This window comes from Diabrotica undecimpunctata, chromosome 2 (assembly GCF_040954645.1).
Source record: "Diabrotica undecimpunctata isolate CICGRU chromosome 2, icDiaUnde3, whole genome shotgun sequence".
Taxonomy (NCBI): Eukaryota; Metazoa; Arthropoda; class Insecta; order Coleoptera; family Chrysomelidae; genus Diabrotica; species Diabrotica undecimpunctata.
The window spans coordinates 144481951-145564879 of NC_092804.1; the positions used below are offsets into that span (position 1 = coordinate 144481951).

The 1082929-nt window shown below is 32.5% G+C and overlaps 29 protein-coding genes and 1 long non-coding RNA gene across 40 annotated transcripts; 13 read left to right on the forward strand and 17 right to left on the reverse strand.

Annotated features, from left to right (window-relative positions):
• The first annotated feature begins 248 nt into the window (after positions 1–248).
• PTPMT1 (protein tyrosine phosphatase, mitochondrial 1) lies at positions 249–42734 on the forward strand. 2 transcript variants are annotated; one of them, XM_072523633.1, is made up of 4 exons: positions 249–1053; positions 2482–2559; positions 7768–7983; positions 42514–42734. In XM_072523633.1, exons 1-4 carry the CDS (start codon positions 898–900, stop codon positions 42640–42642), a joined length of 579 nt encoding a protein of 192 aa, XP_072379734.1. In that variant the 5' UTR covers positions 249–897; the 3' UTR covers positions 42643–42734. The 2 variants fall into 2 exon arrangements, with proteins under 2 accessions (XP_072379734.1, XP_072379733.1); XM_072523632.1 differs by lacking the exon at positions 42514–42734 and adding an exon at positions 42165–42438 and having other exon boundaries at positions 258–1053.
• An 8187-nt stretch (positions 42735–50921) lies between these two features.
• LOC140434982 (endoplasmic reticulum metallopeptidase 1-like) lies at positions 50922–87472 on the reverse strand. The gene is made up of 11 exons (XM_072523634.1): positions 87084–87472; positions 85825–86167; positions 83411–83788; positions 73209–73508; positions 72724–72938; positions 69802–69979; positions 67026–67210; positions 64784–64936; positions 64456–64661; positions 61769–61887; positions 50922–58133 (listed from the first exon to the last, which is right to left on the reverse strand). Exons 1-11 carry the CDS (start codon positions 87273–87275, stop codon positions 57790–57792), a joined length of 2613 nt encoding a protein of 870 aa, XP_072379735.1. The 5' UTR covers positions 87276–87472; the 3' UTR covers positions 50922–57789.
• A 2536-nt stretch (positions 87473–90008) lies between these two features.
• Positions 90009–207510, forward strand: spn-E (tudor domain containing 9 protein spindle E). Of its 2 annotated transcripts, none has more exons than XM_072523635.1 (23): positions 90009–90178; positions 91581–91813; positions 102357–102494; positions 102576–102797; positions 105592–105795; positions 109007–109180; positions 113158–113533; positions 120118–120284; positions 120509–120679; positions 123669–123831; positions 125392–125519; positions 171632–171835; positions 176244–176650; positions 181447–181624; positions 186397–186606; positions 190458–190673; positions 192797–192934; positions 196532–196806; positions 200416–200689; positions 202549–202670; positions 202958–203170; positions 206227–206380; positions 207200–207510. In XM_072523635.1, exons 2-22 carry the CDS (start codon positions 91625–91627, stop codon positions 206357–206359), a joined length of 4302 nt encoding a protein of 1433 aa, XP_072379736.1. In that variant the 5' UTR covers positions 90009–90178; positions 91581–91624; the 3' UTR covers positions 206360–206380; positions 207200–207510. The 2 variants fall into 2 exon arrangements, with proteins under 2 accessions (XP_072379736.1, XP_072379737.1); XM_072523636.1 differs by lacking the exon at positions 90009–90178 and adding an exon at positions 90272–90289.
• Positions 128143–132135, reverse strand: LOC140434985 (cathepsin B-like). Its single transcript, XM_072523638.1, has 4 exons — positions 131806–132135; positions 129805–130005; positions 129023–129284; positions 128143–128348 (listed from the first exon to the last, which is right to left on the reverse strand). Exons 1-4 carry the CDS (start codon positions 132133–132135, stop codon positions 128143–128145), a joined length of 999 nt encoding a protein of 332 aa, XP_072379739.1.
• Positions 151879–163517, reverse strand: LOC140434984 (cathepsin B-like). Its single transcript, XM_072523637.1, has 5 exons — positions 163386–163517; positions 159174–159510; positions 157511–157711; positions 153927–154188; positions 151879–152142 (listed from the first exon to the last, which is right to left on the reverse strand). The coding sequence occupies exons 2-5, from the start codon at positions 159498–159500 to the stop codon at positions 151916–151918; spliced, it is 1017 nt and encodes a 338-aa protein (XP_072379738.1). The 5' UTR covers positions 159501–159510; positions 163386–163517; the 3' UTR covers positions 151879–151915.
• Positions 207511–208997: 1487 nt separating the features above from the next.
• On the reverse strand, positions 208998–236971 carry LOC140434995 (cathepsin B-like). Its single transcript, XM_072523654.1, has 5 exons — positions 236841–236971; positions 228479–228815; positions 218338–218538; positions 216231–216492; positions 208998–209291 (listed from the first exon to the last, which is right to left on the reverse strand). The coding sequence occupies exons 2-5, from the start codon at positions 228803–228805 to the stop codon at positions 209086–209088; spliced, it is 996 nt and encodes a 331-aa protein (XP_072379755.1). The 5' UTR covers positions 228806–228815; positions 236841–236971; the 3' UTR covers positions 208998–209085.
• LOC140434997 (uncharacterized) lies at positions 210763–455482 on the forward strand. Its single transcript, XR_011950102.1, has 2 exons — positions 210763–211183; positions 451150–455482. It is a non-coding gene; the product is annotated as an uncharacterized lncRNA (long non-coding RNA).
• On the reverse strand, positions 246353–257954 carry LOC140434996 (cathepsin B-like). Its single transcript, XM_072523655.1, has 5 exons — positions 257822–257954; positions 252353–252683; positions 251653–251853; positions 248204–248465; positions 246353–246624 (listed from the first exon to the last, which is right to left on the reverse strand). The coding sequence occupies exons 2-5, from the start codon at positions 252671–252673 to the stop codon at positions 246419–246421; spliced, it is 990 nt and encodes a 329-aa protein (XP_072379756.1). The 5' UTR covers positions 252674–252683; positions 257822–257954; the 3' UTR covers positions 246353–246418.
• LOC140434986 (ribonuclease H2 subunit A) lies at positions 277734–299853 on the reverse strand. 2 transcript variants are annotated; one of them, XM_072523640.1, is made up of 3 exons: positions 299524–299848; positions 293560–294072; positions 277734–278079 (listed from the first exon to the last, which is right to left on the reverse strand). In XM_072523640.1, exons 1-3 carry the CDS (start codon positions 299681–299683, stop codon positions 277805–277807), a joined length of 948 nt encoding a protein of 315 aa, XP_072379741.1. In that variant the 5' UTR covers positions 299684–299848; the 3' UTR covers positions 277734–277804. The 2 variants fall into 2 exon arrangements, with proteins under 2 accessions (XP_072379741.1, XP_072379740.1); XM_072523639.1 differs by lacking the exon at positions 277734–278079 and adding an exon at positions 281824–282633 and having other exon boundaries at positions 299524–299853.
• Positions 304585–320908, reverse strand: LOC140434988 (uncharacterized). Its single transcript, XM_072523641.1, has 4 exons — positions 320689–320908; positions 316057–316237; positions 307295–307694; positions 304585–305070 (listed from the first exon to the last, which is right to left on the reverse strand). Exons 1-4 carry the CDS (start codon positions 320763–320765, stop codon positions 304601–304603), a joined length of 1128 nt encoding a protein of 375 aa, XP_072379742.1. The 5' UTR covers positions 320766–320908; the 3' UTR covers positions 304585–304600.
• Positions 321535–328221, forward strand: elm (calcineurin like EF-hand protein 1 elm). Its single transcript, XM_072523642.1, has 3 exons — positions 321535–321767; positions 322238–322504; positions 327890–328221. The coding sequence occupies exons 1-3, from the start codon at positions 321701–321703 to the stop codon at positions 328126–328128; spliced, it is 573 nt and encodes a 190-aa protein (XP_072379743.1). The 5' UTR covers positions 321535–321700; the 3' UTR covers positions 328129–328221.
• On the reverse strand, positions 332440–361590 carry Sec23 (transport protein Sec23). Its single transcript, XM_072523643.1, has 11 exons — positions 361444–361590; positions 360999–361369; positions 359107–359362; positions 356742–356919; positions 355378–355626; positions 354747–355060; positions 354350–354561; positions 353656–353856; positions 340720–341046; positions 340259–340480; positions 332440–332716 (listed from the first exon to the last, which is right to left on the reverse strand). The coding sequence occupies exons 2-11, from the start codon at positions 361275–361277 to the stop codon at positions 332627–332629; spliced, it is 2328 nt and encodes a 775-aa protein (XP_072379744.1). The 5' UTR covers positions 361278–361369; positions 361444–361590; the 3' UTR covers positions 332440–332626.
• RpS29 (ribosomal protein S29) lies at positions 372145–373055 on the forward strand. The gene is made up of 3 exons (XM_072521478.1): positions 372145–372307; positions 372811–372910; positions 372978–373055. The coding sequence occupies exons 1-3, from the start codon at positions 372246–372248 to the stop codon at positions 372984–372986; spliced, it is 171 nt and encodes a 56-aa protein (XP_072377579.1). The 5' UTR covers positions 372145–372245; the 3' UTR covers positions 372987–373055.
• LOC140434991 (uncharacterized) lies at positions 381858–417166 on the reverse strand. 4 transcript variants are annotated; one of them, XM_072523646.1, is made up of 4 exons: positions 417162–417166; positions 415631–415766; positions 415454–415573; positions 387759–390969 (listed from the first exon to the last, which is right to left on the reverse strand). In XM_072523646.1, exons 2-4 carry the CDS (start codon positions 415758–415760, stop codon positions 389432–389434), a joined length of 1788 nt encoding a protein of 595 aa, XP_072379747.1. In that variant the 5' UTR covers positions 415761–415766; positions 417162–417166; the 3' UTR covers positions 387759–389431. The 4 variants fall into 4 exon arrangements, with proteins under 4 accessions (XP_072379748.1, XP_072379747.1, XP_072379746.1 ...); XM_072523647.1 differs by lacking the exons at positions 387759–390969; positions 417162–417166 and adding an exon at positions 381858–384747 and having other exon boundaries at positions 415631–416068; XM_072523645.1 differs by lacking the exon at positions 417162–417166 and having other exon boundaries at positions 415631–416071.
• mRpL54 (mitochondrial ribosomal protein L54) lies at positions 416672–419625 on the forward strand. The gene is made up of 2 exons (XM_072523649.1): positions 416672–417061; positions 418984–419625. The coding sequence occupies exons 1-2, from the start codon at positions 416959–416961 to the stop codon at positions 419298–419300; spliced, it is 420 nt and encodes a 139-aa protein (XP_072379750.1). The 5' UTR covers positions 416672–416958; the 3' UTR covers positions 419301–419625.
• wdb (serine/threonine-protein phosphatase regulatory subunit widerborst) lies at positions 435069–540354 on the reverse strand. 4 transcript variants are annotated; one of them, XM_072523651.1, is made up of 7 exons: positions 539416–540353; positions 503090–503286; positions 477684–478009; positions 472927–473320; positions 467239–467468; positions 456319–456482; positions 435069–447985 (listed from the first exon to the last, which is right to left on the reverse strand). In XM_072523651.1, the coding sequence occupies exons 1-6, from the start codon at positions 539552–539554 to the stop codon at positions 456368–456370; spliced, it is 1401 nt and encodes a 466-aa protein (XP_072379752.1). In that variant the 5' UTR covers positions 539555–540353; the 3' UTR covers positions 435069–447985; positions 456319–456367. The 4 variants fall into 4 exon arrangements, with proteins under 4 accessions (XP_072379752.1, XP_072379751.1, XP_072379754.1 ...); XM_072523650.1 differs by having other exon boundaries at positions 435069–448074; XM_072523653.1 differs by lacking the exon at positions 539416–540353 and adding an exon at positions 530775–530876 and having other exon boundaries at positions 435069–448074.
• Positions 540355–560761: 20407 nt separating this feature from the next.
• On the reverse strand, positions 560762–561742 carry LOC140434998 (peptidyl-prolyl cis-trans isomerase H). The gene has a single exon (XM_072523657.1). It carries the CDS (start codon positions 561639–561641, stop codon positions 561087–561089), a length of 555 nt encoding a protein of 184 aa, XP_072379758.1. The 5' UTR covers positions 561642–561742; the 3' UTR covers positions 560762–561086.
• A 1769-nt stretch (positions 561743–563511) lies between these two features.
• On the forward strand, positions 563512–564214 carry tsu (40S ribosomal protein S12 homolog tsunagi). Its single transcript, XM_072523658.1, has one exon. It carries the CDS (start codon positions 563647–563649, stop codon positions 564139–564141), a length of 495 nt encoding a protein of 164 aa, XP_072379759.1. The 5' UTR covers positions 563512–563646; the 3' UTR covers positions 564142–564214.
• Positions 564215–573743: 9529 nt separating this feature from the next.
• On the reverse strand, positions 573744–578015 carry LOC140435000 (uncharacterized). The gene is made up of 3 exons (XM_072523659.1): positions 577816–578015; positions 574893–575167; positions 573744–574338 (listed from the first exon to the last, which is right to left on the reverse strand). Exons 2-3 carry the CDS (start codon positions 575158–575160, stop codon positions 574157–574159), a joined length of 450 nt encoding a protein of 149 aa, XP_072379760.1. The 5' UTR covers positions 575161–575167; positions 577816–578015; the 3' UTR covers positions 573744–574156.
• Positions 578016–579707: 1692 nt separating this feature from the next.
• Positions 579708–634675, forward strand: LOC140433488 (uncharacterized). Its single transcript, XM_072521479.1, has 10 exons — positions 579708–579921; positions 595627–595762; positions 602340–602481; positions 608999–609177; positions 609394–610007; positions 614297–614432; positions 622134–622331; positions 625381–625601; positions 625990–626201; positions 634333–634675. The coding sequence occupies exons 1-10, from the start codon at positions 579845–579847 to the stop codon at positions 634572–634574; spliced, it is 2157 nt and encodes a 718-aa protein (XP_072377580.1). The 5' UTR covers positions 579708–579844; the 3' UTR covers positions 634575–634675.
• An 8052-nt stretch (positions 634676–642727) lies between these two features.
• On the forward strand, positions 642728–651259 carry LOC140435001 (uncharacterized). 2 transcript variants are annotated; one of them, XM_072523661.1, is made up of 4 exons: positions 642728–643084; positions 643945–644207; positions 645008–645366; positions 645786–651259. In XM_072523661.1, the coding sequence occupies exons 1-4, from the start codon at positions 643069–643071 to the stop codon at positions 646024–646026; spliced, it is 879 nt and encodes a 292-aa protein (XP_072379762.1). In that variant the 5' UTR covers positions 642728–643068; the 3' UTR covers positions 646027–651259. The 2 variants fall into 2 exon arrangements, with proteins under 2 accessions (XP_072379762.1, XP_072379761.1); XM_072523660.1 differs by lacking the exon at positions 642728–643084 and adding an exon at positions 643249–643385.
• A 2777-nt stretch (positions 651260–654036) lies between these two features.
• On the reverse strand, positions 654037–669305 carry LOC140435002 (squamous cell carcinoma antigen recognized by T-cells 3-like). Its single transcript, XM_072523662.1, has 6 exons — positions 669095–669305; positions 668776–669043; positions 663697–663904; positions 660391–660869; positions 656180–656428; positions 654037–655246 (listed from the first exon to the last, which is right to left on the reverse strand). Exons 1-6 carry the CDS (start codon positions 669173–669175, stop codon positions 654087–654089), a joined length of 2445 nt encoding a protein of 814 aa, XP_072379763.1. The 5' UTR covers positions 669176–669305; the 3' UTR covers positions 654037–654086.
• Positions 669306–670106: 801 nt separating this feature from the next.
• LOC140435014 (serine-arginine protein 55-like) lies at positions 670107–671185 on the forward strand. Its single transcript, XM_072523675.1, has one exon. It carries the CDS (start codon positions 670220–670222, stop codon positions 670943–670945), a length of 726 nt encoding a protein of 241 aa, XP_072379776.1. The 5' UTR covers positions 670107–670219; the 3' UTR covers positions 670946–671185.
• A 12742-nt stretch (positions 671186–683927) lies between these two features.
• Positions 683928–696940, reverse strand: PIG-K (Phosphatidylinositol glycan anchor biosynthesis class K). Its single transcript, XM_072523674.1, has 6 exons — positions 696787–696940; positions 696448–696717; positions 692372–692580; positions 691850–691967; positions 688855–688965; positions 683928–686022 (listed from the first exon to the last, which is right to left on the reverse strand). Exons 1-6 carry the CDS (start codon positions 696841–696843, stop codon positions 685774–685776), a joined length of 1014 nt encoding a protein of 337 aa, XP_072379775.1. The 5' UTR covers positions 696844–696940; the 3' UTR covers positions 683928–685773.
• Positions 696941–700480: 3540 nt separating this feature from the next.
• Stt3B (catalytic subunit 3B of the oligosaccharyltransferase complex) lies at positions 700481–731169 on the reverse strand. Its single transcript, XM_072523663.1, has 12 exons — positions 730886–731169; positions 730613–730831; positions 723938–724181; positions 718772–718970; positions 714569–714740; positions 714140–714318; positions 712954–713156; positions 712577–712848; positions 707772–708033; positions 704471–704709; positions 703415–703499; positions 700481–700775 (listed from the first exon to the last, which is right to left on the reverse strand). The coding sequence occupies exons 1-12, from the start codon at positions 731053–731055 to the stop codon at positions 700698–700700; spliced, it is 2322 nt and encodes a 773-aa protein (XP_072379764.1). The 5' UTR covers positions 731056–731169; the 3' UTR covers positions 700481–700697.
• A 15346-nt stretch (positions 731170–746515) lies between these two features.
• Gnpnat (glucosamine 6-phosphate N-acetyltransferase) lies at positions 746516–758943 on the forward strand. Its single transcript, XM_072521480.1, has 4 exons — positions 746516–746656; positions 754769–754988; positions 756680–756869; positions 758519–758943. Exons 1-4 carry the CDS (start codon positions 746624–746626, stop codon positions 758682–758684), a joined length of 609 nt encoding a protein of 202 aa, XP_072377581.1. The 5' UTR covers positions 746516–746623; the 3' UTR covers positions 758685–758943.
• Positions 758944–765082: 6139 nt separating this feature from the next.
• Positions 765083–781665, reverse strand: LOC140435005 (PSME3-interacting protein). Its single transcript, XM_072523665.1, has 5 exons — positions 781354–781665; positions 776315–776413; positions 773852–774187; positions 766658–766858; positions 765083–765244 (listed from the first exon to the last, which is right to left on the reverse strand). The coding sequence occupies exons 1-5, from the start codon at positions 781448–781450 to the stop codon at positions 765231–765233; spliced, it is 747 nt and encodes a 248-aa protein (XP_072379766.1). The 5' UTR covers positions 781451–781665; the 3' UTR covers positions 765083–765230.
• A 125-nt stretch (positions 781666–781790) lies between these two features.
• LOC140435004 (protein AATF-like) lies at positions 781791–783950 on the forward strand. The gene is made up of 3 exons (XM_072523664.1): positions 781791–781810; positions 781972–782305; positions 782402–783950. Exons 2-3 carry the CDS (start codon positions 782023–782025, stop codon positions 783568–783570), a joined length of 1452 nt encoding a protein of 483 aa, XP_072379765.1. The 5' UTR covers positions 781791–781810; positions 781972–782022; the 3' UTR covers positions 783571–783950.
• A 28810-nt stretch (positions 783951–812760) lies between these two features.
• amon (prohormone processing protease amontillado) lies at positions 812761–1023668 on the reverse strand. Its single transcript, XM_072523666.1, has 13 exons — positions 1023479–1023668; positions 964008–964112; positions 956581–956824; positions 939738–939775; positions 924580–924656; positions 886464–886552; positions 869768–869943; positions 864246–864458; positions 863584–863684; positions 861602–861835; positions 828972–829136; positions 825428–825545; positions 812761–816330 (listed from the first exon to the last, which is right to left on the reverse strand). The coding sequence occupies exons 1-13, from the start codon at positions 1023644–1023646 to the stop codon at positions 816169–816171; spliced, it is 1890 nt and encodes a 629-aa protein (XP_072379767.1). The 5' UTR covers positions 1023647–1023668; the 3' UTR covers positions 812761–816168.
• A 9520-nt stretch (positions 1023669–1033188) lies between these two features.
• On the forward strand, positions 1033189–1077711 carry LOC140435007 (chitinase-3-like protein 1). The gene is made up of 10 exons (XM_072523667.1): positions 1033189–1033234; positions 1033298–1033384; positions 1043006–1043176; positions 1053505–1053737; positions 1057655–1057782; positions 1062580–1062706; positions 1066489–1066674; positions 1068390–1068512; positions 1070329–1070448; positions 1077214–1077711. Exons 2-10 carry the CDS (start codon positions 1033315–1033317, stop codon positions 1077574–1077576), a joined length of 1521 nt encoding a protein of 506 aa, XP_072379768.1. The 5' UTR covers positions 1033189–1033234; positions 1033298–1033314; the 3' UTR covers positions 1077577–1077711.
• Positions 1077712–1082929: the final 5218 nt, after the last annotated feature.

The window sequence follows — 1082929 nt, forward strand, 5'->3', positions numbered from 1 at the left end:
CAACCATATTATAAGTTTACTGAGAGTACACGGAATATAAGAAACATCACACGAGACAAATTATCAAGAATAGAAAAATATTGACAGACCTGAAACAAGATTATAATAGTGAAGAAAGTTTCAAAATATAAGAGCTTATGGGTAGAAAATGAGCATGCTTATGGATATATTCTTTATCTGTGATAAAAGATACTGAACAAAGAAATAAAGCCATACCTAATAACTTAGGTATTTAAGAAAACCAAGAATCAATCTGACATGAAAAAACGCTGTACCATCCCATATAGATACCTACTTTATGCACACTTCTTCATTTTCTCATAATAGACAGGGCACATGGTCAGATTGAGGGATGAAGAGGAGAATTAATTATATGGAGACAAGCGGTATATTATCAAGAGTGATATATTACAAGTGTTCTAGCTCCAGGAGTGGATTGAGAAGGTTGGATAACATTAAAATTCTAAATGTTTGAACCTAACTCAGTATTGTCATCAAAATTCCTAAACGAGCAAAGATGAAAGAAAAACAAGAATGCATACTTTTGTTCATCACTGTATCTAACTATTTATTTAAAGTACTGTGCGTAGGTAGCTATTCAGGTGGTTGGGATTATTTTTCTTGGATTTGGTTAAAATTGTTAACGTGGTTATTAACAGTATGCGATACGCACAACTCGTATTATGCCATTAATTTAAATACTTTCATTTTGCTTTCACTATTATTTTCACTCACTAACATTAAACAGGCACAGCAGTAGAGTCACATATTTGGTAGAGTAACGATGTCAAGTGTCACGTTATATTGAAATTGAAGTTTTGTTCAAAAGTTCTAAACAACGTTAAAAATGAAAGTAAAATAACAAAAAGTTTTATAAGTTTTAAAAAAGTTTCATTCATGCTTTTGCTTTACAAAATGTTCGCACGCGTTACATTTTATCCTACATTGGTCTACAATGTAGTTATGGAAAAACTTTCTCCTAGGCAATGGTATAACAGAATTGACGATGTTGTTATTTTAGGAGCCCTGCCGTTTAAAAGTTTGACGAAAGAGGTAACAATGTTTAGTTATTACAAATCTTTTAATTTAAGTTTTATTGAATATCTATGAAATTAATTTATAGGTTAAGTTCCAATTGTTTTGACAGTGGTGTCCTCGTAAACGGGGATAATATAATAAAATATATAATAAAAAATAATAATAAAATAAAACTTGATTCTTTTAGCTTTGAAAAAAATGGTTACTCTTTTAATGCCTTTTTTAAGAATATACATTTTAAAATTTTATTGACGAACTATATTTTGCGAAAATAAACCACAAATTTAATTAAAAATATTTTACTTTTGATGTAGGACAAAGATTCAACTTTAATCTTAAAAATAAAATATTTCTAATTATATTTGTGGTGGTTGTGATGTAAAAAATCTAGTAGTTAAAACGTAAAATGTCATACTGAACTTGGTTGTTTGGAATGTTGTAACTTTTTAATAACTATACTTGTTCTTGTACTCTCCCAAGTTCCAAAGTGTACACAGTCTATGGGATGTAAGCTTCTCATTTTTTTATTCCTTTAAATCATATAGCAAGTCTAATCCTAATCTAACCACTAAAAAAAGGCAAATAAAATAAAAGTGATTTATTTAACAAATCTTTAATTAGTAAAAGTTATATGAACAATTAGAAAAAATACCAGATGACCAAGAAAGCAACAGAGAAAACTAAGAACATGGCAACACGACCAAGACAAGGTGTTGCATTGGTAAATTGTATTTAAAAATTAAAAAAACATTTTCAATGAAACCATTTGTAAGGAGGTAATCTTTTCATAAATGCAGTTGAAATTTAAATATGAAGGTGGAATTGAAATTAACGACAAATGTCAGATAGTAGAATTAATTCAAAGAGTTTATGCAAAATTATACCAAATAAAGGAAGCAACAGGAAAACGAAAAACATTAAAAGATGATTACAAACTAAAAGAAATAAATCTTAAGTAGAGGGATTTGAATGATAAGAAAAAAATAAAGTAATTAAATAATAATTAAGTATGTTATCTACAATTTAAACCCAACCACTATTTTCTTTTTCGGTTAGTATGTAAGTAATGTAAAAGTTCACTGAAGATGGACTGATCCAAAACCGTTCAAAACGTTCTGAACTCTAGTATAATCTATTTGGATTTTTAATTAAATATTATACCCCTTACAACAGAAGTTTTTACTGCTATGTTCGAGTTTTTTACTAGTCTCTTCTATGTGCTGATAGTTAATGGTTGCAGACTAAGTGAACCACAAGTGAAAACAAATATATGCAACACGATAAAAAAGCTGTAGCACAGACCAAAGTGTCAAATTGATTGTACATACTGTAATTAATTAGTATTCATCACATTGGCAGAATCAACAGAATGTACAAAAATATTAATATATTTTTTGTAATAAATTACTAAGTAGTTTTTTAATTCATTAAAATCTGTTTTAGCTTATTGAGAAAGAAAATGTCAAGGCGGTTGTATCAATGAACGAAGATTATGAATTGTTTTTGGCCAATGATGCTAAGGTATGTATTTTATTTTCTTATTCATTTCTTGATTATACTATTTATATTTCGGTTACTGCTATATATATTTTTTTCAATCTCAGTAGAACTAAAAATATTATCCACATTTAAGCCATACAGTGCTCACACCCTCTAAGAGGAAATGTCCTTGCTCATTTCAGATATCTACGGTATCAAGATTGAGTTCTGGGGGTATTATTTCCTACTTATATTAATTATATTTTGTTTGCTGTCATGTTTAAGCAATATTCATCTCACTCCCTCTGAGGAGATAATTCACTCATCCTAGATACCTACGGGATCAAAAGTATTGAATGCAGGGGACTCCTTCCATGTTATTGAGATCTAGGTGACTAAATATGCCGGAATATCCCATAAAAATTTAATTTGGATGTCGAGAGAAGTGCCACTTTCTGCACAGTTTTGAGATAGTCACTAAGATCCAGCTGTTTTATATTCTTGAGGAGGTTCTTTGGATACTTTCTGGGTACATTCCATTATCCTTTGTCTCTTTTGCTCATAAAGCAAATATACCTACTTTAAATCCATACCTAGACTCTTCAAACTGACATCTCTTGTTGATGGAATTTCACACCTCGGAAGAATAACACCCTGCTGAACTGAATATTCATAACTCTCTTAGATAGCCTGTTTTGAGGTGGTGGGGGATCAGCGTCGCATGTGATGTGCAATTGTTCTTTACTTTATGGACGACCCAGTAGAAAGAGACTGGTAGAACTGGTAGAAATTGACTAATAAAAAACACACAAAGAAGTAGGCGCTTTAAAGAATAAGAAATAAATTCAACATTTCAACAACATTCAAAACAACAAACACATTGAGATCTATTTTATATAAAACCAAACTTAGCAATGAACAAGAAAAGAATTGTATTTATCAAATACCTTGTAAATGCGAACATTTTTATTTAGATGAAACATCAATACCATTAAATGTTAGAATAAGTGAATATCAATCTTATATCATAAATTGAGAATTTAATAGATCTCAAATATGTAAACACATATGGGAAAATCAACATACAGTTCAATGGAAAGATTCATGATTAGTTCTAAGGAAACAGATGGTAAAAAGAGAAATGTCAAAGAAGCTGACCCTTATTACGTTAAATAAAACTAATTGCGTCGCAAATTCCTCGGCATATAATCTAGTTACCAATATTAAAAGAGAAAATCATCATCATCAGCCGTTTTGAGTCCCCTGCTGGACATAGGCCTCCCGTAAATAATTCCAATGGATTTTATCTTGAGCACCCTGAATCCAGTTGTGCTGAATGCGCTTAATGTCATCTGACCACCTTCTTGGAGGACTCCATTTCATGGATGTCTAGGTCTCCATTTCAGAATTTTCTTCATCCACCTTCCATCTTTTAATCTGACAACATGCCCCACCCAGTTCCATTTCAATGTGTTAATCCTTTGAACTGCGTCAGTAACACCAGTTTTTCTCCTAATTATTGTATTTGATACTCTGTCTCTGAGGGATATATTCAGCATTGACCTCTCCATCGCTCTCTGTGCCACTTGTATTTTATTGATTACTTCTCTGGTAAAGGTTAATGTTTCTGCTCCACACGTTAGAACTGGGAGTACACATTGATCAAAGACCTTCCTTTTCAAGCACATGGGAATATCTGATCTAAATACTTCTCACAGTTTTCCGTAAACCACCCATGCCAGTCCTATTCTCCTTTTTAGCTCCATTGTTTGATTATCTCTTCCTAATTTAATCTCGTGGCCCAGATATTTATAGTTATACACCTGTTCAATTTGAGATGTTTTTCGCCAGTACTAGGTTGGACATATACCTATTGTGTTTTGGAGAAATTAATTTTAAGTCTAACTCGTGTACACGAGCTCTGAAGGTCTTGAAGAAGCTGGCAGGCATGATCTACCCGGTCTGCAATAAGGACTATGTCGACTAATCATCCATTTATGTTGACTCCAATATTCTCCCAATTATTGTTTCTCATAGCATTCTGCAACAAAATGGTAAATAGCTTAGGAGAGATGGTATCTCCTTGCCTAATACCTCTCTCGAAGGGAAATGTATTTGTGTTACCATAATACATTCTAACTGCAGCTGTTGCCCTATTATATATATTCCGAAGAAGGGTTGTGTACCTATGATCAATGCACTCAAGAGCTCTTAACATGGAGCTATGCTGGACTGAGTCAAACGCTTTCTCAAAGTCTACAAATATTAGTATGTTGTATTCTGTAACTTTCTCTATTAAGGATTTTATTACTTGTAGGTGGTCATTCGTTCCAAAGCCACTCCTAAATCTGACCTGCTCTACTGGTTGGTGAAAATCCAGCTTAGGTTCCAGTCTGTTAGTAATTTTATTATTCTCATAAAGAGCTTATATAAATGAGATAACAAGCTGATAGGTCTGTAGTTTCCGATTTCTGTTTCATCTTCTTTTTTGTACAATATTATCATAATGGCACTATTCAATTTTTCTTGTGTAACTCCTTCAAAGAGGCAGGCATTATAAAGGGTTTTTAAAGCTTTTATGACGCATTTGCCTCCTAATTTTAGCATTTCACTTACAATGTAATCTTTCAGATGATTTGCTGTTCTTCATTCCTTTCAACACTGATTCGATTTCCTCTTCGGTTATATCTGGAAGTTCCTCTGATCCTTGATTTTGTATGGCTGGAATTTCAACCTCTGAAATGTGAACATCTCGACGATATAACGTTCTATAATACTCTTCGATAATTTTCATAATTTCTTGTTGTTCACATACAGAATGTCCTTGTCTATTTTTTAGCTTATAAATGTTCCTGGTTCCTGTCTTCAACTTTCATTTTAGAACTTTAAGGCTTTTATTTTGTTTTATTGTATTAGTTGTTTCTTTAGTGTTAAAATCCTTTATGTGTTTCCTAACAGCTTTTGAAATGGTTTTATTTAAATTCCTCAGCTCTGCGATATTCACGGTGTGCTTATCTTTCATTTCCTTTCTTTTTGCTTTAGGTTCCTTGTGCCTTCTTCAAGTTTTTCATTTTTCCTTGTTTGTTTAAATTGACAGTTCTTCTGTGCCTTCCTTAGAGCGTCCACCAACCTTTCGTTAAGTTGTTCAATATCGGTTTTATCTTGCACGTCATTCTGAAGGTTTCTATCTATTTCTTCCTGGTATACCCTTGTGTTAAAAGAGAAAATAAATAGAAGAAAATACCACTATCAGTAAATCAATAACATATCGAGAATATATCATTTATCTTTTAAAATAAAATAGGTACATATAAAACTAGAGTTTGATATTAATATTGAGAGGAAACTAAATGTAAGGCCAAATTCTTTCCATGTCGAGATAGGATCATGAGTTTTTTCCTCGGATCACTAACTGGAGAATTTTACTGCCATCATTGCATGTGCTTGTCTTTTTAAAGGCAACTCATAATGCTATAATTTTTCTGACTAGTATTCTTAGTTGATTTCATGTTTGTAGTTGAATGAACTATCTTCCAATAAGTAAAGTCTCAGTAAAATCTCTAAATATATATATATATATATATATATATATATATATATATATATATATATATATATATATATATATATATATATATATATATATTGTTATGATGTATTATTTGTGAATGATGAGCAATGAGTGTTTTTTAATAATATATATAGGGTTTTTATCGCGGTTCTCAAAGAATTAGTTTGTAAGCACTTTTTGAAATTATCTTTATTATATCTATTATGAAACACACGTATATATCTAACATAACCAATGTAAAGTTTAAAATAAACTATCTTTAAATTAAAATTCTTATGAAACTAATTAAATTATATAGATAATGTAAATTTTAAACAAACTATCTTTAAAATTGAAATTCTTATGATACTAACTAAATTATATTAACAAAATTTTGTACCTTTCTTTCACTGAATGCCTAAATAAAATGTTCTCCAAAATAAAGATTTTAATCACCACTCAATGTCTTCGTTCTCAGCCTCGGTTATCCTTGTTTTTGTGAAATTACTTTTTCCAATTATCAGCTTCCACCAATTTAAAATATTTTTCTTCTAACAGCATTTATATATATTCTTCTTTTCAATATACCAATATCCAATCACCAAATATATTATAGGTATAATTTTAATTTTCAATTAATACTTCCTTCCATTATCCAATTACCATTTTTACATAACATAATTTTTAATCTTCAATAATATTATCTTTATACTGTTTCTTAATCTTCATTGAACTTATTATATTGAACATCTGGACCTTCTGACTGACTATCTTGAACTTATTGAACAACTGACTTCACTAACTAAATGTGTCTGTCTTCTAACTAACTTTCTTACTAACTGACTGGCCATCTTGAATCCAAATCACCGAGTATTTATACCCTTTCAATGTTCCAGAACCATCTGGCAAGAAATCTTATTCGATTTGTTCTATTCCCTACCTATATGAATGTTCTCGAAGGTTCTACCGTAAACAAAGGTTAAATTCTGTATTCTAGAGAATTCTTTACTTTTCTATCGAGAATTTTATCGACATTTAGGCTTTTCAGATCAGAATATAAACTTAAATCAGTAACTTAAACACTCTTATTTAATAAACTACACATTTTAAACAACATATAACCCTACTTTATATTCGTAATAATTATTTAAAATGTCATTTAAGTGTATAGTTGGTTGCCTATGCACATGGCTCACTTAAATATATTTACAATATTATAATTATTAAAATAAAACTTTTTACACTTATTATATGCTAATTTCTTAAGAATACCCTCATATAAATAATTTTTATAAAATTCTCTAGTATATAACTTATTAAAATAACCAAATACTTTTTATATCTAATATTATCTAGTATATAACTTATAAATTATTTTCTTTAAACACCAATCATCTCAATTTAATATATATATATATATTAAACCTAGAGCTAAGATTAATTCTATTATAAAAATTAATATTAAACTCACCAGTCTTCCGGGTTGAACCGCGTGGATTTTCATTGCACCGAGCTTTCGACATCCTGTCTGATGTCTTCTTCAGGGCTTCCGAGGTCTCAGTTTCCTGAGCCCCCAGACACTACTATACTGATCAATATGCACTTTACTACGGTAGTAGTAGTGATACTGGTTTTTTCATTATTTATAATGCAAGAAATAAGTAATTTTATATGAATATAATTTTTTCTCACTTTTATAGTCCTGGTCCAAAGAAGGAGTTGAGTTTTTACAATTAGCAACAACCGATATATTTGCAACTCCTTGTCAAAGTAAGCTCGTAGAAGGAGTTAAGTTTATAAATAAGTTTGTTCAAAATCGAGAGATCGTTGACGGCGTTTCTTCTACATCTGTTTATGTTCATTGCAAAGCTGGAAGGACACGAAGTGCTACTTTGGTTGGATGTTATTTAATGCATGTAAGTAGACTACTAAATGTTTCTACGAGGTCATTTTCATAAATATTACTTAATATTAAATTCTCAAAAAAAGTTGGATATATAAAAAAAAACAAAGCCAGAATGTAATTTTTAAATAAACATAAATAGTAGGAAAATATCTTTTAATATTGTGCTATGGCTTTTAAAAATTGGAGTCATATTTAAGTATTATACATTATTATATAAAAATTATAACGTATAAAGAAATATAATCTCGTATAAAGAAATATAATAGGGCATAGAAAAATTGAGATAAAATATAATATATGATATTATTAGATCAGAAATTTAATCATAACACTTATTACACGGTTTTATTTTTTTAATGCTCTAAACAAACAAATTGATTGCACTTTATACAACACTTTCAGGATTTTCTGTCCTTATTTCTGTTGAATAATTAACATCGCCTTTTATCGCGATTTATTCGGCTTACTTTTTGAAGTTATACTTCTATACGCGCGCTCCACGTTGGAAATTTGTATGGGAGTGAATCTGTGAAATCATTACATATGTAAGATAATGAGTCAGAGAGAGACAGAAGATATATTTTCTCTCTCTTCCTCTCTCGAATATAAAAATGTTCCTTTTGTGTATATATAATTTAATATTATATATATTATATAAAGATATATATATATATATATATATATATATATATATATATATATAATAAAATATTTATTAATATTATTATTTATGTGATATGTTTTGTATTATTTATTAAATAATTATATTATTCTTTTGTATTTCAAAATAATAATCTCAATAAATCACTGTATGATCCAGAACTGTCAATTTTGAAATATATTTGTGTCATGTCCTCGGTAGTGTAGTAGTCAGTATCCCCGCCTGTCACGCGGGAGACCGGGCTTCGATTCCCAGTCGGGGAGGACCTTTTTATTAATATTATTACATTATTGTCATTTTTAAATACTTATGGATATTGCATTTTAATTTGTATTGTATTATTATATATGGAATTATGTTGCACTGTATTGTAGTGTATTTTTTTATGTATATTATTGTCATTTTTAAATACTTATGAATTTCTTCAGTTTAATTTGTATTGTATTATTATAATAATAACTAAATAAACAATGAATTTTACTGCAGAGTATGTGTAAAAAATTTTGCATTCAACTCCTTTCATACATATATGAAAATAAAAATATACATTTTCATCAAAATATTGATTCAATCCTTCATTGTTAGTAAGTTGTTATTAATTCTGTTTCTCTTTCTGCTATGTCTTACCTATAGAATTACATATGTAATGATTGTGCAGATTGACTCCCAAATAAATTTGTAACGGCGAATGCATGTATAGAAGTGTAACTGCCACCGACTGTCCCACTGGACTGCCACACCCGTTTTTATACATATTCTAAAAGGAGTTCTGTCGCTGAACTAGACCAACTGTTCATCAACGCAAAGGTGTTCAGATGGATTACACGATTTTTTTGCACTTTGAGACAAAATTATCAAAAACATTCCTAATTGGAGCTAATTTATCAATAAGTTTCCTTTCAACTTTTGTTTCAAAGTTGTCAAATCTTAGATAACACATACCTAATTTGCTGGAATATATTGATGATTTGGAACTGATACTATTGGTCGACATACGATAGTTTTTGGCTCCATAGCCAAACATTTATATACTGATGCTGGTCCCTTAACAGCGTGCAGTGCTCCAAAAATGATTAGTAAACCAATGAATGCTTCTATTTCTTCTTGCAAAGTAGAATCAAAGTTCATTATTTTCTTAGAATAATAAATATTAGCTTTTCTATTTGTTTTAAATAAGATTATATGTATAATAGGTATCTTGTGACAAAAACAATTGAAAAGCTTCTTTTATTCTTGATAACTTGTAACTATAAGTCGTCAAACCTGCGGGAATTTTTAGTATGTTTTGCTTGCCTTTCTTTTGTCACAAATGGAATTTTTGCTCTTTCACTACCATCTTTAAAAACATACTTTGGGTCACGGCTATCTAAATCTACAGCGTCATCTTGATTATCACTAACATACAACACATCTTACTGTCTATGAGTGTTAGTCACTATATCCTTTTCTTATACAAGGTGTTTGACAAGCTTACACTATATATCGAAAACTACTTACGCGATATTTATGAAAATTGGTTTATGGAGATTAAAAGTTATGACGAACTTTTGATAGACATTCCACTTTCGGTTATACCGGAAATGAACAAATGGAACACCCCTATAGTATACGTAAGATTCTAGACAAAATTTTTATAAGTTACCATAGGTCAAAATTTCATACTTCATATTTTTTGAGTTATTCATCTTTAAATAAATAAAAATTTTAACAGATAGAGAAAAACTATTCAAACTTAATAGCTCATCAATTTAAAAACATAATGTGTTAAAAATCTTTGCACAAAAAGAGTAGGTAATGTGCTTTCAGGAATTTATATCGAAATGGAATTTCTAAATACAGGGTGTTCACAAATGATCCGCCATTTTTTTAAACTTAAAACCACAGTGGTCAATAATTTTAAATGAAACACCCAGTATTTTATAATTTTAATGAAAAAAGAAGTCAAATGTTTTTCAAATACTGTTCCCTATATCTAAAAATAATACTTTTGATTACTTAATAATAAGATTACTTAAATTTCATATACTAGAACGTGTGCTATATTTGCTACAATATGTCCAGATCGACCACGGCATATCCGTAACATCATGAAGAGAATACTTAAAAATTTAATACATTTTCGTTGTTTTTAATAAGAAGTTAAAATAGTGAAGCACATTTTTTTCTTCGTTTCATCACGTCATAGAAGCGCCAGTAACCAGATATAATGACAATTAAATAAAAAAAAAAACAATAAATATCTTACCATTAACATTGAATTACAGTTATCTTCAAAAGTATTAACTCTAGGTTAACTCTAACATTATTTGAAATACAGCCGATTTCTTTTTTATTAAAATTATAAAATAAAATCTGTTTAATGTAAAATGAATGGCGTAAAGTGCCCTAATATCGGATACTTTTTTTGAACACTAATATTAGTTTTAATACGTCAATTAATTTATAAATATTTTAGAGCAAAACAAGTAATAGATTATAGATAATCATTTATTACGAAAATAAATCATTTCTACGAAGTAAAAAATAAAATTTAAATTTTTATAAAAAACGGTAAATTTAGACTGACAAAAAAATGTTCCTAATACCGGATATTAGGATAACGGAATAAAATTAGCCATCCAGGCAGAAATCACAAATATATGTGTCTTTTTTGTCTACATTGGTGCAGTCGGTGTGAGCCCACTTAAAACACTTTGACCACTGAATCCATTGTTCGCACGAGGTATCTTCAGAGAAGAGTCCAGTACAAAACATACATTCTGCTTCCTCTTCCCCAATGTCACACTTCATGTCAGAATCATCATCTAAAATGAATTCTTCATCTTTTTCAGATAAACTAAAAGGTTCCTCTTTCTTACCACTTTGAACTGGTTGTCATTGTCTACTTAGCAATAGATTTTCTTCCTTTATTTTTATTTGTTTTCTTTTGGCTTTTTCAAGGCTCACATTTGTCTATTTTTTATTTCGGAATTCCATTTGAAATACTTTTATTTCTCTTCTGTTCTGACAAACTACTTTCTAAGGCATCTTTGTATGGTGTACCTGTAATCAAATCAGCAGATCCTTTTCTGGACTTTATAGGATAAACCTTTATGGTTTATGTTAAAAAAACCTTAGTGATTATTTTGAAATACAAAAGCCTAAAATAATTAGGAAACGTTTAATTTTAAATAATACAAAACATATCACATAAATAATAATATTAATACATATTATAATATATATATATATATATATATATATATATATATATATATATATATATATAATATATATATATATATATATATATATATATATATATATATATATATATATAATATTAAATACAAAAGGAACATTTTTATTCTCGAGAGAGGAAGAGATAGAAAATATATCTTCTGTCTCTCTCTTACTCATTATCTTACATATGTAATGGTTTCACAGATTCACTCTCATGCAAATTTCCAACGCCGACCGTGTGTATAGAAGTATAACTTCAAAAATCTAAACACGTGGCCAGAAATTATGCACCGCTTTGCCAGAAAATCGAAAAAACTGTAGACCATTGGATTTTTATCAAATTTCGTTAATCGGCTATGTTGGCGTCAATTTTGGTCCGAGAATCAAGCGAATGGACATTTCTTACATAAAATTGGCCGCTCGTTCTTTTGCCATACTCAGAATTTTTATACATCTAACAGTTCGTGAGAAAAACTTCCACTTGGTTGTATGTATTCACTGAAAATTTCGAGAAAATTAAAAGTGTATATTTTGTTTAAAATTTGAATTATTTCGATTAAGGGTGACTTGCTTATTAAAAAAATCTAAACACGTGGACAGGAAATTATGCACCGTTTTGCCGGAAAATCGAAAAAACTGTAGACCATTGGATTTTTATCAAATTTCGTTAATCGGCAATGTTGGCGTCAATTTTGGTCCGAGAGTCAAGCGAATGGACATTTCCTACATAAAATTGGCCGCTCGTTCTTCTGCGGTACTCAAAATTTTCCTACATCTAACTGTTCGTGAGAAAAATTTCCACTTGGATGTATGTATTCACTGAAAATTTCGAGAAAATTAAAAGTGTATATTTTGTTTAAAATTTGAATTATTTCGATTAAGGGTGACTTGCTGATTAAAAAAATAAAAAAACGGGTGTGGCAGTCCAGTGGGACTGCCGGTAGAAGTTATACTTCTATACACACGTTCGCCGTTAAAAATTTATATAGGAGTCAATCTGCACAATCATTACATATGTAATTCTATTGGTAATAGAGAGCAGAAAGAGAAAAAGAATTAGTTATATAGGTATTTGGTGCATCGTTTGTTGTATATAAACATTTGACCTGTAATAGGAGTATAGTAAATGAAGGATTGTATCAATATTTTAATGAAAATATATATTTTTATTTTTATATGTGTATAAAAGGAGTTGAATGCAAAAAAAAATTTTACACATACTCTGCAGTAAAATTCATTGTTTATTTTGTTATTAATATAAAAATTACAATACAATAAATACACTGCAACATAATTCAATATAATAATACAATATAAATTAAAATGTAATATTCATAAGTATTTAAAACTGCCAATATACATAAAACTTACTTTACGAAGATAAAAATAAAAAACCAACAACTCGGATTATGTTGTAAATTTTCATTTTATTTTAAAATTTATGTTCTTTTGCGTATATCACATATATTTAATAAGATTAACGTGAGGTTTTTAAATATTTCAAAAATAAAAAAGGAAATTCATAATTGGGATTCGAACTCACAACCACCAGCGTATGAACCAAACACGTAAAGGATTTGCCAATTAGACATGACACTAACGGATTTCAAAATTGGCAGTTCTCGGTAAAACAGTGATTATTTTGAAATACAAAAGCCTAAAATAATTATAAACGTTTAATTTTAAATAGTACAAAACATATCACATACATAATAATATTAATACATATTATATTATATATAATATTGTATATATATATATACAATATTATATATATATATATATATATATATATATATATATATATATATATATATATATATACATATATAATATTAAATATATATACAAAAGGAACATTTTTATTCTCGAGAGAGGAAGAGAGGGAAAATATATCTTCTGTCTCTCTCTTACTCATTATCTTACATATGTAATGGTTTCACAGATTCACTCTCATCCAAATTTCCAACGCCGACCGTGCGTATAGAAGTATAACTTCAAAAATCCAAACACGTGGCCAGAAATGATGCACCGTTTTGCCGGAAAATCGAAAAAACTGTAGACCATTGGATTTTTATCAAATTTTGTTAATCGGCTATGTTGGCTTCAATTTTGGTCCGAGAGTCAAGCGAATAAACATTTCTTACATAAAATTGGCCGCTTGTTTTTCTGCCATAATCAGAATTTTCCTACATCTTACAGTTCGTGAGAAAAATTTCCACTTGGATGTCTGTATTTGCTGAAAATTTCGTGAAAATTAAAAGTGAATATTTTGTTTGAAATTTGAACTATTTGATTAAGGATGACTTGCTGTTAAAAAAAAACGGGTGTGGCAGTCCAGTGGGACTGCCGGTGGAAGTTACACTTCTATACACGCATTCGCCGTTACAATTTGGGAGTCAATCTGCCCAATCATTACATATGTAATTCTATAGGTAAGACATAGCAGAAAGAGAAACAGAATTAATAACAACTTACTAACAATGAAGGATTGAATCAATATTTTGATGAAAATGTATATTTTTATTTTCATATATGTATGAAAGGAGTTGAATGCAAAATTTTTTTTATACATACTCTGCAGTAAAATTCATTGTTTATTTTGTTATTAATATTTTTTAATTACAATGCAGTTTAATACAAATTAAACTGCAATATTCATAAGTATTTAAAAATGACAATAATATACATAAAAAAATACACTACAATACAGTGCAACATAATTCCATATAATAATACAATACAAATTAAAATGCAATATCCTTAAGTATTTAAAAATGACAATATTGTAATAATATTAATAAAAAAGTCCTCCCCGACTGGGAATCGAACCCCGGTCTCCCGCGTGACAGGCGGGGATACTGACTACTATACTACCGAGGACATGACACAAAGATATTTCAAAATTGACAGTTCTGGATCATACAGTGATTTATTGAGATTATTATTTTTAAATACAAAAGACTAATATAATTATGAACATTTAATAAACAATACAAAACATATCACATAAATAATAATATTAATAAATATTTTATTATATGTATAATATTATATGTATATATATCTTTATATAATATATATATATATATATATATATATATAATATTAAATTATATATACAAAAGGAACATTTTTATATTCGAGAGAGGAAGAGAGAGAAAATATATCTTCTGTCTCTCTCTTACTCATTATCTTACATATGTAATGATTTCACAGATTCACTCCCATACAAATTTCCAACGTGGAGCGCGCGTATAGAAGTATAACTTCAGAAATAAACATGTGGCTAGAAATTATGCACCATTTTGCCGGAAAATCGAAAAAACTGTAGACCATTGGATTTTTATCAAATTTCGTTAATCGGCTATGTTGGCGTCAAATTGGATTTTTATCAAATTTCGTTAATCGGCAATGTTGGCGTCAATTTTGGTCCGAGAGTCAAGCGAATGGACATTTCCTACATAAAATTGGCCGCTCGTTCTTCTGCGATCCTTAGAATTTTCCTACATCTAGCTGTTTGTGAGAAAAATTTCCACTTGGATGTCTGTATTTGCTGAATATTTCGTGAAAATTAAAAGTGAATATTTTGTTTGAAATTTGAATTATTTGATTAAGGATGACTTGCTGTTAAAAAAAAATAAACGTATGGCTAGAAATTATGCACCATTTTGCAGGAAAATCGAAAAAACTGTAGACCATTGGATTTTTATCAAATTTCGTTAATCGGCTATGTTGGCGTCAATATTGGTCCAAAAGTCAAGCGAATGGACATTTCCTACATAAAATTGGCCGCTCGTTCTTCTGCGATACTCAGAATTTTCCTACATCCAACTGTTCGTGAGAAAAATTTCCACTTGGAGGTCTGTCCTTGCTAAAAATTTCGTAAAAATTAAAAGTATATATTTTGTTTAAAATTTTAATTATTTCGTTTAAGGGTGACTTGCTGATTAAAAAAATCTAAACATGTGGCTAAAAATTATGCAGCGTTTTGCCGGAAAATCGAAAAAACTGTAGATTTTTTAATTCGATTTTTCCTCTTTTCCGGCAAACTGGGGTTAAGGCATCAGAAAAAAACACATGTTTGAAATAAGCTGGACCAAGTGCATGTACCAAAACATTAAACAAAATATTTTTTTTTGTAAAATTTGGCAAAAATTTTCCAAGGGGGTACCCTTGGATTTTTATCAAATTTGGTTAATCGGCTATATTGGCGTCAATTTTGGTCCTAGAGTCAAGCGAATAGACATTTTCTACATAAAATTGGCTGCTCGTTCTTCTGCCATACTCAGAATTGTCCTACATCTAACAGTTCGTGAGAAAAATTTCCACTTGGATGTCTGTACTTGCTAACAATTTCGTAAAAATTAAAAGTGTATATTTTGTTTAAAATTTGAATGATTTTGATTAAGGGTGACTTGCTTATTAAAAAAATTCAAACACGTGGCAGAAATTATGCACCGTTTTGGTTGAAAATCAACAAAACTGTAGACCATTGAATTTTTATCAAATTTCGTTAATTGGCAATGTTGGCGTCAATATTGGTCCAAAAGTCAAGCGAATGGACATTTCCTACATAAAATTGGCCGCTCGCTCTTCTGCCATACTCAGAATTGTCCTACATCCAACAGTTCGTGAGAAAAATTTCCACTTAGATGTCTGTCCTTGCTAAAAATTTCGTAAAAATTAAAAGTATATATTTTGTTTAAAATTTGAATTATTTCGATTAAGGGTGACTTGCTTATTAAAAAAATTCAAACACGTGGCAAAAATTATGCACCGTTTTGGTGGAAAATCAAAAAAACTGTAGACCATTGGATTTTTATCAAATTTCGTTAATCGGCTATGTTGGCGTCAATTTTGGTCCGAGAGTCAAGCGAATGGACATTTCCTACATAAAATTGGCCGCTGGTTCTTTTGCCATACTAAGAATTTTCATACATCTAACAGTTCGTGAGAAAAATTTCCACTTGGATGTATGTATTCGCTGAAAATTTCGAGAAAATTAAAAGTGTATATTTTGCTTAAAATTTGAATTATTTCTATTAAGGGTGACTTGCTGATTAAAAATATCTAAATATGTGGCTAAAAATTATGCAGCGTTTTGCCGGAAAATCGAAAAAACTGTAGATTTTTTAATTCGCTTTTTCCTCCTTTTCGGCAAACTGGGGTTAAGGGATCAGAAAAAAACACATGTTTGAAATAGGCTGGAGCAAGTGCATGTACCAAAACATTAAACAAAATTTTTTTTTGTAAGATTTGGCAAAAATTTTCCAAGGGGGTACCCTTGGATTTTTATCAAATTTGGTTAATCGGCTATATTGGCGTCAATTTTGGTCCTAGAGTCAAGCGAATAGACATTTCCTACATAAAATTGGCCGCTCGTTCTTCTGCCATACTCAGAATTGTCTTACATCTAACAGTTCGTGAGAAAAATTTCCATTTGGATGTCTGTACTTGCTAACAACTTCGTAAAAATTAAAAGTGTATATTTTGTTTAAAATTTGAATGATTTTGATTAAGGGTGACTTGCTTATTAAAAAAATCCAAACACGTGGCAAGAAATTATGCACCGTTTTGCCGGAAAATCGAAAAAACTGTAGACCATTGGATTTTTATCAAATTTTGTTAATCGGCTATGTTGGCGTCAATATTGGTCCAAAAGTCAAGCGAATGGACATTTCCTACATAAAATTGGCCGCTCGTTCTTCTGCCATACTCAGAATTGTCCTACATCTAACAGTTCGTGAGAAAAATTTCCACTTGGATGTCTGTACTTGCTAACAATTTCGTAAAAATTAAAAGTGTATATTTTGTTTAAAATTTGAATGATTTCGATTAAGGGTGACTTGCTTATTAAAAAAATTCGAACACGTGGCAAAAATTATGCACCGTTTTGGTGGAAAATCAAAGAAACTGTAGACCATTGGATTTTTATCAAATTTCGTTAATCGGCAATGTTGGCGTCAATTTTGGTCCGAGAGTCAAGCGAATGGACATTTCCTACATAAAATTGGCCGCTCGCTCTTCTGCCATACTCAGAATTGTCCTACATCTAACAGTTAGTGAGAAAAATTTCCACTTGGATGTCTGTCCTTGCTAAAAATTTCGTAAAAATTAAAAGTATATATTTGGTTTAAAATTTGAATTATTTCGATTAAGGGTGACTTGCTTATTAAAAAAATTCAAACACGTGGCAAAAATTATGCACCGTTTTGGTGGAAAATCAAAAAAACTGTAGACCATTGGATTTTTATCAAATTTCGTTAATCGGCAATGTTGGCGTCAATTTGGTCCAAAAGTCAAGCGAATGGACATTTCCTACATAAAATTGGCCGCTCGCTCTTCTGCCATACTCAGAATTGTCCTACATCTAACAGTTCGTGAGAAAAATTTCCACTTGGATGTCTGTCCTTGCTAAAAATTTCGTAAAAATTAAAAGTATATATTTTGTTTAAAATTTGAATTATTTCGATTAAGGGTGACTTGCTTATTAAAAAAATTCAAACACGTGGCAAAAATTATGCACCGTTTTGGTGGAAAATCAAAAAAACTGTAGACCATTGGATTTTTATCAAATTTCGTTAATCGGCAATGTTGGCGTCAATTTTGGTCCGAGAGTCAAGCGAATGGACATTTCCTACATAAAATTGGCCGCTCGCTCTTCTGCCATACTCAGAATTGTCCTACATCTAACAGTTCGTGAGAAAAATTTCCACTTGGATGTCTGTCCTTGCTAAAAATTTCGTAAAAATTAAAAGTATATATTTTGTTTAAAATTTGAATTATTTCGATTAAGGGTGACTTGCTTATTAAAAAAATTCAAACACGTGGCAAAAATTATGCACCGTTTTGGTGGAAAATCAAAAAAACTGTAGACCATTGGATTTTATCAAATTTCGTTAATCGGCAATGTTGGCGTCAATTTTGGTCCAAAAGTCAAGCGAATGGACATTCCCTACATAAAATTGGCCGCTCGCTCTTCTGCCATACTCAGAATTGTCCTACATCTAACAGTTCGTGAGAAAAATTTCCACTTGGATGTCTGTCCTTGCTAAAAATTTCGTAAAAATTAAAAGTATATATTTTGTTTAAAATTTGAATTATTTCGATTAAGGGTGACTTGCTTATTAAAAAAATTCAAACACGTGGCAAAAATTATGCACCGTTTTGGTGGAAAATCAAAAAAACTGTAGACCATTGGATTTTTATCAAATTTCGTTAATCGGCTATGTTGGCGTCAATATTGGTCCAAAAGTCAAGCGAATGAACATTTCCTACATAAATTGGCCGCTCGTTCTTCTGCGATACTCAGAATTTTCCTGCATCTAACTGTTCGTGAGAAAAATTTCCACTTGGAGGTCTGTCCTTGCTAAAAATTTCGTAAAAATTAAAAGTTTATATTTTGTTTAAAATTTGAATTATTTTGATTAAGGGTGACTTGCTGATTAAAAAAATCTGAACATGTGGCTAAAAAGTATGCAGCGTTTTGCCGGAAAATCGAACAAACTGTAGATTTTTTAATTCGATTTTTCCTCTTTTCCGGCAAACTGGGGTTAAGGCATCAGAAAAAAACACATCTTTGAAATAAGCTGGACCAAGTGCATGTACCAAAACATTAAACAAAATATTTTTTTTGTAAAATTTGGCAAAAATTTTCCAAGGGGGTACCCTTGGATTTTTATCAAATTTGGTTAATCGGCTATATTGGCGTCAATTTTGGTCCTAGAGTCAAGCGAATAGACATTTCCTACATAAAATTGGCCGCTCGTTCTTTTGCCATACTCAGAATTGTCTTACATCTAACAGTTCGTGAGAAAAATTTCCACTTGGATGTCTGTACTTGCTAACAATTTCGTAAAAATTAAAAGTGTATATTTTGTTTAAAATTTGAATGATTTTGATTACGGGTGACTTGCTTATTAAAAAAATCCAAACACGTGGCAAGAAATTATGCACCGTTTTGCCGGAAAATCGAAAAACTGTAGACCATTGGATTTTTATCAAATTTTGTTAATCGGCTATGTTGGCGTCAATATTGGTCTAAAAGTCAAGCGAATGGACATTTCCTACATAAAATTGGCCGCTCGTTCTTCTGCCATACTCAGAATTGTCCTACATCTAACAGTTCGTGAGAAAAATTTCCACTTGGATGTCTGTACTTGCTAACAATTTCGTAAAAATTAAAAGTGTATATTTTGTTTAAAATTTGAATGACTTTGATTAAGGGTGACTTGCTTATTAAAAAAATTCAAACACGTGGCAAGAAATTATGCACCGTTTTGCCGGAAAATCGAAAAAACTGTAGACCATTGGATTTTTATCAAATTTGGTTAATCGGCTATATTGGCGTCAATTTTGGTCCTAGAGTCAAGCGAATAGACATTTCCTACATAAAATTGGCCGCTCGTTCTTCTGCCATACTCAGAATTGTCTTACATCTAACAGTTCGTGAGAAAAATTTCCACTTGGATGTCTGTACTTGCTAACAATTTCGTAAAAATTAAAAGTGTATATTTTGTTTAAAATTTGAATGATTTTGATTACGGGTGACTTGCTTATTAAAAAAATCCAAACACGTGGCAAGAAATTATGCACCGTTTTGCCGGAAAATCGAAAAAACTGTAGACCATTGGATTTTTATCAAATTTTGTTAATCGGCTATGTTGGCGTCAATATTGGTCTAAAAGTCAAGCGAATGGACATTTCCTACATAAAATTGGCCGCTCGTTCTTCTGCCATACTCAGAATTGTCCTACATCTAACAGTTCGTGAGAAAAATTTCCACTTGGATGTCTGTACTTGCTAACAATTTCGTAAAAATTAAAAGTGTATATTTTGTTTAAAATTTGAATGACTTTGATTAAGGGTGACTTGCTTATTAAAAAAATTCAAACACGTGGCAAGAAATTATGCACCGTTTTGCCGGAAAATCGAAAAAACTGTAGACCATTGGATTTTTCTCAAATTTCGTTAATCGGCTATGTTGGCGTCAATATTGGTCCAAAAGTCAAGCGAATGGACATTTCCTACATAAAATTGGCCGCTCGCTCTTCTGCCATACTCAGAATTGACCTACATCTAACAGTTCGTGAGAAAAATTTCCACTTGGATGTCTGTCCTTGCTAAAAATTTCGTAAAAATTAAAAGTATATATTTTGTTTAAAATTTGAATTATTTCGATTAAGGGTGACTTGCTTATTAAAAAAATTCAAACACGTGGCAAAAATTATGCACCGTTTTGGTGGAAAATCAAAAAAACTGTAGACCATTGGATTTTTATCAAATTTCGTTAATCGGCAATGTTGGCGTCAATTTTGGTCCGAGAGTCAAGCGAATGGACATTTCCTACATAAAATTTACCGCTCGCTCTTCTGCCATACTCAGAATTGTCCTACATCTAACAGTTCGTGAGAAAAATTTCCACTTGGATGTCTGTACTTGCTAAAAATTTCGTAAAAATTAAAAGTATATATTTTGTTTAAAATTTGAATTATTTCGATTAAGGGTGACTTGCTTATTAAAAAAATTCAAACACGTGGCAAAAATTATGCACCGTTTTGGTGGAAAATCAAAAAAACTGTAGACCATTGGATTTTTATCAAATTTCGTTAATCGGCAATGTTGGCGTCAATTTTTTATTCCGAGAGTCAAGCGAATGGATATTTCCTACATAAAATTGGCCGCTCGTTCTTCTGCGATCCTTAGAATTTTCCGACATCTAGCTGTTCGTGAGAAAAATTTCCACTTGGATGTCTGTATTTGCTGAATATTTCGTGAAAATTAAAAGTGAATATTTTGTTTGAAATTTAAATTATTTGATTAAGGATGACTTGCTGTTAAAAAAAAATGAAAGTGTGGCTAGAAATTATGCATCATTTTGCAGGAAAATCGAAAAAACTGTAGACCATTGGATTTTTATCAAATTTCGTTAATCGGCTATGTTGGCGTCAATATTGGTCCAAAAGTCAAGCGAATGAACATTTCCTACATAAATTGGCCGCTCGTTCTTCTGCGATACTCAGAATTTTCCTGCATCTAACTGTTCGTGAGAAAAATTTCCACTTGAAGGTCTGTCCTTGCTAAAAATTTCGTAAAAATTAAAAGATTATATTTTGTTTAAAATTTGAATTATTTTGATTAAGGGTGACTTGCTGATTAAAAAAATCTGAACATGTGGCTAAAAAGTATGCAGCGTTTTGCCGGAAAATCGAACAAACTGTAGATTTTTTAATTCGATTTTTCCTCTTTTCCGGCAAACTGGGGTTAAGGCATCAGAAAAAAACACATCTTTGAAATAAGCTGGACCAAGTGCATGTACCAAAACATTAAACAAAATATTTTTTTTTGTAAAATTTGGCAAAAATTTTCCAAGGGGGTACCCTTGGATTTTTATCAAATTTGGTTAATCGGCTATATTGGCGTCAATTTTCGTCCTAGAGTCAAGCGAATAGACATTTCCTACATAAAATTGGCCGCTCGTTCTTTTGCCATACTCAGAATTGTCTTACATCTAACAGTTCGTGAGAAAAATTTCCACTTGGATGTCTGTACTTGCTAACAATTTCGTAAAAATTAAAAGTGTATATTTTGTTTAAAATTTGAATTATTTCGATTAAGGGTGACTTGCTTATTAAAAAAATTCAAACACGTGGCAAGAAATTATGCACCGTTTTGCCGGAAAATCGAAAAAACTGTAGACCATTGGATTTTTCTCAAATTTCGTTAATCGGCTATGTTGGCGTCAATATTGGTCCAAGAGTCAAGCGAATGGACATTTCCTACATAAAATTGGCCGCTCGCTCTTCTGCCATACTCAGAATTGTCCTACATCTAACAGTTCGTGAGAAAAATTTCCACTTGGATGTCTGTACTTGCTAACAATTTCGTAAAAATTAAAAGTGTATATTTTGTTTAAAATTTGAATGACTTTGATTAAGGGTGACTTGCTTATTAAAAAAATTCAAACACGTGGCAAGAAATTATGCACCGTTTTGCCGGAAAATCGAAAAAACTGTAGACCATTGGATTTTTCTCAAATTTCGTTAATCGGCTATGTTGGCGTCAATATTGGTCCAAAAGTCAAGCGAATGGACATTTCCTACATAAAATTGGCCGCTCGCTCTTCTGCCATACTCAGAATTGACCTACATCTAACAGTTCGTGAGAAAAATTTCCACTTGGATGTCTGTCCTTGCTAAAAAATTTCGTAAAAATTAAAAGTATATATTTTGTTTAAAATTTGAATTATTTCGATTAAGGGTGACTTGCTTATTAAAAAAATTCAAACACGTGGCAAAATTATGCACCGTTTTGGTGGAAAATCAAAAAAAACTGTAGACCATTGGATTTTTATCAAATTTCGTTAATCGGCAATGTTGGCGTCAATTTTGGTCCGAGAGTCAAGCGAATGGACATTTCCTACATAAAATTGGCCGCTCGTTCTTCTGCGATCCTTAGAATTTTCCTACATCTAGCTGTTCGTGAGAAAAATTTCCACTTGGATGTCTGTATTTGCTGAATATTTCGTGAAAATTAAAAGTGAATATTTTGTTTGAAATTTGAATTATTTGATTAAAGATGACTTGCTGTTAAAAAAAAATGAAAGTGTGGCTAGAAATTATGCATCATTTTGCAGGAAAATCGAAAAAACTGTAGACCATTGGATTTTTATCAAATTTTGTTAATCGGCTATGTTCGCGTCAATTTTGGTCCGAGAGTCAAGCGAATGGACATTTCCTACATAAAATTGACCGCTCGTTCTTTTGTTATGCTCAGAATTTTCATACATCTAACAGTTCGTGAGAAAAATTTCCACTTGGATGTGATGAAAATGTCGAGAAAATTAAAAGTGTATATTTTGTTTAAAATTTGAATTATTTCTATTAAGGGTGACTTGCTGATTAAAAATATCTAAATATGTGGCTAAAAATTATGCAGCGTTTTGCCGGAAAATCGAAAAAACTGTAGATTTTTAATTCGCTTTTTCCTCTTTTCCGGCAAACTGGGGTTAAGGGATCAGAAAAAAACACATGTTTGAAATAAGCTGGAGCAAGTGCATGTACCAAAACATTAAACAAAATTTTTTTTTTTGAAAAAATTTGGCAAAAATTTTCCAAGGGGGTACCCTTGGATTTTTATCAAATTTGGTAAATCGGCTATATTGGCGTCAATTTTGGTCCTAGAGTCAAGCGAATAGACATTTCCTACATAAAATTGGCCGCTCGTTCTTCTGCCATACTCAGAATTGTCTTACATCTAACAGTTCGTGAGAAAAATTTCCACTTGGATGTCTGTACTTGCTAACAATTTCGTTAAAATTAAAAGTGTATATTTTGTTTAAAATTTGAATGATTTTGATTAAGGGTGACTTGCTTATTAAAAAAATCTAAACACGTGGCAAGAAATTATGCACCGTTTTGCCGGAAATCGAAAAAACTGTAGACCATTGGATTTTTATCAAATTTCGTTAATCGGCAATGTTGGCGTCAATTTTGGTGCTAGAGTCAAGCGAATGGACATTTCCTACATAAAATTGGCCGCTCGCTTTTCTGCCATACTCAGAATTGTCCTACATCTAACAGTTCGTGAGAAAAATTTCCACTTGGATGTCTGTACTTGCTAAAAATTTCGTAAAAATTAAAAGTATATATTTTGTTTAAAATTTGAATTATTTCGATTAAGGGTGACTTGCTTATTAAAAAATTCAAACACGTGGCAAAAATTATGCACCGTTTTGGTGGAAAATCAAAAAAACTGTAGACCATTGGATTTTTATCAAATTTCGTTAATCGGCAATGTTGGCGTCAATATTGGTCCAAAAGTCAAGCGAATGGACATTTCCTACATAAAATTGGCCGCTCGTTCTTCTGCAATACTCAGAATTTTTCTACATCTAACTGTTCGTGAGAAAAAATTCCACTTGGAGGTCTGTCCTTGCTAAAAATTTCGTAAAAATTAAAAGTATATATTTTGTTTAAAATTTGAATTATTTTGATTAAGGGTGACTTGCTGATTAACAAAATCTGAACATGTGGCTAAAAATTATGCAGCGTTTTGCCGGAAAATCGAACAAACTGTAGATTTTTTAATTCGATTTTTCCTCTTTTCCGGCAAACTGGGGTTAAGGCATCAGAAAAAACACATCTTTGAAATAAGCTGGACCAAGTGCATGTACCAAAACATTAAACAAAATATTTTTTTTGTAAAATTTGGCAAAAATTTTCCAAGGGGGTACCCTTGGATTTTTATCAAATTTGGTTAATCGGCTATATTGGCGTCAATTTTGGTCCTAGAGTCAAGCGAATAGACATTTTCTACATAAAATTGGCTGCTCGTTCTTCTGCCATACTCAGAATTGTCCTACATCTAACAGTTCGTGAGAAAAATTTCCACTTGGATGTCTGTACTTGATAACAATTTCGTAAAAATTAAAAGTATATTTTGTTTAAAATTTGAATGATTTTGATTAAGGATGACTTGCTGTTAAAAAAAAATGAAAGTGTGGCTAGAAATTATGCATCATTTTGCAGGAAAATCGAAAAAACTGTAGACCATTGGATTTTTATCAAATTTCGTTAATCGGCTATGTTGGCGTCAATATTGGTCCAAAAGTCAAGCGAATGAACATTTCCTACATAAATTGGCCGCTCGTTCTTCTGCGATACTCAGAATTTTCCTGCATCCAACTGTTCGTGAGAAAAATTTCCACTTGGAGGTCTGTCCTTGCTAAAAATTTCGTAAAAATTAAAAGTTTATATTTTGTTTAAAATTTGAATTATTTTGATTAAGGGTGACTTGCTGATTAAAAAAATCTGAACATGTGGCTAAAAAGTATGCAGCGTTTTGCCGGAAAATCGAACAAACTGTAGATTTTTTAATTCGATTTTTCCTCTTTTCCGGCAAACTGGGGTTAAGGCATCAGAAAAAACACATCTTTGAAATAAGCTGGACCAAGTGCATGTACCAAAACATTAAACAAAATATTTTTTTTTGTAAAATTTGGCAAAAATTTTCCAAGGGGGTACCCTTGGATTTTTATCAAATTTGGTTAATCGGCTATATTGGCGTCAATTTTGGTCCTAGAGTCAAGCGAATAGACATTTAATACATAAAATTGGCCGCTCGTTCTTTTGCCATACTCAGAATTGTCTTACATCTAACAGTTCGTGAGAAAAATTTCCACTTGGATGTCTGTACTTGCTAACAATTTCGTAAAAATTAAAAGTGTATATTTTGTTTAAAATTTGAATGATTTTGATTAAGGGTGACTTGCTTATTAAAAAAATCCAAACACGTGGCAAGAAATTATGCACCGTTTTGCCGGAAAATCGAAAAAACTGTAGACCATTGGATTTTTCTCAAATTTCGTTAATCGGCTATGTTGGCGTCAATATTGGTCCAAAAGTCAAGCGAATGAACATTTCCTACATAAATTGGCCGCTCGTTCTTCTGCGATACTCAGAATTTTCCTGCATCTAACTGTTCGTGAGAAAAATTTCCACTTGGAGGTCTGTCCTTGCTAAAAATTTCGTAAAAATTAAAAGATTATATTTTGTTTAAAATTTGAATTATTTTGATTAAGGGTGACTTGCTGATTAAAAAAATCTGAACATGTGGCTAAAAAGTATGCAGCGTTTTGCCGGAAAATCGAACAAACTGTAGATTTTTTAATTCGATTTTTCCTCTTTTCCGGCAAACTGGGGTTAAGGCATCAGAAAAAAACACATCTTTGAAATAAGCTGGACCAAGTGCATGTACCAAAACATTAAACAAAATATTTTTTTTTGTAAAATTTGGCAAAAATTTTCCAAGGGGGTACCCTTGGATTTTTATCAAATTTGGTTAATCGGCTATATTGGCGTGAATTTTGGTCCTAGAGTCAAGCGAATAGACATTTCCTACATAAAATTGGCCGTTCGTTCTTCTGCCATACTCAGAATTGTCTTACATCTAACAGTTCGTGAGAAAAATTTCCACTTGGATGTCTGTACTTGCTAACAATTTCGTAAAAATTAAAAGTATATATTTTGTTTAAAATTTGAATTATTTCGATTAAGGGTGACTTGCTTATTAAAAAAATCTAAACACGTGGCAAGAAATTATGCAACGTTTTGCCGGAAAATCGAAAAAACTGTAGACCATTGGATTTTTATCAAATTTTGTTAATCGGCTATGTTGGCGTCAATATTGGTCTAAAAGTCAAGCGAATGGACATTTCCTACATAAAATTGGCCGCTCGTTCTTCTGCCATACTCAGAATTGTCCTACATCTAACAGTTCGTGAGAAAAATTTCCACTTGGATGTCTGTACTTGCTAACAATTTCGTAAAAATTCAAAAGTGTATATTTTGTTTAAAATTTGAATGATTTTGATTAAGGGTGACTTGCTTATTAAAAAAATCCAAACACGTGGCAAGAAATTATGCACCGTTTTGCCGGAAAATCGAAAAAACTGTAGACCATTGGATTTTTATCAAATTTCGTTAATCGGCAATGTTGGCGTCAATTTTGGTCCTAGAGTCAAGCGAATGGACATTTCCTACATAAAATTGGCCGCTCGCTCTTCTGCCATACTCAGAATTGTCCTACATCTAACAGTTCGTGAGAAAAATTTCCACTTGGATGTCTGTACTTGCTAAAAATTTCGTAAAAATTAAAAGTATATATTTTGTTTAAAATTTGAATTATTTCGATTAAGGGTGACTTGCTTATTAAAAAAATTCAAACACGTAGCAAAAATTATGCACCGTTTTGGTGGAAAATCAAAAAAACTGTAGACCATTGGATTTTTATCAAATTTCGTTAATCGGCAATGTTGGCGTCAATTTTTTATTCCGAGAGTCAAGCGAATGGATATTTCCTACATAAAATTGGCCTTTTGTTCTTCTGCGATCCTTAGAATTTTCCTACATCTAGCTGTTCGTGAGAAAAATTTCCACTTGGATGTCTGTATTTGCTGAATATTTTGTCAAAATTAAAAGTGAATATTTTGTTTGAAATTTGAATTATTTGATTAAGGATGACTTGCTGTTAAAAAAAAAATGAAAGTGTGGCTAGAAATTATGCATCATTTTGCAGGAAAATCGAAAAAACTGTAGACCATTGGATTTTTATCAAATTTCGTTAATCGGCTATGTTGGCGTCAATATTGGTCCAAAAGTCAAGCGAATGGACATTTCCTACATAAAATTGGCCGCTCGTTCTTCTGCAATACTCAGAATTTTTCTACATCTAACTGTTCGTGAGAAAAATTTCCACTTGGAGGTCTGTCCTTGCTAAAAATTTCGTAAAAATTAAAAGTATATATTTTGTTTAAAATTTGAATTATTTTGATTAAGGGTGACTTGCTGATTAACAAAATCTGAACATGTGGCTAAAAATTATGCAGCGTTTTGCCGGAAAATCGAACAAACTGTAGATTTTTTAATTCGATTTTTCCTCTTTTCTGGCAAACTGGGGTTAAGGCATCAGAAAAAACACATCTTTGAAATAAGCTGGACCAAGTGCATGTACCAAAACATTAAACAAAATATTTTTTTTTGTAAAATTTGGCAAAAATTTTCCAAGGGGGTACCCTTGGATTTTTATCAAATTTGGTTAATCGGCTATATTGGCGTCAATTTTGGTCCTAGATTCAAGCGAATAGACATTTTCTACATAAAATTGGCTGCTCGTTCTTCTGCCATACTCAGAATTGTCCTACATCTAACAGTTCGTGAGAAAAATTTCCACTTGGATGTCTGTACTTGATAACAATTTCGTAAAAATTAAAAGTATATTTTGTTTAAAATTTGAATGATTTTGATTAAGGGTGACTTGCTTATTAAAAAAATCCAAACACGTGGCAAGAAATTATGCACCGTTTTGTCGGAAAATCAAAAAAACTGTAGACCATTGGATTTTTATCAAATTTCGTTAATCGGCTATGTTGGCGTCGTTATTGGTCCAAAAGTCAAGCGAATGGACATTTCCTACATAAAATTGGCCGCTCGCTCTTCTGCCATACTCAGAATTGTCCTACATCTAACAGTTCGTGAGAAAAATTTCCACTTGGATGTCTGTCGTTGCTAAAAATTTTGTAAAAATTAAAAGTATATATTTTGTTTAAAATTTGAATTATTTCGATTAAGGGTGACTTGCTTATTAAAAAAATCCAAACACGTGGCAAGAAATTATGCACCGTTTTGTCGGAAAATCAAAAAAACTGTAGACCATTGGATTTTTATCAAATTTCGTTAATCGGCTATGTTGGCGTCAATATTGGTCCAAAAGTCAAGCGAATGGACATTTCCTACATAAAATTGGCCGCTCGCTCTTCTGCCATACTCAGAATTGTCCTACATCTAACAGTTCGTGAGAAAAATTTCCACTTGGATGTCTGTCCTTGCTAAAAATTTCGTAAAAATTAAAAGTATATATTTTGTTTAAAATTTGAATTATTTCGATTAAGGGTGACTTGCTTATTAAAAAAATCCAAACACGTGGCAAGAAATTATGCACCGTTTTGTCGGAAAATCGAAAAAACTGTAGACCATTGGATTTTTATCAAATTTTGTTAATCGGCTTTGTTGGCGTCAATATTGGTCCAAAAGTCAAGCGAATGATTTCCTACATAAAATTGGCTGCTCGTTCTTCTGCCATACTCAGAATTGTCCTACATTTAACAGTTCGTGAAAAAAATTTCCACTTGGATGTCTGTCCTTACTAAAAATTTCGTGAAAATTAAAAGTATATATTTTGTTTAAAATTTGAATTATTTCGATTAAGGGTGACTTGCTTATTAAAAAAATTCAAACGCGTGGCAAAAATTATGCACCGTTTTGGTGGAAAATCAAAAAAAAAAAATGTAGACCATTGGATTTTTATCAAATTTCGTTAATCGGCAATGTTGGCGTCAATTTTGGTCCGAGGGTCAAGCGAATGGACATTTCCTACATAAAATTGGCCGCTTGTTCTTCTGCGATCCTTAGAATTATCCTACATCTAGCTGTTCGTGAGAAAAATTTCCACTTGGATGTATGTATTCGCTGAAAATTTCGAGAAAATTAAAAGTGTATATTTTGTTTAAAATTTGAATTATTTCTATTAAGGGTGACTTGCTGATTAAAAATATCTAAATATGTGGCTAAAAATTATGTAGCGTTTTGCCGGAAAATCGAAAAAACTGTAGATTTTTTAATTCGCTTTTTCCTCTTTTCCGGCAAACTGGGGTTAAGGGATCAGAAAAAAACACATGTTTGAAATAAGCTGGACCAAGTGCATGTACCAAAACATTAAACAAGTTTTTTTTTTTTTGGAAAATTTGGCAAAAATTTTCCAAGGGGGTAAATGTGGATTTTTATCAAATTTGGTTAATCGGCTATATTGGCGTCAAATTTTGGTTCTAGAGTCAAGCGAATAGACGTTTCCTACATAAAATTTGCCGCTCGTTCTTCTGCCATACTCAGAATTGTCCTACATCTAACAGTTCGTGAGAAATATTTCCACTTGGATGTCTGTACTTGTTAACAATTTCGTAAAAATTAAAAGTGTGTATTTTGTTTAAAATTTGAATGATTTTGATTAAGGGTGACTTGCTTATTAAAAAAATCCAAACACGTGGCAAGAAATTATGCACCGTTTTGCCGGAAAATCGAAAAAACTGTAGACCATTGGATTTTTATCAAATTTCGTTAATCGGCTATGTTGGCGTCAATATTTGTCCAAAAGTCAAGCGAATGGACATTTCCGACATAAAATTGGCCGCTCGCTCTTCTGCCATACTCAGAATTGTCCTACATCTAACAGTTCGTGAGAAAAATTTCCACTTGGATGTCTGTCCCTGCTAAAAATTTCGTAAAAATTAAAAGTATATATTTTGGTTAAAATTTGAATTATTTTGATTAAGGGTGACTTGCTTATTAAAAATATCTAAATATGTGGCTAAAAATTATGCACCGTTTTGGTGGAAAATCAAAAAAACTGTAGACCATTGGATTTTTATCAAATTTCGTTAATCGGCAATGTTGGCGTCAATTTTGGTCCGAGAGTCAAGCGAATGGACATTTCCTACATAAAATTGGCCGCTTGCTCTTCTGCCATAGTCAGAATTGTCCTACATCTAACAGTTCGTTAGCTAACGTTAACTGTCCTTGCTAAAAATTTCGTAAAAATTAAAAGTATATATTTTGTTTCAAAATGTTGATTTTGATTCAAAATCAACATTTTGAAAACGAAATATATGGTCATTAGTAGAAACCCTCCAGAAAACCCGATAATATGCATAGGTGACGATCGCATAAAACGCGTGAAAACTTTTAAATACCTTGGCACCACAATCAATGACCAATCGGATCCACAACAAGAGATAAAAACCCGAATACAAATGGCAAGACAAGCTTTTGTGAAATTCAGACCGCTCCTATGTAATCAAAACCTAAATTTCGAAATACGCTACAGAATGGTCAAGTGCTACATATGGTCCATCTTGCTTTATGGCATGGAAACGTGGACTTTCAAAAAAACATCTATCAACAAACTTGAAGCATTTGAAATGTGGTCATTGAGAAGAATGATACGCATACCTTGGGTGGATAGAGTTCGAAACGATGACGTCCTTAAGAGAGCCGGCGTAGAAAGAGAACTCTTTGAATTAATTAAAAAACGCAAGATTGGTTACCTTGGGCACATATTGAGAGGAGCAAAATATGAAATACCACAGTTAATCCTACAAGGGAAGATCGAAGGTAGGAGAGGAGCCGGCCGCAAACAATTATCCTGGTTAAGGAATATTAAAGAATGGACAGGAATACACAATACAGGCGAGCTGTGTCACGCCGCCAAGAACAGAATTCTAGTAATGAGATAGTCGCCTACGCACTTTGGTGTATGGCATGTTAAGAAGAAGAAGATATATTTTGTTTAAAATTTGAATTATTTCGATTAAGGGTGACTTGCTTATTAAAAAAATTCAAACACGTGGCAAAAATTATGCACCGTTTTGGTGGAAAATAAAAAAAACTGTAGACCATTGGATTTTTATCAAATTTCGTTAATCGGCAATGTTGGCGTCAATTTTGGTCCGAGAGTCAAGCGAATGGACATTTCCTACATAAAATTGGCCGCTCGTTCTTCTGCGATCCTTAGAATTTTCCTACATCTAGCTGTTCGTGAGAAAAATTTCCACTTGGATGTCTGTATTTGCTGAATATTTCGTGAAAATTAAAAGTGAATATTTTGTTTGAAATTTGAATTATTTGATTAAGGATGACATGCTGTTAAAAAAAAATAAACATGTGGCTAGAAATTATGCACCATTTTGCAGGAAAATCGAAAAAACTGTAGACCATTGGATTTTTATCAAATTTCGTTAGAAAAATTTCCACTTGGATGTCTGGTACTTGCTAACAATTTCGTAAAAATTAAAAGTGTATATTTTGTTTAAAATTTGAATGATTTTGATTAAGGGTGACTTGCTTATTAAAAAAATCCAAACACGTGGCAAGAAATTATGCACCGTTTTGCCGGAAAATCGAAAAAACTGTAGACATTTGGATTTTTATCAAATTTCGTTAATCGGCTATGTTGGCGTCAACTTTGGTCCGAGAATCAAGCGAATGGACATTTCCCACATAAAATTGGCCGCTCGTTCTTCTGCGATACTCAGAATTTTCCTACATCTAACTGTTCGTGAGAAAAATTTCCACTTTGATGTATGTATTCGCTGAAAATTTCGAGAAAATTAAAAGTGTATATTTTGTTTAAAATTTTCCAAGGGGGTACCCTTGGATTTTTATCAAATTTCGTTAATCGGCAATGTTGGCGTCAATTTTGGTTGGAGAGTCAAGCGAATGGACATTTCCTACATAAATTTGGCCGCTCGTTCTTCTGCCATACTCAGAATTGTCCTACATCTAACAGTTCGTGAGAAAAATTTCCACTTGGATGTCTGTACTTGCTAACAATTTCGTAAAAATTAAAAGTGTATATTTTGTTTAAAATTTGAATGATTTTGATTAAGGGTGACTTGCTTATTAAAAAAATCCAAACACGTGGCAAGAAATTATGCACCGTTTTGCCGGAAAATCGAAAAAACTGTAGACCATTGGATTTTTATCAAATTTCGTTAATCGGCTATGTTGGCGTCAATTTTGTTCCGAGAGTCAAGCGAATGGACATTTCTTACATAAAATTGGCCGCTCGTTCTTTTACCATACTCAGAATTTTCATACATCTAACAGTTCGTGAGAAAAATTTCCACTTGGATGTCTGTACTTGCTAAAAATTTCGTGAAAATTAAAAGTGTATATTTTGTTTAAAATATGAATTATTTCGATTAAGGGTGACTTGCTTACTAAAAAAATCCAAACACGTGGCAAGAAATTATGCACCGTTTTGTCGGAAAATCGAAAAAACTGTAGACCATTGGATTTTTATCAAATTTTGTTAATCGGCTATGTTGGCGTCAATTTTGGTCCTAGAGTCAAGCGAATAAACATTTCTTACATAAAATTGGCCGCTTGTTCTACTGCCATAATCAGAATTTTCCTACATCTAACAGTTCGTGAGAAAAATGTTCACTTGGATGTCTATATTTGCTGAATATTTCGTGAAAATTAAAAGTGAATATTTTGTTTGAAATTTGAATTATTTCGATTAAAGGTGACTTGCTTATTCAAAAAATCGAAACACGTGGCAAAAATTATGCACCGTTTTGGTGGAAAATCGAAAAAACTGTAGACCATTGGATTTTTATCAAATTTTGTTAATCCGCAATGTTGGCGTCAATTTTGGTCCGAGAGTCAAGCGAATGGACATTTCCTACATAAAATTGGCCGCTCGTTCTTCTGCGATACTCAGAATTTTCCTACATCTAACTTTTCGTGAGAAAAATTTCCACTTGGATGTATGTATTCGCTGAAAATTTCGAGAAAATTAAAAGTATATATTTTGTTTAAAATTTGAATTATTTCGATTAAGGGTGACTTGCTGATTAAAAAAATCTAAACATGTGGCTAAAAATTATGCAGCGTTTTGCCGGAAAATCGAAAAAACTGTAGAATTTTTAATTCGATTTTTCCTCTTTTCCGGCAAACTGGGGTTAAGGGATAAAAAAAAAACACATGTTTGAAATAAGCTGGACCAAGTGCATGTACCAAAACATTAAACAAAATATTTTTTTTTGTAAAATTTGGCAAAAATTTTCCAAGGGGGTACCCTTGGATTTTTATCAAATTTGGTTAATCGGCTATATTGACGTCAATTTTGGTCCTAAAGTCAAGCGAATAGACATTTCCTACATAAAATTGGCCGCTCGTTCTTCTGCCATACTCAGAATTGTCCTACATCTAACAGTTCGTGAGAAAAATTTACACTTGGATGTCTGTACTTGGTAACAATTTCTTAAAAATTAAAAGTGTATATTTTGTTTAAAATTTGAATTATTTTGATTAAGGGTGACTTGCTTATTAAAAAAATCCAAACACGTGGCCAGAAATTATGCACCGTTTTGCCGGAAAATTGAAAAAACTGTAGACCATTGGATTTTTATCAAATTTGGTTAATCGGCTACGTTGGCGTCAATTTTGGTCCGAGAGTCAAGCGAATGGACATTTCTTACATAAAATTGGCCGCTTGTTCTTTTGCCATACTCAGAATTTTCATACATCTAACAGTTCGTGAGAAAAATTTCCACTTGGATGTCTGTACTTGCTAAAAATTTCGTAAAAATTAAAAGTGTATATTTTGTTTAAAATTTGAAATATTTCGATTAAGGGTGACTGGCTTATTAAAAAAAACGGGTGTGGCAGGCCAGTGGGACTGCCGGTAGAAGTTATACTTCTATACACGCGTGCGCCGTTAAAAATTTATATAGGAGTCAATCTGCACAATCATTAAATATGTAATGCTATAGGTAAGAGAGAGCAGAAAGAGAAAAATAATTAGTTATATAGGTATATGGTGCATCGTTTGCTGTATATAAACATTTGACTTGTAATAGGAGTATAGTAAATGAAGGATTGTATCAATATTTTAATGAAAATATATATTTTTATTTTTATACATGTATAAAAGGAGTTGAATGCAAAAAAAAAAATTTACACATACTCTGCAGTAAAATTCATTGTTTATTTTGTTATTAATATAAAAATTACAATACAATAAATACACTGCAACATAATTCAATATAATAATACAATATAAATTAAAATGTAATATTCATAAGTATTTAAAACTGCCAATATACATAACTTACTTTACGAAGATAAAAATAAAAAACCAACAACTCGGATTATGTTGTAAATTTTCATTTTATTTTAAAATTTATGTTTATATTTAATAAGATTATATTTAATTTGTTTAGTTTATATTTAATAAGATTAACGTGAAGTTTTTAAATATTTCAAAAATAAAAAAGGAAATTCATAATTGGGATTCGAACTCACAACCACCAGCGTATGAACCAAACACGTATAGAATTTGCCAATAAGACATGACACTAACGGATTTCAAAATGACGGGCTATGACGCCGATGACGTGCCACGGTTTGTAAATTAGATGGACTGTATAATGGTTTCACAGATTCACTCTCATGCAAATTTCCAATGCCGACCGTGCGTATAGAAGTATAACTTCAAAAATTAAATTGCGCGAGTGATAAAAAGAATTTCTGAATATATTGAATTTTGAAAAAAATCTAATAAAATTCCTGAGGATGTTCCATTGGAACTAACAATTAAGATAATAGTTTAGAAAATACTGGATATGTTAGTACGAATTCCCAAATGCCCTCATCTATAGAAAAGGAACGCTGACAAAACGCCCAAAGAACAAGAAATTTAATTCTTCTTGAACTAAATGTTGCTAGACAAAGGGAAAAACTTCTGATAGAAAAATTGATAAATGTTTTACCATATAGAATTCCTGAAGAAAGCTTTGGATGTATGTATATTTGGAGCAGAAGTGGATAGTAGCCGCATCGTATCAGAACTACGAGTATACATAGACTTGTAATGCATTTGTTATTTCCAAATATATACTGCAATTTTTAGTTTTACATTTGTTTTCTTAATTTTGTATTAAAAGTTTTAGTGTATTAAATACCAAAACAACAAAAACTTGTTACTCTATTATAGTACTTACATATCTATTACACTGAAATGGACTTCTGGCGCCGCTCGGCGGGAATCTCCAGACGCGACAGAATAACAAACGAGAGAGTCCGAGAAATCATGGGGGTTACACATAATATTGTTGATGACATCAAAACGACACAACTCAGATGGTACGAACTCGTAAGGAGAATGCCGGAGAATAGAATACCAAGACAAATTCTTGAATGGCAACCAAGAGGTAGGCGGAGACCAGGAAAGCCTAGAAGAAGTTGGAGAGAAGGAGTTGATAAAGAAATCAGAGAAAGAGAACTGGAGGACGATCTATGGAACGATAGAATGAGATGGAGATTGGAAATCGGAAGACGTCGAAGAACGTTGTAAACCGACATTATATATATATATATATATATATATATATATATATATATATATATATATATATATATATATATATATATATATATATATACATATCTATTACACAAAAATTAACAATGACATTTAAGTAAACAAGTTAACGCTAGAAAATTACAAAATCAAGTTAAATATGGTTTTTAAATGTTACATTAATACCGGAAAGGGCTTCCGCTATTTGGGTCGAAATAAGGGATGGTAATAACGTTAAACGATAATTTGACATTTGCGATGAAACAAAAATAATCAATAGAATACAAATTTTAGAAACTAATAACTGTGACTATGAATTTCGGTACTGTGAATCATCTTATTTGTTAAGAACCATATTATTTGTGTGTTGAGAAACATGTGCGTTCCTATTTTGTCTTTTCATACTTTTTCTGCTTAAAATATTAGTTATTCAGATATTTTATATTATTTTCTAACGTGTTTCTTTTTAAATATCTGTTACCTTACTCCTATTGGCAGTTCGTATTTCATTTGGAATTCTTAACAAATTGACTAATAATTTAATAATAATCTAAATAGGTTTGTTCCAATACGCAATTTTTATACGGTCCGGAAACCGTCACGAAACTACTTGTACCGTTTTTAATGCACATGTTCATCATTTCTATCGTCTGATGACGGTAATTTTAAAACTGATTGGGAGCTAAACCTAAAATTGGGAGCTAAATTAAAATGCACGTTAACCTGCTCAATACCATTTCCTTCTAGCAAATTAACAAGAATTAAATCTTCAATTTCGTTTTCATCGGCACCAGCTATTATTGCTGCATCAATTTCCAAATCTATTTTTCAAACAATATAAACTCCTGGACAAAATTAACGCACCACTCATGTTTTTCTCAATAATCTTTATTTATTGATAATTTACTGTACGACAAGTTGCCTATGGACCTTGTTTGACAGTGACAGTTGTTTTATAAGCTAATAATAGTTTTGTTTTCACAATAATTTGTATTAAACTTCGTTTTAGACTAAAAGTGAGTTAAACTTTTCATAAAAAGTGCCGATTAAAGCAAAGTGCTTGTGAGAAACAAGCTTTTTATTGTGATATTTTTCATCACATGCATGTTTGGAAGTTTATTTGGAACCGCCAAAGAAATTTGTCAATGGAGAAGGCAGTGCGAGCATCGACTTTCCTAGATGGATATCACTGGGGAACAATTTGAAACTCAATTTCTGTTGAGTTAGATTTTTTAGCTGTTTTCTATAGACTTAGGCGTGCTGATTTCAAAACTGTTTTTACTTTTATTCTATCACGTCACGTTCGTTTTCTATGTGGGTGGGGCGCATGTTGGTGGAGGAATGACGCGCTGATAACTGCAACTGGTCTAGACTTGACTTTTCACGTGTTCACTTCAGTTACGTCTGTTATACCGTGGTGAAACGTTGTGTGTTGGTTAGCAGCATTTAGTATTTCGTTACTTAAGTGTGTAGAACTACTTAGTGAACTTACTTAAGTGACCTACTTAGTGCGTTTGAACTGAAACGTTTCCTTATGGCTACCTCTGCTCCTACACGTCGTAAGTGCGAAAACAGTCCCGATTCGTTTTGTTATATATGTGGCAGTTTTACCATTCCAATCCAGTCAAAGGACAAACATCAGTACATTCGTCAGACAAGCATATTTTGCCTATTTTAAAGTGAGACTTGGTGATCAAGATAAAGCATGGGCACCTCATAAAGTGTGTAAACAGTGTGTTGAGGGTTTACGGATGTGGACCAAGGGAACACGTGCTAGACTTCCATTTGGTATACCTATGATTTGGCGCGAGCCCAAAGATCATTCAAGTGATTGTTACTTTTGTATAGTGAAAACATCAGGATATTACAAGAAAAACAAATGTAAGATATTATCCTAGTTTACCGTCAGCTATACGCCCAGTGCCGGATTCAGCCGAAATCCCCGTGCCAGTTTTCAATGAATTTCCCTCTTTGGAAGAAGGGGAATACGGATATGGTGTAGATGAAAGCGACTCCAACGATGAAGATTTCGAAATTGAAGATGACTCCGTACGTGAGGGATTCGAGCAGCAAGACCTAAATGATTTAGTACGATATTTGGGACTATCCAAAAAAGCTTCAGAGCTCTTAGCATCACGACTCAATGAGAAAAACTTGCTTGAAAAGGGAGCCAAGGTATCCTATTTTCGAACACGAGAAAGGGCATTTCTGCAATACTTTCAAAGTGATGGTGGATGTGGATTTGTGTTTTGCCATAATGTAAGTGGTTTAATGGAAGAATTGGGAATTTCAAACTATAACGCAACTGACTGGCGACTGTTTATAGATAGCTCAAAGCGGAGCTTGAAGTGTGTTCTCCACAATGGAAATAAATATGGAATATGACGATATGGATAAATGGAATATGACGACATAAAGAAAGTCATTGATCTGTTGCAATATCACATGTACTAATGGATCATTTGTGTTGACCTTAAAATGGTCTGCTTTTTACTTGGTCAACTACGTGGATACACAAAGTATCCCTGCTTTCTGTGTATGTGGGACAGCAGAGCTCGTGCGCAACATTGGGTGCAGTCGAATTGGCCGCCAAGACCGGACTTGAGACCTGGTGATCCAAACATTGTACATCAGCCACTTTTCGATAGAAAGAATATTATAATTCCACCTCTGCATATAAAATTAGGTCTCATGAAGCAATTTATTAAAGCTTTGCCAACTGAAGGAGACTGTTTCAAGTATCTCGTATCGAAATTTCCTAGCCTGTCATTTGAAAAGATAAAGGCCGGTGTTTTTGGTGATCCATAGATTCGGCAGCTTCTTACAGATGAACATTTCGTGGTAACAATGTCAGAAATTGAAAAGAATGCGTGGTTGACATTCAAAAAGATTGTTAAAAACTTTCTTGGAAATACACGAGCATTGAATTACGCTGACATTGTTCAGCAGCTCTTGGATAGCTTTCAAAAGATAGGGTGCAACATGAGCATTAAATTGCATTTTTTACATAGGCACCTTGCTAATTTCCCGGACAATCTTGGTGCGGTGAGTGATGAGCTGGGTGAGCGTTTCCATCCAGATTTGAAGGTCATGGAAGCACGATATCAAGGTAGATGGGACGTACATATGATGGCTCACTATTGTTGAAGCATCAAGCGCGAATGTTCACAAACTGAACACTCCAGAAAACGCAAATTTGTAAGTACTCTTCACTAATTAAACAATTTTATTTATACGAACTCGATTTAACTTGCATTAAATGTTTTGTAAACTGTAGATTTGGTACGTTTTATTTTATGTTTTTATGTTCTTTTATATGCATGATTTTTGAGGATACTCTGTAGTTTAAAAAGTTGACGTGATAGACAAGATCTGAGGTTATTCTTAGATTCAGAGGACACAAATTAGTAAAAAACAAGTGTCAGATCTAACTCAACAAAAAATGTGTTCCCAAGTGATTTAATGCGATACGTTTCAGGTTTGTTAGGAGGACATCATTCCAGCATCAGTCGAAAGGTGAGGCGATATAATGAAACAGGGTCGTACCATCGAAGAATGGGGCAAGGGCGAAAATCAAATAGATGATCGTTTTTTGAGACAACTCTCAGAGATAGGAGAGTCACCAGCAATTTGCTAAAAAATGAACCAGCAGATGTTCGAAATGTCGCGATATCGACTCGAACAGTTAGAAGACGTTTACATTAAACAGAACTGAGCAACGAGAAACCGGCCAAAAAACCCTTGCTTACCAGAGAACACAGGGTGCAGAGATTGAATTTTGCAAGATTGCATCAAAATTTTACCATCGATGATTGGAAACGAGTTCTTTTCTCCGATGAGACTAGAGTAAGCCTAAAAGCTCTAGATGGTCGTGAGCGTGTCTGGCGAAGGCGAGGAGAAAGGTTTGCAACTGCAATATCTCTCCTAAAGTACCTTTTGGTGGAGGCTCTAAAATGTTTTCGAGGGAAATTTGTTTTATAGCTCGTACGGAGTTGGTCCCCATACGTACGAGGTCTATGAATACCCATTATTACTTAGACAACAGTTTTGTCGAACATGTAAGGCCTTTTGCTCCGTTTCTTGGATCTAATTTTTTATTCATGCAAGACAACGCTCGTCCTTATGTGGCTCGACAGGTTATTGGCTACCTAAATGATGTTGATATTTCATTATTAGAGTGGCTTCCTAACAGTCCGGACATGAATCCTATAGAGCATCTATGGGACTATCTCAAAAAAAAAAGGTTCGAAGTCGAAGACCCCCTATTGCCAATCACAACCAATTCATTAAGGCTGTTATTGAAGAATGGGAGAATATTCCGCAAGCTTTTGTTGAACATTTGATATCAAGCATGCCTCGACGCATAAATGCAGTCATAAGAAGTCGAGGAGGGTCTATACGGTATTAGTGTTGTCCCAGATGCATTTTATTGTGTTACTTTACTGTTTTTTTCTTTTTGCAATTTGGAGTTATGCTAGCTTATTTACGCATTTCCGACAAAAACAAATTTTTAAAGAAACAATAAGGCAAATTAAGGTCATGATAAAGTCATGTTGGACTTATTTGTAGGTTTTTATTATTATTTCAATGTAAGTTAGTTTTATTTTGTGTTCATATTGTAAATATTTAGATTAATTAAAGTGGTGCGTTAATTTTGTCCAGGAGTTTAAAAAGACAGTTACAGTATTCCTATTCCTCAACATTAAAATCTGGTTACATTTAATGCCAAACGTCGGTTGTCATAATAACGTTAAGTCCTCTCATACCCCACCTCAGAACATTTGCGATAACTCTCTTGATACCTGTGTTTAAATAGACTGTTATACGCTATTTACGTATTGATACGATGTTAACGTTTGTCTTTGCGATATCTATTTAATACCTGGTTGCAATCCAGTATCACTAACGTATCGCAGAAAAATCTCCATCCGTTCTCCAAAAAATAATCTGATAAAAATTCTATACTTTCGCTTTCAAAACGCAATAGAACCTCACGATTTACTGGGACTTATGCTTTTTCCTTTCTTGTGTGTTTATTACGAACAATATAAGGTCAACCATAATTATAATAAACGAAAAATGTTTTGTTCCACCACTCTACTGGTGTAAGTATGTATAGTCTACTGGCGTAAGTATGCATTTGAGATCCCTTAACAAATATTAAGGTACCTATTATTTACTAATTGTAGAATATTCTTCTTTTTATTCAACTAAAAAGAAGTAAAACTGAAAAAAATTATGTATAACCTTATACTTTTACTAACTAATAACCTTATACTTTTACTAACTAAAAATAACAGAGATTACTTTTTCCTCTAAGTAAAGTCTTTTACATAAAGTAGTTACTGTTCTCTTATTCAATTACTATTAAGTTAATCAACTTAAATACGAGGAAGTAAAAGCAATAATTCTGTTTATTCAATAGACCCAATATATCTGAAATTAACATCTGATTGGTGTGCAACTATACCTCAAGCAATAAAACTAGCAAACAATTTTTTGTGCTACATTAAAAATGTGTATTTGACAAATAGCTAAGAAAAAATAAATAATAAACTATTATTTTGGTGTTTATTTACTGGAGTGTTTAAGAATTGTTGACTGGAGTGCCCCTACACTCCACTCGGGTTTATGCAGGTTAAAACAAACATTGATTTTTAAGGTATTTCAAGTTTAATCGTCAAATATCAATCTCAAAAACAATTGATTCGACGACAAAAATATCGTATTCGGACTCCGCTATCTTGAATTGACTTTACGAACAAAACTTCCTTTAAAATCCATACATAGTAAACTGCTTTTAAGTCCCTTGTTTTTATTTTTAGAGGTACAAATGGACCCCAGAAAGAGCTATAGAACACATGAAAGAAAAGAGGCCACATATTTTAATGCATGCGAGACAGTGGGAAGCTTTAGAAATATTTAGACGATTTAATATGATAAATGTTGATTCATAAACTTTTCATAGGAAATTAAAATATATTTTGGTTGAAATTGTGAACTGATTTTAGTAGTCAATTAGTTGTTTGTTACTTATTTTTTGTTTTTTTTGTTGTAATATTCTTACTCTTGTTGCAAAATACTTAAATTTTATTATTATATACTAGTTTTAATTTCACGAAAATTGGTCGCTATATATTACACTACATTTAAGCCTCTTGTTTTTATTTTTAGAGGTATAACTGGAGTCCAGAAAAAGCTGTCGAGCACATGAAACAGAAGAGGCCACATATTTTAATTCATACGAAACAATGGGAAGCTTTAGAAATATTTAGATGCAATATACTAAACGTTGAGTCGTAAAATTTGAAAGTGCTAAATTAAAACATTTTTTAGCTTTAAAGTATAAACTGATATTAAAACAACCAATTCGTTATTTGTTATTTATTTTTTTTTATAATAAAAAATATTTTAAATTAGCTACTTTAGGCAAATATTTTTACTCTTGTTGCAAAAATACTCATATTTTATATTTTTTACTATCAGTACTGTTAACCTTTAATTTTATAATACAGAAACTTCTTTTGATTGTCAGAAAAGTTTATTGACTTAATAGAGTTTTATAGCCATGACGTACGATGGACTAGATTGTTGTCACTATAACATTTTCTTTTTGAACAATTTTTAAATAATTATTTAGTGTATTTAGAATAAAACCCAATTTTAATTGAAAACGTTATTTTTAACGTTTCCATTTCCACCTTGAAAATCGTTCTCAAAATACGAATTGAACAAATTATTTTGTTTTATTACTAATGTCCGATTTCACCAACGATACCCAAACAAAAAATTAGTTAAGTGGGCTTACTTCCTAACTCTGAAACGGATTTCACCATACGCTAAGAATTGTCTAAACCGCTTAAGTATTCTCTTATCGTAGGATACATTTTGCGATCTCTCTAAACATTTTAGATATTACTTATAGTTGAAAGTGAGGTTATGTTTTTACAGTTTTGAACGATGTACTTGTGAAGTTTTGTCAATAACTTGCTTCTTACCTCAATTTTGTTTGTTTTTATTGTGTAGTTAGTGGTAGTGTATTATTTTATATTAATAAGTGTTGCTTTGGTACTAATCATAACCATTCAAACCCAGGTAAAGCAATAACTTTGACAATGGTGATGTTATTTATATCTTATAGTTGTAGGTGGAGATGATGCAGAAATGTTTAGAAACAGAAAAGGCTACTTTTCTATAAATGTGCAGAAAGTATCTTCGCCAGTTTACAAATAAATATCATTATATGTCGCTGGCCTGGATCAACGCATGACTCTGTTATATTTCAAAATAGCAGATTGTTTTAATTTTGAAAGTGGGATATATGGCAATGGTATATTGTTAGGAGATAGTGAATATCCACTAAAGGTAAATCAATGTTTACTACTGAATATATCTAAATAATAAAGCACAAGTACGATACAATCGTAGCCACATTCGTACAAGAAATATTGTTAAAACACAATATGGGATATTAAAACTGAGGTTTCCTGTACTTAATGCAGGATTAAGATTAAACTTATAAATAGCTACAAATGTAATAATAACATGTGCTATTCTACACAATATTTGCATTGAAGCAAAAGATGATTTAGAAAACATTGGTCAGTTAATGGAAGCTGGCCAAATAAATCAAACGCTTGATAATCAAAATGAATATGGCATTGCAAGAGATGTTATTGTCCAAATTTTTTTCAGAAATATGTGAATCAAATGGACTAGTTTTTATAATATATATCTTAAAAAAATAAAGTTTAATTAATTACATAGTTCTAACCTAGGAATTTAATACTAAAGAAAAAAAATGACATAGTCTACCTAACAAAAATGACATAGTCTTTCAAAAATCCATTCATGATTTCGTCAAAAGTGTGTTCAATAGTTCAAATGTACCCGAGCTAATACATAAGAAAGCATTTCCTAGATAAGCAGTTCTTTTAGTTGTGAAACGCGATTCTTCCTAAATATTAACTTAGGAAGTTCCTTTCGATAAGAATTACTTCCGAAGGCAACTGTTTAGGTATCATTGGTGAAAATGGGCATAAGTAATGCATTTTAAATTAAAAGTATTCTTACTCTGTAACAGAGGAACCAAAGACATAATTACAGACTGTTTCAAGTTAAGAATTCACAACTGAACAGATAGGCCAGTGCATTTCTTACGGGCGTATGTTGCCAATAGTTCACGGGACTATGCAGGGCCGGCCGAAATAACCCATTCTTTATTTATATTCAAATTTTTATTTATATTTTCCAATGTTAATCAAATTTATTTTAAAAAGATAGGTACGTATCTATTTAATAAGCTTAACGACTACAATTACTTATAAATATGGTTACATTTTCAGGGAAGTGATTTTAAAGATTATTAGAAAAATGTCTTTATTAGTGGTTAAAATATTAGGTTTTACGCAATTGGTTAATTATTATGGCACAGGTAATTCTGACAGCTTAGGTGTCAACTCTCAAAATTATTTATAAAATATTACTTTCACAATAGTTAATAAATAGAAAGCAATAATAATTAAGATATTGTGCTTAAACTTCCATTATCGGGCAAGCCGGGCTAACAGGCCCTAACAGTAAACAATATTGATTACTTTATAATTGACTATTAATAGTTTTCTAATTCTCTTTATGTACTTAGTCATTCCAAACAATAGTGTCATTTGGAAAGCACATTTGGAAAGCAGACAGATTTATGAGTTATAGATAAATGAGCGGTATGTTTTTCAAAATAGTGTAATTAGGTGAAGTGGAGATTATATGTTTGTCTGTATACATAAGCCCAAACTGCCCGATTACGTTTTTAAATTCTTCTGCCCGGACAAGGGTTAAGGCATAACCATCGCGCACTCAAATCTCAAGTGTAAAAAATTATATTGTTAAAATGGATCCAGTTTTGCCGTTTAAAAGTGGTCAAATTTTACATCTGAGTGCTAAAAAAGTGATCTTAAACGTAGTGAGATACCACATTAATTTGCTTCGAGATGAAAGTCAACGTATTGTATTCGACAAAGTATCCGCGATGACAGGAGTGTCAGTTCGTACGATTCAAAAAATCGTACAGGAAGACAAAGAAGGTGAGCTTTCTGAGGTAAAAACAAACAGAAAAAGAACCCGTTGCCGAAACAACTCCAGAGACTATACTTACGATGAAGGTGTTCGTATCGGCGTTCGTCGAACAGTGCATAGTTTTTTTTTTGAAAACATTCCTCCTACTTTGAATCGTCTTCTGCCAAAAGTGAACCAAGACGAAAACTTGCCAAATTTTACCCGCAGTACAATGTACAGGTTGTTAAAAGACATGAACTTTGTTTATGCAAAACGTGATAAAAGTGCCGTGCTAATAGAACGTCCTGATATAATTGCATGGAGGCATGGATATTTAAGGGCCATTAAACAATATCGGGCTGAGGGCTATGACATTGTGTATTTGGATGAGTCATGGGTCAATGTGGGGCACTCGGTTTCCAGAGAATGGAAAGACAAAACCGTCACCTCGGCAAGAGATGCGTTCATAAAAGGGCTAAGTACTGGACTAAAGCATCCCACTCAGCGTGGACCACGTTTCATCCTTGTCCATGCCGGAAGTGAAAATGGTTTTGTAAACGGTGCTGAAATGTTTTTCCTTGCAAAAAAAAACAGCGCTGATTATCACGACGAAATGGACGGTCCGTGTTTTGAGAACTGGTTTGAAAACAAACTGTTGCCCAACTTAGTTCGAAAAACGGTTATTGTTATGGAAAATGCTCCATATCATAGTGTAAAAACCGAGTTGTTGCCTAACCAATCGTGGAATAAGAATAACATTATGGACTGGTTAAGACAAAAAGACATATTTTTTGAAGAAAATTATCTGAAGTGCGAGCTTTTGGAGGTAGTCGCGCAATTTAAACAAAATTTTGATAATTACAAAATTGAAGAACTTTGTAAACAACAAAATAATGTCAAAGTGCTTCGTTTGCCTCCATACCATTGCGAATTAAATCCAATTGAAATGGTATGGAGCCAAGTAAAAAGGCATGTGGCCGTAAATAACAGCACCTTCAAAGCGAAGGATATGGAGGACCTCATAAAAAAAGCGTTTTCAAATGTTACGTCTGATAACTGGAAAAACTATATTCAACATGTAATGACTCTGGAGAAAAAATTTTGGGAAGTGGACGGTCTAATGGAAGACGTAACTCCCATAGTTATAGATTTATATGATAGTAGTGACAATTCCGATTTGGATATGGACGAAGAATGTACATAGTTTTTGATAATTGTAATATTGTAAATATATAAATGTCAAACTAAAAAACCAAATAATTTGTTACATTTCTATGGTTCTGTTGTATTTTTTTTAAAATATACAGAAGTTTTTATTGTTTTTTTATGTTTTTTACTGACACTAATAATATCTACCACAATACTCACTCAATTTGTTCATTAAACAATTAAGCATATTTTTAAGAGTCTGATGATGACCTAAGCCGAAATTTAATAAATAACTGTTGTGAGAAAAAGACATGTCTTTAATTTTTATTTTTCAAAAAAACAAAAAAAATTTAAAGTTACCTAAGTGAAAAAACGTCTAATGTGCAATATAACATGCAGTTCGGCCCTGCTTTTTCGCTGCAACTCCACTACTCTCGCCTATCTCAGTCTATCGGTAGTTCTGGCATCACCGCTTCCCATAAGGCTCCTTTATGAATTCTTAACTTGACACAGACAGTTAGATGACATTTATGCAAACAACATAATAATTGCACATATACCACTAAAAACAATGAGATGAATGCTATAAATACGCACAATATTTTCAATTAGAAAATCTACAAGTTTCCAGTATGACCCTGCGAAACTTGAAACCAAAAATGAAATAGGACGAACTAATTGATGAATTTTCGCCAGACTAGACGTATATAAACGGGAAGTTTGCGCGGGAGCTGTATGTGATTTCTGTGGTTTTCCAGGTTTCGACTAAATAGTTTTGGCTTTTACAAAATCCATTGTTTTGACGACGTTTTCGCAAGGTCCTACTTGCCATTGTCATGTCAGATTAGTTCGGCTTCTTTCTGGTGGTCGACGAGAACCGATTTATAGCTAGCAAAACCCTCTGTTTAACTACATTTTAGCGCTTCTTGAAATAATATATATATATATATATATATATATATATATATATATATATATATATATATATATATATATATATATATATATATATATATATATATATATATAAAGAAATAAGAAAATTAGAAGAGAATACAAAATATATTGATCTCGTTGTAAAAAATCTTCCACATTTTGCAGATTTCTGTTTGCAAGTTTCTTAGAAATTTTACAAAATATTTTAAGATTAGTTCTATTTTTTAGAATGCTCAAATCATTTGTGTTTTAGGTACTTTTACATCAATGTATGACTGATTAAAAACAAAACAAAAATAGATGATTTTTTCATGATTTTATTATATAACATTAGATATTCAAAGTAAAGAATCTGTACAAAATGAATTATTTTTATTTTCAATAATTTAACCGTATGTGTTATATAAGATAAGTAAATATTTTATATTGTATCATGTGGTAAATACTGACTTTTATACATATTTAAACCGAAATAGAGTAAAATCCAAATCGACCGATGAGAAAACCTAGAAGAGAACTTTTATAGTGCTCAAAGATGTTATTTATATTGTTTGTTTTATAAATCATTTCTTAGAATTCCTCGCCAATCGATTTGTATTTGATGGAATGTTCTACTGGTATACACACGCCAATTATCATGAGGTTCCAGCTGATGCCACTGACGTATTGTTCCTGCGGATAACCGGACTCATCCCACCGGCAAAAAGGTAAAACGACTGGTATATCAGCATTCATTCAGTGGCGTGTCTGCTTGTGTTAGTTAGTGTTAACTACTATTGCCGCGTTTAAAAATAATGCAGTTAAAACGGACTCTTTTAAAAAATTTGCTCGACAAACCTTCACCATAATTTGCGTTTGCAGTACATATATAACAAAATTTAATGAACACAGCTTTTATTAAAAACTAAAAAGAATTCATTTTACATACAATATGATTGTATAATCATTTTCTAAATATATATAAAAATTAAGTATATATCATTTGTTAAAATATTACTAAATATGTAGTAAAATGTCATAGAAAACGTGTGTTATTTTATAACATTTATATTTTTGTGTATAAAAAATATAGTTAGACTTATTCTTATCAACAACACAATTGTTCAATAGGTAATGTGGTGAATAAAATTACAAATAAAATGTCTACGTACACTTAACACAGGTACAAAAAACTAAATATTTCAAATTATAAATAAAACACTGAAAGTTGTTTCGTCAATAAAATAAAGTAATAATTACCCAATTCAGGGATGCACGAAGTGTATATGTAATGTCTGCCTTTTTATGCTTGAATGATACATTGCATTCTAATATGCGTTTTTTAAATGTTTGGATAATCTAGCTAGTTTGCAAACATTTGTTTGTTCTTGTGGCATTTGTACCAGAAGCGAATGTTATTGTTTTCTCTCGTATCTATGTATATTAGCTATAATCTTAAATAACTAAACTCAACGAATGAAATAGTTGTCATTAATGTCACTTGAAATTCAAAAACAACTTTGAGAGAGGCTTAAAAACTCTAAAGATGAATAATGCAGCTTGTCGCCTTTAGCAGATAATGCATTCAACATGAACCGAAGTTATCTGCAAAGATTAAAAAATAATATCTGGTATAATACTTGGCAATTTAATAAACACTGGTACCTGCCAATAGCGGTTTTGATTTATTATATTTTCATGTCTATATAATCGCGTTTGAAGATGTTCGTGACATAATCTCGAATATGTCAATAGAACATTACTCAGAAACGTTTAAATCATTAACGAAAGATTTCGTATAATTGAAAGAAATAAAATAAATAGGCCCAAAATTAGAGGTAAGAAAAAAGTTGCAACAGAAGATGGTAATATTTTTGGCTTTTATTTTAAAAGATAAATACAAGTAAAACAAAATCTGAAACGGATAATGCTGATATACTACCAAAAATAGTTCCGTCAGGTATTAAAAGGTAACTTGTAAGGGCAATTGAAAAAAGCTGTTGACAGGAAAAGATGAAATTGTTTCATAGAGAAGATACCCGGTTGAGACTTTAGCTACATTCAAAAAATATAGAATATGATAAGTCGAAACTTAAAGTGCAACTTATGTGACAGTGTACGTGTAAGATTACATAAAACCATATATTAAATACGTTAGAGATAAAACTGAATGTACATTTGGGATTACTGTGATTAGGCAGGAGAAATATAAATAAAAAATGAAGTGGTGCCGAAAAATACTTTTACATTGAGTAACGTGGAAGACTAGAACGTGCTATTGATGAGGATGCCACAGCAACTAATGGAAGAAATGTATTTAAGCATGTTATAAAGGAAGAGAACAAAAAACATAATTAATAGTAAATTGGTCTTCCAACTTTTTAGTACATATTCTACTTTCTGAAAATAACATATTTTTGTAATCATAGTAAATTTTAATTGGTGTTATTTTATTTGTATGTTTTAAGTTGACCTAACTCAATTTATTTTGAATATTTTGCCAAATTGTATAATTTTACGCGGCACTTTAACTGGCCGCCCGTCATCTAAGACACCGTAACTTTCAACAAACTAAAGATGACGTCACTGACAGGCCTTTTCATCATATGACATGTGCAAGCGCAGCCACCATCTTGAAACAGCGGCAATTCAATAGTTTCACACTGTTTTGATCAACAATGGCTGGGAACGTATTATTATCTCCACATTTGAATAAAATATTAAAAAAAATCGTTAATGATGGCTCACTTATTTATAATTCCGTTGAAGCCCATAATTTTACGCAATAGGACTTTTCACCAGCCGCCATGTTTTTCGTACAGACAGATTTGACAATGAGGTAAAATATATATTAAACGTCATATACGTTTATAAATTTTATAAACTAATATATGTATTGTTTTTAAATTATTTAGAGCGTGTATAACTCTTACATATTCCATAAAAACACCGCTTCGTTATTTATTTTCGTACAGGTATCATATTAATAATCGATTAAAAAATTTATTTGCTAATTATGGCACTTTATTTTTTTTCAATAACTAGACTTTCTTTGCTATTTTTTATATTAATTATCTATATTATTTATATTACTAACCTAACCTGTTTGTTTACAAAATGTCTGTTCGAAAAAAATTGCTGAAACTATTTTTTGATGAAAAGTCCTTTTAAAAAGGTGGCTCAAATGTCATGGACGTCCATAAAAAGGAAAGAAAAGTAAGCTGATTGAGAGGTTAGGCATCATTACTTATTTATTATACAAATAATATCTATAATTTTTTATTGTAATTAATGATGCCAATCGATTTTCATTACTTGCTGAAATATATTAATTAACAAAACTATTAATGCAGTGTATAATCAATAAAATAGATCATTTAATATTTTAAGGCTAAAAATGACAAACGCTGTACTGAATAGTATTTAATACACATAAAATATTGCAGGTATAGCACGAGATTGTTTGCACAAAAAATTTATTATATGTATTAAAATAGTATGTATCGACTTAATGGTTTATACCGTGTATCACTCTTACATTTCCATAACAACACCGCTTCGTTGTTTCTTTTCGTACAGATATAATAATAATAATCATCGATTAAAAAATTTGTTTGCAAATTGAGGAATTTTATATCTTCGTTATGTGTTCACAGGTACTTTATTGTTAATATGCCTCTTTCCAAAAGACAGTATGAAAAAAATATATGATACTGACGCAGCGCACAAAAAAATTGTGATGAAATTTCCTATTGATTTTAGATAGTATGTTACTTACAAAGAGAACAAAAAGTAATGAAAAATTGTGCAAATAGTCAAAAACTACATTTTTGAACATTGTTCATCTGTGCAGTGGCGCACCCAGGGGGGGGGTTTGGGGGGTTAACCCCCCCCCAGGACCCTATTCCGACACTGTTACTCACACATTTTAAGGACTCAAAATGGAGGTAACATCATAAAAAAAATTTCGGTGACCAACCAAAACCCCCCAGAAGCAAATTCTAGGTGCGCTACTGCATCTGTGGGTGCGATATATTATTAAATTAATGTTATGAACATTTTCATTTCATTATTGAACAGTACTTATTAGTGTTTTATTTATAAAATAAACTTTAGTTAAGTATGGAATTCAATAAACATTTGATACCTGTACATCACCCCAATAACAGAAATTGTAACAATTTTATTCAATAATAAATCTTTGAGTTTTTGCTCTTGTTTCCGTGAAACTAACTTCCCTAAAACAATTCTAAAGTAGCTCACCTAAACCAATTGATTAACGTGTACAGAATCTTATTTGCATTAAGAAATATAATTGCGAACTATAATAATTGTCTAATTGATCAAATCAATAATTCAAAAATAATGGATCATAACAGTAAGAAGTGGGTAAATCCGAACGTTTTGTTTAACTGATGTATAAAAATACCTGTATAAAAATAATGTTGATTGTATAATGTCTTATGAATTATTTGTTCAAACTACATATTTAAAAGTCTTTTTTTCTTAATTTGCGTTATAGATGCGTAAACAAGAGACCACTCTTTGTGAACTCATTCATCCCTATCATTTCGATCGGTATCTTCCAGACCCCTTTCTTGTGCTTCCCATTTGTTGTACGTGATCGAATCTTATAGGTTCTTTGTCACATCATGCCATCTATTATTGTGAATTATACTTATATAATTTGTTCTGATACTTGTGACCTTTTCTTTATTTTTGTTCTTCCTGCTACATTTCTCCAACAGTAAATTTCAGAGCTGCTACTGAAAAAAACTCTTCTAGCGTTTTTGTTCGTCTGTCGTTTATTGATAAGTTTATTGTTTTTATTATTTAATATTATTTTATTTATTATTTATGAATAAATAATATTTATAAACTTATTTTAAACTTAAGAGCGTAGGCGCAAAATTTCGGGCCAATGCTTTTTAAATGCATTCATTTTTTTCGAATCCTGAGAAAACTAATAAGTATTTTTGAAAAATTTAAACGCAGAATGAAAGAATACATTATTACTGAGGGCCTAAAGTTCCTGAAAACTTCTATAATGTTTATTTTAATAAGTTACAAGGGTGAAAAAAAAAAAGAGAAAATTTAGTGTGATTTATAATTTCAAATATCTCATTCAAAATTTTTTTTGTTTTCTAAGGGACTTTCGGCCCTCGGTAATAATGTAATCTTTCATTATTTGTTTAAAATTTTCAAAAATATTTGTTAGTTTTCTCAGGACTCGAAAAAAATGAATGCGTTTAAAAAGCATTGGTCCGAAATTTTGCGCCTACGCTCTTAAATTGTGGCTTATTTCCGATTAAAATAGTAATTCCTTGTCTATCATAACCAAGTCTCTTGATTATTCTCCAATAGACATTATGTCTTTTTCAGATTTATTTTTAATCCTCATTTTTCATATTGTTTTATCAACTTTCTTATTATGTATTCCAAGTTTCCACTCGTCTTGAGATTTACTTACTGGCTACAAAGTTGAGGGTTTATAGAGTATTTTCGTTGAGCTGTAATGTCATTGTCATACTTTATTATTTCCATTCATTCAACATGTGTTTTAAAAATATTTTAAATAGTTTCGGCTATACACAACATCCTTGTAAGTTTTTTTAGTACGCATAAAGTCGTTAATGAATTTTGCCTACTTTATGTTAGGCTTGAGTCAACATACAACGTTCTGGCAGCCTTTATAAAATAATTGTTAATATTAGTTGCTTTTTGCATCTCCCACAGTTTATTAAAATCCTCACTGTCGCACATTTTTCATCAACAAATAGAAGATGTAATTCTTAGTCATGTGCTAGTTTTTTGCTATTATTTGAGTTATTGTAAATCTATGATCTATTGTTTATATTCCACTTCTGAAACTTGCATGTTCTGGTATTCGTGTCATATTTTAATTCTTCTTCGTTTTCTATTTTTTATCTCCTCAATTTGGGAGATTATAAATTAATCTGAGGCAGATTGAGAGAGTATTATTTACCAAGAGAATAAGATGATTTTTGACTGGGCAACAAATATCAGGAGTACGCTTCATAATGTAAATGTTAAAAATAGTACTGATAAAAAACTGATCTGGAAGTCTTGGATCATGTTTTAAGTACACTTTCAGCTATTAAATATTATACTCACTGTCAAGACAATGGTCTTACTTGACAACTACTCTCTTATTCATGTACAGAAAAAGTAGACTGTAACATAACAGTACGACGGGTCCAGAATGAGGTTAGAAATAACATGTGTATAAAACGTACAAAATAATAAATTATTGTATATTCTGAAATGTATGATGCCAAAATACTGCCACCATAATTCCTTCTATAAGGTCGAATTATATATTATCAATACCATAAAAAATTTTTGGAAGGCAAGATCCAGGAAGAAGAACATCCTGGTTAAAGAACCTCATAACTGGACACAACAGATGTCCAGCTTTTCCGCATTGCTGCAGAAAAAAATAAATATTGTCATGATGAACGCCAACATCCGTCACGGATAGGCACATCGAGAAGAAAAATACCATTCAGTAGTTTTCCTTCAACTTAATATGATAGCTAAAGACAAAAGGCACATGCCTCCAGATCATACAGGTCATAGAGGCGTAAAAATTTATATTTGCTCATATAGTCATCTTTCACCCTAATTTACAACCTAATATTAGATAATCTTATGGAAGAAAATAAAGGATCATAAGATCCGAGCCGTGTTGTGTTGCAGTGGCGGATACACGGGAAGAGAACATGGGGAATTGGGACCAAGGAGGTCCAAAATTAAAGAAAACCTATTATCTATGTCTTTTATGTAGTTTGGGTTTATCTTTTTTTATGTCTTGTCTGTCGGTGGACTGATTACGAACTAGATGGAGGAAGAGCAGCAATGTATGTGAAACTTGAATCCCGAGATTTACAAAAAATTTACTCGTCTCTCCAAAACACCGGTTAGTAATTAATTCTTAGCACAAGTGATCTGCAATGTGTAGGCTGAATCACTGAATTTACTGCTTGGTGATGTTGAGTTAAAACCAACGTGACATTAAAACTTTGGGAATTAAATTTTGAAGAACTGTTATCATTGTAGGTTAAATCTATTTGTTATTAGAAAAAGTAGTTTTTCAAAAAAGTATTGACTATTTTAGGATCGAACCAGCAAACGAATCCAAACAAGGTTAAGTTGTTTAGATGGGCAAAATATCATCATCAGAGTATCACAAGAGAGTTTTAAAATATAACCCGATCTATCCTATTTATGAGATTCTGAGTTAGCTAGTAACTAGATGTTACCAATACCACCATGCCAACCAACCATAAATATACGATACTTTTGCATAAACTTGGATAAAACTTTATCCGAATAATATAATAAAAGTTGCACGGTGTGTGTCTTCATTATTTTTTACATATACATCTATTGACGCATTTGGTAAGTATTTGTAATTATTCCATCAGGAAACAATACAGATCGAATAATTTTTACTACAAAAATAGAAAAGTTATTATCTTCTCGAGTTGCGGGACTGCTCAAACCGGCGAAATGATCGGAAGTTTGGCATTCTTCAGTGGCCTATTTACGAAGTATAATTTTGGCTAAGTGTTAGTTAGCACTTTTCGTTAGTAGCGTTGGTTTCAAAACTTAAAAATAAAAAGTACATTTCAAGCCTATTCAAAACAATAGTTTAAGTCATAAATAAAATATTGCACATAAGATTAAGATAATTAATATTACAAAGAAACACTTTTATATCTCAGGTATTATAATCGGGAGTTATTATATAATTTGTTTAGTAGAAATAAATTTTAAAGCTAAATAACATTGTTTACTTAAATAATTTGTAACAAAATTGCATCCATATTAAGAAATTCCCATACAGTAATCCTTAATTATAGCAAAAACATAAAATTACAGTCGTTAGCTGATATTGCAAAATCTGTGACCTGATAATTGCCTTGGGCTTTTCGAAATGTACGTGAATTGCTAAATTTTTCAAACACTATTGGGTGCAAGATTCGCAAATTCAACTTTACTAGAATATGTACGTACAGTAGGTGAAACCGAAATATAACCGCCAAAATTTAAAGGCACGATTAACGGTACAGCTCTTAAAAATTATTTTCAGAAATGTCGCACATTAATTGAAGCCCAAAAGTCCAGGGTAATAGCAAAATTGAAAAAAAAGGATTATAAATGAAATGGCTGAATTAAATGTCAGTAAAAGTTCCATACGTTACGTAAAGAAACGGTAAGAATGACAAATATTGCAAAGATCTTTCAAACAAGGTGCAGGGAAGATCTCTAATGAAATCAAAGAATATATCAGTAAAAACTTTTTAAAACTGCTGTGAAAATATTTTATTTTATTTAAATTTTTATTATATTTTAATTTAATTAAATTTTTATTTTATTTACTTTATTTGTTTTATTTAAAATTTATTTTATTTACAGGCATATCGAGCTGTAAGAAGTATTCACTTCAACAGATATATCGAATATACCTTGGGTTGGAAAACCTCGGTGAACTATGGGAAGTTATTGAAAATGCTTGGAAAGAGCTGGTATATTCTTATGACATGAGGAATTTAATTTTGTACATGCCAAGAAGAAAGAAAGTATTGTGGAAGTCAATGATCCCAAAAACTACCACTAATAATATTGTCTCTTTTCTTTGAAATCCAACTGGGCAAAAACAAGATATACAGGAGTTAATTCCAGTCTTCTTCTTCACGTGCCATCTCCGCGACGGAGGTTGGCAATCATCATGGCTATTCTGATCTTAGATGCTGCTGCTCTGAATAGTTCAATTGATGTGCATCCGTACCATTCCCTCAAGTTACGCAACCATGAGATTCTTCTTCTTCCTACACTTCTCTTGCCCTGGATTTTCCCTTGTATAATCAATTGAAGTAGGTTGTATCTCTCATTACGCATAACATGCCCCAGGTATTGCAGCTTTCGTGTCTTGATGGTTTCCAATACTTCCATTCTTTTGTCGATTCTTCCAGTAAAAAGTCCAGTAAAAAATCTCAATACAACTACAGAAGAGTATTCACATTTGAGTTGTACTGGCTGAGATAATTTTTCTAATTGATCGTAAGAGATTCTTTTTTCACTTTTGAACACAAATATTGGTATAAAAAACTCGAAAATACAAATGTAGGGCAGGAAATCGGCGGTAATAATACAAGAATGTCTTTTTGGAAATAGACACAGTACTAATCATTTGTTATAGCCTTCTCTGCCCATATTTTTCATCATCATTATCATCCTGGCTTTACAACCCTGCGTGGATCCTAGCCTAGCCTTCGCTATGCCGATGATATAGTCATAATAGCCGACAGTCAGAAAGCATTACAACGTCTTCTCGACAGATTAAATATAGAAGGCGAACAATTTGGTTCAAAAATTAACACAAATAAAACGAAGGTAATGGTGGTTAGCACAACATTGAATATGCATTTGATTACAAATGGGAACGGTAATAATATTCGTCAAGTCTCCAAGTTCAGATATCTCGGAAGCTGGATAACTGAGGAGCTTGAACCAGACACAGAGATACGTAGCACAATTGAACAGACAAGAGCAACATATATGAATATGAGAGCTCTGCTTAGCAACAAGAGTCTTAGTTTAACAGCACAGTACTTTGGGAAATGCTATATTTACTCAGTGCTGCATGGGGTAGAGACTTGGACAATAAAAGCTAACGTCATGAATTGCCTTGAGGCCTTCTAAATGTGGGTGCTCAGGAGAATCCTTAAAACTTCCTGGACGGATGATATAACCAACGCCGAATAAGGGTAGAAAGAGAATTGCTGCAAACAGTGAACCGAAGAAAAGCAGCCTACCTGGGTTACATATTTAGGAATTCCAAGTACCAATTTTTAAAATTGATTAGATCGAAAAGAGTATGCTAGCTAGCCAACATTACTTCTATAAGTATATTACGAACTTTTTTTTGTCTAATCCTTATTAATAACAGTTTCCAGCAATGCACTTTCTACAGCCGATGGTACCGACAATGTAGTAATGCACCGATTAAGAAGATAATTATGTAAAAAAATGGGATTGCATGTTTTCACCTTCCCAATAAACAGTACTAAGTATTGGATCTAGATTTATTAGTATGGCTATATCACGTAGAGTTATAAAATACCAGTTCTAAGACTATATAATTTCTGTCTGAGATTATATATATATATATATATATATATATATATATATATATATATATATATATATATATATATATATATATATATATATATAAATAATTCGGTAATTTAATAGCCTGAGATATAAAAATTACGGAAGAAAGATTATACTTCAAATAAATTTATATTAAGCAACATAAGCTGCATAGGAACCTATCCACGCTGTTAGATCAGCCCAATCTGGAAACTGTTGAAGAAACTGTTGGTAGTACGGTGTTTTAACTGCTAACTTTGAATGGACAAATATAGAACTTATCGCTATATCTATAGTAGGACCTTCATAATTTTCTGGGACTTCCATATCAAACGTAATCGTGAGAGTCGTAGGGCTCTCTCCTGCTACAGAGTTTAGGAACACAAGCGGTCTTCCATGAAATGAATTAATAAACTTTGGTAATTTGTCTAGAAGACTTATGTTGAGCATTTTCATACCTTCCTTGGGAACCATGAATACATACTGTCTGTCCGGTCCTACAAAAAATGCAGAATGTGTAAAAAATTAATAATTAATACGTTAATAATTAATCAAATTATGCATAGCATAACTTAAGACTAACGGACAATTTTATAATATCGAATTCGTTAATTGTTGGGAGATATATATCTCTCTCTCTTGTCGTTTCCTCATTGCTGAGGATCGTGATTTCCTACAATGCGGGCTGTCAATTCTCTCCATCCCTTGCGAATTTGGCCTGCTCTCATGGACTCGGAAAACGTCTCTCCAGTGGCTTTCTGTACTTGATCTGACCATCGGATAGGTGAGCGTCCTCTGCCTCTACGTCCTTCTACGTTTCCGCACACAATTAGTCTTTCTAAGTTGTCATTGTCTCTTCTCGCAATGTGGCCAAAAAACTTTAAAACATTTGCAAGACACTGAGAGGAGAGTCTGGTCTGAATGTTTAGCTCTTCGAGAATCGATTGATTGGATCTGTGCTCCGTCCACGAGACGCGTAGCATTCGTCTCCAGCACCACATTTCGAATGCGTCAATCCTTTTCCTATCCTCTGATTTTATTGTCCATGTTTTGGCACCGTAACTGAAGATTGAAAAAATGAGTGTCCGTACCAGTCTCATTTTGAGTTTTTTGGATAAAGAGCGGTCCTTCCATATTTTTGACAGTCGACTCATCGCGTTCTTGGCCATCCCTATTCTTCTGCGAATTTCCGTATGGGAGGAGGCTGCATTGCTTAAGGAAGATCCTAGATACGTGAACTCGTCTACTTTCTCGAATTGATTTAGGGCGCCTGTTGTTTGGAGGATATTCGCGTGGTCCACAATCATGATTTTTGTTTTCTGATTATTAATCTTGAGCCCACACTTGTTGCTTTCGGTTTCTACTCTCTTTATCAGTCTCGACATCTCTTCAGATGTTGCTATCAGTGTTGTATCGTCTGCGAATCTTAAGTTTGAGATCTTTTTTCCTGCAATGGAGATGCCGCCTCTCCATCCATCGAGTGCGTTCCTCATTATGTATTCTCCATATAAATAAATAAAAAGGGAGATATATATACCTAGTGGCTAAATTAATTTTATATTCTACAATATTTGAAGCGAAGAACAAGTGCCACCAACACAATTTTATTGTATGAAAGGTCTGGGGACAAAAAATGTTCTAACCAGCATAAAAGTGCTATTCCAAATATGTAGAAACATGAACTGTAATGTATATACTTGCTTCATTGACTATCAAAAGGCATTTGGTAGAGAGTTTAACACAACAAAATAATGTATAATCTGAAATTTATCCTGGAATCGATCCGCTTTTGTTAAAGTCAACAACGGGAAAACGACAACAAACAGGAAGTTAAAACTGTGCGAGGTGTTCCACTATGATGTATATTGTCACCTCTCATATTCAACAAGTCAAAATCAATTTTCTAACAAGTCCTAGAATACACTGAAGCAGTAATAATACTATTGAATGGCGAACGAGTAAACAATTTTCGATATGCCGATGACACATTCATTTTTGCCGACACTGTTCAAGGATTACAGCTTTTAATGAACAAAGCGGCTGAAATTAGTAAGAAATCTGTCTTAGAAGTTGAACACCAAAAAAACAAAAGTTATAATAATTAGCAAAGCAAGAATTGGAGAAGTATAATTTACCATCAAGGAGAAAATGGTAGAACGAGTGTCAACGTGCACATATCCGGGTACAGTATTAAATGAATAGTGGAACCATTTGTAGGAAATTAAATCAAGAATTGAAAAAGCCAGATCTAAATGTCCAATTTATTTAAAATACATACATTGAATTTGAAATTGAAACTCAGAATGTTACGATGCTACAAATTCTCCATCTTGCTACACAGAGTAGAGTCTTGGACCTAGATTGAGGAAATAATAAAGAGGCTGGAAGCATTCGAGATGTGGACTTATGGAAGAATTTTTAAAATTTCATGGATGGACAAAATATCAAACATAAGAGTACTCCAAAAACTTAACAACGAAAGAGAAATAATGTTCATAGTAAAATGGAATATTTGGGTCACATAATGAGAAATGAAGCCAAATATAAATTATTAAAATGCATACTGCAAGGAACAGTTCAGGGTAAGAGAGATGCCGATAGAAAATGAATATCCTGGATAAAGAACCTACGGGACCACAGGATTATTCAGAGCAGCAACAAAAAAGTTATCATCGCCAGAATGATTGTTAAAATTCGATAACGGATAAGCACTAGAAGAAGTCATGCAGATAAACATGTAATTTTTAAATACAAAAAAAATAAGTTTTATTTATAAAAAGGAAGACAACTTCAATATATTTTATGAGACGCGGTACCACATATCCTATTGTGGTTGCGGTTCTATGGACTCATCAAACTCACTATTTAAATGAATCTATCTTTATTAACCCTTAATGTGAAACAAGTCGTAATTGACGTAGCAAATTGAAATACCTAGTTATTATTTTCCTTGAAACGTATAGAATAAATGTTAGGTATTTATCAGTTAAATTTTTTTTGTTACATCTTGATATGTCTTTCTTCATTTGGAAATTATTATTTTCCATTGCTTTAAAAATTCTTTATTAATTTCGTTAGAATATATGACGGCGGCCCGATAAGAACTTAGCCTAAACGCCCAATGGCGTCACTATCGCAAGAGAAAACTAACGTGTAAGCAATATCGATCGGTGATTCCATCCCTGTTTTTGGAAGGGAAATCGAGCTGCGAAATCAAAGAGCGCTTGGATGCTGTGTACGGTGACTCTTCTTATTCGGTGGAGGATGGTATTCGTCGGTTTTTGATGAGTCGCGCCCAGGTGCCCTGAAAACTGCTACAAAGGAGGATAACGTGACAAAAATCCACGTCATATTGGCAGACTGCCAATTGAAGGTGCGCAAGATAGCTGAAGGCTTTGTGGGTCATATCCTGCATGAAATTTTGGGCCTGAGAAAGCTGTCTGCGCGATAGATGACACGTTGGCTGTCTCCAGACAACAATCGCAACCGTAAGACCAGTTCAGAGCAGTGTTTGACGCTGTTTAAGGACAATCCCAACGAGTTTCTGCGTCGTTTCGTGATCGCCGAGGAAACATGGATCCACCGGTACAAATAAGGGACCAATGAACGGTCGAAACAGTGGACTATGCCCGGAGAACGTGCTCTGAAGAATACGAAGACTGTTCTATGGACCGGAAAGCTGATGGCCACCGTTTTCTGGGATTCACAATCTGGGAGTGATCTACATCGACTATCTGTAGAAGGTTAAAAAGGTCACAGGGCTCTACTATACCGAATTATTGGGACGATCCAATGTCAAATTACAGAAAAAACGGCCCCATTTGGCGAAGAAACAAGTGCTCTTCCAACATGATAACTTACTGGCTCACACCAAATTCGCCACGGTCGAACTACTGCCACGGCCACCGTATTCGCCAGATTTGGCCCCGTGCGATTTCTTTTTGTTTAAAAATTTAAAAAAGTCACTTAGCGGGAAAAAATTTGAGTCGAATGAGGTCATCGCCGCCACGGAGGTCTATGGAGACTATCTAGAAAAATAAATCGCCAGTTTTTCAAAATTTTCGTTTTTATTCTGTAGGCACCGCTCTTTATCGGACCGCCCTCGTATTTAAGTTACCTTATTTCTACCTACCTGTCATACTAACGTTATATCTTACTACTGTAGGTGACAACTGTCTTTTTAAATTCACAACAAATTTAGAAGCGAACGGTAGTACTGGCTGACTTGCAGGAATCCAACTACTATATTCCCTAAAAATTAAAATCAAATTAATTACATACTTGTTTTAGAAATAAATACTTCGATTTTGGAACAATTTAAACAGCTAGATATAAATAAAAACCGGTTGTATAAACGATCGTTAAATTAATTAATTAAAGCATTAACAGGCTGTAAAGAATCAAAAGCCTCCACGTTACAATTTATTTATTCTATTTTTATTTTGCTAAAATTTGTGACAAATCCCGTATGGTCACTTATTTCTCTTCGAAACAGTTCTGACGATATTATTAAATTTATGACCACATTGCAAAATTTTCACAGTAATAGAAAATTCCGTTAGATATCTATTTTGAACTATTCTAAACAAATCCGTTTTAAAGATACCGTAAAGAGCACCGTTACTTTTATGATCACCAAGTTTGGAATTCAACATGATCACTAAAATCGTTAATTTATCGGAGTAGTTTTTTTATATAAATATCCCTAAATGTTCAAATATTGTCATTTTCTATCTGCAGCAAGATGTAACACCACTTCTGTGGTGTAACACCATCTTTTTTAATTGGGTAAGTTATATTATAATTATTTTAAATATTTCTTTATTTTTTATGTTTTTTGCTTCTTGGTCTATCCGAACCTTACTGTTACTAGTTGTTACTTTATTACAGCAATACATCCATAATTACGACTTGCAGACTGATTGTGACTTGGTCAACCCTAATCTGATCAACATTGATACATTTGTGAACTTCTTTCAACGTGAGACTGAGTAATAAACATACTATAAACAGATACTTTCCACCTTTTTATTTGTCTTAGAAGACAATAAAACTGCCGAGACTGTGTAACTAGAATTATTACTTATTATTTACATTATATTCACAAGACACAAAATTAGTTTTTATATTCAGTAATATCAATTTATTTCTTATATTAATTCAATTTTTATTTGACTTAAAGCCAGCAGAAAATGTGAAAAACATTGACAGAATCCCAAATAAACCATCGCTACACTAACATAATCAAATATCTCTACCAAAATGTCATGGCTAGCGTAAGACTAGCTGAACACGAAACAAATCAATTCTGTATACACCCATGAAAATAGCAAGGAGACACCGTCTTTCCAGAGCTATTCACGACACTTTTAGAAAATACTTGTAAGAAGGCAGATCTGAACGATTAGGGTATCAACATAAATGGAGAGAAGCTCAGTTATTTAAGATTCGCAGATGACATCGTCCTTATAGCCGGTCGTCTGGATGATTTAATAATAATGGAAAAATTATATCAGGCTAACTTGGAGGTCGGACTAAAGATTAACATGAACAAGACCCAAATAATAACTAATCTGGTACTAAATTATAATATTGCTGTTGATGGAAGGAATATTGAACAGACTGCATCGTATAAGTACTTAGGACAGAGATAACCAGACATGTGGGCTCCCACGTCGCATATGAACAGTCTGGGCAGCGTTTGGTAAATTAAACTATGTATTTAAATCAGACCTACCCATATGCCTCAAAAGGAAAATATTTGACCAGTGTGTGTTACCTGTACTCACTTATGGGGCGGAAAAATTAACACTCACAAAAAAAGGTAGTGAATAAGATTCGAGTGACTCAGAGAGAGGGCTATGGAGTGTCAACTGGCCGGGTTAGCACTAACTTGAGGCAAGCAGCAGACATATGCAAGCAGACATATGGAAAGAACTGATGGAGACCTATCTCCAGCAGTTGACGCGTACAGGTTGATGATAGTGTTATTTAATTAATATTTTCGTTGTACGGCCTTTAAGTTTAATCAAAGTGAATAGAATAAACTAAACAATAATTTTATATTCCCTTTATGTGCTCTCTATTTTTTTTTATTTTCTTTAATATTTGCTTTGTCTTTTCTGTTTAATTGCTTTGAAATACAGTTAATCCGTTGCAAAAAGGAGTTACGGTTAGTTAAAACCTTTTTTATATTTAGAGAATTTATATATGGTATGTAACTATACTATACTTTTCTATGTAGTGAATTTTACAATTTTTTAATTTAATTTTAACATTTACATAGGTCCTTCCATTTAGTCTTTCTTTTTGTAGGATGGGCATCCTATCTGTTTTTCTTTTTTAAATAGGTTGCTCATTCTTTTTAGGTTTCAAATATTTAAAAACCGTGGCGCTCATTTTTTGTGAACAATTATGTTTTTCTCGTTTTTTTTTTGTATATCTTTCTCGTGTTCCTTTCTTCCCTAAACAACTCCGCTAAATATCTACCACAACTGAGCAACGGCCTTCGAGTCACACAGTGTTCTGTGCCTACTTCCTAGTAGTTTGGTTCACTGTGTATAATACACACATTTGGTACAATGCTATCAAATGTAGTCTTTTATTATGCAAAAATCAGTACTTTACTGTGTCTTGAATTCAAGTTGGTATCTCTAACTATGTACAATAAACTAACAATTATAGTTGAAGCAACGATAAGCGGATCGGATTGATCATATGGTTCAATGAGACTATATTTTGGAAAGTTGAAAATCTCATTATCAACACAAATCGACAAAAAGCATTTGTTTAAGAATTATATTAAACACTTATACTTACATAATTTGTGTCATTTTTACATGAGATAATGGCAAACCACACAATATATATCTATCACAGTCTTCTTTTAGAGGTTTGGCTTTGGATAAATCTTTTACGTAACTTTTAACGCTATTTGGTGAATTTCTGTCCATATTTAACATGAATATTCCACCTTCAGTCTTGACTAAGTTACCAGTCTCGTTGTAAAATACTCTTTGAGAATGCTAAAAAAATGAAGAGTACTAACACCTGATTGAATACATATTTTTTATCGAAGTTCTCATTTTATTATCAGGTAAACGATTGTAGTATTACTACTAAATTATCGATATGAACATACACTTACCGTCATCCAAAATCGCTGTGGAGTAGGATTCGACCAGTCTCCGCTATATGGAAAACCCCAAGGAGTAAAAACAATCACTAAGCTTGCCAAAAATACTAACCATAAACATATGAAGTAATATTTCCCTTGTCTTAGAATATTAGAAAGTGCAATCTAAAAAAGAACATTAAAAATTGCTAATTGTTTGAACATGTCTTTAATACGAGAGTTGTTCAAAAAATTTTGAATATTAGATTGTCATTACCACTGAAATAAAAACACGATTAGCTTTTGTTCGGTTGAGGTTAATGGGTTAAAAGCTGGTACATTGTTTGTTGTACAAAAGAATAAAAGATAGGAGAGGACCTGCTTAAATCTAGAAACGTATCTAGGAGGAATAAGAACTTTGGAATCTTGGGAAATCTTGGACAAAACTTAAACGAGGTAATATTCACTATAAAGAATGGGACCTATTACAAGAACAAAGACAAAAATTAATAAAAAAAGCAGTAGTACAAAAACAAGTAAACAGTCAGTTGAAACAAGAAATAAAAATAATAGAATGATCCAAAGGTTGATCCAGGCAGTCACAAACGGAGAACAATTCCCAAAGGACAGGCAGTATTTAAAAAATAAGACCAGAAAACTATGCCAAAACTATTGAGGAATATGCGTAATAACATCAATGGGAAAATTATTTAAAAAAAATACAAGTAAGAAAAAATCTGTAAAAACAAAACGAAGTGCTTATTAAAATCATCGGAAATAAAAAGTTATAGGAACGAAAATCATAGGAAATTTCAACAAAACAAAGGTTCTACTGCAGGGATGTTACACATCTCCAGTACTATTTACGATATATCTTGGAAAACAAACTAAAAACATGGAAGAAAAAATGGGAAGGAATGGGATACCAGTAAGAAACAGATAAACTTATCTGGTTACGCTTATCTACAGATGATTGAGTTGTGATTGCACAGAACCCTGAAGATCTGAGTTATGTGATGAGGAAGTTATAAGAATGTACTAAAGCATCTCTGGAAATCAGCTTAGAAGAACAGTAGACAATGGGAATGAAGATTTATAAAAGTACCTGGGATTGACAATAACAAAAAAAGTGGCAACAGAAATAGAGATCAAAATGTATAAAGCATTAGCGCGAAGTATTATGACATAATGGTGAAGATTTGATAAAAAAAAATATAATAACATAACAAGGTAGTTTTCTAAGCATCTTGAGTGCAGTTTTAAGCTTAGCGTACTATGTCAGTTTGATTGAATCTGATTTCACCACTACTCCACGCAGGACACACTGAGAGGGGAAGTTCTCATCTTCGACACAGCACGTCACAATGGCTAACACGGAGCATCATATGGGTATATATAAGACCATAATACAGGTATGAATAAGGTATAACCAAATAAACACCCACAGATCTACTGATAACATGATATAGGGATTGCAGCTGTCATTTGTTGATTGAACATTACATACACTTCCAGATGCACAAACGTACACATACACACCTACACACAAAATACATTAACATCTACACCATGCTCAATCGGCAAATCACTAGGCAGCCACTTCTGCGCTTACCAATCCCAGGTGAAACACCACTGAAGATGCATGGTAGAGACAGAAATGGGTTGCCTAAGCCTAATGTTCCAAAAAGCTAGCGAACTCTGTGGATTATTTTGTGATATTGACGAATTATGTCATTTTCGTAAATTTGAAATTGTTATATTTCTGACTTTTTGTAAGCTTTATCCATAAAATTCTACAATTTTCAGTGACAATAAAGCATATTTCGATTCTAAAAATTAATTTTATTTACATAGTCGCTTGACGTACTTTATGCACCAACTACGTCTAATCTAGTACTAAATTTAGTGAGGAAGACTTACACTAGACAGTAACGTAGAATAACGTGTGGTAGGAGGATACAGGAGCGGCCCTGCCTATTTAACTTCTGGATGTAAAGTGATAATGTTTGTTAATAAGAATGGCGTACTTTTTACGCCTTAGCGATCACTTAAGGGTTAATGAATGACTGAGTCATTCTGGTCTATCATTTTACCTTGTATCAGTTTTATTAGCTATGTATGTTTGACCTATAATTTATAATTAAATAAAATTCAAAATAGTGAAGTGAAGGGATACCTGTGCACGTAAGTGTATTTAACAAAAAAAGGTTGTAATGTCTTTTTTATTTTACGAATTTTTAGAATGGTTGTCGTATAAATATAAAGTCATACTTACATAGGAACTTGTTGTCAATAATGTACCCAAAACTGTCATGGCTCCTATAATTAGGTCTGGATTTTTATCAGATCCAATACGACCAGTTAAAGGAATAAACATGTAATACATCGCGAATAATTCATACATGATGTAACATGTAGGAATGATAAGACAAATCAAGTAAATGATTTGCCAGATTCTCACTAAAAACAAAATTTTTTTAGACATAATAAAAATTAGTTTGTTTTGTTTTCTAAAAATAAATGAAAATCGGCAATAATTTGAAGACTGGATATCAATAAAGAAATTTAAGTTTTTAAACTGATTCAACAAAACCTTTGATAATCATCCCGCACTTACACTTCTGGGGAACTTAAAGCATCACTTTTTACTTTTACTATTTATAGTCCGTTGCAAGATAATCTATAGTAGAAGCCACAATTAAAATGCAGTGCAGGTAAGATAGGCAATGTATTTCTTACGGGAGAACGGCTGACCACGTTGCCGGTTTGCCCCGAGCGGCACATCAGGACCGGATTTAAGAATCATAGCACTGGAATATACGCGCACACAATAATTGCCCACGGTTGTATAAAAGACTATCATTATTGTTTCAACTAAAGCATGATTCAATCATCGATGTATAAATAAGAGCGTTATATTGTCGAACTAAACAATAACATGAAGAAAAATACTATAAAAAAGTAAAATATATCAAAAACTCATTGTCGATAGCGTTTCTCTATTTATCCCAGGCCCAGCAAGCAGAACTGAAACCGGTCCAAAAAAAAAACATAAAATCCAGTCCAATTCACGTGAGAATACTTACGATTCTTCTTGATGCGCCTATCCGTTACAAATGTTGCTGATCACCATGGCAATCTTTATCTTATCTGCAGTAGCGCGGAAAAGCTGCACATATGTCTGAGGTTCTTTAACCAAGATGTTATTATTAATAATACTTACGATGAGGGAGTGAAATCTCGAATAAGGAAAATTGTCCATGGTTTTTTTTTAAAACATACCACCAACCGTCGCGTCGAGAGCATAATAAACAGAGTGAAGGATGATGAGGATCATATAAAAGAGGTCAAGATGCGATAATGATGGAAAGAAAAGATATCACATCCTGGAGACACAAGTACCTCATACAAATTAAAGCATTGAGGAAGAAGGATAATGTAAACCTTGTTTATACCGATGAGTCTTCGACTAACGTCGGTGCTTCATTCAAAAAGGAATGGAGGGACACAACGATCAAGAATTCACGAGATGCCCTCATAAAAGGGCTCCCTACTGGACTGAAAGCTCCAACCCAAAGAGGTCCTAGGTTTGTTCTTCTTCATGCTGGAAGCGAAACTGGTTCTGTGGCATAGGCCGAATTAACTTTCTTGGGAAGGGAAGAAAGAAGGGAACCGCTGATTACCACGATGAAATGGACGGGGATCTATATTAAGAATGGTTTGGGAAGACGTTAATTCCAAACTTGCCGAAAGACAAAGAAAACGTTGTCGTTTTGGATAACGCGTCATACCACTCACGCAAATTTGATTTCCCGAAAAAATTGTGGCAAAACAAAAGGCAAATCAAGGATTGGCTAATCGAAGGGAACATTTTCTTCGAGGAAGATTATCTAAAAAGTGAATTACTGGATATTGCGGCCGTATTTAGAAAGGATTGGCTAATCGAAGGGAACATTTTCTTCGAGGAAGATTATCTACAAAGTGAATTACTGGATATTGCGGCCGTATTTAGAGACGAGTACAAGTAGAAAAATCAAACAATTGCGGAAAAATATGGCATTAAAATTTTGAGGCTGCAAACCACCATTGCGAGCTAAACCCGATTGAGATGGTGTGGAGTCAAGTGAAAAGGTATGTGGCTTCAAACAACGTCGATTTTAAAGAAAAAACGGTAGAACGGTTGATAAAGGAAGCTTACCAACGCGTATCTAAAGAGCAGTGACATAATATTATGTGAACCACGTCAAGGAAGTAGAAGAAAAAATGTTTGCGGTTGACAATTTGCAGGAAGATATTGAACCGGTGATAATTAATATAGGAGATGATTCAGAGGATGGGGACGATTTAGATATGGATTGCGATTAGTATTAATTAACGAAAAATATCGCAGATTGAATGCTCATTTGTTTTTTAGTACGGTACGTACAGTACATTTCAGTTATGATCTTCTTGTGTATTTTATGTATATATATATATATATATATATATATATATATATATATATATATTTATCGTGCCATAAAGGGTAAACTACTTGCATTTTTTTTGTATATATGTGTATAAGTATTTTATATATATGTATATTTAGCAAAGCTTCTGGCAACCGCGTAAATCGTTCACAGGTACGGTGAACAGAGCCGGCTTCAGTTAAGTAAAAAATACTAATACTAAAATACTAAGTAGTGGGAGTTTCCGTGGTATTGTGACTCTGCTAGTTCCAAAATCCATTTCAGCCTTTCTTTGAGGATTAGGTAAGTATTGCCGAGATACTTCGGTGTTTATCGGTGTTTTATGTAAGAATATAGACCGCTTATCTGTTGATGATGGAATTTTCTTTAACCGAATAAATTTACTTTTCACTCAACTAACATATTTTTACAAAAATTAGCTACATTTGCTACAATTGACAATTGTTACATTTTTACAAAAAGCATAAAGCTCGTTTTCGATGCCCAGTCCTCAAATATAAATTGTTCCAAAGCATTTTTAAAAAAGTATAAGTCTAGATAATTTGACAATTACTTACTAATTAGACAATAAAATTTACTTACCACTACGATGCAACCGAAACAAATGGATTAATATAAATGCTAAAGTACTGAATGCTATAAGGACTGTTAAGGGATACATGGACCTGATTTTTAAAGCAGTCCCCACTAACAATATTACTGTCCATATTAATCTCACTACGTGGGCCTGAACTTGAAGTCTGATATTTAACGACAATTTCTGAAAATGTTTATATTATTAGTTGAAACTTAGAAATTATTTCTTATATTAATTATTGTAATTATTGCGCTAAAATAACAAATACATCATTATACACTTCCACTTTCGAATTAATATATTTTTTAGAGAAAAGTTAAACACCACATGCTAATATTATCAAAATTGCTTTCCAAATGTAGAAACTTGCAAACACTTCCCATGTTCTTCGGTAGGTTCAACCACACCATGAGAATATTTGAACCTAATTCTAGTTTCGGTTTTAGACTAAAGTATTTTATATACTGAAGTATGATACTGAAGTGAACCCCATTAAACGAAGAGAAATTAAATCAAATATCAATATAATCAAGATAAGAGTCCTAGAACATTTTTTTGGTTTTAAGAGTTGTGTTTTTAAAACCAACTTTCCAAATATTTTTCATCAATTTAATTTGAACTAAATTCTACTGAGTTATTGTAAATGTTTATAAGCTTAAAAAGTGCTATTTATTATTAAATCATTTTGTGTAGATAAAAATCTTATAAACAAATTAAATTTTGCAAAAACTATTCAACCGATTTGACCCATCTTTTGCACATAATTTAAACAAGATAAGACACCAAGTTCAGCTATATTTAAACAAATTTTAACAAATAATACAAAAATTTAATACCAATAGTCAGAAACAGTGATTTTCTGTTCATTTTGCAATCTTTTTTTTTTGTTTATTATCCGATATTAATTTAGCATAAATATCTTATTCTGTGTATCTTTTTTTTTCGGAAATGTTATCTATTGACATCAAATATCTAAATAGAAGTTACTAGCAAAATAATGAGTTTGACGTTTTGATTGTTTATTTAAGAATAGTTCCACTGAACAATTGATGAATCCCTAGATGAGAGTCTTTTTGTAATATCTAATACTACACATTCCAACTGTCAAACCCATCTATACAGTTGCGACGAGTAAAAAAATAACTTAATCGGTTTATCTCAATAATAACGTACAGTTAATTTATAACACCAAAGATACAACACAATAATGGGAAAAATTTATACAAGACCTGTTCCGGAATGAATGAATGGGCATTACGATAAATAATTCTAGTGAAAGCTCACCAATTCTAAAAGTCGAGGTGAAACATGCCATTAAACTATTAAAAACCAACAAGAGCCCTGGCCCTTACAAAGTCTACCCTGAATTACTCAAATTGATAGAAAATGATGATCGTGATCTGTTAGTAATTTTGTTTAACACAATTTACGATAAAGGTGCAAAAAGCGACGAACACGACAACTCTATATTTACAATATTGAGAATACTGACTTGTTGCTTGCTGCACAAAATGAAAAATCATATCTTGATAGAAAAATATGGATTTCCAGCCTCTTAAAGAATTGTTGGGAACCGTTACGTCTAGTAGTGGACTAGAACAGTCCGGGACCCGGGAGTATTCTCCCAACATATCGTACTGCAGGACAGTTCTCCCCACCTTCAAGTTTTGTATGTAACCAGTCGTTCAACCTACCTACGTCCAGACGATCCCACTTTTCGTTACGTAGCAAATGACCCAAATAACTGGCTTTCCTTATTTTAATCGTTCTCAATAGATGTTTTTCTATACTTAGTCTACTTAGAACTTCTTCATTAGTTTTTCGTGCAGTTCAAGGAATTTGTAAAATTCTCCGGTATAACCAAATTTCAAATGTCTCTAACTTATTTGCCTCGGACTCTATGTTTAGAGTCCACGTTTCGACTCCATAAACAACAACAGGCAAAACAAATCGTTTTACATTAAGTTTTAATCTTAGTTTGATATCGATATGACATGTGTCTAACAGAGTTGACCACGGATCTTGAAGAAACTAACTCTAGCTTGAGCAATTCGTTTTACTTTCTGGTTTTGGATCATGCTTGAGTTAATCTAGCAGCCATGTTATTTGTTATCGTTTACCTGTTCTAATATCTTCCAATTATTCTTTATAAGTAAAGGGATATTCTGTCTCTTTTAGATTACCATTTTTCCCGTTAATCTTAATTCCAAACTCTCGACAAACAGTATTAAGTTAATCTAAGACTTTCTGTAAGTTCGTGTCTCTATCGATTAGTAGTACAGTATCATACCCTTTTCCAAGGCTTTCTTGAATAGCAGTTCCAAGTAAAGTTTAAACAGCATAGGGCACAATACCTATACTATACTAATATATCTGGATGTTTGATCGTCAATCCTAATTTTGGGACTTTGTCTCCAATATAATATGTTTCTTATTAATCTGAGGTCTTTATCATTTAAGTTATTGTTCTGTTAAAAAAGTAATATTTTATTATGATCTAGCTTATTAACCGTTTCGAAATCGACAAATCATAGAAAAACAAAATCCTTTTGTTAGTCGTAACACTTCTGCAACAGTACTTGTAGAGAAAACAAAGGCTATCTTGTCCCCCCTCCGGCGGCTCTAAATCCAAATTGGTCGTATCCCACTTCTTCTTCGCATTTTTTGTATAATCTGTTGTGAACTATTTTTACTCGAATTTTAAGTACTTGGCTCAAAAGACTTATTAGCGAATAATTCAAAGTTGAATTAGTGTACTATATGAGTCAGCGCTCAAGTTCTTTAGTTCGTCAGAAAGCGAAGTCAAAACTGAAATATTTTTATGATTTTCTAATTTTAATTTTCAGTATAACAATAAGTTATCCGGAATATAATTTTTCAGTATCCGGATTATACTCAAATAAGCCTGTTTAAAAAGGAACACTTACCTCATGGTTTACGAATGATAAAATGTGGCCAGTAATAGCAATCGTTGGAACGGCAAATAAACCTATAATCAGCACTGGAGTACCATACCAACTCATTGAGTAATTCACACAGTCTAATAAAAAGGTTAATAGTGCTACAAACAAAAACGATAAAATCCATCCTCCGATAATGCTACCTACTACGATAGCTAAATATTTCATTGACCTGAAAATACCTAAAAAATGGGTATATTTAGTTATAATTCTTAACTAACTCTTGAAGTATATAGTATTTCAATAAGAAATTAAGTGCAGTTTGGCTAATAATTGATAATAATAAAAAAGATACCCCAGATTAACCGGAAATACGCACTTTCTTTTCTAAAAGTGAATGGGTTTTATTTATAACGGTTTAATTGTTTAAGTTATTGTTTTAGATTGGACTGATGCTAGATAATTGAACATGTTTTTTACATAAAAAAGTCTAAATATCATATAGAACTCACCTAGTTTAAAATCGAATATACTCCATATGAATACGAAGATTGATAAAAACACAATGGCACTATTAATTATCGTAGCGGCGGTCACTGAATACACCATCATAAACAATCCAAATACGTCGTAGTATACCACCTTTTCACCAGTTTGCAAGTTATGAAAGAGTTCTGGTGCATTGGCAAGGACTTTAACTAGATGAAGAGTATTATCACCCACTTGTTGATAGGATCCAGCGGGTATGTTTTTGAAATCATCATACTTTGTGTGATACCTATATCCATATTTGTAGAAAGCCATATCCATACCTAACAATAAAGACAAAAATTGTTAATTTGTTCTTCAAAATATATTTCTATAAACAATCGTTTTTGTAAAAAGTTAACTCATGCAAAATTTATGAAAATTGCATAAAGTCGTACATAGGAACAAAATCTGGTTTCATTAAAAAATTTGATGAAGACCAATTGATTTACTCCATCTAGAAATTTAAAAAAAAATGTCCTACATCAGCACCGAAAAAAAAACGTCATGAGAAATTTATTGACAGAAAGGAATATACTTTTCGAGGAAAGTGACACAAAGCCGGAGCTGTACCATAATATGCCTGTGTATGCCGAAGACCAATTACTAGCACAGTACGGCCACTTGGTTTTAAGTTTACCACCATATCATCTGGAACTTAATCCGATTGAAAAGATATGGGCCATTTTAAAAAATGAAGTGGTGACAAGAAACACCACTTTTAAATTAGTAGATGTTCAAGAGATAGCAAACATGAGGCTAAATAAAATCACGCCAGAGATCTGGGCAAATTGTCGGCATGTTGAAAAAGCCGAATTAGAGTATTTCAGCCGAGAATTCATTATGAATGACGCGCATAAACTTGTCATAAATTTAGAAGACGATAGTAAGTCTAGAACGAAACCGTCCAAATTCGACGACTATGATAACAACCTATAAATGCAAATAAATCTTGCTGAATTTCAAATCCAAATCCTGTTCGTTTTCTATCATACGTTGATTTGTTATTTATTTTTCCCTCTAAGAACTTTTTCAGTTCTTCAAAGGTTTATTTATAGACAAAATTTGTGCAATGCAAATAGTTAAACAAATTGTAAATATTTGACATCAACATTATTATAAAACTTAATGATTTTCTTCGTATGAAAATTAAATAATCTTTTAAAGTGTAAATAGTGGGTTACCTGTATTAAAAATAACCTGCCTTATTAATAGGTTTTGTCACAAATAATTTAAAATTTATAAATAATTGTATTTAATTACGTACTAGTTTTTTTTTAATTATACCTTAATCCGTCCGCATCCTATTTTTATAATTACAACGTAAAATTTTGCAGTTCATGTGTTACGATTTGGCAAGTCTCACAGATATCTTCCGCATAGATCCCTAGTTCTAAAATAATAGTAAATTTCAACTAAATAAAAATTACTTTCACAAAAAAATAAAATAAATGCGTCGCGCTGATTATGGAATTTTCAAGCTTTACACTACGTGATTTATCATGTGATTTGTCATATGATTTGGTCATGGAGTGAAATTTACATGTTTTCACTGTGTGATTTGACATATTGATTTTTTCATAAGCATTGTCATAGCTCGTCACAGGAGAATAGGCCGGTACCTATTCCGCATGATAAAACCTTTTGATTTTCGGTAATAATACCGGTAACACCAACATATTTAAATATCGCGCCTTATTCTTATGTCAATTCACCAAACACTAAATTTGATATACCCCGTCCACTATCTCTTCTTAAGAGCCACTAAAATTCAGGAAGCCAATGCAAGCAAAGATTCATTTTCCATTATAATAGTTTATAAATCTAATAGTTTTACCTAGACTGTGTCTAATATCTATATGACCATAATCAAAAAGAAAAATCAACATAACCTCATTGTCACTCATATCATAAGTCACAACTTATCATTCAGTGTAAACATGATTTTTTAAAACATCATAGAAACGAGGAATCAGAACCAATCTCATATGATAGTGTCATATGATAAATCATGTAATGTAAAGTAAATTTAAGATAAAAAAACATGTGTTTATTGGAAATACTCGACATCATGTGAGCTGTACTTAAAAATACGTGCAGATCCGACCCTGTCGCGTAATTCGGTATGAAATTAAAATAGTTAATATTTTTAGGATTCTTTTTTTTTCGTATGCGTATATTAGGTTTTGAAACATCCCTACTAAATAGTCTACAAACGAGATGTGCCCAGATTAACGAGAGCACTACTTTACAAGCGGGGAGATAAAATTACAAAAATGGATCCAGAAAAAAATTGGAAAATGGAAAAAAATATAAAAAAACCTTATACAAAATGATCAACAGGGAGAAAATATAAGTATAAGTTGGATAACAATGTTCTGAACCTGTTTTGTTGTGGCATGCTTAAGTTAAAATATTGTATTTATATCATCATCATATTTGGTGCTACAGCCCTATAAAAGAGCCTCGACCTTCCCAAGTCTATTACGCCAGTCAGTTCTATCCATTGCCAACGGTTGCCAGTTTGCTGCACCTATTTGTCTACCATCCTCATCTACACCATCCCTCCATCTAAGTTTTGGTCTACCCCTATTTCTACTTCCCACAGGTTGTGACATAAGGATTGTATTTATAAGGGATTAAACCAAAATTGATCGTAATAAAAATTATATTTCTTTAATCGCAAACGTCAAAAACAAATGTAAAATGTAATTTTTTATCGCCAGAGCGTAAATAAAAAAGAGTCCTAGTACATTATTCATTGACCGTTGCTATAACTATAGTTATAGCAACTAACTATAGTTATGTTTTTATATATCAAACCGAGAAATTATGGCATGTACCTCGTATTTAATATGTTTAAAAGAACGTTGACCGATACGAAAATATTGCAATATTGGTTTAGTGATCTCTTTTATCAAAGTGTAACAACTTTTAATGACATATATTACAATATTATACAATCAACATAAAATACTTTCAACAAAAGGTACTTAAGAGATATCCACATACTTATTTAAAATTATCACCTATTTTAAAATGAAGCCTTTATGGCCTTGACATTAATTTAATAATATAAATTAAAGAATAAAATATATTTATATATGGATAAACATAAATTTAAATATTAAATGTCAATTTGTTATCAGTTGAATGATAAATGAGGACATATCAAAAGCTTCTATCTATTAATAATTATATTTTTTGTACCATTTCATTTGAATCGGAACTAAAGTATGTTGATATTTTTATTAACAAATCGTTTTAGTTAGACAAATTGGGTCTAAGTATTTGAGATTGTCAGATATAACAATTAAAAGTAGTATTGTAATAAGTTTAGTAGTTTTTTTTTAATAGAAAACATTACTAAATACTCAATTAAAAGAGTTTTAGAAAATCTTAAGGTGGGTACACATAATATGCGAGCCTAACGGTATACGTACCGTACGCGTACAGTCATTCACACAATGTCGATTTGATGACACAATAAAAATGTTCGCTGCGTCTAGTAAGCGCCGTCCAAACTGAAAGACGAAACAGTACGCAAGCGGTTTTTTCTGCCATACAAATTAACGAATATAGCGTTCGCATACCGTATGCATACCGTTTGGCTCGTATATGTGTGCCGACCTTTAGGATTGTTAAAACAAACTGAAAATAAATGGTATTCCTTTAATTTATTAGTTTAATATAGTGAAAAAATTACTAAAACAACCTATTTTGAAATTTCGGTTTCTATCAATTCTGGGAATATAAAGGTCGGTACACATATACGAGCCAAACGGTATGCATACGGTATGCGAACGCTATATTCGTTAAAGGTGGGTACATAATATATATGCGAGCCAAACGGTATACGTACCGTACGCGTACAGATCCTTGAAAAATATTCTACATCGTACTGATCGCATACTTATCTCGACCCATGGAAAACGACAAACCAACAACGAATACACTTGTGCGAAATGATTCATTTTATTTATAATTTGGGTACTGATTTATGTTTCTGTTTTTGCTTGTTTAACAAAAATAAAAATATGTACAATAATCATAACACTAACACCAGCGATAACGAGCCAACAAGGAATTTAAATGTGGTTTAAATTCCAATCATATACGCTAATCTGTGTTTGTTATTTTTGCATCCCAGACACGCAAAATATACAACGCATACAATTCCTACTGAACAGCGTGTAGTATTCCAATTAATACAATTTATTGGTAAATATAATAATATTTCAAAAAAACAACTTTGCAGTTATTCAAAATAATTTGTTTTTTCGTCAGCAGTTATGAGTGTAAAAGAATGATGTGTAAAATAAGCATTTTACACAAACATTACATTTACTTTATCAGGAGTTTTGCTCATTTTGTATTATGCGTGTATTAATAGACAATAGGTTGTTTTATTTTTATTAATATCTTGGACATACCATTAAAATCGGCAAAGAAAACCAAATAGCCGAAATAAATAGAAGCATACAATTGTGTTGGGTAGCTTTCGGCAAGTTAAGCTTTATCTTGAAGAATAAAGATATACCAATGTGTCTAAAACGTAGAGTTTATGACAAATCGTCGCCTAAGAGCAACACTAGGACATTAAAAAAATAGTGATTTTCGGTTATCAACATAAAATGGGTCAAAAAGAGTGACTTTATTGAGTGTAATACTAAGGTCATCATCATCATTTTGGCTTTACAACCCTGTGTGGGTCCTAGCCTCCCCAAGAATTTTTCTCCAGTCGTCCCTATCCATCGCCTTCCTCCGCCAAGCACGTATTTCCATATTTCTCATGTCTTGGTCTATGTTATCTAGGAATCTTGTTCTGGGTCTTCCTCTTCTTCTTTGACCAATAGGTCTATCAAGGAGCGTTTTTCTAGCTGGGTCGGTTTGCTCCATCCGCATTACATGGTCTACCCACCTCAGACGTCCTATCTTTATGTGTTTGTAATACTAAGGTATGATGTAATTATTCACACTAACGCGATAAAATACATAACCTTATGTTACATACATTTTAAAGTGTATTTTCAATCAGCGCAACTCTAGGTTAAGATAACATAATATCCTACTGTTTCACCAAATTCGTTGCTGTAAAAATATATAACTTACTGTTGCTCCAGAAGTTTGGCGCGCCGCTCGCAACGAACGATAATAATCAACAGGTCTTTTCTTGTTAGTCTACTAAGATCAGTGGAATATAATTAATTGATATGTTGTGAAACTTGTGAATCGTTTTATGTATTTTGAGTTTTTAAGAAAAATTAAGTCATCAAGGAACAAACGTATATTACAATTGACCAAGAAAGAATTTGACGGCAATTATGAGAACAATAATAACAGTAATGGTAAGTGAACTAAATAATAAGAACCCCTAAAATTGATAAAAGCAATACAAAACAGACATACACCTTTACAATAACAATTATTGTTTAGTTCAGAGCAAATTTGATTTGTTAATTATTTTAAAAATGTGGTGACCAATGCTTTTACCTGGTATTTTTGTTATTCACGGCATTTTTAAGCGGATTAACAAAACAATTTATTTCTGAACTCAAGAATACCAATAATTTAACAAGCGCAGTTTTTGTTTACTTTTTTATATTTTCTATTAATTATTATGTTGTTTTTCACTTAATTGGCGGCAAAGTTATTAGTTGCTGTTAGTTTTGTAAGGTTATTTTAGGTTTCATATATTTTGAGATGAAAAAAGAATAAGCAACTGAGTATTTTTTTAGAACATGAATTATCTTCTGTGCCCCCGTGGAAAACTCAAGAAAATAATTTTGGACACCAGAGCCAACGTACTGCTGAGTGGATAGAAAATAAAAATTTTAGCTGTGAAATAGATTATGAAATATCTTCATATTATAGCCCTAGTCCAAGTGGTCAAAAAGTTAGTTTAGACGACATACAAAATGGTCCACTTTCACCTGCAAATACTACCCATAGTAATACCGAGTTAACGGCCTTAACAACGGTACCAATAAACGATAATGAGGAGCACAATAAAATTTTCCATAAAAGTATGAAAAACATCTTCTTTAATTTTCATATTTTCATATTTCAATACCTAATTGTTTATAAAGTCATTTAGTTTAGATTATAGCATATTAAAAAAGTACAATTGAAAAACTTTTTGTCTAATTTTAGGGATTTTGGAGGATGCCATATTTTAAATACTTGCTGTGAAAAATACAACATCTGAAAATGATATGAGTGCAAGTGAATTTTGCTAAGATGATGATTTAATAGACCCAGATTATGTACCTGATGAGGAAGAAGATAATATTACAGAAATTAATGACGTAACCACGGTACCAGAAGGTAACGAATTGAGTCAAAATCTAGCGGATAAAGAGAATGAAAATACCCCAAAGAATGAATCTTCGAAAAGCAGGAAAAGATTAAGAGATGAAAGTAAATGGAAACGAAATAAGAAAAAGTTTAAGATTAATTCCGGTAAAGAATATATCTTTAGATTATGAAAAAAGCATTTAGCAAAATCTATTCTGCCCGGTTGTGGAGAAAACTATTCATTTAAATGTTCCCAAAAAATATTCTATGATTACCGAAAAGCAATTTTCAATAAATATTACGAGCTAGTAAACAAAACTCTTCAGAGAGAATACTCGGCTTGAAGCATCGAAAAAAGACTGCCAAAAGATGATAAAACGTACAAGAAAAAAACATTTACATGTGCTTATTTTCTTAATATCAGAGATCATAAAATCCGCCTATGCAAACTGTTTTTTAAAACAACATTAAATATATCGAATTGTGCCGTAGATACGGTTCTAAAAAAAATAACTGAGAATGGTTTTCTAACTAAAGAAGAAAGAGGGACACATTCAAATCATCATCATCATCATCAGTGGCATTACAGCTCGTTATGGGCCAAAGCCTTCTTCAGAACAATCTTCCATTCGCCCCTGTCTCTGGCAACTCTTCTCCATGCTTTTACTCCAATGGATTTTAGATCATCCTCTATGTTATCTTGATACCTAAGTTTTGGTCTTCCTCTGGCTCGTCTTCCCACTGGTCCTCTTCGGTCGAAAATTTTTCTGATCGTTGCATCTTCATCTCGCCTAATAACATGTCATATCCATCGAAGGCGTGCTAATTTAATACATTTTACAACGTCAGGTTCCCCAAAACTTCTGTATAACTCAAAGTTGTAGCGCCTACGCCACAAACCCTGTTCTTGGATTCCTCCATATATTTTCCTTAGAATTTTTCTCTCAAAACGTTTAAGCAATTCTTGATCGTTCTATGTAAGTGGCCACGTTTCAGACCCTTATGTTAACACTGGCCTTATTAGTGTTTTTTATATGGTAACTTTAATTTTTCTGGGTAGTTTTGGGGCCATATGTTTCCTCAAGCCGTAATAGCACTTATTGGCAAGCACTATTCTTCTTTTAATTTCTTCGCCGAGATTGTTGTCTTTGGTCAGCAGCGAGCACAGGTAGACGAAGGTGTCCACACCTTCCAGTTCCAGATCATCAATTAATAGTCTAGGTATCTGGTTGCCTGATCTAGTACAATACATATACTTGGTTTTCTGTGCGTTTATGTTTAAACCCATTCTAAGTGCAGAAGCCCTTAGTGATCGAAATGCTTCGATCAGAGATTCTGTGGACCTAGCAATAATGTCTATGTCATCTGCATATCCGACCACTTGTACAGATTTATTAAGGATGGTGCCATTCGTATTAATATGGCACTCTAGAATTACTTTTTCTAGTGCAAGGTTAAATAAGAGACACGACAGTCCGTCTCCCTGCCTCAGTCCATTTTTACAATGGAAGGGTCTGGAAAAGTCGTTTTGGATTCTGACTATACTCTCTACGCCTGTGAGTGTAAGTTCCGTTAGTTGAACAAGATGAAGCGGCATTTAAAATTCCACCATAGCCTGTAGAAGTTTTTGTCTGTTGACTGCGTCGTATGCGGCTTTGAAATCCACGCATATGTGGTGGGTGTCGACTCCGAATTCAAGCGTTTTCTCAAGAATCTGTCTGAGTGTGAAGAATTGATCCGTTGTTGATTTATTGGGTCGGAAACCGCACTCGTAGTTCCCAACTATTTGTTCAGCATAGGGGATCAATCTTCTGTACAATACGTTGGACAATACTTTGTATGCCACGTTAAGTAGGGTGATGCCCCTATAATTATCACATACCATCATATCTCCCTTTTTGTGAAGAGGGTGCATTACACCTAATTTCCAGTCCGCGGACACATTCAAATAGGGCTAATAAAACAAGCGACGCCTTAACTCAGAGCGTAATTGATCATATTAATAAGTTACCAAGAACAGAATCTCACTATTGCAGATCGACTACAAAAAGAGAGTATCTAGAAGGATCACTAAATATCAGTATGATGTATAGGATGTATAAGGAGAAAAGCTTGGAGGAGAATGTGCCATTTGTGAAACAACACATTTATCAGGAAATTTTCAACACAAGGTTTAATCTTGCATTTTTCAAGCAGAAAAAAAAATACACTTCTCAGTATGAGAGCAGTTATGAAAAATTTTCTAAAATGGAAAGAATTAGAAAAAAAAATAAAAAATGAATAAAAAATTTTAAAATCTATAATTTCAAATCTCTTCCAAATTTTGCAATAGCATTAAGAATTTTATTAGCGACTCCAGTAAGCGTAGCTAGTGGGCGAACGCCCACTAGCTACGTACCCACTAGTGTCAAAATTAAATTTAATTAAAACATTTAAGAACAACTATGACACAGGATAGTGTCTTAGAGACTTAATAGTCTAATCTTACTGATAATGTAAAAATTAAAACAAGAATATTTTTTTTTAAACTATTAACATTGTTTTTTACTAAATTTTGTACGATTGCCAAACGATGTAATAATAAATATACTTAATTGAATTAAAAAAAAAAACGAATGACAACTATGTCAGTTTTGCAAGCAGACACTTTTTAAAATAGCGTCCGGACTGTATAAGATAATTTGTGGTATATGTCCAAAAGTATACATGGGTTAGACACCAAGAAGTTTAAAAAATGGATATCGAAACAGAGAGCTAGTTTTGAATACAGTAGAACCAAATAATGCAAGGGTATCATCAACAAAAAATTGTCAGTCAGTTTAAAAATACAGATTTAATTCCCAATGAACTAACAGATATCGAAAGGTCTAGCTTATTAAGCCTAACAGAAAGTTAATAAATAAACAAAAAAGCAACACATGATGATAAAGTTTAATCAAAAGTTTTTTGACAAAACTTCATTACTTTTTGATTTTGATTACAAAATTTAAACTATTATTTTTACATAATATTATAATTATTATATATATTATAAAGTATGATAATTTTAATTGTTCACATCATAATTTCATCATCAGGAATCACTCACTTGATACATTAATAAATACAATTATATTCCCAGTCTATAGTATTAAAATTCTCATCTAATAATTAGCAATAAAACAAAAAAAAATAACTGTAACACACTGTATGTTTTTTCGACAGCACCATTTTATTAAGTATATAATGGTCCAATAAACATATTTTGCCAAATAAGCTACTACTAATATATGTCCCAATATTTATAATTCACAATGTATAGATGATGAAGAAATTGAAAAAAATGTAACAATTTAAACATTTTAATATCTAAAAACAACTTACAAAGAAGTTAAAACTTTTAGTTTAATTGGTATATTCGTAAAATTACAAAAATAATGAAAATATCCAAAAGGATTACAATTTAAAAAATGTTTTCGGCCCTACCAGACCATCATCAGTGAAATAGATCATCAGTGAAGCAGCATTCACAAATAGCAACTTTAAAAGTGGTATAAAAACCTTTTAACATTGCTTTAACCATAACATTGTAACAAAACCTGTTACATTGAACATTAAAATTAAAATGGCATATTGTCAATGATTTAAGATTGAACATAAAAGGGAACATACTGCCCCTTACTCAAAATATTACACAATTTTAAGTAATGGTAAAATGAGTGAGAACGCATACAAAAATGGCTTCTAGAAAACGAAAACGCATCTCAACTGAAGCAAAAAGTTTTATAATACAACATTTAGAAGTTGGAGAGTCAAAAGTAACGATTGAAACTTTCCCATACGTTGTAATTGAGTTTTGTGTTAACTTTTTTTGCAAAAACTCAAATGCAATTAAAAAAATTGTACTCACCTACAAGTTTTCCAAAATCTCTAAAAATCCGAAAGTCAGTATCTGATGGGATTATTCCAGACTGAAATATTTCCTCTCCTGCAACTCGACCGCATGGATGTGGAACATGTTTGTAAACATATACTAACCAAGGAGCTCCAGGTCCAGTTTGAAACAAAGTGATCTTTCCCCCTGCTCCGGCAGCTTCTAAATTTAAAATAACTTTGCACTCCTTAGCCCATTTATGCTGTGTTATAAAACCATGAGCGGCTTGAAGAACCGTCTCTTCAGCTCCGTTGAAGAGGAAAATTATATTGTGAAGTGGTCTTTGGGGCAATTTGGAAAGTTTCCTAAGAACTTCTAACATTGCCACGACATTTATGCCATCGTCACTGCCCCCTAAAATTAAATGTTAGTGCAACTTTTAATCATTAAAACTATATTACATATATATTTCTTTAGTAAGGTTATCAAACAATAGAGGAAAAATAGTAAATAGATTTTTAAAAATGCACTCATTGTAAAAATGTGATCCAAAGCGTGCCTTGTTGTTTGCAAGATGTTATCACTACCAGGGTGGACATACAGGCCACTGAACTTCTTAAAATTTCTTCTGTTTTAATGAAAAACATATCAAAGAAAAATTGTTCATTTTCATTACTTTAAATAAACTTTAAACATCGTTTTGCAAGCACTTGATTAGTAAACTTTTCAAAAAAATCCAAATATAAAAATTTCTACAATAACTTCAAATTATAGAGTCTCTAATTAATGCTTGGTAGTGTATTTTCCTTAATTCGTTATTGAATCTTTCTTGTCCTTTCACTCCCATATATCTAATGTTAGCCCTATATCTTGTCTCCAGGTCTTGCTTGTGTAAAGCACCATAGGTCAGATAACCTATGTATGTATTAGTATTTTTGTGGCTCTACATATTTTCTTTGACTTGCGACCATTTTCAATAGCTGTCTTGTTGTTTTTCAAGTTTTCTATTATAGTTACACTTTTTCCTTGTAAAGTGCTTTTTCATTATCATTTTGGTCTAATGCTACTTCACGTGGTAGTGCCTTTGTTGGCATCTAAAGAAGCCAAGCCTCTTATAGATTTCTCTCTGCATCTTTACATCTTCGTGTGGTATTATGCTGGGTTCTTCTTCAATATAGCTCAATTTCTGCTCCAAAAACAACCTTTCTTCCTTCTACATATTCTTGTTTACTTTCTATATTATTTATCCTTATGCTATTCATTTTGGCTTTATTTTGTTCATCAACTGCTCTTTTACAGTCTTCATTATATGGGTCTGTTTGTCTTTTTTGTCTATTTTTTGGTAATACTAAGTCAGCTACTTCTTGTATTATTTACTGTTCTTGTTATTATTAATTATTCCAATCAGCTTAATATGTACAATAAGTGTTGTGGCTGCGGTACAACTGATTTCCAACAGAGGTCTTCCATTGAAAAAAATCAGCTTTATATTCCTTACTGTTGATACTGATGTTTATCTTAATATTTTAATTTTCTAATAGTATATAATTATATCTTTTTTCTTTTTACAGTTTATTATGTGTAGGGGTTACATGTTGGACAATCCTTTCTGGCTTCCATATGTTTACCCTCTATTAACACATAATTAATTTAATTAATTTTGTATCCATCTGGTGATATGCATTATGAATTTCTTAGTGGATGAAATAAGCAAATTCTATTAGTCTTCTGCCATTTAGATTACTATTCTTGTGTTTACTCCTTCTGTCTATTACTTTCATGTATATATCTTCTCTCCTATCTTTGTGATGAAATCTATAATTTTTTTATCAGATGATGGTATTTTATGGAATATTTCTTCCAATTATTCGTAACAGTTTATCTTTGTCTGTATTTTCTATTGGCACATATACATGTATATAAGCTAGTTTTCTATACTTTCCCAGTATTCTTGTTTAGCATAACATGTTTGTGGCTGCTTTAAAATGTATCACCAAATCTGCAATTTTTTTCTTAATAAGTAATCCAACCCCAAAATAATCAATCATTGTCTGTTAAAAAATTTGTAGTTTCCCACTTCTGTGCAAAAATTTCCTTTCTGTTGGGTCTCCTAAATTACTGCAATATCAATATTATATTTGTCCAAAGTATCTGTTAAGTTTTTTAGTGCTACTGCAACAAGGAATCCTCTATCATTGCATTGTCTAATCATAATCCTATTTCATATCTTATTCAATTCCAAATTTGCCTGATTGTTTTGCTTCTTTGTAATAAATTTGTTTTTTTTATTTTCTCAAGCTTTCTGGTATTAGGGTTAAATTTCCACCAGTTATTGTTCACATAAAGGCAAACGCTTTTGAAATAAAAGTGTAAACAATATATTAGAGAATTAATGGATTATTATCATATAATTGAAGTTAACTTTATAAAATTTAAAATCTTTATCTTACCTGGACTTGTAGGTACAGAATCAAAATGAGAATTAATTAAAACACCAGTGTCAGTCTCGTTAATGCCATGTATTTTGACCACAATATTTTTTATATTAGTATAAACATTAATATTGTCCGTTTTCAACAGACTAACATAGTATGACCCACTAGCTAATTGTATATCTAGTTCTAATTTTTGATTGGGATTTGCATTAAGTTTAATTTGCTCAATTTCCCGTTTTAGAAAATCAACTGCCAATATTTCATTTTCATATGATCCAACAACTCTTGGACCTATATTAGTAAGAACTTCCAAATCATTAATTGCCCTTTCAGCAATAAATGAATCAGGATAGGTGTTCTAAAAAAAAGTAAAATCATAGAAAAGGTAGTACAAACACAAAAACAAACAGGCAAAGCTTTCAAATATATCCAAACCAAAGAAAGTGCCAATTGGGTTAAAGATTTGAGTTTAGACTTCAAATAAGGTGTTAACACATTTTACTTTTCAATAAAGCTACAACCAAGATAATCATAGGATCATGTATGCTTTGTTCCAGCCACTTCCATTGGAAGTCAAAATTTGACTAACTTTGCAAAAAAATAATTAACAAATTTACTAGACAGTTGAGACTTGAGTTCACTGAATACAGTATACTAATTGATATCGTAAAAGTCATTTACAATCTCTATATAAACATCAAATAAAAAAATAAAGATAGATGATAGGATTTGCATAAGCTCCAGGCTCAGTAAAAATTCAGTTTTAGTCTATTTCTACTTAACCCTTCCGGTCACGCTTTTTTTGTGACAACTAAGGTATACTGAATAAATAAATAATAAGGAAGTAGAGTTCACAATAGTAACCATAAAGCCATATTAGTAGAACATGAGAATGATTTGCTGACATTTTCAGCTAATATGTTCACAACAGTTAAATAACTTGACTACTAATCAATAAACTAGTAAACTTCAGTTAAAATAGTAGGAATATAATAGATAAATAAAAACTTTACAATATATATGAGAGGACTTCACTGTTAACATGAGATATATAAAACCCAGCCATACTACATTCAAAGAAATAAAAGCAGTTAGAAATTAATTATAATTAGGTACATAAATTTTTTTAACATTAAGTCAATTCAACTGCAATTCAATGGAAAACACTGTTTATCTTTTGAACAAATTAAAATAGGAACTGGCTATTTACAACTTGACCAGTTTATATAAATAAACTTAAATAAATTTATTGCATAATTTTTAAACACACTTACCTCGTCCTTTACATTCAATGCAGTTGGTAAATTTTTATCAACATAATAAACAGCTCCAGTTAATAAAAAAAGATATATTACAGTTATAATTCCAAAATAGAATGGTAAACTGTGAATATTATTCCTTATTTTTTCAGAGTAATTGGGAGAATCATCGTCCCAGTTATTGGGTAAATCAACTCTTTTCCTCATTTTAATTTCTTCGGCATTCAACTATAAATATTTATTTAATTTTAAACAATAAAATTTTTAAACTAATCGTATTGTTCTTTATTAATAATGGAACATTCTTACGTTGCGGAATACACAACGACAGTAATAATTTATGATTTTGGGTTTATTCTAATTTAAAACTAAATCAAGTATGACGTTTGTAAACACAAACCAATGAAAATTCAGTGACTTTGACATTGACATGATCAATTTCGTCTTCTAACATTGACCCACAGGGTGGCCTTTTTTAAACACTTCTACAACATGCAGTCTTCTTAAAGGCAGCTTTACATCTAGGCTATGCAAGTTCAGTAATATATATTCTTTATCTATGATGCAAGTCTCATGCTATGCAAGTCCGTCTTGCATGGCACATCTCTTGCCTAGCTTGACTTTTTTACATCAGAGATATTTCTGTGCAATTTTCATGGAGTTAGAATCTAGATTCTAACTCGATGGCAATTTTAGATCCCACTTTCATTGTTGCCAACAGAGAAAATATTTATCAATTTGAGGTTATTTTATTTTAAATAAATATAATTAAGTACTAAAATAAATAATATAAATAAATATACACTATTTATGGTTATTAAAAGGGTGAAGGATGTCAACCAAAGAAAAGAAAACATTGTTATTGTTGAATATTGCTGTTGTAGCAACAATCATGAAAAATAATAAAAAAAGAAAACCTAGAAAATGCTGGGCCAAACCTTGGTTGAATGCAGGACTGGGAAATTTGAAGTTACCCCAAGAGTTCTTGGATGCTAGAGACCTTCAAAGTTTTAAAAACTTTCTTCGAATGAACGAGTCCACTTTCCTTAAGCTCCTGGAAAAAATTAATCCCTTAATTCAGAAAGGAGATACCAATTTTCGAAAGTGCATTCCATCAAGGACAAAATTAATTATAACTTTAAGGTATCTGGCAACTGGTGAAACGTTTCGATCTCTAATGTACAATTTTAGAGTATCAGAATCAGCTATATCTCAATTTGTTCCCATTGTGTGTAGGGCAATTTATGATATACGCTAAAGCTAAAGATAGAGATAAGGTTATGTTTTATTCTGTAATCTATTATAAATTGTTATGTTGGCAACATGAATTTTAACGATAAATTGCAAGAAAATAGCATGAAAAATAGAACATGTTCTAATTTTTCGTCTATAACACAGGACCGTCTTATAGCACAGGAATGGACCGTGGAAGTGATGACGTAGATTTTATTGACATCTGTCAGTTTCACTTTCCAAACAAACCTTGTTTAGTGTGGATAATTTGTATTTTTCGTTATTTTTTCATTTTTTTTACAGAATATTTCCGCTTTTTGCAATATCTAAGTATTCTAATAGTTACTACAACAATTTTAGAAGGTTGTGTAAATAATAAAGCATGTTGTTTTATAAAAATAGCAATAAAACGCATTTATCAATAAAGTAAGGTTAGAATGTCTTTAATTTAAATTTTTAAACTATATTTCATAGAAATAGAACAATGAATTATGATGGTATTATCGTAAAAAACACTATACTTAAAAAAAAGCAGTAGAGGAAGCAAAATGTTAAATTTATAAAATTTAAAAAGTCTTGAGATTGGGCATTTCAACTTTTGTTTGGAAAGTATTTGACAGTTGTGACGTCACACTTCCACTGTCCATTGCATGGAAATAGCCCGTGGGCATGCGCAGTTCCATGATCTGTCTTGCATGGCTCTTGCCTAGCATGAAAATAGCATAATGTAAAACTGTCTTAATTCCGATAAAAGTGGCGCGAAGATGAGAAAATTAATACAAAGAAATCCTGGGGACATAAAGGAGAATAATAAAAAAGAAAATCTAGACGAGAAAAAGAGATCCTAGAAATGTAACGACCAGAGATATGGTACGACACTATCTGGGAACGACACTAGACATAAAGGTTAAAGGGAAAAAAAGAAGAAAGAACGGTAGGGCGGCATAAACGTGCTATAAACATGACTATAAAAAATAGAAATAGAAAAATTAACCCGGTTTAATTTATTTACGGCAACCATAGACATAATATGCACTATTTTATTCGTACTTTTAGTTGAAGAATAGATTAAATTATTTCAAATTTATTAAATCATTAATCTCTAAAAATTTGAATTACAGTTCTGTCGCAGCTTGTCACAAATTTCTAAATCCGAGTCTATGTTTCCGTTTAAAATATGGCGATCGCGTGCTGACACACTTCAAAGGCGGCATCTGAGGTCTGAGAGTGGGCATTCTGATGCCCACTACAGAGCAGAGGACTCCCACCAACCAGATGGACTGACGACCTGAAGCGTGCTAGCAGTAACTGGATACAAGCTGCACAGGACAGAGACAGATAAAAAGAGCTGAGGGAGACCTAGTGGACGCATATAGGTTGATGATGTTTTACAGTATGTCAACAGCATTGCGTCAGTAAACAGGGACCCGCAAAATTTGCCGCAAGGGGTCTGCTAGCATAGATATAATATCATGTCTATTATGTTGGTGATTAAATTGGTGGCACCAATTGTAAAAAGGCGCGTGACTGACTTATACAAAAACTATCTTGTCAAAAACACGCAGTTTGAAATTCGGATATATCACCAAAAAATAGTTATAAAACAGAAAAGAGATTGAAACAGTAGGGTTGGCAACGGTGGCTGTAAACCAACAAGTTGCAGAGGCAGAGCAGCAATGCAAATCTGCTGACGCTGACGTTGACATTACAGAATATTGGAAAGAGAAGAATTATCAACAATTTTCTAGATTTTCTGTTTTTGATTTTGAATAAGTTGAAGTTGAATGTTGGAAACTTTCAGTTTTTTTTTAATATATTATTAAGTATTAATTACAAAAAATATTTTGAAGTTGAAGGTTATGCGTCAATGCAATAAGGTATAAAAATGTTGTTTTTATTTAATTATTAGAATCGGCACCTTTGATTAAAGCTTTTTAATTTAGTGTAGTATGAATGCATTGGTAGTTCAAATTAAGTGTTAGCTTGAGGTACGGAAAGTCTGTTAAATAGTCTTAACACCATTAACTACATATACAATAAGATAGATAATGGCTAGAACAACTGTACCTTTAAAAATTTTCTTTGTAGGAGACTGGTCTGTATACATATGAAATATTGTGTTCATGCATTAAAGTGTGATATTACTTTTTAAGATAATAGAGTTGCACTTCCAATCATGACCACCGATGGGGATGCTCAAATTGGTTACGAATTAGAGGTCAAAAAAGTTAAAAAAACATTCACATCCACATTTTATACCAACTTAGTATGGCACATTATGCAATATTTAAACATTTACAAACAGAAGGGCGACATTTACTTTTCTTTAATTGTATATTTATTTTGAATGTCCAACTATTAATCCCCTAAAATAAGATTGCATCTAACAGCTAGTGCAATACAATATGCAGCTTTATATAGTTATATGTCATTAATTTATTGAACTCAAATGAGTCCGTAGGTGTGGAACATAGGTAAATTCTATTCTTTCATCTATTGCCGAGTTCTGAAATTATTTTACTGTGGCAAATTATTATGTTTTGTTACATAGAAATAAAAAAAATTCTAATAGTTTTATGTAACACTTTCGCTGTGGAAGTGCCTTTCTTATTCCTCAGTCTATGCAAACATCGCTATTTGGTGTTATCTGAATATTGCCTATGCTATCAAAAAAGTTCATTCCACACAGGAAAATGTTCTGAAATAAAGTTCTGCAGCAAAAGTGTTAATTGTGTTGCTTGACTCATAATGACAATTTAGACCATAGAATATACATTTTGATGTAGAGGAATTGATAATATTTAAGATAAATTTCCTGAAACAATTTTATTGAAGTTATAAGACATTAGAGGGAGTGTGGCATCCAGGGAGTGAGATAGATAAAATTAAACTATTAGAATTTTCAAGTAATAAAACAAAATTATTTGTATTTTGAGTACAATAAAAAAGTGTTGGAAGTTGGGAATGAAAATAGATGATCATGGTCATTATCTAATGATTGTTAGGCTGAGATTCTAATAAATTGAAAATGATAAGTAATTCATCTAGAATTGAGCAAAATGGCTGTTATGGTGGTCACTAGTAAGAGGGTAGTAATTAGGTTTATCTGTTTAATTAAACTGCAAAATTAGACATTTTTCTAAGTTCTTTTTAAGTATTTTCTACTATTTTTAATAGTAAATATCTAAAATTTTAGTTGAAATTATGTTTATTTGGCGTTTTAATTTCCACTTTGTAAAATACTTTTAGAATTAATATTATCTTCATGTTTTGTTCCAGCTTTTTAAGCTTTTTTAGATCCAGACATATATTCATTGGACATAATGAATAAATTGTTAGAAAATTTCCATAAAATGCCAGTTATCCCCACTGGCCAAGTTAATGGGGTTGTGGGGATTACAACTGAAGATGATTATTCTTCTACAGACGAGAGTGAGGAGGAAGAAGAGGAATATGAACAAGAATATGTAGCTGAGGAAAAGAAAAAATATGCGTCTTTTCAAGTTGATCAGGCAAGTTAAATTAATCTAAATATAACTTCTTATTTATTACTATACAATTTTCCCAATTTTTTTTATATCTTTAATTGTATTTTCCCATAGTACATTTCCACCACATTTGAATCTGTTAGTACAGGACTTTTATTGTAAGATGCTTATAGTGAAACAATATTACACTACTTATTTAAAGATATTCCCTGCTGGTCACAGACACATGGTATTCAGTGAACCACAATGATTTACTATTCACTGAACTACTCTTTAAATGTTCTTTGTATTTGGTGAACAGGCTGTACATACATATGGAGTAGTTGCCAAAGATAGCTCAGTGTTGGAATAACACATATTTCGTCATAAAAAAATGTATAGTGGAAAAATGGTAATTGATGCTGCTGCTTTTGTAGTTATTTTATTATTTACATAATTTACATATTTTATTTTTAAGGAATCTGTCTGTACTCTACTTTTTGTAGATTCCTTAACCTAATTCTGACAAGCCTTAAAAAAATTTCTGTTTTTATGGTAATTATTGATTCTCTTGATTCTCTTGTATGTGTATCAAGTGATTATGGCTAAACTACTGACCAAGTAGTCACAGAAACACAGAACAAACATTCAGCGTTTTTAAATGTACATAATATACTGTGATTTCTGTACTTATTGAAAATGGTAATTAGTTGAAAATGTTTTTGGTAGATGAACAACTGATAAATAGAAGAAAACAAAGGGAGATATTTTATTGTTTGTAAAAAATATGCTACATCTTTGTAATTAACAGCTAATCATTTGTATCATACCTAGAGTAAAATTACATAATATTATAAAATAACTAACTATAAAAATAGAGGCCAACACAATAAAAAAAAAAAAAACATTCTGATGAAATAAAATCATAATTAAAAGAGAAACAGTACTCTTATTGATCAATGTATAAATGGTACCTAGATAAACTGATCATTAACAACTTCAGTTAAACTATTGTACCGTTTTGATGTCACAAGTTTTTTTTAAAACTTGCTTTGAAGTAAAAACTTCTTGTGTAAAATATTTATTAAAAAAATTGAAAAATATCCAAAATTGATTTATAAGTTTACAGAATGTTTTAGTCCTATCAGACCATCCTTATTGAAAAACGTCTATATAGTAGTTGAAAACTACCCACATAATGAGGTCAGATGACCCTTAAATTACATAATTAAAGTAATAATTTTAATAATTATTATGACACTAGGTTGATGTTTGACTAGGAAAGGATTAAATTTTTAATGGAACATACAAATTCCCTGCTCGAAAAATAGATAAAAATGAGTGGTAACAAATCAACGTAGCTGAACAAAAAGATATGTGTCACCCTTTATTTAATTGTAGAAATGGATAAGATTGCTTTCCAATTGCAGTATTAAAAAATTATTCAGTATGCAAATTTGTCAAAAGTAGTACCACTTTATTTTTCTTTGGTGTGTATGCTTTCTGTTGAAGGCAAATATGGATTTATCTATCTCATTTTTATCTGTAAACTAAAGAAGTATTTCCCTTTAATTTTTTTGCTAAGTTAGTTCAGAAAATTTTCTGATACATTATATAGACACAGGTTCAATATTCTCATCATCAACTTTTGCAACATATCGAATAACATTCCATATTCTAACATTTTCCTCAAAACCTCAAGCTGTTCATCAATGGTACAGTTCTCATATGGCGTATAGTATGAACTAACCATGGCCGGTGACAAACCACTCCCTCAAGATGTGCGGCAAATTCTTACTGTATTTTGAGAATTGTTATCAGTCTGTTTAAAATATCATAGTGGTAAACATCGAAATTCAGGTCCGAATTCAGTTAGTGATGGAGTTTAAAAGTAAATTAATGTGTTTAAATATATGGAGGAAGAAGAAACCTCTAGGGTACTGAATGTTACATTAGATCAGTTGTATGACGGAGTGATCGCTGTAACTGGTGTTTCAGGAAGAAGTATTCAAAGAATTGTTATCAAGCAAAGGTGTATAGAATGTGTTGCAAGTTCTTCTTTTAAATCGTGAACTAAAAGGAAAAATAGGATAAAGCCTAAAACCGATTTAGATAATGCAGATAAAAGTTTGCTACATAGAACTACTTTAAATACTTTTATATGCCATTGACAAAATTGTGTCTACAGTGCCGAATATTTTAAGAAAATTTAAAGAAACTGAATATGCAGTAGGTGAAAATTCTCTTAGAACAGTATAAAATCGAAGGGATTCTACTGGAGAAATACGGAAATGAACAGAAAAATATTAACGGAAATACATGATATTCGTCACTTAAGAATAGCATTTTTACTTGTCATGAAATTGTACAGAGTCAAAACGAATGTATAAAAGGATGAAATTTATATTCATGCTTTGCAAACCTTTGCTAAAGATATTTCAAAGCCTCGTGGACCTCGTAAATACGCATGCCCAACAAATAAATGGACCTCAAAAACATTTACCATTTTAATTTCATAGGAAATTAGGCGACTGGGTAGGATTTCAAGGTGCTAATAATGTCCAGTATTTCCAATAAACATGACATATTATGTTTCTCTAATCTTAAACATTTCAGTTAATCGCATTTTTATTTTATCTCAAATTGAAAGATGTAATAAAAATTTACGACTTCCCGTCTTCACTGCCGATAAGAATTGCTGTGTAAAAATGTAAAATATATTCATTGCACTAATTTGGCTTATAAATAAACCTTTTAAGAACTAAAAAAAATCTAGAGGATAGATAAATAACATATCAATGTATGATAGAAAAATAATAGGATTTTGGTTTTAAATTCAGCAAAATATGTTTATACAAAAGGTCGCTCATACAAAAAGCGGTCCTAATTTATTTAACAGTTTTGTATAAATCCATTTTAGGTTGTGATAAGGGCCTCAAACAATTGAAAATAATGTTTTTAAAATTAAATAAGCTCAAACTAAAGTATAAGAAACTGATAGAACAAGGTTTAGCGAATTCAAAAATAATTGTGTGTTTTTGAGCCTTCATTCATCATTTTTCGTTTTTTTTACAGTTTTAAATTGTTTATAAGTTGAAAACGATCAACTTTAGAAAAAAATTAGAATTAACCTTTTTTATTCAGAATGATCCAAAAAATGATATATTAAAAACGATTGTTCACGAAAAAAAAAAAAAAATAAAAATATTAAAGCTATTTCACTAACGAAAAAACTAGTTCGTCTCTGTCTCGCTACGATAACGTACTGAAGAGAGGTGCATGTTTTTAGCAATGTCTGATTTCATTGTTTCGTTCGTAGATCGACGCCACTAAATGATTACGTCAGGTCCACGACATTATGAATTATCTCTACTTGTTAGAATGACAATTCCAATAAAGGATTAGCTAAGCCCATTTCAAAAGGGCAATAATTAATTGTGGTTCATGCTGGCAGTGAGAAGGACTTTATTCCCAATGCTCAGTTGATTATGAAATCAAATTCAAATACCAGAGACTATTATCACCAAATGAATTTTACGAATTACAAAAATTGGTTGGAAGAAAAGTTAATTTCTAACCTACCTCCAAAGTTGGTTGTGATTATTGACAATGTGCCTTATCACAATGTTCAAAAAGATAAAGCACCTCATTCTAACAGTAGAAAACAAATTATGATAGAGTGGTTAAGGTCTAAGAATATTATTTATTTTGACATAAATATGTTAAAACCTAATTTGTACAACATTATTAACCTTCTCGTGCATAATTTTAAGGAAAATTTTTTTATTGCAAAATTACTTCGTCTAATTTAGAGGTGATGTACCAGACGAAGGTCTATCTCGTTTATTTTCTTTCTGCATTCCCAAATTTATTAATGCTCTGGCAATACTTGCTTTAAATTCAAGCAGATCTTTTTTTGGATTTCCGTTTTTCTTGTACAAAATCCATGCATTTACAACAAGAACATCCACAAAATGAATAAAAACTCTTAATGTACCAGCGTTTGTTTCTTTTCCTTAGAGGATACAGGGCCAATAACTTGTCCATCAGGTCTACTCCTACCATGTTTTTGTTATAAAACTGAACAGAAAATGGTCTGTTCACTTCTATAGTAGTCTTAGTAGATTTATACCAGCGTTTTGTTTTATTCTGAGGTTCTATTCCAGCACAATTAGAAACAATGTAAATAGTCTTGTTGTCTAGCCATTCAGAAACAATTATATTGCCACCTTCAGTACATGCAACGGATGAAGTTTCCCTTACCCTCTTGTTTCATTTGTTTATCTGTTTTCATAACAGAATTACAATTTTGTAGTTGATTCAATCAGTGAGTTCCTGTCGCCCATATACCTCTTTTATGGAGTTCTTCGATAAGGGTAAGGGAGCAAAATAAATTAAAAAAAAATACATTATGATTAATTCTCTCTAAGTCGTCAGTTAGGCGCAAAACTACATCAGCGCACGCTCCAAGTTTAATAATTTGACTTCTGTCTTCCGAAGCTCCTTGGTAAACCTCAAAACGATACATAACATCCACTAATTCCAGCTCTCACCCAAACTTTGACTCCCCACTTTTTAGGTTTTTTTGGTAAGTATTGCTTTATACCTAATTTTTCTTTTAGTGAAATAATTTGCTCATCAACTGATTGATATCCCTCTGGATCTGTGGCACCTAAGAAGTTTTTCTAAATTTTATCCAAAAATAGTCGGATTTTTAGCAATTTGTCTGTGTTATTTTGATTTACATTATTATTATTTACGAAATGTAAAAACCTCAAATAGATTCAAATCTATTAACAGGCATAGCATCTGCAATAAGGTCCATTATCACTTAACCAGTAAAGCCGTGAATCTGGGATATCTGATGTACGCCATCACTAAATTTATGCCCAAGATAGCATATAACTAATATTTTGTAAAACCAAAATTTAATTTATTGTTTTGGCCAGCATACAAATTGGTCTGAAAGACGATATCATCCATTATGTCTGCAGTGAACAGTGATAAAAAATAATCAATGGGATTGTTTCCTTGAACATGAATATTTTCTGTTCCTCTAAACTGTGGCAAAGTTGCTGGCCCATACATACATGTTGTCGTTATTACACCATTTCCAGTCTTTATTTCAGCCTTTTTTGTTTTTTTCTCTTGATTTTTATGTTTTGATGAAAGTTCCAAAATACGCTGATCTAATGGAATTTCATCTTCACTCATATCATCGTCACTGTTTTCTTGCTGTATTTCTTCTAAGTCACTTTCAATAATTTGGTCTTCAGCCGTTCACATGTTTGAGCGAATACGTCTCATCGTCATTGTAATCAGATTCCAAATCTGAACCTTCTGGTAAATCATAAACAATGTCATCATTGTCAATACCTATAAATTCCTCATTTTCTGGTAAACATAAATGTGTTTCATCCCTATTGTCGTCTTCATCGGCAAAAAGTACTTTCTGAAATAGAATAAAATTTCCCATTGAAGAAGTAATAAATAAAATATATTATATAAAATTTATTTATTTCCACTAAAATAATATAGGTAAGTACATAAAAAAATGCCCTCGAAAATCCCTAAATAAATAATAAATCTTTGACAAGAAAATAACAAAAAATATGTGAACAAGAAACCTACTATCCCTCTGAAAATTATACTAATAAAATATACCACAAGAGTAAAATTCCAAGTTACATATTGCATGATGTCCATCTAGTGGACATGACTTCAAGGTGATATTTTCAGTGAGTTTTTCAATTATTTTGAAATTATAACAGAGGCTAATTGTGTAAAATACGTAATTCTATAAGAAAAATATTTTCTTACCTTTTTTTGCTTTTCCATAGAAACTACGGGCACTTATTTCAGGCAATTCACAGGTGGTCATTGCGGGTCAGGTGATTTATAGATACTAACATAAACAAACTTTGACTTTCAAAATAAATATTGCAGATTGCGGTAGTAGTTACTTGATTAGAGTCCCCTGAAAGGGATTTCATAAAACCCTAGAGTTCGGCGTCGACACCCACCACATATTTGTTGACTTCAAAGCCGCATACGACTCCGTTAATAGAAATAAACTTCCACTTGTTATGGTAGAATTTCGCATTCCGTTTGATCTTGTCCGGTTAACTGAACTTACACTCACAGGTGCAGAGAGCATGGTAAAAATCCAAAATGATCTCTCAAGACCCTTCCATTGCAAAAATGGACTAAGACAGGGTGATGGACTATCGTGTCTCTTATTTAACCTGGCATTAGAAAAAATAATTCGAGAGTCGCAGATTACTACGAATGGTACTATCTTTAACAAATCAGTACAAATTGTCGGATACGCAGATGACAGACATCGTAGGTAGGTCCACAGATTCTCTGACTGAAGCATTTCGGTCGTTAAGAGCATCTGCACACAGAATGGGACTAAATATAAATGTTCAAAAGACCAAATATATGTGTTGCACTAGGTCAAGCAACCCGACACCTACACGAATAATAATTGATGACCTAGAACTGGAAGGTGTTGACACCTTCATATACTTAGGGTCGCTGCTGACCAAAGATAACAACGTCAGTGAAGAAATAAAAAGAAGAATAGTGCTTGCCAATAAGTGTTACGATGGCTTAAGAAGACAGATGGCCTCAAAAATGCCTAGAAAAATTAAACTGACTGTATACAAAACACTAATAAGACCAGTGCTAACATATGGTTCAGAAACTTGGACACTAACACAGAATGACCAAGAATTGCTCAAACATTTTGAGCGAAAAATACTAAGACGAATATATGGAGGCATAAAAGAACAAGGTTTGTGGTGCAGGTGTTACAATTTTGAGTTGTATAGAAGATTTGGAGAACCTGACGTTGTAAAATTCATTAAGGTAGCACGCCTCAGATGGATAGGTCATGTAATCAGACGAGAGGAAGATACCATAGTCAGAAAAGTTTTTGACCGAAGAGAGCCGATCGGACAACGAAGAAGAGGAAGACCTAGACTTAGGTACCAAGACAACCTAGAAAATGATTTGAAGTCTATCGGAATTAGAGCATGGAGAAGAGTTGCCAGAGACAGGGGCGAATGGAGGATTGTTCTGAAGAAGGCTTTGGCTCATAAAGAGCTGTAACGCCACTGATGATGATGATGAAAGGGATTTCATGCATTTTGCACAAGTTTCATAGAATTAAAATGTATTTTTTGGAGTTAAAAAGATCTGTCCACAAAATTTAATACGTTCGAGAAAGATACAATTTTAACTCATGATCACAGTGTCTTACGATTACCTCCCTACCATCCATATTTGAATCCCATCGAATTAGTTTGGGCATTATTGAAGCAATATGTGGGACAAAGAAATTTGTCTTATAATATTGGGAATGTTCAACAATTATGCGAAACCTTTTTTGACGAATTTGTCAATTTTTGACAATATTGTTGAGTTGTGTTCCTGGGACGATTTTACTTGTAAGATAGTTCATTCGATTACATGAAATCAACTTTAACTTGAGAATATCCATCAGAAAAAATCATAGCATATAATTCGTCTTTAAAAAGACAAACACATGCCATGATGACAGCAAAAATCTCCTGTTAGTGATTCCATAGTAAATTATGAGGGAAAAAACCAGGAAAAACACCTCACAATACTATCCCGACATGGTAAGTATTTGGTCGTGCATTTAGTTTACTTTCAATAAACACCAAATTCTGATTTTATGTGTTTGTTATTTAAAAAACATAAATTATGCATCCTCTATATGTTACCGACTTACTAATACTGGTATTTTCCTTTTAATAACTTTCTCTTTTAATATGGGTAACCAGATCCTACTACATTCTGCCGAGGAATTTGCGACACAATTGGTCTCATTTAGCATAATTAGAGCCGCTTCTTTGATTTTTCTCTTTTTACCATCCATTTCTTTTAGGACTATATTTTAATCATTCCATTGAACCCTAGGTTCATTATCCCATTATTATTAAGAACGATTTCCGAAGTGGAAATTAAAACGTCAATAAACGTACTTTAACCTTTAATTGTGGTTTATTCCCATTTAAATAGTAAGTTTTTTCTTAAGTTGAAATAAAATAATTATTTAGTGTATAAAATTAGTATTATTGATTATATTATTAAAAATTATTTTAATATCAAATTATTATTCGCAATAAAATTTAATCTCTTTTTTTCTCAGAATGTACTTCATTATCCACTTCTGCTCCTATTTACAACAACCCAAATGGAATAAAATTCTTTTATTGTTCACAGCAAAATATATTTATTCTCTATTTTTAGAATGTTTAACTTATTCTTAGAATATTACAATTACTGTTTGTTCTTAGAATGTTTAACTATTCTTAGAATATTGTAGTTATTCGAATTTGCTGATTCATAAACTGCTTTTAGTATATCTACAAGAACCGAAATAGCATTTTAAATTCCATATACTGTTTACCCCTTAAGCAAAAGTTTATATTTTTATTCCGAATTCTTTCTGTCGTACACTTAACTAAACTTTACGCAGACAGAACGCTACAGAATCTGTAGACCTGTCCACTAGTTTTCTAGCATTTCTCTTCGTTTTATCGTCAAATCTTAAACAGTGCTATAAACTGTTATAAAATCTAAATTATAATTTTGAGCCTCGTAATGCACCAAAGAGATACATAAAACCAATAAATGTTTTGACTTCCATTTTGTTTATTGATTTTTTGGAACTTCGAGGCTAACCAGACTATACATTTTCTGCATTCAGCAGCATAATATGTAGAATCTCTTCCGCGAATACTAAGCTCCATGATTCAACAGGCCTGCCAGCATTTCTTGCTTTATTATTTTATTTGGACCAGGAAAATGTTTCCTTTTTTTTTTAAATGTAGTTACACTCTTTAGCAATCAAAACACAAATAATGATCTATAAGCTAATTTGCTGGCTGCAGAGCAAAGGGCTGCTATTGGCTTGGTGAGCTCTTCTCCAGTGTCAAGACTACTTTAACCGTTTCTCAGGTCAGCTGGCCAGTTTCTTTTGAGTCTCTTATTGGTATTATGTTCTATTAGAGGTTCAACTAAGGGGTTACTGTGTGATTCCAGCCCTTCATGGTGCCTCGTGCCATATTTAGTGATCACATCCTGTATGAACAGGATTCTTAGTTCTTCTGAAGCGTTAGGTTTGACACATACCAGGGTGCAGCAGTTATCCTTCGCATTATTTTCGATTTGCTTCTTTGAATTATGCTTGTATTTGACTTGCTCGCACATCTTCAGAGTTGGATTCCGTACGTATAGATAGGTTTTATGATAGTTTTATAGACCAGGATTTTATTTTCTATGGTCAGTTTCGATTTCCTACCGACAAGCCAGTTAAGATTTTTCATTCTTGGGTCAATTTTTTTCCGCTTCTTATGAAAGTGTTCTTTCCAATTGAGTTTTAAGTCAAGATGTATTCCTAGGTATTTGGTGCTAGAGGATTGTGGAAGTTGGATATTGTTAAGTGCGAGTGGGGGACGCTGGTCTTTTCTCAAGGTAATAGTCAATTGTACTGATTTTGTTTCATTCATTTTAATTCTCCACTTGTTTGACCACGTTTCAATTTCATTCAGTTGTTTCTGTAGAATGTTAGGTGCTATAGTTGGATTTTAGTCGACTGCAAGGATGACAACATCATCTGCAAACATACCCGTGATGGTTTTATTCTTAGAGGGTAGATCTGCTATGTATAGCACATATAATATTGGTCCAAGAACGCTACCCTGTGGGACACCAGATTTTATAGGGAAATTATTGTAATTACTTTAATTCGCTCTTGTTCGGAATTCTCTACCACAGAGAGAACTGTGCAGTACTGTTTGCTTCCTGAACCTGCTGTATCGATGAGTGTTCTTTTCGAAAGCCAAATAGGTGGTTGGGTATCCATTGCTTTGTGTTGGGGTCTGAGTTAATTTTTTGTAACAGTAACCTTTCAAGTATTTTGGATGCAATTGGTAGTAGACTTATTGGCATATATGATGAAACCTCATTTGCATTTTTTCCTGCTTTTGGAGTTAGTATTATTTCACCGGGTTTTAAAGAGCTTTATCCAGTAATTTGACCGTAGAATGGCATTGAAGATTAGAGTAAACAGTATAATTCCTTTATCTGGTAGTTCCTTTATTATCTTGGGTGTTATTTTGTCCCGCCCAGGAGATGTTTAAATATTGAATTTCTTGTTGAACTTCGTTTTTGGTTACTGGTCTGATTACTGGTATGATCGCTGGAATGTTATTTATGTCCCTTTCAATTTCAATGTCTGGAACTTCGTTGTTAGGAGTAAATACTTAAGCTAGGTATTTGTGACCAGGAAAATGTAAAATAATATTTAATATTATATATTTTTAGACGTTCTTGGCATGCTGATGCTTGTGTTGTCCAAATATGTTCATAATTTTCCAATATACTGGCGATATTCCTTTGTGAGATACTGAGCTCCTTGACTTTGTACATTCTGCTTTATTGTATCTTTTTATTTTTGTTCACCTAAAATATTCCATTCTTATTTTGTAACTATCTTACATTTTCAATTTTAGTTTTGTTTTATCAAATTTCTTTACATGCTATTTTTTAGGAGCCAAGCACTATGTCAGAAGTGGAAGGGGTTGATGGCATTACTTTTAAGAATAATCCATTACATGTATATTCACAGTACAGCTTCAACTCAACATTTCGGAAAAGGGAGCTACCAATTGATGATTTTAAAGACAAGGTAGATAAAAAACACAAAATTAAAAAATATTTAGCTTTAGATTTTCAAGACTTTATGAACATAAACAATTATACTTTACAGATTCTGTACCATATTGGTATATATAACGTTGTTATCATCCATGGACCTACAGGATGTGGCAAAACAACCCAAGTTCCTCAGTTCATATTAGATTATTGTCGTGACGAGGGAAAATATTGTAATATTGCCGTAACTCAGCCCAGGAAAATAGCTACAATTAATATTGCTAAAAGAGTGTGTGAAGAAAGAGGTTGGGCAATGGGCACAGTTTGTGGATATCAGGTTGGTATTGAACATTTATACAGAAAAATTAATTTCGCAATCAATAATTTTATGTACATACAGATATTTTGGTGGAAACCAGTAGCGGTTTGTGAGATTTCAATTTACAGGGCGCCAAAACTCATACAAACTTTTTTCCATGCAAATATAACAATTTGATGTGATCCAGATAATGAATCCCGAGTGGTCCACTAATTTTTGAATAACAGCAAAAAACTTTCTAGTGTTGTACTTGCAATCTAATCAAGGATGAAATTTGAAGTTATTATTTCAGATGAAATATTCAATTTTTTTTAAATTTACGAATATGAACAGCAATATGTTATTGTTATAGAAAACGCTGTAAACCATTTTATGACGCGTAATAATCCTGATTTAAAAATATTTCACTCTCATTTTGACATCTAAGGACTAATTCAAAAGTACTGCAAAATTTGCAACACTTCAGTTCCAGATGGAACGATTTTTTCTCTTTTTTCTTATGCTCAACCATACTTGTGAACAATTAGAACTTAATTGTGTTGCTATATTTTTTTATCAAGGACTAGCTGATCAGCGGAACTTCGTATTGCCTTAAAATTAAATAATGTATCAAAGTTCAATAAGCTTATCTTTCGAGTCTGTTAAGTAACAAAAATCTTTGGGTAATGAAATGAATCCCGTCAAGGTGTCAATAGCGACCTTACCATTTCCAATATCTAGCAACTGCTTCAAAAACACAATTGCACTTTGATCTTGTTGCAAAAATACTCACATGTTATTTTCAATTGGAGCATCTTTACATACCGCCACAAATTGGATGATGTTAGACATGCCTTTAGTTTAGTCCGCAGCAATAAATTGGGGAATAATTATTAAATAAGGAACAGTCTGAAAATAGAATCATGGCTCTACCAAAAATGTTTTTGATTGTCACGAATATCTTTCTGTCCAGTCCTTGTAATGACTTCTTGTGGGCCAATGTACATTCATCCCAAAGGATTAATTTGCATTCCTTTGATCTTCCACATCTGTTTCGAGCTTTCCATAGCAAGATAATGTGATGCCTAGATATTTAAACTCCATCACTTCTTCTATTATCTGACCTTCCAGCTATCATATACATCTTAGTAAATTTGCTGTAGTAACCATGCATTTTGTCTTTTTTGGGGAAATTAACATGTTAAATTTTCTGGCGGTTATATTAAATTGGTGCAGCATACGTTGTAAATCATCTTCACTTTGAGTGAGTAGTGTTGCGTAGTCTGCATAGCATTTGGTATCCTTTTTTAGTTCTTACTTTTTTTATTATTTCATCCATAATCAGGTTGAACAATAGAGGACTCGGGGAATCTTCCCGTCTTATCCCATTGCCAGTTCCAATAGGGTCAGTCAGTTATTCTTCTACTTTTACTTTTATAGTGTTCTTTTGGTAGATATTTTCGATCGTTTTGATTATTCCTAAAGGTATCTTGCTTGCATACAATAAGTGGATAACGTCCTTTAATTTGACCTGGTCAAATGCCTTCTTAAGGTCCACGAAACATAGATATGCAGGTTTGTTGTATTCTAATGATTTCTGTTACACTTGTCTCATTACAAATTAAGCGTCGGTGCATGATCTTCCCGACCTAAAACCTTGTTCTTCGCTTGTTGTAATTTCATTCACTTTATTTCTTTCACTTTGGTTGTTAATTTTAGTGTTATGTTTAATAAATGAATTCCTCTGTAATTTTCCGGGTCCGATTTGTTTCCCTTTTTGAAGAGAGGTATTAGGATGCTTGATCTCCATTCTTGAGTAATTCTGTTTTGTTCGATTATTTTTTGGATTAGTTTTAGTAGTTGTTTGGTCAGATATGGTCCTCCGTAATTTAGGATTTCGTTCGGTATTCTCTCCTCTCCTGATGATTTTGTTTTTTTAAATTGCTTAATGCTTCCTCTGATCATTTTCCATATTTTTTCTGTGTTCTGTAGTAGTGTTTGTTACTTTCCCCTCTCCAAGTGATTCTGTTGCTGCGTTAATTTTGTTATTTTTGAGTTTTCCCAGCTTTCCTCGATGTTATCGTTTTCTAATATTTCATTCCCAGCGATCTTCTCTGATATTCTTTTTCTATATAAGTATTCCGTGGATTCCGTATTTAGTCTTTCGACTCTGATTTTTGTTTGTGTTGGCGCCGCTCTCTTAGGTGTGAACTATTTCATGATGATTATTGTTTTACACAATACTTACATCTGCTGAGTTAAGGCATCTTACTATTTTTGATGCAAATTAAAACTGACCATAGAAAATAAGCTGCTGTTATACAAACATTAAGATAGTACAAATAGTTATATCCAAAATATTCTGAATGATGTTCAATGTTCCCTGGTTTGTAACAATAAAGCCTTATAAACAATAAAGACAATAAAGCACGACGACTCAGCTATACCTTTGGTGGAAGAAGAATATCAAGAAATTACCTTGACAGACTGAAGAGATCACCCAAATCAAGAAGCAAGACTTCTAAACGCTCCACCTGAAATCGCGAGACGACTGAATAAATTACGGCCAACAGGCTTAATAAATTCACTGTATAAACTAATATATAGTGGTTTATAAGAAAGATTGTCAGAGGACAACTTCTCTCTCATATGTGAATATTCAAACCATTTACTTAATTATTTCAAATGAAGTAGATTGTAAATTACATTGTAATAAAACAATTTTAGTGTTAATTATTAAAAAATATTTGTTTAGCTGGATGATGGTTCAGTCATCACTACTGAATTGAAGTTGCAATTGAATTCTTACTTTCTAATACATACTATTTTTTAGGTGGGATTAGAGAAAAAACTGTCACCCGATGTGATTTTAACTTATATGACCACAGGAGTGCTACTTCAAAAAATTATTCACTTTAAAAGATTAACTGAGTACACTCATATTATTATAGACGAGATTCACGAAAGAACTCAAGAGTTAGATTTCTTATTGCTGTTAATAAGAAAGTTTTTGTATGCACAGAATTCTTCAACTAAGGTATAGTATAACTTAATAAATAAATATAAATTACTTAAATTAGTAAATGATAGTAAAGAGTTTCGTAGTGTCCTTTGATACAATTTTTATGCCACTTTTGTTGGGTGCCAATTATTTGACAATAAAATGATACCTCAGTCGTGTAACTATAAAACGACACTTAGATGCCAATTTTATTGTTGGGGCTTCAACTAGCTTTTTGTCAGGTGTAGGTACGTCTTTATTGCAAATTCTACTATGAGAAATTGGGCAGGAACAAATAAAACATACAAACTGATCATATTTATTAAATGTAAAGAAACAAAAATTTAATGTAAACAATAAGCAAATCTTGCCTAAGTTTTACAAATTAGTAAAAATATAAAAATATACTTACTGGTAATTATTATATATTGTCAAAGTGTCACTTCTGGACCAGAGGTATGTAAGTATAGTCTTCACATGTCTCTAATTATAGGTTTGATATGGAGATGTTAATCAATAAGTGTAATATTATACTCTTATTCTTACGAAGAGATAACAGTTTAAATTTATCTAAGACGAGTTTATTATATAAAATACCATATAACATAACAAATATAAAACCTACTTAAAAAGAGAATCAAGAACAATGCTACTTCTTACACAAGAATATTTGTTTGACAATTGTATCATATAATTTCAAAATGTCAGTGATAATTAACTTTAAACAAGATTACAACCTAGAACTATTTATTGTGTGAAAGGTACAACACACTCTGTTGTTTTATTAAAATAAACATAGGTTTATTTTTACATCCCCCAACCATTTCTTACATACGTTAGATTCGAGATAAAGGCAACTAATACATAATATATATGAAAACACAACTATGAGTACAACTAGACGAAAATACAAATCCTATCCCAATTAAGAGAGGAGTTAAACAAGGCGACGTAATATCTCCAAGCTTTTTAATCTCCCCCTAGAAGACGTCTTCAAAACTACAAATTGGTTAACATATGGCATCAACGTTAATGGCAACAAGTTTAACCACCTCAGATTCGGTGACGACATCGTGATTATAACGAGCATATTCGAGAAATTACAAATTATGATGAAGGAACTCGCAGGCAGCTTCCAATACGTCGGCCTTAAAATGAATATGACAAAAACAAAAACAATGACCAACGTAGACGATTTTAGACGTATAACTATAAATGGCAGTGAGATAGGACAAGTCCAAAAATAGATCTACCTAGGCCAAATTGCGGAAATCACTAGAAGAGCAAGACTGGCATGGGCGGGATTTGGAAAACTCAGTTGGATATTGAAGAACCGCAAAATACTTCAATACTTGAAAAGCAAAGTATTCAATCAAACCATCCTTCCTATCATCGGAATGACGACATCAAAAGAATAGCCGGAACAAATTTAAAATGTGTTGCTCAGGATAGAGATCCATGGAAGGAGTTGGGAGAGGCCTATGTCCCAAAAAGGACGAGAGAAGGCTAACAAGAAGAAGATTATATTCATGATGTTGTACCGAATTTTAATAGGCTATTTGTTTATCTTTTTGTAAGTTTGTCACTTCACACAGTTTCTCGGAAAAAATCGGATGGGCTTTTCCAAAAAGTAAATATTCTAGGCTATAACCGGTTACAGAGTGATCTGTTTTATTGTATCTGTTAATCTGGTAAACTGACTGGTCTACAAGTAAGTGGATGTATTTTTTTGACAAACAATTTCCTCCAAATCCTTCTATTGTATCTAAGGACATTATCTCAAAAGGTTCCTTTGGCGATCTTAATTGTGACAATAGACCATATTTTGGACCTATTCTTGTTTTATTTTTACAGCAGATTTGGCATTTTTCGCAGACATCCTTTACCAGTGAATCTATATTCTCAATGTAGTAAACATTTCTAATTTTGTTTGTTACTTTACCATCACAAATATGACCATAAAATTTGTGAATTTTTGTTATTAACTCTATTCCAAAATCTTTGGATAAAATTATTTTTCTTTTCATTCTTCCTTAATTTATAAAATATATCTTGGTTCCAAATTGTTCCCCTTATTTTATCTATCAGTTGTCGATTAATATTTTGAATGATTAAATCTTTTACACATTTCGTATAGCCCAGAGGACAGAAAACGATATTATTAAATCGTTTTCGTTCATGGCCATTGGCCACCAAAGTAGGTGGCACCTCTGTACGCTAACCACTGCAGTGGTCAAGTTTTAGGAGACATTCGTTGCACTTTCCGAGTTTGAATTTGTATCAGCCCGAGTGTCTGATGAATCAGGGATGCTGAAATGAGTCATAACACTCTATTGATACCGATTCTAGCACGGGAAGTTTAACGAATTTGTCCTCCTATGCCATATATTTGGCCATTTAATTCAACAAAGCGATAGCAGCTTTTGCTAAAAGATTTAGTCTTAATATAATCTGTGGTTTTCCGAGAGGTTTGACGGCGCATTGAATAACTTGGCTCTTAGAAAAGTGTTGACGACGTTTCGGTAAGGTCACACTTATATATATTCAAGGATTCTACAGTATTCACCGCCTTCCCTCGCTCAACTGTTTCCATCTCTCTCTCTGTTGTCCCATTATCCATCGTTTAGGCCTCTCTTACTCATTGCGTCGTCTACTTCGTTCCTCCAGGATTTTCGGGGTCGTCCTTTTTTCCTCCTTCCTAATGGGCTCCATTCGGTTATTCTCTTTATCCATCTGCTGTCGCTAGTTCTTCTTACATGTCCATACCACTTTAGTCTTTTTTATTCTATATATGTTAGTATGTCTGTTTCTATTGACGTTCTTTGCTTTATTTCGTCATTACTTCTCCTATCCATACTTGTTACTCTGCAGCATCTTCGCAGACATTCCATCTCTGTTGCTACTATCTTACTGCTGTTTTTCTTGTTTATGATCCAATTTTCAGCCCCATATGTCATAATACTTCGCACTAATGTTTTATAAATCTGTGTTTTTGTCTTCATATTTAGGTGTCTATCCCACGATACTGAGTTAAGATGTCGGATTGCTGTTCTTGTTAATATCTAGGCCAGCCTTGGTATATTCTTCTTGTAGTTTCTTCATCATGTAACTGAGGTCGTCTTGGTCTTGTGCAATCACTACTTGATCGTCTGCAAAGCATAAGGTCACACTTGCTATTATCAAATCAGATTAGTTCTGCTTCTTCCAGATGTTTGAAGAGAACTTATCAGTATTATTTTGTTTTCAGATTATTTTGATGTCCGCTACCATTAAAGCTGAAGAATTTGCAGATTATTTTCAATGTAAAAACGATGTTTCGTTCTTAGCTCCGATTATACATGTAGACAGGGAGAGTATGTACACCAAAACACTTTTTTACTTAGAAGACCTTAAATCTGTTTTCGATAACACAAGAGCAGAGGTAAGTACAATACTCATATCTAAAATTAACGATGCTTATACTTAACATCAATTAATATATACTGCTCCACGAAATTAACACACCATCTACAAAAACAAAAAAAGCGATTCATTGGTGTTTTAAATTTAATTGTATTCATTTTGTATTGAATGTACCATGTATGTGGAATGTTTTTATCAGCTTACTTATTTTGCTTTTTCTTTTCAACCGGTTTCTAAGGAACACAAAATAAAGGTGCTGTAAATTTTTTAATGTCGATAAGGGGTTAGGGTCATTTTTAAGTCTTTGTGTGAACTATTCCTGTTATTCGCTAACCTTTTGCTAATGTTTTAATCAACATGCAACGCGAATCGAGAAATTTGACTAATAAAGAGCTCAAATAGTGTTTTTATATGAAGAAGTTTGGAGTTACAGACTTTTAGGGGATTCTGTCTTTACAATTGTGATAGGCGTATTCGCGTGTACCGACGTTAGAACAAACAATATGCACAGTATAACATGCAAGGAACGATGTTATTCGGTGGAGGGTCGGTTATAGTCTGGGGTTGCGTTTCTTTAACGGGTCGTACATACTTGGTGGTGTTGAATAATGGTACAATCAACGCTCACCCATATATCGTTGACGTTCCATGTTGTGCCATTTGCCCCTTATACAGGCGAACATTTTATTCTAAAGCACGATAATGCTCGTTGCAAGTATAGAGCAAAATTATATAGAGGAAGTTGGAATCGACTTTATGGGATGGCCAGCGAATAGTGCCGATCTCAATCCTATAGAGAATGTTTGCTGCAAGCTTGGTAGACGTTTACGGAATTTGGAAATTTGGAATAAACTGGACGAGAATACTTTAAGACCCTTTATTTTGACTACGATGCAAGCTGTCATTCGTATCAGAGGTGCAAATACGTCTTAGTCAAAAAAATTAAACAATTTCAATTTTTAGAATTAGCGATTTTGTTAATTGTTTTAAGATTGTGTTAAGTTTATGAATATTGAAGATGATTAGCGACAATATCACCAAATCTGTTTGTTTTACAAAGTAAAGTAATACACGAAATAAAATGCGTTTCATTTCAATGAATATTTTCATGTTATATGGTAAGTTTTAAAGTGGTGCGTTAATTTCTTGGAGCAGTGTAGATATACAAAAATACTGTAACATATATTTAAAATCCCCATTTGATTCATATACACTTTTATTTATCGTAAAATTGCCTTACTTCAATACTACTCAAAACATATACAGTGGAACTTGGTTATAGCGTCATTGAAGGGTCCAGTAAAAAAATGGCGCTATATCAGAGTGACGTTATAAAAGAGGTAGAAAAAAATGAAATTTTAAAGAGGTAAAATTTTATTACAGCTGCATTTAGCATAAAAAATTAAGAAATAAAACATATCATGTATATGAAAATTTTTTATGAAAAAGTTCTCTAATGCTGAAAAAAGTCAGTTATTTTCTTCTGCACAACCCTTTCCGAAAAATAAAGTTTTTCTGGAGTGTCATTAATAATCGGAGCTGCTTCTTTAGTAGTTGTGGATGCCTCCCTGAACTGGTAAAACCTGAATATGGTCTCAGCAGCTCTCATTGCTTCTTGGATGGTAGGACAATCAACGCCGCCTTCTTCTTCTTCATTTTCATCATCGACATCCATTTCCACATTTGCACTTGTTCCACAATTTCTTTATCGCTTAAAACTTGAAATGTTTCTACCTGATCGTCTACTAAAATGTAGAAGTCAAGATCAGTTCCAAACTCTCTCTCCATCCATCCAATGGCGCTACAGCCCAAATCGGGCCTTGGCCTCCTTCAACAGGCTTCTTCAATCATCTCGATTTACCGCTGTTCTTTTCCATGAACGCGTTCCCAGGCAGTTCCTGGCATCCTCATCGACTTCGTCTTCCCATCTCTTTTCAGTTCTTCCAACAGGTCTTTTTCGCTGCATTCTTGCATTTAATAATTTTCTGGGGATTCTATTTTCATGCATGCGGACCACGTGCCCTGCCCACCGTAATCTCTGCAGTTTAGTATGTTGTGCTAGAGTTTGTTCGCTATATTGCTCGTATATTTCTCTATTATACCTAATTGGCCAGTTGTCCAAACTCTCTCTGGTTTATATTAAATTTTTGTATCCACTCTGACAAAGGCATGTCGTTAGTCAACATCCTGAACATTGGGAGAAACTACAGTCAATTTAGCTTGACGAAGGCACTTGTCAACGTCACTTGTTACGTCAGTGACAATCCTCGGCGGCGACCTGTCTACGTGTGAGGTGGAAATTCCTCCGCCTGCCGAACCTACCCGCCCGTGGTGTGGGAGTAACGGGTAGGCAAGGTACTCACAACACAGGTACTACGGGGAAGGTGGAGCCCCCACGGGACGCGTATAGTGGACGTATCGTGGTAACCCCACGGGGTGACCCACGGGACGTTTTTGGTACGCGCCGCGTGGCACCTTCACTTTGGTGTCGGACTCGTAGGGGCAGAGGTTTCACTAACGGGCGTATGTCGAGAGATATGTAGCCCAGGGTCCTGCCAGGTTTAATACTTGGAGGGCACGCCATTATAGCAATGTATCTGCCATGTTTGCACAAACAAAAGCCGTGACTCTTTGTATTGAAAGCTTTCCACCGATAAATTTTTGATTTTTTAAATTTAAAGTTTTGTCTGGCGTTAATTTGTAAAAGACACCATTTTCATTGCCATTGAAAATATCTTATCCTTGTATAGTTGCCTTAGTTGTGGCCATGTGTTTTGTAACCAATTTTCGCGAAAGAAATTAAGTGCCGGGCTTTAAACCGATCTAGCCAGCCGTTAGAGCATGTGAAATCTTCACCAAACAGTTTTCCGAACTCTGTAGCTTTCTCCTTTAAACGTGACCCGGACACAGGAATATTAGAACTGCGACACGGCTTGTCTACATCACCACGAATGCACTTCTTAATCTTTAACATTTTCTCCATCCTCATTAAAGGCTTTTAAAATTGTGTCCTTGTTTTTTAGGATTGAGCCGACAGTCGAATTAACAAGTCTAAATTGCCGACATACACCAGCAATTTTTCGACCACTTTCAAATGCTCTTATAACACGCCCTTTATCTTTAATAGGCAAAGCCTTCCTTTTAGTACTACAACTTGCCATATTAAAAAATAAAAAGTTAATTACTAAATTAAAATATAAAAACAAAACGAGCCGAACACAATTTCACGGTAACGAAAATTTCTTAAACTGACTGTTCTGAAACAGAAAATTTGACTGTTAGGATAGCACTGATAAATGAGAAATCATAGAACTGTTAATGTGACATAACTGTACACTGAAGGGATAATCAGGCTTTCTCACGTCCTTGGAAGGAACAATGCCTCAAAGCCGAAACGCATTGCACTTTATTCTTCATAAAATAAAAAACGACAACCTACTGTAAAATTTTATGACACCGTAGACAAGGCTTATTTTATTTTTAGCGTATAAAACCGAGTTTTTAATAACGTTATCGAATAGTTTTTGGCCGGACCTATTAATAATTGACGTTACAACCAAGATGACGTAACTCGAGGCCGTAATATCCAAGTTCCACTGTATATATATATATATATATATATATATATATATATATATATATATATATATATATATATATGTATGTATGTATATTACATACTCAATATATCGGCGATTGCTGACTCATTGTCGAAGGGTCGGGAACACAGATCCGACTATACTACAATAATATGTTTATCTGGTACGAAGTCGATATATCAGTAGTTTTCTTGTTGGGTATCAAACATGGTGATTATAACCTGAAAAAATTTACTAACTAACACCTCTGAACTGACTAAAGAGCTCAGATTAAAAATAATAAACAGTTTCCGTCTAAAAAAAGCAGTTAGTTACCATAACATTAGTTTAAATAATTAAAATAAACAAATGGGAGTTGTAAAAACATTTAACATTTAAAATAACATTTTTTTTGCAGTTTCCAACTTTCGATATAGATAAACCAGAAATTTCAGAAGGTCTTTGGAAAGTTTTTACTTGCTTAGTATCATTCATTGATCGATTTGATTTTAAAGATAAATATACCAATGAGCTTATAATCGGAAGTATTTTGGTATTTTTACCCGGTATTTACGAGATCGAGGAGGCTCATAAATATCTTCGTGAAAATTGTGAAACTCATGCCAAGAAGCAGAATACCAATCGTATAAAATGGGATATAATACCTCTACATTCCTCCCTACCCAATGACGAACTTGCCAAAGCTTTCTTACCGACGAAAAAAGGATACAGGAAAGTAATTCTATCCACTAATATTGCAGAGAGTTCCATCACAGTACCAGATTCGTATTATGGTATGTTTTTTCGTTTTTTTTTTAAATAGTAGTTAAAAAGATATACATATGCAATCCGATAAATTGATACAATTTGTGCGTTTTGTCTATTGTAAACTTCAAAGCTATTTTTACTATGTACAAAGGTTATTAATATACATGGTATGGTAAGAAAATGGGCCAAAGGGTTTTTAACTAAAACCTATATTTTTAAATCAGGCATTTTTCTAGATAGCTACTTGAATAATATATGAATAAAGCAGATTTAAGTAAACTTGTACATGGACCGCATGCCCCATATTGAATAAAAGGTATTAGTGATAACTTTTTGTCACTGATTAATATAAAAAGTACTTATTTAATAAAGAAAGCTTGATTAACTTTATAAGAAAGAGGTATATGTCTTCGATGTTCAAAATATTAACGATATTTGTTATATTTGAATACAGTAGACTCCCTCTTAACCGGTCCCGCATTAACCGGCCGTCGTATTAACCTGCCACTCCCCCTTCCTATGGTTTCCTATTGTTTTGCGTACGAGCTCGCTCCCGGTTGTCAGTTCTGTTTTTGCTTTCGAGGAGGATTGAATTCGACTTGTGTGGAAATGAGTGAGAAGCGTAAACGTGTGGTTGTGACAATGGAAAAACGTCTAAGTGTGCTTAAACGGATCGACAAAGGTGAGTCGGTAAAGAAAATTTGTTCAGAGTCGAATGTGGGGAAAAGTATAGTGAATAACTGGTGGAGGGATCAGCGTTCAATCGAGAATTTTTGCGCCCAAATGGAATCAGATAAAAATCTAAGAACTAGATGCACTAAAAAAGAAAGGGAGTTAGAGATAGTAGATTAAGCTCTTTGGTTGTGGTTCCTTCAAGAACGGCGAAGAGGCACACCTATTAGCGGCCCGATTCTAAGGGAAAAGGCTTTATGTATACACAGCAAAATTATAGACGGAGGCGAATTCATTGAGAGCCCTATGAAAATGAGGAGAATAATTATGATGATGTTCACGGAGAGGAAAAGATCGGCGACACCGAAGGAAAGGCTGCAATGGAGGTGGCATTGAATTATATTGAACAACAACCTGGGTCATCTTCAATAGACGTCTGGTTTTTAAAAAATGGAGAGATATATCTTCTAAAAATTCACGTAATGTCAAGAAACAGAAGAAAGTTACTGATTTTTTTAAAACAAGTTTGTAAAATATTTAAATATGTATTTATGTACATAAAAATAAATAGTATTTTTCAACTGTAGACTACGTGATCTTTATTAATATACACCCTCCTGTATATGTGTTTGATATATGTATGTATGTCATCTCTTCATTGACTTCAAAGCAGCCTATGACAGTGTGAAAAGAACTGCATTATATAATGCAATGATAGACTTTGGGATCCCACCTAAGTTAGTTAAGTTGACCCACCTAACAATGTAAAACGTAAGCTCATGCGTTAGAATTGGAGGAGAAAACTCTACCTTCTTTGACATTAATAATGGTCTAAGACAGGGGGACGCGTTGGCGTGTCTGCTCTTTAATATTGCCTTGGAAAAGGCAATCAGACAATTAAATATTAGAATGAATGGAACTATTTTTAATAGATCGACGCAAATTCTCGCATTCGCTGACGATATAGTTATAGTGGGTAGAAGTATGAGAGACATGGTGCAGTGTTTTACAAGGCTTGCGGACGCAGCAAGTGAATTAGGACTTGTGGTAAACGAGGAAAAAACCAAATATATGTTGGTTTCTAAAAACCCTCGAAATATCCAACAAAGAATTCAAATTAACAACCATACCTTTGAGCAAGTCAAAAAATTTACATATTTTGGATCGCTAGTAAACGCAACAAACACGACAAGCGACGAAATAAAAAGACGCATAGCAATAGCAAACAGAACTGTTCACGGCCTCCAGAGACATTTAAAAAATAAAAATATAAAACGTGCACTAAAGCTTAATATATACAGGACCTTAATAAGACCAGTTTTGATATATAGGGCTGAAACGTGGATCTTATCTCAAAATGATAAAAGACTTCTTGGTATTTTTGAGAGAAAAATTCTTAGAAAGATTTTTGTGGCCGTAAATGAAAATGGGCTATGGCGTCGAAGATACAACTTTGAACTGTATCAGTTATACACCGATCCAGATATTGTGTAATTCGTTAAAGTGCAGAGACTTAGATGGGCTGGACACATTGCTAGGATGTCAGATCACGAATACACGAAGAGATTAACATTTTCAAAACCAGAGGGCACAAGAACCAGAGGACGACCACGAATGAGATGGATTGATGATGTGGAAGAAGACCTACAGATTCTGGGGGTTAGAAGATGGAGGGAAGTTGCCAGGAATCGACAGGAGTGGCGACTTCTTTATGAGCAGGCCAAGATCCACAACGGATTGTCGAGCCACTTATGATGATGATATGTATGTATGTACACTTGATTTTTATCATGAAGATGCCTGCACATCGGATTAACCGGCCATTTGGTCAACCGGTCAGGCTCTGGTCCCGAGGTGGCCGATTAAGAGGGAGTCTACTTTATTACTATTTTTTATTTATAATGCTTAACAATCAGTGTAGGTCTAGGGCTAAAATATAAATAAAACATATATCAATAAGTCATTCTCCTTGTCTGCTGAATTGTTGTGCTATTCTCATCCATTCATCACCACTGTTTTTTTCTATCCAGTCATAAACTCTTTTTCTGAGATCTGCTGGTACGCTATTAAACCATCTTTGTTTTTTCGTCCTTTTCTTTTTTCGTGATTAGGCCCCGTTTTAGGGCCATCTTTGGCTTCCTCTAATTATGTATTTTCATCACTATCATTTTCACCATTTTCATGTACCACCTAATTGTTTTCGACCTTATATAGCGGCTGATGATAGGTTCATTATACATCTCTTCTATTTGTTCGTCATACTCAACCTTCCACTGTGTTTTTGTCTCTATAAATATGTAGTTCTAAGCATTTTTCTTCCATCTGATATTTTCATTGTACATGCTTCATTACCATATGTCACTGTGGGTGTTATTCCCGTGTTATAACTTATCTTTGTTTTTCTCGATACATGTTTGGATCTTACTAACTCCCGGTTGGTTAAGATTAAGAAGTGGTCCTCTCTCTCGAATTTATATTTTCTTGCTTGGTTGGACGTGATACGGAACTGACCGTCTTCTTTTTGATCTGTATTTTGGAGTATCATGTACCTTGCTTATCCTAGTTTATTCCTAGGTCCAAATATCTTGCCTAATTCTCTATTCTTTTTTAACATTCTTGTTTTCGTTATTATTGATAGACATTGGTGTTCATTAAGGTTCTGAAACTGTTTTCTTGTGGTTTGTCTAAGTTAAATATTGTGTTTATATGGGAATAAGCCATAATTGATTGTAATGATAATTACATTTTTAACTAATTTTAAGTTTTGATTTCCGGAAATTTAAACCAAAAAAAGATTATTTAAGAATATTATTAAAATGAATGTATAACCGCCAAAGTTGTTGACGAGTTATATTATTCTTCCTTTTCTGGATGTCCTAATCACAAGAGAGGATACACGATATGCAACCAAAGTTTACGGAAAACCAACCCACACCAACAAATATTTAAATTACCACTCAAATCACAACGTAAACACCACAAAATGAATAATTAAATCAATATATGATGAAACCAAAGGCGCCCAAAACACCTGCTCTAATGAAAAGGCGTTTCCAAAAGAAAAAAAAACCTGTTAACAAAGGTTTTAAAAAAAATGACTACCCATTGTCATTTATAAAAAAGGAATTCCACAAGATAGAAAAAGAAAACAGCAAAACACCAGAAACACTCACAAGAAAGGTATCAGTGTTGACAATAAAAACATATGTAAAGGGTTTATCAGAAAAATTAAAAGGGATAGGTAATAAGTACAACATCACAACATTTAAAACAACCAATACACTCAGGTCTATCCTGTCCAAAACCAAACCTAACAACGCACAAGAGAGATCAATCCTGGGACAATAAACATAGAGTACAGTGAAAAGATGCATCAATAATCATGAAAGGAACAGACATGAAAAAGAGAAAAATCAAAGAAGCAGCCCTCAGCCTACACAATGAAGAAAATGTGTAGCAAACTCATCAGCAGAATGCAGCAGGCTTTGGTTGCCAATATAAGAAACTCTGAGACACTCGTCTTCAATCATACACAATACATATGCAACACACATACACAATACACGAACACTCTCTCACACGCAAACGGTTATAGCATAAATATGTTAATAATGCAGAATACTTAGAATAATCAGAATTTGAAGTTCCATTCGGCAAAACTCTACCCTTACATCTTTTCACCCAAAGCATAACTTCTTCTTCTTGTGCCAATCGGAGATTGGAAATCATCAAGGCTATCCGGACCTTGTTTACAGCTGACCTAAAGAGGTTATTAGTGGTACAGCCAAACCACACTCAAATTACGCAACCATGACATTCTTCTCCGGCCTGGATTCCGTTTTCCTTCTATTTTTCCTTGCATTATATTTTGAAGTAATGCGTATTTATGTCCTCTCATCAGGTGACTCAAATATTCGAGTTTTCTTCGTTTGATCGTTGACAAAATTTCTGGGTCTTTTCCTATCCTTCGCATTACTTCAAAGTTTGTGACTCTTTCAACCCAACTTATCTTCAGCATTCGACGGTAGCACCACATCTTGAAACTTTCGTGTTAAATACGTAGCCCCTTAGCATTCTTAATCGTAGAGGGATGCTTATATCTCTGTTGCAGAAGAATTTCCTCATCTTTATGAAGGTGGCCCTGGCAATTTCGATACGTCTTTTTATTTCATTGTTTTGGTCTCCAGTTTCGTTTATTGAAGTTCTCAAGTATTTTTAACTTGATACTTTTTCAATTTGAATGCCGTTTATACTAATATGTGCTGGTTGTGTCATGTTCTTACTGAAGACCAAAGCATAACAGTGTTGGCTATACACCGTGGTCAAGTGTATCAATTTTCACATTTTTCAATTTTGTGAAATGACAACTCAACAACTTTGGCGGTTATACATTATTTTTAACACAATTCTTAAATAATCTTTTCAGAACGATTTCCGGAGTGGAAATCGAAACGTCAAATTTACGTACTATTTATAATGTTTTGGAACTGTATTTTTTTCTAGTTTTTTGACATGCTCTATACATTTTTCCAATTATCTGCTGTAATATTATTACATTCGGTCTTAATTAAATCTACAACAGTCGAAAATGATTTAGGAGAATTATTATTTTTCCTCATATTACTTTTTAATTGAGGTCACAACAATTCTATTGGATTCAGTGCACAATAGTAAGGAGGTAATCTAAATACTTTATGGCCATAATTCTCAGCTAGCCTGTCAATAACATAACTTTTTTCACATTTAACTAATTTTAATAGTGCTACAAGTTGTTTTTTTTTGTAAGAATCCATAAAATATATGTCATGTTTTGATAAAAACTCTTGAATTTTAGTTTTGTTTGAATTGGTGTTCGGAATTTTAATCTTTAGTCTACAATGATACGGCGCATTATCCAAAACAATAACACTATTTCTTTTTAATTTAGGTAGTAATTGCTGCTCAAACCACTTTTCAAACAAAGTACTGTCCATATCTTGATGATCATGATATGATGATTATCCTTTTACCTGAATAAAATACCTGGCTACACCTACTTTGTATCATTTAGTAAAGTACCTTTAAACTTTGAATATAATTTAAAATTAAAACTAATGTAACGAACAACTAAGAGTCACTATTCGTTACAGCATTAAGGTAGTAGTCATTTTGTGCTTGATATCGGTCCAGTCTCTTTATTTGGGGAATTCCATCCGAATTATCTTGCAACGGATAGTACGTTGGTTCAGGATATCACTATGGTTTTTCAGTGTCAAATGTTTTATTCTTTCTTTTATTTCGCTTAAGGCATTAGTTCATTAGTTCACAAGTCCATCGAACCAGTTATTTCCTGTTTTATTTTGATTCTTTTGTGGAATAATTTTTTCATTTGTTGTATTTATCGGCTCTTTTGTAGTCTCCCACATTTCCTCTATTCTAGTCTCCCTATTCTTGAAATAATAATAATGAATCCATTTCTAACAATTGATTATAAATATTTTGAAATATTTTACAGTTTGGTTCTATTCGGTTTAGGTATATTTTTGTTAGTGATTCTTAATATTCTCATATTGATCTCGGTCTTGAGCTACGTGTAGCAATTGGTCTGCTGTTTAACCTCTCCACTGCCGCAAATTTCTAAACCATCACAGTTTCTTCTGCTCTATCTATCTTCTCATTATGTCCAAGCTATTCTAGTTTACGTCTCTTAATGATATTTAATAGAGTTCGTCCTATTTTCTGAAGGATTTCTTCGTTTCTGGTTCTGCTGGTCGATGGCATTTTGAGTATTCTTCGGTACAACCACATTTTTGGGGTCCCAAAATTGACATTCTCGGCAAAATTCAGCTCGTTCGTATAATTTTTAGAGCTTCGGTGTAATTTTCGTCCCTGACGACTGGGGTAATGCTGTACATATGTTTTTTAACATTTTTTTTGAAATATAATTTTTAACTTTTAGTAATTGACTTCTGCATGACCAAAAGGATGACGATCGATCCTATTACGAAGTATATGAGTTTAAGACTTGAATGGGCATCGCAAGTCAATTGTGAACAAAGAGCAGGACGAGTTGGACGTATTGGTGATGGAAGAGTGTATCGTTTAGTACCTCGTGATTTTTATGAGGTAAGTATAAAACACCGCTATTATTCCAATGTTTCATGCGTTCATTCATGTCAATATTTTTAAAGATCATTCAAAAACTAAAAATACAGTCAGCTATTTCCTAATAATTTATATTTTTTTGAAATGTTAATTTTAATTAAAATTGTTCTAGATTAATTGATTAATTAGAAGGGGTATATTTTTCTAATACCCTGCTTATCTAGGCTAATCAAATATTGTTTTAGGAAAATATGGCGGCAACCAGTATACCAGACATATTAAGAGCCCCATTAGAACGAGTGGTTTTACAAGCAAAAATGTTGGAATTAAATGATACTCCTCAACAAATCTTGTCATTAGCTCTGAGTCCACCCAATCTGAAGAATATTAGAATGACAATTCTTAGCCTTAAAGAGGTATCTATTAACTTTTTTGAATAAAACGCCGTTTCGAACATATTTATTTCATACGTTTACGCAGCTCAAGACACAACCGCCTGACATTTTTTCTTAAATGGTTTTTTTTTGTTTAAAGTATCTATTGTATCGCTAGTATTGTATTGTATCTTGTATCGTTTATTTAAGCGTATCTCCATATATTTCACCATTACTTTGTAATATTGATCCATATTACATTTAGTTTAAAGATGATATTACAATCCTGGGGTTTATGCTGATAATCTCAACTGTATTTTGTGTGTGCTTTCTATGTATAATGAATCCTACTTCACCATTTGAAGTGTCTTCACCTCTAAAATGAAATACGTGTCCTGATTTAAGAGTAATTTGCGCTTCTCCTCTTCGTCTTATTTCACTGAGGCCGATGATGTTCCATTTTATGTTTTCAGCTCTTCCTCCAGTTCCATCATCTTCTGGTCTGATGTAAGAGTTCTAGCATTGTATGAAGTAATATGCATTAGTCGCTCTTTGTGGTAGCCTGACTTTGCCGGGGATTCTTAGCACCCTCTGCTCCAAACATGTTCCAACCGCTACCTTGGCGGCTGGGGGTGTTGGAGCTGCCGGAGACTGAGGGTCGTTATGTAGTAGCTGCCGGAGACTGATGGCCGTTCAATAACTTTTGGGGTTTTAGGACATTAAAACGACACGCTTGGTTAGTGCGCGTTGGCGAGTTGGTTTGGAAGTGGGGGGAGGGAGGAAAGGATGGAGATAAGAATTCTTTGGGCTTGGACATGGCTTCCCCGGGGATGGGAAGCTGGGGAAATCCATGAGCTCGCGTGGGTAGGTGTGCTATTCCTGAAGTAGATCTATCCCCTGCCGGGATCGCAAAGAAGTATCTACCCGCTACCGTATAAATACCTTAAAATAACAAGCTACCTTATAATAAAATATTCATCTGCTATTGATGTGCCTTGTACAAATCCAAACATATTTTTGGATATTTCGGATTCTTCACGTATCCGTCTTTCTTTTACTCTCTCTCTCTCATATTGTCATGGTATATCTAAATGTGTGTTATGGCCCTGTAGTTTCCATAATTCTATTAAATTAACATGTTAGACAAGTTGTTCCTGTCTCTCTCTTAAAGTATACTTTCCCAGAGATATCATCTGGTTCAACTGCTTTACCTTCCTTTATCTCTGTAGTGCTTCAGAAACTTCCTCGTTTGTTATTTTGGTGAGCATTGCTGTTGCTGTCTCCGTTAGCTCAACTGATTTTCTGTAAAATTTTTCATTTACTAAACTGTTTTTTGGTCCCTTATATTGGTAGGATTATTCAAGAAGGTATTTGCATATGGGAATAGTTTGGTATCTACATGTGCACTTAATTTGGTTTCTGATAGTTTCTAGTGTTTCATTGATTTTGAGAAGGCATTTGACAGGGTGCAGCATAATAGGATTAAAGAAATTGTATTAAATAAAAACATAGACAGTAGAGACATTAGAATCATACGTAACCTCTATTGGAACCAAACAGCAAAAGTGAAAGTTGAAAATGAACTGACCGAGGATATCCAGATTCGCCGTGGGGTCCGCCAAGGGTGTATTTTATCACCCTTGTTATTCAATTTATACAGTGAAGCCATCTCAGAATTAGCGCTTGGCGAGGTCAGTGAGGGCCTTATAATAAACGGTGAGCCACTTAATAACATAAGATATGCTGACGGCACCGTCCTTCTCGCAGGAACACTAGAAGAACTGCAACACCTTGCTGAACAACTAAATATATATTGCAACGATTATGGACTAAAAATAAATTTGAAGAAAACCAAGTTCATGGTATTTACAAAAGCACAAAACATCAAAGTTAAGCTGGTACTAGATAATACAGAAATTGAACAAATATCTTCGTACAAATACCTTGGAGCATGGATCACAGAAGATACTGATCAGACAAAAGAAATAAGATGCCGCATTGAAATTGCACGATCAACTTTTAATAGAATGAGAAAACTTTTTTGTAATCGCGATATCAATATATCGCTCCGAATAAGAATGCCTCGATGTTATATTTTCTCTACCCTTTTGTATGGGGTTGAAGCTTGGACACTTAAAAAATCCAACATTAAAAACCTAGAAGCATTCGAAATGTGGTGTTACCGACGTATTTTGAAAATATCATGGTAGGATCGCAAAACAAACGAACAAGTTCTCAACAACTAGGAAAACAATGCGAAGTTTTAAATTCCATAAAAATCAGGAAATTGGAATACTTGGGGCACATCATGAGAGGTGAAAAATACGAACTACTAAGGAATATAATGCAGGGTAAAATCAAAGGCAGAAGAAGCGTAGGTAGACGTAAAATCTCGTGGCTACACAATCTCCGTGAATGGATTGGATGCAGTTCAATTGAATTATTCAGGCGCGTAACCAACAAAATTATAATTGCCAAAATGATTTCCAATCTCCGATAGGAGCGGAACTTGAAGAAGAAGAGAAGTTTCTAGTGATTTTGTCATAAGTTTGTGCTGTGATTTGGTTTTGCCCGACTTAAAAATATATTTAAAATAGGTATACTTACGTGATTTAGTTTCATTTTTACTTAATTTTCTCTGGCCGCTTCGTATTTCTTTGAACGAAAGTATGTGATAATGTCACATGCCTCACAATTAGGTTGCCTGAATATCGCCTCAGTGGAATTGCGCCTTTAGGAAGCAGATCGTCATTTCCGAATAATCCTTTTGTAGTTGTACTTTGGTTATAAAGTTATATTTATGTATACTGCTAATGTTACTAAATTTGTACAGTTGTGACGAAATGAAAATAAAGTAAAGTATATTCGTTTATTGCCAAAAAACCATATTAAAATGTTCTAGGATGTCCTATATCTTCTTAGAATGGATTCTTGGGTATAAGTGAATGTCTATATTTAAATTCATTTTAACTATACTTGTGTATAATCGTAATTATATTGTAGTTTTTAAAATAAGCCATCTTGTTTGTAGGCAGGTGCTTTGTTACAAACTTGCCGAAATGAATACAAAGTAGCCGATGGTGACCTTACATTCTTAGGACATGTTATGGCATCTTTGCCAGTTGATATAAACCTATCCAAACTAATAGTCCTCGGACATCTATTCAACTGTTTACAGGAAGCTATTATAATGGGTAAGTTGTACTGATGTCAGAGTACTGAATACATTTCAATATGTATCTTGTTAGATTACTGTCTTAATAGCGCCTTAATAGATTGGTCCAAACATGTACAAGTCAAATAATTATCAATAACGATTATATATTTATATTCTTGGTGTATGCAACCTCTAGTTCTAACCTGTTTCACTACATCCGATAACACCAACGTTCAAATCCCTCTATTTTTTTAGCTCTAATTGTTTCATAGATTTATATTACATAACCCTTTTTTCATATTTATAAATTTGGCTTTAGCAATTTGTACACTACTTTTAATCTCTTAAATTTGCTCTGCATTATAAGTTATCCATGTACCTAAGTACTTGTACCTGTTTACCTCTTTCTATTTGATTATTGTTGATATGTAATATTTCGTTGTCTCGTGGATGTTTTGTGCTAATCATGAATTTTGTCTTCCTTAAGTTCATTCTAATATATTTGTGACAGTATTCGTTCAGTCTTTATATATCTGCCAAAGTTTGTAAAGTAAATACGACCGCTTCATCCACATACCTCAGATTGATAATAATTTCTCCATTTATAATCATGCAATTTTTACAATCTTTTAGAGTCTCTTTGAAGATGGCCTTACTGTATGTTAAATGTCGGCGGTGACAATAAATACCACTTTCTCAGACCCCTAAGATTATATATTCCTTCTGACAGTTGATCTTCTGTTCATATTTTGACTTTCTGATCTCAATGTAAATTTTTATACTTTCTGATTTCAATGTAAATTTTTATTGTTGTGATGTTACGGATGGCAATGTTTTTAGAATGTTAATGAATTTGTCAGGTTGGACCCTGTCGAAAGCTTTTTCAAAATCAATAAAGTATGTGTAGACATCCTGGTTTATATCTAGATTTCTTTTCATGAGCAGATTTATTCGGAATATTGATCGTATTGATCATATTAATAATCATATTGTTCCAAGAATAGATAAATTCTTTCTTCGTTGTTCTAATATTTTATCGTAGTAAATAGTATTTAACCATCGAGCAAAAAGACAAAAGAGGGAATCTAATCGTTATGAAAAGGAGACCAAAAAAGTGGCCTCTGATTGCGGACATATCCGAAAATGCGAATGCGCCAAATTTAAATTTCATGACACTTCACAATAATCATACAGTGGTGTAGGGGTTCTAATTTATCTATTTATTTGTTATATTATATAATAGTAATATTACATAATATTAATACATAATACACTTTTTTTAACACTAGAACATAATAAAGTTTTAATTAAATAGTAACAATAATAGTATAAAATATGAAACAATTGTTAAAAAACTTCAATAGAAAATACAAATAATCTTTCATGTGACAGTTGGGACAAACAATAACATCAGCAATAACATAACCCAACTAAATTTGATTTCTTGAACAAGGAAAGAGTCTCTCTTTCCTTGTTTAATGTGGCCTCTCAAGATGGCACTTCCTGTCTAACAATATTTTTGCCCCCACTACCTTTACATTCCCTCTTTTGTCTTTTTGCTCGATGTATTTAACCAAGAGTCTCTTTTAATTTTTAGCTACCGGTTGCTCGATACAAAACATCTTTTCCATACCGTTTCAAAAAAGATTTGCTGCTTACCAAAAACTGTTCCTTTGGGCTGACGATTCCTTTAGTGACCTAATAGCTTTGCTCAATTTGTATCAGGTAAGTCTTTACAATTTATTGACACAAGACGATTATTAGATCCTATATGAATTCACAGGATTCCTACGTAATTCTCTTTTCGCGATATTTTACGTTATAGGATTCGGGGAATATTCGTGGACCACTTTCGAGAATTAAGTCCTTACAAAGTTTTATACAAAAACAATTTTACTATAGATAACCATAAAGATTTTTCAGCAATATATTCCAAATATTAATTATTAATTTGTACAGGTTTTACCTAACAATCTAGAATTAATTTTGTAATATTGTTCTGAAGCTATTTTCTTGTGGCATGTTAAAGTAATAATTACTATTTAAATGGGAATAAGCCACAATTAATGGTTAAAGTAAGTTTATTGACGTTTCAATTTCCACTTCGGAAATCGTTCTCAAAATACAAATATTAGTAAATTAAACAAATTTTGTTTTTTTGTTGTATATAATATATATATATATATATATATATATATATATATATATATATATATATATATTATATATATATATATATATAATATATTATGTAAATAAATATATAATATTTGTAAACAAACATCAATATTGTTTAAAGTTATAGTTCTAACAGGTTTACTGAAGTACGGCATCCTATGAGCACAGTTGGTTATAAACGTATTACACTAGTCCAAGATAGTGAGACGTGAGTTCTGAGTACGCAGTGACAAAATTCGAAAAGTTGGGACAGCTTGCTGGTTACTTTTGTGCAAGCTTGGAACGTTGTGATATAAATATGCTAAATATGTGAAAACGACAAGTTCTAGATCATCAAACGCAAAAAGTAATTTATAACGTTTAAAAATTTACAAAAAATAAAGCAGAAAATGGTCACTTGTTACTAGATTTAAGAAAAGTGAAGGAAAGACCAATTCTACGATGAGTTAGAAACGCAATACGACAGCTATTCCAGAAATGAACAAAAACGGAAACGTGTAAATGTTAATGCCGCACATCAGTAAAAATAGCCTTCATAAAACAGTGTTCTCCATTGTGTGCATTTTCCCATTGGAACACCAGTTGAAATGGAAAGTCACTGTGAACGTTCCTTTATAGTAATAGTTCCATTTTTTCGACTACAATACTGACATGAATAGTGATATAAGAACACACACCTGAGACTGATCTGTGACATAAATAAACAAATCTCCATCTTTCAAGAAGCATCATTCACGTCTTACACTAATAGCTATAGTAATTAACTCTCGATGGTGAAGGCCACTATCAGGAAAAGTAATCGTTTTTGTTTGACACTAATCGTATGCCAGGACTTGTTTAATCGCATAAAAGAATTTAGCATAAAAAGAAGCTTTAACGGGTGGAAGAGGAGTATAAAGATGTGGAAGTCGAAGAACAGGCAGACTTTAGAGCAGGATGGTTCATGCCAAACTACATTTTCTGTATAACCCAAGTGTTGGGAAGAAGGCAACTTTGATCAAGAAGTTCATTTACTCTACTCTATGTGAACTTAAAAAAGCATACGATAGTGTTCCGCACCAAAAGCTTTGGAAAGCTCTTGTAGAAACCAATATAAATATTGCGATAATTGAAGTAATTAAAAGTCTGTATCCTCATACTAAGCCCACAATAAAGGTTAACGATGGAATAACGCAAGGTAGTTACACAGTTTTCGAGATATCTAAAGAGGTTCTTGAGAACGTGGAAGAACAAAGGCCAGATATTAAATATCCCCCAGGATAACTCCGAACTTTACAGTCTGTGTTATGCAGATGATCAGAGTGTTGGCACAAGAATATGATGATCTGTAGTATACGAAACGAAAACTCAGACAAGAATATATATAATGCGGTTTAGAAATGACTATGGAGAAAACTAAATACATGTGTAGTGGAAGAGAACAGCAGGACCTACAGCTAGAATCTAGGTTTGCAAATTACAAACAACGGTACATTAGACGAAGCTATAACACAGGAATACTCAGGGTAGGAGAGCTATCTCACAACTAAAAATATAAGAACCAAATGATTTACAAGGACAACAAAAGAAGAATTTACAATACCATAATTAAAAGTATAGTTACGTATGTCTCGGAATTGTGGCAAATAAAGAATACAACAGAGAAACTGCTTAACATAACCGAAATTAATTCCTGGAACGTCAGTGTGAGAAAGAATAACAGACGATCGCATAAGAGAAATCATTAGTACAAAAAATATATTAGCAGACGATGTTAAAACAACAATTAATCTGTTTTCGCCATGTACAGAGAATGACTGGAGAGCGACTGTCGAAACGAATTTTAAAATGGAAACCCCGTGGAAGGTGAAAAAGAGGAAGATCTAGACGAAGTTGGCGAGAGGGTATCGACAAAGAGATGCCGAAGAGGAATATGGAAGAAGACCTATGGGAAGATATGACTAGAACTGGGACTCGGAAGGCGACGTATGACGCTAGAAACCTATATATATATATATATATATATATATATATATATATATATATATATATATATATATATATATATATACACAATCTTCATACGAAATCCACTTAAAACAACATCATTAAAACACGTGTTTTGATGTAACATTTTTTTTATTATTATTTAAAACAAGGGATAAACTGACCAAATAACAATTTGATATAATTATATTTTCGGAAGCGCTGCAAGCATCTGATCCTCGAAGCCCACTTCATTTTTTCCTAACAATATTTTAAACAGCCCCTGGTCACCCCAATTTTCGTTCCATGAATTAGCAACCAACCAATAAGGGACTCCATTCTCTTCTCCCCAACCTAAAACTCTGACGGCATGTTCTCCTAAAAATTTTCCAGCAACGTGTTGATAAACACCTAAAATAATTTATTTTATTAGAAAATAGCTTAAAATACTAAATACTATTATTCTTGGTAGGATACTGCACTACAGCAACACTAGTAAGAATTATATTCTACTTTATTTATTAAACTATCATTATTATTTATTAAGTAATTTTATTGTAAAAAAAAAATAGAGAGTAAGGCTAAATAGAAAACGAGACTCATTTTTAACTAGCGATTAAAAAACCACGCTGGATGCTTTCTGGCACACATTGTTTTAAAACTTTTTCCTAGTGGTATCACTATTGGGTATCTGTGGATACTCTTTCAAGTATCTTATTTAAAATAAATCGATTTATTCAGTGTACCCAATATATATATATATATATATATATATATATATATATATATATATATATATATATATATATATATATGTGTGTGCGTGCGTGCGTGCGTGCATGCGTGTGTGTGTGTATATATTTCGGTTTCTAGCGTCCTACGTCGCCTTCCGAGTCTCCTAGTCCTAGTCATTTCAAAGTAAAATTCTGGCTTATTCCGAATCAGAATAGTAAATTGCATTGGTACAAGAAAATAGCTTCAGAACTTTCTAGTTCTATAAATCATTTTAACAAAAAAGAAAAGATTAAAATTATAATTGTTGCTATTTTTTTAGTCAGATTCTATAAATGTTAATTAATACCTACCCGTTTTGTAACACGGGAAGTCCTTATACACAGTGAAACCTGCTTCTACTGGGCCATTCATTAATATTTCCTTTTTAATATCCTCAACTGAATTAAATAAATTTACTGAACCTTCTGCAAAAGTTAATTCTGATGTATAATTGAGTTCAGGATTGTCACATGTGTGTTTGCATTTTGGCGTGGCGTAGTGCAAACTACTGCATGGCACTCTACTATCGTATGCTAAATGATCACATGGCATCAACGAATACGGTCTACAACCCTAGAACAATACAGTTTTTAATATATCGTATTAAAACATAGTTTTAATACTTTTTGCCCGACGGTACTTCAGATTACAAGAGTTGGAATAGATTTCATTCAGCGATTTATATAAACAAAAATGCTTACTATTTTCGAGAGAGAGAGAGAGAGAGAGAGAGAGAGAGAGAGAAAGGGAGAGAGAGAGAAAGAAAGAGAGAGAGGGAGAAAGAGAGAGAGAAAGAAAGAAAGTGGCGGAATGACGGTGGAGGGGGAGTGAGAAAAATAGAGATAGCATGAAAATATATACATTTAGGAATAAGAGAACGAGAAAGAGGTTTTCCTAATCCTAGGAGAGCCAATACAAATTTAAAATGATGTGTCACTATTCTCTTAAAGTGCTCGAAAATTTAATAAAATATATATTTGTTATTGTATTGAATCGGTAAAAAATATTGTTTGAAAAATACTATCTAAAAAATAAGTATCAAATTAAAACATACTTTTATATTATTTTAAGCAATTTTTAATTAAAATTTTACCTGATTGCTGCCATAAAGACCTCCTGTAGAAATTCCTGTCTCTTGCCAATATTCCCATGCACGTTGTGGATCTCCTCCATGGCACCCATTACCACAGGAAGAGCAACAAGACATTAGATCCTCAGCGGAAACTGGAATTTTCAGTTTTCCATTCGATGCGATACATCGTCTGTCACTCATTGCGGAAGCTGCAGCCACAGCCTTTAATCAAAAACTCTGTTAAACTTTCACATATAAATGAATCTAGAATTGTCGTTCGACATTATTTTATTTTTCTCAAACGCTATTACTTATAAACTATAATTCTCAAAAGATTACATGAGCGATATTTTAATTTTTTATAAAGTTTTTAGTATTTATTTGATTGTCATTTTTTAAATAAGATCTTAGAGAAATGGAACAACTAGAGAGCTAATAACACAATGAAACCAAATATATAAAACAAAATGTATTATTTTGCATAACAGAAACCGTAAAAAATCGAAATATTCAAAATCTAGAATCTAGTAAAAAAAAATAACCAAACCAAGTTAGTTACATATGAAAATTGAACCGACCATTTAAACTTAAATTATTGTAAACCCGGCTATAATGCCCAAAAAAAAGCCAATTATAAACATTCTTTTTCTTTCTCAGCTTACTTCTCTTCGCCACTCATTTCTGTCCATCGTGTCTTCTTCATTTAAACCTTTTTTTTTTCAAAGTCCTATGCCACACAGTTCTTCCATCTTCCCCTCGGTTTTCCTGTACCCCTTTTTTCTCCTCAACTACTAACAGCCTCATCCATTTCTATGTCTGACTTGACTAAACCGTTGGAGTCTTTGTTCTTGAACCTTGTTTGAGACAATACTCACCCCAGCTTCTTCCCTAATCACTTCGTTACTAATCTTGTCCCTTCTAGTCTTACCCAAAATCCACCGTAACATTTTTATTTCAGCTACCTCCATCTTCTTTCCCTGAACTTTCTTTACATGATACACTTCACCACTGTACATCAACGCATGCCTCTTGTATATTTTTCCTTTCAGCCCTTCTCCAATTTTTTTTTGATCACATAGTGCCCCACTCATTCGTTTCTTGTTGAACCAACTAGCCTGTATTTTTTGGGCAATTTCTCGGTCAAGTGTCCCAATTTCCGTTATCTAGGAGCCAAGGTATTTAAATTTTCCTACTCGCCCTAGTTTTTCCCCAAACAATTCGATGTCCTCAACCATTGCTGTTCCTCTCAACCATATATACTCCGTTTTCGACCTGCTAACCTTAAGTTATTCTTCTTCAATAGTAGTTCTCCAACCCTCCAACTGTTCCTTTAACATTTCTTTGCTCTCATTCACTAGCACGATATCATCCGCAAAAAGTATTGACCAAGAAGCTCCCTTCTTTACCTTTTCTGTCAGTACATCCATAACAAGATTAAACAGGTAGGGAGGGAGTCATTAAAGAGCCTTGACGCAAACCAACCGTCAGTGAAAAATTTCGGTTAATCCAACAAAAGTCCTTACTTGGGTATAAGTTCCCTCATATATATCACGAGCCTTACGTACTTATCAGGAACTCATCTCTCTCATACATCTCCATAGCTCTTGTCTATGTACTGCGTCATACGCCTTCTCAAGATCTTTAAATACCAAATGTAGTTCTCTTTTCTTCTCGCCGTATTTCTCTATCAACTGTCTCAAAGCAAACGAGGCATCCGTTGTCCTCCTTCCTGGCATAAACCCAAACTGTTCTCCTATCGACATCTCCCTCCTCAACCTTCGCTCTACAGTTTATATATTTATCTATACAGTGGTAGAAAAAAAGGGTTTATATCATGTCATTACGCCAATTAGAAACCCTACTGTGTAAATAATACAAACTAAATTTTGACAGCTAAAAAGAAAGGACTGATTGCATTTTGCATATCATGTAAATTAATAACAAACTGATTGGAAAAATGTAATCAAAAAATTTTAAATTATGTTCGAGGTACTGATTTCGTTATTTAAATAACTGACTTACCCAGCAAGATCCACAACTCGATTGGTCTGCAATTGTGCTGATAACATCTGAACACTCTTTCCAGTGTTTCCTCGCATCGAAAGAATCGGGAACTTGAATATTTTCACTGTGTTTAAATGCCCTAGCATTTCTTAAATTTGGATCCCTTAATTTTGCACCTAGTAATCTTTTTATCTCTTCGATTGAAGTGTTTTCATCAAAATTTCTATGGGCAACCCATGTGCTTTGTTTATTATTTAACAGGTCTAGAAACTCTTCTGAACATATATTGTTACTTTTGGAACTTAATACAACAGGTATAAATAATGCAATAATTTGTGCCGCCTTCATTTTTGATCTGTAAAAAATAGAGGAAAACCATAAAACGACTAGTTATTTAAAAGCGGATTTATATCGCTTTTATATATTTATTTATTTATTTAAAGGCAGATATCGAGCACAGTTTTTACTAAATTTTGCCCAAGTAATTTCGCTCTCAGAGCATCTTCAGGAGCATTACGTTAAAAATGTTTGCTATCCAGCACGTCAATGAATGTTATAAACATGAAATACATTTGCACAAAAAATAACATTAGACAAAGAACAAACAGTTTCAAAATTGTTTTGATGCTACATTGTGGGCAACGGCAGGAGACATAATCAGATAACTTTTATCAGAAATCGTCATCATTTTAATCAAAAAAAGAAGCCAGAGATTCTGTCTCCTGCCGTTGTCCACAATGTAGCATCGAAACAAGTTTTAAACTGTTTGTCCTTTGTCTAGCGTTAGTTCTTGTGTAAATGTATTTAATGTTTATACTCTGAGAGCCGAAGTACTTGAGAAAGATTTAATAAAAACAGTGCTCGACATTTGCCTTTTATTTGTAAAGTTTATAATATATTCGAGCATTCAACCATAATATATTATTTTATATTTTATTATTTTGGACATATTGGCCTTAATGCAAGAGTTCTTTCTTGGATTAAGAAGAAACTGTTTTAAGAATCTAGGACTTGCCGTTTAAGAGTTAATCTGAGATATTATATTTAAAAACTTTATGATACTTCCTATTGTATGCATTCTTAGACAGACCATATTTTTTTTAAATAATAATTTTTTGTCAAATATTTTTGTGACTATTTTATATTATTATATTTTGTGTTTATAAGTGACTATTTTTGAACATTTATAATCAAACAATGGAGAAGACTTACCGGCAGAATGGACCCAAGCATATATGACATCAATATACAAGAAAGGAAATAGAAAAAAATGCGAAAACTATCGGGGAATCAGCATTATATCGTCTATAGGCAGACTGTATGGAAAGACTATAAAGGAAAAATTAGAAATATATATACAAGATAAAATCGGAGAAGACCAGGCAGGTTTCACAGCGGGGAAAGCATACTTAGATCACATTTACACGGTCGAACAACTAATAGAAAAAAGAATGGCCAAAAATGTATCCGTTCATCTGGCTTTTGTTGATCTTAAGAAGGCATATGACTCAATATTTAGAACCAAGCTATGGGAAGCAATGGAAGACATCGAAGTTCCACGAAGATTAATAAACGCGGTAAAAGCACTCTACAAGAATAACGAAGTAGCTATCAAAACGGGCAATAGAATATGCAGTCCATTTAAGACGACAAAGGGACTACTACAGGGTTGCTCCACATCCCCCACCCTGTTCAAAATATTCCTGGAAAAAACCCTGAAACCATGGAAAAGAAAGTGCGAAGGAATGGGTATACCAGTAAGGAACGAATATCTATATACGCTAAGTTTTGCCGACGACCAAATAGTGATCGCACAAGACGAGGATGACCTCAGTTTTATGATGAGAAAACTGGAGCAGGAATATACAAAGAATGGGATGGAAATAAACCTAAAGAAAACTGAATACCTAACAACGGAGAATACAGAAATAAAACAGCTGGAAATAGACGAAGGTAAACAAATCAAAGGAACAGACAAGTATAAGTATTTAGGTTTCATAATATCAAACAAAGGAACAACGGAGGAACATATAAAAAATAGACTAGGACAAACAAGAGACTGCATACGAAGATTGAACCCGGTACTATGGGATAAGAACATCAGTATGAAAACAAAGAAAAAAATATATAATACCATGACAAGAAGTATCCTCACTTATGGGTGTGAAAATTGGACAATAAATAAGAAAACCAAAAACAAAATAAGAGCAACAGAGATGGAATTCTTAAGGAGAAGCTGCAGAGTAACGAGAAGAGAAAGAATAAATAACATGGAGATTAAGAGGAGAATGGGAATGAACTCCGACATAATAGACTACATCGAACAGAAGAGGTTAACCTGGTACGGACATGTCAGAAGAACAGACCAAAATCGGTGGATAAATAGAATAATAGAGTGGAGCCCGATAGGAAGAAGAAAGAGAGGCAGACCCCGAAGATCTTTCAGAGATGAAGTGGCCGAAGCAATGAGTAGAAGAAACCTACAGGAAGGGACTGGCTAAACAGGAAAAATTGGAGAAAACGGTTCAGTGAAGGAATACAGTGAAAACTGTGGAAATCCTTATATATATATATATTGTGACAATTAGGGTTTATAGAAAATAATTTATAAGTTATATAATACATAATATTAGATATTTGATTGTTTTAAATAAGTTATATACTAGAGAATTTAATAAAAATATATTTATGTGAGGGTATTTTTAATAAATTAGCATATAATTAAGTGTAAAAAGTTGTATTTTAGTAATTATAATGTGGTAGATAGATTTAAGTGAGCCATGTGCCTAGGCAACCAAAAATACTCTCGAAATTTGACAGATATTTATACTCTGAAGTGACGTTTAAGAATATTTACGAATATAAGTGGGTTATAATAATATATTGTTTGAAATGTGTATTTTATTAAATTAGAATGTTAAGTTACTAATTTAATTATATATTCTGATCTGAAAAGCCTAAATGTAAACAAAATTATTAATAGAAAAGAATGGAATTCTCTGGATCTCCGGAGATGGCCATGTTTGCGAAATGGTTTGTTCCAGAAAATTCAGACATGTATTAAATAGAACTAAATTGGAACATGATCTATTACGAGATGGTTCTGGAATATCCGAAAGATATAAATACCCGTGATTTGGATTCAAGATGGCAGTTTTTATTCAGAAGAGGCAGTTTTTAGCAGTTTTATCATGAAAGTTAGTTAGAAGATAGATACATTTACTTAGTGAAGTCAATTGTTCAGAAGTTTTTTAAGTTTTTAGTCAGAAGTCAAGCAGTTTATTATGAAAGTTAGTTAGTGAAGTAAATTGTACAAAATTTTCAAGAAGTCAGTCAGAAAAGTTTAGTAAGAAATATGAAAGTTATTTGGAATCAGTGAATCAGGTACAAATAGTCAAATTGTTTAATATAGTGAGTTAAATGAAGATTAAAAATTATGCATATAATTTAATGCACATTTATAATTATACACAAATAATTATTGAAGATTAAAAAAAGTATATTGGAAGAAATTAAATTATATTATGGTTGGAGATTAGTATAAATCAACTTATAATAATTGGATATTGGTATATTGAAAAGAATAAATATAAATGCTGTTTGCTGGTGGTGTATACATGCTGGTGAAGAAAACTATATATTAAATTGGTAGAAGCTGATAATTGGAAAAAGTAATTTCACAAAAAACAAGGATAACTGAAGTACGAAGACATTCAGTGGTGATTAGAATCTATATACTTAGTTGAAAACAGTTCATTTAGGCATTCAGTGAAAGAAAGGTACAAAATTTTGTTAATATAATTTAGTTAGTGTCATAACAATTTCAATTTTGAAGATAGTTTGTTTAAATTTTAGATTGTCTATAGAATTTAATTAGTTTTTATAAGAATATCAGTTTAAAGATAGTTTATTTTAAATTTACATTGACTAGGTTAGATATATATGTGTGTTTCATAATAGTTATAATAAAGATAATTTAAAAAAGTACTTACAAGCTAATTCTTTGAGAACCGCGATAAAAACCCTATATATTATAATATTAAAAATACTCATTGCTCATAATTCAAACAAAAAACACATCATAACAATTTGGCGCCCAACGTGGGGCTCTCTATTTAAAAGAATTAGTTTGGGAAGATAAGTGCTCTCATATAATTAAATTAATTATCAGTAGAAAGGAAAAATAATAGATTTTATTATTAATTATATTTGAACAAGTAAAGTCTCAAAATGTCTCAAGGAAAGAAAGGTACAAGAAGCAAAAAGAATGAAGAAGATGTGGAAGTAGAAACACAACCTATACAAGAGGAGAGTTTAGTTCAAGCTCCACAAGATACTGCAGAAATGAATCCAGAAAGAGAGGAAAATGTCAATATGGCAGCTTTGATGTCATTAATGATGCAGATGAACAAGACAATGGAAGAGAATACGAAAAAAATGGAAGAGAATTCAAAAGAAATCAAAGAAGACATAAAAAAATTGGAAGAGAATTCAAAAGAAGTCAAAGAAGACATGAAAAAAATGGAACAGAAATTAGAAGAGAATTATAGAAAATTAGAAAAGAAAATAGAAGATAATAATAATAAAATTGTAAAACAAATAGAAAAACAAATGGATAAAAAACTTGAAGCTGCAGAGAAAAAAGTAGCAAATGAAATAAAAAATATAAGGAATGACTACAAGAAAAGGATAGAAAATGAGAGGACAGAAGTAAAGAGGATTATTCAAGATAATAAGATAGATATAGAACAGAAAATAGAGTTACAGAAATGTAACTTAGAAGTAAAAATTAACGAAGACAGGAGAAACACAGAAGAAAAATTAGACGATATACAACAAAATATCCAAATAAATAGTAATCAAATAAGAAATGTGGAACAGAGAATAGATGATATTTCACAAATGAGAGACATAGGGAGACCTTACTTAAATTTAACAAATGAGACTGGGATTAAATTCTCTGGTAATATAAAAAATTTGCATCCTAGAGTATACATAAATAGTTTAAAACATAAATTAAGATTGGTGAATAATATTAATGATATTAAAGATTATATTAGAATGACATTAAATGACAATGCAGCAACTTGGTTTGCTAGTATTGAGAATGATTTAGATAACTTTCAAACATTTGAAAATAAATTTTTAAATTATTATTGGGGTGAATTAGAGCAAGCAAAGTTTAGAGAAATTCTATATTTTGGAAAGTATAATCAAAATTTAAAATCAAATATGGTAGATTATGCATTGAAATTGATAACAGTTGCAAAATATTTAGAACCACCACTTAGAGAGGATGAAACAGTCTTAAATGTATCTAGACATTTTGATGCTGATGTTGTGCAAACCGTAACTGTACAAAATATTCAAACAATAGATAGTTTTATTAATTTTATTCAAAGAATACAAAGAGGCAATATGACAAGTAATAATAACAACAGAAAAAACAATAATAACTTTCAATATAATAAAAATGATAATCAACAATTTAAACAATCATATAATAGGTATGGTGATAATTTACAAAATTTTAATAATAATAACAGTAATATAAATAGACAGAACTTTAATAATAATACTAGTTATAATAGACAAAATTTTAATAATAATACTAATTATAATAGACAACATTTTAATAACAGTACTAATAATAATAGACAAGATTTTAACAATAGAAGAAATACAGAGCGACCTAACTATAACAGACAGGTAAATTGTGTTCGAAGGAATAGGAGCTGCGAAGACAGGGAACAAAATCGTACAAGGCAAGAAAATGTGAGTAGAAGTCATAGTAGGGAAAGACATAGGACATCAGATCCAAGTGGTCAGATACAATCTGACAATTCTAATAATCAAAATTTTGTGCAGTAAACTTTCTGAATTACAAGTTAGGCCATTGCTATTATGAAAAACCTTGTGAATTTATTTCTTTAGATGAAGAGAAAATTATTGAATCTATTAATTTAATTTATATAAATGCTTTGGCCAAAAATAAAATGATTAAGATTATGATAGATACTGGTTCAGAAAGTACTTTAGTCTCGGAGAATTTTATTTTTAATACATTAAAACTATCAGATATAATAAAGATTCCAAAAATTAAAATTATTGGTGCAAATAATAAGAAGTTGGGTGAAATTGATAAACTAGCCAATTTTAAAATTAATATTCTTAATAAAGAAATTAATATGCAAGGATTTATTGTCAAGGATTTATGTGTTGATATATTAATGGGAAATGATGAATTGGAAAAGAAGAAAGTAAAGATAGATTTTGAAGAAAAAATGGTAACTTTGGAAGGGCAAATAATTAAATTTATGCAGAAAGATGAGGTGGAAGAAGGAATAAGAGTTGATAGGATATTATTAAAAGAAAATAATGATGTTTATGAAGAAGAAATGTATTTTGATGATAGGGAAATGTCCCAAAAGAATGTAAAGAATAATTATTGTAGTGAATATTTAAGGAATGGAAATTTTAAGCAGATGGATGCCTACGAGGCGGAGTGCGTAAAATTGGAAGCAAGGAATAATGAGTACATAATGAAGAATAATGTTATTTATAAAGAAGAAGATATGATGAAAGTTTTAAATTGCCCTGAAGAATATAAATCAATAGTCATTTCCATATTGCAGCAACACAAGGGACTTGTCAATAAAGAAAATAGAATTGCACAGAATTATATCCATAGTATAAGAGTTAAGGAGGAAAAAGATTTTAAAACAAAATCATACCCAATACCATATAAATACAGAGAAGAAGTAAACAAAACAATTAATAATATGTTAGAAGATGGGATCATTGAGAAGGCAGACACACGTTTTATTAACCCCATAGTAGTAGTACGAAAAAGATCAGGTGAAATCAGGTTATGTTTGGATGCAAGGAATATTAACAAGATTACTGAAAAGCAATTTGAAGCACCAATGAGTATAGATGGAATATTAGGAAGAATTACAGGAATGTCATTTTTCACTAAAATCGATTTACAGCATAGTTTTTGGTTAATACCTCTAGAAAGAAAAAGTAGACAGAATACAGGATTTCAGATAGATAGATTAGTATATCAATTCAAAGTAGTACCAGTTGGACTTCAATCATCTTGCAGTGTTCTATGTAGATGTCTTCATGATATTTTGGATCAATATGAACATTTTGTAATTCACTACATTGATGATATATTAATTTTTTCTAAAACGGCTGAAGATCATGAGAAACACCTAAAAATTATAATAAATAGATTAGACAAAGTTGGACTAAAAATAAATCAAGAAAAATGTACATTTTTTCAAAAAGAAGTCATATATCTAGGTTATAAACTTAACACTAAGGGAATCGAAATGGATCCAGAACGGACACAAGTCATTCAGGAATATAAAACACCACACAATTTAAGAACTTTAAGAGGATTTATTGGAATAATTAATTATTATAAAAGGATGATACCAGATCTAAGTATAAAAGAAATTCCATTACTTGAACTACTGAGAAAAGGTGTAAAATGGAGATGGGATCAGAGAAGAGAACTAGCATTCCAAGAAATTAAAAACATTTTTCTGTCAAATTTGAAAATATACTATCCTGACTACACACAGCCATTCATATTAAGAACAGATGCATCAATAGAGAGATTATCAGGGGTATTATTACAAATACATGATGGGGTCGAATACCCAATACAATTCATTTCAAGAATTACAAAGCCACATGAAAAGGGTTACTCAGTTTCAGAATTAGAACTAGCAAGTATAATACACTGTGTCACAAAATTAAGATTTTATTTGTTGGGTAATGAATTTACAATAGAAACAGATCACCAAGCTTTAACGTCTATATTAAATAACAAATATGGAAACAGTAGAATACATCGGTGGAGTCTAATACTTAGTGAATACTGCTTTGAAATCAAATACATTTCTGGAAAATCCAATATAGTGGCAGATGCTTTATCAAGGTTAGAAAATACACCACAAAAAGGGCAGCGAACAATAAAAATTGGATTAAATCAATTAGTAGAAAGTACAGGATTATATTCTAAAGAAGAAATTATAAGAGATCAGATCAATTTGAGTGAAAAACAAAAAGTCCTTAGGAAAGATGGGGTATATTATAAAATAATAAATGGCATAGAAGTATATGTAATAACTAGAACTTTAGCAAAGAAAATATTGAAAAATTTACATAACAATTATATGCATATTGGTTCAAGAAAGCTATGGATGCTATTTAGGGACAATTATTTTGCAAAGAATGACATAAGTATAGCAAAGGAAATTACTACCCAATGCCCAATATGTCAACTAAACAAAGAAAAGAATTTCAAAAACCAGAACACATATAAATCTAATGTTGTATATGAAAAACTAAATACAGTTTCCATGGATTTTATTTCAAATTTAGTTCTCAGTCCAACAGGAAAAAAGCATATACTAGTGATAGTTGATTTATATACAAAATTTATTAAACTATATCCCTGTTCTAGAACAAATGTTAAAACATTAAAATTATATATTAATCAATTTTTCGAAGAAATAGGACCATTTAGAAATTGCATAATAGATAATGCTACATATTTTAACAACCAAAAATTTCGGACATTTTGTGAGAAAAAGGGAATCAACATTCATTTTACAAGTATCAGACATCCTCAGGCAAATCCTGCAGAAAGATATATTAAAGAAGTTATAAAATATTTAAGGATACTGTGCCAAAACCAACATGAAACTTGGCAGCAACATATACCACAAGTAGAATATTTTTTAAATAATACACATAATTTGAATACAGAGGAAGTACCAGAATATTTAATGTTTGGCCATATAGGAAACAGAAAGTGGATTAGTGAATATAATCAGGATATGTTAGAACAAGTAATGCAGAAAGTGAATAACCGAATTAGGAGGAAAGCTGAAAAATATATCAGAAGACAAAATCGAAATATAAAAAAACCAATCACATTTCAAAAAGGAGACCTAGTGTTAATTCGTTCACTTAGAAAAAGTAATGTTAAAGAAAACCGTTGTAAGAAATTACAACCAATGTTTGAAGGTCCATATACAATTGAAAATCAGAATGGACTAAATAGTTATGTGTTAATAGATGCAGAGAACAGACTAAGAGGCATATTTCATATCAACGACATTTTTCAATATCATGAAGAGATTGAATAATGATTTCTATACCTTTAACACAAATATAATAACACTAATAACTTACTGATAGATCCATTTCATAGATAGATGGTAGATTTCTTTGTTGTGAATAAATTTGACATCATACTTGTTGAATTTTGTACATATGGAAATTGTTTGGTACCCTAAAAATCATAATTTGGGGTTAGATACTAAAATTGCTATAAAAATGTCTTTTTAATATAATAAAGTGGAAAAACTTACCAATTTATATTGATGAAGTTATTTTGAATGGAAATAATTCCTAGATTTTGTCTATAAATAAACAGAACACCATATCTATTATATTTTTAATTAAGGTTATATTTTATTCTCTGATATCGCATCCATTGCTCCATTTGACATGACAGTTTGACCATAGAATAGCCGAACTGTGCTCCGTTGTTCTATGTTTTGACATAGACAGCGAACAGGGATGTATTTAACACATTTTAAATAAAAAAAGAAATTAAATTATTTCATTTATTATAATTACTAAGGTATGTGGATAAGAAAATTAATATTTAAAAAAATAATAAGTAAATTATTTATTTTAAATTTAAATTTTGGGGTATTGTGACAATTAGGGTTTATAGAAAATAATTTATAAGTTATATAATACATAATATTAGATATTTGATTGTTTTAAATAAGTTATATACTAGAGAATTTAATAAAAATATATTTATGTGAGGGTATTTTTAATAAATTAGCATATAATTAAGTGTAAAAAGTTGTATTTTAGTAATTATAATGTGGTAGATAGATTTAAGTGAGCCATGTGCCTAGGCAACCAAAAATACTCTCGAAATTTGACAGATATTTATACTCTGAAGTGACGTTTAAGAATATTTACGAATATAAGTGGGTTATAATAATATATTGTTTGAAATGTGTATTTTATTAAATTAGAATGTTAAGTTACTAATTTAATTATATATTCTGATCTGAAAAGCCTAAATGTAAACAAAATTATTAATAGAAAAGAATGGAATTCTCTGGATCTCCGGAGATGGCCATGTTTGCGAAATGGTTTGTTCCAGAAAATTCAGACATGTATTAAATAGAACTAAATTGGAACATGATCTATTACGAGATGGTTCTGGAATATCCGAAAGATATAAATACCCGTGATTTGGATTCAAGATGGCAGTTTTTATTCAGAAGAGGCAGTTTTTAGCAGTTTTATCATGAAAGTTAGTTAGAAGATAGATACATTTACTTAGTGAAGTCAATTGTTCAGAAGTTTTTTAAGTTTTTAGTCAGAAGTCAAGCAGTTTATTATGAAAGTTAGTTAGTGAAGTAAATTGTACAAAATTTTCAAGAAGTCAGTCAGAAAAGTTTAGTAAGAAATATGAAAGTTATTTGGAATCAGTGAATCAGGTACAAATAGTCAAATTGTTTAATATAGTGAGTTAAATGAAGATTAAAAATTATGCATATAATTTAATGCACATTTATAATTATACACAAATAATTATTGAAGATTAAAAAAAGTATATTGGAAGAAATTAAATTATATTATGGTTGGAGATTAGTATAAATCAACTTATAATAATTGGATATTGGTATATTGAAAAGAATAAATATAAATGCTGTTTGCTGGTGGTGTATACATGCTGGTGAAGAAAACTATATATTAAATTGGTAGAAGCTGATAATTGGAAAAAGTAATTTCACAAAAAACAAGGATAACTGAAGTACGAAGACATTCAGTGGTGATTAGAATCTATATACTTAGTTGAAAACAGTTCATTTAGGCATTCAGTGAAAGAAAGGTACAAAATTTTGTTAATATAATTTAGTTAGTGTCATAACAATTTCAATTTTGAAGATAGTTTGTTTAAATTTTAGATTGTCTATAGAATTTAATTAGTTTTTATAAGAATATCAGTTTAAAGATAGTTTATTTTAAATTTACATTGACTAGGTTAGATATATATGTGTGTTTCATAATAGTTATAATAAAGATAATTTAAAAAAGTACTTACAAGCTAATTCTTTGAGAACCGCGATAAAAACCCTATATATTATAATATTAAAAATACTCATTGCTCATAATTCAAACAAAAAACACATCATAACAATATATATATATATATATATATATATATATATATATATATATATATATATATATATATATATATATATATATATATAATCAAACTGTGGAAGGAAACAATTATTCTGTTACAAGTTTGTTCAAAGATTTATATCTGATATAAACAGCCTGAGATCCTGAATTATTAAAACCCGAATAAAAATAAGAGATATCTTAAATTAAAAATCAACACTCGCTAGAGTAGAAATTGCTAGAAATTGTAGACATTTCGAACTTAAAAAGAGTGAAATAAATTATATTCGCATAAATTTTATACATGAACAAAAATTAAACCAAAGTTATAAAATTTTTCTTACATGAAGGATCAAATAAAGTACATTCATGTTAAGTATGAATATTTACTAAAGAACGAATTATTCAATATCTAGTAGCAAATGATACAATTTTTCAATTAAAAATATCTTTAAATACCTAGAACTGAGTTTTAAGAATTGTTAAATAAATTAGAAAAGCGTTTTTTTTTTAATTATTAAAATATATAAATGTATAAAATGTATTTGTAATAAATCTAATGTTAATAAGCGTATTATTGACTTACCTGTCTCTACTAAATTCTAACCACCTGTAAACGCCTTTTATATATTCCCAGCTACAAGTCACGTGATTATTTTTAGTATTGTTTGTATTAAAATATTTAAATATTAAGAATCACTTGGTGCTATATATATATATATATATATATATATATATATATAACGTGATTATTTCGACCAAAAAACAATTTATAAATATGTTGGAAATATCGGGTATGTGGTCTATATTAAATAAAAAAATCTTTGTCTTTTCTAAAGCTCAATATTTCGCCATTTATTTGATGGCTTCATCGGGAGTAAAGAAATTAAAAGATTATACACATAAATAAAATTGAATACTAACATAACATTATTGTTGATAAAACTGTACATTTAATAAAATGCATGTTAAAATTTAAAATATCTTTGAGCACGTTCGTTAACAATAAATAAGATGGAACAAGTGTTCAATATATATATATATATATATATATATATATATATATATATATTATATATATATATATATATATATATATATATATATATATATATATACGATATATGATCACATCCTTTTCACATAGTTTTTGTAGTTTTGGTTTACAGAAACCAAAAATATTCATCTTAAAAGGAATATAATTTTAAAAGAATAGAAAAAGGTAATAATGTATCAAGAAAGCATGATGCTATTCAAAATCAGAAGACGTACAAGATGACAGCCATTATAGATCAAATAAATTATTTTGTTAAATAATTGTTCATTTATTATTACAATTTTTTCTTTTTTGATTGTAGGCTCTCCATACACCTGACCCTCCATTTTTATGTCTCATTAATACTCATATGATTTACACATAAATCATACGATTTCATACTGGTAATTTATCTCAATAGATGCTCACACCATCTTCCGTCCTCCATTTTGTTGATGTGTTTATTCCACTCTTTTTTAATACTCTGTTATTTATGTTTTCTACCTTACATGTGTATCTGTTCGCTTCTTTCTCTTTCTAGGAGTGTCTTTTCAGTTATTTTAAGAAGTATCTGTATTTCTGTAGTTCTTGATGTTGCTGGTCTAGATTTTGCATTATACATTATGATAGATCTTGTAGCTGTTCTGTATAGATTCTTCATGGGGCCTCGATGTTAACATTTTTGTTTTTTCATATTGTTTCGTTTAGACATTTTGCTCCCGTTTTTGTGTATTTTATTTATATACCTATATATTTTAATTTTATTTCCATGTATCTATCTATTAACCTTGAGACATCCAATATTGGACATATTCCCTCTTCGCTACTACACTTTTCTTTATCTCGACCCATGTGCAACCCCCTCGAACTGGCGTGGTGTTTCAGGTCATCTACATTTGTGATCTCACTTGCTATCGTTTATATATCCAGAGTCTCCAATCTGTAATAATCTTTGTCCATCTTCCATCTTTTTGTCTAATAGTATGACCGGCAAATTTCCACTTTTCTAGTGGTAGTGCTTAGTTTTGCTATTTGGCTGGTGTATCTTTAACTTTTGTGCGGTTTCTTATCCAGTAAATCGTCCTTCTACTTGACAGTCGTATTTTGATTATTTGTCTTTCCATTGCTCTTTGTTTCTTTTTAAGTTTGACATCCTTATGTAAGGATCCGTCTCTTTGAAGATTGACATCTGCATGAGACTACACTAAAAGTGCCACAGCATATTTGCTGTGATTGATCGTTATCGACATATGATTTGTGAGGTTATGTAATTGTTTATTGTCAATGACGTATAATAAACATATGTATATAGTATCAAAGAATATAGATGTATATAATTCATTATAATTAATGATAGTATATAATTTATTATACGTCATTGTTTATTGGCGTTTTCCTTGTCTAAGATTGGCATCAAAAAAATTAAAACAATAATACCTAAATATTTAATAAAAACAGGCATCGCTAGGATATCAAAAATAGTCAGCTTAATCTTAAAATACCTAACCTATTACCCATACCCAATTTTCATTTTAATAAACATGAAACCCGCCGAATTTTAAATTAAGATACACCCACCGATAAAATAACAGCAAATTAATGTACCTTTCTATTTTCAGTGTAGGAATAATAATTACAAATTAAACTGTAATAGCTTAATGCTTAATCCTAAAAAACAAATATTATCGGCTTACTACCAATACCCAATTTTCATACTAATAAACATGAAGCCCGCCAAATTTTAAATTAAGATACATCCACCGACCAATCACAATGTGCTGTGCCAGTTTTAGTGTAGTCTATCTGCATGTAAGGACGGGAAGAATGCACTGATTGAACAGTTTCGTTTTTAGATATTGAGGACACTTTTTATTTTGCAATATGTAGCTAAGTTTGCCAAACGACCCCCATGCCAATCTCGTTCGTCTCCTTATTTCTATAGTTTGGTAGCCTTTATTTAATTTTATTATCTTTTCCGGGATTTTTAGGTTTCTAGGATTTTGAACTCTTCTTGATTTATCTTTACTTTTAAAGGGTGTTTTTTTAGAGGTATAAAAATGTAAGTTGGCAACACTTTTTTTACTGGAGGCCATTTTGACAGCTAAGTGATTTATGTTTAGTTTTGTTTCAGCGTGGATACACTGACGCCTGAATAACGTTTACAAATTGTGCAAATTTATTTTGAAAATCATGGTTCTGTTCGAAAGACGTATCGCGTACTACGTCCATTTTGTGGTCAACATAATCGTCTATCAGATCAATAAATTTGATTAACCATGGAACGTTTTCGCACCACGTTTACTCTAAATGAAAATATACATCCATAGAGACGTCGTATAGTGCATATAGAAGAAGTTGTTGCTGATGTAGAGTGTAGCAGAAAGGAAGACCCGAATCAGTCCATCCGCCATCCTGCACAGCAGTTGGATATAATATAAATCTTGATTTGCGTGCTTACAAAATCCAACTCGTGCAATAATTGAAGTTACACGATCATCTAGCAAGGCGTAGATTCTGTGAATGGGCCCAAAACGAGATTGCCGTTGATCCTGATTTTCATAAGCGAATTTTGTTTAGCGATGAAGTTCATTTTTGGTTGAATGACTGTGTCAACAAACAGAACTGTCGTATTTGGAGTGAATATTGGAGACACCATTACCTCCAGAAACACTTACTGTTGGTGTGCTTTGTGGGCTGGTGGACTCATTGGTCCGTATTCCTTCAAAAACCATGCTGGTCAGAACGTTACAGTCAATGGTGACCGCTATAGAGTCATGATTACTGACTTTTTTATTCCTTATTTGAACAACTATGATGCGCAGGTGCTCTGATTTCAACAAGACGGCGCAACACAATGTCACACAGTTCGTGCCACAATTTATTTATTGAAAGAAATGTTTGGTAACCGAATAGTTTCACGTTTCGGACCCGTGAATTGGCCTCCAAGATCGTGCGATTTAGCACCGCCAGACTATTTTCTGTGGGAATATGTGAAATCGCTAGTCTACGCCGATAAGGCTGAAACGATTGCCCACTTGGAGAATAACATTTGCCGCGTTATTGCTAATAGACGGCCACAAATGTTGGAAAAGTCATCGAAAATTGGACCTCTAGATTAGACTACGTCAAAGCCAGCCCTGGCGGTCATATGCCAGAAATCCTATTTAAAGTATACCAAAAGATTATCTTTTGAATAATGTCAATTTCATGTCAATTTAAAAAATCGTCTTTATTTTATTCTAATTCAAAGTTCTATATCTCTAAAAAAACACCCATTATTTTGTCGTAATTCATATTCAATCCAACTTTTCTGCCTTATTGGACTAATTGTTTTATCATTCGCTCTAATTGTTCTTTGTCTGTCGTTATAAGGACAATATCGTCTGTGTATCTTATTGATTCCATATTCTTCCCTTTGATGTTGAAATATCTTTTAGTGTTTCGTTGAATAGCTTTGGCGAAATCGTATCTCCTTGTCTAACATATCTTTGTATAGATATTGGTATGATGTGTGTATTTCTTTAAAGTTGGATCATTGCTGTGACATTATTATATAATATTATATCTGAAGCCTGTTCTACTATTTTGTAGTGACTGTTTTACTGCACAGTGCACTATGCAGTTGAATAACTTTTAGAAATATATGAATGCCATATATTATATAAGGGTATTTGCTATTTATTTACTTTCTCAATTAGTACCTCCATTGTAAATAGCAAATTCTATAATTTAGTTATTTTTTGTTCCTTTTTCAATAATAATAGCGTGATTCTCTAAAACAATGGGAAACAAACAATTCGGTTTCAAAGAAGGATTGGTGACAAGGGAAGCTCAAATGTTAATCAATTACCATACAGAAATCAATTTACGTCTGCTTTATAGATTTTGAAAAGGCGTTTGATAGGGTCCAACATAATAGGCTGTTTGAGTATCCAAAATATCAAACGAGGAATTGTATCAACAACTTCAAAAAATAAAGAAAGATGGTCAAATGAACCAGATGATATCCCAGCGGAAGTGTGGACAGCTTAAGTAGACATGAACAGGTTGACTAACAGGTTTGTTTAAGTGAATTATGGAAGTGGGACCTATGTCAGACGATTGGAGGAGCAATATATTGGTACTGGTTTCAAAAAACAAAGGAGACAGTCAACACACGACCTACAGGGCTATAGTCACACCATGAAAATATGGGAAAGAGTAATTGGTAGACGGATACGCGAAGAAACCGAAATACTTGAAAATGTTTGGTTTCATGCAAGCCAGATCAACAGCAGATACAATTTTCATTTAAGGCAGCTGATAGAAAAATACAGGAATAAAGAAACAGACGCTCATATGATATTCAGTGATCATGAGAAATCATATGATAGAGTCCTCGAGAGTCTGTGGCCACTAGAAAATTATTTCTTATTTTTCCTGGTATGCGAAGATTGTGGGAGATTTGTATGAGGAAGTAACACCTAGTGTTATGACATGTGTGGTAGAGGTAACAGCGGCGAAATTATAAGGTGGTATTTCCTGGTGCTTGATGTATGCTGACGATAAACTGGAACAGTGGAGACACGCTCTCTCAAGAAAAAAAGTTTAAAACTTAGTAAGATAAAAACAAAGTATTTGAAACGTTCACTTAATTAAAGTGATATCTTTAAGATCGGTCTTGCATGCGGAGTAATGGGAAAACAGATGGAGATTCGTGCAATAGAATTAGGTTGGGATGTATGTAATGGAAAGAAGCAAGTGGTTTGTTGTATGGCAAAAAGACTCCAATGAAGTTGAAGAGAGGATTCTATAAAACTGTCCTAAGACCGTCTATGAACTGAATGTTGGGTAGGTAGTTAAAAATAAGGAGGAACAAGAAATTCATGCGTCGGAAATGGTAATACTTATATGTATGAGTGGCACCAATTGATGCCAAAATTATGGAGCCTATGTTAAGATGATTCGGGCATGTTTAATGTCGAGATACTAATCACCCAATATGAATATTTGCTGATTTACAAGTTTTGAATGTAACTGTATTCAAAATTTAAATTAGTGTTAGCCATTTCCTGTGATTAGAATCATTTATTAAGGGCAACCTTTATGATTTAGTGTTATCTCTTACTAGTGTCTGTTCGTGAAATAAAAATTGTCCTAAATCAATTTATTTTTTTTTTATCAATGCCAACGTAATTTTTATTTGTGAATATTTAAGTTATACTATAAAATGAATTTATTACAAAAGCTTTAATAAGAATAGGGACGTTTGATGTCACGCAAAAATTATTATTAAAAGCATCTTAATAAAATTGTAGTAAATATTATCTTTTAGTATTTAAAATATACTGATAAGATGCTTTTATTGCAAAAGCTTTAACATGCTCTTTACATCACGAGTTTTTGCTCGTGATGGAAACATTACTGGACCGATTATATTTAATTTTATTAAACTCTACTAATGAAGCAATAAATATTATCCTTGAATATTGAATATATTATTTTTAAAACATATCTCTAATTCGTCCCTTGGTCGCTATAATTGAACATTGATCTGTCATAATAATATGCCCGTAATAATAATAATATATAATATAATATAATAAGGATGCAATGGAGAATGGAAAGTACCCAGACGATACCTCTATCACTCTACTCTACCACTGGAGTCATCCCGAAGAACCTCCTAGAAAACATAAAAAAGCTGGGTCTAAATGAACATTTATATAAGATCATGCAGAAAGTTGTGCTACTTTCGACGTCCAGATGCGTGCGAAAATTTTTGGGAGATACACCGACGTACCAAGTCACCTAGGACTCGATAACATGGAAAGAGTCCCACCAGAGCTCAATCCTTTTGATACCGTAGGTATCTGGGATGAGGGAGGTATCTCCCCTTAGAGGGAGTGTGAGCCGTATGGCTAAATATATATTAGAATTGTTACGTGCCGAAATAGACATAAAAGTATTGGTATACTTCGCAGACCTTAAACAGATAATGTATTGTAGCCAATGTATTACGGTAATTTTATAATATATTACGGCAAGAAATTGAATGACAGTTGCTATTATCTATACTAAATCTTACGTTGTTTCATACATATTTGATTATCTTGTCAATATATTTTTTAAGACTTGCATCATACAAAACACTGTAAAAAATGAGAATCTTTTGTTGTAATTTTTCAAAAAACTATTATTCATTAAATAAAGTATATTTCATATTTTCGATACCATTCTTTTGGAGCCTTATAAATATATTGGTTATCTTCTAACATCTCTACGATTTCAAGTGTAAGTTTTGAATCAGTCAAGCCATTGATAATTTGGGTCTGAAAGTCTCTGTGAAATTATCGATTTTTTTTTAATGCTTGCATCCAAGTTATTTAAATGTCTTAATTTGGTTTCTCAATAGATTATGGGTTTTGTCAATGGTGGGACTAACTGTTTACTTAAAACATAATATGTCTAACAAGTCTTGTAATGCCTTTCGATCTTCTGAGAAATATATTTATTACACTTGTCTTCCGAAAACCGTGTTCTTCTTTTAGAATGCTTCTATATTTTTTGTGTTGTGAATAATTTTGGAGTACATTTTATATAATAACTAGCTGACCCGGCGAAGCGAAGCCAGAGGAAGCTTAGAAATTGCGACATGCTTGTATCGCTATTTAAAAAACCTCCCTGCGAGAGTCACAGAAGTATCATTGTTTTCCGATACTTATGGGGAAAAAAAGGAATCAGTTTGTCATCGCAATGCTGTATTATTTTGTTCATGTGTTATCAGGCTATAATATTACTGTTCTCGAGCAGAAGTTTCTAGAGTCAGGACATACGATGATGGAATGCGACAGTATGCATAGCGCCATCGAGAGGGAAAAGAGGTATGTAGCAGTACACACGCTTCATGACTGGAAAAATATTTTGTCAAAGCTAGGTCTAAACGAGGCACAAAAAAAGAAGGACCTTTATGTAATCCATGAGCTACAATATTCGGATTTTATTAACTGGAAACTACTAGCGGAAAGATATGTTACAAAACACAAAACTAAATAAATCTGGTGAAAAAGTTAGGTGGTTGCAAATAAAATGTTTCAGAATGCAGACGGAATATCCAGGAATCATCAAATATGACCACTCTAAGTATTTATGGGCGAGGAAGACCTCCAACACAAGCTTCCCTATCACTTCCCTAGCAAAATTGAATGATTTACAAAAATTATGCATTACCGACGTTATCCCTTCGGAGTTCCATGCTTGGTATTCGTCTTTGCCAACCTCCAAATCAGTTATTGACAGAAATACTGAGCCCAGTATTTATAGCAATAGTGAACCAGAGGGAAGCGAAGACGAACGGCGGATCTAAACTGATTGAATTTTTGTTTTCATTTCTATAAATATGTTTATTTTAGTGAGTTACTTTAATTTAAGTAATAAATAATGTTCATAATGTTTTTAACTAATTCACCAAATTTACCTTTTACCAACCTGCATTAAATATTGTTTTTGACCAACTAACATTGATTTCAAATAACATAGTGTATTCACATCTCAAAGCATTACTAGACTTGTACAATTGCATCGGTAATTTCCTTAACATTTATAAGGATGAATTTTAGACAACAATTATGTACAACTAGAACTACGTTCGTTTTCTCAGATCTGTTATTTTGGATTTAGTGACTTTTGCCGCGACGTTGTCGATATTAAATAAGTTTCAGTGTCAAACTAAACCCCATCTGTTATAGTACACTTTAATGTCTCGGCTAGACTGTTCTCCAGAGCCTTCGTATATGATCCAAATAAAATTGCTCAAATAAAACTCATGCTTAGAAATCAAGTTTTTTATTTTAAAATAAAACGTAATTAAACGTAATACCAATATCTTGTGTACTTAGGAAGTCCAGCAACAACATCCTCCTCGAAACCTACTTCATTTTGTCCTCGAAGTATTTTAAACAATCCCTTGTCTCCCCAATCTTCATTCCATGAATTAGCAACCAACCAATAAGGAACTCCATTCTCTTCTCCCCAACCTAAAATTCTGACAGCATGCCCTCCTAAATATTCTCCAGCGACGTGTTGATAAACACCTAAAATAAATTTATTTCATACATTAATTTATTAATATATAGTACAATAACCATATATTGAAGATATTGCGCAAGTGGACAAAATGAAATACTTAGGAGTCTTGATTACGAAAGATCTGAATCCGAAATCAAGTGCAGCCTTTTTGAAGATGAGGAAATTTCTGAGTAACCAAAGACTCAATCTGCAAATCCGATATCGGATGGTAAAATGTTATATCCACTCTATTCTTCTTTATGGTGTCGAAGCCTGGACTGTTAATGTTGACGTAATGAGAAAACTGGAAGCTTTTGAGATGTGGCTTTTTAGGAGAATTTTGAAGATACCATGGACCGATCATATTACGAGCGAAATGGTGTTGCACAGAATGGGAAGAGACAGATAACTTTTGACCACCATTAAACGGCGAAAGACAGTATATTTGGGGCACATGCTTAGAAATGATAAGTACGAGTTGTTGCAGCTGATTATGAAGGGTAAAATCGAAGGAAAAAGGGGTCCTGGTAGACGACATATATCCTGACCGAAAAACATTCGACTGGACCGGGTTAAACACACAGACGCTCTTAAGAAAAGCAGAAGATAGAGACGAATTTGCAATGGTTATAGCCACCTTCATTAGTGGAGACGGCACTAGAAGAAGAAGAAGTACAATAACCTAGCAATAATTGAGTTCCTATTTTTTTTTATTTATATAAAATTTATGAGTCGTGCACTGGTTCAGTTTCAAATACCTGGGTGCCAGCAGTTCAATCGAATAAAAAATCAAGGCAAGTATGCCAGCCAGGAATAGGTGATTCTTCGAACTAAGTAAAATATTTAAAGTGCGGTTACTAAATGGTTTACAAAGTGATGGTAAGATTTGCGCACTCTATGGGGCAGAAATATACAAGAAAGAGCGAAAATCAACTGCGATGAGAAAGAACCATTTGAATATAGGTATATGGAGTTGTTCATAAACAAGAAGTGTGACGAATTAGAAGTTACAACGAATTAATTATGATTTATGGAGAATCTAACCTGGTAGCGCAGATCGGACTAGTCAGGCTAAGATAGACAGGTCACGTGGAAAGAATAAACTCTACCGAGAGACTCCAAGAGGCAGACATCATCGAAGAAGACTTAAAATCAATCTGCTTTGGAGTCAGGCCCGTGTCCACCTTGGACGGTAGTGCCGTGGAGCAGTATTTTTTAATAGAAAATAGTTTTTAATTTTAAGACCGAAATATTTTTTTATTTAAAAAAAAATTATTTCTATTTCATTAATGCAATGTTTCTATACTGATAACAAACATCAAGATTCAAACAGACGCGATATTTAATCTATTTTCTATTAATTAATCTATTTTATATTAATTGCGTTTCCGAGATAATTACGGCGTTCCATATATAAAACTCTGTATACTGGATTATGGAATTACATATTAAGAAATGCTTCAAAATTGTATTAATATCATTCCAAATTAAGAATACAAACGTAAGTGCCTCAAAATACGCATTCGCAGCTATCATGATTTGCTTGATGCAATTGCAGTTATAGTAACAGAATTACACAATTTAAAGTTTTACAATGAGTGATCTCAAACGAAAGGTTGGATGAAAATCGTCTACAGCAGCAGAGGGATAAGTAGAGTATTCACTTGCAAATGAACTGGAATGTTGCAAACAATATTTCAGCCTGAAAAAAAGGTTATGTACATATACCAAGTGTTGTCCAACACGCAATTTTGTGTCGCACGCGATAAATACTAGTTTTTGCACTTGTTCCATAACTATTAATACCTACCACTTTTGTAACTCACGAAGTCGCTGTACACATCAAAAGCCGCTTCAACCGGACCATACGTCAATATTTCCTTTTGAGTATCAGCAACTGAATAGAAGGAACGCACTGAACCTAAAGCATAAGTTAACTCGGACATAAAATCGATTGTGGAATCGTCACATGTATCTCTGCAAGAAGGTGTGTCGTAGTCCAAAGTGCTGCATTGTACTTTAGTACCATTTGAATGGTGTTCACATGGCTGAAGCGAATAAGTTTGACAACCCTAAAACAATATATTTTTAGCGATATATTATAACTTTATGTAAGTTTCCTGGTTTTAATTAATGGTGAATTGTCATTTTTAATGAACCCTTTACTTTCACTATTATACAGTGCTAGTCAAAAGTCCGTTCCCCCCTCCTTGTATCTTTTGAACAGTTATACTTATAATAGTGAAATTTGGAGGGAGGTAATAAACAGACGTAGACTTCTTAACTAGTCATAACAAGTGACGTAATACTGACAGATGACGTTACAGCGCCACTGTGACATAATTTTAAATAGGAGCTTATGGTAAGTGATACCTCGTTTGAAAGATATTGAAAATACCCATTCAGCCATACTAATTTTATTTGAGTTTAAGCTCATTTTGATGAATAAATTAAATAAATACTAAAATTGTATTTTACGTCAACGTCAACTTTTTTGACAATTAACCAGAGGCGTACCTTAGAATATTTATTAATTAAATGCGAAACTACAATTATTTTAATATACCTATTCAATCATACTAATTTTGTTTAGTTAATATTTAGTTTCACTGTTCCTGCTTAGTTTAGTCACTTCAAGTAGTTTAGTCAAGTTGTTTTTAGTTAGTTGTTCTTAGTTAATATTTAGTTTAATTATTGTTTAACGAGACGTTTAAATTTTTACAAAGGCAGGATGGTACTTACTGTAGCTCACAAAGTAGCAGCTGTGTTAATAATTGGTGAATGTGGAAATAATTTCCATGCAACGGAACGTCTTTTTAATGAGAGGTACCCCGATCGCCCTACATCATGACCTTATTTGAGGAAGCTTCTTCGGAAGTTTAAACAAACATATAGTGTTCAAGATGTCAAACGATCTAGTCGACCAACAATTAGTGATGACAAAAAAATTGACATAATTTCAGAATTAGTAGTGAACCCTACTTCTTTCACAGACCAAGTTGCATCTATCTACGGTATCAGTTAAAAGACATTACACCGAGTGTTGGCTGAAAACAAATTTCATCCATACAAATTAAAAATTGTGCACCAACTTTCAGAGCTATGAACTTTGAACTATTCAGAGCAGCAGCATATAAGATCAGAATAGCCATGATGATTGCCAACCTCCGTCGCGGAGATGGCACGTGAAGAAGAAGACCAACTTTCAGATGATGACCTAGAAGACTAGAATTTTGTGAAAATATGTCCAATAAAATTAACCAACAGCTCGATTACATAAAAACAATTTGTTTTATTGTCAAAAGGTCTTTTTCTCTCAATGGAAATGTTAACACACATAATGTAAGGTATTGGAGTGACACAAATCCTCACGTCTTACATGAAACACATACTAAATTTTGAAAAAAATAAATGTTTGGGCAGGAATTTTGGGAAACTACATAGTTGGGCCTGTTTTTCACAATACTAACTTAACCAGTGAAGTGTATCTGGAGATGTTCCAAAATGCAATTGAACCTTTAATGCTCGAAATTCTGGAGGAGAATCCCGATGAATTCGGCAACTTGGAAATAACGTTTCAACAAGATGGTGCTCCTGCACACCATTATGGTCCAGTAAGACGTTACCTAGATGAGGAATATCGTGGTAGATGGATTGGACGACGAGGTACGATAAAATGGCCAACTCGGTCACCGGACATCACACAATTAGATCTTTTTCTGTAAAAAAATTATTTAAAAATCCTGTATAAAGTCCTTTTTAATTATATACCTTTTATAAAGGATTTTTAAATAAATTTTTAGTTTAGAAATAGGATGCATTACTGTCAGAAAGTAGATGGAGCACATTTTGAACACTTGCTATAAGAACTCGTTGCTAAATATTTATTAATACCTTTCAAACAAGGTACCACTTGTCATAAGGTTCTATTTAAAATTATCTGTCACAGTGGCGCTGTAACGTTATCTGTCACTATTACGTGACCTGTTATGACTAGTTGCGAAGCCTACGTCTGTTTATTACCTCCCTCCAAATTTCACTATTATAGCAATAACCGTTCAAAAGATACGAGGGGGTAACGGACTTTTGACTAGCACTCTATAATTTACACTACATGATAGTTATACTATTGAAAATTAAAACAAATCTTTTAGTTCAGTAATAAACCAGAGTTCAGTTATCACTTTTAGAAAAGTCTGTCCTTGAAAATGTGTTTCATATAAACTTTTATTTCTGCATCAACAGTTAATACTTTTGGTATCCTTCCAAATGCGTGAAGTCCTTGCGAATAAACATTTAATGAACGGTTTCGCACACAACCAATATCATTACAAGACCATCACCAATATAAATACTGGACTGTGGCTGTTGTTTTATTATTTTTTTCTTTTTTGGTTTTTGTGTTTTTGCTTTGGCCTTTTATATATTTCTCGAAAAAAACTTTATTTTCTTTATCAGATCACGAAATTTTTCTTTCTTTGTTAATAGTTTCTCTTAATAATTAGGTTTCACGTGGTACTGTTAAATCTTCTTTAAGTTCACATATCCAACTATGTAATGTGCGTATACGAACGAATCTACAGTTTCTGTTTCGATCAACTAAGACATGCGATGTATGTACATTGGTATATTGGTATTGGTATATTCGATATAAAGGTAATCAATTCGGTGGCGGTGCGTGGTAAGTTGTCTATGAACTACATTAAAACTAAAAGAACGCAACATTTAAAAATCTGTAAAATGTCAAACATTATATTTCATCGTTTTCCTTCATTTTATAATTTTATAATCAAATATTTATTATATTCATTTTATAATCAACTTATCGCATACTGAAGTGAATGAATTTTCGGCACAACAGAGAATTTGAATACTGTTGTTGCGTTCTTTTAGCTTTAATGTAGTACATAGACAACTCACAACGCACCGCCACCCAGTCTAAACAGAGCGAACACTTTTTGGTTTTTGCTTATGGTGTGACGTTCAACTACCAAACACTTATAATTTTCCCATCTTAACTAATAAGGCATAATAGTTAAGTACTAATATTCACAACCATTCATAAATATTAATGAACCGCGAAAAAAATTTTTTGGTTTAGTGTTAATCAGTTGAGCCATGAGCAAATTTGAAACTTGAGAGTGGCAAATAATTGATTACAAAGTTTCAAATGAATCTGCCTTTCCCAATCAATTTTCAATTTGGTTTCACTAGATTTGAATTGACACTTTACATAACTTCTGCTACTAGTCATGAATTGGTGGAAATTTAATTTTAATATTAACTAGTAAGGCGGTTGGCCTTGTTGATCGGACCTCCTGCTGCCAGAACTGCCATACTATTGTGTATCGACAATTTATTTTCTGTATTGAAATTAATGATAAAAAAATTTACCTGATTGCTGCCATAAAGACCTCCTGTAGGAATTCCTTCACGTTCCCAAAAAATCCATGCCATATCTGGGTATCCTCCTTCGCATCCATATCCACAGGCATAGCAGCAAGACATTAAATTTTCAGCAGAAACAGGTACTTTGAGCTTTCCCTCGGATACTATGCATCGTCTGTCACTCATTGCAGAAGCTGCGGCGACGGCCTAAAAACGAATCTCTTTAAATTTAGCATTGTATATATATACACCGGTATTTAGGCGTCACGCCCTTTTGGTAGGGATCTATGGAGTATCATTGAGCCGCAAGACCTTATCTCTTGCCGTTCTGCTCCACCATAGGCCGATCAGACACCAACATATTCCAGTCTAAGCCGCAGATTCATCTAGAATTTTAAACTGCTGCGTTAGCCTTTTCATTTTTCTGTACACAGAGCTGGGGCTCGAACGCACATCCACTGAACCATTCGCAGTGAAGCGAATGATAATCAGCCGCCTAGCCCGCTTGGCTATCTGACCGACCTAAATTTAGCATTGTTCTAATCTAAAACGTTAGGTCATATATAAGTCGTTTATTCAAGTTATATATTTGCATCAAATATATAACTATCATCCCGCATAAAATAATTTCCATTATAAAGTCACTGAACACTGAGGAAAAATGCAGCGTGACATACAATGGAATCAACAGCGACGAATTTGACATACTTACTGGAGTCAGACAGGGATGCGTGCTTTCTCCGTTTCTTTTTAACATAGCAGTAGACTATGTTCTCTCCAAACTAGACTCCGACACAAGAGGGATACAATGGACGTTAACCACAGGTTAATCCGGACTTGGACGTTAAGCGATCTGGAATACACCGATGATATCTGCCTGTTAGGACAAAGGTTCCAAGATATGGCTGATCAATTGGACACACTTTCCACTGAAGCCAATAAAGTAGGTTTGAAATTCAATATTAGTAAAACCAAATCCATGAGAGTAAATGCAAGAAACAACACGCTATTTACTATCAACAACATGCAGATTGAAAATGTGGAAAACTTTATGTATCTTGGAAGTGTCATAACAGAAAGCGGAGGTACAGAGGACGAGTTCAACAAGCATTCAGCATGCACAACCCTGTTTGGAGATCTGGCGAGTATACTACAAGGACAAAGATCCGCATATTCCAGTCAAATGTCATGTCTGCTCTACGGATGTTTATCTGAGTTTATCTGTGAAACCTTACAGATAAACTGCAGGTCTTGGCCTAACATCATCAGAAACGAAGATCTGCTACACCTGATCGAACAAAAAAGGGTAAAACATCAAATAAAGTCCAGAAAGTGGGGTTGGATTGGTCACACACTCAGAAAAAATAATTCCAGTATTGCAGATTGCCCTAGAGTGGAATCCCCAAGGAAGAAGAAAAAGAGGTCGCCCAGTACAAACTTAGAGAAGATCCATCATGGATGAGATAAAAGGTCAAGGAAAGTCTTGGAATGAGGTGAAGGCCTTAGCGCAAAATACAACCCGATGGTGCGTTTTCACTGAAGTTCTATGGTCCACTTAGGAGTCTAACATATATATATATATATATATATATATATATATATATATATATATATATATATATATATATATACATATATATTCTCTTACTTATTTAAATATATTACTTACCCAGCAAGATCCACAAGAAGATTGATCTGCAATAGTACCAATAACATCTGAACACTCTTTCCAGTTTTCCCTTGCATCAAAAGAATCGGGAATTTCTATATTTTCACTGTGTATAATTTCTTTAGCCACTCCTAATTTCCCTTTCTTTGCTCCTAATAAATTTTTGATCTCTTGGATTGAAAGGTTCTCATCAAAGTTCTTTCCAGCAACCCATGTGCTTTGTTTGCTATTGATATAGTTTATAAAGTCATTTGAAAGAGGATTTAAGTTACCTTTATAACTTAATACAACAGGTAGTACTAGTGTAATAATAAAAGCCGCCTTCATTTTTGTGAATCTGTAAAAGATGGAGAGTTATTATATTTATCTTTATATTATACTTGTGAATAAATCTATACGGATGCCATTGGGAACTACTAAAAGAGGAACTGACGATCTGACGTATATTTTTAACGCTAAATATAATACTATATACGTAGCTGAATATTAGCTTCTCTTATCTTTAATGAATATCTTAGTGACAAATGTACAAAACGATGTAATAGCACATGGTATACGATCATTATAATAAAAATATTTGAAAAAAAAAAATAATAAAAGGCATTCTTCTTATATTAGGCCCCTTGGCCGGTTCTTCGCCGATTCGGCCGTTCGCCAGGCCCTGGAAATATTCCTGTCGAATTACCAAAGACAGGAGGGCCTTGTCTATGAAATAGAAAAACATAGCTAATGAAAAATTTCAAAAAACGTCAAAAAAATACAGATTTCCTTCAAGTGGAAAACGGCGCCTGTAATATCGATTTTAGAGAGGGAATAGAAGAGATACCAATTTTTATCGAGGTTTGAGTGTAAATAGTACATTAAGCTGACTGATCAGTTAAGTTATTAATAATAAAATAAGGGTACCTATCGGTCATAAAATTGGAGAGGATCAAAGCGATTTTACACCAGATATATCGTCTGCAGACATATGTGTTCGAGAGATAGCGAGTGGGGAGTTCCAATGCGCTAGAGAGAAACAGATCGAACAACCGGCAAAAGATGTTGTCACTGCTCGTTGCTGACATGTTCAGTCTATGTTAATATATATGTCTATGCTTCAAAGTTGGAAAACGTGGTGTAGTGGAATGGAAATACCTATAAAGAACAGCAATTCGAGTATTTTTTAACTCAGTTTTTCAGAAGATCAAGTATTAGATTAGCCGAGGACTGATATGATTTAGAGTCATCGTGAAAAGGCTATAAAATGAATATAAAAATGGGAATTACAGATAAGTGTGAATAAAACAGAGCACCTATGTAGTAGTAAACAACGACGCTAGTGATGGTTAACGATTACGAAATATAAATAAAGTGGAGAAACTCAAATACCTTGGAGAACAATTTGATAAGAACAAATTAAGAGAAACAGAAATAGAACACACACTTCAACAAAGTAGAAAAAATGTATGAAGTCTTAATTTATTCTGGTAGCATAAAAATATCTCAAATGAAATTAAGAATATTAAATAGAGCTGTGGTGAAATCAGTTTTGAGCTAAGGTTTAGAAGTGTGGAATATTAATATAGATTTAAAAGAAGGTTCTTGACGGTAGAAATGGATTATATAAGAAGAAGCGCAAGAATATCAAGAGAAGAAAGATACTGAAGAAGTAAGAACTCAAATGAAAGCAGTAGATACGGTGGTTGACCGAATAGAAAAATGGTCCTTGGTTTGTACATTTATTAAGATTGCCTGACAAGCCTGTAACAATATTTCATTCGAGACCACCAGGAAGAAGAAAATGAGGTCGATTACGCAAATCATGAAATGAGAATATCAGAAAAGCGATAAATGACCGAAATCCACGAGAAAAGAATGTTTTGGATAGAGAAGGTTGGAGAAGGATGGCGGTAATATAATAAAAACTGTCTTTTTAGAATTGGCAACATTTAGAGTTAATTGTATCTTTTGATTGTTTTTACATGTTAGGATTTTATATGCGTGGTATATTTTCTTTGAGGAAATTAATTGTATAAATGGAAAAATTATATATGGGAAACATGTATTTAGTGCTAATTATAATAGTTTCTATGTAGACATCTGTAGATATGAAGTTTTATTTCTCCAATAAGTTTTGATCAAAATTTATTTAACCAAGAATTTTATTTTGACGCTTAGAAGAGTTTCTTAGAGCTTGACTCAACCTTGACTCATGACTCAGTGGCACTAATTCGTATAGTCGTCGCCAGAGATTAGACCTCTAAAAATCATATGAACAAGCTGAATTCTGCAGTGAACGTCAATTTTGGAACCACAAATAACGTAGGGGGAAAAACGATTTACCCAGAATCTGTACTCCGTAGAAAAAAATATTTCAAATAAAAAATGTCGCTGAGATAATAATGAATAAAAATGTTTATTAGCACTTTTTGTGTAGAATAAACCGTTTACTTAGAAACAACGATTGAAGCGACCGGCGATTTTGAATGTCAGTTACTCGTAAAAGTAAAACAGTAAAAATTCGATATCTTTTGGTTAGAGTGTCCTATCCACTGCGTTTTAAAGCTGAAGAGTGCAGCTTTTGTATGCAGTTTCTATAAATATGTTCAATAAATAAAGGTTGAGCGATTTTTGTCACTTTTTAACATTTCTCGTGAGATCAATAAAATTTATCCCTTTCAGTGACCGTGTCGTAAAGGAATTTTTATTTTTAGGGTTTAGTCTTTCAAACCTTAAATACTAAATTTCGATTTTGAGTTTTGACAAATAAATATGAAGCATGTGAAATATGCCTAAAAACACATTAGTTTTATCTTTCACATTACAAACAATCGCACGTCACTGGAAATGCCTCCATGAAGACGGTGCTGGCTGGAGTTTGTAGCTGAAGTTGTGTACTTTCGAAAAACGTACTTTTGTAATCTTAAAAAAGCAGTTTTAAACATTTTACATTGTTTGTAATGCATCACATTTGTTGCCAAAACTCAAAACCGAAATTACATGCTGTAAGTTTTAACAGAATCTCTAGCAATCGAAATTCTATAGTGACAGGTCAATAAAAGTGATAAATTTTATTGATCTCATGAGAATCGTAAAAAATGGCAAAAATTGGCGTTTATGTATTTAACACCTTTATAACAACTGACTTAATTTGCGTAAAACACAAAAAATGATTACGAAAGCTGCACTATTCACCTTTAAAACACATTTTGAGTTTTGTCGATAGGACATTCTGATCATAAGATATCGAATTTTTCGCACGCGTAACTGACATTCAAAATCGCCGGTCGCTTCAAGCGTTGTTTCTGAGAGAACGGTTCATTCTACATAAAAAGTGCTAATAAACAATTTTGTTCAAAATTATTTTAGCAACATTTTTTATTTGAAACATTTTTTTCTACATAGTAAAGATTCTTGGTAATTCGATCTTTTCCGTTATCCCCAACCTACGAGGGGGGCTTTTAGGGAGAAGCTCCAGGGGTAAAAGTGGTAAACTTTTTTGTATATTTTCTGTGGTCCTAAATTTGACATTTTCACCAAAATTCAGATTGTTTGTATAATTTTTAGATGTTCAGAGTAATTTTCTTTGACGATTTTATCATATTAAATTATTATGATGAACCATATAAAAACATTCATCATCAATCATAATCATAAAACGTAAGATAGTCAATTTTTAACTAGTATGTTTAACAATTGTTAAACAGTTTACATGTGGTTTATAAACTTAAATTATAAGGTGCAACTCTTTATTGTCTTGTTATTTTTCACATTGTTTTGATATAAATACTTTTAAATTTTTTTTTCTGCAAGTTATGGTAAAAAGTTAACAAAAATTAAATTCTGAAAATTGGACAGAGTATTCCACTAATTTTGTAGATAAGTATATTATAAATTAGATTTAATTGTGTAAATTAATATTTCCGAATTGTAATATTGGGTAAAAACATGTGAAAATAGTGACAATTAGAGAAATTAAAATACTTGAAAATACTTTAATTCTATAATTAGTACCTAATTAACATATAAATAAATAAATTAAGAAATAGAAAGAAAATTAAAAAAACTTGGGTCTTGTTTATTTTTAAATACTTTTCAAAATATTTTATATTTTTTAAGCCATTTTAAATAAATTGGAAAATTTACTTGACGTTTTTTCTCGAATTTCTATTAATTAAAAAAGTATTTTCATGACGAACAGTACTAATAAACTGTATTATGGCTACTTACCTCTATTCACTGACTTCTAATGTAAAAAAAAATAAGTAAACACCATTTATATATCATATACCAAGTCACGTGTATCAAAAAAATTTTTTAATTCAACCTAAAATATTAGGTCTATTGTGTAAAAATGATCACCTTTGGGATTTCCAGTTTTTGTATTTAAATCTCCTATACATAAAGCGGTAAAATATTTTATCAGACTAATCCTAAACCACTTGAAAGATACTAAATCCCAGACATTATTTGATTTCAATCGCTTGTAATGAAATAGAAGCAAGTTTAATGAAATATAATTAAAAAATATAAACGGCGTCTGAAGAATCTGCAAGAAAAGTGCTAATTAATCTTAGAACTAAGAATCTGTAAGAGGAAGTTATTAGTTATGACACCTAAGACTAATTAAACAAAAAAAGTAAAAATGAAAAAAAGTGAAAATGTTTCCCAAAAGTTATTTTTATATCAAAAATATTTCAAAGCCAATAAAGAAAAATAAAATACTAAAAATATTTCAAAGTTCCTAAAAGAAAAATAAAATATTAGTAAAATTATTCAAAGTTATTTTCGGTCTGAAAATTATTTCAAAGTCCCTTAAAAAGAATAAATATTAGAAAAAAATATCCTAAGTTATTTTACATCCGAAAATATTTCAAAGTCCCTAAAGGTAAAGAAATAATTTGTCAGAAAGTTCCGTTCAGGAGCTTACGGAATCTGAAAGAGAAAAAATAATAATTTACGAAATTATGCTAAGTTAAAATTCCCTGAAAAATACCAAATAAATCAGATAAGAAAACTATTCTAAGTTCGTTTAAGAACTTAGAAAAATCCTGAAAGAAACAACCAGATAATGCAAATTCTTCTAAGTTATTAAATCGGAAATAAATATCTTACCAAAATTCTTCGATAGCCGATAAATACCTGAAAAATATCGTAAGTCGAAAATGCTGAAATAAATACAATTTAAATATAAATTAGACTAAGTCTCGCTAGAAAACTTGAAATAAAAGGATAGCGGTTAGGTGCAATAAAAAGCAGAGTTTCTGGGAACTAAATCAACCAGAAGGTCTCTAATGACAAGAAGGCTGGTTCTGCGGAGCGTTCTTCAGACCAGAACGAATTTTTGGCCGCCGTGCACCTATACTTTTACGAAATTAAGTAGATCAAGTGCTCCATGGCGCTCTGCCATTGGAGCTTGCACGACAGCCAATGCTCAATTTCGGACAATACCATTGGCTACAATTAGGTTGCAATTGGACCAATCGTAAAGCCGGAATCAAAATCCAATCTCTTGCAATACCATTGGCTGCAATTATGGTTGTAATTTGACCAATCGTAAAGCCGGAATTAAGCTATTGGCGACATATGATCGTTCCATTCTACTCCTCTATTTTTTACCCAGTTCTTGATGTTCTCCAACTTGCATCTACGTCGTATATCTGTACTTTTAGCTCTGTCCCTCTGTCCCATAGTATATTACCATCAATTTTTCGTGTTTTCATCTCTGCTGTTTCTGACTTTTGTCCTCTCTGTGTCAGGTCTTGTTTCTGCCGCGTATGTCATTATTGGTATGATGACTTTTTAAATTGTGCCTTTCGTTTATATCCCGATATTTTTATTTCTTCATATTGTTTCATTTAGGATGCGGTTCTGTTATTTATCTGACCTTCCAGCTCCAATTTACATCTTAGTAAATTTGCTGTTGTAACCATGCATTTTGTCTTTTTTGGGGAAATTATCAGGTTAAATTTTCTGGTGGTTATATTAAATTAGTGCATCATACGTTGTAAATTTTAAGTTGTTTGTCTCCCATTTGGTATCCTTTTTTAGTTCTTACTTTTTTTATTATTTTATCCATAATCAGGTTGAACAATAGAAGACTCAGGAAATCTCCCTGTCTTATCCCATTGCCAGCTTCAATAGGGTAGGTTAATTCTACTTTTACTTTTATTGTGTTGTTTTGGTAGATATTTTCGATCGTTTTGATTATTCCTAAGGGTATCTCTCTTGCGTACAGTAAGGGGATAACGTCTTTTAATTTGACCCAGTCAAATGCCTTTATAAGGTCCACGAAACATAGATATGCCGGTTTGCTGTATTCTAATGATTTCTCTTGCACTTGCCTCATTATAAATTATTCAATTTATTTGTAAACACTTTGGTTGTTAATTTTAGTGTTGTGTTTAATAAATTAATTCCTCTGTAATTTTCCGGGTCCGATTTGTCTCTCTTTTTGAAGAAAGGTATTAGGATGCTTGATCTCCATTCTTGAGAAATTCTGTTTTGTTCGAATATTTTTTTGATTAGGTTTAGTAGTTATTTGGTCAGATCTTCTTCTTAAAGTTCCATCTCCTATCGGAGGTTGGATATCATAACGGCTATGGTCACTTTGTTGGCTGCTGCTCTGAGAAGTTGTAGTGAACTACAGTTAAACCATTCTCTAAGGTTCTTCAGCCAGCAGATGCGTCTTCTTCCAATGCTTCTCAGCATAATAATGCATAATAATTCTCAGCAGCTCATATTTTTCTCCTCTGGTTATGTGACCCAAATACTCTAGTTTTCTTCTTTTTATGCTGTTCATAATTTCTAATTCCTTATTTAGACGTCGTAGTACCTCAGCATTGGTAATCCTTTGAACCCACTGAATTTTTATATTCTTCTGTAACACCATATTTCGAACGCTTCTATTTTTCTTATGTGTTGTTTCTTCAATGTCCAAGCTTCCATTCCGTATAGTAAGATAGAAAATATGTAACATCTTAGAGCCCTCAATCTGAGATGCAACTGAAGGTCTCTGTTGGTAAGCATTGTCTTCATTTTCACAAATGCTTGCCTTGCAGTTTCAATTCAGACTTTGATTTCTCTGCTTTGGTCATTTTTGTCATCAACCCAGGTTCCCAGATATTTGTATGTCTCTACTTTTTCTATTTCTATTGGTCTATTGGTCAGATCTGGTCCTCCGTAATAGGATGTCCTCCTACCGAAAGGTATTAGGATGCTTGATCTCCATTCTTGAGGAATTCTGTTTTGTTCGATTATTTTTTTTATTAGGTTTAGTAGTTATTTGGTCAGATCTGGTCCTCCGTAATTTAGGAGTTCGTTCGGTATTCTGTCCTCTCCTGGTGATTTTTTTTTAATTGCTTAATGTTTCTTTTACCTCTTCCTCCCCAATATTCATTTCTTAGTTTGCTGTCACCTCTGGTGTTGGTGCTTTATTATCGTCACCTTAAGCAAATAGAGATCGAAAGTAGTCCGCCCATGTTTTCTTCTGAATGTGTTTCGTTGTTATTAATTCGTTCATCTCTGTTCTTTGTCTTCTGATTATTCTCTATATTTCTCTTTGTGTTCCGTAGAAGTCGTGTTCCATCTGTTTTGGGAAACTTTGCCAGTGTTCCTTTTTTCGGCATTCGTTTCATTTCTGATTCGTTTATAGTGGTGGTATGCCTGTTGTGTTTGTTGTGTTCTGTGTTGTAAACAGGCTTTCTTCTTTTCTTCACATTTTGTCTTCACTTCCTCTCTAACCCATGGTGTTTTTTTATATGTTAGTGTTCGTTACTTTCCTCTCTCCAAGTGATTCTATTGCTGCGTTAATTATATTATTTTTGAGTTTTTTCAGCTTTCATCGATGTTATTGTTTTCTAATATTTTATTCCCAACGATCTTCTCTGATATTCTTTTTCTGTATAAGTATTCCGTGGATTCCGTATTTATTCCTTCGACTTTGATTTTTGTTTGTGTTGGCGCCGCTCTTTTGAGTGGGAAGTATTTCAGGATTATTCTTATTTTACATGATACTAGGCTATGGTCGAGTCATACATCTGCTGAGTTGAGGCATCTTACGTCGATTATTTTCGATTGTATATCTCTGTTGGTTATAACATAATCTATCATAGATCTTTGTTCACGGGTGTTATTAAATGTATATTTTGTTGGTCTTTGTGGTCAAAAAATGTGTTGTTTATTCTTAGTTCGTTATTCGTGCAGAAGTTGATCATCAGTTCTCCATTTTTTAACATTATCATTATGTTTTTGGTTAATACCGGGCATTACTTGATTGTAATTGGTCATAAAACGCTTCCCTTGTTGTTTGAGGCTTTCAATTTCTATGCATATATTGTAATAGTATTGTTGTTTATCAGTCTTGCATTTTCGTTTTATTTCTTAAAAAAGCTTAGAATGAAGTAAAAACTTCTTTTTGTAAAATGGTATAAAATTTTTTATTATTAAAATGTTTTAAAAATTATCTAAAATAAATTATAAATTTTCAGAACGTTTTCGATCTGAAAGAACTTGCCACATGATGAGGTCAGATGACCATTAAATTACGTAATTTGAGTAACTAACATTTTAATTAATAAACTGCAATAATTATTTAGAATTATTATATCTAAAATATGAAGATTAAAAAATGTAAAATACTGCTACGGATCAACATAGGTTTAAACAATTGATAACAAATATAAATAAATCAAGTGGTATTTACATCATTTGAATTTTTTCGATTACTATGTTTAAAAATGTGAATTACCTTACAAGGATTCTAACAGATGTTTTACATTGACTACTTCAAGTTTTTTTTTCTAAAATGAACTACCAGGTGTTTGAAAGAGTAGGTTGATGAAATTGTTATTTTGTTTTTTGTGTTTCTATATATCTTCCCGTTTTTAATATTTTATAGATTTTCTTCAAACTAATGAGTACAGTCGTACCGAGGTTTATATGCCATGACATGAATTGTTTGCTCCTGATGTTTCGTCTACAAAAAAAAAACAGACTTTATCAAATGCGACCCAGTAGCGGATATGGACGTGTTCTTCTATAGTCCTCGGTTTCTCGAGAATTTCGCTGTTTGTAGGTGTCATCCGCCCTCCGGAATGTGTTGATTCAACCAATTCAGTTTTGAAATTTTCGGTAGATCTGTGGATATTTTTTATTTCGTTGTTTAAAACTCCATCCTGTTTGGCTGCTGGGTTATATATATATATATATATATATATATATATATATATATATATATATATATATATATATATATATTCAAACTTTATGTAAAGTGGTCAATAAACGTTCTATCTATATATATATATATATATATATATATATATATATATATATATATATATATATATATATTGCCCATTTGTGTGATTCCCCACAATTTCCCAATGTCTGCGGTTTGATAATACTGAAGCCAGAAGAAGTCCAGATTTAGAAACATTATCACCAATTAAATTTTTTTTTTAAATACATATGGTTATCCGCATTACAAGATTCATACATACGTTACGAAAATGAGCAGCTCCTTACTTTTCGTGATAGGTGCTCATTTAAACAATATATACCTTCAAACCAGGAAAGTACGGGATAAAGATCTCGGCAGCAGGCGACAGTTAAACTTCATATTTGTAAAATTGCCAAATATATAGTGGTAAAACCATAGACCAACGCGAACGCAACCAAGGCAAGCGAGTTGTCTTAGAGATGGCAAATCGAATGGAAGGATCAGAAAGAAATGTGACTACCGACAATTTTTTTACAAAGCTTGATCTTGCTAGAGAACTGGACAAACAAAACTTTGCTTAGAACAATTAAAAAAATATAAATAAGCCAGAACTTCCTCAGCAATTAGTAAATGCACGTAGTAAGGATGTATATTCAACAAAATTTGGTTACTACCATAAAGCTATGTTATCCCCTTACCGCTCGAAAAATTATTGTACATAATATTATTTCCCTGTTAATAAATGTTGTTTAAACATCCGCAAGGGGTGTCTGTCCGACAAATAGTTTTTTCAAAATCTGAGTTTAAAAATTTTGCACGGATATGTTGGTTAGCTAAGCACTTTCATTTAAGTGTGGCGACAAATTTAAAAAACGTTTCCGAAAATTGCCCTGAAGGTTGCCACTGCCACTTGAGCAGTTACAAAGAAATATTAATAATGAATGCATATGGACAAGAAAGGATAAAATTAAGAAAGAGTGTGTTGTGAACTGTCTCCTTTCTACAACATAAGTGACGAACCAGACGTTGGAACTGACTGGGTATGAAGACTTGGATTGAAGAATCCTTCGTCGAAACCTCTAAGTCGAATTGGTAGTAAATAATGTTTGATGCGTTTAAAAGCACTTTATTGTATAAAGTAATTTTGTTACAAAAGTAGCACTTTGTTACAAAACGAATGTAACTAAAATTTAGTTTATTCTTATTTTTCTGCTATGTGCGAAGAGTGTTTTACGTTTATAGTAAGGGTATAAATTGCAAAATGATAGAGATTACACTGTGATGTTGGCGAGAGAATACCCGGATGCTCCAAAACCGCCAAATTCCACGTTTTTAACGGCTGTAACGAGCTTTAACGTTTTGTCATACAGTGGCTTACAATATCAGCAATAAATAATTTTTTGCCATATATTTATGAAGAAAATACATAAGTAAGACAATAAAACTGAAAGATTTACCTTATAAATAAGAATTTCGAAAACTCTAAACCTAATGACACACTTTCAGGTAGACATTAAGCCTGCCTTTTAGTGAAGGTAAAGTAGGTCAAATATCAATTTTAACCTTTCAAGCAAGGTGTCTAGTTGAAAAAACGGACTTCTTAAACTGGTTTTATTTAAGACAAGACATGAACATGTTTTCGTTTTTTAATTCTTAATTGTAACAGAAAGAATAAATAATTCTTGATGGTATGTTAAGACTTTAACAGAGTGTATTAGAGAAATCTAGTGGTTGCCACAGTTGATTGAAAAATGAGAGAGTATAGACTAAGATGGTTCGAACATGTTCAACGTCGAGATGCTAAATACCCAATACGAAGAATCGCTGATCTTCTATGGTCGGTTCACAATTTGTTGATAGCTCACTACAAGTTTAACCCTAATTAGAAAACTGAAATACAGAAAGGATAGGTAATACGATATAATAGTAAAAACCAACCTAAAACTGATGGTTTAAGACGTTTTCAACTAACCCACCTTATATCTGAAGGAAAACAATACCTTATAATCCTATTACGGGGGTATTTTGAATTGTTACATTGTTAGAGATGAACGACCAGTGTCGTAGAGTATATGATTGAAACATTTATTTGAACTAAATAAATATATTTTTTAAATTGTACTTATGTAAATTGTATTTTTTAATAAAACTTATTTATTTTATTCAAAAATAAAAAGTTTCTTGCCATTTGTAAAATATACATTTATTTAATTAAGGAAAAAGGCGCCAAATGTCGCCTGGCAAAATTTCCAATGTGTTTTAAATGTATCCATTATTTTCGAATCCTGAGAAAACTAATAAATATTTTTGAAAAATTTAAACGCAGAATGAAAGATTACACTATTACTCAGGGCAGAAAGTCACGAGCGAAAGGTACGTATATGTTCGTAGGTATATGGAATAAAAAATCACTCACGCACTGCATATAATTCGCAAAAGAAATATTCGAGACGCTAATTACTGCCGTAGACGCGGAAACACCGACGAGCCGTAAATTACATGCGATCAAAAACGTACTAAACAAAAAAATTGTTTTCGTTCGTAATAACTTCACCCTTTCAAGTTAAGTGTCGAATATATTATTAAAAATCTGGGGAATTCCATCTTAATTATCTTGCAACGAATGGTACCTTCGGATATGAATTCCAGGTTTTCTAGTAAAGTGATTAAACGCAAAGATTAGTATTGAAATATCTAAAGAGATAAGGTATTCTTATTTACAAAATTGTTATTGGTTAAATTCTTATTTTTATTAATATAATATAATAACCAACATTAGTCGTGAAAGTTTTAATTGTTTTTTTGCTAAATATATTAGTATTAAAATATTATCAATATTATATATAACAGTATTAAAACATTATATTATTATTTAATGAATAAACACCTTAGGAACGCCTATGATTTACGACCGTTTTATGAGTTTGAGGCATATTTCGTGCTCTCAACAATTTGTGAACGAAGAATAGTAGGCAGAAGAATGCCTGTAGGGAGACGCTTAGACAGGACATGTCAATAAAGGATGTTGATATTAATATGACCCAAGATGAAACTTATGGAGAAATGTAATTGGGAAAGCCGACCCAGCATAGAGATAAAAATAAAAAGAATTGTGCTATATATACATCGCCTTTTACAAATTAAAATAATTTATCGCCATAAAAATACAGTTTTTCTTTAAAGTTTTCTTTGAATATGAATCTTTATTTCAACATTGTAGAACACTTTCTGGAATAATAATTTTTACTTACAGGTATGGCAAACATGCAAAGCAGACGGAAGTTTTGATGTACATGGTGAACGTCAGTGGTGTTCGAAAAACCTTGTTAGTTTAAAAGGTTTAAGAGAATGGCAACAAATGGTTAAAGAAATTAATCAGCGTTTGGAATTTATGAACATAAAACAGATCCATGGACAAACGGAATTACAAATAGACGAAAAGCCTCTTATATTGAAGGTAAGTTAAATATTTTGTATTTCTTTAACTTTTAATTAAAAATCATTTAAAAAAACAAACGCAATCGGCTACTTTTATTTCAACGTATTTTCTCTACATAAAGAGTGTAAAATATAGTGTTTTTCAAGTTACCTTGTTTACCTAATTCGCTATCGAAGAAAAACTCCTGATTTCTCGTTGCTTTATATACATATATCATAAAAATATATAAAAGGGAACTTGGAAATCTCCTGATAATGAAACGATTAACCAAATAGATCATATTATCATCGATGAAAGACACTGCTGTAACTTATTAGATGTTAGGTCTTTTAGTGGAGCAAACATGGATACTGATCAGTATATAGGTATCGGGGAAAAGGAGAGCAAAAATTGAAATTAATAAACTAAAAGATCTCGACATTGCAAATGTATACAGACAGCAAATAGAAGCTCAAATAAGGACAGAAAACTTAGAAAACTAAAAAGATATTAACCAACTATAGGCAAATATACGAGATATTGTGTTACAGAAATCGGTTGAAATATTGGGCAAAACCAAGTCAGAAAAAAGATATAATTGGTTTGATTATGAGTGAGAAATGGCCACAAATAGAAAGAACGCAACATATCAAAAATCCATCGACGCAGGTTGTACACGGAGAAAAAAAGAAGAGTATAGACGTCATAGAAGACAGGAAATACGTATCCATCGACGTAAGAAGAGGGAATACGAACAGAACACTCTCAATGAGATACAGAGTTTATTCGATAAAAATGAAACGAGGAAATAGTACAAATCCAAAAATAATAGCCACGATTAAAAATTTGTAAAGACACTAACGGTGAAATTCTACATGATAAAAACTCAATGCGAGGTAGGACACGCTATAAATAATGCTAAAACTAGAAAAGCTAGTGGTCCAGATGATACACCAACTGAGTTACTGAAACTAATAGAGGATGATAACATAAAAGTTTTTTAATTCAATAAATAACACCGGAGTGATTCCCACAAATTGGCTCAAATCCATCTTTGTCGCAATACCTAAAACACACAATGCGAGAAAATGCTCAGAATATCGATTAATTAGCCTAATGAGCAACACTCTTAAAATTTTCCTAAGAATACTCCGCAACAGAATTAGACGCAAATGCGAAGATCTCGCAGATACCCAATTTGGTTTTAGAAATTCTATGAGAACCAGGGAGGCACTTTTTGCGCTTAACATCCTATTACAAAAATGCCGTGACCAAAGAAAAGATGTATTTGCATGTTTCGTGGACCTCGAAAAGGCATTCGATAAAGTATAGCATGTAAAATTAATGAAAATACTGAAAAATATCGGAATAGAAGACAAGGATATTCGGGTCATTCAAAATTTGTACTGGAGTCAAACTGCTCTCGTAAAAATTGGAGATAACTACACCGATGAAATCTCCATACAACGAGGAGTCAGACAAGGTTGCATTTTGTCGCCAACATTATTCAATGTTTACTCGGACCAGTTATTTAAAAAGGCACTTGAGAGAAAACCATATGGAATAAAAATCAACGGGGAACTACTTAATGTGATTAGATATGTAGACGATACAGTAATTCTGTCAGATAATATTGAAGGTCTTCAAATTCTGCTTGATCGTATTCACGAAGTAGGAGAGGAAATGGGCATTAAAATAAACTCAAAAAAACCAAATTTTTAGTGTTTAGTCGTGACCCACATCCCGATGCAAAGATTCAATGAAACGGAATCCAAGTTGAGAAAGTTCACAAAATGACATATTTGGGAACGTGATAACGGACCAACTAGATCCTGACATAGAAATAAAACGTAAAATAGCAATGACTGAGACTACTTTTATAAAAATGAAGTAATTTCTTTGCAATAATCATCTCAGTTTAGAAATAAGACAAACCGTGGTTAAGTGCTATATTTGGTCCCTACTTTTATATAGTGCAGAAGTGTGGACGCTAAAAGTATGGATTATGAACAAAATTGAAGCATTGGAAATGTGGGCTTGGACAGCAAGGAAAACTAATGAAGAAGTACTAAGGAGCCTCAATAAAGATAGAGAACTGCTAAAGACTGTTAAACGTCGAAAAATGTCTTATCTGGGACATATAGTAAGGGGAAGTCGATATAAAATATTACAACTGATCCTTAAAGACAAAATAGAGGGCCATAGAGGTGTAGGAGGAAACGGGTTTCTTGGTTGGGGAACATTCGTGAATGGACTCGGATATCAAATGCGGGACAATTATTCCATATTGCTGAAGATCGAGAAGCCTTCGCAATGGCGATCGCCAACGTTGGATAATTCTGATATGGCACGCGAAGAAGAAGATAAAATCAGTTCTTAACAGATGTGCACACCATTTCAGCAAATATCTAAATATAAACGATATTAAAGGGGGTTACAACATAGACAATCAACAAAATCTACAACGTCAACTACACAGTGAAGACCCAACAAGAGAAGAAGTGTCAAATGATATCCTAAAACTCAATACAGTCCTAAAATATACTAAAGCCCTAGGAATCGATGAAATCTGTTCGGAAATGTATAAAAATCTTATTTTTTTTTCTCTATTGTCGCAAAAAGTAGAGGAGGAATATTGTACATTTTTGTAAATTTAAAATTATCTGTAGTAAAGTGTTGTCGGTCGGGTTTTGAAATACTCTAACTATAATTAAACTCCGCAACATATACCGGAAAAATATTATTTGGTTGCCCTAGTAGAACTACTACTACTAAGGATTTCCACAGTTTTCACTGTCTTCCTTCACTCAACCGTTTTCTCCAATTTTCCCTGTCATTCCAGTCTCCATCTCGCAGTGTTCTTTTCTCCATAGCCTCGTCGATTTCATCTCTGAATGACCTTCGGGGTCTTCCTCTCTTTCTTCTTCCAATCGGGCTCCATTCTGTGATTTTGTTTATCCAGCGTCCTCTGTCCGCTCTTCTGACGTGGCCGTACCAGGATAGTCTCTTCTCCTCTATATAGTCGATTATGTCTGATTGCACTCCCATTCTCCGCTTAATCTCTGCGTTTTCAATTCTGTCTCTTGTTTATTGTCCAGTTTTCGGACCCATATGTCAGGATACTTCTTGTCAGGGTGTTATATATTCTCTTTTTTGTCTTTATCGTAATGTTCTTATCCCACAACACTGAGTTTAGTTGTCTTATACAGTTTCTTGTTTGTCTCAGTCTGTTGTTTATATCTTCTTCTGTTGTTCCCTGGTTCGATATTATGGTTCCTAAATACTTGAATTTATCTGTTCCATTTATTTGTCTTCCCTCGTCTATCTCTAGGTTTCTCATATCCTTGTTTTCTGTTGTTAGGTATTCGGTTTTCTCTAAGTTTATTTCCATTCCGTTGTTTTTATATCCTTCTTCTAGTTTTCTTAGCATAAAGCTGAGATCTTCTTCATCTTGTGCGATGACTACTTGATCGTCGGCAAAACTTAAGGTGTATAGGTATTCGTCTCTTACTGGTATGCCCATTCCTTCGCACTTTCTCCTCCATGGTTTGAGTGTCTTTTCCAAGAATATTTTAAACAGAGTAGGGGACGTAGCACAGCCTTGTAGAAGTCCTTTTGTCGTCTTAAATGGATTGTAGGCTTTATTTCCACATTTAATAGCTACTTTGTTTTCTTTGTATAGTGCTTTAACTGCTTTTATTAGTGTTTGTCGGATTCCGAGATCATTCATTGCTTCCCATAATTTGACTCTAGGTATTGAGTCATATGCTTTCTTTAGATCAACAAAGGCCAGATGGACCGGTCTACCTTTTGCCATTTTCTTCTCTATCAGTTGTTCTAATGTGTACGTATGATCTAGGCATGATTTTCCTACTGTGAACCCTGCTTGGTCTTCTCCAATTTTTCCTATTATTTCAGTTTCTAGTTTTTCTTTAATAATTTTCCCGTAAAGTCTACCTACCGACGATATTATACTAATTCCTCTATAGTTTTCACATTTTTTCCTGTTTCCTTTCTTATGTATGGATGTGATGTATGCTTGTGTCCATTCCGCAGGTATTTCTTCTCCATTTAGTCCTCTTTCGAACATTCTATGTAGCATGCGGAATAACTTTTCCGTTCCGTTTTTAATTAGTTCGTTTGGTATTCCACTAAGGTAAGGTATTCCACTTTGGTACTGCCCTAGTAGAAACAAGTAGTTATTCAAGTGTTGGATAATTGCCTGACGTGTCCGAGTAAAAATTAATATGCAAACAATGTGGCAACAACATATCTATGTCTTTTTGGTGGGCGGACAATGTCATTGTAAAAGCAACGTTTGGCTTTCTCTAATTCAATATTGAAATGTTTATTCAATAAATATATACCTATTCATTCTTTCGATATTCACCTGATATGATTATATTAAATTCGTTTCAGTTTCATTAAAATTAAACATTGTTTTTAGATGATCATCGCTGGGGCATTTTACCCCAATTTTTTTATAAGAGAAATAAATCCAAATGAAGTCGACGACAAGCAACATGTTAGAGCTGTTGGAGGTCGGGATCCATATCGTTCAGTTTATCTTACGGGAATGGATTCTGAACAGCCCGGTCCTCTTTACATTAGAGCTATTAAGAGTCTCTTCAAAAATGAAAATGATAGAAATACTAATATATCAATAGGTTTTGACTCAAGCAATAAAATCTACGTTGAATTCAAAGTTTTGAGCCATATCCAAAATAGAATGGCTATTTCAATCAATGGTAGACAGATGGTGGCTGACACCATTCTTGGAAAAATTCCACGGGAAGTTTATGAAGCTATTAGGAAGAGGCAACTTCAGCACCCATTTCAGCTACACTTATTACCGTAAGTTTATCACGTCCTTAAAACATAATTTTAAAATAACCAATGTTTTCATAGAATTTCTCAATATAAAAATAAAAATTTTTCAAAAAAAATTGCCAAAAATCTGAAAGATTTAAAATCTGAGAGATTTTAGGCAATTTATGTGGAAGTGTGTTTGGAGATAAATTTTTCCTGGCGAACATACCTATACAATAATCATTTGAGGGTCACAAGGATTTTCCCTGAAAAGATCTCATGTTTATTGACATAAAGATGGATTGAAAAAAATAGGGAACTACTATCTTTCAAAAGACGTCTTTAAAATTGTGCCAGACATGAAAAAGTAAACAGCGGAAAATTGTATTTGTTTCGTTCTTGGAAATAACAGGACTGTCAATCTTGATTGGTACCCCATCATTTGTCTGTTAGAATCATTCAAAGAATTGAGGAAATCAACCGTGTAAAGTATCTCAGCTCGTACAATGAGAGTTTACAAAAGTTATTTCTTTGATCTCTTTTTATTGTCATAAATGTCGACAAATAAATTGTCAGATCAATGTTAAGAAGTAGTTGATGCGGTTGGAACATATCTTTAGTTATCTAATTTGTTTCATCGTCTGCAGTAGAAAAGCGCTTTCAAATTGTGCTCTTACTTTCTTATGATGTATGTGCTTATACTCGGTTCGTTATTCCCAGTCCGAACTGTCTAGTGAATTTAGTAATTATTTTTTTGAGAAGTTAGTTACTTTTTGACAGACTAAAAGTGGCTGTAAATTACTATACAACCAAGCACACATACTCATAGCCAATATTAATAGTAAACAAACTAAATAGTAAATAAGATAGAACTTTGCGAATTACCGACAATCAATATTTATTTATCTGCACCATATAATAAATAGTTATGTTAAATTATAACAACTAAAATATATTTTTTAAATATACACTACTCAAAATTTGATGGGTTTAGTATACACTTCCACTATTTAGAATAATTCTTCTTTTTTTAAAGAAAGAAGTCTGCAAAAGCAGGATACTTGAGCTATTAATACTGAGAAGTAGGAATTGTTGTGTTGTAGGTTTCCGACAATGAATCTGTCAAAATATGCCCGAGCTAAGCGAATGGAGTATAGAAAGCCTCACATGTTGGGGGCCTTTTGCGTGTCCAGATATTTTACTTGTTACATGTTAAAAGCTGAAATTAAGACTTTACAGGAGAGTGTCACATATGAATGGCATTTAGCTTTTGCGTCGCGATTGGTTTTGTACATATTTTGAATAATTAGGATGTCAAAGTTTCCAGTAGGATGTCAGGTGGGGCCAGATGCCAATTCAATGTCTGAATATTTACTTCACCTAAATATTCAGTAAGGACTCACGATACGTTAGGCCTGGCGTTATCATACATTAAGACGAAATTAATTCCTATATAAGGTGCGAAATGAACACCGTGGTCAGACAAAATTTGTGTAATGTACCTACTTTCCGCTATTAACAAAGCCTCCACGTAAATACACCAAATACGCTCTTGCTGTCAAGGAAATTCACAGGGTTTGTAAGACCCAAACTCAAATACCAGAAACGAATGCGTTAATCCGTTCACGAGAAAATCAACTATGAAAATGAGCATAATTTTTGGAGGTGCAAATTTTTCGTCAAAGTGCAACCGGGTGTGCCAAAAGAAGCTAGAAGGTCGAATATTTCGTAAAATTTACTTTGGATCGAACATAATATTAAACTTTGAAATCTTAAATACAAACCCTCTTGTTAAATGCAGATTCAGATTCTACGTAAAAAACCGTATTCAGTACTATAAAAATTACTTTGCATACTTCTGATCTGTATTTGTTTTTCTACGATTACAGCGCCATCTATCGTGGCTGGATAAAAGTCAGATAAAGCTTGTTTTTATTCACGTTGAATCCGTCTCTGCAATAAGAAAATAATATTTTATTTAAGATTTCAAACTCCCCCCAAAGAAGTGACAATTTTAAAAAATATCCCTAATAAAAATCACTTATTTTTCATAATAAATCCAAATCTGTAATAAAAAATGGAGGTTCCCATTTAAAATTTCAAAGTTAGCCCTCGCCCCACCATGGTATGGGAGTGGGGGTCGTGTTTGATGTCATTCGATAGATTTTTGAAAAATAATAAACACGTGTTTTTTGGTTTTTGGTTAACTTATTTTTTCCCAGTGAGTGGGTTATAGTGTATTTTTATGTATGAGAGAGTAATAAAACAATAAATTATGTATGCAAATCCCTAAACTGTTGATACGGGTGACTCAATGAAAAATAGATATTTGTCAACAAGTTTACAGAAGTATATAGGAAAACAATTTTAAATTGAGTATGACCACCAGGTATAAAGGTTGGAGCAGAATAGAATACAATAGTTGTGAGGGTTACTAATCCCTAAATAAGGTTGCCAGTGTCGGAGTGATGGAGGTTAACAGGTACTAATGAATTTGCAAGAAATGTAAGATGTTTATTTTATTGGTTATATATAACCAATAAAAGTTTAATAAGTACCTACCTATTTGCAAAATAAAGTTTAATTCTTTAGATAAAATAAAACGTTTTATTTTATCTGAAATGAGTGCATTCCACGAAGTAAGGGTTTCAACAATCAAACATTTAATTCTTTAATTCCAGGAATCTACGACAGTAATTGACTAGATAATTACCTTCTAAACTTATTCCACAGAAAATGTGATAGTGGGTTTTTCCATTTTGTAGGAAGGTCCAAGTGGCGTATTCAAAATTATTAACAGTTCACTAAAAGTAGGTACTTCAGTTGCAAGGTGCAGTTTATTGTGTATACTAGTGTTATGGAAAATTTGGAAGTGCCGTGTAAACGCCGAAAAATTGGTCCTCTAACAATTAATGAAAAAACATTAATATTTAATTGTTTTAAATCATTTACAGACAAACGTTTATGTGAAAGTGTTGATGAGACCGTTGAGTTAGTTAGCAGTATACTTGGTGTTGGGAAATCTACGATTTACAGAGTTATTAAAGAAGAGAAATGTGGTAGTTTTCAAATGCAACGTAATGCTCCAGGAAAACCAAAATTTCAAATAGAATATCATTTTAAAGAAGGACTTCGACGGAAAGTGCATGAATTCTTCTTTAGACAAGAATTTCCAACATTGGATAAAGTTCTTGTCTCAGTTCGAGATGATAAGGATTACCCAGAAATGAGTCGAAGTACGTTATGGAAACTTTTAAAAGAAATAGGCTTCCGCTGGAAAAAGAATTCCAGAAAGTCTATTTTATTAGAAAGAAGCGATATTGTCATATGGAGAAGACATTTTCTAAGAACCATAAAGGAAATGAGAAACCAAAAAAGAAAAATATTTTATCTTGATGAAACATGGATCAACGAGGGTCATACACCAAATAAATTTTGGCAGGATGAAACTGTTACAAGTCAAAGGCACGCTTTTGTAAATAACTTATCTACTGGTTTAAACCCACCATCAGTAAAGGGACGCAGGCTGATAATAGTACACATTGGCAGTTCAGACGGTTTTGTTGAAGGTGGTTTATTAACTTTTGAATCAACTCGTACCGGTGACTACCATGAAGACATGAACGCTGATGTCTTTCAAGAATGGTTCGAACAAATGATAGATCTTCTTCCTAAGAACTGTGTAATAGTAATGGATAATGCAAGTTATCACTCCAGACTTATAGAAGGACTGCCCACAACCAAGTGGTTAAAAAAAGACTTGCAGAATTGGCTGAGTTCAAAAAATATTACGTACCATCCCGGATCTATAAGAAAGGAACTTTATTCGTTGTGTGCCCTTCATAAAGAAAAATTTAAAAAATACGAAATTGGTGAAATTGCCAAAAATCGTGGAATGACAGTACTTAGATCCCCACCATATCATTGTGAATTAAACCCGATTGAACTGGTATGGGCACAGATAAAGAGTGAAGTTTCAAGAAAAAATACCACTTTTAAAATTCATGATGTTAAACAGTTGTTTTTGGAGGCCGTAAATAATGTAAAACCTGAAAACTGGGAAAAGGCAGTAAATCACACTGTTAAAGAAGAGGAAAAAATGTGGAAGCTGGACAATATTACTGATAAAATGATCGAGCCAGTTATTATAAATCTTGGTTCTGAAAGTTCATCTTCTGAATCTGATTTGGATTTGTAACAAGTAGCTGTAAGTTTTATATTAATATTTTTATTCATCTATTTAACATACCTTAGACGGTTTTAAAAACTCTTTTTCTCTTTTGTAATTTTTAAAAATTAAAAAAAATGTGAATTTTTTAAAACCCTTTTTAATGTAGGCCAGTCAGTTCTAATATAGTGTGTGATAAAAGAGGTCACTTTTGTTTACATACACATAACACTTTATAACACTGAAATAATTCATTTATTTTTTACAATTATTCAAAGTAATTTTTCAATTAATCTTGAGCACGCCCATGGAGTGGTCGGAGCTACCAGTTAAAATTATGCTAATTACTCTCTCGTTCATAAAAATAAACTATAGTGGGTTCCCATTTATGATTTTAAAGTTGCTACCCATCCTGGTTTGATTCATCATTTAAATTAATAACAGATGTTATGTTACCGGCATCAAGTATGTTATCTCTAAATAGTCATTAATAATAATTTTGGCATATCTGACATATTTGGCATATCCAATAATAACTTTTTATTATTGGATTTATCATGTAATATATCTATATTGGACAAGTATTTATTTTGATCTTATAAACTTTTGTAACAATTAATATTATCTCCAGTTATTAGTTAAAATTCGTTTTCTTAATAAAATATATTTTTAGCATAAAAGAAGCTTGGAAATATGCCGAAGAAAGGGGACATGAACGAAAAAGTACACTTCAGAAACTTGAAGATACACCCATGCCCTCAACTTCTGCGGCTAGAAACTGTTTTAGTTTAGAATCGCATTCTCCAATTCCTGGACTTGACGTCGAATGGATTACTCTAAAAATTACAGAGGTAATATAAAATAATAAGTTTCTTCATATGCAAAAAAGATTTGTTTATTTTCTAAGCATTGTATGTAGAGTACAAAAGACTGCATATATTCTCATACAGCAATGGCTAAATAGTGTACGTAGCTGAGCTTGTCGATTCTTCAAATATATATATATATATATATATATATATATATATATATATATATATATATATATATATATATATAAGCAAGGTTCTTACAGCCTCTGCCGTCTCTCGCATTTCGACCGCCATCGTTTTCCGTCCATCCATTCGTCTTCTCTGCTGGCTCTATCTCTCATTATGTGTCGTACATTTTTTTCCCAGGCAACTGAAGACCTTCCCCTTCTTATTTGTTGTGGTATGTAATTTAGAGCTTCCTTTGGCCATATATCTTCATTCATTCGCTTCACGTGACCATACCACACTAGTTGTCTCGTTTCAATTCTGTCTACACTGGAATATATACTATTTGTCCTCCTTCTAATATCTTCATTCCTGATATGATCTTTTTTGAATACACCACACGCTCTCCTTAGAAAATCCATTTCTACTACTTCTATTCTTTTTCTATCATTTTTCGTGATCTGTCAAACTTCTGTCCCATAAGTCATAATAGGCTCTACCAAGGTTCGATAGATTGTCAATTTCGTTTCTTGTCTAATATCTTTAGACTATAGTAGAGAGTTTAGAATGTTAACCGCTTTTTCTCCCTGCTGCGTTCTGTTTTCGATGTCTCTTTTGGTAGTGCCTTCTTTAGATATTATTCTTTAGATTCTTCAAATAAACGCCTAAATTAACTGGAAGCTGAAAACTTTACACGCCAATAGACATATCAAAGTTTAGAGAACTCTCTGAAATTTTCCACTAATACTTGTGAAGAGAATAATTTGCATTCTGCCTTATTATTACATGTAAGGTAATGATTTTCTACACCAAATTGTAGCCGTTGATGAGTTTTAATGTTGTTTGATTAACTTCGAGTTGCGAGTACAAGGTTGCGTTGGTCTTGGATTTTAAAGAACTTGATTATAGTTTTGTTACTTTTCTTCTTACATCTCTTAATTTTGTTTTCTACCTAATCCCCCAATTTATTTTGTTTTATATTTGAAATTAATTTGCCTTTTCATATCTCTTTGTGTTTTCTTTATTCTATCAACATTTAATAAAACTTTGTAAAAATCCATATTTGTGACCCATAACTTAAGTTATCTGGGACTGCATATCTATATATACTATACTCTTTAAACAAACTTTTATTTCTAGGTATTGTGGATAAAATAGCACATCAAAAGCATGTTATTGCCCTTATGAATTAAAAACCAAATATTATGGCGCTGGAGGACAAACTAGTCAAACATTTCGCGTTTGAAGTGGTATCAACAGAACGATGTAACTATTATTTCCGTGTCGCCACCTCTTCAGTCGTTCGGGCTGATACAAATTCAAACTCGGAAGGTCCATCTAATGTCTCCAAAATATTTCCTACTTCAATACCGATTTAATAAAATCGTTTTCTATTCCTGTGGTCTATCGAAATGCACATTTCGTTAGCTTTAGCTGTTTGGTTTTTAAATTTTTGGTATTTGTTCTATTATCTGATATATGATTCTAATAGTGATGTCTTGATTTATAATCGTCTTTGTGTTATCTTTAACTCATTTTAAGGTCTATACGTGTAGCTGCTTTTTCTACTTCTTTAATCATTACATGTAATTTGTCCCTATACCTTCATATTAAACAGTTTTGATGCTCACCTCTAAAAAGTATTCATCATTGCCATCAATAAGTAAATAATAATTTGTATTAATTGATGTTTAACTAATGTATTACTGAATGTTACAGTGTTTTTGTCATAAAATATTTCATATTCCCATTATTATCAATAACTGCTTCTATTTTTGCCTTTTGAGCTTTCTGATATCTTTCTTTAATAATTGTTTTCTTTTTACTTAAAAATAAGTACAAACTTCTGATATACAGTGTGACCCATTTAGATTGGAAACACCTCTATAAAATTTGAAGTTGTTAACCGATTTTAATCAATTTTTTTTAATGTCATGTAATAAAAGGTCTATTGCGGGACAAAATATGAAATATTTAGTTTAATTTTCAGGGCATTCTACGATACTTTTTCTTCGTCGAAAATGGAGAATTTGTATTAGCGATTTTTTTATTAAAAAAATTTCTACTTCCCTGGATTTAGAGTGGCTTCAAGTAGCTATGACAAAAATTTCATTAAAATATATTTATTAATAACGAAGTTATGACAACTTAAAATTTTAAAACTCACTAAGCTACGAGTCAAAAAATAACACCCTGTATCAACAGATAACCATAAAACTAATTATTTTTCAAATAATTTTAATAATAAACCACTACTAAACAAAAAAATGTTTAAAATAGCATAAAAATTTAATGCAAGTAACGCACTTACATTATTAACTTTACATGCTACAACTTAAATCTCAGTTGCAAGGACAACGATATTACCGTTTGACATTATTTGTGTCATACAAATTTCAGTGCTAGCATAAATTTATGCATAATATCTGCAACAATATTTACTTCAAATTCTTTTAATAATATTTTGTGTCATGGCTGCAAGATTAAGTTTGAGAGAAAAAATTGAAATTATACGTCTTTTGGGAGATTACGATGGAAGTGCCAGGGAAGTTTGTACAATATTTAATGGCAGACATGTGGATCGTCCTAATATTAGCTGCTGTACGGTAAACAAAATAAATACAATATTTAATGAATATGGTGCAGTATCAAAACTAATTTTAAAAAATAACCCGTTACAAAGAAGAAGAGGAAATGATCAAATCATTTTAGATCATTTCAGAAATAACCCTAATGACAGTTTAAGGAATGCCGGCGAATGAGTATTCGGCGATGTCTTATGGTAAATAATATTAAACCTTTCAAACCAAAATTCTTACACACGTTACAAGAAGGCGATGAAGCAAAACGTTTAGAATATTGTTTATGGGCCGAAGGGGAATATTTAAACAATATAAATTTTCTAAAAAACGTGTTGTTTACCGACGAAGCCACTTTCACTACAAATGAAGTAGTATCATCACAGAATTGTCGCTATTGGACCGAAGATAATCTCCATTGGGTAATAAGCTGTAAAAGTCAGTATTCTCAAAAAATCAATGTCTGGTGTGGTATACTGAACGAGCGAGTTATTGGTCCTTTCTTTTTTGAAGAAAACTTGAACTCACAGAACTTTTTACAATTTTTAAACACCGACTTGTGGAATGCTATTAATGAGCTCCCAATTAATGAACGATTAAATTTGTATATTCAGTTAGATGGGTGTTCTGTTCATTACGCCAGAACCGTGAAGCAATGGCTAAATGAAAATTTTCCGGACCGTTGGATAGGCCGGGGTAGTCCGTTGATAGATTGGCCACCCAGATCTCACAATTTTAGACTTCTTTCTCTGGGGAGTTACCAAACAAATAGTTTACCAAACTCGTGCAAGAGACGTAAACGAACTTTGTGCAAGAATTCGACAGGCATGTGCAGAAATGACTCCCCAACAACTAAGAAATGTAATTAGAAATATTCATAAACGCTATAACAAATGTAACCAATTAGATGGTGGATTGGTAGAGACAACTAGGATTTAAACTAAAATTATGTTTCCATGTTTCTGTTAATACAGAGTGTTTTTTTTAACGTTAATACAGAGTGTTTTTTTCTTAGTGAGTTTTAAAATTTTAAGTTGTCATAAGTTTGTTATTAATAAATATATCTTAATGAAATTTTTGTCATAGCTATTTGAAGCCACTCTAAATCCAGTGGCATAGAAATTTTTTTATTAAAAAAATCGCTAATACAAATTCCCCATTTTCGACGAAGAAAAAGTATCGCAGAATGCCCTGAAAATTTACCTAAATATTTCATATTTGGTCCCGCAATAGACCTTTTATTACATGACATTAAAAAAAATTTGGTTAAAATCGGTTAACAACTTCAAATTTTATAGAGGTGTTTCCAATCTAAATGGGCCACACTGTATAATGGTATGTTATTTTATTAAAAAATAATTATAATTTTATACCATTATACAACAGAAATTTTTTACTTCTTTGTAAGTTTTTTTAAACTATGGTATACAGCCAATTACTGGGATTTTCCCCTTTTTGTTTTTTTTAACTTATTAATTTCAATGTATTTAACTGACTTTCCTTTTTTTAAGAAGTCGTTTTTTTCATAAGAATTCTGCTATCGCTAGTGTTACATTCTTTAATAATATTGTTAATATGGCGTTTATTTCATTTACATTTTTATTGTTAGGATTCAATTGTTACGCTTATTACTGTAATTAAAATTTAAGAAAAATGTAGAATAGGAACCCTGTGTATTATATATGTACATATATGTTAAGTTCCCTAGAATATAAAAAATATGACGATATTGTATTCTACATATGACGCTATATATATATATATATATATATATATATATATATATATATATATATATATATATATATAAAAGTTTGTAGAAATAAACTTTAACTCAAAAAGTCATTTGAAATTTATGTATATGATCTTGTTTTTTTCTCGTTGTACGTAAATCAATTTATTTGCCATTTAGACTAGTTACCAATCTAGTTACTATCTACGTTGAGGTTGTAATTATTTATTTTTACATACTAATATATTCATAAAAAGTTCTCGAGTAACCAATGCTCTGCAGTCAATAATTGTAGATATGTAATAATTAATTATTGTATATTTATTCTTTTTTAGTATGAGGATGCAGGTCATTTTTGGGCAAATAATTTAGAAAGTGAACCTTATCTTACCGCATTGGAAGAAATACTAAACAAGGCTATTCTTCACACCGTTGTTTCTAGAGACCAAACTGTAAAGATAGGAACAATCTACGCAGCTCGATTCATCGAGGATAATATGTTTTATAGGTGCCAAGTTTTTGCAGTTTCGTCCACATTTGCTGAGGTAATAACATGTAGATAAACCAATACTTTTGTGTTCTCCAAAGTAAAGCGTCCACAACGCTATTCGCAACGCAATCGATTTACCACGAATCTGTATGCTGTATCTGTATCTGCTCTGTATCTGTATGAAAAAAAAATGTTTCAAGTAAAAAAAGTAGCTGAGATAATTTTGAACAAAAATATTTATTAGCACCTTTTGTGTACAGTAAATTGTTCTCTCAGAAACAACGCTTGAAACGATCAGCGATTTTGAATATAAATTACGCGCGCAAAATTAATTTTAAATAAAATTTATCGACTCTAAAAATTCAATATCTTTTTGATCGGAGTATCGTATCGACAAAAATCCAAATTCATTTAAAATGTGAAGAGTGCGCCTTTGGTAAGCAATTTTTGCATTTTGCCGCAAATTAAGTAAATTTTTATAAAGGTGTTAAATAAGCGTTGCGCAATTTTCCCATTTTTTACGATTTTCAGGAGATAAATAAAATTTATTACTTCATACTACCGCAGAGAAAAACCGCAGAATTTGCACGGTTATCAGATGCTATTTGAGCTCAATATATTTCTTAAGTCCTCAATTATATCGAGAAATACAAAGGTACTCTACAAAATAATAATACGCAGAGTCCTAACATATGGTTCACAGACCTGGACTCTGAACAAAAAATAATGAAAACATGTTAGGATGTTTTGAAAAGTACTAAGACGAATTTATGGATTGGTTAATGACAATGGAGTGTGGGGAGCACGATACAACTTTATAGAATATACCAGGAACCTGATATCGTAAAACATATTAAGATAGGACGTCTGAGGTACATAGGGCATGTAATGCAGATGGCACGAAATGACCCAGCTATAAAAACGATCCTTGATAGACCCATTAGTTAGAGAAGAAGATGAAGAACCAGAACAAGGTTTCTTGATAAAATCGATGAAGAAATGAGAAATATGGGAATACGTGCTTGGCGGAGGAAGGAGATGGATAGGGCCGACTGGAGAGAAATTCTTGAGGCTAGCACCAACGCAGAGTTGTAAAGCCAGAATGATGATGATGTATTATTTTCCGGGACAGAAAAGAGAGTTAACAACTTTTTATTTATTCGATAAAAATAATTTATATACTGAGAATGTTGGAAATGTGCTCTTTTTTAAGCAGCAATAAAAATATGTTTCATAACAATATATGAAATAGTCTAAAATGTCTACGAAAAAAAAACGGGTGTGGCAAAAAACGTTCGCCGTTACAAATTTATATGGGAGTAAATCTGCACAATCATTACATATGTATTACTATAGGTAAAAGAGAACAGAAAGAGAAAAAGAATTAGGTATATAGGTGCATCGTTTGCTGTATATAAACATTTGACCTGTAATAGGAGGTAAATGGAGGATTGAATCAATATTTTAATAAAAATATATATTTTTATTTTCATATATATGTATAAAAGGAGTTGAATGCAAAAAAAATTTTACAAATACTCTGCAGTCAGATTTATTGTTTATTTTGTTATTAATATAAAAATACAATACATACAATACACTGCAACATAGTTCCATATAATAATACAATACAATTTAAAATGCAATTTTCATAAGTATTTAAAAATGACAATATACATAACTTACTTACGCATACGTTTAATTGACCATGATAATAATATTAATAAAAAAATAATAATATTAATAAATATTAAATATATGTACAAATGTACAAAAGGAACATTTTTATTCTCGAGAGAGAAAGAGACAGAAAATATATCTTCTGTCTCTCTCTTACCTATATCTTACATATGTAATGATTTTGCCGATTCACTCCCGTACAGATTTCCAACGTCTAACGCGCGTATAGAAGTATAACTTCAAAAATTACAATTACATGGACAGTTCTCGGTCATACAGTGGTTTATTCTAATTATTATTTTGAAATACAAAAGCCTAAAATAATTATGAACATTTAATAAATAATACAAAACATATCACATAAATAATAATATTAATATATATTATATTATATATATATATATATATATATATATATATATATATATATATATATATATATATAATATATATAATATATATATATATAATATATATAATATATATATATATATATATATATATATATATATATATATATTGAAATGATATTGTTTATAGAAAATAATTTATAAGTTATATACTACATAATATTAGATATAAAAAAGTATTTGATTATTTTAAATAAGTTATATACTAGAGAATTTTATAAAAATATATTTATGTGAGGGCAATTTTAAGAAATTAGCATATAATAATTGTAAAAAGTTGTATTTTAGTAGTTATGATTTTGTAGATATATTTAAGTGAGCCATGTGACTAGGCAACACACTATACATACTCTCCAAGTGACATTTTAGGAATTAAAGTGGGGTTATAATAATAATGTTAGTTTAAAATGTTTAATTTATATATATTTAATGATTTAAATGTTTATTCTGATCTGAAAAGCCTAAATGTCAACAAAATTATCAATAGAACATTAACGAATTCTCCAGAATGCAGAATTTGACCATTGCTTACGGTCGAACATTCTGGAATAATGATTATGTCGGTGGATTGAATAGATATTTTTTTCGAGAACATCCATATAGAAGAAATAGAACTAAATCGAACATGATTTCTTACCAGATGGTTGTGGAAGATTGAAAAGATTTAAATACCCGTGATTTGGATTCAAGATGGCCAGTTTATTATGAAAGTTAGTAGACACATTTAGTTAGTGAAGTAAATTGTTCAGAATTTTCAAGAAGTCAGTCAGAAAAGTTTAGTAAGAAATATGAAAGTTAGTTGGAGTCAGTGAATCAGTCACAAATAGTCCAATTGTTTGATATAGTGAGTTAAATGAAGATTAAAAATTATGCATATATTTTAATGCACATTTATAATTATACACAAATAATTATTGAAGATTAAAAAAAAGTATATTAGAAGAAATTAAAATTATATTATGATTGGAGATTAGTATAAATCAACTTATAATAATTGGATATTGGAATATTGAAAAGAAGAATAAATATAAATGCTGTTTTGCTGGTTTGCTTGGTGGTTTATAAATGCTGGTGAAGAAAAATATATCTTAAATTGGTAGAAGCTGATAATTGGAAAAAGTAATTTCACAAAAACAAGGATAACCGAAGTACGAAGACATTCAGTGGTGATTAGAATCTATATAGTGGAAAACAGTTTATTTAGGCATTCAGTGAAAGAAAGGTACAAAATTTTGTTAATATAATTTAGTTAGTGTCATAACAGTTTCAATTTTGAGGATAGTTTGTTTAAATTTTACATTGTCTATAGAATTTAATTAGTTTTATAAGAATATCAATTTAAAGATAGTTTATTTTAAATTTACATTGGCTAGGTTAGATATATATATGTGTGTTTCATAATAGTTATAATAAAGATAATTTAAAAAAGTACTTACAAACTAATTCTTTGAGAACCGCGATAAAAATCCTATATTATTAAAAATACTCAGTGCTCATCATTCAAACAAACAATACATCATAACAATATATATATATATATTTATATATATAATATATATTATATATTATATATATATATATATATACAAAAGGAACATTTTTATTCTCGAGAGAGAAAGAGAGAGAAAATATATTTTCTGTCTCTCTCTTACTCATATCTTACATATGTAATGATTTCACCGATTCACTTCTGTACAAATTTCCAATGTCGAACGTGCGTATAGAAGTATAACTTCAAAAATTACATGGACGATGTATTTTTCGTGAGAAAAAATTATTTACGTGTAATACTTTGATATATTTAAATAATTTTTAGGTACGTTTTATTGACTATGGAAACATGCAACGGGTACCTATAAAAGAGATTTATCTTTTACCAAATAGACCAGAATGTTCGTTTGAGCCGCTTGCAATTGAATGTGCTTTACATGGAATTAAACCTTCAAGAAGGGCTAATATAAGAGGAATATGGTCAGAAGCAAGCAACGACTTCGTGAAAAAACACACTTTTAATATTTTATTGTATGGCAGGGTAAGTACTTACATTATAAATTGTGCAGTAGTATAAATTTAATGAAATTTGCTAAAGGTATTTAATCTATTATATAAAAATGAATCTCTATTTTCCTGTGTTTATGATAATAATAATAAATCGTCCTTCCGCAGATAAAACAGGAATTAATTTCTTAATTAGGAACTTGTTGAAATGTTTCTCCCATCGTGTCGAAAGAATGTTCTTCTATTCTTTCCTGTAATTCCATTTGTAATAGAGAATTCTGTGACATTATACATCTTTTCTGTCTTGCATTTTGGAATTAGTTTCTTGGTTCTTTGTTTCTTCTCGATTGACTATGGTTTTTAGGTACGGTTAGGTTATGCGATTGACTATAGTTTTTAGGTATTTTTATTTGTCACAAGTCCCTATCTCCTTATTTTCTAATCGTAATACTAAATCTAAAAATAAACCAGATTTGCTTTATCTGTCCCAATAGTGAGATATTTGTTTTTTCGGTATTATACTTAATCGTGTCCGCACTTTTGATGTTTTACGGCCAACTTTCTTACCATATATTCCATATTTTTTTGTCAATTGTGACGGAATCGTCATCTGAAAATTGGAGACTATATAGGCAAGTATGACTCGATTATATTCCCATATATTTTTTTCCGATCATGAAATACTTTTGCTAAATCCATTATACACTGAGAGGATAAAGTCTTACCTCCCCCCCCCCCCTGCCTCCTAGCAAACTTATTTTAACTTTTAATGATTTTAAGAAGGGTAGTTAGCTTTATTTGAATGGGCACGACAAAAAATAATTATACGAAAATTTTTTTTCGATTTTGTTATATTCTGATATGAAGCGTATTCGTATGTGAAGCAACATTTCACAAGAACGAATGGGTCAGTCGTCATAATTTCTACTATTACTCCACAAAAAATCCATACTAAATAATTACCACGACCCAAACTTGGTGGTCCTTAAACGTTTGGGATGATACTTTAGGTAATTATCTAATAGGTCCTTTCTTCTTTGAGGAAACAGCAATCCGAGAGGTTTATTTAAGTTTTTTGGTAAATAATTTACCTATTTTACTTAAAAACGTGCCACTCTCCATCCGTGAAAAATTATGATATTTACATGACGGAGCCTCATCATAACGCACTCAGGTAAATTGAATGAGCAATTTTCTAACAAATGAATACGAAGAGAAGGAGCAATTCTTGGCCAGCCAGATCACCAGAATTAAGTAAATTAAATTAAATACAGGGTGTTCTATTAAAAAAAATATCGTTGATGCGGTACTGTGCTATGGAAGACTCCGTATATTTATAACTGAGCTGTACCCTATAAATTTAACTAAAATGTGAAGCTGACAGCTGCTTATTTTTGTAAATAACTGTTTGTGTCATTTATAATAACAGATGTAACAGACTTTGTCACAAAAGGGAATCACTCTGTGTATATATTATTAGTGGAATATATTTTTGAAATCAGATTTTCACATTTCAAAGGAAGTGTCACATGACCCCATTGCTAATTTAAAAAATTCAGGGTGTGGCTATCACCTGAATGTGGTTCATCCAAATACCAAAACTTTGATACCGTTAGATATTATAAAAAAGTTTAAAAATCGACGTGTCTGAGCAATTTTCTTGAATCGGTAAAATAAACGAGTTAGCAGGAGGGGTAAAACTGTATCCTTTCACTGTATAGGTTGCCGTACTTCTAGCGTGTTATTTATATTGTTTCTCAAAATTGTTTTCTAAAGTTTGAGAAACTAAACTAAATCAACTTTGTCTTCTTTGTTAGCTGTAGTATTCTTTTTTTATGAGGTCTCCTAATATCCTTACATATACATGATTGAGTGTACCAGTTACCAAAATACCACGAAAGTTATTGGGGAATTTCTTAAAACGTTTTTTTATGCTTTGATGAGGTGTATACCATTTTACATTGGTTGGGAACAGGATATCCATTTATACACATTAACAATTTTCATCTAGAACTATATTATTTGTGAATCAATTATTTCATTGGTGAATCAACTGTTGATTAAAATATGAATTAATTATTCTTGTTTTGTTATACTAATTAATATGATAAATTATATAATATATAATTGGTTTAATAATTTTTCGATTTATTTTAGGTACATTCCGTTGTGGATAAGGTAGTATATCTAGAGATCTACAAACGTGATCCTCACATGAATAACTCTAAGTCACTAAATCGGGTTATGCTTGAAGACGGGTGGGCTGAACCTGCAGTAGAGAGTTTTCTGTCAAAGGTAGGTTACATAGATATTATCCCATTATTAGTGGATGATGAAAATCGTTAACATTCTTATAAAGCTGTTTAAACACAATAAATTTTTATTTATTTACCCAAATAAGAATAAGATTATATTGATTTATATCGATTAAAAAAGAGTGCCGATCCATAAGTCTGATGAGTCACTTCTTAAAACTTTTTATTTTTAATTTTACACGCCACGCTAAAACAATAATACTTTAAAGCAAAAAAAACTCTCCGTTTATATTTTATTGAACCACCTCCTATCTATCCTAACTGTGAAATAAATTTATGTTTTCTTGGGTTATTCCCTCTCCAATTTCTAATAAATTTCTGTCACCATTGTAGAAGACGCCTGTCTCAATATCCTTGGATTGCATCTACAATTAGCGGCTCGCTAATTGTAGATGCAAACGTTTCGCCCTCGCGGATTTACAAGAGGGTGGGGAGATTTTGGGAGGGAGGGGATTAAGGACTTCTCGGTCTCAGGTCCTGTAAAGAGTGAGAGGCTATGGGCTTACGTTAGAAGCCGGAGCACTGCATAAGCGAAAAATGTGTATCTCTCCTAGTCTCTACCTATAACGGCCGGGAAGATAAAAAAAAACAAATTTCGAGTTTACAATGTATTAAATAGACTGTATACTACAACTAAGATAACAAAATATCAGTTATGACCAATAATATTTCGATCATGCGCGAAGGGAGACGAGAAGAGACAAAGCAAGGAATTAAAGGGCGGACAATTCCGTATTATTAGATATACCTTGGGTTAGTATATAGATCTTAGTTACCTTCGCGTATTTAGGCTCTAGCTAATGAATACGCCTCCAGTCCTACAGGGATTAAAGATCCGTCAGTTGAAGTACGGCGCGCTATCGCGAACTTTCGAATCTCCAGATACCGGCACTTGTACGTCACACTATCCCGTCGAGTTAAATAGCGCGCTCACTGGCTGCGTATCGTCCCGATCGCCCGTACTTCTTGCGTGGGGTGCTCTCGAGTGCCACTTTCCCACTAGTCTTCGCTGGGCCGCTTCGTTCGGTTTTTTTATGAGCCCGTATTCTCAATTTCCGATCGTAGTACCAAGGTCGAGTTATTATTTTTTTTTTTTTATTCCCATAGTCCCATCATTTATCCCATATTCCCTTCACTTATTATCCAGTAAACACAATTTTAACATCAACACTGGTTCATCTATCTTACATGACATTAGTAGAAAGAAAAACTATATGGAGTTGGATTTATTGGAAGATTTGGAAATTACAAGGGAAACGAATGAAAACTCTCACTGTCTTAATACTCAAATTAATTTAAATTGTACTAAATTTAAACCTATTTTTAAAAACTTTATTACAGCTTCACCTCGTAGGGGACCCAGCTCGACTGTTTAGACTTCCTGCACTGAGCACATCCATAGTAATTTTATAGTTATACCATTGACTGTGGGTTCAACTGAACTACTTGGATTACACCCCATTTATATATTTTGCTTTCCATTTTGATTTTCAATTATTAGTATTTTAATTACATAGTCAGATCTCTTCCTTTCTATATTACAGATAGTGCTTGGTAGACCATTTTATTGTAGTCAACCACCCACTGTTTAACATATTGTTTAGTCCGCTTCTTGCATTCTTACTTTTCGTCTATTTCAGTTGCTCTCAAACTAACACCTTAATTATTACAGACATGTTTGAGTGTGAGATCTGGATTATTCAATTTACTTAAAAATATTCTATATAATTTTATATTTCATCAGTGATCTCCTATAGTAGTGTCAGTTGGACTTTTGGTCAATACTTAGTTTCATAGAATTGTAAAAGGTGCAGATCACATATCTATGATTGTGACTGCTCATCCAAGTTGTCATTTGTCATATGTCACCCCAACATTTCCGTTAGATCAGGAGCCATTCTGTCTCCGACTTCTTCAAGCAATGTAGCCTCCCTTAAATTATTTTAAAGTGTTTGTTTGTCTATTTGTAGTGTAGTGTAATGTACAATTTTATGTTTATGACATCTTGTTCTTGCCGGATAGGCCACAATTGACGAAGTAAGTCTATAAACGTTAATCATATAAAAAACCTTTTTTCAACCATAAAACTTCGAGTTTTTATCGAAGTTATTAAATTTCTTTGGTTATAAAAAAACGTTTCTTGGCTTATTTCAGATGCCCCTGAAGATGATCTAGGGATCGAAAGTACTTGGGCAAGATTTAATTAAACTGTGCTCGATATATGCCTTTTATCTGATCAAAGTTCATTTATTCGAGCATTCAACCTTATATATATTTATTATTTTTTTGCTGACTGAGTCCCCGTGTTATTTTCCAGTGGAGGTCTATGTTATTAAACGTGATTTTTTTTCTTTTAAACACCGTGTTGACCTGATATTTGAGACTCGTGTAATACATTTAAACTGGGTCGAGTTTTCAATCTTTGTTTAATGTAAAAATATATGCATTAACTATGTTACTTACTAGCTATGAATTTATTTGTTCTTTAATCAATTTGGAATATGTAATAATTACTTAAATAATTATTACTCTTTTCTGGGCTAATTACCCCTTAAATTTTCCTTCTTTATTTCCTTGCTATGTTTACATTAGAACTTTGCAACCTTAAACTTACAGCATATAACAAAAATAACGTGATCCCATTGTTTTTTAAAACTCACTTTCTCATTACTATCTTATATTCACTGATGCGTCTAAGACCATAAATGGAGTAGTAGCATGCTTTTTGACATATTATGATCATTCCATCTATAAATTGTTTCTTGAGACAATTATTTTACAGCAGAACTATTTGCCATAATTAAGGCCTTAACCTTAATTTAGAAAATTTCCACTTTAACACCCTGTATCTTTCTTAATATCAACATTTTATTAAAGCAATTTGGCTTTAATCGTAATATTTTAAAGTGTAGAATCTGCGGTTTCTTTTTGTACAATTACTTAAGGACCACCCTGTATATTGTATATCTTATCTGTAATTGGATCTTACTATATGGTGTGGAGGCCTGGACGCTGACAGAGACGCTCATGAGAAAACTAGAAGCATTCGAAATGTGGGTGTACCGACGCATTTTTCGTAAATCTTGGACCGAACATGTCACCAACATAGAGGTAATCCAAAGAATCGGAAAAGAGAAAGAAATCGTGAGCACAATCAAACAAAGAAAGCTTGAATATCTAGGATACATATTAAGACACGATAAGTACCGTCTACTACAATTGATTGTCCAGGGGAAAATAGACAGTAAGCGAAGGCCAGGCAGGAGAAGACACTCGTGGCTCCAAAATCTGCGGAAGTGGTTCGGGCTCACTTCGGTCGAACTATTCAGAAGCGCCGCAAACAAGATCAGAATTGCCATGCTAATAGCCAACGTTCGCAACGGACAGGGCACTTGAAGAAGATCTGTAATTGATATTTTTGTATATGTTTATGTATGTTTTATTTTTCTTCATCACTCTTTGTATTTTGATATGCTAATAATCCTAAGTGATTGAAGCAAAATATATAAAAAAAGTATTTTAAATAACAAAATATTCTGATTAAAGGTAAATATCAATTAATATATTTTCTTTACAGGTTGACTCCGAAAATCGACAAAAAGTACATTCATCTGACAATCCAAGGGCAGAAGCTGTAAGATTGAGTTTTGATAAAGTTCAAAATTATGACGATTTTGACGCGCCAAATATTTCTACAAGAGGGAGAACAATACATCTGAAAGGACCCTTCAGTCCATTAGAAATGAAAGTTTACAGTTGTCTCGAAAGTTCAAATAGTAAAAGTATTGATGTTGAAGGGTCTTCAATTAATACTGTATTGTTAGATACTGCACCTCAAGATCAACATACCAGGTACCCTACAATTTATACAAATTGTTTAAAATAAAAGTTCAGATTATACAGACATACGAATAATTACCAACTTTTAGTAAAGTCTAAACACAATACTACAAATCAAAGACAGTTTGACAGAAAAATTAGCGTTAACCTATTAGTTTCCAAATTGATAAATACCAATTTAATGGTTTACCTGTATTTTATTAGTAAATATATAATTATTTACCTATTTTTCAAGTTACATATGCAACATAATAAAAATTACATATGCATACTTGCATTCCACAACAAAATGTTGGGATTAGTGACAATGAAATTACGGTTTTGTGTGGAAAACAATTAGTGTGTAGATGAATGTTACACTTAGTAAACGTGTTTGAGATTGTGTGCGTCTTCTTGTTCTATTTCTTCCTTTACTGTAGCTGGTGACCTGTAGCTTACGCTTGCAGGATATTGTATTTATCCATGAATGAAAAAATCCACTATCAAATGTTACAGTGCGTTAACAGTGGCGCACCTAGAAATTTCTTGTGGGGGGCTTGGTTGGGCACCGAATTTTTTTTTATGCTACCTCCATTTTGAGTCTTAAAATTTGTTAGTAACAGTCTCGGAATGGTGTTCTGGGAGGGGGAGGGGGGTTAACCTCCAAAACCAAACCTAGGTGCGCCACTGGCTGCGTGTTAAGTTTTGGATTATATATTGCAAATACATAAAGCGCTAAAATCGGCAACATTGCCTCGTACGAGGTAATTGTAATTATCCGATCTCCTCCGCTCCGAAGACAGAAAACGAGAAAACTTTAGTAACACCTAACAAGGCAAGGGATATGCAACTTTGTCCGTAGATTTTGGTTTCGCTTACGTACACCCGGTTCATTTCTTGTAACATTAACTCGATAAAAATACACTGAAATTATAAGGGGGTGCATTTGTATCGGTTTTTAATAATCTGAACAATTTTTTGTGGTTGAATTAAAAATAAAAGTGCATTCCTTTAAAAAGATAAAACAAAAAATATATTCTTATTAAAAATAAAAAATAATTCCTAATTAAATAAGGAATAATTCTTTATTCCCTCCAAAATTGATTCAAATATTATTCTTACGACATTCGAGCAGCGACGTCTTCGAGGTGATCTAATTATTTCCTTCCGTATTTTAAAACATAACTTTGGGAACCTATTCACCATATTCACATTGAATCAAGACGAAAGATTAAGAGGCCATCGATACAAATTGAAAAGGGAACAAACTACTGCAAGGTCCAGGGTGAACTTCTTGCCAAATAGAATCTTTAATATCTGGAACAATTTGGATCAAGACACCATATCGGCAACTAGTGTTAACATCTTTAAAAATAAACTTGATAGTGGTTTATTTTATTTATAGGATTTTTTTTTCTTGACAGCATTATTTATTTATTTATTTATTGTCTCACCATTCAACTTTTGTATGATATACTTAATTGTTTATGTTTACTTAACTTTATAATTGGTATTAGTTTTATAAGGATGTTTTTTATTTTTGATTTTTGGGCATAATAGGAGCTCGCTCCTCTGCCCTTATTTGTAATATAATAATAATAATAATAAATATTTGACCTTCTACGACTGAACAGTATCCCAATCTATCGTGAAAATTTCTGCGGACGGATGTAAGATTTTCTACTGTATTAGAATTGGAGACTTCTCTTATTCGGTTTCTTAATTCATCCAAATTTTGGGCCCTAGCCTCATGATGATCGTAGATGATGATTTTTAAATGTCCCCAAAAAAAAAGAAGCCCATGGATGTAAGATCTGTAGATTGCGCAGGCCACTTAATATCGCCTGTTCCACTGATAACTCGATTCGGGAAAGTATTGTTTAAGTACTCCCTAATTATTCGACCGTTGTGAACTGAACAGCCGTCTTGATGGAACCAAACATTCTCCAGATTTACATTAGAAAGATTAAAAATAGCGGGAAGAACATGATTCTGTAACAAATCGAGGTATACTCTACTATTCAAGTTGCCCTCAATAAAAAATGGACCTATTATGTGGTCTTCTAAAATGCCAGTCGAGTCGTTAACTTTTTGAGGACGTTGAGTGCTGGTTTTCCCGCGCCCAATACCTCGTAGTGGAAGGATTGTGTCTCCCTACTAGCGAAACAGAAGATTAATAAGTAAATAAAATGTTTTTAATAAAATTGAGTTCATCATTAGCCTTCGTTATTAGAGTTTCACAAAACTGCATTCTTCGAAAGTAGTCGTCTGGATAAAGCTGCTGCGTTTTCGAATATTTAAAATTCTTGTAACTGTTCTTTTTCCACACTTTCGTTACAGTAGCATTTGCTAACATCTTACTCCCTAGTAACACTTCTACTTAACTTGTTGAATGTACTTATTGTTGCACAAATTTGTGTATCCCGGTATTCTCGGAACTTTTTCTGGTGATACTTCTTGAGCGTGCATTTTCTGCAATTTTTGAGGCAATAACAACTCTCAACATTTTTAACAATATTATGAACTGACGGTATGCAATGAATTGGTCTTCCCTCAAAAAACAAAGAAAATAAATCTACACACTGTTGTCCCGAATTACCACCATAAAACCATTTTATTATTTGAACCTTTTCTGCGGGCATGTTGTTTACAAAAATAAATTAAAAATCTACGCTCTTCTTGCTTTAAACAATCACTGTATAATGATAAATTATTGGCAACGGAAAGATTCGTGGAAAGTGTGACGCACGCGACGGCGCACAGTGTTGCCATTGTGTGTATATCTAATTTAAAACTTAACGTACGGTTTATTGCATTAAACAGCGTGACTGAGTTTGGGGGAGATTGGCGCGTGCATGACTTACTTTGGTAAGTCGAATTTCTTTTGGTAATAAGGTTTTAGATGGTCAGTCGTAGTTTAGTTGCGTCCATAAAAGAGTTTATTTCATTAGTTGGTCCTGCTGAGACCAGCTAATGAGCTAGTTTATCCATTTTCATGAAAAAGTGACTGCTATGTAAGACTTGAATTTTAACTATGATATTTGTGATTTATTTGGCAAATTTATACTGTCTACGAATGTACAATATTGTCGATTAAATTTACAAAAAGGAGCAACCATCGCTTTTTTCCATTTACGTTTATTTTGTAAGTGTATATTCCGTTGTCATGTAAAGCTAGCCTTCCTATTGTATTTTTTTGCGCCAATTAGCGCAAATTGTTCAGTTATTAGTTGCAACTGTCACCACCGAATTGTCGTTCCATTGAATACAATTTCTCGTTCGTTGTCAAATGAAAAATCTTATGTACCGTGATCTTTTTTTTACAGTTTTCGGTACAGAGACGGTATTCTCGAATTGTCTCCAAGCGTAAATATCTTTTTCCTTTACTAAACTTGTTGCTCAACTTGTTTTTAACTAGTTTGGTTTTCCCCCAAAATTCCTGTTGCCTTCTCAATTCTTATGTTTCTATATTTTGTCCACAATTCCTCCACATGTTACCCCGCCCCTAAATTGAATAAATTTCTTTTAGTTATAATATTGTATAAAAATAGTTTTATTTATAATACTATATATACTAATAGTCGATAATGTCTGCTCATGTTATACCGTTGTATTGTAATAAAATATTTTTGGATTTTTAAGGTTACTGGTGGCAGCTTACGTATCGCAATCGGCAAGCAGTGATCGTTTGAAATTACGACAGACTACTCTAATGCCAAACATACCGGGACTACCGATGTTGTTAACACTTTTATTTTGTCCCAAAATGAGTCCCAAAGTAACTGAGGATGGTACAAAAGTCGCATCTATTCTCTGTGGTCTTGGATATGATCCAGTCACTTTAAAATCATATTATCCATCACATGATTTTATTTTGACCCTTGACACAGAATTAACGGAGGAAGAAGTTAATAGAGTAAGAGCTTAAATTTTTATTTATATAAGTAGTTTTACGTAAACAGAAATAAGGTGAGGTTGATATAAAATTATGACAGTAGTAAAAACTAGATTCTTCCAATGGGAGATACTTATGTTTTGTAAATTATAAGTACATTTATAAGTATATTATTAAAATCATAATTTTAAACAGGAGTTGCTTAAATATTGTTATTTTATTTGTAATGTCTTTAGTACATTCAAGTCGGTCGATATGTCAAGTTATGAGATTATCAATTCTACTAAATTTACGTGATATTTCGACTTACACACGTGTTAATAAACGCCACGTACAGTTCTATTTGTTTGTACAGTTTCTACTTCTACTACAGTTTTACTCGTTTGTAGCAGGAGAGGGGGGTACATGTAATATTGAACGAAAATAACTATAGTAGTGATAAAATTCTTCCAAGCATGATCTATCATATTTGCTGTAAGTTCCAGGTGCTTTTGTATAATATATTTTCGAGTATATTATATTCCATTGTGGTTTATTCCCATTTAAATAATAATTATTATATTCCAGTTCTTTTTTTGACGGAATGTTTAGTTTTTTTGACGCTTATAAAATGAAAGTATTTGCTTCGTTGTGTAGTTGCAGCAATCTGCTGATTCATTTGTTGTGTCTTTATTCTGGTGTGTAAACACATTTCGACATAAAATCAGGATATTGATTAATTCCGTTATTAAATAGACTTCTCGGTTATTTGACACTCAAAAGAATTTAATTTTTCTCAGAAATAAACTTCGAATCTTGAAAATTGCGGGGAGTATTGTATTTGTAACAATATGATTCATGTAATGTATGACTCGATGTATAACTTCTTCCAAATAAACACGTTTTGGCATGTTTTAGAATACAGTATGTACATATAGACCAATCAAGCATCTGCGGTTGCAAGTACCCTTTTTAGTGAAAGACTAAATAATTGAATATCCTTCTGAAATAAAAAGAATATACTAATTTCAACATTTTACATCTTTAGGTATATTTCGACGTGACTTCTGCTCATCCGCTCAGTCGACACATTATTAATGTGAATGAAAACTTACTTTATAAACTAGATCTATTTTTTTTTATTTGTATTTTATATTTTAGATTTTATTTATATTTTATAAACTAGACCTATTTTATTTATCTAGATTTTTATTATTATAAGCAATAATATAATATTTTATTGTTACGATATAAAGTGACCAGCAAAGAAACATATTTTCTTACGCTCCGCCAATGATCGAATTCAAAATTTTCTAGAATTCATGATGGGCACGTGATTTCGGCTACATTTCACCACTTACGGCGCATGGTTTCGGATGACTAATTTCCTTTAATATCATGGGTATATATCATGGTATATTAATATGGATTCATCGATAATTCCTTGTCTTAGGTCTGCAACACTTGCTGGTTTAGTTTTATTAATTCTACTTTTTAAGTATCCCCAATAAAAATAATCTTTAGGGTTCAAATCAGGTGAACGAACAGGCCGTTCAATACTACCTAATCTACCAATCCATCGGCCAAGAAATGCCTGATATAAATAACATATACACCAAAATGAACTGGAGCTCCGTCTTTCTGAAACCATATCTCATTAAAATTAGCTCCAAACGTGTTTTCAGGGCATGTATAATCTTATTTCTAAGTAGCTTTTCATAATTATCACTTGTTAAATTTCCTTCTATAAAAACGGTCCAATTGATGAGTATCTAGTATACCCGACCATACATTTAGTTTTTGTGGTCTTTGACTATATGGTTTTCACGTATCCATTGTGAGATCCAGATTCTTATATTTGTTTGTACTTTTTTTTCTAATATTTGTATTTTTTGTTTTAGGTAAATAGTGTACGTTTCGCAATGAACCAAGGATTGAAAGTAATGGCTGACGTTGCGTTTGAAAACGCTAACCCGCGAGACATGCTTCTGAAACAAAAAGAGTTAAAGAAAAGTCTTATGGAGTAAGGATTTAATTGAATTAACTCAATTATCAACTGGCTTCTTTAAAAGGCCTTGACCTTATTAAGTTTTTAGCCGATTTGCTAGGTTTAATTGTACTTGACTGCCAGGTTGAGTTCATCTATTTCTTATTCTTACTTTTATAGTTTTTAGAGTTTTTTATTTTCTACATATTTAAATGCACTATTGAGATGTTATGAGTTTAGTCATGAACGTAATTCCTTCCTTATTTATTTATGTCTTAGATATTTTCTTACAGTTGTATAGTAAAACATAAATTGTGTTTTAGGTTACTGCATGCTGACCGCAGATCTGTTGAAAGATCAACTGTGCAGTATGCCAATATATGGCACAAAAATAATTTTGAATCAACGATTTTAACATCCGGTATGGATGAAAATCAAATATGGCCGCTATTAGATTTTGTTAAATTATGTAATCGACAAGGATATCATCCCGAAGTATCTAAAAACTTAAACGATTTAGATCTCATGGCGAGAAAGTAAGTAACTAAGGTACACTTCTATAACAAAATTTTAATTCACTTTTGAATTATGAAACAATTGTTAGTGTGTGCCTATAATTAACTACGTTAGTAGTTTTGTAGAACTTGTGTAAAATTTTAAGAATAAAAGGGATAATCATATATTTGTACACAGTTCTCACTCATCTCTACTCTCTAACATTAACGCACCACCTTAAAGAGTGGCACCTTAAATATACCATAAGTTTGAAGCTATTTTTCTTCTGAACCGATGATTGGATTTCGATGATTTTTATTTCAAATTATAGGTCTATTTATAAGAAATTACTGCACCAATTACTGTTTTGCGCCAAGTTTTGTCAGAAATGTCAACGTTTCATCCATATACGGGGTGTAAAAATAAAGTCATGTTTTTCATCTGACTTTGCTACACCCTATGGAATTTATTAGAAACAAACGCTACATCATTAATAGAATATAAGCAGGTAGTGGGATACGAAAAATCAAAAATATGCACAATATGCAATAAAACATGCACTGAAGAATATTTGCTTATGAGGATACCAGCCACAGCACCAGCTTTAAACGTAAATTATCGTAGAAGTAGATTCAAATTTGTCAGAGAGTACCTTGACTTAAAGTTGGATGACTATAAGTACGTATTGTTCAAAGATGAATCGAGGTATTGCTTAGATAGCTCAGATACACTGTGAGAAAGAGTTATTCGACGTTTATCCAAAGTGCAACATTTTACCTATTGTTTTAATCAATGGAGGATGTGCAATTGTTGGGGGAGGAATATCTCTTACAGCATGAACGGACCTTGTTGCTTTACGAAGAGGTTCCTTAACAAATGAAAACTATATTACAGATATTTTGTCTAACCATGTAGCTATCTTTGCTCCTTGTCCTTACATCGGAAATAATTAAGTACGCAGAATTATTCGGCGGCTAAACACAGTGCAACATTTGATCTTCTTCTTCTTTTTATGTAGACATGACTCTGTCTATTTTTCAATGTGCCTCCAATAAGTTGTCGTTCCATCGTTTTCGTGGTCTTTCTACTGATCATTTTCCTATTGGGGAACCGTCTCTTGTCGTCTTTACTAGTCTATTTGTTGTCATTCGGATATTTTTATTTCTCCATATTGTTTAATTCAGGCAACCTGCTGCTCTGTTTGCTCTATTCACTTGATCTTCCACTCCTGTTTCGAGCTTTCCGCAGCTAGATAATGAAATGTCTAGATATTTAAACTCCATCACTTGTTCCATTATCTGACCTTCCAGCTCTAATTTACATATTATTTCATCCATAATCAGGTTGAACAAAGAAGGACTCAGAGAATCTCCTTGTCTTATCCCATTGCCAGCTTCAATAAGGTCGGTTAGTTCTGCTTCCACTTTTACTTTTATTGTGCTGTTTTGGTAGATATTTTCGATCGTTTTGATTATTCCTATAGGTATCTCTCTTGCGTACAATAAGTGGATAACGTCCTTTAATTTGACCCGATCAAATGCCTTCGTAAGATCCACGAAACACAGATACGCCGGTTTGTTTTATTCTAATGAGTTTTCTTGCACTTGCCTCATTATAAATATAGCGTAGATGCATCATCTTCCCGACCTAAAATCTTATAATTTCATTCAGTTTATTTGTTGTCACTTTGGTTGTTAATTTTAGTGTTGTGTTTAATTTATTAAAACCTTGTTGTTCTTCTGCTATTAAACAGAACACTAAAATTAACAACCAAAGTGATAACAAATAAACTGAATGAAATTATAACACTAGCGAAGAACAAGGTTTTAGGTCGGGAAGATCATGCACCCGCGCTATATTTATAATGAAGTGCAAGAAAAATCATTGGAATACCACAAACCATATCTATGTTTCGTGGAGAAGGTATTTGTCCGGGTCAAATTAAACGACGTTATCCACTTATTGTACGCAAGAGAGATACAAACATTTGATCTATGACTTTATTCTATGGAGGATCTGCAATGGTTTGTGGAGGAATATCTCTTACAGGATGAACGGACCTTGTTGTTTTACGAAGAGGTTCCTTAACAAATGAAAACATACAGATATTTGGTCTAACCTTATAGCTCCCTTTGCTCCTTGTCCTAACATCGGAAATAATTTTGTTTAAATGCATGATAATGCACGACCACATGTTGCACGTGTGGACGAGGTTGGTACAAAATCCATGAACTGGCACAGTGCAGCCCTGATCTAAATCCCATAGAGGATTTGTGGCATATTTTTGATTGTCAACTCAGGAGCCCACAATCACAACCTGTCTCTCTTGACGACATAGAAGTTATGGTGAGAGGTGCCATTGATAAAGACCAAATACGACGCTTGAGTATGCCTAGTCGCTGTGAAGAAGTAATTAGAAATAGAGACCGACATATTCGTAATTAAGTGTTTTAGAAAGAGGGAATTTGTTAAAGATTATTTAGGTTATGTTTTTTTAGGGTTTATTTGTTTTAAGTGTCAATAAAATTTATGTAGGTAGTGCTTTACTTTTACTCACTTAAAATTTCCATAAAAACTTGTTACATTTAAACTTTTGTATAATCTTTAATAACAGAGATATCGAAATGATTATTGTTAGCTTGAAGCTATGTTGCAGTATTAGTAAGATGCACCGTTTGTTTTTAATAAATTCCACAGGGTGTTGCAAATTGAGGTGAAAAAACATACCTTTATTTTTACACTCCGTATATGGATAAAACGTTGACATTTCTCGGAAAACGTTGGTACAGTAATTTCTTAGAAATAAACCTATAACGTAAAAATAAATCATCAAAATTTAATCAAAGGGTCAGAAGAAAAATAGCTTCATAGTACTTTTAAGATGGTGGAAAATACTTTTTGGGTCGATTTGCGAATTGAAATTCGAAACATCAAAATAAATGTACTTTCAACTGGTTGATTCCCATTAAAAATAGTAACAGTAATAGTAATTTTAAAATCGTTATTATAAACGCTATTCGTTATAATGTAACTGTTAAAATGTTTATTATAATTTGTAAGATTTTATGTTTTAAATAATAAACTTTTAATTTTTTAGGATGATCCCTGCTGTGCCCATTCAATGTTTTCTGTGTGGGGTAGAATTACTTTTTGTGCATGATGTCCGTTTCCACCTTATTTCAAAAGAACATAAAGAAAAAGTGGCAGTATACAATCCCCAATTCGATTGAGCAATATAATTTGATCAGCATGTGAGTAATTTTTCTGTATTTTCAGTGGTAACGAGGCATAAGATTTAAGTTCCTTTTTCTTTTTTCCTATTACTTTTCGGATTTTTCCTTTTGACGAGAAATGTGCGTCATTGCGCTGCATAAAATGGATTACAGCAACCTATGTCCTTCTAAATAATAAAAGAATAAATAATAATAAAACGAGGCTAAAAAGATATAAGATACTTGCATACATTAGAAAACGGCAAGTAAATGAAAATGGCTGAAAAAGTCTTCGATTTTTTAACAAATATTTAGCGTGATGGAATCACACATGTGTAACAGAAAAAAAAAAGAAGTGTTAAAGCATAATTGAGTTAAAATTCTAAAAAAGCACAAAATTTAGAATGTAAAAACAATAAAATAGAATAGAAATATCATCAAATGACTAGATAGGCCATCATCAAAAAAATAATTTATTTTAAAGTATAATGTATAAACGGCCAGTAAACCTTGGCCGTTTTTCAAGTATTTTAAAATTATATCAAGGATCAATTTGCAGAAATTGACTGTTTTAACCAAGCTGCAGAATTAGTACCGCTTATTAAAATAATGAAACATAACGAAAAACATCTTTAGTATTGAAATCTTAAAAATGAAATTCCAAAAAAATGGTGATTATACAAATATCAGAAATAGAAAAAAAAATTCCTCATTCTAGTTAGTGAGGAAAACGTTTAAATATGGGTAAAAAAATTTGATACTTATAAAGGCGTACACAAAAAAAAATAGAGAATTTTGTTGAGTGACAATTATATTTTTGCTTGATGTAGTATGTTTTTAAATTACTTCTTATTTTAGGATAATTTTTGCTGTTCCTCTTGGATATTTTCTGGATAATGTAGAATAACATTATATATCTTACAATGTTTACCATAAAGAAGAGTTTTCTGAAGATATTAACGAATTAGATCCAGTAATATAACCTGATTAATGTGTTACTTATTTTGATATATTTTCAGTTGTGATAAGCATTAGTTTTTAAGTTTTTAGTTTGCTAAGTAATAATTGTATTTTAGTTACACTTACTTTTAGATTGTTAATTCTAAGCTTTGTTTTTTTGAATTTACGCTTCAAATATATTTTGTTATTTTTGAGTAATAAATTTTTGGAAATAATCTATCTATACATTAAATCTCCCAACAATCATATTTGTACATAGACCTTTCCTTCCTTTTTTTCATCCATTTCTCTCGAGGACATCACTGGAAATAAACAACTGATTTTGTTGTCCGAACTTGCAAAATCTACAAATGTGATATTGTGTATACAAGAATCCTCATCATCAAATGTAAGCCTTTATCCTTATACGTTGTTGGCCCCCCTAATTACATTTCTCCATGTTTCTATCTTGATTCATACTGATATAGATGGTCATGAAATGGGAAATATAGTATTTCTATGGCAAACATAATCGAAGAAAGCATATTTAAAAACGAGAAAATTATGTCCGCCAGAAGTTAAATAAACGAGTTTTAAATACAGATGGGTCGGCTACATATATTCCAACAGATACCGTTCAATTACTTTTTGATGGAAGAATTCCTCCTAAAAAAATTATTTACTCGAACTTTCTAACAGTTGAACCCTATACGAGCTCCTTCCCATATCAGTTGGCCCAACGTTAAATTGATAAGAAAATTAAATTTTAGAGTATTGTTCTGAAACTATTTTCTTGTGGCATTTTAAAGTAATTACTATTTAAATGGGAATAAGCCACAATTAAAGGTTAAAGTACGTTTATTGACGTTTCAATTTCCACTTCGGAAATCGTTCTCAAAATACAAACATTAGTAAATTAAACAAATTTTGTTTTTTTGTTACTCAAGTATAATTTCGGATTAATATTGTCCGTTGTGAGATCATGTTATTAATTTTCTTTCAAGCGTTTTCATCTGTGTTGGTTTCGTCCACTATGATTTCCATATCTATGTTTAATGTATATTTTGATTGGTATTATATTTGGTTTGGGTTGACGGAACGTGAAGATATGAAAATGGTGTCTGAAGGAGGAGGTAACACTATTAAATATATAACAAATACCAACATATATCAGGTAGAAATACGTAATATTTAATAAAAATACGAGGATTGAGATGGACAGAACATCTAGCACGATCACAAGGGAACAAACCCCTTTAAATAATTCTTATGTTATAGCCGTAGGGCATTAAATGTCGAGATTGCCAAAAATTATATTAAACTATTATGTGATGAAAATGCTAGAGAAATTATTGCTACAATTCATAATGGTAATCAATGGTTAGGACTGAATGAAAAATATATTGTGCAGTTCTTTGGGATAATGAGATGCAAATTAGTACCTAAATCAAATAAAAAGAGTAATTGTGGGATGTTAAGAATCATATTTAGAGCTGCTGTAAATAAAGTCACGATAGCGAATATGGTAGACAACATGATATCCAACGATCGATAACGGTCATGGAACTAGAAGAAGAAGAATCATATTAAAGAAGTCATCAATCCACTATCAGTGCCAAACTGAAACACCTATTTTAAGGACACTCCCATATCTCGTAGAGATTGTGCTCCTCGGCCTTCGTACATCCACTTAAAATCGTCTAAGTAAAACACATGGTTAGACCAATAACAAATAAAACGTTTTTAATAAGTTTTCTATTTAAAATAAAACGTAAGTAAGCGTAATACCAATATTTTGTTTACAATTAGATTCTTGGAAGTGTCGCAACCATACCGTTCTCGAAGCTTACTTCATTTTGTCCTCGAAGTATTTTAAAGAATCCCTTGTCACCCCAATCTTCATTCCATGAATTAGCAACCAACCAATAAGCAACTCCATTCTCTTCTCCCCAACCTAAAACTCTGACGGCATGTCCTCCTAAATATTCTCCAGCGACATGTTGATAAACACCTAAAATAAATATATTTCATACATTAATAAATAAATATTGCACTATTCCTAGTTTTTGTAATAAATAAGTTATTTTATTTATTTAAAATGTATGGAAAAGTTAGTGAATATATAAGAGAAAATAAAAAATATGTCTAAATTTAATCGGAAAGGAGTTACAATTATATAGGAAAACGATGTCCTCTAAAGGAACTGGAAACTAGATACACATTTTTTGAAAAACTTCTTCTTCGTCGTGCGACTAGGATTACTCCTGTTTGTCTGCCTCTTATTCTGTTTCAGTCATTGTTGACTGTATATTATCTTTCCACCTTTTTGGCGGCCTCCCAACGGGTCTTCTGCTATACGGCTTGTTGTTTTTACAGATGTTCGCTAATCTATCTGGTCCCATTCGGTTTACATGTTCGTTCCAGTTTTTTTTTCTTGTTTTTATCCATCTAAATGGATTACCCATTAATATCTGTTAATATTTTGAATTTTGCATTGTTCGCGTATACTTCTGTTGGTCTGTCTGTCTCTTAATGATATGCCTGCTATTGATCTTAATACTTTCATTTCGATATTATTGATTTGTTGTTTCGTCTTTCTTGTATCGGTCCTTGTCTCCGCTGCATATGTTAGGATTGATCTTACTGTTGTCTTGTATACTTTCATTTTGCTTTCCGCGGTCAGATATTTGGTTCTCCATATGGTTTCTCGGAGGCAACTACTTACTCTTGCCGCTTTTGATGCTTGCCTTGTGGTCTCTGTTCTTATATCTCTGTCACGAATGATCTCTACTCCTAGGTAATTGCATTTCATTGCTTGTTCTACAATTTTGCCGTCTATTTCTAGTTTGCATCTACTTGGCTCTTTACTGATCACTATACATTTAGTTTTTTCTATTGATATTCTCATATTAAGTTTTTTTGTTGTGATATTGAAGGTGTGGAGCTGCCTTTGTAGGTCATCTTCGTTATCAGCAATTAGTACTGCATCATCGGCATAGCATAGTATCGTGATTTTATGCGCTCCCATGTGGTATCCGTGTAGTTTTCTTACTTTGTAAATTATTTGATTCATCACCATATTGAATAACAATGGGCTAAGCGAGTCTCCTTGGCGGTTTCCCCTGTTGGCATTTTAATTCTGGTCTTGTTGTTCTTGTTAATTTCATTAATTGTGCTTATTATCTGATGGTCTATTTGTTCAGCTTGTAATAAATTTAAGATGTCATTTCGCTTCACCCTGTCAAAAGCACTTTTAAAATCTACAAAGCACATGTATGCTGGTTTTCCGTATTCAATAGACTTCTCTATTGAAAAACAAGTTAAATAAAGAAAATATGTAAAAGTGGTTTTCGTCATGATGATCAAAAGTTTTCATTGCGCCAAGACTCACAAAACAATTGTTTGATATGCAAATGAAATTTGGTTCTAGATAGTAGAAATAAATTACAGACTTACAACCTTTCATCAGGTATGGTAGAAAACGTGCCAATATTACTTATGTTTGTTAAAAAAGTAAAATAGTAAAGTAAAATTAGTCTAAAAATAATATAAACAGTGCTTACATTCCAGTACAAGGTCTGTTGTTAAGATGGCGTATTTCAAATGCTCATTTATGCTAAAGTTTTGTCTATGTCTATGAAAAGGCGGTCAGGGATGCCCAAATAGACAGCAGAGGAAACATTTTTAATAAATCATCCCAAATTTTGGCATATGCAGATGATGTTGATCTAGTTGCCCGCACAACACGCAAGCTAGAAGAAATGTATACCACCTTGTCAAACGCCGCAAAAAATATGGGCCTGCAAGTAAATGAAAATAAAACTAAGATAATGGCATCAACACCCAACAATAGAGCCAGAAACATCGGCCACCAATTCACGGTTGATAATTCTACCTTTGAAGGTCGACAAATTCACATACTTCGGCTCCTTGATCACCAAGGAGAACGTCATGACGGAAGAAATCAAGCGAAGAATAATCCTAGCAAACAAATGCTATTTTGGACTGAGTAGACATCTGAGAAGCAGAAACTTAAGCCAAAAAACAAAAATAACCATATACAAAACCCTTATACAACCAGTGTTGACATATGGGTCGGAGACATGGACCATTTCCAAGGCAGATGAAAATCTCCTGCTTATATTTGAACGAAGGATCCTGAGAAGAATATTTGGTGGCATCTGTGAAAATGGTATTTGGAGAAGGAGGTACAACTACGAGATATATCACAGATATAAACATATATTTGGTGGTAAAGACGTAGTATCCTTTATAAAAATAGGAAGACTAAGATGGGCAGGACATCTGGCAAGATCACAGCAGAACAACCCTCCTAGAAGAATCCTTATGTCACAACCTGTGGGAAGTAGAAATAGGGGTAGACCAAAACTCAGATGGAGGGATGGTGTAGATGAGGATGGTAGACAAATAGGCGCAGCAAACTGGCAACAGTTGGCAATGGATAGAACTGACTGGCGTAATAGACTTGGGAAGGTCGAGGCTCTTTTATAGGGCTGTAGCACCAATGATGATGTTTTGTCTATGTCTATAAACACCCATAAACAAAACTTAAGCACTCAGTTTGAAATGGACTCATAAGGGTAACCAATTCATTAATTGAAATTTGGTGTTTCAAAAAGTAGTTATTGCGCATTGTTTGCCATGCAATTAGGAATTTTACATTCATTATTGGCGTGAATACGGGTAATGGTCTCAATGTTTTTAAAGAAAAAACGATACGCCACTGAGACATTTCAAATTAAAAATCATTTTTGAATTCTTCATTTAATTTCTGGCAAAAGTTCTTTTTCTTTTTTTTTTTCATATGAAGGCTGCGTTTTTATGCAAAAAAAATCTTAAGGCGTATTTTTTCATTTCGTTAATACATTTTCAAAAACTATACAATACAATAACATTAAACCAGAACAATAACAGAAATCACCACTAATAAAATTCACTAACAGATACGTAACAAGAGATTCAACTTTTAGTCCCATTGGTTGTTGTATTCGTGGTGTATTTCTTATTTACTTATTTTAAAGTGGTTTCAGTTAAATTGGCTGAAACTTTTCAGAGGTGGCTTTTGCCATGCTGACCAAAAGTTCTCAGTGCTCCAAGACTCAGAAATAAATTGTTTTTGAGTTACAGAGCTTCAAAGTGTCAGTTTTTAGTACATTTTTCAAAATAATTAATTTGGAAACGTACCTTCCCATACATTAAATATACGGCATCTAAATCTCAGTAAACACTTTTCTTAATATTATGTCTTACTTAATGTTTCCCTGTCAAAAAAGGTGTGATATCCTGGGAGGAGTGTATATTCCCAATTTCATGGTATTGAAAAATGGATTCAAAACCGATAGTTTAAAGCTCTTCTTTTTCTTACGGTGTAGACGTAATACCGATTGAAGGTCTATAACCCAGCAATAATTAATTTTTGAGTCTTGGGGCAATAAAAACGTTTGATCAAGATGATCTCTGCAAAGTTTCAGTTAATTTTATGGAAACCACTTTTATATAAGTAAATAAGAAATACACCAGGAATATTTGCGCGAATACGACAAGCAACGAGGCTAAAATTAAATCTTGTATAATGTTTTAGGGAGGTCCTTTTGTACGCCTCTTGTAGCTATGTGCGTATTTAAAATTTTATTAGTGTTACTTTCTCTTATTGGTCTGGTTTAATAATATTGTATTAGATAGTGTTTGAGAATGTATTAAAGAAATAAAAAATATGCGTTAAAATATTTTATTTTTTTGCATAAAAACGACGCCTCACATGAGAAGAAAAGAAAGATTTTTATCAAAAATTAAACGAAGGATTCAAAAAAAGGTTTTCCACTCAAAGAGATAAATACCGCAAAGAAGAAAAAATCACAAAAGTTCTTTAAAAATGATGATATAAAACATTGTAAATCTAGGTTTGATGTTTTGTTTACACTGTCTACCAATAATGTTGATTATAAAGATATTTACAGGACAGAAAAACGCAAATACAATTCTTTACTCATTCACTTTACTCATCTCGAAAAAATTGTTATAAAGAACGAATTGAAAATAGCGAAAATAAAACTAAAATGGCTTGGAAATTGGTAAAAGAGATTAGGGTAATTCCAAAAATCAAGGTAATTTCCGTTTGGAGGGTGACCCTTAGGTGCTTTCTAACGAAATAAATCTAACATGAATAAATTTATATCAAATGCAAAGAAGCTGTACGAAAAATAAAGCATGTAAAAAATTTTCAAATTAATATCAAACAAAATAATCATTGCATGTTTTTAGCTCTCGTTTCAGCGAAAGAAATAAGTCACATAATAAATAACTTACAAGCATGGCTCTGGTTATGATGAAATATCAACCAACTTAATTAAATATGTTTCATCAGAGATTTATCTTCCTCTTTCTTTTATAGTTAATGCTTCTTCAGGCAAGGTAGATTTTCTCAAAGTTTAAAACTGGCAATTGTCAAGCCACTGCTAAAAAAGGTGATGTTACTAAGATGGAGAACTATAAACCAATAAGCCTTCTTCCATCATTCTCAAAAATATTCGAAAAAGCAATATATTTCAGACTACAAAACTTTTTTTACCACAAACAACTTATTTAGTAGTTCACAGCATAGTTTTCTAGCAGAAAGATCTGTTGAGACAGGTACCTATGATTTTATATCAAAAATTTTAGAAAAACTAGACGCAAAGATGAAAACACTAGATGCTTTTTTGGGCCTATCTAAGGTTTTCTATAGCCTAGATCATGTTTTTTTATTACAAAAATTACATCTTTATGGAATGACCGGCATTAACATGAATAAAATCATTTTTCACGGATAGATCACAAAGGTATGCCTGGAGAAAGGGGGATGTAAGGTTTACTCTGAACCGATCAATTTAATATTAGGCATACCACAGGGTAGTGTCTTGGGGCCTTTTCTCTTTTTGGTTTACATAAACGACCTTCCAAATGCGGTGGTTACTAGTTCCTCAAACCTTGTAAATTTCGCTGATGACTCAAATGTGCTTTTCTGGGAAAAAACATTATAAACACTCCTCATAGTGGCAGAGTAAATTCTAAGCAAGGCGGAACAGTGGTTCAGTGGAAATTGGTTGTTGCTTAATACTGATAAGACAGTTTTTGTTTACTTTAGAACCAGCTAGTCAAAAAAACAGTTTCCAGATACAATCAATTTTCTATCACAAAGCAAGGAACCTGCTAGATCAGTTAAATTTCTTGGGCTTCATATTGACCAGAATCTGAATTGGGGGGAACAAATACAAAATACAACAAAAAAACTGAATAGAGCCTGCTAGTCATTAAGAGTGTTAAAGAGCTATCTAGACTAGACCAAGGGATTTTAGGTACTATCAGTATATTATGGAAACTTTTATTCTGTTATGCGATATGGAGTAATCTTCTGGGGTGCTGCAGTAGATAGCTCGACTGTCTTTATAGTCCAAAAAAAGGTAGTCCGGGTGATATTTGCACTAAAGGCGGGAGAATCCTGTAGAGGCCGATGTAAATCACTTAATATACTCACTTTCTCAACCATCTATATATTTGAATGTATTATGTTCCTTTTTAAAAATTTTACTTTGTTTTATCACCTGCTTCCCAATCATGAATATAATACAAGAAGCCGAAATTTGAATTCAAAATATGTAATTATAATTCAATTGAAAATATACTTCACAGATTGTCTATAACAGAGAGAAGTCCTTTGTATGCGTGTGTTAAATTTTATAATACTCTACCATCTGACATTCAACAGGAAACACGCTATAGAGCTTTTAAAAGAAAGGTTTTTCAACACATAGTTAACATTGAGCCCTATACTGTGGCTGAGTGCCTGGCGTATCCTTCTCCCTGATTAGCATATTTAATTTGTAATGTTGATATATTTTGAGTCACGCAGAGAGTCACGCAGAGAAGAATGGAGCGGTCCATGTTAGGAATAACTCTGCGAGATAGAATAACCAACGAAGACATCAGGAGAAGAACCGGAGTGACTGACATCATCGAGAAGATAGCCAGACTAAAATGGAGATGGGCAGGACACATAGCCAGAATGACAGATGGGCGATGGACAAAGAGGTTATTGGAATGGAGGCCAAGGGAAGACAAGAGAAGCGTCGGTCGACCACCTACAAGATGGACTGACGATTTAAGAAGACTCGATAAAAACTGGATGAGAGCGGCGCAAGATAGACGGGGTTGGAAACATGAGGAAGAGGCCTATGTTCAGCAGTGGACTCTTGAGGCTGGATGATGATGTTGATATATTTTAATGTGTGATGTCAATATATATATATATATATATATATATATATATATATATATATATATATATATATATATATATATATATATTATATTTAATCTGTGATTAATAATGTGACCTTATTTGCTCAATTACGTATTTTAAAAATTTATGCAAATAAAAATTTACTCTCTCTCTCTCTCTCTCTCTCTAATTATAATGCGACAACAGTTCCATCTAAGAAAAATCAAGTCAAGGATAGCAGTTGGATTACTAAATAAAGTATTCGCTGATCTATCTTGGGCTGTATTGCCGTGGAGTAGTATTTTTTATCATAAACCTTTTTTAATTTTAAAACGGAAATATTTTTTTATTTTAAACCAAAACATGTCCCAAACGTACGCAGTCTACTATGAGTTGAAAAGTGCAACTGTAGTTATAGGAACGATAGTTCCTAGTTCCTAGTAGATTTTTTGAAAATTGCATACAAATTACAGAGTAAGTTTTAAAATTAGTGATCTGTTAAACGACAGGTTGGATGAAAATTGTCTACAGTAGCAAAGGGATAAGCACTTGCAAACGAATTCATATATACCAAGTGTTGTTCAACTACGACTGATGGCCTGCCTTCACAATTTTATGTCGCACGTAAGAAATATTAATTTCTGCACTGTTTACTTAAACATGAATACTTACCACTTTTGTAATTTACGAAGTCACTGTACGCATCAAACCGCGTTTCTATCGGACCATTTGTCAATATTTCCTTTTGCATATTGTCAACTGAAGTGAAGTAATTCACTGGACCTGAAGCATAAGTTAACTCGGACTTATAATTAAGTGCGGGATCGTCACATTGATGTTTGCAAGAAGGTGTGTCGTAGTTTAAAGTGCTGCATTGCACTTTAGTACCATTTGTATGATGTTCACAAGGTTGAAGCGAATATGATTGACAACCCTAAAACAGTATATATATATATATATATATACAGATAACGACATTGTTTTGTTGACCATAGGAATTAAGATTTATTGCAATCCCATCACTAGAGTATATTTATTATAATGCTCTAAAACTAATTTTTTGGTTATTTGTTAGACTTAATAGCAATTCAAATAAATAAGTAAGTAAATAAATAATATGCTTTATTGTCACTGAAAATTGTACAAATTTTGTGGACAAAGCTTACCTATAACAATAAGATAAGAAAGAAAGAAAAAAATCATAATAAGAATCGTCTGTACTTTTAAATAAAAAAAAAACAATAAAATTCTTCCAAACTTAAACATAAAAATACTACCTAATTAAGAACCTACAAACTTTGTAAAATGTACCTAACAAAAAATAAAAATTAGGAAAGCAGATTAATGAATCTACGTAAATCTAGGACTTCAATCTCCATTTTACACTGAAAATTTGTCGCATATTCTGAATTATCATCAATATTGGATTAACTATTGAATGAATTACTGGCCCTTAGAGGTCAGCTAGGATTTTTGGAGTTAGAATTACTTGTTAATGTAAGAATTTAGATAATAGGTAATTAATTTTAATTGGTAAAAAACGTAACTAGTCTATTGTATTTCCAATAGATATAAATATACACTACCTATATACTTATTTTTTTCTTTTTTTTAATATTTTTCCTTGATTGATTATTAATGTCTTCATCTTGTTTGCTTTTGGCACTAGTAACCTGGCTATTGAAGCATTTATTAAAATAATTGATTTGCATGAATATCCTTTGTCTGCAGTATGTTTTTACGAGACAAAGGGGTGTATTTGAACAATGACTGGAAACATACTCAGCAGTTCGATGTATAATTTTCTTACCCAGATTTAGGTTTTCACCATGGAAATTTTGGAAATATTTTTCCATCGTCATTACTTGGTCTACCCATTCCGATGATGCATTTATGATGATAAATAATAAATGATAAATGTTGTACCCAGGATGGTACAGAATACTTGTGAACATTTATATTTTGTTCCTTATAGGTATGTCCTAAATTTGGGAATTGATTTTTTATATTAATTTAAATGCTATGAAGCCAGCAATATATATCAACCCATCTGTTTTGGTTTCTTTTGTTATATTAGCTATTTGTGACACGTCTGAACTAATCGAGTAACGACGAGAAGTAGATCCACCAGGCTTGAGAATGGCAAGTGAGACCTTGCCGAAACGTCGCCAAAACAATGGTTTTCAAGAAAACCAGCATTTTACAACGCGGAGTCAAACCCGGAAAAATAGTGACAGCATATATATATATATATATATATATATATATATATATATATATATATATATATATATATATATATATATATATATATATATATATATATATATTGTGTCGTGTAGGGTAAACTACTTACATTTTTTTTGAATATATGTATATAAGTATTTGTTTACGAGGTATTAGATATTTTATGTATACAGGCATTTTTTATAATTATTAGAATTAATTTTTTTTGTTTATTCTCTTATTTAACTCAGTTAAATTAATGAGTAAATATTTTTGAAACGAAGCACGTACGGTCATGATTTCTCACTCTATCACCAAACTACCACACACCTACTACTTTGCCGACATAAGCGGCATCTCTGCGCGCTATAAGACCAATACTGCATTCTAACTGTGGCTTCTACTATAGTCGTGAATTGGTGGGAATTTAACTTTTATGTTAACTCGTAAGGTGATGGGCCTGAATAGTCAAACCTTCTACTTTCAGAATTGCTGAACAATTGTGTGTAGATAATTAATCCTCTATCTTGAAATTGTTAATAGAAAAGTTTACCTGATTGCTGCCATAAAGACCTCCTGTAGAAATTCCAGTATCATGCCAATAACTCCATGCATCATCCATATATCCTCCTTCGCATCCAAATCCACAGGAATCGCAACAAGCTAATAAATTTTCAGCAGAAACAGGTACTTTGAGCTTTCCCTCAGAGACTATGCATCGTCTGTCGCTCATTGCAGAAGCCGCAGCGACAGCCTAAAAACAAATCTCTTTAAATAACGAAAACTAAAACTAGAATGTGGTTGTTTATTATCATTACTCTTAAACTTTAGTTCAAATACGAGCAAATACAGAAATCTACCAAATCAAATTTGCATCTACGGAAAAAAGATGCTACTAAGAATTAATGATAAATCTGGTCTAGTGTTTTTCACAGCATTGAAATATAAACATATTAAGATTATAACAGTCATGACAATGTATCGCTAAATCATTTAACATCATGAGATTTTATTCTTCTTCTTCTTTCTTTATACAGGGCGGTCCGTAAGTAATTATGCAAAAAGAAACAGTAGATTCTACACTTTAAAATATTTAAAATTTTATGTTTTATGTTTTTGCAGTGGCGGGTTGTTGTCTCTATGGAAGACTGTCACTCCATCTCTTGGACGCTCGATCTATCATTATTCTTCTACCAGTTGGTGATTTGTCCCTTGCTATTTTAATGACTCTTGTGTGCGTGATTCCACTGATGTGATTATTCCTTTCTTTTTTTTTTTTCTATTTAGTGCTCACTCGTTTATACCCCGTACATTATATTTTGTTCTAATCTCATCACTCCTTATTCGGTCTCTCAGAGTGTTTCCTGTAATTCTTCAGACAATTTTCATTTCTGGTGTTTCCAGCACTCTCTTTGTTTGGCTCTATCGGGTTTTGTTTCTGATGCGTAAGTCATTATTTGTCTTATACTGGTATACTGGTCTTATAGATCCTTTAGTTCATCTCACAGTTAATGTGTCGTTTATGTCATATAGTGTTAAGACATTTTGCTAATCTATTTGCTTTTTGTACTTGATCTTTTACTTCTTTTTCAACGTCTCCATATCTGGAATGTGTAATCCGTAGGTACTTTATTTCGATTACTTGTTCAATGCTACCTAAATCGACTCTCAATTTACATCTTATTGTTACTTTACTGATTACTATTGTTCTAGTGTTTTAAATTAAAATAGTCATGTTAAATTCTTTTGTTCTTGTATTAATTCTGTGAACTACTCTTTGAAGGCTACTTTATTTTGGGCTATCAATATATTTCACTGTCTGCGTAACAAAGAATTTTAATTTCGTTGTTCCCATTCTGCATTCTCTTCCTTTATTGACGCTCTTTACGACTTCGTCCGTAAATAGATTATCAGAATAGGGTTTAGTGAATCCCTCTGTCTTATTCCATTGACTCTATCTGTAGGTTCTGTAAGTTGTCCATCTATTCTGACTTTCATCTTATTGTCTTAATAGACGTTTTCAATTGTTTTAATAATATCCAGCGGGATCTCTTTATAATACAAGATATGTATTACATCTTTAAGTACTACCCTGTCAAATGCTTTTTTTAAGTCGATTAAACCTAGGAATGCGGATCTATTGTATTCTAATGCATCTGTTTTATGACGAATATTACATCTGTATAGTACAGAAACAAAAATATAGTAGAACGGTCAGATTTCTAGGTTTTGATAGTTCTGCTTTAGGCTATAGTGTGCTACTAAAAATATTTTTTTTACTTAGATATATAAAATTTTGACCATTTTTTATTTACATTTAACCTTACAGGACTCTCCCTCTTCCCGCATGCTTGCGTTGATAACTGATGTAGAATAGCTTTTGTAATTACCCTTGTTATTGTTAGAATTACTGATACTAAAAGAACTTTATAAAAATATATATAAATCTAAAATTAACGTAAGTATACAGTTAAAAATTTTTAAAATTCATCAAAAAATACAAGCATGTCCCGATCTTTTTTATTTATTTAGTTTAAAAATACAATACCTAAATTTTCTTTAAAACGAGGGTCTTTTCATTATTAAACTTGTAATTTGTCAGAATATTAATAACACCACAATTAACAAGGTATCACTTAAAATACTGATACACTTAATTAATTTTCTCCTTATTCCGTATTTTCTGCGTCACTATCATCATTCAATTCAATAATAAATTTATTTCCACTATTAATCTTCTTATTCTCCAATCTCTCTTAAAGTCCCAATCTTCTTATAGTACTCTTCAACTTTGATCACATTGGCGATTCTTTTCTGCCAGTCTTCTTGGGTAATATCAGGTACTTCTTTTTCAATTACCTCCACTACCTTCTTATCAAATTTAGAAAATGTATTTGCACGTCTTATACTGTTGAGACGACTGCACAAAAACAAGTTGAGAGATTTATGAGACATTTAATGAACTATTTTTTGACCCTTTTTTTATAGAAAATACATTTAAGAATAAATATATTGCAATGAACCATGACACATGGAATTTGTATTATTAATAACGAAAAATAGTCATACTGAGTTAAACCATAAAACATGTGAGCTGATATGTGACATTAAACAAAAAATGAGAAACAAAGATATAACATTTATTTGGGCAAAAAGTCACTCCGGGATAAAAGGTAATGAAATAGTAGACGATCTCGCTAAGGATTCTACTCATTCAGGTATACAAGAACATATTTACACAGTATCAGACCTAATCAATTTTTATAATAAAAAAATAAATTTTAACTGGCAAGACAGATGGAAAATATTGGCGAATACTTCAAATAATCATTATTACAAGATCCATCCTACGTTACCATCCCTAACAGAATTACCACACATATTCCATTATAATATATCTAAACGATCAGCAGCAACTATTACAAGATTAAAAACTAGTCACGGTGCTGTTCCTGCTCACCTGGCTAGATTAAACATTATAGAATCAGGAAAGTGTTTATGCGATAATATTTCCCAGTATGATGTTAATCACATCCTGTTTGGATGTATTAAAAATAAAGCACTCTCATCTACGTTTTGTGAAAACCTGGTTAAAAGTAATGTGCAACTTCCAGTAAACATAACCCACCTACTGTCATTGAATCAGAAATCCATATACGAACTCATATGTAATCACTTATACGCATCCGGATATATAATATAAATTTAGTACAATCAAGTTTTTAATTGATAAACATAACATAAATCATTTAAAAATCTGTGGCAAAAGGACTAGTATCCATGCCAAACACACTATCATCATCATCATCATCATCGAAAAATATTAGTACAATTATTAATAAAAAAATATTAAGAGAGAAATATGTTTTGGCGATATGTTACAAAGGCTGTAACAACGTCCATATATGTCATTGTTCACCACCATAGTTCTTCCGCCATAGTTTGTAATTCCTCTAATGTGTACGCTATAATCACGATGTGTTTTGGCGATATTATGTCGCTTTGTTTAACTCCTCTCTTAATGGGGATGGGATTTATATTTTGTCTAGTTGTACTATCATAGTTGCTTTTTCATATATATTATGTAATAGTTGCTTATTTCTCGAATATATTTTACAATTATTAATAGCTTGTTCTATGACCTATATCTCGATACTTTCAAATGCCTTTTCATAGTCTACAAAGGCAAGAATTAAGGGTAATTGGCATTTATTTTCCTTTTCTATTAATGTTCTCAGTATCAACAGATGGCCTGATGTATATCTACATCCTTTGTGGAATCGAATCTGTTTTACTGGTCGGTAATTATCCATTTTGTAAGTTTGGCGGTTGTTAATAATTCTCACAAACTGTTTTTACACTTGACTGTGTTTCCTTTTTGTATTACTAGACTCTCGTTCCAGCTTTTAGGGATTTTTAGGGATTATGGAGACATCTAATCAATAGCTCTGTTAGTATTAGGATTGCTATTGCCTTACTTGTTTTCAAAAGTTTGGCAGTTTTGCCGTCGTGTCCCGGAACCTTATTATTTTTTAACTCTTTTAAAGCTCTTTCTATTTCGCATTATATTTTATTTTTATTATCACGTTCTTTGTAGTTGGTCCATTAGGCTGACTTTGTGAGCTGTACAAGGTTTTATAGAAGTCTTCAACTATCTTTGTTATTTTATATTTGTCCTTCTCTTTCTTATTATTGGTGTCTTTAATTTTGAACGTCCAGTGTTGGTCACCCAGTTGGAACAGCCAGTTTATTTAGTTACACGTATTCTTAAGTAAGGCGTTTGTATTCCGGTCGTGGCTGCCTTCTTTCCTTCACTAGTTGCTTATTTTCGTTGCTAATTTTGTCTTCTTTAGTTCTTGTTTTCTTTGCGATATGTAGTTCGACTTCGAAAAGGTTTTTATTTTGTTTTTTTTTGTTGACGTCGTTAATTTGGTACTGATTATGTTGAGGATACGATTCAAAATTACTCGTTAAAACCGTTCGGAATTATTTTCCATTTGGTCTTACTTTGAAGACATCTATCCGCAATTAAATGCAGTTTCAGGAGCGGTAGGCTTAAAAATGAACTACAGCAAAACAAAAATACTGAGCCGAGACCAGACAAATATAACAATACAAAATCATACCATAGAAAATGTTGAACATTATGTATATCTAGGTCATGTTATCAAACTAGGAAAACCAAATCAAGATGCTGAAATTAAAAGAAGAACACAACTGGCATGGGGCGCTTTCGGCAAATTAGCATATATCTTGAAAAACACCTCCATTCCTGTAAACTTAAAGAAAAAGGTGTATAACACATGCATACTACCAGTTTGTACTTACGGCTTGGAGACAGTAGCCCTTACCAAAAAATCTGCTAAAAAATTAGAAACAACGCAAAGAGCAATGGAACGAATCATGCTTGGAATATCACTAAGAGACAAGATTAGAAACACCGAGATAAGACGTAGAACGAAGATTAGGGATATTGTGGAAGAAATTGCAAAAATGAAATGGCGCTGGGCAGGTCACGTAGCCCGATATAATGACAACAGGTGGACACGGAGAATTCTAGAATGGAGACCAAGGACGACAACAAGAAGCACGGGAAGACCTCAAAAAAGATGGGTAGATGACATAAGAACAGTGGCAGGCAAACAGTGGATTAGATTGGCGCAAGTTAGAGAAAGATGGAAGCAATTGGGAGAGACCTACATTCAGGAGTGGATGGAAAATGGTTGACAAAGAGATCCGCATTGTTTCTTTAAAGATCCTTTTCTTGGTGATGGTCACTACCCGTTGTTACGTTGTTTATTGTTGTGACGTCTTCAAATATTCTTTTTTTGTTTGAGAGAAAATAGTCTATATAATTTTTGGTAGTTCCGTTATGTGCGATCCATGTCCATTTTTTGTTATATTTTTTAGGAAAAAGTTATTCATTCATATTATACATGTTTTCTGGTTTTAGAAATTGCATACATTTTTCTCGTCTTGTGTTTCTTGTATTGAATCCAAAAATTCCAGTCTTGCTTTCAGTGTCTTTAATCTTTCTTTGAATTTTGGCGTTACAATCTCCCAATATTATTATTATTTTAGGTTTCGTGTTATCGTCTATAGCTTATTTAAAGTCTTTAGTAAAAGTATTTAAATCATCATGAGTTGCTTATTCAGTTAGAGCATAAACTTGCACAATCTATATTTTGGTTTGTGAATTTAGTTTTAAGAAAATTAGAAATATTAGAAACTTGGAAAGAAGATTATACAGAAATATTTGGGGGCGAACTAGCAGAAGAATGTGGGTAGGATGAAATTACGCTAGAAGTGATAAAGTATCTCGGAGAAAATGGAAAAGAATGGTTGTGGATAATTTGCAAAGAAGCTTGGAAGAATCAAAAGATGCCTGAGGAATGGAAAAATAATTTAATCGTACCAATACATAAAAAGGAAAGGAAACCCAATGCTATAGTGCAATATATCGATAATAGAGAAAAAAGAGGAATAAAAGGAACTACAACCTTAAAAGCATTTTATTGTTTCATATGGTCATTTAAAGGAGTCCGTTTTTGATAAAGGCGTGAATTAGTTCCTATGCATTAGGAGCATTTGGGTGAATCCTATGCACTTTTCTTACTCTCAAATTTCCTATCAAAATGTCATCTTTTAAAGTAAAAAATATTTTTTTTTGACAAAAATGTATTCAAAAACGAGGCAAAAACAAAACGAACAAATGCGATTTTTCTTTTGTGTCCCATCTCTTTTCTACGAGGATGTAGGTATAGGCATTGCTTTACAAAAAAAAAACAATTTCTATTCTTCTTAATCAAAATCACGTTTGGTAGAAGTCCTTAGGATTTACAGTATCCGAGATACGATTTTTCAAAGTTCGCCACTCATACCATTGTTGAGCCATTTTTCCTATTTTTTCGCAAACATTGTTCTATAACTTTTTTCTACGCAGTATTAGGTATATGCAATGGGACATTAATAGAACGAAAAATCAATAACCTTTAAAACGATATAGTGTATAAGATTCTAGGACTAAGTTTAAGCAAGATATTGTTCTTCAAAACTTTGTACTTTTAACCATTTTTGTTAAGTTTTAGGGCTATTTTTTTAAATTTCTCATTATTAACTTTTTTCTTATACGTTTAGTGTACGTTCACACAGACTGCTATGGCGCGATCAGCGATGCGATGCTTTGCAATGCGATTATATCAAAAACTTGTATCTTAAGCGCCTTGTTCAAATAGCGCGCAATTTAGTGCGATGCGATGCGATGCTAATAGCGGCTAGTATGCGCTTCGGTTTGGTTTTCAAGAATGTTTGATTCCATCGCCAATAGTCGCATATCTAGCGAGCGATATGGATGTGGAAAAATTAATAAACAATGTTAGAATTCGTCTGGCCCTATGAGATCAACGATCAAAAACTATCACAATATGGACAAGATAAATAAATTATGGATTTAGATTGCAAAGGAGTTACAAGTAACAAGTAAGTATTAATTACTGTTTATTAGTAATTACGTTACTATATATGCTCTTGCTTATTTGAGGTGTTGGTAATTGGAAAACATTCTGTCTTTTCCAATATTGTACAGCGGAATGTATCAACATTTCTTCTGTAGAAAAACTTTTCATATTTCTAAACAAATTTCTTGTACTATATTTACAACTGTCGAGACTCCTAAACGAAAAGTGAATGCTAAACTTCTATAAGACATCCCAGTGGCAAGGAATCTGAAAAACAATGTTTTGTAGGATAGATCATCAAACAAAAACCGCGTAGTAATATTTTTAATAGGACGGTGGCGACTAGCTCACAAGCATATCATTGTATTGAAACACCCACAGATAATAGCTTGCTATGTAACGCATAACATAGCAAAGCATCGCATCGCTGATCACGTCCTAGCAGTCTGTGTGAACGTATATACAAATCGTTGCAAGCGTCACAATTGACGAAGCCATATCTTGGTTACCGTTAGTCCTAGAATATTTTACAATAGACTATTTTAAAGTACAGAATATAAGCTTTCTTTTTTATGTAGTAATGCATATACCTAAATATTATGTAAAAAAAATTATAATCAGAAATTAAAAAAAAAAACCGAAATTAGCAAAAATAGGTAAAAGTACAAAACTTTAAAAAACCATATCTGGCTCAAAATTAGTCCTAGTACCTTCTAGAATAATTGATTCCGAAGGTAATTGATTTTTTTCTCTTTCTATTAGATATAATATTACAACTAAAACTGCGTAGAAACAAGTTATAGGACAATGTTTGCGAAAAAATAGGGAAATTGACCCAAAAATGGTGTGAGTAGCGAACTTTGAAAAATCGTATCTCGGACACTATGAATAATAAAGACTTTTACAAAACGTTATTTTAAAGAGAAATACTATTAGTTGTTTTTTTTGCTTCTATTTTTTGCTTTGTTTTTTGAATATATTTTTGTCTAAAAAAATATTTTTGACTTTATAAGTGATATTTCGATAAGAAATTTAATTTTAAATAACTCTTCTATGGATGTATATGTACAAAACTGCATAGAATTCACCCAAATGCATCCTAGTGCATAGGGATTCATTCACCCCTTTCTCAAAAACTCACCTCTTTAAATGGTAGCACTTCGCGGGTTTTTCATATTTCGGGGTCCATTGACCATATGCAATAATAAAACCCCTTTAACGTTATAGTTTATTTCTAAAGTACATTCAATAGCCTCACAATGGGCCACAAAGATGTATAAATGGAAGTCAAGAGAAAAAACCACAATACAATAAGAGTGCCAATAATAACAGCGAAAATTGGACAATTCAGAAAAACCCTGAATTAAAAATCAACGCAATCAAAATGAAACATTTGAGAAAAATAAGCGGAAAAACAAAATGGGTCAGGATAAAGAGTGAAGATATCAGACAAATGACAAAGCAGAGTACATTAAAGTATTAACAGTTAATAATTACTAAGTACCTACATTAAACATAATCAAATGTTGTGGTTCCGACATATTAATAGTCATTCTATTAATATGTCCATATTCTATAATAAACCAGAAATAATTACACGACAAATGTCAGAATTTGAAAGTCGAAGGAAAGATAGAATGGGAAGACCCGGCAGTAAATGAAGATTAGACCGAAGAAATAAGAAGGAATAAAGGGAAAAGTATAGAAGAATTAAAGACGATGGTTTAAAATAGAAATGCATGAAAAAAATTTGTAAAGGAAGAACCGAAATCCTAATTCGACTACTGAAAGGGCAAAGAATATGATAAGAAGAAGAAGAAGTTTTCAATCTTCAATTGTCTTCAAATTTTGGGGTTAAAATCTCCCAATATTATTTGGTTTCTTGTTGTCTTCTATAGCTTTTTTAAGATCTTTGTAAAAAGTATTTGTTTCATCATCAGGTACTTTTTCAGTTACAACATAAACCTGTACATATTCTGGTTTGTGAATTTATTTTATCATGTATGTAACGTTGTCTGAGATGCTAATAATTATTTAAATTTGGAATATCCTCTTCTTATTGATAAGGAAACCTACTCCACTGTATATATATAGTCTTCCTTGACTTTATAAGTAGCCTATTGACTGAATGTTAAGTCCATATACCATTATCTTCTTCTTTTAACTTCTGATAGTCCCATTATGTCCTAATTCATATTTCCCAATTCCTTTACTAGAGGGTTCGTATAGTTTTGAATTTTTTGGCATGGAACAGATGTTATATGTTGTTATATGGAGCTGTTTGTTGTTCTTCTTCTTTTTCAATGTCGATTTGACCCCCACCCAGAATCCTTGGGGCTGACCATTGCTTCGATGTGAGATTGTGGAATAAAATTGCTAGCTTCCGTGTCAATATTAAAATTGACATTTTTGTTTTCTAGAGGTTTTGGACACATCCCACTATACTGGCCAGACGGGTTGGTAGGGTAGAAGAATGTGTAAAGCCGACCATCTCAACCGAAGTTAAACAGTGCGGCCTACTCAGTTTAACCAACACCTCGGAAGATGGGTCGGCACCACTCAATCTTAATGGAATTACATTTCCTTAATTCCAGTTTTACAGATATTTCTCTGATACTCGGTCGTCAGAGCCTTGTTTGCGATAACAGAATACACCAACGTGAAGGTAAGATTGACATTTGAGTAGGAGAGACATTAGAACCATTTGAGTGGTTAGAATTATTATATTAAATATAAATGAGGGAAATGGTTTTTATCGTTTCCCTTAAAGTGGAAAGTATATTATTATGGTCATATCAAAATCAAAAACTATTAGGCATATAATGTAGCAGGACCTAGCCACTGAGCTATGACTACTGAGCGAGGATTGATGTTGGTTCTTTCAGTTTTGAGTATTTTTTGTTTTTAAAATTTAAAAAAAAATAATATACACAATATATAATTCAAATTTATCATTATACACAAACATATATCATGCAATCGTTGTTTTTTACATTATATATCTTCTTAGGATACTGTCCTTGTACCATTGTGCAATAAGTTTGTTCCTCCAAAATCACTGCTCTGGTAGAATCAAGCGGATAAGGACCTTATTTAAGATCATTCTTCTTTTACCGTTATATAAGTTGGATACAAATTTTGCTCATTTTAGCGTCGGTATTGGCATAGTTTGATAGTAAAAAATGTAATATATGAGAAGCCAACTTATTATTTTACTTATTTAAATGTTTCACTTACCCAGCAAGATCCACAAGATGATTGATCTACAACAGTGCTGATAACATCTGAACACTCTTTCCAGTTTTCCCTTGCATCGAAAGAATCAGGAACTTGAATATTTTCACTGTGTAAAAATTCTTTAGCAACTCCTATTCTCATTTTTTTTGCTCCTAATAAATTTTTGATCTCTTGGATTGAAAGGTTTTCATCAAAGTTTCTTCCAGCAATCCATGTGCTTTGTTTGCTATTAATGTAGTTTATAAACTCATTTGAAAGAGGATTTAAGTTACCTTTGTAACTTAATACAATAGGTAGTAGTAGTGTAATAATGTAAGCCGCCTTCATTTTCGAGAATCTGTAAAAGATGAAGAGGAATTAATTATATTTTTCTTTAAATTATACTGGTGGATAAATTTGTATTTATACCATTGAGAATTGCTAAAAGTAATTAAGGAAAAAATGACGATCTAACACATTCTTTTAACGCGATTATAATATTGGATACAAAGCCGAAGTTTGGCTTCTCTCAACTTGATTATTAAACTTGATGACAAATTAAAAAAAAAAAAACACGATCGATAATTATAATAAAAATGTTTTAAAAATTCATTTAATAAAGTGTAATATGGACAATGTACATACATTTTTAATAGAAATAACATCATAAATAGAGAATCGGAAACAAAGAATTGATTGTAGATATATTCAATGAGGTGACTTTTGGTCTATTCCTCTGCAATATTTTCAGATATATTGTGGTCCTCTAGCCCTAAATTACATTCTTCAGCCTGACCTTTTTAAAAGGTCTAATAATTTCGAAATCGAAGTCGATCTTTGCCGGTGGTTCTTCTTCTGATATAAAATATGCTCTGCTGTTTCTTTCTCTAGGTGACAGAATCTGCATAGGTCATCATCTGCCAATGCCATCAGCTTCAACTGCGTTTCAGATTCCAGTGCCTGTTAGCAGACCTAATATGGCTTTGAATGTTTTCCAGTCTGTTGCTTATTAGGTCCACCGACAAATTTGACGAATGTTCTGCAATAAACGATTTCGCCTTTCATTGTCCTGGGAAATTCGTCCACCATTCCAAAGATTTGTAAGCTACCCATCTTCTTGTAGCTGTTCTTGTTACTATTTTTCCAACGCCGTAGAAGGTTTCAGGTCCAACGAATGCTTGGGCCATTTCATCTGCTTTTTCATTGCCCTTATGACCTTCGTGTCCCGGTACCCAGGTACCGGTACCTTGCTACGGTCTCCTAGTTTATTTAGGGCACCCATACAATTCCATACTAGCTTAGAATTGATTCCTACGGAATTGAGTGCCGTAAGCGCTGCTTGGCTATCCATGAGGATGGCAATTAAACGGTTCGTTTTTTTGGCTTTCTATTTTATTTTCCACGCTGTGATGGATTGCCATTATTTCCACCTGGAACATTGTGACATCCTTAGATAGACTTACAGGGAAATGTACCCCTTGCTTTGTACATATTATACTGGCTTCTACACCATCTGATTTTTTTAATTGTTATTTGAAGTTTCGATTTCCACTCCGGAAATAGTTTTTAAAACATATTATTAACATTAACGAGTTGTTTTTATAATAAGTTGTTTGGCGGTTATGTTTTGAAAATTAAAGAGTGACTTACTTGGATTCTATCATGGCTGTTTACCTACAAGATCAGTTGAGATATACATTAATTATGGCTTAATCCCATACACATAATATTTATCGGAAACACAAGCTAACAAATAGTGTCAAATTTTGAAATTGGAAACAGACTACCAGAAAAAGGTGGAACAGTAGGCGGCGAAGTAGACTAACGTGAAGCTTCATGCTATATTTTCTTTATTTTTAAAATTTTAATATTTTTAAATTTGAATTAAGTAATTCTATGATTTATTTATATATTTAAACAAATTATATTATATTAAACAATGTTTGCTCCTAACGCCACTTGCTAACGTATAAACAAAGCTACGCTGTATATTTCGTCTGCATTGTTGCCAAGCATACATTGTTTACATCTGACAGACCCGTTAAGGTCAGACTAAATATTAAACTATCAATAATAACGAAATAGTTCGTGTCGTGATGATCCGTTCTGCATTTTACTATAGAGAAAAATTAATACAATGCTATTATAATAACTTCGCTACAAAAATAAACATTTCTAGAAAAGTCAACTGACAAGATCTGCGCTAGATGTTCTACCCCCTTTACATGCAGCTCAATTCCGCGGCAGTGGGCAGGGAATTGAGCAGGGACGTTGGCAGCTTAAGACAAGTATGTAAATACGTCGCTCGCGCTCCCATTACTCATACCAGTGTCGCTGTGCAATGCCGCTCTCGTACGCTTCATTCGTTGGCGGTTTTTTTAACATACATGCTACTCGCTCTCTTGTCGGTGCACGGACTTATTTGTTTATTATTTGGTAAATTTTTTGTTAACTATGGTCGAGTGGAGCAATGACCAAGTGCTGAAGTTTTTAGAGCTATATGCTAGTGACAGATTGTTGTGGGATTCTTCACATAAAGACCTCAAAAAAAGCACAATGTACCCGATGCGATTTGTCCATTAAATTTAAATGGTCCTTAAAAATGATATTAATTGCTTTACAAAATTCCGGCATAATCAGCGAAATTGCTGGAGATGATACAATAGTTAATATTATACTATACTTATATATAAAATTATATATATATATATATATATATATATATATATATATATATATATATACAAATAACGACATTGTTTTGTTGACCATAGGAGACCACGGACTATATATATATATATATATATATATATATATATATATATATATATATATATATATATATATATATATATAACTGTCAGACAATGTATTCTTTAAATTTGTGATAGAATAACTAAACATTTAATTTCAATATAACAGCAGGGTGATTATTTTAACTGATAGTTTCATGTGACACATATTTTTATCTTGAGTGGCGACTATATTTATTTTACTATAAGCATAATATAATTTTAATTTCTAAATTTCTTTTTACAAAACAAAAAACAATTTTCTATTATTCTATTAAAAACTTATCATACTGGTGACTACTACCACGGATAACCATAACATTATGTTATGGTTATCCATGCTACTACTAATAAAACAAGCAAAGAAATTAAAAGACGAATAAACCATACAAATAAGGCATACTATGAACTTCAAGACAATTTTATTTAAGATAATTCCAAAGAATAACTGAAATTATTATAGTGTGGCGAAGATATAACTTTGAATTATACCAACTCGTTAATAAACCAGATGTAACGTTCATTAAAACACAGCGACTTGGGCATATGAGATAGAGTGGGTATGTAATACAAATCCCTGACAACATGATTGCTAAAAAGCTAACCACAGGAACACTCTAGGAAGAAGGAGCAGATAACTAATTATTGATGAAAAAATTGAAGGAAATCATGGTATAGGAAGAAAGAAGAAATCGTGGCTCAGGAATATAAGAGACTGGATCCCCGCAATAGACAAGACTTTTCACTATTGGTAGCCAACCTCAATAGAGATAGTACATAGGAGGAGAGAGTCAAAATCTATTGCAAAGAAGAAAAACATTCGAATTAAAAACATAACTAAAAGTAACAGCATAGAGAAAGAATACCATAATATACAAAGAGTGGTAAGTTACGTTGCAGAGGAAGTATTAGGAACAAAAATGAAAGAAAAATCAGACTAGTAAAGGAAAGGTTACCGTGTGAGATAATCTTAACAGAATATTGGGAAAAACCAAACCAAAAAAACTCACAACTTTATATAAAAAGAGATATTATATTATACATAAAGTCTAGTGCAACCGGTTTTGATGTTTATCTGTTATACATCATCATCAGGCCATACAAATTTGAAACAAGCTGGAATAAAAACAAACAAATAGTTAGAAACATTATCTTGCCAAATATTATCAGTAGTTAAGTGCTTGCTAAAAATAGTAACAAAAAATGTGATATGAGAAGACTAAAAATAAGAAAACAAAGGGGACAGTCGCACGGATTCTTTCAGAAAATCTAAGTAACATGAAGCAAACATATGATCCAAAATAATCACTCACAAAATATATGTGAAATCTCTAACAAGATCAGAGAAGAACATATAATAGAAAATCAAAGAATAACAAAAGAATGTACAAAAATATTCAGAGACAAATAAGGACCGAAATACGAAAGGCCAAAGAAATTGGTCTAAAACACATTGTGAAGAGATAGAGTTCTTGGAGCAATAACATGATATATTTAATAGGCATAAAAAGCTAAAACAAGCAGCTGGTCTTCAAAAATTCAACACAGCTAGCAAACTGCAAGATCAACAAGGGAACATCATCACAGATAAAAATCAAGAAATATGCATATGGGCCTAAATACATACAAGAACTCTTTGATGATAATAGGTCCGAACAACCTCCGTCCTACATAGGTATGTAATGACCACTTACCAATCACATCAGATAAAGTGGAAAGCAATATCACAACTAAAAGATGGCAAAGCTCCTGGACCTGACAATGCATATACTTAACTCATAAAGCTATTTAACAGCGACCGGTACTTAACGACTAACAAAAATATTCAATGACATATATTTAAACGGAGTAATACCAATATGCCTTAAAAGAAAAACGTTTAATCAGTGTGTTTTGCCAGTGTTAACTTACGGTGCGGAAACGTTGACCATGACAAGGAGAACAGTTCAAAAGATCCGTGTGTGTCAAAGGGCGATGGAGCGTGCTATGTTGGGCGTTTCACTACGAGACAAGATCCTAAATCGCCAGCTACGACAAAGAACAGGAGTGGCTGATGCAGTAGAGAGAGTAGCAACACTGAAATGGAACTGGGCAGGTCACGTGGCTCGAATGACAGATAATAGATGGACAAAGCGGATACTGGAATGGAGACCAAGAGATGATGCCTACCGAAGCAGAGGTCGTCCACCAACACGTTGGACTGACGATCTAAAACATTGTCATAGGAATTGGATGCAAGAGGCACAAGATCGAAATATATGGAAAATTATGAGGGAGATCTATGTCCAGCAGTGGATAAGCGAAGATTGAATAATGAATACCAAGATCACGGCTGAAGTGAACGTTTATTGATCTACCAAAGAAAACAAAATCCGTATCCTGCAATGATTTCCTGATCATAAGCTTAATGAGCCACATTTTAAAGTTATTTCTAAAAATCAGACATCAAAGGATGTATAGACTATGCAAAGAAAAAAATCAGCCGTACACAACTTGGTTTTCGGAACGCAGTGGGTACGAGAGAGGCTCTCTTTAGCATACAAGTGCTATTTCAACGATGTAGAGATGTGAATTGTGATATTTATGCATGCTTCATTTATTACCATAAAGCATTTGATACAGTAAAACACGCCAAGCTGATGGAGATATTAACAAATATTTGAATAAACACCTGTGATCTAAAAATTATTAGCAATCTTTGCTGGAAACAAACATCGTCTATACGTACAGAGGCAGGAGAATCCGATGATATCAATATCAAACGTGGGGTCTGACAGGGATGTATACTATCACCCTTGCTGTTTAACATATACTCTGAGGAAATTTTTCAAGAAGCAGTAGAAGATGTTGAAGTCGGAGAAAACGGAGAATGTATCAATAACATCAGATACGCGGATGACACGGTGGTATTCGCTGACAGTTATGAAGTCCTCTCTCCAAGAGTTAATGAATAGATTCACAGAAGTGAGTCAGAGATATGGACTTTCACTGAACATTAAGAAAACAAAATTTATGATGATCTCTAAGAAGAAACAGCAAATTGAAAGAATCAGTGTGAATGGTCGACCAATAGAAAGAGTAAAAACATACACCTACCTTGGTACTAACGTCAATGAAAATTGGGATCATTCCATAGAAATAAAATCTAGGATAGAAAAAGCAAGATCTGCATTTCAAAAAATGGCTAAGCTATTCAAATGCAGCGATTTATCAGTACCCATAAAAATTAGGTTATTACGATGTTATATCTTTCCTATATTGTTGTACGGAGTTAAGTCGTGGACTCTCACAGACGCTACCTCCAAAAAAATTGAGGCTTTCCAGATGTGGCTTTATCGTAGAATCCTTAAGATATCCTATATGGACCACATTACTAATCAGGGCGTTTTATTAAGAATACGAAAAGGAAAAGAGTTACAATAAAAACAGCCAAAATTGAATACCTTGGTCACATCATGAGGAACAGCAAAAGATATGGGTTGCTTCAATTAATTCTACGAGGAAAAGTAGAAGGAAAACGAGGACCAGATAGGCGAAGGATTGCCTGGCTGAAAAATCTACGTACGTGGTTCAACATAACAACCACACATTTTTCAGAGCCGCAGTTTGCAAATTACAGATTGCCATGATGGTCGCCAAAATCCGAAACAGATAGACACTACAAGAAGAAGAAGAAGTACTTGCATGATAGTATTTAGCAAGAGAATGTTTCTATGTATTTTTTTGTTTTCATTCCCGCTTGTTTCAAATTTGGATGGCCTAATAATCATGTATAACAGATAAATAAGAAGGCCGGCTGCAGTAGACTTTATAAATAATATAACATCTTATTTTACCTAAGATTGTTTTTTTTTAGTTTGTTTTTTCTCAATATTCTGTTAAAAATCAGACGGTTCTTGGTGGTTTGACGAGATAAAGAAATTAATAAAAGAAAAAAAACTTTTACAATAAATGACTGACAAAACATTCATAATCAATGATAAAATGTTAAATAGTAAACTTTTGGTAGTAATTGTTAAATAGTTTAAAAACTTAAAGTATAAGGTGCAGTGTTTTATTGCCTTGTTATTTTCAGTTCTGTATAATAGTTATATATACTCTTAAAATATCTTTTCCTCTAAGCTATGGGAAAAAGTGAACGAAAAATTAGCTGAAGCTGTGCATAATTTAACCAAAATTTAAAAAGTCAGTATTCACTGTGTATTAATGTCATATACGATAAGTTTAGATGTTTTAACACCATAGGGATTATGCATTTGTTTAGGTAAGATATATGAGTGTTTAAGTTACTTCAATATATTTGCCTAAGGTTGTAAAGGGTGTTATTTTTAGAGGTATAGAACTTTGAAATGGAATAAAACAAACATGGTTTTTATCAATTGACATGAGATTGACGTTAGTCGAAAGATAATCTTCTGGAATTATAATTTAAATATGATTTCTGGTATATGACCGTTATGTGTGGCTCTGACGTAGCCTAATATGAAAGTCCAATTTTCGTTCACTTTTTCCAATATTTGTCGCCGTATATCGGCAATAACGCCGGGAATGTTGCCTTCAAGTGGTCAATCGATTTATGCTTTATCGATTGATCGACGTAGAATAGCACCTTCATATATCCGCACATAAAATAGTCTAGCAGTGTTAAATCGCACGATCTTGAAGGCCAATTAACAGTCCGAAATGTGAAACTATGCGATTACCAAACGTTTTCTTCAATAAATCAATTGTGACAGGAGCAGTGTGACATGTTACGCCGTCTTATTGAAACCATAGCTCCTGCATATCATGGTTGTTCAATTGGGGAATAAAAAAGGTAGTAATCATAGCTCTATAGCGGTCACCAATGACTAACGTTCTGGTCAGCATCGCTTTTGAAGAAGTACGGTCCAATGATTCCACCATACCATAAAGCACACCAAGTCAGTTTTTCTGAATTTATTGGTTTCTCAACATACAAGTGAGAAATATCTTAACTCCAAATAGGGCAGTTTTGTTTGTTGACGTAGCCATTCAACCAAAAGTGAGCTTCATCGCTAAATTTGCTTATGAAAATCGAAATCAACGGCAATCTCGTTTTGGACCCACTCACCGAATCTACGAATCTACGCCTTGCTTTGTGATGATGTATCTTCAATTCTTGCATGAGTTGGATATTGTAAATACGCAAAGCAAGATCTTTCTGCAAAATTTTCCATAAAGTCAATGGACACGTATCATGGCAGATAGACTGATTCGGGTCTTCAATGGCCAACAGTGAAAAAAGTGTTACCAACTTACATTTCTATACCTCTAAAAAAACGCCATTTATAAAAAAGCTGCAAGTCCTCTAAAAATTATTCTGCTAATTTTGTAGGTAAAATATATTATAAATAATATTTCCGAATATTTGGTGAAGGCAAAACAACTTTGAGCAACTAATGACATTAAGTAAATAACTTAAAAAATAAAAAAAATTACAAATAATTTGAGCTTTGGTTTACGTTTATATAGCAGTAAATTTTTATATTTTATATTTTTCAAAACAATATTAAATAAATTGTAAATTATTAATAAAGATAAATATGCTAGTAAACTGTATTGAGGCTTACCTCTATTCATAAATTCTAAACTAAAGAACAAGGAAACAAACACCATTTATATATTAGATAAAAAGTCAAGTGCGTCAAATGTTTTTTAGTACATTCAACATTAAGTCTATTGCGCAAATATAACCACTTTCATCTTTCTCAGTTTTTGTATTTAAATCCTATACTTACAACTTCTCATGTCTTTGAAATGATTTTATCAGAATAAATCCAATAATATCCACTTGAAAGATACTTAATCTTACTACTACTTAAATATTAAAATATTATAAGTAGGTATAATAAAAAAATTTAAAAAATAGACACCTCGTTTCAAAAATATGAGTAGGACGAGTATATTCGGAATTAGCAAGAATCGAGAAACACTCATTGATAAATAAATTTTTATTACTAAATCGCTATTCAAACGTTTAATTTTTCAATCCTATCCCTACAACAGCAACCATAAATTAAATAGCAAGGTACCTGAATAGTACTGATATGTAAACATTTAGTAGGGGTTGTTGAAGCCTCCAGGGAATTATAGGTAATAAACAATTACATTTTACATTTCCTAATAAAATTCTCTCTGCAAAATAAGTTGATGATCTAATTACCCTTATAAGCATCACTTATCACTTTTACTTTTTTAATATTTAAGCTTTATGGCTCAACAGTCATTTTAGTGTAGTGCGAATGATCATACTGCCGAAATAAACAGGCGAATAGATATTGCCAGATCAGCATTTATACGAATGAAGTCACTCCTAACGTGCAGAAATCTTAATTTGATTAATCATTGATAAATCAAACTACTTTTTCAATATTATTACATGAAGCTGAGACTTGGGCATTAAAAAAATGCAACTTAAAAAGAATCGAGGCTTTCGAACTCTGGCTATGCCGCAGAGTATTAAAAACATCATAAACTGATATACTTAATTACAAAATAAACAAGTACTGGAGAAGGTTGATAAAGAAACAGAAACACTTGCTGTCTTGCAGTTTCTTCCACATAAAAATTATTGAATTTACAGAAACAGTTCTTTCATCCTTCTTGTGTGTTTTTAGTTTTAGTTTTGGTGGACAGATTCGAATGTAGATATAAGGATCGAATCGTTGGTAATGCCGCTTTGTCCGCTTCTTCTCGATCGACGATGGTAAATACAATAAAACGTTGAAGTTGTGGAGTAAAAATTATGGTTTTATTGACAGCTACTAATAATTACACTAAAGATGATGGTTAGGTAACTTTCTACAATAGACTGCGCTCGAATGAGCTCAAATCTCCAATTTATAATGTCACAAATAATGTATACCTGAGCACAGAGGTTATTGCTTCTATCATACTAACAAACTTTGAACTATGAGCTTGCAATACAATTTTATCTAGGCCGTAATTGTAACACTTAGGAAGTTCAATTGGAAAATATATTATTTGGCAATTTATACACGGTGAAACTATAAAATATTAAGAAGTTAAGAATAATGTTAGATTACAAATTAAGGGATTAATTTGTGATTGAACATTTGGAAATAATGGATCTCTGTGTGTCGCTTGTTTTAATAATCTCTGCTACAATTTCATATTATAGGTTTGGAAGATAATAATATATTATCCATATTTAAACTGTATGTAACAAACAAAATGGTTGAGTTTACCGAAAGTACAAGCTGAATACAGCCGCAAATGTCAACCAAGAATTAAAATATTTCGGTTTGGCAGTGCTGGGATGTTTTTAGAATGCATCTGTTGTCTGCTTCAAATTTAAAGAGAGAAAGCTTTTAAAAAGTACATATTTTACGAATTCTGCAATTTTTAATTTATATAAAACAATAACGAGTAAATATTTGTCTCTCTCGAGAGTAATTGCGAAGATCTGTTGCAATCTGGCAACTGTTGATTTGACGATTGCCAAATCTATTCCCTAATCCTAAGGGTAATTACAAAAAAAAAAATTCTAATAATTAACTGCAATTAATCTCCAAAGAAACAAATATTTACTCGTTCTTGTTTCATATAAATCAAAAATTGCAGAATTCATACATAATATAAGCAAAATGTGCTTTTTTAATGTTTTATCCTTTTATATTTGAAGCATACATAAAAACATGCCAACACTGCTAAACCAAAATTTTTTGTTCCTTTTTTGGTATTTGCAGCTGTAATCAGCTTGTAGGTACTTTCGGTAAACTCAACCAATAAAATGGCCTAAACTTGTTTATTTATATCAAACTTTAACTTCTAAAAATTTTTAACTGATTTTAAATTCTGAAAATGTGTACCTAAACATATTTTTTACGTTTAGATTTCATCATTTGAACATTAAGGTTATTAAAGGGTAAACATTTCGGAAGAGCGACACCTAGTGTTATAAATCAGCGAAGTTTTTAGTAAACTGCAAATAAAATGAGTTAAATTGTTTATTAAAAGCCGCGTACACATTTGGCGAACGCATGTGACCGAAGCCCTTCTACCGAATTCATTCGATGTTTTCGACGTTCGATGGAAAATTTGATCTTTCGGCCACGTACAGCGAACGAATTCGTTTATAGTCATTCGTTCAGTTTCGCGGGTATTTTTGAGGATTCGTGGGGCGGCAGTGATGTAAATTGTAAAAATGACATCGGATGAGGATATAATTATTGCAAGTGCGTTGTATATTATTATTAGTGAGGCGGAGGCCGGAGAAGTGAGAGACCTCCCAAAAAAAAACGACGAAAACGGCGGTGGTGGACAACATCATTGTTCAAAAGCAGAAGTCGGTATCTATAGAGGGATAGACTTATTTAATGATCTAAAAGCTGAAATGGAATACAAGCTTTTTCAAAATTTTTGTAGAATGAAGGCTACTGATTTTGAATGTTTATTAAATAAAATTTGTCCAAAAATCGTAAAATAAGATATAAAGTTTAGAGAAGCGATACCGTTAACAGAAAGGTTGATGTAAACCCTACGATATTTAGCTACTGGTGACTAATATACAAGTTTTATGCACTGGATTCCATAAAACTTTCCATTCTTGATATAAACCAATAAGTTTTAAACAAGAAGAATTAGTCCACTTCATTATTGCAAATTAGAAAATCAAAATAACTTTTACTCGAAATCGTACACACTAAACACAGCCAAAAGAATTCCTCCTTCAATTTTCTTTTGATGTACTGCCTAGTGAGCGAACTCTAGCGAAGGCAAACACATGCGTTTGCTATCATTTTTGTTGAAGCGTACACATCTACCGAAGTCGTTTGGTCGCAGGCTTCGACCACATGCGTTCGCCAAATGCATACGCGCCTTAATACAATAATTATTGTAATTTATATTAATATTTGACTTCGAAAAATTTTTAATTGAATTTTAATTGTAAAAATAGGTAAGTATATTTTTAACGTTTAGATTTCATCATTTGGACATTAAAGATAAAGATTATTAAAAGGTAAACATTTCGGAAGAGCGACACCTAAGGTCATAGATCAGCGAAGCTTGTAGTAAACGGAAAATAAAGTGACTTAAACTTGTTTACTTAATACAATAATTATTGTAATTTATATTAGAAACCCACTTTTCTCTTTGCATTAATTTTTGCTTATAATTTGAAAACGAATGGACCTTCAATTGACTATTTCTTGTTATATTTTTACAATTTTTAATACAACATTTGTGAAATCCCATTTTCTTAACTAATAGTACTTATGAAATGACCTAATAAAAATACAAGGTTTCGCCGCTTCATGCACACGATCGTTTTTCGTACACCCTCCAAGTACTTGCACACAGTGAATAGCATGAAATTTCGGTTTTGAGTTTTGGCAATAAATGTGAGCCATTTGAATATGGTATTTTTTTTTTGAACCTACTCTCTATCCTTCCATTGTTGGATGTAGGTCTCCCCCAGTTCTCCCCATCTTTCCCTATCTTGAGCTGTTCTCTACCATGTGGGACCTCCTTGTTTCCTGATGTTATCTTTCCACCTCATCTGTGGTCTGCCTCTTGATTTCTTTGCATTGTATGGACGCCACTTTCCGATGGCATTGTTCCATCGTCCGTCTTGGAGACGTTCATTGTGTCCAGCCCATTTCCATTTCAGTTTTGCTGCTTGTTCTATCGCGTCTACTGTCTTTGTTCTGGTTCTGATCCACTGGTTACGTTTTCTATCTTTAAGTGATATACCCAACATTTGTCTCTCCATCGCCCTTTGTGCCTTCCTTATCCTATCCAAATTGGCCTGTGTAAATGTCCATGTCTGCGCTCCGTAGGTGAGCACCGGTATTATACAGGAGTTATATACCTTGCTCCGTAAGTATAGAGGGATTGTTTGATTTTATAGAAAGTAAGAAAGTTTGCCGAACGCTGCCCATCCCATTCTTACTCGTCTCGATATTTCGGCTGTTTGATTTTCTCTGTTAGCTCTGATTGCTTGTCCTAGATAGATATACTCATTTACCTGTTCTATTTTTTCTGTTTGTATTTTTATTGCCTCTTGGTCTTCCGTGTTTGTCATTACTTTTGTTTTTGTTGTTTGTTTGTAATTTTTAGGCCTTTTTGCAGTGATTTTTTATAAAGTTCATTCAGCATTAATTCTAGTTCTTGTCGTTCCGAGAAGATCAGGAGTATATCATCCGCATATCTAAGGTGATTTAGGTACTTTACGTTAATACATATTCCTCTGTTTTCCCAATCTGTTGATTTTATTATATCTTCGAGGGTCAAGGTAAACACCTTGACCCTCGATGGTATTTAACTTATGCCTAAATAACGCTGAATTTAAACTTTTACATTACAGATGATCTAAAACGTTTAAAACTGCTTCTTTTCGATTACACAAGTACGTTTTTCAAAACTACACAACTTCAGCTACAAATTCCCCCTAATACCGTCTTCGTGAAGATATTTCTAGGGACGAACGATTTAGGCCAATTTCCAATAGGTTTTGGAGATTAGGCTCTAACAATGGAAATTCTACATTCTTGTAAATCTGCACCCATAAAACAACGTTACTACCCTGTATCCCCAGTAATCCAAAGCCATATTGATAAAGAGCTAGAAGATATGTTGGCGAAAGGAGTAGTGGAACGATCGAATAGTGCTTGGTCGTCTCCGATTCTCTTGGTGAAGAACCAAAATGGAGGTTCTGCGTAGACTATCAAAAGCTTAATGCCGTAACAGAGAGGGATGGCTACCCATTACCGTACATCTCTAATATTTTAAATAAATTGAAGAACGCGCATTATCTTTCCACCATAGACATTAAGTCGGCGTATTGGCAGGTACATGTTACTAATGCCGTTTGGATTACATAATGCCCCGGCTACATGGCAGAGGTTGATGGATCGTGTCCTCGGTCCGGAGTTGGAACCTTATGTTTTTACTTACTTGGATGATGTGGTCATCGTGACAGAGTCTTTGGAGAAAACATGTAAGGATCTTAGAGGAAGTCTTTAGACGCTTGAGAGAAGTTAACCGTTAGCTGGGATAAATGTCAATGTTGTAGACCGGAACTTCTACAACGACCAATCAATGGAAGTCACAAATTTTATTGATCTTAAGAGAATCGTAAAAAATTACAAAAATCTAATAAACGACTTTATAGAATCTGACTACACTTGCGATAAAATGCAAAAATTGCATACAAAAGCTGCACTCTTCAGCTTATACCACATTTTAATTTTTGTCGATAGGATACTCTGATCAAAAGATATCGAATTTGTATCGTCCAGTTGATACTTACAAATTTTATTTAAAAAATTGATTTCACACGCTTAACTGACAGCTACATTTCTTGTTTAAAACATTTTTTCTACGGCGTACAGATTCTTGGTAAATCGATATTTCCTGTTCCCTTGCCTATGAGGTGGGTTTTAGGGGGAAGGCAGGGAATAGGAGTGGCAAACTTTTTTGCATATTTTTTGAAGCCCCAAAATTGTAATTTTCAGCAAAATTCAGCTTGTTTGTATGATTTTTAGAAGTCAAATCTCTGACGACTGGACTACGTTTGAACATAATATTTAACTTAAAACTAAATTAATTATTAGTTAAGTCAGTTTTTCAATCGCTTTGCTTCAGATAATACTGATTTTAAGGTAGTTTATTTATTCATGACTTAAGTATCTGGATATTATGCTCCTTCAACTCGCTGTTTATTGTTGAATGCTTTACTATTTGTGTTATAATGATTTCTTTTTATTTTTAAACGAACCTGAGAGTGTTACCATGTTGGAATTATTATATCTAAAATACGAAGATTAAACATGTAAAATAAGTCTTCCAATCTGATCAATATAGATTTAAATATTTGATAACAAATATAAACAGATAAAGTGGCATGAATTTTTGTGATTTGTGTCGTTAAATGAGTATTATCTTAAGAGAAAAGATTGACAAAGACTACTTTAACTTGTTTTCTGGCATGAATTGCCAGGTTTTTGATAGAGTACGTTGGATACAAATTAGATCTTTATCTTTGTATAATTTTAAAAGTTGCTTTAATTGACACAGTAGGTTCTTTCGTGCTTAATGTTATTATATCTCATCTTTTTAAATGTTCTTTGTTTTTTTTAAACTAATCTTATTTAATCAAATTAAGTCCATATTTATAATCAGAAAATGAAAAAAAAAAAAAAAAATAATATCCAACAAAACAGGAATAAAATAAATGTATATTCATATCTGAGTTTATTGGTAGCACTTAAATTTTTTGTTCCTGATGTTTTGTCTGCATCTAAGATATATATTATCAAAATATCAAATGCGATTCGGCAGCGGACGTAGTCGTGGTCTCCTATCTTCTGTTCCTCAAGAATTTGGGCTATTTGTAGCAGTCATTTACCCTTCAGAATCTGTAGATTCATATTATTTGGTGTAGAAATTTTCAGTGCTTCTGTAGATAATTTTTTATTTTGTCGTTTTCACAACCCCAGCCTGTTTAGAGGCAAAAGTCTACTATGAAAGTCTATAATCCTTGACAAAATAGCCTAACATACTATGTCCCAACGTTCTTTGTGATTCTGCTATCAGAGTTATTATGAAAGCTAGCTTTCCAAATACTGTTCATGTTAATCTTGTTTAACGTTTAATGTCCACGTTCTCATCTTTTTTGTTAAATTTTATGATTTATCCCAAGTATATAGTTAAGATATTCTCCATTTATTTTTATTCCTCTCTCTTGTCAATTTAGTTCCTTGAGTACATTACCTTTTTTAAATCTTTAAAGAGAAGGAAAATCTGCATGCAGATACCTGTGACTCACCCAAATAGTGTTGGGTTCCTAATACCCTAACGAAGTTGTGCCAGGACGAGATGCCCAAGGGAGTTAGACCCTTGACACTTCATCCAGTCACCACTCCGAGACGGTCGGCGTCCAACTAAAAACCTCTTCTCCGTCACCCCATACATCAGGATGGAAGAGCTGGTTAAGACAAAACATCTCTCCTGATGCTCTGCTATCACCCGATTCCTCTTCTTTCTCCCACACATCAATTTGTGGATCCTTGTCCACCACCAGTCATCCCTCATCATTTTCTCCAACATTTCTCTCACGGAATCAAACATTCTGCAGTTACACTCTCTTTCATCCGACCCATGCTAACACTCCAACATCGTGTGTGTCACAGTATCCGAGAGACCACAGTAAAGGCACTGATCGGACTGTGTCCTCCTAAACCTGAAAAGGTAACTGCGGAAGCAACCATCTCTCCAATGTTCCGCGTCCTACAACTATCAATGTAGTCTGTTTATCTGTCAAAATCTACAATTTTATGTAATATAAAAAATATTTTGTCTAAAGTGAAAGTGATATTTATATGAGCAAAAGGACATGACATGGTTGGTCAAAGATGGAATAACAAAGGGCGAGATCCTAACTCAGATTTTATAGAGTGATCCAATAAATGACGTTAAAGCTAGAATATATAAAATATGTGAAAATCAATGGAACAATATTTCAAGCATGTCAAAAAATTTATATTTTTCTTTGCATCAACAACTTCCTTTGCCACCTGAGTATATATTTAAATATAACCTACCAAAGCGCAATATTTTTACTATTGTGATATTAAAAACTCGACACGGAAAATATGCAGCAAATCTGTTTAAGTAGAGAATAGGGAATTCACTAGTATGCTTTTGTGATAATGTTTCTAATATAAATTTAAATCATATTTTCCTAGAATGCAAAATTAACTAGAGATATATAGACCAATTATATTATAATAACAATTAGTATAGAGTCTTTACTAAGTATACATGAGATGGGAATAATTAATTTGCTGATCGTATTTAAAAGAAATAAATATTGTCGTTTAAATGAAACAGTTGTAGGTAACAAAACTAATAGATCACGGTAGAAAATAACAAATAAAAATCTGTGGCTAAAGGACCTGCTTCCAAGCCATCTTCTTTCTCTCTCTCTCTCTCTCTTATACATACACATCACAACCATTTGACACTAATTATTTGACACAAATAATTAGACTCAAATTGAACCGCATCTTTTATAGTACACTTCAATGTCTCACTCAGACTACTAATCACCCTTTTTCCCTAGGTCCGTCTGATACAAAAGATCTCCATTATCACTGAAGCTAAAGATTATTGTGATTGCTGCCCATTATTGTTTCCTACACCCAGCCTAGAATTTTGTACCCTGAAGAAATTTGTACATGTCTTTTGCTTGGTGTGTCCTAAATATATAAGGGTCTCCTCTACATTATTTAGTTCCTTGTCACAGACTCCGATTTTAAGGTTTTCATTATAAATGTCCATTATATTCAGGAATTCTCTTACTATTGCATGCTCGGTTAATATTCTTGTTACTGTTCTCAGTTTGTTCTTGTCCATATGAAGCAGTTCCTCTGTCCGCCAATGAATATTTTTCCATGTATTTGTTTTGGGATTCTCTTCCTTTCTCATTAAAAATGTCATTCGTAACAATTATTGTGGTACTCATATGCCCTGTCCCTTCATTACAAAGTTTCAGTAATTTTTTTATTCTGTAAGCTCCCAACCTTGCTTCTCCTTGTATTATCAAATGCAAGGGAGACACGCTTAGTAGAGCCTCCATAGCTGCTGTTGGAGTAGTACGCATGACTCCAGTTATCCCCATACACGCAAGTTTTTGCACAGTCCACCATATCATAATGCATCACACTGCACAGGTAATTGAGGGTTTGATTATCATAGTGTACACCCAGTGTACCATGTCCGCTTATAATTCCAATTTCTTCCCATACATACGCCTGACCCTTATAATTGTAGTAACTGCACTGCTTGTTATTTTTTTCTAATTGTCGGTTACAAGTAAGTTTCGAGTCTCGCATAATCCCGAGATACTTTACCTCTCCCTTTGGCTGAATTTGTTGTCCCTGCAGCTTTATATTCCTATAGTTTATAGGACCTAATCTCTCTAGTATCCATCTGCGTGTGAAGGCGACACATCACACTATATATATATATATATATATATATATATATATATATATATATATATATATATATATATATATATGATCCAACTAGGATTGCTCAATTAAAACACATGTTTAGAAATCAATTTTTTATTTAAAATAAAACGTATCTAAGCTTGATACCAATATTTTGTTTACAATTAAACTTTTGCAGGTGCTGCAACAATAGCCTCCTCGAAGCCTGATTCATTATGTCCACGACGTATTTTAAACAACCCCTTGTCTCCCCAGTCTTCATTCCATGAATTAGCAACCAACCAATAAGCAACTCCATTCTCTTCTCCCCAACCTAAAACTCTGACGGCATGTCCTCCTAAATATTCTCCAGCGACATGTTGATAAACACCTAAAATAAATTTATTTCATGCATTAATAATATATATTGCAATGGAACAATGGGCAATCAAATAGACAATGTTTTAATTTCCAAAAAGTCTACACAAATAATACAAGATATGAAGCCTTATAGAGGAGTAAATGCAGACAGTGATTGCATATTACTAATAGCAAAAAAACGAAGATAAAAATAATCAAAACGAATATTAACAAGGAAAGAAACAGGACAAAATGGAATGTAGATAAATTGAAAACTCAAGAAACAAAACAACAGTATACAGAAGAATTTGGACAGAAGCTAAGAAGATACAACGATACAGATACAGAAAAAGAATGAAGCAACATAAACAACTCATCATCATCATCATTGGCTTTTACAACTCTTCGTGAGTTTTTGCCGCGTTTACTATTGCCTTCCATTGATTCCGAACATAAAAAAATTGGAAAAAATAGGAACCTAAGAAAACAAAAAAACGGAAGCGTTGTGTGATGAATAAAAAAAATCAACTCAAAAACCTCACGAGAAATAAATAGCTAGAGAATGAGAGACATGAACAACTGGAATAATACCGAACAGAAACACAAGAAGCCTCGAAACTCTATAGAAGAAAAAAAAGACATGGATCTGTCAACGAATGCAACTGGAAGACGCACCTACTTATCTAGAATTCATAGATGTAGTACAGTGATTAAAAATAAATAGAACTCCAGGACCAGACAAAATTAACAACTAACGGCGAAGAGGAGCTACCGAAGCGCATGTAAAAAGTAATGGTTAAAATTTAGAAGGACGAAAACATGTGGGCAAATCACACCAATTTTTAAAAAAGGGGGTTCAACTAAGTCCAACAACTATAGAGCTTTTATGTTACTTATCACAACGTTTAAGTTCCTGACCACAAATATAAGAATCCGACTACATTGTTACACAGAAAAAACATAAGAGTATTATATACTATATAGGAGTATTATATACTATATTATACATATACTGTTCATCGACTTCGATAGCATATACAGACAGCGATTATTAAAAGAAATGAAAAGGGTGGAAATACTAGCAAAGTTAATAAGACTGAATAGAATGGAAATGAAGAACTCATTTAAGGACTGATTTAAAACAGCTCAAATATCTAAGTATACAGATATGTGACAAATTCACAATGAATTTGCTGATTTATGATCTCACTTGGTAGGGGAGATCGAAGAAACTAGGCTAAGAAGCTGTAGTTTCGTGGAGCAGTATTTTTCAGTAAAAAATATGTTTTAATTTTAAAACTGAGATATTTTAAAATAAACACGCCTCCAACGTAGGTGCTCACAGCTACTATGATTTGAATATTGCAACTGAAATTCTCGAGACGTGAAAAAATCTGCAAATTATAAAATTTAAAGTTTTTCAATTAGATCTAGATCTTAAACAAAAGTTTGGATAAAAATTGCCTACAGTAGTGAAGATATAAGTAGAGTAATCAATATAAGTGTTTTCCAACTCGGACCGGTGGCAACGATGGCCGGCTTGGACAATTTTATGTAAGACACAATAAATATTTAGTTTTTGCATTTGTTGCATAAAGATCAATACTTACCACTTTTGTAATTCACGAAGTCGCTGTACACTTCAAAAGCTGCTTCTACCGGACCATTGGTCAATATTTCCCTTTGAATATTAGCAACTGAAGTAAAGTAATGCGCAGAACCTGAAGCAAAAGTTAACTCGGACTTATAATTGAGTGCTGGATTGTCACATTTATGTTTGCAAGAAGGTGTGTCGTAGTCCAAAGTGCTGCATTGCACTTTACTACCATCTGTATGATGTTCACATGGTTGAAGCGAATAAGATTGACAACCCTAAAACAATATATTTTTAGCGTATAAAGGCATTGAGGTTATATATAGGTATATATATATATTAAACCTAGAGCTAAGATTAATAATACTATTACAATAATTAATATTCTTCCGGGTTGAACTGCCTCGATTATTGCGCCGAGTTTTAGGGCTTCTGAGGTCTCAGTCTCCCGAGCCCCCGGATACGACTACCTTGATCACTAATCAATGCATTACTGGTGCTGGGAATAGAGGGCGGGACATTTATACCGTCGATAGTGACGTGGTTTGGGTGGAGGTTGGCGTGGGGGTTAGCATGGGGACTGGCGCGAGTCCGCGAGCGGACGGTATTTTCTTTATACGAGGTCTCCAAGTCGAAGGTAATCGTATGCCGTTATCTCTTTTATTGGGACAATTTGGCCTTTTTTCAATTTCTATGGCTTGGAGCGGATAGAGGCTATCCTTCTGGAGTTTTGAAAATCAATTTTGGGACCTGTGTGAAGATGGTGTTAACCTATAGCTGAAATTGAGTCAGAATTGTGAACATAAATGAAATGTTCATAAATCCAATTTTGGATTATACAATTTGTTTGGCCTATATAGAATCGGGGGCAGTCTGCACAAGAGATTTTATAAACTCCGTGTTGTTCATTGGAAATGTTGTCTTTGATTGATCGGACAAGAGATAAAAGTTTTTGTGGGATGGTAAATATTGTCTTTATTCCTCTTGATTTAAGAATTTTGTGGATTTTGTCAGTGACACCTTTGATGTAAGAAAGAAAGGCTTACGTATTATAAGGGTCTGAGTCTTTTGTTTGAGATTGAGTGGGAGATTGATGTCTGTGGATGCTCCTATTAATATGATTCTCGCGGTAACCGTTTTGGATGAGGGATTGTTTTAAACTAGAGAGCTCAGCGGGTCTACTTGCATCATCGCAAAGGCGTAATGATCTGGAGACAAGGGTATTAATGGCTGAATTAATTTATGAAGGTGGATGATGAGATTTGGCATGTAAGTAACGATTGGTATGGGTGGGTTTTTGATAAATAGAGTGATAAAAACCTTGTAATTGGTTTTTCTTTATGATAACATTGAGAAACGGTAGAGATGAATCAGTGTCCATCTCCATCGTGAACTGAATACTAGGATATATACCATCCAGATGGGTTTGAAAAGACACCAAAGCATCCCTGCCATGGGACCAAATGACGAATGTATCGTCAACATTTCGTAGCCAACATTTGGGTTTGAGCATTGATGTGGATAGTGTTCGGGTCTCACAGTCTTCCATAAAGATATTGGCCATTACTGGAGATAGTGGAGAGTCCATTAGGGCACCATTTATTATATGTCGACATTCATCATACATTTTTGGCGTATTTTAAAAACATATATTTTTTATAAAGTAGTTTACCATTAGTTGAAGTTGTTTTTTATTTTCTAAAATTGATTTAATAAAGACAAGAAGATTATTTTATTTAAAATAGTGCAAATAGCGATTGGTAAACATTGCCAATATAACAGAGAAACATTTTTTTTTTAATTTTAATTTAGGCACTTTAATTCTCACAGTATCACATATTTGAACCAGGAGTAACTTTATTTCTAGGAGGATCGCAACATTTTTGTTGCTATGAAGGAAAAGATTATCTTTTGGAGCTACTCGCTTTGAAGAAATTTGTTCTTGCTATTCAGTCAGTGCTTGGGATGAAGAAAATTATTTAAATAGGCCTCTAGCTTTTCCTCAGTTTCAATGTTTTCGATTTCATCGTAAAGGAGAGATGGCGACGCTAGGCCCCTTTTTGGTTTAACGCCAAACATGATATGACATATATGACACATGGACTTTGACGTACTCCTTCGAGATAAGTTATGTTTTTGGAGAATTGAATAAACGGCAAACCATCTGACCATTTATTTGAATCATTATCTTGCATCCACGCGGTTAACATATTCTGTACTTGTATGTCCTGATTAGTTCTTTCTACCAATCTCTAAGTTTGATTCCGACGAGGCTTTCCGTACACTATTTTCACATCTGTCCAAGTAGTGCATAACTCAGATATAACTCGAATACTGAACTCTCTACCATTATCCGAATGTAATATCAAAGAATATAGACGCTTAGCGTCTATATTCTTTGGTAATATGGTGAGAGCACCAAATATTAAAACTGTTTAAGGAAATGATAAGCTAATTGTTCCGCTCTCTTGGTTTTGAATGGTCGTAGCTGAACTAACTTGGTCAAATGGTCTTTGTATACCATTATAAATTTATAATCACCGTCTCCTTGTGATTGCAAGTCTATTAAGTCTAGCTCTATTAAGGCTTTACATCTAGACTTAAATTCGGAACTTACCATTGGTTTCACAACAATACCTTTTTTTCGGAGCACTATGTTTCATTTGACACTGTTTATACAAATTTAAATACAACTTCAAGTAATATTTTTGTATTTAACTTGTAATCCTTTCAGCATTCGTGTTCTCCCCTATGACCTGTTCTTGTAAGTTTCAAAATGTATATCACGCTTACACCACTTGAGCTCCAAGCAACAAAAAGACCGCCTAGACAAACATCTCTAGAACCTAGCCAAGAATTGCAAGCTGGTACAATGAATCTGGAATCAGACATCTCTCATTATTGCTTTTGGGATAATCAATTTTACGTAATCAATGTTACAATTCTATCTGTCTCTTGTATGTTTAAGAGCACATATATACAACTGTGCAATGTACGTAAATATAACGGATCTACAGTTTCAATTTTGAATGACTAAGACGTGAGTGTACTTGCCAATATTACTACCCGTTGGCATATTCAAAATTAAGACGATCAATACTTTTTGACTTTCAGCTTGTGGGAAGTCCAACTACCAAACACATATAATTTTCTTAACTCAACTAATAAGTGACTTGAAGTCATAATAGTAGTTGTACTAATATTCACAAACATTCATAAATATTGATGAACAGTGAAAAATGTTTTTTGGCTTAGTGTCATAATCAGTTAAGCCATGAGAAAATTGAAATCTTGGCAATGGCAAATAATTTGTGTGATAACAATATTGCGAATGAAACTGCCTCTCTCAATCAATTTTAACTTTTATATCAACTCATAAGGCAATCAGCTTGAGTGATCAAATCTCCCACTTTCGTGTGTAAATAATTAACCTTCTATATTGAAATTATTATTAGATAAATTTACCTGGTTGCTGCCATAAAGACCTCCTGTAGTAATTCCTGTATCTTGCCAATATGCCCATGCTTCTACTGGATATCCTCCATCGCATCCATACCCACAGGAATCGCAGCAAGACAACAGATTTTCAGCAGAAACAGGTACTTTAAGCTTTCCCTCGGAGGCTATGCATCGTCTGTCACTCATTGCAGAAGCTGCAGCGACGGCCTAAAAACAAATCTCTTTAAATGTCAAAAATTGCAACTAGAATGTAGTAAAAAATAAATCTGGTCTTGTGTCTTTCCCAGAAGTAAAATATGAACACATGAAGATTCTAACAGGAATTACAATGTATTGATAAAATATATAATATGATCTTGATCTTCAATTCAACCATCAAATATAATTAAGTCTTTTCATCTATTCATATCATCACAATAACATGAAATATAGCAGTGAAATTAGAAGGAATGACGTTGTTTGAATGGTTAGAAGAGTTATATTGAATGGAAATAAGATAAATAGTTTTGGAGTTATCCTTAAAGTAAAAAGTGGAAAGTGGACAGTGATAATAATCAAAAAATATTATTTAATCTATTATTGAATAGAGTCGTGACTAGAGCACGACTTTTAAAGCAAAAGAGACCATAGCGATAAAGGCGTTGAAGGAATAGCTCAGCTGTGTTTCTACCCAGACCAGCTATTACTTTTTAAATATTTCACTTACCCAGCAAGATCCACAAGATGATTGATCTACAACAGTGCTGATAACATCTGAGCATGCTTTCCAGTTTTCTCTTGCATCAAAAGAATCAGGAACTTGAATATTTTCACTATGTAAAAATTCTTTAGCAACTCCTAATCTCCCTGTTTTTGCTCCTAATAAATTTTTGATTTCTTGGATTGAAAGGTTTTCATCAAAGTTTCTTCCAGCAACCCATGTGCTTTGTTTGCTATTGATATAGTTTATAAAGTCGTTTGAAAGAGGATTCAAGTTGTAACTTAATACAACAGGTAGTAATAGCGTAATAATATAAGCGGCCTTCATTTTCGTGAATCTGTAAAAGATGGAGAGTTATAATATTTTTCTTTATATTATACTGGTGGGTAAATATACACCAATATTATTGAAAACTGCTAAAACTAATTAAGACAGAAATAACGATCTGACAGATCATTTTAACGCGATATAGATGAAGATTGGCCTCTCTTAATAGGCTTCTGAAGGAAAAAAAGCTGAAAACATCTTATATAGGTTTTTTAAGGTTCTAAATAGTATATGAGGGATAGCTGATGACAAATCCTTAAAGACTTACAGCTGATTTTGCTTTTTTTTGTTAAACAATCATAAAAAGTGAAAAAATCATTTTTTGACTATAAAACATTTCTTATAAATTTTAGGGAAAAATGGTTCAAATAAAAGTTGTAGACCTTAAAAAGTTTTTTAATTTGAGAGTTTGAAAATTAAAATACATAAACAATTGATCAATATGATCGCAAAAAGCCCTTATTTTGCGGTAGTTTATAAATGTTAATATATTAGTTTTTTTTAATAATGACATATAATATAACTAGGTACTTGAAATTATGGTACTTAATGACTTATTGAAGTATGCGAAATCTCAGCTAGATCGACCAAATAGTTTGTAAGTTATTCAATTTGTTTATACCGGAGAGAATTTATTTAAACAACTGTACTTGCCCCAACAAAGACTGCAGAGGTATTAAACTGATTGCAATCAATTCTTTGGGACTTCAATTTTAAGGTATTTAAAAAAAATATTATTTTATTAAACTTGTTATTAAAAAACTGTTTGAAAAAGGACTTTTTAGCTTATTACTATTATATAGTATTATAAATACTATATTACTTTGTTATGACCACCAAATCGATACTTTCCCGAAACATCCACAGGTCATAAAGCACTTTTTCATTTCTCTAAAAATTTCTATTGATCACCCACTTCTATTGCCCTGTTAATAAATGTACATTTTTAGAAACAGTTAATTTAGCGTTCATCCAGATACCTACCTGTTAGCAAGTGCAATCATGGCATTGTTAAATTCGAAAAGAAAGGATCTTACTTTAAAATAAAAAGTTAATGTAATTGAACTCCGCCTGTGGTGACAAATGGGTGGATCGAGTAGCTCAGGAGTCACCACTGGCGGTCCTAAGCTCGGGTAAAGGAGGAAAGTTGGGCAGTGGGCTGACAACCCACTCCCGGAAAAAACACACTGTTACAAAACCTGAACATTTGCCTCGGAATACAGGACGGAACTTTCGGAAACGACTCAAGCTACGAAACATGAACTATATATTTGGAAACTGGAATGTGAGGTCACTAAATAAACCAGGAGCTCAAACCGTACTTCTGCAAGAACTAAAAAGATATAAGCTCATGATTACTGCTCTTCAGGAGACAATATGGTTGGAGAAAGCTATCAGGGATGCTAAAACGCACACAATTCTATATAGTGGGAAGGAACAAGGAAGTAAATAATGAAGAGTTGCATTTGTGGTGGATAATGACTTCCACGCAGTCAGTGAAAGGATATGCAAGTTAAGAATTTGCACCCACTTCTTCAACCTAACAATGATAAACATTCACTGCCCAACAGAAGAACAAGAACAACATACAAAGGAAAGCTTCCACCAAAAGCTGGAGATAGTATATGACAATGCGCTCAAAAATGACATCAGGATTATAATGGGTGATATGAATGCTAAAATAGGCAAGAAGCCGCAGTTCTATAGCACAACAGGAAACACCCACTGCACAATGAAATAAGCGAGAATGGGGAGTTTTTGATAAATTTTGCCACCAGTAAAAACATGGTTATAAGTTCCACATGCTTCCCACATACAGACATACACAAAATGACATGGATTTCACCAGATGGAACCACAACCAATCAAATGGACTATGTGCTGATATTCAAAAGGGCAGCCAGTAGTATCTCAGATGTGAGAACACGACGAGGAGCATGCTGTGGATCAGACCATCTTTTACTTGAAAGAAAGAAACGAAAGACAGCAAAGAACAAACAAAGTTCACTTAGAAAAACTGAAGACTCATGAATGTAAAGAGTTCGAAAAGTTCGAAGACGAAGTCAAAAATGAGTTAAAGACGCTAGAACTACACTCCATAGAGGGCAAATGGAATAATATCAAAATAGCAGTACTGACAGTGGCGTCGTCCACCCTGAGAAACAAGAAAAAGGCGAGAAGAGGAGCATGGTTCGATGACGAGTGCAGATAACCAACAGAGGAAAGAAATAAAGCACACAAAATGTATATAACGAGAAGAACACGGAAATGACGAATATCATTTGAAGTCGCAAGACAGAAAGCAGACAAGATATGTAAAAATAAAAAAGAGCTTATGAAAATTGACAAATAGAAAAAATGGAAGAAAATTTCAAAAATAACGAAATTAGAGGGGCTTACGAATACCTAAAAAAGATAAAAAGTGGGTATAAACCTTAAACAAGTCTATGTAAAGATGAAAGTTGGCAAATAATCAGTGACCAACGATAGAGGAAGTTCTCGAAGCTTTTAAGGCCCAGAATAACAATAAAGCTCCGGGAGTTGACGAAATACCAGCAGAATTATATAAGATAGCCCTTTTAGGAATCTGTGTATGGAGAAGATCAGCCACAGATAAGCAAAGGTGGAGGCAAAAAATAAAAGATGCTAAGGGTCAATTTGGGCTCTAGTGCCATAGTAGAAGAAGAAGAATGTAATTGAATATGCGAAACAATCGAATCAAATCGAAATTGCTAGAAAGTTTTGACCTTCATAAGCTCAAACTTTTAAAATTTTGAGCAAACTTTTAAAAAATCAGGACAGTTTCAACAACGATTGGTGAGCCAATTCAAAATTAACCCAAAAACGGAAACGAGTTGGGAAAGATTCAGACATTAGCCATTCAAACAAAACAGGCATTAGTCGAGTGGTTTACTGAGAAGAGGGCCTGAACTGTTCCTATCAGCGCAGCGGTCTAGTTTAAAAACAAAAGCTGAAGAAATAGCGGAAAATTTTTGTAATGATAACTTTAAAGCGCAAATGGATAGTTCTGCAGATAGAAAAATCGTTCACAAGTTTCCTTCAAAAAAAATTGTTTGAGAAGCAAAAGATGCCGATGTATCTGCAGCAAATAAATACATAATGGATGTGTTACCTTCATTAATTAAAAATTATGAAACAGCGTGTGTGTATAATTGTGACGAAACTGCGCTTTAATACCGAGCTTCAGCACCTTTTGTTTTCCAGAAGACAAAGCTGTAGGCGGAAAAGTTTCAAAGGACAGATTGACGATTATGTGTTGTGCTAATTCTGATGGAAGCCAAAAATTGCCACTTTTATTATTCATTGCCTAAAAAAATGCTTGGATGACAATGATACTGTTTAAGGAATTGCCGACTTCGACAAGATAATGACAGAAAAAATAGTAAAGTTCTGTTATTTGTTGATAACTGCTCTACCCATAAACCTAACATGAGACTGAATAATGTAACAATCCATTTTTTTGCCCGCCAATCCAACTTCACTTATTCAACTGATGGATCAGGAATAATTTCTGCTTTTAAGAGAAATTATAGAAAAGATGGACTCTTATGACACAACGTCTTTAGCTAGGTTTTCAAAAAAGCAGAAAGTGTAAATAACAGACGAAGATTTTTCAAGATTTGTTTCTTTTCACGATAATTGATTTGTTTTCAAAGATACTGAAGATCATCAACCAAACAATGAATATATCCAAGTCAATATTGAAGCGACAGATGAGACAAAAAACGAAGATCTTTCCGATTTCGTGGAGATTCCATTCAAGCGGCAAATGCTAACCGCTTGTAATATTATAAGAAGTTTTCTGGAGGGTCTATCTAATGTCAATTTTTCTAATTATTATAATTTAGAGCAACAGGTGACTAATATTTATGTAATAAAAAAAATCAGGCGAAAATTACCGATTATTTTTCAAAAAAAAAAAAATTAATTCTGTTGTATGTATTTTAATAGGAAAATATGTACATAATGTATGACGAAATGTTTCTGAAGATGATCTGAGAGTGAAAGTACTTGGGCAAGATTTAGTAAAAAACTGTGCTCGATACCTGCCTTTTATTTGTATTTATATTTTAGCATTCCACCATACATTATTTTATTTAAAATGTATTCCGCTAAACTATATTATAAATAAGATTTAATTATATAAATTAATATTTTCGAATAGTAATATTTGGTGAAAATAGAACAACAGAACAAAAAATAGTTACAATTAAAGAAATGAAATTACTTGGAGCTACTTTAATTCTACAAAAAGTAATAAACATGAAAATGAATAAATAAATTGAAAAATAGAAAAACGTTACAAATAATGTGGGTATTGGCTTATAGTCTAGGTTGAGAGGTCGCTCCCGTAGAAAAAAAAAATTGCGATTTGTTTTCTTTGCGGATTCTTGTTCAAAAATGTTTCCTTTAAACAAATCTGAATGGTGACGTGCGAGATTTTTGGGCACAAATTATTTAAATATTTTGTTTTACCCAATTAAAAAAATCACCCTTATTTGCTCTCAAAAATATATATTTTTAAATAATATAAGTAATAATAATATAAATAATTTTTTGTGTCATTATAAACAAAAATGTCTTGTTATTTTTCTCTAAAGTTGACAGTTTTCCAGTTATAATCGATTTAAAATATGAAAAATGCCTTGAAAACTAATTATGTAAATTATTATTGTGCCTAAATTGAAGTTTAAACATTCAGTTTCAAGATTCTTAACAGCAATCGGAACTTATTTTAATTTATTCTGTTGTTTTTCAATTGTTAATTATTGGTATGATGATATGGTGTGTCTCTGTCTCGTCTTCTTACGCGAAAAAATCCTAACAAATATTGACATTTATTCAAATGTTGAAATTTATTGTATACTACATATAGTTATTTCTGCCCAAAAAATTTTTCCAGGCATCCTTTGATTTGTTTAAAGAGACATTTTTGAGAAACCAAATCAAAAACATTTTTCCTACGGGAACGGTCCCACAATATGGACTATTTAGTACGTTTAAACAGCAACCAAGTTTTATATGTTTTAAACAATATTAAATAAATTGTAATCTTTTTCTCAAATTTTAATTTATTAAAAAATATTTTCGTGACAATTAATGCTAAGAAACGGTATTATGACTTACCTCTATTCACTAAATTCTGAACTAAAGAACAAGTAGGTACACACCATTTATATATCAGATACTTAGTGACGTGCATTAAATGTTTTTTAGTTCATTCAATATTAAGTCTATTGTGTACAGATAATGATTTTTATCTTTTCCAGTTTTTTATTTAAATCCCATACTTCAAACTTCTCATGTACCTATCTCATATGATTTTATCAGATTAATCCAGGAATATACACTCGAAAGATACTAAATCTTACTACTAAAATATTAAAGTATTACAGCAGATATAATGAAATAAGATTAAAAAATATACACGGCGTCTAAAAAATTTGGAGTTAGAAAAAATAAAAAAACACGCATTGATGTGAAGTGTCGATTTTTGATATTAATAGCCTATTGGCTATGTTCAAAAAAATAGGGCTAAAAGAAACTACGACGTTAAAGGGGTTTTATTACTTCATATGTTCTTAGTCATTAATTTAATTTTCTTCTTGTGAGTTTTGTTTAATTACTAACTATTTTATACCAGCATCAATTATTACTTCATAATTTTCAAATCAAAATATTCCGAAAACGGTACACAGTATCGAGTTTTACCAAGAGTACCTTTTTCGTGTAAAATTGAACGATGTTTAAGTTTACTTGAAATTTTGATTAATAATTATACTCTTAAAAAGTTATATTGACTAATACTTAGTACGATCCGTGTAACTAGTGCCCTATATGAGAATCAGATATAAAAACAAATTCATGGGATGTATCAGCGTCCAAAACATATTCGTATAAAATTTCATTACAATGTTGCCAGTAGTTTCGGCAAAATCGTAAAAATGCGTAAATCCTCTATCCCTGTATCTTGAAAACGGATGCCGTTACAAAAATTTTTTACTAAGCAATCACCAATTATTTTTCAGTTTTTTACCTACCCTAGAGACGGGGTTACCTTTTTTTGAAACACCCTGTATATCTATATCTCCATGAAAAAAGTTACGGGGCAAAAAAGAAAAATTACGTGTGTTCCTGTTTTTTTATCCGTTTTTTAAATATATTTTTCTCAAAAAAAGTATTTTTAACTTTAAAAAGTAAAGTTTCGACAGGAAATTTAATTTTGAACAACTTTTCTGTAGATGTATATGAATGAAAATAGCATAGAATTCAACCAAATGCACTCTAGTGCATAGGGACAAATTCACCTCTTTCTTAAAAGCACACCACTTTAAATGGTAGCACTCCGCGTTTTTTTATATTTGGGGGTCCATTGACCATATAAAACAATAAAACCCCTTTAACTTTGCAGTTTCTTTCTAAAGTACATAATTAGTTGTGAGAAACACAAGAAAGAACAGATATAAAAAAAAACAAAAAAGGACGCCACTGTTTTTAAATGTATGAATCACAAAAAAAAACAGAAAACGGATATTCACAAAACAAAGAGAAAAATGCAACGAGATTGCCCCGACTTGTTGGATATAATCAATTTTACAGTTTCTTGTCGCCAAACGAGATGTTGGTCTCATTTCGAACTTCAATATATAGAACCGATTACATCAGTTTTAGGAGCTTGATTTTCTTCGATTTAAACAGCTTCAGAGCCGCACTGTCTATCACTTGGCCATAATTGCTACTAGATTATAAATTTTATCTCACTCTAACAATATGTTTTCATATATTGAATCTTATCTGTTCTTATTTTGTTTATCATCATCATCATCAGTGGTGCTACAGCTCTAGTTAAGCCTTGACCTTCCCCAGTCTATTTCGCCAGTCGTTTCTGTTCATCGCCAACCGTTGCCAATTTGCCGCGCCGATTTTCCTTGCGTCCTCGTCCACACCTTATTTTGTTTATGATCAGTTTTAAATCATATTTGTGTACATAAATGTAATGTTTTTAAACTTTTTTTCCATAAGTTATTAGTACACGTCTGAACGAAGAAAATGAGCCCCGGATGATTGAGATCCATTCAGTCACATTATCTGGATCAGCCTTGTAAAGTAGCTCATTTTTCACAAAATCTTAGAAACAAATTAAATTTCGCAAAAACTGTATAACCGACATGGCCCATCTTTTGCACAGAAGTCAATCACGATAAGACCCTCAAGTTCAGGTACATTTAAACAAATTTTAATAAACATTAAAAAAGTTGTTAAGAATATTCAAAAAAGTGGTGTTGTTGTTCATTTTGCAATAACTTTTTTGCTTATCATTTGATTTTAATTTAGCATATCTCATTTTGTGTATCTTTATTTTCTTAAAAAGTTGTCTGTTGACGTCAAATATCTAAATAGGCAAGTTTTTAAGTTATGAGCAAAATAATGAGTTTGACGTTTTAATTGTTTATTTAAAAATATTTCCACTAAAAAATTGATGAATCCCTAGGTAAGGGTCTTTTTGTAAAATCTCATACTGCACATTATATCTATCAAACCCGTCTATAAATTTGGGACGAAAAAAGGTTTATTTTTTATTAACTTGATTGGTCTACGTAGTCAAAACATATAGCCACTCGGATCAACATATGTTGAAACAATTGATAACGAATATAAATTTATCAAGTAGTATGTACATCACTTGAATTTTTTCGATTGGTATCTTTAAATCCGAATTATCTTAACAGATAAATTTGACACATTTTAAGAGAGTAAGTTGATAAATTCGTTTTTTCGTTTTTTAAATATTCTAAATATTTTCTTCAAAACTAATCTTACTTATACTAAATGTACTTATTTGATTACTTTTAAGGGCAGAAACTGGACATGGATCGCACCTAACGGAACTATCAAAAATGAAATACCTAGATTATTTATATAAAAAGAATATTTTAAGACGTCAGCAATAAATAATGTAACAACTGATAGTGAGCATCGTAGGGCGAAAATAACTATTAACACAAAAGAAGAGAGAAAAATTAACTTTAAAAAACAACACGGATAGATGCCTTCAAAGTAAAAACAAATAGAGAGTGAGTGATATTAGTGAGTAAGTTCGAATCAGATCCTCCACATAATCAGGACCCAATTGACGACGTTAACGAAATCATAAATAAAAACTTTCTTGAATCTGGACTACAGTTCGCAAAGAAAACAAGAGCTAAATAAAACCAAATAAGCAACGAAACCTAATGAAGTAACTAAAGTAACTAACAACGAAAACTAATGAAGAAAAGAAGAGAAGTGCTAGCGGAAATTAAACACCACACTCACGAATACGTAGAACTAAATAAAACCATTAGAAAATGTAACATCAAAAAATGAAATGAGAACTTAATAGAGAACATCATAGAAAAAATAGAGGCTTAAAATGTCTAAGACCAACATTGGGCGTTAAGAAAATTATCGAAATTTAAAGACAACAATGAAGATAAAGACAAATATAAAATAACAAAAGTAGTTGAAAACTTCTATAAAACTTTGTACAGTTCACAAAGTCAGCCTAATGAATCAGCAAAAGTAAAAAAAAGTGGGATTAGAGGTACTACCAAATATCTTCTTCTTAAAGTGCCTATCCGTTCCGGATGTTGGCGATCATCACGGCTATATTTACTTTGTTTATTGCAGCGCGGAACAGTTCAGTGGTAGTCGTGTTATACCACTTTCGTAAATTTTGAAGCCAGGAAATGCGTCTTCTTCCCGGTCCTCTCTTACCATTTACCTTCCCTTGGAGAATCAGCTAGAGAAGGCCGTAACGTTCTTGATTTCTCATTACATGTCATAGATATTCCAACTTTTTAGTTTTGACGGTCATGAGAATTTTACATTCTTTCCCCATTCTACGCAGGACCTCCACATTAGTAACTCTGTCAACCCAGGATATACGTAAGATGCGCCTATAACACCACATTTCGAAAGCTTCGAGCCGAGTCATAGATGCAACAGTCAGTGTCCACGCTTCCATTCCGTAGAGCAGAACTGTGAATATGTAGCAGTTCAATAGACGGCATTTTGTTTTTAATGATATGTCTCGACTGTTGAAAATGGTTCTCATTCTAACGAATGCTGCTTTTGCTTTTATTATTCGCTGTTTAATTTCTGTTGAGTGGTCCCATTGGCTATTTAAATTGGTGCCTAGATATGTATATTGCTCGACTCTTTCGATATTCTGTTGGTTGATTGTAAGTTGAGCGTTTAGTATTGGTTTTTTACTAATTGTCATAAATTTGGTTTTCTTTATGTTAAGAGCTAGTCCGTATCTGCTGCTGACTTCTGTTATGCGATTTGTTAATATCTGTAAGTCATTCTACTACCAAATATAGCAGGACTTAAAATGGAAAGAGCTTTAAAAGAGCGAAAAAATAATCAAGCTCCAGGACACGACGGTATTATTGCCGAGCTTTTGAAAATAATCCCAATACTCACAGAGGTATTAATATATCTCCATAATAGCAAAATCCCTAAAGACCAGAATGAGAGTCTAGTAATACTGCTACACAAAAAAAAGAGGACAAATGTAACCTTAGGCATTATAGACCTATATCGTTCCTCAATCAAGTTTACAAACTGGTTATGAGAATTATTAGCAATCGGTTGACTTACAAAATGGATAATTACCAACCGGTCGAACAGGCTGGCTTCCTCAAAGGATGTGGTACATTAGACGATCTGCTGGCATTGAGAACATTATGTATGTATGTGTAGAGAGGTTAGGCTTCTAACTGTGTTCATTACCCACAGATCTTATTAATGAAATATTACTGACTTAAAATTAAATGTACTGTAATATACCTATTTTTAAGTATACTTGTGCGTATCAATTGTATTTTAGTGACTACCTCAAAAATTTTTAAGCTATTTATGCTAAATATTTTTTTTTATTTAAAGAGACGTAATCGCATCCACCCAAACCTCATTAGCAACATTCCTGTAACATTTGTAATAATATTAAATTTAACATTTGTAACAATCAATCATGTTTAATGTATGTTGTAATGTATGTACGAGGACAGCATGTCCTCCTAATAATGTGCCAGCAACATGTTGATAAACACCTAAAATAAATTTATTTAAAAATAAAATACTTCATACATTGGTAATAGCTTAATAGATACCGCAATAAACTTAGCAAAAATTGAATTCCTATTTGATTTGTATAAAATGTATGACAAATGTAATAAGTAGTAATAAATATAATTGGAAATGAGGTACAACTATCTCGGGAGATGATGTTCGAAAGGAGCTGGAAACTACGTTCACAATTAAAAAAAATAGTTAGATAAAGCCAATTCTGACGGCATATCTAGAACAAAATCTGATGAGAAAGTTTTCAGAAATTTGTATTGTGTAAACGAATTTAGATTTGAAAGTTAAAATGTCTAATAAAATATTGCTCATTACATTTGTGGTTAAACCCAAAAAGATATAATAATTAAAACCATAAATTATTATTTCTAATTAGAACATCATTGTTATTTATTGCACATATTTTTCAATAAATAATTTGATCTGGATTTAGATGGTGGTTAAATACTACAGGTAAGCGACAGCACTTGAATCCAAGAAAATCAAGGCAAGGATAGCAACTGGGAAAAGGTGATTCTTCAAACTAAATAAAGTATTTAAAATGCGGTTATTGAATAGAACATTAAAAATCAAAGTTTCCAAAGAGGTAATAAGAGATGTGACATTCTATAGGGTAGAAACATACAAGGAAGAGTGAAGATCAAGTACTTAGATAGGAAAGAACGATTTTAGGAAAGATCTATGGAACTGTTTGTATGCAAAGAGTGTTCCGTCTAAGAAGTATGAACGAAGTGGCTAGGATTTAGAAAGAATCTGACCTGGTGATTAAGATCTAAGAAGTCAGATTAAGATAGACAGACTCTGGATAAAATTCACAAGTACGGTTAGTTGATAAACCCTACCAAGAGATTCTAAAAGGCAGAAGACATCGAAAAACTCAAGAATGATCTGCTTTGAGTCAGATAATTAATCAGACCCGGGTCCATAAAATATTTTTTAATTTTAAAACCAAAATATTTTTTTATTTAAAACAAAATATGCCTCAAACGTACGCGCTCGCAGCTACTATGATTTGAATAATGTAACTGCAGTTGAAGAAAAATTAGTAAAAATCAAAGACAGAAGACAGTCACATTCAGAAACTCACCAAATAAACAGGTAATTTTAGCAGTTATCAGATATCAGACGTACTTAGAGCTAATTGCACTTTACAAATTCTTAATATTGTTCTGAAGCTATTTTCTGGTGGCATTTTAAAGTAATTACTATTTAAATGGGAATAAGCCACAATTAAAGGTTAAAGTACGTTTATTGACGTTTTAATTTCCACTTCGGAAATCGTTCTCAAAATACAAACATTAGTAATTTACTATGGAACATTTCTTATTCTGATTACAAGAATGGTAAAAGTCTCAATACTGACGAAAATGAGATACGCCGCCTGGTTGCCCTGCACATTGTAATGGGAATTATTAATTTTTCGATGCTAAGACTTCCCCCCGTACACAATTCCGTTTTATTAAAGATATCGGTATGTCTCGAAACCGATTTGAAAGTTTACGTAATCATTTACATATCTCAGATGTCAACACCGACAAGAATACCAATGATAAACTTTGGAAAGCGAGGAAAAGAATTACCAGCTTTGAAAAACGTTGCGAAGAATTAATGCTTGAAGAAAATAACTGCATAGATGAGACAATTATACCATTCAAGGGGCAATTTTCTCGAAAACAGTATATTAGAGGCAAACCAAATCCTTGGGGCATAAAATTCTTTAATTTTTGTGGTGAATCAGGAATAATATACCGATCGGTAGTTTATCAAGGCGCAACTACATTACCTGTGTCTGTAGAAATGAACCACAATGCTACAACTTCACTTGTTCTGTATTTATCACAGATTGCCAGATAATTCTGGATATAAGCTCTACTTTGATAATTATTTCAATTCAATGGAATTACTAAAATTACTTCACACGAGATTAAGAGGAGAATGGGAATGAACTCCGACATAATAGACTACATCGAAAAGAAGAGGTTAACCTGGTACGGACATGTCAGAAGAGCAGACCAAAATCGGTGGATAAATAGAATAACAGAGTGGAGCCCGATAGGAAGAAGAAAGAGAGGCAGATCCCGAAGATCTTTCAGAGATGAAGTGGACGAAGCAATGAGTAGAAGAAACCTACAGGAAGGGGACTGGCTAAACAGGAAAAATTGGAGAAAACGGTTGAGTGAAGGAATACAGTGAAAACTGTGGAAATCCTTTTATATATATATATATATATATATATATATATATATATATATATATATATATATACTTCACACGAGAGAAATATTTGCTGCTGGAACTATTAGACAAAATCGCATGGGAAACTGTACACTTCGTTCCGAAAAAGAACTGAAACTATCAGGAAGAGGAAGTTCAGACTAGAAAATTACTTCCGATCAAAATACTGTTGCAGTTAGATGGTACAATAACAACGTCGTAAATATGGCCCCAAATTTTATAGGCTTAGAACCTACTGATACTGTCAAACGTTGGGATAAAAAAACAAAAACATATGTAAAAGTTGAACGTCCAGCAGTAATTAAACTTTACAATCAAAGTATGGGCAGCGTGGATCAAAATGATTTCCTTGTATCACTTTATAGAACGTTTATTAGAAGTAAGAAGTGGGCTCTACGGGTAATGTTTTACTATTTCAATGTGGCAGTGTGCAACTCATGGTTGGAGTATCGTCATGACAATCAACTTAAACCTAAAAATAAGAAAATAGATTTATTGGAATTCACGATTTACGTTGCAGAAGCTTTAGCTTTCTCTAAAGCTAAACTGAGAACACCGAAAAGAGGTCGTCCTTTAAATCAGTCACCTGGAAGTTATCCTAGAGATTCTCCTGGAAGTTCTCCTTTTACGTTTGTAAAGGATTAACCTTCCTAATGAATGAAACAGCAACAACCTGTCAGCTAAGTGAGATATGATGAAATTTCTCACTGGCCAATTCCTACAAAAGGTCACGAACAGCATTGCGGTTTTCAAGGATGCAGCGGAAGATCACGTACGATGTATGAAAAGTGTAACGTCTTTCTGTGCTTGTTGAAATTGTTTCAAAAGTTATCATACAAGACGTCAATAAAACATATATTTTTATACATACTTTTTCTGTAATAAAATATTATATATATAATTTTATGTTTATTTATGCCTCAATAACCTCTTGGTGGCAGTTGCCACCAATTTGTAAAACGAAAAGTGGGGGGTCAAAAATTTTATAAAAAGTATTTTCAGTATTATTTAGGTGTCCAATTAAGGAAAATATCAACAGAAAAATTTTATCTTTGAAAAAAAAAATTCAGGGCTGAAAGGGTTAAGTAAACATTATCCTTTTACCTGAACAAAAATTCCAAGAAATTTTCTAATCTCTTATAAACACTGGCTTTACGTACCTAGAAATTTGTAATTCTGAGTTCCAAGTACAAATGCAATTAAGTGATTAAATTTAAATAGGTACACAAAATTATGCTTAAAATTTTATTTACCAATCGTTAACAACTCAAAATTGAAATATGTACCTGTGTCCAATATCAAATCTTCATAATTCATATCCGAAATTGGACAGTATAATTTTATCACCCAGTAGACCGAATGAATCTATTTGTTATTAAATACACACACGTAGTTAATTAGGTTACATACACATTTGGTCAATTATAAATAATAATTTGGACATCAGTCAAAAGTACTGACAAAGTTAAACAATTTACATAAATTAAATACACATATCACGCTAGGTACGCGAAAAATATTGACCCAAATAGAATTTATATAAAACTAATATCTCTTGACTAGAGAAGCATTCAATCAATATTCACTCAACGAGCATATAGTCTTCAACGATCAACTTCATCAGTCTCTACTCAAAGTAATCCCGGGTCTACACCCATAGTGTACGTCTCAACAATAAACTCTGCTACTATTATTTGGTGTTTCCATTACAACAGAACGAACATCTTCACTGAGCCAACGAAGGGAATTTGTTCAACCTGTCTACACCTACTTTGTATCATTTAGTAAAGTACCTGTAAACTTTGAATATAATTTAAAATTGAAACTAATGTAACGAAAGACTAAGGGTGACTATTCGTTACAGCATTAAGGTAGTAGTCATTTTGTGCTTGATATCGGTCCAGTCTCTTAATCTGGGGAAGTACATCCTAATTATCTTGCAACGGATAGTACTAGGAGGTAGTTCCTAGGAATTTCTTCAGTTTAGAATAACTTGTTTAAAATGCATATAAATAATACCATTACTTTATTGAATTTTAAAAATGTTATTTAAATTTTAAATGTTATTGGCAGTTTTTTACTAGCTATTTTTTTGTAATTTTTATTATTATCGTCCGGACATCACAATAATATTTTTTATTTAAATTTTATTAATTTTATTTAAAAAACGAAGATTAAAAAACGTATCTACTTTTTTTCTTCCAATTGGATCAACGTATGTATAGACAATTGATAACGAATATAAATAGATCAAGTGGCATTTATAAACATCATTTGAATTTTTCGATTGGTATCTTCAAAATGTGAATTACCTTAAAAGTATTCTAACAGATAAGTTTTAGATTGACTATTTTAACTTTTATTATGTTAGTTAATGAACTTAGTTGAACATATTTAACGATGAAATGGAAGAAAAATAATATCCAATGAAACAGGAATACAATATATACAAGATATAAAAAGGTTCTGAAACTGTTTTCTTGTGGCATATCAACTTAAATGTTAAGTTTATATGAAGTTAAGCTACAAATGATTCTAGTAAACATTACATGTTTAAATAACGTTTCACGTTTCGATTTCCACTCCGGAAATCGTTTAAAAAAAAATTATTTTAAAAAACTCTGTAAAATGTATAACTAAGTTTTTAGTAAGTTATAGTGTTTTAGAATTGATGGTTGAATTGGCCTCGATCCTGTAGGCAGTAGTCTTCTGTTGGTGGACAAAAATCTGAGGGTAATATTTTTACCCTCGGAATATCAAATTTTGACTGTTTGGTGTGTTTTATTAGTTTGTATAATGTGTGTTTAACGTGATTAAATTTTTATGTATTGTGTGTTGCATATTTATTGTGTATATAGTAGTTGTAGATGATGTCTTCGACTTCCTTTAATCCCCTTATGTTGGTATGTTCTTATTCAGTATTTGGTATTCAGTAGTTGGTATGACATATTCTTTTAGTATTGGCAACCAAAGCGTGCTACATTCTACTGATAAGTTTACTACACATTTTTCTTACGCGTTAAGTAGAATGAGAACTGATTCTTTGATTTTTCTCTTTTCCATGTATGTTTCTTTCATGATTATTGATGCATCTTTCTATTGTATTCTGTGCTCGTTATCCCAGAAATGTTTGCATATCTGAGATCTGTCGAAGTCTCCGTTCTTAATGTATATTTCATACTAGTTTATTCTGACACTTAGTGGTCTTGCTGTTTGTCCCACATAAAAATTGTAGCATTAACGGGGTATTTTATAAGTACAGTTCTTTGATCTTTCTTGTGTGTTGTTGGGTATAGGTTTAGACAGGATAGATCTCAGAGTGTTGGTTATTTTGGTTGTTGTTGTGATGTACTTACAGTTGAGTCCATGGTCCATTACCTGTGCGTCATTATTACCTGCGAGATAAATACATACTTTTTATCTAGCAACATTGTCTTCCACACATGAAACTAAAGACAAACCAGCCACCGCCTGTTATTAAGTAAAGCTACATGTTATTTTTAGAAACGCTCTAGACTCAGTATCCACTGGTTGGATTTTTTGCTGTTTTTTTGTCATGTTTTTGCACTGACAAATTATTTATATTAATTTATAGAAACAGTTATTTTCACAACTAATTTTATATTGAAATTTGAAAATTTATGGTACCTAATTGTATTATATTTTGCCATAGAAAAATAAATAAGAAAATATTTTATTGATTTTTTTTTATTATGCCTGGAAAAACTCTTATCTCAGAAGCACAAGAACTCGTTTTAAATTTAATCTAGTACCGTTAAATGGGAAAACATTGACCCTTTGCGGACAACTTTGGTCCAAGTACGGAAAAAAGATTAATTTCAAAATAGCGCCAATAAAGTAAACAACAATTCTATGGTGTAAAATCCGGTCGATAGAGAGAATTTCTGTACTTCCATTAAAAGTAGACCCGGGCCAATTTTACCCCAACGAGTAGCAACAAATATTTTACATTCATGTATTTTTTTTTTTCAGGATGGTTAATAATGCCTCGACACCCAAAAAAGCTCCTTGGGTCAAGACCCTATGCAAGTTATACGTCTGAAAAACTGGAAGAATGCTTACAAAAAAGTAGATAAGACCTCACTTCAGCCCACTTTTTTCCCCAGATTCTGCGGAGTCTTGCGGAAAAAGTGGTCAGGCTTTTGATTTTGTTTTTTATCAGGGTAAATCTACAGAACTGAATGCAGATAATAAAACAAAACATGGATTAGCGGCATCTATCGTTCTTCAACTAGCCGAAAGAATTTCCACCAGTGAAGGCCACAAATTATATTATGACAATTATTTCTCATCCTATGAACTACTTGAAATATTATTGGCCAAAAAATATACGCTGGAGGGACTATTCGAATAGATAGATTTTACAAACCTCCTGTGTTACCAGACAATGAAATGCTGAAACTACCGAGAGGTTCCGTAGATGAAGTCGTCAATAAAGAAAAAAATGTGGTGCTAGTCAAATGGTTAGATACAAAGACTGTGAAATTAGCCTCCAATTATGTTGGTGCAGGTAATTTAGACATAGAAGATGGGACAAAAAAGGCTCTTGTTACATAGATGTTAACCGACCTGAAATTGTCAAAGATTATAATTATGGAATGGGCGGAGTTGATCTAATGGACCAGATGATTAATTATTATCGAATATTTATTAGATCGCGAAAGTGGACATTGCATGTTATCATGCACATGATAGACTTCGCTCTCACCAACAGCTGGCTGGAATACAGGAAGGACTGCGACAAATGTAATACAACCAATAAGGATTGAATGAAATTTCTAGACTTCAGAGTCAGAGTTGCCGAAAGCCTAATAAATATGGGCAATTCAGTAAGTAGAAAACGAGTAAGATCAGCATCTTCATCTCCTAAGCCTTCTATTTCAACATTTAAAAGACGAGGAGAGACGAGACCATTTTTGGAAATACAAACGGACAATTTTGGTCACATACCGAAGTTTGATTCTAAGAAGGAGGCTACTAGGTGTAAAAGCACAGATTGTAATGGACATTCTGTACAAATGTCATGTCATGTGTTCTGTACAAAATGTAAAATACATCTGTGTTTAATTAAGGCTAGAAACTGTTTTGCAGCTTTTCATGAACAATAAATATTTAATAATAATTACTTTGTAGTAAATATATTTTTAGTGTTGAGTTTATATTTAAGACCATATGTACATACATATGTACAATAAAAAAATTTTTTTTTAAAAAGCGTACACAAGTTTTTTTCATTTTATCTTACTAATTGAAGACTTTTGAAATATAAAAACACATAAGATTTTTTTTTTGAAAATAAGTCAGGTCTCAAAGGGTTAAAAACGTACCTTACTGCAATGATCTGAAAGGCTGTAGAATCGTACACAGGTCACTGATTTGTAAATCTTCGCAGCTGTCGCGAGAAAATAAGTCTAGTTGCTTTTAGGGAAAGTATTAAGGGTGAAAGAGAAAACTAAGGCTGAGGAGTAAAAACTTCCGTATGTCTGGCAGTGAAGAGGTTACCAAGGGGATGTTCTAATAAACCACTATAATGTATATAGCTGATCGTTAAGACGATAACTGAATCAACCACGAACTGAATTTGTAGAACTTCACCGTGACAAAATCACGACGTATCGTTTGTATAAACGTACTCATTGACACAATAGGAGAAGGTAAAAAAACCGATCACGATATAGTCGTTCCATACTACGTTTTAATTTAAAATAATTCTTTGCAATCCTCCTTTATGTATTCGTTTCTTGGTCTCTATCTTAGGTTTCGTATATAACTTGTATTTTTATTATTTTCTTTGATAGTACGCGCTCCAATTGCGTAGGTCTTGTAATTGACAGATGAAAAGACTATATTCACAGGGTTGCCAGGTGAAAATTTTTGTTCTCCCTAGATTGAACATTAAAATATCCCTAGAAATCCCTAGATTGGAATAAATGTATATATGGTTGCCTAATTCTGAATAAAATGATGGGATGTATTGATGGTTGCCTAATGTAATAACATGGATATAAAAAAATAATTGTTGTTTTATACCTTTATTTCAAAAACATTAAATTTTTATACGGTACAATAGCGATGATTTGAATAACTTTAACAAAAACAGAATAACGTACTTATTTTTGGCTTTGAATATTCTATTTATTATATTCTTATGTATTATTCACTTAATCTAATTAATACAAAATACAACTTCGAAGAGAAATGAGAAGGTGAAGCATAGAATTTTATTTATATATTTCCACGAATCCTGTAATTCACCCGATTCCTACTGTAAATCCCCTAATTATTTATTTTATAAAACTTAAGATTTTTGTAAATCCCCTAATTCCTGCTCCAGAATTTGCTTCTCCTTTCTGAAAATATATAGGAATCTATTTTTAGCAGAAATCTATTTGGTAGCATAAAATGAAGATTCCCAGAACGTGGACAGTTAGCGACATCTGATAATAAAATCCTCAATACAAGTAGTTTACTGGTAGCTTAATTATTTGTAATGAAAGATCGCTTATTTAATACTGTTAATACAAAGTGGTTTTAAACCTGAATTAAAGAAAATGTTATTACAATAGGCCTATGTAGGTAAATATTTGAGCCGGTCAAAAATCCCTAGATTATACACTAAATATCAAAAAAATCCCTTTGTCCTTTTTATACTGAAATATCCCTAGATTCGGGATAAATCCCTAGACCTGGCAGCCCTTATTCACGTAAAAGAGGAATAGACGCTATCTTCACGTTGCGTAAAAGAAGAAGAATTGACAAAGAGAAGAAGACGAATTGGCGTCAGGTAAAAGAAGAAGAATTGACGCAATCATCACGTTGCGTAAAAGAAGAAGAATTGACAAAGAGAAGAAGACTAATTGACGCCGCCTTCACCCCGCGGTAACGTGAAATCTGGGTCAGGGGTCTGGGGAAATTTGCCATATTCTCCATAAGGCGAGAGCGGTTTTTCCCCAGAATTTGGGGAAAAAAGTGGGCTGAAGTGAGGTCTTATCTACTCAAGAAATTAGATCAGGTCGGATGTCTCAACGAATTGCTGCAGCAACTTATGGGATTCCTAGGTCTACAATCAAAAATACATTAAAGGGCATAGTCAAAAAATATTGGCCGATCTCGATTTTTTCGCTGCTTTTGAACAACATCTCATCAAGTTGGCAGATTTCGGTTTTCCTGTAGTTGCAATGGACTTTCGGATGGCTGCTAAAACTTACTTAGACAAAAAAGGATCCCGTATTTCATTGTTCAAAGATAATCTGCCTGGTTATGAGTGGACAAAATCTTACTTGATATATCATAGAAACTTAGCTCTACAAATTAGTTCCAATGTCAAGAGAGTTCGAGCAGAAGTTTCTGAAGCTGAATTAAATGACTATATCGAAAACTTAGGAGTCGCTATAGAAAACATTTCACCCTCTCGAATATGGAATTACGATGAGACCAACCTAAGTGACGACCTAGGAAACAAAAAAGATATTTGTAAAAGAGGAGCTAAGTATGTTAAAAAATATGCAATTTTAGTAAAAGTGCCACTTCTGTTATGTTTTGTAACAATGCAGAAGGAAAATGTCTTGCTCCTTATGTTGTATACAAGGCAGAGCTCTCTGGACTACTTGGGCAGAAAAAGGGATCTGTTATTTGAATAGGTGACAACCTCCGTCGCATATCAGTTCTTCAACTGTGTGAGCAGAATAATATAAGATTCGTGTGTTTACCGCCAATCACAACCCACATCACCCAACCATTGGACGTGTCATTTTTTGCTCCGTTAAAAAGAGCTTGGCGAAATATTTTAACTAAATATATTATTTTTAAAGTGGAAAGAGTCAAAAGCTGATTCCAGATTTTCAACCATTCCCAAAGATTTATTTCCATCCTTACTTAAAGAACTAATTCGAAATATAAAAATAGATAAAAGCCAGAATCTAATTTCTGATTTTAAAAATTGTGGGATTTATCCTTTAAATAAGCAAATGTTTCTTGATCGCCTACGAAAAAATTTGACTGAAGTGAATAAAGATATGATAAGTTCAGCTTTCTTAGAACAGATAAACAGAGACAAAACGTGCAGAATATTTGGGAACTGAGAATAGGACCAAGCAGAGAAGAAAAAGATTGAAGGTTCCTGCTGAGAAAAGCATAAGTTCCAGTGACCTGATAAGTCCAGATCCCATGCCTAAATCTTCAAAACAAATATCTGCTAAGCCAAAAGAGACTTGTCTTAAAGCACTTCTGAGAGCTCCTTAAATGAGAATGATTTAAAATCTGATAATATCAGCCAATCATTTTTTGATCTGCTTGAAGACGAGGATAATGAGGTTATTAAAAATCCTGAGAATGAGAGACCAAGTCGTGTGAATTTAAACATACGCGATGTTGTGTTGGTAACGTTTAATTACAACCAATATCCTGGAAAAATCATCAAGATTTCAGAAGGACCCACAGTAGACTGTATGGAAAAAGGAATTAAATTTTGGAGGTGGCCAGAAAAAGAAGACGAATTTTTGTACACGTGGGAAGACGTCATTATGAAAATTAATGAGCCAAAAATGGTGTCTAAGAGAAATCCATCGAGTTAGAATCTATGGAGAAGCTATGAGCATATTAACGTGTGTATTAAAAACGGCGTAGGTAGGCGTGGCTAACTGTGATAACAATATGGCGGTGGTATCATGGCCGGACTCAATAATATTAAAACTACTATAAAAATGTGACTAGTTATTCAGAAGATTTAATCATAATCTAAAAAAGTGCAATACATTTTAAATAAACTATGATTTATTTATCCCGCGGTAAAACCTAAAAACACGATATATTATACATAAAGATAAATTAATACAGTCAAATACTATTAATTTATTCTCTGAAGTACGGGCCATTACTTTGTTTACATATTTGTATACTAACCTGTAGAACGTTATTCCTGAAGATTTTTTATTAACATTGCTTCTGCCACTGCAACTACGTTGAGAACAAGAAACCATTATTATGCACTATCACAATATATTATTACAGTTTCTATAAAAGTATTATAAAACTAAAAATATTCGAAAAACAACAAACGTAAATAAACATATACGATCTGTCAAAAGTGTCAAAACAATATGGCCGAAGTGAGGTCGTTTTTAGTCACGTGATGCCCTCTCCATAGACTCTAACTCGATGGAGAAATCAGTACAAAGTGTCAGAAATTGACAATTTTGTTGAAAAATAAGTGTAACTTTTAGTGTAGATGAAGGATATTTTTTGCAAAGCATTAGGTTAAAAGATGTTTTGAACTTTTGTACCTATGTAACATTGAGAATTTGTTTAAGTTCTTGGAAATGTATTGATTATTTGCAATAGATTTCATTAAAATAATTTTTTATTGTAAAGTTTGCATTTTTTCAGTTAATTATCTACTTGAAATACCGCCAGTATATTTTTTTCAGCTTCCATTTACCTGCAATCAAATTAACCCACTATGTTTCAGTGTAACATTAACTAAGGACCTAATTAACGTGTGCGTGACAATGTTTACCCCATTCAAAGTAACTTTGACCCACTTGAAAAAAAATTTTTTTTTGACAAATAATTTATTATACAAACTAAAGTACAAAATCTATGGGAACATCCACTATGATGCATAAATAAAAATTACGTACCATAGGGATTACCAGGTGCTTTATTACAAGCCAAATATTACCAAAAAAATAATAAAATTGGGCCAATGTTTATCCATTTGACGGTACTTCTTCTTCTTCTTCTTCTTCTAATGGCGCTACAACCCTTTGTGAGTCTTGACCTGCTTAACAATGTTCTTCCATTCTGCCCTATCGGATACTTTCCTTCGCCACTGCCTGATGTTCATGGTTTTAAGATCCCTCTCTACGTCGTCTATTCATCTTTTACGGGGCCTTCCTCTTGTTCTGTTTCCTTGGGGCTTCCATCTCTGGACTACTTTTACAGCTCGATTATCTGGCATTCTTTCTAGGTCAAGCCAGTTTAGTCTTTGTGATTTTACAAATCTGACAATATCTGCGCTCTGCATTAGTTCATCCAGCTCGTGGTTCATTTTAATTCTCCACGAACTATCGCCGTATTGGGTTGGTCCAAATATCTTCCTTAGTATTTTGCGCTCAAATATTCTCAGTTGATTTTCATCAGTGGTTGAGAGGGTCCACGTTTCACATCCATATGTGACCACTGGTCTAATTTTTGACGGTACTATGAATTAGAAAAAAGGAGTGGGGACCGTTGGAACCGGTGCCATCTGTTAAGATGTACAAAAACTACAATTTTCACAAAAAGTAAAAAATGTGCACTATTATAACGCTTTAATGATAACAAGCATATATAATACATATTAATATTATATATTAACTTTATTACGTAACAAAATATTTATAATTAGGAACTTTTTTTTTGGGTGTTGTTCAATTTCAATTGAAAATATTGATATTTTAACTTCGTCTTAAAGGGTAGCTTCTTCTTCTAATGGCGCTACAACGCTTTGTATGTCTTGGCATGCTTAACAACGTTCTTCCATTCTGCCCTGTCCGATACTTTTATTCGCCACTGCCTGATGTTCGTGGTTTTAAGATCTTCCTCTACATCGTCTATCCTCCTTGTATTACCTTTTAGAGGCTAGTAGCTGCAATTAAATTGGTGAGAAAATAGTATACAATATACGAAAAAGAAAAGAAAAAAATCCTGTTTTCTTTTTCGAGAAAAAGCAGACCTCGTTTAAAAACGAAAACTACTGATTTACCTGAGGGCAATTCGAAATACAATATATAATATGTACCAGAATAGTAAGTAAACCAATTTTCTGTTAAGAATTACGAGTAGGACTTAACATGTTATAGTAATCCATTAAAATAAATAACTTTTTAAAGAGAAACATGTAACCCGTGAAGAAAGATATTGTTATGTTAAAGAAATTGTTTCCACAAGTAAAACATCCTTGACTAGAATATTAAAAGATTTGGGCTTTAAATTTAAAAATATGATCGTCGAAGATTGAAAGAACTCAAATCGGGACACAACGAGCGTGTTTCTTATGTAAATACATGTAAAATAGAAATAGTACATATCAAAGAGAAGTTGTATTTTTAGACGAAACGTAGATTTTTTTCTATGGGAAATTAAATGATGTCGTGGCAGGATGACAACAGCAGAACTGTACGTAAACCAGGTGGTTGTGATGGAAAAAGATTTATTGTGGTTCATGGCGGTTCAGCAAAAGGTTTTATTTAAACCGCCAGTTTGTTATTTTGTTCCAAATCCTTGACTGCAGATTATAACGATGAAATGAATAGTACAATAATTACTAAATGGATAAGTAAACAATTACTTCCTAATTTAGAACAGACATCTTTGATTGTCATGAACAACGCACCCTACCGTGTTAATTATGAATAAACAACCTTCCGCTAAATGGTTAAAATCAGACATTATAGATTGGTTAAAGAAACACAATGTTAATTTTGATGAACATCAGTTAAAACCAGAATCGTTACAATTGGCTAAGATGAATCAACAAGAAAATATGTATATATATATATATATATATATATATATATATATATATATATATATATATATATATATATATATATATATATTCGGATAAATTTCCGCGGTCAGCTGAATGACAATTACTAAGTTCTCGGGAAGAACCGCGTTGAGAATTGAAAACTCGACGTTTCGGCACCTATTTTGGAGTCATTATCAAGAGTGATACGATTCCGTTCGAGTTCGGGATCTCATTTTGCCTACTCCCCTCACTCATGACGTACCAGGGAGGTTAAATAATTTTAGTGTTACCTATTACATCAAGACACTGTAATTATATTTTTTATATAAATTGTGTATTTATTTATTAATCACTAATGATATAAAAAGCTTTATTAAGCTTTGAGCTAAAAAAAAATTTAAAGCAAAACACATTTTACATTATATTTCTTTGGTAACGTCAAATTTTATAATATAATTCGTGATCGGAGCAGTAGCCACTTTTTGTCGCTTGCTCTTACGTGGAGTAAATTTCCGGCTTATTTCGTATACTCTAAATGATGACGCACGGGTAAAGAACCATGGACTTAACTGTATTTCCTATCCTATTCCATTTTCCTGTTATGGTTATCTTTTCCTGTATTGTTATCTTTAAATCCCTTCTTATGGGTGTTTGTACATTGCTTGTGGTGTTTTGTTGTTTACTTTCTTCAATCTCGTGAAATTCCTTAATTATAAATAACAATGGGTAGTCACTTTTTGTCAAAACTTTGGTTAGCAGGTTTTTTCTTCCTCAAATGCATTTTCATAGGAGCAGTTATTACCGGCTCTATCATATAATGATTTGATAATTCCTTTTTTGATGTTTACGTTGTGGTTTGAATGGTAATTTAAATATCTGTTGGTGTGGATTGGTTTTCTGTAAACTTTGGTTGCATAACCTGTGTCTTTTTTGTGATTAACACATCCAGAAAAGGAAGTGAATTGTTGTTTTCTTGTTCTATGGTGAATTGGATAGATTCTTCTTTATTGTTGACGTCAATCAGAAATTTATCGAATGCTTCTGGTCCATGAGGCCAAATGGAGACCTTCATCATCTACATATATCCACCATATTGTGTACATATCTATCCTCCATTCTACAAAGAATAATAATAAAACCCGATTTTAAAAGGAGTAATTTTTTTTATTTTGATACAAAAAACTGAAAATTATTAAACATTAAATAATTAAATATTAAAACTCAACTTTTCTATCAAGGCACCTTTGTGTAAAAAATTCATGCCTGGTCTTCACTGTGGGTTTTTCTTTTGTCATTTTAAAGAAAGACGTGATCGAAGTATTATTAACAGGAGGGGATTTTTTGTTTGTTTCATCTACTTCCTCCCATTCTACGTGATATGCAGTCTCCTCAAGAGCATTCTGACTAGTAGACCAACTAAACCTTACTAATTGTGGAAATCCAAAAACTGGATCACAGTAGTCTACAAGAAACTTTTTTGTTACCGGATCTAAAAATAAGACATACTTATGTAATGTTATATAATTATATTAAATGAAAAAACGAAATCGTAAGTAAATAAAATAATAGTAAGATAGGAACATACCAAAATCTCATACTACACCATTTTATTTTGAAGAATACAGCACTGGGAATATCAATACACAAAATCTATTTTTTAATTACAAATATGAGTTAACTAATAAATTCAAAAGCACTGATACTTGCAAATATGTCATATAAACATGCAAAATTAGTAGAATCTATCGAAATCAAAATTGGAATATTCAAAAGACTGAACTTGAAGTAGGGAGTAAATAGCGGATGTCGGGCGGAGGAGGAGCACCTGTCCCTAATTTGCATACAGCTGTCCCTAATTTGCACCTGTCCCTAATTTGCATACAGCTGACCCTAATTTGCTTACAGCTGTCCCTAATATGCACCTTTTCTTAATTTGCATACAGCTGTCCCTAATTTGCATACAGCTGTCCCTAATTTGCATACAGCTGCCCATAATTTGCACCTGCCCTAATTTGCATACACCTGTCCCTAATTTGCACCTGCCCTTAATTTGCATACAACTGTCCCTAATTTGCATACAGCTGCCCATAATTTGCATACACCTGCCCCTTATTTGCACCTGCCCTTAATTTGCACCTGTCCCTAATTTGCATACAGCTGCTCCTAATTTGCATACAGCTGTCCATAATTTGCACCTGCCTTTAATTTGCATACACCTGTCCCTAATTTGCACATGCCCTAATTTGCATACACCTGACCCTAATTTGCACCTGCCCTTAATTTGCATACAGCTGTCCCTAATTTGCATACAGCTGTCCCTAATTTGCACCTGCCCTTAATTTGCATACACCTATCCCTAATTTGCACCTGTCCCTAATTTGCACCTGCCCTTAATTTGCATACACCTGTCCCTAATTTGCACCTGTCACTAATTTGCATACAGCTGCCCTTAATTTGCATACACCAGCCACTAATTTACATACAGCTGCCCTCTAATTAGCATCTGTCCTAATTTGCATACACCTGCCCCTAATTTGCATACAGCTTTGCATGTGCTCGCTAATTTGCATACACCTCCCACCCCAGATATGTGAACACATGCAAAGGGGTATAAGAAGCCTTGTGTTGTGTGTGTTAATTAGTATTTAACAATGAGTAGTAAAGTGCAGATGTCCAACGTGTTCTTAAGTGAACGTCGGTTTTACTTAAATCCATCAAACACCAAGTATGTGTCCATCTGTTTAGTCCAACTTTGAACCAAGTGTTATAGATTATAGCTTCCTGTTTTCCGTTTATCAGTGGATACAAACATGATTGTATCTTATTCAGTCAAACGAATTGGATCAAATTTTTATCCCATAAAAATGTGACCGATAATTTTATGGCTGGAAATCACCAACAACCAATTAAAGATTGAAATTTTCTGCTAGAATTCATGCAGCTTCCATGCATGTTAGTTGTAAAAATTACCTAAGATGATTCACAGATCATGTTGGGTGCTAATTCAATCGCATCAATATGGAAAATACTACCGCTTCTTAATTACCATTTAGAAACACTAAAGAAGGAAGAATTTACCAACTCCCTAGAAATATTAAAGCTGGGGGTGGATTCCAACAACCCGATTAAATCCGGGCTTAAGATTATGGAGCCCATTCAGAATATAAATACGACGACTTATGGTATGGCTTTAGAGTTACTCTACAGATATCCAGGACTACTTAATGATCAACTTTAACGAAAATGTCCGTATCCAGTACGTTGTAGAAAATTGTCCATGTAGAAGCAGGTACTGGGAATTGGTTGCATTGGACCGAGTACGCTTCCGACGTAGGATAGATGAAACCGCTAAAATTATTAATCCTGTACTAGATATAAGACATAGAAATATAATACAATCATAAAAAGTTTTTATTTGTTTCACTAATATTATGACAAATTTTGATAAAGAACTTTGTAATATATAGAACAAAAATAAAAGACATTTGTAAAAAATATATTTTAATTTATTACACTGTTTCAATTTATTACATTATTATTACAAAACCTGTAGTTAAATGTTTAGTATTATTGTATTTTTTTACAATATCAGAAAGATTGGTTACCCATTTATAAGACCCTTGTAAACTAAACTACTTCCACAACATTGATTTTATGGTTCGTATCACTCTCTCCGAGATACTTGCCTTTAGATTGGAAAATATACTGTAGTGGTTAATATTGTGTGATTTCATAAGAGGGTTAAAATTGGAATGGTAAAATTCTTTTCCCAAATCAGTCTGAAGATTTTTTGGAAAAACTGACATTTTGTTCAAGATTTTGGACATTGCCATTGAAATTTCTTTTCCTGTTTTCCGTTTAACCGACTCCGCCCACACAAATTTACTAAATGCATTTATAACAATAAGAATATATTGGTATCCCTTATTCACTTTGGCATAAGGAATCATTACGGCTAAATCTGCTTGAACCAAATCATGTAACCCTTTTATGATTACATGTCTTCTTCTATAATTTTTTCTCGCTGCTCTATGTATCTCTCTGATTACTTGACTTTTAGACATTTTTTTCTAAAGGACATTAAATAGTTATGTGCACTAATACATTGGGATGAGTGCCTAATTTAAATGAAATTTTATCACCTTTCTGAAAATATTTACCTATTAATTCATGGTATTTATACTGTACAGAATTTAATATTACTGGGGCGTCAAATGCATAATATTGTATGCTCTCTATTTTTCCGTTTACGGAGAAGACATAAGCTGTTCACCATTTTCAAAAACGTAGTATTCTTTATTCAAATTTAACTTTTTTTCTCCTCTTATTGTTAAAACGAATTTACTTTTTTTTACGTTTTTTGCAAGTACATATTTTAAAAAATGTATGCGGAACTAAACAATACATTTCAAAATAAAAAAAAACTGCTTTGGTTACAGAGATATCGGACATATTGTTAACATTTTCATTAGATGGAACTTCGGGTGTTCTTAAATAATTAAAACAACAAACTTTTTTAATTATTTATTAAGAATAACCAAAATTAGCAACCAGAATTTATTTACAAAAAATAATGTATTTATATATGAATGTATTTTTTTATGCACTACAAAGAAGACAGTGGTTTATAAACACTACGGAATATAATTTGGTTTCACACACACCACAATGTTGTCCGCTTATTTCATTATATCTCCCACTTGCGTGTCGGCTCACATGGGCAGATGGGATATCGCTTGGTATTCCTTGTAATACACTAAAAAAACATGATATGCAGAGTGGAGTATTATCCAAAATGTAATAATATTCTGTCACACATATAGGGTAACTTTGTTGGTTCACCAAAAACCATATATGATCTATATTACTAATATTAACAATTTTTTCGTCAAGATCAATTGTTGATGCCTCACTACTCAAATCGTCTTGCTCCATGATTTCTCTATCTGCTATGGTAAAACTTTAACTGACCGAATTAGTGTCTTATTTTATAATTAAATAGCAGAGGAGTACCTCCCCTATATCTCCTATAAGTGGGAGCAGGTGTTTTTATCTTATCCCCATACACATAAAGGGTTAGCAGACAACTAGTTCATCTGTCAAACATCTGCATACAGCATACACCAACAATCTGCATACAGCTGCAATCACGAAGAAAATGATTGCTCGCATATCTGTACAATACTTCCAACCAATGAACCGAAAGTGTGGTGAAACCCTTCCATCCAATATTCTAAAATTCGTCGCCTATATATTGTCACCTTCTGATCATTTTTTTTTGATTATGTAACCGTTTATAATAGCCACTGTGCCCACATATTGTCATTAAACTGACAACAGATACCTTCTACAATTCTGTATAAAAAACACAAAAACTTTTTAAGTTTTTTTATACAAAATTGTAGAAGGTATCTGTTGTCAGATCAATGAAAATATGTCACTTTTGAATATTGCACCTACATATTTCACACACATATTTTTTTAAATTAAACTTTACAAATTTCACTGTATTGAAACAAATTACAATTTTTCACTGGTTTTTACTTTTGTATTTATTGACATGATTGTATACTTGTTAACAGTTTATTCGAGTCACCTATCTCTTGTTTATAATGTCCAAGGTACGGTTAGCCCTCTTCTTCCTCCTTTCGTAGCTAGCCAGTTTTTTCATTATAACATATCGTTGGCCTATATTCGTTTAGACACTTTTCATTCACTCTCACAAATTCTGTTAATAATTTTTTCATCTCGTTATCAGAACTTTCTACTTTTTTTTCTATGCTGTCGTAGTCTGTTGAGGAATTTAAATTCTCGCCTTCATGTATTGTCCCATTTAATTCACTAATTGACACTTTTAGCATTTCTTCATTATCAGAATCACTGTCATTAAATGATATATCGTCATATTTTGTTGAAATTAGGGGTTGCGCTGGAGTCGAAGAACAGGATGCTTGTTGCTGGATCTCCTTATATTCCAATGGGCGATGTGTTTCTGGGTCACCTTCTATTAGTACTCGTAAACCCCTCAGAATTAGGAGATTTCCTGAAATGAGATATGATTTTAGCAGATGTCTTGCCATTGATAGGGACAATAAATTTCTCTCCTTTCATTTTGAACTGTTTTACTAAAAACTAGTAATTTTTAAAATTGAACTGTGTTGAAGTCTTTTACTGTAAACTACTAATACAATTAACTAACTATTTTTTTATAGGACCCTTGTTCGCTTTCCTACTCCTGTATCCCTCTTAGAATTGCTTAACCATCTTTGTAGTCATATAACCAATGAAAAACAAGCTTTATTTCTTAGAGCCACCCACTCTTTACTCACCTCCTCATAAAGGTAATTTGTGCAAACATATGAACTGTAATAATTATCTTTCTTCCCATCTGCCATCTATATTATTTTGCCAACTTCTTTACTTGAGGTATAAAACCTCACCTGTTCATTGATGGTATGTATATAATGTACCCATATAACATACTATTTGAATGAAAAGGTATATTTCATTTATTGTAAAACTGCAAAGTTTATGCATTCTGTACCCCTATCCAACTGGACAATACTAATTGAAAACAAAGGTGTAACTTTTATTATTGCCTGATGCACAATTTATCTTTAAGTACCTCTATAGAACTACTCACTGAAAGACAAGGTAGATGCTAGTTGCATCTGTGCATATATTACTATAAATAATTCTCTTTGTATCCACATTTCTTGGTACCAGCATGAGTAGTTAATCATTGAAATTGAAAGAAAAGGTAATAACATAAGTAGTTAATTATTGAAATTGAAAGAAAAGTTACCACTTTAATTATTGCAGGCTGAAAAATTTATGCACCTACCCATATAACAAAATATTACTTGAAAGATAAGGTTCATTAATTGGGAGTTGCATCTGTACCAGTATACAATATTTTTATTGAAAACAAATGACCGTGAAGTACAAAGTGTATAAAAAATTAACATGTGCTCTTATAGCTGTATAGTGACAAATTCTTTGTTAAAATGTTTTATAAATTAATAATTTTTGGTTGGGTATTCTTGAAACTTTTATGAACGAGATATGAGGCTTTTCGACTTCGACAATCCTACATTAATTTCATTGGTATACCATGGCTTTATTATTTTGATAGTGAAAATGTTTTTTAGGTATCTCTGTTTTAAAAATGAATAATTTTTGGATAGTTGCCTTTCAAGGGCAACTTTAGAAATCCTGAATATATGTACACCATTGGTGGACCATATACTGGGTTATTTTGATAGTGAAAATGTTTTTAAGAATCTCTGTTTTAAATATTAATAATTTTTGCATAGTTTCCTTTTAAGGACAACTTTAGAAATCCTGAATATATGTACACCATTGGTGGACCATATACTGAGTTATTTTGATAGTGAAAATGTTTTTTAGGTATCTTTGTTTTAAAAATGAATAATTTTTGCATAGTTGCCTTTCAAGGGCAACTTTGGAAATCCTGAATATATGTACACCATTGGTGGACCATATACTGAGTTATTTTGATAGTGAAAATGTTTTTAAGAATATCTGTTTTAAAAATTAATAATTTTTGCATAGTTTCCTCTTAAGGACAACTTTAGAAATCCTGATTATATATGCACCATTGACGTACCATATACTGGGTTATTTTTGATACCTGATTGAATTGGAATTTTTTACTACTTTTGCAAATTAGAGACAGCTGTACGCAAATTAAGGGCAGGTGCAAATTAGGGGCAGGTATATGCAAGTTAGGGACAGCTGTATGCATATTAAGGGCAGGTGCAAATTAAGGGCAGCTGTATGCAAATTAGGGGCAGCTGTATGCAAATTAGGGGCAGCTATACGCAAATTAGGGACAGGTGCAAATTAGGGACAGCTGTATGCAAATTAAGGGCAGGTGCAAATTAGAGACAGGTGTATGATATATATCCATAAGAGCTCAGAGAAATCTTCCAGTATCTAAAAGTATTACAAATTATTCAATGACTTTTTAATGTTTCTAAAAAAACGTCTTGAGTTTTAAAAGTGTTTGCAAAGGATATGTATGGTGAATAAAGAGGCTAAGGATGGCAGTCGTCGTTTCTCAGACTTAAAAGGTAACAAAAACGATTGTTTGATCTCAAGAAATTTATAATGTGCCACACACTTTCAGTCAAAAACAAAACTTAAGCATGATTTTCAGATTTGATTCACCTACCACGCACACATTTTTACACATTTAATAGGGATTACTTTCTTGTAGTAGGTATATGACAACACCAAACCATACAGTGTATGACTAATAAATAAATATATACATGATACTGTGATTTATTTCATTAGCCTATAATGAATCTGATACAAAATCTATAGAATTAGTTTAAAGTGAGCCTATAGAAAATTTACAAATCCATCAATGTCAATAATTAAACCTTGTTTTACTGACAGCTCATAACAGATATTGGATTCCAATAGTACTGGCAACATTTCCTATTTTATCTTACATTTTTTTTTATACAGGGTTGGCATAAGTCAGGCAACGCTTAGAAAACGATTAAAACAAAGCATGTTCGTGCTTCAGATCTTATACAAGAAAAGAGAGAATACAAGTAACGCTCATTTAATAAACCTTCGCAAAGTGAGTCCAGTTTCAATGTGACCGCCATATTATAATGACAAAATCATGTTCAAAAAGTGATCATTAGATCAGTGGTCAATTATAAATTTTGGAAAAAATCCATTTATTGTTATATATGGCGGGTGTTGGAGAAGAGTGGTATAAGTCTAAATTTTAAGTTTCGAGAAAAACGCAATTAAAGTTTTTTCAAATTTAATATTGTTGTTACGGATACAAATAAGGTATTTTCGTTAAACAATTTTTGGAAATGGCTTTAAATTTGTTGGATTAAAATAGATCTACTAGTAAAAAGGACCCAGTTGTACAATTTGTTTAAAAAAATATGACTTATATCACTTTTCACAATTATTAACAAAAAAAATGTGAAACTGAAAAGTTTTATGTTTACTTAAGGGGGTACATTTATGGTCAAATACAACGTAAAAGTTTATTTAATTTTTAAAAATTTCAATTTCTGTGTGTACACTCTCCTCGTCACTACTATTTTCATCCTCGGGTAACATATTTGGTATATCCTCCTTCGTAATTAAATTTCTATAAAAATCATGAAATGTTTCTGAAATATAAGGCAATAGCTCTACCAAGTTCTTTTTTTATCGATGTTTATTAGATTGGGACCTTTATATGACAGAGGAATTTTTATGTTTTTAGGCCACGTATTACCTTTTCTTAAAAACCATATGCTTTTAAATGGTTCGTCTACATTTAAGCTACTTTTGTATTCAAGGACACCAGGATTCTGTGAAAATCTCAACCATTTCATTTGTTTCCACATGACTTTTTCTCCTAAGTTGTAAATTTTTCTTTGTTGAAGGACATTCTTATACAAAGAAGAAAACTCAAGAAAATCCGATCTGCACATTTCAGTAACTAAAAAAGTTCGCTTATTTCCACATAATCTTACCAAATTCATCCAGTCTCTTGGGGGTTCTATCGAACATGGATATCTTTTCTTTTTTTTTCTCTATGATTGCGTGATCTGAATCACACTCCATGTGGGTGTGACCAGGAACGAGAAATTTGTGGTTAATGTATGATAGATTGGGATTCTCTTTTAAAACCATCATGAACATTGCAGGTAGAAAAGAGTTCTTGTTTTGTCCTGCACACGTATTAGAATATAAGGTGATCTCTTTTATTTCAGGTGAAATATGTGAAATCTGCTAGTATAAGCATGACGCAATCTGATTTGCACCCCGTCCAGCTACGCCCTCATGCCACATAAAACACATTGCTTGATTATCATTAAATTTATGTAATGTTAAATTAAAGGTCCACAACTGCCTTTTATAGAATGCTATTGAAGTCTAAAGATCAGGTGTGGGGAGACACTGTTGCAAATCAAACGTATCAATGATTTTTGATCCATTTTCTAAAGCAGTATTTTTATCTATACGCTTAGCCTCATAAGCGTTTGATGCTTCTTGTTGGTGATTATCAAGAAAATTTTGAATTTATTGCATTTATTGTGCATCTTTAGTTGTTTTCAGGAGCATATGATATTTATCGCATGTAGCGCAGGTATCCTTTTTAGGCTGTTTGATTTTTATTTCCATGGAATGGAATACTTCTTGATATTTGAATTTCGATACTGGGGTTTTCTCGTGAGGTAGCCATTTTTTGTATTCTTCAGAAGCCTATTTTTATGTTTTTTGTTTTCTAATTTACGTTTTGTGGTTTTCTTTCCGTCTGTTGTTATAAGCCTAGCTATAAAAGACACGCGTTTGTTAAAGCTCGCTAAAGACCAATATTCTTTGAAAATTTCCTGTCGTTTTTCTTCAGTTATCCTGTCTTTGTTTTAGCGATTTTCGTCAAGGTTTATTTTTTAAGATTTCTCTTCCTGACTCATGTGCAATAAGTGCTGTTGTATTTTTTGCAGCTTTTTCTTTGGGATGTCATTATCGGAGTCGGTATCACTTTCTTGTATATAATCTGGGTCCGCGTCACTATCATCAAACGCCTCCTCATTACCTGGATATTCCAGATAACCTTTGTCGTCGTCATCAATCCCACATACTTGATCAATAACTTCTTCCAAAGTCTTTCGAACATTCGGTTCACAGAAGGACAGTGAAGGTGCAGGACTTGATATATTATCTTTATCTGCTAAGACAGGTTCTTCAAGGAAAACACCCGCATTGCCCATCATGGAATTTTCATCTAAAAACCCAGATTAATATCAAATTTTTGAAAAACTAAAAAATTTTGTCAATTTCTTTTCCAGAAAAATGAAATTGTCACGTCAAAATTGGTTTTTGCTTTTTATGGAAATTCGGTCCCCTCTAGAGAAAACCGAAAATATATTATTTTATGTATAAAATGATAAGAAATCTGAAATTGGAATTGAGTATGTAAGTTAAGCATCAACTTTTACATACATTAATTTTTAAAATTTTTAGAGATACAGTATACACAATATATTGTATATATTGTATACAATAATGTGTTTCCCTATATTTTTTAATGAGAATAGTGATATATTTTTACATATACCTTTATTCACAATCATATTTTACCAATAACTTTTGATATATTTGCACTTGTATCACTATTCACAAATATTAATCATAACATTATATAGGGAAGACTATTATAACTAGACTTATTTCAGTTTTCTCTATAATTTTTTTTCCTGTCTGGCAGATGGAGGCAAAACAAATAGTACAAGAATATTTATAACATTTTTCACTATATTAAATGATATTAAAAATACTTATATCATGTAACGCAAACAAATAACACCTGCTTGCTTATTAAATTGACTTATATCACTTCACCCTATCAAAGATACATGCATTTGAAAGTGGTATCTATGTTTAACTCATTTTTTACATTTTTCGACTTATATCACTTTTCCCCAACACCCGCCATATATTTATATATATATATATATATATATATATATATATATATATATATATATATATAATATATATATATAATACATATATATATATATATATATATATATATATAATATATATATATATATATATATATATATATAATACATATATATATATATATATATATATATATATATATATATATATATATATATATATATATATATATATATATATATAACAAACAACACAGTTTATTAGGGCTGCGGTCAAAAAGTCTTGCCGGGATGTTACAGAAACACTATTTTGACTTTTGGTCTAGCTTTTGGAATTGTTTTATTCCTTCTTCAAGACACTGTAACTAGAAGAATGGGATGAATGAATGAATGAATTATACAAGACGTATTGGATAAATATAAAGTCTGACATAGATAAACTGAGTAACATTTATTGTTATTTACTGACAAAACATCAAAAATAAAATAAAGATTTACTTTTACATATACACTCCATAATACACCTGCATGCAAAACATGTTGCATACCATCAAGACAGGTTTAATATACTACTTCCATTAATAAAACATGAAGAACACTTTATTATATTTTAATCATACTATTTTTGTTTTTTCTTTCTGTTCTCTATGGATCAGTTAAAACCCACCATTAAAAGATGTCACAAACGAAGTTTTACTATCAATAACTAAATTTTAAAATGTATTTTGTTCATTATTTTATATGTTATATTTTATGTGTATTATTAATGTTGAGTGTCATAGATTTATATAAATAATCTCGACGACTAGTAAATCTCACTGACATTTTGTGATATATTGTAAATATTTACACATTCTTCTGGTTACAGTGTCTTGAAGAAGGAATAAAACAATTCCGAAAGCTAGAAAAAAAGTCAAAAGAGTGTTTCTGTAACATTCCAGCCAAACTTTCTGACTGCAGCCCTAATAAACTGTGTTGTTTGTTTATATCGACAGTCAATAATATCCAGTATTTCTTGTATATATATATATATATATATATATATATATATATATATATATATATATATATATATATATACCGGGTGGTGAATCGCCAAAGGGGCCATAGGAAACTCAATGGGAAATTATAAATTTTTGAATTCCTGCTTCCCTAATTATTTTACATCAAAAGTTATAAGAAACTTCTTATAGAGGGGTGAAATCTGCATTAAAAACAAGTGTTAAAATTGTTTTACGAATTAAGCGTACTCCAAAATTTTGCCAAAATATAATATATTTTCCAGGCCACCCCGTCAGGCCACAGACGGTACAAGAATATGTATGACATGGTGCGTTTGATCATATTGATGTTTCTGATATTTGACAATATTTGAATTTTGAGTTGTCAATATTTTTATTTTATGATTAAATTATAAACAACAAATTTTCCAATAGTTAACAATAGTTAACAATAAATAGTATTTTATAAGCAATAAATTATATTGTTTACAAAGCAATAGATGAAATGTACTCAGTTCACGAAAAATCGCGATAATGGTATATTCAGGCAATAGTGCGAGCACTGCCACATTCCAATTCCAATACACTCCAATTTAATTTCAGGATATACAACAATTCGAAGAATTTCAATATAGTTTTACTGTGATCCCTCCTAAAAATAATTTATGATAATTTCTAAACATAGAACTATAACAAATGTTCAAACAATAAGCCATTTTGTACTAAGCAGTATCCCAATCGATTGTAAAATTCTCGTCTAACATTAGCCAGAACATGTGGCGTTATTTTTGCACACTCTTCAATAATTCGCATTTTTAATTTTAATGCTTCTATATCTGTAAATTTTTGGTCAGAATTAATTTTTGATTTTAGATGCCCCGAGATAAAATAATCGTTTGGAGCTAGAGCTAGATCTCCCGATGTCGGGTGCCACTTAATGTTACAGTCAGGTTCAATCAAACAATTATTAAAGCTGTTTTTAAGGAATTCCTTAACCACCCAGTTATTGTGCGCAGGGCATCCATCCATTTGAAACCAAATTTCTTCTTCATTTGGAACTATTTTTGCAAGTTTGAGTAAAATCTCTTCTTGTAGCAAGTCTAAAAACATTTTTGGATTTAAATTTTCCTCATAGAAAAATGGTCCAATAAAATTGTGTTTAAATATTCCTAACCAGACATTTATTTTTCGACGATATTGGGTATGGCTTTCGATAATACCCTCAGGCTTTCCTGTCGACCAAATCCTATAATTTTGAACATTTGGTTTAGTATTGAATGTAAGTGTACATTCATCACTAAACAAAATGTTTTTTTTTTAAATTATCTGTCTGCATTAGCCCTCTCTAAAATTTCATAACAAAAATTCCGCTCGTCACTCAACATCTCCTTCTCTTAGTTCTCGATGACATTGAAATTTATATGAACGAAAATTTTTCATTTTCATTTCAATTTTTCGGACATTTTCAAAATTTTTAAGACCGTGGAATTATGAATAATAAACTGGTCTGCAATGGTCCGAGAACTTATTTTAGGATTTTCTACAACTGCTGGTAATATATTTATTTAATTTTGATTTTCTAAATTTCTTGGTACCTCAGCAATATTGTTTGTACAGGTACAATTAGAAATCACGGTCCCAGTATTTTCAAAATTTTGTAAAATCCTTTGAATTGTTGAATGACTTGGAATTGGTTTATTGCGATATCTTACGCTAAATAAAGAACTGACAATTCGCGCACTACTGTCTGAATAAAACATTTTTATTATTGCTTATTTTCTCCTCAACTGAATACATTTTTAATCAACTTTATTGTTTTTTAAACAATAAATCACAAAATAACAATTTTGGCAATTCAAATATTGTCAAATATCAGAAACATCAATATGATCAAACGCAACATATCATACACATTCTTTCACAGCATGTGGCTTGGCTTTAAGGGGTGGCCTGAAAAATGTATTATATTCTTGCAAAATTTTGGAATACATTTAATTCGTAGAACAATTTTAACATTTGTTTTCGATACATATTTCAGTCCTCTACAAATAGTTTTTCTTGACTTTTGGTGTAAAATAATTAGGGAAGCAGGAATTCAACAATTTAGAATTTTCCACTGGGTTTCCTATGGCCCGTTTAACGATTCACTATCCTGTATATATATACGAGGCGTGTTTTTTAAGTAAGTACCGTTTTGGAATTAAAAAAAGACGTGCAAAGATATGGCAATAATTTTATTTTTACATGAAAGCCTGTACCTTAATCTACTTTTCTACATAATTTCCGTGAATATTGAGGCACTTGTCATAACGTGGCACCAGTTTTTGAATACCCTCCTGATAAAATTCTGCCGCCTGACTTGTTAACCACTGCATCACAAATGTTTTGACTTCGTTATCGTCTTGAAGACGCTGACCGCCCAGGTGTTTCTTCAAGTGCTGGAACAAATGGTAGTCGCTGGGCGCCAGATCAGGGCTGTATGGAGGATGATCTAGAGTTTCCCATTTAAATGATTTGATGAGATCTTTGGTCTGATTAGCCACGGGCTAATCCACAATGTGGACGGGCATTGTCATGCAGCAAAACGATACCCTTACTCAACTTGCTACGTCTTTTGTTCTGGATTGCACGACGCAGATTTTTCAATGTCTCACGCTGCATTGATTGTCTCGACGCTGCATTGATTGTCTCATTACGAGGCAGAAACTCCACTAGCAATACTCCTTTTCTGTCCCAAAAAACTGTGCACATGATTTTCCGGGCAGAAATTGTTTGCTTAAACTTCACTCTTTTGGGTGATGATGAATGTCGCCATTCCATGGATTGTTGTTTCGATTCTGGTGTGACGTAGGCCACCCACGTTTCATCACCAGTAACAATTCGGTCTAAAAAATCTTTACCTTCACTATGGTACCGCTCAAGAAAAGTCAATGCACTGCCTTAACGTTGGGTTTTGTGCAAATCCGTCAACATTTTTGGAACCCAACGTGAACACAATTTCCGGTAATTCAAGTTCTCGGAACGCCCACTCCGTTCTTCATCATGCACATTTGTGCGGCCATCTTTAAATGCTCTCACCCATTTCCTTACCATTCCATCACTCATAATGTTTTGTCCGTAAACTTCAACGATCTCACGATGAATATCGATCGGTTTTACGCCTTTAGCACTAAGAAATCGTATAACAGCCCGTACTTCACAATCAGCGTGACTCACGATTGTTGAAGGCATCTTAAACACTGGAGTAAACAAGTATACAATGAAGAATCAGACTGTAATTGCGTCAGTGCGTAGACAAGAGATGTAGGTAACCAGCGCTCATGCGCGGAACGCCGACCGTTGTGCTGCGGCGGCGGAATCGCAAAACGGTACTTACTTAAAAAACATGCCTCGTATATATATCTCCATTATCCTCAATGTACTGAAGAAATAAAATATGACGTGGCAACCCCTCTGGTGCGGGTTTAAGCATCAGTCAATTCCATACGATTATGTGTCCACACTCTTTCCTTGTATAAGGTATAAGCTTTAGACAGTTGTGTCGGTGTCATGATAGCACGTGGTCGTCGAGTAGACACGTTTACAGAATGAATAGCCGGTACAAGTTCACGCTTCAAAAAAGAGTTTTTTTTTTGTTACGTCATATCTTCGTACGAACGCGGATTACGAAACTATGATTACCGAATTTCAACAACAATTTCCGAACTCGCCGCTACCAAATCGTTCAACAGTGTGGAAGATGTACCAGAAATTCTTAAAAACTGGCTCTGTTGCCGACGAGCCGCGTTCTGCCAAAGTTATTTGGAAATGCTCGAAGATTTACGTGGGTAAATGGACAACGATCCAACACTCCCGAACATCCTTTATTTCATGAAAGATGGAGCTTCGCCGCCGCACTACGTGGCATGTGTGCGGGAGTACCATAATGTTCATTTTGGAGAATGGATAGGCAGACGACGAATCGTTGAGTGGTCCGCACGGTCACGTGACCTGACACCCTGTGATTTCTTCCAGTGGGGTCTTCTCAAGGACCGCGTTTTTGCAAGAGAACCACGCACATTTCCCGGCCTCCGAACTGCAATTAAAGAAGAATTTGAAAATCTTCGCGGACAGCTTGATGTGGTTTGCCGGACCTGCCTCTCCATTGCGAAACGTTGCAGTAAATGCATTGATCAAGATGGGCATCAATTTGAACACTTACAGTAACCCTTTTTCGAATCCCTTTTGTAATTTCTTTGAATAAATTCATTTTGATGACGCATTTTTTCTCTTAATGCAAATTTGTTGCTTGACTTATGCCAACCCCTGTATGATTGCATTCAGTACAATGTTAAATATAATAAAGATGAGTATGTCATCCCTACATCAGTATATCTGGGTTTATGTCAGGAATCATACGAATACTTATCTATCTTATTCTATTAAATGTCCTGTTTCTTAGAGGATTACTTTATCAGTACATATATTTGATAAATTTGAGTTATTAAAAACAAAACAATATGTACTTACCACCTGGATAACCACTTCCAAATTGTTCATGTGTGACATCAAGTCCTTCTTGAAATGTCCAAACTTTAAGGGCGTGATCTCTAGTAACTTTGGCACAAATACTAGCAGCAGAAACAATGGGATAGAGAGAATCAGCTTTCTTTGAAACTTTAACCTTATATTTAGGAAACAACCTTTTTAAATATTCTTCATACTTCTCAGGAGGACCTACAGTATCTACAAATATGTGTTCAATTTTTACACCAGCCTTTTCTGCTGCTCTAACTAGTCCTACTGCTGAATCCATTGAAACTTGATTAAGGGAATATTTCGTCCTACTCAACATATTGTTGCAAATTGAATTAGGTGATATTATTTCTACTGCCCAACCTACAACTTTAGACTCTTTGCAAATATTACTAAAAATATTGTCTCTCTTTTCTTCAGTAAGAGCTTTTGAATCTGCACATTCTAATTTCTCAAGAATCATTTGTTCATTTATTGGACAAAAACAAATTCCATATACCATTGGACCTAAAAGATGAAAGAAATTATATATAATTTATAATAAGTTCCATTACCTTCTGTTTAATAGTCTAGTTTAATATCATACCTGACCTGGGATATTAGAGAGAGAGAGAGAGAGAGAGAGAGAGAGAGATTTATTTATTTATATATCGGGTGGTAGGTGATTAAACACTTTATGTCCAGCGTAAATAAATGATTTTTTAATTAATGTAGAGGAGGGAATTGGAAGTGGAATAACATAAGTTAGAAAAGTGTTACAAAATGAATTTGTCCGAATATCCCTTTTGTTTTTTTTTTTTTTCTTTTTTTAATTAAGCACTCTCTTTTAAAGGTATATATGCAAGGAAGTGTCAAGATACCATATTTCCAAAACAAAAGTCAGCATGCTGTAGCAAACTTGTCCTTGCATAAATATGAGTGCTCTCTTTTGTAGCATAAAAAGTCTGCTGAAATGATGAAGAGAACAGCTACACCAAAATGCAATACTGTATCTCAAACTAGATTCAATTTAAGGCCCACATAAACACTTTTTGCAACCTTGAAATCCAAGTGGTGTGCAACCGATTTTACAGCAAAGAATACTGATGATATCTTTTTTCTTAAATATACAGTGTGTTGCTCAAACTTAAGTTTATTATTAAAAATTTGTTTACAGTGTCAGAAAAAATGTCTTCATTGCCTAGAGCAATGTTGTTTAGATCATTCTCAAAAGAAATTAATTTTTTTTTTAATTAAATGTCAAATGATTAGCTTTGCACCACTCCAAGATGTTTAGCAGATCAATACTAAAAAAAACGGGTGCGGTAGTCCAGTGGGACTGCAGGTAGAAGTTATACTTCTATACACGCGTTCGCTGTTACAAATTTATATGGGAGTCAATCTGCACAATCATTACATATGTAATGCTAGAGGTAAGAGAGAGCAGAAAGAGAAACAGAATTAAGTATATAGGTATATGGTGCATTGTTTGCTGTATATAAACAACATTTGACCTGTAATAGGAGTATAGTAAATGAAGGATTAAATCAATATTTTGATGAAAATGTATATTTTTATATATGTATGAAAGGAGTTGAATGCAAAAAAATTTTTTTACACATGCTCTGCAGTAAAATCCCTTGTTTATTTTGTTATTAATATAAAAATACAATACAATACACTGCAACATAATTCAATATAATAATACAATACAAATTAAAATGCAATATTCATAAGTATTTAAAAATGACAATATACATAACTTACTTACGCATATGTTTAATTTACCATGATAATAATATTAATAAAATAAAAATATTGTTTCATGATACAACTGTCAATTTGTTTGACATTGCATCATTTTGGCTTTACAACCCTGTGTGGGTCCTAGCCTCCCCAAGAATTTTTCTCCAGTCGTCCCTATCCATCGCCTTCCTCCGCCAAGCACGTATTTCCATATTTCTCATGTCTTCATCGATGTTATCTAGGAATCTTGTTCTGGGTCTTCCTCTTCTTCTTTGACCAATAGGTCTATCCAGGAGCGTTTTTCTAGCTGGGTCGGTTTGCTCCATCCGCAACTTAAAGGTTTAAACTCACGAAGGTACTTTTTAAAAAGACCCTTTATTAACTTTTACAACTATACTGCACTGCTTTATTGATTGAAAATAACTGAATTTAATTACAATACTATTTCTTTTATATAAAAATTAAATGCTGACAAAACTGTTGATTGGGTTTGCTGACCTCCGGGGTTACTGCACTGTAATTTCTCCATCCCCTTGGGAAGTTTTGTGAGGGATGAACAAAACTGAAGGTATGGATTCTGGATCGGCTGTATCTTCTTCTTCGGTTGTCTTCTTTTTCCATATCTCTCGTAATTTGTAAACCAAAATAATGATAAGGGCTGTTGCCAGGATATATATTGGTGGTGTCCATAGATGGTAATGGTCCATTGTTTTTAAAGACACGGGTTGGAGTCTTTCTTCTTCCGTTGAGAGTTTATGTAGTTCATCTAACTGGATTCTATCTAATTTTAGAGGCTTTACTGTTGGATTTTCCCCTTGAAGACTAATTTTTATTTTTGGCAGGGTTAACGGTTCTTCTTTTATTGTTGCTTTGGAGTTGATGTAAACTTCGTTGTTGGTTCTGAGCTCACATCCTGGGGGTAGTTCTATTAGAAATGTTCCTCTGAGTACTTCAATTTTGGAAGTAGAACAGTGGGTGGAGATTTTAGTAGCTTTTGAGAAAACAGCAATATAGTGAGCTTCCGATACTTTTTGGATAATTGTTGTGCTAATTGTGATCGGCACGTTTTGACATTGGGCGGCATCATTGGATAATTTTAGGATTTGATTGATGCAGTCGTCAGTTTCTGTATTTTCTTGCGGGAACTTCTCTGGACAAATGAATTTCTTTGGTTCACTCTTTCTGCATGGTAGGTCCATGTATTGAAAAAGTTCTGAGTTAGAAGCTAAATATGTCTGACATTGATAGATACAAAATTTAATTGTTGTTTGTTGTGTACACATTTGAACTTTCTTGAGCTATTTATAAGTTTTAATTTATAATTTAACATGCTTAAAGAGGCTCAAGACAAATCTGAACAGAATGGAAAAATAATAATAATACTAATAAATATATATTTACAAAAGGAACATTTTTATTATCGAGAGAGAAAATATATTATCTGTCTCTCTCTTACCTATATCTTACATATTTAATGATTTTGCTGATTCACTCCTGTACAAATTTCCAACGTCGAATGTGCGTATAGAAGTATAACTTCAATAACCTCATTGTGGTGTCATTTGCAAATATAATAAATCTGCCATTAATGTCGAGGTTAATTATGTTATCAAAATATATCATATAAATAAGAAAAAGATAGGATCACAACTAATAAAGATATTACTAGAGTAGCGCTCATTGATTGATACAGACTGGCATCTTCAAAGTAAGAACTGAACCACTTTAGAGCCATACCTCTAAAACCATATCTTTCCAGTTTTTTAAGAAGTATTTTGTGATTGACACAACCAAAGGTTTTAGAAAACCACAGCAGCAACATAGTCTTTATTTAAGTAAGTCCAAGTATAGTTTTTCTATGAATTTGAAAATGGCATCATATGTACTTTTTTATGACTGGAAACTGAATTGGAAGAAAGAAAGTAAATTGTGTTTTTGTAAGAAAGTTATCATTCATATGTTTACCAATTTTTCTACAACCTTTGAAAGTGACAGTAACAAAGAGATGGGTTGATAATTAGCAGGTAACTCGTGGTCACCACCTTTATACAGAGGAATAACCTTAGCCAATTTTAAACCATCATCAAAGTGACCTGTTGAAAGAAACATGTTAATTGCCTCTGCTAAAACTCCCAGAACATTATCAGGAAGATAAGATAAAATTTTAGATGGGGTATCATCCCAGCCTGCAGTCATGGGATTTTTAATGCTTTGTATATTTTTTATTTCAGCTGAATTAGTAGGAAGAAAATAAAAGGAATTTGTAATGTTTATTCCATTTAAAAAATGCATTAGAAGAAGATGCATAAGAAGAAGAATTAATTTTTCCTGCGAGTTCTGGACCTGCCAAGCAGTAATATTTATTCAGCTCACTGGGGTCTAAGACTATTTCAGTAGTTTGGGAAACTTTAGCTCTAAGATTATTAATTATAAGCCAAGATTCCTTTTGTTTGTGTTGGCATTTTCCATTCTGGATTTAAAAGATATATGTTTAGCTAATTTAAAAACCTTATAGATGGACCTACATTTGGAGAAATACATCAAAAATTCATTATTGCATATTATATGTTTTTTAATGTAGTTTTACAATTGTAAGTTTTTGCATTAGAAAACTCTTGATTCCTTTAGTAACATAAGTTTTTTTATTTTTCTATTTATGAATTCTTTTTTGAAATGCCAACTTAAAAACTTTCATGAGTGTGTGATGAAATTGACAGAGCAAATCAGGAGAGCAAAAAATATGCCAATCTTCTTGAGTGCATAATTTGATAAACTAAAATTACATTTGCTGAAAATCCTACCCCATGTGGCTGTGAAAGGTGGATTCTTAAGAGAAAATTCACATAACATGAGATCATGATATGGTGAAAAATAAGGAATCACTCTGCACACTGCTAGATCCAGATGAAGATTAGCACAAATATAATCCAATATACTGTCATCTCTGGTTGGTTCGGTAACCAGCATTCTCATATTAAAATTATTATTAAGTAGAATTATAATGGTAATAACATGGCTGTGTGATGAATCCATCTAATCAAAATTAAAGTCATCTGTCAAGATAATAAAAGTATTTTGGGAATTTTTTCAAGCAAGGATTCCAATCTATGAAATAATAACTGAATAATAAACTTACTGAGTCTGTACACAACAATGAGAAAAGTATTAAGCTTCCTACTAAAAGTAATAGAGAATTCAAATTCAGATTCAATGCAGAGGTGGTTAAATTTATTGTAGTCAAGCAAATTAAATTTATACTGAAATGTATTAATTATAATCAATTCTCCTCCATGGATGATGGATGATTTCAGATCTGCAAAATTTATATATTAAGGAGTAATTGTTAATACAAAGTGTTTCTAGAGGATATAACTAGTACTCAGTTAAAAGCCAATCATTTTTGCTATGAAACACTTCCAGTTCCGTCCAGACTAGAGTACGCTTCCACTATATGGTTGGGTCCATTACCATTTTCATTACTCTGTTTAGTTTTCTTAGTAGGTATAGCCTACCCTCTTAGTCTGGTTCCCAAAATTGTTAAAAATATTTTGCCACCAAGACGGGCCCTGTACCCCTTTTCCTTGCTGAGATATAGCTATAACTATGCTCGCTTTACCATAAAGTTAGCATACCCACAGTTTCTAGGAAATGGCTACAGCCATAAATTAGCAATAAATTATAGTGTTGGTCTGAATTTGGCCTTATAAAATGAACATGCTAACTTTACAGACATCAGTGAGACTGAATTTAGGAAGACAAATATAAAACAAACTTCTCAGAATGATAATCAAATTTGGGAAATGTAATTTTTTGGTAAGTTAACTCCTTATTCATAAATCATATTGTTTTACTGTTTTTCAAACAAATCCATAATATAGTTAGCCATATGCCATTCATAACACTTTTATAGTAAGCAGTGGTTAAATAAACAAAAAACTGATAGTAGCTTGCCATTACTCATTTTAGTTTATGCCTTCTTATTTCTTAATTGTTTAACAGTTGACTCTCAATAATGTGGAAGCAATAAGTATTTCTATGTTATAAAAAATTCTGAGTCGTAATTCTAAATCCTTAGTCTGATATAAATGAGTCCTAAAGTAATATAAGGGCATATAACAGACATACATGATACTAAAAGGATTAAGTATTCTCTCACATATTTTTCACACACATCACACACTTTAAATATTTGATCATGTATGATCCATATTTACTATTTTCGTATAAACTTACCCAAAACTGGCCCTCTACCAGCTTCGTCAATTCCAAGTATGCAGGGATACTCTTTGCAAACATCGGGTATATCAGAAATATAAACTATGTTTTGTGAATTATCTTTTTCCGATATAAACGTTTTTAACGTCTCCAAGGAAGCAATCTTTTCTAATTCCATTATAATCTTATTTTCTGTATTCTAAAATTTAAAGTTTTTTCAAATACAACCAACCTATAAAATTTTTACAAAATAAGTTTTCGCGCGTCTCTGACTGAATAAGAAAAAACATAAAAATATATCTGTTGTATACACGTACACGATTCACTAAACGGTAACGGTATGCCGATTTTCGTCGTTAAATTTGGTTCAGCCGCGCAGCTACGTCACGCGGGAACCCAAAATTTATTTGCTCCATTTGCTCCTTGTTTGTTGTTTGGAGTTTCGATTAATTCGTACTTGGTGGCGTTGAAAGTGATTAAATCTGGATTATTTTAGTTACAAATTGTTGTTTATTAGTACTTATCTAATACTTTGTATTTTTACCTTAAGTTAGTTAGTAGTTTATTAAAACCGGGACTATAATGTCGGGCTGTGCTGTGGCTACTTGTAAAAATTTAAACAAAAATACAAATACAAAAGGTAAGAGTGGATAAATGCTTGTCGGAGAGAAGATAAAAATTAATTTGAAAAATTGTTAGTACAGTTAAAATAATAATATAATAAAATACGGAAAAATCTAAAAATTGTATCTACAAAATAAGGTCATTCTAACAAAACTTCTGTTGAATTTATAAACTTTAATATAAAGGTGTTATTTATTTATAAACATATTTTTAAAGAGAATATATGTGTAGTTATGCTTTTTCATATTATTTCTTTTGATAATAAAAATATTTGTATTTGTTTATTTATGTTATTTCTATTTATTTCCTTTTCCTATTTTATTCTGATAAGGAACAACTAAGAGATACTGGAAGCCACGAGAAAAGATAAGTATAACCTAAGCTGATTTTTTTTTTTTTGTATAATAAAATGCCACCCTGAGATTATTTTTTTATGTATGATTTGCGACACTTAAATAATTAATTAAAGTAATTAAATAAATAAAAAGATAATATAAAAGTAAGAGAAAGCAGATCTTAGTAATGTATATTGGACAAAAGATAAAATCTTTAATTTTCAATGGAAATTCATGTTTAAATAAAATGCATATTGGAAAATGGCAGTAAAAAGAATATAAAATACAATTTCTTATTTAAAAAGCAATGATAGGTACATAATTTTAAAATTCGAACAATATTACCGCTTGATTTAGCATTGCCGAATGAAAATTAGGTTCCCATATGACGTCACGCGTTCGCCTTTCATGCGCAAGAACATACCGGTATCTTATATGCTTATATCTCAGAGATATGTAAGACAGGGGATATGACATACGGTGAAATAGATGGGATCGGTTCGCCATATTGGTGAGTATCTGACAGATTGTTGTTTGTGTCGAGTAGTTCTGTACATAGAAATTTAATTTTAAAAATATTTTGAGCTTATTTTTGTACGGTTTTTACGTTTATTTAAAGTGGAACTATTATGACATCGTGTTCTTTTATTTTGTGTCCAAATAACACTCGTAATAATAAGAAAATCTCCACTGGAATATCTTTTCATAGGTTGGTATGAAATTGTAAACAGTGTACAGGGCGGTATTACTTCCGTTTTTAGTGATGCCGCGTGTAAAAAGAACATGTAATCTTTTTAATTTGGTTTATGTGGTTTTAGATTTCCTAAAAATGTTGAAAGGAGAAATGCCTAGATACAGTTCGTAAATAGTGTGGGAACTGGGAACCTTCAAAATTTATTAAATTGGACATTATAATTATAATTACACCTGGACATTACACAGTATACAACTTCAATTGTACATTTCACTTGCTTTCATTTGCAAATAAATAAGTTTGTATAGGTGTGGACAAAGAGATTTCAACTAGAAGGTTCTTGATATTTTGTATAAAGTACTACATAGTTAATAATTAATCACGTTTTTGTTTTGGCCATTCTTTAAATATGTACCTACTATTTGACATTTTTTTTATGTAACAACAGCAGTTTTTTGCGTTTAAAAATATGATTTATGCTTTTTTTATAATAAAGCTACTTTATTTGTGTACAAAATGAAGTTTCAGTCAGGTTATAAAAAAATTTTGGTGCATGTTGAACTGAAAAATAAATTTAGTGGTAACTGCTTTCCTTTAGAAGATTTAAATATTTTAAAATGCAATCCCACCGATCACATTAATATCACTTCCAGAGAATATAGATTGAGTAATAGTTGTGATACTGATGTGTCAGTAGATATAATTGATCATGATCACAGCTATATCAATCCTTTCTCTCAATACTCTAAAAGCATAACTACATACATTGCTGGTTATGTTGTGTTTTACTTACAAAAAAGATTAGTCTGTAGTGAATGTTTAAGCGTCTTAGTAAGTGTCACTCGGAACAACTTTTTATTTTCATTTATTGATAAAAAAAAAATAAAAAAGGATTGCAATATCCATCTGAAAGTGTAATTGATATATTCTTTATGGATGGACAATTTTAAAAGAAATCCCTATTCCAACTTGTATGAGTACCAACTATTTAGTTACAAAAGTTTTACGGAGGTACATAAACAAAGACAGTTTTTTAAATTTACTTAGTCATAGCATTGATCGACAATTCTCAGATAATCACAGAATACGCCTAATAAAGGCTGTAGAAAGCCGCTATATTGATATTAGGATGTTCTATATGTGCAAGAGTAAGACTGACAAATCTCTCAGTATGAGACCTCTTATTAATAAAGTGGTATTATTTAGTGGATATTTTAGTACAATTCAAATTGTTAAAAAAAAAATAAAATAAAAATATTGTTTAAAAATTCTTGTAAACATTGTTAACATCAATATAATAAAGCTCTTTCATTTTTCTAATTTTTATTCGAGGGCTCGATCTACCATCATATTGTGAGCTAGTTTTTGTACCAGCTTTATACATAGGATGAGTGTCTCAAACTTTATATGTTACGGAAAATAAACGAAAAGCCGGTGAATATCGACAATCGCCTGTTGAGTTAGTTATTGTTGACAGTTGCAACAGCTAAAAAGTAGTATTTTCAACCGTTTAAAATATCCCGCGACTTTGACATTAGCTATAATATCCCTTATCATAGGCTCGCATTACTGGAAAAGGGATCTTTATATGCAGATATAACAATTCCATAGAAACCACAATAAGTTAAAAAAGGATAAAGAACACGGCATGTCTTTGATACAATTCTTTAACTACCTACCTATACACAATAACTAATTTTTATATTTTTTATATAAATATATAAAATAATTATATATAAATATATAATTTATATTAATAGTACATGGAACTAACATATCTAAATGTATATAAACTTATGTAAGTGCACTTGCTAATTGTTGTTTTTTACTTGTATGTAAATGTTATAATTTTAAAACCATATCATTGACTGGTTTTGTACATTTTTTTAAACTTTATGTATGTAATAAATTTTATAATTATTATAAAAGTGTACTTGAAGAGTACTAAAAATGAAAGTAATTTTATTCCAAATAACTATTATTAATCTAACTCAATGCTTATTCCCAAACTAAACAGTAAATCGTAAATACAGTTTGAATTAATTTGAATCCGGACCTGCCCGTCGCCATATTGGAGAGTACATCCTGTCAAATTAAGTGGTCCCATTTAGTAGATACAGAAATATCGTTTGTGTCATATCCCCTCTCTTACACATCTCTGTTATATCTTGAACAAGACAATGACGTAAACGTCATTGATCTTGAATGTGTTTTGCTTTTTGGTTACGTGGCTAGTCTAAGTTCCATTAAGATAACCAGCATAATAGAACATAAAAATAAAACTTTTGGAATTACAGTGCAGTAACTTTTGATTTAAATTATATTGCAAAACTGCATACATTTTCATATTACCTGTTTGAGTTTACCGACAGTATAAGCTGAGTATAGCCGCAAATGTCAACCATGAAATAAAATATTTCGGTTTGGCAGCACAGATTACCTAGTGGTCTGTGTTTGGCAGTGTTGGGGCATGGTACAATTGTACCATGGTGTTGGGGTATTTTTATAATGGATATGTTGTATGCTTCATATACAAAGAGAGAATGCTTTTAAAAAGTATATTTTGATTACACCACCGATTACACTATTTTATGAGTTCTGTAATTTTTAATTTATATGAAACAATAACGAGTAAATATTTGTCTCTTTCGAGATTAATTATTGCTATTGCTAACATCTGTTGCAATCTGGCAACTGCTGATTTGAGGATTGTCAAATCTATCAAAGGGCAATTGCCAAAAAAATTCCAATAATTAACTGCAATTAATCTTCAAAGAAACAAATATTTACTCATTCTTGTTTTAAATCAAAAATTGCAGAATTCATAAACATAATATAATCAAAATGTAATTTTCTAAAGCTTTAACTCTTTATATTTGAAGCATACAGCGTATACAATATAAAACCATGCCAACACTGTTATAGCACCTAGTCCCCACTGCTCTAGTCTTTCCTCCACTTCTCTCTCAGACTTTCCTACTAACACAACATCATCTGCATACATTAAAGGACAAGGATCTCTTCTTGAAGCTCAGCTGTTGTCTGATCCAACATGAAAGAATAAATACAGTCTTAACAATAGGTCTGAAGCCCTACTTTCATACAAAATTTGTCAATTTCACCTGTATTCTTTCTAACGCTAGTTGTTACCCTCTCATAATCAGCTGTCACTCCTTTCCTACTTAATGTCCAATACAGCATATTACTGGTAATTTCGTTATATGCCTTCTCAAGATTAATATGTGCAAGTCTTTTCTAAATTTCCATTAGCCGTCCTGCTCTGCCTTGTAAAAATCCAAATTGACTTTTATCCACTTTTATTTATAGAACCTTACACTAAATTCTATTAGATTTAACCATAATTGTATAATAATAAAAATTGTTACTGGAAATAACTTTTGCAAACCAAATAAAACACTAAATAGCTACGTTTAAAATGTCTTTATTCTTTCTCCATTTTTAGCTTCTTTGTAATATTCTTCGCCTTTTCCTGAAAATCTTCCTTCGCCTTACGCTTTGTTCCTTGAAAGTCTCTCATAATTGTGTCATGTAATTTTGTAAAACTTTCGTCATCTAATTCGTCCATGAAATTTATTAAGTTCTCCCTTTGAACACTTCGTGTGGTTTTTTCCTGGATCGCATCTGTCTCTTCTAACTTCACTATGACAAATTCAATCATTTTCTCCTCATCCGTTGATCTGATAATTGAAGTTTCTCCCAAACACCTTGCAGCATGATCTAAAACAGAGTTAGTACTAACACACTCCTTTGAGTGCACCCTGGATTCACCCCTTGTGTCATGTGTTCCATCCATACAAATTATGTTAGGGGTTTCTCCTAATTTATCTTCCATTGCAGAATTCATGGATTCTAAGGCCCAATCTTCCTTTTTAAGTGCATCATGTTGTTCTCCTAATAAAAATAAACCACCAAAATTATAGTTTACTCAAAATTTATAGTTTAGAGATAATTCAAGATAAATGGTAAGAGATTGAAATTTTATTGTATATTTTAATAGGTAATCATTATGTAGTATATAGAAGTGCTCGAAGATGAAAGCAAAAATAAAGAATACAAAAGAACCTTCAACAGCAAACTATAAAACAAAGGGCATGAAAACATAAATGAGGAATGGGAAACCTGTAAAAAGCCATAAAATATGCATCTAAAGAAGTACTAAATACAATAATTAACTATTAACTTAATTACTGCAATAATTAAGAAAAAACGGAGCATATAAAAGAAAGTAGCAGCGACATTAGACCAGGTAAGTAGAAGCAGAAGACAAACAGCTATGAAAGTAAGAGGAACAAGTTCACAAAAAAAGAAAGGGGAAAATATAGACAAAGAACTTCAAGAGTTACAAAATCTATGTAAAAGAGCAGTGACAAGAAAATCGTACAAGAAAATAAGCAAATGATGATTGGAATACTGTACCATTACAAAAAAGGGGAGACTATTTGGAATACAGAAACTACCACAGAATCACGTTTCTGAACACAGCATACAAGATACTGTCCAACATAATTCATGAGATACTAAGACCATAAGCAGCAAAAGTTATAGGCAAGTTTCTGAAGGCAAAAATCAATAATGGACCAAATATTTTTTCTACAGTAACTTTTGAAAAAAAAAATCGAATGAAATATAAACACGCACAATCTCTAAATAGACATTAAAAGTCCAACACAGAAAAGTAAAATCTGTATTCAAAATGAAGTAACAGAGCTAATAGATGTGAAAAAGGAATTATGATTATCAAGCTAAAATGGAATACATGTATGTACAAAACCTAACTATAGAAAGGCATACCATTGAAAGTCTGAAAACTATATATTATACTTGGATCCCTAGTTACATGCAATATTAACGATGGCGAAGAAGTGGGAAGAAGAATATTCATAACCAATAAAAGCTACCATGGCTTATAATTACACAACTAAGATCAAGTAATATTACAGAAAAAACTAAGGACCAACTATATAAAACCTTAATAAGACCAGTTATTATTCGCATATGGATCTGAAACCTGGACACTTACTAAAAGTGAAAAGCCAATTAGCTAACTCTGAAGGAAAGATCTTAGTCACATATATGTAGGAATATTTCTTAGTATAAGTATTTAGCATAGTTTTATTCATTAGTTACGCCATTGCAAGATACCACTTAAACAATATGCTTAAGTCGCTATAAAAGAGACGGGATTCAGGGGCGAAGGGGACAGGAGATATGTAGACGAGATTACACATTCCTTAGCTAAACGGGATTTCGATTTTTGTCGCTCGAACTGAATAGAGGTAAATTATCGTGCACGCAGAAAAAGACGAAAGACGAAAACAATTAACGACGGGGGTGTTCGATATTTTAATTTGCAGACAATTATCCGTAATTTTGTGTACCTGTAAATAACATCATTACAGTTTATTTTATGTAATAAAGACTTCTCGTATGAATCGCGGACTTGTATTCTAACGTTAGTTCCTCTTCAAATAATAAAAGAACTAATAAGACCTACATATATACAACTAAAACAAAAATGTATGTGGAGAAGAAGATATAACTCTACAGGGCATACCAGGATCTTGATATCATAACATTCACGCAAATAGACTGACTTCGGTAGAAGGGACATGTGAAAAGGATGGAAGATGAAATACCTTCCAAAATGAAGAAATAAATGCCAGTTGGACATAGAAGAAGAGGAAGACCAAAGAGTAGATATAAGGAACAAATAAAACAAGAACTATTCTTACACAGACCAAGATCCAAAAAGGGTTGTATAGCAAATGATGATGATAAGAGACAATAACTTAAAACTCTATAGATATTTAAGTGGTGAAAGTAGTTGATTTCTGACAAGTGTGAGATTTATCACATATTCTATAACAAAGTTAGATTTAATGTAAAAAAATAATAACAACAAACTTAGCAGATATATTATTTAAAAATGTTTACTGTATATTACACATATCAGTGTAGGATATCATATCATTCATAGGGATGAATGTTGTGGATTCTGCTAAGAGTAAGATTTGTTACACGAGCAATACAAGGATAAAAATTCAGATAAGTCAAATTGGAATATAATTAATTATAATAATTGTGGTAGGTATTAAAAAAATTTTTTGGTGTTTACCTTCCTTCTTGGATAAGAAAGCATAATTCTTGTTGTTAGCATTACATTCCTGAACCTTTAAGGCTATTGGTCCCATATCATTTTGATCTTGTGTCTTGTGTATATTATACTTCTTGGACAAATTTGTGAGATCTTTACTTGTTAATAGGGCAAGTCTTTCTTGTTTTGGTGTTTCCAATTTTCTTACATCTTCTAAAATTCTGCTGGGTGACACCCCAGACGTTAACTCTACAACCATTTTTTCCTCTACACATCTCGACACATCTATTGTATGCATTCTTTTAATATGAAGATTTAGTAATTCAACATTTTTAAATATTTTGCTGCAAATATGGCAGGCTATTAGGAAAACTTCAGAACTTGTTAAAGTAGATGGAGTACATGAATTCATAATTTCTTGCTAAAACAAAATCTTGGGTAATTAAATATGATAGTGTTCTAAGCAACAGATTTTTAAACTTTTAAAAGGGCCAAACAGATAAAAACACAAGCTCAAAATATTCATCAAAATCCAGGATTGACAAAATCAGTGGATGATGCCGACATGCCGACCAATCACAGCAAACGTAGCCAGTTGGTTTTAGAACCGTCTATATTTGTTAACTGCCTCTAATCCAAATTCAATAGGATTGCCCAAATGCCCACGTTAAAGGCTATTCAATGAGAAATTAATGGAAACATAGATACTTTCAATAAAATATCTATGCTAGTATTACAAAGAACATTACGTGAAATGAATTTTTGGTATGTAAAGCGAAGTCGGAAAAGTTTGTTAATCGAGAGAGACGAACTAGTGATATGGAGGAGAGAATATTTACAAAAAATTCGTGATTTTAGACGTCTTGGAAAACAAAATTATTATATGGACAAAACGTGGTTGAATGAGGGTCATACGAAATCTAAAGTATGACAAGACTTAAATATTAAAAGTTCACCACAGGCTTTTAATGAGGGATTTTCAACCGGCTTAAAAGCACCTTCGGGCAAAGGAAGACGCCTCATTATTACGCACAAAGAAAGTGATTCAGGTTTCTTACAAGGTGGTTTAAATGTGTTTACCTCAATCAAAATGGGCGATTATCAAGAGGATATGAATTCGAACGTATTTGAAAAGTGGTTTTCCTCTATACTGACTCTTGTAGAACCTGGATCGGTAATTATAATGGAAAATGCACGTTATCACAGCCGTCGTAGAGAAAAATACCGCTTTCTGCATCTCGAAAGGCAGATGTAGTAGATTGGCTAAGAAGCAAAAATATGGATTTTGATGAATCCATGATAAAAGTTCAATTACTTGATGTAGTGCGCAAACATAAGACTTCAAAGATCAGATTTGTAGTAGACGAAATGGCACGTAAGCATGACATCACCGTATTAAGAACTCCATCGTATCATTGTGAATTGAGTCCTATCGAGCTGATATGAGCACATATAAAAATTGTGGTAGCACAAAACAATATAACGTTCAAATTAAAAGATGTCAAATTATTATTAGAACAAACCATACAAAATATAACCGCTTCCAACTGGCAGTCGTGCATTAAACATACACAGAAAGAAGATAAAATGTGGGACGTAGACACGTATGTTGATGTTCTTGTCGAGCCCATTATTATTACTCCAAAAGAGAGTAGTGATGGTGAATTAACATCTGGCAGTGAATCAGCATAAACAGATTTATTTTAAATAATAACTAATATAGTTCTAGTGAATTTGTTTTTTTTTTGCTATTGTTGTTTTGCCATTCGAAAAGTGCCTGTGAGATCCTTCATCCTACGAGGTTTTAATATTGTAACTACAGTACCTGGACAATTTATTAGACCAAGCATTAAAAATTTGCATTTTTTTAAATTAATAAATTTTATCAACAGGAATGTTATTTTTTCGCATAACAACACCTCCATATCCACCATTTCTAGACAGCATTGCGTCCTGTCAACTATAATAGTTTATAGTGTGTATTTTATAACATCAAATACTGTGAACATTTGAATTCTAAACGGATTTGACCTGAAATTTTATTGCAGAGGTGAGTGATTTATCCTTTTTTTTTAATAGTTTTTAGATTACAAACATATGCGGTAAAGTTATTGGTATAATTAAGGGTATTATACATTTTTAGACGGGGAAAAACGCTGATCTGTCACTAAAACTAGTAAGCCAGGAATTTAAACTCCTAAAAGCTGGACAAATGTCTCAAATTAAATAGCAGCAATATTATCAAGAAGTTCTGTAAGGAATATAAAACAGAAAATTACGTCTGGAGTCAGTTTGGATCCAAAGAGTAAGGGTCACAGCGGAAGACATCGTGTGACTACTCCTAGGACTGATCGCAAAATAAGAGATATTTTCCTTGTAAACAGAAAGAAACCACTGCGAATGCTTACCCAGGAAATAAGAGATGAAGGAATTTGTGTTTCAGAAAGAACAGTTCGTCGGAGACTTCGACAACAAACACACCAGCTCGAAAGCCAAAGCTTATTCCGGCTGTGAAAAAGAAACGTTTCGAATAGGCACAAAAATACAAAAACTGGACAGTGGAAGACTGGAAAAAGATATATTTGTGTTGTTCTGCTGGAATATCAATATTAAAAACTAAAAAAACATGAGCATTTCTAAAAATTTTGTTGATTTCAGGTCTGCTTCTCGTGCGAATCCGTTTTTCAAGTTTTCACAGAAAAAACGAAGTTTGTTCGGAGACGTCCCAACGAGAAATACAAGCCCGACTGCATTGTGCCCACCATCAAACACCCACCGTCACTCATGGTCTGGTCTGTGGTATCCGGCAAAGGTCCTCTACGTGGTGGAAAACACAATGAGACAAGACCAGTACCGGAAAGTACTCGAGACGAGACTTTTGCCATAGCTGCAGGAATGGTTTCTTGGAGAAGAGGAACTCATATTAATGCACGAAGTGCTCCTTGCCACAAGGCTAAGGGTATTTCAACTCATTTAAAACAAAAAAAAAGAGAATGGGTGCGAACTACTGAAAAGGGAGATTTCTAATCAGAGGCAGTTACTTGAAACGCTCATATATGAGTGGAATCATAATCCTCACCGCCAGGAAACTATTCAAGCCTGTATCGAGAGCATGCCTCTACGTGTTCAAGCTCTTTTAGCAGACAAAGGCAGACATACAAAATATTAAATTTATCCCTACTTTGTAAAAATTATACTTTTTTAATAAATAAAAGTTTTTTGTTAATTTTTTTAGTACAGTTTAATTACCTAAGAGTTCATACTCACAAAAAAGAACAAAACAGTAATTTTTTCAAATATATTAATAATCATGAGAGAAATCACTTCATAAAGTAAATTTTTCCTTGCTTGGCCTAATAATTTGGCCAGGTACTGTATGTACCTAATAACTATATTATTATTATGGCAAATTTGTTTCTCAAAATTAAGGTTTAAATTAGGCTGCCGGGTGTATTATTATGATTATTTTCTGTAAAGCAGTTGGTATTTATATTTGAATATGAATTTTATTTTAAAAATGTAAATAGGTACATAAGATCATTATTCCAATATTATTATGTTTAAAGAAGTCTAATGCAAAGGGTTCCTTTCGAATTAGTCCTCACAACGATTTCCTTTATTTAAAAAAATGTACACGCCACCATTGAACTACACTTGTCTCTCGTTTCGGTGCGCCTCCAGAGTCTATCATTTTAAAGCGATACCGAAGTTGGACCATATATCCTACCAACATGCTACCAACGAATATAGACCGCTCCTACTATCTTAATCACCATTTATTTACGTGTTCTGTGGTACCTATTATAATTATTAAAAAAATTACTTTGACAATACATGACAATACTGCATTGAGTTAGAATCTAGTGAAACTAATTTTATTTCAAAAAACTATTTTACTGTAACTTTACTGTAAATAAGTATTTACCAAGAAGAGCAAAGAAATAATCAAAAAGGGAACATATCCATAAACATAATATGAAACTTCTTTACTCTTTCGTTTTATTGTGGTATTTTATTTAGTTTAGATTTAAAAATTGAAAAAGTTTGAATTTGAAGAACGCCCATTAGGGGACGTGTCCATCAGTGGGATAGGTCACACAGTGAGACAAGTAATGTATTTACCGTAAAATAGATATTAGGTGGCAGCGCTGTGCATAAAAGGGAACATTAGAAAAGTGAAAGTGACTGTAACCATATTATAAAAAAGAATTTGTGGAGCTGTAATCACAGTATATTGCTTAAAAAGAATCAGTAGGTTCACTCTCACATTTTCACGGTTCAAATTTGAATCCACTCCTAGGTCCGTGCCGGTCCGTGCGCAATAGATTTGGCGAAAAATGCTGCTGTTGCAAGATTTAAACTATTTCATTAGTTTCAAAGAATATTCAAAAATTATAATAAAATAATTATTATAGAAATTCTTCGAAAAGTGGAAAATAAATTTCATAAATGGTAAAATTCTTCACATACCCACTATACACACTTCTAAAGTTTGAAAAATCATATTACTTAATTGACTTAATCTATTTAAATAATTAATCATAAGTATCTATCGTGTTTGTCAAAGTGAAATAGATTTGTACTAAGTAGTACTTGTAAAGAATTTCTACGTCCTTGGAGATCAATATATCACTGTTCCAGAAGTATAAACACATAATTGTAAAATTTTGAAAAATGACTTTATTATGTTGGAGGGGTTAAAACTGCATTTTCTATATATTTTTAAATCATCATAACTGTATTTACGGAATCACCGGTCATGGCGAAATTCGTAAGTAAAATTACGACGATTTACAAATATGTTGAAAATGCAGTTTTGATCCCTCCGACACAATAAAGTCATTTTTCAAAATTTTACAGTTATGTCATTATACTTCCGGAACAGCGATATATGCTATCACTTTTCCATCGTTGTCTGGAAGTGGAATCTGATTTAATCTTTCAAAATTATGATTTGACTGTTACTGTTCCTGTCTGTGAGTATCTTACCTGGGTGTAACATATGTTCTATTATTTTATATTCTGCAAGAATTTGAGTATCACCTTATTTGCAGAAACTATTTAACAGGCCTCCCAAAACCCAGCTTTGGTTTGATTCGTCATGCTTTAGTATCAAAAAAAAACTTAAGCTATGTAAAAAACATGATTTTCTTGAACCTTTTAAAAAAGAGTATAAAATAGCTGAGAAGATATATCGCATGTCAGGATTCTATCAATTAATTTTGTACTCAGCCTGAAGCCTTTTTTAAGTCAATAGATCAAAATTTGTCTTAAGGAAAATCTATTTTTATCCATAGTGCCCTATCATATCTTGTATGTCGCTATACGTTCATTAATATTGAAGACACTGTTTATCTTCCCTATCTACCCTTTTAGTAGTCACCTTGTTTATTTTTTCTATCTGAATATATTCATTATATCCTCCCCTTTCATTTGCTATGTCGCATGTTAGGATTCAATCAGTTGTTTATTTTGTACTCAACCTGAGGCATTTTTTAAGTCAAAAAATCAAAATTTGTGTTATGGTAAATCTATTTTTATCCGTAGTGCCCTATCATATCTCGTATGTCGCTACACGTTTATTAATATTGAAAATACTGTGTAGTGCCCTTTCATTTAACGCATTTTTTCTGTCTCAACAGCATTTTTACAGCTTTTACTTAATTATATTTAATTTTGGTAGATGTTGGTAGTTCAGATTTCTTTCCTAGGTGGCGTAGTTACCTTACTGGACAAACAGTGTGACATCCTAGCTTTTTATATCGATAGATTCTTCCAATTGTAAATTTATGTAAAAATTTGAGTTTAACTAACTACGTTGTGAATGTAGTGATTCTACAGTGGGATATTTAAGCTATATGACATTTTTTCATTTCATTATTTTGTTATTAATAAGTTGTGATTGTGGAATAGTGAATATATATTCTATTCTAACTTGTATTCATAGTTCGCTACTTGTGTTTTTATAATCTTGTTTTTATTATAACTGCTATCGTAAAATTGAAATCCTAAAATTTATAATTTATAATTCGAATGTATTATGATTTTTTCATCTATAGAAATTAGTTTCCTCATTAGCTCTTCGTTTTATGAGATTTCTCACCAGTAACAGTGAATACAGCGTGATTTTCTAATGAATACAAAAAATTAAATATTCGATTAATCCAAACTGATGGATTCAACATAATACATTTTGAAGGACAATCAGTAATCATTATTTGGGAAACTATCGATAATTGTCGAAAACGTTAAATTAAGCAAAGTATTCATTATTCCGAAAATCTCATTAAATTTTAGGTCGCCACAAGTCACACTTTTCCTATTTATTTTCGAGCAGTGTATTAAAAATTATATTGAGCAGTGTAACAAAAACTGGAATTTATCTGCGCGTGGATCTCATGCGCGTGAAAAAAGTGGAACATGAAGAACAAAGGACTGGCGGCAGAGTGAACCCATGGTACAATGAATACACATTGTACCATGGGTTCACTCTGCCGCCATGTGTATTCATTGTACCATGGAGTGAACCTACTGATTCTTTTTAAGAATATACTGTGGCTGTAACCGTGTACTCAGTTCTGTTCTAACGTTAGAAGGGTGTGCCGCATGTAAGGTGCTTCGAGTGAGATAAAGTTGAAAACGTGAGTATTTTTTCCAATTTTTGGTTGCTGTGCATTGTATATTTAAATAGTTAGGAGCTGTATCGCAGCTATGTGAGTAAAATTGGTTATTAAAGGGTAGACTTTTGGAAAAATTAAAAACGTACAATTTTTTTAACTGATGGTGTACAGTTTCCAACACTGGGATTAAGTGCCACATCCTACAGTGGGACATTCTCACTGTAAAGCGTATCGTAAATATACAAATATATACCTACATTTTGCATTTGGCATAGAAAACCAATAGAGTAACTTCTTTAATTTCAGATTAAGAAAATTGATAAGGTGTCGACAAACGAAAGCCAAAAAAGCATGAACCATCGGTTATGCGAGAGGCGGTTGCTATGGTTATTGCTGGACAACCACTGGGAGAAGTAGGCAATATAAAAGGTATTCCACATCAAACATTACACCGATACGTACAAAAACAAAAAGATACTCAAGAACCAATCTGTATGCAGCCAAGATATGATATACGACGAATTTTCCACAAAGAGCAGGAAAATATGTTAGCGAATTATATAATTGTGTGTGCTAAAATGTTTTATGGACTTTTTTACAATGCATGCAACTAGCCCACGAAATGGCTGAAGTCAATAACGTTAAGATGCCCGAAAATTTTGAAATTAGGAAACTTGCTGAAAAAAAAAATAGATGAGAGGTTTTTAAGGACGCCCGAGGGATGCAGTTTGGCTCGAGCGATTGGGTTTAATGAGGCAAATGTACGAATATTTTTTAATAAGCTACATGCTTGTTACCAAAGGAATGAACGATTCGCTGATGGGACAAGAGTTTTTAATCTCGATGAAACGGCGACCATAACACAACAAAAACATCAAATTAAAATTTTAGCAGAAAGAGGTTCAAAGCAAGTAAACAAAATAACTTATGGAGAGAAGGGCGTACTTGTCAGTACCTGTATGATTGTCAGTACAGCGGGAAATTGGCTTCCTCCAGTAATGGTTTTCCCTCGGGTTTATTTTCACAGTAGAATGATTAACAGTGCACCAAGGGGGACATCAGGTTTAACTTGTAAAACAGGCTGGATGAAGTCGGACATATTTGTGGGTGTAATGAAGCGTTTCATTACACCCACAGTGGACCTTCAAAAACAAAGCCCTCCATTTTATTATATGATAACCATAAAAGCCATATATCTATTCAGTGCTTGAATCTGGCCAAGGAGAATGGGGTCTATTTTGACCTATCCGCCACACTCGACCCACAAATTTCAACCGTTAGATGTGGGTATTTTTGGACCATTTTAAAAATTCTACAATGGGGCTGTAGACAGTTGGATGCTTCATAATCCTGGCAACTCCTTTACCATTTATGAACTTGCTACATGTGTTGGGCAAGCCCATGAAAAATCAATGACTCCAGCCACAATTACCAATGCATTTAAAAAGACTGGTATTATGCCATTTGACTGAAATGTTTTTACTGAAGATGATTATTTAAGCAGCAAGGTGACTGATAACCCTACTCATCTTAACATTACCAACGACGAAAATAATCAGGAGAATATGGGTATCCCACTTAATCTCGAGAATGCACACCTAATTGAAACTATTGATTTATTTTATACAAATAAAAGAAACTAAGTCTAAGACAATTGTATCGGATATCCCATCAACAAGCGGTGTTAGCGAACACAAATCAGCGAATTTTGTTTCTCCAGAAATATTTCGAGGATATCCTAAGAAATTAAGTGACCAGACTAAACTAAAAGACGAAGAAAAAGAGCAAAGTGCATGATAGCGACTGATACGCCCGAAAAAATGGAGATGGAAGAACAATTTTTAAAAGATGCAGAACATGAAGAACAGATTTTAAAAATGCAAGAGAAATTGGAAAAACAGAAGCAAAGAACCATTAGAAAAATTTGTAAAGTCAGTGAAGAGAAAAAAAAAAACGAAGCAAATCACAATACCAAAACGAAACTTCAGAGGACGAGTCTAGTTTAGACCTCTCCACAGATGATGACTACGCAGATATCTCAGTGGGACAACTAATTTGAGGCTATCTTCACCGGGACCAAATGTCAAAAATATCCAATAATAGTTGTTAATTAAACCTAATTAATAACTATTATTGTTTAACTAATTAAGTTTAGCATATTACCGGTGTGATAAAAGTTATTGGAACAGCACTATCTCTCAAACGAATAGATGAAAGTGAAGTTCTATCCATATCTGCTTCTAAAAAATGTTTTGAACATAAAACACTATATTTATTTGGTTTCCACTTTCCTCTGTTAACAAATTTGATCCATATGTCTCGCCTTTCAGGATCTTTTGGGAACCTAAAAATACAATTATATGCATCATTAAGTATTAATAACAAATTTATATGTTAAATAAGAAATATGATTAATGAACTCAAATATTATAAAAAGCACAAAATTGTTTATTAATTTAGACTGAAAAATTAATCGAGAAACGTTTCTACGTTACTTATAAGATTTTTTTATGAATACTATTACTTTATCGTCGGCGAAAAGAGTAAACCTGCTATCTCCATTTGACCTAACTTTACAGAAGACAGTAAAAACTTAATAAAAAAATTAAAGTAGATTCTAGGAAGCAATCAATTAATTTCATAACGAAAATATACAAAAAGGCCACATTTTGGAATAAAAATAAGTGTTGTACTGTTCATTTATTTAAAAAAAGTTGAGATAGCACGATTTCTTAACCACAACTTATCAAATGTTAAACATTCCATAGTTAGTCTGATTTGTTGATTTGTATTATTTTGTCTATATTATGTTGTGTAAGATGTAAGTAGATGTCTAAGAATAAAAACACAATAATATTTGTATGTTTAATGTTATTCAATTAATTTTACAGATGAGGTATATTATCAGTAGTAATATCCCTAGGACATTGATAACAGACGAGATAATTTCATGACAATCGAAAGCTCGTTCCTTGGTAACATTACTTTATCGTTTACGAAGCCGAAGGCTGAGTGTTGTTACCAAGCAACGAGCTTGAGAAATTTGTCATGAAATTATGAGGCATTCATCAATGTCCGAGGGATATTCGGCAGATAATTTTTCGAAAAAAAAAATCATAACTCAACATAACCAAACATTTATTTATTAAAAGTACAGTTAGTGAAAGTACAATTATTAAAATTTAAGTTAACATTAGAAACGTGACATTTTGAAATTTATTTGGATGAAGTTGTCAAACTCGATCGTGTTGTCATAGGGATTGAAAATTGCACTGAATGCAATTATCAGTCTAATGATGATTGGGTGAAATTGTTCCACATGACACAAAATGACGAAATTTGAATGGTTGTTAGAACAGTCGAAAAATTATCACAGTAAGCATCACAGCTGGCAAAGTGCGTCTAATGGTCTGCAAATCATTATATTTCCGGGTTGTTACGGGCAATCTATTTTCATACAATTGGCAAATTATTCCAAGGATCACTAAATTGCACTTTATAAAAAATATCGCCTTGAGGTGTATATTAAGGGATTTAATATCGGTCACCTTTAAATCAAACTCGCCAGGTCGAATCGTCTTGTAAGTCATTAGTTCAGTAAAATTTTTGAAAAATGTATGTTCTAAATCCACAAGGAAACTAAGTTCCTGTAGTTGGCTGTATACCATATATTAAAAAATTTTCAATAAAATCCTTTATAAAAACCCAGTCGGGCTATGTTAAATAGACAAAACGTTTTCGGAATAAATATTCCATCATCAGTGTCAGGTTAATACATGAATACATACCCCCATATTTAGTGGCTACATTTATGTATTAACCTGACACTGATGATGGAATATTTATTCCGAAAACGTTTTCTCTATTTAACATAGCCCGACTGGGTTTTTATATACCTCTTTATAAAGGATTTTATTGAAAAAAAATATGTTCTAAATATTTTACATTATATGGCTTTTTCGAGCCATCTTACAGTGCTGGACGTATTCTGCTGGCATGTTGACGACTTTATCACGTACACGCTTTTTAATTGTAGAATGCATACTATCCGCTTCCATTTGAGTATGGCCAGGTTCCAAATATTTTTGTACAATAGTGACGTTATTAATTACAGCTAAATTTAGAAAAGCATTTGCCATGACAGCATTGCAATCATCAGCCACCAGTATATAAAATTATTTTAACTTAAAATAACTCTTGGTATATCCGACTCTTTTAAAAAATATACCCAAATTTAAGCATTTTTTTCTGCACTCAAACCACCTTCAGTTTCATTTCACAGGAAACAGAAACCGTCATGATTAATTAAATTATAGAAGCACAAGTTGTGAACTTGTAGTTTTGCTCTGTAGTACAAAGTACTCACCTTCGATTTTTGTACCAATAAAACCGGCTGCAAGTCTACAGTGAAAACATAGGCCTGTTTTTCTTTGTCCTTCTCCTCTCTAGCTCTTCTTTTTCTCGTTTGATGTGCCTTATATTCTGTTTCGAAAACACTTCCTACCTTGAAACCAGCACATTTTTCACATTCATATTTTTTGGATGAAATAGAGAAATGTTAACACTGCTAGACAATTTTATGTGGGGATGTGTGAAGATGCTAGTCTACGCCGATAACCATGAAACGATTGACCACTTTTATGTGGGGATGTGTGAAGGTGCTAGTCTACGCCGATAACCATGAAACGATTGACCACTTGGTGTACAACATTCGTCGCGTTATTGCCGATATACAGCGACAAAATATTGGAAAAAGTGATCGAAAATTGTACCTCTAGATTAGACTACGTCAGAGCCACAGATCACGTGGTCTGTGGTCAGAGCCAGCCATAACGGTCATATGCCAAAAATCATATTTAAATTATAATGCCAAAAAATTATCTTTCGAATAAAGTCACTTTCATGTCAGATTCTGTACCTCTAAAAAAACACCGTTTAGGTATAGAATTTTTCATATAAAAATGATTGCACGTTATTCAAGATTTACGACGTCAAAACCCCACAGCGTTGTCAAAACATCAGAATAGTTAGTAAGTGAGGAATGTTTAAAATGTCAACTATTTGTCAAACTGTTATATTAACAGTAAATACACTTAGTTTTAAGACTACTGCAACACACTAAAATACATAAGAAGACATTTTAATACAAAATTATATATTCTAAATTTTAAACTTACCTGTTTTAGAGCATTAATAGTAAAAACGTCCCGCCATTATTTCTTGTTCAAAATAATCTATCTTATATGAAAGCTTATCAGCTTTCTACAGACTAGTTAGTTGTTTTGGCATAGCACAATTACAATACACAACAATAATTAGTTTTTAAAGCTATTAATCTAAATTTAATATGAATTTATAAATACAATTTATTAATATATAATATGATCAAATTGTGTAAGAAATCAAAACATTAAAAAAATTCTTACTATAAAAAAGCGACAACACTTTATACAATTGTGCCACACGCTGAACTGTCATTAAAATTTGAAGTATTCCCGTATCAGTTGAGTATAATACCTAAATTGTCTAATATATTTAATTAAAATTAATATTTTGTGGAATATTACAATCCTAAAATACCCAATATAATGATGATTACATTTTTCTGATTATTATACCATGTTGACGCTTAGGAAAGATCGAGCAGTTCCGTATGGGTTTCGTATTATTAGCTGTGGTAGAAAAATTTGAACTCTACGGTTGACGTTCTGGAAATTTTAAATATAAGTGACGTCACTTTATATAAATTGTGACGTACAACGTTTCTACTTTGAAAAATGGTATATAGTATTTTTAATATAAAAATGCGTGCACATCATTCAAGATTTACGACGTCAGAATCCCACAGCGTTGCCAAAACACCAGAATAGTAAGTAAGTGAGGAATTTTTAAAATGTCAACTATTTGTCAAACTATTATATTAACAGTAAATACACTTAGTTTTAAGATTACTGCAACACACTAAAATACATAAGAAAACATTTTAATACAAAATTATATATATTCTAAATTTTAAACTTACCTCTTTTAGAGCATTAATAGTAAACACGTCCCGCCATTATTTCTTGTTCAAATCTATCTTATATGAAAGCTTATCAGCTTTCTACAGACTATTTAGTTGTTTTGGCATAGCACAATAACAATATACAACAATAATTAGTTTTTAAAGCTATTAATCTAAATTTAATATGTATTTATAAATACAATTTATTAATATATAATATATTATGATGAAATTGTGTAAGAAATCAAAACATAAACAAAATTCTTACTCTAAAAAAGCGGCAACCCTTTAAAACAATTTTGCCACACGCTGAACTGTCAAAAAATTGGAAGTATTCCTGTATCAGTTGCGTACAATTGTCTAATATATTTCATTAAAATTATTTTGTGGAATATTAGACTTAAAGAGTTATTTCATAAAATTTATATTATTAATAATAACAAATGTTTTTGGTTATTTAATCAATATAACTCTAAAATTCCCAATATAATGATGATTACATTTTTCTGATTATTATACCATGTGGACGCCTATGAAAGATCGAGCAGTTCCGTATGGGTTTCATATTATTAGCTGTGTTAGAAAAATTTGAACTCTAAGGTTGACGTTCTGGAAATTTTAAATATAAGTGACGTCACTTTATATAAATTGTGACGTGCACGCACTTTTATATGAAAAATACTATATAGTATTTTATCTGAAGTACAGTCCAATACCACAGTATAGAGTTAGACAACAACAGTTGTTATTTATACTGTGCCAATACTTTGTTTACATATTTGTATACTAACCTATGAAACGATATTCCTGAAGATTTTTTATGAGTATTGCTTCTGGTATTACAACTACGTTTAGCACAAGAAACCATTATTATGAACTATCACAATATTACAGTTTCTATAAAGTATTAAAACTTAAAAATATTCTAAAAAAAAAACAAACGTAAACAATCATACACGACCTGACACAACGATCGTAACAATATGGCCGAACGCCGAAGTGAGGTTGTTTTTTTTATAACAGTCAGGTGATGACGTTATAGATTCTCTCTCTAAAGGCGTGTTGACACGATCCAAGTCTGCTTTGCTTGGATGTTGCGCGCGGAAGTTAGTTTGATCGTGTCACCTGTTCATCCAAGTACACTTGTATCTATTCTTTGCTTGCATCAACAGCAACACTTGTATCCAAGATCCAAGTTAAGTAGGACGCTGGCCAACTTCCTTGGATCCAAGTAGTGTAGTATTGTAAAATTAAAATGGCGTTGGTGTCGAAAAATCGAAAACGAGAAGTAAACACAAAAAGAAAATGGTCTGAAAGGGAGAGTGTTAGATTCATGGAGTTAAACGAAGCTGAGGAAGCATTATGGAATGTACGGATAAAGTAATATAAAAATAAGGATGCTAGAAGTGCGCCATTTTTTCTTTTCTATTCCTTTCTTCTGGATTTCAAGCTCATGTATCAACAACCACTAGAACACCTTCCACAATCACTTCCGCCATCTTTACAATGGTTATTTGAGGTACAAGTACACTTGTATAAGTCCACTTCGTCCAAGTTGGAATCCAATGATTCTGGGATCGTGTCAACCCGCCTTAACTCAACGTGTGACACTGACATTTTAGATAATTTATTGAATTTATGTACGATCATCTGTGCATAGGTCAAACGTCAAAGTATAAAGTCTTTATGTTTTGTTAGTTTGGTTGTTTGCAGAGTGTTTGGTATTATTCTTTAGCAATATACTGTGGTTTAGTGTTAATACCGTTTCCATCTTTTCTCAATAAATAAAATACTTATATAAACATGGGAAATAGATCGTCGCTACTCTTACGCGAAGAAGAAATAGCACAAATCCAGAATGAAACTGGATGTAAGTTTGCTAGATTTTTACCTATATCTTATTAATTGGCAATAAAATAACTTGGAGGAACTTGTTTGTCATTAAGGAGCATAATTTAAGTATTTTCTATGTTAAACCAAAGAATATAGACGCTTAGTTAAACTACTATCTCCTTGCCTTATCTTCTGCTACTTACAAATGAATGTTTGAATATCTGAAAGTGTTCAAATCCAAATAGGGAATTCACGACGGCAATCTCTCCTAGAACCAATTCCAGGATATGTTCAAAATAAATATTGAACAATAGTTTAGAGAATACAGGACACTGTAAAGTTTTTTTAATTGCAATTATTTGGTATAATTTATAGATATTTTTTAATACAACTTAAATGCAGTTTAATGCAACTTAAAAGTGTAAATTATAATTATTAAATGGATAGTAGTATTCATACACCATTTATGATAATTTATAACTTTCATTTTCTTTTCTATACTTTTAGTTACACCCAATCAGATTGAAAGGTTGTATTCAAGATTTACTTCATTGGATAGAGGTGATTGTGGAACATTAAGTAGAGATGACTTTTTACGAATACCTGAGTTGGCTATAAATCCCCTTGGGGAACGCATTGTAAATTCTTTTTTCCAAGGAGATGACTTTAATGATAGAGTCAATTTTAGACAATTCATGCAAGTCCTTGCTCACTTTATACCTATCAAAAAGAATAAAGAAAATAGATTGAATACAAGAGAAGAAAAATTAAGGTGTAAGTTGTTATTATTACTTGTTATCCATAAATTTTAATTTTGTATATCAATAGTGTCATCCCCAACAAACAGCACCAATACCCATACTAAAATATTAAATATGTTAATTTATTGTAGAAAATGAGTAATTTTGAAATATTTCATTGTTTGTCATATTGGAAAACTAACAATCAAACTGGAATAATCACTTGTAAAATATAAAAGGGTTTTTTCTGCTCCTATATTAAAAATAATATTATCTCAGGGTTTGTATACTGCTAAAAATCAAAGATTATTTCTGCTTCATTTCATAGAAAATCCATTTTTATTTCAAAAAATTTAAAATATTTCTCTCACATACACTTACATCTCTTTAAATTTGTTACGAAATTCGACATTAATAATCACTTTATGGAATAAAAATTAAACTATAACAAGTGGTTGTTGTGTTGTTACATTACTTTACGTCTCATAATCTAAAAAATCTTGGATTTGACCCTCTACTCAAGCACTCTATTTTTTTATCATTTTAAAACACTATAGAACAGTTTGATAATAGTAGTATTAGTATCTTTATTAGAATGTGATCAGCATCACATCAGATTTTGTAAAAAGAGTCTCAAAAATATAGCAATAATTGTTTGACACATCTGGTGCCATTTGTACCATAAGGTATGTGTCTAAGACATTAAATTTACTTGTAATAAAAAGGAGGCAGAAACAAAGCTAAGGAGGTGAATAGCTGTGTAATGTCAGGTAAGAAGAATAATACCAAATACAAACAGTATTGTAATGAACAGAGAAAGAATGATAATAAGGACCGAAAATGATTAGACATACATGAAAAATATCATGCACAAAAATGTTACCATTCCAAGATTATTGTTTTGTTTTGGGTATAAGGTACACACATGGGTGTGTGTCAGTCAACATTTTTGGTATTCATTTTCAGCAGGATTTTTGAGAGTTAAAAGTGTTCAGTAATAATTCTGTAGATAACATGTCTCTGTAAAATTCAAAGGATTGTCTCTAATAATGAAGAAATCATGTTTTCTCTCTCAGTTTTTTGTCCACTTTCCATAAATCGTCAGTTATCATACCATAAGTATTTTCTAAACACTTAAATTATTTTTCTAACAAAGTGAATTTCAATTCAATTATATTAGTGTTTAAATGAGAATGATTTTAAAGTAAATAATGATCCTGTAAAATATCTGTATATATCGTTAATGACTGTATTTTTTAACGAATTTCTTTATTTCACATTTTTATACATTACTATTTAGATGGTTAATCTTAAAATATTTCTCTTCCCCACACACACACAAAAGCACATAAAACTGCATGTCGTTTCATAGGATTTGAAAAATTACAAGTACAACTTATCAATAATCATTAGAGATTTAGAGGTTAAATATAATTTTATAGTATGCTTTTTTCAAGGACTTTTATTACTATTATTTATAATGTAAGCCCTTGTAAGAAAGATAAAACCTCATAATTTCGATACTCAAACCTCAATAATTTAGTAGTTGGATTGATATTAATATTTTTAGTGTATTTATCATTTAACTATACTAAAATTCAATAAGCTATGCAGGAGACATAAACATTAGCAGGTGTAGGTCTCTAACAGGACCGCATTTTAGATTATCTTTTAGTTTTGCCAGTATTATCTTTTATTTGTACGAAATTTATATTTTAATTTTGCAAAAATGCAAGACAAACAATCTGTTTGTTTTTAGTTGATATCTGACAATAGGAACCATTTATATGCGAAAATGCCAAAAAATTATTTTTTTTATCTCAAAACGGCCAACAAATTTTGTATGCAGGGTGTTTACAAAAAATATAAGTTTTATTTATAATTTTTGTTATAGTTGTTTGTACGATTCCGAAAAGTTTAAATATTGCAAAACGGATAGTTTTTTGGAATAAAAATACAGAGTAATTCATAATCCATTTGAGGCCAGCGTAAATATATGACAGAGATTGAGATCTCAGCTACTTTTAAACATTATTCTGATGAATTGGATAATATGTCACTATCATCAAAATTTATAACAACTGGTTCAACATGTGCTTAAATTACATATTTCATTGTGTTCAGCTGCCCCATTTCCTTTTCTACTTCTCCTTCTTCTGCACTATAATTTTTAATACTTGCCCAGATGAGTTCTATGAAAAGATGATTGAAAGAAGCTGTACTTTAAGCATATGTACATCAAATTTTATATTTTTGAAACGAAGCCAATTTTCTACAATTTTCAAAAAATTGACCTGTCTCTGAATCTGGATCTGACCATCTCTTGTTGGTTATTACCTCAGACTTATTCGATCAAATGCTCAGAGGGCATTTGGAACAATCCCATTCTCGCTGCTAATGTGACAAATAATTAAGTCTTACTTTTTCCTAAAAATTTAAATATTTGTAACTTTTAAGATTTGAAGGAAAATTAAAATTACTTGAAGGATTTTTAATCCCGTTATTAATCCATCCAAAAAAGCTTGTTTGGATGATTTGAGTATAGTCTAACCAAATTTTAGATGTATGCTCAGCGTTCAACCATGTCTCATTCAGATAATAAATTTTGCACTTCTCTTCTCTAAAGTCCTTATCTGTTGAAGATATTCTTGTCGCCACATCACAATGTCGTCTCTGTCTAATAAAAGGGCGTTTTTTCCCCTGCGTTGATATTGAAAATTAACTTTTTTTTTAATATTCAATAAATTGTGGTTTTTATAGAATTTGACAAACCAGTATCATCATTCACCTCCTTTCCTATCCATGGTGAGTATTTCGTTTCTCATAAAAAAAATATGAACCTATCTTCTAATTGGATGTTTGGTCCATTTGATGATTAGTGTTATATTCCTTAATCACCGTAAATACATTTCGATCACAAACTCCAAATTTACTCGCCACTTTTTTTATAATATCTTCAACTACTTTTCGCTGGCCTGAACACGCAGGAATGAGGGAAGGTGGTCCAGTCGCACTATTCATAGCTGAAATGGACACGTATGGGGCATGGGCAGGTAAGGGTCACGGTCCGTGGACATATCTAGACCCGGAAGGAATAAACACAAGTCTTAAATTGAAAATAAGAAAAATTTTACAGGGGAAGGTTTAAAGATTCTGGTGAAAAAGTTTAAAGGCACATATTCTCTTTTATAATGTATTTGTATATTATTTATGAGCCTTTCAACTGTGCTATCCATATTAATGCATTATCATTAAACAATAAAATAACTGACTTAAGTTATTATGTTCAACTGGAAAATTTGACTTAGCGGTTAAGACAGACTTTTTTAAAATGTTCAAAAGTCTTTTTCAAAAGTCACTGCTGAATTTATTTTTAAATAAATCAATTATCCTCACACCGTGACACCACTGTAGCGTGATTAAATAAAACGAGCGGTTCGAATTTATATACATATATTTATTTATAAGTTTACAGTTCGGTACTCTCTTATCAACTAACTCACTCCTAAAAACGTTACATATATATATAACAAAGTTGCTATGTTCTAGAATATTCTGGCGTTGTCCCACCTCTAATTCGCCTACGTGACCGGTTATTCTCTCTCGCACTCGATACATCGCGGATGTTCTCGAAGGGTATTAGAGATGCAATGCAACCGTTACCTGGGCCATGCCAAAAGTATGTTCGTAACAATACTTTGATATATAAGCGGTATATAGGTGTTTATTCCAGTTGGTGTATTACATAAATTTGGTTAGTTTGCGAGATTATGTATTTTTCATAAAAAAATGACTTACCTAAGTGCTTGTGACCGCCTAGTCTAGATATGATATGGATGCAAATAAATGTTTCTAAAACTGAGAATTTGCAAATAAAGTGTTAATTAGTCTTAGAACTAAGAATATGTAAGAGAAAGTTGTTAGTACCACCTAAGACTAATTAAGCGAAAAAAAGTAAAAATGAAAAAAAAGTGCTAAGTCCAAATTCATAGAAAAATACCAAATAAATAAATATGAAAAATTATTCTAAGTTCGTTTATGAATTTAGAAAAATAATCTGAAATAGAAAAATAAAACAGCAATAATTACGAAATTATTCTAAGTTCAAATTCCCTGAAAATACAAAATAAATCAAATAAGAAAACTATTCTAAATACAATTAAATCCAAATTGTACTAAGTCTCGCTAGAGAACTTAGAAAAATCCTGAAATAAAAGGATAGCGGTTAGGTGCAATAAACAGAACAGAGTTTCTGGGACCTAAATCTACCAGAAGGTCTCTAATGCCAAGAGGGTTCTGCTGGATCCCTGTCCAGACCATAACGAATTTTTGGCCGTAGTGCATCTATATTTATATGAAATTAATTAGGTCAAGTGCTTCATGGCGCTCTCCCATTGGAGCTTGCACGACAGCCTATGCTTAATTTCGGCCAATACCATTGGCTCCAATTATGGTTGCAATTTGGCCAATCGTAAAGCCGGAATTGAGTTAGTGGCGACATACTAACCTGGGATTTTCTATTATTTCATATTTAAAAACATTTAAAATTATTTGTTTCACTTCAGCGCTAAGAGGACTACTTGTAGTTCGTTTTCGAGAAGGACTCCGTGTATTCTACTATTATCAACTAATTCATCAGCAGAATAAGTGGACGACATTCTCGTTTTCAGCAACAGTAATCACGTGTATAGTTTAAAGTCGTTATACAGATAAAAATAAATATTTAAGTAGTTTTAAAACGCACAAAAAAATAATTTTTACTAGTTCAATATTAACACCATAAACATAAATTGTCCTTTAACCATCAAAATGACAAAAACATTACTAAAAAATCGATTCAAAATACACTTCAATACCAAAATAGTAAATCTGGTCCGAGCCTGTATTAGTTGCCGCCGACGTCAAATAGCAATTTTTCCAGCAAAATAGAGATGGTTATTTAGTTTAGTTTTTGAATATTCTTAGACAATCGTTTAAATTATTAATTAATTTAATTAATATTATTATTTTTTCACCAACTATGTATTCAGTGATTACAATAATTTTTAATACTATGCAATCAAAACTAATAATCGAGAAAGGAAAAAAAATATAAAGTGGTCTTATATAGTAAGACCACTTTAATATTAACAATATTCAATAGTATCAGTATAACAATATTCAATAGATTCAATAGTAACAGTATAATATACTGTTACTATTGAAACGAGCAAATAAATTTTGAACATCTTTAACAATTAAAATATAATTGTATCGTTGTTTACACGCAATGAAACACTTATTGAAATTTAGTTTAGTTAAATGCTGTTCGAAAAGGGAAATACAGTTTTGTTTCTTTTTAAATCCTTAATAAATGTATATTTGTACTATCTTGATATATATGATAGTATGTGTTGGTTATATAGTACATATTTTTTAGTTGCATTCAAAATGTATGATCTTGATAACGATAATATGATCTCTAAAGATGAACTCCTTGCGATTTTGCATATGATGGTTGGAACAAATATAAGTGAGGAACAATTAAACAGTATTGCAGAAAGAACTATAGTCGAAGCTGATGAAGATGGTGACCAGATGATATCATTTGAAGAATTTTGTAAAGCGTTACAAAGGACAGATGTAGAACAAAAAATGAGCATAAGGTTCTTAAATTAGAGCTGTGTAGCTATAGATGTTTGTTTAGAGCTTCTAGATAATATGCATTTGTAAATATTTTGGGAATAGAGTTAATATATTTTGTTAGCCTTATGATTTTATTTAAAACCTTTTCTTACCTGACCTGTAAACACAAATCAATATGAATACATAGTATTAGTAAGATGGTATAGCTGCTACTTACTGTCACAATGTTTCTATTCTTTTCATGTAGATACGAGGTATGGCTATTAAATAAGACTCTCGCTGCTACAAGAAACAAACAGTAACGGGAAGTGAAGTTGGCAAATATCAGAAAATAATTAAATATACCAAGAAATCTGAAAATTACTAAAGAGAAAAAATTATATCATGTCAACAACAATGGAAAGGATCAAAAGAATATTGAAATGCCGCCAAGAGCGGCAAACATTCCAGCAAGAATGAAAGGCCTGGATGAGGATTATGTAACAGTCCAATAGCTTTGGGGTTCTGAAAATAACATCAATACCCAGCGGTCCACAGGGATATAACAAGTGGTACAAGTAAACGACATCCACGCCACAGACCCGTCTTACAAAATAAAAAAACTATCTGAAAAGTACATGATAGACTAAAAAATACCTTCAACGGAAGGAGTTGGTCGCTGTTCTTTTTTAATAGGATTTTCAGTGGCTGCAGTTCTCGTATTGTACGCGAAAGAAAACTAACCTGGCGTTTAATAAATTGAATCGAACCGAATCTTAATATTTAAAAAATTAAATATATGAGGATTGACAACACACCAACCTGAAAAATAGAAATAAACCGGAAACAAATAGAAATAATCAAATCATATACTTATTTGGGAATCAATGTCAATGATAAATGCGAAAACTCAACGAAAATGAAGATGTAGAAATGGAAAAACAGAAAAGCCTTCATTCAGATGCAGAAAATATTCAAGAGTAGCCTTTAAGCTCAATAGAAAAATAAGGCAACTTCGATGTTTATACACCCCAGTTCAAAAAAAGAAAGAGCAAACCCGAGATATGGCAGTTTTTTTTTGATTGCTCTATCTTGAAACTGTCTTATATTTTTTGAAGAGCGGCTAACTCAACTCCTTTTGCTCTAGTCGGAAGAAAAGTACTCTTTGTTTACAACATCCCTGTTTAAACAGTTTTCAATAATTTTGTTTGCTAAAATTTTTGTTAAAAACTTTGACCTTTCTCATAAGAGATTGGTTAATTTCAGCCCTTAATATTGTCGTAACAGTGATTTAAAAAAAGGACTATCTTACTTCTAGAGATCGTAGGAACTTTTTTTTCTAAAAGATGTGTTTTTACCCAGCTTTCCGAATATTTTTTGCCATCTAATGAACTAAATTCTACGGAGTTATTGTAGATGTTTATAAGCTTTAAAATTGTTATTTTTTAATTAATAAATCATTTTGTGTACATAAATGTAATCTTTTTAAACTTTTTTTCCCATAGGTAATTAATATACGTCTTAACAAAGAAAATAATCACCGGATTATTGAGATACATTCAATCAAATTATCTGGATTGGCCTTAGAAATTAGCTCATTTTTCAAAAAATCTTACAAACAAATTAAATTTCGCAAAAACTATTCAACCGATCTGGCACACTTTTGCGCACAATTCAAACACGATAAGTCCCTTAGGTTCAGGTACAGTTAAACAAATTTTAATTAATAATAAAAAAATTATTAACAAAATTCAAAATCAGCGATTTTGTTGTTCATTTTGCAACAACTTTTTTTTTATTAACCGATTTTAATTTAGCATATACCATTTTGTGTATCTTTTTTTTCTGAAAAAATTTCCCATGTCAAATCTCTAAGTAGGCAAGTTTTTAAGTTGCACTGCTGAACTGTGTCTATAAACAGTTGGAATGCTTAATTTACAACAGAATTAGTAGAATCATATTTTAATACCTATTGTGCAGGGTTCAGACCTAACCGTAGCTGCACAGATCAGATCATATCCCTAACAAAACATATTGAAGCAGGTTTTCAAAGAAAGCAAAAAACATCCGTTGCTTTCATTGACCTATCAGCTGCATACAATACTGTCTGGAGACAAAGACTAATCTCCAAACTAATCCGTGTCAAAGGGTAACTAAACTCATTGATAGAATGCTCACCAACAGACCGTTTCAAGTCACAATGGGCAACTTTAACATTGTCCAAATGAAGCTCAGCAATGAAGTGCCACTGTTTTGGCACCCTTATTGTTTAATCTAGACATCGCGGACCTACCTGGGACAACTTCGCAGAAATTTGGGCCATTGCAGCAAGACATGGATGTTATGGAAACAGTACTAACGGATGACCTTGCCGTTATTAGAGAATATTTTCGCAAATGGAGGTTATGGCCCAATGCAACGAAAACCGAAGTGTGCTGTTTCCATCTGAATAATGGCCAAGCCAACAAAAAACTCCCGTTTACTTAGAAAACAGTCTGCTCACTTATAACTTAACACCAAAATATCTTGGACTGACTCTGGATAGAACTAAATTTTAAAGAACACCTACAAAAAACGACAGCAAAACTGAAAACGCGAAATAATATAGTCCAAAAGCTATGTGGCACCACATGAGGGTCCTCAGCCTCCGTACTCAGGTCATCCGCTCTCGGACTTCTATACTCGGCGGCTGAATATGCTTCCCCGGTATGGCTCAATAGCAAACACACGAAGATTGATTATTGACACCTAATTAAACCAGACAATTCCACCGCCGAAACTGCGAAGAAGTCTCAGAGATATCAAAAAATTGAGGCTAACCATCAACTACCCATCCACCATAAGCTTGATATCGAAATAAACAGACTGCACTCCAGATATCCTCCATTATACATACATATACATAATTAGTCATTCTTCATATCTGCCCACGATAGTCTAAAATTCGCTTTTCTGTGGCATGTTGTACCGACTTGTTTCCTTATGTCATAGTCCCATCTTAAATGTGGACGTCTTTTTGGTCTCTTGACGCCTCTTGGATACGACAGTGTAATTCTAGTGGACCACCAGGTCAGTTCTTGTCGCTAAATGTCCCGCCCACTGCCACTTTAAAGATTTAATTTTATGGATTACATCAGTAACCATGGTTTTGTGTCTCACCCATTCTATTCTTTTTCGATCTCTCTTTGATATACCTAACATGCATCGCTCCATTGACCTTTGAGTTTCGATATTATCTCTTTCTGCAGTGTCTAAGTTTCGCAGCAGTATGTCATGATTGATAGTATACACTGATCGAATGCTTTTTTCTTCAGGTTGATTGGTATCTTCTCTTCGTCTGTTGATTTCTGGAAGTAAGGAGCCAGATTTATGTATTAATTGTCCCAGGTATACATATTCGTCTACTGTCTCAAGTGCAGTGTTGTTTATTATTAGATCTTGGACATCCACTAGCTCGTTGTACATGGTTTTTGTTTTTGTCAAGTTCATTTTTAGGCCAACTTGATTGCTAGCTGCATTTAGGTCGCTTATAAGTTCTTATAATATATCACCAAAGAGCTTTGGTCATATTGCGTCTCCTTGTCGGACGCCTCTGGTAGTGGGAAATTCTGGAGTGATTTCATAAATTTTTACCATAGCTTTTGCTTGTCTGTATATATTTGCTAAAGTTTCTATGTACGGTTTGTCAATGTCTTGGTTGGCCAAAGCTTCTATTACTGCCTTGAGATATCTAGAATCGAAAGCATTCTCGAAATCTATGAAAGTTAATGCTAGCGGTATTTCATATTCTTTAAATTTACTCATTAATTCTCGAAGTGCATGAATATGATCTATGGTACTGAAGCCAGCTTGTTCTCTCGGCTGTGCAGCATCTAATGCATTTATTAATCTGTTGTTGATGATATTTGTGAATATCTTGTATACGATTGGTAAGGTCTGTAATTTTTAATATCTTCTTTGCTACCTTTCTTATGTATATATCGTTAGTTTTATGAGCTATCCTATATAAACTAGTACATAATAATGTCCTCTTGTCTCTTTCCATTGTAAATATTGGTCTTGTGTAGTGTGGTGAAGAGCTTTCCCTTCTCGTTTTATTTAGCAGTTTGTTATTGGGTGATAATAGTATTTTTTAAAAGAATATGTCTTCAGGTTTGTTATATCCATAAACTGAAAATCTGCTTTTTTACATTCTACTTCCTCTGCAAACCAACATACAAGACTGCTTGTCACCAAAATGCTTTCATAAAATTATTTTTAATATTGCTTTTATAATAAATAACTTTTAATTGGGCAGAGTTCATTATCCTTGCAGTATTATAATCATAGTTTTGGAAACTTTTAATTGTTATAGAATAAATGCTATTTAAAATACAGGTATTATAATTTATTCTTTTAAAATTGCAAGGTCTGGAAAACACAAATTTATTGTATCACATTACCAAATATATATACTATCTATGGAATAAATATACAAAAAAATTAAGCTTAAAATATAATATAGAATCGAATTCAAAAATTGTATTATGTCAAATATTTCTAATTATATGTATTAGGCTGTAGACGAAACTGCCAATTTCTTTAGGTGGTCCATGAATACTTGAAGGGACACATCGTCAGTCAACACTGGAGCTCCAGAATCCTAAAAAATTAAAAATATGTAATTATTCATTCATTTGTGTATATGTTTATTTATATAATTATATAAATGTTTATTTATCTAATTTACTATTTTTTCTGGGAGTTAACATTAATTAAACTAAAGTGGTTAATTCTCAGTAAAAATAGTAAATTGAGTATTTTTAAAATTTCTTATTAAGATGACTACGTAATAACACTCGAAACATTTTGGCAAAACCAATGGACAGAGAGAAATCCCACCAATTTTTTACCGTACTATTCTAAAAAATACCAGGTTGGTGGTAATCGACAATTTATCAGATTTCTACTCTCAGATAAACTTTAGAAAGAAACACTGAAGTATGGCATAGATAATCACCACATGTTTATCAACTACAAGGACCCTATCACCCTATGACTCGGAAAATAGATGGGAGATGTTTACGACAATTAGAGACCTAAGAATACCAACTTAATGTTGGTACTACGTACACAAAAGAGTTCAACCCCAATCTATAAGCTTACAATATAAAATAGCAATTCATGAAAAAAGTAAACAACTTGTATCTTTGGCCCGAGCAACGATAATTTCATAATGTAAAATGTTTACATTATGAAAATATCGTTATAGTGTTTTGCAAATGATCTAGTTTTACCAGAAGAACTATAACTGTTTAAATAAATTAAAATATATTACAAATTTATAGGTAAAATTAGAAAATTAAGATTATTGTTTAAACAGACCTCAGTAAAACACAAAAAGAACTAAAAATTGATAATAGCAGAAAAAATGCAATTTTCGGGAATACTTACAAAAACTAGATGCAAGCCACTGACTACTCGGCTATAATGAGCTTACGAAGGCAGAACTATACAATTCTAACAGTAAGAACAAAAACAGGAAAATGGGCGAAAAGTCCACTAGAAAAAGCCGAAAAATTTTTAACACCTTAAAAAAGATTTTACGCCAAATGACCAAAAATACTCACTGCAAACTGAAGAAGATATTATTTCATAACTAGCAAAATCTTATCAACTAGAACTTCCTGAAAAAATATTCACAAAAAATGAAATTAAAAATATTATAAAAACATGGATCCAAAAACGGCCACAGGATACGAGCTTATTACTGGAAAAACTAAGCTTCAGCAACTCCCACAGAAAGGCTTCCAATTTCTGACACCGTTATATAATGAGCAATTTCTATAATGAGCACAATGGAAATTATCATAGATAACAATAATACTAAAGCAAGGAAAAGAACCAGAAAATGTACAGTTCTACCGTCTTATTAGTCTTCTTCCAGTGGTTTTCAAAATTTTTGAAAAGCTGACTTTTGATTTTGGCTAATGCCTATACTAGAACACAAAAAACTAATACCATCACACCAATTTGGGTTCATAAAACAACATTCAACAATAGAACAGTCGATGGTTCCATTTCATGAAAGGTTATCATTTTTACAGTATATACCGGGCAAACGATACAAATACGGGATAAAAATATTTAAGTTTTGTGGACAGGAGGATATACATTCAACATAAAAATCTACGCTGGAAAGCAAAGTAGACCAATTGATCAGCCTGTTTCCAGCCAAGTTGTAACAACCTCTTCTTAAAAGTGGTAGAACATTAGTAACGGACAACTACTATACAAGCGTTGGTTTAGCCCATTTACTCAACGATAATAATATTCATTTATAATCCAAAAGTGATCCTTAAAAATAAAAAAAAAAAAAAAAAATTTGAGAATCGATCGAGCAATCGAAGTGTAAACACGCTATCAGTTATAGCAATTAGTGATAATTGAATTTTTAATTTTACCAAGTTTAAAATAATTATTCATAATTTTTATCTACTTATAGTTAATTTTCCTAATCAAATAAGTATGTAGTGATAAGTAGTAGTGAGTGCAGTCTCTTTGCATCTTTAAAACTAAAGTAAGATGCACAATTATTATTTTATTTTGAAGTAAATAAACAATCTACTAAAGTAAGAAATAAAAACAAAGACAGGTTTCTTATTAATTAGTTTTCGTGCCTCTTATCAGTCTGATTTGCTTCAAGGCAGGTCCGGCCTGAGGGGGTACAAATAGTTATTTGGAAATAATGGAACTTCAAAATAATGCTGCAATTATTACTGTCAACAATACTAACAATCAACAACAAAGTTACTCAAGAGCTCTTACCCAACCGAAATTCCCTTTAAAAAATCAAGCTATAATTTTCAACTCCCTTAATGGAATAAAACTAGAAGAATATCTTATATCCATCGGAACGAAAATTAGTCCGAAAAATATACTTTTCTCGTCTAGGATATCTAACAATAGAATATGTGTTTATCTATCCAGTGTGGCAAAGGTCGATGAATTCATGAACACTGACAATGGAATAATTACAGTAAATTCAGAACAAATTCAAACTCGCAGATACATTACTCCAAGCCAACGCTTATTATTATCTAATGTGTGTCCATCTATCCCACATGATTGTATAGAACAAGAACTCCGAGAACAAGGCTATAACTTAGTATCTCCTTTAAATTTTCTCAGAATTGGGACAACCAACCCTGAGTATAAACACATTCTTAGTTTTCGTCGTTACATCTATATATCACCTCCCAACAATACGGTCCCAGACTCGATTTTATTATCTCATGATAACATATCATATCGTATTTTTTTTGTCTCATGAAAGCCAGCTGTGTTCAAAGTGTAATCAAACAGGTCATTTCTCAAACAATTGCTTAACTGCAGTAAGTCAAGAGCCTACAAACAATACCAACATCCCTACCTCACCAAATGAAATCCCTATCATGACAACTGTACAAGTAAATGAAAAATCTTCACCTTCCCAACCTCTAACCCATAACATAGCACCAAATACACAAAATAATAATAACGATATAGATAAACAACCAACCACAGACATATCTAGCGGAGGGGTTGCTATTTACGTCGATAAACAATATGAAGCCCAGCAATTACAAATCAACACACATAGCTTTGAAGCAGTAGCGATTACAGTAAACATGGAACAAACAATCAATATTTGCAACATATATTTACCTCCTGATCAAATTATAGTCCAAGAAGATTTTGATAATCTACTGCAACAAATCCCCAGCCCCCGCATTATTTTAGGCGATTTTAATTCACACAATCCTATGTGGGGTTCAACAAAAACTAACGCTAGAGGCAAGATTGTGGAATTTTGTATGACCTCACAAAATCTTAATTTGTTAAACGATGGTAGACCCACCAGATTTAGTATTCAAACGGGTAGTCAGTCGGCCATCGACATATCTTTATGTGATCCAATGTTATCCCCAACACTAGAATGGGACGTTATCCCGTACCTATACGGAAGTGATCACTATCCCATTAAAATTACGTTTCCACAACAAAAAAATAACAATATTACCACAACCCCATCGAAATGGAATACAAAAAATGCAGACTGGGAGAACTTTACAAAATACATACAAAATGAAATAAACAACATAAAAGATATTACTCTAATGACATAGATAAAGACCTAGATACCTTCATATCAATAATTAAAAAAGCAGCAGCAAATCATATTGGAAAAACAAAAACACTAAAATATCATAAACCTTTACCATGGTGGACCACAGAATGCAAAGAAGCCGTAAAAACGTATAAAAGAGCCTTCAATAGGTATAATCATCACAAAACTAGTGAAAATATGGTAGAATACAAAAAACGTCGAGCAGAAGCTAGATATATTCTCAAAAAATGCAGGAAAACATCATGGCAAAAATTCGTTGCAAGTATAAATAGTTCTACCCCAGCAAGTAAAGTGTGGCAAAATATAAGGAAAATATCTGGAAAAAATGTTCAAATAAAATACCTTTCCTGGCAAAAGATAACAAAATTATAAGCGACCGAAAAGAAATTGCGGAGCTATTCGCCGGTGAATTTGAGTCAAATTCAAGTAACGATAACTATTCACCGGAATTTAAGCTCAAGAAACAAAGCATAGAAAAAACGAAGTTGGAATACTACTCTCAAGATGATAATATACTAAATGTGCCAATTACAATGCAAGAACTAAGGGATGCCCTAATGTCAACTAAAAACTCCGCTCCAGGTCCAGACGGCATACCATTAATTTTTTTGTTAAACCTACCAGAAAGTGGAATGTCTTGGCTGCTAAAATTATACAATTTTATATGGACAAATCAGGTCTTTCCATCTGTATGGTCGGACAGCATTATAATTCCTCTGCTCAAGCCCAACAAAGACAGAACAAAGGTAGACTCGTACCGTCCTATATCACTCACTAATGTATCCTGCAAAGTTCTAGAAAAAATTATAAACAAAAGACTATTGTGGTACTTAGAACAAGAAAAACATTTAATTCCACAGCAAAGTGGCTTCCGTCAAAATAGATCATGCGTAGATAATCTATTAGATTTAGAATCAGAGATACACGAGGGTTTTGCAACTAATCAAGAAACCATCGCAGTGTTTTTCGATATTACCAAGGCGTACGATACAGTTTGGAGGTTTAACATTATATCAAAATTACATAAATGGGGAATCAGGGGTAATATGCTAAGATTCATAGAAAACTTTCTTCAGTCAAGAGCTTTCTCTGTGCGCGCCGATAATTCCACTTCAACAAAAAGAATTCAGGAAAACGGAACACCTCAGGGATCAGTTATGAGCCCAACTCTCTTTCTTGTCGCTATCAACGATATACTGGATCATTGCTCCCCGCTAGTTAAGGGAAGACTATATGCCGATGATCTGGTTCTATTTGCAAAGGGCAAGAATATAAAAATGATTCAAAAACACTTACAAGAATCCATTTACAAACTAGAGATATGGTCTACATCAGTAGGTGTACAATTCTCCACACTAAAAACAAGATGCATGATTTTCTCAAGAAGGCACCGGATGCAAAGAACTACACTAAAGCTGTGTGGCAAGCCGCTGGCATTCTCAGACAAAATTAATTTTCTCGGAATGGTATTCGACCAAAAACTAACATGGAAACATCATATTTCAGAAATAAAAAAGTCTTGCCAAAGTGGATTAAACGTAATGAAAACATTATCAAATAAAAAATGGGGAACCGACGAAACCACATTATTAAATATTTACAAGTCACTTGTTAGATAAAAAATAGATTATGGGGCTATTGTATATGACTCGGCTAAAAAACACGTTACCAATCAACTTGAAATCATTCAAAACACAGCACTTCGGATCGCCACAGGTGCATTTAGAACCACACCCGTTAAGAATCTCCAATGTCTTACAGGAGAACCACCTCTTACCCTACGAAGGAAGTATCTAAGCCTTTCGTATGCATCTTCAGTTGCCAGTAACAAATTCCACCCAGTGTTTCGAAATACATTTACGGACCGGTATGTAGAAGCTTATAAAAAAAGTAAGTTCGATCCACCTTTCTATGAAAGAGTCCGAAGAAATTTAAAAGATCTGCAACTGCAAATTCCTGACCTCTATCCTTCAAATCTAAAAACTCCCCCACCCTGGTTAATCATGATTCCCGAGATCAATACGACACTACTCCAATATCACAAATCAGAGACATCACCAAATGTAATCAGACAGTCATTTTTAAAAGAACTCGAGACTTGCGGGGAAAGTTTTTGCATTTATACAGATGCCTCCAAATCTGCAAACGACGTAGGAGCAGCATTTGTCACTCCACATGCATCCTTCCAATTTAAATTAAGGTCGGCCACCTCTATATACTCAGCAGTTATATGCAATATTACAAGCCCTCATTCATATCAAAAGTACAAAACAGTCTTCCTCTGTCATTATCTCAGATTCTCTAAACTCGTTAACAACAATTAATCAACTATTCACTAAGAACCCTATAGCCTTACTTATCAAGAAAGAACTTGCAGCCTTACAAGAAACTGGTTCCGAAGTCAAATTTATATGGGTTCCATCTCACATGGGAATACAAGGTAATGAAAAAGCAGACCTCCAAGCAAGGGAAGCTTACAAAAACGATCATGCTACAATAGTGTCAAAGACTATTTCCAGTGATATAAAACAGTTCGTCAAAGAAAAAGTGATCAGTGCGTGGCAAAATGAGTGGAATTTATCGGAATCTAAACTAAAAGAAATTAAATCGACAGTGAGTCCGTGGCGCCTAATGAACTTAAAAAGAGCTGATCAAGTCAAAATCTCTCGACTTCGATTAGGTCATACCAACATTACACATAAGTACCTAATGAATAAGGAAGACATTCCAGTGTGTGAATACTGTCAAATCAACATTACTGTTAAACACCTCCTAACAGAATGTAGAAAATATACAGTCAACAGACAAAATAACAATATTTCCAACAATTTAAAAACAGTATTAGGTGAACATTTAAACATCAAAGACTTAATTAATTTTCTTAAAGATACATCTTTATATAATTTAATGAAGACTATGATAAAAAAACTATGAAGAGGGGACATGATAACTCTTGAAAGCAACACAAAAGTTATTGTTGGTAAATGGGTTGACAAACGAGAAGTTTGTTTTTTAACAACCAAATCTGGTCCAGAAATGATTACGGTACAGACACGGACAGGTACCAAAATGAAACCAAATACAATAGTGAAATATAATTCCGTTAAGTTTTATATCGATGTTTCGGATCAGAGATTAGCTTACAGTAAACCTGTCCGCAAATCAATCAAAAGGTATCGTAAAGTAGGTATTGAAATCCTTACCAGTACCGCTGTTGTAAACGCACTAATCCTTTTTAATGCAACTTTTAACACTAAAATGGACATAACGACGTTCAGGGAAAAACTTGTTGCAGAAATGTGCCTAAAACATGAACACGCAACAGTACGAGAGATGTCACATAGACTCGAAGAATACGACAAACGAGGGCGTTGTGTTGTATGCTACAGCTACTTTTCTGAGAGGTACGGAAGAGCTCGATGCAACCAAGAATTCTAAGCAGTGTAATACCAGGTGTACAGGTTGTCTTGAGAAAAAGTTTATGTGTTCAAATTGTTTTTTTAAGATACATAATGTTACCCCAAAATAGTTGCTTGCTTGTAATCGGTATTTTCTTGCCTTGTGAACCGTGTGTATCGAATCTGAACACAGCCTGAATATCTTTAGAATAATATCTCGGGCTGAGTGGATAATTTTTTTGAAATAGGCCCTGGGAGTCAAAGTGGTAATACTAAATGTGTATATGTGTTAAATATAGTAAATATTGAAAGCTGTACATCACTAGATGCATCCCTGCAAGTCATAATACTTGAATTGTCAGTCGTATTAGTTATTGTATATTATTTAAACATTTAGTGCAGTTAAAACTAAAAGTGGGGTTAATATAAAAAAAAACGATTGATGAGTTTTCAGATTAAGGGGTTTAATTTGTTTGAGCACATTAAATTTTAAATCTTTTTTCGACGCTGCGTTATAAGGAGACAGTCGTCACTGCACTGTCGAACCTCGTCGCTGCATTATATTTTTACCACAAGAAATAAAGAAGGAATATCTTAAAAGTAATAACTAATAAAAATAATAAACCATGTTACTTACACCTCCATACGAATACATGTTGTTATGAGTTTGACTTGGATTTACTTTAGACAACAAAAATCTGGCTTGAGATCCGCCTTGTTCGGTATCGATATATCTCGGCATTGGGAACCTCGTTTGCAAAATTTCCTGTGCATCATCTACTGGAGCCTGTAGTAGCTGTCTAAAGTTTTCATATTCTGGCATGTCTTGATATTTTAAACTACGCCATTGGGCGATAGTCTACAAAACATATTAATTTAAAAATATACTCAGTTATTAGAACAGCATCTCAAATTATTTACTATCTTTAAGGGATTTAACCACAATTTCAGTTGAAAATACTGATCTTTGAGGTTTCGATTTCCAAAGTGGAAATTGTGGTTAATTTCCATTAAATATAGTAAATAAAATTAAAATGTCAAAAGAATATAACTACCGAACAGTATCTCAAATTTTATTACTTGCCAAAAGTGTCTTACCTCTCCATGGAAAATTAATATTTGGAAGAAAGTATCCATAAGTAATATTCTGTCAGGCTGAATGGAGCTAGTATCTAGTAATACAGGCTCTGGTGGACCGTTGAAACTATAGCTATACAAAATAGGTTGAATCATTATCAAAGATTGGGTAAGATCTTCCCTCATCAACATGTGTCTGTAGAATGAAGTCTCGTCCGGAGAATTATTGAATACTTGAAGAAATTGAGATCTTCTTAAGTGATACATGAACTGTGGATAGAGACTGAAGTTTTGTCCAAGTCTGAATGAATTGGGGTCGTCCTTATTGTATTCTCCGAATTTTTGACACTAAAAATAAACAAAAAGTGAGCTACTAAAATATTTTATAATTTGCACCACTAAAAATTAATCGTATAAATTAAACATCAACTGTTTTGTGTACCTTAAAAATAACGTTCATCTATAAACATTTTAGAGATATCCATTTGCTTAAAAATTTAAATCATTATTCACTCAATGCTTTTTATTATATAAAAAACTTTAAAGAATTGCATATTATCTAGTTATGTAATAGTGTATTTTTCCATGTGAAAAAACTGTCCCGAAGCTAAGCCAGTACACATCACTGTAGTATACAGTGAACCAACCAACTTTCTTGCAAAAGTCAGAGTATTCGTCCACCGGAAACCACCAAAACTTTCCTGCTTGAAAATCTTAATTCACACATATGTAGCCTGAATTTTCGAGGAAAAAAATAAAAAAACTGAGTCCATTTTCTCCAAGCAACTTCTCGGTAGAAAATCCTTCCAGGAAAATGCTGGCGATGCGTATTAAATAAGAAGTAGCTCATATTGATCTCACTCCTCCGATCCGACTTTCCTACCAACATATTTGCTTGTCTATTTACAGTAATCCTTCTTAAGGTGGTATGTCACAATGTTACAATTTATATACTTTTTAGGTACAGTTATCGTCACTATTTCAAAACAAATCTTCAACTTATGATTATGTATGTGAACTGTAAACTTTCTAGTTTGATGATATCTAGTTAAAATTTACAAAGAAAGTAGTAAACTGACTGAGACTCTGAAGAATTATGGACTTATGATAAAAAGTTTGTATCCCAGTTTTCATGAATTTAGGTTACTATCACTAAGTGACTTGACAGTTATGGTTAAGTCGTTAGATAATAAGTAACATTAATGAAATATTAGACTCCAAAATGTTAAAAGAGTTTTTTGTAACTTGTCACATTATCTTAAATTTTATAAATACTTCTCTTAGATCATCCAAAATTCCAGATTTATCAAAAATCATTACAATTGCTCCAATACCAAAAGATAATAATACTATTAAGGCGGATGGATTTAGACCTCTTAATATACTTACGCCCATTGAGAAATTATTAGAGTTAGTAGTATATGATTAAGTCATGGATCAGGTTGATAAAAATAAAATCTTAATGAATAATCAGTCTTGGTTTTCGTAAAAAGTATTCCTGCGAGACTGCACTGCAACTTTCACTTTGTAAATTCAGGTCTGAATTGGACAATGATAATTATCGAAAGGTGGTATTCCTTGATTTAAAAAAAACTTTTGAAACTATTGATTGTAATATCAATACTACAGTAGAAGGCAATGGTGTTGGAGGAAATGTTTTTCAATGGTTTAAAGATTATTTATAGCATAGAAAGCAACAAGTGAGGATTGATGATATTACTTTACTTGTTCTGAAATTAGTGTTAATATTAGGAGTACCTCAAGGTAGTGTCTTAGGGCACATTTTGTTCATATTGTATTTAAACGATATTAACCTGTTTTATTAAATTTGATTTCTTTAATTTGTATGCAAATGACACCCTAGTTGCATGTTTTGATTAAACTTAGAAAATGCTGTATCTAGAATGAATTCAGCATTGCAGTCTGTTAATAAATATTTAAAGATCAATAAACTAAAGTTAAATGTTTTAAAGACGAAGTTTGTGATAATAACAACTAAATATAAATATGTGGCGTACAAAACCGAATCTATATAAAAAAATTACAAAATGTACCAAATATAAATCAGACGTACACCCGGAAAGAAAAGTACTATACGGTGACAGTCTGGGAATGGCTCGCGGCTAGACAAAACAGTGGAGATGGTCGTGCGGTCCACAAAACAAAAAAAATCCGAAGTTATATCAGGGGCGCCAGGTAAATTGGCCCACAGCCTTCCCTACGTTGCTATTCAATAAACCACCAACTTACCAATAGGTTTACTACTAACATACTAAGTAACAGTATACAACCTGAATAAATAAAAAAATAAATGAAATTGTCAGATTAGAATTTAGTCAATTTTAATAAATAAATTCCCAAGATAGTTGAAAATAAATACATATTACAATATTATTTAACTTTACCATAGGCTTAATAAAAAAATAATATAAAAATGCGGCTTCTGCTTGCCTAACAAAAATTCATAAGTTATTTCTATTTAACAGAACAAAATGAAAGGTAGGACGTATCAAAAATACCGGACGCTAAGGGGTGTGCGGTTCAATACCAACCAAAAAAAATAATTAACGCAAATAGGACACCACGTGAGCTCAAGTGCGTGCGCAGAAAATAATATAAAAAAAATAAATTTCAAATATATAACCCCCCCTTAGACGCAGTTTACAAAATTAAAATAGGTATGTGTAAATATTGAATTAATAAAATAAACCGCAAATTATCTTTAAAAAAAATCTGTAAAGTATTTGTAAATATGAAAATAAAAACTAACAGCAAATAATCTTTAAAAAAAATTATTGTATTCCGCAAACCAAATTAGACGGTGCTTAAATCTTCCGTTGAAAATTAATTATCGATCCATACCTCGAATTTTCATATACTTCACCGCGTGGAATTCCAGTTATAGTTCAGCGTGTCTTCAATCCAAAATCCCATACGATTGCCGATGTACATAGACTTGTGTGACAATGTTGAAAAGTTGAAAATTACAGCCAGATGGAAAAATACGAAGAAGAAGAAGCAGAAAAAAACAAACAAACCAACCAACCAACCCTGAAGCAAGAAAACATTAATTACCATCTGTGTCTAAAATAATTATTTGGAAATAAATATATTGATTTTAACACTTTGTTTATCTGCCTTTTGGCGATAATGGAGCAATACAAAAAAAAACTTGTCTCCGAACTTGAATGTATGAAAACTGATAAAAATGTGAATAGCTTTTTAGAGATGGGATAAAAAAATAACTACAACTTTTTAATTAATTAAAAACGAAATGTTCTAACACTCACCCTTCTTAGCCAGATTAGGGGTTTGAAATATCCCAAATTGGACCGAAGCGTAGCCGGCTATTTGGACTCGTGATTAAGGCTAATTTCTTGATCTAAATACGACTCCCGGTATTCACGTGTACTGTAGATCCGCTTTTTTTAGCGAAATTGTGGATATTCCAAAAAAAACCCTTCCACGAAGGCAGCAAATCCCCTTGAATATCCACACGGTTCGGACTAGTCCAGATCCCACATGGAACAGCAGCAAAAGCAAAAAAACAAAAATGCCGTTTTTAATCTAGCCCAACCTTTCAGTAACACTCTCAAACCTGGAATCACTTTCTTTCCGTCGTCTTTCCGAACACTTGACAACTTGACACACGGAGGTCACCGAATAATACCGAGATTCAAAAATTTCAATTTTATGATTCCAATTCTTCCAAGATAACTCTAGAAAGAACGATCTAAATTAGTTTCTTCACAAAAAGAGAACGTGTTCCCTTAACTTCAGCACAATTTGCCAGACATTACCCCTATTTGAAAATTACTAATTTTATTTTCGCCACCTTGCTTATAATATATTATAGGCAACCGCTCTTACACGCCCTGAATTATTTAAATTTTGATAAAATAGAGGTGGGACTTTCTACTTTAAATTTGGAACGTAACAACACCTCCCTTTCCCAGAGGAAAATTTACGAGGAAAAACTAGACGAAGAAAATTTTCCCTCGCGCTAGCGACACACTACCTAAACTCTGAGCGAAGTCCACACAATCCACACAATCATCATCCACACCGTCTTCACCATGCGCAAGTACTTGGACAACGAAAGACATACCAACCTCAAACCACACGCACAAAGCAACAACTTACTTACAACACTTACTCCACTTCCACACAACAGTCATCTCTCATCGTATGAGATCAAGTAGAATAGTTTCAAATTCCAACGTCAATCTGACAACACTGATTTGGTCGGTTACTGGATGTTGCCCTTATTCGCGACCTCCCAGCTCTGGGGCATCGCTAGTACTTCACTATACCTCGCATAACATGAGTCCATAAGAAACTCTCCACCACTCGACTCTTACTGATACTGCGAGAAACATCTACCGAAACAGTAGTGTAATTCCAATTGTTCATTAAAATAAAAATGAGATAGGTCTTTCAGAATTTAAATCCGTATACAACGAAATTTAGTGAATCATCCAAAACTAAGCTATTATCCAACAAGATTCACCAAAACATAATTATGTGGCTTCGAAAAAATCCCAATTAAATAGAATGGCTTACTAACATCAAAACAAATCCCAACGCCATATCATCGAAGACAACATATTTCTGACCAAACCTAAGTGACATTCAATTCCATAAATCAAAAGAAATTAAGGCTACCGCAACCCTACGACTTCGTATTGGCTACCTAACACAAAAAAAAAACGAATCGGTTGACCATCCAAATACATCCTAAGAACCGATCATAGCCAACACTCAGTCATCCTTCACGGACACAACAAAAAAAAATAAATACAACCAATTTCAGAAGAATTTACTTAGACTAGACAAAACTTTGCTAGTCCGTTCTACTCCGACCTAAATCCTATCGGGATCACCAGTCGGGTTACTAATCCTTAAATCCTTAATATTCCAAATACCTTGATCCTTGCCATTTTCATCCTCTAAACTATATGTCCAGGGGGAAACTTTCTTCTTCACGAAGTAGGGTCCTATCCATCTAGGAGCTAACTTTTTCGTGAAATATTTAGCGGCATCTGACAACACAAAATTTCTCCGCCATACTGACTGATGGGGCTGAAATTCCTCTGGACGTCTCCGTAGATTATAGGTCTTCTCACACTTAGCCGAAGCTTTATCTAAACGTTTTCTAACATCAACAAATAATTCCTGGAGTCCACGCGATCGATTATATCCCATTTTAGCTACTTCGTCCTCCGGGTCTCCGAGTTTGTCCTTTCGGGAAAAATCTCGTCCATCCACTACCATCTTCCGACCGAAATTTATGAAGTAGGGATCTTGACCAGTCGACTCGTGGTATGCAGTGCGCGTAGCACATGCTAGTTTGGCCAAATTTTCATCCCACTTCTTATGGTTGTCAGCTATATAAGTTGCCATCATTGTTTTAAGGGTTCGGTTATAGCGTTCAGATGGATTGCACTGTGGATGATACAACGCATTATAACGAACTGAGACACCATAGGTTTCCATCATTTTCTTGAAAATACCCGAAGTATACTGGACACCATTATCACATAGTAACAGACGTGGAACTCCAAATACGAGGAAAACTTCTTCTTCTATTTTCTTAACGACATGCACGGCTTTTGAGGATCGCAACGGAAATACCAAAGAAAATTTACTAAACACATCCATTACCACTAAGATAAACTTATAGCCTTGAGTTGATCTTGGGAAAGGTCCCATAAGATCGGTTGCTACTATCTCCCATGGTTGAGTAGCTTTAGGTTGAGGAGTCATAAAGCCTTTGGGCTTACCTTGTTCCACCTTATGCATGGCACACAGTGAGCAACGTCCAACGTAACGAGACACATCACTCCGCAGTTTCGGCCAAAAATACTTCTCGTTAATACGCTTATAAGTTTTCAGGATCCCCATATGACCTGCTAAAGGACTATCATGACACAACTTCAGCACTTCCAATCGTTGACCCTTAGGAACGACTTCCTTCCAATTGTCCGCTTCCTCGACCAAAAATCCATGACTGGGACGGATGTATTTATAAAGTTTGCCACCAGACATTCTCCACTGAGGATACTTCAAGGGATTAGACTCGATTTTTCTACAAAGTTTATCATACCAACTATCACCACTAGGAAGCGGTACAACCTCTTCAACCATATCAAGCACGGGAACTGACCGAGATAACAAATCGGGGACAACATGTTCTTTTCCTTTCCGATGCACAATCTTAAAGTCATATTGTTGCAATCTTACCGCCCATCGAGCTAATCTTCCAGTAGGATCCTTCAAATTTTGAAGCCATACGAGGGATGCGTGATCAGTCACGACCGTAAACGGAACACCCTCCAAATAAGGACGCAGTTTTTCGACTGCCCATAACACAGCTAAACATTCCCGTTCCGTCGTGGAAAAATTCCTTTCTTGACGCGTTAGTGATCTGCTCAGGAAACTAATTACTTCGTCACCATCCGGGCCTGGCTGCAATAACACGGCGCCCACTCCATATCCTGAGGCATCACATTGGACAACAAAAGGCAAATTGTAGTCAGGACAATTAAGTATCGGAGCAGAAACTAGACATTCTTTTATTTTCTGAAAAGATTCTTCACAACTCGGGGTCCAATTGAATTTTCTTCCTTTCTTCAATATCGCTGTAATTGGAGCTAGTAGTGTCGCAAAGGAAGGAATAAATCTTCGATACCAGGAAAATGTGCCTATGATGCTACGAACTTCCTTGACGGATGTGGGTGTTGGGATACGTAGCATAGCCTTGACCTTATCACCATCAACATGTAGTCCATTCCTATCAACCACATGACCCAAATACTTTAGTTCCGGTCTACAAAATTGACATTTATCCCAGCTAACGGTTAACTTAGCTTCTCTCAAGCGTCTAAAGACTTCCTCTAAGATCCTTACATGTTCTTCAATAGACTTTGTCACGATGACCACGTCATCCAAGTAAGTAAAAACATAGGGTTCCAACTCCGGACCGAGGACACGATCTATCAACCTCTGCCATGTAGCCGGGGCATTATGTAATCCAAAAGGCATTCTGCAAAACTGAAAAAGACCTCGACCAGGAACCGTAAAAGCAGTATAAGGCCTGGAAGCCTTAGCAACAGGTACCTGCCAATACGCCGACTTAATGTCTATGGTGGAAAGATAATGCGCGTTCTTCAATTTATTTAAAATATTAGAGATGTACGGTAATGGGTAGCCATCCCTCTCTGTTACGGCATTAAGCTTTCGATAGTCTACGCAGAACCTCCATTTTGGTTCTTCACCTTCTGGAACCTTTTTTTTCACCAAGAGAATCGGGGACGACCAAGCACTATTCGATCGCTCCACTACTCCTTTCGCCAACATATCTTCTAGCTCTTTATCAATATGGCTTTGGATTACTGGGGATACAGGATAGTAACGTTGTTTTATGGGTGCAGATTTACAAACAATCACATGCTCAGTGACATCAGTACAACCAAGAGAAGTGCCCATTAGTTCACGACTTCTATTAATAACTTCATCCAATTGCGACTTCTCTGCATCGGTCAAAATAGTTTGACCTCGGAGATGATCCACTGAACCTACCATTGCTGGAGCGTCCGAAAAATACCATTCGTTATGCCTCAAATCTGGAACGATACCCATAACACGCCAAAAATCAGATCCTAAAATCAGAATGTGCGGTACGTCCAAAATAACTAATACTGGCAAGACACGCAAGCGATCCCTAACCATGAAAGGTACTAAACATTCCCCCAACGATTCACACATCTGACCATTCGCCACTCTACAAACGGTCTTCTTCGAAGTATCCAACTCTAAACCCAAGTTTTGTAAAAATTTCCAACCAGTTCTTCCTACAATGGTCTTTGAAGCACCAGAATCCAATAATCCCAAAATTTCCTTTCCTAAGACTTTAACTTTCAAATATGGACGTTCATCTCCTTCGGAATGATGTAAAATAAAGTCTAAAATAGGACGTAGGTTGGTCGAGTCAACGTCGGCAACACCTCTTCGACCAGTTAGGTGCGCTTCCTTCCGTTTCCCGAATTACACGAAGGACAAGTTCTGACTGTAAACCCTTCTTTCTTACACTTAAAACAGTGAACAGCCTCCTTCTTCATTAGACACCCTACTGCCTTATGGCCTGACTGATTACAACGATAACAGATTAAAGTCCTAAACTTTCCTCTAGCCGACTCCGATTCGGATGAAGCAACAGGACCCTCACTAACACTACTAAAACTTTCAGCATCCACACTGATATAAGCTAGGTCCTTTTCCAAAGTATTCATTTTCCTACTATTCGGTTCAACATAGTTCCTAATACAATCACGTCTTTCCTCCATACTGCGACATAGAACACGAAGTTCCTCCAAGGTAGCTGGCAAAGGATCACGTAATCTATCTTGATAGAACGGATGCAAATTCCTAATAACTATAGACAATTTAACTTCCTCTGGAACATGACAACGCAAGCGATTAAAGTAACTATTCATTATTGCCAAGTAAACTCCAATAGTCTCAGACGAATGCTGAGTTCTCCTCCGAAGCTCTTCAAAAAGCGCTTCCCCATGGTGAGCTGACAGGTACTCCCTACGAAACTCTTCAACTAATTCAGCCCAACTCCCTACACGTAGACGAACATCTTTATAAAACTGATAGGCTTTATCCGAAAATAAATCTATACCTGATTCCAAAAGTATACTATCTGGTACATGACGAGCGAGACTCAATTCATTCACCATCTCAAAAAATGCAGAAATAGACATACCCCTAGCAGAACCTGAAAACTTTTCTATTCCCCATTTATGAGGAAGTATCATCCCAGAAGAAAAACTAGAGACAGACCCTGAAAAAACATTATTACCAGCTTGTGACATCGCTCCAGGAGAAGAAGCATGAACTTGTCCTACCCCTGCCTGAAAAGACTGATTTAAAACCGAAATCACATCGAGCGCTACTGGTACCGAACCAGATCCGATTGGATGCTGCTTATCATGTAAATCCTGTGACAACTTCAAAATCTCAGCAAGAAAGTCTGACTTAACAACCTGGGCTGCGTCTGCATCATCACCTGTTGGCAATACCATAAGATCAATTCTCCCCAAGACATGGTTAATCTGTGTCCGCAATCTCAAGGACTCAGCACAAGTAGGAGTTCCGGCAAACTTTCCAACAGCCGTATTCAGCTCCGCAAGTTTAGTCTCGATTGCAGTTTTATCCTGTGAAAAGGTGAATGGGTGCTCAGGATATCTAAAGCTTTCATTTGCTGCCTCACGACTAAGTGCATCAGACAGACTAGACCTCATAGACTCAACAGTGCCAGTAGACACTCCACGAATTTTGAGTTCATATTCCAGTTCCTCTTTCCTTAAGTAGTTGGGTACAAGTTTTCGCACCATCTTGCCAAAGTTCAAAATTTAAAAAAAAATGTATCAACCGAAAGGAGCAAATATTCAAACAAAATCAAGATATAAGTAAAAATATTAACACACAGGTACAGTTTACTTTATTAATGGGAGCAAACCAAAAGCAAAATAAAAGTAATAGTCGCTTTATTCAATCTATAAAATTTCACAAAAGATTTTCAAAATTTCATTGTTTCAGAACAAATTACAAGTCACAACATAATCTCAAAAAAAAAAGATTTTACATTCCCTAACATAAGTAAGTTAAACCACAATGTAGAATTTCGAAGTCCAACTTCTCAAAAAAATAAATTTGAACTCCAACTGAAATAGAAATATTTCAAAGTCCTAATATATCCATAATTCTTCTAAGTTCCACAACACCACTTCAAAGTATCTTCTTTTAAGTTCCATTTTTGGCTTCTTCCAACTTCACGTCACACAAAAAAAAAACTAGTAAGCACTTCTTGGCATACACTTCCACTAAACACGAAGTTCTAAGACTACTACTAAGTGCAAAACCAGTGGTAAAGTAAATAAATCAAAGTTAGTCAATTAAAGCCCAAACACGTTAGGTTAACTAATTAAAAGGAATCTACACAAGGGGTTGACAAAAAAAGGTTAATTAATTAAGGGCCCCACGTTGGGCGCCAAAATATGTGGCGTACAAAACCGAATCTATATAAAAAAATTACAAAATGTACCAAATATAAATCAGACGTACACCCGGAAAGAAAAGTACTATACGGTGACAGTCTGGGAATGGCTCGCGGCTAGACAAAACAGTGGAGATGGTCGTGCGGTCCACAAAACAAAAAAAATCCGAAGTTATATCAGGGGCGCCAGGTAAATTGGCCCACAGCCTTCCCTACGTTGCTATTCAATAAACCACCAACTTACCAATAGGTTTACTACTAACATACTAAGTAACAGTATACAACCTGAATAAATAAAAAAATAAATGAAATTGTCAGATTAGAATTTAGTCAATTTTAATAAATAAATTCCCAAGATAGTTGAAAATAAATACATATTACAATATTATTTAACTTTACCATAGGCTTAATAAAAAAATAATATAAAAATGCGGCTTCTGCTTGCCTAACAAAAATTCATAAGTTATTTCTATTTAACAGAACAAAATGAAAGGTAGGACGTATCAAAAATACCGGACGCTAAGGGGTGTGCGGTTCAATACCAACCAAAAAAAATAATTAACGCAAATAGGACACCACGTGAGCTCAAGTGCGTGCGCAGAAAATAATATAAAAAAAATAAATTTCAAATATATAACCCCCCCTTAGACGCAGTTTACAAAATTAAAATAGGTATGTGTAAATATTGAATTAATAAAATAAACCGCAAATTATCTTTAAAAAAAATCTGTAAAGTATTTGTAAATATGAAAATAAAAACTAACAGCAAATAATCTTTAAAAAAAATTATTGTATTCCGCAAACCAAATTAGACGGTGCTTAAATCTTCCGTTGAAAATTAATTATCGATCCATACCTCGAATTTTCATATACTTCACCGCGTGGAATTCCAGTTATAGTTCAGCGTGTCTTCAATCCAAAATCCCATACGATTGCCGATGTACATAGACTTGTGTGACAATGTTGAAAAGTTGAAAATTACAGCCAGATGGAAAAATACGAAGAAGAAGAAGCAGAAAAAAACAAACAAACCAACCAACCAACCCTGAAGCAAGAAAACATTAATTACCATCTGTGTCTAAAATAATTATTTGGAAATAAATATATTGATTTTAACACTTTGTTTATCTGCCTTTTGGCGATAATGGAGCAATACAAAAAAAAACTTGTCTCCGAACTTGAATGTATGAAAACTGATAAAAATGTGAATAGCTTTTTAGAGATGGGATAAAAAAATAACTACAACTTTTTAATTAATTAAAAACGAAATGTTCTAACACTCACCCTTCTTAGCCAGATTAGGGGTTTGAAATATCCCAAATTGGACCGAAGCGTAGCCGGCTATTTGGACTCGTGATTAAGGCTAATTTCTTGATCTAAATACGACTCCCGGTATTCACGTGTACTGTAGATCCGCTTTTTTTAGCGAAATTGTGGATATTCCAAAAAAAACCCTTCCACGAAGGCAGCAAATCCCCTTGAATATCCACACGGTTCGGACTAGTCCAGATCCCACATGGAACAGCAGCAAAAGCAAAAAAACAAAAATGCCGTTTTTAATCTAGCCCAACCTTTCAGTAACACTCTCAAACCTGGAATCACTTTCTTTCCGTCGTCTTTCCGAACACTTGACAACTTGACACACGGAGGTCACCGAATAATACCGAGATTCAAAAATTTCAATTTTATGATTCCAATTCTTCCAAGATAACTCTAGAAAGAACGATCTAAATTAGTTTCTTCACAAAAAGAGAACGTGTTCCCTTAACTTCAGCACAATTTGCCAGACATTACCCCTATTTGAAAATTACTAATTTTATTTTCGCCACCTTGCTTATAATATATTATAGGCAACCGCTCTTACACGCCCTGAATTATTTAAATTTTGATAAAATAGAGGTGGGACTTTCTACTTTAAATTTGGAACGTAACAAATAATCAAATATTGATATAAATACTATTAATCTTCAAATTGACAATGATAAAATAGAAATCATCAGAACTATTAACTATCTTGGTTTTCAATTGGATAATTTATTGTGTTGTATATTAAAAAAGATTTCTAAAAAATTATACTTTTTTCCAAGAATATCTAAAAAATTTTCAAATTCAACTAAAATTACACAGATTACACAGATTCAACAGATATACACCTATAGCACCAATGTTTAGCATGCTGCAGTGGCGTTTACCTTACAATGGTGTTTTAAATAACTTGGCTCCTGCTTACTTTTGTAAGTTTATTACACATAATTGTAATATTTACAATTATCCTACTCAGGGTAATTGCAATTTACACATTGTAAAAACAAAAAGGACAGCTTCAAGAAACTCTTTGTTGTTTAAGGGTTTTGATCTTTTTAATAAGCTTCCTCAAACAGTTAAAAGTTGTTCATATGTACAAATGTTTAAAAGCAAATTAATGGACCATATTAAAAGCACCAATACTTAGATAGTTGTTTTTTATTCTTGTTTTTTTTTATGGATATTGTTTTGTATGTTTTATATTTTTAATAACTGTATGTACTATATTTAAAGTGTAATTGTTATTTTTATCTTATTATGTATTAATGTTATAAATTGATTATTTTTGTATATATTAGGATTTTCCCTATGCAGCCTTGCACCTATTCTAATGTGCATTTCTATTTTTACATAACCTTCCTTGTCCATTAGTTGTAATATTTCATTTACTATCCATGGTGTTTAAGTTTTGGCGGTCTTATGTTTATTCCCAGACTATGACTATGACTGGAATTATTATTGTACTAATAAGATTTATTCTAAATTTCTTGTGTATTTTGTTGGGATTTCATATTCCTTAAACAAGATTTCGAGTACACAAATCTTTAAAAATATATAAAAATACACAGTGAACTTAAATAATGTCTTACCAATCTAATCAGCATTCTGTCAACCCATCGAAGAACATCTGGACTATCATCAGACTCTGCTCTATAAACAGCCATCCTAGCCATTATTACAGCAGCAGCTTCTTGATCGAATCCGGCACTAATATGATGTATATTAGCAGTTGCGTCAGCCCAATTTCGAGCCACTGTTGTTACTCTGATTTTTCTTTGACCACTTGAGTGCTAAAATTAACGATTAATTAAAAAATTATATAGTTTTCATAGTAGGTAGATTATTAGTTAACAGTTTAACATATATGATAATATTCCAAAGGATTATTCTAAACCAAACAGTCTACTATACATATAATGATACTACTCTGTTACAAAAGTTTTTTTTATTCTTTTACTTTCACTTTGGTGGAAATTTTCGTTAAAAAATTGGAAAGATGCAGTCAGAGAGGATATGGAGAAAATGGGATTAAGACAATGGGAAATAGTGACACAGAATTAACAAACATGGAAGGCAATAGTAAACGCAGCAAAGACGAAGTGTTTGTGACATAATGAAATTGATTCTTTTTTGATATTTTTTTACGAACCTTTTTGGTAATTTTGATTATGAAAAATAAAGTAAATATTAGTTTAACATAATATTGGTATTTTTCTTTAAATGCGGTAATTTCAATCGTTTTGAAATTGAATTGAATTTGAAAACTATAAAACCATGAGTTACCTGGTATTGTGTAATAAATTGTATACAGCCTCTACCACCTTGAGGTATGGGAGCAGAATGTTGATTTACAACCTCAAAGAATAAAGACATAGTAGTACTTGGCGTTAAAGCGCACATTTTCCATTGCACAGTATTACCCATACCTATTTCTGTGTCAGAAACTAAGGGGCTCTTCACATTAAGTGATACACATGAGCCAATACCTCCTTGAACTAAAAAAAAATATTTTTAACTGTATGGACAAAGTTTACAAGTTTAGTTAGTGTTTTAAATAAGAATATAATTGTTTTATAGGAATAAAAAATATTCTTTCTAACTTTTCATTGCATATTACTACGTAATCAAAAACCACAGATCTAAAAAAGACACTTTAATCACAAAAAGACTGTTTAATTACCTTTTAATTCTCGGGAACACTTCACTTCTAAAGTACCATTAAATGCCATTTTCAGATCACTTTTTTGATCTCTGGTAAATACCCGTTGAAAAGTTTGCTTAAACAGGGAAGAATTAAATGAATCCCCCATTACCATATGTCCCCCAGTAGAATTACAACACTGCTTCATTTCCATTAGGCCTGTCTGATCCAACGCACAAGAATAAATATCAACAGAGTGACCATTAGTTGCGGCTCTCATTGCTAACGCATCATAATGTTTAATACCTTTCTTCATATATTTTGCATTATCTTTCTGAATATCGTGATGTGATCTAAAATAAAGCATTTTGTACAACTATATACAATTTTTTATTCTAGTAATATGAAAAACAATTTTAAACAAGGAGTGTAGGCTTTACTGTGTGAACTGTATTTTGTATGAACAATATAAATAGCAGACATTTTGAAGATGCACCTTGAGTTAGCTAAAGAATGACTTTTGTTGTATCGGCATAGATCATATCTGCCGTAGCTGCAAATGAAATGTCACCAATTCCAGACTAAAGCATATAAATACCGAAAATGTAATTTATTGTGATAGACTACCCACATTAATATTTTTATCAAGTAAGTTTAGGATTATACTTACCTAATGGGTTGTTTTAAATCATCATTAACTACCTGACCAGGTCCTTGTGAGCAAGGTCCTCCAACAAATAGCATAACTCGAGCGCCAGTATTGGAATATGTACATTCTAACAAACCAATGGCAATTGATAAAGCTACACCTGTAGATCTTAAATACCTTTTACCCTGATGAACAGGCCAAGGATCTTTCTGCTGTTCTCCTATTAAGTCTGTTAGATTCATATCGCATTTGGATACAGGTTGTAGAAATCTAAAAAATAATATTATCACAGCAACAAATCGAAAAAGTGTTTCTTGAAGTAGGTACCAAGTAAAAAAGCAATACAAAATATATAAAACTATAATTGAAATCAAATATAAGTTATATACAAATGATGAAAATACAAAAATTGCATATGAAAGCTGCACTTTTCACCTTTAAGACACATTTTGATTTTTGTTGATAGGACACTCTATTCAAAAGATATCGAATTTTTATCATCTAGCTGGTACAAATTTTATTTAAAATTGATTTCGCGCGCGAAATTGATTCAAAATCGTCAGGCGTTTCAATCGCTGATTCTGAGAGAACGGTTCATTTTACAGAAAAAGTGTTAATAAACATTTTTATTCTACATTATCTGGGCTACATTTTATATTTGAAACATTTTTTTCTATGAAGTACAAATTCTTGGTAAATCGAGTTTTCCGGCGGTTTTAGGAGGAAGCTAGAGGTAGGAGTGGTAAACCTTTTATCATCTTTTTTGGGGACTTAAAATTGACATTCTCAGCAAAATCCAGCTTGTCCGTCCCGTTTTTAGAGATCAAATCTGATGACTGGACTAAAATTATAAAATTTATATTTGAATTCAAAGATAAAACTCTGGAAACGGAATGTGGTTTTAAATATATATGGTCAAAATTTGAAGTAAACAGAATAAAAATTGTTGCACTTTTTTACCATTTTGAAAAATCTTGTTTGAATAAAAACGCCTTTAAAATTATGGTGTGTTATACCAAGACATTTTAGTTTCAAAATATTTCAACACAAAACAAACTCCTTCTAATAACATGTCTTAATGTATGAGAGAAGTTAGAAATCAAAATTCATTAGAATGTAGTCTTCGAGCAGAAATTTTTGTGTCGCAGGTTTTTCCTCTTACTACCGAAGGTTCAAATATTTTTTTAAGCTAACAACAAAAAAAAATGGTTTATTGAAAATTATAGAGTGGCCTTACCCCTTAAATAAACTTATTACTTTCATCTATGTACTAATACTGGGTTTTCCTCTTTTTAAATTATTACAGTTCCCTCATAGTATGAAAATGAAAAGTACTTAGGGTTGATTTTCATTCTAGTTTTTTAAATTTTAAAACCAAAATTTACCTGCTTCCTGGTGCAACAACAGTAGGTTGCATTTGTCCAGGTCTTAAAGGCTGTCCTGGCTGTTGGGGTGCTTGCTGACCTAAAGCAACTTTGCCTATGCCCAGCATCTCTTGAACCTGTTTAGCACTAAGGTCTTTTGTACCTCTGAACACATATGATTTGCTACAACCTTCAGTTCCTTAAAAAAAAATTAAATATCATGTACACAATCAATTTTCAAAATTGTAATTTAAAATAACTATAGTAGCTTTAAATGAAAGAAATACACAATTATTCTCTTTCTACAGCAGTACAATATGATCATGTGTTCTGTATAATCTAGAACTGCTGGAATTTGTAGTAGAATAGGAAAAATGGAACAATAAGCAGAATATCCAATACTAATTCTGCAAGTGTGGAGCATTAGAACTATGTTTCAGAATACCTATAATCAATACAAAACTGACTTATTTACTAAATAGTCATATGGGATTGAGATATGAGGATGCTTTATCAATGATAAGGACTGCACACATGCTACAATTAATTGAAAAAACCTGCAAAGTCTTGTTGGGGCTAAATCCCTTCTAATAGTCCAATAACGCAGAAAATAGGAATCTATCGCACTGCATACTGATTTAACTGAAAATTTGGATTTAAGCTTGTCTTACCCTCCTTTGCAAAAGCTATATACAGCAAAGTGTTTGAATTAAGTAAAATAAACAGATTCAATGATAATTTGTACTGTAATGCAAATTTTCAACACCTAGAAACCACCGCTTATGAAGTAAATAATGTTAAAAAATAATTTTTTATGATGTAAAATGCTTAATTTATGAATTGAAATCAATAACAATGCATTCATCAATTGTGAAATGATGGTTTTTTTGGTTTCAAATTTTTAACCACTAGAAACTATCCCTTTATGCAAAAATACTTAAAAAGACTATTTATAGTTTAAAATGTTTTAATTTTTCATTTAGATAACTAAAGATTCATTCCTCGCTTATGAATGTTGTTTCTTTAGTTTAAACTCTTTAACCCCTAAGAATCACCCAAGATGACTATAACGTTAAAAATAGTGCCGAGATATTCATCTACAAAACTATTATGCATACTTTATATATGTGGCAACTCCAAAATATGTATATTTTTCACACTACAAAATTATCCCACAAAATATCATTGGTTTTTCTTCAAGTCAGTTAATTTTCAAGCTTTCACATATGTACACCCAGTCATTTGAAAGTTATTTTCAAGGGCTGCAAGACTAGGTTCATTAGAAAGCCAAATTACCCTTCAATTTTGAAAAATTAATGTTTGAAGCACTTGAAATACCAAAATATACATTTTAATCAGTGATATCTCCATTGTTTTTTATGATACAGAAGTTTATAAAAACGAAAATATTTATTAAAATGCATTCTAAATCAGTCAAACTCCTGGATCTAATAAAGAGCACTAACATAAAATGTTATGTAGAAAGAAAATGATTAATTTTGATTCTGGTGAATATTAACTTAATTATACTGCCATTTTTTCCATAAAATACTCAAAGAGTCCATCTTTTAAGAGCTGTACCTTAATCAGTTTATATGCAAATGACATTTTTCTCATTTTAAAGGCCTTTTAATGGACAAAATTTTAATATCATTATACCCGCAAACCAACAATTTTCTTAAAATTTTAGGCATAAAGCCCTTACAAAAAAGCATATTTTTGAGTTCTTCATAAAAAACATTTAAAAACATGATTTTTTTCAATGAAAATTCACTGATTTCAACCATAAATCCGAGAAGGAGTAGCAACTACCCCTAGGACAGAAGCACACATCAGTGTTATATAACTTTTGTTACATTGTTTTTTATGTTTTTGTAACAAAATTGAAAGGTAAATAACCCGAGTAACTGGAGTATAAACCAATAAGCAAATTGTGGGAGAGATGATGAAACTGCTAAGAGTAAAAAATACTTATATCATGTGACTTTAAAACTTGTTAGAATTATTGAATTGTAGTCTCTAATACATTAGCATCTCCAAGGTAAAAACTTCATCAAAATGAAATATGTACTCAAAAGTAGAATTGAAAAAGAATTACCAAAATATTTAAAGTAGTTGACTAAAACAAGGCACCTTCCTTAGCTTGCTATAATATTATTACTATTAATAAAGTAATATCAAAAACATCAGATATGCTGTTATATAATAATGTTTATAAAACATTATTAATAAAAAATTGATATGTAGACACACAATCTTATTGTAGCTATTAACAATTGGGTTTTTTCCAACCACCTTTTATCTTGTGTTATATTCTCTAATTATAATCAAAATACACTTTTGGACAGTGTCATTGTAAAAATCCAATTGGTGCATTACCACTTACCAAGTTCATGAACTTGAACCATTTTCCCAAATGTTATTAGTCCTATTAACGCATTAGGTGGCAATAAGCTAAGGGACATTTGCAAAGAGTCTTTCAGGGAACCAAGTTCCTCATCATCCATGCAAGTGTCAACAACATACAAAAATATTGGTGGTAAACATTGAGCTCTAGTAATTGTGTATTCAATGGTAGAAAACATAGGCATTAATTCTGCTGGTTGATGTTGTTCCGAAATAGCAGCATATTGAGGAGGAAACTGTAAAGTAAAAAAATTTGTAGTGTTAAAAAGTCATACAATAGTTTATACTATGAGTTTATACTGGTAGCATGTGCCTCACATTATTATGAATACAGCTTATTACTCAGACATTAATGAGTTTTGATACCTTAAAAAACATAACTAAAAACTCCTGATAATACAGTTTTTTAATTTGCTATCACCAGAACACAGTGCAAAAATAAAAATGACACAGGAATCTTTCAATTGAGAAAGAAAATAATAAGAATTTAGCATCATGAAAATAACTTACTTTATGCCCTAACACTTATTGCTCTTGAATGTCTTTAACAAAATGTTTGAAGTATAAAATTGTTACTTTCTGAATGTCCAATAATATAAAATTATAATATAAAAAAAAAGAAATACAGTAGACTCCCTCTATAATGAGAAATGAAATGGCAGACTAATTACCTCGTTATATCAGACAACAATAATAGTGTGCATACATATGAATATGTAGTTTTTTAAACCATTAACTTCCTATAGTGAAGCCATTCGGAGCAATAGAAGCTAATAAATATTGTTTGAATAGCGTTTTTGAAAAAAAGTTATTTGCTTTTTTTGTCAATGAAATACATTACAACAAAAAAGAGTTGTTTACTTTTATTGTCAATGATATATGTTAAAACAAAAATCTGTACTTAATTTTTTTCCAACTACATAATGTATAAAGTGTATTTTCAAGAATAACAATAACTATTGGTTCTGCAATTTTAAGAAGTCTGTCATTTTTGACTGCTTTTAATTGTCCAGTATCATTCTATCTATCATAATTTTCTAAAGATGTGAAACAGTTGTATTTATTCATTGTAAAGAAGTTTATTGCGGGCGGCAGTTAAGTTTATTGAGGGGCCTTTTAAAAAAGTATTTATTTATAGCCACGGCTGGGCCAAAAACGTAAAAAAAACACGTTTTTGGATCTTATTTTCTCTCGTTATAACCAAATTTGCCTCGCTATAGAGGGTTATAGTTCAATAGAAATTTCATGGTACATCTAATGGATTTCGTTATAAGCAAAACCTCGTAATAACTGTGTTCTTTATAGAGGGAGTATACTGTATTAACATTAAACTTAAAGAAAACCATACATATCACATATACAAGTGGATTATTTAAATAAAACTGAAACAGTATGAAGGAAAACAATAAATTTTAAATAAAAAAAACGTTCAATGAATTAAAAAAAATTTATTGTTTACAAAAATTGACAATAAGTAGTTTTAAAAATATCTAGGAGCTGTTGCCAAATATTAAAAATATAAAAAAATATTTTTAGAATAATTTGGTTGATAATGACCTTAATGTAAAATTCTTGAATTAACTTAAATAAACTAGAGTTGGCCACTTCTCAAAACTGCCCTTGCAGGGAGTTAGGTACATTAGAGCATTTTAAAAGAAATTTATATGATATATTTGCAAGATTTATAGTTTGAAAAAAGGTGGTATCTTCAATTTTACAAATATAAAAAACAATACTGAAATAACACAAGCAAAGTTTTTTTGGACCTAAATAAAATATGACTGCACACAATAATTCCGAAAATATTCAGAATTGAAAAAGGCACAAAATTCATAGTAAAACATTGAATAATCAGTAATTTTTTATACTTACTGGATTTCTCTGGAAACAGAAGTTGCACACCCAGAGTTTTGCCCGATAATCTACCTGACACAATGGGTTTAATATGGCTCTACAAGTATTTCTAGTACATAAAACAGGGTCATATTGTATTGGTGGAAGATCAAGACGTTCCTTTATGGGTTGGTACAGACAAGCTAAGGGCACTACGAGACGGGTTGCTTCAATTCTGCTGGATGGCCACACATTCCAGGTAAATCTAATCCCATCTCGATCTTCATTTTGTTGTATATACTCTTCATATGTGCTCATTTTTGAATGTTACAAAGGCGGAATTCCCTAAGGAAATTCCTTAAAATATATTATTAGGATTCTATCATGTAAATAACACTATTATTGAGTTCCTAAAAAATATTAAACATGTATTAGTAAAATTATCAAACGTAAATAGAAAAAACTATGAAAAACTAAAACTTACCACCTAATTGTTTCAGAATTTGAACTTCCACGTCACTCGATGTCGTGTCTGACTCTGACATCTGAAGTGAACGTCATCTTTAAGAAATGTCAAACAACAAACAACACTCTTACAAAGTGCAAGCGGAATTGCACTGGTGATATTAAAAAAAAATTGTTAATGGATGTTTTAATTATTTTATTTATAAATATATTGGTGTTTCTATAAACGGCATAAAAGTAATTGAAATCAAATTCTCACTGCATGCAATAAAATTTGTTTTATAACAAAATTTGTAATCGATTTGTTATAATATATAGTATTAAGTAGTTTATAATATATAGTATAGTATTAAGTATATATTTTGTTAGTGTGTAAACTTTCTCGTAATTGAACTCTTGCTGCATCCGATAAAACATGTTTTTTAATCAAGCGACTTACATAAAGGCATACAAAAAAAATCTCTAAAATATTGACCAATGCTTCTAGTGTTATTCTAATATTGGATTATATTTAATTTATCACATGTGTATTTAAACTGCATTTTTATTTATAAACACTGAACGACTGTATTACGATATATATTTTATTTAATATATAGAATTTTTACCATTGAAATATTATCATTTAACCAGGAATAAGAGCTTAGAATACGTGATTGTGCGACAGAAGTGACCATCTTAACTCGACGTTGAATGACTTGAAGTTTTTCAACTAATAAAAAAGAGAGCACAGCGCAAGTGAGCTTGTGTGACAATACATTGAATCATAAAAGACCGAGTAAGATGGCAGTTCCATCACGAGTAATTTTATATTCTAAAAATAGATAAATTTTAAAAGTAGAGACCGTTTGTTATTGTGTGTTGTTTAATATATTAGTGTAATATATTTTTGGGAACAGATTTTGATAATCTTTCAAATAAAATGTCACATGACCCCTTTACTATTTAAACAAATTGAGGGTGTGGCTATCACCTGATGAGGGTTCACCGAAATACAGAAACTTTGATACCGTTTTTCCTGTGGTTTTATATTCTAAGATCTTGATGATGAAGGGACTCTTTGTCATTGTCTATTGTTTCTTATTCTGTAGTCTAATTATACACAAGTAAGGGAGGAATCAGACTGCTCAACCAGAGCGACAGTCCACGATCGACCAATATTACGAGTCTATGAAAATGTATGCGCAGAGTCAAGCCGGCTGCCTGCACAATTGACCGGAAACGGGAACCAGAACGGAAACTGAAAGCATCAGCAGATTCACAATTAAGGGTAAACAAGGTGTTTTGTGCTACGAATATTTAAATGTTTTGTGTCACTGTCACTTGTGCTGTAAATTATTTTTTTCTCAAAATAAATTGTGTGGAACAATCTTTTTCTAATTTTATTAAAAGAGGATGTCGGGTAACTCTGAAAATATGGATTTATTTAATGAGGACGAGCTTTTAATATTTTCGTTTTTTATAAAGCATAAAGATAAAAAGCATATCATTCAAATATTTATAGACAAGAGATGGTCACTCACAATGTAACAAATTTTTATTTGGAATTTGACAGTATTTTAAATACTGCTTTCTGATTAGCTCCGGGAATACAACGGGAACGAGAAAGTTGAAACATGGGCAACTTTCCCGTTCACATTACCGGACGGCTTCTCTTTCTCGGTTATTGTGTATCTAAACATTGATTTACGTAGAGGTTAACTTTTTTCCCGTTTCCATTCTCGTACCCGTTCCCGGGCAATTGTGCAGCCACCTTCAGACTGGTGGACATCAGACATCACTTACAGCGACCGACCGCGATCGTCCAGTTTTGAAATTCGAACTTGTTGGAAATTTTGATCGTTGGTCGATGAATATGGAACATTTCGCATTCATTTATACTGTTCTAAGCAATGACATTGGCCGTTGACATTTCAAAAAAATTTGGGCTTGCTCATGCGATAATAATTTTGAAATTTAATAGAATAATTTAATAGAATGGGATATAACACAAAGAATTCTTCTTGTTCGTGTCCTTTTAAAAAAATGTCACGCACCCAAACTGTCCTACGCCTACGAAGACGTCTTCACATAAATAAGTGACCAGTGGCGGATCTTGAAATTTTTGTCAGGGGGGGCCATTGGTCTTGAGGGTGATTTTGATACAGGATTTAGATTTTTGCTCCTTTACGATTGATATGATTTGTGCCATGTAAGGAAATCATTTTCTCATTAATTATTTTAAGCGATATATTAAACCAAAGAGAAGTTATCAAAACCCAAATGCCCTACGGGTGCAAAAAAGAGTACAACATTAACGGGTCTTAAACTTAAACAAAAAAAAAATAATTTAAAACCACATACTCAGTAACATCAAGAGTACAAGACTATTAAACTAAAGGAAAGTAATTGAAATATAAATATTGAAAAATCAAGGACTGTCAATTTAAACTAGGTATTTTAAAGACAATTAATTTAAACCCACCTATCCTATAGCTACAAAATCAAGAACAAACCAAGAATAAATAAGTATAAATCAAAGTTAAGTAATTTAAATGCAATAACTCAATGTAAGTGTAAACATTAATGAATTTATTTAACATTCCTAATAAACTCTATCTTATCGTTGGATATCTGATATCAATTTGTAACAACATTCATTTATTCCTTACAGCTATACGGAGTGCAAACATGAACTCTCGGAATTACAAGTATGAGGTGTATAGAAGCCTTTGAAAAGCGTGGTTTTCGAAGAATGCTGAAGATTTCGTGGACAGAGCACGTGACCAATAACGAGGTGCTGAGAAGAATGAGGACTGAGAGAGAACTCCTAAATATTGTAAACAACAGAAAAACGAGGTATCTAGGACATTTTCACAGAGAAAAAAAATATAACTTTCTACGACTCATAATGAAAGGGAAAGTAGAAGGAAAAAGAAGTCCAGGAAGAAAAAATGCTCCCGGCTGAAGAATGTAAGAGACTGGACAGGCATGGATACACATTCGATACTAAGAACAGCTCAAGATAGAGAGCAATTTGATGTAGTTATAGCCACTCTTCGGTAATGAACAAGAAACCTTAAGAATAAGTGTAAACAGTATTTTATTTAAATTAATTTACTCAACAAAAAACATAATATAATTAACGAATATTTATTTCTATAATTAGGCATATTAGGCTATAAGTGCACAAATCGTCAGCAACAGCCGGCAGCGACTGGTAAATAAAAGTTCAGTGATTAAAAATACTATAAGAAAAGTAAATATTATATAATTTTATAAAAATGTATTCTTTTCGCCTATCCGATTTAGCAAATCGCTCTATGATTGCATCAACATCTAGAGAAATTTCAGGATGCACATTGATGAGTGCTAAACCAGTTCACAAAAGTTCTATTACTAAGCCGACGCTTAAGCGTAGAACGCTCTGTTGTTGCTGCACTGACTGGCAGTGTAATTAATATTTGCAGAAATATTCTGATATTTGGATACATAGGTATGAATATTGCAGTTTTCTAATACTTCTAAAATACAATCAGGAAGCTTTCCATTATTTTGCACGACTCTTTTCCACTTTTGAATCCACAGTGAAAACTCTTGTTCTGCTGTGAAATATGCAGTAAGTAGTTGGTCCAATAATATCCTGGAAGGTGGAAGTTAAGATATTGTCTAAAAGGGGTATGTCATATCAGTAGGTTATGATTACGGTCACGGGGCTCTAGGCACAATGTATGGAGACTCTTTGTCAGTTGTCACTACTTGTCAAGATCATTATTAGAACCATGATAATAGTAATAGTAATAGTATCATGGTTACAACCACAGACCATACATACTGTAGTATGTATGGTACTCTACTTACTCTAGTCTAGTCTGTATGTACATACTAGTATGTGTATGGTTTGTGGTTAGAACATGGGTTTTGGGACATTGTTGATTCTTGGAGACTTTGTTAAAAAGTATGTTTAAATAAATGTATTAAACACAATGAAATATTATTACTTGGCGCAGTCTAGTGGAAATTAAACGAAAATCATGGAAGCAAGGTTACCAAATCCATTATCACTTGAAGGCAATGTGGCCGAAAATTTTAAACGATTTAAGCAAAGTTTTGAAATATGTCTGATGGCATCAGGAAAAAGTGGTAAAAGTAATGAAGTTAATTGGAGAAGAAGGCATTGTGATTTATAACAGTTTGGAATTAACAGAGGTCCAACAAGGAAAGCTAGCTGATGTATTGGAAGCATTTGAGTCTTATGTCACCTCTAGAAAAAACGTGGTTTATGAAAGATATTTGTTTTATAAGCGCATTCAAGAAGAAGGAGAGCCTTTTGACCACTTTTTAAGATTTAAAAAATAAAGTAAGAAATTGTGAGTTTGGTGTTGAAGCATTTTCAATAGTAAGAGATAGAATAGTATTATACACACTTTACACTACATGATTTATAATGTGATTTGTCATATGATTTGATCATAAAGTAAAATTTACATGTTTACACTGTGTGATTTGTCATATGATTTTGTCATAAGCACTGTCATGCGGCTCGTCATAGCTTGTCACAGGAGAATAGGATGATACCTATTCCGCATGATAAAATCATATGATTTTCGGTAATAATACGGGTAACACCAACATATTTAAATATCCCGCCTTATTCTTATGTCAATTCAGCTACATTCCCTTACCAAGAGACAACATTCTTTATTATTTATTTATTTTTTGTTTGTTGCATTGATATTGAACCTATTATCTAATGTGTGCTATTGTATCGTATTTTTCTTTTATTATTTATTTAGTTTATTTTATTCTTAGTTTAGTGTTTTATAGTCTTCTTAGTCATACTTTTAGTTTAGTTTCTTTATTAATTATTTTTAATTTGGTATAATATCAACACTAAATTTGATATACCCTGTCCACGATTTCTTCGTAAGAGCCACCTGCAAGCCCAAAGGCGTCTGATCTTTTTCTTCTTACTGCTGTAATCTGTATGCAGTTGTTGCCGGCGTGTTATTATTAAAAGTTGGGAAGTCATTGCAATCAACGATTTATTTTCCATTATAATGGTTTAAAAATCTAATAGTTGATACCTATACTGTGTCTAATATCTCTATGACCATAAACAAAAAGAAAAATCAAGAAAATCTCACTCATTGTCACTCATATCATAAGTTATAACTTATCATGCAGTGTAAACACGATTTTTTAAAACATCATAGAAACGAGGAATCATAACAAATCTCATATGATATTGTCATATGATAAAATCATGTAATGTAAAGTCTACTTTAGGCACCAATAGTACGGATGCACAACAAAGCATGTTAAAAACAATTAATTTAGATCTGACTAAAGTTATTGAAATATGTAAAATGCATGAACTATCCCAAGCTCAAATAAAAGAAGTTCAGAACAGCTTAGAGAAGGTGAAAATTGAATCAATTGAAAGTAAAGTCAAGCAGGGGCATAATTCAGTCCAAACAGTCAGGGGTGCAAGTTCTTCTAGAGATGAATTTAACTGCAGAAGCTGTGGGAGTGTCCATGGACCAAGGAGGTGTCTAGCATATGGAAAAAAGTGTAGAAAGTGTGGTAAATATGGGCATTTTGATAAAGTGTGTTATCATGGTAGGTTAGTAAGAGAGGTACAAGTGGAAGAAAGTGAAAATAATGAAGTAGATGATTTCATCAATCACTGTTAATGAAATTAAGAATAAAAATAATAAAGACTGGATGGAAAATTTAAAAATTAATAACATTTACTGTTTAAAATAGATACAGGGGCACAGGTTAACATTTTACCCAAGGTTTTTGTTGAAAAAGTTTGCAAAATTAATGAATTAAAAGAGACTAAGGTCATACTTGAGACATATGGTGGTTTTAAGATCATTCCTTTGGGTATAATAAAACTTGTCTGTAAATATAAAAATATTGATCATTTATTAGATTTTGTTGTTGTAAAGGAAAGATCAACACCTATCTTGGGTTTATGTTCTACCATAGAGCTTGATTTAATTAATAAAATTGATAACATAACACTGCATTCTAAAGAAAAATTTGTAGAAATGAATAAGGATGTTTTTTCAGGTTTAGGTAAATTTCAGAAAAAATATAGTTTAAAGCTTAAAGAAAATGCAGTGTCAGTGGCTAGGCCACCTCATAGAGTCCCACTTACAATCAAGCCTAAACTTAATAATCAACTAATTGATCTTGAAAAGCGAGGAATCATAGCAAAGGTTGATGGTCCTACGCAGTGGCTTAGTAACTTGGTAATTGTTGAGAAAACTGATAAATCATTACGTATGATTGACCTGAACAAGGCATTGGAACTGGAATTTTGTATAATACCTACTGTTGATGAGATTCATTCAATGTTACAGGGTAAGTCATTTTTTACAGTTCTAGATTTTAAGGAGGGCTTTTACCAAGTAGAACTGGATGAGCAATCCAGTAATTTATGTGCTTTTGGCACTATATTTGGCACATATAAATTTTGCCGCCTGCCATTTGGTCTTAACATAGCACCTGAATACTTCCAGAAATTAAATTCTGAAAATTTTGCAGATATTCCAGGTTGTATAGTCTACTTTGATGATCTATTAATTTGTGGTGAGTCAATAGAAGAGCATAATATTACACTAAATAAGGTGTTAGATAGGGCTAGAGAACTAAATGTGAAATTTAATCCAAACAAAATACAATATTGCGTTGAAAGTGTTAGATACTTGGGTCATATCTTTGATAAAGATGGGATGAGAGCTGACAGCAAAAAAGTAGAAGCGATAAGAAGATTGAAGGATCCGGAAAATAAAAAGGAATTAGAACAAATTTTGGGAATGGTAAATTATTTAAGGGCATTCATTCCAATTGTCAGAGATTTCCACGCCCTTAAAAGAACTCTTAAAAAAAAGGAATGCATGGGTATGGACATATAGACATTCTGATGCACTAAATAAAATAAAAGAAGTAATTATGTCAAGTAGTGTGCTTGCCAATTTCAATGAGAAGTTACCAACCGTGATACAGACTGACAGTAGTAGTAATGGCTTGGGGTGCTGTCTCTTACAGAATAACAGACCTGTAGCAGAGTCAAATTGAAAAGAAGTTCTTGGCAATCCTATATGCATGCAATAAATTTCACAATTTTATCTACGGAAGGAAAGTGCAAATTGATTCTGACCATAAGCCTTTGGAGGCATTAATGCATAAAGGCATTGCGGACATAATGTCGCCGAGATTACAAAGGATTAGGGTGAGATTATCTAAATATGACATAGAGGTAAAATTTAAGCCAGGCAAGTTCATGCATGTGGCAAATTTATTATCGAGGAATTTTATAAAAGATGAAGTGGATGATGATAAATTTATTACAGAAATAGTTCATACTATTGACATGACTGATGAGAAGAGAGAACAATTTAGGACTGAAGTGGATGCTGATGAGGATCTGAAACTAGTAAAGAAATATTGTATACAAGGGTGGCCCAAAACCTTGTCAAGAGTAAGCGATTCAATTAGGTATTATTATTATATAAGAAATGAACTATATTTACTTGACGGACTAATATGTTACAAAGACAGAGTTATAGTCCCAAAAATATTGAGAGAGAGCATGCTAAGATTATTGCATTCGAGTCATTTTGGCATTCAGAAAACCCAACAGAGAGCAAGACAGATATTACATTGGCCACAAATGAACAAAAGTATAGAAGACTGGGTAAGAAATTGTAGCAAGTGTGAGATATTTAAAAGTCACAATGCTAAAGAACCACTATTACTTAGAGAGTTGCCTCAAGCAGCTCTTGAAAAGGTAGCAAGTGATATATTAGATTATGGTGGACAGTCATATCTAGTTCTGATCGATTATTTTTCTAAATGGCTCGATATAGTGAAAATTAATTCAAAAACTTCTCAGGTGGTCATCAAGGAGTTAAAGAAAATTTTTTCAACACACGGAATACCCTACGAAGTCATATCAGATAACATGCCTTATAATTCGTGGCATTGTCAGCAATTTGCTAAAGACTGGGATTTTCGGTTTGTAACGTCCAGTCCCCGCTATCCACGGTCTAATGGGCAGGCAGAACGAGCCGTTCAAATTGCAAAAAACATGCTTAGAAAGTGTGACGACTTAGATATGGCGCTCCTGGAGTATCGCAATACTCCAATAAATGGAACAGATAAAACACCGGCCCAATTAGTGACTAACAGGGTTCTTAGATCGAAGCTACCATCAAATAAAAAGCAGACATAAATCTAAAGGAAGAGTGGGAGAAACTAGAGGCAAAACGAAATGAATATAAAAATTATTATGATAGAAACACCAAGGTAAGAAGAGAAATAGTGCCAGGAGAGAATGTAGGTGTCAGAGAGGGTAGAGAATGAAGAGCAGGTAAAATTCTGGAAAAAGTAGATGAGGCACCCAGATCTTATTTAGTGCAGAAAGAAAATGGGGAAGTGGTCAGGCGAAACAGTTATCACTTGAGGCCTTCCCTAGTTAAAGCGGAAGTTAAGAAGAATACTGATTTTGCACATAATCATGGATTATTAAACTCTTCATCTGGGAATCAGAGTTGTGGAGTAGAGGAACCTTCAACCTCCCAGATGAGTGCTGAAAATAGAACTAGCGCTAGACTCAAATGGGCTCCAGTGCGTTTTAAGGACTATCAAATGTAAGGGGAAAGATGTCATATCAGTAGGTTATGATTACGGTCACGGGGCTCTAGGCACAATGTATGGAGACTCTTTGTCAGTTGTCACTACTTGTCAAGATCATTATTAGAACATGGGTTTTGGGACATTGTTGATTCTTGGAGACTTTGTTAAAAAGTATGTTTAAATAAATGTATTAAACACAATGAAATATTATTACTATATACTACTTAAATAAATAGATCTTCGGAATTATTCTTCGCAAGAGTTAACAGACTGGTTTTGACGACAGGTTTGACGAGAAACTATACGAGTCATCTTCAATTCAATGTCTAGTTGTTCGGCTATTTGTTTACTTCATAGTAAAGTTTGCTAAAAACAGATTCAGCATTTGATCTTTTATTTTCAAGAATGTATTTAGTGTTCTCTATGGCCTCAACTTTACGGTGTTGAGGCATGGACTCTTAAACAGAAGAATGTTAAAAATCTTGAAAGCTTTGAGATGTGATGCTACCTCCGTATACTAAAAATAAGTTGAGTGGATAAAATTACAAATGAAGAGGTAATACGCAGAATAAATAACGATCCAGAAGTTATACTGAATATAAAAAAGAGAAAACTTGAATACTTTTTCCACCTGATGAGAGGACAAAAGTACAAATTCCTACAAAATATAATGCAAGAAAAAATCCAAGGACGCAGAAATCCAGGCCGTAGAAGAATGTCCTGGATGAGAAATTTAAGACAGTGGTTTGGCTGTACCACTAACGAATTATTCAAAACAACAGTAAATAAAATTAGAATCGCCCTAATGATATCCAATCTCCGATAGGAGATGGATACAAAGAAGAAGATGGCCTCAGTAGCCTACTTAAATTCTAATTTTGGTGACTGAAGAAGACGACTAAGTGATACAGTTGTACCTAAAATATTAATAAGACAAACTACTGTTTCATAGTTTCACAAATACCTTGGACAGCAGCCCCCAGTTCCTTTGTTTGTATTCACTAACGTATTAGACAGAGCTAATGCAACAACAATATTCACTTTGATATTTATTATAGATAAATTATAAAATGTAGCACACAGTCTCAACAATTATACATATTCAAATTACAAACAACCAATTCGTAGACAAAACAGAAGATAAGAAATACCTAATAAAAAATAAAAGTGTGCTGATTTCGTGCGAAAGGTCATGTCATGTACATTGAATAAGCAATAATGTATGGGCGGTCATTCTATCTCATCGATAATCGAACGATTCTCTGGCACTCAAATGACGAATTTTCAAAATTTGAAAATCGCGTAACTCTGAATTCGCGGAAGTTAGGTTGTTAATCGAGGTAATTACTGTATTCAGAATTGTTGATTTTTTTAAAGATCGATTTAAAAAGGCTTCCGTATAATTCTACACTTACCCCTACAATAAATGAGTTTGAATCATTTCAAGTCTTGACTTCCTGCTTATAGGGTTGATGGGTTTTAAATTATTTTTTTTAGGATTATTTGATTGATATTTAATTTTGTTTTGGGGGTGGTCATGACCCCCGTGGCCCCCTTTGGATCCGCCACTGAAAGTGATAAACAATTTATCAGTAGAATTGTCGCTGCTAATTCTATTCATAATTCAATTTTCTACAAAAAGCCCGGTAAAATAATATTACAAAAAATTGGTTATGTTGCCTCCTGACGTTTTGAAGTGCTTTTGATGGTCGGTCGATGGAACACGAACGAGTAATGTGAGTTTAAAAATAAAAATGCAAAAGTTGGTTGATCGCCGTCGGACGGTTGGTTGTGGTCGGTCGATCAGTCTGATGCCTACCTAAATGTACAATAGGAGAATAAACAAGAGGATAAGAACAGTATTGTCCGTATCTTTATATGAAATGTCGAATTTGCCGCTAAAATTTTAAATTTCACTTTTATTTTCACAAATCATACGTTTTAGTTGAGCTTAATTAAAATTAGTGTTGCGTTTAAAGGCAATATAAAATGTATCACATTATTTTAATAGCCTGTAAAATCTTATGACGTCTAATTTATTTTAGAAAAATTACTTTGTAAAATCTTCCCTCTCCTAGTAATTCATATGTCAAAGCCAAATGTCAAACGTCAATTCTAATTTTCTCTCTTTTTGATCGCTTCCTCAGCTAACGTGTTGTCGATAACACAAAAATAATTTTAATATAAAAAATGGGTTTCCAAAATATATGGTACTCTCACCCTCGTAAATATGGACAAGGATCCAGATCATGGTAAGTATATTCTTAAGCTAAAATGATTTTAACATATTTCTATAAACACGTTTAACCTCAAAGGAAACAACGTGTTACTAGGGAGATCGATTTTGGTTTTAGAATTAGTTTTCCTCCAATAATATTGAACTGTCTATGCTAGAATATACGGTTTAGTTCTGAAATGAGTTAATAAAAACGAATAATTAAATTAGGATTAAATTTCATGATGGGGACATTTTCAAATAATCCAATGCTGAATATTTTTTTACTTCCCTTTGCAGATGTTTAAGTATGTTTTTTATATTTAAATTAAGGCCTAAAATCAGTTTTTTATATTCTGAAAAAAAGAAATAATTTTAGTGGCAATATCAGGCAATGGAACATCTAGAGCTATGGCTCCATTTTTAAAATGCCCTTCATTTGAGGTTAAAAAGCCATAGTTAATATTTATTACTTCGAATTAATTTTGCGGATATCTGGAAGTGAATTAAAATAGCTATTATTAATTATTTATATTTTAGCCGTGCCTGCTCAAACAGACATGGTCTCATTCGTAAATATGGATTGAACTTGTGTCGTCAATGCTTTAGAGAATATGCTGGAGACATAGGATTCAAGAAGGTAATACATTATCATCAAAATATAGTGCTTCAATACTAATTTTATATATATATATTTTTTTTTTCAGTTGGACTAAACATCAGGGGATTTTTATATACAATGTTAAGTTAATGATATAAAAATAAAAAATAATTTTTATATTGTGCATTATTTTATGTATTTCACCTTTTTTAAAATTTTATCCAATATTTTGAGTAGGCATTAAGGTTATAGTACTTTTACAGTGGTAGTTTCCTGGTTTTTGTTAGTGCAAAGAAGTGTTTTTGTTCTGTGAGGTAATCATTTAAATCTGTTTCATATGACTTGATTAAATCCTTCAATGTCATCTTCCACATCATTGTTACTCTACAAGGACCTATACAGTGGTTTTGCATTCACTGGTATAAATTGCAGCAAAGATTTTAGAGATCATATAATTTTGGTTTAGAAATAGGATTTCCTTGTGGCCATAGTTGAACCAATTGTTCACTAAAATTGTGGACATATTGAACAATGGGTCTTCCTTTCCAATATTTTTTAGAAATATCTATTTCTGTGAAAGTATCCTGATTAACACTCTCGCCCCCAATGATATTTTAAATTTTTTCGTCATGTGCCAAAACTATATTATTTTGTTAACGTGAAATTTAAGTGTACATTAATGTTACACATGTGTCAATACAGAGTGCATATTAATGTTACACTTGTGGAGAGAGTGTTAAAGTCTTTCTTTCTTTCTCCCCTTCCTTTTACCCTAACAGGGTGTCGGATGTGTTAAAGTCACTTTTTATTAAAATATAGCAAGGTATTTCTTTTTGAATTTTAATTTCCCTTATTTTGAGCCAACTCACCTTTGTTATAATTTGTAATGATTGGTAGTTGCTTTTCCAATATTTCTGTTCCCACTAACACTTCATTTGTCATTCTGTGCACAACTAAAGGATTTTTTTATGACATCCTTCCATAATTGTAATGTAATCATTTACTGTATACAACCGTTATTGCAGTTTGAGTGCAGATTCTTCTATATCCAAAATCTAAGTCATTAGGTAGAAAACTGTGTCCTGTGAGCTAGGAAGAGACTGTTTTCTCTAAATCAAAGTTTCTGTATAAAGCTGATTCTTGGCAGCAAGCATGTCTTCTTTTCTTTCATTTTGTGCTGTTTCCAAATTCAAATCTTTTTCTTTTATCAAAATCAGTAGTTTATTATTATACACACAATGTTTTATTACACTTTCTAAATGATCACACACATTACAAGTAACTTTTAGGTTTTTTCCCGCAAAAATGGAATTGTCAAAAAAATTTGTTTATATAAAGAACTCATTGGATTTCTCACTTCTTCAAAGTAAAACTCATAAATGTTTGCAACAGTTGTTTGTTCTGTAAGAGATTCTGCTTCTGTGCTTGATCGTCTGTAATGCAACTTATATTTTGGAAATTTGTGTATATGGTCAATAACTTCCTTAAGTCAAATGGGATCAGTCTTATTTTTACCACCACTTTTGCCACAATAGTCACGAACTTTTGGTCGCAAAAAGAAATTTTTACAAACAGTTTTGCCACAATTTATACACTACTAAATTTTCTAGTAAATGCTCTTACTCGATTTCGACTTGGACATATGAACATGGTAATGCACGCTGGGCACCATGTGATTGAACACTAAAATTTATTAAATTCATTTAGAGCATTTTCTTCTCTGATATTTTCCAAACATTTGCGAGGACAGATATAACGAAATTCTTTGCATTTTTTAAATTCATTCTTTTGTGTAAAATAATCTTTGCATTGTACACAAAGCATTTTCTTTATTTCTCTGTTTTGGTTGACATGTTTTCTTTTCCTGACACGTTTTTGGTCTACTCTTGGGAGAGTGTTTTTCATTTAAAACAGAATTTTCGTTTCTTCATTTACATTTTCTGACATGCCGTCTAAAAACTGATGATTGGAAGCTCTGCCCTCACCAACAACATTTTTAAGATTTTCATCATTCGGTTCATGTTCCGAGATATATACTGTACACTCAGTGCTTTGATCTTTATCAAGATTACAAGTCACTAAATTTTTATTTAGAAAATGTTCTTGAAGTTTATTTGGTAACAAAGTATCTGTGTTACAATAATTCGAGGTGGTAGAAATGTCAAACGTACCTTGAGATAGCGATTCAAAACTTACAGGTTGCAATTCACATAAATCATCACTATTTAAGACAGCGAATGTAGCAATATCTGCTGTTAGGACTTTGGTGTAATATCTAATACTTGAGAAGTTGTTAATTTCTCAGTATGTGCATCTTGTTCCTTTTCCTAAAAAAATGGCACATGAAGCTGACATAAATAAAGAATACATAGATCCATTATTGAATTTACACTTGCAAAATCTCTAATAAACTGAGTCTGTTATAATAGTCTAAAATGAATTTTTAGTTTGACCTAGAAACTGATCTATAATTTCTTACCTATAATAATTCCTCAATTTGGAAGTTAAGTAACGGATAATACACAATAACGAATATAGCACTACAGTTACTTTGATTTGCACACACAATGTAAATCTTACTTGTGCATTCGACCAAGATAATTATAGGCAAACATTTTAGTTTAGCATAGATGAAAGACCAATAATGGCGATTAGTCTACTATTGCAAAACTAAGAATGGCAGTTACGAATATTGGCTTGTTATTCAAAACAAAAAACCATTCATAGACAATTCGCTATAATCTCGATTTTAAAGAAATTTCACTTGGTCGAGTTATGCATAACGCCGTCCAATTACATGTAAATAAATTTGCTGAATATCATGTATGGAGAGTGTAAAATGTGGGATTCACTAGAAGGATGGGAACTTTACCAGAAATAATTATTTTGACTATCAAAAAAAGAACAAATCTGCTTAGGACATATATAATGAGAGGCCAAAAAACATATTTTTTTGAGTAAGGAGTAGTTTGTCATTAACAAAAAAAAAGCACAGAATGAATAATTTATTTAAAAATTCCTTAATCCCTAAATACATGGGTAAGAACCCTTTAAATGTTAAATGATTAACTTCGAGTTACATTTTTGAAAATTAAAATTTAGGATGTTTTAGTTACAATACGAATTGACTACATGGCAACTTATGACTCCACTGAGGTTGCTAGTCCTTAGACGAAGTGTTTGTGAGGACTTGTTGATAGCAACTGTTGCTATCATTGGTATTTTAATTATCTATTTGTCTAGTACATATATACAATTCTTATTAGAGTTTTCAAAAATCGTATACAGGGTGAAATTTATGCAAGGAACAAAACCAACTAATTTTTTAAAGCCAACCCTGATTTTTTTCTAGTTTGAAATAGTTAAAAAAAAGTTATATTACTAATAATTTGTTTAGTAGCACTGCCACCAAAACTATGATTTTTTCCTAGAGAACATTCTTCAGAGCATCCGTATACTCGACTAGACCCTCTGATTCCCAGAACTGCATTCTTATTTCACCCGTCAATAGATTTTCGCCAGTCTCAGTTGTATCTTTTACTATGCGAGAAACAGGTGATTGATTAATATGCAATATCTTCTTATCTATATTTCTTATACAATTATAATACAAATAAAAGCACGTTTTCGTCTGTGCACTTTCAAATTACTTGTTCTATTAAATTCTTTAAAACAAATTTCACACTTGTAAGACTTTTCTCCGGTGTGAACTTTCGTATGTTCATCCAAAGAACTTTTATATCTGAATTGTTTAAAACAAATTTCACACCTGTAAGGCTTTTCCGCAGTGTGTACTTTCGTATGTTCATCCAAAGAACTTTTATACTCGAACTGTTTAAAACAAATTTCACACTTATAAGGCGTTTCCCCAGTTTTTACACGTTGGAGTCGATGCCAAATAACAGTAGAGCTAGAAACGCCAAACAAAACTTAAGTATAGACCACCATATTTTTGAGGCAGTAAATAAGTTTGCCCACCTGGGTTCTCTCATAACAAGCGATTATAACATATCTAAAGAACTAAAACGAAGAGTACTGATAGTAAACAAATGTTATTTTGGAGTAAATAAGCAGCTAAAAAACACAAATTTAAGCCAAAAAACGAAATTAAAAATATATAGAACACTCATCATACCAGTGCAGACATATGGGTCAGAAACGTGGTCGATCTCCAAAACAAACGCAAATCCTCTGTTCATCTTCGAAAGGAAGATACTACGCAGAATAATGGGCGCAATCTTTGAGAATGGTAATTGGAGAAGGCGATATAATTTCGAATTGTACGAGAATTATAAAGAAATATCTCATAAAAATAGGTAGACGTAGATGAGCTGGACATGTGTCGAGATCAAATGAAAATTACCTACTCAGACGAATCAAATTAGCGACACCAGTAGGAAATAGAAGTACCAAAAGACTGAGATGGAGGGATGGTATGGACGAGGACGCGATGAAGATCGGCGCAGCAAACTGGCAACCGTTGGCGATGAACAGAAACGACTGGGGAAGGTCGAGGCTCAACTAGGGCTGTAACACCACTGATGATGATGATGAAGGAGTTCCCCCAGTGTGCACTCTCAAATGTGTTTTCAAATGACTTTTTTGACTAAACGGTTTAAAACAAATTTCACAATTGTAATGCTTTTCTCTAGTGTGAACTTTCATATGTCTATCCAAACAACTTTTACGTACTAACTGTTTAAAACAAATTTCACACTTAAAAGGCTTTTCACCAGTGTGACCTTTGGTATGTTCATCCAAAGTAGTTTTATGTCTGAACTGCTTAAAACAAATTTCACACTTGTAAGGCTTTTCTCCAGTGTGAACTTTGGTATGTTCATCCAAAGTATATTTCTGTCTGAACTGTTTAAAACAAATTTTACACTTGTAAGGCCTCTCCCCAGTGTGCAATCTCAAATGTGATTTCAAATTAATTGCTTGACTAAACTGTTTAAAACAAATTTCACACTTAAAAGGCTTTTCTCCAGTGTGAACTTTGGTATGTTCATCCAAAGTATTTTTCTGTCTGAACTGTTTAAAACAAATTTTACACTTGTAAGGCCTCTCCCCAGTGTGCAATCTCAAATGTGATTTCAAATTAATTGCTTGACTACACTGTTTAAAACAAATTTCACACTTAAAAGGCTTTTCTCCCGTGTGAACTTTGGTATGTTTATTCAAATAACTTTTATTTCTGAACTGCTTCAAACAAATTTCACACCTGTAAGGTTTTTCTCCATTATGAACTTTGGTATGTTCATCCAAAGTATTTTGATGCCTGAACGGCTTAAAACAAATTTCACACTTGTAAGGCATTTCGACAGAGTGCGTTTTTATATGTCGTTTCAAAGAACGCGCATGTTTAAATTGCTTAAAACAAATTTTACAATTACAAATAGAAAGTTTTATTGTTGTTTCTTCAGTCTTTGCACTTATTTGTTGTTCTGTAGTGCATGCAACTTCAGTTTTCATAATTTCCATTCCTTTATGAGAAAAACCTAAAATAAAAAATAAAAATTTTTTTTGTAGAAAGTACAGGGTAAAACAATGAGTAATAAAATTTAATAAGAATGAATATAATAATTCTTAAATAAAACTGAAACGTACTATTAAATGTTTTAAGAATATTATTAAATATTAAAATGTTTTTAAGAAAAAAATTTGCTAATATACGAGAAAAAGATTGTGTCTAAGTCACATCTTTAGCGCCAACGCATCATGCTTTAGTTCTACATTGCGCAGATTTATGGATATTTCAAATAAAGAGGAGCAAACAAAGTTGGGTCAACTGCGTTTGCAAGAGTAATGTATGCTTATGGAACACCACTGACAATCCAGGAAAATAAATATTGGCAGTCATTCTTTTAAACATTAAGGCCAACTATTAAAGAGCTTCAGGATATTCTCTTCAATAAACTTCCAGAGACAGAACATGAATGCATCGCAGCCAAGATAGAGATACAACCTGCTAGTTGGTTGACGACACACGTCAAATTTTGTGCTCGTTTTGATTTTCACGATTACTCTGTAGAAAATAATTATTTTGCATGATTGTTCTCTATATCAATAGTCAGTAATGTTTGTAAAAATTTTGTGTAAAAAGTGCAGTTACAGCGAATAATTACTGTGAGTACCATTTCAAAATTTATTAATACAAAACCAACTACTAATTACATACAAGAAAAACCGGAACATGCCGTCCTCCTCTTTTTGTTCGAACTGCTCGAAAACCATAGCGACAGCTGACCGCAAACTCCAGTGCGATGGATGTAAGCGACAAATACATATCACATGCACCGACCTTTCTTCGGAGGATCGCGTCACCCGACAGAAAATTCGTGGATTGAGTATACTTTGTAATTCTTGCAGCTCCAATATTTCAGAAATAAAAGATCTTCTGTTAGATCTTTTATTTCTAGAAAATTGATGATTTTGATAATAAAATAACTGACTTAAGCAATAAGCTCGGCAGATTGATTTATTTTAGTCTGCCGAATTCACGGATAATATTGCTAACGAAGCTGTAGATCGCATAACACGTGCTAAAAATATTCTAATTAGAGGCGTAACAGAATCTTCCTCTGGGGATGCACAACGCAGAAACGATTTCCCCGAATGATAAAGGTAGTAATGGGTTCGGAATACCACGTTAAAGATATTCTGAGAAATAAAGCAAAACTTGTGGAGAACAAAGTGTTAGAATATCCAACATAAAAAGTGGATGTTGTCCTATATGAAGTGACATTGTTGACAGTTCAATGAGTAATGTCAAAAATAACTTATAAACTTAAACTACTGTCAGTCAAGTTTTGTACTGTACTGTATGTAAGAAGGAATAAAGTAGAATTGTTGATGGCCAGACGTTTATTGGCGCATATTTCCTTGTCTCTTGATGTCTTCAAACTAGAAGGAGGACTTCACCTAACTTAAATTATAACAGGTTATGGGCCCAGTATTGGGCCCATAATTGTAATGTAATCATTTACTGTATACAACTGTTGTTGCAGTTTGAGTGAAGATTCGATATCCAAAATCTAAGTCATTAGGTAGAAAACTGTGTCCTGTGAGCTAGGAAGAGACCGTTTTCTCTAAATCAAAGTTTCTGTATCAAGCTGATTCTTGGCTGCAAGCATGTCTTCTTTTCTTTCATTTTGTGCTGTTTCCAAATTCAAATCTTTTTCTTTTCTCAAAACCATTAGTTTATTATTATGCACACAATGTTTAATTTCACTTTCTAAACGATCACACACATTACAAGTATCTTTTTTTTAAGTTTTTTCCCGCGAAGATTGAATTGTCAAAAAAATTTGTTTATATAAAGAAAAACTCATTGGATTTCTCACTTCTTCGAAGTAAAACTCATAAATGTTTGCAACAGTTGTTTGTTCTGTAAGAGATTCTGCTTCTGTGCTTGATCGTCTGTAATGCAACTTATATTTTGGAAATTTGTGTATATGGTCAATAACTTCCTTAAGTCAAATGCGATCAGTCTTATTTTTACCACCACTTTTGCCCCAACAGTCACGAACTTCTTCTGGTCGCAAAAAGAAATTTTTACAAACAGTTTTGCTACAATTTATACACTACTAAATTTTCTAGTAAATGCTCTTACTCGATTTCGACTTGGACATATGAACATGGTAATGCACGCTGGGCACCATGTGATTGAACACTATAAAATTTATTAAATTCATTTAGAGCATTTTCTTCTCTGATATTTTCCAAACATTTGCGAGGACAGATATAGTAACAAAATTCTTTGAATTTTTTAAATTTATTCTTTTGTGTAAAATAATCTTTGTATTGTACACAAAGCATTGTTTTTATTTCTCTGTTTTGGTTGACATGTTTTCTTTTCCTGACACGTTTTTGGTCTACTCTTGGGAGAGTGTTTTTCATTTAAAACAGAATTTTCGTTTCTTCATTTACATTTTCTGACATGCCGTCTAAAAACTGATGATTGGAAGCTCTGCCCTCACCAACAACATTTTTAAGATTTTCATCATTCGGTTCATGTTCCGAGATATCATGATACTGTTCACTCACAGTGCGTTGATCATTATCAAGACAAGTCACTAAATTTTTATTTAGAAAATGTTCTTGAAGTTTATTTAGTAACAAAGTATCTGTGTTACAATAATTCGAGGTGGTAGAAATGTCCAACGTACCTTGAGATAGCGATTCAAAACTTACAGGTTGCAATTCACATAAATCCTCACTATTTAACACAGCAATATCTGCTGTTAGGATTTTGGTGTAATATCTAATACTTGAGAAGTTGTTAATTTCTCAGTATGTGCATCTTGTTCCTTTTCCTTAAAAAACAGCACATGCAGCTGACATAAATAAAGAATACATAGATCCATTATTGAATTTACACTTGCAAAATCTGTAATAAACCGAGTCTGTTATAATAGTCCAAAAGGAATTTTTAGGTTGACCTAGAAACTGATCTATAATTTCTTTCCTATAATAATTCCTCAATTTGGAAGTTAAGTAACGGATAATACACAATAACAAATATAGCACTACAGTTACTTTGATTTGAGCACACAATGTAAATCTTGCTTGTGCATTCGACCAAGATAATTATAGGCAAACATTTTAGTTTAGCATAACTAGATGAAAGACCAATAATGGCGATTAGTCTACTATTGCAAAACTAAGAATGGCAGTTACGAATATTGGCTTGTTATGCAAAACAAAAAACCATTCATAGACAATTCGCTATAATCTCGATTTTAAAGAAATTTCACTTGGTCGAGTTATGCATAACGCCGTCCAATTACATGTAAATAAATTTGCTGAATGTCATGTATGGAGAGTGTAAAATGTGGGATTCACTAGAAGGATGGGAACTTTACCAGAAATAATTATTTTGACTATCAAAAAAAGAACAAATCTGCTTAGGACATATATAATGAGAGGCCAAAAAACGTATATTTTTTTGAGTAAGTAGTTTGTCATTAACAAAAAAAAAACAGCACATAATGAATAATTTATTTAAAAATTCCTTAATCCCTAAATACATGGGTAAGAACCCTTTAAATGTTAAATGATTAACTTCGAGTTACATTTTTGAAAATTAAAATTTAGGATGTTTTAGTTACAATACGAATTGACTACATGGTAACTTATGACTCCACTGAGGTTGCTAGTCCTTTGACGAAGTGTTTGTGAGGACTTGTTGATAGCAACTGTTGCTATCATTGGTATTTTAATTATCTATTTGTCTAGTAAATATATACAATTCTTATTAGAGTTTTCAAAAATCGTATACAGGGTGAAATTTTTGCTATGAACAAAACCAACTAATTTTTTAAAGCCAACCCTGATTTTTTTCTAGTTTGAAATAGTTAAAAAAAAGTTATATTACTAATAATTTGTTTAGTAGCACTGCCACCAAAACTATGATTTTTTTTTAGAGTACATTCTGTGAAACATTCTTCAGAGCATCCGTATACTCGACTAGACCCTCTGAATCCCAGAACTGCATTCTTATTTCACCCGTCAATAGATTTTCGCCAGTCTCAGTTGTATCTTTTACTATGCGAGAAACAGGTGATTGATTAATATGCAATATCTTTTTATCTATATTTCTTATTTTTCATCTGTGCACTTTCAAATGTGTTTTCAAATTACTTGTTTTATTAAATTCTTTAAAACAAATTTCACACTTGTAGGACTTTTCTCCGGTGTGAACTTTCGTATGTTCATCCAAAGAACTTTTATATCTGAATTGTTTAAAACAAATTTCACATCTGTAAGGCTTTTCCGCAGTGTGTACTTTCGTATGTTCATCCAAAGAACTTTTATACTCGAACTGTTTAAAACAAATTTCACACTTATAAGGCGTTTCCCCAGTTTTTACACGTTGGAGTCGATGCCAAATAACAGAGGTAGAGCTAGAAAGGCCAAACAAAACTTAAGTATAGACCACCATATTTTTGAGGCAGTAAACAAGTTTGCCTACCTGGGTTCTCTCATAACAAGCGATTATAACATATCTAAAGAAGTAAAACGAAGAGTACTGATAGTGAACAAATGTTATTTTGGAGTAAATAAGCAGCTAAAAAAAAACAAATTTAAGCCAAAAACGAAATTAAAAATATATAGAACACTCATCATACCAGTGCTGACATATGGGTCAGAAACGTGGTCCTCGAAAGGAAGATACTACGCAGAATAATGGGCGCAATCTGTGAGAATGGTAATTGGAGAAGGCAATATAATTTCGAATTGTACGAGAATTATAAAGAAATATCTTTCATAAAAATAGGTAGGCTTAGATGAGCTGGACATGTGTCGAGATCAAATGAAAATTATCTACTCAGACGAATCAAATTAGCGGCACCAGTAGGAAATAGAAGTACCAAGACTGAGATGGAGGGATGGTGTGGACGAGGACGCGATGAAGATCGCCGTAGCAAACTGGCAACAGTTGGCGATGAACAGAAACGACTGGAGAAGGTCGAGGCTCAACTAAGGCTGTAACAATACTGATGATGATGAAGGAGTTCACCCAGTGTGCACTCTCAAATGTGTTTTCAAATGACTTTTTTGACTAAACGGTTTAAAACAAATTTCACACTTGCAATGCTTTTCTCTAGTGTGAACTTTCATATGTCTATCCAAACAACTTTTACGTACTAACTGTTTAAAACAAATTTCACACTTGAAAGGCTTTTCTCCAGTGTGACCTTTGGTATGTTCATCCAAAGTAGTTTTATGTCTGAACTGCTTAAAACAAATTTCACACTTGTAAGGCTTTTCTCCAGTGTGAACTTTGGTATGTTCATCCAAAGTATTTTTGTGTCTGAACTCTTTAAAACACATTTCACACTTATAAGGCTTTTCTCCAGTGTGAACTTTGGTATGTTCATCCAAAGTATTTTTCTGTCTGAACTGTTTAAAACAAATTTTACACTTGTAAGGCCTCTCCCCAGTGTGCAATCTCAAATGTGATTTCAAATTAATTGCTTGACTAAACTGTTTAAAACAAATTTCACACTTAAAAGGCTTTTCTCCAGTGTGAACTTTGGTATGTTCATCCAAAGTAGTTTTATGTCTGAACTGCTTAAAACAAATTTTGCACTTATAAGGCTTTTCTCCAGTGTGAACTTTGGTATGTTTATTCAAATAACTTTTATTTCTGAACTGCTTCAAACAAATTTCACAAATGTAAGGTTTTTCTCCAGTGTGAACTTTCGTATGTTCATCCAAAGTATTTTTATGTCTGAACCGTTTAAAACAAATGTTACACTTGTAAGGCCTTTCCCCAGTGTGCAATCTCAAATGTGATTTCAAATTAATTGCTTGACTAAACTGTTTAAAACAAATTTCACACTTGTAAGGCTTTTCTCCAGTGTGAACTTTCGTATGTTGATTCAAAGAACTTTTATGTCTGAACTGTTTCAAACAAATTTCACACCTGTAAGGTTTTTCTCCAGTGTGAACTTTGGTATGTTCATCCAAAGTACTTTTATACCTGAACTGCTTAAAGCAAATTTCACACTTGTAAGGCATTTCACCAGAGTGCGTTTTTATATGTCGTTTCAAAGAACGCGCATGGTTAAATTGCTTAAAACAAATTTCACACCTGTAAGGTTTTTCTCCATTATGAACTTTGGTATGTTCATCCAAAGTCTTTTGATGCCTGAACGGCTTAAAACAAATTTCACACTTGTAAGGCATTTCGCCAGAGTGCGTTTTTATATGTCGTTTCAAAGAACGCGCATGTTTAAATTGCTTAAAACAAATTTTACAATTACAAATAGAAAGTTTTATTGTTGTTTCTTCAGTCTTTGCACTTATTTGTTGTTCTGTAGTGCATGCAACTTCAGTTTTCATAATTTCCATTCCTTTATGAGAAAAACCTAAAATAAAAAATAAAAAATTTTTTTGTAGAAAGTACAGGGTAAAACAATGAGTAATAAAATTTAATAAGAATGAATATAATAATTCTTAAATAAAACTGAAACGAACTATTAAATGTTTTAAGAATATTATTAAGTATTAAAATGTTTTTGAGAAAAAAATTTGCTAATATACGAGAAAAAGATTGTGTCTAAGTCACATCTTTAGCGCCAACGCATCATGCTTTAGTTCTACATTGCGCAGATTTATGGATATTTCAAATAAAGAGGAGCAAACAAAGTTGGGTCAACTGCGTTTGCAAGAGTAATGTATGCTTATGGAACACCACTGACAATCTATGAAAATAAATATTGGCAGTCATTCTTTCAAACATTAAGGCCAACTATTAAAGAGCTTCAGGATATTCTCTTCAATAAACTTCCAGAGACAGAACATGAATGCATCGCAGCCAAGATAGAGATACAACCTGCTAGTTGGTTGACGACACACGTCAAATTTTGTGCTCGTTTTGATTTTCACGATTACTCTGTAAAAAATAATTATTTCGCAAAGAAATTTTGCATGATTGTTTTCTATATCAATAGTCAGTAGTGTTTGTAAAAATTTTGTGTAAAAAGTGCGGTTACAGCGAATAATTACTGTGAGTACCATTTCAAAATTTATTAATATAAAACCAATTACTAATTACATACAAGAAAAACCGGAACATGCCGTCCACCTCTTTTTGTTCGAACTGCTCGAAAACCATAGCGACAGCTGACCGCAAACTCCAGTGCGATGGATGTAAGCGACAAATACATATCACATGCACCGACCTTTCTTCGGAGGATCGCGTCACCCGACAGAAAATTCGTGGATTGAGTATACTTTTTAATTCTTGCAGCTCCAATATTTCAGAAATAAAAGATCTTCTGCTAGATTTTAAAATGGAAATTCGTACGAAAATTGATGATTTTGATAATAAAATAACTGACTTAAGCAATAAGCTCAGCGTGATTGATTTATTTAAGTCTACCGAATTCGCGGATAATATTGCTAAAGAAGCTGTAGATCGCATAACACGTGCTAAAAATATTATAATTAGAGGCATAACAGAATCTTCCTCTGGGGATGCACAACGCAGAAAAGATGACGACGAGAATAAGGTTAAGCTTGTTTTGGAAACTGTTGACCGTCAGGAAAAGCAAATCACCTTCTACAGAGTCGGCAAAGCGAACCAACAATTTTCCCGAATAATAAAGGTAGTAATGGGTTCGGAATACCACGTTAAAGATATTCTGAGAGATAAAGCAAAACTTCTGGAGAACAAAGTGTTAGAATATCCAACATAAAAAGCGGATGTTGTCCTATAGTTGTTCTATATGAAGTGACATTGTTGACAGTTCAATGAGTAATGTCAAAAATAGGTCATAAACTACTGTCAGTCAAGTTTTGCATTGTACTGTATGTAAGAAGGACTAAAGTATAATTGTTAATGTGTAACGATTAAAACGTTACATTTTTGTTCTTATTAATTTCAGAGTATTTTCCATTATTTTCTGCTCGTACTATTTGATTCTAGTTGATAATAACTTCTTTTTCCTTTGTTTTTATTTCTATATTTCATTTCAATATTTTCCTACTACAAATAAATTCACCGATTAATTTATTAAGTCCCCTCGTAGTTGTACCTGCGCTTACTTTGTCATAAAAGAAACAGAAACCCCACTACTAAATAATTTACTTGTATGAATCCGATTCGATTTACTTCCTTTTTAAAATAAACCAGCAACCGACAAGGTACTCAATAAAAATAAATCTTCGTGGTCAGAAACTTCCAACAGTCTGGCCACCTGGTTTATAGATTTGAGAAAATACACGTGGTTTTTGGTTTAAGAAAATAGAGGCATGGTTTTGATGCAGATAATTTATGAATCGAGTTGAGAAGATAGCAACAGCAGGATCTTATGGAAGTTAAGCTAAGTTTCTTTCTTTCTTTGAATTTGTGTATAGATGCTTAATTCTCTGTTATCAAAACCTCAATTTTTTAATTATTATTAAATTCTAATTTATTTTATTAATTTATCAATTAATAAAGAGATGTGTTGAAAACCTATTTTATTAAATTCCCGATTTCTCCAAAATTAATTAGTTTATGCCGAACAACATCCCTGAGGGGTTTTAATGTGCAATAGATGAGCTAGATTTTACAAATGGCCAGACGTTTATTGGTGCATATTTCCTAAAGTACATTATTTCCTTGTCTCTTGATGTCTTCAAACTAGAAGGAGGACTTCACCTAACTTAAATTATAACAAAGCCACGGAAAATTCTCAATAATTGACGAAAACACGCCCATCAAACAAGTACGTTTAAAAGAACTCCGAAGTGAGCTCGAAACTCGGAAAAATAACTATTTTTGTTACCAAATACTTGTACTAAAGTACTTCCGTTTTTTTTTTCTTCAAAAAAATGTAACGTCTCCGGAAATAAATACTGTACTGTTAGATGAATCATGTAGTCTGATCATCATCAGTTTACGCTGTAGCGAGTGAGCTCTGACCTGTCATTCCCTGTCGAGTTCGAGTATCTTCTCCATCCCCTTACTCAAATCTTCCTTAAATCGTTCAGATATCTGAGTTTAGGTCGCCCCCTACAGGCCTATTTAGCAGGATCAGTTTAATCCATCCGCATAACGCGGCCCACCCATCTTAGGCAGTTTAGTTTGATGGTTTTCACGGCATCTGCATCACCAAAAAAGTCTATAAAAGTTCGAAATTATATCGCCTTTTCCACAGACCTGTTCGTTAACTCCGCTGTATATTATGGTCCTCAATACTTTTCTTTTAAAGATTCGTAGTAACTCTTCATCACGAGTCATCATTGCCCATGTTTCCGATCCGTAAGTGAGCACTGGGCGTATTATTGATTTATAAAGTTTGCAAGTTATTTTTGTGCGGTTAATCAGTAATCCGATGTTTTCTGCGGCGTTTTTGATACGTTTCAAAGCTTCAACTGCTTCTTCCAATGATAACGATATTATGAGCATATGTCATTACATATTTGTATACTACGGGTATATTTCGTACCCGATAAGTAGGTCTAATGCCTTCATTTCCAAATGTATGACAGTACGGCTTGACAAATAGAGATAGCTTTGTTAAATTTTAACGAATATTACGAAACTGAAGAAGTAAAAAAGGCTCAGGTGTACAGCTAGTTATGCAGCTTTTACTATTAGGGGAAGTATGAGTAGTCTAGATGGACCCAAATTCAAAAGTCTGTTTTTATGTAAAAAAAACTTTAATTAATACATTGCGGGTACACTGTGGTTTTCATTGAAAATATGACTTCATAATAGATCACCTATACATATCATTGAGAGTAGCTTTAGCAAATACGTATTGTCCGGTGTATTTAACATATAAAAATATATAAAATGATTTTAGTGCATAAATTTCGAACTGTTAAATTACACACACTTTAAAACTAATACCGTAAAGAAATTACGTGTTTATACGACCATCTCAAAATAAACTGTCTTAAAATTTTCTTTTGAATAACAGAGTTCGTTACTGACAGCTAGTCATGTGATCGTAAGTGATATCGTATATTATTCACGGCCACGTTATTTTACCTTTGTATTAAAGTGTGTGTATTTATCAGTACTTAAAGTCTAGAATTATTACTTTTTACCATAAATTTGACCAATTTTTCTAAATTACAAAAAAAGCTCCTCCAGATCGTAAAAATATCCATTATAAATAACCAAAAATTTATTTTGGTTGCATTAAAGTTTATAAAGTGAGCAATTTCATATCTTTATGTAAAACAATTGCAATATTATGTTGATCTCCAGTATGCACTTTTAGAAACCTTTTCAAACTACATAATTCCGTAATATTAGACGAAACTAACTTTTTCTCCAGTGTGCATTCTTTAATGAGTTTTCAAATGACCTGTTTGTGTAAACTGCTTACAACAAATTTCACACTTTTATGGCTTCTCATCAGTGTGAAGTCTCGTATGTTCCAAAGAACTTTTGCGAGTCAACTGCTTAAACCAAATTTCGTACCTGTAAAGCTTTTCTCCAGTGTGCACTCTCAACGAATTTTCAAATTTTGTGCTCAAGTAAACTGCTTGAAATAAATTTCGCACTTGTAAGGCTTTTCTCCAATGTGAACTTTCGTATGTTTATCCAAAAGAACTTTTATGTCTGAACTTTTTAAAACAAATTTCACACTTGTACAGCTTTTCTCCAGTGTGAACTTTCGTATCTACATCCAAAGCACTTTTATGGTCTGAACTGTTTAAATCAAATTTCACAATTATTAAAAGGTTTTTTTCAGTGTGCACTTTCAAATGTGTTTTCAAACTACCTCTGTGACTAAACTCTTTTAAACAAATTTCACGCTTGTAAGACGTTTCCTAAGTGTGCATTCTCAAATGGCTGGTTTGACTAAATTCTTTAAAACAAATTTCACACTTGTAAGGCTTTTCTTCAGTGTGAACTTTTGAATGTTCATCTAAAGAACTTTTATGTCTGAACTGCTTAAAACAAATTTGACACTTGTAAGGTGTTTCCCCAGTATGCAGTCTCAAATGTGTTTTCAAATGACTTGTTTCACTGAACTCTTTAAAACAAATTTCACACTTGTAAGGCTTTTTCCAGAGTGAACTTTCGTATGTTCATCCAAAGAACTTTTATATCTGTATAAGTGATGCAGTGTGCAGTCTCAAATGTGTTTTCAAATTACCCGTTTTACTAAACACCTTAAAACAAATTTCACACTTGTAAGGCTTTTCTCCAGTGTGAACTTTCAAATGTGTTTTCAAATTACCCGTTTTATTAAACAACTTAAAACAAATTTCACACTTGTAAGGCTTTTCTCCAGTGTGAACTTTGGTATGTTCATCCAAAGTACCTTTACGTCGGAAGTGCTTAAAACAAATTTCACACTTGTAAGGCTTTTCTCCAGTGTGAACTTTGGTATGTTCACCCAAAGTACTTTTATGTCCGAACTGCTTAAAACAAATTTCACACTTGTAAGGCGTTTCCCCAGTGTGCAGTCTCAAATGTGTTTTCAAATTACACGTTTTACTAAACACCTTAAAACAAATTTCACACTTGTAAGGCTTTTCTCCAGTGTGAACTTTCATATGTCCATCCAAAGAACTTTTACCCACGAACTGTTTAAAACAAATTTCACACTTGTAAGGCTTTTCTCCAGTGTGAACTTTGGTATGTTCATCCAAAATACCTTTACGTCCGAACTGCTTAAAACAAATTTCACACTTGTAAGGCGTTTCCCCAGTGTGCAGTCTCAAATGTGTTTTCAAATTACCCGTTTTACTAAACACCTTAAAACAAATTTCACACTTGTAAGGTTTTTCTCCTGTGTGAACTTTCAAATGTGTTTTCAAATTACTTGTTTGATTAAATTCTTTAAAACAAATTTCACACTTGTAAGGCGTTTCCCCAGTGTGCAGTCTCAAATGTGTTTTCAAATTACCCGTTTTACTAAACACCTTAAAACAAATTTCACACTTGTAAGGCTTTTCTCCAGTGTGAACTTTCATATGTCCATCCAAAGAACTTTTACCCACGAACTGTTTAAAACAAATTTCACACTTGTAAGGTTTTTCTCCAGTGTGCACTTTCAAATGTGCTTTCAAACCACTTGTTTGACCAAACTGTTTAAAACATATTTCACACTTGTAAGGCTTTTCTCCAGTGTGAACTTTCGTATGTTCGTCCAAAGAACTTTTATATCTGAATTGTTTAAAACAAATTTGACACTTGTAAGGCTTTTCTCCAGTGTGAACTTTCGTATGTTCGTCCAAAGAACTTTTATATCTGAATTGTTTAAAACAAATTTCACACTTGTAAGGCGTTTCCCCAGTGTGCAGTCTCAAATGTGTTTTCAAATTACCCGTTTTACTAAACACCTTAAAACAAATTTCACACTTAAAAGGTTTTTCTCCAGTGTGCACTTTCAAATGTCTTTTTAAATTACTTTTCAGAGAAAATTGCTTAAAACACATTTCGCTCTTGTAATGCTCTCCAGAGTGCGTTTTAATATGTCGTTTTAAAGAATCTGCATGGTTAAATTGCTTAAAACAAATTTTACATTTACAAATAGATTTTTTTGATGTTCTTTCTTCAGTATTTCCACTTATTTTTTGTTCTGTAGTGCATGAAAGTTCAGTTTTCATGATTTCTATTCTGTTCTGAGAAAAACCTAAAATAAAAATAAAAACTATAAAAAAATTTATGTAGAAACTACAGGTTACAACAAATAGAAATAACATTTAGTAAGAATAAATCTATATTAATAAAAATGATGGCCTAAATGTTTCTACAGGCATCACTTCAGAACGAATGCATTAAATTAGATAATTCTTTTTTTGTTGTGTTTGTTATTATCAGAAGATTTGTGTAAAAAATAATTTTTCCAAAATGGTACGGAAAGACCTTAAAAACAGTTTTTCTGCGATTGTAAATCGCAATATAACTAATAGATGGCACCAGAATATGTTGTGCGTCCTTTATTACTTTGCATTTATAAAATAAACGCCGCCTGTATTTAAATAAATACAGACCAGGGATCTTTGATTTAAAGATCCCTTATTTTGTCCTAACCTGTCAAATTACGTGTAGAAAGAAAAAAGACGTCTAATCGATAATAGATTCGCCCTATTAACCCTTTGTGGGCCAGTGGTCCCATAGTGGAACCACAATTTCAAGAATTTTTATCCTACTGTCCCGGTAAGCGCCGGCCGGAACCACAGACAAATTCTTTAATCCCCTCTCTTACACTATCGGCCATGCATACGATCAGGTTTTGGAGCGCTTTAGTGTGTTCTAGTAGGTGATTGATGTGACACGTTTTTCGCTATTTTGCGCGCCAACTACTAAAATTTCTACTGAACGTAAACAAATTGATAATGGCAGGTAAGAACAGCTAAATTAGGTAATTTTGATGGTTGTTAAAGAGATCGTATACAATTTATTCTGATATTTTTGTATATTTTATATTTTCAAGTCATCTAAAAGGTGTGGTTCCGTATGGACCCACAAGTACTTTTTATTATTTTTTGTTGTTGTTTTTATACGGGGTAATATATTGATTCGGGATTTGAAAGACTTTACAGTTCCTGAACATTTTTTTCATTTTTATTACAGAAAGAAAACAATGGACAATAAATAATTTAGAAGCTATGGGTAATGATGGTGTATTTGCTTTGATTGAGGAAATACCATCTGACGGAGAGTCAGAAGCGTCAGATATTGATTCTGATGTTGAGGATCTTGGAAATAGTGAACCAGATAACGGCATCCCGGGCAACATTCATTGGAAGAAATGAATCAAATGGTTGACGAAGGTGAACATGAAAAAGAAAATAACGAAAGTGTTTTCAGTCATTCGGATGATTGTACGCCGCTATCTGTTTTTGGGAAAAGGAAAAGAAAGCTTACAAAACAAAAACAAACTGCAAGGAAAAAAAATAATAATGTACATGCAAAGAAAAATGAGATTGTCAAATGGTCAGAAAATATTCAAACTTATTACAAGACACCTTCATCTTTTGTTGAAGAAGTGGGTCCTGACATACCGGATTTACTTGAAGATCCGTTGGAGTTGTTCATGTTGTTATTTTCAGAGGAGCTGTTAAATATATTAGTGTTTCAAACAAATCTCTATGCAACCCAAATGAATCAGGGAAATGCTAACAAATTTACTCCCACTAATCGCGAAGAAATGAAGTGTTTCCTGGGGATAAACATTCTGATGGGAATAAAGCATTTACCAAGCTACAAGGATTACTGGTCTTCGAGGACAGATCTACGTGATGGTTTTATTGCATCTTATATGTCTCGCAATCGATTCAGTTGGTTACTGGGAAATATTCATTTAAATGATAACAGTCTTGAACCGAAAAAAGGTGAAGTTGGCTACGACAAATTGTATAAAGTGCGACCAATGCTCGATAGGTTATCTGACAATTTCATTCGATATTATAAGCCAAGTGAATGCCAGTCAGTAGATGAGTCAATGATTAGATTCAAAGGTAGAAGCATTTTACGCCAGTATATGCCCAAGAAGCCTGTAAAACGGGGCTACAAAGTTTGGATTCGTGCTAATGAATCTGGTTTTGTTTCAGAATTTCAAATCTACACTGGTAAAGTTAACAACTTACCTGAAAAAGGCTTAGGTGCACGAGTTGTAAAAGACCTCACAAGCAGTCTTGCTGGAAAATGCCATAAAATATTTACGGACAATTATTTTACTTCGTATGATCTTTTGGAACAACTTAGATCCAAGTATATATATGGATGTGGAACAGTAAAAGCTAATACTAAATATTTGTCAGAATGTAATTTTCTAGAGGACAAAACCATGGAAAGGGGAGACACTCAATGGAAGAAAAGTGATGTTGGTGTACTTGCTGTGAAATGGATGGATAACAGAGCAGTTCATTTTATGAGTAATTTTCATGATCCTACTGATGTTAAACTTATTTCAAGGCAACAAAAGGATGGCTCCAAAGAAAATGTTACTTGCCAAAATTTGGTCAAAGATTACAACGAGCATATGGGTTATGTGGACAAGTCAGATATGCTCAAATCTTGTTACGAAATTAACCGCAAATCCAAGAAATGGTGGCCTAGAATATTCTGGCATTTTGTTGACATAACGGTTGTTAATGCCTTTATTATTTTTAAAGAACGATCTGGTGGTGCATCAACACTTTCTCTAAAAGAATTTCGGTTAGCAGTTTCTGCAGGACTTATGGGTACTCCTTCGCTTACTCAGAAAGGAAGAAAATCGTCCGGTTCTGAGGTAAATAAATTTAAAATCTGCGTTCCTATTGAAATACGCACCAACAAGTCGGAGCATATGCCAATACATGGAACCAAAGTAAGATGTGCTCGATGCAGCACAAGAAACCAACCTCATCGAACGAGGTGGCATTGCACTGTATGTAAGGTGGGACTATGTTTATCTCAAAAAATCAATTGTTTTTTAGAATATCATAAAAAATAAAGTGAACTTACCTCCTTTATGAATATTTATTATCATTTTATAAAAATTGAGATAGTACTAATCAGTACCAGTGGTTCCACCATGGAACCACCTCCAAACTAAACCACCCCTTATATAAAAAAAATTTAATTGACACTTGACGTTATCTTTTGTATCACTGTATCCCTAACTTGTAATAACTTTGCAGTTTTTTGTTTAATACTTAATTCGGTCCGCAAAGGGTTAAGGATGAGTTGCAGTGCGTAGTGAGTTGTCAACGAACTACATTAAAGCTAAAATAACGCAATATTTAAAAATCAAACATGTAAAACGTCAAACATCATATTGCATCGTTTTCCTTCAGTTTATAATTTTATAATAAAGATTCATATTTATTATATTTCATTTTGTGATCGCTTATTGCATAATAAGTGAATGAATTTTTCACGTCGGAAAATTTTAAAATTGTTGTTGCGTTCTTTTAGCTTTAATTTAGTTCGTAGATAACTCACCACTCACCGACCTTATTCATCTTTAACAGAGCGAATTTTGATCAAATTTGTTTTGTTTTATGTCTGATGTTCTCTTTTATTTAGCTGTTCACCTGGTGAATAGACAACGACTTTATTTCACGAAAGAAAACGTAACGGAAAGAGCTGAACGATCACCAAGGACAACGTTGAATTGTTAACTTTTCTTAAAGAGACTTGTAAGTTCAGCGATAAGTCAGAACCTGTTTACTAAAATACAATTAGATAAAATAGAATAAAATACATTGAAATAGAGTACTGGAATAAAGTAGAATAAAATAGAAGAAAATACAATGAAAAAACGGGTGTGACCCGTTTTTTTTTTACTGGTACTGCCGGTAGAAGTTATATTTCTATACACGCGTTCGCCGTTACAAATTTATATGGGAGTCAATCTGCACAATCATTACATATGTAATGCTATAGGTAAGAGAGAGCAGAAAGAGAAACAGAATTAGGTATATAATAGGTATATGGTGCATCGTTTGCTGTATATAAACAATATTTGACCTGTAATAGAAGTATAGTAAATGAAGGATTGAATCAATATCACTACAACATAATTCAATATAATAATACAATACAAATTAAAATGCAATATTCATAAGTATTTAAAAATGACAATTTATACATAACTTACTTACGCATATGTTTAATTTACCATAAATACATATATAATTACAATAAATAATTTACAATAAATATTAAATATATTTACAAAAGGAACATTTTTATTCTCGAGAGAGAAAATATATCTTCTGTCTCTCTCTTACTTATATCTTACATATGTAATGATTTTGCCGATTCACTTCCGTACAAATTTCCAACGTCAAACGCGCGTATAGAAGTAAAACTTCAAAAAAATTTTGTGAAAGATAAAAATAAAAAAAAACAACTCGGATTATGTTGTAAATTTTCATTTTATTTTAAAATTTCGCATTTTTGCGTATATTACATATATTTAATAAAATTAACGTGGGATTTTTAAATATTTCAAAAATAAAAAAGGAAATTCATATTGGGATTCGAACTCACATATACCAGCGTATGAACAAAACACGCAAAAAAATTGCCAATTAGACATGACAGTAATGAATTTCAAAATTGACAGTTCTCAGTCATACAGTGATTTATTGTAATTATTATTTTGAAATACAAGGCCTAAAATAATTATAAACATTTAATAAATAATACAAAACACATCACATAAATAATAATATTAATAAATATTAAATATATTTGCAAAAGGAACATTTTTATTTTCGAGAGAGAAAATATATCTTGTTTCTCTCTTACCCATATCTTACATATGTAATGATTTTGCCGATTCACTCACGCACAAATTTCCAACCACGAACGCGCGTATAGAAGTATAACTTCAATAAAATAAATTAAATTCAAATAAAATGAAATAAATAGAATCAAATAAAAATTAGAATAAAATGGAATAAAGTAGAATAAAATAGAGTAAAATAAGATAAAATAGAATAATACGAAAAATAAATTAGAATAAAATGGAATAAAGTAGAATAAAATGGAATAAAATAAAATAAAATAGAGTAAAATAGAATAATTAGAATCAAATCGAATAAAATTGAGCAAAATAAAATAGGATGAAATAAAATAAAATTAAAACAAACTAGAATAGAATATAATAAAATAGAATCAAATACAACAAAATAAATTAGAATAAAATGGAATAAAGTAGAATAAAATAAAATAAAACAAAATTTAAAAAATAAATAAATAAATTTACGTTAAAATAAATTAGTATACAATAAAATATTTAAAATCCTAATCTAGTATCCTAATTCAATTGTTTATCGGTTTTTATGTTAGTTTATTATTAAGACATAGCTTTTTTATGTAGCTTAATATACATGTAAAACAAAATTTATGACGCACTATTAATATTTGACAGTAAATAAATATTATTCATTTCCTTTGTGACTTTATGAAAGAACAGTTACAAAGAGATCAACACTGAAGTATTTGACGAAATACACTCGCGATCATAAAATCCGGGTCACCTTGAAAATCACCGATATTTCATTTTTAACGAGCTTTATCATAAATAATAATAACACAAATACAAACTAATGCATGTTTCTGAGAATTGTTGTGGTTTCCTTTGTAACAAAGAATTCCAATAGTGCTAATTTCGCGGTAAAGTGCACACTTCCCAAAATGAACGCTACCTGTAACTCCGCTTGTTTTAAATGTCTCGTTTGTACTTCGACTTTCTGTTCAAATGCAACGGACAAACGTTTATTATTGCCACCATTAGTGTTTATTTTTTGACAAAAATGCCTTTGACTGTTTGAAACGGCACAAATTGTTGCACTTGTGGAAGACGGTCACACTCAACGCAAGTCGCAAGAACTGTTGGCGTAAGCCTTTCTACGGTTCAACGAGTGCTTCAACGCTTTCAGGAGGCAAGTTTGCTAACCAGGCGACCTGGCTTTGGACGAAGAAGAACGACCAAGGCACTAGATGACCGTTTCCTTGTGTTTCAGGCTTTACGAAACCGGACCTCAACTGCGGTTATGCATCAAAATCATCTAGAGGAAGTACGAAATCGCAATTTTAGTGTTGCAACAGTCAGAAGAAGACTTTGTTCTTCTTGACTATCTTCTCGGGTAATGGCTAGAGGACCGCCACTTCGCCGGGTGCCTCGAGTTGCACGACTAGCTTTTGCTCGACAATACGCGCATTGAGGAATTAACGATTGTAGCAAAGTGTTATTCTCAGATGAATCCCGTTTCTGCCTAACTGGATCCGATGGACGTGTAAGAGTTTGGAGGAGAACCGGTGAACGAATTTCACAAGCTTGCATTGCTCCAAGAATGCCATTTGGTGGAGGCTCGGTCATGGCTTGGGGAGGTATATCTTCCGACTTCCACACAGAATTACCCTTCATCGAAAATGGGTCCCTAACTGCACGAAGGTACATTACGGAGATTCCGGAAGAACATGTTATGCCCAACATGGCAGGGCTTGGAGAAAACGCCGTTTTTATGCAGGACAACGTGCGGCCGCACGTTGCCAGGATCAGTATGTAATACTTGGACGAAGTTGGAATTACGAGGGTACCCTGGCCAGCTAGGTCGCCGGACCTGAATCCCATCGAACATCTCTGGGATGATTTGAAAAAACGTATTCAAACCCATACACCTCCTTCTAACAACGCACAGGAGCTTAAGGATCTGTTAGTGAGAGAGTGGAATAACATACCACAACATGTAATCCGGAGAAAAATTGAGAGTATGCCCCGTCGTCTGCAAGAGGTTATTAGAGCAAGGGGAGGCAATACACGATATTGGTCATTGAAATTTCACTGATTTTTTACCAGGTTCTGTATTTTCCATTTTTTTTCGTATGTCTGTTTTATCAACAATTTGATTTGTTTTCTGTTTTTTTCAATAAAACAATAAAGAACCATTTTTTTTCTTTCAAAACAAGCATTGATGACAAATAAAAAATACATTAGCCAAAAAAAAGGTAATCACTGCACCAGAGGCAAAAATATTTAAGAAACTTGAAATTTTCAAGATGACCCGGATTTTATGATCGCGAGTGTAGTTAATAAAAATTTTCTAAAATTGAATCAGCAACAATGGATTGCGTACGATACTTTGATAGAAGCTGTGAACATTGGATCTGGTGAAATTTACTTCTTTGATGCTGGGGATGAACAGAAAACACATTACTAATTTTATTGTTATTGGCTAGGATCAGATCGCCGTGGTCCTAGCGTTGGCTTCATCTGGAATATCTGCAACTTTATTGGAAGGCGGACAAATTGCAAATTTTGCCTTGAAATTACCATTAAACATACAAATGAATGAAACACCAGATTGCAACATCGTCAAAAATATAGCAATGGCGAAGATTTTACAGGTATGCAAATTAATCGTTTGAGATGAATGTACATTGGCTGTATAGGTACTGTACAAAACTTTATTCGTGACAATCAAAAACATATTTGGTGGAGCCATGATTCTATTTTCAGACTGTTCAAACAACAACAAGATGACAACTTTGAACAAGATCAAAGTGCAATTGACTTTTCGAAGCAACTGTTAGATATTGGAAATGGTAAAGTCGCTATTGGCACCTAGACCGGAATCAATTCATTACCCAGAGATTTCTGTTAATAATATTAATAAATAAAACTGAAACAGAAACGCCAGGTACAGTCGGTTCGCAATTACCAGTCCGAACTGTCTAGTGAATTTAGTAATTATTTTTTTATCGAAGTTAGTTACTTTTTGACAGACTATAAGTGGCTGGAAATTACTATACAGCCAAGCACACGTACTCATAGCCAATATTAGTAGTAAACAAACTAAATAGTAAATAAAATAGAACTTTACGAATTACTGACAATCAATATTTATTTACTTGCACCATATAATAAATAGTTATGTATATATCATCATCATTTTGGCTTTACAACCCTGTGTGGGTCCTAGCCTCCCCAAGAATTTTTCTCCAGTCGTCCCTATCCATCGCCTTCCTCCGCCAAGCACGTATTTCCATATTTCTCATGTCTTCATCGATGTTATCTAGGAATCTTGTTCTGGATCTTCCTCTTCTTCTTTGACCAATAGGTCTATCCAGGAGCGTTTTTCTAGCTGGGTCGGTTTGCTCCATCCGCATTACATGGCCTACCCACCTCAGACGTCCTATCTTTATGTGTTTTACGATATCTGGTTCCTGGTATATCCTATAGAGTTCGAAGTTGTATCGTCTTCTCCAGACACCGTTTTCATTTACCGCTCCATAGATGCGCCTTAGTATTTTTCTTTCGAAACATCCTAACATGCTTTCATTGCTTTTTGTTAAAGTCCAGGTTTCTGAACCATATGTTAGGACTGGGCGTATTATTGTTTTGTAGAGTTTTACTTTTGTATTTCTTGATATAACTGTAGATTTAAAAAGGAGATTAAGCCCAAAATAGCATCTATTAGCCGTGCAAATTCTGCGGTTTATCTCTGCGGTAGTGTCATTTTCAGTATTGACGAGCGTTCCCAGGTATACAAATTCGTTAACTGCTTCGATGACGTCATTTTCTATAACAAGTGGCCGTAGTGTTTGTGGTTGCGTACCTTTTTTCATGTATTTTGTTTTATTGGTGTTTATTATTGAACCCATTTTTGTAGCCGCTTCCTTTAATGCTACGTACGCCTCTCGTGTTGCGTTTTCCGTTCTCCCAACAATATTGATATCATCAGCATGTCGCCCAGCCTACTGAATTGTGATTGGTCAAATGGCAACAGTAATTGCAGCCAATCATAATTCAGAAGTCTGTTGCTCATTTTCTGAATTATCGTTGGTCGAACGGCATCTGAGCTGCAGCCAATGATAATTCTGAAAATTGGGCATTGGTCGTCGTGCCGGTCCAATCGTAAAAAGGTCCAAAACGACCGTTACGATTGACCTACTTTTTTCTGCATAAAAGAAGTACACGACGGTCAGGAAATCAGATCTGGTCAGGTTTGGTCCGCAGATCCAGCCTTCTAGGCATGTTAAGATCCTCTGGTCGATTAAGTTCCTAGAGTTTCTTGTTTTCTTTTACAGCTCACCTATAAACCCGGAACCTAACGTTCCCATCTTTAACCACGGTTTGTTTGCAAACCACCGGCGGCCATTTTTGAGGGATTTACTGTGCTTTTCGACTTAGTCGAATTTGCTAATAAATTCCCTTAAGAGCGTCGTCATTTTTCATCGAATTAATCTGTGTTTTTGGACTTAGTCCAAAATCTGATTATTTCGATAGGCGTACAAGTAGTGTAAGGAATTTTTCTCTTACAGGATTCAGCTAAGTCCCTACTTCACGGGACTTAGCCATCAGACGGTGCATATATCCTTTTTAAAAGATTGAGATTAAATAAAGACTTCCAGCTTGTGTTTTATTTTCTCTTTCAGGATATTGCTCACATATATATATATTTCGTACTTGCAAAATAAACGTATAAACTGTGTTTTATTTTCCCTTTTATTTTCAGGTACACTGCTAAACTTTTATATCTGAATTTTGACTTTGATATTTTGATACTTATAGTTTTCAGGTACACTGCTAAACTTTTATATTTGAATTCTGACTTTGATATTTTGATACTTATAAACTTTACATTTAAACTTTGAATTTAATACCTTGATATATATATATATATATATATATATATATATATATATATATATATATATATAACTTATATGCTATTTTCTTTTCTCTGTTCTCTTTCAGGTACACTGTTAAAACTTATAATTTCTATCTTTGAATTTGATAATTATTTTATTTCTGGTACACTGTTAAAATTTTGATTATTAATTTTCTGACTTTAATATTTGTTGTTTCATTTTATTTACAGTTATTTAAATTGGTTATATTATTTATGCTTATTTGTCACCACTTAAATTAACTTGTAATATTTTCTATAGGTCCAATCGACTTAGAAAATTTTCATAAAAATAATTTGAATTTTTGACTCTAATTATTTTTACAGTGTAGTTCTTCCTCTTTTTATTGTTGATTATCCCGAATGGCATAACAACCGACATTCCTGTCCTTATCCCGAGTCTCTAGCTCAACTCCTTCCCACTTCAAGTAATTTTGACAAGTGACATTTCCTATACTTATTAATTTGAATTTTGGTTAAAATTGGTTCATTGTTAATAACTAACGTGTGTTACTTTTCAGATTCTTATTCTAAGACTAATTAATATAATTATCCTCCAGATTTCCGGATCAGGAGATAATTATACCTTTCTTACAGATTCTTAATATAAGTTACGTTATATCTTTTCTAACTATTTTGAATATTGTTTAATAAACTCTATTTATCGTGTTTATTCTTTAAAAAGGCAATTTTATCCCTAGCTGAGTGTCCATAGCCCGTGACTATGGCCACCGACAGAGAACCTTATTCCCTTAGGTCCTTCCAAGCGACGGATAGAGCGGTTAACATGCCTTCTCTCTCTCCAGAAGGAGATGGGAGTTATACAAGTTACCGACAAGCATATGCTAAAATTTGCACAGATTTGTTATATATTGAACCGGTAGTTGTGATTTGTGACGTACGTATTACTTTTTCCAGAGCTAGATTGAATAGTATACAGGAGAGTGGGTCTCCCTGACGTAGCCCGTTATTTGTTTTAAAAGATTCAGAGAGTTTCCCCTGGATTCGTACTTTGCATTCAACTTTTTCAAGGGTTAGTTTGGTTAAACTTACCAACTGATTTGGTACTCCTAGGTCTATCATTGCTCTAAACAATTCTCTTCTATTTACAGAGTCGTAGGCTGCCTTGTAGTCTATAAATATGTGGTGCGTGTCTACACCGTATTCCAGTGTTTTCTCTAGAATTTGTCTTAGGGATGTATATACATATAACAGTATATAATAAGTAGTTATGTTAAATTATAACAACTGAAATATATTTTTTAAATATATTTTTATACTACCCAAAATTTTATGGGTTTGGTATACACTTTCACTATTTATAATAATTCTTCTTTTTTCAATGAACAAAGTCTGTAATAAAAGTTTATTTAAGCTGTTAATACTGTGATTACTATTAAAATGGGAATAAGCCACAATTAAAGGTTAAAGTAGGTTTATTGACGTTTCAGTTTCCACTTCGGAAATCGTTCTCAAAATAATTTCCGAAGTGGAAATTGAAACGTCAATAAACGTACTTTAACCTTCAATTGTGGCTTATTCCCATTTAAAAAGTAATTACTTTAAAATGCCACAAGAAAATAGCTTCAGAACAATGTTAATACTGTGAGCTAGGAACTTTTGTGTTGTGTAGGTTTCCAGCTATGAATCTGTCAAAATGTGCCCGAGTTGAGCGAATGGACCTTACTGGCATTCTACCGAAAGATTTTATGTTTTGAGCAAAAGCTAGAATCAGCAATACAGTCATATCAAGAATTTACGCTAATTGAAAGGGGAAAAGAATATTGACATAATATGAATATTGCTAATATACCAGAAAATATTGTGTATACGTTATAGATGTAAGAACAAGTGTGGCAGAAACGGAAGAGCCTCTCCCACACGTTATAGAACAATTATCTGTAAGAGATTTTTTAACAAAAATTAAATTTTTGTTCTACACTGAGCGATTTAACGGTAGGCAATTCCCATTTTTGTTTTATATGTTTAAAAATAAAAAAAGGATTTTAATTATAAAACTAAAATTTGAGTTTAGAAGTGTCATTTGTTTTACCTGCTCTGTGACAATAAGTGACCGTTAAAAGCAGATCATTAATATTTTTCCGTGTAGCATATCAGGAGGCATTTTAAAAAATCCTAATTTAGTGAAGGTAATCTTTATGTATCACCTATGTTACGAAATTTGGCTATCATCACTGCTATTTTAATCTTAGCTACAGCTGCACTAGGAACAGTTGATTGAAGTTACAACCAAACCACTCTCTCTTTAATTTCGTAGCCAAGAATCTTCTTATACCTATACTTCTTCTTCCTACAATTTAATCCTGCATTATGTTTCGCTGAAGTTTAAACTTATCTTTCGCATAATGTGTTCAAAATATTGAGGTTTGTACATTGTTCTGAGTGCCTCTGCATTTGTTATTTTATAAGTTCAAGGTATTTTCAATATTATTCTATGAGTCAGAGTTCGAATATTTGTATTTTGTCGCAGCAGTACTTATTCATGGTCCACTTCTGCACACCATATAGCAGGATTGAACGAATATAGCATTTATTGGACGTATTTTTAGTTTTAAGGCCAAGTTACAACTGATGCATACTTTCAATAAAATGGTTCGGTTTTCACAACCTTTTTTGGTAAATTTTTTTTTTTCAAAGAGCTTCAAGATGTAGGTATACTAAGACAAAATCGACATTGTTTAATTGAATCGTTTCAGGTTCCGAGTCTATTTCCGAGTCAGTTGTAGTGATCTCCTCAGATGAAATCCAAATCCAGAGAGTTTAAATTAGGAAAACCTAATTAGACTTGCAATCAGTTATGTCTAAAGTGTTAAAATCTAAATGACCTGACGACGGATCTGTCGTCTTTGTAACGACGCAAGCATAGCTTGGCGACAGCTTGTCGCTAAGGGAAGATAAGTAAGAAGTCCCGTTACTTCTTAACGGAAAGATGGTAAAACCAACCCTCCTCCGGCAAACGGCAAAAGCATTCTGTTTCAATTCATCGAAGTAACAACATGTAGTATAATATTATAATATTAATATATTTGTAATATTTTTTATTTTTATTACAAACAATTAAGTTTTTTCATATTATAACGTTTGCATAGAAGTATTAAATAGTTTAATTTACGGTCTTGTGTTCTTTACTAAAACTACGGGAAGTCCAAATAATATTTAGCAACAAGTAACTGGAAGAATTCAAGATTTCCGTTTTCCACTGAACAGTTATACAACACACTGGTCCTTCGATTTGGATGCTTGCTGCTTTGGAAATACGAAATATCAAAGGTTAGTGCTTTTCCTTTTACCATTATTTCATTTTTTACATTTTCACATGAGATTTACATTTGATTTGTTTCAATTCGGTGGAAAACTACTTCTATCTTAATTGTTTGTTATTAATCACTATTTTGTACAACATACGAAACATTTATTTGATTATTTTACTTGGTGTAAACGCGGTGGTGCAGTATTACAGGGTTTTATTCCTTATTCTACATTTAAAAATAACTAATTTGATTTGTTTTTAAATAATTTCTGCATTCTTACACTACATCACTGAACATATATATTTTTACGTCCTATTTGGATGTATTTACTATAATTTGCTATAATTTACACTTTTGGGTTCTATAACCAATACGGTTCGTCATTTGCGTAATCGTAATCACACCTTATCGTCATTTCTACATCCTTTCTGGATATATTTGACATATTTTCTTAATTTACAACTTCTGGGTACTATTTACCAACCGATTCGGCTTTCCAACGATTCGGGCACGCTTTATAACTAAATAAAGCTACATCTAAATCACTTTAATCATTTACACATTTTCTGTGCTATTTTATTACAGCAATTTTATTATTTTATATTTTTTAAGCACAAAAAATTTACATTTAGTTACATTTTCATTTAACACACAAGTTATAATACTTAACATTGTACCTTACTTATTTTACATTTAATAAATTTACTTGTCACTATGGCTGAAGCTGCTGATAATGCTAAAATTAAACGCACTTCAATTAAGGGCACTTTAACTCGTTTCTCGAATTATTTTAACTCTGTCAAAGAGTTACCTGCAACTGAAATTAACTTTAGGGATTTACAGTTACGCCTTGAGAAAGTTGAGAAGCTCTATGACGATTTTGATAATGTTCAATCAATTATTGAGGCTGCTGACCCAAACTATACTACAAATGCATCCACTATTCATGACAAGGAACGAGCATCTTTTGAAAATCCATTCTTTTCTATCACTGGCCTAGCTAGAGAACTTCTTGCCAAACTTTCGACTCCTCCTGCTGGTCAGATATTCCAATCATCTACACCTTCCACAAGTGAAGGTAACATTTCTCAACAAAATATACGTTTACCTACCATTAATTTACCTTCGTTTGAAGGCGACTACGACACCTGGTTATTTTTTCGAGACACTTTCAACTCTATCATCCACACAAATTCCGAACTTTCGAACATACAAAAATTTCACTATTTGAGACTATCCTTAAAGGGCATTGCTGCAGATACAATACGCAATTTAGATATTTCTGATGCAACATATGCCACAGCATGGTCACTTTTAAGGGAAAGGTTTGAAAATAAACCACTTCTGGTTAATAACCACATCAAAAAGCTCTTCAATTTACCCAACATTTCTAGAAACTCACATAATGATTTGCGAGCCTTATTAGACGGTTTACAACGACATCTACGATCTCTTGAATCTTTACAAATAGACATTACAGGTTGGGATCCTCTTATTATCTACTTAGTCACTACAAAATTGGACAACACATCTCACCGCGAATGGGAACAATCGTTGAAAGATAACGCTACAAATTTACCCACATTAAATGAGCTCACAGAATTCTTAAAAGGAAAATGTAGAGTTCTGGAATCTCTTAATAATCACGATGATAAACTCCGCACCAAAGCAAAATCTTTTGTATCTACGAACAATAACAGCAACACTTTAAATTGTTCATTATGTTCACAAAATCATCTTATTTATTCGTGTCCTAATTTTAGCAAATTACAGCCAACCTCTCGCTTAAACGAAGCAAAACGTTTAAAACTTTGCATCAATTGTTTACGTTCTGGACATCCTACTAAAAACTGCAAATCTTCTGGCTGTCGCAAATGTGGCAAACCTCATCATACGCTTTTGCATTTTCATAATTCTATTCAGAACACTCCAAATTTGGAAGCATCATCTTCTCAAACACCTTCTAATCAAACTACAAACTCCTTAACAACTCACAACCATTTTGCTAGTTCGTCGCAAATTTTACTGTCTACTGTTTTAATTAAGGTCTTTGACTCCAAAGGTAACATGCATGAAGCTCGTGCACTGTTGGACAGTGGTTCGGAAAGTAATTTTATTACTCAACGGTTACTTAATACTTTAAAATTACCCACAACTGCAATTGATTTTTCTGTCTATGGCATAAATCAAACAAATTCTGTGGTTCATCTTAAAACTTCTCTTACCTTCAAATCAAATACAATCAACTTTACACGTACAATTTCTTGTTTAGTGATGCCTGAAATAACTGGAAGACTGCCTTCAGTCACACTAAACAGGGAATCTCTAAACATTCCCTCTAATGTTACATTAGCCGATCCACACTTTAACGTTTCGTCTCCTATAGACATTTTAATCGGTGCAGACACATTTTGGGATCTTTTATGCGTTGGTCAAATTAAGCTATCACATGGTCAACCAACTTTACACAAAACCAAGCTTGGCTGGATTGTATCCGGTCCTATACCTTTTCTTTCTCGTAACAAAACAAATTGTCACTTTTCTAGCAACAGAAATCTCGAAAATCAGTTACAGAAATTCTGGGAACTTGAAGAATTTCCAAGAACCAAGTTCTTTTCTGAAGAAGAACTTCAATGTGAGAAACACTTTAAAGAAACTACTTCCTTTGATTCTACAGGCAGATTCATTGTCTCTCTTCCTTTAAAGTTACCTCTATCAAATCTTGGTAATTCAGAGATTTCAGCTACCAAACGTTTTTTCTCTTTGGAAAAGAAATTAAACTCTAACCCAACTTTGAAAGCAGATTACATTCAATTCATCAGTGAATACTCATCATTAAATCATATGTCTAAACTTCCTCCAAATTTAGTATCTCATCCAGACTTCTTTCTTCCTCATCATTGCGTTTACAAAGGTAACAAGATTCGTGTCGTATTTGACGGATCTGCTAAAACTGACACTGGCTTTTCGTTGAACGATATACTTATGGTAGGTCCTACACTACAAGACGATCTTTTTACTATTATTTTACGTTTTCGAAAACACAAATTTGCTTTAACTGCTGATATCGTTAAAATGTATCGACAAATTCTTATAAAGGAAAATCAGCGTTGTTTACAAAAAATATTGTGGCGATCTGATCCAAATTCATCTATTGAGACTTATACTCTAAATACTGTAACTTATGGCACTGCTTCCGCCAGCTTTTTAGCAACGCGATGTGTGCAAGAAGTAGCTCACATTTACTCTGACAAATTTCCTGATATTTCGTCTATCATTTTACGCGATTTTTACGTGGACGATCTCCATACCGGTGCTTCCACCTTAGAGGAACTTAAACGTATTCAATCTTTAACCACTGAATTACTTTCAAAACATGGCTTTCATTTAAGTAAATGGAAATCAAATTCAACCGAATTAAAAATCGATAATATGGATAACACTCCTTTGGACATAGGTTCCAATGAAACTGTCAAAACATTGGGTCTCTTTTGGAATCCCAAATTAGACGTTTTCTTCTTTAATGTTCAACCTACTGCAAACAATTCTAGGATTACTAAGAGACACATTCTTTCTGCAATTTCGAAGATATTTGATCCTCTTGGTCTCTTAGCAGCAGTTACAATAACCGCTAAGATCATTCTACAAGACTTATGGCGTCTAAAAATTTCCTGGGATGAAGTTGTACCCATGGATATTCATACAAAATGGTCAAATTATCAATCCCAATTAGTCAATCTTAATGAATTACAATTCCCTAGATATATTACTGTTTCAAATTTTACATCCATACAATTACATGGATTTTCCGATGCGTCTACTGCAGCATATGGTGCTTGTATTTTTATTCGTTCCTTAGATGCTCAAGGAAATATAAGTTGTCATTTACTCTGTGCCAAAACCAGGGTAGCTCCTTTGAAACATATTCTTACACTTCCCCGACTTGAACTTTCTGGAGCCCTACTCTTATCTGAATTGGTGGACAAAGTAAAGCAATCACTACAAATTAATTTTGATGAAATTTTTTATTGGTGTGATTCCAGCATTGTTCTAGCATGGATCAATACATCTCCCAACTTGTTAAAACCTTTCGTTGCGAACAGGATTTCACAGATTCAATCGTTGACTAATTCTAATTCCTGGAGATATATAAACACACAGGAAAATCCTGCAGATTTATTGTCACGTGGTATTCCACCTACGGCACTACAAAATTCCGATCTATGGTTTCATGGCCCTCCATGGCTTTCATTGTCTGAAAATTTCTGGCCTCATCAACCCTTCAAACAGGTTAAAATTCCTGAACTTCGATCTTCTGTTAATCTATCCGTAAGAATTTGCATGAATCTCGACATTATTTACAAAATTTCTTCCTTAACTAAATTACAACGAATTGTAGCCTACATATTACGTTTCTGCAAAAATTCCAGGCTAACCATGCCAGAAAGAACCTTCACCAATTTAACATGTGAAGAAATTGCCTGTTCTCTGATTTGTCTTATTCGCATTGTGCAAAATCAGTCTTTTTCTGATGATTTCACACATCTCAAAAAACATGGCAAGGTTGATCATAAAAGCAAACTTCTCACCCTGAATCCTTTTCTTGATCAAGATGACATAATTCGAGTTGGTGGAAGAATTCACAACGCTGACATCTCATATGAGAGAAAGCATCCCATCGTAATTCCACAAAAACATCATTTTACAGACATACTTGTACGGCATGAACACATGAAATTACAGCATGCTGGTCCACAGCTACTTTTATCTTCCTTGCGAGAGAAATATTGGCCTCTCAATGGACGCTATGTCGTTAGAAAGGTTGTGAGAAACTGCATCACATGTTTCAAGGCAGCTCCAAAACTCGAAACTTATTTAATGGGTAATCTACCTTCTTCACGTCTTACTCCTTCACGACCCTTTACCCACTCGGGACTTGATTATGCTGGACCTTTTCTTTTAAAGGACCGTCTTACGAGGAACTACAAGACTATTAAGGGTTATGTAGCACTTTTTATTTGTCTGGCCACAAAGGCTATACACTTGGAGGTTGTGAGTAGTCTGACTACGGAATGCTTTATAGCAGCTTTAAGACGCTTTACTTCTCGACGGGGTAAATGCGCTTCTATTCTTTCCGATAACGGGAGCACATTTAAAGGTGCCAACAATGAACTTTCCAACTTTCTCAAAACTAACAATTCTGCCATACATGACAGACTCTCTTCTGAGGGTATCGATTGGAAATTCATTCCGCCGCGTTCACCTCATTTTGGTGGTATCTGGGAAGCAGGGGTAAAATCGGTAAAATACCATCTTAAACGAGTAATTAGCAATACGGTTCTCTCCTATGAGGAGTTTTCCACTGTTATGATTCAAATTGAAGCAATTCTCAATTCCAGACCTCTTTTTCCTATGTCTAATGACCCCTCAGACCTACTTCCTCTCACACCTGCACATTTTCTGGTTGGATCACCTCTCACATCAGTTCCTGACCGCAATCTGTTAGATGTTATGGAAAACAGGTTGAGCAGATTTCAAAGGGTGCAGCAAATGGTGCAATGTTATTGGACACGATGGTCCAAAGAATACGTCTCTTCTCTTCAGCAACGCGTCAAGTGGAAGAAACAATGCAGTTCCCTTCTCAAGATTGGTTCCCTAGTACTTGTTAAAGAAGATGGACTGGAACCTCTTAGATGGACCTTAGGTAGAGTAATTGACATCCATGCCGGCAGTGACGGAATTGTGCGTAGTGTAACGCTAAAAACAAACTCTGGCGTATACAAACGTCCGGTTGTGAAGTTATGTGTACTACCGAACGAAAATCAACTTTAGTTTTTCATATTGACTTTTGGACATTATATATTTGAGTTTTTTGAACCCCCTTATGGCGTTCAAAGGGGGCGGCTTATGTTAAAATCTAAATGACCTGACGACGGATCTGTCGTCTTTGTAACGACGCAAGCATAGCTTGGCGACAGCTTGTCGCTAAGGGAAGATAAGTAAGAAGTCCCGTTACTTCTTAACGGAAAGATGGTAAAACCAACCCTCCTCCGGCAAACGGCAAAAGCATTCTGTTTCAATTCATCGAAGTAACAACATGTAGTATAATATTATAATATTAATATATTTGTAATATTTTTTATTTTTATTACAAACAATTAAGTTTTTTCATATTATAACGTTTGCATAGAAGTATTAAATAGTTTAATTTACGGTCTTGTGTTCTTTACTAAAACTACGGGAAGTCCAAATAATATTTAGCAACAAGTAACTGGAAGAATTCAAGATTTCCGTTTTCCACTGAACAGTTACACAACATAAAGTAAACATAATGGAAGAAAAAATCTCAGAAATGGAAGTTAAGAGTTAATTCTGTATAACCAAATTCAATTTGCACCAAACTGCAAATAGACACAAAACAGAAAAAAGGAATGTCAACAGATTGCACAATGCAGATATAGCCCAGTCTGGTTAAAAAAAAAAGGTCGAAAAATGTTTCGTAGATATTTGAAGCTTTTAAGACATAGATGGGGGTTATTAGATGACAAAGGGATGAAGAGGTACTCGTATTTTTAAATTACGTTTTTTTTAACAATAATTTATGGTCACAATTTGATTTTTTGCCTATAAGTTTTTTCCCTTATATTTTAAATAAACAATATTTATTTCATTTTTTTATATCAAAAATATCTCTATTTTTCCGTTTTTTCAATTAAAATTGATAAATAATTTACGGAGATATTTGCAAAAAAGCAATACTAATTTTTTGCACTAATTTATAAATTTTATTAATTTTTTTTATTAACAAAATAAATTGTTATTAATACATTTAAACATCAAGGAATTACCGTCTTTTAAATTTGTGCGAAATTTCCCCCTGATCGGTCAAATAGTTTAAAAGTTATTTAATTTATTTATCCCTGAGGCTAATTATTTAAACTATTGAACTTGCCCTATGAATGATGCTAGACACATTTAGCAAAGTTCATAGGATTCTTTAAGACTTAAACTATCTTAGAAATTAAATGCATATTGCGTTTTCATCGAAATTATTTACAAAATAAACGTTTGAAAAAGGGGTATGTTTTTTACTTATAAATAATTGTAATAACTTTTATATTTTTCAGACTACAGACTTGTACGTACAACCATTGGATAGCTGGTAAAAAAACTCACATAAAAAAACCTTTTATGACCAATAGGAACGAAGTTAGCGACTATTTTTAAAAAAATCATATCTCCATTGTTTATAAACATTAAGAAGTAAAATTTGCACAAATTTTGAATGAAAACCTAAACTTTATATTGAAACTTATAGCTATAAAATTTATCCAATTTTTCGAAACTTACAGCCCTTCGAAACGAAGGTACTTTCGTTACTTACGTCTGTAGCTTGAAAAATGTAGAAGTTATTACAATTGTTTATAAGTAAAAAACACACCCCTTTTTCAAACGTTTATTTTGTAAATAATTTCGATGAAAACGCAATATGCATTTACCTTCTGAGATAGTTTAAGTCTTAAAGAATCCTACGAAATTTGCTAAATGTGTCTAGCATCATTCATGGGGCAAGTTCAATAGTTTAAATAATTAGCCTCGGGGATAAATAAATTAAATAACTTTTAAACTATTTGATCGATCGGGGAGAAATTTAGCACAAATTTAAAAGACGGTAATTCCTCGATGTTTAAATGTATTAATAACATTTTATTTTGTTAATAAAAAAAAATAATAAAATTTATAAATTAGTGCAAAAAAACTGCTTTTTTGCAAATATCTTCGTAAATTATTTTTCAATTTTAATTGAACAAACGGGAAAATGAAGATATTCTTGATATAAAAAAATGATATAAATATTCTTTATTTAAAATATAGGGGGAAACACTTATAGACAAAAAATCAAATTGTGACCATAAATTATTGTTAAAAAAAAACGCAAGGTAAAAATACGAGTACCTTTTCATCTATTCGTCATCTAGTAACCCCCACCTATGTCTTAAAAGCTGCAGATATCTGATAAAAATTTTGCCGTGAAATCGATGATTTTTGCATAACCAGACTGGGCTAACATTAGACAGGAATATGAAGAGAAAGTAAATAGTATGACCATCATCATTATCATTGGTGCTACAGCCCTAAAAAAGAGCCTCGACCTTCCCAACCGTTCTATCCATTGCCAACTGTTGCCAGTTTGCTGCGCCTATTTGTCTACCATCCTCATCTACACCATCCATCCATCTGGGTTTTGGTCTACCCCTACTTCTACTTCCCACAGGTTGTGACATAAGGATTCTTCTAGGAGGGTTGTTCTGCTGTGATCTTGCCAGATGTCCTGCCCATCTTAGTCTTCCTATTTTTATAAAGGATACTACGTCTTTACCACCAAATATATGTTTATATCTGTGATACATCTCGTAGTTGTACCTCCTTCTCCAAACACCATTTTCACAGATGCCACCAAATATTCTTCTCAGGATCCTTTGTTCAAATATAAGCAGGAGATTTTCATCTGCCTTGGAAATAGTATGACCAGGAATCACATAATATCTAACTAGGAATGTAAAAAAAAACGGAATAAAAAATAAAGACAATACAAATAACCAGGTATGGACAGATCACTACAGAGAACTCTTGACGGTGGAATATGCTGGGGAAATAATGAAGGGGGAAGAGGAAACAGTGGATAAAGAAGCTGATGCAGTAGAAATCGAAATGTCAAAAGAGCCAACAATAGAGGAATTGGAGGAAGTACTGTATAGAGAAATATAAGGAGAAATATAAGGGATGAAATGCTAAAAGAAATAAAAGAGAAGGGGGAGGCAGAGGAGATCAGGAGTTCAGAATTTGAAGAAGTAGAACACTTCAAATACCTGGAGATAACAATAAGCAAAAGCAGAGAAAGAATGCCAAAAATAAAAGAAAAAAAAAGAAAGTCTAAAAATATACTACATGGGTCAAGAATGGTACAAGCAAAAAGTGAATTTGTCCAAATGAAGATGTCTCCGTAGCCCTCTGTAGCAGAGAAGAGACAATGGCTTATAAGACTATTAAGAATAAGTTGGGTGGATCGTATTAGAAATGTCAAGGTATTGAGAAGAATGGAATAAGAGAGAGAAGGGCTGAATACCAGTAAATTAGAAAGTTACAATATTTGGGACATGTCATAAAAGCTAAATGATTCATGATATGATCAGATAATCTGATTTAATAATAATACAAGGAAGGGAACCTAAGGGAGAAGACTGATTGGTTGAATTGGACTGATGCCTAAAATTTTGTCCAAACTTGTGGTAACAAAAATGGACAATGAGGGCACAGAAATAAGTGACTAATCATCATCATTCTGGCCTTACAACCCTGCGTGGGTCTTAGCCTCTTCAAGAATTTCTCTCTAGTTATCCCTATCCATCGCCTTCCTCTGCCAAGCACGTGACTATTTAGAATAAAAAAAAAACATAACTCGAATGAGCAGATTTAAGAATCCAGTTGTAGTCTGTGTTTCTGCCTCCAAATATTGAGCTGTTGCTCTGTCCTTGAATTAGGCAGAACAGTCAAAACTAGGCTAGAGAGGTGATCAATCAGGATAAAATCTGGACAGAATTTTCCACCTTTCTACAGAAGGGAAATGAGTTTCTGTACAAAAACTTATGTATGATACTGCAAGCTGGCTTATGACCAAGATACATACTAATAGCATGGAGGTTTATAATGGTAGTATATATACCTATACCTAGCAAAACTGGATAGGAAAAAGCTGAGCCTGTTAGTTCTGATGTTATTTGTACTGAAAACCTTAAACTCCACTTAACTCAATCTAACCCCTAACAAGTTAATAACCCAATTGTTCCATGGAGGTTCATTTGAGACAATGTTCATGTTGTCCTAATAGGGAAAATGTCCAAAATTACAATAAATTATTATGGTATTTTTTCCAAAGAATAAATATTTCTAAAATGTGGCAAAATTAAGTGTCGGCAGGCATTATCATGTCCTTAGCAGAACTTATCAAGAAACAAATATTAATATTTGTGAAAAATATGTTTTACACAAACTAAGTTGTAATTTATTTTAGGACAACCTTGTAGCATTTGAACATTCTTTGAAATATATTGAAATCCCCTTGTATGTATTAAAAGACGAAGTAATTTTTTTTAATTCCTCTTAGCGTCACAAAGTAAAATAAACCATTTTTAGAGTTGTTTATATTTCCTTGGTATTCTTTGATCATAAAACCGCTCGATAAATGCGTTTCAAATAAACATCCATTTAGATCGCTGAGAAGTTTTTGCCGGAAAGATAATTTGCTTAGGTCGCTGTCATAGGCAGTGGCCTACAGCGTGGTCCAAAGTTTTCGTCAAATTTGTTTTGTTCTTGCGTTTCTTCCTTTTTGTATTTTTTATGGAAATCTAGTGTGTAATGGCAGTTAATTGTGCAGTATGTGTAGTTACAAAATAGTGGATATTTACTCTCTGTTAATATGGCAGATTAGAAAAGAGTAATCACTATTTTGTTAAGTATCTAAGAGATTTGTGCCGTGTACCAGAGTATTGAAAATGGTTCCAGTGTTGTAAAAAAGCGCTTATAGGGTGTGTCCAATGTGCCGCTGATTTTATTCCAACCTCACTTTTATTTGTCTCTAGTCATCTTTCCAGACCAGTTGAAGCAGTCCTTTTTGTTGATGCATAGTAGAAATTTCAGTATAATTCCAGTTTAACTCCAGAAGTGTTAATGCATTGTTTTTTGTGAAACCAAGGTAACTTTTTGTTTTAAACTTTCAAAAAAATAAATAAACATTAAAATAATAATTGCTTTCATAATTTAAATAATAAAAATAAAGGTTTTAATAATTAATATTGTAAATCTTAGGGAGTGGCTATGATGGCTAGATTCATATTTTTGTGACATTAGCTTATTTTGTTTTTAGAAAAGGTTAATCTTTATTAATAGTTTTATGTAAAAAGATAATTCTTTATTTGCCACAGTTTATAGCCCAGAACATTTTTGTAAGTTTTGTAGCATCTTCCGGGTTTGTAAAAGGATAATGACAAGTCTTCTTTGTTATTTTTGGTATAAATTTTTATAACTATTTGAATCATATATTTTGTACCATTAAATATCTGTAACTGTTTTGTCCTTTTATTTTAGAAAAGTCTACTAACCATTTTTGTGTTTATAATAATTATTTCAATAGTTACAACTACTAGTTGTTGTAATTGTTATAATTTGGCACCTCGAAGCAGCGTCCATTTTAAATTGCTAGAGGTCCTTCCCATTGTTTTGTTTGTCCATTTGTTCCAGGAGATTCATGTCAGTACCCCTTTGTTCCATTTTTGTAGTCTCCCCAATCCAACCCCATTGCCATTCAACTTATCCATGACAATGCTCTCCAAACACACCCTGAGTGCCATTCGCACAGTTTTGTTTATTTTGCTTGCCCTATCTCCACTCTCAGTAGTTTCTGTCCCCAGTTTTCAAACCCACTAAATTATACCCTATGTGGTAGGCAAAATATTACGTTACAACCTTAATAAGAACACCATTAGAATATAGCCACAAACGTCAACCATATCTCAAGAGCAAAATGCTGCAAAAGTGTAGGAAAAATGATCTATCATGATTAAATGAAAACTAAAAATAAAGTTCTCCCTACATAAATGTTCATTGACCTAAACCCATATTTTTTTATATATTAGCATATTACTTCGCTCACCTGAGTTACCTTCATCAGATTCATTAATAAAGTCTTCAGGGGATGTAGATAGTTGGCTCTCTATATATTCTTGACTCACTTCAGCAAACTCTTCCTTAATTCTAGCTTTTAGTACCATTTCTAATAAATAACAATTAGATCAGATTATTTAGCATTAATTTTTACTACTTGTCTTACCTGGGTTATCTTCTGATTCATTTTTGAAGTGTTCCAGATCTATTGATGTGGACAACTGACTCTCTATATCTTTTTGGTTATATTCAACAACCTCTTCCTTAATTTCAACTTTAAATTCCATAGCTGACATTATAAGCTGAATAAAGAGGTATGTTGGAAATGTACTAAATGTACAGTGTTTATGAAATTCAAGATAGTGAAATCATAAAATGTAGGCACAGAACCGAACAAGGTTAGTACAAATACAAATAAAATATAGTATTTTCTTTTACAGTCTTTTACTAACCTTGTGCACTGCACTGAACAACTCTGGGCAGCAAAATGGGACCAAAGAATCAAAGAATATAGACGCTTCTATAATATAAAGCGTCTATTATATTCTTTGATGGGACTTTGAGACTTTGACGTTTTTCACATTTGGTACCAGTGAAGATAGTCTCAAATGGGTTTGACATAATGAAATATTGGTGTTTGTGTTTAGTAGTGTTGAAATCAGATATCTCTGTTTGAAATTTACATTACAAATGAAACATACTAAAAATTAATACTAATCTATCCGCTAATCTATCAAAGGGCAATTGCCAAAAAAATTTCTAATAATTAATTGCAACTAATATCAAATAAAATTCATTCATGTTTTATATAAGATATAAAATTGCAGAATCCATAAAATATAATAAAAATGTACATTTTAAAAACTTTATTTCTGTATTTGAAGCATATAACATATACATTATAAAGACATGGCAACACTGCCAACGCAATATTTCGTTCTGTGAAACGTAATTGACAGCTAATTTGAGGCTATCTTCACTGGGACCAAATGTGAAAAACGTCAAACGTTTAAATACCTACTTATCTAATAATTATTTTAATCCCACTGTGAATATTCCCCACAAATATCAAAGCACAACCACAGTCACATGTAAAAACGTAAAGCATTAAACCTTAAACCAACGAATATAGACGCAGACGAATATTCGTTAATTAAACCAAAGAATATAGAATAGATAGACGCATATGAGTCTATATTCTTTATTCTTTGATTCAGAGTATATGCTTTGATTAAACAGTGACAGTTAAATTCCAGAGTATAATTCATAGCCCTGAATCCCTGATGGAAAATAATATAGACGCATCTATATTCTTTGTTGATGATTTTTAAACTTCGATAAAAGACGGAACTTGAAGAAGAACAGAAGAAGAAGTCATTACAATAATATAAACATAACCTCACAAAATCTATAGAAATAGAAAAATTAATTATTTTAAATATATCTTATTAATAATATCAAATTTAAAAACTGTATTGCATTAAAATTATTTAAATGAATTATTCCAGTGTTTATACCCTTTTTAACGTAAGATGTATGATATCAAAGTTTACATCTTATATTCCAAAAAATACCTATGCGAAGAAGGATAGTGCTAGTGAGTACTTTTTTTGAGCGATTACTTAACTTTTTTATTTACTTATGATTTTATGAGTTACTACATATATATTTTTTATTAATTACTGCTTAAGACTTACCCGAATTGTTCAATATCACTGAAAAACTCTAATTTTGAGAGATTCTAACTACCAATCCAGTGTAAAGTAATATAAAGGTTGTATATAGGCTTTTACCAAAACTATATCGTCATTTCGCCTGAATATCCAAATAAAAGTTTAATGTAGTCAGGCAGGCATAAAAACGTTTTGTGTTATTTCAACTGATTAAGTAATAAAAAGAATAAAATGCATAAAGTAATAAAAAGAATACAGTATTTTTGTACAATTTTATTTGTTGTTTTTAAAAGAATTTTAAGTTTAGTTTAATTTAGTTTAGTTATCTAGTTTGTCCTATTATTTAAATTGTGGTACCAGCCTTAAGCCTTTACCTGCATATTATATTTATACTTAATATAATATACTAACACTTTTAAGAGCAACTTCCATACACAAGCTATGTATGTACACAAATATGTTATGTAAGGAGAAAGTTTGAATTTTGCACACATACATTCATTCATATTCATATTTGATTATCAGTCATATAGATATGAACTGTTCCAGAATATATTACTATTACCTATTGATATATTTCCTGGTGTACGTATTATGTTAATACAGTATACTCCCTTTATAACGAACACGGTTATTACGAGGTTTCGCTTATAACGAGGTACATTAGATGTCCCGTGAAATTTCTATTGAACTATAACCCTTTATAGCGAGGTAAATTTGCTTATAACGAGAGAAAATAAGATTGCAAAACGTGTTTTTTACGTTTTGGCCCGGCCGTAGCTATAAATAAATACCCTTTTTAACTGCGGGCCGCCCACAATAAACTTTTTACAATTTATGATTCTTAGTCGGAAATGTAAAATTTATGATTCACAAGTGTCATTGTATTGGGTCGACTATTCACACCTAATAATAATGGTCATAATAGACAAGATGTGGAAAGTGTTTTAAAGGTTGTCAGAAACTTTATCCAAGGACAAAACGCAAATGAAGAAGCATAAAACTGTTTCACATCTTTAGAAAATATGATAGATAGAATACTGGACAATTTAAAGCAGTCAAAAATGACAAAATAACTTTATACGCTTTATACATATTTACAGAATACAGATTTTTTGTTTTAACATATATCATTGACAGTAAAAGTAAACAACTCTTTTTTGTTTTAATGCATTTCATTGACAATAAAAGTAAACAACTTTGTTTTAAAAATGCCATTCAAACAATATTTATTAGCATCTTATATTGCTCCGAATGGCTTCACTATAGAAAGTTAATGTTTTAGAAAACTACATATTCATATGTATGCACAATATTATTGTTGTTGGATATAACGAGATCCGCTTATAACGAGATAATTAGTCTGCCATTTCAGTTCTCGTTATAGAGGGAGTCTACTGTATTTATTATATCATATAATAATATAATAATAATAATATATATATATATATATATATATATATATATATATATATATATATATATATTTATTTATTTAAGTAAATATAAAAAGTTATAAATAGCTTGATAGTTCTTATAGTGATGTTTTAAAAGAAAATATCAGTGACAGCAATGTGATTTATTAATTGTTTGTATGTTTAAGAAATTTAGTGTTGAGTAAAGACAACACAATTTTATAATACAATTTAAACATATATATATATATATATATATATATATATATATATATATATATATATATATATATATATATATATATATATATATATATATATATTATATATTTATGTAAAAGATAACAACTCTTAAAATTTACTACACAACACTCTTAATGACATTTAATATAGCATATGGTACTTTATTGCTTCATTAAATTTTTTTGTAGGTGTTAGCATGATAGGAGGAGTACTAAAGAAAAAGAAACTTGGTAAGTTAGGACCTGTAATGGAAAAGAAAGTCTTACCTGTAGAAACTGATCCTGAAAAATTAGTTAAATATGCTTGTGGTAGTAACATATATAAAACTGGAGAAGATGCTATTTTAAAAGAAGATAAAGAATACCCAGATTGGTTATGGAATGTAAGGTTAGGGCCTCCTCCAACTTTAGAAGAATTGGACCCTGAATCTAAACAATATTGGAGATATATAAGAAAAATGGCAATGAAGCGAAATAATCAGTTATCAAAAATAAGAAAATTTTAATTTTACATTTTATTTAATATTTTTAATATTGAAGAGGCCATTTTACAAGATCTATAATAGGTGATAACTAGACTCAAATTGATGAGCAAAAGTTGTTAATTGGTGAACAAAATAATTGATTTATTTTCAAATACCAAATGTGCAAAAATTTCATTATAATTATAGATTTTCTGAAAGAAATAGTATTTGTAATATATAATTAATTACAATTATATATAATCTTTTAATTGTGTAAATTTAATTGATGTGCAATAATCTTTAGTCTGGTAAAAAACTGTTTAGAGACTTCTCTAACAACTTAACATATTCGAGCTCAAATAAAATAGCAAGGATATAATTCAGCTGTTTATTTACACCAAATAACATTGCTTAATCTGTAGAACATTTTTTTTTAATGTTTTTGAGTAATGCCTAGAATCCACATGTGAGTTTTAAGCACATGTTTACTGTCAATGCCACTTAAGTTTTTGAGGCGCACAAACCCAAAATTGAAGTCTGCTTAGGGTGGATTAGGTGGTTGTCATCAGTCTCCTCCCAGTAGTCAGGTGAGTAACACAAAAGTGAAGTGCGGCTGTTATTATTAATGTAATTCTGTTATTAATGGACAATCTCGTGAGATCATATATAATGTGTTTAATTATTTCAAAAATTTTAAGCTTGAAGCAGATACCTTGAAAACTGTGAAAGAAATAACAGCTAAAGCAACAGGTAAGTTTGTACAATAAATTAATTTTAATTCGCTATCAAATGAACTGAAAATAATCGAGAGTTTTTAACTTTGCCTTTATATTTTATTAGTCATATCTGCTTAATTCATTCTCTTTTAGTTGTATAACGTACTTTCGTGGTTATATCATATGGCAGTCTTCTTTCTCATGTGCCGTGCTCGATTATTGAGCATTGGCTATAGTAATTTTGTTGACGGCAGCTCAGAAAAGGGATGCAGAGGGTCTGTTAAACCATTCTCTCAGGTTTCTAAGCCATGACGTTCTTCTTCGACCTGTCCACTCTTCTTCCATCTACCTTGCCTTGCATTATTAAGTGGAGTATATTATATCTCTCTGGGTGTCGCATAACATGGCCAAAATATTCAAGTTTGCAACGGCATAGCTTTTTTAAATAAATATATTTGCAAAAATATGTGAAATTATAATTATTGTATGTACATCGGTCTTACTCTCAATAATTGAAAGACATTTTTTAACATACTTAAATTATTACATCTATTAGCACATGAATATATCGTGTACTGTCTTTCGGTATGGCAGTAAATATAGACTTTTTTATACTTACATACTAGATAAAATGAATCACTATAGTTATTTTTACAGGAATTTCCATCAGAACAATCGAAAGGATAACAAGAGAGGCAAAATGTTCTTTGACAAATACCGACTGAGTCCAGTTTGCCAGTCCAGGCAAAAAACGAGTAAGGAGATCAATCATAGATTTGCCGGAATACCAAACAAGAGACATTCGCAGAATAATCTACGATTTTTATAAAACAGACAAATGTCGGGTTACGATAAAAAAATTAAAACAAAAAATTCATAACGATTTGGATATCACAATTTTACAACCGAAAATTGCTTATAGAAAAAAGTGAAATACGAGCTTTGAGAATAATCTCTCAGGCAAATCAAACATTTTCGTACTCAAAATAGGCCAATTGTGTATGTTGACGAGACTTACTTACACAGCGGTCATACTACGAAGAACTGGACTGACGAATCAACAAAGGGATTATTTTCTAATATTTCAAAAGGTCAACAACTAATAATAGTGCATGCCTTTGGAGACATGGGATTCATTAAGAATGGATTATTAATCTTCAAGTCAGGTACAAAATCAGGTACTAGTTTTTGATAACGCATCTTATCATCATAGTATTCAGTTAGAGTGACCGCCTACATCAAACTAAAAAAAAAATGAAATTATAGAATGGTTAATACAGAAAAATATTCCATTTATACCTACCGCTTTAAAACCGGAATTATATGAAACCATTAAATATCATAAACCCCGTCATGTAAAATACAAGTTCGACGAAATTTTACGCGAGCATGGCCATATTCCTTTGCGTTTACATCCGTACCATCCTGACCTAAACCCGATTGAACTTATATTGGCTACAGTCAAAAATAATGTAAGCCAGAAAAACGTCACATTTAAATTAGCTGACGTACAAAAACTGGCTGAGGAAGAGTTCAATAAAATAGGTGCAAATGAGTGGAGAAAACGATGTGACCATGTCATTAAAAAGGAAGATAAATACGTGGACAGCGAGATAGTGGTTGATAACGCCATGGAAATAGCTCCTATTATTATAAATATTAACAGCGAATCTTCCAGTACAGAGTTTTCTTCTGATGATGAAGACGAAGAAAATTATTTTCAGTTACTATTTTTCTACACTTGGTACTCGTTTTAGTGTTATAATAAAACCAAAATATCAAAATTAAATAATTACTGTGTTACATTTATTTATACAATACCCTCCATTTAATATGAAAGACAATATCAACGTAGTTTTATTTGTTAATTAAATTCAGTCATAGTTATTATTGTGTTTGTATGTTAAATTAAAGAGATATTATAAACCAGTGGCTTTCTATTTAAATTGACTAAAAAAATAATAAAAATTTTATCTTTCTAATGATATATTAAAGCTTGCTAAAAAACATTACTACTTTTTTAATTGTGTAATAATTATTTGAACTATACCGCTACGCCACTGAAACTACTTATCAGAAATAGTAAACTAATAGGAGAATCATGGGGCGTAAACATAATCTATTTCTCAGTGACGTTGTGTGTATTTCGTCGTCAAGTTAACTGGCGTTTGCTGTATCTAGTATTTTATTGCCCTTAAATTTTCATTACCTTTTTTTTCATACTGTTAAATTTGTGTGATCGATAATTCTGACAAATGCATAACTAACAAAGTCTCATTCTTTGACAACTTTATATACAAAACAATTTGTTCGTGAACATAATTCAATTAAGTTTCTTAACGATAATCTTAGAGTGAACACCAGTTGAGGATTCTTGATTATAAAAAATTATTCAGTTCATTATCTTCACTATGATACTTACATAATTCATTAATAATTGGTCATTTTTTATTATTTTTTCCAATCATTACTTCCTTAATATTCTTTTTGTGTAGATACACTTATTTGAAACTCAGAAGAGATACTAGAGTATATTTATCCCTGAGGCTAAATATTTAAATTATTGAACTTACTCTATTAATGATTCTAGACACATTTAGCAAATTTCATAGGATTCTTTAAGACTTAAACTATCTCAGAAGTTAAATGCATATTGCGTTTTCATCGAAATTATTTACAAAATAAACGTTTGAAAAAGGGGTATGTTTTTTACTTATAAACAATTGTAATAACTTCTATATTTTTCAAGCTACAGACTTGTACGTAATAAAGCTATACCAGACTACTCATTAGCATATACGGACATACTCAAAAAATATAATCCGATACAAAATTAATCCCATATATGAAGTAGAAAGAAAAATTCTTTTGTATCCTATTACAATTAATAGCCTAGAATATGAAAAATATGAAATTGAATCTAATGAAATGTTTTTAGCAAAATATGGTGGAATATATAGTAATCATACCTATGTATATACAGATGGATCTATCGACCCACAAACAAACCAATCTGGATTTGGAATTTATATACCACAGATTAATTACAAATTTTCATCAAGGCTCCATAATTACACACAAATCTGTACAACTGAAATGATAGCTATATATAAAGCTATCTCTGTGTGCATTGAGAAGGGGATCATGAAAGCAGTTATCTTTGCGGATTCAAAAAGTGCTTTATCCAAAATTTCCAGTCTCAAATGGGATCAAATGGATTACGTAACCATAATGACCAAAAAACTATTGGTAGAAGCTAATAATATGGGATTCTCGATAGGAATAGAATGGGTACCTGGACATCAGGGGATTAAAGGTAATGAGGTAGCTGATAGGCTGGCGAATATTGGGAGAGAATTAAGAGTACCATATAATATAAAAAATGTTAGTACAGATATCTTTTGCGTTACAAAAAAAGACATTTTAACACAGTTCTACAATGAATGGCATTCCCAAATTAAACACAAAGACTATTGCAGATTGCAGTGTGATTTCCCCATAAAACCATGGTATGCCAAATGTGGGTATATGGGCAGAAATACCATAACAAATATTAATCGTTTACGTAGTGGACATTGCAAAACTCCTTGCTATCTCTACAAAATAGGTAAAACGGAAACACCGATATGTGAATGCGGAACCATTGGAACAGTGATCCATATCTTCTTTGAATGTCCCATAAACAAACACAAAAATATGGATCTGTATTTAGAACTAATAAAAGCAGGAATAGAGAGTCCAATATCTTTACATAGTATTCTATATAAACCCTCTGAGAAAGTTATAAAAATAATTATTAAATTCATCAAATTTTTTCAAATCGATCTATAAAAAAAATTTTTTTTTTTTTTTTATACTTGTCAAAATAATAAAATAAATCTAGAAAATACTGGAAATATCCTAACATACAAAAATGTACGTCCTTAAAATCCTTAATCCTAACCGAAGGTAGCATCAAAGAATATAGACGCTTAGAAGAATATAGAAGCGTCTATATTCTTTGGTAGCATTACCCATATACCTAATGTGACAATGTTTGGAAGCTACCCCCAAACGAGAAAAGTCTAATCTAACCTTAAATGAAGAAGATAAACAAATGGAAAAGCTAATCTTTCAGTATCACCCAGTTGTCAATTAGCAGTAAACAGTAACCTTAAATGAAGAAGATAAACAAATAATGGAAAAGCTGATCTTTCAGTATCACCCAGTTGTCAATTAGCAGTAAACAGTAACCTTAAATGAAGAAAATAAATAAATGGAGAAGCTCATCTTTCAGTATCACCCAGTTGTCAATTAGCAGTAAAAAGTAACCTTAAATGAAGAAGATAAACAAATGAAAAAGCTGATCTTTCAGTATCACCCAGTTGTCAATTAGCAGTAAAGTAAACAGAAGTAGAAATTTATCCCTGGTTGTGCATTGCCTAGAGCAAGACGAGCATAACCTTACATGTACTGGGTAAATGATTATATAATCGAAACCCAAAAACAAACGAAGAAGAAGAAGACTTGTACGTACAACCATTGGATAGCTGGTAAAAAAACTCACATTAAAAAAAACCTTCTATGACCAATAGGAACGAAGTTGGGGACTATTTTTAAAAAAATCATATCTCCATTGTTTATAAACATTAAGAATTAAAATTTGCACAAATTTTGAATGAAAATCTAAACTTTATATTGAAACTTATAGCTATAAAATTCATCCAAAGATCGTCATAGGAAAGTGGAGGGGATAACTGTTTCAGCTCCGTTTTTTTTTCGAGATCGGAACTTCAAATTGAAATACATAAGAAAAATTTACATGATCTCGGCTTCCTTTGCTGCTAGAAGCCCCTTTTTTAATCTGGGGTAGCTCGTCAAAATATGAATAGGTAAGTACATAGTTTTCACTGGCCGGGAAATATGGAAAACCTCGGAAAAATTGCAAACTTACTTCGCAACTGACGCAAAGCAGTTCCTGCATCTCTTTCTAATGGGCGGGTTTATCGACCACGTGACCTAAATGGCCAATGGAAAGGTCACATTACAGTCGATAAACCCCACGGTTCGTAGACTTACTACGGTTGCCTCTTCCGCCTAACCAATGAACATTAAGACCGAAACTGTACTCTCGTGACGTAATTCTTCTCCTTCAACCAATCAACACTGTAATCGACCTGCCCTCTACATTCAGTTTAAATCGCGAATAAATGGGTTTTGTATTCTTGTGTACTCTGGTGACGTAACTCAAGCATCCCCACCCCAGTCGGAAGAGGCAACCGTAGTAAGTCTACGAACCGTGGATAAACCCGGACTACTAGAAAGAGATGCAGAGGCTCCTTTGCGTCAATTTTCTCTGTCGCACTGGGGGAACGGGAGTGTATTGCAGCGCTTAGTCTATTTGTATTATATGTCTATGATAAGACCCAACTGTCCACGCAATATTAATATTATAAGTTTATTTTTACATAATAGTTTAATAGTTATATATATATATATATATATATATATATATATATATATATATATATATATATATATATAATAGTTATATATACCTATATATATATATATATATATATATATATATATATATATATATATATATATATATATATATATATATAAACAACAACTTATTGAAAATTAAAAATTCTTGGGTTTTTTACGCAACACAAATCTCCTTTAAACACACTTTATCAAATAATTACCTCCAAATTCGTTAGAAATGCTTTAGTCTTTACTGTTAGATGAAAGTTCTTAAAATTGCGCATTTTTGACCTTAAATTGTTAATAATTTAAAAGTAGTGTGCTGTCGTCAGATTTCTAAATAGATAAGTTTATAGGTTATGAGTAAACTACAAGTTTATAGTAATGAGTTTGACGTTTTGATTGTTTATTTAAAAATACTTCCACTAAAAATTGATGAATCCCTAGGCAAGAGTCTTTTTGTAATATCTCATACTACACATTTCAACTGTCAAACTCGTCTATACAGTTGTGATGAGTAAAAAAACTATTTTTCATAGTATGGCTTCACAGAAACTACGACGCTTATTATACATGTTTCCAAGAAAAATAAGGTTTTGCTTATATCTTCGACAAACAATTCAAATACAAATAAGGTAAAACTACCTATTAAAGGCCTATACAAATTCGTGGTGTAAATCCGGCCTAATAAAAAAATTGAAATTCTTTTTTAAATACGTTTAAGTTGGTTAAACTTAATACTACGCCGCATGTGTATCCTAGCGAGAAATTTATTAGGCCATTTTTTTATGTATAAATGGTGGGGTAACATGTTCTAGCTTTTGTTTTAGTCAGTTCGATTTACCAAACGATGCAATGAGTTCGAAAGCGGTTGTCAATCCTTAATGTTTCAGGTAAGCATTGAAAAATTCATTGGTTACAATATTTGCTTGCAAATTATTACAGAAAATATTTTTTCACCCACATGCAGTAGTTTGTTCATTAGAAATGGTTAATAGTTGTATTTTTTATAAAATACTTTAGTTTTTGAGCCAAAACAAAGTAGAATTTATAAAAATAGATTATTCCGGTAATAGGACACAATTTTAGTGCTAATCTAATTCCGGTCCGCAATGGACCGCAATTACGAATGTTGGTGATTTTTTTTCGATTCAAAAAAAAAAAAATATATTATTTTAAAAAAATATTAACAAAAACGTACTATCAAACTCCGTCACATACTTTTTTTCTATAAAAGCAAAAAAGGAAGTTTACAACTATGAAAGTCAGGTAGTTATTTCTAATGGTAGAAAATTGAAAAAAATCTCGAATTTGTTCCAAAAAAAATATTTTTTTAACTTACTCAAGTTAAAATATATAGTTTGACAATTAATTAATTACAAAAAAACATTAAACTAATTTTATTTTATTCTGAGCGGTATTAGTTTTGATTATATTTCGCGTGTGGTCTAATTTCGGTCTAACCCACATTTAGAGTATCTACAAAAAAGAAGACTCAATTATTCACATTTGATTTTTATGTAGAATCCTGGTCAGAACTAAAAAGCATAAGCCAATGCAAAGAAAAAAATATTCACAAGAGCTACTGGATCGGCCCGTTTTAACTAGTGATGAGAAAAAACTAATCATAAAATAGAAAGTTTTTGGATGCCGCGGGTTTTCCCGTGACACGAGATCTGCAACACCTGTGTGCTCATTAAAAATCTAAATTGAGCCGATCCATTTAAGAATGGAATCTAACTACGTTTTATTATACACAAGATATTTAGTAAAAAATTTCCAATGCAAATGCTGAAGAAAAATTGGCGAAAAGAGGAATATGTTCCACTTATCAATCAAAAATACAAAAAAACTTTGTTTTGTTGTTTGCATTTTTCATTTACCTTATGTTGTTTTGTTTAATACGTTTATATATTTATCATTATTTTATAGGCATTAACTTGCATTTATACATTCTTCTTCAAACATTCACAGCGACTGGACGTAAATTAATAGGTATTTAAATAGCTATTAAGAAAATGTGTTTTTTTTTTGTTATAGACAATAATAATATACTATTTATTTCTGGTATAATTAACAATATAAAAAATTTGTGACGATAAGTGATTATTTTCGGGGTATATGTAGTGTTAGTGGTAAAAATATGAATGAAAACGTACAATTCCCGACAAAGGGAAGATCCAAGGCTCCATGGATACAGAGAAAGATAGTAATAAAACCAATCATCAAGAAAAACTACACCCAATGAAGGTAGGTCATATTTTACATAAAAAATAGCTATTAAAAATATTCTGAATATTAATAAAGTAGGGAAGAAAAGAGTAAGAGTACAAGTAAAAAGTACTACTGATGCAAATAATTTAGTAATGAACGAAAATATAAAAAAAGAGCATATATTCCAAATAATTTACTTTAAAGTAAAGATATAATTAAGGTAGGTACGTTTACATCTGACACTTGATCATCGTTCTGGCGTCATAACCCTGCGTAAGTTCCAGCCTCCTCAAGAATTTTTCTGCAGTCGTCATTATCCATCGCCTTCTTCCGAAAAGCACGTATTCACATATTTCTCATGTCTTCATCGGTGTTATCAAGGAACCTTGTTTCATATCTTCCTCTTCTTCACTGGCTAATGGGGCTATCCAAGAGAATTTTTCTAGCTGGTTCATTTTGTTCCAGACGCATTACATACCCTATTTACCTCAGACGTCCATCTTAATATATTTTACGATATCTAGTTCCTAGTATTGTAACGAAAATATTTGTAAGATTATGTGGTTGAAAATTGGTGACAGAAATTATTGGGGCGGAGATAGGGCAAGCAAAATAATCGATAATTGTGCGAACGGCACTCAGGGTTTGTTTGGAGAGCTGGGGTTGCGGATAAGTAAATGGCAAGGGGTCGGATTAGGGCAACTACAAAAAATGAAACAAAGGGTACTAACGTGAATCTTTTGGGACAAACAAAACAAAAGGAAACACCTCTAGCAATTTAAAAAGGGCGCCGCTTCGAGGTGCCAAATTATAACCATTACAACAGCTGGTTGTAACTATTGAAATAATTATTAAACATAAAAAATATATCTTTTGAAATGAAACTCAAAAAAGGGGTTAGAGAGGGAAATAAACAAAATGGTTAGAATAAAAATTAAACATTTATTGTGTCTCACCACAAACAGTTACAAGAATAAATGGCACAAATTACTATATAGATTAATAATTACAGAGTACAAGAATAACAAAAAAAAACTTACATGTGTCCTAGCCGTTTACAAACTCTAGGAGTTGGAGATACTACAAAAACTTGTTACTGCAATGAAGGTTAACATTTTTTAAAAACAAAACAAATGAATATCAAAAACAATAAAGCTAGCTGTCATATGTTAACATTAAATTTTAAAAACTGAAAACAAATAAATTGACACCTAAAGTCAAACTCAATTACCCACTTACAATTTTTTAATTATTAAAAATTTAAATTGTTATGAAAGCAATTATTGTTATAAAAAAAATATTTACTTTACTTTTAAATTAAACACAAAAAGTTACCTGGATTTTCACTAAAATACGCTGAAAAAGTTCTGGGGTTACCTTCTCTGCCACGCATAAACTGCATCTCCAAACTGTGGAAAAAATATCTCGAAACGGCTGCTTAGGACATGGAGGATTGAAATGGGCGGTTTCTGTTACCACAACGCCCTGGAATTGTTTCTGTTGCCTTATCCGAATCGTGCTGTCTATCTACCGAATATAGACAAATAGAATTTGTTTGAATTCTGCTAAATTTTACTAAATTCTTATAGCAAAATACGCATCTGTGACGATTCTTGGTTTCTACTTCTTCCAAAATATGTTTTTCCCCAGACGAAGATCTTTCCTTTGGTTTATTTGCAGTAAATCTTTTACTATTTCTTCTCTGAACTGAGTTATGCTAATATTACAGCCCGTTACTTTTTTATCTAATATGAATGTTTTAAAACTGCTGATCCAAGAAGAATTTCAATGGCCATTTTCCGATACTACTTTATAGTTCTAAGACAGGAAGCATAAGCCTTTATTTGGTCGCATAAATCTATGAAACTTTTGTTTTTATTGTAGTCAATGATAATTTTTGGCTTTTCTTTCACAGTTCCATTTCTTGATGTTACTGGTAGCATTATTTCTATATGTTTTGTTGACAACATCAGAACCTCGCGTTTATCACACCACTTTATTACTACAATTCCTAAGTCACTTTCTGTGCCAATTACCTGTCCCCGTTTTTTGCTTTTTTTTCAATATTTTTTGAATTTCCCTTTCGATTGTTTCGTAAGGTTCCAACAAGGTGTGTTTGTCTTTCTAATAATTTATGCGCTAGTTTAATACTCGTGTTATAGTTGTCTACAAACAGTACGACCACAGTCAAGAAGCCCGCCACATAGTCCTAAATCAACCGCACTTGGAACACTAAGTACGCTATTAGTTTTCTCGGTCCCACAATAGATTTTAAGGTCATAAGTGATCATCAGGTCATCTATACAAAATTTAAAGAATTTTACGAAAGGGAACTAAAGTTTCGTCTATACAAGTGTTACCAGACGGCGTTATAGTGTTTTGAAATTTTTATCTGAAGTGATCTGTGACCGATTTTATCTTATACAGTCTTGTGGAAATATCTGAATTTCCGTTATCAGTAAAATTCCAATTATTCAGAAGAAGTTCAAATCTGTTTCTTAATATGACTTGTTTTATTTCATTGAAGTATAGCACATTAAAAGACTAATAAGAAGATAGTTTTGGCATTTTTACAAGCCCTGTCCAAATTATTTTTGTTTCATCTATATTCGTATCTTTCTTATTCGAGCTTTAGGTAAAAGTGCTTTCTCAGCTTTTTGAAAAGCATATCTATTATATCAAGTTGAGTTTTTTTCTCGAATTCGCCCATTTTAGATGCACAATTTATTGCACTTATTTGGACAACGACGCGAAATAGACTGAATGCTTGTAAAGGGTGTTTTTTTAGAGGTATAGAATTTTAAAATGGAATAAAACAAAGATGATTTTTATCCATAAACATGAAATTGATTTTATTCGAAAGATAATCTTTTGGCAATATAATTTAAATATGATTTACGGTATATGACCTGATGGCTGGCTCTGACGTAGTCTAATCTGGAGGTACAATTTTCGATCACTTTTTTTTAATATTTGTCGCCGAAGATCGGCAATAACGCGGCGAATGTTGTCCTTCAAGTGGTCAATCGATTCATGATTATCGGCGTAGACTAGCACCTTCACATATCTCCAATAAAATAGTCCAGCAGTGTTAAATCGCACGATCTTGGAGGCCAATTCACGGTCCGAAATGTGAAACTATGCGGTTACCAAACGTTTCCTTCAATAAATCAATTGTGGTACGAGCTGTGTGACATGTTGCGTCATCTTATTGAAACGACAGCTCCTGCACATCATGGTTATTCAATTGGGGAAGGAAAAAGGCAGTTCTCATGGCTCTATAGCGGTCATCACTAGTGTAACGTTCTGGCCAGCATCGTTTTTGAAGAAATATGGTCTAATGATTGCACCAGACCATAAAGCATACCAAACAGCCAGTTTTTCTGAATGTGATGGTTTCTCAACGTACATTTGAGGATTATCTTAACTCCAAATAGGGCAGTTTTGTTTGTTGACGTAGTCATTCAACCAAAAGTGAACTTCATCGCTAAACAAAATTCGCTTATGAAAATAGGAATCAACGGCAATCTCGTTTTGGACCCATCACCGAATCTACGCCTTGTTAGGTGATGATGTACCTTTAATTCTTGCATGAGTTGGATTTTGTAAGCACGCAAAGCAAGATCTTTGCGCAAAATCTTCCATAAAGTCGATGGACATCCAACCGCTGTGCACGATGGCAGATAGACTGATTCGAGTCTTCCTGTATGCTACACTCTACAGCAGCAACAACTTCTGTACGACGCATCTGTGTCGGATGCATATTATCATTTAAAGTAAACGTGGTGCAAAAACGTTCCATGGTTAATCGAATTACTTGCTCTGATGGACTATTATGTTGATCATAAAATGGACGTAGTTCGCGATACGTATTTCGAACAGAACCATAATTTTCAAAATAAATTTGTACAATTTTGGAAGCGTTATTCTGGCGTCAAGTCTATTCATGCTGAAACGACAAACCAAACATAGATCACACAGCTGTCAAAATGGAAAACAGTTAAAAAAGTATTACCAACTTACATTTCTATACCTCTAAAAAAACACCCTTTATTATAAAGCTATGATAATTGACTACGACCGACAAGTTGATTCCTGACGGCGTGAATCACGGGTGGGTTGCGCGGCCTCGAATATGTATTTGGTACTGGGGGCCGCATGGTGCATACTTGTTTTGCGGTTCAAAATACGATTTGGAAAAAAAATATCCATGTGACATGTTTGTGTATGAAATATTTATGACATATAAATATGTTTTGAGTAAAAAAAATCGCCGGCCAAGAAAATCATTAATTTTATATACATTACGGCGTTTAACGTGTTAAGTATATATATGACATAAATACAATAGGTCTGTATGAGTCGTTTCGATGTGGGTTTTTGTTTGGCTTACGTATGGATATTACAATAGCTTTTTTCCATTATTTTACACTTTCGCCATTTATCCATATATTATTTAAAATTTTGATTATTCTTTCTGTTTTTTGTAACATAATTTAATTCTGTTAGACTAATTGGCTCACTGAAAATCTTACGGTTGTTATTATTCTGTATTTGTTTTCAAAAGATGGGTAATGTGTCCTTCATAGCATTAGCTGGTGTAATTTTGTCTAGAAATTCATAATTTTCGGACTTACTTACTTACAAAGTTGCCAATGTAGTTTAGTTTTAAATTTTAAAAACTTTTTTTTTTGAAATTGATATAGTTTTACAATATGCTTTGATTCTTATAGATGTTGATTATTTGTTTCCTTTCTTTATTATAATAGCCTTATTGAAGCTTTGATCCCACCAAGGTGAAAGAAGAGTTCCGCTACTCATATTAAAAGATTTTTATGTGGGAATACAAGTATTGGCTGCTTTGTTAATTACCTGAATTAGTAACTTAAATTAAGTTATGTGTTGCCTCTTATTTCTTTATAGTGTGAAAAATATGTATCTGCAGCTTCTTCATATAAACTCCAATTCGCTTTATTTAAATTCCACCTTTTTTGGGTGAATTATGAGATCTTTACTCTTCAGGCCTTTGTTAATTTCTATTGTAATTGGAACATAATCCGATTCCAGCACATCAGGTAAGGTTGCAATTAATGGCAATATCTGTAGTTGCAAACCTTAAATCTACAGCTGATACAAATGATCCCGGTATTTAAAAGTACTAACTCTGTATTATCTGAAGCGATTACTAGTTGTGTGCCCTTGCTGATATTTTTGTGCAAATCTCATGTTTGGCTATGCGCATTACAACCATTTTTATCTAAAAGTAACAATTATGTTGCGAAAATTACTGGAAAGTTTTTTACGTTTTCCTTTTATCCCTATCGTTTAATACATTTTTGGCTTCAATCCCTTATTGTTCTTCTCATGCATTTTTCTGTTTTAACTGTTTTAATAAAAAACTCATAAATTAACATATTTATTTCTACAGTTGGCAATACAATTAGAAACGAAAATGTAACTGATATAAGACGTTTTATTCAAATTAAAATCTTATTCTTAACAAAAATTAAACATAAAATCACGAGGTACCTACCTTTCTTCTTCTTTCTGTTCTCGAGCCATCACATCTTCCTGCGGTCCTTGATTTTACCTTTCATGATAAGCTGAAATATTCTGTACCGGTCTTCTCGAAGAATATGCCCTGGGTATGAAATATTTCTTATGTTTTAAACAACATACGACGTAGAGCAGCATTTGCCGCTCTATGTCGTATGTTGTGTTTATTACTGGTTTCAGGTTTGTTATCTTCCTAATTAGTGCGTCTTCTTATCTTCTTTGTATGTGTCCGAACCATCTCAGTCTTTGTGGATTAATAAATTTTAGTATGTCTTCTCCTTCGGTTATGTTTTTATTTCTTATTTCATGCTTCATTAGTCTTATACATTCTCCTTGTTCTAGTCTTGGAATGTTGTATGGTCCAGTTGCACTCTTGGTTTTGGCTGATTTTATTACAAGAAAAAATTCAGATTTTATAATTGTCGGTCCTTCTTTACATTGCTCTGTACGTTTGGCCTGTCATCTTGGAACAATTCAGTTATATAATTACTCCATGTTATAAATATTTCTTGTTTATGAATGATAATTTTTCCTGCATGGAGTATTAGTGTTTTTCTTATTATACAGGCCAGAAATTTCACGAACTTTCTTGTGCTGCATATTGAACATGTCATGCTTTTTTTTCTAATTCTTCCATTTCTGAAGATTCTCTAGCCGCTCGTATTTTTTATTTTATTTCTTTGTTTTTCTGTATTCGTCTGTCTTGTCCTGCCTTATTTGTTCAAAAAGGTCTAGTATTTCTTCAGTCATTCATTGACTCTATAGTTACACTATGTTCTCCTATTATATTGGTCATATGTTCATGAAATAATTTCTGTTTTGTCAACATTCTCGGTCGTTCCAATTTCTTTCTTGTAATTGTGTACATCATTTTCTATTTTACTTTTCTTGACATCTAAAGTAGTAAAATTGTTTTGCTGATGTTTTACCTCTATTCGTTTTAGCCTAACTCTTGCATCGGCCACTAAGGGGTTGTGATCAGATCTAATATCTGCTCCAGTGTATGTCGTAACTCTACTGACGGAGTTCTTAAGTCTTTTGTTAATAAGAATGGAAGAAAGAGGTAGGTATTAAAAAAAAACAATTACATTTTAGGAGTATAGGTTTGTCAGCCACTCACATTCTTTCAATACTGGCATTCGAAGAGTAGACAAAGAGGATTCAAGAATTATTAAACCACATGCATCAACTTCGTCTTCGTCGAGTTAATCGACATCCTCAGACGATGTTTTATTATAGTGCACAATGCAGAGAAGCTCATTTGCCCGTTTGGCAGCAAGTCGTCGTGGAATGCACTATTGTATGATGTGAAATAGATCGTACCGATTGCACATATTCTGTTCGTGAGGGCACCTGCTTAAATGCACTCAGTGGAGCAACAGATCAACGGACAACCACAAGAAGTGGTGAAAACTTGGACGATCCTTTATCTAACTGACTAGGCACCACGAGCTTACTTGGAATTTGGACAGATTGACTGCAGGAAATCCAGAACGACAGATTTTAACGCACTCCTCGAGCAGCAACCTCGGCATTTGTCCGCTCATTATTCACTTGCAAGAAATGTTGCGATTTACGGATGTGAGTGCTATACCATGACAGATTGGGCCCTGTTAGATCCTGCAAGCTACCTTCAGGCTTTCTATATTCCGTCGAAACATCGTTTTTATCAATTTTCACGTTTTTTTTTTTCAACTTTTTTTTATCGCTTAACGAAGCATTTTACAAGACCTCCTCATACTTAATTGCGTTACGTAATACTTGACCGACCCCTTGATACTAATAATAGTTTGATTAAATTTAATAATTTTTGGGTTAAAATGATTACAAGGAGTAGGTATGGAAATAAAAAGTATCAAAATGAGAATATTTATTGACGCATCCACATGCGTACACTGACAAACTGCAGAGACTATAATTCTCATAAGTAGGTCTTATTATGAAAGTTAAAAATTTACTGTTTGCTTTACATTCACAATAATCAAAAATTAATCAACAACAAAATAAAAATTAGCTCACAGTTGTATCTTTAGATGCAGAGCATTTTTATGTTTTCTAACACTTAAAAAAAGTATATGGCATGAAAACGTACATAAATAATATCTAAGCTATATTTTATCTCAGACATATATTTCTATCATATAAAACACTCTGCTCTAAATTATCTACATAAAAATAACCCTTTTAAGAAAAAACAATAGAAATTTAACAATATATTTTTCATATATCTACAAGATTCATAGTATTTAGTTATTAAATATATTTTACATACTTTACTCTAATGAGGGTGAGACCAACAGTGGGACTCTTACATTTTAGTTAGTATAGCAAAGGTATATACAGGATTTTCCCATTTTATAAAAGTTTCATTTATCTTTTAAACAATACTAATAAAAATTATGAACGACATCAGCGGATTGTGTACTGTTTTGGATGTTGATAAATAACAAAATTGAAACAACTCAATCCATCAAAAAATTATATAGAGCACAGCTAGTAGTACTAATTGGCCAATAAATCTAAATAAACGATAAAAAATAATAAGAGTATAACTAACAAAATACTGACAGATTAAATTTTCTTTTTTCTTCTAGCTTACCATTGTTTATATATACTGCGAATACCTCTTCTAGAGGCATACACAATATACACTTAATTTTTTTAGATGTTTGTGAAATTATGAAATGTTTGAATCATTGTTTATAAGATATCTGCCTTTTATACATACAGAATATTCTCTCTATTGATATTCACAGAGCTAGTCCTTTCACAAGCCCAAAATGTCATTTTCTTATCACATTCTGTATCACAGCACTGATAAAAGAAATTTTATTAGTACTGACAAAATGTTATCTTTTTATATTTAGTATACAAAAATAAAAAAAATAAGCCTGTATTAAGAACTACAATATTTGATATACAGTGGCCATTGCTGGTAATTGTAATTAAAAAATAATTATATTTTGAATATAAAAAACACTTATAATACTTATGCAGATTTTGTAAGTTAAAACAATTAGCAAGTTATATACAAAGATGGCGTATATAAATGAAGTTATGTAATATCCTTTATATATTTTCAAATATTTTTATTTTTTGGAATTTTTAATATAGCGTATTATACTTATAGTATAAGCGGATTAGTAGTGTTCTCGAGCTACAATATCAACAATGTTAAAACGTTTTTATTCATCAGGTTGATTACAGCTTTTTCATGTATTTTTTTTTTAGTTTCGATCTCATATTTATGGGTGTATTGAAAATGTATTTTGACGTTTTGTATTTTATGGATTATTTAGTATAGTTTGTAGATTTCCTGCATATTAGATTTTATAAAAATCAGAATATTTAAAATGTGTCAGTTCGTACATGTTTTTCGGATAGATATCGGAAAAACATGTCTTTCATGTTGTGCCTTTAAAATCGTAAGTTACATTTTCAATTACAATACTAATTTTAACAATAAAAGTAAATACCATAATAAAAAGTCTTACGTGAGAAACAAATATTTTGGGCATTGTGCTTGCCATAGAATGATTAACTTTCAGAAAGGATATTGGAACTAACGACCGCGTGCAAAGTATTTGCGGATAAAATAAACTTATCGTTTAAGAGTTCGATACACTAGTGTTGAATGTGTATTGGAAAAAATCGGAACAAAATGCATATTGAGCGACTTAATGTAAATACACTTTTTTCAAAATTTAATTTTTTTGACAGTTGACAACACGTTTATGTCAACGTAATGAGTTTCCGACAGCCAGTGAGTAATAGGACTTTTCTTCAAGAAATAGTGTCAGCCATTTTTTTCGAACAGACTTTTTGTAAACAAATATGTTAGGTTAGGTTAATAATATAAATAATATAGATAATTAATATAAAAATGCCAAAGGGAGTCTAATTATTAAAAAAATGTGCCACAATTAATTTTTTTAAACGATTATTATTATGATACCTGTACGAATAGGAACAACGAAGCGGTGTTGTTATGGAAAATATAAGGGCGATACACGCTCTAAACCATTTAAAGACGATACATATATTATTTTATAAATTTTCTAAAACCTTTATTTCTGTATAAACAATGTTATATTTTTATTAAATAAAAATATTTATTAATAAATATTTCTTTATAAAATAAACCAGTACGCATGAGGTATAATATAAATTATATAAATAAAAAACATGGCGACTGATGAAAAGTTCTATGGTACACACGTGGGTACACACCAAGCTACAGAAATTTCAATTACAATGTGTAGAGTAAGTTTACGATCTATAAACAAAAAAGGGGCTTGGAACGATTGCGATGAACAGAACAGAGAAGTGTGGAAGAAGGTGAAAGTCAACAACATAGGATGCCGTTTTTTTAATAAGGGATAGAAGAATCCCTAGATAGATAGAAGTTTAAGAATCCAAGTATTTCAGCAATACTTATTACATGTAAGTAAATGACTTACAGAAGATGGATTAAAAACAGACCATAAAAAACAGTTATTGACCGACGCCATGATGAAGAAACGAAAACGACTGGGCAAAAATATCTCAACTTTTATTTAAGTGCACAAAGGTTTTAATCTTTGTGCACTTGAGTGGCGGACTTAATAGGAATCTTAAATCTTAAAGGTTTCGCCTGCTGTGAGATATATAAAAATCATAGAAGTAAACGATGATTTTTTTGATTTGCTCTCCTTTAATTGCTGTAATAACCTTGAAAATTTTAATGAATAAAAACATATTTAAATTGTATTTTATGTATATATCAGACAATAAACAATAATTTATATATTAACTGATTTCCAATATAATACTATCCATCACAACTATTCTTTTAAATACCGTGTTGTAAAAATGGTTTATCATGAAGTATAAATAGAGGACTAGCTTCTTGAATAATATTAACTCATTGTTGGGAAAATTGAGCTCTCATATTATACCTTAATATATATACCATGACCTTAGTAATCTATTAAACACAATTTTTGCTATATTTCTCTTCTATAAGCTTCTTCTAAGTGAACTTAAGAGTGCTTTTTAAAAGTTGGTAGTGAACTGGCACTATTATATAAAAAAGAGTAGGCACTGATTAAGTGTACATGACTAATAATTTTTATTCAACACTGTAGTCGATATCAATTATTGATTATACAAGAATTTTTATAACTTTCTAGCAGAGAAAAATGTTTGTTGAAGTAAATAATACGATTTTGCCAATTTAACCGAAAATAACATTTGAATAGCAAAAAAGATATTAAGCATTTTTTCATACGATAAAATAGCGGCGCTGATCGTTCAAAAAATATTGTTCTGTGTAAATGAAATTGTTTTACAGTTTATAAAAAAATTCTTTTCCGTTGCTTTCATAGGGAAGAACGATTTTCTATGTTCCGAAATGTATTAAGACGCGTTATGTCGGCAACGCTTTCATTAACTGAACTGTTTCATCTTCTATAATTTTACTTGTAGTTTATAAAACATGATAAATTCAAAAATACAAAAATGTTCAGTGCTAGCCTAGAAGCGGCATTACACGGCACGTGTCGAGACCCGTACGTCTAGTATTGTAGAGGCTAAGCTAGGTTACAATTGTAAAAATATTTTAAAGGCATAAAAAACTAGATATATCTTGACCTACAGTATACAGGGAATTCTATATTATTGGCAAATGTGTTTGCTTTCAGTGCACTTGGTTATGACACCATTGGAGTTATTAATCTTAGTTAAGAACTGCACAGAGTTGCAACCGAAAAGAACTTTTGTTGGTATATTACTTTTGACATTATAGGCAAGTGCAGCAGACAAGGCTCTTGAATGAGAATGCTTTGATGTACGATCTGCAATATACTATACACATACACTCGTTGAATAAAAATTACTTTATTAATAATCTTTTATCTGTGCCTAGTCCTTTATGTAGCTGCATAATTTGAGTTTGTTTATCAGCTTTTTATATCAAGGCAGAATATAAAAAAAAAATCGAAAATTAACTACTTAAAAGTTTACACAAACGAAATATTTTTTGGAATATCCCGTTAAATTTATTAAAATGCTATTTTTTTAAGGAGATAACCATGAATACGTGCTATTTTTAAAGCTATCTGCAGTTTTTGAATGTTTTATTATTTATATTATTACTTGTACATAAAAAATGCACTTGCACATTGAAATGTATTTTAATACCTTTGCAATTTCAATTCCGTTATAATACAAAATCAAACATATTAATAATTATAAGAGAGTACATATAAAAGCAATTTTTTATATTATTAGGTTTTATCTCTCTAAAAGCAACTTACTACAATATCCTTTGAGTCATATCTATACAATTAGACAAATGTTACACATTATTATGGATTTGCTAAAACAGGGCTGAGAAAATTATAGTAGATTATGAAAATGGGTTTTGTTCGGAAAGATAAACTGTATAAACAATGTAAAACAATGGAACAAATCATAGGAAGGACCGGAGACTATAAAAAGAAACTAAATACTTTTTGTTCTGTTCTAGTTAGGGTTTAATAACTACTGGAAACATGTGTTTTGACCTAATCATACAATTACATTTTTCTGTTAAAAAATTCGACGTAAAAAATATGAAATTTAATAGATCTAACAGATTAAAAAAGGCGTAAATTCAGTGTAGCATGTAGTGACAGATTTTTTTTAACCTTCTCTAATAAATTAAAGGTACTGAGTCCGAATATGACACTCTTTTCCGCCAGAATGTTCAGTTTCCGAGATATCGACGATTAAAGTTGAAACATCCATTCGGCCTCATACATTGTTAACCCAGCATGTCTTCGTTATTATGTTCTCTCCCATAGCGGAGATTGTGGAGGCCAGATTACGTTTAAAGCTGTTGTTTGATTGTCCACATATCAATATGTACTTGGAAACCAGATCACAAAAATTTTTCCAGATTCGAAATCACCGCCATAAAATTAAAGAGTTCTCGAACTCAGCATCTTTGAATTTACTTTTGTGAACAGTTTAAAGAAATACTTCAGTACATGCTAAAGAGCATTTGCTCAAATAAATAAATAAATAATACGTGATTGTTATCAGACAAAGTCTACTACAATGCGATAATTTAAAACTTTGCTTAAAGCCCACTATTTTAAACGATGTTTGTAAAAAGATACGAGTACTTTTCTATACTATTCAGATAGTAGTTCCACGTCAAAGGTCGTCTGGATTAAATGAGCCATTATTACATCTATAATTTTCGCTTTGTAGCAAAAACATTTTTGGGATAGTTTGTCCTTATAGCTGGTATTCAAGAGAAACGGTATTTACTACAATGGGATAAATATGTAAACTGTTGGGATATTTAATAATATTATATCTTGAATGTATAAACTAACAATTAATAAAAAGCGGACGCGCAGAAAAATGCGTACATTGATAATAGCCTCTTAAAAAACAAACGATCTAAAGGCATTACACATCGTTAGGCCATATTATTTACTATTATTTACTAAGCCAATTTTAATACGGAAATGAGGGTATAATTTCAAATTATGCAGCTAGTCACATGAAGGTGTCACAATACAATCTTTTAAGACATACGATCATACCGAAACTGTGCTGTAGCACATTTACAAGTTACAGTGGTTAACAATGTGTTTTACAAAGGACTGGAATTATGCATGATACCAATATGTGCACGGGAACACTGTTAAAAATCATGTACATCGATATAAAATCCATTATCTATTTCCTCGAAGTTCATAGTAGTCACAGTACACATTAAAATTAAATAAAATACATAAACAGATTGCCATTCCTGATATTCCTTTTAAGAATGATATAAAAGAAGTCGGAAATAATTCTTAATGAATGATAGTTTGCCAGAGTAAGACACCAGATAACATACAAAAGACTATGTTCTATATTCAGCAGTATATTAGGAACATAAAGTAGACATGGTCTGCCCAATAGTGAATATACGAAATATTTTCAACAAGTAAGTGTATAAGAGCGATAAGCGACTCAAAAATAATAAATTAAAAGTTCATATGCTAACAAGCCGCAGTGGTGGTCAATACCACCACATTCTTGAAAATATTTTGAATTTTCTTACATTGGCTATAAATGTTTGTGGAACCCTTAGCTTACAAAGATAATAACAGTTTAAAAGGTTATTCTGTTTATATACACAAGTAATATTCTTATATTACGAAAAATACAAAGGTACAACGAAAAAGAAAACAAATATTTTCCGACTTCTAATAGTGAGCACTTCATTACACATATTTTCACTATTAGGAAAATAAACACAGTTTATCACATATTAAAAGTTAATGAATTAATGCATTTTCTAAAGTTCAAATAGTTTGGTGCTACTACTATAATTGTGCTAAATTCAATATGTTGTAAAACATAGAAGCTTTAGGCTGAATCTAATTTCAAATATAAATACAGATGACGGACTGCATGTTATTATTGATCACTTACAGTTATTTTTAGTTAAGTTTCTTTTCTAAATATTACACATATACATATAAAACCATTTTCCACAAAGACGTCATATCTACGAGTGTAAACGACACAGGCATGTTTTCAGTACATAGAATGTGTTAATAAACATTTGTTTTTAAGAAATAGCATCGTTTAAATTTTGTCGTCGCATCGTTGTTTTTTTAATGTAAAAATATAGTGCAGCGAAAAGGTTCGAGACCAGCGGTACGACTAAGTTCAGGTGTTATTTGAATTGGCGCTTGATAATACGCTAGATACTAGATAATTATATGAAAATGAAGTTCTCATATAATTAAAAAATCTATCAGGATTCTTTTTAGTTCTCTGAATACATTTTGGTATTTTATTAACTTACTGAACAGCGTCTTCTCTTTATAAATGAACAAAAATTCGCAATGACGCATGAGACAATATTTTTGATAACTGATACAATTAGGTTTTCCTTTTTCACTTAAAAATAGTACAATGAATCGTTTTATATTATATGTTAGCGAGACGTTTTTAGCCACGTCGCTGCACTATATTTTTTCCTAAGAGTATTGGCAACACAACACAAGATTATTTTCAGAAGTTGTAATTCTACGGTGTAACGATGACATCGCCACCTCTTGTCATCGGCTTGTATCTCTCTATACGCACGTACTGTCATCGACACCTACCACTACCATTCAATGCGCGCTGGAGATAGAATATCAGCAAAGATATACAACAGCGTAAAACCATTGGCCTGACTATGTTCAAAGAACTAAGCTACGTTAGGAACTGTAAGAAAGTGCCTTAAGTGTAAACCTTCGCAGATGCAACCATCCACTGTAGAAAAGCCTTGGTAAACTATCTCGAATCATTTGGTGTACCAATGCGAAGATCTACAGAGGAGAACGTCTTTTTGACAGTCATCTAAGACCAGTATACGAAGTGGGCTATTGCACAACCGACAAAAACCACACCACACTTTTTCTCTTTGGAAAAAAAAGTATGCTACATTTTTTTCCAAAGAAAAAGAGGTGTAACGATGGCATCGCCGCCTTGCTATCTCTCTATACGCACGCAATTACACCGACCCATTTGGTGCGCTGGAGATGAAACACCGGCAAAGGTATAAAACAGCGTAGATATTGACGGAGAACTGAGTTCGGACCAGAGCACTGATCTGGTAGGAACTCCAAACTGTCCGTATCGAGTAGTGATCGATTCGGCGACCTCTGGCCCACACTAAGTACTGATTATTTTCCCCGATGTTAGGATACTGACCAATACAGCTTCCTTCTATTTCAACTTTTCTAGCATTACCGATATTTATTTTTCGCAGGAATCAACAGCCAATCGTAGCGTCGTCCATATATTCACTAGGATTGGTATTTTATTTTATTGTACACATTATGTAGTAGTTAATTATATTTTGATATTTATTATGAATATATTTTTAGATTAAAATTGTGTTTTACTGAGTCTGGTGTCTAACAGAGCTACCCGACACTGTGGGAAAGGAAGTGATAGAAAGGGTGGGAAAATATATTTACTCGGATCATCTAATAAATTTGAGCAGAGAAAGAAAATACACGGAAGTAGACCGAAGAATCCGCATGGCATGGGCTGCCATTGGCAAACTTGAAATCGAGGAGGACATGTTGTGGAAATCTAAGTTACATAAGAGTAGTGTGGGTCGACCACCAAAAAGATGACTGGGCGATAGCCGATGTGAAAGAAAATGCGGGAAGACCATGGCACCAGACAGCAAGAGACAAATTAAAATGGAATCGCCCAGAGGAGGCTAACGTCCAGAAGTGGACAGTCAAGTCTGTCAGCTGTTGAAAGGAGAATATATTGTTCGGAAGCTATTTTCTTGTGACATTTTAATATTATTTATGATCTTTAACGGGAATTAAGCAAATTTTCAGTCAAAAATACGTTTATTTTGATGTTTCGAGTTCCACTTCGGAAATCGTAGTTTGTATTTGAGAACGATTTCCGAAGTGGAAATGGAAACATCAAAATAAATTTTTGACTGAAATTTTGCTTAGTTCCCGTTAAAGATCATAAATAATAATAATTGCTAGCGATTCAATAAAGAAGTAAAAAGCCCAAAACCTAAAAATTTTTTGCAGTTGGATGGATCTCAATGAAACTTGTTGCATTCGATTCGTAAGAGCGTTAGGAAATTTTGTGAAATGAAGTGGTGATGTTAAAATAAAAATTGCATTATTGTACAAGGAAAATGCATTTTCCGTGCATTTAAGTGCATTTCGAAGTAATTAAAAATAATAAATTTGTAATTCGGAAATAATTAAAGGAAATAAGTTCAATATTAGTACTCGCCGGTTTTTGGGGTCGCTGAATACGAAGATCATGACGGCAATAGTCTCCGAGGCACCTGGAGCCCAGCATGGGCATCGTCTGGGGTTTTATAAAAGTCGTATAAAATCAGTGCAAACTCGTTACTCGGGAGGTTTTTGGAATTACTAAACACGAACACTATGTCAGCGATGGTGTCCGAGGCACCTGGTGCCAACGACGAGCCTTGTCTCCTGCAGTTTGGTGAAAATTCGATACAAAATCAGTTTTAAGTCGTTACTTATGGATTTTTGGGTCGTTGAATATGAATACCAAGACGGCGATGGTTTCCAAGGCACCCGGTGCTTAGGACGAACTGATTTTTTATTTAATTTCCATCAAACTCCAGACTAGTCCCATCCTGGGCACCAGGTGCCTCGAAGACCATTGCCGACATGACATTTGTGTTCAGCGAACCCCAAAAATCCCCAGTAACAACTTTGCACTGATTTTGTATCGAATTTCCACAAAACTCAAGGAGACGAGGCGCTCCTGGACACCAGGTGCGTGCGTAATATTGAACTCGTTTCCGTCAATTATTTCCGAATTAAAAATTTATTATGCTTCAATGCACTTTGAAAAATGCATTTTCCTTGTTCAATAATGCAATTTCCATTTCGACATCATGACTTTAGTTCACAAAATTTTCTAAAGCTCTTACGAAACTAATGCGACAAGTTTCATTGAGATCCATGCAACTCCAAAAATGCGTAGGTTCATTGCTTCATCTATCAAGTGAATTGAATAATAATAATTCTTGCAATATTATGAGTGTTTCCAAGTAACACTTTTATAACAGTCATTGCTTATCTACAGTCCTCCTCTTTTAATATTATAATCTCTTCAGGATTCTTTTTATTCGTGAATATTTTTCTATATAATATCGATTGTTTATTATAATATACTTATAGTAAAATAAACATAGTCGTCCCTCAAGATCGAGGTATGTTAAATGAGCGTTTCCCGAGATTATCTACATAAAAACATTTAGATTGCCAACTTAAAAAAATAATATAATATGTATACATTTACATTGATTTACTATTTGCTTGCCAATTCCATAATAAGGAAATTAAAAAACAATCTTAGCAGACTTATTATACTTAAATAGAAATAGTTAAAAGATCGCTTTTGGAGTTATCTGCATATTTTCTTTTTGATAGAATACTATTTGAAATAATCACTTCCCGTTTATGTTAATTATTTCGGAAACCTCTCGCTAATAAAATTGAAGGCTTCTCCAAAACTGATCAACTAATTGAGGACTTTCATTTGACATATATTTTGACCTTGAATGGCGATTTTTATTTTACCAAATATTTTGATTCATTCATTGTACCAAAATATTTTGATTCACCAGTGCCTAACACTATTGCATATAATTCAATATAATAGCACACATTTTAAATATTCCTGAGTTCTGAAAATTCATTTAAGTTTAAATCCGACAAGAGGACTGCATTTAATGATAATGCTTTATCGTCCCAAATCACTATCACTGAATTGAACCTTAAGGTCCATGAACACTTTCGATGTTTCGGACGTCATATCACCTCACGCTTCAATTGCAACATACAGGTTAAACATTAAACCGCACCACACAAATACCATATAAGTACCTACCTAAACTGAAGCAAGAAAAGACTAGAGCAGATTGCGAAATGGCATGGCCAATTTAATCATTAAAGCTTAGGTGGTAAGTGGATTCTTCTTTGCCGCGAGAAGATATTTGGGATCAAAAGCTATGGGAGCTCATAATTTGAGAACTAATTTAATTAGTAAGATGCAAACAAAATAATAAGGATTACTTACGTAAATAAAATAAAAAGACATGACGTCATTGCTGGAGAATATTTATAATGTATATTTATTAAATCACTTACATTTAAGTTCCAAAATTAAAAAGTGAAGTCAAGAATATTCAGATTTTAATTACAAAAAAATTAACGGCAATAACATAAATAATGATTTTTCTGTATTAAAAGTGACCCCTTCCGTCATTTTACATTATATTCTTGTGATAGTTTGCACTAAAATAAATTATTTAATTACCCACTTTGACATCCCTATCATTTTGAAACTATTTACATTTTTTTCAGTCTGTAGATTAAACTTAAACTTCCCTTTATACAAAATTTGTCCAATGATTTTAACGAAATGCGTATAGTAATGACACTTGTTTTTCAGTTTTGAAATAAAAAACGTTAGTCAGAAAACTTTTAGTGGTTTTTCTGATAATTTTGATAACAGAAATTGTTTTTATACTATGGACATTAACCCCTCTTAAGCTACATTAAGAATTACTACTAGTCCAACAACTTACAATAAACAAAGATTTAAATATTTATTGAAAAATACTTGGCATATTTAATTTTTTGTTGTTTTAAGGTTCTTTACAATGAAGCATTATAAAATGACTTTGACATTAGTAAATAAACATGGTAATCATGTGACACACTGTGAATTATGCAATCCAATCTACATAATGCAGCTCACCTACCGTGGTATGGCCGATGGGAGAAATTGTATATACGCTAAGCGTTCTTGCTGCATACGCACTACGCACACTTGATCGAGTGCTTATCAGCGGCCATGTTACAATCTGTGAACTATATAAATTTGAATATTTTAAACGAATAATATAATAATATTGTTTGATAAATGATTCTGATATTTATTGAATAGATTTGCTTTTGTTTGAAGGTAAAATTGGAAAAAAAGACGTAAAATTACGTCTTATGAACGCCCTAATAAATTTTTTTTTATCTCAATATGACCCTTACAATTATGAATATACCCAGGTTTTGTATCAAGAGCACCACATGTTATTTTAGTTTAGACAATTATATTTAGTTGTCTAATAAAATAGTATATAGCCAATCTAATAAATGGTGGTCAGATTGATATAACATATAACACTGGTTTAATAATTTTGCATGTGAACATTCATTGTTGAAACTTTCTGTTCGCAAATATTTTACTCATTCTTAAGAATGTCGATAAAATGGATAAACAACCAATCGTATTATTATAGTCATACCTTTCTCTTAATAATAATACTATTAAAAAACAAGAAAAAAAAGTTGCAGTAGAACAGAATAATTGGGAATGATAAAGGTGGGTTTGGTCATTTGCTGAAATTTTATAAAATAAAAAAAAATAACCACGAAATGGTGTATTATTTTCTTGATGTGATGACTACCAACGTTTACCATGTGAGTGAAATCAAGGAAACAAAATAATTTTTATCACTATTAGCCCAGAAAGAGCACGGAAAATATAAATTCTTCATTGTAAAGTTTCATTATAAGTAGTTTATTTTCAACAAAATTATGGAAACTGTATTATTATAAGGCTTTATGTATACATATTTAAAATCTATATTATAATAGTTTAACTGAAAATAAAGTAGATTTAAAGTTGCGATGTGTTTTTACACTATATCAATTTAATAGAATGAAGTAGTTATACTAAAATTTGTAAAAAGAAAGATGCAGTTTACTAACGAATGTCAAAGTCATTTTTAGCTAAGCGAGTGTAGTAGCGTTTGCCTTATTACCGACAATAAAAGTATTTAAAGGAATTTATAGACAAAATAAACTTTTTTTTTGCGATAATAGAAATAAATCTAGAAGCAACCAACCACAATTGTAACACAAGCTGTAACCACGGTATGCTTCATGGCTATTTACAGATTTTTTTAATGTATTATTTTTATAGCGTATTATTAGGATAGTCCGTCTTTTTCAACAACTTCAGAAACATCTTAAAAGTACATTCACGTACTTTCCTTGTAACTACACACATCCAATTGCTCCATATTCTTCTTTCTACTGTTGGACACAATGCACAGAAATATGCCACCACACCAAAATTTCTACTTTAGATCTGTCTATTAGGTTATATGAAATCAATGTCTTTTTCTTTCAATACATGCAAACAGGTTGACAAAAATTTCAGCTGCAACAAATCTCCATTCAATATTTGCCGCTATTTAGTGGGTTCTATGATGATAATTTCAAATGGGACAATGGGACATGATATCTTACCTACAAAATAGACATGGTAACACACACATGAATAAAAAGAAATAGTACAAGATTTTAAATATTATGTTTATATGGGATTAAGCCACAATTGATTGTAATGAAAATTACATTTTTTTTATAACTGTTCATTTGACGTTTCGATTTCTACTACGGAAATTGTTTTAAAACAATATTATTTTAAATAAGTGAACTGTTATTTTAACTAATAGTTGTTTGGCGGTTATGTTTTCCAAATTGACAGGTGGCTTAGTTGGCCTCGATCTTGTAGGCAAATAGTCATACTTTTAGTGGAAAATTCTGAGGGTGGTGTTTGTACCCTCAGGATATCAAATTCTGATTGTTTTGTATTTATATATTATGTGTTTGTGTATTGTATATGTATTACGTATAATTGCAGATGATCTGTTTTTGACTTTCTATTAATCCACTAATGTTGATATATCCTTGTTGCTTACTTCTTATTTTAATATTGGCAACCAGAACCTGCTACATTGTGCTGATACAGAACCTGCTGATTGGGTTTGCTATACATTTTTCTTCAATTAGGAAGATGAGGGCTGCTTCTTTGATTTTTCTCCTTTTCATATGTTTCTTTCGTGAATATTAATGTATCTTTGCATCGTACTCTGTTCAACCAATAATTTAATGTGTAGATAGAAAGATGCATCAATAATCACGAAAGAAATAGACATGAAAGAGAAAAACCAAAAAAGCAGCTCTCATCTTAATAAAGAAAAATGTGTAGTAATGTGTATAGAATGTAGTAGGTTATGGTTGTCAATACCAAAATAAAAAGTCATCAACAAGAATATACCAACATTCGCGAATTAATAGAAAGTCAAAAACACATGATTTACAATTATATATGTGATACATATAAAACATACAATACACAAACAAATATTACATAAACATATTTAACAATCCCAATTTGATATCATCCAAAAAGTAAAAACACCACTTCAGAATTTTCTACTAAAAACATGACTATTTGCCTACAAGATTGAGGCCAAGGAAGTCACCCATCAATTAATAGTTATAATAGCAGCTCACTAATTTAAAATAATCTTTTTAAAAAAATTCAAACCATTCCCGGTGTGCGCGGCATTGATGAATACAAAATGTTAAAACTCACCAAATGTCATTTGAATATTAACCGGTTTCAGAGCAATAAATAAATCGTCAGTTTGTAAGAACAATTTCAACATCCCGTATCTTGAAAATGATTTCCGGAGTGGAAATCGAAACGTCCAAATAACAATTAAAATTATTGTTAAGAAAGCTAGCGACAATTTTTGTATATTTGCATTGGTGTAAATTAAACAGTTACTGATAAAGAGGGGAGTATGGTTGTGTTGTGCTTTCTCTTCTTCTTTCCAATATAGAGTTAGAAAAATTTTTCAACGAGCCCTTGTGTATATGAAAAAACGGAACTAAAGCCAACAGCGTTACAACAATACATTTATTATAGCTGAGAGTATCAAAGCAGTATCTCGATGCTATCATATCAGGCACCAACCAAAGAAAAGGACTGTTTAATTAAAAATGTTTTCTCTGACCATTTGGAGGCAGTTCTTGAAGCTTTACCTAGACAAGATGTAGCACTTGTTATAGAAGATTTTAATACTAATATAGAAAGAGAAGTGTTTAGACGAAACATAGGTTAACACTGTCTCAGACTCTAGTGGATTTTACAGCATCAAATAATCTTATTGAATCAACTGATCATAAAAACTAATTGACTAACACTCTAACAATTAGTGAACAATGGGAAATGTGTAAAAATTACATTAAAGACGCAGCAAATAACATTCTAGGGCCGCAAAGACCACCACCACGCAATGAGTGGTTCGATGCTGAGTGCGAGTACGTTACAAGAAGAAAGAACAATCCATATAAACTGATGCATCAAAGAAGAACCCGAGAAAAAGAACAAAAATATAAAGATCTCAGAAGAGAAGAACAGTACATCCATCGGAGAAAAAAGCGAACGTATGAAAATAGAATATTGGAAGAACTTGAGGCATTAAAAAAGGAAAATCAAACAAGAAAATTCTATAAAAATCTAAATAAAGCAAGAAAAGAATTTAAACCAAGGATCGGACTATGTAAGGATAAGGAGGGGCATATACTCAATACAAAAGAAGAAGTATTGAAAAGGTGGGTGGAACACTATAAAGAACTGCTTACTATCGAAGTAGAAGATCCAAATCAACCACCCCCAGGAGCAAACAACAATACACCATCGGAGCCTCCATCAATTCAGGAAGTACGGGATGCAATAAAACACCTAAAAAATAATAAATCTCCAGGAAGTGATGGTATACCCGCGGAACTTATTAAATGTGGAGGTACTACGCTGACCAATCATATATATAAAATTATACTGAGAGCCTGGAATGAGGAACAAATCCCAGAAGAGTGGTTTATTGGGATCGTTTGCCCGCTACACAAAAAGGGCGATGAATTAAAATGTAGAAACTATAGGGGAATAACCCTCCTTAATACAGCATACAAAATATTTTCGAGTATTTTATATGGTCGCCTGAGTGAATATTCAGAGGAGCTTCTTGGCGAATATCAAAGTGGTTTTAGGCCTGGTCGATCAACAACAGACCAGATCTTTGTGCTAAGGCAAATACTGGAAAAAACCAATGAATTCAATATCGACACATACCATCTTTTCGTAGATTTCAAATCGGCATATGATAGTGTCCTAAGAAATAAATTGTATGAAGCCATGGATGAATTCCACATCCCCGATAAACTGATAAGATTGGTTAAGGCCACAATGCGTAAAGTTGTTTGCAAAGTCGAAATACAGAGCGGACAATCACAGGCATTTGAAACGCATGTTGGGCTGCGACAAGGAGATGCGCTGGCGTGTCTCCTTTTCAACATAGCTTTGGAAAAGGCGGTCAGGGATGCCCAAATAGACAGCAGAGGAAACATTTTTAATAAATCATTCCAAATTTTGGCATATGCAGATGATGTTGATCTAGTTCTAGATCTAGTAGCACAACACGCAAGCTAGAAGAAATGTATACCACTTTGGTAGTATAGTATACTTTGAAGTAGTGGACAAATTCACATACTTAGGCTCCCTGATCACCAAGGAGAACGTCACGACGGAAGAAATGAAGCGAAGAATAATCCTAGCAAACAAATGCTATTTTGGACTGAGTAGATATATGAGAAGCAGAAACTTAAGCCAAAAAACAAAAATAACCATAAAACCTTTATACAACCAGTTGACATATGGGTCGGAGACATGGACCATTTCCAAGGCAGATGAAAATCTCCTGCTTATATTTGAACGAAGGATCCTGAGAAGAATATTTGGTGGCATCTGTGAAAATGGTGTTTGGAGAAGGAGGTACAACTACGAGATATATCACAAATATAAACACATATTTGGTGGTAAAGACGTAGTATCCTTTATAAAAATAGGAAGACTAAGATGGGCAGGACATCTGGCAAGATCACAGCAGAACAACCCTCCTAGAAGAATCCTTATGTCACAACCTGTGGGAAGTAGAAGTAGACCAAAACTCAGATGGAGGGATGGTGTAGATGAGGATGGTAGACAAATAGGCGCAGCAAACTGGCAACAGTTGGCAATGGATAGAACTGACTGGCGTAATAGACTTGGGAAGGTCGAGGCTCTTTTATAGGGCCGTAGCACCAATGATGATGATGATCATAAAAACTAGATCTACGTTTCTAATAACGGAATAACTAGAAATCAGTTTGATCATATTCTGATTAATGAAATACGTGACAGTAGCGTTATCGGCATTACTCTACGGGGTCTGGACGCATACAGTACCTAACTGAATAATAAACAACATTGCATATCACTTTATGATCCGCAGCAAATCAAAATATTACTGCCTCAATGTGGGAAATAATTAAAACTTTAATTCGTAAGGAAATGCAAGTAAAGCGTCTAGAAATACACAAATTTGTATACAGAAATATATAGGGTCCAGAGTAATGACAAAAAAGACGATAAAAGCTAAAAAAGATTTCTCGAAGAACTATTAAGAACAACAGAAGTAAGCATTTTTTCGGGAAGGATAAAATATAAAAAAACCGCTTTAAACCAAGAGTTGTATGTGTATCTTACGGCCAAACCCACAGTAGAAGAACCTACACTGGAAGAAGCGTCAAGATTTTAAAACCTTTATTGTATTTACTCATTATAATTTTCAGATTTATATGAACAAACACTAAGGTTTACTTGGTAATAAAAAAAAATGTTACATAACAATATTTGATATAACATTATCACTGTCCCATTGTCGTATCATTAATTGTTTTCTAACCATCTATTCTCAAACTTTAAAAATATTTTTCAGCAAATGCTTAATATGATCATATATTTGAAAGATATGGTTTTCCTTAATTGTGTTAGAATATAATTAATGGACAATATGATGTAAAGAGCGAGAAAATATGCTTCAACATTTATTAACCAACAGCCATTTGGTGTTCCTATCTATTGTATTATTGGTGAAAACCTGAAATTGATTTTAAATTAAAAAATTTTGTTCAAATATATTTAGAAACAAAATAGAATACATAACCTTTTATTATTGAAGTATCCTGGAACTCATTTCAATGTTTAACTCAAAAGCAAGTACCCTTTGTTTCTTCAAATGTTCCTATTTTTTATCTGATGAATAAATCACTCACTTTTGTAAGTATACTATTCATCCCAAGTTATTTTTGTCAAGTAATATTGCTAGATTTTAAATAAATATATAGATGATAAAGTGAACTTAAAAGAGAGAATGTAGAAACACATAACCTTCGTTATGTATAAATATTACATCTCATATAAGAGCAAATTTTGTGTTAATTGTTAGTATGGAAGAACAAGAAGATTAATTTGTTTAATATTTTCTTCATGCATTCACCCAAACGAGTAAGTTGAAGAGAAGAGAATGTTTTTTATCTTGTTCTGACGCATGATTAAAATTCTGTCAAAAAAATACAGAAACGTCTTAAAATTGATTTTTTATAAAGGTTAGGTTAGGTTAATATTTATTAAAACAGCGTTATCACAGATTTTTCTTTGCAATTTATAAGATTTTTATATAATTATGCTTTGGTTTAATAATGATCAATTATTTGTGGAAGAAGTCAATTTTTGTGAAATTATAATATTAAAAAACTTTAGTTTTAGTAAACTTGCAACTGCTACTGAAACACTTAATCAAAGCAACAAAAAACGTTAATAAAATCAGTAACTTAATTGCAAAACAGATGATTTATTGTATAAACTATTTATCGCTGTATCGTTTATCGATAATCTTTTCATTATTTACTAGAATATAATTAAGAATCAAGTCAGAATTGTCAAAAAAACATCTTCCGGGTTTGTACCGTGTCTTCTATAAACCAGCCATATGTGTATCTCTCACAATGTTTCACCACACCTCTTTGTATCTTCTTCAGGAGGATGGTAGGCCGTTGGTCACGGTAACTCAACGTAGTCTGGGGAAAAACCAACTACCGGGGAGAGATTCATGAACATTAGCTTCTTAAATACTCAACTTACCCTTCTTCCTCTCGAACTTTCCAATACTCTTATTGTTAATGATTTGGTACTTATAGTTTATATCTCTTATTCACAAGCAGAACAAATCTATTTTCTCACCAACAAGAAACAAAATCCAATCCGTAGTTTTTAAGAAAAAAACAGCATCACCCGTTTCTCCCATCATTCTGTCTTTAATACAATCATCAAAGTTTCCTCTCAAATTTCAGTCGATCGCATCCTATCCGATTTTGACATGGCTAAATATCTAAATACTGTCAAATTCCCTAATTCCAAGACGAATTCGAAATTCTAAAAAATCTCCTGTTCTTCCTACGATCCTAACCTTCCCAACAGAAAGACAATGTTACTGTCAATATTGATGCATCTTATAAACCACAAAGTCAACGACTTAGTCAAACGTGCGATGAGTACTTCGAGTTACTGTACGTGAATCACTCCCCGACAAGTGATTTTTAGGACATTGCATGTCTCGCTCCTAAAGAAGTTACATATAAGTGTAACGAAACGTTGAGATGTATTCACACAGTGGTTGTCCAAACAAGACACGGTCCAAACCTGTAAGACTGTCTAACTTTTTGTATATAATCCCTCTGCATACAGCTGTATTGGGTATCAATAAGTGTACATAGATATAGACTACAGTCTGTTGCTTATTAGATAGGAAGTACCAAATAGCAAGTTAATTGTTACACGAGGTAAAATCAACACAAGTAAAACACATTATCGAAGTTAATATTTTTATTGAAGTCATTTTCTTCACTATATTGTGTGATATATTGGAAAACAGGGAAATTTATCAGCGAAATTTTAAATTTTAATCAGATGTGCCTAATATTTTCCTAGTGTCGTTAAAACAAATCTTATATTCAAATAAAAAAGAATAAAAATAATAGGTTAGCAAACTTTTTCAATGATTTTCAATAATTATTATATATGTAAATAAATATAAAACCTTTATATTTATTTTGAACAAAATAGATTTTCCTCGTTTCCGAACTCTGTCGATGATATTCTAACATCCTACAATAACTCCACATTTCAACTGCCTCCAATTTCTTACAGATGGCATTAGTCAGCGTGTAAATTTCTATGCAACACATTCATAGAGTCGTTTGAAATTCGAGACTACACAACACTGGTTGCACTCATTGCAATAAAAAATGCTTTGGTCTCTTCGATACCTGCAATAACACCTTCTTTAAATTGGATATTAAGATTACCTAGATTGCAGGATCATTGAGAAATTGCCAAACTCAAGGAACAAACATAAGTTCCGTACAAAGGGCATCAGACAAATAAAACGTACATTTGGAATTATTAAATTCCCAATCTACTGCAAAAAAGCTTTTATATACTAAGCTTATTCGCGCCACAACTTTCCAGCAACTTCTGAGACCACAAGTGTAATCAGAAGTACCTAGTTTGTAGTTTTTGTATTTTTATTTAGTTTTGCTTAAATTCGAAAAAAGTTGTGTAAAAACGTTTCAAATGACGCAAAATTCCTTAATAGATGAATGTATGGACAAAAAGAATATAAAAAAATGGTTCAATCGGTTTAAAAATGATCGTACATCGGCTGACAATAACTGCGCCAATTAAAAATCTTATTTTTCGTGAATTCTATCCAAGAATTTAGGAATGACATGCGTGTGTGCCAAACTCATAAAAAATGCAGAAGACAAAACGGAAGAAGTCGCTCTGGACAACTTGGAACTGGTCGCTAATAATGAAAATATACTTAAAGTCGTGGGTTTATCGCTATGATTCCAAAGCAAAACAACCATCTTCACACTCTAAGCTTCGTTGATTGATTTTTTATGATTACAAAGGTGTTGTGCGCAATCAAAAAAGTCACACAATCGAAAAAGAATTTTACGTTCAATTCTAAAAACATTGCGTGACGCAGTAAGAAAACAACCGTATTTTTGGTCTAGCGACGATTAGTTTCTCGGTTTAAATTTTTCGTCAAAACTGAAAACGCTGGTCAATGTTTCATCGGTATAGAGAAGATTTAATCAAACAAATTCGATCATGGCACTGACAACCATTACAAAAACTGAATCAGTGACTAAAAGCACCGATGGAACAGTGTTGTTAAGTCAAATGGACATTACTTTGCAGAATACCACGAAACGAAGGGACATACACTTAAGTGGAAATTAAATACATCTAAAGAAAACATAAAAAAATAATCTCAACATTTTTGTATTAAAAAAACTAAAAATCTAATACTGTATTCTAAAAAATGTACAAGATCAAAAATGATATTGAACTAATGTAATTTACAATGGATCATTTAATGATATGTTCAGACACTAACTAAAAGGTTAGAAAATAGGCATATCTGATTGTAACAATGTTGTTCTAAGAAGCGATTAAAAATCTGGACTGAATCTATTATTTTAATGCGATAATTTTACAAAGGGAAAATACTTATAAAATGATATTTTAAAAATAACAGTTCACAAAATAATAGACTAGTTATTTTAGTAACATAAAATAATTTACATAAAACGTTCAGTACACTGCCAGTGCAAGAACAAGTTGGTGTAAGTAATAAAGACATATACATGTATATATGTAATAATGTTTCTGGTGTTGTGAAGCATGCTCCAACTGAGAGAGACAGAGAGATGGTGATGGGAGTATTACCACCTGCATGGTGTCTTACTTACCAGCAAACAATTAACAAGGGGCAGGGTTAATTAGGCTGTTATTATATTATCACTTTTTGTTGGATGGGCTATTAAGTTGTGCAGGCATGGTTTTATTATGTGATATCTCAAGCTCTGCTAATTTCTTCCAAAGTTCATCTCGTTCTTTCTCTCGTTTCTTTTCCCTATAAAAATATTACGTTAGTAAATTTTTTATGTACATGATTCAATGTGTTTGGTTGTCATATATGCAAGAGAATGATGTAGACATTAGGGAGTATAACCAAATATATGCCCCCTTATGTATTTAATATAGCAACCATATAGTTTAGTTTAATAAGAGCAGACCTTATATAGAAGGTATGAAAAATCAAGAAATCCTAATGAAACTTAATAAGCCAACGAAAATGACAGTGGACGGATTAATAGCAGCAATTATAAGAGAAGAAGGCTCCTCCAAAAACACAAGAATATCAAAACATCAATTGGAGTAAGAAAAAGCCATTCATTATCAACCTCATTATTTAATGTAAAATTACAGCTTGTGGCCATATGCTGATGAGATACCACTGATAAGCTGAAATTTAAGTCATTTAAATAATTAACGTTAAGGTGGAATCCAAAAGGGTCTTATAGAGTTAATACAAGAGGTAAAGATTGGGGGAAACATGTTCGAAAACGAAAAACACTGAGAACCTAGAGATTTCAGTTAATAGAATTAATGATAGAAATATAGAAATTCATATGTGTATTCTGACAGGGATATTGAAATAACAAATAGAAGGAACGCGTGGTCCTGGCTGCGATCATCAAGGATTGGACAGGACTAGACCTTCAAACCGTAATAAGAAAAGCACAGGACAGAGACGAATTTACAAAAGTTATTGCCAACCTCTATTAGAGAAGACATCTAAAGAAGAAGATTCTGGCAGGAACCAGAACTTTCTGGAAATACAAAAACTTATCTAAAGATAAACAGCTCACTAAAAACATAAAACGTACAATTTGCAGAGCGGCAATTAGACAATTAATTACATCTGATACTGAAACAATGTGCAAAGGACAAAGAAATATTAAGGATCGTAGAAAGAATAATATATAGAATAGTGGGCTCAATAAACCTAGATAATTGTGAATTTAGAAAAATGATGAACCACGAAATAAGGTAAACGAAAGAAAAAATCGTCAGATTTATTGAAGCTCAGATCGATGGAATATCTTAGGACGGATCTCGAAGTAGTCATCAAGAAAATATTCAAATGAAGATCAGTGATGTGTAGACCAATGAGAAGCCAGAAAATGAGATGGAAGGGCCAGGTAATTGCGGAAAACTTGTACAGGAGAGAAAGAAAATTATTCTGAACTGATTCCCTGACAAAAATTAATTGGAAGATCCCAAAGAATGCACCAATCACTCCACTTCACATAATATATGTGCAGTATATTAGTGATAAATATACAACAATGTACAAACTACAGGGTCATAAAACTTCATGAAAATCATGTCACACCATGAAAATATGGGAGAAAATAATTGATAGACAGATGTGTAAAGAAACTGAAATATCCGATAATAATACCTTGTGATCCTAATCACTTCTTAATTATTTCTGATGTGAAGTAAAGAATAATACATACCTATCAATACTAATCAAACGAATGTCAGTAAACTGAGAAACGAGGCACGTCAACTACATATAAAATGATACAGGATGAACTAAATAGAGATAGGAATATATAAAAAAAAGGAAGAATTTTCGAGTGCCCTTGATTGCGAGATGCTCAAGATTCCTGTAGACGAAAAGTGTTTTATTGGAGGTGATTTGAATAGACATATTGGTAAAAAAGAACGGAAATAGAAAGAGTTCATGGAAGTTGGGGGATGGGGATAAGAAATTATTGAGAAAATAGTGTGATTGACTTTGCAGTGGCATGAGATTTGGCTATGATTAATATATTCTTTATGAAGACTTAATATCAGTATGTTACCTCTAGTAGCGAGGGGAGGGAAAGTCAGATAGATTTTGTGCTGCGTAGAAGAAGCCAGCTAAAAAACTTTACCAACTGTAAAATGATAAAGGGTGAGTGTGTAGCTAGTCAACAACAAACAGTGATAGTGGATATGCAGATAAAAATGGCGGAAAGGAAACCAAGTAGGACATCAGAAAATAATGTGGTAAAGGTTAAAGGATATCTAAGAATTTGGCAAAAGAATTCAAGAGTAGAGTATAGGAAGAGTTTGCCGAGAAGAGATAAGGCTCGTGAAGGATATGTATGAAGCGTACACCAAAGTAAGGAATTGGGGTGTCAGATTGACTGAAAGTTTTCTAGTGACGTTTAAGGTAAGGGAGGAGGCTCCTTGGTAAATTTTCTTCTTCTTTGTCAAAATATGAGTGCAAACAAAAGTACGCAGAAGATAGAAATGAGAAATGTACAGTCTAAAGATCAAAGAGATAGAAATGAACCACTGAAACTAACAATATAAGAATTTTTATAGATATGGGAGACAACAAACAAAAGAGTTTTAATAAATGCTGCAAGCATAGTGAGAGAAATAATCTGACTGATAATGAAAGTAAACCCAAACAAACAAACAACAAAGATGAAATTGTAAACATAATATGCTACAATAACATAATAAAAAGTGGAAAGAAATAGATGGTTTAGTGCATCCTTTTAGATACCTTTAAACCTATTATTTTCGTACTGTTGTTATAATACTTAGCCAGTGTAATACTACCTTTGTAACTTGCTGGTAGTTACAGGATCTCTCAGTTCTTTAATTTTTATTATTTTATTGAATTTTCTACATGGTTTTTCCTGTATTTGTGCATTTTATTCATATGCCATATGTACATCTCCCCATTAATAAAGTTTTTAACACTTTCTTTAATTTCTACATCTTTCAGTTTCTAGTTTTTCTTGTTTAAGTTGTGTTTGTATTTAAATGTTTGATAATGTTTTTAAGCTTAGGTTCTAAATTATAATTAATATTTTTATTTAATTATTTATTTTCCGTTTTGGCATCTTTGCCTTTCAAGATGTGTAATTCACAAGGGCTACAATTTTTTCAACCACAACATTTTTGGATTAAGATTAAAATTCCATCATGTCTACTTTTTGCTGTAACAGTTTTCATGTATTAACGTTTATACACAAAGAGAAGCTTGTAAAGTATTTTATTTAATCAATTATAAATTACATCGTGAATATTATATATATATAAAATTTGTAACTGTAGAAACTAACAACTAATCCAAATTAAGAAATAGTATTTGATGTTTATATTCGATTCAAATATTTTTTCACAAAAACCACACGTTTTTATTTTCTTAGTCTAGTAAATTGGGTATTCCGGGAGGCTGGAATAAATTTTTATTTATAAATGATTTTGAATTTATCACATTAGCAGTGTTTAGCTATGTAGAAGTCCTCATTATTCATTAAACTCAAATTAATGTTGGGTATAAAGGATTATTAGTGAAAACACTCCTTCAGAACATCGTAGAAAAAGAAACAAGGAGTTAATATAATAACGACAATCTAAAGTGTACAAAAAATAGTCTTGGGTCACATTTAAAACATTTTCAAATAAAATATTAAACTGAAGAAGAAATAAAGATATTTTAATATTTAAATGAGTGTTTGGCAACGGCCCGTTGTGTGAAGTAAATGTGTGATAATTTCTCACCTGTGTTTATCCCGATTTTCTGAAGAAGTATTGAGAAATAAATTTTAAACTATGCGTGGAAAATAATATGAGAATATAAACTCTCTTCAGTGCAAAAAAGTTTCCTATACTTAATTAAGTTTTAGAAACATTTTACTGTATTAAAGACAAACGACCATCAGATATTCCGGTTCTTTGCTGTAAGACTCTAGGAGTCATGACCAAATTGAAAGCGGCATTGCCGGTTGGTCAAGAAAAGTTTTAAAAATCAAGAAACCATATCAGATAACTTATAAAATTAATTAATTATAGAAGACAAACAGCACTAAAAAAAAATTGTTAACATCGATAAAAACTTAGCTCTTCGACGAGACGACTGGGGATACGTTTTCTCAACTCATGACAATGGTAAAACAAGAAGTATAAACAAGAAGATGAACCATTCGGAAAGAGCAAAAGGTAAACAAGAACACCACAAAAAGAGTCTACTACAGGAAAATTAGATAAAATATTAGAATTTATACAGGACATAAAAATAGAGATGGGCGATATAAAAAATGAGATGAAAGAAATTCGAAAGGAACAAAAGCAAATTAATGCGATAGAAGTCAATGCGCTAAAACAAGAAAACCTGACACTAAAGAAAAACTACAAAAAAGTACAAAGAGAAAACAGAGAAATTCGACATCAAATAATAGATATCCAAAACAATATGAATGCTGAATGAACAAAAAAAAAAAGAAAACAATATCGTAATAACAGGCTTAGCAATTGACACAATAAACACAAACAAACTAAAAAAGGCAATGACCAATTTCAGAGACCAACATCTAGGGATTAAAATAGAAGTAAAAACTGCAAAAAACTGAAAAGAATCTGAAATTAAATTTACTACAAAAAAGAGAATACAGCGAATTGCCGTCTCAAAGATTGGTTCATCCAACTTTTCAGAGCAGCACTATACAGAATACATTACACCAGTTATATATAGATTTTAACCAAGCATATGATAGCATCATAAGAGTGAAGATGTAGGTAGAATGCCATGGCCGAACTTATATACAGAAGAAGATATTAAACTCACAAAAACTTGTTGGCAAAAGAAGTTGGCCTACGATTTAAACAGAGATAAAACAAAAACCCCGGGTTTTTGTGTTAGAGAGAAGAATAGGTAAACAAAATACAAATAATCATGATGGCTACTACCTTCAAAAGGACACGTCACTTTAAAAAATGTTAGCCAAATTAATCAATGCTAAAATTATGATTCTTTAATTATTTAAGGCCTCTATCTAAGCAGCAAAGAACACAACAAAATTATAAAGATCTCAGGAGAGAGGAGAAGTACTTGCACAGATTGGAAGAACTTAAGATGTTAAAAACGCAAAATCATACCAGAAAATTCTATAGATCACTGAATAATGCAAGAAATGAATTTAAACCAAGGCTGAGAATATGTAAAACTAATGAGGCATATATACTCAACACAAAAGAGGAACTATTAGATAGGTGGCTGGAACACTATAAAGAGCTACTTCCAATCGAAGTAGAAGATCAAAATCTACCACCTCCAGGCGCAAGAAACAGTACACCATTTGAACCTTCATCAATTCAAAAAGTACCGAATACAATAAACGTCTAAAAAATAACCACTCTCCAGAAAGTGACAGTATATCTGCAGAACTTAATAAATCTGAGGTCCATACTCTAGCTAATCAGATACACACAATAATAGAAAGAACTTGGAATGGGGAACAAATCCCAGAAGAGAGTGTACTGGAATTATTTGTCTGTTACACAAAATGGGTGATCAATTGGAATGCAGAAACTATAGGAGTCCTTAACACAGAACAAAAGATATTTTCGAGTATCTTATATGGTCGCCTAAGTGAGTACCTGTACAAAGAAGCTTCTTGGTGAATATCAAAGTGGTTTAAGTCTGGTCGATCAATAACGGACCAGATTTTTGTGCTGAAACATATACTGGAAAAAAATCAACGAATTCAATATTTATACCAACCATCTCTTCATAGCTTTTAAATCCGCCTATGATGATGTGATATGAAGTAAATTGTATAAAGTCAAGGACGAATTCTACATTTTCGATAAAATGATAAGAATGGTAAGGGCTACATCACAAATTATGGCCTATACAGATGATTTAGACCTACTTGCTTGTACAACAGGTAAGTTAGAAGAAATGTACACCATTTTCTCAAATACCTAAAAAAATATGGGCCTACAAAGAAATTAAGAAAAAACCAAAATGATGGCATCAACATCCAACAACAGAGCCAGAAACATCAGTCCCCAAATGTCACAACTGTTGGGAAGTGGATGAAGAGATTATAACATAGATAGCACTGAGTGGCGAAAGAAACTTGGCACGGCCGAGTCTGCACGATAGGGATGTAGCACCATTTATGATGTATTACCTACATCCACTATTATAGCAGCAATAAAGTTGATCATTCCGATGAATAGCACACAATATTATAGAAAATACGGAGGAGCCTTTAAATCCACCAATGTTCAACACACTTCCTTTTGAAAAAGGCTGAAAGAAATCAGAAGAAGAATAAGAGAAAAAATATCAGCCAAATTAACTATTGCTAATATTATCATTCGGCCGTGTCGGTCTTAGCTTTCGCGGAGGAGGAGCTCTGAACTGAGTAGGGGCTCTTCTGTACTCCGCGGAAGACAGACTGGACGGGGGATGTCCTCAACCTCGACACGGCACGTCCCATATGGCTGATAGGGAAAGTTCCTGCAGATATGCAGGACAGGTACGAATAAGGCATTGCCAAATAAGTACCCGCGGATCAACTGAGGATATGACATTAGGCAGCAGTAATGTCATTACTGGATTAAGGCTATGGGAAGTAAAAATCCTGTAGGCTTAATTCCAGATACTCACAGGCGTCACTCACATTATGAGTTAAGCGGCTGTGATACTGCGACAGCAGCAGCGTCTGACCCAGAGTGGGCGGCTGAAACTGAAACCTTGCCAACACGCAGTGGCTCGCGTGGCATTGAACTTAGCCAAAAACCCTTACAAATGTCAGATTTTAAAACAAAACGGAAACTACCCCAGGTGAGTAGACACTCTCACACTGATTTATCAGTCTGTCCCAAGGATTCTGGGGGGGACACAAATTTGACAAGAGTATGCTTTAAAAAACAAACAGTTTTCAAAATTGCAACCATGAATACTAGAACTCTACTTTCTGATGAAAGCTTTAAAGAAATGGAAAAAGAATTAGAAAAGATCAAATGGGACATCGTCGGAGTTAGTGAAGTGAGAAGGCGAGGTGAAGGCCTCGAGACCCTAAAATCCGGTCACTTGTTTTACTATCACGGAGAACAACATAAGTCAGTAGGAGGCGTCGGATTCTTTATAAACAAACAGCTAGCAGGAAATCTAAAAACTGTCCAATCAGTATCCACTAGAGTTACAAAATTAGTCTGGACACACAGAAAAAAATGGAACAAAGAAGAATACTGAGAAGCGACGAAAACTCTAGTAACGACGATATAAATAAAATAAACAAGGAAGTATCAAGAGAAATAAGAAAAGACCTAAGAAAATACAGAGATGAGAAAATCATCAAAACTATTGAGGAAAATAAGAGTATGAAAATAATGAGACGCAAACTCACAAATGGAAATAAACAAATAGTCAAACTCAAGGATAGAAATGGCAACATCACATCAAACAGAGAACATTTGTTACAAATTGTGGAATCATTCTATGGGACATTATATAGCAACCAATCGACTCTAGATATAGTTGAATATCAGCAGAGGAAGGTTCAAAATCAGGGTTCCGAAGATATCCCAGAAATCTCCTTGGACGAAATTTACAAGGCTCTAAAAAAGATGAAGAATAACAAAGCTCCGGGGGAGGACGGTGTCGTCACGGAAGCGGTAAAGATAGGAGGCTCAGTACTGATAACCAAAATTCAAAAGCTCTTTAATCTATGTCTATGGAATCAAAATATCCCAACAAAGTGGAATAATTCAATAACTGTACTCTTACACAAGAAGGGAGATATAGCAGACCTGGAAAGATACAGACCAATCAGTCTCCTTAACCATCTTTATAAATTATACACCCGAATAATAACGAACAGATTAGAGACAAAGCTGGATTTTTACCAACCTCGGGAACAAGCCGGTTTCCGCCCTAATTACGGCACAAATGATCACCTGCAGTGCCTAAAAACCCTGATAGAAAAAACTAACGAATATAACCGTCCCTTGGCATTGATATTTGTAGACTTTAAAAAGGCGTTTGATACAGTGGAATTACCGTCCATCTTAAGAGCACTACAAGATTGCAGGGTCGACCACAGATATTGTAATATAGTTAAAAATATATATGAAAATGCCACAACAACCATAAGTCTACATTCAGCAACTAATAAGATAAAGATAAAAAGGGGAGTTAGGCAAGGTGATACCATGTCACCAAAGTTGTTCATTACCGTTCTTGAGTATGCATTTAAAAGACTAACATGGCAACAGAAAGGAATATCCATCGATGGAGAAAGATTAAACCATCTACGTTTTGCGGACGATATCGTGCTTCTGTCAGATAATCTGGGAGAGATCAAAGACATGCTCCAAGAACTGAATTACATACTACAAGAAACTGGGCTGGAGATAAATTTCGAGAAAACCAAAATGATGACCAATATGGTTCCCAGCGAAGAGATACAGATCAATAACAACAAGGTAGAATTAATCGATAAATACACATACTTGGGTCATGAAATCAGAATAACCAGAGACAACCAAACCTGCGAGCTAAATAGACGAATCACGTTGGGATGGGCGGCATATGGAAGGATGAGAGACATTTTTAAAACAAATACTCCAATTCACCTGAAAAGAAAGGCATTTAACCAATGCATCCTACCAGTCTTGACCTACGGAGCAGAGACCCTAACTTTAACGAAAGCTACTGCCGAAAAACTGAGGGTAACACAAAGGCGAATGGAGAGATCAATGCTGGGTCTGACCTTGAAAGATCGCGTGAGAAATGAGGAGATACGCCGACGAACTGGCGTTGACGATATTATACTGCGAATCAATAAACAAAAGTGGAGGTGGGCTGGACATGTTGCTAGAATGGAAGACGGAAGATGGACGAAGAGATTATTGGAGTGGAGACCAAGAGCCGACAAGCGAAGTCGAGGCAGACCACCCACCCGATGGACCGACGACCTAAGGAGAATAGAAACAAACTGGATTGCAGCAGCTAGAGATAGAGAGAACTGGAGACGTTTGGAGGAGGCCTATATCCAACAATGGATGTGAAAACGGGGCTGGATGATGATGATGATGAATATTATCATTATTTTCTTATCCAAAGCCACTGTTATAACAAAACAATAAAGAGATCATCATAAATAAACCTGGTTTTCATTAGTACTAAATATGTAATAGAGGAGCTAGTTCAAATTTTTCCTTTAAATTCAAAGATGTCAATACACATTACATAATACTATTTTTGAAGTACACTAACCCAAAATAGCGAAGAGCAGCGAGTGCGCAGATGATAAAAAAAAAAGTACAAGACGGAGATGCACGTCTTTAGCAAATTCAAGACACTGTTGCCAAGTCTTCTCCGACAGCTTATCCCTATTTTATTTCCAATGAGAATACAATTTCTGTTAATTTATTATTGTTTGCTATGGGCTTTTGAATTTCAATTTCCCGGCTGTGTTCTGTTTTGGATGTTTCTTTTGATGGTGCCTTCTTTAGATATTGTAGATCTGAAATATTTATATTCATTGCTGGTTTTTGTGTTTCTAATTTCTAAATCTGGATCTTCTTCATCATCTCCTATTTTAAGATACTATGTCTTTGACATATTCATATTGAGGCCCCATTTTTCATATTCTTTCTTTAGTTTTCTAAACATGTAGTCCATGTCTTCCTCATTATTCGCTACAAGTACCTGATCATCAACCAAAAATAAAGTTTAGACATTTACTACCGCCTATGTCTATTCACATTCCGGATACTTGTTTCCTCCACTGCTCTAGCGATGATTGAATATATATTTTAAATAAGGTCGGAGATAGACAACATCCTTGTTTAAGCCCCTTTGTTATTGGAAATTATTCAGATATAAAGTTTCCTTCTTTAACGACACTTCTTGCATTTTTTTATATATTTGCGATAGCATCCACATACTCTCTACTGAGACCTACGTTCGTCAATGTCTGAAACAGTTTTTTCGAAGGTACCGTATCATATGCCTTCTCTAAATCTACAAACAATAGGTGGGTAGATAGATTCCTTGCCTTTCGTTTTTTGATTAGCTGCTGCAGAACGAATCTACCACCAGTGCATGATCTTCCTGCACGAAATCCATTTTGTTCTTCTGTGTCTTCATATTCTGATTCTATTCTTTCTTTTATTATTTGACCATACAACCTCCCCACTGAGCTGATAACAGTTATTCCCCTATAATTAGAGCATTTGCGTTTATCCCCTTTCTTGAATATTGAGCTGATGTATTCAACATTCCAATCATCAGGGATATTTTGTCCTTTTAAGCATTTGTTAAAAAATAGTTGGACCAACATCTCATGTAATATTTTTGGTCCATACTTTTCCAACTCAATTGGGATGTCTCCAGGTCCTGCTGCTTTACCGTTTTTCGATCGTTTTATTAATGACATTACACAATACCTCCGAAAACTCTTGAATGAAATAGGACCACCTGTAGACTTTTTCTCAGGAGTTTTCAGAAGTAACCATTTACTATTTTATTAGTAAATCGTGCCAAAGGATATACAAATCTTTGGTAAGGAAATACAGGTACAAATATTAAATGCTTCATTTTTTGTAAATTTTAAAACGTTATTGATTACTTCCTGCGTTTTATAATTTCGAACGTTTTCGCATAGTTTTCATATTTATATCAAAACTACACAAAAGTAGACAGCCAATTGTATGAATGTAATTGTTCTGTGAATTCAAAGATAATGAAGCTTTCAACAATTTTTCTAATTTTGTCACTGCGCACCCAGAACTAGCGTCTCTTTACTAATTTAGACTAGTATAGAAAAACTAAAAGAAAAAAACTAGCTAAAAGAAACTAAACCAAGTTTTATTAACATTTGAAATTGGGGAAAAATAAGAACTAACAATTTAGAAAAATATAGACATACTAAAACCACAATCTAAGAAACTCCATTAAAATTTATTAAGAATAGTAAACATTATATACAACGTTTAAACAAAAAATTACTTACTTTTGCCTTTCAGCTTTGTAACTGACTGTAAGTTCATCGAAAAGTTTAGAGTTCATTTCCATAAATGTTTTAAGAACATTGTATACAAGTGCGACTATAGTCTGGTTCCAGTGTTCTTTGGATATACGATACAATGCTGGGAACATAATTGGCATTATAACACGGTTATTTTCTTCCATCAGAGACATAATATACTCGTTGTTCCAGAAGTATAAAGCTCTCTCTGCCACCTGGAATAATATAAATTAATTATTTAGTTTAAATGTGGTGTATAATATTTTTAAAATGTTTCCAAAGTAAATGTTTAAAAATGATTATAATTTTGCTTATATCTAGAAGTTTAGTTGAAGAAAATTTTTTAGATGGTTTGTATTTAACATGTATAATAAATAGACAAAATATTAATTAAAAGAAAGAACGGGAATTCAATGAATTGTGCAGAAATGCGCAGTGATAGTGCTGGACAGTTAAACCAGACATGACATAATTTTGCTTATCTTTGGCTTGGTCTTCATCTATCTATCTATAGCCCAAAATCTATTCATGTGTTGAATATAGGCCTCTCCCATTTGTCTCTGTCTTCTGTTTGTCTTTTCCACATTGGACCTGCGCTTTGCTCAATGTCATCTTTCCATCTCATTTGCGGTCGACCTCTTGACCTTTTTGCAGTATATGGTCTCCAGCGGCCAATTTCTTTATTTCATCTTCCATCCTGATATCTTTCGTTATGCCCGGCCCATTTCCATTTTAATTTCAATACATGTTCGACAGCGTCTGTTGTTTCGGTTTTGCATCTTATCCACTCGTTCCTCTTTTTATCTCTCAACCATATTCCCAACATTTGTCTTTCCATAGATCTTTGAGTTTTCTTTATTCTATCTAAATTGCTCTTGGTACACGTCCACGTCTGGGCACCATATGTCAGAACAGGTAGGACGCATGCATTAAATACCTTCGTTCTTAATTTTAAAGGTATTTTTTGGTTTTTGATAGTATATGATGAGTTTTCCGAATGCAGCCCACCCCATTATTATTCTTCTGGTTATTTCTTTAGTCTGGTTACTTTTGTCTGCTCTGATAGCTTGTCCTAAGTAAATATATTCTTGGACATGTTCTATGTTTGTTACACCTATGGTAATTACGGATCTGTCTTCTGTATTAGTCATTATTTTAGTTTTCTTTGGATTCATTTTTAGTCCTTTCTCAAGAGATGTTTTTTCTAGGTCTGAAATCAATATTCGTAATTGTTCCATAGTTGTTGCTATCAGGAGTACATCATCGGCGAATCTTAGATGATTTAAATATTTCCCGTTTATACAAATCCCTTTATTGTCCCAGTCTATAGATTTAAAAATGTCTTAGAACGCCAGAGTAAATAGTTTGGGTGAGATTGTATCCCCTTGTCTGACACCTCTACAAATTCTAATTAATGGAGTTTGCAAATCTCTGTTTAGCTGAATTCTCATAGTGGCGTTTTGATATATATTGTGGATTAACATTCTGTACCGTGAATCTATTTGGCAATTAACTAGCGCTTCTTCCACTGCCCATAGTTCTATGTTGTCAAACGCTTTTTCATAGTCAACAAACGCTAGGTATATTGGAAGAATGTATTCATTGGTCTTTTCTATCAATATTTTAAGGGTGTGAAGGTGGTCGGTTGTGCTGTACCCCTTTCTAAATCCTGCCTGTTCAACTGGTTGGTATGCATCAAATTTGTTGTTTAGTCTAGTTGTGATCACCTTAATGAAAGTTTTATAGATTTGTGACAAGAGAGATATTGGTCTATAGTTAGCTAATTTTGATCTATTCCTTTCTTATATATCAGAATTGTAGTTGCCATGTTCCACTCTTGCGGTATTTGTCCTTCAAACAAACATTTATTGAAAAGTATTTTTAGGTAGTCTTTTATCTTTTCCCCTCCTTCTTTTAACATTTCAATTAGAATTTCATCGTCTCCCGGAGCCTTATTTCTTTTCATATCTCTAATTACTTTTTGCTTGGTCTTCATATATTTTGTCAATAGTTTGCACTAAGTTCCTTTTACCATTTTTTGCAATGTTGAACAGTGCGGCTTTTTAGATAATGCAGAATTATGCTGGTCCGATAAAACAAGAACTAGCCCATTCCCAAGTCTACAATTTGTGAATCCGTAATAGTGACTTAAGAAACTAACGAAGCATAACAAATACAAAGTTATTATAACAGGTGATTAGGTGAAACGGTACGATTTGGCAACGCTGCTGACGAAAAAGTAGAGGAGCCGCAGGCCTGTGACGTAAACGTTGTGAAGCTGGGGAGTGGGAAGTTTAGAGTTTAGTTATCATGGAGAAGTGGTCGGTGAACAACGCACATTTGCTGTGAACGCTTATTACAAATATGGTGAAAGTGTGTGTACAACGAGCGTTTCGTTTACACACCATTTGACGCCCCGCGCTCCAGTTCCGTCTAGCAAGGTTTTCAGACCTGGGTTACGAACTTTTGAAAGTAGTGGTTGAACATCATAGAAAAGAGGTGGCAGTGTCACAACTGTTCTTCAAAAACTGAATATTTCTTCACTTAAACATGAATTTCCATATGTGCAGTATACATCGGAATATATTAATATTGATATATTAACATCGGAAGTTACAAAAACAATCAATACAGCAAAGCCACGAAAGGCCTCAGGTCCAGATGAGATATATGTAGAGATGATAAAACTTATTAATGAAGAAAATCTTCAGTATTTCAATACTATTTAATAAAATATATACCACTGTAATCTTCCCAGAAGACTGGCTTAGATCGACATTTATAACTATACCCAAGAAAAATAAAGCAAATAGATGCTCACAGTTCAGATTAATTACCCTGATGAGCTATTTTCTGAAAATTTTACTCAACATTGTACATCAAAGTATGTACAGAGAATGCGAAAGAAATCTGAGCGACAATCAATTTGGATTTCGTATGGTGCTTGGTACGAGGGATGCATTATTTAACCTCCAGATATTACTACAAAAATGCTGAAATCAACGAAAAGACGTGTTTCTCTGTTTTATCGACTACAAAAAAGCGATTGATCGAGTAAAATACACAAGAACTCATAGAAACCCTAACACAACATGGTAACACAACCCATAACACGGTGGCCCTAATTAAAAACCTATATTGGGATCAAAAATGGCGTCGATTAAAATAGACAATCGTATCATCGTATGACAGCAGAAATGTCAATAAAAGAGGAGTTCGCCAGGGCTGTGTACTCTCTCCACTATTGTTTAACATATATTCCGAAAAGATCTTAGAAAAAGGCCCTTGAAAATATCGAAGAAGGAATAAAAATCAACGGAGAATATGTAAGCAACTTAAGATACACAGTCGACACCGTCATTTTGCGGACAGTGCTGAGGGTTTGCAACGACTTTTGAGTGCCATAACCAGAGAGGATCGGCGGACACAACTGGAAGTGGCGCAAAATAGAAAACACTGGATTGATTTGGAGGAGGCCTATGTCCAAAGTTGGATTACTTAAGGCTAAAGAAGAAACCAGAGAGGGAGATAGCTTGGGGCTGAATATAAACACAAATAAAACAAAAGTAATGACCGTTAGACGTGCATCAAATGCCGACATTAATATTCGTATATACAACAAACAGAAAGAACCTGTACAAAAATTCCAGTATCTTGGTTGCTGGATAACAAACGATCTTGACTACGAAGTTGAAATACGTGCTCGTATAGAGTATGCTAGGTCCGCTTTTCAAAGAATGAAAAAATTCGTAATAAACTCTACCTTATCGTTGGATATCCGATACCAATTTGTAAAAACATTCATTTATTCCATATTGCTATACGGAGTGGAAACATGGACTCTCAGAATCACAAGTATGAGACGTGTAGAAACCTTTGAAATGTGGGATGATGAAGATCTTTTGGACAGAGCATGTGACCAACAACGAGGTGCTGAGAGGAATGGGGACTGAGAGAGTACTCCTAAATATTGTAAAATCCAGAAAAACGAGTTACCTAGGACATATTGACAGAGGAGAAAAATACAAATTCCTACGACTGATAATGGAATGGAAAGTGGAAGGAAGAAGAGGTCCAGGAAGAAGAAAATGCTCCTGGCTGAAACATGCAAGAGACTTTACAGGCATGGACACGAATTCGATACTAAGAACAGCTCAAGATAGAGAGCAATTTGCTGTAGTTATAGCCAACCTTCAGTAATGGAGAAGGCACCTTAAGAAGAAGTGCAGTATACATTTTTTTTATTAAATTTAATAAACAGCTCTTTTTTTCAGTTTTCTTTCTGTTTGTTTGAAATTATACCGTTTCATTGAATCACCTCGTATGTGCCAGGGCATAAAAGAATTTCTCTAAGATTACGGATATTTTTGCTACGGCATTTATGCCCTGTCACGTATAACAAATTTGCATTTGGTGTGTTTCGTTAGTTGCTTAAAGGACTATTAGGGATTCACAAGTTGTAGACTTTAGTACAGCTTTTTTCAGTGAATCTTGAGCAAAATTTACTGCTAATAATTCCGCTTGTAATATTGAGAAGTATTTCCGATGACTAATGATTAAATATTGTGTTTATATGGGATTCAGTCACAATTGATTGTAATGATAATTAGATTTTTAACTAAAAATATTTAAGAATTTTGTTAGAGTGTATAACTTCCAAAGGTGTTGACAAGGTGTTCATATAATGTAGAACACAGAATCATCAGAATTTAAAATTCCACATGACAAAAATCCACCATCATATCTTTTCAGCCAAAGCAGGCTGTTGCCTATAACATTGCGGCCAAGTGTGTCAATCTTTAATTTTGTGAAATGACATAACATTGTAAACACCTTTGGTCATAGACATATAATACAAGATAGACTGGCTACTTGAATACAGTCGCGTTCCCCCAGTGCGACACAGGAAACTGACACAAAGCAGTCCCTGCATCTCTGTCTAATGGGCCAGGTTTATCGTGACCTTCTCATTGGTCATTTAGGCCACGTGGTCGATAAACCTGGCAAGTTAGAAAGAGATGCAGGGACTATTTCAGGACTATTGATTAACCTCTCGATCTCTACTCCCTCATGTATTTTTGACCTAGGTATAATAAGTGAGGGGACCTTGTGATTTGAGCGAATGTTAACTCACAATAATTGTTAATAATGACATTTCGTGTGAATTTGAAATCCAGCTATGTGGGCATCAAGGATTGAATTGCTCCAACCATTAGAATCTCTAGATGTCTAATAAGGCGCCGAGTTTTACATACTGAGCCCATAATATGGTAAAGGCACTTAGTTAGCAGTCTTAAGAGAAGGCTGCAGTTGAGCATAATCTCATAGTATCTATGATTTATATGCAAGTCCGTACATTTCATTTAACTAGAGCGTCATAAGTAGTAGTAGGGTTTGACAACTGTTATATATGACCACATTGTGTTGCTAAAGAGCTGGATTAGACCAAAATGTTTGCAGTAAATAATCTCGAAGCAAAAATGAAAAGCTTTGTCCCAACATTATAATAGTTAGTACATGTTCATAGATAGTTATTTCATTTTTTTTTTTAATTAAATATTGTTCAATTCCAGAATAAAAATATGGCATTTAAGGGAATACCCTTGAGTTACTTCTAGAATGTCATGTGTAATATATTTAAATAAATAAATTAATATTAAAATATAATCTTACCTGGAAATGTGGACTGGAAACACATTTAGATATTTGCCTAAACAGTGGTTCCTGAATGCGCAAAAACTGGGATGGTTCAATAACGTCTAGAACTTCTTCAATTTCTCCCAAAAACATCACTTCTTTTTGACTACAAGTCTTTGGCCAATATTTGAGAAGGCCTCTAACGACAGGTTCCGTCAAGCTCGGGTCTTTTTCTAAGAATTGTACAACACAATAGGCTAGCTGCGCGTGATAGAGTGACAGGCACTTAACCTTATGTAAAGGTATTAGTACCTTTACCAGGAACTGCTTGTGTTCAACTTTTAGCGGTAACGCAAACCCATTTATTATGGAACCTAAGATTTCTAAAAGTTCACCAACTCCGTTAAAATGTTCAGTCTCATACACAAACCTAAAAGAAAACATATACTTAAATAAAAAAGAACCGACCTTTTTTTATAGTTGAACTCATATTTTAAATTAATAAATCTCATACATTCTTTAACCATTCACAAAACAATGCTAGCCTATGTCACAGTGCATCTTCCAATGTTTCATTCTATTAGACTACAAGCACAGTTGGCATGGATTTATCAGCTCTTTTTCCTTGCTTCTCTTCTGGTGTGACATCTAAATTATTCATATTACCAAACAATTCCTATGTAGAATCTTAAGTTATAATTATTTCGTTATGAGCTCACACTCACATTGATTAAGTCATTATTTACAATCCAAAACCATTGTTCAGTGATAGTAATAACTCTTCCATGAGTTATTTAAAGACGAAGCTCTGAAGATGGTATGTGGCATCCAATTTTTTGAGAACATACTCCTGTTGCCGGTTTGACCTATATGTATTTTAGAAGTGTGTACAAGTCATACAGTCTTTTTCCATTTTATTTATTTAAAAACTGGTTTAAACATATATAATAGGTACTCGAATGTTTGATCAAAGATTTAAGAGCCTGATTATTATAAATTAATGATAAGATAAACACTTATTGGGGAAGATAGAGCAAAGAAAAGTTGTAGTTGCTCACAGCTATTAGCTTAGTAATAGAAACAATATGGAATTTGTCTCATTTATTTTACCTTCTAATGCATTCTATGTTGCATTTAACAAATAAATTTGTGGTTCTAAGTTAGATAATAAAAACAGAAAAGAAAACATTAATATACTTATCATATTTGTAAAATTAACTTCCCATCACACATTATCCAACCTCAAGTTGGTTTCAGTATCACTATCGTCATCCAAATTCACATTTATTTCTCTGGGTAACAGAGCTATATTTACAAAAAAGTTTTCTATTTTTAATTAATCCTTCCTACCGATGTGTTTAGCTCATGCAGTATATATTTAATCAAATTCATTAAACAGACAATAGAAAGAGGAACATTTTCATAGAAAATGATTGGCTTATTTCAAGTATTTTTTTTGACATAATAATCCGCTAAGTAAAACCCTTCTACATATCATGTTCAAGCATAACTCATGGATTATTCATCTGTTGTCAGTGAAACACGGGACTTTATTTACCCTTCGATAGTGGTAGCTGGAATTGTTTTTCATAGTTACTCGATTTAGTGGTATTTTTGGTAGTAATTTAGCTGTAAATCAATTCTCAAACAATTATGTTGTAATGTCCTGATAGTCAACCGTGTTTTCCAGTGTCAACCAGAAAAAGCTAATCAATCTTTTATGAACTTCACAAGTGTCGCTATGTCTCATCCAAATAAAGAATTTTTAGGTGAGCAGATTCCACAATGACTTTTTGTGGTTGGAAATCATCATGGCTATGCGGAACCTGTTGACTGCCGCTCTAAATAGTTCTGCACTACTACATTCAAATCATTTCCTCAAGTTCTTAAGCCACGATATTCTTCGTCTTCCCACATTTCGCTTTCCTCGAATTTTGCCTTGCATAATAAGCTGCAATAATGAGTATCCTTGCCCTCTCATAACATGGCCTAAGTACTCAAGTTTTCTTCTTTTGATAGTCACTATTATTTCAGCTTCATTTCTTATTCTTCTAGTAACTTCTGCGTTTAATATTCTTTGAATCCATGATATTCGTAGGATTCTTCTGTAGCACAAAAATTAGGCGGCCAACTTTTTTAGATGCACTTGTTTTAATGTCCATGCCTTCAAGCCATAAAGGTTAGTAGCGAATACGTAACACCGAAGCATTCTTAGGCGAAGTCCTAATCTTAAATCCCGACAACAAAGAAACTTTTTAAGTTCAACGAATGATGCACATGCTATTTCAATATGTGTCTTAATTTCTTTGGTTTGGTCTACATTTGATGTTATCCATATTCCTAAGTATTTGTAGGTATCCACACTCTCAATTACAGTATCCTCAACAATCAATTGGATGTTTGCATCTGCTGATTTAGTCATGATCATGCATTTAGTTTTTTTCAAATTCAACCTTAGTTCGTATTCATAACAGCATTCATTAAGTCGTTGTATTGCGTTTTGTAAACCATTGTTTTTATCAGTCATTATTACTGTATCGTCTGCAAAACGCAAGTTATTCAAAACTTCTCCATTGATAGATATACCTTCTATTGAATCTGAGAGCGCTTCTTTAAATACCGCTTCACTGTAGATATTAAAGGTTCACTGTAGATATTAAACCCAAAAAGGGCTCGACAGCAATATATATGTAGGGCATATACAGAAAACCTCTCAGGCGGCAGTCTAGAAAGATCTCTCCTGCCAAACGACTCCTTTATCTACAATTATTGGTTGAAAAGTGATCTTTGGCTACAGCAGAATAAAATATTAAATGTTATATGAGGTTTGTTAAAGGTGAAACTACTACACTGAGGAGTAAATGGTTAGTATGGGTCTGGGTGGTAATTCACCTGGCCGAAGAGTGGATGCTTCAAAAACCTGAGAAACGCCCATCCCTGCACATACAATGAACCATCATGCGGAGGACTCTTCTATCAAGTTCTATTCACACCTACTCGTGATACTCCCTGAATGAAGCTAAAGGAAAAGAACACAAGACGAGTCTCCAGCTTCGTAACTGGATCTCCTCGACTAAGGTATAGTAACCCTAACAGAAAAATCCCTGGTCCTTTAAGTTGGGGGTTGTAGAAATGGAAAATGAATTAAAAGAAAACAGCAGAAATGCAGAATATAGAAAAATTATAAAAAGAACATTAGAAAATCGACAAAAGCTTGAAGATAACAAAGAAAAAGAACCACATATCGGCGAATGCAACAACGACACAGAATAAGAATATAAGAGATTAAGAAAGGAAGAGAAAAAATACACTGAAGAAAATAAAGAGAAAACACAGAATGGGATTTTCGTAAACTACAAAAATTGAACAAAACGACAAAAACTACAAAATTCTTCCAAAAATTGAACAAGAATAGATGGGATTTTAAACCAAGAACAGGAATTTCTTTAGGGAAAAATTCGAAGAGAATAGCGATGAATTGACGAAATTGAACTGGATTATCGAGACAAAAGAGAAACAAACCCACTTTCAGTAGCCGAAGTGAAAGCAGCTGTCAAAAAATTAAAAAACAATAACTCACCTGGATCAGAGACTATTAGTGCAGAACTGATAAAAGAAGGCGGAGACTCATAATTCAGCGCAATGGAGGAACTACTGAGCAAATGGAAAAATAAACAACTTCCACTGAAACGGGAACATCGGAATAATCGTGCCATTACACAAAAAGGGAGACCAACTCCAATGTAGAAATTATCGAGCAATTCAACAGCAGAAATCAACAATAGATTAAATCTTTACACTGAGGCAAATCATAGAAAAAACTGGTGAATTTGATATAGACCCGCACTACTTCTTCATTGACTTTGAGAGTGTCTATATTAATATCAATCGAAGATTCCTGATCCAAACACTAAAAGAGTTTAGAATACCAACGCAACTGATTACGATTATTAAAGAAACAAAAATCAGAATCCAAAATTAATTAACAGATACAATCTCTACTAAGAGAGGATTAAGTCAAGGAGACGACCTATCCTGTATCATCTTTAACATCACCGTAGAAAAAATCAAGAGAGAATCAACAGTCAACAGGGGAAGAATAATAACAAAAAGTGTACAAATAATAGCAGTTGGTGATGATGTTGATATCATAGATAGAAGCAGAAGGGATATGATAGGTGAGGTAAAAACTTTAAAACTGGAAGCTTAAAGTCCATAGATCGTAATGGCGAAAGATCTGAGAACAGACCAAGACGCACAAAGGGTCGTTGTGCTACTGATGATGATGAAAGGTTGAATTACTAAAACTATGCGTTGCTATAATCAACTTTTCATTTACAATGGCAGACAACAGGAAAATTGGGAAAAGTGTGTGCGATTAATTTCCAATAATGAGCAGAGTAGAACACTGAATTATTTTTAATTTAAAATGTGATAATGTCTATGAATTGCTTAGAATTTGTATCTTTAACTTGTGTCAATTTATTTTTATTAATCTCTCATACATAAAGATTTAAATGGTTTTAAAACGTCAAAATAAACGTATTTTCAACTGAAATTGTAGTTAATTCCCATTAAAGATAGTAAATAAAGCAGATTGAAGTACAAACTAACACGAAAAATAATTTTATAGCAAAAGCAGTATCAACTGTTAAATTGAGTGTAGTTTTTTTGTTTTATTGTGCACATATTGAGACGTAAATCAAGAAGATGGAAAATAATAAATATTTGTATACGTAAAGATAGTTTTTTTGTTACTGCTTATAGAATTATTAGAAAATAAAAATAATTACCTCAAAAATATATTATTAATTTGTTTTCGAATGAAGGCTCGAAGGCCTAAAAATTTTCCATATATACGATGCAATACTGTCTTAAGAAAATCTCGCTCCCTTGGATCTTCTGAATCAAACAATTCTAGCAGCTGCAGAACAAATTTCTGGTCAATCACACGTTTTCCTATTGTCGGTTGAAAGTCTGAACTCTCTAAGAATCTTAGAAAAAATTCATAAACCAATTGGAGATGAGGCCAGCTCGCTTCCAATGTAGGATCATCTTCTTCTGGATCAAAGTCAGGATTTTCACTTGGAGGTAATGTCCGAAATAGGTTTGCAGATATCTAAAAATATATTAAGATTTAGTACTTTGGCATACATTTTATGTAATAATCAATGTCTATAGGTAATATCTAATAATTATATAAATGGCTAACTGTATTTCTCAACTATTAAAAGATTACTTCGTCTACATTCATAGAGTAATACCCTACATAAAGTTTCACCCATACAAAATAAAAATTAGTTAAAGATTTGTTAGATGACGATTTTGATAGAACAGTAGAATTTGCTGACAGAATAAAATAAATTAATTTTACATATTGTGGGGACATATATATTCCACCGAATTTCAAAAAATCTGTTGGTATCTATTTGTCCCAAAAGTCCAAGTTATTTGAACGCATCCGTATTTTTGGATAATCCTTATTAATTACCTATTAATATGCAACCAAACATATCGCATCTACAACCTAGAAGTGTTAACAAAAACAAGTGCTCAGTACCTCGTAAAAAAATATAATTTTAGTAAATAAAAGTGTCTGCTCTGTTTTTAATAGATTTTATATAATTTAGTTGCCGATTAACAAGGGAAAGTGATATAGTATTGTTTAATTTCAATATAGTTTTCATCGATTTTACCATAATTTCTAAGCGAAACTCTATGGTCCCAGTAGTAGGTAGTGTACACCGGGTCGTATTTATACCATTCGTATTAATTGGTTGCAGACTTACTTTGGCAAGAAGACGTTTTCCTAACTCAAAAAGAACTTCAAAAATAAATTGAAAAGCTCTCAGATATTTCTGGAAATGAAGCCGAGTAAGAACCTCATGCTGCCTCAAGAGTCTGATTATGAACCTAGTAAAGATTCTACCTCAGATTCTGATGAAATAAACATATAATCCAGATCACACAAAGAAATTTCTAAATATGAGTCCGAAAGAGATGAATTGACTACATTTATCACAATATACCAAATACAGACTTTTGTCTGAAAAAAGAAATTCCTACCCAGAGAGGAGGGACAACAATGCTAAATATCGATAGAAGTTTCCATCTTGTTTGATTGGCCAAGACCCAATTGCTTGGAGAGAGATTCTTATACGTAGACTTGTCGTCGGGCTACTGATAGTATTCAAAAATTAGGGCGATGAAATATATTAATTTAGAAGGTACAATTTTTTTCAAACGACGCTTTTAAAAATCAATTTACATTTCAAATGTGTTTTTACCACATGATTACATGTTAAACGTAATAAATGACAATGGTGAAATGCTAATAACAACATTTACATGCAGTGGGTGACCAAATTATTAGGGATACTCGGATATTCGTATTTTCTAGTTTTAATTATTTTAAGTAAAAAAATTGGTGTTCATAAGTTTTTTTTGTTTATTATTTTTTTCAACCCTGTCCGCTGCACAGGGTTGAAAAAAAAACATGTATTTTTGAATTTTATCCAAAAAAACATGTTTTTTTGTTTTTAAATTTTATGTTTTAAACAAATAAAACTTAAATCGCTCCGCCGATGTGAGGCTGCGCCGGTTAATCCCCGAAATAAGAAAACCAATTGCAATGAGAAATTATTGGCCTGGGGAACACTAAATTCGCATTGCAAGTTGGCTACTGTACTGCAATAACGTCTACTGTAAGAAGTTATTTTGTGATGTTTGGTGCTTTTTTGAAAAATGTCGTCTACACGAAGAAAGAAAAATCCCATTTGGACATATTTTGATGTTGTTAAAGATAATAACAAAAATCAGTGACTGCTTAATGTAAAAAATGTAAAGTTATTATGGCTGGAATAGTGCTGCGTACGAAGAAACATATTCAAAAATGTGTTCCATCTGGAAATTCTCAGCTACCAATGTCACCGAAAAACATTCAAGGGACGCTTATCCATATAATACAGGAACTTTGAATTTAAAATTTTTATTTTTTCGGTATTACGGTGTTGTTTTTAACGATGGTACCTGGTAATAAATTGTGTTAGTAAAAAAGTAAATGAAATGTTAACTAAAAGTGTAAAACCGTTTCAAAGAGTTAAATAAAAATTATAAATGACTTCGCTTATCGGCTAATTGCCTTGACAAAATGCTGATTAAATAAATGATTATTGGATAAAGTGACAATTAAATAACACATTACGTATATAGGTAGTGAGTTGATTAAAAAAGCAAATATAGTATAGAACATATTTAAAAATAGTATGCTTCATAAATTATATATTTATACGAGACTTCCTTTATTTACTTTTTAAATCAAGTTTATAGCTTTCAATTAGAATCCAATATAATCGTTTCTTTATTGTCTCGCCTTTCGATTGTTTGGAAGAAGTTTGAATTGGAAAAAAGTAACATCGAATATTATGTCAATTCAGAAAAAGGGATCCAAAAATACCCCTAACATTATAGATAAATTGTAATTGTATGTAAGATTGGTCGTTTTTTCTTAGATTATTTAAAACTAAGTTGAAGAAGTATCATAAACGACACAAGCAAGAAAACAAACAAGTTGTTGGTGTGTTTTTGCATATTAGTCCAGTTACTGTGGCATTTTCCCTTTAAATTTTTTATAACTGCACCGATTTATCTGAAATTTTTACAGTAGGTAGTAAATTACTGAAAAAACATAAGTTATATGGTGTCGATGTGTGCTTCTACCCCTGGGGTGGTTGGCACCCCATCTAGGAGGTTGAACTTTTTATACTCAAAATAACCCAGGGAATTGATATAGAATCAAATTTTAAACAAAAAATGTCATATAAATTTTTTTCGCTAAATTAATACTTTTTGAGTTATACGCACTTGAAAAAGTAAACTTTTCGCAAAAAAGAACATGTTTTCCAATGATTTTGTACGAATAACTCAAAAACAAAGCGTTTTATGGAAAAATCTATATAAAGCAAAAAAAAGCTTATAAAAAAAAACAAAGAGAATGTTTTTTCATTAAGTTTTATAACTACAATATTAAGCGATTTATAATTGTTTGAAGATGACTTTTTGTTTTTGGGATACTATACTCGATGCATTTAACATCACATATCGGAAAATGGACATCTTTTTTGATAAAAACTCATACAACACTTTTTAAAGAGCTAGAAAAAACCTTTAAAATGAGCTATGTTAAAAGCCATTTCGATTAAAACAAAGCGAAATACGAAGGAAAGAATTTGAACTACTCTAGCGTTTTAAAAAAAAACGAGCAGTATAAGTAACCTTATTTCGATCAGAATTGAAATTAAACGTATATCTTCTACAGTTCATTTTATTTTAGTGTTATTTATAAGTTTTAAAAGTTTAGCCTGTTTAAAATGAGTATTTTTTTAAAAAATCATGTTTAAATTAAAAAATCTTTTTTTTTAATTATCTAAAAATTTACATTTTTTTAAAATAAATCTAAAACTATAAGAGATACGTGAAAAATGGTTCTATACCAAAATGTAGTTTTTTTCTTAACAAAAATTTTGATTTTTATATTTTTGTTGTAGCTCGAAAAATTATAGAGATATAGCCAATTGAAGTTTGAGATACAGCGGCTGACACACCTGTAATCAGCACTTTGGCCCTTTACTATTTAAAAAGAAAGAATTTTAACATATTTTAATCTACTTAGTCTTGTAGCTTTTGAAATTACCTTCAAAATATTTTTTTAATGGACACTGTAGCTTAAAAATTAACGGAGGTATTCTAAAAAAATTTTGGAACATGTTATTTATATTTTGGAGCATCAACTTATTTTCTGTATATATAAATGCTTTATTCAAGTATATTCGAAAAACTGGTAACAGACACACTAACACTCACACAAATATGTATATAATACATACATACAAACATACATATATATGTTATGTATATAATATAGGCACCTCTAAACTGAACATTTGCTTCAGAGAACTAACGAACACAGAGAACCGACACTCCTTTGAAGTTGCGTGGGCAAGCCGCCAATGAGTGCCAATGACAGGAGTACTTCAGATCTCGAAGAAATTTTAGAAGCTGGGAGATACTGTACAATTTTGCTGTATGGCCTTGCCAAAGACACCCACATGAACAAAATGAATAAGGTCAAAGATTATTCATCATTACTTGAACAAATGCGATACGAAACGTTTATTAAAGCCACAACGAAAAATAGTGCAGTTAGATTATCATTTCTTGTACCAACTGTAAGTGCCCTGAATGAGCATATCAAAAGAGTTTATTTACAAACTCAGATATGGCTTGGAAACAAAGAGATTGATATAACGGATTGGGGATGGTTCAAGAATGATGATATTTTACAACCAATAAAAATGACAAGTTCACCTGCACCAGAAGAACTATTGAAACTGATTTTTTGCAATTGCAAAAAGGGTTGCGGCTCAGCGTGTGGCTGTCGTACACTAGGTCTATTTTGCAGTGCTACGTGTGGAACATGCTCTGGCGACAATTGTCAAAACTGTACTGCAATAGACGAAGAGGTGGAGTTAGAACACGACGAGAATGACGTTTCAGATAATGAATAATTTGATATATTGTAAATAATTTTTATTTTTGTAAATATATTTTGTATACTTTCTAATGTAAAGTATTTTCATGCATAATTTTTTACAATAAAAACAGCATGAGTATACTTAATTTTTTTATTTAGACATTTACCAAAGGGGAATTTGTTTCGTGAGCATAGAGGTGGTTTTTAAGGGTTGAAAATAAGCAACCAATCAAAAAATATTTTATTGATAAGAAAGGAATTTTTAAATATAAATGTACATTAAAAACTTTTGAAGTTGTTTAAAAAGATTTTTTTTATATATTTTGACATAGGGGGTAGTTTTTAAGGGTTGAAGTGATGCAATCAACCAAAATTATTTTATATAAGCAGAGAATTATATTGTAGATGATATAAATGCACTACAAAAGCGTTTGAACCTGTTAAACGATTTTTTACAATTATTATTATTAAAAGGGGTGGTTTTTAAGATTATTTAAGGGTTGAGAATGTACACAATATCCATTAATATAATTGACAATATTTCAATTACCTAATTTAACACGATTTAAATCCATAAAATGCTTTAATATAAATTTTTTTCATTATTTTCAATAAGGGGTGATTTCACCCCTTAAAAATAAAAAGCTCACCTATTGCATATATAACTTTTAAAGAGGGAGGTAAGATAAGCCTAATTCCAAATTATTAGCAAAATCGATTCAGTTATAAAAAATTTAGAGGTATTGACCTCTTTTCCTCCACAGTGACTGGAGTATATTTCTGGTTCCCAACAGCAGAACAAAACAACAAAAAAGATCTTGCACGATGTATCTTGATTAAACGCTAAAGAAGTGAATTAACAGTTAAACTAGCGGCTAGACTCTAGCATTGAAGGTGAAAAAGAAACACTTCACTATTCGAATTGCTCTTATCCTCTGCCAAGATGTGATAGCTGAATATCAAGACGACTAATAGTACAACAAATGAGAGCAAAAATAGGATATTACCCCCGAGTTCTATCCTAATGCATCGATTTTGATGAAATTTTGGGAATGGGCTCCACTTACTTCCTAATTCAAAGTCTACCTTATGCCGATAAATGCTTACTCTTTTTTATGGGTGAAAACTACCCCTTATTACCAATATTGAATAAAAGTAGTTGTAACGTAAATCAAAGTACTTAATAGGCTTTAAATCGTTTGATGAAGTTAAATAAAGATCTTTTTATATTTTAAGACATTACTGTTGGTTGGCTGAATAATTTAACCATTACAAACCACCTTTGATAACAAAATATGTAAAAAAGCGATTTATTAATATTTTAAATTAATTTAATATCTAATTTAAATTGATTTTATATCGGTATTTTGGGTCAATGTTATTTTTCGTTTTTTCATTTTTCAGCCTTTAAAAACAACCCCGATCTTTATTAAAAAAAAAATAAATAAAAATACATTTGGACATATCATTTATGTATCCCTTTATTTACATGTCATTGATACTTTTTTGTCATTTACATAAATGACAATAAAAATATTTATAAATTACAATAAAAATATCTTTTTGTAATTTTACATCCCTTAAAGCTACCCCCATGATGGAAAATATAAAAGTAGAGAAAAACTGTAGCTAGGTGCTCTAAAATTGGAAAAAAAGTTGTTTGGTTTTTTTACAATAAGTCCGTTCATTTTAAAGATACATTATCCATTCAAAAACCATGGTAAAGGAAATTTGAAGGACTCTAAAAGCACATTGATCACATCAATTCAAAATCTTTAGTTTTTAAAAGGTACAGGGTTAAAGGGCACATGAAAGGTGATACTCGCGCTATCAACCTAACTTAGTAGTGCTATCTCTGATAGTTTTTTGCTGCAGTAATGAAAAAAATCAAAATATTTGTCAAAAAAACTCTTATCAGATAAGAAAACATTTTCTTTCTTATTATCTTATCTTTTTCGGGTTACACGGAGAAAAAGGCAGAGTTTAAAAATAATTTAAAAATGCACTCTATAATTTGAGTTTTTTTGCGTTTTTAACCCTGCGGTGGTAGTGCCGGGTCTGTGAAACCCGAACCTACCTTTAACTGCACAGAACTTCGTTGGCAATAGCGCTGTGAACAAAACAATCCAGCTATGTTTCTATCTTATCTTCTCCGGCAGTACAACTCAGGCGTTTGAACAGGGTACTACAATCTTCTGTTTTTTCTAAAGTGGATAATTCGGGTTCAGGAGACCCGGCGCTACCAAATCAGTTAGTAATTTTTTGGTGAGTATTTTAACTTTTATTTGTTTATTTACTGTTACAACTTGATTAAATAGTGTGCTATATACTTGAATAATTTCTTTACATTGTATTTTATATTTTATTTTATTATCCCGGTTTTTTATAGCGTTCTCCGCCTTCCGGTTCCCAGTTTCCAGCTACGTCGGTCATTCCATTCGCCAGGGTGAAGGTTTCTTTCCGACATTGCCTTCTGAATGCCGCCCAGCCAGGATTGTTTTGGCCTTCCTCTCTTCCTTCTTTCCCTTGGCGTCCATTTTAAAATTTGGTTTGGCAGCCTGTCGTCGTCCATTCTTTTCACATGACCATACCAGATCAGTTGTCTCCTTTGAATTTCGTCAATGATGGTTGACTTGACTCCCATTATATTTCTGATATGGTCATTTCGTATTCTATCAAGCCTTGATTTTCTAGCTGATCTTCTCCAGAAGTCCATTTCCAATGCAAGTAGGCGTCGCTCAAGGGATTTAGTAAGTTGCCATGTTTCGCATCCATAGAGCACTATACTTTTAAAGATGGAGTTAAAGAGGAGATGCTTTCTTTGATTTGATAGTTCTTTTGACCATAGCATTGGGTTTAGGCATCCTATCACCCTTTTTCCTTAAACGATTCTTTGCTCTATCTCTTTTTCGGTGCGCCCACTCTTGTTGATTGTTGTTCCCAAATATATATATTCCTCACATTGTATTTTATAACTTATGACAATAACTATTTGCAGATAATGGATTTCGAGGCCCAGCAAGCCAGACTTCTTCGTCTACTGGAAGAAGTACAATCTGACAGTGAAATAGAGATTGATTCAGAAGATGATTTTTCGGAGACCGACAACTTCAGCCATTGCAAAGTCCAATCTGAGTCATCGAATACCGAACAGGATGCTTCTTCTTCCAATTCTGGTGATGAAAGTTGTGAACCGGAAAACACGTGGGGCAGTGTGGTGGAAACAGTTTGGCTTCGACAAGAGAAAAAACCCTTAGGACGGATATATTTACTTATTTACCTGGAGTTAGAGTGGTGAAACAGGCAAAAACTCCTGCACAATGCTGGAGTTGATTTATTTCCGACAGTATGCTAGATACAATAGTTGAATTTACAAACAAATTTATTGAAAATGTTACATACACCCGAGAAAGATTGGCACGACCCACAGGTAAAACTGAAATAAAGGCTTTATTGGAACTTTTATATTTGGCAGGATGTTTAAAAGGCGCAAGACTAAATCTTGAAGAACTGTGGGATAGTAAAGGGTGTGGAGTATAAATGTGCTGGTTGACAATGTCCCTGAGAAGGTTTCGTTTTTTGCTTCATATGTTACGTTTTGATGATAGGGAAACACGAGATATACGAAAAGCCCTAGATAAACTTGCTCGGATAAGAATTATACCAAAGACCATTATACAGTTGGAAGTTGCGTTACGATTGATGAAAGATTGGGGGCATTTAGGGGACGATGTAGTTTCCGCCAATACTTAGCAAAAAAGCCTAATAAATACGGCCTTAAGATATTTGCGCTAGTAGACTCGAAGATGTGTTACACTAAAAACCTAGAGGTTTCGTCGGCGAGCAACCAAATTTGCAATTTAGAGTAAAAAATGATTCAAAAAGTATTGTGGAGCGTCTGATAACGTCAATTTCCGAAATGTCATGAAATATTACTTGTGACAACTGGTTTACAACGTTACCACTTATAAATGATCTTTTGAACACACATACATTAACTTATGTAAGCACAATCAGGAAAAATAAACGTGGCATTCCTTTGGTGCTTAAAAATATAGTCTAGACCTCTTCTATCCAGTATGTTTGGATTTCAAAAAGATATTACTCTTGTGTCTTATACTCCAAAACAAAATAAATATGTTTTGTTAGTCTCTAGTCTACATCACGACATAATTGATGAAGATTCCGGGAATCAATATACACCACAAATTGTCACATTTTATAATAAGACAAGAGGTGGAGTTGATACACTGGACCAATTTTGTTCATTGTACAATGTGGCACGTAATACGAATAGGTGACTCATGGTAATATTTTATTCAACTATAAACATAGCAGGTGTAAATGCACAAATTGTATACAATTGTAACAACCCTGATACCAGTATGAAATGTCGACACTTTTGAAAAACTATTGCCCTGTCATTATTAGACGAGCACTTAAAAAGAAGATCATCAGCTCAAAATGTACCACTGCAAGTAAGATACAGGCGTCAAGAAGTTGCAAATACTAGAATTCTAGAGAAAATTTGCCAGATATACCTACTGGACAAAGAAAAGGTGTAAAAATGACAATAAGTCAAACTACTATTGTAAAAAGTGCCATGCATTTTTATGCCTCAAACATGTTAATATTGTGATGAATGTTCAAATTAATCGTTTATTTTATCATTTTTAGTTTGTTTCAGCATTACTTTTTATGTTTCTTTAAAATAAATATCTCATGTTTCATTAGTAGTTAAATAATTTTTTTTATTACCTACTTAATAAACGTTTTTTTTTGTACCAAAATGTAGGGTTGTAAGGAAATGCCCAAAAAATATTAAAATAATGTATTATTCAATATCATATTTACATATACGTATTTATAAGAAGATAGTTAGGTAATAAAGGCACAGAAAATATTTAAAAATAGACAAAAATATATATTTATATATAGGGTCTGGTGAACCCGACGCTATCAAATTTGTATTCAAAAGAGGCGCTACCACCGCAGGGTTAATATTTATGCTCCAGTCTTATGCACGGAACGCTTTCCCGAAAGAAGAACACCGTCTTATGTAACTTTTGCTACGATTGAGGAAAAGGTGTGACAAGGTTCATTAATCCACATGTGTCTATAAGGTCCGTTGCTGCAGAAACTGGAGTATCTTCAATTACAGTTCAAAGGATTCTAAAAAACCACATTACTATCCATTTAAACTGTGTTTGACTAACCTCCATCGCCATAGTGCAAGTGATGATTTAAGACACTTATGACTTTTTAAATAGAATTTTCTGGAGTGATGAAGCTCGTTTCCATAATAATGGCATTGTAAATCGCCATTAATCTCATTATTAGTCAGTTCAAAATCTGCACTGGATAAGAAAAACTCGCTTTCAAACTAGATAGAGAATGAATGTTTGGTGTGGGTTATTTAATGGGTTTTAAGAAGGTCTATAGTTTTTTAACGAATATTTAAATGGTCAGAGATATCTGAATTTTCTGAAAAATGAGCTAGCTTTGTTACGGGAGAATATTCATTTACGCGAAACAGAAGTTATGTTATGGTAACAAGATGGCGCACCCCCGCATAAAAGCGGTATCGTAATCAATTACCTTTAAGTCATATTTCCAAACAAATGGATTGGAACTAACGGACCCGTCCGATGGCCTCCAAGATCGCCCGTGCTATCACCCTTAGAGTTTTTAAAAGGGGTATATTTAAAAGGAATTGTTTATAACGACCAACTTACAGATGTATACGATTTAAAAACTAAAATTAGACAAGCGTGTATCCTAATTACGCCAGGGATGATACATTCGTGTACACGGGAACTGCTTAGAGGGTTTTACACTTGTGTTAAAGCAGTAGGTCATTAACACCCCCTACAAAATTACTTCACATTTTGAATGTTAGTGATTATTCTTGAAAACAAACATTAAATTGAAAAATTAAATATGTAGTGCATTTATTTAAATTAACACCCTCATTGTGGTACACCGTTGATTTCGGGATAAAAAACTGCTTCATCTGACCTATCCTTCACCTGCCTGATCCATTTAATTTTTTTTCATTGTAATGACGTCACAGAAGATAGTATTTTAGGACCAATTCACATTTCCCAATTTTCAAATGAAAATATTCATTACTTTCTGAATTTAAGGCTGTTAAAATCATCTTAGAACACCTTGTTTAGAAACAAAATACATATAGGCGAGAATGTGTGTCTGCTGAGGAGCGAATATTGATAACGTTTAACTAAGTGTTTAGTTAATATCTTACAAATTAATTATGATAAATGTTTAATTACTATTTAATAAAAGTTAATAGATCAAAAATTAATAAACATAGACGAAGAAAAATAATAAAATAAATATTTATATATAAAGTTAAATTTTCTTCCAATTTCCGTCCATGCTTTGTCTATAACATTCTTTCTTTGATTTGATACTTGAATAGGTAACATTAGTAAAATAGTACAGTTCATAGTATTTTTTAAATCACCGATAAATTCTGTATTTACTGTATCCATTACACAGCCCAACAAAAAAAAATTTTTGTCTTGCTGCCGAAAAAAAATTAACTGTTTTTGGTTCATTCATCTGTGCTGATTCCAAAAATACAAACCTTTTCTTTGTATCAGCTCTAGTTTTCGAGATATAACATACTCATCAAATACTTAAATATTGTTACATTTCTTTATATTCCACCACTATAACTGCAATATGTTTATAAACCAACTTAACAAATACTAATACAAATACATACTAATGACTTCTAATTACAGTGTACTTTTTTTAAATGCCCATAACTTGAAATTAGCGCTAATTGCTTTTTAACTGTTGTCCGATACGTAAATAGTATTTTCTCTGAAACGGCCTTAATAAATTTCTATAAAGTCAACTGCGTTCTATTGTAAAATTTAGTTTGAACTTGAGTTTCGTTGCAAGAGTTTGTTTTTGATAACTGAAAACCATGGCTTCTACAAGCAGGCGTTGCTGTGTGAATAACCCGGACGTTTTTTGCTACAAATGTGGCGAGTACATTGTAAAGACAAGTAGAAAACCAGTTTGTGATTTTATAAAAAGGGCATATCAAGCCTATTTTGGTGTTCATTTAGGAGATCAAGATAAATCCTGGGCTCCACATGTAGTGTGCAAAACTTTTCTGGAAAACTTGCAACAGTGGACAAAAGGACAACAAAAATGTTTAAAGTTTGGTGTACCAATGGTATGGAGGGGGAACCAAAAAATCATTTTGACGATTGCTATTTCTGTCTTGTAAATATAAAGGGCATTAATCGTAACAATCGACATATGTGGACATATCCTAACCTGGATTCAGCAATAAGACCAATTCCACATCAGCTTGAATAATTACCCATTCCAATATTTAGCTGTCTATCTACGTTACCAGAGGATAATGTCAAAACGTTATCTGACGAATTGCAGACTAATAGATTTGAGGAAGACGACAGTGATTTTGAAGAGAAGTCAACACGTCCTGAACTCTTTACTCAGAAAGAGCTGAGTGATCAGAGATTTAAACCTTCCAAAGGATTCTTCCGAGTTGCTTGCCTCCAGACTAAAGCAAAAGAATCTTCTTCACCCAGACACCAAAATTACATACTACCGTAACAAAGAAAAAGATCTTGTTTTTTTTTCTCAGCAAAATGATATCGTTTTTTGTAATAATATTAAAAGACTGTTAGACAAAATGGGTGTATCGGAATATACACCAGATCACTGGCGTCTTTTTATCGACAGTCCCAAACGAAGTTTAAAGTGTTTACATAATGGCAACAAATATGGAAGTATACCAATTGGGCATTCTACAAAAATGAAAGAAGAATATAAAACAATTTCGCTGGTGCTAAAATACAAAATATCCTTGTTTCCTGTGTCTTTGGGATAGCAGGGCTAAGGACCAACACTGGAGTAGAAGGAAATGGCATCCCAGAGATGCTTTAGTTCAAGGAGAAGCTAATGTAGTTAACGAAGCATTGGTCGACCGAGAGAAAATAATATTACCTCAGTTACATATTAAACTAGGGCTGATGAAACAATTTGTAAAGGTCCTAGATCCTAAAGGTCAATTTTAACAAAAACGGTTGTCATATGAGTATTAAAATTCATTACCTCCACAGCCACGTAGACCGTTTCCCAGAAAATCTTGGTGACCTTAGTAAAGAACAAGGGGAACGCTTCCACCAAGACATCAAAGCGATGGAAGAGATGTATCAGGGGAGATGGGACACTCACATAATGGCGAATTACTGCTGGAGTCTTTAAAGGGACCGTCCTTTTAAAGCCTTTGCAAGAAAATCATATAAAAGGAAGTTTTAAGGTGACGCTGAGTAGCAGATTTGTGCTGCGATGTTGGTTAGGTTAGATGAAAAGTTAAGTTTTTTTGACAGATATTTGTTAAGTACATTGTTGTACAATAAATATCTTACTTTTTATTAGTGTTTTGTTTATTTAATTGGTAGCAGCAATACATATATGTAGCTAGTGCTGCGTTAAATTACCCTATATGTTAGAAATGTGATGTGTTGTATTTCCTGAAAACGATCTGATGGAGCAAATGTGATGGCATTTTTGGATTCAGCAGACCCAAATTACTTAAAAACAGTAAAAAAATTTCCGGCAGCAAATTGTGTGTTTACCAGTGTTATCAATAAAAATCCCAAAATATGAGTAATACTTAATAATTATCGATAATATACAGATAAGACGTCATATTTAAAGATAATATACTGATAAGACGTATTATAGTACCTAACGATAGCTCTAGAATACATGTGCAGACCCTACTGGTTTGTATATGCATTATCATATGCTTCTTATCCATAACGTTCGTTATTGGTTTCGCTTCCTTATTAATGTTCTACTGATCAGGCGATAACCCCAAAACCCGTGAGCGAACTGTCTCAGAAATTTAGAAAATTGAATTCAGAGTGTTATCATTGAACACTGCTCACTGAGATAAAATCTTTGTAAAATGGGCAAAGTGGACGATACAGCACGCAGATTCTACGCAAATGCAGAGGAACCATCCGAACATAGTGTCGATAACTGCAAAGTTTTATTCGCCAACGCCACAAATACCTGAAATATGTATTTTAGAACCTAATCAGGTAACAAACGTAGTTCCAAAACGGATAATAGACTAGATAATGTACGGCATCAAATATCTTTCAGGTCACAATGTGAAAAAATCTATTGAAATCTACAATGTAGAAATATTAAAATAAGAACATTACTGGAAAAGCTGCAATATTTATAAGTATGGACAAATTAAAATGCAATGCAAACAATAAGAATGAAAATCGGTAAATATAATAATCGCGCAAACATCGAAAATAAATAAGGTCCGAGTTTTGGAAAACTGTATAAGTAGACGTGAAATAAAGATATCCATAGCAAGATTGCAATCTTTAATATATTGGCTCTTAAAACTACTACATAATTAACCTCTAAAACAAAATCATTCTCGGAAATTTCGCGACCTCAATATTCGCCTTGAGATAGTTCTTAACCAGTATTTTGCGTTGAATAATAAGCGGCAGAATACCGTATAGTACTTAGACATGGAAACCCCTTATCACCGTTGCTATTCAATTTGGCCTTAGAATATGCAATAAGTAAAATATCGTCTGAGCTATATCGTCTGAATATAGGGGGATTTGCGAATCGAGGATCAAAACTATTGTTGGCCTTTGTTGTGATCTACATGCAGTAGCTCATTCTACAAGAGACCAGAGAGAGGTGTTCACAACTCGAGGAGGAAACAGGTAGTCTGGGTCTTCGAATAAATGAAGAGAAGACCAAATTATACCATAAAATTATAACATTACACATACTTAGGATTTGGCTACATAAATGAGGATGTAGCCCAAAAATATGTTGTGGATGTACACGACAAGAGGGAGATAAATATTAAGTTACGGAACAGTGATCCGGTGAAGTAACGCCAGTTTAAGCAACATGAGGAACTATTTCGCGAAGTTTCAATGACTAACTTGTTTATCCATAACAGGTGCAAAGAGAACATGTCCAGAGCTAGTGCAGAGCGTGAATACAAAGACTATAAATATATGCGTTGCAAAGATACACTTTATGGGTCAGTAATACTTTTGCGGATTAGTAACAGTTTTATGCTGGAAGAAGTCGGTATAGAAATAGATCGAAAAAGATCCAAACATTGAGAAGGGTTACAAGATATGAGACAATTAAAAATTCTTCTAGGGAACTATAACAAAATAGAACTACGTATTGTACAGAAAATATCATAGGAGATCGTCCACTGAAAAAGAACATGAAAAGAAAAAGGAAACACAATATTGGCAATCTCTTCCCTTAATGCGGTACCAGTAACATGAGGATAGGGCGCAAGGGCTGATATTTTAAACTTATTATAACTTATTTTAAAACCACTTAATGCATTATCCCTTGTCTGACACTCTATGACCGTTTCGGACCCATTCATGACGAATTTATTATTTATTTTATTTTTTTATTATTGTTATTTTTTCCAAGAATTAGAATTATTATTTTTTGTCCTTTTCACAGTTTACGTTGGGTTTTAGATGTAGCTGTACTTTAGTCTATTTTCGTTTATGTTAGGTAGTACATTATTTTTGTGTTACCTTTGTAGTTTAGTTTATTTTCGTTATTCAAACGGTTTATGATCTTTTCTGACCCATTCAAGATGAATGTATTGTCATTATCTTATATTAAGTAATAGATATCCCTGGCGGTAGAATTACCAATTTTTTTTCTTTTCACAATTTATGTTGAGTTTCAGATACTGAACTTCAGTTTATTGCTTTTTACTGCCACAGCCCAGAAATGAAAGAAACAAATAAAAAAGATAGAAGGAAATCCATTAAAAAAGCCCAAATTAGTTATTAACTAAAATGATACAAAGGGTGGTAATGATAGACTAGATCAACACCTCCATCGCTATCCCATCGCTAGAAAGAGGCTAGAGAAATATTATAAAAAAGTATTATTTCATTTATTAGATATAGCGGTGTGGAATGCTATTGTACTTTATAAGAAAAATGGTGGCCAAAAGGGCAACTTAGAATTTAGCCAGACAATAATGGAACAAAATATTAAAAATTTCTACCACACCACAAGAAAAGGAAGACCTAGTAATCTAGCAGGACCGTTTAGACTGACATGAGCGCCATTTTCCAGAATATGTTCCACCTAGGAAAAAAATGTTGCTCTATGTAGGAACTGCGCTATTTGCTGCAGTAAAAGGGATGAAAAAAATAAAAAAATAAGCAAGGAAACAAGGTATTACTGCAGAAATTGTAATATAGGACTATATGCTGTACTTTGTTTTATGATTTACCACACAAGATTAAATTTTTAAAATAAAACATTTTTTAATTTTCTTTATTTATACCCTTACTATAATTCTACGCAGGTGATATGTTTTTGCTTTTAATTATGCATACATATTAAATTTTCTAAATTAAAAATAATAGAAAAAAATTATATTTTTTTAATACGCCCCTGTCAAGGGGGAGGGTGGGTCATATATGGTACAATACTTAGTTTTATACCTAACCGTTAGAGATCGAATCTTATTTTAAAGTACTTATGTATGACTGTCCATATAGATAGAGCACATATTTCGTATAACCGGTAATAAAGCGCCATCTCAATGCAGCAAAGTTAACTTTTATGAAAATTTGCAAATGGCCGCGGACTGACAGCTGTTTATAAGAAATGTGCAATTTGATATTCAATTATAGAAGTTTCTACCGAATATTTTTGTACAAAAAAAAATAGCTACATTGTATGCTCTATGTTGGAACTGCGCTATTTGCTGCAGTAAAAGGGATGAAAAAAATAAGAAAATAAGCAAGGAAACAAGGTATTACTGCAGAAATTGTAATATAGGACTATGTGCTGTACGTTGTTTTATGATTTACCACACGAGATTAAATTTTTAAAATAAAACCTTTTTGTATTTTTTTTATTTATACGCTTACTATAATTCTACGCCCGTGATATGGTTTTGCTTTTAATTATGCATACATATTAAATTTTCTAAAGTAAAAACACTTAAAAAATATATTTAATTTACTAAATTAAAAATATGTACTAAAAAAAATTATATTTTGTAATACGCCCCTGTCACGGGGGTGGGTGGGTCATATATGGCACAATATTTAGTTTTATACCTAACTGTTAGAGATCGAATCTTATTTTAAAGTACTTATGTATGACTGTCCATATAGATAGAGCACATATTTCGTTTAACCGGTAATAAAGCGCCATCTCAATGCAGCAAAGTGAAATTTTATGAAAATTTGCAAATGGCCGCGGACTAACAGCTGTTCATAAGAATTGTGCAATTTGATATTCAATTATGGAAGTTTCTACTGAATATTTTTGTACAAAAAAAATAGCGACATTAAGGATAGACCTTCAAGAAAGAATTTCTCTAAGTATTTTTACGTATTTCGTTTATTTTGGTACTTTTTGATCAAAAATATACTTGTGCCATATATGCCACAATATGCACAGTCGTGCAAAACCCTCTCTCATATATGTATGGCACAATATGCGTTCTGAACTAGGTATTATTATTTTTTTTTATTTTACATAATGGATCCAAAAACGTTTTATGGTGAAACTTTTGTGGTAGTGATACCAGATGGTAGTGAAGACGAACGGCTATCAGTTGATGATATTTGACAATATTTGATATTAGACCTCACAAACCTTTGAAACTTTCTGAAAATGAGCTATAACAGATCTTAGGAACCTGTATTTATATGTCAATAGTGCAATTGCCAAACGCTAGAAGTTATTGGAACTCCAGTCTGAATCATCGATTGATCTCAGATATTAGGTCATGCAATTGATGGGAAGAAATAAAACGTTTTTTTACATTTTGCGAACAATAACGATGCTATTGCTGCCGGTAATCCTGGACATGATAAACTTTTTAAAATCCGACAGCTACTAAATAAACAGAGGAATCAGTTAGGTACTCAAAGTTCCGAAAGAGAAATTTTTAGCCATATATGAGCAGATAATTCCAACAAAGCCGCGTTCATCTATAAAACAATATAATTCGCAAAAACCCCACAAATGGGGATATAAGGCGTTTGTTCTTAGTGGTGTCAGCGGATTTTCCTACAATTATGAAATTTTTGTAGGAAGCCAAACTAATGTTGTACCCGATTTTCCTGATTTAGGGGTAGGTTCAAATGTGGTTCTTCGGCTAACACAAACAGTACCAAGACTTATAAATTACAAAATATTCTTCGATAATTGGTTCAACAGCGTCCCATTGCAAATTTATCACTAGGAACAGTTAGAATAAACAGAGTGCCAAACAGTAATATGCCAAAAGAGGCTGAATTAAAAAAGAACGGCCGAGGAGCTATGGTAAAGAAAGTTGCCACAATTGATGGTACAAAAATATCTGTTGTTACATGGTATGACAACAAATTAGTAAATATTTTATCAATATAATATGCTGTGAGTATGCTAACAGTTGAAGTTAAACGGTTTTCGAAAAAGGATAAGACACATATAATGATTCCATGTAGAAAAGCTGTAACGATCTACAACAAGTATATGGGGGATATCTCCCGGATGCAATGTTGGGATATTATAGGATCAAACTCAGATCCAAAAAATGGTATATGCGTATATTTTTCCAATTATTGATTTAATGACTGTCAATGCGTGGATTCTTTGGAGAAGAAGTGACAATGAGCATAATAATTTAGCTCTGGAAGATTTCAAAATGGCAGTAGCAAAGTGTTTATACAAAGTTATTAAAGCTGGTTTTGCTAAAAAAAAAGGGTCGTCCGTGTGGAGCTATGGAAAACAAGAAAAGAAGGGGTCCAGCAACCGATATTCCAATGCAAGATGTACGAACAAATGGATATGGACCTCTTCCATTATGGTGTAGTGAAAGACAAAAATGCAAATATCCCTGTGGTTCAAAAAGCTTCATAAAATACGAGAAGTGTTATGTTTTTCTTTGCTTAAACACAGATAGAAATTGTTTCTACAACTTTCACACAGAATAATTATTATAATTAGAAAGTAATAGACGTCATTTTTTTTATTAATTTTACTTGTTGAATCTTGTTTTAATGCATAGTGTGCCATATATAACAAAAAAAAAATACAAAAAACTAACCAAGTAGGATTTTTTTTTTATATTTCTACCGTAATATTGATGTCAAGATTGTAATCATAGATTTTTTTTATAATTACTTTACAAGCATAATCGAATTATGAAATAAAAAAAAATGGATAATTTGTTTACAGTAAACTCTAGTATTAAGTGGTTAAACCCTAACCTGTAAGCGCGCCGCGAAGTTTGAGAACCTCTGGTTTAAAAATAATTTTAGGAAACATGAACATAAAATTTATTTTGAAACATCCTTAATTATAAACCTCGTTAAAATGCAAAAAGTATAAAAATACCTATAAGTATATATATTTTTTTATTATGTTTCATATATCGTTACTTTATGTACGTGTTTTATTTTAAAGCTAATTATTTTTTGTTTGTGCATATATCTTTTATGTCTGCAAAATATTAACCGATCATAATCTGATGATAATAATAATAATAATAATAAGTTGTAAGTATCTACTTACGTCATCCCTAACTTATCATAATGACCTTGTTAAATTAAGTCAAATTTAACATATCTACAGAATAAGAAATAAACAGCATTATTGGAAAGGGCTTCAAGAGTTTTAAATAAAAGATTACTAATGTTACTATTGTGATTACTGAGATACCATCGAGCCGATAAAGGAGGTATTTAACCCATTTTATATTTTTTTATAATGTGTGTTACATTTTACGGCACATTTTCCACTTACAAATATCTAATTTTTATTAATTTTCAAAATTTCGAATATCTTTACTCTGTTGGTTTCAAGGGATTTGGTATATTTTTCCGCGTGTTCATCCGTTCGGAAAAAATTTTCCTTTTATTAAAGAAATTTCATAGCGTTTCGACGAAGTTTCATGTCATTTTCCATATGCTGTACGCTTTTTATTAAAACCAAAGATTTTCGACAATATGAATAAGTTCGTAAGTCAATAAGACAATATGAATAAGTATCTTTTCTCGGTCTAAAGAAAGAATATCTGGAACAGAGAAGGGCGCGAGCTGATGACGGCGGGAGTTACGGGTGTAACAAAGTTCACACAGAAAACTTTCTCAGAATAGAAGCCGATGTTGTTTTCCAAAACACATGTACTCAGTACTTTTACATTTATATCTGAACCCCACTTGTTATGTTCTTCAATCAACTTCCTTCTCATATATTCCAAGGCTTCATGGTCTTGATCTTTTAACTACTTCACTAGCCTGCAAAGCTGAAAGTGTATACAGCATTTTCGTTGAGCGGAAATGCCACGATCCTACATTTTTGTTTCTATTCATCCAATGCGTATTCTAAGACTATTTTTAATATTCTAGCATATTTTACAGATATTTAAGCTACATTATAGGTGCTTTAAATGCTTTTTGTACCATTTTAAGTTTTTTATTTCTCGTGTTAGGGCCCCTAAGAACCGATCAATTCTATGACCAACTACAAGTAGAATGTGAAAACGCACAGAAGAGAGATGCAGTTATAGTCCTGGGTGATATGAACGCAAAGCTGGGAAAAGAGCCAATATATGCAGAATCCTTTGGTAACCATAGTTTACTGATATTACCAGCAACAACGGTATAAAAGTGGCACAGTTGGCAATGGCAAACAAACCAAGAGTTGTTAGTACGTGTTTCCCTCATAAAAATATTCATAAAGGAACCTGGATGATATCTGGTACTAATAAATTTAATCAAATTGATCACATATTAATATCTAAGCGGTGGGCAACCTCCGTAACAGATGTTAGAACTTATAGAGGCGCAAATTACGATTCGGACCATTTCTTGGTTATATCGAAGATAAAACAAAGAATATCAATGGTAAGAAAAGAGAAAGGCGCCAAACAAAGAAAATGGAATACACATATGTTTAAAAATCCTAAAAAGAAGAATGAGTACCAGCAAAAAATGAAAGTAATATTAAATGAAAGAGTAGAACAAAACAACGTTGAAGAAGAATGGAATATCATCTAAACGACAATTACAAATATGGCAAAGGAAACATTAGGTGAAACCTCAAGCAAAAGAAACGAGGAATGGTTCGACCAAGATAGCCAAGAAGTAATAAATAGCAAAAATATAGCTAGACAGAAATGTCTACAAAGGGATTCCCGATCGAATAGAAAGGCATATGAAGAACTCAGAAAAGATGCAAAGAAAATATGCAGAAGGAAAAAGAGAGAAATGTTGAATAGAAAAATACAACAAATTAGAGATTATAATAACAGAAGAGAGACTAGAAAATTTTACAAGGAAACCAAGCAATGCACCCAAGGATACATGACGAGATCAACAGTTTGTAAGGACAAAAATGGGGCAATTATCAGCGAGAAAGAGAAAATAATGAAAAGGTGGAAGGAGCATTTTCAAGAGCTGTTAAACCCAGAAAAAGAACAAAACGAAGATGAAGAGATAATTCACCACACAGCAGAACAACTAGTTGAGCAACCAACATTGGAAGAAACGATAAATGTCATAAACCATCTAAAAAATAACAAAGCACCTGGCACAGATGGAATAACTGCAGAACTGATAAAGAATGGTGGACATGCGCTATGGAGACGTATCCATAAACTAATCGACCGCATATGGACACTAGAAGTCATCCCAGAAGATTGAAAAGTAGGAATCAGACTTATGATTAAGAGACTATAGACCAAATACATATGTTAAGCGGTATACATGAAAAATGTGTTGAATATAACATACCTATTTACAACTTGTATATCGATTTCAAACAGGCGTTTGATGGAGTAGATCGACAAAAGATGTTAAAGCAACTATCTATGTTAGGGATACCCAATAAGTTGGTTAAACTTATACGAATGACTCTGGAAGGTTCCAAAGCTATGGTGAGAATTGATGGAGATATGACGCAGACCTTTGATATTGAAAATGGATTTAGACAAGGGGATGCCTTATCAACAACACTTTTTAATCTAACTTTAGAAGCTGTTGTTAGAAAACTGGATATAAACGGCTGTATTAATACAAGATCTATGCAAATATGCGCATATGCGGATGATGTTGCCATAATAAGCCGCAACAAAAGGGTGTTAAGCGAAAAAGTTATAGAACTGAAACGAGAAGCTGCTACGTTTGGTCTATATATAAATGAAAGCAAAACAAAATATTTGGAGTGCACAAAATCGAATGAACATGAGAATCTGAAGGTAGACAACCATACCTACAAATATGCCTCCACTTTTCCCTACCTAGGCTCAATAATAAATGACAACAACATCAGTCAAGAAATACAAGCACGGATTCTTAGCGGTAATAAGTGCTTTTATGCATACAAAAACTTAATGGAAAGTAAGTTACTGAATCGTGAGTCTAAGCTGAGAATTTACAAAACAGTAATTAGACCAGTGGTCACATATGGATGTGAAACGTGGACCCTCTCAACCACTGATGAAAATCAACTGAGAATATTTGAGCGCAAAATACTAAGGAAGATATTTGGACCAACCCAATGCAGCTATGGTTCGTGGAGAATTAAAATGAACCACGAGCTGGATGAACTAATGCAGAGCGCAGATATTGTTAGATTTGTAAAGTCACAAAGACTAAACTGGCTTGGTCACCTAGAAAGAATGCCAGATAATCGAGCTGTAAAAGTAGTCCAGACATGGAAGCCCCAAGGAAACAGAACAAGAGGAAGGCCCCGTAAAAGATGGATAGACGACGTAGAGAGGGATCTTAAAACCATGAACATCAGGCAGTGGCGAAGGAAAGTATCCGACAGGGCAGAATGGAAGAACATTGTTAAGCAGGCCTAGACTCACAAAGGGTTCTAGCGCCATTAGAAGAAGAAGGCTTCCTAAGACTTCTTAGGGAGCCTAACATGGCTTAACGGGCCTGCATTTAAAGCAGAACAAAAAGAATTTCATCTCTAAAGTCTTTTTGTTCTGCTTTAAATGCTTTTTGTGCCATTTTAAGTTTTTTATTTCTCGTGTTAGGCCCCCTAAGACTTCTAATATTTTATCAATTTTTTTATATAAAAATAAATGCAAAAGAATTAGTATTAATGACATAAAAATCTCCCAAGAACTGTTTATTATTCAAGATGAGTTGCTGTTTTGTTACAATTTTATTTAAATATTATTTACGGTTTGATGAATAAGTAATTATGAGGAATTGATAAGAACTTTAATCAATTCAAAGGACAACTCTAACTAAATTCATACTACACTTAACATTTTCATTGTATAAATGAATTGAATTACTATATATTCACTTTTATTACTAAACGAGATATATTAAGGAAACAGAAATAAAGAAGCATATGATGCTTGCTCATTTGATGAACATTTAAATAAACTTAATATAGATCAGCTTAATCTTCGGACAAATCGAAAAAAGTGCGTATTTGCTCGCGAAAAAGTAAAATATTTAGGACAAGTTACACCAAAATAATCCAATCATTCGATGACCTAAATTCGAATAAATATGTAAACGGATCGTGGATACTTGTTCACACAAGGAGTCATCTAGCGTTACTCGTCGGAAGAAGACGAAGAAGAGGCTCAATTAGTAGCAGCCACACATTAGCGTGAAACCATTATGAAGGAATATCATGATGTGCCAACTGCTGGTCATTATGGCATGAACTTACTTTGAGAAGAATTGATCAAAAATTCGTCTTTCTAGCCATGCGCCGTTTTGTCGCTGATTATATTAATAATTGCCCAGATTGTTAAAGATATAAGGCCTCTAACCAGAAACCAGGTGGATTGTATCAAACCCCTTTGTATGCGCAACGTTTCGAAACACCTGCCATCGATTTATTTGGACCGTTACCTGAAGGATCAAAAGGTGAACGTTGGAATTTGATAGTCGAAGACACATGTACTAAGTGTGTGGAGATATTTGCCCTAACTTAAGCAATCGCACAAGAAGTTTTTGGCTTCGGACCTGATTACAAAATATTACATTTTCGGTATTTAAACTGCCCGGAACCAAACTGAACAGTTTTAGCTATTGGTTCTAGTCTGCTGGCCGATTACTGCTGGACGTTCATTCGTGAAGCTACAGAAAATATCCGCCACAATATTTTACGGTAAGCGCACTAGTACTATACCACACTATATTATCCTACAATGCACAATTCTTCGTAGCAAATAAAGTATGGGTGATAGAAAAATTCCAAGGTTGTTTTCAGCTTTCTAATGGTATTCTATCCATGTGACAAAAAAAAAAGAATTTTGTTGAGCAGTGAACCAAAGGTCTAAAACGGAGATGGGCTGGCTCCTGGCTGCGGCACTGTTCTCTCATTTGTTCACTGTTGACTCTTAAATATGTCATAATGTTCGTATTTTGAGAACGATTTCCGAAGTGGAAATTGAAACGTCAATAAACTTACTTTAACCTTTAATTGTGGCTTATTCCCATTTAAATCGTAATTATGTCATAAGACAGCAGAATGTAGGAAGAGCTAATCTTCTTACAAATTAATTAATACCGATGACATTAACACATAGTTTCCTGCTGAGAGGAGGATAAGCAAATATATTCACAACTGAAAAGAGCAGCCAAGAAAATTGGACTAGAACTCAACATAAAAACGACAAAAATACGTAAAGAAATAGAAACCAAATAGAGTAGAAGAATATGTTGAAGAACATAGAGAGAAAGGATGAAATTCAAAAAAGAATAAGCAACAAAGCATACATTCCGCTGACTCACATATTCAGATCCAAAACCATACATCGAAAATCTAAAATTAGGACCTACAAAACCATTATCAAGAAAGATCTTTAAATAGATCAACGAAAATGGGACATAGTGATCTACTGTACACATGAACTTAACAAGAATTGGCTAGGTTTGAGAAACTCCTAGACGATCAATTGCAAGAGGAGCCCTAGATAGTAAAATATAGTGCAGAAGACCAACAGAGAGACCGCGGAAAAGATGTAAGACACGTAAAACTTAATGGAGGTCAATATTGGAATCAGAAATTACAAGAAACCAAGACTTTATTTGGGCTCTAACGCCATTGGAAGAAGAACCGTTTCTAAACGCAACTGTGCTGAACTTTTTAGATTTAGAGGAGTAAAGCTTATAACATCAAGGAGAACATGCATTCAAAATAAAAGCAACTTCAATCAAATATGAAGGGTCTTACAACTCAAGGTATATTGCACTTTAACTAAATAGGTAAGAAGCTAACAGACTAAAGAAACATGACAATAAATTACTCATTGTTCTATTAATACATAATATATTTACTTAAATGAAGTTAAATGTGTCACATTTAACTTCATCTTTCCTCACTAGAGGTCTCTAGTAGCATACTCTGGTAATTATTTTTCCTTTAATTGCCAGAGTAGTCGGTGCGTTTTGATTTAGTTTGAGTCTTCTTACAAACTCTCTCTGATGACGGGTAGACCCAGAAACACGTGTTATGGAATGGTAAGAGACTCAAATTAAATCGAAACGCAACCATCTTCGTATATATTTAAATGTTCTTCCTAAAGGAAAAATTATTAATGCAATTATTTATATAACTACTTACCATTTTAATAATTTCTGGATAAACAGGCTCAGTAAGAACACCCCGTCCTCCAGTTATATAATCCACCAGTTCATTCAAGGTACATCTTTTCACCTCTTTGCCCTTTAGATCTGCCACTGGATCCATAAAATCAAATGCTACACAGCACTGTCTAAGTTTACGTATGAATAGTTCTTCTTGTTCAGATGCTGGTACATCTGAAATGAATAAAAAGTAATTTTAATTTTAAGAAATATAGAAATTAATCATGATACGTAAAAAATGATCTAGTATACATTTTTATAATAAAGCAAGATTTTTTTTAGGGGGAAACTACTGAAGTTTTTGACTTGTATTCGTTACACACTAAAACATTTTTTTCTTTTAACTACTATAGTATAGAGCAAACTCTCGGAGACTACCCCACTTTAAACTTTTCTCTCTACTCATTATTTGAAAAACTCAGGGTAATAGTTATATTTATTCATTGTTATTCCTCTGCCTTGCACAGAGAATATCACCATCAGTAACATTACAGTCCTAATTGAGTCTGGACCTAACCTGTTTCACCAGCTGTTGATATCCATCGCCGACCGTTGACAATTTGCCGATCCAATCTTCTTCGCGTTCTCGTCTACATCGTCTTTCCACTTCAGTCTTGGTTTATGTGAAAGTACCAAAAGTTTAAGAAGTCATTCAAACAAAACGACTCGCAGACTTACATCCATGCACAAACTCAAACGGTACCTATTGAGCCACTTAAAAAATATTTTAATATATTGTACTTAATTTTAAACTAGTGAGTAGGGAGGAAACTGCCACTGGGTATTTTCCTACACGACTAAATTGTAATCAAACCATTTCCTTAATTTTCTATTCGTCATCCAGAAACTATGAAACGGGATCTTCTTTTTTCGAAGATAAAGTATTAAATGTACGCAGATACTGAAAGTATTAAGGGAAACGAGGGAAAAAGATAAAGCGAGTATCTGTCAAATCAATTCATCGACCAAAAAAAGAATCGACAGTGGGCGCTAAAAACTATCCTAAAGCCACAAACATAGATTTAGACTATACAGAAAAACATCGTTGAAAAAGGTCACACAGTGTTGAAAGATCTACTACTTAAACGAGAGGTCAAACGACTCCTCTACATAACAGATAAGATCGGGAAAGCGAGAACAATCGGCTTGTCTCAGACGCTCAGTTGAACACTGACCAATGGGAGTCCTGAATGCTTCACCCGGCCTGAACGTTTACTTCTTGTTGGCTAGATTTCAGAACTCCGCCTCCTACACATACGCGGGCTCGTAGCTCGATTTATTCCTATAGAATAATTATTGAAACATAAAAAAGCCTTCATAACTTCATTCTTTGCTTTTCTTTTTCATATTCCGAAATCATCTATTTGGAACGGTGGACTTTAAGAGTGTAGGCGCAAAATTTCGGGACAATGATTTTTAAATGCATTCATTTTTTTTCGATTCCTGAGAAAACTAATAAATATTTGTTTTAAATTTAAACGCAGAATGAAAGATTACATTATTGCCGAGGGCCGACAGTCCCTTAGAATAAACAAAAAGTTTCTTTTGAATAAGATATTTGAAATTAAAAATCACACTTAATTTTCTCTTCTTTTTTACCCCTGTAACTTACTAAAATAAATATTATAGAAGTTTTCAGCGACTTTCGGCCCTCGGTAATAATGCAATCTTTTATTCTGAGTTTCAATTTTTCAAAAATACTCATTAGTTTTCTCAGGATTCGAAAAAAATGAATGCATTTAAAAAGCATTGGCCCGAAATTTTGCGCCTACACTCTTAACTCCACTTCCTAAACAATAAGCGGTTTCATCCTATATTATTGGTGCCTCGAATACTCAGAATCTCTACCTTTGGGTACGTTATCTGTGGTACTATATCATCATTGGTCCTACGACCTTAGTTGAGCATCGACAATGCCTATTTCTCCATTCGGTCCTATTCTTTGCAGCTTGGTGCAGTTTGCCACACCTATTTTCCTGGCATGCTTATGCACGCCATCGGTCTATCTTAACCTTGGTCTACCTTGTCATCTAGTTCCCTTGGATTTTCGCAGTAGAGTACGTTCTGTAGGTTATCTTTCATTTATTCGAGCCAAATCTCTTGCCGACTATAGGAGTCTCAATTTTTATTGCAGTAACAGTATTTTTAATTAACGTTTTTCTAAAGAATTTTCTATCGAATACTAATACTCTGTTTTCATCCATATTAGAAAGTATCTAAGTCTCAGATCCATAAATTAGGACTGTGAGTATTAATGTTCGGTATAAAATTATCTTTCGATTTTCTTGTTAGACAATGACTTCTGAGGTGTTTGATAAGTCCTTATCTTCTGCTTGCAAGCGGTATGTTCGTGGTGTTTAGCATGCTTATCAGGAAAGAGAACTGTTAAACCACTTCAAAATCATAGTTAGCAATGTTAAAGTTTTGTCTGATGTTTTTGATTCTGTATTCTGTCCTTGAGCATTTTTTTGCTCTCGTTGATCATTAGACCCATATTATCTGCCGCATTTGAGAGTGCAGCGAACACCTCCTTGCAATTAAGGCTGTTCGTGCATGCGATAAGGTCCAAATCATCTGCATATACCAATATCTGGCTAGATTTATGAAATATTGTACCGCAGCTGTTCTCTCTTATAACTTTCTTTAGCGCAATGTTAAAAAGGAGGTAAGCCAACGCATCCCCCTGTCCATTCATCTGTTGGTGTGGAAATTCTTCAGTATCCCATCCAAATTTTCTTCTTACTTGGAGAGAGAAGTAGGGGATCAAGTACAAAAGCAAATAGGCTGGCAGGATGTTTTAATAAGTATTGTTGAGAATACTATAATATATATATATATATATATATATATATATATATATATATATATATATATATATATATATATATATATATATATATATTGTTATGATGTGTTGTTTTGTTTGAATGATGAGCAATGAGTATTTTTAATAATATAATATATAGGGTTTTTATCGCGGTTCTCAAAGAATTAGCTTGTAAGTACTTTTTAAATTATCTTTATTATAACTATTATGAAACACACATATATATCTAACCTAGCCAATGTAAATTTAAAATAAACTATCTTTAAATTGATATTCATATAAAACTAATTAAATTCTATAGACAATGTAAAATTTAAACAAACTATCTTCACAATTGAAATTGTTATGACACTAACTAAATTATATTAACAAAATTTTGTACCTTTCTTTCACTGAATGCCTAAATGAACTGTTTTCCACTATATAGATTCTAATCATCACTGAATGTCTTCGTACTTCGGTTATCCTTGTTTTTGTGAAATTACTTTTTCCAATTATCAGCTTCTACCAATTTAAGATATAGTTTTCTTCACCAGCATTTATACACCACCAAGCAAACCAGCAAACGCCATTTATATTTATTCTTCTTTTCAATATACCAATATCCAATTATTATAAGTTGATTTATACTAATCTCCAATCATAATATAATTTTAATTTCTTCCAATGTCCATCCAATATTCTTCTAATATACTTTTATAATCTTCAATAATTATTTGTGTATAATTATAAATGTGCATTAAATATAGGCATAATTTTTAATCTTCATTTAACTCACTATATTAAACAATTTGACTATTTGTAACTGATTCACTGACTCCAACTAACTTTCATATTTCTTACTAAACTTTTCTGACTGACTTCTTGAAAATTCTGAACAATTTACTTCACTAACTAAATGTGTCTACTAACTTTCATAATAAACTGGCCTGACTTCTGACTAAAAACTGCCATCTTGAATCCAAATCACGGGTATTTATATCTTTTTGGATATTCTAGAATCATCTGGTAAGAAATCATGTTCGATTTCCTTCTATTTCTTCGATATGGATGTTCTCGAAAAAATATCTGTTCCATCCACCGACATAATCATTATTCCAGAATGTTCGACCGTAAACAATGGTCACACTCTGCACTCTGGAGAATTCGTTAATGTTCCATTGATAATTTTGTTGACATTTAGGCTTTTCAGATCAGAATAAACATTCAAATTAGTAACTAACACTCTAATTTAATAAAATACACATTTCAAACAATATATTATTATAACCCCACTTTATATTCCCAATTATTTCCTAAAATGTCACTTGGAGAGTAAGTATATCTGTCTATCACTCACTGTATAGTTGGTTGCCTATGCACATGGCTCACTTAAATATATTTACAACATTAAAATACAACTTTTTACAATTATTATATGCTAATTTATTAAAAATGCCCTCACATAAATATATTTTTATTAAATTCTCTAGTATTTAACTTCTTAAAATAACCAAATACTTGTTATATCTAAAATTATTTAGTATATAACTTATAAATTAATTTTTTAAACAATATCATTTCAATATATATATATATATATATATATATATATATATATATATATATATTTGGAATATATTCAATGGTTGAATAGCAGAGGTTTTATCGGTCAATAATTGGCAAATAAAAGTCGTCAACTACTTTATTGATTTATTCGAATACGTTTCGCTTTTATTTTTAAAAGCATCATCAGTTCACTACAAATAAAAAAGATTTTAGAATATAAGTAAACAAACCAACAGGGTTCATACTTACAAAAACAATTTGTAGGGTTTTTTTTTATAGATGTTATAAAAACTCTACGATAACTTAACATTAAAGATTACAAACTAAACGAGAGAAACGAAACAAAAAAATACAAGTAAAACTGTAAGAACATTAGTTCATTTAATTTTAACCGATGAACTTTAGATGTTTTTAAATAAATATTGACGTTATACTCCAGTTGTCAGAGACGAAAATGTCACTGAACCTCTAAAAATCGTACGAACACGCTGAATTTTGCTGAGTATGTCAATTTTGGGACCCTAAAAAGAAGCAAAAAAGTTTGCTACTCCTACTCCCGTGCTTTCCCCAAAACTCGCCTCGTAAGGAGAGAGGGGAGAACGGACATCGATTACCAAGAATCTGTACGCCGTAGAAAAAATGTTTCAAATAAAAAATGTAGCTGAGATAATTTTAAACAAAAATATTTATTCGCGTTTTTTTGTAGAATGAACAATTCTCTCAATGCTATATTTCTTGTTTGAAACATTTTTTTTTGTACGACGCGACGTACAGATTTTTGGTAAATCGATGTTTTTCGGTCCCCTCCGCCCCACGAGGGAAGGTTTTACGGGGAATCCCTGGGGTAGGAGTGGCAAACATTTCTGCATCTTTTTTGGGGTCTCATAACTGATATTCTCAGCAAAATTCAGCTTGTTCGACTCGTTTTTAGAGATCAAATCTCTGACGACTAGACTATTACTGAACATATTTTATTTATAACTTAAATATAACACGCCCGATATTATACAACTATTTGGTTGACATTTTACATCGTGTGATCAGTAAAAAAAATTATATATTAAATACTTTTGAGGTGTTGTTTACATTCAATTAAAACGTAAGTTACATAATATCATAGTACAAAGCTGATGTTTGTACTAAAATAAAATCGAAAGATACATTCCATGTGATTCATGCATAATGAATCACATGAATAGGATTTAAATTATCGGGATTTGAAACAAATGCAATTTTACCAATGTTAAATATATTATAACACCAACACCTTAAACTTTACAGGAAACTTCATAGTACCTTTTTAAAGTACTTGAATAAGCAATAATATGGGACTTTGTAGATCTATTTAGTAAATTAACTAAGAGATTTATGACGAAAATAAGATCGATATCTATTTTTTTTTTTCGTGAAAAAACAACAATACTAGCCTTGTTATTTCTACTCGAATTGCAATTATAAGTTTTCCACTTAAAATTCACTTTATTTAAGGCTGTTTTATCGGTGCACCAAAACCTATGACAGTGTTTTCTGTTATTTACCGACAAAATGTCTTGAAATTTGGACAGGTTATTCGAAATTATTATGCCTTTAAACTGATGGTTTTACTTTTTTTATTTTTTTGAAACTTCTGTTGAAAAATTGGATTGCACTGTTTAACGTTCTATTATAACCAAACTTTTTATGACCATCACTTGAAAGAGTTTTTTTTTCTGTAATCGTTGATTTTTGTTTCACCTTTCTGTGTCCAGTAATAATCGAGAAAAGCGTGTTCCAACTTTGAAGAAAATTGCTAAAAAATACTAAAATCTAATAGTGAAACGTGTTATTCATCATCGGCGCTTAGTTTCATCGTTATCACCTTCGTGACGTCAAATCTCATAAACGTACGGTCAGTTAGTTCGTGTTAAAACTAATTTGAATGGAGAATAATGTATTTGTTGTCATTAAACTACCCGTCGGCCGGCGGCACTGAGTAAAGATGGTCTGGCGTAAGCAGTGTAGAAACGTAAGTGATACGCCCATTTCAAATCGCAGTGTGCTTGAACTGCTAAAACAGCCTTAAGCATCAGTAATGGGATCCAGAAGTTTGAACAATTTAAAAATAATAATTTTGAAAAAAATTACGGTTAAAAGTGAAAAAATAATTTTTCACATTTTTAAAAATACCATAATTTTTCACAGAAGTATAAAAGTACTACCGAGAATACCTAAAATTTGTTACAGAAAAAAAAATTACGATTTTTTTTAATTGTAGCTTAAAAATTAACTGATATATGGTTTTTTAAAGTTCGAACAAAGAGCTTAAAGAATTTCTTAATGGCTCAACTTTCATAAGCATGTAGATTATAAAATTTCCTTTAAAATGACATAAAATATTGTACATGACACTAAAATCAGGAAAAAAAACCATTATAATAATACTTCTAATTTTCCGATTAATTCTTTTTTCGTTTTTCAAATTCTTTTTTAAGCTATGAGGGGTAGTTTTTAAGGGATGAAAATGTGTAAAAAAATTATATAAATTTTCGGTAAGATAGTTGGTTAATATAAATGATGTATCAAATTGTAAAAATATGCCTGTAAATGATTTTTTCAATTTGTGCGTAATAAGGAATGATTTTTAAGAGCGTAGGCGCAAAATTTTGGGCGAATCCTGAAAAAACTAATAAGTATTTTTGAAAAATTTAAACGCAGAATGAAAGACTACATTATTACTGAGGGCCGAAAGTCCCTGAAAATTCTATAATGTTTATTTTAATAAGTTACAGGGGTGAAAAAAAAAAGAGAAAATTTAGTGTGATTTTTAATTTCAAATATCTCATTCAAAAAAACTTTTTGTTTATTCTAAGGGACTTTCGGCCCTCGGTAATAATGTAATCTATCATTCTGCGTTTAAATTTTTTCAAAAATATTTGTTAGTTTTCTCAGGATTCGAAAAAAATAATTGCATTTAAAAAGCATTGGCCCGAAATTTTGCGCCTACGCTCTTAAGGGTTGAAAAAGACCCCGGCACTTTTCTTATGTAAAAACGTTTGGCATTTCTTTCCTCATGTAGCTGTAGCGTCCTCCATGGATGTGTTAGTTATTGCTCTGGAAACCTCAGTCTTTTAACATTATTGCCACAAATTGGTCGCATTGCTCTTGTAGTGATCCTATTCCTTTTCCAAGTAAACATTCTGCTATCCTAACTTGGCTGCACCGTACTGATGACGACCAAATAGTCAGAAATACGTATTTACGGTTGCCTTCCATCTTATATGCAAATTTTATTATATATATTACAACTGTGGTAATCTGAAAACTGCATATAGCACGCATAATTAGTGCGAAAAGAACAGTATGAGGTCGTTCTGCTAAGACAGAATATAGTATGAAATTAGTACCAACCTACGAGCTTGTTTTTAACACCCATTAGATTCAATTTTAGTTTTGTTGATAACGGAAACGTCAAATATACGTTTATTTTCTCATTAGTAATAATTCTGATTTTATTCGCAAAAAACAGAATAAAGAAAATGATATTTCAAGTTAGAACTGAACATAAATTTAAAATTCAAATGATTCTGAACGTCAAGATCGAAAGAAATTCAATATTCCATATACAATTTCAGAACGTCAACAAGTTAGGCCTAACGATTTTTTGTAACGCCTTAAAAAATATCCTTTTAAAGAGGCACTGGCTGATTATTGGGATAGTAAAAATTTGTTTACAATCATCCAAAACAAAAAAATATTTTTAACCGTTGATCATCAGTGCTACTCGTATCAAGCTCATAATAATTACATTAAAAAAACTGAAGATGTCGATTTTACATATTACCATGAAGAAGCGGATACGCGGAATGTTTTTCACGCTCATAAAATTGCACCTTGATCAAGGATTTTAATTAAAGCTTCGGATACTGATGTTTTAGTGATTTTGCTGGGAAATATGCACAAAATTTCACAATACGCAATTTGGCTAGCCTCTTCAGCAACTAAAAAGTTACATAACCAACGCCTTGATTGCATCAACTGCATCTAGGCTCTGAAGTTGGGTTCAAATACCTGCTTTCCACGCATCTACAGGTTGCTATTACACAGCAGCATTTTATAATAAAGAAAAAATTAGACCATTCAAAATATTTTCTCAGAATGAAAGGTATCAAACCGTTTTTACAACGTTAACTGATGAAGCCGACATATTCATTGATGAAAAAATGAATGAATGAACTGCAACAGAGTAAATGATGCAAGAAATCGCATTTTTAAGAAAACTTATGCTGCGAAAAATTAAAATTTTTGACTTCAACACTACATCCCCATGCTGAAAATCTTTACAACAAAAAATTTTAAAAACTAGTTTTGTTAACTCCATGTGGTTTAATGCAACTGAGTCGGAATGTACAAAACACCAACCTAAAAACTGTGGTTGGCATTTAGATGATTATTTAAAACCAACAGGATTTATTGACGTATATTTAAAGGCGTATGAATAGAGAACGTGAACTCACAGAAATTGTCAAGAAGCGTAAAACGTCTTAACTTGGACACATATTTAGACACGACAGGTATAACTTCCTTCAGCTTATTATAGAAGGGAAAATAGAAGGCAGACGCGGCCCGAGTAGACGACAAATGACCTGGCTGCGCAACATCAAAGATTGGACAGGATTAGACTTTCAAAGTTTAATAAGGAAAGCAAAAAATAGGGAAGGCTTTGCAGAGGTCATCGCCAACCTTCGCTAAGAAGACGGCACCTAAAGAAGAAGGATTTATTGGGGACCAAACGCCTTTGAAAGTGCAAGACATTCTCGAAATGACAGAAAATGATGGCAAATGTAGCGAAGACAATAATGAAAATTTTAGTTCTGATGAATCAGAAGTAGAATAAAAATCACTAATTGGAATCAATGTTTTACAAATGTAATATTTATATTTATGGTTTAGAATAAAAAAAATTTGTACTGAATAAAATATCTTTTAAAAAAGTCATTTTTTAATTATTAATTAAGTAATTATTATAGTCTGGACAAAATTATATCGGGCACCTCTTGTTTTTTTATAATTATTAACATACTAAATTACCTATCAAATAATTTTTATTATAGATATAAGAGTTGAAGCTTTTGTAATGTTTCAGGCGGCCGAATAATAAACATTTTTTGTAAATTTGTAAGATGTCTTTTTTGCATAAAAATAGCGCCTCATATGAAAAAAAGAAGAACAATTTTTTGTCACAAATTAAACGAAGAATTCAAAAGTGATTTTTGATTTAAAATATCTCAGTGGCGTACCATTTTCTTCTTTAAATAAATTGAGACCAATACCCCTATGCTCGACAATGATGAATATAAAATTCTTAATTGTATACAAAAAAAAAACTATCAATAACTACGTCTTAAAACACGCCAAATTTCATTTGCATACCCCAACCAGTTTGAGAGCAATAAATAAATCATCGGTTTGTAAGAAAAATTTATTAAAACACTGAATACATTTATATACATAGCAAACTGTCATTACTTTTTCAGCAGAATTACTCCCTGAAGTTTTGTTGTATTTATTTACTAACACCCTATGTATTATAAAAATATGTATTATTCAAATAGACTAAAAACCGACACTTTGAACTTTAATAGAGGAAGCTATATAGGGGTTTATATAAATCAAAAATGGTTGACAAAATGGTATCTTATAACCTTAATTCAAACTCTATAAATGTTTTTCAACTTAATAAGTATATTAAAATAAATACTTCAAGTTATAATTTATTGAATTACTGTAATAAGGGGCAGTTTTCGCCTCTCAGAATAATAAGCACACATCGGCATTGGATATATTTTGAAGTTAAGGGTAAATAGAGATTAATTCCAATATTTGTATTATATTAATACAGTAAAAATATACCATATTTTTACTGTAGTAGTCTGAACCATTTCTGCAACCTTTCCTTGAAGACAAGTTCTAAGCTTAAAATTATTCTCTTAAATTTATTTATCCAAAATCAATTGTGTATTTTTAATTACAATAAAAGAAATAAAATTGGATAATAGTTTCCAAATTCTATCTATCTTAAATATTCATATATTTTTTTTTCAAATAGATATAAATAGAATGGGAGCACTTGCCAAGTTAGTGTAGTTCACTTGACTCTAAAAAACTCAAATCCTTGAAGGTATTGTTTTGTAACTTTCAGACAAAGGAAAACATATTTTAACAAAATTATATCATATCAGATTAAATAAAAAAATAATAAACAATAAAAATACCCAATAATAAAAAGCTAGCATAAACAACATAACATTCCAACAATATTTTATATGAAAACCTATCACAACTATGTAATTGAACATAAAAACATTGGTTGGGTGGAACATAAAATTTATGAATGAATATGTATTCTATTATTTGGTTATTTTATTATATGCAGTTTGAATGAATTTCTATTCTTATTTCAAAAAATGGCAACTTTAATAATCCCCTGTTGGCATTGTTGTTGTTTAGGTTTACTTCCCTTACATATAACATTTTTGAGAGCAGTGTGTAGAGTTTAAATTGAAATATACCAGGGTGCATTAACTATCGCTCAAAGTATTTTCAATTGTTCCTTCTGGGTGGTCGCTCCTTGTTTCCTGGTTTATTACTGGGTAATGAAGTAAAACTTCATATCTGTGTAACATTCAAGTTTAAACTGGAAAGACTCCAGGTGGTGTACCAGAACAGAATCAAAGTTATCATGTAGTAAAAGATTTGGTGGAACGATATAATAAACTCATGGACAAAAATATCAAATATTTTGGAATTTTCCAATATTTTTGTATAATATTATTTCAAAATAATTTTAGATTACTGATGTCACTCATATAGTAGACTTATGTACTCAATTTGTTTGAAATATTTTGACGTTTATTCAGCATTTAGTGTCATTCATGCATTTTATCATAAAAAACCTCCACGTAAAGAAAAAACCATAGTCATTCGGTTAATTTTAGTTTAATTTACTTTAATTTTTGAGGTAAAGGTTAAAGGGGGGATAAAGCGGTCAATAGGTACGGCAAAATCATATTTCAACAAAAACGAGTACCTATCGGAGGTCAGAAAAATAAGTGAAGATGAGATTTCTGACCTCGGCCAACTTCGAACAGCTCTACAAAATGCGGCAAAATTGGCTACCGAGAAGAAGAAAAATGGAAAAAAATCCCCCTATTGGTGGACAGATGAGATAGAGGATCTACGGGAGAGACGCCTCAGAGCTCGAAGGAATTATACGAGAAGCCAGGGCAACCTCGAGCTTAAAGAAACATACAAGGATTTGGAAGAAAATATTAAATAATACAATAAAAAAAGAGAAAAAAGAAAAGTGGCAGACCCTGATAAAAGCAATCGACGAGGATATATGGGGTGATGCATACAAAATCACAATGAAGACCTTAAAGCTAATGGCCCCAAATAGACTCGACGAAGACCAGCGGATGAGATCAGCTGAACTCCTCTTTTCCACCAAGAACATGCAAGATTTCACCAAGGTTTTCCCAATCATGATAAAGGAGTTTACAGAAGAGGAGGTGAAAACCGCTGGTCAGGATACGAAGACAGGGAAAGATCCCGGCCCTGGCGGGCTGCCACCAGAGGCAACAAAGATAATAGCAACTGAGAAACCAGGTTTGATCAGAAGAATATTTAATGATCTACTGCAGAAACAAGAGTTTCCCAGGGACTTGAAGGAGGCGAACTTGGTTCTACTCTTAAAGCCCGGGAAACCCCCTGATTCACCGACCTCTTATCGGCCAATATGCCTTCTGGATTGCCTTGGTAAGTTCTACGAAAGACTTATCAAGAAGAGGCTGGAAGGTATGTTGGAAGATGAGAGAGTCTTATCCAACCAATAGTACGGATTTAGGGAAGGCAGATCGACAATCGACGCCGCGACCAGGATAAGGAACGCGGCCAAATCAAGCAAGAAAAGATGGGTAGTTCTTGTTCTGTTGGACATAAAAAATGCTTTTAATTCAGCAAACTGGGGCCTCATAGTAGGCCTAGTAGTCGAATGCGGGGCTCCGGAATATATGTCCAATACAATAAAGGACTACCTTTCTGAACGATCCGTATGCATATCCAAGAAGAAAAAGAAACAAATGACCGCGGGAGTACCCCAGGGGTCACTCCTGGGACCGTTACTCTGGAACATGTTATACAATGGAGTACTAGAAATTCACAAGCAGAGACAAGGAGTCAAAGCGATAGCATACGCAGACGATCTAGCCCTATTGGTTGAGGATGATATGAATTGGGGCATAACAGAAAAGGTAAATAAAGCAATAAACACGACCGCGGCGTGGATCGAGAAGAACGACTTAAAATTAGCAGTAGACAAGACAGAGATAATAATTCTGAGAGGACCAAGGAAAAGGGATGACTTAGTTTTCAAATATCAAGGCTCCGAAATAAGACCCCAAAGGACAGTCAAGTATCTCGGTATTACTTTCGACGACCGACTTACCTTTGGGCAGCACATACAAGAAGCATGTCGAAACGCGGAAGGGAGGACCTCAGCATTGAACAAATTAATGCCAAACATAAGAGGGCCCGGATCTCAGAAGAGATCAGTTATGTTACAATCAATATTATCGATCATCTTAGACAAGGCCCCCGTGTGGCACGAGGTCCTCCAGATGAAGAAATATAATGACATGCCTTTTAGGGCTGAAGGAAACCTCTGATCAGGGTGTGCAGCGCGTACAGACTGTATCTACCATTGCCTTACAGGTAGTGGCTGGTTCTGTACCCGTGCACATCCTGGCCAGGGAGAGAGCTCGAATGTATCAGAGGGGCAACGGGGCAGTTGGTTCAGGACCACAAGAAAGAGCCAGAAGCTTGGAGATGTGGCAGAGGGAATGGGCAGCCGAAGTCGAAAAGGCGGCCTGGACGAGGTCCCTGGTCCCGGATGTAGTGAGGTGGTATGGGTGTCGGCATCGGCGCGTCAGATACGGGCCAGATATGCTCGCTAAGAGCGGTTTCGGGCCCGTCGGTCGGAGAAAGAGGGGGTGGTTTAGTTGGTAGGCAGTGTCGTCACGCGGTGAAGCGTGAGATATTGAATCCGATACACCTGGGTAAAGGGCTGACACCCGATCCCAGACGGTCTTTTAGAAGATTCCACCTCCCAAAAAAAAGTTTAATTTACTAAGTTTAATTAAATATTAATTTGATTTAACTGTTTAAAACAAGTAAGCCACCAATTCGACACAACGAGGAAGCCCAAACATCACATTGTAATTTTGTACGAGGAAGGATGTAAACAAAAAGATATCGCAGGATGTCTCAGGAAAACTCGATCTACAGTTTCGGATACTTTAAAAAGGTACGAGACAAGAAATATTATATGAAGGCCTGGTCAAGGACGCTCAAGGTGCACAACCGCAATTGATGGCGGTTTTTTGGTTCTTAATTCTACACCAAACCGATTGACATTGATGTACCTCAGAAATAAGCTACTAAATGTTTGACAAATTCACATGTGAGTTCACAGTTAGACGAAGATTAAAAGAAGCAAACTTAAAGCCTAGACTCCCTGAGAAAGTTCCACGTCTTCTCCATAAAAGCTAGTCGGTTAGAATTTGCAAGAACACATATTCAGTAGAATATCGACAACTGCAAAAGATGATCTTTTCATTGATGAGACCAGAACCCTACTATGCAAGCTAGATGGTCGAAACCACGTCTACAGAAAAGTTGGAGAACGATTTGCCACCTGCAACCTCGCCCAGACCGTTAGTTTTGGAGGTGGTGGCATAATTCTTTGGGGAGGTATTAGTTGGGAGGGACGCACCGCACTTGTGGAAGTGATTGGACGGATGACTGGTGACCCTTATGTTCAAAACATCCTGCAAGATCATGTTTTGCCATATGTTGGTTACATTGGATATGGCAGATTCATGTTAATGCACGATAATGCTCGACGACATGCCGCTGCCATAGTGAGTAATTATCTTGATGAGATCCAAATTCGGAGATTGGTTTGGCCACCATTTAGCCCGGATTTAAATCAAATAGAGTAGACGTGGAATCAGCTAAAACGAAGCATATGACAAAGAAATTCCGTTCCAAATACTATAGAGCACCTTCGACTAGCTTCACAGGATGAATAGAATGCAATTCCCAAGGATATGTCCAAAATTTACTTACAAGCATGCCGAGAAGGATGCCAGCAGTAATTAAATCTAGACGGGGGAATACTCGTTACTGAATATGCACTTGTTTCAGTTAAAAAGATACTTTCGTTCAAAGACTTGTTTAAGCAATTTAAATTAGCATTTAAGTGTAAAGTAAAATAACCTTATTTATTAACCTACCTCACAATAGGCATTATTTTTTTCGCAATTTTCTTCACATAAAAACTTAAAATTGTTCATTAAACATTATTAAAATAAACTCTTCTTAAAAATAAACGACTTGATTGACCAGAATTTATTTTCAAAAATAAAAAAATTCCAAAATATTCGATATTTTTATCCATGAGTGTAGAAGTTAGCGAGGGATCACAACAGATAACTTTTTTACAAGTGTACCCCTGGCACAATATTTATTAAATAAAAATTTGAATATCCTCGGAACTTCTAGGAGGAATAAACCAGACACTCCACCACAGTTGAATCTGCCGACCAGCAGAAACTTCAATGTTTGTATTCACCAGAGATATGGCGATAGTTTCTTACAAGCCTAAGAAAAACAGAATGGTACATATTCTTTCTAGTCAACATAGTAATGATCTAATTTGTCCAGAGAAGAACAAGAAGTAATATATGTTGCTAGACTACAATAAAACTAAAGGTTGTGTAGAAAGTGTTGATAAAATTATCAGAAAATATTCTTGTTGTTGGAGAAAGTTCGTTTGCCCTATAGGATATTTATGTACATTTTGGATATTTGTGCTCTAAACACATATGTATCGTATGTGTTGAAAAATCCATACTGGAAGGAAACTGTTGGTTGGAGTTATCACAGTTAGTATACTCCATTACTGTCAATAGTATGGAACTGATATCTAAATATAAAAACTAGAAATCACATGTAGTGTCAGCTCTTAGACTGTGGCATCCTGCAAATCTTACATATCAGCATAGACGAACATTGGAAGTCAATTCAAGACGAAAATGTGGCAGGTGTTTTGAGTAACCCAGTAATGTCAAACAACAAAGTAAACGTTATTTGTTTTTCGTATAAACAATTTGTTTGTGAAATACATAGAAAAAAAGAGTCAGTTTTGTACAGGCATTATTTATCTGAATGAATATTTTTAGACACTGAGGGTAACAAATAAGATTATTACTATTTTTCTTATAAAACAGTGGGGATATTGTTTTTGTTTAAACTTTACTTATATGTATTTCATTGAAATGAATCTATCCATCGATCGAATCGATCCAATAATGCTGCGAGGTACTCACCATTGATTGTTTTTTTTCTTTTTCCAAGTAGTCGATGTGGATGATGCCCTTCGCATCCCAGAAAACAGTCGCCATCACTTTGCCGGCCGAATGTGCACTTTTTGCCTTCTTCGGCGGCCTTTCTCCGCGTTTGCGCCACTGTTTCGACTGTTCTTTGGTTTCTGATGTGTAATAATCATGTAATAATGCAAACAGGTTCCATCAACGGTAATAAATCGGCGAAAAACATCCTTCGGATCGCACCGTATCATCGCCAAAAGCGTCTCCGAAGTGGTCACACGTTTTTGCATTTGATCGATTATCAGCAAACGCAGCACCCATCGCGCGGATAGCTTTTTCATGTCCAAATGATGGTGAATGATGTTGTGTACGCGTTCGTAGGAAATGTTTAGGACCTCTATTAAATCGCGGAGCTTAATTCGACGATCTGCCATAATCATGTCATGGACTTTGTTGATCATTTCCGGCGTGGTGACTTCATTATCATCAAAAACACTCGTACGACCACGAACAAATTCAGTTTTCCAAAATTTTACTGTTGCTAACGAAGGTGAAACTACAATGTAGAAAAAAACAAAACAGGCAATAGAGAAAAATAAGAACATGAAAGTTTTGAAGAGGAGCGTACAAAAGGGGAAAATAGAAATTAACAAACTGAGAAACAGCACTGGAGAAGAAACAACGAACAGAGATGAAATATTAAGAATAGTCGAAGAGTTCTACACAGAGTTATATAGATCAAGAAAAAAAGATAATACGGAACCTCCAATTATTACACTAAAAACTGGGGTATTAAACCAAGGGTCAGATTTAATGCCCGATATAACAAAATCAGAAATCAAAGAAGCCCTGAAGAAAATGAAAAATAATCGAACCCCGGGTGAAGATGGAATAGTATCAGAAGCACTAAAAATTGGAGGGGATGTATTACTTGAAAAAATTAAACAACTTTTCAATATCTGCCTTCACAGCGCCAATATTCCAACAGACTGGAACAACGCTACTATGATTCTATTACACAAAGCAGGAGACAAAGCAAATTTAGAGAATTACAGACCGATTAGCCTCCTCAGCCATATATATAAGTTGTTTACGCGAATACTAGTTAAGAGAATGGAAAGAAAATTAGAGACTTATCAACCAAGGGAACAGGCAGGATTCCGAAAAAGTTACGGAACAAATGACCATCTACAAAGTATAAAAACCCTAATAGAGAAAGCAGTGGAATACAATAAACCTCTAGTTCTAATATTTATCGATTTTCACAAAGCCTTTGACACAGTTGAGCTAAGCAAAATATTACAGGCGCTTAAAGAATGCAGGCTAGATTATAGATATACTAAATTATTATACAAAATATACCTGCAGGCAACAACCACTGTCAGATTACATACTAACAGTAATCGCATAAAAATAGAACGGGGGGTTAGACAAGGAGACCCAATGTCACCTAAACTTTTTAATACGGTGCTAGAACATGCTTTTAAGAATTTGGATTGGATGACAAAGGGAATAAAAATAGATGGAGAATATCTAAACAACTTACGTTTCGCCGATGATATACTTATAATAGCTGAAGATCTAGGTATGGCAAGAGAGATGGTACAGGAACTCGTTGTGGCTACAGAAAGTGTAGGTTTAAATATAAATATCTCGAAAACAAAAATCATGACCAATTTGGTACCCAACCAACCAGTCTTGACGTACGGAGCAGAAACACTTACCTTAACAAAAGCAGCAGCTACCAAACTGAGAGTCACGCAGAGAAGAATGGAGCGGTCCATGTTAGGAATAACTCTGCGAGACAGAATAACCAACGAAGACATCAGGAGAAGAACCGGAGTGACTGACATCATCGAGAAGATAGCCAGACTAAAATGGAGATGGGCAGGACACATAGCCAGAATGACAGATGGGCGATGGACAAAGAGGTTATTGGAATGGAGGCCAAGGGAAGACAAGAGAAGCGTCGGTCGACCACCTACAAGATGGACTGACGATTTAAGAAGACTCGATAAAAACTGGATGAGAGCGGCGCAAGATAGACGGGGTTGGAAACATGAGGAAGAGGCCTATGTTCAGCAGTGGACTCTTGAGGCTGGATGATGATGATAACGAAGGTGCAGCTTCACCATAAACTTCGTCCAGGTCGGCTTTGATTTGCACATTCGTTTTACTCTTTTTGTGGAGGAACTTAATCACCCAACAATACTCGACTTTTTCCATTTCTTCAAAAACACAACATTTGCTTGCTTTTGACGGCTGTAAAACGAAACTAATTGTTTTTAAAACTTAAAATTTTGGCAGACGTCATGTCATGAATGGCAAATATCAACACCGAAACCAATTCGTTATCAAGTAGCGCCATCTAACAAAGGCTAGTTTAATATCAATCTATCCTCGTAAAAAGAACTTTTCTTATCTTATCAGAACTTGAAAATTACACATAAAAATTAAATATATATGGGGACCCCACTTGGGTGTTTGCATTGATTTAACTAGCATGGGATTTTACAGGTTGATATAAGCATAGTGTATCCACAAAATATGTAGGTTCAGATGGACAGCAGCTATAAAAAGTGAATCAAAACTACACTCCTATATGAACCATATTATCAATGCCTGAGATCAAGGGAAATAAGGGCAGAGCAAGAGTGAATTGGAAAGATTATGTTGTAGGCAAGAATGTGAGGAAGATTGTCATGACAAATTAGCAAAGATTGACAATTGACAAGAACTACTGTTAAAACAAACTGCTCCATGTATAATAGCTGTGATCAAGTTGAAAATTTCCTTAGAATCCTTAATTTGGGATAAACACATGTAGATGACAGGTATAAATATGATTTATTTATCATGGCTATAATACATTAGAAAAAGAAACCCACGAGTACTTCAATTTAGAAATGCGACAATATGGTTAGTTTTCAGCTCCCAAGAATTCTTTAAAAATGAAGTTCACAAATCTAACAGCTGTATATGATGGGACTGAAATTTATAAATTTTAAGGAAACAACTTTGCAAAGCAACTAAAAATTAGTATAACCATCGGGGATATAAATGAAACTTGTATACTATTAAATACACACAGTATAAATAAATATATGACGTTATATTAGTATTATCAAAATAGAACATTACTTATGATTGTTAATAACTTACACTTCCTCTGTAATTTTGTGATAAATATTTAATAAAGTGAGATAACAGGTAACAAGATATCTATTTTCGCTATGTTAATTAGATTGTATATCAATCTGCTTCAAACAAAATTTACAACATTCATGTTAGACTTACATATTTATATTATTAATAAAGTAACCCTTTTAGTGACAAAGCATCTTGATCATGTCTATTATAAAATGCAAATTGCAATCCTATTATATAATTAATGGAATAATTATAAATTCTTTTATTATACTATATTACACTATTTTTTTAAATACTTTTCATGAAAATAAACAGCACTACTTAATATATATACGGGCGTCAGGTCATGAAGTTTAGGATGCCTACATTGTAAAATGCCTTGCACCCTATCCTCTATGCTATGGCATGCTGAACTTTGAGGCAAGTGTTTTTTACCCTACAATGTTCAGGATTTATAAGCGATGTTATGAATTGTTTATTTTTGAAATTTCATCAGCAAATGCAGCAGACATTATCACAGATCCTGGGAGCACAGCACAGCTAAAAATATGTTGAGGAAGATCATCACAATGATAGATCCCTTCTACATTGCCATGCTAGTAATATCACCAGCATTTGGAAACAAGCAAGACCCACAATATAATGAAGGAAATAATAATTCCATGTATCTATGTATCAAATATGATCAATTGTATTGTTCTAGCAATAATGTAAATCTTAACAAAAATATGAGACTACTACTGCTACTAATTCTCACAACCTTTTGGATAGTTTTTGGACCAAAGACACTTTATTTTTTAAACAAATGCTGATAAGATAGTATATAAATAGATTATGGTATATGATGTAAAACTTTTTATTTTATTTAATTATGTGATTTTTATATACAAAAGATTGTAAAATATTTTTATTAGTTTGGCAGGTTTTTTTTCTTACACTTATTCTGGTGTTATAATTATATTTTAAAGGATCTATTTAGTTATAAATTGATAACTTTGCATCACAACAATAATATATTAAGAAAATATTCGGGATTCTGTAGCAGTTTTTATAATACATTTTAGTTTTATTTGTTCTTCAAATATGGAATACTTTTTAGCAATATTGTAATCTAGACATTTATTATAATGCAGAAACCTTTTGCAATTCAGTATAATAGTTAGATATATACTTCCTCCTCCTCATTACTTGAGCCCTTGTCAGGGCATAGTGTCACAATAAATATTGTGAGCTTTCTGTCTCTATTGGCTGTGATCCTGTGCCAGATGAACAGCCTCATGTAGGAATTTTCCCACCAGTCTTCATTTGGTCTGCCCATCCTGTAGGAGGTCTTCAGCTTTCTACCTTTCCTTCTATTACCAATAGTTCTATAATACTGTTCACCTGGCTATGTGACCAATGCTATTTAGGTATAATCGGTTTACTTTTTTCAATAGCCTATCTTTTATATTAAATTATATTAAATTGACAGATTGGTTCAGTGTTCTATCCAGGAAACACATAGAATTCGTCGGTAGATCCACATTTGGAAGGCTTTAACCTTCTGTCGATTTTTTTAAGAGTCCATGTTTCAGCTGCATATGTGGCAATGGGAAAAATAAGGGCACTGACCAATCTGATCTTAGTATTCTTTGTTATTGTTCAGTCTTTCCTCATTTTAATTACTCTTGCGGTTCGGGCCCTTAATAGTCTATGCTTGATTTCTGAGGAGCTATCGCCATTGTTGGTTATCAGGGAGCCCAAATATACAGATCTGTCTACTACTTCGAAATTCGCCACTTGGTGTATGTGCGATAGATTATTATGTGCTCTGTCTATAATCATTATTTTTGTTTTTCCGGTGTTGATCTGAAGTCTGAATTCTTTGCTTATCTACTTCTAGAGGTTGCTAAATGATTTATTCAGGGGAAGATTTTCGCCTAGTATTATTTAATATAAAGTACATCATTTATATACGCTTGCGCTACGCAGCAGGGCCTGCGTAGCGCAAGCGGTAGGATGCTTGACTCGCAAGCCGGTGGTCCGGGGTTCGAATCCCACCGCCGGCAAGAACATCTAGACATTTTAAAAATGTCTATAGGCCCCAGGTCGACTCAGCCTGAATAAAAATGAGTACCTTGGGTAAAACCAGGGGTAATAATAGACGGTTGAAGCGTAGCACTGGCCATCTTCATTACCTTGACATTACCTTCCTTGTATACCGTAGGCCCTAGATATAGCAGACTACCCTGCTATACTCCCAAAGCCGCGACAGCGGTATAAAACGGGAGACTATTATATACATCATTTATCTGAAAATGTTGTTTTTAAATTGTAGTTTGCTTACTACTTCCATTTATTTGTTTTCCTCTGTACCATTTTGGCATATTTTCCTAAGTATGCACTTCTTTCTTTTCTCTTATTTTAGCAATCAAACATATCTGTAACACTATTTTTCCAATCTGTGATCACAACCGTTTCAGATGCAATCTTTAAGAAGGTGATTATTTCTGCCAGTTCTATATATACATATATTTATTCTTTTCCTCTCACACTGTATTTTTTTAACAAATAGTTATAAGTATTTTTCTCTCCTATCTCTCTAGTATTTCTTTATTGGTCTTCTATATCAGTACTAGTTCCATAATTTACAAAATATTTACAATTCGTTTTCATGTTGATATTATACAATATAGTTCGCTTATTAGGAGTTATTCTCTACTTTAATTAACAAAGTGTAGAAATACAAAACAATAGTGGTAATCTAAACAAAGATTCTAATTTGCATAAAATGTAATGAGTATTATGTGATATCTAAATCTAAAAAAACAGGAATTAAGAACACATTTCCACAAAACAAGCAAATTGACACAATATTTAAAAATAATTGAAATAAATTTAAGTAATTCTTATTAGTTAATATTTTGTAATAGATATTTATTAATAAAGCTACATGATAACAGAAATATTCTCTAGAATCAAATGTACTTTATTGAATTTCAGTTATATGAAAATAAATATTTACATTATGGTGAAATTTTATTATTTTTACAAAGATACTAAATGTAACTATTTTGGCAAACCAATAATTAATATTTTGTTTATACAACACAATTTAATAAGCTCCCAATTAATTTAACCAAGAATTCATGACTTATTTCAAACTATCCATTATATTAGGATCTTAAAAATAATGGTTTCAATTGTATATTCAGTTACATGTATGATACATGATAGTTTTATACATTTTAATTACATAATATTTTCTTAAATCAGCATGCTGAGAGATATATGAATTGGTTGTTAAATATTGTAGTTTTTAACAGTGTCATATTTCACAATAGTTAGGCTAGTTATATATATATATATATATATATATATATATATATATATATATATATATATATATATATATATATATATATATATATATATATATATATATATATATATATATATATATATATCAGGCAGGACACAGGCAGGACCAATCACAAGAGCCCGCGCGCCGCCGAGAGAGTATTTAAACGAGCGCCGAAATGCCCAGTCGACCAGTACTAATCGAGTAACGACGAGAAGTAGATCCACCAGGCTTGAGAATGGCAAGTGAGACCTTGCCGAAACGTCGCCAAAACAATGGTTTTCAAGAAAACCAGCATTTTACAACGCAGAGTCAAACCCGGAAAAATAGTGACAGCACATATAGCTCCCGCGGAAACCTCAAAACAAACATATATATATATATATATATATATATATATATATATATATATATATATATATATATATATATATATATATATATATATATATATATATTTATCTATTCCATGAAAGTATTGTTACAATAAATATGACTCATATTTAACCTGTAAACATGTTATTATTCTAACAAGAATTTTCTAGTAGGTTCTTTGATCCGCTAAAAACCTGTTTGGCGTTCCATCCTGTTTGAGAGAGTTCGAGGGTCGCCGGCCGTATTCTGATGGAACTCTGGAATAACGGTTATTTAATATAATATAGAGGATCTTTTTATTGAAAACAGTTAGTTAGTCGGAATAGTTGTATCGAGTTTGAATAATTGTAACGCGGGAATGCAGTATATCAATTAGAATCATGTAAATAGCATCAGTGTAAATAAATTATTGTAAGACTTTATATTTATTAAATAAAGACTTTATTAAACTAAGTGTTAGAACATTTTATAATAAATAAAGTTAATAAATTAGATTAATAAACTCAGTTCAGTATAAATGTCACTTATATAGAAATGCTAAATACACAATTACAGACCCTGAGCGAAGGCTATGTGGGGCAAAACTAGAAAAAAATGTATAATAGTAACACTAATATAATTACTTTGACATATTAAAATTTTTTAATAAGATGAGGTTCAACTGTGCAAACAATTTGTATATGTGTACTGATATCTCACTCTTGAACTCTTTAATAGTATCAACTGAAAACTTGTCTAGTCCACACACAGTTTTGCCCTTCAATTTATTTATTATATCTTCAATTTCCTCCTTTGTTGTGAAGCTCCAAGAAAATATGTTGTTTATTGATGGAACATATCCAGAGGGTTGAATGGCCTGAGCAAGTTCTGAACCAACTGAAGAAGCAAAGTAGTTATTGAGCTTGTTAGAAATGATGTTAAGATCATCAATAACTAAATTGTCTGTTTTAGGTATGGAAACAGTTGTTTGTTTTTTATCAGCTTCTTATTATGTATTATGGTGTTTAGTATACTCTAAATTTTTTTGGATCATTTTCAACTGCTGTTATCTTCATTTGATAAAATTCTCTTCTTCCCTGTTCCATGTTTTCTGTGAGTGTCTTCTGAGATGTTTTAAAAATTTAAAACAAATAGTTACTATTGTGGTACATTTTAAATCTTTTGTAGTGATAGTTTTCTTGCACTAATTTTAGTATGTCAACAATAAACCAGGGCACTATTTTTTCAAAAACGATTTTTTGTTTAACTAGTATGAGGTTTCTTTGGAAGGTTTCATTTGAATTTTGTTGTGTTGAACTTGAACCTGCATCTAGTCTTATTATGTTTCTTACAGTTTCAGTCATTTTGTATCAATAATATCTGTTGTGAGGCTTCGTTAAAGCCCTTCTATCTTGAATCCATCAATCTTCTTAACAGTATTAAAGACAAAGTCATTAATTAATTCTGAAAACCATATTTAATGAATTGATCAAGATGAGGATGACCTGAGGTACAAGTCTATTCAGTTTTTTAGATCATAACCCATTTCCTTATAAGTATAGAATGAAAACACTTTTATTTCTTATTTACAGTTTAAATATTTATTTACTGTATATGTTATTGGATGTCTTCTTCAACTGCCCTGTCCGTTGCGAACGTTGGCTATCAACATGGAAATTCTGATCTTGTTTGCGGCGCTTCTGAATAGTTCGACCGATGTGAGCCCGAACCACTTCCGCAGATTTTGGAGCCACGAGTGTCTTCTCCTGCCTGGCCCTCGCTTACTGCCTACTTCCCCTGGACAATCAATTGCAGTAGACGGTACTTATCTTGTCTCAATATGTGGCCTAGATATTCAAGCTTTCTTTGTTTGATTGTGCTCACGATTTCTTTCTCCTTTCCGATTCTTTGGAGTACCTCTATGTTGGTGACATGTTCGGTCCAGGATATACGAAGAATGCGTCGGTACACCCACATTTTGAATGCTTCTAGTTTTCTCGTGAGCGTCTCTGTCAGCATCCAGGCCTCCATACCATATAGTAAGATCGGAAAAATGTAGCATTTAACTAGACGCAGTTTTAGGGGAAGAGACAAACCCTTGCTTATGAGGAGCTTTTTCATATCGTTAAATGCTGCTCTAGCTCGTTCTATTCTCGCCTTAATTTCTGTGGTCTATTCCCGTTTTGCATTTACGTTGGTGCCAAGGTACACATAAGATTCTACATGGTCGATTCTACACTTATCCGTAATTGTCGAGCAGGATGTTGCTTTTTGCTTATCAGAATCCACTTTGTCTTCTTGAAGTTGAGGCTCAGGCTGTATTCCTCACTAACTGAATAAACTCTTTCCATTACCTGTTGTAATTCGTCTATGGTACTGGCAAGGATCACCGTGTCGTCGGCATATCTTATATTGTTCGTTAACTCGCCGTTTATTTTTATGCCCTCATTTGCATTTTCCATACATTTGTTAAATATTTCCTCGGAATAAATATTGAATAGGAGTGGGGATAAGATACACCCCTGACGGACACCTCTTTTGATCTGCACCCTTCCAGTGAGTTCGTTGCCAATTTTTGCTCTTGCTGTTTGACCCCAGTATAGGTTTGCCACAATTCGAATGTCCTTGTCGTCAATACCTGTCTTTCGCAGAATATCCATCAATTGTACATGATTGACATTGTCAAATGCTTTTCTAAAATCCACAAAGCACAAATATACGTCCTTATCAACGTCTCTACACCGCTGTATAAGCACCTGGAGAGCGAAAACTGCTTCTCTAGTTCCAAGTGCTTTCCGAAAACCAAACTGCGATATATCGATATTTGACTCACATTTATCATATATTCTATGAATGATCTTAGTGAACGCTTTAGTAACATGATTGATCAAGCTTATAAGCCAGTAGTCATCACAGATCTGGGCATTTGGTTTGTTCGGGATTGTAATAAATGTTGACTGTAGCCAGTTCTCCGGGATTTTACCGCTATTATATATGTTGTTAAAAAGTACAACTAGATTATCAAGGAACTGTTTGTCTAATTTACATACGATTTTCAATATTTCGCAGGGTACATTGTCCGGACCTGTTGACTTATTGTTTTTTAGTGCTGCAATGGCATCTTCTATCTCCGATTTAAGGATTGAAGGACCTGTTTCTCCTTCTCCATATAGGTGATCATCAGTCCTGTCAGATGCAAATAATTTTTCTATGTATGATTTCCATGTTTCTAAGATCGTTGATGGCTTCGAGATAAGATTTCCATCGCTATCTTTTATGCTGTTGGGTGACTTATTGAATTTCCTCTTGTTTGTCATTGATTTTATTTTTTTGTGCATATTGTAATTGTATTGTAATGTGTATTTCCGTTCGTATTGTTCTATTTCCCTGCATTCGTTGGAGAACCATTTTTCTTTGGCTTCTCGAATTTTCATTCTTATGATTTCGTGGATCTGCTGGTATTTTTCTGTATTTTTATTCTTGAATTTACGTCTTTCATCCATCATATCCATTATCTCATCAGACATCCATTATTTCTTCTTCTGTCTGTCACGCTTTAATAGAGTCGCGCATGTTGTTTGGATTGCTTCCCTCGATTTATCCCATCTCTCTATTATGTCCGACGTGTTCTCGTTAATGTCGTTTATTTTCTTACCTAGTTGTTCTCGTACTTTTATTTCGGTTTCTGGGTTAGTGAGTTTCTTAATATCAATTGTGTTTAAATTAGATCTTTTCTCGAGCCGTTTACTCTCATGGTCATTCTGCATACTAACAGATTACGGTTCGTAGGAACATCGGCACCAGGGTACGTTTTTGATGATTTTATCATGTTTTTATAACTTGTTGGTACTGCTATATAATCTATCTGATTCCTTATGATGTTGTCAGGTGAGTCAGCGGGGGATTTCCATGTGTAAAGTCGACGTTTGGGGAGCTTGAAGAGTGTATTACTTAACAACAGGTTATATTCCTGGCAGAAGCATATAAGTCTATCACCTCTATCGTTTCTCTCCCCTAGGCCGAAGTTTCCCACGATCTCATTCACCTTGCCTCTGCCACCCTTTGTATTGAAATCTCCCATCACTATTGTTACTTCATGTTTTTTTGTCATTTTCATCAGGCTTCCCAGTTGTTCGTAGAATTCTTCGCTGGTTGCCTCATCTTTATCTGCCGTTGGTGTGTATACCTGTAATATGTTAATATCCACCGGTGTTGCTCGAATTTGTAAAAGCATTATTCTATCTGAATGGGGAGTGAAAGATTTTACTGCCGAATTAATATGTGGGGCAACTATTATTGCGGTGCCGTTTCTGTGATGTGTTGCTTCCAGCATAATAAACTTTATATCCAAGTATATCGCATTATCCAGAGTTTTGCCAGCGTGTTTCACTAATTCCCAATATATCAATTTTTAATCTTTTCATCTATTTTACAATGTTATGAGATTTGCCGCTCTCGTACATATTTACAAGTTACAATATTCCAAGTTACAATCCTTAGGTGTTGAGGACTTGCTTCCTTTTTTAGGCTGTAGGGATTTCGCTGGCTGACGACCTGGGAGACCCTACTATTTGGTTGGGATAACCTGTAGATTTACAAAAATTGGAAAATCACATTCATAAATATATGCCTAGTTGTTGAAATGCAATAAATGAAATAACAGAGAAGTATAAAAATGTCGCTGCAATGTTAGCCATTTTCTAATTCTTATAACCAATGTGACCTAAGTTTGGCTCACATGTTTTGGTTTATTTCCTGTAATAATAATGAAAAGGGATGTCAGCCAAACATAATCTAATAGGTTATATCGATTTTTTTATATTTATTTAAATATAATATTTTTTTAAAACAAATTCCAGAGTGGAAGTTGAAACTTAAATATAAAATATTTGGTGAGAATGTTCTGAAAAATTATTATTAGGATGTGATTAAACTACTGTTTAGAAGTCTTTGTACAGTTTCCTTTTGAAAAATATTCATCATTAAGTTATTTAATTACTACCATGTGCTTACTTACCTATGTAGATGGTAAATTTGCAAACAATAAAACAAAAAAAAATAATGCAATAATAATAATATACTGGAAAACTAAAATATTAAGTACTTTCTCACAATTTATATTTAATAAACATAATATCTAATAATGTAATTACCTAATATTACTAATTAAGGAAACATTAAATTAACATTAACAAACTATGCTATTAGCACTTTTATATCCAAAAATAAATAAGTTAAAAATAGATTTAACATGCTGCATATAAAAACTTAGATTGTTCTCCAGATCTGATAGAAAGAATTTTGTGATTTTATTTAATTTGAGTGTAGTTCTTTTATATACTAACTAAATAAATTGATCTTATTTAAATAAAATATATAGTTGCCTATAAAATATCTCATTTCGGATCTTGTATTATCATAATATACATAATATACATAGTTGCATTTCATAATTTCATAATTGTCTCCCATAATTTCTACTTTGACCCTCTTTTTTTACTCCTTTCAAGGAACTCATATATTCTTTGTATTGTGTGATTATAATTATTGTGTTATTCTTATTTCAAGCATCTTAATGTTATCTTAAGTTAGTTGATGTTTTTCAAATCTCTAAGTAGTTGTTTTTACTATTCTAGGTTTTTACAAAAATGTTTATTTTTTATGCTTGAGAATGACAATTTGGTCTAACCAGATTCTTAAGTCTGATACTTCATTTTTAGAGGCTAATGGTAAGTTATTTATGGAATAAACAGATGTAATTGGTTTTCTTTGCCTCGAAAATGTCATTTTATGACATTTGTTTATGTTAAATGACATTTTGTTTAAACTAAACTAATCATAAAATGATTTAAGATCTTCCTGTAATAGAACAGCATCATTTCAGGATTGAATTTTTCTAAACATAAGAACTAAGAACACTACAATTTTTGATTTTTTGTACTAAATCCACCAGAGACAAGCAAAATAAAACAGGGACACAATGGAAGCCTTGAGGTACCCCTGATGGTACTGTTTGTAATGAAATTGAAATTCCGAAATCCATTGAAGAAGGAGATCCACAATAGCCAAAGCTCTTAGTTTTTGTAAGAGGACTATGGTTGACCCGATCAAACGCTTTGGAAAAGTCAGTATAGATCTAGTCAAGTATAGTTCTGGAATCCCTCTTCAAAGTTGTTATGATTGACATACAAAACTAGATTGGCATCTGTCAACCTTCCTCTCATAAAGTCAAATTGTTCAGGATTAAAAATGTTTCTAAAACTCCATGTCAGCTTCTTACTAACCAAACAATCAAGCAAATTGGGCAGCTCTGACATTACAGACAGCTCAATAGTTTGATATGTTGTTCCTTTCCCCTGATTTAAAAATTGGCTTTAAAAAGCTTTTCTTCCAGAGACTGGAGCAGCTACCAGTACCAAGCAATCTCTTAAAAATAAACAAAATTGGTTTTGTAACACATAAGCATTTTTTCAGAAAATAAGACAGGATACCATACCATGTTGTAATAACAACATAGACTTCAGTTGCTGTAAGTTTCATCAAACTCAAACAAATTGAACTGTCAAAACTAAAAGAAGGTAAAGTATCTGGTAGTTCATATGAGTTGACTGATGAGAAATATTCTGCGAACATATTGGCAGAGTCCTTGACATTTAAGCCTGCCCTGTCATTATAGAACATTCTAGATAGTAAATTATATCCATTTCTTTTGCTCTTAATGTAAGACTAAAAAGATTTTGGATTATCAGAAATGTTTTTTATCCTAACTAAATACTGTTTCAGACAGTATGCTCTAAAGTTGCAAACTGATTTCCTAAAGTCACAAAACAGTCATAATAATCTTGCTGACCACTAATTTTAAATTATTCATGGGCCGGATTTTTTATATATAATTAGATTACACAGCTCTGAGGGGAACCAAGAGGGAAAAGTTGAGGTTTTATATTTCTTTAGTAGAACAAAGTGTCCTATCAGTAAGTAAATTATATCATAAAAAATGAACACCATACTATCAACTGTCGCATTAAGAAACAGTCCCTCCCAATTTATACTTGCCAAATAATTATTTATTGAAAAGTAGTCACCATTTCTGAAATTATAAAAATATTCCTTGTAATTCATAAGTCACAGTTTTCTTCACATAAAAATTCTCAAAAATTTTATCTATTGCCAGAGCGACATTAATAGATTCCAAATTACTAAAAACCAGGTCTAAAGGAACTGGCTTGCTGTTCAAAATCTCATTCTTTTGAAAAAAGTTATAGATTTCCAGAAAAAGTAAATGTTTGGGCAGGAATTTTGGAAAACCACATAGTTGGGCCTGTTTTTCTCAATGCTAATTTAACTGGTGAAGTGTATCTGGAGATGTTATAAAAGGCAATTGAGTCTTTAACTCTTGAAATTCTGGAAGATAATCCAGATGAATTGGCAACTTGGAAATAATGTTTCAACAAGATGGTGCTCCTGCACACTATTATGGTGTAGTAAGACATTACTTAGATGAGGAATATCATGGTAGATCAATTAGACAATGACATTTAATACAATGGTCAGCTCTGTCACCTGACCTCACACCATTAGATCTTTTATGTGGGGGTACTTGAAATCTAAGGTTTATGTTCCTGACAGTATTGACATTTTGAAACAACGAATTATTGAAGGAGGGCAATTTCCACTGACACATTTGAATGAGTACAACAAGAGTTTAGCAATATGATGCATTACTGTCAGGACATAGATGGAGCACATTTTGAACACTTAATATAAGAACTGGTTCTTAAATCTTTATTAATTAATTGCGAAACTACATTTTTAGTATTTATATAATGTTTTCATCAAATTCAGCTTAAATCCAAACAAAATTGGTATGATTGAGTAGGAATTTTCAATATGTTTCAAACGAGATATCACTTGCAGTAAGGTCTCATTTAAAATTATTGGTCACAGTGGCTTGCAATGTCATCTATGACTATTATGTCACCTGTTAGGACTAGTTGATAAGCCTAATTCCGTTTATTTTCTCCCTCCAAATTTTGACTATGTACAACTGTTCAAAAGATATGAGGGGGAGGGGACTTTTGGCTAGCACTGTATAAATCAGCAGTGACATAATAATATGATATCACAGTGTATATACAAAAACTTTAAAATTTGAATTGGATTGGACTGTAATTGATTTCAATTGACTTGTAATTTACTTAATGTGGATGTTATTCACATGCAGTGTTATTAGTTATTATATTGAAAAATTTATCTTTATATGTATCCTGGTTTATATTCCTATTCATTGTAACAATTTCTTTCAAGGGATTTGAATAATATGAGAGAGAGGAGTGAAAGGGATATCCTTATTAGTTATTATTATCATTAACAAATCACATTAATTATGTTATATCACATTATTGGATTGATATTATTAGTATATTATTGAATGAAGTATACTGCATGGCTAAATAGGTGCACAACCAAAGGCCAAACAAATGCATGAGACATTGTATACAGTAGAATAAACAAAAATTGCTAACCAATATCATCATCTGATTGTTCAGTTTAATGCTAAAACTGAACAAGAAAACTAAAAAAGAATATTAAAGTTTATATTTTTTAATAATATATTTACTTAAGAGGTCTAAGGTATTGAGAATAACAATATATTGCATAATATTATGGTAGCCTCATTTTTAATATGATTAGAGTATAATTTAAAAGTTTAAAGGATTATATTGATCTCAAGGTCAAAGATTTTCAAATGCCTATAGTGTTTTACAGACATGCTGATTTACAGATACTTAATAGAGTTCTTTAGCAACAGAGTTATTAAAAAGCAAAATATATTTGTCATCACTTTTTATCATAACAACAACTGAGATAATTGTAGATTACAATCAAATAAAATGATTTATAACAATTTTTATTTACAATGAAAATTTATAATCTACTCCATATTGGAGTAAGAAGTAAATAGATCATATAGTAACAAATAATAATAAAGGTAGTAGTTTTAAAATCTCTCATTTCTACTATGAAAGAGCATAATTAAAAAGTAAGAGTTTGACCATGGATCTTAGTAACACACTCTATAGGCCAAATAACTTAATGGTAGACATGGATATCTTGTTAATATATTTTTTTAAATCATTTATATTTTATTCGCGTTTTGATATCATATTATCTTCTTTCAGGGTAGCTCAAAATGAAATGGCAATAGATATCTTTAAATGGATTTTGGAAATAATTGTACTTTTCTTTGGTAAGTATAACAAAATAAAGTAACAGAAATTAAACAAAAGGCCTGCAAGAATGAATACTACAAGATTATGGCCATTACTACATTCTATTCGTATTGCCACAAGCCACAGTCTCAGACAGAAAATTAGGCTAATAACTGTTACATGTAACCTTTACTTCAAGATTTTGAATGTTACTTTTTATTGAAACAATTATTGTAAAATATTGTGGAATTTTGTGTTTATGTGATGTGTATTTGGTAAGATAGTGGTTACTTATATTAATAATATAAGTCAATATTTTGATTCAAGTGGTATAGAGTCTAGACAATACAACTGGAAATATTCTTCAAAGCACATAAATAAAAGGGGATATTATAAATTTTTTAACTTTATGTTTTGTTTATGATCTATTTTAATAAATTTAGACCATTTTTTCTTACCATTATTTTTACAAACAGAAAATATACAATGAAAATCAAAAAGTGTTTTTTAAATTATTTTAGATATCATAAAATACTTCTTTACCTGTTTATGTGCTATTTATCATTGCAATATTTGCTGTGAATATGAAATAAGTAGTTTGGCATGAACTATTGATATACAAATTTATGTTTTCTGAGAACTATTGTTTTTTATGATTGTTGTTTTTACAACATTCGGATGTTAATTTATGTGTTTTTTATAGCTCATATTAACCTATAAATGAAATAAAGATTACATGTCTACATTATTAACACAAAATGAAATATGTAAAATAACTATCAAAAACTTATAAATAATCTACTTGATTAATTTAGTGTAAAAATACTCTAAATTAGGTACTTACATACTTATATAAAGCAATGTTAAGTGGTAATATATGATGTAAGATGTATACCAAATACCATGGTACAAATTAATATACATTTATATATATACCTAATATACTATGATGTATTGATTTTCTATGAACCAAATATAGTTTACATTCTGTTTATAAGTCATTTGTTTTTATCACTATATTTTCCCATGTTTTTCTTAGTTTATTAAACATTTTTAGTCTGTTTTTAACTTTTTCTTTTCCACAATATTTTTAGAGGTCATCTCTTTCTCTATTTCTAGGTATATTTCCAATTTCATACATCTACATATTAGATCATTAGTAATCTCTATTCACATTTTTCCCATTTTTTCTTTTTGTTTGTAATGTTTCCTAGTATAGTTCATTATTAGGTGAATCGTTTAAAGGAATGTAATATTAGGTTTTTTGCAACGTTAGTGGCTATAATTTTGAATATACTGTTTTTATTGGGAATAAGCCACGGTTTTACTTTAAAATAAGATTAGTGTGATGCTTTGATTTCCAAAAACAAAATTTGTTTAATTTGATTAATTTCAAATAAAAACAGTAATTTGTATTAAAATACCAGAAGAAAATAGGTTCAGAAGGCTTTCTAGCCAAAGCTAGATATATAATCACTGCAATAAAAATTATATACCTGCAGTGGGCAGAGCAACTAGTTTGAGCAACTAACTATTGAAACTATTCTGCACTATATATCTTATTGGTAAAGTCTGAGGGAATTAGATGAAAAAGTTCTGCACTACATATTTTATTGGTAAAGTCTGAGGGAATTAGATGAAAAGGTAGGTCAATGTTGAGATGGTGTAGATGAGAATGTCAGAAAGATCAGTGTTGCCAACTGAAATCCAGCTGCACATAATATGACTGAATGGAGGAATCAGCTTAGGAATATTAAGGCTCAACTCGGGCCATAGCACTGATGATAATTTTTTTTTATTAGCTTTGGATTGCTTGATCCATTAAGCCACAATATATAATAAATACTATTTGCTGCAATATTAAAGGTAAGGATACTATATACATATGCATACATATACACACTTATGATGCACACAAATACATGTAATATAGGTATTATTAAATAAAAAACAAAAAACTACAAAAAGGAAGAGGAAACATTAAATTGACCTGATGATGATGAATATTAGGTTTTGTAATGTACTAAATGTACAGTAGGCCTTGTAGTGTACTAAATGTAATACTAGTATGTAGCATACTAGAATGATTTAGTTTGAACCATGTGTTTCTTATTATTTTATTAGTTATTAACTGTAACATTAAGTACTGTATTTGTTAAGTGTTTTAGGAAGACATGGTATTTGAAAAAATGTTTTACTTCACACTTTGATTTGATACCACTAAATTTGATATTCTACTAGACTAGTTATATTTTACAAAACTTATGGAAACCTTGTTCTAAAAATTCAATAAGTAAAAATAAATATCATCAACATAAATCTATAACTTTTAAAGCACATAAAAAGAAATATATATATATATATATATATATATATATATATATATATAATAGAAAATATATGACATTGTATTTTCTTAAGTTATAAAAACACATCAAATTTAAATACAGACCTCATAAAACCAACTATATTAGATACAAACATATCAGGTAAGTCTTTATCTATGTTAAGAAAGAATGAAAGCTTTGTATCTTAATTGTTTAACAGGGATGTTTTGATTTCTCTAAGAGCTCTGTACAAGTGGTAATAGCATCAATTAACTTAAAAATAAAGTACATCAGCAATTACTTTTCTTTCTTCCAAGGTATTAAAATCAAAATCTTTCTGACTTCAATCCTCCATATTAATTATAAGTTTAAATGCAAGAAATCTTAAACTCTACTGTAACTGATCCTTGTGAATAGAATAGAAGGGAGACGAAATAACAGGCATACCAGAATAGAAGGGATACCCAATGACTTCATACTCATGACAAAGGAAAAGTATATAGCTTTAGATGTATTTATTGAGAAATTAACATGATGTCTTACAAATTCAAGTTTCCTCATTCCTTGGAGACATACTTGGATAATATGCTCTGAAAAAATTGAACCTTTCATTAAAAAAACCCAAATCTTTACCTGCATTCATGTACCTTAGATTTGTATAATTTGCAATGAAAACAGTTACCAGCCTATGGCTGGAACAAAAGATTGTGAAAAACCACTTGTTTACTTTTCTATATAACTTTAAATCATCAGAAAATATTACATAGGTTGAGTAAAGCAGAGGTTTAGATGTATCATTGACAAATAGTAAAAACAACAGTAAGATCTCTGACACCCCTAATGTTATATAACCCTGATATATGGCTTATATTCACCCAAAGAGTAAACTTTCAGGCCATTAGCTTGTTATTGATACCATGATACCCCAAGTTTAGTAATAAAAATTACTTCGAGGAATTGGTGTAGATAGGCTCCACCTCATTGTCATTCTTCTATTCCTCAACAGATCAACTTAGTAAACTGGCTGTTCAACTGTGACTGTCCCCCAGTATGCCATCATAAATCGCATAATTTATGTGTAAATTATTTATTGATGATATATTCAGGAGCAGTCTGTTGTGTTCCAGTTAAAGCCTGAGAATTATTATTATCTGTATTTAATTTAATAGTTTTGTTCATTGGGACTGCTTTGATATAAAACAATTTGACCATTCTGAACAGAATTAAAAGCATATTTAGCTTTAATTATAATTTCTAACATTAGGGATTTGTACCCAATTTGTTATAAAAAAGGATAAATATGCTCAAGGGTGTTTACATTTATCTGCGTATTTAGGGAATACTCCAGAATTCTGTGCATTTGATATTCTGTTAATATGAATTGAAACAAGAAGTGTGCTCTTATAAAACTAGGTGTCAGATATTGATCAATAAGATAAGAATTATTCCATCCTGATTATTTTTAGTAAATAATAAATCTTATAATCTAATTTGTGATAAACATGCTCAGATGCTTATATTTAAAACGTGAGACCTAGTTTTATAAGAAATTATATTGAGCATTATAGTGCATGATACTTGCAATGTTTACATTTAAAGTTAAAATTGTGGGAAAATATGCACCTTCATAAGCACTGCATGGTTTATTTACCATATATGTGTGAATATTACGACCACTCTAACTAAAACTATGATCTTAATGATTTCATCTGAAGATGTGTGTATCAAATAATCTCAGTAACTTTGATAGGCATTTCACTAATAAGGATATGCATAATATATGGGGTATTTTCAGCTCAAAATATAAATCTACTGACATTTGACCATGTTTCAACATTATATAGTTTTACTTGTTAAAACCTAAACATGTAACTGAGGTTTGTTTAACTTAAGGAGTATCATGTAATTTGTATATAGAATATAACTACCATCAGTGTTTATGCCTATTAAACTATGAACTGTCTCTTGTAAAATGGTCAATATGATAAACATATACAATCACATACATTACATAATAAGTATTTTGATAAACTTTTACTGTTACATTAAAGTTCAAAGTCATTCCAAGAAAATGTACCTAGGTCAGGTATACAGAATGCAACTGATAGATTGCACTTACCTTTAAGAAGTGGTAGGGGTTGAAGTTCAACATCTTGGGAGTTCCTATATCTGGAACTGCCTTGTGACTTTTTGGTCTTCTTTTTGAGTGATCTTTTGGCAAAAGGATCAATTCTATCGACGAACGTCGTCGCCGACATTGTGGATAATAGAAACCTTTAGTAGTAACAAAAATAACAAGACAAGCAAACACACTATTTACAAAGGGGTCAGTATAAGATCACTCTGCATTTCACTACTTCGAATTTTCGTCAAATTGTACAGAATTTCAAACGCATCATTTGAGTGTATTTATAGTCCAGAATTTATGAATGGTTGCTAAATATCAATGACAAGCCACAAGGTGTGTGCTTATACTTATACTTCAGAGCACGCCCAATTATCAACTGGTTCGATTCTAAAGAAATTATTTCGTTAATCTTAAATCGATTGTATTTTCCCTCGGTGGCTAATATATACAATTCTCGTGATAAAAACCACTCTAAAAATCTTCCAATGTATGTTCACTCAACTGCCAAGCCATTCCCGTATTTTCACCCGCCATCAGCTGGTTATTGCTGAACAAAATTACTCGAAAATAACGATTTTTACACATTCAGTTTTTGTTTGCACATTTTTCTCACGATAAACGATTTCAACAATTTATCCGTCACACTTCACTTTTACTAAATTTCGTAAAATTAACGAGTAATATTTTTTAGTCTGAATGATTTGCGATGCCGTAGGTACCTAGGACTGAAAATAGATGGGAGGTTTGCAATAGTCAAGCGCACTTCCAAATTGACACTTTTGGTTTGAAAACGTTAAAATATCGACACTGACGTCAATTAAAAATCTTAATACATTTTTATGACTAATTTCTAAGCAGATTTATGCTTCTTTCCCCTTAAAAAACCGAATTTTATTACTCGGTTACTCCTGGTTACACTGAATTGAAATAATTGAAATAACCTTGTGTCGTATGTCAAATATTTGGTTAATATTTATATGACCAACACAATCTTGTCAACAATATGTAAGATTCCACAGACAATTTATGTAATCAATATTGAATATATATAAATTGTTTATTTAAAATATTTTATTGACTATGTTTCTACCGTAGTAAGAATGCATTAGTCATCAAACTTTTCATAAAATAGGAGAAAAAAATTACTAAGCTTACATTAAAATTTTTGACACTTTATAAAAGTTAATTCTTACAGATAAACTTTTTAATATAGAAATATACTAAACTCAAATTTTGTTTAACTAATAAGTAAAAAAATCAGTCCAAACATTTTCTAGAATATTTCAAGAAAATGACCTTAAGTACGTTGTATAACTGGTTGTCTAATTAACTAAAAATATACCACAATACTTATAACCAAATTCGTCGGTTATACGTTGGTTATCAGATATCGCACCTTGAAAACCATAGGGCAGTAACTGCAAAAATCATAAATAATGTTGAGTTTTATTTAGTGTAATTCCAAAAATTAAGTTACAAACCTGGTATTTAGCATAATTGTCTGTAATTTTCTATATTTTAATATGCATTAAGGAGTATGTAAAATTTCCTTTAGGAAATAGGTATTTTAGCACATACAGCCGTAAGGTTTTAAAAAATATTTTAATTTTCGCAAATGATACAGTAAAAATCCATATCAAATAAATGTTATTTATTTAAGATTGTACTTATTTATTACAAATTTTTAGTGTTAACACTTAATCAAAGTCATGCATATTATAATCTGTTCGGTTTCTGCCGTTGCATTGGCCAAGTGTAAATCTGCATAAAAACTATAATAGTGCTTTTGAATAACATTATTCTTTCATAATGAGAGCAAATATTGTTTTTTGAGATTGAATATTCCTGCTGGATCCGAATATGCTTTACTTAGTTCCATATTAGCCACCATCCCTCGTTGTCTTCGCCTTATATTAATGGTTCTGAACTCTTTATAGGTGTTGCTTGTCTTTACCTGAAACTTATTTTCAAGTGTTTTCTTCACCTTGATCATCTTAATGTCATTCCAGACGGCCTGATTTCCTTCTCTGTCAATGTTATAATTGTTCCCCATTTCCTTACATAGTTTTTTAACGTCCAATGTATCCTGTAGCATTTTAAAATTTCTTGGTATATATTGAAATCCATTTGGTTAAAATACCAAAAAGTATTTTCAATCCTCTTTGCGTCGCCGAGTTGATATAAAAACATTTTAAGTTTGTTTATATTTCACAGACGCATATTCTTTAGTATTTTCTTTGATCGAAGCCGCTTAATATTCTGCGTTTCAAATAAACATCCATGGCGTTATCAAGAGCGGTTGACTTCAGGGTTAGTCCAAATTTTACGTCAAATTTGCAATGTTTTCTTGTTTTTTGTCTCTTTTCACGGAAAATATGTAGTGTATTGTGGCAGTTAATAAATGCAGTTAAAGTGAGGTTTTGAAGGATATTCACATGTTCCATTTTCCTGTTTTTTAAGAAGCCAAGTCTAAAGTTTGTGTATCTAGTGGCCCAATTTCAACCTCAAATTTGTATGTCCCTAAGAAGCCGTTTCAGAATACCTTTTCATAGTATGGAAATCAATTTGTTCTTGTGGAAAAAAGTGTAAGCCCATTTCTACCCCCAGGAATTCCAGTGAAGTCTAGTTTCCACCCTCAAAAGTAATTTAGTGAAATCAAGGTAACTTTTGGATTTAAATTTTAAATTAAAAATAAACATTTTTATTAAAAAAAAATTATTAAAATCCTTTATCAAAGGTATATAATTAAAAAACCCAATCGGGCTATATCGTAAAGACAAAACGTTTTCGGAATCCATATTCCATCATCAGTGTCTAGGTATACATGTTTAAAGCCACTAAATATCTGTGTAAAAACCCGTTAAAAGTTGTAGGTTAAAATTAAGTTAATTAAGCTTATATATTAAGATGTTAAAGTTACTAGTGGATTTGATAACATGGCAACGTACGACTCTACATAAAGTTGCTGATCCTGAGACAAAGTGTCTACGAGGACTTGATGATAGCAACTCAATTGAGTTGCTTACTAATATATAGTATTAATATAGTATTATAGTATATAATATAGTATTTTCGCATTGTCTATTTTTGTAACTGTTTATGGTGAGACAACAATAATAAATGTTTATTTTTTTTCTAAACCATTTTGTTTATTTCTCTTAACTAACTCTCTAACCCCTTTTTTAAGTTTCATTTAAAAAGATTATTTTGCATTTCTAATAATTATTTCAATAGTTATAACTAGTTGTTGTAATCGTTATAATTTGGAATCTCGAAGTGGCGTCCTTATTTTAAATAGCTAGAGGTCTTCCTTGTGTTTTGTTTGCCAGCTACTCCATTATTTTGCTTGCCCTATCTCCACCTCAATAGTTTCTGTCCCCAATGTTCAACCCCCTATAGTAATACCCTATGTGGTAGGCAAAATATTTCGTTACAATCCGATATAGACATTTCATTAATTTTGTAAGGTTCACCTGTTTTTTCGAGGTTTAAACTACTGTAACCTATTGCACAGGCACGTAAATTGCGCCCCCGTTTAAAGCACTTTTTTTTTTGTTTCTCAATCAAAGAATGCATGTTATCTCCCTCATTTTAGGAGTGACCCGTTATCAAAAATTTGTGGGTAATTTTAGATATTTTAAATTTCTGTACTGCATAGAGATAAAGACAGACAATGTCTTATACTTTACTTGTTCTTATTTTGCCGACTGCAGTTATCTGAGTATAAAATTATTTCCTGTTCCATGCCACTGTTCCTCAGAAATTGTAACATGCACGACGCAATTTTATTTGGACCATAATCACAGCATAAAGGAACAATTTTGTTTCTATGCTGGAACTAAAGATAACAGTATCCTCCATTTGTGGTTAGGTCAAAAATTGTGAAATTAAATTTTGATAATCTCCCTTTATAATAAAATAACGAGACTTCGCCTGAAGGTGTCGGTAATACTGCTTGTAAATCGAAACAATCAGTAATGCAAGTGTCAGATTTTGCAGATATTGAGTCACTTTCTTTCTCTTTTCCACTTTTTGCGGGTGAGTATTATAGGCTGCTTCTAACGTTGATTTATCTAATGTATCTTTCTAACTTTCACATCTTAAAGAAGCCCAAATTTTATTAAATTCCGTGTTACATATAATTCTAAACGTAGAGTAATTTCGGAACACAGAACCTTTTTCTTTCTAAATTTTATATAATCGCGATGAATATCCGCAAGAGTTTTGTCACCACTGACGAATTCTCTGGTAGTTTGTAGTTTGTTTCCTTAGGTAGTGAGAGTCCACTCTAGGAATCGATTCGATATAACGCATTATATTTTGTTGATTCGTTTATTCTATTTCCATTCTTATGAGTTCCTCGCTTGTCTTTTGGGATAAACCCATCTACAGTACGACGTTGTATATTTGTTATAGTCTTGCCGCTTTTTGTCAGTATTGCAATTAAAATGTGCTTATATACTCTATGTTTCTTGCCTTCCACTTCAAACAAATAGGCATAGTTTGCTCCACGAGTAGGTACTGTTTGTATTTAGTCTTCTATATGTCACATTAGTTTTTTCCATTGATCTTCGTATAAAATTCCACTGAAAATGTAAATCTCCTAATGCCCAATAATTTTTAAATAATTGCGTTCTTTGTTCATCAGTTACATTTTCGAATTCAAATTTGCATTTTCCCTCAGTACATCTTGCTTTAATGTATCATTAATGTAGTCCGTTCCTGAATTACATAGTTTCTTTCTTTTGTTTTCCCCCATTCCTCTGGTTGACATTTTCTCTTTTTGGTTTTCTTTTGAGGGCTTATTTCCACAAAATCTCTATTTTCAAGAATATTAAAATCAGTAACATTATTCGGTCTTGATAAATTTCCTCATCTGTATTGTCATCCGAAGGTGAATTCGATTTGGTTTGAGGATGCCAGGTACGATCTTCATCACTGAGTTCTCCAAATAATAACTCAGATGAACATCTTTCTCCATCGTAACTCGATTTTGTTGACGGTTGAATACCGAGTGGATCGTTATAAACAGATATTTAATTTTGATCACCAATGTTGTATGATTTAATAACCGTGTTGCTGTCCTCATTTCTTTTCGATTCCTCCGGTATAGTAGTGATTAAATCAGCCATCATGTTACCACTGAGTCACACTATAAGAAAAAAATTAACCGAAGTTAATAACAATTTTGATTTAAAGAACGTTATATTAGAGGGAGCGCATAAAACGAAAATACAAAAGGAAGTATTCTATGGTGTATGATTAAACTCCCTCTCCTCACGTAATTAAGCAGTGACAAAAATGAAAAAGAAATTACCTTCTCATAGGGGATATCAAATTCATTTGCTTAAAGTACGAGTGAAGTACTAGGCCATTTGCTACTACTGGATGCGTTTGTAGAAATGCTTATGTCACTATTTTCATTTCTTCTCGTTTTCTGCGGGATAGTAATGATTGAATCAGTTGTCATTTTCTTCGCTACCACAGAGTCACACTGTAAGAACAAAGAAACGATACAATTTGATTCGAAAACATGGTTAAATCCACTGTTGTCCAGTAGTTGAAAAAAGGTAAAAGCCTTACTTTTTGAAGTTTTCTCATTGGATTTACATTCAAAATATACATTTTTTTTTTTAAATTTTTTTGATATTGTTTAAAGCTGTACTATTAACAGTATTATTTAATACAGCTCCGCAAACTATAACACATGGGACTCCTTTGACTACGTGAATATTCCATTATTCTTCATTACCTTACTTTTCTTAAGTTATAGATAAACTTATTAAACTATTTAAAAATATACCAGGTAAATTACCAATAAAAAAACGCTAAAACTATCAGGAACTTATTTTCTAAGACCAAGACACCCTTGTTCCATCCATCCATCCATCCAATGGCACTACAGCCCAAATCGAGCCTTGGCCTCCTTTAACAGACTTCTCCAATCATTTCGATTTACCGCTGTTCTTTTCTATGAACGCGTTCCCAGGCAGTTCCTGGCATCCTCATCAACTTCGTCTTCCCATCTCTTTTTAGGTCTTCCAACAGGTCTTTTTACCTGCATTCTTGCATTTAGTAATTTTCTGGGGATTCTATTCTCATGCATGCGGACCACGTGTCCTGCCCACCGTAATCTCTGCAGTTTAGTGTATTGTGCTAGAGTTGGTTCGCTATATTGCTCGTATATTTCTCTATTGTACCTAATTCGCCAGTTGTTGTTTTCACTTATTGGGCCCAGGATCCTACGTAATATTTTTCTTTCAAACAAATTTAATGCATTGGCAAATTTCTGTGTCACCACCCATGTTTCACAACCATAACTTACTATGGGCCTGATTATTGTTTTATAGACCCGTAGTTTTGTTTTCCGGTTTACGTCTCGCGATTTGAATATGTGGCCCATCGTGAAATAGGTTTTATTTGCCAGCATAAGCCTTCTATTTATTTCCGGTTCTTCTTCATTGCTTACGACCAGATCCATTCCTAGGTATGAGAATCTATTCACATGTTCTATATCGTCAATAAAGTGTTGTTGCGCTGGTCTATTTGATCTGGTTTGTATGAGTAGTTTTGTTTTATTTGTACTTATTGCTAGCCCTACTGCTTCTGCACTCTGTTTCAACTCAACGTAGGTTTCTTCCGCTGCATTCACTGTTCTGCTCATTATGTTTATATCATCTGCATATGCAGATAATTGGGTAGATTTTTTTGTAAGTATGTTATTTCCGCTCACCGTCAACCGTGCAATTACATATTCAGGAACAAGATTAAAGAGCGTTGGGGCCAGTCCGTCGCCTTGTTTTAGTCCTTGCGTTATCGTAAACGCATCAGTGATCTGTCCCTGAATACATACCTGTACTTCTGTTTCTGTCAAAGTTCTGCCCTTGTTTCCCATAGAACAAATTAATGTTGTTTACCACATTCCCTGTGCTAAATGTAATTCTTGTTACATAAGTCACTTAAGGGTAGATTAACCTCCCACCGCATTGATATTAATTTATCTAAGCATACTTGTGCTCTGGCACAGCATGCTATCACTACTAAACGTAAGGTCAATTATGAAGAAGTTAAAATTCTTTACAAGTAAAGAAATTTTACCAAAAGACACTTTCTTGAAATGTGTTACATACTTAAAAATCCGAATGCTCTCAATGATAGAACTGACATTAGTAGCTTTAATCTAATCTGAATCGTTAGTGCTCTATGCAAGCACTAGTTGTGTCCTTACAGGTTAATGCAAAGTTGAGATTCACATTAATGATAGAGGTGTTGTCTTCCAGCGTTCAACAACTCGCAAAATGATTCTCAAGTAATTAAATTTACTGTTAAGGAGACACGTCCGTCACCGAAAGAAACAATTACCAATCGGTCAACTCCAGAACAAAGATCTCCGAAACTTAGGCACAGCTCTCCACAACCTGGATGTTCTTCGCAAAATGATCCCCAAGTAATTCAATTTATTGTTGAGGAGACACGTCTATCTCTGACAGAAATAATTACCAATCTGTTAACTCAATAACAAAGATCCTGAGATTTTAAGTAAAACTCTCCACAACCTTGATGTTCTTGGATGAATGACCCAGCAAATAGTTCTTTTATCATGTCTCCTGAGCAAATTATGCCTTTTCCGAAGAAAAACCGTATAACACAAAGGGTAGTAAGAAAAATATTGAAACCGACAATGTTTTTTTTGAGTTTAAATGTTTAAATTTGTAATTATTTTGTGGTATATAATCTGTTGTTATGTTAGTCAAACGTAGCATCACAGAGAGTACAGGCTAATCTAAATGCAATATAAACTTGGTTAAAAATGTGGCATCTACGAGCCAACGAGACAAAATCTACGCATGTAACATTTACAAACCGCAAGGGAAACTCTCCTCCAGTATCGTTAAACAGTCAACTTCTGTCACAGAAAGACGACATAAAATACTTGGGAATGCATTTGGATCGCAGGCTCACGTGGAGAAAACACATATTTACCAAGCGAAAACATCTGGACCTTAAACTCAGCAAACTATATTTTTTAATAGGCCGGAAGTCGAAACTGTCAATCGTCAACAAAATTTTAACATATTAAGTTATTTTATTGGCGATACAATTGAGGAGAAAAACAACCAAGCAAGAAAAGCAATTTCCCTTCTCAATAGTATCCTTTGGGATCAATAAATCTCTAATAATAACAAGCACAATATACACTTGAGTGCAAAAAAATCGACTCAAAATTATTTTGCAAAAGTCTATCTCCTGTTTCAATCTTCTTCTTCTTCTTTCAGTGCCTATTCGTTCCGAATATTGGCAATCATTCTGGCTATAATTATTTTATTGACTGATGCTTTAAATAGATTCGTTGTTGTTGTGGAGAACCATTTCCTCAGGTTCTTCAACCATGATATTCTCCTTCTCCCAATTCCTCGCTTTCCGAATACTTTACCCTGTAGGATTACCTTCAGTAATCTGTATTTAGTGCTGTTTCTCATTATATGTCCGAGATATTCCAACTTTCTCCTTTTAATGGTATACATCACCTCTCTTTCTTTGCCCACTCTTCGTAATACGGTCTCGTTGGTTATCTTGTCTGTCCATGATATCCTTAGAATTCGCTATCGCTATGTTTCAATCTAAAAGGTGTAAATTTAATAATATTTATTGTACAATTATTATCCTCATTATTAAGTTTGAAAAAAGTTTTGGTTTTTGGTAAATCGGGTGACGTATTACAAATAAATAATGCAACACGTAGAGAGGGGGTCAGAATTTGATTCGTTGAAATCGACACGCACCGACTTAACGCGTTCGGTTAACATCGTAGGCATCAATTTCCATAGCGATGCACTAAAACATGAGTCAATTAAGTTCGCAACTGCATAACGAATGGATACCACATCTGTCAAAGCAGCTCAAGCAGTAGCATTATTGAGAGAAGACCTGAGCCAGAGGGCCGTGGCAAATCGACTAAATTTAAGCCAATCTGCTGTGTCCCGAGTATATCGTCGGTACCAAGATACTGGTGATTATGTCTGCCGACAAGGAGGAGGCCGTAAACGAACAACAACAAAGAGAGATGATCGATTTCTTGTATCTAAATCTCCGAGAAATCGACATTTGACTGATGCTAATCTCAAAGAAGAGCTTAGAGAGGTCCAAGGTGTGGTTACTAGCGTTTGGACAGTCAGAAGGAGACTTAAAGCAGCCAACCTGACACCAAAAAGGGCAGCTACGAGTCCCAAGCTAACTGCAGCCCAGAAGTAAAGGCGACTAGACTTTGCTCGCGAACATCTGGATTGGGACGACTATCAATGGAGCCAGGTATTATTCTCCGACGAAAGTAGGATCTGCCTACATGGCAACGAAAAGAGGCGTCGAGTCTATAGAAGGCCAGGAGAACGAATTGCTCAATGTTGTATACGAGAAATTGTGTCATATGGAGGCGGTTCTTGTATATTTTGGGCAGGCATTTCCATGGATGGGAAAACCGAGTTGGTTTTCGTGCCTGGTGGAGGACGTGGGGGAGGTTTAACGGCGATTCGTTACATCAGAGATATTTTGGAGGCAATGTGGTTCCATACGTGGGATTTATTGGTGATGCCTTTATTTTATTGCATGATAATGTACGATGTCATACCGCACGGGTCACCACCACCTATCTGACTGAGATCGATATACCTACAATAAATTGGCCTGCGTTGAGCCCGGACATAAATCCCATAGAGTATGTTTGGGATGAGCTAAAACGAAGGGTTCGAAACAGAAATCATGCACCAAGTAGCATAATGGAATTGAGGGCTGTGCTTAATGATGAATGGGAAGCAATGCCTCAAGAATTTATTAGAAAAGTCATTCGATCCATGCGAAATCGACTAGAAAGTGTAATTAGAAATAGAAGTGGTAATATCAGATATTGAAAAATAAAAAAATTCATTTCGTAATGGATAATTTCTCTGTTCATTACGTCTTTCTTGGGATAGTTCCAATAATAAATATTTAAGAAACTCTGTTCGTATAGCATATTGTTTTTATAATGCGTCTTCCAAATAATGAAATAGCGGTTTTTGTAAGTTCAATAATAAAGTTACTGTTTGCACATTACATCTTGTTATTTTCATACTTCTTACATTAAAACAGAAGGTGTAATCTCAAATATCGCTTTTGAGTCGATTGTTTTGCACTCAAGTGTATATAACACAATCATTAAAAGTATAATTACCTACAGTAGTGAAGCATGGCAAATAAAGGAAAGATACAAGAGAAAACTTGGGGCAACGGAAATGGATTTCTGGAGACGTTCAGCTGGAAAATCTGGACTAGGAAGAGTAACAAACAACAGAATAAGAGAAATTATGAAAGTAAAACATACAATAGTAGACGATATTGGTACCCAACAACTCAGATGGTATTGTCATGTACAGAGAATGTCTGAAGAACGTCTCCCAAAACAAGTCTTAATTTGGACCCCTCACGGTAGAAAAAAAAAGAGGAAGACCCCTCCTTAGTTGGAGAGAAGGCATCAATAGAGAAATGAAAGACAGACATAGAAGTAGAAGAAGACTTGGATGAATCGAGAGGAGTGGCAGCTGGGTATCGGAAGACGTAGGAGAATGTTTTAAACCGATCTATATATATATATATATATATATATATATATATATAGTTGTTTTAAAACCCATTTGGAGCTATGAGGAACAACAGCTAGATCCAGTATTTACATTCTCGAGAGATTCCAATCGAAAGTCCTTCTAATGATAACTAATGCTCTATGGTACGTTCCAAACAAGACGATCGCACAAGACCTTAAAATGACAACTGTCAACGAAGAAGTCACCAAATTCTGCCAACAATATGATCAGAGACTAACAGACCACCATAATAATCTAGCCCAAAATTTAATGGCACAACCAATCGGACGAAGACTCAAACGAAATACCCCAACCGACTATGAAAAAGCCAAGTTGGCTAAGCCAACTATAAATTAGTCGCAGAAGCACAACCAAAGCTAAGACACGTGATACTATTTTAGTGCCAAGAATACACAGGAAATTGTCAATGGACAATTTTCTATGACATTTTTTTTTCTTTAATAATATTTATATTGTTAAAAAATTGTCAGACAATTTACTTATTGTATATTATACTACAGATTGTAAATACAGATATTACAGATTGTAAATATATTGGAATGCTAAATAAAAATAAAATCAAACTGTACTTACTTAAATATTAAATAGTTTGTCAATCAATTACAGATATGTTGTAAATGAAAAAAATCCTTCATAGCAACCCTGATACCATGATTTCCGGAAATATCAGGCATAGTATCTTAGGTACCCCACTATGTCCCCTCTCACCCTATACGGAAGACAATATAAAAAATTTTCTCATGAAAAATCGTATAGATTGGAAGTTTATTCGACCTAAATCGTCTCATTACAGTAGTTTATGGGAGGCTGCGAAAAAAAAAGGCAAATTTCATGTCGTAAAAATAGTAGGCAATTATTTAACGTTCGAACAATTATCCACAATATTTTGCAAAATAGAAGCAATAATGAACTCACATCCATTAGTAGCTTATAATAGTCCTCTTTCGGATGATCCAGATTATCTTTCTTATTCTTACTTACTGGAGATTATCTCACCTTCCATACCCGAGCTCTATATAACTAATTTACCTGATAAGAGATCTAATATCAGTTGGTACAGAAATTAAGCCAACAATTCTGGAATAGATGGTCCAAAAAATGGTGTTAACGCTTCAGCAAAGATCAAAATGGCGCGAAGCTACCAATTGTATCAAGGTGGGTTCGTTGGTTGTATTGGTTCACGAGAATAATCCATATCTGCATTGAAAAATGGGAAGTATTACCATCGGGTCCCGATGGTTTAATAAAAGTTTGTACTGTTAAAACTTCTTTTAGAATAGTTAACGAGAGCTGCCCAAAGACTTTGTTTGCTGTCAATCAATGATATTGAAATGGAGTGATTTCAAGACCGGCGGTAATATCAAGTAAGTTAAAACTACCTATTAACGGCCTATACAAATTCGTGATGTAAATTCGGCTTATTAAAAAAATTGAAATTCTTTTGTAAATACGCTTAAGTTAGTTAAACTTAATACCAAAGAATATAGAGGCATATATTATGTATATGCGTCTATATTCTTTGTTAATACTACAGCGCGTGTGTATCCTAGCGAGAAATTTATTAGTCCATTTTTGTATGTATAAATGTTGGGGTGACATGTTCTAGCTTTTGTTTTAATCAATTCGATTTAATCAAGCGACGCAATCAGTTGGAGAGCGGTCTTGAATCCTTAGTGTTTCAGGTAAGCATTGAGAAATTCATTAGTTACAATATTTGCTTGCAAATTATTACAGAAAATATTTTTCCCCTACATGCAGTATTTTGTTCATTAGAAATGGTTCATAGTTGTATTTTTTATAAAACACTTTAGTTTTTGGGCCAAAACAAAGTAGAATTTACAAAAATAGGTTAGGTCGGTATTAGTGCACAATTTTAGTAGCTAATCTAATAGCTAATCCAATGGGCCGTAATTCCGAATGTGAGTGTTTTTTTTTTCAATTCAACTTTTTGTTCTTTGGTATCAAAAAATATTAAAAAAAGTATTATATTCTTTTAAAAAAATATTACCAAAAACGAACTATCAAATTCCGCCCATACTTTTTTTTTCTGTAAAAGCAAAAAAAATCTCGAATTTGTTCCCAAATAAATTTTTTTTTTTTGTTGCTTAAGTTAAAATATATAGTCTGACACTTTATTAATTACAAAAAAAACATTAAAATAATTTTATTTTATTCTGGGCGGTATTAGATTTTGTTATATTTCGCATGTGCTCTAATTTCGGCCTAACCCAAATTTAGCCTGACATGGTGTCTACAAAAAAAGACCCAATTATTCATATTTGACATTTTTCCTAAAGCTTTTTAGTTCCTGATAAAAAAAATATTCACATATGAAAAGAGGCATGTCTACCTATAAAGCAAGCAAAATGTATGGTATACCAAAAAGTACATTGGAAGATGTAAATGCAAAATAGTTCATGATTTCTGAACCTATTTTGAAAATCAATCTCCCATAAATGCTGCTGAACCCTATTTTGTCACTCCTCCAAAATTTCCAACGACATTTAAAAATGCATTTTATTTTCCCAGAAAAATAGCTCAAACGTCCAAAAGAAAGGCTTAAAAAAATTAACACCTGTAGTAATGATTGTTGATGATTTCATGTAGTAGGAGAAGAGAGTGAAAGTTGAAAAAAATTAAAAGAAAGCAAGGAAAAACAAAAGCTTGAAGAAAATGAAAAAAAGCACCTAACATCACGAAGAAAAATGCAAAATCTGATGGCAAGAAAACAGAAAAAATTAAAATTTCGAAAGCTGTCAAATTAAACCTAAACATTGAGAATTAAGAAAAACAAAGAGGAGATATAGATGGAGCAAATGAAAAAGATAATGAAATTTTAAACAAAAATGTTGGTTCTGACAAAAAAACAGGTAAAAGAACTAGAAAGTCGAAAGCTAACAATTCTATGGATTTAGAGATGGGCGACTACGAGCTATGTCACTACGTCATTGTAGTTTACGAGGATAAATATTTTCCAGGAATAGTAGAAGAAATAACAGAAGATTAATTCAAAATCAAAGCTATGGAAAAAATACGATATCATTGGAGATGGCCAGAGACAGATTATATTATTTGGTATGATCCAGAGGAAATTGTTTGTTTAATTGCAGCACCCCCTCAGTACTTTAATAAAAGGAGTCTTTTTTCTGTACATGTAATAAATAATTTGTAGGCCTTTCATAGCTTAAGAGCGTAGGCGCAAAATTTCGGGCCAATGCTTTTTAAACGCATTCATTTTTTTCGAATCCTGAGAAAACTAATAAGTATTTTTGAAAAATTTAAACGCAGAATGAAAGATTACATTATTACTGTGGGCCGAAAGTCCCTGAAAACTTCTATAATGTTTATTTTAATAAGTTACAGGGGTGAAAAAACAGAAAATTTAGTGTAATTTTTAATTTCAAGTATCTCATTCAAAAAAACTTTTTTATTCTAAGGGACTTTCGGCCCTCAGTAATAATGCAATCTTTCATTCTGCATTTAAATTTTTCAAAAATATTTATTAGTTTTCTCAGGATTCGAAAAAAATGAATGCATTTAAAAAGCATTGGCCCGAAATTTTGCGCCTACGCTCTTAATGGTCTCATGCAATAAATGAAAAAAAAATACTCTTGCTAAGTAATTTATGAAAGTATTTTTTGTTGTTTTTTTTTAGGTTCAAAATGTATTACTTATGTATCTTTTTATTTTATTGAGTTTTTCTATGCCTCTTCAACATAAAAATTATGTTTTTATGCTTGTGTATTTTTTATACCTACTTTGAAAATATTAAAATATATATTTATTAAAAATTGTGTGTACAGTTAAAACAAAAAAAAATTAATCCTTTTGATGTAAAGGCCGGAATTAAAGTTTTTTGCATTTTGGTGAAAACAATTTTGGCAAATAAAAAACAAATTTTTTATTTTTTTATCAATTATTTTGATAAAGAAAACATCAAGCTATCAAATATACTTTAAAACCATTTTTCTATTATTTCGTTTCCTTAATATTTACGTCTAAAGTCAAATATTCCATAACTGTGCCATTATTAGGTCTGTTTACCTTATTGGGAACCTTAATAAAAAAATAAAAAGACAATTTAATTAAATAAGGAAGCGAATGTAACTAATGTCAATTAATAATTTTTATGTTGTATATTGTATTAGGTTTGTTAATCATTTTTTGGATAAAATAAAGCGATTTGTATCTTGTCGTAGACTACAAGCCCATGGGACATTTTTAAGGGGTCATTTGATCCAGTATAAGTCACATATAGATCAATACAAGAATATGTAATAACAACTTTAGAAACTATACCGTCAATTTTTATCGGTACAGGTTGAGTATTCTGGTGAGGTGGGGGGGGGGGGGGGTGTGGTATTTTGGTCAAACATTTTTGTACGGCATTTATAAACTTAGGTAGGTAGTACAAAAATAATGCCCTACGACCTAATACCGTACAAAAAGATTGGTACCAGGAGTAGAACTTTTTTTTTATTTTTACGGCATTCATAGTTTCACATCGTTATTTAGATTACTTTTTTCGCAATGCCGTACATATCGGCTAGCACAGGGGTGAGAAATCTAGAGCGCAATCCTTGATTTTTACCACAATTAAAAGGTTGAAGTCATTGAAAAATGTACGGCGTCAATTCCAAATGATTACTTGATGCGTAAAAGAATTTTTGGCAACTATGCTGTCTGAAAGTTATCGTTCTTGCAAATGTTATAAGTTTATAACAGTTATCTGTATTTTGGAATAGAATTGTTGTTTTTTCAGTAAGATAATTATTTCTTTTACGGTAGTCAATTTTTTGACAAAATATAACTGAAAACTATCAAACTAATTCATAGCAGATTATAATAAATGGTACAAATTAATAATTTGAAAAAAAGAAAAAACAAATCTTTGAAAATTGTACATATTATTTTTAAAATACTGTTATGTTATATTTTAAATAGTGTGGCTATTATTATTAATTTCAAATAGAAAAATGAAAAAAAAAACAATGCCGCACATGTTTTACTGATGGATTTTGCAAAGCTGATAGTTCATTTAAATGTTACATTTTTTAGGGTTTAGCATGTATTTCGTAGGGGACGCAATTTTATTTTTATGAAATATTGGGAAGGTAAGTATAATCTTAAGTTCAAGTATGTGGGGTCGCCCCCTTGTCCCCCGACCGCCATCTTGGAAAAAGAGGTGCAAATGGTTTTCGCACTGTATCGTAAACTAGCGGACCTACAGAAAATTACGTAAAATATTATTGTAGCAAATTATTATTTTTTTTTGGCCTTAGCTTCAAGACCTATTTAGATAGACAATTGGTTGAATACGTAAAAACAATTAACTCCTACACTTCCTTTAAATTAATTTCTGACAATTTCTCAACCGTTCGTTCATTAACTCAATTTCCTAACCTTCCCATTGAAAACACTATTGGGTGACTATAAAAAAGGATTGAACAGGAACACACGCTTCACGCTAAGATGCCCTTCATAGCTACTTTTTTTGTTTACACAAACAATACAGGCAACGGTTAAAGGTAAATGACATAAAAGGAAAGACAATGGGAAATACAACAACTAATGTTCTACCATTTCGGATTCACACAGCACTGAAAAAGGTAGATTAGATTTTCCGTTTGGTACGTTTGAAAAATTCAAATACAATCGATCTAATATTTGGATTTCGACTACCTTAATAGAGAATAGAAGCAACGTTCTGCGGCAGTATGATTTTTTGTTGGGGATTTTTTGTATGGCTTGAAATAAAAATTTTATGGCTTCTTGATTATACCGACATTGAAACATCCAGTGGTTAAGGTCGTCATAACTGCCATTACATTCACATATATCAGTTTCGGAAAGTTTTATTTTATACAGGTAAGCGTTTACTGTAGCATGTCCAAAACGGCATCTAACATACATAGTATAAATTTTCCGAGAGATTCAGTTTCTATCATTTGCCACTCAATTTCCCAATTAAGTCTAACATGTTTCCTCCTAGCTGAAACTAAATCCCATTTGGGCAACTCTTTGTATTCTATACTCACTAAAGTAGCGTCTTTAGCCAAATGGTCTACTTTTTCATTGCCTGGAATATTAGTGACCTTTAACCCACACAAAGTTAACAATTCTTTTTGGAGAAGTTAGGGTCCTTAGCTTTTCAAGTGCATCTACAATTAGTATGTTGGTATATATGTTTAGAGCAGTGTCTTAATGCGAGGAGGACGGACTGTGAGTCAGATAAAATTATATATCATTCGAAATATCTGTCACTCCAGTGAATAAGTGGTTAAGTCAATTTTGCATAGTTTTCAGGAGATGAGTTACAAGTTTTGACAACATGTCATAAATCGATTTTATACGATAGAATGCTAAAACATTTACAAAAAAATTAGATAGAATACAAATGTATTATTGGTCTCATTCTGTAACTACTAAGTGATTAGCATACTGAGATATGAGACTTAACCATTTATTCACCGTCGACTTACCCAGTTATTCACATCAATATATTAATAAAAATAAGCCAATCTGTGTATTTTATTTCTTGGTTTAATGACAAAACATAAAAAAAGGATATCTCTTTATTTTAAACTTAACAAAAACAGTTTAACAGTTTAAAAAACATTTATTATGAATTATTTGGTGTATCTTCGTCAGGATCCAATTCTTCCAGGTCAGGATCATTGGCGACATCGTTTTTCGTTTTCAGGTTTTGATAAAATGAATGGAATGAAGGATCTATTAAAGGCAATAAAGACAATAAGTATTTTTTCTTTTCTGCTGCTATCGGTACTGATTCGTTGTTAATATTGGGTAAACTAAATAATATAGTTGGACGTCCTCTACGAGCAAAATTTATTGTTTTGAAATGATCTTCTTCTTTTAATGAGCACTTAAATGAAATTTGGCCGCCGCTTTGAGCATATTGAAGCCATTGGACAGGTTTCCACAGAAACCGTTCGCCATCATTATCAATTTTTTTAATAATGTAAGGGCCATGTTTCTTCACAAGTGAATTAAAATCGAAGAAATTCTCTTTCAACATCATAACAATTTCATCAAAGGATTTTTTTGTTTAGCAATTCTGATTAACTGTGCCCAGTCGTTAAGATGATTTATTTTTAAATTAGTTTTTTTCTTGGCCCTTTCAATAACGGAGTGGTCAGTATCACACTCCATATGGGTATGACCACTAACCAAAAATTTGTGGTTGATCTTCAGGTTTGCCTTTTGATTCACAAAATTAAGAAACATTAATGCAACGACGTTATTTTTATTTTGACCGCCACACGTATTGGAATAAAATGTTACTTCTGTTTTTTCAGAAGACAAGTGTGTTAAAAAATGATTAAGGCATGAGGCGATTTCATTAGCTCCCCTGCCAGATATGGTTTCATCCCACAAGTAGCAAGTTGCTTTGTCTGTTACCATTTCATGCACCGTGAGGTTAAAGCTCCACAGCTGCCTCTTGTAGAAAGAAACTGAGGTTGTAAGGTAAGGGGTAGGCAGGCACTGTTGCAAGTCAAATGCATAAACTCCTTTCGATTGATTTTCTTTAGCAATTGCCTTGTCTCGACTTTTCTGCTCATAAGCAAATTGAGCCATGTTATGATGTTCGTCTCTTTCGGCTATTAATTGGGTTTTATATTCTCCTGAGGATAATTTAATTTGTACATTAAAATTGTCACATTTGTGACATGTATCTTGCTTTGGTTTTTTAAAAGCTAAACCTAAATCACGAAAGATTTTAGTGTAAATAGTTAGGCAAACAGAAGATGCTCGTCCTTCCTTATACAAATCAAACATTTTTGAAATAGTCAAATTGGATGGTAAAAATTTCTTATTAGTTCGATCTCGTAATTGGGGAATGACAAAATATGGGACTTGACATCCTGCAAATCTTTTAAGCTCCATTTACTTTTAGGCGAGGCTAAACCTCGTTGGTCTTTTTGTATTATACCACTTGCAGAATTGGTCTTTTTTTCTATTACTAATTGGACAAAACCTTTTGTTTCGCCCAATATTTTTTGGAAACAATCTCGGCATACTTTTACTTTTTGTTTATCAATTATTAAATGGTACGAGCAACTGCATGACCTGTCTTTTTTTGGATTAATAATATTTTTTTTAGTCTTTTTATCATTTATTTCTATTAAAGAACCAACGTAACTGGCCCTCTTGTTTCTACTTCCTAAATTCCAATAGTTTTCGAAGCAAATTTTTTTATCATTTTCTGTTATCCTGGCATTGCATTTCATTCTACATGATTTTAAAGCCATTGTTCGTTCAGAAATTATTTTTCCTTTTTCGGTTATATATGATTTTCCTAAATTTCTCAATTTTTTGCATTCGGCTCTCTGACGTCTGGATCTCCCTCTTTTAATATCTTTTTTATTATTATTAGTTCTTACCTCAACAACTTTAGTGTTACATGAATTACTTCCATTGTTGTCTTCTTGGCACATATTTGTTTTTTTCGTCCGCTTAGTGTTGGAGTTTCCTTCATCTGACGAGCTTGAATATCCAGGCTGTGGTAAATAAATCGGATCAGCAATGCTATCATCTGAACTGAAATCTTCCAGCACGTCAACTGCAACGATATTACTAGCTGATGATGTATTTGCGAAATCCACATCTGAAACAAAGAACTGTTCCAGAAAGGTTTTGCACAAATCTAAGTAAGTAACCTTTCATTAAATCGCTATCATTATTGTCCTTTAGTTTGTTGTCTTCTTGGCACATATTTGTTTTTTTCGTCCGCTTAATGTTGGAGTTTCCTTCATCTGACGAGCTTGAATATCCAGGCTGTGGTAAATAAACCGGATCAGCAATGCTATCATCAAAACTGAAATGTTCCAGCACGCCAACTGCAACGATATTACTAGCTGATGATGTATTTGCGACATCCACATCTGAAACAAAGAACTGTTCTAGAAAGGTTTTGCATAAATCTAAGTAAGTACCTTACCTTTCATTAAATCGCTATCATTATTGTCCTTGAGTTTGTTGTCTTCTTGGCACATATTTGTTTTTTTCGTCCGCTTAATGTTGGAGTTTCCTTCATCTGACGAGCTTGAATATCCAGGCTGTGGTAAATAAATCGGATCAGCAATGCTATCATCTGAACTGAAATCTTCCAGCACGCCAACTGCAACGATATTATTAGCTGATGATGTATTTGCGACATCCACATCTGAAACAAAGAACTGTTCTAGAAAGGTTTTGCACAAATCTAAGTAAGTACCTTACCTTTCATTAAATCGCTATCATTATTGTCCTTTAGTTTGTTTGCATCAAAAGCAGGCAGCACAATCTTTTTAGACAAAGCTTTTTCTTTTAATTCTCTCAAAAATATTGACCGGGAATGCATATTTTAAACAGAATGCAGAAATAGTACGAAGAAATTATCCTCAATAATAATATCGTTATATGCGCGTGTACTTCCCAGAATAATGTTAATTAATAATTCAATAAATGTACATACTACGCTATCTAACGACTAGTGTATAACTACGAACTACGCTGTAGCTCATCCAAAGGTATCTGCTTTGGATCGTAAATTAGCCAGAAAATGTCGTGATATAATAACTTATATTATAGTTAACCAGTTGTGCACACTGGTCCAAAAAAGGTCAACTCGACTTAACCTGTTAAGCACAGAAAACGATTATTGGTCATAACTGGGCAGGTTAATTTAACCATTTATTTCCTAAGACATTATTTTATATGTTATTAGGTAAGTCGAGTTAATCTAAATAGTACATAAATTTTAAAGATGGCCAAAAATACACATACGTATAACTTTGGCTAGAGTCAGCTTACAACTTAACTACTTGTTCACAACATCGGAGTTCACATTCTTTCCTCATTTGTGCACTTAACCCATTTTGGAAAAAATTCGACTTAACCACTTATTCACTGGAGTGACAGATATAATGTGCTATTAATTATCCAATCCAATGCCTTGTCAATGGCTACCAATTCAGCTGTGAATATTGAGCAATCTGATTTTAATTTGTACCGAAAATTGTCAAGGTACAGGCTCAAAATCGCCTGCAGCCAACACCAGCAGGCACTTTTGAGCCATCGGTATAAATTTTACAAAAATGGTTAGTCTTCCAGCTTGTTCTGTACTACTGAATCTTTGTGAACAATTGAAATAGATGAAGAAATTACTACAGCAGGTTTATATTCATATAGTATGTCATAATTGGAGCCAAAGAATGAAATCCCTTCTCCATTGAATGAATATTGTGATAAATTGGGAAAAGCAATAGCTAGAGTTGGAGAGTTTTTATTTGCTCACCATTTGTTTGCTAGATTTTCAACAGAGAGACAAGATATTTTTTGTAATAGGCTGTTTTGATTATTAAACTGGCATTTAAGAATACATTTTTCTGCCAAAAATAGATGTCTTAAATGTAAAGGTGGCTTGTTACATTCTGACAAAAGGGCTGGTGTGGGAGTAGATTTGAAAGCTCCTAGGACTAACCTTAAAGCTTTGTATTGTATTTGATCCAATTTAATCAAACGAGATTTTGTCACTGATCCATAGAAAAAGCTTCCATGGTCCAACATTGGTCTGATATATGCTCTGTAAAATAATAAGTTTATTTTCGGATCTGCTCCCCAATTGTATCGATTAATGGCCTTAAAGATGTTAAGGCTTTTTTCACATTTGGTAATGCAATTATTAATATGCTCGCTCCAGGTTAATTTCATATATTACATAATTAAACATCTGTGTAATATTTAAATACATATTTTTAAAAATTACCAAAACTACTTATTCACAAACTTCATTTTCCGTCCTACAATTATTATTGAACATGATATCTCAGAATAATTCTTACCTGTATTTTACACCACCCAAAAGATTTAAAATAAAAAAAAACAAAACACCGGACATTAACGAGAATGAGAAATAAAAAAAAACAGTTTTTTGTCTGATAACTTAAAAATAAATGATTCATTAAATATTTATATAAATCTAACTGTCTTAGCTTAATTAGGATACTAAATTTATTAAATTCACATTTGTCCACACTGTACAATAGTAACTGGTATTTTTGGTTTATTGTTAGGCCCTGTAGGTACATTTTCAATTTTTCTCATAACTAAAAGTCCATCAATAACTCTTCCAAAAACAACATGTTTTCCATCTAGAAAATTACATTTTGCACAAGTTATAAAAAACTGACAACCATTTGTGTCTTTTCCACTATTTGCCATCGATAAAAGTCCAGGTGTATCATGTTTTAAACTAAAGTTTTCATCAACAAATGTACTTCCTCCATAGATACTCATCACACCGGTTCCATCACCATTCACAAAATCACCTCCTTGTATCATAAAATCTTTAATAACACGGTGAAAGCTAGCTCCTTTATAACCAAGAGGCACTGCATCTTTTCTAAATTCTCCTGTACAAAACTGTCTAAAATTTTCACTGGTTTTAGGAACTACATCGGCAAAAAGTTCAAATATCATCCTACCGATTTCTGTAGTTCCTACTGATACATCAAAGAATACTACAGGATTAGCTGGATGCCTTAGTTGGGCCTGAATTTGATTCCAATTAGGCATAATTTCAAATGAAAATGAAAAAATTTGTCAACTAAACACTAAACTACAAAATTAGTTGATTGATAAACGATAACAAAAATAAATTTAGGTTAGGTTAAAGTAAATAACATTGAGTCTGTGACAGTATAAGGATACAGTCAGTGAGTCAGAGATCACAAACAATGGACAGTGGAAGTGTGACGTCACAACTGTCAATTACTTTCCAAACAAAAGTTGAAATGTCCAATCTCAAGACTTTTTAATTTCTATAAAGTTAACATTTTGCTTCCTCTGCTGCTTTTTCTTTTAAGTATAGTGTTTTTACGATAATACCATCATAATTCAGTGTTCTATTTCTATGAAATATAGTTTAAAAGTTTAAATTAAAGACATTCTAACCTTACTTTATAGATACATGCATTTTATTGCTATTTTTATAAAACAACATGCTTTATTATTTACACAACCTTGTAGAATTGTTGTAGTAACTATTAGAATACTTAGATATTGCAAAAAGCGGAAAGATTCTGTAAAAAAAATGAAAAAATAACGAAAAATACAAATTATCCACACTAAACATGGTTTGTTTGGAAAGTGAAACTGACAGATGTCAATAAAATCTACGTCATCACTTCCACGGTCCATTATTATTTGTTTTCTGTTGAACCGTGGACCCCTTAATCATCATGATTAAAGGGGTCTTGGTTTAAACAAGTTCCTTTATTTTTAGTATTTTAGTACCCATTTACGTATAAACACAGATGTTTATACGTCCATGTTAGTACCAAATGTGTTAGTAGTCAAAGAGTTGGAAATAAAAAAGGTTTTTACGCAGAAATGTACTTGCATTACAACTGAAAAAATAAATTACATTTCAAAGTGAAATTACATAACTCCATTTTTAAAGTAAATACTTATATTGCTTGTGGCCTTTCCCACAAAACAAGAAAGGAGAAAACATCTTTTCATCGGTAAGTATTTGTTGAAATTAATCAGAGTCTCCAGCCGCCATTATGACAGAAATTTTACGTTTTTGCGCACAAATTGGCACATTTCTTGTACAAGAAACTGCAGCGGACACAAATTCTTGTATCGTTTCTGATACAACAGAACTATACGCTTGTGTGACACTATCCATTTTTTTGTTATATCAGAAACGATATAAGAAATGATACAAGAAAATGCATAGTGTCATACGGCCTTAATGTACCTACTATTAGTTAATTAATTATTAAAATTTAGAATCTCGGATAACGGTTCCTAGACTTACAAGTCTACGGACTCGGATTGAGAAATTGGTGACAAGCAACGACAGAACTATAATTTAATTTTTTAGAGATTAATAATTTAGTAAATTTGAAATAATTTAATCTATTCTTCAACTAAAAGTACGAATAAAATAGTGTATATTATGTCTATAGTTGCCGTAATTAAATTAAACCGCGTTAATTTTTCTATGCACTAATAAAATGTCACTGAACAGCACTGGTTCCGTTTACAACATGGCTGATTCTGTCTGCGCAAACGAGATACGCGTACTTATCTTGACAAGCAGAGTGAGCATTCTGTGATTCTGTTTATTATTCTGTGGTCCGGTTTCGACCCCAGTACAGATACCAGCAATTTTTCAATTTCTAATTTAACTAAGCCGCCATCGTTTTTCGGAGGGCATTTGAATATGTTGATTTCGTATACGTAATATACGGCATTTCGTATACATCGTTAACATTAAAACCTGAGCCAGAAAGTTACATGAATGAAAGATGTAGAAAGCCGATTTTCTGTTCTTTCTGATTTGCCAACAAAATTGGAACATACTGTAAAAATGTCAAATGTCAATTATGTCGGACAATTTTTTAGACATAGTACAAAAAACAAAAGATGTTTGACATGACGTCTGACGTCGGGTCGGTAGCGTATCGTTTTATTTTACTTACGATTCGTTCGCAATTCGTAATATTTGTTCGTATCGTAACGTAACTGAAAACTGATTGATAAATTGATTTGAAAACAGGGGTTGAGCACAATGGCTGACGTATTAGATATTAATGATGCCGTTGATATAGATGTAGAAGATGAAGGTGAGCAAAGCGTTTTGAGACTAAAAGACAAAGTTATAAAACGAAAAGGTCGTGGTTTTGGTCCCGGCGAAGGAAGAGAGCATGAAAAAGTAAGAGGTTACGAGTCAATTGACGCTGGAGAACACGGCGATGAACCAGGGCCCCAAAAATCTGTAGAAGGTTGGATATTGTTTGCTACTTCGGTTCATGAAGAAGCTACTGAAGAAGATTTGAGTAAAAAGTTTTCAGACTATGGAGTAATAAAAAACATTAGTATTAATTTAGATCGACGAACGGGATTTTTGAAAGGTTACGCTCTAATTGAATACGGAACATATGAAGAAGCATCTACAGCTAGAGAAGCCTTAAATGGATCTTCTCTACTAGGTCAAACGATTGGAGTAGACTGGTGTTTTGTTAAAGGAGCAAAGAAGTCTAAAAAACGTAGCAAAAGACACTAATACACATGTAAAAACAATCTGTTTCAGATTAATATGTAAGAAATTTTATATTAAAATAATTTAATTTATACAACTTATTTCCGTTTTACTAAATTTTGTAGATAACATCCCTGAATGTTTTTGAGTTATTTGTGTAGTGTTAACTATTTATTTTTTTATGCAGTAACAGAATAAATGCAGTGACCTTTGAAGATATATATGAGAAGATTATTCAGATGTTTAAAAGTGTAGTATAGTATAATTTTAAAAATTAAACATTTTGTCTAATAAAATTTAAATATTTTTTGATAGATAAGCTAATATGTTTATTGTTTGTTGTATCATATGCTGAGCATATATACTACTTTTTAGGGATTGTTAACATCTCTAGTCCTATTATTTCTTTTAGAAAATCTAGGATATTGTGTGCAATGGGTTTTGAAGTTATATTCCTAGAATTTAAGTATGACAGTTTAAGATTTCCATGAGCCTCTTGTAGATCTTTACCTAGCGTGCAAAGATAGTTATTTTGTAGGTATAAAATAGTAGAGTCATAAAGTAAGAGAATATTATTAATTACAATGTTCTTATATTTTTATTAACTCACTACACCAAATGTAAATTAATCTATTATGTATTTTTTACAATCTGGTATATGTTTTGATCTGTTTTGCTTAGCTCTCGCCTAGCATGAAAATTGAATAATGTAAAGTCAACTTTATACACACCTGTGCATTGACCTTTGCTGATGACTCTACCATTTCTTCACCCATAACACGTTTCCTTACTTGCTGGTGTTACGATCAAAGGAAAACTCGTCCATGTTTCTCAAGAATGTCTCTACTCCTCTGCTAAATTTTGTTCTCCTTTCCTTTCACTGCTTTGTACCGTACTTGTTCTGGCTTTCTCCTGATGCAATCTTTCAACTTTTTGAATCACTTAACACAATACTGGATACTTAGACTCAAGAATTTATATCATCTCTCGACTGGGCCTATTACTCATTCCACGATTTTTTTAATGATGCTTGTAACTTCAAACACAAACCGGCCTTTTTCTTTTTTAGTACACTGCACTCAAAACTGGACTTTTCCTTTCGATCGAATAAAACATACTGCCACACTCTCCCCATTCATTCTCCAACTTCCAAATTGTTCTCATACAATTAATTTTTCATCCAATCAAAACCAACTTTCAATCATGTCACATTATTTACCCAAAACTACCTCTCTCCTTAATCTAAACAAATTTTCAAATTTACGTATCTTTTTGTCTTTATGGAGTTCCAAGAAAGAAATAAAATTCCGTAGCCTTATTTTATTTTCTACAAATAATCAAATCCTTATCTATTTTTGAGAATCTTAATACAAAGGTCATGATAAAAAAGATTCTAACAGCGCAACCCGTGGGAATGAGAAGACGGGGTAGACCAAAGCTGAGGTGGATGGACGGGGTAACACAAGATGCCGAGAAGATCGGAGTCGGCAACTGGAAAATGCAAGCGAGGGACAGAATAGAATGGCGTAGAAAGCTTGAGAAGGTCGAGGCCCTCTAAGGGCTGTAGCACCAAGATGATGATGATGAATACAAAGGTAGATTTAAACTATCTACTATGTACCGTACGGGCTAATGAGTTTCCTACCCGCATATCTCGAGAACTTAATGGTTTCTCCTTTGTTTAACTAAAACATATTGTCCGTGGTTTTAATAAACATTTTGACGAACACTTTCTTAAACAATCAACCCTAATTGTTTGCTTGAAATACATTGTTCATGTGGCTGGTAAACAATTCTGAGAAACACTCTCTTAAAACTAGCTATTCTTTTTACAAAATTTGTCATATGCAAGGCGTTAAAAATTTATATGCTCGTGGTTGAGAAACATGAAATGTTTTATTTAAATTTTAAATAGGAATATAACAATATACATATATATATATATATATATATATATATATATATATATATATATATATATATATATATATATATATATATATATATATATATAATAAAATTTATGTGTAGTGGTAACAGTATACATGCAAGGAACACAAAAAATTGTATTAGTAACAGGTTATTCTGTCTGACAAAAAAAACTGAAATGTTTAAGAACTGTATATAATATTTTCAAATGAAACGAAACTGAAACATTATTGTGAAAATGCATATATAAAAGATTATACAAAAATTTATGGTAATATTAAAATCTATATATTGTGTTTTTTTCTCTCGCAGATATCACAATATATAGTAACTTTAGTTACCTTTCTATCAGTGTCTTTACTATTCATTGTTTCTCTCTTTTGCTAGCATTCCTTACAATTTCTCAGTTTGGTTTGGTTTGGTCAGTAGTTTTGTCATAGAAAAAGACTGCAAAGCTGTTTGTTCTGCTGATTCTGACTTATTGGCAAGTTGAAATGCGACCTTGGCAACATTTTATTAAAGGCCGCTTAGCATTTGAGTTTATCTTATTGTAAATTATGCCGGTGTTAGGGTGTTCACTAAAGCTGCGCAAAAAATTAATGCAAAAGCAACTTTTTTATACAACTTCAGTGGCTTTAAAATATATTCTTGTTTTCTATTTTTTCAGCCTATTTTATGAAAAGCAGTGTTGTGCCCCCCTTTACTTGTTATCATTAAAACAGTCTGCTTATCTTGCCACTTAATAAGTTTTATTCCTTTTTTTTGCACATACCTACCACTTCCATTAGATTTAATTTTGTTTGCAATAAAAGTTGTAAGGAGGCCTTTATGGTTGCTTCTCAAAGTCCCACAGTAAAAAGTTTTTCTTTCTTATAGAGTGTAACCATTTCTACAAACTTTATACAGCTTTACACCATTTAGACACTTATTTTTAATGTATTGACGCATCCCCAAGCCTCCTCTCCAAGGAACCATACTTTCTTCAATAACGATGGACCTCCCTGGTTTCATTCTTTCTTGAAATTTCTTGTTCTGAAGCTATTTTCTTGTGGCATTTTAAATTAATTACTATTTAAATGGGAATAAGCCACAATTAAAGGTTAAAATACGTTTATTGACGTTTCAATTTCCACTTCGGAAATCGTTCTCAAAATACAAACAGTAAATTAAACAAATTTTGTTTTTTGTTACTTAGTGAAAAATTCTGCTAATAATTTAATTTTATCTGACTCATCTATATTGACAATTCAGACATACCTTATACATTTTAAAGTAGACTTTAAAATGATATTGCCAATATTGTTGAGTTGCGTTCCTGGGACGACTTTACTTATAAGATAGTTCATTCGATTACATGAAATCAACTTTAACTTGAGAATATCCGTCAGAAAAAATCATAACATGTAATTCGTCTTTAAAAAGACAAATACATGCCATGATGACAGTAAAATTCTCCTGTTAGTGATTCCATAGTAAATTATGAGGGAAAAACCAGGAAAAAACCTCATAATACTATCCCGACATGGTAAGTATTTGATCGTGCATTTAGTTTACCTTCAATAAACACCAAATTCCGATTTTATATGTTTGTTATTTAAAAAAAGTCGTCTACTTTAAAATGTATAAGGTATGTCTGAATTGTCAATATAGATGAGTCAGATAAAATTAAATTATTAGAAGAATTTTTCACTAAGTAACAAAAAACAAAATTTGTTTAATTTACTAATGTTTGTATTTTGAGAACGATTTCCGAAGTGGAAATTGAAACGTCAATAAACGTATTTTAACCTTTAATTGTGGCTTATTCCCATTTAAATAGTAATTAATTGAAATTTCTTGTTTAAAATATCTAATAAAGGTCGAATTCGATACAGTTTATCTGTAGTATTCTGCAAACCATCGTTATCACTAAAATGCAGATAGTTTAAGATCAATAAAAATCTTTCCCTTGTCATAATGCTACTTTTAAAGCTATTATGGTAAAGAGGATTTTTAGATCAGTATTGTTGTAAAGTAGGAACATTTGTTCCTGTAGAAATGATAATTGCTAAACAGCTCTTCATTTCTTGTAGATTTACAGGCGTCCAACATCTTTGTCTAAGGTTTTATTTGATACTTATTTGTTGGGAGGCGTATATGTTGGTTTCTGTAACTAAGGGCAAAATTGCTTTGCTCACTTACTTGCATTCTCAAGATACTCACTGTCACTCTCAGAACTGATTTTATATTCATTGTCTCAATCTGAACTAGTTAAAGACTCAGAAGGAGCATTATTTGAACATTGTACTTGCCTATGTAGCTATGTATTAAGCAGGTAAGTATCAAATTAAAAAATATTTTAGATGAAATATTGGACAAGCATTTTTTGAGTTCACTAAGATGAACGATATTTTGTTTTTATAAAATGTTTTGAATTCAAAAAGCTACCTTTAGATGTTCCGGGCTCTTTGTTCGGATCACCTCATAAAATATACCTACTGACTTAACAAAATGCAAATATTATTTGTGTAAAAATAAGAAAATTATCAAAATATATCTTAAAACGAAACAAGATTATTAATTAATATAACTACATATATATTCACAAGAAAACATAAGTTTTGTTAAATCGGTTTTGAGAAGGTTGGCTATTGCATACAAGCTAGAAGGTTCTTTTTTCAGATGATGTAGAAATATTTTTATAAACTCTCAATTTGTGTTAAATAAAGTTGTAAAAATCACGCTGCACATGAAGTGTTGGGTGAGGTACCCAAAAGGCAGAGAAAAAACTGGTTTGATGAGGAATGCAAACGAATAACTAAAGAGAAGAATAACGCGTATCTAAAAATGATGGAGGAAAAAAATGAGGAAAAACAAAATCAATTTGGAGAAATGGAAAAATTAAAATAGAGAACACGAACACAGAAAATTTTATAAACAGACTAACACAAAAAAAAAGTTTTCAAGGGAACCAAGTCAAGGCTCATAATGGAATCCTTTTGAACGACAAAGTAGAAGTACTGAAAAGGTGGCAATAACTCTTTAGTACGCTACTTAATGGAGAAAGTAGATCTGAAGCTAGAGATGATATAGAACTAGAACAGGAGGAAACAGCTACCAATTTTGGAAGAAATGAATAAAGCAATTCAGTCTCTAGCCAGAAACAAGTCACGCAGAGCAGATAACTTACCCGCAGAAATATTTAAATGTGGCGGTAAAACATTTGTAACCTTCTTTTACAATCTATTAATGCAGGTATGACAAAAGCGCGCTTTTCCGGAAAAAACGACGGAGTACGACATAGTCAGTGCGAGTACAAGGGGATCTTTCAAATGCATAAAATGTTTATCGAAAAATTTCCGGAATCTAAAGTGACATACAGTTTTTATTTGAAGTATTTTCATGAAAATTTTACATACTCTTTTGGACGTCCTCAAGTTGATGTATGTTCTGCTTGTGAAGAACTTTGCCAGAAAATTAGAAGTACCACTGTCAACGACATTGCAAAACGAGTTGCTGTTGCAGAACTATTCACAAAAACAGGGCTAAGAAATTTTATAAAAAACTAGAGCAGATTAAAAAACTTTCTTCAGAGACGGACGAGATACTAGGAATCTCCATGGATTATATGCAAAATTTGTCGATACCTGTACAGGAAATTTTTTATTATCGGCAGTTATGGGTTTTTGAATTCAGTATATACAACTTAAAAACAGAAGCTAATTTTTTTTCCTATCACGAGGGCGAGGCCCACAAAGGACCCAATGAAGTGTGCACCTTCCTGAAAAATTATTTTGCAAATGAGGTTTCTGAAAATGTAAAAGAGGTCCATATATTTTCAGATGGTTGTGCAGGCCAAAATAAGAACCACACGGTAATAAGATTCCTTATAGCTCTTACTTCGTCAGGAAAATTCAATCACATTTTCCATTATTTTCCAATCAGAGGCCACTCATTCCTCCCGTGCGATAGAGACTTCGGGGTAGCAAAAAGACTCATTCGCAAGCAGGACCGAATTTATTTTTCTTCCTGAAGAATATTACGAATTGATAAAAAAATCCCCAAGAAAATCTTTTTCTATAGAACTGGTAAAAAATTAAACAATTTTGGAATTAAAAAAATGGTGGCCCATGCATTATAAGAAAACAGCACTCTCCATTGACTCGTATGGGAAAATCGTATATGACAACAAAAAACCGGGAATTGTTAAAGTACGTTCATTTATCGATGGGCTCGTTTCATGAATTTTCCTTAGGAAAACCAGCTGGAGTTTGTCCTAGTTTGCCAACAGAGTCTGCTTACACAGAAAAAATCCCTATTAATTCGAAAAAAATGGACAACATCAAGAAACTTGTACAATATGTGCCAGAAGACAAAATGTTTTTTATAATGAGCTGATTTTATGGCCTACCACTAATAGTGATGAACCACCAGAGGAAGATTACTAAAACTTTCTTAACCTTCAACATGTTTTTTGCCACCTAATAAATTCTTCCTTAATAATATTGGAGTTTTCTATTATTAATCATAAAATCATCAGTGTTTGTTTGGAAAAGGTCACAAATCCAAAAACTAAATTATTTTTTACAGTGTACCTATCTTTTTTATGTTGGATTTGTTAATGGAACTTCGTTATGCATCACATTTTGAGACTTTACTCCGAAAAGAGAAAGATATCTTCATTAATACCAAAATGAAATGTTTTTTTCGTTTCCTGTAAAATTAACATTTTTTGAGTTATGGCCTTTTCAAAATAACCATTTCAATTAGGTTATCGTGAAAGTGTTTCTTTATAGATGAGTAGTTGCCAGCTTCACCTTTACAACCAGATATAAAATGTATATTCCTTGAGCTGACTGATTGACATAGTTGGTTGTTCGGATATCCACCTGTGGCCATTTTTACCTTTCATGTTTACTTCGTTTTTTTACCAATTTTTCACCTATAGTCCCCTTAAGTATTTTGATTATTGAAATAATAATGGCTCTAATTTATGTATTACATGTTTGTCAATATCCAGTTCTTTTACTCCTTTGGGCCAATCTTACATCAGTTTTCTAATTAAATATCATGGATAATAATTTATTTAAGACCATTACAAGAATACCCCTTCAGAAACGAGCTGTTTCTCTAAACACAACCCTAAATGGATGAATTCATATGTCCACTTAAAGTCGCAAAGGAAAGGGGAACTATTTCTAAAAATAAAACAATATTATCTCCAACCTCTTTTATTAATAAAAATTATACTTTCCCCAAGTTTATACTTTACAATAATCGTGTCACTGTAAAATAAAATATTCCTCAATATACTCAATTATAGAAACTTTGCTCCAAAGAGATCTACACTTTGTTAATTAAAATTGTATAAGTTGGCCGGCATACCTTGACACTTGAATTGAACATGAGCAAGTACAAACTCCTAGCACTTAGGATGGGTAGGTAACGTCAGAATATAGTTATTTAACCTCAACACATCGTCCCAATTGTGCATCTTTAAGAACCAAGATACACTGGACAAATTATAACAAACTGTTCTTAAGGATATTACTTTCTTAGCTGTTAGAGCTAAGTCTTAATTGTCTTTTATTTACTGTAACTAAAGACGTCTTACACCAATTTTAAAATTTCTCTATACTAACGTGTGCCCATTCTGAAATCTAAATTTACTTTTAATTGTTATGAAAATCAGGTCATATTTGGTCATTATACTATTTGTACTTTGCAAAAAAGTTATTTTATAAAGAAAGAAAAACTTTTCATAGTGAACTTATATAAAGCTTCTCATGTGAACACACTTTTTATTTAGTTGATACTAGAGTATCAGACGAATGTTATCACTTTTTACATTTTATACAAATATTAGAACACACAATTTTTTCTAATTTCTATTCTATGATTAATATTCTGGTGCTTCTTTCAATGTGTTGATATTATAATAAAATTAATGTAATGTTGCTGAGAGATGAGCAGATATTTAAACATTTTAACAAGTAATTTTCATAAAAAAATATGAGCATATAGTGACCAGTACAGTTATCAATTAAACTAAATGATGTAAGACAGTGGATTTGAATAGCTTCTACATCAGGCTTGTTGTATTCTGCATGTCTCAATTCCATGAATTTTTTATCAATTATTCTATAACCATTCTTTAAATTTTTTATTAACATAGCTTTTTATTTGGAAGCAATTGATAAGTTGGAAATATTATGTATTTCTTCCCATTAAGACATGCTGATCTTTTGAACAATGATACATATGCTAAAACCAAATCAATTGTTACTATTTATGTATAGATTTTTCAAATGTTTGAAACTATAGATTATCTCAAGAAGTAACTGGCAGTAACTATTACATATACAATTGCACAAAGGTGAAGAAAAATGGGCTGAAACATTAAGAATATTTATTAAAAATGTATAACTTCCCTTATTAACATTAGACTCAGGAAATATATCCCCATTGAAACTCTATATTCAAAGATTAGCATGCCTAATTACCTATTACTCATTACCCACAAACAATTTTACTGTCATTGAGAATCTTCAAAGAGACTGACTAAAAACCTGCCTATTCATACAGTTGAAAATATTTCATGTGCAAAGGAAATTGCTTAATTTTTCTTTTTTTCTGTAAAGGTAGAAAAATGTGAACCCTTCATTAGTAGAAGAAAAATCTGAACTACTTAACACAATGTATTTGAAACAATATTTGGTTAAACAATCTCATTTTAGTGATAACTAATTTTTTTACTAAAGGTGGCATTTCTTTAAATGTTATAACAGCTGATAAAGTTTCTATTAATTTATTTTTTTCCATTTTCTTTTACACCAAATGTACTGATACCTTTAATCATATTAATTATGCCGTTCCTGATGGAAAATATTCAACATTGTGAAATATACAGTTTAATTTACCATAGGCAAGAAATTGTTAGTGTTTGGTTTTAGATAAAAGTAGACAAAATTAATACAGAAATTTATGAAACACAATATAATAAAATTAGGAGTAAAAAATGGGAAAACCAAGGCAAATAATAGGAAGGAATTAAAAATGATCCTGGAACAGGTTGATAAAATGCATTGAAAAATCAAGAATGATGAATACAAACTTGTATCCTTATCTAGTAAAAGAAATAATTATTTAATTTAACTTTACTTTTTACAATTTATTGTGAAAAATGTAAAAGAAATTGTTCACCTGTTTTTTTTAATGCTCACATCAAAGAAAAATACTTAAATCATAGAAAGATTGATAAGGTCACTTGTTCGGTAAAGAATCAATCATTTTATTCTTGTCATATTTTGTGTGATTAATGTAATATAATTAAACCTATTATTTTCTTATCCACATTCAACATATCATACATGATACACATCACATCTATCCAATAAACAGTAGTGGTCTCTTGATGACATTTTTTAATAGTACTCAAACTAGCTGATGAAACATAACTTGACAAATTTCATATTTTTGATGATTGACTATGACTACTTTATTCCAAAACCTACCAATTAACAGACTAAATAGCACTGTAGTATTGTAAAAAGAGTTCCATTGCCAATGTATTTGATTCTAATATACTAGTCATCTATAGACAATTTACAAACTGGTTTTCTTTTTGATTAAATACTCACAACTTAGTCAAGGTTATAGAGAATACTATAATTAATTGATTAAATTGTGTAGAATTTATAGATCATTGAAAAATGAACTCAAGACAAACTTAAATCTTTATTTATATAATTTAACGTTTTTATAACCAAAATGTCAGCTTAAGAAACAGAAAAATCAAAACCTTATTTTTTGTACCATTTAAACAATTTCAACATATTAAATGTCTGGTTATTTTCGTAATTCGTAAATATTAATTAAAAATTTCAAATAATTTAGAACAGGCATACATTTCGCTTTTCGATAAAACTGATAAGAACGTCTTTACTATTAGATATAACAAGTAAGTACAATATCACTTTGGAAATTGGACAAATGAGAATTGAGTTTTAGCCTACAGCTTAATATAAAAAGAATATAAGAAACATTAGTTCCAACAAGAAATTAGGAAAACAGACATTCTCAAATGTTTAAATATATAAAATAGGTACAACAAAATAATAAACATGTGGTACTACTTTCTGTAGTCATTTTCTCGGCAATCTCTTTTCAGATGACCTGGTTTGTGACACAAGTAGCATGTTTTTGTGCTCTCAGGGCAATTTCTTGAAATATGCCCTGGTCTTTGACAGTTGTGGCAAGTGTCATTAGAGGACCTGTCCCCACCTGCTTCTGGACAACTGCGAGCAATATGTCCTGTAAAAAAATAACTTGTCAATAAGCATAGATAAATAACTGAGCCAAAAAATAGAACAGGTCATAGAAACATCTCTGCTTGTTAGTAATAATCAGTAGAGGAAAAATAGAACAAGTTCTGCACCACATATAAATATTCTGCATTTTGAGACCCATTATGACATCCACTGCTGAATCAGATAGAAAGCAAGTAAAATACTATGTGTGTTGGAAACAACTGAAACAAGTGTTTCAAGAAATATTAAGAAAAATATCAACTGGGCAGAATTGTAAGCAAAACAGTATGAAATATATACAAAATAACGAAAGTATATGAATGAGTTAAGAAAAGGGGGAATAGGAAGCAACAGAAACATTGCTAAAAATAGAATGGTAAAATTGCAGAACTTGTTACTGATGAGAAGACTAATAAATAGACTAAATAGAGGGAGAAGAGGGATGGAAGGGGCCTGATCATGTTTTCCAAAAATAGAACAAAAAATTAGTTTTAAAACTGGTATCTGTAGCTAGTTCATAATATACTGTAAATATTTATATAAATGCTCATTTATTACCTGGTTTTCTACAATTGTAGCAGGACGGCATATCTGGACTTTGCATACAATCCTTGGCAAAGTGCCCTTCCCCATAGCAACGATAACAACGAGCAGCTTCCTCCTTACAGTCACGTGCATAGTGACCCATTTTGTTGCACTTGTGACATTTGTCACGACTTCTACTGAAAGAGCCTCTTCCAGAATCTCTACCGCCTCCTGGCTGTGAGCACTCCCTAGCAAAATGACCAGGTTGATTGCACTTATAACAAATGCTGCCAGAACTCATTGTTAATCTAAAAACAAATTTACTTATATAATGAACTACTATTTTTAAATATTTTTTTAGGGAAACATTATATTATAAGTTCTTTAATTATTTCTTAAATTTATCAGTAAGTTTTATACTTTTACATTTTTTTGAGTGGCCAAAATTTTATCAAAGTTTTATCTTCAATTGTTAAAATAATTGATTTACAAAATACTTCATAGGATTACAGATAAAATGCAATAATATATTCGGCTAGTAACTGAGACATTTGTATAAGAGAAAATATGAAAAAATTACTTTTTCAGAACATAATATTGCTAAGCAAAGCAAAAAAGTTTATAATGTTGTCAAGACAAAAAATAGTTTAAGTGTTCTAATATTAACCCTGAAGTCATGAAGCACAGTCTCTCAGACTGCCCTTCCCACTAGCTTCATAACTCATGGTGACCTTTCAGCCTTTAATGTGTTTAGTTGTTGAAAAGTCTTTGCCTGTGCAGTATCAGCTATTGTTTTAAAAACCTGGTCTCGCAAAAACTGTGGTCACTACTCACGTCCTACTATTTTATAAGTTTTAGAGGTAAGTTTTTTCATAAGATAAAAAAAAACATGATAGCAAGGAATTATAATGTCTTGAGAAATACAAGAAGGTGGTCGGTCAGTGGTACTTTTTTACACTCTAATAAATGTATCATGAATTAATAGCTACTTTATTATGTACCTATAATTTCAACACTGAAGAAGATAATCTCGTATATCTCAGAGAACTTTCCCATATACACTTGTCAATCAGCTGACATGCCCATAATATGCTCAGGTCAGCTGTTATTCCCTTGCCTAAGACAATGAGGAGGAGACAGAGAACTGACTAGGAGGAGACTAGTGCCTCAGAGTCCAATTTACAACCCAAAACAGAAGCTGCAGGTCATTGTGTAATGCGTGGCTGGAAAAAAAAAATCAAAAAACTAGATTCTCCTGTAGCAAGTGTAAGGAGTCACTGTGGCTTGAACACTTGATTAGTATTTGTGCAAAATGCATATAAAACATAAATCAAGTGGTCTAGTTTTATTTTTTTAAATTATACATTATTGACATCTTTTAAAATAATCATTTTAATTTTTGAATAATAATTCATAAGTTATTTAAAGTGTTTCATCACATATTACTTATAATAAAGATTTTAAATAAAGAAAAAAATAAGTTTGTTCTTTTTTGTCCAAACACAAGGCTAAAACATAAACACAGTTTGAGAGGCAGTGGTCACAACTGGTGTAACTTTTTTCACATCACGACTGCAGGGTTAAAATACTGAATAAAATTTGGTGTATTTAAATCTAAATTATTTTTGATATTTACAAGAATTTTAATTGAATATGATTAAAATCTAAAAGAATCAATGAATCCCATTAAAGGTATTGATAAATAAAGGGAAAATATAAATTTAGTTGTGGTAAATTAATGAACTTGAAGCTATTGACATCTAGTTCTTGAATAGACTAAAATAGTTGAATGTTGTGAACATCTAATGAAATATTGAATAAACGAATAGAACCACTGCAAAACATAATGTAATAAGGGACAAAACTTTATTTGAGTTTTACATAAAACAAATGATTAAAAAAATTGATAACAAAAAAGTCTTATTAGGAATATTTTTATGGGTTTGTCGTCACCAAGTCCCACTGATGTGGAATGACAAAAAGAAGAAATATTGCTGTAAATATCTATCAGTCTACATCAATATTTAACACAATGCACCTCATACCAACAATATGGATTTAGTATTGAATCACAAAACACCTAGGAACTTCAGTTCTGAACCTGATAAGACTTACATTGATCACAACATAAGACAAAACTTAAAAGTTTATAAAAAAACTTTTAAGTTTATAAACTTTAAAGTATTTCTGTATTCGAAACAAAATCATGTACTTAGTTAGCTAAGTAGATGACTTTAAATTTTTTTCCAAAACTGGCAAGGTTTTTTCCCATTTTGCTAATAATTTTCACTCCATTAATGTTTGACTGTTTATTATTTTACTTCTTTTTCCAATGTAGCTACTATTACTTCTAAATTTTGTAATATTAAATCAATATAGCTACCGTTTTATTTATTTAATAATTAAAATGTGCTAATAAAAGCCCAAAAAGTAAGATAATTGTTGGGGAAAATGAACTAAATTTTAGCAAACTGTTTCACAATATGAAATAAAAATATAAAACAATAGAATCCTTATTTATGCGATAACAAGATCACGATTCTCAGAATTCTTTATTTATTAGATACCAAGAATTTAATTTCCAGTGATTATGAATTTAAATCTAGGTGATATCAACGTATGTGGAAAATTGTACTCAAAAGGCATTAGTTTAGATCAATTATTTTGTAAAATAATGCATAAGTCTGTATTATTTCAAATAAATTTTGAAAATTAACATTTTACACTTTCCATAATGTAAGCAACGGATAACTACAAGAATCCTTGAAATGATTTTTTGAAAAGTAGTTTAACTTTCTATTTTCTAATATACTTATTTTAAAACGCATTAAAATATTCCAAACCGACTCCAAATTGTTTATAACTTAACATAAAATGGTTTATTATAGGATTCAAAGAAGTCAGTCCACGTGTTTTAGTAGACCATTTTGCAGTAACAAAGAAAAAGTATTCTTACCTTTTTGTACTTTTTTCAAGTAGTTAAATACGACTGTATGATTATAAATGAGTTAAATAATAAAAAATCACTTGAATTATGCCACATTCGAGTCAAATATGTTATAATAAAAGTAAACACTTTATTAAAAACTCTACAAAATGAAAAACCGGTACTACGCGCATAAATGCCAGATTGACAAGCACTTGATGATAGAGGTCGTGGATTATCGATAGTGGCATCGATTTGAATGCCCGATTATTAATATTAACTACGATTATTAATCGAACTAAAGCAAAATTATTTCGCTAGTATTTGCGTTCGTCATTATTGCTTTTAATAACGTAATATTTTCTGCTCTATTCTTGCTGTTATCAAATCAAGTAAGAAATAAAATACATGAAATATAGTTAAAACAGCATCATTTGTCTGAAGCTAATATAATACCTCATCTGAATTCGAAATATTTAGATAATTCTTCTTGGATTCCTAAAACATATTTTGTAATTGTGTAAAATGCGTATTTTTAGAATGAAAATGTATATTCTAGGGTAATTGTAATAGAAACACCAAAAATCGCGCAAATTCTATTAACCCCCTTTTATTTTGGAGGAAATTTTTTATTTTCTTTCATTAGTTGTGTTATTGTTTCAAATAAAGAAAAAAAAAAATAAGTGCCCCAATGAAATGTGAAATATTTTAGCAGATATCTTAAACGTGTTATTAGTGATGTAAAAGTTCAACGTCATAACTAAATTTTTGATGTATTATGGTGACAAATATTTAGATGGCCATACAGATTGAGAAACAATTATTTTTGTGATTGTAACAAAGAATTGTTACGATTTTGAATTTATCTATTTTTTATCTCTATACAAGGTTGAATTCCCTAATTACATTTCTTCGACTGGCTAGACCCTTTGCCTAAGCATCTCCTATCAGACCTTCTTTGGTCCATGCATTCCAGCAACTCTTCGTATTGGATGAGTAACGTCTCGACGTCAAAATGCTTGAATCTTCTAAACCTAAACTATCTCATTTTGGCATCAATTTTGGTGCCATTCCTAGTCTTCCCCTAATATACTTATTTTTAAGTTTATCCTTTTTTGTCACAATTCATACATTTAAGCATTCTATTTCCTCCGCATGCATTCGTTGTTACATTTTCTCTTTAAACTGGCCAACATTCACTTCAATACATTTTAGCTGGTCTTACGACGGTTTTATAGAATTCTTCTGTCAGGTTCATTGGAATCTTTCTCAACAACAAAAAACACTCGGCAGTCGCTTCTTTCCACTTCATCCATGCTGCCCTAACTCTACTGCTTGCATCTCCATCTATTTCCCTATTCGCCTGTAATACCTAGATATTTAAAACTATTACTTTTAACAATAATTGCAAACTCCAAAGTTTCATGTAAATAAATAATTTTATTTATAGTGGTAACACTATCTTTAATAAAATGATTCCAAAAATTCTGTTTTTGTTTTAAGCTTTAACCCTTTTTCTTCAAGAGCTTGTCTCCAATTTCGATGTATATCGAAATAAAAACGATCGATGGTTTTCCTCCTCTACGAAACCTCCAGACAGCACAACAGTTTACAATGCACATGCGTTACTTTTGAGAGGTAAATTTAAAATAAATATAAAGAATTTAATGATTTGTGTCTAATATGATTAATCTATTTGTGTATTATTACTTTATTTAAAAATATGTATTAAACAAATACTAATTTTATATAATTTGGGTTTGGTTTAGTCTTGCAAAAATATTTTTGCATTACCAACTATTATTTTTATACATATTACAATTTTAAAGAAATCAGCAGCATAGCAAGAAGCTTTAATTTAATTGGTTGGGGCCAGAGATATGTAGGCCAGGAACTCTCTTTGTCTCTCTTCAAGACTTGTCATTTGTCAAATACAAATCTGAAATTGTCAATGTTGTCAAACCGTTTATATATAACGAATATTCGAATATTGGAGATTTAATTTTTAGCCCTTTTGGGAATTATTCAAATATTTTGATTTTAGTTGTTCAATGTGAAAATGGACGTACATTTACAAGCTACAGAGTGGTTAAGAACGTTAGGATATGATGGTAATATTCCAGATGATTTTAAAACGTATGTATTATATCTTTTACTTTTTTTGATTAAACTTTTGTTATGGAATACTATGCGTTTATTTCTTCTCCGGACTAACTCTTTGTTTTGGAATTAAACAGAATATATTGACATGTATAAATTTATTATATTAGAGGATGAAAATTACACTCTGCTTGTTATTTCTTAAAACTATGAATATATAAGTTCTGTTATCTACAATTATTTAACGATGTTTCTGGATGGATTTGAGTACAAGAGATTGGACTCAAATATTAATATTAAAATAGCAAATACGGATAGCTTATCGAACAAAGAAATAAGAGAAATAAATTATTATTATTCCATAGATACGAAGTATTAGGTGAATAAACTAGCGAAACTTATTTATTCTAAATAGGAAAATATTTATGAAGAGTATTGATTCTGATTTCTAACAGCAAATAATTATTAGTGATTATACATGAGAACTTTTCATAATTGTAAATAACATATACCAGGTGACTAAAAACTATATAGAAATACATAGATACTTTAATTATCTTACATGTGAGTAGGTAGGTACATTACACCTCCTTTTGTAAGAATGAAAATAATTGTAAAATGAATTTTCATTTAAATGGTATAAAACATTTGTATACATTATTATTTTATTTTAACACATTTAAATAGTTTCTTTTAGTCTCGATAGTCTTTCACTTCGTCTTATCGGTGTAGTCTCTGTGAAACTAGTCTCTTCACACTTTTTGGATTCACTATAATTATTGTCTTTATTATGTTTACAATCTATACTTAAATCTGTCTCATGTACATGTTTTCGTTTACTTTGACATATATTTAGTGTTAAACAATTTGTAATTTGTTGACAACTATGTGACGGATTTCTACGAAATCGTCGGTAAAAATATTTAATTATCCTGTATAAAATATAAAGTAACATACATTTTATCAAAAATAAGATTGCATAAGTGAAATAAGAACTATTTTTTATTGTGTCTGAAAAATTAATATTTGTTTCTGAGGTCATTTTCTCTAAATTATCTAGTTTATGGCTTGCTAAATTTAATGCATCTCGATCGAGATTATTTAATTGTAAGGGAACAAGGTGTAATTTGGATTCATTATTTATCTTAATATCATCACAACAGACTTCTGGAAGGGATAAATCTGGAATGATAGACTGAAAATTACTTTCTTTTGGATTTGAGACAGATATCAAAATAGTTGATCCGGTGTAAGTTTTGCAATTATTCGAAGTAGAAAAAATACCTGTGTTTGAAAGAACAATAGATATTGGCGTACTAGTCTGACAGCTTAAAGTTAAATCTGTTGGTTTGGGTAAAACATATATCCAAGAATTTGGTTTGTTTAATTTATGCCAAATTTCATATTCTGTTTGAATTATACGAGTATCGCAACTAGATGGTATGTTTGTTATTGAAGTTAACAATTCAGTTTCACAAATTGGATTAGTGTGTGTAAATCGGAAAGTATCAGGATTTTTGCAAATAAGTTTTTCTTCATCTAATGAATAACAGTCTTCTAATGTATCAATAGTAACATAAATGTTTCTATTTTCTGAAAGAACAAGATATTTGACAGATGGAAGAATAAAGGTAAGTCTCTTTAATGTTGGATGAATTATAGGAAGAGATATTAGTTTAAAAAGAGAATAAGGAGTATTACTAACCAAAGGTATACTAACCGTAATTAAAATCTTGTTATCAAAATATATATATTTAAGTAAAATGATATCGAAATATTTATGAGCATAATCGATAGTCAATGGAAATGGATAAGTCGATGTACTAGGTAAATGCGTTACCGTTTTAGATAATTCTTGAATTAGTTGCTCAGGTGTTATAACAGAAGGATGAAGGTTATTATTTCTTGCAAATAGAATAACGTTTATTAAAGTAGAATATTCTTGTTGTAATTCTGTTATAAAGAAAGTTAGTAAGGTAAAATGTTCTTCAATTTTTTGTTTTAAATCTAAATTAAAATATTTATTATTCATTTTATCTGTGTAATTGGTAATTGATTCAAAATTTTTATCAAAAATCACTTTGTTTCGGTCTAGATTTGTAATAGAGTTATTAAAATTTGCAATCGTGGCTTTTACTACATGAATTTGTTGTTTTAGTAAATCAAGAAGATGATTTTCGTTACTTTCAGCTTTGTTAATAGCATTATTGAAATTTTCAGCATCATCACTGTCTAAGGTACCGAATAAGGTCCTGAAAACAGATCCAATTGCATTAAATAGAGCGCGTTTTGGTCTAAAATGTTCATGCAGAATTATGTTTTTTAAAGTTTGTTCATCTTGAAAGAGTCTAGGTATGATTTGTCCTAAGAGTTTTAGTGAAGTATCGCATAATCGTAATTCAATAAGAACTGGTTTGTTTTGACACAGTCTTAATGTTTTTTGATAGGTGAGATCTACAAAATTTAATTTGTCTGTAAAAGGTTGTAAAGGAATATGACTTAATATGTTCCAATGAGTTTCAATAAATTGAACATTTTTTATGTGTTCGTAATAGATTCCAGGTGATTTGTTGATAGGAGTATTGGTATATTTCTTGTGAATTTGTTCACTATTTGTCAGCCATATTATTGCATACCTGAAACAAAAGCATGTTTCAATCTATTCATGTGAACTTTTATTGGTTTTTTATTTACTAAAATTGTGCAATTGACAGGAGAATTTATCTCTAGAATTTTATAAGGTCCATTATAATTTTGTGTAAGTTTTTTTGGTTTGACCCTTCTTTGTTTGCTCATTTTGGAGATATACTAATTGTCCTTCTAAGAAAACGGTGTCATTAATCTTTTGGTCATAATATTTTTTACTGACTACTTTAGATTCTAATAGATTCGTTTTTGCTAACTCATGAGATTTTCTAAGCTTAAGTGTTAAATTATCTAAATAATCTTCATATGTATATTTGAGTTCTACTGGTCGTATTATACTGCTAGGTAGATTAGGTGTATATCCAAATATTAGTTCATATGGTGTGAATTTGGTTGAAGTATGATTAGTTGTATTATATGAAAACATAGCAAAATCTAGCCATTCGTCCCAATCGGATTGATCAGCTTTAATATAATGTTTAAGGTAGTCTGCTAAAGTAGCGTGACTCCTTTCTAATGCAGCATTTGATTCTGGATGATAAGCAGTACAATTTATATGTCTGATTTTAAAAAGCTTGGCGATTTGAGAAAATAATTTGGAAGTAAAATCTCGGCCTTGATCAGTAACTATTATATCGGGTTTTCCAAACTTGCAAATAAATCCACGAACCAGATTTTCAGCGATAGTCTTGGTTTCATGATTCGGAATTGCATAAGCTTGAGAAAATTTTGTTAAGTCATCTTGTAATGTTAATATGAACTTATTACCTGACTCGGTTAAAGGTAAAGGACCTACTATATCTAAAAATATTTTTTCTAATGGATTTGAGCTTGTTGTTGTTATCTCCATGGGCTTTACGAATTTTTTTCTAACGAGTTTATTTTTCTGACAAGATTCACAGGTTTTTATAAAGTTTTTAATATCATTTTTCATATTATTCCATTTGAAATGTTTTTTTATACGATTGTATGTCCGATGAAAACCAGAGTGTCCAGCCGTAGGACTAGTGTGATTCTCTTGTAATATTGTAGTTATTTCCTCAGGTTCAGGATTTGTTAGTATATCATGATAAATGATAATAGATATATCAGTTTTTCTAAAAATAAATCTAATCATAGATCTAATTTTTCCCCAACTTAATTTATCGTAGCTAAAAGTTATTCTGGGTAGGCAAATTTTTAATATTTTATCGTTTAATAACCAGTCTCTTAATTTTATTAGGGAATTAAATATATCTTCATAAGAGGTATTGTCCCAATAATTATTTTTTATAAATATGTAATAAAAGTTTTTATTTTGATCAGAAATATATATATAATGTCATTTAGTCTTGGATTTTTGGCTTTCAATTTTTCTATATGACTGAATTGTTTATTTATTTGTTTCTGAACGATCTCATTAAAATTTAAATCTACGGAAACAAACAATGCTAAATTTTGTGAAAATGATGTAATCTTTTCATTTGTTTCTTTTATATTATCATTTGTTATTAATATAGTTTCGGATTTAGATAAGAACTGTGAATAGGTGTCATTATTTTCTTTACTCATTTTGTTTATTTGTAAGGTGATTGTTGCCGGGTTTTTGTTTTCTTCGCAAATATTTGTTTCAGATATGGTTAAAGGAGGACGACTTAAACAATCAGCATTTTGATTTAATTTACCTGGTTTATAAATAATTTCATAGCTATATTCTTCTAATGCTAATCTCCACCTAACGAGTCTTGATCCGGGATCTTTTACATTAAATAGCCATGTGAGTGGTTTATGATCCGTATAAATGAAAAATTTATTTCCGTACAAATATGGTCTAAAGTGTTTAACACTCCATACAATTGCAAGTAATTCTTTTTCTGTTGTGCTATAGTTTGATTCCGCTTTGTTCAAGGTACGACTAGCATAAGCAATAGGTAAATCATCTGGTACTTTACCTTGAGAAAGTATGGACCCTATTGCATAATTACTAGCATCCGTTGTTAAGACAAAGGGTTTGGTAAAATCTGGGTACTGAAGTATTGGTTCTGAACAAAGTATTGATTTCAGGTTCTCAAATGACTGTTGTTGAATGCTTGTCCAATTAAATTCAACATTTTTCCTCAGCAGTTTTGTTAAAGGTTGTGTTAAAGCACTGAAATTTTTTATAAAGCGTCTATAATAACCAGTGAGACCCAAAAAGCTCTTAATATCTTTTTGTGTTCTGGGTATAGGAAAATCTGTAACAGCACATACCTTTTTTTCGTCCGGTTTGACACCAAATTCAGTTATTAAATGTCCTAAATACATTACTTCGCGACGAAAAAATTCGCACTTATCTGGTTGTATTTTTAAGTTGAATGTAGACAATTTTTCGAATACTTCTTTTAATCTTTTATTATGATTTTCTAATGTATCGGCATGAATGACTATATCGTCGAGATAGACAAAACATCTGTAATTTTGTATTCCTGAGAGGACAGTATTCATTAGCCTTTGAAAAATACTGGGAGCATTTTTTAATCCAAATGGCATTCGTGAATATTGATAATGTCCAGACGGAGTTGAGAAAGCAGTCTTTGGAGAATCCTCAGGATCCATTTTGATCTGGTGAAATCCTGATGTTAAATCTATTGTTGAAAAATATTTTGAATGACCCAATTGGTCTAATATATCGACTATATTCGGAAGTGGAAATGAATCTCCTATAGTAATATCATTTAGTCGTCGATAGTCTATAACAATTCGCCATTTCTTCTTTGCTGAAGCATCGGCCTTTTTTGGCACAACCCAAAGGGGCGAATTCCATGGCGAAGTTGATTCTTCGATAATACCTTGATCTAGCATACCTTTTATTTGAGTTTCGACTTCATGTTTGTGTACTTCAGGATACCTGTATGATTTAGTGCTAATAGGTACATTAGAATTTAAAGGAATTTTGCAAGTTATGGCATTTGTACTGGTAAGTTGATCTCCTTCCAGATAAAAGATATGATTGTACTCCTTGCAAATAGAAATTAAAGATGATTTTTCTTCACTATTTAAATGATCTGTTCTCAAGGCATTTTTTAATTTAGCAATTCTGTTAGAATTCGTATTATCTTTATAAGAAGACATTTTTCGTATATTTGCATTGTTTTGTAAATTTGGAATTTTTTCTATTGCTACTTGAATATCGTTTAATTCAACATCCGTTTCAGTAGTGTTTACGATTGAGGTTAAAAAGAAATCATTTTTTACTTTAACAACACTAGGACATAAAAATACACCTTTAAAGATTTCGCGTTCGGGACATAATCCTTCGCTTAATTCATTATTTATTACTTTAATTTGAACAATTGTTTCAGTTCTTGCGGATAGAATAGTTTTATTACTTCTTGAGTTAGAATTAGAGTTTTGATTTAGTATAAGATCGTCTGAACAGGATTTTTCTTCTGAACAGGATTTTGATTTATGATTTCGTGAAGAGTTACAAGTTTTATTTGTGCATATCTCAGTGGATTTTACACATTTTGGACTTGAATTTTCTTTGGATTTAGAGTTAGATTTAGATTGAATTGGATTGGATAGTAGTTCTTCACTACTTAAGGTTATTTGGATATCATTGGTTTCTAAATAAGAATGATCCTCTATGGATTTAGCATCATAAGGAAATATTTCATCGATATTAGAACTTGTCTCGATATTTTGATCTCTCAGAAATTCGTCATTGTCATTGTTTAATGGGGATTTTATATATTCGATTGAAATAGAACAATTTTTAAAGTTTAATTTATTTTCTTTATAATCAATTTGGCATTTATTTATTTCAAAAAAATCGCTACCTAATATACCGTCGAAATGAAGAGGAAAATCGTCTTCTACGACATAGAAAACATGAGTTTGGACAAAATCTTTTATCTTGAAATTTACGTTACAACTACATATAGTTTTATTTGGATTTAAGACATTTTTATCAATGCCTCGTAGAGTAATAGACTTAGAATAAATTTTTGGAATGTTTAGTATTTTTGAATATTTAATTAAAGAAATATCTGCGCCTGTATCGATTAGAAACTTGCAAGAGGATGGATTAGAATTATTTACTAAGGGTAAATCTACATAGGAAGTGACTGAGAAGTTGATGGTTGTGATACGGCCTGAACTGAACGAACTCCTCGAGAATCGACCGTTGGTTGTCGAGGATTCTGGAAGTTTAAAGAATTTGTTGGATTTTTGTTTTTATTGTTAAATTCGCGTTTTCTACATTCTTCTATAACGTGACCTGGTTTTTTGCAGTATCTGCAAAAACGTTGGGAAGTGTTGGTATTTTCTTTTCTTAAGTTTGGAGGAAAATCAGAATTGGAATTTGAATTTGAAGGTTTATAATTTTGATTTTGAGAATTTGACCTTTGAAGATTTGAATTAGGATATTTTGGGTTTTGAAAACTAGAATTTTGAAGATGTCTAACATTTCTATCTGAATTGTTTTTATATCGACAGTTATTTGAGGAATGGTTATTTCGTTTGCAAATATTACAGAATGGTCTGAAAATTTCTTGTCTTGATAACTGTTCTTGTTCTTCGGCAATTGCTATAGCAACAGCTCTTTCTAAGGAATCTGGATTTCGGGCTTTGATTAAAATAGAGAGGTCTTTGTTTAATCCTCTAATAAAGACATTTAGTGCTTGAGTTTTTAAGAGTTTAGTACATGCATTTCTTGCATCTGGAGATAAGTCTGGATCAAGTGTATTTATTAATTTTATATAGCAATTTTCAACTTTATTTGCAAATGACATTACATTTTCACTGGGCATCTGACGTAAGGAATGTAATTCCAATTGCCACTGACCTTCAGTTCGGCGTTCAGAATAAGCATCTAATAAGAAGTCTTTTAAATCTTTCCATTCGTCAAATGTTCTGTTTCTAGTTATGGCCCTAGCTTTATCGGTTAATTTAGTTTCTATAATGGCTAATAAGATGGGTTTGGATTGCGGATTTACTAAATTGTATGCTTTATCACAATTGTCTATGAATTCGTATAATTTTGATTTTGTACCATCAAATCGAATGAGAAGTTTTTCAGCTATTTCAATTGATACTGACATTTTATTTGAATTAGAAGTAGAAGAATTTGAAAGAGAATTTGAGTCGGGAGAAGGTATTTGTTCGTCAAATAAGTTACTTATATCAGGATATAAAGTAGACATACGTTTACAAGATTTTTAAAATATGAGACAGAATTTAAGATAGAATGTACTTACAAGTAGAATATTGTTGTTGGTCGCATAGTCTATTATTCCACGGGTTCACCTCTACTTCCGATGGAACTACAATTGGGTTATGACTGGAACTGGATTTCGAACTGGATGTACTGGACCCCAATGTAATTAGTTGTAGTGGCGATTTTTCCACACTGACAGTTTTTTTTTGAATGATTCCTCGAAGGAAACAAGTCAATTCAAAAATTCCTCAGCTCTCCTTCTATCAGCAATCAGAGGAACTCTGCTACTAATATCCCACTTCTGACACCAAATTTTGTTATGGAATACTATGCGTTTATTTCTTCTCCGGACTAACTCTTTGTTTTGGAATTAAACAGAATATATTGACATGTATAAATTTATTATATTAGAGGATGAAAATTACACTCTGCTTGTTATTTCTTAAAACTATGAATATATAAGTTCTGTTATCTACAATTATTTAACGATGTTTCTGGATGGATTTGAGTACAAGAGATTGGACTCAAATATTAATATTAAAATAGCAAATACGGATAGCTTATCGAACAAAGAAATAAGAGAAATAAATTATTATTATTCCATAGATACGAAGTATTAGGTGAATAAACTAGCGAAACTTATTTATTCTAAATAGGAAAATATTTATGAAGAGTATTGATTCTGATTTCTAACAGCAAATAATTATTAGTGATTATACATGAGAACTTTTCATAATTGTAAATAACATATACCAGGTGACTAAAAACTATATAGAAATACATAGATACTTTAATTATCTTACATGTGAGTAGGTAGGTACATTACACTTTTTTGAATTTAACCTACAATAAATGTTAATTATATAAAATATTTACTTTATATTATAATTATTATTTCGACCTCCAGATCGAAAGCCGCTGTCAAAATACAATTTAAATATACTTAAACAATTTTTTTATTTTCTGATATTTCTTAATTAACTTTATTGTCCTTTATTATAATTTGCAAATAAACAATTTTTGTTTTATGTTGTAATAAACAAAAAATATGCTTTCTTTAAAAATTGCATTCCGATGTGGAAACTTTAGTAATAAAAATTTAATTTTAATGTGGCCTCTGTGTCCCAGAGATGGGATGATTTTGTTCTTTTAATATATTTCCACATATATTATAAAATGGGAATGACTTTTTTGTACTTTACGACTGGCAAGTTGGATAGTTTTTTGTGATATCATCGATTTTTTTGATACATACCGTCCATCTACCCACCCATATACATTTGACCATTCATCAATGTCCAATTATCCACCCACTCATCTATCCATTAAACAATCCATCCACTTGGAGTGGCCAGTTTGATGGTGTATTTTTGGGGTACATACATTTTCTGGATGAATGGATAGTTTTCGTCAGATTTTCACTGATTTTCGTCTATCCCACATAAAAAAAGTTTTATTAACTTTTATTGTAAAGTTATAGACAACTTACAACAAAAATCGTACATATCATCGCACAACAACAAAAAGTATAGATATTATTGTAACTTAAAACCTAAATCATATCATTGTATCTTAACCAAAATCATATGTAGGGTAGAGTAGTTTTTTATTTGGATAAATTTTTACTTATCTAAATGATTAAACTATAATTTATCTAAATGTACAAAAAGTAATAGATAAAATAAATACATAAAAGAAAAAAACAGGTGAAATCTTGTTACAAGGCAAAATAGGATAAAAAATGCAGGTTAGTTATATCTTATATCTAATTATTAACAATGAAATCATAGTACATCTAAAATATACAGACTATGACATTTAAAATCTTCTTTTTATGGTGCCCTATCCAATTAGTGGATGTTGGCAACAATTCTGGCATACTCCTCTCAGTCTTGCGTGGCTGTAAAGAGTGCATGGGCATCTAGATTTGTCCAATCCCTTATGTTTTTAAGCCTTGAGTATTTCTTTCTTCTGATGCCCCGTTTTCCTTCTATCTTCCCTTCCATAATAAGGTTTAAGAACTGGTACTTGGAATTTTGAAATATATGACCCAGATAAGCAGATTTTCTTCTTTTTATTATTGGCAGCAATTCTCATTCTCTGCCCATTCGATTTAATACTTCGATATTTGTTGTGTGATCTGTCCAGGAAATTTTAAGTAGTCTTCTAAATATCCACATTTCAAAGGCCTCCAATCGGTTCGTTACATTGACCTTTATGGTCCAAGTTTCTACACCATATAGCAGTATGGAGTAAATGTAACATTTTACAAAGCGATATCAAAGCATTAAGTTAAGGATGCTGCTGCTTAGCAAGGTTCTCATATTAGTAAATGCTGTTCTGGCTTGCTCAATCCTTCTACGTATCTATGTCAGGATCTAGATCTTCAGTTATCCAACTACCAAGATATCTGAACTTAGGGACCTTTTTGGGACATTTAAAATAACTACACATTTCATTTATGAATGCTTCAGAAGGTGAGTAAGCTGATATAGTATAAGGGTATATGTTAACAAGATATTGAAATAGTTTCCTTTTAAACACCATATAAGTAGTATCATCTTGTTGAATGTATATTTAAAGTTTATTATTAAATTTTACTGTAGAATGCTAGGGCCTTTTCACAGTTATTGATAGTCTGTGAGATTGCACATTTCAATTGGTGCTCTGTGAACAACTATGATTGTTTTTAAAGTTTGTTATTATATTATGTGGAAGTTATTTATAGACCCCCCTCAACCCAGCCTCCAAAAATGCTTACTAATTTTAGTACTAACTTAGTAACAGGTTATCAGAAAAACACTATTTGGACATTTATAATTTTTATGGGAAAATAAGAACAAAATCAAAATGTAAGCATAAAAATAAAAACAGATATTTATCTATCTAACTGGCTGGTTAATCAGAAGGATGTGCTTGCTTTTCTGGGCATAACTTCTGAAACTGGAGCTCCAGTTTGGAAATTGAGTCACTCTTTTCTTTCTCTACATCTATTTTTGATCTGTACTTGTTGTTTATTACTACAACTGCAGAAAAGCTTGTTTTGCTTAAATATAAAGTCACAAATGGTAATAAAACCTTTAACGCTGCAGTGCTGATGACACAATATTCATGAGAAACACAGCTTCAAAATTCAAACAGTTTATCCTTGTCATGTTGAAGCTCTAGGCTGGAATAACAGGAGAATTCCATTAGTCGTTCTTCCTCTGTTGAAAATGTTGATGGTGTGGGTGACTGGATAGGGTTTGTAACCCAGTCATATTGTTAATATGGGGTCTAATGCAGTCATATTTTTTAAAGTGTTCTCTTAAAGATGTGTAACTGTTATTTTTAAAGAGGGTTCAAGGATTTCTATCCATTTTTCTTGTTTAATAATTTGTAAAGCAGGCAGACAGTCAATGACTTCATCTTCTAATTTTCTCTTCCATAAGTGCAACTTCCTCTGAAACCCAGTAATTTTATCTGCCAATTGCATGATAAACCTGTGCTGATTATAGAACCATCAGTTTGTTAAACCATTTATTTCTAACCACTTATTTCTGAAGGTAATACATGGTTGTATCTACAATAAATGTGAGGAATACCTGGATGACACACAGTTTGGTTTCCTTAACGGGTTTGGAACGAGAGAGGCACTGTTTGGAATGAACATACTTGCAAGATGTCGAGATATATCTGTAGACATCTACTGTTGTTTTATTGACTTCCAAAAGGCATTTGATCGTGTTAAGCACTCTATATTGATCTAAGCTCTTAAAGACATTGGCTTGGACGGCAGAGATGTTCGAATAATTGCAAATTTATATTGGAATCAAACAACATCAGTTTTAGTAGATGGTGTGGAATCACAGGCTCTTAATATTAAAAGAGGAGTACGGCAGGGATGCCTCTTGTCACCCCTGCTTTTCAACGTTTACTCCAAAAGAATATTCAGAAAAGCACTTTCTGAAAAACAAGAAGGAATACTTGTGAACAGTGAAGTCATCAATAATTTGTGATATGCGGATGATACAGTACTCCCAGCTTCTAGTCAAGAAGATCTGCAAACACTACTTGAAAGTGTTGTTGAGAGTTGTAGGGAGGCAGGTTTGGATCTGAACATACAGAAAAACCAAAATACTCGTAATAAGTAAACGACAGCATATAAAACTGTCTATATATGTAAATAATACCAAACTTGAGCAAGTTGATAAAATCATTTACCTTGGACAGCAATTAAATTGTAACGCAGAAAGTCACAGAGAAATTAGATCTAGGATAGAGCAGGCTAGAGCGGCTTTTAGAAGGATGTCCAAGGTGTTATGTAACAGAGACCTAAAGTTGGCATTGAGGATACACCTACTTCGCTGCTACATGTTCTCGGTCTTACTTTATGTTGTCGAGTCTTGGACTGTCAAGAAAATCGCCTTGAGGCTTTCGAAATGTGGTGCTATAGAAGAATATACATGCAAGGAAAAATAGCAGGCAAACACAGTCCAGGACGAAGAAGAATCTCATGGTTGAAGAACTTGCGAGATTGGTATGGTGTTGATACAAGCATGCTATTTAGGGTGGCAGTGAATAAAATTAAGATAGCTATGATGGTAACCAACGTTCTGAAAGGACATGATACATGAAGAAGAAGAATTGCATGATATAAATATTGTTTCCCTGCAAAGATTTATTAAGATCATTTAATTTGTTAAATATGTCACATAAATATGCAAATTTTATTATAATCTCAGTATTAATACATATCTTTTGACACCCAACGAGAGTTGCAATAATAAATTAAAGAGGTATGCTCAGCATCCAATTCTTTATAAAACATATAAAAAAGTCTCAATTTCATGGGCCAAGTTTTAATGTAGTTCACCTCTTTAATAATGCTATCCATCTTAATTCGAGTATAAATTTCTTTGTTGCTAAGAACTCTATGTATGACACAATTTGTCCATTTTACACTTGGAGCCTTGGTTTTGATGAGAGCTTGTAGTCCTCCATATTGTCCAGACATCATTCAGGCACTATCCGTACATACACCTTTACAATTTTCCCAGTTAAAATTATTTTCTGTCATATATGAATTAAAATTTCAATAATTTCATATATTTTTTTTTCAAAATAATAAATCCTCACATACATATGTTTCTTGTATGTAACATATCAATTAAGCATTACTATTACTATCAGTCACCTCATCCAGTTGAATGGCAAATAAACCTGAAAGTTTCATGTAGTGAATATGATACAATCATCACTGATACCATATCAATAGCTGCAGGTCGGACCAGTCCTTAGCAGCTGTGTGTGGTTTCTTACATTTGGCAACATGGTGAGCTACCAGGTAGGAGGCAAGCAATGCTTTGGTAGGAACTGATGCTCTTGAAACCAAAGCTATGGACTGATGATTTAGCTCTCACAATTTTTTTCAATTTTCTTAACAAAAAAGTCTCTCTGCTTACCTTGTAACTAACTGTGAGGTGATTCTAAATGCCATTTTAGTTTATTAGGAAATATAATTTCAGGTGTCAACTCTTTATGACAAACAACACATTGAGGAAGTTCTACATCCCCTTTAGTAATGCAGGTAAATCCAAAATTCAAATATTTCCCATATTTCTTCCCTTTACCTAAAGTTGCATTACTGTTCTCGCCTGAGTCTTCACGTCGTTTCCTAGTTTTTTTAATAATATTATCATATCAATATCAAGTCAATATCAAAACTTCGCATGTGTAATTAAACAAAACAAAAGCTCGACGATACTACATTAATACGCCGGCAGCACCGGCCCGCCATCGCTCGCAATCCGCGATGTATGTCAGAATGCACACAGCGCTCACTCAACTCGGTTGCATCGACACACGAGACGCCAAAGGGACAGTGCCGCGACGTCCCGACAGTTCGGGAAACCGAATTATCAAAATATTCAGGGAATTTATCAAAAATTGTGGCCAGACACTCTAGGCACTGCCTATTATTTTTCACTCAGTGTGCTCTTAGACACTATTTGTCTGGGGACACAGGTCATTCAAATATTTGGACTACAAAGACGAAAATAACAACTTTAGAAACTATGCCATCAATTCTTATCGGTACATGTGAGTCACAGGTAGGATAAACTTACCACTCAAGGCGGTAAGTTTTTTTGGCCAAACATTTTTGTAGGGCATTTATAACTTAGGTAGATAATATAAAAATAATGACCTGCGACCTAATGTCATACAAAAATATTGGTACCAGGAGCAGAGAAAATTTATTTTTCGGAAAAATTTTTTATATTATTTTCGGTATATAGATTAATTTTTTTGCAACGCCGTACATTTTGGCTGGGACAGGGGTGAGAGATCTAAGGCGCAACCCTTAATTTGAACCCCCATGCTTTGTGTACCAATAACAATTGCCGGCATAGTTTCGAAAGTTGTTATTACATATTGTAGTATTGATTTATATGTGATTCATCCTGGGTCAAATGTCCCATTAAAAATACCACATGGGCTTGTAGTCTAGGACACTAAAGTATACGGGACGAGTTTGCTAGTACAAGCCGGCTTTTTCATAATCCGCTCATAAACTAGTCCAATGTACTCGATGCACTCACTCCGTTAGCTGCTTGTATACTCGTACCGTGTACTTGAGCCTTAAAGATTATCACAGGTCTAAAATATCGAGAGGATGTGAAGACTTCTTTCATTAATCTTAATATACTCACTCTGTCCTCGCAATACGTATTAATGAGGCGGCTCTATTTTCTTTAGAATCCCAATCTCTCCCTCCCTCTGTCTCTCTCCGATGGCGCTACAGCACAAATCGAGCCTTAGCCTCCTCCAAACTATGCCTACAACCTTGCCGGTCCCGCGCCGATTTTCTCCAGGTTCTCACATCTAGAAAATTTTGCGCGTCCTCTCACCATTTCCGTGGCCTTCCTTTTGGCCTTGCGCCCTGCTTTTTACTATCTAGAGAATTCCAATAATTACTTAAAAATAGAGAACACTTATCACTTTGACGCAAAATAGAGAATTAACTTTCTGCGACTCAAGCCCTCATGGAATGCTACTCGTAATTATGCACCAGCAGTCTTTAATATAAGGCCACAAAAAAAAAGACTATTACCCATCAGATCTAAACTGTAGTTCTAGACTTACAATGGTATTAATTTGCCATATTATTGCACTGCCACCATGCTTTCAGTGCTTAGTTGTACAAAGAGCAAGACAATAATTATGCTGTTTTTTTTTAACAGAATTTATGACATCTATACTTGTTCGTAATTGGTTGTGTGTTTAAGTGGATGATATGATTGTTTTGCTTTACAATGCTCACACTTTCCTCTGGATTGTCTTTGGAGATTCTGAAAATGGTTAAATAACACCATTTGGTCATAGTTCTTTCTTCATATTCCTGCACTTATCGCTTCTGGTCAGCAATTTTTTTTTTGCAAAAACCTTTCCTTGACTATTTGCTGTTGAAAATATTGTTGTAACATAAAACGAAATTCGTACATAACGTTGTAACAACCAAAATCATATATGTTGAAACATAATAAAAAAATCATATTGTAACTTAAAACTAAAATTATACATATCATAGTAAAACTGAAGTCCAGAAATTATTTACGCCCTAACTTATTGATCAATTTCTTCATCGGAGTTGGACAACTCAGAGCTTAAATCATTTCTGGATTTCATTTTTTGCCAATTTGCAGCAATTAATTATATTATATGCTGTGTCGCATCTAAAATTCTGCCGCTATTCTATTGTATTATATAGTTGTGTTTATCGATAGATAACGTCCATCAAACTGTCAATCCAACTATTCTTCTATACCGTCCATGTTTAAATTTACCTTCCATCTACGATTTACCATCCTCCAGAAATGTATGGATGGTGTTGACTGGATGGTTGCCACTCTAGACTTACTGTATTATATTACTTGCAGCATCTGTAATCATTCAACTGCTTTCATATGGGACCAACTTATGCAGAATGTTAGATCAAGGATAGAGGTACAAAATATAAGAAACAACATTTTAGTACAGCACCTACACAATAATGGTTTAAGTTTGAACAAGATGGTAAGATTTTTATATAAAATTTATATTTAAAAGTTACTTAATAAAGTCAAACAAGGATACAACCAAATTTTTGAAAAAAGCAGACTCTATAATTAATTTTGTAATTTTATGTTCTACTATTTTAAGTTTATTGGCATTGACTCTACATTGAATACAGAGTGCAATTACTGATAAGCAAGTGTGTTTTTATGTTCAAAATTGTAGAAGCATGAGTTAACAACATACTTTTGGATTATTTAAATAAGAATAAATTTTGGTTCCAAGCAAAATATGATTTTAGACAAGTTACCAGCACAAGTTTGGCTAAAGTGGACCTAGTAATGTTGGATCATAGTCCGCATAAACAAGACTTTTACATTCGATGTGGCAACACTGTCGACATTAGATATAATACTGTGCATTTTGCGGGAAGAATATAATTTTAGAGTTGTATTTGATTAAATTAACACAAAATATTATTTATTTTTTTTTAGTTAATGGACGCAGTCGTTAGTACACAAAATACACTGATCATAAATATAACAGTAAAAAAATCTTAAAAGAAAAGGTAGGCAATCAAGATTAAACTCATATAAATGCAATGTCTTGGTCACTTTGAAATTTAAATATTTTCTTTTTTTTGCGCAATTTTTTTTTATCACTTTTGTCTTTGATTTGTCTTTTGTCAGATTGTATTTTATTTTATTTTTCTTATGTCAGATTTATTTTGAATTACTTTCGTATAATTATTAATAAAAATATTAGCTAAAAGAGGTAGCATTAAATCAATAAGAACTTCAGTTTAAGGTTGTTTAAATAAACATATAGGTATCCTAAAATAAATTTTATTATTATTAATATTAACTTATGGTATCTACATTTTAAAAATTGTCTTTAGAAAAGTCTTTAGAAATTAGTGTTTGCAGTGTATTATGAATTATGGTAGTAATTTGCACAGTAATCATTGATGGAACAGTTAAACCACCTGTTTAAAATTTCAAAATAGGAAATTTCTATATAATAGGAAAAAATTTCTTCTGGATCTTTACTCTCATTATTAACAATAGCATTTATGCAATTTGTACATAATTTTGTTGAAATTTTAAAACTGACATATCCAGCTACATACTGTACTACAGAATCAAGTATTTCTTTAGGTATTTCTATTAAATTTTTATCTACAATTTGCATTAAAGGTGCAATATCTATTTTTTCATCACTACTTTCTTTATACATTTTTAAATGCCCCAAATGAAAAATGTTTAATTCAATTTGACCATACTGTTCAGAATGTAAATTAGTAGTTAACTTAATTATTTAACTTAATTATTTTTTCTGGTTCATAAATTTGTCTTAAACCAACAGAATAATTTCCACCCGATAACTGCATGTAATCCCTAAACCGAGATTTTATATTGTCAGTTTGAAACTTTCCTGTGAGTATTTGCAAGAAATCTTTGTTTTCAATGTTTAATTGAGCTAATAATTACTGTAGTAGAATGGTGCAAAGCATTATGTGTATCAACATATAAAAAATAATTGTAATTTCCAAATTCTCTCCATTCATTTATTTTAAAAAGTTTTCAAAAAATTAGATGCGCTCATCATTTATGCCATCAAATTAAAAAACCCATTTCCTTTTAATTTATATTACAGCGGATTTTTATGCTAACCATTGACCACCATTTTATAATTACATTAATAAATTCAGCAGTACCTTCACAATTAAATATACAGCGTGAGTTATTTCATTAAAAAGAATGCAAACTAAGTTAACATTCTGTTTTTCATTGTTTGATGGATAAATTGTTTATAATTTAAATTGGGAGCTGCTTTAATTACTAAATTTGTAATTTTATTGTGAAAATGAAAATCAGGAACTATAAAAGTTTTCATAGGATTCTTTAAATATATCCAAATATTTCTTATATTTTTTAGTGACAGTACTTATCGAACCAAATGTGGAGCAATCCATAATCAAATTAAAATAATGTTTCTTGGTTGAATTTGCTGTTAATTTTGAAAACATATTTTGATTAAGACTAATGTTACGCGTGATTATAAATATTATTTTAAAGTTGTATTATTAAAATTTTTAAAATGGCCATACTTGATCATTTTGTACAATTCATCTCCAGTAATATTTTTAATATGTTGAATTGATATAACTTCTTTCATGTTTCCAAAAATTGAAGAAATTAAAAAAAATTGAACTGTTTTGCCCGAGATAAAACATGATTATGAGCAAATCCACCTAAATTACCATTTTTGTAGTCTAAAGGTTGTTTGTTTTATATATATTTCCTCAACTTGAAATACAATAAATTTTTCTAAATCTACAGAAAATATATTACGCTTTGCAGATAATAGAGAAAATTGTTCTGTTAAGAAATCGAGCTGTCCTACTTATGGTTGAACAAGAATACAATTGTTTTATTTAAAATTCCTTTGTAAAAGGTGTATAATTAAAAAAAACCTTTCGGGCTACATCACAACAGAACGTTTTCGGACTTACTAGTCCATCATCAGTGCATTTACCAGGCATACATGAGACAAGCCACTAAATATCTGGGTAATAACCCTGAAAATTGTACAAAATGTGTTTGTTATTAATTACATCTTTGTTAAAAGCTGGATCTTTTCAACCTAAAACCTTTTTATGTATGTTGAATAGGTCTTTTCAAAAGACCTATTCAACATACATAAAAAGGTTAAAGAAATGGCAGGACTGCAAAAAAGAAACCACAATACAACTCTTTTAGATAAAAATGGAAATACTATGATAACGACTGACGAAAAACTAAAACGATGGGAAGAGTATATGGAAGAGCTCTTCGACGACGAAAGAGGAAACCCACAAGACTTGTCTTTTGAGGACAGAGAAACAAGTGCAGAAATTACAAAGGAAGAAATAATGTATGCACTAAAGAACACCGAAAACGGAAAAAGCCCGGGGCCAGATCAACTGCCTATTGATATCCTTAAAATAATAGAAAATGAGTACATTGATGTCCTCTTAAAACTTTTTAATAAAATTTATCAATCGGGTGACATACCCAACGAATGGTTGACCTCAACATTCATTTGTCTCCCAAAAAAGAAAAATGCTAGAGAATGCACTGACCACCGTACCATAAGCCTGATGTCTCACACACTTAAATTGTTTTTAAAGATCATTCATAAACGCATTTACAAAACACTTGATATGGATATTGAAGAAACTCAATTTGGATTCCGTAATGGCGTAGGTACCCGTGAAGCTCTATTTGCATTCAACGTACTAATCCAGAGATGCTTGGATGTGAACCAAGATATGTACGTCTGTTTCATAGACTACAACAAAGCTTTCGACAAAGTCCGCCACAAAGAGCTAATGGACATCCTCAAAGCAAAACAAATACAACACAATGACCTTCGAATTATAACAAATCTATATTATAAACAGCAGGCACACGTACGAATTAATGAACACACATCAGAAGAGTTCGAAGTTAAAAAAGGAGTGCGACAGGGGTGTGTATTGTCACCACTACTATTCAATGCATACTCTGAAGAAATTATGAAAAGAGCTCTTGAGGGAGAAACAGCAGGAATCAAGGTCAATGGAACACCAATTAACAACATTAGATATGCAGACGATACTATCATAATAACAGACAACCTCCGAGACCTCCAAAAGCTAATGAACAAGATAGTTGAGTATGGAGAGGAATATGGATTATCAATAAACACCAAGAAAACCAAATTTATGAGGATATCAAAAACCCAAAATAATGGTGAAAGCCTGACAATTAACGGTAGTGCTTTAGAACAAGTTCAAAACTACCACTATCTTGGCACAATAATTAATCACACAAACGATTACTCCAAAGAAATCAAAGTTCGAATAGAGAAAGCACGTACAAACTTCAATAAAATGAAAAAGGTACTTTGTGCAAGAGAACTAAAATTGGACTTGAGAGTTAGGCTCGCAAGGTGCTATATTTTCTCGACTCTGCTTTATGGGATAGAAGCATGGACACTTAACGCGTCGACTGCTAAAAAGTTGGAAGCATTTGAAATGTGGGTGTATAGAAGAATCCTGAAGATATCATGGACCGAGCATGTAACAAACAACGAAGTCATGAGAAGAATCAACAAAAGAATGGAAGTATTGGAAACCATCAAGACACGAAAGCTGCAATACCTGGGGCATGTTTTGCGTAATGAGAGATACAACCTACTTCAATTGATTATACAAGGGAAAATCCAGGGCAAGAGAAGTGTAGGAGGAAGAAGAATCTCATGGTTGCGTAACTTGAGGGAATGGTACGGATGCACATCAATTGAACTATTCAGAGCAGCAGCATCTAAGATCAGAATAGCCATGATGATTGCCAACCTCCGTCGCGGAGATGGCACGTGAAGAAGAAGAAGAAAAGCTGGATGTGATGTTATAGTTATTAGGAGATACTCTACAAGGCACCGTAAGACTCCCAATAGGGTTGCTGAGCCTAAGTCTGCATGGGCTCTAGATGGCAAAAGAATACAATTGTGAAAGCCAGACGGACGCGTTCGACTACTCGTATCACTGTCAGACGCGCTGGAGAACGTTTCGCAGAGTGTACTCTAGCAAAAAATGTTAGTTTTGGTGGCGATGGCGATCGCGACAGTCGCACAAAGCTTGTTGAGATGGATCTACGAATGAATTCTTTCTTCTTCTTCATAACATGCCGCAAGAACAGTAACCTAGTATCTTGAGACTGTTGGTGTTGAGACTATGGATTTATATTTTTTTATATTTGCAAAAACTATGGGACATCTATATATATATATATATATATATATATATATATATATATATATATATATATATATATATATATATATATCATCATCATCATCATCATTGGTGCTACAGCCCTATAAAAGAGCCTCGACCTTCCCAAGTCTATTACGCCAGTCAGTTCTATCCATTGCCAACTGTTGCCAGTTTGCTGCGCCTATTTGTCTACCATCCTCATCTACACCATCCCTCCATCTGAGTTTTGGTCTACCCCTACTTCTACTTCCCACAGGTTGTGACATAAGGATTCTTCTAGAAGGGTTGTTCTGCTGTGATCTTGCCAGATGTCCTGCCCATATATATACATATACATATATATATATATATATATATATATATATATATATATATATATATATATATATATATATATATATATATTAAACTTAGAGCTAAGATTAATATTATTATAAAAATTAATATTAAACTCACCAGGCTTCCGGGTTGAACCGCGTCGATATCCATTTTGACATCCTCTCATCTCATCTGACAGACACTAAGAGACTGAGACCCCAGAGACTGAGACCTCGGAAGCCCTGAAGAAGACATCAGAGAGGATGTCGAAAGCTCGGCAAAATGGATATCGACGCGGTTCAACCCGGAAGCCTGGTGAGTTTAATATTAATTTTTATAATAATATTAATCTTAGCTCTAAGTTTAATTGTACTAACCGCGGAAATCTTTCCGAACATATATATATATATATATATATATATATATATATATATATATATATATATATATATATATATATATATATATATATATATATATATATATACATAGAATTACGAATTGCTGCACAGGAAGAATGGTTTGAATTCTGCAGCAACCATTCAAGAATTTCTGAGAAGCGTATCTAGGAGGATTGTATTAGAGCTAGAGGAGACAATAATAAATGCTAAATTATTATTAATGTTTTTTTATTTAGTTGTTAATCGTTGCAGTTTCCTGTTTGCATTTGTTGATCGTTACTATTTTGATGAAATAAAATCAGATTAAAACTGGGTCAATGAAAACTGCTGACCAAAAAAGTATTCAAAAGGACCACATAATTATAAGATCTTTCGCTTCTGGATTCTTGTTGTTTAATGTCATGCCATTTCATGTGCTTCATTACGAACTTTATTGTGCTTTTCATAGGCTTCTTGTGTTCTTTTCGATGTGTATTCCAAGTAAACCCAGTTTGCTTTTCTTGTTTGAATTTCTATTTTGTTTTCCAATAGCTTCTTTTGCTGTTGCTTTTAATTTTTTTCCTACTGTCGTTTATAACCTTCTCCTCCCTTGTGCTTTTTTATTTTTTGTTCTAGTCTGAACTGATATAATTTGTTAAAAATATTTATATGCTTTAAAAATTGTTTATCATTAAATGGAATATTATTGTTATTAGTATTCTCTTATATCCTGTCCTGTATTGAAGTATAGAGGTTAGAAGTACAGATATACGACGTAGATGCGAGGTGGATAACATCAAGAACTAAGTAAGAAGTAGAAGAGTAGAATGAAACGATCATATAAGCCGAATGACAACAAATAGAGTAGTAAAGACGACAAGAGACGGTTTCCCAATACGAAGACGAAAGAAGTATTGAGGTATTGCGGTTCAGAATTTTGTATTCCCACAGATGCTCGCAAATATTTGTAATATCTTCTGTCAATAATTGTCTCTGTAACTCATATATTGAATGGAACATATTACTACATTTTGGTTGTATCGCATGTTTCTTTTAGTATGTATTTATAATATTATGATATTTAATAAAATTTTTTTAGGATACATCACAGTGTAATTTGATAGAAATTAATACATACTTAAAAAAGGAAGAACTAAAAAATGATTTAGAAAAAATTAACAATTCAATATCAGAAAAGCAAACAATTAACGAAAGTTTGATTCGACAAAATAAACTTAAAAGTAAGTTTGTTAAATAAGTAGGTATGTTGGGTGTTATATATACATATATATATATATATATATATATATATATATATATATATATATATAAAGATGGTGGTATTATTGACTGTTGATTTAAATATCAAGTGATGATTCTTGAGGATGCTGTCATCTATTTGGCCCACAAGACAAAGAAAACTCTTTGACTTACTGTCAAGCTTTCGAATTTATTTTAATTCTTTTTCAAGACATCTGTTAACAAATAAATATAAAAATTATCTAGTTATCATTATTAATTGTCTTACTTACTAGTCGTGAGATTACAGTTTATGTTGTACTTAATAAAACGAACCATTACACATATATTAAAATTTTTTTAAAAATTTTTCTTAAAATAACTATATTGTCATTATATATGTCATTGTCATGTTGGTTTGATTAATATACATATATGAATGAAGTATAAATTATATTTATATAAATACCTATTTATACACATTGACTCCATTGACTGTAACGTTCTGGCCAGCATCGTTTTTGAAGAAGTACGATCCAATGATTCCACCAGATCATAAAGCACTCCAAACAGTAAGTTTTTCTGGATGTAATAGTCTCTCAACATACATTTGACGATTATTTTAACTCCAAATATTGCAGTTTTGTTTGTTGACGTAGCTATTCAACCAAAAGTAAGCTTCATCGCTAAACAAAATTCGCTTATGAAAATCGGAATCAACAGCAATGTCGTTTTGGACGTCTATGCTAGGCCTTGCTAGGTGATGTACCTTCAATTCTTGTATAAGTTGGATTTTGTAAGCACGCAAAGCAAGATCTCTCCGCAAAATCTTCCATAAAGTGGATGGACACGTATCCAACTGCTGTACACGATGGCAGATAGACTGATTCGCGTCTTCCTGTATGCTACACTCTACAGCAGTAACAAGTTCTTCTGTACGCACTGTACGACTGTGTCTATGGATGCATATTATCAGTTAGAGTAAACGTAGTGCAAAAACGTTCCATGGTGGATTGAATTACTTGCTCTGATGGACTATTAAGTTGACCATAAAATGAGCGATACGTATTTCGAACGGAACCACAATTTTTAAAATAAATTTGTACAATTTGGAAGCGTTGTTCAGGCGTCCAAATCTATGCTGAAATGAATGCCAAAGCCAACTTAACATAAATCACTGGACAGCTGTCAAAATGGCCGACAGTTAAAAAAGTGTTACCAACTTACATTTCTATACCTCTAAAAAAACTCCCTTTACATTATCAATTAAAATCGTATTTTTGCTTGTATTCGACAGTGCTTTAAATATTGGGAGAATTTGCTATTAACGTTCACAGCACGGCCACAGAATCATAAAACAATCAGAATGCCCAATCTTCTAGACAGAAGATACTCAAATCCAGAGCTTTAGTACATCCCACAATTTCATCATGCCATGAATTGATATTCTCCAACCCTTCTTCTTCTTCTGGTTCCTATCCGTTTCGGATGTTGGAAATCATATTGGCAATCATGACCTTGCTCGCTGCGGCTCGAAACAGCTCCGTTGAGGTTTTCTTAAACCATGTTCTTAAATTCCGCAGCCATGATATTCTCCTTCTACCGGGTCCTCGCTTACCTTTGACTTTACCTTGCAATATAGACTGCAGCAGGGAGTAACGGTGCTGATTTCTCATAACGTGTCCCAGATATTGCAATTTTATGCGTTTGATCGTAAACACAATCTCTGGTTCCTTCTTCATTTTTTCTAGAACTTCGTTGTTCGTGATCCTTGCTGTCCATGATATTCTCAGCATTCTTCTATAAAGCCACATCTCAAATGCTTCAAGTTTTTTAATAGTGGTGTCTGTAAGCGTCCATGCCTCCGCCCCGTACAACAACACAGAGAAAACATAACATCTCAAATGTCTCATTTTTGTATCCAGGGATATGTTGTGACTTTTGAAGATGGCGCTCATTTTGTTAAAGACCGTTCTTGCCTTTCCTATGCGGCACTTTATTTCCTGTACATTGCTCCACTGTTCGTTTATAATAGTTCCCAGGTAGCAATACTGTTTTACTCGCTCTATCTGCGTCCCATTAATGTATAGATGAGCCCCATTTATATTCTCCTTGCTGACAATCATTTGTTTGGTTTTGTGGGTATTAATGTTTAGTCCGTACTGTTGACTGTACTCGTTTATTCTGTCCATTAGCCTCTGAAGTCCCTCTAAACTATCTGCTATCACCATGGTGTCGTCGGCATATCTAACATTGTTTACTCTTTCACCATTTAGAAGGATGCCTTCGTCTATTCCGTAAAGAGCCTCGTTAAAAATTTTTTCTGAGTACATATTAAATATCAACGGCGATAGAATACATCCCTGTCTAACTCCGCGTAGTATTTTTATGTGATGTTTCTTCTCCGTTAATTTTCATGTATGCGGTCTGATTCCAGTATAGTTCTGAAATTATTCTGAGGTCTTTGTCATCCAGGTCTGCTTCTTTTAAAATGTTTATCATCTTTTGATGTTGAACTCTGTCAAATGCCTTTTCATAGTCGATCAAGCACGCGTATACGTCGCAGTTAACGTCCCTGCATCTTTGAATCAGTACCTGTACTCCGAAAAGTGCCTCTCTGGTACCCACTGCGTTAATGAAGCCGAACTGTCTGTCTGATATTTGTTCCTCGCACTTATAAATTCTTCCATGGATGACTCTAAGAAACAGTTTCAACATGTGGCTCATTAGGCTGATTGTTCGATATTCTTCGCACTTTTTAGCCCCCTGTTTTTTAGGTATCGCTATGAATTCTGATTCTAGCCATTTATCAGGGATGATTCCTGTATTGTATATTTTATTGAAGACAGCCGTGATCCAATTTATTCCTTCATCCTCCAAGAGTTTTAAAAATTCAGCTTCGATATTATCAGGCCCTACAGCTTTTCTGCTTTTCATCCGTTTTATTGCTTCTTCTACCTCGGATTTAAGTATGTCCGGGCCCGTCATCCTCTCTGAAAATGGATGCCTATAATCCGTTCTTTGATCTTGAAAAAGTGTCTCCAAATATATTCTCCATTTGTCCTTCATCTCTTGGGTGTCAATGATTAATTTTCCATTGGTGTCTATGAGTTTCATTTGTGTTCTCTTTTTAAAAGTACCCGTTATTTCTTTTACCTTTTTGTGTACATTAAAATTGTCATGCTTGGCTTGTAGTCTTTCTATTTCTTTACATTTCTCTACAGCTTCTTTTTCTTTAGCTTCTCTTATTTTTCTTCTGATGTAAGCCTGCATTTTTTTGTATTCATCTTTATTTCCTTTAATTAACCTTCTGCGTTCCATTAAGTGAAGGATTTCTGGAGTCATCCAAGATTTCTTCTTTGTTTCTTTGTTTGGTTTTAGCAGATCTTGTTTAGTTTTCTTAATTATTTCTTCGAATTGATTGATTTCTCGTTGGATGTTATTTTCTTCTTTTAGTTGCTTAACTTGATTGTTAATATATTCCCCCACTTGCTTTTTAACTTCCGGATGTTGCAGGGCTGTCATGTCGTAGTTAGGTCTAGACTTTTTCTTTATTGTCTTCAGTCTCACATCCATGACTCCCACTAAAGGTATGTGGTCAGATTCAATGTCCGCTCCTGGATATTCTCCAACCCTTAATAAACTTTAACGGGTTTGTAACATTAATGTATGTCTGCAAAACTTTAGGGGTATTAGACAAGTTTCACAGTCTATCTAAAAGTAGTTTTCTTATATTCTTCAAGAGAAATATTTGAACAAACTTCTTTCCTTATTGCTACCAGTTGATCTTCTAGTTCACAAACTTGAAGCTTTGAGCGATAGTTCTCATTTCTCAGATGTTTGATATCATTTCAAAGACGTAGTTTGTTGGAAACCGGTGAGACAGTATTGATGGAGTTTGCGTAATCTGTATTGATGATCAGGAATTGATAATCATGATCATATAAACAATGGAAGTATAGACATCCAACATCCAAAACAAATAAATTGTTCTTTGAAAGTCAGTCATATTACTTTTTTGCCATAATACTGTATTTTAACGGGTAATACCTTTATTTAACTAAAAATGAGTATTCACTGTAATTCTTAAACTTGAAATTGTTTTAAATGTATATTTTAATTTCTAAGATCTGAATACTAATTGTCATTTTTCTCACCTTCCTGGATACTTAGGAAAAGTAAAAAAACTTTCATTTCATTTCGAACATCTATTTTTTACAATTTTTAACGCACATATGTATCCACAACTTATTATTTTCCACGTGTATTCATTTTACTTCTAAACCGTCAAAAAACCGTGCAATATACACAAAATACTCACGAGTATCTTATTCTTTGTATTTGTTTGTTAGTTATGTGAAAATTAAAAATAAACCATTTATGCATGAGATTTGTTTTTTATTTCGAGTAATTTCCCACTCAATTAATAAATTCCATTATCAGTTGTTTATTGATTTTATAGCTAAGAATTACTTATATTTGTATTTCCAATTTAAAAGCATGTCAGGGCAATTATATTTAACAGAAGAGCATCGTCCTATGCTGTGTAACCGCAAATTTGCATCTTAGGTGATGTTCACTTTACAGTATCAAAAATATTTGGACCATTTTCACTACGGAAGTAATCCTAATCCATCATAATATGTATGTATCTATTTCTAGTATTGTATGTAACTTTCAGAAAATGTTCTTTTTTCTATCCTATATTTTAATTCAGTACATTCCAAATATAATATGTTAATCCAGGAATAGAAAAATTAACCCGGTTAAATGTATTTACGGCAACCATAGACATAATATGTAATATTTTATGTCGTACTTTTAGTTGAAGAATATATTAAATTATTTCAAATTTACTAAATTATTTACCTTTTAAAATTTAAAAAATTAATTAAAATCCTTTGTAAAAGGTATATATTTAAAAACCCAAACGGACTGTGTTAGACAAAACGTTTTCGGAATACATCATTCCATCATCGGTGTCCTAGAAAATATGTAACCACTTAATTAAAAAGAACATGAAGTTTAAATTTTGACCAAGGTTAAAGAAAAGTGTGGTTAATACGAGTATCTCGTAGACACACCGTCTCAGGACTTGCAACTTCAACGTGGAGTCATATGTCGCCATGTTACCTAATCCAACGGTAACTTTAACATCCTAAGTATTTATAAGATATAATGTCGAACAAATGTAACTAATTATTTGTTAACGGGTTTTTACCCATATATTTAGTGGCTACATTCATGTACTCCTAGTAAGTATTAGCCACACTTTTCTTTAACCTTGGTCAAAATTTAAACTTCATGTTCTTTTTAATTAAGTGGTTACATATTTTCTAGGACCGATGATGGAATGATGTATTCCGAAAACGTTTTGTCTAACACAGCCCGTTTGGGTTTTTAAATATATACCTTTTACAAAGGATTTTAATTAATTTTTTAATATATGGTATACAGCCAAATACAGGAACGTAGATTCCTTGTGGATTTTAAAATTTAAATTACGGTTCTGTCGTAACTTGTCACAAATTTCTCAATCCGGACCTGGGTTTTCCGTTTTAAACATGGCGATCGCGTGCTGACACACTTCAAAGGCGGCATCTGAGAGTGGGCATTCTGATTGTTATTTATTCTGTGGCACAGCGAACCTTTTAACTCAAAGCTACACAATAATTTTATGTAACATCGATCCAATATATTAATCGTAAAACAATTAAGGACAAGATTTAAATTTCTACAAAGAAGTGCAAATTAATTATAATTTAAATACATTGTTCATGTGATGGTAAATGGCGTTAATTACATATTTTTAAGTTTCACAACTTATACACGGTTCACAATTTGTTGATAGCTCACTACAAGTTTAACCCTAATTAGAAAACTGAAATACAGAGAGGATAGGTAATACGATATAATAGTAAAAACCAACCTAAAACTGACGGTTTAAGACGTTTTCGACTAACCCACCTTATATCTGAAGGAATACAATACCTTATAATCCTATTACGGGGGTATTTTGAATGGTTGATGAACGACCAGTGTCGTAGAGTATATGATTGAAACATTTATTTGAACTAAATAAATATATTTTTTAAATTGTACTTATGTAAATTGTATTTTTTAATAAAACTTATTTATTTTATTCAAAAATAAAAAGTTTCTTGCCATTTGCAAAAGATACATTTATTTAATTAAGGAAAAAGGCGGCAAATGTCGCCTGGCAAAATTTCGGAATTTTTATTAATATAATATAATAACCAACATTAGTCGTGAAAGTTTTAATTGTTTTTTTGCTAAATATATTAGTATTAAAATATTATCAATATTATATATAACAGTATTAAAACATTATATTATTATTTAATGAATAACCACCTTAGGAACGCCTATGATTTACGACCGTTTTATGAGTTTGAGGCATATTTCGTGCTCTCAACAATTTGTGAACGAAGAATAGTGTACTAGTTTTTTTTCTGGATGTATTTCCAATAATTTTCTGTGAGTGTATGTATATTTTAGGTTTCTCTATCGAAAAATCAAAATTAAAAATTAAAGAAAACGAAGAAAGGGAATATCTTCTTCGACAAAAACTCAGTCTATTAGAAAAGGATGTACAGGATGCTGGAAATATTTATAATTTTCCCATGAATCCAAATGTAATCGTCAATTATGAATCAGTAAACTCAAAAGACATTACGGTAATTTTTTTCATTTTATTACACTTCTTTTATAAAGTAGATCTTTCATTTCCAGAATGATTTTCAGTCTACTGAGAAAACTAGTAATTTTGATAATTCGTTTAACGTAGAAAACCAGCTTTTACTATAAGCATTGAATATGCATTGAACACAATATTGTATTCAATAATTTAATTGATAAATAGATTATTTATAATAAATTATGTACTTTTCCAGGAAATCCTACAAACATGTGAAAATAAATTGGAAGAAAAGGTTCAAAAGTTACCGGCACCAATAAAACAATCTTCAGAAGAAACGGTAAATAGATGGATGATGACTGCACAGAAGACCGCAAAAAAAACTAATATGTTCGAAAAGTATTTATGTTTTACAGAAAAACAAACGTCTAAAAAAATGAAAAGATATGCGAGAAGTAAAGAAAACCTTCCTCCGAATAAAATTAACATGTGCTTGTTTCCAGATAACGATAACATGCAAATAATAAACAAAAGGAATGTGTCTGCTAGACGGGAATCTCTTGAAATGTGCATGGAAGAAAACGATGATGAAAATTTTTTAATCAAACTTGATGTACCCAAATATACACGCTATTCAATTAATCAAACATACAGAGATGAAACAATATTGAATCACACAAAATGTGGTTTGAAGCAACAACCAAATATCAGTGTAGAAGCAGTGTCTGATGAAAGTGTTAGTAAGGACATTAAAGATTTAATCAGCACGTGCAATCGTCAAAGTATATGGAATATATTTCGCGTACTTGATGACAGTCTTCATTTTAATATATCGAAAAAAATCAATTTTAGAAATGCTCAGTTTGCCAAGTAAGTAAATAACAAATATACTCGTTCTTTTTTGTATCTTTATTTTCGAAATATTCGGTATAACGCCCTATTTTTTGAGTATGAACACTATATTCAATTATTCATTAGGATACTATTCAACCACATCTTCCACAACAGGTAATTCTGTTATGTTCACTGTTGTAACTTGATCTTACTTGTATTATTGTTAGTGATTGTCTTTTAGGTCTTGCTATTAGAAGATACGAAATAGAGTTTTGGGTGTACTTATATTTGTATGCAATCATACTTCGCATAACGATATCAATTTAAAGATGGTAGAACTATTATCGTGTAAATTTTTATCGCTTAGTCGTCACCGTTTGATCAGTCCGGTTTCTCTTCTTTCTAATAGCTGATTTTTAAGGATGGGTTTTAGGGTTGTTAGCTCTTAAGTCCGTTTTACAGCTTGCAATTATACCATCGATTTAGATTCTAACTCGATGAATTATACCTACAAGACGCAACAAGGTTTCCTAAAGGCATGCGCAGGATGTCGTCAGCTGATTATTTCCTGCAACTTCTTGCAATTGCACAATAATCGGTTTGGTGCCATTTTCTCTGCAAGTTTTCATGCAAGTCTAGGGAAATTTGTACGAAGTTCGATTTTTCCAGAATGTCAAATGTCATAATCACTGATTGACACGGATTTATAATACTTAATATAATAGTCTTGGCATTTTGAAATTTACTAAATAGTGTTAAATAAACAGCAATAAGTAATTAAAAAAAAAAAACAAAAGTTTATAAGTTACGTTAAGCGTAAAAACTTCCAACATTAATTGCACTGGAAGCCGAGTTGCAAGCTGTAAAATCGCACATAAAGGCCTTGCAATAGACTTGCATGAAAGTTAGTCATGCAAGAAATTGCAACAAGTTTTCTTGCGAGATATAAAGCGATCTTTAGTCCAATCCCCAACTTGGAGGAAAGGAATTTGATGTCGAGGTTTATTGCCTTAGCCGATTAGTTCCAGTTTTAAGGCACCGGAAACTTGCCTTGTACACTCTTTCGTTAACTACATGAAGCACACCTATTGCATACATTGCCTAGAGGTCACGACGTAGACGTGCAAGTAGGGTTTGTTTGTTTGCTTGTGAAAGCTTTGGCCATTTCTAAGAGTTTTGCTGTAACATGGTTATACACTCTTCTGAAGCTGTTTTCTTACGTCATCTTAATGCAATTTACCATTTTTGTTGGGATTAAGCCACAATTTTACTTTAAAATTAAGTTTATTTGACGTTTCGATTTCCACTTCGGAAATCGTTCTCAAACATTTATATGTAAAATTTATCATTCTATAATTAATATTTTTATCTAACTATACAGTAATTGAAATCAGAAATCGCAGATCTGAGCAATTTATAAGTAATAGACATGAGACACAACCTCTAGTACTGCTCTTATAGCAATTGATTACCTAAGCTCTGGCGTCACAATGGGCGGGGATTTTAACAACCTTTCCAAAAGTTTCTAATTTGTATGTATTTGTCCCATAAGAAGTTGGAAATGCATTTTTTTAATTGTTTGAAGAATAAATAAGAAGTTTTGGTTATGAACATTCATTCTGTGCGATTGGTATTATTTGTTGTTCGTGAATTTTCCTGTTTTTATTTTTTTTATTGCGGTTTCTATTTCCGATTTTTAAATATGTGGTTTCTTTTCGTCATTTATTTCTTCTGGATTCACGTCTTCATGGTCACTATGAAACAACATTTCACAATATTGTTTCCATGTCGCTGCTATGCCCTCTGGATTGGTGATGATCGTTCCCAAGTTATCTTTAATTATCTGCGTTTGTGGTTTGAACTCTTTAGTTAAGTATTTTACTTTGGCAAACAGTTCTCTAGATTCTTGACGGTCGGCGTGTTCTTGTAGTTGTTTGCATATTTATTTAATATGATTATTTTTGTCTCTTCTACTTAATGATTTTATGCGTCTGTTTACATTTGCTATCTTGTTTTCAGTTTCTGTTGGATTTGAAGCATTGTTTCTAATTTTTCTTCGTTCTTCTACTAGGTTCAGTGTCTCATCAGCTATCCAGTATTTTTCTTTCCTTGGGGTTTCTTTGGGCTTTGTAATAGTTATTGCATCTATAATCCACGTCTTTGTATGTTCCCATGTTTGATTGGTATCGCCAGTTATGTTTGGTGTGTTACTATGTCTTAGTGTTTTTTGTATTTTCCAGGCTCTTTAGGTATATATTTAATTGTTTTATTTGTTTCGGTTTTTTTACGAAATTTGATACGGAATTCGGATTATAACAGTTTATAGTCTGTTCCGCAATCAGCCGCTGGTTTTGTCTTTACGTTAACTACTGAACTTTTCTATCGTTTGCTGACAAAAATATAATCTATTTGGTTTTTATATCTTCCCGCCGGTGAAGTCCAAGTTGATAGTCTTCGCGGATGATGCTTAAACATGGTGTTCATGACACTAAGTTCGGTGTCGATGACAAATTGTAATAGCCTTTCTCCTCTCTCATTTCGTTCACCTATTCCAAACCCACCAACTGTTACTTTCAGCAGATCTTCTATTGTTGTTTTGCCTATTTTTGCGTTCCAATCACCCAATATTATGACTGGTTCTTTTTTGGGTATATTAGCGATGTTACAGTTTAATAACTGGTACATCTCTTCTACTTCTTCATCTGTTCTACCGCATGTAGACGTCGCAAGTCAATATACACTTGTAGTACATGGATCTTTGTTGGCTGTCCATCGAGAGTAATTTTAATTAGGCGGTAATTTATTGGAAGGTATTCATATACACAGTTTGCCAGGTTCTTCTGTACCAGTATTGCTACGCCTTTTTGACCGGTTTTATTGGCTCCCGACGTGAATATTTTATAGTAGTTGGATTCCCAGTGACCCTGGCCTTCCCAGTGAGTTTCTGAAACTCCACATATGTCTACTTTTTCTCTCATAAGCTCTCGTTCTAAGCTAAGAAGTTTTCCTGGTTCTGACAAACCTCTAACGTTCCATGTGGCTATACGGTGTTTTGTACATAGTTTTATTTTTGGGTTTCGTCACCAATTTCACATGTGTAGCCTGGTTGCCCACATCCATCTGCCCGGTCGTCCATTTTACACCCGTCGACCCGGACTCGACGTGGAGCCGAGCAGGTTGCTTGCCGGATTGCATAGCACTCTGTTTCTTTCGTTTGCCATTTCATAACGTGCTCTGGAATATGTAATCAAGTGGTTTTCCGTTTGCCTGCTTGATCCTTATGCAGTTGACACATTTTTGGTTCATCCGCCTTCGGAGCCGATTTCTCAACTCCAGGGCAAAAGAGTGCCCTAAACACTTACTAACTCATCCGCCCGAAGCCGTTGGTCAGTAAGTGGGGGACTGCTTATACCGGCAATCACTCGGTGAAATTTTCGCCATATACGGCTACCCTCACTTAGTTTAGCCTGCAGACCAATGCAGTTGCCCGGGGTGTGGCACGTGGAGCCATACGTGAGAGTTAGGTGTCTTATGAGGACCAGTTATCAAGAACCATCTCCCGTCTATATAATAAGCTAGGCTCCCGTCGTTCCAATAAAAGGTACTACCTCTATAAAACAACCCTAACCCCATCTATTTTTATATCTTATACCTATATAATATATGTGCACCCTCAATACTTATACTAGGCGCCGCCACTGTACATACCATTAATAAATTTAAAGGAAATTTTAGGAAACACAGTGGTTAAGATTTGAATTCGGTTTCGCTAAGTAGAAATCGTTTGATTTCTCTTTTTGTTAAAACATTTTGTTTTTGTTGCTTGGTAAAAAATTCTTATAATAATTAAAATAATAAAGTCGCTCCAGGAACGCAACTCAAAAATATTGACAATATCATTTTAAAGTCATCTACTTTAAAATGTATAATATGTCTGAATTGTCAATATGAATGAGTCAGATAAAATTAAATTATTAGAATTTTGTGCTTTGAGAACGATTTTGAAAGTGGAAATCGAAACGTCACATAAACTTAAATAAATTTCAAAGTAAAATTGTGGCTTATTCCCAACAAAAATGGCTATACACATTCATTGTTACCTCCGAGACACAATACAAGCCATTTGATCTACAATATTGTATTACGAATCAAAAATAATTGTTTCGAGTTTATTTGTGACAGGATGATTATTTCTAAGTTTCATTATACCACCAACCTAAAACCAGGCTAGTTTTTCTGCAGTTTCTAGCCATATTCGTCTTTTAAACTTTTGTTTTAAATGAACGTATCTAAAAAAACATTTATAAATTAAATATATTTTTTAGCACCAAAAATCGCAGACAAGCTGATTTGACTACCCTTCAATCCCTACATGTTAGAACAGAGTTTAGGATAATTAAAAATAATATTTTAATAAAAACGTTAACCCGAAGATTTAATGACAGAATGGTCAAAATGAATGTAAGTAATTTTTTAATATAACAATATAATTTTGTGCCAAATTCTAACCTTGTTGCGCTAATTATGTGAGATAAGATTACCGGTATACACTCAATCTACTGCTGGAAATTTTTTCATTGTTTCTAGGTAATTTGGGTCTGCGGAACTCAACAGTGCCATCAGAATTGCTCCATCAGATTGTTTTAACAAAATACGACAACAGAACACATTATTAACATCTTCTTACGATGACTATCCGTTCCGGATGTTGGCGATCAACATGGCTATCCTAACTTTGCTTGCTGCTATTCTGAATAGTCCGGTTGTCGATGTATTAAACCACTTTCTCAGGTTTTGAAGCCAAGATATTCTTCTTCTCCCTGGTCCTCTCTTTCCAAATACCTTGCCCTGAAGAGTGAGTTGCAACAAGCCGTATCTCTGTTCATTCCTCATAATATGGCCAAGATATTCTAGTTTGCGCTCTTTGATGGTGTTAATAATCTCGCATTCCTTGCCCATTCTATGTAGAACCTAGACATTAGTCACACGATCCACCCATGAAATTCTTAAAATACGTCTGTAACACCACATCTCGAAGGCCTCGAGTTTTCTTAAAGAAGCTTCGGAAAGTGTCCAGGCCTCTACTCCGTATAATAACGTAGAAAATACATAGCATCTAATGAGAGAGATTTTGGTACCAAGTGGTAAATCGTGACTTCTGAAAAGAGACTTCATCATTATGAACGCCGATCTTGCTTTTCCTATGCGTTGTTTTATTTCACTGGAGTGATCCCATTGGCTGTTAATGTTGGTACCAAGGTATGTGTAGCTGTCCACTCTGTCAATTGGATGTTTCTTAACCAAAAGCTGTGTATTTAATATTTCGCGCTGTGTATTATTAACATATTGGGTGATTTAAAGCAGCGCTACCTACATCTGTAGTGCTGCTACCGATCAAAGAAACAAGACGAATAAAAAGAAAGATATTTATTGTACAATAATATAGTTTATGTTGATGCTAAAAGAAGGAGGAGACACGATAAAAAAATGGTAAAAATACTGTTCAACAAATATCTGTTTGAAGGTAAAATACCTAAACAATGGAGAAATGCCAACACAATCTTAATACATAAGAACGGAGACCGAAAAGACCTAAACGACTACCGTCCTATTTTCCTTTTGTCACAACTATATAAAACCTTCACAAGAATAATAAACAACCGACTAACCTATAAACTTGATAACTACCAACCAGTGGAACAGGCCGGATTCGGGAAAGGAGACAGCACAATCGACCATCTACATGCGCTTAAAATCTTAATTGAGAAAACCAATGAATACAACCTTCCGCTGTACTTAGCATTAGTAGATTATGAAAAGGCTTTCGACAGCATTGAACACTGGGCGGTGGAAGAAGCTCTGGTCAATAGTAGCATAGATTCAAGATACCGACAATTGATACATGATATTTACCAAAACGCAACCATGACCGTAATTCTGGACGACAAATTAATAACGGATAACAAGGAAAAGACAGTTAAGATTTTATTTCACGTATAGGGAGCTTGCGCATCCGTTTATACGTATTTCAGCCCAATAGGCATCATCAGAACGGCTTTCGCAAGCGCTCTGAACGTGAAATAAACCTTTTCTGTCTTAGAAAGCAACTATAACATGGCTTCGTATAGACGCAATGTAGCGACATCTGATAATAAAATCGTAGACTAATTTTCGAAACCAAATTCAAGAATTCCGCTTTAATCTGTGCCTTCTAAGAATTGCAAGGCAAAAAACAGACGTTGATAAAGGTGTTAAAAGAGACATGGGGAATCTAAAAATTGCATTCCACAACATATCTCCTCAACTAAGCAAAATTCTTAGCGAATTGGTTTCTAGTACTCGTACAGAGTATATCAATATATAATAATATATAATAACGGATAATATAAAAGTTAAACGAAGAGTCCGACAAGGCGATATAATTTCACCTAAACTGTTTACCTTGACCCTCGAAGATATAATAAAATCAACAGATTGGGAAAACAGAGGAATATGTATTAACGGAAAGTACCTAAATCACCTTAGATATGCGGATAATATACTCCTGATCTCCTCGGAACGACAAGAACTAGAATTAATGCTGAATGAACTTCATGAAAAATCACTGCAAAAAGGCCTAAAAATTAACTTCAACAAAACAAAAGTAATGACAAACACGGAAGACCAAGAGGCAATAAAAATACAAACAGAAAAAATAGAACAGGTAAATGAGTATATCTATCTAGGACAAGCAATCAGAGCTAACAGAGAAAATCAAACAGCCGAAATATCGAGACGAGTAAGAATGGGATGGGCAGCGTTCGGCAAACTTTCTTACGTTCTAAAAAATCAAACAATCCCTCTATACTTACGAAGCAAGGTATATAACTCCTGTATAATACCGGTGCTCACCTACGGAGCACAGACATGGACATTTACACAGGCCAATTTGGATAGGATAAGGAAGGCACAAAGAGCGATGGAGAGACAAATGTTGGGTATATCACTTAAAGATAGAAAACGTAACCAGTGGATCAGAACCAGAACAAAGACAGTAGACGCGATAGAACAAGCAGCAAAACTGAAATGGAAATGGGCTGGACACAATTAACGTCTCCAAGACGGACGATAGAACAATGCCATCGGAAAGTGGCGTCCATACAATGCAAAGAGATCAAGAGGCAGACCACAGATGAGGTGGAAAGATGACATCAGGAAACAAGGAGGTCCCACATGGCAGAGAACAGCTCAAGATAGGGAAAGATGGAGAGAACTGGGGGAGACTTACATCCAACAATGGAAGGATAGAGAATAGGTTCAAAACAAAAAAAAAATAGTTTATGTCGTTTAAAATTATCAAACATACTAGTATCTGCCAAAAACCTGACCCTTTTCATCTAATCTAACCAGAATTGCAGCACAAAGCTGATATTTAGCGTCACCTAAATACTTTTTTTACGCGATTTTCTTGCAAATTTAAAAGGTCTGTCCCTTTGAAGGCTCCAGCAGTAATCGGCCATCATGTGAGTATCCCATCTCCCCTGATGCATCTGTTCCATCATTTTGATATTTTGGTGGAATCGTTCCACCTGTCTCTCACTAATGTCACCAGATTTTCTGGGAAACGGTGAAAGTGGCTGTGGAGGTAATGAATTTTAATGCTCAATATGACAACCCTGTTTTTTAAAATTGTAGCAATGCTTCCACTATATCTCGGTAATTTTCCGATTTATTGCTTCCAAGAAAATGTTGCACAACTTTAACCAAAGAGTACAATGCATTACACTCAATTTCATTCATCGATTCTGTAAAATGCGAATATTTTATAAGTTCTCTTATCTGGGGCCCATCAAATATTCCAGCTGTCAATTTGTCTGTACTAAGTGTAAGAAATTTACTGAACAAGTATTTAAAACAAGGACCATTCTGGTCGAAGGTCTTTACAAATCGTTTCATGAGCCTAGTTTAATATGCAACGGAGGTAATATTATTTTCCCTCGTTCACGTCAAGAAACGTCACAATTTAACACGCGTAGAAAAAACTATGAACGGAAATTTGTTTGAAGGACTTCGAGCCAGAGAACAAAATATGAATGTAAGAGATGTAGTTACATTATGTAGTATTTTGACAAAAGTTCCCGAAGCTAGTGTGTACAGAGTAATTGAAACAAACGGTAATAATACTTTGAAGGTTGAGGCAAGAGGAAGGAAACAAATAAAATTGGATGATACAACCAAACGGCCATTCGTACAGTACATGCATTTTATTTCAAAAAGGAAATACCAACTATAAAAAAATTGCTTCTGCTCTTTAATCTAATGAAAATATTACAAAAATATCAAGACGTGTTTTGTTACGTACCTACTTTACGTGAATGAACTTTAGGTATTTAAAAAGAAAGAGGAGTAGTACCCTTATTGAAAAAGAAGAAATCGTTTTATGACGCAGAAAGTATCTGAAACAAATAGTAGCAGAATTTCGAACATATGAACAAAAAAACATATTATACAGATGAAACAGGGTTAAATGTGAAACACAAACGTCAAGCTTTCCTAGATGGTTTGTCGACAGGTTTAAGAGCTCGATCTGGAAAGGAAAAACTCCTTATTATTAGCCATATTGGTAGCGACTCAGGATTTGTTGAAGGAAATTTAAATGCATTTTTTCTAAAAGACTGGAGATTACCATGAGAAATTAGTTCGATTGCCGCCATACCATTTTAAGTTAAACCGGATAGAACTTATTTGGGCTCAAAAAAAAGGAAGTGGCAAGGAACAATGTTAATTTCAAATTAAATTATGTAAAAAAATTGCTTAATAGTGCCGTCGGCACTATTAAGTGCCACAAGTTTCACTATTAAGTGAAAATAACATTAGGCTTATGGAGATCAGTGTTGCCAAAACTCTCAGGAATGCGGTTTACTAGATTGTCAATATATTTTTCGAATTTCCATTTTCAATTAACATTTAACTGTAAAGTCAGAATAACAACTGAAGAAAATAAGAAATAAAGCCTTATTATCATTATGTAGTCTCAGAGAACGACATAAAATCGCTGACATACGTACACCGTATTATTTTAAGTTGCAATTAGTAATTGGATATATGCATTCCAAGCGGTCCGTTTATTTGCTTTTAAATCTTTAATAGCCGGCAAAGTGCAGGATTTAACTAAGCAATATTTTCTACTGATTTCTATGATTCATGGTATATGATATTCTTACCGAAAAACAAATAAACTGTCGTTACTATAATTAAAATAAGATAAAATAAAATTATCTTTTGTAAATACTATTTATTTAATTAAAATCATTTTCCCTACTTTTCATCTCTTGTTTCGAATGGGCACTTTTGGTCAATTACGTTAAAAAACGTTAATTTAATTCATGTCTGTGAAAACGAAAATACAAATTATACAACCCTGAATCGTGCTTGCGTTCATCGTGGCATCGCTGAGCTTCTATCGTCCATAAGAAATACATGGCCCTATCTCCGCAATGTTATTTTCTTAACGTGGAACGCTGTATAGGCGAAGATACTACTGATAAATCTGAAGATGACATAGATGACTCAGATTAGATTATATATAATGTTAGTTTTTATTTGAACGTATTTTTTATATTTTATGGGAATAAATATTCGGTTAAGGTGAACCATTTATTATTACAGTACATTCAACCGACTTAAACCTCTAAACGATTAACGGAATTCACAGGAAACCTTTCGTTGTAGTAAAAGGCACTGTAAACTGCACTGGAGTTCTCCATAATGTTGAACACTTCGCTAAATTTTAGGTATAAAATATGTGTCGTTAACCCGTTGTTCATAGTTTTGCATATTTTGTTACATTCTTTTTTATGAATAGTATTCTTGCATAATGTTATTTAACGTAAATTTCTTTCACCAACTTGTTTAATAATTTTTTTCTGAAACAAATACTACCGTGCTAAGGATAATTTATATTCAAAGTAGATATACAAAGTACTAAAATATCACTTTTAATTTTTGTTAAAAAATACTTCGGAGTAAAGTAGAACATTTTGTCAATTTAAATAGTGGTGGTTAGATTGACCATATGTCTGTTAGAGTGTACCGTTTTTGAGACGTCTGCCATTACGGGTTAAAGTTAGGATTTTGGTAAATATATTTAACTTTTTATTTTTAAATGAAAATACTAGTACTAGAAATAAAATAATTGTGGGAAACATTTTAATTTGTTTATGTACGGTTTCCAACCATTTCTAAACTTTTTATGAAACATAATTAAATAACAATCGGCATTCCTGAGCTAGGCTAATTTGCTGTGTTTAGGATCTTTGTAAGCGGTTATATTATGTTTGACCTCTCAAGCACAGCAGTTAGAAAGTTTCTGTCATATTGATCTAAACTCATTATATTGTAATTCAAACCTTGTACCATGGTCACATGGTAGTGACCATGTGACTTTACCATGGAATGAGACAATGGTGGACCTTTAAAGTCATTATTATGTATAAATCAACGTGTTTGTGGCGCACTAGGGATAAGTGAAAGTAAGCTAAAAACTGTAATGAAGACTGTCAGAGATTCTTAAGAAGATCTAACTGTGACTGAGTATCACGAAGACAAGAAAACAACTAGTAAACATTCTAGGAGCATTGACTTACCTGATGGAGAAAAATTTGAAATTCGCAATATTTTGTATCGAATGCGTGAAAACAATCAACATGACAGTTTAGATACTTTACTCTCCAAAATAAGAAAAAGACAAGTTTCTGAAATTAAGAGGACTTGCCTTTGGAAAGTGTTGAGAGATTTAGGATTTAAATTCAAAAAAGAAAATAATGGGTTACTTTTATGCGAAAGGAGTAGTGTGGTCCACAAAAGAATTAAATTTTTGAGAGAATATACTAGACTTAAATCTGAAAATGCAACATTCGTATACTTAGATGAGACATGGATATTTGCAAAGGGTGGAATTAAAAGAATTTGGCAAGATGACAGCATAAAATCAATAATAAACTCAGATAGTGAACGCAAAAGACACATCATTCTTCATGCAGGAGGGAAAGAAGGCTTTATAGAAAACGCAGATTTGATTTTTTCTTCAAAATAAAAATTTTCTGATTACCATGAAAACATGAATGGGGATATGTTTATTAAATGGCTTGAGGAGAACCGTCAGTTATAGTTTTAGATAATGCACCTTACCATTTGGAGATTTTGGAGAAACAACCAAAACAGTCGTGGAACGTACCGAGCATAAAAAATTGGTTAGTTAAAAATAATATCAATTTTTCGGAATACGCGTTCAAATCAGAGTTACTGGAAATTTCGAAACATAATGAAAAACCAACAGTTTATATTGTTGACCAAATTGTATCAAGTTATGGACATCAAGTACTGCGGTTACCGCCGTATCACTGCCAGTTTAATCCCATCGAACACATCTGGGGTATATGTAAAACGTATTATGATAATCACGTTGGATGCAGTGGATACAGTGACTGTAGTTAGGGAAATGTGGCAAGAAGCTCCTAAAACTGCGACTCCTAAAATAAAGGCCAAAACTGTAAATAAATGTGAAAAATTAATAGAAGAGTGGTGGATCCGGGAAAATAAAATTAGTGCAATTAATCCAGTGATTATAGATTTACATAATTATAGCGGTAGTGAATTTAGTGACGATGATGATGATTTATAAATTTAAATAATCAGTAAGTACACTATTATAATGTTATTTATAAAATAATTGTACAGCAGGTTAACCATTATATTTATACATTCATTATTAGCAAAATAAACCAGCCAAAAATTTGAATTTTTGCTCCTCATTTTATACAAATTAACTAACTGATAATATAGGTAAAAATATTCTAAACAAAGTAAGTAATTAAAAAGATTATGGAGAACTTCAGTGCAGTTTACCGTGCCTTTTACTACAACGAAAGGTTTAGAGGTGTAAGTTGGTTCAATGTACTGTAGTACTGTTTCGTATCAAGAATTGTTTAAGTCTTAAGTAATTCAGTGTTACCTGTGCTAAAAGTTACTAGACGACCCTTTTTCTAATCCCATGTCATTAAATCTCGTATGACAGTAGGAATTAAATTTAATATTTGAATCAGTTGTTCTATTAAGTTTGTTAATTTAAACTGATAAAGGTTTTTCCCAGAAAAAAATATACATAAATATATTTATTTTTAGGAGTCAATAAGAAATTCGGAATATCCTTCTGATATTATCGAGAGTCTTACTAAAAATCTGCAATTGCAGATAGAAGATGTAGGATTGGATTGTTTATTAGACGTTATGAAAAGGGAACTACGTACAAGTGAAAATACATCGAGAATTACTAATAGTTTTGAACTTCAGAAGAATCTGTCAGATGTTAAAGATAAAATTGTAAGTATTTGTGTACAACATTACCTCTGATTAATTAGAATGGATATATATTTTCTGTGGGGCATTCATGTTATATATCGGAAAACAATACATCATACACCAAGATAATACAGCAACCCTGTAAATTTTGAGTGCATTGCAATTTCTAAGTGATGGGAAAACCCAAAACTTTATGTAGTCTACCGTGAGGGACATTAGATGATTATTTTTAATGTGCTGCATACATTTTGAATTTGTGCTGTTTAACATAGCTCAATCATCAGAAAATACGGACAAGTTTTTCGTGCATTATTGGGTAGTTATTTAGAGAAGGCGGAATTAACTGGAATGAAACGTACACATCCCTCAATCGACTGTGATAAATGGTTTTACGTGGTTATACTAATAATAGTCCAGTCGTCACAGATTTGATCTCTAAAAACGAGACGAACAAGCTGAATTTTGCTGAGAATGTCAATTTGGGACCCCAAAAAGGTGCAAAAAAGTTTGGCACTTCTACCGTCGGGCTTCCACTAGCTAAAAGCCGGTATGGCTTCCATCCATCCAATGGCACTACAGCCCAAATTGGGCCTTGGCCTCCTTCAACAAGCTTCTCCAATCATTTCGATTTACCGCTGTTCTTTTTCATGAACGCGTTCCCAGGCAGTTCCTGGCATCCTCATCGACTTCGTCTTCCCTTCTCTTTTTAGGTCTTCCAACAGGTCTTTTCCCTGCATTCTTGCATTTAGTAATTTTCTGGGGATTCTATTCTCATGCATGCGGACCACTTGCCCTGCCCACCGTAATCTCTGCAGTTTAGTGTATTGTGCTAAAGTTGGTTCGCTATATTGCTCGTATATTTATCTATTATACCTAATTCGCCAGTTGTTTTCTCTTATTAGGCCCAGTATCCTACTTAATATTTTTTCTTTCAAACACATCTACTGCATTGGCAGATTTCTATGTCACCACCCATGTTTCACAACCATAACTTACTATGGGCCTGATTATTGTTTTATAGACCCGGAGTTTTGTTTTCCGGTGCACGTCTCGCGATTTGAATATGTGGCCTATCGCGAAATAGACTTTATTTGCCAGCATAAGCCTTCTATTTATTTCCTAGGTATGTGAATCTATCCACATGTTCTATATTGTCAATAAAGTGTTGTTGCGTTGGTCTATTTGATCTGGTTTGTATGAGTAGTTTTGTTTTATTTGTATTTATTGCTAGCCCTACTGCTTCTGCACTCTGTTTCAACTCAACGTAGGTTTCTTCCGCTGCATTCACCGTTCTGCTCATTATGTTTATATCATCTGTGTATGCTGCTAATTGGGTAGATTTGTTTGTAAGTATGTTATTTCCGCTCACCGTCAACGGTCTAATTACATATTCAAGAACAAGATTAAAAAGCGTTGGAGCCAGTCCGTCGCCTTGTTTCAGTACTTGCGTTATCGTAAACGCATCGGTGATCTGTCCCTGAATACATACCTGTGCTTCTGTTTCTGTCATTGTCATTTGCACTAGTCGTATTAATTGTGATGGTATGCCAAATTCTTCCAATATATTAGGTAGAATAATTGTTCTATCTATTGAATCATAGGCTTGTTTAAAATCTACAAAGAGATTGTAAACGTCCATGTCATATTCCCATGCTTTGGCTAGTATTTGTTTAACTGTAAATAGTTGGTCAATGGTAGATCTATTTTGCCTAAAACCTGCTTGATATTCCCCGATGATTTTTTCCGTGAGAGGTTGGAGTCTTCGATTAATGATGTTTGTGAGTATTTTGTATCCCGAACAAAGTAAAGAGATGCCTCTATAATTCTATATAACGGTAGATATTAAGTGGATGCCTGGACGCTCAGTGCGAGATCCATCGGATGACGAATGCGCATCATGGGCGTGGTTATTTTCAGACTTTCAGCTATTTTTGGTAAACTGTAATAGTTACACTGACCCCACACATATTAATATTTTTATATACTTGTGAATGACTATTTAATAAACATTTCATATGCTTTTATTTCTTTAATTGTGTAAGTTCATGTGCCTATCATTTTTTTTTAAATTGGTAATGATTTTATTACTGTAGTTTTCTATGTAAATCGGGATATCTCTTATAACATTCGTACGATCCTGGCTTTAGCACGACTCTTTTGAGAATTTAAAAAGTTTCTAGAGCCTTTCATTCTTAAACCCACGCTGTGTTTATTTCTTGGTTTACGGCTTATCAAAATTATGCATAAGTCAAAGCACTATATTTGTCAATGTACCTTACCTACGTTTTCCGTAAATTTAATTTTCGTAAGGAACCTAGAGAGGAAAATAATTAGGAGAATAACAGACCCAGTAAGCTTAAATTTATAAAGTTACAAAGTTTTAGATGGATGGGACATCTAGAAAGGAGAGATCAAAAAGCAATTATCAAGAAAATCAATGAAGACCATTAACAGATCGACCAAAAGGAAGACCCAACATGATATGGGAGAACTAGATAATTAATTATAAAGACATTCTGAAGATTTAAGTGAGAAACTGGAAAGCCATTTGTAAAAACGGGAAAGAATTGAGAAAGATTGTGTAACACGCCAAGTTACACAATCAATTGTAGAATCAAAAAAGTTAATGCGGACTGATTCTCCGCGACAAATAAATCGGAAGAGGACGGAAATCGCTCCACTGAGTAGGTTACATGATAATAAAAATATAAAAAAGTATAGTATGTAGTTTGATGAATAAAGCAAAGTTTGATTGGTAACTCTGAAAACATATATTTATTTACCATTATTAATAAAATTTAATACATATACACCTAACTGCATTATCAAGATAACTTTTTCCATCGGTGTTGGTCTTCTCTACCTTTGAAGTTTTAAATAGTTGAGGAATCCCATCTTATAATTTGCAACGTGGTATAGTTTAAGCGTTTGTATGTCGAAAAGGCTAGTCATACAACTTATAACATGTAGTTTTCATACCATGGAATTATGGTTTGTAAATAATTGCGTGCTTATTTTTCAATTAGTTTCTTTTATGTTACTTTTACTATTAACTAGTTAATTATTGTAGGCTTTGAAAAGAACTTCTTTAATACAGTATTTAGAAATAATGCAAGACATTTTTTTGGCTATCAGTCGTATGCGTAATACAACTTCTTTGTGTGTACGGAAATTAGCAGCTTTTACGAACGATCTAAGCTGGTGTTCGATGCTTCAAACGAAATTGAATTACCAGGAAATGAAAGTATTTGAAGATTTTCCTTCAGAACACAATAGAAGATTTATTAACACGTAAGTATATTATGATCTCTCTCACTATTAAATCACAATCTACATTTAGTAGAGTATTTAAATTGTTCGTACCAGTGGTTCCACCCAGTCCGATAATATTTTTTTTTTGCTGTGCTTCTTGCTATGCCAACGACAGGTTGTGGGCCCCTTCTTGGTTGTTTTATTTGTCATATTGACTTTCTGATAACATTTTCTACTCATGTTTCTTGTTGCATATGCTAGCAAACGCTTTTTGGTAGTCCATGCAAGCTAAGAATAAATAATCAACTTATAATCAATTTGTTCATCGTGATGATATAATATATTGTACCTACCACTGAACCCTTTATGAGTTAATAGAAATATTTATACGTGTGTGCATTATACACTAAATTATTTTATTTTTCAGAGACCCGTCCTTGTATTATAAAGATATACACACGAATACATTCCTATGCAATCGAGAAATTAACGATGAAAATTTGAATAAGTTAATTGTTATATTAAACAACCCATTTACGATGCCAGAAACAATTATTTTAAATATTTTACGAACTAAACTAATGTTAAACGCTCTGAAGTCAATCAAGCCAATTGAAAATAATACTCGTTACAATAAACGTAAGTAAAACATTTAATATGCCTTTTTAAGAGGGTTGGGGAATATATTTAGTAGTGAGTTATGCGTTACTATGAACAAAAAACACAATCACAAGTATGATCTACCAAATTTGAAAAGTTGTATCAGGCAAATACAAAAAATATTTTAACCTAAAACAATTACAGTAAATGAGTTCTTTCTTTAGAATTTCCCAATCAAAAGCAATTATAATTTTTGACAATACAAAATTTTTAAATTGAAACATTTTATCGTTATAGAAAGATTAAAATTACAAAGATATGTTTTTTTTAATGAAACATCCTGTATTTTATTTTAAATTTAATATCAGCTTCACTTTCTTGTTACAAGAATATATTGTTGTATGTAAATAATGGAAATCATTTAATAAATCCGGCAATAATAGCAAACACAGCTCCTATTGATAATACATAATGAAAATGAGCTTACGTTATAAAGAGTACTTATATATACACTACTGACCAAAATTAAAGCACCACCTTAAATGTACCATAAGTTTGAGGTCTATTTCTAATAAATCACTGTATTAATGTTTTCTGAAACATATCTACGTTTTACCCGTATACGGGGTGTAAAAATAAAGTTGTGTTTTCTCATCGTATTTTACAACACTCTGTGATATTTACTATGTAGAAAAAAAACGCTATAACGCTATATTAATATTTTAAGATAGTTTTATCCTTTCTCAAGATTTTCGTAAAAAAATTATCTCGATATCTGTATTATCAAAGATTATACAAAACTTTAAATGTAACAAGTTGTTACTAACATTTAAAGCAAATAAATCAGTACTTACATAAACTTTATAGCCATTTAATACAACTAAAGGCTAAGAAAACATAACCTAAACAATCTTTAACAATTCCCTCTCCCAAAACACTTAATAACATCTTTACAGCAACGAGGCATACTTAAAATCAAGCAGTCTTGATCAATTGCGTCCCAAAACTTTTCTCACCATAACTTCTATGTTGTCAAGAGAAACAGGTGGTGAATCAATAATATCCCACAAATTCGCTATAGGATTTAGATCAGGGCTGCAGGATGGCCAGTTCTTGGTTTGTATTCTAACCTCGTCCAAATAATCACGGAGCACACATGAAATATGTGGTCGAGCATTATCATGCATTAAAAAATTATTTTCTATGTAAGGAGTAACATGAACTGCGTGGTTAGACAAAATGTCTGTAATATACCTTTCACTTGTTAAGGAACCTCTTCGAAAAGCAACAAGGTCCATTCGCGCTGTAAGAGATATTCCTCCCCAATCCATTACAGATCCTCCATTGAATAAAGTAATAGGTCGTATGGTGCAATGTACGTAGCGTTCTTTTGGCCGTCGAATAACTCTCACACGTCTATCTGAGCTATATAAATAATACCTCGATTCATCAGTGAACAACACGTGCTCCGAGTCATCAACATTCCAGTCAAGGTGTTCTCTTGCAAATTGTAATCTACTTCTACGATGATTTGTGTTTAAAATTGGTGCTCTGACTGGTATTCTTACATACAGATATTATTTAGGGAGACGCCTTTGTATAGTGTTTCTACTAATTTGAATATTATGAGGATCTGCCACTTGTATTGGTAAAATCTCATTTTGACAAAACTCTTATAGTACGAAGCCTGATAAACTGATCTTGACGTGGTGTTTTGAGCCTTCCTCTCCTTTGTCTACGCCGTCTCCTATTGTAATTTGTTTCTCAAAAACGTTGAATGTAGTATGAGATACTCTTAACCTCAAGCCTATTTCACGATAACTTAAACTTACATCAGCTAAAGTAATTGCCTAAACACATTCATTTCGGCTCAGATTTCTTAAAATACCGTCCATGTGAACTAACTTACATACGCAAAACAACAAAAAAATTTATTGAATCGTAAACAATATTGACAGTCTAAATCTGTCCTGTCAAATTGTTTGATTTTTCATAGCCAACTAACTGCTTCCATCAATGAGTATTACAATTCAATAAAATCCCGTTATGCTTTGAACTTACTTTTTTTGATAATAAAGATATCAATGATTTTTTTATGAAAATGTTGAGAATATAAGATGGATAGTTTCGATAGAATGTAGCTTGATCTCCAATTCATTTTTATTGGTTTCCCGCAATATCCAGATCATATCTACCTTTTCATCAGTAGCACAATGCCTTATTGCTAATTTAAGGTGAATGGATTACTTAATTAATAAGCAATAATGGTTGCTAATTTAGGGTGTACCTGAATACTAAAGTAATAAATAATAGTAGAAAACTGTAAATCAATCACAGCCAACTCAAAATTTTGAATACCTACTTACTTAATACTTGAAGCATATAAAAATGAAAAGAAAAATAATAACTTTACAAAATGATTCACAAAAATTGGATTATGGTGATAGTACTTTTCAATAGTGATATAAAATATAGGGTGATTCATTTAAAATTTCCAAAAAAATAATGTTTTGACGTAGCCTGTATTCGATTTAATAAATGTTGTCAAAATTAATCATTTTTATAATGTTTGAATATTATTGTGACTATAATAGGTCGTTGCTTTTGTAACCCTTTTCAATTATACTGTCATCGAATGCCATAGTCTGTGCATCGCCCCGCCTCGAATTTTCCCATTGGCTCTTGACCTGAAAATCCCTATTTATCGCTGGAACAGCGCATATAATTGGCGATTTTCAGGTCAGCCAGGGCAGTCCCTCTCGAGCTCTCCGAGAGCTTAGTGCTCTCGGGGCTCTGCTTCCTGCATTTATTTTCCATACTCTGAGGCTGAGAATTGTTTCAACTTAACTTGGTGTTTTATTTTGACGAAGAAATTGTCATGTAAGAAATATCTTGCCTTTTTGTTGTTGATGCGGTATAGTGCTATGGAGCGTATAGCGGGTAGACACTTTTCTACATCCCAGTAGAGAATAGGCCTACCTCAGTGAAGCGACCACGCGAGCCGTGCTTCACTCTCGACTCCTTACTGAGATAAACCATATCCAATCCCTTTATCCTTCCAAAATCTAGTTACTTATTTCCTATCCCTGACTTGACAACCCCAAGCATGACTGGAGCAGTTTCAATGGTTGTGGTACTACGGTGTAGAAGCCAAAGGGAAACCACTGCACTATATATTCCCAAGAGAATTTCTCCCAATATGACAGAAACAGAAAGTGAAAATAGGATGTGTAATGATCCGACTCACTCTCAGCTCCATCTCGGTTAGGGGTCGGATGGTGTGAAATATGCTACCGGCCGCCAAGGTGTGAGTGATCAGACATCTTGTAGAAATTGTAGACTGAATCCAAACCTAACCACATGCTGGAAAGCTACAAATAATTCTAAAAGAAATGGTAAACCACAATCTTTCGGTATTGGGACTTCAGAAACTCACTGGAGAGGTAAAGGTCATTTTAAAACAACTTCTAATAACGTGGTCTACTTTTCAGGTCGAGAAAATGCAACTACAAATGGAGTCGCAATAAATTGTACCCTTCAAACTAAACGACTGTGTAGTTGGATATGATACTGTCCACGATAGGATAATATCCATTAAAATGTGAATATACATCAATACTCTACATCTTAGATACACGCTCCTACAATAGCTGTAAAAGATGAAGATATTGACAGGTTCTATCGACGTCTAGAAGAAACTATTAGCGCTATTTCCAATCGTGAACTAGTCACAATCCTAGGAGATTTTAACACCAAAATAGGGTCTTCTATGTCGGATCTAGTATAACTACCGATGGCAACTGGGTAGCAGAAGTTCAGAGAAGCGTTGGTATGGCAAAAAATGCTATGAGTCACCTAACAGTTTGGAAAGATCTATCTCTTAAAAAATAAAGATGAGATTGGTGAATGCACTTGTATTCTCAATATTTCTATAAGGGTCAGAAATCTGAACTTCTCGCGCACAGAGACGCCAAAAAATTGATGCGTTTGGGATGAGGTCTTGGAGAAGAAAGCTGCGAATGCCTTGGACAGCTTATCGAACAGACGTTTCCATATTAAAAAAAGTTCACATGTCTGCAGCGAATTCTACAGTTCCTTTTTCACGTGGTTCGCAGAGGTAACGATAGTTTAGAGAGATCAATTGTTACTGAAGACGTTCTGAGGAGATGGTCTTCTGATTCTGATCAGATGGTCCAACCAAATTCAGAGTTGTGCGGGCCACTCATTCTGCGAAACTCTTAGAGCAGCTGAAGATAGAAAATGAGAAAATTTGTTAGGAGTATTAAAGGAAACCATCCTCGGTAATGGGGAAACAACAATATAAAACTTGGACAAAAATAAATCCATACCCGGTGATAAACATTGTATAAAATATCGTTCAACTATCTGCCTCCTTTTAGGACGCACCATATTCTATAGCGCCGCCCAAAGTCAATGTTGCCAATCGCCGTGTAATAATCCGATTTGCGGATCTTTTTGAGAGTTATATCTTCTTTGTATCTTTAAATAAATCGGATATTTGCCTATAATTTTCATTGTATTTACCAATCTACTACAACAGACTAATAACAAAAATAAACTTAATGTTTTGTAGTTATTTCCCTTCTTTCCTGTAAATATTTTATGGTTAACACCTTATTTGAAAAACATCTAGAGGAATGAGATTGGCAACACCGCTCAAAATATCCATTTGACTGCTTAGATAAAGGAAAGAGGAGCTTGCCTAATAGTCGGAGAGATAGAGCCGAAATTTTGAACTGATCAGTAATATGACATTTCTCTATTGGAATATATTCATTGTAACTGGGTTAAGACTTTGCCTTACAGGCGGACGCCCCTCGTGTTACGGGGGGTGGCTATACAGGGATGAAGTTGTAATTTTTTTCGGAAAAATTAACGATCGATAATATGGCTGAAAATTTGCCCAGAGTAAGATTTTGGTATAACTAGACGAAATCCCAAAGGGAGAACGCGAGAGTGGATACATAAGGGGTGGCGGACAGGGGTGAAGTTGCAATTTTTTGGGGAAAAATTAACGATAAGTAATATGTCCGCCATTTTCATGGCTCATTATTTAGCCCCTAAAAACTCTAAATCCAAAAGGGCGGACAGCTGGGTTGGTAAAGGTCTCGGTAACAATTTTCAAACTGATTTTATTATGATATTTTTATACCGATTGATTTGAAAATTTGTATGCTCACTTCTGTTACTATTCTGAAAAACGTCAAGTAGAGTTTTCCTCAAAATTTTCCAAAAAAATTTCCGTAAATGAAAATTTTCGTAATTTTTTTAGGTAAAATCTAATGTACTTTGATCAGATAAAAGGCATATATCGAGCACAGTTTAATTAAATCTTGCCCAAGTACTTTCGATCCCTAGATCATCTTCAGGGGCATTTCGTCAATTGTGGCCTATCCGGCAAGAACAAGATGTCATAAACATATAATTGTACATTACACTACACTACAAATGGACAAACAAACACTTTAAAATAATTTAAGGAAGGCTACATTACTTGAAGAGGCCGGAGACAGAATCTAATGTGTAGAATCTTTTCGATTTTCTGTCAGTTATACCAGATTTTTTTCCAAAAATTTTCAAACTATTTTTCCGATAAGAAAAAAAAATTTAGAAAAACTTTAAAAATTTCGTCATTTTTCTCACTCTCATTGATGTCATCACATTCATCATCTTCGTCACTTTCACTTTCAATAATATCACATTCATTATCTGCTTCATTTTCAATCACTACTTCTCGAACTGATTCTGGCATCTGAGATCCACTAAACCATTTGAATTTATATGTTTCATCTTTAAGCTCCCAACCATGTTCTTCAACAATCAATTCTGTTGGTACTTTTTTATGAGCATTTGTCCAAATATTTGAAATATAATGAGCTAGCAGTAGATGTTGATGTAATTCATCTTGACATGGTGGTAAGCTTGAAGCATCGAAATTTTTTAGTTTTTTTTTTTAAAGGCTCGTTCACATCATGCAACTTATACTGCCGGTTAAATAGCGAAAATCTGACATCGTTTACTTTTCTTTTTGGAATTGTTCTCGTCAATCCTGTTCCATATAAGTGACATATGAAAGTTTCTAAGGTTTCAAAAACTTCATTACAATCGAAGTCAGTTTCACCAAGTTGGATAAAAGCATCTTGATATTTATTACATTTAGCCCATGCGTCTAGAATTACTGATCTAAATGGAACGCGCATCATTATTATTTTAATATTTTAAAATAATAATGATGCAAAATTAATGTCCAATCACAATTTGTAAAATTATAATTAACTAATGAAAAAAAATTCAATCAATTTGAAAGTTAAAAAAAAAATATTGAAAATATCTACAAAGTAAATTTCAAAACTTAAAAAATTGATAATTCCACTATTAAAGAGATTTTTATTAATAATTATTTGTAAAATGTTAAAGGAATTCTACAAATTGAATTTTACCTATTGATAAATAGAAATAATATATTTTGTATTTGATTATTAATGTAATAATAAATCAAATTTTTCTTGTATCTGAACAACCATTATTTATGCAATATAAATTTAAAAACCTTTTTATTGTAATAAATAATAAGTAAAATTACTATTTGTTATACCGAAAATATTCAATAGTTAACATTATAAAATTACTTTAATTTAATAAAATTACTTAACCGGTTTCATAATTAATTTTTATCAATCATCAGATAATTTCAATTGATTATTATATTGAAAATATTTTTTTTGTTTTTCATTCTAATATCAAACATTTATTCAATTAAAAATTAATTCGTAAAATATTTATATTTAAGAAAAAAATGTGATTTGTAAAGTAAATATGACTTTAGTTTGAAAAAAAAACATTATCATAATATCATTTTAAAACTATAAAATATTCTATAAAAGATTCAGACGATGACGTAGAGTTTTATCAAATGTTTTAGAAAAGTTTTTCTAAATTTTTTTTTCTTATCGGAAAAATCGTTTGAAAATTTTTGGAAAAAAATCATGGTATAACTTACAGAAAATCGAAAGGATTCTACAAATTAGATTTTACCTCAAAAAATTACGAAAATTTTCATTTACGGAAATTTTTTTGGAAAATTTTGAGGAAAACTCTACTTGACGCTTTTCAGAATAGTGAGCATACAAATTTTCAAATCAATCGGTATAAAAATATCATAATAAAATCAGTTTTAAAATTGTTACCAAGACCTAAAATGCGCAGGCAAGTGGTACATTTGACCCCGTTTTATGGCTCTCTGTACCAACCCAAGTTGTTAGGGGCTAAATAATGAGCCATGAAAATGGCGGACATATTACTTATCGTTAATTTTTCTCCACAAAATTGCAACTTCACCCCTGTTCGCCACCCCTTATGTATCCACTCTCGCGTCCGCCCTTTGGGACTTCGTCTAGTTATACCAAGATCTTACTCTGGGCAAATTTTCAGCCATATTATCGATCGTTAATTTTTCCGAAAAAAATTACAACTTCATCCCTGTATAGCCACCCCCTGTACAACGAGGGGCGTCCGCCTGTAAGGCAAAGTCTTAACCCAGTTACAATGAATATATTCCAATAGAGAAATGTCATATTACTGATCAGTTCAAAATTTCGGCTCTATCTCTTGGACTATAAGGAAGCGATAGGTGGTTTGACAGCATAATAACTGCTTGTTTAGTCTAGTTTTCACAGTGATTCTAGGCAACCTATTTGGGTGGAGTTTTGACTTGTTCTTGAATGAATTCAGAATCCATCAGCCCGCTGAAGTATTGGATTTTTATAATATAATTATTTGACAGCCTTTTGTTGGTCAAACACCTAGAGCGGAGTTGAGCCGAAATACATTGATTTCGTATGTTCCGTTTTAAATTCGTTCAATCTGTATATATATATACATATATATAATATATATATATATATATATATATATATATATATATATATATATATATATATATATATATATTTATGTTTATAATTACGTACGCACATATATTATTACGTATATTTACGAAATGTTTGAACATCTTCGGATTTGGAAGTCCGTTTAAATCCGCATTAATAATGTTTTTTGTTATTGTATTATTCACACAGTTCTGCGTTATATATTATATAGTTTACTTCTATATATTATTAAAATTTTAAATGTTTAATTTTGTTTTCAGACTCTCTAAAACATTTACAAGATAAAGAGAGCTATATACTCAATGCAATAGAACAACTCCATTCACTGATAGCCTCGTCAACATCAAAGAAGACTTTGTCGGCCTCAAACATTTCACAGAAAGTGATGGATATGTGGGTTGAAATGCCTTTCACAAAATACATTCCTTCAAATCGAGTCTTCGATAATAAAGATTATAAAACCTACGAGAAAGAGTTTGACAGCTTTTATAACAACTTGTAATATAAATAGTTATTTAAGTCACAATTCTAAAAAAATCATTATATAAAATTTGTATTTTTATATATATTTAAGTAAATATATTTTTCTTCCGTATTTTTCAATACATCGTATATTAGTTTACAATTACATTGTAATATTACACCCAGATTTGGTCACTGGATATCACCGATGCGCTTTTTTCTGTATCTACCGCATCGGTACGGTGGTGGCTGATTAGGAAGTGCTTACATAAAAAAAATCTCCCTCAAACTAGAGCTCTCACATACAGTTATCAACAACTTGGGTCAGGTAAGAATATTTCCCAAAACCTCACGCTAACCAGCCTAGTTGTTTTTAATCTACAAGCAGAGCTAGAACAAAGGCCACTAGCAATAAGGAGACTGACAATGATTAGGTACAAAAATTATAGAAAGAATCTATAAAATGGCACATAAAACTTAACTAAAAACTAACAAACAATAAATGAGATGAGTCATTCTAAATCACGAAGCTGAGGTTATTAAAAGTAACGTAAGCAAGTGTACGAGGATTTGTTGATAGCAAAGTTGCTATCAACAAGTCCTCGTAGACACTTTGTCTCAGGACTATCAACCTCATGTAGAGTCTTACGTTGCCATGTCATCAATTCCACTAGTAACTTTAACACCATAACATATACGATCGAATAATGTAACCTAAATTTAAATTAATAACATTTAGCGGGTTTTTACCCAAATATTTAGTGTCTTAAAACATGTACACCTAGACACACTGATGATGGAATATAGATTCCGAAAACGTTTTGTGATGTAGCCCGATTGGGTGTTTTAATTATATACCTTTTATAAAGGATTTTAAATAAAAAAATTTTTAATTTTATTTCGTTTATTTATTTTTTAAATAAAATACGCTGCTCGTGACGTATATGCATATTTTTTTATATCAAATTAAAGCTAATTTTTTTAATATGATGATATAAGGTTGCATAAGAAAAAATGGTCGCAAATTAGGGTTGCCAGCTTTAAAAACTTAAATTATTGTCACTAGTGTTTTTCTTTAAATTGGCTTATAAATAAATCAACAATATCACTATTAGATGATAATGTATGTTTGTTTATCTATAAGAACGTGGCGGGAACTCTTGCATACAAATATTTTTCCAACATTCTACCATAAAGAGCTTAGGTATAGGCATAGAGCTAGTAATAGTAGATTGAAATTCTTAACAAGATTTCTGTCTACTTGATTTTGTAATATATTTAGCTTGTGGCCGTAATTTCTTATATTCAACAATATTTTCTAAGGTTTTGTTATGCCTCATTTTATTGAAAGAGTTTTTATATTGTTTAATAATTTTATTACACTCTTTATTCCGCCATGGAAGAGAAATTCTTTTCAAGATTTTTGATTTGCCCATGTGATTGATAGCAGCGGTATATATTATTGAAAGGAATGAGCTTAGTATTTCATCGATAAAATGATCTGCTGTGGTTTCTCTTAAAGTTTGTCAATTTCGTTGGATATATGCTTTAAATATGCGTTACTGTGAGAGGTCCTAGGCCAGCGGTGCCCAAACAGTCGATTGCGATCGACGGGTCGATCGCGACAGTTTCTAGAGTCGATCACAAAAGAATTCTAAATTATTCTGGTGCAGGTGCTATCGAAATATTGCAGGGTTCTGATGCAATGTATCCGCGCGACGTTTGTCGAGTGTTACCGATTGTTCTTGAGTGTATGTTTCATATATAACAAGCTGCGGTGACTGGTCTTTATTAAATTAGGACGTATTAATACAAACTGAAGTATGTAAAATACGAAATGAGTACGGACGTATATTTTACATCAGGCTTGCGGTTGGCATCCAGTAATTACACATCTTACAAACAGTTTGAGGATGATATGCAGTACCATGCAAAATTATTTCTTTACAACTTTTAGTGTTAGATGCTTGAATATATGCTCTAATTATACATATAATTAGAGCATAAATACATATACACTAATTTTCAAAAATCTACGTATTTTAGAATCTAGGTTTCAGTCGGTAGTCGATCGCTTGTCTTTTAAATATTTTGTGATAGATCGCAGACACTTTAAGTCTGAGCACCCCTGTCCTAGAGCACGGCCACTGAGACAAGCGAAACGTGATAAATTTGCGCCCCGTATAAAATTTCATACAATTGTGAAAAGTGAGTTTTAATTTTCATATCATTGAAAACTGTAAGTAAAGCTAAAATAGTTAAATAAGGTTAAAATAAATCGTTTTAAACCACCGTACGGATAAAAGTCTACGAAAATTTGGTTTGGATTTTGACTGTTTGCGCCCTACGTGTGATAAGAACGTTAATTAATACCCAATGAAAGAAATAGGTGTTCAATTCGATTTATTTTAATGAACATTAAATTATATTATTATAAAGAATATTAGATTTGATTTCAGTCAATTAAATGGCCAGCGGCGGAGCATATAGGAAACCGTTAACGCCAAGAAGAGATTATGAAAATAGCGGTGAAGAAAATTGGAAAAGGAGAAGCAGAGATAGGTATGAAGAAGAGTTATTTGGAAAGGGCAAGGCTACGAGGAGATCACCAAATAGGAGCGGTAATCAAAATGAGGACATGTTAAAAACGATGTGTGAAATACTGTCAAAGCACGATGATATGATGAGCAAAATAAAAAACCTGCGCAGAGAGCAAAGAGAGACTGTGGATTGCATCAAAGAATATGGAGTTACAAATAGGACTCAAAGAAGCAAATGATAAAATAGAACGAATTGAGAGAGGCAAAAGAAAAAAGAATATAATTGTTAAAGACAACTATGGACACCAACGATAACAAAAGTATTAAATACAAACTAGTATTCAAAAGAATTCATTGAAACAAATCTTCAGGTAAAAATTAAACTGTCAAGGCTGTCTGAAATGGAAAATATGATAGATAAAAAGTCTGTACTGAAGAATAAAAGTAAACTCAAATATACGGGGTCTGGCTATTAAATAAAGAGACTGCTTATGAAAAAGAGTTTTATTTTAAAAATTATTCTACAATCGAATGCTCTCCCTCAATATATTCCCCTTCCCTCGCCACACACCGTTCCATTCGTTTTTTCCATTGGTCAAAGCCATGCAGGAAGTCTCCTTTTGTTACAGCTTTTAGGAGCTCGCCTTTTTTGGCTTCACCTCTTCCATCGACTCGAATCGAATTTCTTTTAAGGCAGACTTGATCGTCGGAAACAGGAAAAAGTCACAGGGTGCTAAATCAGGCGAGTACGGCGGGTGTTCGAGCACTGGAATGCCTCTAGCGGCTAAATAACGCTTCACAGACAGCGCGTTATGGGTTGTCCTGGTGCAAGATCCACTGCTTGTTTTTCCACAACTCTGGTCGTTTCTTACGAACTCGCTCTCGCAGCGTTGCCAAAACTTTCAAATAGTAAGTTTGGTTTACAGTTTGACCCTCTGGAACCCATTCAGTCATCACGATGCCGTTAATGTCGAAAAAAACTGCATTCTTGGCGATGCAGGAGTTGTCCAGTGCAAGTCGCTTAGTTTCAACATCGTATTTGAATATTCAGGTTTCATCGCAAGTGATGATGTTTTCTCCATTAATTCAGGCTCTTCATGTAACCTCTCAAGAAAATCTGAGCAGATCTGTTGATGGACGAGCTTTTAGGCAGGGGTCAAATTTTTTGGGACCAACTTCGCACAGACTTTCTTCATGTAAATTTTTTCTGACAGTTTCTTTATCGACGTTTACAGTCTCGGCAATTATCAGAATGCTCATACGACGATCTCCGCGCACAATTTCATTTATTTTGGTCACTGTTTGCGGAATCGAAACAGAGACAGGTCGACCTGGACGTTCTTCATCTTCGGCGCTCTCTCGGCCTTCAGAAAACCGTTTATACCATTCGAAAACGCGCACGAAATAGAGATTTCTCACCATAGGTCTCTTTCAACAAATTATAGCACTCAGTCGGAGTTTTTTTTAATTTAACGAGAAATTTCACATTAATTCGTTGCTCATGTTTTTCGTCACACATTCTTATCGTCACGAGAAAAAAACACGTTCTTTTGTAACCTCTACAGCAAAATACTACTATAGCTACAAAAACGTATTTTTGTACTGAAAGAGTAGACACTTCCAACTATCCAATGTTGCATTCGTTTCCCACTCTTCTCATCTAGGACGCCTTCTGCGCGCGCAGTCTTGTTATTTAATAACCAGACGTCGTATATCAGGACAGAACATATATATAAGAATCTGACATGACAAAATCGGAAAGAGAGGTACAGGCAAGAATTAGGAAAAGAAGAAAAATATAAGAATAATACAACAAAAATAGGGTACATGAAGCTAAATACGTTCAAAAAACTAATACGGAATGCAGTCGATACCTATAATTATGACGACAAAGACAACAGACCTGGCAGTAGAAAAGTCTAACGAAAATAACAAAACAAGACACACAGAAATAAAAAAAGAAACGTGATGGGAGGAAAATAGTAAAGTTAAAATCGGATCCTGGGATATAAAAACCATTCTAGCAATAGGTAAGATGCAAGAAATAGCCCTAGAAATGGAAAAATATAAACTAGAAATTTTAGCTCTGCAAGAAATACGATGGAAAAATCAAGGACAAATTTTACTATGTACTATTCAGGAAAAAACTAACAGGGGATAAATGAGACAGCCTTTATGGTGAATAGAAGACTGAGAGAAAAAGTACTACAATTCAAAGCAGTTAATGGAAGGACATCTTACATCAGAATATAGAACAAACAAGCAAACATATTGATACTTAACTACCCACTACAGAAGAAGCAACCCAAGAAGACAGAGTAGCATTTTATGACCTCTTAGAAGAAACCTGTGAAAATATCCCCAGATATGACATCTTAATAAAAATGGGCGACTTAAATGCAAAGTTCGGAAGGGAAGATTATAACCGAAATGTTGCTGGCAAAGAAACCATACATGAAGTTACAAACGATAACGGGGGAAAAATCTGCAAACTAGCATCTGTAACAAACATATATAGTCAGTACATAAACACAAAAGAGAACACAAGATAACGTGGATGATACCGGGAAGAATGGATGGCAATCAAATAGACCATGTATTAATTCCCAAAGGGTGGGCACAAATAGTACAAGATATTAGATCTTATGGAGGAGCAAACGCGGACACTGATTTCTTACTATTAATATCAAAATTAAAGATGAAAATAATCAAAACAAATATTAACAAGGAAAGAAAAAAAAAGATATAAGAAAGGAATGGATAAACATAAAAAACAGCAGAACAAATAATAGGACCCCAACAAAACGAAAAATCGAAAGCATGGTTTAATCACGAAACTCTATAGAAGAAAGATCACAATTTGATCTTAATAAATTGTATTTGTAAATACATATTAAATTTAGATTAATAGCTTTAAATACCAATTATTGTTGTGTATTGTGATTGTGCTATGCCAAAACAACTAAATCGTCTGTAGAAAGCTGATAAGCTTTCATATAAGATAGATTATTTTGAACAAGAAATAATGGCGGGACGTTTTTACTATTAATGCTCTAATAAAAGAGGTAAGTTTAAAATTTAGAATATATATATAATTTTGTATTAAAAGTTTTCTTATGTATTTTAGTGTGTTGCAGTAGTCTTAAAACTAAGTGTATTTACTGTTAATATAACAGTTTGATAAATAGTTGTTATTTTAAAAATTCCTCACTTACTAACTATTCTGATGTTTTGACAACGCTGTGGGGTTCTAACGTCGTAAATTTTGAATGAAGTGCAATCATTTTTATATGAAAAATTCTATGCTTTCGTGTACCACCACCCGTTAGTAATAATCCATACGATCTTTTCAGTTTGCTTGTAACTGATGAATTGCTAAATTACATTGTAGATCAAACGAATATTTAGACAGTAATATTTTTTAAGTCACTCTACTTTGGAAAAATCCAAAATAACTGAGTGGAAACCACGTTCCCTATCAGAGTTAAAGATTTTTTTTGGCGTGTGGTTCCAAATGGGCAATGTACAACTCAATCGGCTATAAGACTACTTGAAAAAAGATAAACTGTTTGATATTCCTGGTTAACAAAAATACACGAGCAGAAATAGATTTATAATCATTATGAGGTTTCACTGAAGCTCTATGCTCCACTTAGGAGTTCAAGAACCTTATAACCTTATATATATATATATATATATATATATATATATATACTAAGGTACACTCGAAGAGTGGTGGGTTTTTCGGTCGAGTGTACCTTAGTTTATTTTGGATTGACGGTCGTACTCCTTTTCTCTATATATATATATATATATATATATATATATATATATATATATATATATATATATATATATATATATATATATATATATATATATATATATATATGAGGTTTCTTCATTTCTCAACAAATGCACGTTATTAGGTAAATCCTGGTTATGGTGATCATTTACATAAAATCAGAAATCTTCAAGATTATTTCAATAATTTATTACCCTGGAAAATCGTTATCCTTAGATGAGTCCATGATGCTGTGGCGAGGAAGACTATCTTTTCGTCAATTTTTAAAAGGTAAACGACACAAGTTCGGCATAAAATTGTATATATTAGCTGAGCCAGATGGACGGTGCTGCGATGCAATGTATACAGTGGTGCTCAAGGTGAAACTGGTGGTACAGGGCATACTGAAAAAGTGGTATTGTCACTGATAAAAGGGTTCGAGAACAAAGGACATGCTTATATATGGACAACTTTTATAATAGTATTCCGTTGTACGTTGTATAGAAACCAAACGCTATTACTAAATACAACGCAGATATGGTCGGCATTGATTGACAGGATAAAAATGTTTTCATCCTATTCAAATGAGAGGAAGACTGAAATGGTATAAGAAGCTCGGAATACATTGTTTGTCTATTATTTTTTCAACAGTTTTCTTTTATTCAGAAGAGCTGCAATAGTAAAACTAACAATATTATGATTACTGTTTGCAAGTTATAAAAACTTTGTTATCGGAAAAATCATTATCACCTACACACAAGTTGGATACTACGCGTTTACCTAGTAAATTGGACAGAACGAGTAGGAAAAGATGTAGAGAATGCAGCAAATAACAGGCTGTTTACCCAATATAATTATTCTTCATGCGAAGGAGAACCAGGGCTTTGTTAACAAAATTGTTTTGCAGAATATCACAAAAAATTGGAGATATTGTATTTTTATATTTTGTTTTTTTTTTTTGTGTGAAATATCTTTTTTTTTAATAAATTTTCTGTTTTGTTTTACATAAAAATGGTAAAAGAAAATAGGCACCAACAAAACAAAAAATTCGACACTCTAACCGGACAAATTAGTTCACCGAAGAAGAAGGAGAAGGTATTCAAATATTTGGTTATGCTATTACTGAAAATGAAATGACGGAGCAAGCATAAATACTATAAAAAATTCTTAATTCCTTAAGCGCAATGTACCAATAAATTTTTAAAAAGCCCCAAGTAAAATTTAGGATTTATGTAACAGTAATTTGACTAACAATTTATTATAGATGAGTAGATACATATTATAGGTCACATCTTGTCCAGATTTATGTTATGTTTAAAATGTTCTTTTTAAAAGTTTCTTTTAAAAATTATGAAATGAATTTTTTAAGAGTAGGTATGTAGCGTTCTAAGGAATAACCGCAAAAATTAGAGAAGGAAATGACATTAGCATATAAAATAATAACAGAACGATACGACGAAGCTTTTAAACATGATAATATTTATCGTCAAAGATATTTACCTGAATTTTCTTAAATTTCTTTTTCGGGAGACAATCCCTGAATTCGTCCCTGTCTTCAAAATTAGATAAGATTATTTATGTAATAAACACATTCAATACATATGATATTATTTGTTTGTTTCGATAAATTGTATTATTTTTACATAATACCGGTAGCTTTTCAACTATAAACTCACAAAATGTGTAAAATAAAACACCATTAATTTATTTCCAGAGATAAAGATGTCAAAGGTTGGTTTTTAAAATTTACCGCCGATTATTCACGAAAGTTTAGCTTCCGCCATTATTCTTCGAATGAACCAATCAAAATGATCAAATTGAATAATAAATCCGTGACCTGCGTACTGACGTCTATCAATTAGACCGCCATATAAACTGTCAAGTTGTAGCACGCGTGACAATCAGTTTTGTTTTAAAAGTGATTTTTTTATAAATACAAGTTTAATTCCTTCTATAATTAGCGATAAACTTCTATTTATCTTTCAGATATGTAATACAATAATAGTTGTTACAGTTTTCAGTATCAAAAAAGTGTTTTGAGTGTGTTTACTATTATTGGCTTCAGACTTCGAAAAGTCAACAATACAGAAGTAAACCTATTTGGCAAGTTCATTCTTTTTTGAGTGACATTTTAGAAGAGTTTTTTCTCGGCAGTTAAAAGAAAGCATCTCTTATTACGTAAATATTTAAGTTAGCTTGACCTGTCAACTATGAAGATGAAAGTTCGTAAGTATACGCTTATTTTTCCAATTAAAAGTCAGTATAAATAGTTCAGATAGTTGTTTTACATCATTTCAATTGCCGACAACTTTGTAAGTTATATTTCGAGAAATCAGGTCTTGTTTGTTTGTTTACTATATATTAGCGGTTCTTCTCCAAGCGACCACGAGGTAGCCATTTCTGTCATGTGTCAGTTTTACTGTCATCTAAACGTGCTTTTTATTTAAAAAAGTTAAAAAGTTCGGGTTATTTTATTAAGTACATAAATTAACTACTATGGATATGGATTATTGCACATTTAAAAGCGGTAATAAATTGTACAATATTTGTTAACGATGGTAGTCTTCTGTTTAAAATATTTTAACATTGTCTAATATTAGATAAACTGTTTTAACTAAGAATTTAACCATTTAGAACTTTGTATCTGAGTATGTGCAAATTTAACATTAAGAAACTTTTTACTTAACCGTGCATATGAATTATTCGAATTATACTTATTTATCTCAGTGGTTACATGTATGCCTAATATCTTTATATTAAAAAATATAGTTCTAGTGTTATTAAAGAACACTGTCTTTAATTTTTAAAGCACATGGTTTTTCTATTTCTCTTCATATTCCAAGGTAGTATAGTTTATTTCATTACAACTTTTGATCCTCACTTACCCTTATGCCATTAGTTAGTATTAACTATTACTTATTTCATTAAATAAAAGAGAAAGAGTTTGATGAAGAAGGCATTGTCAGTTTCAATTGTCTGACTGTTGTTTTAGGTTGTCATGAAAAGTTTATTTATTCAGCTTGCATTTTCTCTAAAATATCATTTTATAGTTTAGAAAATGGATCCATTAATTAATTATTTTATAGATCGGGAAAGATTCCAATCTGGGAGCAGTACAGATGAAAATGAATCTGGATCTGAGCAGGAACATGAGGAGCTTATTTCACAAAATCAACTTGCAATGGTTAACCATGTGATGGGTACTCCTGTAAGGAAACGAAGGGGAAATTTGCCTAAACATTCAGTAAAAATTTTGAAAAGATGGTTGTATGACCATCGCTACAATGCTTATCCAACTGATGGTGAAAAATTGACTCTTTCACAAGAAGCCAATCTTACTGTTTTGCAGGTAAGATTTATCATATTGCTTTTTTAGAAGGTATAACTTTAAATGGTAAATTGTTCTTTTATTTACTATTTCTCTATTGTAATGTGTTAAATTCATAATCCAACACAACTTGTAAGATTTTGTATATAATATGACTTAAAAATACCTTTGATAACTTCTAGTAATTATTTTTTGTTTCGATTCTGTTTTTACATAATCTATTAATTGTCCAATACACTAAAATCTGTTTCACAATATAGTACATTTATTGTGAAAGTGATTAGTTTGTTTTTAGTTGAAGATATAACCTTCCTGTAGTTCTTTTTTGTTCAAATCTTCAAAATATTATATTATTTGTTTTTTTTTTAGGGAACCACTTATTCTATAATATATTGATTGTATATATATATATATATATATATATATATATATATATATATATATATATATATATATATATATATATATATATATATATATATATATATATATATATATATATATATATATATATATATATATATATATATATATATATATATATATATATATATATATATATATATATATATATATATATATATATATATATATATATATATATATATATATATATATATATATATATATATATATATATATATATATATATATATATATATATATATATATATATATATATATATATATATATTGATTAAGAAAGTTGCACGTATTATCTGATTTTAAATTTCAAACTTAAATTTCACATTTTAAGTAATAAAACTGTTAAGTATGTATTTTAAAATGTTTGTAATAGTTCATAATTATTTTTATTGCAGGTTTGCAACTGGTTTATCAATGCAAGGAGAAGGATATTGCCAGAGATGATTAGAAGAGAAGGTCATGATCCAAATCACTATACAATATCTAGAAGAGGTAAGAAATTGAGTAGTGTAAATGGAATTGGTGAGCAGCCACCAGTAAATTGGCATGGAGATATACAATCTATCACAAGAGGAAAGCGCATAAGACTTGATCATGACTATGAAGACAGTATGACGTTGATGTATCGTTCTGAAGAAGATAGTCCTAACGAATATGAGAGTTCTAGTCCCAGTGAAGAGGAGAAATTTGCTTCTTGGCAGACAGTTATAAGATATGGAGTACAAAATGAAGCTAACCATCCTGCTATTAGAGGGTAATTTGGGTTTTTTCATTTTATTCTTAAAGTCAAACTAATACGGCATCTCTGAATTTGTCTATTTTTTCTATACTTGCTTCTATTATATTCTCTTTTTCTTCATTTTTCTCTTTAAAATTCCTTAAAATTAATCTTAAATTTTATCAAAGTTTTGTAATCTTTATTTCATGTATGACCACTGTGTTATATTGTTCTATTGTGTATATTCATTTTTTTTTCAAGGCGTTTTTCTTTTAATTATTACATTATATATTCAAGAAGTTTTTTTTAAAGGTTAATTTTATTTTGAATGGTACACATTTCAAATAACATTTTTGAAACAAGTTACTGGAGTGTATTTAGATTGTAGTACCTTTTATAAAAACATACCTATTATGAAATAAAATTGTTTCAATGTTAATCTGTTTTTTTTTTAGAAATAACGAAGGAAACTTTGGCAGCACTGATTATTGGAATCCCCAATTGACCCAAATGACTCACACACTTTCAGCTCCAAAAGTACAAGTAATGCCTGCACACCCTGTCAATGATTTGATTCAAGCAGATCCTCTTGCAACTGATGAAGACAAGGATAAGTTTAAGTGCTTATACTTGCTGGTTGAGACTGCAGTTGCTGTCCGACAACGTGAAAAAGAACGAAATGATATTCAAGTATAGTCATGATGTCTGCATTGTACTTAATAGTCACAAACCAATGGTGCCTTGCTTCCCCTTAGGCCAGTATGTGTAAACTGTGTTTTTAATTTTTCATTTTGATTAAAGAAAATGTTTGTTACCTAAATATTAATTTGGAAAGGTGGTGTTAGTAAATACCTTATGCCTTATTTAAACCAAAATATTTAGATGTGTGACTAAAAACGTTTCTCCAAATTAAAAGTAGAATCTCCAATTTTGGTTTAATTAAGTCTGTATCCTTTATTACTATGTAGTGATGGAATTAAAATATATGAATTTAGTGATCCCTTTTATTGTTAGTATTCTTTATATTGACCCTTGCAAAGAATAACTTAACCAGCATTTAAGATTTTCTTCAGAACTGACAAAAACAGATACCAATTTCTTTTATTTACTTTTTTACATGAATGTGACATTTTTTCAGTGTAAGAAGTAAGTATTTATATAAATATTGAAGTCCTCTTTTAGAATAAGGCCTACTATTTTTGATTAGTGGATAGTTTTTTGAACTGTGTCAGAGTTTTTAATATAAATGTAATGTAGAATAATCTTGTAACTGCATTTACAATATTCTTATTGGAAAGGTTAATATACATTTCAAATAATTGCTTATTGTAAGTTAAAGTTTAATAACAGTAGATAGTTTTTGATTAATTGCATATTTCCAATCAACTGGGAGATTTTTAATATTATTCTGAAACTATTTTCTTGTGGCATCTTAAAGCAATTACTATTTTATAATTACTATATTGATTATAATTATATAATTAAAGCAATTACTATATTAATAAGCCACAATTGAAGTTAAAAATAAGGTTATTGACATTTCAATTTCCACTTTGGAAATCGTTTTTAAAATGCTAATTTGAAACGTCAATAAACTTATTTTAAACTTCAATTGTGGCTTATTCCTATTAAATTAGTAATTGGGAGATTTTTATAATAATAAATAATACAATAAAGTGGCTGAAATGTGCTGGCTTTGACATAAATCAGATCATTATATTTTGTTTTGTTTGTCCCTAGTTGGGATGAATATGATGGATCTAGCTTCTTAGAAAGGTTTTTACTAGAATTTCCCAAGTTTTTTTGGAGATAGGTTCTGCAATAAGTTTCACTAAATTTTTTATCAGATAGAAAATCAAATTGAATATTCACTTTGCCAAGATTTGTTTCAGAAATATTTGTGTTTCACCATGTCCAAACAATTTTTCGTTTTCTTCATTTATATATGAATTTGGAAATGTTGTCACAAGGTTATGCAATTCAGTTACCCAATATGGTTTACCTGTTTTTGCACATCCTACTAAGCTCATCCATTGTTCAGGAATAAAAACTGGTTATTTTTACATCGATCTATTAAGGCATAAATGGAATCTCCCTCATTTTTAGAATAATCTACCTCAAAATAGTTGTGCGTTATGTTTATAGAAAAATTTTTAGCTGCAAAAAAATGCATCATACATATACGGTTTCGGTTTTGTCCTCCACAATAAATATCTCTATAAAATGTAAAGTTTTTATATCCTTTTGAAACCTTAGTTACAATAAAATTATAAACACTGCTCTTTATTTCGTTAGCCCCCTTCTTTCCTCTAGTTTAATCCCACAGGTAGCAAAATCCTTCATTGCGTCCTATGTCAAATATTGTGGAATTAAAAACGCATAATTTTCGTTTATAATAAAACAGCAGTTAAGATTGAGGTGTGGTGAGAACTTTCTGCAATTCGTAACAAGTAACTATAATTTCCAGTGAATTTTAGCGATCTCTTTATCCGTTTCCTTAAGTTGTCTTACAAGTCTCAATAGCAATCAGTGTACTTCAGATCCATCTCTGTTTTTTCGTCTTCGCATACACTTCAGTAAACATGACAGTAGACACATTGAACTTTTTTGGTTTAAAAAACTCTGTGTTAAATATTTCACGGTACTGTCTTAACGTTGCAATAGATGAGATAGGATGTTGTTTTTGTATCCACTCTGTATACAAATCAAAAAGTTAAGAAATGTTTAGTCTCTTCAAAATATAATTTTGTTTTTTTTTTCTAAGGTAATGAGACTCTAGTCTACCCCTCTCCTCACAATAATTCCGCAAAATGTTGACACACATGTATCTACCTGCACAATTATCGAAACTTGGAGGCCAATGCGGTGAATAAAATTGTAACAACAGTTAGGGTGTAGTTTTTAAAATATGAGAATTATTTTGAGACACTATAGTATGATTGAGTATTTTTCGACGAAAATTTGATTTGTTTCAACATTCTATCTATATTTACTCTGTTATTCTATAAATAATTCAAACATTTTTTTTTATTTACGGTATTACTCCATTCGGAATATTTCTTGTATAATACAATTGTATCTTGTTCGAATAAAAAGTTGTACAAGAAACCTGTAACTTAAAATCTCCAAAAATGTTAGTTACCACTGTATTCTATGCAAGGGTTGATATCATTAATATTTCTTAGATCGATTTGAAATAATTGTTATTTATAAGCTGTGTAAGATATTAATTATGTAATAAATGACTATATATAACAAGTTCAAGAAAATTATGAATATTTACAAATTGTTTTAAGAAGAAATGCTTTGCTAGGAAACAATAATTGCCAACTGAAATTTTTGTCCATTTTTGAACCTTTTAATTATTGAAATAATTTTTACAGATTTTACGATTTTTTTACTGACATAAATACTGTTGAACAGTTATTTTTTTGTTCTATACAATACGAGTTAGAGTATTGTACAGCTGGGTCAGTAAATTTCTGGTTATTCTCAAATTTCTTCTTCCTCATATCCAAGCTAATATTTTTCCTTTGAGATATACATTTTCGCATTTTGCAAATCTATGTGGTACAGCATGTCTCTGATGATAGTAATGTTTTAGAATTGTGTATAGTAGCTAGTAGTATATGGCAGTTAAAAGAATGTAACTGATTCTACAGTTACATTCTTATGATTTTTATATTAGATAGAATCTGATATAATAGCCTACAGCTGCCCGTAGTAGAGGCTACTTGCAAAAATTCATGACTATCAGGTATACCTTTTTTTAGGATGTTATTATGAACTTTGAGATTATTTTATGGTTGAGAATATTAATTATTTGTTTTTCTCTCTACCCAGGTATTATTTTGTAATTAATTTTCGTCCTACAGAATGAATCAGTTTCTCCATATTCGCAAAATTATATTTGATTTCGTCATATTCACATATTGATCGTGATTTCTTCTAATTTAGTTTTATACATTTCAACCTGAATAACTATTTCTTAAAAAAAAATAATTTTACTCTAATACAGCAGAATGATTTCATTTTATATTCTGTGAAAAATGGAATATTTAAGACTTTTCTTGAATGTAGAGTGTACCAAAAAACCAGTAACATGCTGCCGTATCTTTTTTTTTTGTAAGATATAATTCACTTTGTGCTGTATTTTATAACACCAACCTTTCGGTTTTCATTTGTATTTTTATTCATACTACTTATTTTTTTCTTAATTATTGTGGATAAAAAAATCATAAAATGTTTCAAATAGATATTCACTAATTAAAACATCAGTTAAAAATAATACAATCTAAAAATATTAGTATAACATTTAAATTGGATAATTAAGCTAGAAATAGTTAAAAATTAAATTTACTATGATGATAACTGTGCTATTGTATCACTAAATAATCTCAAAAATTCAAAAATTTTGTTTCTGGTAAGTTTTTTAAGTAAACATCTTGAATTGTTTTTTTTTTGTTGTGGATAATTCGAGATTATTATTCTTAAATTATTATTTTTTGTTTCTGTACTAAAATAACGTTTTCAATGTTTTATGTACAAAACATTTTGCGTACAATATGGGCAGTAAGTTCCTCATTATTGATACTTGAACTTTTGAATTAAATGAAATGTTTGATTACTTAAACACAAAAATCACGATAATGAGAGTAAAGTATCTTTAATGGCGCATATTATATTGTCAAAAAGTATGTTTTCTGCTAAAGTGAAATTTAGTTGGTTTAATTTTTCTACAACCTTCATTGCATGTTCACCTTCTACTAAACAGTACATAATTTACAATTATGTTCAAATACGGCCATATATTTTATCGGCATTAGTTAGTTAAATCGTGGTGAGCGCAAGTGTTTCTAAATAGCCAATAATACTAACGATCGTTTGTGTTTGCTAGTCAGAGGAATCGGGTAACAGACGAAAATGCGTCATTTCGCGCATCTCACCCTAATTGGCGTTTGGTGTACCTTTGCATAAGGATCTTGGATATACTGGTAGATAACATATTATTTATCTGTGCCATATTAGTTTTGCAATCCTTATATTCTTTATTTCTAGAATTATTTCTATTATAAAAGGATAATCACTCATTGTTCTGTTTCTATTCAAAACACCAATAATGACAATTATAAGTTCTTAGAAACTATTTAGTTTTAACATTTTGTATATATAAATAAACAATAATCAAATGATGAAACATCTGTTTATATGAGTCTGTAATCACTGTTTTCGAGTAATATTAATAATAAACATTTTATTATGTTAACCAGGAAAATGCATGTACTTTTGAAACATTGACATAGACTTACCAAGACCATTATCAAAAGTGTAAGCTTTGATTATCCTATATCCATTTTATAAAGATGACAATATTATTGTTTTTTTTACCTATTAGAATAACTTTTTTGGAAAATATTATTTTATCCTCTAATATAAGAAAAAAATCCAAAGGTACATATTAGATTTTTTGTATGTAAAAGGTGTAGCTTCTCGATTAGAGATAACGATTAGTAGAGGTATCTCTGCATAGATTTGTTACTGATGACATGCAACGAAGTAGGTAAACAATATAAAAGATGTATTTTCCGCCATTGATTGTTAAATTGAAGTTTTATATTTGTATGTTTAATCAAAATGTGCTAAAATTGTTTTCAAATTATTATTTCATGTTGAAATTGTAAACATATACTGGCCTATCCTTCTGAAAGCTCAAATAGATTCTTGGTCACATTTACAAGTGTTTTTCATACAAAAAAATATGAAATTGAGTGCCAATTTTAATATTTGTCGTTATGAACTCGTAGGATTTTATATTAAGATTGCAAGTTGTGTTGTGTTTTTTAGTTTCGTAATGTTTAATAGTATTCCCTATAGTTTGAATTCCAATGTTTATTACAAGAGAGAGTGATATTAAAACGTGTTGGAATTATTTTGTTTTTATTTAATTTTTATCCTTAATAAATAAATCATAGTGTACACTGATAGGAAAATTGTTGTAAGTTGGAAGAGCATTCGACAACATTCTGTGAAGCCCAAAAAAGGGTCACATGTTTCGAAGAGAAGTTAGATACTTACAGTATAATAGTGTAACAGCTCTCCCTCAGAAAGTTAAAGCAATTTGAGAATGGTATGTACCAAAGATAAACAAAAAATTAGAAATTTTCCCGGCTTATGCACATATTGCCGACGATTTGTCAAATGAATTGCTAATGTTGCAACAAACTCACCTAAGTAGACAAAGGATATGTATGAAATGATTAGTCTCAAAAATCTTATCAGTTCACCAATACTAAGCTACCCGAGATAGGAAGGAAACTTCATTTAGGATATTGATTAGAGCAACGTTACCCTTGGATCTGATTTTTTGTGAATTTAAGATAAACAAGAAAATGTCTCCGCTTACTTCAGCGAGGTTTTGTCGATTATAGTACTACGTTACTAGAAGAGAACTTCTAGGTGTGGTGAAGGCTTATGAACTTTATATCAAATATATTTATAATCCACAAGGAATCTACGTTTCTGTAGTGGGCTGTATACCATATATTAAAAAATTTATTAAAATCCTTTGTAAAAGGTATATATTTAAAAACCCAAACGGGCTATGTTAGACAAAACGTTTTCGGAATCCATATTCCATCATCAGTGTCTAGGAGTACATGAATGTAGCCACTAAATATATGGGTAAAAACTCGTTAAAAATTAATTGGTTACATTTGGTTTACAGTATTATAAAATATTGAGATGTTAAAGTTACCGTTGGATTAGGTAACATGGCGACATATGACTCCACGTGAAGTTGCTAGTCCTGAGACGGTGTGTCTACGAGGACTTTATGGAAGCATACTAATAGAAAAATATTTTTAAAGCATTTTAATAACACAATTGTAGGTCCAAGAAATAAGAACAACGGACTTCCACAAGGCTCAGTTTTAAGCCCTGTTCGCTTTAATTTGTATATTGCTGATTTCCATCAACTAAGTTTTAATCATATTTGGTTTAAAATTGTACACTATGCAGATGACCTCTGCATATATACTGAAAATATATGGTTAATATATATATATATATATAAATATATATATATATATATATATATATATATATATATATATATATATATATATATATATAAATATATATATATATATATATATATATATATATATATATATATATATAGATATATAATATATGGAAAATATATATATGGTTTTCAGATTTCCTACTCCAAGTCTGAAGTTTGTGTTTTCAGTAAACACAACATACCTAAATTAAGTCACATGGTCCTAGGTTCTTATAATTTTTCCCTTAAAGACTCTGTCAAATATCTTGGCAGACAGGAAATTGACATTCATATTAATTACATGTTAGACCAATGTATAAAAGGGTTAATTTTTTAAAAAATGGTTACCAAGACTTGGTGGGGAGCTGGCGTTGAAACCGCCTTACTATTCTATCGTACCTATATCATGTCCATATTGGATTATGGATGTATCTTGTACGGCTTTGCTAGTTCACAGATTTTAAACAAAATAGATCTTGCAGAACTCGGTCCTACTCCAGTAGAACCTCTTCATGTAGAAGCTATTGAGCCTCATTTAAATCACAGAAGGCAGTTCCTTGTAGACAAATTTCTTCTCAAAATGTCCAGAACCAACAATAATCTATATTCAAATATAGTAGTATTAAATGAACAAGATCTTACAAATAAATACTGGCCGAAGAAAAATTCTCCACTACTGTGTATCGCACTTCAATCTAATCAAGATATCCTCAGTGATATATAATATCCCAGCTCAACTTTGTCAGATCTTTATGATTATAATTCATTGTTTCTAAATATAAAGATAATAAAACCTTCATATAGCAATAATTTTCACTTTAACATATTATACTCAATACTTGCAAGCTTCGAAGAATCTGTGGCAATATATACAGATGCTTCCAAGTCCAAGGATGGTGTGGGATGTGCTTTTTATATTCCCTTCAAAAATATTAATTATTCCTAAAATCTGGATTTAGGACTGAAGCTATTGCAATCTACAAAGCTTTGAAATTTTTAACACAGTCTACAATTGATTCTGTAATACTTATATCGGACTACTCCCTGTATGTTTTAAATTCCTTGGTTTTGGCTAAGTACCCAAGTCACTCCTCCAATTATATGCTAATGGAAACGAGCTAATTTATAATGCATTAGTAAAGTTTCTGTCAAGTACCAAAAGAGTCTTGTAGTGTCAACTATCAATATATATATATATATATATATATATATATATATATATATATATATATATATATATATATATATATATATATATATAAATGTGGTGAGCAACGTGGACAGTCCATAGCAAAGCAGCTGTCGGATTGAGTAAATAGCTACTCAAGAGTTTGCTGTGTAACTCTGAGAACCTCATCATCTTGGTTGTATATAAATATAGACAAAAAGGAGATAATACAAAAAAAGTATTTTGAATTGTATTATGTGTACCGTTTTTTGAACACACTGATGATGTTGAAAAGAAGCTATATTTAACTTGTACCTTATTTTAATTTTAGCATATTTAGCTGTTCGTTATTGATATTTTATGGACTTTACGATCATTTTTATGTTTGAGGTATTAGTCATGTTGTAACTGGCTGATTGACACCTAGTCTATGCCAATAATAAAAAAAAACTATTTTGGGTAAAAAATAATACACTATTTTTTTATATATCTATTTTACATATCATCAACAATAAAATATTTAAACTATTTTTTAAGAAACATATTTCTAAAATCCGCATTACTCTTCGGTGTTTTATTTACCGATTCGACTTTTCCATTATCCACCGCTTTTTCGGCGGTACTTTTAACAAGTAAAGTTCTCGGCATCAATGGCATTTGTATCTTGCTTCTAGCATGTCTTATTGGCTCCTTCAGCTCTGGTTTGTATGATTTTTCATTCGGTTTCTTTGCAGGTGGAGCGCTTATTGCTACTGTTATTTCCTGATCATCTATTTTTAACGGTTGTATTTCTTTCAGGGCCTTTTGAGCTTCTGCTGCGGTTTTGAACTCTACATAAGCAATTCCTTTCGATTCCCCATTCTTTTTAGTTATAAGTCGAATGTCTATAGGATTATACTGTTTAAAAATTTGTTCAACGTCTTCTTTGGTTTTCGAAATTGGCAATCCTTTTACGAACAATTTGTTTTCTTCGGTAGATTGAGCGTATTTAAACGAGTTTTTCTCGGATTTTTCAGATTTGAGTTCTGATATAAAAACAGGTCTTCCATTAATTGGAACTCTATCTCGTGCTAGAGCTGTCATGCATTCTTCTTCTTTTGCAAATTGTATGTATCCAAAACATCGAGACTTACCTTTTTTATCTAAAACAATACTTATATTTAACGCATTTGGAAATAATTCCTTCAATGTTTCTTCATTTACTGTAGGATGTATATTACTGACAAATACGGTAGTTTTTGGATCTTTATTTTCAATAGGCTTTGAGAATGGAGGATGTTTTGTCTCTTGTGAAACCCGCAACTTTTTAAAATTGAAATCATCGTTGGCGTCTCTGCGTCTCCCTGAATCTTCGTACCTACGTTTTGAACCCATTCGGGACGTTTCCGGATCCTCCTGCTTCCTTTTCCTACTGAATGATCTATTATCTTCACGTTCATATTGAACATCGGACTTTTTCTGTGCATATTGGCTGGCAGTTCTTAGAACATTCTTACATTTTTCTTGGCATTTCATGATATCTTCTAAAGTACCAAATTCACGCTCTAACATTAACCATTCATCTGCAATATATTGGGGCCAATCCTTACATGCAAACAGAGCCCTTTTGAAAATATTTCTCACTTTGTTTACTTCGCCGAATTGTTTTTCCAAATTTGCATATTCTAACCATGCATTTACCGAACCTAAAAGAAAAGAAATATAATATAATTAATATCATAAAGAGAAAAAATAATATCCATAATTTAAACAGTGTTTGAGTTTGAACTCAAAGAGAGCATTCTGTTATAATTTTATATGTGGTATTCACTGTATGTTTTTTGGTAAAGTTATACAGATTGTTCCTATTATAAATCATATTTATATTTTAACAGTTGGTTGAAGATTTCTAATTCATAATAATGTTCCGAAGCTATTTTCTTGTGGCATCTTAATGCAATTACAACTTTTAATGGGAATAAGCCACAATTTAAGTTTAAAATAAGTTTATTTTTGATGATTCGATTTCCACTTCGAAAATAGTTCTCAAAATACAAAACATTAATAAATTAAACAAATTTTGGTTTTTGTTACTTCGTGAAAAATTCCTCTAATAATTTAATTTTATCTGACTCATTCATATTAACAATTCAGACATATAATATACATTTTAAAGTAGACGACTTTAAGATGATACTGCCAATATAGGTCAGGGAAATAAGCAAAAAAGTACTCTGTTTGTGACACTGAACCGGCCAGGCAAACGACAGTTGTTTTGAGTAGTATGGACCTCTGTAACAAAAACCTATATGTTTCCTGCAGTCGATTTTTTGGACTTAATTAGTTATTAACAAATTAAGGTCAAAAAACGGTAAATTTTCACTTTTTTCGTTTATCAGCAAAAAGTGAAGTATCTCAAACAAATTTTGGGTGTGTTTGCATTTTGCTTATCTTAACGGGGGTACCCTTTATGAATAAGACGATAATTAACGTCTGCATATTACGCATGTTCTTTAAAAAAAATTGCATACTTGCGCCAATTTTGCGCACATATATATGCACATATTTGCTGTTTTTTCTTTCATATATTCCGGTCTCTACTTATAAGTAATAAAAATATAGACTGATAAATTATTCACCTTTATTTTGTTGGTCATTGATAATATTACTCCAGACTTTCCTAGCAGACTCCATATCTCCGCGTTTGGCTAGCAAACGAGCGTGCCATCTGCTAACTTTATATGTTGGATCATTTTCATGCCCAATTTGTTGTACAGCCTGAGAGAAAAGTTTATCAAGCTTTTTCTGGTCATCTAAATTTCTGTGATAATACTCCAAGAATGAAAACCAAAACTCCAACGGTGGTTGTGGGCTTATATTGATTATACCTAGAACAAGGTTGTAGATAAAAACACATAGAATCGCTCGATCATTAAATAATGATGATTTCATGTATGAGCATTAGATAATATTTGTTTGTGTCAAATCAATAGCCCAATAGGGAATTGTTTAAGGTTAATTGTAATGAGTTGGACCTTACATTATTGTAAAAATATCTTCGGAAGGTTGTTAGAGGGTATTTCAAATCCCGCATGACAACAAATGTTTATCGCGCAAACAGAATATCTATAATAAGACCCATGCAGTGGCTTTACAATGTTAAACAATTTTAGAAGATTGTTATATATTTGAAACCGCACTAACTACAAAATTATTACTCACTTAAATAATAAATGGAGTTTGATTTTACACAGATATTTTATCGATAACAAATTTTTAGTCAAATCAGCAACTTAATAAAAAAGCTCAGTACTGACAGTGTTAAAATGTGAATATTTATGATCGTTTTTTCAAAATTTTCTACGGCACGTGGACTTAAAATTTTAACAGAAGGTTATAACACCATATTTAACTGATACTCTATGAATTTTTAATTTAGTATTGGTTACCTTAAAACCGCAATTATTCATGACTCTACGAACAACTAGAACAAACAACCCAAAAAGTAAACCAAAACCAAGGCGAGATACTAATAGTGATGGGCTATATGAACGCTAAAGTTGGAGAAGACAATATTAACTTAGAAACTGTAATGAACAAACATGGCCTGAGAGTGATGAATGATATGTCATTCTCACTTATATGCATAAGTCCTCGTCCTCCTAAATACCGCGGTAATGTCGTCCTTTCTACTGCACTTCGAGGATGGTGTTTTTGTGCTTTTGTGAGGTGTGTTCGTACTTTTCTCTGAAGATTTTCTATATCCGTTTTTCTCCACTTAACAATACCAAATGAGTAGCTAAGCGCGGAACATGCATAGGTGTTTAGTGCCTTAAACAAATTTTTACTGTTAAGGTGTGAACGAAGCAGCTGTTTTACCCTTCGTATAAACTCAGTAGTTATCTCAGTTTTCATTTGCTTATGGTCAATCTTCCGCACTTGCTTTATTCCGAGGTATTTACACATATCATTTTCATCCATGGTCTCGATGTTCTGGCCGTTTTGTATATCGAATCCACCGGACTGAACCTTTCCTTTGATTATATTTAAGACACGGCACTTGTCAAGGCCGAAGTGCATACTAATGTCATTAGAGAAATTTTCCACTGTTTTCAGCATCTGATCCAGGTGGCATCGAGTAGAAGCCAATAGTTTTAAATCATCCATATACAACAGATGATTAAGCTTTGCCACAACAGTAGTGTTATTCTTGATGCTAAAACCTGTGTCAGTTGAGTTCAGTAGCTGGGATAGGGGGTTCATTGCTAGACAAAACCACAGTGGGCTCAACGAGTCTCCTTGAAATAGGCCCCGGTTGATTGCAATATTTTCAGTTTCGATATTGTTTTCACCAGGTATTTGGAGGTGAATTTTTGTCTTCCAATCTGACATTATATGTTTTAAAAAGGTCACTATGTTATCATCAACTTTATATATTTTTAATATATCTATAAGCCATTCATGCAGCACTTAATCAAACGCTTTCTTGTAGTCGATGAAAGCACTAAAGAGATTCCTTTTTTTTACTATATGCTTGGTTAGAAATGACAGAGTCGATGATAAGTTGTTCTTTGCAGCCCATGGAACCCTTAGATACGCCGGGTTACACAGGATGTGAGCAATTTATACAGAGTTGGAAGACAAGTAATTGGGCGATACTTGGTTGGATATTGGGTGTTATTTTGATCTTTTGGTATTAAATAAGTTGTTCCCTGGGTTAGGAAAGATGGTATTTCCTGCTGATTAGAAATACTGTGATTAATTAATGCTGATAAGCACTCATGAATACTCCAGAACTTCTTAAGCCAGAAGTTTTGAATGCCGTCTGGTCCAGGAGATTTCCAGTTATGAAGCTCTTTGATAATATTTGAAACTTCTTCAGTAGTAAAGGGTTCGTAGGGAGCAGTAACGTAGTGTTGGTAGTTGAGCGCAGTATCTTCGATCCATCCAGCATTGGTGTTAGGAGCAGTTGGTGTGGAAAGTTGATTTCCCCAAAACTCATGGATTTCTTCTTGGCTTGGGTACGATTTATTGGCACTTTCTGCAGTAGAATTGAGTTTCCGATAGAACGCCTTCTCGGCATTCTCAAAAAGCATATTGTCGGATTTTCATTTGTTACTAATTTTGTATCTCCTTAGTCGGCCTGAGTAAACGTAAAGTTTTTGTTTTAATGTTTTGCACTTAGTTTTCTTATCGTCTACGCACGGAGCGAGGGTTTTTAATTTTATTTATTTATTTTATTCGATAGGATTGGATTTTATTTTATTGAATTTTATTTTATACAAATATTTCAAAATCAAAATTGGCCAAATCGATCCACTCGTTCTCGAGTAGTTATAAAAAAAGTTATAAAAAAATAAAATGACGTTTGTTAAACTGCACAGCGTTACCTAACCGATGCCCCAGACAACTGGCGAACTCTGGGAGATAATAGCCTTGGAACGGTGTAGACGCACTGTTATGCACGTTCCAACGAAATACTGTCCCAGAGGAGAAGAAATGAGTGACTTTTCTGAATTCATAAATAAAAATGTAGAGGGAACGGTAGCGGAATCGGTGTCTGTTCCAAATAGGTCTTAATGACCCCAATCAGAGTCCTACATGCGAACCTTCAGCACAGTAAAGCAGCTTCTGCATAACTTGTTGGTATGGGAGACGTCGATGTCGTGATTCGCCTTGACACAAAAGCCTTAAGTATACCAGGTCCATCAGACACTGGGAGAGAGCTTATATATAGAGTGATAAACTTTTATGTAATGCTAAGATATTTGTAAATAGTAAAATAAATTTTACTTTATTTTATATCACCATCATAAACTTATGTTTATTATGGTGATATAAAATACAGAGAGATGCATTTAAAAATACTGAGCAATCTGAGCTTTCTACAATCTTTTAAAAACTATGGTTACGTTGCTTTTGTACCCTTTTTCAATTATACAGGGCATTGAACCGGGTACGATTATTATTGAAATTTGGTTAAGTATAGCTTTTTAAATACCCTGTACAACAAAAAATAGACAGCCTGGCGAAACAGACACATTAACACTGAGGTGAAGTGAAGAATTTATAAAGCCAGTGTAAGACCAATAATGACATATGCCTCAGAAACAAGACCCGACACAGCCACAACGCAAAGGCTACTGGAAACGGCAGAGATAAGAATACTAAGAAGAATTACAGGAAATACGCTGACAGATCGAAAGAGAAGTGAAGACATTAGAAGAAAATGTAACGTGCAGTGTATAAATGAATGGTCACAAAATAGAAAAAAAGAATGGAATATCCACATAAGCAGAATGGAGCGACGTCAAAATAGCAAGAGAATAACAAAGAGAATTGCTTATGAAGAACAAGAAGAAGCAGAAGAAGAACACAAATCAACTTTGTATTACTGTAAAGAGGAAATAAAGCGGAATATAAATTTAAAATTAAATACAGGGTGGTTCATTAAAAAACATATCTTTGATATCACCATCACCATACCATCATCATATGTTGATTAGTTAATCATCCTGTATAGTATCTGAAGTCCCCAGAAATTTTATACTCGTAATATTGAATGGAAGATGTACAATACAATATAAAAAATACATCTTTTCGCTGGGTGGAATACAAACCAAAGAATGGAATTAAATTTTTAAGAACTGGACTATAAAATACTATACATACTAATTTGTGATGGATACTCGTTTTAAATTCTACTTTTTTGTCGGGTGTATCAAAGCCAGCCATTTAGCAATATATGTACCCTTCTTGGGCTATTACTCCTAATCAAATTTTATTGCCACTTTAAACGCTACGAATCAATTAATTACTAAAACAAACAAAAAAGTTTTTTACAACTTACCTTGTTCAAAACATTCCATAATATCTTTTTCATCCAATTTATGAAATTCAAGAGCCCGAAGCCTAGCAATCCACAAAGGCTCACTCCAAGTGCAATTTCTAATAGCTCTAGTTCCAACCTTTAAGACAACTTCCTTTAATTTAAAACAATATTTAATATAATCTTCCCACAAAAGAGGTGTTAAACACAATGGGAGTACCGCCCTTTCATACAAACATAATACGGTTGATGTATCTTTAACTTCTTTAATATATTCTTTGTAAATATCATATAGTTCAGCACTATCTGCAGATATCAGTTTATCTTCAAAAGGTTTGTATGTTTCTAAGGTTTTTATTGCTTTTTTATAGCCCCATTCGACAGGGCCTGAATCTACTAAACCGTCGGGCAAGGATGTATACCAATCAGTCCATTCATTGTATGTATTTTCCATATTTAAAAGTGGAACAGAAAGCTGTCTTCTGAATACTTCAACTAACCTAAATATGAAAAAATATTTTGTATTAAAATTTCATTTATTTGAAAATATTTATTAAAAATGCAAAAATTGCACCAAAAATTATATAAACATATAATTATTATTACTAAGGATTAACAGATATACACAAAAAAATTAAGGAAATATGCGTTTATATAATTATGCAAGCATTTTTACTAAAATATGCAAAAAATACATCTTTATATGCTAACTTTTTTTCTAAAATAAAACAATTAAAGTTAGTATTAATAGTATTATATTAAAAAATACTGCTCCACTATCTAATACAAAAGAGGTATTTACAAAAATAATGAACAAATTATTAATTTTACGAGTGTATCACTGATTTTATTAACTTATAACATAACTGCTATTGAAAAACAATAAATAATTAAATATTTTCCCAAATAGTCTATCAAAAACTTGTCTTCGATCTGAGTACATATACTTGTAAACAGAAGAGCTGCGTTCTACATCAACAGAAGTGAGTGGAGTATATTCTAAACCATGTAACTTTTAAACTATTTAGTGATCGAGTACCAATATTAAAATTTCACAGTCATCAATAAGAATTTTAGCCACAGTTGCTAAAAAAATATGCTTCTTTTTTTTATTTACAAATTCGCATCAACTCGAAGGTTATTAGCGAGAAGCAAATCTTTACTATATTAAATATTAGATATTTACAAAATTAATAGCCTTTAAGTAATTTAGTATATTCGTGAAGGAACAATTTGCACCAAGTGCTTTCTCTAGGTTTGTTGGGATACCGTAATTGCATCTTGATACGGAAAAAACTGGACAGTCTATAATGTTTCACCAAGAGCTTGACGTTACACTGCTCACATTTCGGTTCGGATTCTTTTGCAACTAAGAACTTATATGTAGCACTGGTATGACCTAATCTAAGACGGGTTATCGTCACTGGATCTCATCTTTTGTTGGAGAAACATCTCAAAGGTTTAATATTCCAAAGATTGGACAATGAAAACTGTCACTCACTTAGGATCCACGATTTGGTAACACTTATCTTTATTATATTATATATAATAATAGTCTCCCGTTTTATACCGCTGTCGCGGCTTTGGGAGTATAGCAGGGTAGTCTGCTATATCTAGGGCCTACGGTATACAAGGAAGGTAACATGGCCAGTGCTACGCTTCAACCGTCTATTATTACCCCTGGGTTTTACCCAAGATACTCATTTTTATTCAGGCTGAGTCGACCTGGGGCCTATAGACATTTTTAAAATGTCTAGATGTTCTTGCCGGCGGTGGGATTCGAACTCCGGACCACCGGCTTGCGAGGCAAGCATCCTACCGCTTGCGCTACGCAGGCCATTATATTATATACAATCATTAATTATCACATATTTCACGATCATAGAGTCAGCTGAGTTGACGGCTTCACGCGCACACTTTTCTGCTTCTTCATTACCTCGAATTATAATATGTGATGGAATCCAAATGAAGATTACTGCTTTATTAAAATTTTATATATCTATCAGATTTTGTTTGATTTTTCCTAAAATGTGATTCTCTGGGTATATTTTTCCTATTCTTTGTAATGAGTTTAGTGAATCAGTCAAATGTTGCGATTTTTTCTGCTGTGGTTAGAGGAATAGGATTTGGGTTTGGATTGATAGTGTTTTTGCACTTAGTTGCCGTATGCATGCCCATTATGTATGAAGTATTATCGTAATTAATTACAAACGATTCTGGAATTGTAAAGCATGTTGGGCTGATAAAGATTTGCCTTCTAAAGCTTCGTATGTGACTTAATTAAGTAACGGTGCATTAATTTTTAAAAAGGACATTGTACGTATAGCAACAAGCCCCATGGATTTAAGTTCTTTAATTAATACATCATGAGGAATGGTTGGGCAAACATTAGAGAGAATAATTCTTTCGGAGGCAGTTATATTCCGCCGAGCTTGTATAATCTGATTATTAATTTCAATCTTGCCGTTATATTCATTGATGAATTTTTCTAAGATATTTTCAGATGATAGATACGAGCATGTTCTATAGTTTGATAATCTAGAATCTAGAGCAGAATAGTATATTTTTTGGATGGAGGTAATCTTCTATTTTTGCATCTTAAATTATTTTCAAATCAAAATATTCCGAAAACGGTATACAGTATCGAGTTTTACCAAGAGTACCTTTTTCGTGTAAAATTGAATGATGTTTAAGTTTACTTGAAATTTTGATTAATAATTATACTAAAAAAGTTATATTGACTAATACTTAGTACGATCCGTATAACTAGCGCCCTCTATGAGAATTAGATATAAAAACAAATTCATTCAAACAATTCATTTTTTTTCTTCAACGCCCTGTATCTGTAAAACGGATGGCGTTACAAAAATTTTTTACTAATCAAACCCCAATTATTTTTCAGTTTTTTACCTACCCCAGAGACGGGGTTACCTTTTTTTGAAACATATTGTATATGGTATTGTCATCTTTGAATCCCTTCTTAGAAGATCGCAATCATTGTAGATTTTTATTAATACACATTTATTTATAATCTACCTCTTTTTCTATTTCATTGTCTTTCATAATTTCTAGTTTTAGATCAATGTATTAAATTAATAATAAATCTGTTAAATAATATGCCAAAATGACACAAAAATTGATAAAAAACAAGACAAAAAAATATAAATAAAAATGTTCCGCATCTGTCCTAAATGTGTCCCTTATGGAATTATAAAATCTTATTCACAATGCTTCATTAGATATTTATTAAATAGATGTGCAAATTGTCATCGATTAAAAACCCACCCTATATTTAAGTTATTAAAAAGAGGAAATGAAAAACGGAACCTTTTAATCTGAGACTTCCATTCTTCTGAATTTTCTTGATATAGAGAAAGATGGGCATGTTCCAACTCTCGTAAGGTATCCCATAACAAAGAACCTTCGCTTACGTGTAGTCCAGCAGAGGTCAATCCTTTCTCTAGTATAGAACGTGTGGTTTGTATATTACTTGTACCAATTGAATATTGAGCATATTCAATCCAAACATTAACAGCTGAAACCAGAAGAAAAAATAAATATTTGAAAAAAATATTTTTTTATTATTTCTTAGAAATTATTATTTTTTAACTAATTATTTGTCTATTTAAAAAACACACATATAAACTTAACATGAAATAATTTTTATTCAAGTGCTCAGTCAAGATCACATTATGTATATTAAGGTTTGGAGAGGGTAACTTTATTACCAAACTTTTCACATTTAAGAGAGGCGTAGTTGAACACCTGATTGCTTCAAAATATTTATTAAGGACCACTGAAGCAATAAAACACTTAAGATGTATTTTTCTTTCGATTTATTTATAGTGAACTTAAGGGCTGATTCAACATTGATAATTATCGCAATTCTGATGTAATAAAAAGAGCTATAAAAATATCATTAGCTTTAAGTGCTAGGAGGCAGTAACAGAGATACATAAAATTGAGAGATACAAACAGGTATACGATTTAACACAAAACACTGGGTTTACAAGCGCATTTATCACTTACGCACCACGCACTTTTCGACAACACACCCGGTCCTTACTTGCCTGGTATTAGAGGACTTGCATATAATATCCTAGAAAGTTATCTTCTAAACAGGCAACGGCATGTTTATATAGATGGAGAAATTAGTAAGGGAAGAATTACATTCTATGGAGTCCCGCAAGGAACAGTCTTAGGACCAATTCAATAGTCTAGGACCAAGTCAATATCTACAGCAATGATATATTCAGACTGAATATTACAGATAAGCTTTGCAGATGACACAGATATTTTCTATGATGCAAATACATGGGGTAATTTAAAACAAAAAGCCGAAACAGACTTTGCTACAATTCAGAAATGGTGCAGTTTAATAAGCTCAATGTAAATGTAGATAAGACAAAATATATGCCATTTACATAGTATGTAAGTAATTCAAGGAATAATGCAATTTTACATAATTGTAATAAATCCATACTCCAGAGATATGTTGGTTATATAAGGCCCAAATTATACAATTGTCTACCAGAGAATTTAAAGTCAAATTAAAAATTATAAAAAACATAAATATAAATATGAAATTAGACAATAGATTAAAAACAAAACAAACAATAAATTTTATCATGTAACACATTACAGTTGAATGATTAACTTTATTTCAATGTAGCTAAGTACGATTATATATAATTAGATGTATCTTGCCTAATAATAAAAAATCATGTTTTAATTGATTTCTGATATTAGACATATCCTCAATATTTATATTTAATCATACTAAGTAAAATAGCATCTCTAGAAAGTTTCACATTTGATATTAAAAGCTTAAATCCTCAAACCATATGGCATAGCAATGCATTAGAAATTTAAAAGATCTCCTCACTACCTGACGTCATGCGCAAACCTGAACGAAATTTGGAACGCTAAGTATCATATCTTTCTTTCATTGTATCATGATCCCGAAACACGTTTTTGGGTCTACTTTGCTCTGAGGTAAACTATCCCCAAAATATGTGTGAATTTCCTTTATTAATTATTTGTCAATTGTGAATGTGACGGCAGTTTCAATGACCATAACCACTGGATGTCTCAATGTCGGTATAAACAAGAAGCCATAATTTTTTTTTAAAGTAAGAAAAGTTCAGATAGCTCCTATATAGGAAAACCAAGCTCATATCTGTACTAGGTAAACAATACGATTCATGAAAAAAGAAAACTAAGAAAGAAATGACAAAATACTCGGGCCCAATAGACAAAACAAATCTAAACAGAACAACTCAAAGAAACACTAAACGAATACAAGGACGCCGGTATTTAAACATTTTTTACTCACTACGGAAACCGACAAGGGAATTGAAATCCCAATAACATACTAAGACTCCTATAAAAAAAGACAATGGTAGCTGGGCTCGCAGTGATGTCTGTATTTTAACCTCATCAGAAAGAAGCTTATGCAGAAGATGAAAAATAAAAATTTGTGAAATCACAGAAGTCATTGCAAAATTGCACGGATCTAATATTATAAAATTTACCTAAAAAGGCCAGCAGGCTAATACTATATATTTTCAACGCTCTTATTAAAATTGGTTACTTTCCTGTCATGTGGAAAGTAGCTAAAATAATTATGGTTAAAAAACCTTACAAAGGCCCAAACGAAGCCTCATCATTCCTTCCAATAAGTCTTCTACCACCTCTCGCAAAGCTTTTTGAAAAGATCCTTATGACTAGAATCAAACCTATTATCTTGGAAAATAACTTAATAAAAAACTACCAATCTGGCTTCAGGCAAAAACATGGTACCATCTAGCAAATACATAGAGTAGGTAGAACAGCTAGAGGTGCCCTTAAGAACAAGTCCCACAGTACAGCTGCCTTCTTAGATGTCTCGCAGGCATTTGACAAGGTCTGCCATGATGGTCTAATTTCCAAAATCAAGTCACAGCTACCTCATCCCATAGCCAAAATGATACATTCATATATAATAGATAGATCATTCTTGATTAATCTTGACGAAGCTTGTACTCCCCTATATCCAATCTCGGCAGGAGTTCGTTAGGGTAGTGTGCCTATATTTACCCTATATTTACTGTACACAGCTGAAAGCCCTACCACAAATATTACTATGATTGCTACATATGCAGATGATACCGTCATAATAGCCACTCATGTGAATCCAAGACTAGCATCCAGAAATTTACAAAACCATTTAAACCAATTGGTTACAACTATGGCGTGTCAAAGTAAATAATACTAAATCGGCTCACATCACCTTCACATTAAACAGAGAGAACTGTCCTCAGGTATCTATAAACTGAAAAATTACTCCCTGCTAGGAACAATATCAAATATCTGGGTATCTACGTACACAATCACCTAAATTGGGGAAAACATATATGGCCCAAACGACTGCAACTGGGCATGCTTTACAAAAAAATGTACTGATTTATGAATCGGAAGTCAGGTTGAAGTACCCAAAACAAACTTCTTCTCTATAAGACAATACTATGACCAGTATGGATGTACAGGATTCAAATCGGCCAGTAATACAAATTTGCAAAAACTACAAAGATTTCTATCCAAAGTCCTTCGTGATATCTACAATACCCCGTGGTATGTGCCAAACGATGTTATTCATCATCACATATCTCGTTGCAAGTGTTTATTACTATATAAATATGGATATCCACAAGGGTGTATTTTATGAAAAAGTAAACCAATATTATCAATTGAACAAACACACCAAAAAGCCGTGGAATTATGATGAAATGAATGGTTTAAAAAAACTTAAACCTAACCTTAAATCATTTGGACTGTAACATCTTTCGCACATAATTAAATGGCACATAATTTCAGTCAAACAAAGTAATAATGATTTTAATACAGTGTTTGCCGGCAATACCTGTAATGACTAGGCTTTTCATAGAATGACATGTTACACCGATTGCTTACTACTAAGTCAAAAAAATTTGGTAATGTAATAGTAGTATAAGTAAAGGGTGCTCACCACTGGGTGTAGCTCTCACTGTGTCACTTTTTCTGTCTTTCAAACATATTGTTTATTGTTATAATGATAACAGATTACAATAAACAAAGAAAGTTAAAAAAAATTAATATTATCCATATTATGAAGATTTACAATATTTAATACTCTAGACCTGTATGAATTAAAATCAATATTGCTCTGTCTAAAGGGCCAATAAAATATATGTGATCTTGTGTTCCTAACTGGAACTTTCACCAACATTTTAGAAAGTAATGAGTGGCAGCCAATCATACAATTAATGAATTAAAAAAATAATTTTAGGTCTGCCAGGTCTCTTTGTACTTTTATCTTACAATGATGCAAAATCATAAAAATAATCATTAATTTTTGGAATATTTGCTATATAGGCTAGGTACCGCAGAAACATTCTCTACATTTGCTCAATTCTGTGAACATGACAGGTGGTATAATAGGGGCTCCAGACTGAAGAACAATATTTTAATAGGGGTCTAACAGGATTACAGAAGGTATAGCAATCAAATAGCTATAATACTTTTTAAGTCTGATGTATTTCTCTAGTGTAGCTCTAGAAACTATCATGTCAATATAATTGACGAGTGTGTGGAGTCCATAATAACAGCAAGATCTCAATATGAGTTGGGACAACTGTGAATCCTATATTCTGCATTTAAAATCAATTTTGTTTAGTTTCTTTGTAAATATTATGGAGTGACACTTAGAAATATTAAGATCCATATCATTGATATTACACCATTCATCCAGTCTGGCCAGATCTGCCTGAAATTTAAGACAGTTCTCAGGGATGATATCAAGAGGTAACACTTTACATCTTCGAAACATAAAAAATTAGCAAACTTGAAGCACTCTGAAATATCATTGATAACTAGTACAAATAGCAAAGGTCTCAGGTGGGATCCCCGTAGATACCCCAGGGAATTGGAAATTTTTTTAGACAGAACATTATTTACTTTTACAGTTTGAAATCTTTTAGGCAGATAACTAGCTAACCATTCTAACAATGTTCCCTGGACACCAGCAATTTTTAGCTTGGACACCAGCAGGATACTCAATGTTAATACTATTCAGATGTTTCTGAAAGCTATTTATATATTTAATTTGAAAGCCTAAACCTAAAATAAGACTTTACTAATTAGGTACTGTTGTTCCATAAGATTTAAAAAAATAAGAGGTGTGAAAATGTTCCCTACTAGTGTATTAAGAGGGTAGGACCCCTAAAAACCTAAAATTTATATCTATTTCTGCAAAAAGTTATATATAGAGGAAATCAAAACGCACATCTTATAAAGATCATTAATAACCAAGAAATTCATGTTATACTTGTCACAGTAGTATGTTTTATTTCCCTATATGAAAATAGAACTAATTAAATAATACTCAACAGAGGTAATCATCTACAGCTGCATCAAAAAGGCTAAAGATTTTCTCTTGTTCTTCTTGTGTGCTGGCAATTTTTATCTCATCTTTAATCCACTCCAACCATATTTTCGGAGTTAATGGAAAGCATTCCCGAAACCTCTGATAAGCTTCTCTCATGGAATTTAAATCAGACAGTTTTCTATATATGTTAATTACTTCGATATGAACATCATACAAGTATTTGTTGGTTGATAACTGACTTTCCAGCATTTCAGCTTGCCTTAGTAAATCCTAAAAGCACTCTAAATTAAACACCCTTAAAAGTATTTTTATAATATTTACTTTTTCTATATCATCATCTTCAATACATGAATCCGAAGAACTTGAATTCTCTTCTTCAGAAGCACTCATCTTATTTTCCATTATAGTTCTTTAAAAATATTTATATTTTTTAACTACAAAGTAAACTTGGTTGTTTGCAAACTGTATTTATATTTATTAACCTCAACCTCACCATTTACTTTTCGTTTGTGATTTGTGACGATTGGTGTTGTGATTTGAAAAGAGCTAAGTGTTGTCTTGTTGCCTACCTTAATGTGTTAAGATGCAAAATGTGTTGCATATTTCCTAACATACATTTCATAAACCAGATCTGTTTAACTTTTATGGTAATTTATCTTTAATAGAAACATTACTTTAATAGGCATTACTAAAAAAAATTATTTACCTAGATAATTTTTAATTTTTAAATACTTTGCCATCAACAATATATTTAAGTTATAAATTTCAATATAATCTGTAATCACTCTATAATATTCTAGTTAGATTCTAGATTCAGCAAAGGAAAAAATTATTCAAGTTAAAACTTTCAATACAATCTTTAATAAGTCATTCATATTCTAGTTAGATTATCAATAAAGGAGAACATGATTTAAATGTATTTAATATTAGAGTTAAACGCACAAAACGACTACTTCTCAGCAGTTCTCACTACGCTCTACTTCTTACATCATAATACAATGATTTTCTCTCGAAAGAAAGTTATTATTGTTTTTAATTACTAGATATACCGAATATACTTTTACTAATATTGACTTTTCTAGGAATGATACATATGTCTCAATGCAAATGTCTAAATTTAAATTTCCCTGGATTTTGTGAATATTAATTTTCATCACAATACATAAACCTTGTGATTTTAAAAGCGATCATTCATTGGGTGAATTTTTGGAACATTTGCGTTTATTGGTTTGAAATGCTCACGTGGTGCGAACTTCCGGTGGCGTACCTGTTTTATGACAAAATAAAAGTGACTGTCATTTCAATATACGTAAAAGCCGGGCGCCAAAGCTACAACAATTGTCAATTGTCATTCTCGCGTCCTTTTCCCGAAGAGATCGTGACGAAAGTAACTGTTTGTTGAATTTCTCCAATTATTTGTGTAATTTTGCCATTTGTCGCGTTAAAATGGCAACCCGAGTGTTTGTGGGTGGTCTTACTTATAAAATTCGTGAACGTGATTTAGAAAAGTTCTTCAGAAAGTATGGAAGAATCAAGGAGGTTTCCATGAAAAATGGTTATGCGTTTGTGGAATTCGACGATCACAGAGACGCCGACGACGCTTGCTATGAGCTAAACGGTAAGGATTTAATGGGGGAAAGAATTACTGTAGAAAGAGCCCGTGGTACGCCCCGCGGAAGTGATCAGTGGCGGGGAAGCGGTCGAGATAGAGGTTATAGCGGTCCACGCGGTAGAAACGATAATTCTAGAGCTCGTGACAAGTATGGCCCCCCGACTCGTACAGAATACAGAGTTATTGTTGAAAACTTGTCTAGCCGTTGTAGCTGGCAAGATTTGAAGGATTACATGCGTAAAGCCGGTGAGGTAACATTTGCTGATGCTCATAAACTAGTTCCAAATGAGGGAGTCGTCGAATTTGTTTCATACAGCGATATGAAAAATGCTATTGAAAAGTTGGATGATACCGAGATTAACGGCCGCAGAATTAGAGTTTTCGAAGATAGAAGAGGTGGACGAAGAAACAGATCTGTAAGCCGCAGCCGATCACGGTCAAGACGTCGCTCCAAGTCAAGAAGTGCTAGCCGTAATAAGAGCCATTCTAAGTCAAGATCTAGATCACATTCCAAAGATAATAAGAGGAGGTCAAATTCTAGATCTGAAGACAGAATTTAAAGAAGTCGTTCCATTGATTTTCACAATGTATGTTGTGTAAACAGTACCTTTAAGTTTAATAACATAAACATAATCTAACTTGTATCATTTGGTTTATCATAAATATGTTTGGTATTGTGTGGACATTCATTTTATTTTCCTAAACTTTTGTTATATTTGTAGGTGTCTTTATTAAACTGAAATAATAAAATTTGCCTTTATTTAGTACAGGGAATATAGTAGTACCAAGATTAGATCTCATTTTTTTTTATTTTAATCATAATAATAATTAAGATTGTTTTAATATTCATATATTCTGGTTATTTCAAATACAATTAAAAATTACATTATTTGGTAAAAATTTGGCACTAATAGTAAGAAAATTATTTCAAAACCGAATATTTTTTTGTAATCAGTTTGCTTCTAAATTCTAACATTTAAACGTTGATCAATAAATTTACATATGCTCGCAATGAGTTCTGCATTTTCTGTGGAATTATTTTTGTCCACATAGTTTATTTATAAACTTATCGTGTTAACCGTTTTTACTATTGCATAGCTTTTACCAGATATTGTATTTGATGATTGTTCTGACATTAAAACATTTTCTTTTTCTATTTTTTGTTTTGTTAAAATTTGTCATAATCCCTGAATAAATTGTTTGTGAGATATTAATTACCTTCTAACAAACTAACTTCCATGTTTAAAAAAATAAAAAAAGTTATTTGTTCACACATTTCAACTTAGTAGGTTTGATACTTTATTTTACTGTAAGAGTCTTAATTGTAGATTTTCCATACGTTTTTTAAATATTAACTCCAATTGTAAGTTTATGCTTGAAATAAATTACTAAGTATAAAGACTAAAGAGTTTTCTCAAAATTATGTACACTCAATTTTGAGTAGCTAAGTGGGTTTTGGTATTGTAATATTTTCAATGTATTATTTTTTATTTTAAAGTAAAACTATAATCACTACAACTATCTTTACATATTTACTATACAGTTTTCTATGATTTCCAAACATATTTCCCACCTCACTGTTATTTGGTAGACTGGGTGGCTTCCTGAAATAGCTATATTACCATAATAATCCAATAGTATTCTTGAAAAGGATACTACAGTATTTTTTAATTTGAATATGTACAACTGTATATCTTTTCCATTTAAAAATACATTTTCTACAATTCCATATGTTCCCGATTCTTTTTCATATTAGATTTCGTCCTGTAAATTCATTCTCAAATAATCTTTCTATTAATTGTATGTCGCAGACAAAATGCAATAACCAATCACACTTTAAAATTTAAGTATTTTTACCTTTTTCAATGATTTTTGTTTTAATTTAAAATAAGATGAAATAATCTTTAATCAAAACATGTGGGATAGGTTAAATATTTAGATCATGCAAACTATTAACTAAGTGAAGCATAATTTATTTAATATAAATTTTAATAATAAATAGTTTAGTATATATCTAATATCTATTTGACTATTTTTTTTTAAATTTTTGTCTGGTTTAGTTTTTTTAATACGAATTGTTAATGCTTCTCTAACTGAAATAATTTTGTTTCAGTATGTGTATCATTAAGAGGTCAATAGTTGGTTTCCTATCCTGGACCAAAGATTGAGTATTCCTTGAGGGTCATTAGAGATGTTCACAGTCAGTTACCTATCCCATACCAAATATTAAACAGAAAGAAATTATTTCTTGTTAGACAGTGGCATCCTATCCTAGACTGAGCTGAGGTTACCATAGTCTATCCCAGCCAAACAGCATATAGAAAGGAATTACCTTTCGTCAGACCATGATGTGCCATCCCAGGCCCAAAGTCCAATATTCAGTGAGGCCAACAAATGTTAACAACTGTTACCGATCCAGAATAAGTACATTCCATTCAAAATTCAGTATTCAAAACTGGTGATAATGGATGTTAACAGTTGTTACCCAGTTCAGATCAAACAGCATCTAGAAAGATTTTCCCATCCAAAGAGTCAAAGAGGGTCATAGTTGATGTTCTTGCCTTTCCTCCACCAAACAGCTATAGAAACTCCAATAATTCAGTATTCATTGAGATGGATGCCAACAGTTGCTCCTTAATCCAGAAAAATGCCCATAGAATAAATGTACCATCTACAGACTGGTCATGCAGAACTGTTATGATTCCTTCCTTATTAATTATCACTTTTAACTTTCAATATTGGTCAAAAGATGTTAACAGGATATACAAAGAGTACAAAACTAAAGATTTAATATTCTGTAAGGAGCATAAGTCTTTTGGTTTATTCCAGAAAAATCCTGTATGATGGTTTGCAATCAGTTATTGTGTCTTCACAGTTAGAATTACAAAAAGTTAAAACACAATCACATGTGAAGAAACAGTTGAAGATAGTGGCTAATATCCATTCACTGTGAATACCACATTATTAGTAAATCAAAGTCAATTTGATTCCAGCAAATTATACATAAAGCTACAAAAAGTTGATAAAGGATGAATATATGCTATTGCTAATTATCATACTGTCACAAGAAATTTTCAAAGGTTACTTATCACATGTTGACCAAGGGATATTTCTAATTTTTATCTTTCATGTTTCAATTTCTCCACCCTTTGGTTCTTTTTATTCTGTAGTATTTTTTCCATGCGTTAACTAATTTCTATTTTTTAACTTTTCTTCCAATGAAATGAATTTAGGAAGTATTACTGCTATGACAAAACAAGTATGGTCTCTGTGTTTTGTTTTGTATCTATATATTATAGGCTGCAGGCATATGGAATTAGTAACGAGTAAGTTATCAAATGCTATTCTACTTGTATTTTATCCAATAATCATCAGAAAATAGATTGTATAAATAACCCAAGAATTATGTTACCTTTCATTAATTTTTTATCTTGGTTTGTTATGCATTTCTGTTCAGTTCATGTCTGCAGCCTCAACTTTATATGTATCAAAAATGTTTTCTGGTTTTTGCAATTCTTATTCCAATGCTAGAAGTTATCTAATGCTTTTATTGAACCATTTACCAGTGAAAAATAAATTATGACATCCAAAGATAAAGAATGAATTGAATGGTGACAGTCACTATCAGAGGCCTAAACTAGAACTTTTAAGACAATCAACATAGGAAGCAGACTTAAAATGTGGGTTGCTGAAGCAGACAATACTTGAGTTATTTATGGAAGGTAAGTTTAGTATTAAGAGTACAATACACATGATTATGATTGGGATAAAAATCTGTTAACAAAGTAATTAAACCAATAATTTTGTCTCAATGTAATGCACTTATGCCATATTCTCATTCATCAGCAAGAATCACAATTTTACTATTCACTAATTTCAAAGCCTCATTCTAGTTATCGAGAGATAACACACAATCTCTAATTTTGTTTAGTTACTTCTGCTGTCTTTTATTTTTGGCTATACTTATGTCCCATAATTATATTTTATCTGTAGCTTTTGTGACTAGAAAAATGTATGGGAATGCAAGCTTGTTCATCCTCTACATTGTCCATAAAGGGGTCTTTCAGCCCCTTATACAATTGTAGTAAAGGGAGTGAAAAACAATACCTGACTTAAAAGTGGTAAAACACAGAACAATTTACCAACATTGTATCCAACCTTCAGTAATAGAGATGGCACTGATAGAAGAAGATACCTTTCTACACTGACCTGAAGAAGTATCTCTTGTGCATACCTTACATCTATGTTGGTGGCTTTTGGATAAGTTTTAACTAGTGCTGTTAAACTTCATTTGAGACATTGAAATTATCCTGTGTAAATTTTTGTGGTTTTCATTGTTTTTATTTACATCCTGTACTTCTGAAGAAGCTATTTGAGTGTATCACGTGAGTAAAAAACAAATGAGACCAGAAGTAGTCTCATCTAGAATGAGAAAAGGCTGATATAAAATCTACTGTATTTCGCATTTGTTTTTATTTTCTGAATTTTTATGGTAATAATTTAGTATTCTATGTCTTTAATTACATCTACCCCCCTTACTAAATCAAAACTTTTCCCACACCCCTGACAACAACGACTAGAATTTGTGACATGCTATTGTATCTAGCTTTTTATCGTTTTCATGTGTTCTATAAATGATTTAAAATAAATTTGGAACAGCTTTTCTCAAAATTATGTATGTTTGTTTTTAATCTTTTTCAGTTTTTTGAAAGTTTCCTTGTAGTTTAAAATACGCTTGTAGGAACATTAATATGACACACATTTGTTTCAAGTGACTACATTTTAAAATTGAAAGAATATGTAATTAGATTTAGCCACTATTTTTTGTTTCTGTTTTTACTTTTTTAAATTTCCTGTTAAAAAAACAGTGATTTATATGTTAAGATCGGAGCTATTCCCATGAATCGAGACAAAATTATGTCACTCTAATGTTCACCAGCAATGTGGAGCATGGTTTGTGTAACACTTTTCTTTCCATCCATCTCCTTGTTCAATCAATAGATATGCAGTTTCTGTCATGTTCTCATTTCATTTGCTGGTGTTTATTTGGTGATACTGTATTCACACATGTCCTTTGACCTATATATTGATAAGATATTCCCTATTAGCCATTGGCACTCAACGTGTCACAGCTTAGAACTTTCCCACTCAGTCTGCCAGTGTGCATTGTGTACTCCTACTTAATTCAGAACTTCCCCTACACAGTCTCAGACCGACACAGTTCATAGTGGTCACAATTTACAATTTTTTGTAGCGATACAAATTAAAGCTACATGTAAACATGAAATATTACTAGACCCCTCAACCATAAATTCAGATTCGGAGAGTTCAGTCAGTTTAATTCTATCTGCATATCATTCACTCCTACTACAGCCATCTTGACCCTTGAAACAAAATACAGCAAAAAATATAACCATGTCCCGCTCTTTTTTATTTATTTCAAAAATACAAAACCTAAAAATATAACGTTTAATTGGGAGTTTTTTACTTTTCTTCTTAACCATTGGTAACTTAAAATTATTTTTTAATTAGTCTGATCGTATATTTTCGTTTCTTATGGTACAAAACCGATTCCTATTCCTCTGTAGTTGTCACATATTTTTTGATCTCTTCTTGTGGATAGGTACATTCCAGTCTTCTGGCAACTTTATTTGCTTCCAGATCAGTTCTACCAGTCTACATATATACAGTATGTCAGGTTTTTTTGTCATGCTTTAAAAGTTCTGTCTCACCTCTTATATTTAGCCTTTCCTCGAAGTTTTCTGCCCATCTTTCTAGTATCTGGTCCTGATCATCAATGATCTCCCTTGTTCTATTTCTAACGATTTATAATCTAGATTTGAATTCTTTCCTGTTCTAGTTAATCCTCTTGTAGAACTTTCGCGTTTCTGCTTGTGCCTTATAGTTCTCTAGTTCTTTTAGTTGGCTCTCTATATTCTCTTTCTTATTTTTTTAAGTATTCGTTTTTCTTCTCGTCTCAGCTGCCTATACTCTTCTACTCTTCATCTATTTATCTCGTTCTTCTCCCTTGGAGTCTTCTATATGCCTGATTTTTTTTGCGTTGCTTGTGCGCATTCCTCATCCCACCAGTCTGACCTTAATATTTTACGTTTTTGCTTTCCTATAACTTCAGTTGCCACTTCTTCCAATATGGCTCTACACTGCCTAGAATAGTTGTTAATATCTTCAACTATAACATCCGTGCAGTCTTCCAGTTTGATTTCGAGACTTTCCTCGAATCTCATAGCTATCTCAGGGTCCTTCAATGTTTCTACTTTAAACCTCCTTTTTCTTTCTTTGCATTAGAGATTCTAGCTCTTAGTTTAGCTTGTAGTAGGTAATGGTCCGTGTCTATGTTCGCCCCGCGTTTTGCACGTACGTCTATCACGTCGTTGAAGTGTCTTGCGTCAACCACCACATGGTCGATTTGGTTTACTGTATTCCCATCTGGACTTCTCCATGTTCCCTTATGTACACTTCTCAACAATTGAAGTGGATATTATGAAAATGTGTATTTTATTATTTGTTCATAAGGTCAAATCGAAAAATGGAGTGATATAAATAAAGATTTATTTTTACTTCGTATTTTCATACAGATGAGCTAAAAGAAAGAAATTCTTTAAGAAAAAAAAATTGAAAATAAACAAAAATTGTAAAATTAACAACCTAAAATTTCTATTCCTGCTCAATTTCTAATATCCCGAAAAGAAAAATTAATAGTGTGTGGGTCCACCTCTGTGTCGCCTTAGTGCTCTAACTCTATTTGGAAGACGTCATATTAAATTATTGATGAACTGCTGCGGTATACGTTCCCAAATCGCTCGTAATATATTGGCCAACTGATCTAAGGTTTGGGGCTGTTGAAGGAGCCTGTTTTGTTGCCTTGACATTTAGGCCCAAAACATGTTCAATGCAATTCATATCGGGTGAACACGGTGGCCACTCCATATTTGTAATGCCACGAGCTTCTATACACTCGTTGACAATTCTCGCACGGTGAGGGCGAGCATTATCATCAATCAGAACAAATTGTTCGCATTGCACCAAAAAATGGAACAACTATTGGTACTATGACTCTGTCTCGATATCGTGAGGAGTCATTGTCTCATTAATTAAGACGACTAAGTCCGCGCGACCGTCAAAACATATGCCTCCCTACACGCAAACGGATCCACCTCCAAAAAGAGTGGTTGGGACTCAGATTTTCATTTTAACGCTGTCCTCTTTCCCTCCACACCAATATTCGGCCATCATTCGTATACAAACGAAATCTGGACTCGTCAGTAAAGAGACAATTAATCCAATTTTCGAAATTCCACTGATAGTGTTCTATCGCCCAGAGATATCTGCATGCACGCTGCTCCCTAGCTGGCCGTGGATGGGTAGCGCGCCGTCTAGCCCTTAAATTGGATGCATGTAACCGTCTTCTGACAGTTTGACTGGAAGTCGCTCGTCCAGTAGCATGCCTGAAGATACTGTTAATTCTGGAAGCCGTGAATGTTGGGTTTCTTCCTGCCGTCAGAACTACAAAACGGTCTTACCGACGAGTTGTAGATCGTTCTCTTCCTCCTTCATGCCTGTATGTTGCAGATCCAGTTACTACATACCGATTCCATGCATGACGTATCACACTTTGCGACACATTTAGTCCCATAGCAACCTCTTGTTGGGTTATGCCTTGTTGGTTCCAACGAACTAATTGCTCCAGCTGTACTAGTTCTAAACGTTTTTGTGATAAATAGATTTCTTGACTTATTGACAACTGGTAAAGCTAATACAAGCACTTTTATACGAATGATATATTCATGTTTGGAACAACATATCTCTCTTTGTACGAGATAAGGGCCGATAAGAATAGGGAGGAAAAAAGCACATGCAAAAAATATTGGCAATAACGATAGCACATAGAGTATAGTACAGGCAATTATTTTAAAAATAGTTTATATGTTAATTTTAGGAATTTTAAAATTATCCACTTCAATTGTTGAGTTGTGTATATCTTTGTGCGGCGCATGTGCTGGCAATCACCATGTTCATTGAGGAGACTAAGTGTATTAGTCGAGTTCTGTTGTTGTTTGACTCTTCATGTAAACTGTGAATTCCAATGGTTGGCATGTATTCCCTCTTCTTACCTATCTTTGCATTAAAATTTTGCTATTAAGAAATTTACACATTTCTAGGACAATGTTGTATGATATTTTCCAGTTGTTCATAAAATTGTTCTTTTTCTTCATCCGGCTTCTCCTCAGTTGGTGCATGCATTTATTATTGAATATTTAAAGAGTTTACCTCTGATTCTTAGTGTGCATAATCTTTCGTTGAGAGGTTGGAAGTCTATTATATTCTATTTCTTTTATTGATTATGAATCCCGTTCCTAATTTGTGTTCCGTTCGATGGCAGCTATAATATATCGTATAATTCTTTTTCTCTAATATTTTATTTCCCAACCATCTCATTTCCTGAAGTGCAATTATATCGCTCTTATATACTTCTACACTGTTAATAATAGACTGCAAGGCTCCTGTCCTGTATAGAGATCTTACATTACACGAGAATAATCCTAAATCATTGTCCTTTTTCGCGCCGAGTCGTCGTCTAGATTTCAGTCCGGAAACTTTACCTTGAATTGTCGTAACATGCTGTTTTTTTACGGTGTCGGGGTGTTAACCCTACGCCCAACCTGGAGAACCAGTTCACCCGCTCTCGTCAGTTTACGACCCAACTTTCCACCCGGATTGGATACCGGATCTCCAGTTGGGTTGCTCGGTTTAACATGGGGCACCAGCGTGAAGGTGAGAGTCTGATTTGAGTAGAAGAGGCTAAGTGGAGTAAACTGGAAGCAACTCCATGTTTTCGCATTCTACCCCTTTACCCCCCATTTGATAGGATACTTTTCATTATGTCTTGAGAGGTTTCCTGTCCATCCTAGCGCACCTATTTTTATGAAAGATATTACATCTCTGTCATCTGCTTTTTTGTATATTTCTTACAGTTTTCGTAGTTATGTCACCTCTTACAGATGTCATTTTCATAAATAGCACCTTCTTAAGATATAAAATTCAGACCGAAAAAGAAAAGGCCTAATAATACCCTAATGAGAATTTTTACATTTTCTTTTCTAGGTATTGGATGTGATTTCTTACAGTAGTTTCCATATTAACTCTCCAGCGGTATCTTAATAGTTTATTTGTTTCTAAGAACTAATAATCACAAAATTAATAGAAATGATTCTTTATCTTATCACACAAGTTGTTAGATAGTGATTATTTTATCGGTGATTTAAAAATACCTAATGATTTGAAAAATAATGAAGTATACGAAATATGCTCATTAATGTTATCGCTATATTATGTCATCTCAGTTTCGTATCATTTAAGTCAATTAAATGTTTAATACATTGTTGAAGACAGCATCAGATGACACTAAAAAATTAATCACATTCACTTTTTGAAGACTAAACAAAACTTTAATTTATTCTTTGGATACAATTTTTTTGACTTATCAAAAGTTATGAAGGAAATACAGTAAAATTGTATACTTGCTCTCACCACCAAATGTTAAATTCGAATAAGAAAAACATTCATATATCTTACACCCTTAAGGCGCATTCTTACGAGTCGAATTTAGTTGATCAACAGAAGTCGAATGACGTTTAATTTACCAAAGAGATATTACTTTGCTGAATACTGTATATAAAGTCTACGCAAAGATCCTAAAGAACAGACTAAAAGGTTCTAACCAAAGTACTACAAAAATAAAATGGTTTCCGAAACGGGTACTCATACAGTGAATATAATCAAACAACTCATCGAGAAATGCAAGGGATTTAATCTGGAAACCTATGTAGCTTTCATTGAATTCGAAAAAGCTTTTGACCGAGTCAACCGAAATACGATTTGGGAAATAATAAATTACAATGGCTGCCCTCCACGTCTTAAGCGTCGGTGACACAGGGTTAGTTTACAAGCTGCTAATCGGCGAGTTTAAAAGCTAGCGAGTGTCGATGACAAAGAAAACTTTACACTAGCTAGCGAGTAATCACCTGTTGTTTTGCAATCTTTATTGTTGTGCGGAGATGTTGTTATTTATCGTTTTTTTCTTAAGTGAAAAAATGAAGTGGAACACGAATAATATAGACTTTCTTAACATTTACGAGCAGTACCCTATTTTATGGAATATAAAAGACAAGAGTATTCAAACACAAAAGTAAAGGAAGAAATTTTTAAAGATCTCTTAGTTAAACTCGACAAAAATCTTACTGTAGGTATGGATGTGAAGCAATTGAAGGCAAAAATTAAATCAATTGAAGACGTGTACAGACAAAAAAAAGCACTGATGAAGTATATACGCCAAAGTTGGCTTGGTTTGAAGAAGCAAAATTTTTTGAAGAGGTTGTGGCCACAAGAAGCAGCAAATCAAATTATATGAGTAGTATGAATATTATCTAGTATTAAAGTAAACAAAAAATCCACAAGGAAACTAAGTTCCTGTAGTTGGCTGTATACCATATATTAAAAAATTTTTAATAAAATCCTTTATAAAAGGTATATAAAAACCCAGTCGGGCTATGTTAAATAGACAAAACGTTTTCGGAATAAATATTCCATCATCAGTGTCAGGTTAATACATGAATGTAGCCACTAAATATGGTGGTAAAAACCCTTTAAAAATTACTAATTGAAATTTAGTTTACATTATTTCTTGTATAAAATTAAGATGGTAGAGTTACCGTTGGATTGGTAACATGGCGACATATGACTCTACATTAAGTCTGAGACGGTATGTCTACGAGGACTTTATGAAAGCAAAGTTGCTTTCATAAAACTTATTTGTATATTAAAGCAGCAAGTTGTTTTATTGTTATTTGTATTTTTTTTTTCAGTAAAAGATCTTAAGAAACGATGGTTGTCGCGTGGAAGTATGCATAGAAGAGCCTCAAGGAAAAGAAAAGAAACACTTAGTGGACAAGAAGCGAAAAATGTAAAGAAATGGCATTTCGAACAGGAATTGAGCTTCCTCCGTTTATATATGGATGAAGAGTAAGTGCAAGTATTATATAAGACATATCAGAATAGTAAAGAATCGTATTTTACAGAACCACATCAAATATCTCATAGGAAACACTGGCATTATTCCAAGATAGTGATAACAACCAAGCAACTTCCAACGGGGAAGAAGAAATTGCTGTGAACGTGTACTCGCCATCTGAAACTATTCTTAGTACACCGACTCCGTCTACAAGCAGTACAGTACCTCTAAGAAGAAGATATCCACAATCGAAAAGTACACAAAATGAGCCCTCTGTAGCTACCGTTTTTCAGAATTATTCCGCCAGCGCAAAGCGTAAAGAAAGTGGAGCGACTGTAAGTAACGATACAGATGATCCCATAATACATTTTTTTATTAGTATGTGAAAAATTGTAAAAATTTTCACACCTCATCAGCAAGCCGTTGTGAAGGAAAAGTATTTTAAATTATAAATAAAATTGAGGTAGATAATGAGGTACCACCGAGACCAACGTACACTTGGAATATCAACCAGCCTACAACATGTTCAGAAACTTCAACAACTAATAGCTCCAATTATATCAATAACATTCCTTCATATGTACCAGTACGTCAGCCATATATTGGTACTATAGAATCTACATCACAAAAATTCTTCTGATCCTTCAAGCTCAAATACAAATTTGAATTATTACGTGTCCAGAGTTCCGTCAAATAACATTGTAAATGATTGTTTGCTATAACTCAAACCGTATGGGTAAGAACCGGTAAGCCATTTTGCTTTATTGTTATACATTTTGTCCTAAGTATTTTTTTTGCAAATAAATTTTGGGACTCTATCTTTGTTTTACTACTAACCTTAGACACACGGCTAACCTTTAAGTTGGGGGAATACAACGCCTAAATTTTGTATTTTGTAACTGAATTCCTTATTTTAGCAGTTTTTCCAGCTGCCTAAATTTTCAACTGATATTCGAAAAGACTGTTTAAAACGTATTTCGTCTATACATATTCTATCGAATAATGTGTAAAATTCGCCTTCTAATAGCTGGGAGAGGATGTACCCAGTATTTTTTTTAGGGTTTTTTAATCTTCCTTTCTTCTTGTTCTAATATAGCCGCCAAGAGAAACAATTCTTCCAAATCCTAAGCCATTTTTCTTTCCAGTTACTCAATTGATATGAACAATCCAACAACGAATTTTACTGTGCTGAAAAGACTGTAGGACCTGATAGAGGTCATTGAGACCTATTTGGAGCAGAAACAGAATCCGCGACTGGAGTCGTTCTCTATATATTTTTATTTGTAGACTCGAAGGGTCACTTATTTATGAGTCGTTATCTGGGCCATTTTTTACTCAGTGTTACAGCCCTGTACCATGGATCCCCTAGGCACAATGGTGTTACACCTGGGGATTGAAGAGCGTATACTCGCATCACAAGGCTCATCATATGATGAGTAAATTATGGTGCGGTTTTTGATGATTTACCCACCATGTAGGATCATAATGAGCACGGATCATGTAGGTGTAAGTGTCCGCCACTTATTGGTATCCTCAGTTGATACGGGTATAATTTATTTGTCGTACATGTTCACAGGATGTTCCCTATTAGCCATTGGGACCTACTGTTTCTTTCTTTCTGAACTTTCTGAACCGACCTAATTTACCATTACCATGACGCCTGCTTGAGTAGTAGCAATAGCCGTTCTTTGTCTTTCTTTCGTGCGTAATTAAATACCGGTATAATAGTCTTAAGAAAAGTCAAAAGCATTTAAAAGTTGAGGTTTTTGTGAAGATCTTATTTAAGGAGGAAAAATTGTTGATTTAAACTTTTTGTTCAACTCCTTAGTAACTTATTGATGATGCTTAAGTTTATTTCATAGAAAAGGAAAGTCATAAAAACTTTCCTGTATATTAATCCTTGATCTATGAAGACTTATGTTTGCGCACTACATCAAGTACCTAATTGAACTTTTATCATGGATTCCTTGCGGCAGCTGTGATAAGGTGCATTGTCCGTTATAATTACTGATCCAGGATTTACAAGAGTCAGAATAGAGGAAAACCAGTTTTCAAACACATCCGAATTCATATCCTCATGATAATCGCCTGCTTTGATTGGGGTAAACAAATTTAAACCACCTAAATCATTTCATGTGCGTAATTATGAGACGTCTTCCTTTGCCCGAAGGTGCTTTTAAGCCGGTTGAAAGTCCTTCATTAAAAGACTGTCATAAACTTTTAATATTTAAGTCTTGCCATACTTTGGACATTGGATTTCGTATTACCCTCATTCAACCACGTTTCATCGATATAGTTTTTGTTCTAAGGCGGCTAAAATCACGCATTTTTTGATATTCTCTCTGTCATATCAGTAGTTCGTCTCTCTCCATTAACAAACTTTTCCGACTCTTTACATACCGAAAATCCATTTCACGGAATGTTCTTTGTAATACCCGCATGGATATTTTATTTTATTATTTGTTTTTCTCCGACATCCCTGTTCGGGTAAAAGGAAGGGGAGAAAGAAGAAAGTTTTTCTCTCACAGATAACCACCTCCTTCTATCCTGTTTATCAACAGACGCACTGCACATTGGTTTTGATGCCATGTTGCCCGACTGTGCAATCATGAAATATTTGGCCACCTGATTTTAATGGTTATTTACACTATTTGCCGGCCAGTTTTCACAATGTTACCGTATTGCAATAAGAATATTACTTTCGAAAAAGATAATGGCCTGTTCCTCTCTTGGCATTTAGCTATACCGCAACGACACTGATATGCTGCACGCGGTAATAAATAATAAATTTCGCAACAAGGCAAGTCTATTTTATCCAGTTCGGACTTAAATATGATGTAATCGGCAAAAATGATGATTGAGAAGTGAATTTGTGTGCTAATCAATAAATAAATATATAGCCGCTTATCATCAAGTGTTTACGAACTACAAAATGTCTGCCCTGACAATTCTATTGAATTTCAACATACCGTAAGTCGGACCTCAATAACTTTCATTATAAGATTTCTACTGACCGTTCAGGTCAGATCTTCAAGATTCCTTCTAGCTCCCACCCCAATCTTTTTGATGCTTAGCTCATTACCCTGCGACGTTTCTTCCATCAACATTGATTTTCGGTCTCCTGCATGGAAGTGATTTGTTGATTAGTGCACCGTATATTTCTTTCAATTGAACTGTATAAAACTACGACGATGTGCTTCCAGTGTAGCCTGTTTAATTCTACCTTGGACGCCTTGTCGACCCAGAAACGCATGTAGTCTCTTTTTGTCGGTTGGCTTAGAAACCAGCGCTGTAACGTAAAGAATTTTTTTTGTTTATCAAGACTGATTGATGTCACCTCCACCTCTCCACTTTTGGTCCCTAGTAGGTATGTCAGCACACGTTTGCATTTAATTAGTACTTCTGCCTTAAGAACTTTGCACTCACGTTTTTCTTCTAAAAAACCTTTGATATTAGATGGTTCTTATTCAGCACATATCAACCCAAAGTACTGTTCAGGAGTCGAATTCCTTCATATTGAGGAGCAGATGAGGCTTTACCGTTAATTTTTATTAGGACGTCTTTTACGAGCCCTATTTCATTATCGGTCACAATTTTATCCGGGTAGTTTTTGTAGACCACTGCCGTGTTGGTTTCCATTACAGCAATTTTGCTTCCACAATTCTTTGGAAAGTTAAAATCTGTATTGCAATTTTCTCCGTATTTTCTGTAATATTGCGCAAATCTATATTTATTGTGGATGTTGATTTTTGTTTCCTAGTGGGAACTGTTAACTCTTCGTTAGCCTGTTAAACATAATTTTTGGATTTTTTTTTAGTTTTTGGGTTCTTTTTAGCCTTTTAAATTTTTTTATTAACTTGTTCTGACAATGATGTGTGGCCTGATGTCTTCAATTATCTGCTGGTACTCTTGCATCAACAGTTTGCGTGGCTCAAGACCCACCAACGTCAAGGTAAAAAACACGGTGGAGGTTCGAGTCCATGTCACAGAATACAAACCCACAATAGTCCGCTGATTATTGGTTAGCGACAAATATTGTTGCTCTTCGGCAACAATTATCACCATGCTGAATACAGGAAAACTGTTTCCTTATTTTCGCTTCGAGTTGTCTTGAAAGATTAAAATCACAGTGAAGTATGACTTACTATTTCCCATTCCTTTCTTTCAGATGGTTTGTATTGTTTATCAAAAATAAAGTCTCTCATTAGGTTTACGTAGTTCAAATATTTCTATACTTCTAAAGCGATCTTACTCGTAGAACTACAGATTTTTGAGCAAAACCGATAACGAATTGCTATCTTGTACGCTAGGAACTTTTCGTGGACATATTTAAAATGCATGTAATATAAAAAAAATTTATTAACCTATAAATTTGTTAAAATTAACAAGAGGTTCTATATACTTATATTTCTTTGGTTTTATTGGCTCCTTTAGTCTAGTCGGTGAACTACTTGAAATGGCTGAAACAGTCACAAGATCTTGGATTATATCCACGGGTCTGATAGATCCAAAAAAGTCTGTAATGGGCACCTCGTCTGGATTTCTTTTAAAAAGATCTTTACGAACTCCAACAGTAGAAATACAGACACTTTTGGGGCATACCTTCAACTAAAAATAACATGTGTTATTAATGAAGTGGATTGAGATAATTTGCTTGTTAATATTTTTTATTAATAAACAATTTTTAAAAAATGAACAATTGTTTTATTTGCCTTTTTCATGTTAATGGATAATTAATTTTATTACAATATTTTTATGCTATTAAAAATTATCTCTAAAGTAATAACACAGAACAAACATAACAACATAAAATTGGACCTCGGGAATTTATTGTGATGAAGCTAATGAAAGAGCAACATTTCTTAACATATGTCACGTGGTCTAAAGTAACCCCTTTCGCCGATTAGGGAGCTGTGATCTCAAAAAAAATCAGTTTCAGAAAGTCCAACCTTTTTTAGGCATACAGGTCAAATTTTAGCGCGATGCAGCCATTAGTACTGACAGTTCACGTGTTTGGAAATTGGCGCATATGAAGAAAAACTATTTTCGATTTATAATTACATAAACATTTGAGGAATAAAACGGGGAAGGAAACAAAAGAAAAGCTAGATAAGTATGGGGCTTATGCTCCTTCAGAATACACTGTCAAATTTTGATTCCGTGAAGTTCGTAGTGGCAGTATATCTACAGTAGATGAACCACATACTGGAAAGCCTTCCGATGCATTTATACCGGAAAATGTTACGTCAATGAAATGGTTTTCGCTGCTCGTTAAGTGAAGGTGAATTGACAGAGGCCACAAGAATTAGTAAAGAGCGCACTAGTCATATTTACGAAGTTTACAACAATATGAAAAAAGTATCTTGCCTCGTTTGCTGACGATTGGCCAAAAACATGATCGTGTGACCAATTCTCAAGTAATTTTTGGATACTGAAACCTGGATCTACTATTACACACCAGAGAACAGAATGAACAACGCACGGTAGCGGACTGAAGCAGGCAAAAGTGCTCCGAAATGGTGAGTGGCTTAATAGCTCAGAAAGGTTATGGCCACACTGTATTTGGGAATTGCATTTTAATTAACTATCTTAAAAAAGGTAAAACTATTAATAGCCAATATTATTGGACAAACTAAAGCACGAACTCAATAAGAAACTGCCACTTATGCAGATGTGGTATTTCTCTTCTGTCTTTCTTATCCAGCTTATTCTCCTAATTTATCGCCGTCCGATTATTATGTGTTCCCAAATCTGGAGATATGGCTCGTAAATAAAAATTCAGCTCGAACGAGGAGATAATTGATGAAACCAACTCCCATTTTGCAAAGCTTCCAGAACCTCATTATTCGGACGGAATACAGATTATTGTAGTTGATGAAATGAAAAATATTAAACATATTGCTGTTCCGGCGAAAGTAGGAACGAAATCATTTTGACTATGGTCCATAAGTTGCCAAAATGTGGAGGTCATTGAATCAACTTTTTGTACACCTACAACCAGTTTAGTAAATAAGATTTTATAAGCGATAAATATTTGAAAGGTAATTTAATTAGGTAGCAAAATGACTTATAAGAAAGGACAGGTTGACAAAATATCCATTAAAGACTCTGTAAAAAAAGCACATCCGTGATAATTTTTTCAAAAAATAAAGCACCTCAAATAATGAATGGTATCAAAATTCGTAAAACACTTTTCAAATTATTTTATATGGGATTAAACCACAATTTATTGTAATGATAATTTTTCGACTGTTCTAACAACCATTCAAATTTCGTCATTTTGTGTCATGTGGAACAATTTCACCCAATCATGTCAACATTAGACTGATAATTGCATTCAGTGCAATTTTCAATCCCTATGACAACACGATCGAGTTTGACAACTTCATCCAAATAAATTTCAAAATGTCAAACAACGAATCTAATGTTAACTTAAATTTTAATAATTGTACTTTCACTAACTGTACTTTTAATAAATAAATGTTTCGTTATGATTTTTTTTTTCGAAAAATTATCCCCCGAATATCCCTCGGACATTGATGAATGCCTCATAATTTCAGCCTTCGGCTTCGTGCTGTTACCAAGGAACGAGCTTTCGATTGTCATGAAATTATCTCGTCTGTTATCAATGTCCTAGGGATATTACTAGTGAGAATTACATCCGTTTTGACGTTTCGATATTAAGGGTAGAGTGATTAAAAACAGCTATAATGGTAATCAACGTTCTGAAAGTATATGGTACATGAAGATTTCCAATCCGGAAATCGTTTTGAGAAATTCTAAAATAAAATTATGAATGATTCTGATAATTCTGGATTAGAAATCGAAACGTTAAAACAAATATTAAATGGAATTCTCGTTACAATCAATTTAATCCAGTATAAAATAGTATTTCATTTATACATGGCACAAGAAAACAGTTTCATAATTTTTCGTAAAACACATTGGCGCACCGCTTTCTAAAAGCGTATTATCTTGGTATAGTAAAATAAACAGGGCAGGTAGTCCTTTGAAAAAAAAAGTTTCCTGTCTCATCGAAAGATTCGAAAACGCAAATACCATGAAAATATTACCATATGGCAATATTACACAAATCCACTAAAAAATTTCATAATTATCCTATAAGCCGCTTCTTACCCCATAAGGTACACATTGTATATTTAGAAGTATCATCGATTACAATACATGACGTGTGTGATGCAAGTAATCGAATCACAAACAATTACCTTATAATAGTAATTTACCTTAATCAACACTAAATAATATTTGAATAGATTTTTAATTTGTCAAAACGAGACTTACAATTATTGAGGTCATTTTCAAATTAAATATGTAAAATTTCGGGGAAAATCCAAAGCCAATTCGTAAAAATCATCTATGTTTGAATAATTTGCAAAATAAAATATTGAACATTGTTAATAATTATAAACTAATACTTACAAATTCTCCCATAGTTCTATTACTCTGTGGAGTAACATTTTCTAAGAAATATAGGGCATAATAAGTGTATCGGTCAATTATGTACACTCCAATAGCTGGATCAACATGATGCTACAAAAATTTTAAAAAAGTTTTTATATCATTTAATAACTTTTTTTATAAAAAAACTATTTACGCAATTTTTTACAAATGAAAAAACGTCTAACTGTAAAGAATAAGAGAATTGAAAATAAGAATGAGAATCATAAAAAATGGCAAAAATCGCGCAACGTTTACTTATTTAACACTTTTATAGAAACTGACTTCATTTACGGCAAAATCCGAAAATTGCACAAGTAAGCTGCACTCTTCACCTTTAAAACGCTTTTTGATTTTTGTCGATAGGACAATCTGATCAAAAGATATCGAATTTTTACCGTCGGGCTGTTTTATTTATTAACCAGCCGTATCTTATAGAAAATTTAAATTTAATTGTCACTATTTAGTTTCATTACGACTACTCCAAAATGAATTGTTTTGAAGTTATGAGAAAGAAAAGTAGAAAAAAATCGATTTTAGTCATTTTTAAATATTTTAATTTTTTTATTAATGTTCCTGACCTATTTGAGAGGGGGTATAAGTCAATTATTATTACTTAAGTTATCACCTAACTACTTCTGCAAAAATACGAATGCCACCTCTTAGACCCAGCTCAAAACAGATCCGTCCTGGTCTATAAAGGCGACGCAAGATTGAATGTAGACATCTTCCCGTTGCTCGCATCACTTATTGATTACAGCGCTCCAATCAGCGAATGATAGGAACGCTTTTTTATTCGTTGTTTATTTTCCTGTACCTATTACAATTGAAATCTTTGTATTTTTGAACAAATTAATGTTCGGTATATTCAGATTATCCGTTTTTTAATAGGCTGTGTTGGTTATGAATGCAGACAATTTTGGCAGATATTCTTCTTTTACGCCTATAAGCTGTTCATTCTTTGGAACATGCTTTTCTGTGATATGGATTGCCAGCTACCTCTCCGCCTTTTGGGAGATCTCCTTTTTGGTCGACGAATAGTCGGTTTGTCTTTAACGGCTACTCATACCAATATTCCATTCTTTCTACTTGGTCATACTATGACTAGTTATGAAAGGTGAGAATATTTTCGAAGAGGAAATTATCACCGGTAATTTTCTCAAAATACTTTTTAGCACTATGGTTTATATGCCGTTTTATCTGCCGCCATCGGAAACCAACCTTCGCCAAACAAAACGGACTTCAGGGTATCCCAGAGGCGTTTATTTGTAAATTTTCGTCCCCATATTAACATTTACAATTGGTTGTGTGACTTGGCGTTCTCTACAATATTTCTACATTGTTTCCTGTTTTTGCTCATGGTTTTCGGTTCTCTAACTCCCATCTTCTTAAGGTCCGCAGTTATCTAGTTCTCCCATCTTGTTTTCGGTCTTTCTCGTAGTCTGCCTAATACTGGTTTCCATTTGGTGATTTTCTTGATAACTGCTTCTGGATTTCTCATTTATAGATGTCCCATCCATCTGAGTCTCTGTGCCTTGATAAATCTGACGATGTCCTAAAAGTTCTCTTCTTTCGTAGTTCATCAGTTTTCCAAATTCATTATTACCAAGTTTAGTGGGCTTGCTATTCTCCGAATGATTTTTCTCTCTAGGATCCTTAGTATTTCTTCATTTTTCTGTGTCAGGCACATTACTTCAGCACCCTATGTGATTACTAGTCTAATTGCTGCTCTGTATATTATCAGTTTAGTATTCTGAGTGTAAGCTTCTTATCTTTGAGGAAGTTGTATTTCCAGTAAGTTATGTTTCCTGTCAGAATTTTTTCAATAATTACTATGCTTCTATCGGCAGTTCCATTAACTGAGATCCCAAGATATATAAAGCGTTCTACCTTTTTAAACATATTCGCCAATATTTAACTTTGTCACATTAACTGTATTTTTCTTGAGCATATTACGTATTTTGTTTTATCTTGATTTATTGGATGCTTTCTTGTACACCTTCGCAAGTTCTTCCTTTAAACTGTTTAAGTTTCTGCTAATCAATGCTATGTCGTCAGCGTACGACACAAGCTGCGACGTCGATTTTATAATTGTACATTTTTTAAATTTCGGTAGCTCTTACTGTTCCTTTTATAGCGACATTAAATAATGACGTTGATAAAGAGTCGCCCCTTCGTAATCATACGTAAGTTTTGTTTTTTTTTGTCCCCAAGGATGGAACATAAATTATTATATTTTATTTTAGTTAATATTCATAAAATCCTAGATTTTGTGTTGGTTTTGGTATGTCGTTCTCAGATAATTCTCATTATCGAGAATAGTCTCAATATTTTTTCTAGAATTTTCCATCACTAACATTATCTGCCCCATCTAACCATGTCATCAATTCCGCATATATTTCCGATTTCTTTATTCGCCATTCTATCCCTAAAAGTTGTATATTCATTTCTCCAAATATATTTCTAAAGCATCGCGACCCAGCTGCAAGCTTATTACGTTTGCGAGGTCGTGACTGCTAGATGCGTGCGATGCCAAGTATTAGGACTGTATTACTTTACCATCGATTAAGATTTTACATTGCAAATGATCTTTAATAAATGTGTTGGTTTTGTCAGTCGATATTGTACTGTCCCGCAATCTGGTAGAATTAATAAAAATCCCCTTTTCTGTTTCAGACATTACTGTTGCATATCTGCATAGTAAAGCATACTTACTGTGCATGCTAGAGATTATAATCTCTAGTGTTCGGGAATACATATGTATTTGTGCTGTTCTTTGTGCTCAAAAATAGGTATTATATATCCTCATTTCATTCCTGGGATAAAATTCTATCAAATAGAGGTCATTTTTGTCGCTTGTAAGCTCGTTAAATAAGTCAGTTTAAGTATTTCATCATTGAGAGATAAATTAAATAAATTAAATTTTCATTACCTATTTTCTTAAAAAAATAAACAAATAAAAATTAAACGAACTTACTGATAGTGAATCTTCTCCTACTAAACTACTTCCTACTGCTAAAATATTTGGTGAATAAAAGCGTTCATACATTGAAGCTGCTTGACAAGTATCAATCATGAAAAATATTTCATGGTATCTGAAAAAATAAACAATATTACACAATTTTTTATTTGCCTGAATGTTTGATGGATAAATTGACCAATGAGATCAACGCGATATGCAGCATTATTTTAACTCCTCTCAAAATATCTAAATCAAAATAATAAAACATGAGAATACTAAGATGTGCAAAGAAATACATACTAGAAACAGTATGAAAATATGAAGTCGGATGAATACTATTATACTCCATCTTAATGCTTGAGTTTCTTCAGCATCTGGAATATTCTGTAACAACAGATTAAACCTTACTGTATGTTTCAGGCGATATATGGTTTCTGCTATTGTATAACATCGAAACATGAACACGAATGTGGGTGTGTGAAAGAGAGAGAGACATAATCTAAATCTCCTAAATTACCTAATTATACCAGAATATACCTTTGCTTCTGCCACATTTGTTCTAAAGCATCAGCCATTTCTTGACTGGTAATTTCTTCTGAATCTTGAAATTTAAGAAATCCATCACCTCCATGCCCAGTTAAGTATACCAAAACATTGCTTCCTTCATCTGTCAATAGTTGCTTGGATCTTGGTGTGCCAGGATGAAGACGTCCGGTTAAAAGCCTTACAAAATTCTCCACTGTAACCTGTAAAATTACAGTTATTTATTAACAATATAATATAATATTTAAAAGAGAAGGCATTTAGCGTGAGGACCTGTAACGCCCCGTGATGTTTAATTTTGGGACACAAACACTAATACAAACATTTGTTTCATCCAAATTTGCAAATTTGATGCGATTAAAATAACCATCCCTAAGCGATCTAGTGTGATTTTTGTGTAGAAGCAAAACGTGTTTGGGCACTAAAGTTACCGTCGAATCAAAGACTAAGTTAAAAAAGTTTGTTTCGGCCGAGATATCAGACAAAAACATTTTTGAATTTCACTAAAATGAAGAGTGATATTTTATTTACTTATAAAAGTCATTAAATCAGAAAACCCCCACTTAGGGTGGTTATTTGTTTCAATTGTGTCGTAAATTTATACCTCCAGATTTAGAAAAACACAAATATGATAAGATTACTTATTCTTAGGATAATCTTTATACTCCAGAATAATTAAACAATTATATTGGCTTCAAACAGCGACCATTTGTATTAAATTCTAAATTTGTATTAGATTCTAAATGGAGTCAGGTAGGGTTGTGTGCTGTCCTCACTATTGTTTAATCTGTATTCAGATCGAATCTTTAAACATGTCTTGCACAACTTGATGTGGTGTAAAAATTAATGGAAAACTGGATCCATTAACACGGTAGGATGAGAGATGGGACTAAAAATTAATTGTTCTAAAACAAAAAACAAAACTGTTCTGAATCCCGTATAAACATAATATTTAGTCGCTTACTTACTAACTTTTTAAAAATGAGGTCACTCTTCTGTAACGATAACTTGAAACTTCAACTTCGGAGTTAAATGTTACATATATGATCATTTATCTTATATGTACCTTGAAAATATCCACTATTAATAGCTTAGAGGCTTCTGAAATGTGGTTGTATAAATGAATATTAAAAATACTGTAAATACCATGGACAGCTAAGCAGACAAATGAAGCAGTTCTCATCTTAGCAGAAGCTACTCGTCAGTTAACTGATATTGTCAAAACAATGTGGGGAAAGCATTATTCTTCAACCAATTATAATGGGTAAAATCGAATGATGCTGGAGAATTGGAAGAAAACAAGCTTCGTGATTGCAGGTTAGTTGCAAGTTTATTGATATTTCCATTTCCACCTTGGAAATCGTTCTCAAAATGCAAAACATTAATATATTAAAAAAATATTTTGTTTTTTGTTACTTCATGAAAAATTCTTCTAATAATTTAATTTTATCTGACTCATTCATATTGACAATTCAGGCATATATTATACATTTTAAAGTAGACGACTTTAAAATGTCATTGCCAATATTGTTGAGTTGTGTTCCTGGGACGACTTTATTGTAAGATAATTCATTCGATTACATGAAATCAACTTTAACTTGAGAATACCCGTCAGAAAAATCATAGCATGTGATTCGTCATTTAAAGAGACAACCACATGCAATGATGACAGTAAAATTTTCCTGTTAGTGATTCCATAGTAAATCATGAGGAAAAAACCAGGAAAAACCTCATAATATTATCCTGACATGGTAAGTGTTTGGTCTTACATTTAGGTTACTCTCAATAAACACTGAACTCTGATTTGTATTGATATGATTGTATTTGATGTATGTTATTTAAAAACGTAAAAGAGATATCCTCGATCTGTTATTGACTTACTAATAGTAAATATTAGATAATATATAAACAGCTTTAGAACAATATGTCTGAGAATGGTCTGCGATACAGAGAGTCGAACAACTGTTTAGAAACACTTCAAGACAGAGAGAGTCTTGCCATGTTAATCCCCAACGTCAAGGGGACTTAATAAGAAACTTTAAGAAGAAGGTTGATATAAGTGTGTAAATAAAAAAAATTAAGGTTCTCATCTATCTCTGTTTTAAAATAAAATAATTCCCTGATTATACCTCTTAGGTACTAATTCAAAAGCACTACAAAATTTGACACAGCTTATCCATTTCAAAATGTGACAATGTTTTGATTAAGTATGCTCAACAATACTTTGTTTATAAGCAAAACTTAATTATGTTGATATATTTGTTCTACCCAGAACAAAAAATGCAATATATAAATTAATGCTTTAATGTTAATTAATTTGGCCCAACTTTGTAAACCATGAAATTTTAAATTAACATTTTTTGATTAAGTTTTTTGTGGACTGATGAAATTAATACATTTTTCAATAGCAACTTGCCATATGGCTGCTCAAAAACTATGAATTAGAACTTATAACAAAAGGTATAAACTATTCATAGGCAAAGTAAAAACTATACCTACCCGAGGTAAAAGAACAACCTACTTCTATAGGCTAGAGAGCCCAGAACTTGATCCCAAAATCACTAGAGAATAAATACTATTTATGTTAAGTTTCTTACTTCTGTAATGGTCTAGGATTTCGTGTCAGCTTATGGAGTGGACAAATTAAATTTTGTAGATGTAATAATGAATGCTGATAAATGTATAAACATGTTACAAAATAATAAAAGAAATGCTTTTGAAAAAAGTTGCATATACATTTCAATGAAAGAGTGTTGCTTGACACACAGATAAAAAGTAAAAAACTGGATACCAGAAAACAATATTTCCCTTTTAAAATGGCCATCCAGCATCTTGATCTATTCCAATAGAAACTTTGTGGTCTATCAGAAAGAAAAGTTTGCGATCACAGCCTGCAAGAGCTGTTCCAAGAGTTACATTCTCACCTTCAAGAAATATGGAATAGTTTTACTCCAATAAAATGCAACAATTTGGTCAATATGGCGACAAGTTGATAATGCAACCTAACGCAATGGTAATTTTCTTTTAATTATTGCCAAATTTTTATTTATCAGCAACATATTTCTTGACATTTTACTATTTTTTATTAATAATTTAATTTTTTGTGCTAAAAGGTAATAAACCGATTTCCTATTACCTATCTTAAATTGTATTAATTTTATTATATTTTTCTTTTACATCATAAATTTCTTTAAAAAATACATTTTCTTTAGTTATATTCCTTATTTTATTTTAATATTTTATTTATTAAATTCTCATTAAAAGTCACACCAAGGCCTCTAACTTAATCCTTCGTAACTTAAGTAACTTTGTAACCTAAGTTCTTATTACCTGTAAAAAAACTTATGCAAAAGCATTTATCTATATTTAACTTCAGGTTATTAACTTGGCACAATATTAATATGCTCTTGATGCAATTGTATATTGGTAACACTTCCTATATCTATATAATTTGAGATCATCAGCAAAAAGCAAAACAAATGATCTAACTATTGTTGTTGTATATCATCTACAAACAAATCGCATAATGATGGTGAACAAAGTTAACTGTCAGGTACTTCTGATAAAACTTAAACAATCTTAGATATATAATAAAAAAGTTTTACTTTCTGCTTCCAATCTTTTTGAAAACTTGACAGAAATTGTTTTAATTTCCTAATAAGACCTATTTTAAATGGACATTACATAAAACATATTCCAGGGAATAAAAATCATTGTACAATCATCAGTAAGTGAAGCAGAATTCATTAATATAAATTTCATTTCTGTAGACATCTTTCTGTCTTACTACACTAGTACCATCATATGTTCTATATTTATCTTTATTTTTAAATATATCTCTTCCTAGTCTGATGTAAGATATTAGCTAATTGTATTAATTAAATAATTACTTTATGAATGTACATAATACAATTAAATTGTTTAGTCTACTGGTGTGTGCTCTACATACAAATCAGTTGAAGTTTACTGACACTTAAAAGTAAAATATCCCTTTACGTTTGATGAATGATAAATTGATATTAAACACTTTATAAGAGAACGAAAGAAAATGATCATAGATTAACACTTACCTCATATCCTCTATAGTCTACTTCTACATCATCTCCATAAACATTTATATGCTGATCAGCATTATTGAAAACAGTTGCAGGTCTTGGATTTCTGGGATTACAGGCCATATCGTCCGCAATCATTAGAATAATTTGACTATCTGGTATTCCTAGACGTTTAACGCTTCTGTATATGGACAATACATTGGCTACATGTCTATAGTTAAACCAAAATCTACTAGTATCTACTAGAACAGCCCAGTTATTTGTGTGGTTTTTATTTAAAAAACACTAAAACATAACAAATCGTCAAAATATTATGACCGAAACAATAATTATTATTACTATTAAATACGTTACCTCCGCTTCAATAAATCCTACAATCATTAAGAAAAGACTAAATTTGAAAACTCCCATTTTTCGTATTTACATTTATGACAAACACCGACTCGACATAACCTATAAAATAACCAACTAGAACGAACATGAAGTTGCAATTGCAACCCTTATCTTAACCATAGACATTCTTATTATGTCTATGATTTTAACTGAGCCACAGTATATTCAAAGAAACGCATATATGTTATTCTGTAACTGAGCCATAAATATTTATCTTAACACGTTTAGTGCCACATGAGATCAAGGTAGTCTCATGTGTCTCAAATATCGATAACGATATAAAAACTAAACTAAATAACCGACGTTTCATTCAAAAATTAATACATAGGAAATCGACCAAATAAGTTCTACAAAGGTTTCCACCAAACTAACTTGTACATCACTGTACATAAAGTCTTTCCGTGGCAGTCTGAAACTCTGCGGGTGGTGGAGCTCTAAACTGAATAGGACTCTCATACATCGGCACACATATATAAAATACACATACACACCTACACGATGCTCAATCGACAAATCACTAGACAGCCACAACCACAACTGGGTTATGCAACAGTAGACTTGGGCAAATATGCAAAAAAAAAAGTGAAAAATATGGGCATAAATATGGACCAATAAACCCAAAAATATGCATTTCTTTTATACATGAATGTATACGCTTTGATCTGTGGAACAAAAACCAGAAGACCAGAAAGAGACAATGAAGATATCACAGAAGAATCCAGTATCAAAAGGGTTAAGTACGCTTCAATGCCCTGTCGTGACAAAAGGTATCATGGGTTTGATCACAGAATACACCATCGGTGTATTCTGTGATCACTTACTGCAAATACTTACCTTTTATAGAAATGTCTTTCGATATTTAATAGTTGTTTATAACTAGAAACCGGGAAAAATTCTTGGAACAATAAATCGACGTTATAGACCTCTATTTTCTAACCTTTTATTCCAATACCGCGAAAACGATTATATCTATGACAAAAATGAATATAAGTAAAATTATTCTCAACGAAATTTTCCATGAAGATTTGTTTGTGCAGTTAGTGAAAAAAAAAAAAATCCAGTGTGTAAAAGTAAAAATTTGTAAATATTTTAGAATTTGAAGTTATCTCAGCGCTACACCATCGCTCCGTGCTTAGACCATAAAAGCTATGCTTCCCCACCTCGGTCACTCCCGTAGTGCCACATCTCTTTTTTTTAACAAGTAGCGTTAGGCCATCCTGCAAAAGTGAGATATTGGACTCCTAGGTGAAACCTGTTGCTTTTTTTATTATTATATTTTTTAAAACTAATTAAACAAAGCTGTCGATAACTGGTTCCCTTGCCTTAATTCTATTCTTACTTTAAAATAGTAGGATCTTGATTCGTTCCACTTAATTGGTTATGCTTAATCTCAATCTTGTTGATTTCACCAACTGTTACGGGAAACAGCAGTCATTGCAATAAATATTTTCCTTCTCAGACGGTTAGTTGAAGTTAATGAATAAGAGATTTAGGTTGATATTTTCCCTATAGCGTTTTTGTATATTTACCCAATCTCTCTCTTAGTATTCTGTCGAATGGTAGATATCTAGCAACTATATACTTCTTTCCCAAGTAAACCCACTTACTTTGGATTATTATAGTCTTACATATTAAATTTATTACATTTCGTTAGCATTCTTTGTCTTCCCTTGGATTTTGCATTTCCTAGGTCTTCATACTTCTTATTAAATCATTCCTTTACTTCATTAGTTGCGTACATATTTTCTGTATTTTTGGTTAATTCCCATTTTGTTTCTAATCGTAAAGCAAGTTTCTTTTTACAATTTCGATTTAATTTTCTTCTCATTCTTTTTTCTAATTTCTTCGCCTTTATTTAATATCTTTGAAAGATTATTACTCGTGTTGATTAAACTGGATCTACTTCCCCATAAGTGATGATTGATCTCATTATTGTCGTGTACAATGGGACCACTCAACAGAAATTAAACAGCGAATAATAAAAGCAAAAGCAGCATTCGTTAGAATGAGAACCATTTTCAACAGTCGAGACATATCATTAAAAACAAAATGCCGTCTATTGAACTGCTACATATTTACAGTTCTGCTCTACGGAATGGAAGCATGGACACTGACTGTTGCATCTATGAATCGGCTCGAAGCTTTCGAAATGTGGTGTTATAGGCGCATCTTACGTATATTCTGGGTTGACAGAGTTACTAATGTGGAGGTCCTGCGTAGAATGGGGAAAGAATGTAAAATTCTCATGACCGTCAAAACTAAAAAGTTGGAATCTCTAGGACATGTAATGAGAAATCAAGAACGTTACGGCCTTCTCCAGCTGATTCTCCAAGGGAAAGTAAATGGTAAGAGAGGACCGGGAAGAAGACGCATTTCCTGGCTTCAAAATTTACGAAAGTGGTATAACACGACTACCACTGAACTGTTCCGCGCTGCAATAAACAAAGTAAAGATAGCCGTGATGATCGCCAACATCCGGAATGGATAGGCACTTTAAGAAGAAGAAGATTGTCGTGTACATCCACCTTAGGATTTTTGGGTTACATCCTCAATTTGTCCGTGCAAAGTTTTTGTACACCATTAGGACATTTGGTGGCCTTCTGCTCGTGATCACCTATTGTTCATGCTCGCTTCAGATTATTTTATTATCTAGGATGAGGCCTACATAATTAATCTCTCTTTTCCATTCACTTGTGCTCCTATCTACTGTGATGGTTTTAAGTTAGAGCTTCCTTTTCTTTGTAATTGCCATCAAGGTGGTTTTAGTGGAATGATTTTAAGTCCCAACTTTTTGCACCATGCATTTTTATAATTTATTCCTCTAATTATTATGTCAAAGCATATTTTCGAACTTTCCCTTCGAAATTATAGCGTCATCGGCAGATCCTTGGTAGAATACCCCTAGGTTTGTCAAATTGAATTTTCATATTTACCACTGGTAGTAGCTGTGCCTTCTTTCCAATTGGATTTGGTACAATAAACCCCTATTTCATTTAATTCTATTACGCCTATTTCATGCTGACTGTTGTCAAATGCTCCTTCTATATCAAGAAATTCACAAACTACTATTTATTTGCAAAATATTCTGTATTTTATTAACTAATTGCACCAATGCGATTTCTGTGGGCATTATTGTGATATGGTATGTATGTGATGTGGTAAAATCTCCCCGTGTGATAGAAGTGGGACGATTCTATCTACCTAAGGGAATTTGTTGCCCACGTCAACTGTCTACTGCTGTGTATATGCCTGACCAATGAAGCAGCCTCCTGGTTGAATTTCTACAGTATTTAATGCCGTTTTTTTTTTAAGAAACAGGTACGCTTTCTGGAAAGTGCATTTCTATGGTTTCTGACTTGCAGAGTCATGACATTGTCAATTCTACTATTTGACACAACTTTGTGTATCGAATCGATTTCTTCGCTGAATTTTCTGAAGATGTTCCATTTAGCTTTCCTGATCTTCTTGAAATCTGTAGAATTATTTCTTTTTTTTATTCCTCAATCTTATTAGCCACGTCCTTTCAGACATTTGTACAAATTTTAAAACTTCCTTTTCCAACTGTTTCACCTCAGAGAATCCAAAAGGCACAATATCGTTTTGGCTTAATGATGAATGGTAAATAAATTATAAGGATTTACAAAAACAAATAAGATAAAGGTTTAGAATTGTATTTGCATTTTTACAGTTTATCACATAGTGAACAAAGAATTTTTTAAGTTTTCTGAAAAACATTTAAAAATGTGAAACATATGTAGTAACTCCTTCTTCTGAATAAAAATCTTTTGTAATGTAAATGAAAAATCTAATAAAAAGAAAACAATAACGAACAACAAAATATTAATTTATATAACTATTTTATAGATTTTAATCTATTGTTTTGTAGACAGTCTCTTTCCTTTAACTATAATGGGTTTGTTCTTAATAGTACCCTTCTTACGTTTAGTATTCTGAAATAAAAAAATTCAATTTAGTAACATTCTTTATAAAGATACGATATTAAATATATCTTTACATAAAAAATATAAGACTATTATTATATAAACATAAAATACTGGTACCGACAATATTAATTGATAAGTTCATTGAAGAATTGGACGCGGTAATATAATATCTATATACCGTCTTTCAAAAATCGACCAGGTGCACAAATCAAGAAGGCATTAAACAACGCGAGCTGAGGGAAAATTCATCAAACTATTAGAAGAAATGGAAATATCCCTATACCTGCAGAAATTTTTGAGGGATTATGTCATACACAGAAGCATTAATATAACTAAAGATGACGGGAGTGCCACAGGGCTCGGTCCTAGGTCCGCTGCTCTGGAATATACTGAATAATGGCATACTGGAGATAAACCCAGGGAGAGAATACAGTCACTAGTCATACTAGTGGAATACTTCGAGAATGGATATGGATACATAATGGATAGGGAAAACACAGCCCATGGACTAGTTAGGATGTGGCTAGAGGAGAAAGAACTAACGCTAACTACACAGAAGACAGAGGTCATAATCTTTAAGTGCCCAAGAAAGCACATCTCCTTCACTTTAACAGGAGAAAGTATCCTACCTGTCAAGGAAGTCAAATATCTGGGAGTAATATTGTACATTAAACAGAGCTTTGGTGAACACGTAATATATGCTGCGAAATTAACCGATCAAAGAACGGTAGCGCTAATAAAGATCATGCCAAACATAGGAGGTCCGGGAAGGTAGAAGGAGAATTCTCATAGAAGTGGTCCATTCCACCATACTATACGCAGCACCAGTATGAAAGCAGGTAATGTATATAAACAAAAATACAGAATAATTCTGGAGAAAGGCCCTGCTGAGGGTTGTCTATGCATATAAGATGATTTCGACAGTTGCTTTACAAGCGATAGCATTGGTGCCACTAATTCACCTAGTAGTGAGAGAAAGGGCACGGTTCTTTCAGAGCCTACCTAGCAAAGATATGGAAGCAAAAAGATGGCAACTGCGTTGACTGCGGGGCTAACGACACGGCGGAACACTGCGTGTTCTATTGCAAAAGGTCCACGAACTAGAGGGCTGAGTTACACGAAATTGGGGCTAAGTTAGGGCGAATAACATAATTTAAGTGGCGGGAAGAGGAAAAAATTAATACAAAGAAATCCTGTGGGCCATAACTAGAATAATAAACAGAAAAGATTCCCTAGAAAGTGAACGACGCGACGGTAGACATAAACTTTAAAGGGAAAAACAGAAGTGAAGGAAGCTGCGCATGTGTCTTAGGCCGGTCTATTTTCTTTTTTTATTTGTAAACAAAATTATGTTTATTTTACAGCATCTAGGTTTAAGCTCGGTTTATTCCCTATACATTTGTTTATTCCTTTTGATATTTCGCTCCGCTACAGAGTTATGAATTATTGAATAAAGCGTTTCGTTTTTTTCTGTGAGTTTTTTAATTTTGATAAAAATTATGGAACAAGTATCAATGAATCAATTCCTTAATACCGGCTGTTGCCCAGTCTAGTTCGGATGATGGTGTTCTTTCTCAGAAGCATTCAACGATTTTATGTTTCAATATACTCTTGGGGCATGTTATTTGTTTGTAGGTGGTCTTTTGCGACTTCTTTTACGTCTACCTAGATATTCCCAGACATGACCAATATTATTTTCACCACCATGCATATTATTTTGCCCAATTTAATTTCTCTATTCAACTTCAACTGGGTATTCTTTAACACACCTGGCGTAACGTGATTTCGATTTTTTTTGCATCACAATAAAGCCTGGTTTTGGCTATTTACTGATCTGTAGTTTCAGAACCCGCTAATGTCACATTGTTCTTTTTGAGTGATCCCTGCTAGTCGGTTTTCGATTATTATGGCCACAATTTTAGAGGATATGTTCAATAGTGCTATGACTCTGTACAGTCGGTGTTTTTGTATGCTATATGCATGTATATTTTGTAAGTTTATATGTTATATTCTACAAAAATAGTATTCCTGTATCTTCAAGTCGTAAAAAATACATCCCAGTGTAAAATATATTGTTGTTATACCGGAAAACCAATCAAGTAACATGTTTCTAGTGCTTGTCGAGTTAGTTTTTGAGGGAGCAACATTACAATTTTTTCTTTGTAGCCTCTCGGAGATTACAATTCGAGAAATATATATTTTATTTTCATATAAAGAAACATACTTTTATTACAGAAAAAATCAATTATAGTTATTACAGATAACACTCACTAATTCTTAGCAGTACACAAAACTTCGTAGATATGCTAGTGAATAAATGTCGTATTTTCCATTTGTTTAGCCCCTAGGAGCAATATATGTGAGAGAAATAGAGAGAACATGCGCCATTTCACGCACTTCCCCATAGATGACGTTTATTATATATATTATATTTACAACATGCACTTGTTATTACGTCTATTATGTTGCATTTTTGTAACTCATATTTCATAATTGTTATAACATTGTTCCCATTTATTTTTCTTTCTATATACTTACGTTATCAAATATTAGATTATTCTTATTACCTATTCCGAATCTTAAAATATCTCCAAATGTAAGCGTTACGAAAATTAGCAGAAAAATATAATGAAGCCCAAACTTACCTTTTTTGATACGTAGTTACTGGTTTTAACTACTCTGTTTGCAACAGGGATTCTAGGTCTGTTGAATTCATCTGGTTTTTTAACCCTAAGACAGAAATAAAATTAACAAACTGATAATGTTTTTCCATTGCATGTCATTAATTTCAAAACGATGCCGCTCCAAGAACTTATAACTAAAACATGCATAAACCATACCATGTATTGATAAATTTTTGACTATTTTTATTATGTTGATGAATAAGACTTTTTTGTTTATCAAAACAACTAAATAATCATTGAAATGGGTTGTATTCTTATTATTACATTCTTTTGAACAAGTAGGTGACAATGGGACGGCAGGATAACTTAGCTGGCTTGCATACCAACTCCATTGTGAGCAGTATAGTGGATGCTTGGTGCAAGCCACACCCCAGTCAGAAATTCAGAAATTAAAAAGTACTGAACAGAGAACATATTTATACAATTCTTAAAGTATGCCAGGACTCCTAGTATGGAGTCTTTTCTAGGTTTTAACAGTTATAAAATTGCTTGTTGTAGGTCGCTGTTATAGTTGGCATCACAAGGGCATGTCGTAGGGATGAGCTCCAAAAGTTGAGTATTAAAAACGTAGACGGAGCATGTTTAATATTAATTATTGTAAAAGGGCCCCAATAAAAAAACTACATAGAACGACATTTTCTTATCAAAAGTAAGGCGAGAGAAAGTTTAGTTTGATCGATATGTAACATAAATACACGAAATCATATACATTCAAATCATATTGCGCATAAACTTTTTTATCAATTACTGAAATATCAAGGACACTATAATTCACCAAATTCTAGAGCTAAAATGACATGATGGATGGAAATCGTCGACATTAGCGGAGGAAGGTATAGGGCAATAATTTATAAAACCAATTTCAGACAACAAAATAGCAATATACAGGTAGCTCAATAGGAAACGAAAAAAAGTCACGCAAAAAGCGACTGTGATACGACTGTGATACGACTGTGATACTGTACGACATGTAATGGAAGTTACAGAATGATTCTTATATTTATATAGATCACTTACCTGTATACTCTTACGAGCCAATGTTCGGTAGTATAAGCCTCTTCTAAATAAGTAAGCTGGAAATCTTTATTTCCAATGACGGCGTTTCTAGTACGGTCATATCCTGCGGGACTTCTGTAGTCTAATTTTAATTCTCCAAATCGATAATAGCTCAATTTGTACATAAGACAGTTCAACAATGTCGGAGAACCTTCGGCGTCAATTCTAAATTCACCATGTTCCGTAAAGTAATCGCTTTCCTGGAAATAAAATACAATATTACAATAGAATTACAATAGCGAATGTTGTATTTTTATTCATTGGACATGTGCCATAAAATGTTCAAAGATATGGATGATACAGTTATGAAGTAAATAAAATTGGAACTAATGAATAAATTATTGTTTACAATATGCGTCTTATCTTATCCATATGCAGTAAACAGTAAAAAATCTTAAGTGGAACTACCACATCAGCACTTTCATCTTGACTAAGGATAATGCTTTTACTAGTACCACAAATTTAGAATTGCTTTTCCCATTTTGGTACTTCACAACTAAACTTTATTCATAGATACATTTGACAATTGAATATGTAACAAAAATTAAATTAATATGCGAAAATTAATAAAGAAAACTACAGGGAGTTTTTACTTAAACCTATCTACGCCTATTGAGTGTTTAGAATATACATATGCTTCTGTCATTCTAAGGGGGGGAAGGGACTGGATGATTAATATATCTATGTCAGACCAAATAGGCACTATATTATATCTACTATCACTAGAATTATATCTTTCTAAAAGATAATTTATCTTTTATTAATTCCTACGGCAGAAGAGAGAACAAAATGAAAAACTGTTAGGCAGAGTCAAGGATTAAAATAGATGAAACCTGTGCAAGAGGATGGGACACTTGTGCCAGACACTTAAAGTCCAATTCTGACGTCACTGACGGCAATGACAATAAGCGTTGGATCTGCGTTACCGGCTGAGCTTAGTCAAAACATGAACCTTAGCGAAGACCGGATCCGTTTGTCAACTGAATATCTGACAGCTGACATATAACAGGTTTAATATGCTGGATGTAGTCAGAAAATTGTTTTCATTTGTGACATTTTAGTATTTAAGGAATATGATGGTATAGAAAAATTAAAAAATGGTATTATGCCACGCTAGAAAAACACAAAAGGAGCAACAAGAGAACGGCGTATTTTCCCATGTAAAATCCCATAAGAAAACGCTAAAGTTCATTCTGCTCATTTTTGACGATTTTTGTGGTGGAGGTAAAACGGCACGTCTTTATATTTATTTATATATTCATTGTTCAGATTTACTTCTAAGATAAGACGCTCTCACACCTGAGAGACTGAGCTAAACGAGACCTAACAATTGGCTCCTAACTTTCGGAGGTAGTTATATTGTTATTCATTGGCACCCACCGTTTCTGATGGGTCATTCAATGGTTACAACATATTTTAGTAGACCTTCCTTGTCATTTTTATTTCTCCTTTATCCAGAGTCTCGTAGCGTTGGGCCAATGACTTACTGCCTAACAAAGAAGAGGTAGCCGTTGCAGAAACATCAAAATTCCAAGATCCACAGATGATCTGCCATAACTACTACTACTAAATTATTTCTTATTACAAAAGAGAGAGAAATGTGATCTTAAATACAAGTAATGCTGTCAGATATTTGGAACTACCAGTTTCACACAAATTGCAAAACAAAAATTGAGAAAAAAATAAATACGATACATGAAAAATTATGTTTAAAAATATCCATCACGACCTGCATATTCTATTCATACAATATAACATAACAAATACAGCCTTCAAACTTAGGCTACCGAAGTTATCTGGCTACCTCACATTCTATTACAAGATATTCAGTTTTTACAAGACAAAGTAATAAATATGGTCTTAAACATAAAACGGATCCACCTTTAAACAAAGAATAAACTTTCTTAACTTCCAGATTACTATCATGTTAAAAGATGGAGAAGAATATAAACTTTTTAGATTATGTAATGCTTGTATTTGCACCATCAAAAGTTTTATGACATGACCACTTTCTTAGAATGTAAAGTACTTATTTGAGTCTGCCTTTTCTTTCCAAAGACTTATATATACCATTTTTCAAAGCAAAAACGTTGCACGTCACAATTTATACAAAGTGACGTCACTTGTATTTAAAATTTACAGAACATCAACTTTAGAGTTCAACTTTTCCTAACACAACTAATAATACGACACCCATACGGAACTGCTCGATCTTTCGCAGGCGTCAACATGGTATAATAATCAAAAAAATGTAATCATGATTATATTGGGAATTTTACTATTATATTGATTAAATTATTAGTTTTTAATCTCACTACACAAAACTAAACTAAAACTCACAAAAACTAATCCCATAAGACTACAACGGGGAGTAAGACAAGGAGACACCATCTCTCCCAAACTATTTACCCTTGCTCTAGAAGACATTTTTAAGAAACTAGAATGGAACAATAAGCGTATCAACGTCGACGGATCATACTTAAACCACTTGCGATTCGCAGATGACATAGTTTTAATAGCCGACAATATCCAAGAACTAAATGATATGTTACAACAATTAAATGCAGTTTCAGGAGCGGTAAGCTTAAAAATGAACTACAGCAAAACAAAAATACTTAGCCGAGATCAGACAAATATAACAATAGAAAATCATACCATAGAAAATGTTGAACATTATGTATATCTAGGTCATGTTATCAAACTAGGAAAACCAAATCAAGATGCTGAAATTAAAAGAAGAACACAACTGGCATATATCTTGAAAAACACCTCCATTCCTGTAAACTTAAAGAAAAAGGTGTATTAAGGACGTTTTTATTATTAATGCTCTAAAAGAGGTAAGTTAAAATTTAGAATATATAATTTTGTATTAAAATGTTTTCTACTGTATTTTAGTGTGTTGCAGTAGTTTTAAAAATAAGTGTACCTACTGCTAATATTTCTCAAGCTGATAAAAATAATGAATTTTTAAAATAAATTTTGAAAGTGTGATTATTGACTAGTGTATTGCATTCTTAAAGTTGACATTTTAGAAATTCCTCACTCATTAACTATTCTGATGTTTTGGCAACGCTGTAGGGTTCTGACGTCGTAAATATTGAATGACGTGCACTCATTTTTATATGAAAAATTCTATAATTTAATAAGCGATTTGGCTAGCCTACAACTTAGTGAATAACCAAAATAACATCTGTAGACATTTAGAATACGAATTTTACTTAACAAGTAGCTGTACCAGAAATTAAACAGATTACAAACTTACCCTAATATCCTTTGGATGTTCTCCTTCAGCGATACGAACCATCCATAAAAATTTATTAATATCATCACCAGAATATCCGATGACACCGCCAAAAATAACTAATACATAATCGACGTCTAAAGCAGTCATAATTTCGTAGGCAGCAGATTCGTTAGATGACATCGCTTTTCCCACCAAAGCAATGTGACTGTTATTCCATGTATTATTATCAACCAGAGTAGTCCTATTAGCCATACCCGCTATCTGATATCCATAGTCCCACCTAAAGAAAATTTATTTTATAAACCAATTGTTCACTCATAGAAAACAATGATATACTATACTATTTAAATTAATGAACATGTTTTCTGGTCTGAATTATTATGTGATTCTTACGTCTATGACTGTGAGATATATAGCTGCAGCAGTTGGTTTGAGAAAACTAAGTGTTTTAAGAATATTTCAAGATTCGGGATCATCGTCTCCAACAAGAAAAGGAAAATGTGAGGACAAACTAAATATAAAAACGACAAGCACAGACCTTCGAAGGGATTTATGACATTCCTTATTTAAAAATAATGTAAAATTAAAATATTATGCAGAGAGATTGTTACATTCATGAAAACATTTGACGTAATATTTCAACATGGCTTGGTTCATTGTCATAATTTGAAATTGGTCCATACTTTTATGCAGGAAAATAAAGTAAAAGTGCTTGATTGAACTGGTAGTTCACCAGACCTAAATCCCATTGAGAATTTATGGCATATTCTCAAGAAATGTTTAGCTAAAACAAATTGCACTTCCAAAGGAAAAAAAATGATAACAAGTGCATATAAGTGGAGTACCAAGTTGACAAAGTTAAGAGCATGTGCGATAAACTAGTCGAGTCAATGCTAAGACGTGTTGAGGAGATCATTTCTGCTAAAGGAGGGCATATTTCGTACTAATACTTATATAGATTTTTTTAGTCTACTTGTGGTATGTAATGATTAAAAGCTTAGATTTTAGGAAAAAAAAAAGTGTTTTTTTTTCATTTGCCCCAATTAATTCGAACAGTATAGTATATTTTATGTCACACAAAAAATATCAAAATCGTAATGCCGAAAAGTTAGAGTTTTCGTTGTTTTAATGTATCTGGAACAAATTCTGACTGATTCCGCCAGTGCGCGTAAAGTAGCCCTTTACCCAAAAATTTTATCTGAACCATACAACCTAAATTAATAAATTTATGGGTAACAGAACTAAGGCACCTGTTCATAGTTTTATGACTTTTCAATGACGTAATCATTTAAAATGGCGGAAGAGGACGATCTTGTGAGATCATTTTAAATGGGATCATATATGACAAGTAATATCTAATTTAAAAGCCTGCTTTAAGATCTTTTCAACGATTTCCAGTGTCGTTAAATTCGATATTAATTGATAAATTGATCAGTTTAAGCCTAAAAACCTAATCTTCATTTCAATTATGAACAATTGTTCGCTTAGCCATACAATTAAAAATGTTTCTTCTTCTTCTAGTGCCTACCCGTTTCGTATGTTAACGACCAATTGGGCAACCTGTACTTTGTACACTACAGCTCTGAAAAGATTTGTGGTTTTTGTGTTGAACCACGTACGTAGATTTTTCAACCAAGAAATCCTTCGCCTCTTTTCTACTTTTCTCTGTAAAATCGGTTGCAGCAATCCATATCTTTCGCTGTTCCTCATGATGTGAAATACGTATTCGATTTTGGCTGTTTTTATTATAGTTAATAGGCTCTTTTCTTTTTGTATTCTCAATAAAACGACCTAATTAGTAAGAGTATAAGATATCTTCAAGATTCGACGATAAAGCCACATTTCGAAATCCAACATTCTTCCAGTTAGCGTTTGTGAGAGTCCAGATATTAATTCCGTACAACGAAAGATCGTAGTAGCCTAATTTTTATGAACATTGATAAATCATGACATTTGAATAGCTTAGCCATTTTTTTAAATGCAGATCTTGCTTTTTCTATCCTACATTTGATATCTAGGGGCTGGTCCCGATTTTCATTGACGTTCGTACCAAGGTAGGTCTATGTTTAGTGAAAGTCCATATCTCTGACTTACTTCTGTGGTCCTATTTATTAACTCTTGTAGGGCTTCATAACTGTCAGCGAATACCACTGTGTCGTCCGCGTGTCTGATGTTATTGACACATTCTCCGTTATATGTCCCTGTCGGACCCCTCGTTTGATTTTTATATCATCGGATTCTCCTGTCTTTGTATGAATAAACGATGTTTGACTACAGTACAACCGACAAGCGAGAGTTGACGGGTGAGCTGCGCGTCAAAATAGAAAATAGAATTATTCTAAGAGAGATAGGAGAGGTATTTAATCGCGGGTGTCACAAATGCATAGTTGCCGTATCAAAAATTTAGTTGGGATCTGAAAATTACGTTAGTAGATATACGTTGTATACTTACCATATTATTATGTTAGACAATTGATGCAAAAGTTTTGACCAATTTTTGAATTAAATTTCGTTATTTTCCAATAGGTTCAATTAATTTAAGATATAAAGTGTTTGAAATGTCTAACTACTTCCCAAGTTTGTGATAGAAAGAGAGGTCGACCCCACACACACACACAGTCCGCGGAACTCCTCAGACACACCACATACCCCCTCGTGCTTTCGGAATGTTACTGTCTGGTCTTCTATTACACTTAGTCCATCTTACGTAAATTCCGAAACATTAATCTTAGTCGCTACATAGTTCGTCACACGAAAGATCATTGTCCGAGCAATCAATCGGATCGTCGTCAGAATCCTCGCTCAAGTTGATTATTATTTGATCAAAAACGACAACGAATTGTGGTTCTTTTGTCACAAAATTATCCTCAATCGAAATAATTTTACCATACTTTTTTCCATTTTTCTGCAGTAAATTTGTCAAAAAACTGATTGCATAATTCGGTGACGTCATTTAATTTAAAGCTAACATTTTTGGACCCAACAAAATTTTTCAGTGCAGCCCATACCAGTTCAATTGGATTTAGATCCGGATGATGAGGCAGTCTTAATACCTCGTGTCCAAAATTTCTAATCACAGAATCTATGGAATATTCAACAAATCGAGGCTTATGTAATTTAATTGATTCGTAGAGATCTGTCTGAAGCATATTTCGTTCTCTAAGCCACATTTGCATATCTGCTTTTTGAGATGCCGAAGTTGGAAGTTTATCTTCTCGTTTGTTGTGGTACGGTGCATTATCCAATACAATAACGCTGTTAGAAGGTAAATTTAGCAACAGTTTTTCCGTAAGCCACTTGTGATAGTTTTCATAATTCATATCGTCGTGGTAGTCTCCAGTTTTAGATTGGGATTTCCATTTCAGATACGAATCCGTCCTCAGTTCCAGCAGCAACAATAATTAATCTCTGTCCTTTTGTTACTGGCTTCCTCAAACCGTCGGAACTGTTATCACTCCAATTATATTCTTTTAAATAATCTGAGTGCAAGTATGTATCATCCGTAAAAACAATTGTTCGCTTTTCGCTGCGAAATTGTTTAATTTTTCTAAGATAATCTAGTCTTAATTTCCGTATTTCATGTTTTTCCATTAAAATATGTCGATTATTTTTTGTTTTTCTCCAACGAAATCCTAAATTATGACTCTCTTTTCGAAGAGTTTCTCTGCTTCCGGTGTACTGCAATTCTTCCACAATTTTTTGATGCAATCTTTTAATTGTCGGCAGTATTTATTCCTGAATATGGAAATTTATTATAAATCGACGTAACAAGCCTTCTACAACTACATTCATTTTTAGTTTGGAAACTCTGTGCTTTTTTGTAGAAGGAGAATTGAACAGATTTCTGCTCGTGCAAGCTTTATCTGTTACCCGACCTTCCCTGACTATTCGTTGAACTGATCTTAAGCTTATGCCTGAAAGAAAGCAATTTTTTATTGGACCTGAAAAAAGTTGAATATAATACAAATATATTCAGTTTATTTTAGTTTTTATAAAAGTTAAATTTTTGTTGTTTAACTATATACCTTCTGGCAACTAAAAGATAAAAAATGCTCTATACAGCAAGTTATGAAATAAAAAAAACTACTTTATGGAAGGGATATTTGTAATGTAAGATCTCGGTACTTTCATACATTATTTACATTTTAACATGTAGTATAACAAATGAATTGTTGAGAATACCTAAGTCTAATAAAAATGTACATGTAAGATTTGCATTTCATCTAGTCTCAAAAGCTTACAATTTATTACGCAATTACTATTAGGAAGATTAAAAACTTTTCATTTCAATCTAAACTATTCATAAATGATAACTCGATTATAAAAATTTTGAATTGATGATTTTACTTTTATTTAAAACTAAAAAATCAATCATTTATGTAATAAAGTATAACCCAAAGGTTTGCCTTTTAATACACTTGCCATTTTAATAAATATAAATAATAGTTTATAATATAGGGCCACTCCAAAGAAAAATGTAAATACTTGACAACACTGTCAGAAACCTAGCATTAATCACACGATGTGAACTCGTAGCCGACAGCAATAGAAATGAGAAATTCCTTCCACTTTTCAATTTGTTCTACGCGCAACCCTCCAGCTCTCGCTTCTCGGATAGTAAATATTGCTAATAATTTTTAGATCACAGCAAATATACCAATATTTTCATCAGCTTTTCATGCTTTACTGTATCGAACGTTTTATGGTAATCAGTGATGCATGCATAAATATCGCAAAATGTTTAGAGAATTCTAAATTTTTCTAGTTTCGTTATTTCAGTAACTAATCTGGAATTGGTAAATAAAATTGAAAAGCATACTAACCAACTCATAACTCTGGCGTCGTCGGCGGTATTTTGAGAAAGCCAAAAGTAGGCTTCTCTGAAGTCATCAAGAATTTGTCTAGACCCATCACTTCCATATGAAGCCAACACGATGCTTGGACTCGAATAGGCATTACTTGTAACCCAAGTACAATGGACGGCAAACAACATTAACAATAATAAGATTACCACAGTTACAATACTTCTCAAGTTTGGTCCAATGCTGTCAGGTTCTTTCGATTGTTCATGTTTCATTTTTGGTACCTTTCCAGCCTGTAAATGAAAAGACTATGTAAGAAAATGAACTCAAAACAAGCCAACACAGCAATAACATTACATTTATTAGTATAAGATCCTAGCTAAAATTTTAATATTTACCTTATCATACAACCTTTTACATGACGTGCATGGCAATTCTTCTTCACTGTCTTCATTTCTAGTGGTATCTTCGTCTCTCAAAAATAGTTCTAATAGACCGGAGAAAGCTATTCCACTTAATATGCAGACAACTGGAGTCAAGGTGAGCATGAGACGAACCATAACTCCAGCGAAATACACTGCACTTAGAGCATATAAAACAACTAAAAATAAGTACATACATTAAATACTGTTAATAATAAATAAAAATAAGTAATAATTTATATATAAAACAATACTAAAATCAGTATAATTTTGGTAGCAGTAATTTACTTCCAAAATATTTTCAAATAAAATACTGAGACAGAATACTGAGATATACATATGAGTTTAGATTATAGTAGGGCCAGTGATCTACGAGAATCATTGTTATTCATTGCTAATCAGATAAACTGTTATTAGAGTATATCAGGAAAAGACAAGGCAGTCCATATAGAAACAAAACCTATTCATTTTAACTTAAAATATAATTTTGAACATCCAAAATCAAGCTTGTTCATTGGCGCCTTTATGGAAGGTTGTCGCTCCTTATTTTGTGCAGTCGGACGATACTTCTATGATTTGGTGATTTGTCCCTTGCTGTTTTACAACTTTTGTGTCTGCCATTCTACAGATGTAACTGTTCCATTGTTTTTTCTGTTAATGTTTTATTCGTTTAAACCCCGTACACTATATTTTATTCTAATCTCGTCATACTAGATATGTATTTTGGGTATCTTTGTGGAAAAATTGTGTACAGTAAACAGTAAACAAAAGTGAACGCCAATACCGAGTAATATATCTCTCACTAACTCGCGGCTTCGAGATCTACTGTTCTTTGACTGTATGTGAATTATTAATATAGAAATTGCCTTAAAACTCAATTACCACTTTTCAGAATTTATTAGATACAATTTTGAAACGATACTAAAGAGTTTTAAGTTTGGAAAGTTGTGCTTAGAGAAAAGTTTTCACTGAAGTAATTCAATTACATTATATTTTAATTTAGTTCAGTTTACTTATTGACTTCTTATATATTGTCACCTTAAATAATTTTTTGTCCCCAAAATTTTCAGATAATCTAATATTGCTGGGATATCTACTCGAGGAATGGATTGCGAATTTTAACAGTGAGTTGAAAATATAAAATAATGAACATCTTACTTACCAAATACTCTTTCGTCATTTATATTTTTAATTGTATACCAGAGGCCAGCTGGAAACGTGACAACTAATATATGTAAGTCAAAGAAGAAGGAAAACCATGTTGTCGGTTGATGTTCTGATACAGAAGCTATAATTGGTATGTGTATTTTCGCATAGCCGGTATCCCATAATGAATAGAATCTAAAACAAAAATTCTTACTTTTTTTAATCCTAAACCATCTGGTTTTCTATTGTTGGTATATACACCATTTGAGTTTAAATCACTTTGTCAGTGTAAATCTATCTCAAAAACTAATGCAATTAATCGAAAACCTGTATTTTTAATGGAATTAAAAAAAATTGTTTCTTTCATCATATGCTAGTAACACTTCTATTTAATATTAGCACGAATAAAACAAAAATGAAAACAAACGTTATTAACTGAACCTACCTTCCACTCCATGGAGCTACATATCCTGCATAAGTAAGTAAAACAACACCTAAGAACACTACCGCTGCTGATATAAGTCCACCAAATATTACGAAGGATTTAAATTCTGATTTTGACATCATTGACTGTAAGTACTTCAAAGCCCCAACAGCAAACATCAGTGCAAAAACACCTAAAATAATAAACATTTTTTTAGCAGTTGCATTTTCAAGTAAAATAATTTATAAAATATTAGTGTAGCATTTTTCTTTTACCCTGTATAAGGTTTTAATACACGTATTTCAAATAGCTGAAAGAGTTTTTTATAAGCATTCGAATTTGAATAAGAATCTTCGAACGGGAATAAACAAAATTTAATTGTCTGTTTACTCAGCCCAAGTTGCTTTAGGTAAATCGGCTTCTCTGTAAATCTCATCTCTCTTTAGTTGCTATTAGTAATTTTTGTTGTTTTAGAATGGCGTCTCAAAATCATCGATTGAAATAAACAAAATCAAAAATAAGTGGTTGCTTACATTTGCCAGATGCCTCTTCAAAAGTCTCTAACCTATCTAAAAATATCTGTAATTATTTTTACTTTCTTTCACATGTATCTAGAGAAAGTACGGTGTTAGTGTTTTTTTATGGAGTATATCCCCTTAATTGTTTTGCATGTTTAAATAACCATTGCTTTTTATTATGTAACACTAAATTTGTATGTATATAGTAATAAGGAATAAATTCACTTACGTCTATATCATGATATAATAATGACCAAGATAAATTCTAATTTTTCTTTTTTTTAATAACATTTATTACTGAAATCATTTTTTAAAACTAATATTTTACCAGGTCACCGAGAGAAATTAATATTTAACTATTTATAAAGATGTATTCTAGAAGGTATCATTTTTTATTGGACATTTCTGTTTGTAAATTGAAAATTTTAGTTAGACTCAGTTTTTTATGATTTAGCTAGTAATAAATACAGCTAGTAACAACTTTGTATTTTTGATTTCTGTGACAATCTTTCCTTCTCTTGGACCACAATAAATAAATTGTAACAAGTTTGCTGAAAGACCATATAAGGTAAGTGTGATTGTTTTTTGTCTTTTGACTATAATGTTCATATTGGTTTTCAAGAGAGTTTAAACATAGTTCTATTTTTTTATTCTTTCTTAAACCAACCTTCTAACATATACGATTTCAAGTTTTCCTTGTCACTCAAAGAAAATATAAGACGGCGCCATTTGTCCTTTTTATTTGATTAAATTTTTGTCCATTTTCTTTCAGTTAGTATGATTCTCTTTTTTATCCTGTTTCTGACTTCAATACTCCTTGTTCTGTTTAGCGATATGTGACCCACGTCCCAAAGCTCGCCATCGTGTCTGTTAAAAGACCTGAATGCAGGAGTGTCGCATAATAAACGACTTTAGACCTGGAATTCTTCGCCCAACTTAAGTTCTTCTTATTTTTATATAGACATGACTCTGTCTGTTTTTCAATGTGCCTCCAGTAAGTTGTCGTTCCATCTTTTTCGTGGTCTTCCTATTGAGAAACCGTCTCTTGTCGTTTTTACTACTCTATTTGTCGTCATTCTTATATGATCGTTCCATTCTACTCTTCTATTTCTTCCCAGTTCTCGATGTTCTCCACCTTGCATCGACGTCGTATATCTGTACTTCTAGCTTTGTCCCATAGTGTCTTACCATCAATTTTTCTAAGTGTTTTCATCTCTGCTGTTTCTAACATCCTTTTTGTCCTATCTGTGTCAGGTCTTGTTTCTGCCGCGTATGTCATTATTGGTCTGATGACTATTTTGTAAATTCTGCCTTTCGTTTCTTTCCCGACACTTTTATTTCTCCATATTGTTTCATTCAAGCAGCCTGCGGCTCTGTTTGCTGTATTGACTTGATCTTCCACGTCAGTTTCGAACTTTCCGTAGCTAGATAATGTGATGAATAGATATTTAAACTCCATCACTTGTTCTATTATCTGACCTTCCAGCTCCAATTTACATCTTAGTAAATTTGCTGGTGTAACCATGCATTTTGTCTTTTTTAGGGAAATTCTTAGTTCGTTATTCGTGAAGAAGTTTATCATCAGTTTTTCATTTTCGTTTTTGACATCCTCGTTATGTTTTTGCTTAATTTCGGGTATTACTTGATTGCCTATTCGAGCATTAAAACCCCCCAATATTATCATCTTTCCTCTGACTTGATCTACTACTTGTTGTAATTGGTCATAAAACACTTCCCTTGTTTTAGCCTAACGCAATTTATCACTTCCCTTGTTGTTTGAGGCTTGTTATTTTTTGGGCTGTATACTCCGATGAAGTTTAGGTCTTCCTTCTCTTTTTTTATCTTTACTGTTACTTTAGTTGCAAGACAAAACTTCCCCTTGTATATTTTTTTATTGCCCAAAATAATACCCAACTTCTGAACATCCTTTCTTCCCCACCAGGTTTAATTTACGTTACAATACTAATAAATGTTAAATTATTATAACAGCTATATGACAAACTAACAAATTTCATGTATGGATAGGTCTCACTGCTACCCCATATGTATATTAATGTAATATATTATACTCCCATTAATCTTGAATTGGCAGGTGAATTTAAAGAAGATATTCTTTTATTTATTTTAGTTTGTACTCTTAATTAGGTTTCTAATAATAATTGATCGCATCTTGTGAAAAAATAAAACTTTTTATAGTCTAATTAGTAGGAGCAGTTCCTGCACTTTAATTAGCATAAAATTTGATTACATTGAAAACAAAACAACAAACTTATAGTAAATATTCAAACTGTTGTTGGTTTACTTGCAAGCAGGATCTACAACTTTCTCATGGAAAAATATATCTCTAAAAATAAATCAGACTTGGATTGAATGTGTTCAGCAGCAGATTGAAGCAGATCTACCTGTCCCGTAAGATAGAATTTCTTATTTTCAACGATAGTTTTCTAAACTAAGAACTTCGTGTAGCCCCAGATAAAAAAGTTGATAGACCTAGAACTCGGGCGACCTTGTACAAACATTATGGTTCACTTCGACCAACCCATTTTTCGCTAAAAGCTTGAATAAATTTTTAGCCCCTTCAGCAAAATGGACATATGGACCATCGTGCTGAAAAATGTGTTGTCTATTTAATGATAATAATACTATTTTCCATCAATTCATCTAAAACTGTTTCCAAAAAACTTGTACAAAAAGTACGAACAATCTTCAACTAGATCCTCTCACAAATTAGTGAAAAAATATGATGAAAACCGTGTTCTCGAAGAGAGTGCGGATTTTCTTATGACAAACATGACCACCTGGAATAAAATATTCCGTTCCTTGTAAATTTGTCCTCATCGATATACAATATATATTATATTTTCACAGCCATTTTTTGTAAGAACAGGCTTGAACACTCGATACATAGAGAACCTAAGGTCTATTAATAAACAGTGCGATAAGATCTCGCCCAGAGATGGCTGTATTATTCGAGTGGCTTTACTTGTAAAATTTCAAGTTACTCTTGCTAGTAGTTGTTTGTAGGTAGTCATTTGAAACAGTACGTAGAGTATGCGTGGTATTCATATTTTATCAGTGATAAAATTCTTCGTAAAACAATGTATATTCAGGGTAATTCATTTGCGGCTAGTAGTGTAAGGCGAATCATGGCGAATCGGCGTATCATGAATAAATGATCGCACAAATTTAAAGGTGGACATGAAAGTCCAAAATAATCGCGTACAAATACAATGCAGTGAAGCGTAGAACACCGCTTAAAGAAAATATATTGATATTACAGGAAATTATTGTAAAAATAAACCTTAAAACCACAAATTGTGGTTTTTACTAACAGACCAAAAACTCTTCAGATCGTTAAGTAGTTATAAAATTTAGAAATGGTTGCAGACTTTTGTTTAAAAGCAAATATCAACTCGTTTTTAATCAGAATAGAGAATATAAAAAATTGTTTGGTCCAAAAAATAGGGGGAAAATGTAAACACTAACCCTGATAGCGCGCTACTGGTTGAATTTTTTAAAAGTAGGTTGATGTCAAATTATTACTAAGCTCATTAAGGGTTTATTTTTATATATAAAAAATCATAAAATAGCGAGAGCTGCTAGAACATTGTAGGTTGAATATAGAAACACCCTATATATAAAACAAATTAAAAGTTTTGACTTAAAAAATGTTAAATTAAAATTATAATAGTTACGAATAACTTACCTCCGGCTGCCATGTGTTCACTGGTCCTAATAGGTTGGAAACCAACAAAAGGAATTTGCATCGAGAAAATTAACCCTAGTATATAAAATGTTGTGTAACTCGTAAATAATCGGTTAGAATATCTACCCATTAAAAGTAGAACAAATACATGTAGGGGGATCAAGTTGATGATAAAAACGTAACCACCCCATGCTGACACCTAAAACAAAAAGACATTTTATTCTAAAAAGTACCAGTTTGTTCAGCCTAGTACATATTTTTTTATTTATTTAGAGAGACTCATTAATAAAGGTTTACGTAAATAGTAACAAACTAACACACTAAGTTAAATAGCAACAGAATAGGACAGCTACTTAGAGTCATCAATTGACTAGACATTCCTTTGTGGATCACTTCCGTCGATTCCTAGCAACTTCCCTCCATCTTCTGGCCCTTAAAATCTTAAGATCTTCTTCCACCAATCCATCTTCTAAGCGGTCGTCTTCTATTTCTTCTGCCCTCTGGGTTTGACAATGTCAATCTCTTCGTGTACTTATTATCTAACATCCGAGCAATGTGTCCAGCCCATCTTAGACTCAATGACAAAGTTAATCAATGGAAAAATTCCGGGACTAGGGAACTACTTTAGGACAGAATTAAAGATAATATAAAAATACACTCAGCTCTGGAAGCTATCTCCTTAAACAGGAAGTACAGGTCCAATAGTTCCCTTCAACATCCATCCTTTATTCCTCGACCATCTGTATACATAACATCAAAGTAGATCCAAGATTTATAATGCGAGGTAGAAAATAATAGTGTCGTTCTCTTTCTCTGTTTGGTGACGCGTAGGCCGAATGGTCGATTGGTTATTCGGCGTACAGAAAATCGACTCATGCAAATCGTTATTTGTGTGAGTCTCACACAAAAACGAACTGTCATATCTTCAAGAGGCCCGTATTTAGAACGGTTACTCAAGTCCACAGATCCAAAAAATTACCCACGGAAATCTAAATCCTACTAAACACTCATGTACACATATCTTTAATTCTACTTCTGCGTCTGTTACCTTCCTTCCATATATTCACTTTGCTTTAATCAGAACAAGCAAGAGCCTCACAAAGGAGGGAACATAATCACTTTCTGACCACCCAGGAAAATTTTCACCTCTCAAAGGTTCATCACTATTTAACTCTTTTTGTGGTGATATTCCATTCCTTATTCCGATGGCTACGTCTAAATCGGCGAAACTGGTCAATCATCAAAATCGTTATCCAAGACGCGTTATGTAGATCTGTTCTTTTGTACCATTCTGTGGTGACAGAACACTGTCAAGATGCAGGATATTTCATTGTTTTAAAAACCCTATCTAAAAATCACTACTTCTATTCTACAAAAATTCGTTAAGCGGTAGAAAACCGAAGGCATCCTATCTCCCGTATCCCAGCACTGTTTTTATGTTTTGATTATTATCGAAGATTATTACAGCCTTCACGATGTAGCTAATGACAATGGATGAAATATGGTAGCCGCCAAAGACTGTCGTCGGAAGGGCATATTTTGTAATATAAAGGATATTCATAAACTAACATGGATATCACCAGATGGAAACACCACAAAATAAATCGACACATAACCTTCTTGTACAACTGTGTTAAAATATTCTACTGCATATTCGATCTGTTTCTCCGTCTTAAGTGGGATATGTAAATTGATTTGATTGTTTACTTGATATCTAAAATAACTCCAATTTGTTTTATTGTTGTCTATTATGCAGCAATTTTCTGTTGTTGATAAGTTTTTGCTTACGGTTATGATAACCGGTGAATGGTCAGAGGATAAATCAAAACAAGACTTTAGTTTAAAGTATTTTTCGTTTATTTCTTTGACTACGACTACACCAAAATCGATAACATATCTAATTTTCGCAGGGTTTGGTTAAAATCGAAATTTTATGTTATAAGTTTTAATAATTAGGCTCTAACAATGGAAATCCCACTACGACCGGTCATCGAAAAAGATTATTTTTATTGATCTCATGAGAATCGTAAAAATCACTTCCATTGACCGGTAACGAATTGTGTACGAAAACTGAAGTCTTCGCCTTTAAAATTCATTTTGATTTTTGTCGATAGGACTCTCTGATCAGAAGATATCGAATTTTTACCGTCGAGTTGATACAAATTTAATTTAAAATGGATTTCGCGCGCTTAACTGATATTCAAAATCGCCGGTCGTTTCCGAGAAAACGGTTCATTCTACAGAAAAAGTGTTAATTAACATTTTTGTTCAAAATTATCTCAGTTACATTTCTTGTTTGAAACATTTTCTTCTACGGCGTACAGATTCTTAATAAATCTATGATTTCCGTTTTCTCCCCTACGAGGGGGATTTTAGGGGGAAGCCTGGTGGTAGGAGTGGCAAACTTTTTTGCATCTTTTTTTGAGGTCTCAAAATTGACATTATCAGTAAAATTCAGCTTGATCGTCCGTATGATTTTAAGAGGCCAAATCGATGAAAACTGGACTACAAAGTGAAATAATTTTTATAAATAAATCGAACGCAATAGATTCGGCTACACCGTTGGAAACAATATTTTATTTTAATACTGATAAAATGACACTTAAAAATTTACCATTATCATTTAACACCTATTACAACCTTGAGTTTGAAAATTATTGCAATGATTTACATTTAAAGTAGGAGTTTTCTTCTGAAATAAATTATAATTATATATACAGTCGAACCTACAATAACTACCATTGACGGGGAATACAAATTTATTGTTATAAATAATTATCGCTAGTCAGAGGCCAACAAAAAATCAGTTTTACACTTTCTTTTTTGAATGCGACTTATAGTAATTTTCTGTGAATGATTTATAAATTCCCACTTTTGTTTTCAAATGTTACAAATCTGAGTACTATGTCAAATTGCTGCGAAAGTTACCGATGTCTCACCAACTAAGTTTTTCTTCTAATGATATCCACTTTCTATTGTTTGCTTCACGAAAATAATTAAAAACAAATTTGGAAAGCAATAGCAGTACATATTAAAATTATAATTTGTAATTGCCTGCTAAGGGAAGTAGAAGCAAACTAAAGCTGAAGCAAATTTAAACATTTAAGAAATAAAGAAGTTGGCTTTTTATTTAATTGGTTGAATATTTGTTGTGAATGTAAAGAAGGGTAAGTGTATCTTCTATCTTCATTAACTATTAATCCCCTGGAAGTTTTTATCTAACATACACTGCAATATAATACGCTGTTTCATTAAGATTTCTTCTTCTTCTTGTGCCACTCCTATCGGAGATTGGAAATCATCAAGGCTATCCTGACCTTGTTTACAGCTGATCTAAAGAGTTCATTAGTGGTAAAACCAAACCTCTCTTAAATTACGCAACCATGACATTCTTCTACAGCCTGGATTCCGTTTTCCTTGCATTATATTTTGAAGTAATGCGTATTTACGTCCTCTCATCAGGTGACCCAAATATTCTAGTTTTCTTCGTTTGATCGTTGACAAAATTTCTGGGTCTTTTCATATCCTTAGCATTACTTCAATGTTTGTAACTCTTTCAACCCAACTTATCTTCAGCATTCGACGGTAGCACCACATCCCGAAACTTTCAATATTTTTTATATTGTTCTGCTTGAGAAGGTATATATAGGCTTTATATTCTATAGGCCTCTACACCGTATAATAGTGTGTTAAATACGTATCCCCTTAGCATTCTTAATCGGAGAGGGATGCTTATATCTCTGTTGCAGAAGAATTTCCTCATCTTTATGAAAGTGGCCCTGGCAATTTCGATACATCTTTTTATTTCATTGTTTTGGTCTCCAGTTTCGTTTATTGAAGTACCCAAGTATTTGTAACTTGATACTTTTTCAATTTGAATGCCGTTTATACTAATATGTGCTGGTTGTGTCATGTTCTTACTGAAGACCATATACTTGGTTTTTTTTGATATTGATACTTATGCCATAATTGTTGCAGGCAATATTTATATTTGTAAGTAATCGTTGTAATTCTTCTACTGTTCTTGCGACTAGTACAGTGTCGTCTGCGTATCGAATATTATTTACAACCTCTCCATTGATTATGATTCCTTCGTTTGCTTGCAAAAGGGTTTCCTGGAATATGCTTTCACTATAAACATTAAATAGCAGCGGTGACAAAATGCATCCCTGTCGTACTCCTCTACATATTTCTATTGCTTGTGATATCTCATTTTCTATTTTGATGTTAGCTTTCTGATTCCAATATAGATTGAGAATTATTCGCAGATCTTTATTATCTATGTCCTTTCTTTCAAGAATATCTCTTAGCTTATCATGGCGTACTCTGTCAAACGCTTTTTCAAAATCGATAAAACATGCATGTACTTCCTGATTAACGTCTAGGCATCTTTGTGTAAGAACATTCAAACCGAAGAGAGCTTCTCGAGTACCTAATCCCTTTCATTTAGGTTTAAGTACGTCATAAATTCCTCAAAAACTGAAGGGCACTTTTGTTTATACAATGAGTGCTTAGACGGCAACATTGAGAACAACTAGAGAAATTGGAAACCTCCCGAGTAAAATATATAAAAACATTAAAAACTACACTATTTTCTTTCACGTAGCAAATACACTTTTATTTTTCCAATTCTATAACCCTGTAACAATTTATGAGCCAATAATCACCTCCGAGAACCGTGTGTCTTCGTGGAGGTGAGCACAACCGAGTGGAAATTAAAGATGACTCCACTTCAAGCGACACCCAGGTTTGTTTAATCTTCCCTTGGCGGATGGGGCTCTGCCAGGAGTAACTATCCATTCTGTAGCTTCTCGCTGGTTAATAATGGGCCAGGAATAAACAAAAAATAAAAAGCGTGATAAGCTCAGAGAGGACTGAAAAGGTTCAATGAGTAAACACACTCTAGTAAGGAAAAGGTTTGAAAAGAAGTATGCGTTGAAGTAAGGAATTGAGACAAAAGGCTCGAAGGCAGCTTGTCCGAACGCCACAAACAGATGTGTAGGGTATACTAGTAAACAAAAGATTCTTCAGCTCTCAATGTAGAAGATATACACTAAGGCATCTTTATCTTTATATACAGTTGACCAACTATTGATTTCATATTAATTAAAAGGTGTCGAATATTTTGTTTATATATGCAGATTATAATATTTATTTACTACTTACCATGTAGAAATATGACAATGAAGCTGCAACAGACCAAAATACTGATCCAGTTTTCACAGATTTAATCCAGAGATAATATGTAAACTGTAAGGCAAAAATGGCTATACCTTCATTGTCATAACTACCTGCCACTGAACGACTTATATAACCAGGCACTATGGCAATAAAACATGCTGCAAACAATCCAGCTCCAGCTGACCACAATTCCTTTGTTAGGTAATATGTGGAAATTGATGTAAGGCCACTAAAAAATTTAAATAATTATAAATATAAGCATTTACCGTAGAAGAAGCTTTTAAATATACAAGATAACAAATATTTGTAAACAAATCCCAAAAATACTAAAAACGGTAACCTGTGTTAGCTATAAACTATATGTTCTACTATTATTGCCCCTTAATTGTATTAAGTCTCTTTACGTTTGTTACGTTCCAAATTTAAAGTAGAAAGTCCCACCTCTATTTTCAAAAACTCAAAGAATTCTAGACGTGTAAGATCGGTTGCCTATAATATAATTATAAGCAAGGTGGCGAAAATAAAATTAGTTTGTGAAGAAACTAATTTACAGTCTGTCCCAAACCCTTCTTTCAGTGCGTCACTAATTTTGACGTCATATAGGATTTTAAGAATGTCGAGAATTATTGCATGACATTTTAGTTAAATCTGACAGTTGCAGGATTGTAATCGGCTAAATGTGAAAAGATTATTTTTTTAAAATGTGAAGTAAAAACTTTAAGAATTCAAATTTTTTTTTACTTTACATATTAGAGGTCCCGTCCTGTATAAAAAAATTTATTGCGCATTATATTGGAACGGCATTTTGTCATAATTGCTATTCTATACATTACAAAGAAAGTGCTTAATTAGCTAAGATTTATTTATGGATTTATTATTATTTATTACAAACACTATGGAATTGGAATGTTTGTTTATTTAAAATAACGCTTCCTCCTATAGAATCTTTTAAGAGTTAACTGCGAGATAAAAAAATTTACTGGCAGTGGCAATTGCAAAGCATCAAAGCAAACATTCCTGTGATAAAATAGCATCGATTGAAATCAGTCATATTCGGATAAGTAATTTTTTGACTAAAGTCTGATCTCAGACAATTTCACTTATTTTTTTTTATATATTAAGGTTGTATACTATACTTAACATTTTACTAGTAAACCTATTGGTAAGTTGGTGGTTTATTGAATAATAACGTAGGGAAGGCTGTGGGCCAATTTAACTGGCGCCCCTGATATAACTTTCGTCGGCCACAAAAATATGTACAAAATAAAAAACAAAGATGGAAACATTACTACTGAGAGAACCAAAATCCTTGAGGTTGTCAAATCCTTTTATCGTGGAATGTATGAGAGCACCGACGAAAGGCAAGATCAGCTCCTGCCCAAAATCTGATCCCTGCCCCAGGGATCAGAGTTAATACTAGAAATAACTGCATACGAAATCAAAACGGCACTTTTAGAAATGAAAAATAACAAATCCCCTGGCGATGACGGAGTAGTGATCGAAGCGATTAAACTAGGTGGAAATAAAATTATCCAGGCTTTGGCCAAGGTTTTCACCGAACGCATCTACCAAGGAAGAACTAATAATGACTAATCTGGTGCTAAATCAAAATTTTGGTGTTGATGGAAGGGATATTGTGCAGACTACATTGTATAAGTACTTAGGACATGAAATTCGGTTAGGCAGAGATAACCAGACATGTGAGATCCCACGTAGCATAGGATTAGCCTGGGCAGCGTTTGTTAAATTAAACGATGTATTTAAATCGGATTTATCCATATGCCTCAAAAGGAAAATCTTTGACCAATGTGTGTTACCTGTACTCAATTATGGAGCGGAAACATTAACACTTACAAAAAAGGTAGTTAATAAATTCGCGTGACTCAGAGGGCTATGGAGCACCAGATATTGGGTGTCTCTCGGAGAGACCGAATCCCAAACGAAGAAATACGTCGTAGAACAAAAACAACAGACGCCATCGAAAAAATCGCGTCACTAAAATGGAATTGGGCAGGACACGTCGCCAGATTATCAGACAACTGATGGACAAAACGTATTTTTGAGTAGAGACCAAGGCAAGAAGCAATACGGAGCAGAGGACACCAACCAACTAGATGGATTGACGATCTGAAGCGTATTAGCAACAACTGGATGCGAGTGGCCTAACGTAAGTAGAACGAAATCAAATAAAATAGAATTACTTCTCTTTACAAATCTACATGTTCTTTGTTAGTTGACTTTAGTTTCATAAACATTCCTAATCAATACATTAAAGTATTATATATGATTCATACTGTGGCCAAACCCGGTGCTGTAAAGGCTCTCCTAAAGACTATATGGTCTGGATGACGTCACCTGCTTCGAACAGATTTTGATAACCCAAATTATCTCAAATTTTAATACTTAGCCATAAAAAACAGGTCTCTGTTATGTACAGTTTAGTTATTAAGTAGTATTTTGTAAAATGTCATAGCAATTGTACAAAATATAAATAAATACTTGAAATAAATCTAATGTTGAATTGAATTTCCCGCTATAATATATTTCACCAAAAATATACCTGAATTAACTAGTAAATGTGCATATATAATATATAAATAATTGCCTTTATCACAAATTTGTTTATACACGTGTATGATAATTACAGCGATGATGTAATATTACAGCCTTTAATGAATATTTAAATTGATGCATATTAATTTCCACTTTTAAAGACTTCTCTGAATTATTGATCTTGTTTACTGAGTCTTACTTACTTTAATAAGAGTCTTTGCTGTCTTTAACCAGAAATCTTAGAACCATCTAATATTGATTGATCCAAATAGCAGAAAAATAAATATATTGAATATGGTGACTATTTTTTATAATAGTGGAAATACTATTTTAACTATATCATACATTTTGCTTATCTGTTTACATAAAATTTTTTACCATATTTAAAATTAATATCAAGGATGTGGCCAGATTTTGTTTTTCCCTGATACATATATAAAATGGTCATCATTTTTTTAAACTAACGCATCAACCACACAGGGTTATTAGCTTGTTGTTTATTAAATAATTAATATAATTATAGTAACAATTTTGGACTCATTTTGTACACTGACAGTATTTATGTAGTTTAGTATGTAATGTTAGATTTTATGAAACAGTTGACAGTCTCCAAGATAAGCAAACAATTTATGTGTATCCGTGTTTTTTTTTAGCGCCGTTTTTGAAATACTATTACCGTCTACAATTTTCAAAAATCATTTTTTTTACATTTTCGATTTATTTCACCTTCAAAAATAACTCTCTAAAATATTAGATAGAAATTCGAAGTCAATCCCGAGATATAACACGCTTTAGCGCGCTTTCGGTTCGGCGCAGTTATTCAAGCAGCTGTCAGTTGAGCACTTATATTTATTTACCTTTCTCCAAAATGCCGGTTATACTTTTACATCTTGTGTTGTTAGCTTTCTCATAGATTCTCAGTTCTATTTCTACTTTTATAGAGCCGATTTTGAAAGAAATAGTTACAAAATAAAACTTTAAATAAGTTTTTCTCAAAACTACGTTTTTAAGCTTTAAATAGACTCTTGAGAAGTTATTATCGGGACTGTAAAACATTTGCGAAATATTATTTAGTGTGTTAGTTGTTCTGTTTTCGATAAGCCTATTTAAAAATTTAAAAAGAAAATCTCGAAATTCGCGTGTGTTCTGTTGATGGGTTGACGATACTGCTAAAATATGTTATCGTGAAGCCGTTGCACAAGTCTCTAAAGGATGGTTTGAAGATTTCAGTGGTTCCAAAAAGGATGTTTAAGAGCGATTGAGGCAGTCCTCATTAACAATGGAGATAACCCAGAGATATTCGAATTTTAGGTAGCAGAAGAACAATCATAAGAAAAATCGATGAAATTTTGGGAAATACCAATTAAATATCGAAAATATTTATTAAAAATTCGACTAAACTTGTGAACTGATCTAAGAAGTGTTTAGAAAAATTAACGAAAAGTTAAAGAAGTTTCTGGAAGAACAAATAATAAATTCGTAGAAATTTCTGAAATGACTGACCCAATAAACTTATAATACGAATTACGAAAAATTCGAGAAAATGCAGATGATCTGGTAGAAAGATTAGAAAAGAAAATAAACAAAAAGAAGAATGGACTAAAGAGGAAACGACACATCATATGAGACTGAAATTACCACTGTTTGAAGGAAAGTCTTCTTGGTCGATATATCTCAGATAATTTGAGGCTATTACGGCGCCAAACAATTGGACAGAAGAGGAAAGGGTTGTTTTCTTTGACTGCGGCTTATGTAGCAGAGGAATCGACTGGAAAAAATATATAAAGCTGCTCATCGACAAAAAGTATACAAATCACAACTGCGAAGTAGAATCCAGCATGAAAACGAGAACTTGCAGAAACTTAAAGTAGATATTCTAGAAGAATTATATTTAGGTGCATTCGTTAGATACGTTCAGAGAGAAGATAGAGAGACAGCGAGAAAAAGGAGCAAATTATAGAAATCCCTTGACACACACTCGATGATGATATTTAGTTTAAGTCCTAAATTTTTTTTGCAGCCATAATGTCTATGGGCATCTTCATGGATTTTTTTGGTCTAAGTTTAAACATCATATTGGAGTTAATGGAATTGCCTGGTACTAAAAAATAATCCTATGTACAGAATTTTTGAAAATGACAATGGTACAGAATCTAAACTATAGCTAATTGTTTCTACAAGTAAAGTCTCAGAAATATTGTGCCAGTTACGAAGAAAGTGAGAAATTTCGAAACAGGACTTTTCGAAAATATTTGACTTGACTTCGGCTGTATATCTTCCAAAGAAACATCAAGCAAATAAAGTTAAGAATGAACAACATCCAAGACATTGTTGACCAACAATCTATCTATAAACAGCCAATGATATGATTAAAGATAATTTTTAAAGTGAATAAATGTAAATACTTCTTATTGCTTCGTATGATGTTTTGCATGGGCCCGAAATTATATTTACCCTGCAGCATACAGTAATATACATACTATACATACATATACACTGATTATAAAACTAAAATGATGTTTAACAAATGTCATTTTATTTTTTAATAACTTTTTTTATAGCAACACAAGAATGACTGGCTCGATTTTGGCTAATTTTGATTTTAAGATATTTGTATAATTTGTATAATATTTTGTATAAAATATCTTAAAACAAAGTAAAATTAAATTAAAAAAAAAAATAAAATTGAATCTAATCAAATCTAATCGAATAAAATAAAAACCATCACTCTGTATGTAGATGATAAAAAGCTATGCTTCCCCATCTAGGTCACTCCCAGAGTGCTACATCACTGTTTTTTTTTTTTATTTTTTTAATCCATTATAATGAAATACAATGATAATCAAAATAGTGTAATGAAGCAGGATGTAATTATTTCATATTAAAACATAAATTTTAATTCAAAACAACTTTTCACAATAACAATTTTTTGATATTGTAAAATATAAAGGTACTTTACTCTTGACCGAAATTTATATGTTTTGACATATGTCATATAAGATTGATAACATTTAACATCTGAGGGTTGCATCTTAGGTTTTAAAAAGTTTCTCATATGGTTCCAAGTTATGTAGCCACAAGATTTAAGTAAACTTGTACAAATAAATTATTTGTTGTAAATAAAAGAACCACATTATTCTTTTTCACTAAACTTTTTAAAATGTCCAATAATGCATTCTTAAACTATAACAATATTAGTAGAGATGTTGGTATTGTTGGTATCAATTTATTTTTAAACCTGTCTTCAAATATATTCAAAGTTGTGTTGTTATGGTAATAGAGACACGAATCACTAATGTTTTAAGCTGAAGTAAACTGTTTACTAGAAAGAAGCGCTACTATCTGACTTAACAATAGCTAATGCGACCTTGCAGAAACGTCAAAAGAATGGTCAAAACCAAAATTATTAAATAGAGTCAAACCTGGAAAACCACTGAAAGTACATAATATATATATATATATATATATATATATATATATATATATATATATATATATATATATATATATATATATATATATAATATATATATATATATATATATATATATATATATATATATAATATATATATATATATATATATATATATATATATATATATATATATATATATATATGAGTTTAGTCAATTTTAGAATTGTTAATTTACATACTATTTTTTTTCCATATATATTAATATATTTTTAAGTGTGTAGCGTTATTATTGAGATTAAAAAACTACATCTCCTCCATAGATATTTAATTTCTATTGGGCCCATCTAACTAGCTGATAAAATAGACCTAAATTAATGTATACAGAGGAGCAGAAAATTTGATATTTTATTCCATATAATGTATCTTTTGTATACATTTATGTAATATTTTTTAAATATGCTTTAAGAATATTATTTACATTATTAAGACATCCATATCTACTTGGATATATGACTTTGTATTACTGAATGTATAATTTTATTTTTCTTCATTGGAATTTTAGTAGATAATATTTTGAGTTTAAGTTGAAGCAATTAGTTTATAAAAATATGAAGGAAGTCCTCGTTTTTTTAGCAATAAAAATAGCTTAACTGCAAATGTATTTTATCATAATTGAATTGTAGAATTTACCTGAAAACAGGAGCCAAAAACACACATATATCACGAATATGTACATTTATATGGAGTAAATGAAGGATGTAGTGAATACTCCCCGACGTTAACATCAAACCTGGATAAACAGTACCCCCCACAATTCTTCCCAAAGGATACCATGCTCTTTCATCAAACCAATTTAAAAAATTATAAAATCCATGTTTTACCATATATGCCGTGGCTCTATAATTGAACCTAAAATAAAGATCACATTATATACTTAAAAAATTCCAGATTAAAATCTCATACCAGGGATCAAATTCATGAATGATACTTTCAAATCTAATTACTGCAAATAGACGTGAAGAAAACCCTGCGATCCATGCTAGAAGTAGGACTACGAAAATTATTAAACTACTAATTCCAGCTTTGCTATTTATTTTTGATACTGATGACTTTTTCAGACCGGCTTGAACCATTTTTGACAACCATCAACTACCAAGCAAAGTCATGACACGCACACAGTCTCCAAAACCTCAGCTCAAGAGTCAAGAGGTTACTTATTTTTCCAGTCGGCGTCTCGCGATTGGTGGATACGATGAAAACATAGAATGTGTCAAAGAAATGTCAACAAACGAATTTACACGCCCTACTCCACGTTTTGTTACGAATATTCATACGCCAAACAGTTTTAAAAGGCGTTTTATAAAAAAAAAAAATACAACTAATTATACTTGGAAGCTAATTCCCATTTCACAACACAACTTCTATAAAAAAGATATTGTATTTAATAGTACATACCAAAGTTATAGCGCCGTCTGAACTAAAATATTTTTATCCTTTCATTGTACAAAAAAATGGACAAGAAAACAATTTTGTTTGCATCTTTTATCTCGAAATTCTCTTGAAATATTATACTAATGGACATTTTCGGCACAGACGTATATATTAACATAAATGTATATCGTCGGCTGTATGAAATGAAATAATGACACAACACAAAAACTGGTAATTTTTCAAAACGGGGGTTTAAAATTTTGTGTGCCAATAATTTTATCTTATTTGTGTTACTACATGGATTGGGATTAAAAAAAAATTGTTCATTTGGGAGAGCCCTAGGCCTTTAATGAATTGTAACACAGACTTTTAAATTCAACCCTTATTTTGAGTTGGCTCAGAGAGGCAAAGACAAAACTGGCATTTTTTGTTATTAATATCAACTGAAAGAAAGGTTCAATAAAGAATACCACAAGTTACTTGAATGAGAAAATGTGTTTATTAACAACTATAAAAAGAACGAAATAAAAAAAGTATACGAGGGTGGATTCATATAAAACTAGCCTTTGATAGGAAAAACAAGTTTTTTGGAATTAAATCGATTTATTTCTCAACATAGTCCCCTTTTAGCTCGATACACTTGGTAAGGCGATGTTCCAATTTTTTTATCCCATCCGAATACTTGGGGTAGTACTTTTGCTCGAGCTCTTCAAAATAGGCCGAAGTTTCAGCGACGACTTCATCATGTGTTGCGAACGAGCCATTTTTTTAGGTTTGGATACAGGAAAAAATTGCTGGCGGCAAGATCTGGGGAATACGCTGGGTGTTCAACCAATTCATAGCCCAATTCATGTAATTTTGCCATGGCGACGGCCGATCTTTGAGCCGGTGCATTGTCTTGGTGAAAGAGCACTTTTTTGCGTTCCAAACCGGGGCGTTTTCGACGCAATTCGGTACCGAATCGATCCAATAATGCTGCGTAGTACTCACCATTGATTGTTGTTCCTTTTTCCAAATAGTCGATGTACATGATGCCCTTCGCATTCCAGAAAACAGTCGCCATCACTTTGCTGGCCGAATGTGCACTCTTTGCCTTCTTCGGCGCCCCTTCACCGCGTTTGCGCCACTGTTTCGACTCTTCTTTGGTTTCCGGTGTGTAATAATGCACCCAGGTTTCATCAATGGTGATAAATCGGCGAAAAAACCCTTCGGATCGCACCGTATTATCGCCAAAAGCGTCTCCGAAGTGGTCACACGTTTTTGCATTTGATCGATTGTCAGCAAACACGGTACCCATCGCGCGGGTAGCTTTTTCATGTCCAATGATGGTGAATGATGTTGTGTACGCTTTCGTAGGAAATGTTTAGGACCTCTATTAACTCGCGGAGCTTAATTCGACGATCTGCCATAATCATGTCATGAACTTTGTTGATCATTTCCGGCGTGGTGACTTCATTTGGCCTCCCGGGACGCTCATCATCAAAAACACTCGCATGACCACGAACAAATTCAGCTTTCCAAAATTTTACTGTTGCTAACGAAGGTGCAACCTCACCATAAACTTCGTCCAAGTCGGCTTTGATTTGCCCATTCGTTTTACCCTTTTTGTGAAGCAACTTAATCACCGAACGATACTCGACTTTTTCCATTTCTCCAAAAACACAAAATTTGTTTGCTTTTGACGGCTGTAAAAAACCAAACCAATTGTTTTTAAAACTTAAATTTTTGACAGACGTTATGTCATGAATGGCAAATGTCAACACCGAAACCAATTCGGTATCAAGTAGCGCCATCTATCAAAGGCTAGTTTAATATCAATCTATCCTCGTATATTAATACTAATAGGAAAAGTTATGACTAACAATGCTTTAAATCTCGGTAGAAATCAGCCTGAATTGGTGGAACACAAAGTTGGTGTCCTCACAAAGGCTAGTAAGGTCTTTTTCTTCTTTTCCGTTATTGGCAGGTTGCCATGTCAGCTTTTTTTAGTACTATAATATCCATGCTTTCTAAACGCTTTCTTGGTGATATTAACTGATCTGTATAGCTCTTGTGCAAATGAAGTTTTAAAATAGTGATGAGTACCAGAATTTTTTTACATGAATTTCACAAATATCGTTGAAATGAAAAGTATTTCCTTTTACATATTAATTAAAATTTGTCGCTGTTTTAGTATTTAACTTTTTCAGGCCAAAAAATCATTATGGCATAATTCGTGTACTTCGAATAGTTGTTTGCAAAGAGTAGTTCGGATTAGCATAGCGTAATAAGTCGGTAGATAAATAGGCCCTCATTAAAAAGCTTTAGTGATATTTCTTTCTATTAAAGAGTGGCAGCTGTCACCCTCATTTTGAGTATGGCCGACAACGATGACCTATAGAAGACGTTTTGAAATGGTTTACAGCGTATACTGATACATTGAAAATAGGTACTTGTTTTTTCCTTGGCCACTACAATTGTCTGAGTAAAATATGAATTTCAAATCGTCAGAATCGGTTTTTATAGATGTTTGTTCCAAATACATCAGCAGGCACGAACCAATTGCTATGACACCTTTACTGCCTTCTCCTTCGTGCCAAACATAGTAGTGCACATTTCCGAGTCCCCTTTTCTGAAGTTCATATATAGGAAAATTATATGTTGATAGCATAGATAGTATTTTGGTGGCGGTAGAGCAGCTTATAGGTCAAAACAAGAACCTTTTGTAAGTTAGTTACATTCTCTTTGTCAAGTGTTTTTAGCTCCCGGCTTAGGTTTTTCTCCTTATGCTGGTTATTATAAGCATCTTCTAGGGCTATATTGTCTTGAATGTTCGAATTTTTCTATTTTTCACAATACTGACATTGATCTTTTTTGGGGGAAAAGAATGCATAGCTAAATATATAATTAAAAAGTTTACAATATAAACCAATTTTTACAAATTCATCATTGTCTCTTTCTCTTTGGCAAACAGCTTTATATTCATTGTAGGAGTCAATGTTTTGACTCCTTCTATAAATTTTTTTGAGGTACTACTTCGACAATAGTGACTCTCTATTGTCAGAATTAAAGAAAGGTGTTTACAAAACCTGTTCATAGTTTCGTTACAAAATGTTTTATGCATGCTATGTTTACCTCTTTGATAGTTACTTATAAAGCCAATTTCCGTGAAGTTCGAACACATCTATTAGTAACTCCAATGGTGGACGTAAAAATCTTTTGCGCACTCTTTTTTTTTCTGATCACGGTTTTCCAAATAAAACGCATGATTATAACCACCGTTAATGCGTTATCTTTATCTGCATATCGATATGTTGGTTTAATTATGGACATGGATCTAGTATAACTTCGTTGTTAATTTATATTTCCCATTGACCAATATTTTTCAAAGATCTGTGTTCTTCTTTGTAACGTGAATGTTTTATCACATTTCAGTCTACATGGATTGTACGCTGGACCTAAACTGCGAGCTTGTACAAGATTACCGTTAACATTGGTGTATTTTTGGCCTGAATTTCTAAGAAACTTTCTGACATTTCTTTTCCATTGGTCCGGATAATATTATCTCTTTTAGAGCATTAATAGTAAAAACGCCCGCCATTATTTCTAGTTCAAAATAATCTATCCTATATGAAAGCTTATCAGCTTTCTACAGATTATTTAGTTGTTTTGGCATAGCACAATCACAATACACAACAATAATTAGTTTTAAAGCTATTAATCTAAATTTAATATGTATTTATAAACACAATTTATTAATATATATATATATATATATATATATATATATATATATATATATATATATATATATATATATATATATATATATATATATATATATATATATATATATATATATATTATGATCAAATTGTGTAAGAAATCAAAACATAAACAAAATTCTTACCCTAAAAAGCGGCAACACTTTAAACAATTTTGCCCCTCGCTGAACTGTCAAAAAAAATGAAGTATTTCCGTATCAGTTGCGTATAAATACCTAATATATTTAATTAAAATTATTTTGTGAGTTATTTCATATTATTTATATTATTAATAATAACAAATGTTTTTGGTTATTTAATCAATATAATTCTAAAATTCCCAATATAATGATGATTACATTTTTCTGATTATTATACCATGTTGACGCCTATGAAAGATCGAGCAGTTCCGTATGGGTTTCGTATTATTAGCTGTGTTAGGAAAATTTGAACCCTAAAGGTGACGTTCTGGAAATTTTAAATATAAGTGACGTCACTTTATACAAATTGTGACGTGACGATTTTTATATGAAAAATACTATACATGAATAATTTCGTGCCAGAGCTGTTCCGTGTCAAACTGCCAAACTATTATTTTTGACATTTCTTCTTTCTCTTAACCGCTATTGTCAAGTCAAGTCAAATTAACTAAGATATTTACTTTTACGTGTTTTTACTTGTTCAGTTTTGTCTGTGGTTTTGTCAAAAACATATTTTTAAAAATGGAAATGTGCAATAATTTTTAAAGTGAACGTCAAGGTTAAAATTTGAAAGTCGCAACGTTTTATTTACCTATGTAGTTATAAATTGTAGGTGATAGACAATGGGTGCTAATCGGGTGAGCAAAACATTTTATTAATCAAATATTATTTAGGATCTAAAATTTTAATCAGAAGCCACACACAATTTTTTATGGTACCTATTCAGAATATAGTTTGATTATTGCCGTATGGTAAATAAATATAAAATGACCGTAACATATGTTTACCATTAATAAACTTTCAAATACATAAGTCCTGTACTAATAACAATTATCTTTGAAAAATACATGAACTAATACATAACATAAGCTGAACTATACACCAATATACTTAACACAATTATATTAAAAATATTAGATAATTACAAATATTGATACATTATGAGTTAACATTGGTAGTCAATTAATCCACAAGCTATTTCATCTCTTGTTTACATTATATATTACTAGAAATGTGTGACATCTTCAGATTCCAAGTGGTGGTTTATCTTTGTGGTCTTAGACATACTTTGATAAACTTTCTGTGGTGTCATTACTTTCTTTCTCTGTGTCACCAGTTACTGAATGTGTCTTCTGTATCTTAATTTGGTACTAGTGTAATAAGCCAGATTCAAAGTTGTAGAGAGAAAGAGGCGGAAAGATTGTAGTAAGTACAGTTCAAACTTGTGTCAACACCCCTTTTTTTTGTTATGATTAATTTAACTACACACTTCTCACAAATTCGTTTGTTTAGCTATTAGTTACTGTTACTCTTTCGTTGGTATACAGATTAAAATTTTGTTAGTCATGAGCCCTAGAAAGTATAAATGTTTGACGATTGTTCAAAAGAAGAAATTAATCCAAAAAGTAGAGGAAGGTGAGAAGAAAAACAATGTTTCAAAGAATTTAGGATTCCTCTGAGTACTCTCTCAATCATAATAAAGAACTAAGACAGTGTAGAAGACAAAAAGTGTCTATTAGCGGAAACTTGTTGAAGGAAAAAGCAAAAGAGTTCACATCTTCTCTAAGCATCAAAAACTTTGCAGCAAGTGAAGGGTGACTTACAAATTTCAAAAGAGAAATGGAGTTGTATTTAAAAAAGTTTGTGAGGAAAGTGGAAGTGTTGATGATGCAGTTTGCTTAGATTGGCACTGTAAATTGAAGACCTTGATTGAAAACTATGCTGCCTGAGACATTTTTAATACTGATGAAACTGGCCTATTTTTCAAATGTTTACCGGACAAGACACTTACTTTTAAAGATGAAAAATGTCATGGGGGAAAACATAGTAAAGAGAGATTGACAGTTTTACTTGCAGTAAATATGGACGGATCGGAAAAACTAAACTCTTAGTGATAGGAAAGCAATGAAACCACGATGTTTCAAATGTGTGAAATCGTTTCCTATGAACTATTGTGCTAACAAAAAAGCTTGGATGACGACAGAACTTTTAAACAATTGGTTTTTAACAGTTTAACAGTTAATGGGGAAAACAGTCAAGGTCATAGTAGGTCTTCTAACAGGGCACTGTAAGCTGAATAGGCACTTGAAGCTGATGGGATTATCAGATGATAACCTGTGCAGATTCTGTCACCTCGAAGAAGAAACAGCAGATCACATTTTATGTCAGTGTGACAGTCTGGCAAATGTGCGGTTCTTTGCATTAGGAGAAGAAAATCCACCATCAAACAGCTACATGGAAGGTACAGTCTCGAAGCTACTAGACTTTATAAAAAGGGTCAGGCTAGAGAATGTTATCTAGGACTAGAGGACCACAATAGATCTGAAAAGGTCGCAGTGGAATAGGCCGAAAGGCCACCTCTCTTAATCTAATCTAATCTAACAGTTAATGGGGACATATAACGGCAAATGCGGAAAATTTTACTATTTTTAGACAATTGCACTGTCCACAACAGCCCTCCTACATTGCCCAATGTGGAACTCTACTTCTTTCCACCAAATACAACTTCCAAATTGCAACCATTATACCAAGGAATCATCCATAAATTTAAGAGGTTCTATTGCAAAGAAATTCTTAAGCTCGTTTTAGAATCTCTCGACAAGCAGCTTACTGCAAATATCACGGTTCTGACAGCTATTTTACTGTTTGACAAGGCATGGAGAGGTGTAACAATTCTCAACTGCTTCAAAAAATCCGGTTTCTTTAAAGAAGATCAGGAAAATCTTCCAATACTTATGGATGATGAAGAACAAGCAATAGAACCATTAGTTGACATCAGGGAGATTTTTCTGACTTTGTTCAAGTGGATGAAGATGTTGCTGTCTCAGGTTCAGTAACCGATGGCGAAATTTTATCTGCGACAGATACGAATGAAAAAAGTAACGATGAAGATGAGTATGATACATCAGAACCTTTGGCAGAGGTGTCAGTTAATGAAGCAAGATCCTCATTCGATACCTTACAAACCTGTCTACAAAACGAAAGTGATAAAAAAGCATTTCAGACACTTTTTCACTTAAAAAAAAAATATTCAGCAGTCTGAGCAGCAGCAATGTGCTTTGCAGCAAACTAGTATTATACAGTTCTTTCGAAAGATTGATTAATTCACATTATGAATACATAAGTACATCGAATTGTACTTCTAAACTTTTGTCATCGCTATAGAATAGCAGTTAATAACTAATAATTTATCAACACTTAATAATTCGAAGTTTTATTTATTTTCTCTCACAAATTTCGAACCATTTGATATTTCAAACACTCAATCACTCGTAATATTTTAAGAGTTCCTCGAGTTTCGAATTAACGAGCGTCGACTGTATTTTCAACCACATTGTCCCAAGGACCCAACATCACTATTTAAAATAATTAAATTACAGCAAACAACACTCTCCTAACGAAATGCTTCCTTAACTAAAACGCTTATCTTACTAAAACGGGTCAACGTCCACTTGTTTACTCTTAACACAGTAATAGAAACATCGAATAAATACTCTAAACCTTTCAGTTTAGTCTTTATATACTTCGAAAAGGCATTTGATTAGGCTTATGTCCAATTTTGGATGCACGACGTCTAATAGTGAGAATGAGAGAGAGAGAACACTCCTCTTCAGCTCCACGTATTCCTTCTTTTAGTTAATTAAAATCGATAGCTATAAAATTACACAATTAGCGATATTAGTTTAAATCGTATGGTAAAGATTAGTTATGTCCTATTTTCTCAGTCAACGCTGGAGGTATTTTATAATTTCTATATTTTGCGTTAAATTTCGAAAAACATGGCGTCGTTAAATCGTTTACATTTAGACGATAGTGATAATAAATATGATCATATATATAAAAATAGTGATCATAAAGCACCAGGAACGGACGGAATTTCGGCAGAATTATTAAAGCATGGAGGATCCGAACTCTGGGAAAGAATCCATTACCTAATAACATTAATATGGACGAAGGAGCAAATGCCAGAGGAATGGACAGTTGGCCTCATACAGCCAATATATAAAAAAGGAGATAAGAGGGAATGCTAGAATTATAGGCCAATTACATTGCTAAATGTAATATACAAAATTCTTTCTGGTATAATCTACAATAGATTATTAGAATACTCCGAAAATATAATTGGTGATTATCAAAATGGATTCAGACCAAATAGAGCCACTACAGATAACATATTCATACTAAGAACGATACAAGAAAAAGCTTATGAATACGACATAGACCTATATAATATGTATATAGACTTTAAACAAGCTTTTGATAGTGTGAAAAGAGACAAAATGCTGGAAGACCTTTGTAATCTAGGTATACCTAAGAAATACATCAGCCTCATAAAAATGACATTGCAGGGTTCAAAAGCCGCAGTCAGAGTAGATGGAGAACTGACTCCCTTGTTTAACATCAACATATCAACCATGCTATTCAACCTAGTTCTTGAGGCAGTCATCAGAAAAACCAATATAACCGGCCATATAAACACCAAATCAGTACAAATTACTGCATATGCAGACGATGTAGCCATCATTAGTAGGAATAAGCCACGACTAATGGAAGTGTTCAAACAAATTGATCCTGAAGCAAGAAAAAGAGGTCTCAAAATAAACGAAGCAAAAACGAAGTATATGACAGTCAAAAGAATAACTGACAATGAAAATAATATCACAATAGACAACTATACTATCGAACGAGTGGATGCCTTTACATATCTCGGCACAGAAATCAATCAGAAGAACTCCGTAAGTAGCGAAATTAATGCACGTATTTCCAGCGGGAATCGTACATACTATGCTAATAAAAGATTGATGACATCGAAATTATTAGACAAAAGAACCAAAATGACTATCTACAGAACACTGATTAGACCCGTAGTAACCTATGGATGTGAAACTTGGGTAATGACGAAAAAAGATGAAGCCCAACTCAGGACATTCGAGAGAAAAATACTGAGGAAAGTATATGGCCCGGTACAAGAGGAAGATGGCACATGTAGAATCAGGAGAAACGACGAGGTTAATGAGTTAAATGAAGGTTATGACATTGTAAGATTTGTGAAAAGTCAAAGACTGTCATGGCTGGGACATGTGCAGAGACAAAACGATGCAAAAACAACAAAGAAAATGTTACAATGGAAGCCCATAGGAAGGCGAAAAAAAGGAAGGCCCAGAACGAGATGGTTGGATGACGTGGAAGACGACCTGAAAACAATGAACATAAGACAATGGAGAAGAAGGGCACAAGAGAGATCTGAATGGAAGGACATAGCCAGACAGGCAAAGACCCATCCAGGGTTATGATGCCAAAAGAAGAAGAAGAAGATCATAAATATACTCTTTTAAAACAGTAAAGTTGTAATATTTAATCAGAGCATGATACAAATTGGGAAACATTTGATTATGAAATACATTGAAATAAATGATGAGGTGGACATAAATTCTATTGGATAAACATCGTAAAAATCGATTTATATAGTGTACCAATAAGTTTTTCCGTCATCCAAACCCGAAACAACATTCTAATAAAGGTCCCTTCGCTAAAAGCAAAGCTGTTGATCCGTTATCGATGTGGAACCTGCTGTTTTTTTTTTGAATGTGCTGCAGTGTATTATTTTTTATTATCATCCTTTTTCTTGCTCCATATTGTTCTGTGTGATGCTAAGGTATTCCAGTTGGAAGCACCAACTAGCATACGCAACGATAAGGATTGTAAGTTGTTTACCAGCAAAGGGAATATTCTGATGAGATGGGTAAAACACTGCTAGATTTGCTGGAAGGGAATATGTTAACAATACCAGTGGCGCACCCAGAATTTGCCTTAGGGGGGGGTTTTGAAATTTTTTTATGCTACCTTTATCTGCTATCTATTATCCTGCCTACCAACTAAAACCACCCTCTCTTACTTGTGCGCAGTTGACTGTTGCACGTACCGTACTCTGGTAAAAGTGGGGTGGCCACTGTAAGGCTGACGACATTTTTGGGACACTCCCTTCTCGTATCTAAATCTTATCTATTGTTCTGAAGCTATTTTCTTGTGGGATTGTAAAGTAATCACTATTTTAATGGGAATAAGCCACAATTGAAGGTTAAAATAAGGTTATTGACGTTTGACATTAATCCAACTTGTAAATACAATACATTTTGGAGACGGCTATTGCCGTACTCCCGTTCTCCTCCGCCAATCCTCCCGGTCCAAAGCATGCTTCTCCTCCAAACCTCTCGATTCCATCGCTCTTCTAATTCTTTCATTCCATGAGCCTCGAGGTCTCCCTCTTTTTCTTCTTCCAGGGGGCTTCCATTTGTAAAGTTTTTGGGGCCAACTTCGTTAGTCATTCTCAATAGATGTCCAAACCATTTTGAACCTCTTCTTTCTATTCTGTCAATGACCGTTTCTGTAGCATTCATGTTATTTCTTATAGATTCGTTGGTCTTCCTTTCCTGCCTTGATGTTCTAGCACTTCTTCTCAAATAATCCATTTCAACTGCCAACAATCTTCTCTTCAGGTCTGCATTAATTGTCCATACTTCAGAGCCATAACAAAGAACTGATTCAACCATGGTTTGCCATAATTCTTTTTTTATTCCTTTTGGAAATGTTATGATCCCACCATAAGGAATTCAGACATCCTAAAATTTTACGTCCCTGATTAATTCGTGTTTAATTTCGGTTTCTTCCAAGCCGTTCTTAGCAATGAGTGGACCTTAATATTTAAAATTTTCCACTTGTTTGATTTCCACATCTTCGTCTATCAACGCTTCAAACCTTGCATCTGAATTGATAACTAAGTAAATATTCTGTTTTCTTCATGCTGACTTGTAACCCCCATTTTAAATATTCTCTCTATAGACGCTTTATCATAAATTCTAGATCATAAGAATCTTGAGCTAGGATGACTTGGTCATACGCAAAGTTCAGGGAGAACAGTATGTAATTTTCTATGGGGATTCCCATTCCCTGGCAGGGGTTTCTCCAATTTTGGAGGGCTGCCTTAATATATAAATTAAACAGTAAGGGTGACATACTGCATCCTTGTTTTAGTTCTTTAGTTATTTTTATTGGCTCTGATAGTCTATTTTCGATTTTTAGGTAAGTAGGGCTATCCCTGTAGACTTCTGTGATTATTCCTAAAAGGTATGGACTACACTCGAGTTGTCGTAAAGCTTGCCACAATTTAAGTCTTGGAACTATATCATACGCCTTTTCTAGGTCGGTAAAGGCTAGATGTACTTCGGTACTAACCGCTATTCCTTTTTCTATTAATTGTTGGAGTATAAACAAATTATCAGTGCAAGATCAAAGATCAAAAATTCAAACGTCAATAAACTTATTTTAACCTTCAATTGCGACTTATTCCCATTAAAATAGTAATTAGATCTTATCTCTGCCGTTAGCTCGGTTGGTGTTTCTCTTCTTCTTCTTTCTTTTTAATGACTGCTCGGATGTAATTGTGAACACTATTACATCCCTCTGTATTTCCCGTCATCTTCACGATCATCTCTCTTACAGTCACAGGGTTCATACCTATTTCTTTATACATTCTGTTTCTCTCCACTGTACATCTATTACACTCCAGCATTGTGTGAGTAACAATGTCGGAATATTTGCAGTATAGGCATTTATCTGTATCTGTCTTTCTGAACCTATGAAGATACGCCCTAAAACAGACAATCTACCCAGTTCCTAAGGCTCGGGATGAGCATCTTTGTCCACTGAGCAACATCTTCCTTGTTGTTCCACTCTTCTTGCCATCCTTCCATTGATCTTTCCCTTTCTTCTTTTTTTTTATAGCTGTTGTCAAATGCTTTCTTCTCCCATAGAGATGTCTCTTTTCTACTGCTAACACATGCAGAGGAACACAACCCGTGATAGTCCACAAGGCCGCCGCAGATACAGTCCTGTAGGCGCATGCTACTCGTAACAGACTCGTTCTGTCTACTTTCTCATAAGCCTAATAGTAGGTATCAATATCTAAATATAATGAAAAATTTTATTAATTATTGTGTATTTATACAGTAATGCAATAATTATTGTGTTCTACATATTTAAAGTGGTAATTTAATTATTCAATTAGCGATTTGGATTTTTTGTATTGTGTGTGAAAGACAAGTTACATTTTCCTACTATTCTTTATATATTGTTTACTTCATATGTCCTGGGGGGGGGGGTTTAAGCCCCAAAACCCCCCCTGGGTGCGCCACAGCTGTAGGCGCATGCTACTCGCAACAGACTCGTTCTGTCTACTTTTTCGTAAGCCTAATATTAGGTATCTATATCTAAATAATAATGAAAAATATTATTATTTATTGTGTATTTATACAATAATTGTTGTGTTCTACATATTAAAGTGGTAATTTAATTATTCAATTAGCGATTTGGATTTTTTGTATTGTGTGTGAAAGACAAGTTACATTTTCCTACTATTCTTTATATATTGTTTACTTTATATGGCCTGGGGGGGGTTTTAACCCCCAAAACCCTCCCCTGGGTGCGCCACAGAACAATACAGAACTAGAGATCTAAAATTTTTAGAACCCCATACAGTAGATAAAGTCAAAATTACAATTAAAAAAACAGAAAACCATAAATCCGGCAATGATGGAATTCCAGCAGTTGTTTAAACACAGCGAACAACAGATAACCAATGCCATTTACAATGTTGTTTTATATACAGACAAGTTACCAGAAATGTGTAAAAATATGATAATAAATTATATGGGAAATATGGGAATACGTGCTTGCCGGAGGAAGATGGATATGGACGACTAGAGAGAAATTCTTGAGTGGACTAGGACCCACGCAGGATTTCTAAGCCAGAATGATGATGAAATAATAAATTATAATTAAAAAAAAAATCGTTAAATTCTTCTAAGACAGAAAAACTGTAGAACTGTAACTTTACTGTGAAGGCATTTTAAGATGTTAATGTAAATTTCCTTTTTATTTTAGATTAATTCTTTTTTTACTGAATGTTCATAACGGAAATCTTGAACGATCATTCTATGAATATTAAATTATGGGGAATCAAACTTTTTAGGTTAAAAAATCGGATGACGTTAACGAATTTTTTAAACAACTTTCATATATATTTTTTTATTTTTCGATTATATCTTTTTTATCAATCTTGCTTCTGGTCTAAATTCATTCAATAACTGTCCTTGAATGTACCTCCCTTTTTTATTGAAATGGGTGTGTTAAATTCTTATACTTGTTTAGCAACCGTACACATTGACTTATAATTATGATTAGTAACAAAAATGCCTTGAATGGTTTGTATAAATTTTGTTGTATAAATATTTGTATAATTGTGTCCAATTTTTAAATTAATCTTTTAATTTAATTTCTATTTGGAAGGAATTTAAACAAAAAAACAACAAAATTTTGTACAAAAACGTAAGCGATTATTGTGGACGATCTTAATGTGTCGAATTTAGTATGAAATGATTTAGTTATAAACACTTGTTTATCAGAAAGCCCGAATCAGTAATACAATTTTACAATTTTAAGTACAATAATCTATAGTAGAATTAAAAAATTCGGTATAGAGATTTTAAACATACACAGTATACAGTGCATTCAACCAACTTACACCTCTAAACGATTAATGGAATTCGCAGAAAACATTTCGTTGTAGTAAAAGGCACGGTAAACTGCACTAGAGTTCTCCATAACCTTTTTAATTACCTACATTGTTTAGAATATTTTTGCCTGTATTATCAGTTAGAGTTAATTTGTATAAAATGATGAGCAAAAATTCAAATTTTTGGCTGGTTTATTTTGCTAATAATGAATGTATAAATATAATGGTTAACCTGCTGTACATTTATTTTATAAATAACATTATAATAGTGTACTTACTGATTATTTAAATTTATAAATCATCATCTTTCTTCTTCTTCGTCTGCCAGTGCTTATCCTTTATGGATGTTGGCTACCACAATGGCCCATCGTATTTTATTAGCAGCTGTTCGAAATAGGTCTCTGGTGGTCCTGTCCACTGTCTCAAATTCTTAAGCTAGGATATTCGGCGGCGTCCTGGTCCTCTATTTCCTTCTATTTTCCCTTTTAATATCAATAGTAGTATTCTGTATTTATTTTCATTTCTCACTATATGTCCGAAGTATGCTAACTTTCTTTAATGGATTTCAAGACTTCAGGTTCTTTTTGTAAACGTTGCATTACTGCGTCGTTAGTTATGTGATGTACATATGATATTCTGAGCATGCGACGATAGCACCACATCTCGGAAGACTGCAACCCTCTGCAAGAAGCATCAGTGAGTGTCCATGCCTCTGCTCCATACATAAGAACAGAAAACACATAAAAATTAAGGATTTTGAGTCGGAGATGTAAGTTCAAGGTTAAATTGCAGAGAACTTTTTTCGTCTGTTGGAAGGCACTCCTTGCTTTTTCGTTCCTACATCTACCAAATGTATGCTAACCCTCCAATAAAAAAAGTAGTGAAAAACGTAAACTAGAATGGCTCGGACATCTAGAAAGAATGCAACGTAATAGGCAAGTTAAGAATATTGGTTAAACAGTACCGGGGGCAAAAAAAGAGCAAGAAAAGAATCAGAGATTGGAAGCTGACAGCTAAGAACAGAAAACAATGGAAATTATCCATTTAGCAATGGGTCTAAAAGGCCTGTTAACGCTATACATACATACAATGTGTTGGTTTTCTTCCAGAAATAATCACGGACATACAATTTTATGTATGTGCTATTACATGCATTAGAAAGAAATGGGGCACTGAAAAAAGGCCGTGACAAGAATTATAACACTACATTTTAAATGCTTCCATTGGTTTACAGATGTTATTTCTAACTTTAGGTGATTTGAAATTGAGTCTGAATGACCATACTACATTTTGTAAATGAATTCAATCACCTGTTCAATATTTATCTTTTCCTGATCCTAATTTTTAATGAGTCACATCTCTAAATAATTTTATTGCTGCTACAATTATAACTAACTTGGTGGCACTTAAAATTATAATTGTCATATTAGTTTTATCTACATTGGGCCCCTAAGTTAAATTAGTAACAATAACGATATCATTGGCGTATCACAGTTAGTGATTCTTACTGCGTTTTAATGAGGTGAGGTGACTACCTCCGTTAAAAACGGAATTAATAGCAGATAGTTATCAGTGTAAAAATTTAAAAGATAAGTAATTCTTAGATAAGATTTAAATTAAATTTAGATGCCCATTCATCGAGGACTTATCTTGCTCATATCGAAAATTGCATTTGAATATTGGATTATTTTTTACCTTGATTACCATTAATCTTCTGACCATTGATTAGTAAAAAGCTATTTCCGCTATTTTTATAATGGGAAATGCTTGTAGATGTAATTCTGTACAGGTAAGTTATCTTACTAATTTAAGTTTTTGTATCCTAAACATTTTTAGCTTTTGCCGTCTTAAAATATTTTGCTTTTATTTTTAAAATTGGCTTTATAAACGTTTTCATTCATCCACTTCACTTTAACAATTATTTGTCGTCTTACTATTTTTTAATGTAGGTTTGTTGATTAATATCAAACCTAGGTTTGTAAGATAGCTTCCCAAATGGTGTCAAAATCCAGCCTTCTTGTGATCGTGATTTCTTCCGAGACAGTTTGTCTATTTATTTCCCTAGGTTTCACAGCGTAATTGATTTTGTCACTTCGGTGTACTCGTTTGTACCCACTGGGTGTGATTAATGATAACTTAACATTTTTTAACATACATGGTTGTTCTGAATTTGTTTAGTTAAAATATATGTCTTGTAAAATGATATAGTCCTATTTCCTGCCATTTTTTGCAAAGTTACATCCGTCAAAAAATATTGTCCTTTATTTATGGAACACTGCTACTCTGCCGAGTATAAAATTAGGATCACTTCTTACGAACGTAACACTGTTTACCAACTAAGTGACTTAACAAAAAATGTTGTTTCGATAATGTTTGCCAGAAAAAGGGTCACTCGCCCAACTCCTAAATACCAGTATCAGAATATTTTTTGTTCGTGTGATTTTATTTGTCGATTGAAGTTTGTTTTTGTAGTGCTATTGTTAGTAATATTTTAGAGTGTATAACAAGTATGGCCACGGCACTAAAAGACTGGTTTGCTAACTCAAAGACTTGGTTCAGGACGGACAGGACTACCAACAGCTAAAAATGACCGCACTATCGTTTCTAGTGCTTTAAGGAACCGAAAGTTTCTCTTTGAAATTATAATAGCAGTTTTTCTTCGAAATTACCTACGAAACGTAGGAAATGTAAACACAAGTGAGTGAATAGATAGGGAGCGATTTCATGCTACTAGAGCTACTAGATTTCTTCTCGAACTAGAGCTACTGAACTGACGTTTTTCAGTGAACATAAGATTGCCAGATTCGATTTTGGACGAGAATATTTGGTTTGGACAATAACGGTATAGTGTATTGTTTTTCGATGAATCGCAATTCTGTCATGGGCTCAGATAGACGCGTAAGACTGTGGCAACGACTAGGCTAGAGAAATGCTCACGCGTGTATTTTCGAGCGACTACCAAACAGTGGGGTTTCAATTATGGCATGGGAAGGCATATATTTTACATGAATATATGCTGGTCTCCAGAAATTCTAGAATATTTTGCGACATATTGGTGCAGGAATTGCTAAACCTTCCACATAATGTGAACCAAAATCTGATGCAAAGCACGCCTCGTCGTTTGCAAGCTGCTATTACCGTCAAAGGAAGACTCGCTACCAAAGTCCTTAAAATTTCTTTTGTTTCAACCGAAAATTATATCAAAATAAAATTATTCTTTTCATTACTTAGTATATCAAAAGTAAAATTGTTCATTTTTATCACAATCAATAAAATTTGAGCAAAAACTTTTTTTACAACCAAAAAAAATCGGTTGCCTGTAAAGTCGGTTTTACGGGCGAAGATTTTACGTGACAACGTCTTTTTCTCGGTAGAATATTTATTGATATGAATATTATTAAATTGCACAATAGGAACAAGGAATTGAATGAAAATAAGAATTGCACAAATTTTAACTATAGAAATATATTTTGTTTACTAAAACATTGTACATGTAAACTTAAACTTAACTAATTTCTATTTGAGTGATTTTGTTGAGGATAGGACGATGATAGGAGAAATATGAAATGAAAGGAAGTGTTTCTGCTGTAATGTGTCTTGAACGCCAAGAACGCTCGAGAAAGACAGAGACACAAGCACGCACCGATTCAACGCGCCTAATTCTCTAGTGCTGCGCGCGCAGCGGACCGATCATGTTTGAGTGGGAGAGAGACGCAAGGCATTCGCCGGTCCGGCGGGCCTCTCTCTCGTTCGGTGAGTCACTGTAACAGACGTGAGCGGGCGTTACACCGAGCCACAACCTAATTTAAGACGTTGTCACGTCAAAAAATTAAACTCAAATAATTTCAAATTACGGGATGACCCTAATTTTCGACAGTGCATATAACAATTTTTTTTTGAAATATATGCAAACAATCCACTGTTAACAGGTAATGCTAACCGTGATCAAAACACGTTTTGTTTTTTATTGATACAGGAACTTGAATATAAAGATAAAAATCTGGTTTTTAAAATTTTTATAATACCTAACATATTTTTGAGTATATTTTAACGTTATTAATATAATTGATAAATACCTGTACTGGAATGTAACGATATATTTATATGAGAATGTATTTAAGTCCTCTTGGTGATATTTTATTTTTATCTATTTTAAATTTTATGCGATTATGGTTATAAAAGTTGCATTCTCTACCTGTTATTTTTCTGCCGATTTAGATATATATTCAAACCATTCTAACTTTGTTTATTTAAATATTTTTAATGTGCCCTATCTTTGATGACAAAATCGCTAGAAACACTTTCGTTATATAAAATTTTGATATTTTCCTTTTTGTATTTTTTTAATATTGTACTATCTGTCGTCAATTTCTTTTTCTAATAATACTTTCAACATAATATGTCCCGGAATATCTCATTTGCTCTCTCCATCATCATTATCTTTGCCTCTAATATAGCTTTATAATTTCCCTAATTACATTTCTCTATAAGTTTCTATCGTGGGTCATATCAATATCAATCCCCTTTACCGACATGTCCTGCTCAAGCGCAAGCGTCTCCTTTGGTATTCCTCTCCTAATCCTCCCAGGAACTCTTAGATAAGCAATTCTTCGTGTTGGGTCATTAAAGTCTCGACGTTGAACCAAACCATCTTAACCTATGGTCTCTCATTTTGGCATCAATTGGTGCCACTCCGGGACTTCCTCTAATATACCCATTCTTAATTTTATCCTTTTTTGTTACTCTACTCATTCATCTAAGCAGTCTTCCAACTGCCCAACATTCAGTTCCGTACATCATAGCTGGTCTTATTATTGTTTTATAGAATTTTCCCTTCAGTACCATTGGAATTTTACTGTCACACAACACACCACACGTTTCCTTTCTCCACTTAATCTATCCAACTATTATTCTACTGCATGTCACACATGCTATTAAAATTGAGGGGATGTGGAAGGGAAGGGATTGAAAAATGATAGATGTTTTTATGGGTAAAATATATCTGATTTGGAATATAAATCGAGATGGTTCAGTATTTTCAGAAAATCTAACGAGTATTGCCAAATATTAGGATGGACACATATTTAGTGGCCCACTCTGTATAATTACATTTCATGTTTGACAAAAGGGGTATTAACCTGTCATTTATTTTTCTGTAGTAATTTGTTATTTTTGTTATATCGCTATTCTTTATATTGTGAATTTCTATAAATATCATGAATGTGTTGCTTGTGTGAGACCATTTCAAAAGGTAGAAGAAATAATAAATTAGACTTACTCACAATCAATTTAATTTAACTAATCAGACGACCGGTTTCGCTTTCTACAATATGCAAAGCATCTTCAGGTCACGATACAAAGTTAAATAAATGATGCCGGTACTCGATTAATTGATGGTTGAAAGAACATGGTTCAAACTATCTTGTATTGTTGATTGGAGAACTCAAGTCAACTATTGTAATTGTTTAACAGTAAACAGGGAAGTTCTTGAGGAGACAGATTTAATCCAATGAAGTAGAGATAGGTGAAATGTAATTGTTTGTTTGATGAAAGTAATGTTCTATACCATTAAGTTCTTAAAAAGTTATTTATTTTTATTCTGGAGATATATTTATGAAATGTGTGTTATTTATTGAGATTTTTATTTTTGTTTTGGAAGGTGACAGTTGTAAGACAATGAATAAGAATAGATGTACAAATTGTGTGGGTGTGCAATTAGATTAGCTTGATTAGCTTGCAATCAAATTTATTTGATAGAGTTATCTTGTAATATGTGGCAAATGGATGTAAAGTTCAATATATAAAGTTAAAAATTAAAATTGAGACACTTTAAGACACACAGAAAATACTTAAAAACCGGGGGGGGGCGAAACACACATTAAATTTAAAAAAAATTTAAAAAATCCTCCCCTTTTTAAATTTAATGTCTGTTTCGTCCCCCCCGGTTTTTAAGTGTTTTCTGTGTGTCTTAAAGTGTCTCAATTTTAATTTTTAACTTTATATATTGAACTTTACATCCATTTGCCACATATTACAAGATAACTCTATCAAATAAATTTGATTGCAAGCTAATCAAGCTAATCTAATTGCACACCCACACAATTTGTACATCTATTCTTATTCATTGTCTTACAACTGTCACCTTCCAAAACAAAAATAAAAATCTCAATAAATAACACACATTTCATAAATATATCTCCAGAATAAAAATAAATAACTTTTTAAGAACTTAATGGTATAGAACATTACTTTCATCAAACAAACAATTACATTTCACCTATCTCTACTTCATTGGATTAAATCTGTCTCCTCAAGAACTTCCCTGTTTACTGTTAAACAATTACAATAGTTGACTTGAGTTCTCCAATCAACAATACAAGATAGTTTGAACCATGTTCTTTCAACCATCAATTAATAGTGCACCGGCATCATTTATTTAACTTTGTATCGTGACCTGAAGATGCTTTGCATATTGTAGAAAGCGAAACCGGTCGTCTGATTAGTTAAATTAAATTGATTGTGAGTAAGTCTAATTTATTATTTCTTCTACCTTTTCTATAAATATATTTGGTTTTCTAATAAGCTGTCAATAAGTTTTTCGTTTCAATAAGAAAAATACAATTTTATGGTTTGTAATACACATTATTATTCGGTATAGTGTCCCTCAACATCAATACCATCTTTGAAGTGAGAACATGGAAGGGCTGCACAATACGCTTCCACAGTTGTTATGACCGCATCATTTGCGAACGAATTGCCTAGACGCCTAGACGCCCTAGGCAATTCTCTAGTAGCCGCCCTTCAAACATGTAGCCGCCCTTCAAAGATGTAGCCACCATTTTTGCGAAAAAAAAATTGTAAGCAAAATTTTTATTTAAATAAGAATACAAAAAATGCATTTAAACTACGATGTTTATATACATGTAACAAAAAAAAATTGTCATTCCAGTTCGATCACATCACAGGTTTCTTCCTTGATATTTCTTTGGCAAAATCATCTATAATGTCGTCATAATTTATCACCTTTGTTACGTCACTTTCTATGGACAAAATCCACAAATTGTTAAGACGTTCTTGCATCATAATTAATCGGAAATTATTTTTAAGAAATTTTCGAAAATGACCTTTCAGCGGACACGTTGGCAACTGGGATGCACAAATAAATGTGCAAAGCAATCTCAAAATTACGGAAAATATATTTCAATCCACTCTTCTTTAAATATTTAGATATGTCCATTGTTGATTTTATTGTGGTGTCCAAATGACCCTTTAAGTGATTGCATTCTTATATAAATGATGTATCTAGGTCGTCTTTATAAATTTGTATCAGATTTTAAGCTTCTTATTAATGTTTTCATTGTTTAATTTTGGCAAATCTGATTGCATCTGTTTGGCAAAAACGTTGGTAAATAAATCGATAAGATTCTAAACGTCTATTCAGGTCTCTTATCAGAGTGTCGATTTGTAATATAAAATGTGTGGATTTTTATCTCATCACTAGCTTAAAAGTTTAGATCATCATCGACCCCCTTGGCAAATTGAATTTTTCTTTTTCTCTTTCTTATATCTTTATATGTTTTATTTGGGCACAATTTTTTGGCTTCCTCTTCATAAATGGCAAATTTATTTCTGATTGAGGTAAAGTAATTTGAAAGAGCTTCATACTCTTTAACGACAGAACCCAGATCCATTGCAGGACTCTGGACGTACTTATTGGATAGGTTCACTCTTTCTAAAATATGTTGCCAAATGACAGCTAATAAAGCCATTTTAAAAATGTTTATTTTTCCAAATATAGGAAGTGTTTGATTTTTCACAGCTGCAGTTGGACATTCGTAGTTAGAGGTATTAAAAAGAGGTATTTTTATTTCGCCGAAGCCAGTGTACAACGCTTTAGTTGCGTCCCTAGTTTCACTAAGAGATTTCACAACAGGTGATTTTTAGTTGTCAGTCAAAATTTTCCATCTATATGTGGAAGCCGAGAAAAATGTATATAATTCTTGTCAAAAAATGAAAAAGGAAGTGGAGTTCAGACAGGATTCTGCTGCCAAAGATCCTATCAAATTAAGAGAATGTCCAGACGTACTCAGCAAGTTTATTGTGATTTTTTATTCTGGCCTCTAGCTCTGAATATTTGCCAGATATATTGGATACGTTATCATATGGACTGGTCGCGACGATCACTTAAATCAATGGTTCATTTCTCTAAAGTCGAAATCACTGTCGATTCCAAAGCAGCAGATTTGTGACCTTCAGATGGAATATATTTAATAAATCTTTCAGTCGGCATCATATTTCCTCTATAATAGTTCAATCAACGGTTGGTTTAAAAAAAAAATTAGTTTTATAGATAGTAGGGAATAACAAAAAATAAAGAATTGTGTTCAAAAACGAATGTACAATTTACAAAAACAAAAAAACTCGTGGAAACTTAAAAATTGAATAATACTGACTCTTTGGCATCAAAAATAAACTTATATCTACAATGGGTACTTCCAAGTTTCAGTATAAATCAAACCAAATCAAGTCTTTAGTTTCTGCCTAATGTGCAAAATACATTTACATTGGAATGTTTAATGGTTCGCCGCCTTTGCGATGCTACCGGCGGCCAAATAATCCCTAAATTTACGACTTCCTTTCTTTTTGAATGAGTAGTGTTAAGAAAATGCAATTTGTTTTCTGGAAATGAATGCCCACTTCTATTTCATTGATGGATGTACTTATATGTTATTGGATTTTAATTTTTATAGGTATACAAATATTTTTTTGTGTAGTATTTTTGCCGCCCTAGGCAACTGCCTATATTGCCTAATGGATAAAGCGGCCCTGCGTTAGGGATCAAATATATGGAATATTGTGGATGATCCAACAATTCGAACTTTAATTCGTGCATTTTAGTCATTGTCAAAATGCTCATATTACACGGTGCAAGGATTTTTTCTTCTGCAAACCGGGTTTTTTTTCAAGAATTTTTCCCTTCAGCTGGTCTAGAAGGTTACATTAATATTCAGAATTTATTTTTTTACCAGTTTGCAAGTAATCCACAAACAAAATTCCTTTCGCATCCCACAAAACTGATGCTAACACCTTCTTGGCCGATTTATGGACTTGAACTCATTTCGTACCCGAAGAACCAGGTCCACTCCACTCTTTAGCCTCTTGTTTTGATTCAGGATCATGGTGATAGAACCAAGTCTAATCCATAGTTATGAATCGAGGCACAAAATCCACTTTATCCTTTCGAAAATGCTGTAAATATTGCTGAGAAAGTCGCATTCGAATGTGTTTTTGTTCCATTGTTAGCGAATGCCGCACCCATTGTGAACACAGCTTTCTGAAACCCAATACTTCAGTCAAAATATTGCTTACACTGCCCAATGAGATATCTAAGGCTTCTACAAATGTCTTTCAGTCACTCGACGACTTTCCAATGCGATATCCTGTATTTTTTCTACTATTTCTGGTGTTGTTGCCGTTTTTGGAGGTCCGCGTCCTCGACGTGGATCATCTTCAAGGCTTGTACGACCATGTTTAAATTCAGCAACCCATCTTTCTACTGTACTAGTTGAAGGCGAATAGTCCTTATACACTTTCAACATTCGTTCATAAATTTCCTGTTTTTAAACTTTCCAAAAATAAAAATTCAACCATTGCACGATACTTGATTTTTTCCATTGTAAAAAATACTGTAACACGTCGATACTAAATGGCTTGTAAACAAAGAATGAATTGACATCTGGAAATGAAACTTCACATACGCCTATATGAAGAGAGTACCAACATAACAAAAACAATTTAGGCTAGTGTAGCAATGTCGTCTCTTATAGAACCGCATAACTTATTGAACAGCCTATTATAAGTACAGTTTTCTATGATTTTTTAAAATACTTATTATTTTCAGCATTCCATTGGAGAAGAGGATCTATATGATCCTAACTTATTAAAAAATTTGGATTGGTCTTCTGTACAATCTAGTTTGAATCCTGAAATAAGTAGTGATAATCCAGGAGAACCATGGATTGTAGTAAGACCTTTAAAAGTGTCTGATTATGACAAAGGTTTTCTACAAATCTTGTCTCAACTAACCGAAGTTGGAAATATTGGAAAACTCGAATTTGAACGTATGTATATTTAAATTTTATATCTTATATAGGGCCTGTTTTGCGTTAGGATGTCATCATTTATTTCTAGTGTTCTACCTTGTAGTGGGCTGATATCAGTGCTCCTAGCTACTTGAAACATTCGGTTAATGAGCATGCTATCTATCAAGTGTGTTAGTTGAAAACATTTGTATAGTAGCTGCCAAGAGATCGATAAATGCAGCTGATATTTTTAATTTTCTTTGGAAATCCACACTTTAATTTCCTTTCTTTATGTCTTCTTCTTGTAGTTCCTTCTCCTATCGGAGGTTGGCTATCATCACAGCTATCCGTAACTTATTGGCGGCTGCTCTTTCTTTATGTATAGGTAGTGAATAGCATTGATCTGGTCCTCACAGCTTCGTTGCAGTATAAAACCTCCTTTTTCGAATCAGATGATCTAAAACTATTCTGGGCTTATTCTTTTATGTATATTATTTTAGTAGTTTTTAGGTGACATATATCTCCAAAAGGGCAATTGGCCTGTAGTTTTTGGTTTGTCGGCAATACAATGTATTTGATAAATCTAGCCAGCCAAAGGTGGAGTTCATTGGCTTAAGGGCCTGAGTTTATGATATGTCTTCGTTGGAGTAGGGGCAAGTATGTTCGGTTTCTGCGTATAGGTTTTGGGTTTGGCGCTTTAAATATATTTACTATATATGACGTTACAGCATCTGGCCTTCCACTATTTTTTGGCGTTGTGTATAATCCAGAGAATTAAGATTTTTCTCGTGACACAGACACCCCCAGGCAAACTACAGTCGTTTTGTTACTTATTACAGTTAGTTCTCAACAAAGTAAATTCTATTTGTTGCTTAGAAAATTTCAAAATAAGTCAGAAATTTCGGATTTTTATAAATGTTAATATCTCTTTTAAAAATACATTTAATACCTTCGTATTACATGGAATGTTGGATCTTGTGGTGTTTAAAATATGGTCAAAATTTCAAATAGTTTAAAAGTTTTTTTATTTGTTTATCCCAAATTAATTTTTTTTGCGACAATAAATCAGAAAATAATAAAGTAACAGTAATTCTACAGATAGATTAAGAAAGAAGAAGATTTATTCTATCAATATTATTAAAAAATTAAGAAAAACAACTTTTAAATATTGCAAAATTATTTTGCAAACATATGTCGACTTTTTGCTTATAAACAGTTAGAATAACTTTTTAACCATTGCATACAGGAAAATTATTTTTGAAGTGAAACTTGGCGTTGTATTATTTTTTTCTCTATAGTCAAATGTTGAGGCGAGCGTCACGGAACTAGCGCCACAAGAAGGCGTCGTCACGGGTAGCGTCACAAAATAGTAGTTCTTCTATATGATAAAATATTTTTAGGGTTGATCTTTCTCAAAATGCAGCCACTGAATGTTCAACCAAGATACTGTACAATCATTTTCATTTTTCTTGCGGCCAGTCACGGAGTTTTCCACCACTGCTATGGAGAGAATCTCTGTCGATATTTCGGTAAAAATGGAATTTTGTAACTTGTACCACTCTGACTTTCAACGGCTCATTTAGAGTTACCCGTGGTCCACGTCTAGTATTTTACCACGGGCGCCTACTAGATTTCCACATGACGTTGACTTTTGCAATGCCTTATCGCTCAATTCGATACACATTTTAATTAATCATAATTTCATTTTAAAATATTTATTTCTTTTATAGGCCAGTTCTGGAATATGCGTAAGGCAGGAGGATATTATGTAACTGTCATAGAAGATACCAGGAGTAATACTATTATTGGTTCGTCAACATTAATAACAGAATTTAAATTTATTCATGACTGTGCCTTAAGAGCACGTTTAGAGGATGTAGTCGTCAATAACACTTATAGAGGAAAACAACTAGGAAAACTGTAAGTTTATGTTTCGATTAAATAGATAAAATGTCATAGCTTCTTGTCATTTCATGTCCATGAAATTTTTAGCATAGCCAATGTCTTACTAAATTTATTTTATTGTGTTTTTTTTTGTCATGTGAATAGTATTATAAATTAATAGGTTCCAATTTAAGTATCTGATATGTCCATAATTAGCCTCCAATCCCCTAATCTCGAGTACGATCATTGTCTCGGTAACGTTTTTTCATGCGTGGAAGTGACTGTCGCAGGATTTAGTTCATAAGCATCCTCATCTTGCATATTTTTCTTTTTATTCAACTGCATAAAACTAGCACGCTGTAGAGTTTAAAATGCAGCCAGTTTAATTCTGTAGTGGGCTCCTTGTCGATATATTGTTCTCATATGTAGTCCTTCATCGGTTGAGCGGCTTAGTGCTCGGAATTGTCACATTCCACTCTGAGTCCTTTATTTTGTTTACCAAGATGAGCCAATGTCACCTTCAGATCCCCACTTATGGTCTCGGAAGGTACGCTAACATGCCTTTGGACTTAGGGAGTTCTTCAACCTTAATGGACTCTTCTCCAGCACATGGCAAACCGAAATACTAGTCCATGAGTTTATTAGGGCATATGTTATGGACCCTATTTTATTATTGGTTGGTTTCTCGATATTGTGGAGACTGGTCCAGAGCGCGCTGGACATCATTTTTGAAGGTAGTTTTGATAGATTTTACGTCGTTCTTAGAGTCCCTTATTTTTGTATGAGAATTAAGGTCTGCACATTTAGAGCTCCCAAAGTAAATATAGAGCCTAATAAGAAAGGAGTTGGGGGTTGGTATCTCCAGTAGACCGCTTGGGACAGTTAGTTATTTCTACATACCCAACTTTCGTGTAGATTTGGACATGGCACACTGCGCTTTTAGCTTGCATGTTGCTGTGACTTGATCCCTGGAAGTCTCTCTGTCCCAAGTCAGTATGGAACAGCGCGACGGGGATTTAAATTTCTATGTTGCGTTGTTTTCCTGCCATTTGTAGAGTTGTTTTTCGTGGGTCTTTATTAATGGTTTTAATCTCAGTAGACTGATTATCATCTTGATTGAACTCTGATTTCCTATGTCTAAGGAATTCTCGAAAAGTTTTCTGCTGTTGGTGCCATAATTCTTTGACATTTAACATTAACATAATATAAAGAAAGTAGTTCATCTAATTCCTGTGTTTTCTATTATTTGTGTTGTTTTTATCGTTTAGAATAATTGAAGAGTTCTCTTTACAGACATGTATTAGCTCACGAGTGATAATTTCAAGGCACATTTTTTCGGAAGAGTTATTGTTCTGTAGTTGTAAGTTTTTCTGTTTGTATCAGACCTCATCATCATCACGTAGCGCTACAACCCTGGGTGGGTCTTAGCTGACTGTACAACTTTTTTCCAATTTGTTCGGTCTTCCATCAACCTAGGGTCAAATGGAATGTTCATTTTTCGGAGATCTGCTTGGATGTTATCTCTCCATCGCATTCTGGGACGTCCGAGTGGTCTTTTGCCTGTGGAAATCTGACCTTGTATCAGACCTACCTAATTTTATTTGCTAACATGCTACGTAATCAATACACATCTGCTAACAAGAAATCAGACTCTCTATTAATTAGATTTTTTTATTCATTTTTAGGATTGTCTTAACAGTTACGTTACTTGCAAAAAGATTAGGATGTTATAAAATGTCCTTAGACTGCAAAGATCCACTTATAGCGTTTTACAAGTCCCTTGGATATAAGCTGGAGCCAGGGAATTCCAACTCCATGATGCTGAGATTTGAAAAGGTTGATCCATCCTGACAATTAGCCGCCAATGCATCCACAAAATCAAAACTTTGAATTAGTTGATCTGTTTTTATTCATATTCACGCCAATTATTTGTTTTCATTAAAATATGTTTTCACTATTCAATCATTGTATTGAGTAATAAAATTTTTAAAATAGTTGAAAATTTTTTAGTTGTAATGGATGCATTGGTGCTTCGGGACCTTATTTTATTTTTGTAGTTATTTTTGTTAATTTTAACTACATTACTAATAAATATTTATATTAAGAAGTATTTTAATCTCATAATAAGATATCTCCAAATTTACATTTAAATTACCAGGAAAATACGCTAGGCACACTCCGAAACAAACAGGCATTTGGGATATAACAGATAATGACATACACATATATGAGAACATTCTTTACTGTTACTTTATGCATCAGACTTCATGTTCTATCCCAGAAGGTTTCAATAAGAAAGTTGTAAGAAAAGTGTCCGAGTAGTGGTCACGTACAAAACCGCCCAGAGATCTTTACGGCGGGGCTCTATTATGAGTAAAACTACCTTTTTTGATTTTAATTTATAATGCAAATTAAAATACAAAAGAGAGACATTAGATATTTAGTATAAAATACATATGAGGAGGTAACACGCAAACAGGCATAAGTCACACAAAAATTAAAGTTGAGTTAGATGTGCCAATGCATTGTTCTGTTGTAGCCAAAGTGGTTTATTTTATCTGATTCATGCAAAAAATTATTAACCATGGTAAAAGCATGTTAAAAACCACCTTTACATGCAAAACAACTTATTTCCACTATACTGGTCCATGCTAACCAGCTCATTTCCAACCAACCAATAGAAGCTCTGCAACTGCCACTCAGCTGACCCAGTAAGTCTTACAAGTTTGAGGGTATGTGAGGGTTTATTGTCAAAAACAATTAGTAATTACTTTATTATTTAAAGAATAATGGATGGGGCAGATGGAAGTGTAAATGTTGGTGAAGGAAATGAAGGCACTAGAAAGAGAAGAGTTACAGGAGGAAAAAAGAAAAGTGAACAAATTACCAAGTATGTAGCTCCTAAAAGAGCCATAGTTTTTGTACCGTTTAAGCACAACAATAAACGTTTCACGTGCGTAAAAATAAGATAAGAATAAGAAGAGTTTTATAGAGTTCCAGACACGAAAAGACAAGACAATATAATTGCCAGTCTGATTCATACAACACAAATCAAAAAATGTAGGCCTAAGTCGGTAAACAAAAACAAAAAACCTGGACCTGAGCGAAAGTACTCAATACAATACTTTTTTCCAACTGTCTCTGGTGCTAAAGCTTTTTCGCACTGTTATTAATATTGTACAATAAAAACATTGCCAAATAAGTGCATCTTGGGTTTGCTGTTGAAGGGAAAAGAGAGGGTGACTAAGATTATATCTGAGTAGTGAGTTAAGTATTAGTAAATTAAGTAATATATTAACATAGGTTTTCAGTCACCTGCCACCGAACCTCCGATACTTACAGTACGTTCTGCCTTTTCAAAGAATAAATTAAAAGTGTACCAGCATAGTCTGCTGAAAGGCACAGCTAATGGTTGAAAAGCGGATTCATTCAAGAAGAGCATAGGCGTTTTATGAGTACATGGAAGTGGATGTTTCCCATTCTGTTAACCTTTACTTTGATCTTTAACAAATTCAGCCGCAACCGAAAAGTCCAATTCAAGAAGCTTTTTACGCGAGACAACTTTGGTTTTATACCTTTTTTATTATTTATTTAAAAACTCAAAACCACATGTTCTACACTTGGACAGAGAAGCAGACAGGAAAAGACAGTGTGGAAATATCATCTATTTGAAAGAAGCTAATTTTCAGGGCTGTTATGTACTAACGTTGTTTAGCGATGGTTGTGTTTCTTAAAATAAAAATAATATTGTTCTGAGAACACCGATTCATTTTTTGGTAACACACAAAACATCAATCCAAAGGATTTTATTGTATTTCTCTGTACACGGACATAGTTTTTACCCGCCGACCGTGTTTTTAGAAGAGCAAAAAAGCAGTTGCGAAAAAAAAACCAATAATTTTAATTTAACAGGAATACTATGACATCTACAGTGGTATAGGCAAGGTAAGAGCACTAGGAGATTAACCACTTCTTGATACTAAGAAGCTAAGTGAATACTATAAGGAAATCCAATCAATTAGTGAACTGAAGAGAATTTTAATATGCTACCTGACACAAGAAGAAATTGAACACCTCCGAAAAAAGGAAAGTCTTCTTTTGAAAAAAATGTTTTTCTGACCCACGCCTTGGTTGGTACAAGAGTTTCATTTTTGATGAACCCTTTACAGCAGCTGCTGGTGAGGATCAGGAAGTAATGAGTGACTGTCAACGATGAGCGCTGTGACTTCCATATTTAAAAAAAACTGTTTCATTAACTACCTATTATGACAATGTTTGTCACTAGATCAGGCCTATATTATTATTTTATATAAATTGAAGTTCATTCAGAAAACCATTCTTCCTTTACTTTATTGCTTTGCTTTTTTACTTTATTTACATGCAAAACGACGTATTTCCAGTGAGTTCATGCAAAAGGTCTTATTGCCAAAACAAAATCAATTTTTTAGCTACCCTAACTAAAATAAGTGTTTTAATCTCATGTTTGGAACCAATACTATTACATAACATTGATTAGAACTTATTATCCTTCTTCAGAGCAAAGCTACAAGTTTTTCGCACTCCCCGAAAAAATGCTTATTTGTGACTTAAGCTTGTTTGCATTTTACCTCCTCATATATTTACAAATAATTGTATTCAAGTGGTCAAATAAGTATGGCGCCAATGAATATCCTCTCGCTCCACCGTGATGCTTCTTTGCCCACATTTCTTATAAAAAAATGCGATTTCTTTCAGAAGCCTGTACAAAGTAAAAAGAAAAAACGGCGGTATATTCTCATTACCTTGTATAAAGTTATGTATGCCGAACAATTTTTCATAAAAAATTCTTAATGAACAAATCTCTGTAGAGAACTTCTTACAACCTTGTCATATGTGAATATTCTAGAATTGGTTTGAATCACCCGTTTTTTGGCGATTTCAACGTTCCTCTTTCTTCTCTTTTTTGGAAACTGTAAATGCTTCATTCGCTAACACCAATCATCAACGAAGTACGCCCTATAGTAGCACTCACATTGTTGTTATTTTGTAAAAAATTTAAAACATTCAACACTACTAGTTTAGCGCAACCATTTAATGATTTACCGAGTTTAAATTTATGAGACTCCATGCTCTCTGCGCAAAATCAGACTAAATACTGAAGTGTCGTTTCGTTTTCCAAAGTCTACAATCAAGAATGACTTTTTCTGATAGAACTAATTTACAAAGACTTCGGGTATTAAAATTTTCCAATTTGCCATTCTGGGATGGCAGTTTTTCGCATTATTTTAATCGTATTGATCGGAGCAGGCTCTTCATTTATTTAAAAGGTCCACATTCATTATAATGCCATGTGATAAGCGTAGTAAATACCCAATAAGAATGGGACTGAGAACAACTGAAGAGTTTCTTCTTGTGAATAAAGCGTTTCTACAAAAAAAATGTTTCCCATCATCTTTGTCTCACAATCCTTTGTGGATCTTGGCCGGTTCTAAGATTTGTCTCCATTCTGATCGGTTTCTGTCAACGTGTTGCCATATTCTGATCTCTAATATCCCTAAGTTGATCGCAATTCGAAATTATATCTTTTGCGCCACTGCCTTCGGTTGTTTATAGCTTCAAGTATTTTGCGGAGTATTTTACGCTCGAATATTCCCAAAAGTCTTTATTCTTCTGCGTTAGAGTTCATGTTTCTACCCCATATATAAGGACCGGCCCCAGCAGTGTTGTGTATATAATAATTTTAGTTCTTTGGATGTTTCTTGAGTGGAATTGTTTTTGAAGTCCATAGTCCTCTATTTGTTAGGTTTATCGTCTTTTAACTTTTTCGCTTGTTTTGTTGGTAGTAGCCACTAGCGAGCCAAGGTATTTGAAGCTGCCAACACGTTCAAAGATATGACCATAGATAAATAATATAATATATACAGAGATATGACCTCCAAAGATTGTTTCTCGTTCCTCATTTGTTATAGAATCCTTAATAACCAACATGTACTTGATTTTGTCTTCGTTGATGACTAGACCCACCTGTTTAGCCGCCGTTTCAGTTCTAGGAAATATTGCTCAATATCTCGCTTGCTACGCCCTATTATGTCAATGTCGTCAGCGTATGCTAAGATTTGTATCGACCTATTGTAAATAGTACCGCCGTCTCTAATTTGTGAGTCTCCGACTACCTTTTCCAAGCAATATGGTTTTCCCTGGCAAGCCAAGGCCCTCGTCTGAGTCCATCCTTTATCTAGATCAAAGGTTCTAGATTGTTTCTGAAATGCGGGGTGTTTGTTATTTCGGTGCTTATGGTAATGCCATCTCTTGATTTCCGTCCCGCTCTACCTGAGTTTTTAAATATGTTTAGCCATAATACAGCTTATTTCAAATCGAGTGGCGAGCCCTTAGAGACAATAGAATATCTATGATCTGACCCATACAGTGGCGTTGCAATATTAAATTATTTGAAATCGCACTAATTACAAAATTATTAATTACTTAAATAATAAATGGAGTTTGATTGTACACAGATTTTTTTATAGATACCAAGCTTTTTGTTTGTTATAATACCATCTTTAATAATTGATACTCTATAAAGTTTGGTAAAAGTTAATTTCTAATTTAGTATCATCATCATCATCATCAGACGTTTTGAGTCCACTGCATTCCAGTGGATTTTGGAATTCCAATGCATTCTATCTTGAGCACCCTGAATCCAGTTGTGCTGAATGCGCTTGATGTCATCTGACCACCTTCTTGGAGGACGTCCTCGATTACGATAAGCATCGTGTCTAGGTCTCCATTCCAGAATTTTCTTCGTCCACCTTCCATCTGGCAACATGCTCCGTGCAGTTCCATTTCAATGTTGTAATCCTTTGAACTGCGTCAGTAACACCAGTTTTTCTCCTAATTATTGTATTTGATACTCTGTCTCTGATATATTCAGCATTAACCTCTCCATCGCTCTCTGTGCCATTTGTATTTTATTGATTACTTTTCTGGTAAGGGTCAATGTTTCTGCTCCATACGTTAGAACTGGGAGTACACATTGATCAAAGACCTTCCTTTTCAAGCACATGGGAATATCTGATCTAAAGACTCCTCTCAGTTTTCCGTAAGCCGCCCATGCCAGTCCTATTCTCCTGTTTAGCTCCGTTGTTTGATTATCTCTTCCTAATTTAATCTCGTGGCCCAGATATTTATAGCTATACACCTGTTCAATTTGCGTGCCGTTAGTTGAGACGTTTTTCGCCAGTATTAGGTTGGTCATATATTGTGTTTTGAAGAAATTAATTTTAAGTACAACTCGTGTATACGAGCTCTGAAGGTCTTGAAGAAGCTGGCAGGTACGATCTACCCGGTCTGGGCACACAATATATGTATTGTAATAAATAAATTATAAGTTTTACGGATATACTGATTGTCATATTATTCTTCTTTTATTTTGAAATTTAATTAATATTTCAAAAAGTTTAAAGTTTTAACATTTAATTTTGACATATCATTATGTAGTGTCTTTTTCGGACATTTGGTACATAACCATAAATTTTGAATTGTTTTTAACCTCAATTTAAGCTCCGTTGAAAAATCTAAATATTTTCATTTTAATAATAATTTATATTCCTATAGTGCCCCCAACGTCTAGAGTTTGTTGTGAACCGATATCACCATTGTAAGTTGTTTTTAAATTCTGTTAATTTTATTTGTATTAACTGTTTATGGTAAAATAATAATAAATATGTGATGTTTCTGTCTAAACCAAGTGTAGTATTATTTCCATTAATAAGATTCTCACCCTTTTATATTTTTAGGAAAGAAAAGCCTATCTTTCCATACAGCAGGAAGACTCTTGTAAACGGCGTCCTTTTTTAAATCGTTTAGGAATCTTCTTGTGTTGTGTTGGCCAGGAAATCTATGTAAGTACTTTTTGATTTTCTTTCTTTGTATTTACCCCTTTCCAGTCCCTTTTATTCACTTACTTACGACCCAGCTCTCCAACCAAACTAAAAGTAGCCGTTCGCAAACGTTCCAGTTTGTTTGCTTACCCTATCTCCAGCCCAGTAATTTCTGTCCCCCGTTTCAACTCCCTATAAATGATACCCAATGTGGTAAGCAAATATACACGCTACAACTTAAATTAGAATACGCAGGTGTATCGGTGCGACGTATAGCTAAGCAGTATGGTAGGAAATGAAGACTTACGACTCGGGGTTACTCATTCCATTGGTGGAAAGGTCAAAAAAAAAAAACGGGAAAATATAGAAATCGTTAATAAAAAACATATAATTAAACTTTTTATCTATTTTTTTAATATTTGCCATTTTTAATATTCTATAAATACAATTGCGCATACAACATAACATATGTTTATTAGAAAAATTACAAGTGGTGAAAATTTATTTCTGTACATTTCCTTGCCACTCAAATTATTGGCTATTTGCTTTCAGCTGCAACAAAAAAATCATTATATCATTTTAAGATTAAAAAATAGGATTTTCTGAATGTTTACAAACTTCATATTTGATAAAAAAACGCATTATTCGGTGAAAATTGCTAGATTGCATTAACAATTGACAAAAAAAATGTTTATTTATGTAGTTTATTTAAACTTTTTTATGAGAACCTGCCTGATAAAAAACAGTATAGAACCGACCACAAAGCCTTAGATACATTAAAACACAAAATCGATATCTGCGCACTTTGAGAAACCAAAAAAAAGGAAACTCTTTTTTCTTCGTTACACCATTGCTAAGGGTCGTCATTTTCGCTAATAAAGTCAACTAGATGCTTCTAGTGTTTCCTATCTTCAGTTGGCGTAAGTATTTCGCAGAATGAATGGCCTGTTTAATGCCGGATTGGGCCAGTCCACTTGCTTTCCTGGTAAAGAGCCATTTTTTACTCATGTACAGCGGAAAGGACAAATGAGCTTATTCAAGCTCAGGTGTGGGGTTTTTACTGCACGAAAAATTTCAAAACGACATAGAAAGTGTCAAATACATCAGTCACATAAACATGAAAACGACCTTGATTGCAAAAAATTGAAAACTCCATATTATACCAGTTTAAGTTCCAGACACAAGCAAACCGGAAGGTGAAATCGTTTCCAAGATGCAGTGGACAGGATACAGCGAAATGAAAAAATACTAATTCTTGGACATCTTAATGTCCAAGAGTATATACGTGAATACTTCTTACAGCGCGTTATTACTATATCTGGGTTAATGAAATTTTCTGTCTGCTTATTACTGAATTGTTAATATTTTTTTTATAACACCACACCTTTAAAGAATTTTTTACAATGAAGACAGGATTACTCTTTATAGAAGCAGAAGAGCAGAAAATAAGCGATAGCCTATGTAAATTAAAAAACAGAAAAGCTCCATGATACGATGGCACACCAAATGAACTCTTAAAATACGGTGGGGATAAGATAATTAAAAACAGAGAAACTTTTTCAACAAATTTTAAATAACTAACATGTTCCACAACATTACACTAACTAGACACATAAAAGGAAATAGTAAAAATCATACCAATTATCGTACAATCTTCTGAAGGCAAATACATAATCAGCGAAGAGCAACAAGGTTTTCAACAAAATATATCAATTATTATCGATGCGATATAAAAAACCTGCCTAAAGATTCTTTGTAGATCTGACTAAAGCTTCTGACTGGACCAGCAGTACAATACCAATACACAAAAACGAAATAGTAAAAATCCTACCCATTATTTTAGAATTACCTTACTCAACACAACTCTTAAACTGCTAATAAGGATATTTACATATATAATAATCTTTGTTTTTAATTTTATTGTTGGATTTCATTTGATTTCTTAGTTACTTAAAAAATATTTACCTTCTTTTATTTCTATTTTTCGACCTAGGAGATCTATTCTTCTACATGGCGTTGGTTCTTCATCAGAATCTGAGCTGTCGTCATTTTCAGAAGACGAATCTTGGTAACAACCTATACCCGGCAAAATTGCAACACACTTTAAACCTGTATTTGAAGCTTCCTCTGTAATTGGAGTTTTTGTATTTAAAGTTGATTTATCATCTTAAATATAAAAGAAAAAAATTAAAATTACATAAAAAATAATTAAACAAGACATGTACAATCTCCCTTTAAATATATTTCAGCAATTTTATCAACTATAAATAATGATTTACAATATCTGATCCTTAAAGACCCCAAAACATGAAGTAATTGTTAATTATTTGGAAATAGAGTGCATAACAAAGAAATTAGAAAGAGAAAAATCATTTTTTCTCATTATAGTAATATAGGGTTGATAAAAGACTACTAGATAAACATTGCAGCACACCAGCTAGTATACATATTGTACAACCATTCCTACCGTCTGAAATGAGGAACTAGCGATCAAATATGATAGACGATGAGCTCCCTTTGGGGTCTTGACGTTATCAAGGGGAGTGCGCAAATGGTTTGGTCAGACCAACGTATTAATATTTTTAGGCAGAATTAGGCACATTTTTTAACTTTGTTATTCTTGTTACTTTCTGCACATGTGGACATTAGAAAGGAAGTCTGGGTATATATTGAGTCTAGTAGACCGTTTGTTCCTCTCCTTCGACTAGACTATGTATATTACGAAACACAAAAGAAATAAGCAACTGGACCGTATTAGAAATAAAAGAAGAAAATATCACATGTAAATTTAATTTTAACATCAATTTCTACAAAATTAAAATAAGCGACTTGATCCGTACTACAACAAATATTTATTTCAGGTTGAGAATAATTTCAAAAGTAATTACACAAAGCGCCAATTGATTAACAGAATATTCTATGTTCAAAACGATAATACAAAAAGTTCTTCAGCGACAAATAACAATGATGCATATAAAGCACAAAGGAATTCATAGTCTGTAACTAACTGTTACAGACTATGAACAAATTTTCTGGATATCAGGAAAAATAATTGAATAAATAGTCTTTGGCCAAAGGTGTTACCAAACAGACAATGAAAATTTAGAATGCGCTTGATAGTTAATTGTTATATAAACTACCGGCATAAAGCAATACTCTAAGCAATATGTAATTAATATTATAAACGTGAAACAAAGGTAAAAATATCTGAATAAATATAATAATGAAGTAAATTATCAATAAAAGCTCAATTTAGTGAAATGAATACACCTTGTTAATACAGACATACAAAATGCTATTAGCGACTAATATACGAATAATAATGAAATTAATACAATTATTAATAGGCGAGCGGTTTACCCTTAAATAGACGTTTGGAAACGGAATATACCAACTAATTTTTTTGCATTTCTACCGTACCAAACCTTTTTTATTCGATTCTATATATTTTTTCAAGTTCAACTGTATTTTTGTTGAATTTTTACAAGTGGACCAGAAATTGTTATTAACAAATAACTTATAACAAAAAAACAATTTCTGGATTTGCTTGGAGTAAAATTTTTTTAGACGTATTTCATCGAAGTAAATACTTTTTCTATCTTGGTATTTTTTTTTGAAAAATGCTTACTTTCGATTTATTTGCAATTTTTTGTTAAAAAAAATGCCTTAGTGATTTTTGGGATTTATTTTTTCCAAAAAACTACTAAATGAATTAAAATTCTACAAAAAGCTTTGTAATCTTTAAACCTTCACGTATAATTAATAATATTTTGACAAGAATAAGTGATTTTTATCTTGCTAAAATCATAGTTTTAAATTTAAACTAAGATTTCTAAGCGCCGCAGCCGTACACGTTTATTATCAGATTACAGCGATAGATTGCTCGAAATGCGCATTCGAAATATTTGGTTCCATGGTTTGAGCAAGATAAAATCCATTTATCCTTGTCAAAATATCCTTACTCGTACTTGAAGGTTTAGATTATAAAGCTTTGTATATATAGAATTTTTCATATAAAAATCAGTGCACATCATTCAAGATTTACGACGTCAGAACCTTACAGCGTTGCCAAAAAAACATTAGAATAGTTAATAAGTGAGGAATTTTTTGAATGTCAACTATTTAAGAATACAATACACTAGTCAATTGGATTTTTAAAATAAAGGAAATAATCACACTTTCAAAATTGATTTTAAAAGTTTATTATTTTTATCAGCTTGAGAAATATTATTAACAGTAGATACACTTAGTTTTAAAACTACTGCAATACACTAAAATACAGTAGAAAACATTTTAATACAAAATTATATATTCTAAAGTTTAAACTTACCTCTTTTAGAGCATTAACAGTAAAAACATCTCGCCATTATTTCCTGTTCAAAATTATCTATTAAAGCTTATCAGCTTTTTACAGTTTAGTTGTTTTGGCATAGCACAATCACAATACACAACAATAATTAGTTTTTACAGTTATTAACCTAAATTTAATATGTATTTATAAATACAATTTATTAATATATACTATACTGTGATCAAATTGTGTAAGAAATCAAAACACAAACAAAAATGTTACTTTATAAAGCGGCAACACTTTAAACAATTTTGCCAAACGCTGAGCTGTCAGTGAAATTTGAAGTATTCCCGTATCAGTGGCGTACGATTGTCTAATTTATTTAATTAAAATTATTATTGTGTGGAATATTAAACTTGAACAGTTATTTCATAAAATTTATAATATTAATAATAACAAACGTTTTTGGTTATTTAAATATTTAATCAATATAATAGTAAAATTCCCAATATAATCATGATTACATTTTGATTATTATACCATGTTAACTCCTATGAAACATCGAGCAGTTCCGTATGGGTGACGTATTATTAGCCGTGTTAGGAAAAGTTGAACTCTAAGGTTGATGTTCTGATGAAATTACGGCATTTTTTCAACAAAAAATTGCCAAAGATAGAAAAAGTATTTATTTCGATGAGATACGTCTAAAAAAATTTACTCGAAGCGATTCGGGAACTTGTTTTTTTGTTATTTATTAATAACAATTTCCGGACTTTTTAACAAGTTACCGCTTACGTGCCAAGAACTACTCGTTATAGTCCCTTTAAAGAATTTACCACTTAGGTTCATCTGTACTTAGTGTAATAATAACCACTTGCCGTTAAGTCAGGTAAAGCTATGCTCCTTTACGATTTTGTTTGCAAATATAGAAACTAATTTTTTTATTTAAAGAGAGAGAGAGAGAGAGAGAGAGAGAGAGAGATTATTTTCTGATTTTTTAAAATAAAATAAAAATAAAAAAAAATAAAAATATAGAAAGACATAAATTGTTTTACTATTTTTTTTTATTTTAGCTTGGAAGATTTCAATTTCAATTGTTTTACTAGGAAACATTGGAATAACAAAATACAGCTTCTACAGTGATCTACAGTTTGTAATATAAAATGTATCATTTTACTGTGTTTGAACGTCTATTCTAATAAAAATGCTCATTGTGTACATGCTCGATAAATTCACAATAGCTCAGTATAAAATTTGATAATGACAAATTCAAAACTTTGTTGTCCAGCGCGCTTTTGTATGACTCCTGATGATATAAACAAATTACATCGGAGCGTTAAGTATTTGATATCCGATTCCTTTAACCTTTCCGTGGCCGTGCGGGGTATTTTAGGTACCCCAGATGCGGTTTTGTTTTTATAACTTTTCAAAATATTTTTTTTTTCTTTATCCCTCCAGGTAATCTTAGAAAATATATTACCAAATCATTTTTTTGTAAAAATTATTAAATATAATTTCAATTTTATAGTAAAATTGAAATTAATTCCTTTGGGGTACCTCCGTTACCCCGCACGGCCTGCTGCGTATTGAAATCATACGCGTATATTCCTGTCGTCGGCCAGCCAAATATGATGTAAACGAAATGAAATGTAAACAATATTCTATTTTTAGATTACTGTTAGACTAAAATAATCAGGTTTGGATTACTTGTAGTAATTTCTTTGCTTTGCGGTACGTATTTGTGTATTTCGGAGAAAATGGCGCGACGTAAATATTATACTGAAGAGGAATTACGTAGAATTTTAGAAGAGAGTGACAATGATGAATACGAGATCAGTGATAGTGAATCAGAAAGTACCGACAATGTCGAAGAACAACAAACAGTTCTAGATGAAATTACAGTCTCTGAAAACGAAAGTGAAAAGTCTACTTTTGAGCCAATTGCGGAAATACTAAAATCGAAATCAGGATATGAATGGAAAACGCAACCCCCTGCACCTACAAGGCGCAAGGCTCATAATATATTAAATTGTCGAGAAGGTTTACAAAATAATAGGTGAGTATACATTTTGAAAATAAACAAATGTTTTGATTAATTCGCAATTCGTTTTAGCATGGCTCTAACTTCAATAAAAGAAGCATTCCAATGCTATCTAAATGACAATATGCTAGCTGACATATGCAATCACACAAATCGACATGGAGAAGTATATTCTGAAAAATTTAATGAAACTCATCCTGATGATCAAATGCGTTGGAAGAATGTTACAATTACTGAATTATACGCTTTCATTGCAGTGCTTATAGCAAGTGAGAGGAATCACGGAAGAAAACTCCACTTGTCGGAAATGTGGGCCGAAAATGAACTATTCAAACAACCATTCTTTACTGCTGTAATGTCTAGAAATAGATTCAAAATGATATATAGACACTTGCGATTTGATGACCCCTCAACAAGAGCAAATAGAATAATAGAAACAAAAGATAAACTACAAGCAATTCGCAATACATACGATCAATTTGTAAAAAATTGCGTTGATAATTATTCACCTGGTGAAAATATCACAGTCGATGAGAGATTAGCTACATTCAGAGGAAAATGTCCTTTTAGAGAATAAAAATTTGGGTTTGTTCGGACTCTGATACTGCTTATATTTTGAACAGTCAGATATACACTGGAATGATAGAAAATCAACGAGAAATAAATCAGGGTTTTAGGGTAGTTCTAGACATGGTTAAACCCTATTTTGGATCAGGGCGTGGAGTTACCACAGACAATTTTTTTACCTCTGTTCCCCTAGCCGAAGAACTGCTAAGACGTCAACTTACAATTACGGGAACTCTAAGGGCCAACAAAAAAGATTCCTGCTGAATTTGCTCCAAATTCTGCGCGCGAAGAACGTTCCTCTATTTTTGGATTATCTAATGATCTCACATTAGTATCCTATGTACCTACAAAAAAGAAAGCTGTCATTTTGTTATCGACACAGTTTCACAGCGACGAAATATCCTCTGATGAAAAAGAAAAACGTAAGCCTTATTTTACACTACAATAAAACCAAAGGGTCAGTTGACACCTGAGATAAAATGACTAGAGAATATACATGTGTTCGTTCAACTAGGAGATGGCCATTTAGGATTTTTATGGAAATTATTGATATGGCTGCACTCAATGCCTATATTATATTTACTAAAAAGTTTCCCGATTGGAAGAGTAATGACCGAAGTAGGCGAAGAATTTTTTTACAAAACTTGGTAGAAGAACTTTCACTCCCAAACGTTCTACACCGGAAACAGAATAATAAAAATTTTCACAAAACTGTAAAAAGTGCAATAGATTTATTTCTCTCTAATAGCAATGCCACTGTGTCAGAAACCCCTGCCAGAGACATTCAACAATATACAAATCGAAGATGCAGCTTTTGTGCCAGAACACGGGACAGAAAGACTAAAATATCATGTAGTACATGCAGAAAACCCATATGCAACATACATCGAGAAGAAACTAAAACATTTTTTTGCCCTGACTGTAAAAATGATAAATAAGATCATATTATTGTAATTATAGGTAAAATAAAAAAAATGTACATCTTTTTAATAATAAAAACAAATTATTTCAGTGACTAGCGCTTTATTATATAACTTTCCAAACAATAATGTATAATTTAAATGAATTATTAAAGTATTTTAGTGGGGTACCATAGTTACCCCGCACGGCCTGCAACGTAAGTTTTTATAGCACGGTTCCGGAAAGGTTAATTAAGTTGTAAGATATCTTGTACAGTTGTAATTTATGATGACTAATACCAACAGGACTTAAGAAGTAAATTTAAGTATTCAAATTTTTCTTGTACATAATCATGAAAGATCTATGTATGAGTTATGAAATATGAGTACTTTGTAAAATTAAATTTGTTGGAAGATGTAACAATCTATCTATATAAAAGACTAGAATGACACGTCACGCAGATTGTCCGGGACGATAACTCCTAGCGCCACCTAGGAAACAAATCTGAACTACCAACTGACATTTCAGTCATATTTTGTTCTTAAAACGATAGGTTTGAGTTATTGAAATTTTACTAGTACACCAGTAATTAATTTTTTCGTAATCTAGGTTACTGTAATTGTAAGGTAAGATTTATGAAGCAAAATATTTTAAACCTTTATGTTGCTTTATATTTGCTTGGTTTACATGAGAGAAGTTTATTATTGAAGTGAATAATTCTTATCGGTCGATATGATGTTTTTGCAAAACGAAATCATATATACAGTAATATACCTAATATACATACATTTACACGCATTATAAAAATAAAATGACTTAACAAACGTAAATGTTTTACTATAATAAAATAAAATTAAATGAAATGAAATTAAAATGGAATAAAACTAAATAAAAGTAAGTAAAATTAAAAAAAATTAAATAAAATTCAACAAAATTATATAAAATTAAACACAATTAAATAAAATAAACAAAATTAAATGATATTAAATAAAATACAATTAAATGTAATTATTCAAAATAAAGTTATTAAACATAAATACAAGATAATAATGAAAATGTAAATGATGAATAAATTCTATATCATATTAAAAAAAAATTTTCTTTAAAGAAAAAATTAAGATTTCTTCATTTTTAAAGAACTTAAATGTGTGGTATTATTATAAAAAAATAATAACAATTCAGTAATATATCCACATAGTAATAACCCGCTATAAGAAGTATTCACTTCTGTCGGTACTCCTAAGGGTCACGCGACATTTTTATTTTAATATCATGAGTGACTGTAGATCGCAATTGATTGGATCTCCCTGTAAAATCTCCCCTGCAAAAACTTTTAACTAACCTTAACCCAATAACTTACCTACATCAATAATTGCTTGTTTCTTTACGCTTGTTTCTTCGCTATTATCAATCTCATCTATTTTTCTCTTCTGATTTTCAGGTTTCTTTATAACAACTCCCTTTAATAATTTCTGCTGAGAGTTCGGTTGTTTCTCTCTCTTTGTCTTGTTGACCACAATTTCAGCTTGAAGTCTTTCATCTATTGACTTTTCTTGTAAAATAGATACTCTGTTCCTATAGTCTCTTAGTTCTTGTTCCTCTTCTAGTTCTTTTTTCCGGTCTGCTTCAGTTTTTGTACGATCCACTAGATCTAGAAATTCTATTTCATCATCGTCTAGACCTTTTATCATATTTTCTAAAACAAAAATAATTAAAAATAAAACTATAACGAATATTTTCAATAAATATTAATTAGTTTAAATGAAGTAGGTTAAAGATGCATTCACAATGATTACGATATTTTTAAATACCATATGTAGTGAATATACTTTTAAAAAACAGTTCTTGCTTTTCTTCGTTGCAGGTTTTAAACATATGTGGCTTGTTTGGGTACAAACTTCGCCCTATTTTTCAAAACTCGTTAAATTGATTCAATTTGTTATCTAAATAGTTCCAGCCTCTCATCCAAATGGTGCTACTCTCAAGAGCAGCAAAAATAAGAGTTAATAAAACCATAATTCGCCACACAATAACATATGTAAGCGAGACATAAATGCTGAACTAACAAGATACAACAAAATTATTGATATTAGACATAGACTTATATGGATAAGATATAGACTTATTATTGACTATCTTTGAGCATTGTAAAGACGTGGCAACAGAGGAATAAAGAAGCAGACAATCGGGAACACCAGATACTCTATGGAAATGAACACATAGAAACAATAAGATGGGCGGGCCATAGACTAAGATCAAGTGATGAAAGGCTCCTCGATATTTTAGACAATATTTTAGGAAACGTCCGATGGTAGAAAGTCAGTTGATTGTTCAAGAACAAAAATTTATGAATGTAGTAACAATTTATCTACGTAAAATAGGAGTACAACAAAGGGAGAAAGCTGCACAAGACCAGCAATAGTGGAGGAAAATAGTAAACATGGCTAAGAATCAACTAGAATTATAGAGCCGACGATGATCTAAATGGCTCCAGGTAAATACATTGGGTCGAAATGTTAAAAAAAAAAAAAAAATTCTGGCAAGAAAGTCACATCTGTTAAGAATTCCATTAAAATATTTTACTAGAAATCTTACAAAAATAAAGAAAATATGAGAGTAAAGATCTTAACATGTATTTTCTGTTAACTTTATGACCCTATAACATAATTAAGCAATAATAAAGTTTTTAGGATACTATGAATAATAATAAAAACCATTTTAAGAGTTTAGGTAGCATCATTAAATTGTAAATACTTGTTTAGTAGATTTACGACCTAAATTAATAATTTTTAGTAGGGAAGAAATCTTTAGTAGATTCTAGTAGTTTTTACAGGCAGAGAAATTAGATCTTAAATAATCTTTCAATATAGATCATTTTTCGAGAGAAGTGTCGATATAATAAAGATAAATTTATATGATCATATGCATTAGTAAAAGATACCCATCACACAGATTCAACTTTTTTTAATTGCATTATCAGAATAATTAAAAAATAGGCTACCCATACAAGATAATTTGTTTGAAGAATTGTCTTTTCTTGATCCACTGAAAGCTTCATTTGAAGATTTTTCTGGTCCTCATTCTTATTTAATGAAATTTGAATACAATACATAGACAATGAATACAGAGAATTGAAGTTTGACACAGAAGTGTCTAATTTACTTGTATTTGAGAGTAATTCATCACCTGATGTAGAAAAGTTTTGGGTTAAAGTATCTAAACTGAATCTAAACTAAAATTGTATATAATAATATTAACCAAAATTATAAAGAAAAGAGGAGCCTGAGCAGTTGCGCCTAATATTTAAGAAATCTCTATATGTAGAAATGTAAATAAATAAAAATAAATGATTAAAACAAATCTTTTTTCGCTTTGAAAAAGATTCCAAAGGAAAGATTCCTGATTTCTTAGTAAAAAAGTATGAAAAAAAAAACGGAATATAAGTAATATACATTCACGACATATATGCATTACGTGTTAAATATTGGCATAATATCGATGATTTAAGATTTTGAAAATTTTGATTAAAAAACAAGGGAACATGTCAAACTCTTACTCAAAAATAGTGACAACTGAATTTAACAGTATCAATAGCTAACAATAGACAACAAGAGCTGGCCAATTAGCTCTGTTACACAGAGTCATCGCCATTTTCAAATAAAGGTTCAAAATGTTTCCTATTAGTTAAAATTTTTTAATTTTAAATAAATTTTAACATGTAATACAAAAGTTTTTTTATACCTAGTTCTAACTGACTATTATATATGCAAATGTACCAATAACTGATAATGGTCTATTAAGATAAAAGCAATTAGGAACTTACTTAATTTGTGTGCTTCTTCATACTCAAGGTCTTTTTTCTGTTTTTGTTCTTGTAGTTTTTCATACAAACTCCTATTATCATATGGTTCTTCTGGACGTTCTGTACAAAAATGAATAGTATAGTGAAGTATATATTTATATATGTATATATACATACATACATACATACATATATATATATATGTATATATATATATATATATATATATATATATATATATATATATATATATATATATATATATATATATATATATATATATCGTTCCGAAAGATTTCCACACTTAGTACAATTAAACCTAGAGCTAGTACATTGGTTGTGATAAGTGTAATAGTGTTTGGGGTCTCGGGAGATTGAGAGCTCGGAAGCCCTGAAGAAGACATCAAAGAGGATGTCGAAAGGTTGGCGCAATGATAATCAACATGGTTCAACCTGGAAGACTGATGAGTTTAATATTAATTCTTGTAATAGCTAATCTTAGCTCTAGATTATATATATATATATATATATATATATATATATATATACACCCATGGACAAAAATATCGAATATTTTGGAATTTTCCAATTTTTTTTGTAGTCACTATTATTTCAAAATAATTTTAGATTACTGATAATACTCATATAGTAGGCTGATGTACTCATCTGGTCTGAAATATTTTGATGTTTATTTTGACGTTTATTCAGTGGTTAGTGTCATTCGTACATTTTATCCTAAAAAACCTTCTTCGCGTAAAGCAAAAATCATACTAATTCGGTTATTTTTAGTTTAATTTATTAAGTTTAATTAAATATTGTTTTTATTTAATTAGGTTTAAAATAAGTATCCCACCAATTCGACATTGCGATGAAGCCTAAGTAGCACATATTGTAATTTTTTACGAGGAAGGATATGCACAAAAAGATATCGCACGATGTCTCAGCAGAACTGAATCTATAGTTTCGAATACTCTGAAAAGGTACCGCGAAACAGGAAATTTTGTACGAAGGGCTGGTCAAGGACGCCCAAGGTGCACAACCACAATTGATGACCGTTTTTTGGTTCTTAATTTTACACGAAATCGTTCATTGACATCGATGCACCTCAGAAATGAGCTATTAAATGCTAGACAAATGCAAAAGTTAATGTGAGTTCACAAACAGTTAGACGACGATCAAAAGAAGCAAACTTAAAACCCAGACGCCCCGCTAAAGCACGTCTTCTCCAAAATCATAAAGCACGTCGTTTGGAATTTGCAAGAACATATATTTAGTGGAATATCGACAACTGGACAAACGTTCTTTTCAATGATGAGACCAGATCCTATTATGGAAGCCAGATGGTCAAAACTATGTCTACAGAAGAGTTGGAGAACGATTCGCCAGCTGCAGTCTCGCCCAGACCGTTAGTTTTGGAGTTGATGGCATAATTCTTTGCGAAGGTATTAGTTGGGAGGTACATACTGCACTTGTGGAAGTGATTGGACGGATGACTAGTGATTCTTACGTTTAAAACATCCTGCAAGATCATGTTTTGTCATATGTTGGTTACATTGGATATGAAAGATTCACGCTAATGCACGATAATGCTCCACCACATGGCGCTGGCATAGTGAGTAATTATCTTGATGAGGTCCAAATTCGAAGATTGGATTGGCCACCGTTTAGTCCGGATTTAAATGTGGGATCCATGTGGGATCACCTAAAACGCAGCATACGACAAAGAAATCCCGTTCCAAATACGATAGAACAGCCTCGACTTGCTGCACAGGATGAATGGAATACAATTTCCCCAGGATATGTCCAAAATTTAATTACAAGCGTGCTGAGAAAGATGCAAGCAGTAATAAAAGCTAGAGGGGGGAATACTTGTTACTGATCATGCACTTCTTTCAGTTAAAACGACTTGTTTAAGCAATTTAAATTATCATTTAAGTTTAGAGTAAAATAACCTTATTTACCTAATATTAAAAATTTATTTTTTTCACAATTTTCTCCGTATAAAAACTTAAAATTGTTCATTAAACATTGTTAAAATAAACTCTATTTTACAATAAACGACTTGATTGATTGACCAGAATTTATTTTGAAAAAACAAAAATTAGAAAATTCCAAAATATTCGATATTTTTGTTCATGAGTATATATATATATATATATATATATATATATATATATATATATATATATATATATATATATATTCCTGGATATAAACTGCCTACAAGAAAAACTTTATTCATTAATTCAGGAATGTTATATCAAAACTGAGCAAATTATTAGCAAAATTATCACAAGTTGTTAAAGAAGTAGAAAATATCTGTAATACTACTGACCTCTGGACATCTGCAGTAACTGAGAGTTACATCGCATTAACAGGACAATATTTAACCGAAAATTTAGAATTTAAAACGGTTTTATTAGGCTGCTGCCATTTTTCTGGAAACCATAATTCAGAAAACATCGCTTTTGAAATTAGTGAAATTATTAATCAGTGGGGTCTAAAACGAAAAGTACATTTTGCAGTAACTTATAATGCCTCAAATATGGTCAAAGCTATTAAATATGTTTTGGAATGAAAACATTTAAATTGTTTTGCTCATACTTTAAATTTATTGGTGGAGGACGCACTTTAATGCTGTCGTGTACAAATAGATAAAATAAAAAGTCTTTTTTCGACAATTCGGCAAAAAACATTTCAAAAAAAGTACCTTATCTTCAGAAAGGCTTTTAAATATCAATTACAACATAACAAAGTTTCCAAACGGCCAATCCAAGAAGTGGAAACTAGGTAGAACTTCACCTATTACATGTTAAAAAGGATACCGAGTTAGAAGAGTCAATCCAATCCACATTGGCATTAGTTAATACAGACTTAGACTTAGACCAAATCTAAATAATGAAGACTGGATTATACACCTGTATCGAGAGTCCATTACAATGGTGGAAAAACCGTCGCCATGTATATCCTAACTTAACCACTGTATTCACAAAATATTGTAAATGTGAACACATGTTCAAAATTGAATTTAATTTTAAATAAAAGAAGAACATGGTTAACAAGAAGTAAGGTAGAAAAACTTATGTTTTTAAATGTCAATTTAGACGATTCGCGATTTAATAATAACGTGTAATGTAAATGTAAATACGATTTACTATTTGTATTGTTTAGTTTATTTTTCAAGTTATAATAAATATATCCTTCATTAGTTTCTTTCACTTCAATAATTATACACATAAACGATAATATCCATTATGTTTGTTTATGTACTCGCTTATTTGAAACTACTGGTAACAATCAACTAGTTACTTGTTTACGAAAAACGATTCAGTTTAGTTAACGATAAAAATGTCAACGTCGCACCTCTAGTTTCTTAGTTATCGCCTATCGAATACCGGTTCAGCTGTTGCTAAAATGGTATTGGTGTTGTAACATGACATTGCCAAATATTTTGTATGAAGCTTTTTTTATTGTTGGCGTTATAATGCTGTTTATTATTTTTATTGAAAATAAGGCACAATGTGACTTTAAAATAAGCTTATTTTGATGTTTAGATTTTTATTTTAGAAATCATACTTAAAATACGAAACATTAATAAATTTTATTTATATAAAACGATTTCCGAAGTTGAAATCAAAATGTTAAATAACACTTATTGTAAAGTAAAATTGTGGCATATTCCCTAAAAAAAAAAAAAAAACAGTAAGCTACCATTTAAATCCATTTCGCCCAAATTTGATTATCTTGGAACATTGTTCAAATGCTAAAAAGACAACAGGTCAAATAAAACCAATAAGTTTGGCAACATTTAATTTCCCCTTTTTTATTATTTCCACTCATGTATTTTCGGCGATATTTAAAGGGCGGATCTAATATACCTCTCTCATTTTAAACAGGTGTTTCTCACTCCATCTCACGTAAGATCCATACCGACCATAAACTTTTACCTACACTATATATATATATATATATATATATATATATTTAATAGTATATAATTTATATATACACCATTATTTCGTGAAATTAACATTAGATCAAAAAAATTAAAAAACAAGTGTTCAATATTTTTCAAAAATCTATTGAGTGACACCAAACACGACTCCCCAGATCCACCCCCTAGAGCGGGGCAGGGGGTTACAACTTTGAAATCTTAAATAGGAATCGCCATTTTTTTATTGCAGATTTGGATTTCTTATAAAGAAATAAGTACTTTTTATTAAAAACTTTTTTTTTAAGTTCTTGATAGATGGCACTATATTCGGAAAAAACAATTTATCCTGATACCCTAGAAAAATTATGAAAACAGCCTAATATCCTGAGAAATACACTTTCAAAAGAAAAACCACAAAAAATGTTCAATATTTTTCAAAAACATATTGAATGGCATCAAACACGACCCCAACCTGCATCTCCTGATGAGGGCCGAGGGACAACTTTGACCATCTTAAATAAAAAACCACATTTTTTATTGGATATTAGGATTCTATGTGAACAAATAAACAAGTTTTATCCAAATTTTTTTTTAACTCGTGATAGATGTTGCTGTAACCACAGAAAATCCAATATAGATCAGAAGTCTGCAAAATAATTTTTCTGGTACTGAATACAGTTTTTTACGATTTTTTTTTGCAGAATCTGAATCTGCAAAAATGGTGGTTTCTATTTAAGATTTCAAATTTACCCTGTACAATTTTAGAGACAAAGAACAAGGATATAGATGACTTAAAAACTTTTTATTGGAAGACGAAAGTTCTTAATATTGTTCATTTTTGGCCTTAAAATGTTAGTAATTCAAAAAATTAGGAAACAGGGGTTTTAGTTATGGAAGTCCATAAAGCTCAAAAAAAACCTCAGATATCTGGCGAGGTCAGTGTCCCTAATAGGGTACTTTTTTACCGTATTTCTATGTACTAAAGCTGCAAATGTCTATTTTAATATAGTTGCATGTAATTTTTCAGGTGTCTTCTGATGTTAGCGGCGACTAATTAAGAATTAAACAGTGTTAAAACTAACCAATATTTCCAGGAAGTGAAAATATAGATACTTGTATTACTTACCTTTTGGATCATCTGCTTTTCGTACCTTTTCCCATTCTTCTTGTCTTCGCTTCCTAATTTCTACTACTTCTGATTCAGTTATAAATCCTGAACTCATTGTATATAGCTTGTTGAGTTTTAATGATTTTATAGCTTATACAATGTATCTTACCCCAATATATGCATTTACAAAGCTAAATTTTATAAACGAACGCTTTAAATCTACAATTTAGTATTAAATGAACATGAAATGAAATAAATTATTTTGAACACCTTTTCCTTTTATTATTAAATGCTTGTGTCAAGGTGTCAATGTCAATCAGTGTGTCAATTTTCAATTTGTAATTCAGTTGCCGTTGCCACCACTCACTAGTGTCATTTTGTCCTGTCGTCAGTGTCGTCCTGTCTTCTGTAAATCACAGAATAGGAATCAAAGATAACACACATCACTGTTTTCACATATGCACAAACATTGAAGGTAACACCATTTAAAAAGTACAAACTGTTTTTGATACTCCTTGTTCGGTGGTGATAGTTGATAGTGGCTATAGTGGCTAGATGCTAGAAGGTATCGTGGCTAGGAGAGGAGGATCGACAGGATCGTGGAATCGTGGTCAAAACATAACCTATATTTTTCAGATGTTTTGGTGCTGGATTTTATAAAGATCTTTATTATAATTTAAAAATAAAATGAAGAAAGGGACGTTGGCTGACAAAATTTCATCACTCTTAACTACCACTCCCGATGAAATAGATCCGGAAGATGATTACAAAGATGATACCACGGCGAAATTAAATACAGAATATTCTCAAGAAAATGGGGAAGAAAATAATCATGGGAGTAAATTTAGAAAAGACAACATTGACCTATTAGCTGACGTTGATGAAAGGTATGCCGGCAAGAAAGGAAGCAGAAGAAATTTAAATCCTGATGATTCTAGTGAATTTTCTGAATCTGGTAATGATATGGAAGGTAATAATTATTTTGCATATTTAAGGACAGATTTACAACATAAATTCAAATTTAATGTGGACTATTATTTAAACGTATGTTTTACTTTTGTTTTAGAGTCAGAATCTGATAGTTCAAATGAAGGGCAAGAAGAACTTGAAGATGACGAAAATGGTAGTAATGAATCTGAAAAATCAAATGATGATGATGAATCAGCTGAGTCAGATCAAGAATATGATGATCATTCTGATAATACAGAATTAGAAGATACATCAAATTTTGAAACTTTAAAAACCACAGATGTTTCAACTCAAGCTAAAAAAGGATTATGTGTAAAAAATCAAATGCATATTTGGGAGAGTCTCCTTGAAATGAGAATTCAGGTTCAAAAGTGTTTGTTAGCTGCTAACAAAATGCCCAACTATGAAAGATATAAGGAGATAAAGAAGGAGTCAGGACAAGATTTTAGCACTGCTGTTGAGAAAACCAAAAACTCTGTATCCACACTACTTGACAAGTTTTTGTGTTTACAGGATCTTGTGTGGAAAAAATATCCTGAAACAAAGAAACTTACGTTATCGAATAAAAAAGCTGAAAGTTATGATCCTGATGATGAAGAAATTCCAAGTGACACTGAAGATGAAGCTGATGCTGATTTAAGTGAAGATGAAAATGAAGAAAGACCTAAAAAGAGGCTGAAGATTGCAGATTTTGAAAATGATTTACAACTAAAGCATAATTTATACAAAGATTATAGAAACAGTGTGATTAAAAAATGGCATGAGAAAACTAGAATGCCAGTTTTAAAAAATACTGTCAACAATCACTCCATTATCCAACATATTGAACATTCCTTAGGTGATAGAGACAAATTAATTAAAAGAACAAGATTAAAAAGAAGTGACTACAAAATCATTGGCGAGGATAGCTCCAGTGATAATGAAGAGGAAAGTAAACAAGAAAAACCAACGGAAGAATACAATTGTGAAATATTTGATGATGATGACTTTTATCATCAACTTCTTAGGGAACTGATTGAATTTAAATCATCATCTTTAACAGATCCTGTGCAGTTAGGTAGACAATGGGTACAACTTCAAAATTTGAGGAGTAAGATGAAAAGAAAAATAGACACAAAGGCAACAAAAGGTAGAAAAATAAGATATGCCGTGCATACCAAGTTAGTTAATTTTATGGCCCCTATTGATGACAATTTATGGACTGATGAGGCAAAAACTGAGTTGTTTGGATCAGTGTTTGGAAAAACACAAGCTACTAGTTTATAATTAGTACACAATGATGTTAATATAAAATGTATTGTAATTATGTATATAATATACAAATATATATATACAGGGTGATTCAATAAGAATGTCCAAACTCATGATTTGTAGTTTCTAGACCTCCAAATATGATGATTTATTGATAATGATAATTTTGTGTATTTTCACAATTTTTCTATTTAAAAACTGACAATTTTACGTTTTTTTTGGCATGACAATTGCTAATTTAGACTCTAATTTAGCGTTACTTATAGAGGGTGCTAGTTTCAATTGGTTGAATTTAGTAGATCCAAACAATTTTATTTTCGGCTGAACTATGGATAGAATAATAAAAAAATATGAAAAAGTTAAATTATACAAAAAAAGTTGCCCTTGTTTGATTCATGTAATTTAATTGGTTTTCGAGTTATTTGGTTCCAAAAAGTCTAAAAAATTTTAATTTTTCAATAAAAATTTTAATTTTTCAATAAAAATTTTTATTCTCCAACTCAGTGTTTTTCAATCTGTTGCCTTACTCAGGGGGTCGCCAGCTGAAAAAAAGGTTGAGGTTCTTTATTAGAACATCGCTTTTTCTCCAAGCATACTTTTTGTGACATATCTGTGAGAAATGATGTTATCTATTTTAATGCCGGCCCCAGTATTCCATAACAATGTAATTTTTTTAATAAGAGAACATGATCTAGGCTATCGAAAGCCTTAGATAGGTCCAAAAATGCATCCTAGTGTTTTCATCTTTACCTCTAGTTTTTCTAAAATTTTTGATATAAAATCATAGGTAGCTGTCTCAACAAATCTCCCTGCGAGAAAACCATGCTGCGAACTACTAAATAAGTTGTTTGTAGTAAACAAGTTTTGTAGTCTGGAATATATCGCTTTTACGAATATTTTTGGGAATAATGGAAGAGGATTATTGATCTATAGTTCTCCATCTTAGTAAGATCACCTTTTTTATGTAGTGGCTTGACAATTGCCAGTTTTAAACTTTGAGGAAATTTACCTTGCCTGAAAGAAGCATTAATTATAGAAGAAAAAGGATGAGAAATCTCTGATGAAACATATTTAATTAAGTTGGTTGATATTTCATCATAACCAGAGATATGCTTGTTTTTTAAGTTATTTATTATGTGGCTTATTTCTTTCTCTGAAACAGGATTTGCAATGCAATAATTATTTTGTTCAATATTAATTTGAAAATTTTTTACATGCTTTATTTTTATTTACATCTTCCAGCGCTGCTTTTGCCATAAATTGATTTATTTTGTTAGAAAGCACCTAATTAAAGTACTTCTGCGATTTTTTTGCTGCATTTATCTCTTTAAGTGAAAAACATTATATAACAATTTTCTGAACTATATTCATAAAAGCATCCCACTGATTACCTCTAATGTGTCAAAAACAGATACACAATCTACATTACCTAACATGAGTTTAAAAAATCTTTATTTTCCTTGCTAAATATTCGTTTTTTTTTATTATATTTGACTCAAATTTATTTATTTCAAATTTTACCTTTTGAGCAGTATGATCAGATGTATGAAGATTGAATACAACAAAATCAAATTTGTCAAGATTTGTAAAAATATCTCTACAGGATTTTTTGTTACCTTGTATGCGTGTTTAGTCTTTGATGGAAGGTTTAATATCAAAAAAGCTCAAACACATTTTTAACGGGTCTGGCAACCTCGCACCCTCAAGTAGCATATCTAAGTTAAAATCACCAGCCAGAAAAATGATGGGAGTCATTGTGAACTAAATCACAAAGTATTTGGTCTAATTTGTTTATTTAAACTTGTGGGTCTTCTTTTGGGTAGATGGATAAGATTACAATATTCTTCTAATCAATTCGCACCTCACCGTTGTTTCTGATAAACTAGAAATATTTAGGAGGAGGGCGTCTGACGCATTTTAGAGTTTATCCTTGCAGCCCACTATTTTGTTGAGTTTACTTATCTGTTGGAAAATTTCCGCTTCTGTATCTCAGTCTAGCCCCTACTTTCTGTTATTTTGACACATTTAAAGATTTTACATCAAGTATTTTATACTTATTTATTCTAATAATTAATTCTGTTATTTTCTTATATGGAACAAGTTCATTCAGTGGCCATTATCTTTACAATAAATTAAAATATTATATTGTGTTTAGAGAGTGCTATTCATAGCAACATGGAACCAACCTATCAATTATGGAAGAGCATTATATAAAAGACGGGCTGTTAAAAAAAGTTAACCGAGCATACTTAAATTACCCCTGCCATATAGCCAGAAAGGGAACTATGAAACTATTGGTACCCTAAACATAAAGGTACTTTGTCTAGTGGGTTCAAATTTGCCCACTGTAAAGGTTATATTTGTAAAAAAAAAACAGCTAAATACCACAGATGATTACATGCGCACTAAGAAATATACAGAAATCAAGGCAGTGTGATCTAACCCACAAATCACCTACCTCTGTGTCATTACCATTAGTGCCATTAGTGTTCTTAGTGGTCTGTGAACTAACCTGCGCGACTAAGGTGTAGAGCTGGTAGTAAGGTAAGAAATTTGAACACGTTTTGTAGTTTACAACAAAAAAAGAAAGGGGATAGGATTAAAAAAAAAAAGAAAAAGTTGCTTAATACTGAACCCGGTCAATCAGTTTAATTTGAAGAATTTGATCAGAATCAGGAGGGAAGTGGGAATGAAGATTTAGAAGAAGAAATAGTGCTGGAGACGAATGACGACGAAAATTTAGCAGAAGAAATGAAAATGGAGATAAATAACAGTGACGATGATAATGGTGAGGAGGCGGAAGAATTACATGAAGAAGAGCTGGAGGAAATGGTTGAAAATATCTAGTCTGATAATGAAAATATCAAAGTACTAAGATGGAAATAATCTAAAAATTGATACTTTTGTGATGGTCCAATTTCTTACAAAAAAAACTATAAACATTTCATTGGGATTATAGTAGAAATAAACGACGACAATATATACTACACCGTAAACTTTTTAAGAAAAAATATAAATATCCAAACATATCTGACATATCAAACGTCAGTTTTGAAGACATTAAAAAAATATTAAAGGAACCTTCCAAAAGTAGAAGAGGAATATTTTTGTTTTAAAGGAAATTTAAGTTATTTTCAGTTATAATTTTTCTTTAAGTTTTTTAATAAAAGTTTTGTAATAAAAAACTCTGAAAAATAGACCTTTGTTGTTCTAGTTTTTATTAAAAATCAAAATTCAAAATGTATGTCGTGCGTAAAGTAGTCCTATTACGTTTCAATTTTGCCCTACAGTGAACTTAAAATAGGTGGGCAATGTTTAGCTTTTCCAGGGCAACTTTGTCCACCTTCTATTTAATTTTTTTTCTTGGCTGCGTTAAAGATTATGATAAGAAAAATGATAAGTATAATTATGATTATACATTCTGTGATAATATCTCGCGAGTTCTCAAAATAAATTTTGTATATTTATATGTGCCAACAAAAAAAATATTTAAATAAAACTGAAATTTGCTGGACAAAGTAGGTCATATATAGGGTAGTAGAAAAAAAGGTGTAACCTCAGAAACCTTTTTTCGATGGTGCTAGAAAGGTCACCAATGGAGATACTGCGGACGACAGCCAGATGGTTGGTGGAGAGCGAGTCGTGGGTTGGAAACTAGCTTTTGGAACCGGGAATGGGTCCAACGGACGAAATAAGTAAAGATAGGACAGGATAAGATATATTAGAAAAGATACAACAGATACAAAATATACAAAAGATAAACAAAAAGTTAGGTGGGTAAAATTACCAAAGAGAAGATAAGATAGAAAAAGGGCGCCACTTAACTTTTTGAGGTTCAAGAGGAAAACTAAAAAACCTTAGAAACGAAAAGAGATAAGGAAAGATATTTAGGTTCTGAGACCAAATCCAAGGAAAGATATCAACAGTTAATTATTAAATAAATTTTGTCAACACACTACATAAACAAATACTAAATATAATATGTCGACTCCGTCCACCTACTTACCTACGAAATCAGCCAGATCTTTCTCCTGGCCGAAGGTATAATAATAATTTAATGTAATAGGCAAATCCACAAGAAAACTAAGTTCCTGTAGCTGGCTGTATGCCATGTATCACAAAAAATTTGTTAAAATCCTTTATAAAAGGTATATAATTAAAAAACCCAAACGGGCTATGTCATGAAGACACAACGTTTTCGGAATCCATATTCCACCATCAGTGTCTAGGTGTACATGTTTTGAGCCACTGAATATCTGCGTAAAAACTCGTTAAAAGTTATAGGTTACAACTTTTATAGGCTATAACTTTTAACGGGTTTTTACCCAGATATTTAGTGGCTCAAAACATGTACACCTAGACACTGATGGTGGAATATGGATTCCGAAAACGTTTTGTCTTCATGATATAGCCCGATTGGGTTTTTTAATTATATACCTTTTATAAAGGATTTTTACAATTTTTTTTAATAGGCTAATATTCGGAGGTACTATTTTATCAGGAAACTTATTAGGAGTCGAGAAATAAAATTCATGGATAAAACACACCAATATATTCAACAACACGATTAAATAGGCGGCTGAATGTAAACACAAGTACAAAAAAATGCACCATCAATTAATAAATGGTTGTATACATATGGAATTAAACAGTAGTATGAACAAGAAATACCTTTACAGATACAGTATAATAAAATCATGCCCAAATTAAATTATCAGCGAAAAAAAAAAAATCAACTAAAGCTCATTAAAGAAATCGCTGAAATCGTATTTGCTGAAAATTTCGTGAAAATTAAAAGTGAATATTTTGTTTGAAATTTAAATTATTTCGATTAAGGGTGACTTGCTGTTTAAAAATAAATAACATGTGGCTAGAAATTATGCACCGTTTTGCCGGAAAATCGAAAAAATTGTAGACCGTTGGATTTTTATCCAATTTCGTTAACCGGCTATGTTGGCGTCAATTTTGGTCCGAGAGTCAAGCGAATGGACATAATCCTCCATAAAATTGGCCGCTCGTTCTTCTGCCATACTCAGAATTTTCCTACATCTAACTGTTCGTGAGAAAAATTTCCACTGGGATGTATGTATTTGCTGAAAATTGCGAGAAAATTAAAAGTGTATGTTTTGTTTGAAATTTGAATTATTTCGATTAAGGGTGACTTGCTGATTAAAAAAATCTAAACATGTGGCTAAAAATTATGCAGCGTTTTGCCGGAAATTCGAAAAAACTGTAGATTTTTTAATTCGATTTTTTCTCTTTTCCGGCAAACTGACGTTAAGGGTATAGAAAAAAACACATATCTGGAATAATCTGGACCAAGTGCGTGTACCAAAACATTAAAAAAAATTTTTTTTTTTGTAAAATTTGGAAAAATTTTTCCAAGGGGGTACCTACCCTTGGATTTTTATCAAATTTAGTTAATCGGCTATATTGGCGTCAATTTTGGTCAGAGAGTCAAGCGAATACCTAGACATTTCCTACATAAAATTGGCCGCTCGTTCTTCTGCCATACTCGGAGTTTTCCTACATCTAACAGTTCGTGAGAAAAATTTCCCTTGGATGTATGTATTTGCTGAAAATTTTGTGAAAATTAAAAGGGAATATTTTGTTTAAAATTTGAATGATTTCGATTAAGGGTGACTTCCTGATTAAAAAAATCTAAACATGTGGCTAGAAATTATGCACCGTTTTGCCGGAAAATCGAAAAAACTGTAGACCATTGGATTTTTATCCAATTTCGTTAATCGGCTATGTTGGCGTCAATTTTGGTCCGAGAGTCAAGCGAATGGACATTTCCTACATAAAATTGGCCGCTCGTTCTTCTGCCATACTCAGAATTTTCCTACATCTAACTGTTCGTGAGAAAAATTTCCACTTGCATGTATGTATTCGCTGAAAATTTCGAGAAAATTAAAAGTGTATATTTTGTTTGAAATTTGAATTATTTCGATTAAGAGTGACTTGCTGATTAAAAAAATCTAAACATGTGGCTAAAAATTATGCACCGTTTTGCCGGAAAATCGAAAAAACTGTAGACCATTGGATTTTTATCCAATTTCGTTAATCGGCTATGTTGGCGTCAATTTTGGTCCGAGAGTCAAGCGAATGGACATTTCCTACATAAAATTGGCCGCTCGTTCTTCTGCCATACTCAGAATTTTCCTACATCTAACTGTTCGTGAGAAAAATTTCCACTTGGATGTATGTATTCGCTGAAAATTTCGAGAAAATTAAAAGTGTATATTTTGTTTGAAATTTGAATTTTTTCGATTAAGGGTGACTTGCTGATTAAAAAAATCTCATCATGTGGCTAAAAATTATGCACCGTTTTGCCGGAAATTCGAAAAAACTGTAGATTTTTAAATTCGATTTTTTCTCTTTTCCGACAATCTGGGGTTAAGGGATCAGAAAAAAACACATATCTGGAATAAGCTGGACCAAGTGCATGTATTAAAACACTAAAAAAATTTTTTTTTGTAAAATTTGGAAAAAAATTTCCAAGGGGGTACCCTTGGATTTTTATCAAATTTAGTTAATCGGCTATATTGGCGTCAATTTTGGTCCGAGAGTCAAGCGAATGGACATTCCCTACATAAAATTGGCCGCTCGTTCTTCTGCCATACTCAGAATTTTCCTATATCTAACTGTTCGTGAGAAAAATTTCCACTTGGATGTATGTATTCGCTGAAAATTTCGAGAAAATTAAAAGTGTATATTTTGTTTGAAATTTAAATTATTTCGATTAAGGGTGACTTGCTGTTTAAAAAGAAATAAAATGTGGCTAGAAATTATGCACCGTTTTGCCGGAAAATCAAAAAAACTGTAGACCATTGGATTTTTATCAAATTTTGTTAATCGGCTATGTTGGCGTCAATTTTGGTCCGAGAGTCAAGCGAATGGACATTTCCTACATAAAATTGGCCGCTCGTTCTTCTGCCATACTCAGAATTTTCCTACATCTAACTGTTCGTGAGAAAAATTTCCACTTGGATGTATGTATTCGCTGAAAATTTCGAGAAAATTAAAAGTGTATATTTTGTTTGAAATTTGAATTATTTCGATTAAGGGTGACTTGCTGATTAAAAAAATCTCATCATGTGGCTAAAAATTATGCACCGTTTTGCCGGAAATTCGAAAAAACTGTAGATTTTTAAATTCGATTTTTTCTCTTTTCCGACAATCTGGGGTTAAGGGATCAGAAAAAAACACATATCTGGAATAAGCTGGACCAAGTGCATGTATTAAAACATTAAAAAATTTTTTTTTTGTAAAATTTGGAAAAAAATTTCCAAGGGGGTACCCTTGGATTTTTATCAAATTTAGTTAATCGGCTATATTGGCGTCAATTTTGGTCCGAGAGTCAAGCGAATGGACATTCCCTACATAAAATTGGCCGCTCGTTCTTCTGCCATACTCAGAATTTTCCTATATCTAACTGTTCGTGAGAAAAATTTCCACTTGGATGTATGTATTCGCTGAAAATTTCGAGAAAATTAAAAGTGTATATTTTGTTTGAAATTTAAATTATTTCGATTAAGGGTGACTTGCTGTTTAAAAAGAAATAAAATGTTGCTAGAAATTATGCACCGTTTTGCCGGAAAATCAAAAAAACTGTAGACCATTGGATTTTTATCAAATTTTGTTAATCGGCTATGTTTGCGTCAATTTTGGTCCGAGAGTCAAGCGAATGGACATTTCCTACATAAAATTGGCCGCTCGTTCTTCTGCCATACTCAGAATTTTCCTACATCTAACTGTTCGTGAGAAAAATTTCCACTTGGATGTATGTATTCGCTGAAAATTTCGAGAAAATTAAAAGTGTATATTTTGTTTGAAATTTGAATTATTTCGATTAAGGGTGACTTGCTGATTAAAAAAATCTTATCATGTGGCTAAAAATTATGCACCGTTTTGCCGGAAATTCGAAAAAACTGTAGATTTTTTAATTCGATTTTTTCTTTTTTCCGGCAATCTGGGGTTAAGGGATCAGAAAAAAACACATATCTGGAATAAGCTGGACCAAGTGCATGTATTAAAACATTAAACAATTTTTTTTTTGTAAAATTTGGAAAAAAATTTCCAAGGGGGTGGTACCCTTGGATTTTTATAAAATTTATTTAATCGGCTATATTGGCGTCAATTTGGGTCCGAGAGTGAAGCGAATAGACATTTCCTACATAAAATTTTCCGCTCGTTCTTCTGCCATACTCGAAGTTCTCCTACATCTAACTGTTCGTGAGAAAAATTTCCACTGGGATGTATGTATTTGCTGAAAATTGCGAGAAAATTAAAAGTGTATATTTTGTTTGAAATTTGAATTATTTCGATTAAGGGTGACTTGCTGATTAAAAAAATCTAAACATCTGGCTAAAAATTATGCACCGTTTTGCCGGAAAATCGAAAAAACTGTAGACCATTGGATTTTTATCCAATTTCGTTAACCGGCTATGTTGGCGTCAATTTTGGTCCGAGAGTCAAGCGAATGGACATTTCCTACATAAAATTGGCCGCTCGTTCTTCTGCCATACTCAGAATTTTCCTATATCTAACTGTTCGTGAGAAAAATTTCCACTTGGATATATGTATTCGCTGAAAATTTCGAGAAAATTAAAAGTGTATATTTTGTTTGAAATTTGAATTATTTCGATTAAGGGTGACTTGCTGATTAAAAAAATCTCATCATGTGGCTAAAAATTATGCACCGTTTTGCCGGAAATTCGAAAAAACTGTAGATTTTTAAATTCGATTTTTTCTCTTTTCCGACAATCTGGGGTTAAGGGATCAGAAGAAAACACATATCTGGAATAAGCTGGACCAAGTGCATGTATTAAAACATTAAAAAATTTTTTTTTTGTAAAATTTGGAAAAAAATTTCCAAGGGGGTACCCTTGGATTTTTATCAAATTTAGTTAATCGGCTATATTGGCGTCAATTTTGGTCCGAGAGTCAAGCGAATGGACATTCCCTACATAAAATTGGCCGCTCGTTCTTCTGCCATACTCAGAATATTCCTATATCTAACTGTTCGTGAGAAAAATTTCCACTTGGATGTATGTATTCGCTGAAAATTTCGAGAAAATTAAAAGTGTATATTTTGTTTGAAATTTGAATTATTTCGATTAAGGGTGACTTCCTGATTAAAAAAATCTAAACACGTGGCTAGAAATTATGCACCGTTTTGCCGGAAAATCGAAAAAACTGTAGACCATTGGATTTTCATCAAATTTTGTTAATCGGCTATATTGGCGTCAATTTTGGTCCGAGAGTCAAACAAATACACATTTGCTACATAAAATTGGCCGCTCGTTCTTCTGCCATACTCAGAATTTATCTACATCTAACGGTTCATGAGAAAAATTTCCACTTGGATGTCTGTATTTGCTGAAAATTTCGTGAAAATTAAAAGTGAATATTTTGTTTGAAATTTGAATTATTTCGATTATGGGTGACTTTATGTTTAAAAAAAATAAATATGTGGCTAGAAATTATGCACCGTTTGGCCGGAAAATCGAAAAAAATTGTAGACCGTTGGATTTTTATCCGGCTATGTTGGCGTCAATTTTGTTCCGAGAGTCAAGCGAATGGACATTTCCTACATAAAATTGGCCGCTCGTTCTTCTGCCATACTCAGAATTTTCCTACATCTAACTGTTCGTGAGAAAAATTTCCACTTGGATGTATGTATTCGCTGAAAATTTCGAGAAAATTAAAAGTGTATATTTTGTTTGAAATTTGAATTATTTCGATTAAGGGTGAATTGCTGATTAAAAAAATCTAAACATGTGACTAAAAATTATGCACCGTTTTGCCGGAAATTCGAAAAAACTGTAGATATTTTAATTCGATTTTTTCTCTTTTCCGGCAAACTGGGGTTAAGGGATCAGAAAAAAACACATATCTGGAATAAGCTGGACCAAGTGCATGTACCAAAACATTAAACAAAATTTTTTTTTGTAAAATTTGGAAAAATTTTTCCAAGGGGGTACCCTTGGATTTTTATCAAATTTAGTTAATCGGCTATATTGGCGTCAATTTTGGTCCGAGAGTCAAGCGAATGGACATTCCCTACATAAAATTGGCCGCTCGTTCTTCTGCCATACTCAGAATTTTCCTATATCTAACTGTTCGTGAGAAAAATTACCACTTGGATGTATGTATTCGCTGAAAATTTCGAGAAAATTAAAAGTGTATATTTTGATTGAAATTTGAATTATTTCGATTAAGGGTGACTTCCTGATTAAAAAAATCTAAACATGTGGCTAGAAATTATGCACCGTTATGCCGGAAAATCGAAAAAACTGTAGACCATTGGATTTTCATCAAATTTTGTTAATCGGCTATATTGGCGTCAATTTTGGTCCGAGAGTCAAACAAATACACATTTGCTACATAAAATTGGCCGCTCGTTCTTCTGCCATACTCAGAATTTATCTACATCTAACGGTTCATGAGAAAAATTTCCACTTGGATGTCTGTATTTGCTGAAAATTTCGTGAAAATTAAAAGTGAATATTTTGTTTGAAATTTGAATTATTTTAATTAAGGGCGACTTGCTGTTTAAAAAGAAATAACATGTGGCTAGAAGTTATGCATCGTTTTGCCGGAAAATCGAAAAAACTGTAGACTATTGGACTTTTATCCAATTTCGTTAATCGGCTATGTTGGCGTGAATTTTGGTCCGAGAGTCAAGCGAATGAACATTCCCTACATAAAATTGGCCGCTCGTTCTTCTGCCATACTCAGAATTTTCCTATATCTAACTGTTCGTGAGAAAAATTTCCACTTGGATGTATGTATTCGCCGAAAATTTCGAGAAAATTAAAAGTGTATATTTTGTTTGAAATTTGAATTATTTTGATTAAGGATGACTTGCTGAATAAAAAAATCTAAACACGTGGCTAAAAATTATGCACCGTTTCGCCGGAAAATCGAAAAAACTGTAGACCATTGGATTTTCATCAAATTTTGTTAATCGGCTATATTGGCGTCAATTTTGGTCCGAGAGTCAAACGAATACACATTTGCTACATAAAATTGGCCGCTCGTTCTTGTGCCATACTCAGAATTTATCTAGATCTAACGGTTCGTGAGAAAAATTTCCACTTGGATGTCTGTATTTGCTGAAAATTTCGTGAAAATTAAAAGTGAATATTTTGTTTGAAATTTGAATTATTTCGATTATGGGTGACTTTATGTTTAAAAAAAATAAATATGTGGCTAGAAATTATGCACCGTTTGGCCGGAAAATCGAAAAAATTGTAGACCGTTGGATTTTTATCCAATTTCGTTAACCGGCTATGTTGGCGTCAATTTTGGTCCGAGAGTGAAGCGAATAGACATTTCCTACATAAAATTTTCCGCTCGTTCTTCTGCCATACTCGGAGTTTTCCTACATCTAACAGTTCATGAGAAAAATTTCACCTTGGATGTCTGTATTTGCTGAAAATTTCGTGAAAATTAAAAGTGAATATTTTGTTTGAAATTTGAATTATTTTAATTAAGGGCGACTTGCTGTTTAAAAAGAAATAACATGTGGCTAGAAGTTATGCACCGTTTTGCCGGAAAATCGAAAAAACTGTAGACTATTGGACTTTTATCCAATTTCGTTAATCGGCTATGTTGGCGTCAATTTTGTTCCGAGAGTCAAGCGAATGGACATTTCCTACATAAAATTGGCCGCTCGTTCTTCTGCCATACTCAGAATTTTCCTACATCTAACTGTTCGTGAGAAAAATTTCCACTTGGATGTATGTATTCGCTGAAAATTTCGAGAAAATTAAAAGTGTATATTTTGTTTGAAATTTGAATTATTTCGATTAAGGGTGAATTGCTGATTAAAAAAATCTAAACATGTGACTAAAAATTATGCACCGTTTTGCCGGAAATTCGAAAAAACTGTAGATATTTTAATTCGATTTTTTCTCTTTTCCGGCAAACTGGGGTTAAGGGATCAGAAAAAAACACATATCTGGAATAAGCTGGACCAAGTGCATGTACCAAAACATTAAACAAAATTTTTTTTTGTAAAATTTGGAAAAATTTTTCCAAGGGGGTACCCTTGGATTTTTATCAAATTTAGTTAATCGGCTATATTGGCGTCAATTTTGGTCCGAGAGTCAAGCGAATGGACATTCCCTACATAAAATTGGCCGCTCGTTCTTCTGCCATACTCAGAATTTTCCTATATCTAACTGTTCGTGAGAAAAATTACCACTTGGATGTATGTATTCGCTGAAAATTTCGAGAAAATTAAAAGTGTATATTTTGATTGAAATTTGAATTATTTCGATTAAGGGTGACTTCCTGATTAAAAAAATCTAAACATGTGGCTAGAAATTATGCACCGTTATGCCGGAAAATCGAAAAAACTGTAGACCATTGGATTTTCATCAAATTTTGTTAATCGGCTATATTGGCGTCAATTTTGGTCCGAGAGTCAAACAAATACACATTTGCTACATAAAATTGGCCGCTCGTTCTTCTGCCATACTCAGAATTTATCTACATCTAACGGTTCATGAGAAAAATTTCCACTTGGATGTCTGTATTTGCTGAAAATTTCGTGAAAATTAAAAGTGAATATTTTGTTTGAAATTTGAATTATTTTAATTAAGGGCGACTTGCTGTTTAAAAAGAAATAACATGTGGCTAGAAGTTATGCATCGTTTTGCCGGAAAATCGAAAAAACTGTAGACTATTGGACTTTTATCCAATTTCGTTAATCGGCTATGTTGGCGTGAATTTTGGTCCGAGAGTCAAGCGAATGAACATTCCCTACATAAAATTGGCCGCTCGTTCTTCTGCCATACTCAGAATTTTCCTATATCTAACTGTTCGTGAGAAAAATTTCCACTTGGATGTATGTATTCGCCGAAAATTTCGAGAAAATTAAAAGTGTATATTTTGTTTGAAATTTGAATTATTTTGATTAAGGATGACTTGCTGAATAAAAAAATCTAAACACGTGGCTAAAAATTATGCACCGTTTCGCCGGAAAATCGAAAAAACTGTAGACCATTGGATTTTCATCAAATTTTGTTAATCGGCTATATTGGCGTCAATTTTGGTCCGAGAGTCAAACGAATACACATTTGCTACATAAAATTGGCCGCTCGTTCTTGTGCCATACTCAGAATTTATCTAGATCTAACGGTTCGTGAGAAAAATTTCCACTTGGATGTCTGTATTTGCTGAAAATTTCGTGAAAATTAAAAGTGAATATTTTGTTTGAAATTTGAATTATTTCGATTATGGGTGACTTTATGTTTAAAAAAAATAAATATGTGGCTAGAAATTATGCACCGTTTGGCCGGAAAATCGAAAAAATTGTAGACCGTTGGATTTTTATCCAATTTCGTTAACCGGCTATGTTGGCGTCAATTTTGGTCCGAGAGTGAAGCGAATAGACATTTCCTACATAAAATTTTCCGCTCGTTCTTCTGCCATACTCGGAGTTTTCCTACATCTAACAGTTCATGAGAAAAATTTCACCTTGGATGTCTGTATTTGCTGAAAATTTCGTGAAAATTAAAAGTGAATATTTTGTTTGAAATTTGAATTATTTTAATTAAGGGCGACTTGCTGTTTAAAAAGAAATAACATGTGGCTAGAAGTTATGCACCGTTTTGCCGGAAAATCGAAAAAACTGTAGACTATTGGACTTTTATCCAATTTCGTTAATCGGCTATGTTGGCGTGAATTTTGGTCCGAGAGTCAAGCGAATGGACATTCCCTACATAAAATTGGCCGCTCGTTCTTCTGCCATACTCAGAATTTTCCTATATCTAACTGTTCGTGAGAAAAATTTCCACTTGGATGTATGTATTCGCCGAAAATTTCGAGAAAATTAAAAGTGTATATTTTGTTTGAAATTTGAATTATTTCGATTAAGGATGACTTGCTGAATAAAAAAATCTAAACACGTGGCTAGAAATTATGCACCGTTTCGCCGGAAAATCGAAAAAACTGTAGACCATTGGATTTTCATCAAATTTTGTTAATCGGCTATATTGGCGTCAATTTTGGTCCGAGAGTCAAACGAATACACATTTGCTACATAAAATTGGCTGCTCGTTCTTGTGCCATACTCAGAATTTATCTAGATCTAACGGTTCGTGAGAAAAATTTCCACTTGGATGTCTGTATTTGCTGAAAATTTCGTGAAAATTAAAAGTGAATATTTTGTTTGAAATTTGAATTATTTCGATTATGGGTGTTTTTATGTTTAAAAAAAATAAATATGTGGTCATAAATTATGCACCGTTTTGCCGGAAAATCGAAAAAATTGTAGACCGTTGGATTTTTATCCAATTTCGTTAACCGGCTATGTTGGCGTGAATTTTGGTCCGAGAGTCAAGCGAATGGACATTTTCTACATAAAATTGGCCGCTAGTTCTTCTGCCATACTCAGAATTTTCCTACATCTAACTGTTCGTGAGAAAAATTTCCACTTGGATGTATGTATTCGCTGAAAATTTCGAGAAAATTAAAAGTGTATATTTTGTTTGAAATTTGAATTATTTCGATTAAGGGTGACTTGCTGATTAAAAAAATCTTATCATGTGGCTAAAAATTATGCACCGTTTTGCCGGAAATTCGAAAAAACTGTAGATTTTTTAATTCGATTTTTTCTCTTTTCCAGCAATCTGGGGTTAAGGGATCAGAAAAAAACACATATCTGGAATAAGCTGGACCAAGTGCATGTATTAAAACATTAAACAAATTTTTTTTTTGTAAAATTTGGAAAAAAATTTCCAAGGGGGTGGTACCCTTGGATTTTTATCAAATTTTGGTCCGAGAGTGAAGCGAATAGACATTTCCTACATAAAATTTTCCGCTCGTTCTTCTGCCATACTCGAAGTTCTCCTACATCTAACTGTTCGTGAGAAAAATTTCCACTGGGATGTATGTATTTGCTGAAAATTGCGAGAAAATTAAAAGTGTATATTTTGTTTGAAATTTGAATTATTTCGATTAAGGGTGACTTGCTGAATAAAAAAATCTAAACATGTGACTAAAAATTATGCACCGTTTTGCCGGAAATTCGAAAAAACTGTAGATATTTTAATCTCATTTTTTCTCTTTTCCGGCAAACTGGGGTTAAGGATCAGAAAAAAACACATATCTGGAATAAGCTGGACCAAGTGCATGTACCAAAACATTAAACAATTTTTTTTTTTGTAAAATTTGGAAAATTTTTTCCAAGGGGGTACCCTTGGATTTTTATCAAATTTAGTTAATCGGCTATATTGGCGTCAATTTTGGTCCGAGAGTAAGGCGAATAGACGTTTCCTACATAAAATTGGCCGCTTGTACTTCTGCCATACTCGGAGTTTTCCTACATCTAACAGTTCTAGAGAAAAATTTCACCTTGGATGTATGTATTTGCTGAAAATTTCGAGAAAATTAAAAGTGTATATTTTGTTTGAAATTTGAATTATTTCGATTAAGAGTGACTTGCTGTTTAAAAAGAAATAAAATGTGGCTAGAAATTATGCACCGTTTTGCCGGAAAATAAAAAAAACTGTAGACCATTGGATTTTTATCAAATTTTGTTAATCGGCTATATTGGCGTCAATTTTGGTCCGAGAGTCAAGCGAATGGACATTTGCTACATAAAATTGGCCGCTCGTTCTTCTGCCATACTCAGAATTTATCTACATCTAACGGTTCATGAGAAAAATTTCCACTTGGATGTCTGTATTTGCTGAAAATTTCGTGAAAATTAAAAGTGAATATTTTGTTTGAAATTTGAATTATTTAGATTATGGGTGACTTTATGTTAAAAAAAAAATAAATATGTGGCTAGAAATTATGCACCGTTTGGCCGGAAAATCGAAAAAATTGTAGACCGTTGAATTTTTATCCAATTTCGTTATCCGGCTATGTTGGCGTCAATTTTGTTCCGAGAGTCAAGCGAATGGACATTTTCTACATAAAATTGGCCGCTCGTTCTTCTGCCATACTCAGAATTTTCCTACATCTAACTGTTCGTGAGAAAAATTTCCACTTGGATGTATGTATTCGCTGAAAATTTCGAGAAAATTAAAAGTGTATATTTTGTTTGAAATTTGAATTATTTCGACTAAGGGTGAATTGCTGATTAAAAAAATCTAAACATGTGACTAAAAATTATGCACCGTTTTGCCGGAAATTCGAAAAAACTCTAGATATTTTAATTCGATTTTTTCTCTTTTCCGGCAAACTGGGGTTAAGGGATCAGAAAAAACACATATCTGGAATAAGCTGGACCAAGTGCATGTACCAAAACATTAAACAAAATTTTTTTTTGTAAAATTTGGAAAATTTTTTCCAAGGGGGTACCCTTGGATTTTTATCAAATTTAGTTAATCGGCTATATTGGCGTCAGTTTTGGTCCGAGAGTAAAGCGAATAGACGTTTCGTACATAAAATTGGCCGCTTGTACTTCTGCCATACTCGGAGTTTTCCTACATCTAACAGTTCGTGAGAAAAATTTCACCTTGGATTTCTGTATTTGCTGAAAATTTCGTGAAAATTAAAAGTAAATATTTTGTTTGAAATTTAAATTATTTCGATTAAGGGTGACTTGCTGTTTAAAAAGAAATAACATGTGGCTAGTAATTATGCACCGTTTTGCCGGAAAATAAAAAAAACTGTAGACCATTGGATTTTTATCAAATTTTGTTAATCGGCTATGTTGGCGTAAATTTTGGTCCGAGAGTCAAGCGAATGGACATTTCCTACATAAAATTGGCCGCTCGTTCTTCTGCCATACTCAGAATTTTCCTACATCTAACTGTTCGTGAGAAAAATTTCCACTTGGATGTATGTATTCGCTGAAAATTTCGAGAAAATTAAAAGTGTATATTTTGTTTGAAATTTGAATTATTTCGATTAAGGGTGACTTGCTGATTAAAAAAATCTTAACATGTGACTAAAAATTATGTACCGTTTTGCCGGAAATTCGAAAAAACTGTAGATTTTTTAATTCGATTTTTTCTCTTTTCCGGCAATCTGGGTTAAGGGATCAGAAAAAAACACATATCTGGAATAAGCTGGACCAAGTGCATGTATTAAAACAATATACAATTTTTTTTTTGTAAAATTTGGAAAAAATTTTTCAAGGGGGTGGTACCCTTGGATTTTTATCAAATTTATTTAATCGGCTATATTGGCGTCAATTTTGGTCCGAGAGTGAGCGAATAGACATTTCCTACATAAAATTTTCCGCTCGTTCTTCTGCCATACTCGGAGTTTTCCTACATCTAACAGTTCATGAGAAAAATTTCACCTTGGATGTCTGTATTTGCTGAAAATTTCGTGAAAATTAAAAGTGAATATTTTGTTTGAAATTTGAATTATTTTAATTAAGGGCGACTTGCTGTTTAAAAAGAAATAACATGTGGCTAGAAATTATGCCCCGTTTTGCCGGAAAATCGAAAAAACTGTAGACTATTGGACTTTTATCCAATTTCGTTAATCTGCTATGTTGGCGTCAATTTTGGTCCGAGAGTCAAGCGAAACATAAAATTGGCCGCTCGTTCTTCTGCCATACTCAGAATTTTCCTACATCTAACTGTTCGTGAGAAAAATTTCCACTGGGATGTATGTATTTGCTGAAAATTGCGAGAAAATTAAAAGTGTATATTTTGTTTGAAATTTGAATTATTTCGATTAAGGGTGACTTGCTGATTAAAAAAATTTAAACATGTGGCTAAAAATTATGCAGCGTTTTGCCGGAAATTCGAAAAAACTGGAGATTTTTTAATTCGATTTTTTCTCTTTTCCGGCAAACTGGCGTTAAGGGTATAGAAAAAAACACATATCTGGAATAATCTGGACCAACTGCATGTACCAAAACATTAAAAAAATTTTTTTTTTTTGTAAAATTTGGAAAATTTTTTCCAAGGGGCCCTTGGATTTTTATCAAATTTTGTTAATCGGCTATGTTGGCGTGAATTTTGGTCCGAGAGTCAAGCGAATGGACATCCCCTACATAAAATTGGCCGCTCGTTCTTCTGCCATACTCAGAATATTCCTATATCTAACTGTTCGTGAGAAAAATTTCCACTTGGATGTATGTATTCGCTGAAAATTTCGAGAAAATTAAAAGTGTATATTTTGTTTGAAATTTGAATTATTTCGATTAAGGGTGACTTGTTGAATAAAGAAATCTAAACACGTGGCTAGAAATTATGCACCGTTTTGCCGGAAAATCGAAAAAACTGTAGACCATTGGATTTTCATCAAATTTTGTTAATCGGCTACATTGGCGTCAATTTTGGTCCTAGAGTCAAACGAATACACATTTGCTACATAAAATTGGCCGCTCGTTCTTCTACCATACTGAGAATTTTCCTACATCTAACTGTTCGTGAGAAAAATTTCCACTTGGATGTATGTATTCGCTGAAAATTTCGAGAAAATTAAAAGTGTATATTTTGTTTGAAATTTGAATTATTTCGATTAAAGGTGACTTGCTGATTAAAAAAATCTAAACATGTGACTAAAAATTATGCACCGTTTTGCCGGAAATTCGAAAAAACTGTAGATATTTTAATTCGATTTTTTCTCTTTGCCGGCAAACTGGGGTTAAGGGATCAGAAAAAAACACATATCTGGAATAAGCTGGACCAAGTGCATGTACCAAAACATTAAACAAAATTTTTTTTTTGTAAAATTTGGAAAAATTTTTCCAAGGGGGTGGTACCCTTGGATTTTTATCAAATTTAGTTAATCGGCTATATTGGCGTCAATTTTGGTCCGAGAGTAAAGCGAATAGACGTTTCCTACATAAAACTGGCCGCTTGTACTTCTGCCATACTCGGAGTTTTCCTACATCTAACAGTTCGTGAGAAAAAATTCACCTTGGATGTCTGTATTTGCTGAAAATTTCGTGAAAATTAAAAGTGAATATTTTGTTTGAAATTTAAATTAATTCGATTAAGGGTGACTTGCTTTTAAAAAGAAATAACATGTGGCTAGAAATTATGCACCGTTTTGCCGGAAAATCGAAAAAACTGTAGACTATTGGACTTTTATCCAATTTCGTTAATCGGCTATGTTGGCGTGAATTTTGGTCCGAGAGTCAAGCGAATGGACATTTCCTACATAAAATTGGCCGCTCGTTCTTCTGCCATACTTAGAATTTTCCTACATCTAACTGTTCGTGAGAAAAATTTCCACTTGGATGTATGTATTCGCTGAAAATTTCGAGAAAATTAAAAGTGTATATTTTGTTTGAAATTTGAATGATTTCGATTAAGGGTGACTTCCTGATTAAAAAAATCTAAACATGTGGCTAGAAATTAGGCACCGTTTTGCCGGAAAATCGAAAAAACTGTAGACCATTGGATTTTTATCCAATTTCGTTAATCGGCTATGTTGGCGTCAATTTTGGTCCGAGAGTCAAGCGAATGGACATTTCGTACATAAAATTGGCCGCTCGTTCTTCTGCCATACTCAGAATTTTCCTACATCTAACTGTTCGTGAGAAAAATTTCCACTTGGATGTATGTATTCGCTGAAAATTTCGAGAAAATTAAAAGTGTATATTTTGTTTGAAATTTAAATTATTTCGATTAAGGGTGACTTTCTGATTAAAAAATCTTAACATGTGGCTAGAAATTATGCACCGTTTTGCCGGAAAATCGAAAAAACTGTAGACCATTGGATTTTTATCCAATTTCGTTAATCGGCTATGTTGGCGTCAATTTTGGTCCGAGAGTCAAGCAAATAGACATTTCGTACATAAAATTGGCCGCTCGTTCTTCTGCCATACTCAGAATTTTCCTACATCTAACTGTTCGTGAGAAAAATTTCACCTTGGATGTCTGTATTTGCTGAAAATTTCGTGAAAATTAAAAGTGAATATTTTGTTTGAAATTTAAATTATTTCGATTAAGGGTGACTTGCTGTTTAAAAAGGAATAACATGTGGCTAGAAATTATGCACCGTTTTGCCGGAAAATCAAAAAAACTGTAGACCATTGGATTTTTATCAAATTTTGATAATCGGCTATGTTGATGTGAATTTTGGTCCGAGAGTCAAGCGAATGGACATTTCCTACATAAAATTGGCCGCTCGTTCTTCTGCCATTCTCAGAATTTTCCTATATCTAACTGTTCGTGAGAAAAATTTCCAATTGGATGTATGTATTCGCTGAAAATTTCGAGAAAATTAAAAGTGTATATTTTGTTTGAAATTTGAATGATTTCGATTAAGGGTGACTTCCTGATTAAAAAAATCTAAACATATGGCTAGAAATTATGCACCGTTTTGCCGGAAAATCGAAAAAACTGTAGACCATTGGATTTTTATCCAATTTCGTTAATCGGCTATGTTGGCGTCAATTTTGGTCCGAGAGTCAAGCGAATGGACATTTCGTACATAAAATTGGCCGCTCGTTCTTCTGCCATACTCAGAATTTTCCTACATCTAACTGTTCGTGAGAAAAATTTCCACTTGGATGTATGTATTCGCTGAAAATTTCGAGAAAATTAAAAGTGTATATTTTGTTTGAAATTTGAATTATTTCGATTAAGGGTGACTTGATGATTAAAAAAATCTTAACATGTGGCTAAAAATTATGCACCGTTTTGTCGGAAATTCGAAAAAACTGTAGGTTTTTTAATTCGATTTTTTCTCTTTTCCGGCAATCTGGGGTTAAGGGATCAGAAAAAAACACATATCTGGAATAAGCTGGACCAAGTGCATGTATTAAAACATTAAACAATTTTTTTTTTGTAAAATTTGGAAAAAATTTTCCAAGGGGGTGGTACCCTTGGATTTTTATCAAATTTATTTAATCGGCTATATTGGCGTCAATTTTGGTCCGAGAGTGAAGCGAATAGAAATTTCCTACATAAAATTTTTTGCTCGTTCTTCTGCCATACTCGGAGTTTTCCTACATCTAACAGTTCATGAGAACGTTTTGCCGAAAAATCGAAAAAACTGTAGACCATTGGATTTTTATCCAATTTCGTTAATCGGGTATGTTGGCGTCAATTTTGGTGCGAGAGTCAAGCGAATGGATATTTCCTACATAAAATTGGCCGCTCGTTCTTCTGCCATACTCAGAATTTTCCTACATCTAACTGTTCGTGAGAAAAATTTCCACTGGGATGTATGTATTTGCTGAAAATTGCGAGAAAATTAAAAGTGTATATTTTGTTTGAAATTTGAATTATTTCGATTAAGGGTGACTTGCTGATTAAAAAAATCTAAACATGTGGCTAAAAATTATGCAGCGTTTTGCCGGAAATTCGAAAAAACTGTAGATTTTTTAATTCGATTTTTTCTCTTTTCCGGCAAACTGGCGTTAAGGGTATAGAAAAAAACACATATCTGGAATAATCTGGACCAAGTGCATGTACCAAAACATTAAAATTGGATTTTTATCAAATTTAGTTAATCGGCTATATTGGCGTCAATTTTGGTCCGAGAGTCAAGCGAATAGACATTTCCTACATAAAATTGGCCGCTCGTTCTTCTGCCATACTCGGAGTTTTCCTACATCTAACAGTTCGTGAGAAAAATTTTCCTTGGATGTATGTATTTGCTGAAAATTTTGTGAAAATTAAAAGGGTATATTTTGTTTAAAATTTGAATTATTTCGATTAAGGGTGACTTGCTGAATAAAAAAATCTAAACACGTGGCTAGAAATTATGCACCGTTTTGCCGGAAAATCGAAAAAACTGTAGACCACTGGATTTTCATCAAATTTCGTTAATCGGCTAAATTGGAGTCACTTTTGGTCCGAGAATCAAGCGAGTGGACATGCCCTACATAAAATTGGCCGCTCGTTCTTCTGCCATACTCAGAATTTTTCTACATTTAACGGTTCGTGAGAAAAATTTCCACTTGGATATCTGTATTTGCTGAAAATATCGTGAAAATTAAAAATGAATATTTTGTTTGAAATTTGAATTATTTCGATTAAGGGCGACTTGCTGTTTAAAAAGAAATTAACATGTGGCTAGAAATTATGCACCGTTTTGCCGGAAAATCGAAAAAACTGTAGACCATTGGATTTAGTAGAAACCAGTGTTACCACGCCCTGACAAGGGCTCAAGAAATGAGGAGGAGGAAGATATAGGAAAGGTAACCGAAAAGAAACAAATCAAAACTTTAAATATATTTATTTACATTTTCCAGATCTGCCTAGACCAAATTAAAATGAATTAGTAAAATTTTTAAATTAGTTATTAACATTTTTTCCAACTTATATTAAAATCTATAATACATGAATTAAAAATAACGTGTTACCTTGAATATTTACATGACAAGAGCAACTTAAAAATTTATAAGATAATTTTTTACATGTCAATTGTGATTTTTCATAAATGTTCTTTTATTGATAAGGGACATAATGCAATGCAATCATTTTTATATTTGAATTATGATCTTTCTTAAAGGGTAGTGTAAAATATCTAGGCTACGTATGCAAAAAGAATTAAATCTGCGCAGTTTACCAAGTATTTAAAGTTAACGTTATAGTAAATAAATAATTTACCTAAACTTCTGATAAAGTCCTTATGGAGAGCACACACGACCTCATTTACTGTTCAATTGGTATACTAGTTTATTAAAATTTCATTTAATTCAATGTATTAATGGCCACAGCCAAATAGTTTTAAGTTTTAATTCTTAAAATATACAGTTGGTAGAACATTGAATGATAAAACATTACAAAAATCTATTCAAAATTGGTTGGCTTTTAATTTAAATTCATTGACATGACAATTCATTGAATGTGATACGGGGTATTCTTTTATACAAAATAACTAGACATTAAAAGCACCAGTTGCACTGATTTCTACAATCAAACACTGCCAAACAGCGTCCGCCAACTAGGAGATATCCTCGCGGATTCTCATTTTCATACCGTTCCAACCCGAAAAAATATTTCCGTAAAATAAAATTGCAGGAATAAGATCATGATAAAATTGTCCTGTCAAAACAAGTTGGATAAATGACTTTGGACGTGAATCCAAAAATCCAAAAACTCCCAGGATATTTGATCTTGTTAAAAAGGAGGGTCTAAAACAACTTAAAAAAATGTACTTGTTATTTTAAAACAAAACTAGAAAAAAGTTAATATTGTATGTCCCATTTGAGTTTGGACAGGGACTTTCTATCATAGATTGTACTACAAGGTTGTAAACTTATGTAGCAGATACTCTGCATCGCGACCGAACAAAATACAAAGAGAGAAAGCTTTTAAAAAGTACATTTTGATTACCTATACTAGTATTTATTACTAATAACGAGTAAACATTTGTCTCTTTCGAGATTAATTGCAAACATCTGTTGCAATCACGATTGCCAAACCTATCCCCTAATATATCAAAGGGCAATTGCCATAAACATTTCTAATAATTAACTGCAACTAATCTCCAAACAAACAAATATTTACTTATTCTTGTTTTATATAAATAAAAAATTGCAGAATTCATAACATAATATAATCAAAATGTACTTTTCTAAAGCTTTATCTCTTTATATTTAAAGCATACAACATATACATTATAAAAACATGTCAACATTGCTAAACCGAAATTTTTTGTTCCATGTTTGGCATTTGCGGCTATAATCAGCTTGTACTTTCGGTAAACTCAACCAGAACGGAACAACAGTATTCGAATTCTCTGACGTGCGGAAAATTCATTCACTTCAGTATGCGATAAGTTGATTAAAATGAATTTAATAAATATAAAAGTTAATTAATTATAAAATAAAGGAAAACGATGAAATATGCCTCAATAATATACAAGAGTCGAGCAGCCGTTCAAGTTGCTTGTACAAGTAACTTTAATCTAGTATTCAAGTTTGAAAGGCATTCAAGTAAAGCATTTACATTATTCAAGTAAAATAACTGAACTTGAACAGCGGTTCAGACAAGAGAGAAAAATGAAGTGAAAAATATCGTCTGTTCCAGCACCAGACTTTTTATGATTTGCAATTTTAGCACGTTCCTGAGAATATGTCATACTCAGATTTTTTATTTTGTTCATCACATCTTGAGGACCAAAATCATCTATTTTCAGTTCTTGTTATAGTTTATTAATAGCAGAATCTCTAATTTGTTTATTTCTATACTGAATACTAGATATATCCCAAAGACATGTTTGTTCTTCGTACAACTCCACAAACTTCAATGTTGTCTTCTCATTCCACTTCATATATTTAAAAACAGTTCAAATACTTAAAAAATCGACTTACATGACCAATTTTTAACAGCGAGTACATATTTACTTTATTGATCGACTGTTTACACGAAGCGAGTTTGAGGTAAGCCGTTCAAGCACGTTCAAGTTTCAAGTATGATCCCACCACCACTGCGTTCCGTGGTGGGAGACATCTTCTTGAACAAGTAAGTTGGATGACTTTCAATTCAAGTTACTTGACTTACTTACTTGGCTGCTTGTTAAAGTTCTTGATCAATATAGATAGCGCTTGGCATCCAAGCGCTTGATCAAGTTACTGGTTTCTAGTTACTTGCTCAAGTAACTTAGGTGCTACTCGACACATGTAAACCTTACTTTACAGGGCGAATTATTTTGATTTCTTTGAGTTGTATACAAAATGAAGTGTAAATTTGGTTGCGTGCGCCTTTCGTCATACATGCTAATATAATTTTTGTCTTAATATTATGTTTGATTTACATCTAAGTTTTGTCAGATAAGGAGTTTATATTTCAAAAAATAACTTTCTACTCTAATAATTTTATTATACGATGTATATATATTATTTATTTTTCATTGTATTACCCTATTTACAATATATGCTTGTGGATCAATATAATATAAATTTTATCTTACTGTACCTACTCAAAATATTTACTTATCTCTAATCATTTGGTTACTCAAGTGCATTCCTGATCAGTCAAAAAATTGAAAAATAGTGTTCACTATTTGAATTATACTGTTCTGAAACGTATAGATTCTTCAGGAGGATATCGAGAATTAAACATAGGAATTCAAAGTAACTAAGGAGGACATGAAAACTGAGGGTTGACGGAAGATCCGTTCCAGAAACTGTAAGTGGTAGTGAAAAGTTACTTTAAACTTAATAATCTACAACAAACATATCTGCAGTAAAGAGAACAAGGCTTATGTAAAAAAAATGATTTACTCATCATATATGATCATCATTTTGGACTCTTAGAATTCGTAAGATGACAAATTCCGCATGAACCAGTGTCAGATTTGAATAACGAAAGGTTCACGTATATCAACGAATAAAAATGTAGACGTAACTGGACCAGCATTATTAGAATCCCAAGTGGAATACGCGATATCAAGTTAAAAAAACAATAAGGCTGTCAGACTCCATAATTTAGCAATAAACAACTATTCAAACTGTTTAGAAACAGTACAGAAAAATACCATTAGATTGGCTAAAATTAACGTTGGTGCAATTCAAAAAAAGCAAATTGCCGTTCGTTGTGGAGATAACCGCCTAATCAGTTTAAGGAAGCCATATACCTACCCAAGGCAATTGTTATTTGTTCTGTGATATAACAAATGTCAGTAATAGTAATGATAAAGTTTTGTAGCGCAGATGCCACTTAGTGTTAGCAGGAACTAACAGCTCAGTCCTTAGGAAATAAATCAATGAATGAATGCCGGCGAAAAGATCCCTTCCGATCATATTAACGTTCGGAAGATTCCAATAACTGGAGGCGAAAATACATAATTGGGCTCACTATAGCATAAATTACGTTTGATGTACAATACACAATATCCAAGAATCATCACAGGTTAATTACTAAAGGAAAAGAGAAAAAGCGGCTTTTCAGAATGCTTGATTGATTTGATAATTAGATTTAATTTATGATCAAATATTTCTTTGAGAATATATTAATTACAAAATAAACATAAGTAAAACATTAAGTAAGTAGCATTTTTCAAAGTTTAATTTTTTACATTAAATTTTTTTAAAATATAATCTTTAATCTCCCGCCTACAATGATAATTTAGACATATATTTTAACCTATAAGGCTTCTGCACGCTTTTGGTTATGAAGAGTCTCAAGAAAAAAAATTATAGGACTAAATAGTATAGTAGTATGCCAGCTTCTTACGTTCGAAGATTAGCCTTTCAATTAACCATTCGCAATAATATCAAACATACGTTTTCAAACAATCACAAAAAGAGGCATCCTGAACTAACATTTAGGAGACCAGAGAGCTTATCAATCGCCCGAATTAAGGGATTCACACAATAACGCGTAAATGTTTTTTTGAAATTTTTTTACCTGCATTAACGAAAGTGAAATTCAATCCCTGTTGAATCTACAACGTAGATGAGACATGTATAACATCTGTACCATCTAAATATACCAGCATATTCACGTTAAAATGGAAAATATAGGTATGAAAGTGAACTCCGCAGAAAGCGGAGCACCAGTGACGGTAAAGGAAGAAGTAGGCAGAAGAAGACAGAATTACTCAACGGTGCTACACCGGGAACAATTGCTGCTTATCATGTATTTGGCTGAATTCAAAGCCACATTTCTACCAAATGGTTACAACATTTTGTTAAGCCAATAAAGCTGACTCCGTTCTGATCTTGGATGGCCATTACTCCTATACTCGTAATTTTGACACAAATACAATTTGACACAGAATCTCCCACCTCATTCCACCCAAAAAATACATGCTAGACCTTGCATTCATATAGCCTCTTAAAACCTATTACTGAGAAGAGATTGAAAATTGGCTCAAAAATCATTCTGGAAGAAAGCTCACCAGCTATCAAGTCTGCGAGTTGCTTGGAAAAGTATATGCAAGGTGTGCTACAGCTGAAATCGCTATAAATGGGTTTCGAAAGAGCGGTATATTTCCGCGAGTGATAAGAACATTTTTCGAGACCACGACTGCGCCATTCACCATGAAGCGGAAGGTGACCGAATTTCGGCTATAAATCCTCCTGATGCTGAGCAACAACGGAAAGTGACTCCTCCTCCAAGGCATGTGCATATACAAAGAATTCTGAGCAGAAATCGGTCATATTCTGGACTAATTTCGAATAGGTACTCTGAATTAATTTCATATTTTTTCTAAAAATTTTTTAATTTATAAATAATGTATCCTCGAATCGTGTGTTATTATTTTATAAGTGAGGCAGGTAAGACTAAATTATAAGGAGAATTCGTTTATTTTATTTCCAATGCAATAACATATATTGTTTTATTTTAAAAATTGTATTTTGAAAACGGTTGCTAGAAGTTAAAGCGTAGAAAAACAGTGTAATTTATATAAGGATTTTTCCAAAGAAATATTCGATAAAAACTGAAATATAAGGAAATTGTTTCAAAATAAGGTAAATTCGACAATAGAAACTTGTAAGTTGAAAAGTTGCATTTATCACATAAAATTGATGTTTCTGTAGTTTATTTGGTACAATATAATTTACTTATACTAATATACTAAACTAACATGTTTTAAAATAAAATATATAAAAATTATACAATTTTTATGTTTATTCTTAGTTGTTAAGAAATACTTTATAATTAAAAAAAAAACTTCATATAGAATATCAAAGTTTTCTCCTATGTTGTAATTCTTAAATGCAAGCTGATGTTTTTCGTTTTTTAATAAGTACTTCAGAACCAGCAAAAGAACAACGTTGGCAAAGAATGAAAATATCAATCATCGGCATTGGATGTAAAGTTTGTGCTAATAAAAAAAAACGATATTTTCAGATTGGCCAATCCAGCCAAAACTTTTGCTAGTCCTGTTGGAAAAAATAATGTCTTTTAATACTGTATACTTTATGATTTTTTTTAAGTTAATGAATTTGTCTTTAACTCTCTGTCCGTGGATGTAACTATATTCATTCAGTTTAATTATCAAGAGAAATCAAATGCGAAGAATATTTTCAAATTGTTTTGCCATTATTTATAATAATTCTTGTACAATATACGCTCAGTCGCTCAACTCATATTCTGGTGATTGCAAATCTATTTTGGTGAATTCATTCAATGCGTTTTGTTACAATATGACCAAATAGCTTTATTGATCATTGACTTGTCGAAATCAGTGTAACGCAAATGTAATAATATATAATACTGTTAAATATGTAAGAATTATTAATTCTCCATCAGTCGCGCTGTTAGCTAAAATCTAACAAAATATTATCCGATACAAAAATTTTCTTCAAAATCTGAAAAATCTATATATATTAATGCTATAGAGGTGTTAAAATGCCGTGTCTGCGTATGCGATAGCTAAATAAAGGTGAACAGTAGTCTGAATCTAAAGGTGGGTACACATATGCGAGCCAAACGGTATACGTACCGTACGCGTACAGATCCTTGAAAAATATTCTACATCGTACTGAGCGCATACTTATCTCGATCCATGGAAAGCGACAAACCAACAAGGAACATACATGTGCGAAATGATTCATTTTATTTATAATTTGGGTACTGATTTATGTTTCTGTTTTTGCTTGTTTAACAAAAATAAAAATGTGTACAATAATCAGTTTACTGTTTACTCACGTCTCTCTAGGAAGGAACACGTCATTTACACAATGTCGATTTGATGAGACAATAAAAATGTTTGCTGCGTCTAGTAAGTGCCGTCCAAACTGAAAGACGAGCTTCCTTTGAAGTCGTGGAATAAACCGCAACAATTTGGTTCGCGACGAGTCACGATGAAACAGTACGCAAGCGGTTTTTTCTGTCGTACACATTAACGAATATAGCGTTCGCATACCGTATGCATACCGTTTGGCTCGTATATGTGTACCGACCTTAACGCGCAACTGTTCATTGTTCTTGTATGTGAAAATTCTTAGGTAAAATCTAAAGGTCGGTACACATATACGAGCCAAACGGTATGCATACGGTATGCGAACGCTATATTCGTTAATGTGTACGGCAGAAAAAACCGCTTGCGTACTGTTTCATCGTGACTCGTCGCAAACCAAATTGTTGCGGTTTATTCCACGACTTCAAAGGAAGCTCGTCTTTCAGTTTGGACGGCGCTTACTAGACGCAGCGAACATTTTTATTGTCTCATCAAATCGACATTGTGTGCATGACGTGTTCCTTCCTAGAGAGACGTGAGAAAACAGTAAACTGATTATTGTACATTTTATTTTTGTTAAACAAGCAAAAACAGAAACATAAATCAGTACCCAAATTATAAATAAAATGAATTATTTCGCACAAGTGTGTTCGTTGTTAGTTTGTCGCTTTCCATGGATCGAGATAAGTATGTGATCAGTACGATGTAGAATATTTTTCAAGGATCTGTACGCGTACGGTACGTATACCGTTTGGCTCGCATATGTGTACCCACCTTAAGACTACGTTGGTAAATCGCGACGATAAGCGCTGTCATGTGTACAGTATCACTTTTTTCTAACGTGCGCTCATCGGCGCACTCGCCCTCATGTGTACAGAACCTAACGACGCGACCTTTCGCGTTTATGAAATTTAATGATCTGAGTCATTTCAATATTTAGGTAAGCTCCACAAGCAAACTAAATTCCTGTAGCTGGCTGTATACCATGTATCACAAAAAATTAATTTAAAAATTCCTTTATAAAAGGTATAATATTAAAAACCCTATCGGGCTACATCACATAACGTTTTCGGAATTAATATTCCATCATCAGTGCTATTTTTATGTACATGTTTGAAGCCACTAAATGATTGGGTAAATATCCTTTAAATGTTCCATCTCATATCATTAACTTTGTTACATCTTTTAACTTTATAAACTATGATGTTTAATTTACAACAGGAATAGATAACACTCCACTGGAGGTTGCTAGTCCTGAGACGAAGTGTCTACGAGGACTTGTTGATAGCAACTCAGTTGCCATCAGTCCGAATCTATCAGTTTTCAATTCCGTGATGTAGCCCGATAAGGTATTTAATATTATACCTTTTATAAAGGAATTTTTATATAAATTTTTTATTTAGGTAAGCGTTAATAATTTTATGTAATTTTAGATTTAATGTACGTAAATATATTTATAGATGGCGGTGTCACCAACAACAGAGGTACTCCGGCTAAAATGGTACGAAGAAGTTCCGTCAGAGTTCGAATCTGATCAAGATATTGATGATCATATTTCGGAGCATAGTTTACACATTAATAATGAACACTCCTTCAGTGATAAAGAGGAAGAAAAAGTTTCTGTTGACAATATTTCTAGAATTAATCCGCAAATTGGGGCCTCAATTTATTGGGAAAGATGGCACCCAGTGGCTAAAGCATAAACCCAACTTTATTCCAACTAAAACACGCCGTCCAAATATTGTCACTAAACTTCCAGGAGTAGTAGGTCAAAAGTTAGGTAAGGTAGATAAGTTAAAAGTGTAAAAGGAATTGAATATTTTCCTATAGATATTGTCGCTCAAATAGTTACTTTTACAAACCAGAAACTCTATGAATGACGTTCCTCATTCTATACCCGTCTTCGGGATTGTTTACCTACTAATTTAGAAAAGATAATGGCTTTTATAGGATTGCTTTATTTAGCAGATGTAAACAAAGCAGCAGACTATTTTCCAGCTACAATGTCCGAAAAACGTTTCCATTTACTTTAGCGAGCAATCAGATTCGACGACCACAACAGCAGATATGAAAGGTCGACCCTAGATAACCTATCACCCACTTGAAGTCTTTTTGATGGTTTAACAGTCCTGCTCAATATGTTACCGTTGATGAAATGCTGGAAGCGTTAAGAAAACGTTGTTGCTTCCGTCAGTATATCAATAACAAACCAGCGAAGTATGGAATAAAAGTCTTACTGATGCAAGTACCTTTTACGTTCACAATAGGGAAAGCAACCTCCTGGACCTTACCAATTATCAAATGATGCAGCCAGTGTCGTAAAAAGACTTAAAACATTTAGACAAATCAGGAAGGAAAATAACGGCTGATAATTATTTCAATTCAATTCTACTTGCCAACGATTTGTATCATATTCACAAATTAACTTATGTGGTACCTCGCGCAAGAACAAAAGGGAAATACTGAAAGAATTCGTTTAAGTGAGAAATTAGCCCTTTCAATGTGTGCTTACGTAATAGAAAAAAATAATTGTACTCCATCGTATGTATGTCCCTAAGAAAAATGTCCTTATGTTTACAACGTTTCATGACAGTGATAAAATAGGTAAGGATTCGGCTGAGAATAAGCCGGAAGTGGTTACATTTTACAATTTTACTCTCAAATCATAGATACAACCAATACGAGCAAGCTTGTAGCAAAGCGTCATTTTATTATATCACTAGCAAAGGAGCTAATAAAACAGCATATGATGAAAAGAGCTTTTTTGACAGACCTTATCAATTCTCCTCCGGCAAAAGATTAGCGCAATTGCCGGAATGGAAAACAACATTACCGAAATTTCCCAAAATATACAGACTAAACCAATATGTGGTTTCTATCCAATATGAAAAACTAGATTCACAAGAATAAATATGATCAATTTCAAACGCCATTGTGTAAAGAACACACGTCCGAAACGGTGTTCATTTGTTTAAGATGTAAAACCTGTGATGTGAGGAAAATTAAACTATTGCAAAATGTCAAAAAATTATTGTTTATTATATGAGTAGGTAGGTTTTATGTTACAATTTTTTTGTAATGATAATACTTCATCATCATCATCATTGGTGCTATAAAAGAGCCTCGACCTTCCCAAGTCTATTACGTCAGTCAGTTCTATCCATTGCCAACTGTGCCAGTTTGCTGCGCCTATTTGTCTACCGTCCTCATCTACACCATCCCTCCATCTGAGTTTTGGTCTACCCCTATTTCTACTTCCCACAGGTTGTGACATAAGGATTTTTCTAGGAGGGTTGTTCTGCTGTGATCTTGCCAGATGTCCTGCCCATCTTGGATGATAATACTTACTTTGTTTCATAAAAATTGTTAAAAAAAATCCAACAGCCCGCCAGACGTTAGATAAAATTTATACGTGCGATCAATAGCGTAAGTCTAAGGCGCGCGCCTGATGGAGGGTTAAAAAATGGATTCTAACAATGTCTCACAGTGACTGTTATTCGGCTGCATCGATTCAGTTTCCTATTTTTAGCTATTTATCCACAATTATTCATAATTTATATCTTTATTCTTTTTTATGCTGGCTCTATCGTATTTTTCTATTTTTTCTTCTTCACAATTTGATTTTATTCTTTTACTGATTTAATTTTATTTTTTATTGATTTATTGATTTACTCTCTTCTACATTTCTCTGTTTTGTTTTGACATATCTTATTTTTGTCTCCTTAAATAGGCGTTTGTCTTTCTTCCAATAAAGTATATTGCAAAGATAATAATTATTATCTAAGGATATAAAAAAACCGTAGTAACTAATTTCTCTTGATAACGCTTATACCTTTCATTGTTGCTAAATCATTTGAATAATCATTTAATATTAAGGAATATTTACTTAGTTGTTTGAAAAACTGTACTATTTCGTATTATTATTTTACCTCTTTTATTTAAAATACTCTTATTTTGTTTTAAACGACTAACTTTTTTAAATTGAATTTATATTAACTTTATTGATGCTTATTGCGACTTAGATAAGCTCGAAATTGTAGGACAGAGTACATGTTGAAAATAAAAAAATACTGGGCGCTTAACATATTACATTTTGCTCCTACTTTCATGCGCTTTCTTGACAATCGCCAATTTGGAATGAGGGTCGAGTACCGGTAGTTCTGTATAGGGTGGCTCTTTGGTACCGTGTAGCATCAGGGACCATTCTTTTAAGTAACCTCTTTGTGGAATTTGTGAGTTAAACTTTACCTGGAAGAAAATTAAAATTAAAGTATTTATATAATATTAACTTTAATATATTACAACCAGATTTATCAAAATATGTACAGAGCACACGTTGCATATTTTATGCAACTAGTAAACTTGTTGCATATTTTTAAATAAATCTAAGTAAAATGCATAAAAACACAAAACTAATGCTCATATTTAAATAAAATCCATTTAAATGTTCTTGATATTTTACAATATGTTAAAATCCCTTTAATAACAAGGAGGAATACATATTATTCGTAGTTTGGTATAAAATATACAATATAATCCCCTTAATGACTGTATGAGATGGGAAAATATAAATCTGTTGTTGGAAATTTTAGAAGGTATAGATAATATTCGGCATTTTAGAAACATTAGAAAATAGACGGACGAGGATTAGATGCGTTCGTAGTTCGTGCTTGAATAATTATGTCTTAACATTCGTAAAAATGTCTAAAACTAACTGTGCTCTTAATTGGATTAAGAAATACAAGGAGCTTTATATGTACTCTGACATGGCATACTGCTCCATTTGCAGCAACATTGTAAGTTAATTTGATTTTATTTTTAATTGTTTTTCCGCTTTAAAACCTAAAAATTTAAGCATGCCATTGCTAATATGATAATTAGTTCTTGCCAAAAATTTGGATATGTGTAATAGTTTGAGTGACAAAGATAAAACTCTTTATTATTTAAGCTAGTGGAAATCTATACATATAAGACTTTTCTGCACATATAAGACACATGCAAAAATTGCGCATTTTTCATACATAATACATAATGGCCTTATACATAAAAATGCTAGAAAAAAGATAAAAATATCTTTGTACGAAGCTAGGCACAATGTATTTTCAAAGAGATTTATTAATTTTTTTTTATCGTAACCCCATAAAAGTTTTTTGACTTTTTGACGTACTCTGTCTGGCTTAAATACTTATGGTTATCTTTTTGCTATAGTTCTGCAGCGACGTTGAAACAATTAAATGAGCAGGATGTATTTAATAAATATTTATGTCGAGCTCAAATGAGTCATATATTATTAAAGACGACAATCTCCTCACAATGACATTTTCCACTGCTATTAAAAATTTCTTGACAGATCATAACATTGGATTTGCTTTAACGATTTTCGTTAGTTGTAACGTGTTTTAGTTAAAACTAAATAAAAAATTCGTGAAAATAAAATTCAGATTTTCGAGTTTGATAGTCAAATTTAGAGTTTTTCGGTTATAAAACCAAACGTAGGGGAGACTGCTGTTTTCGATACCAAGTAATGTCTAGGGGTCGGCCACAACGGCGCACCGCACATCGCATAGTACAACGCACAGCATATACCCCGCACCTAGCTTAGCCATTGCTTTGCACATTAGTGGCCGTATTGACGCACTGTGCACCGCACATTTATTCTGTTTCTTTAATCATGTCGTCGTCGTTCTCTTCATCGGACGAAGAAAGCATTGTTTTAAATTCTAATCTTAAGACATGGTGTTTATGCAGAGAACAAACAAAAATAGCGGTGCATCATCTAAATAACAAGCGAATTTACTATGGCAAATTTCACCACCTTTATAAAGACCTTAGAAAAGATTCTCAATGCTTTTTTGACTATCGTGATAAACATTTGCCTGAGCAGTATTTTGTGGGCCAGTAGGTTGTGTGGTTGACGGAATTTTGTTATCTAATAATTGCAATACTGTAATACGAAACTTCATCTTTTAACACAACCTAAACACACAACTAATTAATTTGTCTTTATCCATCCCTAGAATAATCACAATCACTGTGGGATGTGCGAAGATCAGAAAATACTAAGCTCAATTTACGTAGGCGAGGCGTTGGTACCCAGCAATGTGCGAAGGAAGGAGCGGTGCGTCGTTGTGGCTACGCGCATTTACGGCAATGCTTGTATTTACTTTGCTTCAGCGAGGCTTTGGTCAAGGCTAGGTGCGGTGCGATGTGCTGTGCGAAGTTTGGGAATTTGCTGGGTTTATGATATTCTTAAAATAACATAAACTTTCATCTTGCTTCCAGTTTTCCCCGTAATGTTTTTTAAATAAATTATTGACATCCTTTAATTTTAATGGATTCAGTGCCACTAATCGAGGTTGGATTAGTGTTATTTTAATATTAGCCGGTGTTACTCTTTTTTTAGAACTCCTTTCGGTGTACCGATCTAAGTTATTTCTCCTTGCACCAATATATTTGCTGACTGAGATTTAGTAAATATGAAACGTGCCGTGCACTAAGACATTGGCTACAAGTTTCCGTGATATTTTTCCAGTCGTACATAGGCACATCTCTTTCAACATTAATTACGCTTGTAAATTGGTTAAAAAAACTGGTATATTTCGCGGATGAAATAATAGTATTTTTTTTCTCGTATATCTCTCTTAATTAAGTCTGCTACCCGATCAGGATGCATAAAAGAGTGACCAACCACAGGGAATATTAATTCCACGTTTTCGATAGATGTTCTAGTCTCATGGAACCATTTGTGGCATCATAATCATAGTAACAACAATTGTATTTTTATTTTGATCTCCGCATCCATCCACTATCAACCTTAATATCTTAGCATCTCCAAAATTCGTCTCATTATATATGTGGTAAACTGCTGAGCTTACTTTATTGGATTCCTTGCTATGTACATCCTCAGTCCAATAATATGAGAATACATTTTGTTGACTCAGTTGGTCTATGGACGATGCTTGAACTATTAAAAAGTTGTGTAAATATAAAGTTGCCTGCTGTAATATGCTGACTGGTCCGCCACTTTTGGCAGTACTAGTTTTTTTTTAATCAAAACGAAAAATAATAACATTTTCGTCTGTTTCCTTAAGATACCTGTAAAATGCTTGTGCTTTTAACGAGAGAACTCATTTCTCTGTAATATGCTGTTGTTTTTTAGTACAATCACCTTCTTGTTTATGTTTTCTGTCAAGCTTGTATAGGTAGACCAGGCATCCTTTTGAGGTGTACCAAATCCAATATTAAAGTTGGTATCAAACATTTTTCTAAAATATAAGGCTTTTACATTTTCTAATAGAGATTCTTGGTACATTTTACACACTATTTTCACATTTAAATCACACTGAAAATATTATCTTTTGAGTTTTACATCTACAGTCGTGCGATTCTGTGTATTTAAGAGAAATAATAAAATTTGCGATTGAATCTTTATGAGCCAGAAAAAAATTTGATTTTCTGTCGCCGCCTCTGTTCTCCCAAAGAGTTCCTCCAGACTTGACAAACGTATTCATAAAGTACGATAATCTATGTTTAGTAATTCCTAAAATTTCCAATTTTATTTCCTTTTTGACAAACTCTTACTACATCATTAGATTCTCAGCGTATATTAATTTGATTGCATGTTGTTTTTGTGCATTACTTTGGTTTTTTGGTCTAAAACTCTGGTCTTTTACGTCTGCGAGCATTTTAAATTGCACAATATTTTATTATTGTGCAATTTAAAATTATTATTGTGCAATTTTATTATTGTGTTATTAACGTCTTTCATTGATAATGTTGCACAGAAAAATTGGTAGAAAAAATAAAGATGTTTATGTTATAAAACTTATATCATTAGGTGACTCGTATTAGTTACCATATTTTTTTTTGTTTATTTACTTTCCAGTTTTCAGACTCTCTAGGACGTTTTCTACAATTAGTTGGTGATGATTTAAAACTTGTTCCATTATTATTTTGTGATAATCTATTATACGAATATAATTTAACAAAAACAAATATGTACACTGTTTGTTTTAGTTATTTAAGTGTATATTTAAGTATAAAGTGTGAGTGTGATTATAAAATAAAATCATGTTAATCACAGCGAGCCGTCTGATTGGCTATGAGAGAGTTGTATGTTTGAAAGTAATATTCATATTTTATGTCCGTTTTTGAAGATGAATGATCTTTTGTTCGTATAATTACACTTATTTTTAGTCGACTATGATAATGACCACTACGAATAGAAATGGAAGACTACTAAACACATACATAGAAAACAACGACGACGTTATGGTGATGGCCCTACAGACCCAAATCACTACCCAGGAAACGGACTTCCTACACACATAGACATTGTAGTAGCAAGAAACCTAAGACTACAAACAGAATAACAAATATTAAACGAAAGCACAACGGACCACAACCCCATCCTATTAGAACTAGGAACGTGGGTAGAGGAAAGTACAATCAAAAGCGTTAAAAAGAAAACAAAGTGTACGAACTTCAAAAGACTCGTGAGCACTGGAATAAACATAGTTCCAGTGATAGACAACCCACGAGAAATAGAATTCAGCACTCCATTCAGCATATCCAACAAGCACTCAGAAACAGCACTACAAAAGAGGAAGTAGAAATGCACACGGAAAGATTTTAGGATATACCGCAAGAAATAAAAGAATTGATAAGGGAAAAGAACAGAGCAAAGCAGACAACAAAAAGTACAAGGAACCAGGCGGACAAAAATAGAGCAAATAAATTAAACAGAGAGGTTAAAACAGCACTACAATAACACACGACATGGAGGAACAAGGACCAAATATGCAAAATATTTGGAGGCTTCAGAGAATACTGAGAAACGACAGAAAGCCAATACCTCCGTTACATAGAGAAAACGGAATAGTCTACACTACAGTGGAAAAAGCAAAAGTAATGAGGAGTACTCTCTGCAGAGAGTGTACAATAAAATACCACCCAGACGAGGACATCGACTTCATAGAAAAAGTCGAAAGACAAAGAGAAAGACCCGAAAATCCAAACGAAATTATCCCTCCTAGATCACCGGAGGAGTTAAACGAGCTAATTAAAAACAGCTCGCCGAAAAAGGCACCTTGTCCTGATCAAATAACGAACAGGGCTCTAAAATACTTACCAGCGAGAGCCATAGTATATTTAACAAATATAATCAATGCGATGCTAAGATTCAAGAAATTCAAAAACAGATGGAAAGAAGTCCATGTCATAATGTTACCAAAGCCCGGAAAAGACAGCACATTTCCGCAAAACTACAGGCCAATAAGCTTGCTACCTGCAATTAGCAAGATTGTAGAGAGAGTAATACTCAGCAGACTCCAAGCTGAAACAGACAGACTAGACATAATACCCGAAGCCCAATTTGGTTTTAGATCAGAACACTCCAGTGAGCTACAAGTACTCAGATTAACAGAGTACATAGCAGCTGGATTTAATAATAAACAATACACAGGAGCTGCCTTCCTAGATGTAAGCAAAGCTTTCGACAGAGTCTGGCATAATGGACTGATCTACAAAATGACAAGATGCGATTACAGCGGAGCGATGACAAAACTAATCTCTTCGTACTTGATCCATCGTAGTTTCAGAGTTCGAATAGGACAAGTTCTATCCGAACTCGGGAACCCGGAGGCTGGAGTGTCACAGGGAGCGGTACTGTCACCTATACTGTACACGATATACACAGCAGACATACCTAGAACACCAGGTACAGTACTAAGCCGCTATGCCGACGACACAGCGATAGCGGTCAAACACAGAAATGTAGACATAGCGGTAAACAACTTACAAACAGCGCTAGATGACATAGAAGAATGGAGTTTAAAATGGAAAATTGCTATAAACTCCGAAAAGACACAGGCTGTACTTTTCAAAAAGAGGCACCAACAACAAGAAGAACAGGTGATTGTGCAAGACAATCCCATCGAGTGGAAAAGCGAAGCAAAATACCTCGCAGTAATCATGGACAAAGGCTTAAAGTTTAGCAAACATGTAGACGCTACAATACAAAAAGCCAACATGACAAGAGCATCAATAAGAGGCCTAGCAGGAAGAAAAAGCAAAAAATTAGAATGAAAACTAAAATAAGATTAATAAATAGTATAATTCTTCCTATACTAGCATCTCTCGCATAGGGACACATATTTAATATAACAAAAAAGAAAATACAAGCGGCACATAACAGCCTAAGAGAAGCAGTCAACGTACCGAGATACGTTTCAGAAATATTCCTCTTCAGAGAACTACAACAAATCAGAGTGACTGATATAATGAAGGAAAAAGCAAGGACAAAGTTCGCGGAGATAGATAACCATCCCAGTCACATATTGCGAGAGATCATGAGATATTACGCTTTCCACAGATGGAAGCACAAAAGACCCAAACAACAAATAGTAGAATAAAATCAAAATACTAGAGAGAAAATCAACAAACATACCAGAGAGAAATCACTTCAAAAAACAACAACAACAACGCACAAAACGTGGGCCCAGTTGCCCTAAGTGGACAAACTCTATATTGTTATATTGTCACATATTTGTATATATTTTTCAATGTTATAATATAGATATTGTACTAATTATGACTTTTTGTTTCAGGGCTACCTACAAAAAAAACATCAAAAAACACACAAAAACGGTCTCGGCTACCAAAAAAATTAAAAAATACTAACAAAAACCGGCGCAAGCCAACAAAAAAAACTAACAAAAAAAAACCCAAAAACCCAGGCACGTAGGGCCCAACCCCTTGAGTACCAAGTCGCCAAACTGAGCCTAGCTCAGAGTGGAGACATGAGGCCCAAGTAAACAATTTTAGTTCGCGGATAAGCCACAGTAAGATTGGGGTTCTATGGGCTGTATATTCTATATTCTATTCTGTATTCTATTGGCTGATGGTTGTGCCCCTATCGCGCATCAGAGTGCTATAGGGGAGAAAGAGATGATTTGGAGCATTAGAGCGCGGTGGAGTGACTCCTGTTTTTACTCGAGTTAATACATCTCGCTCTAATGAATTGTTACACCTGAACGTAATTCTTAGGGGTGAACATGTCTCACAGGCTGGGTTTAATTAAATTGCTTGCTTGCATGATAATGACCGAAATGTTTTTTTTGAGAGGCCATGAGTTAACCTGTACGTTCCGTAATTTAACTCAGTTTGACAAACTAATGGAGATTGTCGCCTTTGATAATAGACGACTCAAATGGCCTCTAATATACCGTTCTCGAAGCTATCTAACAATATTTTTGGTTGATTTCTTTAGAAGTATTGTAAATTTAATATTCTAAGCAGATTAGGACGAAATTTAAGAACAAACGATGTTGATTCTATTTACTTGTCCGCCAAAAAAATAGATAAGAAATAGGAAATAATTATTTATACATTTGAATAGATAAAACGACGGATTAGTGGTCCAACTTCTGCAGTTGGATCTGAAATCGGACCGTGAGTGGGCTGGTTGGATTAGTTGGACAACTAGTGGTAGTCGGAATATCTAGTGGGACGACTTGAAGGTCCGACTTCCGACTGGCGACGAAGTCGGAGCGTGAATGGTGAAGTTGGAAGTCAGATTACAGGTCGGATCGAAAATTTCTTCGGTCAGTTGACTTTCGGCACCTGTTACGTTTGAGATTTCTATGAATTACTTTACGCAAAAATCCCTAGTTCGCAAATTATTAATAGAAAATAAACATTCAATTGCACGAAAATTACCATTATTAAAATACACGATCCTTAATCATCATCTACTTTTTGTTAGGGTAAATCATTTTCCTTTCTGTAGATCTATTTCGGACAGTTCCACACGGGTAAAATTTCCAACACTTCGGATTGGCTACAGAAGAATTATCAACAAACAACGAAAATTAAATCATAGTTGTAGCAAAGATCCCTAGTTCGCAAATAAATAATAGAAAATAACTTTCAATTGCACGAAAAATTATTCCTATTAAAAATATACAGCAAACACACAACAAAATAAATCCCAGCTCCAGTTTAAAACAAGTTTTTATTTCTTTCTAAAATAGAATATACCTACACAAATCCTTAAAAACTATAATTTTTTCCTACATCTTAAAAAGTCATAAAAATCAAGAGTCGAAAAAATTAATTAGTTCAGCCTTAGACAAATAACTAGAGAAACGAAACCTAATTTTAAACATACATATCGACCGATTATTAACTCATTATAACGCTAACTTTCGTATCTACTTCACGCCTTTCGTAATGAACAGTGAAGGAATTTCCGAATTTATCGATGTTTACAGAGATAATTTCTGTTTGTGGGATAGCGGTAGTGCTTTATATGCGAACTGAAATGCGCGAAAAACAGCCCAACAACAGCTGCTGAATGTAATGTCGAAGTACAAAAACACGGCCAATGTAGCTTCTGTGCGTAAAAAAATTGACTCTCTACGTTCTATCTTCTTCAGAGAATATAAAAAGTTCAAGTGAGTGAAAGTGGAACTGGTACCGGAACAGACGAAGTGTACGTGCCTAATTGGGTGCACTACAATGAATTAAGCTTTTTGGTAGAAGTGCAGAGGCCAGCCAGAGCAGGCTGTCACATTCACGCATGACGGTATCTTTTTTGGAAATGAGTGGACCAACTTTTTCCAGCAACAGCGAAAAAGTGAAGTTGTTCATTCTGAGGCAATTTTTGTAATCATCCTCATCAATGACATTGAGCAATTTCGTGTCACAATAGTTCACACGATCAACGAATAATTTTTTCATCACGTTGATGAAAAGAAGAAAAAAAAAACATTTTTTCTTCTCAAATGATAAGGATAACAAGCACAATACTGCCATTTTCCTCCTCCTAATAATTATATTTTGCGTAGTGTTTAATCGATACATTTTTTGATTAAGCGATGTATACCGTCGTGAAAACAAACTAGAACTGAAGTTGGACCGCTAGTTGGATAGAAAGTCGGAGCGTGAGTGGAGACGAATATCCAACTAGTAGTACTACTAAGTAGGACAGCAAGTTGGAAAGTGAATGCCCAGCAACTGCTGTACCTCTCGAAAAACTCTTGCTTTTTTTGTCTGATGCTGTTTCAGATATGGTGAAGACATAAAAAGTTTACGAATATTTTATCCCAAAATTATTTATTTGACATGTTTAGCCCATGGTATTTATAGAGTTGCAGAAGAAATTAAAACAAACTTTCCTCTTGCCAATAATTTAATTTCGAATGTAAAAAATATTTGTCGAGGAGCCATTAAGATAATCAAGGAGAACCTGGTTGGAAGCTGTATTTTTTACCTCGATCATGTTGAAAATATTAAAAGTTTAATGTTTGAATTTAAAGTAAATATATAAAAGTAGATTACTCACTTCAAGGGTCCAAGTACCCTGTGGATATTCACCCCAAGTGTGCGTAGTCATAAAAGGCCACTTTGAAAATCCATCACGTGAATCATCGTCATTTTGTCTTCTACTAAGTATCATCGATCTAAAAAAACAAAAATTTTGAGTTTTTCTTTTATTAGTTATATTAAAATACTACAAAAATTATTATGTTCTTGCATAATAATAAATTTGCTTATAGCTCCTTTATTTTGTTAATAGCATTATAGACAGGGGAAATAAGATTTCTCTTGGGACTGTGACAAGTCCAGATATCTCACAATTTTTTTAGTTATTATAGGCTTATATAAAGAAAAACTTTATGTTTCCGCATCAATTTCGCCGTCTTTTTTAATCATTAATAATTTAGTGTAAAAAATGCCATTTTTTCGATTTTTTGCTTACCATTGAAAAGATTAATATTTGGGGTAAAATTACAAAACTTAATCTTTTAAAACATAAAAAGCTGTAAAATGGCGATTTTTAAAAGTTGTAAAATTAATATAATTAAATTTGTTTATAACTATTGTAAAAATCAACCTAGGCATTTGTTATTCCGCCGAAAGTTAGGTACTGTGGTTTTTAATAAACCCTCAAAATTTCAGATTGATCCATTAATTAGTTTAAAAGTTATTCCAATGGTTTATCCCAGATACCATTTTTTGCAGTCACATTAGTCAGAAAATAATAAAGATACAGTAATTCTACGTACAACAAATGAAAGTTGGGGAGTTAAACTATCAACATACACCAAAAAAAGTGAAACAAAAATAATTTTTTACAATGCAAAATCCTTTACCCCTTGTAAAAGTACGGTTATTTTTGATTTATAAACATTTAGAATAACTTTTAAATTATTGCTCGATGATAAAATTTTTTTTTGTATCTAAAAAGGTGTTCTACGATAATTTAGGGTAAAGTTATTTTTTTTTTAAATTCACAGATAATTTGTTTATAAAAATTAAGGAAGGCAGTTTTCGACATTTAAAAGAAAAGAATTCGTAGTTTTTGTACAAAAACTTGTACAAAAATTACACTATAACAGGATCTTCTGTGAATTGTCAAAAATATGATCCAAATTAAGACTAATAGTGGCGAGTGGAGGGGGAATCCACAAATCAACGCGTTCAAAAAATTAAAACGCATCTTCAAACTGCTACAATTGTTTATATCTCCGGATTTACTCAATGGATTTTAATCTTTCTTTTTTTAATTTGTATGTACTCCTTGTGTAACTTACACATATGTAATTTGTTTATAAATTAATTAACTAATAATCAGCGTAATTTGGCTAAACAATTTACGAAAAAAAATCATTGTGTGTTTCATGGTTTGGCCTTCAAAAAAACTTGTACGTGGCCCCTGGCAGATGTTCCAAAATAACGAATATCTCTACTCTAACGTTATCAAATGATGCATATACTTTCTCTTTATTCATTCATATACCTATTATATTACACGCTTTAGTTTGCTTCAATTTTAGTATTTTAAAAGAATCATATAATTTAGTTACAGTATTTATAAATACTACAATTATACAAAAAAAAAACACTTCGTAAATATTTAATTCAATAAAGAAATTAACTTCCCTTAATTTCTTCCTATAAATTTATTAATTTGAAATTTAGTTTATTTGATTTACGTTACATTTTATAAAGTTTTCTATTAATGTTGCAAATTTCGTTTTAACGTAGTTTTTGACGTGAAAATTCGGAAAAAATCTGAAATTGACAGTAGCAAAATATAGTCGTTAAGTTAAGTTTTAAGAGAATATAATACGATGTTATAATAACACCTATATTCTAGTTTTAAATGCAATTCTTGTAGATTTTTGCTGTGGTAGCTTGCAAATAAAACAATACTTAACATAACATTAACAATATTATTTTTGTAAGAAAAAACCAACTAAAAAAATTATTCTAAATAATTAAATTAAAATTAAAAGCATTTTTAAAAAAATCTCTATTAATTAAATGTTCGAACAAACCACCATTTTGCGCTAAACAAAATCCGAATGTATCAATTAAAGCAAGTCTCATTGCATTTAGCTGATTCGACTGTACTCGACTACAGAGTTGAACAATTTTTTCTTGCAATTCTGCTAAATTGGTGGCTCGTTCGAATTCATGCCGGTATAATTTTGATTTTAGCATTCCCCAGAAATAAAAATCCAAAGGTGCTAAATCTGGTGATCTAGGGGGCCATTTTATTGTTCCTCATGTAGAAATTAATCGGCCAGGGAATGTTTGTTCCAAATAATTTGTAACTTCGATTGCAATATGTGATGGGCAACCATCCTGTTGAAACCAGACATCATCGAAGTTGACCGCAAGGTTTCGAACTGCTGGAATACTCTGATTGCGTAATAAATCTAGATACTTACGTCCATTCAGATTTCCCGTAATAAAAAATAGACCAATTATATTATCGTTATAAATTCCAGTCCACACATTTAATTTCTTTGGGTATTGTGTTGTCACAGCAATACTCAAATGTTTATTTTCCCTATATCGGACGACAGATGGATTATGACGTTTATTTTTTAAAAAGTTATTTTCCTCATTCAATTTCTCCATCATAGTTTCACAAAATTCCATACGTTTAAAATGGTCGTCTGGAAAAAGTTCTTATGTGGTTTACACTTTATAGCAATTGTATATATTTCTTTTTAAAATATTCCTTACAGTTCTCTCCTTTAGGTCAGCAATTTAGGTTTGCAATTTGCCTACTCGAACAAGGCGTTTCTTCAGCAGTTAAACAAACTTGCATTTCTCGAGCTTCGCGTTCAACAGAGATTGGTTTCGATCGTGGTTGATCCGTTGGACGACATTTTCATACAGGTATTTATGCCACCGAAATTTTCAAAGTTTTTAATAACTGATCGTACTGTTTTCTCTGTTGGAATTGGGCGATTTTCAAAAGCAGCAATAAATAACTGTATTATTTCTACAATAGAATGGTTCCCATAATACCATTTCACCATTTGAATCTTTTCTTCTTGAAAATACACGCTTGGCATGTTAGTTATTTGTTTTCAACCTTTTACCACCACAGCTAAAAATAAAAGAGATAGACCTTAAACCTGCTGTACAGATAAGCACCGCCTATTCTTTTGAGGGAAAGTCATATACTCGTAGAGAGGCAAACCGTTTATACTATTTGTCTACTGTCTACTGTCTACTGAAGTGCGTTATTTATTTAGTTCACAAGTGTTATCTTTGTTCCACATACTGAATAACGTATACGGTAGTTGAAAACTTGCCATATCGGTATATATATATATATATATATATATATATATATATATATATATATATATATATATATATATATATCGTTGAGAGATGTACTTTGTGGACTAAAAAACGAACTATTTCAGCATTTTCACAAAATCCAATAAGTATTGCTAAATATCAAGGTGGACTTTTTTGAGTAGCCAACACTGTACAAAAAAACAACTGTACAGCCGCTGAATTGTTTTACATAATTATTTTAACCTACATAAATTTCTACTAGCTTTTAAAATAATTACCTTGTTCCCATTGGCGATGTAAGAAATAGTTCAATTTCCCCTCTCCTTGTAGCGTTTAAAGAAATCACAGCTTGAACATGTTCCAAATACCGGACTTCGGTATTCTCACCTTTACATGCATTTGTTGTAATTTTTATTATCAATGATTTTTTTGATGGTATCTTTCTGAAACAAAAATTAATACCGTCAATAATATGAATATAATCATATTAAGTTAAATATTATTTATATGGAATTCAGCCACAATTGTTTGTAATAAAAATTACATTTTAAATTTGTTTTTAACGATTCGATTTCCACTCCGGAAAGCGTTTTCAAAAGGTTTTAAAATTAGACTATAAAGGTCGCGGCATATTATCATGCACGTATAGTTTCCGGCAGGTAGGGTTTCCAGTACAGCAATCGGACTGCGCGTTCACATTTTCATACATAGAAAGTTTCAGTTTGGTGCGGTTGTCGTATCTATTTATTTATTTCAACGGTAGAACCATTTACAATAAAATACAAAAAATAGTAAAAAGTAAAGATCATGTACAATAAACATCAAAACAATAACAAGGAAACAAGTAAACAGTTAAAATTTGTACATTAAAATAGTATATCAAATCACAAAAGTTATATTTATTATTAAGTTAAAAATATATCACATATCTAGATTAATAATTCGATTCTTAAGTTGCCTTTTGAAAGAATTAATGTTTGGGCAGAAAGGATCCAATAGGAAGTCATTGCAAGAGCTGAGCATTCTCGACAAGGAAAAATGACGAGCATAATCAGTCCTATGAAAAGGAATATAAAAGAGTGCAGTGTGTCGAGTTCTATGTATTGTGTTTAAGTGTACATTGGCTAATAACGAGGGACAATTAATAACGTTGTTTAGAGTTTTAAACAAAAATAACATATCCGCTCTCAACCTGCGGTTTTTCAATGTAGCAATGTTAAATTGAGACATTATTATAGAATAATCTATGAAATAATTTTCAGTATTTTTTATAGTAATATGTGCTTTAAAAGCTAAAGATCTTAGAAACTTCCTCTGAACGCTCTCCAATCCATCAATGTATACTTGATGAAATGGGGACCAGACCAAACAACAACAGAGCAGTATTCAAGACCTGAGCGTACCAGAGAGCAATACAATAATTTGAATACAATAGGTGAGAGATCATGACTGTTACGATAAATAAAACCAAGATTACGAAATCCTGTTTTCTTAATTTTAAGAAAATGGCTTCTAAATGTCAATGCAAATCCAATAATACACCCAAATCTCTTATCTTAGTAACTGAATCCAAGAGTACATCATTAAGAACATATTTATTAGCTATTAGATTATTTATACGACCAAATAAAATACAAGAACATTTAGATGGATTTAAGCTTAAACCATTTTGTTTTGATCATAAACATATATTATTTACATCATCTTGCAGGAGATCTCTATCCGATTTATTATGTATACAACGAAATAACAAGATCATCAGCAAATAGCAGGAAGTGTGAGTTTTTGATAACCTTACCAATATCGTTAATGAACAAGTTAAAAAATAAGGGACCACAATGAGACCCTTGTGGTACACCAGAATAACAATGGAATTCTTTTGAAATATAATTGTTAATACGAACTTGCTGTGTACGTCCCATCAGAAAACTTTTAATCCAATTAACAGTGGGGTCACCAAAGCCAGATGCATGAAGTTTGTGGACCAAAAGATTATGATTAACTTGGTCAAAGGCCTTTGAGAAATCAGTGTAAACGCTGTCGACCTGAATTTTATTCTTAAATGCACCCAACAAGTATTGTTGGTAATTGACAAGGTTTGTTACTGTTGACTTCCCGTTAGAAAGTCCATGTTGTTCATCAATATTTATGTTTCTGCAAGCCTAGGTGAGATTTATCGATACCAATTTATCAAGAAGTTTCGGGATTGCTGATTGAATAGTTATACCTCTATAAATTGTTAACACACTCGCGATTGCCAGATTTATAGATAGGTGTTAAGAAAACTATTTTTCCAATATTGTGGAAATACAGATGATGACAATGATAAATTAAAAATTTGTTGTAAAGGTTTTTCAAAGGGAAAAATACAGTTCTTAATAAGTGCTGCAAGTATACCATCAGGTCCTGAAGAATATGTAGTTTTTAAACTCATAATCCCCTCGAAAACATCAGTCAGACTAAACTTCAGAATCTGAAAATCCACACTATAGTCCAATTTAAAATTAGGTACATTATAGTCACTATTATTATATGTACCTGAAAAATAACTGGCAAAAAGATTGACTATTTCATCACCATTCTGAGCTATTACATCCCCACCTTTATTAGGCATTATATTAGGATAAGCACTAGACCCACGTGTAGTACTAACATACCTCCAAAAAGAGTGGGGATTACTTGAAAGATTTGCTTGAATATTCTCTAAATAGTTCTTATAACATACTGCTTGTAATGATTTATATCTTTCCCCTTAACACCTAAAATTCCTCATATGAGTTGTCTAATGCTTTAAAATTCCTGTGAGCTATTTTTTTGTATGACAAGCTCAATTAATTCTCGCGAAAACCAAACTGAAAAGTTTGATATGAACAAACATATTGATGGCATCATATAAAATATGGTAAAAATTTTCTTAGCAGCAATTTATGTCTGATTCATCTAATACCTTGCTCCAAGTAATTGAGGCTAAATATTCATTTAAAACTTGATAATTACATTTTTTTAAATTATGATAGAAGACATCATATTTAAGAAACAAATTTAAATTGGCTGCATGTAACAATATAGTATAAGATGAATGATGTTGCGAAGTATTCAATAGAATATCAGTTGAAATCGACACAACTGCATCCCTCTGAGTACAGAAAACTAGATCTAAAAATTTATTATTACGGTTAGGCAAAGCATTTACTTGTGACATATTTTGAAAATTGTAGCAAGTACAAATAATATTTGCTGGAGAGTGATGCGGACACTCAACTGTAACACCGTTACTAAGATTATGCCAGGATGCTTCAGGTAGGTTGTAGTCACCACAAATACAGAATTCACAATCACTGAATCTATCCGCTAAGTCCAAAATACAGGTGGAATGCTCCTCATATACTGACCCAGATGAACGTGGAGGATAGTACACTGCACCAATAACTAACTTTTTTGTGCCACACATTACCTGTGTAAAAACGTGTTCCACACAGGAATCGATAGTCCTAACCAACATTGAATTAAGGCGCTTATAGACAGCAATAAGAACACCACCACCACAAGTCTTTGAACTAGTTTGAGGGTACCTGTCATGTCTATACACATTAAAGTCACTCAATCCCAATTCAGCATCTAAGATTCTAGGTGTAAGCCATGTTTCAATAATAATAATAACATCATAACTAGAGAGACTCACAGCATGTCTGAAATTCTGAAGTTTAGTGCACATACCGCCAACATTCTGAAAATATAAGCTCAGTGATCGTTTTTTGAATTATTAGATTTACTGACAATGATTTTGGGTACCCCATTAAAGTACTTGATCTTCAAATAATTCTCACCCTGTGTTTTTCTGAATTCTAGCTCCTGATAAACGGCCTTCACTTTCTCACGCTGTAAAGGGGTAAGATCAGCTCCAATGCGCAAATTAGAACCCATTAAAGATCTACGTTGTTTTAAACATGAGATAACTATTGCTGAATCATTAAATGCGACTTTAAGAGGTCTTGGTTTATCTGTTAGTCGACCAAGGCGAAAAGCTTTAAAGGTGCTGTTCGTTACACCTATTTTATTAAAAATTCCTTGGACCTCATTTCTATCGTGTTCAGCATGGATGTTAGATTCACTGGAATGGTAGGTATAGACCTACCATATCAGTAGGTTATAATTACGGTCACGGGGCTCTAGGCACAATGGATGGGGACTCGTTGTTAGTTGTCACTACTTGCGAGAGCGATCATTGTTAGAACATGGGAATTTGGATATTGTTGATTCTTGCAGACATTTGTTAAAAAGTATGTTTAAATAAATGTATTGAACACAATGAAATATTATTACTTACGCAGTTAGTAGGATAATAAACGAAAATTATGGAAGCGAGATTACCAAATCCGTTATTATTTGAAGGGAATGTGGCCAAAAATTTTAAACGATTTAAGCAAAGTTTTGAAATATATCTGAAGGCATCAGGAAAAAGTGGTAAAAGTGATGAAGTTAAGATAGCAATTTCAATCAATTTAATTGGAGAAGAAGGCATTGAGATTTATAACAGTTTGGAATTAACAAAGGTCCAACAAGGAAAGCTAGCAGATGTAGTGGAAGCATTTGAGTCTTATGTCACCCCTAGAAAAAACGTGGTTTATGAAAGATATTTGTTTTATAAGCGCATTCAAGAAGAAGGAGATTCTTTTGACCACTTTTTAACAGATTTTAAAAATAAAGTAAGAAATTGTGAGTTTGGAGTTGAAGCATTTTCAATGGTAAGAGATAGAATAGTATTAGGCATCAATAGTAAGGATGCACAACAAAGCATGTTAAAAACAATTAATTTAGATCTGACTAAAGCTATTGAAATATGTAAAATGCATGAAGTATCCCAACCTCAAATAAAAGAAGATCAGAACTAGATATGACTGTCCACCATAATCTAATATATCACTTCTACCTTTTCAAAAGGTGCTTGAGGCAACTCTCCAAGCAAAAGTGGTTCTTTAGCATTGTGACTTTTAAATATCTCACACTTGCTACAATTTCTTACCCAGTCTTCTATACTTTTGTTCATTTGTGGCCAATGTAATATCTGTCTCCCAGAGTATTGCGATACTCCAGGAGTGCCATATCTAAGTCGTCACACTGTCTAAGCATGTTTTTTGCAATTTGAACAGCTCTTTCTGCCTGCCCATTAGACCGTGGATAGCGGGGACTGGACGTTACAAACAAAAAATCCCAGTCTTTAGCAATTTGCTGACAATGCCACGAGATTACAAAGGATTAGGGTAAGAGTATCTAAATATGACATAGAGGTAAAATTTAAGCCAGGCAAGCTTATGCATATTATTATTATATAAGAAATGAACTACATATATTCATTTGACGGACTAATATTTTACAAAGACAGGGTTATAGTCCCCAAAATATTGAAAGAGAGCATGCCACTCATGCAAAGGTCATTTTGATATTCAGAAAACCCAACAGAGAGCAAGACAGATATTACATTGGCCACAAATGAACAAAAGTATAGAAGACTGGGTAAGGAATTGTAGCAAGTGTGAAATGTTTAAAAGTCACAATGCTAAAGAATCACTATTGTTTAGAGAGTTGCCTCAAGCACCTTTTGAAAAGGCGCTTGAGGCAACTCAGTGATATATTAGATTATGGTGGACAGTCATATCTAGTTCTGATCGATTATTTTTCTAAATGGCTCGATATAGTGAAAATTAATTCAAAAACTTCTCAGGTGGTCATCAAGGAGTTAAAGAAAATTTTTTCAACACACGAAATACCCTACGAAGTCATATCAGATAACATGCCTTATATTGTGGTATGTGGCATTGTCAGCAATTTGCTAAAGAATGGGATTTTCGGTTTGTAATGTCCAGTCCCCGCTATCCACGGTCTAATGGGCAGGCAGAACGAGCCGTTCAAATTGCAAAAAACATCCTTAGAAAGTGTGACGACTTAGATATGGCGCTCCTGGTGTATCGCAATACTCCAATAAATGGAACAGATAAAACACCGGCCCAATTAGTGACTAACAGGTTCTTAGATCAAAGCTACCATCAAATAAAAAGCACAAAGACATAAATCTAAAGGAAGAATGGGAGAAACTAGAGGCAAAAAGAAACGAATATTTAAGTTATTATGATAAAAACACCAAGGTAAGCAGGGAAATAGTGCCAGGAGAAAATGTAGGTGTCAGAGAGGGTAGGGAATGGAGACCAGGTAAAATTCTGGAAAGTATAGATGAGGCACCCAGATCTTATTTAGTGCAGAAAGAAAATGGGGAAGGGGTCAGGCGAAACAGTTATCACTTGAGACCTTCCCTAGTTAAAGCCGAAATTAAGAATAATACTGATTTTACACATAATGATAGATCATTGAACTCCTCATTTGGGAATGAGGGTCGTGGAGTAGAAGAACCTTCAACCTCCCAGATGAATGCTGAAAATAGAACTAGCGCTAGACTCAAAAGGGCACCAGTGCGCTTTAATGACTATCAAATGTAAAAAAAAGATGTCATATCAGTGGGTTATGATTACGGTCACGGGGCTCTAGGCACAATGGATGGGGACTCGTTGTCAGTTGTCACTACTTGCGAGAGCGATCATTGTTAGAACATGGGAATTTGGATATTGTTGATTCTTGCAGACATTTGTTAAAAAGTATGTGTTTAAATAAATGTATTGAATGCAATGAAATATTATTACTGCGGTGATAATTTGTTCCCGCTTTTCCAAATATTTTTTTGTTATTTGTATCATGATAGCATTTATCATTGTAGTTATATAAAATTTCTTCACCGCGTATGAGTTCAATTAATTTTTCGAAATCCATTTTAACTTGTCTATTAAACTGTAAATATCAAACCAAAGAGTATTAAAAAAAAAGAAGAGGTATCACTTCCGTGTAAAAGTCCTAATTGTTTATCACTTCCGTGTTTAATTGTCACAAAGCAATAAAAACACATGCATAAATGACAAAATAGCCTCGAAAATTATTTTTTTAAATACTCTGTATCAAAATGATACAAATACCTAAATACAACGAGGGGAAAACGACCGACTCCTAATTCACATTATCCGAACCAACAGGTTTCGACTCCTGTTGGTTGATTTAAATTATATTTTTCGGTAACTAAACACTACGGGCTGGAAACGCAACGTGCAACATGATACCTAATATGCCACGACCTTATTAGGAGTTTCTTATATCCTTGTAACTGCTGTATGAATTTAAATTTAGAGAGAATGAAGCTTTCCACTCTTTTTTGAATTTTACCCCAGCCAACCTGTGAAAAAATTATTGTTTTCACTTAAAAATCTTATGCAGGATCTTTTTAGTAATTTCTACTTATAAGCGCGTGACGTCAAAAATATCAAGTTATTATAAATGTTTATAACCTAAAAAGTCAGCCCTTTTTCAAACGGTTTTTAACAATTTTAATAAAATGTTGATGTTTTTTAATATATCTTAAAATTAAAACATCAAAGAATCGATTGTGATCTGCTAAATACCTCTGTTACTGTTTGGGCAAGTACAGATGTTTAAATAATCGCTTTCAGGGATAAACAAATTATTGCTAAATTAATTAATTATTTAAAGTAATTAATTACTATATGGTCGATCTAGTATATATTTAGCACACTTTAATAACACATTAATTACCATAAATTCAAGTAGTTTATATTACATGTAGTTATGCAAAAAACAAAGTTATTAACATTTATACATTGCTGCAAAAATAAGGGTTTTTGACAGTTATCTCGGTCAATTGTTCATGTATTTTAACCCTCCATCACTCGCAGCGTTAGAGAAAATCTAACATTTTTAAATATTTCGCCATAATTTTCGAAATATTGCTTCTTTTGGGTTCTACAACCATAAATACTCCTATGAAGACTCGTATAGGACTATGTTATAATAATGGTGGGAGTACCTCTTATCTTATAGCCGACAGCAGTTGTTGTTAGTTCAAATCTAACACGCGAGCAATCGCGTTCGTCGGAGCGTTAGAAAAAATCTAACTGCGCGAGTGTTGGCGTGTGTTGATTTTTAGAGAAATCACTTAAAAAAAGTTATATTATCATAAAAGGTAAGATTTTTAGTGAAATACCTATAGATTGTTGAACATCCGTTATTATAAGCGCTATTTTGGTTTATTGCAGGTAAATATGGACAAGAAAATGGAAAACCAGTTACTAAAATGGTATGAAGAGATAGACAGCAATGTGGAACCACTAGATTCTGATAAGGACTTAAGTGATGTTCGTTCTGAACACAGTATCCACAATACAGATTCTGAGCAGTCCACACAAGATCTACCCAGTGATCCTAAAGATGCCATGGAAGAAAGCGGACAAGATGATGGCTATCCAAGATTTTATGGCAAAGATAAAACACCATGGTTGAAACATAAGAAACACACTCCCAAAGATAAGACCAAAGGTTGTAATATTGTTACGAACTTACCTGGGGTAAAAGCAAAAGCAAAAGGCGCCAAAACCATATTAGAATGCTGGAAATTAATTTTCTCGGATGCTATAATCAATAATATTGTAAAATATACAAATCAAAAACTAGATATGATGAGAGTGTTTTATACTCGCCCTAGGGATTGTCCTGCTGTTGACTACGAGGAAATGCAAGCATTTATCGGACTTTTGTTCCTTGTTGGGGGAAAGAGAGCGCAACATTTAAATACTGATGAACTCTGGAAATTAGGTGGCATTGCTCCAGATATTTTTGCAGCTACTATGTCCAAGAAAAGATTTCACCAAATAATTCAAGCTGTAAGATTTGACGACGCCACTAAGAGGCAAGAAAATTCGGAAGTTGATAATCTTGCACTCATTCGAGAAATATATGAAATGTTTGTCGCTAACTGTTTATCTGCATACACTCCTGGATTCTATGTGACCATAGATGAAATGTTGGAAGCGTTCCGTGGTCGATGCAAATTTAGGCAGTATATAGCCAATAAGCCAGCGAAATACGAAATCAAGATTTATGCCTTGGTGGACGCTAGAACATTTTTCACACAAAATCTCGAGATTTACCCCGGCAAACAACCTGAAGGACCATATCAACTACCCAACGATGCATCTAGTGTAGTAAAAAGACTTATAGGACCCATAAGTGGAACCGGTCGAAATGTAACTACGGATAATTACTTTTCCTCTGTACCCTTAGCCACTCTTTATTGAACGATCATTGCTTGACAACGATAGGTACTTTGCATAAAAACAAACAAAAAATTCCCCCTGAGTTGACAAACGTAAAAGGAAGACCTTTATGTAGTAGCATGTTTGCATATGGTGACGATGGAAACAAGTGTGTACTTGTATCAAAAAAAAATAAGAATGTACTACTACTTTCAACACTACACAGCGATGGTTTCATTGATGAAAACACCAAAGAGCATATCATGAACTTATAGATTATTACTGATTACACCTCACAAAAGGCTAAAGAGTGGATGTTGTTGATAAAATGAAGGCAGAATACTCGGTGACTAGATTTAGCAATCGCTGGCCGTTTAATGTTTTTGCAGCCTACTGAATATTTCAACTATAAATAGCCACATAATTTACAACAATAACATGAATATTGTAACATCTCGAAGAAGCTACATTGCGGAGCTTGGCAAGCAACTTTTAATGTCACATCTTCAACGACGTTCAAATATCTCAAATCTGCCTTTTCAGTTGAGACTCAGGATCCGAAATATAACCGGAGAAAAGCTATCAGTTTCTCAAGGGGCAACTACAACAAACTATAAAACCAAGATGTTCTTTTTGCCCTGTAAGGAAAAACAAGTTTACCCAACATTATTGTACTAACTGTAAATTGCCGATATGTAAAGAGCACACTGGTTTAACAAATTTTACTTGCCACCACTGCCTAGAAGAGGAAGAAATCTAATTTTATGCGTAATGCGTACATTTTTTTTGGAATAAATCCCCTGATTTGTTTTGTTCTAGGGTAATGTGTGTATTTTTTTAGTTTACCTAGTAGTTTTTTTTGAAGTTTTGTTTTAAAAAAATATAAGTTTATCGTTTTTTTTGTGAGTTAATAGCCAATAAACTTAACCAATAAGTACTAATAACTCATTTATTTGACCTATACCCATATTATGTTAGATAAAATCTAACACGCGAATGATGGTGCAATTTTTTGAGGAACGAGTGATGGAGGATTAATATAAAAACCCTTTTTCTAAAGAACTATAACTTTTATTTGAACTATTTTTCTCAAAAAAGGTATAAAAAACGCTTTATAGGCAAAACATGAATTTTTTTACTTTTTATGGTTGTTAAAAAAAAACAAAGCGAAACAAGCTGTATATTTTCAAGGATTTGTCATCAACTGTCCTTCATATACCTTTTGGAACCTTCAAAAACCTGTATAAGATTTTTTCAGCTTTTTTCCTACTACTTTACTGGCCTATTTTGCCACTGCGCACGCAGACCAGAACTCACGTCTTTTTACACTAATTTGGGCTAGCGTTTCGGCTAGTAAACGTTTTATACATTTTTCAATTATCAGTTTTTTGTGATTTACTATTAGAACAAAAAGATTTTTATTTCATAAATTTATATTTTGTTATTCTATTATATACGATATTATGGCGTTTATAATTCCAGATAGTATATTAGAGACTTTACTTTGCACTTTTTGTCACAAATATTTATCAGTGAAGCCCGTAAAAGTTTATCCAAACAGGCTTATACAATGTGGAAGATGTGATGATAATAAGGAACAATCAAACCATAAATCAGAAGGGGTAGAGTCACTATATGGAATAATTGCTGAAAACCTTTTATTTAAATGTGTTAACAAGTTTGATGGTTGTCGAGAATTGTTAACATATTCCGAGGTGCGGGATCACGAAAAGGTAAGATTTATATATAAATTTGAAGAGGAGATATTTTGATTTTTTTTTAGTTATTTTTTTTCCTAAACAAACACAATAACACGATCAGGTTTTTGTAATTATTTATATATGGACAAATCAAACCTTAAACAATAAAAAATAAAATTATTTTCATACGTATCAGTGACGTAGCCAGGATTTTATTTTGGGGGGTGTCCACTCGTTTAAGTTCACTCCCCTTTTCTACAAAATATTAAGAAATTCAATTCCTTAATGAATTTTTATTTTTAATTTTTTTAATAATTTTTTTATAATAATAATACTTACTCTTTTTAATATATTTTTTTGTGTAAAGAGTAATTTGTCATACGTTGGTATTAAACAAGGCAAAAAGCTCGGGTTCGTTCGGAAAAATATTACCATAAGATTTTTTTGCACAATCACTTTCATGAGATACCTCAAAGTAAGGTTCAAGAGGCCGCCCAGCTCAAAAGCTGTTCAAATTTTTTTAAACAATTTTTTTTAAACAAATTGTAACAATCAATTTTTTCGGCCCAGACAAATTTTTAAAAAATTGTTATATCCATCTAAACAAAATAAGTCTTTTGTAACTTTTGTGTAAACTTGATCGTTTTCGAATTATAAATAATTTAAAACTGAGAAAAACGCAAAATTACGATTTTCAAGGCTCAAAAGCACAAGTAAAAAACATTATTTTTGAATTCACCAAGGACCTAAATTCAAGTTCAAACCTTGTTCTATCATTTACCGATAAGCACTTTGGGTCTTCCATTTTAAAATATTGTTTTTAATCGTTAACGAAGCGATGAAGTTATGGCAGGGCGGGCGTATATAAGAGGGCACTAAGGTACAAATTTTTAATGGTTTATATTCCCATTTTACAAATAAGCACCTGCCCTACCATACGCTCTTTATTATCAATTAAAAAACAATGGTGTAATATTTATTTATGCATCAAGGGTGTTAATAAAATGATTGCTCCCGGAGAGCAACATAATCTAGCAGGAGGGTGTATACAAGATATTGCTCGATGGGCGTAATCATCCGGTAACATCAGTGGTACATACAAAGATTTTATTTTTCACTTTACATAAATATAAAAACTAAAATTGAAACGTTTTCACTTTTTATTTTACTACACCTACAAAATATATCTGCATGCTTTGTATGTACCACTGGTGTTACTGGTTGATTACGTTCACCGAGCAACATCTATCCCTCGGGGCAGAGGCCCTCTGGCTGGATTATGTTGCTCTCCGCGCATATTCATCTTAATAACACCTTTGGTACATAAATAAATATTAAATCATTGTTTTTTAATTGATAATGAAGCGACTATGGCAGGCCGAGTGCTCATGTGTAGAATGAGAATTTAAACCAGCAAAAATTTGTGCCCTAGATCTGGATTCTCTCTCATTAACGATTAAAAAACAATGTTTTAATAATGAAGTAGGCCCAAAATACTTATCGGAAAATGATAGAACAAGGTTTGAACTTAAATTTATGTCCTTGGTAAATTCAAAAATAATATTTTTTACTTGTGTTTTAAGTCTTGAAAATCGTAATTTTGCGTTTTTCTCAATTTTGAAATATTTATAACTCGAAAAAAATCAAGTTTACAGAAAAACTACAAGAGACCTATTTTGTTTAGGATGATCCAAAACATAAAAAAAATTATCCGGTCCGAAAAATTTGATTATTACAATTTGTTTAAAAAAATTTGGACCACTTGAACCTTATTTTGGGGTATCTCATGAAAGTGATTATGCAAAAATATCTCATGGGAATATTTTTACAAACGAGCCCGAGCTTTTCGCCTTGTCTATACAGTGCTAGTCAAAAGTCCGTTCCCCTCCACGTATCTTTTGAACGGTTATTGTTATAATAGTGAAATTTGGAGGGAGGTAAGACAGGCGTAGGCCTCTCAACTAGTCACAACATGTGACCTAATAGTAACAGATGACATTACAGCGCCACTGCGACAAATAATTTTAAATAAGACCTTATGGCAAGTGATACCTCGTTTGAAAGGTATTGAAAATACCTATTCAGTCATAATAATTTTGTTTAAGTTTAACCTCATTTTGATGAATAAATTAAATAAATACTAAAATTGTAGCTTCTCATTTAATTAATAAATATTTAACAACCAGTTCTTATAGTAAGTATTCAAAATGTGCTCCATCTACTTCCTGACAGTAATGCATCCTATTTCTAAACTCTTGCCGTACTCGTTCAAATGTGTCGGGGTAAATTGCCCTACATTTTTGCCGTGTTTGACATGTTTTCTCAGTGCTCGGGTGCGGTTAAATGTACCCGTTTTGCTCCCCTTAAAAAAAACAATTTATTGCTTATGGATTGTCAATCTGCATCCTTTTTCGTCCGTAATATATATGCTACCAGGTTTGTCAAATAGGTTTAGTTTAACTGTGGTATCTCTCAGTTTATAAAAGAAGTCATCAACGAATATTATATTCCTTTTTGGGCTCGAGCAGTATTCATTAGTTGAGGTTTTCGCCTAGATACGTCTGGATGGCTGCACAAGAATTACTTAAGCCATATTCTACTAGCTTTATTTGACTCTTTAGAAAACGGATTTGGTATTAGAAAACACACTTTTCATTAGAATCTTGCTTGTAATAGGCATACCTACTTCAACTAATGTGTAAATTCTTTCGACAAGATCATTTTCTTGTGTTGCAGACAACACCGGTGATCTTCCAAGCTTTCTTACGGGATTATGTGTTCTGTTATAAAGAGATAGCGTTGAGCGAGAAATGTTATAATGCTTGGCAGCCCCTTTGATTGAAATTCCGTTCACTATGATTTGCAGCGCCGAGCGTAGATCTTCTTCTGATCACTGAGCTCGTTTTCTTGGCATTCTGCAAAAGAGTTTAATATTTAGTCCCTAATATTGTCACTGGTAATATTAGGAATTATTAGTAATGGCAATATTAGGAACAAATAACGTTCAGAAAAAAATCCGTAAGTTAAAATTTCATTTGAAACAATTCATGCAATTCATAAACCAAATAATAATCACTGGCGTGTACTTACTTAAACTTAATGACAAAAATCCAAAAAAAAATTAATATATCTTGTGCAGGGTCAACTGGAAAAGCAGGTTAATTTAAACGAGAACACGAAATACAAATAGCGAGCTTCTACATCTAATGAGACTAAAACCGCCGAATAGAAAACACCTTGCTGATAGACAAAGACACTTGCCACTGTTGCCACCGTAGTTGCAGCGTCGATACTATCTGTAATATGTGGGTAGCATATATTACAGATAGTATCGACGCTATTAAGAACAGTGGCAATATTTAGCGCACCTACCTTATTTTGAGAACGAATTCCGAAGTGGAGATTTAAACGTCAATAAACTTATTTTAACCTTTTATTGTGGATATTCCCATTAAAATGGTAATTAGATCTTATCTCTGTCGTTGGTCCGGTTGGTGTTTCTCTTCTTCTTCTTTCTTTTTAATGACTGCTCGGATGTACTTGTGAACACTATTCCATCCATCCGTATTTCCCGTCATCTTCACGATCATCTCTCTTACAGTCACAGGGTTCATACCTATTTCTTTATATGTACATTATGTTTCTCTCCACTGTACATCTATTACACTCTAGTATTGTGTGAGTAACAATGTCTGAATATTCGCAATATAGGCATTTATCTGTTTCCGTCTTCCTTTACCTATGAAGATACACCCTAAAACAGACAATCTTCCTAGTCCCTTAGTCTCGGGATCAGCATCTTGGTTCACTGGGCAACATCTTCCTTGTTATTCCACTCTTCTTGCCATCTTTCCATTATTCTTTCCCTTTCTCCTTTTTTTATTGTTGTTGTCAAATGCTCTCTTCTCTCATAGAGATGTCACTTTTCTACTGCAGAGAACACATGCAGAGGAACACAACCTGTGATAGCCCACAAGGCCGTCCAGATACAGTCCTGTAGGCGCATGCTACTCGCAATAGACTCTCGTTTATTCGTTTACCAAATTCCCATCAGTGAACATGAGCACGTGTTGATATTCGCCGTCTCATTCGTCAAGAGGCTATTAAATATAATTTATTAGACAGATTCTCATGTTACAGATCCCAACTTGCCATCATCTTAAATTCAAATTGTATCGTGTTGATTTTTAAGTTAATATATTGGGTTATATTTATGTTATAGTTATTGTTAAGTTATTTGCTGGTCGTGTTATTTTTTAGAGTTTAGTTTAATTGTGATATAATGATTAATTTTCAAGAAATTCTTACACTAACAGTTTCAAAAGTAAATATTTTTAAAAATCATATGATACATATGTCGTACATCAGTACGACCCTGTTTGGCTTACACGTGGTTCTATTGACGATTGGGAATTTGTAGAATAAATAGGATTTCGTTCTGTCTACTTTTGTCATGAGCCTAATATTAGGTATCTATATCTAAATATAATGAAAAATATTATTCATTATTGTGTATTTATACAATAATTATTGTATTCTACATATTTAAAGTGGTAATTTAATTATTAAATTAGCGTTTTGGATTTCTTGTATTGTCTGTGAAAGACAAGTTACATTTTCCTACTATTCTTTATATATTTTTTACTTTATATGCCCTGGGGAGGGGGAGTTTAAACCCCAACCTCCCCCCCCCCTGAGTGCGCCACAGCCTGGACACCCCCCTGTCTATATCATTGATACCTACATACATCGCTAAATTTCTTTTTTTAAGTAAAATAAGTATTATATTTAAAGTTGTTTTAAAAAATACATATTATTGAAACTTTATAACATGTTCTAAATGAGCTCCTCCTCTCTCAAGACAGACTTTATACCGATATTCCAGATTTCTCGTTATGTTATGGAATAAAGGTTGTCTCAAGTCCACGAAGAAGGCTCTAACGGCATCCTTTAACTCATTGATGGTTTGTGGTGCCCGTTTAAAACGGCAGTTTTAGCCATGCCTTAAATGTATGCGTCTGGAGATGGAGAATGCGCAGTATGGCAAGTTGCCCCATCCTGCTGGAAAAATTGGTCTCAAATGGCAAATTACGTACACGACAAAATTGACGTAGATCAGGGATAAAGCATGTTAAAATTTGTATGTACCTCTGTTGATTAAGTGTGACTTGCATACCATTTTCTTCGATAAAGTATGGACCAATGATTTCGTGTCCCGAAACTGCACACCAGACACTCACTTTTGCGTTATGTAAAGCAACTTCTTGAACTACATCTGGTCTGAAAAAGCCCAGAAATCGATTTGTGCGACGATTTACATGGCCTGACAAATGGAAATGTTCTTTGTCTGAAAACCATACATTCTTCAAAAATTTAGGATTTTCATACTGTAATGCAAGAATTCTGGCATAATATTCCACTCTACTGTGATAATCCCTGGGATGTAATTGTTGATGTACCTGAATCACATACGAAAATGCACCCAGCTCCTTCAGGATTCTTTGCAAGGAAGTTCGTTTTAAGCCAAGATGCAACGCTGTTCTTGTCTGGCTGGCTTTCGAATTTTCCAAGATTCGTTTAAAAACACATTCATGGTTATCGTTGCTGTTAACTGTCCTGGGACGCCCTGAGTTTCCTTTTCGTTGGCACAATACATTACCCGTATTTCTAAACTTTTCAGCAACCTTCAAAATTACAGCATTACTTGGAGAACGTTTATTAAACCGATGTGTGAATTGATCACACACGTATTGCAGACTTGCACGTCAGATGACTCGTTAAGCCCACTTCTCTTTAATATAATAATGGACGAAATAATACAAGCAGTACGTAAAGATCATAGGAACAAAGAAATTAAAACACATCTTCAATACAACAGCCAAGAAATACAATATGATAATATGATAATATGATAATATCAGCAGAAAAAACCAAATGTATGAAAACATCTAAATACCCACTACGATGTAAAATCGAAATTGATGGGAAAATAATAAAGCAGGAAGCATGGTTTAGATATCTGGGAATAGACATAACTAGTTACGGAGATGTTGAAAAAGAAGTACAAGAAAGCTTAAAAGTAAGTAAAGCGGCGGGATCTCTTAATGACACAATCTGGAAGAACAGACACCTAGGACAAGACACAAAAACAAGAATCTATAAAGCAGCAATTAGACCTATATTAACATACAACGGCGGAGACAAGATCTGAAAGAGACAACATCTAAAACGGGACGACTACTAGAAACAACAGAGATAAAAATACTTCGACGAATATCAGGGAAAAGTCTGTTGGATAGGGAGAGAAGGGAAAACATAAGAAGAGTATACAATATAGAAGACATAAATGGATGGGTGACAAAACGGAAACAGGAGTGGAACGAACACATTAATAGAATGGCAGAGGGTAGGATAGTACGAATAGCACGAAATAAGCCACCAAATGGACAAAGAAGTATTGGCAGACCAAGACAAATATGGTGCAATAATTTAAACAATCTAGGAGGCTAATATTGAAGAAGAAACAGACTTTAAAGCCGACATAAAAGAAGAAAGAAGCAGAAGAAGAAGAAAAATGAGATATTATTGAATGCTCCCGAATAGTGAGTTTAATGAGTTTAAATGAGTTTTCTGGTCTTTCTGTTTTATTGAAAACTAGCGGACCCGACAGACTTCATTCTGTCAAATAGATTTATAATGTGGCAGTTTATTTCTTTAATTCTCCTGGGCAGAACCGTCACCATGATGATAGGGCGGTGTGTGAGGGTCAGCTCGGGTGACCTAAGTATCTTCGCTTCCACGAACTTTGGCCACCCTTTTGGACCCACTAAAAACCCCAACTGGGATGTCTGCCAGAGGGCTTCAAACTAAGAGGGGAACTTAAGGTTTAAACCTGATTGAAAAATAATCTAAAGGAATAGTGGGAACCTAAAGGTGACAAATATTTATAAAGTGGGTGATTCAATGTCAAAACATAGAGATAATTAATTATTTATTATTATTATTATTAACATACGGTTAATAACCGATGTAATAAAGAATAATGAAATAAAACGTATATAAGTATTTTCAGTAATCGCTTTATTCTAAATCAAGTGAATCATAATTATTAACACAAATCTGTTTTATTTTTATTGTAGTGCTTTATGATATACAATGTTTTGATTAAATGGTGAATATACAAACAAATCTGATGGTTTTCCAACACGGTAACAGGCAACATACAATTGACCATGTGAGAAACATGGGTTTTCTAGATTAATACCACAAACACCTAATGATTGCCCCTGGGACTTATTTATGGTCATAGCAAAAGCAAGCGCACTGGAAACTGTAGTCGTTTAAATTCAAATAGTACATCAGTCGGAATCATTGGGATGCGTGATATCAAAACATCTTCTCCTTTATACTTTCCTTTCAGTATAGTTGCTTCTATCACGTTGTTCAATAATTTTTTTATCGCTAACCGTGTGCCGTTGCAAACACGCGGTTGGTTGATCTTTCTCAACATTATAACTACCGATCCAACCTTTAATTGAAGATTGTGAGTTGGCAATCCTGGTAAATCCAGTGAGTTTAAAAATTCAGGCGGATAGTTGACAATATTATCTTGATTAGTAGCCGAATCAACTGAGTTATATATCCCCGATTCGCCTGTAATTTGTTCTTAAATTTTGAAATTTAATTCATTTAGATCTATGTTTTTTTGCAGCCAATATAGCCCGTTCGCTAACCCAGTCATGGTTTCTGTAATTTTGAGCTACATCTGGAAACACCTTTTGAATAAGTTCATCTTTTTATCGAGTTAAATGACATAAACTTTGAGGAAAGTTAATGCAACCAGTCAAGGTGTCTATAGGAAATTTACCATTACCAATGTCAATGAGTTGTTTAGAGAATATGTCTCCAGATTGGTCATTTTGGAACTCGAGACGCATATTTTTGCATAATTGTAATACTTTGACATGTTTCCACAAATTGGAGGACTTTAAACATGCATTGAGTTCATCAGCTGGCGTTGATCGTGGAATCACTGGCACTATTTTACGAAAATCTCCTGCTAATAAAATCATTGCACCACCAAATGGGTTATGATTGCTCCATAGATCTTGGAAAGTTCTATCTAAAGCCTCCAAAGATTTTTGTGCCATCGTGCATTCATCCCAAACAATCAATTCACATTGCTGCAAAACCTTTGCCATTGCAGAGTTCTTCGAAATGTTGAAGGTTGGAGTTTCATTGCTTTGCATGTTTAATGGCAATTTTAGTGCTGAAGTTCAACCACCTTCAAGCAAAGTTGCTGCAATTCCCGACGAAGTGAGTGGAAGTGCAATTTTATTTTGTGAGCGAATTGTTGCTAATATCAATGAAATTAAAAAAGTTTTTCCTGTACCACCAGGTGCATCTAAGAAGTAAATCCCTCCTGTTTTATCATTTGTTACTTTCATAAGTGTATCAAATACATACTTCTGTTGTTCATTCAATAGTGGCAGATTTTTTTGAATTAATTATTTCAAAGTGTTGAGATCATACAGTTTTTCTCGGTGCAACTCTTGGATGGACGCCCCCAACCCCCCAACGTCGTCATTTGAAATCATTTGTTATATTGTTGGATATTTGACAAAAAGTGTATGAAATCTGGTCCTATTCCTGAAACCAATGAGTACAATGGCTTTGGTGGTGAATCCAATGGTATCAATTTCACTTTCCCATTTGCGCAACACAATCCATTGGCTTCATTTTTGTATTTCAATGCCTTACAATGAGAGCAAACCGAGTTCATAGATCCAATAGTAACACATTGGTAGTTACTGTAGTCAATTGACAAATCGTAATTGAAAGCAGCTCGATTGAAACTCGCGTGATTATTAGTTGAATCTCTCGCTCTCGCTTTGTGCAGCGACAATAAAGCGCAAATTGACTCTTCGACGTTAGGAACACACAAAGGGGCTGTTTTAGGGTTTCCCGGAAATTATTCGAATTTTTCTCGTCGTAAAAACCATCCTTAGACTTCAAGGAACATTAAAAAAAAAAAAAAAGAATTGTTAAGATTGGTCCATGTGTTGTTGAGTTATGCGCTTACCAATACATTTTGCGATTCATTTTTATATTATAGATATGAATTACACATATTTTTATTGTCTTTATTGATTTTAAAAATATAATTGTTAAACTTTTTTAGGTATGCTTGACACAAATTCATAACTGTCCAATTTGTTTTGAAGAAATAGTGAGTTTTCTGATGCTTCGACACTTTCATTTCAACCATAAAGAAGCTATATTGGATTGTCCTGCGTTTGTTTTCAACACGAATGATTATTTAGAAATGTCCAGTGCTTATATATATCAAGAAGAAGATAATTTGTTTTTTATGTATATTACCTATAGTAAGTCGGAAAATACAATAAAACTAGATTTGGTTTATATGGGGAACTTTAAACGCGCTAAAAATATATACCATAAATTTATTATAAGTAGCGAAAACAAAGAATTTGATATTATATTGGGTCCAAAATCATGTACTAATGATTTTTTTGTTGTTGATATATCACAAATGTCAAATTTTATACAAATTAAATTTAAATTAATTGATCGCAATATTAAAGTTTTGATTGCAACTGAAATAAATAACTCTGTGACGAAACCTGTACTCAGAAATGCTCCACACGGGTATCAAATTGGAAAAGACCAATCAGAATTCAATGTAAAATGTACTAAATGCCAAACATATTGCATTTTTCCGTTGTCTACATGTCCAATTCTCCATTACTACATTGATAAACAAAATAATTATATATGTTACTATTGCTATCAGTGGTTTAAATATAATGAAATATCTGGTCAAAGAAAAAAGATCTATTTTAAAAGAAAAAATACCAAAGAAATAATAGTTGATATACTGAAGTTTTTTAAATGGAATTGTAGTAATTGTTGTAGCTATATTGAGTTTTTAAATATGCAATCACATGAAATAAACTGTAAACAAGGGAGACAATTTAGTTGTCCTATAAAAAATTGTTGTAAAAAAGGAATTGCTAACCAAATGATCGAACATTTAAAAATTCATAATTGTTTTGCATTTTCGTCAAGCTTTAAACTAACTTCAGATATTGTAAGATGTTTTGTGTTTGTAAAAGAGTATATTATATTTTTACATTTACCCCGAGTTCAATCAACTTTTATTGTGACCTGTAATATTCAGGTGAAACTAGTAACCAAAACCGACAAAGATGAAAAAGAAACAACCTTAAAACCATATGTTATGTTTTTTGATACCAACAATCAACTTTTGAATAGGTGTAGGATGGATACTAGTACTGAAGAAATATATGTAAAAGTTATTGTAGAATGACTCGGTAAATAGTCTAGGTAAACCAAATATCGTTTATAGATCTTAAGTGTGTGTGTTTGCGCGTGATTATTCATACATATGTAACTATCGTATAGCAGTTTTATAGAATTTTATCTTCAGTTTCATGGGAATCTTTCTTTTAAAATATTCCCATTAAAAATTTTCACACAATACACCACTCGCTTCTTTCTACTTCATCTACCCCACTCTAATTCTACTGCATTTCACTATTACTCTGATATACTAGATACGATAAGTATTACTTTTCACAATCATTTTAGCATCAAGTTTTCTTTTTATTTGTAGTAGATAGATAGATATATTCAATTAGGTGGCTTTTGGCCTATTCCATTGCGACCTTTTCAGATCTATTGTGGTCTCTAATCCTATATTACATTCTCTAGCCTGATCCTTTTTATAAGGTCCAATAGCTTCGAAACTGAACCTTCCATGTAGCTCTTTACCGATGGCTTTTCTTCGCCTAATGTAAAGAACCGCACGTTCTTTAAAAGAGACTCTCTTTCCTTGTTTAACGTGGCTTCTTAGAATGGCACTTCCCGTCTAACAATATTTTCGCCCCCACTACCTTTACATTCCCTCTCTGTCTTTTTGCTTGATGAATTAACATGTTTGCATTTGTAAAAATTTTATTCCGCGTTTTTATTAATTGAGTGGGAGTACTTGCTTTCAGGTTCACTGAAAAAGGACTGATTAGTTTTGAAATTGATCCTTTTGGATTTTTAAATTTAATTTTTTAATTAAACAGACGTGTTTTACTTCGATGTTCCAGTTTTTTCGAGTATTACTCAAATTTTTATCAACATCAGTTCGCGCTAAAACCTTTTATGAGCCTTGTCCTACTTCAAAACGTGCTTCCATGTCGAGTGTCTATCTATCTTATCCATACCCTTACTCCAATCTCTCTTAAATCTTCCTTTACATAGTTCAGATATCTGAGTTTAGGCCGCCCTGAGCATAGTTATTTTAGTAGGAACACTTTTATCCATCCGCGTAACGTGGTCACTCATATTAGGCGGTTTGTTTAGATGGCTTTTACGATATCTGCATCACCAAAAAGTTTATAGAGTTTGAAATTATATGATGACCCTGTTCGTTAACCCTATATTGCATGAATTTTAAATATGCGAACTAAAAATCTTTTTTTCATTGTATATGGCTTTAAATATGAACATAAATGATCCCTAATTTAATTTTTGAGCGGCCCCCCTTTTTTTGGAAAATACCGAATGTGTACTGTAAGCAACAATATGCAATTAAACTACATTTAGTGAAATAAAAATTTATTATGTGAAAACTTTATTCGGTATGAAAATTCTTAAAACAATTAGAAGTTGTAGTAAAACAAAGAAATATTTTACACTTTTGGCATTGAACTTTGGGAGTTCCTTTACAATTAGGATATTTGCATCTTCCTTTCTTTTCAAAATATATAGGCCAATGACCCATTCCATCTTTTCTAACCTCTGCGCAGGGAATGGTTGCTGTTGCATGGTATTTCCTTTTCCTTTTCTTTTCCTCATACGCTGTGGATACATTTGAACTAGATGGACGCCCTCTTTTAGAACCATTTACTTTATTTTTCATACATAGAGTTTCATACACAATTTCTAAACCTTGAATTCCAATAGGGGTGATTGGTACTTTTTTGGTATTTTTAAAGCAGTGCAGTCTCTTATATATAAAAGCCATGCTTGAACCACCATAATATCAATAAAGTGATAAAAGAATTTGTGGTACTACTTTTTGGAAATAATTTATATTCTGTATAGAGCAATAAGCGAGTCGAGCAAATCAACGCCTCCCATACTCTTATTGTATAAGAGGATAGATGATGGACAATCAATTTTAATATATTGCTTAGATATACGATCCCACCTCTTCTTTTTGCCACATGGATAAGCTCCTGCGTATGAGCTTAGAATTGTAACTCCTTTATTGTCATACCACTTCACAACAGTCAGGGGAGTACATTTGAAATAGTTTTCTGTTCCTGAAATGATCCACGCCCTTGTTTTTTCATGTCTTTGTCCGATATCAAATCACAACCAGCGAGTCTATTTTGCCTTACAGTCCCTACATATTGTATACTATTTTTTGCTAATTCTAATTGCAAGTTGATACTATTGAACCAATTGTCAAAGTATAATTTGTGATTCTGGTGTTTTGGGATAATCTCTGATAACCTGAGGACTACATTACCAGCTAAACCAATATCGGTTCGAGTATGAGGTTCTTTTCCAGTATATATTTCGAATTTATACATCAAACCAGAAGTATCAGATAAAACAAAAATTTTGTACCCCCATTTTTTCGGATTTTTTGGGTTATACTGTTTTAGACTGCTTCTTCCTTTGAAAGGAACAATTTGTTCATCTATTGACAAGAACTCTTCAAGGGGAATTGTAGAACATACTTCATTCACTTTAGTGATCAATGGTCTTATTTTGTATAATTTGTCATAATTTGGAGACTCTTTAGATGGTTGTTTAGTATTGTCGCTCACATGTAATTTTTTTTTAAATCATCAAATCGATTCACAGACATTACATCGGCTACTTGAGTAATCCTCGTTTTTGGATTCCAAAACATTCGTTGTCGTGGTAGTTTATATATAGACATGTAGCATGACATACCAATAAATTGTTCAATTTTATTTTTTGTTATACCAAGTGGCTTATTTAGACTTTGTTGAACACTATATAAATTTGACTGCTCTATTAGAGTTCCAATCAACTCGTCATCCAAAAATTTAGTAAAGTGTTCTATTGGTTGTTTTATTTCGTGTGACATAGGTATATTACCTTTCCACTTGGGAATAGGTAATGCAATTTTTGTTTTGCAAACCTTCCATTGATAGGCTACTTTTATTTTTTTGGCTTTAGGTTTGGAAGAATCATCCACATCATCATCAGATGTCTCATTAGAGACAATATCATCATCCTCGTGAGTATTTTCTTCCTAAAAAAATGGCGATGTTAGAAATGTCACTCATGAGATGAGTCTAAAATATTTACTTACAGATGCATCAATACTGTCAGAAGGTAAATAACAGGTATCATCAATATCAGCGTCATTATCCTCTAATTCGCTGTCAGCAGAATCATCTGGCACTGGTCTTATAACAACATTTGCATTTCTGCTACTTAGATTTCCATAGAATCGATTTACACTAACTTCAGATAGTTCCATGACTCAATTGCATAAAATTGCCTCAAAGCAACACCTGTTTACAACTTGATTTGTGATTCTTATTTTATATTTACAATTATAAAATTACTAGGAATTACTTCCCTCACATAAGCTTATTACATAAAGTAACCAATTTTACGTTCAAAAGTAGTATACAACAAGAAAACAAGTTGAAAGATCTTTTACCTTTCGCTTATAACACACGACTGGCAACGCCCGAGAACTTTAGGCGCGAAAATTTGACTTGACGTAATGACTTAGGAGTTTGCGCGATTACTTAGATAGAATGTGTCTTTCAGTACGCAATATGCAGTTATAATTCACTAAGGTTAGTTTTCTAACGGAAATTAATTCCGGTGTTGCCTTAAAGCTACAGTATGCAATATAGGGTTAACTTGATTGTTATTTATTCTGTGACTTGGTCACCAAAAAGTAAGAATACCTAACACACGTTCTAAGAAAGTTTAAAATTGTAATGTACTTTTTTAAAACCGTTTTAAAGTCATTGAATAGTAAAAAAAATTGAAACGTCCTTTACCTCATATCTGAGAACTATGTACTTTAAAAAGAATCGATTTCTTTTATCAAATAATTGTTTTAATAATATTCCACTTCATCAAAAGTAGAGGAATTAATTCTCGTTTACTTTATTTATAAATCAATAGATTTTTTTATATTGTAGTCTGTTACAAATTATCATAACAATCCTTTGTAAATAATTCTTCTGGATATTTAGCGTTATACATAAATATGATAAATCCTAACAATAGACATACTATGTAAATATTATATATACACTAAGTTTTAGTTTTAAGTTTTAATAACAATTCTTTGTATGACTGAAATTTGAGAATTTTTAGTTTATCTCATTAGATTTTATATTAGATTTATATAACCGTGTAAGAATTATAAATAGTATCTATAATTTGTTTTTTATTTTTTTTTACCTGTAGTTTTATATTTTATAAGTGGTCAGCTACAGTTATGCATGCACACTGATGAAGCATAACTATTGCGTTTTCCAGATATAAGTATATGTGTAAGTTATAGCCTATTATCATTTCCGGTAAAACCGGAAGTCACCTTCAATTTTGTTATCTTGAAGAAAACTCTCAATAAAGTTTGACCAAGGATCCAATAGACTCATTACTATTCATTGCTGATAAGATAAATAATCAAATGAGAAGATCGAGCAAAAACCAAGTCGTACAAATTCATATCATTTAGCCTATATTATATAAAACAACCCGGGATTTATTATTTTATTATAAGCGGAGCACATTAGTTCAGTCCCGAGATCAAAAAACCCTTTTAATTATATTATACCTACTAGTTCGCTCCGAAACATTTCACCTACAGCTACATGGATCGCTTTTTCGAAATCGGCATACACAATCTTGGGACTAAAATTTAGGTTCAATTTTTGACACTCCGTCTTTAAACAATTTAAGGCAGTCACATATTAATTTTCTAACTTATTTGAAAGCAAAAATAATGCCACGGCACATAGTGTCCATCTTCGAGCCCGTGAACGGTAAGTTTCATTAACCTAAATTACTTCTAATTTACTTAAAAATGTTAAGTTGGATACCTACACAAAAAAAGCAAAAAATTTGGAAGGGATCATTTTTTAATAAAAATTGTTCTTTTTGATTAGTTACTTCCACGGAGTTCAATCAGTCATGTACTTCCCACACGTACTTCGGAATTTTGGGAATAACTGGTTTTCTATTATTATGAATATTTTTTCTTATCAAATGTACGTCTTCTACAGTAAGAGTTTCAGGGCCAGTTTGTTTAATTTCGTTGTGTATCAACTTCAATGGGTTTTCACACAAATCGTCCATTGCCTTCCGCTCAACACCATTACTTGTAATTGTCAATAACTAGAATAGACTTGCCCTTTTCGTTTAACATTTTACTTATTTCAAATTTCTTCATGATGGACTAAAGACATTTAAACCTTAACTAACTAATAATATTGAGATACGCGCCACTCTTATTTCTTATAGCAATCTTTTCTAAGAAATATATCACTTGCAATTTTTGACTCGAAAAAACCCAATTAAATATGGAACAAGGGAATATGAACTCAAACATCATAATACTTTAGTGATAATATTGTTATAACATTTTAAGTAATAAGCAGTTTTGTATTTAGGTAACTATAAAGTTTGAGAAATATTTATTCAAAATTTTATTAATAAAATATGTATCAAAGTACTTGCTTTATGAAGAAAACATTCTCTATTTATGCTGACCCCGGCAAATCATTATTATTCATTGTACCTACTAAAGACATATTAAAACTATCTTTTCTAAGAAATATATCCTGTGACTCTTTTCTGTAGGGTATTAAAATCTGACCGCCGGAGCGAACTAGTATATGTTCATAATAACAGTAAAATAAAATATAATAGATATATCTAACTTTCAAGAAAATCAAGGAATTTAACTATCTGGGTTCTGCCATCAGCATCAATGAAAACACAACTGCCGACATACGATCTAGCATTAACGCAACATTGCTAAAATGGCTCCAAGTGACAGGAGTAGTGTGCGGTCATCGAATGCCCGATGAAATTAAGGCAAGATTATACAAAACTGTCGTTCGTACAGTGGCTTTATATCAACATAATGTTGGCCAGTCACAGTAAAATAAAAACAAGGTATTGATATCATGGAAATGAGGATGATGCGATGGCGGTTAGGTATATCCCACCTTAACCACGCCAAGACTGAGGATATAAAGAAAATAATTGAAAACAACAAACTGCTTCAAAAGAAAACAACAAAGATTCCACCCAGATTCCACTAGATTTCTGTACCAGCTAAGACTTGTCAATAAACTGCAGAACCTCTCGGGAGAAAGTTCAGTTAACGAACTTTATAAAAGTTAGAGATCAATAGAAGATGCGGCTAACGAACATTTAGAGAATGAAACCGAGATTGTAAGAAGAAAAAATTGTGGTAAAGTGACAGCGTTAAAACAGTTGTCAAAACAACTGTATGGGAAATCGCTGGCGACAAATGGTCTAAATGACCGGAAAAAATAACTTAGGGCTAGAAGAGAGGTAAAAAAGCAAAAAATGATATGTGGGAAAAGAGATGCTCTGAAATAAATATCTGTAAGGGAAACACTTAATAAGCATGTAAACTATTAAAAAACCATAGAACAGACAATAAGGAACATGGGAGTATTTCGTTAATTGGAGTAGATAAATGGAAGGAATATAAGAAAGTCTTATAATGGAAAATGCTGATGGAGGACAGGGAAAATTTTTTGACAGACAACAACCCGCCAATTTTAATTAACGACTTTACAGAAGATGATAACATATCCCTCGCAGTAGTTAAAAAAGTCGCCCAACGAATGAAACACGTAAAGCCGTTTGGACCCGATAACATTCCAATCGGATAGCTCTATTATAGGGAAGGCAGCTCCAGGATAAGTGTTTAAAATACTAGCAACTATATTTACGCGATATCTAAAAGAAGAAAATGTCTCAAATGAATGAAAGCAAGCATTTATTTCTTCGATATACAAAAAAGTTAGTAGGTCGGAGTGTAGACATTACTGAACTATCAGTGTTTTGTGCTCGATTGGATGTCTATATGGAAGAACTTTGCAATAATATACAAACGTTTTTATAGAATCCATCATAATTTTTTTTAATTAATGTAGTAATCTTGTCGGGCTATTTGCAGGCATATCGCAGTAGGACGCACCAAAGTTAGAGTTAAAACAGTCACGATAACTTTCGACTGCGGATAAGTTTCTTGCAAATTGTCCGACAATAGTCCAGTCGTCAGAGAGTTGACCTCAAAAAATCATACGAACAAGCTGAATTTTGCGCAGAGAATAACAATTTTGGGACCACAAAAAAGATGCAAAAAAGAAGCTTCCCCCTAAAACCCACCTTGCAGGGGTTAAAAACGCAAAAAAATCTATTTACCAAGAATCTGTACACCGTAAAAAAAATGTTTCAAATAAAAAAACGTAACTGAGATAATTTGGAACAAAAATGTTTACTTTGTAAGCATGTTTATGTAGCATGAACCGTTCTCTTAGAAACAACGCTTGAAACGACCGTCGATTTTGCGTCGATGTCAGTTACGCGCGCGAAATCAATGTTCAATAAAATTTGTATCCGCGGGACGGTAAAAATTCGATATCTTTTGATCCAAATGTCCTATCGACAAAAATCAAGATGGGTTTTAAAGGCAAAGGGTGCAGATTTCGTATGCAGTTTTTGTATTTTGCCGAGAATAAACTAAGTTTTTATAAAGGTGTAAAATAAATTAAAGTGGCGCGATTTTTGCCATTTTTTACGATTTTTGTGAGATCATTAACATCGATTACTTTCATTGACTAATTGTAGTAAAATTTCCATTTTTAGAGATCAATCTTTAAAACCTATGAGATGAAATTTCAATTTTGAGTTGTGGTAAAAAATATGAGGCATTTGAAATATGAATAAAAAATGCAAAATTAAATGTTTTACATTATAAACAATGACACTTCACGGGAAATGCATTTAAGAAGGCTGTTTCGGGTGTAGGTTAGTGAAGAAGTTTTGTTCTTTTAAAACACGTACTGGTGTAATTGAAAAAAAAGTTTAAAATGTTTTAGATCGTTTGTTGTATGAAAGTTCAAATCCAGTCTTCTTTAAGCATATTTCAAATCCCAGGTTAACAGAATGTTTTAAACTTTTTTATGATGAAAAATTTCCAATAAAATCCCTTATAAAAGGTATATAAAAAAAATTATTATATATTTTTTTTTTTTTTATACCTTTTATAAGTGATTTTATTGGAAATTTTTTATTATATGGTATACAGCCAACTACAGGAACTTAGTTTCCTTGTGGATTTTTTATGATGGATTCTGCAAATCAGCTGTGTCATAGTAATTTTTTTTGCACAACTTTGGGATTTTATCGCATGTCCGACACGTCAAACTATTAAGATTTGTACACGACAAATTTTTTCCGTTTTTTATATGTTAAAAACTGTCAGTTAAAATAAAAATTACCACTGTGATTATAAATTTTTTTTCGCATAAAATCCATGATAAGACTACTATACAGTGATGAGTGTCTTACCACCCGGCAAAATAGCGGAAAGGATAGAAGACAGATTAAGTTGTGAGATAGTACGCGATAAGGCTAGTTATTAGACGTGTCTATTTGACTTCAGTCATAATTATACGGATGACCTCGAAAATATTTTATTTTAATAATTTCTGATGTTAGAATAAATGATTAAATATATTAAGATATATTATAGTAAAAAACATTAATTAGTAGCGATTTTAAATTATAAATCTTTAAGTTTATTTAATAATAAAAATAACTCAACTGAAATATTTGACTAAACTAAAGGTAGGTATGTTCTGTCCGAAAACAATTATTGTATGTGAAATTGGTGTACTAGTTAGAAACGTTGTCTATTGACAAGAACACTGGGGTTCAATTTACACCAAGGGTAAAATTTTTGTTTTACTTAATATAAAATAATAGAAAATATGATACATATTAGGTAACAAGATTTCGAAAAACTCATTATTTACAATTTATTCTTATTCCAATGTTATAAAATAGAAATACAAAATATTTCAAATTCAATTCCAGTTTTATAGTCTTCAGTGTTGTGAATGGAAAATAATCCATTGAAGACTGTTTAATGTCAAGTCCATCACTAAATTCTCAGTGTTAATATCAATTCCTCTGTACAGGTAATGATTTTCAAAACAATTGACGACATTGGAATGGATGCGCGCGAACAGCTACCTGCTTGATAGCTAACCAAATCATTAAGCCTTCAAGTTAAATCAAATAATAACATATCGAGAAATGTTTTTTACGGTAAACAGAAACTTTTTATTGAAAAAACAATTCGTGAAAAGGATTTTAACGGTCGAGGAAAAAGTGCAAATTGTTGTCTGGCATGTGAATGGATTATCAGACAACATGATTAGACAACAATTTGTAAATATGTTTCCAAATAGGCTGGCTCCAGCACGATCAACAATTCAGTCTATTATACGTAATTTTTTTACTTATGGATCCGTGTTCGCTCCAAGAGGAGTTCGCAGACGAAGGGAGGTAAATCCAGATTTGGAACTAAGGGACACTTTGATTTGTGCAAGTATTGAGAAAAATCCTACCCAATCAACATCACGTCTCGGAGAACAATATGGAATTCCAAGATTTAGAGTAGGTGAAATTTTGTAAAGACATCGATACCGTCCCTATAAACTTCATAAATCCAAATTCCCTGGGGATCAATAAAGACGTTTAGAATTTTGTCAAACTGCAATGGAAATGTCACATCAAGATGAACATTTTTAGAGAACGTTTTGTCCACCGATGAATGTACGTTTTCATTGCATGGCCGTCATAATTCAATCAATGCTAGGTATTGGTCTCGAGGAAATCCTCGTCAGATTTATGTCGCTCGTACCCAGCGTCTTCGAAAAGTAAATGTTTGGGGAGGCATAATAGGGAATCATGTCATTGGTCCATTTTTTATAGACGGTATGTTGACTGGGCGGAAATACTTGGAACTTCTGCAAAATGAAATTGTCCCAGCCCTTCGTAATTTACCAATACCTTTCGATTCCATATGGTTTCAACACGATGGTTGTCCTGCACATAATTCTCGTATCGTCAGTGAATATCTCAGTGCGACTTTTCCTAATCGATTGATTAGTGGCCACGGAGATATTTTTTGGCCTGCAAGATCACCCGATCTTGCACCTTGTGATTTTTTAAAGTGGGAATATATCAAGTCCAAAATATATGAGAGATACAACGATGAGAACATCGTGCCTTGAACTCTGATCCATCAGACTTTTATAATTCTTTAGTGACAGTTTGGGTTATTGTTCTACTGCTAATGAAGGCTTATTTGAACATATTGTAAATACGTTTATTTACAATATTTATTATATTATATTATTTTTGTAGAATTTTCACTTATTTAAACATTTTTTAAAAGTTCTTTTAATTTTGAAGAATTTTTACTTTATTTTCGAAAGAACGACGATACTGTTTTGTCAATAGGATTTTTGTTTTAACTTTAAACACTTTTAATACTAGTAACAACTGACATAAATGTTTAGTGATTCAAAGCAAAGCGATCTTTGCATAATTTCAAATTATTTAAAAAAAAAGAAAACCACATGTGGGTTTTGAACTCTAATCGTCTGCAATGTTTGTGTCGCAATATCGAATTCTTACCACTAATCCACGAAGGATTTATAATTATTCCGTGACAAGAGTGTATGAAACTCCTCAAATCATAGTAGATAGTAGAAATTATTCTTGGTTAATAATTTAAAACTTTAGATTAAATATTCACTATTAATTAAATTATTTTATTCACATTTTTGTTTTATTGTGGTCAATCAGTTTTTACTTTATGCGAAATTAAAAAATGGAAATACGTCACACATTCGACGTTACTCATAATAATTATGACCGAGGTGATTTAGCTCGAAGCTAACGTCTAAAGGTGTGAGACTATCGATAGTGGTAATGTAATGTAATATAAATGATAGGTTTCTCCGATTATTTCTCACCTCTACGAGTTTCATCTCTTTTTATTTCACAAGGTAACTGTGTTTTCTATCTCTTACGTTGAAAAGCCGGGTGGTAAGTTGCTAGGTATGGGACTATTAGTAGTATAAAGCATATATTTTAAATAATTTTATTAAAAATATATATAATACAATTTTTGAAGTATAATATCTGTTGTGGATGTTCCTTTTCTCCTTTATAAAACGAGAACCAAAACTTCTATATTGGTTAATTATGAAAGGAGCCGATTAATTAATCTTTTTCGAAGCAAGTTAAAGTTCGATGTTGATGAAACATCGATATTGTCGACTGCCAGTTAAGTATTTTATTGTATTGAGCACAGTTGACTTTACAAACACTTTTATTACAACAAGTTATCTTTAAATAACTAAGTTTAAAAACTACTTTGTTATGTAAAACGAGTATGTACATTTGTAGAGAGAACGGTATGATTATATAATGAGGATTGCAGCGTGATTGTGTATGCGATAACAACTAAGGGGAGATATATTTTGCATACAGAGCGAATGCGATATGATTGTCTTAACTGAGGAAGACGAAATGAGTAAAGATAATTCTAATTATTGGGCAAATAATCAGCTTTTTGTACAGATTTTAAGTGAAGGAAGATTTTTTATGATCTTTCTATGGCATTATAGTTTTATAAATTCAAAAGCAATAGAACATTTTACCACCAGCTATTAAAAATCTTTTATTATGTAAATAATGTTTCTTAGAATATTATGAAGGGGTCTGATTTATGTGGTCATAAAAAAGTTAAAAAGACATTTACAGAAACTTGATTTTTTTTTTCGATAAAGTAAATATAGCACCGAGTCGTATTTAATAAAGAAATATGTTACCACCGTATTATGATATGTTACAGGGCTTTAACAATATCCCTAATATATTACTTACTGGATTTTGTCGACAGTACCTGCCTCGCAATGAAAACGCGGAGGTACTGATTTCCATCGCTTAGCCAAGGCCACCATAGCTCCGGCATCTAGAACTCCAAATCCAAATAAATGGTTAAATTCTAGTCCTACTCCATTCATGGTCCAGTGAAATCTTCCTTTGGCGTCGAAAAGAGAATTACGTTTGGATGTTAAAACAGTCAAGTGCTGAACATCTCTCCATGATAGTTTATTACTAAAACATAAAATCGATATATGAATATTAAATTGATAACCGAATTTTTCAATCACAATAAAAATTTTGCTTTTTTTATTTATAACTCACATAAAGCAAGTTACCCAGAATTCATTAGAGTATAATAGACCGGTGTTTCTATATCGATAGAGTAAGAATTAAACATTTAATTATAAAGTAGAGATAGCCATAAATTCACTCAAAAATAGAAAGTCACCAGGACCAGACGGAATAACCAACGAGCTTCTAAATCACGTAGGAGATAGTATAACCCTTGGGACGACAAAACCAATATTGCACTTCAAGATACCAGACGCATGAAGAAACAGCATAATGGTACCAATATTCAAGAAAGGAGATAAAGAAGACCCCAACAATTATAGAGGTATAAATCTACTAAACACTGCACTTAAGCTTACCACAAAAGTCCTAACCAACAAAATCAATAAACTAACAACTTTATCAAGATCCGGAAGATCCTGCGTAGACGCCGTATTTGTACTAAGACAAATCACAGAAAAGGCCATCGAGTACAATAAACCAGCATATCTATGTTTTATAGACCTGACAAAGGCTTTCGATCGCATCCAAATCGAAGACGTCCTACACCTACTATATAAAAGAAATATACTAATCAATATTATACAAACCATCGAAAACATCTACTTCCATAATCGAATACAGGAAAAGATAAATGGAAAACTAACACAGTGTATATCAGTACAAAGCGGAGTCAGACAGGGTGACTCGTTAAGCCCACTTCTCTTTAATATAATAATGGACGAATTAATACAAGCAGTATGTAAAGGTCATGGTTACAGAATAGAGAACAAAGAAATCCAAATATGTTATGCAGACGACGCCGCATTAATCGCCCAGACAAAAGACGAGAAAAAACCAAATGTATGACAACATCTAAATGCCCACTATGATGTAAAATTGAAATTGATGGGAAAATAATAAAGTAGGAAGCAAGGTTTAGATATCTGGGAATACGATCAACTGTACGATCTGTACGACAACAAAGCTTAAAAGCAAGTAAAGCCTCGGGATCTCTTAATGACACAATCTGAAAGAACAAACACCTAAGACAAGACACAAAAACAAGAATCTATAAAGCAGCAATTAGACTTATAAGACCTGACACATCTAAAACGAGACGACTACTAGAAACAACAGAGATGAAAAGACTCCGACGAATATTAGGGAAAAGTCTGTTAGGTAGGGAGAGAAGCGAAAACATAAGAAAGGCATGCAATATAGAAGACATAAATGGATGGGTGACAAAACGGAAACAGAAGTGGAACGAACAGAATGGCAGAGGATAGGATAGTACGAATAGTACGAGATAAGTCACCAAATGGACGAAGAAGTATTGGCAGACCAAGAAAAAGATGATGCGATAATTTAAACAATTTAGGAGGCTAATATTGAAGAAGAAACAGGCTTTAAAACCTACATACAAGAAGGAAGAAGAAGAAGAAGTATAATAAAAGATTTTTATATATACAAGTACTTCATACTACTACCTAGTTATGGAAAATTATTAGGTATTGATAAGTAAATTAATATGTAAATTCTTTTGGACAATTTAAAGTACATCTATAACGTATATTGCTGTAGTGAATACATAATGTCCTCCATCAACAAAATTTACTCCTACATATGCAATATATTAAAATTTCCTCTTTCCATAAAATTAAATTTCTCTCTACTTTCCATTCGTTGAGGATGGGACAAAAACTTACTTCGCTTCCAAAGCTAACGCGAACACACCTGCTGCCTCAGGAGCTGCGGCCGATGTTCCCGAATGGGTCGTTGTGCATTTTCCATATAAATCGGTAGTTGCCTGGAAAACAAATGAATAATGGATAAAGATATAGTCACATTGGGGTTACTCGCACAATAAAATAACAGGGTTGGCGTTTACAATTTCTTTTTGAAGGTTCAAAAAAATAAATTTTTTGTTTCATTTCAAAATATCGATAGGCTGTTTCAACTGCACAACTAAAAATTGAACATAAATTACTACATTTTTACAAAGTCTATTGAATAGACTAATACAATTTTTCATAATAATGTGGATAAAGTGACCAGTTTTTATTACTACCAAAAACAAAGAAATTACAAAAATATCCTACTAGAAATTAGTGAATGTCAACATTTGTCGGTGAATGGTGAAAGTGTGAACATAAGTTTTATATTTCTTTCAAACTTTCGGCGGTGACTGTCGACAAATACAAATAAATTACGGTCACTATCAAAGCAGGTTTGTGCCCTTGCCCAGCGTTAGTCTCTCGCCATTCTTTCCAAAAGTTTTTTAAGAGCATCGTACTCATTACATAAAAAATTGCTTAATACCCTTAGTACATAAATAACTTTTATAAAACCAATAAAAAAGCTTTCTTACCACTCCGGTATTTGGGTCCTTAGCTCCATTACTGAATGTTGAGGCCAAAGTAGAAGAGCAGCTTTCGTCATAATGAGCGTTTTGTCCATCATTAATTGCACTGTTAATACTAATCGTCCACATGCTAGCGGCATATCCATCACAGTTACAGTCATCATCTTCACCTCCATCACCACTTGCCCAAACGTAAATGTTACCCAATCCGTTTCGTCCCTAAAAAAAAAAAAAAAATAAAAACGGTACACTAAACACAAATTGTATAATTGTTTGTTTATTTTTGTACGAAGGCCATACATTTAGAGTTAGCTACGGAACTGTCTAAGCAATCATTTCTGTTGACCTTTAAAATATTTATTACGCGAAGAGGAACCATTTTCATAGCAGCTAGTTTGGAGTTAAAAGCGTTAAGAGAATTTTTATGTAGAGCAGCAGACTCCCGCGATAAGAGAATTCTTTTGATGGATTGTGGGAAAGTGGAGTAAGAACAGTTAAACATCATTTATATAGAGTTTTGGAAAACTCGTACTTAACGTTCGAGGAATTTTATTCGTTGCTTGTGCAGATTGAAGCTATAATAAATTCCCGAGCTATTCATCCTTTATTCTGCGATACAAATGATATCTCTCCATTAAACCCGAACATTTTCTTATCGGAAGACCACTTACTACCAATCGAGATCCAGATCTGCGTCATATTCCAGTTAATCGGCTCTTAAAATTTAAGCATCTTCAGCAGATTTCTCAACATATATGGATACGATAAAACAAAGAATATATCTCCGAACTACAAAAACGTACCAAATGGACTACTACAAAATGGTGAAGATTGCGGAAAGCGCATTAGTGCTGATGAAAGAGGACAATTTACCTCAATTAAGGTAAAAGTTAGGTCGCGCGATCGAACTTATACGAGGCAGTGATGGTGTAGCCAGAGTTTTCAAGATAAAGACAGACAATGGTATCATTACTCGTTCTTTTTCCAAGGTGTGTCTGTTGCCTATTTCGGATTAAGTGCATTTCAAACATTCGAACAGTTAGCGTTAGCAGTCAATTTTGTTGGCAGTGTTTGCCAAGGCAGGGTCCATGTTCACGTCATTATATATTTAATTATATATATATATATATATATATATATATATATATATATATATATATATATATATATATATATATATATATATATATATATATATATATATATATATATATATATTGAGATAACTTACATTTTTACATGAGATACATTTTTTTTTGATACGGCAACAGTGTCTATGCAGTAATGTCATATGTGAAGACTAAAACCAGTCCAAAAAAAGCCAGTCAAAAAACAAGTCGTAGGGCGAAAGCAAATTCACAATCAGAATTTGAAGACCACGTCGGCGAATAGCGAAACACAATAATTGTCAGCGGTCATTCGCCATACCGTCAAATATTTGTCATGTATTTATAGTGTTAATTCAAATAAAGTCCTTTTTTCATATTTTTTGCACTAGTTGACCGTGGACCTGTCAACAGAAGTATAACCTACGTTTTTTAGACTTACCTTACTACCTTAATCTAGTTTTCGATTTTATGCATGTAGGAATCTTACAAAACTCAACTAATTTTAGTAATATTTCTATTTCACTTTATCCTTGCCATCTGCTATTTGTTTAATTGTGATTTTGTAAAATAATTAGCAAGGAAGTTAACCCCCTTTGATGTCCGCTAATACACCCTGTAATAGTTTATGGGATAATTTATTAAAAAAATGATGAATTAATCTCATATGAAACCAACTAAGACTGTAGCTGTCTTCAAGACCACTCAGATAGCAAAAACCTAAGATCTACCCACATAATCCGGAGGCAACAACATCCTATATAGAAGCAAGCAACCCATCCATGCCATAAGTATCATTCCATTTTATTGTAAAGCTATAGGCAGGGTTTGCTTGTGCAAAATATCATTATTTTGTTTTATGTTAAATAAATATGATTATTAAATTCATTGCTTTATTTGTTTCAACTGAATTTTCATTGTTTAATTCATAGTTTAAGAGAAGACGGATTCACACTTGAGAGACTGAGCTAGGTGAAGCCTAGACGATAAGCTCCCATAGTTGATTGAGGTATTATTTTTTAATAGTACATCATTTCTCTTTGGTAGTCTTATCGTTACACATTTACTAAAATATAAATTTTCGCTACTTTCTAAAAAATTTAAAATTTAAGCAAAATTAGCGTTCACGTATATATTAATAACTCAGATTAAAGTTAAAATTAGAACTGTCATAACTTTGGTTCTCGTCCACCTAAATATTACACTACACAAAGATAAAAAGATAAAGGTATTTTTGATATGAGGCTGGACGGCCGTAACTCAGCGGCAAGATGCTAGCTTCATCCAGTATCGAGCACAGAGCCAGAGCGGACGAGTTCGAATCTCGGCATCAACAACGACATTTTAGTTTCTGAAAATGATACGCGCCGTTCACCGTGATTCGGAGTACACGTTATATATATATATATATATATATATATATAGTAAACTCTTAAATATTGGGGCAATTTTGCAGATTTCCCCAACATTTAAGAGTTTACTATTTAACTTATCTGCAAAGATTAAATTTCTTTTCTATATATATATATATATATATATATATATATATATATATATATATATATATATATATATATATATATATATATATATATATATATATTTATATTCCCTGGCGTCAGCTGAATAGACTAACGAACATATGACACATGTGACCACGTGAAATGTTAATGAGGAATTTCACTTCAATCCATTTGATTAAGCTTGAAGAATGGTCAACTGTGCAAATCGCCTAATTTTGTTCTACAAGTTAAGTTTTAAAATCCATTATTTTGCACGCCAATAAACGTATGATAATACAGTATTAATTTCAATGGTTTGCATTTTGACGTCAATTATAATATATGTTGACAAAATTAGTCCAATAAAAATTTCCTAGAACTATTTTTTGTAACAAATATTAGGATTAAGTAGTTAATGAATAAAGTACACGTTATTACAGGTCTAATATTTTATCTAGCTTAACATCGATATCCACTTTACTATCAGTTTATGATTAAACTACGGGTATAAACCATTTATTACCAATTTAATAACTGCATAACACACAAAGCCGCTTTTTAGCGAATTTCCATAAAATCTGCACATCAAACCTTTGATGTGCATGCCAAATTAATATTTGTTCTCTATTCTAATACGTGAATCATTATAGAATGGGGAACTAATATACCAAGTTAAAGTTTGCATGGTCGCTGATTCGAATCTATCTAGCAGGGGTATGAGATTTTTCTATTAAAAGAATGTCTTTAATCTGTTGGATCGGTACTATACTAGCTATAATATATATATATATATATATATATATATATATATATATATATATATATATATATATATATATATATATATATATATATATAAGTATATAAATATATAATAAATTGAGTTGTTTTAAAAATGCACTATGGCAGATATTTAAGATACGAGATACGACCCTAAACCACTCTTATTTTAAAATACCTGCCAGATGTCATCTGCCAATGTCAGATACCAATTTTTTAATCCATGGTAAACTTTTAAAAAGGTGTAAACATGAAATTTAAATCTATAATGTAATGTTTATAAAATAAAGTGCTTATTGAAAATGACAAATTGCCGAAACGTTTAAGCAATAGTTAAGTAGTTTTATATACATATATATATATATATATATATATATATATATATATATATATATATATATATATATATATATATATATGTATATATATAAATATATATATATATAATAAGAAAATTGCTAAGTTCTCAGGAAGAACCGCGTTGAGAATTTAAAACGACGTTTTGGCACCCGTTTTGGAGCCATTCGGGATCTCAGTCTGCCTACTCCTCTCACTCGTGACGTACCAGTATCTTGTTTTGTATAAAATATAAGAAGCATCAAACGGCGCTGAGGTCTCAATCTGCCTACTTGTTAGTGTCGAGTGACGACCGGTCTTACCCTGTGTAGCTGCTTTTATACTCTCAGTATGCGCGGTAACGGTATGCGCGGGAACGTTATACGCGGAAACGGTCTGAGCGGGATCGGTTGGGGCAGGGGGTTGCTGAAGCAGGAGTCGCCATGTTGTCGGCAGTCTTTTAGCTACATCACACGTGTTTAAGCTGTTGGGTAATTTTTCAATTTCGATGGCTTCACGAATAATCTTCGATTTTAAGAAGCGGATAGGAGCGATGGTTTTTGCTTTTTCGAAATCTATTTTGTGATCTATATTAATATGATGTTGTTTTCTGATGGGCTAGGGCTGAAATAGTATCGAAATGTTTTACATATATAGAATATTCGTAAATACGGTTGTGGATTCGTCGGTTTGTCCCATGTATGTACGTGGGCAATTGGAACAAGGTATCTCGTACACACCACGGTCTTAATTGGGGATTTGGTCTTTTACGGATCTGACAACAATGGTTAAATTTTGTCGTTACATTAACAAGATGTATCTAGGAATTGGGATGCCGCGAAATATTAATTATTTAGACGATGAATTGAAGCAGGAATTTTACGAAAGATGCAGGCGTTTCTTGATTACAGTTTTATGGAAGAAAAAAAAAAAGAAATAGTTTTGCAGAACCAATCACGGGCAAGATACACCTTCTAAATAAAAGTAGCATTAACAGTTGCCTAAGTCGCCAAAGTGATGGAGTTTAAATATCTAGGCATCACATTATCTAGCTAGGGAAAGTTCGAAAGAGAAGTGGAAGATCATGCGAATAGAGCAAACAGAGCCGTAGGTTGCCTGAATAAAACAATAAGGAGAAATGAAAATATCGAAAAAGAAATGAAAGGCAAAATTTACAAAACAGTCATCAGATGAGTAATGGAATACGCGGCAGCAACACGACCTGAGAAAAGGATGTTAAAAACAGTAGAGATGAAAACACTTGAACACTTGAAAAAATGGATAGTAAAACACTATGGAACATAGCTATAAGTACAGATATACGACGTAGATGAAAGGTGGAGAACAGCAAGCACTGGGTAAGAAATAGAAGAGTAAAGCGGCACGATGTTATAAGCAAAATGACAAAAAATAGAGTAGTAAAGACGGCAAGAGATGGTTCCCCAATGGGAAGACGATAAGTAAGAAGACCACGAAAACGATGGAACGACAGCTTACTGAAGGCACATTGAAAAACAGACATTAGACAAATGTCATGTCTACATAAAAAGAAGAGGAAGACGAAGAGTTACAATATACGTGTTTCATATAGACTGTTTCTTCCTTTTTAATTAGTATTAATAGTTCTGTGTGTCTTCCCACCTTTCTATGAATTTCTTTATTTGTTATGTGTTGTGTTCATGAAATTTTTAGTCACCAATCTATAGTCATTGTTTTACTATTATTTTATTTCTGCTTTATTTTATTACCTATTGTAATACTAACCATATTAAAAAGAATGTTATAGACATGCATTTTACCTTACCTCATTTACTCCTTTGACAATAGCCCTCATCGTTGAATTCCTAGGCCCGTCTACTGTCTTTCCATCATCAGTGGGTCCCCAAGAAGCACTGTATATGTCAATTAGATTGGGTTCATGTCCCATTGAATTTGCCTCTATTAAATCAGTCATATAAGGTTGGTCCAACATTCTTATTCCTGAAAATAATAATGTATACATTAACAAAAGTATAGTCTTGTGTTAATGTAATAAATTTGTACTTATTTAAACACATCATTATACATAGAGGCAATGAAAATGAAATTGTTATGTTGGTTTGCCATTCTTAGAGAATAAACTATGTTATCGTATAAACCAAATTCCTTTATAATTATCAACCTGTGTTACTGAAAAATGAAATACAGTGTGTCCGTAAAGTGTATAGAATAAATTCAATATTTCCTAAATGAAAAGCCTTTTTAAAGAAATCTAAAACGCGTCGATTTTTAAATTTAATGTTCTACTTCTTCTTAAACTGCCCTCTCCTCAATGAAGGTTGGCTACTACAATTTTAAACTCTTCTTTATCTTCAGCTCTTCTTATTAGCGGTTCAAAATTTAGCCCTGTCCATTGTCGGATGTTTCTGAGCCACGATAGTCTTTTCCTTCCTAGGCCTCTCTTTCCCTCGATTTTTCCTTTCACTATAAGTTGGGCATATTGGTACTTATTAGTTCTCAGTATGTGGCCTATGTATGATTTTTTCTAACTTTTACTGTGTTAAAAAGTTATCTTTCCCTGCCTATTCTATGCAGCACTTCTTCGTTTGAGGTATGCGATGTCCATGAAATTTTGAGTATTCTCCGGTAGATCCGCATTTCAAAGGCCTCCAATTTATTTACGGTTGATGTTTTAAGGGTCCACGTTTCAACTGCATATATAAGAGTCGACCAGATGTAGTCGAATTTCGAGTTTTATTCGAGAATCACAAAGCAGTTTTTTTATTTTTTCGAAAGATTTTCTGGCCTCTTCTATTCTCGATCTTATTTCTAGATCAAGATTTAGGCTGCTATCGATCCAACATCCCATGTACTTAAATCTATTGACCTGTTCTAAAATGTGCCCATTTATTGTGCAAGGTTGAGGTACGTTTTGGTTTTTTCGGATTGACATTACTTTGGTTTTTTTAATGTTTATTTTCATACCAAATTGCTCACAGGTCGAGTTGGTCTTGTCGATGAGTCGTTGTAGATCTAAGTCGGAATCCGCAATTAACACTGTATCATCGGCGTATCTGATACTGTTGATATTTACGCCATTCACATTGACTCCATCCTTGGAATCCTCCAATGCTTCTTTAAATAGAAACTCGGAGTAAAGATTAAACAGCAGAGGCGACAGAACACATCCCTGTCTAACTCTCCTACTAATTTCTACTTCTGCGGATGTGGAACCTTCGATCCTAACTCTGGCGTTTTGGTTCCAGTACAAGTTTTTTAAGAATTTGGTGTCTTTTCCATCTAAATCGACTTCTTGCAAACGTTCTAATAGTAGGTCGTGTCTTACTCTATCAAATGCTTTTTCGAAGTCTATAAAGCATATAAATATATCTTTCTGTTGGTCGTAGCATTTTTGGGCGCGCACTTTCTATAGATACGATTATGTACGATTTTTAGTAGGACTTTTACTGCATGACTCATAAGGCTTATCAGACGGAACTCATTGCAGTGTTGTGGGTTTGGCTTTTTTGGTAGTGGGATGAGTATTGACTCCAGCCAATCTTGGGGTATTTTACTTGTATCATAAATGCGATTGAATAAAAGGACAAATATTTCGATATTTTCTTCGCTGATTAATTTTAACGTTTCTGGGTATATTCCGTCTAGACCTGGGCTTTTATTTGCTTTAACATGATTAATTGCATTTATGATTTCAGATTTCAGAATTGTTGGCCCTTCGTTGTTATTTTCCAATCTTGGTTCTTCTCGTATATCGTGAAAAAGAATTTTAATATAGTTTTCCCATTCTTTCAGTTTATCTTCCGTTGATTCTAGCAGTTTGCCATCCGTGTTTAGCATGGTGTAAAAAGTCGTTCTCTTAGTAGTCGATGTAAACTCTTTTACCTTTTTATGTAAATTAAAAAAATCGTGCCTTTGTTGTAGTTCTTCTATTTCCACGCATTTTGTTTCCAGCCATTTCACTTTTGCTTCGGTTATTTTATTTCGAATTATTCTATTTAGTTCTATTCTAAATGTTCTACACTTTACAATAAAATTTTATTATACAAGGTGATACACATTACAGTGATGACGTCATCGGCTCCTTTTTTAAATGTAACACCCTGTATTTTGGGACATTTTTAGATCGATAAAAAAAAATGATTCCAAAAAAGTATAATACTGGGGGTCTAACGGATATAATTTGAAAGATATGCGCTTAGAAAATTAATTTTTATTGATTTATAATATTAATTATAAATAAATTATAATAAATAACTTGTAGCCCTTGTTGTATTTGATAGTAACCCAAACGTTTTACAAATTCTTGTAGAACCTTGTTTATGCTTTCTTGAGAAATATTGTTTATTACTTTACGAATTCTTGTTTTTAAGTCTGCAATATTTGCAGGTTTCGTTTTATTAACAACATTCTTTAAATAACCCCACATAAACTAATCCAAAGTATTGAGGTCTGGCGACCTCGCTGGCAATTCAATATGTCCACGTCTTTCAATCCACCTATTCAGAAAAAATTCGTTTAGGTACCTTCGAACATCTAAAGCATAATGCGGAGGCGCACCATCCTGTTGAAACCACAAACTTTTATCAAAACCTCCAATATTAATTGTACTGATTAACTAAAGTAGGTACGAGATACCCACTTAAAAACTGAAGGTATGCTGGCCCTTTTAAATTACCTTCGAAATAGTAGGGTTCAATGATTTTATTTCTTACAATACCAGTCCATACGTTTACCTTTTGCGGGTATTGTGTACGATGTTCCCGCATCCAGTTGGAGTTTTCTTTTGCCCAGTATCTACAATTCTGACGGTTGACCTCGCTATTTAATTTGAATGTAGCCTCATCAGAAAAAATATTATTTTGAACCAAGAGAGGGTTTAGGTGGCTGTTATCCATCATTATTTCGCAAAATTGTATTCTTTTATCTGGATCATCCTCATTTAATTCCTGTACAACTGTGCATTTTACTTACTTTACTTATTTTACGTACTTTGTGTACCTTTGTTTTGCAAACATCGAGATCACTGCTAACCTTACGAACAGAAGTGTGCGCATCTTCTTCAAAAGCAAGTAGAACATCTAATATTGTAACATAATTTACAGAGGGACGACCTGATTTGCGTGCATTTTCAACCGTATCAGTTTCTCTCGAAATTTCTTTTCAATTTTACTTACTGTTGACTGCGTGATGGGTATTTCTGGATATTTATCATTAAATAAATTACACACTTCCATCTGAGTTCGCGATTAGTCTCCATAACCAATCATCATGAGTATTTCAATTCTTTGCTTTACATTCAAATTTATTTCTACTTAAAATTAATTCTAAGCAATATTACAGAACATTCACGAATTAATACAATTATTGTACTACTTAATTGTTATTGAACGTTACTAAAAATCATTACAGTTTACCAAAAACTAGAAGTACCTAGGCTACTTATTTGCAATTGATAATAAATAATTGATTTTCTAAGCGCATATCTTTCAAATTATATCCATTAGACCCGAGTATTATACTTTTTTGAAATCAGCTCATTTTTATCGATCTAAAAATGTCCTAAAATACAGAGTGTTACATTTAAAAAAAGAGCTTAAGACGTCATCACTGTAATGTGTATCACCTTGTATAGAAATTTTATTGTAAAATGTAGAACATTAAATTTAAAAATCGACGTATTTTAGATTTTTTTAAAAAGGCTTTTCATTTAGGAAATATCGAATTTATTCCATACTTTACGGACACACTGTATACTCAGAGTATTAATTGAATAGCATTAATATCGTTGTCTTACACCATTCTGAATACTTCGAGTTTTATTGTTGCAGTTGGACCCCAGTGTATACTTATTATTATATTGTATTATTTGAACATAATAACCTGATAATCAATGACATAACGGAAACAGTCACAAAACTAAAGAGGGAATTTGAAAGCGGTGGCCTATGTTCAATTTATTGAGTAAGACGGCTAGGAGAGAAAGAGAAAGAATCTTTATATCGATATTTTTTTTCTTTTAGTAATAAAGAGAAGTTAATTATTCGTATTTTTAAACAGAAATTTTCAGTTTAAGTTTAAATTTCTTTAAAATAAATTTACTAATGTTTGTATTTTGAGAATGATTTCCGAAGTGGAAATTGACACGTCAATAAACGTACTTTAACCTTTAATTGTGGCTTATTCCCATTTAAATCGTAATTTCTTTAACTTTTGTCAACACCCTTATATTTTTTAGCCTCCAACAATAATTAAGTATTCGTTCTTGATTTATATATATTAATAGCAGTAAAAAAACGAGTAAAAATAAAAATAAAACTTGAAATGAGCAAAAAAACTGACCTAAATCCGAACAGCCGTCCCCAGGCTGTTATTTTATTAAAGTACATTTCGAAACATTTCATTTTATTCTGCCTCACATTTTACTTTAATGAATAAACTGCTCGTCGAAAGTTAAGGATATATCTAGTATTTAAATAAACTGAACACATGAAATACATAATGTGGTAAGTGCTAAAAAATCTCATTTTTATTTTATACCTTTAAAATGTCCCAAGTACCATAACCAACAACTTATATAATGCGCTAAGTCGCCGGGTTATTATTACGTACTTAAAAAATTCTCAACAGAGTGCGTGTTTGTCAATCGCCACAAAGTCGCCGGTAAAAAATGTGGTAAATGCCAATAAATATGACAGTTTCAGTACTGTTTTGATGTTGTATTAGTAAAGTTGTTATAGTTTATCTCGTTCTGTATAATCTTAAAATCATATAAGAATGAATGCTGGTGCTACCTCTAGAAAGGGCAATACGCAAAAGGAAATGCAGAAAAAAAGAAATGCTGGAGAACAGTACTATACAAAGAAAAATAATAAAAAAGTTCCTGCCAAGCAGCCTCTTAAAAATAAGATTAGTCGAAAATTGTTTTTATTTTTGATCAATAGTTATTCTGAAATTAAGGTTAGTGGAATATTGTTTTTATTTTTGGCAGTAGTTATTCTGAAATTTTATTTTAGATATTGTGCAAATGCAACTTCAAGTGTAAAGAGATACAGTATGAACAAAAATTAAAGCTTTTTCACGAATTTTATGGTTTGAATAATAATGTACGGCAAAATACGTATGCTATGAATTTTATTCATGTGTGTGCTATAAAGAGGAGAAGGCATGGAAATTATGAGAGAACAGAAGAGAGTAAGAGACAGGTTACGCTTTCCTTCACATTGCCCAACGGAGAAGGCAACATTTTACAGGTGTGTAGGAACACATTGTGCGCGGTGTTTGGAATAACTCCAAGACAATTTGAAACAGTAGCTAAGTTGAAAAAAAAAGGAGATTCAGTTTATAAGGAAAGGAGAGATAATAAACTGCAGTTTAGAAAGTTCATGCGGGAAGATGTTTAGAACGTTTCGAACATCAAGAAAAAGGTTAATGCAGTTAATGGTTTTACTATCAACTTGCATTAACCTTTTTCTTGTTGTTTGAAACATTCTAAACGTTTGGCATTCCTTTCCTCAGGTAGTTAAGCTTCCTCCGTGGATGTGTTAGTTGTTGCTCTGAAAACCTCAGAGTCTTCTAACATTATTGCCACAAATTGGTCGCATTGCGCCTGTAGTTATCCTTTCCCAAGTTAATATGCTCCTTTTCTAACTTGGCTGCATCGTACTGAAGATGACCAATAGTCAGAATGTTCCGATAAATTTCCGCGGTTAGTTACAATTAAACCTATAGCTAAGATTAATACTATTACAATAATTAATAGTAAACTCAACAGTCTTCTGGGTTGAACAGCGTCGGTTATCATTGCGCCGAGCTTTCGACATGCTGATGTCTTCTTCAGGTCTCCGAGGTCTCAGTCTCCTGAGCTTCCAGGCACTACTATATATATATATATATATATATATATATATATATATATATATATATATATATATATATATATATATATATATACACTGCCGAGCATCAAATTAGAGTCACCCCGTAATTTAAATTGATTTTAAAAATTATTCGAAAAAAATTGTTGTTTATGCTGTTTCGATGAGCTTTTAAGATAAAAAGGGCCTTTTACCCTAATTTCTAAAAATCATTATCAGGACAGTTTTTGTTTCTGTGGTTTTAACTCAATTGTATATTGTTTGTGTATTGTTTACACTGTCAGTGTATTGCAATGAGCATAAGTTTTGTTGAGATGGCTAGAATTGTGGTGGCGTTAGAAGATGGTCACGGTCAGCGCAAAACTGCTAGAAACGTTGGTATAAGTCTCTTAAGTGTGCAACGAGTATGGCAACCTTACCAAGCGACCGGTCTGCTTACTCAAAGACAGACAGGTCGAGGCAGAATTACAACAGCTAGAGATGACCGCTTTGTTGTTTTTAGTGCTTCGAAATCATCTGCAAGAAGTAAGAAATGAAAACGTTAGTAAATGAACAGTTATGAGTCGATTTTGTACTGCTGGTTTATCTTCTCGAATTAGAGTAACTGGACCGCCGCTTTCCCATGAACACGTGAATTGCCAGATTGAATTTTGCACGAGAATACTTGGCTTGGACAATACAGGATTGTAGTCGTGTATTGCTTTCCGATGAATTGAGATTCTGTATTACGGACTCGGAGAAACGTGTAAGAGTGTGGCGATGTCAAGACGATAGATATGCTCAAGGATGTATTGCCGAGCGACTTCTATTTGGTGGAGGGACAGTTATAGCATGAGGAGATATCTCGTTTGACACTCCCACGGAGTTAGTCTTTATCGACAATGGGACATTAACTGCGCATAGTTACCTGGCACAGGGTCTAGAAGCCCATGTTTTAGCGTTTATGTTAATTCTTGGAGACAACGCAATATTTATGCATGATAATCTGTGATCTAAAATCTGATGCAAATCCTCGTTCCGAGTCCAGCTCTGAATCTAAATTGAACTTCTTAGGTGTTCTAATTTGGTGTAGATACTCGAGTGAATAAAAATAAGGAGTACTTTAAGTACATGCTCATCAAACTAATTAATCTGTGTTCTTCAAATTTGCTGGCGTTGGATTTTTTGAAAAGACGAATGAGTCTTTTGGGAAGTGACTCATGAAGAGTCTCATTTATGTTGTTGAATAGCTTAGTAAGAGCTGTGATTTGGTGTGCCTCTAACAGCTTTAATGTTTTACCATGCATTTAATCGGATCCTGATGATTTCCCATCTTTAATTCTCTTAATGAGTATAGTTACTTCTTTATTTGTTATTTCTGGACCGTTAAGTCTATTTCAGTTGAATCTTACTGTATCTTCATATAATTCTTGCATTATTCTTTTCATCTTCTTAATTTCTCTTTAATTGTAGTCAACATCTGGCCTTCTATGTCTTCAACTATGCCTGTATTGCGTTGTTTTCTGGTGCTCTGTACCTCTTTATTATTTTTGCGCATATGGAAATCGTCATGTTTGCGTTTTAGTGTCTCAATATGCGTACATTTCTTCATATAGGAATGTAAAATAGAAAAGTCTTATTATTTTTGAATCATGTCATATCCCATTCCAAATTTAAATTAGCAAATGTAAAAATATCTTTTTGCCTCCAAACATAACTTCTCTGTACCAGCCTTAATATAAAGGTATAGAATATTTTTAGCGAAAAGACTTGAAGAAAGAAAACAAAAGAAAAGTAACCAAAACTTTTCTTTAGAAGATAAAAAAAAGATATCTGTAGCTTGAAAAAATTTCCCCAGCTATAATTTCTAAGTGTTTTGAAAAAGCAGGATTTTCAAAAATCTCCAAAATGAGGATTTTGATGAATTCTACTAGCTCAGCTTATTTGTAATATACAAGGGGTAAGTTTAGAAAACTATGCATCTATTGATTACGATGTTTTGACCGAAAATCCTACTTTTGGCGTTCAAGAAATACTGAATGAAATAATTGACAATAAAGACAGCCATTCAAATAGTGAGAGTGTGTGGTATAATCTGGAACTTGTCCGTTACATAATAAAACTTATGTGTGAGCTATCTTCTCCGAATTCTATTAAAATGTGAATCTCTAGTTTTACAAACAATAATTAAAAATTTAAAATAAGTATAATTGAAAATTAGTCTGAAAATTTGTTTCCATATTAGACCATAAGCACATGAGGGATTTATAATGGATTATTTGACCCAGCATGAATTGCATATATAAAGCAATACTACAATATGTAATAACAACTTTAGAAACTATTCCATCAATTCTTATTGGTACAGCTGAGTCACAGGTATGATAAACTTACCACTCAACAGGGGGGCCTTTTTGACCAAACATATTTTTACAGCATTTATAATTTAGATAGATAATACAAAAATAATGACCTGCGACCCAATGATGTACAAAAATATTGGTCCAAGAGCAGGGAAAATTTTTGCTTTGCTCAAATTGCAAAAACTGCAGGAGCAGCTTTGAGTACCGATAAGAATTGGCGGCATAGTTTCTAAAGTTGTTATTAAATATTGTAGTATTGATTTATATGTGATTCATGTTGGGTCAAATGACCCGATCGAAAAATCGGTGAAGAGCTAAAAGAAAATATATACGAGAGTGTGGCCTGCGTTGGTGTACGGTAGTGAAGTATGGCCTGTAAAGGTGTTTGAATGTTGAATAAAACTAGAAGGGACAATATCAGGAACGACATGATTGGGGAAAGAGCCGGGGTGACTATAGTCTCAAAACAGGTTTAAGAACAAAGACGGCAGTGGTTTGGTCACGTCAGGCGTAGAACTAAGAGCTATGAGGGAAGAAGGATAGAGCCGTTTTAAATTGGGGGAAAAAGAGGTAAAGGAAAATAAGTTGAGAAGATGTCTGGGCGTTGTAGAAGAGAACTTTGTCAGAGAAAGGTTTACATTTAGAAGACATGTTGGATAGGAATGAGTGGCAAAGAAGAGTAAAGAACTGCGACCACTGAAAAGGAAAAGCTGAGGAAAAAGAAGCAGATTATCTATATTTTTGTTGTATCTTTTGACATATATTTTTTTATTTATCTATAGTTTTCTCTCAATAGCAATAACCTTCCTATTTTTGCATAAAATATTCGTGATTAGTATCTGGAGGTTTTACTGTATATTTACGCATTTTTTTTTAATCTAAAATTACACACATAAAAGGTCCAATTTATTTATTTTAATTTATACATCTGTTAAAATATTTAAACTAAAATATTTAACAAGCAAAAAAAAAACAAATTATCTCAAATGTTTGTATTTAATCTTTAAGTTTTATAAAATGTGCGATCTGATATGCAAATATTGACTGTGTTAGGAATCTCAAACAAGTTAGTTCCTAACTACTAATAATATAATTTTTAACATAAAACATAGTTCTACCAACCATCTGATGATATCAGTATGTATATATATATATATATATATATATATATATATATATATATATATATATATATCAAAGGTATTCAACTAGTGAATTCAGAGGTTTAATCGGTCATTCAGGTTGGCAAATAAAAAATAGAAGTCGACTACTTCATAGCCTTGTAAACTAAAAAAAGTACTTCTTTGTTGAATGTCTTCTGTCTTCTGCTGCATACCCACCACAATAATTGTGTTTGTAGTATATAGATATTATTATGATCTGCTTAAATCAAATTTCTCAGGTTTATTTTACTGCATAAAATTTACCTTTAATTCGTGGCTTCTAGTATTTCTTTGTTGCTTGCTTTCTTCAGGATAGACAAGGAAACTAAGTATAACCAACACAAATTTTATAAAATTTTAAATACCATTTATTTATTATACCATATAAAACATATAAAGACTGAGCACAATTTCTTATTTAATCTTCAAACAAAAGAAACTTTTATTTAGTTATCTCTGTTTTAACCAAATCTATTTAATTTAATGTGAAAATTGCTCTAATTATTATTTCTTCAAAGAACACAAATTTTAATTCTCTGGCAATTATCTGATTTTATTTTTACTTTCCACTGATTTTATATTTACCTGTGAAACTCTACTCTTTAAATCAATCAATTAATAACACTAAGAATTAATGCATTAATAATTTGTGTCTCAATAACTGTGACTTGATCTGGGTTTTAAAACATATATGGTACAAACACAACTCTTGTCACAAATAATTTGAGTGACCTTTAATATGATCTCCGCCGATGTTTTCCGACTGACACCCATTGATTATACTGTCCAAATTCTCCAACACTGTTTCTCTGCTTCCTCCTTCCAAAACTGTTCAAAACTGTTACGAAAAACAGCACTCGTTCAGATTCTCCCCACAAATCAAATCTCCCACTGGTTTCAAAATCACAATGGCACTCTTTTATCCCAAAAGTTTTTTCGCCTCGACTGGATAGCTCGTGCAAATCTTATATACTTTTTCTTTTCTTTACTTACAGAATTTAGAATCTCTTCGGACACAACGAGTTTGGAATTTTCGTCTTCCACGACTCTGCAATCACCAACTTAACCCACAAAATAACACAACTTGTACTTATATTTAAACACACGGTTTTCAAACTAGACTGTTCGTTCTGGCTGGTAAAACACAATGCTCGAAATTTTCTCGTTCAATTTTGACATCGACTATCTATTCTCCTTCCCTCATTTCCCATAGCATGGGTTTTTGATAAACAGAGTAATGAAAACCTTGGGATTGTTTTTTAGAAAATCTGTTTATCGAAAACCCACAAATACTAATCGTTACTCGCATGCCAACTCTCACCATCTACCTTCATAAATTAATTCAGTCATTAATAACCTTGTCTCCAGATCAAGATGCAAGTAGACCCGCTGAGCTCTCTTGTTTAAAACAAGACCTCATCCAAAACAGTTACCGCGAAAATCACATCAACAGGAGCAACCACAAACATCAATCTCCCACTCAATCTCAATCCAAAGACTCAGATCCTTATTATAAGAAAGCTTTTCTTCCTTACATCAATGGTGTCACTGACAAAATCGACAAAATTCTTATACTAAGAGGAATAAAAACAATATTTACCCCCCAACAAAAACTTTCATCTCTTGTCCGATTATTCGAAGGCTTCGATCTTATTCCTATCGATTATTTTGAGTCCATGTTTCAGCTGCGTATGTAGCAATGGGAAAAATAAGGGCATTGACCAACCTGAGCTTAGTCTTTCTTGTTATTGTTTGGTCTTTCCATGTTTTACTCAGTTTAGCTGTTGCGATTCGGGCTATTGCTAGTCTATGCTTGCTTTCTAAAAAGCAATCTCATTGTTGGTTATCAGGAAGCTCAAGTATATAAATCTATCTACCACTTCGAAAATCGTCCCGTAGTGTATGTGCGGTAGATTATTATTTTTTCTATCTAAGGCCATTATTTTCGTTTTTCCGGTGTAGATCTGAAGTCCGAATTCTTCGCTTAACCGGCTTAGCCGTTCAATGATGGTAATCATTTCGACTTAATTCCATGCTAGTTTAAGTGTGTCCTCTGCGTACCGCAGGCTTCTGATTTTTTTGTCTTCTATAGTGATTCCTCCATCCCATTCGTCTAGAACTTTTCTCATTATATCTTCAAAATATAAATATTGTACACTAATAGTGATAGTATGCAGCCCCGTCTAGTTCCTTTCTTTGTTTTGAATGCATCTGAATATATTCCGTGTATTTTAACTTTGGCTGAGTTTTTAATCAAACAAGACTTTTTGTCACTCCCCTTTCCATTCCAACTAAGAAAATTATTTGTCAAACTGAAGAAGCTAATTCTCATCTTCCTTCCGACCAAGCCGAAGTTGCCAGACAAGATGTCGTCAGAATTCTCCGTATTTCCAAACCGCCACTGTCAAATATCAGTCTTTTAGACAAACGCGCCCTCAAAGAACTTTATAACAACCCTGACATTGTCATCCTTTCGGCCGACAAAGGTAATGCCATCGTCATTCTCAAATCTTCTAATTATTTCGACAAAATGTTCAAACTTCTGAATTCCACAGAATAAAAACGCGTCCCAAACGATCCCACCACCTATCTAGAAAAAACGACCAAATCCATCATAACTAAGTCTACTCTACCTCCAGACATCAGAAAATCTCCTATACCCATATAAAAATTATCCCGAATTCCAAAGATATACGGCCTTCCAAAATGTTCCAAGCCCAATGTTCTCCTAAGACCCATCGTCAATGCATACAACTGTCCCACTCAGAAATTGGCAAAACATCGCTTTATTCTTACAACCATTAGCCGAAAACGCGTCTTCCTCTGTCAAAAACCATTTCCATCTTGGACTCTAAATATCAAATCCCCCAAGACACATTATCTCTTATACAACACTGTTTGTCTAATACATACTTTTCATTCTAAAATCATTTCTATCGTCAAATAAAAGGTGTCTCAATGGGATCCCCCCTCTCTCCCGTAATAGCTGATATCTACATGGAATATTTCGAAACCGCAGCGCTGTTTCCATCAAATCTCAAATTCACCTGCTGATTCCGGTCCGTTGATGACACCCTTGTCATTTGGGCCCATGGTAAAGACACATTAGATCTCTTCCTCTCCCACCTGAAACATCCCAGTATTCAATTCAAGATGGAAGTTGAATCTGAAGCAACTTTGCTGTTCCTTGATGTTCTTATTCAGAAAAACGCACCTTACAGTTTTTCCTATTCCGTGTACCGGAAACCCACTTATACAAACAGTTATCTCAATGCCCAGTCACATCATTACCCCGCACAACTCCATTCAGTTATCAACACTCTTATTTTCCGTTCCACAAGACTTAGCGACAATAATCACAGGTCATCCGATATCAATCCAATAAGGCAATCTCAACCCCATTGCACCCAAAAAAGAAACCTTGCCGCTGGATCAACTCAAATCTTTCTACCTTTTATTATATATTATATATATATGTATATATATATATATATATATATATATATATATATATATATATCATCATCAACTAGCCTGTAACGTCCACTGCTGAACATAGACCTCTCGCATGCTTTTCCACTTAGTCCGATTTTGCGCCATATAATCCAATTTGTAGTCACTCTTTTTATGTCATCTGTCTATCTCGTTGGGGGTCGACCTATATTTCTGTTAGCTTGTATTCGGGGTCTCCATTCCAAAATTCTTTTTGTCCACCGGTCATCAACTGATCTTGCTACATGACCTGCTCAGTTCCACTTTAGTGTTGTTATCCTTTCAATAACGTCTGCTACTCCTGATCTTTTGCATATAGTAGCATTGGGTATTTTATCACGTAGAAAAAACCCTAACATTATTCTCTCCATTGCCCTTTCCGCAACTTGTAGTTTACTCACTGTTGTTCTTGTGAGTGTTAGGGTTTCTGCGCCGTAGGTCATCACTGACAAAATGCACTGATTAAATACTTTTCTTTTCAGACACATTTAAATCTTAGACCTAAAAATGTCCTTTATCTTTCCAAATGCAGCCCAACCGAGGTTTATTCTTCTTTTCAGCTCGATTGTTTGGTTGTCTCGACTTATTCTGATCTCATGGCCCAAGTATTTATAGGAGTCAACTGGCTCAATATGTTTGTCTTCTACTGAGATGTATATATATATATATATATATATATATATATATATATATATATATATGTATATATATATATATATATATATATATATATATATTTTATTTACATAAAATATAAATCGCTTCTAATTCACTCTTTCCAATGTTATTTTGGATATTATACTCGATAAACAGATTTATATCAACTGACGATCACCAAACAGGATAATTCAAAGATTTATAGTCAATCCCAGTAAATTGTCCGTAGTAATCTGATCAATAGACAAAGAACTAGATTAATGACATAATAAACAGTATTTTGTATTCATCGCAGATTTCCAAGATTATCAGGGTTTGTAAACAATTGCTAAGCGGTACAAAGACAACGTAACTTAAAGGGTTGATTTATTGCGAAATCGATTTTAATTCAGAGTAAATTTATGTGATTTCAAGTGTTTGCAAAATTATTAAGAGAGCAAATATTTATTTAGCAACAAATATAAAATATAGAAAATAATTGTTTGGTATTTTAATGTTAAAATATTGGTTAAGCACACACAATTAAAATGCGCGAACAGAACAAAACACCTTTTTAAAGTACGTTCATTGGTCTTTTTTAATATTACATCTCTTTTCTATTTACAGCTGGCAATCAAGAGAATTTGTTTGCCTTTTTTAAATTAGACATGCAGTTCTTCCTAGTGGAAACTTTTGAAAGATTACTGTAATATAGTGATTATTGAGAAGTTTTGACAATTACTTTTTACAAAAATGCTGAAATTGATTGATTTTTAATTTTAATGCTAATTTTTTAAATAATATGCGAACATGGTGATGGCACCAGTTTTGACGTAGTGACGTAATTGTTAATTTCTTTAATTTGAAATGTGCTTCTTTAAATACTGCATTCAATCTTGGAATAGTTGGTCTATTATTATTTCTACGTAATACACAAAGATTTATTTTATTTTTCAGTTTGAGAATTTGCTACTACTGTTAAAAATTATTAACAGTAGTAGCAAACAGAAAAACAACAGATCGCCTGGAAAAGATGGAATAACTGCAGAGAGGCTGAATATGGTGGAAAAGTGGTAATACTTACTCTACATTCCATTTTTAACAATATATTAAAAGAAAAAAGAATCCCAAACAACTGAAAGGAATTCGTAACCATTATCCTACACAAGAAAGGAGATAAAGCAGATATAAAAAACTACCGTCCTATAATACTCCTCAATGAATGTATAAACTCCTAACAAAAATTTTAACCAATAGATTGACGACAAAATTCGACGGATACCAGTCGAAAGAACAAGCTGGTTTTAGAAAGGGATTCAGCACAAGTGACCATTTACTAAGTATAAAAATACTTATAGAACGAGCAAATGAATACCTCATTCCTCTATATATAGCGTTTATAGATTTCGAAAAGGCTTTCGATAGTGTCGAACATTGGCAGTGAAAAGTTCTTTGATTAACAGCAGAATTGATCACAGATATAGGGAACTAATAGCCAATCTATATAAGGAAGCCTAAACAACAATTAAAGTATATGAAGGAAAAAAATCAATACAAATAAATAGAGGCGTGAGACAGGGTGACACAATATCACCGAAACTTATCAATCAGGCTCTGGAAGATATTTTTTAAAAGATTAGAATGGGAAGAAAAAGGTATAAAAATTTGTGGACAACGCTTGAACCATCTAAGCTATGCTTATGACATCGCATTGATAACCGATAAAAAAGAAGAATTATTTGAATTGATGGAAGAACTGGACGTAGAAGCTGGAAAGATAGAATGAATTACAGCAAGACCAAAATCATAACAAATACAGATGAAGACATCACAATGAGGATCGGACAAGATGAAATAGAACAAGTTCAGGATTATATATATCTGGGTCCAACTATAAAACTTAACAAAGAAAACCAAACAGCAGAGATAAAAAGACGAGTTAGACTGGTATGGGCGGGATTTGGCAAACTAAGCTACATTCTTAAAAACAAAAGATATCCACAGCATCTTAAGACCAAAGTATACAATCAATGCGTACTCCCTGTTCTCATTTATGGTTCCCAAACGTGGACATTTGCAAAAGCAAACTTGGACAAAATCATAAAAACCCAAAGAGCAATGGAAAGACAAATGTTGCACATAAGACTAGTGGATAAAAAGAGAAACGAGTGGATAAGAGAGAAAACAAAAGTGAGGGATGTTAGACAAGAAGTTGCAAAATTGAAAGGGAGATTTGCAGGACACAATATAAGACAAAAAGAAGACCGATGGAACAAAATTCTTATAAGTTGGAGACCGTGGGAACATAAACTAAGCAGAGGAAGGCCCCAAATGAGATGGGCAGATGATATCAAGAAGCACGTGGGCTCTAGGTGGATGATTATAGCTACAGACAGAGAAGAATAGAAAAGGATTGGGGAGGCCTATGTCCAAAGATGGACCGAAGAAGGCTAATTAGATAGATAGAAATCCCAACTCAATACGTTAAATAATAAAATAGTTACAGGTCATTAAAAAAGTGTCCCAAAGTACAACACTCTCCCGACAATCGACTTTTTAAAGATATAGTCAATATTAGAAGATAAATACAATTACACTGACCTATCAGATCAGAGTCACCCACGATCCGAATCTAACGTGATTAGAGGATCTCGTCTGTCACTTTCCTTCGAATAATAATAATTTTAAAGTAACTGTTTTGTCTGTGAACAGTTTATATATCTAGAGATTTAACTTTTATTGTCGACCTCTGCTAGAAACCAAGTTTCAAAACTCTATGATTTTAACTTCAAGAGTTATTGCACGGACGGGCAACTACACGGAAAGACAAAGACACAGACAGCAAACAGCAGGGCTTCAAGAGCACGATTAATTTTTGAGTAATATGACATAAAACGTAAGATATTTTTAATAACTGATTATAAAACAATTGACTTTAAAAAGTTTCGATTTATTTTATGATTTGCTGATATATAGACAAATGGCATACTTACCAGCTATTTTAGAATCGTAAGCTACACCTACACCACAAATACCATTATCACGAGCAGCTGCAACCTCTCCAGCACACCTGGTCCCATGGCTGTAAAAAACAGTACAATGAATAAATAATTAGTATTTAAGTAGTAATTATTAGTTTAAGTTAGTTTTGTATTCACGATCGTATTTATATAATGCAATTTCATCATGTGGGTTTTAAATTATTTTGGCAAATTGACCCAGATAAGTAGCAATCAACTATAAAGACACATACATAAGTGTCCAACAAGTATTCAAAGATCTTATTCAGACTGTAAATTTTTAATTTTTGTATGAACTAAATAAAATCGAATTTGATTGTACCCAGCTAACTATTTTATTTACTTTTGTTTTTTTTGAATGAATATTGGTATTTCAAAAGGTACACAAACAATACGTACAAAAACTAAAAGTATCAGATCTCACTCCTCGTGTTACATTTCTATCTGTTGAATTTCCTTTCTAAAAATTTATAATATGATGTGTATCTTTGCCTGCATTCGCCGTGGGATGTACCGAAAAAGATGAATGATAAAGGAGTAACACCTCTATAAAAAAACAGGGTTCAGTTGGCCTAACTGAATAGCCATTTACATATAATACAAGATAGACTGATTGTTGCAATACCAGCCCGTTCCCCCATGGCGAAAGGGAAAACTGGCGCAAAGCATTCCCCGCACCTCTTTCTAATTTGCTAGGTTTATCTATCTTCTTCTTCTTCTTTAGCTACCGTCTCCTCTAAGGAGGTTGGTAATCATCACAGTTATTTTCACTTTTGAGATTGCAGCTCTGAACAAGTCGACGGAACTGCAATTATACCACTTTCTCAGATTGTTGAACCAGGAGATGCGTCTTCTTTCAATACTTAGTTTTCCCTGTATCTTTCCCTGCATTATAGTTTGCAGCAACACATATTTATCCCCTCTCATAACGTGGCCGAGATACTTTAACTTTCTTATCTTAATCGTATTCATGATTTCCATTTCCTTTTTCATCTTTCTGAGGACCTCAACATTTGTTATTTGGTCTACCCAACTTATTTTTAATATTCTTCGGTATGTCCACATCTCGAATGCTTCAAATCGATCCCTCACCTTTTTCTTTAAGGTTCAGGCCTCCATCCCATACAGCAGCACCGAAAACATATGAACGTAATATTCTTATTTTGAGTTGCAAACTAAGGTCTCTACTGCATAATACTTTTCTCATCTTATTAAATGTTGCTCTAGCTTGTCCAATTCTCATTTTTATTTCTTCTGTATACTCGTTATTTTCATTAATAATTGTACCAAGATATCTGTATTTTTTTACTTTTTCTATTGGAACCCCTCTTATGTTTAAAATGTCTTGTTGATGTATTTTGGAAATTGTCATAAACTTTGTTTTATTAGCATTAAGCGTTAGTCCGCTTTCCTCATTAGCATTTACTACATTATCTAAAAGTGTCTGTAGATCTTGTATATTCTCTGCAACTAGTATAGTATCATCGGCATATCTGATATTGTTGGTGGGTCTGCCGTTGACTTTTATTCCAATTGTTACATTTTCTAGTGATTTTTTAATTATTTCTTCCGAATATAGATTGAACAATAAGGGGGAGAGTATGTAACCTTGCCTTACGCCTCTTTTTATCTCTACTTCATCCGAAAGTTCTTTGCTTACTCTGACTTTTGCTGTTTGGTTAAAGTAGAGATGAGTTATTATTCTTAAGTCTTTTTTGTCGATGTGTTTATCTTTAAGTAACTGTATAAGACGGTTGTGTCGGATCTTATCGAATGCCTTATTGTAATCAATAAAACAAACATAGAGTGGTTGGTTTACATCCATACATCTTTGCATGAGGACGTTAAATCCAAATAATGCCTCTGGTGTACCCATGGCATTCCTAAATCCAAATTGGGTTTCAGTGATGTCGTCTTCCACTTTTCTGAAAATTCTTAAATGGATAATTTTTAAGAATATTTTTAGTGTGATACTCATTAGACTAATTATACGGTGGTCATTACATTCCCTTGCATAAGGTTTTTTTGGTAATGTAATAAATGTTGATTTGAGCCAATCTCTCGGAATAATACCCGTATTATATATAGTATTATATAAGTCTACTAATACATTGATCTGATCTTCTGATATTAATTTAATTATTTCAGTTGGAATTGTGTCAGGCCCCGCAGTTTTATTGGATTTTGCCAGATTTATTGCATGTATTATTTCATCCTTAGTTATATTTGGACCTATATCATGTTCCTCGCAATCGTTCATGCTATCTTGTTGTGTCCTGTCGTCCTCAAACAATTCTTGGACGTATTCTCTGCATCTGTTTAGTTTGCCTTTGATATCAGATATTATTTTACCATTCGTATCAACCAGGGTGTTACTATCTTTGGACCGTCTTATACCTGCTAATTCTTTAATTTTTTTGTGCAATTCAAAACTGTCATGATTTCTCTGGAGTTTATCTATCACGGCCCATTAAAAAGAGATGCAGGTACTGCTTCTCGTCAGTTTTCTCTTGTCGCACTGGGGAAACATGACTGTCGGTCGTGTTTCCCCAGTGTGGGAAACACGTAGTCGGTCTATCTTGTAATATATGTCTATGCTGATATCACCCTATAAGCATTGATCTCTTTAGTCCGGTAAGACCACCAATGTAAAAGAAGAAAATCTTGAATTCATGGTACCTAGCCCTCCTGGTAAGGGGTTAACTCATCGGGCTGGTTCCTTGTCACTTGAAAAAAAAATCTACCAAAAAGCTTAAAGATTGCCTTTGGATTTCGGACAGACCAAATGGAAATCGACTTCGGCTACAAAAAAGGACTATTAACATTGGCACCTGGAAAGATTGGAGAAACCATTGAAGAAATTACAAAGTTAGATATGGATATAGTCGTCTTAACTAAAACAACAAAAGAAAGGAACAGGCACAGAGAAAATAAATAATTATGTACATACATTTCGTGGCATTTCAAAATGCAAAACGTCTGACAGAGGGATGTTTTAGTACAAAGAAAACATAACCATAAAATTACTGACTTTGAGACAAAAGACGCAAATGTAATAAGAGGTTAACATTTTCTTTTCACCCTGTATACCATAAATATCTATATAATTCTTATAAGTACTTAACGTTTTGCGATTTAGAATATCAAACGAGAAAACAAACTTTAAGAGTCTGTTTACATGTGCCAGGTGAAGCTTCCAAGATGATTATTTACCTTCTCGCTCTTCAATTCGTCTTTTCTCTCTTTCGCCTACAAACTTTTTAAAAATAATTGATAAATTCTGAATTAAGATGGACAGCAATTGTTATCATCAAAAAACCTCCTTAGGTATGGTCGTTGATAAAGCAATTTTTTTCTAAAACAAGCAAGCTTTTTAAACAAGCAAGTTGAATTCAATGGCGTAACGGCTGAATCTTTCAATAATGGTGATACATGCAAGGTGAAAACACCTGTTATCATTTTTATTTTTCTTCTACATACATGTGTATTTTATAACCAAATGGAAGACCCGTTGTAGCATGTAAGAGAAATAATTTTAAAATAATATGTATTATTTTATATTCGTCATTGAATTTTTAGTTTGCAAATTTAATTTTTCGTGAAATGAATTATCACATTATTAGGTTCTATACAAGACTTGGGTAAACTTTTTGAGGGGAAAGCTAGATCAAACAAAAAATTATCTAGTCGGGGCAAAAAAAGTTAAACAAAACAAACTTTTATGAGTAGTAAACTTGTTTTATTATTTATCATTATTATTTATTATTAGATATAAAAGAGCTCTTCTACAATTACACTATGTCTCTTTATAAAACTTCTTATTTGCTGGTTTAGCTTACCAGATTCATCGTCCAATTTGCAGACTAATTTCATTACTTATTGAAAATTAAACAAGAAAGAAATCTCCGTAGCAAAATTTAAGTGGGTGTAGTCGATTTAAGTGCAAATTAAAAAGTTTACACAGCCTTTAACTGAAATTAACTGTTTAAAATTTATGGCGTTTTTATTATGTTTATAGCAGTTGCTATAGTGTTTCGCCATTTTATATTTTAAATTTCCAGCATACTGATAATGTACGGTAGGTTCTGATAATTTAGTTTTATTACGTCAAAATTGTGAAAGTAATAAAAGTCTTTTAAGGGTTTAGTTTATACGAGTAATAAATATCGCTTAAAAGGATTTTGGTACGGTATAGTCAAAAGTTAGTAAAGCAAACGAAAAAAGAATATAATGCAAAAAAAAATTAGCTAAATAAAAACTTTGTGAAGTTTTCCCCTAGGAAAACTAGGGGAATTATCAAAGTCAGAAACCTAGTTTTATTACGACGTTTCATTACTTGACACTATTAATAAACAAATACAGGGCCATCCCAATAATCGTAATTAGAGCAGCCCTTTGTTTCCTTGGCCTTCCTTCTTTTGAATGTTTAGTTAATCCCACTCAAGAAATTGAAAATACGTATTACATAACCTAACTTGTGTATAAAATGGTCTAATTTCTTTAAAACACGATTTTAAAGAAAACAAAACAGTATAAAATAAATACGTTACGCCATTTTGGTTAAGCTTGTAACATTGTTACTATATTCCCTGTAGTTTTGATTCAGTGTAAATTAAAGCAACAAAACATATTGTAGTGTAGTGTATACACGTTTTACTAAACACAAGAGGAACTGCCGCTTTGGCCATTGCGTCATTAGGTAACACATCTTTATACAAGGAAATCACCAAATTCAACTCGAAGACATACTGGTGCTTAGTAAAACATCAAACTACTGCCTGCGGATGTTCTGAGTAGTGTGGATATGAAACTCAAAAATATCCGATCAACTTTATTAACAAAGAAGAAAGTCTGCTCTTAAACAGGATATGGATTTCGTCCCTACAAGAAAGGATCATCATCATTAGCCGTTTTAAGTCCACTGCTGAACATAGGCCTCCCGTAAATAATTCCATTGCATCCGATCTTTGATTCGAGCACCTAATATCCAGTTGTGCTGGATACGCTTGATGTCGTCTGACCACCTTGTTGGAGGGCGTACTCGATTACGACAAGTATCGTTGCTAGATTTCATTTCCATAAAGTACAACGTATTTAAAAATACTGTTATATAGCTAAATCTTTTTCGGTTTAGAGATTTTTTTGACTAGAGTAATGAGTTCAGTTCGCCTATTATTTTTTTTTTCTTTTATAATTCGATTTCTGTTTTAGTGCGTCCATTTCTTTCCATCTTTGCTCCTAAATACATTTATTCGGAACATTATGAAATTTCCTTACCAACTTCTAAAAGTTAATAGTTTTCAACTTCTCCTACGCACATGTATTTCGTTTTTTTTAATCAACATTTAGACCTCATCGCATGTATTATTGGTCATAATAATGTAATTCTCTTTACAAACATAGATCATGTGGTAACCTCTCACCATAAAGTATCGTGTCTAGGTCTCCATTCTAAAATTTACGTGGTCCATTTTACATATCTGACTCTTTCAACATGTCCTGTCTAGGTCCATTTCAGCGTTGTAATTCTTTTAATGGCGTCCGTAACATCTTTTCTCCTAACCATTTGATTTGAAACTGTGTTTCTGAGGGATATATTCAACATTGACCTCTCCATTGCTCTCTGTGCCACTTGTACCTTAATAATTACTTTTCTGGTGAGAGTCAATGTTTCTACTCCATACATTAGTACTGGAAGTATACATTGATCAAAGACCTTCCTTGTCAAGCACATGGGTATATCTGATCTAAAGATTTCCCTCGGTTTTCCGTAAGCTGATCATGTTAGTCCTATTCTCCTGTTTAACTCTGTTGTTTGATTGTCTCTTCCGAATTTAATCTTGTGGCCCAGATATATATATATATATATATATATATATATATATATATATATATATATATATATATATATATAATAAAGTTTTATTTTGGGGTTGCAGTCATTAATAGGGCAGGAAAGTGAAACTCTTCGTTGTTTATCTAGCTTTCGAAAAATTTATTTGCTTCTTCAGGATATGCTAAAATATAAGTTTTTATACTAGTTTTATACAATGCTATTTAATTTTAATTTCATTGTATTTACTAATACCATATTTTAGCATATCCTGAAGAAGCAAATAAATTTTGCGAAAGCTAGATAAATAACAAAGAGTTTCACTTTCCTGCCCTATTAATGACTGCAACCCCAAAATAAAACTTTATTTTACATAACGTGTCAGTCAATAATACCTAACTACTTTATATATATATATATATATCTCTTCTTCTTCTTTGTCAACCATTTTCCATCCACTCCTGAATGTAAGTCTCTCCCAATTGCTTCCATCTTTCTCTATCTTGCGCCAATCTAATCCACTGTTTGCCTGCCACTGTTCTTATGTCATCTACCCATCTTTTTTGAGGTCTTCCCGTGCTTCTTGTTGTCGTCTCTTGTTGTCGTCATATATATATATATATATATATATATATATATATATATATATATATATATATATATACATTTGTCCAAATTGCGGTTCATTAGTTGAATAATGTTTTTGTCCAGTACAAGGTTAATCATGTATTGTGTTTTTGAAAAATTAATTTTACGGCCAACTTGTGTACAAGAGCTCTAAAGATCTCAAAAAAGTCGATAGATATGATCTACCCGATCTGCAATTAGGACTATGTTGTTTGCAAACCACAAGTTGCTCAGAAACTCGCCATTTATGTTGACTCCAATATTTTATTGTTTCCCATAGCACTCTGTAATAAAACGGTGAATAGTTAGAATAGAACGGAGAATAAAAAATAGCGTCTTCTTGTCTAATATCTTTCTCACTGCAGTTGTTGCGCTATTATATATATTTCGAAGAAAAACGTTTAAAAATGCCTTTTTTTTATTACGAAAGTACGTTTTTCGAAACGACACAATTTCAGCTATAAATTACACCTAATATCGTAATCATAGAAGAATTTCCCGTAACGTGTGATCGTTTGTGAGGTGAATGTTTAAATTCAGCGTTTTTTGGGCATATTTCAAATGCATCATATTTGTTTCCAAAACATAAAATCGACATTTATTGTTTTGGACATGCTATAGATTTTGAATATTAGGTTTCAGCAATGAAAGTTTCGTATCGACCGAAAATAGCGAAAAAATGGCAAACATTGCACAATGTTTATTTATTTAACAGATTTATAGACATTGATTTCATTTGCGGCAAAGTACAAATATTTTTCGAGAAAGCTGCATTTTTCACCTTTAAAACGCATTTTGATTTTTATCGATCGGATACTCTAAACAAACGATATCGAATTTTTACAGTTGAGTTGATATAACTTTTATTTAAAATTGATTTCGCGCGCGTACCCGACATTGAAAATCAGCGGTCGTTAAATGAAATGTCTTTAATTCCACCAGAAGTAACAGAAGCTGCTGAAATTGCATCATTGCATTTATTACCAAGAAAATCAAGAAAATCAAGAAAATTTAATATAGCGGCATATAAAACTCTATTAAACTGGAAAAAGGAAAAAAAATATAAAATCGTTCTCAGAAGATGCCATGTTGGGAAATTTTACAGAACTAGCTACCAAATATAAATCCTCGATGCTCTGTACCTATTATTAATTGCTTAGAAGTAATATTAATGTACATCAAGGAATAAATATACAAAACTAAACGAAACTATAAGAGTTCATAAAGCGAGAAAGTGAAGAATTTTAAGCTAAAAAAGCTAATACATTCTCTAGAGAAAATATTAATAATTTTCTTAGTAAAGCATCAGATGACAACCTTGCAACTAAAGTGAGATAAATTAAATCTTTGTCTTTACATATTACATTAAGGTAGATATATTCTTTCAAGTTGCACTAATATTGGGAACAATGGGTGCTTGTAGGAGTAATGAGATGTATTGCATGAAAATTAATGGTTTACTTTTAATCAGCTTATTCAGCAAATGTGTCGTAACAAACCAAGTTAAAAATGACTCCGAAATTTACAGTTATTTACTGATAATTTTAATGAAATATGCAAAAAATTTATAAGCGCTCGTCCGAGTTTTTATTATAAGTGATTTCATATTTTGATTTTTTAAAAATATCACCCACAATAAAATTCTGGATACAGTTTTCGTAGATCTATAAAACGCTTAAAATTTGAGATTGAAGTATAGCCTGGAAATTTGTCAGACTTGTTTGTGTTACCAAGTGGTTGCTTAGTATAATATATATATATATATATATATATATATATATATATATATATATATATATATATATTATGAAACGAATTCCAGGATAATGATATGCTCATTATACATTTGTCAAGAAATGTAATAGAAATGAACGTATTAATAAATATAAAAATTTATATGAATACGGAAATTTGTCTTTAGTTTGTATTTATATATAAAACAAAAGCTATACACAAACTAAACTACATCCCTTGCAGTTTGATTAATTTCAGCTGATGCTTCCTCAACATGAAAACTTAACTGTTTAGCATCAGCCTCGAAATCCAGCGATTGGTGATAGCATTTATTATTAATTGTCAGTTAAATTAGATTAACTGACATATCTTCACGATATGACGGAATCGTAAATAATATTTTATGTAATTTTCTGCTGTGGCTTGGTCATTTTACGCGTAGCAACACAGGACGATACATCATACCGTTTTTACACAATACAGTATGTTTTGAGAACTGTAATCTAGTGTACTTTTCTGACTTTTAGTACAGAGTAAAGAACTAAAGGATTACGATCTCCCTCCCTTGTTTATTTGTTTACACAGGCATGGAAGTAGCGAGTTTTTCGATTTGTGTGGGCTCGGCATCCAAAGTTCGCAGGTTTATGCATCTAATTCCGTTCAGGATCTTCATTCAGATCCTTGGTCACTAATTAATATGTATTTCAAAGAGTACATAAGAGGCTATTTTTTGTAATGTTTTGGAAAAAAAATCTTAAATTCACTAGGTTTTCAAAAGTGATTGACTATTAGATTAATTTTTTTTTTCAAATACACTCATGGTTATTTGCCGTCTAAAAGCTAGCGTTAGCTTTGTAGTGGACAAGGGCTCTAAAATTCCAGTTCTGATTGCCTAAAAGGTGAGCCTGTACAAATTAATTAATCATCAATTATTGCCTCTTTGCATTATTTGCTGGAGTAAAAATAAATATTCCTAACTCAAATCAAATTCTCGACAATATTTTTACAGAATTTATCTTTCCTTAGACGGTCTAAATTGTTCTAAATGTAATACCATAGGACATACAGATAAAAATTGCACTACCAAATCAACCAATACAAAAAAATTTTAACCAACTATCTCTGTTTACCAACGTTAACGTATCTGAAAGAGAAAATAATCAAATAATTCAAAAATTCGTTACAGCATACACCCCAACTGCTAATCAATCCAGTACTTCTACTTTTTCAAGTAGTAGAAACACTAAAATTGAGAGAAAGAATTCAGAATATTTTAAAAGAAGGTTAACATCAACCGAAAAAAATTCAAGGCAAACACAAATCAATGTAGAAGTTTGAATGGCGATCTATTAACAGCAAGAACAAACGTACCTAAACCGATGGAGGGAATATTTTAACCAGATACTTAATATAGAGGAAGAAGAAGAAAACCCGGAAGACGAAAGCTGTGAGGTAAGCGGAGCAGACGAGAGGGAGGAAGATCTACCAACGATCCTGGAAGTTTAAGACGCTGTAAACAAACTAGCCAGAAACAAATCACCCGGAATAGATAATCTCCCAGCGGAATTAAATAAAAAACCACGTGGCCACGACATCATAATAGCGCTACGGCAGCTTATAAAAAAAAATATGGATACAAAAGTCCCTTCCCAGTGATTGAAATATTGGAATACTCTGTACCATACACAAAAAGGGAGATATCTTTGAATGCTCTAACCATCAAGGAATTACGCTCCTAAATGCAGCGTATAAAATGTTCTGCATTATACTATGCCATCGCATGGCACCATATGCAGAGCGAATAATAGGACAATACCAGGCTGATTTCAGAGGTGGTAAATCAACAATTCATCAGATTTCAACCCTGAGACAAATTCTAGGGAAAACACTGGAATACGGTGTAGACACGCACCACATATTTATAGACTACAAAGCAGCCTACGACTCTGTAAATAGAAGAGAATTGTTTAGAGCAATGATAGACCTAGGAGTACCAAATCAGTTGGTAACTCTAACTAAACTAACCCTTGAAAAAGTTGAATGCAGAGTACGAATCCAGGGGGAACTCTCTGAACCTTTTAAAACAAATAACGGGCTACGTCAGGGAGACCCACTCTCCTGTATACTATTTAATCTAGCTCTGGAAAAAGTAATACGTACGTCACAAATCACAACTACCGTTTTAATATATAACAAATCTGTGCAAATCCTAGCATATGCTGATGATATCAATATTGTTGGAAGAACCGAAAACGCAGCACGAGGAACGTATGTAGCACTAAAGGAAGCGGCTACAAAAATGGGTTTAATAATAAACACCAATAAAACAAAATACATGAAAATAGGTACGCAACCACAAATACTACCACTTGTTATAGAAAACGACATCATCGAAGCAGTTAACGAATTTGTATACCTGGGAACGCACGTCAATACTGAAAATGACACTACCGCAGAGATAAACCGCAGAATTTGCACGGCTAATAGACGCTATTTTGGGCTTCACCTCCTTTTTAAATCTAGTTATATCAAGAAATACAAAAGTAAAACTCTATAAAACAATAATACACCCAGTCCTAACATGTGGTTCAGAAACCTGGACTTTAACAAAAACAATGAAAAGATGTTAGAATGTTTCGAAAGAAAAATACTAAGGCGAATCTATGAAGCGGTAAATGAAAATGGTGTCTGGAGAAGATGATATAACTTCGAACTTTATAGAATATACCAGGAACCAGATATCGTAAAACACATTAAGATAGGACGTCTGAGGTGGGTAGGCCATGTAATGCGGATGGAGCAAACCGACCCAGCTAGAAAAACGCTCCTTGATAGACCTATTGGTCAAAGAAGAAGAGGAAGACCCAGAACAAGATTCCTAGATAACATAGATCAAGATATGAGAAATATGGAAATACGTGCTTGGCGGAGGAAGGCGATGGATAGGGACGACTGGAAAAAAATTCTTGGGGAGGCTAGGACCCACACAGGGTTGTAAAGCCATATTGATGATGATGAAGAAACACTAAAATTAAAGTTTAAACATATTGTAGATTTTATTGAACACATATATGATCGTAAATATCTTGCCGTGCTTGCTAAAAACGTACACAGAAGATGTTAATGATTTTTTATGGAATGTTAAATGGGTTTATGCTCACTTTGAAATGTTAAACATGTACCTATGTTCAGAAATATTACAATCTACCATGTGTTTACAAGAGATAAATTTTAAACTACAGCATTATTATTACATGAAAAATTACACGTTTTTATAAAAATCGAAGGAGTTGTTATGTGTATAAATCAAAATTACTAATTAAAAGTTTTAGAAATTAATAAGGTAAAGTTAAATAAGTTAAAGGTCGCAGCGGCTACAGTCTTATTTCCAAATATATATATATATATATATATATATATATATATATATATATATATATATATATATACAAACAACACAGTTTATTAGGGTTGCAGTCAGAAAATTGGGCGGGATGTTAATGAAACACTCTTATGACTTTTTGTCTAGCTTTCGGAATGGTTTTATTCCTTTTTCAAGACACTGTAATAAGAAAAAAAATGTAAATATTTATAAAATATCACAAATCTTTAGTGCAACTGGTCGTTGAGATTATTTATAAAAGCATAGACACTCAACATTATTAACACACATATAAAATATAAAATAGTGGACAAAATACATTTTAAAATTCTTTAAATTTTAGGTACAGATAGTAAAAATTTAGTTTGTCATCTTTTACTGGTGTGTTTTAACTCTGACACATAGAGAACAAAAAGAAAAAATCCTATGATTAAAAAGTATTTTGTTCTCTATGTGTCAGAGTTAAAACACACCAGTAAAAGATGACAAACTAAATTTTTACTATCTGTACCTAAATTTTAAAGAATTTTAAAATGTATTTTGTCCACTATTTTATATTTTATGTGTGTTAATAATGTTGAGTGTCTATGCTTTTATAAATAATCTCAACGATTAGAAAGTTGCACTGAAGATTTGTGATATTTTATAAATATTTACATTTTTTTTCTTATTACAGTGTCTTGAAAAAGGAATAAAACCATTCCGAAAGCTAGACAAAAAGTCATAAGAGTGTTTCATTAACCTCCCGGCCAATTTTCTGACTGCAACCCTAATAAACTGTGTTGTTTGTTTATATTGACAGTCACTTATATCCAGTAATTCTTATATATATATATATATATATATATATATATATATATATATATATATATATATATATATATATATTGCTCCAAAGCAAACAATCACAGAAACAGATCTTAGAGATTAATTGGATCAGATTTAAACTACGAGAATAATTATTGTAGAAGGTTTTAAGAGACGGAAAATTATGGAAAACTTAATTACTTCAGAAAATTTGAACTTGCTAAACGATGGACAACCAACCCGTTAAAACATACATACGAGCACTTCATTAGCTATTGATTTATCAAGGAGTGGCCCCGTAATACCATTTTTGTATGGTGGTGTTCAGTATCCTATTAGAGTCACTTTAATAATTAATAATGTGGATAGCAGTACATTTCCGACTTCCAAATAGAACTTTAAACTTTGAACTTTAAATGGCCAAACCTTAAGAGAAACCACAGCAGATCATTCTATCGCTGAATTACTAAAGTCATTTCTTATCAATAATATATACAGCTCCTATCAATCACATACACAATGCAAAATTTTTGAAAAAAACTTCTCTTCTAAGGGGGAATGCAGAGTGTAAAAATTATTAAACAATATAAAAACTGATTCAATGAAATTAAATTTATAAAGATTATAAAAAATTATAAAAAATTATAAAAGATTATAAAAAATTATAAAAAATTATAAAAGATTATAAAGAATTATAAAAAATTATATAAAAATTATAAAAAATTATAAAAAATTATAAAAAACTATAAAAAATAAAAAAAAATTAAGCAAATATTTAAAAAATTATAAAAAATTAGATAAAATATTTATAAAATTTTATAAAAAAGTATAAAAATTAAATGTTATTGTAATAAAATAAAAACAATTAAATAAAATTAAATAAAAATAAATAAAAATAAACAAAATTAAACAGAATTAAATAAAATTAATTAAGACAAAGAAAAGTTAATTATAGATATTTTTTAGTCGTTTATAGATAAGAATTTACAAACGGAAAGTTTTTATTGAAAATTAATTAATGTACTCACATTATTCATGATTCTTTTTAGAATATAATGATAATAAAAATGAAATAATTAAGCATAAATATAAAATCATAATGAACATGTATATGATGAATAAATTCTATACTTATTATATTTAACAAATTTTGAAAATTACTAAAATCATTAAACAAAATTTTAAAAAGAAATAAATTAGGATTTTTTTTTAATTTTAAAGAACTTAAATGTGCTATGTTATTATAAAAAGTAACATTAATTAACATACTCTCCCATTATTCGTAATTCTTTTTAGAATATTATGATAATCAACATGAGATAATTAAGAATACATATAAGATAATAATGAACATGTATAATAATGAATACATTCTATAGGTATTATATTTAACAAATTTTGAAAATTACTACAATCATTAGACAAAATTAAAAAAAAATAAATTAGAATTTTTTTAATTTTAAAGAACTTAAACATGCAGTGTTATTATAAAAAGTATTAAAAATTAAGTAATAAGCAGACATAAAATTTCGTTAATCTACATATAGTAATAACACGCTATAAGAAGTAATCACTTCTGTCGGCACTCCCCAAGTGCCACGCTCTTTTTTTAAATTGAATTTTAGTTTTTACATTTCGGGGGATGTATATCGGATATTGATACGGCTGATACGCTGGTAGCTACGTCCCTGTGTGATATATCTGTAGCACATATTATGGTAGATTGTCCTAAATACATTACAATTAACGAAAGACACAAACACTCAACACTTGAAAATATATCACAAGTTTTAGGACCTAATTGCAACTTAGAAAACTTATGTAGCTATCTAAAGGACAATAATATTCTTAACAAATAATTATAAATTAGCTTTACTTTTTATATCTTAATATTATCGAACTGTTTTTTTTTATTTCAAATTACATCTCTCGGCTGCTGTGGCCATTGACACGAGGAACTGTATTACAGAAAACAATAAATTAAGTTACATTGATTCAATAAATTTCAATACAGATGATATCTAAAAAAAAAAAGAAAATAAAAAACTAGCGGATGATTACAAAAATTGAAATATAGATAGATGATATAATTATAACAGGTGATATAATTTACAGTTTTTAAGGAACTTTATCACATTAGACATGTTGTTTTTAGATTTTAAGATATCACATAAACTTCCGTGCTACTGCGTACTGGTTACATTCCACAAGTATATGGTGTACACTTAGACGGGAGTTGCAATATTGGCAGTTTGGAGGTTCTTCGGGAACCATCAGATATCCGTGGGTTCGCCGGATGTGCCCAATTCTAAGTCTTCTAATGATGGTCTTCGATTTTCTTTCCGTAGTAACAATTCTAGATCCTAAAATGTTTGGTTGGATGGACTTTAGTTGGGTAGTGCACCTGTTCCATTGATTTTGCCACATTGAGGTAGATAACTTTTTAATTTCAATTATTATAATATCTTGAAACATTTGGACTTTTTCATCTGTAAGATCAGAGCGACGTGCTTCATTTGCTGCGTGGTCTCAGCATTCTCATTTCCTAAAATACCAACATGTGAAGGATTCCATATCATCGAAACCGAAGTGTTTGATTTAGCAAGTGCTGTACATCTTTCGTGGATCTCATTAAGTAAAGGATTTGATGTATAGATTTTTCGAATCGAATTTATGGATGATATTGAATCTGTGCAGATTGCTAAGTTTTTGGTACCCTGCATTGGAACCTCTAGAGCTTTAAGTATAGCGTAGAGTTCTGCTGTGAATATACTGGTCATCTTGGGTTGTCTATACATTGCTAGTTTGTTATTTGTGGAAGTAACAGCACATCCGACACTTTCTTCGTCTTTAGATGCATCTGTGAATATTATGTTATCAAACTTACCTCTATTAATTATGTCGTTAAAAGTTTGTTTCATGAGTATCGTGGAGGTTTTTATTTTCTTATATCTGCACAAATTTACGTTAAAGTCAGGTAGTATTTTTAACCAAGGTGGAGTATTGGACTGAATAATGGGGGTGGTAAGATTTAGGTCAATATTTTCTAAGAGTGGCAATAGAAACTGTAGTGATGAATTGGCAGTAGCTCTACTGTGTGCTCCTGTTAATTGAAAATTTTTAATGAGTTGGAAAGATATATTATTTGGGTTTGCAGAAACCTTAGCAAAATAGGAGTTTAGTAGACGTTGTCTTCTAATATTTAGAGGGGGTTCACACGATTCGACATATATGCTTTCTGTAGGGCTAGATCTGAAGGCTCCAAGGCATATTCTTAATGAAGTGTTTTGAATTGTATCTAGTGATTTTAAATAAGTTTTAGGGGCAGACATATATAATATCGATCCATAGTCTAACTTAGATCTTATTAGGGCTCTGTATAAACTTAATAGGACTTCTTCTTCGGCTTCCCATTGTCGATTGGCTAGTGATTTTAAGAGATTTATATTTTTTGAGGCACTGGCTTTAGTTTTTTCAATATGTTTCTAACATTCCATGTTAATTTTTTGTCGAAAATTACCCCTAAAAATTTGTGATTTTCAACTACTTCTAGTGGATGCTCTTTTAATTTTATGAGTGGAAGAGTTTGTTTATATTTTTTGCTAAAGTTAATCACTTTAGACTTTGTAGGCGAGAAGCTGAAACCCATTTTGTTAGACCAGTGAATTTTTGTATTTGTAAATTTTTATTTGCTGAAATTGTAATTTATTTTATAATTTTATATTGTAATTATTATAATGATTGCATTTTGTCCTCCCGCTACTAACCCTCAGTGGTTGATACGGTTAATAACAAAAAAAAAAAAAATAAAATAAAAATATTTCTATAAATAATCAAAATATTAATGGAGATGTTAATTCTATGCCTGCTAGTAACCTACCAAATTGTTTAACTATAACAATTAATTTAAATAATTAATATTGAATTGTATTCGGATATTAATTAATGTTGATATGAATTTTAAGCGATAAAAATAGTATATATTTGCCCCAATAAAATTATTTTCATTAATATCTAACAGTAGTCGACAAAATATAGTAGTCTACTCGCTTATAATAGCATTATTCACACAGGTGATCTACGACACTTGTCTACGGCTCGTGTCGTACTTCTCCCTATGTAATAATAACTAGGATTATAAGCTCATTGACTAATATACTATTATCACTTCAAAATATTATATTCTTATAATAGAAATTAATTAACTTCATATTTAAATTGCATATTTTACGTACACAATCTTGAGAAATCTATTCTTATCGTTCCTGGAAAGACACATTATAGCAGTAATTCCTTCTGGGAATAAATTGTTTTGTTTGAAACAGGAAACTTGCTCTTAAAGATATTTGAACGCAACAAAATAGTCGTGTTTTATGAAAGAGAGTTACGTTAGCTGCTAATTGATTGAAAAGTTAAGTTATTATAACTTTTCAGAGCTCAAACGTTAACTTCCACAAAGGAAAAGTTACTCTGCTTATGTGGGTGTTTAAAATTATTAAAGTTGAGACTTTTGTCTATAAAACAGAGACAATATTTAATATAGAAACGGATTATTAAACAATGAAAGTAAAAATTTCTAATAAAGGTAATAAAAGCAAATTTAATATAATGAAACAAAAATGACTTACAAATTAAAAGTAATCAGTGCAGAGTGTCAAAAAATCTAATAACAGTTTTAAATCAGGCACATCAACAGAATACTTATACATTAGAAAATAACAGAACTTTTTTTTAAACAAATATACAAATATACCCGCATCAACCACTAAGGGTTATTAGCGGGGGGGCATACACAAACAGTAAGATACATATTGTTACATAAAAAAAATATTTTTTACAATGTGGTATATATACGGGTACACGCGATTCTTTCGTTCTGGTACACTGGACACTCGACAATTATATGTTTAACTTTGATCAAATAAAAGGCATATATCGAGCACAGTTTAATTTAATCTTGCCCAAGTACTTTCGATCCCTAGATCATCTTCAGGGGCATCTGAAATAAGCCAAAAAACGTTTTTTTATAACTAAAGAAATTGATTAACTTCGATAAAAACTCGAAGTTTATGGTTGATAAAGAGTTCTTGTCAGATAGGCCCCAATTGACGAAGTAAGTCTATAGACGTTAATCACATAAAAACTCTTTATCAACCATAAACTTCGAGTTTTTATCGAAGTTAATCAATTTCTTTAGTTATAAAAAAACGTTTCTTGGCTTATTTCAGATGCCCCTGAAGATGATCTAGGGATCGAAAGTACTTGGGCAAGATTAAATTAAACTGTGCTCGATATATGCCTTTTATTTGATCAAAGTTCATTTATTCGAGCATTCAACCTTATATTTAATTATATGTTTCACTGACAACTGAGTGTTGCAGTTGGTACACATTAGAGCAACCTCCTGGTTGAAGATATGCTTTTGGGTAAGGAAAGTATGTCCTATTCGGAGTCGGTTGATGATGACTTGATCTTTTCTATTACTTGGTAAAATGAGTTTGGTTCCTATTTGACTTAGACATTCTTTGAGTTTGTTGGCACTGTGATGCCAAGTAGTTTGCCACGCTCTGCACATGTGGGCTTTGATATTTACTTTGTGATCGGTCCAAGGCATTTGATTTATGATAGCAATACTTTGGTCGGTTGTTGCATTGCTTGCCAGAGAGTCCACTTTCTCATTACCACTTATTCCCATATGGGAAGGTACCCAGATGAAGGAAGTATTTTTTGTTGAGTCTGTAAATAAGATAACTCTTCTTTGATCTTGAGAAGTATGGCGTGTGTTGTATCTAGCTGTTTTATTCCAAGTAATGCGCTCATTGAATCGGTGATGATAACAGAACTTAGATTATACGTTTTTAGCATATTCTGCATTTTTTTAAAGAAGATGGGAAGTTGAAAGGACAAATGACAGAAGAACTAGGTAGAGGCTACAAATGTTTTTATGTAGGGAAAAGTAGCACATAGGGTGACCACATATACCTTTTTTTAGTAGGACAGTACTTTCTTTTCAAACGCTGTCCTATTGTACGTTACTATTTATGAAGTACACCTAAATGTACTCTTTTTCTTAATTACACAAAATTAATTCCTACTTTTTGTTAAAACCAAACATAATTATGATTCGAATCGATTCAAGAATCGATCTTTTGCGGAAGAATCAGAATCGCCCATCCATAGCAGCAACCGATCGGCGCAGCTCGCGTCTTTACCGATACATCCATCTCCCTCCCATCACTTGTCTATTTCATTTCGCAGCGAGATCTTAGTACCCATCATAATTATGTTTATTTGTTATTCCTGCGCTCGCTGTCGATTAGTCTATTGTCTATTTACGCTTTAAATCAAATTCCGGCAGTTTTTCTCGTTTCTTATATTTTCTTTTGTGTTGTGTGGAAAAGTAAACAATTTCATCATGTCACCGCCTCGAAAAAAATGCCATTTTAACGTCGATTTGCAAGCAGAGTATCCTTTCTTGAATCAAAAATCAAATGTTTCACTGCATATGGAGTTTTGCCAAGCTTGTAGAAGTGATGTTGATATTTCTAACAGTGATCACAGTAATTTCAAACAATATTTGTCAAAGAAAAAATACACGTTGGCTGCAAATGCGAAGAGCAGCAAATTGAAAACTTTTGTTCAAAGTGATAATTTAAGTTCTGAAAATATATTGATTACTTTTACTTACCATATAATTAAACATTTGCAAAGTTTCAGATTCCTTAGACTGCACATCAAAACTAATTGTAAACATGTTTAAACCTAAATTTGCGGCAGCTCGAACCAAGACTGAGGCGATTGTAAAAAATATTTTAGCTCAAGAAGGTCAATTTCAATTAAAAATTAACCTTTAAAAAGCAAATTTTGTTAGTATCACGATCGATGCGTTGAATCATAGAGAAATTAAAGTTGTGCCCTTAATGGTAAGGTATTTTGATGAAGAAAAGGGTATCCAAGTAAAATTATTTTAGCTGCGTGACTTACCTGGTGAATCATCAGAGCAGTTAAAAGAATACAGACATGGTCAATGTTTTGAATCACCATAATCTACTTAAAAAATGCATCGGAATGTCTGCTGATAATACAAATACAAATTTTGGTGGAATGAGAAGAAAATGAGTGAAAAATCTATTCAGCAAATTAAATGCTTCTCGTGGCAAACCCATGATTGGAATTAGTTGTGTGTGTCACACATTTTTACCAACTGTTTACAAAATGCGATGGACGTCTTACCAATAGACATCGAGATTATTGCGGTCAAGATTTTTAAGTATTTCTATATTTTTACATTCAGAGTGGAGAAACTAAAACGGTTTTGCGATTTTGTTGATGTCGACTAAAAAAAATGTTGTCGTTTTCAAAAACAAGATTTTTGATCCTAATGCCAGCCATTGAACAAATTATACAAATGATCGAACCCTTGAAAGCATAATTTTCCATTATTATTATCATCTAACATTAATTTTCACGTATACTGCTGGACATAGGCCTCCCTTAAATTCCACCTGATGATTGTCCAACTGTTCTAAAACAGTTTTTTCAAAACTTTTTTGTGGTTTGTGCATAATATTGTGTCTCTCTTCCACAAAGTGATTTTAGATGTAAAAGGTGACAAAATATGCACAACAGAAGCCGCTTTGGAGTATTTAGAACTCATAGATAAGCTTAAAAATCGCTAAAAAAAATAAATAAGTTATTTTTACCGCTTAAAGTAAGATAGTCACTTTCAAAACTTAAAAATATGGAAGACCTTGACCTAAGTGTAAACTATCGGGATATCTTCATCATGCATGTCACGCAGTTCTATTCAAATTGTGTAACATATTTAAAAAAACTGGAGTGAAAATTTAAGTGGAATAAAGCTATTTAGATGGATTAACTTGAAAAAAAAAGTTTATTGGGCTGAAATTTTGTCGTCGTGTGAGGCTTTCAAGGACTACATAGGTCCGATATTAAATCAGAATGAACTGTTCGATGAAATTAGTCTAATACAAACATATATTATCGAAGATAAAATCGCAGACTGGAATTCGAAAATTTATACCGAATATTGAATGCTCGAAAGTTTCAAAAAAGAAAGTGCTTTGAAAAATCTCAAGATTCTATGTGAGTTTGTTTTTGTCTGCCTGGGAGCAGTGCGTCGCTTGAGCGGTTGTTCTTAAATATCAATAACTATTGGAGTCCCAACAAATCGCAGTTGAAAATATATACTCTGGAAGCCATCATGAAGTCGTGCAATGAAATGTTTCAGTTCTTAAAGAGTAAACCACAACTTCTGAAGAAAATTCATGGTTCCAAAAAGTACGGCTGGAACATCAAATGATGATCAAAATGTTCAGGCAGGAACGTCGAAAGAAAGTTAGCTTTTATAATTTATGTATATATATATAAACTTGCGTGCATAGAAATCGGCCCACTGTAAAATTTTAACTTTAACTATATTTTTTTCAAGAAATATTCATCAGATCACAAAAACAAATATACTTTTTGAAAGACAATTTAATATGCTTTAATGTGAGTATAAATTTATGAAAACTTATTTCGGCTTCCTATGTTTAACATAGTGAAATGAATTCATTAAGCAAATTAAGTTTTTTTATTATTAACATAAATAGGGTTATTGACAATTTAAAACTTAACACTTAATTTTTTAATAATGGGTATGACCTCCTCTTGCCCTAATAACATCTCTCATACGATTAGGCATAGATCTAATCAAGTTTGCTATTGTTGCTTGTGGGATGTTAAGCCACTCTTCTTCTGCTGCAAGAATAAGCTCTGGGATCGAGTCTGGGGTATGGAGTCTAGCTCGAATTCTTTGTTTTAGCTCATCCCATAAATGTTCGATCGGATTTAGGTCAGGACTGTTTGCTGGCTAGTCTATAACCTGAAAACCTACTTCTGCAATGTAATCTTGCACGATTCTTGCGGTGTGTGCCCTTGCATTGTCATGCATAAAGATAAATTAGTCTCCAATGTAGTCGACGTAAGGTACCACATGAATTGCTAAAATCTCCTCGATATATCTGGCAGCCGTTAAACCTCTTCTTCCGTGAACACGGTCGTCCCTACGAATGAACTCAAGATCGGTTCGTGCTCCTATAGAAATTGCACCCCAGATCATGCAGGAACCACCCCCATAAGCACTCCGCTCTTTAAAGCAGCATTCTGCAAATCTCTCTCCTGGTCTCCGGTACACTTTCCTTCTTCGGTCGCTACCATAGAGGCATATTTTGGTCTCATCTGAGAACAGAACAGATCCCCATTGTTCCAATGTCCAATTCCGATGATCCTGTGCAAAACGCAGGCGTGCTTGCCGATGAGCTGGAGTAAGTTTTGGACCAATCGCAGGTGTTTTAGGGGTCAGGTTTTTTTCCCGCAGTCTTCGTCTCACTGTCCATTGACTAACAGCCACTCTTCGCACCTCACGGAGCTGTCGTTGCACCTGAACGGCATTAAGGTGACGATTTCTTAATGTTGTTGACACAATAAAGCGGTCATCACGAGCGGTTGTAAATCGCCGTCTGCCTGTTTCAGGTCGCCTATGAAAGGATCCAGTCTCCTCATAACGTTGGCACACTCTTCGAACCGGTGCGCGTGTCATATCCAATTGTCTAGCAACAGCTCGCTGACTAAGTCCATTTTCGATTAGAGCAATAACTTGCGCGGCTTTTTGTGGTGTAGTATGCATTAAACTAACACACTTGAACACTGCTGAGATTATGAAAAACGAATAATATGCAAATTTCACTTGCAAAGGCAATACTTTTACAATTAGACAAATTTGTTATTTTCGTGTCAATCACCACATAAACACGTTTCATTTGTTTACCGGTTACTACGCATGTAAACGATAAGAATTCTTGATAAATTTATACTCACATTAAAGCATATTAAATTGTCAGTATAAACAGTATATTTGTTTTTGTGATCTGATGAATATTTCTTGAAAAAAATATAGTTAAAGTCAAAAGTTTACAGTGGGCCGATTTCTATGCACGCAAGTGTATATATATATACATTCATACATACATAATTTATGTACACTTTCCGTCATATAAAACTGGTACACTTTTTTTTCCCAATGTAAACCTGGGTTCAGACTGGATACAGTGGTTCGTGAATTAATTCGCTGTTGCCATCACAGATAACGGAATTGCACTAAATCTAATTACAAAAAATAAAGTTATTATTAGATAGGTATTATTTTTATCATTAACAATAAAAAACCGTATTTAGTAAATTTAATAACCAGAGATAGGGTTCAGCTAATACCCAAAATATTTGAAGGATCTTTAAACCTAGATTATTGGCACAGGGAACATTGGAACGCATCTACTGTATCTAATTTTTTACTTCAATTACCTAGCGAACACGAACTGTATTTTGTATCAATAAGTTTAGTCACAGGCCAACTACCAAAATTAATTTATTATTTATTATATGAAAGATAACATTAACAAAAACTAACATTATACTTTATCCTACGTAGATTATAAAGTGACAGATCCAATACCTCACTGTAATGTTTTATTATAATAATTTAAAGTTATGTCTAGATTGATTTTATCTATCACTATATTTGAATTGAAATATTTTCATAAATTATAATAAAACACAAATCAAGGTATGAGTACTTAATTGAGATAATGAAAAATTACAAAATTAATATGAGAATTTTTTAGGATGCATGTTTAAACAAATTTAATGTGACTGACTGATCGAGAATGCTCGATGTTTTAGTTTTTAGAATACTCAAAACTAGTGGTCTGTCACACAGCCCTGCTTTTAGCTGATTTCATATAATATTTTCGTTGAACTGGCAACAGTGCTCTAGAAATTAGAATGACACATGTGACAAGATCAACTTACACAACTTGAAAAATATGATTTTCGGTAATAAGAGTTGTACCAGTTTTTTATGACGCGAACGGTACCTATGTTCGATTTAAAAAAAAAATCGTTTTCTTATTGTTTGATTAAAGATTCGTAAAATTTTGTCCAGCAAAATTTCCTAGGGCATTAGCAATGTATTTCCTTAAAAATTATAAATGTACTTTTTTTTGTTAAAAAATTACGGTCACCCTTAATTGAAGTTAGACTGATATAATCGTAGATAAATAAATTAGCTAACTGTGGAAGAAGTTAAAATAAATGATAGGATCATGTTAGTTTTGTACTTGATATAGAAGTATTGAATGTGGTTTATGTATATCCTTCAATTTGCACAAGGTAAGAATAAAGGATAAGCTTTTACTGGAAAAGAAGTCCTAATAATAAAATTTGCAGAAAGATAGCGCATATTACGAAAGATAATTCAATTGAAATAATAATTGAAACCTTACAGGAAACATATAAAAAAAGGTGGTGGTGGTCAAACAAAGTCCGACCAAAAATAAGATTAAAGAGTAAACTATATGGAACAAGAATAATCTTTTTCCACAGAAACAATGATACAAAAATAGGTCTGACATGGATTTTCAGAATTTAAGGCCGCTGAAAAGCAAGCAATATCAAAAGTTAAGCAAAAGTATATTAGATTTTATTCATATTAGATATATAGGAGATGACAGAATATATTATTAGTATACGAGAAGGATGTCAAAAGGCGATGGAAAAATAGTTTTACAATTTATTAAACGAAAAAATTTGACACAAAACCAGTTAAACTAACGAATACAGTAATAGTAATGATTATCAAAATAAATAATAAAAAAAAGTTGTTCAAATACTACAAACATTAAAGAAAAACAAAGCATTTGGACCAGATGATATTCTTGGAGAAGTATGAAAATGATAGCTGAACGTGGAAGCAGTACTTTAAGTAGTAAATTTAATAAAATACAGGCCAATAAAACTTCATGTCACGATAAAATTGTCACGCTAGTCCAGTCGTTGAAGATTTGACCTTTTAAAATCATACGAACAAGCTGAATTTTGCTGAGAATGTCATTTTGGAACTCAAAAAAAAATGCAAAAAGGTCTACCACTCCTACTCTCCGGCTTCCCAAAAAGACCCCCTCGTAAGTGGAAAACGGAAAAAATCGATATACCCAGAATCTGTACGTTGTATAATCTGTACGTTTCAAATAATAAATGTAGCTGAGATAATTTTGAACAAATATGTTCATTTGCACTTTTTATGTAAAATAAACCGTTCTCTGAGAAACAACGAATGTCGACTTACGAGCGCGAAATCAATTTTAAATAAAATTTAAAAAGTTAAGAGTTTAAAAAGAGTTAAAATCTCGATATCTTTTGATGAGAGTACCCTATCGATAAAAATCAAAATGCGTTTTAAAGATAAAGAGTACAGCTTTCGTATGAAATTTTTGTATTTTGACGCAAATAAAATCAATTTTTATACATCTGTTTAATATTCAGTCAGTTTACTGAGTCAAATAAATGTTGACTTACAAGATATAAACAGCATCAATAAAGAAATCTCTAAAGCCATCAGACGGGATATTAGAAAATATAACAACGAGAAAATTATAAAAACTAAAGAAGACAACAAAAGCATGAAAGCATTGAGGAGAAAAATGGAAAATGGCAAAAAAGAATTTTACCAACTTAAAGACAAAAATGGAAATATTATCTCAGATAGACCAAGCATATTACATATAGTGGAAAGTTTCTATGAAACATTATATAAAAGTCAAGTTATTCCAGAGCTCATCGAACAACCAATACAAAAGGTACATAATGTAGGATCGGAGGATATACCAGATATATCACGAGAGGAAATTCAACATGCCCTCAAAAATATGAAAAATAATAGAGCTCCGGGGGAAGATGGTGTAGTCATTGAGACAATTAAACTAGAAGGTCCACTTTTGATGTCCCGAATCCAAACACTTTTTAATCTATGTCTGCATAGTGAAAACATTCCAAGTAAATGGAAGAATTCGGTTACAATCCTCCTCCACAAAAAAGGGAATAAATCAGATCTCGAAAACTATAGGCCAATTAGTTTGCTTAACCACCTATACAAGCTCTTTACTCGAATACTGACAAACAGATTAGAAGCAAAACTCGATTTCTATTAATCAGAAGAACAAGCAGGATTTCGAGCGGGACACGGAACAAACGACCATTTGCAATGCCTTAAAACTCTAGTTGAAAAGTCTATCGAATATAACCGACCCCTTGCTCTTATCTTTGTCGACTTCCACAAAGCGTTTGACACAGGCGAAACAGTTGCTATCTTAAAAGAACTATCAGAATGCAAAATAGATCACAGGTATGCAAATATTATTCGAAATATATACGAAAATGCGACAACAACCGTTAACCTCCATTGCATGACTGAGAAGATAAAAATTGGCAGAGGGGTGCGGCAGGGAGATATCTTGTCGTCAAAACTATTTATAACAGTTATAGAGTACGCATTTAAACGGCTAGAGTGGGAATCAAAGGGTATTAGCATCGATGGAAAGATATTCAATGATCTCAGATATGACGATGATATTGTTCTCATAACAGACAACTTAGGAGAAGCCAGAGTTATACTACAACAACTACAGCAAGTAACCCAGAAAGTCGGTTTAAAAATAAACTATGGAAAAACAAAAATGATGACCAATCTCGTCCCCAATGAGCTAATAGAAATCGAAAAGTCGCCCATAGAACTTGTGAAAAAATATGTGTATTTGGGTCACGAAATAAGGTTAACGCGAGATAACCAAACATGCGAGCTACTCAGAAGAATAAGTCTAGGTTGGGCCGCATTCGGAAAAATGAGAGACGTATTTAAAACAAATATACCGATCCATTTAAAAAGAAAAGCTTTTAACCAGTGCGTTCTACCAGTCCTCACATACGGAGCAGAAACCTTAACTCTCACAAAAACATCAGCCGAAAAATTGAGAAGGACACAACGAAAGATGGAGAGATTAATGCTTGGAATAAGCTTAAGAAATAGAATAAAAAACGGGGAATTGGATTGATGATGATGATGATGTTTAATAAATAAAAGTTGCGCAATTTTTGCCATTTTTTACGATTCTCATGAGATTATTAAAATTTATCACTTTTATTGACCGTCGGTAGTGGAATTTCCATTATTGGAGCCAAATCTTCAAAACCTATGCCATGGAATTTTGATAATGAGTTTTGGCAACAAATATGAGGCACTTGAAATATGCCTAAAAAGCGCAGAGTTTAAACTTTTACATTACAAACGACCGCACGTCAAGAGAAATGGCTCCACGAAGACGGCATTAGGTATGATTTGTAGCTGAAGTAGAGTAGTTTCGAAAAGCCATATCTAAAATAGTATTTATTTTTTGAATAGCTATATACATCAAAAATTTTCATTTAGAGTATCATGATCAAAAAGATTAATACATTCACAGATTAGAAAAATATCGATATATTTAATGTACAGAATAAATCAAAGGGGGCCTAACACACTGCCTTGAGGGATTCCTGCATTACTCTTTATTTCAGATGACAATTAGTCTTTAAAAGGCACTTTCTGTTTGCGATGTTGTTAAATAATTTTTAAACCCTGCATCTCCTATACCATATTGTTTAAGTTTATAAATTAAAATTATCCTATCGATGGCCTTATATACGCTCTTTTTAAATCACGAAATACACCGATTACGTTGACGAGAATTGTTTTCGATCTCCTGATTGATTATTAATTAAAATTTTATTTTTTATTAGATGTTCAATAATTATCATTAACAGCAATTTCTAATAGTAATACAATTGTTAACTTTAAGTAAAACAACAAATTGTAAAAACAATCTTTATTTTTTAACACAAAGAACCCGTTTTGACATCTCTGTCACGAATTATTAATGTAGGAGAAGATAAAATGGAGTATATAATTAAAAAAAAAAAAAAATTGGCTAGGTTGTCAACGCCATATGTATTAATTATTAAAAAGGACTCCAACAGTCCAATTGCTCTCATCTTGGTACTTATCCGAATAATATTTGGCTTTTATCTATTCAGCTATATCTATATACAGTTTTGGAGTAGTCCTGTTTGCACTTTGCGACGAAAAGCAAATTGTCTATTATCCAAATTACACAAAAAGGTGTATTAAAAGTAATAAATTTAAAAGGACCCTTTTAGAAATGTTGTATATTAGCACAAATGATAATAATTTAAACAAAAGATCAGAAAATCAGAATCTAAGTATTATATAAATATAATATTTATATTTATATTATTTCTTAATAATTCATACATAAAACCACCAAAACATCACATCTGTAACTTTAGTTAACATAAGCTTGTTACAGTTTATAAGGTATCTGTGAATAATATAAAAATTCTTCTTTTTCTTATTAAATATGTGAAAAATTTTAATGTTGCCAATATAATTCTCAACAAATTCCTCTATAAAGATTGCCATTCGTGACATTATAAGAAAATTATTAATTAAACCTTGAATTATATGCTATTAAATCTAATTATAATTTGTTTATAAAATTATAACTAAACACGAAACTGATTCACAGATGAATCTAAAAAACATACGGAAAGATCCTACGAAAATTGGCGAATTCGTTCATTAAAAATACATTGACGTTTTACTGAGACGGTTCGATTTAAATTTATTGCAGCAAACAAATCAAATCCACTGTGGCAATTTTGGTTTTCAAATCGATTTAAATGCGGAAATAAATTGTACATTTTATGGTTAACCGAAATGAGACATAATTTGACGACTGACAATATTAAAAACCATTTAATTGGAAATTGCTTTTACAATACGATAGATATATGAAGAGAATAACATATATGTATATATATATATATATATATATATATATATATATATATATATATATATATATATATATATATATATATATATATATATATATATATATATATATATATATATATATATATATATATATATATATATATATATATACTGGCGATCATAAAATCCGGGTCACCTTCAAAATCACCGTTATTTCATTTTTAACGAGCTTTATCGTAAATAATAATTACACAAATACAAACTAATGCATGTTTCTGAAAATTGTTGTCGCCTTAGTGGTTTCTATTGTAACAAAGAATTCCAATGAAATGGACAGTACCTGTAACTGCCGCTTGTTTTAAATGTCTCATTTGTGCTTCAACTTTCTGTTCAAACGCAACAAACAAACGTTTATTATTGCCACCATTAGTGTGTATTAGTGCCATTATTAGTGTTTATTATTGTTTATTTTTTGCCAAAAATGCCTTTGACTGTTGTTGAAACGGAAGACGGTCATACTCAACGGCAAGTCGCAAGAACTGTTGGCGTAAGCCTTTCTACGGTTCAGCGAGTGCTTCAACGCTTTCAGGAGACGGGTTTGCTAACCAGACGACCTGGATCTGGACGAAGAAGAACGACCACGGCACGAGATGACCGTTTCCTTATGTTTCAGGCTTTACGAAACCGGACCTCAACTGCGGTTATACATCGAAATCGTCTACAGAAAGTACGAAATTGCAATGTTAGCGTTTCAATATTCAGGAGAATACTTTGTTCTTCTGGACTATCTTCTCGGGTAATGGCTACAGGACCGCCACTTCGCCGGGCGCATCGAGTTGCACGACTAGCTTTTGCTCAACAATACGCGCATTGGGGAATTAATGATTGGAGCAAAGTGTTATTCTCAGATAAATCCCGTTTCTGCCTAACTGGATCCGATGGACGTGTAAGAGTTTGGAGGAGAACTGGTGAACGATTTTCACAAGCTTGCATTGCTCTAAGAATGTGATTTGGTGAAGGCTCAGTCATGGCTGGGTGAGGTGTATCTTCCGACTTCCGCACAGAATTACCCTTCATCGAAAATGGGTCCTTAACTGCACGAAGGTACAATACGGAGATTCTGGAAGAACATGTTATGCCCACCATGGCAGGGCTTGGAGAAGACGCCGTCAGAAGACACCGGTCGTGGAGAAGCGACCTCACGTTGCCAGGATCAGTATGCAATACTTAGACGAGGTTGGAATTACGAGGTTACCCCGGCCAGCTAGGTCTCCGGACCTGAATCCCATCGAACATCTCTGGGACGATTTGAAAAACGTATTCAAACCCATACACCACCTCCTAACAACGCAGACGAGCTTAAGGATCTGTTAGTGAGAGAGTGGAATAACATACCACAACATGTAATCCGGAGAAAAATTGAGAGTATGCCCCGTCGTCTGTAAGAGGTTATTAGAGCAAGGGGAGGCAATACACAATATTAGTCATTGGAATTCCACTGTTTTACCATGTTCTGTATTTTTCATTTTTTTTCCGTATGTCTGTTTTATCAACAATTTGGTTTGTTTTCTGCTTTTTCAATAAAAACAATAAAAAACCGTTTTTTTTTCTTTCAAAACAAACCTTGATGACAAATAAAAAATACATTAGTTAAAAAAAAGGTTATTACTGCACCAGATGCAAAAATATTCAATAAACTTGAAATTTTCAAGGTGACCCGGATTTTATGATCGCGAGTATATATATATATATATATATATATATATATATATATACATATATATATATATATATATATATATATATATATATATATACAGGGTGTCCCAGACTAATTTACCCACGCTATATCTCTTAAACGAATAGAGATTTTCGAATGGGACAAATAGTGATCTATTCTACTTTTAATACACTTTAATATGGCGTAGAAAAAATCATCCCCTAAATATTCATCCCTTAGTTACAACCCCTAACTTTAATTTTTTTAATAGTACCCTGTATATTTTTTTATAGTTTTGGATGTGGTCTTCTATCGTCTATTCAACAGATTTATTAAAAATAAAATCGGTTTGTAAATAATAAAGAAATCAATTTTTTTTAAATTTTGGTAATTAAGTGTCCCAGACTAATTTATCCAGGCTATATTTATTAACAAAATAGAGATTTTTTAAAGGGACAAAAACTGGTCTATTCCATTTGTAATACACTTTAATATGGCGAAGAAAACATCATCCCCTAAATATTCATCTGTACATATATATATATATATATATATATATATATATATATATATATATATATATATATATATATATATATATATATATATATATATATATATATATATATATATATATATATATATTATGAAAACTTCATATAGCACGCATAATTAGTACGAAAAGAACAGTATGAGGTTGTTCTGCTAACAGAGAGAGACTGAATATAGTATGAAATACGAGCTTGTTTTTAGCATTTTAACATCCATTAGATTGAATTCTAGTTTGTTGAAGTGAAGTAACTTTGATAACGGAAATGTCAAATATACGTTTTTTTTTTTCATTAGTAATAATTTTGGTTTTATTCGCAAAAAACAGAATAAAAGGATTGATATTTCAAGTTAGGAAAATGGTAATCTTTACAACCGAACATAAAATTCAAATTATTAAAGACTGATAATGGACGACGGATAGTGTTTTATGAGGACAAGATGGAACGCACTAGGCACTAATCGTGACGAAGATTTGATGAAAACAATATTGTTTACAGATCAGTCTTCTTTTTCTTTCACTGGCCATTACAATCTATCTATTACCGTAGGGTATTCTACAGAAAATAGGCAAATACGTGTTCCTTACAAAACACAATACCGATAAAAAGTTAACGACTGGGCTGGTATTTTAGGTGACAACGTAATTGCCTTTTTTTTTTCATTGTGGGCCTTTTGTGCCGTTTTAAATACCCAGATCTCCTGAGAAATGACATAATTCCAGCAGTTCGAGCAAAACCTATTAATATGGATAAAATTTGGTTGCAACAAGATGACTGTCTAGCGCACAATGCACGAGAGTATAGTATTATTAGTACAAAAGGTACCATAAAAATGCCACGTCGCTCTCCTGATCTTGCCCGCTTGGACTTTTTCGTATTGGGTTATGTGAAGTAACAAATTTACCTACATGAATATGAACGTGCCGGAAATTTGAATTACATCAAAAAATCATTCAGGCCTTTCAAAGCCCGAAATGTTGTCGAACAGCCGAAGGCAATTATACAATAGATTGGGTTATGCTTGGCTCAAAGTGGTTGACTTTTTGAAAATTTAATTTAAAATAGTTTTAATTAAATTTATAAAATTGGTGTTTTTTTAGAATAAATAGGTAATAAATTCACGAATTGGAAAATATTTCGGTTCGGAAAATTACTGATAACAAATTGGATACAAAGATACCCCTAAAAGTAGCAGCGATGTAGACGAAGCTGTTAAGAACAATTTATTAAAATATTACCAGAGACAGCTTGTCAGTTAACACCAACAAGACCGTTGAAAATCAAACACAACCTGCATCAAAGAAAAGAAAATGCAGAAAAGCGAACATTAAGGAAAAGTTACTGCCCAATTAAAAATTCTTCCTTTTATTCTTCCTCTTTATAAGCAATTCCGCTTTTTAATTGACGGATTAATACTTCTATGGACGGTTTTCACTCTTTCTTTTGCGCGGCCATCCGATACTTCTTCTGCCGATTGGTGACATCTCTTGCTATTTTGACACTGGTCTTCTACATTCCGCTTATGTGGTTGTTCCATTATTTTTTACTATTTTATGTCTATTCATTTATTCACTGTACGTAAAATTTTCTTCTAATGTCTTCACTTCTCTTTCGATCTCTCAGGATCTTTGCGTTGTGGCTGTGTCGGGTCTTGTTTCTGAGGCATGTCATTATTAGTCTTAAACTGGTTTTATAAAAGAGTAGAGAATAAAAGTAAACGAGAGCAAGTCAAGTTATATAACATTCACTAATAGAAAAAACACATGCTCACCAGTGTCTTTAAATAACCAATATAATAACATGGAAGAAGCATATATTCATGAAAAGAAAACAACTGAGTCTTAAGCTTAGCAGACATTACTGGTTACTAGATAAACGATCTCAACTATCTCTATATAACAACGTATGAGTTCATAAATCAGTCATAAAGCCAGTATGGAGTTATGAGATCCAGCTGTGCGGATCAGCGTCCAAATTAAAGATTACTTCAAGCTACTTCTCGACTTAAGTGGAGAAGCAACAGCTTAGGGAGACCTACGTTCAGAAATGGACAATTTAGTATTTTTAGATAGATAGAGATTTTGGCTTGCATGATTTATTTCTATCATCATCAACCTGTATGCGTTCACTGCTGGACATAGGTCTCCCTCAGCTGTTTCCATCTGTCTCTGTCTTGTGCGGCTTGCATCCATATCCATCCATATTCTATATTTAAATAAAATTCAGATCAAAAGTGGCAAAAAAATATACACAATATTTTTTTTGCTTATAAGAACTCATAAAAATTATTTTTAGTCCAGTCGTCAGAGAGTTGACCCCTAAAAGTCATACGAACAAGCCGAATTTTGCAGAGAATATTAATTTTGGGACCCAAAAAAATATGCAAGAAAGTTTACCACTTTTACCCCTGGGCTTCGATCCATTTACCAAGATTTACCGATCGATTTACCAAGAACTTGTACACCGTAGAAAAAAATGTTTAAAAAAAAATGTAGCTGAGATAATTTTAAACAAAAATAATAAAAAGCATTTTTTGTGTAGAATGAACCGTTCTCTTAGAAATAACGCTTGAAGCGACCATCGATTTTGCATGTCAGTTACGCGCTCAAAATCAATGTTCAATAAAATTTGTATCAGCAGCTCGATAGTAAAAATTCGATATCTTTTGATCCAAATGTCCTATCGACAAAAATCAAGCCTCGTTTTAAAGGAAAGAGTGCAGCTTTAATAAGCAGTTTTTGTATTTTCCGATAATGAACTCAGTTTTTAAAAGAGGTTAAATAAATTAACTTGGCGCGATTTTTGCCATTTTTTACGATTCTCTTGAGATTAATAAAGTCGATCATTTTCATTGACCAGTTGTAGTAAAATTTCCATTTTTAGAGATTAATATTTAAAACCTATAACATGAAATTTTAATTTTGATTTGTGGTAACAAATATGAGGCATTTGAAATGTGAATAAAAAACGCAGAATTTAATGTTTTACATTACAAACGATCATACGTCACGGGAAATGCATTTAAGAAGACGGTTTTTGCTGTAGTTTTTTGCAAATGTTTTGTTCTTTTGAAAAACTAAAAAATTAAAAAAAAAAAAGTTTTAAATGTTTTAGATCGTTTTGTTATGTGAAAGTTTAAATCCAGTATTTTTTAAGCATATTTCAAATGCCTCACATTTGTTGTCAAAACTTAAAACTAAAATTTCATGCTATAGATTTTAAAGGCTAGGCTCTAGTCATCGAAACTTTAGAGTGGCTAGTCAATGAAAGGGGTACATTGTATTAATCTCGTGTGAATCATAGAAAATGGCAAAAATCACGCCATGTTTATTTATTTAACACCTGTATAAAATCTGGGTTTAGTTACCGCAAAATACAAAAACTTCATACGAAAACTGAACTCTTAACCTTTAAAACGAATTTTGATTTTTGTCGATGGGTCACTCTGATCAAAAGATATCGAATTATTCCCGTAGAGCTGATACAAATTTTCTTAAACATTGATTTCGCGCGCGTAATTGACATGCAAAATTGACGGTCTCTTTAAGTGTTGTTTCTAAGAGAACGGTTCATTCTACACAAAAAATGCTCAAACATTTTTGTTTAAAATTATCTTAGCTACATTTTTTATTTAAAACATTTTTTCTACGGTGTACATATTCTTGGTAAATCGATTTTTTTTTGCATTTTACCTCTTTTTGGGATCCTAAAATTATTATGCTTAGCAAAATTCAGCTTGTTCGTATTATTTTTAGAGGTTCAGTGGCATTTTCGTCTCTGACGACTGGAGTATTTATGAGATGAGTAAAATTAAACATATTCCTAATAAATTAATTAATTAAATTATGCGTTAGTCAATCTAGATTTAAAATTAAGAGACCAAATGCAATGTGTCTTTATTATAAATTAATTAAAACCTATATAATAGGCTTCCATAAAATAATAAGTTAGTTATATAAATATCGCATCAATCAATGTCCATTTCAGATTTCATATTAAAGAAATATCTTTCCGTCTGAAACATGAAAAACGTGACAAAAATGTCAGTGAGAAAGAATATCCGTAAGATAACAAAGCTTGAATTGAATAGATCTGAATTCGAGCAACGGATATGGATAAGCGTGGGGTGGCCTTTTATCGAAATGTAGATTGTTAACAAAAATTGACTTTGATGTAATACGTATCTTGTTTGAAATAATATATTCTTTGAAAAATTTTGTTTGTAACTACTAATTATGACAAATTAAAGCCAACTACGAAAATAACAGAAAAAGGCAACTGATGATATGTATAATATAATATCAAAAAAAAATATATAAACAAATATAAGGAGGTTCTGAAACTGTTTTTTGTGTAATGTTTAAATTAAATATTTTATATTGATGAATCTTTCCATTATACTCTGTGCTCATTGTCCTAGGCATTGCATTTTTGGGATATGCAAACTATGTATCTCTCTCTCTGTTTTTGATTTATGATTCATGCTAATTAATCCTAACAGTTAGTGGTCTTATGGTTTCCTTTACATAAGGGGTACTTCTTCTTTTTCTTTGAGTACCGTGCCCAAGTTTTAGGCGTGGGTAGCTTCCATGACGATTTGCCGATATCGTTCTCGATCTTGCGCGGCATCTAATAATCCATCTGCTGCTAAGCCAGTCCATTGTCGAAGGTTTCGGAGCCATAAGTATTTCTTCCTACCAATTCCTCTTCTTCCGTCAATCTTTCCGATGAGTATCAACTGCATTATCCTGTAACTGCTTCCTCTCATTATATGCCCCAGATATTCGAGTTTTCTCTTTTTATCATCTTTATTAAGTCGCCTTTACCTTGACCTACTCTGTTCAAGACTTCTCTGTTTAAAATGTGTTGAACCCATGATATTCTGAGCATTCTACGATATAACCACATTTCGAAGGCTTCTAATTTGTTCATCATGTTAACCTTCATAATCCAGGTTTCACATCCATACAGTAATACAGGATACACATAACATTTTTGGAACTTAATTCTCAGCTGTAAGTTCAGGTGTCATCTGTATATCTGATGTTGTTAATAGTTTCTTCCCCGATTTGAACTCCACATTGCCCTTCCAAGGCTTCGTTAAAAATTATTTCCGAGTAAACGTTCAACCAAGTTGGGGACAACACACAACCCTGTCTAACACCTCTTTGAATACAAATTTTGTCTGTTTCTTTGCCGTCTACCAGAATAGAAGCTTCTTGATTCCAATATAGATGTTGTAAAAGTCTCAGATCTTTATCATCTATTCCAATCATTTCTAGATATTTGAACAGCCTACCACGTTGAACAGTATCAAACACCTTCTCAAAATCTATAAAATAGACGTAAATTGGTTTTTGTACTTCCCATGATCGTTAAAGTAGTGTTAGCATTGAGAACAAAGCTTCTCTTGTTCCCAATCCTTCTCTGAAACCGAATTGTTTATTTCCCATTGTGTCTTCACATTTCTGCTTGATTCTATTAAGAATTATCCTAAGAAGTAGCTTGAGAGAGTGACTCATGAGACTAATTAGTCTAAAGTCTTTACATGATGAAGTATTAGATTTTTTTGGAAGTGGGATAAATGTAGACTCCAGCCATATTCGTGGCAGTGTTCCAGTTTCGTATATGTGGTTATAAATGTTTATTAGTTCTGAGACCTTGTCGTCGTCTAGAAGTTTGAGCCAATGTCAGGGCCTGGAGATTTCCCATTTTTGCTTTGTTTATGGCTTTCTCTACTACCAGTATTCGTATACTTTGTGGTGTTAAGTGGTGGCCTCGTATCCAGGAAGAGCTCTTTTATGTAATTGGTCCATTTTTCCTTTTTTTCATTTAAGTCGAGAATAATTTTACCTTTGGAGCTTCTCATAAAGTCAGGAGTTCTTTTTCTCTGAGTGTAGGTAATTTCTTTAAGTTTTTTGTGTATATTAAACTCGTCATATTTTTTTTTGTAGTTCTTTCATCTCACGACATTTCTGTTCCATCCAGGCCTCTTTTGTTCGCTTAACCTCGTATGTTATTTGTCGATATATTTCTCTATATCGAGTCACATCTTTATTTTTACAATTTTTTCTTTGCTGAATAAGGTCTAGTATGTTATCGGTCATCCAATCCTTTTTCTTTACTGGCTCTTTTTCTGATTTTAAAACTTCGTCTGCTATGGTAACCATGGGGGAATTCATTATATCTATATTTTGTCCGATACTTTCTTGTTCAGAACTTTCTAGCTGTTTCTTAATTACATGATTTATCTTATTTCCGAACTCATCTGCTATTTCGGCATTTCTTAGGAGTCGATTATTATGTTTTTTCTGAGCTGTCGGGGTTTTTATTATTTTAAATTTTTTGAATACAGCTCAGAGCAGATTATGCAGATTATTACTAATAATAATATTATTGGTCAGTCGTCTTTTCGTACTTTATATTTATATACTATTTATCAAAATAGCTGTGTCTTTTGCAATGTTATATTGGGTCAATAAACTCGTTGCTCGACTTATGTTTATTCACTTGTAAAGTTTAGTGTCAGATCAATAATGACTTAACGGTTCAATCGCGTTCAATTAAATTCCTGAGTAATTAATCACAACAAATGTGTCTAATTCAGGTCTACTGTACAGCTCTGGCATATATTCAACAGAGTACAAGAGATTCTTATACCTACGGATCTTTTCTACCTTCTAAAGGTCGCGGCATATTATCGTGCACGTATAGTTTCCGGCACGTAGTGTTTCCACTCCAACAATTGGGCTGCGCGTTCACATTTTCATACATAGAACGTTTAAGTTTGGTTCGGTGAAGATATGATCTCGCTTTTTTCGACAAAAAGTATGTGCAATTGCTCTTCTACTTAAGGATGAAGAATGAAAAACTGTGTTAAAAAGAAGGTTTGAAGTACATCCAATGCTAAGAGAAAGGAGGAAGGAATGTGAATACTGGACTTTATACAGAGAATTAATTGATGACGATGAAAAATATTATGGATATTTTAGAATGAATAGGATTCAGTTTATTTATGTTTTAAATTTAATTTCCCTTCAGTTAAAAAACAAAATACTACATTTAACAAGCCATACATATCAAACCAAAAAGTATTTTTAAAAAGAAGAGGTATCACTTCCGTACAAAAGTCCTAATTGTTTATTACTTCCGTGATTAATTGTCACAAAGCAATAAAAACACATGCATAAATGACAAAATAGCCTCGAAAATTATTTTTTTAAATACTCTGTATCAAAATCAAACAAAAACCTAAATAAACAACGGGGGGAAAACGACGGACATTTAATTCACATTATCCTTACCAACCGGTTACGACTCGTTACGTAGCCGTCAGCATCAGTAAAATATTGTTTTCAAATATACTGAACGGAAACGTTAAGTGTCTGAAACGCTATGTTCCGGACAGTGTGCGTTGTTCATATTTAAAACCATTTAAATTATATTTTTCGGAAACTAAACGCTATGTGCTGGAAACGCAACGTGCACGATAATATGCCACGACCTTACAACAAAATTTTGTAGCAAAATTAAATAGGTACCCTTTAATCGGTTAATCGATAACATTGTTGCACTTTTAACTACTATAAAATGAACCATAACCACATGTATTGTTGGTGGTATATAGAAAGCGTAATATTCTGCATAAATTGGCTGAGTTTAGTATCGTTAAAGACAATGCCATGTTGGAATATTAATTAGTTACCTGTTAAACCAGTCGTCTGTGTAACGTGGATAGGGATATGGATCATTACTGCTAAAATCGTAGCTCGCCTTTGAATTCTGAAACAAAACAAAGCATCACATAACTTTACTTTGTTACACAAATAGGAAACCATTATTAACGCTAAGAAAAAAAAAGCCTTTTGATAATTGTAACATTAATTAAAGGCTATTTTTTACTTACAAATATAACTTGGCCATCAAAATAAGCCGACAACAGACCGAAAAAAAAACATTTCTTTTCCCCTTAATTGTTTATTTTTTTAAAGTTTATAGTTAAACTTATTATTAAGAAAATTACCTTTATAGTTTAGTTTACGTTAATAATAAATTTATTTACAGTGTGTATAAGCCAAATTAAATATTTTAGATTACAAAGAAACGGGGACGTGTTTGAAAAACAATTAAATATATCGATTTGTTTGCTTTCTTACAAATTTTTTCAATAAATTTTATTTTACAGTGTGTATCATTTAACAGTGGCTAATAACAACTTTTTTATTGTAACCTATAATTATCTAATTTAAAATTTTTTCAGAATATTATAAATATATTTCATGTATACCTAGAAGGAATAATTTCTTGAACTTAATTTTTTAGCAACAGAATGACTATATTTATAACATACTATGATAACAATACCAATGTTTTATCTTTTCTATTTTTTGTCAAAATAAAGTATGTAAAAAAGTGTACAAAATAAATTTATCTTTAAATTTTTTTGTGAAGAGACTGATTTGTGAAAACCAGTTCGTATAGAAATTTTTAGTTATTATTCCTCAGTCTAATTGTATTCAGTGTAAGAAAATGCCTTGAGTTCGAAGACACCAAAATTACCACCATGTTAGCGATTTTGACAGGGGTAGAATTATTGCGTATACAGATATGTGTTTGTCGTATCGCGAAATTGGCCGTCGTGTTAATTGTACGGCAATAACGGTTATGCATGTCTGTTGTGTGTGGACAAACGAAGGTAGAGGAACACGAAGAAGACCAACAGATCAACCGAGGCGTATCACAGAGCGTCAAGATAGGCGTTTTAGATTACTGGCTCTTTCTACTACGCGTCAAATTGCTAACCAATGGTTTGGATTAGTAGGTAGATCTATATTACTATGCGTACATTATACCGTCGCATTAGAGTATTCAGCTCCGGGGTCGCCAAACACAATATTATTTTTACTTGTTAATAAAAACTTAATTACTTACTTCTAATGTAACTGAGTATACAATAACCGATACAAGCATACCTAGATAGGAAATAATTAATGAGTAGTTCTACTTCCTGTAATTCCATGTAATTCCAAGTGGTATTCTGTTGTATATCTTTATCTTCAATCTAAACCATTTCTAAATATTACGCTAATTGATGTTTCTACATCTACTAATAATTTGATTTGTTTTCTTTTTACTCAACATTAACATATTTAAAACCTTCTTCTTCAAGTGCCATCTCCGCGGCAGAGGTCGGCAATCATCATAGCTATTCGAACTTTTGAGACGGCTGCTCTGAAAAGTTCATTTGATGTACATCCGTACCACCTCTCAGGTTGCGCAGCCATGACATTCTACGCCTCCCTATGCTTCTCTTTCCTTGGATCTTTCCCTGCATGATCAGTTGGAGCAAGGTGTATTTCTCTCCACGTGTAATATGTCCGAGATATTCCAATTTTTTTGTTTTTATTTAAAACCATATAATGCAAAATTATTTGCTTCCATTCATTGAACCATGAAAAATTCTACTTCCGGAAACTGTTGTTTGTTTTTTATATGTTTGATTCAGTTCCGATTTGATTTATTGTTCTCATATAATATCATATTTGGTACTTATATTTTCAGAATGTTGGCGGTATGTGCACTAAACTTCAGAATTTCAGACATGCCGTGAGTCTCTCTAGTTATGATGTTATTATTATTATTGAAACATGTCTTACACCTAGAATCTTAGATGCTAAATTGGAATTAAGTGACTTTGATGTGTATAGTCATGACAGAGACCCTCAAACTAGTTCAAAGACTCGTTGTGTTGGTGTTATTATTGCTGTTCATAAGCGCCTTTATTCAATGTTGGTTAGGCCTATCCATTCCTCTGTGGAACATGTTTTTACACAGGTAATGTGTGACACAAAAAAGTTAGTCATTGGTGCAGTATACTTTCCTCCACGGTCATCTGGGTCAGTATATGAGGACCATTCTACCTGTATATTGGACTTAGTGGATAGATTCAGTGATTATGAATTCTGTATTTGTGGTGACTACAACCTACCTGAGGCATCCTGTGATAATATTAATAATGATGTTACAGTTGAGTGTCCGCATCACTCTCCAGAAAATATTATTTGTACTTGCTACAATTTTCAAAATATGTCACAAGTAAATGCTTTGCCTAACCTTAATAATAAATTTTTAGATCTAGTTTTCTGTACTCAGAGGGAAGCAGTTGTGTCGATTTTAACTGATATTCTATTGAATACTTCGCAACATCATTCAGCTTATACTATATGGTTCCATGCAGCCAATTTAAATTTGTTTCTTAAATATGATGTCTTCTATCATGATTTTAAAAAATGTAATTATCAAGTTTTAAATGAATATTTAGCCTCAATTCCTTGGAACAAGGAATTAGATGAATCAGATATTAACTGCTGCATAGAAAATTTTTACCATATTTTATATGATGCCATCAGCATATTTGTTCCTATCAAACGGTTTAAATGATTAAACTTTCCAGTTTGGTTTTCGCAAGAACTAATTGAGCTTGCCATACAGAAAAAATAGCCTACAGGAATTTTAAAGCATCAAGCAACTCATATGAGGAATTTTCGGTGTTAAGGGAAATATGTAAATCATTTCAAGTAATCCCCGCTCTTTTTGGAGGTACGTTAGTGCTACACGTGGGTCTAGTGCTTATCCTAATATAATGTCTATTAAAGCTGGGGATGTAATAGCTCAGAATGGTGATAAAATAGTCAATCTATTTGCCAGTTATTTTTCAGGCACATATATAATCCTAGTGAGTATAATTTACCTAATTTTAAATTGGACTATAGTGTGGATTTCCAGATTCTGAAGTTTAGTCTGACTGATTTTTTCGAGGGGATTATGAGTTTAAAAACTACATATTCTTCAGGGCCTGATAGTATACCTGCAGCACTTATTAAGAACTGTATTTTTTCCCTTTGTAAACCTTTACAACAAATTTTCAATTTATCATTGTCATCATCTATATTTCAACAATATTGGAAAAATAGTTTTCTTACACCTATCTATAAATCTGGCAATTGTGAGTGTGTTAACAATTATTATAGAGGTATAACTATTCAATCAGCAATCTCGAAACTTCTTGATAAACTGGTATCGATAAATCCCACCTGGGCTTGAAGAAACATAATTATTGATGAACAACATGAATTTTCTAACGGGAAGTCAACAGTAACAAACCTTGTCAATTACCAACAATACTTGTTGGGTGCATTTGAGAATAAAATTCAGGTCGACAGCATTTATACTGGTTCCTCAAGACCTGGTACCTTTGACCAGGTTAATCATAATGTTTTGGTCTACAAACTTCATGCATCTGGCTTTGGTTACCCCATTGTTAATTAGATAAAAAGTTTTCTAAAAGACGTACACATTAAGTTCGTATTAACAATTATATTTCAAAAGAATTCCAATGTTATTCTGGTGTACCACAAGGGTCTTATTGTGGTCCTTTGTTTTTTACCTTGCTCATTAACGACATTGGTATTACGATATTATCAAAAACTAACACTTCCTGCTATTTGCTGATGATCTTAAGTTATTTCGTTGTATACATGAAAAATCGGATAGAGATCTCTTGCAAGATGATGCAAATAATATATATGTTTATGGTCAAAACAAAATGGTTTAAGCTTAAATCCAACTAAATGTTCTTGTGTTTCATTTGGTCGTATAAATAATCTAATAGCTAATAGATATGTTCTTAATAATGTAATCTTGGATTCAGTTACTGAGATTAGATTTGGGTGTATTATTGGATTGTGCATTGACATTTAGAAGCCTTTTCTTAAAATTAAGGAAACAGGATTTCGTAATCTTGGTTTTATTTATCGTAACAATCATGATATCTCACCTATTGTATTCAAATTATTGTATTGCTCTCTGGTACGCTCAGGTCTTGAATACTGCTCTGTTGTTTGGTCCCCATTTCGTCAAGTGTACATTGATGGATTGGAGAGCATTCAGAGGAAGTTTCTAAGATCTTTAGCTTTTAAAGCACATATTAATATAAGAAATTCTGAAAATTATTTCATCGCTTATTCTATAATAATGTCTCAATTTAACATTGCTACATTGAAGAACCGCAGGTTAAGAGCTGATATGTTATTTTTGTTTAAAATTCTAAACAATGTTATTAATTGTCCCCCGTTATGAGCCAATGTTCACTTAAACACAATGCATAGAACTCGACACACTGCACTCTTTTATATTACTTTTCATAGGACTGATTATGCTCGCAATTTTCTCTTAATAATGCTCAGCTCTTATAATGACCTAATATTGGATCCATTATGTCCAAACATTAATGTTTTTAAAAGGTAACTTAGGAATCTAATTAATAATCTAGATATGTGATATATTTTTTTTAACTTTTGTGATTTGATATACTGTTTTAATGTACAAATTTTTACTGTATAATTGTTTCTTTGTTATTGTTTTGATGTTTATTATACATGATCTTTACTTTTTGCTATATGTTGTATTTTATTGTAAATGGTTCTACCGTTGAAATAAATAAATAAATAAATAATAAATAAATAAATAAACAAATAATTAAAGTCAATCTGACTCTCGAATATGTGATAAGACTGCTGAATATAGGAAGAGGTAATCTCAATAATCTCTAATAAATAAATCAATACAGATTGCCACTTATGCCGATGACATTAGCATCGTGTCTCGAAGAACAGAAGAGGTGGCAGGCATATATTCACAAATAAAAATAGGGGCAGAAGAGACCGGACTAGAAATAAATATTTAAAAGACAAAAAAACTAAAACAGGCAAGAGCTAGGGAAAATAGACGCACAGTTGAATTAGAGGACGATATTAAAACTGTAGAAAGTTTCATATATCTGGGAGTTGCATTAAGCATGGATGGAACAGAAGAACCAGAAATTCAAAGAAGAATAGTAAAGGAAAACAAATCAGAGTCTACAATACTATTATCAGACCAATAGTATGTTATGAATGCAAGACATTGGTGATGACAGAAGACACAAATCGAAATCTGGAAGTCTTTGAACGAAAAGTCCCAAGAAAGATATTTGGACCTATTAACGAAAACGGAGTATGGAGATCCAGGTACAACCATGAACTCTACCAACTGTTTAAAGAGACACCGATCTCAAAATTCGTTAGACTTCAGAGACTTCGATGTGCTGGTCATGTAGTGAGAACGGAGACCGGAAGATTGGCAAAAAGATCCCTAGATAGTAAAATACTAGGACGCAAGACCAATAGAAATACTACGAAAAAGGTGGGAGGATAAAGTGGCATCGTGGCGCGTGAGCAAATTTTGCTAGACGTGGGAACCTGGAGAAGATCGGCGCGGAACCGGCAAGGTTGGAGACATAGTTTGGAGGAGGCCAAAGCTCGATTTAGTCTGTAGCGCCATTGGAGAGAGAAATAATAAAAGTGAACTAAAACCTAATATCAAATGTTTTCGAACAATTTAAAATTAATTTATACGAAAAAATATAAGCAATTTATCTTATAACCAATATAATCTCAATATTGTTTTTTATATGTCTTAAAGGAATAACCAACAACATTTTGTACGCAAACACTTTCCACAAATATAACAAAATTAAATTATACATTTGTATTCAGGTAAGCATTTTACGCTGAACTGATAATTTAGTAGTTTAATCGATTTTTTATTGTCTGCCAAACTCAATATCGGCTTGATAAGCGTACCTACACTACATCTGCCGTTCGCTTTAATATAATGCGAGAATCGCGATGAAACAGCAGAATGTAGTATAGCTGAGAAGGAATTTGTATGCAAATTGTTTGAGCGTTCACACAGTTACAGTTTATTTCGAATTTAAGACAAATATCGTGGGTGCTAAACAAAAATTTAGCAAGTTTCAAGGGGGAAAATGTTCGTAATAAAGTTTGTCTCGCTTTGTTATTCAGTTCAGTCGGTATATTGTGTAAATTCCTTCTCGGTATTTCTTTACAGGTCCTGTTCAAAAAATAAGTGGTGGATTATTATTATTTCTGTCTCTATGTTACAAAAGAACTACTTCTAGGTGCCTTTCTATTAAGACAAAATTGTTCAACACAATAAAATACTTCTTATGATCTTGAATTCAGACCTTTGATTACTTGGAGATGTGAATGCTTTTAACTCACTATGCGGCGCATTACAAAATGATGCAGTTGGTCAACAAATTGATAGCAGTGTTAAAGACATATAGTGGCGGACTAAGGCTAGGCAACATTGTTATTTCGGACCTATTTTTCATTGATGAGATGGCACATAGACACATATTTTGCGTTTGCTAGTTTGGTTTCAACGCATGCATCATATATATATATATATATATATATATATATATATATATATATATATATATATATATATATATATATATATATATAGTTCTGTTTAATTATCGGATTCCAAAAAAAGAAAAACAATAATATGCATGTACAAAAATTAAATCAACATAACTTATTAAAACAAATAAACATAATTTATTAAAACAAACAATAATACTTAAACAAATATATAAATACTCGTTTTTTTCTCGCTTTTAATGCACTCTACAAATACGTTAATTATGTTGTCATAATTAATAGAGTTATTTTTTATTTTTCTATATGAATCAGTTATTTATGAAACATGAAGTTACCCATTTCCAGAAATTGACATTTTTACACAAAACCAATGTTACACATAGGCGCACTATTTGCTAATATTTGCTGATTGACTTCTCCAAGAAATTAACGCACCACTTCACCAGATTTATTCTACATTTTATTAGTAATTATAACAATTTGTCCAATCATCAGAAAATATTGAAGTACAGGAGAAAAAAAAAATAACACGGAAGATTCTAAAAAAATAATGATAAGAAAAGTAAACTAAAATATGAAAAAGTCTTAATAACGAGTGTTTCCACCTATACTACGTATAACAGCCTCACATCGTTGTCCTATACTTAAAATTAATTGCCGTATTTCATTTTGGTCTAGTTCTCCCCAAATCTGGATCAGCCTCTCTCCCGCTTCCTGTAAGTTGTTTGTTTGGATCGGTGTCGCTCTTAATCGCCTACCAAGGATATCCCAGAGATTTTCAATCGGATTTAAATCCGGACTATGTTCTGGCCATTCCATAGTGTTAATTTTTACCTCTTCTAGATAATTTCTGACGATCTGTGCAGCGTGAGGTTTGGCATTATCTTGCATTAGTAAGAAATTTTCACCGATATAAGGAGCGGATGGTACTACATGTTGCTCCAGGATCTCCAGTATGTACCTTTCAGCTGTAACAGTTCCATTTTGTATGACCACTAGGTCCGTACGTGCGGTCAAAGAAATACCACCCCACACCATAACGGATCCTCCACCAAAAAATGTGGTGTGTGAGAAGTTACACTGAGCATATCGTTCGTTGGGTCGTCGCAACACACGAACACGTCTGTCGTTATTGTACAAACAAAATTGGGATTCATTAGTAAATAGCACTCGTTCCCAGTCAGCATCTAACCAATTAACGTGTTCTCTGGCAAAATGTAGTCTTCCCCTTCGATGCTCTGCAGTTAATAGAGGACCTCGGGCGGCAATCCTAGGTGTTAAGTTGTATTCCCTAAGTCGCTGGCGAATAGTTTCAGTACTAATTTGTATAGCATGCACGTCTCGAAGCTGAATTTGTAGACTTCGATGTGTTACAAAACGTTCTCGAAGAGCAGAAATTCTTAAAAATCGATCTTGAATAGGGGTAGTTACCTGGTTTCGTCCTTGCCTTGGTCTGCGAGTATGTTCCCCTGTTTCGAGGAATCTTTCTAACACCTGTGAGACGGATGTGTGGGACAAATTAAACCAACGACCAATTCTTCGGTAACTCCAACCTTTTTTTGACAGTATCACTGCTTGGGCACATTCATCTCGGGTTAAATTACTCCATAATAAACACAATTAACAATACTCAACAATTAAACAGTAGCCGAATAAAATTCGTGAACACTAGTATATTTATAAAATTAGTATATTTTTTGCTTCTTTTTGTTTTGTTGCAAAAAAAACTATGTTTGTACGAATAGCATATACAAGGAGCTTGCAAAATATAACACTACAATGGAAATTTTTATTAACGCTAATAAAATATCTTAATATTTCAAAGTGGTGCGTTAATTTCTTGGAGAAGTGTGTATTAAGTACTATATATTACATGTCCCTCACTAACAGATTTCCCTTACGTATTTCATTCAGTTTATTTGTGAAAGATATTAAGTAGCCGACTTAATATGTTTCAAAAATAAACATTCATCTACCAATTTGACAGAATACATACAACCTCTAACCTAGCTTTTGTTTGTTTGTCCTGTCGTTGCTAAAGCATTATTATTACTTTAGATTCGTATTTTATTAACAAAAATGAGTGATAGTGAAAGTGTTAAACGGAAGAAGGGAAAAGGTATTCTACACACTGACGAGTATAATGTAAATAAAATTAAAAATGCAATACTTTCTGGAGCAGAGTATGTTAATTACAATGGCAATATAGTACGTGCAAGAAAAACCAGAAAACCGTGCAGGTAAATAGTGGTAACTAATATGCATATGCAAGTTATATTAAATTAGGTTATATATTTTAGCTACAAGAGGAAATGCTGGAATAAAATTACGGAAGAACAGCGTTAGGACATTTTGAAGAAAATATATTCCTTTAAGACCAAAAACGAACAAGATTTTTACCTACAGAGTCTAATTGAGGTCATCCCTATTAAAAATCGAAGACCAACAAAATTAGAGAACAAGAGGAGGAAAAGCGTATTTAAAGAGAGAACCAGTTGATTTATTTATAACGTTCATTTGGGAGAACGTAAAATAATGATCTGCAAGAAAGCGTTTGAAAGCTTCCATGACGTAACATCAATTAAAATTAATCGCTTACAAAATTTACTACTTTTGGGAAATCTCCTGATGATGAGAGGGAGCAGAAGAATAACAGGAAAACCATTCCAACCAACACTGTTGCTCAAATAATGGATCACATTCAATGTTTTCCCTTAAAAAAGTCAATATTCTACGCAAGAAGTCGAATATCTTTGTTCAACCCTGAACATAAAAATTATGTACGATCTTTTTAAAACTGGGTACCCTGACACAAAAGTAGGATTTCTACAAGTAGGATTTCTACTATATTACAAAATTAAATAAAAAAAAAGAGAGGTTTAACTACCGCTTTGAACGGCCACAAGTGGACACGTGCTGTGAATGTAAAAGACTAACGTTAAGAAAAACACAACACTTAACGATACTGCAGAACGTGTTGCTGCTGCCGAATTGCTTGTCCACAAAAAACGGAGTAACAAATTTTACAAATCTATAAGAGATACAACAGAACTATGTAAAGCGAGTAAGGGCACATCACTTTGTTTAACATTCGACTGTATGCAGAATATTTCACTTCCATGCATTCTTATCCAGGAAATGTACTATTTTAGGCAATTATCCATGCTTCCATTCTCAATTCATAAAGTTGGTGACGGAACTGCTATGTTTTACCTACATCATGAAGGCCTTGCTAAGAAAGGATCAAACAAAGTTTGCTCCTTCCTATTGGATTACTTGAATATTTATGCTTTGACTAACATTGAAAATTTGTCCCTGTACAGTGACAACTATGCAGGATAAAACAAAAATCATTCGATGATACGTTTTCTCTTGGCATTGACAGATATGAGCTGATTAAAAATTTTTTTCTATAGATTCCCTTTAATAGGTCATTCATTGCTCTCGAATAATAGAGACTTTGGTCTGGTTAAGCAGGTATTACATTGAACAGATCGCTATTACACTGTCAAAGAAGTGATGGAACTAATACTACGTCCTGGGAAGAAACATAAGTTTCAGTAAAGCTAGTTGATACTACAGACATTCTTGATTTTTGAAAATGGTGGCATACCCTCTACAAAAAAGTTGAATGTATTGCTAATAAAGAACAAAGGAAAGAACCTTTTAAAATTTCAGAATACAACGAATTTGTATTTGACTCAAAAACAAAACTGTTAATAATTTTATTGGTGGCGCTATAAGGAGTCCGTTTACTTTAAAAAAGCCAGGGCAGTATGATGTTCAACTACCTAATAATCAAGATTATCAATCGAAGTGTCCCATTTTGAAATAAGATAGGCGATTTAAAGAAGACACTTCAGTACTTACCAAAAGAGCACAAAGAATTTTATAATACGTTATAAAACTGGCCAACTCGCCAATATGGAATAGTTTCTTACATCATCACTTGTAATTTAAGTTTATAAAAGCACATAAATGGTTTTTGGCAATAGTTTCTTGTTATTTTTTCACGTTTAATAACTTATTTTTATGTTTTAGATAAAAAATATATATCGACAATTATGTTTATTTATGAATCATACAAAGTCACATCATTTAATTGAAAAATTATTCTTTTGTACTTTTACCCTTGTCTGTTTCATTTAAACCCTAGTGTCAGTATTATATATATTTAAAATAATTTATCTAATCTCCTGGAAACGATTTCTTGTTTCTCCTATAAAATTTAAGTTTTATGAATTACTATGTTTCATAAATAACTGATTCATGTGAAGTAATGATAAACTATTTAATTTATGTTGACTTAATGTGGATCTTAATTTTTTTTTTATTCTGACCTTACTGAAAATAATCTTTCACAGCTTGCATTGCTTATTGGAATGTTGCAATACTATTGTTTTCCTGAATAAATGACCACATAGAAACATGCTAAATATTAATTTCTTTACTAACAAAAGTTTTAAATTGTAATACTTCACTTTTCGGTTCTGCCAAGTTAAAATCTTTTTCATAACATTTTAATTCCTCTAATGAGAGTCACTAACATCACTATCATAAAAAATTGTTTTGAATTTATTGTTAATAGTTTCATATCCCTAAGATCTTTTTTAATGTTGCTAATTAAAGAATCGCATACTTATAACAAAAAAATATTATCTTTGTTAAAATGTTTCAAAATGTTCTTTGTCACTAAATTTTATTTCGTATTTTGGAAATTCATCATGAAATAATATTCTTATGTTCTGCCATTTTTATCATTAGTACATATATGCAAAATCTTTAATTATTTTTGCTTCTTTTTCAAAATCTTTAAAATCATCATCAGTTTGTATAAAATCTATCAATGAATCATATATTACAACTGTTGTATTTAGGGATTCGTCTTTTTGTTGAAGAGACACTTGTTTGAAGCATTTATTCTCTCGAGAATCTTTTTACATATAGGAAATACCATACATACTCAAATGTATCAAGTTTCTTTTGTAAACCGGTAGCTTTAGACATTGTTAATAGTCTTTCATCTTTTATTGACGAAAATGGTGTTCTTTATGATTGTTTTAAAGGATTTCACAGCATCCGAACGATCAGACCACCTGGTGTCACAAATAGGTGTAATACTCCTACAAAATTTTTGTAAGGCATTTCACCTATTAGTAGAACTTGATAAAACGATCGTTACTGAACGATAATGAAAAAAGTAGTCATTTCCATGCAAATTTAATGAATGATTTGCGCATGGTATAAAATAGGCAGAACAAATCAGTGGCGCACCCAGAATTTGTTTGAGGGGGGGGGGTTTAAAATTTTTATGCTACCCCCATTTTGAGTCCCTAAAATTTGGGTTTTAGTTTAAAGTACTAAAGATAGCAGTGCCAAAGATTCAGCTATCTATTATCCTGTTGACTGTCGCACGTACCGTACTCCGAAAGTGGGGTGGCCGCTGTAAGGCTGACGACATTTTTAGAACACTCTTTTCTTTTATCTGTTGTTCTGAAGCTATTTGTTTTTGTGTTATTTTAAAGTAATTACTATTTTAATGAGAATAAGCCACAATTGAAGATTAAAATAAGTTTATTGACGTTTGAGATTAATGTACTTTGTTACTTGTAAATACAACACATTTTGGAGACGGCTATCGCCGTATTCCCGATCTCCTCCGCCAATCATCCCGGTCCAAGGCATGCTCCTCAACCTTTCGATTCCATCGCTCTTCTAATTCCTTCATTCCATGAGCGTCGAAGTCTACCTCTTTTTCTTCTTTCAGAGGGATTCCATTTGTGAAGTTTTTGGGGCCAGCGTTCGTCAGGCATTCTCAACAGGTGTCCAAACCATTTTGAACCTCTTTTTTCTATTCTGTCAATGACCGTTTCTGTAGCATTAATGTTATTTCTTATAGATTCGTTGGTCTTCCTTTCCTGCCGTGATGTTCCAGCACTTCTTCTCAAATAATCCATTTCAACTACCAACAATCTTCTCTCCAGGTCTGAATTAATTGTCCATACTTCAAATCCGTAACAAAAAACTGATTCAACCATGGTTTCTTTTTTTCTACAATTTTACGTCCCTGATTAATTCGGTTTTTAATTTCGGTTTCTCCCAAGCCGTTCTTAGCAATGAGTGCACATAAATATTTAAATTTTTCCACTTGTTTGATTTCCACGTCCTCGTCTATCAACACTATCAAACCTTGCATCTAAATTGATAACTAAATATTCTGTTTTCTTTATGCTGACTTGTAACCCCCATTTTACATATTCTCTTTATATACGCTTTATCATAAATTCTAGATCATAAGAATCTTGAGCTATAGGACGACTGGGTCATCCGCAAAGTTCAGCGAAAACAGTACGTCATTTCTTATGGGGATTCCCATTTCCTGGCAGTGGTTTTTATAATTTTGGAGGGCTGCCTCAATATTTAAATTAAACAGTAAGGGTGACATACTGCATTCTTGTTTTAGTCCTTTAGTTATTTTTACTGGCTCTGATAGTCTATTTTCGATTTTTAGGTAAGTAGTGTTATCCCTGTATACTTCTATGCCACTCGTCTTGGCATCTTTCCATTTCTTCTTTTTTTTATAGCTGTTGTCAAATACTCTCCTCTCTCATAGAGATGTCTCTTTTCTACTGCTAACACATGCAGAGGAACACAAACCGTGATAGTCCACAAGGCCGCCGCAGATACAGTCCTGTAGGCGATGCTACTGCTACTGCTACTGCTACTGCTACTGCTACTGTAGACGCATGTTCTGTCTACTTTTGTCATAAGCCTAATATTAGGTATCTATATCTAAATATAATGAAAAATATTATTAATTATTGTGTATTAATTATTGTGTATTTATACAATAATTATTGTGTTCTACATATTTAAAGTGGTAATTTATTTATTCAATTAGCGTTTTGGATTTTTTGTATTGCGTGTGAAAGACAAGTTACATTTTCCTACTATTCTTTATATATTTTTTACATTATATGTCCTGAGGGGGGGGTTTAACCCCCAAAACCCCTCCCCCTGGGTGCACCACAGGAACAAATATGTTCTTTTATTCTGTATTGGAATCCCTTATATTCCCCTGACATATTAAAGGCATTATGATAGCAGTGTCCCCGACAGTTAGTGATGTCTAAATCTAAATTATTTAAAAATTAAATAAATAAATTAAAGATAAATCAGGTGTTGAATCAATAATCAGGGAGTAAAATTTGGTTTCCTTTATTTCGTTCACTATTGTGAGTTGTAAATCTTTCGATATAATAGAAATAAATTAATCACATATTTTAGAGGACAAATCGTTTTTAGTAACGGTGTCGCAGCTTGCATATTTTGTCATGTGTTCTCGCAAAAATGGATTGAATTCCGATAAATATTCCAAAAAACCTGTATAATTACCATTATCTACAATTTCACTAAAGAACACTTCATTTTTACAAAGAAACGTTAGTACGCAGAATGTAATTTGATTGTGAATACCACAACTCATAGGAAACTCCAATGGAGATCTCCAATTATCAGAAGAAGAAAAACAAGAAATTTGGGAGGAATACATTAAGTTTTTCTGATAAAAAGGATAGGAAATAAATTAATCATTTCAACAACATTCAAAACAACAAACACATTAAGATCTATTTTCTCTAAAACCAAACCTAACAATGAACAAGAAAAGACAAAGAATTGTATTTATAAAATACCTTGTGAATGCGATCAGTTTTATTTAGGTGAAACATCAAGGCCATTAAATGTTAGAATAAGTGAACATCAATCCTATATTAAAAATAGAGAATTTGATAGATCTCAAATATGTAAACTGCGTGTTTACATATTGGAATAATGAACATAGGGTTCAATGGAATTAGAAACGGCTTTAATTATGTTAAATGAGACCTATTGTGTATAGAGGATACATAATTTAGGTTTTTTTAAATAACAGACATATGAAATCAGAATTTGGTGTTTATTAAAAGTAAACTAAATGTACGACCAAATACTTACTAGGTCGAGATAGTATTATGAGGTTTTTTTTCACGGTTTTTCCCTTACAATTTACTATGGAATCACTAAAAGGAGAATTGTACTGTCATCATGGCACGTGTTTGCCTTTTTAATGACAAATTACATGCTATGATTTTTTCTGACGCATATTCTTAAGTTAAAGTTAATTTCATGTAATCGAATGAACTAAAGTCGTCCCAGGAACGCAACTCAACAATATTGGCAATATCATTTTAAAGTCGTCTGCTTTCAAATGTATAATGTATGTCTGAATTGTCAATATAATTCAGATAGTCAGATGAGTCAGATATCATTTAATTATACGAAGAATTTTTCACCAAGTAACAAAAAAACAAAATTTGTTTAATTTACTACTGTTTGTATTTTGAGAACGATTTCCGAAGTGGAAATTAAAACGGCAATAAACGTACTTTAACCTTTAATTGTGGCTTATTCCTTTTTAAATAGTAATTACTTTAAAATGCCACAAGAAACTAGCTTCAGCACAATATTAAGAAACAGTTATTTAAATACGAGTAAATAAAAATTAATTTAAAATAAACAGTTAAAAACTTACGTAATTAAATTTTAAATCAGGATGCATGTAGTCTACTCCTGGAACAAAACAAAATCTTCTATTAGAATACCGTTTAATATATAATCTTTTATAATTTAGTATTATATATTTTAAACAGTTAGAGATATGAAAAAATATAGCAAGAATATAGTACGTCTTAATTACTTTTTTCTATAATTTTGTCAATAAACTGATTCTTGTCAATTAATCTGTATTTATTTTGTTTGTATTTCAGTGGATTGTTTGAAACTCATGTATCACTTTAAAGTGATAACGGTTAATAGTCCAGTCGTAAGAGAGTTGACCTCTAAAAATCATGCGAACAAGCTAAATTTTGCAGAGAAAATTAATTTTGGAACCCCAAAATAGATGCAAAAAAGTTTACCACTTTTATCCCCGAGCTTCCCGGGTAAAAACGAGAAGAAATTGATTTACCAAGAATCTGTACACTGTAGAAAAAAACGTTTCAAATGAAAAATGTAGCTGAGATAATTTTAAACAAAAATGTTTATAAGCATTTTTGTGTAGAATGAACCATTCTCTTAGAAACAACGCTTACAGCGTCCGTCGGTTTTGCATGTCAGTTAAGCGCGCGAAATCAATGCTCAGTAAAATTTGTATCAGCTCGACGGTAACAATTCGATATCTTTTGATACAAACTTCCTATCGGCGAAACTAAAGATGCGTTTTAAAGGCAAAGAGTGCAGTTTTCGTATGCAGTTTTTGTATTTTGCCGCGAATAAACTTAGTTTTTTTAAAGGTGCTAAATAATTTAACGTGGCGAGATTCTTGCCATTTTTTACGATTCTCGTGAGACCAATAAAATTGATCACTTTCATTGACCAGTTGTAGTAAAATTGTCATTTTTTGGGATCAATTTTTAAAGATATCGAATTTTTACCGTTGACGTATCTGACATGGAAAATCGACGGTTGCTTCAAGCGTTGTTTCTAAGAAATCGGTTCATTCTACACAAAAATGCTTATAAACATTTTTGTTTAACATTATCTCATCTACATTTTTTATTTAAAAAAATTTTTTACGGTGTAGATTCTTGGTAAATTAATTTTTTGCTTTTTTAACCCCCTGCGATGGCGGTTTTTGGGGGAAGCCCGGGGGTAAAAGTAGTAAACATTTTTTGTATATTTTTTGGGGTTCCAAAATTAATATGTTTGACATTTTCATCTCTGGCGACTGAAGTATTAAATATTTATTTGTTTCAAAAATTATTTTCATATCTCCGTTCGTTGTTAAAAAAAAAACAAAAAGATATTATGAAATGAAAAAATGAAAAAGATTTGATTTCACGTACAAAGCGTCTATGTATCTGTTGATACGTATTTCGACTTAATAAGTCTCATCAGAACAGTTATTTATAGCCGTTCTTAACGTGAAAAATAATCTTCTCTGTCTTATTAGGAAGCAACAATAAAATGGCTTCGCTATGGACGCAACAGCGACATCTGATAGAAAAATCGGTAAGATAGTTTCGAAACAAATTCAGATTTCTGCTTTAATCTGGAGCCTTCTAAAAATTGCAAGGCATAGCCAGACGTTGATAAAAATGTTAATAGAGAGATATTACTGCTTTAAAAGGAATTATTGGTATTGTAAATTTATTTATACACTTAATTTTTAATATGTAAAATACGACACATTACATTTTTTTGCATTAGGTGTAATACAATATAAACATTTCACTACAAATGGGCAATAGGACTGAAATTATGTTTGACATATATGTTAGGTATTATATTTAGAAAAAGAAAACTCTCTTCTAAAGCTAATATCAGTTCATATCAAGTTCTAATTTATTTAATAAATATTTTTTTTCAAAATAACACAAGTTTTGAAATTTCTAGATTTTCCCATTTTCACACAATGCATTCAATTATTGGAAGCTCTCGTGCGTTTAAACTTTTCGAATAGGCTATTCTGTATTTTCTTATCGTGCGTTACAGTATTCGCCCATATCCCACTGGGGAATAGTTGTTTATTCGGAAACATATTGAAAATGTGCAGATACGATAGGAAAGCAAAATTCGTTTCAGCTATGGATATTTGTATAGGAAATAACTCAAGTAGAAGTAACTTTTATATCTCCAATACTTTTCAAGATCATTATTAAATATTTTCTTAACCTAACATTTTCATTCTAATATAAGTATCTAAAAATTTTATTCATAAAAACAACTTCGTAAAATATTCGATACAAATTTCTACTTTTAATCAAAGTGATTATATAAATGGCAAGGGCTAAATTCAATACGCTTTTGCCGGATTTGAACTGACTTGTTCTAGCTACCTTATTCAGCATCCTTTATTATAGGACCACACGTGACGAGGTTAATCATCAACTTTACGGCAGCTTAAGACTTCATTCAATAACTAGATTGTTAAGATAAATATCAAATATGGATCCAGATGAATTCAAACAGTTTATGATGGTAAACCAGACCATTTTAGATTAACTGCAGAAAAGTTTGGCAAGCAGTTCAAATTCTAATAATTGTAATTTTAATTTATGAGATGTCATTCTGCTTCTCAGCACAGGCAGTTCAAAGTTTTTCTTTTTGACTTACTTCAATACAACAATCTTCGTTGACTAAGTAAATGTCAAGTGATTGAACGGTTTTGGCAAATAAATAAAGAAATATCTACCTTCTTAGAAAACTTTAAACCCAAGGAGCAATAAAATATTTGTAGACTGTGTATGTGGCTTTCCTGAAAAACATTTTGCAACACTTAAATGTGCTTAATACGTACTACAAGGTAATAAGAAATTAATATGTGATCTGATACAAAGTGTATCCTCGTTCGTGTAGGAAAATTGAGTAATGTTGTGAATTTGTTCCTCATTTCAAAGCTCTTTCTTCAAATGGAGATTATAGACATATAGGAAGATATTTTGTTGCAAATTCATAAAACTGCACCCACCCAAGAATTTTGGAGTAAACATGTTCCATAAAAAAAGGAAAACTACAAGAAATTGGTCATTTACCTTGCGACTGTGTTTGGCTCTACATTTCTCGCATCACGAAGTTTCGCCAATTTTTTTTTCCTGGACCTTCTCAAACCTATTTTAAAATATGTCTGGACCTTGCCCAAAAATACTTGCAGACCCCTGCTATAGACAGTCATAAAATGCTTCAAGCAATGTCTGACGGCCACATCGACTACCGATATATTGCATTGGTTAAAAATATCTACGAAACGGGTATAGCTTGCGTCCGACTTCATGAAGATACCAAAAAGTTCCAAAGAGAACATGGAATTGGACAGGTTGATACTATCTTCCCGACATTGTTTGCAACTGTACTCGAATAATTGTTCAAGCGAATGGTACGAGAGGATAATATGGGAATTAATATAAATGGAGAGGATCTAAACCACCTTAGATTTGCCAATGATATCGTTATAATATCTGATAGAGTTTTTAAAAAGCTACAAAAATGCTGGAAATGCTCTACGGCGACGTATTAGAAATTGGTCTTAAAATTTAACACCTTAAAGAAAAAATATATAACCAACCTTGTAGTCAGCGATAAAATTCGGATTGAAAGCCATAGCATCGACAAAGTACTAGCTTACAAATATCTATAACATAAAATTTGCTTTAGCCGAGATAATTCTAGTAAACAACTGAAAGACAAAGAAGCATATGTCTCACATGTGCTGTTTTTGGCAGATTGAACAACATTTTTAAATTTAATATTCCAGTTTGTTTAAAAATAAAGTTATAACCAATATGTTTTAGCAGTCCTTACATATTTTGCAAAAACACTAACTCTGACAAAAGGAATAATAAATAAAATAAGAGTTATACAACACGCTATGGAAATATCAATGTTAGGATTACTATTTGAGATAAAGTACCAAAGCTAGAAATAAGGAGAAGAACAGGAGTCATGGATGTAGTTGAAAAAATAGCCTTGGCTAAATAGGCTTGAGACAGACGTGTTGCCAGAGTGACGGATGATAGATGGACCACAAAAATCCTGGAATGGCGACCATTGCAAGGGCAATGGAAGACAAGAGGCATATTTAAACAGAGGACGACCATCGACTAGGATGGATGGACGGATGATATAAAGCGAATCACCAAAAATTGGATGCAAGAATTTCAAGATAGAAATAGGTGTAAAATTTTACGGGAGGCCTACGTTCAGCGGTGGACAAATATAGGCTAGTTGATAATACTGTAAGAGATGGAGTTGACAAATGACAGATATGTTTCAATAAGAATAAAAATCAGTGTGTTTTAGTCTCTTTCAGCATTTTCACAAAATCAAATAAATATTGTCGAATATGAGGGTGAACTCTTTAAGTGTCCAACCCTTTATAAGCCAATATAGTCTTCATTTTAGTGATATTTCTTAGTAGTGCTTCTTTTTTACTTAATACCTTTTTCAATGACTTATTTAACAAATTTGGTGATATTGTTTTTCCGTTTTTAACTCCCCATTTTACTTGATCTCGTTCTTCCGTATACTGTTATTCTATATAAGTTGAAGATATTGTCAATTTGACAAGTTTTTAAAATATTTATAAGCTCCTATTGTCCTACAAAATCGAGTGCATTTTCTAAAACTCCTTATATTATAAATACCATATAATATCTATTAACAGAGAGTGTAGGAACGTGAATCTACAAACAGTGTGTGTATTTATTGGTTTCAAGTCAATTCTTTTCTCCATCACTTGAGTTAGAGAAAACGTGGTGTTCTGTTATTTTATCTGCTTAAATTGCTACTTATTCTTATGTCGTATTTTCTTATTCTTCTTCTTCCTGTTTATAAGAAATTCTGCTTGTTTATTGGCGGATAAATAACTCTATGGAAAGTTGTCACTCCAACTTTTGCGCGATCGTCCGATATTTCTTTTGCCGATTGGTGACTTATCTCTTGACGACACGGGTCATCCATTCTGCTTATGTGGTTATTCCATTTTTTTTTCTATTTTGTATTCATTAATTTATACACTGTACGTTATATTTTCTTCTAATATCTTCAATTCTCTTTCGATGTCTCAGCGTCTATCTTGTAATTCTTCTTACTACTCTCATCTCTGCCGTTTGCAGTAGCCTTTGCGTTGTGGCTGTGTCGGGTCTTGTTTCTGAGGCATATGTCATTATTGGTCTTACACTGGCTTTATAAATTATTGACTTTATGTGGATCGAGTAGCTTGACAGAACTGTTGCCAGTCCCAAGCCCGGATAAAGGAGGAGGGTGTCTGCAGTCAGGTTAGCACCCTACTGATAGACTTTAAATCCATACAGCTCATAGAAACAGGATTATGCCTCGGAACAGGAATGGTGATATGCCGTATTTTCTTGGAGTTATTATTTAATTGAGTTTTTACGTATAATTAGTCCGTACATCTTACTGTGGAACTTTTTAACTTCTATTTCTCCATATTTTTTTTTATAATATATCATAAGTTTTACATTCTTGTGGTACATATTTAAAAAAATTTCGGGAAATATCGTGGTCTCTTTTAGGTTTTCTCTTTTTGTTGATAATTTCGTCTGGTTTTATTCATATATAAGAAATTATTTCACTCGGACGTCTGGTCTGTTAAGATCTTTATTATCTTAAAATACTGCTCCTTTTTTACAACGAAATTTTAAAACATTCTTTGCATTATATTGGTTTTTTGATGGTATTTTATAATTTAGGCTCTTTATAATTCTCCAGTTTTTTTGAACTTTTAAATGCGCCTAAGTAGATATTATCTTTAATCTTATTTTCTTGATGAGAATGGATTCTGTATTTTCCTCCTCAGTCCTAATTCCTTAGGGATGTGGTGATATCGTTTTTTTTACAATTCTCTTCCATCCTTCTCTGTCCTGTCCACTTCGTGTAACCCTCGATAAATCAGTATTTTTTATTGATATATCCAATTACTTGAAGATCTTCCCCTAGGTCTGCTTCCTTCATCTCTGCCATCAGTTATCAGTTTCTCCATCGTACCTCTTCTTCTAGCAATGTTTCAAAAATACTGCATATATCTCTGGTATATTTGTGTAATCCTTGTCGCTTAGTGGCTCCACGGTGGAACTGAATAATCGACTACACTGACTATTGATATTTGCTCCCAAATATTTTATGGAATTTACCTGTTCTATTATTTGACCCTTGGCATACACATGTACGTTTATTTGTGTCTTTAAAAATACTAAAGTTTTAATTTTGGAAACGTTTAGATGTAAACCTAACATTTCGCTGTGGTGAACTACCGCATTTATTATATTTTGTAGTTATTGTGCGTTGCTTGCTATTATGACGATATCATGAGCATATCCGATGTTGTAAATGCTGATTCCGTTAATCTTAATTCCGCCTTGGACCTCGTCTAATGCTTCTCTGAATACAAATTAAACAGTAGTGGTAATAAGACGCAACCCTTTCTCACTCCTCGTCGGATTTGTATATCTTCGAATGTTGTGTGCTCTATTTCAATTGTTGCCGTTTGGTGCCAGTATAGTTCTGAGATAATTCGCAAGTCTTGTTCGTCAACTCCAGTTGTTCTCAGAATTTCGATCATCTTTTGATGGTTAACGCAGTAAAATGATTTTCGATAGTCAATAAAACATGCATACACATCTACATGATGTCTCTGCATTGTTGCGTTAACACATTTAAAGCAAAAAGAGCCTCTCGTGTTCCCAATCCGTTCCGAATTAAGTGTCACTCATCTGGAACCCACACTTCTTGTAAATTCGTGTATGGATAATTCTGAGAAAAGTTTTAAGGACATGAGATATCAAGCTTAATACATATTCGAAAATCATCGCATTGTGAGGAATTCGATTTTTCTGGTAATGCTAAGAATGTTGATTTTAGCCAGTCTGTTGGTATTTTACCTGTTTCATATATCTTATTGAATAGTGCTGTTATTAAGTCTAGGTTTTTACTTTCGTTATCTGAAATTAGTTTTAGTATTTTGACATTGATATTGTCTGGACCGGTGGCTTTTCCATCTTTCTGCGTGGAGATTTTACTGCGTGGATCACTTCTTCTTTGGTTATTGCTGGGCCTTTTTCATTTATTCGACTATCTGTGGATGGTGGAGAGCAAGGTCTATCGTCGTCAAAAAGAGTTTGTATGTATTCTTTCCATCTCCCTAGTTTGTCTGTTTTACCCATAATTATTTCGTTATTATTATTTTTTAATACTGTTGTTTGTCTCTTTTTGTGTCTGCCTGTCATTTCTTTTACTTTTTTATGAATATTAAAGGTGTCGTATTGTTCCTGAAGTTGTTCGATTTCTAGGCATATTGTTGACATCCAGTTTTCTTTCGCCGCCCTGCACTTTTTTCTAACGATTTTGTTGATTCCCTTGTATTCTATTGGGCTAACCGACCCAAATAATGCCCCTGAACTTAGTCCTTTCTCAAAAAATGTTTTATCAAATGTTCCTGCTACTTTAGAGACTTCTGTTGATTTTCTCTAGAGACTTCCTCTTTATTTGTTTAGTAAGAACCTATTAAATACACTTTTTTCCAAACTAATTTATACTTGGTCCAACAACATAACAAAAACAACACTTCCACAACAGTTAAAGAAATAAAGTGTTTTTGGAAATAAACCTTTTGATGAGAGTGAAAAAGTTGACAGTGATACAGATTTCTAGTCTGCCAATTTTGTTCTCAAGGATCAGTTTATTTTTTCATGTATGTTGCGTGACAGATTTGGATGGTTGCTTACTTATCTTTACATAAATGATAATTCACTAGAACTTAAGAAAGGTAAAGACGATTATGATAAACTCTACAAAGTGAAACCATTGATAGAGGGACTTTCAACCACTTACAAAAGTTCATTTTATCCCAGCAGGCAACAATCAATAGACGAATCGGTTGGAGGTTCAAGGAAAGAAGTAGTTTACGCCAATACATGCCGATGAAGCCCATAAAAAATAGGTTTTAAGGTATGGATATGTTTTACAATTCCAAATAAGCACCGGAAAAGTAAAAGATGTAAGGGAGCAACACCTCGGGGTAAGAGTACCTAATAAAAGATCTTACAAAAGATTTAGTTAGTAAAAATTATAAAGTTTATTTCGATAACTTAATTCTGTTGCATTACAATGCGACTTGCTAAAAGACAAGATCTACGTATGTGGAATAGCTAAAAAAGATAGAAAAAGTTTTCCAAATGAACTTAACTTAATGACTCAAACTGGAAAATAAGTAAATATTGTGTGATAGCTCTGCAATGGATGAATAAAAAACCCATTCATTTTCTTAGCAATTTTTAAAAACCTGAAGAAAATTTCACTGTAAACAAATAATAAAAGCTTTACAACAAATATATGGGCTTTGTAGGTAAGTCTGATATATTAGTATCTTGCTACAGATTTGATAGAAAATTTAAAAAGTGCTGATATAGAATTGTTTTCCATTTTGTTGACATAACATTACTAAACTCATAATGTCTTTTAAAGGAGTTAAACTTGCTGTGACCACCGGTTTGATTGGAACAGACCCCCAAATACCTAAATTTGAAAAAAGAACCATACATAAACTAAACACCAGTAAGAGGTTCAAAAAACAAGTTAAGTGAACTGACAAAAGCAGCCCATATATCTCAGTATGAAGCCAAAGTACGTTGTACATACTGCGGTACCAAGACAATTCCTAATCGTACAAGAATTCACTGTACTGTATGTGATGTAGGTTTATGCCTACCTGAAACGAAAAATTGTTAAAAAAAACATACAGAAGTTAAAACACTTCACAATTGTATTTAAGTATATAAAAACATATAGTTAAAACTTTTACAAGTGTCGTCAAAATTTATACAGTAGCATAACGTTTTCGATTTAATCAGATCATCCTCAGTGCCTTATGTAGTTGAAGCTACCAATGAATTTGTGGCTATGACATCCATATATGGGTTTACATCTTTTCAAAATTAAATTATATGGTGACTCTAGGTCGATGACATTGGATAAAATTTAATACTTGAGGAGCTACATGTCTCCCTGCTCGGTTTTTAACACGTGGTTCTTGTCAGTTAAAACAACACAGACCAACTGGCTGAGATGACAGGAATATCGTTTTTAAACGATGGTATACAGCCAACTACTGGGATTTTCCCATTATTTTTTTAAAAATTGTTTCATTCCATTTCACGCTAAATAATTTTTTTGTTGTGGCGTAGTGGTTCCACATAGTATCACCTTTCTTTGTAATAATCTAATAAAAAAAGTCCGTCCACAAAGGATAAAGTAATCTAATATTTACTTTGAGTTGTTCTAGTACCGATACATTTGTTCGATGTTCAAGCCAGGATATTCTTAACAAACAGCCATCATATACTCGTATTTTAAAAGCCTCTATTTTATGTTATCTCCTTTTGTTAGGTCCAAGTTTGTAATATATATGTGAGTGGCTATGTGAAAAATTAGTGCTCATAGCAGCCTTAATTTTGTGTACACTGTTATGGTCGAGTTTTTCCAAATTATTACCAGTCTCGTTATAGGTTCTTGCAATAGTAAGCCTTCTACCTATCTTTTTGTCGCATTGTCTTTCGTTTGTTATAAGAGACCCCAGGTATATGAAACTATTTACTACTTCGAAGCCCCTATTTCTTTAATGAAGATTGTTCTGTGCTCTGTCTACCATCATGATTTTTATCTTAGTCATATTTAGCTGTTGTCCATACAATTTTCTTTTCTTCTCCAGACGTCTTATTATGTTCTTCATTTCTTCATGTTTTAAACCGATTTTAAGGTTTTATCTGCATATCTCGGTAACTAATTTTTTGTCCTCCAACCGATAATACTCCCTTCTCCCATGCGTCTAGTACCTTTTGCATAATGTATTTAAGGTACTAAACATAATTTAGGCTATTGTTCTAAAATTATGGAAATGTGTGTTGTCTATTTTTACTGTGCACTTACTACTTTCGTATCGACGTCGTATCAGCTGAATTAAGTGGTGGATTCGATCAAAGATACTACCTATGTATACAGTTCTAACTATACATTAATTCATACATTATATAATTCAGATATTAAAAATAATGTATGAGTATTTATGACAAGAAATATACTATATTGCAATACACATAATTCAATTTTTAAATCTAACATACATTTTTTAAGATGTAAAAAGGAAAATATGATCGTTAGGCCATTTCATATAGAACAAAGATATAAATCCTTGCGAGATGGTTATTTTATATAAAAAGGGTAAACGTGTAGCGAATAAAATGTATATTTTCTTCCAAATATTTGCTTTTTTAGAGGGTTGTCGACAACGATATATTTGATAATGGAAAAAACTGGAATCCGGGGAATTCAGTCTTATTTGTATATATGAATACACTTCCGAGAATTTTATTACCTTTATATATATATGTATATATATATATATATATATATATATATATATATATATATATATATATATATAAAAGAAATACTGGTTATCAGTGACTGTAGATATAAACAAACAACACAGTTTATTAGGGCTGCAGTTAGAAAGTTTGGCCCTGATGTTACAGAAACACTCTTTTGACTTTTGGTCTAGCTTTCGGAATTGTTTTATTCCTTTTTCAAGTTGTGTAATTAGAAGAATGTGTAAATATTTACAATATATAACAAATTGTCAGTGCAACTTACTAGTCGTTGAGATTATTATATTCTATATAACATATATAGAAATTCTTTAATGTCATTGTCCCATTGTCAAGATAGCAATATATAACAGCCTTGAATAAAACCGAAGGTAAAAATTAGCATTGGTAAGTTGTGAGAGCACGAAATTAACAATTACAAGAAAATAATATATATATATATATATATATATATATATATATATATATATATATATATATATATATATATAATAAGGTCTCGTTTTATGCGGTGGATACCTTCCACAGAAAATCGCATAAAAAAGACATAACTTGCCTTGAAACATTATTGAAACGTTCCGTATCCTTCTTAAATGACAGAAAACCAAGGGAAATACAAAAAAGTTTGCAGAAACTAAAAGAAATAGGCTGCACGATAAATTACTTCGAATATCTGAAAGAAATTCATACAAAAGCTTAAAAAAACTTGCATTCAAAACTTAATTAATTTTATTTTATGGGAAAGTAATAGGTACATATAGTTTTACATTTACATTTTTAATCATTGTCGCTATCTGTAATGGTTTGAACTTTATTCTCGTTCTGTGTAGCTGTTCCTTTTCTGACAATGTAATTTTTTGCTAGGGCACAAGAGGGTTTGGAAATCCCAATGTAACTTTTCTGAGAAATTAGATGAACTTGAAGATAGCGGCTAGTTTGGCCAATGTAGCAGGAGTTACACTCTGAACAGCGTATGTGATAGACAACATTAGTATCTTCTAAGGGGGTCAATGGAGTTTTGGTCTTCGAAAACAACTTTCCTACAATTCTGATGTTTTTTGGGGCTATTGTAACGGGTAAGTTTCTGAAGATTTTCGTAAGTTTGTTAGTGTTTTGTGGGAAATACGGGAGAAAAGCATATTTTGTGGATCGTTTTGGGGTAGACGAAGAATTATTCAACTGTATGTTATAAAAATAGACGCTAATTTTTCGCCATTGGGGGCTTCTGAAATAGATTGCCCGTAACATTTAGAAATTAGATATTTATTAATGATAGTGATGAAATACGAGTTACCAATGAGAATGGATTTAAGAAGATTTAGTTCATCTTTGTACAGCGAACGTGTCAACGTATGTACTCTAACACTAAGGGCTTGTACTAGGTTATGTTTATACCTGGTTGGGTGTCCAGAGTTGTAATTTAAGAAATGGTTGCAAGCCATTTCTTTTCTATACCACGTCTATACCACGTGGTGCCCAGTGTGTTATCCTGGAATGGTATTCTTCCTCTCCAATTCACATGTAAATTGTAGGTGAGAATCAAAGCTATTTAAAATTAATAAGGTGTTTAAAATCTTATCAGGTGTTGTTGGTAGGATCAGCTCGTCGACATAACGCTTTACAAAGGGAACCCGGAAATCTAACTTTCTGATACTCTCATTGATAAGGTCGCTAAGTATAAAATTGACTAAAATGGGGGAGATCGACGTCATCCCATCTACGAGATCAATCAAAATTTTTTCAATTTTGCACAATTGAAATAACACAAAAAGGACTGTACACTGGACTCCACAAAAAACACATTAAACAATTTTTGGTTATGGTACAAGTGTCAGAACCCGACCATTTATTGTAGTGGAAGCAACAGATAAAATGAGCAAAATTAAATGACAGAATTTTAAATGATTTTTAAAGATGCCATTTGACATTATATGTCATTAGAAAATTAAGATTCTTAAAGTTATCGAAAAATTGCTGAATTAAAATTCATAATGAAACAAGACATGTAAAGAAAACTCTCCAAAATTTCGTTTTTTTAATCTTGGTTTCTATAGCATCATATAGAATAATATGTTGAAAATTGACTGAAGGTAAAGTTCAATCGACAAGTTATCCCTAAAACAAATTATTTAAATATAAAGAAGAAACTAGATTCTAATGTTTCTAAGTAGGACATTTGAGTGTTTTGTAAGTGTGAATTGTAAGAATTTTAAGTAAAAATTCAATGAAGAATAACTTGTCAAATGATTGATTACCAGTCCTCTTCCTCTAAAGTTTCCCATAATAATTTAAAAAGAGGTTTATACTTGCAATTGAGATTGATTTGTGTGTTTAAGCAACAACCAGGGTTCAGTTTTATTTCTTTGGAGATCTCAAGGTCTTCTAAAAGATTGATAAGTCTAAAATTTTTGAAATGAAATGAAAAAGACAGAAAAGATTTGATTTCACGTTCAAAGCGTCTATGTATCTGTTGATACGTATTTCGACTTAATAAGTCTCATCAGAACAGTTATTCATAGCCGTTCTTAACGTGAAAAATAATCTTCTCTGTCTTATTAGGAAGCAACAATAAAATGGCTTCGTTATGGACGCAATAGCGACATCTGATAGAGAAATCGGTAAGATAGTTTCGAAACAAATTCAGATTTCTGCTTTAATCTGGAGCCTTCTAAAAATTGCAAAGCATAGTCAGACGTTGATAAAAATGTTAATAGAGACATGGGGAATCTAAAATTTGCATTCCACGACATGTCTCGTCAACTAAGCAGAAATCCTTAACGAATTTGTTTCTTGTACTCAGACTTATTAAGTCGAAATACGTATCAACAGATACATAGACGCTTTGAACGTGAAATCAAATCTTTTCTGTCTTTTTCATTTTATTCGGATCTACTCTGTATGAGTACAAGAAACAAATTCGTTAAGGATTTCTGCTTAGTTGACGAGACATGTCGTGGAATGCAAATTTTAGATTCCCCATGTCTCTATATCTTTATCAATGTCTGGCTATGCCTTGCAATTTTTAGAAGGCTCCAGATTAAAGCAGAAATCTGAATTTGTTTCGAAACTATCTTACCGATTTTTCTATCAAATGTCGCTATTGCGTCCATAACGAAGCCATTTTATTGTTGCTTCCTAATAAGACAGAGAAGATTATTTTTCACGTTAAGAACGGCTATGAATAACTGTTCTGATGAGACTTATTAAGTGGAAATACGTATCAACAGATACATAGACGCTTTGAACGTGAAATCAAATCTTTTCTTTTTTTTTCATTTTATTCGGATCTACTCTGTATGAGTACAAGAAACAAATTCGTTAAGGATTTTTGCTTAGTTGACGAGACATGTCGTGGAATGCAAATTTTAGATTCCCCATATCTCTATTAACATCTTTATTAACGTCTGGCTATGCCTTGCAATTTTTAGAAGGCTCCAGATTAAAGCAGAAATCTGAATTTGTTTCGAAACTATCTTACCGATTTTTCTAAAATTTTTATTTGGGATGATGTAAAATTTAACTGTTTTTGGTAGGAGTAGAGAAATGAGTATTAAATTTAATGTGATGTCTAAAGTTTGTATATCTGTGTTATTGAGATGTTCTTTGATTCTTTGAGCCAGGGTTCTCATTGTTCTACCCATATAAGTCATGTTACAATACCAAATTGGAAATACCACTTTTGTTTTGTTCATCAATTTGGTTCTTAGTTTTGCTAAAAATGGACAATGTTGTGTTTGGTTTTAAAAGAGATGTTTAAGTTACTGATGTTACTACAAAATACTCTTGGTATTTTTTCTATAAATAATAAATGATAAATGATAAAAAAAAGATAAGGATCTATAAATGGATTAGTGATGAGTTTATTTTCCACATTAAAAGCTTGATTTAGTCTCTTTTTAAGTATTGACCTTCTAATGATCTTATCTATGGTAGAAGAATAAAAACCATTGGTGTTTGCTTTTGTTTAATAATTGTGATTTCTTTATCATAGTTTTCTTGTGACATAGGGATGTTAGGAAATATATGGACATAACACTAAATAGCTGCCATCTTATGTAGAAAAGGATAATTCGACAATGTTGGTATCATATGATCAGTTTGGGTAGGTTTTCTAAAAATTGAAAATTCTAATGAAGAAAAGGTAGATTTCCTTTTAATGGTTAAATCTAAGAAGTTAATAATGTTGTTATTTTCTAACTCTAAGGTAAAATTATTTGCAGGGTGTAAATTATTAACTATTACTATTGGGGATATGGGCGATAGTGGGGTTGGGAGATAGAGGGAATAGGGGAGATTGGAAGAGATATATAATATTGGGCAGTAAGGAAGGAGCCTTCACGAGATCAATAGTGCCACATCAACTACAAAGTAAACACTATTGACGGCGTCCCCTGGAAACCTCTACTAGTAGATAACTAATCCTTTCAACACCGGACCAAACCAAATCAGATGGCAAACATTAAGCCACAACGGTTCTTCTTAGAGCCAACACTGACAGTAGCGAGCATAAATATCGAGGGCATCACTACAGCCATACAAGACATCTTATCAGATTTCTACAAGAACACGAAATGCGAGATCGAAAGTCTCCGATATAAAACTGACGGTGGAGATACTACACAAAAAGCATGGGAGCGCGGTATTTGTAAGAACTAAAACCATAGTCTCATCTATGGGAACAACAAATGTACACAATATAGAGATAATAAACACTGAGATCGGAAAATGCACAATAACCTCGGTATACAAGACTCCTAACCAGCCTTTTATATTTTCACCCCAACTAACTTCCAATCACAACCCAACCATCTTGTACTGGGAGACTTTAACAGTCACAGTTTACTCTAGGGCTATGCAGATTGGACGCAATTGGACACACAGTAGAAGCATTTTCCGAAACGAGTGGCCTCACGTTAATCCATGATCGTAAACTTCCACCATCTTTTTAGAGCAAAGTTTGGAAAAGAGGATATAACCCTGATATCTGTTTTTCAAGTAATAACCTCGGAGACTGATGTACCAAAGTCGTATATGGCCCCATACCAAAAACTCAGCATAGATCAATTGGTATAAATATCTTTCCAATTGTCAGACCACAAACTATTCCATTCAGAAGGAGATTTAACTTCAAAAAGGCCAACTGACAAAAGTATGCAGACATGCTAGATTCTGAGCTGCTACGTCTTTAATTAAAAGTAGAGAACTACGAAAAATTTGTTGAGGTATTCAAAAATGTGTCTAGAAAAGCTATCTCCAGAGTATATAGAAAACAATATGTTCCCGGGATGTCCAGCGAGTCCAAAGAACAAATGAGAACATACGAAACCCTCTATTCTACTGAAATCTTCTATTTCCTGTTAGCCAAGAAACGGTTGACTGCGGAGCAGTACTACTCCAACATCTAAGTCAAGGTAGACAGGAAAAGTGGATTGAGACCCTGGAAAAAATGGACATGACACATAGTAGCAAAATAGCATGGAACCTTGTAAAAAAACTTAGCGGTGCTCCAAAAGAACATAAACCACCTTGCAAGGTTACAGCAAACTAAGTCGCTGCTCAACTCCGAAGAACTGCGAACCAATATAAGGATCCACACATTAGAAGAAGATTGGATTCGGAGACAAACCACCTAGGAACTCCTTTTACACTAAAAGGACTTCGGGATAGTATGAACAGGTTTAAAAATAGAAAAGCTGCAGTTGTGGATGCTATATGCAGTGAACAAATAAAGCATCTAGGCCAAGGAGCAAAACATTTGATCCTGCAACTTTATAACACGTGCTGCAAAGCCTGCGAAATTACAAAATCATTTAAATCTAAAGTAATAGCCTTGTTAAAACCAGGAAAGGATCTAGAAAAACCCAGTAGCTATAGACATATTTCGCTGTTGTGTCACTTTTTCAAATTATACGAGAGACTCATACTCGCTCATACATACTTCATTTATTCCATATTGCTATACGGAGTGGAAACATGGACTCTCGGAGTCACAAGTATGAGACGTCTAGAAGCCTTTCAGATGTGTTTTTTTTTAAGGATTCTGAAGATTTCTTGAACAGAGCACGTGGCCAACAACCAGGTGCTGAGAAGAATGGGAACTGAGAGAGAACTAGTAAATATTGTAAAAACCACAAAAACGAGTTATCTAGGACAAATTTACAGAGGAGAAAAATACAACTTCCTACGACTGATAATGGAAGGAAAAGTGAAAGGAAGAAGAGGTACAGGAAGAAGAAAATGCTCCTGGCTGAAAAATGTAAGAGACTGGACAGGCATGGACACACATTCATTCGATACTAAGAACAGCTCAAGATAGAGAGCTATTTGCTGTAGTTATAGCCAATCTTCCCTAATGAAGAGGGCACCTTAAGAAGAAATTGTATTAATAAACTATATAAACCACGATTATTAAACGAGTGTTGCTGGAAAAACAATAATTTTTGTAAATTTTCAAAAATTTAGTTAAAATTAACTTACCATCGTCCATGATGGCTGTCGTAACATTTTTCCCTGTAATACCTTGTGCCCAAGCTGCTTCTACGTTTAAGTCAAGTTTTGCTTTACCACCATTTTGTCCAGTGTTTTTTAGATACCATTGAAGCGGAAAGTAAGGATCAGTTGGATCCTCATGGGGTTCAATTTTTACCAAATTTTCTACTTTCAGTGGTTTGTATCCTCTTTTTACTCGAATGAATCCTGTTTGCTGCACCGCAGAATGAATCTAAAATTAAACGAAATTAAAATATATCCCTTTAACTTTTAAATATGTAGATGATTTATTTCATTGTTTATTTTTTATTGAAATTAATAAAGATGGTGAGTAAACATTTATCCAATATTATTTATTAAGGCTAAAGTTTATTATCTTTTTTAGTTATCTTATATCTATATCTTGTTTATTATTTATTTATATTGTTATGATCATATTAACTTTAAATATTACAACTTAGCGTGAATGGAAACTTTTACTGCAGCAGCATAAAATACCAATAACTACAGATTTTATTTAAGCTTCTATTAGTTCTTTAACGTCATGAAATTTATAAAGAGATTACGTTGCGCTTTCTCCATTTTAAACAGTTCAAGAAGATAATACGTCAAGAGAATAATAGAAGTTGCTTTAAGAAGCAGAAAGACTTTTCAATATGTCTTTCAGCATTCACTGCTACATTGTATTTTCAGACATTATATTCCATGCATGAAAATGTTGACAAGCAACTTAAAAAGTTAAATCCTTAGTCTTTAGGTAGTGCCTTAAGCTAAGAGTGTGTGGGTGATGTGTCAATATTTTCATCTTCTTGGTTGTCGTTATGTTGTGTGTGTATCACGGCATTAGATATAAGTCTATTTGCCACATAATGATACAAATTGGGATCACAATTAGCATTTTGCGTTTACTAGAAAAGGGAAAGGGACGTGCGAAGCGTGAGCTCTGAGTTCCGTATCGGTTTATTAAAGTGTCGGATTAGTGAGATCCTACTCTATAGTATATGTTAATGACACCTAAAAATTAAACACAAGGAAAAAGAAAACGTCAGTGACTCATAGAGATTGTAAATATTGTTACGATAAATATACTGGCCTAACTTTTATGACTAATTATTCTGTTTTATTGTAGAAATTTCGGTGGAAGTCTGGAACCAAAATTATGGTGAATGAGCCGGCTAAGCTTCTCGATCTTTCGATGCTGTTCTAGTATATCAGGATTTCGTATATAAATACAACATTTTTATATGGAGGGACAGTTAATTCTGAACCGGGCTCGCGAATTTGTAACGTACGGATATATATAAATTTGTCAGATAAGTTAATATAAATAAAGAAATAAATTAAATCCGTAAGTGTTATAAATATTGAACCTTTTAATAAATCCACAACAAATGGTGTCAGAGTGAGATCGAACATAAATTAGACTTATAATAATAATACAAGTGAATATAAAATAAATTGTGAAAATGACGACGATTTATGAGCTGACAGTGACTAATTTAAGAAGACATCTCGAAGACAGAGAATTAGCTTCTACCGGAAAAAAGGCTGAGTTAGTCCAACGACTAAAGAACGCTTTGCTAGAAGAAGGACTAGATCCAGAGACTTATATATTTGAAGATGCTGTTATCTCGTCGATTTCGAAATTAGAGAACAAAGTTTCTGGCGATATTTCGAAAGTTTCCGGCGACATCGCCTCATTAGAAAACAAAGTTTCTAACGAGATTTCTTCCCTGGAAAGCAAAGTTTCTGCTAACATCTCTTCAGAAATCTCTAAAGTCACTTCTGAGATGTCTGCCCTGGACGATAGAATATCTTCGTTAAAAAACCAAGTTGCTGCCGATAAGTTGGCCTTCGAAGAAAAGATTAAAGAGATGGAAAGGAAGATGGAAGAAACAGGGACAGCAGAGAGAGGTAACAATCCGATTACAGTGGAGATAAAAGAAGACGAGACGAAATTTAAGTTGGAGACACGGCCGAAATTTGAAGGAAGTGGAGGTTCTATTCATGTTAAAGTCCCAACTTTCGACGGAAAATCATCATGGAACAACTACATGAAACAGTTCGAAGCAGCCGCAAGAGCAAATGGATGGTCTGAAAAAGAAAAGGCTGTAAACCTGACTATCGCTCTTCGAGGAGATGCCTTAGATGTGCTTCAGACCATAGCCGTAGAGGAGACCGATGATTTCGAACAACTGAAGAAGAGGTTAAATATGCGATATGGCCACGAACATTTGGAGCATGTATATCAGTCACAGCTTAAAAATCGTAGACAGAAGAAAGATGAGGCTCTTCAAGAATATGAGGTAGATATTGCCAGATTAGTACGATATGCTTATCCAACAGCTCCCGAAGACATGATGGAAAAATTGGCCGTTCAAACGTTTATTGATGGTCTTCGTGATCATGAAATGCAGAGAACACTGCGATTAGCTCGTCACAAGACGCTGGTTGATGTCCTATCCGCCGCCCTCGAATACGAGTCAGCTACGCAGGCCTCTGGCGGGTACAGTAAAGTTAGGACTGTAAAAGAGGAAGGAGATGAAGATAAACTTGACCAGCTCGTTAATATGATGAAAAGCATGACATATAAGAAAACGAAGACCATCAGATGCTGGAATTGTGGCGAAATAGGACACGTACGAAGCTCCTGTAAACACCCTAGGTACGACGCAAATCAAGAAACTCACCATCAGGAAAACTAGAACGGGTCAGCCTTAGGGGGGCAGCTTCGACCCAAAACTTTTCCAAAGACCCTCTCATACTAATAGCTTCTTTGAAATGTCGTGAAGATAGTGTATATGTAGATGGAGACATAAATGGTAAAAAGCATACGTTGTTGGTGGATACCGGAGCGACCAGAACCATTATACGCCCGACAGTTATAAACAGCCGAAAGAAACTGTTACCAACGAGGTTACGACTTCGGACCGCTACAGGTGAAAATGCCAACATTCATGGAGAAATCCAGGTACAATTGGGAATTGGGGCAGAAAAGTTTGTCCATACTGTTATAGTTGCTGACATCGAAGAGGATGTTATATTAGGAATGGACGTAATGAATATGCATGGATTCCAATTGGATTTTAAGAATAAGGTAATCAAAGTTGGCAACGAGGAGGTATTTCTCCATCCACATAATGACAACACTGTGCAAGCAGCCATTACAGAAGATACAGTCGTGCCTGCGAGAAGCGAAACGATCATAGTAGCGCGACTACAGGGAATTGTAGACGAAGGGAGACCTGTTATGATGGAGCCTTGGAACCACGACGATGAGGTTGGCCGTGGAATCATAATTGGAAAGGAATTGGTGACTTCGGCTAAAGAAATTCCTGTGAGACTTATCAATGTCAACGACTACCCAGTGACCATAAAGAAAGAGACAAAAGTAGGAACTTGTGTACCTGTGACATCCATAATTCGTCAGGCGACAACATCTGATAATTCCAACGACAAATTCGACCAAATGGTTGCAGTTGCAGGACAGTCTCTAAATCAGATGGAGAAAAGGAAATTAAGGGAATTTCTTCGGCAGTATCGTGATATTTTCGTACCGAAAGGAGGAAAGACGGGAAGAACTACGGTTGTTAAGCATAAAATTGATACTGGTAATGCTAAGCCAATTCGTCAAACAGCTCGACGATTACCACAGGCGAAGAGAGAGGAAGCTGAAACGATTGTTCAGGAAATGAAGAAAGACGGGGTGATAGAACCTTCTACGAGTCCATGGGTCTCTCCGGTGGTCCTGGTTAAGAAGAAAGACGGAACGACGAGGTTCTGTGTGGATTACCGTTTGCTGAACAACGTTACCAAGAAAGATAGTTATCCTCTGCCTCGGATCGATGACACATTGGACACATTGGCTGGAAGTAAATTGTTTTCTACTTTAGATTTGAAGTCTGGATACTGGCAGGTAGAAATGGACCCAGTCGATAAAGAAAAGACAGCCTTCACCACAGGATCTGGATTGTGGCAATTCAACGTTATGCCATTTGGACTTTGTAATGCTCCTGCGACATTTGAGAGGCTTATGGAAAATGTGTTGAGAGGGTTATCTTGGAAAACATGCCTGGTTTATTTAGATGACATAATCGTCTTGGGGGAGACATTCGAAGATCATTTGAGGAATTTAGAAAACGTTTTTAATCGACTTAAAGCTGCCCAATTGATGCTAAACCCCAAGAAGTGCCAGCTATTTCAAGGTAAAGTCAATTATCTGGGTCATATAGTCAGTAAAGAAGGAGTGGCCGTGGATAAGGGAAAAATCGATTCCATTAAGGAATGGCCAAAACCAACTGACAAACATCAAGTGAGAAGTTTTCTTGGACTATGTACTTACTACCGGAGGTTTATTAAGAAGTTTGCAGATATCGCTAAGCCATTAACGCGACTTACAGAGGAAGCAAGAGAATACCGCTGGGATATAGACTGCCAAAATGCCTTTGAAACGTTGAAAAAGCATTTAATAACAGCACCAATTTTGGGGTATCCACTGCCAGAAGGAGAGTTCATCTTAGATACGGATGCAAGTAATGTGGGAATTGGAGGAGTGCTGTCTCAGATTCAAGGAGGACAGGAACGAGTCCTCGGATATTTTAGTAAAGTTCTTTCAAAACCTGAGCGGAATTATTGCGTCACGAGAAGAGAACTTCTAGCAGTAGTTAAATCAGTAGAGCACTTCTATCAATACCTCTATGGAAGGAAGTTTTTAATCCGAACCGACCATGCCGCCCTTAAGTGGTTGATGCAGTTTAAGAATCCAGAGGGTCAGATAGCCAGGTGGATCGAACGACTCCAAGAATACGATTTTAAGATTGAGCACCGAGCCGGAGTTAGCCACAGAAATGCTGATTCTCTTTCCAGAAGGCCATGCCCCGCAGAGTGTTCCCACTGCAACAAAACGGAATCCAAGGAAGCAGCAGTGCTAAGAACGACGATTGTCAACGACGACTGGACGCCTACTAAGATAAGGGAAGAACAAGAGAGAGATCCAGTTATACAGAAAATCCGAAAATGGAAAGAGGAAAACCGTCGACCACCTTGGCAGGAAATATCAAACCTATGCTCAGTAGTTAAGACGTATTGGGCCCAGTGGGACTCATTTATCATCGAAGATGGCTTGCTCAAACGAGTCCTGGAAAATGATGACGGTTCAGAGAAAAGAAGACAGTTGGTGATCCCAAAGAGCAGAATAGCCGAAGTACTTCGTCAGTTACACGACAGTCCATCGGGAGGGCATTTTGGTGTAAGGAAAACCCTTCAGCGAATTCGGGAACGGTTTTATTGGATGAACAGTTCCGACGACGTAAAAGACTGGTGTAAGAAATGTACTATTTGTGCTACGAGTAACGGGCCTCACCGGAAAAGGAGAGCTCCTATGAGACAATATAATGTTGGAAGCCCGTTTGAAAGAATAGCTTTGGACATTGCAGGGCCATTTCCAGAAAGTGAAAATGGGGGCAAGTACATGTTGGTAGTAATGGATTACTTCACTAAGTGGGTCGAGATTTATGCACTTCCAGACCAGAAGGCCGCCACCGTTGCAGATAAGTTGATCCAAGAATATATCAGCCGATTTGGAGTGCCTTTGGAGATCCATAGTGACCAAGGAAGGAACTTTGAAAGTGATCTATTCCAAGGAATATGTGATAGACTAGGCATGAAGAAAACAAGAACTACCGCGTATCATCCGCAATCGGATGGTATGGTAGAACGAATGAATAGGACAGTTGGCAAGTATTTGACAAAGATGGTGTCCGATCATCAGCGAGACTGGGACCAATACCTTCCGTTCTTCACAATGGCCTACAGATCTGCTGTTAACGAATCAACGGGCCAGACACCAGCCAGAGTCCTATTCGGACGCGAAATGCGACTACCTTGTGATCTAGAATTTGGGTGTCGACCTGGAGAAGATGTAGCAGGTGAAGATTATGTGATCGAATTACGAAGAAGAATGGACGATGTACATGAGTTGGTCCGTTCCCACCTTCAGATCGCTAGCGACCGAATGAAGAAACGGTACGATACACAAGCCGAAAAGGGTTGCTTTAAGAAGAACGACAAAGTATGGCTGTATAATCCCAAGAAGCGAAAAGGTTGTTCTCCCAAATTGCAGCAGTTTTGGGAAGGTCCATACCTCATCATGAAGAAGATCAACGATGTCATCTACCGAATAAGCAAGATTCCGAGGGGAAAGCCGATGATAGTACACCATAACCGGTTGGCATCTTTCGAAGGTGACCACGACGTAGATGAAGAAGTGGAAGTAAACCAAGTCCAAGATGTGTCTGACCTCACGTTTGAGGAATTCATGGGTGCCTATGGAGGTACCGGTAAAGCGAGACATGGTGTTACCACTGAAGAAAAGCAAGATCTACTCGCGCTCCCCGATGACTACTCGCTGGCCCTTACCATCCCGGCCAGTATCAAAGACGCACCAGGGTTGGCATCCGTCTTTCGAAGGAAGTTTGGTCGAGTTGCAGAACTTCAATGCCAAGTGCCAGCTCCCGGTAAAACCTTGAAACTCCAAGATGCATCACGTTACCTTTTCTACCTGGTAACAAAAGACACTGCCCGTGACCAACCTACCTACCGAAATGTATGGGAAGCCTTACTTCAATTGAGAGGGCACGTACTAGAGTCCGACGTGCAAAAGTTAGCCATGCCAAAGTTGGAGTGCCGCCAATTAGATTGGAGGGTTATCCGAAATATGGTGGAGGAGATCTTTAAAGACACCGAAGTCCAGGTGTTAGTCTGTTGCAATCCGCATAGTTACTGGTGCGGAGAGAAAACCGTCCCTTGTCATTTTTATACAACTGGAAGTTGTAAAAGAGGGTCCAGTTGCCGATACCAGCATACAGTTCCGGTTCCAGTCCCGACAAGGTTCCAGGAGGAACCATCTTTTAAGAGGGGGGCAATGTTACGATAAATATACTGGCCTAACTTTTATGACTAATTATTCTGTTTTATTGTAGAAATTTCGGTGGAAGTCTGGAACCAAAATTATGGTGAATGAGCCGGCTAAGCTTCTCGATCTTTCGATGCTGTTCTAGTATATCAGGATTTCGTATATAAATACAACATTTTTATATGGAGGGACAGTTAATTCTGAACCGGGCTCGCGAATTTGTAACGTACGGATATATATAAATTTGTCAGATAAGTTAATATAAATAAAGAAATAAATTAAATCCGTAAGTGTTATAAATATTGAACCTTTTAATAAATCCACAACAATATGTAGAGCGACACAGTTCAATCGGTAACTAAAACATGATTACTAATTTAGCCGAAAAGTATCGTTAAGCGAATGTCAATATTTATAGAACACTTTTGAACGTATTAACTAAAATTTTCTTATTTACTGAAAATCCAAAATATTCGTAAAAAAGAAATAAACTATACATTACCAGTGGATCCACTTTAAGCCTACGTATATGTGGGACGCTTCGTTTCGTTCTAGCAATTGGAATCCCATGGTTTATGAAGTGGTATTCTCGCCTGGATCCCAGAAGCTGCAACCAATAAAATAATTGCAATTATCCACTCAAATATATTAGGTATCTTATAAAATCGAATAGGACAAACGTGGAAAAATATTTTCAAAATTGGCCTTTAAACTTAAAATTAAGTATTTATGAACATTTTAAATGCGATATATATATATATATATATATATATATATATATAAATATATACATATATATATATATATATATATATATATATATATATATATATATATATATATATATATATATATATACAGTGTTAGTCAAAAGTCCGTTCCCCCCTCGTATCTTTTGAACGGTTATAATTCGGTACCTCGGAGGTAAAGGACACTATGTCCATTTTCTTACTTTTTCAGGAGAGCAGTTTTAAAATTTTTTAAATTTGTAATCAGTAAATACTCAAATGTTTCTTATATTTAACCAAGATTAATATATTATTATTGTGGTGTGTATAATCGTTTTTCATTCCATGAAGTGTTATATACCTGAGGTTTACCGTTCATTATTTAAATTTTTTTTAAAATGTGTAGTTGGACATAGCGTTGTTTACCTCTAACAACTTTTTTAAATAATGTGGCATTGCATGTTAAGGTCTTTACGAAATAAACAATACAAACACATTAAACAGCCTATACTATTATTTTATTAGAGGTAAATATTATAATGTTATAATAATTAAGTAAAATTATAGACGACAAGTTTCAAAACTGTTAAAGATGCTCCATATCATCTTCATCTTCTTGTGGGTAATCGTTTGTGGCTACATCGCTATGTGTTAACTTTTGATAAAACGCATGACAAACTGACGGAACAAAAGGCAGTAGTGCAATTAAGTCATTGTACTTTTGTTTTGTGATTGGTAATGGGATTACTGAGACTTGATTTAATTGGGCTGGAAACGTTACTTGCTGTCTTCGATACCTCATGAAGTCCACTTCATACATATTTTGATTATTGAAATCGGTCTTATAAAAGAGCTTTCCAATGTGTTCTTGTTGGTCTTGTAGGAAAACACATGTTGAGAGTAGAACAAGGTCTTTATTAACATTCTTTTTTCTACTTACAAAAGGAGGATTAGGTGACAATTTCTTATCGAACAGCGTTTTGAAGTTTTTGAAATCTGCAAGTTCCATATTGTGCACTGTGTATTTACCTGATGTTTGCCTAACTAGTTGTTGCCAGTCCCATGGTGTTAAAATGGCCAAATTGGAGAGTTTGTTTTCTTTCGATTAAAGCATGAACAGTGTCTGCTTCCATATGTGTGTGCCCTTTCAGTAAAAACTTTTGAGTGATCATCTTTATTTGAGGTTACGTACGCAGTATCCAAAAATAGCACATTATAATACTTATATTTTTATTTTCGCCATAGCAGTTATCAGTCCAAAGAGTGATGTCGTCTACTTGACTACCTGGAATTGTATTGTCAGCCCATTTCAAAATTGACGAGGCAATTTCATTTGCACCTCGGGCCACTTTCGATTCGTCCCACATTATACATTGTACAGAAGAATAGAAGAATCACTGGCATCATGTAATGTAAAATTTAATGTCCAAAGCTTCCCTTTTGTAGAAACTAATACAATTGTTTGTTAGTGGTGAAGGCAAACATTTTTGCAAATCACCAGATAGTACTTTGTATTTTGGTGACTCTTTAGCTATTATAAAGTCCAATTGTTTTAAGTTATACCGAGTTTTAGATTCAATTAGGTGAACATCATGATCAGCGTATACTGGTTAGTTCATCTGCAGTAAGACTATTTTTTAATTTAGCGGTGAATGTACTGCATGTATCGCAAATGTCTCTTTCGGGCGGTTTAAACGACAACTTGAAGTCTTTATTAAAAATATCTGCGTACAACCACTTTTTTGCTCTGAGCTTTGGATCTACATGTCTTTCATTGCATTCATCAATGTACAGTTGATACATCTTTTTTATTGTAAGTTCTGTGCCCAGATAAATTCTCTTACTCCTTTCTCTGGAATAATGACTCTCGTATTTTGGGAATGATTTAATATGTTGATGTATACTATTTATAGTTTCGGTAGGAGTTCTATTGGTTGGCGTGTGTCTACTTCTTTGATCAGCTTTTATTAAACCTCCTGGCTCAATTTTTTTCAACATATTTACTACTACCAAATTAGATATACAAAGTGTGTTTAAAAACATAACCTTGCACACCTTCAATAGCTGATTGTTCACTGTAAAATGGTAGTGTACTGTATTATTTTTGGACTTGGTAGAATTTAGATCTTTTTTTCTTGATCGAAGAGTAGGTTGGATGTAGGGATGATACATGAGAAGATAAATTGCTTTTTAAGATCTGAAACTTTTGTCTCAGTCCAGTATGAGTTGAAAATTTTTTGTCTTTTATATTCTGGTAATCTTTCAGAGCATTTCATGCGACACATGCAAGGAGGCTTTAATATTTTTGCAGGCATGTCTTTGCCTCTTTTACTGAGATACTCTTTCCCACCAGCTATTTTTCGTTTGCGAACAATACAGGCCCAATTTTGTTCATTTACTACACGTTTTTTACCTTTTGGATTGCACTTAGTTATACTTTGTACCTTTCTTTTAACACTTTTCTCCTCTTCTAAAATAACTTCATTATGTTCATTGAAATTGCCTGCATCACTGCTTACGGATAAATAGTTCTGAAGAAGATTTTTTTTTATTGTCCCACTAATCGTAGGAGTAATAATAGCTTTCTCTTTTACATTTGTTTTCGATGGTTTACTTATACGTCTCATATCATTGTCGTCCGATTCTGAGCTTTCACCACATAGATGCTCATAGATTTTATCAATATCCGAATTTTCATCTCCAAACAAATTATCATTTTCGTCCACTTCTTTCTTATAACGAATATATTATATCAAACCAGCTAAAAGAAGGACTTGAATCGTGTTTTATTGTAATTTATGAAAATATTTTATTTCAAAAATAATGTTAAAAAATAAAAAATTTAGACATGACTTTAAATTATTATGTTTAATTTCAAATCGAGAGCTGTCATTCGTTTCTCGTAAAGTGTAGCACAAAACTGTATTGAGTTGTGGCATACTAGAATAAATAAAACACACTGGAAAAATTAAAAATTTAATTTGAAATTAAAACAAAATGAATAACTTTTACAGTGAAGAAGTGTGGAATTTAAATATATGTAATATAATTCGAAACTGCTGAAATAATAGTATTTTGTCATATCTCCATTATTAAAAAATTCTTCAAACATTATGGACATTAACTCAACCGTCTCTCTGGTTATTAAATTTATTAGATACCGTTTTTTGTTGTTAATAATAAAAATAATATTTATCTAAACACATTTTTGAACGTTATTTTTTAATTTAGATTTAGTGCAATTCCGTTATCTGTGATGGCAACAATGAATTGTTTCACGAACCATAGTCTCCAGTCTGAACCAGAGATATGTAAGAGAGGCTATCTTATATATCTCTGGTCTGAACACTGGTTTACATTGGGAAAAAAAAGTGTACTATTTTTATATGACGGGAAGTGTACAAGGGTACATAACACTATGTCCTAATGGTAAATGACGGTGCACACATATAGTAGAGGTAAACAACACCAAGTCCACATGGTGTTGTTTACCTATGACTGGAAGTGGACTTGGTGTTTATTAAAAAGTCGGTAACTTGCCGTAAAATTGTCTCCGGACATAGTATGGTTTACCTATGTGTAGAGCCAGAAAAGTTCGTGGAAAGAAATACACCTTGCTCCAACTGATTATGCAGAGAAAGATCCAAGGAACGAGAAGCATAAGGAGGCGTAGAATGTCATGGCTGCGCAACCTGAGAGAGTGGTACGGATGTACATCAAATGAACTTTTCAGAGCAGCCGTCTCAAAAGTCCGAATAACTATGATGATTGCCGACATCCGCCGCAGAGATGGCACTTGAAAGAAGAATAATAAGCAGGCGTAGGCTTCTTAACTAGTTATAACAAGTGACTATATTGACAGATGACGTTAGTGATAATTTTAAATAGCACCTTCTGGTAAGTGATACCTAGTTTGAAAGGTATTGAAAATACCTATTCAACCATACTAATTTTATTTGAGTTTAAGCTCATTTTGATGAATAAATTAAATAAATACTAAAATTCTGGTTTGGCATTGAGTTATTAAAAAAATTCCAACGTTTGGTTATTTGTCAAAAAAGTTGACGTTTGTCAATGCTCTAGTTGTTTTTAGTTTTTAAACATAGATAAAATTAAACCTAGATTGGTAACAGAGATAGCCAAGGACAAATCACGTTTGGATTTGGCGCCCGCTCGTTTGATGGCGCTGCTAGTTTCGTTCCTGTGCGGAGGGCTAACTGCTTCATGTCTTTTTAATGTAACACATTTTTGTATTGACTTGTCTATGGATGTTTGGTTTTTTATATTGTGCTTTTTAGATGAACTGATGATGTTTTCTGATTAGAGAGCGAAACGTCTTCAATAAATACATGAAGTAGCCAACTTCTTTGTCTTTTTTCTCCAACTTTTGACCGAAAAACCCACCACTCTTCGAGTGATCCGTATTTATATTGGATTAACGGTCGTACTCCTTTTTTCGATATATATATATATATATATATATATATATATATATATATATATATATATATATATATATTTGACATTAGTGGAAGTAAGCTGATAGGTCTATAAGAGGTGGTAATATTTGGTTTACTAATCATAATTATTTGTGCGATCTTCCAAATAATCGGGTAATAGGCTAATCTTATAATATTATTATATATCGTGGTCAGTAGGACAATTGATTTCCTCGGTAATTTTTTTACAATTAGCCCGGTGATCATGTCGAAGCCTGATGCTTTGTAGTTATTGCATCAAGAAATATTGTTTTTTCATATTATTAGGGGTAAAGGATTTGATGAATAGCATCATTGGGCAGGGAGTATCTAAGAAGTTTTTGGCTTCTTCTTTATTGTTATTGTTGTTAAGTTGAGGTGTAACAAAAACGTGTGAGAGATCTTTTCCAAATATGGATGCATTTTCTTGTTAAGTTTTTCCCCAGCTTCAATCACTTTTCCTTAATGCTGTGTAGGCCTTTTGAATGTTTTCGTTGCTTTCCAGATGCAGGTTCTAGATTCAGTCTTCTTTTCACAGGCTGTTAATGAATACTTCAAACGTGTCATTCCTCGCGTTTTATAGAGCATTTTTAAGTTGCCGTGGTATATTCTTTGTAGGCCTTTTGAATGTTTTCGTTGCTTGCCAGATGCAGGTTCTAGATCCAATGTTGTTTTCACAGGCTGTTAATGAATAGTTCAAATGTGTCATTCTTCGCGTCTTATAGAGCAGTTTTAAGTTGCTGTGTTAATCTATTATATTCATTTTTATCTATTAGGATTGCGACTTGTCTACCATATGCGCCTGGTTCTTCTTTTTTGTGCAACATGACGTTTTATGTATACGGATATGCTGGTGTCAGTCTGTTCTTTGTCGTTCTGAGGGGGTGTAGCTATTTCAGCAACTGGCTGTATAGTTTGGGTTAGAAGAAGCACGGCGTTCTTGATATCGTCTGGTTGCTTTAATCTAATATTTAATTTTATATTTTCATTTATGTAACACTTAATAAATACATTCCAGTCATTCTTTGGTGTTGCCAACTTAGGGACATTCGGACGTTTTATAATGTGCGTAGATAGTGTGACAATTATGGGGGTATGGTCACTGGACAGGTCGCAGGATGCTTGTATATCAAAATAATTTAAGGCTATGTTATGGTGGATAAGGAAATCAAGCAGATCTGAAATTTTATTTGGATCTGATGGCCAGTAGGTGGGTTGCACTGTACATAAGTAAGAGCTACTTGTATTAGCTGTGGCTTGTCTGAGATTTTTTTCTTTTTGTCGTACATAGTTTTGACCCCCGGTCTGTATGCTTGGCATTCCAGTCACCTCCAATTAAGAACTGTTCTTGTAGATGTCTAAAGAAGTCCTCATATTCTGCTGTGGTGATATTAAGCCTTGAGGGCTGTACATTGCCGCAATGTCAAAGGACCACGGTTGAGAACTGATACAGTTGTACCAACCATACTGTGTCATCAGGATGGTTGGTATTGTAAATAGAATAATGAGGAATTTTTTGAACATCGTTTTGTCAGGGAAGTGAGTTTCCGATATGAATAGTACCTACATCAATTTTGTTATGTTGAATAAAGTTAGTAATTTCTGTATTATGATAAAATTAAACTGTGAGAAAGATTTTTTTATTTCCAAGTAACAAAATAAAATATTTTTTTGAATATATTTTAAAAACGATGTGTGAGGTGGAAATCAAAACATCAAATTAAAATTGTGGTTAATTTCCGATAAATACACAAGCTAATATGTTATTTTCGTAATTTTTACGTGATTGTCAAATAATAGAAACATGTAATATTCAATTATAAACAACATTTGGATAAAAATTGTAGGAAATTTTCTAAATTAATTAAGCATAAATTTATCTCATGATCAAATATTATTGGATATTTTGTAATTCCGTTCATGAAACACATTAACGGATTTCAAATTTATGTTTGTACAAGCTTTATAGTATAAACAAGAAAACGTCATACATTGTTTATGACAGAGTTAGAAGAGATGTCGTTATTTATAGGGACTATGTATTTATTTTTATCCCAGTTAATGATGTAGTTTAATCAAGTGGGTTGATCTTAATCAGTCTACCCACGAATATTAAAAGTTATTGATTTCCCCAAAAAGCTTTATAAGATAAATGCGTGCAGAGTTGGGGTGGATGATTAATTTAACTCGGAACATTCGATGTAATTATTTTTATTGCAAGCAATCACATATTTTTTGAAATGATAAAAGTTAATTGATAAGTTAGTGTACGTTAGCTCCTACAAAAGTTTTAAACGGTTTTAAAATTTTGATAAAATCATGTCTCTTGAAACTACGGATAAATGCCTCAATTATCTACGTATATAGTTTAAGAATCGTTCTAAAAAGTTTTCCATTGCTGTATGTCCAATTTCTTACATTTCGATGCAATCGTTTTTCTATATTCTTACCAAATTTTTAATTTAGGATAGGTTACTTTAAAACCGTAATTACAAAGTCATTATTAATGACAACTTAACGACTCATTAAGGACATACACAGAACTGATAATAATTATTTTCGAGAATTTCTAGTTACTAGATTTCTACAGAGTTCGTATTTATTATGTTGTAGAGTCTCAAAAAGAAAGGCACTAACACGCGTATTAGAACTATTGTGTAAAATGAAAATGGTCAAGTGTAGTACGAGTAAGCAGATAATATTGACAGCAGAATCCAAAGGAATAGTTTACAATGTGTGAGCGAAGCTACTGGAGAATTTTTACGTACAGTAAAAGGATCATTCAACAAGTAAATGCAGTCAAATAATTCACTCAATTTTCCAGCTACAAACTTACTAAAAGGATAGCAACCGTGACAGATTTGAGTTCTAGTGAACAAACAGTTCACTAGAAATACCATTCAACATTTTCATAAGACTGAACGTTGTCGTGTATCATTGTAGCTTTTGAAAAAAAGGCTTGAAGAGGTGTACGAGTGGACTGGAAGAGTGAGTTCTCTTTACAGAATTGTAAAATATTTGGGATTTAAATGGAAGAAAACGTAAGATAATCCACGTTTATTAATTGAACGGAAGTAAAGGTAAGTCAACTGTATATTTATGTTGATGAAACTACATATGTACATGTAGAACACACTACGCTAAATACCTGGACAGATGAGAGAGGCAAAGGATTGTTCAAAAAACGTTTCAAAAGGAAGTAGGTTAGTTATAGAACATGGTGGTGGGGGATGTGTTTCATACAAAATGCCCTTGTGATTTCTAAAACAGGAGCCAAGACAGAAGATTATCATGATGATATGAATTTAGAAAATTACGAAAAATGGATAAAAGAAAAGTTATTGCAAATTTGCTGTAGGATTCGTAGTTGTTACTGAGAATACGTCATATCATAATGTACAAATTAATAAAGCACCCATCAGTAATTTAAAAAAAAACGGATATGAGATCTTGATTAACAGAAAAAATTTACCATTTGTAACGCCAATGTTAAAACCGCAATTGTACGAAATCATCAAACGACACAAACACGATCATATTCAATATAAATTTGACAAAGTACTGCACGAATGTGAACATGTTTCTTTAAATCTTCCGCCATATCATCCAGACTTGACCCCTAAATGGTTTGGACAGAAATAAAAAATGGAGTTGCAAAACAAAATGTTTAAGTTAGAAGACGTAAAAGTGTTGGTGGAACAGGAATTTGCTAGAGTAACTGTAGATAACTGGAAGAACGTGTGCTAACATGTTGTCAAGGTCGAAGATAAGTATGTATTTGAAGAATGAACGTGATATAGATGTAATTACTGAGGAATTAATGATTGGTTTAAATGATTCTGGCGACGACGACAGTGCATCTGATTATGAAAGTGAATAACATAATTTAACATTATGATATATGAATATAATTTTTTAAAACTGTCTTATATGTATGTATTATTTTTTTACTTTATTACCATCATTTCGTATATTCTTCTATTTAATATCGTGAAGTTTCAGTGAGTAATAATGAGCAATAATATAAACAGAAACGGTGTTTAAATTTAAAACAATCTTTGTAATTAATATTTATTAATACTGTAATACGTTACGGATTCACATACATATATGTAAAATAATATTGTTAAATATAATCTAATATTATTGTTTAATACATTGTGTTTACTTATCTTTAACAATTTGATTTAAATCATAAGTATTTTTTGGAACGCCACTGCTTTGTTAGCTCAGGCTGTACTGTTCCGAGAAATTTCCGCCATTATATTTGAAATACCCTTTCTATTAAAAAATGATGTTAGAATAATTATTATATTCACCAATGGTCATAGAGAGAGAGAGAATACCTTCAAATTAATTCTTTTAAATAGTAAATTATCCACTTATTGTACGCAAAACCGAACCTCTAGGAATAATTAAAACGATCGAAAATATCTACGAAAACAACACAATAAAAATTAAAGTAAAAGAACAACTGATCGTATTGAAGCTGGTAACGGAATAAAACAGGGGATTCAACCTGATTATAGATGAAATACTTAAAAAAGTAAGAACTAAAAAAGGATACCAAATGGGAGAAAAATAGCTTAAAATAATCTTCTACGCAGACGATGCAATATTACTCTCTCAGAGTGAAGATGATCTACAACATATGCTGCACCAATTTAATATAATTGCCAGAAAATTGAACATGTTAATTTCACCAAAAACACTGTCTAGCTATGGAGACATGGACAAAGAAGTGAGAGATCAAGTACAAAAAGCAAATAGACTGGCAGGATCCCTTAATAACACTATATGGCGAAACAGACACATTAACACTGAGATGAAGTCAGGAAATCAGCCACAATGCAAAGGTTACTGGAAACGGCAGAGATAAGAGTACTGAGAAGAATTACAGTAAATACGCTGAGAGATCGAAAGAGAAGTGAAGACATTAGACAAGAAAATGTAACGTACAGTGTATAAATGAATGGACACAAAATAAATAAAAAAAGAATGAAATAACCACATAAGCAGAATGGGGAGACCCTTGTCGTCAAAATAGCATTGCTAAAATGGCGTGCCCTCCAAGTAAAGACTTGGCCGGACCCTGAGCTTCCTGGCCTTTCGGCATACGCTCTTAGCGAAACCTCTGCCCCTACGAGTCCGACACCAATGTGAAGGTGCCACGGGGCGCGTACCAAAGACGTCCCGTGGGTCCCCCTGTGGGGGTACCCCGTAGGGTTACCACGACACGTCTAGCACACGCAACCCGCGGGGGCTCCACCTTCCCCGTAGTACCTGTGTTGTGAGTACCTTGCCTACCCGTTACTCCCACACTACGGGCGGGTAGGTTTGGCAGGCGGAGGAATTTCCACCTCACACGTAGACAGGTCGCCGCCGAGGATCTCTCCTCTACCACTCTTGGATCTCCCGGTGGGTACGTGCCGGGGCACCTACACCGCTCCTGACCGCCGTCAGGCGCGGTGTGTCCACACCCCTCCTGACCAAGGTCAGGAGAGGTATTTACGGGCCCAGCTCGTTCAACCTCACCAGGCTCTTTTGGAATGGGAGTAGAGTGGTCCCACGAGTAGTCTCGTCTCGGATACTAGGAGTGTAGACCGGTGACCGTGTCGCCGAAGCGACCGTGTGCGTTTCTACAAACCCGACACCTCTAGCGACGGCTCTCCACCTCCCTATTCCTACCCATTAGTCGCCTCTTACGACAGGCAGGGCTTTCTGACCCCGGCCGTATTCTTATCTCCGCGAGCCGGACGGAGCGTCAAAATAGCAAGAGATAAGTCACCAATCAGCAGAAGAAGTATCGGACGACCGCGCAAAAGATGGAGTGACAACCTTCCATAGAGGTATTAATCCGCCAATGAACAAGCAGAATTGACTATAAAGAGGAAGAAAAAGAAGAAGAATTTTTACAAAAAATGGTTATAATAGCAAATTTACTAAGATGTAAATTGGAGTTGGAATGTCAGATAAGGAAGTGATGGAGTTTAAATATCTAGGCATTACATTATCTCGCTACGGAAAGCTCAAAACAGAAGTGGAATATCGAGTGAATAGAGCAAACAGATCCTCAGGTTCCCTGAATGAAACAATGGAGACATAAAAATATTGGGAAAGAACTGAAAGTCAGAATTTACAAAACAGTCATCAGACCAACAATGATATCTCTCTCTTGTCGTTTCCCTATTACTGAAGATCGTGATTTCTTCCAATATTCCTAACAATTTTTCTTCATTGATCTCTATCTTCAGCTGCTCTAAGAGCTTCGCAGAACGAGTTTCCAGCTAAATTCTTAATTTGGTCGGACCATCTAGTTGGTGATCGTCCTCTTGATCTTCTCCCCGGAAGGTTTCCGGAAACAATTAATCTCTCCAAACTATCTTCACCTCTCCGAAGCACGTGACCCAAACATTGCAGAATATGTTGCAGACATATTGTGGACAGCCTTTTTAATCTCGAGTTGATTTAGAATAGAAACGTTGGTCCTATGAGATGTCCAAGGTATGCGCAGCATTCTTCTCCAGCACCATATCTCAAAGGCATCAATTTTTTGGCGCTCGCGTCCGTAAAGAGTCCAAGTCTCTGCCCCGTATAGAAATATTGAGAATACAAGGATATTCACCAGTCTCAGCTTGATATTTTAAGAGGTAGATCTGTCTTTCCAAACTTTAGTAAGGTGACTCATCGCATTTTTTGTCATACTAATACGTCTCCGAACTGCTGCTTCACAATTACTACCGTTAACTATACTAGACCCGAGATAGACAAAACTGTCCACTATCTGGTATTCCTGTAACATGTTAGTCAGTTTAATAGTATGGAATCTGTCGACCACCAGTAGTTTTGTCTTAGCTTTATTGATTTTCCGACCAACTGTATTGCTTTCTTGCTCAATTCTTCTCAGGAGATTAAACATTTCTTGCTCATTTGCTGCTATAAGTATAGTGTCATCAGCAAATCTTAAATTGGAGATTTTCCGGCCAGCTACAATTTCTTCACCGCCCATCCATCTAAAGCCATCCTCATGACACGTTTACCATAAATGTTGAATAAGTCAGGTGACAAGACGCATCTTTTCTAACACCTCTCTTGGACTTGAATTGGTTTGAGAACTTCTCATCTAGTCGTACTGTTGCTATATTGGACTGGTACAGATTTTTAATAAGTCTCACCGGGTGCATTGGTGTGCCAATTTCTATTAAAATGGACCACAGATTTATCCAGGTTACACAATCAAATGCCTGGGGAATTATTTCTCTTTAGCGATTTAATTGCATCTTTGACTTCAGCGACTAAGACAGTAGGTTCTCTAGGGTAGTCAGAGGGCCATTGATTTTCTGCTAGTACCTCGTTATTTTTATATAGCTCGCCACAGTGGTTTCGCCATGTTTCCAATATTTAGTTAGTATCGGTCTTAAGATTATCTTCCTTATCTATTATAGACCAAGTTGGCACGTTTGAGATATAAATTCTTTGGTAAGGAGTTTGATCTTCTGAAATAAATCCCTCGGTTTATTTCGACAGCCATGTTCCTCTATGAGATATGTAATCAGCTTTCTCTTTGCGGAACACTGTTTTCTGATTTTTTTCGATAACGCTTTGTATTCATCGTTTGTTCAGTATCTAGTTTTATGTTCTTTCCTGCGTTGAATCAGAGTCCACGTATGATCGGATATCCACGGCTTACGGCCCGTGGAAACCGCTGCCTCACAGTTTTTGCAGCCTCGCATATCTTATCTTTGAGATAGATCCAAGTTCTGTCTTTTATTATTTGGTTTATAGAAAGAGCTTTTTCTAAGTTTTGTTAAAATTCATTGATTTTTGATGGATTTAGACATGAATTTTCTTAGGGGTCTTCCTTTGGGGACTTTAAAACAAAGTCGAATGTTTAATACTAGGAGTTGATGATCGCTTCCGCAGTCTGCGCCAGGATATGTCTTACAGATGATTGCCGCCGACTTCCATCTTGATATTATTAGGATGTAGTCCATTTGATTTCTTGTTCGTCCATCTGGGCTGCGCCGTGTATATAATAATGACATACGCGACAAAACACGACCTGATACAGAGAGGACAAAACGGATATTAAAAACAGCAGGGATAGAAATACAAAAATGATGAAACGACAACTTACTGGAGGTACATTGAAAAACGGAGAGAGTCATGTCTACATAAAAAGAAGAAGAGGAAAAAACAGTTAATTGCACCAAATATTTTGGAATGACTTATGAAATAATGATAAAGATTTATTTTAAATTGTTAACAAATTTATAATACACTCGCAAATACCTTGTTGATAAGCTGTTTTTTGGTCTTTCCGAAATCTTCACTTACCTATAATCTCTATTTCCGCTTATTTTGATTATCGTTGTATTCATATCACTGTTTTATGGTCAAAATTATGAAAACCGCATTCTGGTTATTCGGAACTATAAGGCAAATATAATTTATCTAAGGAGCATACAACAACCAGTCAAAGTGTACACCTGTTCATTTGAAATATTACTTGATTTCATTATCTGGGTAAGTGGAGCTAGTTATTCCGTTTGAGTTTTATTAAACTAGAAAGAAAAAAAAACATCAAGAGTTCTAGATTGGAAATTGATTTCATTTTCAAAAATAACAATTATTATTTTCAGTAAAAATAGTAAATTGTATTACAGTAGTAAGATGCCACAAGAAAATAACTTTAATAACTCTACAGAACAACATTATATTTTGTTCAAAAAATCTAACATGTAATATATAGCAGCGAGTCAATAACAATAACAACAAGCAGAAATCATTTCAAACTTACTGTATTGTTCCGAACACTTAGCCTAGGGGCACTCCAGTTATAAAATTATGTTTTTTTTTTATTAAAAAAAAAACTACTTTAATATAATATTACTCTTTATTTTAATTAAACAAATAAAGAGACAATAACAACATTTTACAAAAGTTTACGGATTAAAAAACTAGTTAGCCAATATAAAGAGCTACCAGAAATACATTACATATTATTAGACATATTTTTTTTACGAAGACGATAAATCTGTTATAGTAGGATCGTTTTAGCCTGTCGCATAAGTAATAAAAGTGTCTGTTCAGATTTGCCTCAAGTAGTCAGCGCAGCGGTTCTCAAATTAAAAATGTACGGTTTTCTTAATTTGATAATACGACATTAGGGATTTTTTTAATAAAATAACTTTGTATTATGTTTTATAATAATTAAATATCATAATGTAAATTGATAAACATTGAGTATGAAATATACAGGGTCATTCACGCAACATGATGGTTAAAACTTTTCAAAGTTCTGGTCGTCACTGGTTTCTGCAAACTTGGAATAATGGGTTATGCAAAGCATTCTTCATTTTTTAAATATTTGCATTCTTCTAGCACTTCCGGTTGTACCGTGTTGTACGTGCTTTTTGTTATTTTTTTAGAATCTAAGTAAAATTCTGGATCGATTTTTATTGGGATACCATTCTCGAAAAAATAGCCGTTTTTGAGATATTAAAAGTTTTTGAAAAATTTTTCATATTACACATGCAACTTCAAAAATTAGTATTGTGGTTAATATTTATGCTGAAAAAACAAAAATTCTTTTCAGCGTAAAATTAAAATTTTATAAATATATCTATAAAAATATATATCTATATAAAACAAAGACTTATTCCTACTTCCCACACACACCTTCCCAAACCCACCGAGGTAGGTTGTCCTCCTGTGGTACAACCAGCCCCGGCTTTCCTCCGCCCCCTGGTCTTTGGAGCCAGGTCTCGACTATTTCGCGGTATTCCCCGTCAGGCAATGGAAGATTTCCGTGTATTTACATTTAAGTGGTAGGTTAGCCCATTTGGCTTTATTACTACCGGTCAAAACAATTGTTCGGCGATCTAATGATGGTTGTGTGTGCCGATACTTGCTTTCCCCCTTTTCTGCACCAAGTGCAGTCGAGAGCGAGCAAATATCTAATCCTTTCATCCGTCGTCTAATACCCAGTCATTCGTCCAGGCAGGTCTTTAATCTACCTTACTTGCTAATCTAATTTTTTTGGTGCTTGCATTCAAGAGCGTCGTGCGGCGTGCCTCCGGCTCTCTCCTGCATGCGGTTTTTGTTTTATTTTTTTTTTTGGTGGTTGGTACTCTTTTGTGTTAATTTTTCTATCTACGTCTTAATCTATGGACAGGTATCATCACTATCTGACTCGCTATCCGATTCATCTGAATCTTCATCATTACGAATAATTAAAGGTCTTATCTCATCAATATCTTCTATTTCATATGACTCTAAAATTTTTTTTCAGTATGCTCAATACATTTCCGCCATTGTTCCTCATTGCATGTTACATGCATGTCTTACATGCATGTTTATCATAGCAGTTTTTAGTGATGCCCCACACCAATTCAATTGGATTGTACTGGCAGTGATATGGTAGTAGTCTTAGGACCTCATGACCATATTTTAGTGCCATTTGGTCAACGACAAATTTTTTCTCAGTAATGTGTTCTTTGCACTTATTTAATAATTCAGATTTTAAAACTAGATGTTCGTGTTCTATATTTTTCTTCGACAGCCACTTTCTTAAGTCTTCTTTTTTCCAGCTGCTTGTGGGAAACTTTTCCTCCTCTCTGGTGTGATACGAAGCATTGTCTAAGACTATTAATCACGGATTTTTCAGATTTTTTAAAAATTTTTCCTTAAACCAATGTTCAAAAATATCGGCGTCCATATTTCCGTGGTAATCATCAGTTTTTTTTGTCGAAGAAAATATAAGACTAGCATTGGGTATAAAACCTTCCGTATTTCCTGCATGCAATATAATATATCTTTTGCCATTACTCGCACTAGTATTCGAATAGCATTTGGTAGAATCATCTTGTCAGGATGATTTGGTATTAATTCCTTTCGCGAAAATCCATGTTTTGTCAAGAAACACAAATTGTCTGGCAAATTCGGAATTCTTGTTTTTTAAATAGTTTCTTATAAATTTCCACCTTTTTCCAACAACATTGGACAGCTCGCACAACACTTTACGATTATTGGTTTTTTTGTATCTAAAACCCATAATTTTTAATACTTTTGATAAACTGGTCAAACCCATATCACAAAGTTCTCTTTCCTTTATTTTTTGAATAAGTGTCTTTCTTGTAACATGTTCTTTTGCTTTGTACATGTCATAAATGATATTTCTGATTGAGATTTTAATACCTTGTGGCAAGTCGAGGGTTTTCGGATGCAAACGAATCCTTTTATTTTCCTTACTTAATTCCTCCTCAATCATTTTGCGAACTCTTTGCAAGGTCCGTTCTGAAATTCCACAAGCTGCACTTGTCCTTTTTTGAACTGCCAGTACTGATGTAATTGGTCCCATGTTGATTTTTTCTAAAGTAAAATAATTTTCACTTTCAACACAATTCGACGCTCACTCGGAGATAAAAACTTATATTTAGGTGTTCTATCGTTTCCTTGTACGTTATCCATTGTCACTATTGAAAACCGGCGATCGTTGAATACTAATAGCGAGATTTTTCGGAGCTCTCTGAATATATACACGAGGAGGCGGGGCCTCGGTGGCAGGGCATGTCGGTCATTAGCCGATGAGTCCGGTCAATGGAGAGTCTCGACTCCGCAGACTGTTTACCATTTTTGCAAATATAACAACTAAAATTATCCAGTTATGCGACCGCAAGGAATGGATGCACTCCTCGAGACAATTTTATTTGAAATAAAGTTATAAACGTTTTTTCAATAAATTATCATCACAAAGCATTCAATTTGCGTTTTTTCACGATTTATAAAAAAATTGTTTTGGTAGCGCTGATTTATCCTCAAGTACTACAGCCGACCTGTAGGAGGTTCGGTACCACAACGCAGGTAGAAAAGGGAAAGCATAACAGAGTGGCTGTAACTAGAGTCATAAATTATTTTTCGGGCGTTAATCCGAAATACGACAGGGTAAAACGACTTCATTATAAGACAATTTCTCAAAAAATTGTAGTTTATTTTTGCAGTAAAGCTTATAATTAATTTCAAAATTATTTTGAGTGTAATTTAAAATTTCACTACATATTTCTGTGGTTGGAATACTGTGGAAAGGATTCCAACCTGTGGAGGCAGAGATCAATGACTTATAAGTCATTGATCTATCTATTAGGAGTCTAATAACGTAGCTTGACCTATGGTTTATATTAATCAATACCTAGCTATTATAGTTTTTTTCTCTCTGGACCCGTCTGGTCCAAAAGAATTTCCATTATCATTGAAGCTAAAGCTTATTGTCTTGTTGCCTATTGTTGTTTCCTCCACAAATCTATAATTTTTGTACCCTGTAGAAGTTATTATAGGTCTTTTGCTTAGTGTGTCCTAAATTGACCAGGGTCTCCTCTTGATTAAATATATATTGTCGTTTTCGGTTCAGGGTCTCGTAATCGCATAATACATGTTTTATAGTTTCTGGTTCCTTATCGCAGTTAAGGTCTCCATTTGAAATGCCTATTTTATTTAGGAATTTTCAAACTGTTACTATTCTCGGTTTTTTCCTGCCCATAGGAACCAGTTCCTCTGTTCTTTTTGTACATGGTAAACCAATGAAAATTTTTCTGTGTTTGTTTTGGGATTCTCTCCCAATATCGCTAATGACATTTTTGAATTTGATCCTATATCCCTACGTACTGCAGCGTATGGTACTCGCAGAGTTACAACCGGTCCATTTAATTTATAGCTATTATAGTTTACGAGTAAATATCTTTTTACTAGTTTTCCCCTCAAGTTTTTTTATTTATACCACAAAACGGAGGGAAAGAAGGATATAAAATTAAGCATATATATATATATATATATATATATATATGTGTTATGGTCAATGTGATAAGTCCGGTCTGTATTAATAATAACCGGTAAATATTAATAATAACCTTAGCAGTTGGTCAATGTGATTAATAATGCCTGTATAATCAGATTAACCGGTTATTATTAATACTATCCTAACAGCTCTGGTAAATGTAATAAAAACGCATTTTGGGCTTCGCTACTGTTTATTTATGAAACTTGGTAATAAAGTTAAACACTTAAACAGAACTTAATAATCAAAAAACATAACTAGACATGTAATAAGTAAAAACAGACTCGAATTCGGTAATAAAGTTAAACACCTAATCATAATTTATCAATCAAAAAACCTAACTAGACTTGTAATTGGTAACAAAGTTAAAACACTTAAACAACATTTATTAACCAAAAAAACCTATTTAACTAGACTTGTATTTGGTAACAAACTTAAAACACTTAAACAACATTTATCAATAATGAAAATTTAACTAGACATGTAATAAGTAAAAACAGTTAAAACACTAAAGGGGAAAGGCGCAAAATGTCTCCTGTCAAAATTTTCAATGTGTTTTAAATATATTCATTTTTTTTGGAATCCTGAGAAAACTAATAAGGATTTTTAAAAAATTTAAACGTAGAATGAAAAATTGCGTTATTACCGAGGGCCTCAAGTCCATCAGAATAAATAAAAATAAAATATTTGCAATTAATTTTAATTATTTTGAATAAAATATTTGCAATTAAAAATAACTGGAACTTATTATTCGATATCTTGGTTCGCTCTCTCTACAGAACCTTGCTACTGGCTGTATCTGGTACGCAACTTCTTCGGCATGCTTGGTTTTTAATGCTCTGAGCTGGACAAATTTGGTAAGATGGTCTTGATAAACCATAATAAATTTATAGTCACCATCTGCTTGTGTCTGCATGTCAATAAGATTGACTTGACATCTCGAATTAAATGCACTACTTAAAATTGGCTTCACAACGAGTCCTTTTTTTTTGGAATACTCATTTTCTTTTGACACGGTACACAAAGATTTAAGTGACAAACTCCACAGTGATCTTCTTATATTTCGTCTTAAGTTCTTTCATCATTCTGTTGCGGCCCCCATGTCCAAATGAAATATGAGTCTCGTGAATGATATCGAAAGTTTCCTCCATAAATACATAATATACAATAGGATCTCTGTCGTTTTTTACTGGCACAACCAGTTTCTCGATATTACCAATTTTTACAATATCATACCGGGATAACCGTTGATATTCTTCAGATGTTTTGTAAGAAATCTTGTCTTTGGTTGGTTTAACTTTCATTAAAAATGCATAATACTCATCTGTGGTGAATAACTGATGATTTCTTTAAATCTAAATTATTTATAAATTCCATTGTTTTTGTGTTAAGAAAATGAAAATTCAAAATTATATTAAAATTTCAGGGAAGCATTTATTAGATAAGGACATTTTTGTATTAATTCTTTTTGAAATGTATTTGCAGCAATTTTATTAACCAAACTAATTTTATTTGGTGAGTTAACAAAAAATTTTTTTCTTTCTAGTTCAACTTTGTAAGATATTTTGTCTTTTTTAGCAGCTCTTGGTAATAATTGTAAACACAATTGAAAGCTCGAGATAATAAATAGTTAACCAATAGCCTCTTTTATTGACTCCAACCCATCCAAAACATTTATATATTTTTTCCAAACGAGTCACAAGTACTTCTTTTTTCTTACTCTTATATATATATTGTTATGCTATGTAAAATTAAAAATAATATTGGTTTGCTCTTAATATATTTCAAATTATAAAACATAATAATTCAAAATATTTCAACTGATAAATTATAAAAGATATTTCAAAGAAAAGAAAGTCTTTGGATTACCTGTAGTAAACAAAATTTAAGATATGCATAAATTATTTTCTTTGTAAAATATATTTGAGTGAACGTAGTGAATTGAACAATACGACCGGGTTTTCCAAATGGACTTGTACAGTGAATAAAGACAATAGGGTAGAATTTAGAAATTATATTTCTCCGTTAGTTTTTAAGAATTTGTAGAAACGATTAACATGTTAATAGTTTTAGGAAAGTTATAATTGTAGTTAAGGTTGTTGTTTGTTATCTAAATGGGGATAAATATGATGAACTTTGATTGGCAAAGAGTGAAAAAAAGTGGGAGAGATAGATGAATGAGAGTTTAGCTAGATTTTAGAGGAAAAAAAGATCATCAGTTGTTTTCCAAGGGTGCCAGGCGAACAGTCGTAGTTCTTTGGCGGTTCCCAAGTGATAGTAAGCATTAGAAGTGAATGTTTGTGAGTTTTCGTGGACTAAGTGTATCCTGACGGAAGCTGATCCAGTAAAATATTGTAAGTCATACTTTTCTGCTTATATATTCCAAGAGTCACTGTTCAGGCCGGAACGAGAGATTCAGTTTATCGAGAGGAGAAGAAGTTTATGTTTTGAACGATACGTGCATCTGAAGGAGATCATTGAAGACGAGAGGCTCGCAATAATTTGTTGTAAGATTGCTGATTACCTAGGGAACTGCTAAGAATAGATAGTGTAGGCTACAAGGAACAAGGATTTGGACAACTCATCATCAGAGAGATAGTTTTTTTTTCATTCGTCAGTTTTTCCTTTATCAACAAAGTTTTTTTTTAATTGCTTCAGAAAAGATAGAAATATTTATCAGGAGATATAGAACAACAATTTTGATTTGAAATTTTAATTTATATAGTATATAACATTAATTTTTGAAGGTTCACGTACGTAGAACAAAATTTTGATAATCATTGTATGAGATATTTTTTGTTTAAGATATTTGAGTGTGAATTTTATTTCAATATATAATTTTGTATCATATATGTTTATTATTCCGGTATTCCTCAGACCTTACCTATGATATGTAAAGCATAGATATTGAAGCACGAATATAACCCTGAGATAAGAGAATTAAATAGTGTGATAAAATCATAATTGCATCATTTAAATAAGTTTAATTAATTAATTAGCTAATTAATTGCTTGGCGCATCTCTGACTTTTACTACTACTACTATTGGTTTACAGCGTTCTCCTACGCCTTCCGACTCCTAACCGCCATTCTTCTCTATTCAGCCATAGGCCTGGAGGGATTTCTCTTTCCTCTAGTTCTTTTTCATCTCTGACTTTTAATATCACATTAATATATATATATATATATATATATATATATATATATATATATATATATATATATATATCTACGGCATAAAGTGGACTCCGCCCATGTTAAAATTCAGGTTCAATCGAGCTCCGTGGTCAAGTGGGTACCGATATACGGAGCTCACTTGACCATTCCATAATATTGGTTCTGTCGATTCATCAACATGTAGAGTTTAATAATTTATAAAAAATTTTTGGAGCCCGTAAATACCCCTGTATCATAAATGTATATCGGTTAGTTCACGTGTATATATTATAGGGGTCGTACAGATCTTCTTCAATGTATATTTGAACCATACGTTTATCGGTTTAAGTAAGCTCTGAGAGTTTGGCAACTGTGCGATTATACCTTATATTTTCAACATATATCCCGAGCGGTTTATATGGGCTCCTTATTTTTATCTACTGTTCGTAGACAGTGTAATGTCATACGCATTACACTGAGTAACAAAGGATATCTTATTACATGGTATAACTACGTACTAAGAGGTAACTGGTTCTTTAAAAACAGGTATATAGATACAAAAGGATTTGGGCTTATTATTTAATGGAATGTTCGCTTGCATAGGAAATTTTATTTTTTCTGCATTTTTAAAAATGTTGTTTTTTTATTTAATATAATTTTATTAGTTAAATGCCGAACTCAATGTTTTTTTTTAATTACAGAAATTTCGTAATATATTTTGTTTACGTGAGTATGTCTTTGTACGTTTTATGTAAGCATCCGATTAATAAAAACTACTTTTATTTCATCCAATCTTCTGCGATATCTTGTATAAAGCTTTTTTATTATTTTAGTTCTGGTCTTATTTGTGTACTATATATGATATCTCGATAAAAGGTTATCTCAAAATAAATATGGTTAAGAGCTACAATAGATATTTTTGTGTGAAAATGGGTAGTACTACACAAAACTGCACAAAAAGAAAGAATTTGTCTAACAAGGTATATTCGGCAGCAGATGCATATAGTGCAAGCGTCTATGTTTTAAGGGCGGAAGGACGCGCACCTCATTTTTAGCTGACAAGCATGCGAAAAATATTATTTCTGGTCCTCAATTTACCTTTTTGTTTTAAACAATGATCTGTGACTGACCCCGTGCGATACAAATTATTTTCAAGGAATTTATATGAAGTCTACGTTCAACAATTTCATGACATTATTGGATGTTCAGTTTTGTGAAAGCGTCTATGTTAGGGAGATTAATGGAGCACACATGAGTTGTTCAGGGATTTTGGCTGAAAATTCTTATCATTGAGTGATACAAAAAATATTCTATTGTGGAGGCATACGCAGACAATATAAGTGAGTTTGTTATCTAAGGGGATATCATATAGTTTTTGGAGAAATATTCTGTAATTTAAGGTGTCGTAAGCGGCATTTAGATTGAAAAATACCACCCCTGATACCCGATATTTTTCGTACCCGTCTTTGATTTAGTATTTGTGATGTACGTGATCTTCCCTGTCTACAGCCACTTTTGTCTTTTAATTTAAGTTTTTCTTCTAATATCGGTGATATCATATTAACGATATTGTGCAAAAGTATTTTGAATAGCTGACAAAATAAAGATATTAGCCGATAGTTTTTGTGGTCGTTGGAGTGTTTGCCAGGCTTAAGTAAGGTAACAACTTTGGCTTGTCTCTATTTTTTGGGTATCTCCTAATTTGAATACAGTTGTTCATCATCTGGATAAGTCATTGTAGTGTTTTTGGTCCAGATTGCGTAATAAGCTTTGTGCTCAGATCCTCAAGGTCGGTAGTTGTGTTATTTTTCATTAAATATGTAGATGGTGGATCCAAGCTCCACATCATTAAAAGGTTCTCTCAGCTGACTGGTTTTGTCCTTTCTTACTTTCCGACAGAAATAGTATGTCTATATCTATAATGTGGTTTTCAGCGATCAGCTATATACCAAATACCCTAGGTTAGTCCCTATATGTGTTTCCTGTACTAGAAATTAGTCAGATTCGTGTTAACTCATATGTCTGATAAATTTAAGTAAAGTAAAGTTTATTGATTTTTAGATATACCCTTAACAGTTATAGACATATGTTATTAGAATAGTTGGTCCTAAAAAGGACCAATTTGACAAAATCATATTAAAGGGGTGACTGAAGAATTAGCCAATTAATTAATTAATCATTACCCGGGGTATGACCGATTGCGGTGGTCTTATTAGTACTCCAATCTTCCTAAAGGCTCGTTCTTTAAACCCCATAAGTAATGCGTAATCTTTTTATTAAAAATTTAAATTTTACATGCCGTGTATTACTTTTTGACGATATGTCGAATCAGATTTGTATAGTAATAATTTTAGGTTCTAAAGAGCCTCTTTGTGGAAAATAAATAAGTTTGTTGGCGCCACTGTTCAGATGATGGGTTTATCACAGATGTCAAAGTTTACATTTTAATTCAATGTTCTATTTACGTATCTTCAATATTAAAAAAGTAGGAAAAGACATGTTTATGCTTTTATTTTTTTAAATCTATTCTGTTTTCTTTCTAGAGTTCCGTCTTTTTTGAACGACCTGTGTTCTTTTTTCAATTGGGCACTTGTCGAAAGCTATGACAAGTACTCTGTCCTCTGCTATTCTACATTAATATGACATTCATTATTTTCTCTAAACACTTTGTCCTCTGCTGTTCTACATTAATATGGCTGACTTATTTTATCTTTCTTGCAGCTATTTTAATGTTTATCCTGTGTATCTCCTTCTTCTTCTTCTTTTTCTTTTTATATAGACATAACTCTGTCTGTTTTTCATTGTGCTTCCAGTAAGTTGCCTTTCCATCGTTTTCGTGGTCTTCCTACTGATCGTCTTCCTATGGGTTAACCGTCTCTTGCCGTCTTTATTGTTTTATTTGTTGTCATTCGGCTTATATGATCGTTCCGTTCTACTCTTCTATTTCTTAACCAGTTCTTGATGTTCTTCACCTTGCATCTACGTCGTATATCTGTACTTCTAGCTCTGTCTCATAGTGTCTTACCATCAATTTTTCTAAGTGTTTTCATCTCTGCTGTTTCACATCGTTTTTGTCCTCTCTGTATCAGGTCTTGTTTCTGCCGCGTATGTCATTATTGGTCTGATGACTGTTTTGTAAATTATGCCTTTCGTTTCTTTTCCGATATTTTTATTTCTTCATGTTTCATTTAAGCAGCCTGTGGCTCTGTTTGCTCTATTCACTGGATCTTTCACTTCAGTTTCGAGCTTTCCCTAGCTAGATAATGTGATGCCTAGATATTTAAGCTTCAACCCTTGTTCTATTATCTGACCTTTTAGCTCCAATTAACATCTTAGTAAATTTGCGGTAGTAACCATGCATTTTGTCTCTTTTGGGGAAATTAACATGTTAAATTTTCTGGCGGTTGTATGAAATTGAAGCAGCGTACGTTGTAAATCATCTTCACTTTGAAAGAGTAGTATTGCGTCGTCTGCACAGCAGATTAATATTATATTATATATTATTTGTTTTTCTTCCATTTGGTATCCTTTTTTAGTTTTTACTTTTTTATTATTTCATCCATAATCAGGTTGAATAATAGAGGACTCAGGGAATATTCCTGTCTCAACCCATTGTCAGCTTCAATAGGGTCGGTTAGTTCTTCTTTTACTTTTACTTTGATTGTGTTTTTTTGGTATAAATTCTCGATCGTTTTGATTTTTCCTAGAGGTATCTCTCTTGCGTACAATAAGTGGATAACGTTTTTTAATTTGTGTATCTTCTGTATATTAGTATTTCTTCTGCGTATTAAAAGTTAAATTTTGGTTATTATTTCTTAAGATTCTATTAACGTGTTTATTAATTGTCTTGTTTCATGTGTATCAAGATATGTGTATCATGATAGATTGTAATGCATATTTCATTTAATGTAATTATAGTGCTCTTTGCGTTTGCCAATTACTATCTCACTTCCTCAGTGATAGGTCTTTTTTTTCCTCATCAATAACCTTATCCTCGCGCGATATAGCTATATAGCCCCTCTATAGCCCCGTGTGTACTCAAGGCAACAAAGGAGTTTTTGATGCAGAAAACTTTTTTAAAACAATTTCCGATTCTAAGATGCCCTCTGTTAATTTCAGGCAACATTTGGTTATACATTTTAATACACTCTATGAACCTATGACGAAACCTATATGGAAATGTTTAACAGTATGTCAAATGGACATGGCTGCCTTATTAGTTTGTATTTTCGATAGTGATTTATTGTTATAAATTGTGTACAATTTATATAAAAATATATACCGAGGCATTATATCAGCATTTATATATTGATTACCGTTGAAATTTGTTTATTTTATTGTGTTGTTTCAGTACTGTGATAAAAAACAGGTATGTTATTTTGAATCCACACTGGACCATATTATTTTAAATTATTTTTTAGGATGGATACAAAAACGTTCTACGGGAAAAGCAGTAAATATCCGAGGAATCCAAAGACTCTGACTTTGACAGTGATAATAAGAGAGTGATAATGAATTTTCCATAGGTACTCAGATATCAATCGATCCAGGATCAAATAAAATGGAAAATGAAGATGATTTGTACGAAGCAAATTTAGACCAGCTCAAATAGTTGACACTATATCTAGGAATCGCTGGGAAGAAATAGAAACTAAAATTCATTTCAATAATAACGAAAATATGCTCAACAATAATGATAAGTTATACAAATTAGACCATTCATCAACGGTCCATTTCAAAATTTTCAGAGTATTCCTAGGAGTGAAAAATTGTGTATTGATGAACAAATGATACCATTCAAAGGGGCACATTCTTTAAAACAATATATGAAGAATAAACCCAAAAAATGGGGATACAAGGCATTTGTTTTGCGTGATAGCAATGGTATTGTTTATAACTGGGAATTATATACAGGAACTGTTGAACATTCTCTTCATTAACTAATGTAGACACCAGCGGTAATGTAGTAATAAGATTGTGTGAGATAGTCGAACCAAACAAATACTATAAAGTATATTTTGACAACTGGTTTAATAGCATTCAGTTGCAGAATGAAATGGAAAAACGTGGACTGCAATGTTTGGATTTGCTTAGTACATTTGTTGGTTCTGAGCCTACTTCGTTAGTCAAGAGGTGGGATAAGAAACAAAAATCAAGAATTATTGTATGCTGTCCAAATTCAGTGCAATTTTATAATAAATTTATGAGAGGTGTCGATCTTATGGATTCACTAATTGCTCTTTACCGAACAGACATAAAATCTAAAAAGTGGTATCTAAAAATATTTTTTCACCTTCTGGATTTAGCTGTTGTTAACAGCTGGTTGTTGTATTGTCGTGGTTGCGATTACTTTGAAAGAAAAATCAGTTGCCTTTGTTACAGTTTAAGTCCCACTTATGTAGCGTACTGTTAGCAAGAACTGACCAGATCAAAAACAAAGGACGTCCCAGGCTCAGTGAAATTGAGAACGAAATTGTAAAAAAACGGAAGAGAGGACCTACTGCTATTGTACCACCGAAGGAAGTTAGGCTTGACCAAACCTTCGACTGGCCCGTATTTTCAAGAAAAGGGAAGATGCAAAAAACCAGGATGCTGTAATACTTCCAAAGTAATGTGCGATAAATGTAAAGTTGCTTTATCTTTTACAACTACAAATATTTGTTTTTTTGATTGGCATAATAATTAAGTATATAACTTAATTCGTTAGTTTTTGCTGCCCACAGTTGCCTGAAGGCAATACTCCCAAAACTCTCCCCAAACAAAATTTAAAAAATCTAAAAAAAATACTAGTTGTAAATGGATGGATATTTGAGCACATATACAAATTAAAACATTTTCTCTTAAGTTTACAAAAAAAGTCGGGCAATAGAGGGCTAAGATATTTATATTTCACTATATGCTCTATCATTTGGTTTTCATTTCAAATTAGCACCTATGACGAAATTTATAATATCTAAGATCTAGTGCTTTCATATGAAACTGGAATAAAACACTTGGTAGATAATATTTATTCGTTTTGAGTACCTACACTTTTTTTAGAACCTAGTATATAAAAGAATAAATATTTGTCTGTTCAGTGTTGTCCAAGTCTGTAAAACATAAACAGGCTTAAATATTAGATTATACATTTATTAAGAATGTTCAATTTCTAAATTTAAGATTTTATATTTAAAAATATGAATAGGTTTTTACATTTTATTTGACGTTTTAATCTTTTAATCGGAGTTCATTTTTCGAAAAACTATAAAATTGTGAGAACAAATTGCTATGTAAAAGTACAAGGCACTATTCTCATGCTGTGAGCTTTGCTGCTCTGTTACTTTTATAACGCTTAAACTATTTTTAATTTATTGTCAATGTTTTTGAGACGGGTTTCCTTAAATGACCATTTTTAAGGTTAGTAGGTTTGATTAAATGAAATTGACATTAATTTGATAGTTTCCATTTTATTAGTACTGATGGTATATGACTATCATCTGTTGGTTCTATATATCAATTTGAACGTGGAAGTAAGAGCACTCTCTTGTTAGTAATTTCAGTGTAAATTGTGACGAAACCAGAAATAACCCATAATATTTTTCCCGTGTGATCTTAGTATTTCCGTTGATTGAATAGTATAGGGTATCCAATATTTTAATCAACGGTATGTCAGAGTTTTATTAATTTTTATATATATTTGCAAAATAAGAAAGAAAGTTCAGTACAGGCAGTTAAACAGCTGATCTGTCAATTTAGAAGTAAGAGCAAGTAACAAAACTGTCGACTTATTTTCAAATGTACTGCAAAGTTATTTAAAAAATGTGACCGAATTAGCGTAACACCTGTTTTGAAAACTAAATATTATGAGACGAATTGGGGATATTATATTACACAAACTAAACCGCTTGCCTACAAAAAATATCATGAAAATACGATACGGTGAGAAAGACAGCTAATTGCCACATAAGTATCAATGTAACTATAGCTCACAAAATGGGTTCAATTACATTGCAATTTTTAAATTTTCCATGATAAAATAAAGTGATTGATTGTTGTTTTGAAAAGGTAAGTTGTTTTTTTATTTTTGTATTCCTATCATCTGATATTGTAATATCAACAACATTTTTCATAATATATTCTAAAATAACGAAATTACTAATAACGAACAAAAGTTTTATTAATTTCTTGTTAATATAATTATGTAGAAATTTAGAGTTTTATCTTGTTCTTACTATAGTGCTAAAGCACAAATGTAGTCATAGTCTACCGTATTTTTTTCATAGTGGTCATAGTTTTTAATTGTAATATAGCTTATGTGTTTATAATAACTAGCGCATAGAAAATAATAAAATTTTGTACCCTGTGCTTTATGTTTATTATCCTTTATTGTATTGGAACATCTAGAAGTATAGCAATACATTTTAATTGTTGAACAAAAGAGAAAATAAAAACACTTTTTGTGGTGTGCCACTTAACCATACACAAAATCGTACACAAATAGTCAAATGGTAGTAAAAGTCGATAAAGGCCGCCAGACGGCAGAGGCATCGCCGCGCTCGATGTCTATAAGTACTATGAAATGTTTTTCATACAGTTTTCGGATCAGATTTTTCAAAACATCAAATTACATCTTCTTTTTGCCTTTCTTTATTTAGGCTAACCGCTACTGTTTTTTTCTTCAGCGTTTCTTCTTAATCTACATTAATGTTATATTACAATTCTTTCTGGAACGAGCTATAATTTTTCTCAAATAACCATTTTGTGTGGTTTAGTCGCCTTAAGGTTTAGCATGCTTTGTCAGATGCTCTTTAAAGTCCCTTTTAATATTAATATCGTTTGAGAAATTTTTCCCAGATACTTATATTTCGTTTTGATTTTCAATCTTCTTTTAATGTTAGTTTAAATGGTCTAGTAGTGTGTTCGTACAGTTCAGATATAAGCAAAATTAGGTGTTGTACACCTAATTCTTTTAGTATCAGTCATAAGTGTATTCATTTGACTCTGTGGAACGCTTTACGATAGTCTATAAAACAAATCCATAGTGGGATATTGAATTCCCTAGACTTTATACTTTTCTTGGACTTTTATTATAATAATTTTAAAATTAAATGTTTAATGAAAATCTCTACGCGACTTTAATGCATTAAATATTTTAATTAAAAATCGACATATCTATTGAAATTAGACAGTAAAAAAGTATGTTATTAAAGATTGATTTATAAATTATTGTAGTTTAAATTCAACTACGCTATGAAACAAATATTGCATGTCATAAACTGCAGTAATCCAAAAATTATAAAGATCTCCCTGTTGTTTGAGTTTTCTTTAATTAGTAGGGTAACAAACATTATAATCCTACCGAAGGAGCCTCTAATTTCATAAACTCTTACACGATTACTCTATCCGATCTACGTACATTTATGAACTAAATGTTTTAGTGACAATGCCTTTTAATAAAAAATACTAATTAATAAAAATGGAAACTTAACTTTTCCAAGTTTATAATAGACACTTTCTTATGTTTAAAAATATATAAAATAAGTAATATAAATTACCGCCTTGTTTATTAAAACTAAAAAGTAAAATAAAGTTATGTGTCGGTTAACAATTTATATTTAACTACATTAGCGAAATAATCCTGAAATTCCTTCACGACTAAATTGATGGATATTTAAATAAATTTCCTGCTGCCTTAAGTGTTAAAATGTACCTGCTGTAAAATTTAAAAATCTACTACTAATACAATTATTGGCAACATCTCAGGAGTTTAGAAATGTATGCAACATGGTAAATACGGATCCCAAAAATGGTTTATCCTATTGTGGAGTCCACTTAATGCTACATGTTGGTCGGAGTCTACATAAAGCGCTACTTAGATAATAATATACACGGTGTATATTCTACTGGAGTTAGTATAATACCGTTTTAGAACGGAGCTTACATTAACCGCTAGATGTATATATATATATATATATATATATATATATATATATATATATATATATATATAAGCTATTCTTCTCTCTCTTTGAATATCCTTTCTATATTTCTAATTTTAATACTCCTTAAGTCTTCATCTACTTGTCTCTATCTCAATTTAGGTCTGCCTCCGAATCTTTTACCTGGTGGTATCCAGTCCGTTATAATTCTTAACGTAGTTTTCTTCTCTCTTCTCATTATGTGTCATACCATCTAATTGTTTGTGCTTTTATTGCTTTAACTATGTTCTCTTGACCCATCAATTCTTGTATTTCTTGATTCATCTGTTATCTTGCATCCTCTTCGTGTTCCGTCTTTAGACCCAGTATTTTTCTAATAATCTTCCTTTTAAAAACGTTCAATTGCTCTTCTTCTCTTGCTGTTAGTGTAAATATTTCTGCAGCATATACTACTATTTTCAGGCATTATTTCTTTGCTTTATATATTCTGTATTAGTTCATAAATCTTTCTGTATAGTGCCTCCCCACCGTATTTGATAACTTCTGCAAATATTCCGTCTTCTCCCGCTGCTTTCTGGTATTTAAGTTTGCATATTTTCGCTTTCACTTTTGTATAGGTCAATTCGTCTTCTTCTTATTCATCTTGTTCCGTGTTCGTTATTGTTTCTTTTTCTTCTTCTCTATCCGTTTCTTGATATGTTTCTTCCAAATACTATTATCTTCTACTAATGTGGCTATATCAGCTGTCCGTTTTCGGTTACCTAGTTTTAAATATGGGTACAATGGTTTTGGGTTGTGTCTTTTATTTTCTGTTTCTATCTCTTTCATAATTTCCTCTACTCTTTGATTTTTTCTTTCTTTGTCTTTTGCCTTTGATCTTTGTATTTTTCTTGTTCCTTTTCTTTGCTTGTGCTTAAACATTTCATTGTTTTATTCTTTTCTTTCACTGCTAATTTGTTCTCATCGTCAAACCAATTATTTCTTCTTTTATTTTGCATTTTGCCAACAACTTTCTCAAAAACTAAGCATGGAAAGGTTTTTTAAAAATGTTACTTTGATCCGACAATAGCTACCTTGGTAACAAATTACAAATATCGAATATGCAGCTTAACTTAGTCAACAAGTCGCTGACAATTAAATGAATAAAAGTAATAACAGTATAGCGTTTTAATCGTTTTTGTTTAAGTAAGATTACTTTTTTATAACTAATCGCAAAATAAACAAACATCATAAGGTTGTTAAAACTAGTTATCTAATATTTTTTCGCAATACGCTCATATTAATCAAACAGATTATTTACTAGTAAATATTTAGAATTAAACAAAGATCGATTGTACTTGCTAAAGAAGATGGGTACTTTCTAAGTACGGTACTAACTATCTTCTAACTATCTTCTTAGTACGATCTATTCAAAATTAAAGATTTTTGTCATTAAAACTTAAATTGATATATTTGCAGATGCTACAATTATAATGGCAGTAGGTCTTAATAATATTGAGTTAATTAGACAACTTCAAAATATAAATCAAATAGTTACTTATTTTAACAAAAACATCAAAAGATGTTATGTCGTTATTAGAAACAGTTAGAGTTCGTTAACTTCTTCTTCTTCTTCCTACTTTGTAAATCGGCTTAATGCCTGTTTTACTTCGGTTTTTAGCTTCAATTGACGTTGTCTGACCATCTTTTCCTCGGTCGTCTCAATGATCTTCCATTTGGCGATTTGTCTCTTGCTATTCGTACTATTCTATTTTCTGTCATTCTTTCGATGTGTTCATTCCATTCCACCTTTTTTCTTTTGGTCCACGTGTTTATTTCCTCTATACCACATCTCAATCGTATTTCCTCACTCCTTACTCTGTCTCTTAGAGTTTGGTTTGTTATTTTTCGTAAGACTTTCATTTCTGTTGTTTCCAGTAGTCTTTGTGTTTTCGCCGTATCTGCTCTTGTTTCCGCTGTGTACGTCATTATCGGTCTTATTGTTGATTTATATATCATGGTTTTCGTTTCCGTTGTGAGGTATTTGTTTCTCCAGATTGTGTTGTTGAGGCATCCTGCTGCTCTGTTTGCCATGTTCACTTGTTTTTGTATTTCTTCTTCCACTTTTCCGTAGCTTGACAGGTTTATTCCCAAGTAATCAGTTTCCATCACTTGTTCTATTATTTTGTTATTTACGACTAGTTTACATCGTCTCGGTTTCGCTGATATCACTATCGCTTTAGTTTTCTCTGTTGAGATCTCCATGTTGTATATGAGCGCCGTATCTTCGAATTCTTTTTAATCAATCTTTGTATTTAATATATAAATACATATGTAATAATAATATAAATATTTTTCTTGTTCGTTAACTTATACTTGTAAAATGAATACTCATTTACAAATAAGTTTTCAAGCAAGAGTAGATGATATATAACTGTGGGAATACTCAAAATGACTTTAAGATTTGGGGCGTTCCCAACATTAATATTTCTTTTTACATTATGGAAGATACTGCTATGGCATTTAAACGTGAGACTTTTATACCAAACTCGTTCTTCCATTAAACTCCATCAAGAACACCTGTGCTTTTGATCATCATTACTTAGTATCTTACTATAGTTATTAAAAATTTATGTATAATTATTATCTATTATTCATTCCCAATTAATATTAATGTCTTTCACTCACTCGTAAAGCCAATACTTTTCTTTTTATTTCACTTGTTACGCTTCTCTATATTGATTGTTAGCAAATAGCAAATTACGTAGCAAAAACACCGCGATTGTGTATTGCTTAGAATAAAACACACTTGCAGGCTCGGTCAAGTATATGCGGGATTTTACCTAAGTAATGTTGTAGTTGCGGGGTTCTTCCATAGTTTTCGTAGATGCTAGGTTTAGTATTTCTTTCAGAATATATATTTGGGATTGTAAATACTGTACTTTTTTTAAATAATCATGTAATACAAACTCTCTAGATCTAATTTTCGCGCCCAACTAAATTTTCATAATTTTTGCATATGCGGTGTTTTTCCTAAGGACTGCAGTGTAGGTGCTGTTGCCGATATAAGGGACCTCTGTGTCTTTTCCATTTGAAAGAATAATATAGAATTTCTCATTTAATCTAACAATTATCAATATAATAGTCATATATTCGAAGATAAGTTTAAAAGGTATTAAATAACAAACAAATTGAACAGTTATCTTAGCCCGTGTAATCTAAAATAAGAGATAATAGCGGGATCACTAGTGTTTATTGTGTTTCCGCATGATTATCATCTTTATAATATGCACACGTTCTTGTTTTTCATTATAATGTTATGCTATTAATAGAAGTTTCGCCATTTTATTAATATATTATTTTATTATTATAGGTAACAATCTTAATAAATAATTAAAGCTTGAAGCACATAATTTAGAATGAAAGCTTCTAACTTTGTTGGTTTTTCTATGCAAACATTTAACTAGTTGAGTTTACCAGAATTATATAAATTGTACTAAACTTTATTCATTTATTAGTTTATAAATGTACCGGGTGGTCCTATAAGCCGATCTCTCGGCTATATATCAGAAACTATTAATGTTATAACTTTAGGAGAAAAAATTCCTTAGTAAAAGTGGCCAAGAGAAATCGCTGAAAATAACTTTCAAGTTTCTGGGTTAACCGCTAGGGGGCGTAACCTGTGAAGAAAAATTTGAAAACCAGTTTTTTGTGAAATATGCACAATTATACCAAGTATAAAATAAGCAAAATAGAAAGAGGCCTAAACTCCGCACAAAGTTATTCAATTATTTTTTTTTATTTTTTCAAATAAAGGGTGGGGGAGAGTGGGAAAGTATTTGTGGATAAATACCTATAACTTTGGTTTGGATCAACCGATTTTAACGAAATTAGTGTCATTAGAAAGAGTGTGGATGATTTAATTTATATCTACTATAAATTAATTGCATTCAGTTTTAATTGTCATGAGTAGAGGGTACTTTCGAATTGAAAAAATTAAAATTTATTTTTCTTCAAAATGTTTAATAAGAACCCCTATTTATTGTAAATTATAATGGAACTGGATTAAATTTGTAACAAAATGGCGCACACCGCATATTAATAGCTTTTGTCGAACTCGAGATATGAATAAAAACGTATAAACATAAGTAAGTATAGTATATATAGCGATTTCTCTTGGCCACTTTTACTAAGGAATTTTTTCTCCTAAAGTTATAACATGAATAGTTTCTGATATATAGCCGAGAGATCGGCTTATTGGACCACCCGGTACTGAGCATGTTTCAATTTTAAATTCTAGTAGCAAACTTGCCAGTTTATATAGGTTAAAGTAGTTAAAATTTAGCGCATATATTATTTAAACAATTAACTCTATAAACTACGTTTCACTAAGGTATAATATCTTAGAATATTAAGTAATTATTATCATCACACAGCTTGTAACAGCCACTGCTAAACTTAAGCCTCTCTCTTTATATCATCCGTCAAACATTTCGGTGGTTTTCAGTACATATGTCTGAAATCTAGGATGTCACTCCAATATGCCTTTAGTCTATTTAGCATCATTCATTCTCGCTCCGTTTCCAGCCCAGTTCTGCTTTATATGGGCTATCCTTTTCAAAGTATCTGCAATACCTATTCTAGATTTTATAATGATATTTAGAACTGCATCTTTTAACGTTAATCTTAACATCCATCGCTGAATGCTTCACTGATCGCGAAGTTTTTTCACAGATTTTTTATAAGTGTTAAAGATACTGCACTGATACTGATAATAAACTACACTTAATATGTATTTACCTGAAAAAAGCTTATGATAGCGTACTCTTGAATAAGTTGTGGCCCACCATGAAACAGCAAAATATCTCACTAACTTATGTAAACGCTGTTAAAGAATTCTATGGAGGTAACCTTAGCTATATAAGAACACAGAACGGCTGCTCAGTAATGTTTTCATTTAACAAAGGGCTAAAACCGGATTGCTGTATGTCACCAACTCTTTTTAAAATATACATCAATCCTACACTGAAACAATGGACGATGAAATGCAATCCTCTGGGACTTTGAATTGGGATCAGGCAAATCTACTCTTCTACTTACAGATGATCAGGGGGTTGGGTTCGTCAGGCTTTTTTTTAGATTAATTTTTAAATCTACCTTAATTGTTGACGATTTTAGTATACTTAAATTTTAGCGTACCAAAAATTTTACGTTGTAACACGCGCACGGTCAAATCGACCATATACATAGTTTTGGTTTTAATTAATTAAAAAAAAAAAACAAAAAGAACTTCAATATAAACTAAAAATCTTTTATTTTAAACTTACGTTACCTATTTTTCATTTATTGTTGGCTTTTAAAACATTCAATACAAAGCTGGTAAGTATGTTCTCGGCATATATACTTTTGACACTGTACGCATAGGGTCTTCGTTTCAGCATACTGGCTGTGTTGTGTAGATACCTCGGGGTTGTCCAATATTTCTTTTAAACGACTTCTCATAGTTACTGATAACATAACTATTTCTCTACCACGTTCAAGTTGCGATGTAATGAGACTCATTGCTAATGATTTCAAAAAGTTTCGACGAGTATTGAGTGTATTGATATTTTTGTCAGTAACCATATGGCTATTTATTCCAGATATATTATAAAAAGAAAAATATAATTTTAGTGGCCATCGGCAACTTTTTCGTGACCCAGAGTAAGTTTTTTTAGCTCGTCAATGGTATCTACACCTCCCTTTGTTGCATTGTAAAATGTAATCATTGTTGACTTATAGATATGCATCACCACTTTCTGAATCAATCTCGTCTGTGTAATGCATTGTTGACAATAATGTAACTATTTTGTTTTGCTTGGGCTTGTAGGATACCAAAGTCATGTCTTCGGTGAAACCAAAAATGCTCAAAGTCCCTTTAATATTGCGGTAAAAGTCTCAGGAATTTCTTTTTTATTTTTGTTAATTATTGTGCCCGAACAGTAAGTTTGTGTTTTTTAGCAAATCTAAGGTTAAAGGTATCGACGTAATTCAATTATCGAAAGTTACATTTCTTCCAGTTCCAGAAATTGGTTTAATTAATCTTTGTACGACTGAAGAGGCTCTATTGTCAACTTTATAGATTCGATCTGGTTGAATCCCAACATTCACCTATAGATTATAGGTGTAATATGACGTAGAATCAACAAGCGTTATTATTTTGATTCCATACTTTGCAGGGTTATTCGGTATATATTGCCGAAATCCACATTTGCCGCGAAGTGGCTCAAATTCACTTTGAGCATAATTGGCTTTGTATCACTCAACAAATCCATCAAAAAATTTTCTTATAGGAGATAGCTTATCTTACTTTTTACGTTCCTCTCTATCATCAAGATCGTCAAAGCCAAGCGCTCGCAACAAAAATTGAAATTGATTAATTCCGATTGTAAGACGAAAAATCTCTACGCCGGTTCCGTCGTGTGCCTACAGATCTCTCAAATGTAGGTGTGATGACCGCAAGACTCCACCAAAATATAAAAGACCAATAAGTGCTTTAATTTCTTCAATGTTTGTACTGGTGGCACCTCTTTCTCTACTGTAAATTGTCCGAAGCTTTAGAATATATTTGTTTGTATGTTCAACTATTTCGCTGATGACGGGGTCGGGAAAAAACAATTGCCAAGCATCAATAATGGTTTTTCCTTCTCTGGCTTTTCCAATTACTCCAGAAGATTGAGTCACTATACTTCTGCTCCGGATCTTTTTTTTGAAACAACTACGGAAAATTTATTCCACAACGTCTTTTTGTCCCTTTACCACCCAAGAATTCACTGGTACAATGGTACAATAAAAAAGCAGAAGAATTAGTTGACTATAAAAGATGAACTCATTCATTGATTTACAGATATATATATATATATATATATATATATATATATATATATATATATATATATATATATATATATATATATATATATATATTCCTGGTCGTCAGTTTTCGCGTTTAATTAATAAGCGTCAGTTATTTCTTTTTAAGTTCATTTGATCGTAAAGTTGTATATTCCGTAGAAATCAACAAATACGATGTTAAATTAAATAAATTATATGATAATAGCTGCACTGGCAATTAACAGATTTATGCTGGACACTAAATGGATAATGTTAATACTTCGGCGCTTATAAATACTGTGGTGGACTTACCTAAACATGTATTATATTCATTTAAAAGTAATATGCTCGGAAACAACAAAGTAGTAATTAGAAAAGAAAAAGAAGATGGGCGTAGAAGAAGTTTAGAAGTATGGATTGAAAAATAAAACAGTTATTTGGATTTTAAATGACATAATAAATGTGACATTCTTATTTTGACCCAAAAAATTCTATTCTACTGAAATATTAAATATTCAAGGATTCACTGATACAATGGTACAATAAATCAAGCAAAAGAATTGGTTGACTATAAAGGATGAATAAAGGATGAACTCATTCATTGATTTACAGATCAAATGGCTAGTTACTGTTCTTTTTCGGGAGGGACACTTAAATGGTATAGAAAATTGTCCATATAATTGTCTTTTAATACAGTATTAGTAAATGTTCGCTGTGTATAGAATAAACTTTGTAACACCATTGGCCGACTATAACGAAAATATCGAAATACCAAAAATATTGTAAGTGGTATAATGCCGAAAAAATACGGGCAGAAATTTCCAAAAATCATTTAAAAAATTAGTCGTTTTTTGTGTAGAGTGAAAAATAACTCCATCATCATTCATCATCATCCAGCCTTCATTTATCACGTTCACTGCTGGACATATGCCTCCTTTAAACTCCTTCATTCTTTGCGATTTTGTGCTCTTTGTATGCCAATTTTTGGTGATACGCCTGATGTCGTCGGCCCATGTTAAAGATGTAACAGTACTCAACAAGTTCATCACAAGAAGTGACCACAAAATAATACGAGCGAAAAAAAAATTAACACAAAAAGAGAAAAAAACATAGTGAATAAAAATAAGCTCATGGTATGTGGACACCCCCCTTAGATATCAACCAATATCAGGCACATATCAATAATAAGCTAATAATTACTGCACTAAACCTCTGAGAACGATCTTAACGACTTGAATAATTGCATCATAAATGACTTACAAGAAAGTCACCGAGTACACTGTCTTAAAAGAAAACCAGATAGTAAAACGAGTCCATATACTAAAACGCTGCTAGATCGAAGAAGACAAATGAGAAGCGATAAGAATGCAGATATCTACACACTAAGACAAATCAATAAAACTGTTTCGAAGGCAGTCAGGAGAGATTTAAGGAAATTTAAAACCGATAATATTATACGTACTATACAGGAAAATAACAGCCCAAAAGTTCTACGTAGAAAGCTAACGAATGGACAATGCGAAATTCATTCATAAATCAAAAAACAAGCAAAATGAAATAATATCACGTAGAGACGAGTAAATACAGGTCGTTGAAGAGTTTTACGGAGAATTATATGGAAGTAGACGAGAAGATCAAACAGGAATACAAACAGCCATTTCAAAGAAGATCATGAATCAAGGTTCCGAACTAATGCCAGAAATAAAGGTAGATGAGATTCGACAAGCGTTAAGAAAAATGAAAAATAACAAAGCCCCAGGAGAGGATGGAATTGTAATAAAAGCTATCGTAAATGAAGGAGATATGCTATTAAATCAATTAAGGAAACTGTTTAATCTATGTTTGCAGCAAAGAGAGGGGGCCAAAGCATGGAACAATATAAAAAAGGAGATAGAACGGACCTAGAAAATTATAGACCTATTAGCCTGTTGAACCACATATACAAGCTCTTCTATAGCTTAGTGATATCAAGATTGAAAAAAAATTAGATTTCTACTAACCAAGAGAGCAGGCAGGATTCCGATCAAATTATGGTACCAATGATCACCTCTATTCAGTAAAGACGCTCATTGAAAAATCTGTAGAATACAACAAACCTCTTGTCCTCACTTTTATAGATTTTCATAAAGCGTTCGACACGATCGAAATAGACAGCCTTATAGAAGCAATGAATGACAGCAGGATTGACCATAGGTATAGTGAACTTATTTACAATATTTACAAAAATGCCATTTTGACTGTTAAGATACACGATAAAACACGATAAGCCAAGGAGATACATTGTCACCGAAATTATTCATAACGGCATTAGAGTATGCCTTTAAGATGGTCAATTGGGACCACAGAGGAGTAATAATAGACGGCAAAACACTTAACCATCTCCATTTCTCCGATGACATTGTCCTTATCTCAGAGGAGAAGCCACGTTCGCCCCCCCGCCATAAACAAATCAACTCCATTTTTGTTTAAATTACTTTAATCTAGAGTCGATATTAAAGATGTCTTGTTGTATATTCAAGACTGGAGAATAATATATGATTTTAATTTAATTTTTAATTTCCTTTTTGTTGAATTTTGAGCAATTTTAAATTTTGTATATAATTTTATAACACTTTCATACAATTAATAAATAAAAACGACATAGGCGTATTATCTTTTCTTTACTTATTATTATAGATACTGTAAAAAAAATTTATGGTGGCTATTTAAAAACTCATAAATTGGATTCATCGTAAATTTTAACTTCGCGTCGGCATAGAAAAAATGATCTGTCGACAAAGAAAACTTGATTTGACGGCATGATTATTCGGTAGTATACGATCGCAGTGACATGTTTAAAATAATTACGCAAATTACGCAGGGTAATATACGACCGCCATGACAAACAAACTGTTAAAACATCCAAAACCAAACAGTGTTTTTTCCTTTAACGGTCAAAAGAGCTAACCCACTCCCGATAACCAGAAAGTAAAATACGGCAACTTAACTATCCTAATGAGAATATAAATCGGAAATCGAATTCAGAATTTAGCCTTAATCTGTGTTTTCTAACGTTGCAAAATAAGCAGACGAAGCAAACTGCACTGGCATGACAGAAATCCCTTCCTTAAAAGAGTAGCTCTAGAGTTCGCTCTGATAAAGCCAAGAGGCAGAAATTTGCATATCAGCGAATGGTGGTACGCTGTAACGAAATCAAACCTAAACCGTCTATATTATTTTTAACTATCCTAATTTTTGAATCGTCTAAAACCAAGTTAACATTTGCAAACATATACCCGTATGTTTGGATGGAAATTGATAACCACAAAAAATAGGGTTGAAAGTTAGATATGCATAAACACCCAAATATTTTATCCCTTTTTGACATGAGTGCAAAGGCCAAACAAAGAACACAACTGTTATGATAATGTTAGGCTATTGAAAAACCTGTAGAGTGTATTAAAAATATTGAGCTTACATTTTCCGTTGTAGAAGACTCAATTATATAACTTATTAATATAACTCAATTATATTAAATTATAATAAATAATTTATTTTTAATTAGTTTTACGTATATTACACACACCTTAAGTTTGGTGCGTTCCTCCCCCCTCACCCCTATATTATAATTGCCCAGAGTTGTATCCTCAGTTATATCTAGAGATTCTTTTGTTAGATATTTAGTTTTTGCTAGATTTATTTTTATATTTCTTTTGATTTTGTATTTAAGTCTAATAACATTTCCTGCAATTCTTTTCTGTCTTTTTTCTAGGGGAGAATATTTTCAATCAGGTAAATATCTCGTAACACGAGACTCATCTGTAAATTTTGTTTGCTCAATATTCTGCGTCCGGTATCAGGTGAAATCATTACGCAGAGCAACAGCTTGCGCTACTTGATCTTAAATTAAATTATTCTTTGTTATTAAAAACACTTTTTTTGTCCGAAAAAGCAGCCAATAATACTTTCACCCAAAAGAAATACAATCAATTTAACAAGCATTATTTTATAAGAAAATATTCGATTTATCTAAAGTAGAAACCCTCAATTTAGAAGAGTGATTTCATAGTTTAAACGCCGAATATCCTCAAATTTAAATGTACACAGCGGCCCTCGAAAACTGCCTGTTTTCTCGATTGCAATTTGCGTTTCCTCATAAGAAATTACAGAATATATAAAGTAGTATATTTATTTGTGCTTGTCTATAGTAGACTTGACCAGAAGTTGTCGTACAGTGTAGCCAATTCTTGTTCACAAGTAGTAATTATGGTCATACAAAACCTGTATTCTTACATACGAAGAAATACGAAAAATTCGCAGCACTGGACGCAAAATATATTATTTGGATGAAACCTGGATTAACGAAGGTCATACAGTTGGAAAAGTTTGGCAAGATTTAAATGTCAAAAGTAAACGCGAAGCATTTATAGAAGGCTGGTCTACAGGATTAAAAGCTCCATCAGGAAAGGGACGGCGTTTAATCATCACCCATATAGCAAGTGATACAGGGTTCCTTGATGATGGTTTGCTTCAATTTGAGTCGAAAAAAACAGGTGATTATCATAAAGAAATGACTTCCGAAGTATTTGAGCGCTGGTTTAAGAGAATCTTACCAAAATTGGAATCTGGGTCTGTGGTTGTTATGGACAATGCGCCATATCATAGCCGCAGACTAGAACAATTACCGACGACGGCATGGCGGAAAGGGAGAATTCAAGAATGGCTTACAGAAAAGGGGATTGCATACGAAGAATCAATGCTCAAAACTCAACTACTTGACATTGCACGGTTAAGGAAAAGTAAATATCTTAAATATGTTGTGGATGAAACTGCAAAAGATTATGGTGTCAAAGTTCTACGTCTAGCACCTTATCATTGCGAACTTAATCCCATTGAACTTATCTGGGCGCAAGTGAAAGGAAAAGTAGCACGCAATAACAAAACGCTCAAATTAAACGAAGTTAAGGAACTTTTGATTCAAGCAATCCTCCATGTAACTCCAGAGAAATGGGCTAAATGTATAGGCCACATAATATAAAGAAGAATATCGTATGTGGGAACTTGACACTCATGTCAAAGTTTTACTAGACTCAATTATAATTACACCAGGCGAAGATAATGACAGCGATAGCAGCACTGCATCTTCAGATTTAGACAGCGAATAATATTTTCTAATAGTTTAGTAGGAACAACAGCATAAAAAAACCAAAAACAAAAAAACGAGAAGAACATAGTAAGTGTGTATAGTGTTTGTGTTTAAATAGAATAGTACAATGTTTTGTTACATCCAAAATTATTTTTATTTTGTTTTTATAGAATTTTATTTTGTTTTATAGGATTTTATTTTGTTTTGTTTTATACTGTTTAAGTGTTTTGTTTATTTTATTTAATGGGACAATATGGCTCTTGGCGAACACCCATTTAAAAAAAAGTGACGCGCCACAAGACATACCTCTCGGGTGGTGTGGAAACTGTCTTAAAATTTGTTTTAAAATAATTTCATTGTGTAACTCTTTAAGGACGGGTCACGTCAAAAGACGTTTTAGCGTAACTTCCGCGACAGCCTGGTGGCATCAGTAAGCTTTCTGCAAAATTACTTGTTTTTTATAGCTTTTTGTTTGTGGCATTCTGTATTTTTAGGAGACTGTATGGAATAAGCCACAAAATATTTATTTATAGGTTTAATTTACTGATTTTTCGATCTCTATATAAAGACATCGTTTTCAAATATACAAATGATAGCAATATTTATTTTTCTGTGGCTTTTTGCTTGTGGCATTCTGTATTTTTAGGGAGAATGTTGGAAATAAGCCACAATACATATATTTACATGTTTATTTTACTGACGTTTCGATCTTTATTACAGAGACCGTTTTTAAAGTTAAAAAAAAGAAAATAATATAAGAATATATAAATATATAATAATAAACAAATAAAATAAATATAACTAAAATTTATATCTTTGAAAACGGTCTTTGGATATAGAGATGTAAACTTCAGTAAAAACCTGCAGATAAATATATTGTGGCCTATTTTGAACAATAATATTTAAACAATATAATATAATGAACGTTGAAATAAAAGTGAGTGTACGCCACTGGATTTTCATACGTCTTTCCCCACTTCTACGCCTTCAAACGATGACTCACTCTCCCAAATAGTGAAATTAGACTATTATAGATCTTAATAAAAACCTTCTTTTCAGCCCGAAAAATGACAAACATTTAAAAAACGAATGGATAAACGTTAGTGGATAAACTTATATTGAATAAACTTATATTTTAACAAATATATTTAATTTCTATGCAGGACAATTCAACAAAACTAAAATAAGAAAACTTTGAAATTTCACGTGATTAGTTTTGATGGTTAGTTTTTCGAAACAGTATATAAACAATTCTTTATCTTGAATTATTCTTTATATTTTGTTTTCATTACGATTTTAAATTTTTATTTTAGCATTACTCTAACCAATATTTTGTTTTTTCTTTATTTGCTACTGGATAAACGTCTTTCAATGTTTTTTATTAATATAATTTTCCAGATGGTGTCGTATTTGTTTTATATTTTAAATTCTTCTGTAAAGTTAATTTCTGATAAACGAATAGTTGTGAGTTTATGGATCATATTTTTATACACAGCATATTATTTAATTACATACGGAAATTTTAAATATTTATAGATAATTTAGAACACATTGACTGGCCTTGAAAATGCAAAACAATGTGAAACACACGAAATCTTAACGAAATTTTGGCATATAATGTGTTGTATTGAAAGTAAACTGTGATAAAAAGTTGAATCCGATCTGTTTTTTCGAGATTTTTGAAAACAGCTAGTGTCCATTTTATTCTGTAATACGTAATACAATATAATAATATTATTTTCGAAATAATCTAGTTTTATTGCATTACTCACTTTAAAAACATTTGTTGATATGTTCGATAAGTACTTAAAATGAAAAACGAAAATTTTGCAAAAGTGGCGATATTTCTCAATATAGTCCTTTTAGCTCGATACACTTAACTCATTTTTTTCAACTTCTTTAACCCGTCTGGGAAACCTTATTCGACTTAAATTTCTGCCCGACGAGCAACAATTTAGCCATGGCGACGGCTAGGTGTGAGATGGTGCATTGTCATAGTAGAAGAGCACTTTTTCTTCGAAAAATTAGCCGCTTTTTTTCTAAAATTCGGCATCGAATCGGTCCAATACTTCGTGATAGTAGAGCCCTGTGACCGTTTTGTCCTTCTACAGGTATTCGAAGTAGATTAAATCTTGTGAATCCACGAAAACGGCGGCCTTCAGATTTCCGGTCGATAGAACAACCTTTACCTTCGGAGCACGATCGTAGGGTAAAGTCTACTGTTTTGACTGTTCCTTGGTCTTTGGTGGGTACCAGTGGACCCATGTTTTGTCGACACTCACGAAAAACAATGCAGAAACTCCTTTGGATTGCGCTTAAACAACATCAAACACTGCTATGAAGTGGTCTTACGCTTATTGTCCGGAGTGAGCAAATGCGCCGACAGATTTTTCATGCCCAAAATTTCATTCAGGATATGACCCACGTATTCTTTTCAGATGCCTGGTGTCTCAACTATCTCGCGCACCTTCAATTGGCGGTCTTCCAATACAAGATCGTCGATTTTTTTCACGTTATCCTCTGTGGTAGCCGTTTTCGAGGACCTTCTTCTTCTAAATATTGCGCTGTCGCTTTTCGAAGGTTGGCGATCCAAATGGCAATTGTAGCTTTGGAAACTGCTGCACGAAAGATTTCTGTGGACGCGCGGTCAAACTATCTCCTCAGCTGTTTCAGCCACGAGTTCTGGCGTCTTCTAACTGATCTTCTGCCCTGCACTTTACCTTCCAATATGATTTGGAGTAATTCATATCTTTCACCTCTCAACACATGACCCAAGTATTGTATTTTCCTCTCTTTAATTATGCTGAGTAACTCTTTTTGTTTACTCATGCGCCAAAATACCTCACCGTTGGTACCCTTTTGTACCCATGGAAATCTCAGCATTCGTCTGTATTTATTATTATAACATTTCAAAGGCATCTATTCTTTTTGCTGTTTCAGAGTTCATAGTCCAACTTTCACAACCATACAACAAAACAGAGAAAACGTAACATCTGATTATTCAAATTCTGAGCTCTAGACTAAGGTCTGATCTTGTAAAAAATGTTTTTATGTTCATGAGTGGTTTCCTCGTTTGTTCGATTCTTGATAGGATTGTTTTTTGGGTTACACTGGCTTTTGATATTTGCTCCCAAATATTTTGGAAGTTATCTGTTCTATTATTTGTCCCTTGGCATACAAATGTACGTTTGTTTTTATCTTTAAAAATACTAGAATTTTAGTTTTGAAAACGTTTAGATGTAAATCGAACATTTCGCTATGACGAACTATCGCATTTATTATATTTTGTAGTTCTAGTGAATTGCTTGCTATTAAGATGGTATCATCAGCGTACCTGATGTTGTCTATCTCGATTTAATCTCGATTCAATCTTGGACCTCGCCTAATGCTTCTCTGAATATAGATTCCAAATACAGATTAAATAATAACGGTAATAAGACGCAACCTTGTCACACTCTCCTTCGGATTCGTATATATTCGGATGTAGTTTGCTCTATTTAAATTGTTGCCGTTTGGTGCCAATATAGTTTCAAAATAATTCGCAAGTCTTGTTCGTGAATTGCAGTGTTTTTAGAATTTCGATCATATTTTGATGAAAAGCGCAGTCAAATGCTTTTTGAAAAGCAATAAAGCATGCATATATTTTTACATTTCATGCCTCTGCATCGTTGTGTTGCCAAATTTACGGCAAAAAGAGCAAAATACACATTTCAAAAGCTTCCAGCTTTCTCATTAGGTCAACAGTAACAGTCCAAGGTTCGACACCATTAAGAAGAATAGAGTGGATATAACATTTTACCATCAGATATTGGATTTGCAGATTTAACCTTTGATTCCAGACTTCTATTTTGTAGAGTATTTAATTTTGTCCTCTTGTTCAGTATCTTCATTTTTTTATCTGGATCCTTGTTATGTCTTTAGCCCTCTTACTGATAACCATGGTTTTTGTTTGCTTTAAGTTTGTTGTTAATTCGAACTGTTTTTCAGTATCACAAATTGTGTTTAGTAGCGTCTGCAGGACTTTCTCACTTTCAGTGATATTGAATGTATTGTCGTCATAACGAATGTTATTCGTATTTTCACCATTTATCTTAATCTTTTTTGTATAGTTTTCAAATGCTTGTATAAATAACTCTTTGAATTATATATTAAAGAGTAACGGTAGAAGTACAGACAGCCTTGTCTCACTCCTTTTTTTATCTTTTGTGCATCAATGCTATTTCCATCTAATGTTAACATAGCCTGTTCTTTCCAATAAAGAGTTCTGACTATGGGAATATCATTTTTGTAGAGTCCTTTTCTCTTTAGACATTTCATGAAAATGTTATGTTTAACTTTGTCGAAAGCCTTTTTGTAGTTTATAAATGCGACGAAAAGATCTTTTTGTTGCTCTCGAAAAATAATTAATTTATATTAATTAACATAGAAGCCTAATGTACAATCACATGAATTTGAAATATTAGATCCAGTGTCGAAGTGTAATACCACGCATGGATTATTATGTGGGAGATTTCAAATAAATTATTGCAATTATCCCAACAGCCCTAATCAAACTCCATAAACCCGAAGCAATTATCGTCAACTTCTCTATTACAAATTAGGGAATCCAAAATTAGAACGGATCAACTTCGGTCATTTTAGATTTGGCCAAATCAGCGAGTTAGCGTAACGCTAAGATTTCACTTAAGCTGTAGATAAAAAGTTAAAGGAGCAACATAAAAAAATAATATGGAACTTTTAATATTTTCTTGTACCAGTTTTCTCATTGCCAATTTAATTGAGAATAAACTAAAATTTACAAAATTTCTTTGTTTTACATTTCAAACTCCAATCAAAAGTTGTTATCGCATCTAAATTGAAAGTTCTTTTCAAAATACAAAAAAAAGTCAGTTACAATTTTGTAATAAATTTTTGTTTCAAACAAACCATTCAAGTTATTTTATTTATATTTGGGTTATTTTATTTTTTGGGTTACCAGAAGAACTGGTAATTATGAATACAATGTTTAAATTACCAAATCGCCGGCTCTACACGTGGAAAGCTCCTGGAGACAACAAAGATAGAATTATAAGAAATCAGATAGATTGCATCTTGATAAGGCACAGGTACAAGAACTCTATTACAGTAGTGAAGACTTACCCTGGAGCAGATGTAAACTCGGACCACAACCCAGTAGTAGCAAATATGAATGTAAGATTGAAAAAATTATTAATGAAAAGATCTAGACCACAAATATACATTGATAAACTAAGAGAACCAAATACATAACAAGAAACTCGAAATAAAATAAATCGGAGTATCCAAGAAATAAAACAACAAAATAAGAACAATACAGATATTGAAACAAAATGGAAGAATATAAAGAACACAATAGAGACTGTGGGACGGAAAACATTAACATTTACAAAAGCTGCCAAACAAGAATGGATGACACAGGAAATTCTCGAAAAGATGGACGAAAGAAGAATACATAAAAACAAAAATAAAATTAAATATCAAGAAATTAATAAACAAATAAAACAGAAAATAAAACAACTAAGGAAACATGGATGTCCATTAAATGTCAAGAAATTGAGGAATGTGAGGCAAGGTATGACACTTTCAACACCCATAAGAAGGTTAAAGAAATGATTTCAGGAAATCGTAACAAACCAATCGGGATATTAACAAATGCAGATAGTACCACTATAACTGAAACGCAAGACAAATTACGTAGATGGAAAGAATACATTGATTACCTATTTGATGACCAAAAAGTAGAACAATTAGAAGTTGCGGAGAAATCACGGGACCAGAAATAATGAAAGAGAAGTTATTTATGCCATAAAACACACAAAAGATAGAAAAGCTCGAGGACCCGATAATATACCAATTGAACTATTGAAGATAATTGATGAAGATAATATTAATGTCCTGGTAGACCTTTTTAACTCCATATACAAGACGGGACACATACCCAAAGAATGGCTTCTCTCAACTTTTGTAACCAAAAATTCCAAAAATCACAAATGCTAAAGATTGCAATGACTATCGGACAATTGCATTAATAAGCCACATATTGAAAACCTTCCTTAAAATTATACATAACAGAATCCACATGAAATTAGAACAAGAAATAAGTGATTCACAGATGGGTTTTAGAAAGGGTCTAGGAACTATAGAAGCATTATTCGGAGTCAATGTTCTGACACAACAATGTCTGGATATGAATCAGGACATATATGCTTGCTTCATAGATTTTAAAAAAGCTTTTGACAGAGTTCAACATGAAAAGTTTTTAACTATTCTTTAGACCAAAAGCATAGATAGTAGAGATCTACAAATTATATTGAATCTCTATCAAAATGAGAAAGCAAGAATAAGAATCGAAGGAGAACTAACAGAGGAAGTAAGTATACTTAGAGGAATTCGACGAGGGTGCATACTTTTACCACTCTTATTCAACGTCTACAGTGAAGTGATATTTCAAGCAGCTTTATTGGATATTGTGGAAGGTATTTTGGTCAACGGAAATAGCATTAATAATATTAGATATGCGGACGATACGGTCTTATTTGCAAGTGACATGGAAGATCTACAGTACATAATCCAACTTGTATACAATGCATGTGAAAGGTACGTACTGCAAATGAATCTCAAGAAAACGAAATCAAAGATATTCTCAAAAAAACCACAAAATGTAGATAACCTGATCATCAATAATACAACGATCGAAAGAGTAACAACATATAAATATTTAGGAACGTGGCTAACCGAAGATGAAGATAAAAAAAAGGAAATCAGATCTAGAATAGAAATGGCAAGAAACACGTTCAGAACGTGTTTTTACGTTACCTTTTTTCTACTTTACTATACGTCATGGAAGCGTGGACAATAAAACAGTCTGAAATCAAAAAATTAAACTCCTTTGAGATATGGTGCTACAGGAGAATCGACAGAATATCGTGGACTGGAAAAATAAAAAATATAGAGGTGTTACAAAGAATGAAGAAAGAATGTGAAGTCATAAAAACTGTTAAAATTAGAAAGATTCAATATCTGGGTCATATAATGAGGGGCGAGAAGTATGTATTACTTAGGTTAATTATGCAAGGGAAGATACAAGGGAAGAGAAACCCAGGATGACGCAAAATATCCTGGCTAAGAAATTTGAGAGAGTGGTTCGGTTGCAGCTCATTAGAATTATTTAGAAGCGCGGCCAATAAAATTAAAATAGCGATGATGATTTCCAACCTCCGATAGGAGAAGGAACCTGAAAAAGAAGAAGGGTTATTTTACCTTCATGTTTTATTTTTGTTATTTTCAGTTTTCTGTCTGTTACACATTATTTTTTACGCTTCTTTTATTGAAACTTTCATGTTTATTGCTGCGTATTACCTTTCATTACTCAATAGCATATACATAAGACAGGTAGTAGTATGAAAAAAAATTAGATTTCTACAAACCGAGAGAGCAGGCAAGATTCCGTTCAAATTATGGTACTAATGATCACCTCTATATAGTAAAGACACTCATTGAAAAATCTATAGACTACAACAAACCTCTTGTCTTCTCTTTTATAGATTTTCATTAAGCGTTCGACACGATCGAAATAGACAGCCTTGTAGAAGTAATTAATGACAGCAGGATTAACCATAGGTATAGTGAACTTATTTACAATATTTAGAAAAATGCCACTTGACTGTTAAGATACACGATAAAACCCGACCAATAAAAATAAAACGTGGGATAATACAAGGAGCTACATTGTCACTGAAATTATTCATGACGGCATTTGTCTTTAATGTTTTTAAGATGGTCAATTGGGACCATCTTAAAGACATTAGACATTATCTCCAAAAGAAGAGTAACGATAGATGGCGAAAAACTATCATCTCCGTTTCGCAGATGACATTGTCCTTATCACAGATAATTTTGGAGAAGCCACAGATATGTTAAATGAATTGGACTTTGCAAGTTCGAAGGAGGGTCTCAGAATGAACTTGACCATAACTAAGTTTATGACAAATATGGTCCCCACTAACCATTTAACTATTCAAGACAAAGTGGTAGAACTGGTGAAGAAATATACGTATTTAGGTCATGAAATAGAAATTAGCAGGAAAGCAGGGATAACCAAACATGCGAAATCCAAAGACGAACTACTTTAACGTGGGGAGCCTTTGGAATACTGCGAGACACACTTAGGGCCAACATACCAATAAGCCTCAAAAGAAAAGTATTTTGACCAATGTCTGTTACCAGTCATGACCTATGGGGCAGAAATTATGTTTCTAACCAAGACTACGGCCTCGAAATTGAGAGTGGCTTAGAGACGAATGGAACGGTGTATACTGGGAGTGACGTTTCGGCACCGATTAAGAAATGAAGATCTGCGAAGAAGGACGAGTAGTGTTGATGTTGTGGAACGCATAGCGGAACTGAAATATAACTGGGCAGGCCATGTACCGAGAATGCACGACTCACTATGGACGAGAAATTTACAAATTGGAGACCAACAGCAGACAAAGGTAGTAGAGGAAGATCACCTACACGTTGGGCTGATGACATCCGGCGTATCACCAAAAATTGGCAACAAAGAGCACACAATCAAAAAGACTGGAGAAGTTTAAGGAAGGCCTATATCAGTGGGCGTAATAAATGAAGGCTGGATGATGATGATGAATGAGTACTATGAAAAGGTAAATGTTCAATAAATTCATATCACCACTGGAGAATCATCATACGTATTCATTTTGGCATGAGAATTTCATAATTACAGGTTTGTGGAATTGGAAATGGAATAAATTCATTATTTAGGTTACTGTACATATTTATAAAAAATCCCGAAACACGTCAAATTTAAATTATAACTTGATATTCTTTAACGTGAAAATGCAACCCCTAACTTTAACCCCCTTAGAATGACAGGTACAACCCCCAATTTTTAAAATAGGAAGTATAGGCTTGTGATATATCGTTTGAAAGGTCTTTTCATTCTTTAGTTAAAAATGTATTAAAAAAATGTTTCAAGTTTATTAATATTAATTAGGATAAAATAAATTAAAATCATGTGGTTACCGAAATTCGCTACAATACAATCAAAAACTAAAATGTAATACAAAACGTAATTAAATGTAGAACACGAAAAAGAACCATGAATGTTAGTGAAGTAGATGTTCAAAATGTTCACCGCGAACGTCTTGGCAACATCCTAATCTCAAATAAAACTGTCTTCTAACATTATTTAACATAACAGGCGTGATCGACCTAATCGCAAGCGTTATTCGTTCTTTTAATTCATTTAAATCAGAAGGTTTAGTTTTGTACATATGGCTCTTCACATATCCCCATAAAAAGAAATCTAATAATGTAAGATCAGGTGATCGCGCTGGCCATTCAATCGATCCTCGCTTCCCTATCCACCGATTGGGAAATATTGTATCGAGGTACTGCCGGACATTAAGTTGGTAATGTGGTGGTGCTCCATCCTGCTGAAACCATATCGTATTCGCTGGAACTTGAGGGTTTCCTGGATCAGGATATAAATTTGCCAACGTTGGAATGACATCATTTTGAAGTAGTGCCAAATAATTGTTGCCATTCAAGTTGCCCTCAATGAAAAAGGGACCAATGATATTGTTTCCTACAATCCCTGCCCAAACATTAACCTTTTGGGGGTATTGAGTTTGACGCAATTTATTCAAACAATAAAATATAATTTCAAATACCTAAATAATTTTACTTGAACTATAATTCCTGTATTCAATAAATTACGTAAATCCCCAATTTTACGCAACTTATTCAAACAATACAATATAATTTCAAATACCTAAATAATTTTACTTGAACTATAATACCTGTATTCCATAAATTACATAAATCCCTAACTTTACGCAATGTTCTTCTCTCATCCAGTGAGGATTTTCCGTGGCCCAGTAGCGGCAATTTTGCCGATTAGCATGACCGTTAAGTGAAAAAGTACACTCATCAGAAAACATAACGTCTTCTAATTGGATAATATTGTTATCCAACATGTCCATCATTTGCTCACAAAAAAATGTTCTCCTATCAAAATCGTCTTCCATTAGCTCCTGAGTAGGTATCATCTCATAGGGATGCAATTTATTTTCTTTTAAAATGTTTACTATCGATGCATGGCTAGCATTGAATGTAGTGGATACCTGTCTACTCGATGTATGTGGATTTTCCTGAAACTGAAGCAACACATCTAATTTGAGTTTATCACTCAGTGCATTGGCAGCTGCTTTTTTTATCTGCCTTACATGACCAAACTTGCGAAACTGCTTCTCTATTTTACTTATTGTCCCTTGGGATATAGGCGGTAAATTAGTAAATTTCTGATGAAATAGGCGAGTTACTTCCTGTTGTGTTCGGGTGTTATCTCCGTAACCAATCATTTGTAAAATTGTTATTTTATGCATTTTCGTTAATCTAACCATTTTTCAGAATTGAATTGAACGAACTTTTTACTTAAATTAAAATACTGACAACTTAAATAAAACAATTTACTAATGCGTGTTAAAATAACGTTGCCACGGAAATTCTTTAAAGTTTTTTAATGGTTACCATCTAAAAACCACATTGCTATGGTTTTTGTTCACTTTCCCATTATCAAGACCTAAACGGGAAAAAAGTTTTGAGTATATTTTAGCGAATTTCGGCAACCACATGATTTTAATTTATTTTATCTTAATTAATCTTAATAAACTTGAAAGCGACAACATTTTTGAATGTAGAATGAAAAGACCTTTCAAACGATATATCACAAGCCTATACTTCCTATTTTAAAAATTGGGGGTTGTACCTGTCATTCTAATGGGGTTGAAGGTAGGGGTTGCATTTTTACGTTAAAGAATGTCAAGTTATAATTTAAATTTGACGTGTTTCGGGATTTTTATAAATATGTACAGTAACCTAAATAATGAATTTATTCCATTTGGCTTTTACATACTGTATACTTTTTTTATCTTAATATGTCCAATTCAATTTATCAAATTTAAATTGATTCTTTTACTTTCACCATATGCTCAATGTTTTAGAGATCGGAAATCTAACTCATTATTTAATATTTTCCTTGAGTATCGTAAATTTAATCAAGAAAATAAAACTGTCGTACCGATAAAATAAAGCTATGCTATTGTTTTAGTAGAAACGGTGTTGAAAAAAGCCGGCACATTTAAATAATGTAATGATGTTAAATCCCTCATTCTGCTTTCGTATAATACGGAAAGTTTTAATCCAGTATTGAATACCAGCGCCGCTTTCTTGAAAGGCCTTAGACATTATTCTTAAAAAAAGGCATTTTTTATATTGAGGTCCTTTCTACCATCCTTTCATATTATTTATTTAAGTTTGGTGCCGGTATTTTGACTTTTTTAGGCAATTAAGTCATTAGAATGATCTGACAATTGTAAGGTTTTTTTTTGTTTTATCCGAAACCCATTTATATTATATTTCACATTAAACGCGCTTCACGTTTGCAGGTCCCATATTAGTTTTGTTAAATTTACGAACTGATTTGGTATTCCTAGCTCTTTTATTGCTTTGAACATTTCTCTTCTATTCACAGAATAGGCTACTTTGTAGTTTATAAATATTTGATGAGTATCTATGACATATTCCAGTGTTTTTTCTAAAATTTGTCTCAGGGATGCAATCTGATGAATTAACGATTTATCAACTCTGAAACCAGACTGGTATTTTCCTACTATCCATTCTGCATATGGTGCCATACGTGACATAGTAGTGTGCAAAGTGCTGCATTTAGAAGCGTAATTCCTCTTTGGTTAGAACATTCAAAGATTATATCCTTTTTTTGTGTATCATGCAAAGTATTTTAATATTCCAATTATTGGGGAGGGATTTCTGTATCCATATTTCTTTTATGAGTTGATGTGATGCCATTATAGTATCGTTGCCACCTTCTTCTAGTTCAGCTGGAAGATTATCTATTCCGGGTGATTTGTTTCTGGCTAGTTTTTTAACTGCATCTTTAACTTCAAGAATCGTTGGTAGTTACTTTTCCATCTCGTCTGTTCCCCTTACCCCATCTCTTTCGTCTTCCAGGTTTTCTTCTTCGTTCTCTATATTAAGTGCCTGATTAAAGTATTCCACCTGTCTATTCAATAAATCTTTCCTTGTTGTTAATAGGTCGCAATTCTAACTTTTGCATTTAATTGTGGTTACCTTGAATTGAAAAGATAGGTTTTTCGTATTAAACTAGAACTATGTAGTTAAAAGCTACATTTTCTCGATCTTAGTATATGGTGCAGAGGCCTGGACGTTAACAGAGATGCTCATGAAAAACCAGCACCATTCGATATGTGGGGATATCGACGCATTCTTCGCATATCCTGGACCAAATATGTCATCAACATAAAGCACGTTCCGCTACTAAACATAACATGAATTATAAAGAGATTTAAATTCGTTCCAATGAAGGAAATTTCACTAAAAGACAGTTTCTTGAAATGTGTTACATACTTAAACATCCTAATGCTCTTAATAAGAGAACTGCAATTAGTAACTTAAGTCAAATCTATTATTATTTAATCTTACAGAACTGAATTATATTTTAATTCTTTATACAGTTTTTATCAGCTGATATTTAATATTTTTTTAGATTTCCTACCTTTTATCGATTCTTAAATCGATTACTTAAAATTAAATAAATTAATAAATAATAGTAAATTAAACATTACATTAAGGAGTGTTATGGGACGATAGTTTTTTTATATCTGCTTTATCCCCTTTCTTGTGTGGGATAATGGTTACGGATTCCTTCCAGTTGTTTGGGATTCTTTTTTCTTTTATTATCTTGTTAAAAAGGGAATGTAGAGTATTAATTACCACTTTTCCACCATATTTTAACATCTCTGCAGTTATTCCATCTTTTCCAGGCGATTTGTTGTTTTTCATTTCTTTCAATGCCTTCTTTATTTCTGATTTTTATATTTCTGGCTGTAGCTCTGAGTTGACATTTTTTATTTTAGCCTTAAGTTAGTTTTTAATTTCTTCTGGTGGTCCTTTTTTTGTTTTATATAATTCTGAGGAGAAATGGTGGATTATATATATTAAAATGTCGTCTTTAATGTTTATTTCTACTCTGTTTACATCTTTTATTTTGTTTATTTCACACTTACCTAATTTCGGTCTTATGCATTTCATATTTTTATTGTTCTGTATTACTTCTTCTATTTTTATTTCTTGTTCTTTTCTCTTATTTTGTTTTATCATTCTGCTTATTGTTTTATTGATTTCTACATATTCTATAGATTTCCTTTTGCCTTCTTGGTTCAGCTTCCTTCTTTTATCCATATAAGCTTCTTTGTTTCTGTTGATATATAGTTGTTCTTTTTTAGATCCTTTTTTGCTATTTCTTTTCCTGATGTAATCATCGTTGCTGTAAGTCTGTTGTCTATTTCGTCTATATCTTTATCATCACTGTCTAATTTTTGGGTAAGTTGTTCTGTTATTAGGTCTTTGTATGTCGCTTTATATTGCCCTAGTTTGTTCTTACCTACTATATCCCAGTTTCTAATTATTTTTCATTTCATTTCATAGTTACCGTCAATACTAATTTTTGCTCTGACCATTTTGTGATCGCTATCTGTTGTGAATCTGTTAAGAACTGTTACATCTTTAATGATATATCGTTAACTTCTAACTCCTAACTAAATTCCTAACAAAAATTTTAACCAATAGATTGACGACAAAATTCGACTGATACCAGTCGAAAGAACAAGCTGGTTTTAGAAAGGGATTCAGCACAAGTGACCATTTACTAAGTATGAAAATACTTATAGAACGAGCAAATAAATACCAAATTCCTCTATATAAAGCGTTCATAGATTTCGAAAAGGCTTTCGACAGTGTCGAACATTGGGCAGTGAAAAGTTCTTTGATTAACAAGAATTGACCACAGATATACGAAGCTAATAGCCAATATATATAAGAAAGCCATAACAACAATTAAAGTATATGAAGGAACAAAATCAATACAAATAAATAGAGGCGTAAGACAGGGTGACACAATATCACCGAAACTTTTTAATCAGGCTCTAAGATATTTTTAAAAGATTAGAATGGGAAGAAAAGGGTATAAACATTTGTGGACAACGCTTGAACCATCTAAGGTACGCTGATGATAAAAAAGAAGAATTATTTGAAATGATGAAACAACTGGACGTAGAAGCTAGAAAGATAGGCCTTAATATGAATTACAGCAAGACCAAAATCATAACAAATACAGATGAAGACATTACAATGAGGATCGGACAGGATGAAATAGAACAAGTTCAGGATTATATATATATATATATATATATATATATATATATATATATATATATATATATATATATATGTATATATATATATATATATATATATATATATATATATATATATCTGGGTCAAACTATAAAAGATAACAGAGAAAATCAAACGGCAGAGATAAAAGACGAGTTAGACTGGCATAAGCGGCATTTGGCAAACTAAGCTACATTCTTAAAAACTAAAGATATCCACAGCATCTTAAGACCAAAGTATACAATCAATGCGTACTCCCTGTTCTCACTTATGGTTTCCAAACGTGAACAGTTACAAAAATTAATATTAAACTCAACAGTTTTCCGGGTTGAACCGAAAGCGTGGCCCAATGGATATCAACGCGGTTCAACCCGGAAGACTGGTGAGTTTAATATTAATTTTTATAATAGTATTAATCTTAGCTCTAGGTTTAATTGTACTAACCGCGAAAATCTTTCCGAACATATATATATATATATATATATATATATATATATATATATATATATATATATATATATATATATATATATATATATATATATATAATCATACCAAAGTATGACTAATAGAAAAGTCAAATCGGTTAAAGTTTAAATATCAACAAATCGATGGTATTTTGCATTAATCAACGGTGAGTTGTTCTAACTCACCGTTGATTGAAAAATTGAATGAAAAATTAACTTTTTCCAGATGTTTAGGAATTGGTCAATCCTATGTTTCAACGCAGGAAGATGAACTTATTTTCAGACGGAATTCGTGTACAATTGCGAAAATTGCAAAGGGAGTAACTAATTTTCCGAGTTTGTTACGAACAATTTGTCGGCGAGTTAAAAATTTGTAATTGGAAAATGTATTCAGCAGCAAAAAAAGTCGGTTAGTGAAGGGAATAAGCAAGCAGACGTTTAGATGATTTTAAATTAAATTTTTTGGGATTGGGACTTTATCTTAATATCCGCGGCAAATGCATCATGGAAATAAAAATGTTTTAAACACATAAAAAATTAAACGTTTCAGTGCCAGCATGTGTGTTTAAATATGTTATCATACCGGAATATGGGAGTTTAATTTGGAGGCAAATTGATGGATATTTAAAGTTAAGGACATATCAGAAAATATCAGATCAGGAAAAACAACAAAAACAAATGTTAATTATATTTACTCACAGTTTGATTGTATTTACTCAAAGAACAACTGGTCTGATCATACCACAAAATTTGGCCAGTCTGATTTCAGATCAAAAACGATGAAATTTTACGGTGCTCTGTAAAAACCCCTGATATGAAAATATTTTGGGGCAAAAAGGCAAAAACATTAGATGGAATAATTTTTATTCTTCAAATGCATGAGGTTTTGTGGGATGTTATAGAAAATGCGTTGAAATACTTGTACGAAGATAAAAAATATACAAGACGATTGTTTCATCCAATTAGACAAGTCAAAATGCTTGGGTTGGTTCAGAAAAATATTCCCCTGAGATTTTTTTCCATAATCACTTTCAGGAGATTCCCCAAAATAAGGTTCCAGAGGTAGGTTGCCCAGGCGAAAAGTTGTTTAAATTTTTTTAAATAAATTGTAACAAATTGTAACAACAAATCCACAAATTTTTGAGCCCGAACAATTTTTTTTTAATTTTTTGGATCATTCTAAAATTCCCAATTTTTCTGTAAACTTGAATGTTTTTGAGTTAAAAAATTTAAAACTGAAAAAGCTCAAAATTACCATTTTTAAGCGCAAAAACAAGTTAAAATTGTAACGTTATAAACGTTACACCTTTATTAATTTATATTTAAATAATTATTATATTTTAATTTCTTTATTAATTTAATAATTCCTTTACCTCCATCTTCGTTTGTACTATTTTTTCTTCAAAAAGTAGTTAGTGCCTTCTGTCTTTCTTTTCTGTCTCTTTTTTTCAGGTAGAATAAATATTTGAATTTTCTCTCTCTGCCCGGTAGACTAAATATTCTGTTCTATGTTGACAGAAAAGCTAATTCCATCATAGACATACGTCCTATATCATTGCTAACTTCATTGCAGTAACTTCCTACTTTCTGTCAATCATCTTTAATGGTGGGATTATTTTTTGTTTATAATTAAAATTTATAAAGGAAGGTAGGAATTATTATAAGCTTCATTTTTATGGTCTGCAAAATTCTCTTGGGTTTATTGGCTGTTCTATTGGCTGTATTAATTGGCCGTATTTGAGTCCGTAAGTGCCTTTATTGGAGGACCTAACCACTTAATTGGGAGGCCACACACATATGGAATAACTGCAGGTCTCAGGTGGACTTAATCGTCTAATTGGGAGGTTACACAAGCAGCCCATTGATGCCATCGATGCCATAAGTATCATCCATATTGTATTCATTGTAAAGCATTGGCAGGGTTGATTGTTTCCTATTTTTAATAAATATGATTAATTAAAAATTGTTTTATTAGCTGAGGGTTCATGGTTTGATTCCTAGATTAAGACGAACTCGCACTTGAGATACTGAGCTAGGCGAAGCATAGACGATAAGCCCCCATCGTTGATTGAGGTATTATTTTTATAATAGTATTTCAATTCTCTTTGGTAGTCTTATCGTTACAAAATATTATTTTTAAATTCACCAACGAGCTAAATTTAAGTTCAAACTGTTCTATCATTTGCCGATAAGTATTTTGGGCTTATTTCCTTTTAAAATATTGTTTTTTACTTGTTAATGACAATTCAATTAAAACCAAGAAAAAGGAAGAATTAAACTAATCCTGTTAAATAAATTAAAGAAGACAATAAAGCAACATAATAGGCAATTTCTTTAGATTGGGTGTCTTTAAAATTTGTATTCGAGTTATTAAAAACATATAAAATAACAATGTGCAAAAAATTTAAATTAAAATATAGTGATTATTTAGAATCATAAAACTTAAGAAGTGCATTGAACTAAAATAGTAACATAGATGATTATTAAAGAAATATATTAATAGTAATCAATATGTTTTAAGTTATACGTTATTGGAAATTTAAATGTGATATGACAAGTCCAAGTGGTACCAATTTGAATACAGTACCACCACACGTTTTTGAAGAGTTAAAAAAATATATCTAATGAAACATGTTTAAAATTTCAAAAAAGTGAAATATTCTTTAACTTATCCCGCCGGTTAAGGGTTTATTTTTAGTGGAAACTTAACATAAATCCAATAAATTTAAATGATCCCAACATATGCTCATATTTAATATTTATTCAAATCTCGTAATATGAAGTCACATATGAGTAACATAAATTTAACACATACACAAATAATCGCTCATATATAAATCATTAAAAAATTAAAAAATAATTTAGATGAGTTATAGCCTGATTAAATATCATTTTTTTACAATTTTAAGCAATGATTTTTTATCGTAGTTTGTAAATATCATAAATCATATAAATTTACAACTAGGCTGTAAAATTCTATAACCAATAAATTTTACAAATTACAAATTTGCTAATTGTTACGTACTATATCGATACAATAAGTTGTTTCGAATGCTGATACAATGATGATCATTTTATGTAAACAGCTGTTTAGAAAATACATACCGGGCCCATGTTAACGAACCCATGTCGTTGGGCGATTTCATGGGCCTCCTCCTGATGGACGTCCCTTTTGAATCTTACGAGAAAAGAATTACTGAAAAGGTCGACAGTGGCACTAGCGGCACATACCGAAATCAAAATGAGGTAAAAGGGCCTCCAAGCTGGAGGCATCGTCGGATATCAGATGGAGAATAGAAACTGACGACGAGACACATTACGAAGCGTTGCCAGCGTCTAAAAGCCGCGCACTCTGACGTCATTGGCATCGATTTTGAAGGGCCGGTTTCGTTGTGCTTTCATGAATATTCGCGTTAAAAGTTGTGTGTTAGTAGGTTCAGATTTTAATTTGATATACATCAAGATTACAATACTTATCGTTATTCCTACAGCTCTTGGTTATACAAAATAATCAAGAAAATTTACATGACAAATTTAAAACAAGGAGACAGCTGTAAACGAAATTCACAAATTTAAATTGATAAATTTCTTTCAACAAAATTTAATATCCTTCTTACCTTTGATCTGTACTAGTATTAGTGTTGTGTTCTATCTTCGGAGAAATATGCAAATTTCTACCAAACCATTTTTCTTTGGAGTTTTATTGATTTCCAGTTGAAAGATAGGAGAGTAAAGAAAATACTTAAAATAACATGAAATGTATAATTTATATCTCCTTAACGACTGTTATGAAGATATAGCGTCCAAAGAAGAGGTGTTAAATTTTTTTTTGTTTTCGACCTCTCTTCAAAAAGGGAGACAAATTGGACCCGGAAAATTACAGAGGAATTAATTTATTAAACATAACACTAAAATTAACAACCAAAGTGATAATAACTAGACTGAATGAAATAATAACACTAGTAGAAGAAGAACAAAGTTTTAGGTCAGGAAGATCATGTACCGACGCTATATTTATAATGAGGCAAGCGCAAGAGCAATCACTTGAATATAACAAACCGACATATCTGTTTCGTAGCCCCTAAAAAGGCATTTGATAGGGTCAAATTAAAGGACGTTATCCACTTATTGTACGCAAGATAACTCATCAGAAATAATCAAAACAATCGAAAACATACGAAAAAAATACGAAACAATACAATAATAGTAAAAGTAAAAGAAAAACTAACTGACCCTATTGAAGCTGGCAATGGGATAAGGCAGGGAGATTCCCTAAGTCCTTTATTGTTCAATCCTATTATGGATGAAATAATAAAAAAAGTAAGAAATAAAAAAGGATACCAAATAGGAGAAAAACAACGTAAAATAATCTGCTATGAAGACAACGCATTACTACTCTCTCAAAGTGAAGATTATTTACAACGTATGCTACACCAATTTAAAATAACCGCCATAAAATTTAACGTGTTAATATCTCCAAAAAAGATAAAATGCATGGTTATAACAGCAAATTTACTAAGACACAAACCGGAGCTGGAAGGTCAGATAATAGAACAAGTGATGGATTTTAAATATCTAGGCATCACATTATATAGCTAAAGAAAGTTCGAAATAGAAGTGAATTAAGCAAACAGAGCCGCAGGTTGCCTGAATGAGGAAATAAAAATATTGGGAAAAAAATGAAAGCCAGAATTAAAAAAAAAAAAAAAAAATCATCAGACCAATAAGGACATACGTGGCAGAAACACGACCTGACACAGAAAAGACAAATAGGATATTAGAAACAGCAGAGATGAAAACACTTAGTTTTTGACACTTAGATGACATAGTTAGAAGTGGAGATATACATAGATGCAATGTGGAGAACATTAAGCACTGGGTAAGAAATAGGAGAAGATAATGTAAAGGTCATGTAAGCCGAATAAAAACAAATAGAGTAGTAAAGATGGTAAGAAACGGCTTCCCCAATAGGAAGACGATCAGTAGGAAGACCACAAGAACAACGAAAAAAAATATGGTGTCGTCACAAAACGTATTATAATTTATTATTACTACAGCTGTTTCGGCAAAGTGCATTCTCGAATGATCTATTTTTGGTTACACTTTATAGTCTTCAAAATAAGTTTTGAGCAGGAGAGAACTGTTTGGTTTTAAGTTGATTATTCATAATTATATTTGTATTTTTTAATTTCCTAATTATCATAGATTCTAATAAAGATCGCTTAAGGCATTTATTTTGAATGTGGAGAATTTAAAATTGGTTAATAAGAGAATGATTATGGTCTAGAAGGTAGTATGCGTACGTAGAATCTGTTTTTCTATTATCGAAAGCCATTTTGTGTTCTGCTATACGTTTGTTAAAAGTTCTATCAGTTTTACCGATGTAAGTTTTTGGGCAGTCGCCACATTTAAAATTGTATACACCACTGTGTAAGTACTTTTTATAATTATTTATTTGCTTGTTATTATTCCATTCTTTTTTATGTGTTTGGATATTTTATTGATATCTTGCCTATACCTATATGTAATCGCAAGGAAGCTACTAGTTTCTTCTGTGGTGGTGAAAATACTAATTTTAGGGCTTTCTAATATAGTTTTTGTTTTAAATTTTGTTTATTGTTTGTTCGTTGTACTCATTGTGTACTGCTATTTGCTTAATGATATTTAATTTTATCTCGAAAAACAACTGCGAAATTAGTATTTCTACAACTACAGAAAAAACCCAGTACCTTCTCAATTACATATAGACGCAGGATATCAACAAAAATAGCCAAACACATAAAAAAGTATGGAAGATCTCCAGCTTTTAGAGCAAACAGCAACTTAGAGCAAATATATTGAGAACAGCAAGAGCCAAAAGAAAACCACTTACACAGTGGTGTATACAAATATAAATGTGGCGACTGTTTAAAAACTTACATTGATCAATTTGGTAGAACTTTTAACAAACGTACACCAGAGCACAAAATGGCTTCAGTAATAGAAAAACAGATTTTACGTACGCACTTCACCCTCAAGACTATAATCATTTATTTATTGACCATTTTCAAATTCTTCTCATTCAAAATAAAGGCCATAAGCTATGTTTATTAAAATCTACGGAAATTAACAAATTAAAAAATACAGCTATAATTCTGCAACTTGAGTAAGCAACTTAAATTAAAACAAAATAAAAGCAATTTGAATAAGTACGAAGAAGGAAACTGACTGAATATCGAGAAAATGAAGAAAAAACACTAAAAGACCAGTGGCAGCTTATCAGAAGAAATACATTAACTGCACCAAAATCGATGTTAGGAACTTAAGAAAGAAAAAATGGCTAACGGTTTGTTGAAAGTGTACGACTTCAATTGAAGAACGAAATAAAACACCTGGGCATAGATGTGACTAGACGAACTAGTAATTACTATTTTAATGGGAATAAGCCACAATTGAAGTTTAAAATAAGTTTATTGACGTTTCAATCTCCACTTCGGAAATCGTTCTCACAATACAAACATTAATAAATTAAACAAATTTTTTTTTTTATAAATATTAAATTAAACAAAAAAAATTGTTTAATTTATTAATGTTTGATAGGTAATGCTGTAGCATCATATTCTTTCGAGTAAAATAAGATTTAGCTTATGAGTAAGTAATGAACAATGTTTTTCGAAGTCTATATATCCCGAAACGCATCCGTATATCAATTTGCTTATGGATATTTTAAACTGACTTATGTCATATAAAATTAAAATGGACTTACGCATTTTGAAACTAATTACTTAAGCTTTCACCTCATCTTTCTTTTTTTAAATTCGATGCCCGACCTATTAAAAAATGGCCTTGGAAAACGTTAAAATTGGCTTTTTTTCGGCATTTTAAATTTTTTATTTGCATTTTAGGTTTAACTTAAGTATTAAAAAAAAACACAAGAATAAGTTTCTTCTTAGAATCATTCAAAAGTAATTTCGTAGCAAAAAAACTTTTTTTTATATATTTTTTTAAATTGTTAAATAAATAAATAATATTAAATAAGTAAATAAACAATAATTAAATAAATAGAAATAGAAAATCTTCCATTGAGAAAAATATCAATTTTTTCTTTTTATTTGTATCCGAAGCAACACATATAATACTATTTTTAGAAATAATAGAATAGCATAATTTGTTTTTTATATGAAATCTATTATAAATAAAGTATTTACGTTTATTGAAGAAGTATATATTAATTATAAATATTTATGTTTCACAATAAAAATTACCCCAAATAATATTAAAAAAATAAAAAAAATTGTTTAAATAAATTAGATGGTGTGTAACAACTGATTTATTTAAACAATACATATTTGTAATATACGCAAAAAGTATATACAGGTTAAAAAGAAATGTCGAAATCCATAAAAAAGAACCAGAGATACAGTTAACAGCTCCTCCTCCTCCACCGCTCACTCTAGTTTCAAAGCCGGTCAATTTTTAGAACCACATTTTGAAGCTTTGTGGACGATTCTATTAAAAGGCAATATTTTTCGAATTTTGTACAATAAAACTATAAAGTATGTTGTTTGAAATGTCGCTAACTAGATTTCTTAATTTTTATAAACAAAGCTGCTGCGAATAAAAAAAAAAAAGACTAATTTCGTCCCAAATTGTCCTAATGCAACTTTTTCTTTTTAGATTTGTAGAAAAATGCAACCTTTCCGAATATGAAAAAATAATTTTTCTGCAGGCAATAGTTAAAAAGTTGTTTATAAGCAAAAAATTGATGTTTTTGCAAAATAATTGAGTAATATTTCCTTATTTTTTCATAAGCTATTAACTCATTATTAACTTCATAATTACCTTCATAATTTTTTGACTTATACTGTTATAAACAAATAAAATATAACTTTTAAACAATTGAACCGATCGCTTTGAACTTTTAATTATATGTTAAAGCACTGTAGGACCTAACACTCTGTGTAATATGGAGTTTCTAAGTTAATTAAAAAAAAATTAATATTTATAACAAACCGAAATTTTTGGCTTATTTTTCAACTTTCTAGGCAATACATACGGATAAAAACATTAAAAAAAAAACTATTTTGAAGGTTTTTATATTTATGCCTTATAAGATTATTACTCTTACTTGTTTCCAATGCTTTGCATTATGCTGATAGACAAAAAAAGTGAAAATTTACGATTTTTTGAACTTAATTTATTAATAACTAATGGCAGCCTTAGATCAGTGGCTGTGTTACTGGCTCAACAAGCTGAAGGGCCCGGGTTCGAACCCCGGCATCGACAAAATTTTCAATTTCTAATTTAACTGAGTTGCTACCGTGCTTCGGAGGGCACGTAAAGCAGTCGGTTCCGGCTACGAAAGTAGTCGTTAAGTCATGTTAGGGGCGCTTGCGCGACCTGAAAACCCTAACACCAGACCTTAGCCAGAAGGTTACACGAACTTTACTTTACTTTAAGTAAAAAAGTTCGACTGCATGAAACTAGGTTCTTGTTACAGATATCCATACTATTCAAGACAACTGTCATTTGCCTGACTGGTTCAGGGTCACGAAAAAAACCTTATTTCTCTGGTTTATATGTTTTCAACTTTGCAGTGCGGTTTGAGCTTATTCGACCATATCAAAGTTGATATGGGTATAAAAAACTGTTCTAAATTTGTATAAAACCCATTAAGATTCCACTGTAAAATAAAGAAAGACATTTAAATTTTTTAAAAGGAAGACGTTTGAAAAAATTTTGCCTGAGATAGTAGTTTACCTGTGTCTTTCACCTGTGTAATTGTGGGTATAGCAGTAAACAAAATAAAGGATTCACTAGGAAACTAAGTTCCTGTAGCTGGCTGTATACCATATAAATTTTTTATTTAAAATCCTTTATAAAAGGTATATAATAAAGCAACCTCATGTAGAGTCATACGCTGCCATGTTACCAATTCCACTGGTAACTTTAACATCTCAACTTATAAGAACATATAATGTAACAGAAATTTAAACTAACAACATTTAACGGGTTTTTACCCAAATATTTTAGTGGCTCAAAACATGTACACTTAGTAAGTATTAACCACATTTTGCATTAACCTTAGTCATTAAAGTGGTTATATATTTTCAGGTTACACTGATGATGGAATATAGATTCCGAAAACATTTTGTAATTGTGATATAGCCCGTTTGGGTATTTTATTATATACCTTTTATAAAGGATTTTAAATAAAAAAAGAATTTAAAATTAAGGATCTTAATTAGCTCAGTAGTTTCATTTAAGTTTTTTTTAAGCCCTTCTCTCTATTCGAATTGCCGAATATAGGCCTCTTCTAATTCTCGCCATTTATCTCTGTTGTTTGTAAGACGTTTCCACATTGGTCCTGCAGTTCTTTTAATATCATCGCTCCAGCGCATTTGCGGTCTTACTCGTGGTCTTTTGACTTCATATGGCCGCCAATTCCTGATTTCTTTATTCCATCGGCCATTCTTAGGACGTTCGTTATGTCTAGCTGATTTCCATTTCAGTTTAGCTGCCTGTTCGACAGCATCTTTTATTTTTGTTCAATTACGAATGTCTTCATTGATTTTATGGTCTTTGAGTGAGATACCCAGCATCTGTCGTTCCATAGCTACTCTAAATTGCGATTACCAAAATTTCTTGTCCAGAATGCAGCAATGCACATAATGAACATTAGGACATCGATTAGTTGAATACCTACAAAAATATTTCACTGTAGCGTATGAGCTTATTTTTTAGATTTTTTAATTCTTAGCATTATTGTAGCAGTATCTTTGTTTGACTGTTTAAGATGATGTCCCTTTAAATTTTGATTTGTTTTATATAAATACTAATATTTTATATAATATATTTAAAGAACTACCTTTATCTTAGTCCGTTCGTCTACAGCGTCTTCAATGGAAAGACCATGTATTTAGAATGGATGAAAAAAGGCTTCCAAAAAACTATTGAATGCAATAATGTGGTGGAAGAGACCGATTGGGAGACCGAGAAGGCGATGAGAGGAGGATTAGATGAGGACGCAAGATATCTCCGTGGTAGTCGATCGTGAAGAAAAATGACTAAAGGAGGTAACTAATGAAGAGGAACGTCAGGACTCTAATTAGAGTATAGAGCCATAGGATTAATGTTTTGTACTTCTTCTTCAAGTGCCATCTTCGTTCCGAAGGTTGGCGATCATCAGGGCTATACGTATTTTCGAAACTGCTGACCGAAACAATTCATTGCTGCTACAGCTATACCATTCCCGTAGATTCTTTAGCCAGGAGTTTCGTCTTTTTCCTATGGACCTTTTCCTGCTATTTTCCCTTGCATAATTATTCGAAGCAGTTCATATCTTTCGCCTCTTGTAATGTGTCCCAAGTATTGCAGTTTTCGTTTTTTGATCGTAAATATGACTTACTTTTCTTTATTCATTCTTCCCAAGACCTCGACATTTGTGACTCTCTCGGTCCATGATATTCTCAGGATTCTGCGATACATCCACAGTTCAAATGCCTCTAATTTTTTGGTATCAATCTTTTTCAACGTCCATGACTCCATTCCGTAGAACAGCACAGAAAGTACGTAACATCTCATCAGGCGAAGTTTCATTTCAAGGCTCAAATCTCTTCCGAAGAACACTCTCTTCATTTTAGTGAATATGGATCTGGCTTTTTCTATTCTTATTTTGATTTCTGCTGAGCTATCGTTGTCTTCATTTATAAAAGTGCCTAAATATTTGTATTTGTTAACTCGATCGATAATTTCATTGTGTAAGTATAAATTTTTGACATTTTGTGTTGATTTCGATATTGCCATAAACTTAGTTTTCTTTATGTTCAAAGATAGTCCATATTCTTCGCTGCAGTCTGCTATCTTATTCACCAATGTCTGTAGCTCTTCAAGTGTTTCTGCAATCAGAACGGTGTCGTCGGCAAATCTCAGATTGTTTAATCTAACACCATTTATTTTAATACCTACAGATTGCTCAGAGAGTGTTCTATTCATTACGTCTTCGAAATAGAAATTAAACAGGGTTGGTGACAGTATACACCCTTGTCTCACACCTCGCTTTATTTCAATTTCTTCAGTGGTATTATTCTCTACTCTCATTGCTGCTTTCTGATTGTAGTACATATTTGCTATTAGTCGGATGTCCCGTTTATCTAAATTCTTTTCTGTCAGGAGTCTGATTAGGTGATCATGCCGCACTTTATCAAAGACCTTGTTGTAATCTATGAAACACATGAATACATCTTGATTTATGTCAAGACATCTTTGAGACATAACGTTCACTGCAAACAACGCTTCTCTTGTTCCAAGTCCATTTCGGAATCAAAACTGGGTATTATTGATGTCCATTTCCAGTTTTCTGTGTACTCTAGAGTGTATAATTTTCAGGAATATTTTTAGTACATGGCTCATCAGACTGATTCTACGGTAATCACTACATTGTTTGGCATTTATCTTTTTTGGTATAATAACAAAGGTGGATAAAAGCCATTCTTGTGGTATTTTTCCTGTATAAATGCTATTGAAAAGTTCAACTAAAATGTGAATCGAGTCTTTTTCTATTAGTTTAAGGATTTCCGTTGGTATTTCATCTGGACCTGGGGCTTTACCATTTTTCATTCTTTTTAGTGCGTACATTACTTCTTCTTCCGTTATTTCTGGACCTTCGTCTCTTTGTATCTTACTTATCTCAGATTGTTGTCTATCATCTGCAAAGAGTTCTTCAATATAGTTTTTCCATGTCTTCAACTGTTCTTCTAGTTCTGTTATTATGTTTCCGTTGACATTATACAGGGTATTTGGCTGCTTACGTTTTTGTGTACCTGCAAGTTCTTTCACTTTTTTATGTACATTAAAAATATCATGTTTTGCCTGCAATTGCTCTATTTCTTCACATTTTCTTTTATAAAAATCTTTTGCTATTCTGATTTCTATTTTGATTTCTTTCTGTATTTGTTTATACCTTTGTTCGTTTTTTCCTTTCATTATACTCCGATTGTCCATAAGAAGAAGGATCTTATCAGTCATCCACCTTTGCTTTATTTTTGGTTTTTCTTTAGTCAGAATTTTCTTCGCAGGACCTGTTATCGCCATTTTTACGTTTTGCCATTTTTTATCTATGCTGTTCGTTGGCTGAGATGTTTCTTTTTCATGAAGTATTTTCAAATTATTATTAATACATTTTTGCAGTTTCTCCTTTACCTCTAGGTTACATAAATGACTGACGTCTATCTGATTTGCTCTTCTTTTCTGCTCCAATCTTTTTAGTTTAATACTCATTTGCGCTATTAGAGGGTTATGGTCTGAAAAGACATCTGCGCCTGGGTAAGCTTTAACGGATTTTAAGGATTTTAATTTTTATTTTAAACATTTTCTAAATGTTTTGTACACAAAAGATCTTATTAGGTTGAGTTGAAGAAGAGCTGAGTAGCCTATAAAACCTGACTATAATTATATAGTCTAACCTTTATTTAGTAGTCTTTGTATTTTGTTTCGCTTATTCGTACTTCAGATTTTTATTATTGTTTTCTTCTAGGCACTCAATTAAGTGCTAGAATTGTTTTTCATAAAATTATGTGTTAGATTAAAACTGAAAAAAACCTTCGATTTTCTATACTAAGCGTTGATATCGAACAAGAAGGTAATACGTAATATCTTTTATTCTTGGTAAACTCTTATTAATACGTGTGATATAAAACACTGTAAAGATTATAGGGGACCAATCATGGTACGCATTAAAAAATCAACATTTACAATTTAACAATAGTACTTAGTTTTTGTAAAGTATTTGACGTTTTTTGTTTAATTTAAGATTAGACATCTTTAGTATATAAGGTTAATGTCAAGGTAGAAAAAATTAAAGTTAATTTGTGAATGTAGCAGGTGAGACCAATGGTACCGCCGTTTGGGTCTGTAAATAACTATACGATCTTTTTTATATTGCAGGGATATAGATTGGAGCAATGTGGGGAAAATTGGTTTTTATTCTAGTTGCTACCCAGCTGTCCTCTGAAATTGTATCAGCCGCTACATGTGAGTTTATTATTACTATTAACTATTGTTACGTGTTATTTTAATAAGTAAAATATATTTACTCAAATGTGTTTTTTCAAATTTTAAAATGTTTAATCCCTACAACAAAGGCTTTGGCCTTTTAATGTGTTTTGTATTGGCAATTACCATGCCACAAATTTTTCACACTTTTTTTAAAAACATACATATATTTCCAAGTGTGTACAAGTCATACAGCTTCTACAACTTCTGCTTCTACATCACCGTAACTACTGGATATTGTGCCTAAATAGTTGATTTCCATAATCTACTTAATGCTGGTTACGTCAATTTGCATTTTACATCTGGTCGGTTCTTTGCTGATAACTATTGTTTTTGTTTTCTGGGCTGAAATGATCATGTTTAACTTCTTTGCCATTATGTTAAATTTATGCACTCTTCTTTGTAAGTCATCTTCATTTTCTGCTCTTAGTATGGCATCGTCTGTATACCATAGGATACCTCTCTTCACGGTTTTAATTATTTCATTCATTACGAGATTAAAGAGAAGAGGGATTAAGGAATCTCCCTGCCTTATATTTTTGCAGGTGTCTATTTTCTCTGTCAGTTGTCCATCTATTCTGGCCTACATTTCGATGTTCTTGTATATATCTTTGATTGTTTAATGATATCTATTTAAATTTGTCTGATGTATAAAACGTCAATAACGTACTATAGCCGTACTATGTCAAAGACTTTTTTAAGTCAATCAAACAAAGGATTGCCGGTTGATTGTATTTTAGTGCCTTTTCCGTTATTTGTTTTGAAACAAATATTGCGTCTCTATACGATCTTTCGCTTTGGAAGTCTTGTTGTTCATTCTCTAATGATATTCTCGTTATTTAATTTATTTAATATTTTTGTCGTTAATCTTAGTGTTGTGTTTAATAGATTAATTCCTCTATAGTTTTCTGGTTGTTTTTGTCACATTTCTAAAGCTATTTTTTGTCATTCTTTGAGTACTTTGTCGTATTGTAATATTTTGTTGATGAGCTGTTCTAATTATTGATCTGTCATTATTGTTAGCAGTGTTCTCAAAGCTCATTTCCTGCTTCGTCCATGCCTGCAGCTTTTCTTTTTTTTTTATTTTCTTTGTACTGTCTCCACTTTCTCTGTACTTATTCTGGTTTGTTCATTAGTTGTAATTTCCGGTGTTTATGATTCTGCTAGTGTCGGTTGGTCTTCTGAGTACAGCCTATTTAAGTAATCCATCCACGTGTTCGTCTCTATACCTTTAATTTTTACAATTTCTGTCATTTCTTGTCTCTGCCTACTTAGAAATATCCACGTTTTCTGTTGTAATCCGTAGAAGTCATAATTCAGATCTTTTGAGAAACATTTCCAGGTTATAACAAATCTATGTGTCTCATTGCGATTTCTCCTATAGTTTTTTGCATACGAATGTTGTTCCTTGTTATTCATGTATTTCAGATAGGCATATTTTATTTTTTTAGCAGTTTTCTTTTACTACCTTACAGAACCATTGCGTTTTGTTCCGGAAATATTTATTCCCATTTACTATTTTTTTGACAAAAGACTCCTTTGTAGCATTTAGAATATTTAGTTTTAATTTTTAGCCAGTCCTCTACTTCATCATCTTCTTCGCTTCAGTTGCTGTCTATTGCTTCTACTTAGGAAGCTTTGGAAAATGAAATCCCCGCATTATAGCCAACGGGGTACTGAGGGTACTGACTAATAATTGATGGGAACAATTGATGGGCATAATATTAAAATTTAGTGTACGGATTGTTGCTTAACATTAAAAAGACAGTTTATGAGGATTAGGAAAACAAACATGGTAATAAAACTTTAAGCATTGGGGGCAAACGGATAGAAAGAGTAAAAGAGTGTGTTTATTTGGGAACACTTCTTCTTCTTCGTGTGCCTCATCCTTTAAGGGCAACGACGGTCATCATGGCCCTTTTTACTCTGCCTGCAGCAGTTCTGAAGGGTTCTATTAATGTTTTTCCACTCCAGTGCTTTAACTTTTTCAACCAGGCCGTGCGTCGTCTCCCCGTTTGTCTTTTTCCTTTTACTTTCCCTAGTATAACTGTTTGCTTATAATATTGTTTTCATCTTGTTGAAAGAGCTTCTGGCCATCTCAATGTGTCGTTTCATTTTAATGCTGCAGTCCCATTGTTCATTTAGCTCTCATCCTATCCCAAGTACATAATTGTGTCTGAGTACTTTCTCTAAAGCTTTTTCTTTAATGTAGATTGTTTTGTCTTGAATCTTGTTCTTGACTAACAATCATAATTTTTTTTTGTGTTTAGAGCCATTTCTTACCTCTCGCAATAGTGCGTAGTGCGATCGCAACAAATTTTCTTCCTTTTGGAGTATTGTTCAGGTAATTGACATGCCTTCATTGACATATTAAACATATTAAAAAGTAGAGGCAATAATACACATCCATGTCGTCCTTCTCTTCTCATAGGTTTTTCTTTAGATTTTTTTGGTCTACTCGTATTATGGCTTTAGGACCCCTAATAACTGAAAATAACGACTACTCTGCAAAGATCAGACCAAGAATAGACAAAGAACGATTCAGTCTTATAAGATTCAGGGCAGGTTTATGTAGTACAGATTTATCACTAAACCGGGAGACTCGTTTAATTAAATGTTAGGTGTTCAGTCTACTTCATTACAGATTCGCAGCTTGGACCTTCGAAGCTTGGACCTTAGAGTTAGAATCAATACCAAGAATTAATTATTTTGAAATGTAGGTGTACAAAAGAACACAATGTGGGTGTACAGAGAATATTAAGAGTTAACAGAGTTACCAATGGAAAGGTGGGTAAAGGAATGAGGATAGAAAAATTAGTAGAAACAACTGGCAAAGAAAAAAAATGCAATACTATGCTCACATAATGCGTGGTGAAATATACAAAATCTTACGACTTATCATGCAAGGAAAAATAACGGGCAAAAGAATTGTAGGAGAAGATGTATACCCTGGCTCAGAAATTTGAGGGAGTAGTTTGGATGCAGTGTAGGTCAACTATTTAGAGCGGCAGTTTATAAAGTAACAATAGCCATGATAATAGTTAACCCTCGCAGAGAAGACGGCAAAAAATAGCATTTACGAATGAAAAATTTTAAACAAAAATTAATGAATATGTACTTCCAGTTATCATTATTATTCTTCTTTTTTGAAATAACAGTACACGATTGGAAGCGCGTTTTGTTTGTAGACGAGAGTACCATATGATCATTGTAGAAACTGGATCATGTGAACGATTTTGTCAAAGACGCATTTCTCTATAGTATACTTTGTGATGTCTGTAAGGAGTTACTGCCTGTACCTACGCCTGCAGATATGTGCAGATAATTGGAGCAAGCTGCTCGTGAGGAGTGAGAAAGAATACCAAAGCAAACCTTAAAAAATGTTATAAGAGAAATACAGCATTGACTTTAAGTGTTATTGTGACTAGATGTGGAAACACTCGATATTAGAGTGGCGTTTTTGTTTTGTATCGAAGATGAAATTCTTCAAAAAACTAAAATTCTTTCGTGACAAAACATGTCAGTAGATATTACGCAGTTAAAATTAAAGTTATAGGTACATTCATTTTTCTTCCATTTTAAAAGACATAAATATATCCCTTAAAACCAAGTGGAGAATTTTTTACAGAAGTATTTATCTCTTTATTTCTGCTTAAATTACTTTTATATAGGTATTTGTTAGGTACCAGGTTTAACATATTTATGGTTTTATTCCAGTTTATTTACAAAACTACTCTTTAACCGTAGTTTAAAGTATTTTTGTATTCTTAAGTTGGAAGTACTAGTTATTTGAGATTAGAGAAGCATTATGTTATTCTAACATGTGCAATGTGAACTTAAAAGCATGTTCCAAAATGATTATTGATAATGAATAATCACTGTGACATGATATTGTCACATGATTTTAACTAACTTGCTATCAATATTTGATTTAAGTTACTCCCTTATAAAAAGACTTATTATTATGAACAAACAAATTTTCATAAAATTCAAAAAAATTCTGATTAATGCAAGTTTTTATTCGAATAATTTTGTATTTTTTCACGTTCATTTATTTTCATCTCTATTTATATGATTATAAGAAATTTTTGCGTAATCTACAAAACATACGAATTAATAAAGAAAGTTAATACAACTCCTTGAACCTTCTGATAATATTGTCCCAAATATAAATTAAATATGAACAAGATAAGATGTCAAAGTCAGGGATTTAATCATTTATTATGTACAATAATGAGTAAACAAAGCCAATATAACATCAAAGCAATGTGTAAATTTATATAGTTTGTCTGTAAAGTATCAAATAAAAGATTGTTTTGGAAACAAACGACTTTATAGTAAAATCCTGAACTACGTCGTTAGGAATTTCTAAATGAGTCTAAATCATTGCATTTCTAATGCAATGATTTCGAAAGATCTAACTTCTTCTTAGGCACCCTTTAAATCTAGAATCAAACAAAGCATAAATTCGTTTTTTGAGATAAAGAGTTGATTATCAGTAACTAAATGTATGAGAATATCAATGGTACCTCGACCTATACGAAATCAATACTGTGAGTAGGGAAAAACTGATCTAATTTCAATAAGATATTCTAATCCACAGATGTTCTACAATTTTTAATTGAAGATTGGTGTGACGAAAACTTTGTCCCCTAATATGAAGATAAAATTTGAAATTAAATTATGACAAATGTTACGTGTTCCAATTGGTAGACGGCAAAATTAGACGAAATATTGACTAAAATTGTTGCTGTAAAGAGCACGAAGAAGCCGACACAAAAATAGTATATGACATTTCTCAATTGAATAGAAACTGCAACGTCACTGTTCATTACACCTATTTTGATGTATTCGTATTATTGTTGGTAAACATGAAGTTTTTAAAAGCAGAAATTCATGTTACAATTGAGATGAGCACCAGCAAACAGCAAAAATATAGTTTATAAAAATGTAGTGCACATGACTTCTACTTAGCTTTAACGGTTTGCCACTTTTTACAGGGAACGACTACAATTCGTCTTACTTTAAAAAAGGGAAAAAAGGCATGTTTCCATTTTAACTAAATCCACTGTATTCCAACAGAGTTTTATAAATCTTATTAATTTATCACCGCCACATTTGGATGAAGGGAATTATATATTCAAATCAATCGAAGAATTTGTTTGTTGGATATATTTTCTGAAGACTCTTCAGTCTTCAGAAAATAACATAATTATTGCAGCAATAGAATCACTTGAAGAGAGGAAAGTAATGAACACTAACATATCAAAAAAGAAAACACTATGGTTTAGAGAGGAAGTGAAGACAAAATGTGAAGAAAAGAAGAAAGCCTTTTTACAATACAGAACACAACAAACACAACAGACGACAACTTACTGAAGGCACATTAAAAAACAGACAGAGTCATGTCTACATAAAAAGAAGAAGAAGAAGAATTAAATATTACAAAATAGGTTAATAAACAAACCTTTTTAAAAGAAATGCATTAATGTTTTATTATTTAATAAATAATACATAATTCATTTTTTTATAATGTTAAGGTTTTTTATATTAATTTTCACTTATATTTAGATTTTAATTTAAATTTTTAGATGACAGCATGAAATTTCAATAATATATTTTATTAGCGTTATGAGAATATCTTAGCAGATTTTACGTATTATTGAAATTTCTAAATTCGCAAAGAATGGCAAAAATCTTGCAGAAACTTTTTTGCAACGCCTTATTCGCTTTTTTGATTTTTTTTTTATTCCAAAGTACATAATATGTACTTTGGAATAAATAATATGATGTGCCAAACTCAAAAAATGGGATGCCGTCGCTACAGTTAGACAATACAGGGATACTTTAAACTCACAATTCAACATTGCATTTTTCAAGCCTAAGAAAGATCAGTGTTCAGTATGCAGTGCGTATAACAATACAGATCCAGAGAAAAGAACTCAATCAATGGAAGACAATTACACTAGCCATGTTTTAAACAAAGAATCTGTTAGAAATTTGAAAGATGCTAATAAGGAATTGTCAAAAACTGATAAATCGTTTTTAACAATATGCTTCGATTTGCAGAAAGTATTAGTAATGCCCAAGTCAGAGGTAAGTAACTTTTATTATAAGAGTAAGCTTGCAACTTATAATTTTACTATTTATGACTTGGGCAATAATCAAGGATATTGCTACGTATGGCATGAACAAATATCAAAAAGGGGGCCGAATGTAATTGCAAGCTCTTTTATGGCATTTTTTAAAAGGTGCAAAACAAGATGGCATTCGAAAAGTCGTGTTATACTCCGACAATTGCGGAGGGCAAAACCGTAATCGTTTTATTTTTTCGATGTTTGCTCATGCGTCGGTGACTTTGGATCTGGAAATAACACACCGTTTTCTTGAGATTGGTCATACCCAGAACGAAAATGACAGCATACACGCTGTGATAGAAGTTGCAAAGAAACGACATTCGAATATTTATACTCCTGACCAGTGGATTAGCCTTATAAAGATGGCAAAAGTTACTTCTCCACAATATAGAGTGAAAGAAATGTCTCAAGAAGACTTTTTTAGTTTTAAACCAATGGTTCAGAAACAGAACTGGAAGAGAACTAACACTGCGGAGGTGGTAAAGATAAGCAAAATTAGGGAAATTCACTTCGAACCAAAGAATCCTTATAAAGTTTATTTTACCTACAGTTTTGCAGAAAATTACAAAGAACTCGACATCGCAACATCAAAATTACGTAAACCCCAAGAATATAAACTACCACGTTTATACCGATGTCTTTTACCAATTGACAGTAAAAAATTAAATGGTCTATTAAGTTTATGTAAAGCCAATTTGATACCAGCAATGTACCATGGGTTTTATAACTCCCTGCGGCCTGCTAGTGAAGACATTCTACCAGAGTGCTCTACAGATCAAGAAACTGGTTCCGAATCTGAACAATAGCAGTGTAGTGTACTGAGCAATTAGTCGTTAATTATTATTATAATTAGTGTTATAATGCCATAATAAATAAGTTGCTAAAAATAAAATATTTGTTAATTTTATTTGTTTTATTATTGTAGTATGTTTTTATAACATAGTTTTGTCGACGAAGACTGTAGTAACTCATTCAAAATCCAAAATTGAATAACCTTATGAAATTTATATTCATTTGCAATAATTCTGATTGCACAAATGGTTACTGAGTGAAAAAATGAAAAACGTAGTAGTGATAACTAAAAAATTACAGAACGTCACTTTTCACAATTATTTTTAAACACAATTATCTCGGAATGAGCGATCTTGAGTTACGACAGTTTTCGTTGGGAGGGTCGATATAATTACAAGCGTTTCCTGAAAATTTGGACGATAAAAAAATTGTGTTTTTGAGATGTTGTTTTGTTGAGATTTTGTTTTTTTAAATTTCAGAATTTTTTTTCTAATTTTCCGGCTTTTCCTGAAGTCGTAGTTCAATTCTACTATCTTCATCATGTTCAGCGGAAAGTTTTAAATCAGAAAAGATGTGTAGCTTATATTTTTTTAAGCCAGTGGAGCTTAATATGTCAAAAATAAGCAACTAGGTTCGAAAAAAGTGACAAAATATATTAAAAATTAAAAAATTCGTGGAGGACGTAATTTAAAATATTTAGGCTGAAATTTGGGCAAACTTCTTTGTTTATATCGTAAAATAAGCAAACAAATTTAAGCTCAATTGAAAAACATCGATTGCAATCGATTTTGACATGAAAAATGAAAATTCAAAAATTATTTTTTAAAGTTGTCAGACTACGAAATATACCTATTATTTTTTTCGGATAAGAGTCATTCTTTGTAAGAAATATGTAGTTTACTTAATTAAATGGCGTTTTTGTCGTAAAGCTATTTGTATCACCAGCATTTTTGTCCATATCTTATAGGTTTCAAACTTCGGATTACGAAAACGTCCCATGAATTTTGTCGAACAGAACTTACACTTGATTTTTTACCCTTTCATTAAACTCTAATTTAAAAAATCAGGTTGCTAGTTATTACCAACATAATTCCTGTCACATGATGTGTTCTATGTGTTGGACTCGTTAACATGCCCCATATTTTTGTCGGACAAATATATTATATAAGGTTGGCTATTGAATAAATTTAAAAACAACCTTCTAGTTTTCACAATCATAAACTTGTCAGAATGACCTTTAATTACGTTTTACAATTGAAGCTTCTCGTGTTCCAGTCTTTTCATACATCGAAGTTTGTCCGACTCGACTTCGTTAAGCTATGAACAAATTTTCAGCTTGCTATTAATAAACTATTTTTAAAATCCGTAAAATAGTTTCGAAACACAATTCAGATATTTGCCTTAATCTGAGCCTTCTAAAAATTGCAAGGCATAGCAGCAGACGTTGATAAAGATGTTAATAGAGACATGGGGATTTTAAATTTTGCATTCCACGACATGTCTCCTCAACTAAGCAGAAAAATATTTAGCGAATTGGTTTCTTGTACTCATACAGAGTAGATCCGAATAAAATGAAATATTAACATCTTTATCAACGTCTGCTATGCCTTGCAATTTTTAGAAGGCTCAGATTAAGGCAGATATCTGAATTGTGTTTCGATACTATTTTACGGATTTAATATCAGATGTCGCTATTGTGTCCATTTCGAAGCCATTTTATTGTTGCTTCTTAAAGACAGGAAAGATTTATTTTTCACGTTGAGAACGCCTATGAATAGCTGTTCTGATGAGCTTTATTAAAGCGAAATAAGTATAAACAGATACATAGACGCTTTGTACGTGAAATGAAATCTTGACTGTCTATTTCATTTCAAACTATTTTTTGTTACGCAGGATCCAGGACCATATTTAAATTTGGCGATTTTCCTGTTTTGATGTTATAAAAATATTTTTTTTATTTCTTCAAGACTGAAATATTTCTGCTTTCCTTTTTCAAAAGTCTGCTAAAAAGAAAAAATTTCTCCGATAATATCTATCTTATCTTATCTCTTTAACCAAACTTAGTAACTATTTTATAACCCTGTCAACACATATCCCTTTCTAATTCTTCCAGAATACCTCCACACTTCAACTTTCAATATTGCTATATGATACCTTTTTGTGTATTTCCTCAAGATCTTCATTGAAGGTTATCCAGGTTCGACCTATTGAAGGCTCAGCATTTAGGTTTACGTCGATTATTGTTAATTAATCCTTATTAGAGTTATATGTTTTCTGTTACATTTATTTTCTTAAATTTTCTATTTTATGATTTCTTCGATTAACTTTATATATTGTGTGTCAGAAACTCTTCTATACCCTCATGCAACCAATTAGAGGCGCCAATCAATATTTCTTTATTTAGTGAAATGGTAACCTTTATGTTTTTTTTTCGATAGTGTGTCTTGTCCCAAAGATAATATATATTTACGTAAACTTAAAGACTCCTTCTTCATGACTCTCCAGTTTTTAATTTTTGCTTCATTCCAGCCACAGTCTGCTGAATTATGTGTATTAACATTAAGGTAACGACAAATGAATTTTGAAATAATAATATTTTTATTATTTTTAAATTTTATATTTCTTTGCTATAGTTTTTTCTTTGTTATTAAATTTTGTTATTTAATTTCAGCCAAAGTGGTGTGCTATCATGGAACATGGGCTCGTTATAGATCTGGAAAAGGATCTTACCAACTTACTGACATAGACACTTCATTATGTACCCATTTAATTTACAGTTTTATCGGAATATCTACGTCTGGAAACATCGTTTCATTGGACTCTTATTTGGACAATGATTTAAGTAAGTATTGTTTATTATAAGAAAATGTTATTAAAAAAAAATATTTCATCTAATTAAACTAGGTAGGTACTTTACAAAACGGTACATACAATGTGTATAATAGTAGAATGTGGCGTACAAAACCGAATCTATATAAAAAAATTACAAATTGTACCAAATATAAATCAGACGTACACCCGGAAAGAAAAGTACTATACGGTGACAGTCTGGGAATGGCTCGCGGCTAGACAAAACAGTGGAGATGGTCGTGCGGTCCACAAAACAAAAAAATCCGAAGTTATATCAGGGGCGCCAGGTAAATTGGCCCACAGCCTTCCCTACGTTGCTATTCAATAAACCACCAACTTACCAATAGGTTTACTACTAAAATACTAAGTAACAGTATACAACCTGAATAAATAAAAAAATAAATGAAATTGTCAGATTAGAATTTAGTCAATTTTAATAAATAGATTCCCAAGATAGTTGAAAATAAATACATACATATTACATATTACAATATTATTTAACTTTACCATAGGCTTAATAAAAAAATAATATAAAAATGCGGCTTCTGCTTGCCTAACAAAAATTCATAAGTTATTTCTACTTAACAGAACAAAATGAAAGGTAAGACGTATCAAAAGTACCGGACGCTAAGGGGTGTGCGGTTCAATACCAACCAAAAAAAAATAATTAACGCAAATAGGACACCACGTGAGCTCAAGTGCGTGCGCAGAAAATAATATAAAAAAAATAAATCTCAAATATATAACCCCCCCTTAGACGCAGTTTACAAAATTAAAATAGGTATGTGTAAATATTGAATTAATAAAATAAACCGCAAATTATCTTTAAAAAAAATCTGTAAAGTATTTGTAAATATGAAAATAAAAACTAACAGCAAATAATCTTTAAAAAAACTATTGTATTCCGCAAACCAAATTAGACGGCGCTTAAATCTTCCGTTGAAAATTAATTATCGATCCATACCTCGAATTTTCATATACTTCACCGCGTGGAATTCCAGTTATAGTTCAGCGTGTCTTCAATCCAAAATCCCATACGCTTGTCGCTGTACATAGACTTGTGTGACAATGTTGAAAAGTTAAAAATTACAGCCAGACGGAAAAATACGAAGAAGAAGAAGCAGAAAAAAACAAACAAACCAACCAACCCTGAAGCAAGAAAACATTAATTACCATCTGTGTCTAAAATAATTATTTGGAAATAAATATATTGATTTTAACACTTTGTTTATCTGCCTTTTGGCGATAATGGAGCAATACAAAAAAAAACTTGTCTCCGAACTTGAATGTATGAAAACTGATAAAAATGTGAATAGCTTTTTAGAGATGGGATAAAAAAATAACTACAACTTTTTAATTAATTAAAAACGAAATGTTCTAACACTCACCCTTCTTAGCCAGATTAGGGGTTTGAAATATCCCAAATTGGACCGAAGCGTAGCCGGCTATTTGGACTCGTGATTAAGGCTAATTTCTTGATCTAAATACGACTCCCGGTATTCACGTGTACTGTAGATCCGCTTTTTTTTTAGCGAAATTGTGGATATTCCAAAAAAAACCCTTCCACGAAGGCAGCAAATCCCCTTGAATATCCACACGGTTCGGACTAGTCCAGATCCCACATGGAACAGCAGCAAAAGCAAAAAAACAAAAATGCCGTTTTTAATCTAGCCCAACCTTTCAGTAACACTCTCAAACCTGGAATCACTTTCTTTCCGTCGTCTTTCCGAACACTTGACAACTTGACACACGGAGGTCACCGAATAGTACCGAGATTCAAAAATTTCAATTTTATGATCCCAATTCTTCCAAGATAACTCTAGAAAGAACGATCTAAATTAGTTTCTTCACAAAAAAGAGGACGTGTTCCCTTAACTTCAGCACAATTTGCCAGACATTACCCCTATTTAAAAATTACTAATTTTATTTTCGCCACCTTGCTTATAATATATTATAGGCAACCGCTCTTACACGTCCTGAATTATTTAAATTTTGATAAAATAGAGGTGGGACTTTCTACTTTAAATTTGGAACGTAACAACACCTCCCTTTCCCAGAGGAAAATTTACGAGGAAAAACTAGACGAAGAAAATTTTCCCTCGCGCTAGCGACGCACTACCTAAACTCCGAGCGAAGTCCACAACACAATCATCATCCACACCGTCTTCACCGTGCGCAAGTACTTGGACAACGAAAGACATACCAATCTCAAACCACACGCACAAAGCAACAACTTACTTACAACACTTACTCCACTTCCACACAACAGTCATCTCTCATCGTATGAGATCAAGTAGAATAGTTTCAAATTCCAACGTCAATCTGACAACACTGATTAGGTCGGTTACTGGATGTTGCCCTTATTCGCGACCTCCCAGCTCTGGGGCATCGCTAGTACTTCACTATACCTCGCATAACATGAGTCCATAAGAAACTCTCCACCATTCCACTCTTACTGATACTGCGAGGAACATCTACCGAAACAGTAGTGTAATTCCAATTGTTCATTAAAATAAAAATGAGATAGGTCTTTCAGAATTTAAATCCGTATACAACGAAATTTAGTGAATCATCCAAAACTAAGCTATTATCCAACAAGATTCACCAAAACATAATTATGTGGCTTCGAAAAAATCCCAATTAAATAGAATGGCTTACTAACATCAAAACAAATCCCAACGCCATATCATCGAAGACAACATATTTCTGACCAAACCTAAGTGACATTCAATTCCATAAATCAAAAGAAATTAAGGCTACCGCAACCCTACGACTTCGTATTGGCTACCTAACACAAAAAAAAAACGAATCGGTTGACCATCCAAATACATCCTAAGAACAGATCATAGCCAACACTCAGTCATCCTTCACGGACACAACAAAAAAATAAATACAACCAATTTCAAAAGACTAACTAAATTTACTTAGACTAGACAAAACTTTTGCTAGTCCGTTCTACTCCGACCTAAATCCTATCGGGATCACCAGTCGGGTTACTAATCCTTAAATCCTTAATATTCCAAATACCTTGATCCTTGCCATTTTCATCCTCTAAACTATATGTCCAGGGGGAAACTTTCTTCTTCACGAAGTAGGGTCCTATCCATCTAGGAGCTAACTTTTTCGTGAAATATTTAGCGGCATCTGACAATACAAAATTTCTCCGCCATACTGACTGATGGGGCTGAAATTCCTCTGGACGTCTCCGTAGATTATAGGTCTTCTCACACTTAGCCGAAGCTTTATCTAAACGTTTTCTAACATCAACAAATAATTCCTGGAGTCCACGCGATCGATTATATCCCATTTTAGCTACTTCGTCCTCCGGGTCTCCGAGTTTGTCCTTTCGGGAAAAATCTCGTCCATCCACTACCATCTTCCGACCGAAATTTATGAAGTAGGGATCTTGACCAGTCGACTCGTGGTATGCAGTGCGCGTAGCACATGCTAGTTTGGCCAAATTTTCATCCCACTTCCTATGGTTGTCAGCTATATAAGTTGCCATCATTGTTTTAAGGGTTCGGTTATAGCGTTCAGATGGATTGCACTGTGGATGATACAACGCATTATAACGAACTGAGACACCATAGGTTTCCATCATTTTCTTGAAAATACCCGAAGTATACTGGACACCATTATCACATAGTAACAGACGTGGAACTCCAAATACGAGAAAAACTTCTTCTTCTATTTTCTTAACGACATGCACGGCTTTTGAGGATCGCAACGGAAATACCAAAGAAAATTTACTAAACACATCCATTACCACTAAGATAAACTTATAGCCTTGAGTTGATCTTGGGAAAGGTCCCATAAGATCGGTTGCTACTATCTCCCATGGTTGAGTAGCTTTAGGTTGAGGAGTCATAAAGCCTTTGGGCTTACCTTGTTCCACCTTATGCATGGCACACAGTGAGCAACGTCCAACGTAACGAGACACATCACTCCGCAGTTTCGGCCAAAAATACTTCTCGTTAATACGCTTATAAGTTTTCAGGATCCCCATATGACCTGCTAAAGGACTATCATGACACAACTTCAGCACTTCCAATCGTTGACCCTTAGGAACGACTTCCTTCCAATTGTCCACTTCCTCGACCAAAAATCCATGACTGGGACGGATGTATTTATAAAGTTTGCCACCAGACATTCTCCACTGAGGATACTTCAAGGGATTAGACTCGATTTTTCTACAAAGTTTATCATACCAACTATCACCACTAGGAAGCGGTACAACCTCTTCAACCATATCAAGCACGGGAACTGACCGAGATAACAAATCGGGGACAACATGTTCTTTTCCTTTCCGATGCACAATCCTAAAGTCATATTGTTGCAATCTTACCGCCCATCGAGCTAATCTTCCAGTAGGATCCTTCAAATTTTGAAGCCATACGAGGGATGCGTGATCAGTCACGACCGTAAACGGAACACCCTCCAAATAAGGACGCAGTTTTTCGACTGCCCATAACACAGCTAAACATTCCCGTTCCGTCGTGGAAAAATTCCTTTCTTGACGCGTTAGTGATCTGCTCAGGAAACTAATTACTTCGTCACCATCCGGGCCTGGCTGCAATAACACGGCGCCCACTCCATATCCTGAGGCATCACATTGGACAACAAAAGGCAAATTGTAGTCAGGACAATTAAGTATCGGAGCAGAAACTAGACATTCTTTTATTTTCTGAAAAGATTCTTCACAACTCGGGGTCCAATTGAATTTTCTTCCTTTCTTCAATATCGCTGTAATTGGAGCTAGTAGTGTCGCAAAGGAAGGAATAAATCTTCGATACCAGGAAAATGTGCCTATGATGCTACGAACTTCCTTGACGGATGTGGGTGTTGGGATACGTAGCATAGCCTTGACCTTATCACCATCAACATGTAGTCCATTCCTATCAACCACATGACCCAAATACTTTAGTTCCGGTCTACAAAATTGACATTTATCCCAGCTAACGGTTAACTTAGCTTCTCTCAAGCGTCTAAAGACTTCCTCTAAGATCCTTACATGTTCTTCAATAGACTTTGTCACGATGACCACGTCATCCAAGTAAGTAAAAACATAGGGTTCCAACTCCGGACCGAGGACACGATCTATCAACCTCTGCCATGTAGCCGGGGCATTATGTAATCCAAAAGGCATTCTGCAAAACTGAAAAAGACCTCGACCAGGAACCGTAAAAGCAGTATAAGGCCTGGAAGCCTTAGCAACAGGTACCTGCCAATACGCCGACTTAATGTCTATGGTGGAAAGATAATGCGCGTTCTTCAATTTATTTAAAATATTAGAGATGTACGGTAATGGGTAGCCATCCCTCTCTGTTGCGGCATTAAGCTTTCGATAGTCTACGCAGAACCTCCATTTTGGTTCTTCACCTTCTGGAACCTTTTTCTTCACCAAGAGAATCGGGGACGACCAAGCACTATTCGATCGCTCCACTACTCCTTTCGCCAACATATCTTCTAGCTCTTTATCAATATGGCTTTGGATTACTGGGGATACAGGATAGTAACGTTGTTTTATGGGTGCAGATTTACAAACAATCACATGCTCAGTGACATCAGTACAACCAAGAGAAGTGCCCATTAGTTCACGACTTCTATTAATAACTTCCTCCAATTGCGACTTCTCTGCATCGGTCAAAATAGTTTGACCTCGGAGATGATCCACTGAACCTACCATTGCTGGAGCGTCCGAAAAATACCATTCGTTATGCCTCAAATCTGGAACGATACCCATAACACGCCAAAAATCAGATCCTAAAATCAGAATGTGCGGTACGTCCAAAATAACTAATACTGGCAAGACACGCAAGCGATCCCTAACCATGAAAGGTACTAAACATTCCCCCAACGATTCACACATCTGACCATTCGCTACTCTACAAACGGTCTTCTTCGAAGTATCCAACTCTAAACCCAAGTTTTGTAAAAATTTCCAACCAGTTCTTCCTACAATGGTCTTTGAAGCACCAGAATCCAATAATCCCAAAATTTCCTTTCCTAAGACTTTAACTTTCAAATATGGACGTTCATCTCCTTCGGAATGATGTAAAATAAAGTCTAAAATAGGACGTAGGTTGGTCGAGTCAACGTCGGCAACACCTCTTCGACCAGTTAGGTGCGCTTCCTTCCGTTTCCCGAATTACACGAAGGACAAGTTCTGACTGTAAACCCTTCTTTCTTACACTTAAAACAGTGAACAGCCTCCTTCTTCATTAGACACCCTACTGCCTTATGGCCTGACTGATTACAACGATAACAGATTAAAGTCCTAAACTTTCCTCTAGCTGACTCCGATTCGGATGAAGCAACAGGACCCTCACTAACACTACTACAACTTTCAGCATCCACACTGATATAAGCTAGGTCCTTTTCCAAAGTATTCATTTTCCTACTATTCGGTTCAACATAGTTCCTAATACAATCACGTCTTTCCTCCATACTGCGACATAGAACACGAAGTTCCTCCAAGGTAGCTGGCAAAGGATCACGTAATCTATCTTGATAGAACGGATGCAAATTCCTAATAACTATAGACAATTTAACTTCCTCTGGAACATGACAACGCAAGCGATTAAAGTAACTATTCATTATTGCCAAGTAAACTCCAATAGTCTCAGACGAATGCTGAGTTCTCCTCCGAAGCTCTTCAAAAAGCGCTTCCCCATGGTGAGCTGACAGGTACTCCCTACGAAACTCTTCAACTAATTCAGCCCAACTCCCTACACGTAGACGAACATCTTTATAAAACTGATAGGCTTTATCCGAAAATAAATCTATACCTGATTCCAAAAGTATACTATCTGGTACATGACGAGCGAGACTCAATTCATTCACCATCTCAAAAAATGCAGAAATAGACATACCCCTAGCAGAACCTGAAAACTTTTCTATTCCCCATTTATGAGGAAGTATCATCCCAGAAGAAAAACTAGAGACAGACCCTGAAAAAACATTATTACCAGCTTGTGACATCGCTCCAGGAGAAGAAGCATGAACTTGTCCTACCCCTGCCTGAAAAGACTGATTTAAAACCGAAATCACATCGAGCGCTACTGGTACCGAACCAGATCCGATTGGATGCTGCTTATCATGTAAATCCTGTGACAACTTCAAAATCTCAGCAAGAAAGTCTGACTTAACAACCTGGGCTGCGTCTGCATCGTCACCTGTTGGCAATACCATAAGATCAATTCTCCCCAAGACATGGTTAATCTGTGTCCGCAATCTCAAGGACTCAGCACAAGTAGGAGTTCCGGCAAACTTTCCAACAGCCGTATTCAGCTCCGCAAGTTTAGTCTCGATTGCAGTTTTATCCTGTGAAAAGGTGAATGGGTGCTCAGGATATCTAAAGCTTTCATTTGCTGCCTCACGACTAAGTGCATCAGACAGACTAGACCTCATAGACTCAACAGTGCCAGTAGACACTCCACGAATTTTGAGTTCATATTCCAGTTCCTCTTTCCTTAAGTAGTTGGGTACAAGTTTTCGCACCATCTTGCCAAAGTTCAAAATTTAAAAAAAAATGTATCAACCGAAAGGAGCAAATATTCAAACAAAATCAAGATATAAGTAAAAATATTAACACACAGGTACAGTTTACTTTATTAATGGGAGCAAACCAAAAGCAAAATAAAAGTAATAGTCGCTTTATTCAATCTATAAAATTTCACAAAAGATTTTCAAAATTTCATTGTTTCAGAACAAATTACAAGTCACAACATAATCTCAAAAAAAGATTTTACATTCCCTAACATAACTAAGTTAAACCACAATGTAGAATTTCGAAGTCCAACTTCTCAAAAAAATAAATTTGAACTCCAACTGAAATAGAAATATTTCAAAGTCCTAATATATCCATAATTCTTCTAAGTTCCACAACACCACTTCAAAGTATCTTCTTTTAAGTTCCATTTTTGGCTTCTTCCAACTTCACGTCACACAAAAAAAAAACTAGTAAGCACTTCTTGGCATACACTTCCACTAAACACGAAGTTCTAAGACTACTACTAAGTGCAAAACCAGTGGTAAAGTAAATAAATCAAAGTTAGTCAATTAAAGCCCAAACACGTTAGGTTAACTAATTAAAAGGAATCTACACAAGGGGTTGACAAAAAAAGGTTAATTAATTAAGGGCCCCACGTTGGGCGCCAAAATATGTGGCGTACAAAACCGAATCTATATAAAAAAATTACAAATTGTACCAAATATAAATCAGACGTACACCCGGAAAGAAAAGTACTATACGGTGACAGTCTGGGAATGGCTCGCGGCTAGACAAAACAGTGGAGATGGTCGTGCGGTCCACAAAACAAAAAAATCCGAAGTTATATCAGGGGCGCCAGGTAAATTGGCCCACAGCCTTCCCTACGTTGCTATTCAATAAACCACCAACTTACCAATAGGTTTACTACTAAAATACTAAGTAACAGTATACAACCTGAATAAATAAAAAAATAAATGAAATTGTCAGATTAGAATTTAGTCAATTTTAATAAATAGATTCCCAAGATAGTTGAAAATAAATACATACATATTACATATTACAATATTATTTAACTTTACCATAGGCTTAATAAAAAAATAATATAAAAATGCGGCTTCTGCTTGCCTAACAAAAATTCATAAGTTATTTCTACTTAACAGAACAAAATGAAAGGTAAGACGTATCAAAAGTACCGGACGCTAAGGGGTGTGCGGTTCAATACCAACCAAAAAAAAATAATTAACGCAAATAGGACACCACGTGAGCTCAAGTGCGTGCGCAGAAAATAATATAAAAAAAATAAATCTCAAATATATAACCCCCCCTTAGACGCAGTTTACAAAATTAAAATAGGTATGTGTAAATATTGAATTAATAAAATAAACCGCAAATTATCTTTAAAAAAAATCTGTAAAGTATTTGTAAATATGAAAATAAAAACTAACAGCAAATAATCTTTAAAAAAACTATTGTATTCCGCAAACCAAATTAGACGGCGCTTAAATCTTCCGTTGAAAATTAATTATCGATCCATACCTCGAATTTTCATATACTTCACCGCGTGGAATTCCAGTTATAGTTCAGCGTGTCTTCAATCCAAAATCCCATACGCTTGTCGCTGTACATAGACTTGTGTGACAATGTTGAAAAGTTAAAAATTACAGCCAGACGGAAAAATACGAAGAAGAAGAAGCAGAAAAAAACAAACAAACCAACCAACCCTGAAGCAAGAAAACATTAATTACCATCTGTGTCTAAAATAATTATTTGGAAATAAATATATTGATTTTAACACTTTGTTTATCTGCCTTTTGGCGATAATGGAGCAATACAAAAAAAAACTTGTCTCCGAACTTGAATGTATGAAAACTGATAAAAATGTGAATAGCTTTTTAGAGATGGGATAAAAAAATAACTACAACTTTTTAATTAATTAAAAACGAAATGTTCTAACACTCACCCTTCTTAGCCAGATTAGGGGTTTGAAATATCCCAAATTGGACCGAAGCGTAGCCGGCTATTTGGACTCGTGATTAAGGCTAATTTCTTGATCTAAATACGACTCCCGGTATTCACGTGTACTGTAGATCCGCTTTTTTTTTTAGCGAAATTGTGGATATTCCAAAAAAAACCCTTCCACGAAGGCAGCAAATCCCCTTGAATATCCACACGGTTCGGACTAGTCCAGATCCCACATGGAACAGCAGCAAAAGCAAAAAAACAAAAATGCCGTTTTTAATCTAGCCCAACCTTTCAGTAACACTCTCAAACCTGGAATCACTTTCTTTCCGTCGTCTTTCCGAACACTTGACAACTTGACACACGGAGGTCACCGAATAGTACCGAGATTCAAAAATTTCAATTTTATGATCCCAATTCTTCCAAGATAACTCTAGAAAGAACGATCTAAATTAGTTTCTTCACAAAAAAGAGGACGTGTTCCCTTAACTTCAGCACAATTTGCCAGACATTACCCCTATTTAAAAATTACTAATTTTATTTTCGCCACCTTGCTTATAATATATTATAGGCAACCGCTCTTACACGTCCTGAATTATTTAAATTTTGATAAAATAGAGGTGGGACTTTCTACTTTAAATTTGGAACGTAACAAGAAAATCGAGAAAAATTCATCGGACCAGGAAATTGCTTTAATATAAGTTATAGTATAGCTTAGTTAGTAGTATAGTTATAGTAAAATAATTAAAAAAAATAGTACGCATTTTTATTCAGGTATCTATCTAGGTAATTAAAGAAATTCAAATTAAATTTATTTCTTAATTTAAAACAATACTTAATACGATCTTAATTAAACATTTTAATTTTAGATAATCTAAAGAAATTCACTGCTTTAAAATCATCAAACTCGAATTTAAAGACTCTTGTTGCCATCGGAGGCTGGAACCAAGGTTCTACTACATTCTCAACTGTTGCTGCATCAGCATCTCTGAGAAGTACATTTATACAAAATGCTTTACAATATGTTCAAAGTAATAATTTTGATGGACTTGATTTCGATTGGGAATATCCAGCTCAACGTGGTGGAGCTGCAGCTGACAAGGTAAATATGTTGTGATGATTTATAGAGGAAAGTCGCCTAATATGGAGTACTTTTTTTTACAAATACTATTAAAAAATAACGTAATTAAGTTTAGGTACTATTTTTAAATTTTAGGTTTTCTCGAACAATTTTTAAGTGTTTAGTAAAAAGACACAGTTTAAAAGATACAAAAGGAAGTAGGTAGTATTTAAAAAAAAGTTTTTACCCCATATTAGAGGCATAGGGTATCCTATGTCTCTAAAATCAAGAACTGCTAGATCCTCTTTTATGTTTATTTTTTTTTTCTTTGGAAACTGAGAATTTCTTTTTTTGTTAGACAGGTTTAGTTTTTTTGTTTATTAGTTTTTAAATTATATACCTTTCTTTTAAAGCCAGAAGTTAAATGTAATTTCCTTTTTTCAATACTGTTCTTTAATTAATCTTTGTATGGAGTACTTCTTACAATAGCAGCTTCGTTACTTCTTGTACTATTTTTTTAGGATATTTTTAGAAGCTGTTGGAGCAGGCATAAAATCTGCAGGAGTTACTGTTTAAGCCTAAGCCAGTTTGTGATCTCCTACGTATACTAAGTTTTAAACGGTGACATAAATACCACGGCCAAATGACGGAGCCAATCAATAAAAATTTTTTGTTGAAACCAGCCAAATATATAACACGCATACTGAGATCCAGGCGGAGTGCTATTCATTAGTTCCATTTTCATATTCTTCCGAGGCAAAATTAAAAAGGGCGGTATATATTGGCCTGTGATTGTATATTTTGGAATATAAACACACTACTGTGATTAACAAAGATCCGAAGTGATTGCGCCAATTTGTTTTTTTCCTTTTCTTTCCACAATTCTCAGTTTATGTTGCATAATGTTACGTTTTCTTTGGTGAATGATTTAATACGCGCATATTCCTTGAGGCATTCTTAGTGATAATTCTTTCGTTTTTTGTGCCTTGCAAACAATTTTTTTTTCAGCACTTTCTTTGGCCACGCTGAATGGGTTTTTTATATTATTTGCTTTGCACAAGCTGTATGCCAATTTACGCACGTCTTTTGGTGTAATTTCCAAAAAACTTCGGTCCATTTCTAAACAGTGATTGGCGAGCAGTGACTCAATTTCTTCCGAAAATACTATTTTTCGTCCTAAATGAGAATTCACTAAATGTCTTCAGTATTTCCCTCCATCTTAACGTACTTTTCTAAGGTTGTTTGTGGTGTATTGTGGGTTCGCGCAATTTTCATGTAGCCCATTACTTGTTAGTCGAAATAAAATTAAAACTTAAACGGATAAAGCAACAACGATCCTATAACAAACTGGATATGGATTTTATTAGAAACAATAGCTAGATGATTGCAAACAATTTAGAGTGCAATTTTGAGAATTATGAACAACAAGAATCCATCGAGGATCATTGGAACCAAATCAAAACTTATAAGCAACTCAACTCCAAACTTAAAAGAGAGCAGTCAAAAAAAGCAACAGTGGACGAACGATGAGATTTTGAACTTGATGGAAAAAAGACGCAATTTTAAGAACCAAAACGTCGAAAAGTATAAAGTAATTAATAAAGAGATAAGGACTAAAATAAGAGCTGAAAAACAAACATACTTCGAAAACAAATGTTTAGAAATTGAAGAATTACAAGGAAAACATGATTCATTTAATATGTATAAAAAAATAAAAGGACTGACAGGTCACAACAAAAAACAGGCAAATAACATCGTTGATAGAGACGGAAAACTGATTATCACTAATTTGCATAAAATAGACAGATGGAAAGAGTACATTGAGGAACTGTTTAGTGATGAAAGGCCCGAGCTTAAAATTAACGAAGTAGTTACAGGACCTGACATAACTATGGACGAAATTGAACAAGCAATACGATTAGCAAAGACCCGAAAAGCGACGGGACCAGATGAAATACCGAGTGAAATAATAAAGCTCTTCGAAAGTTCAGGTAAAATATCTCTCCTTCATCTGTTTAATAAAATTTATGAAACTGGCTATATACCAACGAATTGGCGGCTGTCGACTTTTGTGACGATACCTAAAAAAGCAAATGCAAAAAGATGTAGTGACTACCGAACCATCAGCTTGATGAGTCATGTTTTAAAGATATTTCTTCGAATTTTGCACTCTAGGATGTACCAAAAAATAGAACAACAACTTGGTGACACACAGTTTGGATTCCGCAATAACCTTGGAACAAGAGAAGCACTATTTAGTATTCAGGTTATGGTACAGAGATGCAGAGATGTCGGACATCCAGTTTATATGTGTTTTATTGACTTTGAGAAGGCCTTTGATCGAGTAAAACATACTGAAATGATAGCCATTATTCAGCAGGTAGGTATTGATGATAAAGACCTACGCATTATTAAAAATCTTTACTGGCATCAACGCGCAAACATCAGGATTGGCCGGAACACTTCTGAAGAGCTTCAAATGCGGAGAGGAGTAAGGCAGGGCTGCATTTTGTCCCCGCTACTATTTAACATCTATTCTTAGTTCGTTTTCAATAAAGCAGTGGATAATGTTCAATGTGGTATAAAAATGAATGACGTCAATATTAATAATTTGAGATATGCGGATGACACAGTGTTAATTGCAAGCAATTACGAAGAACTTCAACATTTAATTAATAGGATTACCACAACGTGTGATGAATATGACCTTAAGCTAAACACTGCAAAGACAAAGGTGATGGTCGTCAGTAAAACGCCAATACAACCGGAAGTGGTAACAGCTTTTGGTGAACAACTGGAGAGAACTAACAGTATCACTTACCTTGATTGTAATCTAAATGAGAACTGGGACATGAGCAAACAAATTAGAATACGGAGAGAGAAGGCCAGAACTGCATTCTTTAAGATGAAGAAACTGTTATGTGGAAACAATATTACTTTAAGTCTGAAAATTAGATTAGTGAGATGTTATGTGTTCTCTACTCTTTTGTATGGTGTCGAAGGTTGGACTTCGACGGATACACTTCTCAAGAAACTGGAAGCCTTTGAAATCTGGGTGTGTCGGAGAATCCTACGAATAAGTTGGGTGGATATAGTTCGTAACGAAGTTGTTTTGCATCGGATGGGAAAAGTTACGGAAGTCGTCAAAACAGTTAAAAATCGCAAACTTGAATATTTTGGCCATGTTATGCGCCACCCAGAGAGATATAATATACTCCATTTAATAATACAAGGCAAGGTAGACGGAAGAAGAGGGCCAGGTCAAAGAAGAACGTTATGGCTTAGAAACCTGAGAGATTGGTTTAACAGATCCTCTGCATCGCTTTTCCGAGCTACCGTCAACAAAATTACTATAGCCAATTTGATAGCCAACGCTCGATAATCGATCTCGGCACATGAAGAAGAGAATTACTCATTGCCGAACAGCTAAAATTGCGAAAACCATTTGTTCCTTATTCCATAATGGTTCGTTTTTAGTAGTCTGAATAGAAGTCTGAATATGAAAAAAAAGTATTTTTTTATTTCACAGAAAAAATTGTCTTTAGTTAAATTCGAATAAATTAAAAATATTAAAATTGTTGTGGAAAGTATAAACTACTAGAATTTTTTAATCCTAAACGTATGTACCTTTATTATGATATGTACTTTTCGAGAAAACTTTAAAGCCGAATATGGCGTTGACATCTGTCAGCCTACTCGTTTGCTTGTAAATGTAGCTAAAAGGAAATAATACTAGCAGTACCCCGCCTAATATAGGGTACTCCAAATTAGGAATTGCCATGTACCCCAAATTACGAACACGCTGGACTTTTATGAGGGACGACTTTTTGCAAAAAATATGGTTCTGTATATTATCAGTATTTTAATCTATTAGCCCATAAAACTATTTTATTAGGAAATAGTTAATTCGATTACGTACATGAAATCAACTTTAAGTATTTTTTTTTGTATTTTTTAAGGAAAACTTTATAACTCTACTAAAGGAAACCAAAGCAGTTTTTGAAGCAAATGGTCTATTAGTATCAGCTGCTGTCGCCGCTGGGGCTTCGTCTGTAGCACTATCGTACGATGTTCCTCAATTATCTCAGTAAGTATTCGGACAAATTATATATTATACTGTAAAAGTCATTATATTTTCTACTAATATGATTCAAAAAGATCTATATTAAATATTTCTTCATAAAAAATATTATTTTGATTAAAATTTTTACTAAAAAATGCAAGCAACTGGATGAACAATTTCATACCCTGAATGGGGCGAAATTGATCACTTATTTTTAAGTAAATGAAAATAGCATAATATGTAATGCCGGTCGATCATGTTCACTCCACGTTATAAATATTTCTCAAAAAATGTAAGCATTCTGAAAAATCATTGCCATTTAAACCACAATTTGCTTTCCTACAGATTTATTTTATTCACATAAAAAAAAAACAAAAATATGCTAATACGCCCCAAACTAGGTTTTTCTAGTTTCTTAGATTTTCTAAAAATTGTAATCGTATGAAACAGGTCATAAAAGTGGACTTTAATGTGCTTAAACCAAAGAATGACAAAGTTGGGCTAGTACTGCAATGTAGAACATCAAAAAAACATAATTTTAAACATCTTTGAACATATGTATATTAAGTTTAAAGTGATATTGTACATCTATAATACATCAACACGTTTTTTAAACATACAAGCTGTTTCTGTTGAATTAAGGTATTCAGGATAGGACAATTCAAAATGACAATAATATCACTCACTTCAACCGAAAATTTATCATTTTCGACCAATTTAAAGGCCTTCTTTACTTCATTCGTAGATTTATATTCTACGACGTCTAGGTCCTTTTCATTGGCTTTTTGAATTTTAGCCCCATAGCGATTGTATTGTTTCTTCCTCCTAATACCTATACTAACAGAAAAACTCTTTCTTTGATGCCATCCTTGTTATAGGCAAAATATCAACTCCATTATTATTATCAGACTCATCCAAGTTAGAACTTGGAAACTTCACGTTGAGTTTATGTTGGATAGATGTAAGAAGGGTCTAAATTTCCTCAAATCAATTACAAAAACATGGTGGGGTGCAGATGTGGAAACTTCTTTGCTTTTCTTCCGATCTTATATTAGATCAATTATCGATTATGGATGCATATTATATGGTTCAGCAACTAAACATATCTGAAAACAATAGATGTGTTTCAAAACGCAGCATTGCGTATTTGTTTGGGTGCCATGAAATTGACGCCTATTAATGCTCTACATGTGGAAGCTCTAGAAAATCCCTTGGGCTATAGAAGAGAATACCTCAGTCAAAAGTATTAATATATAAAATCGTAACACTACTCTCTACTCAAATATCAGAAAACTGAATGAAGAAGATTTAACTAATCGATATTGGAGACTTAAGAACTCACCTCCACTTTGTGAGGCTTTTAGAAGCCTGACAAATTTTGATTATGACTTTAAATCAGAGGATAATCTTAACATAGAACATTTTTATTCGTGCTTGCAACAATATTTTGAGGTCCTGTTTATCTAGTCTGTCAGACTCTTTAGTTATTTATGCGGATGCCTCAAAGTCTATTGTTGGTATTGGGTGTGCTTTCTACATTCCATCAACTAATACAGAAACACTTTGTCGACTTAATCCTAGTTTTTCAATCTTTAGTGCTGAAGCTGTAGCAATATATGAAGCATTAAGATACTTTGAAAACACTCAGAATACATCTGTTACAATAGTATCTGACTCATTGTCTGTTATGTTAGCCATTGAAACTTTAAATTTTCCTTGTAATAAATCAAATATATATATATATATATATATATATATATATATATATATATATATATATATATATATATATATATATATATATATATATATGTCTTTCAAATTAAAAAACTTGTTTATGACATTTATAAAAACCGAAGAGTTTTTCATTTTTTGTGGGTTAAAGCACATATAGGTCTTAAATACAACGAACATGTAGACCTATTAGCTAAAAAGGCCATTGATACCGGAACGCAAGCTGGTCACCAAATCTGTAGACAAGACGCATTAACAATAATTAAAAATAATATCAATAGTAAATGGAAACAATCTTGGCATATATATATAGTATATATAGTACGCAGTCTTTCTCGCAATATGCTTCTATACAGCCTTTAATCCAAAGTGATTATTGGTTTAAAAATTATTCTGTTCTACGAAGGTATATAACATCCATAATTAGAATAAAATTTGGATACGCCTGCTATCCTAGTCATCTGTCCAAACTAAAAATCGTAAATTCAAATTGATGTTCAAACTATCAAAAAGAAGGTGATCTAGATCACATTTTCTCCGAATGTAAAAAATATACAAAACAAACTGTAATTCTAATAAAAAATTTAGTCAACATCAAAATTTTTCCTCCGTACAATATGTGCTATCTCTAAATATAAGAGTTGTAAATGAATGTTTGATGGAATTTATTTGCAAAAGTAAGCTTAATATTTAACTGTAATTAGAATCCTAACCTCTGTTTTACCCCATTTGTTATTACCTTTTAACTGTGACACAATCTAGTTTATCTTAAAAGCAATGTCTTGATGGGTCCCTAGACGAGAAACGAGTGTCCATGTTTTATCTCTATCCTATCCTTAATAATAATTTTAATGCTTAAAATTTGTAATGCTACTTAAGTTTGAAATTTATATTATCTTTTTATATTGTACTACACAATCTTCTTTCTGGGTAGAATATTTTCATGTTGTGACTGGCTGTATGGCACTTGCCTATGCCATTTAAACAAAAAAAAATCCAAGTTAGACGTTTTACTTTCTGTTTCGTTATCACTTGGTGGCTCTTCTTCACTGTCGTTTTCAGTTTCATAAGGTTGCTGAGTTACAACACTTTTTTCTGGATCGACAAGTTTATCGATTTGGCCCTCTATTTCTTCATCTCCTCTAGGTAACTTATTTAAAACTTTCTCGGATTCCCGTGGCTGCAAAAGGGAAAACAATAATAATTCGTTTTATAGCGCTGTTTTCGTCCGTTGTTTTTGTTTTTTGTCCATGTGTAGGATAGTGTCCATGTGAAGGATAGTGTTTAATTTAATTAAGTTAGTTTGGAAAATCTTTCTTATCTATTGTGGTTAATGTGGGGTGATAGTTTTTTCAATCATTAGGAGTTTCTCTCCAAGCCATCTGAAAGGGACGGTAAACCAATCCGTAAATGTCTGTGAATCTATTCATCCATGATGGATGCGATTATATCAAGAACCTTTTCATTTTCAGTCCATTGTAATCACATTTTTGTGCTTTATAAATTATGTATGATGGTAACAGCAATCCTAAAGCCGAAGCACACATTATTATGGTCGTTGCTGCTTTAGTAAAATAAAAAAAAAACTATTCGGGATATTTGGATTTGGTGCCGCGTTAAAATATCATTTTCTTATTTCTTATTTCTTATTTTCTATCTTATACATTGGTCTCGTCGTAATTGAATATGTTATTAGGTGGAATATTTTCTAATTCTCTACACAAATTCTGGAAGTAGGAAACATAAAGTTTCATTTGAAATATTAGTTCTAGTTCTTTTAATATTGGTCGCCACTTTTTGGATAATTTCTCCTTTACGCCTTTATGCCGTCTCAGTAATGAATATACCCAGTCAGTTCCAGGTAAATTGTTTTTGAAAAGCGGCACTTGTCGACCCTGGGCATCCACAACACCTTTGGCTAAATATTTTATATCTCGCAAGTCAACAAGAATTCCTCACTCGCTGCATATTGCAACACGCTGTATAATGGTTTTTTCTTCGTTCGCTAAAAATACAGTCTGCCACCATTTTTTCTTCCATGTCAGCCAGTATAGCGATTATTATTGATTCCATAGGGAATTTTATATTCTTCGGCAGCGCGAGGTAAGGACCATCCTTCCTCAAGAACTTTCTGGAGGGCATTTTACATCCTTACTTCATCATAGTCCTTATATGGACGAGCAACGAGTTTTCTTATATAATTTCAAATCATTTTTCTGAAAAGCACTAATTTAAGATTTCTTCAGAAAAAATGTTATAAAATTTGCCCCCGGTGAATATCATGTAACCAAGGGTTACATGAAGCCGAACAACTAGCCCAGGACCTAGAAGGATGGAGGGAAATCGTGAAAAACCTTTAAAGCCTGATGGTGTCACCACATCCCAAAAGGGATTAGCACTGAAGAGGAGAAGGAGATCAATTTTGCCCCACAGACCTTTACATGTGTTGACAGAAAAAATTTAACTATTGAGATAATTAGTTAAAATCGCACATTTTTATGTAGTTTTTGTCAAGCACTGGAAAGTTAGGAAGCTAAAGAAACTTATCAAAAATAGAGTCATAATTAAAACAAGCTTTTTTCCATAAAAAAAATAAACTTACTTCAACTAAACAATCACAGATTTCACGCTAGTATTTACTAACTAAAACGAGACGTTGTCAACCGTCTGTTAAGCTTCTTCTTAGATTTCAGGGAAAAATTAAAATATTCAGAATCATTCTTAATTATCAATTTCGTCCCTTTGGATCAATTTCAACCCATTTTACGGTACTTTGCGTAAAAAAAGTTTTCGAAAGCAATTCATTGTTGAATAATTAGACTTACATAACTTCGCATCTAATCGCTATTAAAAACTTTGGATCATTAATAAACTGCAATATGTGATATCATACTTGTTAAATATATTAAAAAAAGTTATGGGGTACAAACTGGATATGTAACAATCTGTCTACAATTTAATTGGACGGTTAACAAAATGTGATATTGTAAATTTGTTTAGAGATTACTTCAAAAAGATTGTTACCTACATTGTTCTAATTGTATTTAGAGACCAATAAGTACTCATTGAATATATTTTTTTTTCTAGATATGTTGATTTTATTAACGTAATGTTATACGATTTACACGCATCTTGGGATGGAGTATTGGGACATAATGCACCCTTATATGCATCATCCATTGACACCACTGCGGCGAGTAAACAACTTAATGTTGTAAGTATTTTATATGAAATATGTAACAGGAACTTTTACTTGTATGCATTCTCTCCTAACAGTAAAGTAGATTTGATGGTTGTTCTGAATTGTTTTCTTCTTTACTCCTATTCTGTAATTATTATTTCAAATGCTTTCTTTTTTTTTTTAAAATTATGAAAAACAGAAACTTTATGACATAATATACAGGTTATTTTGGGAGCAAAATAGTTTGGTTGAACCTAACTTACCTTAGTACAAATGTTCCCATAAAAAAAGTTACAGCTGTTTTTGAAGTTACAAAGTGAAAATCCATTTTTTTTCAATATCGAAAACAGAGATTTTTTTATTGAAAATGGATATGTGGCTTTATTATGGCAGGAATATCTAAAATATAACAGTGAAAAGCCTCTAAAAATTTTATGGGGCGTTTGTTCCCTTAAACCCCCCAAAATATTTGTATACGTTCCAATTAAATTATTATTGTGGTACCATTAGTTTTAAAAACATTATACACAATGTTTTTAAAACTTCTTTGCTTCTTAGTACTTTTTCTATGCCTTGTTAATATGTATTAAATCAACAATACATAGTTTCAGTAATAAATATTTCAATTATTATACATTTAAGATTATTAAGAAAAACTAAATTTTGTATTACAATGGTGTACACGTTTTCTGAAATGGCAGATATGCATTTAGTTCTGGGTAAATTTGAGCAGGCTAAATTGGGTTTTAGAAAATTATTGCAAATTTGCTAATTACAGGGGAATACCTATTCCCTTGGTACAGCAGCTGCAGGGCGTTATGCAAAAAATATTCTAATCGAATACACCAGGCAGACGATTATTTCTTTCCATTGATCATTGTTTATGAGAGACAGGCACATTGGGACTGCAATTTGTTGGTAATAATGGTCGTCCAAAAGTAGATACAAACGATGAAGAGATTTTGGAAGCAATTAAAAAAATCCCTGGAAGCAGTACAAGAGTAGTAGCGGCTCAATTATATGTTTCTCACATGATGATTTGGAGAAGATTCAAGGAAAAGCAGCTTCATCCTTATTACTTAACACCCGTTAAAGAATTACTGGAATAAGATTATTCTAAAATAGTGGGGTTTTGCGATTATTTTTTAATGGAAAACACACAAATTGTCAATTTTATTAATCATGTTTTGTTTACCGACGAAGCTATCTTTAACAGAAATGACATAACGAACCATCATAATACCAGAGTTTTAACCTTGTTTAAGCTTTACGCTTCTTCAAGGAAGGGGTACTCCTCTTTTTTTTTTTCTTAGGAGTAGTGGTGGTTAGATAAAACGTGATGAATGACGTTTTGAGTGGAGGACTAGTGGACTACTAAGGAGCTGGGGATCAGAAGATGGCGTGTTTGTGCGGACGATATTTCTGAAGCGCACAAGAGGAATTTGGGTGAACTTTGCCAAGCATGTCGAAGGAGGTACTTCGGGCGTTACCAGCCGTACAGTAGGAATGGCTCTTTATCATCGTTTTTGGAAAACGGAACTTTTATTTGAAAAACTTTGGACAATTTAATAAACCGAGTTTCTGAGAATAAGTTCCTCTCTTAACAGAGCTATTCGGTCACGGAAATCGCGGCAATTTAAGGATTTGAAAAGAATTAATTAAGTTTTGGAGGAATGTCACTGGTAGACTGTGTATAATATTAGAGCAAGAATTGAGCCCTGGGGTATTCCAGATTGTGGAGTAAAGGGTGTAGATAGGGTGTTGCCGATTTTGATCCTGGTCGTCCGATTAGAGAGATAAGAATTTATTAGTTTAACGAAAGGAGTGGACAGTCCACCGAGGTGGAGTTTTTCGACCAGACCTGTATGCCATACCTGATCAAATGCCTTCTGGACGTCTAAGAATATGCCTAAGACGTGGTTATTTTCGTTAAGTGATCGTGAGATGAAAGTTGTTGCTTCAATCAATGCATTTTGAGTGGAATGTCCAGCCCGAATCCGAATCCGAATTGGTAGTCTGGAATGGCTAGGTGAGCGTCCAGGAATTCTACGAGTCTGTCAAATAATTTAAATGGTGAAAATTATTCAACCCTTCTACAAAACGTGTTATCAGAGTATTTAGACGAGATCAATTTCACAGTCGGGAAAAATAAGTAGTTTTTACAGAATGACGCTCCAGCGCATTACCATAATGAATCTTTTAATGATCTTTTTGATCAGTATCCTGAACGTTGGATTGGAAGGAGTCCTGATACGACTATTTTTTGGATACCCAGAGGTGCAGATCTTAACCTAATTGATATTTGCTTCTCGGGGTTTTATGAAAGAGTACGTATATTCCGTACCAATTATGATCGAACAATAACTAAGGAATAGAATCAAGGAAGTTGCAAATTGATTTCGTCAGAAGCCCATGATTTTACTTAATATTCAATTTTTCTTTTTAAAACGGTGTCGAATGTGTTTTCAAGAAAATGGAGGTCATTTTGAACATTTGTAAAATCCACCTCGTATTTGTAAATGGCTAAGTAATATTAAAGAGACCTCTTAATAATATAAAAATTTATTTATATTTTACGTTTTGTTAGGTACTCAGAAATTTTGAAACATATTAAAAAATAAGCGGCATCTTGATAAAAACTGGCTTATCGAAAAACTACTAAGAAGCAAAAAAATTTTAAAAACATTGTGTTTAACTAATGGTACCACAATAATAATTTAATTGGAACGTATACAAACATTTGGGGGGGTTTAAGGGAACAAAACTCCCATACAATTTTTAGGGGGTGTACAAATTTCACTGTTATTTGTTTTGAAGATATTCCTGCCATAAGAAAGCCACATGTTCATTTTCAATATAAAATCTAATAGTTTTCAATATATTGGAAAAAAAATCGATTTTCATTTTGTAACTTCAAAGGGCTGTAACTTTTTTTATGTGCACATTTGCACAAAGACAAGTTAGGTTCAATCGAACTATTTCTAGTCCCAAAATATGCGATTTAATTTATGATCTACCTTTTTGTTACATCCTGTATAAGCAATTGGTATAATATTATCATTTTCGCAACTTAAATATCCATTTTTAAATATATTTTAGTGGAAGGCGTTATAAACCGGTTTATTGCAGCCAATTGGTCTATTGGAAAAATACCGTTTATTCATGGTACCCACTCCAGAATTTTGGAACCCTATACTAGCTTTACAGATCTATTCGAAGAGATAGTTATGGAGTCACTTGATACTCTCCAAAGTTCAAAACAGTTTAACCGTGGTTGACTGTTTCAGGTTCTGTGCTATATAGTCTGCAGTTAAAGTCTCCATAAAACATTTCCATTTTATGAAGGTATACTGCACATACTTGACTGGCACGTGTCCAATGGCGAATCTGTTATAGCCCGGCTAATGGAGCTGCAGTACTGCGAAAAATGAGAAGTAATCGACTCAGGGTCATTTCTCATTTTTCGCAGTATTGCAGCTCTATTAGCGCATGTCTACCCAATATACATTTTGCCATGTGCTAGACCAGGTATAATTTCCTAATAAGAGTTATATTATGCTCGAATCCTTGCTTTCTCTGCTCGTGGACGGTGAATTTTTACAGTTTTCCAGTCAGTACAAATCTGAACCGAAGTATTTTGTAACTAAATCTCTTCTGGCACTTTCTTCAGCTCTTTTATTATCGCTTCGTTGCTGCCTTACCTTATCACTGTACAGTTTTTTGTATGCTAGTATAATAGCAAATGTTTCTCCATTTACGTTTTTGACTTTGTTTAGTAAATTACCCCTTTAAACTTTATGTTATATGCTTTTTAGGATGCCGCTGTTTCAAACTGGATTGCTTCAGGCGCTGATCCCCAAAAACTTATCCTTGGTGTACCTTTGTATGGAAGAAGTTTTACTCTCGCCAATAACAACAACGTGGCTTTGGGAGCAGCTTCTAGTGGAGCAGGTACTGCGGGTCCCTACACACTAGAAGCAGGATATTTGGGATACAATGAGGTAGGATAAACCTATATAATAACACGTTAAGCCTTATGGCAAGTTCTACATTGTCAGTTTAAAAACTTTGTTTTTGTTTGGTTTATATTATTTTTTTAATCTAATCATCAATCAATAATGTAATCACAATGTAATCATTGTGATGACACTCATCGCACGGGAAAATCAAAAGATTTTCAAAAAATAGAAATTATAACACGTTAAGCCTTATGGCAAGTTCTAAATTGTCAGTTTAAAAACTTTGTTTTTGTTTGGTTTTTATTATTTTTTTAATCTAATCATCAATCAATAATGTAATCACAATGTAATCATTGTGATGACACTCATCGCACGGGAAAATCAAAAGATTTTCAAAAAATAGAAATATATATATATATATATATATATATATATATATATATATATATATATAATATGTATATATATATATGTATATATATATACATATATATATATATACATATTATATATATATATATACATATTATATATATATACATATATACATATTATATATATATATATATATATATATATATATATATATATATATATATATATATATATATATATATATATATTGGCTTATATACATATATACACACCGGTATATTAGAAACTACGCACTTTCGGTAGGGATCAATGGAGGAGTATCACCAAGCCGCAAGAAGATATCTCTTGCCGTACTGCTCCACCATAGGCCGATAAAACACCAGCACATTGTAGTCTAAGTCGCAGATTTATTTTAAAATTGTAAACTGCTGAGTTAGCCTTTTTTATTTTTTTGTACACTGAGCCAGGGTTCGAACGCACGTTCATTCAGTATTTTAGCAGTCTATCTCAGCTTGGCTATCCGAGCGACTGTTAAGTACTGAAAATAGTTCAATATTGACTCTGATTGCTTTAATGGACACTTACGAAAAACTTACTATAATGAAATTGAAGAATAGATCATATTTGATAAGATTACAGATTGTCTTTCTGTGATTGAGCTTGCTATTTCATAAAAGAAACGTTGCATTTTAGGGAGTTGTCATCTTTTGTCTCCCACTTGTTGAATTTTGTTTAATTATCTTATTTATAGAACACTTTCGAGCAATATTCTTTTACATCATTAATGGGTGCTCTTTCTGTGTCCTTTTCAATGCTATCTATAATGTCAAAAAAAAAAAACTATGTAAAGCGTACCATTTCTTGTAAGGCACACAAAACATGTGTAACTTAACCACCATAATTGGCAAAACAACTCACATTAGCAATAAATGAATGATAAATAATAGGTTATTAGATGAGTCAGAAAACTCTAGGCATAATTGTAGCAGCCGTTCCCAAGCTAGAGTAATACAGAAATTGTCAATGTTCAATGTACTAATTCGCTCTAGTCGTTAAACTAATAGAGGGTAGCTTCCAAAAAAGAAAACTAGGTAAACTGATATATTTATTATAGTGCCTGATAGAACTGAAATTTATAATTGTGTGTTTCGGTCACCGAGAACTTTCATGGCCCTGTGGGTAGGTTTAATGTAGGGAATTGGAAACGTCAGGGCGCTTAACGTGTTAACAGATTTTCTCATTTTGTTTTATTAAATATCAATATTTTGTCGTCTTTATTTGATAAGCGATATTTTTTACTAATTATTTCATTCGTAACTTATTGTTTTAAATCCATTCTATAAACTTAAAAGAATAAATATAATTAATATTAATATTTTTAGATTGTTGAAAAACAATTAGAAGGAGGATGGACCTATGTCTGGGATGACGAACAGCAAGTTCCCCATATGTACAAAGACAATCAATGGGTAGGATTTGATGATCCAAAAGCCGTACAAATTAAAGTAAGTCTTTTAAGTTCATTACGAAAAAGTGGATAAAATGTTAAAAAAATTCATCTGAGATATCAAAGATTACAATCATTTCAATTTTAAATATCTATTTTCTATTAACAAGAGAAAGTTAGAAGAGAAAGCTGGAGGTCAAAATATAAAGAGATCAAAAAGACACAAAAAAACTATTACTTTGTTTTATACTTGCCAAAAAGTATTTGTCATTTGAACTATAACTATAATTAAGAGCATTACTTGTTTATAATCCAGCGAAAATTTAACAATGGTCTCTTTCCAGAAAATCTTTATATGATTGTAATCTATGATACTTCCTTCTGCTTTTTTAATAATGCATTTATGAGAGATTTAAATTATCTTAAACTATGTCTAAAATTATTCTATCTCAACATATCCTGTCAGTTAACATCAGCAGTCTTTTAAAGAAAATTCTAACTACAATGAAAAATGGACGAGCTTCTGGATCTCCAGGTCTCCCCATTAAACTTTTGAGGTATGAACCGAACTCAGTACTGCAACTACTCGGTTTTGAGTTTAATTGCTTTTTGTGGCGAAAAACTGCCACCCGAATGTAAAACAGGCTTCCTATCAAACATCCGTAAAAAACGTGGCAGAAGAAAATGCTGCAACTATAGTGATTTAAGTACCAACTCTGTTTCTAGACTTTATGGCAAGTTAATAAAAGAAAGAATGGTAAACCAAGTTACGGAAGAGAACGGCCAAAGTGGATTCCATGCAGGAAGGTCCTGAACTGACAACCTGTTTTACCTAAAACAGCATTTAGAAAAAAGAACAACCAGAAACAAAAAACCATATGATATTTATTTTGTAGATCTTTAGAAAAGGTTACGGAACAAACGATCACCTATTGGTAATAAAAAATCTTCGTCAGCCAACACGAAACACGTTGGACTGACGATCTAACATATTGCCATAGGAATTCGATGCAAGAGGCAAAAGATCAAAACAGATGGAAATTATAAGAGCTATGTCCAGCACTGGACAAGCGAAGATTATATAGTGACGATATATAAGAATATTACAGGTAGTATCAAGGTTGGAAAGAAGCTTTTTGAAGAATTTCCAATTACTAAAGGATTAAGGCAAGTTTTTGTGCAATGGCTCCAACATTATTTAAGACTTATTTAAAGTTAGCATGCGACCATGGAGAAACACGTGTTATAACATAACATGATATATCTATAGATGGCAATAAACTTTTTACTTTGCACTTTACTAGCGACCAGGTCGTACTAGCTAAGGATTGCATCATAACATGTATGTTCGTAAATATTATAGCCAAATATTGTTTAACGCTCCTAGACATGAACATGTCTAGGATATGTACATATCTAGGATATGTATCTACAATAGAATAGAACTAAAAAAAAGATGATACATTTGTTGCAAATTGCAAAAAAAAAAGAAAATAAAATAGTCTTGTGGAATTCAATAATACAATAGAGCCAGGAAAACATGGATAAAAACCAGGACATAAACTCCGAGATTTTAAATGCATAATGAATTAAAAAAAAACAAACTTAATATTTACATATTGCAATTTAGGGTTTTGATACTGAGTTGAATCCAATCTAGCTTTTGTTACATGACGTTGTCGGATATTAATTGATTACGTTTTGAATAATTTTTAACATTCAACGTACTATTCCCTATAACTTTTGATAATTGCTGTCCAGTATATCAATGACTATTTTTGTATCAACAACAAAAAAAGTTTTGTTTATTAAAAATAATTCTTTTGAGTTTTTGTATCTGTTTTTAATACCACTGTTTGTTTTGTTTTCGACAGACCAAATATGCACAAGATAAACAACTTGGTGGTGTTATGGTTTGGGCTATCGAAACAGATGATTTCCAAGGATTATCTGGAGTTAAAAATCCACTCTTAAGAGCTATTAACGAACAATTGGTAAGTATTTTTAAAAAATATATGTAATATTTTACTTGTTAAATTTTATTTTATTTATGATCAAATTTACCTAGATAACGTATGTTTCGATGTTTTCACTTCTTAACGTGTTTCGTTACAAATCAAGAATTGAGCAACTCTTCCACATATACAGGGTGGTCCTTAAGTAATTGTACAAAAAGAAACAGTAGATTCTACACTTTAAAATATTACGATTTAAGCCAAATTGCTTTAATAAAATATTATTATTAAGAAAGATACAGGGTGTTAAAGTGCAAAATTAAAATTTTATTTTTCGCTATAACTTTTATGTTTATAAACATTTATATATAACAATTTACAACTGGGTACTTTTAAATATGAGAAATTATAATTTGATGCACACTTTGATGTAACTGATAGAGAGCGCCACTTATGCCACATATGTGGTATAAATTTGCTCTTAACTTTTTTGCTCTTTAAGTTACCTGTATTTGGGATAGAAAATATTAAAGATACATTATTTTAACAAAAAAAAGGTATACTTATTAATAACTTCAAAACTCAACAGTTTTCGAGATAATCGCATTTTAAAATTCAGCTGCATAATTCTGATCTAAGACAATTACTCTAGGCAACGAAGAAAAAATAGACAAAAACATTCATACTTCTGAATTTTGGTATAAAATACCTTTAACCAAAGTTAATAGTTAACGAAATATTAAATAAAATAAATATATCAGCAGGATAATTAATAATAGGATTTGACAGAATAACAGAATAATAGAATTTTACATCAAACATTTTACGTTTTATGTTAAATTAAAGTCATAATCAAAACATTTTGTTTACAAACCAAATTAAGAAATAGGTAAACTAAATAACATAATTTTTTGTCAAAGTAATTGTTCGATATGTCCACCATTTTCTTTAATTCATTTGTCAATATATTCCATAAAAGATCGTCTCATATTAAATAGCATCATTGGTTCTAAAGAAACTGTTGCGGTATTTATTTCTTCCCATAGTTGGTTGCGAATGTTAATGGGATTCTTATAGACACGTTGTTTTAATGTGTCCCATACACCAAAATCAAGCGGAATAAATTCGGGGCTACGTGGTGGCTATAATGTATAATGGATGAATAAATCGATGGCATTACTTATTTATATGATTACGTTACAGCTTAAGCTAGTAATATTATTAATTATAGCTAGTAACTATAATTACATCTCGAACAAATGGACTATTATGATTTACTAACGAACTAATAGTATGCTGAACTAAATTGCCTGTGTGTTTACTATATTTATAACAATATCGGTTATTAGGACAACGATGATGTTTTTGTAAAAATGCTGAGTCTTTCAGGTTATATTTGTAGCAAAAGTATTATGAAACAGGACACATATGTGTTATTCAATACCTGTACTCTAGTTTCTATTTGTCCTAATAAAAATGGGTAAACAATTTACGTAATGAACAATAAGTATTCTTTTCGGATTTTTTATGAATTAAATAATTATATCAATATCTCACCACATTGCCAAGGAATATGACTACCACGACCAATCCAACGTTCAGAAAAGTTGTATTTAAGTATGTTCTAACAACCTTCTCTCTAGAATGTGCATAAACCACATATGTTAGGTTTTAAGCATTTTACAATAGAGAAAAAGTAATACAACGCCATTATAGAAACTTAAGAAGCGATAGCAAAGGTTAATTGTAAACATGATGACGGCCAACGTCTGAATACGGACACGGCACCTAAAGAAGAAGATGAAATATCTTTTCTCCAGTAAGACATTTAGCACATATAACAAAGCATTTTGTGATGTTACATTATCATCTTTGAGTTGTTTTAATAAGAATAAACTATGAATATGCTTATCTACAGGTATTCAGTGTTCTACCGCACAAATATCAAACTAAGAATTATTGTGCAGCTGACCTATAAAATACATTTATCTCGAAAACGGTTAAATTTTTAGGTTACTAACAAGTATATCTTTTCTTTGTAAAAATAATGTATCTTTAATATTTTTTAATACAAATAGAGCTAACTTAAAGAGCAAAAAAGTTAGGCACAAATGTATGCCACACTTGTGGCATATGTGGCGCCCTCTATTATTTACATAAAAGTAAGTATACAATTATAATTTATCCTCCTCAAAAGCATATAACTGTAAACTTTTGTCCAAAAATATCTACAAACGTAAAAATTATAGCGAAAAATAAAATTTTAAATTTCCACTTTAACACCCTGTATCTTTCTTAATATCAACATTTTATTAAAGCGAGTTGGCTTAAATCGTAATATTCTAAAGTGCAGAATCTACGGTTTCTGTTTGTACAATTACTTAAGGACCACCCTGTAATTAAAAAAAAAGTGAAAGCACACACCCTTGTCAAATTCCTCTTACAATAGTATCTTCTTCGGACGTCTGATTCTAATTTATTAATTCTAATATCTTAATTATAATGTCAGCTATCAGATTTCTGTACAAACCAGCTATTATTCGATTGTCCCGTCCATCCAAACTGTCAAAATACCAACTAACTTGTTGTGTTTAACAGTGTAAAATACTTTCTCGTAGTTGACAAAGAAGGCAAATACATTAATATGTATTTACATATCGATATTTCTGTGTAAAAGCTTGGTCAAGGCAAACTGGGATTCTAAAAGGCGAACTGAAATTTGCCAACTTTTTGTTCACATCTGATATACAGCGCTAGCCAAAATTCCCCTTCCCACTCGTAACTTTTGGACGATTATACATACTTATAATAGTGAAGTTTGGAGAGAAAATAAATAGACATAGGCTTCCCAACTAGTCATAACAAGTAACGTATTAGTCATAGATAACGTTACAGAACCACTGTGACCGATAATTTTAAATACGACCTTATAGCAAGTGATATCTCATTTGAAAGGTACTGAAAATTCCTATTCAATTCAGTCATACTAATTTTGTTTAGGTTTAAGCAGATTTTGATGAATAAATTAAATAAATACTGTAGATTCGCATTTAATTAATAAATATTTAAGAACCAGGTCTTATAATTAGTGTTCAAAATATGCTTTATCTACTTCCTGACAGTAATTCATCCAATTGCTAAACTCTTATCGTACTTGTTCAAATGTGTTGCGGAAAATTGCCCTACATTCTTCAACAATTCGTTGTTTCAAAATGTCAATATTGTCTGATGATGGAAGCGTAAACCTTATATTTCAGAAAAAAATCTAATGGTGTGAGGTCCGGTGACCAAGTTTGCCATTCTTATTCCTCATCTAATTATCGTCTTACTGCACCATAATATTATGTAAAAGCGCTATCTTGTTAAAACGTTAATTCCAAGTTGCCGAATTCATCTAGATTATCTTTCAGAATTTCAAGAAATAACGACTTAATTGAGTTTTGTAACATCTCCAGATACACATCAGAAGTTAGCATTGAGAAAAACAGGCCCAACTATGTAGTTTCCCAAAAAACCTGCCCCAACATTTACTTTTTTTTGGAAATGGAGTATGTTTTTTACGCAAGATCTGAGAATTTGTGTCACTCCAATACCTCACACTATGTGTGTTAACATTTATATTGAGGGCAAAATAGTTTCATCACTAAAACAAATTATTTTCATGTAATCTGGCTGTTGGTTTATTTGATTAGACATATTTTCACAGAATTATAGTCTTCGGTCGGTGTCATCATTTGTAAGTTGGTGCACAGTTTTTAATTTGTATGGATGAAATTTGTTTTTAGCTAACACTTAGTATACACTCCTTTGACTGATTCCACAGATAAACGCAACTTGAGCTGTAGAAGAATGGTTCACTACCATTTCTGCAATTATTTAAATTTTTTTGTCAGCCTTAATTGTTGGTCGACCAGTTATCTTAGAAGTAAAGTTGAACAATGAGTTTGGATAGGACAAATAAACTAAGATATTAACTAATAATATTTATTGTACATAAATAAATACAAAAATTGAAATTTTAATATTATATTAAAACTAAACAAAACAAATCTGGCTTTAGATGTCTTTAAGTAGCTGGACAGGATTTCAGTAGAATGTAGTGGTTAAATGCTGATAATGTGGTTGAAATTATATACTTTCATGTTTGTAGCTTCTGGTGGCCATTGGGTACTAAATATTAGCTGCGGTATTTGCTGCATGATCAACCATGTGCTGCGTAATTCTTCATTCAAAAGCTGGACAAAAATTAGGCAAAAAAAACCCAGAGAAATTTAATAATATAAACTCGGTTCGCTATTCCCAATCCGAACTGTCTAGTGAATTTAGTAATTATTTTTTTGCGAAGTTAGTTACTTTTTGACAGACTAAAAGTGGCTGGAAATTACTATACAACTAAGCACACGTACTCATAGCCAATATTAATAGTAAACAAACTAAATAGTAAATAAAATAGAACTTTGCGAATTACCGACAATAAATATTTATTTATCTGCACCATATAATAAATATTTATGTTAAATTATAACAACTAAAATATATTTTTTAAATATATACTACCCAAAATTTGATGTGTTTAGTATACACTTCCACTATTTAGAATAATTCTTCTTTTTTTAAACAAAGTAGTATGCAATAGTAGGATACTTGAGCTATTAATACTGAGAAGTAGGAATTGTTGTGTTGTAGGTTTCCGACAATGAATCTGTCAAAATATGCCCGAGCTAAGCGAATGGAGTTTAAATGAATTTTCAATCCACGTACCAGCTTATATAAGCAAAAGACAATATGAAAAAAATATAACCCACTTCTACCTCTAAAGAATTGTAGTAATGAAAATTGACACGACAGAGCAGAGTTGCCAACTAACAGATACACTGTTTGTTGAAGTATAGAGGCATAGAAATTTATGTGTTCCATATCTGTCACATGGAGTCTGTGACCATGTCTGGAGTCAAATACAGGAAATATAACTGAAATAAATGAACATTGAAAATAAAAAATACAGATTAAATAGGATATCAGAGCCCGAATTATATTGTAGCAATTTAGCTGTAGATAACAATATTATAACATGTTTATGGTAGAAGTAGACGCACATTCAAAACCAAATAGATATCAAACGAACGGTTGGTCAAGACTGGTTGCAAAAAACAACGAACAAAAATGAATGGGCACTGTTAAATCCTACGATGGATGAAATAGCTGTTAATGATGATGATATAGTATCATCATCATCACCCAGTCCTTTGTGTCCACTGCTGTACATAGGCCTCCCTCATTTTTGTCCATTGTGCTCTATCTTGAACACTTTTTATCCAATTTCTTGACATTTTCCTGAGATCGTTAGTCCAACGAGTCGGCGGTCTTCCTCGACTCCTTTTGTCTAACCTCGGGTTCCACTCAAGCAATCTCTTCGTCCACCTTTTATCACTGATTCGGGCGACGTGTCCGGCCCAGTTCCATTTCAGTGTGGCAATTCGTCACATTACATTATGATATAGTATACGTTCTAGTATTAAATAAAATGTTCATTGTTATCATCATCAAATGTTAACAATTTGTTAACCCTATATTGAAAAAAATCCAAGAAAATTAAAACAAAAACTTTTATTTTAAAGTCACAGTCCGGAAATAAAAAAAATTAATTTTGTCCTATTGTCCTTGACATGAGTTTTAAAAACCTGCAATTTACTTAAAGCTAATATGGTCCATTACTATTTTCTTTTATCGAACACAGAATTAGAAAGTACAAACAATTTGAAAAATTGAAATTTTTGTTTTGAAATACGAAAGGTGATTGGCTAATAAGAGACGATGGAATGAGATTTTTGACGATAATGGACTTTAAAAGCAGAGAAGGAGATTATCTATTTTTGACGTAAGAACGAAAAACATCCAATCCTGTCAAGTTGTAGCAGTTCTGGTCTATGAATGCTGATTGGGAGAAAGTGCAGTTTAAGTTTTTGCAGTATTTATTGCAAGTACAAACCAGTTATTATTTATCTGGGGAATCATAGACAAGGAGATTTCTGGTAGTCAAAACAGAACAAAAGGATCCTTAGGAAGTTTTGAGCTAGATTCCGTGTAAGCAGACCAAAGGAAGGAGTTAAGCTACAAAGTTTTGATGATCGAATATTAGGGACATTTCAGAATTGAAAAATAATCGTGTGTTTTGAGAACAATATAGCAGATGTGTAAAGATTTGGAACTAAACAATTAAACAAAAGTATTAGATTTTCTGTAGATAATATATGTATTAAAATCGAATTTGGGCTGCGCAGTTCAATTTGTCAGGATAGGATAACATTTATATGTCGAAATAATTTTTTTTTGTATAATAACTTTTTAAGATATTTTAACATTATATTTATTTACATTGAACATATTTACGTTTTATTTATTTTCTTCTACTCCTGTTATTATTTATGAATAGAATACACAGCTAAAAGTATTTCTGTTTTCAAATAAGAATCCTGAGATATCACGTAATTAAGAATTTGATGTCTACAATTAAAAGTATTCAGATAGTTATATAAATTAAAATTCAATAAACCATTTTTTGTTTTAATTATAATTATATCAAAATTCATTAGAATTAGAATTTAATTTTTTTATAAATTTCAAAACGATAATAATATATATTGATTAAGTTGTCCGCTAACACATTGTCCGCTAATACTTTTTAATACCATATTCATTATTTTTAAGAAAATTTACGTAAATATTTTAATAAGCTCTTGATAGTTAAAAAAAACACATGTTCAATATTTTATCATATTTACTAAAAGACTTTTTCATTTTAAGGGAACTACCAGTTCGGGTTCATCTTCAAACTCTGCTTCAAATTCAGCTTCAGCTGCAGAATCTTCAGCTTCAGCTGCAGAATCCTCAGCTTCGGCTGCAGAATCCTCAGCTTCTGATACAAATAGTGCAGATGCTACAAATACCGCAAACTCTGAATCTGCTTCAAATACAAGAGTTCAAAGCAATGGATGCACTAAGGTTGGATATATTAGGGATTCCAGCGATTGTTCCAAATTCTACTATTGCTCAGCTGATGCCAGTGGTTCTTTAGTCGGTACCCAATTTACATGTACTCAGGGTCTTTATTTTGATACCACGAGTAACGTATGCAACTGGAAGGCTTTAGTTACTGACTGTGCCTAGAATAAATTAATGTACGTCTCAATTTTTCTTTTTGTTGAATATATATAGTGATAGAAATAAATTAAAAAATCTTTATGCAAAAATATTTGTGGACTTTTATAATGTAAGTTAAGGAATAAAGGAATTAAAAAGAAATATGCTAGACTACTTTTTCAAAATAAAAAAAAATACCTAGCTTAACAACTCTTTGGTTTCATTATTTAAAATAATCTTTGTTGAGAATGATTTCCGGAGTAAAATTTGAAACGTTAAACAGCAGTTAAAAATGTCACTTAGGTATGCCACACGAAAACAGTTTCAGAACATTTTTATACTGAAATATTATCTGATTCTTTAAATATACTAAAGCTTCATAAATAGCTAAAGCTTCAGCGCTAACGAGAGGTAAGTTATGAGGTAAATTAAATATTTTTTATCTACTTGCCTTGGAAGAAACATTTGTCTTGGAAGGAATTATCCATTTCAGGTTTTGGTTGCATCGGTTTAGATTATAATTGTCCATTTTGACCACTTACTTAAAAGTCTTCTTAAAATCTTGTAATTATTCAAGGATTTTCACGATCTTTCGCTGGTATAGTCCGGTTTTAAGTCGTCGAAACCCGTCCTTTACCCTTTTCCTTCTGCTATATAACGTACTCCCATATTACGCCATTTATATTATCTGGGGATTACGGGACTTACGTCTTCGTTGATGTATGATGTAGGATCCATTTTCAGAGCTGGCTGAGTTTTTAGATCAGCTGTGACCCATTCGTAATTATCAGTTTTACATTTACCGGAGATTTTAATGGTTTGCTCTTACCAGCAAAAGAACAACCTCTCCGACACCTACACCAACATTGAATCCTCTTCTAATATTCCTGCCGAAATTTGTGTCAATTTACGTTTTATTTCTTTCTGTAATGACACTGTGTTTGTGATTAATGATCCCAGATATAAATATAAGCTTACAACCTCAAACCTGTCAATCGTGGTTATGTGTGCATAATTTTGATGTAGTCTATCCACTATCATGATCTTTGTCTTTGAAACTAACTGCAGACCAAATATTTGACTTTCGTTTTCAGCCAGTCTTATGAGATAAACTAACTCTTCTTGACTATTTACAAGGAGGGCTGTATCGTCTGTAAAACGTAGGTTGTTTGTTTTTCGGGTATTTATTGAGATGCCCTTTTCCCATCCTTCAAGTGCTCTTATTATAATATGCTCCCCATACATATTAAATAATTGTGGAGACAGTTTACATCCTTCTCTGACACCTTGTTCTGGATCGAATTCATTGAAGAGTGTGTCAAGCACGTGATTGTTCCAGTAGTGTGTTCGTAAAATTAAGTTATAAGCGAAATTAAGTGTTGTGGTACACTTACTTTTTTAGTATCTGCCATAAGTGTTGCCACTAGACTCTGTCGAACGCTTTGCGATAATCTATAGAACAAATATCTTCTTCTTCCTCTTTATAAGCAATTCTGCTTGTTCATTGGCGGAATAATGACTCTATGGAAGGTTGTTACTCTATCTTTTATGCGGTCGTCCAATACTCCTTCTGCGGATTGGTGACTTATCTTTTGCTATTTTTGACGACATGGGTCTCCTCCATTCCGCTTATGTGGTTATTCTATTCTTTTTTTCTATTTTTTGTCAATTCATTTATACACTGTACGTTACATTTTCTTCTAATGTATTCACTTCTCTTTCGATCTCTCAAGGTATTTCCTGTAATTCTTCTCAGTACTCTTATCTCTGCCGTTTCCAGTAGCCTTTGTGTTGTGGCTGTATCGGGTTTTCTGAGGCATATGTCATTATTTACACTGGCTTTATAAATTCTTGATTTCATCTCAGTGTTAATGTGTCTGTTTCGCCATAGAGTATTGTTAAGGCATCCTGCCAGTCTATTTGCTTTTGTTTATTGGTCTCTCACTTCTTTGTCCAGGTCTCCATAGCTAGACAGTGTAATTCCCAAGTATTTTATTTCCATTACTTATTTAATACTGATACCATCAATTTCTATTTTACATCTGGTTGGTTCTTTGCTGACTACTATTGTTTTAGTTTCTTGAGTTGAGATTGTCATAATAAATTCTTTTGCTCTTATGTTAAATCTGTATGCCAGTCTTTGCAAACTATCTTCATCTTGGACTATCAATATTGCGTGGTCTGCGTAACAGAGTATGATTTCTTTGTTTTCCATTCTGTAACCTCTTCCTTTGTTAATGGTTTCGATGATTTCATTCATGATCAAATTGAAGAGTATGAAGCTCAATGAATCCCCTAGTCTTATTCAAATGCCTATTTTCTATAGGTTCTGTAAGTTGTCCATCTATTCTGACTTCCACTTTATTGTTTTGGTAGATGTTTTCGATAATTTTTATAATATTTAGGGGAATTTCTCTATTACACAGATGGATTACATCTTTGAGTACTTTGTCAAACGCTTTCTTTAGGTCAGTCAGATATAAAAAGGCTGGTCTATTATACTCTAGTGATTTCTCAGTAATTTGCTTTATAACGAATATTGCACCAGTACACAATTTTCCACTACAAAAACCATGTTGTTTATCTGCTAAAATTTTCCTCTGATATATTAGCACTTGTAAAATTTTAGTTGCAAGTTTAACCTCTGTCATAAGTTTATACCTCTGCAGTTTTCTGGCTATTTTTTATCTCCTTTTTTGAATAGTAGACTTAGTTCGCTCGTTCTCCATTCTTCCGGTATTTTATTGTGTTTTAAAATTTTATTAATTAATGTTGTTAATTGTCCTGTCATTGCTGTTCCACAATATTTCAGTAACTCGTTTGGTATCCCGTGTTTACCTGCTGCTTTTCTGTTCTTCAGGTTTTCAAGTATTTTCCGAATTTCCTGTACATTTATAGTAAGTTCTGCTGTTTCTGGTTCTAGCGTCGTTTGTTTTTCCTCTGCATATAGCTGTTTTAGGTAGTTAACCCACGTATCCTTTTCTATGTGTTTTGGTTCTATTAGTTCCTTTACCTCCGTTCTTTGACCTCATATGAAGCGCCATATTTCGTTTTGCAAACCGTAAAAATCATGTTCCATTTTTTTGGAAAAGCGTTTCCAGTGATCATTGTTTATTTTCTTACAAATGCATGTGTTTTGTTTCTAACTGTCTTGTAATTAAAAGTATGTCTCTTGTGTTTTGGTTGACATGTATTTCAGGTAAGCTTTTTTCTTTTCTTTGCATTTTTCCTTCATTTCTGTACAAAACCATGGAGTTGTTTGCCTTGGAAACGATGTATTATTATTTATATTTCTCCCACCAAGAACTTTCTTGGGCGAAGCTACGATATTAGACTTAATTTTTGCCAGCTTTCTTCGACTCGACGAATATATAGTAGGATATTATATTGCCTAGATTTTTTTATTATTTGTCTTATATTCAGGTGTTCTCGAGTACCTCTGCCTTTGCTAAAACCAGGTTGCTTTTTGGGTATTTCTTTTTGTAGAAAAGTTTTGAGTTTCTCATTGATTATGTGTAGCAATATTTTGCTGGCATATGAGATAAGGGAGATGGTTGTATAGTTGTTGCATTTATGTATTTGTATGTATTTTTTTATGCATTGTTGTTATTGTAAAAGTTGTTTAGTCGTCAGGTCATTTCTTGGAATGTCATATTTTGGCCCAATCCGTTGCTTGGTGTCCAAGCAACGGAAATTCCTGGCGTTTATTATCTTTATATAATCTTTATATAGATATCAGCAATATAATCTCCATGTCTCTGCTAAGTCTTCTTTGTTGGTTCTCAGGGTTCCCATATCCTGTTCAACAGCCCAAGTTCTATTTTTAATGTCTCTTGTTATGTAGCGCATTTTTTGAAATAGGTCTCTTGGCTAATTGTATCAACCATGATTCTAATTTCTTTACATATATTGCCATTTATTGAGTATTGTTGTTTATCAGCTGTGCACTTTTGTTTTATTTCTTTGTCAAGGTTTCTTAAACTAGCTTTTTACCCTTCACTATGTACACCACTTTGATAAAGATTACTTCTATTCTCAATCATTTTAAGGGTTTCATCTGTCATCCAGTGTTTCTGTTTCACAGGACTATTAAGCTTTGGTCGATTAATTGGTGTTGTTATACAATGTTTAATAGTCTCCCATATTTCTTGTTAGGTACCCTTATCAATAGAGGACATACTTTTTTGCACTTCTTGGAGAAGGTCAAAAAAATCAAATGCTCAGAGAACCGAACAGAAGCCTCGGAATTGGACGGATACACAGATGACGAACCACGCAAGAAAAAGAGCAAAGAGATCAAATAACCTACGAATTAGCACTTGGAACATCGCATCTTGGAACAAACGGGAAAGGAAGTTGTGCAGGAATTGGAGCTCCATAAAATTGATATATGTCTTTCTATCTTTCTTCGGAATAAAAAACCCTATATTAAACTCTATGTTGAAAATATGAGAATAACAATCGTAGGTTGCTGACTCTTCTGACTCTTCTTCTTTTGCTTCTTTTCGTTCCTTTATATAGTTCCTGTGAAGTTCCGCAATAATTAAACCACCGTCTATGTATTGCCTCGAAGAATTACTTCGAAGATAGTGACTTTCAATTCGTGGAATTAAATTTATATGGCTACGAACAGAATCCAAAATTTTGTCACTTATTTTTTTGTGACTTTTGTGCTTCCCACGTTTATCTTCTGGTATAATAGTAGTTTTTTTACTTGAAACTGCTTTAATTATAGAGCGAATAGCTCTTTCAGTTATTTCAAAAGTATTAATGAGAAACGTTTTACATAATCGTTCTTATTTTCCCTTGCCTGTAATGAAAAATGCACAATTTGTATTTCTGGGAGAGGTTTTTGATGTAGAAATACGTCGGTAACTCAACTTAAGTGGCTGAATACAAGAACCCAAAATATCTCGCTGTCTTTGCAAGGACCCTAATTCCCAATACTCTTTTAAACTCTGTGTCTCTCTCAGCTTTTCAGATACCCTATTTGGACATTTCAAACGGCAGTTGTCGGTACACACATGTCCCATTTTTTTAGCAGCTACAGCTTTTCCTATTCTAGAAGTATATCCCTGTCCAGAATTCTTTAGTCTTTTCCTCTTCTCTTTCAACCAATTATCCACATTCCTTTGTATTTTTTTCCCTTCTTAACTAAGAGAGCATTACCAAGTGTTGGTGTTTGGGGATCTTGGTGTATATTTTACTTACATAAAATGCACTTATGTCAATGTTGCCTCACAATAAGGAGAAATCTAGATGAAAATGGCACAGAATACAGTTACGTCAATGTTTCCGCGTATTTGTCAAAAAAACATTAGAGTAACAATAACATAAAATACAATTGCGTCAATCTAGCACCGTAGGTACAAGCACACAC

Coding starts and splice junctions, on each gene's coding strand:
- PTPMT1 (XM_072523632.1), top strand. CDS start 898: ATGCTTTTGCTTTACAAAATGTTCGCACGCGTTACATTTTATCCTACA. Junction 1,054..2,481: donor TTAAAAGTTTGACGAAAGAG/GTAACAATGTTT, acceptor AATCTGTTTTAG/CTTATTGAGAAAGAAAATGT. Junction 7,984..42,164: donor TTGGATGTTATTTAATGCAT/GTAAGTAGACTA, acceptor TTTTATTTTTAG/AGGTACAAATGGACCCCAGA.
- LOC140434982 (XM_072523634.1), bottom strand. CDS start 87,275: ATGAGGAAAAGAGTTGATTTACCCAATAACTGGGACGATGATTCTCCC. Junction 73,509..83,410: donor AGATTTTGGAAAACTTGTAG/GTGAGTACAATT, acceptor CTTTATTGTTAG/GTATGGATATGGCTTTCTAC. Junction 69,980..72,723: donor TATCATTCGTAAACCATGAG/GTAAGTGTTCCT, acceptor AAACATTTTCAG/AAATTGTCGTTAAATATCAG.
- spn-E (XM_072523635.1), top strand. CDS start 91,625: ATGAATAAATTGTTAGAAAATTTCCATAAAATGCCAGTTATCCCCACT. Junction 102,798..105,591: donor GCACAGTTTGTGGATATCAG/GTTGGTATTGAA, acceptor ACTATTTTTTAG/GTGGGATTAGAGAAAAAACT. Junction 186,607..190,457: donor TTTCGTCCACATTTGCTGAG/GTAATAACATGT, acceptor AATAATTTTTAG/GTACGTTTTATTGACTATGG.
- LOC140434985 (XM_072523638.1), bottom strand. CDS start 132,135: ATGAAGGCGGCACAAATTATTGCATTATTTATACCTGTTGTATTAAGT. Junction 130,006..131,805: donor CGAGTTGTGGATCTTGCTGG/GTAAGTCAGTTA, acceptor TTTTGATTAAAG/GCTGTGGCTGCAGCTTCCGC. Junction 129,285..129,804: donor GTCTTTATGGCAGCAATCAG/GTAAAATTTTAA, acceptor GTATTGTTCTAG/GGTTGTAGACCGTATTCGTT.
- LOC140434984 (XM_072523637.1), bottom strand. CDS start 159,500: ATGAAGGCGGCTTTTATTATTACACTAGTACTACCTGTTGTATTAAGT. Junction 154,189..157,510: donor GTCTTTATGGCAGCAATCAG/GTAAATTTTTTT, acceptor ATATTGTTTTAG/GGTTGTCAAACTTATTCGCT. Junction 152,143..153,926: donor CTTCGTGAGTTACAAAAGTG/GTAGGTATTAAT, acceptor AATTTATTTTAG/GTGTTTATCAACACGTCGCT.
- LOC140434995 (XM_072523654.1), bottom strand. CDS start 228,805: ATGAAGGCGGCTTACATTATTACACTACTACTACCTATTGTATTAAGT. Junction 218,539..228,478: donor CATCTTGTGGATCTTGCTGG/GTAAGTGAAACA, acceptor ATTTGTTTTTAG/GCTGTCGCTGCGGCTTCTGC. Junction 209,292..216,230: donor CTTCGTAAATTACAAAAGTG/GTAAGTATTCAT, acceptor TATTTATTTTAG/GTGTTTATCAACATGTCGCT.
- LOC140434996 (XM_072523655.1), bottom strand. CDS start 252,673: ATGAAGGCCGCTTATATTATTACGCTATTACTACCTGTTGTATTAAGT. Junction 251,854..252,352: donor CATCTTGTGGATCTTGCTGG/GTAAGTGAAATA, acceptor ATTTGTTTTTAG/GCCGTCGCTGCAGCTTCTGC. Junction 248,466..251,652: donor GTCTTTATGGCAGCAACCAG/GTAAATTTATCT, acceptor ATATTGTTTTAG/GGTTGTCAATCTTATTCGCT.
- LOC140434986 (XM_072523639.1), bottom strand. CDS start 299,683: ATGGAATTAGAAAAGATTGCTTCCTTGGAGACGTTAAAAACGTTTATA. Junction 294,073..299,523: donor TGGTAGAGGGCCAGTTTTGG/GTAAGTTTATAC, acceptor TTCATCTTTTAG/GTCCAATGGTATATGGAATT. Junction 282,634..293,559: donor TGGAAGTGGTTATCCAGGTG/GTAAGTACATAT, acceptor ATCTCATTTCAG/GAAATCTCCTAATTCTGAGG.
- LOC140434988 (XM_072523641.1), bottom strand. CDS start 320,765: ATGGTTTCTTGTGCTAAACGTAGTTGTAATACCAGAAGCAATACTCAT. Junction 316,238..320,688: donor TCAGGAATATCGTTTCATAG/GTTAGTATACAA, acceptor TTGTATTTTTAG/GTTCCCAAAAGATCCTGAAA. Junction 307,695..316,056: donor CAATAACTTTTATCACACCG/GTAATATGCTAA, acceptor ATTTTGTTTTAG/CAAGAAATTATGAATTCATG.
- elm (XM_072523642.1), top strand. CDS start 321,701: ATGGGAAATAGATCGTCGCTACTCTTACGCGAAGAAGAAATAGCACAA. Junction 321,768..322,237: donor AATCCAGAATGAAACTGGAT/GTAAGTTTGCTA, acceptor CTATACTTTTAG/TTACACCCAATCAGATTGAA. Junction 322,505..327,889: donor AAGAGAAGAAAAATTAAGGT/GTAAGTTGTTAT, acceptor CATATTTTTTAG/TTGCATTCAAAATGTATGAT.
- Sec23 (XM_072523643.1), bottom strand. CDS start 361,277: ATGAGCACATATGAAGAGTATATACAACAAAATGAAGATCGAGATGGG. Junction 355,627..356,741: donor GTTGTTGCACCAGGAAGCAG/GTAAATTTTGGT, acceptor ATTATTTTTTAG/ATTTCTACAACCTGTATCCA. Junction 353,857..354,349: donor AATTTATTACACAATACCAG/GTAACTCATGGT, acceptor CGTTAATTTTAG/CACTCAAGTGGTCAAAGAAA.
- RpS29 (XM_072521478.1), top strand. CDS start 372,246: ATGGGTTTCCAAAATATATGGTACTCTCACCCTCGTAAATATGGACAA. Junction 372,308..372,810: donor GGACAAGGATCCAGATCATG/GTAAGTATATTC, acceptor TTTATATTTTAG/CCGTGCCTGCTCAAACAGAC.
- LOC140434991 (XM_072523646.1), bottom strand. CDS start 415,760: ATGTCAGCTATGGAATTTAAAGTTGAAATTAAGGAAGAGGTTGTTGAA. Junction 415,574..415,630: donor TGAATCAGAAGATAACCCAG/GTAAGACAAGTA, acceptor GTTATTTATTAG/AAATGGTACTAAAAGCTAGA. Junction 390,970..415,453: donor ATCTGATGAAGGTAACTCAG/GTGAGCGAAGTA, acceptor TTTTTATTTTAG/GTTTTTCTCAGAACAGAATA.
- mRpL54 (XM_072523649.1), top strand. CDS start 416,959: ATGAATTATTCCAGTGTTTATACCCTTTTTAACGTAAGATGTATGATA. Junction 417,062..418,983: donor TGCGAAGAAGGATAGTGCTA/GTGAGTACTTTT, acceptor ATTTTTTTGTAG/GTGTTAGCATGATAGGAGGA.
- wdb (XM_072523651.1), bottom strand. CDS start 539,554: ATGTCGGCGACGACGTTCGTCGATAGAATTGATCCTTTTGCCAAAAGA. Junction 473,321..477,683: donor ATTAATAATATATTTTTGAG/GTAATTATTTTT, acceptor GTTTTCTTTTAG/GTTTGTGTATGAGACTGAAC. Junction 456,483..467,238: donor TACAAAGCTGAAAGGCAAAA/GTAAGTAATTTT, acceptor ATATTTTTATAG/GGAAAAGAAACGAGAGAAAG.
- LOC140434998 (XM_072523657.1), bottom strand. CDS start 561,641: ATGCCTAATTGGAATCAAATTCAGGCCCAACTAAGGCATCCAGCTAAT.
- tsu (XM_072523658.1), top strand. CDS start 563,647: ATGGCTGACGTATTAGATATTAATGATGCCGTTGATATAGATGTAGAA.
- LOC140435000 (XM_072523659.1), bottom strand. CDS start 575,160: ATGAGTTCTGGCAGCATTTGTTATAAGTGCAATCAACCTGGTCATTTT. Junction 574,339..574,892: donor CTACAATTGTAGAAAACCAG/GTAATAAATGAG, acceptor ATTTTTTTACAG/GACATATTGCTCGCAGTTGT.
- LOC140433488 (XM_072521479.1), top strand. CDS start 579,845: ATGGACGTACATTTACAAGCTACAGAGTGGTTAAGAACGTTAGGATAT. Junction 602,482..608,998: donor TCGACAAAATAAACTTAAAA/GTAAGTTTGTTA, acceptor TGTATATTTTAG/GTTTCTCTATCGAAAAATCA. Junction 610,008..614,296: donor AGAAATGCTCAGTTTGCCAA/GTAAGTAAATAA, acceptor TATATTTTTTAG/CACCAAAAATCGCAGACAAG.
- LOC140435001 (XM_072523660.1), top strand. CDS start 643,355: ATGGATATGGATTATTGCACATTTAAAAGCG. Junction 644,208..645,007: donor CCAATCTTACTGTTTTGCAG/GTAAGATTTATC, acceptor TTTTTATTGCAG/GTTTGCAACTGGTTTATCAA. Junction 645,367..645,785: donor AACCATCCTGCTATTAGAGG/GTAATTTGGGTT, acceptor TTTTTTTTTTAG/AAATAACGAAGGAAACTTTG.
- LOC140435002 (XM_072523662.1), bottom strand. CDS start 669,175: ATGGAAAATAAGATGAGTGCTTCTGAAGAAGAGAATTCAAGTTCTTCG. Junction 669,044..669,094: donor AAGATGATGATATAGAAAAA/GTAAATATTATA, acceptor GAGTGCTTTTAG/GATTTACTAAGGCAAGCTGA. Junction 656,429..660,390: donor TATGGAATGTTTTGAACAAG/GTAAGTTGTAAA, acceptor ACCTTGTTCTAG/GTATAATCAATATAAGCCCA.
- LOC140435014 (XM_072523675.1), top strand. CDS start 670,220: ATGGCAACCCGAGTGTTTGTGGGTGGTCTTACTTATAAAATTCGTGAA.
- PIG-K (XM_072523674.1), bottom strand. CDS start 696,843: ATGGGAGTTTTCAAATTTAGTCTTTTCTTAATGATTGTAGGATTTATT. Junction 688,966..691,849: donor TAGGAGAAGATTCACTATCA/GTAAGTTCGTTT, acceptor AAATTTTTGTAG/CATCATGTTGATCCAGCTAT. Junction 686,023..688,854: donor ATAGAACTATGGGAGAATTT/GTAAGTATTAGT, acceptor TGTTATTTTTAG/TTGAAGGTATGCCCCAAAAG.
- Stt3B (XM_072523663.1), bottom strand. CDS start 731,055: ATGGTTCAAGCCGGTCTGAAAAAGTCATCAGTATCAAAAATAAATAGC. Junction 703,500..704,470: donor TGGCTCGTAAGAGTATACAG/GTAAGTGATCTA, acceptor TTTCTGTCTTAG/GGTTAAAAAACCAGATGAAT. Junction 700,776..703,414: donor GTAACTACGTATCAAAAAAG/GTAAGTTTGGGC, acceptor TTTTTATTTCAG/AATACTAAACGTAAGAAGGG.
- Gnpnat (XM_072521480.1), top strand. CDS start 746,624: ATGGGAAATGCTTGTAGATGTAATTCTGTACAG. Junction 746,657..754,768: donor GTAGATGTAATTCTGTACAG/GTAAGTTATCTT, acceptor TATTATTTTCAG/CATTCCATTGGAGAAGAGGA. Junction 756,870..758,518: donor GGAAAACAACTAGGAAAACT/GTAAGTTTATGT, acceptor ATTCATTTTTAG/GATTGTCTTAACAGTTACGT.
- LOC140435005 (XM_072523665.1), bottom strand. CDS start 781,450: ATGAGTTCAGGATTTATAACTGAATCAGAAGTAGTAGAAATTAGGAAG. Junction 776,414..781,353: donor AAAAGCAGATGATCCAAAAG/GTAAGTAATACA, acceptor ATTTTTGTACAG/AACGTCCAGAAGAACCATAT. Junction 766,859..773,851: donor ACAAGCAATTATTGATGTAG/GTAAGTTATTGG, acceptor TTTATATTTAAG/ATGATAAATCAACTTTAAAT.
- LOC140435004 (XM_072523664.1), top strand. CDS start 782,023: ATGAAGAAAGGGACGTTGGCTGACAAAATTTCATCACTCTTAACTACC. Junction 782,306..782,401: donor ATCTGGTAATGATATGGAAG/GTAATAATTATT, acceptor CTTTTGTTTTAG/AGTCAGAATCTGATAGTTCA.
- amon (XM_072523666.1), bottom strand. CDS start 1,023,646: ATGCCTCCAGCTTGGAGGCCCTTTTACCTCATTTTGATTTCGGTATGT. Junction 864,459..869,767: donor TTGTCAAAGGAGTAAATGAG/GTAAGGTAAAAT, acceptor TTTTTTTTTTAG/GGACGAAACGGATTGGGTAA. Junction 861,836..863,583: donor GCGTTAGCTTTGGAAGCGAA/GTAAGTTTTTGT, acceptor TTTATGTTTTAG/TAATAAACTATCATGGAGAG.
- LOC140435007 (XM_072523667.1), top strand. CDS start 1,033,315: ATGTGGGGAAAATTGGTTTTTATTCTAGTTGCTACCCAGCTGTCCTCT. Junction 1,043,177..1,053,504: donor TTATTTGGACAATGATTTAA/GTAAGTATTGTT, acceptor TTTTAATTTTAG/ATAATCTAAAGAAATTCACT. Junction 1,070,449..1,077,213: donor GAGCTATTAACGAACAATTG/GTAAGTATTTTT, acceptor TTTCATTTTAAG/GGAACTACCAGTTCGGGTTC.